This window comes from Bubalus bubalis, chromosome 2, assembly GCF_019923935.1.
Source record: "Bubalus bubalis isolate 160015118507 breed Murrah chromosome 2, NDDB_SH_1, whole genome shotgun sequence".
NCBI classification, from domain to species: Eukaryota; Metazoa; Chordata; class Mammalia; order Artiodactyla; family Bovidae; genus Bubalus; species Bubalus bubalis.
The window spans coordinates 52,412,187-53,565,619 of record NC_059158.1 but is presented as its reverse complement, the minus strand read 5'-3'; the positions used below and the strand labels follow the sequence as shown (position 1 = coordinate 53,565,619).

The 1,153,433-nt window shown below is 40.2% G+C and overlaps 9 protein-coding genes, 5 non-coding genes and 8 pseudogenes across 43 annotated transcripts in view; 13 read left to right on the top strand and 9 right to left on the bottom strand.

The window, feature by feature from the left end:
* The window catches only part of IMP4 (IMP U3 small nucleolar ribonucleoprotein 4), a 5,049-nt gene extending 4,124 nt beyond the window's left edge, over positions 1-925 (bottom strand). The window contains exons 1-3 of the mRNA XM_006060633.3: positions 794-925; positions 262-396; positions 8-116 (exon numbers count right to left, since the gene is read on the bottom strand). Of these exons, the coding sequence (XP_006060695.1) occupies positions 8-116; positions 262-264 (112 nt within the window). The 5' untranslated portion in view covers positions 265-396; positions 794-925. The remainder of the gene's footprint in view (positions 1-7; positions 117-261; positions 397-793) is intronic.
* On the top strand, positions 477-5,118 carry CCDC115 (coiled-coil domain containing 115). Of its 4 annotated transcripts, none has more exons than XM_006060632.3 (5): positions 477-596; positions 1,227-1,330; positions 1,427-1,509; positions 2,109-2,255; positions 3,768-5,118. In XM_006060632.3, exons 1-5 carry the CDS (start codon positions 582-584, stop codon positions 3,878-3,880), a joined length of 462 nt encoding a protein of 153 aa, XP_006060694.1. In that variant the 5' UTR covers positions 477-581; the 3' UTR covers positions 3,881-5,118. The 4 variants fall into 4 exon arrangements, with proteins under 4 accessions (XP_006060694.1, XP_025128505.1, XP_006060693.1 ...); XM_025272720.2 differs by lacking the exon at positions 477-596 and adding an exon at positions 931-1,067; XM_006060631.3 differs by lacking the exon at positions 477-596 and adding an exon at positions 958-1,151 and having other exon boundaries at positions 2,124-2,255.
* A 768-nt stretch (positions 5,119-5,886) lies between these two features.
* TRNAE-UUC lies at positions 5,887-5,958 on the top strand. Its single transcript has one exon. It is a non-coding gene; the product is annotated as a tRNA-Glu (tRNA).
* Positions 5,959-21,818: 15,860 nt separating this feature from the next.
* Positions 21,819-73,982, top strand: TUBGCP5 (tubulin gamma complex associated protein 5). Of its 2 annotated transcripts, XM_006060634.3 has the most exons (23): positions 21,819-22,020; positions 24,211-24,264; positions 24,387-24,495; positions 37,520-37,616; positions 37,994-38,073; positions 38,462-38,597; positions 42,829-42,943; positions 51,517-51,606; positions 52,061-52,154; positions 52,638-52,884; positions 54,592-54,794; positions 55,967-56,082; positions 57,898-58,166; positions 59,164-59,362; positions 60,484-60,672; positions 61,472-61,654; positions 66,256-66,340; positions 66,455-66,575; positions 67,065-67,243; positions 68,478-68,603; positions 69,399-69,487; positions 72,072-72,172; positions 73,603-73,982. In XM_006060634.3, exons 1-23 carry the CDS (start codon positions 21,875-21,877, stop codon positions 73,647-73,649), a joined length of 3,075 nt encoding a protein of 1,024 aa, XP_006060696.2. In that variant the 5' UTR covers positions 21,819-21,874; the 3' UTR covers positions 73,650-73,982. The 2 variants fall into 2 exon arrangements, with proteins under 2 accessions (XP_006060696.2, XP_044788081.1); XM_044932146.1 differs by lacking the exons at positions 21,819-22,020; positions 24,211-24,264; positions 37,520-37,616.
* Positions 73,983-132,785: 58,803 nt separating this feature from the next.
* CYFIP1 (cytoplasmic FMR1 interacting protein 1) lies at positions 132,786-240,539 on the top strand. Its single transcript, XM_025272633.2, is given in 32 exon segments — positions 132,786-132,935; positions 164,169-164,291; positions 164,367-164,456; positions 165,025-165,102; positions 165,290-165,391; positions 166,232-166,413; positions 170,060-170,156; positions 170,242-170,370; positions 177,072-177,176; positions 179,030-179,121; positions 184,976-185,093; positions 190,289-190,411; positions 191,276-191,401; positions 197,358-197,524; positions 198,807-198,954; positions 199,672-199,871; positions 199,873-200,195; positions 201,124-201,280; positions 202,658-202,754; positions 206,809-206,885; positions 206,995-207,103; positions 208,531-208,650; positions 211,777-211,976; positions 220,914-221,001; positions 226,523-226,666; positions 226,925-227,015; positions 229,540-229,670; positions 234,180-234,252; positions 234,788-234,882; positions 235,607-235,845; positions 236,274-236,421; positions 239,743-240,539. Coding segments are annotated over 31 exon segments (4,131 nt in total). The 5' UTR covers positions 132,786-132,935; positions 164,169-164,174; the 3' UTR covers positions 239,908-240,539.
* A 466-nt stretch (positions 240,540-241,005) lies between these two features.
* NIPA2 (NIPA magnesium transporter 2) lies at positions 241,006-262,843 on the bottom strand. 16 transcript variants are annotated; one of them, XM_045163474.1, is made up of 11 exons: positions 262,562-262,842; positions 261,661-261,794; positions 259,823-259,941; positions 259,076-259,250; positions 258,869-258,925; positions 258,386-258,503; positions 253,643-253,873; positions 251,815-251,871; positions 246,016-246,106; positions 244,703-244,863; positions 241,006-243,083 (listed from the first exon to the last, which is right to left on the bottom strand). In XM_045163474.1, exons 7-11 carry the CDS (start codon positions 253,779-253,781, stop codon positions 242,449-242,451), a joined length of 1,083 nt encoding a protein of 360 aa, XP_045019409.1. In that variant the 5' UTR covers positions 253,782-253,873; positions 258,386-258,503; positions 258,869-258,925; positions 259,076-259,250; positions 259,823-259,941; positions 261,661-261,794; positions 262,562-262,842; the 3' UTR covers positions 241,006-242,448. The 16 variants fall into 16 exon arrangements, with proteins under 16 accessions (XP_045019409.1, XP_045019411.1, XP_045019407.1 ...); XM_045163476.1 differs by lacking the exon at positions 258,869-258,925 and having other exon boundaries at positions 259,076-259,261; XM_045163472.1 differs by lacking the exon at positions 258,869-258,925.
* A 4,809-nt stretch (positions 262,844-267,652) lies between these two features.
* NIPA1 (NIPA magnesium transporter 1) lies at positions 267,653-317,849 on the bottom strand. Its single transcript, XM_006060641.4, has 5 exons — positions 317,589-317,849; positions 295,855-295,902; positions 294,840-294,930; positions 275,616-275,776; positions 267,653-273,464 (listed from the first exon to the last, which is right to left on the bottom strand). The coding sequence occupies exons 1-5, from the start codon at positions 317,749-317,751 to the stop codon at positions 272,953-272,955; spliced, it is 975 nt and encodes a 324-aa protein (XP_006060703.1). The 5' UTR covers positions 317,752-317,849; the 3' UTR covers positions 267,653-272,952.
* Positions 317,850-355,206: 37,357 nt separating this feature from the next.
* HERC2 (HECT and RLD domain containing E3 ubiquitin protein ligase 2) lies at positions 355,207-593,537 on the top strand. 8 transcript variants are annotated; one of them, XM_044932091.2, is made up of 95 exons: positions 355,207-355,312; positions 355,559-355,605; positions 356,414-356,516; positions 368,209-368,323; positions 389,926-390,063; positions 395,837-395,887; positions 396,821-397,040; positions 399,614-399,714; positions 400,478-400,634; positions 402,124-402,234; positions 402,777-402,948; positions 404,542-404,715; positions 406,316-406,504; positions 407,055-407,206; positions 409,139-409,296; positions 409,387-409,500; positions 411,084-411,335; positions 415,826-416,019; positions 424,292-424,492; positions 427,492-427,720; positions 427,826-427,950; positions 440,075-440,253; positions 444,264-444,448; positions 445,941-446,096; positions 446,794-446,979; positions 453,328-453,498; positions 453,857-453,960; positions 454,829-454,979; positions 458,099-458,313; positions 458,556-458,688; positions 458,786-458,913; positions 459,005-459,200; positions 461,750-461,883; positions 462,434-462,607; positions 462,686-462,822; positions 462,936-463,087; positions 463,743-463,934; positions 472,711-472,898; positions 473,992-474,184; positions 475,444-475,626; positions 477,602-477,783; positions 478,514-478,661; positions 478,743-478,939; positions 479,177-479,407; positions 480,274-480,412; positions 482,264-482,407; positions 484,879-485,021; positions 488,102-488,369; positions 488,516-488,652; positions 489,114-489,212; positions 491,320-491,488; positions 491,589-491,714; positions 493,184-493,292; positions 493,409-493,548; positions 500,281-500,471; positions 502,082-502,187; positions 502,283-502,374; positions 511,683-511,858; positions 518,483-518,594; positions 520,263-520,344; positions 520,451-520,594; positions 522,007-522,097; positions 522,390-522,567; positions 522,755-522,836; positions 522,915-523,086; positions 523,819-523,963; positions 524,904-525,129; positions 534,820-534,991; positions 536,423-536,612; positions 537,172-537,312; positions 543,374-543,565; positions 546,232-546,385; positions 552,453-552,560; positions 553,991-554,122; positions 554,519-554,677; positions 554,761-554,879; positions 555,477-555,602; positions 556,050-556,205; positions 556,591-556,706; positions 556,807-557,005; positions 566,565-566,779; positions 571,202-571,379; positions 571,892-572,053; positions 574,023-574,114; positions 574,318-574,457; positions 578,932-579,119; positions 579,766-579,963; positions 582,540-582,623; positions 588,686-588,827; positions 588,950-589,144; positions 589,789-589,901; positions 590,508-590,698; positions 591,558-591,663; positions 591,930-592,142; positions 592,814-593,537. In XM_044932091.2, the coding sequence occupies exons 3-95, from the start codon at positions 356,445-356,447 to the stop codon at positions 593,084-593,086; spliced, it is 14,565 nt and encodes a 4,854-aa protein (XP_044788026.2). In that variant the 5' UTR covers positions 355,207-355,312; positions 355,559-355,605; positions 356,414-356,444; the 3' UTR covers positions 593,087-593,537. The 8 variants fall into 8 exon arrangements, with proteins under 8 accessions (XP_044788026.2, XP_044788029.2, XP_044788043.2 ...); XM_044932094.2 differs by lacking the exon at positions 355,207-355,312 and adding an exon at positions 355,340-355,357; XM_044932108.2 differs by lacking the exon at positions 355,207-355,312 and having other exon boundaries at positions 355,365-355,605; positions 453,343-453,498.
* Positions 409,965-410,037, bottom strand: TRNAE-CUC. The gene has a single exon. It is a non-coding gene; the product is annotated as a tRNA-Glu (tRNA).
* Positions 531,228-531,580, bottom strand: LOC102403460 (annotated as a pseudogene).
* Positions 593,538-605,917: 12,380 nt separating the features above from the next.
* On the top strand, positions 605,918-606,026 carry LOC112583036. Its single transcript, XR_003107400.1, has one exon. It is a non-coding gene; the product is annotated as a U6 spliceosomal RNA (small nuclear RNA).
* A 1,521-nt stretch (positions 606,027-607,547) lies between these two features.
* On the top strand, positions 607,548-924,964 carry OCA2 (OCA2 melanosomal transmembrane protein). Of its 4 annotated transcripts, XM_025272557.2 has the most exons (24): positions 607,548-607,698; positions 660,065-660,334; positions 676,927-677,025; positions 679,473-679,661; positions 683,511-683,568; positions 687,142-687,214; positions 694,016-694,176; positions 696,092-696,174; positions 697,590-697,743; positions 710,319-710,390; positions 711,574-711,639; positions 714,600-714,656; positions 716,071-716,195; positions 722,177-722,315; positions 748,947-749,079; positions 782,008-782,155; positions 784,705-784,762; positions 787,185-787,293; positions 829,657-829,784; positions 886,791-886,850; positions 887,515-887,619; positions 908,070-908,163; positions 923,567-923,660; positions 924,684-924,964. In XM_025272557.2, exons 2-24 carry the CDS (start codon positions 660,087-660,089, stop codon positions 924,766-924,768), a joined length of 2,538 nt encoding a protein of 845 aa, XP_025128342.2. In that variant the 5' UTR covers positions 607,548-607,698; positions 660,065-660,086; the 3' UTR covers positions 924,769-924,964. The 4 variants fall into 4 exon arrangements, 3 of the variants coding, with proteins under 3 accessions (XP_025128342.2, XP_044788015.1, XP_044788016.1); XM_044932080.1 differs by lacking the exon at positions 886,791-886,850; XR_006546353.1 differs by lacking the exon at positions 908,070-908,163.
* LOC112583163 lies at positions 798,869-798,974 on the bottom strand. Its single transcript, XR_003107506.2, has one exon. It is a non-coding gene; the product is annotated as a U6 spliceosomal RNA (small nuclear RNA).
* Positions 924,965-960,857: 35,893 nt separating the features above from the next.
* Positions 960,858-975,410, bottom strand: LGSN (lengsin, lens protein with glutamine synthetase domain; the record flags this gene model as incomplete). The annotated part of the gene is made up of 3 exons (XM_025264013.3): positions 960,858-962,379; positions 964,233-964,399; positions 975,200-975,410. Coding segments are annotated over 3 exons (1,578 nt in total), but the record flags the coding sequence as incomplete, so codon positions are not given.
* Positions 975,411-1,037,768: 62,358 nt separating this feature from the next.
* Positions 1,037,769-1,038,742, top strand: LOC102416599 (annotated as a pseudogene).
* Positions 1,038,743-1,052,069: 13,327 nt separating this feature from the next.
* On the top strand, positions 1,052,070-1,052,890 carry LOC102389156 (annotated as a pseudogene).
* An 11,916-nt stretch (positions 1,052,891-1,064,806) lies between these two features.
* LOC102389494 lies at positions 1,064,807-1,065,779 on the bottom strand (annotated as a pseudogene).
* Positions 1,065,780-1,082,558: 16,779 nt separating this feature from the next.
* On the top strand, positions 1,082,559-1,083,496 carry LOC102389818 (annotated as a pseudogene).
* Positions 1,083,497-1,095,956: 12,460 nt separating this feature from the next.
* Positions 1,095,957-1,096,941, top strand: LOC102390141 (annotated as a pseudogene).
* Positions 1,096,942-1,118,131: 21,190 nt separating this feature from the next.
* Positions 1,118,132-1,119,091, top strand: LOC102390469 (annotated as a pseudogene).
* Positions 1,119,092-1,139,565: 20,474 nt separating this feature from the next.
* On the bottom strand, positions 1,139,566-1,139,638 carry TRNAR-UCU. Its single transcript has one exon. It is a non-coding gene; the product is annotated as a tRNA-Arg (tRNA).
* Positions 1,139,639-1,141,069: 1,431 nt separating this feature from the next.
* LOC102391148 lies at positions 1,141,070-1,141,975 on the top strand (annotated as a pseudogene).
* The last annotated feature ends 11,458 nt before the right edge of the window (positions 1,141,976-1,153,433 follow it).

Below are 1,153,433 nucleotides of genomic sequence, written 5' to 3'. Positions count from 1 at the left end.
CACGTACCCTCAAGCGCGCGCCGAACCTTGTCCTTCCTCTCCTGGGCCGTTCGTTCAGCCTCCTCTCGTGCCTTGCGGTACAGGTACTCGCGGCGAAGGCGGGCCTCGCGGCGCAGCTGGGGAAGAGCGGGCCCATTCAGACAACCCGTTTTCTCCAAGCAAAGCAGGCTCCAGAAACATACGCCCCGACCCCACCGGCCACAACCCCAGCCTCCACTAGCCCCCGACCTCCAAAACAGGAGTTTAAAACATCCCTCCTACCATCCTGAGGGCAACTTCCACGTGGGTCCAGGAGAATCTTTGGATACCGCTTGCGCAACGCAGTCCTCGCCTCCGCCGTCCTCCTTCCGCCCTTAACCAAAAGTCGGTACAGACTTCACTGGATCCCGCTGATTCCTACAATGCCCGAAGTTAAAATGGCGAACAGAAGGTGGGAGTGGCAAAGCGATTGGCCAGACTGAAGCGCGTGCTCACTGAAGCAACCAATAGGCAGGATAGGGCGGCAAGGTGCTGTCACGTGACTTAGACCGGCAGTTAATAAAGGCGACAGCCTGGCTTCACTACCTAGCGCGAGGAGGCGAATGTTCGATTTGAAGGTGAGGAATCCCTAAAATAATCATAACTGTAGCTTCAGCAGGTGTAAAAGCTGTACAGCGATTAACCAGATGATCGCCTACCCGCCTATTCTGAAATTAAAGCCGCCCCTCTAAAATGGACGCCTCGTTTCATCGCCACTCAGACAACTCTACGTTTAAATCGCGGCCGCTTCCAGAAGTGATTCGGAGATACCCACAGCTCTTGCCGATTGTCCGGGTGGCTGGTGCCCTTCGGATGCTTGCCTGACGAAGGTTATCACTTCCAGGGTCGCAGCTCTGAGGCCGCGCTGATCCTGAAAAGCGCAAAACAGGCAGCCACAATCCACCCACGACTGGGAACGCCCCCGAGAGGGCGGGCCTCGCGCGCCTATTGGCTGTCCTGCTAGGACGGCAGGCACTGATTGGGCGACCTGTCAGGAGCCGGCTCTCGACTCTGCGGAACAGATGGCTTCTCGGGATCTGCGGGCCGAGGTCGACTTTGTTCTCCTGCAGCTCCTCGGTGACCTGGAGCAACTGGAGGCGAAGCGGCAGGCGCTAAACGCCCGGGTGGAGGAGGTGGGAGCTTCGGGCGGGAGGGCAGGCTGGCCGGCGCACGGAAGTTACTTTGTTTCACCTCTTCTCTCTTCCCAGGGCTGGCTCTCGCTCTCCAAAGCGCGCTATGCCATGGGTGCCAAGTCAGTAGGGCCCCTGCAGTATGCCTCCCACATGGAGCCCCAGGTCCGCGTCGGCACCAGGTGAGGAGCCTTGCATGCTGCAGCGGGTGGGCGGGCAGAGGGCCGGGCCGGGGCCGCCAAAGGTCCAATCTCCCAATCTCCCTTGTCGTTCTGTAGCGAGGCTCAGGACGGACTCCAGAAGTTCTGGATGGTGAGAGCCGGCACCCAGACTCCAGAAGAGGTGGGATCCCGCGAGGCAGGTGAGCTCCCCCTCTTCTTCCCGTAGGGTCCCTTCCCATATAAAAGACAAAATGCATGGGACGTCTGAGTAGATGATTTTATTTAGGCTGTTACGATAGAGCGCGCCCCAATTTTGAAGATCAGAATATCTCAGCAGAGAGGTTTTTTTGCCTTAGATTTATAGGGGGAATAGAAAGTTATGGGCGAGGTCCCTTACCGTTAGAATTGTTTTGCAGTCAGAGGAAGTCTCAGCTGAACAGAAGATGTTTATTTCTGTGTCTAGCTAGTTTAAGGGGGACAAATTTCTAATCCCAGTTAATCATTCATGAGACAATGGGGAGTTGAAGGGTGTGTCTGGCTTTTCAGCAGGTTCAGGCAAAATGGCAAAAGTCTGTGTACCTTTTTCACAGGAAAACAAGGGGGGTCATTTGCTGGTTTTATGACAGTCAGTAAAAAAGAGTGGACAGACACAAGGGGAAGGGTAGTTCCTTGTAATAAGGTGTTTTCTGAAACATAAAACGAATTTTACAACAGTTGGTATTTTCTGGGATCTTGAACTTAGATCGAGTTTAACATTGTCGCCAAGAAGACGGCCAGGTATTAATAACAAGACCCCTAGCCTTTCTTTCTTCAGCTCTGCGCAGGCGCAAGGGTCTCCCAAGGACCCCAGAGCCAGACTCCTCCCCAGCTCCCCAGAACCCTTTGAAATGGTTTGGAATCCTGGTTCCTCACAGTCTGCGACAAGCTCAAGCCAGCTTCCGGGAGGGTGAGTGACCCTGAAAGGGACCTATCTACCGTGAGTGCTAACTAATGCCAGGCTTGGGATTAGTCTGCAAAGGGCTTTGCAGGTTTTCTCCATTTCAGGCTTGTTGCACACCTACTATTTTTTAAAAAAGCATTTATTGGCTGTTGGCAGAGTTCAGGTTCATAGGAGGTGCTGGGGATACAGCAGGAAACAAAAGGTATAACACCCTCATGGGATCTTTATTGAGTGCAGAAAAACATGCGTGAAAACAAATAAGTAGGCCCTAAATAAAATACCAGGCAATGAAAGTTGCTATGAAAAAATAAGGTAGAGAGAGTGCAATGGATGGCATAGCCTAGGGGAGCTGTTGTGTATTTGGTAGCCTGGAAAGGCCTCTGAAGAGATGAAGGAAAGACCTTTGTTGGTGATCTGGGGGAACAGTGTTCTAGGTGCCAGGGACCAACCAGGGCAGATCTCTGAGGTGATGTTGCGTCTGGTATGGCAGAGAGGAGGCCAGTGGGCAAGAGTGGAGGTGGTGTGGACAGTGGAAGACAGGATAAGTAGGGGGAAAACTGCATGTTTTTTCGAGTGGAAACCACAGGATTTGCTGATAGATCAATTCAGGAGTAAGGGAAGGAGAGCAGTGAAGGATGCGCCCAGTCTGTAGTCAGAATGCCTGAAAAGGTGAGGCGGGAGGGCAACAGAGCAGCAGCTGAGGTAAAGTCAGGAGTGGTGTGGGGTATGTTCCTGGTGTGGTGGAGATTTTGAATGGATGGTTGGGTACATGTATCTGGAGTTTGGAAGAGGCCTGGACTGGAGAGAGAGATTTGAGAGCTCACTGCATAACACTGGTTTTAAATTCCCAAGTTGCTGACACAGCCACAGCATTAAAGTTGAAATGGGATGAGGTCAGCAGAGGTCCCAGGAATGTAAACAGGAAATAAGGGGAAAAGAAGGGAAGAGACCAGTCAAGAAGACTAAGGAGTGGGGCAGAAGCAACATCAGAAGGGTAAAGTGTTATCTGGAGGGAGTGATCAGTGTGACCAGGCAGTATGGCAGAAGACAGGACTGGCCAGTGGACTGGGTGGTGTGGAGGGCCCAGAGGACTTCCCAGCAGCTATTCCAGGAGAGGTATCAAGTGGAAGCAACATAGGTGTGGATCCAGAATGTGGACCACTCTTGGGGGCAGAGAAAACAAGTAGAAGGAGAGAGGGCAAGAGTAGTGAGGGCCTGTGATAATGGAGAAAAGAAGGAATGATATAAGGACAGAGACTATGTTATAATCTGTGAATTTTTAGTTCCTGGTGGGTGCTATAAGAGGGTCAAGGAAATTTGAGGGGGAGGTGACATTTTAGCAATGACCTGAAGGATTTGAGAGTATGAGTCCAGTGAGGTTCTCAAGGAGTCAATGCCAGCTGTACCTGGAATGTTTTAGGACTAGTTTGAAGGCCAGAGTGGCCTGAGGGTATTCAGAGCCCCTTGAGACATGTGGCACCATAGATACCACAGTGACAATGTCTTCTCCTCCTCTAGGTCTGCAGCTGGCTGCAGACATGGCCAGCCTTCAGAGCCGCATCAACTGGGGTCGAAGCCAGCTCCAGGAACTCCAGGAGAAACTCAAGCAGCTAGAACCCAGGGCTCCCTGACCTGTCACCACAGAAGCAAGGAGTGGGAACAGCCATTCTTCGATGTGGCTCCCTTATCAGCCCTTCCTCCTTCACAGATTGCCCACCACCCCATCTAACTCCCGCTCCTTAATACTTCTCTGGTCTGCATGTTTCCAACTTTGTTAGGTGGGGAAGTCTGAAGAGGCAAACTGCATAATGTTCAAGGTTACTACTGTGAAACCACTTGTAAACTCACATTGTCCCAGGACACATCCATGTGGAGCAGTCACAAAGCTGTTGGGTTAGTTCATATTATTGAACAATAACAACTTCACGCATCAATTAGCTGTGGTTTTTCATTACTGGATGAAATACTACACAGCTACTGGCAGGGAAGGACAAGAAGTAGGTGCTTCAGTTTCTCCAGATCCTTAAAACTGACTTTGATGGGGGGCAAAAAACATACACAGCTACACAGGTCAGGACAGAATGATTCTGCGTTGATAGAAAACCACACATATCTGAGTAGATGGGAAATGCTTAGCAGGTTTTAAGCCAGAAAGTAAAAAGGATCTGACCTAAATTTTCAAGGGAACTCTTTCAAGAGACCATTCAGGTTTTTAAAAGACTGCCTTTCAAGAATGAGTCTTTTAATTTGTTGAGGGGCCAGAAACTCTGTGTCCTGGCTTCATTTTTCTATGGGCTTGTTGATATTTTTAGCAGTTTCTAGGAGCTTATTGGGGATGTTAGTTTTTTGTTTATAATATGAGATGTATCTTTTTTCCCAGTTTTTGTGTTTTAACTTCACTTATGGTGGGTTTTTTTAACTTTTTATTATAAAACACATTGCATTAAACTGCACAGAACAGTTGAATAGTGTAATGAGTAAGGTGAAAGCTCTCTCAGCTCTTGTGTTTAAATCAAGTTTCTTAGAACAGTTGAAATTATCAGGTAGCTATTTTATGATTTCTGGCTTTGGGATTGCAGTTGATGGGATAATAGAATTCTCCAGTGTTTTCCTCAAGAACTTTTGTATTCAAGTGAAGTATAGGGTGAGTCCTGCATTCAACGTCTTCTTTTCTACCATAGTTCATACAGTGGACCATCATTAGCGCTGATTTGAAATGCCACCCTTTTCTTTCGATTAATCCCAGTGTTGTATACCCCTACCATATTTTGGCATTTCCATTTTTTTCATTGATCTGAATGTAAGTTAAGACACAGGTACCACAGTGTTTTAATTCTTGAGCCTTTAATAAAAATATACTTGAATCGCTGCTGCCTGCTGCTGCTGCTAAGTCGCTTCAGTCCTGTCCGACTCTGTGCGATCCCACCAGGCTCCCCCGTCCCTGGGATTCTCCAGGCAAGAACACTGGAGTGGCTTGCCATTTCCTTCTCCAATGCATGAAAGTGAAATCGCAATAGGGCAAATTTTCTGGTTGGATTGGAGGAATTTTGGAGAGGGGGCACCCTACCTTTGTTTGTGAAAAGCTTAATTGAAGCACTCAAAAGGAAACAATGTGACTGGAGGGGAAAAGGGTATTCCCTCCCCCAACACAACGGTTGCATTTCAGAGATTCTCAAGCCAAAATGAGCGAAGGTGAACACCCTGTTTTAGCCATTCTAGGAAAAGATTTTCTCTGGGAACCTGGTCCTGAGGCGGGTGCCAGGGGAGGGGGGTGGCCACGGGGAGAGAAGTCTTGTTTTAGACGTCAGTTGACAACGAAGGTCAAGCAATAGCCCTCCTTCATTTACTGTTTGAAACTACGCTTCGGGGGCGCTCAAGGTCCAAGGCGGTTACCAGCGCCTCGTCACACACCCTCGCTCGGGTTCTAGAGGGCGCTTTCCGGAGTAAGAGCCCCTCCAAGAGACACCGGGATCTGCTGACAAGCACCGCGTAAGCAGACCAGGGCTCGCGCAGCCGCAGTCAGGCTGAAATGCTACACGCGCGCGCAAAGCCTGAAGTGCGCAGGCGTGTGGATGTGCTGACGACAGGCTGACGCAGATGATATATATATGAATAAGGGAGAAATGCTTTCAGTGGTTCCCATATGGTCTAGCGGTTAGGATTCCTGGTTTTCACCCAGGCGGCCCGGGTTCGACTCCCGGTATGGGAACTAAAATTACCCTTTTTACTTTAAGTTATTTGCCAAAGTTTCAGTTTTTTGCCTTTAGTACATCTCAAGTCAAATGAACTGTTTCTTTCCATTTAATCCTAGCGATATCTATGCCCAGGAAACTCCGGGGCCCATTCTTAAATGTTTTAATCATTGTCAATTCTCATCACATTATTAGCTAGTTGTTCTCTAACACTGAGTTACATAAGATACCTTATATACTGCCTATATAATGCAGTACCTTAATACCACAGAATTAATAATATTATTATTTGCATATTAAATATTTAATTTTAAAATATTAAACCTCCGCTGCGCAGAGCGTCCCTGCTCTCCGGCTCATCCCTGAAGGGCTGTGCGGCAGGGAGAGGTGGAGCCCCACCCCTGCAGATTGGCCCAAGAGACTGCAGGCAAGCCCGAGGCTGAGCTGCTGCTGACCTGGGTCCGCGGAGGAGCGATGAGCTGGGTGCCGGGAGGAACTGGAGAGTTCCCTGAAATTTTTAACTTTTTAGCCCTGTGGCTGCTGTGTTCCTCCTGTGATCCAGTGGCTGGGGTTCCTGGTGAGAGGGTAACAGGCAGGAAGGCTCAGTGCAGTTCAGTTCAGTCTCTCAGTCGTGTCCGACTCTTTGCGACCCCAAGAATTGCAGCACGCCGGGCCTCCCTGTCCATCACCAACTCCCGGAGTTCACTCAAACTCACATCCATTGAGTCGGTGATGCCATCCAGCCATCTCATCCTCTGTCGTCCCCTTCTCCTACTGCCCCCCATCCCTCCCAGCATCAGAGTCTTTTCCAATGAGTCAGCTCTTCGCATGAGGTGGCCAAATATTGGAGTTCCAGCTTTAGCATCAGTCCTTCCAAAGAACACCCAGGACTGATCTCCTTTAGAATGGACTGGTTGGATCTCCTTGCAGTCCAGGGGACTCTCAAGAGTCTTCTCCAACACCACAGTTCAAAAGCATCAATTCTTCGGCGCTCAGCCTTCTTCACAGTCCAACTCTCATATCCATACTTGACTACTGGAAAAACCATAGCCTTGACTAGATGGACCTTTGTTGGCAAAGTAATGTCTCTGCTTTTCAATATGCTATCTAGGTTGGTCATAACTTTCCTTCCAAGGAGTAAGCATCTTTTAATTTCATGGCTGCAGTCACCATCTGCAGTGATTTTGGAGCCCAGAAAAATCAAGTCTGACACTGTTTCCACTGTTTCCCCATCTATTTCCCATGAAGTGATGGGACCAGATGCCATGACCTTCGTTTTCTGAATGTTGAGCTTTAAGCCAACTTTTTCACTCTCCTCTTTCACTTTCATCAAGAGGCTTTTTAAAGTTCCTCTTCACTTTCTGCCATAAGGGTGGTGTCATCTGCATATCTGAGGTTATTGATATTTCTCCAGCAATCTTGATTCCAGCTTGTGCTTCTTCCAGCCCAGCATTTCTCATGATGTACTCTGCATATAAGTTAAATAACCAGGGTGACAAAATACAGCCTTGACGTACTCCTTTTCCTATTTGGAACCAGTCTGTTGTTCCATGTCCAGTTCTAACTGTTGCTTCCTGATCTGCATACAGGTTTCTCAAGAGGCAGGTCAGGTGGTCTGCTATTCCCATCTCTTTCAGAAGGCTGCTGCTGCTGCTGCTAAGTCGCTTCAGTCGTGTCCGATTCTGTGCAACCCCAGAGACAGCAGCCCAACAGGCTCCTCCGTCCCTGGGATTCTCCAGGCAAGAATACTGGAGTGGGTTGCCATTTCCTTCTCCAATGCATGAAAGTGAAAAGTCAAAGTGAAGTCGCTCAGTCGTGTCCGACTCTTAGCAACCCCATGGACTGCAGCCTACCAGGCTCCTCCAATCATAGGATTTTCCAGGCAAGAGTACTGGAGTGGGGTGCCATTGGTCTCTCAGAAGGCTCCTGCTGCTGCTGCTGCTAAGTCGCTTCAGTCGTGTCCGATTCTGCGACCCCATGGACTGCAGCATACCAGGCTTCTCCGTCCATGGGATTCTCCAGGCAAGAACACTGGAGTGGGTTGCCATTTCCTTCTCCATCTCAGAAGGCTGGGGGTCTCCAAACAGAGAAAATAGGCTGCAAGTGTCAGACGTTTTTTCTCTCTCTCTTAAGTTGCAGGAGGAAGCAAACTACAAGTGTCAGATTTTCTTTTTTCCCTACTCTATACAAATTCGGAGAAGGCAATGGCACCCCACTCCAGTACTCTTGCCTGGAAAATCCCATGGACGGAGGAGCCTGGCAGGCTGCAGTCCATGGGTTCGCAAAGAGTCAGAAATGACTGAGAGACTTCACTTTCACTTTTCACTTTCACTTTTCACTTTCATGCATTGGAGAAGGAAATGGCAACCCACTCCAGTATTCTTGCCTGGAGAATCCCAAGGACGGAGGAGCCTAGTGGGCTGCTGTCTATGGGGTCGCACAGAGTCGGACACTACTGAAGCGACTTAGCAGCAGCAGCAGCAGCTATACAAATTTAAAAGCAGGTTTCTCTTAAAATTCGGTGTTGCCATGATGACACCTCGTTCCACCTGAACTTAACTTTTCTCAAACCTTGAGCTAACCAATGCGTTTTTCTTATGGAAATGTTTTTCTTAAGCTATGTTAATGAACTATGTATTAACTTACCCTAGACTCTGTCTTCAAGTAGTTATGCTTAAGAATCAGAACCCATGAGGGCTGAACAAACCAGTATGTTTTACTCATACATTGTTCAGTTCAGTTCAGTCCCTCAGTCGTGTCTGACTCTTTGCAACCCCGTGGATTGCAGCACTCGAGGCTTCCCTGTCCATCACCAACTCCCAGAACTTACTCAAATTCATGTCCGTTGAGTCCATGATGCCATCCAACCAGCTCATCTTCTGTTGGCCCCTTCTCCTCCCGCCTTCAATCTTTCCCAGCATCAAGGTCTTTTCCAATGAGTCAGTTCTTCGAACCAGGTCACAAAACTATTTTTAATACTCTGTCTAGGGGTCATAATTGGTCATAACTTTTCTTCCAAGGAGCAAGTGTCTTTTAATTTCATGGCTGCAGTCACCATCTACAATGATTTTGGATCCCCCCAAAATAAAGTCTCTCACTGTTTCCGTTATTTCCCTATTTGCCATGAAGTGATGGGACCAGATGCCATGATCTTAGTTTTCTGAATGTTGAGTTTTAAGCCAACATTTTCACTCTCCATTTTCACCTTCATCAAGAGGCTCTTTTGTTCCTCTTCACTTTCTGTCATAAGGGTGGTGTCATCTGCATATGTGAGGTTATTGATATTTCTCCCAGCAATCTTGATTCCAGCTTGTGTTTCATCCAGCCCAGCATTTCACATGATGTACTCTGCATATAAGTTAAACAAGCAGGGTGACAATATACAGCCTTGATGTACTCCTTTCCCAATTTGGAACCAGTCTGTTGTTCCATGTCCAGTTCTAACTGTTGCTTCTTGACCTGCATAGGGATTTCTCAGGAGGCACGTAAGGTGGTCTGGTATTCCCATCTCTTTAAGAATTTTCCATAGTTTGTTGTGATCCACACAGTCAAAGGCTTTGGCATAATCAATAAAGCAGAAGTAGATGTTTTTGTGGAATTCTCATGCTTTTTCGATGATCCATGTTGGCAATATGATCTCTGGTTCCTCTTCCTTTTCTAAATCCAGCTTGAACATCTGGAAGTTCTCAGTTCATATACGGTTGAAGCCTCACTTGGAGAATTTTCGGCATTACTTTGCTAACATGTGAGATGAGTGTACTTGTGTAGTAGTTTGCACATTCTTTGTCATTGCCTTTCTTTGCGATTGGAATGAAAACACCTTTTCCAGTCCTGTGGCCACTGCTGGTTTTTCCAAATTTGCTGGCATATTGAGTGCAGCACTTTCAAAGCATCATCCTTTAGTATTTGAAACAGATCAGCTAGAATTCCGTCACCTCCACTAGGTTTGTTAGGTAATGTTTCGTAAGGCCCACTTGACTTCACAATACAGGATGTCTGGCTATAGGTGAGTAATCACACCATCATGGTTATCTGGGTCATTAAGATCTTTGTTGTACAGTTCTGTGTATTCTTGCCACCTCTTCTTAGTATCTTCTGCTTCTGTTAGGTCCATACCATTTCTTTCCTTAATTGTGTCCATCTTTGCATGAAATGTTCCCTTGGTATCTCTAATTTTCTTGAAGTGATCTCTAGTCTTTCCCATTCTATTGTTTTCCTCTATTTGTTTGCATTGATTACTGAGGAAGGCTTTCATATCTCTCCGTGCTATTCTTTGGAACTCTGCATTCAGATGCTTATATCTTTCCTTTTCTCCTTTGCCTTTTGCTTCTCTTCTTTTCTCAGCTATTTGTGAGGCCTCCTCAGACAACCATTTTGCTTTTTTGCATTTCTTTTTCTTGAGGATGGTCTCGATCACTGCCTCCTGTATATTGTCCCAAACCTCCATCCATAGTTCTCCAGGCACTCATCAGATTTAATCCTTTGAACTTATTTGTCACTTCCACTGTATAATCCTCCTAGTTATGGATGGCTCCGATGGTAAAGTGTCTGCCTGCAATGCGGGGGACCCAATTTCGATCCCTGGGTCAGGAAGATCCCCTGGAGAAGGAAATGGCAACCCACTCCAGTACTCTTGCCTGGAGAATCCCATGGAAGGAGGAGCCTGGTAGGCAGCAGTCCATGGGGTCACTAAGAGTCAGACACGACTGAGTTACTTCACTTTGACTTTTCATTTTCATGCATTGGAGAAGGAAATAGCAACCCACTCCAGTATTCTTGCCTGGAAAATCCCAGGGATGGGGGAACCTGGTGGGCTGCTGTCTATGGGGTCACACAGGGTTGAACACGACTGAAGCGACTTAGCAGCAGCAGCAGCAGATGGTTAAGTGTCTGCCTGCAATGCGGGGGACCCAGTTTCGATCTCTGGGTCAGGAAGATCCCCTGGAGAAGGAAATGGCAACCCACTCCAGTACTCTTGCCTGAAATATTCCATGGACAGAGGAGCCTGGTAGATTACAGTCCATGGGGTCGCAAAAAGTCAGACATGACTGAGAGACATCACTTTCACTGTATAATCATAAGGGATTTGCTTTAGGTGGTACCTGAATGGTCTAGTGGTTTTCCCTACTTTCTTAAATTTAAGTCCGAATTTGGCAATAAATTGTTCATGATCTGAGCCACAGTCAGTTACTGGTCTTGTTTTTGCTGAGTATATAGAGCTTCTCCAACTTTGGCTGCAAAGAATATAATCAATCTGATTTTGGTATTGACCATCTGGTGATGTCCACATATAGAGTCTTCTCTTGTGTTATTGGAAGAGGTTGTTTGCTATGACCAGTGTGTTCACTTGGAAAAACTCTGTTAGCCTTTGCCTTGCTTCGTTTTGTACTCCAAGGCCAAATTTGCCTGTTACTCCAGGTATCTCTTGACTTCCTACTTTTGCATTCCAGGCCCCTATAATGAAAAGGATGTCTCTTTTGGGTGTTAGTTCTAGAAGGTCTTGTAGGTCTTCATAGAACCGTTCAACTTCAGCTTCTTCAGCATTACTGGTTGGGGCATAGACTTGGATTACTGTGATATTGAATGGTTTGCCTTGGAAATGAACAGAGATCATTCTGTTGTTTTTAAGATTGCATCCAAGGACTGCATTTCAGACTCTTTTGTTGACTGTGGTGGCTATTCCATTTCTTCTAAGGGATTCTTGCCCACAGTAGTAGATATAATGGTCATCTGAGTTAAATTCACCCATTCCAGTCCATTTTAGTTTGTTTGACACTCGGAGGGCCCAAACAAACCTTATGCGCACCAGGACCCAGAGACTTCACAGAGACTGAGCCAGAACAGTGCTTGGGCGTCTCCTGCAGAGGTTTGGGTCAGCAGTGGCCTGCAGTAGGGGCAGGGGCACTTATTTCAGCAGTGTATGCATGGGACGTTTTGAAGGAAGTCGCCATTATATTCATTACCTCCACCATAGTTCGGCCTCAGATCAAACAACAGGGAGGAAACACAGCCCCACCCATCAACAGAAATTTGGATTAAGGATTTACTGAGCATGGCCCTGCCCATCAAAACAAGACCCAGTTTCCCCCTCAGTCAGTCTCTCCCATCAGAAAGCTTCCATAAAATTCTTATCCATCCGAGGGCCAACAGAATGAAAACCACACTCACAGAAAACTAATCAAATTGATCACATGGACCACAGTCTACTCTAATTCAATGAAACTATGAGCCATGCCGTTGTAGGGCCACCCAAGACGGATGGGTCATAGTGGAGAGTTCTGACAAAATGTGGTTCATTGAAGAAGGGAATGGCAAACCACTTTAGTGTTCTTGCCTTGAGAGCCCCATGAACAGTATGAAAAGGTGAAAAGATAGGACACTGAAAGATGAACTCCCCAGGTCGGTAGGTGCCCAGTACGCTACTGGAGATCAGTGGAGAAATAATAGAGAAAAAAATAGAGAAATGGAGCCAAAGCAAAAACAACACCCAGTTGTGGATGTGACTGGTGATTGAAGTAAAGTCCGAAGCTGTAAAGAACAATATTGCATCAGATCAGATCAGATCAGTCACTCAGTCGTGTCCGACTCTTTGCGCCCATGAATTGCAGCACGGCAGGCCTCCCTGTCCATCACCAACTCCCGGAGGTCACTCGGACTCACGTCCATTGAGTCAGTGATGCCGCCCAGCCATCTCATCCTCTGTCGTCCCCTTCTCCTCTTGCCCCCAATCCCTCCCAGCATCAGCGTCTTTTCCAATGAGTCAACTCTTCGCATGAGGTGACCAAAGTACTGGAGTTTCAGCTTTAGCATCAGTCCTTCCAAAGAAATCCCAGGGCTGATATCTTTCAGAATGGACTGGTTGGATCTCCTTGCAGTCCAAGGGACTCTCAAGAGTTTTCTCCAACACCACAGTTCAAAAGCATCAATTCTTCGGCGCTCAGCCTTCTTCACAGTCCAACTCTTACATCCATACATGACCACAGGAAAAACCATAGCCTTGACTAGACGAACCTTTGTTGGCAAAGTAATGTCTCTGCTTTTCAACATGCTATCTTGGTTGGTCATAGCTTTCCTTCCAAGGAGTAAGCATCTTTTAATTTCATGGCTGCAGTCACCATCTGCAGTGATTTTGGAGCCCAGAAAAATAAAGTCTGACACTGTTTCCACTGTTTCCCCATCTATTTCCCATGAAGTGATGGGACCAGATGCCATGACCTTCGTTTTCTGAATGTTGAGCTTTAAGCCAACTTTTTTACTCTCCACTTTCACTTTCATCAAGAGGCTTTTTAGTTCCTCTTCACTTTCTGCCATAAGGGTGGTGTCATCTGCATATCTGAGGTTATTGATATTTGTCCCAGCAATCTTGATTCCAGCTTGTGTTTCTTCCAGTCCAGCGTTTCTCATGATGTACTCTGCATATATGTTAAATAAGCAGGGTGACAATATACAGCCTTGACGAACTCCTTTTCCTATTTGGAACCAGTCTGTTGTTCCATGTCCAGTTCTAACTGTTGCTTCCTGACCTGCATACAAATTTCTCAAGAGGCAGATCAGGTGATCTGGTATTCCAATCTCTTTCAGAATTTTCCAGAGTTTATTATGATCCACACAATCAAAGGCTTTGGCATAGTCAATAAAGCACAGAAATAGATGTTTTTCTGGAACTCTCTTGCTTTTTCCATGATCCAGCGGATGTTGGCAATTTGATCTCTGGTTCCTCTGCCTTTTCTAAAACCAGCTTGAACATCAAGAAGTTCGCGGTTCACATATTGCTGAAGCCTGGCCTGGAGAATTTTGAGCATTACTTTACTAGCATGTGAGATGAGTGCAATTGTGCGGTAGTTTGAGCATTCTTTGGCATTGCCTTTCTTTGGGATTGGAATGAAAACTGCCCTTTTCCAGTCCTGTGGCCACTGCTGAGTTTTCCAAATGTGCTGGCATATTGAGTGCAGCACTTTCACAGCATCATCTTTCAGGATTTGGAAGAGCTCAACTGGAATTCCATCACCTCCACGAGCTTTGTTCATAGTGATGCTTTCTAAGGCCCACTTGACTTCAATTTCAGGATGTCTGGCTCTAGGTCAGTGATCACACCATTGTGATTATCTGGGTCGTGAAGATCTTTTTTGTAGAGTTCTTCTGTGTATTCTTGCCACCTCTTCTTAATATCTTCTGCTTCTGTTAGGTCCACACCATTTCTGTCCTTTATCGAGCCCATCTTTGCATGAAATGTTCCCTTGGTATCTCTCATTTTCTTGAAGAGATCCCTAGTCTTTCCTATTCAGTTGTTTTCCTCTATTTCTTTGCATTGATTGCTGAGGAAGGCTTTCTTATCTCTTCTTGCTATTCTTTGGAACTATGCATTCAGATGTTTATATCTTTCCTTCTCACCTTGCTTTTCACTTCTCTTCTTTTCACAGCTATTTGTAAGGCCTCCCCAGACAGCCATTTTGCTTTTTTGCATTTCTTTTCCATGGGGATGGTCTTGATCCCTGTCTCCTGTACAATGTCACAAACCTCCATCCATAGTTCCTCAGGCACTCTATCTATCAGATCTAGGCCCTTAAATCTATTTCTCACTTCCACTGTATAATCATAAGGGATTTGATTTAGGTCATACCTGAATGGTCTAGTGGTTTTCCCTACTTTCTTCAATTTAAGTCTGAATTTGGCAATAAGGAATTCATGGTCTGAGCCACAGTCAGCTCCCGGTCTTGTTTTTGCTGACTGTATAGAGCTTCTCCATCTTTGGCTGCAAAGAATATAATCAATCTGATTTCGGTGTTCATCATCTGGTGATGTCCATGTGTAGAGTCTTCTCTTGTGTTGTTGGAAGAGGGTGTTTGTTATGACCAGTGCATTTTCTTGGCCAAACTCTATTAGTCTTTGCCCTGCTTCATTCCGTATTCCAAGGCCAAATTTGCCTGTTACTCCAGGTGTTTCTTGACTTCCTACTTTTGCATTCCAGTCCCCTATAACGAAAAGGACATCTTTTTGGGGTGTTAGTTCTAAAAGGTCTTATAGGTCTTCATAGAACTGTTCAACTTCAGCTTCTTCAGCGTTACTGGTTGGGGCATAGACTTGGATTACTGTGATATTGAATGGTTTGCCTTGGAAATGAACAGGGATCATTCTGTCGTTTTTGAGATTGCATCCAAGGACTGCATTTTGGACTCTTTTGTTGACCATGATGGCCAGTCCATTTCTTCTGAGGGATTCCTGCCCTGCAGTAGTAGATATAATGGTCATCTGAGTTAAATTCACCCATTCCAGTCCATTTCAGTTTGCTGATTCCTAATATGTCGACATTCACCCTTGCCATCTCTTGTTTGACCACTTCCAATTTGCCTTGATTCATGGACCTGACATTCCAGGTTCCTATGCAATTTTGCTCTTTACAGCATCAGACCTTGCCTCTATCACCAGTCACATCCACAGCTGGGTATTGATTTTGCTTTGGCTCCATCTCTTCATTCTTTCTGGAGTTATTTCTCCACTGATCTCCAGTAGCATATTGGGCACCTACTGACCTGGGGAGTTTCTCTTTCAGTATCCTATCATTTTGCCTTTTCATACTGTTCATGGGGTTCTCAAGGCAAATATACTGAAGTGGTTTGCCATTCCCTTCTCCAGTGGACCACATTCTGTCAGATCTCTCCACCATGACCCGCCCATCTTGGGTTGCCCCACGGGCATGGCTTAGTTTCATTGAGTTAGACAAGGCTGTGGTCCTAGTGTGATTAGATTGACTAGTTTTCTGTGAGTATGGTTTCAGTGTGTTTGCCCTCTGATGCCCTCTTGCAACACCTACCATCTTACTTGGGTTTCTCTTACCTTGGGCGTGGGGTATCTCTTCACGGCTGCTCCAGCAAAGCGCAGCCATTGCTCCTTACCTTGGACGAGGGGAACCTGGAATGTTAGGTCCATGAATTGGAAGTGGTCAAACAGGAGATGGCAAGAGTGAACATCGACATTTTAGGAATCAGTGAACTAAATCTATGTTAATGAAACTATATATTTACTTGGAAACCTGCCTTTCTTCAAGATTCATGTCAATTGTTTTACGGCCTGGGATGACTCACCTTTCGCCACTATTATCTCAGAATGCATGTTGTGTGTGAGGGGCCTGGTGCCATTCTCTGGCTTTTGAGACATTCCCTTTCTCTAATTAGCAGCCTGCTAACCCACTCCAATACTCTTGCCTGGAAAATCCCATGGATGGAGGAGACTGGCAGGCTGCAGTCCATGGGGTCGCTGAGGGTCGGACACAACTGAGCGACTTCACTTTTACTTTCCACTTTCATGCATTGGAGAAGGAAATGGCAACCCACTCCAGTGTTCTTCCCTGGAGAATCCCAGGGACGGGGGAGCCTGGTGGGCTGCCGTCTATGGGGTTGCACAGTCGGACACGACTGAAGTGACTTAGCAGTGTTAGCTATATAACATCTGGCTAAAGACTAGCAGGGGGGCCCTCTTTCTGCCTCCTTCTTATGTCTATGTCAGAAACTTTCCCTATCTCTTTTATACTTTAATAAAACTTTATTACACAAAACCTCTGAGCGATCAAGCCTCATCTCTGGCCCTGGATTGAATTTCTCTCCTCCAGAGGCAAGAATCTCGGTGTCTTTCATGGCTCAGCAACAGCCTTTCACTGGTTTTCCAGGGGAGAAATCCAGGCTTGTCAGCCATGCGCCCCCCCCAACTCCACCACCCCACTATCCACCCCCAACCTGTGCACACTTTCCATTGAGAGGAGAGTCAAACCCACAGACACAAGTCAGTAAGTCCCTTCTTCATTCCACCCCTTTACTTTGATTCAATCAGTTAATCTGGGAAAGCTTTGTGCAGCCTGAGGTCCTGAGACAGGAGTGTACTACCCCACTTGTTTATTCAGTCACACTTTTGGGTGGGTTGGGGAGAAATTATATCTATAATCATATTAATTTTTTCAGTGTAGAAGTTAAAATAGGATACAGTGGTCTCTGATGTGGCATGAAAAGAGCTTGGATGTCATTTCTGACCTCACAATAAGGAAAAAGCTGAATAAGCTATCGTTTAGCAGCTCTTCTCAGATCATGAGAAAACTGACATCACAGGGCAAACTGCTGCCTTGAAAACTGTAGGGAAGAGTGAATACAGAATCATACCTACCCAGGCCCAGAAGCTGCTGCTACAGTCAGCAACTGCTAGGAAAACTTAAAATCTTGTTCATCCTCACCCTCTTGTAGGTTTTACCTCCAGCAGCCCGACCAGCTGCTCAGGGTCAAGACTGGAGAAAAATCTCCAGGTGCTTCTGGCAAGGGGAGGAAGATAGAAACTACTTTGAAATGTACCACAGCACCCAGTTCTCCTTAACAAAATCCTATCCTCAGGAAAACTTTTACCAGAGCCTGCCAACCTGAAGGAAGGGAAATAACCAACTGCAGCCACTCTAGCCATCCTGTGTCACATGAAATGAGGAAAAAAGCTCAGAAGCACTTGTGAGGGTCACAGCCCAGAGGTAGAGGCTCAGTAAAAGACTGAGTCTAGGGATTCCCTGGCAGTCCAGTGGTTAAGACTCAGTCCTTCCACTGCAGGGGCAAGGGTCCCCCTCATGCCCTGTGATGTGGCCAAAAAAAAAAATTTTTTTTTGAGAGGAAATAAAAATGGACTTACCTTTTTGGGAAGGTATAGTATAGTTGCTTTACAATGTCGTGTTAGTTTCTGCTGTACAACAAAGTGAATCACTATATGTATACATACCAGTGTATCCCCTCCCTCTTGGTCCTCCCTCCCATCATCCCCATCCCCTTCCCACCCCTCTAGGTCACCATAGACTACCAGACTGAGCTCCCTATGCTATGCAACAGGTTCCTACTAGGAACCCCATCTTACAATTTATCCCACCCTTCCCGCCATGTCCACGTTTGTTCTCTACCTCTGCAAATCTATTTCTGCCCTGCCCATACATAGAAGAGCACAAAATCCCTTAATTTGAGATATCTGGTTTTCCTTAATTAACAGTAATCTCTTAAAATTCAGATTACCTGCCCCTTGCTGCAAACTTCTACACTACATTCTCCCCAACTCCTCAGAAACAGTTCTCTCTTGAAGTCCACATGATTCCCACCAAATAAGCCTAAATCTCAACTTTTAAGTCGCATGCATTTTTCAGATGACAGCCCATGTCTTCGATCAGCTGGCTGGCTCACCAGTAGTTGGTTCACACCCTCAGGAGTTTCTTGGGTAAAATCTAAAATGGGCCTCCATATACAAAAGCAGGGGAAAGACTAAAGAAAGAGCAGACACTCTAAATTGGTAGGTGGCAGGTTTAATAAGCAAGGGAACTTGCATACAAATCTTGTCTTGGATGGCCACAGGTAGACCTCCATATTCACCCACCAGAATCTTAAAAACTCACATAGAAGTCTTAACTGAGTTCCATCAGACATATGGCATCCAGATGGTCTCAACAACACTTTATTATTAGAAATTTGTGTCCTTGGGACAGCTTCTAGGATGGGGGAGGTAAGTGAATAGGAGCAGGTGAGGAGCCTCATTACTTGGGTCTAGCTCATAAGTCACCCACTGGTGAATGATATCGTCTCAATGAATTCCTCCAACACATTTTGTGGAGGGTTTTTGCATCAATAGTCATAAAGAACATTGGTCAGTAGTTCTCTTTTCTTACAGTTTCTTTGTCCAGTGATAGTATAAAAGAAATTGCTAGTATTACTGAATCCAGGATCCGTCTGCTCATACAACAGGCCAGTAGTTGGGAGATGAGGTGCTGAGGCAAGGAATGGCAACTTTATTTGGAAAGCCAGGCGTCTGAGAATTCAGTGGGTTAGGGCTTCCCTGATAGCTCAACTGGTAAAGAATCTGCCAGCAATGCAGGAGATCCTGGTTTGATTCCTGGGTCAGGAAAATCCCCTGGAGAAGGGATAGGCCACCCACTCCAATATTCTTGGGCTTCTCTTGTTGCTCAGCTGGTAAGGAATCTGCCTGCAATTCAGAAGATCTGGGTTCGATCCCTGGGTTGGAAGATCCCCTGAAGAAGGGAAATTCTACCCACTCCAATTATGGGGTCATAAAGAGTTGGATATAACTGTGACTCTCAGTGTCCTAGAGTACCATCTTCTCAGGGTCTGGATGCTAGTTTCTTTTACAGAACAGAAAGGGAGAGGTGAAGAAGTAAAGTACGAAGGCCATTTGTTGCTATTCAGTCACTCAGTCGTGTCCGACTCTTTGCAACCCCATGGATTGCAGCATGCCAGGCTTCCCTGTCCTTTACCACCTCCCAGAGCTTGCTCAAATTCATGTCCATTGAGTCAGTAATGCCATCCAGCCATCTCGTTCTCTGTCATCCCCTTCTCCTCCTGCCTTCAATTTTTCCCAGCATCAGGGTCTTTTCAAATGAGACAGTTCTTCGCATCAGATGGCCAAAGTATTGGAGTTTCAGCTTTAGCATCAGTCCTTCTGATGAATATTCAGGACTAATGTCCTTCAGGATTGACTGGTTTGATCTCCTTGCAGTCCAAGGGACTCTCAAGAGTATTCTCCAACACCACAGTTCAAAAGCATCAATTCTTTGGTGCTTTGCTTTCTTTATAGTCCAACTCTCACATCCATACATGACTACTGGTTAACCATAGCTTTGACTAGACAGATTTTTGTTGATAAAGTAATGTCTCTGCTTTTTAATATGCTATCTAGGTTTGTCATAGCTTTTCTTCCAAGGAGACTTTTAATTTCATGACTTCAGTCACCATCTGCAGTGATTTTAGAGCCCAAGAAAATAAAGTCTGTCACTGTTTCCATTGTTTCCCCATCTATTGGCCATGAAGTGATGGGACCAGATGCCATGATCTTTGTTTTTCTGAATGTTGAGTTTTAAGCCAGCTTTTTCACTCTCCTCTTTCACTTTCATCAAGAGGCTCTTTAGTTCTTCTTTGCTTTCTGCCATAACGATGGTGTCATCTGCATATCTGAGGTTACTGATATTTCTTCCAGCAATCTTTATTCCAGCTTGTGCTTCATCTAGCCTGGCATTTTGCATGATATACTCTGCATGTAAGTTAAATAAGCAGGGTCTTTGCGTACACTTTCAGAAAATTTATCTAGAGGCCACTCTGGAGGACTGCATTGGCCTAGACCAGCAAAAGACATGTGGTAGTGCACCCAGCCTGTTTGCTGTTCTTGCTTTGCATGTTCTTTCCAAAAGTATTTCCATGTCCCCAGCCTTAGAGGCCCACAGAGGACACCAGGGGCCCAGTGGTATTCTGAATGAGGCTCCAACTCCTTTTCTTGAAAGGGAACATTGGCCTGCGCCAGCCAGGGAGGTGTGTGAGAGTAGCTCAGTCCCTACTGGGTCTAAGTCATTGGGAGCACCCTATGGAAAGTTTTCTAGATCTCCCTGCAGAGGTCAAGACCAACTGGCTGGATAGGGAGTCAGGGGAGACACATGCTAAGTGTGTATGTTCATTTCTGGAAATGTACAATAAGCAATTTTAGATTTGGAGTGCTAAGAAAAATGTGGGTTGCATACACAAATCTGAGAGTTATAAACACACAGATGATAAAGATGCACACAGATGCAAAGCAAGAACAGCAAACAGGCTGGGTGCACTACCACATGTCCTTTGAGACTGAAGTAGAAAAGATTGCCCCAGGGAGAAGGTATAAATTTCTTCACAGAATCATTTCTACTCCTATGATTTCCCCCTTCTTACAGGATTTATTCAGTTGTGTGCAACTATATTTTAGCTAGTTGCTATAGTCTGGGTGTTTGTGCACCCTCAAAATTAATAATTTGAAATCTTAATGCCCAACATGATGGTATTTGGGAGGTGATTAGAAAAGGATGGTGGAGGTTTTGAGAATGGAATGAGTGCCCTTATAAAAGAGACCCCAGAGAGTTCCCTTGCCCCTTTCATCAAGTGAAAACACAACCAGAAGTCTGATTCCAGGAAGAGGGCCCTTACCCAATCATGCTGGCACGTGGATCTCAAATTGCTGCCTGCAGAACTATGAGAAACAAATTTCTGTTGTTTTCAAGCCATCCAGTCTATGGTATTTTGTTATGACAGCCCAAACAGCTAGAGTAATACAATGTAACAAACCACATGAAAACCTAGTAGATCCCTAAAAGAAAAATAAAAGTTAAACGTTTTATGCAACAAGTCTTGTAATGGTTATGAGCAATCCTTTACATAAACAGTTTAAAAGTACAGTTTTAATTACGAACAACAACAAAAGCACTACTCCACTTTCAGCCCGTGTTGTTTACTAAGTCCTCCTTGGCCCATTGGGAGTCACTGGGGAGAGCAGGAGGCAACGAGCTCAGCCTGTGTGCGGGACAACGCGCTTTCTTTACACCTGCTGTAGTGTGTGCCACGTAGTGTGGCCCATGTGGGCAGCTGTTGCTGCTGCTAAGTCGCTTCAGTCGTGCCCGACTCTGTGCGACCCCATAGACGGCAGCTCACCAGGCTCCCCCGGCCCTGGGATTCTCCAGGCAAGAAAACTGGAGTGGGTTGCCATTTCCTTCTCCAATGCATGAAAATAAAAGAGAAAGTGCAGAGCGGAACCCAAAGATCACTGGATATCACCTCTAGGAGAAACTGAATGATGGACAGCTGACAAATGGTGGTACCTAAAAATTGTGCAAACCGATACACTGAGAAGTGGCTGCTCTTGAAACATCAGACGTTAGACCACCAACCAGAGACTATTATCAATAAATTAATAATAACTGCTTCCCCTTTGACGACATTCTTAAATTTAATCAGAAGAGACTGGAGAACACACACAACCCCGCCACTGACAAGAACCAGACCCAAGGCTCAACGTGACTGCAGCACGAACTCTCGCGAAGGCGACGCGCAACGCGGCCGCAGCTCGAACTCACGCGAGAGCTGGCGCGACCTCGCGAAGGACGGCGGGAGCGCGGGAGGTATGGCGTCCGTGCCGCCGTCCTGGAGTCGGCTGGATAGACGACAAGAGCGCGACGTGCGCGAGCTCGTTCGCCTTGTGGCGGGCGTCCAAGACGAAGCGGACCCCAACTTCCAGCTCGCGTTGCACTTCGCCTGGTCCAACTTCAGGTGTGGACGCGGCGTGACAGCCGGGGAAGGGAAGGGAAGGGGTCTTGCGAGTTGTGTTGCACGACCGGCAGAGTCCCCGCGCGCTTTGCCGCTCCAGCAGCTTAGTGCCTTCGTGCCTTCTGGGTGCCCGAGGCGGTGATCAGTTCAATCGCTCAGTCGTTTTCGACTCTTTGCTACTCCGTGGACTGGGGGCACGCCAGGCTTAGATCAAACAATGGGTTGTGGGTTGCTGGGGGTCGTCCTCCGATCTTTCTCCTAGTGAAGAGTTTTGACTGTCCGGTTCCCTGCTCCGCCCACTGCGCTTAGCGCGGGCCCCTGCCCATCAAACAGTTTTTTGAGTGGTTGGTTGACCACTCCGTATTTCTTACCCTGCTCTTTTTTTCCAAAACGCGAAGCATAACACATTGGATAACTTATTTGTTGTTACTGTTAGTCTCCACCCCCACCGTCATGCAGAATACAAGCTCCACCAGAGTAGGGAGCTTCGTTTGTTTTGTTCATTTCTTATCCCAGCACCTAAAACTGTTCTTGGTATAGAGTATTCGAGGTCTAAAATACAAGCTCCACCAGAGCTTGTATGTTTTTTTCATTTCTTATCCCAGCACCTAAAACAGTTCTTGGAATTCGAGGTCTAATACAACTTTTAATACGGTTTTTTATTTAATTTTAAAAAATTTATTCAGATTAGGTACTTAGGTGAAATCAGAGCTATCATTTTTCCTTATGGTAAATGTAAATCAGTTATGATCATTACCTGTAACGAAATTATTATTAGAAGAATGGTAGTCATTGTTAATCTTCTGCCTGTTTAATGTCGATAGAAGTCTTCTTGAATAGTAAACAGTCTTTCAAAATCGGTAATCTTTTTATCAACCTTAATGATCATACATAAAGTGCCCACTTGGTTTATAATAAGAATAGATGAGTCTAAACGACCCCGTTTCTGAAATAAAATACTCAATTCTTAAGTGTAACATAAATATAACAATTCCTTAATAGGTGATATTCAGAGAATAGGTCATATTAAGAGAAACTTAAATGTCCTATCCCAAATAATTTTTCTGTTAGTATATCTAAATGACAGTAGGTAAGCAGACATCATTTTAGAGTTAGGAGAGACATTAGCATTTACTAACTCCTTTTACACGTTGAGAAACTAAATTTATAGGTAAAATAGTATTCCATTCAGCCATTTGCTAGGTTAGAATTAGATAATTTATTTAATAGTGTAATTTACTTCTTTTAAGTACAGGTTGTGTGGCTTCCACTAAAAGATGGAAAACAAGAGTTGAGTGAGCTATATTGTAATTTTGTGATGCTTTAATCCATCAGAAAAGTGAACAATTCATAATTATATTTTTAAAAATTGAGGCCACATTCTAGGCCTTAGAAATTCACAGACAGGTGCAATACAGCTTCTATTCTTAAATAAGACAGACAAAAATTATTACATATGATGTAGATTAGAACTTCTTAACCTGAGGGTCTGAATATATTAATAGTAGAATTCAGATATTACAAATTTGGACAAGAAGAAAATTATATTAACCTCTAGCTAAAAAGTAGCATTTCCTTCAATTATGAGTGAAAGCAACAAGAAGTAATAGCTTATGTATGACTGTGTCACCAGTAGAAATCACATATTAAACTGTCATATTGTAGTTACTGCAAGTATTTCTAATAACTTATTTACTGTTATGTAGTTATGAACCCACTTCTAGATCTTGTTATTTAATGTTTTAACAAAGAAATATGTCTCACTATATCATAGACTTCAAAAAATATTTCAAAAGTGTATTTCAGTATGCTTGGCTTCCCTTCTATTTCATTTTATCCTGAGACGGGATCCCTAGGATTCATGGGGCTTCACAATGGCATAAAAAGATTAGGAAACCCTGCTAACAGGGATGTGCTGTGCTGGACTTACACACAGGGCATTATGGAAAGAGAGAGGAGCCAGAGGACAGAGTTGGGAAACTCAAGACAGTCTGTCATAAGGAAAGGATGCTTGAGCAGTCTTGGATTGACTGGTTGTTTGCGTGAATGACAGAGGTGATACAGGGAGAGAGTGCACTCACTGGAAACACATAACTGAGTATAGGGTGTTTGAGGGGCAATGTGTTGAACTGTGAGACTAGTCTACTTAGCTTTATGACACGATTGATATAAGAATCACATTTTCTCTTTTAGATTTCATCGTTTCTTAGATGTCAATAGCCACAAAGTAGAAAAGACAATAGAAGGGTAAGTCAGTTTATATGTATATATATGTGTGCATGTTCAGATATCTATGTATTTTCTTACAGACCTTTTTATTAATATAGATTTATAGTTATTAGTTGCTTTTTTTTTTTTTAACATTCCAGGATTTACGAAAAATTCATCATTCATTCCGATCTAAGCAAAGCTGCTAGTTGGAAGAGATTAACTGAAGAATTTCTAAATGCATCACTTCCAAATATAAAGGAATTCAAGGTATGCTATATTGTGAAATCTCTGCTGTATTTTACTGTTTCTAATCTGATTATTGTCAGCCTGTATCTATTAACATTTAGACATTCATTCTGTTTCACTATTGTCCACCGACTGGAATCACCATCTCCTGGAAATTAACATAAAATCCACTGTGTCTCAGGCTTGTGATTAAAGAAGTATATTCTTGTTTAATCATGTTGGCCCCAACCTACTGTGGAAACTGAGATCAGAGACTGGAAGAAATAATAGCACTTCTAGCTTTCTTACGGAGAAGGCAATGGCACCCCACTCCAGTACTTTTGCCTGGAAAATCCCATGGATGGAGGAGCCTGGTAGGCTGCAGTCCATGGGGTCGCTGGAGTCGGACATGACTGAGCGACTTCACTTTCACTTTTCACTGTCATGCATTGGAGAAGGAAATGGCAACCCACTCCAGTGTTCTTGCCTGGAGAATCCCAGGGACGGGGGAGCCTGGTGGACTGCCGTCTATGGGGTCGCACAGAGTCGGACACGACTGAAGCGACTTAGCAGCAGCAGCAGCAGCTTTCTTAAAACTTTTCAATGACTTCTCAACACTTGGCAATATAATTATTGGTATATTGCTCACTAGATGCCAGGTGCTGTTCTAAGCTCTTTTATATTCATTATGTGTCCCTAAAACCACCCCTTAGGCTCAATGATTCACTAGAATAATTCACAGAACTCCAAAAAGAAAACTGCTATCCTTATTGTATGGCTTATTATAGTGAAAGAATACAGATTTAAAATGAGCAAAGAGGAAAGGTATGAGGCAAAGTCCAGGAGAAACCAGGTACAAGCTTCCAGATGTCCCTTCCCAGTGAAGTTGCATAGGGATGCACTTAATTTTCTCAATGACAAAATGTTGCAAACCAGGGAAACTCCCCTGAGTCTTGGTGTTCAGGGTTTACTTGGGGGTCAGTCACATGAATATGCTTAGCTACTCAATCTCCAGCACCCCAGAGGTCAAACCAAGGACTTCAGGCCTGCAAAATTATTCACCATAAGTCACATTGTTAGCATAAACTGTCTGATCAGACTGATACAGTGTGGCCTAAAGACTGCCATACAGATACACTGTACTAGCAGGGTATTCCAAGGGCTAGGAGAACATCTCAGGAGCCAGTCAAGGGCCAGTCCTGAAGATCTTTGAGATGTGCAGGGTTTGGACAACCCAGTCCTCCCAAATTAACTCTTTGTGCCTACATATATTAAGTCAGTCTTCATAGTCCTTGTGGAATAGTCTGTTACTGATAGGCTTTCCCTTTCTTTACCCTGAGTTGGTGACCTAAGAAAGAGCTTAAGATAATTTTTAAAACTGTCCATCAATTTTAGGAAGGGCTATAAAGGTATTTCTGGAAGAGAGAGAACTGCAGTGCTGTGAATCCATGCCCTAAGGATTAGTAAAACACTTCCCTGTATTGTTCCTGCAAGGACCATTTTGAAAAAGGAGACACATCTTTTTTCATGTCTCTTCTTGATTCACTTTGTGTAGCTTTCTGGGTGGACTGTAGAGCTTAATAATTTAGGCATTTCTTGTTGTTGTTCAGTCACTAAGTCATGTCTCACTCTTTGCAACCTCATGGACTGCAGCACGCCAGGCTTCCCTGTCCTTCATCTCCTGGAGCTTGCTCAAATTCATGTCCATTGAGTCAGTAATGCTATCCAGCCATCTTGTCCTCTGTCATCCCCTTCTCCTCGTGCCTTCAGTCTTTCCCAGCATCAGGGTCTTTCCCAATAAGTTGGCTGTTCACATCAGGTGGCCAAAGTATTGGAGCTTCAACTTCAGTGTAAGTCCTTCCAATGAATATTCAGAATTGATTTCCTTTAGGATTGACTGGTTTGATCTCCTTACAGTTCAAGGGACTCTCAAGAGTCTTCTCCAACACCACAGTTCAAAAGCATCAATTCTTTGGTGCTCAGCCTTCTTTATGGTCCAGTTCTTACATCAGTATGTGACTACTGGAAAAACCATATCTTTGTATGGATCTTTGTTGGCAAAGTAATGTCTCTGCTTTTTAATACGCTGTCTAGTTTGGTCATAGCTTTTCTTCAAAGGAGCAAGCATCTTTTAATTTCATGGCTGCAGTTACTGTCCACAGTGATTTTGGAGCCCAAGAAAAGAAAATCTGTCATTGTTTCCACTTTTTTCCCTTCTGTTTGCCATAAAGTGTTGGGACCAGATGCCATGATCTTAGTGTTTTTTGAATTTTGCATTTCAAGCTAGCTTTTTTTCACTCTGCTCTTTCACCCTCATTAAAAGGCTCTTTAGTTCCTCTTCACTTTCTGTCATTAGAATGGTATCATCTGTATATCCAAGGTGTTGATATTTCTCCTGACAATCTTGATTCCAGCTTGTGATTCATCTAGCCCAGCATTTCCCATGATGTACTTTGCATTTAAATTAAATAAACTAAGTGAAGCATATAGCCTAGTCAGGAAATACATTACATATACATTGAAAGAAGCACTGAAGGCAGACTCTTTACTGTCTGAGCCACCAGGGAAGCCTGGAGTTTCAGCATATAAATTGAAGGGGATATTGAAGAAGTTTGAAGTGAAGTCGCTCAGTCATGTCCGACTCTTTGAGACCCCATGAACTGTAGCCTGTCAGGCTCTTCTGTCCATGGGATTTTCCAGGCAAGAATACTGGAGTAAGTTGCCATTTCCTTCTCCAGGGGATCTTCCCAACCCAGGGATTGAATCTGGGTCTCCTGCATTACAGGCAGACTCCTTACTGGCTGAGCCATGAGGGAAGTCATGGGGGATATATTCAGTCTTTAATATATAACATATTACATTAAATGAGTTTTGGATGTTAATCTGATTTATTTATGTGTGAATTGAGAAGTACATTGCTACTTACTCTCTTTCAAGACTGTCCTGGCTTATGCTTTGTGTGATCTCTCATCTTTGCCCATGAACTCAGGCTCCGTTGGCCAAAAATGTGTGGTTGTCTTGGGCTCACTCTAGTCTCTGCTGTGCCTATCATAGCCTCTAGTCAGCCCAAGACATGTGGATAGATTAGCAAGCCCCCTTTTATTGTCTTGCTTTCAGGAGCTGCCTGATAACCCCTCAGCTATTCTGCTGGCCCACTGCTTGCCCAACTGCAGGCCTGCAACCACTGGTTCCCCAACTCACTTGCCAGTGCTACCACTACTAAGATAATGACAACAAAGCTGCGGGTTTTCACTTGCTGTCTAGCCCTGGACCACCACTTGATAGAGCTGGTGGGAGAGAGGAGACAGCTTTAGGCATATATGTATCTAACTCATTCTGTTCTTGCCTGAGGTTGTTTTCACAAATAAACACTCTACATTTGTATGCCTATGCTTAACAAGAGCACTGAAATGGTTGTCTCTGGTAATTTGGTCCAGACTTAACATTACTCTTTTGGGGAGAGAATTGAAGGCAGCTTTCCTCCAGGCTTCCCTGGTGGCTCAGACAGTAAAGAGTCTGCCTTCAGTGCAGGAGACCCAGGTTCAATCCCTGCTTTGGGAAGATCTCCTGGAGAAGGAAATTTTTCGGCAACCCACTCCAGCATTCTTGCCTGGGAAATCCCATGGCTGGGGGAGCCTGGCAGGCCACAGTCCATGGTGTCGCAAAGAGTCGGACACGACTGAACGACTTCGTTTTTCCTCCATCATGCCAGAAGTGAATCTCAAACCGCACTTTATTTAGATTTATAAATAGGTATACATATAGTTTCTTTCGGCATTACTCAGTAAATGACACTTTACCATCCTCTAAGCGACTTAGCAGCAGCAGCAGCAGGCTTGAAAAAATGTGTGGCAAAGGAGAACTTTAGATTGTTATTCTAGAGGAAACAAAGACTTTGGCACATCTGGGGGAAAAACCCACTGGAACTAAGAAATTTGGTTTTTTGTCTCTTCGCATTTCAAAGGATGTGAAAGTGGAAGTTATTTCTGATTTTGAGATTCAGGATCACTTCAGCTATAATAAATGTGCAGCACATGGGACTGCTTCTTTCAATGTATATGTAATGTATTTCCTGACTTCCCATAGAGTAGCAGGGATGGTGCAGGTTTTCATAAGACAGTCTGTGAAGGGACACGTGACTAATACAGAGATGGAGCTCCAACTCTGTACTTTCATCTCTTTGTGAAGAGGTAGCATTGTTGTTCAGAGAAGGCAACGGCACCCCACTCCAGTACTCTTGCCTGGAAAATCCCATGGGCGGAGAAGCCTGGTAGGCTGCAGTCCGTGGGGTCGCACAGAGTCGGACACGACTGAAGCGACTTAGCAGCAGCAGCATTGTTGTTGTTCAGTTGCTTAGTCGTATTTCACATCTGTACGTGACTACTGGAAAAACTAAGCTTAGAATATACAAACCTTTGTGAGCAAAGTGATGTCTCTGCTTTTTAATAACACTGTCTAGGTTTGTCATAGCTTTCCTTCCAAGGAGTAAACGTCTTTTAATTTCATGGCTGCAGTCAACATCCACAGTGATTGTGGAGCCCAAGAGTGTAAAAGCTGAAACTGCTTCTATTTTTCCCCCATCTGTTTGCCATGAAGTGATGATACCAGATGCCGTGATCTTAGTTTTCTGAATATTGAACTTTAAGCCAACTTTTTCACTCTCCTCTTTCACTTTCATCAAGAGGCTTTTGAGTTCCTCTTCACTTTCTGCCAGAAGGGTGGTGTCATCTGCATATCTGAGGTTATTGATATTTCTCCCGGCAATCTTGATTCCAGCTTGTGTTTCTTCCAGTCCAGCGTTTCTCATGATGTACTCTGCATAGAAGTTAAATAAACAGGGTGACAATATACAGCCTTGACGAACTCCTTTTCCTATTTGGAACCAGTCTGTTGTTCCATGTCCAGTTCTAACTGTTGCTTCCTGACCTGCATACAGATTTCTCAAGAGGCAGGTCAGGTGGTCTGGTATTCCCATCTCCTTCAGAATTTTCCACAGTTTATTGTGATCCACACAGTCAAAAGCTTTGGCATAGTCAATAAAGCAGAAATAGATGTTTTTCTGGAATTTTCTTGCTTTTTCCATGATCCAGCAGATGTTGGCAATTTGATCTCTGGTTCCTCTGCCTTCTCTAAAACCAGCTTCAACATCAAGAAGTCCACAGTTCACATATTGCTGAAGCCTGGCCTGGAGAATTTTGAGCATTACTTTACTAGTGTGTGAGATGAGTGCAATTGTACGGTAGTTTGAGCATTCTTTGGCATTGCCTTTTTTTGGGATTGGAATGAAAACTGCCCTTTTCCAGTCCTGTGGCCACTGCTGAGTTTTCCAAATGTGCTGGCATATTGAGTGCAGCACTTTCACAGCATCATCTTTCAGGATTTGGAAGAGCTCAACTGGAATTCCATCACCTCCACGAGCTTTGTTCGTAGTGATGCTTTCTAAGGCCCACTTGACTTCACATTCCAGGATGTCTGGCTCTAGGTCAGTGATCACACCATCGTGATTATCTGGGTCGTGAAGATCTTTTTTGTACAGTTCTTCTGTGTATTCTTGCCACCTCTTCTTAATATCTTCTGCTTCTGTTAGGTCCATACCATTTCTGTCCTTTATCGAGCCCATCTTTGCATGAAATGTTCCCTTGGTATCTCTCATTTTCTTGAAGAGATCTCTAGTCTTTCCCATTCTGTTGTTTTCCTCTATTTCTTTGCATTGATTGCTGAGGAAGGCTTTCTTATCTCTCCTTGCTATTCTTTGGAACTCTGCATTCAGATGCTTATATCTTTCCTTTTCTCCTTTGCTTTTCTCTTCTCTTCTTTTCACAGCTGTTTGTAAGGCCTCCCCAGACAGCCATTTTGCTTTTTTGCATTTCTTTTCCATGGGTATGGTCTTGATCCCTGTCTCCTGCACAATGTCACGAACCTCCATCCATAGTTCATCAGGCACTCTATCTATCAGATCTAGGCCTTAAATCTATTTCTCACTTCCACTGTATAATCTTAAGCGATTTGATTTAGGTCATACCTGAATGGTCTAGTGGTTTTCCCTACTTTCTTCACTTTAAGTCTGAATTTGGTGATAAGGAGTTCATGATCTGAGCCACAGTCAGCTCCTGGTCATTGGTTCTTTAGTAGCATATTATTTAGTCTCCCATGGTTTTGTTTTTGTTTTTTTGCAATTTTTTTTTTTTTTTTTTGTAGTTGATTTCTAGTCTCATGGCACTGTAGTTAGAAAAGATGCCTGAACTGATTTTTAGTCTTCTTAAATTTACTGAGTCTTATTTTGTGGCCTAGTATGTGATCTTTCTTAGAGAATGTGTATTCTGCTTTTTTTGAATGAAATGCTCTACATATATCTGTTAAGTCCATCTGACCTAATGTATCACTTAAGGCCAGTGTTTCCTAATTTATTTCTGTCTAGATGATCTGTCCATTATGTATGGAAAGACATCCCCTACTATTATTGTGTTATTGTCATTTTTTTCTATGTTTGTTATTTGATTTCTGTACTTAGGTCTTCCTAAGTTGGGTTCTTATGTATTTACAGATGTTGTATCTTCTTGGATTAATCCTTTGATGTAATGTCCTTTGTCTCCTTTTGCAATCTTTGTTTTAAGGTCTCTTTTGTCTTATTTAAGTTTTACTACCGCAACTTTAATTTCCATTTGTAAGGAAATCCTCTATTTCCTCACTTTCTATATACATGTTTCATCTTTAGATCTGAAGTGAGACTCTTATGAGCAACATCTGTATGGGTATTGTTTTTGTATCCATTCAGCCATCCTTTGTCATTAGATTGGAGCCTTTGTAGTCTATTTATATTTAAAGTAGTTATTGAGGGAATTCCCTGTTGGTCCAGTGGTTTTACTTTCACTGCCAGGAGCATGGGTTCAGTCCCTGGTCAGAGAACTAAGATCTGGCAAGCTGCACAACACAGCCACAAATAAATGAGTGATAGGTGTGTTCTCATTGCCCTTTTGGTAATTGTTCTGGGATTTTTTTTTTTGGTTGTCATTCATTTCTTCTTTTGTTCTCTTTTCTTGTGATTTGATGACTATCTTTAGTGTTAATATTTGGATTTCTTTCTGTGTGTGTGTGTGTGTGTGTGTGTGTGTGTGTGTGTGTGTGTGTGTTTGTATTATAAGGTTTTGGTGTATGATAACCATGAGATTTTTATATAGCAGGCTTTATATATTCCTGATTATTTTAAGTTGCTGATCACTGAAAGTTGGAACACATTTCACAACCCTGTGTTATCCCCCAACATTTAATGTTTTTGACATTTTAATGTTTTTTTTTTTTTTTCTCATAGAAAGAACTTTAATCCATCAAACAAAAGTAATTAAAAGCAATTCAAATCTTTACTGGAGATTCTTAGAAAATATGTAAGCAGATCTAATTTGTAATTCTAACCATATATACTTTCTTCATTCCTGTTGTTCTTAATTATTGAACTGTACTCCTGAATGTCCCCTATGTGCCACACATGCTTCCAGAGTGGACAAAGTTCCAATGCCATAAGAGCTTGTATATCTTCCTTGCCTCCCCTTGCACTCAACTCTCAACCTTAAACTGCCTGTCCAGTGCAGCCAGATGGGACTCTTGACTTCCATGACCTCCTCTTCCCTTTCAAGGTCTTCTTTAATTCTGTGCTTTTTAAAAAAGTTTATTTTTCTCCAACAAGTATCTTGATCCTTTTTTTTTTTTTTTTTTAATTTTATTTTATTTTTAAACTTAACATAACTGTATTAGATTTGCCAAATATCAAAATGAATCCGCCACAGGTACACATGTGTTCCCCATCCTGAACCCTCCTCCCTCCTCCCTCCCCATTCCATCCCTCTGGGTCGTCCCAGTGCACCAGCCCCAAGCATCCAGTATCGTGCATCGAACCTGGACTGGCAACTCATTTCATACATGATATTTTACATGTTTCAATGCCATTCTCCCAAATCTTCCCACCCTCTCCCTCTCCCACAGAGTCCATAAGACTGTTCTATACATCAGTGTCTCTTTTGCTGTCTCGTACACATGGTTATTGTTACCATCTTTCTAAATTCCATATATATGCGTTAGTATACTGTATTGGTGTTTTTCTTTCTGGCTTACTTCACTCTGTATAATAGGCTCCAGTTTCATCCACCTCATTAGAACTGATTCAAATGTATTCTTTTTAATGGCTGCATAATACTCCATTGTGTATATGTACCACAGCTTTCTTATCCATTCATCTGCTGATGGACATCTAGGTTGCTTCCATGTCCTGGCTATTATAAACAGTGCTGCGATGAACATTGGGGTACTCGTGTCTCTTTCCCTTCTGGTTTCCTCAGTGTGTATGCCCAGCAGTGGGATTGCTGGATCATAAGGCATGTCTATTTCCAGTTTTTTAAGGAATCTCCACACTGTTCTCCATAGTGGCTGTACTAGTTTGCATTCCCACCAACAGTGTAAGAGGGTTCCCTTTTCTCCACACCCTCTCCAGCATTTATTACTTGTAGACTTTTGGATCGCAGCCATTCTGACTGGTGTGAAATGGTACCTCATAGTGGTTTTGATTTGCATTTCTCTGATAATGAGTGATGTTGAGCATCTTTTCATGTGTTTGTTAGCCATCTGTATGTCTTCTTTGGAGAAATGTCTATTTAGTTCTTTGGCCCATTTTTTGATTGGGTCATTTATTTTTCTGGAGTTGAGCTGTAGGAGTTGCTTGTATATTCTCGAGATTAGTTGTTTGTCAGTTGCTTCATTTGCTATTATCTTCTCCCATTCTGAAGGCTGTCTTTTCACCTTGCTAATAGTTTCCTTTGATGTGCAGAAGCTTTTAAGTTTAATTAGGTCCCATTTGTTTATTTTTGCTTTTATTTCCAGTATTCTGGGAGGTGGGTCATAGAGGATCCTGCTGTGATGTATGTCAGAGAGTGTTTTGCCTATGTTCTCCTCTAGGAGTTTTATAGTTTCCGGTCTTACGTTTAGATCTTTAATCCATTTTGAGTTTATTTTTGTGTATGGTGTTAGAAAGTGTTCTAGTTTCATTCTTTTACAAGTGGTTGACCAGAGTTCCCAGCACCACTTGTTAAAGAGATTGTCTTTAATCCATTGTATATTCTTGCCTCCTTTGTCGAAGATAAGGTGTCCATATGTGCGTGGATTTATCTCTGGGCTTTCTATTTTGTTCCATTTTGTATATCTTTTTGTTTTGTGTATCCCTTAATTACTATTGTGGATATGGATCATTTATCAGAGGAGTCTGAAGAGCTACATTCCATGGGATCACAAAGATTTGGACACAACTAAACGATTAATACTAATTACTTATTGTAGATATAGACCATTTTATTATTTTTATCTTTTAGCCTTCCTACTAGCTATGTAAGTGGTTGATCTATTACCTTTAATGTATATTCATCTTTACCAGTGAGACTTTTCCTTTTGTAATTTTCTATCTCTGCTGCTAAGTCACTTCAGTCGTGTCCGACTCTGTGCAACCCCATAGACGGCAGCCCATCAGGCTCCCCCATCCCTGGGATTCTCCAGGCAAGAACACTGGAGTGGGTTGCCATTTCCTTTTCCAATGCATGACAGTGAAAAGTAAAAGTGAAGTCGCTCAATCTTGTCCGACTCTTAGCAACCCCATGGACTGAAGCCTACCAGGCTCCTCCATCCATGGGATTTTCCAGGCAAGAGTACTGGAGTGGGGTGCCATTGCCTTCTCCGTTTCTATCTCTAGTGGTGACCTAGTGGTGACCTTTTCCATTTAAAGAAGTCCCTTTAACAATTCTTGAAAAGCTGGTTTGGTGTTGTTGAACACTTTAAGCTTTTGCTTATTTTTAAAACTTTTGATCTCTCCTTTAAATCTGAATGTAGCCTTGCTGGGTAGAGTATTCTTGGTTGTAGATTTTTTTTTTTTATTCCGTCACTTTAAATGTATCATGCTACTCCATTCTGGGCTGGAAAGTTTCCACAAAAAAGCCAGTTGATAGCCTTAAGGGAATTTCTTCATAAGTAACATTGTTTTTCCTTTACTGACTTTAAGATTGTCTCTTTAGCTTTAATTTTTTGTATTTTAATTACAGTGTATCTTGGGGTGGATCTCTTTGGGTTGATCTTGTTTAGAACACTGTGTTTCTGAGCTCGATGTCTGTTTCCTTTCTCATGATAAAGAATTTTTCAGCTATTATCCCTTCAAATAAGTTTTCTGCCCATTTCTCCTCCTCCTTCAGGGACCTCCCCCTATAATATGAATGTTAGTATTCTTGACATTGTCCCAGAACACTCATAAAACTATCCTTGTTTTAAATTTTTTTTTTGATTGTTCAGCTTACATGATTTCCAGTACTCCGTCTTAAACTTCATTGATCCATTCATTCCTCTATATCATCTCATCTACTGTGAATTACTTCTAGTGTATTTTTAATTTCAATTATTGTATTCGTCACCTGTGTTTGGTTTTTCTTTGTGTTTTCTAACTTTTTGTCATGCTTCTCATTCTGTTCATTCTTCTTCTCCCGAGTTTGGGAAACTCTACCAGGTAGATTGCTTATCTCCACTTTGCTTCTTTTTTTTTGGCATCTTATCTTGTTCCATCATTTGGAACATATTTTTATGTCATCTCATTATTCCTAATCCTCTGTTTTTATTTCTGTTCCTTAGGTAGAATGCTCATGTTTCCCAGTCTTGGAGAAGTGGCCTTATGTAAGAGATGTCTCTGGGCCCCTGGCAGAGCACTGCCCTCTGGTCACCAGAGCTGTTTGCTCTATGAGTATCCCCTCTGTGGGCTACATGGGCCTTGTGTTGTGGGCTAACTGTTGTAGGCACAATAGTACATAGGGCTGATCCTCAGCATGGTTGGCTGCACGAGCTGGCTTCATCTAGGTCTGCCAGCTGCTGGTGGGCAGTGCTGGCGCCTGGCACAGCTGGCTTCAGGACCCAGGAAGTCCCTGTGCTGGTCCACTAGCGGGTGAGGCTGGGTCCTGAACACACTGGTGGTAGGGCCTTGGTCTCCACATGGCTGGCAGCTTGCCTGGGGGTCCTAGGATTGTTGCTGATTGACTGTTGGGCAGGTAAGCCCCCTGTGCTAATAGGCTAGAGAAATACTCCAAGATGGCTGCCACCAGCATCTGTGTCCTCAGGGTGCTCTCCAAGATCAGCAGGTGGGTTTGACCGAGGCTCCTTTCAAATTGCTGCTTATGCCCTGGGTCCTAGAACATGTGAGATTTGTGTGTTCACCCTGTAAGAGTGAAGTCTGTTTCCCATAGCCTTCTGAGTCACTTGAATATAAGCTTTACTGGCCTTCAAAGCCAAAAGTTCTAGAGGCTCATCTTCCCAATGCAGAGCTCCAAGGCTGCAGAGCCAGATGTGTAGTTCAGACCCCTCACTCCTTGGGGAGAACTCCCATTTGTGGGAGGATAATTTTAACTGGGTGCATGGATCTTGACTATGCCATGTCCCCACCTCTCTTACCCATCTCATTGTGATTCCTTCTTTGTTTCTTTAGTTGTAGAAGATCTTTTCTGTTAGCCTGCAGGGGCATTCTCACCAGTTGTTGTTGTTTAGTTGCTAAGTCATGTCTGACTCTTCTGCAACCCCATGGACTCTAGCCCACCAGGCTCTTCTGTCCATGGAATCTCCCAGGCAAAAATACTGGAGTGGGTTGCCATTTTCTTCTCCAAGGGATCATCCTGACCCAGGGATTGAACCTGCATCTCCGGTGTTGGTAGACAGATTCTTTACCACTAAGCCATCATTCTCACTATTAGTTGCTCTGTAAATAGTTGCAATTTTGATATGCCTATAGGAGATGAGCTTCCCAATCCCCCATCTTAGACAGTCTCCTGTATCATCTAAACATTAACTTCCAGAGTCCTAACTTAGCAGCAGTCTTTTTTCCTTAATACCATTGGTATGTTATTACTAATACATGAAACTGTAGTTTCAGGTGTACAGAGTTCTTTCAGAATAAGCAATCTGATGTAAATGATTACCACAAAATAATAGATTTATATATTGGGAGTTATTTTCTTCAAGTATTTACATTTTAGACCACTTTTCTCTATGGAATTAAAGTTTCATTTTTTGTTTTTCTTTTTTTGGTTAAAGGAAGTTAAGGTATTTCCAAGCAGAGGAATGATCTAAAAAGAGGCAGCTCTTGCAGTCTTACTAGCCATACATTGCCTTATACCTAGGGAGGTTTACCAAGTGTCTTCTGTGTCCCTGGCGTCACTGGGTTGTAGGAATACAGAATAAGCAATACATGATCATCACTACCCAAGTAGTTATTGAATAGCTATTCAGTTATAATTATGATAAACCCTATGAAGATGTACATGAAGTAACACACATTATGTAATAGGGAGAGGTCACCTGAAACTTTCTTCCATTTCTTGAATGTAATTCATCTCCTCTCTCTGTTCCATGCATAGTTTAATAGTACATAGTTTCCATGCATAGTTCACTTACTTGGAGTGTTTTTAACTTTGACACCTTTTTAAATGTGACTTTTATAAATACAATTTAAATTTTGAAAAAGTATAGAAGTTGAAGAATAGTAAAAGGAACATCTGTGTACTTTTTTTGTTCAGGTTCACCAGTTGGTATCCTTTGATCCAGAACATTCCTCACCATTTTTTTCTGACCTTGACTTTATTGAAGAGAGCAGGCTAATTATTTGGTAGCTTGTCCTTCAGTTGACGTTTGTCTTGACAGTTCCTCATTATGATTCAGGTAGTGCGTTATTGCACAGGTTCCTCTATCTGTGCATGTTTGAACTATAAAAGCAAGTTTAGAGATGTTAGGTGTGATTGTTTTCTTGAAGCGCACAAAAAAATTGAGGACATAACTGTCATGAGGTAATCTGTTCTTTTTTTGAGGGAGGGGCCTGCACCAAATTGGCATACAGGATCTTAGTTCCTCACCTAGGGATCAAACCCGTTCCCCCAGCAGTGGAAGTTCCAAGTCTTAACTACTGGATGTCCAGGGAAGTCCCAGGGTGAAGTTTTATTTACTCAAACTGGTTTAGAAAGCTCTTACCAACCTCAGTGATTCATATTTTTCATTTCTTGTTTTAAAGACAGATGTACATTATTCCATACTATCACTTCTTCTGTGTCTGTCTGATTCTCCTTCAAACAGCAATTATGTGGAAACACCAAGAGATAAAGAAATGGGTATGTTACCAAATAAGAGAGAAATTGTTTTATGATATAATTACTAGACACTGAGAGTTTATAAAAAGCTGTAAATAAATGTATGAAATAAATATTTCTATTGTCTTGAAATGCAATTGTAATTGTAAATTTTTATATAAAATATAAATCATGACTGTGAGTTAAACTACTTTCAATTATGTAAAGAGAAAAATCAGAACTGAAGATAAAATATTAAAATTTTAAATATATTAGAATGTCAATTTATTGTTTCACCACTTTTGAACTTTAATTTCTCAAGTATGTTTTATTTTGGGTTTTGCTAAACTTTTTACTATATTTTGGGTTTCTTTCCTATATATTTCTGATAAAACTGAAATTCTTTTGTTATATTTTAGAAAAGAAGGATGATTTTGACTGGGGAAAATACTTGATGGAAGGTGAAGAAATTGACCTTGGCCCAACTGTAAACACACCGGTGAGTGGCAGTACTTTTGCTATATAAATACATCCCAGGTTATTTAGATTATTTTTATGGATCTTTCTACCCCATAGTAACTTATCTAAAATAGGAACACTCTTCATTAAATTAGAGTAGTTTATTATGGAATTTTTATTAAGATCTTGCTCCAAAATATTGGTACTAGAAAGTTGATCAGAATGAATATATGTATTCCTTAAGGAGCTATAAATCTAGGGATTTTTGCCACCAGAAATAATTCCATCCTGTAATAATAACTTTCAACATGTATAAAAAGTTTCATTTGATACAGTTTTTGCTTCTGAAATTTTCATAATCTTTTCATCTAAATAGGTCCATTTGTTAAGTGCTCTAAGGTTAAGGTGTATTTCCTTCTTTTAATCAGAATTGGTCTGAAGAAAGTGAAGATGAAAATGATCAACAGTCCTTAAGCAGAGAGGACTCTGGGATTCAGGTGGACAGGACACCGTTAGAAGAACAAGATCAAAACAGAAAACTGGGGCCTCGAGTCATCTGGAAAGGTACTGTGTGTTCAGAATGCTGGCATCTCTAATAGAATTTTCTAAAAGGAAAGGCAAGCTTTGAGGATCAGTCCCATGTGATTTACAACATTGGTAAGCTCTGCCTTCCTAATAAACAAACCTTTTTAAACCATTGGCACATCTTCTGTAACGCATTTTAAGTATTATAGCTCTACAGAATTAATGTTGAAAAGGCATTTACAGTGCAATTTTGGTCTTTTTTTTTAATAGGTTTGAGAACTTCGTTAGTCTTAAATGGTTTGTCTATATTTATACTGAAGAAAGATTGGCTTTGATAAAGTTGTTATTCAGTTGCTCAGTCGTGTCCAACTCTTTGCGACTCCGTGGACTGCAGCGCGCCAGGCTTCCCTGTCCTTCACTGTCTCCCAGAGTTTGCTCAAACTCATGTCCATTGAGTTAGTGATGCCATCCAACCATCTCATCCTCTATCATCCCCTTTTCCCCCTGCCTACGCTCTTTCCCAACATCAGGGTCTTTTCCAATGAGTTTGCTCTTCACATCAGGTGGCCAGAGTATTGGAGCTTCAGCATCAGTCCTCCCAATGAATTTTCAGGATTGATTTCCTTTATGATTGACTGGTCTGATCACCTTGCAGTCCAAGGAGCTCTCAAGAGTCTTCTCCTGGACTACAGTTTGAAAGCATCAATTCTTCATCTCTCAGCCTTCCTTATGATCCAACTCTCACATCCATACTTGACCATTGGAAAAACCATAGCTTTAACTAGACAGATGATGTCTCTGCTTTTTAATACACTGTCTAGGTTGGTCATAGCTTTTCTTCCAAGGAGCAAGCGTCTTTTAATTTCATGGCTGCAGTCACCCTCCAGCAGTGATTTTGGAGCCCAAGAAAAAGTCTGTCACTGTTTCCATTGTTTTCCCACCTGTTTGCCATGAAGTGATGGGGCCAGATGCCATGATCCTAGTTTTTTGAACGTTGAGTTTTAAGCCAGCTTTTTCACTGTCTTTCACCTTCATCAAAAAGTTCTAAAGTTAGTGACTAAATAAAAGAAAAATATCTTACACAATTTAAATTTTAATGCTTTTTCAGTGTTTAGTGAAAAAGTATGATTTGGTAGAATCTAGAAAGAGCTAGTGGAGAGGGCGGTGGCACCCCACTCCAGTGCTCTTGCCTGGAAAATCCCATGGACGGAGGAGCCTGGTAGGCTGCCATCCATGGGGTCGCAGGGAGTCGGACACGACTGAGCGACTTCCCTTTCACTTTTCACTTTCATGCATTGGAGAGGGCAATGGCAACCCGCTCCAGTGTTCTTGCCTGGAGAATCCCAGGGATGGGGGAGCCTGCTGGGCTGCCGTCTATGTGGTCGCACGGAGTCGGACATGACTGAAGTGACTTAGCAGCAGCAGCAGAAAGAGCTAGAAACAACCTTAGAGATTAGAACATCTACTTTTCATTTTATAGATAAAAAACAAAGATGTGGTTATAATGGTTTTCTCATGCACACAGCTGTGAAGCTAACTCCAGAAGCTAGGATCTCTGGCCTGGCCCTGTTTATTGTACCTGAATCTTGCCAAATGCACATAAAGTAGTTAAAACTGATTTAGCATGCTAATAATTTCCTGGTTTCTTTTCTCTTTTCATTATTGAATTGGACCTTTAGGGCAGAATGTGGATTAATCAGCTCAATGTCATGAACAGCAGCCTGTGCAGGGCCTTTTGGTTTAGCTTATTTCTGCTCATCTGCTCTTTCTGATTCTCACTCTGCTTTCTCTGCCAGCCCAGTGACAAGCTCTTCTAATGTATTTGATATCTGTTCTCAAACATATTGAGATCTTGTAAAGTACACTGTGTCGATTGGTTGTATTTTACTTTTAAATTACATGCTGATAATATGCTGTGTGTAACCTCTATTCTTTTCGCTCTTTTCATTTAACTGTTTTAATGTGTCCGTGTTGCTCTATGAACACTTTTTCTGTTGCTCTAATGGCTACATAGGATACTGCAGTTTGCAACACCACACTTGTGTACTGCTTCTCTTGTTGATAGGCCTGAGCTACCTTCTCCCCTTCTCCCTGGTGCCATGCCTATTTTATGGACATGGCCCACAGTTTCATCCCTACTTGATTAGATCACCCACTTTGATTTGGTTTGCTGTTTTCATTTGTGTTTGTCTAACTACTCAGGATAAGTATTTCGGATCCCTTGGTTCCCTCAGGTTTGCCCCTTATATGATGTGTCCACTGATGTCCTTTCCTTGCTTTTCTTTGGAGTTTCATGTCCTTCCTGCCCATCCCCACCAATCAGAGTTCTTGGTATATGTAGATAGTAATTCCAAGGCTTTATACATTGCTATTTTCTTCCCTTAGTCCCCTGTTAACATTTTCATGGTATCCTTTAAACAGAATTTGATTTTTTAAAGTATTTTGTTGTACTTAAATCTGTGAATTTTTCATGATATGGTTAGAATTTGAACCTTGATATTTTTCTTTATGAAAACATTCCCCTGTATTTTCCTTCTCTTTGCTTTTTTATAGCTTTTGTGTAGCTCTTCAGTGACCACCAGATCTTCTCTTATGTATGAAATGAAGAACAGCTTATTTTTCTCCAATGTCAGGACCAAATTTCCCAGCAGTGTCTAGTGAACAGTCCATTCTTTCCACATTGCTTTGTGGTTCTAAAATTATTGTATATTGATACACTTATTTCTGAACATTCAGTTCTCTGTCCTGAGTGTGAGTTGTGGAAGCACAGACTGTTTATATGTCTTTGTAATGTGTTTCAACACACAGAAGGCAAGTTTTCCCTTCACCTCCTTTGCTCTTTTCCAAAATTGGCTTAGCTATTTGTAGACTTTTATTCTTCTGTAGACATTTTGGGAGCAGTTTGGTAAGTTCCTTTTTAAAAATCCAGCTGGAAAAAAAAATCCACCTGGAATTTTTATTGGGATTGAATTGAATTTATAGATTTAGCTTGAGGAGATTTGACATCTTTTCTGTGGAAATATCTATATTTATTCTAATTCTTTTATGTCTTACTAGATTTTAGAAATTTTCTTTGTCAAGATCTTAAGTATTTGTTGATTTCTATGTGTATTATTAGTTGTTATGGTTAATAGTGTCTTTTTTTCTTTTATTTATTGCTGATGTAGGGGGACACTTGGTTTTTGTAAATTGTTTTTTTCCCAGCATTCTTGCTGAACTCTTATATTAATTATATATTGTTAATTCCCAAAATATTGGGGTTTTTTAATAGATGACCAGTATTCTTTGCAAATATTGACAGTTTTATCCATTACCAGTTCTTAATATCTTATTAATGAAATGTTAACCATGTTTCTTTTCTGGCCAGCCCTCTAGTCTGCAGAGGAAGCAGTAGCAATGGGCATGGATTTCCTGGAGTGGTTTTTATCCCAAGAAGGTTGCCCATGAAATTCCGTAGTTAAGTGTGATGGTTTTGGCATAGGTTCTGGATATGTGGCCTTTGCAAAATTAAGACTATTATTCCTGTTTTTCTGGGAGTCTTTAAATCATAACTAAATATTAAACTTTATCAAATGCTGTTCTTTATCTGTGAGGTAATTCTATAATTCATCTATTTTGCTCTATACTTTACTGATAGATTTTTTTGATTGTGAATCATTATTGTATTCCTAAGCTAAACTTCTTTTAACTACATCGTGGGATTGGGTTATTAGCTTTTTTTAAATGGAAATTTTTAATCTTTATTCTTTGATGAATTACTTTCTCATATTATGTCTTCATTTGGTTTTAGAAGCAAGGTTATATTAGCCTCATAATGTTAGTAGCTTTCTCTTTTTCTGTTTTCTGCACCAATCTGTGTAAGATGGCTAATCCTTCAAAGCTTAGTACTAGTCCTGAGGCTTTGGGGGTGCTTGGAAACATCTTTAGTTACCATTTCAATGTCTCTCATGATTATTAAACTATTCAAATATACTGTTTGTGTATTTTTATTCATGGGGTCATTTTAAGATTGAGTAACTTTTTTAATTTGTAGCAATGACATTAATTAAATTTTGTATATATATCTCTTTATAGTTTTAACTGATTTTATATATATATATATATACACATATATATATATATAAATGTTGTCAGATACCTGTTATTTTAAAGAGCTTTTTTCAGTTGAATATTCAAATGGAATCCTAAGTCTAGCTATCATAGCAAAGTTGATCAGGTATTCTTTTCTTAACTCTTATAACTTAAATGTAACTAAATTTCTTTCCACTAGATGAGCCAGATGCCCGAAGCTGGTTGGAACAGCATGTAGTGCATCAGTACTGGACAGTCAGGTCCTCAAGATTTCCTCATAGTTTACATTTGCATTCCAATCTAGCTACTGTCTGGTAAGCAGCTAGTTTTCATTTCATGTGTTGACAGAAGAAACTTTATGTTTTAAATTTGGTTTTGAGTTGTGATTTAAATCAAGTAGTTCCTTAAACTTTTTAAAAATTGAAGTATACTTAATTTACAGTGTTGTATTAATTTCAGGTATACAGTTACGCATACATACATTTGTGTATGTATATATATTTTTCAGAGTCTTTCCCACTGAGTTATTACAAGAGGTTGAATATAGTTCCCTGTCCTATATAATAGGTCCTTGTTTACCTATTTTAAATATAGTAGTATATATGTTAATCCTAAATTCCTGGTGTATCTCCCCCCTCACCCCTGCTCTCCCCTTTGGTTACTGTAAGTTGGTTTTCTATGCTTATAGGTACATTTCTGTTTTGTAAATAAGTTCATTTGCATCTTTTTTTTTTTAGATTCCACATATAAATGATATCATATGATATTTGCATTTGGCTTTCTTACTTACTTCACTTAGTATGTTAATCTCTGGGTCTATCCATGCTGCTGCAGATGATGTTTTTTTTTTTTTATGGTTGAATAATATTCCAGTTAGTGTGTATGTGTGTACCACATCTCTATCCATTCATTTGTCAGTGGACATGTAGGTTGATTCCATGTCTTGTACTATTGTAAATCGTACTGCTATGCACATTGGAGTACAGGTATCTTTTCAAATTAGAGTTTTCTGTGGATATATGCCCAGGAGTGGAATACAGGATCATATGGTAATTCTGTTGTTAATTTATAAGGAACCTCTATACAGCTCTCTTTAGTGGCTGCAGCAGTTTGCATTCCCACCACCAGTAGAAGAGGTTTCCTTTTTTCTGCACCCTCTCCAACGTTTATTATTTGTAGACTTTTTAATGATGGTCATTCTAAGTGGTATGATCTGATGCCTCATTGTAGTTTTGTTTTGCATTTCTCTAATAATTAGTAGTATTGGGCATCTTTTGATATGTCTGTTGCCCAACTGTGTATCTTCTTTGGAGAAATATCTGTTTAGGTTTTCTGCCCATTTTTTGATGTTTTGTTTGTTTTTTTATACTGAGCTATAGGAGCTGATTATAGATTTTGGAAATCAATCCCTAATCCATTGCTTTATTTGCAAATGTTTCCTCCCATTTGCTCAGTTGTCTTTTTGTTTTGTTTATGGGTTCCTTTGCTGTGCAAAAGATTTTAAATTTAATTGTGTATGATTTGTTGGTTTCTGTTTTTATTTTCATTACTCTAGGAGACAGGTACAACAAAATATTGCTGGGATTTATGTCTGAGAATATTTCAATATGTTGTCTTCTGTGAGTTTATGATGTCATATCTTATACTCAGGTCTTTAATCCATTTTAAGTTTATTTGTGTATATGGTGTTACAGAATGTTCTAATTTCATTTTTTTACATCAGCTATCCAGTTTCCCAAGCACCACTTATTGAAGAGACTGATTTTCTGCATTGTTTATTCTTACCTCCTTTGTTGTAGATTAATTGACCATGAATGTGTGGTTATATTTCTTGACTTTCTATCCTGTTCCATTGATCTGTATGTACGTTTTTATGTCAGTACCATACTGTTTTGATTACTGTAGTTTTGTAGTATAGTCTTAAGTCCTCCAGCTCCGTTTTTCTTTCTCAAGATTGTTTTGGCTATTTTGGGTCTTTTGTATTTCCATACAAATTTTAAGACTTTTGTTCTGTGAAAAATGCCGTGGGTGATTTGATAGGGATTGTATAGAACCTGTAGATTGCCTTGGGTAGTATGGTCATTTTAACAATATTGTTCTTCCAGTCCAAGAACACTGTATATCCTTCCAGCTGTTTGAGTTGTTTTAAATTTCTTTCATTAATATCTTTATAGTTTTCAGAGTACAGATCTTTTGCCTCCTTAACTGGGTTTATTCCTAAATATTTTAGTCTTTTTGATGCAATGGTAAATGGGATTGTTGCCTGCCTTTCTCTTTCTGACATTTTGTTGTTAGTGTATGGAAATGAAACATATTTCTGTATATTAATTTTGTATCCAGCAACTTTACTGAATTTATTGATAAGCTCTAGTAGTTTTCTGGGGGCATCTTTTGGAGTTTCTATGTATAGCATCCTGTCGTCTGCAAACAGTGACAGTTTTACTTCTTCTCCAATTTTGATTCCTTTTATTTTTTTCTTCTCTGAATGCCGTAGCTAGGACTTCCAAAACTATGTTGAATAAAAGTGTCAAGAGTGAACATCCTTGTCTTTTTCCTGATCCTAGAGGAATGCTTTCAATTTTTCGTCTTTAAGTATGATGTTATAATATGACTTTTATTATGTTAAGGTGTGTTCCTTTTATGCCCACTTTCTGAAGAGTTTTTATCATATTTTGATGTTTAATTTTATCAAAGATTTTTTTCTTCATCTATTGAGATGATCATATGGTTTTTATTTTTCAGTTTGTTAATGTGGTGTATCACATTGACTGATCTGCAGATACTGAGAAATCTCTTGTATCCCTGTAATAAATACTACTTAATCATGATATATGATCCTTTAAATGCATTGTTCAAGTCAGCTTGCTAGTATTTTGTTGAGGATTTTTGTATTAATAATCTGTGTTCATCAGGTGATGGCCTGTAATTTTCTTTTTTTGTGTGATATCTGTCATATCAGTGTGATGGTGGCTTCATAGAGTGAGGTCAAAAGTGTTGCTTCCTCTGCAATTTTGTTGGCATAGTTTCAGAAGGATAGATGTTAACTCTTCTCTAAATGTTTGGTAGAATGCACCTGTGAAGCCATCTGGTCCTGGTCTTTTGTTTGTTGGGACTTTTTCTGAGTACTGATTCAACTTAATAACTGGATGTTTGTTCGTTCATGCTTTCTATTTCTTTGTGATTCAGTCTTGGGAGATTGTACATTCCCAGGAACTTGTCCATTCCTGCTAGGTTGTTTGTTTTGTTGGCATATAGTTGCTCATAGTATTTTCTCATTACCCTTCATATTTCTGTGGTGTCAGTTTTAACTTCTCCTTTTTCATTTCTGACTTTATTGATTTGGGTCTTCTCTCTGTTTTGTTTTGGTTGTGTGTGTGTGTGTGTGTGTGTTTCCCCCACTGAGTCTGATTAAATAGAGGTTTGTCAAATTTGTTTATCTTTTCAAGGAACCAGCTCTTAGTTTCATTGGTCTTCTTTATTTCTTTGTCTCTATTTCATTTATTTAAAGTCTCCCATCATTATTGTGTTACTGTCAATATCTTCTTTTAGATCTGTTAACATTTATTTTATGGTTTCTTTCCTTCTACTAACTTTGTGTTTTATTTGCTCATCTTTTTAATCTAGTTCCTTTAGGTACAAGGTTCAAGATTTTTCTTTCTTCCTGAGTTAGGTTTGTATCACTGTAAGCATTTGTCTTAGAACCTCTGTGTCCAGTAAATAGACTTTGGATTAATGTTTTTGTGTTTTCATTTGTCTCCAGGTATTTTTTTTATTTTTTCATTGATTTCATCAGTGACCCATGACCCACTTTTTCTTTTTTTTTTTGCAGCTTTTTTTCCCTCATAGTTGATCACTAGTCTCATAGCATTGTAGTTGAAAAAGATGCTTGGTATGATTTCCATTTAATTTACCGAGTCTTCCTTTGTGGCCCAGCATGTGATCTGTCCTGGAGAATGTTCCATTTGAAGTTGAAAAGAATGTGTGTTCTACTGCTTTCAAATGGACTGTTCTATAAGTATCAGTAAGGTGATCTACTGTAATGTGTAACTGAAGGCCTATGTTTCCCTATTTATTTTCTGTCAGGATGCTCTGTCCATTTATGTAAGTGGGTATTAATATCTCCCATTATTTTTCGGTTACTATCAGTTCTCCTTTTAGATTTGTTAACATTTTAGTTGTACATTCAGGTACTTTTATGTTTGCTGCGTATATGTTTACGCAGCCATTATATCTTATTGGCTAGATCTTTTGGTCATTGTGTAATGTCCTTTTTTGTCTCTTGTAACTCTTTATTTTAAAGTCTGTTTTGTTTCATATAATTATTTCTACATCAACTTTGTGTTGATTTCCATTTTCGTGGAATACCTGTTTGCATCCCATCACTTTTAGTATGTCTCTGTAGATCGGAAGTGAGTCTCTTGTAGGCAGAATGTATACAGGTCCTGTTTTTGTACCTGTACATCCAGACTGTGTTTTTTGGTTGGAGCATTCAGTCTGCTTACGTTTAAGGTAATTATCAATATGTATGTTTCTATTGCCAGTTTGGAGAAGGAAATGGCAACCCATTCCAGTGCTCTTGCCTGGAAAATCCCATGGATGGAGGAGCCTGGTTGGTTGCAGTCTATGGGGTCGGTAAAAGTCAGACACGACTGAGTGACTTCACTCTCACTTTTCACTTTCCTGCATTGGAGAAGGAAATGGCAACCCACTCCAGTGTTCTTGCTTGGAGAATCCCATGGACGGAGAAGCCTGGTAGGCTGCAGTCCATGGGGTCGCACAGAGTCAGACACGACTGAAGCGACTTAGCAGCAGCAGCAGCATTGCCAGTTTATTAACTGTTTTGGATTTGTTTCTGTAGGTCTTTTTTTTCCCCTTTCTTTTGTTCTCTTATGATTTGATGACTATCTTTAATGTTATGTGTGAATATCTTTTTCCTTTTTTTGTGTATGCCTATTATAGATTTTTATTTTGCAGTGACCATGAGGTTTTTGTATAGCAGTCTGTATACATACATGCTTGTTTTAAATTACTGATCTGTTAATTTCAAATGCATTTTAGATACCCTGCCTTTGTATTCTCTTCCCTTCTGCCTTGCAGATTTTCTGCTGAAAAATCAGCTGATAGCATTATAGGAGTTCCCTGTATTGTTGTTTTTCCGTTGTTCCTTTTCATACTCTATCTTTAAGTTTTTGTCATTTTGATTGTAATATATCTTGGTGTGTTCCTCTGTGAGTTAATCCCATAGGAAACTGTGCTTCTTGGACTTGGGTGACTGTTTCCTTTCCCAAGTAGGAAAGTTTTCAGCTATTGCCTCTTCAGATATTTTTTTCAAGCCCTTTACTCTCATTTCTTTTTCGGGGCTCTATCCTATAAATATTAGCACACTTGATGTTGTCCCAAAGGTCTCTTAAAAATGGATCTCCTTTCATTTTATTCTTTTTTCTGTTCAGCAGCAGTGATTTCCACTAGTCTGTCTTCCAGCTCACTGATCTGTTTTTCTGCCTCATTTAGTCTACTGTTGATTCCTTCTAGTGTAGTTTTCAGTTACTGTATTTCTCAATTCTGTTTGGTTGTTCCTTATATTTTCTCACTTTTTTCCTAAAAACTTCTAATTTCTTTCTCTGTACATCCATTCTCCTTTCACATCCTTTGATCATCTTTACAATCATTACTTTTAACTCTTTCTTGGATGAATTGTCTGTCTCTACGTCACTTACTCTTATGGGGTTTTATCTTATTCCTTCATCTGAAGCATATGCCCTCTGTCACCTCATTTTGTTTAAATTGCTATGTATATTTTTATGAATGTGGTAGGTTAGTTACATTTCTCAACCTTGTAGAAGTGGCCCTCTGTAGGAAATGTCCTGTGTGCCCCAATAGTGCACTCTCCTCTTAGCATAAAGGGCCAGGGGCCCGCTGGTCCCAGGGTGTTGGCTGGCTTGCATTTGTGGACTCGGTCTACAGGCTGCAGGACTGTGGTTTTCTTGCTTGTAATGTCTGTCCCGTGGTGGGTGATGCTGGTCTAGAGGTTTGTGCAAGCTTCCTGCACAAGGGCCTGGTGCCTGCCCCCTGGTGGGTAGATCTGGGTCTTGTCCCTCTTGTTGGCAGGGTCATATCTTAGGGCATGTAAAGAAGTGGCTATGGGCTCAGGAAGTGGAAGTCTTTGGGTAGCCTCTCTCCTGGTGGGTGAGACTGTATCCCTGCCCAGTTTGTTATTTTGCTTGAGGTATCCCTGCACTTCCTGGAGTCTATAGGCTGTTGGCTAGGGCCAGGTCCTGGTGCCAAAATGTCAGCCTCCACAAGAGCTTATGTAGGTGAATGCTCCCTGATATATCCACCACCAGTGTCTGTCCCCAATGTGAACCATCTCCCGCCTCCAAGACCAGCAAGTAGGTCTGGCCCAGGTTCCTATCATATTGCTGCTTTTGTCCCCGATCTTGGTCTGCTTGAGATTTTGTGTGTCTTTAAGAGTGAAGTCTGTTTCCCTCAAGGCTGCAGAGATCATGCAATCATGCCCCACTAGCCTTTGAAGCTAAATGTTCTCCTCTTTCTGGTGCCAGGCATCCAGCAAAGGCTCACATGTGGGAGAACCTCTGTAATAATTCTCCAGTTTGTGGGTCACCTACCTAGGGGTTAAATGGATTTGATCACACTGCAAATCTACCTTTCCTACCTGTCTTGTGGTTCCTTCTTTAATATTTACTTAATATTAAGTAATATTGACTTAATATTTATTTAATACTGATATGTTCCAGTGTTTTTCATCAGGTTTTCTTTTTGCAGTAGGTGTCATTTTGTGCCGGGAGCCATCTCCCGGCATATTGCATATCGAGTGCAGCACTTTCACAGCATAATCTTTCAGAATCTGGAATAGCCCAACTGGAAGTCTATTACTGCCAGGAGCCAGCGTGAGGAACTCCGCCGTGGCAAAGGTCACGAGGAAGGAGGCTCGGCATACGCAAAGGCAGGATCGAGCCTCAGGAGTCCCCCTGGAAATTCTCGAGCATCTACCCCCCAAACCAGAGTCTGCCTACTTTCTGCTTTGTCCTCTCACCTACACCTCTGACTTTACGGGGGGCTGTCCCCCACTACCTCTCTCTGAAAACAGAGTTAACTTACAGCTCCAGTTAATAATTCCTGGGTGTGACAGTGTTTCAACCTACAAACTCATTTGGAAGTCCTCTAGCCTGCCTGAATAGGTTTTTCCGGCCACATGTGATTGCTCAGAGCCTCCCAACTGTGAGAGGCATGAGATGTTCTAAACTGTCTAAATACAGATTCCTTTGAGCAGTTAAAAGATTGATTAGAAATTGTATTGGTGAAGGGATTTTCACTTGTTGAGCCAATGTTTGCTGCTAAGTCTCCATATCCCTTACCTGCTGTGTCCCTGGCAGAGTATTGATTAATATAATTGGTGTAAGTAGTAGCTTTAATGTTTGTAATCTTGGACCCTTGAGTTAATTCTTTTTGTTGTTATAGCCCACCACACCTTTGCCCTATAGGAATGCAACTTTATCTAATGCTTTTGGAGGGTGGTGCCTGACTTTAGAATAATCACCTTTAGAGAAAAATAAGTTTCTTAAAATGTTAACAGGCCTCCGGGCCAGAAGATGATGCAAATCACCTAAACTTTTGCATATGATAAGTTTGCAGGAAGAAAGCCTGGCTTACTGCATGACTCTACCCCTTCCCCCATTATCCTCTATGCATAACTTAAGGTATAAAAACTACTTTGAAAAATAAAGTGCGGGCCTTGTTCACCGAAACTTGGTCTCCCCATGTCGTTCTTTCTATCACCTTCTGGCTGAATTTTTCCTCTGAGGCGGGGAAGCTCGTCAAGCCTACTAATGTTGCCTGGGCTTCTAAGATCTGACCAGGGAGGCCTTAGTGTCTCCTCTCCTTCGGGAGAACAGGAGGATGCCTGCGGCCTTCGTAGGTGACGTAAATTCCCTGCTTTGAAATTTTATTCAGCCTCTTTTCTTCACTGAATTTTTCTACTGAGCTATCCTTATTTCAGCCGCTTTTCTCCACTGAATTTCCTCACTGAGCTATCCTCATTCTATTACTCTTTATATCCTTAATTAACATTTAATTAAGCAATTGTTTCCTGATCCTCACCTACGCCGTCTCTCCTTCGAATACCCTGGATCAGCCAGGGCTGGACCCCGGCAATTTTGATGTGCTTATGAGAGGATATTATTAGCTTAAGGTCCTACTCTGCCATCTTGGCCATTCTCCTGAGTCACTTATTCTTTATAACACTTTACACTTGCCACTTACCCTGTGGTCATTTCCTCGACTTACTAGGTCTATTCACTTATTGAGCAGCAAGCCAAATTCTGAAACACCAAGGTTGCAGCAGAAGAGGGTTTATTCCCAAGGCAGCCAAGTGAGAAGGGAAAACAGATCTCAAATTTTCTTGAAATTTTTGTTAATTTTAATTGAATTGATAAATTTAGCTTTTAATTAATTACTTTAATTATTTAATTTAATTTCATAATGAAATTATTATTTAACAATAGTCTGTCTTTGATTTGTTTATTTTCAGAGTGGATGGATTGGTATATATTAGGCCATTTATTTGATTTCTGTTTTCATGCACTTCCTGTAAAAATAGTTTAACAGTTTTTCCCAAAACAACAATACATAATTTTAAATATTGCTTAAGTCAGCAATAAACATAACAAATACTCTGAAAGTGCTTCTCTGAGAGTATTTCAGTTGACTTGTGAAAATGAATATGGGAGGAAAATTAAAGCATGTGTTATGTTTATTAACTTATTGAATACTTGTTAAATTGCTAGTAAATTACTTACACTCTTTGAGACTTCTAACTTTACTTAATGAGACATCTTTTCATTGGCATTTGATGTTTGTTATCTAATAGGGACCAACATTTGTACAGCAGTGACCCGTTATATGTTCCAGATGACCGAGTTTTTGTTACTGAAACACAGGTTATTCGGGAAACCTTATGGTAAGATCCATTAACCTAATTCATAGTCTAAAGACTTTATTAATGAGAAGCAGAATTTTGATTTTTTAACGAAAGGTGTCTGAGGGTATTTCACATGTATATTAAAAATAGGCCATTAGATTTGAACCCAAAACAGGTCCTTAGACACCTAATCTAGTGCTGTTACCTGCTGAGATTTCCAGATTCTGGTTCTCAAAAGTGGGAAGTTGTGTTTTGACCATCACCTACGTGAGGAAATGCTTTAACAGCACTGTGTTGGACTTTTTTAAAGATGAAATTGGAATATGTTGAGTCTTAAAATAATCAGATAAAAAGGCTGATGTCTTTTATTTTCTAATTATCTTACCTCTTTGCCCTCCCTCACCTTTCTCGTCAGAATCTTTATTTAAATTTCCTAGACATTACTGTAGTGAATATTTTTTAGACTTATATTCATCTTTTTATTTCATTTCAGGTTACTTTCAGGGGTAAAAAAGCTCTTTATATTTCAGTTGATTGATGGAAAAGTAACTGTGAGGAACAATATTATGGTAACTCATTTGACACATGTAAGTTGTTTGTGCTTGTTGTAATTAAGATTTATATAAACCATGGTAATGTAATTTTACAACATTTTGCAATATTGAAATTAACTACTAAACATATTTGAGTTTCAGAAGGCAAAATTAAGTTTGTGTCTTTAGAGTGCTTGGAGAATTCTTTAATATTGTTTGTGGTGTTCATGTTTAGTTTTGTATTTTCTCTCATTTCGTATTGGGAAAGCTATCTACTGTAATTTTTTGCCTGTAGTACATATACCTTTTGTTTGTGTGTTTTGAAACAGTATAAGCCACAGTTCTATATCATATAAAATTTAATACTTATGCTGTTTCCTCTGAATATAAAACTAAATATTTACTGTATTACTTTGTCTTTTGATAAGCATACTGTTTCAAGCAGTCACAAAAGAAATAATTTATAGTGAGGAAAATACTCATTAGAATTCCTGTAGAAGTCTGACTATAAATCGTTGTGGTTTGCTTCTGTTGTAGAGCTGTTTACGATCAGTGCTAGAACAAATCGCAGCATATGGCCAGGTTGTGTTTCGACTCCAGGAATTCATTGATGAAGTCATGGGGCATAGTTCTGAAAGCATGTTACCTGGAAATGGTTCTGTTCCTAAGAAGTCAACGGAAGCACCTTTTAGAACATACCAGGCTTTCATGTGGGCCCTGTACAAATACTTCATTAATTTCAAAGAGGAACTTGCACAAATTGAGAAGTGCATCATCAATAATGGTATTTAAACAGTCTTCCTTTAATAATTGATATAAGATTTGAAATTTACATGGCAAATAAGCAATTGTCCTGAATACACTCATTTTTTTAAATTATTTTAAATTTGTAATTTTAAGCCATTCATATCTCTAAAAATCCAAACAGTATAGAAAGATTTACAGCAAAAATTTTTCCTCCTCCACTGGTTCCCCAGTCCAGAGGCAACCAAGTGATCCATTTCTTGAGCATCCTTCCAGATATAATTTAGACATACAACAGCGATACATATTCATGTCCACAGGCCTAGTAGTCTTTTCACTACTGTCTTCAAATTGTTTTCCATTTCAATTTTGAGAATTAAATCATACAAGTATTTAATTAAAGAGCCTCCTCATTCTTTTTTTTTTACCAACTGAGCATTTTGTTGTATGGGTGTATCGTAGACCAGTACCCTTTTCACAGACATCTGGGCTGTGTCTGATCTTTTCCTGTTGCCAGCTTCAGTGATAACCACTTACATATCAGTGATTGTGCACATGTACAGCAAGTTACCTAGCACAAATTCTTAGAGTGAATTGCCGAGTCAGAAGGTATGTGATGGCACATGTGACTTTAGTAGTTACTGTCCCATTGTTCTCCATGGAGGTGTAGATAAATAACTTTACACCCTTGCTGGCAATATATATGAGTATGCATTTGTTCAGTCCTGTCAGCAGTGTGTTATCAAACTTTTGGATCTTCACCAGTATGTTAGGTGAAAATGGTAGCCCAGTGCAGGTTTTTCTCCCTTAACTTTTATATGCAACTATTGTAAAAAATAGTACATTGAGGTCTCATGTTCACTTCACCCAGCATCCTTCGTGTTGACACTTAAAATACAGTAATCAAAACTAGGAAATTGACACTGACACAGTACCATGACTAGTCTGCAGGCCTGACATGGGTTTCACCAGTTTTGCAGGTACTTGTTTTTCAAGGAGGTAAGTAAATCTTTCTCTAGTTCTTTGGCATTTTACCACATGTGTAGATTTGTATTACCACCTCCATATTTAGGATTCAGAGCTGTTCCTGACCAGGGAACTCGCTCATGCTGCCCTTTCTTTATTAATCACCCTTTTCTGCCTCCCCTCAATGAAACAGGAGCCCACTATAGTCTGTTTTATTTGCCCAGTATAGTTTTATTTTGCAGTCTTTTTTTCGTGAGGTTGAACATCTTTCTGTATGTTTAAGAATCGCTTGAATTTCCTTTTCTGTGAATTGTCAGTTCCTTTAATTATTTTTCTGCTGAGTTGTCTTTTCCTTCTTTTAAGGAGTTCTTTCTTGGGGAAATTAGTTCCTTGTAACATGAGATTAATACCCACCATCCTGGACTCACCTCATGGTCCAGTGGTTAAGAGTCTGCTTGCCAGTGCAGTGTACACAGGTTCAGTCCCTGGTCTGGGAAGATCCCACATGCTGTGGGGCAGCTAAGCTCATGCTCACAAGAGCCGTTGCTCTGCAACAAGAGAAGACACCCAATGAGAAGCCACGACTAGAGTAGCCCCTTGTTTAGCGCAACTAGACAAAGATTGCATTCAGCAATAAAGACCCAGTGCAGCCAAAAGTAAATTAAAAAAAAAAAAATCCTCCAGTGTTCCATACTTTTCCATAAGTGGCTTAACATTTCTATCACATTTCGAATGCAGATATTTTTCCTTGCTAAGGAGTTTGATTTCTTGATATTTGCAGATACTACAGTAACTCTTGCAATAGTGGTGGACAAGTTGTCACCTCGATTGGCTCAACTCAAAGTTCTGCACAAAGTGTTTAGTACTGGAGTAGCAGAAGTTCCACCTGACACTCGAAACGTTGTCCGAGCATCTCATCTACTCAACACCCTGTACAAAGCCATTCTTGAATACGACAATGTTGGAGAAGCCTCTGAGCAAACTGTAGGTGGGACCCTTGTCTAGTCCACTGTGTATGACTCATTCTGCTCAGCATAGGAGTGGTGGATAGCCTGTTGTAGATCTTTGTAAAAATGGTGTGTCAGACAGTTGTGAGTTTTTAAATTAGCTTCTAAATTTGAGGCTGCATAAAACTAGCTTTTCAGCTATAATTGCCAAGCTCGCCAGATGAATGTGGCAAAAATAGAGCAAAACATGAAATAAAACAAGATGGGAAAAATACCTAGCTGACTTTGATATAGATACTCACCATACCCTTTGTTAAATACAAATACAAATTTATTATGTGATGTATCTAGAGTAGCCAAACTCATAGACACAGAGAGGAGGATGAGAGTGTTGGTTACCAGGAGCTGGGGAAGAGGAGAAAAGGGGATAGTTAATGGGTACATAGTTTAAGTTTGGTGGCATGCAAGAGATTAGAAAGGCCTATTTCATAGCAATGTGAATATACTTAAAACTGCCAATCTATGTACTTTGGTTAAGATAGTATATTTTTTTTACTATAATTTAAAAATGCAAATCTAACTGGAGACTTTGATGTAGATAGCTGCAGGTTTGTTTAGGCACATAACTTAGGTGTTTCACCTAGTTTGTTGGTGTGATCCTTTTTTCCTCACCATTTTGGTACTGCATTTCAGTTAAAAGGAAGTTGATTTCTTTCATCTCTGTACTTTCTTTTTTATTAATAACTATATATATATATATATAGTAGAATGAAATCACTTCCTTGTTGTTAATGGACATTTTGCTAATAGCACTGTTTGGATAGAGTTTGGATTGTCCAGTTTAGAACTGTTGTGCCTGTGTAACTTTCACTACTAAGAAAGTGCTGTTACGGACAGTATGGTTTCTCATATTTAGGTAGGTGAGGTTTTTCATAAGGATTTTATAGCATGTATTTTGGGGTTTTAATTAATTACTTTGTTTCAAAAAACATAGATGGATTTCCCTGGTGATCCAGTGGTTAAGACTCTGTGCTTCCACTGCATGGGACGTGGTTTGATCCCCGGTTGGGGAACTAAGATCCCATGTGGCCCGTGTGGCAAAAAAAAAAAACAAACAGGAATCACTTTTTAAAAGGTGCTTCAGAAATGCTTGAGCCTCATCTTATCCAAGGACGAGGGAGTTCTGAGAATGGGTATGCCTCTCTTCAGGTCTCTTTGCTGTTCTCCCTCTGGGTGGAGACCGTGCGGCCCTACCTGCAGACTGTGGATGAGTGGATCGTGCATGGGCACCTGTGCGACTCTGCCAGGGAGTTCATCATCCAGAGGTGAGGGAGGTGCACCAGACATTGGCTCTTCTCCCCAGCATTTCCGTTAGCCTCAGATGATATCGGGAGGGGGGACAGTTCCAGTAATAGGGCTGTGTTGTCACCATAGGCAAGTTCTCTTGCATTTTTATATAAATAGAAGACATCAGGTACCACCCGCCAAAAAATTGTTTCCAATGTTTTGTCAATTCACAGCTTTCCATATTAGCAAATTGCATTTTTTGAATTATAGTATGTTTATGGATGGCTGGTATGGTGAAAGGCAAACTGAGTCCTTTGAAATGAATTGTTGTTCAGTCACTAAGTCGTGACTTTGCACCCCATAGACTGCAGAACGCCAGGCCTCCTTTTCCTTCATTATCTCCGAGACTTGGGTCAAATTCATGTCCACTGAGGCAGTAATGCTAGCTAACCATCTCATCCTTTGCCGTCCTCTTCTTTTGCCTTCAATATTTCCCAGCATCAGAGTCTTTTTCAATGAGTTGGCTGTTCGCATCAGGTAACCAGAGTATTGGAGCTTCAGCTTCAGTCCATCTGGAGAAAATTTAGGGTTGATTTCCTTTAGGATTATTCGTTTGATCTCCTAGCAGTCCAAGGGAATCTCAAGAGTCTTTTCCAGCACCACAGTTCGAAAGCATCGATTTTTCGGCACTCAGTGTGCTTTATGGTCCAACTCTCACATCTGTACATGACTACTGGAAAAACCATAGCTTTGACTAGACAGACCTTTGTCGGCAAAGTGATGTCTTTGCTTTTAAATACGCTATCTAGTTTTGCCCTAGCTTTTCTTCCAAGGAGCAAGCATCTTTTAATTTCATGACTGCAATCACCATCCACAGTGATATTGGAGCCCACGAGAGGAAAACCTGTCACTGCTTTCAATTTTTCCCCTTTTATTTGCCATGAAATGGTGAATTAGGTGATGTCAAATGGCTTCATTAATGGGAATCAAGGAGAATAAATTAATGATGAGATAAAAGATGTGAAAATATTACCAAATATACCTCTAGTATACTTATTTCTCCTAGTTAACTACTCTTTTTTTTTAACCTTTTTAGTATATTATTTAATAAAACAGTTAAGGAAAATCTTAATCATCACGAAATCCACTTGTGATGATTCCCCTTCACTTAATTGATTTTTCTGAACAGAATCATAGAAGCTGCAATGTAGAACTATTTGGACTCTCTTATCTCAGTCTTAAGTTCTGCAGTGTGTAGAGGTATGTGTTTTAACTGATGGCTGTCCACTTAACTCATCAGGGAGAATAGCTTTCTTAGAGTTACAGAAAGGTAGCCCTGTTTACATAGTGCCTATATAAAATGAACGGCCTTTCTTTTATCTGAATCTTCAGTCTCTCATAATGTTCTTCTATTGCACATGAGGATTACTGTAAAATCAGGATTCTTAATCTCCTTAGAGGAGAATGAGTAACCCTCGTTTCATTGTTAAAACAGTCCAGGTAGGAATCTATGTGGAAAAAAAGATGTCGAAGTCTGGAGTTTACTTTCATAGGAGATGGCAAAATAGGTAATTTATTCTACCTTTAAAGAAAACCAAATTAATCAAATTTTGTTTAATTCCAATTCAGGAAACTTTCTGCTTATTAGATTTTACCAATGCCATTCAGAATATTAATCCACTTTTCTGTGTTAAACTGAAGTCAGGTAAGTCCCATTTTACCTAAAGATTGCGTCATTTTACTAATAGTTGATATTACTATATTTTGGAATGTCTGGAAAACATAAGTTAGAGCAGGTATGTTGTTTTTAAGAAAGAAAGGTTAAAGTTTAAAATTCTTTTGAATCCCTGTAGAAACAAAAATGTTCCAGTAAATCACAGAGACTTCTGGTATGCAACCTACACACTATACAGTGTATCTGAAAAGACAGAAAATGAAGAAAAGATGAGTGACAATGCTAGTGCCAGCTCTGGCAGTGATCAAGGGCTCTCCAGCAGGCAGCACACCATGGTGTCCTTCCTGAAACCCGTCCTCAAGCAGATCATAATGGCTGGCAAGTCAATGCAGCTGCTGAAGAACCTGCAGTGCACGGAGAGCACCACGTGCCAGGCCACAGCTAGAGGTACCCCTTAGTGGTGGGGCAGCAGCTCCCTCTTCATATTTGCCATCCTGAGATACGTCATTATTTTGCACTTTGGAAATGATCAAAGCCTTTTATTTTCATGAAAATTATCACCATGATCAAATTAGTAGATCATGCTGCTCTTGGCTGAATACAGATTGTCCTCATTGGAGACTTTGAGCACGGTGTTTGAAGGCAGTGATGATATGTTCCACATGCATCTTCCTTATTCTTGTTGCTTTAGGACTGGTCCTTTATAGTGATTCTCTGGCATTTCTCAATGTAGTGCAGCATTTGGCGTCTGAGGACATGAACTCTGGCAGATAGGAATTTGTTGGTGAGCAGTTCAGACTTGACCATAGATTTTGAGGAAATCTTGATATACTTTTTTATATTATATAAAATTTATATTATATATGGTCTTTTTTGAGCAATGTAATTTAAGCAGTATACTGAAGGTTTTATCATCTGACTAAAAAGGTTCTGAGAGGTATAGGTGTGACCTTACTTGTTTTGTTTGTAAATCACCTTAATGCTATGTTAATTATTTTGAATTATTTTATGTCTACTTTAATATTTTTTCAGTTTGTGGACTATTTCCTTTCTTACTGAGTAATAAAACATAAAGAACTTTACAGGGCCACTGTTGGAAGTGTTTTTCCCAATGAATTATGACTCCTGTTAGTGTTATCATAGTGCTGTCTAGTGTGGTGGCAACTTAACTTTGAGGCATCCTGTTTGGTCCCTTACTCTGTTCAGAAAAAAACAAGCTTGTATTTCGAATGTTTGACCATGAACTTTGCAGTTGTCTAACAGGGTATAAAAATGTTTAGTTGTACTAAAGGTACTATACTGTAAGAGTAACATAAGAAAACAGGGATAGACCTTCACAGGCTGAAGGAAAAATACCAGGCTATATTTATATAAAGTTTACTTAATAATTCTTAGAGTTCCTAATTTACTAAAACATAGTTCACCTTATACATTTTTGTTTCAGATGCAGAAAGAAAAAGTCTGTATACCCTCTTTTTGGAGTCTGTACAGTCTCGTCTTCGACATGGAGAAGACTTCACTGCACAGGCCCTCACTGAGCAGCAGGCCACCAGAGAGACCCTGATAAAGATGCAGTCCATCGCCGAGAGGCATCTTGCATTGGATGACGTTCACGATCCACTGCTGGCAATTAATTTTGCAAGGTGTGATACATTATACCTGCTGGATTTTTGATGTTTGAAATGGCAGAATCTGTTTATTTCTGCCAGGTAGGGCTTTCCAGCCTTTAAAATAGAAACCTTTATTCTTTCCTTTCTAATGAATGAAATACAAGAATATATTGTGTTTACTTGTTTCAAATACAAAATTTGGCATCCTTATTATTTGTGAAAGTCCATAGACTGTCCTGTGCCTTGAGCCCATGGGCAGCACCACCACTCATATAGAAGATGCTCATAGAAGTTGCAGTCCTGGGACATGCTGAGTCAGACCCTCCCTGTGTATTTTGGCACTTTAGAAAGTGTTTTTAGGTACTTAGCCTGAGGCAATAAGTTGTTAATACCCACAGGATAAACACCCTGTTTATTGTCTCGTGGCCAGCCTAATGGCTACAAAGGCCTCCTCTGTACTTGATCTTTTAGGGCAAAAGCAACATGTGAAGGACTATTTCACACAAAGAATATTTTGAGGAAAAAGATTTCTATTTCTATAATAATTGGCATTTTTAAGACTAAAGATAAAAATGGGACTCGAGTTTTGATTAAAGAGAATTCTGTTGAATGTATAGACAAGGTGTGGTGTATTAAAAAGAATGAAATTTTGCAGTTTGCAGCAGCATGGATAGAGTTAGAGGGTATTATACTTTAGTGAAGTAAGTCAGGGAAAGACAAATAATATATGGTATCACTTATATGGGAAATCTAAAAAATGCAACAAACTGATGAAATAACAAGAAACAGACTCATAGATATATAAAGAACAAAATATTGGTTACCAGTGGAGGGTGGGGTGGGGGAGGTGCTACATAGGAGCAGGGAATTAAGAGGCACAAACTACTATCTATAACATAAATAAACTACAAAGATATAGTGTACAGCACAGGCAATATGTCGATATTTTATAATAGCTATAAATGGAATAATATCACCTTTAAAAATTGTGAATCGCTATGTTGTACACCTGAAACTTATATTAATAAAATATTCTAAATCAACTATACCTCCATTGAAAGGAAAAAAGGAACTGAGTGGGTTGTTTTTTTTTTTTAAAGAGAATTCTGTTGACAGCAGCTCTTAAAAAGAAGACTCATGTTTTTATATTAAAGGTTGTATTTGGAACAGAGTGACTTTCACGAGAAGTTTGCTGGTGGAGACGTATGTGTGGATAGATCATCAGAATCTGTGACTTGCCAGACTTTTGAATTAACGCTGAGATCTTGCCTCTATCCCCATATTGACAAACAATATCTAGATTGCTGTGGAAACCTCATGCGAACTCTAAAAAAAGATTATAGGTATGAGGAATGGTTAAGTTTGGGAAGTAGTTGGTAGTTTCTTATACTTGAAAAATAGTTGAACTTATTTTTAAACCTAGATTTTGAACTAATTTTTGTTAGAGTAGGGAATGGATATGCATTGAACACCTTTCTTTTGAGAGAATCAATTAATCATCAGTGTTTTCTTAACTTTATGTGAAATTTGTTTCTGAGAATTTATCCCAAATGAACACAGAAAAAGCTTGTTACACAAAAAGGCTTGTCACAATGTTTGCTATCAGAGGGAAAAACATGAAATTGCTTAATAATGGATAACTTGTATTTTAAATTGTGGCATATCCATATTAAAATATGGCATATTCATCTCCATGTATGAACTTTGTAAAGTTCATGTAAATTATGTTTATATAGAGTTTTAAATAATGTAAAGTTTCTTAAATTGTAAAAAAATCCAGGATATATAAAATGGTAAGAACTCTTTTTTTTTTTTTAATGCATAGATTAAAAAGACTGGGGGAAAAATGCCCTGAATATTAACAGTGGAAATTCATCATGATTTGGATTAACCTTTTTTGTAACACTTTAGAAAGTTTGCCAGATTTTTTCAGTTACAGGAAAATAACATACCTCTCTGATTTAAGTAAGCTATATGTTGTTTTATTATTTTTGAAAGTATTTAAAATGTTTTAGTATTTCTGATTTTAGTAAATGTAGTATGTAAACCTGTTTCACTAAAAATGATGTACAAAACCTGGTACTCGTCTAGAATCCTATTTTATGAGCCTAAGGTCTTTCTGTGACTTTTCTCTTCTTTCAGGCTAGTTGAATACTTGCAGGCCATGAGGAATTTCTTCTTAATGGAAGGGGGAGATACCATGTATGACTTCTACACATCAATTTTTGATAAAATAAGGGAAAAGGAAACCTGGCAGAATGTGTCTTTTCTTAATGTCCAGCTCCAAGAAGCAGTAGGACAGCGTTATCCTGAAGACAGTTCACGGTAAAATATGGGAGGCACCTTTTCTTTTAAATGTTATAAAATAACCCATGTGCTCCAGACTCTTCTATGACTTCTTTATGTTATCTTATTTTATCCTCACACCGATCCCTGTGAGTTTTATTAATGTTATTTTGCACATTAGAAAACCGAGGCAGCAGCAACTTGCCAGCTGAATGAGAGGAGATGTGAGATGGGAGCGTATGGCCTCTCAGGATCTGATGGCCTTGCTCACATGGCCGGGGTCCATGCTGCCTGCCTTCCTGCCCCATGGTTCTTCCTCTCCAGCCAGCTGTACCAGCATTCATGGTGGTGTCACAGGCGGTTTTCTGAGAGAGTGAGAGCAGGGCCTTTGGCACCACCAGGGCCTGAACTCCAGGCCTCACAGACCCTCATTTCCACCACAGACCAAGTCAGACTCCAGCCCAGTTAGGAGGGGAAGAGAGATTTCACCACTCTTCATGGGCAGGGTTGCCTGTTTTCAGAGTGTTGTGCTGGCTTTTCCTTAGTCGGGGAGCTCACCTTCCCTCCTCCTTGTCCCTCCTCCTGCCTGCTGAGCAACTTGGCCAGGGTGGTGCCAGTAAATACTTAGATGGCAGAGGCTCATCTTCCATCCCATTTGGTAGTCCTTTTTCCCATTCTGTGTCCTTACTTGGCTACATTTCTTGGCACCCTCATTGGCCCTTGAAAAGTTATAATGATAATAACTAACATTTGTTTCATGCCACTTAGAACATTGTTTTCCCCACAGCCATGCCAGATTCTACTTCTTAGTAGTATATAAAATAATTCCTTTTATTTTTATGTGATTTTATGTGAAAAAACCTTTGATTTTTGCACAAAAGCAGAATTTTCATCAAACTGCTAGATTCTTTTCGTAGTAAAAAATTAATGCTCAGTAGTCCCCAGAGCGGGCCAGGGAAGGTTAAGGTTATATTTTCCACTACCAATAGAAACTCGTGAATTTTGTTATTTTTAGAATGCTTCAATCTATTACAGTTATTCCTTTTTCTTGCTTTGACTGTCCCATTTTTACCCAAAGGGAACTCCTTCACTTGACCCTAGTAATCTTGGAGAGCATCCTTGCTTTTAGGACTGGGTATCTGGGCTTGTCCTGTGCACTTCCCGCCCAGGCAGTACACCTCCCCGAGGAGCACTGGTCCCGTCTCCTGTGTGACTTTAAAAGCCCTTGCTCAGTGTCCCAGAGTGTTCGTCTGTTCTGGATTATCAATAATTCTGGACTTACTCAGTGGTTGGAGCTAGCAAATATATAGAAAAAGGAAAATGAATCATATGCTCATATTGATATTTCCAATATTTATTAAAGATTACAAGAGTTCACTTCTTTGATTTTCTTTTGTATCTTTCCCCTTGAGTGATTACCAACACATTAATATAAATACTTACTGGATTTATTCTATAATAAATCATAATAGTTCCAAAGTAACAATAGCAGCAACAAACCTGCTGAGACTTTAGAACATGCTTGTGACTTTATTCTCTTCTTTGTACTTTCAAGTCATCAGAATCCTGTCTTTCAAGGTCACTTGGACTAATTCTCCATGTGATTATAGCACTGATACAAGGTTGGGTTCATTTGTTTTATTTTTTACTTTTAGGAATTGCCTTGTTTTTGTTTTTCTTGATTTAATTGTATAAAACAGCTCTATTTTTCAAGTTAAGATCATTAATGCAAAGGCACTTTTAGTCTGGCGGCTAGTGCACCCAGTCTCAGCCACCGAACCACCAGGGAAGTCCCTAGAAAGGCTGTATTTTTTTCTGACTCCCACCAACATAGCTTTTGGCACAACCTCACTAACAGAGTATGTTGTCAGACTTTGAGATTTTTGCTAGTCTGATGATGAAAAATGATGTCTCAATATAGTTTTAATTTACATTTTTCTTAGTCATCTTTTCATATGTTTATTTTTTGCTTTGTTTTAAAGTGAACTATCCATATCTTTTGCCACTATTTCTGTCAGTATCACGTTATTTATTGGGCTTTATCCTCTTTGTTTTTAGAAGCTCTCTCTTTCTTTTTGTTTGGCTGTGCTGTCAGGCTTTTGGGATCTTAGTTCCCTGACCAGGGATTGAGCTCATGTCTCCTGCAGTGGAACGCACAGAGTCTAAACTACGAGACCACTAGGGAATTTCTTAGAAGCTCTTCCTATAGGTTTCCCAGTTTGACATTTGTCCTTTTGTTCTGCTTATGGTATAACAGTTTCTTGTTTTGTCCTGCAGTCATTTTTTAGTGTATGTATCATGTATCATAGTGTATTTACCATGTATCAGTCTTTTCTCTTACTACTTTTGGACTTTGAGTCATAATTAAGAAAGCTTTACTCCTTCCTAGTTACAAAGAAATTCCACCCAGGTTTTGTTTTAATGCTTTAATGGATTTTTCTTAACATTTAGATGTTGATCCATTTAGAGTTTACTCAGCTAAAAAACATGAGAAATAGATCCAGTTTTATCTTTTTCCAGATGACTGATTGGTTGCCATTGCTTATTTCTTTTTTAAAAAGATTCTTTTCCCTATTTATTTGATTACCCCTTTGTCATTAAATTTTCATATGCACTCATTATATGCCTTGTGTCTCTAGATTTTTCATCCTGTTTCACTGCTCTTTTATTCACATTGCTAGTAGCATTCTGTTTTAGCAATAAGGTTTTATTGGCTATTCTTGCTTATTTATTTTTCCAAATGTATTTTATAATTTTGTCTAGTTCTACCCAGAAAAATGAAAGCAAAAACCTTGGTGGTATTTTTATTGAGTTTCTCTTTCATAGATTTAACTCAAGACAGATGAGCCGTCACTTTGGGACCCCTTCTCCTGTGGCTCCCATGTGCTCTAGGTGCCTGTCTGTGCCCTCAAGCTTCCTAAGTCTGAGCCCATGAATTCCCTCGCTTCCAGGCTCCCCTGCCCTGCTCACACCTCTCCCATGTCATTGGTGCTCCACCTGCAACTTCCCTGTGGGTCCTTTGGCCTCCACCCACCCTTGGTATAGCTTTTTGCTCTCCTGCCTTGGGCATCTTCATTCCATGTTTATGGCTTCAGCAACCCCTAATGACCTGCAAATCTGTATTTTCAGCCCAGGCGTCTGCACAGCCAGCATTTCATGACTTCACTCGAATGTCATGTTTACATCATTGAGCTCATCGTTTTCTGAGCCCTTTGTTTCTCCTTGATGAACATTGCTGTTCATCCCAGTGCCCATGAGGCTCACCTTAGATTCCTTCCTCTCTGCCAGCCTTCACACACCCCTAGTCCCTCAGTTCTGCCTCCTGGATAATATTCCCCATCTCAGTGCTCACTCCAGTACTCCCTGCCACCACCTCACCAGCTGTCTCAGAGTCTCTCCCTTCCATTTGGCCCTATAGGGCCACTCAGAACGTGAGTCACCCCACTGCCACTCATGCTCAGGCTCCTCTGTGCCTCAGAGCAGGTAGGCTGAGCTTTTCATGAGGGAGAAAACTTTTCACTGTTTGGCTCCCCACCTTGTTTCTTATACACACAAAGGTACAGACATATTGTGTACTTTCTGCACCATAGTCTCCAGAGATTTGGAAATTCAGAGATTTCCATTTCAGGAATATTTCTGGTTTCCTTGAGAGCTATACCCTCTCTCCCAGGAGCCTTCACGTTTTTCTGTACTCCCCAGTTACTTAAGTTACCTGCTCTCCCTTGGGCATGGCCAGCAGTGATCTGCCCATCTGGCTTGGTGCAGCACCCTGTGTCTGCTTGGTGACAAGAGGGTGACTGAGCATTTTCTCTGCGCTATGAGCCTCTGGAAGAGGGGGAGGGATTGATTTCTTTATCACCTGCTTGTACAGCACTTGACAAGGTATTCAGTAGGTGACTACTAAGTACTCAGTGGATGCACATGTGTACTAAAAAATTCTAACTAGCTTGTGACATGGAATGAATTGGCTAAACTCATAAATCACACACTGCCCTTTATATCTCTGGTTGTAAGGCCTTACAGTTAATCTTTTGTGGGCTGCATATAGGCATTGTCAGAGGTGCTTTGTAATCGTGGGAGAGTCATGACATTGCTCAGTCCACTGACAGAACTGTTCTAAGGACAAGTGCCTGGCTCAGGGACGTTTCCATGCCCTACGGTAGCTGCATTTTTTTGAGAGTTACACTCAGGCTTATTAGGAAAGAGTGGATAAAGCAGTCTGTGACACCTTTGCTTTAGAAGCAGACTCCATGCTTGCTCACACACAGCCTGTATGCTCTCCAGGGTAAGGAGAACAGTGCCCCTCCCCAAGACACACACACACTCAGACCACCCTCAGCAGAGGGTCTGTCTCCTGAGCCTGTTGCTGAACTCTACCAGGTTTAAGCACATGGCGGGTTAACCTTCCCTGACTTCATCTTTTTTCCTAAGTGGGTTTACTCTATCTCGTTTTTTATAGTTAAACCCATTTTTTTAAAATTTTGCCCCCTTTCCCTAATTCTAAAACCTGATTTCTATTCTGCAACATATGCTTAGAAAATATACTTTTATTGGAATATTTGTGTTCCTTTTATGAAATATCTTTTTGTAATATATAAATTAAAATGCTAAACAGCTAAAACTGATATCTCTTTATCTAGTCTATCTATATCTTTTGAGAATGTTGACACAGCTAAGAAGAAACTCCCTGTTCATATCTTAGATGGTCTGACCCTGAGCTATAAGGTATGTGCTGATATTCTTTGTAAGAACATTTTCTGTTAAAATTAAGTCATACAAGTAACAGGTTACTTTCTGTTCTGAGTCTAAACAGTGAAAATTCTGTTTTTGCTTTCATAGGTCCCATGGCCTGTGGACATTGTTATAAGTTTGGAATGTCAAAAAATTTATAATCAGGTGTTCCTTCTCTTACTGCAAATAAAATGGGCAAAATATAGCCTGGATGTTTTATTATTTGGTGGTAAGATTTGTTTTCAGCAGATAAATTATAATTTAATTTTAGCTGTCTTTCAGAGAGGTTGGTGGTCTTAGGTCATTTTTTATGTATACACAGGTACCAGAATGACATAAATTTATGGCATTATGTAATAGTTTTATAGACATCAGAATTAACTTCCTTGAATCAGTACAGTTAATCTGAAATACAATAACTAAATTAGGAATTCAACCAGAATTTAACCAGAAATAAAATTTTGGGGTCATATGAAAAAATTTTAATGACAAGTTAATGGGACTTTGTTTTTACCTTTTGATGACATTGATAATCAGAGTGATACGGCAGCTTTTATTGCTTCAGCTTCCAGGTAGGGAAGGTAGTGTCTCTGCTGTGCATCCAAACAAGCGCTCGTCACAGGGCCAGTGATGACACCAGCACAAGTCCTAGGGCAGTAGTGCACGTGAGGTCTGAGCAGACGCTCTTCCCACCCCTCTCCTCTTTGTTCCTTTACAGAACTAGCTAATCCTGCTGACAGATCACAGCGTAAAGAAGGACTTTTAGGTAACCCAGACACAGCTGCTCATTTTGGCCCACAGAAGGAGCCAGTAAGACTGCAGGTTCATCGTATGTTCCTCTTAAGAGTGAAGCTCATGCACTTTGTGAACAGCTTACACAACTACATCATGACCAGGGTTTGTGTCTTTCCATCCGTTCAGTTTTATCACCGTATGTACATATGTTCATGGAGAATTACTTGTAATATATATATAAATACAAAGAAGCGTGCAGAATACTTATAGGCTGTAAATGTGAAGATATTAGATACTAAAAACTTGATCATGAAATAACATGGCAGCAGGTTAAGTGTTTGCTTTTCTTTCTTTTTTTTAAACATGCCAGAGCACATGTATCCAGAGACTGCTCTTTCTCTTGTCTAGTGACCCCTTGGAACGACACACCCAGAGCTCCTCTTTTGGAATTGCCATCAGAACTTGCCATGTATTCCTTTAAATTTCACCAGTGGTAACAGGGCTATCCCTGGAAAATGGCTTCAATTTTTAGTAATGGAAGCCTAAAAAAAAGTCTGTCAGGCTAGTATGGAGTGTAAGAGGGAAAATGCAGCCAGATTATATAATTTTTTCTTAAATATAAGAAGTAACTCAGTAAATAAAATTGCTTTTCTTACACATATTAAAACCAGTTCTAGAGGAAGTTCTGAAGAGAAAAATCAGATATTTGAACAGTGGCAGTGTTATTAAGAGGATAATATTCACTTGGGGTTTAAAATGATTGCTAAAAAAAATTTGTAGTCACTCTGGTAGATAGGTTCTAGAGCCCACTTGTTCTAGAGCCCACTTGAAGTGTGCCTTTGAAGCCTTTGTTTTAGACATGGTCCACATGGCAGAGGTGCCCTCTGTTTCCTGTACACTAGTGACCTTCAGAGGGCAACCTTAATCTCTTAGTTGTTCAGTCTTTTTTCTCAATTTGTTTTTGAAGTTTAGATGATTCAGAGTGTCGTGCCGATCTCTGCTGTATAGCAGAGTGACTCAGTTCTACATATATATGCATTCTTTTTTTTAAGCCCTTAATTGTTGAGGGTAAATGTTAAGAGATTGTTTTTGTTTTGTTTTGTTTTCTACTTAAAGTACAGTTATGCTCCTTTTAAAGAAGGACCATTATGTAAGTAGTGGAATTTGTTGAAACATATAAATTCAGTTTACCTGATGACTTTTAAACAATCAGTGCGTTTTCTGTACGGTTTTCTGTACTTGTTCCTCTGTGCAGGAGCAATCTGTTAGTCCAGAGTGAGGCATTCCCTCCCTGTGCAAGTGAATGTAGAAGAAGTTGGTAAAAAGTTTTGTGTATTGTATACAAATTCTCACAAAAAAGATATGCTCATTAAATTTGTCATCTTTCTCTTTGAAGATTCTTCACAGTACAGGGCTGGAGTTTCAACATCAAGTTGAAGAAGCTAAGGATTTAGATCAGTTGATTAAAATTCACTATAGATACTTATCAACCATCCATGATCGATGTCTGCTGAGAGAAAAGGTACATGAACTTGGCCATTGAGGCAGGAATGAAGCCAGACAAGGGAAATTGTCTGTGTCCTTTGGAGTTTTATGCTTAGTAAGCTTCTGATATGCAGAATATTCTTTGAAGGAAGGACCAGATCCAGTGAGATTATAAATGTGTGCCATATTACCAGAAATTACATCTAAAAGAAATAGTTGACTTTTTATTGTGACAGTCTATACTCACTTAGCACTGTGTTTGAACTCCATTAGAAAATTTTATCTGCTGTTATGGAATAGTAGTACTTTGTTCAGGAGTGTGTCCAGTTTGATGTGAATATATGGGATTAGGTCATCATACAGCCATTGGAATGACTTGCCCTGTTCACTGGTGAATTTAAACACCTGTCTCAGGAAATGGTTGCTTACTGGCTCTGCTGGTCAGATTCCACTGCTGATGCACCTTTACATGGGCGCAGTGGACATGGGCCCAATTCCAACTCTGTTGTGCTCAGAGCCTAGCACCCTTCCTTATACTTTGCTGCTGTTGTTGTTCAGTCATTAAGCTGTGTCCAACTCTTTGCAACCCCACAGACTGTAGCACGTCAGGCTCCTCTGTTCTTTACTGTCTCCCAGAGTATGCTCAAATTTGTGTCTGTTCAGTCAGTGATGCTGTCTAACCATCTCGTCCTCTGCTATTCCCTTCTTAGACTTGGAAGGCAGTTATTGCATTAATGAACTTTTTCTGTGACATTTAAATTAGGTAAAAGTGTTGATGTCTGTGTTCAAACATGGTCACCAGGTTTGTGTTCTTCCATGGCTTTCTCTCCAGGTCAGCTTTGTGAAGGAAGCCATCATGAAGGTGTTGAACTTGGCTCTCATGTTTGCAGAGGGGTGGCAGGCTGGCCTGGGGGCATGGCAGTAAGTATGCAGCTTGTGGAGCTCTGTGCTGTGACCATTTCAGTTTTGCTTTTAGCTGGCTCCATTCTGACAGTCTTGTTTTTTCATCGTGACAACGTATCACATACACTTATAATTATGGAAAGAATTGAAAATTGTCTAATCTAAAGAATAGACAGCATCAAAAATCATGTAGTTAATTTCTGGCTGGTGAAACAGTAAGAAAAATCTGAAGTCTTGATTAGCAGAAGCAATTATCTTTAAATTACATTCCTGTTGTATAGCAGTGTTAGTTGCTCAGTTGTGTCTGACTCTTTGCGACCCCGTGGGCTGGAGCCCGCCAGGCTCTTCTGTCCATGGGATTCTCCAGGCAAGAACACTGGAGTGGGTTGTCATTTCCTTCTCCATCCTGTTGTATAGGTTTGCTAAGTTTTTGTTACGGTTGCCTCCAGATATACACAGAAGTGGGGGGCGGGGTGGTGGAGGGGAAGCATAACAGACCCTGGAGTCCATTACTCCACTTCAGCAGATGACAGTGACACCCAGTTTTGTTTTGTGTTTACTGCTCACTCCCACGCACTCAGTTATTTTAAACCAAATTCGGGACATTATGCTAGATTGTCGTCCAAAATCATATTTTAGAGAGCTCTAGAAGAATGATTGTATATTTTACTGTTAGGGTGTTTCTTTTTTTTTTAGAATCTTTTTTTTTTTATTTTATTTTTAAACTTTACATAACTATATTAGTTTTGCCAAATATCAAAAAGGGTGTTTCTTATTCATGCCTATAACATAGAAAGTCAGAGGACACTTGAAAACCCAGGAGCTCTTTCTTCCTATCCAGAATACCATCTTCTACTGTTACCTTGAAAGTGTAGCTCAACAGCTTGTCCTTCTCTTGTTTATAAAATTAATGTTATGCTGCTGGTATTACTTGCCTGAAATAAAAGTGTTAAGTCTGGTTGACTAGACTGTTAAGAGTTAATAGTTTATAGTTAGTTGATATTAGTAAGGAACTGAAAGTTCATTATAGCACTAATCTAAAATCCTAGTTATGACCAACCTAGACAGCATATTAAAAAGCAGAGACATTCCTTTGCCAACAAAAGTCCATCTAGTCAAGGCAATGGTTTTCTGAGTAGTCATGTATGAATGTGAGAGTTGGACTATAAAGAAAGCTGAGCACCAAAGAATTGATGCTTTTGAACTGTGGTGTTGGAAAAGACTCTTGAGAGTCCCTTGGACTGCAAGGAGATCCAAGCAGTCCATCCTAAAGGAAATCAGTCCTGAATATTCATTGGAAGGACTCATGTTGAAGCTGAAATTCCAATACTTTGGCCACCTGATGCAAAGACCTGACTCATTTGAAAAGACCCTGATGCTGGGAAAGACTGAGGGTAGGAGGAAAAGGGGACAACAGAGGATGAGATGGTTGGATGGCATTACGTACTCAATCAACATGGGTTTGAGTGGACACTGGGAGTTGGTGATGGACAGGGAGGCCTGGTGTGCTGCAGTTCATGGGGTCACAAAGAGTCGGACACAATGGAGCGACTGAACTGAACCGAAAATCCTAACCTATAGGGCTTTATCAAAGTGCTCTCAATGAAGAAACTCCGATGGTAGGTTAAATCGCTAATTGCAGAGGTAAAAATAGGAGTCTTACTTGCTTTATTGTTGCTGCTTCCAGTGTGTGAAGGAGACTTCTCCCTCCATGTCACTGTCAGATGGAGGAGAAAGTAATAATACTGCTGTGCACACATGGCTAAAATAGAACTGTTTCTTCAACAAGTAAATTGTAAGAAAAAAACAGGACATAAGGAGGACTTAAGCATATTAACTATCACAGTTTGTGGACATTAATTGATCCTGAGTCACATTTAAAGCAAAAAAGTGAAAAAATGTTAAAGATAGGTATAATTTGAACAGTATTATTTCATGATATTTTTTAAATCATTAAGAATTTTTAAACATGTGGTATTGTGGCTATGGATTTAAAGGAGTCTTTGTGTTTAGTGTGATACTGAAATATTTATGCCTGAAATGCTGTGATGTCAACTTTGCTTCTGAAGATGTGGGGCTGGGGGGAGGTGTGACTGCTGAAGCTGGATGTGGGTGTTTGCTATTGCCCATATTAACAAGTTTTTAGTAATTTTTAAAAATAAACTTTTTATATCTTTAATGTGCTATTTATTTCAAAAGAAGGTATGCTTTTGAAAAGTAAAAATATAGAATTGTGCAGTAGAAAAGGGAGAGACTTCTGTGGGAGTCCAGTGGTTAAGACTCCACTACAGGGGGGCCAGGTTCAATCCCATGTCAGGGAACTAAGATCTCCTAAGCCGTGTGGCCAAAAAAGGGGACTGTCCCCAGTGACCCTCACTCTGGAACTCAGCAGCATGCTGGAGCAGCAGTTTTGTGTCCTAATGACACTGCCCTTCAGACTCTTTGAAAGTTTGGCAGATTTTATATTTTATTTTAGAATCTTTAGACTTAGGAATCTAAATAAATTAAACTGAAGCACATTTGTAATTACTCCAAAGGTATTTTATAGCCTGCTTAGTAACTCCTTATATGCTTACTTAAATTGAAATTTACTCTTTCCTAGGATGGAATCTATAGAGAAAATGGAGTCTGATTTTAAAAACTGCCATATGTTTCTTGTAACCATTTTAAACAAAGCTGTCTGTAGAGGATCCTTTCCCCATTGTGAGTATTACATTAAAATATTATTGCTTTTATATTTTCCGGTAACTCAGTCTGTTACTGTTTTGTTACTGATCTCATGAAGATTTAGAATTTTTCACTACTTCAAACCTGGAAAGTCCCTCAGCAGTTGATTTCCAAGTAAGTGGGGTGAGTGAAGCAGATGTAAAATATTGAGACTGAAGATACTGCTTTCTAGTATATCATGTGTAACAGCAATGGATTTCTAAAACCATAAGTAAACCAGATGGCAAAATAGGTTTCAGTCACATTTCACTATCATGCATAGCTTTTGTAACTATTCCTTTCAAAAAATAGGGTTTGGAGGTCGGTTTGCTTTGTGTTTTTTTGTTTGTTTTTTTAAGCAATTTTAAAACTCCCAAGGCTGACTCTTAAACAAAGAAATGCAAGCCTGACAGTTCAAAACAGCAGGAAGCAAACAGGTCTGTGTGGCGAGTCACAGGGAGAAAAGAGCTGTATGTTTATAGACACAAAGGACAAAGTAGTATTTCTTGCACAGCTTTTTTGGGAAAAGTATGCTGGGCTAGTTTTTTCCTTATTTCTGTATATTCAGATTGTGGTATGCTCATTAAGAGTAGGTGAACATTTTTAAAAACACTATTAGAGTAACCAGACCGAACACTGGGAATAAACAAAAACATATCATCAAAAAGTTGTTAATGCAAAGACATCTAAGTAAATTAAGTTCTGGTATGAGATGAACCTTTCAGTGCTAACCTGCTATACCACAGAGCAGGTAGGTGGGACAGTGACTGACCAGAGGCACATAGACTTTGCCAGAGTAGAGAAACCCATTGTTGGTGTAGCAGACTGGAATCCGAGATGCCCCCACAGAGAGCCAGTCTTCCCCACTCCCAGCTTACCCTGTACATAGTGATGTGGAAGCTGGGGGCCAGCAGGGCTGGAAGACAGTTCTAATCTCATGGATCCCTAATTTCCTGTGTTGAGTTGACTCTTCTACAATGAAGAGGCTTTCATCTGTTATGCAGGTATATAAAAACTAAAGTTGTAAACCCCTACTGCCACCTCCCAGCCTCCCCCATTTATACCCTTGGCCCAAAAAAAGTATTGAGTTAAAAATGTGTTGAAACAGATTCCATTCATAGCTTAGAACATGGTGTTTTGTTATGAAGTGAGTCCAGGTTTTGATATTTCAAAAAATTTGATTTGTTCAGTGTAAAACCCAGACTTTGTTTTGTTTTGTTTTCAAAACTATAATGTTATGAAATAGAAGTAAATCATAGCTTTTCAATTTGCATTTAATAAATGAAGATTATTGTCTTTAGTATATGTTATTTAGTATTTTCATTAAAAATAGAAAATGTCTAATAGTTTTTGAGACATTGGTTAAAGCTTATTCAGCCATTGTCATTTAAATCTATCTTGTTAACCTATTTTTATTCTTCCCACAGTGGAATCTCTAGCACTATCACTCATGGCTGGCATGGAACAAAGTTAAATATCTTCAGTGTAGTAAATACCTCAGATTCAATCTTTATACATATACATTTCCACCATATGGAGCTAAGAAATGGGACTCTTATTTTGGTTTATTTTTAAACTGTTGTCTACTGTCCAAACAAGTGAGTTTTATGTGTGTTCTCTTGGGATTATTGGTTGGTATATAGATTTATGTGTATAAAACTTTATCAATGCAAAGTGAATACAGTCTGTTTACACTTATATTTCCTACTGTAAGCAATAGCTTTATGGTATTGGTACCTTTAAATGTAAAATATATCATTTTTGAAAATGTAATTAATATTAAAAATAAAGCACTTTATTCCCCTTTTTACTTAGTCACAGAAGTTTTTTATAGTTTTACATACTATCTTCCCTAAAGGTTGTCGTAGATTTGGCGGTCTGAAAAATGTATTTTTATATGCTTGGAAAGTTCCAAGATAGAAAACAACTTCAACCAATGTTAATAAATGTAAAAGCCAGTTGTGGTACAAGAATCCTATTATATGGCCTTTGTGAGCTAACCATAATTGATTAAAACTATATTTACTGTTCAGTGTTCCCACATTTTCTTTGCACAGTTGTATTTCTCTAGCAGTTATGACTCAGCACTATATTTACTACTTATTTTTTGAAAACAGCTATTTTTGGGGCTCCAAAATCACTGCAGATGGTGATTGCAGCCATGAAATTAAAAGATGCTTACTCCTTGGAAGGAAAGTTATGACCAACCTAGATAGCATATTCAAAAGCAGAGACATTACTTTGCCAACAGAGGTTCGTCTAGTCAAGGCTATGGTTTTTCCAGTGGTCATGTATGGATGTGAGAGTTGGACTGTGAAGAAAGCTGAGCACCAAAGAATTGATGCTTTTGAACTGTGGTATTGGAAAAGACTCTTGAGAGTCCTTGGACTGCAAGGAGATCCAACCAGTCCATTCTAAAGGAGATCAGTCCTGGGTGTTCTTTGGAAGGACTGATGCTGAAGCTGAAACTCCAATACTTTGGCCACCTCATGCGAAGATTTGACTCATTGGAAAAGACTCTGACGCTGGGGGGGATTGGGGGCAGGAGGAGAATGGGATGACAGAGGATGAGATGGCTGGATGGCATCACCGACTTTCAATGGACATGAGTTTGAGTGAACTCCAGGAGTTGGTGATGGACAGGGGGGCCTGGCGTGCTGCGATTCACGGGGTCGCAAAGAGTCGGACACGACTAAGCGACTGAACTGAACTGAAGTCCAAATAGCCTCAGAGCTGAGCATCAGGGGCCCCTACCCTGTACACAATTTCAGTCATTTTACAGCATGCAAAGTCAGCTAACCAGACCTCCTGGAAACCAGCCCAGGTCTCAGACTTTACTCTGAAGTCTTGGAAACAGTTTGCTGAGGAGGCCTTCAAATGCCAGCAATGAATAAGTTATTACTTTCAGGTCTCAAGAAAAGACTGCAGTGTAACCTAACAACTGTAAAATGTGAGAAGTATTTCTTAATCTGGTCCTACAAGTCAGAACTGTGGAAACTGATGGAAGCACATGCTCATATAAAGCAGTTACGATGGAGTCAAGGCCCAAACAATGATGGCCTGGCTGTTTTGGTAAAGTTCTTTATGCATAGCAAAAATCATCGTATCAAACATACCAAAACATAACTTCTTTCATAAACTGACTTACATTTATTGTCTGTGTCACTAAACCTGGAATAGAAGATGCATTTATTTATAGGATACTTAGGAAATGTTTTCACTTTAAAAAATGAGTATTTAGAATTTGTTGTTGCCACAGACTGGTTTTATACTATATTTGTTCTTTTCTCATGACTTTAGAGTTTCCAAGGAAAGATTAGCAGAGTTTAAATTGAGGGAAGGATAGACTTTACAAACTGTCACCAATTTCTTTGGAAAGTAGCCTCCAAAGTACAGAGTACCCAGTGAAAAGGGAAAGGGAGATGGACTGGCCAGAGAGAAAAGCTGTCCCAGCTGGTTGCCCCGTGTTGGGCTGAGATAATTGGCTTCTGTTCCCCATCTCCATCAGTCAGTAGTTGTGTGACCCTAGGGCAAGCATGATCTCCGCAGCTGAGGCCACCCAAGGAGCAACACTGAAGCTGTCCACTGGAAGTGCATCAGTGCATCAGCTACACTCATCTGGTGATTCTTGAGTTGTGAAAGTTGAAAGTTAATGCTTTGTGTACATTAAACTACCTTCTCCTATATGTGGAGTTTGATGGTATCTCTTTTAATTTTTCTGCTGGTTCTGTTTGGACCTTTAATCTTAACGGTTTTCCAATTGAGCATGTTAGGAGCTTGGAACTCATTATTCATCTTTTGCAGGAACCAGAACCAGGCTAAGGGAACTTCAATTATAATTGATAAATCACTAGAGGCTCGATGTGGATGAAACTCTTAGTTAAAAGACTCCAGGAGACCTGGATATAAGGGATGAGGCACACTTTTGTGAGTTTTAAGACCACTGCCAGTTTCTCACAATGAAGATCAGAGAAAAGTCCTCTTGTGCTTCTGCCATGCAGAAGGGGACAGTGTCCATTTCATAATATGCCCAGAGAATTATAGTCAACTCCAGCCCCTTCTAGCCTTCATGTGTTAACGTGTGTGTGTGTGTGTGTGTGTGTGTGTGTAGGAGCAGAGGGAGGAGACAACCAAGAAGTACTTGTAAAGGTCATAGCACAGGGACACAGACTGACTGCAAGAATAACAGTCGTACTACAAAATGTTTTTCTTCCCCTACACCCAATACTTCATAGCACAGGGGCACAGACTCACTACAAGAATAAGAATCATACTACAGAATGCTTTCCCTCCCCTACACCCAATACCTCTGGCACACCAGTAGGGCTCCTGTGTAACTGAGGAACACAATAAATTACAACTGTGTGCTAAAACCTTAAATTTAGCAATAAATCGAAGGAAACCTGACTACAACGGGACACGAAAATCAGAGCACACGAGGAAGTTTTAGCCTCTGACACCTACAGCTCTAGTAAACAGCAAAAGTCTAGCCGCCACCCAGATAAACCTACACCAAAGGCCTGTTGGACTCATTTCCTTTTACCCAACACATGTCTAGCTTCTATCAAAAAAAAATTTTACACAGCATGCCGAAAAAAACAGTTTGAAGAGAGCAAGTATCTGAATTGGATTCAGAATTGGCAGAGATTAATAGGCTAAGGGCTATTAATCAACTATGATTAATAAGCTAAGGGCTCAGACTTACCTGGTGGTTCAATAGTTAAGAATCCACCTGCCAATGCAGGGAACACATGTTTCATCCCTGGTCTAGGAAGATCCCACAGGCCGCAGGGCAACAAAGTCTGTGCCACAACCCCTGACGCCTGAGCGCTGCAACTAGAGAGTAGACCCAGCTTGCCACAACTAGAGAAGGCCTGTGTACAGCAACAAAGACCCAAGGCAACCAAAACAAAATTTTCAAAATATGCTAAGGGCTCTAACGGGAAAGGTGGATACCACACATAGTTTATAAATAGACTCCTTCAAGGATCACAGCCTTGTCCTGCTGAAGGAACTTGCAAAACTCACTGAGGCTATGTCATGTTGGGCCACCCATCATGGACTGGACATTGGTGAGAGTTCGGACAAAACGTGGTCCCCTAGAGAGGGAATGGCAAACTGCTCCAGTATTCTTGCCTCAAGAACCTGATGAACAGTATGAAAAGGCAGAATGTTATGATGCCAGAAGATGAACTTCCCCAGGTCAGAACGTGTCAGATATGCTACTAGGAAAAAGTGGAGGGCAATTACTAATAGCTCCAGAAAGAATGAAGAGGCTAGGCCAAAGTGGAAACAATGCTCAGTTGTCAATGTGTCTGTCAGTAAAAAAAAAAGTCCAATGCTGTAAAGAACAGTATTACATAGCAACCTGGAATGTTAGGTCCATGAATGAAAGTAAGTTGGATGTGGTCAAACAGGAGATGGCAAGAGTGAAATCCACATCTTAGGAATTAGTGAACTAAAAAGGACAGGAATGGGCAAACAATTCAGATGACTATTATATCTACTTCTGTGGGCAAGAATCTTAGGAGAAATGGAGTAGCCCTCAGTCAATAAAAGAGTTCAAAATGCAGTGCTTGAGTGCAAGCACTTCTCATAAAAGACAGATTGATCTCAGTTCATTTCCAAGGCAAACTCTTCACAGTAATCCAAGACTATGCCCCAACCACTCATGCTGAAGAAGCTGAAGTTGACCTCTATGAAGACCTACAAGACCTAGAACTAACATCCAAAAAAGGATGTCCTTTCTTGGTGATTGGAATGCAACAGTAGGAACTCAAGGTATACCTGCAGTAACAGGCAAGTTTGGCCTTGGAGTACAAAGTGAAGCAGGGCAAAGTTTAACAAAGTTTTGCCCAGAGGACACACTGGTCATAGCAAACACCTTCTTCCAACAACACTAGAGATGACTCTACACATGGACATCACCAGATGGTCAATACCAAATCAGATTGATTGTATTCTTTGCAGCTGAAGATGGAGAAGCTCTATACAGTCAGCAAAAACAAGACCTGGAGCTGACTGTGGCTCAAACCATCAGCTTCTTATTGAAAAATTCAGGTTTAAATTGAAGAAAGTAGGAAAAACCACTAGCCCGTTCATGTATGACCTAAATAAAATTCCTTAGGATTATACAGTGGACTTGATGAATAGACTGAAGGAATGAGATCTGGTATACAGAGTGCCTGAAGTACTATAGGCGGAGGTTTGTAATGTATAGGAGGCAGTGACCAAAACCATTCCAAAGAAAACAAATGCAAAAAGTAAAAATGGCTGTCTGAGGAGGCTTTACAAATAGCTGAGGAAAGAAGTAAAAATCAAGAGAGAAACGGAAAGATATATCCAACTGAATGCAGTTTCAGAGAATAGCAAGGAGAGATAAGGAGGCCATCTTAAATGAAAAATGCAAAGAAATGGAAAACAATAGAATGGGAAAGACTAGAGATCACTTCAAGAAATTGGAGATATCAAGTGAACATGTCATGCAAGGATGGATATGGTAAAGGCAGAGATGGTAAGGAGCCGACAGAAGCAGAAGAGATTAATTAAGAAGAGGTGACAAGAATACACAGCAGAACTATCCAAAAGGTCTTAATGACCTAGGTAACCATGGTGATGTGGTCACTCACCTAGAGCCAGATATTCTGGAGTGTGAAGTCAAGTGGGCCTTAGGAAGCATCACTACAAACAAAGCTAGTTTCCAATCCCAAAGACTGGCAATGCCAAAAAATGTTCAAACTACTGTACAATTGTGCTCATTTAACATGCTAGCAGCGTTATGCTAAAAATTCTTCAAGCTAGACTTCAGCAGCACTTCAGTCAAGAACGTCCAGGTGTACCAGCTGCGTTTAGAAAAGGCAGAGATCCAATTTCCAACATTGGCTGTATCATAGAAAAAGCAAGGGAATTCCAGGAAAATACCGACTTCTGCTTCACTGACTATGCTAAAGCCTTCGTGTGGATCACAACAAACTAAATTGTTAAAGAGATGGGAATAGCAGACCACTTTGCCTTCGTGTGTATCACAACAAACTGAAAAATTCTTATAAAGATGAGAATAGCAGACCGCCTCACTGGCTTCCTGAGAAACCTGTATGCGTATCAGGTCAGTTTAGTTCAGTCACTCAGTTGTGTCCGACTCTTTGTAACCCCATGGACTGCAGCATGCCAGGCCTCCCTGTCCATCACCAACTCCTCAAACTCATGTCCATTGAATTGGTGATGCCATCCAACTATCTCATCCTCTGTCATCCCCTTCTCCCACCTTCAATCTTTCCCAGCATCAGGGTCATTTCAAATGAGTCAGCTCTTTGCATCAGATGGCCAAAGTATTGGAGTTTCAGCTTCAGCATCAATCCTTCCAATGAATATTCAGGACTGATTTCCTTTAGGATGGACTGGTTGGATCTCTTTGCTGTCCAAGGGACGCTCAAGAGTGTTCTCCAACACCACAGTTCAAAAGCATCAATTCTTCAGCACTCAGCTTTCTTTATAGTCCAGCTTTCACATCCATACATGAGTACTGGAAAAAGCGTAGCCTTGACTAGATGCACCTTGTTGGCAAAGTAATGTCTCTGCTTTTTAATAAGCTGTCTAGGTTGGTCATATCTTTTCTTCCAAGGAGCAAGCGTCTTTTACTTTTAAGGCTGCAGTCACCATCTGCAGTGATTTTGGAGCCCCCCAAAATAAAGTCTGCCACTGTTTCCCCATCCATTTGCCATGAAGTGATGGGACCAGATGCCATGATCTTCATTTTAAGGCAACTTTTTCATTCTCTATTTTCACTTTCATCAAGAGGCTCTTTAGTTCTTCACTTTCTGCCATAAGGGTGGTGTCATCTGTATATCTGAGGTTATTGATATTTCTCCCGGCAATCTTGATTTCAGCTCGTGCTTCATCCAGTCCAGCATTTCTCATGATGTACTCTGCTTATAGGTTAAATAAGCAGGGTGACAATATACAGCGTTGATGTATTCCTTTCCTGATTTGGAACCAGTCTGTTGTTCCATGTCCAGTTCTAACTGTTGCTTCTTGACCTGCATATAGATTTCTCAGGAGGCAGGTTAGGTGGTCTGATAGTCCCATCTCTTGAAGAATTTTCCAGTTTGTTGTGAGCCACACAGTCAAAGGCTTTGGCATAGTCAATAAAGCAGAAGTAGATGTTTTTCTGGAACTCTTTTGCTTTTTTGATGATCTAATAGATGTTGGCAATTTGATCTCTGGTTCCTCTGTCTTTTCTAAATCCAGCTTGAACATCTGGAAGCTCTCAGTTCACATACTGTTGAAGCCTCACTTGGAGAATTTTGAGCATTACTTTGCTAGCTTGTGAGATGACTAAACTTGTCCAGTAGTTTACATTCTTTGGCACTGCCCTTCTTTGGGATTGGAATGAAATCTGACCTTTCCCAGTCCTGTGGCCACTGCTGAGTTTTCCAAATTTGCTGGCATATTGAGTGCAGCACTTTAACTTATATGTTAATATTTGCAGTAGCTCAGCTGGAATTCCATCACCTCCACTAGTTTTGTTCATAGTGATGCTTCCTAAGCCTCACTTGACTTCTGTTCCAAGATGTCTGGCTCTAGGTGAGTGATCACACCATCATGATTATCTGGGTCATTAAGTCTTTTTTGGATAGTTCTGTGTATTCTTGCCACCTTTTCTTAACATCTTTTGCTTCTGTTAGGTCCATACCATTTCTGTCCTTTATTGTGCCCATCTTTGCATAATATGTTCCCTTGGTATCTCTAATTTTCTTGAAGAGATCTCTAGTCTTTCCCATTCTATTGTTTTCCTCTTTTTCTTTGCATTGATCACTGAGGAAGGCTCTCTTTTCTCTCCTTGCTATTCTTTGGAACTCTGCATTCAGATGGGTATTTCTTTGCTTTTCTCCTTTGCCGTCTGCTTCTCTTTCCATAGCTGTTTTTAAGGCCTCCTCAGACAACCATTTTGCCTTTTTGCATTTCTTTTTCTTTGGGATGGTCTTGATCCCTGTTTCCTGTACAATGTCACGAACCTCCGTCCATAGTTCTTCAGGCACTCTGTCTATCAGATCTAATCCCTTGAATCTATTTGTCACTTCCACTGTATAATCTTAAGGGATTTGATTTATGTCATACCTGAATGGTCTAGTGATTTTCCTTACTTCAATTTAAGGTTGAATTTGTCAATGAGGAGTTCATGATCTGAGCCATAGTCAGCTCCCAGTCTTTTTTTTTTTTTTTTTTTTTTTTTTGCTGACTGTATAGAACTTCTCCATCTTTGGCAAAGAATATAATCAATCTGATTTTGGTGTTGACCATCTGGTGATGTTCACGTGTAGAGTCTTCTCTTGTGTTGTTGGAAGAGGGTCAAGAAGCAACAATTAGAACCAGACATGGAACAATGGACTGTTTCAAAATTGGGAAATGAGTATGACAAGGCTCTATATTGTCACCCTGCTTATTTAACTTATATGCAGAGTACATCATGCAGAATGCCAGGTTGGATGAATCACAAGCTGGAATCAAGATTGCCAAGAGAAATAATTTCAGATATGCATATAATATCACTCTAATGGCAGAAAGCAAAGAGAAACTAGAACTTCTTGATGAGAATGAATGAAGAAAGTGAAAATCTGGCTTCAAACTCAACATTCAGAAAACTAAGATCATGGCATCTGGTTCCATCACTTCATGGCAAATAGAAAGGAAAAAAGTGGAAGCAGTGACAGATTTTCTTTTCTTGGGCTCCAAAATCACTGCAGAGAGTGACTGTAGCCGTGAAATTGAAAGGCACTTGCTCAAATTAAAAAACACTTGCTCCTTAGAAGAAAAGCTATAACAAACCTAGACAGCATATTAAAAAGCAGAGACATCACTTTGCCAAAGGTCTGTATAATCAAATCTATGGTTTTTCCTGTAGTATGTATGTGAGAGTTGGACCATAAAGAAGGCTGAGTGCCAAGGAATTGATGCTTTGAATTGCCATGCTGGAGAAGACTCTTAAGAGTCCCTTGGACAGCAAGGAGATCAAACCAGTCTATCCTAAAGGAAATCAACCTTGAATACTCATTGGAAGGACTGATGCTAAAGCTAAAGATCCAATACTTTGGCCACCTCATGCGAAGAGCCGACTTATTGTCAAAGATGCTGATGCTGGAAAATGTTGAGGTCAGGAGAAGGGAATGACAGAGGATGAGGTGGTTAATAGAGTATCACTGCCTTAATGGACATGAATTTTGCAAATGTCAGGAGATAGTGAAGGACAGAGACGCCTGGCTTGCTGCAGTCCATGGGGTTGCAAACAGTCAGACACAACTTAGGGAATGAACAACAAAAACAACAAGTAGAGAGATGGAAACTCAGTAAAGACATGGTTATACTGAATATCAACTGGATGAAATGGTCACTTTTAAATTACTTCAGCAGAACACAACTCAAATGTATAGAACATTCACCATGATAGGCCACATTTTGGCCATAAACTATATTTTAACTTTTTAAAAATAGAAATCATCTAAAGTATGCTCTCAGACCACAATGTACATAGGATGAACAATCAGGAGTGACAAGAGGCAGACTTTGTAGTAACTGGACTTGGAGGAGACAGATGTGATTGGTTTGGATAATTCTGTGGACTGGCAGGGAAATGAAACCTGTTAGTTTGAGGACAGGTAGGGTGCTGTGACAGAGAAGGCAATGACACCCCACTCCAGTACTCTTGCCTGGAAAATCCATGGATGGAGGAGCCTGGTAGGCTGTAGTCCATGGGGTCGCTAAGGGTCAGACACGACTGAGCTACTTCACTTTCACTTTTCACTTTCATGCATTGGAGAAGGAAATGGCAATCCACTCCAGTGTTCTTGCCTGGAGAATCCCAGGGATGGGGGAGCCTGGTGGGCTGCTGTCTATGGGGTCGCACAGAGTCAGACACAACTGAAGCAACTTAGCAGCAGCAGGGTGCTGTGAGTTCAGCGGACAGGGGAGCAAGCTTGGTGGGGGTTTATCTAAGGAGCAAGGGAATTCAATTAGGCTTTTCTAAGGTCTATCCTGGAGTGTGAAGTCAGGTGGGCCTTAGGAATAATTATCAGCAGTATAAAAGATGATGGTGTTAATGTGCTGTACTCAATATGTCAGCAAATTTGGAAAACCCAGCAATGGCCACAGGACTACACTATCCATTTACAATAAAAAACTCTCATCAAAGAAGTTAGAGAGGGAATATATCTCAACATAATAAAGACTATAAAGACAAAAATCACAGCCAACATCATACTCAGTAGTGAAAAGTCCAAAGCCTTCAAGGGTGTTCATTCTGTAGCTTCTATTTAACATAGCATTGGAAGGCCTGGCCATAGCAATCAGACAAGAAAAAGAAACAGAAGATATCCAAATTGGAAGGGAGGAAGTAAAATTGTCTCTATTTGTAAATGTTATGATTCTCTATATATATAGAACCCTAAAGTCTCCACCCCAAACTACTGGAATTAATAAATGAATTCAGCAAGTTTTCAGGATACAAGATTAATACACAGAAATCTTACATTTCTGTACATTAATAATAAATATCAGAGTAAGTTTCTTAAATCCCCATTTAAAATCGCAACAACAAGAAAAAACCACCAAGGAATAAACTTAAACAAGGAGCAAAAGACCTGTATACTGAAAACTATAAAACATGGATGAAGGAAACCAAAGATGATTCTAAGAAATGGAAAGAAATCCCATGCTCTTGGGTTGGAAGAATTAATATCACTAAAATGTCCATACTACACAAAGCAATCTACAGATTTAATGCAATCCTTATCAAAATACTCATGAGTTTTCACAGAACTAGAATAATCCTGAAACTTATACAGAATCACACAAAGATCCCAAATTGGCAAAGCAATCCTAAAAAAAAAGAAAACCTGGAGGTATAACCTTCCCAGACTTCAGACTGTAGTACAAAGGGCTACAGTAATCAAAACAGCATGGTAGTGGCACAAAAACGGATCAACAAAACAGAATAGCGAGTCCAGAAATAAACCCATGCGCCTACGGTCAGTTAATCTATGACAAAGGAGGCAAGAATATACAATGGAGAAAAGACAGTCCTCAGCAAATGGTGCTGGAAAAACTGAACAACCACATGTTAAAAATCAGAGTAGAACACTCCTTAATACCATACACAAAAATAAAATGGTTTAAAGACCTAAATGTAAGACCTGAAACCATGAAACTCCTAGAGGAGAACATAGGCAAAATTCTTTGACATAAGTCATAGCAATATTTTCCTGAGCAGTCTAAGACAAGAATAAATAAAAGGAAAAAATAAATAGCACCTAATTAAACTTTAAAATTTTTGCACAGCAAAAGAATCCATTGACAAAGTGAAAAGACAACTGCTGGGTGGGAGAAAATATTTACAAATGCTATGACTCACAAAGGCTTAATATCCACAGTTCATACAACTCGATGTCCAAAAAATAAAAATAAAAAACAATTTAAAAATGGACAGAAGATCTGAATAGTCATTTCTCCAAAGAAGATATACAAATGGTTAACAGGCACATGCAAATATGCTCAATATCATTAATCATTAGAGAAATGCAAATCAAAACCACAACAAGATATCACATCACACCTATCAGAATGTCTATCACCAAGAAGTTTAAATAACAAATGTTGGGGAGGATGTAGAGTAAAGGGAACACTAGTATATTTCCACTACTGGTGAGAATTTTTAATTGGTGCAGCCACTATAGAAAAAAGTATGAAAGTTATTTAAAAAAGTAAAAATAAGGGATTCCTTAGTGATCTGCCCTGGTGGCTCAGAGGTTAAAGCGTCTGCCTGCAATTCGGGAGACCTGTATTCGAACCCTGGGTCCAGAAGATCCCCTGGAGAAGGAAATGGCAACCCACTCCAGTATTCTTGCCTGGAGAATCCCATGGACAGAGGAGCTTGGTGGGCTACAGTCCACAGGGTCACAGAGTTGGACACGACCGAGTGACTTCACTTTCTTTCTTGGTGGTCTAGTAGTTAGGACTCCATGCTTTCACTGCCAAGGAAGTCCTTGGTAAGTGAACAAAGATCCTGCAAGTCATGCAGCATGGCCAAAACAAGCAAAAAACAAAAACAAAAACACAGCAGTCTAAAAATACAACCAACCACCATATGATCCAGCAATTCAACTCCTGGGCATATACTTGGAAAAAACAAAAATGTTAGTACATTCACCCCATTGTTTATAGCAGAACTATATACAATAGCCAAAACATGGAAGAAACCCAAGCATCCATCCACATACACACACAAAACACACACCCCATGGAATATTACTCAGCCATAAAAATGAAACGATGCCATTTGCAGCAACGGAGATGGACTTAGAGAAGACTCTGCTTAGTGAAATAAGTCAGACAAAGACAAATACTGTATAATATCAATTACATGTGGAAACTAAAAATTAATACAAATGAATGCACATTTAAAGCAGAAACAAACTCATAGCTGTAGAGAACAAACTTGTATTTACCAAAGGGGATAGAGAAGAGGAGAGGAACAAGTTAGGGAGGGGTATGGGATTAACTGAAGTGGTTTGCCATTCCCTTCTCCAGTGGACCACATTCTGTCAGATCTCTCCACCATGACCTGCCCATCTTGGGTTGAATACACAGAAGAACTGTACAAAAAAGATCTTCACAATCCAGATAATCACGATGGTATGATCACTGACCTAGAGCCAGACATCCTGCAATGTGAAGTCAAGTGGGCCTTAGAAAGCATCACTACAAACAAAGCTAGTGGAGGTGATGGAATTCCAGTTGAGCTATTCCAAATCCTGAAAGATGATGCTGTGAAAGTGCTGCACTCAATATGCCAGCACATTTGGAAAACTCAGCAGTGGCCACAGGACTGGAAAAGGGCAGTTTTCATTCCAATCCCAAAGAAAGGCAATGCCAAAGAATGCTCAAACTACCGCACAATTGCACTCATCTCACATGCTAGTAAAGTAATGCTCAAAATTCTCCAAGCCAGGCTTCAGCAATATGTGAACCGTGAACTTCCTGATGTTCAAGCTGGTTTTAGAAAACACAGAGGAACCAGAGATCAAATTGCCAACATCCGCTGGATCATGGAAAAAGCAAGAGAGTTCCAGAAAAACATCTATTTCTGCTTTATTGACTATGCCAAAGCCTTTGACTGTGTGGATCACAATAAACTGTGGGAAATTCTGAAAGAGATGGGAATACCAGACCACCTGACCTGCCTCTTGAGAAATTTGTATGCAGGTCAGGAAGCAACAGTTAGAACTGGACATGGAACAACAGACTGGTTCCAAATAGGAAAAGGAGTTCGTCAAGGCTGTATATTGTCACCCTGTTTATTTAACTTATATGCAGAGTACATCATGAGAAATGCTGGACTGGAAGAAGCACAAGCTGGAATCAAGATTGCTGGGAGAAATATCAATAACCTCAGATATGCAGATGACACCACCCTTATGGCAGAAAGTAAAGAGGAACTCAAAAGCCTCTTGATGAAAGTGAAAGTGGAAAGTGAAAAAAAAAAGTTGGCTTAAAGCTCAACATTCAAAAAATGAAGATCATGTCATCCGGTCCCATCACTTCATGGGAAATAGATGGGGAAACAGTGGGAACAGTGTCAGACTTTATTTTTGGGGGCTCCAAAATCACTGCAGATGGTGACTGCAGCCATGAAATTAAAAGACGCTTACTCCTTGGAAGGAAAGTTATGACCAACCTAGATAGCATATTCAAAAGCAGAGACATTACTTTGCCAACAAAGGTCCATCTAGTCAAGGCTATGGTTTTTCCTGTGGTCATGTATGGCTGTGAGAGTTGGACTGTGAAGAAGGCTGAGTGCTGAAGAATTGATGCTTTTGAACTGTGGTGTTGGAGAAGACTCTTGAGAGTCCCTTTGATGGCAAGGAGATCCAACCAGTCCATTCTGAAGGAGATCAGCCCTGGGATTTCTTTGGAAGGAATGATGCTAAAGCTGAAACTCCAGCACTTTGGCCACCTCATGCAAAGAGTTGACTCATTGGAAAAGACTCTGATGCTGGGAGGGATTGGGGGCAGGAGGAGAAGGGGATGACAGAGGATGAGATGGCTGTATGGCATCACTGACTCGATGGACATGAGTCTCAGTGAGCTCCGGGAGTTGGTGTTGGACAGGGAGGCCTGGCGTGCTGCGATTCATGGGGTCGCAAAGAGTCGGACACGACTGAGCGACTGATCTGATCTGATGGGATTAACAGATACAAATACTATATATAAAATAGATCAGAAACAAAGATAATATGTAGGGAATTATACCCATTATTTTGTCATAGCCTGTTGTTCAGCCACTCAGTTTGTGTCCCCACAAACTCGGACTCTTTGTGACCCCATGGACTGCAGCAGGCCAAGCTTCCTTCTCCTTCACCAACTCCTGAAGCTTGCTCAAACTCATGTGCATTGAGTCGGTAGTGCCATCTAACCAATTCATCCTCTCTAGTCACGTGCTCCTCCTACCTTCACTCTTTCCCAGCATTAGGGTCTTCTCTAATGAGTCAGCTCTTCATATCAGGTGGCCAAATTACTGGAGCTTCTGCTTCAGTTTCAGTCCTTCCAACAAATATTCAGGATTGATTTCCTTTAGGATTGACTGGTTTGATCTCCATGCTGACCAAGGGACTCTCAAGACTATTCTACAAAACCACAGTTCAAAAGCATCAATTCTCTGGTGCTCAGCTTTCTTTATGGTCCAACTCTCAGATTCATACATGACTTCTGGAAAAACCATAGCTTTGACTAGACAGACTTTTGTCAGCAAAGTAATGTCTCTGCTTTTTAATAAGCTGTCTAGGTTGATCATAGCTTTTCTTCCAAGGAGCAAGCGTCTTTTAATTTCAAGGCTGCAGTCACCATCTGCAGTGATTTTGAAGCCCCCCAAAATAAAGTCTCTCACTGTTTGCATTGTTTCCCCATCTATTTGCCATGAAGTGATGGAACCAGATACCATTATCTTAGTTTTCTGAATGTTGAGTTTAAAGCCAAGCTTTTCTCTCTCCTCTTTCACTTTCAACAAGAGGCTCTTTAGTTCTTCTTCACTTTCTGCCATAAGGGTGGTGTCATTTAAATATCTGAAGTTATTGAGAGTACATTATTATATGCAGAGTACATCATGTGAAATACTGGGTTGGATGAAGCACAAACTGGAATCAAGATTGTCGGGAGAAATATCAATAACCTCTGATATGCAGATGACACCACCCTTATGGCAGAAAGCAAAGAGGAACTAAAGAGCCTCTTGATGAAAGTGAAAGAGGAGAGTGAAAAAAAACAGCTTAAAACTCAACATTTAAAAAACTAAGTTCATGGCATCCTGTCCCATCACTTCATGGCAAATGAATGGGGAAACAGTGGAAACAATGACAAACCTTATTTTCTTGGACTCCAAAATCACTGCAGCCATGAAATTAAAAGACTCTTGCTCCTTGGAAGAAAAGCTATGACCAACCTAGACAGCTTATTGAAAAGCAGAGACATTACTTTGCTGACAAAAGTCCATCTAGTCAAAGCTATGGTTTTTCCAGTAGTCATGTATGGATGTGAGAGTTGGACTATAAAGAAAGCTGAGCACCGAAGAATTGATGCTTTTGAACTGTGGTGTTAGAGAAGACTCTTGAGAGTCCCTTTGATGGCAAGGAGATCCAACTGGTCAATCCTAAAGGAAATCAGTCCTGAATATTCATTGGAAGGAATAACTGACTCATTTGAAAAGACCCTGTAGCTGGGAAAGATTGAAGGTGGAAGGAGAAGGGGACGACAAAGGATGAGATGGTTGGATGGCATCACTGACTCAATGGACATGAGTTTGAGTAAGCTTTGGAAGTTGGTGATGGACAGGGAAGCCTGGCGTGCTGCAGTCCATGGGGTCGCAGAGTCGGACACAACTCAGCAACTGAACTGAACTGAATTGAACTCTGCATATAAGTTAAATAACCAGGGTGACAATATACAGCCTTGACGTACTCCTTTCTTGATTTAGAACTAGTCTTATTCCATGTCCAGTCCTAACTGTTGCTTTTGACCTGTATACAGATTTTGCACAAGGCACGTCAGGTGGTCTGGTATTCCTATCACTTTAAGGGTTTTCCAGTTTGTTGTGAGCCACACAGTCAAGGCTTTAGTGCAGTCAATGAAGCAGAAGTAGATGTTTTTCTAGAATTCTCTTGATTTTTCCATGATGCAATGGATGTTGGCAATTTGATCTCTGGTTCCTCTGCTTTTTCTAAATCCAGCTTGAACATCTGGAAGTTCTCAGTTCACATACTGTTGAAGCCTCACTTGGAGAATTTTGAGCATTACTTTGCTAGCTTGTGAGATGACTAAACTTGTCCAGTAGTTTACATTCTTTGGCACTGCCCTTCTTTGGGATTGGAATGAAATCTGACCTTTTCCAGTCCTGTGGCCACTGCTGAGTTTTCCAAATTTGCTGGCATATTGAGTGCAGCACTTTAACAACATTATATTTTAATATTTGCAATAGTTCAGCTGGAATTCCATCACCTCCACTAGTTTTGTTCATAGCTATGCCTCCTAAGGCCCACTTGACTTCTATTCCAAGATGTCTGGCTCTAGGTGAGTGATCACACCATCATGATTATCTGGGTCATTAAGTCTGTTTTGGATAGTTCGTCTGTGTATTCTTGCCACCTCTTCTTAATATCTTCAGCTTCTGTTAAATCCATACCATTCCTGTCCTTTATTGTGCCCATCTTTGCATGAAATGTTCCTTTGATATCTTCTAATTTTCTTGAAGAGATCTCTAATCTTTCCCATTCTAATGTTTTCCTCTGTTTCTTTGCACTGTTCTCATAAAAAGGCTTCCTTTCTCTTCTTGCTATTCTTTGGAACTCTGCATTCAAATGGGCATTTCTTTCCTTTTCTCCTTTGCCTTTTGCCTCTCTTCTTTTCTCAGCTATTTGTAAGGCCTCCTCAGACAACCATTATGCCTTTTTGTTTTTCTTTGTCTTGGGGATGCTTTTGATTACTACCTGCTGTACAATTTTATGAACCTCCATCCATAGTTCTTCAGGCACTCTATCAGATCTAATCCTTGGAATCTATTTGTCACTTCCACTGTATAATCATAAGGGATTTGATATTTCCCCAACTTTCTTCAAATTAAATCTGAATTTTGCACTAAGGAGTTCATGATCTGAGCCACAGCCAGCTCCTGTTCTTGTTTTTGCTGACTGTATAGAATGTCTCCATCGGCAACTGCAAAGAATGTAATCAATCTGATTTCAGTATTGACTATCTGGTGATGTCCATGTTTAGGGTCATCTCTTGTATTGCTGGAAGTGGGTGTTTGTTATGACCAGTGCGTTTTCTTGGCAAAACTCTGTTAGCCTTTCCCTGCTTCATTTGCACTCCAAGGCCAAACCTACCCATTACTGAAGGTATGTCTTGAGTTCCTAGTTTTGCTTCTCAGTCCCCTATGATGAAAAGGACTTTTTTTTTTTTTTTGGTGTTAGGTCTAGAAGGTCTTGTAGCTCATCATAGAACCATTTAACTTCAGCTTCTTTGGCATTAGTGGCTGGGGCATAGCCTTGGATTACTGTGATATTGAATGGTTTGCCTTAGAAACGAACAAAGATCATTCTGTCATTTTTGAGATTGCACCCAAGTACTGCATTTCAGACTCTTTTGTTGACTGTGATGGCTACTCCATTTCTTCTAAGGGATTCTTGCCCACAGGAGTAGATATAATGGTCATCTGCATTAAATTCTTGCAGCAATAGATATAATGGTCATCTGAATAAAAGCTACCCCTTGGAATTAAATTCACCCATTCTGGTTCATTTTATTTCACTGATTTCTAAAATGTCTATGTTCACTCTTGCCATTTCCTATTTGACCACTTCCGATTTACTTTGATTCATAGACCTAACATTCCAGGTTCCTATGCAATATTATTCTTTATAGCATCAGACTGTACTTCTACCACCAGACACGTCCACAGCTGGGTGTTGTTTTCACTTTGGCCCTGCTTCTTCATTCCTTCTGAAGCTATTTCTCTGCTCTTCTCCAGTAGGAGAACCTGGGGAGTTCATCTTTCAGTGTCATCTCTCTTTGTTCTTTCATACTGTTCATGTGGTTCTCAAGGCAAGAACACTGAAGTGGTTTGCCATTCCCTTCTCCAGTGGACCACATTTTTGTCAGAACTATCCACCATGACCATCTGTTTTGCGTGGCCCTGTACGGCATGGCTCGTAGTTTCATTGACTTAGACAAGGCTGTGATCCATGTGATCAACTTGGTTAGTTTTCTGTAGTTGTGGTTTTTATTCTGTCTGCCCCATATAGATGAGGATAAAGAGACTAGAGGAAGCTTCCTGATGGAAAGGACTGGTTGTGGGGGAAACCCACATCTCTCTAGTGGGTGAGGCCATGCTCAGTAAATCTTTAATCCAATTTTCTGCTGTTTGTTGGGACTGTGTTCCCTCCCTGTGGTTTGGCCTGAGGCCAAACTATGACAGGGGTAAGGTGGTAATGGCGACCTCCGTGAAAAGATTTATGCCACCACACTGGCTCTCAGGACTGTTGCCGTCAGTTCCCCCTGGCCTGGCAGCAGACCACTGTCAACCCATGCTTCTGCTGGAGACTCCATGATACTCACAGGCAAGTCTGGCTTTGTCTCTTGTGGGGTCACTGCTCCTTTCTCCTAGGTCCTGGTATGCACAAGGTCTTGTGCCCTGCAAGAGTCTGTTTTACCAGTCCTAAGGAAGTTCTGTAATCCCATTGGCCTTTGAAGTCAAATTCTCTGGGTGTTCTCAGTCCCTTTGCCAGATCCCCAGGTTGGGGAATCTGTTGTCAGCCCTAGAACTTTTGCAGCAGTGCAAGAAATTCTTTGATATAATTGTTTTCCAGTATGTGGGTCGTCTGCTCAGCATCTCTATGGTGGGACTAATGGCAACCTCCTCCTAGTGGACTGATGCCATGTGCTGGCCTCCCAGGTCTGCTGCAGCCAGAGCCCCTGTCCCCGTGGCAGGCCACTGGTGATCTGTTCCTCTGCATGAGACACTCAAACACTCAAAGGCAATTCTGGCTCAGTATCTTGTGGAAGTCACAGCACCTTTCCCTGGGTCCTGGTGCACACAAGATTTCATCGTTGCAAGCCCTTCCCATTCTGGCTGAAATGACTTTCATAGTACTTAAAAAGCTAGTGCCCTTCCCCCTTCATTTTTCACTTTTTCCTCTGCAGGAGCCAGACATTGAAAAGCAACTGCATATATGGAGGAAGATGACCTTGCATGCCCACGGTGTAGGTTCAGAAAAGACCTGAAAAGACTATAAGTTTACATGTCAAGCTGACATCTGGCACAGACACAGGCCAGAGAAATCAAAGGGGGAAGAAACATAATAACAAAAAGCAGCAAACCCGAGGAAACAGGAGGATCTGATTTTAGATTCAAATGTCCAGGGTTCAGTAAAAGTCACAAGCATATAAAGAAACTGGAAAATATGGCCCATTCAAACAAAGAATGGAGAAGGCAATGGCAACCCACTCCAGTACTCTTGCCTGGAAAATCCCATGGACGGAGGAGCCTGGTAGGCTGCAGTCCATGGGGTCGTGAAGAGTCAGACACGACTGAGCGACTTCACTTTCTATTTCCAGTTTTTTAAGGAATCTCCACACTGTTCTCCATAGTGGTCATACTAGTTTGCATTCCCACCAACAGTGTAAGAGGGTTCCCTTTTCTCCACACCCTCTCCAGAATTTATTGCTTGTAGACTTTTTGATAGCAGCCATTCTGACTGGCATGAGATGGTACCTCATTGTGGTTCTGACTTGCATTTCTCTGATAATGAGTGATGTTGAGCATCTTTTCATGTGTTTGTTAGCCATCTGTATGTCTTCTTTGGAGAAATGTCTGTTTAGTTCTTTGGCCCATTTTTTGATTGGGTCGTTTATTTTTCTGGAATTGAGCTGCAGGAGTTGCTTGTATATTTTGGAGATTAATTCTTTGTCAGTTGCTGCATTTGCTATTATTTTCTCCCATTCTGAAGGCTGTCTTTTCACCTTGCTTATAGTTTCCTTCATTGTGCAAAAGCTTTTAAGTTTAATTAGGTCCCATTTGTTTATTTTTGCTTTTATTTCCATTCCTCTGGGAGGTGGGTCATAGAGGATTTATGTCAGAGAGTGTTTTGCCTATGTTTTCCTCAAGGAGTTTTATAGTTTCTGGTCTTACGTTTACATCTTTAATCCACTTTGAGTTTATTTTTATGTATGGTGTTAGAAAGTGTTCTAGTTTCATTCTTTTACAGTGGTCAACCAGTTTTCCCAGCACCCCTTGTTAAAGAGATTGTCTTTTCTCCATTGTATATTCTTGCCTCCTTTTAGACAAATACTTTAAAACAACTGTTTTGAAGATACGTGAGTCTGAGTGAACTCCAGGAGATGGTGATGGACAGGGAGGCCTGGCGTGCTGCGATTCATGGGGTCGCAAAGAGTTGGACACGACTAAGCAACTGAACTGAACTGAACTGAAAGGCTTAAAGGAGGATATGGAGAAAGTCAAGAAAGTGATGTGTGAAAATAAATAAATAAATACATATGTGTGAACAAAATGGAAAAATCAATAAAGAGATCAAAATCTAAAAAGAAATTCTGGAACTAAAAAGTATATTAACCGAAATGAAAAATTCACTAGGGAGTTTCAGAGAAGGAATTGAGCAGGAAAAAAGGCTAATCAGTGAGCTTAAAGGTAAAACAATGGAAACTATTGGGTCTGAAGAAATTTTTTAAAAATTAAAGAAAAGTGAACAAAGCCTAGAAACATCCAGAGGACCAACATGCATATTATGCACTCCCAGGGGAGAAGCAAGAGAAAAGGCAGAGAGAATATTTGAAGAAATAATACCTGAAAACTTCCTAAATTTGATAACAGACATTAACATAAGCATCCAGGAAGCTCAATGAACACTGAGTAAGATGAACTCAAGAGACCCACACCAAGACACATTATAATTAATGTAAAATAGAAAGACAAACAGGGACTCTTGAAAGCAGTGAGAACAAGAAACGCTCAAAGTAATGTTTCAAGGTGAAATGAAGACACTAGATAGTAACTCAAGGCACCTTAAACAAATATAGATCTCAATAAAGAAAAATACATGCTAATGTTATAGCAATGGTTTCTAAATGCACTTTGTTTTCCACATGATTTAAGAAACTAATACAGTTAAAGGAAAAATGCAACTATTAGTGTAAAAGTTAGTATCACTGCAACTTTGGTTTGTAACTTCAAATCTTATTTTCTACATAATTTAAGAGACTAATGCATTTAAAAGAAGTGCTAGTTTATGTTTTAGGGCACACAGTGTATGAAGATATATTTTGTGCCATCAACAAATGAAAGAGACAGGGACAGGGCCATCAAAAAGAAGAGACTTTTTTTTAATTGACATATAATTCATTTATAATGCGCCAATCTCGGCTATACAGCAGAGTGACTTGGTTATGCACATGTGTGTTTTTTATATTATTTTACATTATGACATTATAGAATATTGAATATAGCTTTCTGTGTTATACATTAGGACCTTGTTGTTTATCCATTCTAAATGTAATAGTTTGCATCTACCAACCCCAAACTATTGGTCCATCGCTTTCCCTCCTCCTCTTCTCCTTGGCAACCACAGGTCTGTTCTCTGTGACTATGAATCTGTTTCTGTTTTATATACAAGTTCATTTGCACCATATTTTAGCTTTTAAGTGATATCATATGGCATTTGTCTTTTTCTTCTGGATTATTTCACTTAGTATGATCATCTCTAGTTGCAGAAGAGTTTATGTTATTGAAGTTAAAATGGTACAAATAGTGCAAAATGGTACAAATAGTGCAAATAGTGCTAATAGCTTTAGCAGGTTAAATGTAATCCCCATGGTAACCACCAAGAAAATAGCTAGAGAATATACACAAAAGGAAATGAGAAGAGAATTAAAAATTCTGCCACAAAAATTCAACAGAAAAGAAGACAGAAATTCAGGAAATGATAGATGAACAAGCTATAAGACAAATACAAAACAGCAAATGACATAAGTATATGTGCATGCATGCTAAGTCACTTCAGTCGTGTCCAAATCTTTGTGAGCATCATCCTTATAAGTAATTACTTTAAATGTAAAAGGATTAAACTCTCCAATCCAAAGACATAAATTGGAAGGATGGATTAAAAACACATTATCTAACTACGTGCTGTCTGCAAAATGCTCACTTGAGATCCAAAGATAAAACAGGTTGAAAGTGAAAAGCTGGAAAACAATCTTCCATACAAGTAGTAACCAAAAGAGGGCAGAAGCAGCAATGCTATAATATCAGACAAAATAGAATTTAAATTTCGAAGGATAATAATAGGTTAATAAAAGTTTTGACATTTCAAGAAGATATAACGATTATAAATATTCATGTACGTAGTGTCAGACCATCAAAATATATTAAGCAAACGCTGACAGAATTGAAGGGTGAAATAGTTGTACAATAAGAACTGGAGACTTCAACACCCCACTTTCAATAATGGGTGAAACAGCCAGACAGAACATATGTAAGGAAGTAGAGAACTTAACACATCGATCTAACTAGATCTAACAGGCATATAATAGAGTGTTCACTCTAGCCCACGATAGTGTACATATTCTTCTCAAGTATACTTGGAACATTTTCCAGAACAGACCATCTGTTAAGCCCCAAATTAGTCTGAATACATTTCAAAAAGATAGATGTCCCACAAAGTATGTTCTCCACTCAGAATGAAGCTAGATATCAATAACAAGATAAAAAACAGGAAGACTTTTAAATAACCAATGGATCAAAGAAGAAATCCAATGGGAACTTCTAAAATACTTAGAGATGAATGAAAATAAAAACACACCATAGCAAAACTTGTAGATGCAGGGAAAATGATGTTAAGAGGAAAGGTTTTGCTAGGTATTTGCCACCTCCCAGAGTAATGGAAATAAAAGCAAAAATAAACAAATGAGACCTAATTAAACATAAAAGCTTTTGCATAACAAAGGAAACTATAAGCAAGGTGAAGAGAAAGCCTTCAAAATGAGAGAAAATAATAGCAAACGAAACAACTGACAAAGAATCTCCAAAATATACAAGCAGCCCATGATGCTCAATACCAGAAAAACAAAGGACCCGGTCAAAAAATGAACCAAAGAACTAAACAGACATTTCTGCAAAGAAGACATACAGATGGCTAACAAACCCATGAAAAGATGCTCAACATCACTCATTATCAGAGAAATGCAAATCAAAACCACATGAGGTACCATCTCACCCCAGTCAGAATGGCTGCCATCAAAAAGTCTACAAACAATAAATCCTGGAGAGGGTGTGGAGAAAAGGGAACCCCTCTTATGCTGTTGGTGGGAATGCAAACTAGTACAGTCACTATGGAGAACAAGGTGGAGATTCCTTAATAAACGAAATAGAACTGCCATACGAGCCAGCAATCCCACTGCTGGGCATACACACTGAGGAAACCAGAATTGAAAGAGACACGTGTACCCCAATGTTCACCACAGCACTGTTTATAATAGCCAGGACACGGAAGCAACCTAGATGTCCATCAGCAGATGAATGGATAAGAAAGCTGGGGTACATATACACAATGGAATATTACTCAGCTATTAAAAAGAATACATTTGAATCAGTTCCAATGAGGTGGATGAAACTGGAGCCTATTATACAGAGTGAAGTAAGTCAGAAAGAAAAACACCAATACAGTATACTAATGCATATATATGGAATTTAGAAAGATGGTAATGATAACCCTATGCGAGACAGCAAGAGACACAGATGTGTCTTTTGGACTCTGGGAGAAGGCGATGGTGGGATGATTTGAGAGAATAGCATTGAAACATGTATATTACCATATGTGAAATAGATGACCAGTCCAAGTTCGATGCATGAAATAGAGCACTCAAAGCTGGTGCACTGGGACAACCCAGAGGGAAGGAATGGGCAGGGAGGTGGGATGGGGAGGGAGGTGGGAGGGTGTTCGGGACAGGGGAACACATGGCTGATTCATGTCAATGTATGGCAAAAACCACCACAATATTGTAATTAGCCTCCAATTAAAATAAATAAATAATTTAAATATATTTTAAAAAATAAGAAAAATCTCAGATCGACATCTTACCTTTTTTTTTTTTTTAGCTGCACCGGGTCTTTGTCGCTGCACTTAGGCCTTTTCTAGTTGCAGTGGGCAGGGGCTACTCTCTAGTTGTACTGCATGGGCTTCTCACTGTGGTGGCTTCTCTTGTTGCAGAGCACGGGTTCTAGGCATGCAGGCTTTGGTAGTTGCAGAATGTGGGCTCAGCAGTTGCAGCTCAGAGGTTCTAGAGCATGGACTTCAGTAGTTGTGGAGCATGGGCTTAAGTTGCCCCTCAGTATGTAGGATCTTCCTGGACTAGGGATCTAACCTATGTCCCTGCATTGGCAAATGGATTCATCACCCCTAAACCACCAGGAAAGTTCAACATTCTAACTTTAAACTCAAAAAGCTAGGAAAAGAAGAACAAACCAAATGCAAAGACAGAAGAAGAAAGGAAATGATAAAGAGTAGAGCAAAGAAAACAAATAGAAAAACAGTAGAGAAAATCAATGTATCCAAAAGTTGGTTCTTGGAAAACGTCAACAAAATGGATAACTTTGTTAAGTGAACTAAGGGAAAAAGATAGGAGACCCAAATTATTCAATTTAGAAATGAAAATGGTGGTCCAGTGGTTAAGATTCCATGCTTGCATTGCAGGAGGTGTGGGTTCCATCCCTGGGCAGGGAACTAAGATCCCACATGCCACAGGGCTCAGTAAAAAAAAATTGTATAAATTTTTTTATTTAAAAAAGAAATGAAAATGGATACATTACCACCAAATCTACAGAAATATAAAAGATTTTAAGAGTACTACAAAAAGGGCTTCCCTGGTGGTTCAGTGTTAAAGAGTCTGCCTGCCAGTGTAGGAGACAAGAGTTCCATCCCTGATCCAGGAAGATCCCACATGTCAGGGAGCAACTAAGACTGTGTGCCATGACTATTGAGCCTGTGCTCCAGAGCCCAGGAGCAGCAATTACTGAAGCCCTCTGCCCTGCAGCCCATGCTCCACAACAAGAGAAGATATCACAATGAGAAGCCAAAACACCACAACTAGAGAGTGGCCCCTGCAGCAACAAAGACCTGCACAACCAAAAAAAGTACTATTAGGTTGGTGCAAACATAATTACAGTTTCAGACCCTGAATTTTAAATCATTATAACTAGCATCAAACACATCTTTATTAATCAAAATAGGAACCATTATAATCAACATATTTTTGCAAATGAGATATAAGTTTGTTTATTTCTGTAGCATAAAAATTCGTGATTTGGGATTCAATGAACCCTTGGAAAGCATTTTCTTCCTCCATCTGTTGTGAAAGCATTTTCTCTGCAAAAAGTTGTCAAGATGCTTGAAGAAGTGGTAGTCCTTTGACAAGAGATCAGGTGAAAATGAGAGATGAGGCAAAACTTTGTGACTCAGTTCGCTCAACTTTTGAAGCATTAGTTTTATGACATGCAGTCAGGCATTGTCTCAGAGAAGAATTGGGCCCATTCTGTTGACTGATGCTGGTTGACCATTGCAGTTTTCGGTGCATCTCATCTATTTGCTGAGCATACTTCTCAGATGTAATGGATTCGCCAGGATTCAGAAAGCTGTAGTTGATCATACTAGCAGCAGACCAACAAACAGTGAGATTCTTTTTCTGGTGCAAGTTTGGCTTTGGGAAGTGCTTTGGAGCTTCTTCTCAGTCCAACCACTGAGCTGGTCATTGCTGGTTGTCATATAACATCCACTTTTAGTTGCACGTCACAATCCAATCAAGAAATGGTTCGTTATTGTTGCTCAGAATAAAAGAAGACGACCCTTCAAAATGATGATTATTTTGATTTGTGGTCAGCTCATGAGACACCCACTAAAGTTTTTTCAACTTCCCAATTTGCTTCAAATGCCAAACTGCCATAGAATGAGAGACGTTGAGTTCTTGGGCAACTTCTCCTGTAGTTGTAAGAGCATCAGCTTCAATGATCCTTTCAGTTGGTCATTGTCAACTTCTGATGGCCAGTCACAGTGCTCCTCACCTTCAAAGCTCTAGTCTCCTTTGCAGAAATCTTGAACCACCACCGCACTGCACGTTCATTAGCAGTTCCTGGGCCAAATGTGTTGTTGATGCTGCAATTTGTCTCCACTGCTTTATGACCCATTTTGAACTCAAATAAGAAAGTCAATAGAATTTGCTTTTTGTTTAACATCATTTCCATAGTCTAAAATACATGTAAAATAAACAGCAAGTAATGGTTAATTTCATACTCCCTGGTGGCTCAGACAGTAAATAATCCACCTGCAATGCAGGAAACCCTAGTTCAATCCCTGGGTCAGGAAGATCCCCTGGAGAAGGGAATGGCTACCCACCCCAGTATTCTTACCTAGAGAATCCCATGGACAGAGGACCCTGGCAGGCTACGGTCCATGCAGTCACAAAGAGTCAGACATGACTGAGTGAGAGAGCACACAATTCATTAGTAAAAACCATAAAGCAAGAAATGCACATTAAAATGATGTATAACATAACCACACTTATTTAAGAAAGTATTCCAATATCAAATGACAATTTCCACAATGCAAAACCAAAATTACTTTTGCACCAACCTAATGTAAACAATTGTATGCCAACAAATTGGATAACCTAGATGAAATGCACTAATTCCTAGAAACACATAACCTTTCAAAGATTAAATTATGGGGAGATTAGAAAATCTGAATAGATTTGTAACTATTAAGGACATTGAAACAGCTATCAAAACTCTCCCAACAAAAACAGCCCTGGACCAGATGTTTTCAATTGTGAATTCTACCAACATCTAAAGAAGTAACACCAATCCTTCTCAAACCTTTCCCCAAAATTGAGGGAACACTTCCTAACTCATTCCATGAGGCTAGCATTACCCTGATACCAAAATCAGATAAAGATAACACAAGAAAACTACAAATAACTATCCCTTAGAAACATTGATTCAAAAATCCATAATGAAATACTAGAAACCAAATTCAGTAGCATATTAAAAGGATTACATACTATGACTATGACTATACATACTATGACTATTACATACTATGATTACATACATAAATAAGATTTAGTCTTGGAATGCAAGTTTGATTCAATATACAAAAACCTATCAGTAAAATATATGCCATGAACATGAACAGAATAAAGGGGAAAACATACAATCTTCTCCATGCAGAAAACAGATTTGACAAAATCCAACACACTTTCCTGATTAAAAAAAGAAGCACTCAACAAACTAGGAAAAGAAGGAAACTAAACTTAACAAAAGCTATATATGAAAAAAAAAAAAAACAAAAACCCACAGCGAATATAGTGCTGAATGGTGAAAGACTGAAACTTTTCCCTACAAGATCAGGACGGTTTCTTGTTTAAATGCTTTCACATTGTCATGCAACCATCACCACCATCCATCTCCATAACACTTTTTGTCTTAATAAGACTGAAACTCGATACTCATTAAACAACAGCTCTCCATTGAACTCACCTCCCCTCAGTCCATGGTAACCTCCATTATAATTTCTGTCCTTTTGATTCTGACTAAAATTCATCCATGTTGTACACATACTGAAGAATTTCCTTCCTCTTAATGCTGAATAATATTCCATTATATGGATATTTCTCATTTTATTATCTACTCATCCCTTGGTAGACTCTTGGGCTCATTTAGCTGTTAGGATCAGCTGCTATGAACTGCAGCTGAACAAATATCTCTTCAAGACCATGCTATATACATAAAGCAGATATATAGATATAGATATATATCTCTAGAAGTGGAACTGCTTGATCATACAGTAATTCTATTTCTAAATTATTAACTACCATACTGTTTTCCATAATAGCTTTATCATTCCATATTTTATATCTCCAACAACAGCCCACGAGTGTTCCAAGTTCTCCACAACCTCATCAGCATTTATTTTCTGTTTTTTTGTTAATAGTAGCCATTTTAATGGGTATGCTGCTTTTTATTTGCACTTCCCTAATGATTAGTGCAGTACTTTGGCCACATCATGTGAAGAGTTGACTCATTGGAAAAGACTCTGATGCTGGGAGGGATTGGGAGCAGGAGGAGAAGGGGACAACAGAGGATGAGATGGCTGGATGGCATCACTGACTCGATGGATGTGAGTCTGGGTGAACTCCGGGAGTTGGTGATGGACAGGAAGGCCTGGCGTGCCACGATTCATGGGGTCGCAGTCGGACACAACTGAGCGACTGAACTGAACTGAATGATTAGTGATGTTGAGCATCTTTTCATGTCTTTAATGGCCATTCCTGTATCTTCTTTGGAGGAGTGTTTATTCAAGTCCTTTGCCCATTTGTGAATTGGGCAAACCCATTTTGAATTGGATTGTTTTGTTGCTACTGCTGAATTTTTGGAGTTTTATGTATATTCTGGATATTAACCCTTTATCAGATCTATAATTGGCAAATATTTTCTCCCGTTCTATGTGTTACCATAACATTAAAAGTCCAATATCCCTTATGAATATAGATGCAGAAATCCTCAACAAAATATCAACAAACAAAATCCAACAGTATATTAAAAGTATTATATGCCAAAACAAAGTGGGATTTATCCTGGGAATGCAAGAGTGGTTTGACAGAAGAAAACCGATGGACGGAACTCCCTTGCAGTCCAGTGCTTAGGACTCAGCACTTTCACTGTTGGGACCCAGGTTCTATCCCTGGTCAAGTCCTGCAAGCCACGTGGCACAGCCAAAAAATGGAAAAAGGAAAAATAAGAAAATCAATGGAATATATCACTTTCATAGAATGAAGAATAAAAACAACAGTATCATCTTGTTGATATAGCAAAACTATGTGACAAAATCCAACACTCTTTCATGATTAATAAAGCACTAAATAAATTAAGAATAGAAAGAAACTTCCTCAACATAATAAGGTCATTTATAAAATCTGTACCTAACATCATACTCAGTCATTAAAGGCTGAAAGCTTTCCCTTCTACCATCAGGAACAAGACAAGAACATCCACTTTCACAATTTATATTCACATTGTACTGAAAGTTCTATCTGGAACATCTAGTAAAAAAATAAAACATCCAAATTGGAAAGAAAGAAAGAAAACTCCATTAACAGCTGAACTTGTATATAGAAAATCCCAAAGAATCCACCAAAAAATGAGTACAGCTAATAAATTGAGTAAAGTTACCAGCTCAACAAACAAATATCAGTTATATTTCTATACATCAGCAATGAGCAATCAAAGAAGGAAATTAAGAAAATGATTTCATTTGAAATACAACTAAAAGGATAATATACTAATACATAGGAATAAGTTTAACCAAAGAGTTAAAAACTCATACACTGAAAACCATAAAACACTGTTGAAAAAAATTAAAGAAGATCAAAATAAAGATAAAAAAAAAAACTTGTATTCATGAATTGGAAGACAATATTGACATGGCTGCTGCTGCTGCTGCTGCTAAGTTGCTTCAGTCGTGTCTGACTCTGTGCGACCCCATAGACGGCAGCCCACCAGACTTCCCCATCCCTGGGATTCTCTAGGCAAGAATACTGGAGTGGGTTGCCATTTCCTTCTCCAATGCATGAAAGTGAGAAGTGAAAGTGAAGTTGCTCAGTCGTGTCTGACTCTTAGCGACCCCATGGACTGCAGCCTACCAGACTACTCCGTCCAGTGGGATTTTCCAGGCAAGAGTACTGGAGTGGGGTGCCATTGCCTTCTCCAATTAACATGGCAATGTTCCTCAAAGCAATCTACACATTCAATGTTATCCCTATCAAAATTCCAATAGCCTTTTTGAAGAAATGGAAAAGTTAATCCTGAAATTTGTATGGAATTTCAAGGGGGCCTAAATAGCCAAAACAATCTTTGGAAAAGAAGAACAAAGCTACAGGACTCACTTTCTGATTTCAAAACTTATTACAGAGCTACAGCAACCAAAACAACATGTTACTGGAATAAGGATGGACACATAGATCAGTGTAACAGAATCGAGAATCCGTAAATAAACCTGTGAATCTATGGCCAACTGATTTTCAAGAGAGATGCTAAGAATATTCAATGGGAAAAGAAATGGTCAACAAGTGGTGCTGCAGCAGCTGGATTTCTACATGCAAAAGAATTCAGTTGGACCCTTGCCTCACATCATATACAAAAATTAACTCCAAATAGATCAATTACTATTAGAGAGCTAAAACCATAAACCCTTAAAAGGAAACATAGGAGTACATTTTCATACATTCAGATTTGGCAATGGACACCATTGTCAAGCAATATGATACCAAAAGAACAAGCAAACAAGCAAAAATAGACAAACTGAACTTAATCAGAAATTTAAAGTTTTATGTGTGATAAAACATTATCAAGATAATGGATTTCCCTGGAGGTCCACTGGTTGAGAATCCACCTGCCAATGCAGGGTACACAGGTTCATCTCTTGTCTGGGAAGACTCCATATGTCAAGGGACAGCTGGGCACATGCACCACAAATACCGAGCCCAAGCGCTGCAACTCCTGAAGCCCTCGTACCTCCATGAAGAGAAGCCCATGCGCTAAAATGAAGAGTAGCCCCCTCTCTAGGGAGAAAGTCTGCTTGCAGCAACAAAGAAACAGCACAGTCAAAAAGAAATTTTTAGAAAAGTAACTAGTTAGAAAATCATCAAGAAAATGAAAAACAACCTACAGAATTGGAAAGAATTTACAAGTCATACATATCCTAAGTTTCTAGTATCTAGAATATATAAAGAATTCAACAGCAAAAAGGCAACTCAATTTAAAAACGGTCACAGGACTTGGAATGAGAAATAGACATTGTTCAAAAAAAGATATAGAAATGGTATCTGAAATGATAACATCAATAGCCATTATGGAAATGCAAATCAAAATCAATGAGAGGGACTTCCCTGGAAGTGCAGTGATTAGGATCCCAAACTTCCACTGCAGAGGGCCTTGGTTTGATTCCTGCTTGGGAAACTAAGATCCTACATGCTTCACAGTGTGGCCAGAAAAAAGAAACAAAATGGTTGGCCACTGTTAAAAACAGTAATTCCTCAAAAATTTCATAGAATAACACATTATCCAGTAATTCCACTGCTAAGTATATATCCCTACATGGCATGGCTCTGTCCAAGGTCCATCCAAGACAGGTCAGGGTGGAGAGGTCTAACAAAATGTGGTCCACTGGAGAAGAGAATGGCAAACCACTTCAGTATTCCTGCCTTGAGAACCCCATGAACAGCATGAAAAGGCAAAAAAATAGGACACTGAAAGATGAACTCCCCAGGTCAGTAGGTGCCCAATAAGCTACTGGAAATCAGTGGAGAAATAACTCCAGAAAGAATGAAGAGACGGAGCTAAAGCAAAAACAACACCCAATTGTGGATGTGACTGGTGATGGAAGCAAGGTCCGATGCTGTAAAGAGCAATATTGCATGGAAACCTGGAATGTTGGGTCCATGAATCAAGGCAAATTGGAAGTGGTCAAACAGGAGATGGCAAGAGTGAATGTAAACATTTTAGGAATCAGCAAAGTAAAATGGACTGGAATGGGTGAATTGAACTCAGATGACCATTATATCTACTCCTGTAGGCAAGAATCCCTTAGAAGAAATGGACTAGCCCTCATAGTCAACAAAAGAGTCTGAAATGCAGTACTTGGATACAATCTGAAAAATGACAGAATGATCTCTGTACGTTTCCAAGGCAAACCATTCAATATCACAGTAATCCAAGTCTATGCCCTGACCAGTAATGCTGAAGTAGCTGAAACTGAATGGTTTTATGAAGACCTACAAGGAGAAGGCAATGGCACCCCACTCCAGTACTCTTGCCTAGCAAATCCCATGGACAGAGGAGCCTGGTGGGCTGCAGTCCATGGGGTCGCTGAGAGTCGGACATGACTCAGCGACTTCACTTTCACTTTTCACTTTCATGCATTGGAGAAGGAAATGGCAACCCACTCCAATATTCTTGCCTGGAGGATCCCAGGGACAGGGGAGCCTGGTGGGCTGCTATCTATGGGGTCGCACAGACTGAGACACGACTGAAGCGACTTAGCAGCTTAGCAGCATGAAGACCTACAAGACCTTCTAGAACTAACACCCAAAAAAGATGTCTTTTTCATTATAGGGGAGTGGAATGCAAAAGTAGGAAGTCGAGAAACACTTGGAGTAACAGGCAAATTTGACCTTGGAGTACAGAATGAAGCAGGGCAAAGGCTAATAGAATTTTGCCAAGAGAACGCACTAGACATAGCAAACACCCTCTTCCAACAACACAAGAGAAGACTCTACACATGGACATCACCAGATGGTCAACCTGAAATTATATTGATTATATTCTTTGCAGCCAAAGGAGAAGCTCTAGAGAGTCAGCAAAAACAAGACTGGGAGCTGACTGTGGCTCAGATCATGAAATCCTTATTGCCAAAATCAGACTTAAATTGAAAAAAGCAGGGAAAACCACTAGACCATTCAGGTATGACCTAAATCAAATTCCTTACAACTATACAGTAGAAGTGAGAAATAGATTTAAGGGCCTAGATCTGATAGACAGAGTGCCTGATGAACTATGGATGGAGGTTCGTGACACTGTACAGAAGACAGGGATCAAGAATATCCCCAAGAAAAAGAAATTCAAAAAGGCAAAATGGTTGTCTGAGGAGGCCTTACAAACAGCTATGAAAAAAAGAGAAGTGGAAGGCAAAGGAGAAAAGAAAAGATATACCCATTTGCATGCAGAGTTCCAAAGAATAGCAAGGAGAGATAGGAAAGCCTTCCTCAGTGATCAGTGCAAATAGAGGAAAACAATATAATGGGAAAGACTAGAGAGATCTCTTCAGAAAAATTAGAGATACCAAGGGAACATTTCTTGCAAAGATGGGCACAATAAAAGACAGAAATGGACCTAACAGAAGCAGAAGATGTTAAGAAAAGGTGGCAAGAATACACAGAAGAACTATACAAAAAATAATGTTGTGACCCAGATAATCATGACGGTATCATCACTCACCTAGAGCCAGACATCCTTGAATGCGAAGTCAAGTGGGTCTTAGGAAGCATCACTACAAACAAAGCTAGTGGAGGTAATGGAACTCCAGTTGAGCTATTTCAAATCCTAAAAGATGATGCTGCACTCAATATGTCAGCAAATTTGGAAAACTCAGCAGTGGCCACAGGACTGGAAAAGGTCAGATTTCATTCAGATCCCAAAGAAAGGCAATGCCAAAGAATGCTCAAACTACTACACAGTTGCACTCATCTCAGATGCTAGTAAAGTAATGCTCAAAATTCTCCAAGCCAGGCTTCAACAATACGTGAACCGTGAACTTCCAGATGTTCAAGCTGGTTTTAGAAAAGGCAAAGGAACCAGAGATCAAATTGCCAACATCTGTTGGATCATCAAAAAAGCAAGAGAATTCCAGAAAAACATCTATTTCTGCTTTTTTGACTATGCCAACGCCTTTGACTGTGTGAATCACAATAAACTGTGGAAAATTCTGAAAGATATGGGAATACCAGACCACCTGACCTCCCTCTTGAGAAATCTGTATGCAGGTCAGGAAGCAACAGTTAGAACTGGACATGGAACGACAGACTGGTTCTAAATAGGAAAAGGACTATGTCAAGGCTGTATATTTTCACCCTGTTTATTTAATTTACATGCAGAGTACATCATGAGAAATGCTGGGCTGGATGAAGCACAAGCTGGAATCAAGATTTCTGGGAGAAATATCAATAACCTCAGATATGCAGATTACACCACCTTTATGGCAGAAAACAAAGAAGAACTAAAGAGCCTCTTGATGAAAGTGAAAGTGGAGAGTGATAAAGTTGGCTTAAAGCTCAATATTTAGAAAACGAAGATCATGGCATCTGGTCCCATCACTTCATGTCAAATAGATGGGGAAACAGTGGAAACAGTAGCAGACTTTATTTTTTTGGGCTCCAAAATCACTGCAGATGGTGACTGCAGCCATGAAATTAAAAGACGCTTGCTCCTTGGAAGGAAAGTTATGACCAACCTAGACAGTATATTAAAAAGCAGAGACATTACTTTGCCAACAAAGGTCCATCTAGTCAAGGCTATGGTTTTTCCAGTAGTCATATGTGGATGTGAGAGTTGGACTATAAAGAAAGCTGAGCACCAAAGAATTGATGCTTTTGAACTGCGGTGTTGGAGAAGACTCTTGAGAGTCCCTTGGACTGCAAGGAGATCCAACCAGTCCATCCTAAAGTCCTGAGTATTCATTGGAAGGACTGATGTTGAAGCTGAAACTCCAATACTTTGACCACTTGATGCGATGAGCTGACTCATTGGAAAAGACCCTGATGCTGGGAAAGATTGAAGGCAGGAGGAGAAGGGGATGACAGAGGATGAGATGGTTGGATGGCATCACTAATTCAATGGAAATGCGTTTGAGTGGACCCAGCATCAGGGTCTTTTCCAATGAGTCAGCTCAACACCACAGTGACCCAGAGGGATGGTATGGGGAGGGAGGTGGGAGCAGGGTTCAGGATGGGGAACACATGTACACTCATGGCAGATTCATGTTGATATATGGCAAAACCAATACAATATTGTAAAGTAATCAGCCTCCAATTAAAATAAATAAATTTAAATTTAAAAAAAGAGCTCAACATTCAGAAAACTAAATAAATAAATATAAAGTTTAAAGTTTGAAAAAAACAAAAATACCCAAATTTTAGAAAACTGACATATTAATTGATAATTCTTAATTTTGTCATATTAATATTTTATATGCATATTTGTATTTCAACTAGATTATTTGTAGTCTGTATATCTTAATGTTTGACCTATAACCACAGTCATAGAAATGCAGTTTTGTAGGAAGATTAATGCAGAATTAATGAAAGGAAGAGGTAGATGAGAAACAGGAGATTATTCCAGTTACATAGATTGGGATAAGGGACTCCCAGGTGGCGCTAGTGGTAAAGAACCCACTGGACACCACTGGACTCAAGTGATGCAGGTTTGATCTCTGGGTCGGGAAGATCCCCTGGAGGAGGAAATGGTAACCCACCTTAATAATTTTGCCTGAAGAATCCCATGGACAGAAGAGCCTGGCAGGCTATAGTCCATAGTTGAAAAGAGTCAGAAATGACTGAAATGATTCATGCGGACTGGAATAAAGTAATAAACACTTGGACAAAGGTAGTGTGATAAGTTTTTGATGTGTCAACTTGGTTGGCTAAATTATGAGAATGGAAGTACGAATAGCGGACATTTTGTAATATACACACACCTTCTCCCACTATTCAATCAAATACTAATTAGTGCTGCTATCAAAGTAATTTTGCAGATGTAATAAATTCCTTAATGGTTGATTTTAGTGATAAAGGAAATTATTCTGGTGGGTCTGACAATCAGTGGAAACCATATAAAAGAAGGTGTAGGCATTTCCTGAGCCAGATTCTTAACAGTCTACACTAATTCTCTGTTAACTGGATTTTTCCTTCTGATTACCCGTGGACAACAAATTCAGCTTGTGTCCATGGGGTTCCATCCTGCTGTAATCATCCTTTTCTGATAGCATGTGGACAGCATCATTGATGTCTCTGTGCCTGTGAATTCCAGCCCAATCCACTAACTTGCCTTCCTAATGGCCTGTCCTATACATTTTGGGCTTGCTTAGCTTCAGCCTTCACAATATGTGCAAATCTCTTGTAATCAATCTGTTAATACTGTATAAGTGTTACACACATATGTGTATCCAGTAGTGTTGGTATCTCTCTGACAGAATTCATTTTGGTACTAGAAATTGTTCCAGGGAAACATACTTAAAAGTAAATTCTCTGCATTGACTCTGGACAGTTCTCTGGCTGGATAGTAAGGCACTAGTGACCCTATTTCCAGTGGTAAGGAAAACACTGGAAGTCCTTAGGATGATGTGGCAGAAGAGTTACTCGAATTTCACTGTTGGATATCTATAATCAAATAACGATAGAAAGTGAGATTCTAGGTGGCCAAGCATTTTGCACCTTATAACATTTTAGTCAAAATAAGGAGTGTAGGGGACTTCTCTGGTTGTCTAGTGGTTAAGAATCCTTCTGCCAATGCAGGGGACACAGGTTTGATCCCTAACCCAGGAAGATCCCACTTGCTGCGGGGCAACAAAGCTCATGCACCACAGCTACTGAGCCTGCACCCGAGAGCCTTTGCTGTGCACCACGAGAAGCCACCACGGTGAGAGCGCTGGGTACCGCAGGATAGTAGGTCTTGCTCACCAGCTAGAGAAAGCCTTAATGCAGCAAGGAAGGCCAAAATAAATAAATAAATTTTAAAAAGGAGTGTAGGAAGTTCCCCGGTGACCTATTGGTTAGGATTCCAGGCTTTTACTGCCCTGGCCCAAATTTAATCCCCAGTTGGGGAACTGAGATCCTGCAAGCTGCACTTCGTGGCAAAAAAAAATTGTGTAATGAAGCTGAGTGGTCCTAACTATCTGGAGAGTGTGAAGTCAAGACTGAGCCAAAGGCCTCAAACCCCCAGTTTGAGCTCTGCATAAATGTCCTGAAAGCTTCTGTAGCTGCCTCTAAAGAAAGCTTCTCTCCTGTATCTGCAGGGTCAAGTTTTTTGAAATCCAAACCCCTGATCTTACCCTGTGAGTAGCTAAATTACAACACAAATTGAATTCCCACCTTACAGGGTCAATTTTCTTGAAGTCAGAGCACTGATTAGGAATAAATGAGATCCTGAAAGTTGGAATGGGAAATACACAAAGATTCTAAGGATGCTGCTGCTGCTGCTAAGATGCTTCAGTCGTGTCCGACTCTGCGACCCCATAGACGGCAGCCCACCAGGTTCCTCCGTCCTTGGGATTCTCCAGGCAAGAACACTGGAGTGGGTTGCCGTGTCCTTCTCCAATGCATGAAAGTGAAAAGTGAAAGTGAAGTTGCTCAGTCGTGTCTGACTCTTAGCGACCCCATGGACTGCAGCTTACCAGGCTCCTTCGTCCATGGGATTTTCCTGGGGACATCAAATCCCTAAATTTCACTGTTTTCTTTGCCAGAAAAAGCAGTCATTCCATCCCTGAGTCCTTTCTCACTTGAAAAACCTGAAATAGCCTCCTCTGAGCAGTTGCCATGAGAGGCACTAACTACCTTCCTCAGGATTTACCCTACCAGCCCTCTTTCTTTCTAGACCTATTCAGTTCAGTTCAGTTCAGTCGCTCAGTCATGTCCAACTCTTAGCGACCCCATGAATCGCAGCACGCCAAGCCTCCCTGTCCATCACCAACTCCCGGAGTTCACTCAGACTCACTTCCATAGAGTCAGTGATGCCATCCAGCCTTCTTATCCTCTGTTGTCCCCTTCTCCTTCTGCCCCCAATCCCTCCCAGCATCAGAGTCTTTTCTAGACCTATGCTGCTGCTGCTAAGTCACTTCAGTCGTGTCCGACTCTGTGCGACCCCATAGACGGCAGCCCACCAGGCTCCCCCGTCCCTGGGATTCTCCAGGCAGGAACACTGGAGTGGGTTGCCATTTCCTTCTCCAATGCATGAAAGTGAAAAGTGAAAGTGAAGATGCTCAGTCATGCCTGACCCTTAGCGACCCCATGGACTGCAGCCCACCAGGATCCTCCGTCCATGGGATTTTCCAGGCAAGAGTACTGGAGTGGGTTGCCATTGCCTTCTCCGTTTCTAGACCTATAGTTAGACTTAAATCCCAAAAGGTCCCAAAGCCGAGATCCCAAAGTAAAGTGTGACCAGCAAGAAATACTCTTTATTCACGTCATTTTAAATTCTGGTTTTTATTTTTATTATTATTTTTTTTTAATTTTATTTTATTTTTAAACTTTACATAACTGTATTAGATTTGCCAAATATCAAAATGAATCCGCCACAGGTATACATGTGTTCCCCATCCTGAACCCTCTTCCCTCCTCCCTCCCCATTCCATCCCTCTGGGTCGTCCCAGTGCACCAGCCCCAAGCATCCAGTATCGTGCATCGAACCTGGACTGGCAACTCATTTCATACATGATATTTTACATGTTTCAATGCCATTCTCCCAAATCTTCCCACCCTCTCCCTCTCCCACAGAGTCCATAAGACTGTTCTATACATCAGTGTCTCTTTTGCTGTCTCGTACACATGGTTATTGTTACCATCTTTCTAAATTCCATATATATGCGTTAGTATACTGTATTGGTGTTTTTCTTTCTGGCTTACTTCACTCTGTATAATAGGCTCCAGTTTCATCCACCTCATTAGAACTGATTCAAATGTATTCTTTTTAATGGCTGAATAATACTCCATTGTGTATATGTACCACAGCTTTCTTATCCATTCATCTGCTGATGGACATCTAGGTTGCTTCCATGTCCTGGCTGTTATAAACAGTGCTGCGATGAACATTGGGGTACTCGTGTCTCTTTCCCTTCTGGTTTTCTCAGTGTGTATGCCCAGCAGTGGGATTGCTGGATCATAAGGCAGGTCTATTTCCAGTTTTTTAAGGAATCTCCACACTGTTCTCCATAGTGGCTGTACTAGTTTGCATTCCCACCAACAGTGGAAGAGGGTTCCCTTTTCTCCACACCCTCTCCAGCATTTATTACTTGTAGACTTTTGGATTGCAGCCATTCTGACTGGTGTGAAATGGTACCTCATAGTGGTTTTGATTTGCATTTCTCTGATAATGAGTGATGTTGAGCATCTTTTCATGTGTTTGTTAGCCATCTGTATGTCTTCTTTGGAGAAATGTCTATTTAGTTCTTTGGCCCATTTTTTGATTGGGTCATTTATTTTTCTGGAGTTGAGCTGTAGGAGTTGCTTGTATATTCTAGAATTTCTTTTAATACTCACCTGAGGTCCCTGGACCAATTTGAGTGGCCATCTAACTGCTGACTAGGTCAGGTAGGATATGTAAAATTCAGTTTTGAGGAAAAGGGCAGGGGTTTCAGAAGACCCTTAGAATTAGCTCTTGTCCTTCTAGCTCCTTTCCCTCTTGCCCTCCTTGGCCCAGCGCTCTACCTCTTCTTGAGAGGAATATTTTTGTATGCTGTCTTGCTGTAGCTCACTGTGTGAACTGTTCACTGAACCCATGGTAGGAAAGGTACGAGCTAAGTTGGAAGAAAACTCAAAGAGCCATAGGACTGCAGACGCGTCACTCTTCCTGGCTGGCACAGCAGACACACTGTATTCTCTCCTCTCCTGGTTGACCGAGCAGACACAGCCACAACACAGCCAACACACTGTAACACAGCCATACATAGCCACAAGGACTTTTTTCAGGTGGAGCTGATACAGGCGACTGCACAAAGCAGCCCATGACCAAGCCAGTACCTTGAGGCAAGTATGCACAGTACTGATCTCAGCTGTTACATAACCACGTACCCACGAAGCATGTGGCAAGAGCGAGAGGCCGTGGGGCGAGAGAGCTTGACCATGTCATCTTGGCTAATTTGCTCTCTCCCCACACTCCACCCCTTCAGGGTCTCTCACCTCACAATCTATGCACAGTTCGTCTTCTGTGATATTCCTTTGGTGAGTAACACTGACCCTTGAACTTACATCTTGCAACAACAGCAGATGTTATAACAACAAACAGTTACATCCCCAATACATGGCAAAACCCCATGCCAGGTATCACCTGGAACTCATGTTGCGGTCCTTGCCCTCATGGGGCTAGAGGAGCCACTGCATGCGGAGTGCCTTTATCTTCCACGGCCAAGTCCAGTCCACCATCTGTCTTTGTGAAATTGTAAGACAGCCTCCACAGGGGCATCTCTGCCCCTACAGGGTTTTTATTAAAGACCCGCAAAACCCCTCATGGGCTCCAGGCCCACCCCTTCAAGGAGGGGATTTTTGTGGCATTCACAGTTCACCCACATGATTCACAGTCAACCTACATGATTCCAAATGCAGTCCACCCACATGATTCCAAACACTGTTCTAAACCTGCAAGAGAATCAGAGGGTAGTAGCACATTACAGGACACAGACTTTATACACTGTTCTACATCATCGGATGCAGCCTTTACAGTATGCTGCTGCTGCTGCTGCTAAGTTGCTTCAGTCGTGTCAGACTCTGTGTGACCCCATAGACGGCAGCCCATGAGGCTCCCCTGTCCCTGGGATTCTCCAGGCAAGAACACTGGAGTGGGTTGCCATTTCCTTCTCCAATGCATGAAAGTGAAAAGTCAAAGTGAAGTCACTGAGTCTTGTCTGACTTTCAGCGACCCCATGGACTGCGGCCCACCAGGCTCCTCCGTCCATGGGATTTTCCAGGCAAGAGTGCTGGAGTGGGGTGCCATTGCCTTCTCCAGTATACCTTTGCACAAATCAGCCCACGTTTGCATCTGAGGAACCTAGATGAGACCCCTGGCAGCTCGGGCCCCCTTTGGGTTCTTCACATTTTCAAAATGGTGTCTGCATGTCGTCCCTCTACTTCTCTCAGTAGAACCTGCAACCCCCCTACAGGTTCTGGGCCCACCCCTGTGTCTCAGAGTCACAAAAGCCAAGCTGCCAAGGTTTCCCCTTGCTTTTGCCAAAATTTCTTACCCAAGTCAACCAACTCTGCCTGCGTATATGGTCAATATGTCATGACTCAGTCACATTGGGGGCCCCTTGAGGATGGCCCCCCCTGGGCCATAGGCTGCTCATGCTTTGCTTCTGCCGCACAGCAGGTGTTGCTGACAAGAGGTGACCCACAGTCTCATAACATTCATCATCATTATCCTTAGTTTCATAGCGTTTGTCATCACCGTCACTTACCACCCTGCTATCAAATTCAAAGCCACACACACAAAAAAAATTCAAAGCCACAAGGTTCTTGCTCTAATGCCAGTATATGTTGCTCTGCTTCTTCCAAGTGTCTCTGCACATGGCACCCTGGCTTGCCACCACGTAGGGCACTATCTACATTCGCCTTAAGGGCAGTCAGGAAAGCCATCCCACGGTGCTAGCGGCAGTACATGCCACCTTGCTCAGCAAATGGGAACTCACCGCCTATAATGCCTTTTCAATGTTCTCTGGTCACCCATCCACCCAGCCACCACCTCCCAGTCTTCCAGCAGAGCCCACACTGATAGGATTGCAGCCACATGGCACTATATTCTATATGGTGGCCATTGGCTTCCTCCATCCAGTGGTGCCTCAGGCTCTTATCCTGCTGGGTACCCCTCCTCCTCTTCTGTGGAGCCTCAGGCTCCTCTACCTGCTGGGTATCCTGCTGACTACACCAATTATCTTGGTATAGCTCGCTGTGTGAACTGTTCACTGAACCCCTGGTAGCCAAGGTGAGAGCTAAGAAGCTGGAAGAAAACTCAAGGAGCCATCGGAAGTGCAGATGCATTTATTCTCTCCTGGATGGCCCAGTAGCCATAGCAGCAGACACACTGTATTCTCTCCTCTCGTGGTTGACCCACCAGACATAGCCATAACGCAGCCAACATGCCATAATGCAGCCATAATGTAGCCCCAAATGTTTTTTTCAGGTGGAGCTGATATAGGTGTACCACACAAAGTAGCCCAAGACCAAGCCAGTACCTCATGGTGCACATGCACAGGACTATAAGTGATCTCAGCTGCTACATAACATGTGTTTACTAAGTGTGGGGTGAGAGTGAGTAGCCATGGGGCGAGAGAGCCTGACCATGCTGTACATACCTGGTAAGTTGCTTCAGTTGTGTCCAACTCTGTGCGACCCTATGGACTGTAGCCTTCCAGGCTCCTCTGTTCATGGGATTCTCCAGGCAAGAGTACTGGAGTGGGTTGCCATGCCCTTCTCCAGGGGATCTTCCCAACCCAAGGATCGAACTCAGGTCTCCCACATTGTGGGCAGATTCTTTACCAAAATACTGAGATATACTTTATACTGAGATAAACTTTACTATTAACAACACATTTTATGTTAGATGATGAAAATTAGAGGGAAGAAAGAAATATTTGGTTTGTGTAGGGAAAAGGCAGACTAGTCAAGATGGCGTGGTCAAGGCTTCCCAGGTGGTGCTAGTGGTAAGGAATCTACCTGCCAATGCAGGGGATGCAAGAGACACAGCTTCAGGGACACTGGTTGCCTCCCCTTTCCATGAAACTTCACACATGTAGTCTAATACATTCATGATGTTATGCTGATTGAACACTGTGAGCAGGAAGTGGCAACTACTCCAGACATACGGCTTGGATGCATCAGAAGGTATGAAATAAATTCCACAAAAAATTCAGGGACCTACCACTTCAGTGAAATTTCTAGGGGTCATGATGTGGGGGCATGTAGAGATATTCATTCTAAGGTGAAGGAATGATGGGTTGTCACATCTGGCCCCTTCTCTGACCAAAACAAAGGCAAAACACCTCTTTGGATTTTGAAGACATATTCCTTCTCTGGGTGTGCTACTCTGGTCCATTTGCTGAATGACCCAAAAAACTGCTAATTTTGAGTGGACTCTGCACTTGCCATGCAAGCTGCTCTGCCACTTGGGCCAGTGGTGCTTGAAGTGCCAGTGTTGGTGAGGGATGCTGTGTGGAACTTTGGCAGGCACCGATAGATGAATCACAGCACAGGTCCTTAGGATTTTGGAGCAAAGTTCTGCTATCCTCAGAGAATAACTGATCTTGGTGAGGCAGCAGTGAGTGGTGGCGTGAAGTGAGATCTAATTCCCTGCTCAGGAATTGAACATGGGTTACCTGGATGAAAAGCAGGAATCCTAGCCACCAGACCAGCAAGGGCTAGAGGCTAGAAGCTAAGTTTCCCTGGATCTCTGCCCCCAGTGAAAAATACATTTATCATAGAGGCAGAAAATGTAAATGCAGGTACTAAGTTTATTATTAGATACATAGCATAACAATAAGTGGGAGAGAAACGGTTTATTAAGATAGAAGCAAGGCAGAGATGCACACTTGAAAAGAAAGGATGTGGCGTCCCCCAGTGAGGAGGAGCACAGTAAAGAGGCAGTTGTCATTTATATAGGTCATTTCTTCCTGGTTTTTTCCTTCCTTCAGGCCAATTATCTGGTTTCTTTTTCCACACCTGACCTACCCTGGGACCCTCCACTGGGGTGCACATGCACCCCTCAGCCAAGATGGATCTCAAAGTGAAGGCTTCTGGGAAGAGTAAGATTCATCATGGCCTGGCATTATCCCTTGACTTTTGACCCACAAGCAGCCTTTCCATGCATGTGTAGTGTTTCCCTTGTCCCAAAAGAGGAGGGGAGGGAGATTCCTTAATCCTTCACTCAAACAGGGTTTTGCCTCTCTTTGTCCTTGCGATGACTATTACCTTAAGGTGTTTACAAGAGACAAACACTGGCTATTTACCTGGTTTCTGTTTTTACTTCCATTTCAGAGAGAGAACAGGAGGCTGATTGTAGATGTCTTCACTGGAGCCCACCTATCTCTTGTCTCAGGAAATGCAAACAGGAGGCTAGTTGTAAGTGTCTAACCTGGAGCCCATCTATCTCCTGCATCATAACTACTGCCCTTTTGAGAACCAACTTTTGGTTTGCTGCTGGGACTAAGTAGGGACCGAACGCTTAACCGTGGGCCACCAAGTTATACCATGTGACCTGAGCTGCACATCATGAACTTCAGTCTGAAGCACAAAGACATCAAGCTGGAATACATGAGATAAGTGCAGGCAAGCCTGGAAGGCCCAGTTAAACTGCATGTGGAAGTGATCTGAGTGACTATGGCCCCACATTTGCCGAACTACTTCTCTCTCTGGGACCATTCCACTTTTGAGTGGGCTCCTCAGAGGAAGAGAACACAGGGCTTGGCTTACAAATGGTTTTACACAGTATGCAGGCCCACTCAAAAGTGGACAGTTGCAGGTGCAGCCCTTTCTGGGACATTCCAGAAGGATAGTGGTGAAGGCAAATCCTCCTAGCCCAAGTGGTTCCTTATTTTTCCTGGAAGGAGAAATAGTCACAGGTGCAATTATATATCAACTCATGACTGCAGCCAATGGTTTGCTAGATGGTCAGGGACAGGGAAGGAACATAACTGGAAACTTGGTGACAAGGAGGTTGGAGAAAAAAGGATGTGGTAGCCATTTCTTTATGGGCCAAGAATGAGAATGCTCACTAATGGTGTCCTCAGCAGAAAAGGATGGGTTAGTAATTGGATGGATAGTATGATCTGATCTGTGAATACCAATCAAGCTCTTTCCTCAATCACCTTGTCATTACCCAATGGGCTCTTAAATAAAGTGGCCATGGTGGAGGGACTGAGGTTGTGCACAGGCTCAGTAATATGCACTTACACTCAACAAGGCCAACCTGGCTAGTGCCCATTCGTTTGCAGAAAAAAAAAACGACACTGAACACCCAATATGGCACTACTGCCCACGTTTACATTAGATCCCTGCCATCATGGAAGAGGCAGTGTTTTGTTCTTATTGAAATAGACACTTACTTACCCTGGATATGGATTTGCCTCTCCTGCACACAATGCCAAAACTACCATCTGTGGACTTATCCACAATTATGGTATTCCATAGAGCATTGAACCTAGACAGCATATTAAAAAAACAGAGACATTACTTTGCCAACAAAGGTCCACCTAGTCAAGGCTATGGTTTTTCCTGTGGTCATGTATGGATGTGAGAGTTGGACTATAAAGAAAGCTGAGTGCTGAAGAATTGATGCTTTTGAACTGTGGTGTTGGAGAAGACTCTAGAGAGTCCATTGGACTTCAAGGAGATCCAACCAGTCCATCCTAAAGGAAATCAGTCCTGGGTGTTCATTGGAAGGACTGATATTGAAGCTGAAACTCCAATACTTTGACCACCCGATGTGAAAAACTGACTCATTGGAAAAGACTCTGATGCTGGGAAAGATTGAAGGCAGGAGGAGAAGGGGACGACAGACGATGAGATGGTTGGATGGCATCATTGACTCAATGGACATGAGTTTGGGTGAACTCCGGGGAACCCTCAATATTCTGTCTCTATGGATTTGACTGCTCTAGATGCTACAAAGAAGTGTATGGTGATGGACAGGAGGCCTGGTGTGCTGCAGTCCATGGAGTCGCCAAGAGTTGGACATGACTGGGCAACTGAACTGAACTGAACTAAACTGATACAGCATTGCTTTTGATCAAGGAATTCACTTCTGAACAAATACAGTGTAGAAACAGGTCCATGTTCATGGGCTGAACTTGTTTTATCATGTTGCCCATCATCCTGGAGCAGGTTCCTTGATAGAATTTATTGAAGAACATTTTTAATTTCTTTCATCAAAGTTTTATAGTTTTCAATGAACAGACATTTAACATTCTTGGTTACATGTATTCCTAAGTATTTTGTTGTTTTTGATGCTATTGTGAGTGGAATTGTTTCTTTCATTTCCTTTCCAGAATGTTTATTTTAAGTGTACACAAATGCAATTAATTTTTTATGTCAGTCTTGTGTCTTGTAACCTTGCTAAATCTATTTACTAGTTTTAATAGTTTTTCAATGGACACCTTACACTTTTCTATAGACAAGGTTACTGCTAAGTCGCTTCAGTCGTGTCCGACTCTGTGCGACCCCATAGACGGCAGCCCACCAGGCTCCACCGTCCCTGGGATTCTCCAGGCAAGAACACTGGAGTGGGTTGCCATTTCCTTCTCCAATGCATGAAAGTAAAAAGTGAAAGTGAAGCCGCTCAGTCGTGTCCAACTCTTAGCGACCCCATGGACTGCAGCCCACCAGGCTCCTCTGTCCATGGGAATGTCCAGGCAAGAGTACTGGAGTGGGGTGCCATTGCCTTCTCCGTAGACAAGGTTATGTCATTTGCAAATAAAGATAGTTTTTACTTCTTCTTTTCCAACATGGATACCTTTCCCCCTAATTGCCCTGGATAGAGCTTCAGTCCAACACTGAATAGAAGTGACATTAGAGGGAAAGCATCCAGTCTTTCTGCATTAAGTGTGTGGATTTCTTATAAATGCCTTTTATTAAGTCAAAGAAGTTCACTACTATTCATAGTTTGTTAAATGTTTTTATCACGAAAGAGAGTTGTATTTGATCAAATGCTTTTCTGTGTTATTGAAGTGATTGTTATTTTTGTTATTTATTCCATTGATATGATGACTTACGCTGTAATTGATTTTTGGATGTCTAAATAACTTTGCACTCCTGGAATAAACCCCACTTGGTCATGGTTTATAATTCTTTCTATATTTTGTTGGATTACACTGGTTAGTATTTTGTTGAGAATTTTGTATGATTTTTTAAAATTTTAGTGAAAGCATAAATTTTTAAATTTATTTTTAAGTCTACAATTCAGTAGATTTATAACAACATTATACTATTGCTATTGCTGTGCAATCATCACCATAGTCCATCTACAGAACTCTTTCCATTTGTAAAACTAAAGCTCTGTATCCATTAAAGAATAACTCCCCAATTCCCCCTCCTCACAGCCCCTGGCAACAACCCTCAATATTCTGTCTCTATGGATTTGACTGCTCTAGATGCTACAAAGAAGTGGAATTATATACTATTTGTCTTTTTGTGACTGGCTTATTTCACTTAGCATAGTGTTCTCAAGGTTCAGCCATGTTGTAGCACATGTCAGAATTTCATTCTTTTTTAAGGTTGAATAGTATTCCATTGTGTGGATATATCATACTTTGTTTATCCATCCACCTGTCAATGGACACTTGGGTTACTTTCATCATATGGCTATAGTGAACAATGCTATTATCAATACAGGTGTACAAATATTTCTCTGAGACCCTGTTTTCAATTCTTTTTGGTATGTACCCAGAAGTGGAATTGCTAGACCATATGTTGATTCTATTTATTCTACACTATTCTACAGTGTAGAATAGTCACTGTACTGTTTTCCACAGTATGTGCATCATTTACATTTCCACTTATAGTACACAAGGGTTTTAATTTCTGTACATTCTCAGCAAAACCTGCTATTTTCTGTTTTTAAAAATTAATTTTAATTAATAGCCATCCTAGTGGATGTGAGGTAGTATCTCATTGTAGTTTGATTTGCATTTCCCTAATGATTAGTGATGTTGAGAAAATATTTTCATATGCTTATTATGCATTTGTTATTTTTTTTTGGAGAAATATCTAATCAAATCCTTTGACCATTCTTTAATTGGGTTGTTTGTTGAACTGTGCAAGTTCTCTATATATTTTGGATATTAAAACCTTATTCAGTTCAGTTCAGTTCAGTTCAGTCGCTCAGTCGTGTCTGACTCTTTGCGACCCCATGAATCGCAGCACGCCAGGCCTCCCTGTCCATCACCAACTCCCGGAGTTCACTCAGACTCACGTCCATCGAGTCAGTGATGCCACCCAGCCATCTCATCCTCTGTCGTCCCCTTCTCCTCCTGCCCCCAATCCCTCCCAGCATCAGAGTCTTTTCCAATGAGTCAACTCTTCGCATGAGGTGGCCAAAGTACTGGAGTTTCAGCTTCAGCATCATTCCTTCCAAAGAAATCCTAGGGCTGATCTCCTTCAGAATGGACTGGTTGGATCTCCTTGCAGTCCAAGGGACTCTCAAGAGTCTTCTCCAACACCACAGTTCAAAAGCACCAATTCTTCGGCGCTCAGCCTTCTTCACAGTCCAACTCTCACATCCATACATGACCACTGGAAAAACCATAGCCTTGACTAGATGGACCTTTGTTGGCAAAGTAATCTCTCTGCTTTTCAATATGCTATCCAGGTTGGTCATAACTTTTCTTCCAAGGAGTAAGCGTCTTTTAATTTCATGGCTGCAGTCACCATCTACAGTGATTTTGGAGCCCAGAAAAATCAAGTCTGACACTGTTTCCACTGTTTCCCCATCTATTTCCCATGAAGTGATGGGACCAGATGCCATGATCTTCGTTTTCTGAATGTTGAGCTTTAAGCCAACTTTTTCACTCTCCACTTTCACTTTTATCAAGAGGCTTTTTAGTTCTTCTTCACTTTCTTCCATAAGGGTGGTGTCATCTGCATATCTGAGGTTATTGATATTTCTCCCAGCAATCTTGATTCCAGCTTGTGCTTCTTCCAGCTCAGCGTGTCTCATGATGTACTCTGCATATAAGTTAAATAAGCAGGGTGACAATATACAGCCTTGACGAACTCCTTTTCCTATTTGGAACCAGTCTGTTGTTCCATGTCCAGTTCTAACTGTTGCTTCCTGACCTGCGTATAGGTTTCTCAAGAGGCAGGTCAGGTGCTCTTGTATTCCCATCTCTTTCAGAATTTTCCACAGTTTATTGTGATCCACACAGTCAAAGGCTTTGGCATACTCAATAAAGCAGAAGTAGATGTTTTTCTGGAACTCTCTTGCTTTTTCCATGATCCAGCGGATGTTGACAATTTGATCTCTGCTTCCTCTGTCTTTTCTAAAACCAGCTTGAACATCTGGAAGTTCGCAGTTCACATATTGCTGAAGCCTGGCTTGGAGAATTTTGAGCATTACTTTACTAGCGTGTGAGATGAGTGCAATTGTGCAGTACTTTGAACATTCTTTGGCATTGCCTTTCTTTGGGATTGGAATGAAAACTGACCTTTTCCAGTCCTGTGGCCACTGCTGAGTTTTCCAAATTTGCTGGCATAAAACCTTATTAGATATATGATTTAGAAATATTTTCTCCCAGTCTGAGCGTTGCCTTTTTACTATGCTGATTATGTCTTATGAGGCAAAAAGTTTAAAAATTTGATTTTAGGTCAATTTGTCTATTTTTTATTGTCCTCGTTTTTGGTGTCATAGTTAAGAAATCACTGTCAAATCCAGTGTCATGAAGTCCTCTCATGTTTTCTTCCAGAGGTTTTATAGTATTACCTCCCTCTTACATTTAGGTCTCTGATCTATTTTGAGTAAATTTTTGTGTATAGATTATGATGATAGTACTACTTCGCCCTTTTGAATGTGGATATCCAGTTTTTCCAACATGGTTTGTTGAAAAGGCTGTTCTTTTCCCATTGAGTGGTCTTGAAATCTTGTTAAGAATCACTTGACCGTATATGTGAGGGTTTATTTATAGGCTCTATACTCTATTCCTTTGGTTTGTATGTCTGTCTATATGCAAGTATCACATTGATGTGATTACTATAAGCTTTGTAATAAGTTTTGAAACAGGAGGTTTGGATCATCCAGCTTTGTTCTGCTTTTTCAGGGTTGTTTTGGCTATTTGGGGTCTCTTTAAATTTTGTATTAACTTTAGGATGGAGTTTTGTATTTCTGCAAAAAACACTGTTGAGATTTTGATAGGAATTACATTGAATATGCAGATCACTTGGGGGTAGTATTGACATCTTAAAAATACTGTTTGGGACTTCCCTGACAGTCCCATGGTTAAGACCTTGTGCTTCCACTGGAGGGGGCACAGGCTTAATCTCTGGTTGGGGAACTAAGATTCTGCATGCCACTTGGCTTGGCCAAAAAAAGAATATTAAAGCTTCTGGGCCTTTTTCCAAAGGTGATATTTAAATGGCCAATGGGTACTTGAAAAGGTACTCAGCATCACTAATCATTAGGGTAATGCAAATCAAAACTACAATTAGATCTCACCTCATGCCTGTTAAAATGACTAGCATCAAAAAGAAAAGAGATAACAATTGTTGGGAAGGACTCAGAGAAAAGGAAACCCTGGTGCACTGTTGATGGAAATGTAAATTGGTATAGCCAGTATAGAAAACAGTATGGAGGTTCGTCAAAAAATTAAAAACACAACTACTACATGATTCAGCAATTCTACTTGTGGGTATATATTCAAAGAAATCAAATTACTATGTCAAAGAGGCATCTATAATAGCCAAGACATGGAAACGACCTAAGTGTACGTCAAAAGATCAATGGATAAAGGAAATTATATATATATGTACATTATATATATAATATATATATAATAGAATACTGTTCAGCAACAAAAAAAGAAAGAAGTCCTGCTCTTTGCAGCAACATGGGTAAAACCTGAGGTCATTATACTAAGTGAAATAAATCAGAATGAAAAAGACAAATATTTTATGATCTCTATTATATGTGAAATCAAAAAGAAACAAAAAATACAAGCATCAAACAGAAAAAGATCAGATTTGTGGTTACTAGAGGCAGGAACCTGGAGGTAGAGCAGTTGGATGGAAGTGATCAAAAGGTACTTAAGATACATAAGTACTGGGGATGTAATGTACAACAGTTAACACTGCTGTTTGGTATGTTTGAAAGTTGCTGGAGAGTAAATCCTAAAAATTCTATCAGAAGGACCTTTTTTTTCTTTTTTCTTTTTTGCAGCTGTGTGAGGAGATGGATACTAACTAAATCTATTGTGGTATCATTTTGCAGTACATTTGTGTTAAGCCGTTATGAATTACACTTTAAACACACACAAAGCTGAACGTCGGTTATGGGCTTCCCAGGTGGAGCAGTGGTAAAGAATCTGGATGCCAATGCAGGAGACACAGGAGACGCGGGCTTGATCCCTGGGTCAGGAAGAAGCCCTGGAGGAGGAAATGGCAACCATTCCAGGGCTCTTGCCTGAAATATCCCATGGACAGAGGAGCCATGGGGTTGCAAAGAGTCAGACACGACTGAACACACACACATGTCACTTGTATCTCAGCAAAACTGAAAAAAATTGCCTGTCAGTCCATGAAAGTGAGAGATCTTTTCATATATTTCTGTCTTTAATTTCTTTTGGCAAAGTTTGGTAGTTCTAAATATACAAACTTTTTGTCTTTTTTTTGGTTAGGTTATTCCTAAGTATTTTATTCTTTTTTATGCTATTGTACTGGAATTGTTTTCTTAATTTCCTTACTGGATTGTTAGTGTATGTAAATACAAACTGACTTTTTAATGTGTTGATTTTATATCCTACAACTTTCCTGACTTGGTTTGTTACTTCTAACAGTTTTTGTTTTTTTTTTAATGCGATCTTAGATTTTCTACAAGTAAGATCATGTCATCTACAAACAGATGATTTTACCTCTTTTCCATTTTGGATACTTTTTTCCTGCCTAACTGCTCTGAATAGGCCTTCCTATGTTAAACACAAGTGATGAAAGTGGTTTGTCCTCAAGAAAGTTTCCTGTACACTTGAGAAAAATGTGTGTTCTGCTGTTGTTGACTGGAGTGTTCTGTATATTTCTTTCAGATACAGTTGACTTCAAAAACTTGTTGCAGAACTTCCCTGGTGGTACAGTGGATAAGAATCTGCCTACCAATGCATGGGACACGGGTTAAATACCTGGTCTGGGAAAATTCCACAATGCCTCAGAGCAACGAAGCCCATGTGCCACAACTCCGGAAGGTCTTGATTCTAGAGCTTGTGCTCCGCAACGAGAGAAGCACTGCAATGAAGAGTAGCTCCTACTCACTGTAACTAGAGAAAGCGCATGCAAAGCAATGGAGACTCAGTGCAAAAATAATTAAATAAATAAAAGTTTAAAAAATTTTTGAATAAAAATGTTTTAAAAACTTGTTACAAAGCTGCAGTAATTATGACATACAGTAAATCACAAAACTGTGGTCCTGGCATAAAGAAAGACAAACAGAGCACTGGAATAGAATAAAAATCCCATTAATAAGCCCTCACATACATGGTCAAATGATATTTGACCAAATAAAGAAATAAATATTAATCATAGCTTTTAAAAAGCTCCGGATCGGATAATTCCAACATTCTTTCCATATCTGAGTCTTGTTCTGATGCTTGCTTGATCTTTTCAAACTATTTTGTCTTTTTGTTTGTTTTTTACGTTTTACTTGTGCGTGTGTGTGTGTGTGTGTGTGTGTGTGTATGCACCTAAAAGATGAGAATTATGCCTTATTCAGCAGTCATACTGAGGACTTCAACTCTGACAGGCAGCATTTCAAGTAACCCCGAGAAAACTGCTCCAAGGAGAACAGAGGTGAGTTAGGATATACAGGAGTTTTGCAGCGAAGGGTAGGTAGTAAGATCAAAAGACTACTGTTAATAAAACAAAACTAGGTATCTCAAGTTAAGGAAATTAGTGCTTTTCTACACATGAGCAGATGCAAGAGTCTGAGCTCACTGGTCATTCCTTTGATACGCGCCTCAGCTGTCTAGGGCCAGGACCCTGTTTTCACATCTGTGGTTCCTCAGGGCTCAGCATCTGGAGTGACTGAGTGCGGTGGCTGTTAGCTGGCAGGCATGCTTTACTCCCTGAGTTTCCCCGGGCCCAGCAGCTCACTGTGGGAGGACTGCAATTGTTGATGACTGTGGCATCCTTTGTTTACTGATATGGCAAGCAATATTTTACTTCTCATAGTATACCTTGTGATTTTTGTTGAAAGACAAAAACAATGTACTAGATAAAACAATCTGTGGTAAACAGGCATTTACTGATGTGGTGGTAAGGAGGGGTAGGATTCCACAGACCATGAAATACTAGTCCTCAGTCTTTTAGGGAGACTGTTCCCCTGAGCTGTGAACTTCACAAGTGTTTCTCAGCTTTTCTCCTCCTTTAGATGGGAGAGAGTGTCTGGAAGGGCGGGCATTATTTCCCTTCATCCAGGTGGCTTATGCTCTGAAAAAACTCCAGTAAGTTAGGGTTGTTGAGACAGTTGTTGAGGTGTTGTTGAGATAGCTCTCTTTAGGGCAGGCTTTGTCAGGAACAGAATGCTCTGGTTTATTTCAAAATGGTTCCTTTCCCCCTCCCTCTGCTGAAATCACAAGAGGACTTTTTTTCTCTAATTCTTACTGTAAGTAACTGTGAAGGCTCCTGGAGATAAAACTCAAAAAATTACAAGCACACCATCTAAGAATGGTCCCTTCTGGAGTTTTTAACTCTCAAACTTTTCCACACTGAGCCTCCAGCAATTCATCAGTTTCAGTTTAGATTTCCTACTCTGATACTAGCTCCCACAGAAGTTTCTGTTCCTGGGTTTCTGCTTTGGTGTGTTTTGATTCCCTGAGTCTACTGGTTTGTCTCTCTGATTTATGGGTCAGCAATACGCCCTGTGACTTTACTTCTTTAATGGATCTAAGAAGATTTGCTGATTTTTGGGCCATTTAGCTTGTTAGAACACTGACAATTTTCATGCTCCAGATATGCTGGACCAGAAACTGGATCTCCATAATTTCTCTCTCACAGATATTTTCATTTTGTTCATATATTGACCTCCTGATTTCCTTAGTTTTCTGTATGTGTTACACCTTAAGTCATCAAGCTGAATCATTAAGAAAATTGTTTCAAAGTGTTTGTCAAGTAAACTGAAGGCTTTCTTTGGGTTCATTTTCTGAAGATTTATATTGCTTCTTTGAATGGGTCATATGTCTGTGGAAAATCAAGCATTGGACAATCAGAAACCTCTCCCAGCCTTTGCAGCCTGACTGTGCAGGAGCCAGTCCCCTAATCAATGCAGTATGAGAGCTAGGGTCTTCTCGGAGCTGCTGGATGCTGCACCTTCCTTGGGCCTGCGTGTGTGCTTTCCCCTACCCTTAATTCCTCTACATATACAGCTGCTTTTCAAAGTATCGCATGTGCCTAAGAGTCTCGGCCTTCTTCTTAGGGCCTTGGATGTTCAGTCGTACTTCTCTACCCTCAGGTACATACAGGTCAGAAATGCCCCTGCAGCATTCCACCATGCCCTGGCACCACACTGCGGTCATGAGCCTCCAGTCCCATACCCAAGTTAATCCACTACTCCTGTCAGCACTCTGAGTCAGCACTCTGACACAAAAACCAGTCCCTCCAATAACCCCCAGAGAAGTTGAAACATTGTAGACAACTTCCTTTCACGCTGAGGGAGGGATCAGGAATTAAGTGACTTCCTCTATCTGTAGCATGCCTTTGTTGGGGGTGGGCAAGGGTGATTGCAAATGCCATGAAATTTTTGTCTGGAATGTTTTGAGTGCTGCTGTTTCTTGCTTGGGCATTCATTTGGCTGCTGCAGATCCTTTAACTGGTTTCTAGAGTTCTCATAAAGCTACTGAGGTCAGTATGATGTTTACTTGATGTTTCTGTGAGGAAATGAGGACCTGGAGCTTCCTACTCTTCTTTCTTGATCACATCAACCAATATTATCTTTTGTACCTGGTAAAATTTCTTTGTGATGATACTTGGACAGTAATTCTTCCCCTTTTAATATTAATATTCCATTGTACAAATATACAACAATTTGTTTATCCACTTTTCTAATTATATTCTTTGAGTTGTTTCTAGTTTTTTGCTTTTGTGATTGATTACTCATGTACAAGCCATTGTGTAGACATAAATTTTCTTTTCTTGGGTAAATATATATAAGTAGGATTATGCTACATACCATATGTATATGCTATGTAGTATATATATATATACATATATATATATATATAAAACTTGATAAGAGACTTCCAAAGTAGTTTCTTCTTTGAAGTGTCCTATTTTTGTTGGGTTGGCATTTTATTGTTGATTTGTAGGGGTTCTTTGCAGATTCTGGGATCAGTTGTCTGTGTGCCAAGACTGTCTTCAAGTCTGGCATTTCACTGTCTTAACATTGTCTTTTGGTAAGAAGTTTTAATTTCTGACCAAATCAGTTATCACTTTTTTTTAAAGGTACTGACCAAAGAGGTTAGTACATTTTCTCTTCTAAGACATCTTTTCCCACCTACATTCTAAGGTTGTAAAATTACTCTTTAGTTTCCTTCTAGAAACTTTGTATCTTTAGCTTTCATGTTTAGGTCTATGATCTGTATCAAATTAATTTTTGTGTATGATGTGGGCAAGGAGATCAACTTTTTCCACATAGTTATACAATTACTTAGCACCATTAAAAATACTTCCCTTTGTCCATTGAATTCCTTTGGTATGTTTATTAAAAATCAACTGACTATAGAGGTGTGGGCTTGTCAATCTGTTTGGGCAGAATATCATAGACTAGGTAGCTTACAAACTACAGAAATTTATTTCTCACAGAGTCTGGAGGCTGGGAAGTCCAAAAGCAAGGTGCTGGAAGATTTGGTGACTGGTGAGAGCCTATTTTCTGCTTCACAGACCTGTAACCTCACATAGTGGATGAGATGAAGAATCTTTCTGGGGTTTCTTTTCTACAGGAACTAATGCTATTTGTGAGGGCCCTATTCTCTTTACATATTCACTTTCCAAATACCAACACATTGGGGTATTAAGTTTCAACATATGAATTTTGAGGAGGCACAAATGATAGGGACAAAGTAAGTAATGAAATAGTTAATCCCACTAGAGGACTGTAAGTAAAGAAAAAAGCATGGGAGACCCCTGCAAGTTAAGTGAAAAGTGAAAGTTGCTCGGTTGTGTCTGACTCCTTGCAACCCCATGGACTGTAGCCTGTCAGGCTCCTCTGTCCTTGGAATTCTCCAGACAGAATACTGGAGTGGGTAGCCATTCCCTTCTCTAGGGGATCCTCCCAACCCAGGGACCTAAGCCACGTCTCCCACACTGCGGGCAGATTCTTTACCATCTGAGCCACCAGGGAAGCCCCTCTATAAGTTAATGATCACCTACAGGTTTCCTTAACCGCAAAACCAAGCAGGCTTCTTAAGCAGCAAAACCACGCAATAGAAGCATGAGACAAAAACAATAAAACAATGATGGCATGAGACCCACATTTTGTCCTGTGAGCTCAGTAAGTTAATGATCCTTAAAACACGCTCTTTGCACAAATTAAAAAAAAAAAGTTATGGAAAAGTGAGATTTCAAAGTGAAACACCATTATTGTACTCAGACCTGAAATGATATTCCCTAGTGCCATGACCGGAGAAGGCAATGGCACCCCACTCCAGTACTCTTGCCTGGAAAATCCCATGGATGGAGGAGCCTGGAAGGCTGCAGTCCATGGGGTTGCTAAGGGTCGGGCACGACTGAGCGACTTCACTTTCACTTTTCACTTTTCATGCATTGGAGAAGGAAACGGCAACCCACTCCAGTGTTCTTGCCTGGAGAATCCCAGGGACGGCGGAGCCTGGTGGGCTGCCGTCTATGGGGTCGCACAGAGTCGGATACGACTAAAGTGACTTAGCAGCAGTGCCATGACAGTCCTGGCTTGACCATGCAGGGACAAGAAAACTTTTTTGCCCAGCATGGAGAAGGAGCTAACAATGGAAGTTTGACATCTACTCAAGAATAAGGATGAATGTGGTCTCCCTCCCCTTTCCTCTGATTATAAAACTGTAGCCCACTAAGTTCTTTGGGTGCAGCACCCTCTCGCTCATCTGCTTATAAGCCTCACAAGTCTCCAATTCTAAAATATCACTTCTTATCTACTACTTTGCCTCTCACTGAATTCTTTCTGTGCTGATACATAAAGAACTGGAACCCCTGGGAGTCCCCTGAAATGACACCTAGAAGTTTCACAAACATTCAGTCTATAGCAGGGATTTTTTCTTACTATTCTGTTCCATTGCTTTATTTGTGCATCAAATCAATATTATACTATTCCTGTGGCTTTGTAAAACTGGTGTTGCTTCTTTCTTAAATGTTTTATAGAATTCACCAGTGGAGCTATACACCCTTGGAGATTTTCTTTATGGGATGGTTTTAAATTACAGATTCAATTGTTTTCTTCTACCAGTGCAGAAGGGATTGAATCCTCCCACATTACAGATGGATTCTTTACCAGCTGAGCCACAAGGGAAGCCCAAGAATACTGGAGTGGGTAGCCTATCCCTTCTCCAGGAGATCTTCCCAACCCAGGAATGGAACCAGGGTCTCCTGCATTGCTGGCCAATTCTTTACCAACTGAGCTATTAGGGACCAAGTGAAGTCGCTCAGTCGTGTCCGACTCTTTGTGACCGCATGGACTGTAGCCTACCATGCTCCTCCATTCATGGGATTTTCCAGGCAAAATTACTGGAGTGGATTGCCATTTCCTTCTCCAGGGGATCTTCCCGACCCAGGGATCGAACCGGGGTCTCCTGCATTGTAGGCAGATGCTTTACCTTCTGAGCCACAGAAAGGAAGCCATTAGGGAAGCCCCTGTTAATCCCAAACTCCTAATTTATCCCTGTGGGGGCGGAGGTGGATGTTCTTATTTGTTCATCTGTTTTCTAGTTTATTGACTTCTGTTCTTATCTTTATTATTTTTTTACTTATACTTTCTTTGAATTTAATTTGCTTCTGTTTTTCTAACTTTTTTGAGGTAGAAGTTAAGGTAATTGATTTTAAACTTTTCTTGTTTTTTACTATGTGTATTTGATATATTAACTTTCCTTCTGAGCATTCATTTAGCTGCATCTCACAAATTTTTATTTTTTTCATCATTATTTAGTTCAATATATTTTCCAATTTCCATTGTGATTTCTTTTTTGATCGAAAGAATATTCAGAAGTGTATTATTTAGTTATCTAATATTTGGGCATTAAAAAGTTATCTTGGACTTCTCTGGTGGTACAGTGGATAAGAATCCACCTGGCAATGCAGGGGACATGGGTTTGATCCCTGGTCCATGAAGATTCCACATGCCCCAGAGTAATAAAGCCCATGCACCACAACTACTGAGCCTACTCTAGAGCCAAGCTGCAAATACTGAGCTTGTGTGCCGCAACCACTGAAGCCCAAGTGCCTAGAGCCCGTGATCCGCAACAAGAGAAGCCACTGCAATGAGAAGCCCATGAATTGCAAGGAAGGCCCAGCACAGCTAAAAAATAAAATAAATAAATAAATAAAATATATTTTAAAAGTTTTATTTTTATTGCGTTTTTGTTCAATTTCGTGATGGTCAGAGAAAGTTCTGTATGATATCAACACTTTGACATCTACTGAGATTTGTTTTACTTCCTAACATATACTTTGTGCATAATATTTGAAAATTTTAATTCTTCTCAGTAATACCTTAAGGGTTCAGCATAAATATTTTGAACATCTGTCATCAAATACAACATATTTTGTGTTTTGTTTTGTGAGGCTTAAGGGTAAATCAGTCAACTGCTTTAAAATTTTTCTGTATCTGTACTTATTTTGGTGTCTGCCTGTCACATCACTTCCTAAGAGAGGGGTGTTAAATCTCTAATTGTGAGTATCTGTATGCCTATTTCTTCTTCTGACTATCAATTTTTCACAGCTTATTTGGTGCATACGCTCTAAAAATTGTCATTTTTTTTTTCTGAATTAATTGACCCATTTATCTTTACCCAATGTCCCTTTTAATTTTTGGTCATGTTCCTTGTCTTTAGGTCTACTTTGATATTAATATAGTCACTGACTTTTTTATGATTAGCATAGGCATGGTAGATGGTTTTTCATCTTTTAAAATTTCAACCTCTTTGTGTCCTCATATTTAAGGTATGTTTCTTTTAAACAGCCATGTATTTAGGTTCTGTTTTTCTCTAATGTGACAATTTCTTTGGAGTGTTTAGTTCATTTACGTTTAATGTAATTACTAATACAGTTGGATTTAAGTCTAACAGCTTGCTCTTTGTTACTTATGTGCTTTTTGCTCTTTCTTTGCTTTCTTCGGATTTATATTTTAGCATTCCATTTAATTTCCTCTCTTGGATTTTTTAATTGCTTATTTTTCATTAATCGCTCTAGGGGGTTACAGTATTTTTAAATTATCACACTATACCTTGACCATGTATTTCACCACTTCACTTACAGCATAAAACAAACAAAAACGAAACAGCCCTTGGGAATTTAACTTTGAGACTCAGCCCTGGGCTGAAAATGTGTGGACTAGCTGGGAACCAGAAAGTCACTCAAAACCCATGTTGGAGTGAGGGACCTCCAGGTGCTTCTGGAAAAAGTGGTCTCTGAATATTTAGACAACTGGTAGATTTTGGTTTAGTCAGGATTCATTTGCTGTAACTTTGCATCATCTAGAAGACAGCCAGGAGATAATGAAACTTCTTGTGGTTTTCAAAAGCTAATGGCCTGATACCTGCTGCTCATCTTTATTGCTCTCCCTTAGGACAGGTTGGGGAGGTGGTGGTGGTGATGGGGAGCGGGGGTAGTTTAGGGAAAAATTTCTCCCAAACATGCTTGTGACAAGCTTACTCCACTTGGCCTCTCTCAAGATTGTGTTTGGGGGCTAGTTCGTCAGATTTCTGCTCTCAGCCATTCCCACAAATCTGCGCACGCCTTTGCTCCTGGCTCAGAGGGGACACGCGATCACTTCAGAGGCCAAACAGGATCATTTTCTCCCGGTTGGCCGGGTTCTGGCAGCGAGTCCCAGTCGCACCCCGCACCTGGCCGCTTGCAGGCTCCCGCCCGCGGAGCTCAGGTGTGAGTGAGTACCTCCTCCTTGGTTGCGGGGCGCCAGGCCATCGCGCCTGGGTGTCCCCCTAAGTTCGTTCTGCGGCTCATCTCACTTGCCGCCCTTACCTCACGGAGGCCCAGGACAGGGTGCGCCCTCCGCGTTCTGTTTACTGCCCAAGCTGGGCGATTCCCTCTGGGAAGCCCCCACCTCCCTCCCTCCCGCGGTGCCAAGGACTAGCTGAGGTCCCCTAGGCCGGCAGGTGGCCCTCGAGGTTCCCTTCCCTGAGGAGCATTTTCGACAGCCAGAGGGGCCTGTGGCCCCCGGGGTCGAGGGAGGGAGCACAGCGCCCAAGAGCTAGCCGACTGGCCGAGGGCCGGGGGTGGAGGGAGGAGCGCCAGGAGGAAGGGGCCGAGCCGGGAGAGCCCCCGCCCCGGGAGGAAGGGGAGGAGGCCGGGTGTTTCCTGGCGCATTCCCGGCCCGCCCGAGTGACTCACTCGGTCAGGAAACTCCCAGGGCCCGCCCGGGACCCCCGAGCAGCCGCCGCGGACCCAGGTGAGGAGCGCTGCGGCCCCCTTCCAGCCCCGCGCCCCCGTTGGGATCGCGGCCCGCCCTCGGAGCCTGGCCGGCCGGGAGCTGGGAGGTGGCGGTGTCGGACCGGGGCCCCTCAGGCAGCCGGGACTTGGACCTCCCCGGCGCGGCCTCCCGGGCGGCGCGGCCTCCTGGATCACTCCGGCCTCGGAGTCGCGAAGCCATTCCCCAGCGCCCCTGGCCGCGACGGAGTTCCAATGCGGAGGGTCCATTGAGATTTTGCAGTTATTGTTTGAAAGTACGGAGCAGGCGGTTTGTACTGAGGTCGCGCTTTGTGCCCCTCTCTGAGGGGAGGAGAGACTGACCAAGCGAGACCATTTTGCAGATTCTTGGAGAGAGGAGTTTGGGGCTTTGTTAAGGAGCCCGGATTGTTACGTGGGCAGTGCGATTCAACACAGCCAGATTGAGTTGTATATTTTAAGCCTCAAATGCGTGCTCCTAATTCGCAGCCCTTAGTGGGTGGGAGAATAATTTGGAAATGGGGTTTAAGAAGCGCTTTCTAAGCCGAGAGAGGCGTCCGGAGCACGTCCACCCTAGCGTTGTGTCTGAACGGCCGGATAGCGATTGCTTATGAAGCCGGGTGTTGGACGGTCTACGCTGCTGTGGGAGTCTAAGACTTGGGAGTTTCCTTTTCCAGGAGTAGAGAGAGGGTGCTGTGCGCCGCGCCGCTCAGTTGTTTTGTCAGAGCTTGGTGAGTTGGGTGGTATTTCTTGGCCATTGTCAACGTGATTCCGTCAATGACCCGTGATTGAAGCAGCAGCGTTCTCGGTGTTGTAGCTCAGGTTACTTGCTGGACAATTCACCAGCAGCTCTAGCGGCTCCGGGCTCGTGCAGGAAAATCCTGCTCGGCCGCTCGGCCTGTGAAGCCGCGCGCCGGTGCCTGCCGTCCCTTCTTCCTGAAGGCCTTCAGTGGTTTTTCGAGTAAAGCGCAGATCTACCCGTGCTGAGCCTGAAGAAAATAATCAAGTTTTAAATGAATGTGGGCCACGTTAAGTTTGCGTTTATGGAAATTCACTTAGGAAGATGGTGCCAAACACTGTCTTCACGCAGCGGCATCTCTATGCCAGAGGTGAACAGGGAAATGTGGAAAACATTTCCGGTATTAAAACATACATTTGTATGCTCATCCGTCCCTCAAAGAAAAGTTACTCGCCAAGTGTTTTTGTGTGTTTATTTAAATTTATTTTAAGTTGACATATAGTAATATTGACTTTATGATAAACAGTCTGAATTTTAACAAATGCTTAGTGTCTGGTGACTTACAACCACAGTCAAGATACGGAGCAGTTTTATCACCCCCTAAACTCCTTTCTGTCCTTTTGTAGGCAACTCCATTTTCCACTCCTGACCCTTGATCTGCTCTCCATTCCTACAGTTTTGCTTTTTACAGAGTGTCATATGTGGTTTTTGAGTTTGGTTATTTCACTCAGCATAATTAATGCATTTGCGATTCATCCGTACTCTAGTTTGTCCCTGAGAGGTAAAGACATGGGGAACACATGTATACCTGTGGCGGATTCATTTTGATGTTTGGCAAAACTAATACAATTATGTAAACTTTAAAAATAAAATAAAATAAAATAAAAAAAAATAAAACGTGTGCCTCTAGGATACAACCTGAGCTATTCAAATAACACTTTTAATTCATGAGAAGAATTACAACACTTAAGCGTATTAAAAAGTCAAACAGTGCTCCACTACATATACTAAAAGTGCAGTTCCCTAAGTCTCTCTTAGTATGTAGCCTTTTCTGTGCATAGGTTTTATTTTTGTGTATGTTCTTTTTCTGACAGCAAGATTATATTGCATGTATTGTACCTTTTCACTTAATGTTCTTGGATTATTTAAAGATCTTGGAAATATTAACATGTTGGCATATATATTATATTGGCATATATACTATATATACGCACAGATATTCTTCATTCCTTTTAATGACTGTATAGTATAGTGCCTTATGGTTAGATGTACGATCATTTATTTAATCAGCCCCTAGTTAACTGACATTAGTTTGAATTTGTCACCGTCATATTCTGGGAAAGATTGAGGGCAGGAGGAGAAGGGGATGACAGAGGGTGAGATGGTTGGATGGCATCACTGACTTGATGGACATGATGAGTTTGAGCAAGCTCCGGGAGTTGATGGACAGGGAAGCCTGGCGTGCTGCAGTCCATGGGGTCGCAAAGAGTCAGAGATGACTGAACAACTGAACTGAACTACCATATTCAGTGCTTGTGTCTATATTTTTATGTATATACTCAGATTTATCATTCTGGAAGTGAATGAGGGTTTAAATAAAAGCTAATGTATCTTTTAAGTTGGCTTAAAACTCAGCATTCAGAAAACTAAGATCATGGCATCTGGACCCATCACTTCATGGCTAATAGATGGAGGTAAAATTGGAAACAGTGGCAGGTTTTCTTTTCTTGGGCTCCAAAATCACTTAAGATGGTGACTGCAGCCATGAAATTAAAAGACGCTTGCTCCTTGGAAGAAAAGCTCTGACAAACCTGGACAGAGTATTAAAAAAAAAAGGCAGAGATATCACTTTGCTGACAGAGACAAAGCTGTGGTTTTTCCAGTAGTCATGTACAGTTGTGAGAACTGGACCATAAAGAAGGCTGAGCACTGAAGAACTCATGCTTTTGAAATGTGCTGGAGAACACTCTTGAGTGTCCCTTGAACAGCAAGGAGACCAGACCAGTCAGTCCTAAAGGAAATCAATCCTGAATACTCATTGGAAGGACTGATGCTGAAATTGAAGCTCCAGTACTTTGGCCACCTGATGTGAAGAGCCTACTGATTGGAAAAGACTGATGCTGGGAAAGATTGAGGGCAGAAGGAGAAAGGGGCAGCAGAGGATGAGATGGTTGGATGGCATCATCGACTCAATGGACATGAGTTTGAGCAAACTCTGGGAGATAGTGAAGGACAGGGCAGCCTGGCATGCTTTAGTCCATGGGATCGCAAAGAGTCGAACATGATTTAGTGACTGAACAGCAGCATTTCTTGAGTACTTCCTTTGCTTCAGTGTTGTTTTGTGTGCGTGCGTGTTAAGGCAGTTCAGTCATGTCTGACTCTTTGCAACCCATGGACTGTAGCCTGCCAGGCTCCTCCGTCCATGGGATTTGCCAGGCAAGAGTACTGGAGTGGGGTGCCATCGCCATACCAACTATTCTCACAACCTCAAAGATGGGTGCAATTATTATTCTCACTTTATGGATGAGGAAAATGACAAAGAGGTTAAGTGTGTGCCTGTTAAATGTCTGGGGACTTCTCTGGTGGTCCAGTGGCTGACTCCTCGCTCCCAATGCAGGGGCCCAGGGTTCGATCCCTGGTCAGGAAACTAGATCCTATATACTTCAACTAAGAGTTCACATGCCACAACTATTAATAAGACCCAACACAGCCAAATAAATAAATAAATAATTTTTTTTTAAAGTTAGCATGCCTGATAAGAGCCAGACTTTGAATCGAGCCTTCTGACTAGTAAGTTAAAAACTAGAAAGAAGCTGCCAAAGATGCTTTCTCCAAAATATTAGACCTTGGGACCTGACCCTCATACACTTACTGAATCACTCGCCTATGATTTTTTGAAGGCACTGTGCTTGCTCAGGTACCACTCCAGGATCACTGCCTCTACTCCTTTGTTGGGCCAGTGTTCCTTCAACCCCTCTCAGTGTGTGACAGTCTTGTGTCTTGGCTTTTGATCTGTGTTTTAATACTACTAGTTTATAGAGGGGTCAGCTCAGTCAGTGCCTGGGACTTTGGCAAATGAGATCAAGTTGGGTCCTGGCAAAGCTACTATATATGTCTGCTATAATATGATCACCTGAGCCCTGATAGGTATGTTGGTTGGACTACCTTTGACCATTTTTCTTCTTTGGTAACATGGAAAAAGTACCTATTAGATTGTTACGAAATCAAAGGAGATAGTATATATAGGAATGTATTGTAAATATTCATACTTTGGCTTCTAAAGCTTTTATATATCTTGTCCTAGCTCTTCATAATTTTTGCAACCAAAGGAATAGAGCATGGATTAATAGCATATATATAATAATTAAAAAACTTTATTTTAGCCAGGGCAATAAGATCAGAAAAATAAATAAAAGGCAGATTGGAATGAGAAAATTGTCCCTTTTTGCAGATGGTATTATTGACATAGAAAATCCAAGGAATCTATGAAAAAACTATCAGAATTAGTATGTGAAGTTAATAAGGTCACAAAATACAGTTAATGCATGTAAGTTAGTCTTATTTCTATATACCAACAGTGTGCATTTAGAAATTAAAATGTTTAAAAATAACCATTTTCAGCAGCTTCAAAAAATCAAATACTTAGATATAAATTTTAATAAAACACATACAGGATCAATAAGCTGAAAACTGCAAAATGCTAATGAATGAGTCAAAGATCATGTAAATAAATGAAGAGGCATGTATGGGCATGAGTTGAAATACTCAACATAGTAAAGATGTCACTTCCCTCCAAGTTGATCTAGAGGTTTAACACAATTCCAGTAAAATATTGCAGGAAAAAAATATCTTAACTTTATTTTGAGGTACAATGTACATACCATAAAATTACCTCCTTTAAGTGTGCAGTGATTTTTAGTAGATTTATGGAGTTGAACAGCACCATCATAACATACATATCACTCCAAAAAGGTTGCTCATGACCTTTTACAGTTAATCTCCATTCCTAGCCCCTATTCCTGCTCATCACTAACGTGCTTTCTTTTATAGATCTGCCATTTCTGGACATTTAATATAAATGAAAGTGTACAATTTGTGTTCTTTATGTGTAACTTTCTTCACTTAGCATAGTGTTTTTGGAGTTTATTTCTGGTCTAGTATGTACCAGCATTTCATTCCTTTTTTGTTGCTTTGTATTCCATTGAATGGATATATTACATTTTGTTTAACCATTCATTAAATTCATTTTTTTTTTTTGCCTGTTGTGAGTAACTGCTGCTATGAAGACTCATGTTCAAGTCTTTATGCAGGCCTATGTTATAATATCTTTTTGATAGAAATCTAGAAGTGTTCTTGCTGGGTCATAAGATATTTTTGTTTAATTATTAGAAGTCACAGAAGTCACAGCAGATTGTTTTTATAGATAAAAGACAGACTGACTCTAATATTTCTATGAAGGGGGAAATAAACTGCAGTAGCTGAAAAAATGTTAAAAAAAATAAATTGGGGATATATTGTCTAATTTTTTTTACTATAATAAAATATAAATAGCCTAAAATTTACTATTTTAATCATTTTAAATGTACAGTTTAGTAACATTAGGTACATTTACATTGTTGTACAGCCATCACCACCATCCATCCCCTAAACTCTGTCTTCATCCTAAATTGAACCTCTGCACTTATTTATTTTATTGAAGTATAGTTATTTACAATGTTTCTGATATACAAAGTGATTCCATCTTTTAAAAGATGGAATCACTTTTTTTTGTGGAATCATGTATATGTATATACATATATATATGCACATACACGTGTGTACATACATACACAGGTCTATTTTTTTTTTTAGATTTTTCAATCTATAAAGATTATTATAAGATATTTACTATATTTCCCTGTGCTATACAGTAGGTCCTTGTTTATTTTATATATAGTAGTGTATATCTGTTCATCTCAAATTCCTAATTTATCTCTTCCCCCCTTATCCTTTAGTAACCATAAGTTTGTTTTCTATGTCTTGACCCATTTAAATACTAACTCCATTTTCTCATTCCTCTAGCTCCTAGTAGCAACCATTCTACTTCTTGTCTATGAACTTGACTATTCCAGGCACCAATTAAGCACTGCTATGGCTTAATATAACTATGAACATTGGTGTATGTTATTGAGATGCTGTTTTCAGTTCTTTTGGTTATATACTCAGAACTGGTATTGCTGGGTTATGTGGTAATTAAACGTTTAATTTCTTTGAACAATTGTCATATTATTTTCCTTAGCAGCTTTGCCAGCATTTCTGTGTACCAGCAATGCACAAGGATTCCAATTTCTTCACATCCTCTCCAACACTTGTTATTTTCCTTTTTAAAAAAAATAATATCCACCTTGCTGCTACTGCTAAGTTGCTTCAGTCATGCCCAACTCTGTGCGACCCCATAGACGGCAGCCCACTAGGCTCCTCTGTCCCTGGGATTCTTCAGGCAAGAACACTGGAGTGGGTTGCCATTTCCTTCTCCAATGCATGAAAGTGAAAAGTGAAAGTGAAGTCGCTCAGTTGTGCCTGACTCTTAGCAACCCCAGGGACTGCAGCCCACCAGGCTCCTCCGTCCATGGGATTTTCCAGGCAAGAGTACTGGAGTGGGGTGCCATAGCCTTCTCCGAATATCCACCTTAATGGGCATGAAATAGTGTCTCATTCCAGTTTTGATTTGCATTTCCCTAACAATTAATGGTGTTGAGCATCTCTTCATGTATTTATTTGCCATTTGCATATCTTCTTTAGAGAAATATCTGTTCAAATCCTTTGTCAATTTTTTAATCATGTTGTTACTTTTTTTTCATGTTGAGTTGTAGGAGTTCCTTATATATTTTGGATAGCAGTCCCTTGTCAGATACATGATTTGCAAATATTTTCTCCCATTCTGTAGGTCTTTTAACTTTCTTGATAGTGTCCTAGTGTCCTTGCTGCACAAAAATTTAACATTTTCATGTCTAGTCTAGTTTTATCCACTTTTTCTTTTGTTGCTAGTGCTTTTGGTGTCATATCCAAGAAATCATTGCCAAATTGAGTGTCATGAAGCTTTTCTTATATGTTTTCTTCTTAAAGTTTTATAATTTTAGTTCTTCTGTGTAGGTGTTTTGTTCATTTGAGTTGATTTTTGTATACAGTGTGAGGTGATGGTCCAGTTTAATTCTTTTGCATGTGGATATCCAGTTTTTCCAGCACAATTTGTTCAAGACAGTCTTGGGCTTCCTTGGTGGCTCAGTGGTAAAGAATTCTCCTGCCAATGGAGGAGACATGGATTCGATCCCAGGTCCAGGAAGGTCCCACATGCTGCAGAGCAGCTAAGCCCATGTGGCACAACTATTTAGCCTGTGCCCTAGAGCCCATGGGAGCTGCAACTACTGACCCCACGTGCTGCAGCTGTTGAAGCCTGCACGCTCTAGAGCCCATGTTCCACAACAAGAGAAGTCACAGCAATGAGAATCCCTCACACCACAACTAGAGAATTGACTCATTTTCTGTAACTAGAGAAGAATTCTGTGCAGCAGTGAAGACCCAGCACAGCCAAAAATTAAAAAAAAGAAAAGAGAAGGTCCTTTTTTCAGTGAATGGTCTTGACACCCTTGTTGAAAATCATTTGATCATATACACAAGCAAGGGTTTATTTCTGGGCTGTGTATTCAGTTTCATTGGTCAATGTGTCAGTCTTTATGCCAGTTTTGATTATTATAACTTTATAGTAAGTTTTGAAATCAGTAAAAGACTTTCAGGTTTGCTGTTCTTTATCAAGATTTGTTTTGGCTATTCTGGGGTTTCTTTGAGATTCCATATTATTTTAAGATGAGTTTTTCTATTGCAAAAAAAAAAAAAAAATGCTGTTAGAATTTTGATGGGGATTACATTGAATTTCCTGGAGAAGGAAATGGGAACCCACTCCAGTATTCTTGCCTGGAGAATCCAATGGATGGAGTACACTACACAGTCCACGGGGTAGCAAAGAGTTGGACACGACTGAGCGACTTAACTAACTTAACTAACATTGAATTTGAGGATAGCTTGGGTTATAGTGACATCTTTTTTTTTTTTTTTTTTCCGGTTGCTCCATGCTGCTTGGAGGATCTTAGTTCCCCAACCAGGGATCAAACCCAAGCCCCTGTCAGGGAGAACAAGGACTCCCAACCACTGGACCACCAGGGAATTTTGTATATTGTTATCTCAACAGTATTAAGTCTTCCAGTTCATGAACATGGAATATCTTTCCATTTATTTGTGTCTTTAATTTCTTTAATCAGTGTTTTGTAATTTTTAGTGTATGAATCACTCACCTTCTTAGTTAAATTTATTCCTAAATTTATTTTCTTTTTGATGCTATTGTAAATGGAATTGTTTTCTTAATATTCTTTTTGGAACATTTATTGCTAATGTATAGACATGCAGCTGATTTTTATGTGTTGCTTTTGTATCCTGTAGCTTTGCTGAATTCATCTATTAGCTCTTACAGGTTTTTTGTGAAATCTTCTGTGAAATCTCTACATAGAAGATCATGTTCTCTGTGGTTTCATGTATTCCAAAGTTGTGTTGTTAGTTGAATAGGTTTATAGTTGTTACATCTCTCTGATGGAGTGACTATTCTATTATAATGTTTCTAGTAACAATTTTCTGTTTCAAGTCTATACATCTAATATTAATATAGCTGCTCTGGCCACTTTTGGTTTCTCTTTGCATGGTATATCTTTTTCCATCCTTTTGATTTCATCCCCTTGTGTCTTTGAATTTAAAATTTGTCTCTCATGGGTAGTATTCCCAAGTGGTGCAGTGGTAAAGAATCCGCCTGCCAATGCAAGAGATGCAAGAAACATGGGTTTGATCCCTGGGTTGGGAAGATCCCCTGGAGAAGAAAATGGCAATCCACTCCAGTATTCTTGCCTGGAGAATTCCATGGACAGAGGAGCCTGGCGGGCTGTAACCCATGGGGTCACAAAGAGTCAGATGTGACTGAGTAGCAGTAGGTGGCGTATACTTGTTTCATGGTTTTTTTTTTTTCCCCCATTCTATCATTGTCTGCCTTTTGATTGTCTACTCCATTTTCACTTAATGCAGATACTTATATCTTAGGATTTACATATGCCGTTTTGTTATTTGTTCTCTGTATATCTTATATCTGGAGACCCTTTGGCCATAGTGAGGAGCTTAGACACAGCAGCTGTGTAGGAGCCAGTAGAGAACCTAGCACCGTGAATGGCCTGAGTTCAGGCTACCTAATAAGACTCTCCATGGACTGTATAGTCCATGGGGTCACAAAGAGTCAGACACAACTGAGCGACTTGAAAAAAAAAAAAAAGATTCCAGAGCACTCTGGGGGTAAGATTTGCATTTATATGAATTTTTTGTGTTAAAGGCCTCTCAGAACTTGGTCTTAAGAATACAGGGATGTGTTTTTTTACCTTTGTGTTGGTTTGAGCCTGATGTACACTTGTGCTGTTGAGCTTTCATTTATGCACTCCACCCCACCAAACTTCGTCATGCCTTACTTTCATGCAAGACTGTGGAGACAGAGCCCACAAGCCAGGCCTTGAACTGTGGCATTCAGATTTTTTAATTGTGAATAAGACAAATGGACAGTGATAGCTACTGTGACTTGAAACAAGCATATTTGTGCTTTGTATTTATATCTCAGAACTGGACTAGCCAAGGTTGTCAGGTCATGTTCTTTACTCTCTTTTGGGGGAGTTTTGCTCCATGGGAGAGAAAAACCAGTGCTTAGAGAGCAGTGAGTTCCATCTTGGAACTTGATTTGATAACCATAATTTTATGTCCTGAGCTAGCATGGTTATTCCTTGTGCCCATTTGTCCTGACTAGGAGAGTGGGGGTGTGCGATGCTTCATCTTTGAAGATATTCACAGAAGAAGATACACTTTGCTGTGAAGAACCACACAGGCCCAGGTCAGAAGTGGTGATGAGGATTTACATTATATTTAAATCCCTACCTAAAGCTTGAGTTACTCAAGCTGTTCCATGTTAAAGAATTTTCTTCTTTTCCCACAAATCCTGCCTGGAAGAACCAGTCTCCACAAAACCAACTAGCATTACAACCACCTGGACTCTTGACTCATTGGGGTTGTCTGTCCCTGGGGTCATGGAATAACTAAGTGTGTTAAATCAAGCAGACTTGTGCATGTGCATGATATTTTCAGATTCTGAAGTCAGTTTTGCTTCTGCCCTGAAGACCACATTCCTAAGAGTTTTGTACATGCCAGCTGTGTTTCTTCCTTTGCTTTAATTGGGGTGGGGGTGTTTGTATTAGTCAGGATTCTCCATAGAAACAGAGCCATAGGGTATATGGAAAGATTTATTTTAAGGTTTTGACTCATATGATTGTGGAGGTTGGCAATTCTGAATTCGGTGAGTAGGCAGGCTGAGACTCCGGGAGAGTTGATGTTACAGCTCAAGTCCAAAGTTCCTCTGAAAGCAGAATTCCTTCCTCTTTGGAGAATCTCATTTTCTTCTTTTAAGGTCATCAGCTGTTTGGATGAGGCCCACCCATGTTATGGAGGGTCACCTGCTTTACTCCAAGTCTGCGTATTTAAATGTAAATCACACCTAAGAAGTAGCTGCACAGCAACATCTAGACTGATGTTTGACCAAAAACCGTATTGTACCTAGAACTCGTCATAGGGAATAGTTTTTACTTTGTATTTTAAGTTTGCACTTTATTTGGCTGCGCTGCGTCTTAGTTGCCAGTGGGTTTTAGTTGCGGCACATGGGATCTTTGCAGAGTCTTAGCCACTGGGCTACCAGGGAAGTCCCTGTAATTTTCGTTTCAGACAGTTGCCTCCTCCTGCAAAGATTGGCTTCAAGGTAAGCACCATGCAAAGGGTGGGAGGGGAGGGGGACGGTCCTTGCCCTCTGGAACTGCCCGCTGAGGGAGGGAAAAACCACCACTGCCCACCCTCCCTCCACTGGGAATGTGTCACTGACCAACGTTGCACACAAGCTCTGAGAGTCTCGGACAGACACCAGCAGGGACAGAGCAGGGTTAGTCCTCTCTGGGAAGCCTCTGCCAGAATGGCCAAGGTCTGGGGCAGCTCCCTTGGAAGGCGTGACTTCCTGCCCTGCACTTCTGAGTGTCCCTGAACCGTTTTTGAATGTGCTTTTAAGGAGCTCTGTACCTCAGGAGCTCGTGTTGCAGTTCAGAGTGACTGGGGACTGTGTCCTGCAGCAGTCCCGCTGGCTCTGCCAGAGGGCCCCGCCCCTTTCCGAGGCCTCTGTCCTTGGCATGTGGGTGGCCACATTCTCACCATGTTTTCACATGGCCTTCCCTCTGTGCCTGTCTGTGTCCTGATCTCCCCTTCTTACAAAAGACACCAGTCACATTGCGTTAGGACCCACCCTATAACCTCATTTTGCTTTAATTGTGTCTGTAAAGACCCATCTCCAAATACAGTCAGTTTGAGGTATGAAGAGTTAGGACTTGAAAGGGGAAAAGCCCTTTCAAGTTCAGGGCTCAAAGCAGTTCAACCCCAAGCAGCTCATTTAATTACAGTGATGGAGTGTCTATGAGCCTCGGGAGCCATTGGCTCCTGCTGCTCCTTGAGGATCTGGCAAGGAGGCGGGGGCAGATGTGTTGCTATCAGGGAGACTTTGTTCCTCTTTGTGAGGCAAAATTACAGACACTCCAGCATTTTATTCTGTCACTTCGAAGGATTACATGGTATACTGTTACGTTGGAGACTGCTACCCTAAGATGGCCTCAGAACTGGCTGGTTCCCTGCTGATTGCAGCCCCTCGCTGTTTCCCAGCCTTTAGCCCCTGCAGCTGGCAGCTCCCAGGAAGGGGTGGGTAGGGAGCAGCCACCCATCGTGCTGTCGCCCTGGCCACACTTTCTCTTAAGTGTGAGCGAGAGACTCCAACCTCAGAATCAAGAGGTGTATGTGGGTGCATGCCTGGTCACCCAGCTCACCTAGTCAGGGCAAGGCGTGAGAGTCAGCATTTGCACCAGGTCTCCCTGGCAATTATCGTCTCTTTTAGTTCCAGCCAGCTCATGCCCTAGCTCCCTAAGCAACCTGGGGTACTGGGCAGGAGGAGCCCACTTCCAGGGTTTTATGGTGCTCTGAATAAGGTACAGACAGACATCATATAATTGCTCTTTGCTTTATTGCACTTCTCAGATAGTGTATTTTTTACAAATGGAAAGTTTGTGGTGATCCTACATAAAGCAAATCTGTTGGTGCCATTTTTCCTTCAGCATCTGCTCACTTCATGTGTTGGTGTCACATTTTGGCAGTTCTTGCAATATTTTAAACTTTTAAATTATTTTTATATTTGTTAGGTTGATCTGTGATCAGTGATCTTTAAAAAAATTTTTATTTATTTATTTTGGCCACGAAGCATGTGAGATCTTAGTTCCCTAACCCGGGATCCAACCCGCGCCCCCTGCTTTGGAAGTGCACTGGACCACCAGGAAAGTTGCTATGATCAATGATCTTTGATGTTATGATTATGCCATGTTATGTTATTATTGCTGCAGGCTCAGATAGTGGTTATCTTTTTTTATCAGTAACATATTTTTAAATTAAGGTATATACTTTGTTTTTACTTTTTGAAGAGAGACAACCATTATGTAGTCTCTCAATACTAAGATTCTGAGCTGCTTTTACATTACCACAATGCCATGCTTTTAAAAATACATTTCTAGCACCCTCATTATTTTCCCTCCAGTATTGTCTTCTAATACACTTGGTTGACATTCCTATGGGACTAGTGGCCTGTCCCCTCTGCTATCACAGGGGAACCCTATACATTATTTCCAACTCACAAGTAATACTAAAGTACAGTGAATTTCTGGTCTTGGTAAGTACTGTTGTCAAAATACAGTCTTGAATTTCTTGTGCACAAGGTTAAAAAAGATATTCTACTGTTTTACTTAAAAGTATGGTCAAGTTTGAATGGTGGCAAAAGAGGTATGGGACATTTGGGGCAGGGCAGCATGAGTCAGTCGCATTCAGCATGTTTGTGTATCAGCCTCTATTATTTAGACCAAGTCTGTACATTATTTTTGGGCTTCCCAGGTGGCTCAGTGGTAAAAGAATCTGCCTACCAATGCAGGAACTGCAGGAGACATGGGTTTGATCCCTGGATGGGGAAGATCCTCTGGAAGACAAATGACAACCCACTCCAGTATTCTTGCCGGGATAATCCCATGGACAGAGGTGCCTGGTGGGCTATAGTCCATGTCTTAAAAAGAGTTGGACACAACTGAGCACACACATACATTATTTTTAAAGAAATAATGCTATCACACACTTAATAGGCTACAGTATAGTGTAAACATAACTTTAGATGCTCTGGGAAACCAAAAACGTTGTGTGACTCTGTTTATTGCAGTATCTGCTTTATTGTGATGGTCTGGAACTGAACTTGTAATATCTCCCGAGATATACGGGAAAAGAAGATGTAGACAATTAGAACTATACAGGAAGGAACTTCAAATTAAGGTGGCCTCAGGGCCCAGTGGCTACAGGCAGAGCCCTAGCTGCTACATGACCTGCAGGGATGAAGCAGTGATTGCACCTTCTAGCTCAGTCTGAAACCTGAAATCTCACATGTATGTATATTAAACTGTTCGTTGAGGCAATTCCTTAATGTGCAGAGGCATGGAATAGTATTGTGAACCCTCAATAGTGGTCTGAGCTCTGCTGTAACCTCTGCCTCACACTGTGCTGTTGTGAAGGAAGTCCCAGAAGCAGCATCTTATCTCGGTCATAAGCATTTTGGTACATGTCTCAGAGTTTTGCTGCTGTTTTTCTGGACCAGAAGTGGAAATGGTTTTCTATTTTTAGGATCTCTTGCTATTTTGTATAAGCTGGTTTCTTCACATCGTAAAAATCTGGGAAGTGTCAAATTTTAAGTAATTGAAGCTAAACATTTGGAGTGTATATATATTTTAAACAAAGCCCACTACTCTGCAGTTGCACTACTCTGAAACACTTGATTATAGAATGAAAATGATCACTGCTGAGGGCTGAATTGCCTGAAGATGTGTGGTCCTCAGCTCAGATTTCTGTTGGATCAGAAGCTTTCTTCAAGAGTGTGGGACTCTGGGCAGACAACAGAGATTTCCAAGGCAGATACTTGGACTGGAAAAATGTGTTTTACTCTGAAGAGATGACTTTACATGTGGATATCACCAGATGGTCAATACCAAAATCAGATTATATTCTTTGCAGCCCAAGATGGAGAAGATCTATACAGTCAGCAAAAACAAGACTTGGAGCTGATTCTGGCTCAGATCTTGAACTCCTTATTGCAAAATTCAGATTTAAATTGAAGAAAGTAAGGAAAACCACTAGACCATTCAGGTATGACCTAAATTAAATCCCTTATGATTATACAGTGGAAGTGACAAATGGTTTCAAGGGATTAGATCTGATAGACAGAGTGCCTGAAGAACTATGGACGGAGGTTTGTGACATTGTACAGGAGACAGTGATTAAAACCATCCCCAAGAAAAAGAAATGCAAAAAGGCAAAATGGTTTCTGAGGAGGCATTACAAATGACTGAGAAAAGAAGAGAAGCCAAAGGCAAAGGAGAAAAGGAAAGATATATCCATCTGAATGCAGAGTTCCAAAGAATATCAAATAGAGAAAAGAAAGCTTTCCTAAGTGATCAATGCTAAGAAATAGAGGAAAACAATAGAATGTGAAAGACTAAAGATCTCTTAAAAAAATTAGAAATACCAAGGGAACATTACCTGCAAAGATGGGCACGATAAAGGACAAAAATGGTATGGACCTAACAGAAGCAGAAGATATCAAGAAGAGGTGGCAAGAATACACAGAAGCACTATGCAAAAAATATCTTAATGACCCAGATAACCACGATGGTGTGATCACTCACCTAGAGCCAGACATCCTGGAATGTGAAGTCAAGTGGGCCTTAGGAAGCATCACTACAAACAAAGCTAGTGAAGGTGATGAAATTCCAGTTGAGTTATTTCAGATCCTAAAAGATGATGCTGTTTAAGTGCTGCACTCAATATGCCAGCAATTTTGGAAAATTCAGCAGTGGCCACAGGACTGGAAAAGGTCAGTTTTCATTCCAGTCCCAAAGAAGGGCAATGCCAAAGGATGTTCAAACTACCACACAATTGCACTCATCTCACACGCTAGCAAAGTAATGCTCAAAATTCTCCAAGCCAGGCTTCAACAGTACGTGAACTTCCAGATGTTCAAGCTGGGTTTAGAAAGGGCAGAGGAGCCAGAGATCAAATTGCCAACATCCTTTGGATCATAGAAAAAACAAAGAGAATTCCAGAAAAGCATCAACTTCTGCTTTATTGACTACACCAAAGCCTTTGACTGTGTGGATCACAACAAACTGTGGAAAATTCTTCAAGAGATGGGAATACCAGACCACCTTACCTGCCTCTTGAGAAGTCTGTATGCAGGTCAAGAAGCAACAGATTGAATCCAGACATGGAACAACAGACTGGTTCCAAAGTGGGAAAGGAGTACAACAATGCTGTATATTGTCACCCTGCTTATTTAACTTATATGTAGAGTATATTATGGGAAATGCCAGGCTAGATGAAGCACAAGCTGAAATCAAGATTGCTGGGAGAAATATCAATAACCTCAGATATGCAGACGACACCACCCTTATGGCAGAAAGTGAAGAGGAACTAAAGAGCCTCTTGATAAAAGTGAAAGAGGAAAGTGAAAAAGCTGGCTTAAAACAACATTCAGGAAACTAAGATCATGGCATCTGGTCCCATCACTTCCTCCAAATAGATAGGGAAACAATGGAAACAGTGACAGACTTTATTTTCTTGGGCTTTAAAATCACTGCAGATGGTGACTGCAGCCGTGAAATTAAAAGACACTTGCTCCTTGGAAGAAAAGCTATGACCAACCTAGGCAGCATATTAAGAAGCAGAGACATTACTTTGCCAACAAAGATCCGTCTAGTCAAGGCTATGGTTTTTCCAGTGGTCATGTATGGATGTGTGAGTTGGACTATAAAGAAAGCTGAGCGCCGAAGAATTGTTGCTTTTAAACTGTGGTGTTGGAAAAGACTCTTGAGAGCCTCTTGGACTGCAATGAGATCAAACCAGTCAACCCCAGAGGAAATCAGTCCTGAATTTTCATTAGAAGGACTGATGCTGGAGCTCCAATACTTTGGCCACCTGATCCTGCAAAAGATTGAAGGCAGAATGAGAAGGAGACGACAGAGGATGAGATGGTTGGACGGCGTCACCAGCTCGATGGACATGAGTTTGAGGAAGCTCCTGGGAGTTGGTGATGGACAGGGAAGCCTGAGGTGCTGCAGTCTAATGAATTCCAAAGAGTTGGACATGACTGAGCAACTGAACTGAACTGTGTTCAAATGTATAACCCGCTTTGGGTCACAGCAGTGAGGAGTCACTCTGCAGGTGTTTTCAACATTTTTCATTCTCTTTCCTTTACATTCACAAGAAGTTTTCGGAGGGATATTCCATTTTTTACTGTTCTAAAATAAATTCACACTTACAAAAATTACAAAAATAAAAATACCTCAATACCTGGGTGTGTTTCCTCAGGGTAAGGATGTTCTTTTGCAAACCCACAGAACAATTACCAACTCTGGCCCTTTATAGAAAAAGTTTACTGATCCTGTCCTAGAGAACCCATTGCACGTATTAGTGCGCAGGAATTTTCCTCACAGTTTACCGTAACGAAGACCCTGTTTAGCGAACCTCAGAAGATGGCACCCAGATCGATTCGTTCATTCAGTGAAATATATCTGTCGAAACGGTGGTTCAGAGCAGTATGTGATGGTGTGAAGAAAATAAATCAGACAGTTAGAACAGCATGATACTCTTTTCTAAAGACTGAATTTTAAAAGTACTTTTCTGAAAATATATATAGGTGAAGTGCAGCTTATATACACAAAAAGGCAAGGGCTTTATGCCCAGGTGGGATTTGCTGTATATAACAGTCAGGACCCTAGCTTTTGTTGTGGATGGTGGTTCACCTGTCTTTATGCCATCATTTTAACATAACGAAGTGAGAGTGGGCCAGAGTCTAGGAACTGTTTCTCTGAATCTCAGTGTTACTTTCAAGTTAAATCTTTGAGATTACCGGCTGTCTCAGGAATGTTTCTCAGATGGGCAATTGTTTGACTTCTGACAGAGGTCAGCAGTTTGCTCAAGTAGGGACTGTGAGTTGGAAACTGCTTCATTCCCTAATGGCATCAGGGGGCTGGTAGAGTTCTTCCTACTTGATAAATTTGTAAGTGAAAGATTCCAAAGGGAAAAGGCTGAAAAGTGGATAATGGTAAAAATATTTTAAACTGAGTTTTCAAAGAAAAAAGTAAGTGACTTAAGAAGGCAAGTAGTCTGACTGGGAAACATTTTTGTAGCAACTTTCACACAGTTTTAATGTCTCTAGTATCAGAGGTAGAGGTATAGTGAGTACTTGCCATTGATGAGGAAAATAGTGAGGTTTCAAAGGACAAAAATAACAAGAAAATAAACCAAACTGGCAAGTCACAGAAGAAAAAAAAAATGGGTTACTCTGTAAAAATTTGTTCAAATTCCTTCATAGGAATAAAAGTAATACAAATTCAAAGAACGTTTATTTTATTTTTTTAATATTCCAGTTTTTAGTATTTATTTCTATTTTTAAATTTTTATTGGAGTGTAGTTGATTTACAATGTTGTGTCAGTTTCAGGTATACAGCAAAGTGAGTCAGTTACACAGGTACATGTATCTCCTCTTTTTTTTCTGCATTCTTTTCCCCTGTAGGCTGTTAGAGTGTGCTGTGCAGCAGCGGGGGCTTATTTATCATCTGTTCTGTATATAAGCACATTTAGATGTGGCTCCGCTTCAGTTCAGTTCAGTTCAGTCGCTCAGTCGTGTCCGACTCTTTGCGACCCCATAAATCGCAGCATGCTAGACCTCCCTGTCCATCACCAACTCCCAGAGTTCACTCAGACTCACGTCCATCAAGTCAGTGATGCCATCCAGCCATCTCATTCTCTGTCATCCCCTTCTCTTCCTGCCTCCAATCCCTCCCAGCATCAGAGTCTTTTCCAATGAGTCAACTCTTCACATGAGGTGGCCAAAGTACTGGAGTTTCAGCTTTAGCATCATTCCTTCCAAAGAAATCCCAGGGCTGATCTCCTTCAGAATGGACTGGTTGGATCTCCTTGCAGTCCAAGGGACTCTCAAGAGTCTTCTCCAACACCACAGTTCAAAAGCATCAATTCTTCAGTGCTCAGCCTTCTTCACAGTCCAACTTTCACATCCATACATGACGACTGGAAAAACCATAGCCTTGACTAGACGAACCTTTATTGGCAAAGTAATGTCTCTGCTTTTGAATATGCTATCTAGGTTGGACATAGCTTTCCTTCCAAGGAGTAAGTGTCTTTTAATTTCATGGCTGCAGTCACCGTCTGCAGTGGTTTTGGAGCCCCAAAAAGTAAAGTCTGACACTGTTTCCACTGTTTGCCCATTTATTTCCCATGAAGTGATGGGACCAGATGCCATGATCTTAGTTTTCTGAATGTTGAGCTTTAAGCCAACTTTTTCACTCTCCACTTTCACTTTCATCAAGAGGCTTTTGAGTTCCTCTTCACTTTCTGCCATAAGGGTGGTGTCATCTGCATATCTGAGGTTATTGATATTTCTCCCGGCAATCTTGATTCCAGCTTGTGTTTCTTCCAGCCCAGCGTTTATCATGATGTACTCTGCGTATAAGTTAAATAAGCAGGGTGACAATATACAGCCTCGACGAACTCCTTTTCCTATTTGGAACCGGTCTGTTGTTCCATGTCCAGTTCTAACTGTTGCTTCCTGACCTGCATACAGACTTCTCAAGGGGCAGGTCAGGTGGTCTGGTATTCCCATTTCCACAGTTCATTGTAATCCACACAGTCAAAGGCTTTGGCAGTCAATAAAGCAGAGATCGATGTTTTCCTGGAAATGTCTTGCTTTTTCGATGATCCAGCGGATGTTGGCAATTTGATCTCTGGTTCCTCTGCCTTTTCTAAAACCAACTTTAACATCAGGAAGTTCACGGTTCACATATTGCTGAAGCCTGGCTTGGAGAATTTTGAGCATTACTTTACTAGTGTGTGAGATGAGTGCAATTTTGTGCGGTAGTGTGAGCATTCTTTGGCATTGCCTTTCTTTGGGATGGGAATGAAAACTGACCTTTTCCAGTCCTGTGGCCACTGCTGAATTTTCCAAAATTGCTGGCATATTGAGTGCAGCACTTTCACAGCATCATCTTTCAGGATTTGAAATAGCTCCACTGGAATTCCATCACCTCCACTAGCTTTGTTCGTAGTGATGCTTTCTAAGGTCCACTTGACTTCACATTCCAGGATGTCTGGCTCTAGGTCAGTGATCACACCATCGTGATTATCTGGGTCGTGAAGATCTTTTTTGTACAGTTCTTCTGTGTATTCTTGCCACCTCTTCTTGATATCTTCTGCTTCTGTCAGGTCCCTACCATTTCTGTCCTTTATTTGGCTCCGCTCAGTAGACTGTAAACATGAAAGTGATCCCTGATGCTGTCCACGCTGGTATCTTCGGGACCCTGTGGGGGTCCTCACCTGAAGCCACCTGCAGCTTTTAAAAATTGAGAAATAATTGACATGCAAGATTATATTAGTTTCAGGTATAATGATTTGAAATTTGTATCTATTGTGAAATGATCACCACAGTAGGTCTAGTTAACACCTATTACCTTTACAGTCACAAAAAATTTTTTTTCTTGTGATGAGAACTTTTAAGAATCTATTTTCTTAGCAACCTTCAAATAACGCAATACAGTATTATTAGCTACAGTCACCACGCTATACATTACATCTGCATGACTTGTTTGTTTATTTTTATAGCTAGAGGTTTGTAGCTTCTGACCTCCTTACCCAGTTCTCCCACTCCATACCTCTGGCCACCACCAATCTATTATCTATCTGTGAGCTTTGTTTTCTTTTTAAGATTCCACATGCAAGTAAGATCATAGGGTGTTTGTCTTTCTCTAACTTGTTTCACTTAGCATCACATATATCTTGGCTACTGTCAACAATACTACAGTGAACATGGGGTACAGATATCTTTTTTTGTTGTCTGTGCTGGGCCTCAGTTGCAGCATATGGGATCTAGTTTTCTGACCAGGGATCGAAGTCCGGCACGCCGCATTGGGAGCGCAGAGTCTTAGTCACTGGACCACCAGGGAAGTCCCGATAGTAGTGATTTTGTTTCCTTTGGATAAATGGCCAAAAGTAGGATTGATGGATCATCTCCTGCAGCTTTGAAGACAGACATTCATGGGATTTAAGAATCCCCTCTTGGAAGAAGGGGATATATGTATGCTGCTGCTGCTTCTGCTAAGTCGCTTCAGTCGTGTCCGACTCTGTGCGACCCCATAGACGGCAACCCACCAGGCTCCGCCTTCCCTGGGATTCTCCAGGCAAGAACACTGGAGTGGGTTGCCATTTCCTTCTCCAATGCATGAAAGTGAAAAGTGAAAGTGAAGTCGCTCAGTCGTGTCCGACTCTTCATGACCCCATGGACTGCAGCCCACCAGGCTCCTCTGTCCATGGGATTTTCCAGGCAAGAGTACTGGAGTGGGTTGCCATTGCCTTCTCCAGGATACATGTATACCTATGGCTAATTCATGTTGATGTATGCAGAAACCAACACAATATTATAAAGCAATTATCGTTCAATTTTAAAAAAACAAGAATCCCCTCTTGGGCTGTGCTGCCAAGAAAGTCATCTGAAAACACAGACACCCCTTAGTATCCACCAAAGGTTGATTCCAGAAACTTCTGTGGATACTGAAACCCGCAGATGCTTAAGTCATTTATATAAAATAAAAATTGTACCATGAATACAGTCAGTCCTCTGTATCGCCAGGTTTTGCATCTGTGGATTTGGAGGACTGATTATACTGGACTTTTCTGCCCAGATGTGGTCATCTTAGACTTTTATCTAGAAGGTAAAAATCTGTTATTAATAAAATGGCTCACATGAAGGGAAAGTTCAGAAGGACTACTGGGTCAGAGTTCTTGGGGAGCATTTATGAGGTTGTGTAAGCAAGGATGAGCCACCTTCCAGTGTGGAGGGATGGCTGGAGCCTGGATAGGAAGCATCTAGGTCCACATTTGTGGGGCCAGGCCTGCCCTGTGGTGAGTGGGGATGTCCCTGCACCTGGCAGGCGGGCCCTCAGGATGGTTGCCAGGCTTGTGGCGGGCTCGCTGTCCTTTCGGGGAGCCTCCAGCCTGGTTGGAAGTTTGGTGGCACCTCTATGGTGTGACCACTCCCAGTGCCAGAGACTGCCGAGCTGACTCCATCCTAGAAAGAATATGCTGAGTTGCTACTGGCATCTTCTCTAGTGTCTTAAACATGCACTGGAGCCTATATAAAGATGAAGGCCACCACAATCACAAAGAAATGGTCAGGCATTGGTGGACGAGGGTCCAGACCATGGAGGAGATCAGCCTCCCACTGTCCCAGCCTCATCCCTCTGCAATGAGCTGGTCTCACAGGGCTCACCTCTGTGCTTGGTGTACTGGCGCAGCAGCTGCAGAACATTTCCATTTTTCCCCAAGCACCCACTGGAGGTGGCAGGGGTGGTAGAGCTCAGCACAGGGCATCCATCTGGGCCCAGTGTGGGCACTGCACGCTGCAAGGACCCTCTTTATCTCAGCAATTGAGACTTGATTCTGTGAAATTGTACACCCAGCCCTGCGTTTTGTTGATTGATTTATATTTGCCTCAGATTAGTTTTTCATAAAATCTCAGGTGGCATCCCAGTTCATAAATGGATAAATGCAGCACTGCTCTCCCTTGCCATCGTGGGGCACCCCAGAATTCCAGGGCACGCGGTTTGAAACCCACAGCTGTAAGCATGTAAGCAGGAGAGTCACAGGGTCAGAGTACTGCTTGCATAGTTAAAAGGAATTAAAAAGGAGTGTGGCAGGCTTGAGTGTGGCATATGAGTGCTCTAGGTTGGGAAGGGGCCAGTCAGGCTGAGTAGAGCAGCGACAGGAGACCTGGGGAGAAAGCATTCAGGAGGCAGAGAGACTACTCTGTCTTGAGAAAACCCTATCCCAGGTCTGCAGACGAAGTATGAAGGGCAGGAGAGCAGTGTCAGGACCTAAGCACTGACACACTCAAGACTCCTTTGGGGGCTCTGTCTTAGACTTCACCTTACTGTGATTTTCAAGCAAACTTGGTTTTTGTTTCTCTGTTGATGCAGTGATTCTTTTGAGGTAATTGCAGAAGAGACCAGTGCGGCTTTTGAGAATGGAAGTTAATATTTTGTGCAATTGAATTTCTTCAGTAGTAAAGAAATTTACTATATTCTTCTTCTTGGGCAGAAGATGATGTTTGTGTTTTAATTATGAAGTTTTTTGCCTAGGGATTATAGCAGCCCTGTTCTTTTTCCCCATCCCACTTAATCTGGGAAAAAAAGCTGGAATTGGAAAAACACGTTGTTTTAAAATGCAAGATAGAAAGGCTCAGTTGAATAAAGTATACTTCTCTTCCTCAGATGATTTATTTTACATGTGAACAGACTGCACGAAAATTTGGATGTAATTTTCTGGGAAGTACCATTATATGTATATAGAAGAGGAAGAAAATCGGTTAGAAACATCTTGTAGTTTGCTGTGGTTTGGTTATGCTGTGCCGTTTGACAAGTGAAACACTGTCCAGTTGTAAAATTTCAGAAGTACAGGTTTGGAGCTACTGGGGAGACCCTCTTTCCAGCCAACCATCCTCTTGCCTCAGGTTACATGGGCTTGAAGGGTCACATGGGCAAACAGGCAGGGGTGCCCCAAGGCGGGATGTTTAGATGGGCATGAACCATCGGTTCTGCATTTTCCCTCCTGTTGTTTCACCATGTTTTGCAACCTTGGCATCAAGCTGCCTTGGCAGTTCTATTTTAAAGCCTATGCAAAGCACCTGCTCCCTGGCTTTTGGCTGGGATGCAGCCTCACTTCTCTTTGCGTCTGACCCTGTGCCCTGTCTGTGCTGGATGCCATCCCTCCCTGTGTCTGGGGCCGACGCAGCCTCCTCCTGCCCTGCCCTGTCTGGCTGGACCAGCACGGACTGCGCTCCGCAGCTCCTGGCCGCGGGCAGGCATTCCCCTGCCTCCGCGCTTCCTGTGCCTCCCCTCTAGTATCTGTCTCCTGAGGCGTCTGTCTCAGTCTTGCTCCTTTGTTTCGTCTTGTCTCTGCAGCCCGTGTTCTGACGGGGAAGCCTGTGTTCTCTCCGACACGGTGGCTTATTGAAAACACATTCACACTTTGTTTCTCTTTTCCTTTTAATATTTTGGTGCCACCCTTGCTACCAGGTTGAAAATTAGTCTCTCCCCTTTAATTTCAATTAGTGCTTTGCAGCCTAGCCTAAGTGTTCTTTTTAAAAAGTGTTGAGTTATATAGGGAAGGATTCGTTGTCTGTTACTGCCAGCCCACCTACTCTCATGCTGTCCAGAGACAGGGGAAATAGTCAAACCATACTTACTAAACCACACAAGTTCTGTTATCCACTGTTCCTAGTTTTGAAGTGTGTGGTGGCTGCTGTGAGTCACAGAAGTCCTTTTAGCGTCTCCCTGTCCCCGTCCCCAACACTGCCCTCTCGGCCCCAACTGCTGGTTAGGGGTTTGGGCTCTTGCTGCCCCTCTCCTGCCCTTAGACCTGGCTGGCTCCTCTGCCACTGATATCATGCCTGTGAAAATCACTGCTGCTGAGGTCACACTGACTCGTCCCTGACGTGTGGCTGTGGGCTCCATGCTTTGCTCTGATCTGCTGTCAGAGCGTGATGACCCCACCTTAAGTGTGACTGTGAGGATGACTTGTTGAGAAGATGTAGGGTAAGCTAGGCTGAGGGGCGGACAGTATCATGTGAGGGTCAGCAGCCAGGGGGTTTCTAGCCTGGCACCAGGAACCTTGGCCTCCTACCTACTTGAGGTTGCTTGCCCCTATTTGGGGTCTCCTGGTCCCACTTGGGGTCATCTGATGCCTACGTGTGGTGGCCATCTGAGGTTCCTAGGGCACCTTCATTGGGCCCTAGTTCTGGTCATTTGTAGATTCCAAGTCCAGGTGAGGGACTAGAGGAAGGGTCACTAGCTGGCTCTGCTTGTGAGCCTCGCCAGAAGTACTGTCGCAGTGCTGGTCCTGGGAGAGTGGGGTTGGTGCAGCTCCACGCAGTGGTCCATGTCATGGCAGGAGAGGGAATGTCGTCTTATGGCGGCAGGATTTTAAACCCTGCCCTGCACAGAGCTGAGCCTGAGTCTAGGTGCAAGAACGTGTGTCTGCCGAGTCAGAAGAGGCCCCTGGGCCCCAGGGGCCCCACACCCAAGGGCAGGGGGCAGGGAGTGTAGCAGGAGGAAGCAGTTGGGTCACACTGGCTCCAAGTGTTGTAAGGTCTCACAGAAGAGCATCCTGGACCTCGGCCTTGCCGGTACTCTTGCCCACTCTCCTCTTCTCGAGCTCATGGGTGTAGGCCCATGGTCCGAGTGCGAGGGCCCAGCTGTGGGAGCCCAGGGCGTGCCGATAAGTGAACAAGCAGGGCGGGTGGTGGTGCAGTGTGCATGAGGTTTACCAGCTCGCAGTTCGGGCTCTGCGCTCACCCACCCTACCCGTGGGGAGGATCTTGAGGAGTCCCCTGAGCCCTAGAGCTCCCTGAGTCAGGGACACTCAAACAGCAGCACAGTGAAATCAGCATGTCTTGTCTTTTCTGACCAAATGCAGGATCTTGTCTTTCTGACCAGGGTGAACCTGGGCCCCTGCAGTGGGAGGCACAGAGTCTTAACCCCTGGACTGTTAGGGGAGTCCCAGCTGAAATCTCTGTTTTAAAAACTTAAACTTACAAAATAAATTAGTTGATAGCTTGTTAAAAGACAGTTCCCCTGACATATTAAATTCATTTTTATAACTTGGCAAACTATAGGAATCAGAAACAGGGTTGAAGACTGCTGTTGAAAGAAATCAATCAAGGAAGGAAAATACCTGGCTTTTATGTTGTTGGAGGACAGAAACCCTGGACAGCGTCTGTTTGCACCATTGTTTCACCCCCGTGGGAAGGAAGGATGCGATGGGTGGGGGGCGAGCTGGGGGTGGGAGGGGCGGGTCACAGACTGGGGGTGCTGATGCTGGGCTGTGAGACTGAGGCTCTGGTGGGTCAGGTAGTCTTTGTTTTGCTCCCAGCAGTCTGCTTTTTGTGCATCAAGTATATATGTATCAGAAAAATGCCAGCATGAGGGTGGTTTTAGTGGCCAGTCAGCACAAGGGGGTAGGTACCCTGTCTGGGCAATTCTGCTCTACTCAGTCTTAGCTGTGTTAGTCTGCTCAGGCTGTATGTGTGCTAAGTTGCTTCAGTCGTGTCCAACTCTTTGTGACCCTATGGACTATAGCCCGCCAGGCTCTCCTGTCTGTGGGATTCTCCAGGCAAGAGTACTGGAGTGGGATCTTCCCAAGCTAGGGGTCACCTCCCCTCCCCCCCACCGCCACCTCTTATGTCTCCTGTGTTGTCAGGCAAGTTTTGTTTTTTGTTTTTTTTACCACTAGTGCCACCTGAGAAGCCCAACTGGAACAAAACCATACCCCAGGCAGCTTTCAGTTCAGTTCAGTCACTCAGTCGTGTCTGACTCTTTGCGACCCCATGAACTGTAGCATGCCAGGCCTCCTTGTCCATCACCAACTCCTGGAGCCTACCCAAACCCATGTCCATTGAGTTGGTGATGCCATCCAACCATCTCATCCTCTGTCGTCCCCTTCTCCTCCTGCCCTCAATCTTTCCCAGCTTCAGGGTCTTTTCAAATGAGTCAACTCTCCGCATCAGGTGGCCAAAGTATCGGAGTTTCAGCTTCAACATCAGTCCTTCCAATGAATATTCAGTACTGTTTTCCTTTAGGATGGATTGGTTTGATATCTTTGCAGTCCAAGGGACTCTCCAACAACACAGTTCAAAAGCATCAATTCTTTGGTGCTCAGCTTTCTTTATAGTCCAGCTCTCACATCCATACATGACTCCTGGAAAAACCATAGCCTTGACTAGACGGACCTTTGTTGGCAAGCAGCTTAGGCAATAGAAAAGTATTCTATCCTAGCTCTGGAGGCTAGAAGTCTGAGATGAAGGTGTGAGCAGGGCTGGTTCCCTCCGAGGTGCCTCTCCTTGACTTGCAGACGGCCGCCTTCTCACCGTGTCCTCACATGGCCTTCCCTCTGTGCCTGTGGTCACATGCCATCCTGCTGTGACCAGGCCCCAAGCCATGGAGGGGATTTGAGCTCATTTGAGCTGAGCCAAGGGAGACAGAAATGTAATCGAGTTGTTAAACTGTGAAGTCCTGCGTGGCAGCAGGGGAGGTTTTGAGTGTGTTCCAGATGTGTTATTTTTGTCACACTCTTGGGCTTTGGCACTGTGGCTTTTGGCGCTGCAAAGGCGTGTCAGCTCTTGAGGTGCAGTTGAGGCTCTGTCCCAGGGCGGCGGGTGGCCAGGCACACAAGGCCCCTGTGTTTTGCTGAGAGGAAACCCCAGTGGGCTGAAGGGGGCGAGGCTGGCAAGATTCTGGATTTGGGGTGGCTGGAGCAGGGACAGGGAGCGTGGATTTTATTCCTGGGGCAGTGGGCCACCCCTGACAAGGGAGTGGCTGCTAGAAATGGAGAAAAGTAAGTGGATTTAAACGGAATCTTGAGGTGAAATTGCGAGGTGTCAAAGAAACCCATGAGATGGAGACTGGGGACTTGAATTCAGAACTGACGGTTTCAGGTTTCCTGAACAGATGAGGCAGACACCTGCTTCTTCTTTGTGGAAGAAGCACAAGGCTGGAGAGTCATGGAGGCACCCGTGGCCCTGGAATTGGATGTTTGTAGAGTGTGCTTGTGCTCGAAAAGCACGGAGAAGAAAATGCAACAGTTAGGAAAGAGCCTCTGTGTGTGATAAGAGAGCCTTGACTGGTAGTTCACACAAAGATTAAAGGATGCTGTGAGAGAATGTTCAACAACTTCAGTGTTTTTATGGAAGTTGGAAGGGAAAAGCAGCTTACAGAATAACTTATATCATCTTGTTTCTGTGAGGGATCAGAGGATTATGGATAATTTCCTTTACTTTTTCTTTATTTTCTGATTTATCTGCCATAAATATTGATAATTTTTTTATTCTAATTTTTAATTGTAGTAAATTATGCAGAACATAAAATTTACCATTTTAAACATTCACACTATCATGTAACCGTCACCACCATCCATCTCCAGAAATTTTCCCATCTTCCCAAACTGGAACTCTGTGCCCATTAGACAGTAATTCCCCAGTCTCCTCTTCTCCAGCCCCTGGGTAACCACCATTTTACTTTTTCTCTGAGTTTGGCTCCTCTCCTCTGAATGGAATCGTGCAGTGCTCTTCCATTTGTGACTGGCTTATTTCAGTTAGCATGACTTGTGGGCTCATTTGTGTTGTTGCATGTGTCAGAATTTCCTTCCTTATTAAGACCAAATAATATTCCATTGGTTATATAAACTACAGCAAACAAAAACGTCCTTAAACACTGATTTGAAATAAGTTGAACATTTGACATTTGTCCTAGGGTGTGACCCAAGCGTGTCACAGAGCCTTTCTGCAGCTCTCTTGCACCACCTCTCCTGTGAGTGGGTGATCCGGGCCTGTCCTGGGCAGAGGGTGGGGAGGAAGCAGGCCCCATGGGCACTGAGTGGAAAGCTAGGGCAACTGGTCATGTGGGCTGCATGGTTGTTCCTGGGTGGTTGGCTTGACCTGTGGAGGTGAGAGGCACAGAGGTAAGGCCAGGCAGCCCTGTGGGACCACAGGGACCTTGTTGGGCAGCCTGGCTCCTTGGAGGCCGTCAGCTTTGAGGTGCCCTGGATGGGCACTGCTGGGGCCCCTGCGCTGGCTCTGCAGGGCAGTGACCGGGAGGAAGACTTGGCTCTGTGCACCCCTGTCCTGGATGTCCTCCTTTCCTGAGTGTGTGGAATAGGAAGTTGTGATGACAGAAGGAAGTTGGTAATGAAAGGGAGATTTTTTCATTGCTGTGAAGAATATCTGCTATATTTAGCATTAACGTGGATGGTGAGAACCATGCAGAATGGATCTTGTGCTGTTGCCGGGCTGGGGGAGGAGTTCAGGCCTCTGCTCCCTCGGTGTCTGTCCTCCGCAGCAGTCCTGCTGATCTCGTTGCTGGCTGAGAGCTGTCGCTGTCTCCAGGGCGGAGTTACTTCTCCTTTCGGGGCTGCCGGGGTTTGCCTGGTTTGACCCTCTCTCGTTAGTCATTCACACTGAGCGTGGTTGTTTCCTTTCTGAATGATCTTCCGTTGTGCGCCCCCTCTTTATCCCTGGGCATTTCCTGCTTGGAAGCCAGCTCTCTCTGACACTTGAGTAGTCCCGCTTCCTTTGACTGGTCGTGCTTGGTTTCTCTTTTCCCCATTTACTATCAGCTACCTGTGTCATTATGTCTGAAAGGAGTTTCTTACAGCTGGCATAGGCTTCGGTCAGGAGTTTTTAAATCCATTCTGACAATCTCTGTCTTTAATTGGTATGTTTCAGCTTATTGTGATAAACCTAATTATGTTTGGGTTTAGGTCTGCATTTTATTATTTAACTCCTCTTAGATCCCTCCCTTCTCCGTCTCTCTCTTTTTGGCTTATAAACAGTGGAAATTTATTTCTCACAAATTATTGTTCTCTAGGTCATGAACCACTTTGGTCAGGCTATTTTTAGGATATTTTTTCATTGTCTTTATTTTTCAGCCGTGTGACTGTGATCTGTCTGGGTAGGGATTTCTTTAGGTTTGTCTTGTTTGGGGTCTGCTGAGCTTCTTGAATCTGTACACACATTTGCAAAGTTTTCAGTCTTGTTTTCAACTGTTTATCCAGCTGAGACACTTTGTTCTTGTTCTTATATTTTTATGAGACAGTGTTTGATAGTTTTCTCTTGTTCTAGAGGTCCTCAAGGTTCTTCATTTTTTTCGGTCCTCAAGGTTCTTCATTTTTTTCAATCTTTTTTTCCCTCTGTCATTCAATTCAGCTTATTTCTGTTGCTCTGTTTTCAAATTCACTGAATCTTTCCTCTGCTTTTAAGCTCCTGTGGGGAGTTCATTAAATTTCATTATTGTATTTTTTAAATGTATGTTTAATTGGAGGGTAATTGCCCTGCAGTGTTGTATTGGTTTCTGGAATACAACATCATGAATCAGCCATGTGTATACATGCATGCCTTCCTACTGCCCCGCCACTCCCCACCCCCACGCAGCACTCTAAGTCATCACGGAGCACCCAGCGGAGCTGCCTGTGCTGAGCAGCTGCTTCCCGCTAGCTTCCTCTTCACACGGTAGTGTATCTGTGGCAGTGCTCTTCTCTCAATTTGTTCCACCCTGTCCTTCCCCTCTATCTCCACAAGTCTGTTCTCTATGTCTGTGTCTCTATTCTTGCCCTCCAGATAGGTTCATCAGTAACATCTTTCTAGATTCCATATATATGTGTTAATATATGATAATTTGTTTTTCTGACTTACTTCACTCTGTATAATAGGTTCTAGGCTCATCTACCTCAGTTCAACTGATTCATATTTGTTCCTTTTTATGGCTGAATATTATTCCATTGTGTATATGTACCACGGCTTCTTTATCTGTTCATCTGTCAATGGACATCTAGGCCACTTGCATGTCCTAGCTATTGTAAATAGTGTTGCTGTGAACATTGGGGTACAAGTGTCTTTTTAAATTATGATTTTCTCAGGGTATATGCCCAGTAGTGGGATTGCTTGGCCATATAGTAGTTTTATTCCTAGTTTTTTAAGGATTCTCCATACTCTTTTTCATAGTAGCTGTATCAATTTACATTCCCACCAACAGTGCAAGAGAGTTCCCTTTTCTCCACATCCTCTCCAGCATTTATTGTTTGTAGATTTTTTGATGATGTATTTTTTAGTTCTAATTTTCCATTCGGTTATTTATGTATTTATTTGTGACTTTCAGTTTTTTTGTTCACTTCAGGAGTGCCATGTTTGTTTAGAGCATTTTTATAGTAGGTACTTTAAGTCTGGTAGATAATTGTAACATCTGTATTATTTTGGCATATCTGTTGCTCATCTTTTCCTGTAGGAGCTAAGATGTTACTGGTTCTTTACTGAGTAGTTTGGATTGCAGCTGGATGTTTTGGATATTATAGTATGAGACTCTGGGTCTTGTCGAAATCCTAGGAAATGTTGTTTTTGTTTTAGCTGGCAAACAACCTGCTTTGATTTAAGCGACAGTTCTGACCTGTCCTCTCTGGACTGCGGTGCGGTGTCACTCCTGTCTTTGGAGCTCAGCAGTGCCTTTTGGATCTGTCCTGTGTGTGCCTCCTACGGCCGTCTGGGACCTGGCTCTGGTCTCAGGGCTTGGGATGTGAGGATCAGATCCACGCATGTGCAGCTTGAGGGTGAGCCTGATGACATTTCTGACCAACTTTGTGGGCTTGGTCTTCCAAGCTTCTTCCTCTCCACATTGTCCGTGGGGCTTTCCAGTGCCCTGGGGTTCCCTTTTTGGTCCTCTGGCCAGCATGCTGAGGCTTTGGAAACCTGCCTCGCCAAATACTTCCGCACCCATGCCTGTCTGGTGCCCAGTGCTAAGTAGAGCAGCTGGGTACCTCTTCCTTTTCTTTCAGTGTTCTTGCCCAGCCTGCCTGCTGTTATTTCCAATCTCAGAATGAACATAGCTGTCCATGTAGCTGCCCCACGTATCCTGCTGGGGTCAGGGCTGCTTCACATGTCCATCTGGAGTTAGAGTTGCTCCCTGAGTCCCATGCAGGATCACAGCAACATTCAGCGGGAGGCAAGCTGGAGTATGTTGACTCCTCCCTTCTGGAGCCAGCATAGATATATCAGATGAAGTCCGTCTCCTTTTCTGTGCTTCTCTATGGCAGTTACAAAGTTCAGGCTCTCAGTCCTCTGCCAGTAGCCCTCTCCCTATTTCCTTTCCTTAGCCATAGGCCCTCACCTTATTGGGCTGTGCAGGCTGTCCTGTATTCTTGGAGTCAGGGCACTGGCTTTGTGCATCTCCATCTGGAGCGTGTGGCCTTGCTTGGAGGAAGCCCCTGGGAAGCGTCATTGGTTGGAAGCACTGTTGCCCATCCGAGGCTGTGCTGGCCTCCTGAGGACAGACGTAGTACTGGAGGAACTATTCCTGCCCCCAGCTCAGTGAAGGGGTTGTCAGACCCTCTCGGAGAGGCCTCCAGGATGATGGCCCTGAGGTGGGAGGGTGGCAGGAAGCCGTGGCACGTGTGTTGGCCCTTGTGCCCTATACCATGACCAGCAGCAGCTGTGTTGTGACTCCCCTGCTGAGGAGGCCCGAGAGAGATGCCAGGCCCCAGGGACAGTCTAAGATGCCTCTGCCAGCCCCAGCTCCCTAAGAAGAAGGCACAGGGGAGCAGGACCGTAAGTACCCCACCCTGGAGGGACTGTCATGCCCTTCCTGACAGCACAGGGGGCTTTGTGTTTGGTCGTAGGCCAGGATGGCGGCCCAAGTGACGCTGGAGGATGCACTGTCCAATGTGGACCTCTTGGAAGAGCTGCCTCTGCCTGACCAGCAGCCCTGCATCGAGCCCCCACCGTCCTCACTGCTCTACCAGGTGGGTGCTGGACAGCTGCAGGACATGTGACCCGTGATGCTGACCTCCATGTGATGGTTTTCTTTTTCCTTCCAGCCAAATTTCAACACTAATTTTGAAGACAGAAATGCATTTGTTACTGGCATTGCAAGATACATTGAACAAGCAACCGTCCATTCTAGCATGGTAACATGTTTTCCTCAGTGGGAGGGCAGGGGGTTGACACATCTGAATGGCAAATGTCTTTTTTTTTTTGGTATTATTCTATTACTAAGAACAGTGCATGCTCTTTCTGAAAATCTGGCTTCTGTGGCCCAGAGAAAACCTTTGTCAGCATCAGCAAGCCCACTCTCCTTTGTTTATACTTGTGGTCAAGCATACCAGCCACACACCCATATGGGATTTAGATTACAGACGTGAATTGCATTGTTGTTATAACTATGTATGCTAATAATTGAATGAACATTTTGGTATGTCATTACATTACACCAGATGAAGCATGTTTACTTAGTTTGCCTTGCTTTCTTATAATAAGTTCTATGATGAATATCTTCCTAAATATATAATTATTCTCCCCAGCTAGATTTGTACAAGTGAAGTTATTAGATCAAACCTTGTGAGCATTTTAACGCATCTTAAAAATATTTTCAGGCTGTAGTCAGCTTCCCGGCTGCTCCCTCTGGTTTATGGCTGTATATGTTAGCAATTTGTGACTGTTCTGCTTGCCTTTGATTTGCCCGGTGTACCCTTGCAGAATGAGATGCTGGAGGAAGGCCAAGAATATGCTGTCATGCTGTACACCTGGAGAAGCTGCTCTCGGGCCATCCCACAGGTGCCGGTCCCAGCCAGACCCCACCCCACCCCCACTGGGCACACCCCACTCCAGACAAACCAGGCCTCATCCCTTCCAGGCTTTCCTGCCCAATCACACCACACCCCACCTCTGATCTGCCCTCCTCCAGCAACTCCTCACATTCTCTGGGTTGAAGCCTCTCTCGGTCATGCTTGTTTACTTCCAGGTGAAATGTAACGAACAGCCTAACAGAGTTGAAATTTATGAGAAAACTGTGGAGGTCCTTGAGCCTGAGGTCACGAAACTGATGAATTTTATGTACTTCCAGGTAAAACGGTGAAATAATCCCAGGGGTTTAGTGCAGAGAGTGGGGCACTGGCACCATGTCCTGACTAAACAAACTGCGTGTAAATTCAGATGGTCACAACAGCTTTGAGGCCAAAGGGAACTAAACCTTTGACAGGCTGAAGCTTGACTGGCTGCTTCAGAATAAATGCTGCTTTTATGTTTCACTTCTCTCCTTCCCTTGAGAGTGACTTTGTATTTCCTGCACGAAGACTGCTTTCTATCAGTATGCTCGTACTTTCGATTCATCTGGTTTTCATGTGTTTTCATCCCATTGTCTGCTCTGGTGGGCCTCACCCTGGTCTTGACTCCTTCTGGCCCTTGGGTTAGGCAGGGTGGCTACGGGAGGGGACTTCCTGGATTTTTAAAGACATACTTAAATGTGTGTGAGTTTTTTATTATAGATTCCTTTAGCAAACAGAGAAGATACAATTCCTTAGATGATGAGTTTTTGTTTTATCTTAAAAAATTGTCACGTGGAAATCCTCCCACTCCCTTTTTCAACTCTGAAAGCTAAAGCAATCTGCTTTACAGATGTTCTTTTGCAGCATTTTGCTCAGTAACTTTGCCGGAATAGTCAACAAAATTCTTTTACTTTGGGGACATAGTTGGTAAAGTGCAAAATCGACGATGATTGTTACAGAGCAAAGACGTGTGGAAATCACTTTCTAGAAAATGTCTCTTTACCTGAGCTGTAAATACGCACCTGTTGGTTGGGCATTTCCTTAGCGAGTAATGTGAGTCTGGACCCTGTGCTTGGAGCTGAGTCTGGGCTTGGCCCGTCCCTGAAAGCAGTGTATTTGTCCCTGCTTCCTCTGCACAGAGAAATGCCATTGAGCGTTTTTGTGGGGAGGTGAGGCGCCTGTGCCATGCAGAGAGAAGGAAGGACTTTGTGTCCGAGGCCTACCTCATCACCCTGGGCAAGTTCATCAACATGTTTGCTGTGCTGGACGAGCTGAAGAACATGAAGTGCAGTGTGAAGAATGACCACTCAGCCTACAAGAGGTGAGCGTGCCTGGGCCCCCGGGCGCCTCTGCGTGGGGGGTGCGGCACCAACAAGGGCCATTCTGGACCTGAGACAGATCACGAGCCCCACGAAGCATTCTTGTAGTCCTGTATGTGGAGGCGGTTCTGGGCTCCCATCACCCTAGAGGATGATGTGCTGCCGTGAGCCTGTGCGTCTGGTCTAGGTGGGCACGTCACAGCAGTGTGTCTGTAAGACTGAGTATGTTGGTGGCAGGTAGATCAGAGCAGCTGTCCTGTAACCAACTCTCTAGGGAAAGTCTGTGCCCTAGACTGTTAAAACAAGTTGGCTGGAATGAGATGCTGACTTCTGTTTCCTTTGTTAGACAATGAAACTTAGCTATGCAAGTGAATTACAAGAGATTTACTTTGCATCTGAATAGGCTGTGGTTTCATTTGTAGAGAAAGCAAAGTAATTTCTCCTGTGCCCTTGTAGGTTCTTGCCTGAGAACTGCCTTTAAGAAAGCAGAAATTAATAAGAGCAAAACAAATTTAATTTAATAAGTATGGCGGGGGGGTCCCAAGATATGAGACCCAAAGAAGTAACCCTTTAAACAAAGAAAAAGTAACCTGTGAAGAATTGATAAGACAGAGAAGTTTGAGTTGGCATGGTCAGTGAGTGAGGAGGTAGGAACGTTGTTCACACAGCCTCTGGTGATGAGGACGCCTCCTGACCTCCTGGTACAGGGAGGTTACCTTTCATGTGGGAGGTTTCTTTCCTGCTTTCAGGGGCACAGAGGAGGTCAGAATGTACTTGCTGCAGCTGTTTAAGTAACTAATTCAGAATAAATCAGTATGCCACAGTGGCATATTTGGGGGCAGCCTACCCTGAACCCTAATACACATCTAAAATCATGCAACCATCGCTGTGTCTTTAAAATGAAGTCAACTTGAGATGCAGCACGAAACAGATCTGAGCTTGGGTCAGCAATGGGGGTGGAGCTAGATCTCCCAGCTAGATCTCACATGAACTTATTGTTCATGTGAAATAAGTTCAGGTGTTCCATTCATCACCAAGAGTCGGCTCTGCATGCACGCGTAGATCTTCAGAATGACAACATCTTTTGAATGGTTCTGTTAACTCCTCTCCAGTAGGAGAGTCTGGAGTTGTCTCCATTTGATGCCAGTGTTCGGGGATTTCAAGTGTGTGGGACTCTTGGTGGAGCATGGGGCTTCTGAGCTGCCCAGTCCAGGAGAATAGCTTCTGCTCCTGATGGCACAAATCACTTGTTGCATGATTTTTGATCAGCTTTGTCAGCCTTTCTGACTCTATCAGAGGAATGGGGAGGTAGACAGCACCAGTGGTTTTTCATTTTAAAAAGGTTTCTTTTCTCTCTCTCTTAGCAGTAGCACCTTTATTTCAAAGCCCAGTCTGGAAAACAGTTTAAAGATGGGACTGCTCTGTGGAAGGGCATTGGAGGGCCCCTGGGCACCCCCTTCAGAAGTTGCCCACCATCTTTGCCGCCCCCCAGGCTCCCCTGAGCACAGAAGATGGCTGAGGCAATCTTCATCCTTCCAGCATCCTCTTGCTGTGATCTCTGTTGTGGACAATCTGTTGGTTCACTTTCCCAGACAATAACCCTTACTCATCCCCAGCCCTTACACCCACAGTCAACATTCAAAACACTTTTTATTAAAAAAAAATAACCAAAAAACACTTTATTTGAATGTAGCTGGTAGTTACAACTTCTTCTAAGTGTAAGTTCCAGATAACCCGTATTGTCATGGTGAGGCTTAAGGAAAATAAAAATAGCTATTTTTGGTCCTTTTCTTAATTTCCATTCTTTTTTTTTTTCTTCTTCTTAATTTCCATTCTGGCAGCTTCAACAATCACTCAAATCAATAAAGTGGACACTATACATTCTTTAAAAAAGAATGTAAATGTACCAGTTAATATTATTTTACTGCATATATTAAAAAAAAAAAACTTACAGAAATAAGCAAGATTATAGTTTATTTCTCACCTGGAATGTCCTGATGTAGGTGGCCTGCAGCTAAGTGGATTCCCGACCATTCAGGAACCAGGGCTCCTGCTGTCTTTATGTGTTGCCTTGTAACCCAGAATGGCTAGTTGAGCTCCAGGTGTCATCTCTGCATTCAGGTCAGCAGAAAGGAAGGAGAGTTGAAGGCCCTACAATATCTCTTATAAGTAAACTTTCAAGTGCCTTACAAAGTTTTGCCTTATTTTTCATGGCTGAGTAGTTGATCCCAATGTGGAGATGAGGTTCGTTGCTGCACTACAGAAATTCAGGGTTTATTTTGAAGCAGGAAGGAAAGGAAATGACAGTTGGGATAGGTTACCAGTCTTTGCCATGAAAGCTTTTCTTTAGTACAACCCTCAAGGTTCTAGGTTGTACAGACAGGTCCTAAACTTTTTTGGGGAAGCCTTAGAAGTGCAGAGTCCTCTTATGTGCTTTCATACTGCTCTGTAAAAACTAGAGACTCAGCCCATGTTGTGCAGGATTGTTGGACCTCAGCATACAGGTCCTTCTGTGTCCACCGTTCCCTTGTCAGCCCATGAATAGGTCATATAGGTCTTGTTTTTCAGATATGGTGAGAGTCAGGAGAGTTCAGGGGGTATGTATTGATATATAACAAGAAGTGTATGTTCATCCTCATTTCTGGCACAACTCCTAAAACCCTTGGAATTTCCTGTGATGAAAGCAATAAAGTTTCTTTTGTAATGTTAGTGTGATTTTGGAAAGCCCCTAGGTACCCTCAGGATGGGGCTGGTCACCAGAGGAATCAGCCCCGGGACTGGAGGGTTGGAACTTTTATTCTGACCTCAGTGGGGAGAGAGGGGTTAGAGGTCGAACCCATTGCCAGCATCAGTAATCTACTCAAACACTTTTCTATGAGGAATCTTCCATTAAAAACCCCAAAGGACAGGGTTCGGAGAGCTTCTAGGTTGGTGAATATGTGGAAGTTTGGTGGAGTGGTGATTGGAGAGGCCGTGGAAGCCCCATTCTTTTCCCATACATTGCCCTACTCATGGGGTCTGATGCTGTCTTCCAGCAGTGTCAGAATTTAGTTCATTGCAGGCCACCCAGCTGGTGTTAGAATATTGCTTGATGGTGTGGGAAAACCCACTCCTCATGTTAGACTTGGTACCAGATCTTTAGGTTTGTCCAAGATGGAGCCGCACATTGGTGGTGGAAGCAGGATTTGGCACAGAACTGTGTGTGGTGTGGTCCCTGACTGGTGGGAGGTTTGGCTGCCCAAAGGTTTCCCAACAGAGAACCTAAACGGTGCTGGCCATCCGTGTCACTCAGCACTGGACTCACGGAGGGAGTGTCAGCCTTTTTCAGACTTGGCGATGGGGAGCCAATGTGAGAGGCCATTGTGTCAGTGCCCTTCAGGAAGACCTGTGAGTGGTGCTGCCACTTCTCTGAGGAAGTCCATCAGCTATGGACAGTGGGGTCATGAGCTGTCCACGTTGCAGAGAGACTTACCTGGAGTTCAGGGGAGAAGCTGGAGGAGGCTGAAATTGAAACCAGCATCTGTGATGCACATTTGTACAGATAACTGTGGCAGTAGTAAAGTAATTTTGATTTTGCCAGGCTGTTTTTTTTGTTTAATGTCATTAAGCATGTTGGTTGATTAACCCTTTTTTCCCCCTGTTTTATAGGGCTGCTCAGTTTTTACGTAAAATGGCAGATCCACAGTCCATCCAGGAATCACAGAATCTGTCCATGTTCCTGGCCAACCACAACAAGATCACACAAGTAACTCACACTCTGGCTGATGGGGCACATTGCCAGGGGGCTGAGGGGCAGAGAGTGGTCAGTGACATAGATCTCTGTGTTTCAGTCTCTGCAGCAGCAGCTTGAAGTGATTTCTGGTTATGAAGAGCTCCTAGCAGACATTGTGAATCTCTGTGTGGATTACTATGAGAATAGAATGTACCTGACGCCCAGTGAGAAACACATGCTGCTCAAAGTACGTGTGTTGAGGGAAGACTGCCAACAGCACCATGAGAAAGGGGCAGCCTTCTTTTCATGAATAGGCTGAACTTGATGATTGTTCTGCCAACCTTTTCTCTCATGCTTGTGTGTGTGTGTGAACATACAGCATCTTCCGCCTTACATGCAGATTGCACTACAAATCCTTGACATATTCCCATGAGTGTGTCCCAAGCTTGAGCCCAGTGCCAGATAGATCTCATGCCCATCCCTGGAGAAGGTGCTTGTAAATAAGGAGGTTTTGGTCAAGGACTTTTCTCAGCATAAAGCTTCTTGTAGCAGAGATTATGCCAGATTTTACTTGGCAGGGATGTAGTTTCTAGAAATTTAGTGTACTATGTCACCATGATTGGGCTTCCCAGGTTATTCTAGTGGTAAAAAACCTGCCTGCCAGTGCAGGAGACATAAGAGACGCGGGTTTGATCTCTGGGTTGGGAAGAGCCCCTGGAGGAAGGCATGGCAACCCACTCTAGTATTCTTGTCTGGAGAATCTCATGAATAGAGGAACCTGGCATGCTATAGTAATCCATAGCATTGCAAAGAGTAGGTCATGACTGAAATGACTTAGCACACATGCACGTCACCATGATTATAGTGGACTTTCATTGTTCAAGAATCATGCCATTTAACATATTCCTCATCATTACTCTGTTTCACATTGGGGAGGTTTTCAATGAGGTTTTTCATTGGGAAAATGAGAAGTTTTTTTTTTTAAATCAAATGAAAGTTTAATAATATATACATTGGAGAGAACCCAGGAAAACTGAGTAGCTCTGAGGAGATGGTTCTGCCATTCTCTTCACTCTGCTCTCTACCTTCATAGAGGGCAGCTCTGTGGGACCCTGTGCTGGATGTCCTGCTGGCCCAAAGCAAGTGGGCCCAGCTCCAAGATTTCTTCCATGTAGGAGAACTGCATGGAGGGGTCAGAGAAAAAGGGCACTGTCCAGTGGAGTGCTTTATGATATTGGAAACATTCTGTTTGCACCTATTGGTACAAGAGCCCCCTGGCAATAGGTGCTTTTGGAAATTCACATTTATTATTGCATTGTGCTTCAGAAGAGGTGGAGCTGATGTGTATACACATAAGAGGAAACAAGAAGTCACATAAAATGGCTTCATGTGAAGGGCTAGCTATTAATTTCTGAGGGGCTTTTAAAAATACTTTTTACCAAGCCTAGAAATATTAAAATTACAAAAAGAAAAATCTCATTGGAAAAGATAAATAGTAAAAGTAGTAGATCCACTTGTAGCAAGGTTAAAAGACAGAAGTAGTAAAATCACCTATATTCGTAATAAATAGTTAAGGGATACAAAAAAGATATAAATTATGATGTAAAAAAACATTAAGCGTTGGTAGGGGAGTAAAAATGCAGTTAGTAGAATGAGTCCAAACTTAAGAGATTGTAACTTAATCATATATATACATATATATGGGTTGTTATATATCAACCTCATGATAACCACAACCAAAAATTTATAATAGATTCACAAAAAAGACAAATCTAAACATAACACTAAAGATAGTCATCAAATCACAAGGGAAGAGAGCAAAAGGAGGAGAAAGGAATGAAAAGGAACTATGAAAAACTGAAGAACTTAACAATGAATAAAATGGCAATAAGCATGTTGTTGTTTAGTTGCTAATTGTCTCTGATTCATTGTCACTCCATGGACTGTGGGCTTCTTCAGTTCATGGGAATTCCCAGACAAAAATACTGGAATGGGTTGCCGTTTCCTTCACCAGGGGATCTTTCTGACACAGAAATTGAACCCGTGTCTCCTGTATTGGCAGGCAGATTCTTTACTGCTGAGCCACTTAGGGAAGTACCTATCAATAATTAATTTAAATGTGAGTGGATTAAATGCTCCAATAGAAAACATACAGTAGCTGAATGGGTTAAAAAATAAGACCCATAGGTATGCTGCCTTCAGGAGACTCACTTTAGATCTAAAGACACATAGACTGAAAGTGAGGGGATAGAAAATGATATTTCACGGAAGTGGAAAGAAAGCTAGGGTGGCGATACTTATATCAGACAAAATAGACTACAAGACTTAACAGCACAATTCTAAAGAAGAAGGACAAAATCATGAAACGTGGAAGTTTGCTGTGCCTGTGATGTCAACAATAATGTTGAAGAAGTGTAGAAAAATGATAGAGGAGATGGAGGAATTTCTCAGTGTGTAGACGCAGGGTCAGCCACTCAATGCTGATTCAAAAGAAAGCTAAAAGCCTTTGTGAAGACTGGAGAAAGAACCACAGTAAAGAATCAGAGGGTACATCTTTTAATGCCAGCTGTGGCTAGTTTCATCAGTTCAAGGCTAGTCAGCCTTTACCACATAAAAGCAAATGGCGAGATAGCTAGTGCAGATAGGGTAGCTGCCTGGGAATTTCCTGAAATGCTTTGAGAAATTACTGATGAAGGCTTATATTTACCAGAGCAGGTTTGTAATGTAGATGAGACAGGACTGTACTGGAAGTGGATGCCAGACCAAAGTTACATCAGTAAGGAGGAAAAGTTGATGCCAGGCTATAAAGAAGCAAGTTCAGTTCAGCCGCTCAGTTGTGTTCAACTCTGCGACACCATGGATTGCAGCACGCCAGGCTTCCCTGTTCATCACCGGCTCCTGGAGCTTGCTCAAACTCGTGTCCATCGAGTCAGTGATGCCATTCAAGCATCTCATCCCCTGTCGTCCCCTTCTCTTCCTGCTTGGGTGTTTTCCAATGAGTCAGTTCCTCACGTCAGGTGGCGAAAGTGTTGGAGCTTCATCTTCTATGAGACTAGGAATCAACTATAAGAAAAAAAAAATCCAAAAAAACACAACCACATGGAGGCTAAGCAATATGCTACTAAAGAACTAAGGAGTCCCTAATGAAATCACAGAAGAAATTTAATAATACCTGGAGACAGATGAAAATGGAAACACAGTGTTCCACAGTCTGTGGGACGTAGCAAAAGCAGGTCAGGAAGCAAGAAAAGCTTCATATAACCAATCTAAACTTACCCCTAGAGGAACTGGCAAAGAATAAGCAGAACCCCAAGTTAGTAGAAGGAAATAATAAAAGATTGGAGTGAAAAATAGATGAAATAGTGACTAAAAATAATAGAAAAGAGTAAAACTAAGAGCTCGCTTTTCAAAAAGTAGACACATCAATAAAGCTTTAGTTAGACTCCTCAAGAAAAGTAGCAAGAGGGCCCAAATCAATAAAATCAGAAATGAAAAAGAAGTTACAGCCAACACCACAGAAATACAAAAGGTTATAAGAGATTACTGTGAACAATTATATGCCAATAAAATGGACAACCTAGAAATGGATAAATTGCTGGAAACGTACATTCTACCAAGATGTATCAGGAAGAAACAGAAAATAAATATGAACAGACTGATTACCACTAATGAAATTGAATCAGTAATCAAAAAACTTCCAACAAATGAAAGCCTAGAACCAGATGGCTTTACTGGTGAATTCTACCAGACATTTAAGGAAGAGTTAACAACTATCTTCAAAATATCTCCACCCCCACCATAAAAAATGAAGAAGAAGGAAAGCTCTGACCTCATTCTGTGAGGCCTCATCACTCTGATATCAAACCAGACAAAGATACCACACACACAAAAATTACAGTCCAATATCATGGATGAACATAGATGCAAAAATCCTCAACAAAATGTTTGCAAGCCAAATTCAGTACATTAAAGAGATAATACACCATGATCAACTGGGATTTATTCCAGGGATGCAAGAATAATTCAATAACTATAAATCAATTAATGTGATAACACATTAGCAAATTGAAAAATAAAAATCATATGACTACCTCAATAGATGTGGGGAAAACTTGACAAAATTCAGGATCCATTTATGAGAAAGAATCTTAACAAAGTGGATATACAGGAACATGCCTCAGCATGATAAAGGCTGTGTATGACAAGCCCACAGCTAGCATCACATTCAGCAGTGAGAGTGTATTCTCTTTAAGATTAGGCACAGAACAAGAATGCCCGGTCACTCTCACCACCTTTATTCAGCATAATATTGGCGGTCCTGGCCACATCAGTCAGAGAGAGAAAAGAAATTACAGGAATCCAAATTGGAAAGGAAGAAGTAAAATTGTTACTGTTTGCAGATGCCATGATACTATACGTGGACAATCCCAAAGATACCCACAAAAAGCTTTTGTAACTAATACATGAATTCAGTAAAGTTGCTGGATGTAAAATAATATACAGGAATCCATTGTGGTTCTATATACCAACAACAAACTCTCCGAAAGATAATTTTTTTTTAAAATCCCATTTGTATCAAAAAGAATAAAATACCTTGGAATGAATCTAACCAAGGAGGTAAAAGACCTGGACTCTGAAAAATTATAAGACATTGTTGAAAGAAATTGAAGACAACATGAACAAATGGAAAGATCTGTTTTATTTTGGGGATTGGAAAAATTAACGTCATTAAAATTCCCATACTACCCAAGGCAATCCACAGTTTTGGTGCAACCCCTATCAAAGTACTTTTGGCATTTTTCACAGAACTAGAACAAATCATTATAACATTTGTAAGGAAACATGAAAGACCCCAATTAAAACAATCTTATGAGAGAAAGCTTTAAGGACAAAACTGGTGGTAGCACACTCCAGTTTGATGTAATTGATTTCAAACTATACCACAAATTCAGAACAGGGCCATAGTCATCATAAGTCGCTCAGTCGTGTCCGACTCTTGGCGATCTCATAGGCTGTAACCTACCAGGCTCCTCCGTCCATGGGATTTTCCAGGCAAGAATACTGGAGTGGGTTGCCATTTCCTTCTCCAGGAGATCTTCCCAACCCAGGGATTGAACCTGAGTCTCCTGCATTGTAGGCAGATGCTTTACCATCTGAGCCACCAGGGAAGTCCTCAGAACAGGATGGTAAGGCACAAAAACAGACACAAAAATCAGTGAAACGGAGAGCTCAGAAATAAACTCACACTTAATGGGCAATTAATCTATGACAAAAGAAACAAGAATATGTGATGGAAAAGACAGCCTCTTAATAAGTGGTGCTGGGAAAACTGGACTACTCTCTCACACCATATACAAAAAACAAGCTCAAAATGGATTAAAGATTTAATTGTTAAGACCTGAAACCATAAAATTCCTGGAAGAAAACTCTCTGACATTATTAGTTTTAGCAACATATGTATATTTTTTGATCTGTCACCTCAGAAAAGGGAAGCAAAGGAAAAAATAAACAAATGGGACCACATCAAACTCAGAAACTTCAAAGGAAACTATCAGCAAAATGGAAAGACCATGTACTAAATGAAGAAGGTATTTTCAACGAAGGGTTAATATCTGAGCTGTAGAAAGAACTTGAACAACTCAATGTGAAAAAAAATTTTTAAATGGACAGAGGATATGAATAGGCATTAATAACAAAGAAGACATAGAGATGACCAAGAGCTACATGAAAAGATGCTCAATATTACTCATCATCAGGGAGATGCAAATCAAAACCACAGTGAAGTATCATCTCACACTTGTCAGAATGGATGTTGTCAAAAAGACTAGAGATGACAATTGCTAGCAAGCAAGTGGAGAAAATGGAATTGCTGGTACAGTTTGAAATCTGGTGGGAATGTAAATTGCCGCAGCCATGACGGAAAACAATATGGTGGTTCTTCAAAGAATGAAAAAAATTACCGTAAGATCCAGCAATTCCACTTCTGGATAGTTATATGAAGAGAAATACTAATTAAAAAAGATATATGCATCATTGTTAACAATAGTCAAGACATGAAAGCCGAAGTGTACATTGATAGATGCATAAGAAGGTTGCTACTGCTGCTGCTAAGTCACTTCAGTCGTGTCCGACTCTGTGCGACCCCATAGACGGCAGCCCACCAGGCTCCACCGTCCCTGGGATTCTCCAGGCAAGAACACTGGAGTGGGTTGCCATTTCCTTCTCCAATGCATGAAAGGAAAAAGTGAAAGTGAAGTCGCTCATTTGTGTCCGATTCTCCGTGACCGCATGAACTGCAGCCTACCAGGCTCCTCCGTCCATGGGATTTTCCAGGCAAGAGTACTGGAGTGGGGTGCCATTGCCTTATATATATCTATATAGCTATATATTTAGATATAATGGAATGTTGTTCAGGCATAAAAAATGAAATCTTGCCATTTGTGAATGTACTTAGTTTTATGCTATGTGAAATAAGTCAGGCAGAGAAAGACAAATAACCATATGATTTCACTTATATGTAGAATCTAAAAAAATAAATGAACAAACGTAAAACAGAAACAGACTCATAGATACAGAGGACAGGAGGTTCCCAATTGTGGTATAGGGGAGTGAATGAAATAGGTCAGATTAAGAAGTGTAGACTTCTGGCTATAAAGTAAGTGAGGCCGGAGGATGAAATATACTGCTTTGGAAATACTGTCGTCAATATTTTCTGTCTTTGCGTGGTGGACTTATTATTGTGATCATTTTTGAATGTATAGAAATATCAACTCACTGTGTTGTGCGCCTGGAACTAACATAGGGTTGTAGGTCAGCTACAGTTTTTTTAAAAAGTGCTTTTTGAAATAAGAATGAATTGTCATTTCAAAGTTATGAACTCTAGCAGTGTGTTTATGGATAATTAAACCTGCAGGTCTAAGCTTTATGTGCCGTTTTGTGATTTTTCAGGTCATGGGGTTTGGTCTATATTTGATGGATGGAAGTGTCAGCAACATTTATAAACTAGATGCCAAGAAAAGAATAAACTTATCCAAAATCGACAAATACTTCAAGGTGAGTTGCAGTTTCTAGATAAACCTTTTTATTGAAGTGTATGCAGTTTGGGCTTTGGGAGGTCAACCTCTGTGACTTTGGTCCAAAGTAAGAAATGCGGTATTGGCAGGTGGGTGGGTGTGAGTAGACTGTCTACTGCTCTTACAGCAGGTTTGCCTGAATTTGAACCTTGTCTAAAGGAATCATGCCATATGTATTCTTTTGTGTCTGGCTTTGTCAGATCGTCCCTATGGGAACCTGCATCTATAGTTTTTACTTTTTCACTATGGTGTGGCCCTACATTTTATGACTAACCTGCAATTTACTTATCCATTCTGTGATGAACATGAGATTGTTTCTGCGTTTTGGCTTGTGTGAACAGTGCTGCTCTGATGTGTGCACATGTGTGCACATTTTTACTGGATAGGCACCCAGTGGTGGATTGCGTATTCATCTATAGAATGGACATTTTCAGTGCAGTAGATACAGCCTCAGTTCCCCCACATGGCTGTGCTGACTTGCATCACCACCAGCAGTCAGTGAGCATTCTTGGGGCTTCATATCTTCACCAAGGGGGCATCCTGAAGGGTGTGCCTGTGTGTCTTTGAGATTTTATTGGCTAGTTTCCTTGTGGTTTAGTTGATGTTTCCCTGATTGCTTTTCACGGTATTATTAGTCCTTTGTGTGTTCTCTTTGTGAAGTGTCCTTTCAAGTCTCTCATTCTTTTTTTTCCCCTGTTGGTTTGTAGTTCTTTACGTATTCTGGGTATGTATCCTTTGTCGGACACATATGTCCTAAAATACATGCATTTCCCCTCTGTAGCTCTTATTTTTCACTTTCTTGAAGAGTCATCGGTGAACTGAGGTTCTTAATTTTAATGTGGTCCGATATATTCATCTTTGATGTCCACTTTAAGAACTCTTTGATAAAACAGACTCTTGAGAATTTTCTTTTGCATTACCTTCTAGTAGCATCATTGTTTCCTTTTCTATCTAGCTCTATAATCCCCCTGGAATTGATGTAATGTATGCTGTGAGAGAGAGGGTTGACAGTCTTAGATTGTTTTTTTCCCCCTGTGGATATCTAGTTGACTCTGTTTTCCCTTCATTGCTCTGAGGAGTCACCTGGGTCATAAAGCAGGTGTCTCTATGTGAATGACTCTGCCTTAAGTTGCTCTGCCCCACTGGTCTTCACCTGTGCTGGCTTAGCTGCTGTAAGTCTCCAGCAGGTCATCAAGTTATGTTCTCCATGGTTGTCTTGAGCATTGTCCCTCTATCTTTTGAAATATATTTTAGAATTGACTTGCTGATTTACACACAGACATACACACACATGCACATACTACCCATAAACCATTTTTCCTCTTGGAATATTGTTTGGGATTCTGTTGAATCTGTAGATCGATTTAGGGAAAATGGATATTTTAAAAATACCATGTTTTCCAATACATGAACCTAACATAATTCTCTATTCACTTAGAACTTTAAAAATTTTTCTAGAATTTTTGGTAATATTTTGTTTTGAAGTTTTAACATATTTTGTTAGATTTAATACTACATACTTTTATTTTTTGATGCTATTGCAATTTTTTTCTCTTTAGTTATTTATCCTAATTGTTTCTTGTATATAGAAATGCAGATTCTTTTTTTAAATGACCATGGTTCTAGCAACAAGGTAGGTTAATTTTAATGTTTGAATTGGTTCTTTAAGTGAATGTAGAAGTTGTTTACAACTTTTTTGCAGTAAGTAATTTGCAGAAATAGCATTCAACCTTCAGTAATTATTAGCATTCCGTATTCTTCTTAGATTGTATTTGGTGACTAAATACAATACATAATGACCCTGGGTTTTTTATTTTTATTCTTTGAATACAGCAGCTCCAGGTGGTTCCGCTATTTGGAGACATGCAAATAGAACTGGCAAGATACATCAAGACCAGCGCCCACTATGAGGAAAATAAATCTCGGTAGGCAGAGAGTGAGTTGCCCGGTCAGAGCATTCTTCAGTGTTCTCACTGTGGTTCCTGACATGCTGCTTACCTATCCAGAGACGCCACCTTTGACATTTTCAATCACATGCCTGATATGGTAGTCTATTCCAAGTGTAGATGTTTACATTTAAATTCATTTGTAAGTGCAATTTATTTTCTTAGTAGAATGGCCACATTTCAGATATCTAATAGATAGGGTCCTAGAGGAGCTATCCCACGTTGAAGGTCAGGAAAGGCGGCAGTGAGGAGATACCTCTCGTCCAAGGTAAGGAGCAATGGCTGCGCTTTGCTGGAGCAGCCATGAAGAGATACCCCACGCCCAAGGTAAGAGAAACCCAAGTAAGACGGTAGGTGTTGCAAGAGGGCATCAGAGGGCAAACACACTGAAACCATACTCACAGAAAACTAGTCAATCTAATCACACTAGAACCACAGCCTTGTCTAACTCAATGAAACTAAGCCATGCCCGTGGGGCAACCCAAGATGGGCGGGTCATGGTGGAGAGATCTGACAGAATGTGGTCCACTGGAGAAGGGAATGGCAAACCACTTCAATATTCTTGCCTTGAGAACCCCATGAACAATATGAAAAGGCAAAATGATACGATACTGAAAGAGAAACTCCCCAGGACAGAAGGTGCCCAATTTGCTACTGGAGATCAGTGGAGAAATAACTCCAGAAAGAATGAAGGGATGGAGCCAAAGCAAAAACAATACCCAGCTGTGGATGTGAGTGTGATAGAAGCAAGATCCGATGCTGTAAAGAGAAATATTGCATTGGAACCTGGAATGTCAGGTCCATGAATCAAGGCAAATTGGAAGTGGTCAAACAAGAGATGGCAAGAGTGACTGTCAACATTCTAGGAATCAGCGAACTGAAATGGACTGGAATGGGTTAATTTAACTCAGATGACCATTATATCTACTACTGCGGGCAGGAATCCCTCAGAAGAAATGGAGTGGCCATCATGGTCAACAAGAGAGTCCAAAATGCAGTCCTTGGATGCAATCTCAAAAACGACAGAATGATCCCTGTTCATTTCCAAGGCAAACCATTCAATACCACAGTAATCCAAGTATATGCCCCAACCAGTAACGCTGAAGAAGCTGAAGTTGAACAGTTCTATGAAGACCTACAAGACTTTTTAGAACTAACACCCAAAAAAGATGTCCTTTTCATTATAGGGGAGTGGAATGCAAAAGTAGGAAGTCAGGAAACACCTGGAGTAACAGGCAAATTTGGCCTTGGAATACGGAATGAAGCAGGGCAAAGACTAATAGAGTTTGGCCAAGAAAATGCACTGGTCATAACAAATACCCTCTTCGAACAACACAAGAGAACACTGTATACATGGACATCACCAGATGGTCAACATGGAAATCAGATTGATTATATTCTTTGCAGCCAAAGATGGAGAAGCTCTATACAGTCAGCAAAAACAAGACCGGGAGCTGACTGTGGCTCAGACCATGAACTCCTTATTGCTAAATTCAGACTTATATTGAAGAAAGTAGGGAAAACCACTAGACCATTCAGGTATGACCTAAATCAAATCCCTTACGATTACACAGTGGAAGTGAGAAATAGATTTAAGGGCCTAGATCTGATAGATAGAGTGCCTGATGAACTATGGAATGAGGTTCGTGACATTGTACAGGAGACAGGGATCAAGACCATCCCCATGGAAAAGAAATGCAAAAAAGCAAAATGGCTGTCTGGGGAGGGCTTACAAATAGCTGTGAAAAGAAGAGAAGCGAAAAGCAAAGGAGAAAAGGAAAGATATAAACATCTGAATGCAGAGTTCCAAAGAATAGCAAGAAGAGATAAGAAAGCCTTCCTCAGCGATCAATGCAAAGAAATAGAGGAAAACAACAGAATGGGAAAGACTAGGGATCTCTTAGAAAATCAGAGATACCAAAGGAACATTTCATGCAAAGATGGGCTCGATAAAGGACAGAAATGGTATGGACTTAACAGAAGCAGAAGATATTAAGAAGAGATGGCAAGAATACACAGAAGAACTGTACAAAAAAGATCTTCACGACCCAGATAATCACGATGGTGTGATCACTGACCTAGAGCCAGACATCCTGGAATGTGAAGTCAAGTGGACCTTAGAAAGCATCACTACGAACAAAGCTCGTGGAGGTGATGGAATTCCAGTTGAGCTCTTCCAAATCCTGAAAGATGATGCTGTGAAAGTGCTGCACTCAATATGCCAGCAAATTTGGAAAACTCAGCAGTGGCCACAGGACTGGAAAAGGTCAGTTTTCATTCCAATCCCAAAGAAATGCAGTGCCAAAGAATGCTCAAACTACCGCACAATTGTACTCATCTCACACGCTAGTAAAGTAATGCTCAAAATTCTCCAAGCCAGGCTTCAGCAATATGTGAACTGTGAACTTCCTGATGTTCAAGCTGGTTTTAGAAAAGGCAGAGGAACCAGAGATCAAATTGCCAACATCCGCTGGATCATGGAAAAAGCAAGAGAGTTCCAGAAAAGCATCTATTTCTGCTTTATTGACTATGCCAAAGCTTTTGACTGTGTGGATCACAATGAACTGTGGAAAATTCTGAAAGAGATGGGAATACCAGACCACCTGATCTGCCTCTTGAGAAATTTGTATGCAGGTCAGGAAGCAACAGTTAGAACTGCACATGGAACAACAGACTGGTTCCAAATAGAAAAAGGAGTTCGTCAAGGCTGTATATTGTCACCCTGTTTATTTAACTTATATGCAGAGTACATCATGAGAAACTCTGGACTGGAAGAAGCACAAGCTGAAATCAAGATTGCCGGGAGAAATACCAATAACCTCAGATATGCAGATGATACCACCCTTATGGCAGAAAATGAAGAGGAACTCAAAAGCCTCTTCATGAAAGTGAAAGTGGAGAGTGAAAAAGTTGGCTTAAAGCTCAACATTCAGAAAACTAAGATCATGGCATCCGGTCCCATCACTTCATGGGAAATAGATGGGGAAACAGTGGAAACAGTGTCAGACTTTATTTTTCTGGGCTCCAAAACCACTGTAGATGGTGACTGCAGCCATGAAATTAAAAGATGCTTACTTCTTGGAAGGAAAGTTATGACCAACCTAGATAGCATATTCAAAAGCAGAGACATTACTGTGCCAACAAAGGTCCATCTAGTCAAGGCTATGGTTTTTCCTGTGGTCATGTATGGATGTGAGAGTTGGACTGTGAAGAAGGCTGAGCGCTGAAGAATTGATGCTTTTGAACTGTGGTGTTGGAGAAAACTCTTGAGAGTCCCTTGGACTGCAAGGAGATCCAACCAGTCCATTCTGAAGGAGATCAGCCCTGGGATTTCTTTGGAAGGACTGATGCTAAAGCTGAAACTCTAGTACTTTGGCCACCTGATGTAAAGCGTTGACTCATTGGAAAAGACTCTGATGTTGGGAGGGATTGGGAGCAAGAGGAGAAGGGGACGACAGAGGATGAGATGGCTGGATGGCATCACTGACTCATTGGACATGAGTCTCAGTGAACTCTGGGAGTTGGTGATGGGCAGAGAGGCCTGGCGTGCTGCGATTCATGGGGTCGCAGAGAGTTGGACATGACTGAGCGACTGATCTGATCTGAATAGATAGGGTCTACTGTTTTGGTCAGCACAGATATAGAACTTTTTCATCATCCCAAAGAGTTCTGTTAGACAGTGTTGGTCACATATATGGAAGTATAAACAAATTCTCTGGGTGCTGATAAAAGCTGAACAACCAGTCTGCTGGGAAGGGGCTGGATGTTTGTATGCAACTTACAGAGGTTATAGAGCTATCACCCGAGAGCCAGAACCAGACCAGGCTTATTTTTGCAAGGTCTCAGTTGTTGAGAATGGTCTTTACATTTTTAAAGAGGTGGGTTTTTTGTTTTTTGTTTTTTTTTTTTCAGATAATGGCTCTACGGCTGATGTGACAGAGGCAGTGTAGCCTCCGAATTTTAAAGTCTTACTTTCTGGGCCTGTGCTAAGACAGTTGACCAATCCCTGTTATAAAGAATCTGCAGCTTATGGTTACAAATGATAGTAAATACATAATTCTTTTTATTGCACCTTCCACGTAGTCACTTGAGTCTCATAGGATGCTTCTGTTGACTTTCGCCAGATCCATGGTCTCCATTCAGCCATGGTTTTGAAAAATACAGTTGCACCTCAATCTGGCTACTCAGAGGTTAGCAGTCTTTTTCTGTGAAGGCCAATTTATAAACATATTATGTCTTTCTAGCCACCTATGTCACATATTCTTATTTTTTACTTTTGTTTTTAATTACTCTTTAAATCTGTAAAAACCATTTATGTGGCTTGGGGGCACATAAAAACTGGTCACATTGGGTCTGTGCTGTATGCAGCTTGCCAGCCTCTGTGCCAGCTTATTTCCTAATACATCTGCCATTAAATCTGATATGTGATGACCTTCCTCAAAATCACATTCACTAAACTGAACCCTCTCTTCATTTCAGCATCGACTTGAGCTCTGATTGGAGGGTGTACTGATTTCCATGGTATAAATAGAAATGCCTAAATGTAAGTTAGCAGCGTACACCTCCTGCTGTAACAAACACAATCATCTGTATAGCATAAGTGATGGTGAAATCAATAAAAGAGTCAGGAAGCAAGGAGTTTTGCATACTTTGTTTTTAGTGTAAGTGTAAAGTCACTAAAAGTCACAGGGATTGGTGTAAGTCATTGGCCATTATTACCAGTTAATTTCTGTGTTTCACAGCCCCTGAGGCAGATGCCTAAACCTGTAGCAGTCAGCTCTAAGAGCTCAGCCCAGCAGTCTAGCACCTGTGTCTGGCCCCTGGGGGTTGGTGCAAGTGGCAGATGTTGGCATCTGGCTCTTGTGCCAGCTTATTTCCTAACACATCTGCCATTAAATCTGGTAACACATGTGCCTCTCCTGAGGAGGACATGCTGTCTGGGGCCTGCAGGGAAGGCCAGTGTGTTGAGAGTGGACCCTGGTGCAGGGCCTGGCCTTGTGTGCCTGCTGCAGACTCAAGGAGCCGCCTTGGCCAGTGCCTCTGTGATCGTCATGCCATCTTATAATGGAATCAAAGTTAAAAGTGATGCTGCTTGAGATAGTGTACTGATCATGTTGAAAATTGGTAATGTGCATCCTTTTCTTCTGGCAAAGGGGCGAACTTGATAGAAACATCGTGCAAGTTGGTGCTGAGTGTGAGGAAACCGAGGGAACTGCTCTGAGCCCAAAGACCCATGCTTTCTGTCCAAGAACGCCAACAGATTTAATCTTTTTTTTTTTTTTTCCAGTTTAAGTTTTGATACCCTTTTTTCCCCCCTCTGTTGACTATATCTGTTTGCTGCTGAAATGGTGTGTTGTACACGTAGTTAGTTATGGCAACACTGTCTAATTTCCAAGTCATGTCAGTTTCAACTCTCCCATCAAAGATAACTTTTGTTCCTGAGTCTGGCTGACTTGTTTTGTACTATAGTTTATATTTCACATGTGAATAATAAGGAAATACTAGTTCCTGCCAACTGTGCAGTAATGTGTCAAGGGGCTCTGAAAGGGTAATGCAGTATCTTGAATCCAGCAACTCTCAGCTTTGTGGAAAGTAGTTTACTGATTAAAGAGAAATTACGGTTCCTTTTCCAGAATACAGACATGAGAAGGTAGACACAGACCCGACACAGGGAGCTGAGGCAGACCCAGCTGTTACCATGCAGAGAATGCCACGTTTGCTCTGCACCTCGACCTCGGCTACAGTGGGCCTGCTGGGCTGGGGGTGGACCTGCCTTGCACGTGTCCTCGGCCAGGTGTCCCTCAGGTCATGCACGTTTCCCCTTTACTCCCAGATGGACCTGCACGTCCTCCAGCAGCAGCCCACAGTACAACATCTGCGAGCAGATGGTCCAGATTCGGGAGGACCATATGCGCTTCATCTCGGAGCTGGCACGCTACAGCAATAGCGAGGTGAGTGGCCTCTGCCTGCAGTGCACACCTTGCAACACCATGTCTGATGTGGTCCTTGTATTCTCTGCACCCAAATTTACTTTGAATTTTACACCCTTCATTTACTTGGAGAAGCGTAGTTTAAGTACTATGTACTTAACAAGCTCTCATTATAATGGATGAGGCAGTGCACATATGATATAATGGAGTTTGTTTGGATCTGTTCAGCTGTACAAAAAGCATCTTTTTTTTTTTGGAAAAATATTAGCAGTGATCCCCCAAAAATGACTGAGTTGAGACCATGAATTAAGTGCATTTTCTAGTCTAGTTCCATCATTCCAAACTGCTAGGAGAAAGGAGAGGAGAGTAGAGGACATCAGGAGCAGAAGGGATGGTTTTGACTTGTGCCCTTTCCTGTCTGGAGGGAGGAAGTACAAGAGCTTCCAAGTTGATGGGAAGATACATCAAGTGCCCAGAAAAAGGCCTGAAGAACGGTGTAGGAGGTAGTACTCTCTCTTGGGCCACAGGCCTTGTTGATTCCTTCCGGCTTTGCAGCTGGGTTTTCTGTGTCCTTGTTTGGGCCAGTCACATTGCCCATAACTGCTGCATGCCTGGCTCCAAGCCAGCATTACTCACATGGGGTCGGTGGGTCAGGGGTCTAAGAGAGGAGAAGCAGCAACAGGAGGGTCATTTCTCACATCCTAGCAGACGAGACACCAAGGTCCGGGTCAGAGCAGTGGTCAGTGGCATGGATGGGTGCTGCAAATGGTCTAGAGGGACCTAGGGACTTGGGGCAACATATATAGGTCTGGTTTTTGAGGTTGTAGTACCTTGGGGTTCTCAGGAGGACCATTACATTTGGAGGAAGAACTCTGTATGCTGTTCTGGCCATTGCAGACAATGAGCACTCTATCTCTCAGCCACAAGCACTAGTCAGTATGTAACCAAAATGACTGAAAGAGAGCCCAAACCCTCAGGGCCTGTTACCTACTTGCAGACCCCAGGTGGATGGCCGACCGAGTAGAGACGGGGGCCAGCCCCCTGGACTTCTTCATGTAGTTGTAAACTGAGTTCATGAGGCGCTCTCAAACAGTACGGAGAGCTAATGTCTGCCTTTCCAAATAGGAGCATTTCACAGCATGCATGGTTCCTGTCTGTCTTCTGAGTTCTGCCATAGTGCCCTTATAATCAGATAATGGTTTTAATAAGAGAAAAGAGATCTACCTTTGAAAGCTTTGTTCAGTTTATTTTTAAACAGATTTATGAGGACATAATACACACATCAGACAGTTCACCCATTTAAATTATGCAGTTCAAAGATTCTTAGTGTATTTAGGGAGTTGTGTGACTGTCACCACAGACTTGTTGAACGCTGTCAACATCCCCAGAGCAACTCTGCACCCATTAGTAGGCACTCCCCTTCCCCTTCCTTCTGGCACCTGGCAGTCTACTTTCTATCTATGGATTTACCTACTGGAAGGTTCATCCATGTTATAGCCTGTATCAATAATTTTATGGCTTATAATATTTAAAATAATTTTATGTCAGAATAATACTGCGTTGCTTGGACACACCACATTTTGTTGGTTCATTATGAATAATGCTGCTATGAACATCCGTGTACAAGTGTTTGTGTGGACGTGAGTTTTCAGTTCCCTTAGGTAGATATCTAGGAATGGAACTGCTGAGTCATATGGCACTCCGTGTTGAACATTTTGAGGAACTGCCAAGCTGTTTTCAAAGCAGCTGCACTATTTTACATTCTCGCCAGCAGTCTGTGAGGACTCTGATTTCTCGGCATGCTTGCCAGCCCTTGTTTCTGTTTTTTCTTTATTCTAACCATCCTAGTGAATGTGAAGTGGTGCCTGGTTGTGGTTTGGATTTATATCCTTAATGGCTAATGAAACTGAGTATCTTTCCATGTACTCGTTGGCCAATTTTAAAAAATGTCTCTTGAAGTATTTGCCCATTTTTAAATTGCATTATCTTTTTTTTTTTTACTATTGAGTTCTTATATTTTGTTATCTGTTATATGATTTTCATATATTTTCTCCTGTTTTTTTGGAGTTCTATCGCCTGTCTTTGCCGTTCTTCTGTCTTTTTGCTGTCTCAGTGATGTTCTTTGAAGCACAGTTTTTTATTTTTGATGTGGTCCAGTTTGTTTTATTTATTTGCCTTTGGCTGTGCTGGGTCTTCATTGCTGTCCAGGCTTCTTCTCTAGCTGCGGCAGGCAGGGGCTTCTCTCAAGTCTGCCACCCTCATTGTGGTGAGCTCTCTTGTTGTGGAGCACAGAATCCAGGGCACACAGGCTGCAGTAGTTTTGGCACGTGGCTCTGTAGTCGTGGCTCCCAGGCGCTACAGCACAAGCTCAGAAATTACAGTGCACGGGCTTAGTTGCTCTATGGCATGTGGGATCCTCCTGGCCGAGGGATCAAACTCCTGTCCCCTGCATTGGCAGGCAGACTCCTTAGTGCTGAGCCACCAGGAAAGCCCTGGTGTAGTCCACTTTTATCTATTTTTTCTTTGGTTGTTTGTGCTTTTGGTCATAATGAACAAACCGTTGCCTAACCTAAGTCACAAAGATTTACCTCTTGTTTTCTTCTAAGAGTTTTGTAAAAGTTTTAGCTCTTATATTTAGATCTATGATCCATTTTAAGTTACTTTTTAAATATGATATAATTTAAGGGTTCAAGTTCATTCTTTTGTATGTGGATATCCAGTTTTGCCAGTATTGTTTTTTAAAGACTATTCTTTCTCCACTGAAGGGACCCTCATCAAAAATCAATTGACTGTACCACTTCTGTGTTCATTGCAACATTATTTATGATATTCAAACCAAAGAAACAGCCTAAGTGTCTACAGATGGATGAATGAATAAAGAAAATGTGATATATATTACACAATGGAACATTATTCAGTCATACAAAAGAAGGAAATCCTGCCATTTGTGACAACATAGATCGCCCTTAAGGGGATTACACTAAGTGGACAAGTCAGACAGAAAAAGACAAATACTGTATGATATCACTTTTATGTGGCATCTGAAAAACTAAACTCATGAATACAGAGAACGGATTGGTGGTTGCCTGAGGCAAGAGGTAAAACAAGTGAGAAAAGACGGCCAAAAGATAGAAACTTTCAGTTACAAGATAAATAATTTCTGGGGCTGTAATATGCAGCATGGTGACTGCAGTTAAATAGTACAGTATTATATATTTGAAAGTTCCTTGGAGAGTAAATCCTGAAAGTTCTCATCACAGGGAAAAAAAAATTGTAACTATGAGTTGGTAGATGTTAACTTATTGTGTAGTCATTTCACAGGATATGCACTTGTCTCAGTCGCTTAATCATGTCTGACTTTTTGTGACCCCATGGACTGTAGTCCTCTGGGTTCCTCTGTCCATGGAATTCTCCAGGCAAGAATACTGGAATGGGTTTCCATGCCATCGAACCCAGGTCCTCCGCATTGCAAGTGGATGCTAATATCTCAATAAAACTAGGTGGAGGAGAATCAATTGATTATAATCCTGAGGCTTGATTTTTGGACTCTCAGTTCTGTACCATTGACCTTTATGTCTGTCCTTATGCCAGTACCACACTTGCTTCTTTTAATTGAAGTATAATTGGTTTACAATGTTGTGCCAATCTCTGCTGTACTGCAGAGTGACTCAGTTATACACATATAGAATTTCCTTTTTTAATGTTCTTTTCCATTATGGTTTATTACTTGATGTTGAATATAGTTCCCTGTGCTATACAGTAGGACCTTGTTGTTTATCCATCCTATAAATAATAGTCTACACATGCTAATCCCAAACTCCCAGGCCCACCCACCTCCCGCTTGGGCCATCACAGATCTGTTCTCTGTGTCTGAGAGCCTGTTTCTGTTTTGTAGATAGGTTCATTTGTGCCGTATTTTAGATTCCACATATAAGTGTATCCTATGGTGTTTGTCTTTCTCTGTTTGACTTAATTCACTAGTATGGTAACCTCTAGTTGCATCATGTTGATGCAAATGGCATTGTGTTCTTTTTTATGGCTGAGTAGTATGGTTGTATGGTTTAGCTGTTGTGAGTACTGCTGCTGTGAACATAGGAGTACATGTACCTTTTTTTTGCCATGCAGCGAGGCATGTGGGATCTTCCCTGATCAGGGATTATACCTGTGCCGCCTGCATTGAAAGTGCGGACTCTCAACCACTGGACTTCCAGGGAAGTACCCTGCATGTATCTTTTTGAATTATAGCTTTGTCCAAGTATATGCCCAGGAGTGGGATTGCTGGATCGTTTGGAAATCTATTTTTAGTTTTTTTAAGGAATCTCCATACTGTTTTCCATAGTCACTGCACCAACTTACATTCCCACCAACAGTGTAGGAGGGTTCCATTTTTATTATTTGTGTTTTAGTTCTCCATTACATAAATTTTGAAGCACACAAATGAAGAGACCAGTCCTGGCTCCTCAGATGCCACACGAGGCTTCATCACCTACCCCTTTTCAGTTACTCCTCCAGGTTAGCGTGAAGCAATTGCAAAACAACATAGCACTCCCTCTGAATATATTCCCCACGTGTCTCTAATAAACAAAGAACCCTCTTAAAACATAACCATAATTCCATCACACCTAAACAGCCAAGTATGTATTCCTCAATAGTAAACAGCGGGTCATTGTTCACATTTACCCTATTTGCTCCTTATCAGCAGTGATTTATTTTTCTAGGTTTTTGTGCCCCGGTCTCCAGATAAGTTGTATAAGCTGCAGTTGGTTGACTTGACCATCCCCCTTCTCATGCCTATGTCCGCCCTCACTTTCTGTGCTGTCATTTGCCATGACCTCTTTCCCCTGTGTGTCCTGTACACTGCCAGATTAGAGGCCCTGTCAAACACAGCTCCCGTTCTCCAGGCCCACTTGGTCCCTGGGCAGCCATGCTGAGGTCTGCTGAGGGGTCCAGCTGATTGTCTGGGATATGGACAGCTGCATCCACTGTCTTGAGGCATGACTAGGGCTCAGCCTGGTGGTCCTCAGCTCCTTGCTACTTCCAGATCTGGATTCCTTTGCTCTGTGTATCAGTTGTTAAAATAATTAATTCCCTAACACAACTAAAGTAATAGCTAGTTTTTTAGAACTACTTTTGTACATTTGGAGTAGGCTCCTAGAATAGGTTTGATAAGTGGTTTCCTGGACACTGGTGACCTCTTAATGCTCTATTATCTCTAGGTGGTCACAGGCTCAGGCCGCCAGGAGGCTCAGAAGACGGATGCTGAATACCGGAAGCTCTTTGACTTGGCTCTTCAAGGTCTTCAGCTGCTGTCCCAGTGGAGTGCTCATGTGATGGAAGTGGTGGGCCCTCTCACTTTTATTTGGAAATGCACCCCCTAGTTAATTAGAAGTGCTTTTCTTCCTAAACTTGTCAATAAACCGACTAAACTATATTTTTTCTGCTTTAACTTTGGCCATTGGATCAAAAACAAATTGGCTTTTTATCTTTGGCACTAGAAATAAGAGTATATATTAATTTAAATGTTTCTAAGATGGCTCAATGTACATTTCATTTACATATATTAGAATTAAAGGTCCTTATCTTTTAAAACACATTGGTAGAATTACATTTGTATTGTTATGATGAATTTTACTTCTCATTTTTTGAAAAACAACACTCTGTATTTCTAGCCATCAGTTTCTTTTGTTTAGGATTAGTAAAGTGGTTTATTATGCATAAAAAGGTTTGGATACTCGTAAGTCAGAAGATTTTTCTGTTTCATTGTTTATTTTGCTCAGACAAGGATTTTTATATTTGGATGGGTACTTGATTGTTTGAAAGGCTAATTCTTTTAGAAATGGTGATAAAGTGCTTATAGTCTTAGATATTCCACATAAAATATCCAGACCATTTTACCTGATGTATTTCTTAAGTTTTTGATGTATTACTTGAGACTGAAGTCACATTTCCAGAATGTTTTGCAGCTTTATGGAGATGGACTGTGTGTGCATGCGTATGTAGTGTGCGTGTGCACATGTGTGCATGCATTGTGTGTGTGTGTGCGTGCAAGCACTCATGCCTGTGTGTGACTCTCAGACTCAGTGAACAATAGAAGGCTGACCTTTGACCTTTGGTAGCTTTTGGCAGTAGTCCTGTAAGTCAGACCAGCAGGTAAACATTTTGCATTCAGTGTGGCTGTCGCCCCTCTTTTTTGATCACACCAGTATTCATGGAAGCTTGTGCACCCAACGGACAAGTACTCTAACAAGGACTGCCCTGACAATGCTGAGGAGTATGAGCGTGCCACCCGCTACAACTACACCAGTGAGGAGAAGTTTGCCCTGGTGGAGGTACGGCTTGTCTGCTTTCTTCTCCTTCTTTGATTCTGACCTCAAACTGTCTTTGCTTTACAAAGAAAGGCAAAAACATGAATGAACTACTTGTTTTATGCAGTTGCGTCTGTGTAGGGCGGCTCTTTGAATCTGTCACAAATGTCAGAATAGAGATTAAAATAGGTTGTGGGTTCCTGGTCTCTGCGTAGACACTCCTCTGAGCCAGATCAGGGCGTGTTCTGGGAAGAGCTTGGGAGCCTCAGCAGCTTTTTGTTGGCACACACAAGAGGAGCGAGTTGAGACCTGGGTGTTGGAGGGAGAGGAACCCCACTCACAGCTGTGTGGTCCCCAGCTCTGCATGATGTTCAGGACTCTTGTGATGAACAGGTCTTAATTTCTGTGCCATCTAGTTTCTGGATGTATGTTTTTTAGCTGTACGTTTCCTACCTTGTTTGAGAAATCTTTGCATACCCCCAAGGTCATGAAGATAGTCTTCTACATTGTCTTCTGAATGTCTTATTCTGCCTTTCACATTTAGATCAGAAATACCCCCTCCAACCCTCCCAGCTGCTCTGCTTGCCACCTCTGTTGTGCGTCAGGTAACCATACTCAGGCAGGTGTGTTTCTGCTCATGTTCCAATCCATTGGTCAATCTGTCTGTCCTTTCCTAATCCCTCTGTCTTAATTACAGTAGTTAAGTGTGTCTTGTAAAGTACATCTTTCTCTCTTCAAGAATTCTTAGCTATTCTCACCCTTTGCATTTTCATATACATTTTAGAACCATCTATTTATGTCCCAGTGAATCCTGTTAAAATTTATTATAAGGGTTTGAATAAACCTATAGACCATTTTTGGAAGAATTAACAAATTTATAATATTAAATCTTTCATGAATCTGATATGTCTGTCCATTCCTTAAGATTCTCTAATACCTCTTTTCATCTATAAAACTGTTGCACATCTTTTGTTGGCTTTATTTTATTTTTTTCTAAATGTTTATCACTGGTGTTTAAAATCAAATTTTTTTTTTCAGTTTTCATTGTACCTACCAACTTGTCTAAACTCAACTTATTAATTGTAATGAATTGTCCATAGATTATTCTGTATTTTCTACTTATATAATCATATCATCTGGAAATAATGACAGTCTTATTTCCCCCCCTTCTATTTTTTTTTTTTTTTTTAATCAGACTGGGTAGGATTCCTACTCATTAAATAGAAGGAGACTCCAGGCATTTATGTCTTGTTTCCCATCCCAAAGGGAAAGCTCTCAACATTTCGCCATACAACGTATTTGTTATAGGTTCCTTGTAACTACCCTTCCTCAAATCAGGGAAATTGCCTTCTATTCCATATTTGCTAAGAGATTTTATCATGGATAGATGCCAGTTTTATAAAAAAATTTTCATCCATTAAGATAGTTTTATGATTCTTTTATCAATGTGCTAGATTTATATTGATAGGGTTTTTTGGATCAGGTTTAATATTAAGCTAGCCTTGCATTCCTGATATAAACTCAACTTGATCATGATATTTTATCCGTTTTGTATATTGCAAGATACAGGTTGCTAAGATTTTTATATGGATTTTTGCATTAAAGTTCATGAGTAAGAGTGGCTTTTAATAATACTTTTTTCTTTTAATGTTTGGTTTTAGAACACTTTTAGATTTGCAGAAAAATTGCAAAGATAGTACAGTGGATTCCCATATACCCCATGCCCTTTTTCATTTATTACTAACATCTTATTTTAGTATTGTTATGTTTTTAATAAGCCAGTGTAAATACATTATTATTAGCTAAAGACCATGCTTTCTTCACATATCCTCACTTTTTGTATAACATTCTTCCTCTGATCCTAGAATCTCACATCACGTGTAGTCATCATGTACCCTTTGATTCTTCTGGGTCATGACACTGTCTCAGACTTGCCTTGTTTGTGATGACCATGACAGTTTTGAGGAGTGCTGGTCTTTAGAATAGCCCTCAACTGGAATTTATCTGATGTGTTTTTCATGATTAGACTGGGGTTGTAGCTTTTGCAAAGGAGGAGCACAGAGCTGAAATGCCATTTTCATAACATCACATCAAAGGCCCATGCTGTCAGTGTTATTGATTCCTCAGTGCTGGTGTTGACCTTGGTCGTTTGGCTGAGCATGTCCAGGTGTCTCTGTTGTGAGGTTACCTGCACCAACTACCAACACCCCCTTTCACAGGTGCTTTCAGGGAGGAGGTTGTGCTTAGCCCACACCTTGACAACCTTCCATTCTAATTTTTGGATTCTGGCTTCATGAAATGGTTGATGACACTCCCGTCTTTTCTGTTGTCTGTAGTGGTTTGTGTAAGATATTTTTTTTTTAAATGGTTTCCAGCATTTACTTGTGAAGCTTTTCCTGTATGGGATAGCTTCTGAAACTTTCAGTTTCTTTGCGAGATATAGAAGTATTCAGATTTTTTGTTACTTATATCAGGTTTGCTAAGTTGTATTTTCAAAGATTTTTCTAAGCATCTTTCTAAATTTTCTTATTTTTGACATAGTTTTTTTATGATAAGTTTTCATCTTTTTTGGTAACAGCTTTTTCCCACATACCTACAGTTCACCCGTTTAAAGTGTAAAATTCAGTGCTTTGAGGGGATATACTCACAGAATTGTATAATCACAAACAAATTTGGAACATTTTTGTTGTCTCCAAAAGAAACTCGTACCCATTAGGAGTCACCCCGCATTTTCCCCTTCCTTCATCCCATGGCAGCTAACAATCTGCGGTCTGACTCTGTAGATTTGCTTATTCTGGGCGTTTCATACAATATGTGATTGTGGTTGGTTTCTTTCACTTAATAATATTTTCAAGGTTCCCACATATATCAATATTTCATTCTTTTCCGTGCCAAATAATATTCCATTGTATGTATATATCATATTTTATTTATCCATATTAGCTGACAGACACTTGGGTTGTTCTACCTTTTCACTTATGAATAATGCTGCTATGAACTTGTGTGTGTAGGTTTTTGCGTGCACTTGTTTTCCTTCCTTCTGATAATACATCTAGGAGTAGAGTTGCTGGGTCATATGGTATCTCTGCCTTTAACGTTTTGAGAAACTACCAGATAGTTTGCAAAATGGCAACACTTCTTTACATTCCTGCCAACAGTGCATGAGAGTCCACTTTCTCAACTCCTTGCCAGTTGCTAATGTTTGTCTTGATTCTGGCCATCCTACTAGATGTGAAGTAGTGTCTCATTGTGGTTTTGATATGAATTTTTATAACAACTAATGCTGTTGAGCATATTTTCATGTGCTTATTGACAGTTTGTGGGCTCCCCAGGTGGTGCAGTGGTAGAGAATCCGCCTGCCAGGGCAGGGGACCTGGGATCGATCCCTGGGTCAGGAAAGTCCCCTAGAGGGGGAAATGACAACCCACTCCAGTATTCTTGCCTGGAGAATTCCATGGACAGAGGAGCCTGGTGGGCTTCAGTCCATGGGGTCACAAGAGTCTGACACAATTGGGTGACACAGTTGATAGTTTGTATATTTTTGGAGAATTGTCAGATCCTTTGCCCATTTTTTAATTGAATTATTTGTCTTTTTATTATTGAGTTCTTTATATATTCTAGGTACCAGTTCTTACCAGACATATGATTTGCAGCATTTTCTCCCATTTACTTTTTACTTTCTTAATGGGATCTTTTGAAGCATAAAAGTCTTTCATTTTAATAAAGTTCAGTTTTTCGATTTTTTTCTTTGGTTGCTTGTGCTTTTGGTGTCTTATCTTAAGAAAACACCACCTAACCCAAGTCACAAGGATTTGTCTTGTTTATTTTTGTTTGTTTGTTTTGTCTTACAGATTTTAAAATGTATATGGTCCATTTTGAGTTAATTTAATGCTGTGAGATAGGGTGTTATATCAGAGGTCCCCAAAACCACCTTTAGCCTAGATTTGCTAGACTAAGAGCTACATAGAACTAAGTAGCTGTTCTGTTCAAGGTTATGATTTATCATAGAGAAATGACATAGATTAAAATCAGCCAAGGGAAAAGACACTGGGTTAAGTCCAGGAGAAGCCAGGTGCAAATTCCAGATGTCCCCCTCCTTATTGGAGCTGCAAGGAATGTGTTTATTTCTCCTGGCAGTGGTGGGTGACCACAGATGCAGAGTGTTGCCAACCAGGGAAGCTCACCTGAGCCTTGGTGTCCAGGGTTTTTATTGAGGGTCAGTAATGTTGGTGTGTAGCACAATTGTGTGTAGCACTCAGCTACTCAGACTGTAAACCTAGAAGAAAAACAGCTGTTTCTTATAAACCACATTGTTAGCATAAAATATCTGGTGAAACTGCTATTGAAGTGGCCCAAAGCCTCAGACACATATTCTTCAGGCTGAGTATTCCAGTGGCTTAGAGTCGTTTCCGAGGAGCCAGCCACAGGCGACTTCCTGGGAATGTGCAGGGTTTGTTCATCCCAGCCTACTGATATGACCCTTTCCTACACGAGAGTCCGGCTTGATTCTTTTGCGTGAGGATGTCTAGTTGTGCCTCAGTGTTATCTGGCAGGGTTGCAAAGAGTCGGACGTGATAGCGCACGCATGTTTGTTGAAAAGACAGTATTTCCCTATTGAATTGTTTCACACCCTTGTTGAGAGCAAATTGGTTATAAATGTGAGGACTTATTTCTGGACTCTTAATTCTATTCTATCAATCTGTATGTTTATCCTGTTCTAATACAGTCTCATAATCTCTTAGTATCTGTGGATTGTGTGGTAATGTCCCCTCTTTATCCATAATGCTTGACTGTTTTTTTTTCCTTGATCAGTCTTCCTGAACATTTGTTTGTTTATAAAACAGCTTTTTCTTAGTTGATCACTTTCTAGTATATGCTTATTTTCTGTTCCATTAATTTTTGCTTTTAGATATTCATTTCCTTCTACTTTGGGGGTGTTATTTTTATCTTTTTATAAATTAGTGATGAGTATTGTTGTTATTATATTTAGGCCAAAGCTCTAGATTTACCTTTCAGCACACTTTTCCTACATTCCATAGTTTGAATATGTTGTTACTGTTGTTCAGTCACTAAGTCGTGTCTGACCCTTTGCAACCCCATGAATTGTAGCAGGCCAGGCTTCTCTGTCCATCACTGTCTCCCTGAGTTTCCTCAAACTCATATCATTGAGTCAGTGATGCCATCCAACCATCTCATCCTCTGTCATCCCCTTCTTCTCTTGCCCTCAACTTTTTCCAGCATGAGGGTCTTTTCCAATGAATCAGCTCTTTGCATCAGGTGGCAAAATATTGGAGCTTCAGTATCAGTCCTTCCAGTGAATATACAGGGTTGATTTCCTTTAGGATTAGATTTCCTTTAGATTGCTGTGAGCTTGAATTCAGTTCAACTTCATTTGGAGAATTTGCTTTTTTAAATAGAAAATTTCCCTTTGTTTCCTCATTAGAAAAGCAGCCTGGGTTCATTATATAAATCCTGCAAGCAAACAGAGAAAACAGGCATGTGAAATGAGGGCAGAATCCTGTCTCTGGTACCATCACAAAAATGAACTTTAAGCAGCTCACTGCATTTTCTTCTGACTTTCTATGCCTATCAATTCACTGTGCAATTGTTAACAGATGGGATTTGGGTTACAAACTTGTAATTTCTTTTTTCTTTTCCAGATAATAATAAATTTGCTTTCCTGAATCTTTTTCTTCTTTTTTGTTGGAAGTCTTTCACAGAGAGATGTACCCTAGTAGATTGAGAAGTGTTTTGAGTCAGTTACCAAATGCTCCTGTTAGCTCCAGGCCAAGCAGATATGTCCCTGCCCTCAGGGGGGTAGTCCGGTGGGGTCAGACCCAGAAACAGGGACAGGTGCAGGCGTACAGTAGAAAAACAGGAGGCCGGGGCGAGGGCCTGCGCTCGGGGGAGGCGGACACCTGGCATGTGCCAGGTTCACCTGCCAGCCTCCACACACTCAAGGTCCTATGTCCTCCTGCAGGTGATCGCCATGATCAAAGGCCTGCAGGTGCTGATGGGCAGGATGGAGAGTGTGTTCAACCATGCCATCCGCCACACTGTCTATGCTGCGCTACAGGACTTCTCCCAGGTCACCCTCAGGGAGCCACTCAGGCAGGCCATCAAGAAGAAGAAGAATGTCATCCAGAGGTCAGCCCTGCTGCACACACCTCCCTGCACAATCATCCACAGTGGAAGGATCAGCTTAGGTTTGAACAGCTGTAGAGTTACATTTTTATACATATGCTCAATACACTTATATTCAACCTCCAGACATCTGCCAGCCTGTGGTGAATTTCCTCTAAATGTAATGTAATGGGTCCAATTATTAACCTGAACAACCCACAATAAGTCAGATACAAAGGTCTAAGCAGTCTGGAGACCCAGGAACAAGGGTTTGGTTATCTCAGACCTGGGCGTGTCTCAAAATCTGTGCAACAGTTCTGCTTACCAGGACTGTAGGGACACAGCTCAGCATCTCATCTCCCGTGTAAAGTTTATTATCTTCAGTGTTTTTGCTTCTATTCATATGGCCTGTCCTACAAATTAGTTATAAACCTCATATGTATTGCAGAGATCCTACAGCAAACTTAAGCTAGGTTTCTGTTAATGTTTAGCATTTTAGATAAGGTCATCTTTCAGAGACATTTGTATAAAATGAAGCTCAGAGGGGCTCACACGGATAGTGCTTTCATTTTGTTGCTTTATAGGTGATATAATTGTCAGCTGGTATTGTATGACTAGCACTAATAAGATCTTATTACACTGTCAGGCTTCCTAAAAAACTTGTTCTCTCACCTGGAACAAAAAACTTGTTCTCTCACCTGGAGGGCTTAGTGAAAATTTTCATGTTTTCACCGAGCCTCAGTATTGCTGCAGGGAGCCCCACTACTACTGTGTGGGAAATGTGCAGTGTAGTCTAGCTCAAAGTGCCCAGAGTGGGCTTGTGGGTGTGTCTGCCCTGAACGTGGCGCCTGCGGGGGACTCTACATGGTGGAGCCCTGTTGGGAGTGGCGGAATCCAGATGTCCAAATGAGGTGCGGACAGCGTCCCCAGGATTGTGTTGGTGACCATATTCAAATGAGAAAATGGGATAAGTCTCGAGAAGGTTGTTTGAGCTCTAGTGGATGTTTGGGGCTTGTCTTCTTGCTGCCCTTAGCGTGACTCAATATTTAAGAAATCAAACGCCACTTCTGGGCTAATTGATGCAAAATGCAAGCACATTAGGTTTTCTGAGGGTGGTAACGTCCCCAAGAAAATGGTCTATTTTGAAAGTTTAACGTTGAACTGTCTCATTAGCACATCCTCCCACTGCCCCCAAGGGAATTCACGAGTCAGAGTTGGCTGTGGGTTGTCAGGAGATACTGTGATTGTATAAGTGCTGAGGATGTCAAGACTTTGTCCCGCCCTAACAACTTGACTGTTGGTTTAGTGTCCTGCAGGCCATCAGGAAGACTGTGTGTGACTGGGAGACAGGGCATGAGCCCTTCAACGACCCAGCCCTGCGGGGCGAGAAGGACCCAAAGAGTGGCTTCGACATTAAAGTGCCGCGGCGCGCTGTAGGACCCTCCAGCACCCAGGTTCTCGTTCCTTGCTCTACTGAGTGGGGTGACTGTGAGCTGGGGAGGTGGTGGGAGGCTGGGCGTGAAATGACCTCACCATGGCCAAGTACAGTCTGGGTCTTTTTTGCTCCTTTATTGCTTGTCCAAGCGAATCTAGGGTATAGACACCCCATGATTCCCAGGTTTGGTCATTTGCATGCAGAACTTAATTTGGCTGCATCAACTTCTGTTCCCAAAATGTGGGTGAAAGCCTCTGTGTCCATATTTACACTGTGTTTCCTGGTGGGTGTTTAAATGTGTGGTTATAATTTTTATGTAGGGTCTAAAAAATGATTATTCCTAAAGATAAAATTTTTGGAAATTTGAAAACATAGCTTTGCTATATCCCTGGTCTTCAGCTTTCACTGCTGGTCTTTCTCCTGGCACACTCAGCTCCCTCCTGCCCCTTCAAGCAGCTTTCCTCTGATCCTCGCATCTGATTTAATTGCCCTCTGCTTTTTCCCCTCCTGTCTGTGTGGGCTCATCATCTCTGTGCTGTGGGCTTTTTGAATCTCTTCTGTCAGCCTTTCAGAGAATTGCCAGCAGAGCGTGTTGCTGGCTCTGTATGAAATCTTGGGGTACTTGGGCGGAGGGTGAGGGTGCCGTCGGGGCCTGTCCCTCCCGTCTGCCAGCGTGCACATCCCTGCTCATCCGCGTGCCCCCGTGACTAACGCTCTCCTGTCTGTCCGTGTTTAGCTGTACCTGGTGCGCACCATGGTGGAGTCCTTGAGCTCTGCCGAGCTGCTCAGGCAGCTCAAGTCTGTGGGCGCGGAAAGACTCTTGCATGTGGTTAACGCGTTTCTGAGGCAGTCCTACGTCTATCCGCCCCTTTTAACCTTTGGTGGTAAGACATCATTTGTTTTTCTTGTTGACATTTATGACATGAGGGTCTGCTCTGAGTTCTTTGTCCCAAGCAGCAACGACTTGGCCCTGTGGATTGGTGCTGCCCCTGCAAGGAGCCAGCGCAGTGACAGTGGGCAGCCCTTCTCGTGGTTTATCTGTGTTTGTTGTAACTAATGTGCCATGTATATTTTCTCCCCTACAAATGTTTCCTTGGATAATGCAGCTTTACATGGTGAGAACCATGCTAGAGTCCCTCATTGCAGACAAAAGTGGTTCCAAGAAAACCTTGAGAAGTAGCCTTGAGGGGCCCACCATATTGGACATAGAAAAGTTTCATCGAGAGTCATTCTTCTACACCCACTTGATAAATTTCAGTGGTAAGACCTACTGCTGACCAGTGTCTGCTCCAGCATATTCTAACACCACTAACAATGTCTAGAAAGCTCCTACCTGGCTGGCTGCCCCTGCTGTGGTCCCTTCGTCCTCCCAGGCAGTGACACATGTTGTAACCCTCGTGGCATTTCCTTGCCTGTTGCTTTAAATGCATGGCTGGCCAGGGACTTCCTCCATGTGGCATGGCCCTTAGAAGGGTGAGGCCCATCGGGCTGGGGCTGGCCCAGTGACCTGGATACAAAGTCTTTGTAACCTACACTGGGTCAGCAACTCAGGCCGGTGTAACTGTCAAACTGTCACCTGGCTTCAGATCCAGGTGGTGATAAATACCAGAAACCACTCCCAGGCTAAGTGTAGAAAGTAGCAGGTGAGCTGAGGTGCACACTGCACATCCCATCCTGGGGTGACCATGTGCATGTGGGTGCCCTTGGTCTTCATGGAGCTGTACATGTTTATTTCTGTGTTGTAGCCGTGATTCAGGGTGCGAAGCCTCTGTCTTGGCTGCAAGTGCTATAGGTTTATAGTAATAGTTAGGCTTTTCTTTTTCTCTTCATAAAAGGATGGAAACATTTTTTTCCAATCTGTTTTGCATTAGACATGCACTAAGTATGAATACAATACTATGTCTGTATCCCAAGTAAAACAAATCCTGTCAGAAGGTGCACAGTGTTAACCATGTCCTGTTGATGGGTGTTGCTGGGCTTGTGGTGCTGGACGCTGACTCTCCTGTTGGTGAATGAGAATCAGCACATCCAAGTGGCTTTGTCTGTGGCCACACTGTGTGCAAGGCACATACTCATGTCCACTGGCCAAGGCCTAGGGCTGAGAGACTGGCACGTGCCCCCTTGCCTCGCCCTGTGGAGTCTTTTCTGCTGACAGAAGGTTAATGTGGTGTCTTTTGAATCCCTTAAGAGACGCTCCAGCAGTGCTGTGACCTTTCGCAGTTGTGGTTCCGAGAGTTCTTTCTGGAGTTGACGATGGGCAGAAGGATTCAATTCCCTATTGAGATGTCCATGCCCTGGATCCTGACAGACCACATCCTGGAAACCAAAGAAGCATCAATGATGGAGTAAGTGTTCTGGAGGCCTGTCCTAGCCTCCTGTCCATGATGTTTGAAGTCCTTGGTGGTGTTTGGGAGGTGGAGGCGGGGCCGATTGTTCTCAGTGCTTCATTTGACGTCATAATTCTTGGGGTGAGACTTCAGAGATCAATACAAGGAATAGGTGTCTTGGCTTTGGATTGAAATCTGGTGCCCAAGCAGTAAAACTGATGAATAAGTTCTCTGTGTCCAGGTGCCTGCAAGGTCCTGGGAACTTGGCAAGGGGAGAGGTAGCCTGACCTCTAGTGTGGCATGGCCTCAGACCCAGATGGATTTGGGAGAGGAAGTGTTTAGTGTGAGGCTCAGGGTCAGGGCTGGGGGTCAGAGACTATGAAGGGGTCAGAAAATACGAAATCCATGGAGGGAAAGTAACTGCAAACAGGGTCTCTTGTGGTGAGCAGATGGGGTCCCCACCCGGCCGTCCTCCCCGTCCTCCTGGCCTGTGCACACCAGGAGAGCAGCCTTCCCTCCCTCTGCAGCAGCAGTGGCATCCACAGCGTGAGCTCTTGATGAACCTGTGTGCTCTCTGAGGGCTGCATTGGGCCTGCTGCTCATGTGCCTCAAGCCCTCAATGAGACCTTACCTCTGCAGACTGCTGCTGCTGCTACTGCTGCTAAGTCACTTCAGTCGTGTCCAACCCTGTGTGACCCCATAGACAGCAGCCCACCAGGCTCCCCCGTCCCTGGGATTCTCCAGGCAAGAACACTGGAGTGGGTTGCCATTTCCTACTCCAATGCATGAAAGTGAAAAGTGAAAGTGAAGTCGCTCAGTCATGTCTGACTCTTTGCGAACCCATGGACTGCAGCCTGCCAGGCTCCTCCGTCCATGGGATTTTCCAGGCAAGAGTACTGGAGTGGGGTGCCATTGCCTTCTCCAGACTGCTAGCTACCACCTTTTATCCAGGGTCAGAGGGGCTTTGGCCACACCAGATTGCTATTGGTCAGTTATGGGGCCCGGGACCTTTGTATGTTTTTCTTTTTAGGTCATGCAGTTTATTCTTAAAAATAAGAAAGTGACTCGTTCTTGTGGTTATTAAAAAATTGCAAATTGGCATGAAAATCTTTGAAACATGGTAAGTGAGAAGATGAAGTTGCAGGAGGCTGTCATGGACCTGCCAGGTGCCCTGGGAGTGACTGAACCATGCGTGTCCTGCCAAAAGCCCAGCCTGCCTGCTGGGGCTGTTTTGTCAGGGCACTCACAGGAACCAAATTTGGCATTTGAAGTAAGAAATTATTTTTCCTCATGAGAAAGGAGAACAGTGAGTGTTACATTGCTGGTGGAGGGGAGGGTGTGAAAGCCAAGAAAGCCCGTGTGGGCAGCCGGGCTGACCTGTCTCCTCTTCTGCAGGTACGTCCTCTATTCACTGGACCTATACAATGACAGCGCCCACTACGCCCTCACCAGGTTCAACAAGCAGTTTCTCTATGATGAAATTGAGGCGGAGGTAAGGGCCCAGGCACTTTTAGCAGACTTTCTTTAATTTCCCTTTTCCTCTGAATATTAGAGGAAGCAAACTTTTCTTTTTAATACAAAGAAGTTTAAACAATGGAATGAATTTTGAAATAAACATTTTATGATGAACCCTTCTATCAGTACTTTTTTCTATGCATCCACACAGGACGATGGGTGTCTTCAAACCAGCTTCAAAGCACCCATCAGCTGTTGGGTGACATTTTTTTCACGTGATCCCATGTCTCACATGACCCCATGTAGTAAGCACCACGTATCTTGCCTGTTCTCTTGCATAAACACAGTCTAGAACAGGGGCATTGTATGAAATAGATGGACTGAACCAATCTCTATTTTATTTCTCTAGTTTTAGCTTTTTATTTTTTACTCATGATAAATAATGCTTTAATGAACTTCCTTGCACATAACTTTTTAGTTGTTTTGGGTTATTCTTGAGGAAAAATTTCTCCAAGTGGAATTAGTAAGTCTGTGTACATGCAGCTAAGGAGATAAATCTGATTTTCTAGCTCAGGATATAAGAGAATTTAACCATAACATTACATTATACATATGGGTCTCATTCGCCATTGTTGTTGTTCAGTTGTTTAGTTGTGTCTGACTCTTTGTGACCCCATGAACTGCAGCATGCCAGGCTACCCTGTCCTTCACTATCTCCTGCAGTTTGCTCAAACCCATGTCCATTGAGTCAGTGATGCCATCCAACCATGTCATCCTGTGTCGCCCCCTTCTCCTGCCCTCAATCTTTCCCAGCATCAGGGTTTTTTCCAGTGAGTTGGCTCTACACATCAGGTAGCCAACGTATTAGAACTTCAGCTTCAGCATCAGTCCTCCCAGTGAGTATTCAGGGTTGATTTCCTTTAGGATTGATTGGGCTGATCTCTTTGCAGTCCAGTGAACTCTCAAGAGTCTTTTCTGGCACCGTAGTTCAAAAGCGTCAATCCTTTGGCACTCAGCCTTTTTTATGGCCCAGCTGGCACATCCATACATGACTACAGAAAAGCCATCCCTTTGACTCTACGGACCTTTGTCGGCAAAGTGATGACTCTGCCTTTTAATACGCTATGATTGTCATAGTTTTTCTTCCACGGAGCAAACATCTTTTAATTTCATGGCTACCCTCACTGTCCACAGTGATTTTGAAGCCCAAGAAAATAAAGTCTGTCCCTGTTTCCATTTTTTCCTCATCTATTTGCTGTGAAGTGATTGGACTTGGTGCCATGATCTTAGTTTTTTGAATGTTGAGTTTTAAGCCAGTTTTTTCACTCTCCATTTTCACCTTTATCAAGAGGCTCTTTAGTTCCTCCTTGCTTTCTGCCATCAGGGTGGTGTCATCTGCATATCTGAGGTTATTGATTTTCCCGGCCATCTTGATTCCAGCTTATTCTTCATCCAGCAGGCATTTTGCATGATGTATTCTGCATATAAGTTAAATAACCAGGGTGACAATATACAGCCTTGACATACTCCTTTCCCAGTTTTGAACCAGTCCATTGTTCCATGTCCAGTTCTAACTATTCCTTCTTGACCTGCATACAGATTTCTCAGGAGGCAGGTAAGTTGGTCTGGTATTCCCATCTCTTTAAGAACTTTCCACAGTTGGTGGTGATCTACACAGTCAGAGGCTTTACCATAGTCAATGAAGCAGAAGTAGATGTTTTTCTGAAATTCTCTTGCTTTTTCTGTGATCCAGAGGATGTTGGCAATTTAATCTCTGGTTCCTCTGCCTTTTCTAAATCCAGCTTGAATATCTGGAAGTTCTCGGTTCCCATACTGTTGAAGCCAAACTTGGGGAATTTTGAGCATTACTTTACTAGCGTGTGGGATGAGTGCTGTTGTACAGTAGTTTGAACATTCTCTGGCATCACCCTTCTTTGGAATTGAAATGAAAACTAATATTTTCCAGTCCTGTGGGCACTGCTGAGTTTTCCAAATTTGCTGCATATTGAGTACAGCACTTTAACAGCATCATCTTTTAGAAGTTGAAATAGCTCAACTGGAATTCCATCACCTCCACTAGTTTTGTTTGTAGTAATGCTTCCTAAGGCCCACTTGACGTCACACCCCAGGATGTCTGGCTCTAGATGTGTGATCACACCTATTTGTAAGTCCTCCTCAGACAACCATTTTGTCTTAATGCATTTCTATTTCTTGGGAATGGTTTTGGTCACCACCTCCTGGACAGTGTTACGAACCTCCGTCCATAGCTCTTAAGGCACTCTCTCTCTCAGCTCTAATCTCTTTAATCTATTTGTCACTGCTACTGTATAATCATAAGGGATTTGTTTTAGGTCATGCCAGAATGGCCTCATTCCCTATATCCTCACGAAAACCACAGGAAACACTTCCTCAGGGAGATGCTCTGGATTCCTTGGTGAGGCAGGGTAGGCTGGGGAGAGAGACCCATGGGTCCTGGGGCAGCTCCACTCTGAGCACAGCGTGTCTTCATCACGGTTTGGGGATATGAGCTAATCCCATTTGCAAGTGAGAATACAGTCTTGAGGGTGAAGTCCCAGGACTGTCCACCCTGCATCTCCTGACTAATCTTGGCAGCCCAGGAGAGGCCATGGGCAGATGCCCTTGGGACATACAGCCTGGAGGCAGGGGTATACCCCCTCAGTTCAGTTCAGTTCAGTCGCTCAGTCGTGTCCTACTCTTTGCGACCCCATGAGCCGCAACACGCCAGGCCTCCCTGTCCATCGCCAACTCCCGGAGTCCACCCAAACCCATGTCCATTGAGTCAATGATGCATCCAACCATCTCATCCTCTGTCGTCCTCTTCTCCTGCCCTCAATCTTTCCCAGCATCAGGGTCTTTTCAAATGAGTCAGCTCCTCACATCAGGTGGCCAAAATATTGGAGTTTCAGCTTCAACATCAGTCTTTCCAATGAACACCCAGGACCGATCTCCTTTAGGATGGACTGGTTGGATCTCCTTGCAGTCCAAGGGACTCTCAAGAGTCTTCTCCAACACCACAGTTCAAAAGCATCAATTCTTTGGCGCTCAGCTTTCTTTATAGTCCAGTTCTCACATCCATACATAACTACTGGAAAAACCATAGCCTTGACTATACCCCCTGGAGGAGCCCAAATGCAGTGTACATTAGCCCCCTGGGAGTCCATGATAAAGAGAGACTTTTTAATATTTCTTTATATTTAGGAGAATTGAAGTATTTTTCTCCATCATTAAGAAAGGTTCTGACATAATTTTCAGTGGTAGTGTGGTGGTTACTCCTGGTCACACTGAAATGGATTTAATCTTCTATCATTGGATGGTAAAGTTGTATCCTTTCTCATGAGAACCTCTTTTAGTTGCCTTAACAAAGAGTTGAGATTTTGTGGAAGGGTTGAGGTTCTGTGGTTTTAGGGTTTTTTTTATCCCTAGGGCTTAACTTATTTTATAACGGGAAGTTTGTACCTTTTGACAACCTTCACCCATTTATCCTATGCTTCACCTCTTCAACTACCAATCTGTTCATTGAATTTATGAGTTTGTTTTTATTCTTTTAAGATTCCACATATAAGTGAGATCATGCAGTATTTGTCTTTGTCTGACTTAACTTCACTTAGCCTAGCACGCTCAAGGTCCATGTATGTTGTTGAACATTGGCAGGGTTTTCTTATCTTTTATGGCAGAGCAGTATTCCACTGTGTGTGTGTGTACACACCACAGCTTCCTTACCCATTCATCCGTCAGGGAACACTTAGGTTGTTTCTGCGTCTTGGCTGTTGTGACTAGTGCTGCAGTGAACTTCGGGGCATAGATCTTGAATTAGTGTTTCCATTTCCTTTAGATTAATACTTAGAAGTTGAATTGCTCAATCAAAAAAATTTTTTAAGTTTTTTAAAAAATTTCATCTTAATTCAGAAAAGCAAAATTTGGGGCGAGAGTGCAACTTGTGGGATCTTAATTCCCCTGCCGGGGATGGAACCTGTGCCTTCAGCAGTGAAAGCGTAGAGTCCTAACCACTGGACTGCCAGGGGAGTCCCTAGGGAAGCAGAATTCAATGCATGCTTTTTTTTTTTCTTCAGGTGAATCTCTGTTTTGACCAATTTGTTTATAAGCTGGCAGATCAGATATTTGCATATTATAAGGTTATGGCAGGAAGGTAAGTATGTGGTTTGCAATTTGGGTACAAAATCTTGGGCAATTTGATCTGACGTTTCCATTAAAATTCATAGTGCATGAGAAATTGTCCTCTCTTCCCTCCATGCTAGTTTGCTTCTTGATAAACGGTTACGATCAGAATGCAAGAATCAGGGCGCAACCATCCATCTCCCGCCATCCAACCGCTATGAGACACTGCTGAAGCAGAGGCACGTGCAGGTGAGCCAGGCCACTACGGGGTGCAGTGAGATACGGAGCCGGCCGTGGGGCGTGGGGTTTTCCTTAGAGCTTCTCAGATTTTAATGGATGTCAGTATGTGTTGGCTGTGGGAACATCCCTGTCAATAGCTGGGAATTTAAAGAGCAACAGTTTCTCCTGGGTAACCTGACACACCAGGGACGGCTGCCCAGCACAGCTCCTGGGGGGCTTGGCCCAAGCGCAGGTCCTCTCCAGGAGCCCAAAAGCCAGACCTTGAGTGAAAGAAGATTCGGCACTTGTTACAGTGGTGTGCTCAGTAGCTTCAGTCGTGTCCGACTCTTTGCTACCCCATGGACGGTAGCTTGCCAGGCTCTTCTGTCCATAGGGTTTTTCCAGGCAAAAATACTGGAGTGGGTTGCCATGCCTCCTCCAGGGGATCTTCCTGACCCTGGGATCAAACCTGCATCTCCTGCATTGCAGGCAGATTCTTTACCGCTGTGGCTCAGATTCTGTGGTAAAGAATCTGCTTGTAATTCAGGAGGCCTGGGTTCAGTCCCTGGATTGGGAAGATACTCTGGAGAAGGGAATGGCCTAACCACTCCAGTATTCTTGCCTGGAAAATTCCATGGACAGTGGAACCTAGTACATGGAGTCTCAAAGAGTCGGACACAACTGATGAAGACTTTCAGAGTGGTGGGGAGGAGCTTTTTCTTGGCCAGCATGAACAGTAAGAATACAGTGCTTGTTTTGTTTCTTTAAAAATAATATATGTATATATAATCAAAAGGAAAATACAGAAAGTTGTAGGGAAAGTTTCATGTCATTCTATCTACAGATAGTGTTAGTCACTCAGTCATGTCTGACTCTTAGCGGCCCCATGAACTGTATAGCCCTCCAGACTCCTCTGTCCATGGAATTCTCCAGGCAAGAATACTGGAGTGAGTTGCCATTCCCTTCTCCAATCCACAGATAACCGCCATTCATATTTTGGGGCATTTTCACCAGGGTTTTGTCTGTATCTTTATGTTATTGAAACAATACTGAGGTATACCCTTGTTGTTACTACTCTGCAGTAGAGATGGAGGGGTTTTCTCCTATTCATCCCTGTGACACAGTGGAGGTAAGGCACACACAAGCCACTGTGTGCTGGGAGGTGGCCCTGAACCCATCACAAGGGGTGCACTAAGTGACAGGCCCAGGTTCTCCAGGAGGCTTGGCATCTCTGCTTTGATACAAGTGCAAATTCGCTGCAATGAATGCTACAAAAAGTGCTTTACAGCTTTGACTTGCAGAATTTCAGCTCTAGGAAAATAGGATATTTGATTGTACTACCATCTAAATTTTGTATGTTATTTGTCTTATCCTTTGGAATAGCTTTCTGGGAGTAGATACATATTCTCTTGCTTGTTTGTTTTTTGTTGCTCACACTTTCCACCCTCTGTGCCCAGCTTCTAGGCAGGTCCATCGACCTCAATCGTCTGATTACCCAGCGCGTCTCCGCTGCCATGTACAAGTCCCTGGAACTGGCAATTGGGCGATTTGAGAGTGAAGACCTGACGTCAATAGTTGTAAGTGCAACTCTCCTTTCAGGTGCAGCATACGCGGGGGAGGACTGGTTGCAAGGATTGGAGCTGCTACTGCTTTCGTCATTATTGATGAATTGACCTGATCATAGCTGAAGTTTTTGCACAGAACTCCCAAAAGTGTGCACTCACTGAGCTGGGCCTGCCTAGGCATTTGCTCTTAGTGTTCACAATTCCAAGTCAACTTCAGAGAACATATAGTTACATCTCACTATTGCATAAGATATGGTAAAAGAGTAAAAGGTGAAAAGTTTTAAATTAAAAAGAAATAAAGACAGACAAAAAGGATTTGAGAGAAAATCATGTGGAAGATGAGATAGTGAAGATTCAACATAACGTGTCGTAGAGTCCCCTGAAGACAAAAACCAAACAATGAGATGGAACAGACATTAAAAATGCTATTTCAAGAAAACTTTGATGAAATAAAAAACACAGTATAAATACTTATTAGAAGCAAATATCACATACCAGGGAAAACAGACCTAAAGTGGCCAACACCAAGGACCGTTGTAGTGAACATTGTTGTATTGGACTTTTGAAGAAAAGGAAAAGTCCTGTGGCTATCTGAGCAGAGTGATCAGGGAAAGAAAAATCCAGTTGTCCTCAGACCTGAGCTGGCAGAAAAGGAGGTGCAACGTAAGGATCTTTTTGCCAAATCTGTCTTCCAGGAATAATGGCTGCAGGCACATGCTAATAAACTTGTGATAACTCCAGGAAAACTCTTTGTCCTTAGAAGTCAGTAGTGGGTGGGGGTTGTCTCCTGGGCCCACCTCTGAGCAGAGCACTTCCACAGGAGTGAGCATGCTTCCCCATCCTTCCTTAGGATCCAGGCTGTCTTGCGACGCAAAGCCTAAAGTGGCCTTCCCTTCAGCCTGGCTTGGACTTGGCCATAGTGTTTTCATGCCCTTGGTCTTTCATGCCTCAGTGGAGTCTTTGACTAGTATAAACAGAATGCAAGTCACAGAGACCATTTCAGATTTACTTGTAGTCACATTAGAAAAGGAGAAAGAAAGAGGGGGAATTAATTTTAATAATCTATTTTTATTTTATTTAACCCAATATATCCAAAAGTCAACATTTTAACATATAATCGTTAAAGAATTTTATTGGTGTGGATGTTTTGTATTCTTTGTTTTCACATTTGGTTTCTGAAACCTGTACGTATCTCACACATACGGCACAGCTCGGTTCAGGCCAGCCGTGTTCGTTGCCGTATGTGGTCAGTGGCTGCCACAGTGGATGGAACGGACCCGGGCAGGTCTATGAGGGCGCCGTGTGAGAGCCCAGGAGGCCGCCTCTGCGCGTGCTGCCAGTGTTGCCGCACAGCTTTGGATTTCCTAAGGTGTTTCAGGGAAGCTGGCTGAGGCTGACACCCGAGCGCACACAGTCTGTCATCAGTGCGGTGGACACGTCTCCGTGTTCTCTGCCCCGTGAAGGGTTTGGAGGATAGCGTCGGCCAGTAGGGGTCACTACCGTGGAGAAGGGACAGTGGCTGTGGGGGGACGACCGTGGAAAGGAGGGGCATTTTAAGAACACTGGAGAGGGCGTGATGAATTTAGGTGTGAGAAGTAAGCTTGCATCACCTGTCAGACCCCTGCCGAGGTCCAGCCCCGGCTGATCTAGGGTATTGGAAGGGGAGACGGCTTCAGCGAGTTCACTGGATACAATAGCTTATAGCTTTATTTAAATATTAATTAGAGATATAAAGAGTAACAGAATGAGGATAGCTCAGTAGGAAAGTTCAGCGGAGAAAAGAGGCTGAGTAACTTGGTTTACACGGAAAATCAGTATAATTTGTGACATCAGGTTAGCTCTGACCACGGAGGCCGCAGGCGCCCTCTCGAATAGCGGAAGGTGCCCCACCTTAGACACCTTCTCGAGTGGGTCTTAGAAGCCCAGGCAAATAAATGGTCGCAGAGGACCTCCACACTCCAGATGGAAACTTCAGCCGGAATGTGAAAAGAAGAATGACATGGGGAGACCAAGCTTTGGTGAGCAAGGCCCGCAGCTTTATTTTCAACAAGGGCTTTTATACCCTAAGTTGCACATAGAGGATAATAGGGGATGTGAAATCATATAAAGTCAGCAGTCTTTGATCCTTATTGAACCAGGGTTTCTTTCTGCAAACTTATCTTATACATGGTTTAGGTGATTTACGTCATCTTCTGGCCAGAAGGCCTATTAACATTTTATGACTCTTGACAAAGGTTTGTCAACCGTAAGACTTATTTTCTCTAAGAGTAATTATTTTAAGGTTTGGCGCCATCCTCCAAAGGTGTTAGATAAAGTTGCATTCCTATAGGGCAGAGGTGCAGTGGGTTTACAACAAAAGAAAGAATTTATTACCTTAAGGGTCTAAAGTTGCTAACACCAAGGCCACTACTTATTTTGTCTGCATACCAAGTATATTAATTAATACACATTCAAGGATACAATACAGGGGATGTGGAAACTTGGCAGCAAGCATTGGCTCATCAATGAAATGCTTTACTAGTTTTATTCTGACAGTTTCTAACTCTCTGAGAGGCTCTAAGCTATTTGAATATCTTAAGCTTCCCATGCCTCTAGAGGCTGGGAGACTGTAAACAATTGTATGCATAGCTGTAGGTGTCCGAGTAAACTTGTCAGGCGAGTTAGAGAGCCATCTAAGGGGTTTGGATTTAAACACTCCTAATGCCCAGGAACTTATTAACTGGAGCTGTAAGTTAACTCTTTATCAGAGAGAGCGAGATGGTGGTGGGGGACAGCCCCCACTAAAGTCAGAGGTGAGAGCACAAAGCAGTAAAGTAGGCAGGCTCTGGGTTTTGGGGGTGGATGCTTGAGAATTTCCAGGGGGACTCCTGAGGCTCGATCCCACCTTTGCGTATGTCGAGCCTCCTTCCTCATGACCTTTGCCACGGGTGGAGGTCCTCACGCTGGCTCCCTGCAGACCCCCACCACGTGGGTCCTTGGCCTCATATGCTGACCCCACCTCGGTGCAGCGCCTTCCTGTCTGTGTCCTGTCCTGCTCCATCCGCCTCCAGCCCCCACCACGGCCCTGCCCGTGTGGAGGGTGGAGGCCACCATGCCATACCTGACTCTTCTCACGTGCCTGACTTTGTGGTCCCGTAGGAGCTGGATGGCCTCTTAGAAATCAACCGCATGACACACAAGCTGCTGAGCAAGTACCTCACTCTGGACAGCTTTGATGCCATGTTCCGGGAGGCCAACCACAACGTGTCTGCACCCTACGGGAGAATCACCCTCCATGTCTTCTGGGAGCTCAACTATGACTTCCTGCCCAACTACTGCTACAATGGCTCCACCAACCGGTAAGCGTGTCGCCTCACAGCCCTGGTGCCCCGTCATTGGGCGTCAAGAAAGGATGGTCTCTGGGCCCGTCTTTCCCCGTGTCCAGGATATGCAGGCCCTTGTGATCTCCTCTAAACAGTGCAGCCCAGGGCCAGCCCTTGGTTCTGTGGTCATGGCTTCCATGTGCAGAACACATGCAGGTCAGGGTTCCTATCGAGGGCACTCCCGTGGGGCCCAGGGTCAAATCTGTGGTGCAGTTGCTGGATCTACACCACCTCCATGCTTTTACGTCTGCTGATTTTGGGATGTGCTGGCTGACTCGACACTTTCCATGCTTCCATTCTGGGGTGCTGGAGCACGTGAGGGTCCAGTTAGCCTCCCTCCACCCATCTACCATTTCACTACTGTGTTGAATGCACAGAGTGGCCTGCTGGGTAGCGGCGTGGCTGCTGGCTGCAGTGTCACGTGGTCCAGCCTCAGGGTACATCTGCATCCGGGGATGGTCCTGTGTTACTTCCAGCTCTGTGCAGAGCTTCATTTCTGCTATGTCAGCACATGCCAGGGACACATGGGAACGTGTGTGTGTGTGAAAGAGAAAACGTGGGTGGTGTGAGAAATAGGAGTGAGGGCGAATGAGGGTGTGTGTGAGAGACTATGTGTGTTTGAGCGTGATGACCACTTTTTTAAAGCAAATGTCTTTTGCTTTTACTTTGCTTCCCTACTGCATCTGAACATCCCATCCCATTAAGTGTCAGCTTAATCACTACTGACTTTTCATCCTAGATTTTTGTGTCTTAATCCGGGGTGCTGAGGTTCAACCCCAAGGGCAGAAGGGAGGCCCTCCTTCGGCGTGACCATACCTGCTGTTGCCATTGTCTGTTTCGGACACCAGGCTTGGTTTCCTTGTGGGAATACAGGCCTGTTGCTGGTCCATGGAGGTGTGCCCTTAGGGCCATCGTCTCAACCCCATGTAGCAGCAGGGGGCATGTGGCCATGGCCACGAGAGCCACTGGTGAAGGAGCCGTGGTTGGCCGCCTCGGGTCAGGGGCCCTGTGCCCAACTGGGTGCAATCCACTGAAACCAAACTTAAGTTTCTTTTAGGGTTGGAATTAACTAGAAAAATATTTTTATTACACAAGTAATGCATCATAATTGTGGGAAAGCTGGAAGTCATGTGTGTGTTTGTGTGTGTGTATGTGTGTATGGGATATAATGGGGAAAATAATTAAATCCCTAGAGATTTCCCTTGTAAAATGTCTGTCTTTTAGAGTTTTTGCCATACAGGCAAATATACATGTGTAGTTTTTATTTGGCAGAAATGGAGGCATACTGTTAAATTCACATTCTTTTTTTCACATCATATGTCACAATGAGGGGTATTCTATGCTCATGAGGGTGCATACATGCTTATTGTGCATTTGAAAATCTAATTAATGGCCATTTACAAGCTCTTCTTTGCTTTGGTTGGTCCGTTTGGAACTTTGGGAGTTAGTTTCTGTTGTGTCTGTTAACAGGCTTCCCTTGGGGCTCAGCTGGTAAAGAATCTGCCCGCCCCTGGGGAAAGGATGGCTCCCCACTCCAGCATTCTTGGGCTTCCCTTTGGGCTCAGCTGGTAAAGAATCTGCCTGCCTCTGGAGAAGGGACGGACTCCCCACTCCAGCATTCTTGGGCTTCCCTTGGGGATCAGCTGGTAAAGAATCTGTCTGCCCCTGGAGAAGGGATGGGCTCCCCACTCCAGCATTCTTGGGCATCCCTTGGGGCTCAGCTGGTAAAGAATCTGCCTGCAATGTGGGAGACCTGGGTTTGATCCTTAGGTTGGGAAGATCCCCTGGAGAAGGGAACGGCTCCCTACTCCAGTATTCTGGCCTAGAAAATTCCATGGACTGTATAGTCCATAGAGTCACAAAGAGTTGGACACAACTGAGCAACTTTCACTTTCATTATGTCCCTAAAATTATTTTGCCTAGTGCTTAGAACTGGCATCTCCCAAAGTGAAATGCATCAGAACCCTGTTATAGACAAACTGAGAAAATATGTTACAGTGGGGGCGGGGGCGGGAGGGTTAGAATCAGGCAACATAAGGAGTTTTAATTTTTTTCTTTATTTTAGATTGCATTTTTGATCATCTAGCATTTTGTAGCCCTTTAAAGAATTCCCAAAGATCTTGCAAAAGGAACAGTTGAAGATGTTCCCTGGACCCCCTTTGTGCCCCTGCACTGTGTGTGTACAGCACTGGCCTGTTGTGGCCAGCCCAGCGGGTTGAGGGCTCAGAAACAACAGGAGCTGTGTGAAAGGGCTGGGGGGGCGGTGGGGGGGTCAAGTGAAACTTACCTGATGGTGGAAATTCATGTAAACCCTGCTGTTGAGTCACTGCGTTTTCTGAAAACCCTCCAGGCATGATGAGCGGTGAGTGTGAAGTTAGGAAAAGAGATCTACGCTGAGGCCTTGCTTGCCCAGCTGGGCTCACGTGGGTACCCTCGCCTGATGGAGGCTGATTCTGGGGAACAAGCCGTCAGCCAGGCCGTATGTCCTGGTAGCAGCAGGAGTCTTGTTATCAGAGACAAGGTTGCCAGGACTCAGGTCAGGAAGTGGGGCCAGCTTCAGGCTGTAGAGCTGTCGGTGTGGAGGACGCTGCAGCACAGGGTGTATGAACTGACTTGAGGCCCCTCTGCCCTCAGTCCCCTTGGCCCGTCCCATGTGAGAGCTCATGTGAACAGCCTCAAGTGGAGGCTGCCTTCACTTGGCGGTGTGTGTTCCTGCCTCCCAGGAGGTGCTGATACGCGGCTCTGCCCCAGGCTCTTGAAGACTATGCTGCCTTCAACAGGCTTGGTGATCACAAGGAAATACAGTTTCACATGCATAGGAGCTGCAGTCTGGCAGGGGCCAGCATAAAGTGACATCAGCCTTCTTGGGCCCAGAAACCCGTGTGCAGTTCAGAGATACCATCTTCACCAGAGCAGCTCTGGTGGCCTTCACCTTTCTTATCATAGGCAAAGCCAATTACTTCTGTATTTTTAACAGTCTTCTAGTAGATCCCCTAGAGCTTCATTATCTGGAAAAGACAGTAAAAAATAGGATTTTATATCTCCACCTTGCATGTGGAAACCTGAGAAGACAGACAAAACTATGCCATCCAGTATCTTAATTCTATACTGAGGGTTTTCTGAGAGCTGCTTGCAGGAAATCCACACTCCATTTGTTTCTTGTCATACCTACTTATTTTGCTGCTTATTTCTGCTGAATAATTTATGCCTGGTGACTCTGGGAGGTCACATGGGGTGACATGTGACTTAAATTTAACTTATACAGCTACTGATTTTGACAGTATGATAGCCCTCAAAGTAAGCCAGCCGTTGGGAAGAGTCTGCCTGTTTGGCAGCAAGACTGCTGAGGAGGAAGCATCCAGAGTGCAGTGAACCACAGGGTGTCCCATCACTGGCTGTTGTAACATCCATCCCCTCATTAGGGTGCTGCTTATGCTAACTTACTTCAGTTTTGTCCGACGCTGTGACCCCACGGACTGTAGCCTGCCAAATTACCCAAATTACCCAAATAATTATCTCTGTGGTGTTTGAACAGTGGTGATTTTCCAACCTTGTCATTCCATCTGTAGTTATTCGTTGGCATTCTGCTGTACGTGTTAGCATTTTTTATTTATTATTAGTAAGGATGTGGGGATTTTAATACAGGGTTATAATCTGTTACTGTCATGACTTGCTTTTAGTTTTTGTGGCTCACATCTGTCTTGTCTTGGCTCGTGGGAGCCCCTTCTGCCCCATTTCTCTGTCTTCTTGGCTGTCCCATGATTCTTAAGCCTTCCATTGTGTGTAACACAAGAAGTCCCAGGTTCATCTTAGAATTATCCTTCTTTATTCTTGTAATCTGTGAGTCAGTGACTCCTTTTCATGGAGAATATTTTAAAATTAAGCAAAGTCTGAGTGTTAGATGTACTCACTGCTGCTGGGGTGTCCTTGTTCTCACCTCCTTTCAGTGGTCGGAGCTGGGAAGGACTCGCACCTGTGCTGTACCAGATTCCTGGGGCTGCAGAGCAAGTTATCACAAACTGGGGGGCTTAAAACAACAGAAAGGTATTCTCTCACAGTTCTGGATGCAAAACGTCCAAAACCAAGGTGCCGGCAGGGCTGTGCTCCCTCTGAGGCCGGTTGGGGCCCTCTCTTGGTTTCTCCTGCCTCTGGTGTAGCAAGCCGCCTTGGCCTGCAGCTGCACGGCTCCAGTCTCCATCTTTGTTCACCTGTGGCATTTTCCTCACATGTCTCTCCCCTCTTCTGTGAGGAAATGAGTCATGTTACATTGAATTAAGGGCTCACTCTGCTCTAGCATGACTTCATTTTAATTAATTACATCTGCAACAACCGTGTTTCTGAATAAGAGCACATTCTGAGGTTCTAGTAATTCAGACTTCAAGTTATCTTCCAGGGGGACACAAACCCATAATGTGTATGTGTGTGTCTACTTGTATCCAGGCTTCCCAGGTGGTGCTAGTGGTTAAGGAACCTGCCTGCTAATGCAAGAGATATAAGAGACACAGGTTCAGTCCTTTGGTTGGGAAGATCCCCTGGAGGAGAGCATGGCAACCCACTCCAGTATTCTATGCCTGGAGACTCCCATGGAGAGAGGAGCCTGGCAGGCTACAGTCCATAGGGTCACAAAGAGTCAGACATGACTGAAGAGACTTAGCATGCACGCATACTACTTATTCGGCTTTCCTTGTGGCTCAGCTGGTAAAGAATCTGCCTGCGATGCGGGAGACCTGGGTCCAATCCCTGGGTTGGGAAGATCCCCTGGAGAAGGGAAAGACTACCCACTCCTGTATTCTGGCCTGGAGAATTCCATGGACTGTATAGTCCACGGGGTCGCAAAGAGTCGGACGTGACTGAGTGACTTTCAGTTCACTCACATGTTACTTGTACCTAGCTCTCTCTATATTGAAACCATGAATTTTCACAGCTTTGTTTTCAATTCCAGGTCAATGACACAGGCTTCATTTCCATTTTTTAACTTCCTTCTATATTGAGAATTCTTATTTTGTCATTCTTAATGTATTTATTCATTTGCTTAATTCCGGGACATGAAGAAAGTAGTTTCAGAATTACTTAACTTTCTGACTGTGAAGCACAAACCTATTAACTAGAATTCAGCGCTTGTTTCCATTTTTTTGTCTTTAGATTGAGAAATGTGTATAATCAAAATGTGGTGTTTAAAAGTTATTTGAGATAATGGAGTAACAGGGTTTGAATTTACTCTTTCACCTTAAACAAGTGGAAAACTGGACAGCATTTATGAAACAACTGTTTTCATCAGATGTTTCCTGGAGGGAAAGGAAATGAAGGATGGAGCTGTGTGGCTCCTTGGCTTCCTACCTGAAAGCACTTTGGAGGTCTTGCTTGGTGGAGGAGACAAAGAAGCTGAGATGGCTGGATGTGCACGGCAGAGTATGGGAGAGGAGAGCGATATCAGAGGAAGAGCTCCTGACACCAGCTTAGGAGCGCTTTGTGTCTGTTGGTCACTCAGTCATGTCCAGACTCTGTGCGACCCCATGGACTATAGCCTCCCAGAATCCTCTGTCCATGGGATTCTCCAGGCAAGAATACTGGTGTGGGTTGCCATTTCCTTCTCCAGGGGATCTTCCAACCCAGGGATAAAACCCAGGTGTCCTGCATTACAGGCAGATTCTTTATCACCTGAGCCACCAGGAAGCCCAGTCTTTGCTTGAATATGTATTTTGTGTTTTGTGTGTGTGTGTGTGTGCGCGCGCATGTTGGTTTGGTGGGTTTTTTTTTTGGCTGTACCCACAGCATTCAGGATCTTAGTTCCCTGACCACCTATGTAACCTGTATCTGCTGCAACGGTAGCACAGGGTGGTAACCACTGGACCACCAGGGAAGTCCCCATTCTTGAGTATTAAACTGTGTGAGCTGAGTGGAACGCCACAAGGCTGGTAGAAGAACAGCTGCCAGGGAACTGAAGATGGAATTGTTTCCAGAGCTCACCGGGACTAGGAGTCATTTGAGCTGCCTGTAAGAGTGGGGAAGCTCCCTGGATACTCAGGCATTCGACAGAGTTGCCAGCAGGGCCTGTCTTAGTGCCAGCACTAGGCTAGTGACTACTCTGTGTGCCGTGCTTAGTCACTCAGTCGTGTCCGACTCTTTGTGACCCTATGGACTCTAGCCCACCAGGCTCCTCTGTCCATGGGGATTCTCCAGGCAAGAATACTGGAGTAGGTTGCCATGCCCTCCAGAGGATCTTCCCAACCCAGGTCTCCCACATTTCAGGTGGATTTTTTTTTTTAATATTTATTTATTTCTTTATTTGACTGCACCAGGTCTTGGTTGCAGCATGTGGGATCTAGTTCCCTGACCAGGGATTGAACTTGGGGCCCCTGAATTGGGAGCCTGGAGTCTTAGCCACTGAACTACCAGGGAAGTCCCTCAGATGGATTTTTTACCGTCTCAGCCACCAGGGAAGCCCAAGAATACTGGAATGGGTAGCCTATCTCTTCTCCAGGGGAACTTCCTGACCCAGGAATCGAACTGGGGTCCCCTGAGTTGTAAGTGGATTCTTTACCAGCTGAGCTACCTGGCAAGCCCAGTGGCTACTTTACACCCTAACAGACCATCTACCCCGCAAAATTCAGCATTCTTTAAAAGTTAAGGACAAAATCCAGCCACTCCACACCGTGGTGTTTCCACGTCAATGTGCTCAGAGCCACAGGCTGCTCCTCCCGTTGGTTGCAAGTGTTTGTTTCATGAGCTGTTAGTGTTTTGACAGTTACACTCTTTTTATATGTTAATCAGGTTCTTAGAATTTAATAATTAACAAATCCATGACTTTCAAAAAAATTTATATTTTAGTTGAAGGATAATTACTTTACAGAATTTGTTGTTTTCTGTCAAACCTCAATGTGAATCAGCCATAGATATACATATATCCCCTCCCTCTTGAAGCCCTCTCCCATCCCCCTCCCCATCCTACCTGTCTAAGTTGATACAGAGCCCCTGTTTTGAGTTTCCTGAGACATACAGCAAATTTTACATGTTTCTGTGAAACAAAGTAACAAAATTTCCATGTTACTGTCTCCATATATCTCACCTTCTCCTCCCCTCTCCTCATGTCCATAAGTCTATTCCCTATGTCTGTTTCTCCATTGCTCCCCTGCAAATAAATTCTTCAGTATCATTTTTCTAGATTACATATATATATGTTAGTATATGATATTTATTTTTCTCTCTCTGACGTACTTCACTCTGTATAATAGGCTCTAGGTTCATCCACCTCATCAGAACTGACTCAAATACATTGCTTTTTATGGCTAATATTCCTTTGTGTATATGTACCACAACTTCTTTATCCGTTCATCTGTCGATGGTCATCTAGGACATCTGCTTCCATGTTCTAGCTGTTGTAAATAGTGCTGTAATGAACAGTGGGATACATGTGTCTTTTTCAGTTTTGGTTTCCTCAGGGTTTATGTCTAGGAGTGGGATTTCTGGGTCATATGGTGGTTTTATTCCTAGTTTTTTAAGGAATCTCCATACCATCTTCCATAGTGGCTGTATAAATTTACATCCCAACCAACAGTGCAAGAGCGTTCCCTTTTCTCCACACCCTCTCCAGCATTTATTGTTTGTAGACTTTTTGATGATGGCCATCTGATTGGCATGAGGTGATATCTCATTGTAGTTTTGATTTGCATTTCTCTAATAATGAGTGATGGTGAGCATCTTTTCATGTGTTTGTTAGCCATCTGTATGTCTTCTTTGGAGAAATGTCTGTTTAGGTCTTTTCCCCACTTTTTGATTGGGTTGTTTGTTTTTCTGGTATTGAGTTGTATGAGCTGCTCATATATTTTGGAAATTAATCCTTTGTCAGTTGTTTCATCTGCTATTGTTTTCTCCCATTCTGAGGGTTGTCTTTTAACCTTGCTTATACTTTCCTTTGCTGTGCAAAAGCTTTTAAGTTTAATCAGGTCCCACTTGCTTACTTTTGTTTTTATTTCCATTACTCTAGGAGATGAGTCATAGAGGATCTTGCTTTGATTTATGTCATTGAGTGTTCTGCCTATGTTTTCCTCTAGGAGTTTTATAGTTTCTGGTCTTACATTTAGGTCTTTAATCCATTTTGAGTTTATCTATGTATATGGTGTTAGGAAGTGTCCTAATTTCATTCTTTTCCATGTAACTGTCCAGTTTTCCCAGCCACATTTATTGAAGAGGCTGTCTTTGCCCCATTGTATATTCTTGCTTCCTTTGTCAAAAATAAGGTACCCATAGGTGCATGGGTTTATTTCTGGGCTTTCCATCTTGTTCCATTGGTCTATATTTCTGTTTTTGTGCCAGTTCCATACTGTCTTGATGACTATAGTTTTTTAGTATCTATGACTTGTTTTTTATCATGCTTCTTTGTGAGAGTTTAATATGTTTAAATGAACCCTTCTGATGAAACTTAGTCAATTTTGATATTTCTGCTTTAAGATCCAACTGTTTCATTTTCAGTGGCTCCTAATCCATTATGAAGCCACAGTCTCTTGGCTCTGCAAGTGTGTTTTTGGACTCATCTTCTGTTAGTTCGTACCTAGTGACCTAAGTGACCACATCACTGCCCAAATCTGCCTTCCGACTGCTGTCCCCTGGCATCATTGCTGTGTCCACAGGCCCCTTTTTAGAAGATGAATGAGGCCTGAAATGGCTCTGGCGCCCACTCTGGAGACTCTCTTTATGTTCTAGAAGGGCCCTGGTGTTCTCACTCTGTTTCTTTGAACTTTGAGTACATTTATCAAACTTCAGAGTATTTATAGCTCATTCCTAATATGGGTTTTGATTTCCTATGTGATGATTAATTGGCAGAAAGAGTTAATTGATGAGTAATAGAAAAGTTCTCAATTTTAAAGAAGTACCATTAAATTTTTGATTTTCTTTCTCTTTTAAAATCTTGTTTAGATTTGTTCGGACAGTATTACCATTTTCTCAAGAATTTCAACGAGATAAACAGCCAAACGCACAACCTCAGTATTTGCATGGATCAAAGGTAAGTTCTTTTCTATTTATATTATATTATGATTTTTAAGTTCACAGTAAAGTGTATTTTGAAGTTTAGTTTGAATCAGTTTAGTTGCAATAATTTAAATGTATGCCACATAGGGCTTTCCAGGTGGCTCAGTGGTAAAGAATCTGCCTGCCAATGCAGGAGATGCAGGTTTGAGCTCTTGGTTGGGAAAATCCTCTGGAGGAAAAAATGGCAACCCACTCCAGTATTCTTATGTTGGAGAATCCCATGGACAGAGAAGCCTGGCAGGCTACAGTCCATAGAGTAGCAAAGACATGACTGAGTGACTAAGTACACACACACATCATGCCACATACGAAACATGATTGTATCCTTCAGTTAGCACCTTTCTAAATTGTAATGTAGTGCTGCCTTAAGTGTGGCTGTAGGAGTACACAGAATCCTAGGAGGCTGTCTGTATTCATCAGTATTTAAATATTCTCACTTGTAGGAAGTCAGACTCCTAAGGAAATAAGTCAGACAAGTACAAAGTGAAGTATGTTACAGGGGCAATAATACATCATCATCATAAAAAGCATGGCAGCAGACTTAACTGACCACAGCACCTACCTCACAGGTTCAGGCCTGGGGGGTTAGAGATGAAAGCCCCCTGCTCAGTACTGCTGCTGAGCAGCTGTGCAGGTAGGACAGGTGATGGGTGGGGTGGGACATGAGGCCCAAGACTCTGCCTCTTCCCCACGCCCAGGTGACGTCCATGCTCTGGGACTGCCCAGGAAAGCATTGTCATGGTGTCTGAGCTGCTGGTGGGGTGAAGCTGGGTATCCAGCCCACCCTTTAAATTGGGAGGTTGGAAGCCTCTTTAGAGTGTGAGCCTTTCATTTCCATCCTCTCACTGCAGATGTAGTGGAACTCAGATGTGCAGCAGTGTTTCCACCTTGGAAAGGGGTAGATAATACAGTTTGGGCTCATGTGTGGGTTCAGCCTTGCTCCTCCACCACTTGGTAAGGGCATGAAGTGGATAACTTTAAAAGGACAAGAATAAGTCCTCTAATGCACCTCCTTTTGGAATTAAAATACAGCGTTTAACCCCCTTGGAACTAAAAGAAGTTTTATGTAATTTTTGAAGACAGAACTAGAAACTTTGGTGATTAAGATAGAAATTTCTAGAAAAGGAAGTGGCAGCCCGCTCCAGTTTTCTTGCCGGTGAAATTCCATGGAACGAGGAACCTGGTGGGCTGTAGTCCATGGGAGTCACAAAAGAGTCAGACACAACTTAGTGACTAAACAACAAAACTGTGCTCATGTTTGCACTCCCTCCCAACCTTGGAAACCAGTCCACGGCCACCCCTTGCTGACGAGAGTATGTTCAGATGCCAAAGATGAAATCAGGAATAATAGCTTGATTATCTTTAGTGCCAGTGAGCTGAACTCACAAGTTTCAAATAGATTCAGGATGGTGTCATTGTCTTTGGGTAATGAAATGACACTGCCATGCTTTGTTTGGGGCAAATTCAGGAAAAAGAAGATATATCTGTGTGAAACAATTCTACAGCGGTGCTCTCAGACTTTAACATGCTATGTGATTCGCCTGGACTGCAAGAAGATCAAACCAGTCAGTCCTAAAGGAAATCAACCCTTAATATTCATTGGAAGGACTGATACTGAAGCTGAAGATCCAATACTTTGGCCACCTGATGTGAAGAGCCAACTCATTGGAAAAGACCCTGATGCTGGGAAAGATTGAAGGCAGGAGGAGAAAGGGGCAACAGAGGATGAGATGGTCAGAGAGCATCACCATTTCAATGGATATTAATTTGAGCAAACTCCAGGACATAGTGGAGGACAGAGGAGCCTGGTGTGCTGCAGTCCATGAAGTCACAAAGAGTTGGAAGCAACATAGCAACAACAGTGTGATTCTGACATAATTCTAGCATCACCGATTCAATGGACATGAATTTGTGCAAATTTCAGGAGATAAGTAGAGGGCAGAGGAGACTGGTGAACTACAGTCAGTCCATGGGGTTGTAGAGAGTCAGACATGATTTCATGACTGAACAACAACAACAAAGGTGAGCAGAAGACAAGAAGAATCAGGCTTCCTAGAAGAGGAATCACATAGGTGTTTTTGCTTGAGTAGGTTTTTTTCAAAGTGGCGAGTAACAGATCCAGCTTCTTTGCCAAATTGATCCTCTGCCATCTTCAACACTTGCCTCCCAAGGAGTGTTCCTGTACATAAACACTAACTGTACAGTTTGGGTGTATTGAAGGAGATGGGGTGGGGAGAATATGCAATATGCAGGATGAGAAACAAAACAGACCTGCACCATAACATTAGGAAGTAACACACAGGAAATTATTTAGCAGCTGTCTCAAACATTTCAAGTGGAATGCAACTTTCTAACTATAATTTTCCACTTGCCAGTATAATGAAAACAATACTTCAGGAGAGTAAGTTTACTGTACATCATCACTGGTAAAATTAACAGGGCTTATACTTTAAACATTGTGAAGAATAGGGAATGTATTTATTTTTTAATGTGCTTTTACTATAGCCGGAAGTATTTGAGTATCCCTCTTCTGGGACAGTTCACGACTATCAGAGACACATTTTATGTGATGCAAAGCAGATAGAACACATGTCATTGTCACAAAACCCTGGTTTTTTTTTGATGGGATATTTATTATTGTCATTTATTCCATGAGGATGACTACTTCTGGAATCCACATCAGAAAAGAGCAGAGAGAAAGTTCTGGGACTTCCCTGGTGGTCCAGTGGTTAAGACTGCGCTTCCACTGCAGAGAGCACTGGTTCAATCCCTGATCAGGGAACTAGGATCCCACATGCCAGGTGTTGCAGCCAAAAAAAGAAAAGAAAAATGCAGGTTGTGCCACCAATCTCTGGCGCTCCAGGAAAAGCCAGCCTCCAGGAACAGAGCCAGGAAAAGCCTGATTTTACATGTCAGTAGGTTTCCAGCTTTCTACTCATATAAGAAACAAGGTGTGATATCCTAGTTTTCCTTTTGGTTCAAGTGTAGTCACTCTAGAACAGGTTCTTTTGAGAGGCAGTGAGATTCTAGATGTCCATGGCTCAGAATGTAGAGTTCATTGCTCAGGCGAAAAAGGAAACACCTAGAACAGCCTCCATAAGCCTTGAGGATAGAATGATCCCCTGAGAGTTGATGACTGATGAGAGGTTTCACGCTTTCTCCTTGGAAGGAAAGCTATGACAAATCTAGACAGCACATTAAAAAGCAGAGACATCACTTTGCCGAAAAAAGTCCATATAGTTAAAGCTATGGTTTTTCCAGTAGTTATGTACAAATATGAGTTGGACCATAAAGAAGGCTGAGCGCTGAACTATTGATTCTTTTGAACTGCGGTGCTGGAGAAGACTCTTGAGATTCCCTTGGACTGCAAGGAGATCCTAAAGGAAACCAACCCTAAATATTCATTGGAAGGACTGATGCTGAAGATTAAGGTCCAACACTTTGGTCACCTGATGTGAAGAGGCTGACTCATTGGAAAAGACCTTGATGCTTGGAAAGATTGAAGGCAAAAGGAGGGTATGAGACAGAGGCAGAGGACGAGACAGTTAGATGGCACCAGTAGACATGAATTTGAGCAAACTCTCAGAGATAGTGAAGGACACGGAAGCCTGGCGTGCTACACTCGATGGGGTCACAAAGAGTTGGACACTACTTAGCAACTGAACAACAACAGCTCCTGAGGATATTCATTCAGAGCTGAACAACCAGACTTGCTAGTCCAGGTCTTCAGAATCTTCTTGTCCTGATGTAGTTCTCTGTGTCTGTAGAGGAAATATTTAAGACAATTATAAGAGGGGAAGGGGAAAGAATACAGAGACCTAAAAGGATAAATCCTAAAACACTTCATTCAAAAGTGGTAACTTCTATAACCTATAACTTACATAATGTATAATATAACATATACATTACATCCTCTGTTCATGAAATTCTCCAGGCAAGAATACTGGATTAGGTAGCCATCCCCTTCTCCAGGGGATTTCCCAACCCAGGGATCGAACCTGGCTCTCCTGCATTGCAGGCAGATTCTTTACTATCTGAACCACCAGGGAAGCTCATAGATTAACTCACATATAATGTAAAACTTGGAACATCACTGAAAGACCTGTGCAAAGAGATGCTCTCAAAAATACCACAGTTACGTCACAACAGAATTCCAGAAAATGTCTAAGTGACCCACAGGAAGAGAAGAAGAAAGAGCCTACTTAAAAATCGATAATTGCATTATTTGTAAATGTATTATATGTAAGTAGTCTAAAGACAGTTCAAAGGCAGAGATTGACTGTGGATTAAAAAGTATGACTGCATAAGAAATTCACTTCAAGTCAATGATATAAGTAAATTAAAAGTAAAAGGATGGAAAAAGATGTACCACACATCAGGGGCAAAGAGGGAGGGACATAACATAATGAGAAGAAGGTCAAGCAACCAAGAAGATATAGCAATCTGAAATGCAAACAACAGTTTCAAAATACTTGAAGCAAAAACTGATATAAGTGAAAGGAGAAATGAACAACTCCATAGTTGTAGTTGGGGAGGTCAACTTTCCTCTCACTTAGTAATCAAAAGAATAAGTATACAGAAAATCAGCAACAAAGAAGAATGAACACCATCAACCAACAGGATCTCATGGACACGTGTAGAACACTTCACCCAACAATAGCAGAACACACATTCTTTTCAAGTACCCATGGAGCATTCTCAAGATAGACCATATCCTGGGCATTAAAGCAACCTCGGCATATACTGGGCATTAAAACAACCTCAACAGAATTCAAAGAATCAAAATATTACAGAGTGTTATCTGACCACAGTGAACTCAAACTTGAAATCAGTAACAAAGAGATGACAAGAAAATCTCCAGACGCTGAAATTAACATATTTCTAAGTGTTCCTTAGGGCAAGAGGAAGTCTCAAAGGAAGTAAATCAGAATTTGCAGGGTGCAGCTAAAGAAGTGCTGAGAGTGAATGCTTAACATAGCACTGAATGCTTAACATGAGGAGTTGCCGCGATGGGTGTGCGCCTGCGTCCTTAGACAAACTTGAGGCCTGATCTTACCAGAAACTACCCTGCCTACCTTTCTTGCCTGCCCACCATGCGGGGGCTGCGGTCTCCAGCTCCCTGGTACCCACTGTCCCATCAGAACCTATTGCCAAGCGTCTCCTTTAGGAGACGGGGAGCAGTAATACGGGGGCAGCAGTGAGCTTCTCAGATACATTCATTTCTCATTCCAGGACCTCAAAATATCTTCTGTAGGACTGGCAGTTTAATAGATGTTGGAAGACCAAATGGTTTTGTTTTCTTCCTTCTGTTTTAGTGAGCTTGTTTCCATGTCTTCAGGTTGAAAACATAGATACCAATGAAGGGCAGTCTGACAGGTTCTCTGGATCCACTGTGTGCTAATGCATGTAGATGTGGATTCTTCATTTTCATGTGTGCATGGGGCTACACTGAAGACTGGGCAGCTTCATCAAGCACTAATGTTCTCTGCCCCTAGGCTTTAAACCTGGCCTATTCGAGCATCTATGGGAGCTACCGGAACTTTGTGGGGCCCCCGCACTTCCAGGTCATTTGCCGGCTGCTTGGCTACCAGGGCATTGCAGTGGTCATGGAAGAGCTGCTGAAGGTGGTCAAAAGCCTGGTATGTTTCCCTCTGGTGGGCTTCCTTCCCAGGGTTGGAGGGAGGATTCTGCACCCAGTTCCTGTGTGGCGAGGGGCTGCCCACTCCCATTGAGGTTGCTTTCCTTCCATGTGTGAGATTTCCTTTCCAGCCAAAGTGATTCTCAGTCCTGGGTCATTACCGTGCATTTTACTAACAAATTTGTTTTCAAAAGTCTCCATCGCACCGACAGCCTGCAGGGTAATGTGGCTGGTGGTTGACACAGACCATCTCTCACAGCTGCAAGGCACAATCCTACAGTATGTGAAGACGCTGATGGAGGTGATGCCCAAGGTCTGCCGGCTGCCGCGACATGAGTACGGCTCCCCGGGTGAGCACGGCGTCCCTCTGGGGCGTACAGGGAGGGGCAGTGTCAGCCCTAGGTCACTTAAGGGAAATCAAGTTGGAAATTACTGGTAAGGATCAGATCTGCCTTCCCCAAGTGGGAGAAGGTGGGAAGCCCAACCAGAACCTGATTGTTTCCAACAGAACAAACCTGCCTTTCAACCAAGAGCAGGTGTGCAAGGGTGGGAGAGCTGGGTAGGGGGTGACAGCGCTGTGAGCCCCGTGCACCTTGGTTCTCCTGCAATACCAGGATCTTGCAAATCACCGGTGGGGGAGGCAGGGAGCGCCACTGCCTGGTCCAACTGCCTGCTAGCTCAGCAGCCCAGGCTGCAGGGGAGCCCGTGGAGGGGCTCACTGCCCCGACAGTGCAGCTTGTCTGTCTCTGCCCGGCAGCCTCCTATCTCACTGACTGGCCAGCTGCAGGGCCCTCAGGCAGATGTGGTCTTTGGGGTGCCAGACGAACCTATGTGACCTGACCAGAGTGGATTTGGGGCTTTCTTCCTGGATAACCTTCATGACCTCAGAGAGCTTTGTTTGTGATAAAATTGAACTACAAGAACCTTTGCTCTTAACAAAGCTGGCTTTTATCTCATATCTGTTAATACTTTATTGAAAGCTGGAAAACTATCTTGTTGATCACCGGTGAGATACTGTCCTGATAGGCAGTTGGCTGGTGTGGTTGAGCCCCTGGGTGTTCCTGGCACCACCCAAGGCTGCTGTTGGTGTTGGAGGAGACAGTGGGGTGACCCATTTAGCCACTGGGAAGGGAATAACCATTGGTCTGTCCTGGCTTAGGGAAAATCTCAGAAAGTAGATGGGTAATGTTGGGATAATAAAACTGGTGCTCAGATCCTTATTAGAGGTGGATATTTTAAATGTCAAAGACAAAGCCATTTAAGCCAAATCCAGACCTGGTCTGCAGGAGAGCTGTGGACTTCTGGGCTGGTTTCCACATGTCCTCACCCAGCTGGCATGGCACCACTGTGGAAATAGTGCCATGTTGCTGGAAGTACCCCTGCACTCATGCTCATTGTGGGGTGGACCACCAAGAGGAAAGGATGGTCTCTCAGGCAGGCAGGGCTGTGGGGTCATTGTGGAACAGCACTCAGGGCCTGACCTGATGGGATGAGAGGTCTGAAATCTCTTTAAGTATCCAGCATTTTTCTCAGTGTTGTTTTGCCTGTTCTGGGTCTTCTGTATGACTATAAATTCTGGAGTCAGCTCAGGGATTTTGACTGTGTCAGCAGTGAATGGATAGAGTGCTTCCTAGACTTTATGCTTCGTGTCTTTTCCTGCCTTATGACAACATCCAGAACCTCCAGGACAGTGGTGAAGATGCTGTCTTTCTCTGGAGCTCTGGGAGAAGGCATGCAGATTCACCACTGAGTATGATGTTAGCTACAGGGTTTTGGTAGATGTCCTTTATTAGATTAAATACGTTCCTTTCTATGCCTGTGAAGGGATTTTGAATTTTATCAAATTCCTTTTCTACCTCTGCTGGAGATGACTGTGGTCTTGCTCATTTATTGCAACATGATGCCTCCTCTGAAGGTATACACAGACCTCAGAGATGTTGCAGATCTGGTTCCAACCAGCTGCAAATTATCACAATAAAGCAAGCCATATGAATTTTTTTATTTCCTGATGCATATAAAGTTATGTTTGTACGTGCTATAGTCTATTAAGTGTGCAGTAACACAAGATACTCCTTTTAAAACATCCATATCTTGGACTTCCCTGGTGGTCCAGTGGTAAAGAATCCACCTGCCAGTGCAGGGGACACAGATTTGATCCCTGGCCCAGGAGGATCCCACATGCCCTGAAGCAACTAAGACAGTGTGGCACGCTGCTGAGCCCTCACTCTGGGGCCCATGCTCCAGAAAAAGAAAAGCCACCAGAATGAGAAGCCTGCACGCTGCAATGAGGAGTATTCCCTGCTCGCCACAACTAGAGAAAGCCTGAGTGCAGCAATGAAGACCCAGCACAGCCATAATAAATAAATAAAACTAAGTGTCTTAATTTAAAACGCGTCATTGCTAAAAAATGCTAGCCATCATCTGAACCTTTAGCAAGTTGTGACCTTTTTGCAATAATAACATCAAAGATCCCAGATCACCATGACAAATATAATGATGAAAAAATTTAAAATATTGCGGGAATTATCAAAATCTGATATAGAAACATGAAGTGAACAGATGCTACGGGGAAAATGGCACCTATAGATTGGTTTGACACAGGAGTGCCACAGACCTTCAGTTTGTGAAAATAACACAATATCTGCACGGCACAGAAGAACAAGCTGTGCCTGGACTGGGTTGGCAGGCTTTGGAGCTGAGGACCAGGATGCAGGCGGTGGAACAGGGGACACAGCCATCTCCTTGGTGGGCAGGATGGCGGTGTCAGAGTCTTCTGTCAGCACGGGTGCTTCCGGCCGTGGACCCAGGCTGTGCACTGTCACGCTCCCTCCCTCGAGCCTCTCCCAGCCCCACACTCATTCTCTCCCACTTCAGGCATCCTGGAGTTCTTCCACCACCAGCTGAAGGACATAGTTGAGTATGCGGAGCTGAAAACGGTGTGCTTCCAGAACCTGCGGGAGGTGGGCAACGCTGTGCTCTTCTGCCTGCTCATAGAGCAGAGCCTGGTGAGTGCCCAGCGCCACTGTGGCCCGCATCCTACCAAGCCCCTTCCTCCTCATGGATGACAGAAGAGGCCATTCTTTAGGTGCTTGATTTACTGGCGTTATTTAATGGGGGAAGGAGAGCAAGTGTTGTAAAGCACTTTTCTTTTTTTCATGGTTATTTAGACTTTTGAATTTGTTCCCTACAATTGAAAAACAAAAATGCAGTAGTTCATTTAAGAATGTTTTACTGTATGAATATTGTAAGAATGTTTTATTATATAGTATTTACTGCATCTAAATTAACATATACGACATACACATAATGTATAAAGCTGCTGCCCGGGAGAACTGTTTGTGATGGAAAATTCCATAGCTGAGGCTGTTGAGACCTCAGAGTGGGGCTCCATGTGACTAAAGAACAGGGTTTTAAATGTCATTGAATTTTAATTTTTTACATCGAAATAGGTACACATGGCCCATGCCTGCTGAGGTGGACAGCATAAGAAAGCAAGCGCTGGGAGCCCAGCATGGGCACGCACAGTCCCACTGCCTGCCTGCTGGGGGTGTCCTTCGGCCTCTCCCTCTGTCCCTGTAGGTCGTCAGCTGACTACCACTCTGCACCCAGAGCCCTCTTGAGGTGGCCTCACTCTGCCTTTCAGTGAGGACTGCGGAGCTGGGCGTCTTCGCTGCTGCTGGGCTCTCCTTCTGTTAAATGTTCCGTTTGTATCTTGTCCGTTTTACTACAACTTGTGTATCTTCTGTGTGTTACACGTAAATGCTATATTGTTGTGTATTGCTCGGTCGTGTCCGATTCTTTTTTGTGACCCCTTGGACTACAGCCCAACAGGCTCCCCTGTCCATAGGATTCTCCAGGCAAGAATACTGCAGTGGGTTGCCATTTACTTCTCCAGGGGATCTTTTCAACCCAGGTATCGAACTTGTGCATCGGCAGGTGGATTCTTTACCGCTGAGCCACCAAGGAAGCCCTGATTTTAGCTTGTCTTTTCACTCTAATTTGACTCGAGTCTCTTTTCTATGGTTCTTGTGTACAAGCACTTCTTGTATCTCTTCAAAGAAGGCCTTTCCTCTCTAGGAATCATAAAGACATTCTTTCATATTTTCTTCTAAAGATTTTAGGTTTTGTTTCTACATTAAAGATTATAATCCTTCTGGAGTTGGTTTTTGTGTGTAACGTGAGATGTGGATGAAGATTCTTTTTTCCTCATGGGTCACCAGTTGTTCCTTCTCCAGTGACTGAAGGAAGACTCCTTTCCTTGTTGGTCAGCAGGATCCCTCTGTCACCCTTCCGCTTTCTGTGGATGTGCTAGTCTGTCTCCTGATTTTCTTCCTCATTCTACTGGTCTGTGTCTGTCCACGGCTTTTAACATGTTGTCTTACTCATGGTAGCTCTAACTAAAGTGTTAACCCCCGGTAGGACATGCTCCTTACCGTATTCTTCTTTAAGCACATGCTACCTCTTTGTGGATCTTTGCTCTGCTCTGAAAGTATGAGAATCATCTTGGGCCAAATACACTGATATTTCAGTGGGAGTTGTGTTAAATTTCTAGCTCTGTCTGGGGAGATCTTTGCTCTGTTACTTCTTAAAGCAGTCTCTTCTCTCTCTGGAGCCTTGGCACCTTGGCAGAGGCAAGGTGTGTTTTGCAATGACCTGGGCCAGGGTGTTGCATACACTGTGCAGGGTGTGGCAGTCAGACTGCAGGCTTGAGGGGCTGGGCCAGTGGGCTAGGCACCTAATACCTGCTTACTCGAAAAAGATATGTTGGCTCTCATGTCAGGGAGCCCAAGTTCGGGTGCAGGGTACAGTCTCTGGTCAGGACCTGCATCTTCCAGACTCTACTCTGCCACTCTGCTCGCAGAAGACCTTTTCCATGTGGTGCCAAAGGCGGGCAGCCCCCAGGCCCTTGCTGTCCCCCTGCCTGCGACTCAGCCCAGCTGCTCCCTGCAGCAGGACTGGTGGTGCTGGGCCAACAGGCAGCTCCCCAAGGAGCTGGTGTCCAGGGCAGCCTTGCTCCAGGAACAGCTGAGGGAGAACTGGATCTTTCACCTAAATACACAAGATAAGTGAGGGAAATTCCTGTAAATAGTAATCACTCGTCATGAATTTTCAATATTTAATACAGGAAAAGTCCCTTCACGTATGACTTTTCCTGAACACATACATAAAGTGCAGTATCTCATCCGTGTGTATCCACACCCATCTCCGCGTTCCCTTTTTCACTTGACAGTAAATCTGGAGATCATTGCACATTAGTAAGTGGTGACAGTCGTCAGCCTTTTTCAGCTGCGTGATACCCCACAGACATTACTCGCTGGTCTGTGTCTGCGTGGTAGTCCTTCACCGTCTGATGCCTTCCTTCTGTGTGAAGAGCGTGTGTTCTTTCTGGACTTGGGCACAGGAGGTGTGGAGGAGGGGGTCAGCCTCCTTTTGGAGGGTTCTGGAGGAGCAGGTCTCTGACTGACTGCTCTTCCAGGCTTATGTTAGGCGATAACAGGACTTTTACATGATGGTACAGAAAGCCTTCTCTTCCTCCTCTTGGTCTTAGTTTTGCTGTCATCTTTGTGGAGATCCTCAGAAAGGAAACTCTTATCAGTCAGTATGTTTTGATTCTCTGATAACCATTTCTTTGTTTAGCAGTTTGTTTTATCAAGATTTTAGGATGGATGTAGAGTAGGAGGCAGGAGAGCCCATTCTCATTTCCTGTCTTTTTGCCCTGTGGTGAGCACACTGCTGTCTAAGGAGTTTCCCTTGTTTATGGGCCCTCCAACTAGGGACGGGCACCCTTCTTGACCATTTTTGGGTTCATGGTGGAGTTTTAGATGTTGTGAAACCCCTGTGATATTGGAAGTAAGCTTTCTTCCTACATTGCATTGTTCTGGAGAACAGGTTTTATGTAGTGTGGGGTTTTATTGCCTGTTTAAAGGAATTTGTGATCCAACAACAGGTTCAGAGTGACTGCTTAGACTCTTCTTTTAGGCTCAGCGGGGAATGGCCAACGGTGCCCCTTCCTTCTGCCTCCTGCTCTTTGTTTACAAAGGAGGCACCTGCTTCCTGGCTCTGCAGGGACGGCTGAGAGACCCTAAAGACAAAGGCACAGTGCTCAGTCCTGTCTGTGTTTCAGTTCAGTCGTTCAGTCGTGTCTGACTGCAGCCGCATGGACTGCAGCACTCCAGGCTTCCCTGTCCATCCCCAACTCCCGGAGCTGGCTCAAACTTATGTCCCTCCAGTCAGTGATGCCATCCAACCATCTCATCCTCTGTTGTCCCCTTCTCCTTCCTTCAATGTTTCCCAGCATCAGGGGCTTTTCCAGTGAATCAGCTCTTTGTATCAGATGGCCAAAGTATTGGAGTTTCAGCTTCAACATCAGTCCTTCCAGTGAATATTCAGGACTGATTTCCCTTAGGATGGACTGGTTGGATCTCCTTGCAGTTCAAGGGACTCTCCAGAGTCTTCTCCAAAACCACAGTTCAAAAGTATCAATTCTTCAGTGCTCAGCTTTTTCACAGTCCAACTCTCACATCCAACCATGACTACTGGAAAAACTACAGCCTTGACTAGATGGACCTTTGTCAGTAAAGAAATCACAATCTGCTTTTTAATATGCTGTCTAGGTTTTCCTGCAAGGAGCAAGAGTCTTCTAATTTCATGACTGCAGTCACCATCTGCAGTGATTTTGGAGCTCAAGAAAATAAAGTCTGACACTGTTTCCTCATCTATTTGCCATGAAGTGATGGGTCCAGATGCCATAATCTTAGTTTTTTGAATGTTGAGTTTTAAGCCAGCTTTTTCACTCTCCTCTTTCATTCTCATCAAGAGGCTGTTTAGTTCCTCTTTGCTTTTTTCCATAAGGGTGGTGTCATCTGCATATCTGAGGTTATTGATACTTCTCCAGGCAGTCTTGATTCCAGCTTGTGCTTCATCCAGCCTGGCATTTTGCATGTTGTACTCTGCATATAAGTTAAATAAGCAGGGTGACAATATTCAGACTTGACATACTCCTTTCCCAATTTTGAACCAGTCCATTGTTCCTTGTCCAGTTCTAACTGTTGCTTCTTGACCTGCATACAGATTTCTCAGGAGGCAGTTAAGGTCATCTGGTATTCCCATCTCTTTAAGAATTTTCCACAGTTTCTTGTGATCCACACAGTCAAAGGCTTCTGGCATAGTCAATAAAGCAGAAGTAGTTGTTTCTCTGGAATTTTCCTGCTTTTTCAATTTGATCTCTGGTCTGTGTTTAAATTAATCAAAATGAAAATTGAGTAACTAAAAATGAAAATTCAGTTCCTTAGCCACATTCCAGGTACTTAATCCCCACATGTTGCTGGTAGCTACGTGGCCAGAACAGCAAGGGACAGCTCCACGAGCGCAGAGACTCCTGTTGGGCAGTCTGCTCGCAGTGTTTATTTTACACAAAATGACAAAGATGTGCCTTGTTTTCAGCATCCGATTTCTTTGTCCATCTCTACTGTGAGATGAGATTCTTCATGCAGCCTTCTTTTTCATTGTTCTAGTCTCTAGAAGAAGTATGTGACCTGCTGCACGCAGCCCCTTTCCAGAACATCTTGCCAAGGGTCCATGTGAAAGGTGAGCCAGTCCTCTGACCAGGGTAGGGACACAGTCTGTGTTGCCAGAGAGTTCTCTTTAGTTAAAAAGCCAGCTTTGAGTTTGCTTCCTGTTCAGTCACATCCTGGAAGTAATATAATATAGTTAAATGAATACTGAATAAAGGAAGTATTTAGGATGGAAATGCTGTATCTTGATTGTTTCAGAATAGCATGGGAGCAGGGGTATTAGGTATATATGAAAGAAGAATGCCATGAGCTCATGATTGTAGCAACAGATAGTCACAGAGGATTCATTGTACTGTGCTGTTTTTGACTACATTTGGATTTTTCAGTAAGTTTTTAAAAGTTTGAATGTTGAGCAAAGACTCAGTTCTCTGTTTGAGTTAAAATAGCTGATGAGCCAGTTCCATAAAAGAATTTTCAAAGAGAACCTCTATGCATAATGTTAAATATTTTTCATTTGGGTTTTTCTTTTTTTTTTTTTTACAAAATTAAACTTATGCAATTGTTATTCATACAAGGAATAGAGTATAAAATATTTTTTTCCACTGTAGAGGGAGAGAGACTTGATGCCAAAATGAAAAGACTAGAATCAAAGTACGCCCCACTGCACCTTGTCCCTCTGATCGAAAGACTGGGAACTCCACAGGTAATGCAAAATGCTGCTGTGAGCTGGGCGCCCAGTTGGGCTGGTCCTTGGCAGGGTGGATGGACTCTGGGTGAGACCTCGTCCTCAGGCATCAAGAGATTGCATGGGCCTGCTCAGCTACTCAGGCCTGAGTTTCCCAATTGAGTTTTATAGTAGGACCTTGTCACAGGGTGGCTGGGCAGTTTGAATGAGCTAACACGTGAAAGGATGCAGAACACCACGTGGCAGGTGAGGCGTGCACAGTAAACATCGCTGTTTTTGTTGTCCATCCCTTCATGAAGAAAGCTTTCTCATCGGTTTTTAAGAACAGGAGGCAGGGAGGAACTTAAGCTAGCTACATCAGAGTCTCTCAACCTGTTGCCATTTTGGATGAGATAATTCGTTGGGGGGCTGTCCTATGAATTGTAGGACATTTAGCAGCATCCCTGGCCTCTACCCACTAGATGCCATTAGACTCACAAGCTATGAAAACCAAAAGTATCTCCACATGTTGCCAAATGTCCTCACGAGGTAAATCTCTCCCTTAAGAACAACTGTGCTTGACAGTTCTATTTTGTCTGATAAGACATATAAGTAATAGCTGATGCATTTTGTCGATGTTTATTTTTAAAAACCCTCTTCTGCAAGGTGTGATAGTTTCCAGTGAGTCCAAAACAATACTGGAGCACTTTGACTTCCTCATTCTAGCTGCCTGCCGTGCCTGTGACATTTTGTCCTTTTACAGCAAATTGCAATAGCGAGAGAGGGGGACCTGCTGACAAAGGAGCGTCTCTGCTGTGGCCTGTCCATGTTTGAAGTCATCCTGACCCGGATCCGGACCTTTCTGGATGACTCCATCTGGCGCGGGCCTCTGCCCAGCAACGGGGTCATGCACGTAGATGACTGTGTTGAGTTTCACAGACTGTGGAGTGCCATGCAGTTTGTCTACTGCATTCCTGTGGGAACACACGAGTTTACAGTCGAGTAAGTGAGTGCTCAGGGAGGGGAGATGGGAGAGAAGCCGGCGTTAGGCTCATGCAGAGAACCACTTTCCTCTGGAAATGGATCCCCATATTGCTGAGCTGCAATAAAGCAGCTTAAGTAGGGGCTGTTACCTGATACCTAGGAAATGCCTCAGGGCTGGGCTTCTGGAGTTTTCTGAACTCATGGAGACTTCTGCAAGTCAGGTGTGTATTTTGCTAGACAGGAGGACCACCAACACTTCATGAACTCATTCTTCATGGCAGGGCCTTGATCTAAAAAGAGGTTCAGAAACAGTTTGCCAGAGGAACCCCAAAGAGGTGTTTACCAAACCAGGGACACAGCTCTGCTCATCATGCCCTGCGGGACACACAGGTGGTTTGGCCGCTGGCGTCTGGTCGCCCGTTCCACCTCCTGCTTCTTGTCTCCAGGCAGTGCTTTGGCGATGGGCTCCACTGGGCTGGCTGCATGATCATTGCGCTGCTTGGGCAGCAGCGCCGCTTTGCTGTGCTGGATTTCTGCTACCATCTGCTCAAAGTCCAGAAACACGATGGCAAAGACGAAATCATCAAAAATGTGGTATGTGGAAGCTTCACGAAGATAGACGTTTTCTATTAATGTAAAGTTGTTTTTTTTTTTTCCCCTATGAATGTTCCTCATCTGAGGACAAAAGGTGCCACCAAATGAAACTTTCTTTTCACTCCCCAAATGAATCTAAATAGAATTAGTAAGCAAAGGAGTCTGATTCCATTTTCCTTCTATTTTCAAGGTATGTAGATCTTTTTGTGTTTGTCATTTTATGGATTCTTTGTAATTGAATTCCAGAAAATACTTATTATCTTTTCAAATATTTTAGTTTTTCTTCCATTTGGGGACTTCATTAGACATGTCTATACTTCAGTTTAGGCACTCAGTCGTGTCCGACTCTTTGCATCCCCATGGACTGCAGCACGCCAGGCCTCCCTGTCCATCGCCAACCCCCGGAGTCCACCCAAACCCATGTCCATTGAGTCGGTGATGCTATCCAACCATCTCATCCTCTGTCGTCCACTTCTCCTGCCTTCAGTCTTTCCCAACATCAGGGACTTTTCAAATGAGTCAGCTCTTCGCATCTGGTGGCCAAAATATTGGAGTTTTTGCTTCAACATCAGTCCTATGAACACCCAGGACTGATCTCCTTTAGGATGGACTGGTTGGATCTCCTTGCAGTCCAAGGGACTCTCAAGAGTCTTCTCCAACACCACAGTTCAACAGCATCAATTCTTTGGTGCTCAGGTTTCTTTACAGTCCAACTCTCACATCCATGTAACTACTGGAAGAACCATAGCCTTGACTAGACGGACCTTTGTTGGCGAAGTAATGTCTCTGCTTTTTAATATGCTATCTACGTTGGTCAAAACTTTCCTTTCAAAGAGTTTAAGTGTCTTTTAATTTCATGGCTGCAATCACCATCTGCCGTGATTTTGGAACCCCAAAAAATAAAGTCAGCCACTGTTTCCCCATCTATTTGCCATGAAGTGATGGAACCAGATGCCATGATCTTAATTTTCTGAATGTTGAGCTTTAAGCCAACTTTTTCACTCTCCTCTCACTTTCATCAAGAGTTCCTCTTCACTTTCTGCCATAAGGGTGCTATCATCTGCATATCTCAGGTTATTGATATTTCTCCTGGCAATCTTGATTCCAGCTTGTGCTTCATCCAGCCCAGCCTTTCTCATGATGTACTCTGCATATAAGTTAAATAAGCAGGGTAACAATATACAGCCTTGGTGTACTCCTTTTCCTATTTGGAATCAGTCTGTTCCATGTCCAGTTCTAATTGTTGCTTCCTGACCTGCATACAGGTTTCTCAAGAGGCAGGTCAGGTGGTCTGGTTTTCCCATCTCTCTCAGAATTTTCCACAATTTATTGTGATCCACACAGTCAAAGGCTTTGGCATAGTCAATAAAGCAGAAATAAAGGTTTTTCTGGAACTGTCTTGCTTTTTCGATGATCTAGCACATGTTGGCAATTTGATCTCTGGTTCCTCTGCCTTTTCTAAAACCAGCTTGAACATTTGGTAGTTCACGGTTCACATATTGCTGAAGCCTGGCTTGGAGAATTTTGAGCATTACTTTGCTAGCGTGTGAGATGAGTGCAATTGTGTGGTACTTAACATCTCTCAGTTTTCTGTGTCAGAGGTCGGGAACAGCATGGCTCAGCTGGGTCTTCCATTTACTGTTTCACAAGTCCACTATCAGTGTGTCTGTAGGGCTGTGTTCCCTTCTGGAGCCTCTAGTTATGGATCTACTTCCAGACTCATTCAGGTGGTTGCCTCCATTCAGCTCCATTCCATTGGAGAGCTAAGGTCTCCATTTCCTTGCTGGTTATTTAGCTCACATCCCTTCTCATGCTTTCCACATGGCCCCTTCCAGCCAATATGATCAAGTCCCTCTCACACTACTAATCTAATTTTGTGCCACGTCTCTGCTGTCTTCAGCTGGAGAAAGTTCTCTGCTCAGTATGATTAGATTGGATCCACCTCGGTAATCCATCCTACTTTTCCTAAAGTCTGTAACCACCTAACTGTATTTGCAAGGTCCCCTTTGCTATTGGAAAATAATGCATTTACAGACTCCAGGGACTGGAACTTGGACATCTTAGGGGCCACTCTACCTCCCATACCTCCATTTCCTTGGCTGTCTGGCTGTACCCAAGTACTGACTTAACTGATTTCACCTGTATGATCTGCTGTGTTTTTAACTTTTGAAAGTCACTAGTTTATATTTAACATGTTGATTTCCTTCTCCACATCTTGGTAGTAATTGATAATTTTATCTTCACAGAATTTTTTCCATTTTTGTTTCTGTATACATCTAAATGCATAAATAAGTCATCACATAGTCTTTACTTTTCAGTTCCGAGACCTCAAGGGGTATCTAAAACTCTGAAATGTTTCATTGTTTATTGGATTTTTATTTGGCAGCTTTTGTTTGGTTGAACCTAATTTGGGATGCCTTTCTCCCAGGATTTCCATTTACTGTTCATCTCCCCGAGTTATTACCAATGTGGAACCACTTTTAACTTCCTAAGAGGTCCAGGCTTGGTGGAGAGCCTTGGAGTGCAGTCCACTTTGCTTAAAGCCCAGCCTGTCTCTTCATCCCGCCCCTGCTGGTAGCATCTGTCTCTGAGGAGCCTGGCTTTTCCCTCACTTCTTGCATAGGCAAAACCAGCAGTGCTTTAAACTGGAATAGACTTTCAAGTTTGTTCTGTTTTCGTTTTTGTGTTTTTTAACATAGTTCTATTATAGCAGGAAGTGTCGTCCAGTCATGTCCGACTATTTGCAACCCCAATAGCCCATGGAATTCTCCAGGCCAGAATACAGGAGTGGGTAGCCTTTCCCTTCTCCAGGGGATCTTCCCAACCCAGGGATTGAACCTAGGTCTCCTGCATTGCAGGCAAATTCTTTAATGAGATATGAGGGAAGCCCATTATAGCAGAAAGTGAAAGTGAAGTCGTATCCGACTGCGACCCGTGGACTGTAGCCCACCAAGCGCCTCTGTCCATGGGATTCTCCAGGCAAGAATACTGGAGTGGGTTGCTGTTTCCTTCTCCAGTTATAGCAGAAGGGTCTATCAAAGCACCCTGTCCACAATAACTGGAAATTACTTGTGTTGGTTACTGGGCTTCATCTTCACATTTCTAGCTCTTAGGACACCATAGTTCTTGATACCAGTCTGTTGAATAAACAGGTCTTTAAGTTTTACACATGAATCTACAGTAGCATGAAGCCAACAGAGAAATGTTGCAGTAGAGATGGTATGTGTCAATAGTTGGCTATAATTTTTCTAATATGAAAATGCTGAGGTATTTTGAAGCATGAAGAATAAATGACAGCTATCCTAATTGTAATTGTTGTAGCCTTTGAAGAAGATGGTGGAAAGAATTCGCAAGTTCCAGATTCTAAATGATGAGATAATCACCATCTTGGACAAGTACTTGAAGTCAGGTGATGGAGAGAGCACACCAGTGGAGCACGTCCGCTGCTTTCAGCCACCCATCCACCAGTCCCTGGCCAGCAGCTGAGGGAGTGTGTGTCACCTGTTTTTCAAGAGTTCCAGTACTGACTGCATTTAAGATCGAGAAGGGCATGTTTTTCTTTCCATAAACTATTTAGTGGGATTTTTGAGAACTATTTTTCAGTATCTCTGTGCCTGTTAAAATAAGGGGGTGCTTTTCAATCTAAAAGCTTGATTTTATAAAATTGACTTATTTTTCTACACTAAAATTGTATATACTTTTAGTAATTGGAAAATCTGAGAATGTTGACTGCAGATTGTTGCCTTCATGTTCTTACAAAATCATTTTCCATTTTTTTGTGGAATGTTCCAACAGCTAGCTATGTCATGAAGTGCTGCCGAGTTCATCCATTTATCCTGTAACACTTAAGGAAAGATCTGTGAATTTAAGCAAGAAACTTAATACCAGCTAATTGTAATAAAACCCATTACCAATTAGAATAAACTTAATGATTAGCTTTTGTTGAGGGATTTTTCTGGTTTTTTAATGAAAACCTTTTCTAAGTCATTTCCCTTTCCCTTTTTGTGTCTTTCAAAAAGTAGTGAACTTGAGTACTCTGTTTCTACTAAATCCAGCTGTAACAAAATCTAGTTTGTGACAGGATTTAAAGGTTACAGAAATAAAAATAATGGAACCTGTTTGTGTTCATTCATTTACTGTGACCCTGTGTGCCCTGGCTTTGTAAGGTCCTTTCCCTACTTGCTCGAGTGCACAAACCAGGCTAGAAGTCCAGGTCACCTGCAGCCATGAAGGAAGGGACAAGATCATGGTGGTAACTTCTATATGGTTTTAAAACCATTAATAGCAAAGTGCAGGTGCATTATCTATGGCACCAAAAATAAAGTCTGTGAACTACTTGGTTTTACTGTTTAACCTTAACATAAAACAGAACTGTTTTAGAAAAAGTAACCTACAAATGTTGCTTGTGGTAATGTGAAAAAATAACCCTGGGGCCAGTATTCTCCTGCAGATTAAGAGGTAGTATCCGTGCTCACCCTATAATGGAAGTATAGAATATGATGAAAAATTAAGTTTAATGAGTAAATTTAAATAATTCATGAGTTTTTATAACAATTATAAACTAAATAAGAATTTTAAGTGCTATAAGATGTTAAATAATTACAAATTTATTACTATAAAGCTATGCATTCTCAATGAGGGCAATATCACACCCAAAGGGGTGAAAATTGGTTTTCATCTGTTGTGTACAAGCACAGATATAGTTACAGTTTCGTACATAAACAAATATAGAGTATATGTGTGGTATTAAAATTACATGGAGAGAGGCAGTTAGGAAAAAAATGTCTACAGAGGTTCCTTAGAAGATCAATAATAAAATATTGGGAAAATGGAACGTGTTTCAGAGACCTAAAGTGTCAACTCTGCCCTGATAAGGCCAGTGAACAGTGAACCTCCCATGGATGGCTACTTAGACAGCAGACCAAGCTTAGTGACTGTGGGCAGGAGCAACAAAATGGAAACAGGCCCGAGTTCTTCCTACCTAGGTGGGAATGAGTTGTATTTTTGAGGCCAATTGATGACAGGTTTTGAAGCTGGACAGAGGTTCATTACATTGTTATTTTTTGCACAGGTTTGATGTTTTCTGTAAACATTTTTTTCATGGACATTTTAACAAAACCAAAAGAGTGGTCCAAACTCTTAAGCAAAAATAAGTGCTACAAAGAAATTATATTTTACAAACACCCTGTTCTAAACATTCAGATTTAGAAAAGATCTTTCAGTTTTATTTCAACATGAGCTAAATTTAAGAATTTACCCTAGTCTTCTATTTTCCAGCGTTGTTAGAAGAGCTAAATGATAATATAACTCATTACAAAAATATATGGAAAAGTACAAGAGCTGATGTAAAATGGTAATCAAGGGTCCAGCCATCAAGGGATTAGAGTAACTGAAGAAGAAAACCAGCCGGGCTGTAGTCTGACAAAGGATGTGCTGATTTAAAAAAGTGTCATCTTGGAAGACCATCAAATGTTCATGGTGGCAACTCCCAGCCTGAGAAGTACGTCCATGCAGTGACTTCCTACCTTTTTTTGTTTGTAAGTTGCCTTCATTTAATAATTTAGGGGTCTCTTAAATTAATAGTTCAAAATTTAAATAATTCATTACATAGGAGTCATTTTTATAGGTAAGATAAATTACAGGATAATGTATTAATTTTTTGTTTTAATCAAAAAGCCTTAAAATGATCAGGAATTGATAAGAATGGGCATGAAAAATGTACATTTCAGACTTTCATCACCAGTGGGAGGAAAAAGCCTTTTTATAGACCTAAAACTGTCAGTGCATTTAGATTTTGATGAAGGAAAATTTAAAATAACTCTACAATAATACAGTGTTAATAGAAATTGGCCATGTATTGAGTCGTCATTTAAACATAAGTAATTTCTTGGTCCAAATTAGTGAAACCTTAAAAAAAAAAAGGATTGTCTCTAGAGAACATCATTTGAGAACAATGCTTTTTCAGACACATTCTGATACTCAGATTCACTTTTTTATAACAGTTATAGATTAATTACATCTTTCTTCCTAAAAAGCTGTCAGATTTCCATTTCTTCGGGAGATATTTTCAGCAGTGTGTTGTTCGATTCCACAGGTTAAGCTCTCTTCATTATTATTAAGAACTTCATACATACTAGAAAGACTGCCATTCACTGCTTTTTCGTCTTTCCGAAAAGACACGGGCAGACTTGAGAGACTAAAGCTGACGTCTTTAAAGGCATGCAACAAGAATATTCCCACAATGATTGTAAAGAAGCCACTCAGAGTACCAATGACATCATCAACAGGCATATCTTGCCATTCCTTAAAAAGAATAGCTGAACAAGTTATAACTGATGTTGTGAAGAACACATAATATATTGGAGTCACGATAGAAGTGTTGAATATGTCCAGGGCCCTGTTTAGGTAGTTAATCTGTGTGCTCACACAGACTATAAGGCTCAGCAGCAGGATCCAGGTCAGGGGATGTTGTAGCACAGGTTTTCCAGCAAACAGCTCTTTGATAGCAATGCCCAGGCCTTTAGCACAGGAGACTGAAACTGCCCCAATTACAGAGCAGATTGTGATATACACAAGAATGTTTGTCTGTCCATGGCGAGGTCCCACCACAAAGATTAATATCAAGGACACAATGACCACAAGTGTTGCAAAGACCACAAAACCTGGAGGAGGCAAAGAAAAATTATATTTAGTTAAATGTTTAAGTACTTGATAAGAAGGAGAAAAGGTGTGGTCCTAAAATAAAAATTAGCTTTCTTATGCTGCCCCAACAAAAACAGTCATAATAATTTAGTTAGATGTACACACTGGAAGATTACGCTTCATATTCACAAATTATACTACTACTAACATTTTTAAAGTAGTATCTTGGGCCTCATAATTATACAGATATCCCTTGATTAACATGGGATTGAGTTGCATGGATCCAATTATACATGGATTTTTTTTTCCAATAAATACAGTACAATACAATCTGAAGGCTGAACCTGTGGATGTGGAACCTCAGACATACAAGATGGACTATAAGTGGGTTTTCTCAGATATCCCTAAGCTCTGTGTTGTTGAAGGGTCAAATGTATATATGTCAAAGAAAACAGTATCAGGCTGACTCACAGCCATCCGTCCAAGAACACTGCCCTACTTCCACCCACTGGGGTGCTCTAATTCCAAGAATAGGTATAATACAATCAGAAACCAGTGGAGAGAAATTATGAGATGACCTTGAATGCTCAATGATTTATAGATGCTAAAGAACATTTGTCTAAAAGGAGCAAATTTTTTAAATATTTAGGGACCAACCACGGGGGTAAAAAATCAATAAGAGAACTTGACAATAACTGTCGGGATCCAAGTTAGAGAGGAGACTTGAACCCAACATGATAATAGCTAATGACTGTGTAGCACTACAGGTCAGACACTTTTCTTAGCAATTTGCATAAATTAAGTCATTAAATTCTCACAACTACCCTGTAATATAGACACTGTCATTTGCAATTTTAAGATGAGGAAACAGAGCAGTTGTTTAATCTTTTAACTCCTTGAATTCTAGTAATATGATTTTTAGAGAAGGAAACACAAAAATAAGAATTTGTAAGGAGATGATAGAAACATGAAAGCCAAAAATCAGAAGATAACTGATAACAGCAGATTCAAGAAAGCTGAATCCCATCATCAGCAGTGATCAAAAATTAGAAAGTGACTCGGTGTGCTACAATGAATGCTCTGAAGATACAAACTACCTCTAGAAGTGGGTTGAAGAAGAGACTAAAAACAGGAGACCTAGCTAAAGTCTCTTCAAAGAGCACTGAGACCACGTCAGATCCCGGCCCAGTTCTGAATATCTCAGTGACCGGTCCCCTTGCCAGACTAGCTGAGTGCGTGGGGGCCTCACTAAAATGGGGCCCTGGAGTAAGGCATACGTCTATGATGGTAGCCATCTCCTCTTTCCCACTCAAATCCTAGATGCTGGCAAGCCAGATAGGAAACTTGGCTGGGAATCTGACCAGCTCAACTCGCAAGGCAGTCAAGGGTCACTAGAGAGGGGCCAAAACAAACAGAAAAAGTCTTTGTTAGTTCAATGTAGACAGAGGGAAACTTCAAAGACAATAGTGAAATGAGAGGAATCAAAGCAGTCAAAATCTGAAGTAAAAGGAAGTACCCTGAGGTAGCTAGAGAAAGACCACACAAAGCAATGAAGACCCAGCGTAGCCAGAGAGAAATAAAAATTACTTTGAAAAAGAATAAAATACAGTAAGACTAAAAAAAATTTTTTTTTTCATACCTGGATCTCCTAGCTTGTGAGACATTTCATTTAAGGTCTCAATCTCCTCTTCTTTTGGAGCATGAATAACCATAACTGTAGATCCCAGAATACTTAGCAAACATCCAATTTTTCCATGAAGATTAAGTCTTTCATTTAGAAAGTATGAAGAAAGAATGGCACTAAAGTGGAGGGAAAGATGGAGGACTATTAATCAGCTACTTTTCTCATTTTTAAATGTCAACACAACTTAAGAATTTAAATTACTGAACTCAAACTAAAACACTGAGCTTATAAAGATTCTAGCTTTCAGCCAAGGTAAAAAAAATGCACATTCAATCATAAAATGAAAGTTTCTGGGAACCACCTGCTTCATCATACTCTAAACCAGAATAGTTACCATCTTTCTACTGTGGGACATCAATATGAAATTTTACAATAAACAGAGCTATGATACAAATTTAAGAATCTAGGTCCATTTGGACCTATTTGCTCAACTTTATCCTTACTGAGTGATGAATCCATCATATATTTTCATTTAATTCCACATAACTTGCCTATTAATGATCAAGTTTTAATATTTTATAGCTAGTTTTATTGAAATCTTAAAAAAAGTATAAACCTATAAATAATGGCATAACAGAAAATTAAGAATAAAATACATTACCATAATATATATTTATTACACATAATACATAAATAGCATCTTGTATCTTTATACATTATAATATAGTTTCTTGAAAATTATATAATTTTGCATACAATATAGATTTATGTAACTATTAATGTTAAAAAAAGGATAAAAATACCTATCAATCAACCATCTTTGGGAATACTAGCCAAAATCCAGACTTCAATATGGGCTTAGCTGTTTCGGCTAATGATTAAAACAACAGAAACAGGACAAGTCTTGGACTGTTCCTTCCAAAAAAGTGTCCCAGGCCAGTCTTCAACCCTGCTCCAATCAATTACTTTCTAGAGAAGGTATAGAGATCTATTCATCACCAGTCACCACCTACCAAAGTATACATGTGTCAAATGATAAATACTGTAACGAATGCAACTTGGAATTTTAAAATACTGCAATTAACGTAGAACTAGTGTTGACTCTAAACACAAACAAGACAAAGCATAAAAGCATTTTCTCCCACAACTTGTTAGCTGGCCTATGCACAGAGAATAACATTTCAAAAGCAAACTACTACACAGCATAAAAAAAGTCTCAAGGTTGTTTAAATATAAATTAAACTGAGCATGTGTAATTAGCAGGTACTGAATGCCTTAGAGATGAAACATTAACTGCTGTTTCTACACGTGAAGAGAAGGGTCCTCACCTTACTAGGACACTGAGTGCTCCTAAGGGAGTCACTAGGGTGGCTGGTGCAAATGCATATGCAGCAAAGTTGGCCACCTCGCCAGCTCCCACTTGGAGAAAGACAACAAAAGAAAAGGCTCAGATAGGAACATATTTAGTCAAAACAGAAAAGGCTGCATTTTACATACATTTTTTAACACACTATTTAAATTGTTATTCATAAGGGTTCTCCTGTAAATTATCAACATTAGAATAGAATTCAAACCAATTAGAAACAATACAAACCTAGAATTTTAATGGAAAATATCTAATTTCTATGTGGGTTTTTTTTTTTTTGGTTGGGCTGCGTGGCTTGTGGGATCCTAGTTCCCCAACCAGGGATCGAACCAGGGTCCTCAGCAGTGAGAGCACTGAGCCCGAGTCCGAATCACTGGGCTGCCAGGCAATTCCCCTGTGTATGGGTTTTTTAAATCAAAAATTTAGTATTTATAGCCTATGACAAACAAAAATCAGCTTAAACAGATATAAAAGCCTTTTTTACTAGCTCTTTTCCTTTTTAAAACCCAACTCTTACATTCAAAAGATATTCTTGGGTTGCTACTATGCATCAGATGTTCTAGGATGAGGAAAAATAAGACATTTTAGTGAAGGGAAACAGACAAATGAAGTAAAGTGTGCTACTTAGAAAACAAAGCAAGGGAAAGGAATGAAGAGCTGGTGCCAGGCAGATAATGTTGCCAGGCAAGGGTGCTTGGACAGAAAGTTTTGATCAGTCAGATATGGAGTAAGGGGTTTACCAGCAGCTATGTGTGGGGGGGAAATGGGGAGACATCCCAAGCAGGAAGAGTAAGTACAAAATTTTGACTCAAGACCATGTCTGGCATGTTGGAGCAGCAAGGAAGCCAGAATGGCTCATACAGAGCAAGCATGCGGGGAGTGGCCAGGGAGAACAGGACCTTTGTGAGTCTCTCAATGGATTTCATCTAAGCTGAAAAGCCACTGAGGAATTTTAGCAGGGGAGGGACATGTGATCACGTAAAATCACTCTTGGCTACGGTTTTCCAAAATGGTTATACACCTAGTAGTGTATGAGAGTTTCCTATTTCTCACTCTCCCCAACGTGTGCTAATCTGTTAATGGGAAACAGGATTATTTTATTATGCTTTGAATTTGCATTCCCCTTTTTCATATGTTTATTAGCCAAGTTAAATCTTTTAGTGAAGTAGTTTGGGTTTTTTACCAGTTTGTCTATTAGGGTATTTGTTTTCTCTTATTGATTTTAAGTAATCCTTCATATATTTTGAACACGAATATTTTCTCAGCTTCAAAAAAAGTCTTTGCTATTTCCCCATTTTGGTGTTTACTATGGGCTTCCCAGGTTGGCTCCAGTGGTAAAGAACCCACCTGCTAATGCAGGAGATGGAAGAGATCCCTGGGTTGGGAAGACTCCCTGGAGGAGCGCATGGCAACTCACTCCAGTATTCTTGCCTGGAGAATCCCAAGGACAGAAGAGCCTGGCGGGCTTCAGTCCACAGGGTGGCAGAGTCAAACATGACTAAAGACTTAGCATCAAGCAATTGTTAGTTCTGGCATTTTTTTGGCTTAGAAATCCTTTATCATCTTATCATCTTTAATTCACCTAAATTACTAATTTGAAATGGTTTTAGTCATGAATAGCTGAATTTTACTAAAATAATCATATAATTTTCTCCTTCAATTTAACAGTAAATTACAGTGACTTGTTTTCCAAGATTATGCCAATTTTGCATCTGCAGAATAAATCTAACTTGCTCATATTATTTTGTTTGTGATTTTTACATTTAGGTTTGTGAATGAGACTAGACTTTATTTTTCCCTTCTTATTCTGTCCTGATCAGGTTTTCATATTAGGATTATACTAGCTTTTTAAGAAGAATGAGGGAACCCCTTTTTCTATTATTAAGAAACTTCTTAAGACTACAATTATTTCTTCTTTAAATGACTGTGTAATTTACCTATGAAACCATCTGGGCTCAGGACTTAGTACATGCAAAGGTTTTAAAACTACAGCTTCAACTGGGTTAAGTTAGAGGAGTATTCCAGTTTTCTATTTCCTCATGAGTATTGATACACTTTACTTTTCCATAAATTTTATCTATATTTTTTATCAACTGGATGTTTTTCATAATATCCTGTTAATATCTATGAAACCTTAATTACATCACCTAGCTATTCTTTTCTTTTTCTTGATCAGTTTCAACAAAAGGTTTGTCAAGTTCATTATTCTGAGCATTGACCCAAATCTCGCTTTAATACCTTGTTTTTCTATTTAAATACTTTTAGCTCTTCTCTTTACTCCTTCTATGGTTTATTCTACAATTCTTTTTCTATTTTCTTCAACTAGATGCCTCATCTTTCTTTTCAATTATATTTATTTGAAACCATAAATTTTACTCTACTTCAGTTTTATTCCCTAAGTTATGATATTTTGTATTCTGTATCAATATACTGAAGTACTGTTTAAATTAAACATACTTTTAAAATATTTTAATTTCCATCTGACTTCTTTGAACCACGGGTTACATAAAAGCATATTTCTAAATTTCTACATGTATTTTTCATGTTATATTTTTGTTACTGATTTCTAATATAATGATAATGATCTGTGAAAAACTTAATTAAATCCTTTGAAAAATTTCAAGACTGGCTTTATGGTCCAGCAAATAGTTCATCTGCATCAATATTCCATATGCACTTGAAAATAACGGAGACCTGAAGTTGCTGAGTTCAGTGAGTTAAGTTAAATCTGCTGTTCATATTTTCTATCACCTTAAGAATTTTCCTCTGCCTGTCCCATCAACTGCTCAGTGTCATATTAAAATCTCACTATATGAACCTGGATTTGTGTATTTCTCCGTGCTGTTCTGAGTTTCAAGGCCACATTATTCTTTTTATGTATTTATTTATGGCTGTACTGGGTCTTCGCTGTGTGCCTGTGCAAACATTTTTCAGTGTTCGGTGTGCGGAGGCTACTCTTCGTGGCGATGCACAGGTTCCTCCTTGCAGTGGCCTCTCGTTGCAGAGCACGGGGTAAGGCTTAGGAGGCGCTGATATATGGGCTAAACTGCTCCAAGGCATGTGGGATCTTCCCAAACCAGGGATCAAACCCATGTCCCCTGCAATGGCAGGCAGATTCTCATCCACTGTGCCACCAGGGAAATCCTCAAGGCCATATTATTTATATATATTTTATCAGTCAGGACTGATAAAACCTCCTGAGTTGAACCCTTTGTTTTTAAGAAATAATCCTCTATCTCCAGTGTTGTTTTGGTATGAAGTATATTTTTTCTAAAACAATAACAGAAATGTCAGGTTTCTTTAGGCATGTTTTTCCATCCTTCTCTTTCAGCCATTTTATATCCTCATGTTTTACAGTGTACCTGACAACAGGCATGTAGTTTATTATTTGTTTTTATAATTCCGATGGAATAATCTGTCTTTAACTAGGCCATTTCATGCACAGTAGCTGATAAACCCGGATTTAAATATACCTGAGGCTGATTCATGTTGATGTTTCGTAGACACCAACACAATACTGCAAAGCAATTATCTTTCAATTAAAAATAAATTTTAAAAATAAGTTAAAAATAAATATACCACATTTTAAAAGACTTTCAAGAGTTTAAAGATTAATAATGTAATACTTCAAATATTCAGAAAAACAGAATAAAATATAAATGACAGCTATATATCCACCACCTGAGTGGTATCACCCTTCACAAGTTCTCTCTTTCAAAAGGGGCCTGCTATGGAGTCTGTAGTTACCTCTAGGGCAGAAGTATCTCCAGCTCATCCTGAGCTTTATGCGTTTCCCTGATGCTGGCTAGGTAATTCTTAACTATCATGTTGGCTCTTTAATGCTTTTAAGAGGATGCTTTTTTATATCCTGTCCAGTCTTTCAACTTGTTTTCAGCGAATCTTATTAGTTTCATCTTCAAAACACCCAGATTCTACCACTTCTCACCACACTAACTGCCATTACTCCAGGTCCATGCCATTATCACCTCTTACCAAATTATTTCAACAGCTTCTTACTGGTTTCTCTGCTTTTGCCCCTATACAGTCTATGCCTCAACACAGCAGCCCAAGAGTTCCTATTAAAACCTGAGTCTGTACATATTACCCCTTTGTTCAAGCCTCCAATAATTCCCCATCAAACATAAAAGTCAAAGTCTTTTCTGTGACGTACAAAGCCCCATGTAATCTAGGTCCTCATTACTTCTCTAAATTTAACCTCAACCACTGCCCTGAACTCCCACTCCGTTACTATCCTTATCTCTTTAATGGTTCCTGAGGTTTTAGTAATCCAGTGCTGTACAACAAAGCACCCCCAAAACTGGCAGCTTAAAGCAACAAATGTCAGCCATGTTTTCTGTTGGCCAAGACAATGATTTCTCATAGTTTCTGCTGATCAGCAGGTACTTCTCAATCAGCGTCTTTCAAAAGGTTGCAGTCGAGATACTATCTGGAGCCTGTGCCTTGCCACAAACTGGAGGACTCACATCCAAGGTAACTCATGTGACTGTTAAGTCAGTAACTTGAGTGTAGCCTGGGGACCTCTCCTCAGGCTGACCGTCCTCCAGCACAGAAGTTGGCTTCAGAATGACCAATCCAATCAATTAAGGCAAAACCTTAATGCCTCTGATGACTTAAGTCACAAGTCATCAACTCTGTTGTATACTTTGATCATAACGCATTAATTCAGTGTGAGAAGAGATAATACAAAGTTGTGACTACCAGGGAGCAAGAAGCTTTGCGGGCTATCTTGGGTTCTGCCTACCACATTTTAACCCGCCAGGCATGGTCCTGCTCGCTGCCTTCATGTTTATTATTTCCTCCTGCTTAAAATGTTCTTCACCCAAATACCCATATGGTTCTTCACCCAAATACCCTTCACTTCCTTTATCTTTTACTCAAATATTATCTTTCCAATGAGGCCTGCCCTGGCCCCTCAACTAAAATAGAAACCTATCTATCCTTCATTTTACTACATCCCTTCTCTACGTACTACTAGCAAATGTCAGCATTTATCACTAACACACAGTTTAGTTTATCTTCTTTACTGTTGTCCACCTAGAAAGTAAAGTCTCCTGTGGATAAGAAGCACCTAGAACACCTGACACACAAAAAATGATCAAAAAGTACTTCCTGAATGAAGAGTTAAATTGTCTCTTTGTTATTTCAACTGCCCTTAGAAAAAAATTTTACATAATTCAATCCTGAATATTTTGAAAGCTCAGTGTCTTAAGGATCACTCTTTCTATGTACCTTTTAAAAGACAATCATCAGAGCCCCCTCGCCTGCCCCATTGCACCCCTCACAAGCATCCTACACTAATAAACCTACTTCTTGCCTATCAAAAAAATAATACATAAATACACAAAATGTAATCATCAAAGTATGCATGGAAGTCTTAGCAAATGCATACCTCCTTTCTAATTTGGAATGAAAATCAAAGGAAGGACAGGAATGCTTTCTATGATCTTTCACTTAAGATCACCTTAAACTGAGTGTAACTTTTAAAAATACATATATATGTCAGGCATGTTTTAATCAGATAGACAAAAGTTTTCGCATCCAAATTAAATAAACTTTTAAACTGTTAAGTGACTTATACAGGCTTAAATTTTACATATTTTGAGTTTTGTTCATCAAAAAAACCCAGAATTTAAAGTTTTAAAATTTGCTGGTAATATAAATATGGTAATATGTAAAATAGTATACATAAATATTTCAATATACACCTATAGTATTTTCTTGAAACATCCTCTATACATACTTGATAGCAGTCCGGCCCACCATAACCATTCTTTGAGATATGCATGGCCACCTTGACCTGTCAATGAAAACATATTTCACTTCTTTGGAAGATTATTAGACTTCAATATATTTATGACAATTAGTAATGACAGATTTTAAAATATCATTTGCTTATTATTACTATATTGAATAAAGGCTTCATCATGATTACACCAGAGAAGGCAATGGCACCCCACTCCAGTACTCTTGCCTGGCAAATCCCATGGACAGAGAAGCCTGGTAGGCTGCAGTCCATGGGGTCGCTAAGAGTGGGACACGACTTCACTTTCACTTTTCACTTTCATGCATTGGAGAAGGAAATGGCAACCCACTCCAGTGTTCTTGCCTGGAGAATCCCAGGGATGGAGGAGCCTGGTGGACTGCGTCTATGGGGTCGCACAGAGTCAGACACGACTGAAGTGACTTAGCAGCAGCAGCAGCAGCAGAAGCATGATTACAAAGGGGATTTCTTAGATAATATTTTTACGATTATCTTAAAACAGGGGATGTGAGGATCACAAGAATGTGAATGAAGGAGTTAAATCAATCCTTCTATTTCAGTTCATAGTTCATGCTTTTGTTTTGTGAACTTACCTTCAATACACAAAGTGAACCAATCAGAAACAGCCCAACTTCTAGTGAATTAGATAGTGGAGAAGCCATTTAGGTGTGGGTTGGCCCCACTTATGAGGTAGTAACCCTGGAGAAAAGGGTCCTTTATTGACCAGAACATAAAAAGTTTGAGCACTGCTCACAGTCTGGAGCTTCCAGGATATTCATCCTGCCTTTTCCTCTAGACCATCCTTCACTTTCCTCTAGACGAAAACTAACAAAATTTGGAAGCAATCAGTACTTAACCCATTATTCAAAAGAAAAAGTCAATGTGAATGAACTCTTTGATAAGCATATCCACATGGAAAATGTGAGTACCTGACTCAGGAATGAGGATATACTTGTTCAAATAGTATATGCCAATACTTTCTCCTTTCTGCACGAAATCCAATTGAGGTCATTATTTTAAGAGCTTGATTAGGTATGGCTGTAGAAATGGCACAGAAAAGAAGGAGGAGGTAATTTTTTTTTACTGCCAAAGCAGATTTTCCTATGAGAACAGAACTGGGTCTAAAACTGAAGCAGAGGCTGAATGACAGAACATGGCCAGAATGCAACATAAAGCTGGAAGCTGTTATGATACACCAAAGTTAGAGGGCGTTCAATCACATCAGGCATTTCCCAGGGGCTCATGGCTTGTCAGTAGTTTCTGGGGATCAACCTATACCACCAATCAGAATTTCACTCAACTAAGTACACCTCAACCCAAAGAAGCCAGCTCTCCTTCCTGCCAATTTGAGATCAGGAAGGAAAATGTCTAAGGAAAAAACAAACTTACTATCATAGACAAAAGAGCCTAGCCTTTGATAAGATTCTGATTCTATCCATATAACCTCATTTCCTTCTCTGCAGACATATCAAAATTTAAAGAAAGGGCTGGATGCTAACTGGGTATTGGTCCCTATTCCCACTTTGATAATAACTGCAAGAGTGAGTAGTTAACTTATTTTGACTTTTTATTTTTCTTATTACAAAAGTGATTCTCTATAAACATTTACAATTCTTACAAAGTCTCTATAAACATTTACAATTCTTACAAAGTCCAAAGTTTTGAATATAGTCACAAGGAATGAAGATATAGTCTTCTACAGTCAAAGAACCCAAATATCAATGGATATCTGGACACAAATATCATGTGTTCCACAAAGGAACACAATGATGCCATTTCAAAGTTACACAGGGCATAAATAACTTACCTGCTCTCATGGAGCCTTTTCTGGCAAGTCGTAGAAGGCCTTTTTTTTTCAAAATGAAACTCCCTCCAATGAAAATACTGGAACTCATAGCCAATCCCAGACCAATATAAAAGTCATACTTTCCATGCCCCTGGCTCATTTCGCTTGTTATTTAAAAAGCTACTGTGAATCACATTGATCAAGAGCACAGAAACTGTTGGTGCTGGAGGCAGGATGATGCAGTCTTCAAATCTAAAGAGGGAAAACAAAATGAAATTTTCACAGAATGACAGGATGCATGATCACTGCAAAATTTTACTGTTTCTTTTCTCATGAAATAATACTTTTTATTACTACTATTAATAACATAAATATATCCACCATTTGTATTTAGCACTTATCTAATTATATATCCTCCAATTATGGAAAAAGATGGGATTGTCATATAAAACCAAACTTAAAAACTGGGACTTCCCTGGCAGTCCAGGGGTTAAAACTCCATGCTTCCACTGCAGGGGGCAATGGTTCAATCCCTGATCAGGAAACTAAGATGCTACATGCTGTGTGGTGCAGACAAAAAAGAAAAAACACTGAACTGATAGAAACAGAAAACTCTGAAAGGTGGCGGTTAAGGGGTAGGGAAAGGGAGTGAAGGTGGTCAAAAGGTACAACCTTCCAGTTATAAGATTAATAAGTAACATAGTTAACAACACTGTATTGCGTAGGCTAGTGAATGTGGCTAGACAGTAGATCTTAATTCTCACTACAAAAAAAAAAAAACAAAAAAACCATTTAGCTATGTGTGGTCATCGATGAACGTTAACTAAACTTACTGTGGTGATTATTTTGTAATATGTACCTTATGCGGTAACCTTAAATTAATACAATCTTACATATCAACTACAATTCAATAAAACTGGGGAAAAAATAAAAAGTAAAACCATATTTAAATTGATTTTATAAACTCTGGTTTCCTATTTTAAAAATGTTTCCTGTCTTAGCTGCACAGTCCATAGTTAACAAACTTTCCTAAGAAAAAAAAACTCCTCAGAATGAAAATGAGGCATAAAAATACACAAATCTAGTTTACAAAAACATTTACCAATTTTACAAATGTGTCTTTCTGAATACGCTATACAAAGAAACAAAAAATTTTCTCAAGCATACATTTTCTTCTTGGAAATCTACGTAGATATAAGTATATGGTAATTTACTTCTTATGTAGCCCATTCAGGAATGTGTAAGGAGAAGGCAGATGTCACATTATTTTGTTATAGTAGAGAATGAAGTCTAGCAGATAGATGTTTGTCAGGGTATGTGTGTGGTACTCTTGGCCCTTTTAGAAAACAGGAGGGTCATGGAACCTAGAAGACTCAAGCTATAAGACCAGAAAGGATGCAATGGCTTACCAAAGACTACAGTTTTTTTCAAACAGCCCAAACTCAGAACTCTACTGGCAAATGAACTAAATTGGGTAGAAAAGCAGAGGAAAAAGCACTTACTCGGCTGCAAGGTTTACTACTGGTTATAACAAACTGCCAGCCCAACTTTCTGATATGTCTTGAGATGTTTTCAGTCCCACAATTTAACAACTGAATCCCAGAATTAATCTACAATTCAGTCAGGATCCTTAGTCATTAACCCTCACTGACCAGCCAGATTTTTCCATTCTTCAGGTTACAGGACACTGGCCTTTAACAAAAGCAACTTAATTTCCTATCTACCTAGCCCCTCAATTACCTTATCCATCCACGCAAAGAGGTTTTACTGAACATACATTCTGTGCACTAAGCAGTATGATCAGCTGTTTGGATAAAATGGTAATAGCTTTTAGACTTCAGTGGGGAGACAGACAAGGGACAGATTAGAACAGGGGGCTGGGAGGTAAGTGAAATAGGTGAGGGAGATTAAGAGGTATAAACTTTCAGGTACAAATAAATGACTCACTGAGATGAAACATACAACATGGGGAACATAGTCAATACCAATGTAATATCTTTTTATGGTGATAGATGGTAACTAGGTTCATCATGGTGATCATTTTGTAACATAAAAATATCATAATTAATCCTGAAATGAATTTCTAAGGTCCCAGGCTGCTGAAATTGTGAACTAATTGCATCCTTAAGCAAATGAGCCAACATAAAAGTCATTCAATTTTTTTTTTTTCTTTAATATTTTGCACTTGGAACATAGCATTGTGGGTCAATTATACCAAAAAAAAAAAAAAAAAAAAAAAACAACTTTCAATACTAAACTTCCAGTTATGAAAAAATACCTTAAAAACAGTACTTACTGTAATTGCATAATAAAGTTTGACAATTTTCTTAAACACAAAAGAATGAAACCCTCGGCTATAGTTTTTCACATCTAGTGGCTTAGTTTGAATCAATTCCCTTATTTCTCCTTCTTATTAATAAATACACGAAAATGAAAGAGAAGTTCTAAACCTATAATTAAACTACTCTATTAACAAAAGAAAAAAAGATTATAACAAATTAAAAAGTGTGTTTACAGGTTCCCACCATACCCTACAACTTGTTTATCCATGTTTATGACTCAGTTACCCTCAGCAGAAGGCCAGCTTCCGGGCTCCTGCACAAGAGTCACCTTTATTTATCCTGTGTGCCAAGTATCCAGCAATCTCAAACTATGTCAGATGTATTCTGGGTGAATACTGACAAATGGAATCATATGATTGGCCCTAAAAAATAAAGCTGGCTATTTATGAGTAAGAAAACCACTGCGTCATTCAGCTTAGCATTCTAAAACGTAACCACTGTAAAACATAGCCTATAAACTGAAAAACTATAAAAAGTTGTCAAAGTAAGCTGGGAAGTGATAGTACCACATACAAATGAACATGCAAAGATGACAGTAACAATGGCTGGAAAATGAGAGTAAAGACACCCAGCCACCACTAAACACTTCAGCCTACTTGGCAGATATATTCTTCTAATAAGCAAGAGTCATCTAACTGAAATGAACCCTCCTCCTTTAACCACTATGTTCATGGAACAACGTTCTTAATTACCATTCAAGTTCTACTGAGGAAGTAACTAATTAAATCTTTGAAAATCTCCCTTTTGAAGGTTTGACTAAAACAAGCCAACTTAGAGTCTGAATATCCTAGAATCAATAAAACAAAACCTTGTTATCTGCAAGGACCATACTCAGAAACAAGCCAAGCATATCTATAATTCCAATCCCATCATAAGGATAGCCTCACAAATCCAAATTCAGACTTTATAAAACTGACCTTCAAATACCAAATGTGTAGCTATCAACTTACTAATATTTACTAGTGCTTAAAGTTGAGCGACTTCACTTTCACTTTTCACTTTCATGCATTGGAGAAGGAAATGGCAACCCACTCCAGTGTTCTTGCCTGGAGAATCCCAGGGACGGGGGAGCCTGGTGGGCTGCCGTCTATGGGGTCGCACAGAGTCAGACACGACTGAAGTGACTTAGCAGCAGCAGCAAAGTTAACTCTCCACTAAATGGCAAATTACAAGTAATGTAAGGTCTAAAATTAAGATCCAATATATTATGCTGCCTTGACACCTGGTAAAACTGGGGTGACTTAACCACAAGTTTCGGTCCTCCCCTACTCTGCTTTCATGGATAGGTCCCAAAGTCAAACAGCCCTCCTTATCACGGAGACCAGGCACACCTCCTGCTTATCCCTGAGTAGTGAGCTTCACTGCCTTGACAGACTGCAGAATTATTAAAGCAAGCCAATCACATCCTCCTGCAGGAACTGAGGGGCCCCTCAACCTCCTGCTTGCCTCACAGAGGTCCTGGTTCTTTACTCTGCAGCATGTGTGTGGCCCTGTGTAGTATGTGGTGTACTCCTCCTAGACATGTAAAAGTGACTAATGAACTGTTGTCTAAGAAACTGCTCTCACGTGCCCAGTGTCTAATGTCATGGGGGAGGAAATCTTCTCCAGCAACGAGGTGAAGAAGAGATGACTAAACCAACACATTAAGTCGGAATCTTATTTTATCCTATGATCACTGAAAGTCCACTGTTCTTAACTCTACTATGTCTATATATAAATTTTCTCTATATTTTACATAAAGTTGCACGTTGCTATTTAAAATCTTTTCCCCTCTTTTCTTTTTATTGTTACTGACTTATTGTGGAAAGCTTCAAGCATACAAAAGCAAAGAAGGATGTTTTTGATCAGTTGGGTCAATCTTATTATGCACATGGCTTTGGAGAGCTGTACCCCTTATCCCAAATTCATTTCCAAACACAGAATCATGGCTCCCTTCAGACAAGTCATCACTACCTGGACATACCACAGCCCCTCACATCCTTCTTTCCACTATGTAAGAGGATGCTCTTCACTTCAGGCCAGGTCACACTTCAAGTTGTGCTATAAAGACTTGTCCCGTAGCTACAGCCCACAGGCATTTTCTCTCCTGTGCAATTATTTTATTTACAGACACGTTCATAAAATTTATTTCCCAATTACTATTCTATCTTTGAAGATAAATTCTAAGTTTCTTAAAGACAATGACTAGTTATTCGTGGTGGTCTCCCCAGAAAAAGGCACTCACTTATACTGGCAAATCTGATTCATAAGCTTTTCTAAAATTAAGGTTATTTGTTGTATGTGTTTGTTCACTTACTGAATACACCAGTGTGTATACATGGGTGGGGAAGGATGCCAAGTAACATAAAAGTTGCATACCATGAAGCTATAAAGCAGCCTTCAGCCACTAAACTAAGTAAATGAATCACCTCATTTGACTTACACAGCAATGAGTCAGAATCTGTTTCCAAGCGCAGAGAAGTTGCTCCGTGCTACGTGGGGACAACAATGAACACCCAGAAGGATGTTCAACTCCCAAAGCAGCAGCCAATGATATAGATCTGTGGAGAATGTTACACAGAAAATGAAACAAAATTAAGGAGTCTAATCGGATGCAAAGAACGTGGATACAGAATAATGTAGAATAGGACTAAAAGATGGGTGGGTTTTGATGCTCAATGAAGCATGAAACTCAGAAGCCTATCTTCATTTGGATTTGTTGTTAATGTTGTATAGTTTTTGACTATTGAATTTATGAATACAACTATATATAACTGATTTCATTTTAAAAACCATGTTGTATTTAGGTATCCAATAGTTTATATAAAAATATTATTTTTTGTTCAATTAAAAAGAAAAGGAAGGAAAGAAAATGGACATCAGCATGAATGTCCTGAAAGGAATATTTGCTTCACTATTCTCAGACCTGGTAATGTTCTGTTCCCACTCTGTGTAACTAAAGGTCAATCACAGCCAGGAGAGCCTGAAACAGAGATTATTTTTTATTTCTCAAGGATCTGCTTCAGGCAGAGCCAGATTTAAAAAGTTAAACAAGGAAACTTGCTAAGTTTCACTTCAACTAGGTTCCCAAGCCAGAAATGACAAGTCCCAGGTGGTAACCTGCCCATCTTACCTCTCAGAGGGACTCAGGTGAAAGGTCCCAGTCCACTACCCCTGACTGTTACAGTTTAATTTTTGTAGTAATCTGTTCAATAAACATACACTAAGCAGCACATGTCCCAGGCACTGGTGTTATAAAGATGACCAAAAGTTCCTGTCATCAAGGATTCCACAGCTAAGTAAGAATTCTGAAAATAAACTATTCAAATTTTAAACACACTTCCAAATTTTAAAAACTTTTAGAATTTTCAGCTTCTTCTAACAGGCACTTGATTTTCATAATTGATTTCATTAATATCTATGAACACTTACACTGTTAACTTTAATCAAATGAAATTATGTCAAAAGTGAAATTAATACAGCTCAAAGAAAAAAAATTATGAAACTGGTCCACTTCCTTCTAAAGCACAGAGAACATACAATTAAAGGAAGAGGAAAACATGGACCGGTATTCTAACACCTATATGAAAAGCCTGAAGTAAGATTTGTTTTGGGAATTCCCTGGCAGTCTAGAGATTAGGACACAGTGCTTTCACGCCCTGGTCCCAGGTTCAATCCCTGCACAGGGAAAGATCTTACAAGCTGCAGCACAACCCAACCCACCCCCCGCCAAAAAAACTATGAAAAAAAGAAAAAGATTTACTTTGCAAAATGACATCATCAATTTCAAAGTTAGCTAACTTTAAAAATTACACCTATTTATTTAACAGTTTTAAACTTGTCACAGCACTTTTGACATTTCATTTTTACAAGAGCTTACATGTGATAATGTTAAGTAACTTCTCATGCAGCTGGTGAGTAGCAGACCTGGGATTAGAAAATGAGTCTCCTCATCCTCAGCCTTTTGCGTTTTCCATTAGTTTCCTTTTAGTCCCCAAGCTGGAACACAATCAAGGGGCAACTCAAACCAGGTTCTCAGTGTATGTAGGTCAGTCTTCATGCCCAACCTGCTTCTCGTGTTCGAACTGTGGCTTTACCATCCTTCATCACCCAAATTGCCTACAACGGCCAAGGGTGCCAGATGGATTCTCTCTCTGAGAGAAGCCAGCCAGTGGCTGGCTACCCACTATTTACAAAAAGAATTCCAAATTTTGTAACCCAATATCTAAGACCTTTCACCATTTGCTCCAAACCTGTATTTTAAATCTCTGCTTCCCAATACTGTATTTCATATACTATGGCTCCACCTTAAGTCAACACACTGCTGCCATTCTTAATTATTCCTTTCACTCCTCTGTATCTTTTTTACATTATTCCTTTCATCTTTAAAGACCTACTTCAAAAAAGCACCTCCACAATGAAGCCCTGCTTGAATTCCATAAACCGATTTTTTTCTGAATGTGCTAACCTTTATTCTGAATCTTTCTGTGGACACTTTTCCAGCCTCTATTATGATTACTAATGTACATGACTTATACCCACCTCACTGTGGCTCCCTATGGACAATGGTATGCTTATTTCATTTACTCAGTCAACAAATAACTGATTTACAGTAAATGAATACATACTATGTTCAAAAACACGGATACACAGTGAATACAGCAGACCAAAACCCTGCCCTTAAGAGTTTACCTTCTGTTGGCAAATAAGAACATTAATTTGGAAGGTGGTGAATGATACAGTGAAAAGTAAAGCATGTTAAAAATATTGAGTAATCTTAAAGATATTGGGTAATATAAAGTAATTGGGTTCAGGGGCTTCTATTTTAACTAAGTTGGTTAGGAGGCCTACTGGAGAATGTAACATTGAGTAGAGGCTTGAAAGAAATAGTAAAAGAACAAAGCACAGAAAGAAGCAAGTGCAAAGGCACTAAGGCATGAGCAAGCACGTAGTTTCTTAGGAAAACAAAGGCTGCTATAACTGACACTAACTGAATCAGAGGGCTTCCCAGGTGGCTCAGTGGTAAAGAACTGGCCTGTCTGTCTAGCAAGAGATGTGGGTTTGACCCCTGGCTCAGAAAGATTCCCTAGAGAAGGAGATGGCAACCCACTCTAGTATCCTTGCCTGGGAAATACCATCGACAAGGGAGCCTGGCGAGCTACAGTTCATGCAGTAGTAAAAGAGTCCAACGCTGTTTAGTGACTAAACAACAAAAACTGAAGGAGGGTAGGTGGGATACCTCAGCAAGGTGTTTTCATACACTAGAAATATCCTCAAGAATATAACTGTTTCTTATTATTATGTCTCCCTAATAGTAATAACTACCACTCTGGTGTGACTGATACACATTAATTCTTTTTTTTTTTTTTTGGATACACATTAATTCTAATCCACATGATAATGAGAAAAAGCTATCATTACCCCCCACCTTTTAGTTAAAGAAACCAAACCTCCCAGAGGTTAAATCTCAAATAGAGGATCACATAAAAGTTGCACAGCCTGAAATGAAACCTAACTGTCCACTGGACTCAACTTCTATACAGACTACCCACATCTAAGAGTTCTCATTATTTACTTCTGCTTGGTTTCCATTGCTTTAATTTTTTCCAGCCTCTCCTTGGGCTAATTATTTTTAAACATAGTAACTATAAATACTATGGAACCTAACTTTCCAATCCTATTTAGTAACAGTAATTATAAATTAAAATTTTAACTTACATGTAAGTTTAATATGGTCTCTTATGAATAAAAGGCTGGAAGAGGTTAGAGATGACTTATTCATTCTCATTTCCTCGTAAATAAAACCCTTTATTCTCATTTAAAGTTTTAAGCCCTGGCAGAGTAGCTCCAGCCTGGAAAGAAGAAAATACAGAAGTAGCAAAAGGAATGAATAGTTACTGAATACTTTTTTAAATTTAGCTACTAGCCTCCATACTCATTTTACTTACCAACTAACATAAAACCTACTCAACTGAGCATAACATACTGCTTCAACAGACAGCTTACGGGTATGAAACAAAGGTCTCTATTCTCTCATATTTATTGTTAGTACTTTTAACAAAAAAATGTACTAACTGGGTTCATGGTACATAGGGAATTTCCAGAAACAAAACTAAAACATAGCGTGTAGTAAATGAATTGAAAAATCTAGAAAAGAGATTCAAGAGACAAACACAAAATCAAAGGTATAATGAATTTTGTTCAGTTGTATGGTGAGGGAGAGAGGGTTCACTGACTTTATAAAAGTTAGGAAATTAAACAGGCCATGCTCAAAACGTTACAGCGACATCTAAGGCTTGTTCCACTGTCAATTAGTATCTCCGTGGTAGCTGAAACAATCTTTTAGAACTCATAACAAAGTGAAACTATTTTAATGAACTTAATGAACAGGCGGCCCGAAAATGCCAGGCCAGGTTTCCGTGGGATTTATTGGCAATCCAAATCATGTTTGAATTACTCGATTACGAGGGAAATTACTTCCATCTCAGAACACGCGTGGCTCAGTGTCTCCAGAGAAAAGAGGCGCCCCTGAGGAGTCCTTCCCGACCCAAGAGGGGCAGGCCTGCCCACAGTTAGCCCCTTCGCGCTTGCCTGAAATGAAGAAAAGTGGAGACCTCACCGAAGTTGGCAGGCCCGCCGCGCGGCTTCCCCTCCGCTATCCGGCCCGGGTCACCTCTGCTCACACCCCCACACAGGCCGCTCCGGCTACCCACTCCTGAGCTCGCGCGGCCACCGCCTTCGTTTCCGTCCAGTGGGAGGTGTGAGCATCCAGGGCTGCAGCCGTGCGCACCGCTTCCTCCATGGGGGAGCGCCCGGGGGAACTTGTCCCAGACGACCTCCAGCCCCCACCACCGCCGCCGCCACCGCCGCCGCCACCGCCACCACCAGGACCTAAAGAGACAGCTAAAGAGAGCCTGGGCGCGGCCGAGTGACGCAAGAGGCAGCGCGCGCACGCGCAGTGAGGCGCGGCAAACGCCCCGCCCCCGGCGCGCCTTCCGGAGAAGGGGCGGGACAGAGGAAAGTGGTCTGGATTGTTGGCTGACCAAGTGATCAAAATCAAATCAAATCAACATCAAGAAAGTACCATGTACGGTGAATTCCCACGCGCGGTTAGCACATGAAGCTCTGTGTCTAAGCTATCCTAGGAAAAGGTGCTCCGAGAGGGCAAGGGCGGGACTAGAGTGAGACCCGGAGGCCCGGGCGAGTAGGAGGAGGCCAAGGAGTGAAACCAAGTGCTGGGGGCGGGGCGGAGTTTGGCCTTCTCCTGGTAAGGCCTCCTCTTCCCAGATGGTAACTGACCGAATCCGAAACTATTCGTTACGTTCTTTGGGAGGGTTCATTGTTTGCTAAAAAGCCGACCTCCCTACACTTGGGAGATTTATTTTTCATGAGATGCACGGGAAACCCACTGTTAAGCTGCCCTGCCTTGGCTTCTTCTGGAACGTAGGAAGTTCCTGGGACCCATGATCATGGTTTCGTCAAAAAAGGACGAAGAGGGCTCATTTATTTATTACAAACCAGAAGAGCAACTAGCTGGATCTGGAGTGAGACCTGCTAATAAAACAATACAGGTGCAATTCCTCTGGGGATATTTTTCCAGTTTTTGACTAGATACGGGAACACTATTATACCAAATTTAAATAATTTTGGGTGGGAATCTTTCTAAAATGAAGTCTGTGCTTATTTAGCCAGAAAATGCCAAATGTAATTTGCTTGTTTAGGACTGTAGTCTCATTGGACTATTATCTAGACTGCACAGTCCCTGACTACTCTGGTTTTGGTAACTATGCAGCTTCTAATTTAAAAGCTTTTAATCTTCCCTAAACTTGGCAACCAGACAACTGTCCTTTTAAAAATTGGCTCAGAGGAACTTTTTTGTTTACTTTTTTGGTCTCACCTGTTGTATCTAGAGGACATGGTCAAATAAGCAATTACTTTGACTATTGAAAGATAGTTGACAAGCTGGTCTCTAATGATGCAGTAGAATGTTAAAAATGGCTATAATTCTGTACCCATCCATGTGCCCACACATTTTGCAGGGTGCCTTTGCAGTTCTACTCCATCCCAACTCTGCCTTAGCCAAAAATGTGGTGGTTGCCAGCCTAAATCATGATAAGAAGCGTGGATTAGTTGGCTGGAGGAGACCAGGTGGAGCAGAGCACCTTGCAAAGCCACCTAACTGACCCAGAGAATAGACATAGGGCCAAGTTGGTTGAGGTACACAAAACTGTCCTGTTGACCCGTAGATACATGAGAAAGAATAAAGGAATCTTCTATCAAGCCACTCTTTTTGACATGAATAAGTATGTAGCAATAACATAAATTCCAACAGGTACCTCTAGGAGGTAGGTGGCTGAAATGGAAGCAGTGGCTAGTTCATATGAGCAAAAACGCTTTGAAACTATGTCGACCTAACAAATTTGCTCGCGCCTCTTTTCTGCCAGTATTGTAATCATACCAACTAAATCCTCTCTCATCACTGTAGCTCACAGACTTATCTCAAATTCATTATCTGAACTCACCACACACCTGACACTTATGTCTGCACGGTGTATTATTTTTATAAGTATATGTAATATTCCCTGCTAATGTGATACAAGCTCCTTAAATGCCCAGATAACTTCTTCAGCACCTGATGATGCACATCTTATATATCAGAAGTGTTCAAGCATTGATCATGAGATATTTTTAAACTTTTAAAAGTTGAATGCGTTTTCATATACTGCTAGTAGGATTGTAAAATGGTACAACCTCCGTATAAAACACTTGGGCAAAAAAAAAAAAAACAACACTTTGGCAGTTTCTTAAAAAATGAAACATACACCAACCATATGATCCAATGATCCAGCTGTTCAACTTCTAGGTAATTTTACCCAAGAGAAATGAAAGCATATACCATTAAAAGATAAAATGTAAATGAGTGTAATGTGAATATAAATGAACATTCAATAAGTTTTATTTATAATAAAAAAATAGAAACAATCTAAACATCTGTCAACAGATGAATGGATAAACAACTATGGTATGTCCATATAGTGGAATACTACTGAGCAATAAAAGGGAATGAACTGTTGATACATGCTATAATATGGTAGCATGTCAAAGTAATTCTGATAAGTGAAAGAAGCCAGACCAAAGAGAGTATATATAGATTGTTACATTCATATAAAATTCCAGGAACTGGATGGTAATATATAGCAATAGAAAGCAGATGAATGGTTGGGAGTAGAGGGGCCAAGGAAAGCAGACAGATTACAATGGGGTAAAAGGAAACTTTGAGAGTGATAGGTATGTTCACTGTTTTGCTTGTGGTGATGCTTTCATCATATGACATCATATATATTAAAACATACCAAGTTGTGTATTTTATATATGTGAAGTTTATTGCATGTCAATCATACCTCAATAAAACCATTAAAATCTACTTTTGTCATTGTTATAGAAGTATAGGCAAGATTTATTAAGTACTATTTTTTAAAAATCATGAATTAGTAAATCAAAATTACTTCTCATATATAAATTATCCTTCAATTACTCTCCTGTGTTTCGGTTTTGTTACCATAGATGTCAGCCAGAAACATGAGAGTAGCATTTCAGATAATCTTTTAAATTTAGCTCAACCCCCTATTAGTAATTTTACCCTTTACACTGAAAAGTAAATAATGACATTCTCTAGCATTTTAATAGTTTATTATTATATACATTTTTCAATTAATATTAGTTTACCGAAGGCCATAGATAACTGACACATGCAGTAGGCATTTTCTAATACATTTGTTGGAGGAAGAGGGGAGAGCTCTCTGAAAAAGTAATAACTTGAATTTTTGGGTAGAACACTAGGATATTTATTAAAAGCCAGATGTTGGCTTTTTTATATTTATTTTAATGAGCATGTGACACTGTTAAGAAATAACCACAGAATCCTTCAAAACTTGTACACATCTGTGTGTGTGCTCGGTTGCTAAGTCATGTTCGACTTTTGCAACCCCATGGACTGTAGCCCACCATGCTCCTCTGTCTGTGGGATTTCCCAGGCAAGAATACTGGAGTGGGTTGCCATCAGATGCTGGCTTTTAACAGTTGCTTCACTTGATGAAATGTTGAGTGGATCAGGTGGGGAGTATTATGGCCCCCCAAAGATATCTACAGTCCTCATCCTCAGAACCTTGTGAGTATGATTAAGTTAAGCATCTTAAGATAATCCTGGATTGTCCAGGTGGGCCCAAAATAATCACAAGGGTCCTTGTAAGAGGGAGGCGGGGGTATCAAAGAATGAGATATGACAGTGGAAGAAGAGAAACATAACGGCTTTGAAGATGGAGAAAGGGAAACACGCCAAAGAATGTACATAGTCTCTGGAAACTGCAAAAGGCAGAGAATAGGTCTCCTCAACTGCCTCTTGAAGGAATGTTATCCTGCCAACATCTTGACTTGAGCCCACTTAAACTTGTGTTGGACTTCTGACCCTTACAACTATAAGACAGTAAGTTTGTGTAGCTGTAGATCACAGTTTGTGGTAATTTGTTAGAGCAGCAATAGAAAACCAACAGTGAATAAACATGCCAAAATAGGGGAAGAACACTGAGATCCTCCAGACATCTTCACCCAAAATAAAACGATTCCATTTTATAAACAGACAACCTAATTTGAGCTTCCTCCACCTTCCAGCCCGTTATCTCAATTATTTTACATGGATCTGTTGTGTTTGTTATTTGATTGGCATCTCTCCTATCCTGCTTGCCATGGCACAATTCCAAACCCCACACTTACAAATTTCTTCAGCTGGAATTAATACCTTTTTTCTTTGAACTGCTAATATAGATACAGGTATCTGTTTATTTCTCTATTTCTTGACTGTGCCTCAGCTTTCCAAAACAAAAAGTCTTTTTGAAACTACCTGTGATATGAGGTTAAAAATATGGTGTGATTAATATTACATCAAAGATGCTGGCATGTGATGTCTAAAGGCCAACTGACAGGAATATAACTCAACAGAGGGAGTGGAAACTGGGGAGCACATCGGATTTTCTATACTCCTCAGATTCAGATATAGAGCTCAGGTTCAATAGTGGTATACTTGGCTACCAGCTACAACTAACAGTTTTGTAATAGTAACCAACCCAGGCAAGTTTTTGAAGAGTTTGGCACTTACACATTTCATCCCAAAACCCTATGTAGAAAGAGTTATCCATTTGGTGGTTTCTTAAAATGTTTTTTCCTGATTTCTATACAGATATACTGTGATCAAAATGTGAGTAATTACATCTTTTTGGATAGAGCCTAAGGAAAAGTATTTTGCTCGAATATTTTTTTTCATTCAATAAAATTACTTTAGGATACTAATAAAGATTAGTGACAAGATTTTTGATGACAGTATTAAAATGTGTTATGATTCTCAAATTTTCAATGTATTTAAAATGTGTTATATACCTCAAAAACATGTAAAGGACATTAACATGTTAAAATACAAATGGTTTTCTTTAATACATCATTTCATTGTATCAGAAGGTAGTCACTGGGTGGTGAATTCCTTCACACATCATAGATTTGCGTCCTAAGATATGCATGAGTGGGCATTTTACATCCTGATGGAGACCTGGGCTATTTGTTTCTATGAAGAAAATGGGAAGCATCTGATTGAGAAATTAAGATGATATGGAACCTGAGACCACACAAACTTCTCATGTAAAGGGCAAAAAAGCAACGAGTGTTCAGCTAGAAATAAGTTATTTTATTTTAAAACACATACATATTAATAAATATTATTGGAAAACTTAATAAATAGCCTTTTATTTACATAAGGCAATTACAACATGCTAGGACTACTTCTATAAAGCAGAATATAAGCAAGTATTAGTCATTGACAAATATGTGTGTGTGCCAATTGGAAGCTCTCCTGATACATTTACATGAAAAAAATTTTATGCAACCAACCAACATTTTACATTTTTTATCTAGTTTTATTCCTCTTTCACAATTATATTCCATTTTACAAGAAAGTTATTTAAAGAGGCAAAAACACTCAGGAATTCTACTGAAAAACAGTACTCTTAAATTTTTCCAAAGTGTAAAAACACTGACATGAGGTTGGGGTTGGGGGCAAATTATTATGGTCTGACAAACAAAGAGATTCTGCGCTTTTCAGTGTGGCCCTTGGCACTAATGGTCTGGGGGTTCCTGACATCCACCTGGTGTCAGGTAGTTCATGGTCAGGGTTGAGCCGCTCGGAAGCAGGAAGTTCAGCATCACCCATTACAAAGTCAGCACAACAGAATTCATCTGGTTTACAGGTCATTGATTCTTCTGCAGAACATACACCTTTGTGGAATGTCAAAGAAGCTCATCACACCATCAGAATGTGATCTCTCAGTGCAGCTCTTTAAAGTCCTTGTTTAATTTCCATATTTTACAACAGAATATATAAGACCCTTCTTTTTAAAACAAAAAAATAAAGGAAAATTAAAGCTTCATAGAATCATGCAAGCTTTACACCCAGTGCTTCCTTTGCTTACTCAGTGCTCGAAGTTGCATGGTCCCGAGCAGACAGGCTGCCCAGTCCATCACTCCCAAGGAGTCCTGTACATGCGCTCTGGTCTGAGGTGACCAGCATATGCTAAACATGCAAGTGCTCTTACACAGATATGGAGACCCATCCCACCCTTTAGAGGTAGAGAAACTGAGGCACAGAAAGGTTAAGTGACTCACCTACAGTTGCACAATTCAGAGGAAAATAGAGAAAATAACAAATAAATCCTCCCGGCTCATGCTCTGGGGCCTAGACTATGCTTTTTATCATATTGGGTACATTTGAAATAGATGTTTATTTACATGATCATTGTTCTACTGAGTATCAGCTTTTCACTAGACAGTATTTTTTGATGTAACAGAAAGTTACACTTTTTTTAAAATATAATTCTTTTGTTGCATTTAACAGCATGTGAGAAATATGTATGAAAATAAATGAGTTGTGAAATTGGGCCAAATTCTTGTTCCCATTCCTGTATTTCTTAATCTATTCAAGTATATGATGGAGGTATAAGAATCTGGCCAGATGTGAAAACTCACCTATAAGCTAAAGGATAGACCCTCAAAATTCATCACCAGTACAACTTTGAGGCGGAGGTGAGGAATACAGAAAGTTGAGGTATTTTATATGATAAACTGTTTTATGGTGTGACTGGTGTACAAACTGGTCTTTCTCTTCCCAACTCAAACTAACAGACCTCTAGCTATGATTATGAGTAAAACATATGAAAAACTATTAATAACACAGACATGTCTTTGAGAGGAAGGTCAATGCTAAGGAGTTAATGTTACATTTTTGGTCCCTGAGAAGGTAGAACACCAAGATTCCATCAAATCCTGCTTGATGGGTGAACTATTTCCATGGTGTCAGACACAGTAAGGACAACTTCATCAGACCACTGGAGCCAACTGGTCAGTCATGAACAGATCTAAACTAAAGCTTCTTCTCTCTGCAGGTTCCTACTCAGTCCCAGGAATTCTAAGTCAGGATCAAGCAGGCATCAAAGAAGAGTGATGGGCAGAGCTCTGCAGATTGCTCTTCTGCGTTAGTTGAGAAGCTCAGAAAAGAGAGGTATCATCTCCCAATAAGAATTAGGCAGCCCGACAGTAGCCTGTGACCAACAAACACCTCAGTCTCCATGGACTCATCCACGCCTACAGACGGTGCATCTCAAGCACTTTACAGATGTCTAGGAACTGGCCTCTAGAAGTGAGCACAGTGTTTACAAAGAGCTGAGAGGTCAATGAAAAAGGAAGATGAGAGGTGACTGCCTACTTCAATAGTACTTTCTTCTGTCAGATGAGAAACCCAAAGAAAAACCCAAAGACCAATCTATTGACTACACCTAGAATCAACTTCTGGAAATAAAACTGCAGATAACAAATTGGCTTGAAAAGTAGGAATTGAAAGAATATTTCTTATTGCTGAATCAAGAGCAGCAAAGTGTATTTCACTAACTTTCTAATGTGAAAAGACCATAATAACATCTGAGTGATGATACCCCCTGAAGACCCACCTGTGGGGAGTTCTTGCTCCCCATGTGGCAGTGGGGAGACTGCCCTTCCTCTCCGGATTCTTCTTTGCAGAGATGGAGCAGTCCTATAGAACAGCAAAGTACTCAGGGTGATCTCGGTGCTGGGTTTGGGTTAGAATCCTTAATAGGCCCTACACTTGACCACTGAGCAGAACAGGAAGCAATCTTTTTAAATGCAAAGATTCAGAGGAGAAAACAAGGCATTGTCCAAGTAAGAGAGAAGAGACATGGCCTATTTAGATACCTATACAGGTAAATGTGCAAGTTTTGATCACAAACATACGATTTTACAGGAAGCTTGAAAACAAATGGACAATTTTTCCCTTAGTTTTATCAAAGATAAAACCCAGAGAATAGCATAAAAATGAAAATGTTTACTTTCGGAAAGATCACTGTAAGACCTATTCCCTTTCTCTTTAAAGCTTTTATTTTTTTTAATTCCAAATAAATTATAAAAACACAGATTTGCAAAATAAATACTGTAAGTCAGAAGTTATATGCTGTATGTCAAACTTGAAAAGTAGGCTGTTAGACTGCTGGTCATGTCAATTACTTCCAGGCTACAGTCACACTTGGAATACAATGGATGATATGAATTGCATTCCACTGGAAGAAAAGCTGTGCATCCTACCAAAGTAATCTGCTAAACAGATATAAATTTGGAAGAGTCTAACTATTCACTATAACTTATCACCTTCAAGAGACGACAAGTTGTTTATACTTCAAGTTTTTATTTTACTAAAAAAAAAAAATCATAGGGAGATAATCCAGAAAATATCACCTCTAAGTATCTATGGAATAACCACGGATTAACTGCAATCAGGAACATCAATAGATTGATTTAAATAAACTAAGCTTCACATGTGAACTGCAACCAAAAAAAATGGTAATTTCCATGAACTTTCTTATGATACTTGTATAGCCACATGTATTTTTTGAATATCTCAACTCCTTACCTAGGAAACTATTTATACACCTACATTTTTAGAAAATTCAGTTCAATAAATTAAGGCCTGTATTCCTAAAAATACTGATGATAAAAAACAAACCTTCAAGAGTTGATAAAAAGAGTAATGGACTTCTGAGCATTTATTAACTATCAGTTACTATAAGATTTAGAAAATTTTTTAAATAATCTTGCTGCTGTTAGTTCACAGCTCACTGACAGCTCATGATCATCCAACGCACTTTAAATTCATAAGGGTGTTTTTTGCTCAATCCTTGTTTTATTTAGCCTCTTTATTCAACACTTTAGGGAACTATCCCTTAGGTCTTTAGAAATGTTCTTTTTATCTAAAAAAAAAATACATTTTTCTATTGACATTCCTTAGTAATTTTAACTGGGTATTATTAAATTCCATGTTCTACTTCACCAAGTCAATCCCATCACTTTACTCAATCTCATTTTTCAACTTGGCTTAGTTCCCTATTTAGACAAAACACTGCCCTGAGGACCGTCCTGGTGGTCCAGTGGTTAAGACTGCACTTCCACTGCATAGGGCACCGTTTCAATCCCTGGTAGGGAAATCCCACAATCTCGCAGGGTGGGATGGGGTGAACAATGCTGCAGATGAAGTATATAGATATCTTGATGAATATTTGCATCACTCTGTGCCTTGTTACTATTTCATACACATGGAAGATTACTATAGACAGGCAAATGACCTCTTTTGATCCAAATGCTGGGATAATTCATGGCTATTTTGCATTTCAGAAGTTTAATGAGAGATTGGGTGAGGGACTGCTGAGTGCTTTGTCATCTCAAACAACAGGGAGATGGTTAAACTGTTTTCATTTTTGCTAGAAATACTTTCTAAAACTATGTGTGTTCCAATTTGTAGCAAAAAAAAAAAAAAACTTAAGCTTAATTGTGTCCTTTAACTTGTTCCTGAACTCATATGTGCCACTGAACAGTTACTATCTCATTTAACAGCCTTATTATCAACTTAAATAATTTCTTCTTAGTGGACACAATGCTTGCTAAATGAGAACATGGGTAAATTTAATACTGGATCCCATTTATATTAGACTGAATACAAATAAAATACCTCATGCTACTTAGTCAATTGTCTTTCATTGGATTATAACACATGCTGAAAGGGTCAACTTACTCTAATGTGTCTTTCATCTTGATTCTCTTCCAATAAATAATATACTATAATTTATAACTGCTTTGAACATTTATACTTTGAATAGTGAAATACTAAAGTATAATCATGGAAGTTGCATTATTCTAATCTAAGAGAACACACAGACAGTAATAGTCAAATTAAGTGAATAGTTCAAGTGATAAAGGCACTGAAATTGATTTGAGCTACTGAAAATCATCCTGCAAATGGAACAGTATATGATATCCATTCACTCTTCTCTCTCTGTTTCCAATTAAAATGTCTAGGAGTCAGGGGTAGGAGAGTCAACACATCAGAGGATTAAAAACAATTAAATGTATATACCTCTGATTTGGATGGAACACCTAAATGTCATACATGCTTAATGCAAAATAACAAGACTAAAGACACATTTACTGTAGAGTCAGATTTCAAGACAACACCTTCTCCCATTTCCAAAGTAAGCTTCTAAATAAGAATATCTGTTCCCCTGCAAACACTAACCAGAATAGGCCCGTTCTATTTAAATAATGATAGTGTTTTAAAAGCAAAGAGTATTCATCAAAGCTTCCAGGTTAATGGCAATGAACATAAGATTCGTCTCATCAGAGAGAGATGACACTCAGGCAACCATAGAGCAACTTCAGAGAACAGAAGGCTGAGTCCACACTCCAGTGCTAAGCAACGCATCCTCATTCTCCACCAGCCTATTCATCATATACAAGCAACTCCAACACAAGCCATTTACTTGTGTAAATGTACTCTTCTACTTCACATCAAATTAGGACCAGAAACCATATCTTCTTTCTGTTCCTCAAGCCATACAATTTCCTTGTTACATCCTAGTCCGTTTTCACATTAGATTTGTTCATCTCCCCCAGGTTGAAGTTGAACTCTTTGAACACCTGTATAAGGACAATTCCAACGGAGACAGTGGTGAACCCACAGGCCATGCCCAAGAAGTCCACCAGACCCACGTTGCTCCACTCCCGGAAGAGGATGGCTGAGGCCAGCAAGACCAGTGTGGTGAACACCACGTAGTAGATGGCCCCAAACACAGAGGAGTCGAAGCACTCGAGGGCCTTGTTGATGTACCTGAACTGGACGATGATACTGCAGCCAAGCACGGCCAGGAGCACCAGGCACAGGCAGAGGGCCCGCTGACTAGATGGGTTGTTGTGGAAGATGTCTTGGGCAGCCAGCCCAATGCCCTTGGTGGAAGGCACGGTGAAACTCCCCAGCAAGGAGCAGATGCTGATGTAGACCATGATGTTGGTGGGCCCGTGGGCTGGTGCGATCCAGAAGATGAGCAGCAGCAGCATGAGCAGCACGATGCACAGATAGCCCACAAACACTGGAAAAGAGGGGGCACATAGTGACCGGGGGGCTAGCAGAGCAGCCCCCATCATACGCCCCACCACCTGCCCCTGCCCTCGTCACCAAGACACTCCACTGCTCCAGGTGTGCTTAACCAGACCCACTGAGCTCATTCCACAAAAATGTTTTCCCATCACTATTTTCACCATTAAAAAATTCATAGCTCCTACATATTACAAGTCAATAAATAAGTCTTCTATTAGTAATATTTTATAACATTAAAAGTCAACATATACACTATGAGATTTTTTCTTTTTCTTTTTTGCGCACACGGCATGGCATGCAGAACTATCCCCAGCAGGGATCAAGACCCATGCCGCCTGCAGCGGAAACACAGAGTCCCAACCACTGGACTGCCTGGGAAGTCTCAAGAATTTTTTTTAAGCCAGTCCACAAGATGGTCAATTCAACAAACCCTAGGCAGAGTACTCCTGTTGCGGGAGGGCAGGGAAGGAGAGTCATGTGGGGTCTTAAAGAACATGAGGGAAAACTGTGGGGTGTCTCTGGCTGTGGCAGGGACTGAGGGCTGCACGCAGAGGCCACAGGTCCTCAGGTGTGTACAGAGTTTCACACAACAAAAAATCATCAGATTCTCCTCACAACTTCTGAATGTCACCTTGGACAGGTAACTGAAAAATGTTTATAATAATCAGAGCCTAGAACCTGTTTTATGTATAAAACAAAGTAATTTGGCAAGCATTTAATATATATTGAATTTTTCAGTACTTCAAGAGTTATTTTCCATTTCAGAAGATCCCACTACTGGGAGTTTCCTTGTGGCCAGGTAGTTAGGATTCCAGGCTTTCCCTGACAGAGTCAGGGTTTAACCCCAGGTCAGGGAACTGAGATCCTGCAAGCTGTGTGGTCCAGCCAAAGAAAAATAATAAAAGAAGAAGAAGAAGAAGATCCCACCAATGATGGCAAAATCCCAAGTGAGTCAATAAGACAACACCTCCACATCATCTGTTTTGCACCTGCCAGATTGTCAGCAACTCCACATATGCTGTGGGGTCTGCTGGCTTTAATGTATCTATTCCTGTGGCTATACTTGAGCATTCTATTTTATTCCAAAGTATTATTCTTAGGGCATTATGTTGACTGCTATTTATATGTACAAGGAAGTTGTATTTTCCATGAATTTCATTCCCAGATTGTAAAGTGGGTGCTAGGCACTGGGCCTGAGAGGGCTGGGTACCTCTTCCCCAAGGGTAAGGAAAAGGACCTTGGAGGTCTGCTGCAAGAGAAGATTTGGGAAGACACTATAGCTGAAAGCTGTCTGGGAGCCTGACCTATAAACAGGGGAAGAGGTAGTGAGGGGCAGAGAGAGCAGTGTGCACAAGGGTGTTATAAAATATTGCAAAAGTATGGGCTGTGTTTGTGGAAAAATCAGAAAAAACAGCTGAGTCTGAATGTGTAGCAGATTTCCCTGATGGTTCAGATGGTAAAGAATCTGCCTGCAATGCAGTAGACCTGGTTCGATCCCTGGGTTGGGAAGATCCACTGGAGAAGGAATGGCTACCTCCTCCAGTAATCTTGCCTGGAGAATCCCATGAACAGAGAAGCTTCATGGGCTACAGTCCGTGGGGTCACAAAGAGTAGAACATGACTGAGCAACTAACATTGAATGTGCAAGAGTTTCGTCTTTTGAGTCTCATGGGGATGGGGGTTGGGGGTGAGAGGGTGGTGATACCAAAAAAGGAATGAAAGAGAAACTAGGTAAAAAATATATACCAAAGAACAAACAAAAAACACATACCGAGCTCTATAGGGTCTCTAAAGATGAATTAAATCAGGCCTTGGCTCTCAGAGAGCTTCACAACAGAAGGAGGAACCAAGGCCTGGACACATGGTGGTCCTAAGGGAAACAACATGTGGGAGAGCCGCAGAACTGGCACGCGTTGTGCTATGGACAGGGAGGCAATGTCAACATACAAGGTCCAGTCCCAAGAGGCAGCAGAGGGCCAGGTCAGCAGGGCAGCCCTAGGGGACAGCTGTGGACAGTGGTGAGCAAAGAGGAACCAAGGGCCTGGAGGACAGACCACACAGCAGGGCAGGGCAGAGGGTACAGCTCCCTTGGGGAGAGCCACGATGGAGGCAGCAAGCTCTCTGGCAGTGAGGCCTGAGTTACCTGGATTGGTCAGCTTCTCCTCCAACTCAGCCTGAGTAGTCACACTCTCAGATTTCGGGGAATGGATAATCAGCACGACAGAACCCGCACAGCTTAGCAGACACCCCAACTTGCCCAAGATGTTGAGCTTTTCTTTCAGAAGATAAGAAGCTAAAATGGACCTTCAATTTTAAAATAAGAAATGATTAAATCAAACTATCTGACCTGTTTCTTCTCATTGCAGATGTTATTAAAGCTACCTTTTCTTTATAGTCACATTTTATTTTTAAATTAGTTTTTAAGTGTAGAAGGATTAGGAATTTATTGAAGTTGCTATTTCAATGCAAACAGGATTTTCATACCAATTCCATGCACAGCCAATATATAATGATACTCTTAAGTCATACTACGATATTATTTCAGTAGATATGAAATATACCAGGATAGAAAAATAAGTTTTATGACTGGCCAAAAATTACAATATTGCTTCCATATTTTTAAAAGTAAACAGTCCAAAAAAACTATGTTAAGTAGGATATTAAAGTTGTTAAAATAATTACAAGTAATTTATGATCAAAACACTTATGTTAAAATGAATTAAGAAAGTGCACAAAAAGGAAAAAATCAAAATGCTAACAGAAATTGAATTATGATAGAATCTGGGTGATTACTTTTAAAATGTGATCACATTACTTCTTTAATGCAAGAAAAAACATTCCTCATAAAACATCTATAATTTTAAGGCCGGTGATTTGTAGTTGTTCAGTTGCTAAGTTGTGTCTAACTCTTTGCAACCCAATGGACTGCAACATGCCAGGCTTCCCTGTTCTTCACTATTTCCTGGAGTTGGCTCAGATTCATGTCCACTGAGGCAGTGATGTTACCCAATCATCTCATCCTCTGCCGCCACCTTTCATTTTGCCCTCAACCCTTCCCAGCATCAGGGTCTTTTCCAGTGAGCTGGCTCTTCGCATCAGGTGCCCAAACTATTGGAGCTTCAGCTTCAGCATCAGTCCTTCCAATAAATATTCAGGGTTGATTTCCCTTAGGATGGACTGGTTGGATCTCCTTGCAGTCCAAGGGACTCTCAAGAGCCTTCTCCAGCACCACAATTTGAAGCATCCATTCTTCGGCACTCAGCCTGCTTTATGGTCCAACTCTCACATCTGCATATGATCACTGGAAAAACTATACCTTTGACTATACAGACCTTTGTTGGCCAAGTAATGTCTCTGCTTTTTAATATGCTGTCTAGGTTTGTCACAGCTTTCCTTTCACGGAGCAAACATCTTTTAATTTCATGGCTGTAGTCACCTTCCTCAGTGATTTTGGAGCCCAAGAAAATAAAATCTGTCACTGCTTCCACTATTTCCCCTTCTGTTTGCCAAGAAGTGATGGGACTGGATGCCATGATCTTATTTTTTGTTTTTTGTTTGTTTTAATTAATTTGAAGGATAATTGCTTCATGGTACTGCATTGGTTTCTACCAAACATCAACATGAAACAGCCATAGGTTTACCCATGGCCCCTCCCTGATCTTATTGTTTGAATGTTCAGTTTTAAGCCAGCTTTTTCACTCTCCTCTTTCACCTTCATCAAGGTGATGATGGTGAAAGTTCTTTAGTTCTGCTTCACTTTCTAAAGCTGGTAATAGTGTTTCTTAGTTCCCTGTATATACTTTGAATTGGGAAACCTGGGCTTTTTCTAAATCATGGGATTGGTCATTGTCAATTTGCTACTGTCCATGCCAAAGGCACTCAGAGAATAGGAACATCTTATAGGGAGGACACACAAGACCCATATATATACAGGACTATTTCCAATAATCATTTCACAGATAAGGAAACCAAGCCTCAGAAAAGATTAGCATTTAACCCAAAGCCACAAAGCTAACAAGAGGTGAAGCCATGGAGAGGTCAAAACTTCCATCTTTCCCTTACAGCACTTTGTGTCCCTGGTGCCCAGGGAGACCCAGCAGTGTAGTTGAGAAAAATAAGCAACATATTTGAAGAAACCATACGGGATGTTATAATACGCAAAGTGAAAGTGATGTCGCTCAGTCATGTCCGACTCTTTGCGACCCCCTGGACTGTAGCCCACCAGGCTCCTCCGTCCATGGCATTCTCCAGGCAAGAATACTGGAGTGGGTTGCCATTTCCTTCTCCAGGGGATCTTCCAGACCCAGGGGTTGAACCCAGATCTCCCACATTGCAGGTAGACGCTTTAACCTCTGAGCCACCTGGGAAGCCCCACTATAATATGGAACTGGATATTAAATTGGGGGGCTCCAAATAGCTGCACAGGGAGGTGGAAACCACAGGAGTGGGAAGCTCCAAGAAGAAAGAAATAGCCTGGAGTCAGCCTGAGACAATGGGTGGGCCTATGATGGCAAGAGAGGAAGGGGCTGCCATGCATGAAAGAAAGGGGCAGGGACAATCCTGGACCATGAGGCCAACTCATCTTTTATTTCACTCTTAGTATTACATGAGTACAATTAAACAGTACTTTTACAAAATAGAGTGTCTAACAGAAAATTGGAGGGATACCCTTTCTCCTCTCTTCCTGGGCTGCAGTAACTTCAGCTTGCTACCTTTTGAGCCAAGATTAAACAAAAAGCATACAGAAGCTCTTTGACTTAAGTCAGGAGTCAACAGACTATGGCTGAAGGCCCAAGGCAGCCCTTCACCTGTTTTTGTAAATAACATCTTACTGGATCACAACCACATCCACACAGTTAGTCAGCTCTGTGGCTACTTTCTACCATGATGGCAGAGGCAAGCAGCTGCAAGAGGCCACAAGGCCCACAAAGCCTAAAATGTTCACCATCTGGCCCTGTACAGAAAAAGGTGGCCACTCCCAAAGTTAAATGATCTACAGAACTAAGCACACATCTACTTGGACAGTTGGCCTGAGATGGAGGCACAAGTTACGTGTTGGCATCAGGGTCACAACACAGAGGAGCAGCATCCTACCGGAGGGCTCCGGAGAGTGGAGCAAGGATGGGAGGGTGGAGTAAGGAGTAGTGTGATAAAAGGAAAGAAGGGGAAAGAAACTTAATGCCAAGAAGGAGTCAATAAACTATCTTAATAAACTTACAGTAATAGAAAGCAAACAAAAACATGCTGTAGAACTGACAGCAAGGTCTTGAAAATAAATCTGCACACTCTTGCTCATAGCAGTATTATGAACAATAGTGAAAATGTAGAGGCAAATCAAGTGTCTACTGGTGGATGCATGAACAAGTAGACAGAGCACAGAGGGCACAAGGGTGCCCTTCTCTCCACATCCTTGTCCGTACTTCAGTTCAGTTCAGTTCAGTCGCTCAGTCGTGTCTGCCTCTTTGCGACCCCATGAATCGCAGCACGCCAGGCCTCCCTGTCCATCACCAACTCCCAGAGTTCACTCAGACTCACCGTCCATCGAGTCAGTGATGCCATCCAGCCATCTCATCCTCTGTCATCCCCTTCTCCTCCTGCCCCCAATCCCTCCCAGCGTCAGAATCTTTTCCAATGAGTCAACTCTTCGCATGAGGTGGCCAAAGTACTGGAGTTTCAGCTTTAGCATCATTCCTTCCAAAGAACACCTAGGACTGATCTTCAGAATGGACTGGTTGGATCTCCTTGCAGTCCAAGGGACTCTCAAGAGTCTTCTCCAACACTGCAGTTCAAAAGCATCAATTCTTCAGTGCTCAGCCTTCTTCACAGTCCAACTCTCACATCCATACATGACCACTGGGAAAACCGCAGCCTTGACTAGACGGACCTTTGTTGGCAAAGTAATGTCTCTGCTTTTGAATATACTTTTTGCTTATTTTTTATGGGTCATTCTAACAGGTGTGAGGTGTATCTCACTGTGGTTTTGATATGGATTTCCCTGACGACTAATGATATTGTGCATCTTTCTGAGAGGATAACAAGCAGGAAGGCCAGGGGTCTCCAAACGGAGGAAATAGGCCTCAAGTGTCAGACAATTTTTCTCTCCCTTAAGCTGCAAGAGGAAACAAACTACAAGTGTCACATTTTTTCTTGTAAAATTCTGTGTTGCCAAGACACCTGGTTCCACCTGAACCTAACTTGTCTCAAACCTTGAGCTAACCAATGCATTTTTCTTAGGGAAATGTTTTTCTTAAGCTATGTTAATGAAACTATGTATTTGCTTTGGAATTTGCCTTTCTTCAAAATAGTTTCACCTAAGACTAACTTTTAGCTGATAATAGCTCAACAAACCAGTATTCATATCAATTATTTTACGGCTGGGAGATGACATACCTCGTGCCATTCAATCTCAAAAATGCATACTGTGGGAGAGGGGCCTGGTGAAACTCCTCAGCCTTGAGGTGTCTCTCTTATCTGATTCATAGCTTTCTAACAGACATAAAACAGCTTGCTGAAACTAGCAAGGTGGGCACTCTCCGGCCCGCTTCTGATGTTTGTGTCAGAAGCTTTCCCTGTCCCTTTCCACTTTAATAAAACTCTGCTATACAAAAGCTCTTGAGTGATCAAGCCCGGTCCCTGGTCCTGAAGTTAAATCATCTTCTTCAGAGATCACGAATCTGACACCATTAACCGAAAGCTATCATTTTCATGTACCTATTGGCCATATGTATGTCTTCTTGGGAAAAATATTTGTTCACTTCTTCTGCTTAATTTTTAAATCAGATTTTTTATGGGCATTTTGCTATTGAGTTCTTTATATAATTTGGATATTAACCCCTTATCCTATCTATGATTTGTAAATTTTTTCCCATTCTATAAATTGCCTTTTTATTTTGTTTATGGTTTTCATTGCTGTGGTGAAGCATTTTAATTTGGTGTAGTCCTTCTTACTTACTTTTTTGCATTTGCTGCCTTTGCTTTTGATATCAGACCCAAAAAATGTGTAACACCAATATCAAGGAGCTTACTCCTTATGCTTTTCTTCCAGGAGTTTTTTGGGGTTTTTTTTGGTATGGTTTCAGGTCTTAGGTTTTGAGTTGATTTTTGTGTACAAAGTAAAATAGTGATCTAGTTTCATTCTTTTATATGTGGACTTTACCAGTTATCAGGAAGAGACTATCCTTTCTCCATTACATATTCTCGATACTTTTGTCTTAATCGCCCATACATGTGTGGGTTTTATCTGGGTTCTCCATTGTGTTTCACTGATCTATATGTCCATTTTTATGCCAATACCATATTGTTTGTATTACTATAGCTGACAATATAATTTGAAGTCAGGAAACGTGATGCCTCCAGCTTCGTTCTTTCTCAAGATTGCTTTGTCTATCTTTGTCTTTTGCAGGTCTACACAAATTTTAAGATTGATAGTCCTCTTTCTATGAAAAAAATGCCACTGGAATCTTCATAGGGATTGCACTCAATCTGAAGTTGCATTGGACAGCATGGACATTTTAACAACATTAATTCTTTCAATGTATAAGCATGGAAGACCTTTGCCTTTATTTGTGTCTTCTTCAATTTTTTTCATCAATGTCAATGGTTTTTAGTGTATAAGTTTTGCTTTCTTAGTTAAATTTATTCCTAGGTATTTTATTATTTTTGATGCAACTGTAAATTGTTTTCTTAATTTTTCTCTGATAGCTCATTCTTAGACTGTAAAAACATAACTGATTTTTATACACTGATGTTTGTATCTTGAACTTCATTAGATTTATTTACTAGTTCAATAGTTTTTTGTTAGAGCCTTTAGGATTTTCTATATTATCTCCAAATAGGAATAATTTTACTTCTTTCTTTCCCATGTAGATGCATTTTGTTGCATTTTCTTGCCTTCCTCTGGTTTAATTTTCAGTATTATGTTGAACAAAAGTGGCAAGAATAGGCATCCTTGTCTTGTTAATGATCTTAGAGAGAAAGCATTTGGCTTTTCACCGTTAAGTATGAAGCCAGCTGTGAAACTGTCATATATGACCTTTATTACATTGCAGTATGTTCGCTTTGTACCCAGTTTGTTCAGAGTTTTTATCATGACTAGATATGGAATTTTGTCAAATGCTTTTTCTGCATCTACCGAGATGATCGTATGATTCTCATCCTTCATTCTGTTAATGTGGCATAGCAGGTTGATTGATTTATGGATGTTGAACCATCCCTGCATCCCTGATACAAATCCCATTTGGTCATGGTTTATGATTTTCTAGTGTATTGTTGAATTAGGTTTACTAATATTTTATTACGAATTTTTGCATCAATATTCTTCAATGATATTGGTAAGTTATTTCCTTTTTGGAGTGTACTTACCTGGTTGGAATTATAGTAATGCTGCTGCTGCCGCTAAGTCGCTTCAGTCATGTCTGACTCTGTGCGACCCCATAGACGGCAGCCCATCAGGCTCCCCCATCCCTGGGATTCTCCAGGCAAGAACACTGGAGTGGGTTGCCCTTTCCTTCTCCAATGCATGAAAGTGAAAAGTGAAAGTGAAGTTGCTCAGTCGTGTCCAACTCTTAGCGACCCCATGGACTGCAGCCTACCAGGCTCCTCCGTCCATGGGATTTTCCAGGCGAGATTACTGGAGTGGGGTGCCATTGCCTTCTCCGATAGTAATGCTAGTTTTGTAAAATGAGTTTGGAAGTGTTCCTGCCTCTTCAGTTTTTGGGAAGATTTGAGAAGATATTAATTCTTTAAAGATTGGCTAGAACTCACTTGTGTAGCTAAAGATTGGAGAGAATTCACTTGTGTAGCATATCTTCCACAAACTTTTCTTTGTTGGGATGTTTTAAATTACTGATTCAATTTTCTTAGCCTGTTTAGATTTTCTGTTTCTTCATGATCTAGTCATGTTAAGATACATGCTTTAGAAATTTATCTGTTATTTCCAGGATTATCCAATTTATTGGTATGTAATTGTTCATAGTAGTATCTTATGATCTTTCTATGTCTGCAGTTCAGTTGTAAAGCCTCATCTTTCATTTCTGACTTTATTTATTTGAATCTTCTCTCCTTTTCATTAGGTAATCTAGCTAAAAGTTTCTCAATTTTATCAAAAAAGGGAGCTCTTAGTTTTGTAAAGCATCTCTACTGTTTTTATGAACACTGTATCATTTATTTCTGTTTTGCTTTTTACTTCCTTCCTTCTGCCTACATTGGGGATAGTTTGCTCTTTTCCCAGTTTCTCGAGAGGAAAAATTAGCTTGTTTATTTGATATATTCCTTTTGTCTTAATGAACGTGTTTATTGATGTAAACTTCCCTCTTGGATCTGCTTTTGTAGCATCCCATAGGTTTTGATATATTAGGTTTCCATTTTCATTTGTTTCAAGATATTTTTGGATATCCCATTTGATTTCTTCTTTGACACACTGTTCAAGAGTGTGTATCAAATATTCACATATGTGTGAATTTTCCAGCTTTTCTCCTGTTGTTGATTTGTAGTTTCATTCCATTCTGGTCAGAAAAGACACAAGGCATGATTTCAATCTTCTTAAATTTGATGAGACTTGTCTGTAAGCTCTAATAGGTTGTATCCTGGAAAATGTCTCCTGCACACTTGAGAAGAATGTGTACTATGGTGTTGTTGGACCGGATAGTCTGTATATGTTGTTGTTCAGTCACTCAATCATGTCTAACGCTTTGAGACCCTATGGACTGCAGCATGCCAGGCTTCCCTGTCCTTCACTATCCCCCAGAGCTTGCTCAAACTCACATCCATTGAGTCAGTGATGCCTCCCAACTTCTATAGTCCCTTCTTCTCCTGCCTTCAATCTTTCCCATAATCAGGGTCTTTTCTAATGACTCGGCTCTTTGCATCAGTTGGCCAAAATATTGGAACTTCAGCAACAATATTTCCAATGAATATTCAGGATTGACTTCCTTTAGGATTGACTGATGTGATCTCCTTGCAGTCCAAGGGACTCTCAAGAATCTTCCTCAACACCACAGTTCAACAGCATCAATTCTTCAGCATCCAGCCTTTTTGATGGTCCAACTCTCGTATCCATACATGACTACTGGAAAAACGATAAGCTTTGACTACACAGACCTTTGTTAGCAATGGCTTTGCTTTTTAATACGCTGTCTAGCTTTGGCATAGATTTTCTTCTGAGGAGAAAGCATGTTTTAATTTCACGCTGCAGTCACCATCTGCAATGATTTTGGAGCCTACAGAAATAAAGTCTGTCACTGTTTCCATTGTTTCCCCATCTATTAGCCTTGAAGTAATGGGACCAGATGCCATGATCGTTGTTTTTTGAACGCTGAGTTTTAAGACCGCTTTTTTTCACTCGTCATTTTTACCTTCATCAAGAGGCTCTTTAGTTCCTCTTCACTTTTCTGCCATAAGGGTGGTGTCACCTACATATCTGAGGTTATTGATATTTCTCCTAGCAATCCTGATTTCAGCTGGTGATTCATCCAGTCCAGCATTTCACATGATGTACTCTGCATAGAAGTTAAACAAGCAGGGTGACAATATACAGCCTTGACGTACTCCTTCCCCAATTTTGAACCAGTCTGTTGTTCCATGTCCAGTTCTAACTGTTGCTTCTTGACCTGCATACATGTTTTGCAGGAGGCAGGTAAGGTGGTCTGATATTCCCATCTCTTTCAGAATTTTCCACTGTTTGTTGTGATCCACACAGTCAAAGGCTTTGGCATAATCAATAAAGCAGAAATAAATGTTTTTCTGGAATTCTCTTGCTTTTTTGATGATCCAGCGGATGCTGGCAATTTGATCTCTGGTTCCCCTGCCTTTTCTAAATCCAGCTTGAACATCTGGAAGTTCTTGGTTCCAGAAGTATCATCCTCTTTTCTCCTGGCCTGAAAGATCTCTGCTCAGAAATCCACTGATAATCTTATAAGGGTTTCCTTCTATGAATTTTTTCCGTTGCTTCTTTCAAAATTCTCTCTTTGACTTTAATCTTAGATAGTTTTATTATGTGTATTGAACAAGATCATTTCAGACTGAAATTTTAACGAAACCTATTAAAAGACGTTTACTTCTTGGAAGGAAAGTTATGACCAACCTAGATAGCATATTCAAAAGCAGAGACATTACTTTGCCAACAAAGGTCTGTCTAGTCAAGGCTATGGTTTTTCTGGTGGTCATGTATGGATGTGAGAGTTGGACTGTGAAGAAAGCTGAGCGCCGAAGAATTGATGCTTTTGAACTGTGGTGTTGGAGAAGACTCTTTAGAGTCCCTTGGACTGCAAGGAGATCCAACCAGTCCATTCTGAAGGAGATCAGTCCTAGGTGTTCTTTGGAAGGAATGATGCTAAAGCTGAAACTCCAGTACTTTGGCCACCTCATGCGAAGAGTTGACTCATTGGAAAAGACTCTGATGCTGGGAGGGATTGGGGGCAGGAGGAGAAGGGGACGACAGAGGATGAGATGGCTGGATGGCATCACTGACTCAATGGATGTGAGTCTGAGTGAACTTCAGGAGTTGGTGATGGACAGGGAGGCCTGGCGTGCTGCAATTCATGGGGTCGCAGAGTCGGACATGACTGAGCGACTGAACTGAACTGAACTGAACTGATGGCCTTCAAAAACCTGGATGTCCAAATCTTTCCCCATGTTTGGGAGGGTCTCAGCCACTATTTCTTTACATAAGCTTTCTACTCCTGTCTCTTTACTTCTTTTCCTGGGATTCCAATGAAGCCTACATTGTTTCTCTTAACGATGTCATTTAAATACTACAAGCTTTCTTCATTCTTTTTCATTCTTTTTTCTTTTTGATCCTCACACAGGATAATTTCAATTGATCTGCCTTCAAGCTTACTGATTTTTCTGTTTGGCTATCTGCTGTTAAAGCTCTCTATTGAATTCTTCAGTTCTGTCATTTCATTCATCAGCTCTAAAATTTCTGTTCGGTTCTTCTTTATATTTTCTGTCTCTTCATTAAACTTTTCATTTTGTTCTTGTACTATTTTCCTGACAAGAAAATAATTATTAAATGTTTATATGTTATTTTGAAGCTAAGAATCTTCAGCACTATTACTGTGAATTATTTGTTAGAAAATTCATGATCTTCATTTCTTTGGGCGTTACTGGAGGTTCTTTTGGTGGAGTCATGTCTTCTGATTCTTTGTGATTCCTATAGCTTTGCATAAGTGTCTGCACATTTGAAGAAGCAGTCACCTTTTCCAGACTTTATGGGTAAGAGAAAACTTACTACTAAATGATCAGTGGATCAGTAAAGAAATCACAAGGGAAATTAGAAATCACTTTGAAATGAACAAAAATGAAGCAACAACATGCCAAAGCATTTGGGATTCAGTTAAATAGGTACACAGAGAGAAATTTATATACATAAATGCATACAGGACCCAATCCAGACTAAAGTGTAGCTGTGGAGGGCTGGTTCTCAGAGTGCTCTCCTGGGGCTGCCAGTCCACCCACTCCCAACATGCATATTGCAGAGGAGGCTTGCAACGTGGCAAGGCACAGCAGAAGGGGCTAGCTTCAAGGAAGCACATGCTGGTGAGGGTCAGCTGTGGGGATACAGGCTAGTGTCTGCACTCACAGAGCCAAACCACAGTCACTCCCACTGTATGGCTGCCAATGATTTCTCTTGCCTTTCTTCCTTGTTCCTAGCCATCTTAATACACTTCTGTTTTGCCAGTCTAGGTGAGACTTTCTCATGGTGCTCTGAAAGTCTTGGGGAAACTGGTTACTTAATCCATTCTTCATTTTCTAGCTAGGGGAACAACATTCTTGATTGTTGTAGGGAGATGGTTTCTGACATCACCCTTTGGTGTCAACTTTTTTTCCTGAATTTTCATTTTCTTGATGTTATCCTTTAAATCACAAAAGCTTCTAATTATTATGATGTCCAGTTGATCTATTTTTCTTTTGTTGCTTGTGCTTTCAGTTCAGTTCAGTTCAGTTGCTCAGTTCTGTCTGACTCTGCAACCCAGTGGGCTGCAGCTTCTCTGCTAGGCTTCCCTGTCCATCACCAACTAAAAGAGACTGCTCAAACTCATGTCCATCAAGTCGGTGATGCCATCCAACCATCTCATCCTCTGTCATCCCCTTCTCATCCTGCCTTCAGTCTTTCCCAGCATCAGGGTCTTTTCCAATGAGTCAGTTTTTCACATCAGGTGACCCAAGTATTGGAGCTTCAGCATCAGTCCTTCCAATGAATATTCAGGACTGATTTCCTTTAGGATTGAATGGTGTGATCTCCTTGCAGTCCAAGGGACTCAAAAAAAGAATATTCTCCAACACCACAGTTCAAAAGCATCAATTCTTTGGCGCCCAGCCTTTTTGATGGTCCAAGTCTCACATCCATACATGACTACTAGAAAAATGATAGCTTTGACCACACAGACCTTTGTTGGCAAAGTAATGTCTGTGCTTTTTAATACACTATGTTTGGCATAGCTTTTCTTCCAAGAAGCAAGTGTCACCTTTAATTATTATTAAATAAATTTAATTAATTAATTTCACGCTGCAGTCACCTTTCTCAGGGATTATGGAGCCCACAAAAATAAAGTCTGTCACTGTTTCCATTGTTTCCCCATCTATTCGCCTTGAAGTAATGGGACCAGAGCCATGATCATTGTTTTTTGAACGTTGAGTTTTAAGCCTGCTTTTTCACTCTCCATTTTCACCTTCATCAAGAGGCTCTTTAGTTCCTCTTCACTTTTCTGCCATAAGGGTGGTGTCATCTGCATATCTGAGGTTATTGATATTTCTCCTGGCAATCTTGATTTCAGCTGGTGATTCATCCAGTCCAGCATTTCACATGATGTACTCTGCATAGAAGTTAAACAAGCAGGGTGACAATATACAGCCTTGATGTACTCCTTTCCCAATTTTGAACCAGTCCGTTGTTCCACGTCCAGTTTTAACTGTTGCTTCTTGACCTGCATACATGTTTTGCAGGAGGCAGGTAAGGTGGTCTGGTATTCCCATCTCTTGAAGAATTTTCCACCGTTTGTTGTGATCCACACAGTCAAAGGCTTTGGTGTACTCAATGAAGCAGAAGTAGATGTTTTTCTGGAACTCTCTTGCTTTTTCTATGATCCAGTGGATGTTGGCAATTTGATCTCTGGTTTCTCCGCCTTTTCTAAATCCAGCTTGAACATCTGGACATGTACTATTGAAGCCTAGCTTGAAGAAGTTTGAGCGTTACTTTGCTAGTGTGTGATATTAGTGTAATTGTGCGGTAGTTTGAGCATTCTTTGGCACTGCCCTTCTTTGGGATTGGAATGAAAACTGACCTTTTCCAGTCCTGTGGCCACTGCTGAGTTTTCCAAATTTGCTGGCATACTGAGTGCAGCACTTTAACAACATCATCTTTTTGGATTTGAAAGAGCTCAACTGGAATTCCATCACCTCCATTAACTTTGTTCACAGTGATGATTTCTAAGGCCCACTTGACTTCACATTCCAGGATGTCTGGCTATAGGTAAGTGATTACACCATCGTGGTTATCTGGGTCGTGAAGATCTTTTTTGGAGAGTCCTTCGGTGTATTCGTGCCACCTCTCCTTAATATCTTCTTCTGTTAGGTCCATATCGTTTCTGTCCTTTAATGTATCCATCCATTCATGAAATATTCCCTTGGTAACTCTAATTCTCTTGAAGTGATCTCTACTCTTTCCCATTCTATTGTTTTCTTCTATTTCTTTGCACTGATCATTTAGGAAGGCTTTCTTATCTCTCCTTGCTATTCTTTGGAACTCTGCATTCAAATGGGTATATCTTTCCTTTTCACCTTTGCCTTTTACTTCTCTTATCTCACCTATTTGTAAGGCCTCATCAGACAACCATTTTGCCTTTTTGTATTTCTTTTTCTTGGGGATGGTCTTGATCACCATCCTGTACAATGTCATGAACCTCTATCCATAGTTCTTCAGGCACTCTGTCTATCAGATCTAATCCCTTGAATCTATTTGTCACTTCTACTGTATAATCGTAAGGGATTTGATTTAGGTCATACCTAAATGGTCTTGTGATTTTCCCTACTTTCTTCAATTTAAGTCTGAATTTGGCAATAAGGTATTCATGATCTGAGCCACAGTCAGCTCCTGGTCTTGTTTGTGCTGACTGTATAGAGCTTCTCCATCTTCAGCTGCAATGAATATAATCAATCTGATTTCGGTATTGACCTTCTGGTGATGCCCATGGGTAGGTTGTCTCTTATCTAAGAAACCATTGCCTAATCCAAGATCACAAAAATTTACATGTTTTCTATTAAGAGTTCTACAATTTTAGCTTTTACATTTACATTTGTTTTGTTTTATAATCTATTTCATCTGATCCACAGCCTCTCCAACTTTCTTATGGTTACTACTGGCATAATATATCTTTTTCCTTTCTCTTATATTCAATCGATTTGTATCTCTGAATCTAAACTATATCCGAAGTAGAAAGCATATAATCGGATCTTGTTTTTTTAAACCTGCCCGACCACCTTTGCCTTTTAATTGGATTGTTTAGTCCACTGACATTCAATGTTTTTACTGATAGATTATCTTAGTTTTTGTTTTCTATGTTTCATGTCTTTTTTTGTTTCCTATTCTTCATTACTCTCTTCTGCATTAAGTGAATATTTACAGTGTGACATTTTAATTCCTTTAATGATTTTTTCACTATAGTTTTTTAAAAGTTATTTTCCTAAGGCTTTCTCTAAGGCTTATCAGAATACATGTCAAATTGATACTAACTCTACTACAGTGAGATATTATGTTACTCTTCTTCCTTTCACTACATATGTTTTTGATGTTTATATGTTTGCTATGTGCATTTTGTTGAAAATGTGGTTTAACATTAGTGGAATAAATTTATTTTCATATGTATAAAAGTGGCACTTTTCAACCTTTGTCATTTTATCTATTGGGATTCTCATATTATTTTGGTCAATTTAAGAAATTCTTTATATCACATTTTAACTATTGTCATATTTGTTGAAATCTTTTTCCTATCCTTCTTATTTTACCTCTCAGTGTAGAAAATTAAACTTTTCATTTTTATTACTTCAAATGTTTGAAACTTCTTAACCTTCTAAGATACGAAACACATTAAGAGTTTTCTTATACATAGGCTATAAACTCTAGGTACATAGCTAAACTTTTTTTCTCCTCCTTCACACATTAAATCTCTACATAACTTACTCTGGGTTGTGCTAGAGATGCAGGTTTATTCAGTGAAAATCAGACAGAAATTACCTGTAGCTACATGTCACAGACAGGCAGGTATTAATGGAGATGCTAGTTAACAAAACGAGTTCACTGCAGCTTTACTCAGCACACCCTGCACTGCAGAGTGAGATAACACACCTCAACATACTGATCACGCAACATGTGATCACACAAATCAGTCCCTGAATGTAGTATCAACAAACCATTCAATGTTGTATTTCACACTTGATGGCCATGCTTAGTTCAGTTAGATCATATTTTGATGCTGCTATGATTAGGATTTAAGTTGATGTCCCTACAAATTGTTTACCAGTTTTCCCAACACTATTTTTTTTTAAAGAATAAGAAATTCTCTTTTTTAAACTTGAGATATGACAACTACATGCAGCTCTTGCTATACTAGATCATTCACTAGACAGGAAAATAATGGTATAAAGCTTAATGGCATAGAATAACGGTACAATGGCTTAATGAACAAAATTGGAATGGGGAGGGCAGATCAGAAAGATACATTTAACATTAAATAAAGTGAAACCTACCAAAATTGATGATTATACCATTAACTTATATGCAGAGTACATCATGAGAAATGCTGGGCTGGAAGAAGCACAAGCTGGAATCAAGACTGCCGGGAGAAATATCAATAACCTCAGATATGCAGATGACACCACCCTTATGGCAGAAAGTGAAGAGGAACTAAAAAGCCTCTTGATGAAAGTGAAAGAGGAGACTGAAAAGGTTGGCTTAAAGCTCAACATTAAGAAAACAAAGATCTTGGCATCTGGTCCCACCACTTCATGGGAAATAGATGGGGAAACAGTGTCAGACTTTATTTTTCTGGGCTCCAAAATCACGGCAGATGGTGACTGCAGCCATGAAATTAAAAGATGCTTACTCCTTGGAAGGAAAGTTATGACCAACCTAGACAGCATATTCAAAAGCAGAGACATTACTTTGCCAACAAAGGTCCATCTAGTCAAGGCTATGGTTTTTCCTGTGGTCATGTATGGATGTGAGAGTTGGACTGTGAAGAAAGCTGAGCACCGAAGAATTGATGCTTTTGAACTGTGGTGTTGGAGAAGACTCTTGAGAGTCCCTTGGACTGCAAGGAGATCCAACCAGTCCATTCTAAAGGAGATCAGCCCTGGGTGTTCTTTGGAAGGAATGATGCTAAAGCTGAAACTCCAGTACTTTGGCCACCTCATGCGAAGAGTTGACTCATTGGAAAAGACTCTGATGCTGGGAGGGATTGGGGGCAGGAGGAAAAGGGGACGACAGAGGATGAGATGGCTGGATGGCATCACTGACTCCATGGACATGAGTCTGAGTGAACTTCGGGAGTTGGTGATGGACAGAGAGGCCTGGCGTACTGCGATTCATGGGGTCACAAAGAGTCGGACACGACTGAGCGACTGAACTGACTGACTGAACTGATGAAGAAGATGTTTTTAGTCTCAGAAAACACAAGTCAAAGTGTTTAAGGGTAAAAGATCATGACAAACGTAACTGATCTCATAAGGATCAAAAACAAAATCAAAAAATCAAAACAAACGTCACATTCATAATAGAACAGTGTTGCTCAAACAGGGGTGATTTGCCCCACAAGTTGACATTTGCTTATGTCCAAAGACATTTTGGGGAAGAGGAGCTACCAGTATCTGGTGGGTGGAAGCCAGGAATGCTGCTAAACACCCTACAAAGCACAGACTGGACCCTTAAAGCAAAGAATTACCTGGCCCCTAGGTCTATAATAGCAAGGCTGAAAAATGCTAATATAGAGAAAGCAAATGATGGAGAAAGTGGGATAGAATTTAGTAATCAGTGTGTCTGGGTAACAGAATATGAATATTGTTTTGATTATTGTTCTTAACCTTGTATTTTCCTATAATTCAGAAATTAATTCCAAATAAAGCATTTTTAAAAGCCTTTTAAAAAGTACTATGCTGTTTTAGAAAAGGCAGAGGAACCAGAGATCAAATTGCCAGCATCCGGTGGATCATCGAAAAAGCAAGAGAGTTCCAGAAAAACATTTATTTCTGCTTTATTGACTATGCCAAAGCCTTTGACTGTGTGAATCACAATAAACTGTGGAAAATTCTGAAAGCGATGGGAATACCAGACCACCTGACCTGCTTCTTGAGAAACCTATATGCAGGTCAGGAAGCAACAGTTAGAACTGGACATGGAACAACAGACTGGTTCCAAATAGGAAAAGGAGTACGTCAAAGCTGTATATTGTCACCCTGCTTATTTAACTTCTATGCAGAGTACATCATGAGAAATGCTGGGCTGGAAGAAGCACAAGCTGGAATCAAGATTGCCGGGAGAAATATCAATAACCTCAGATATGCAGATGACACCACCTTTATGGCAGAAAGTGAAGAGGAACTAAAAAGCCTCTTGATGAAAGTGAAAGAGGAGAGGGGAAAAGTTGTCTTAAAGCTCAACATTGATTCAGAAAACGAAGATCATGGCATCCGGTCCCATCACTTCATGGGAAATAGATGGGGAAACAGTGGAAACAGTGTCACACTTTATTTTTTTGGGCTCCAAAATCACTGCAGATGGTGACTGCAGCCATGAAATTAAAAGACGCTTACTTCTTGGAAGGAAAGTTATGACCAACCTAGATAGCATATTCAAAAGCAGAGACATTACTTTGCCAACAAAGGTCTGTCTAGTCAAGGCTATGGTTTTTCCTGTGGTCATGTATGGATGTGAGAGTTGGACTGTGAAGAAAGCTGAGCGCTGAAGAATTGATGCTTTTGAACTGTGGTGTTGGAGAAGACTCTTGAGAGTCCCATGACTGCAAGGAGATCCAACCAGTCCATTCTGAAGGAGATCATCCCTGGGATTTCTTTGGAAGGAATGATGCTAAAGCTGAAACTCCAGTACTTTGGCCACCTCATGTGAAGAGCTGACTCATTGGAAAAGACTCTGATGCTGGGAGGGATTGGGGGCAGGAGGAGAAGGGGACAACAGAGGATATGATGGCTGGATGGCATCACCGACTTGATGGACGTGAGTTTGAATGATCTCCAGGAGTTGGTGATGGACAGGGAGGCCTGGCTTGCTGTGATTCATGGGGTCGCAAAGAGTCGGACACGACTGAGCGACTGAACTGAACCGAACTGATGCTGAGATGATTACTTTATCATACATTAAACCACTGCAGGGAAAAGTGGACCTCTTTGGGGGCTCTCTATTCTATTTCACGGATGACAGACATCTTTTTTCCCAGTGACACATTCTTCTCATCTCTATTTCTATATAATTCTAGCAACCTCGTTCCATTAACAAAAATAGAACTGTTTTTAAAATATATATACATACGTACCTATATATTGTTATATTTGGTTTTTCCAAATTAGCTTTAGTTTTCTTATTTTTAAAAAAATCTTTTATTGGGATCCTGATTTGAAAGCACTCTTTCAATTCAGAATGCCATTTCACACACTTCTTTGGGAAACATCTCCTGAAGACTCAGAGTAATGAACATTTCTGGTTAGGAGACCTAATTATCAAAGTCCATAAGAATAGTTCTTTGGAAATTAATGAAGCAAGGCATTTTAATATATGCACCTTAAATATGAAAAGATCACATAGCTGGGTTGTTTATTTGCCTGATCATTTTTCAGGAAACAGAGAGAGAGGCTGGGCTCTGAAAGGCTGAAGCAGTGATTCCCCAATGATGGCACCACTCATGTAATCCAAGCTTTTCAGGGTCATCCAAAATGAAAAGCGACATTAAACCACACATAATACTAAGAATATGTTTGCATTAGAAAAATACACTACAAATGCATTTTCAAAGGTTGACATGTTGGAAAATGCTTTTTTATTTTTTAAGCTATAGAACCTTAAAGCCTAAGTGACTTTAAATTAACTACATCTATCACAGATACATTTCTCTACAAGTATTTGTAGCTCTGTCTGGAACATAGCAGCATACCAATACATCAATGAGTTAGAAACTTGGATTCTATTTCACTTCTATTTTATCTCTGTTTATTAACAATTTCTTCAAAGGTAAAATAATATAAATAGGTTCACTAAAGGATATGTGTTAATATAGCAGTCCTCAACCTTTTTAGCACCAAGGACCGGTTTCACGGAAGACAATTTTTCAATGAATGGGGGTGGGTGGTGGGGTGGGGAATGATGGTTCAGGCAGTAATGGGAGTGACAGGCAGGATGGTGCAGGTGGTGATGCAAGTTATGGGGAGCAATGGGGTGCAGCACATGAAGCTTCGCTTGCTTGCTCACTGCATACCTCGTGCTATGCAGCCAGGTTCCTAACAGGCCAAGGACTGCTACCAGTCTGTGGCATGGGGGTTGGGGATACTGTAATGTATTTAATAACTGTCTCACAAAATCATTTTCAAAAGAGAAAGACCCCATTTGTGGTGGCTGGTAGCTTTCATGTTCCCAATCCTCTCTTTTCCCTTTTGTCCCATATCTGGACAACCTCATAAAAAGAAGAGCTTACAATGTTAGGCCCCAGCATACTCAGTCCCTTGGCACTAAACTTTCAAAGCATGCAAACCCTAGCCTGAGCATGGGACTCTCTACCTGGCTTACCTCCTAACTGTAATAAAAACTCAAAGCCCTGAATTGTTCCTGTTCTACTCCAGATCAAACCAGAGCCATTTGCCTTGAATGATACATTTTCTATTGACTATTGTGAGTAACAAATCCTTTTCATACCCACTGGAGCCCAGGTGTCATTTGTCCCAACCTCCGTAACTTCCTGAGGCAGGGGACTGCCTAGCATCCAGTAGGAGATGGCAAATAAAACACCAATAAAACAAAGAAAACACCAACTGACAGTTTTGCTTACTGATTTCTCAGAATCACTTGCCAAGGAGCTGGATGATTCCAATCTCTAGGAAGTCCTCCAGAGAAGACCAGGAGAGTAATAGCATCATGTTTGTAGTCATGAATAAGTGAGAATTTGAAATATACTAAACCAATGTCTAAGAGAAGGTTAATAATTCACATAACTAAATCTGAAGGGATAAAATTAAGCCCAGAAGTGCAATACTAAAGACCTAACTTCAGTTACCTTTACTTTTATTATTTTAACAAAAACATTTAAAATGAAAACTTTTCTTATACCTAAACTACACATTAAAAACCAAAACACAGAATCCCAGTTCTCACCCAAATGGCACTCCAAGGGCACCAAGAGGAGTCACCAGGACCGTGGGGACCGCTGTGTAAGCCAGGAAGTTTCCAATCTGGCCAACAGCCACTGTCAAGAGAATCACAAGGATATCACTGCAATTACAAAACTCTCTTTGAGCAACATCACAGAGTTGAATTTTGCAAGACTGTGCCCTGAAAGGGCTTCTTTTCCATTCCACATGAGGAAGGCTATATGGGACACTGTTTGCATGTTTAAGAGTCCTGAGGGCAGAGGACAGCAGGCCCAGAAGTATCTATCACTGGCCCAATTAGTCAAGGGAGTAGCTTCAACTTGCTATGAAAATTCCCAACTTAACCAACAGTGATTGACAGTGGATGCAATAAAAGTGTATTTCCACTTTCTTCTTAACATATCCCTGTTTTAAGACAGATCATATAGAGCTTCCATGGCCCTTCAAGTGGCCTGGGATACATTCCAGTGACATACTGCTGGCACGTCTGGTGGAAACACTATTGCCTGCACAGGACTGTGTCTGAGGCTGCATCAAGATAAAGCTCAAACGTGAGCTCTTCAATAAAGCAACATCTGCCAGAAAATTTATTGCCTAAATACAACGTGTGACAAATAGACCTCAAGATACATCTGAAATATCTAACAAAATTTTTCCTTACATATTTAATGTTCTGAAGTCTAACTTTATAACACATGACCTCTGTTAAGGCTGAGTGAAGAAACTCTCCTTTGTAAACCAATGACACTGAGCAATTCACCAGATGCCCACAGACAAACCACAGATGAGGAAGCAAGAGGTGCTTTAATTTCTTCAGACCCAGGGCAATCTGACCTGGATAAAATTCAGGGCTAATTTCAGGCAGCAGGAACCCCTACCCTTTCCCTCCATTGCTCCCCACCCTCTTGGTCCTCATTCCAAAGAACAAGCTAAGCTCAACCCACAACCTCCACCCAGCCCTGCCGGACAAATGACTGATCTTACAAAAGACCAAGCTTTTCACCAAAAAGAGTACTTACTTGCAATTGTTCCTGCCCACCATACAATGTCTGTTAAGTAGGAGGTACCTGTAAAGAGTGAGATAAATGTGTCAGGAAGGTATGAAGCGAGAGGCTTACAAGCTACATACTGAAAAGAGGAAGTCAATCCGAACAAAATCTTTATAAACTGTAGGGTTTTTTGGCTCAACATGTCACCTAGAGACAAATATTCTTTGGAGTAACATTTTATATGTTGATTTCAAATGAGATTTGATCTTCAAAGTACAATTCTCTCATGCATTGACAGAAACCCATGTATATGATAATTTTACTAGCATAGGGTTTAATGACTTGCTACTTAAACAGGTTACAAATGTTCATAATGTAGAAGCTTTGTGACATGGCTCTTTTTGAAACCATGTGAAAATGGCTGAAACAGACCCTTACACTCACTCAGTGACTGACACTGTATACAGTGTTTCTCTTTTACTTCCTGAGATTACCCTCCTATGTTCCCACGCATGCCAGGGCAGGCAGAGATGGGAGCAGCTGTCCAGGCCCTTGTCACATCCAGCCCTCCTTCTGTCCTTCTTCAGGTATGTCAAAATGCTCCTAGTCCAAGAGGCTTTTTTCAGTTCCAATTAAAATACCTAATTCTATTCAGATGTTTTAATTTTCAGTAATTTGGTATAATGAACATAGGAAGCCAACCTGTTTCACTGAGAAGCAGAGCTCCAGGTATTTAAAAAGTACCTTTAAAAAATGAGATCAATAAGTAATGATAAAGTAGAAGGAATGGTCTAGTTCAAATAGCACCATTTGGCAACATCACAGTAAAAACTTATTCAGGCAAGAACCATCGATGGATAATAAATTGGTGAATGAAAGCTTGTTGAAGGATAGGATTGTCACATAGTCTCCATGGATCACCTCCACCAGTTTTATAATCACAAGAGATAAAGTTATCTTTGGGCTTCCCAGGTGGCACCAGTGGTAAAGAACTTGCTTGCCAATGCAGGAGACATAAGAGATGTGGGTTTGATCCCTGGGTCGGGAAGATCCCCTGGAGAAGGGAATGGCAACCCACTCCAGCATTCTTGCCTGGAGAATCCCATGGACAGAGGAGCCTGACAGGCTACAGTCCGTAGGCTCCTAAGAGTCAGACATGACTGAAGCAACCTGCGCACACAGCATGCAAGACTCTGATGAACATCACCTTAACCTAATGGTCAAAGTCAAGTTTAACACAATCAGCAGCAGGACTAGCCACACTGTGTCCTCCTGTGGGTGTACCAAGAAGGGTACAACATTATGTCTTCAGAGCTCCTACCAGAGTGCATCACCTGATCTGATCACAAGGAAATTGTGAAATGGTCCATATATCAGCTGGCCTGGACTCTTTGAAATCGGCAATGTCATGAAAGACAACTGTTGCAGATGACAGGAAATTAAAAGAGATGTGACTAAACACAACACATGATGTTAGATGGAAAAAAGGCTGCAATAGAGGACAGTGTGGGGTAACTGGCAAACCAGCTGGACTGCTGTAGATAGCAGAGTAACAAAACCTCTTCACTTACTACATGAGAATGTGACTTATGGTCCACTTTTTGAGGGCTAATAGGATGAAAATGACCCCTGACGGGCAAGTGGCACCTAACTGGAGGTGCATGCACACCTTCAGGAGATTATCACTTAAGCTCCCCCTTAGCGCAATACCTCTGGGAACAGGCACAGCTCTTTGAGGGTCTGGGAGTTCTGCATCTACAACTTTATACTGGGGGGCATGAGGCTCGTAAGGATGGGTAGTTGAGCACCGCCTGCTGCAGTTCTACCTCTAAGCCCTTAAACTGCACCCTTAAAGAGCACCCTATAGCTCTGCCTCTGCTATCAGGCTCCAAAACAGAGGGCCTGACACTGGCTCCTGTCCCATGTCCTTCTGAATGTGCCCGATGTGAATGTGACCCATGGTGTCCTACATGTCTGAAAATATAGCTGAGCCTAAGAATGCCCTGCAGTGAACACTGCAGAACAACTATCAACTATCAATACAGAATCCTGGTTGAATTTCTCGAAAGTGCTGTGGCTATTTTAGAGCCTGTCCTTACTTACATGTGAAATCTTAAAGAAAGAAAGAGAAAAAGACAGAATTGTCAAAGCAATCCTGAAGAAAAAAAACTAAGCTGTAGGCACAATCCTCCTAGACCCCAGACAATACTGCAAAGCTGCAGTAACTAGGACAGTGTGGTACTGGCACAAACACAGACAGATCGATGAAAGAGGACACAGAGTCCAGACATAAACCTACAGACTCAGGGTCAATCAACCTTCAACTAAAGAGGCAAGAATATACCATGAAAAAAGACATTCTCTTCAGCAAATTGTGCTTGGAAAGCTGGACAGCCTCACATAAATCAATCAAAGTAAAACACTCCCTCACATCATATACAAAAAATAAACTCAGAATGGCTTAAAGAGATTTCCCTGGTGGTCCAGTGGTTAAGACTGTGCTTTCAACACAGGCAGTGTGGGTTCAATCCCTGGTCAAAGAAATAGGATCCCACATGCTGTGTGGCATGACAAAAAAAAAAAAAAAAAAAAGCCTTAAAGACCTAAATATAAGGCATGACACCATAAAACTCCTGAAAGAGAACACAGACAAAACATTCTCTGATATAAATCGTAAAAATAGTTTCTTGGCTCAGGCTCCCAAGGTAAAAGAAATAAACAAACTGTACTGAATCCAACTTAAAAACTTTTTCACAGCAAAGGAAACCATCAACAAAACAAAAAGACAACCTATGGAATGGGAGAAAATATTTGCAAATGATACAACCAAAAAAAGACTGATATCCAAAATATACAGCTTATACAACTCAATATCAAAAACAACCTAATGAAAAAATGGGCAGAAAATCTAAACAGACAATTCTCCAAAGAAGACATACAGATGGCTAACATGCACATGAAAAGATGCTCAACATCACTAATTATTAGAAAAATTCAAGTCAAAACCACAATGAAGTATGGCCTCAAACCAGTCAGAATGGTTATCATCAAAAAGTCTATAAACAATAAACGCTAAAAAGGATGTGGAAAAAAGAGAACTCTCCTACACTGTTGGTGGGAATGTAAATTGGTACAGCCACTATGGAAAACAGTATGGCAATTCCTTAAACAACTAAAAATAGAGCTATCATATGATCCAGCAATCCTATTCTTTGTTATATACTGGGAAAGATGTAAACTCTAATCTGAAAAGATACATTCACCCCAATGTTCACAGCGGCACTATTTACAATAGCCAAGACATGAAAGCAACCTAAGAACCCACCAACAGATGAACGGATAAAGATGTGCAGTGTATGGGAATACATGTGTTTGTGTCTGGAATATTACTCAGCCATTGAAAAGAATGAAATATTGCCATTTGCAGCAACACAAGGGCCTAGAGATTATCATACTAAGTGAAGTAAGTCAGATAAAGAAACATAAACAATTATCTTATATATCACTTATATGTGGAATCTAAAAATAATACAAATGAATCTATAAACAAAACAGAAACAGATGCATAGACATAGAAAACAAACTGATGGTTACCAAAGAGGAAAGGGAGGGGCAGATAAACAAGGAGTATGGGATTAACAGACAGACAGTACTATATATAAAACAGATAAATAAGAATTTACTGTGTAACAGAGAATAATATTCAGTATCTTGTAATAACCTTATGTACTTATAAGTATATATAATAATCTTATTATGTAATATAATGTAAAATAATCTGAAAAATATAATATATATATAAAACTGAACCACTTTGCTGAATACTTGAAATATAATATTATAAATCAACTACATTAGGATTTTAAAAAATTTTAACAAAACCAAACTCATATATACAAAAAGATTGGTGGTGGCCATAGGCAAGGGGTGGGAGAAATGGGTGAAGGGGGTCAAATGGTACAAAATTCCAGCCATAAAATAAATAAGTCCTAGGGACACATTGTATAGCATGGTGACTATAGTTGATAATACTATATTTTTCTTACTCCTTGGAAGGAAAGTTATGACCAACCTAGATAGCATATTGAAAAGCAGAGACATTACTTTCCCAACAAAGGTTTGTCTAATCAAGGCTATGGTTTTTCCTGTGGTCATGTATGGATGTGAGAGTTAGACTGTGAAGAAGGCTGAATGCTGAAGAATTGATGCTTTTGAACTGTGGTGTTGGAGAAGACTCTTGAGAGTCCCTTGGACTGCAAGGAGATCCAACCAGTCCATTCTGAAGGAGATCAGCCCTGGGATTTCTTTGGAAGTAATGATGCTAAAGCTGAACCTCCAGTACTTTGGCCACCTCATGCGAAGAGTTGACTCATTGGAAAAGACTCTGATGCTGGGAGGGATTGGGGGCAGGAGGAGAAGGGGACGACAGAGGATGAGATGGCTGGATGGCATCACTGACTCCATGGACATGAGTCTCAGTGAACTCTAGGAGTTGGTGATGGACAGGGAGGCCTGGCGTGCTGCGATTCATGGGGTCGCAAAGAGTCAGACACGACTGAGCGACTGATCTGATCTGATCTGATCTGAATGTTGCTAAGAGTAGATCTTAAAGAGTCTTATCACAGAGGAAAACTGTTACCATGTGTGGTGATAAATGTTAACTAAGTCTAGTTAGTTATTGTGGTGATCATTTCACAATATATACATATATCAAATAATTACACAGTACAACTAAAACTGATAAAATGTTATACATCAATTTTATTTTGATGTTTTTTTAAAAGAATACTATGCACCCACTTAAAAAACTTTTTTTTGTGAATCACTGTTGTACATGTGTAACTAACATTGTACATCAACTATACTTCAATAAAAGTACAATTTAAAAAGCAGTCATTCATCTGCATTTACCTCATTAAAGGAAGACTACCAGTTCGTCAGGTGACATACATACGTACATGCATGCATGCTCAGGTGCTTCAGTCGAGTCTGCTGCTTTGTGACCCCATGGACTGCAGCCCGCCAGGCTCCTCTGTCCATGGGATCCTCCAGGCAAAAATGCTGGAGTGAGTTACCATGCCCTCCTCCAGGGGACCTCCCCAACTCAGGTATTGAACCTGCATTTCCTGTAATTCCTGCACTGCAGGCAGATTCTTTACCTGCTGAGCCATCAGGGAAGCTCACACACATACATATATAAAATTAAAAATAACAACAACAACAACAACAAATTTAGGGTCTCTCCTGGTGGTCCAGTGGCTAAAGACTCCACCTTCCCAATGCAGGAGGCCCAGGTTCAATCTGGTCGGAGAACTAAGATCCCACGTGCCATGAGGCACAGTCAAAAACAGAAACAAAAAAACACCACATGACACAACCAAGAGTTCACATGCCACAGCTAAAGACCCTGCATGCCCCAACAGAGACTGAAGACCCCGCGGGCTACAACTAAGACTCAGCACAGCCTAAATAAATAAATATTTTTATAAGAAAGGAAATGTCCCTGTACCTAAAAACATACATGCTGCTTATTTAAAAATGAAAAGTCATAAAGCCCACTGTCAAATACAGTGTATGAGGCGCCTCATGGATAGTTCCCTAGCAAAACAACCATAACTGGTAAATAAAGCAGTAAAAATAAAGTCTCTGGAAATTGTCCCAAGAGGACACAGCAAATGAAGAAACATTTTTTCAAGAAAATCAACAAAATTTCAGTAAGAACAGTGAGTCTTTAGCACATGAGCCAAGACCCACTTCTCTCCCTACTGCAGCTCAGCTGGACAGATGCTCCACTCCAGGCTGGTGTGACCAAAAGACAGGGCTCCTTCCCCTCTCAGCTCTCAGTCACCAGAAGAGCAGGCCTTCAGCACTTCCAATCCCTTCCAACTTCAAGTTGAAGAGATTAAATATCTGGTTAATCCATCCAAGGGTTGGAGGCTCACTTCCTTCACTCAATCCCTACTTTTAGGGTAGAGACTCTACCCTAGGCATGGCAGGTCCTGATCATCCTGTCCCAAGCATGAAGATAAATATAGGGTGAAGATCCTACATCTGGAGAGGCAAGAAGAGAAGATCAGAGGCTACTACCCCCACCCACTAACTGTTCTCAACAAGTAAATCTGCCTGAATTTAACAGGATAAGGTTGTAAAGCAATTTATGCACTGCAGCATTGTCAAAAACAGTAGAGCAACTAGCCAGCAATTAGTAGATCTGGGTGTAGTACCCAATGAGGCAGACAACAAAGAAATCAGGGTAAGAGAAGATTGAAGATTGCCAGTTGCCAGTTGGATGACCACTGTCATCCCAGGGTAAAGGTGCACATATCCAAGGCTATCCCCTCTGAGGAGTGACATCAGAGACTTCACATTGCAGGGGAATGATAAATGGATAAATATACTTTATCAAGGTACTCTAAGTCACTAAACAAATAAACAAACAACAGTTTGGAGGTGGAGGTAGGAGAATATGCATCTAGAGTTTGCTACCACATATTACTTAAAATCAACAAAAATATTGTATCAGTATCAACAAAAATATCATGAGGTAACAACAACAAAATCCATTTCAAAACTGGGGAAAAGATTGGAATAGATGTTTCTCCAGAGAAGATATACAAATAGCCAATAAGCACATATAGAGATGCTCAAAATCACTAATCATTAGGGAAATGCAAATTGTAACAATGATGAGATACCACCTGCACCCATTAGAAAGGCTACTATCAAAACAAACAAACAAAAATCCAGAAAACAGCAAGTGTTGGTAAAGATACAGAGAAACTGAAAGAAACCCTTGCTGATTGCTGGTGAGAATGGAAAATGGTGCACTTGCTGTGGATAACAGAATGGCAGTTCCTCAGAAAGTTAAATATAGACTTAGCATATGATCCAGCAATCCCCCTTCTGGGTATATATCCATAAAAACTGAAAGCACGAATTTGAACAAGTACATGCACACTTATGTTCTTAGTAGCATTATTCACAATAGCCAAAAAGCCATTAGAATACACATGTCTATCAATGGATGAATAGATAAATTGATAAACAAAATATAATGTATATATTCCCTTTTGTTACGCATGAAACAGCAAGCAGTAAAAATCCACTGTATCAGTGCTTTAGTAGTATTTGTCTTTGTTGCACTAACTATAAATGTTCTGGAAAAGAACTATTGAAACAATGATTATTACCTGATTGGTAATAATAAAAAAATAACTTTTAACTGAAAAAAATTATAAGATGCACCAAACAAACAAGAAGACATGCACTATATTACAAATATCATTTAAAGGGGGGAATGCAAGCAACAAAACTGCCCGTGAGAGCGTCCAGATTTTAGATATAACAAAAACTTCAAACCAGTTATTTAAAATATGTTCAAATAACTAAAGGAAATCATGCTTAAAGAAGTAAAGCTATGATGACAACTCATCATCAAATAGAGTATCAATAGACATAAATTGGGCTTCCCTGGTGGCTCAGAGGTTAAAGCGTCTGCCTGCAATGCGGGAGACCTGGGTTCGATCCCTGGGTCGGGAAGACTCCCCTGGAGAAGGAAATGGCAACCCACTCCAGTATTCTTGCCTGGAGAATCCCATGGACGGAGGAGCCTGGTGGGCTACAGTCCACGGGGTCACAAAGAGTCGGACACGACTGAGAGACTTCACTTTCAGACATAAATTATTTAAAAAAAATGAAAAGCCAACTGTAAAATCTGGGGTTGAAAGGTAAAATGACTAGAATGAAAAAATCAATAGCAGATTTTAACCTCCTGGCAGAAGAAAGAATCAGTGAACTTGAAGACATATTGATAAAGATTATACATTATGGAAAACATTAACAGAAAACAAAAACTAAAGAGAGAGAGGTACAAAGAAAAATTAACAGCACCTCAGAGAAATGTGGGACATCATTAAGAATATCAATAGATATAATGTGATTATCAGAGGAAAAGAAAGTATCAGAAAAAATATTCAAGGAAAAATAGCTGAAACTTACCAAATGTGATTAAAAAAAAATCTACACATCAAGGAAGCTCAAAAAACTCCAATGAGACAAACACAAAGATAGCCACACCCAGTCACATGATGGTAAAACGCTCAAAGACAAAATTGTGAAAGAAGCAAGAGAAAAACAACTGACAACAAGGGAATTCCAATAAGATTAACAACCGACTTCTCAGCAAAAAGTGGAGGCCAGAAAGCAGTGGAATAATACAGTCAAAGTTCTTAAAGGAGAAACTGTCAAGCAACTATCTTACATCCAGCAAAACTATCTTTTAAATATGAAGGCAAAACAAAAACATTCCCAGATAAGTAAAACTGAAGAGAATTGAGAACAAACGGAGCTTACAATAAACATTAAATGAAGTTCTTCAGGTGAAAGCAAGTAAATTCAGATGGTACTTTGAATACATACACATACACACACACACACACTCCAGTAATGACAGAGGTAACTGTGTCATTATAAAAGTCAGTAGAAATGAAAATATATTGTCCTTTCTCATCTCGCTGATGCTGCTGCTGCTAAGTCGCTTCAGTTGTGTCCAACTCTGTGCGACCCCATAGACGGCAGCCCACTAGGCTCCCCCGTCCCTGGTGTTCTCCAGGCAAGAATATTGGAGTGAGTTGCCATTTTCTTCTCCAATGCATGAAAGTGAAAAGTGAAAGTGAAGTCGCTCAGTCGTGTCCGACTCTTAGCGACCCCATGGACTGCAGCCTACCAGGCTCCTCTGCCCATGGGATTTTCCAGGCGAGAGTACTGGAGTGGGGTGCCATTGCTTTCTCATCTTAGATGATTTGAAAAGGTACTGAATGTATATTATTGTCTTGTTGGATCAATAACATACAGCATTATACATTATATAGTATACATTATAAATACACAAATATATAACATATAGTAATAAATTTGATAAGGGCAGCACAAAGGATACATGTGTGAGCAAAGTTTTACCAAGTAAGAACATGATAACTTGATGGTAACTTGATCCACAGGAACAAATGAAGAAAATAAGAAATGGTAAATAAGAAAGTAACATAACAAGGACTTCTCTGTGGACCAGTGGCTAAGACTCCACATTCCCAATGCAGGAGGCCTGGGGTTGACCCCTGGTCTGGGGGCCTCCCTGGTGGCTCACACAGTAAGGAGTCTGCCTGCAGTGAAGGAGACCTGGGTTTGACCCCTGGGTTGGGAAGATCCCCTGGAGAAGGAAATGGCAACCCATTATGGTATTCTTGCCTGGAAAATCCCATGAATGGAGGAGCCTGGCAGGCTACAGTCCATGAGGTCAAAAAAGAGTCAGACACAACTGAGTGACTTCACTTTTTTTCAGTGCTACAATTAAGAGTTTGCATGCCACAGCTAAAACCCAGCATGCCACAAAGAAGACTGAAGATCCTAAGTGCTGCAACTAAGACCAAGCACAGCCAAATAATTTCTTTAAAAAGAAACATAACAAACACTATAAGTCTGTATTTGACTTCCTTTGTTTTCTAAGCCTCTTTGGGATGTAAAATAATATAAAGTATACATTATCTTTATTATAAGCTACAACAATACATTGTTGGGTTTGTAACATAAAAAATGTAACATATATAACAATAAGAAAGAAGGAAGTTACATTTATATGTATGGCTGACACCCTTTGCTGCTCACCTGAAACTATCACAATATTGTTAATTGGCTATACCTCACTACAAAAGGTTTCTGGTGTTAAAAAAAAAAATTACAAAAAAAAAAAAAAAAAGCAATGCAGCTGTATAGGAGTAATATTTCTATATCTACCTGGATTTAAATTAGTATAAGTCTGAAGTAGACTCCATTAGCTAAAATAAAATGGTAAATCCTAGAGCAAATAACTAAAAAAATATGGTGAAAAATCATTAAAGGAATTAAAAGGCTACACTAGAGAAATTCACATAATGCAAATAAAGCCATAAATGAGTAGAGAAACAGAAAATCTACGAGATGTATAGAAAAAGAGTAAATGGCATAAATCCAACTGTAAAAATTAAAACAGTAAATACCAATTGACTTATAGTATTGTTCAAGTCTTCTACTTCTTTGCTGATCTTCGGCCTTGTTTTTCTATCCATTTGAATGTAGGATACTAACATCTCCAACTACTATTTTTTTTTAATTATTATTTATTTGGTTGCATCAGGTCTTAGTTATGGTTGCCCCATGGCATGTGGGATCCTAGTTCCCCAACCAGGGATCAAACCAGCGTCCCCTCCATTGGAAGGCAGATTCTTCACCACTGGACCACCTGGGAAGTCCGATCCAGCCACTGCTTTTAATTGTCTCTCTCTCTCTTTATTCTGTCAGTTTTGCTGAAGCAAAACTGGGTGTTGTTGCTAGGTCCACATATATTTAGAAATGTTATATCTTCCTGAAGATTGAACCATTTCATCATTATAAAATGTCCCTCTTTGTCTCTAGGAACAATTTTTGTCTTAAAGTTTATTCTGTTTAATATAAGCATGGCCACTCCTGCTCTCTTTTGTGTGTAAATAAATATTCTTGCTTATTATTTAAAATAGCTCTGAACATACTTCATTCTAGATCTTGAAGACTGTTTTACAGCAAGTGAACACACTAATTTACTCAACAGCTTTTCAAAATTCTATATATGATATTCAGCAGATTTCAGGAACTTAGAAATCAAGGAATCAGCCGCAGTCTTTTCTGTTGGGGGTCTATGCTGAGGGCATGGGACCGCTGCTACAGCAGCAGCTAGAACGTGGGCAATCCTCCTGCAGTCCAAGGATGCCAGTACAAGGGGACCCACTGAGACTCTCCTCTTTCACGGCTTTCACTACCGTACAACACTACTATAGAGCGTATGCTTTTGCTGGTTTCGAATGGATTCTCACTAAAATGGGGAAGGACCTGGGATACTAGGAATGGAGAAATAACAAGATTTTGGTCTCCCTTTAGTCAAAGGGTACAAGTCAGCTGCAAGTGTTTAGGGTCCCCCCACTCATACTCTCCAAGAGGAGCTTGAATTTGCTGAAATGCAAAAGTATTGCAATCACCTGCACCTTTTAAGTCAATATTAGGTAAAATTTTTCTGCTTTAATAGGCATTAAGTTACACTTCTAACTAGGTATCAAAGTGGTACTTCTCCACGTGGGCCCCAAGGACCCCAGTTCAGCAGTACCTCCAGTGCTCATGGAAGAAAACCCACTGCTCTTTCTGCTCATGCACCTGTGCAGTAGCTGCCCCAGGTTCCATCCTCTTGCAGCCAGAAACTCTTAGGAGCCTGCCTTCCGCGTTAGGCCTTGGCCCTGCTATAGACATTATTTTCTTATGTTCTAAAATGACAGTTTCTTCATAGTTTCACCTTCATCACTGTCCCTAAACATCCTAGTTACTTAGCTAACACCCTCAGGGGGCCCTTGTTCAAGCTTATGTTCATGCTCGTCCTCTTCCAGGCTGATGTTTGGGACTCTTCAAGTTCTCTGGCCTCAGCAAGAACAAGGAGCTCAGAACTGTAGAACACTGATGATTTTCTGTTTGTTTATCTGACTGCACTCATGCCTCCTCCCCTCCACTCCTAGGTATGGGTTCCAAAGGTAGCAATATCTAAAGTCCAGAATTTTTTTCTCCCCTCATACTGGAAACCCTGGATGCTGAGAGTTCAATGGTTGTTTATAACAGCTGAACCATAAGACAAAGAACTGTTGTGCAAACACAAAAGAACCTTCTCAGGATGATAATACCAACTGGCAGTGATGTTGTCTATTGATAGTCTATTGTCTATTGATATTGATATGATAATATCAATTGGCAGTGATGATGGACTATTGGCTTTTAAAACCTTCCATTTAGTTATAAACGTGTGTCAGAAATGTCCTTAAAATATTACTTTCTAGCACAAAAATACAGACAGGCATCTAGTTTATGTACCTCCTGATCATACCACAAGAAAATTACTTCCATTCACGTGTATTCCCGAGAGGAAGAACAGAAGTTGCTGCAAACAGCAAAGCAGGAGTGGATCATTAAGTCCTTTACTAGCTAATTAATGCCTTAACTTAAAAGATGCTACATAGTTTTTACAGAGTTCTTTAAAAAAAAGAACTATCAAGAAAATTTCTTTCCTGATACCACCAGCTAAATGAGAGTATTAACTAGACTCAATTTGGTCACTTGGTATTCACCAATGTATGAATGGAGTTAGTACCTGAAGTTCTTTTGTATGATTCTTATTAGATATGTAGAATCTACTTTCCTAAAGAAATAGCTAGGCAGTCTTGAAAAAGAAGAAAAAAACTATATGACTTATACTATCTGATTTTAAGATTATAAAACAACATAATCAAGACAGACTGACATAAGTATAGGCATAAACAATAAAAAGCTGAAGCTCTAATACTTTGGCCACCTGATGCAAACAGCCAACTCATTGGAAGAGACAATGATGCTGGGAAAGATCAAAGGCAGGGGGAGAAGGCGACAACAGAGGACACGATGGTTGGATGGCATCATAGACTCAATGGACATGAATTTGAGAAAACTCCGGGAATGATGAAGGACAGGGAAGCCTGGCATGCTGCAGTCCATGGGATCGCAAAGAGTCGGACACAATTGAGGGACTGAGCATATAATAAAAACAGAATACAATTCAGAAATACACTCACACATATACACTCAGATCATGGACTAAAGCAGCAGTATAATTCAGTCAACAAATGATGCAGAACCAAATGTCTACCAGGAGAGACAACACTGAACCTTGATTCATACCTTCACTTCAGTTCAGTTCAGTCACTCAGTAGTGTCCAGCTCTGTGATCCCATGAACCGCAGCATGCCAGGCTTCCCTGTCCTCCACCAACTCCTGGAGCTTACTCAAACTCATGTCCATTGAGTTGATGATTCCATCCAACCATCTCATCCTCTGTCATCCCCTTCTCCTCCGCCTTCAATCTTTCCCAGCATCAGGGTCTTTTCCAGTGAGTCAGTTCTTCACATCAGGTGGCCAAAGTATTGCAGTTTCAGCTTCAGTATCATTCCTTCCAATGAATATTCAGGACTGATTTCCTTTAGGATGGACTGGTTGGATCTCCTTGTAGTTCAAGGGACTCTGAAGAGTCTTCTCCAACACCACAGTACAAAAGCATCAATTCTTAGGTGCTCAGCTTTCTTTATGGTCCTCTCTCTCACATCCACACGTGACTACTGGAAAAACCATAGATTTGACTAGACGGACCTCTGTTGGCAAAGTAATGTCTCTGCTTTTTAATATGCAGTCTAGGTTGGTCATAACTTTTCTTCCAAGGAGCAAATGTCTTTTAATTTCATGGCTGCAGTCACATCTGCAGTGATTTTGGAGCCCCCCAAAAATAAAGTCTCTCACTGTTTCCATTGTTTCCGCATCTATTTGTCATGAAGTGATGGGACCAGATGCCATGATCTTAGTTTTCTGAATGTTGAGCTTTAAGCCAACTTTTTCACTCTCCTCTTTCACTTTCATCAAGAGGCTCTTTAGTTCTTCTTCACTTCTTCACTTTCTGCCATAAATGTGGCATACCTTGACTCATACCTTAGTCATATACAAAAATTAATTCAAGATGGCTTGCAAAAAGATCTTAATGACCCAGATAACCACAATGGTGTGCTCACTCACCTAGAGCCAGACATCCTGGAGTGTGAAGTCAAGTGGATCTTAGGAAGCATCACTGCAAACAAAGCTAGAAGAGGTGACAGAATTCCAGCTGAGCTATTTTAAATCCTAAAAGATGATGGAACAACAGACTGGTTCAAAATTGGGAAAGGAGTATGTCAAAGCTGTATATTGTCACCCTGCTTATTTAACTCATATGCAGAGTAAATCATGTGAAATGTCAGGCTGGGTGAAGCACAAGCTCCAATCAAGACTGCCAGGAGAAATATCAATAACCTCAGATACACAGATGACACCACCCTTATAGGAGAAAGTGAAGAGAAACTAAAGAGCCTCTTGAGGAAGGTGAAAGGGTGAAAAAGCGGGTTTAAAACTCAACATTCAAAAAACTAAGTTCATGGCAACCGGTCCTATAACTTCATGGCAAATAGATGGGGAAACAATGGAAACAGTGACAGACTTTATTTTCTTGGGCTCCAAAATCTTGCTCCTTGGAAAAAAAATCTACAACAAACCTAGAGAGCATATTAAAAAGCAGGGACTTTGCCAACAAAGCTCTGTCTAGTCAAAGCTATGGTTTTTCCAGTAGTTATGTATGGATATGAGCGTTGGACCATCAAGAGGGCTGAGCTCCAAAGAACTGGTGCTTTTGAACTGTGGTGTAGGAGGAGACTCTTGAAAGTCCCTTGGACCACAAGGAGATCAAACCAGTTAATCCTAAAGGAAATCACTCCTGAATATACATTGGAGGGACTGATGCTGAAACCGAAGCTCCAATACTTTGGCCACCTGATGTGAAGAGCCAACTCACTGTAAAAGACCCTGATGCTGGGACAGATTTAAGGCAGGAGGAGAAGGGGATGGCAGAGGACGAGATGGTTGGATGGCATCACCAACTCAAGGGACCTGAGTTTGAGCAAACTCCGGGAGATGGTAAAGGACAGGTAAGTTTGGCATGCTGAAGTCCACGGGCTCGCAAAGAGTTAGACACTACTGAGAGACTGAACGACAACAACATTCATGCAACCACTGAATATTTTTTGAAAGGATATTTAACAGCATGGGGATGAGCACAACAATAGGAAGTAACCTGGCACACAGTTTTCAAGGTACATGATGAAGAGATATACCACATCTGACTGGTGGTATTTATTTCATTTTTCTCTATACCCTATGTATTATATATATTTGGTACACAGGATTTATTCATTAAAATTCAATGTTGAAATATAAGTATTGAATGTGACTAAGAGAAATACACCTAATTGTAACAGTAGTTACCTCAAAGTGAAGAGATGAATACTTTTTATTTTCCTATTCATATGTACTTCCCAGATTTTAAAAAATGGCCACATTTCTATAATCAGGAAGAAGATGCTCTTTTAAAAATATGACAATGCCCAGAGTTCTCTGGAACGATATGATTGTTTAGCAGAGCTCTGATTGGGCATGGACCAGCAAAGTAAACCCTCTGCCTGCCCACCCTCCCTGGCTGATGCAGGCAATATCCAAAAGAATCAGTTTACAGTAACAGATTTGGAAACATTAGGGAATGGAACCAATACATAGGGAATGTGGGGTTAGAGAGTGTGGGATTGAGCATATTCTTCTTGAAAACTGTTTTTTTCTAGTTGCTCATCTTTAAAATTTTTCTAAAAAGGGCTATTTACTCACTGAGGACTTAAAGTACTGGAAATATAAATTACATTATATTTTATACTGTATCAATAAACATTTTTGAATAAAAAATACACTCTGTCCAACGGAAGTTCAGTAAGATCAAGCAGTATTTCATGCAGGAATGTGTATTTGTGATCTAGTCCCATGTTTGTCATAACGAAAAAGATTAGAAATTATTTACCTTAATGTTTTAGGGTATTAATTTTATGTACTTATTTATAATACACCAGTATCATATTATGAACTTTTTTCAAATAAATTATGAAACTCATTGGAAAAGTCCTACTTGTAGGTGACTTTCTGTGTTAATATCTTCCCCTTCACTTTTCCTACAGGCAGCAGGAGAGAAAGACCACCTTCAAAGTCAGCCTGAGCTGGGTTCAGACCATGGTACCACCAGTGCTGTGTCGAGTGCGAGCCTCAACTTCTCTCCTACATCACACCTCCTGGGATCCATGTCCCTATACTGTCCCCGCACACTCCGAACTTGGGCTGGCTCTGAGTATACCACTAGAATGTGGCAGTGGTAGTATTTTAAGACTTCCAAAACAGGTCACAAAGATCGTTCAGCAATCACTTTAGTCTTTGGAAGATTCGGTCTCGATGAAGCTATGCAGCACATAAAGGGTATGACTTCCCTGAGACCATAATGGTGTGAGAAAGCCCAAGGTAGCCACGTGTGAAGAGACTACAATAGTGACAGAGGGAGGGAGGAAGGGGGAGAGAGAAATAGAGAGGGGGCTCAGGACTCCCTGTAGCTGTTTCAGCTGTCCTGAACAAGCGAGTGAAGAAATCATCTCAGATGGCTCTAACCCCAGCCACCGTCTGACTGCAATCCACTGGAAGACCCCAAGGAAGCAGGGCCTATCTGAGTCCAGACAGAGGCATGAGGCTGGGACATCATGAGTCTTGTATAAGTAGCAGCCTTCTTTACCTTCTCTTCTTCTGGAAATACTACCAAGTAAACCAGATATGTACAGGCTATGGAGACACTCGATGCTCTTAACAACTACATTGTTCTCCCCGTGTTCTTCATCAATGGTCTCCCCTTGGAGCTGGACAGGGATCAGGGTTAGAGGTTTTCAGATCCGGCAGTAACTCTGGTTTCTGTTGCTTAGCAAAGGCCACAGATAAATGAGGTCAGCTCTGAATAATTTGAAGAAAGCTTACAAATAAAATACAAGGTTCAGTTTTACCCTCTTTACTACACGGATACTCATGGCCAGTTAGATGGCATATTGAGTGCCCACCATATGGCTCCCCGTTGAGAGGACATGTCCCCTGCCTTGAACAGCCACGATCCAGGGGGCACAGAGACAAGTGAACAAGCCATTAGACCACAGGTTTCAGGAGCAGAAAAGGGTTGAGGACAGACACAAAGAAGACATACAGCAGGAGAAGGAGCCAACTCCACCTGTTAGGGTATGGAGGACTCACAGAAGCTGAGAAACTAATCGCAGGCCCAGAGGGCGGCGGGGGTGAAGACAACATGTGTCCATCTCATCCCTGGCTGTGGGGGTACATGCACCTAGGTGTGTGCCTGGGAATGACAAGAGAGGCAAGGAAAAAAGTGGACTTTCAAAAGCTAGAGAGCACGTGCCCTTCAAGTCAGTACAGGAGGCTTGAGACTAGCAGGCGGGATACTTGGATCCCAGTTTTCACTCTCATGGGACAACTCACTCACCTTCTGAGCATCTAACAGTATAACTACACACTTAGGCTGTACTCTTCTCAGGAAAAGAGACTATGAAATCTGAAAAGGATTTTTTTATTGTGGAAAAATACATATAAAAGTCACCATTTTAACCATTTTTAGGTGTACAGTTCCATGGCATTAAGTACATTCACTCTGTTGTACAACCACCATCATCCATCTCCAGAACTATCCCATCTTACAAAGCAGAAACTCTGGGTAAAAGAGAATATTTAACAACAATAAAAAAAGAAACTCTGTGCCCATTAAACATTAATTTTCCACCCCTCCTTCTTACAGCCCCTGTGATACCATTCTACTTTCTGTCTCTATAATTTGACTATCTAGGTACCTCATATGGGTAGAATCATGTAAGGTTTGTCCTTCTGTGACTGATTTATTTCACTAGCATAATGTCTCAAGGCTCATCTATTATGCAGCATGTGTAAGGATTTCCTTCCTTTTTAAGACTAAATAATATTCCTTTTAAATGTATATACCACAATTCGTTTATCTATTTATCCATCAATGGATATTTGGGTTGTTCCCACACTTTCTCTATTGTGAATAATGCTTCTATGAACAAGGGTGTGCAGATATCTATCCAAGTCCCTGCTTTTTATTTCTTCTGGATATATATACTCAGAAATGGAACTGCTGGCTTATATGGTAATTCTACATTTAATTTTTTGAAGAACCTCCATATTGATTTGCATAGCAGGTGTACCATTTTATATTCTCAAGAACAGTGCACAAGGGTTCCAATTTCTCAACATCCTCACCAATGCTTATTACCTCCTACTTCTTTTTAAAACCACCACCATCCTAACAGGCATTAGGAGGTATCTCCTGGTTTTGGGCTCCAAAATCACTGCAGATGGTGACTGCAGCCATGAAATTCAAAGACACCTACTCCTTGGAAGGAAAGTTATGACCAACCTAGATAACATATTCAAAAGCAGAGACATTACTTTGCCAACAAAGGTCTGTCTAGTCAAGGCTATGGTTTTTCCAGTGGTCATGTATGGATGTGAGAGTTGGACTGTGAAGAAAGCTGAGCACTGAAGAATTGATGCTTTTGAACTGTGGTGTTGGAGAAGACTCTTGAGAGTCCCTTGGACTGCAAGGAGATCCAACCAGTCCATCCTAAAGGAGACCAGTCCTGGGTGTTCACTGGAAGGACTGATGCTGAAGCTGAAACTCCAATACTTTGGTCACCTCATGCGAAGAGTTGACTCATTGGAAAAGAGCCTGATGCTGGGAGGGATTGGGGGCAGGAGGAGAAGGGGACGACAGAGGATGAGATGGTTGGATGGCATCACCGACTCGACGGGAGTTGGTGATGGACAGGGAGGCCTGGTGTGCTGCAATTCATGGGGTCTCAAAGAGTCGGACACGACTGAGTGACTGAACTGAACTGATCTGGTTTTGATGAAAGGGAATTTTTTAAAAGTTCATGGTTCTTCCAGGCCTAGGACATTCTAATATTCATCTATGTAGATCTCCAAAGCCTCCAGCAAATCCATGCATATGACTTTCCTGAGGCTGTCTCTACAGTGTCTGTCTGAGGGTAGGACATCATTCCCCTAGCTAAGAGGCTCCATCCTAGCCTATCTACCAGCACAGGAATTCTAATATTGCAAGTGGCTTTCAACAAACATCTTTACACTCGATGATTATCTTGTTTCTCTTTTAAAAGCTCTGCTTCAAGTGAGTTCTAACACTAAACATATTATCAATGTCCTGTAGCCCCAGGTGCTCCCGGACCTCTTCCCATCTTCAGAGTCCTTCAAAGCCACCCCAGAAGCGAGGCAGTTCACCTTAAGCCTGTGTTGTGGATGGTGCTCCTAGCCTACCCATTTTCAGTCCACGCATGGTATTCTATTCAAGGTCCTTTCAAGACTGAGTGAAAGCTAGTAACAGAGGAAGCTGTACCCCAACCCCTCCCAGCCAATAGAAGGGCTGTAACCAGAACGGTGGCTCTCCTGAAGCTGAGAATCAAAAGAAATGCTGGTGTGTGGCAATGCAATAAAGTTGAAACTTTCAGGGAGACAGCTTTTTGCAGTTAGAAACCATTCCTTAACACAAGAACTTGACTCCCCAGTTTTCAGCCACCTACTCTGTCCTCCCATCTCCTCCAATTCAGTCATTTCATAATGGCCAACTATGCTGCTTGTCAGAAAAGGCAGAAAAAGGATTCAGGAGGAGTCAAATTTGAAACTATGTGTCCTCGATACCTACACTAGTATCTGACATATAATAAGACTTTCATGAACATCGGCTGAACAAATAAAAACTAATTTATCAAAACAAGACTATATGTCCATACTCTACCATTATGATGAACCCAGCTAGCTTGAATTAGTAATGGTGGATAGTAACTGGGGAAGAATGAAATTAGCAAATATCACATTTTCACTCATTAATTTAAGGACATAGTGTGCAAGCATAAATAAAAGCATCAGTAATTTTTTTTCAGGTTTCTGTGGGGTTTTTTCTTATTCACTAACTCCCTTGAACACATAAGCTGAGCTGAAACAACACATTTAGTTTTACTCAATAATCATTGTTTTCTGTTAAGTCTATATTCAGGTTTCCTTAGATTTTACCTAATGTCATATGGTCACGTGTCCTCAGGCTCCTCCTGGCTCTGACAGTCTCTCAGACTTTACAACCTTGACAGGAGGGCTGCAGATATTTTGCAGGGTATTTCTGAATTCAGCTTTGTGTGGTGTTTTTCTCATGGTTAGACTGGGTTCAGGAGATCATGTACCCATCCTATCAAGGGCACATATGTTGTTTATTTTTGAATTACAGCAAATACTTCACCCTAAAGCCCCTCAAACTGACAGGTGCTCCCTGAAAAGTGTGCAGCTGCCAAATGGCTATTTCCTACCTTTGGGTTTACAGCTGCATCCAAGGGAAACTACATTAGATTTCATTTAGATGTTATGTATAGACTGCAATTGGAGAGGGCAATGGCACCCCACCCCACTCTTGCCTGGAAGATCCCATGGATGGAGGAGCCTGGTGGGCTGCCGTCCATGGGGTCACACAGAGTCGGATACAACTGAAGCGACTTAGCAGCATAGACTGCAATGTTTTCCCTTTGAGGCCGAATTCTTTAACAAATATCTATGATTTCATATTTTCTCTTGAGGTTGTAGGTCCCTTTATCTCTTTCCTCAATTCACTCATGGCTGAACATCCAGGGCACTCAAGAGAGTTTCACTTGCATTCTAGAATTAGAACTATTAAATGAGTTAACTTATTCTTAAATCCATGACCTGGTGGCTTCCTCCTTCCCAGAGAGCTCCTAACACTATTCTTGTAGAACACAATGAACAACCACAAGACCTTCTCAGTCCTTCTGAACAGGTTCATTAGCAGTTTTAAAGCATGCTACATCTTGCCTTCAGTAAACAGTACACAGGAACACTGGCAAAAAAGTCAGCCACATCTCTCACTTTCCATACTGATAAGCAGTGTCCACCTCAAGCAATATTCAGTCGGCCCATTCTTGATTATTTTAATTTGTCTTGCGTGTTCTTCACACTGAAATTCATTTGTAGTCAAATCAGTTCAGTTCAGTTGCTCAGTCATGTCCAACTCTGCGACCCCATGAATCACACAGCAAGCCAGGCCTCCCTGTCCATCACCAACTCCCGGAGTTCACTCAAACTCATGTCCATCGAGTCAGTGATGCCATCCAGCCATCTCAACCTCAGTCGTCCCCTTCTCCTCCTGCCCCCAATCCCTCCCAGCGTCAGAGTCTTTTCCAATGAGTCAACTCTTTGCATGAGGTGGCCAAAGTACTGGAGTTTCAGCTTCAGCATCAGTCCTTCCAATGAACACCCAGGACTGATCTTCTTTAGGATGGACTGGTTGGATCTCCTTGCAGTCCAAGGGACTCTCAAGAGTCTTCTCCAACACCACAGTTCAAAAGCATCAATTCTTCAGTGCTCAGCTTTCTTCACAGTCCAACTCTCACATCCATACATTGTAGTCAATAGGTCAAATCTAAACCAAAGATGGTTCAAGCCGAGGACCTCAAGAACAGAAGACGCAGGAAAGCACAGACCCCGAGGACAAGCGCCTCCTTGGCCCACAAGTCCCACCCTGGCCTGCCTAGTGCACATTTTTTTCTTCTGCACTGATATGGCCACTGCGGGGAGAGAGGTCAGCGGACCCTGCCCTCCAAGTGCACCCCAGGCCCGAGTCAAAGCAAAGGTGGGAGGCCTGTCGCACCTCCCGGTCCGGCAGTGGACTCTGACCATTCCACGAATACTGTAGACAAGAAGCTTTCCCTAAGCAGCCGGCGAATGCAGGTGACAGGGACACTGGGAGACAACCAGAGGGCAGGTCGGCGGGCTGCAGGGCTGCAAAGGGATTGGGTCTGCGAGGTAGGAAAGAAGTCTGCTGGAAAAATCTTATAAAACTGAAGACGGCCTTGGCAGCCGCTGGGAAGAGAGAGAAACAGTGGCGGCGACACCACTACCATCGCTCAGGGCGGGCGGCTGATTTCCCCGGCAGCTTTGCTTGCAGAGACGCTCCTGGCGCGCGGGGCAGCGTCTGTGCCAGCGCTTCGGGTGGGCTCAGGGGTCTCCCGCCCGCGCAGCTCGCCCTTCGGAGGTGCCCCGCCCGGTCTGACGACCCGAACACTCCCCTACTTGAGGCAGCTCCTCTCCCAACACCCGGCGGCTGCTCCCCCCACACCCCCCGCCCCCACCCGGAGCAGGGCCGCTGCCCGCCCTACCTCGCCGCTTGGCGCGCACGATGCCCTTCTTCTGAAGCACGAACGTGGACCCGTTCACCAGGCTCGACACTACGGCCACGCCCAGGCCGAGCGACACGGCGGCGGGGCTCGGGCTGCGCGCCCCCTCCCCGGCCGCCGCCGCTGCAGCAGCCGCAGTCCCCATTCCGCCCGTGCCCGCCCTCTGCGCCTGCGCGCTCGCCCGCCCGGCCAGAAGGCGGAGGCCGGCTCCACGGCAGAGCAACTGGGCTGTGGGGCGGGGGGGGACCTTGGGCGGCACGGAGGCAGGGTGGAGTCTGGGCTCCTCGTGGAGGTCAGGCGGAGGGTGGATCCCGAGTTCTGGGAGGAGGGTGAGCGCCGAGAGGAAGCGAATGAGGGTTCGGAGCGCATTAAGAGGCGGCGATGTTGAGGGATGGAGCGAGACGGTAGGTGGGTGGGTGTAGAGGCAGAGTTTCCAGATTTGGCAACTGCAAATACAGGACCCCCAGTTAAGTTTGCATCTCAGATAAACACATAATTTTTAGTGGTTGTCCCATGCAATATTCGGGACTGAAAAAGCGCCAACAAGACGCAGTCCTAACTGGGATCATGGACTCCCACAAAGCTGGTCCGGGATCAGCAGGGAGCCGCCCCTGTGGCCTGAAGCCAAGCCAGCTATGGAAACTCAAATGGGACCACTAAAAGAAGTCATCTGCCTCCTTACTGGAGCAGTGAGCTTGTGATCATACTGTCTATCCCAATTTATTTTTGATAAAACATACCAAATTTCAGAAAACACGGAACAGTATTTTAAAATTACTCAAGCGCACTCAGTTCAGTTCAGTCGCTCAGTCGTGTCCGACTCTTTGCGACCCCATGAATCGCAGTACGCCAGGCCTCCCTGTCCATCACCAACTCCCGGAGTTCACTCAGACTCACCTCCATCGAGTCAGTGATGCCATCCAGCCATCTCATCCTCTGTCGTCCCCTTCTCCTCCTGCCCCCAATCCCTCCCAGCGTCAGAGTCTTTTCCAATGAGTCAACTCTTCGCATGAGGTGGCCAAAGTACTGGAGTTTCAGCTTTAGCATCATTCCTTCCAAAGAAATCCCAGGGCTGATCTCCTTCAGAATGGACTGGTTGGATCTCCTTGCAGTCCAAGGGACTCTCAAGAGTCTTCTCCAACACCACAGTTCAAAAGCATCAATTCTAGAGCATTCAGCCTTCTTCACAGTCCAACTCTCACATCCATACATGACCACAGGAAAAACCATAGCCTTGACTAGATGGACCTTTGTTGGCAAAGTAATGTCTCTGCTTTTCAATATGCTATCTAGGTTGGCCATAACTTTCCTTCCAAGGAGTAAGCGTCTTTTAATTTCATGGCTGCAGTCACCATCTGCAGTGATTTTGGAGCCCCCAAAAATAAAGTGTGACACTGTTTCCACTGTTTCCCCATCTATTTCCTATGAAGTGATGGGACCAGATGCCATGATCTTTGTTTTCTGAATGTTGAGCTTTAAGCCAACTTTTTCACTCTCCACTTTCACTTTCATCAAGAGGCTTTTTAGTTCCTCTTCAATTTCTGCCTTAAGGGTGGTGTCAGCTGCATATCTGAGGTGATTGATATTTCTCCCGCAATCTTGATTCCAGCTTGTGCTTCATCTAGCCTAGCATTTCTCATGATGTACTCTGCATATAAGTTAAGTAAGCAGGGTGACAATATACAGCCCTGAGGTACTCCTTTTCCTATTTGGAACCAGTCTGTTGTTCCATGTCCAGTTCTAACTGTTGCTTCCTGATCTGCATACAGATTTCTCAAGAGGCAGGTCAGGTGGTCTGGTGTTCCCATCTCTCTCAGAATTTTCCACAGTTTATTGTGATCCACACAGTCAAAGGTTTTGGCATAGTCAATAAAGCAGAAATAGATGTTTTTCTGGAACTCTCTTGCTTTTTCGATGATCCAGCGGATGTTCGCAATCTGATCTCTGGTTCCTCTGCCTTTTCTAAAACCAGCTTGAACATCAGAAAGTTTACGGTTCACATATTGCTGAAGCCTGGCTTGGAGAATTTTGAGCATTACTTTACTAGCGTGTGAGATGAGTACAATTGTGCGGTAGTTTGAGCATTCTTTGGCATTGCCTTTCTTTGGGATTGGAATGAAAACTGACCTTTTCCAGTCCTGTGACCACTACCCTAGCCTAATAGTTATTATTTAAAATGTTTTCCTACCTTAAGTACAATTTAATTACCATATACAAAATAGCCTTTTTATTTAATATACCATAATCAGTTTTAATGTTTCTGCACAATGATTGTTTTAATGATAGTATAGTGTTGGTGGTTTAGTCGCTAAGTCACGTCCGACTCTTGCAATCCTATGGACTGGGAACCTACCAGGCTCCTCTGTCCATGGGAGTCTCCAGGCAAGAATGCTGGAGTGGGTTGCCATTTCCTCCTTAGCATTAAAGTTCTCGTACAGAAATACAGAAATGATAGTATAATCTCCCGTAAAGTTAGTTACCATAATCTGTGTAACTGTTTGGCTCTTGGTTGTTAGTGTTGAGTCCTGCCCCAGGACATAGGTACAAGGACTTGTACCAAGGCCACAGAAGCAGAGCCCAGAATCAACCTCACCCAAGAAACTAATTGAACCCCTTTATAACATTTGCCAAAAGCCCCTGATCATCACTAACTCCAAACTCCTAACTCCAAGTTAGGCAAAGATGCCCACTCCAGTAAACACCCTATGGTGCCTCAACCAATCACCTAATGCCAACCTTCCAGCAGGAATTTTGTTTTGTCTTGAAGCTATAAAGATTGGCTACTAAGCCACAAAAATACTGACTCTCCCTGGTTTGTCAGGAGTTTGGCCTGCTGCTCTTACAGCACCTTCATTATCTCTGCTTCTGGCTCCTAATAAACTCATTCCCTTCTGAAATACTCTGTGTCTGGAAATTCTTTTCCAACCTGAGCTCAGACTGCTTCAACAGTAAGGTTGCTACCAGTTTGTTTGTTTTTCTATTATAAGTGACCATTTTCCTAAGTTTTAAAAATACTGAAGAGTATCAATCTATACCTATATACATCACTGTTTGTGAAGGAATATAAAAATCAAATACTATTTCTGTATGAAAACTTTTATGCTGAATGACTCTAGTCTTCTGCTTTTTCTTTCTTGTTGTGGTAATGTATACATAACATAAAACTTACCATTTTAACCATTTTTAAATATACAATTCAGTGGCATTAATTACATTGACAATGTTGAGCAACCCTTATTACTATTTCCAAAAGTTTTCCATTATTAGAAACAGAAGCTGTAACCATAAAGCTTATCCCATTTCCCTCCCCCTAGTCCCTGCTAACCAGCTAACTTTCTGCCTCTGTGAATTGGCCTATTTGAGATATTTCATATAAGTGGAATTGAACTATATTTGTCCTTCTGTGACTGGCTTGTGTCTCTCAGTATAACATTTTTGAGATTCATGCATGTTTTGGCATTTGTCCATGCATGTGTTGTAACATTTTGTTTACCTAGTCATCTTTTGACGGACAATTTGGTTGTTTCCACCTTTTGGCTGTTGTAAATGTTGTTACAGTGATCATTTTCATGAAAGTATCTATTGGAGTCTCTGACTTAAATTCTTTGGGGTATATACCTAAGAATGGAATTCCTGAGTCATGTGGTAAATTCTATATTTAGCTTTTTGAAGAACCACCAAACTTTTCCACAGCCACTATACCATTTTATGTCCCCACCAGTAACACATGAGGGTTCCAATTTCTCCACATTATCACCAATACTTCTTGTTTTCCCATAGTCTTTTTCCCATAGCCATTCTAGTAGGTATGAAGTGATTGCTTATTCTTTTTAAATATACTACTGAACATCATTCAGTAATGAAATCATTCTGAAAGAGATGGGAATACCAGACCACCTGACTTGCCTCTTGAGAAACCTATATGCAGGTCAGGAAGCACCAGTTAGAACTGGACATGGAACAACAGACTGGTTCCAAATAGGAAAAGGAGTACGTCAAGGCTGTATATTGTCACCCTGCTTATTTAACTTATATGCAGAGTACATCATGAGAAACGCTGGGCTGGAAGAAGCACAAGCTGGAATCAAGATTGCGGGAGAAATATCAATAACCTCAGATATGCAGATGACACCACCCTTATGGCAGAAAGTGAAGAGGAACTAAAAAGCCTCTTGATGAAAGTGGAGAGTGAAAAAGTTGGCTTAAAGCTCAACATTCAGAAAACAAAGATCATGGCATCCGGTCCCATCACTTCATAGGAAATAGATGGGGAAACAGTGGAAACAGTGTCACACTTTATTTTTCTGGGCTCCAAAATCACGGCAGATGGTGACTGCAGCCATGAAATTAAAAGATGCTTACTCCTTGGAAGGAAAGTTATGACCAACCTAGATAGCATATTGAAAAGTAGAGACATTACTTTGCCAACAAAGGTCCATCTAGTCAAGGCTATGGTTTTACCTGTGGTCATGTATGGATGTGAGAGTTGGACTGTGAAGAAAGCTGAGCGCTGAAGAATTGATGCTTTTGAACTGTGGTGTTGGAGAAGACTCTTGAGAGTCCCTTGGACTGCAAGGAGATCCAACCAGTCCATTCTGAAGGAGATCAGCCCTGGGATTTCTTTGGAAGGAATGATGCTAAAGCTGAAACTCCAGTACTTTGGCCACCTCATGCGAAGAGTTGACTCATTGGAAAAGACTCTGACGCTGGGAGGGATTGGGGGCAGGAGGAGAAGGGGACGACGGAGGTTGAGATGGCTGGATGGCATCACTGACTCGATGGACGTGAGTTTGAGTGAACTCCGGGAGTTGGTGATGGACAGGGAGGCCTGGCGTGCTGCGATTCATGGGGTCGCAAAGGGTCGGACACGACTGAGCAACTGAACTGAACATCAATGATGTTTTTTGAAAACATAAACAACATCTTGTATCTTAAATCTCAGCAGAAGCAAGTAGACACAGCAGCAACAGCATTACCATAATCATAATGTTTTACTTTTCTAATAATGCTACTTAAAAGAAAAAGACTAAAGCGCTTTTGGAAAAAGAGGCATGCTAAGTTTAAAAAAAAACTCAATAAATTTAGAGAATATAACATCATCTCAATTTCATCTCGCTAAAGTAACTTATTACCATTGAGAACTCCACTCCAGACAATTTTCCAGGATATGGATATATGGGTAGACATTTTATCCAATGGGAAGGCACATGTACATAACTTGGATTTGACATTTAGAAAACTGAAAAGAAACTAAAGTAACTACCCAAGATGAGATAAACACTAATATGCCATAAGAGATATTAGTTCCTTAAAGATACCACTAAAATTTAAATGAAAAGCAGTAAGAGATGGTAGTTATTATGTTTTTCTTAACTCCACATTTCAAACTTAGTATCAATGAGAAGTGAGGAAATTGGCTTACTTTCTGACTCCTTGAAATGTTTTATATGTTGAGACATATAACAGTTGGAGACTATTCTTTATTCATACCTATTTAAGATAGGTGAATTGTGAATTGTGAATTAAATATATGTGAATTGAGGTGCTCCTACATTGGGTGCATAGATATTTACAATTGTTATGTCTTTCTCTTGGATTGATCCCTTGATCATTATGTAGTGTCCTTCCTTATCTCTTGTAATCTTCTTTATGTTAAGGTCTATTTTGTCGGTTGGAGAAGGAAATGGCAACCCACTCCAGTATCCTTGCCTGGAGAATCCCATGGACGGAGGAGCCTGGTAGGCTACAGTCCACAGGGTCGCAAAGAGTTGGACACGACTGAGCAACTTCACTTGTCTGTTAGGAGGATTGCTATTCCAGCTTTCCTTTGCTTCCCGTTTGCATGGAATATATTTTTCCATTCTCTCACTTTCGGTCTATATGTGTCTTTAGGTGTGATGTGGGTTTGTTGTAGACAGCGTATATATGGGTCTTGTTTTTGTATCCATTCAGCCAGTCTGTGTCTTTTGGTTGGAGCATTTAATCCATTTACATTTAAAGTAATTATTGATATATATGTTCCTATTGCCATCTTCTAATTGTTTGGGGTTGATTTAGTAGATCTTTTTCCTTCTATTGTATTTCCTGACTGTATAAGTCCATTTAACATTTGTTGTAAAGCTGGTTGGGTGGTACTGAATTGTCTTAACTTTTGCTTGTCTGAAAAGCTCTTTATTGCTCCATCAATTTTGAATGGAATCCTTGCTGGGTACAGTAATCTTGGTTGTAGATTTTTCCCTTTCAGTATTTTAAATATATCCCTGCCATTCCCTTCTGGCCTGCAGAGTTTCTGCTGAAAGATCAGCTGTTAAGCATATGGGGTTTCCCTTGTATGGTACTTGTTGCTTCTCCCTGGCTACTTTTAATATTCTTTCTTTGTGTTTGGTCTTTGTTAGTTTGATTAGTATGTGTCTTGGTGTGTTTCTCCTTGGATTTATCCTGTATGGGATTCTTTGTGCCTCTTGGACTTTATTGACTATTTCCTTTTCTGTGTTGGGGAAATTTTCAACTATAATCTCTTCAAAAATTTTCTCATACCCTTTCTTTTTCTCTTCTTCTTCTGGGCTCCTATAATTTGAATGTTGGGGCATTTGATATGGTCCCAGAGGTCTCTTAAATATATATGAAAGTGAGTCATTGTTCATATCATCCTTTTACCAAGGTTTCCCATTCATCTTTGATCCACTGGAAATTTTTCAATGACTTTATATTAAAAATAAACAGCTATGGGTTCTACAGTCTTTGAGCTTTTTTATTTACAGAGAGTTTGCTTGAACTACAAAATGGACATGTCTTATATTTCCAGGCTATACTTTATTTTCCTAAAACTTTGCAGGTATTGTCCCATTGCCTTCTGACATTTAATGTTATTTTAAGTCTGAGTCCAAAGTCAGGGGAAATTGAACCCAAATATGGTATAAATAATGTTGAGGAATGGTTGTTAATTTTCTTGGGTACAATAATAAAATTGTGACTATATTAATATCTTGACTATTACAGACAACTATTAAAGTATTTACAGATGAAATAATTACACTGCAGATTTGATTTTTTTTTTTAATTTCACAAGGAAAATAAAAAAGAGTGTGTGAGCATGTATGGAAATGGATTTGTCAAGCAAACGACACCTGTAACCACCCCCAGGGAAAAGTCCTACTGCATGGAGGATAGCAAATAGCATAGGAATGCTGCCAGCAAGACTAGCAGTCCCAGGATATCTACTCTCTCCATAGTTTGTAGATGTCAGGGTTGCCAGGAGAGACACGGCTCATGGATGGAAACTGGATGGAACCCTTCCCTCACATGCAAAAGAGTCAGAGCAAGGTCAGCTTCAATAGTGGGCATTGGTCCCTCGTGGTCAGGGATGCAAATAAAAAATGCAAATAAGAAGTCAGGAAAGATTGAAAAAGCTGTTGTTTTCCTTCATCATAAAGTATTTCAAGTGTATATAAAAGTACTGAGAATAACACTTGTTAAAATCTATGAATTAATTTTTCCAAATCTGTATAATCCTGTTATTTTGCTGTTTGCATTAAATGTTTTAAGGAAATAGGTAGTAGGAGAGACTCTTTATTTCACCTCCCTTCTGCTTAGTGCCTCCAGAATTATTTATTCTTGAAGCACAATAGCTCAATCAGGGTATAATACAGTATTGCTCAATCTATATCATTCTTCCTAGCGCATATCCTTCCTAGAATATCCTTTCTTTTGTAGATTGTTTTTCCTTCTTTCAGGCAATTCTTTACCACTGTGGGGTTTTTTAAATATATTTTTAAAATTTATTTGGGCATACAGGATCTTTTAGTTGCAGCCTGCAGGATCCATTTCCCTGACCAGGGATCAAACCCATGTTCCCTGCATTGACAGGTGGATTCCTAACTACTGGATCACCAGTAAAGTCCCTACCACTGTGTTTTTTAAATATCCTCAAACTATCCTTCTTCTTCTTAGGTTCTATCAGGTAAATTCTCTTTTAAAGACTCCAGTTCTCTTTGTGTTGAATAGTATTTTATCTGTATTTTCTTAATTATCTCCATATATATCATTGGAAGAGACCCTGATGCTGGGAAAGATTGAAGGCAGAAGAGGGCGACAGAAATTGGATGGTATCTCCGATTCAATGGACGTGAACTTGGGCAAACTCCAGGAGATGGTGAGGGACAGGGAAGCCTGGCATGCTGCTGGCTTTGGGGTCTCGAAGAGTCGGACACAACTTGGTGGCTGAACAACAACTAATAGGATAAAACCGCTAATAGGATAATGGTGGTGTTCTATTTCCTTAGCTCTGGAATTTTCTTTTTCATTTTATCCATTGTCTTGTTATCCAGTGTTTGAGTTCTGCTTTCATTGTTCTATGTTCTTATTAAGCATCTGTGTCAGGGGTTCCCAAGACCACTCAGTGGTTTGATGATTCACTACTAAGTTGCTTCAGTCGTGTCCAACTCTGTGCGACCCCATAGATGGCAGCCCACCAGGCTCCCCTGTCCCTGGGATTCTCTAGGCAAGAACACTGGAGTGGGTTGCCATTTCCTTCTCCAATGCATAAAAGTGAAAAGTGAAAGTGAGGTCGCTCAGTCATGTCCGACTCTTAGCGACCCCATGGACTGCAGCCTACCAGGCTCCTCCATCCATGGGATTTTCCAGGCAAAAATACTGGAGTGAGGTGCCATTGTCTTCTCTGTGATGATTCACTAGCAAGACTCATAAGGACTCAGCATATAATCATACTCATGACGTTGGCTTTTACAATGCAAGGCTGTAAAGCAAAATCAGCAAAGTGAAAGGTCCATGGGTTGAAGTCTGGATGAAACCAAAAGTCAGCTTCCAAGAGTTCTCTTTCAAAGGTCACACAGAATGTGCTTAATTCCTTCAACAATGAGTTGTGACAACATATATGAAGTGCAGTCTGCCATGAAAACTTGCCTGACCCCAAGAGTCTAAAGATTTTCTCTGTGGTCAGGCATACACCAAAATTCAAGACCTCCTACAGGAAAGCAAGGGTTCAACATAACCCCTATTGTTTGCACAATAAACAGGCACAGTGAACCATTCTTATCAGTTAGGGGAAAAGATAATAATGAAGCTGTCAGAGAGAAAGAAAGTGAAGTCGCTCAGTCATATCTGACTCTTTGTGACCCCATGGACTGTAGCCTATCAAGCTCCTCCATCCATGGGATTTTCCAGGCAAGAGTACTGGAGAGGATTGCCATTTCCTTCTCCAGGGGATCTTCCCGACCCAGGAATCGAACCTGGGTCTCCTCCATTGCAGGTAGACGCTTTACTGTCTGAGCCACCAGGGAAGCTGTCAGAGGCCTAACTAAATACAAGTTCCCAGAGGTCACCCAGTGGAAAACTGCAAGCAGGCCTCTCTCAGGATAGTTTATCTACCTATCTATCTATCTGTCTGTGTGTCTGTCTTTTTCTTCCCTTTGTTTCTTTCTTTTTTCTCTTGTGTATTTGCAGTAAGAGTTTCCTCCATACATCAGTTATAGTAAGGGAAGTAAGCTCATAAAAGGTATCTGAATAGATTAACCAAATATCACAAAGCCAACAGATTGATTCTATTAATTTTAAAAGCAGGAGGAACTCAAGTCTTACTCAGAAAAAACTGTTTACTCATTTTTACACACATAGCTTCCCAGGTGGCTCAATTGGTAAAGAATCAGTCTGTCAACACAAGAGTATTAAGAGATGCAGGTTCAATCCCTGGGTTGGGAAGATCCCCTAGAGGAGGGAATGGCAATCCACTCCAGTATTCTTGCCTGGAGAATTCTCTGGGGAGAGGAGCCTGGCGGGCTACAATCCACGGGGTCACAGCATCAGACATGACTGAACTTGCACACACACAACTACACACAGAACTAGAAAAGTTGTAAACTTTATTGGAACTGCCTAACTATTGTGTGGTGGAAATGTTAATGGATAAGCTGAGCACAACTTGGTGATCAAAGAAAGAACATTACATTGGATCCGTTTATTACAACTTACAGCCAAATAAATTCCAAGTGGATGAGTCTTTTAATGTTAAAAAGAGTCTCAGTCAATATCTTGATTTCAGCCTTGTGAGACCCTAAGGAGAGAACCAGCTAAGCCATGCTGAGTCCTTACACACAGAAACTGTAAGATAATAAATATTTTTTAAGCCTCTAATTTTGTCATACAGCAATAGATAACTAATGAAGTCTGCTAGTTTTTTTGTGTGTGACAATATTTTATTTGTTCTTCTATTCATATTTTCTATACATTGGATGTTACTTTTACATGTTTAATTAGATTCCAGTTCTACTTTTTAATGTTAAAAATATGACATAGATAGTGCTAATGATTTTATTTCTATTGTATCAAATCTGGAGGCACCCAATGCCTGATAAGGTCAGTGGGTTCAGGTGATAAGAACCTGATCCCTCCACTCTAAACTCTCCCTTCATCCTTTCAACTAATAGTTTCATTCATTGCCTGAATAAATTAATATGGTGAAATGGTGATTTTTATAAATCAGTCAGCTTTTCTACATTTACTAATTGGAATCTTAAGTGTGCAGCTTGGTCTATCTATCTATCTAACTGCTGCCAAGATCAAGATATACAAAATTCCTAAGACCCCAGAAGATTCCTTTTCATTTTATCATTTAGTTTGCTTTCTTGAACTCCATATGGTGGTGGTGTAGTCATTATGTCATCTCTGACCCTTGCGACCTCATGGACTGTAGCGCACCAGGACTGTCCCTGAGATTTTCCAGGCAAGAATAGTGAAGTGGGGTGCCATTTCCTTCTCCAGGAGATCTTCCTGAGCTAGGAACCAAACCCTGGTCTCCTGAAATTCAAGCATATTCCTGACCAACTGAGCTACCAGGGAAGCCCTTGAACTTCATATAAGTGAAACCATATAGTGAATATTCCCTTGTACCTCATTTCTTAATTCAACCTAATATCTGTGAGATTAGTCCATATTATCAAATGTTCTACCGCCTCATTCTGTGTGTGTGTGTAGTACTCCATTAAGTGAGTATCACAGGATTTATCCATTCTCTGGTTGATAGGCATTTAGATTATATGAACTTGGAGACTATTATGAAGAAAAATGGCTATGGGATTTCCTGGTGGTCCAGTTGTTAAGACTCTGCCTGCCAGTGCAGGGGACTGATTCAATCCCTGGTCCAGGAAGATTCCACATGGCTTGGGGCAGCCAAGCCTGAGTGCCACAACTACTGAAGCCTGCATGCTCTAGAACCTGTGCTCCTCAGCAAGAGAGGCCACCATAGTGACTAGCCCTTGCTAGAGAAAGCCTGTGTGCAGCAACAGAGACCCAGTGCAGCCAAAAACAAAACAAATAATTTTTTAAATGGTTATGAACATTGTTATACAAATCTCCTTGAGGGCATATGCACTCATTTCTCTTGTGTAAAAACCTAGGGGTGGAATTTCTGAGGGTAGGAATATGTTCACAACACAACTTTGTAATGTGATTTTACTACTCTCTACTCCCGCAAACATTGTTTGACAGTCCTGATACCACCACACATTTACCAATACTCAGTATAACACAACATCTAACTTGTAACAGAGATAAAACAATGGAAATATCCAAAGTAGTATGCACATTCCCAAGTAATATTCAGTAAAGTACCAGTTTTGTTCATCTAATTCTGGTACTAAAAACCATGATACAGCCAACTTGGAGAAGGAAGTTTGCAGAATCGTCCCAATGAGGCACATGTCTCATACACTCCAGTCACAGAAGAAAGAGAAGGGATGGAGGAGGCTTCTTCTGAGCATGCTGATCTCTCCTGACCTTGCTTGGCCAGAGAAAGAGTAAGGTGAGCAGAAAGCGGTGTCTTCTGCCCCATCCTCCATGAAGAGGCCAGCCCCTTGGCTTCTCTTTCAGGAATTATGAAATCCATAGGTCCTTGGTGTATTTATTCACTGAACATGGTTTAAAGCAATGTCTTCCTAGCTCTGTTGGATGAGTCCCATGAAAAGAGCTGAGGCTGACAAGGGGTTCTTGAAGGAAGAAGCCCTCTGGTCAGAGTCTTTGGGCCTCTAGTTCTTGTGACTGAGGCGAGGCTGGCTAGGGAAAGCCTTCTTGTCTGGGACAGGGAGTCCACAGTAGTGATGCCAGCAGGCCCCAGGGTCTGTGGTGGAGCCAAAAGGCCTTGAGAAGTCAGTGTTTAGCCCCATCTGAAACAGTGCTCATGGTACTGAATGCACTGAGTCCTGCTGCTTGCAACTTACAAAAGCAATTACATACAAATACTAGAAAAGAAAAATGACCTTAATCAGGATGCCAGAAATTCAAGGAGTTGGTAGGCTCAGTGTCCCAAAAAACCACCTCTGAAGATTCTGCTTGGCCCTGAAACTTTTAAAGGGAAACATGAAAGTAAGCTCAGTTAATCATAGAGATAGGGAGTCATCACCATCATCTATTGTGTACAACCTTGTGTACAGGCTTGTTGACCTCTTGTGATCTTCATCTAGAAGTATCTTGTTCAAACAGTTTTGGTCACACAGTGAAAAGCGAATCTGAACTTTTGTTCACAGAGACAAAGAATGAACTGCACAAACACACAACCACTCACAGTAGCAAGCAAACAGGATTTATTTCAGAGAGAAAGAAAGTACAAAGCTGTCAGCATAGACACTGAGAGGGGGTGAAGTGCCCTGAAAAGGTGGGACTTACAGCAGTTTATATCCTTACTAGCCTTGATTTGTACACTTTTGATTGGTTCTTACTTTTAACATGTGTCATTTCTAACCAATCAGTTTAAAGGTCACAATGTTTAACTTGACATCTTTATGTCTTCTTTTGATCCTCAGATTGTTAGTGTTCATAGACATTAAGTCGCCATCCCATGACTTTTTTCATGACCCATGTCCATTTTACAATGGATCAGATGTATAGTCTAAAGATTAATGATCATCAATTGTTTTTCCCTCAGGCATATGGAACAGAAGTTAATTACTACCCTTTCCTGGATCTGAGTGCTGATAATTTAATCAGACCAAGGACTCTGAGAGCCAGCAATTCAGGACAAAGGGTATAGTTTTAGGTTAATGAAGCGGGATTTTTCCTGAAACAGGCTGAGGTCTCAGAGTTCCTACACTAACTGCCTAACAACTTCTGCCTCAATAGTTTGTTCAGGAGCTTGCTAAAGAGAAGGCTAGGGAAAAAATCGGGTTGTCTGTTAATTATTTATTCTTCATTTTTATTTCTTTGACCTACAGAACTGATAATTTAGGCAAAGTATTGTGTGATTAAAAGATTTGAGTGGTGTGCTTGGGTGGGAGAAGAGTAGACGATGGTGGAACTACTAGGTGGAGTATTAGGGATCTCTTCAAGAATATCAGAGATACCAAAGGAACATTTCATGCAAAGATGAGCTCGATAAAGGACAGAAATGGTATGGACCTAACAGAAGCAGAAGATATTAAGAAGAGATGGCAAGAATACACAGAAGAACTGTACAAAAAAGATCTTCATGACCCAGATAATCACAATGGTGTGATCACTGACCTAGAGCCAGACATCCTGGAATGTGAAGTCAAGTGGGCCTTACAAAGCATCACTACGAACAAAGCTAGTGGAGGTGATGGAATTCCAGTTGAGCTCTTCCAAATCCTGAAAGATGATGCTGTGAAAGTGCTGCACTCAATATGCCAGCACATTTGGAAAACTCAGCAGTGGCCACAGGACTGGAAAAGGGCAGTTTTCATTCCAATCCCAAAGAAAGGCAATGCCAAAGAATGCTCAAACTACTGCACAATTGCACTCATCTTACACGCTAGTAAAGTAATGCTCAAAATTCTCCAAGCCAGGCTTCAGCAATATGTGAACTGTGAACTTCCTGATGTTCAAGCTGGTTTTAGAAAAGGCAGAGGAAACAGAGATCAAATTGCCAACATCCGCTGGATCATAGAAAAAGCAAGAGAGTTCCAGAAAAACATCTATTTCTTCTTTATTGACTATGCCAAAGCCTTTGACTGTGTGGATCACAATAAACTGTGGAAAATTCTGAAAGAGATGGGAATACCAGACCACCTGATCTGCCTCTTGAGAAATTTGTGTGCAGGTCAGGAAGCAACAGTTAGAACTGGACATGGAACAACAGACTGGTTCCAAATAGGAAAAGGAATTTGTCAAGGCTGTGTATTGTTACCCTGTTTATTTAACTTATATGCAGAGTACATCATGAGAAATGCTGGACTGGAAGAAACACAAACTGGAATCAAGATTGCCGGGAGAAATATCAATAACCTCAGATATGCAGATGACACCACCCTTATGGCAGAAAGTGAAGAGGAACTCAAAAGCTTCTTGATGAAAGTGAAAGTGGAGAGTGAAAAAGTTGGCTTAAAGCTCAACATTCAGAAAACGAAGATCATGGCATCTGGTCCCATCACTTCATGGGAAATAGATGGGGAAACAGTGGAAACAGTGTCAGACTTTATTTTTCTGGGCTCCAAAATCACAGCAGATGGTGACTGCAGCCATGAAATTAAAAGACGCTTACTCCTTGGAAGGAAAGTTATGACCAACCTAGGTAACATATTCAAAAGCAGAGACATTATTTTGCCAACAAAGGTTCATCTAGTCAAGGCTATGGTTTTTCCTGTGGTCATGTATGGATGTGAGAGTTGGACTGTGAAGAAGGCTGAGCGCTGGAGAATTGATGCTTTTGAACTGTGGTGTTGGAGAAGACTCTTGAGAGTCCCTTGGACTGCAAGGAGATCCAACCAGTCCATTCTGAAGGAGATCAGCCCTGGGATTTCTTTGGAAGGAATGGTGCTAAAGCTGAAACTCCAGTATTTTGGCCACCTCATGCAAAGTGTTGACTCATTGGAAAAGACTCCGATCCTGGGAGGGATTGGGGGCAGGAGGAGAAGGGGACGACAGAGGATGAGATGGCTGGATGGCATCACTGACTCGATGGAGGTGAGTCTGAGTGAACTCCGGGAGTTGGTGATGGACAGGGAGGCCTGGCGTGCTGCGATTCATGGGGTCGCAAAGAGTGGGACACGACTGAGCGACTGATCTGATCTGATCTGAAAGAGCTCCAGTTCTTTAGGTCTCAGTGCAGGAAGATTTTAGCTAGAGGCAAAATGATACATAAGAAGTGCTTTATTAGAATAGGACACTTGTGAGGCTTACAGGCAGGCAAGTGAGAGGGTGCAGTATGCTGAAAACTTAGCAGGCTACAGTTTTCTAATCAAAGGAAAACTGAGAAGGGGGAAAAGACCACCTTCTTCCTCATTTTGAGAAGAAATCACACTTCCTTTGCCAGCTCCTCCTCCAGGTTGGGTGTGCTTTGCATGCTTAGTCGCTTCAGTCATGTCTGATTCTTTGTGACCCTATGGACTGTAGGCTGCCAGGCTCTTCTGTCCATGGGATTCTCCAGGCAAGATACTGGAGTGGGTTGCCATGCCCTTCTCCAGGGGATCTTCCCAACCCAGGGATCAAACCTGCGTCTCTTCCATCTCCTGCATTGGCAGGTGGGTTCTTTACCTCTAGCACCATCTTGGAAGCCCTCCAGGTTGGGCAGAAGAGTTTTTTTGTTCCTACATGATCAAGCCAGAACTGTCATGGCACTGTGAAAAAATTATTTCAGGTTTCAGTACAATGAGGGTCTTTCACTTTGAAGTTTCATCTTTCAGTAAATTATTGTTTTTTAGGTGTGCAGAAAGCATGTCCTAGGAATCATTAACTTACTGAGTCACTGGGTAGAATGTGCCACCATTGTTTTATTGTTTTGAGGCAAATCTTATGGTTTTGTTGCTAAGCAAGCCTGTTGGTTCTGTGGTTAAGCAAACCTGCTTTCTTGAGTGATCATTAACTAACTGTGGTCTCCCCTGAAATTCCCTCTTTATCTAAAATCCCCAGTGGAATTTCTGAGCTATTTAGTTGTCATAATTATCCTTACCAATGGTGGTGCCTAGTTTAAAAGTTAGTTATGATATACCTTTAACAAGAAAAGTGGCTTCCTGTGAGGGCCGTTTTCTGTAAAGAACTGCTTACACTCATGCAAGTTTTGGGGGTATGTGATTCTGGGCTGAGTCAGCCAGCTCAGGACAAACACAGGGAAGCCTGGCAGCTCTGACCCTGAAGGAGGCAAAGCCCTCCCAGCACAGGCCTATGTTGAGTCTTGAGTGCCTACTGTATAATTTCTAACCACATCCAGAAATGCTGACCCAAACACCAACTAGTAAATAATAGATTTTTAAAGCTGAGAAGGGCTTTCGGACCAAGCTGGAGGCACCATAGCAGCCAGCAGCAACCTGTTTCAAGGCCCTAGTGAGTGGATTAGATTTCATTAAGTGTAGTGGTATTTTTTGGAGTAAGCTTTAAAGTTCTAGGTGTCAACTACAAATTGGCAGCCAAGAGCACTGTCAGTGACTGAGCAACAAGGGCATTTTCCATCTGCTTCTGTGGAGACTGAACCCTGTGCTGCAGTAGCTGTTGACCTTCAACACTCTCGGGGAGAGTTCAGGATGGAGTGAGGCACTCTGTGCTTCAGGAAGTCTAGTGCAACAGGCCTTTAGATAGTTAAATATTTTCAGGAACTGATTTCATGGTTTCAATCCTTGGATCTCTTCATATCTAGAAAAGCACTAAATCCCTTTATGATGACATCAGCTCCTCATGACTAGCAGAAAATCTTTTTAAAAATGAGTGCTTAATTGTACTGAACTCCCCCTTCACCAAAATCTTATGTATTGACCTTCCCCCACTGCCTTTTTGGAGGAGTCTATCAGGACTAACTGAGGTGATGTCTCCCAGGCTGCAGTCCTCATTTTGCCCCAAACAAAACTTAATTTGCAACTCTCAAGTTGTGCATCTTTTTCAGTCAACATAGGTGTTGACGGAAAACTATGCACAACTTAAAATTTGAGAATTATGTTTTATTTGGCAGACATTCTGAAGACTTTAAACCTAGGAGGCAGCCTCTCAGATACTCTGAGAGACTGCTCTGAAAAGGTCAGGAAGAAGCCAGAATATATAGGGGTTTTTGCAACAATAACCAAGTAGTCAGACCACCAAAAGACTACAGGTGATTAAAAAGAACCAGATAAGTTAAGGAATTTAGTATTTTTCTCTGTATGAGAAGATGTAAGAATCTGGACTCACTGAAAGCATTTCTTTGATACACACTTTAGCTATCTAGGGCCAGTAATCTCTTCTTTTCCATCCTGAGTTCTCTCAGGGTGCACCACTGGGGTTGGTTGTAGTGGCTGAGGGCTGGGCAGTGGGTAGTCCATTCATCTCCACCCTGAATTCCCTTAAGGTTCACTATCAGAGTTAGCTGTAGTGGCTTGATTCCTGCAACATTGTTTGTTTACCAATATGGCAGGCAATGTCTTATCTTTCACATAGGATAAAGAAGAATGATTATACCTTAAGGTGATATGGGTAATTCAAAATGAAGTTTTGAGCTAGATCCACTACTAAAAACTTTAAGAAAAAAAGAAACAACTTCCCACCTGCAAAACTCTTCCAGCTTTTCTACAGAGGAAACTATTGAGATAAGGACAAGAAAAAATTATTTGTGGGAAGTGAAATTTAAATGCGTTTAATTGTGCATAGCTATCAATTCTTTCTGTTTTTATACTTCGTTTATTGTTAACTATGGGCTTCCCAGGTGGCACTAATGGTAAAGAACCTGCCTGCCAATGCAGGAGACATAAGAGACCCCTTGGGTCAGCAAGATCCTCTGGAGGAGGAAACCCACTCCAGTATTCTTGCCTGGAGAATCCCATAGTCCATAAGGTCTGTGGGATACAGTCCACAAGGTCGCAAAGAGGAGGAAACTACTGAATCGACTCACAGCAAATTGTGAACTATAAAACACATAGGAAAGTAATCAAAGACACAGTGAAATAAAGTAGTATACAGTCAATTCCCAGCTAATTTTTAGCTAACCACCTCCAAGGCCAAAATCTAGATTGTTGGCAGCAGCCAAGAAGTGTAACCAGGAAGGGTTAATTTGACTCCATGCTGAATCTGTTCCTCAAAGTTTATTGCTTGTTTTGCCACTTTTTTTTTTTTTAATAAGCATACATAATGGCCTGCCCCAGGGAACTCTGCCCTGCTTTGACTGACTGCTAAACTAAAGTGCCTTTGTTCATAAGCTGTCCACCTGTAGACTGCAGGAAGAAAAAATTAACACATCCCCTGCCTGAGGCTTGCCAATCTAGGAGATATTTGCAAGAATTAAATGGTATTTTTACTTTGTTTCCTCACCTCACTGCATCTCTGATCTATAAAAGAACCTGGCATCCAGGCTCTGACAAGATGGTTATTTTGAAATGATAGAATGAATTTGGAAGTTTGCCTTCCTCTGCAATTTTCTGGAAGAGTTTGAGTAGGATAGGTGTTAGCACTTCTCTAAATTTTTGGTAGAATTCAGCTGTGAAGCCGTCTGGTCCTGGGTTTTTGTTTGCTGGAAGATTTCTGATTACAGTTTCGATTTCTATGCTTGTGATGAGTCTGTTAAGATTTTCTATTTCTTGCTGGTTCAATTTTGGAAAATTATACTTTTCTAAGAATTTGTCCATTTCTTCCAAGTTGTCCATTTTATTGGCATATGGTTGCTGATAGTAGTCTCTTATGATCCTTTGTATTTCTGTGCTGTCTGTTGTGATTTCTCCATTTTCATTTCTAATTTTGTTGATTTGATTCTTCTCCCTTTGTTTCTTGATGAGTCTGGCTAGTGGTTTGTCAATTTTATTTATCTTCTCAAAGAACCAGCTTTTAGCTTTGTTGATTTTTTTTATGGTCTCTTTTGTTTCTTTTGCATTTATTTCTGCCCTAATTTTTAAGATTTCTTTCCTTCTACTAACCCTGGGGTTCTTCATTTCTTCCTTTTCTAGTTGCTTTAGGCCTAGAGTTAAGTTATTTCTTTGACTTTTTTCTTGTTTCTTGAGGTAAGCCTGTATCGCTATGAACCTTTCCCTTAGCACTGTTTTTACAGCGTCCCATAGGTTTTGGGTTGGAGAAGGAAATGGCAACCCACTCCAGTATTCTTGCCTAGAGAATCCCGTGGACAGAGGAGCCTGGTGGGCTTCCGTCTATGGGGTCGCACAGAGTTGGACATGACTAAAGTGACTTAGCAGCAGCAGCATAGGTTTTGGTTTGTTGTGTTTTCATTTTCATTCATTTCTATGCATATTTTGATTTCTTTTTTTATTTCTTCTGTAATTTGTTGGTTTTTCAGAAATGTGTTGTTCAGCCTCCAAATGTTGGAATTTTTAATAGTTTTTCTCCTGTAATTGACATCTAATCTTACTGCATTGTGGCCAGAAAAGATGCTTAGAATGATTTCAATTTTTTTTAAATTTACCAAGACTAGATTTATAGCCCAGGATGTTATCTATCCTGGAAAAGGTTCCATGTTCACTTGAGAAAAAGGTGAAATTCATTGTTTTGGGGTGAAATGTCCTATAGGTATCAATTAAGTCTAATTGGTCCATTGTATCATTTAGAGTTTGTGTTTCCTTGTTAATTTTCTGTTTCGTTGATCTATCCATAGGTGTGAGTGGGGTATTAAAGTCTCCCACTATTATTGTGTTATTATTAATTTCCCCTTTCATACTTGGAGAAGGAAATGGCAACCCAGTCCAGTATTCTTGCCTGGAGAATCCCATGGACAGAGGAGCCTGGTGGGCTACAGTCCACGAGGTTGCAAAGAGTTGGACACAACTGAGCAACTTCACTTCACTTCACTTCATACTTGTTAGCATTTGCCTTACATATTGCAGTGCTCGTATGTTGGGTGCATATATATGTATAATTGTTATATCTTCTTCTTGGACTGATCCTTTGATCATTATGTAGTGTCCTTCTTTATCTCTTTTCACAGCCTTTGTTTTAAAGTCTATTTTATCTGATATGAGTATTGCTACTCCTGCTTTCTCATGGTCTCTATTTTCGTGAAATATCTTTTTCCAGCCATTCACTTTCAGTCTGTATGTGTCCCTTGTTTCGAGGTGGGTCTATCGTAGACAACATATATAGGGGTCTTGTTTTTGTATCCATTCAGCCAGTCTTTGTCTTTTGGTTGGGGCATTCAACCCATTTACATTTAAGGTAATTATTGATAAGTATGATCCCGTTGCCATTTACTTTGTTGTTTTGGGTTCAAGTTTATACACTTTTCTGTGTTTCCTGTCTAGAGAAGATCCTTTAGCATTTGTTGGAGAGCTGGTTTTGTCGTGCTGAATTCTCTAAGCTTTGCTTGTTCTGAAATGATAGTCTGCCATCTTTTCCATCAGTTAGCTCTCCAAATAAAGTCTTATTCCTTGCCTCAACACCTCATCTCCTGGATTTATTGGCCTATTGTATGGCGAACAGAGTAAGCCTGGACTCAGTAACAGAAGAACTTACCTTCTCCTTCTGTCTCACAGCACTGCCTCCTGGCCTAGAGAGAACTACTCTCCTGATTTTCTCTAGAATATTCCACCCAACAGCAGCAGAACACATATTCTTCCTAAGTGGGTGTGGCCCATTTTATGTCTCTTCTGCAACTCCCATTATTTGTATAGTTGTACACTAGATAGGTGTTCTAGACACCTCTGAGACTGTTTTCCTTGTTCTTTTTTTTTTTTTTCATTCTATTTCTAAGGCAAGATAATCTCAATCGACATAATTTCAAGTCATTGATTTTTATTTTTATTTTTCCTGCTTCAATTTACTATTTTGCCCCTCCAGGAGATTTTTTTCATTTCAGTTATTATACTATTTGACACCAGAATTTCTACTTGGCTCACTTTTGTAATTTATATCTCTTAATTAACCCCATAATTTTGTGGCAAATAGATGGGGAAAAATGGAAACAGTGACAGACTTTATTTTCTCAGGCTCCAAAATCACTGTGGACAGTGACTGCAGCTGTGAAATTAAAAGATGCTTGCTCCTTGGAAGGAAAGCTGTGACAAACATAGACGGTCTATTAAAAAGCAGAGACATCACTTTGCCAACAAAGGTCTAAATAGTCAAAGCTATGGCTTTTCCAGTAGTCATGTAGAGATGTGAGAGTGGGATAACAAGGAAGGCTGAGCACCAAATAATTGATGCTTTTGAATTGTGGTGCTGGAGAGGACTCTTGAGAATTCTTGGACTCCAAGGAGATCAAACCAGTCAATCCTAAAGGAAACCAGCTCTGAATATTAATTGTAAGTGAGAGAGTTGATTCTTAGGTTGATAAGGGGTCCAGGACCCTCCAGGAGGAAAAAGAACAAGTGTTTTTTTTTTTTTTTTTAACATATATTCCTTCCTATTGTCACATAAGACATTTTTTTTTCTTAATCTGTGAGTTGTTATGGCAACAATCTATTTATTCTAAGACTTTCCTTAAGCCCAGAACTGATGATTATGCAACAAAACAACTCACCTTGCTCAAGGGTATGTTTTTTCTTAAGCTCTGTACTAATGATTATACAACAACATTGTATCTTGCTTGAGGAAATGTTTCTCCATCTTAGCAAGAAACTTCTGACTAAGCCTGTTTTTTTAAGATGTATGTTGTGGGAATGGGTCTGGTAATACCTTTAAAACCTTGAGACATTCTTTCAATCTATTCTTAGTTCAGTTCAGTTCAGTCTCTCAGGTGTATCTGACTCTTTGCGACCACATGAATTACAGCACATCAGGCCTGCTTATTTAACTTATATGTAGAGTACATCATGAGAAACTCTGGGCTGGAAGAAGAACAAGCTGGAATCAAGATTGTCGGGAGAAATATCAATAACCTCAGATATGCAGATGACACCACCTTTATGGCAGAAAGTGAAGAGGAACTAAAAAGCCTCTTGATGAAAGTGAAAGAGGAGAGTGAAAAAGTTGGCTTAAAGCTCAACATTCAGAAAACGAAGATCATGGCATCTGCCCATCACCTCATGGGAAATAGATGGGGAAACAGTGGAAACAGTGTCAGACTTTATTTCTGGGCTCCAAAATCACAGCAGATGGTGACTGCAGCCATGAAATTAAAAGACGCTTACTCCTTGGAAGGAAAGTTATGACCAACCTAGATAGCATATTGAAAAGCAGAGATGTTACTTTGCCAACAAAGGTTCATCTAGTCAAGGCTATGGTTTTTCCAGTGGTCATATATGGATGTGAGAGTTGGACTGTGAAGAAAGCTGAGTGCCGAAGAATTGATGCTTTTGAACTGTGGTGTTAGAGAAGACTCTTGAGAGTCCCTTGGGCTGCAAGGAGATCCAACCAGTCCATCCTAAAGAAGACCAGTCCTGGGTGTTCATTGGAAGGACTGATGGTGAAGCTGAAACTCCAGTACTTTGGCCACTTCATGCGAAGAGTTGACTCATTGGAAAAGACCCTGATGCTGGGAGGGATTGGGGGCAGGAGGAGAAGGTGACGACAGAGGATGAGATGGCTGGATGGCATCACTGACTCGATGGACGTGAGTCTGAGTGAACTCCGGGAGTTGGTGATGGACAGGGAGGCCTGGCGTGCTGTGATTAATGGGGTTGCGAAGAGTCGGACACGACTGAGTGACTGAACTGAACTGAATTTCAATCCAAAAGAAAGGCAATGCCAAAGAATATTCAAACTACCATATAGTTACACTCATTTCATATGCTAGCAAGGTAATGCTCAAAATCCTTCAATCTAGGCTTCAGCAGTATGTGAACCAAGAACTTCCAGATATAAAACCTGGGTTTTGAAGAGGCAGAAGAACCAGAGATCAAACTGCCAACATCTGTTGGATCTTAGAAAAGCAAGAGAATTCCAGAAAAACATCTACTTCTGCTTCATTGCCTATGCTAAAGCCTTTACTGTGTGGATCACAACAATCAGTGGAAAATTCTTGCAAAGATGAGAGTACCAGATCACCTTAACTGTCTCCTGAGAAACCTGTATTCGGGTCAAGAAACAACAGTTAGAACCAGACATGGAACAACAAAGTGCTTCAAAATTGGGCAAAGAATAAGACAAGGCTGTAAATTGTCACCCTGTTTATTTAACTTATATGCAGAATGCATCATATGAAATGCCAGGCTGGATGAATCACAAGCTGAAATCAAGATTGCTGGGAGAAATATCTATAATCGCAGATATGCAGATGATACCACTCTAATGGCAGAAAATGAAGAGGAACTAAAGAGCCTCTTGATGAGGGTGAAAGTAAAGAGTGAGAGCTGGCTTTAAACTCAACATTCAAAAAACAAAGATCATGGCATCTGGTTCCATCCATTCAGTTCAGTTCAGTTGCTCAGTAGTGTCCGACTCTTTGCGACCCCATCACTTCATGGCAAATATAATGGGAAAAAAGTAAAAGCAGTAACAAATTTTATTTTCTTAGGTTCCAAAAATTACTGTGGATGGTAACTGCAGCCATGAAATTAAAAGACACTTGCCCCTTTGAAGGAAAGCTATGACAAACCTAGACAGCATATTAAAAAGCAAAGACATCACTTTACAAACAAAGGTCCATATAGTCAAAGCTATGGTTTTCCATTAGTCATGTACAGATGTGAGATTTGGTCCATAAAGAAGACTCAGTGCTGAAGAATTGATGCTTTTGAATTGTGGTGATGGAGAAGACTACTGAAAGTCTTGGACTACAAAAAGATTAAACAAGTCAATCCTAAAGGAAATCAATCCTGATTATTCTTTGGAAGAACTGTCACTGAAGCCGAAGCTTCAGTACTTTGGCCATCTGATGAGAAGAGCCGACTTACTGGAAAAGACCCTGATGCTGGGAAGGATTGAAGGCAAAAGGAGAAGGGGGCTATAGAGAATGAGATGCCTAGATAGCATCACTGACTCAAAGGACATGAATTTGAGCAAACTCCTAGAGGAGCCTGGTGTGCTACAGTACATGTCATCACACCACTTAGCAAATGAACAGTAACAACAACCAAAACTTGTTTCCATGGCTTGTTGCATCCCATATGTGAAGGTGAGTGCCTGACACTAAGCTTTTGATTGCAGAAGCCCTCATTTCAAGGAGGGCTTCCCTGGTGGCTCAAACAGTAGAGAATCCTCCTGCAATGCGGGAGACCTGAGTTCCATCCCTGGGTTGGGAAGATCCCCTGGAGGAGGGTTTGCAACCCACTCCAGTATTTTTGCTTGGAGAACCCCACAGGCATAGGAGTCCGTCAGGCTATAGTCCATGGGGTTGCAAAGAGTCGGACATGAGTGAGCAACTAAGCACACATACACATTTCAGAGAAGTCCATCTTGAATAAACATATTCCTAGCTACCAAACTAGATGAAGAGATAACCCACCCATAAATTTCCCCTTTACAGAAAATCCATGAAGACCAGATAACTGACCAACCCTGCTTTCCACTTTCCCCTTCGTGCACTTTAATCCTTGCTCTTATGTTTTAAATTCACCAATTGTGGCTATTGTTCAGTTACCCAGCCATGTCCAGTTCTTTGCAACCCCATGGCAGCCTGACAGGCCTCCCTGTCTCTCACCATTTCCCAGAGTTTGCCCAAGTTCATGTTCATTGCATCGGTGAAGCCATCCAGCCATCTCTCTCCTCTGACATCCCCTTCTGCCCTCAAACTTTCCCAGCATCAGGGACTTTCCCAATGAGTCATCTTTAAGAGCTTCAGTTTTAGCATCAGTCCTTCCAGACAGTCAGGGTTTATCTCTCTTAAGATTGACTGGTTTGATCTCTGTGCTGTCCAAGGGACTTTCAGGAGTCTTCTCCAGCACCATAGTTCAAAGGCATAAATTCTTTGGTGTTTTGCATTCTTTATGGTTCCACTCTCACAACCATACATGAGCACTGATTTACCATTAACTCAAGTGGTAAATTCACCAATAGTGAACCCTTAAATCCCTAGGCAGAACCCTCCATCTGTATGCACTCTCTCTCTCTCCATAACCTTGCTATCTTGCCCCAGGCATGCAGTGTACCCTCTAGGACCTATGAGTAATAAAACTTGCTTTTTCAAAGTTCCATGATGTTTGTTGCTGATGTGCATCTTGCAATCATATAAAAACCACAAGGGCTAGTCCAGCCATACCACTGGGGAAATGTCTGCAGAGCTGCCACAAGCAGTATGGGTCTAGATGAGTGCCCCAGACATTCCCAGCTAACAGCACCACTATAGATTGGTTGAGACTGCCACAAAACAAGATGTCAAGATTTCAAGTATGGGTATCTATACTTGTTGGATCCAAATTCTCTAGGTTCAAAGCATAGACAACTAGTCACTCGGTGCCTAGGGCTGACTTCCTGTCTTATTGGCACCAAAGTCTAGGTTCACAGTAGAGAGCAAACCATAATATGCAAAAACTGGTCATTCTCGCTTGTTGTTTATTGGTCCTCCTTGCTTGTTGGTTTCAGGTACTGGCAACTATTCTAAGACTAAGGCCTTGTCTGTTCTTCAGTAGAAAGAATTTAGATTCATAATAATAATGAATTATTCTCTACTTCTTTCAACTCAGCAAATCCTATTCTATTCTGCTTGTTGGATCTCTGGTGTTTAAGAAGCAATCATGGGAAACAGGGCCTTCAGTTCAGTTCAGTTGCTCAGTCATGTCCGATTCTTTGTGACTCCATGGACTGCAGCAAGCCAGGCTTCCCTGTCCATCACCAACCCCCGGTGCTTGCTCAGATTCATGTCCATTGAGTCGGTGATGTCATCCAACCATCTCATCCTCTGTCATCCCCTTCTCTTCCTGCCTTCAATCTTTCCCAAAATCACTTTTCAAATGAGTCAGTTCTTCACATCAGGTGGCCAAAGTATAGGATCTTCAGGTTCAGCATCAGTCCCTCCAATGTATATTCAGGACTGATTTCCTTTAGGATGGACTGGTTGGATCTCCTTGCAGTCCAAGGATCTCAGGAGTCTTCTCCAACACCACAGTTCAAAAGCAGCAATTCTTTGGCACTCAGCTTTCTTTATAGTCCAACTCTCACATCCATACACGACTACTGGAAAAACCGTAGCCTTGACTAGATGGACCTTTGTTGGCAAAGTAATGTCTCTGCTTTTCAATATGCTGTTTAGGTTGGTCATAGCTTTTCCTCCAAAGAGCAAGTGTCTTTTAATTTCATGGCTGCAGTCACCATCTGCAGTGATTTTGGAGCTCCCCAAAATAAAGTCTGTCACTGTTTCCATTGCTTCCCCATCTATTTGCCATGAAGAGATGGGACCGGATGCCATGATCTTAGTTTTTTGAATGTTGAGTTTTAAGCCAACTTTTTCACTCTCTTTCACTTTCATCAAAAGGCTCTTTAGTCCTTTTTAGCTTTCTGTCATAAGGGTGGTGTCATCTGCATATCTGAGGTTATTGATATTTCTCCCGGCAATCTTGATTCCAGCTTGTGCTTCTTCCAGCCCAGCATTCTCATGATGTACTCTGCATATAAGTTCAATAAGCAGGGTGATAATATACAGCTTTGACGTACTCCTTGCCTGATTTGGAACCAGTCTGTTGTTCCATGTCCAGTTCTAACTGTTGCTTCCTGACCTGCATACCGGTTTCTCAAGAGGCAGGGCAGGTGGTCTGCTATTCCCATCTCTTTCAGAATTTTCCAGTTTATTGTGATCCACACAGTCAAAGGCTTTGGCATAGTCATTAAAGCAGAAGTAGAAACAGGACCTTGTCTCCTTTGTATTGAATCTCAGGTCTCTATTCAAGTTTGGGAGAATACTCTCTGGGCACCAAGACCTGGTAAAATACCTTTATTAAAAATGAGCCTTGGGACTTTCCTGGTGATCCAGTGATTAAGACTCTGCACTCCCAATGCTGGGGGCCTGGGTTCTATCTCTGGTCAGGGAACTAGATCACACGTGCTACAGTGAAGATTGAAGATCCCTTGTGTTGCAAATAAGACTGAGTGTAGGTAAATAAATAAATATTAAAAAAAATGAGCCTCTAGTTTCTGAGTATAATCCACTATGCACAAAACATCAAAACTTTTTTTACCTTCTTATTGAATCCCACATTTTAGGGTTTGAGTGAAAGAATAGACTTCCAAGGCAGTAAGCTCTGTTTCTTCTCCTTATTGAGTCTCAGGTCTGTAGTTCTGGGTATGGTAGCTGCTGTGAGGACATCATGTCTTGTCTCCTGACCTTATTAAATCCCAGATAACTATGTTCTGTGGAGAAGGAAATAGCAACCCACTCCAGTATTCTTGCCTGGAGAATCCCAGGGATGGGGGAGCCTGGTGGGCTGCCGTCTGTGGAGTCGCACAGAGTCGGACACGACTGATGTGACTTAGCAGCAACTATGTTCTGAGTACAATAACTATGTTCAGGGTATCATCACCTCACATCTTTTACTGGTTAGATTCCAGATCTTTCTGTTTTAAGTATGGGCACATAATCTTACAGTTACCAAGCCTACATCTCTCCTGCTTATTGGAATACTGAGTTCAGGTTATAACGAACTACTCCCAGAACACCAAAAATTAACCTTCTTTGCTCTTTGTTTTCCACATATCTAAGTCTAGAGTATGTATACCTTCTAAGGCACAGGACCTTGTCTCCCTGATTGATAATTCCCAATTTTCTAGAAACTACTCTCATGTCACCAAAGCATTGTATTCTTTGCTCAGATCTCTAATCTGAATATAGGCAACTACTTTCAGAGTAGTTGGAGTCTGCTTGTTGGAGTTCAGATTTCTATGTTGAGTTGGGGCAACTTCTACTTGGGCAAAAAAAAAAGCTCTCATATATTCTACTTTATGGGTCCCTGATCTTTTGAGTCCAAAATTTTTACAAGCTCCTATGGCACCATGTCCATTTTTCTCTGCTTGTTGGATCTCTTATCTTTAAGGTCTGAGTGGTGGCTCAGTGGTAAAGAATTCACCTGCAATACAGGAGCCACAGGTTTGTTATCTGGGTTGGGAAGATCCCCTGGAGAAAGAAATGGCAACCCACTCCAGTATTGTTGCTTGGGAAATCACATGGACAGAGTAGTCTGGTAGGCTATAGTCCATGGGGTTGCAGAAGAGTCAAATACAACTTATTCAATAAACAATAATAATCACTAAAGCAAATAATCTCCAGGCACAGAGGCACGGGCTCCTCTGCTTGTTGGAATCCAATTCTCTAGGATCCTAGAATGGGCAGTAACACCAAGAGCATTCATGATTTTTTCCTCTTCTCCTTAGCAAAGTTCAGATCTCTATGATCTGGGTATAAGCAACTATTCCCAAGGTGAAAAGATCTTGGTTCCCCAACTTGAAAGAATCTAGACCTCCAAGTTCAGCAGATCAGCAGCTACTCCCAGGGTAAGGCCTTATGTCCTATGCTTGTTGGATTCCAGGTCTGTATGTTTCCAATAGTGGCAAACTTTCCCCATGCAAGAAGGTCTCAGATATTCTGCTTTGTGGATTCCAAGTCTCTAGAATCTGGGAGCTGGCAAGTACACCTAGGGCAATGTTTCTTCCTTGCTTGTTGGATCTTGGGTTATTTAAAAAAAATTATTGTGAGAGTTGGACTAAAAGAAAGCTGAGTGCTGAAGAATTGATGTTTTTGAATGGTGGTGTTGGAGAAGACTCTTGAGAGTCCTTTGGACTGCAAGGAGATCAAACCAGTCAATCCTAAAGGAAATCAGTCCTGAATATTCATTGGAAGGACTGATGCTGAAGCTGAAACTCCAATACTTTGGCCACCTGATGCGAAGAACTGACTCAGTGGAAAAGACTGTGATTTTGGGAAAGATTGAAGGCATGAGGAGAAGGGGATGACAGAGGATGAGATGGTTGGATGGCATCACTGATTCAATGAATATGAGTTTGAGTAAGCTCCGGGAGTTGGTGATGGACAGCGAAGCCTGGCGTGCTGCAGTCCATGGAGTCATAAAGAGTCACAGGACTGAGCAATTGAACTGAGTTGATAGTTGCTTTAAAATATCGTTTTAGTTTCTTGCTATGGATATCAGGTTTTGATGACAGGAAAGTATCCTAGCACTGAGGCAGAGGCCCTTCTGCCTTTTGGATTCCTAGTATAAAATCTGGGTATTGACTACTACTTTTAGGGTTCTAAAGCCTGTCTCTACTGCTTGTTTGATCTCATGAGCAGAAATACTAAGTATGTGCACATGGTGTAAGGGTGTTAAGACCTTGTCTCTTCTGCTTGTGGGATCCAGTGTGTTTATGCCTAGGGAACTAAGGCTTTGTTTCGTCACTTGTTGTACCCCAGTTCTCCAAGTTCTGAGTATAATCTCTATCCAGGCACAAAAGCCATGTGTCCTATCCTTTTGGATCTCAGGTTCCTATTCCCAGTATGGGTTACTATTACCAGGCCACCAAAGCTGTCTTTGCTCCTTGCTTGAATCCAATTCCCCAAGTTCAGATTATAAGGGTCCCACCTGTCTAGGTTCCACATAGAGTTACCTACTTCTAGGGTGTCAAGGCCCTGTCTCCTCTACTTGTTGCACCCCAAGTCTGAAAGCTCTAAGAATGAACCTTTACTCTCTGGGCAACAATCCCATTTCTTCTCCTTGGTAGTTGAAAAGCATCTAAGTTCTGAATATGGTTAACTTCCCTAGGGTGAATATCCTCATCTCTCCTGCTTATTGGTCTCTAACTCAGGCTCCCTGTACTAACACTTATTCCCAGTGCTCCAAGACTGTCTCTCAGATTTGGGATTCCAGGTGTCTAGGTTCCAAGTATGGGCAACTACTTTCATGTTACAAAGGCTTTCTTACTCTATCATTGCTTTAGCTCTCAGTTTCTATTTGCATTATATCTAGAAATATTCTTGAGGTTTTAAAACTTGGTTATATTTAGACGGTAATATAATTTCTAATATGTCTAGGTGTTTTTAAGTGGTAAGGTTTTTTTTTTTCTCAGAAACTATATTTCTAGAAATAAAATTTTTCCAGTTAACTAAAAAAAAAGTTTACATTTCACTTTTTTGCAGTGAAGTCTTGTTATATTTTGGAGTAGGAAATGCAACCCACTCCAGTATTCTTGCCTGGGTAATTCCAGGGACAGAGGAGCCTGGTAGGCTACAGTCCATGGGGTTGCAAAGAGTCGGACATGACTGAGCATGCATGCACTTATTATATTTACTTATTTTTAGAGTACAATTTAACCTTTATATGTTTAGAAAACTAGAAAATACAGATAAGCATAACTAAGAAGATAATCACATCTTTTTTCATTGTCCAAATTTTATCAGTATTAATCCCTTAGAATGTACATTCCTAGATCTTTTTCAATGTGTGCATCCACATACACACACTGTTTTGCAAAATATTTTCATCCTGTACATTGTTTTTCAATTTGTTGTTTCCCCATCAATGATATTCACTTCTTTAATATCAGTATATATACACATAATTTAAAACCCAGGTCTTATTCAAATTTATCTTATTATCCTCCAAATGACTTTTAAATGGAAATTGTCAAAAGTATTCAACTCAGGACTCTGCATTTATATTTGGTCTCTTAAATCACATAAGTATCTAAATTCTCTTTTTATCTAATTCAGACCCTTTCTTCACACCATTGACTTGATGAGACTAGGTCAGATTACTTGTGATGATTTCAGCTTGTATCTCTAATACCTATGTGTCCTGTAACTCAAAAGTTATAAGACTCTAAAGACTTGAGAGATTTAATTAAAACATTTAAAAAGAAAAAATTTAATGAAAGCATAGATTTAATGAAAAATTCTTATTTTTTTAAAAACTAGAGTGTATCATGGGTAATATTGGATATTTTGTATTATGTCAGAAGACTCAAAATATCTAGTTGACCTTTCATCAGAGTTATTAACAGTGGTTACAGGATTAGGATGATATCATTCAGGACAATTAAGGTTTTCCCCTTGTAACTAGAAAGCCTTTTGGGTAGCATTACTGTAGGACGTCAATCATTCACCTAATGGTTTTACTACGAGTTGCCTGAGTCAGTGTTATTAGGATTTGCAAAACAGTGCTTCCCTAATTTTGCCATTACTTCTACATTTGTTATACAATCCTATAATTGTTATGTAGAGGAAGAGAATGCTAGAGGATCTCACATCAGCAACTAATGCTCTAGCTCAGAACTGATGTATGCCATTTCTACCCATTACCTACTGGTATGACTCTACCTCACTTCAAAAGGAAATACAGTCTTCACGCATGTTTGGAAACAAAGAGGAACTGTCTCTGGTGCTACAGCTGGTTGTTAGTTACAGACTGCATGACACCTCACACACATTGTCTCTGACCGGCGGAACATTTCAAGAGCTAGGCAGTGAGGCTCTTGCGTGACAAGTAAAGGAACTGAGGTTAAACAACTTCCACGAGTTCACATAGAAGCAGCTAACTCAGAATTCAAACCTCTATGACTCTATAGCACATACAGGAATCTTCTGGTGGGATAAATTACCTTTTTTTCTCCTTTGTCTTTGGGGTCTCCTTCAGCTCCGAATAACTAACTGGAGCTAGAGTGAGGCCAAGGGGAATGATGATGATGATGATAATTGCTAACATAAATCAAGATCTTACTAGACACTGTTCTAGGCACATTGTATCAGTTATGTCAATCCTCAAAGTAACTCTATGAGGTGGATACTTTTATTATCCTTATTTAAAAATAAGACTAGGGACTTCCCTGGCAGTCCAGTGGTTAAAACTCTGTGCTTCCAATGCAATGGGTGCAGTTCACTCCCTGGTCAGGGAACTAAGATCCCATATGCTGTGTGGCATGATGAAGAAAATATTAAAATGGACAATTAAATAAAATGAGACTGAATGACTCGCCAAAAGTCACATAGCTAGTGAGAAGCAGAAACAAAATTTAGCAGAGACAGTCTGTCTGCAAAGCTCTTCCTCTTAATTATTGGAAACTTGACCAATCAAAAAGGTAAAGAAATTGTAAATAGACTTGTTATATGAGTGCCTACCCAACTCATGCATCTTATTTGAAAATACATCGGACCTATAGCTTCTGCCAAAGGACTGGATCTAAGTAGGTGTTTTATATCATATGACTCTCCTCTTGGCTCTGATGATTGACCCAAGGATGGATAACTTCCTCAAGAGAGAGTGACCCTCTCCATTGCCTGGAAATAGTCAAGGAGGTTTCCTCTCTTGGACACTGTGAGTTGGGGTGTGGAGTCAGATGTTGATGAGTCTTTGAGCTATGTATAAATAGAGGAAAACCAGATAAGTTTCTAAGGAAAGATCTTTCCAAGTAGGGAGAACAATAAGGGCAAAGGCCCTGGGACAAAAACACATTTGGCATGTTAAAGCAGCAGGAAGACCAGGGTGCCTGGAGTGAAGTGGGTAAAGAAGAAAGTGGAAGGAAGAAAGCACAGAGGAGTCGGGAGTGAACCAGGTATAGCTTGCAGACATGATAGTGATCTTGGATTTTATTCAAAGTATGATGAGAAGCCATTAGAGGGTTTGGTTAGGGAGAGATAATCTGAAGCATATTTGAAAAGTATCATGAGGTTGCTTGGGTGGAAAACAGATGGTGGTGCACAAAAGTGGAAGTAGGGGGAGGAGTTAAGAGCATCTTGCATAGGTCCAGGTGAGAGATTAAGGCGTTTTGGACCATGTTGTTGTGGAGATGACGTGAAATGATCTAACTCAAGATCGAGCCAATGGGATTTATTCTTGGGTTGGATGTTGCACATGAGAGAAAGAGAGGAGTTATGGATGATTCCAAAGTTTTTGGCCTGAGAAACTGGGCGAAATGTAGCCTACTTACTGAGAAGAACAGGAGGTGGGGAGGGGAGAGCCTATATTCACTTTTGGACATGCTAAATTTGAGATACATATTATTCTTCCAAATGGGTGATTGGATGTAGGACTGGAATTTAGAAATGGAAATCTATAAATCTTATTTCCTCAATTCTGAGGTACACATTTTCCATGTTTTAATATCTCTGAAATAAGGATGCATCCTGTTATCAATGGATGTCAGACAAGTGGAAATTGTGATTCAGTTATGATATCTTCTTTGACATCTTTTAGTAAAATCAAGAAAATAATGACATCAAGGCATATTAGATTTGATGAAAGATGTCAAACTTGGGAGTTATTAGCATATTGAAAGTCACAGGATTAGATGACATTACCCAGGGAATAAACATTCATAAAGAAAAGAGATGAGGAATAAGCTTGGGTCATTCCAATATAGAAAGGTCAGGAAAATAAGGAGCCTGATGAAGAACTTCCAGTCATGTAGGAAGAATCATGGGTAAATGTGAAGAACAAATTTCAATAATGAAGATGCAAGCAACTATGAACTTACTGCTGCTGCTGCTGAGTCGCTTCAGTCATGTCCAGCTCTTTGCGACCCCATAGATGGCAGCCCACCAGGCTCCTCTGTCCCTGGGATTCTTCAGGCAAGAACACTGGAGTGGGTTGCCATTTCCTTCTCCAATGCATGAAAGTGAAAAGTGAAAGTGAAAGTGAAGTCACTCAGTTGTGTCCTACTCTTAGCAACCCTATGGACTGCAGCCCACCAGGCTCCTCCATCCATGGGATTTTCCAGGCAAGAGTACTGGAGTGGGTTGCCATTGCCTTTTCTGATGAACTTACTGGGAGATCACAAATGGTGAGGATTGATGACTGATATGAGATTTGGCCAAGTGAAGGTCATTTGTAACCTCTCCAAGAGTGTCCTTGTAAGTGGTGGGAACAAAGCCTGACTGGTGTGGTCAAGTGAGAATGGGATGGAGAAATAAAGGTAGAAAGTAGAGACCACTTGAAAAAAAATTGCTAAACAGAAAGTAAGAGAGAAATGAGGAAGTTTCTGAAGGGACATACAGAATTCAAATGAGGGTCTTTAAAGCTAGGATCCAGGCATATTTATAAGTTGATAGAACAGATACAGCAGAGAGGGAAGGATGGAGGGGAGGGGAGGCAAGGACTAATTCCTAAATGGAGTCACTGATAGCTGAGGATGTGGATCCAGAGCCCTAGCAGGGGGATTGTCTACCTATAAGACATGGAAAGCTTTATCCACAGTAACAGAAGAAAGAAAGAAACTACAGACAGAAATTATGATGGTAATTTTCATGGTGAGAAGTTTCACCAGTTAGAGTGCTTCTGACTGCAGTAATATCTGGTTGTTAATTTTTTCTACCCTTAGTAAGTCTTGGGGTGAATGGGCTCAAGATTGGTGAGTGGTACATGTACGTCTTCTATGGTCGCTTACCATCCCTCCACTCTGCTACCCCTGCTGGCTGGTTTTTCATTCTTTTATTTTTGGCTGCACTGGGTCTTCCTTGCTGTGTGCAGGCTTTCTCTAGTCGTGGCAAGCAAGGGCTATTCTTCATTGTGGTGCATGAGCTTCTCATCCAGTGGTTTCTCTTGTTGTGGAGCACAGGCTCCAGGTGCATGGGCTTCATTAGTTGTGGCATGTGGGCTCAGGAGCTGTGGCACATGGGCTTAGTTGCTCCAAGGCATGTGGAATCTTCCCAGATCAGGGATTGAACCCATGTGCCGTGCGTTGGCAGGCAGGTTCTTATTCCCCATGCCACTAGGGAAGTCCTATCTGGCTTTTCATCCTCAGACCTGTTGTATTCTGGGTACCAGGAGCACCAGGAGAATGGAAAGAACTATTGAGTGGACACTCGGTAGTGTACCTCAGGAATTCAGCCACATTCCAAGTGAGTGGAGCAGAGTCATCCAGTGCCGAGGTTTCCCAGGGAAGTACAATGGAGGGAGAGGGGTGCAAGTGGTTAGAGATTATGGGCAAGTGATATTCTGGGCTGCAAAATTTAACTTGGCAAAAAAAAAAAGTGAGAATGTGACTCAGGACTCCTAAAGGGGTTGAAGATTGTTGGCATAGTTACTAGAGGAAGTGAACAAGAAAGACAAGATGTGGTGATCAAAGAGTCAGAGGCCCACGGTTGTGATGTTCAAGGAGATTTGGTGAATGGAACTGATCAGGGTGGTTAATGGCTCAGGTGGAGCAGGAAGAAAGGGTGGTCCTGAGAGGTTAGGGAACTGGATGAGTGATTCCTGTTCTTCAGCGAACATGAGAGGTCATGAAAAGGAGTGTGGATTATTGCAATCAGAAGCAGATGATAGTATAGTCTTATAGTAAGGGCTTCCCTTATGGCTCAGTTTGTAAAGAATCCACCTGCAACGCTGGAGACCCTGGTTTGATTCCTGAGTGGGGAAGATCCCCAGAAAAAGGGATAGGCTACCCACTCCAGTATTCTTGGGCTTTCCTTGTGGCTCAGCTGGTAAAGAATCTGCCTGCAATGCAGGAGACCTGGGTTGGGAAGATCCCCTGGAGAAGGGAAAGGCTACCCACTCCAGTATTCTGGCCTGAAGAATTCCACAGGCTGTAAAGTCCATGGAGTTGCAGAGTCGGACATGCCTGAGTGCCTTTCACTTTCAAAGAAGTTTGGGTTTTGTTTTCTTAAGTGAAGCAGAAGGAAAAACAGTTTAAAAGTCACAGGAACAACTTCATGCCCTAAGATGTACATATGTGCAAGAATAAAAAGTGACTGATTTTTTCCACAGGGGACAACAAATTTTTCATTAGAATAGTAACATGAGGAGAATATTAAAAAATCAATTGAAGATGTTGTGGATGATAGTCTACAAGTTCCAAAGGGTTTAGGTGGGGGAAACAGATGAGAAGTAGGAACCTAAATAACATTAGGGATAAGCAAAGCTTTAAGTTTATTCAACTTGTCTGTTTGTTGCTGTTGTTGCTTGTGCTTTTGGTGTCATTGTCTAAGAAATCATCGCTAAATTCAATGTCATGAAGGTGACGTTTTCGCCCATGTGTTTTTCTAAGAGTTTTATACTTCTAGTTCTTACTTTTAGATTTGATTAATTTTGAGTTAATTTTTATATATGGAATATATAAGGCAAGGGTCCAACTTCATTCTTTTGCATGTGGATATCCAGTTTTCCCAGAATAGTTTCTAGAAAAGGCTGTCCTTTCATTATTGAATAGTCTTGTCAGAAATCAACTGACCAGATTATGAATGCTTATTCTGTATTCTAATCCATTGATGTATATTTTTATCCTTTTGGAAGCATTAAAGTTTTGTTTATATAGTTTTGTAGTAGCTTTTCATATCAGAAGGTGTGAGTCCTCCACCTTTGTTCTTTTACAAGACTGTTTTGGCTTGCATGCAGGTTTTCATTATCAGGTGGAGTTCTCTTTCTAGGTTGCTGAGTTTTTATAATGAAATGTTGGATTTTGTCAAAAGCATTTTTTTGGTTGTTGAGATCATCTCATGGTGAATTACTCCACTTAGTTAAGCTGTGTTATTCTTTCTGTATGTTGGTGGAGTCCATTTGCAAAAAGTTGTCTAAAAGTTTTTTTGCATCTAGTAATATGTTTGCATATTGGTCTTTTAAGTTTTCTTGTAATGCCTTTTTCTGGTTTTGTTATTAGGATAATATTAGGCTTATATAATGAAAATGTTTACTACTCTTCAATTTTTTGGAAGAGCTTGTGTTACTTCTTTATTAAATATTTAGTAGAACCAGAATCCACCAATGAAATAATTTGGTCCTGGAGGTTTCTTTTTTGGAAGGTTTTTTAACTGTGAATTTAATAGGTATAGTCCTATTCAGGTTATCAATTTCTTTTTGAGTGTACAACTTTCATGGAATTAACCCATTTCATATAAATGGTCAAATTTGTATGTATACAATTGTTTCAGGTAGAGGGAACCCCTTTTCATAAGTTCATTTTACTCCACGTTACTTTTATGAAAAGACCTATATTACTACCCGTTTTCGCTAACCAAAAGAAATCCCAGAGAATTTTTGCTTTTATGAAAAACAGGCAGAGTGAAAATAGCGTTCAGCATTTGTTTTGCTTGTGAGCTGCTACAGAGGTAGATTGCACCGCAAGCAGCAAATAGCACTATAGAGTTCCTTCCCTGGGAACTAAATTCAGCATCTCAGCATCAAGGCACTGTAACTTTGGATTGCGTCTGTATCTGAGCTTTGTGGTGTAGTCTCAGTAGTTCTAGCCCATCAGGCTTCTCTCGTCCATGGGATTTTCCCCGCAAGAATACTGGAGTGGGTTGCCATTTCCTTCTCCAGGGTATCTTCCCGATCTAGAAATTGAAATTGCGTTTCCTGCTGTACAGTAAAGGGACTGAGTTATACATATTTACTCATTCTTTTTCACATTCTTTTCCACTATGGTTTATCACATGACCCGTATCTTTTAATGATTTGTAGTTAAGTACATTATGATCTGATAACATACTTTACATAAATTTGTTTTGCACTTCTTAAGAATTAGTTTTTCGGCTACTGGTTGTGGAACTAAAAGCTCTCACTTCTTTTTCCGATTCCCCTGCCACCAGCTGCTCCACGTATTCTGCCCAGGGTTTCAGCAGCACTCAGTGCGACAGGCAGAAAGAGGCTCTTGCAGACCCCAATCTCATTTTTAGCCCCAACGCCTGTCCAGGCCGCACGTTCCTGTACTACCCTGGTGTCTTACACGCCCACCACATGGGACGGCTTTCTGAGAGCGCAGTGCGAAATCCGGGTCAGGAGCGCGTGCGTCTGTGCGTGCATTCGGCGGAAATCCCGCCTCTCGGCGTCTTCGGTTGGCCCTGACCGCAGAGGGGTGAGCTTAAGGAAGAAGACGAGCAGGATAGAAGAAAACTGGAGAATCGGGAGGAGGGGCGAGGATGTTCCTCTTTCCCATTGGCTGGGCCCGTGGCGACGCCCCAATGCAATTGGCTGAGCATCGTGGGCCTTAGCCCCGCGTCGACCCGCCCCTCCGGCCGCAAGAGACGCCGGGATTGCGAGCACCGGCGGAGCCAGTGGCGGCTGGTCTGTGTTATCACGAGCTGAGCTAGGCGGCTGGGGGCCTGTGCCGTACGGTCTTCGTACTCCGGGTGGCGGGGGTGCGGCGAGGGCGGCCGGCCGCTGGGGCGGTGCGGGCCGGGGCCGGGCTAAGCCGGGCCACGGCGGGCGTTGGCACAGCCGCTGGGCCCGGGCCTGCGCTGACCGCCTTCGGCGCGCGTCTCAGGCTGTCTTTTCATTTCCAAGTGATTATTGTTTTGGATTTTTCTGCAGACGTGAATTTTGATTAATTTATTTCACGCACCAGTTGCTGCTCTGAGGTAAAGCGGATAATGCATGCTGGTGTCATTTGTCGTGGAGACGTGGGGTTCCTGCAGTTTGTGTGTTAACCTTTTGGATTTAAGGGAAGGAAATGACATTGTGATTTGGTCTCTGTGACCGTCCATTCTCAAGGTCTCGCCCATGTAGTATAGACGCGGGCGAACCCTGTCTGTGAGTCTCTTACCTGGACTCGAAGTAGGCTTTTTCCTCCCTCCCTCTGTCTTTCTCCCTCCTTCTCTGACTGCCCTCTCCCTAGTGGTCCCCCTTTCCATTTCTGTTCTTTTTGCTGCATTAAACCTTGCGGGAGGGACTTTGTAAAATTCTGAAGAGGTTTAGGTCTTCAGTATTTCTGCTTTACTTGCAGGTTTTAAAAAAATTTTTAGTGGGGTATAATTGATTTACGGTGGTGTTTGTGTTCGTTTCAGGTGTACACAAAGTGAATCAGGCATATACACATGTGCAGTCTATTTTTAGATTCTTTTCATATACAGGCCATTACAGTGTTGAGTAGGGTTCCCTGTGCTTTACATTAGGTCCTTATTAATTGTCTATTTTATATGTACTACTCAATCCCAATCTCCCAGTTTATCACCCCTGCCCCCCATAAGTTTATTTTCAATACCTATAACTCTATTTTGCTTCTGTAGATAAGTTCATTTGTAGCTTTAAGATTACACATATAAGCAATATATGATATTTGTCTTCCTCTGACTTCACTCAGTATCAGAATCTCTAGGTCCATCTATGTTGCTGCAAATGGCATTGTTTTGTTCTTTTTTATGGCTGAGTAATATTCCTTGCTTGCAGGTTTCACGACTGGGAGGAAATCAGGGGAAAGATGCCTTCTGATTCTTTTTGTTTGGCTGCTCAGGCTCGACTTGACTCCAAATGGTTGAAAACAGATATACAGGTGGGGTTTTGACAGCCTTTTTTCTCTTGTGTTCCTACCTACAGAGTTATATTTCTGGTTAACCCTTTCGTAAGGTTATATAAGGGCATGCAGATCTGATCTTGTCATATTAGAGAAGCAGGTTTATTTTCTATAACTCAAAATGTACTTTTTATTGTTTTCATAGAGTGTGTGTATCTGTAGATACAGTTATTTATAAATGCAAGAAATGAGATAAAAGTTATGCAAAAATTTTTTCTTTTTTTTTTTTTACGAGGTCTGTATCATTCTTAGCCATACCTTGGTGACAGATTAATGATACTTTTTGAGATGTTCAGTTAATTATGTGTAGAAAAGTGACATACAGTAATTTATTGTGTCCTGCAGAAACTCAACTCATTTTTATGGGATTCTGTGTTTGTGTTTCTGGAGAGATGAATTCAGTTGAGCTGTTTGTTTTTATTTGTCACTATTCTTAAGAGGAGTGCGTAGATTTTTGTATCAAGAGCATGTGAAAACAAAATGTTAACCATAGATTTTCTAATATTATTTTTTAAGGTAATTGCAAACTTGCTGAGAAATGATCAATAAACAGTAACTAATGTTTCTGTAGTCTATTTTTTATCCCATTAGTTTTGTTTGCAAATGGAAAAACTGCTTTTGTAAGTTGCTATTGCCCTCAGAAATTGCTGAAATAATTTTGCAGTGTGTTTGTGTTCTTTCCCTCTTCCCTGAGGTTAATTATTTTAAGTATTTCTCAAGTAATCTTAACTTTGTTTAAATACAGTCTTCTGAACTGTATGATGCAAGTCATGTATTCTGTAAGCAGTTGATCTTAGACACTTGAAGTGAAGCATTATTGCCCCTCTTTTTAAAAAATATTTATTTATTTATTATATTGATTATTTATTTGACTGCCCTAGGTCTTAGTTGTGGTATGTGGGACTTTGAGTTGCGGCATGTTAACTCTTTTGTTCCAGCATGTGGGATCTAGTTCTCTGTCCAGGGATCAGACTGGGGCCCCCTGCATTGGCAGTGCAGAGTCTTAGACACTGGACCCCCAAGGAAGTCCCTAAATTTTTTTTAAGTGTTGAGTATTAGTTGGTGGCAGAGCTAAATAAATGTTGAGAACTGTGTTGTGGATGATGGAATTGTTATTAATGGCATAATGTTAGATAAGAAAATGAAGAAGAATTGGGTTAAGAATTGGCATAGCAGTAACTTTTTTTTCCCAGCAGGATTGGGGGAGGTGAGAGATGGATAATTTTTTATTGATGACATCCAGACAAACTGACTTTAAGAATTGTCTTTATATAAAATTTAATTGAAGTAAAGAACTTTACCTGATGAAGTTTTTTTTTGTTAGCAATCATAATTGAATAACTGCTTAATATGAATTTTAGCATGTTGATCTAAAATGAGTTTAATGTTGAGTTGAGTGCCTATGATGAGTTAAAAAAAATACCACATACCTTCAAGTGCTTTCCATTTAATTTTTGATTTATTTAGTGTAATATAAAGTGTTTGGTGCTTCTTAGACATTTGAGTACTATACACAAGTCTTCCAAACTCCTAGGAATAAGGGACAAGACTTAGGTTTTGGATTGTGCATCAGAGGCAAAATGTGGTATGGTTACTGAAGCTGTGAGAAAAATGTGAAAATAGTGTGAAAAAAGTGATTGCTGACCTTGGTTTTATACAATATTTCCAGTGTTGCTTACTAAGTGTGAGGAATGAATCTTGTTTTACCCTAACGAATTTGAAAAGACTCTGATGCTGGGAAAGATTGAGGGCAGGAGGAAAAGGGACGACAGAGGTTGAGATGGTTGGGTGGCATCACTGACTCGATGGACATAGGTTTGGGTAGACTCTGGGAGTTGGTGATGGACAGGGAGGCCTGGTGTGCTGCGGTTCATGGGGTTGCAAAGAGTCGGACACGACTGAGCGACTGAACTGAAGGAGTAACTTAGACGTAGTTTACTCTTTGGAATCCTTCCTGAGACAAATGCTGTCTATTGCTGACAGGCCTATAAGATGCAGGCCTTATGCTGACAGGTTTTACCCTTATCTAGTTGGGGATGTCTCTTCCACCTGGAGTGAGAAGTGTCCTGTTCCTTAGGTAGGCTTTTGTATTGGGAACAGAATTGATACCAGGTTAATGAATAGTATGTGGGGTAGAAACGTGTTTCTTAGTCATAAGGTTTAGCAAATACATTTTCTGTGGCTATTTTTATTTGAAATGCCCTTGAGGTTTTTAGTGATTTTTGAAAGGAAAAGTTTTTGGAGGCTGAAAAATTTTAATATGTATGTATTATGGAGGATATAGACACTAATCCTAGACTTTCTGCATCAGAGATATTTAGATGCCTCAAGCCTGGGGCCTTGCAAACCATTGCCTCTAATGAGGTGCCCGTTATATGGCAGGCACATATCTGGTTTTTACACATATAATGCTTCTTGTTTCTTCAGTTCTCTTTCCTGGTTGTTGTGTGGAGTTCCGTTATTTGTCATATTTTCCTTCACAATTCTCTTGAGGAAGCAACAAAATAGAGAGCTCAGAAGTGTTTGTTACATTTGTTACATAAATCACTGCCATTACCATTTTTATATTTACAGTAAAATCCTGTCTTTTGTGATTGGTAGTTTTTTTGGTGAACCAAAAAGCCAATTAAGGGAAAGAACTGTAAAAATAGTACATAATCCCTTAAAAACATTTTATTTTTGAAAGATATATGCATACTTATTTGCTAGTCTTGATGTAAGGTTAAAGGTGTGTCTTGGAGCATGGGGTCAGGAATGAATGGCATTATCCTGCTCTTTTTTGCATAAACTGTACTCAAATGAATCTCCTCCAGTTTCTATTTTTGGGTTCTTTGAGGTGAAACATGAAATTAGATATGTGTGAGGTAATTTTTAAAACTTCTTATTTTGAAATATTAATAGACTCACAGAAAGTTGCAAATGAAGTACAGAGGTCACTGTATACTCTTCTCCCAGACTCCCTCAGTGTTGCAGTCTTAGGTACAGTGTTAAAACCAGGAAACTGACATTGGTGTAATGTGTGCCTAGTTCTATGCCATTTTATCGTATGTGTCTATGTAACCATTAAAATTGAGATCCAGAAGTATTCCATCACTACAAACATCTCCCTCCTGCTGTCCCTCTGTATTCACACTTCCTCTACCATCTCTGACCCCTGGCAAGCACTAATTTGTTCTCCATCTCCATAATTTTGTCATTTTGAGAATGTCATGTGGTATGTGACCTTGTGAAATTAGCTTTGTTCATTCGGTATAATGCTTTTGAGGCCCATCAAATTTGTTAAGTATATCAGTAATTCAACTCAGATTAAAATTTTCTTTTCTTCTAATCATCAATTTAAAATGATTCAGCATAAAAATTAGCTTTTAAAATTAAACTCGTCACTTTATGCTTGGAAATACTAGTAGATTAAAAAATGTAAACATGAACATCTTGGTAATTTCTAATCTCAGGTTTTTCAGTTGACAGTTGATATGTAGAAATAAAAGAATGTTGTAGGAACTTCCCTGGTGCTCTAGTGGTTAAGACTGTGCTTCCAATGCAGAGGTCACAGGTTTGATCCCTGGTTGGGGAACTAAGATCCCACATGCCATATGGCTTGGCCAAATTAAGAAAAGAATGTTGTAAATACAAGGTATTTGCTTGATTGAAAGGTAACTTACTTGATTTTCATAATGACTTTTTATATTTATTTTCGTTTCTGTAGAATTGGTAGCATTCCTCATTTTTTTATTCATGAGTTTGGGAGGCTGCAGTTCATGCAAAGAGTCGGACATGACTGAGTGACTTCACTTTGGTTATTTGTATCTTTGCTGTATTTTGGATTATTTTGTCAGATTTATATATTTAATTAGTCTTTTTCTTGTAGCTTTGGATCTTGGAAAAGATAATAATTATAAAGGAAGGAAAATGAGTTTATTATCAGACGTGACAACAGGCCTTATGTAGAAGAAAGCTGAGTAACATATTTAAGGCACCCAAGAAAAGAAAATCAATGAGTAGGAGCTCAGAAAATATTGTTACCATGAGTCCTTCCCGAGGAAGTGAATAGAAACTAAAGATGTTTAGATGACTGAATGACTGTAGATTAACATAAAGACTGGTGGTTGGTGTCAGACCTATAGTTACAGATAGGACCCAGAGTAAATGAGTTTTATAAAGGATGGAACATAGCATGTAACAGTTGTATGCTTAGACATAGTGGATTAGACTAGAACTGTTCTACAGTGTCTAATCTAGTTAATCCTGTGCATTGAAGTTTTTACTTTAGATCCTCTATTTTTCATCTCTAGAGGTTCCATTCCAGTCCTGATTGCTGTCTTCCATTTTACTTGTTATCATGTTCATATTTTTCTTTGTCAATATATGAAACATCTCTATAGTGGAGCTTTTAACATTCTTGTCTGCTACTTCCATCACCTCTGTTGTTTCTGTGTTTATTTTGATTGATTTCATCATTTCTATTGATATATTGCTCTGGTTCTAGGATATGTTTGCATGCTTGTTAATTTTTTTATTGAATGTCACTAAGAGTCAGACATGACTGAGTGACTTCACTTTCACTTTTCACTTTCATACATTGGAGAAGGAAATGGCAGCCCACTCCAGTATTCTTGGCTGGAGAATCCCAGGGACAGAGGAGCCTGTTGGGCTGCTGTCTATGGGGTCGCACAGAGTTGGACACGACTGAAGCAGCAGTTTGTAAATAAATATGTTATTCTGTGCTAGATTTTGTTTTATTCTCTTGAAGAGCTGTAGTTTTGTCTGACATGCTTGTAAGTTACTTGGAATCAATTTGGTCTTTTCAAAGATTGAGCCTAAAGTTTGTTTGGGCTGATCTAGCACAGTCTTTAACCTTGGGCTATTTATCTGCCTCATTAAGGCAGTGTCCTTCTTAGGACTCTGATGCTTGGTGTGTTGGGAGGTCTTTCTGTTCTGGTTGGTGGAAACAGGCTTTTTCTAGACTGTGAATATTGATTGGGGTTCTGTCTGCTCTTTTTTAGTGCTGCTTTGCCCATTCTTGATAGTGTTCTCAACCTGTACCCAGATCAGTACCCAGCTGGAGTCTCAAGGGGGCTCCTCTGTCCAGCTCCAGAGATGATTCTCTCTGCAGCCAACTTCCTCTCCTATATTCTTGTCATTTTGACCTGCTTACAGGCAATCTGCTCCTCCTTTCAGCAAGACTTCTGGGTTCTATTTGGGTTCCTCTTTCCTGTGCTGCAGTCTGGAAGCTGCTTCTAGGCATTAAGCTTGGACTCTTACTTCATTGTTGCCCTTCACGGGAATCACAGATCACACTGGATCTTTTGCCCAGTGTTGGAAAACAATTTTTTGATATATTCAGTCTGGCTTTCTACCAGAGATGTAATTACTAAAGAAGTTAATTCTTGACAGGTGGGAGAACAGGCCTTCCCAATCTGATCTCATTTTATTGACATTTTAATTTTAGACTTGTATTTTTTGTTTTAGAATTTCCACATTTTCGTATGACTGCATTTTATTGAGGTGTAATTATATTTAGTAAAATGCATCTATTTAAAAGATTTACTTACTTATTTTTTTGACAAGTCTGGTTCCTGGTTGCTGTGCACATGCCTTCTCTAGTTGCAGCGAGCAGGGGCTGCTCTTGGTTGCAGTGCATGGGCTTCTCATTTTGGTGACTTCACTTGTTGCAGGACACAGGCTCTAGTCATGCGGGCTCAGTGGTTGTGGCACGTGGACTTAGTTGCTTCGTGGCACACGGGATCTTCCCTGAGCAGAGAGTGAACTGATTGAACCCATGTCCGATGCATTGGCAGGTGGATTCTTAACCACTGGACCACCAGGAAAACCCTAAAATGCATCTGTTGTAATATTGAGTTTGAAGTGTTTTGGCAGTTTGCTTAACTGCCACATTAGGGACTTTTCTGTAGTTTCTAGTTCTCTGTTGAAATTGTTAACATGATCTTTTAATTGCTTGGACACATCAAACCTTGTGCAGCCTTTTTTGATTCCTCCACTGCATCTTCCTTTCCCTCTGGATTGATACCTCAGCATGCCTGTGGGCCACCCTTCTATTCCTGCTCTTAGATGTAATGTCACACAACAGGGCGTAGGTTTCGGCTTCCCAGCCACCTGCCATGGAGCTGTAGGTGACAAAGTCTGGAAAGTGGGGGAGAGCAGAAGCTCATTTTCCATGAGGTGAACATGTACCACTTGGTAAAGAGAGGTAAGGAAACTGGCTATTTTAATCTCCCTCTCCCCGCTTTTTTCCCCTCTTTGGATGGTTCTGTGGTTTCTTCTTGCAAACTTTGGTTAAGAGCCCCACTGCCTAGTGAAAGTGCCGGCAGCACATCTTGGAGTGGGGACTAGTGCGGTAAAACAGGAGTCAGGAAACTTTTCTCTAAAGGCCCAGATCGTAAATATTTCTATGGGCCATATGTTGTCTGTAACAACTGCTCACCTCTGCAGTTGTCATGTGAAAGTAGGTACACATAGTACATAAAACAAGTGTGTGGTGGTAGGCCCAGAAACTTTATGGATACTGAAATTTGAATGTCATAATTTTCATGTGTCATGAAATATATTTTTCTTCTCTTGATTGTTTCAACCACTGAGACATGTAAAACCCCTCTTAGCTTGAGGGCTAAGAATCATAAAATTGGATTGTGGGCTAGATTTGGCCTCTGAGCTGGGCCTTAATTTGCTGACTTCTGTAGTAACTTGCTGTGTCCCCTCACTGCCTTGGGCTGGTACCTTCCAGGGAAAGTGTCACTACTTTAGTCTATTACTTAGGCTTTCCTTTTTAGGGAAAGGCTATGTCTGTGTTTCTGTTTTCTTGATCTACTCTTGATTTGTTTATGCTGACTTCCATTTTTATTTATTTATTTTTTTCCATTTTTTTAGTTATGTAGTCTTATCTTCAGAGAAGGCCGTGGCACCCCATTCCAGTACTCTTGCCTGGAAAATCCCGTGGACGGAGGAGCCTGGTAGGCTGCAGTCCAAGGGGTCACTAGGAGTCAGACATGACTGAGCGACTTCACTTTCACTTTTCACTTTCATGCATCAGAGAAGGAAATGGCAACCCACTCCAGTTTTCTTGCCTGGAGAATCCCAGGGAAGGGGGAGCCTGGTGGGCTGCCGTCTATGGGGTTGCACAGGGTCAAACACGACTGAAGCGACTTAGCAGCAGCAGCAGCAGTCTTATCTTACCCATTGTTATTTTTGAGTTCTCAGTATTGTATGTGAAAAATTGTTGTGGTCATTTGAGGCCCTGGATAATGATCTCTTCTCCAGAGAGAATCTGTCAAGCTAGTAACACTAGTGACTCCAGGTTACTGCAGAGCAATATGGAGCTGTGATGATTCAGAGCCGGGCTCCTGCCAGTCTGCTTGCACTTTACCTGTGCTTCTGTGTATGTGGCCCTTGGAGGTTCTGTTCAAGGTATGGCATGTTTACCAGGCTTCTCCCCTGTGAGGACCAGAGCTCCATCCTTTCTCAGCAGCTCCACTGAGGTCTGCTTGGTCTCAGCTCTGCTTGCAGAGTTGGCAGGTGCCTCGGGAGGCAGTCTTCAGCCCCTTGGGCTGTTCTTCTCTCTTGGGTCCTAGGTTTGCTCTTCCTTGCTGCCTGGATATCTTCAAACTGATGTACTTTATGTTTTCTTGTGACTTTCCCAGAATTTCTTTCTTTCTAGAATTTGTTGTTCTTAAATTTGTTTGGAATTGATAGGTTATCCTGTGTTCAACAGGTGTTTAGAAGGTATTTTTCTGCAAGGCTAAGAAAAAAGCTAGATATCTTCATAGTCATCTGCAAATATTTGAACAGATCACATTTCAGAAATATTTTAAAGATAGAAAAAATAAATATCTAAACTATAAGTTAATGCCATTTATTTCATTGGGCACATTCTATTTTGAATTATATTGCGTAATTACACAGTTCTGAAGTGATCATGTTAATAGATACCTTAAAAGACCTCTTGCCCAATTCTGTTTGGTTTTCAAATATTGTGGCCCCTTCAATGGCTCCCCCAGGCCTCCTTACTGCACCTGTTGGTTCATGTTGATGAGAATAAAACAAGCTGGAGAGTTTGGCCTCTTCCCCCAAACTGATGACCTTGGTGATCTTGGTGACCTTGGCCAGGTAATTGAACTGCTAAGTTTTAGTTACTATCCCTCAAAACTGGCCCCGTTACTACCCCCTGCCTTGTTGGCTTCTTTTCAGGATGAAAATGCCTTTACCTGTTATGTCATTTTAGACGTATGAGGTAAGAATATAAGAGCAAATTGGTAAAGGGTCCTCAGTATGAATAATACTAATTAGAGATATCTGGATTCTCGATGAAAAAAGTTAAAATTTAAGAACTGTATTGTTACCCATTGGGAATGTTTTTGTAAATTAGCTACTAATAAGGTCAGGATTTTTTTAAAATTTATTTTTGGTTGTGCTGGATCTTCATTGCTCTCGGGCTTTTCTCTAGTAGTGGCAGGTGGGGTTTACTCTCTAGTTGGGGTGTGTGGGCATCTTGTGGTGGTGGCTTCTGTTTCGGAGCACAGGCTGTCGATGCACTCAGTAGTTGCTGCTTCTGGGCTCTAGAGCACGAGCTCAGTAGTTGTGGTGCATGGGCTTAGTTGCTCTGCATGATGTAGGGTCTTCCTGGATCAGGAATTAAACCTATGTCTCCCATGTAGGGATTCTTTACCACGGAGCCAACAGGGAAGCCCCAAAACAAGCTATTTGTAGACTGTTGTACAAATACTCTTAAACTGATAAATTTAAGTGAATTGTATTGCTTGTGCATGCTCTTTTTCCAGTGCCGTGATTGTTTCCCAGTTTCTTTCTCCTTGGGATCCTGTGCTTTCCTCCAGTGCCTTGGAATGCTCTCCCAGGGACTTCATCTCTGCCTTTCACAGTCCAACTCTTTCAAGCCTTCCTCCAGGGAAGCTTGCTTTGTTACCTTAGCAATGTTCCCTCCTTCCTTGAATCCTTTCAGATGCTTGAATCATTGTAGTTTGCGTGGTGGTTACTTGAGTTCATGTCCCCGGCTCCTAGGAGGCTTTTACAGTGGGTATCCCTCCAGACACCCAATTTCTACCTTCCACACAGCTTCTGCCCTACCCCCATCCTTCCCAACACTACTAAAGTGATGAGAGAAAGAACAGACAATAGTGATGATTCTTGTCTTCATGTAAATGGGGCTTCCTCGGCCTGTTCTTTAATAATTGTATCATCCCCAGCCACCCTGGGGTAATCCTAGTGGGCCGTCAGGGCTGAGGACCCTCCCTCCTTGGGTGTGGGCATCTTCTCCAGGTCTGCAGCCCATTTGCTGATGACTTCCAGGTTTGAATCTCTAGCCCTGAACCCTCTGCTAAGATCGGAATTTGTGTTTGCAGTGTATGTGTATTGTGTGTGTGTGTGTGCGCGCGCGCGCGTGCGTGCGCACGGGGAGAGGATCTCCATGTTTATGTTCAGTAGTTGGTGCAAGTATCAGTGGTTAAAACTGAGCGAATTCTCTCATTTTGTCTGTTCTCTACCTTGTTTTTCACATCTGATCTGTCCCATTTGATCTGAAATGTCTTAAATACTCTTTTTTTGTCTTGACTTAAGCTCTCATCCTGTTTTCTCTGTGTTTGGTTTCTTCCTCTGTCCTCGTCCACTGCTCTGACACTGAGTTACGACTGGATGTGTGGTCATTTATTTCCTGGAGCCCCCAAAGGTGGCAGGTAACTGCTCGAGTGCAGCACATGTGGGGCTGTTGAGTCTGGTCATTGTTTTATTCCCAGCCTGTGTGGCCACGTGGGCCTGGACTGAGCCCAGGGAGAGGTCTTAGGTCCCTCCTCTTGGCCAGGTCAGCAGGTGAGCCAGACCTTTCCATCCTGTGTTAAAACAGCAGGGGCCCTGAATGTTTGTGGCTCACTTTTTAGGAAGTATTTACTTCTCCCTCTGCCAGTTGATACTTTTGCCAACAGTTGTGTATTTTGGTCTTAAGCATGTTTATGGCAGTTGTCTCATTCAGTGATGTGAACAAATATGAGTGCTGAGAGAAAGTTGTTGCTTCTATGAGAACTAAGTCGGTTGCCAATTTGGTTTTCTATTGCTGTGTAACAAGTCACTGACCAGAAAATGTATCAGTTAAAACAACTCAGTGTACTCTCTGCTCCTTTTCTCTGTGGGTCAGGAGTCTGGCCATGGCTTAGCTGGGTCTTCTGCTTTAGGACTCACAGGCTGCAGTCAAGGTGCTGACCAGTTTGCATTCTCATCTAGGGTTTTATTGGTGTCCTTGTTGGCGGAATTCAGTTTGTGGGACTGTGGGACTGAGTTGTGGGCTCCTAGGAGACACCCCTCTCCATAGGCAGCTCATGGCAGTGGCTGTGGACAGCGTCTCTTCTGGAGGGTCCCATCCTCTTAAGGGCTTTTACCTCACATGACCCTAGGATGATTTTCCTTTTGATTGACTAGACATCAGCTGATGTGAGACCTTAATTGTATATGAGAAATTCCTTCACCTTTGCCACAGAAAGAAACAAAACCTAGTCCAGGTGTGATGTCCTCTCCTGTGTTCGGAGGTCCTGCCTAAGCTCAGAGAGAGGATTACACAGGGTGTGTGTGTGTGCCAGGGGGTAAGAATCTTTAGGGCATCTTAGATTTGCCTACTACACATTGCTTGGGTAAAACTGAGATGCTTAAAAAAATTACTTATGCAGGTTAGGAAAGAGAGAATTGATAAGGATTGGGGGAGATGTCTTGAAAATCTAGAAGAATTGTGTACTAAGATTGTTCACAAAGTGCCCTTCAGTTCTTGCTGAGTCTGGAAATAGTGAGTGCTTCATGAGAGTGGTGTATGCGGGATTGATGACAAGGAACGAGCTAGTGGACTTGTGAGCCAAGAAAAGGCCCTGGCCTTCCATTGAAGGATGGGCAAACAGATGTGTTTGTTTTAGTGTAAAGTGTCTTGTCTGTTTGAGAAGAGGGTTTCTACTGTACCTGCAGTTTTCAGAATGGATGCTTTCTCTGGGTGTTCACTGTGCCCCGACCCTTGGTCAATGACTGCTTGCTCTGAGAAACCTTTTCTGACTCCCAAATGTGGACAGCCAAGAGCACTTTTTGTGAGAATGTTATTTTGTCTTTGAATATCAGTATGGACTCATGTTTTTATTTACTATTTCAGTCTAATATAGTTGTTATATATTTTGCTGTTCAAAATTATTCTCAGTTTGGCCAGTGGAGGAGTTCCTATCAGGCTTTGAGTAGCTTTTTTGGTGCAAACCTAAATATTCCTGGCTTACTATCAAAGTTATATTTGGATTAATCTCCAGCTTATTCAAGGGTGAAGTGTAGTTTTCTTAATAAACAGGTTAACTTGCATGTAAGGTAAACTCCAAAATTTTGCTTTCATTCACCTCTCCTGCCTTCTACCCATGTTCCCCTTCCTATAAGTGATCACATTATTTCTGACTGGCTTATCTTTCCAGAGCATGTGCCCACATGTGTCTTTTATCTTGTATCTTAAGTAAAACTTAGTAAGTAAAATATTATGTATGGTACCTTGTTCACTTAACTGTGTACCTTGGGACAGTTTTCATTAAATGCTGAATGACTGCATAATAAGTGAGATTTTTTTTTTTCACATTATTCTTTAAAAATTGCATTGTGAGTATGCTCACTCTGAATTTATTTTATTTATCATTACCAGCTTGCATTCACAAGAGATGGACTCTGTGGTCTGTGGAATGAAATGGTTAAAGATGGAGAAATTGTATATACTGGGACAGAACTATCACAGAATGGAGAGCTTCCTCCTAGAAAAGGTAAGGGCCTTTAACTAATATTTTTCATTTTTTGAAGACCTTTATAAATTGAATTCTATAGAAATTTTGGAATGTGCTGTATGGACAGAAGTGTGGCTGAGTATAACTCTGAAGTTTTGCTTTCACTTTGGAAATGCCTAAATGATAATTACTATTAGGCGCTTCCTGAATTTTGTTGTTCTACTCAAATTGAAGGCCTTTTAATTGCAGAGCCACCTGCTGTGGTGTCCTTCCTCTGATGTCTCATTTGCAGCTTCTGGGAACTCCACTTATTGTTTTTTCCTCTAAGTTTTGAAATATACCTTGCTTTGGCTAACTATAAATTGTGGTTTTTATGAGGTTGAGTGGAAATAGTATTCTGAAATTTTTCCAACATGACTACCCTGTGCGTGTGTGTGCGTGCGTGTGTGTGCATGCGTGTGTGTTTGTGTGTGTGCGCGCGTGTGTGTGCGCACGCGTGCTCAGTCGTGTCTGACTCTTTGCAACTCCACGGGCTGTAGCCTGGGAGTCTCCTCTGTCCATGGGATTTTCTAGGCGAGAAGACTGGAATGGGTTACCATTGTTTTCTCCAGGGGGTCTTCCTGACCCAGGGATTGAACCCTGTCTCTTGCGTTTCATGCATTGCCAGGCAGTCTTCTCCACTGCACTACCTGGGAAACCCCTGTGACTATCCTGTGGGAGTCTATAAAACACTTTTTGGAAGCCTTTGGCCTGTGGACTTTTATTGTATTTGTCTGTGCAGGGAAGTATCAGTGAACACTCTTGTTGGGGATAGGATTATGAAAACGCAGTGAAGTCAGTTGTTCTTGACTTTGACTGTGAATCAGAATCACTGTTTAGACTTTAAAAAGAAATGGATGCCTGTACCCACCCCAAACCTGTAGAATCTGAACAACCCTACTTGAGACCCACTGCTGAAGTTTATTAGTCCTGCTATTTGAAAATCATCAGGATGGATAAAGTTATTTTAGAAAGTAGTGGGACTTCCCTGGCTGTCCAGTGGATAGGACTTCACCTTCTGATGCAGAGGGTGTGGGTTCAGTCCCTGGTTGGAGAGCTACATGCCTGCAGCCAAAAACCAAAGCATAAAAGGGAAGCAATATTGTAACAAATTAAAGAAAGGCTTTAAAAATGGTCCACATTAAAAAAAGAAAAAAAAGTAACTTTTCATAGAATGAATTAGAATAGTGTCCACTTGAAAATACATTGGAAAAACAATATATCTTTTCAGTTACAGTGTCTAGCAGAGTGAGCTCATTTTTTTTCCTGATATTTTATTGTGAAAACTTCCATGCACCCACAACAACGGACAGGTCTGTACAGTGAGCAGGTGCACACTTATCCCCCGGATCATACTAATCTATCCTCTGTCCACTAGTGCATCTTACCTGACTCCCTTAGACACTTCATGCATATTATTAACAAGATTGACTTCAGTGTAGCTTTTTGTCTTTAGGGCAGAACTTACCCATAATAAAATATATGTTTTGAGTTTCCTGTTCCATAAGTTTCAACAGACATAATTGGTGTAACCAACCACTTATTGGTACTCCTACTTTGAAGGTTCTCACGTGCCCCTTACTGGCTCCGTCCTGCCCTCTCTACTCATAGGCAACCACTGATCTGATCTTTTTCTGTTGTGGATTGGTTTTGCCTGTTCTAGACTTTCATGTAAATAGTATCATGTAATCACGTTACATGTTTGTTTCAGTTTGTAATGATTTATTAGTTTTAGTAGTTCATTCTGTATACTTTTAAAGTTTTTGTGCCTTTTCGTCCTGTCCTTCCAGTATTAATGCATTAAAACATACTTTTTAAAACTTTTTTTGTGAAACATTACTTCTAAAAGATACTCTGAGAAAAACTATTTACATGGAAAAATTCAAAGTCTATTTCTTATTCATTGCATTTGATGACTAATAGTGGTTAGATTAAAAAATATGTGGTTAGAAAGCAAAGTGTAGGGCCTCCCTGATGGATCAGTGGTAAAGAATCCTTCTGCCAATGCAGGAGACACGGGTTTGATCCCATGTCCGAGAAGATCCCATATGCCACAGAGCAACTAAGCCTGTGCACCAGAACTAGAGCCTGGGAGCTGCAGCTACTGAAGCCTTCATGCCCTAGAGCCTAGGCTCCACAACAAGAGAAGCCGCTGAGATGAGAAGCCTGCACACTGAAACTAGAGACTAGTGCCCACTCGCCGCATCCAGAGAAAGCCTGTGGACAGCAACAAGGACCCAGAAGGGCCAAAAGTAAATAAATTTAAAAAAATAAAAGAAAGCAAAGTGTAATTGTTCTTTATGTAGGTCCCAAATTAATATTTTTTCTTGCCATTCAGTAAAAGTTATTGTTTTTAATAAGACATGATATATGCTTTTTGTTATGAGAAAATACTTTTTTTAATAGATAGATTTATACACCTAATTTCATTTTTAAGACCATGGTCTTTTTTTTGGGGGGAGGGGGCGGCTGCATTATATAGCAGCTTGCGGGACCTTAGTTCTCCAACCAGGTTTCAAACCAAGGTCCCTGGCAGGGAAACTGCAGAGTCTTAACCACTGGACTTTCAGGGAATTCCCAAGAGTGTGTACATTATTTTGTTGTTCAGTCAGTAAGACCTGTCTGACTCTTTGCAACCCCATGGGTTGCAGCATGTCAGGTTTCCCTGCCCTTCATCTATATCCCAGAGTTTGCTCCGATTCACGTCTATTGAGTTAGTGAAGCTATCTTAACCATCTCATCATCTGCTGCCCTCTTCCTTTTGAATTCAGTCTTTCCCAGCATCAGGGTCTTTCCCAGCATCAGGGTCTTTTCCAATGAGTTGGCTCTTTGCATGAGGTGGCCAAAGTTTTGAAGCTTAAGCATCAATCCTTCCAATGAATATTCAGGATTGATATCCTAGGCAATGGCACCCCACTCCAGTACTCTTGCCTGGAAGATCCCATGGATGGAGCAGCCTGGTAGGCTGTAGTCCATGGGGTCGCTAAGAGTCGGACACTACTGAGCGACTTCCCTTTCACTTTTCACTTTCATGCATTGGAGAAGGAAATGGCAACTCACTCCAGTGTTCTTGCCTGGAGAATCCCAAGGACGGGGGAGCCTGGTGGGCTTCCGTCTCTGGGGTCGCACAGAGTCGGACACGACTGAAGCGACTTAGCAGCAGCAGCAGCAGCAGCAGCAGCAGGATTGACTGGTTGGATCTCCTTGCAGTCCAAGGGACTCTCCAGAGCCTTCTCTAGAACCACAATTCAAAAGTATCCATTCTTTGGCACTCAGCCTTCTTGATGGGCCAACTCTCACATCCATACATGACTACTGGAAAAACCATAGCTTTGACTTTACAGAGCTTGAGTGATATCTCTGCTTTTTAATATGCTGTCCAGGTTTGACATTGCTTTCCTTCTAGGAAAGCATTTGACATTTGTTCCTTCTAGGGAACAGACATCTTTGAATTTCATGGCTGCAGTCACCATCCATAGTAATTTTGGAGCCCAGGAAAATAAAATCTGTCATTGCTTCTACCCTTTCCCCTTCTGTTGGCTATGAAGTTACAGGACTGGATGCTATGATCTTAGTTTTTTGAATGTTGAGTTTCAAGCTAGCTTTTTCACTCTGTTCTTTCACCTTCATCAAGAGGCTCTTCAGTTCCTCTTCACTTTCTGCTGTTAGAGTGATATCATTCGGACAGCTGAGATTGTAGATATTTCTCCCAGCAATCTTAATTCCATTCTGTGATTCACCCAGCCCACCATTTTGCATGATGTACTCTGCATAGAAGTTAAATAAACAGGGTGACAGTATATAGCCTTGTTTTACTCCTTTCCCAATTTTGAACCAGTTCCTTGTCCAATTCTGTTTCTTTTTCACCTGTGTACAGGTTTCTCAGGATCCAGGTAAGGTGGTCTGATATTCCCCCTTTGTGGATCATAACCTTTTCGTGGTGAAGGGACTTGCATAACTCAGTGAAGCTGTAAGCCACGTGGTTCAGGGCCACATGAGACAGGCAGGTCATAATGAAGAATTCTGACAAAACATGGTCCACTCAAGCAGGGGAATGGCTAACCACTCCAGTATTTTTGCCGCAAGAACCCCATGAACAGTATGAAAAAGCAAAAAGATATGACACTGGAAGATGAGCCCCCAGGTTGGAAGGTGTCCAGTATGCTACTGGGCAAGAGCAGAAGGCAATTAGTAATAGCTCTAGAAAGAATGAAGCATTTGGGCCAAAGCTGAAATGACTTTCATTTCAACTGTGGATGTATCTGGTGGTGAAAGTAAAGTCTGGTGCTGTAAAGAACAATATTTCATTGTAACCTGGAATGTTAGATCTGTGAATCAGGGTAACTTGGAGGTGCTTAAGCAGGAGATGGCAAGAATGAACATTGATATCTTAGCAATCAGTGAGCTAAAACAAACGGGAATGGGTGAATTTAATTCAGATGATTCTTATATCTACTACTGTGGGCAAGAATCCTTTAGGAGAAAGGGAGTAGCCCTCATAGTCAACAAGAGAGTCCAAAATGCAGTATTTCAATTCAGTCTCAAAAATGACAGAATGATCTCGGTTTGTTTTCCAAGGCAAACCATTCAACATCACAGTAAACAGAAGTCTATGTCCCAGCCTCCTTGATGCCAGAGAAGCTGAAGTCGACCGGTCCTTTGAAGACCTGCAAGACCTTCTATAACTAACATCAAAAAAAGATTCCTTCTTTTGTCCTTTTCACATAGAGGATTGGAATTCAAAAGCAGGAAGTCAAAGGATACCCAGAATAACAGGCAGGTTTGGCCTTGGAATATAAAATGAATCAGAGCAAACACTAACACACTGGTCATAGTAAATACCCTTTTTCAATGACCCAAGAGATGACTCTACACATGGACGTCACTAGAGGTCAATACTGAAATCAGATTGATTATGTCCTTTGTAGGCAAAGATGGAGAATTTCTGTGCAGTCCACAGAAAAAAGACCTGGAGCTGACTGTGGCTCAGATCATGAGCTCCCTATTACAAATTCAGGCTTAAATTGAAGAACATAGGGAAAACCACTAGGCCAGTCAGTTAATGACCTAAATCAAATCCCTTATGATTATACAGTGGAGGTGACAAATTGATTCAAGGAATTAGATCTGGTAGACAGAGTGCCTGAAGAACGATGGCCAGAGGTTCGTAATATTGTACAGGAGGAAGTAATCAAAACCATCCCAAAGAAGAATACACAAAGGCAAAATGGTTGTTTGAGGAGGCTGAGGAAGGAAGAGATATACCGAACTGAATGCTTAGTTCCAGAGAATAGCAGTGAGAGATAAGAAAGCCTTCTTTAACGAACAATGCAAAAAAGTAAAGGAAAACAATAGAATGGGAAAGACTAGAGATCTCTTCAAAAAAATTGGAGATACCACGGGAACATTTCATGCAGAAATGGGCAACAAAAAAGGACAGAAACAGCAAGAACTTAAGCAGAAGAGATTAAGAAGAGGTGACAGGAATACACAGAAGAACTATACAGGAAAGGTCTTAGTGACCTGGATAACCATGATGGTGTGATCACGTGTCTAGAACCATACATCCTGGACTGAAGTCAAGTGGGCCTTAGGAAGCATAACTACAAACAAACCTAGTGGAGGTGATGGAATTTCACTTGAGCTGTTTAAAATTCTAAAAGGTGATGCTGTCAAATTGCTACACTCAGTATGTTAGCAAATTTGGAAAACTCAGCAGTGGCCCCAGGACTGGAAAAGGTCTATTTTCATTCTAATCCTAAAGAAGGATAATGCCAAAGAATGTTCAGACTGTCGTACAGCTGTGCTCATTTCACATGTAGTAAGGGTGTGCTCAAAATCCTTCAAGCTCTGCTTCAGCAGTATGTGAATCTAGAACTTCCAGATAGATGTACAAGCTGAATTTAGAAAAGGCAGAGGAACCAGAGATCAAATTGCCAAAATTCATTGAATTATAGAGAAATCAAGGGAATTCCAGAAAAACATTTGCTTCATTGACTGTGCAGACTCTTTGACTGTCTGGATCACAAGAAACTGGAAAATTCTCAAAGAGATAGAAATAGCAGATCACCTCACCTTTCCTCAGAAAACTGTGTGCATTGTATGTAACTGTAGTGTGGCTGATTGTGAGGAAAACACAGATCAGAGCAGAAGCCTTAGAGGCGCTGTTGCCTTTCCTCTGCTTCCTGGGGATGACCTTTTTCTCCTGCACACACGGCGATTCAGGATGGGTTCTTACTCTGGCTTAGCTTGTTTTCTTCATTCATTTCTGGAACATAGTGGCTTTTAATAATTGGAGCTTACCTTGGAATAAACCTTCTTTTCTTCCTTTTAGAACTTTTTGATCCTACTGATGAGGAAAGAGTGCTTCCATCTAGGTAGTAAGCTTTGTGTTTCCTTTTTGGGGCCTGCCCTACAAAAGACAGGCTAGATTATAATCTTACACTTTTTTTTCAAGTGACTGTTTCTTAAAACCCTGTTTAGAGTTACCGTATTTATTATTTTGAGGGAAAATAGAGGAGGGAATAGGATGTAAAGAAGGGAGAGTTAAGAGGCTAATAACAGATACACTAAACTTAATTTTAAAATTTTTGTCAGGGGCTGACCTTTGTGTGAAGAACTGTTTCATATATTGTAAACCTTCTCAGTCTGTGCAGATAGTAGAAATATACTAGCCAGTTGTTTGCGTAGTCAGGCCTCTTAAAAAATTGTATTGTTATTTCTGTTACATTACTAATGTCATTTATGGACATCAGTACTAACTTTTTATAGTTTTTATATAGTTCTTATGGAGTTTATTTTGGCTTTTTCTGACTTTGTATTGTGCATTGTTTTTAGGGTTTTCTTTTCTCTTGGTCTAGTCAGTGCTTTTTAGTTATATGTGTTTCAATTTTAAGCGTCCAGAGATGAGTTTTTAATTTTTTTTTTTTTTTTTTTTAAAGAACATGACAACTTTTCTCCTGGTTTTATAGTTTCTCTGTGGAGGATATAAAATATTGGATGTGGCTTTTCTTCCCAAATAATTCATGATTATTTGAGCAGAAAATGCATTTGCATACAGAAGTGTTTAACAGGATCATAAAAACCCCATGATGTTACCCACAACCAGGGCTGGCGGAGTTCAGGAGTGGCTTGATTCCTGCGGTTTGTCAAGGAGACCTGGCCTGGGCCCAAGGGTGGTGGTGAAGGTGGGGTCCTCCAGGTGGAGAACTGTGAAGAGCAGTGGTATGTATGGTGGGCAGGGAGCAGCAGATAGGGGTGGGCCAGCCTGGAAGGACATGGACTGCTTGAGTGCTCAGCCGCATCTAAATCTCAGAGAATGCAGCTGCTGATGCAGTGGACACATTCTGGGGGGACACATTTATAAACTCAAGGCTAGAAGCTATTGCACAAAGGGCTGTGAGTGTTAGGAAGAGTAGTCAGGACTCAGTCCTCCTAGCAGTGAGAACTCAGTTGAATCCTGATTCTGTAGCCCAAGGGTTCTCAAACTCTGTAGTTCATTAGAATCACCTGGAGTCTTGGTCAGATACTGGCCTGACCAGTGTCTGGCCCCACCCTTAGAATTTATGATTTCTTGGATTTGGGGTAGGACTTGGGAATTTGCATTTCTGACATGGTTCCAAGTTCTGCTGATGATATTTTCTTTTCAAAGTGTGTTGTGTCTGTACAGCCAAAGTCTATTACCTTGAGAGTTTCAGAGACAGGAAGAGAGCTGATCCTGGGAAGATGGCATCAAACAGCTTTCAGAGGAAGTTGATCTGGGCTCGAGAGAGGATGGCTGTGCTGTAGTCACAGAGAGAAAGCCCAGGGTGGTAGGAAAGGGTTCACACCTTTCTTTATTGATCAACTTTGTCAATTCTGACACATTTTTTGCAGGTTTTGTTAACTAAGGCAGATAAAGTTTACCTCAGATCTTCTGTTACTTACTGTATCTGCCAACTTATCTCTTACCATCTTGTTTCATGTTTTTGCATAACTGGACATTTTTCTTTAAGACAGAAATTACTATCTTTCTTCCTTGATAGTAATCTTTAGCATCTTGCTTATATATTTATGTTTCTCTGCCAGCATTCTTTCTTGTTTAATCTCAGCCATTCATGTGGTTGAGATTATGACTTTTATCTGAATTAAGTAGCCTCTAATTTAGATAGTGGGCTTCCCTGGTGGCTCATTGGTAAGGCATCTACCTGTCAGTGCAGGAGACACAGATTTGATCCCTGGGTCAGGAGGATCCTCTGGAGAAGGAAATGGCAACCCACTTCAGTATTCTTGCCTGGAGAATCCCATGGACAGAGAAGCCTGGTGGGCTGTAGTACATGGGATCACAAAACAGTTGGACATGACTTAGCGACTAAACAACAACAGATTCAGAGTGTGGTTCTACACCAATTCTGTGATTCTCCAGCACCAACTGAATGTCTGATAATTCAGTCCAGTTCTGACACTTAACTACTGGAGTTCGGTCCTTACAAGTGAAGGGCTCAGTTCTCCAAGGCTGCCTCCACTTCAGATGCCAGACTCAGCTGGGATTCCCAGGTTACTCTCACATTTGCCTGACTGACTACAAATTTAGAGGTTTCCATAACTCTCTCAGGTTCAATAATTGCCTAGAAAAACACAAAATTCAGGAAAACACTTTGTTGGTTTATTATAAAGAAGACAGCTCAAAATAGCCAAGTGGAAGAGATGCAGAGGCAAGGTGTGGGGAAGGGGCTCAGAGCCTCCATGCCTTTTCTTGGCCCTCCAACCTCCCAGCACATCTGTGTATTCACCAACCTGAAATATCCCCCAGTTTTTGTGTTCAAGAGATTTTATTTAATCTTCAACCTGTCTCTCTCTAGAGGTCAGGAGGATGGTCCTGATAGTTTTTCCCTCTAATCACTATTGGGTCTTTCTGGTGACCAGCTCATATCATGGAGCTATCTAGAGGCCCCATCCTGAGTCAGTTCCTTAGCATAAGCTCAGGTATAGTGGAAAGGAGCTTGTTGTGAATATCAAAAGACACTCCTGAGTAAATTGCAAGGGTTTTAGAAGCTCTGTACCAGGAACCTAGACCAAAGACCAAATAAATACTTTTATTATACCACAGATAAAAAAGTATATTGGTGTTAAACATTTTAGCAGAACTCTGGAGTCCACATTATAAGTCCCATTTACCATGTTTAATAAGTAAAAGGAATGTGCTAATTAATTAAGAAGTGTAAAGTTGATTTTGCATCTTGGCATACAATAGCATGAAGAGGCAAAGGCATGTGTACATTTATTTGTTAACTTGGGCGTGGTGACTGATGATCTAGTAGTCTCTCTTAGCATTTGTACAGGATTTCACAAATTCAGTAAGTCAGTTCAGTCGTGTCCAACTCTTTGCAACCCTATGGACTGCAGCATGCCAGGCTTCCCCGTCCATCCCCAACTCCTGGAGCTTGCTCAAACTCATGTCCATCGAGTTGGTGTCGCCACCCAACCATCTCTGTTGTCCTCTTCTCCTCCCATCTTCAATCTTTCCCAGCATCAGAGTCTTTCCAATAAGTCTTCACATCAGGTGGCCAAAGTACTGGAGTTTCGGCTTCAGCATCAGTCCTTCCTATGAATATTCAGGACTGATTTCCTTTAGGATGGACTGGTTGGATTTCCTTGCAGTCCAAGGGACTCTCAAGAATCTTCTCCAACACCACAGTTCAAAAGCATCAATTCTTTGGTGCTCAGCTTTCTTTATAGTCCCAACTCTCACATCCATATGTGATTACCAGAGAAAAGATAGCTTTGACTATACAGACATTTGTCAGCAATGTAATCACAAACTGCTTTTTAATATGCTGTCTAGGTTGATCATAGCTTTTCTTCCAAAGAGCAAGTGTCTTTTAATTTCATGGGTGCAGTCAACATATGCAGAAATTTTGGAGCCCAAGAAAATAGTCACTGTTTCCATTTTCCCCCTATTTGCCACGAAGTGATGGAACTTGATACCATGATTTTTGTTTTTTGAATGTTGAGTTTTAAGCCAGCTTTTTCACTCTCCTCTTTCACTTTAATCAAGAGGCTGTTTAGTTCCTCTTTGCTTTCTGTCATAAGGCTGTTGTCATCTGCGTATCTGAGGTTATTGATATTTCTCCTGGCAGTCTTAATTCCAGCTTGTGCTTCATCCAGCCCAGCATTTTGCTTGATGTACTCTGCATAGAAGTTAAACAAGCAGGGTGAAAATTTACAGCCTTGACATACTCCTTTCCTGATTTGGAACCAGTCTTTTGTTCCATGTCCAATTTTAACTGTTGCTTCTTGACCTGCAAACATGTTTTGCAGGAGGCAGGTAAGGTGGTCTGGTATTCCCATCTCTTGAAGAATTTTCCACAGTTTGTTGCGATCCACACAGTCAGAGGCTTTGCTGTAATCAATGAAGCCGAAGTAGATGTTTTTCTGGAATTTTCTTGCTTTTTCTATCATCCAGCAGATGATGGCAGTTTGATCTCTGGTTCCTCTGCCGTTTCTGAATCCAACTTTAACATCGGGAAATTCATGGTTCATGTACTGTTGAAGCCTAACTTCAAGAATTTTGAGCATTACTTTGCTGGCGTGTGAGATGAGTGCAGTTGTGCAGTAGTTTGAACATTCTTTGGCATTGCCTTTCTTTGGAATGGAATGAAAACTGACCTATTCCAGTCCTGTGGCCATTGCTGAGTTTTCCAAATTTGCTGGCATATTGAGTGCAGCACTTTAAAACCATCATCTTTCAGGATATGAAATAGCTCAGCTGGAATTCCATCATCTCCACTAGCTTTGTTCTTAGTGATGATTCTAAACCCTACTTGATTTCGCATTTTAGGATGTCTGGCTCTAGGTGAGTGATCACACCATTGTGGTTATCTGGGTCATTAAGGTCTTTTTGTATAGTTCTTCTGTGTATTATTGCCACCTGTTCTTAATATCTTCTGCTTCTGTTAAGGACCATATCTGTCCTTTATTGTGCTCATCTTTGCTTGAAATGTTCCCTTGTTATCTCTAATTTTCTTGAAGACATCACTAGTCTTTCCCATTCTGTTGTTTTCCTCTATTTCTTTGCACTGGTCGCTGAGGAAGGCTTTCTTGTATCTTTTTGCTGTTCTTTGGAACTCTGCATTTAAATGGGTATATTTTTCCTTTTCTCCTTTGCCTTTCTCTTCTCTTCTTTTCTCAGCTATTTTTAAGGCCTCCTCAGACAACCATTTTGCCTTTTTGCATTTCTTTTTCTTGGGGATGGTCTTGATCACTGCCTCCTGTACAGTGTCATGAACCTCCATCCATGAACCTTCTTCAGACACTGTCTATCAGATCTAATCCCTTGAATCTATTTGTCACTTCCTCTGTTTAATCGTAAGGGATTTGATTTAGGTCACCACCCTTATGGCAGAAAGTGAAGAGGAACTAAAAAGCCTCTTGATGAAAGTGAAAGAGGAGAGTGAAAAAGTTGGCTTAAAGCTCAGCATTCAGAAAATGAAGATCATGGCATCCGGTCCCATCACTTCATGGGAAAAAGATGGGGAAACAGTGGAAACAGTGTCAGACTATTTTTTTGGGCTCCAAAATCACGGCAGATGGTGACTGCAGCCATGAAATTAAAAGACGCTTACTCCTTGGAAGGAAAGTTATGACCAACCTAGACAGCATATTAAAAAGCAGACATTACTTTGCCAACAAAGGTCCATCTAGTCAGGGCTATGGTTTTTCTAGTAGTCATGTATAGATGTGAGAGTTGGACATAAAGAAAGCTGAGTGCCAAAGAATTGATACTTTTTCACTGTGGTGTTGGAGGAGGCTCTTGAGAGTCCCTTGGACTGCAAAGAGATCAAACCAGTGAGTTCTAAAGGATATCAGTCCTGAATATTCATTGAAAGGACTGATGCTGAGGCTGAAAGTCCAATACCATGGCCACCTGATGTGAAGAGCTGACTTATTTGAAAAGACCCTGATGCTGGGAAAGATTGAGGGCAGGAGGGGAAGGGGACGAAGAGGATGAGATGGTTGGATTGCATCACCAACTCAATGGACATGAGTTAGGGTAGGTTTTGGGACTTGGTGTTGGACAGGGAGGCCTGGCGTGCTGCAGCTCATGGGGTTGCAAAGACTCGGACACAACTGAGCAACTGAACTGAACTGAATAGAGGTTCTTCATCTTTGGCTGCAAAAATATAGTCAGTCTGATTTCGGTATTGACCATTTAGTGATGTCCATGTGTAGAGTCTTCTCTTGTGTTGTTGCAAGAGGGTGTTTGCTACCACCAGTGTGTTCTCGGCAAAACTCTGTTAAAACAGCCTTTTACCTGCTTCGTTTTGTACTCCAAGGTGAAATCTGTCTGTTACTCCAGATGTCTCTTGACTTCCTGCTTTTGCATTCCAGTCCTCTATAATGAAGAGGACATCTTTTTTGAGTGTTAGTTCTAGAAGGTCTTGTAAGTCTTCATAGAACTGTTCAAGTTCAGCTTCTTCAGCATTACTGGTCAGGTCATAGACTTGGATTACTGTGATATTGAATGGTTTGCCTTGGAAATGAACAGAGATCATTCTGTTGTTTTTGAGATTGCATCCGAGTATTGCATTTCAGACTCTTACGTTGGCTGTGATGGCTACTCCATTTCTTCTAAGGGATTCTTGCCCACAGGAGTAGATATAATGGCCATCTCAGTTAAATTCTCCCATTTCTGTCCATTTTAGTTCACTGATTCGTAAAATGTTGATGTTCACTCTTGCCATCTCCTGTTTGACCACTTCCAATTTGCCTTGATTCATGGACCTAACATTCCAGGTTCCTGTGCAATATTGCTCTTTACAGCATCAGACTTTACTTTTATCCCTGTCACATCCCCAACTGGGTGTTGTTTTTGCTTTGTCTCTGTCTCTCCATTTTTTGTGGAGTTATTTCTCCACTCTTCTCCAGTAGCATATAGGACACCTACCGACCTGGGAGTTCATCTTTTCAGTGTCATACCTTTTTGCCTTTTCATTTTGTTGATGGGGTTCTCAAAGCAAGAATAGTGAAGTGGTTTGCCATTCCCTTCTCCAGTGGACCACGTTTTGTCAGAACACTGCGCAATGACCCGTCCATCTTGGGTGACCCTACACAGCATGGCTCATAGTTTCATGGAGCTAGACAAAGCTGTCGTCCATGTGATCCATTTGGTTAGTTTTCTGTGATTGTGGTTTTCATTCTGTCTGCCCTCTGATAGATAGGGATAAGAGGCTTATGGAAGTTTCCTGATGGGAGAGACTGACTGAGGGGAAACTGGGTCTTGTTCTGATGGGTGGGGCTGTGTTTGGTAAATCTTTAGTCCAGTTTTCTGTTAGTGGGCATAGCTGTGTTCCTCCTGGTTGCTTGACCTGAGGCCAATCTGTGGTGGAGGTAATGAAGATAATGGTGACCTCCTTCAAAAGGCCCCATGCACACACTGCTGCACTCATTGCCCCTGACCCTGCAGCAGGCCGCTGCCGAATCTAGCCTCCGCCGGAGACTGCTGGACAGTGACGGGCATGTCTGGGTCAGTAACTTGTGAGGTCACTGCTCCTTTCTCCTGATTCCTGGTGTGTGGAAGGTTTGTTTGTGCCCTCGAAGAGTCTGTTTCCCCAGTCCTGTGTAAGTTCTGGTGGCTCTATGGGGTTAATGGTGACCTCCACCAAGGTTTATGCCATAACCAGGTCTGCTGCACCCAGAGCCCCTGTGGCAGGCCACTGCTGACCTGTCCCTGCACAGGAGAAACTGAGACACAGTTCTGGCTCAGTCTCTGTGGGTTGGGTGTACATTTTGTGCCCTTCTGCTGTCTGAGCAGCTCAGGTCCCCAGGTGCTTGGTGAGCATGCTGTCCCGAGGGGGCCGTGTGTCTCAACCACCTCCTGGTCCCAGCTGCTCAGTTTCCCAGGGGCACTGTGAGAGTACCATATCAGGTGTGCTGTGAGTCTCTTCTGGAGAGCTGGTCTCACCCTAGACCCTCCTGGCTGATGTCAGCCGTCCAGGGTCTCAGGAAGTCGGCATTAGCAGCTGGGAGCCTCCTCACAGTTTGGTGGAAGATGTCATCTCTGGGGGTGAGATTGTAGCAGTCCCTTGCTTTCCAGCTCTGGCTGTCTCAAGCCTGCCTCTGCCTCCAGGCATTCTCCTTTGGTATTCCCTCAATCCTTTGTTCTGTGAGCCGGCCAGGCTACCCGTTTGGTTGTTAGGTTAGAGCCTTTCTTGGGAATGTTCCCATTTCTGCATTTGTAGTTAGGTGTGTATTCTCTGGGTTTTTTTTTTTTTTTTTTTTTCCCTCCTGGTTATGTTGCCTTCTGAGATTCCAAAAGTCCCCACACACCTGTCTGTGAGAGGGTTTCCTACTGTGTGGAAACTTCAGGACTCCCTCCCCAGGACAGGTCTCCGTCGCTAACTCTTTTGTATCTTTTTTTGTCTTTTGTATTTTGTCCTACCTCCTTTCGAAGAGATTGGGCTGCCTTTCTGGGTGCCTGGTGTCCTCTCCCAGTGTTCAGATGTTGTTTGGTGGAAGTTGCTCAGCATTCAGATGATCTTTTGATGAATTTGTGGGGCAGAAAGTGGTCTCCCTATCCTGTTCCTCCACCATCTTGAAGTATCTCCTTTTAGTTTTAATTAATTTTATTAATTGAGATCTTTAGTGTAATGGTTTATTTTATGTATCAACTTTGCCAAGCCATGTTGTCTAGATATTTGTTTGATTAAATATTATTCTGGATGTTTCTATGAAAGTGAATTTTGAATGAAATTCACACATAAATCCATGGACTTTGAGTAAAGCAAATTACACTTCATAATGTGGGTGGGCCTCATCCAGTCACGTAAAGAGCCTGAGTAGAGAAAAGACTAACTGTCTTCCAGCAAGAAGAAATTTTCCCTCCAGATTGCCTTTGGACTCAAAACTGTAACATCAACTGTTCCTTTGTCCCCACCTTGCTTGCTTTCTCTGCAGTTTTTGAAGTTGAATTTCCACCATTGTGGAAGCCAATTCCTTAAAATAAATCAGTCTCCCCCTGCCACCAACACACATGTAATCCCCGCCCCCCCACCCATTCCTGTTTCGTTTTTGTGGAGAATTTTCAGTGATACATTTAGATTGTTGTTGTTCAGTCACTAAGTCATGTATGACTTTGCGACCCATGGACAACAGGCTTCTCTGTCCTCTGCTTTCTCCTGGACTTTGCTTAATTCATGTCCACTGAGTTGGTGATGCCGTTTAACCGTCTCATTCTCTGTTGCCTGCTTCTCCTCCTGCCCTAGATCTTTCCCAGCATCAGATTCTTTTCCAGTGCATCGGCTCTTCTCATCACATGGCCAAAGTATTGGAGCTTCAGCAAAAGTTCTTCCAGTGAATATTCAGGTTAATTTCCTTTAGGATTGACTGGTTTGATCTCCTTGCTGACCAAGGGACTCTCAAGAGTCTTCTCCAGCTCTACAGTTCAAAAATATCAATTCTTCCGTGTTCAGCCTTCTTTATGGTCCAACTTTCACATCATTACACGACTAATGGAAAAACCATAGCTTTGACTGTATGGACCATTGTCGGCAATACACTGTCTAGATTTGTCATAACTTACAGGGAGCAAGCATCTTTGAATTTCATGGCTGCAGTCAACATCTGCAGTGATTTTGGAGCCCAAGAAAATAAAGTCTCACTGTTTCCATTTTTCTCCCATCTATTTGCTGTGAAGTGATGTGCCCAGATGTCATTATCTTAGTTGTTTGAATGTTGAGTTTTAAGCCAGCTTTTTCCACTCTGCTCTTTCACCCTCAAGAGGGTCTTTAGTTTCTCTTCACTTTCAGCCATTAGAGTGGTATCATCTGCATATCAAGGTTGTTAATATTTCTCCTGGCGTTTTCATTTTTGGCTGCAAAGAACATAATCAGTTGGATTTCGATGTTGACCATCTGGTGATGTCCATATGTAGAGTAGTCTCTTAGGTTGTTGGAATAGGGTGTTTGCTGTGATCAGCGTGTTCTCTTGACAAAACTGTTAGCCTTTGCCCTGCTTCATTTTATCCTCTGAGGCCAACCTTGCCTGTTATTCTGGGTATCTCTTGACTTCCTGCTTTTGCATTCCAATCCCCTATGATGAAATGGACATTTTTTTTGGCGTTAGTTTTAGAAGGTGGTGTGGGTTTTCGTAAGACTGCTCAACTTTGCAGTCTTCGGCATCAGTGTTTGGGGAGTAGACGTGCATTACTGTCATGTTGGATGGTTTGCCTTGGAAATGAACCAAGATCATTCTGTCATTTTTGAGATTGCACCCAAATACTGCATTTTGGACTCTCTTTGTTGACTATGAGGGCTACTCCATTTCTTCTAAGGGATTCTTGCCCACAGTATTAGATATAATGGCCATCTCAGTTAAATTCTCCCATTTCTGTCCAGTTTAGTTCACTAATTCCTATGGTGTTAATGTTCAATCTTTCCATCTCCTGCTTGACCACTTCCAATTTGCCTTGATTCATGGGCCTAACAGTCCAAGTTCCTATGCAATATTGTTCTTAACAGCATCAGAGTTTACTTTCACCTCCAGTCACCTCCACAGATGAGCATTGTTCCACTGAGGCCCCGCCGTTTCATTCTTTCTGGAGCTATTGGTAAGTGCCGTCTGCTCTTTCCCAGTAGCATATTGGACATCTTCCATCCTGGGGGGTCATCTTTCGTAGTATATTAGACATCTTCACACCTGGGGCACTCATCTTTTGGCGTCATATCTTTTTGCCTTTTCGTATTCTCCGTGGAGTTCTCCAGGCAAGAATACTGGAGTTGGTTGCCATTTCTTCCTCCAGTGGACCATGTTTTGTCAGAAGCCTTCACTGTGACCCATCTGTCTTGGGTGACCTGGCATGGTTTTGGTCATAGATTTCGTTGTGTTATGCAAGCTCCTTTGCAACAACAAGGTGGTGATCCATGAAGGGGAATGTTCTTAGATACCTATAGTTCTTTTTTTTTTTACTTACAATCTATTTTTTTTTTTTTTAATTGAGAAGCCTGTATTAGTGAACAAGCTTTCTTCAAGGTAGTGATTAAAGTGAAAATAAAACACAGTTGAACTTATGTTGCGCAGTAGAATGCAGGAGTCTGTGGTGGCCTGGGCCGTTTTAGGAGTGCTGCTCCAGCTGTGGTCCCTCCCGTGTGGGGAGAACTGCACAGAGGGGTTGCCTCTGCTGCTTACCCTGGACTCAAGCATAGTGACTAAGCAATAACAACTCCTCTTTCTGTAGGTCCTACACCTAGCACCTTCTGACAGTGCTTTGAGAGGAAATCTCATTGGGTGGTTGTGAAAAATCTTCTTACTGTACTAGAACAGGAGAGTGTTAAAGTCTTCTAGTCCTCATTTCATCTCCTGAAATCTGCTCTTCCCCTTCAGGGTGTTACCCTGGAACATTAGGAAGATCAACTCCCCCACTCCCGTATCCCCATCTTTCCATTATCTGTGGTGTGTGTGTTCCATAATAGTTTATGTTCTGTTTGTTTGCTCTCTGTAAACTTTTGAGCCCTGTGTTAATGGAAAGAAGAGATGACATACTTAACCTTTTGTCTCAGAGCTTGTTGTGGAGCTCTTCTTGGTTGTTTTTGTATCCTCAAGTGACTTCCTCCTGCGTTTGCTATTGTAAACGTTCTTGTTTATGCTCCTGAGAGTAAAACTTGAGTTGTGTTTAGTGATGCTTCTTGTCTGGTTCCTGGTGATGAAAGATTATATTGCTGATGTTATATGAGCATTTTGTGTTTTTATTTGTAATATTTACAATGAGGTTTGCATCAGAGGTTGACAGACTTACTCTAAAGGGCCAGGGGACCCCCTTTTGGGACCCTGCAGTTGTGCCAAAGCAGCCATACACAAAACTTCACATTAAAATGTGAAGTTTTTATAATGTTTTCATTAGAAAATATTCTTTTGATTACTTTTCAACCATTTAAGATGTGAAATCTTTTCTTAGCTTTCAGACCGTACATGAGCCAGCTTCAGGCTGGAGTTTGCCCCCGCCTTGTAGGCAGACCCTATGGGTGTGTAGAGCCCAGCAGTTACAGCCTACACTGCGTTCTAGCCCAGGCTCTTTGCCTGAACTGTACTGTGAGGTGCAGTGTCTTTTGCATCTGTGAACAGGAGACAGAAGCCTGCCTGCTGGAAGAATTGTTTTGTAAGGATTAAAAAGAATAATGCTCTGCTGTATGGCCAGGTACTTTGTATTGTACACTTCAGCTTATTTTCACTTTCCTTGTGCTGTTTCATTTTTGTCCCCCTTCTTCAGTCCTGCCTTTTTGAAATGTGGTCTGTCTTGGTGAATATTCAATGTATACTTTAAAAAGAAGGCATGTTCTACTCTTGTTGGATGGCTTGTTGTATAAAGTGTTGATCACATCTGTTTGGTTTATGCTTATTATTTTCAATTCCGGTTTATGCTTATGATTTTCAGTTCCTTATCAGTGCTGGTTTTCTCTCTGCTTGTTTTGTTACTGACAGGGTAGTATTGGTGTCTCTAACATAATTGTGGATTTGTCCATTTTTCCTTTTAGTTCTTGTTTTGTATGTTTTGGGGCTTTATTTTGACTTCATACACATGTAAGGTTGTTATGTTTTCTTTGGTGAATTTACTGCTTTATTATTATGTTATATTCTGCTTTATCTCCAGTAATTTTCTTTTCTCTGGCATCCGTTTTATATGATATTAAAATAGTCATTTCTACTTTCTTTTGATTAGTATTGTTTGGTATATATATATTTTCCATTTATTTACTTCTAATCTCCTTATATTTTTATATTCCAAGTGAGTTTTGTAGAGATTGCATGTAGTTAGGTCATTTTTAGAAAATCCATTGTGACAGTCCGTCTTTTGTTTTCAGATCATTTATAGTATAATTCATGATATGTTTAGATTTTAAGACTTCTCATCTTACTATTTGTTTTCTGTTTCTGCTCTGTTTTCTGTTTCTCTCACCTGCCTTTTTTGGATATTGGAACATTGTTTTTAAGTTGTTGCTGCTGCTCAGTTCTGTCTGACTCTTTGCGACCCCATAGACTGCAGCACACCAGGCTTCCCTGTCCTTCACCACCTCCTGGAGCTTGCTCAAACTCATGTCCATTGAGTCAGTGATACCATCCAACCATCTCTTCCTCTCTTGACCCCTTCTCCCTTCAATCTTTCCCAGCATTAGGGTCTTTTCTAATGAGTCAGCTCTTTGTATCAGGTGGCCAAAGTATTGGAGCTTCAGCATTAGTATCAGTCCTTTCAGTGCCTATTCAGGGTTGATTTCCTTTAGGATTGACAGGTTTGATCTCCTTGCAGTCGAGGGGAGTCTTTTCCAACACGACAATTCAAAAGCATCAATTCTTAGGCTCTCAGCCTTCTTTATGGTCCAGCTCTCACGTCCATACATGACTACTGGAAACATAATAGCTTTGACTGTATGGACCTTTTTGGCAAAGTAATGTCTGTGCTTTTTAATTTGCTGTCTAGGTTTGTCATGTCTTTCCTTCCAAGAAAGAAGCAGCTTTAATTTCATGGCTGCAGTTACTGTCAGCAGTGATTTTGGAAATAGAAAATCACTACAGAAAATAGTCTATCACTGTTTCCATTTTTTCCCCATCTATTTGCCATGAAATGATGAGACTGGATGCCATGATCTTAGTTTTTTGAATGTTGAATTTTAAGTCAGCTTTTTCACTCTGCTCTTTCACCTCATTAAGAGGCTCTTTAGTTACATTACAAAAATAATCTATGTTTTGTTGGATTTATTTTTTATTCCCTTTTTTCTTTATGGGCCACGTTGTATGGCTTGCAGGATCTCATTTCCCAGCCAGGGACTGAACCCAAACCCTTGATGGTGAGAGTGCAGAGTCCCAACCACTGGACTGCCAGGGAATTCCCTTGATATTTCTGTAAATAAAAGAGGTACCATTAACTATAGCTATGGCATGATGTTGAGGGAATGGGACATAAGTAGTATACTGTGACAAGGGCTTTATTCTTTGGCCTCAGGGGCAGAACGTTGAGTTAATTATACTTGTCAGTTCCTGACACACTATTTCCAAATCCATATTTTTAAGTGTTTTTCTGTCTAATGAATTTGTTTTTGTGTTTTTATTTTAAATACACTGGTATTTAAAACATACTAGTGTACAGTGTTCACACATTATGCTATGTCTGAGTTGCATTAGATTGCTGTGAGCCTTTGTCTCCACGTCTCCCGTCACAGGCCTGTCTGAGAGCTCTGTGGGCATGTGCCTGGAGGCGACTGCTGGACCTCCTGTGCCCTAGATTGCTCTCCAGGCGGGCTGTGGGCGCGACTCTTCCACAGCTGTGTCTGAAGATTTGTGCCTCCAGCTCCACATTTCTCCTGACACTTGGCATTATTTAGTTATTGAACTAAATAATAATAGCCCTCATCATCGAGGGCTTAATCCCTGGCATCTGTTGTTCTAGGCCCTTGGAATACAGAGAGCAAAACCAGATGGGAAAGGAATAAAAGGTCCTGCCTTGGAGCTTTTATTTTAGCTTTCTAACAGTTGTGAGTTTGGTGAGTGTAAAGTAATATTTCATTGTTTTAATTTATACTTTTTCTAAGTATGGATTTAGTATCTTTTCACAGCATTAGCTTTTTGGGGTTGCTTCTGTTGGACATTTGATATTTTTCTTATAGAATGTCAGAGTTTCTTTTATACCTTGTTGGTTTTAGATACTCTTTACTATTTGTGATATGATACACTCTTTTTTCACAGATGTAGATGTAATAGTGGATGCTAACTAACAACACAGGTTTGAACTATGCAGGTCCACATATGAGCAGATTTTTTTTCAGTAGTAAGTACTATGGTACTGCATGATCAGTGGTTTGAATTGCTGGATATGGAAGAACTGTGGATTTTTGACTGCACATGTTCAAGAGTCAACTGTCTATTTCTAATTATTATTTAGGAAATAGTTTCTATTATTTAGAAAATAGTTCATTTGGTAGCGGTCTTCTAGGATAGGACACATTTACACTTCAAGGTGAATATTAGTTCTCTCTTAACTTGCTAAGTAAGGAGTTTCATAACAATTTTTCTTAGGCCAACTTGTCAGTGGCCTAAAGTTGTGGTACTCAGTTTACTTCTGTATTGCAGCATTGCTGAATTGCTATTTCAGTGGTAGTGGCCCTGTGTGACATTGGTTTTCAGTTGGTGTGGGGTAGGGCAGTGTATAGAGTTGAAGATGATTTTTGAATCATATTCCCATTCCATGTCCTCCCTTACTGTGGACACACTGCAATTGGGAATCACTGGATAAAAACAATTAATGTTAATATCAAAGACTCAAGATTTTTAGTTGAGAAATATAGTAGGAAATCGATAGAATGTCTTGGAAGACATACGTCAAAGAACAGTTTGAATGATATTTTGATTTTTCAAGTGAAAAGAGTCACTGGGCCATTCATTACTTCTTAAATCACACTGTATGTTATGTTGATGAGTCATGTAATTTTTTCTTCCCAATCGTCAAATGGTCAGCTAATGAAGTGTGTTGCAACTTAACTTTTCCATTTTTTGGGTGAAAATTTTCAAAGAGACTGGCAAGTGTTATGTTACATTTTAAAAAGAAATTTATATTCTTAAATTTATAAAAAATTTTCCAGATGATGGTGTTGATACTCAGATTGGAACAAAGAAAGAAGATCTGAATGACAAAGAGAAAAAAGAAGAGGAAGAAACTCCTGCACCTACATATAGGGCCAAGTCAATCCTAGAGAGCTGGGTATGGGGTAAGCAACCAGGTATGAAGATCTACTAAACTTGTAGTTCTTTGAAATGAATGGCTTGGCATTCATTTTCTAGATAGAGTAGATGGACTTTATTTTTGTCATGGGATTTTAAAAAATTAAACTTAAATTTTTATATTTTAGTAGTGTGCTCAGTCACTTGGTTGTGTCTGACTCTTTGCCACTGTATGGACTGTAGCCCACCAGGCTCCTCTGTCCATGGGATTTTCCTGGCAAGAGTACTGGAGTGGGTTTGCATTTTCTTCTCCCAAGTTTATATTTTAGTAGACTGTGCATAACATATTTTACCATTTCAGTCAGTTTTAAGCGTACCGTTCAGTGACATTAAATACATTCACACTGTTGTATACCATCCATTTCCAGAGCCTCTTTATCTTCCCAAACTGAAACTTCCCTTCCTTGCCTTGGAAATCACTTTCTGTTCTTAGGATTTTGACTAGTCTAGTTACCTCATTTAAGATGGTTGCCATCCAGCCATCTCATCCTCTGTTGGCCCCTTCTGCTGCTTTCAGTCCTTCCCGGCATCAGGGTCTTTTCCAGTGAATCAGCTGTTTGCATCAGGGGGCCAAAGTATTGGAGCTTCAGCTTCAGCATCTGCCCTTCCAGTGAGTATTCAGGGTTGATTTCCTTTTGGATTGACTGGTTTGATCTCCTAACTGTCCAAGGTTAATACATGATATTTGTTTTTCTCTTTCTGACTTAACTTCACTCTGTATAATAGACTCTAGGTTCATCCACCTCATTTCACCCGAGTCACATTTGTTCCTTTTTATGGCTGAGTGATATTCTTTTGTATATATGTACCGTTGCACATATGTACTTCTTTATCCATTCATCTGTCAGTGGACATCTAGGTTGCTTCCGTGTCCTGGCCATTGTAAGTAGTGTTGCGACAAACATTGGGGCGCATGTGTCTTTTAGAATTGTGGTTTTCTCTGCCCAGTTTTTAATTGAATTGGTTTTTTTGTTTTAATGTTGAGTGAGATTTTGTACATTAATCCTTATTGGATATATTGTTTATAAATATCATCTCTTCAGTGGGCAGCTTTATCATTTTGTTGATAGTTTTCTTCACTGTGCAGAAGCTTTTTAGTTTGATGTAGTCCCATTAGTTTATTTTTGCTTTTGTTTCCCTTGCCTGAGGAAACATCCAGAAAGATATTGCTAGGACCAGTGTCAAAGAGTATATTGCCTAGTTTTTCTAGAAGTTTCATGGTCTTTCAGATAAGTCTTATAGTTTAAAATCAGGGAGCATAATACCTCTAGCTTTGTTCTATCTCAAAAATATTTTAACTATTTGAGATTTTTTGTTTATGTTTCTGTACAAATTTTAGGATTATTTGTTCTAGTTCTTTAAAAAATGTCATTGAAATTTTGATAGGAATTGCATTGAATCTGTAGATGGGTGGTATGGTCATTTAAGTAATATTAATTCTTTCATTATATGAGCACAGTATGTCTTACATTGTCAGTTTCCTTTATCGGTGTCTTACAGTTTTTTAACCTCAGTTCTTTTATCTCCTTAGATTTATTCCTAGCTATTTTATTCTTTTTGATGCAGTTGTCATTAGGACCCTTTTTCTTAATTTCTCATTCTGATAGTTAATTGTGAATAGAAGTGCAACAGGTTTGTGTTTATTAATTTTGTATCCTAAAACTTTACCAAATTCATTGACGAGTTCTGATAATTCTTCTGTCTTCAGGATTTTATGTCATGACATTACAGACAGTGACAGTTTTACTTATTCCTTTACAGTTTAGATTACTTTTTCTTCTTTGCTGTGGCTAGAACTTGAACTACAGTGTTGAAAAAAATGTTGTGAGAGTGGGCATCCTTGTACCTTATATTAGAGGAAATGTTTCAGCTTTTCAGCATTGAGTATGGTGTTGCTGCTGCTAAGTCGCTTTAGTCATGTCCGACTCTGTGCGACCCAATGGATGGCAGCCCACCAGGTTCCCCCGTCCCTCAGATTCTCCAGGCAAGAACACTGGAGTGGGTTGCCATTTCCTTCTCCGATGCATGAAAGTGAAAAGTGAAAGGGAAGTCACTCAGTCGTATCCGACTCTTCGCAACTCCATGGACTGCAGCCCACCAGGCTCCTCTGTCCATGGGATTTTCCAGGCAAGAGTACTGGAGTGGGGTGCCATTGCCTTCTCCGGAGTATGGTGTTAGCTCTGGGCTTATCATATATAGCCTTTATTACATTGAGGTATGTTCCCTCTTTACCCACTATGTTGAGAGTACTTATGATAAGTGTGTATTGAGTTACGGCAAATGCTTTTTCTGCATCTTTTGAGATGATTATATGATATTTATCCTTCAGTTTGTTACTATTGTATAGCACATTGCTTGATTTGTGGATGTTGATCTATTTTTGTATCCGTGGAAAGCGTCTGCCTGGAATGCAGGAGACCCGGGTTCGATCCCTGGGTCAGGAAGATCCCCTGGAGAAGGAAATGGCAACCCACTCCAGTACTCTTGTCTGGAGAATCCCATGGAGGGAGGAGCCTGGTAGGCTACAGTCCATGGGGTTGCAAAGAGTTGGACACAACTGAGCTGAGTGACTTCACTCACTCATGATTCTTTTAATGTATTGTTGATTTTTTTGATGAATATTTTGTTAAATATTTTTGCATCTGTGAACATCAGGGTAATTGTGCTGAAATTTTCTTTTCTGATGGTTGTCTTGTCTGTTTTGGTATTAGGGTAATCCTGGTCTTATGAGTTTGGAAGTATTCCCTCCTTTTCTTTTTTCGTTTTTTCCTTTATCCTTGGAAGAATTTGAGAAGAATTAGAATTAATTCTTCTTTGAAGGTTTTGCATAATTCCCCAGTGAAGTCCTTTGGTCCTGGAGTTTTGTTTGTTGGGAGGTTTTTGATGAATAATTCAGTCTCCTTACAGGTTATTGGTCTAGTCATATTTTCTATTTCTTAATGATTCAGTCTTGAAATTTTATATGTTTCTAGGAATTTATTTCATATAATCTTCAGTTGGTGTATAATTGTATTTCTCTGGTGCCAGTTGTAACAGTTCCTTTTATATTTATGATTTTATTTATTTGGGCCCTCTCTATTTCTTGGTGATTCTAGCTAACAGTTTGTCAGTTTTATCTTTTCAAAGAACAGCTGTTGGTTTTATTGATCTTTTATATCATCTTTTTATTCTCTTTGAATTGTTCCCACTCATATCTTTATTGTTTCCTTCCATCTGATAACTTCGGGCTTCATTTGTTCTTTCTTTTCATTTCATTTTTTTTTTTTTTTTTTGAGTTTATTGAGGTGTTTACTTAGGTTATTTAGTTTCTTGTTTGAGATTTTTCTTTTTTTCTTTTTCTTTTTTTGAGGTAGACATTTATCTTTCTGAACTTGCCTGTTAGAACTGCTCTTGCTGTATCTGGTAAGTTTGGTAGGTTGCAGTTCTGTTTTTCTTTGTCTGAAGGTATTTTTAAAAATTTCTCTTTTGATTTCTTCACTGACCCATTATTCTTCAGTGGCATGTTGTTGCATCTCCATGTGTTGTGAATTTTCCAGTTTTCTTTTTGTAATCGATTTCCAATTTCATAACTTTATAGTTTGGAAAGATTCTTGATGTGATTTTAGTCTAATGAAGTTTATTGTGGCCTAATATGTTTTCTGTTATGGAGAATGTTTCATGTGCACTTGAGAAGAATGTGTATTCTGTTACTTTTGGATGGAATTAACTGTATATTATCTGTTAAGGCCATCAGGTCTTACTTTGTCATTTAAGTCTGATGTTATTTTAGTGATTTTTCTGTCTGAATGATTTATCTGTTGATGTAAGTGAGTCCTGTACTATTATTGTATAGCAATTGATTTCTCTTTTTAGGTCTGTTAAGATTTGCTTTGTATATGGTTATGCCTATGTTAGATGTATAACTATTTTACAAATGTTAGTCCTTTTGTTAGACTCACCTCTTTATCATTACGTAATGCTCTTCTTTGTCTCCTGTTACAGTTCTGTTTTAAAATCTATTTATCTAATCTAAGTATAGGTACCCCAGGTTTCTTTAGGTTTTCATTTGCATGGAGTATCTTTTTCCATCCCTTCATTTTCAGTCTGTGTGTTGTCCTTATGTCTGAAGATAGTCTTTTGTAGGTAGAATATAGATGAATCTTACTTACTTATTTATTTTTAAAAAACTTTATTTTATATTGGGGTATAGCTGATTAACAGTGTTGTGACAGTTTCAGGTGACCAGCAAAGGGGCTCAGTCATGCATGCACAGGTATGCATTCTCCCTCAGACTCACCTCCTATCCGGGCTGCTATATAACATCGAGTAGGTCCCATGTGACATACCTACAGTAGGTCCTTGTTGGTTATCCATTGTAAGTATAGCAGTGTGCACATGTCCATCTCAGACTCCCTGGACTTGCTAGATTTCAGTGTCTGCTTCCTCCCTGTTTGGCAGGTTTGTACCTGTGTTACATCGCATCACTTCTCTGCGCCTTTCTCCGCCTCTTCTCCTTCTGGGGCGCTGCAAATGTTAGTCTGCTTGATGTTGTGCCATGTATCCCTTAAGCTGTTTTCGCAGTTTTTTCATTCTTTTTTCTTTTTGTTGCTCTGATTAGGTGAATTACCCTGTCTTTGAGTTCACTGAGCCTTTCTGCTGCTTCATGTAATGTGCTGGTGAATCCTTCTAGCATAGTTTTAGTTCAGCGCGGTTTTATTTTTTGCAGTGTATTTTTGGTCTTTATTCAGACTGGGCACCTTCCAGCTTTTAATTTTTTTTTTTTTCCATTCTACTGTTGAGCCTTTTCACTGAACTTTTTATTTTGGTTCCAAAATTTCCTTTTTTTTTTTTTTTTTAAGATCTCTTTTTGACTTAGGTTTTCTATTTTCTCATATGTTTCAAGTGTGTTCTTGGTTTTGAGGCATTTTAAATCTGTGGCTTCTTTAAAATCTTTCTCAGAGTATTCTAATGTCTCTGTCATCTTGGTTTTTCCATCTATTGATTGTCTTTTGAAAATTAGTTTTGAGATCTTCCTGGTTCGTGGTGCGGTGAGTAACTTTCTGTTGAAACACAGGCATCTTCATGTCATATCCTGAGACCATTGCACTGGCTTCTGTGACACCATTCTGACAGAGCAAGAAGGTGCTATACTTCGTTAATGTCAGGAGGGGATTGGAGTTCTGCTGGCTCCCCGCACGGTCTCATGATTTATTTCTGTGTGTGTATGTAAACACTCACCAACTTGTTTCAAAGTATCCTGCAAAAACTGACTGATTTCTTGGCATTAGGAGTTGGACAGGGCAAGCAGATGTAGGAGAGTCAGGAAGGAGAGCAGGCAGATGTTCAAGAGCATATGTGCTTTCTCTAAGTTTCACAGTTATCTCTGGATTTTGTAGCTAAGCAGATGAGAGACGTTATCATTTCATGGTAGAAAATGCAATGACTGTTCTGGAAGGTGCCTTTTGTTAGACCTGATCTCTGGAAGAAATTCTGATGAGCTGTCCTTGGCGATGCCATTTCAGTGACGTCTCCTGTGTGTCCACAGGGAATCAGGCATCTCTCAGTGGTGGGCCAACAGTGATTCTGCAAGGATGCCTGTGAAGGCTAGGGATGGTACCTCACGTATAAATCTTTCTACTTCATCTTGAGCCTAATGTGGAGTTTAAAAGATATATATATATTTTTAAAGTATTTTTTGTCTAGATTTTGTAATGATGGGCTGTTTTAGCTAGTGTAACTTTCCATACTTGGAATCCAACCTCTGGTGTCTGAATTTGTGTCTCTGTGCCATAGTGCCTGTGCGTGGTGAGAGAAGCTTTGTCCTGGTGGCCTCCCTAAAGAGAGGTGAGGTGTGTCCATCTGATGCCTTCTGTGATCTCCTTTCTCATGGGAAAAGCATGTTGAGGTCATGGGTAGCTGAGAAGTAGGTGTTTCCATATAGGGACATTCACTAGGTATGTGGCTGTTGTCTCTTGGGATATAAAGCTATCAGGGTGTTGATTGGTTTAGCCTCATATCTAATCAGCATTAGAGATAGAACAAAAAGAACAGGACACCCCTGCTCTGGTCACCACTGGGTACTGTACTGTTGTAAGGGATTGGTGGAAGGTAACTTAATTTATAGTTCAACTTTAGACAGCTTTATGATTAACTGCTAGATGAGACTCCTTTTAATTATTTTCATTCATGTAACTTTCTTCTAGGTACCTAAAAAAAGTCCTAAAGTGTGGAAAATTTCAAACATACACGGTAGAAGGAGTAGTATAATGAAATACCCGTTATCCATAGCACATTCTGACTAGTTAATTTCATCTTCCTCTGAAACATTCCAGTAAATGTATCAACTTTCATGAGTATTGTATGCTGGGCAATTTATTGAAGAATTATTTTCATTATGAATTTGTTTTCATAACATAAAAATACTGAATATGGTTTTTCTTTTTGTCTAGGAAATGTATTGCTAATAAGTATTGACTTCATAGTGTTGTGTTAAAAACTTTTTTTACCTTATACCATGTTTACAGAAGGGCAGAATGCCACACTCATTTGGGTGACATTGGGCAGGTACTCTGAGCTGAGTTGCCTCCTCCATAGAATGCCCTCCCAGTACTGCCTCTTTATGGGGCCTCTGAGGATTACCTAATGTGTGTTAAGTGCTCAAAATCATTTGTGGCACATATTAAGCACTCAAGTGTTACCTATTATTATTACCTATCAACCTTAAAACAAACTGTGCCCATGATATTCAGAGGTTGGATATTTTATGTTGTTTTCTAGATGTGAATGAATTGAAGGAGTGTCTTTCTGTATTGGTTAAAGAGCAGCAAGCTCTGGCCATCCAGTCAGCGACCACCACCCTTTCAGCTCTGAGACTCAAGCAGAGGCTCATTGTTTTGGAACGATATTTCATTGCCTTGAATAGAACCGTTTTCCAGGAGAATGTCAAAGTTAAGTGGAAAAGCAGCAACATTTCTTTGCCTCCTGTGGACAAAAAAAGGTAATAATATAATTAAGAAAGTATCCTGATAACAGCTAAATGTAAAACTCAGGCTGGTTTGTTTAATAAGGAAAGTTTAATTAAGACTTACAATGTAGTCTGCTTTTTCCTTTTTCTGAAATTTTATTCTTGGTTTCCCTTTTTGTATGTTTTATATAATTTGGAGAATGGCTTTCCCAGTTTGCTTATGAAGTATCAGGCCATGCTGTAACCTGTCTCATGAAAGACACTTTTCTGTCAGTAGCAGTAAAAACCGGTCAGAAGTTTAGATCAGCATGTCAAGATTTGATAATCTGATTTGAACATTATATTCTTTTTGTTTAATTTTGGTATTGGATAGGAAATTATCATATTGCAGTAGTGCTTAACTAGTTTAGATGCTTCATTTTTTTTCTTCTTAATGTGATTTACTCACTCTTTAATTATAAGAGGTGCTTTTATGAACTCACTTGTGGTTGTAAGAAATGATACAGAGATTCCTTATACCCTTCGGCCAGGTTCTCCAGGGTTAGCCACTTGGAAACTGTAACGCAAAATCACAGTTAGCATGTTGACTTTGGTACGTTTTACCTGTGTCACTCATATTTCCCGTTTCAGGTGCTCTCAGTCTTGTGTGTGTGTTTTTCCAGGTGATTTTATCACAGGTGTAGGTTTCTGTCAGAACTGCCCCAGTCAGGGTATAGGACAAGGACCCTTTTTTATAGCTGTAACCATTAACCTGTTTTCCATGTCTATTATGTAACTTTATGAGGTTGGCTTTTTCACTCAGTATTATTCCTTTGAGGTTCTTCCAGGTATATGCATGTGTCATTACTGTTGAACAGGATTCCATGTATAGGTGTACCATATTTTTTTAACCACTCACCGTTTGAAGGTATCTCAGTTGTTTATAATTTTTGAGTATTTTGAATAAAGTTGCTGTGAATATTTTCTACAGGTTTTTCTGTGAACATAAGTTTCAGTTTCTCTGGAATGAGTAACTTAGAGTGCAATTGCTGGGTCTTAAGTTTGGGTTTGTAAGGCATTTTCATACTATGTCCAGAATAACTGTACAATTTTACATTCTCATCAGCCAAGTATGAGTGGTTGTTTTTTTCTATCCTTGTCAGCTTTTGGTATTGTCACTTATTTACTGTAGCCATTTTGTTAGATGTATAGTGTTATCTCCTAAATATTTATAGATTTCCTAATTTCTCAACCTATTTGGATAGTAGTGAGTTTTTACCTTTTTCACAGAACTAGCTCTGGGTTGGATAGTTGATCGGTGTAGATGGGGGTGTGTCCAAACTGTTTCTATTTCTGTTTGCTTAAATATCTATAAAATAGAGAGCCACTTGTTGAAGATTTAGCAGTTCTTGCACCATGCCAGTTTAGAACTGCTGGGCTCCTTTTCCGTGGATAAGGTCACGATTGGCTCAGGAGAGCCCTAGACTCATGTTTCTCCTGGAATGTATTTCTTAGAGGGTTCCCTGTGTGGGGTGCTCCTCTCACTTCATCTGAATTGACTTTGTGTATTTATTGTTTTAAAGACCACATGTCTTATTATACATCTTTATCTTTTAAGGTTATAATTCTTATTCGGTATAAATCTCCTTATTCCTGTCTTCCAGGCGCCCAGTTGCCTCGTAGGAGGCAGCCACTAACTGCAGTTGTTTGTGTTTCCTCAGAGCCCCCCAGGCACATGTGTTCCCTTCAGGATTTACCGACTTGTGCCTACCAGCTGCCTCTGTTGGGTCCTTACATTCTTCACTGTTAATTTGACTTGATTGTGTCTTGAGGAGATCATTCCATATCTTGCCCATTTTTAATAGCATTTCTAACTGATTATGAAAGAGAATAAAATATATGGTACAAAAACCGTGATAGTATAAAGTTGAAAATAAAATTGCTTTTTATGATTAAGTTTATACTGTACACACTTTTTTGTATTCTAGTTTTTTTTTTCAAGGATGATTTTTATGGTTTGTATGACTCCTTAATAGATGCACAACGAAACCATGTCTTGTTACATTAACATATGTAAGTAATAAGAAGCTTAAAAAGACACCCGAGAATGATAAGCACTAAATTCAGGAGAGGGTAACCTCTCAGGAGGCGGGATGAAGGAGAAGAGCATGAGTATGGGGCCTGCAGACCCGGCGATCACATTTACCCGGGCAGGGAGAGAGCCAAAGCAGACTCCTGGCCTGGATGCCTTGTCTTCCGTGTGCTCCTCACCTGTCGCCTGCCTTTTCTTTATTGCATGAGGTTATTCCCCCCTTTTATGTACTTACTGTTTATCCAGTTAATAATACTAGTTCCTTGAGATTATTTTTGTGTTTTTGCAAGTCATTTAAAATTCTTTGTAAATATCTTTCTTTTGCTCAAAGAGAAAGCTTTTCCTTTACAAAGGGCATTTGGTAAAAGTTTTTAAAGTGTCAAACTAAAAGTTGTTTGTGATCTTCTATCTAAAGAAACCCACTGATCACGTTTTGGAACAAATCCTTTTGTACTGCATGCATTATTTTAGCATTTGCACATGCCTCTTGACTGACAGTTCCCACTCTCCCCCACCCCATGTGTGTTGTTTGCAGTTCCCGGCCTGCAGGCAAAGGCGTGGAAGGTCTGGCAAGAGTGGGGTCCAGGGCAGCTCTCTCCTTCGCCTTTGCATTTCTGCGCAGGGCCTGGCGCTCAGGTATGTGCCCAGCATGTTCTCTTTCCTGCCACGTCAGGAGATGTGGATTCTTGGCTCACTTCTGCCAACACATACCCCTAGGATGGTCTATGTGCTCTCTATGCCTCATTTTTGGAGAAGGCAATGGCACCCCTCTCCAGTACTCTTGCTTGGAAAATCCCATGGATGGAGGAGCCTGTTAGGCTGCAATCCATGGGGTCGCTAAGAGTCAGACACGACTGAGCGACTTCACTTTCACTTTTCACTTTCATGCATTGGAGAAGGAAATGGCACCCCACTCCAGTGTTCTTGCCTGGAGAATCCCAGGAACAGGGGAGCCTGGTGGGCTGCCGTCTGTGGGGTCGCACAGAGTCGGACACAACTGAAGTGACTTAGCATGCCTCATTTTCCTTGTTGGTAAAATGAGAGACTTCATAGTCAGTTTGATTTTTAGGCCTAAAAAGGTGTGTATGCACACACACATTCCAGGTAAACCACTTCAGTGCCTCAGTACTGATACATTTTCTAGGACAACCAGAAAGTAGAGTTGCCCATATAAGAGTCATAAAATAAAGAATTGACTTTGGAGCAACTGTTAACTTTTAATCTCTGAGTTCTTGGGGTTTCTAATTGAGAGGAAAGTGGGAAATACAAAATGTGCCAGTGTCATTCTCTCACTCTGGGACTAGAAACCCCACCTGGGAGACTGGGGAGTGCTCGGTGTGCGTGCTGCCGGGGGACGGACGGCCTCATCTGCCATGTGTGTGTGTGTGTGTGTGCCCAGGAGAGGATGCGGACCTCTGCAGTGAGCTGTTGCAGGAATCTCTGGATGCTCTGAGAGCGCTGCCCGAGGCTTCCCTCTTTGATGAGAGCACGGTATCCTCTGTGTGGCTGGAGGTGGTAGAAAGAGCAACCCGGTTCCTCAGGTCCGTCGTGACTGGGTGAGTTGTTCCTTTTCATGTCTTACTGTGTGAAAGGTTCCAGCCCGCTTCAGAGTCTTGTCTCTCCTTCTGTTTAGAGATAAGAAACTTAGTAGATTGATTCCTGGCATGTTTCCTGCATACCCTCAGCTCTGTGATTCCAGATCTTTGGTTCTCAGCTTTTCAAATGTTTGACTTTCGATATTGTGATTGCACCTAGTAGGCTGTTGTACTCAATGGAGTGGAAAATGAATCATGCTTTTGTTACTTATTTTTTTCAGAAATTTTATGATTTGGATATCAGTATTTCCTAAAGTGTTTGAGCACCTGTTATGCATCTCTCAGTGAATGCAGGTGCCACCATTCTGAGTGGTGGGTATTGTCCTAATAGACGATGTGGGACTAAACAACTGATTCAGAATGAAATGTTTAAACCTACAGCGGGTCTTCTCAGTGTGAAAAGATATGAATGTAAATCATTTTTCTTTAAGGAAAGCCATGAACTCTGGTCTTAGGTGCTCTGCATGTTTGTTAATAGTTTTTAAGTTTAAGGAAAATGTGTATACTCAATACAAAATTAAACAGCAGAGACAGGGGAAGAGAGTTTATTCTCATTCTCTTCACCTGCTGTGTCCCTTGCAGCAGGGAAGACACCTGTGGTCTCCATGCCAGTGGGCTGTGGGTTTAGCTATTCAGAGTTTCTGATGTCATCGCCATGGAGTTTAGGGTTGGGAGGCCCTGAAAATAGGCTTGGGCGATTCCCTGGTGGCTCAGACGGTGAAGCGTCTGCCTGCAATGCGGGAGACCCGGGTTTGATCCCTGAGTTGGGAAGATCTCTTGGAGAAGGAAATGGCAACCCACTGCAGTACTCTTGCCTAGAAAATTCCGTGGATGGAGGAGCCTGGTGGCCTACAGTCCATGGGGTCACAAAGAGTCACATACGACTGAGTGACTTCATGAGTGATGTTGAAAGATCCTCCCTCCCTCATCTTGGGTTAAGAAGACATATTTATTTTTGGAGAACAAGGAAAAGTTAAAATTATTTCTTTGGTCAGAAATAAAAATAAACTGACATTTTGCCTATAGGTTTTCAGATGGTTTTATACATGGATTCTTCTCCAGTTTTGTAGATGAATGTTGATACTATAATAGCCTTACATGTCACTGAAACTGGAAACATGTCTAAACAAACATTTTTCTCCTCATGATTTGAATAATGATATAAGTAGTTTTATGCTGTAGCAACTTGGAATGTCTTATAATGTAATCATCTTATAGTATCTGAATCAATACTTATAATAAAATCTTGTCTTATAAGTTAATTGTATCCGTAGAGTATCTGATTAAATTTGAGTAAGCAAGTCTCAGAAACTTGATTCTAAATACTAAAAACACTTCTTCGTGGGAGAGGGAGTATAATTAGTTTAACATTAATAGCATGCCTATTTTAAGCATGTTCTCTTTAAGCTCTGTTGTCACTTTGTCCCTGCATCCTCCGCTGTCATTTCAGGGATGTTCATGGAACGCCTGGAACCAAAGGGCCAGGAAGCATCCCCCTGCAGGACCAGCACCTGGCCCTGGCCATCCTGCTAGAACTGGCTGTGCAGAGAGGCGCGCTGAGGTGAGGCGTGCCACAGCCTGGACGTGTGGTTGGGAAACGCCTCTGTATTGAGCAGCTGTTGCATTTCCTTGAACTATTTGTGATTGCAGCAAACGTGCGAGGATCTGTGATCAAAGAACCATGTCCCAGGACCCTTCTATCAGATCTGGCTGCACTTTAAGTTTTCCTTTTTATGATCAACTTTCTAGTAGTCTAGAAACTGTTTTTTTTCCTTTGTCTCTCTCTCTCTTAATTTTCTTCAAATTGTTATTTTTATTCCATTAATTTAAGGTCCTAGAAATTCCCTGTAGAAAGTGCTGTTTGAACTTCCTAACTGGTTTTGTATTTCTTATCCACAGAAGATGGATGTCTTGTGCTAAATTATTTGTTTAGCGATTTTACTGCCTAGATTTGTTTTCATTTTTCATGGCCTTGTTTTAGTTACCTTTCATATTTAAAGTATTTCTTCAATTTTATTTAGCTATCTACTTTTATTTTTTGTAGACTGTGGCCAAAAAGATTAATCTGTCTTTACTAGAGCATGAGGGTATTTTCTCTTCCAGTCAGATGTTATCTGCTGTCCTGTTGCTGCTGCACCTGTGGGATAGCGGGACACGGGAGACTGACAACGAGCGCTCTGCCCAGGGCACCAGCGCCCCGCTCCTTCCGCTGCTGCGGAGATTCCGGAGCATCGTCTGCAGCAAAGACGGCCCGTGTGCCGAGGCGGACACTCACGTAGGTATCATCACGAGACGTGGCACCTAAATAGCTGTCTTCATTTTGCTTATCCTAAAGGATTTAACCTTTTATGAACAAGCCCAGAGCACATATCTGTGATAGTAGTTGCTTCTTGGCGGGGGTATGTTTTTGGCAGTTACAACAGTGAGTCAGGTGTGGGATAGGTATGGGAGGTCATGGTTGGGTCACAGTTGATGCAGCAGCAGTTGACATGGTCACATTTGGATTCTTTGCAGCAACTAAGGAGGGATCAGAGCCAGCTGTGTTTCGTAGATGTTGTTCTGGATTGTGTATTAGGAGCATGCTTCTTGACACAATCAGTTTGTGCTTTTAGAGAGATATGTCTGTGGCTGCCTTGTTGGCCACAGAGTTTTCTTTCTGCTGCATGAGTCATTGAGCCCTTTGTGTTTGTATGTTTAGTGCTTGTGTGTTCCCAGCAACCACTTGTGTTGTGCTTTGGCTGTGATGGGGCTGTAGAAGGTGTAAAGAAGGCATGCTTACCTCCATCTGGGAGCAAGGTAATAGTAGCAGTATAAAGATGTGCTAAAAATCCTGATGCCATTTCAGGAAAGAAAACGTGTGAGAGTCAAGTGTGTTCTGATGGTACTTGCAGCAAGCCATGGGCAGTGGGGCAGGGAGTCTAGGCTCAGCTAGAGTGGGAAGGAGCAACAACACCTCACTCTGTCTGTTGAGAGAAGTTACTGTGGATTGGTTTTGACCCTCCCAGGGGCACTAGGCAAATCTTCTCTTGCTCCTCTGTCTTCCTTCACGTGCCATTTATGGACCACACCTCCTTTAGCCTGCAACTGCTATGTTGGCAGCATGGAGCCAGGTCTGAAGTACACATTTTTAGAAGAATATTAGAAAAACAGCATTGAAAATAGTGACTCAATTTGTTGGCCGTTCCTAAGTGTGGAGCTCCATGCAGAAAACATTAGCTCAGCCATCACTGTGTTCAGTCCTAGGAAACAGGCTGGTGGCAGAGCAGGCCTGCCTAAGTCCGAACCCCTGGGACTGCTGCTTTTGAAAGGCACAAGTTTGAGTTTGCAGGTCTTTTCTGAAAAAACTTAGCAGTTCTGGTATGAAGTTCCAGCCTAGTTATTCTATTACTTTACAGTCTTTGATGATAACAAGGCTGTTCTGGTATTAGCAGAATTAGAATTATTAATGTACAAATAAAATTGTTACTTTTCTGATGAGTGGGCAAGCTTTAGATTAAAATAATGGTTACTGTTCTCAGTTTTCAAAGCCAAGTTGAGGTACAGTGCTTTTGTTCCCAGGTAGATAGCTCTGCATTCTTCTGAAGGTCCTTGGGTTGGTGAACCTGAGGAAGATGGGGCGGTGTCCCTGACCTGTGTGGAGTTGGCACACAGGTGATGGGTGTGTGGATGTATGGGCACCTCCGTGTGCAGTGAGCATGTAGATCTCAGTGCATCAGCAGTGTTTCTTATGTGACAGCCAAAGAGAGGGAGGTTTACAGGTCATGTCTGACTGTGGGTATCAAAATATAAAGAGCGGTGAAAGACTACTTGTGTTACTTTAATTTTCCCTGCCATTTCTGAAGCTGGTTTTTTTACTTTTCTTCTTTAGCTTCTCTCTGGCCCTCTGAGCCCCAATGAGAGTTTCTTGAGGTACCTTACTCTTCCACAAGACAATGAGCTTGCTATAGACTTGCGGCAGACTGCAGTTGTTGTCATGGCGCACTTAGATCGCCTGGCCACCCCGTGTATGCCGCCTCTCTGTAGCTCTCCAACATCTCATAAGGTAAGTGGGATAGCAGGGTTTATACTTTCTGTATTTGTTCCTAGAGTCTCATTCTTGCCTGTGTGGAGACTCACTTTCTCTGGGGTTGGGCTGAAGTTTGCTTCCAGCTTTTGAACGTGTACACTTGAAGGTGTTAGTCACTAGCTGTCACCGTGAGCAGACTGATGCACAGCGGTTCAGGACCCATCCCAGGTTCCAGATTCAGCAGGTGTGTCCCCAGAGAGGTTTCCTGGGTTCACATAGCCACATGCTGTCCTGTCTTCCTTAGCAGGAACATAGTGGTGTGTCTGACACTAATCTACACGTGTGAGGATCTGCTGATACAGGCTCACCGAGAACCTCATACAGTCACACCCAATCATTGCAGTGTTGTCCCATTATATGGATGAGAAGGCTGCATTTGGAGTGAACTTCGCGAAGGTCACACAAAGAATCCTGATTTTAATCCAGAGTTTTTAAACTTTGTTCTTGATAGTATAAGTACTTAAAATTAATTTTTATTGGAGTGTAGTTGATTTGAAATATATGTTAGTTTCTCCTATACAGCAAAATGCAGATTTTTCTGACTTTTAATTTTGGGGGAAAGGTGGGGACTGCATCATGAGGTTTGTAGGATCTTAGTTCCCAGACCAGGTATTGAATCTGGATCACTGGCAGTGAGAGTGTAGAGTCTTGTTCACTGGACTACCAGGGAATTCGGTCTAACTTTCAATTTGAAGAGTATTTATTTTATTTTACAGTAATTTATGTTTTCCAAATAATACATTTACATGGTTCAAAAGTAAAAGCTAAACGCGAGGGTGCATTGACACGTCCTGTCTCTCTGCCTGGTCTCACCCAGTTTTCCACCTGCTGCTTCTCACTTTGCGGGTCTTCATGTGCCCTCTCAGTGTTCTCTCAGTGGTAGTATGTTATAGCCCTTCTGTAGCTTGTCTTTTCACTAATCAGGATAGTCTATATAAGTGAAGAGCTTCTAGCTTTATTTTAAAAAACAGCTTAGTGGTCCACGTGTGGATGTGTCATGATTTTTTAAAATCAGTTTCCTATTGGTCAACACTCATGTTGCCAGAAGGTTGCTGTGTAGGTGCGATGGCTACCCCCGTACCTTTGTTCTTCTCTGTGTGTACATGGAGTTGCACACGTGTGCAGCTGTGATGTACCCGGTGTGGAGGACATGGGAGCTGGTTATCCCTCAGTTGCTGTCATGCGGCTTGACTCCTTTAACCCCACTAACAGCAGGGATGCTTGTCTGCAGGCGTGCAGACCTCTGGGTCCCTACCTGTTATGGCAGAGTGGTAACCTATGTTCTGAGCATTTGAAAATATATTTAAGATCTACTTGTTCTACTTTTTAATGTGCTCTGTTAAATGAAATGCTCTGGAAAAGTAACCTGTCCATTTACTTATCTTACCTGCTAATGGAGGCTGTATGGGGTGTTCTGAGTTATTTTAATGTTTTGAATCAGCTTCCTTCTTTACTTGCTTTATTTTTATCTTATTATATCTGTTTGTTACTCCTTTCATGAATTATTCTTAATTTTTTTCTAAGAAGGAAATTTTCTTGGTGATACGAAGAAAATATTTACTTCATTATTTGACAGGGATCATTACAAGAAGTCATAGGATGGGGATTAATAGGATGGAAATACTATGCCAATGTGATCGGTCCCATTCAGTGTGAAGGCCTTGCCAACCTGGGGGTCACGCAGATCGCCTGTGCAGAGAAGCGCTTCCTGATCTTGTCGAGGAACGGTCGCGTATACACGCAAGCCTACAACAGTGACACACTTGTAGGTCCTGGGGTGGGTTGGTGGAGGGGGCTCTCTGCTATGTATGCTACATATCTTGTCTTTCTTTATGTCGGTTGATTTCTGAAGATTTATAAGCAGCAGCTCATTGTATATTATTAATCGTATTTAAAAGTCTTGATTGAAATCATTATTGTCAAGATTTTGGGGCAGAATTTCTTAGTTCTTAAGCTCAGGAACTCCTTACAGTGTCAATTATTGTCAACTATTATTCCCATTTACAAACTGTAAAGTCATTTCACTTTGGGACCAGGAAGTAACAGATGAGAAACTTGTGGGGATGATGGCAGATGGGCGCTCTTCACCTGTAGTTGCACAGTTCCCTGTGCAGGAGTGGTCTAGACATGCCATGCGGCACGTGGAGGCACCTGCCTGGTGCTGCTCTGTAGGTTGGGCAGGCCAGCTGTACAGCCACCAGAGAGGTTTAGTCTGAGTGGGCTTACTAGAGTAAGACACACGAGTGAGGCAAGTCATGCAGTTTTCTTGTCCTTGGATTGCTTACTAATTTTCCTCCTGTTTTTACCTTTTTTAGGCCCCACAGTTGGTCCAGGGGCTTGCCTCCAGAAACATTGTAAAAATTGCTGCCCATTCAGACGGTCACCACTACCTGGCCTTGGCAGCCACTGGAGAGGTGTATTCCTGGGGCTGCGGGGATGGCGGACGTCTGGGCCATGGAGACACCGTGTATGTGCAGCCTGTTCCTGTACCTGATACACTCTGCTTTTGTGTTGCTGTAACCAAAATAAGGTGGCAAAGAAAAGTGTGGTGAGGGTTGTGCAGCTGCTCAGATGTGCAGGGCTGCGATGAAGAGAGCTGCCCCCAGATGGATCTGCCCTTGTGACATGGGGGTTTCTGCATGCTGCATAGACAGTGATGGCAGTGGGCCGTCGTGTTCTTCTCCCCTGGCTTTTGCTACTCCTGTTGATACACATACTGCACTCTCACTGCAGAGTTTTCTAAACTGAATTCCACACTCTGCTTCCTTCGTTTATTACCTCAGCACATCTCTATCAGATAACGTCCTCATTTCCTTGAGCCATACTATGATTTTCACAGCTACAAAAATGAAGAGTTTTCTAATGTGTTATTTTGACTATTGTAAGAGACCAGAAACACAACAGAATGGTTGTTCTAAATGTGGAGTCATGAAAATAAAGAGTTCTGATGGCTGACTGGAGTCACAGGAAGCCTTTCATGTTACTGTTGTGAGTGGAGGTTGGTGGAGAAAACATTGGTTTTAGGTTGAGTTTGAAGATGCAGCCCATTTTGAGGTTGTCAGAGCCATGAGCAGGGAGTGGGCAGCAGCAGAGTTGAGAGGAGACTGGCCCGTTCTCACTGGGTGGAAGTGGATATCTCCAGGAAGGATCCCAAATTGTGAAAAAAGAGTCATGCACTCTGGGTGTTAGCATTCAGCAGACTTGGTGTCCTAAACTTGATAGTGTTGTAGGAGTTTCAGACAAATCTAGTAAAATGATAGTGAAGAAAAGGAATTACAAGTACAGAACTTAGAAAAAACAGGGAGGCAGGGATTGGCTTGGGGCTCACAGGACTTGAAAGGGTTGAGGTTTGGGTTGGAGGCATTACTCTTTTTACTTTTTAAATATTGGGTATAATTACCATGCATGGAATAATTTGTAATTAAATAACACTCAGTTGAGATTAAGTGCTAGTTGAGTAACTTGTCTGTTGCCTGAGTTGAGGGAAAGAAAGTAGAATGGTGCAAATGCAGAAGTTGCAGAGAAGCTTTGGGGTGGGGGGTTGAAACTTGAGCTGAATGGGGAGGTGGAACTGGAGTAATTGGTTTGTTCCTCTTCCTGTGTGCTTATTTTGCAGAACAGTGTGTCACAAAGTAAGTGAGCTGTGTCTTTGGAGAGGCTAGAATGAGTGTTAGTGATCATAGCAGACGTGTTTTAGATTACAAGCATTGGGCATTTGCTAATTTTGAAAGTGAATCAGCTAATGGTCTCTTCTACCCAATTAATCCTTGCTGCTTCCTACTTTTCATTTGTGAAAAATAGATTGCAATGTGATTAGTAAACCTTGCCCATCATTTCTTCCCTGTTTGTTTAACAAATATATATAAATTTCAGCCATGTGCATGAGATTTACAAATTCACCAGCTTTCTAGGTACAGTTTGGTGAGCTTCTCAAATGCTTGAGGTTGGGAGCCATTGTAACAGATACAGAGTGCTTCTGTTAGCACCCCTCACCCTGGCTTCTTTGGACCCTTCTGCAGCCAACCCCTGCTCCCCACCTCTGGCTGCTGGTTTTTGCCGCTTTGGAGTATTTTGTTTCTGGCTGTGTTACTCGGTGCAGCTCCTGAGCTTCTTCCTTCCCTATTGCTGCACTTGTGCTGTCTGTGCTCAGACCACTGTGACCAAAGCTGCCATGGGCTTGACCACCTGTGTCTTTAACAGTATGCTGGGTGTGACGCTTGGCATTAGGTGCCCACTTAACAAAAAATCATGGAAGTGTTTGAATTCTGTATTTCTTAATTATTTCATAAGATGCCTGAAAGGCAAAGTTATCTCGATGCTCTGATAGTTTATTCCTGGGAGTGTCAGTAGTAGGAAAGGCTCAGAAGTGCATTCATGTTTGCTCCTTTTGTCTCCACAGGCCTCTTGAGGAACCTAAGGTGATCTCTGCTTTCTCTGGAAAGCAGGCCGGGAAGCATGTGGTGCACATTGCGTGTGGAAGCACATACAGTGCAGCCATCACGGCCGAAGGGGAGCTGTACACCTGGGGCAGGGGGAACTATGGCCGACTGGGCCACGGTACGTCTGCTCTGAGCCAGCTTGGGCATGCTGCGTAAGGCCGCTGCTTTCTCAGATACTTGCAGTAACAATAGTCCTGTCTGTTTGAAGGCTCCAGTGAAGATGAGGCCATTCCCATGCTGGTTGCTGGGCTCAAAGGACTGAAGGTCATCGATGTGGCATGTGGAAGTGGTGATGCTCAGACCCTGGCTGTGACAGAGAATGGTATGTGCAGCACCTGCTGCCTCGGGAGAGCTTTCAGGATGAGGAGGGCCACTTCCCTAGAGGGAGTGAGCTTTGGAGGCTCTAAGTGCATATGTACCTCAGTGTCTTTGGAAGAGGTAGAGGTGTTATGAGACTCGTAGTTTCCATTGCCCAGGGCCAGCCTTCCTAGTTGGGCATTTTATTTTTTAACAAAGAAATGAAAATAAATGGAATAATTGATGTATTATTTCTGTTATTATGACTACTTTTCCTAATGTTGAGCCACCCTTGATTCTCTGTCGTAAATCCTGCTTATTAGTCTTTGTGTATTCACAGTATGATACTTGCTTTTAATTTCAGTTTTATATTTGTGTTCATTAGTGAGATTGTACTCGTGTGACACTTTTTGTGGATATACTTACCAGGTTTGATGTTGATTTTTTTTCTTTTTTTTGACTGTGCTGTGTGGCTTGCGGGGTTTTTAGTTCCCTAACCAGGGATTGAACCTGGGCCCTCAGCAGTGAGAGTGCAGAGTCCTAACCACTGGACTGCCAGGGAATTCCCAATATTTTTAAAATAGTGTTTGTCTTTCAGTATTGTGGGAGTCTGTCCTTTGAATTGTGGGGTCTGTCTGTCAGCATTAGTTGGGAGCCTGTCAGCCTTGCTCTCCCACAGATAGCAACTTTATTTTATCCCTTTATGTAATATTTAATTAAATTTCACTAAAATTTTTATTGGAAATAAATACTGTTGTGTGTTTGACATGTGGTCAGCATAACAAGAATGTTGGCAGGCAGACCTGAGATGGTGTGCAGTATGCCATGGGTCCAGTCACTGTGTTCTGTGGAGGTAGTAGAGCTTTTGTTCCATGTTTAATACTTAGTGGAAGCTGTTCATGAGGCCAGACTAGTAAGGGTTAGGGCTTATTGCTTCCCCTGGTGGTAGTAGTGGTAAAGAACCCACCTGCCAATGCAGGAGACGCTGGTTCAATCCCTGGGTCCAGAAGATACCCTGGAGGAGAGCATGGCAACCCCCTTCAGTACCTTCAGTATTCTTGCTGAATAATCCCAAGGACAGAGGAGCCTGCAGGGCTACAGTCCATAGGATCGCAAAGAGCTGGACACGACTGAAGCGACTTAGCACACACAGGACTTTACTATTCATTCAGTTAAAACAAAATGAAAAGTCAGCTTTCTACTTCTTACCTTTCTTTTAAATTTTTTAAATTAATGTTTTTGGGTGAGTCAGGTCTTGGTTGCGGCATGGGGATCCTTTGTTGTGGCGTGAGAGCTTTTGTAGTGGAGGTGTGTGGGCTCAGTAGTTGCAGTGCCGGACTTAGTTCCCCCGAGTATGTGGGATCTTAGTCCCCTCCCAGGATTGAACTCTGTCCCCTGCAATGGAAGGTAGATACTTAACTACCAGGGAAGTCTCTCCATTTCTTAATTGCTTCTATAACAACCTGAAATAGAAACTAGATTTCATTTGTGTCAACTGTATACATTAGTGATCTAGATTTTTGTGTGCTTTTGGCTATATGGATTATTTTCAGACATTTAAAAGGCTTATTTAGGCTTATTTTTACTCAGATAGTTTGTGCTTTTTAGGTCAGGTGTGGTCCTGGGGAGATGGCGACTATGGGAAGCTGGGCAGAGGAGGCAGTGATGGCTGCAAAACGCCAAAGCTGATTGAAAAGCTGCAAGACTTGGATGTTGTCAAAGTCCGATGTGGAAGCCAGTTTTCTGTTGCCTTGACAAAAGATGGCCAAGTTTATTCATGGGGAAAGGGTGACAACCAGAGACTTGGGCATGGAACAGAGGAACATGTTCGTTATCCCAAACTCTTGGAAGGATTGCAAGGTGAGTGCAAGATGTAAACTTTTAAAACCATTTGAGGAGTTTTCTTCAGTAATCTTTTAAAGTTTGCAGGTATTTTCCTTTACATGACATTGTGAATGACCCATGAAATTAGAAGCTTTTACCCACATTTTAATAGGTATAGATAATAAACGGAACGTGGTTTGTCTGTATTAAAAAGTGACCTAGAATTATTCTCAGCAAATTTAATTTGAAACTTTAAATTTTTCCAATATTGGAGAGTTGTTTTCTGTTGGTTTTTTCTATTTTATTGGAGAGGTTTTTTTGTGTATGTGTATGGGGTGGGGGGGCAAGTACTCATTTCATTACTCATTAAATTGGCCTTGGTGAGATTAGCTTCTGTTTGGTGAGGTCATCTGTAGTTATACTGTAGATCTTGCTAAGACTATGGATATGTATGTAGCACAAAGGGAGATAGGATTCGGTCAGCCTGGAGTGGTCTTGTTTGAACTGATCCTTGATGGATGAATCCTCTTTTTTTGGTTTCAAGGTGTCCAGTATGCATTCTCAGTAGACGGGAGGAATGAGAGCCAAGGCATGTAGCTGTGCTTTGCTACATTCTGAAGTATGGGAGAGGGTGGTGATAAGTGTATCAAGTGGGACCTGTAGTGCTCTGTTGCTACACTACATGCGGTGGGAAGGCTGGTTTTTTTTGGACCAGGCTCTCTGTATGATTTTAGGTTTGAAGACCTTATGCCATCTCTCCTAACTACTCAGCCTTGCCATTGTAGCCTTAAAGCAGTCGTAGACAATAGGAAAACAAATGGACCTGTGTTCCAGTACACTTTGATTCACAGAAACAGGCCTTGTGCTGCATTTGGCACAAGGGATACAGTTTGTTGGGTTACTTACCTGGATTCATCTTTATGTTTTTGCTTTGAGTTTAGAAGTGAGAATTTTAAGTGGGACTTGCCAGTTCATTTCCCCATCATTTTTATTTTAAAGCATGTTAATACTTTGGTGACTAGAAGTTTTGTGTGTTCACATGGTGTTTATTATTTTCTAAGTGTCTCAGGTAAGTTCTAGAGTTAATAAGGTTGGTTGTTTACTAAGGAGCTGTATTTGAATTTTATTTGCCTTTGTGTTTATATTCCCTTCATTTACTAGATGAAATCAAGTTCCTCAGCCCCATTAGTTAGATAGAGGGATAGCTTACTATGAGAGTATAGTAAGTATAGGTGATTGTGGATATAGTCATTTGTTCTTAGGAGAGGCTCTTAGGATAGAATTGTTTTCTTTACTGTAGTAGAGTTTTTTCAGCTGAATTTTTTATTATGTTGATATGTCTGAAAGCATGGCCTCATATTAAGCATGACCTCTTAACATGACATAACATGTTTTTGTTATGTTAAATATACTTATAGGCAAAATTATAATACTTTGCTAACACTATTAAATAGAAAAATATATTTTATATTTTTATCATTTAACTTTGGAGAAAAATAAAAAATAGATTTTGTTTTAGAAAACTTTCTACATAAACAGTGTACTTTGATTTTCACCAAGATAGACCAGGCCATAAAACACGCCTTAACAATTTAAAAGAAGAGAAATCAGTGTCTCCTCTCAGACTAAAATGGAATTAACCAGAAATCAGTAACAGAAAGTTAGCTGGAAAATCCCCAAATACAGGGGATAAAATAGTTTACTTCCAGATAAAACATAGGTCAATGAAGACATCTCAAGAGAAATTTTAAAATATTTTAAACTAAATGAAAATACAACTTTTAAAAATTTGTGGCATACAGTGAAAGCTTAGATGGAAATTTATAGCTTCAAATGTATAAGAAGAGAGATCTAAAATCAATCTTTCTGTCTAGCAAAGGAAACCATCAAAGAAATGAAACGGCAAACTATGAAATGGCCGGAAATATTTGTAAGTCATATATTTGATAAGGAGTTAATATTCAAAATATATAAATCTCATATAACTCAAGAGCAAAAAAAAAAATGATCTGAATAGTCATTTTTCCAAAGAAAACGTATTATGGCTAGCAGGTATGTGAAAAGATGTTCAACATCACTAATTGTCAATGAAATACATTTCAAAACATTGAGATATCACCTCTTACCTCTTAGAATGTCTGTTATCAAAAGACAAGAAATAACAAGAGCTGGCAAGGATGTAGAGATAAGGGAAACTTTGTACACTGTTGGTGGGACTGTAAACTGGTGGAGCCACTCTGGAAAACAGTATGGAGCTTCCTCAAAAAATAATAGAACTTTCAGCAGTTCTATTTCTGGATATCAAAGACACTAACTCAAAAAAAAATCTGCATCCCCATGTTTATTGCAGCATTATTTGCAATAGCTAAGACATGTATCTAACTGTAGTGTCCATTGATGGGTGACATATAAAGAAAAAAATATAATAAATAAATACATGAACTCAAGACATATGAAAGGCTGGTTCAGTGTTAAAAAATCAGTTAATCCATCAAGTTGACAGATGAAAGAATAACAATCACATGATCCTATCAATAAGTGCAAAAAAAGCTTTTGACAAAATTTCAATACCCATTCATGATTTAAAAAAAAACTTAGTAAATTAGGAATAGAGGAAACTTCCTCAACGTGATAAAGACTATTAGGTTCATGCAATCGTACTTGTGGTTTCCGACCATGAATTTTAAATCATTATAACTAGGTTCAAACACATTTTTATTAATCAAAATAGGAACCATAGTAATCAACACATTTTCGCTAATGAGAAATAAGTTTGTGTATTCCTGTAGCTTAAAAATCTATGCTTTGGGGTTCATCAAACTCTTGGAAAGCATTTTCTGCCTCTTGCTGGTTGAGGAAGTGTTTTCCCTGCAAAAGTTGTTGGCATGCTTGAAGAAGCGGTAGTTGGTTGGCGAGAGGTCAGGTGAATATGGCAGGTGAGGCAAAACTTCATAGCCCAGTTTGTTCAACTTGTGATGCATTGGTTGTGTGACATCTGGTTGGGTGTTGTCATGGAGAAAGGATGTTCCATTTCATCATTTTCTGTCCAAATTATTACTGGAAGTTTAGCTAATGCAATAAAACAAGAAAATGAAATAAAAGCTATACAGATTGAGAAGGAATAAATAAAACTTTGTTCACAGATGGCTTGATTGTTTATGTTGAAAATTTGAAAGAATTGACCAAAAACCCTCCTGACTAACCAGGTTGTGACATACAAGGTTAATATGCCAAAGTTAATTTCTTTTTTACATACTGGCAGCTAACAAGTAGAATTTGAAATTAAATATACAATGCCGTTTGCAGTAGCAACCTAAGAATGAAATACATAAGTATAAATCTATATATATATATATGTATAAATATATATATATATATGAGATCTGTATGAGGAAAACTGATGAATGAAATCAAATAACTAAATGGAAAGACATTCTAAGTTCATTGATAGAAGCACTGAATATTGTTAAGATGTCAGTTCTTTCCAACTTGTTTTATAGATTTAATGCAATTCCAATCAAAATCCCAGAAAGTTATTTTCTGAATATCAACAAACCGAGTCTAAAGTTTATATCGAAAGGCAAAATAGCCAACACAGTATTAAAGAAGAGCAAGTTGTAAGACTGATACTGTCCAACTTCAAGACTTAACTGTAAAGCTGCAGTGATCAGAACAGTTTGGTATTGGCTAAAATATGATCTTTATGGGCTTTCCTGATGGCTCAGCGGGTAAAGAGTCTACCTGCAGTGCAGAAGAGCCATGAGATGCATGTTTGATCCCTGTTGGAAGGATCCACTGGAGGAGGAAATGGCAACCCACTCCAGCATTCTTGGTGAAAAATCCCATGACAGAGGAGTCTGGCAGGTTAAAGTCCAAAGGGTTGCAAAGAGTCGGACATGACTAAGTGACTAAACACAAAGTATGATGACGAGAAAAGGAGAAAAGAAGAGAGCTTGGAAATAGATCTACATAAATATAGTTAACTGATCCTTGGCAGAGGAGTAAAGGCAATACAGTGGAGCAAAGATTGTCATTTCAGCAAATGATGTCAGAAGAACTGGATGTCTGTGTGTGAAAAAATGACTCATTAATAATGGGGAGAGGGTTAGTGTCCATTGGGATCAGGAGTATATTGCAGATATGTGCCTTCTCCTCAGTTTCACTTTGAACCTATAACTGTCCCCAAAACATAGTCTTTTAAAGAGGAGTACACTTTGCATGGTTATACATTGGGATAAGAAAATATGATCTCTAGTTAATTCAAAGTACAGGTGTCTTTTTTGAACAAGGATGAGGAAAATGAATAGATCCTTTTCATTTCACAGTATTATTTTATTTGTAGGCTGTAGGTCTTAATAGATTGTAGCTAGTAAAACACAGCAGAGGTTTTAATAATGTATGTAAAGCATATGAATTGTGAGCAATTACATTAAATGCCTTCTGACCTGAGTGTCTTAGACTAAAGATCTTTATTGCAACACAAGTCATAGACGTAAAGCTATATCTGCATCCTCCTTTGCCCCCAGGGAAGAAGGTGATTGATGTGGCTGCAGGGTCTACCCACTGCCTGGCCCTGACTGAGGACAGTGAGGTCCACAGCTGGGGGAGCAATGATCAATGTCAGCACTTTGACACCTTGCGTGTGACCAAGCCGGAACCCTCTGCGCTGCCTGGACTGGATACCAAACATATAGTGGGGATTGCCTGTGGACCTGCCCAGGTACAAAGTAGATAGCTTGGTATTTTATAGAATTTTTAATTTCCTGTCATTTGTTGCTAGTATGTAGAAACATAGTTGATATGTATGTGTAGTCCTTTGTCAAATGCTTTTTCTTCTCAGATGATGTGATCATGTTTTCCTTTAGTCTGTTCATATAGTGGAATGCATTGATTTTCTAATACTGGGTGAACCTTGTGTTTTTGAGATAATCTCCACTTGGTCTTCTTTTTTTACATTGTTGGATTTGATTTGCTAATACACCGTTGAGAGTTTTCCTGTCAGTGATCTTCAGAGATACTAGTTTGTGGCTTTCTTAAACAACACTTTCTTGCCTTTTCATCAGGGTGAAACTGGCCTCATAGCATCGGCAAGTGTTCTGTCCTGTTCTGTTTTCTGGAATGGGTTAAGTAGAATTAGTGTCATTTCTTTTTTAATGTTTTCCTATGAATTTATATGACCCTAGAGATTTCTTTCTCCAAAGATTCTTAACCACAAATTCAATTTTTTAATCTGGAATTGCTCAGATTATTTCCTCCTCGGTGAGTGTTGCTGGTTTATGATACTTCAGGTATTGCTCCATTCTGTCTAAGTTACCCAGTTTCTATGTGTAGCATTTTCTTTACTAGCGTTTTCTTACTGACCTTTTGAAGTTTTTGGGTCTGCAGTGATATCTTCGTTTAGTCCTGACATGAGTAATTTGTGCGTTTTCTCTTTGCCGGTTTTATTATAGGTTTACCCATTTTTTTCATCTTTTCAAAGAACTAGCTTTTAGTTTCATTAAATTTCCCCTTGTTCTTTTGCTTTCAGTTTCATCGGTTTCTCCTCTTGTCCCTTTTCCCCTTTTGGTTTGCTTTGGTGTCACTTTACTGTTTTCTTAGTTTGTTTAGGAGAAAGCTTAGGTTGTTGATTTTTAGACATTTTCTTTTGTAGTATGTAAGCACTTGATGCTATAATTTTTGCTCTTAAGTAGTGCTTCAGTTGGATCTACAAATCTTGATATATTTTCATTTTTGTTTGGCTCTGATTTCTTTTGAGAATTGCTCTTTGCCCTATGGATTAAGTGTGTTGTTTAGTTTCAAAATTTTTGGAGATCATTCTTTATCTTTGTTACTGATTATTTAGTTAACCATTGTGGTTAGTGAAGAAACTCTGTATGATTTCATTTTTTGATTTTTTTTATCTTAGAATGTGTTCTGTTTGTGAATGGTCTGCATATGTGCTTAAAAACAGTGTCTATTTTGCTGTTGACGTGTTTCACCATTGTTGGTGAAGTGTTCTATAAATGTCAGTTAGATCTAGTTCATTGATAGTGTTACTCAGTTTTTCTAGATCCTTGCTGATTTTCTGTTTGCTTGTTCTGTCAACAAGGACAAATTTTTCTGGGTATCTCTAAGAATAATTGTGGATTTGTTAATTTCTCTTTTTGGTTCTATCAGGTTTTTTTTTATATTAGTGCTTTTGATCATTAAAAATTTATGGTAAACCATACAGTGGCATTAAGTATATCTACAGTGTTGTGTTACCATCACTACTGTTCATCTTCAGAACTTTTTCATCATCTCATACAGGGACTCGGTACCCATTAAACAGTAACTCCATTTCTCCTCCCCTGGTGACCTGAAATTTACTCTCTGAATTTGCCTGTTTGAGGTATCTCATATATATAGAATCACATAAAATTTGATCTTTAATGTCTGGGTTATTTCATATTTGATTATGATGTGTTCAGCATTGATGTATGTTGTAGCATGTATCAGAATTTTATTTTCTAAAGGTTTGATAACATTCGTGTGTGTGTATCTCCCACATTTTGTTTATCCATTCCTCCTTCAGTGAACACATGGGTTGTTTGTCTCTGGCTATTGTGAATAATGTAGTTATAGGGCCTTCTACTGAAGTGGGTGTGGGTTTGATCCCTGGACAGGGAACTAAGATCCTGCCTGTGGTGACCAAAAAAAAAAAGCAGATATTAGTGTAGAAATTTCTGTGTGAGTCCCTGCTTTTCAGTTTTTTTCAGTATATATCTAGGACTGGAATTGCTGGATCATTATGGCAACTATGTTTAAATTTTTGAGACACTACCTTACTGTTTTTCTACAACAGCTGCATGATTTTTACACTCCCCTAGTTATGCACAAGGGTTTCATGTTTTCCACATTCTTGTCAACTGGTTATTTTTTTGTTTCTTTTTTTGTTTAAAGGCCATCACAGTGAGTATGAAGTGGTATCACATTGTGGTTTTGATTTGCACTTCCCTAATGAAATGGTCAGTGCTTATTGACCATTTGTATATCTTTTTTGGAGAAATGTATTCAAGTTCTTTGCCCATATTTGAATTAGATTTCTTTTTTAAGTTGTAGCAGTTCTTGATATATTGTGGTTATTAATCCCTTATCAGGAAGATGATTTACAACTGTTTTTCCATCATTCTATGGTTTTCTTTTTATTCTGTTGATAGTGTTCTTTGATGCACAAAAGTTTAAATTTTTCTTCTGTTTTCACTGCTTTCAGTATCATATACATATCCAAGAAATATATGATCATGTAGATTTTCCAGTCTTCTAATAGTTTGATAGTTTTAAGTCTTATGTTTTATGGTCTTTGATCCATTGTTTCATATATGATGTAAGATAAGGATCAAATTGATTGTTCTGCAGTTTTCCCAGCACTGTTTATAGAAAAACCTTTGTTCTTTCTCCACTGAATGGTCTTGGCACTTGTCGAATATCATTTGACCATATAGGCAATGTTTACTGTAGTCTGCTTCATTGGTCTTTGAATCTGACTTTGTACCAGACCACACTGTTTTGATTAATGTAGTTTTTTGGTAAGTTTTGAATTAGGAATTAATCTTTTCCCAACTTGGTTATTCCTTTTCAAGATTCCTTTGGTTATTTGGGGTACCTTGAGATTTCATTGGCATTTTAGGATAAATCTATCAATTTTTGTTTTATGTATTTTGAAATTTTTGTTTGATACATACACATTTTGAATGTTTGGTTGTCTTGGTGAATTGACCCTTCAGTTGTTTTTCAGTGCCCCACTTGATCCTTGTTTTTCCTTGCTCTGAAGTTTCTTTTTTAATGTAGGTACTTCATTTTAGTTTTCATTACATTAGTAATTGTGTATTATAACTCTTCCACCCTTGTATTTGAAAAAAATTTAAGAAGTCTATATTTTAGTTCCTTTGCCTATCCATTAAAATTTAGAATAATCTTGTCTGTGTTTGCAAAAATACCTTGCTTAGGTTTTGGTAGAGATTGTGTTCAGCCTATTATCAGTTTGTGAAGAATTGACATTTTTGCTACATTGAGGTTTCTAGTCTATTAAAATATTATGTTTAAATGTTTATTTGCATTTTTGTTGATTTCATTTATCAGGGTTTTCAGCATATAAATCCTGTTTTGTTAAATTTATATCTTTTTGAGGATAATCTGGAGTGGAATGTTAGTTGCTCAGTTGTGTCCGACTCTTTGCTTTGCAGACTGTAGCTTTCCAGGCTCCTCTGTCCATGGAATTTTCCAGGCAAGAACATTGGAATGGCTTGCCATTCCCTTCTCCAGAGGATCTTCCCAAACCAGGAATTGAATCCGGGTCTCCTGCATTGCAGGCAGATTGTTTACCGTCTGAGCTACAGGGATAATTGCTTTACAGTATTGTATTGGCTTCTGTTGTACAACATGAATCAACCATAAGTATATACATGTCTGTTCCTCTTGCCCTCCCCCGCAACACCCCCACCCCCTCCCCCCCACCGCTCTAGGTTATCACAGAACACTGTGTTGAGCTCCCTGTGTCATAGAGTGACTTCCCATTAGCTATCTGTTTTGCATATGGTAGTGTATATGTTTCACTGCTGCTCTCTCAGTTCGTTCCACCTCTCCTTCCCCTGCTGTGTCCACAAGTCTTCTCTATGCATCCCTATTCCTGTGTGAAAATAGGTTTATCAGTATCAGTTTTCTAGATTTCACATATATATGCATTAACACACAATATTTGCTTTTCTCTTTCTGACTTGCTTCACTCTGTACAACAGGCTCTAGGTTCATCCACCTCACTAGAACTGACTCAGATGTGTTCCTTTTTATGGCTGAGTAATACTCCATTGTATACATGTACCGCAACTTCTTTATCCATTCCTCTGTTGATGGACATCTAGGTTGCTTCCAGGTCCTGGCTATTATAATTAGTGCTGTGATGAACATTGGGGTACATGTGCCTTTTCAGTTATGGTTTCTTAGGGTATATGCCCAGTTGTGGGAATTACTGGACTATATGGTAGTTTTATTCCTAGTTTTTAAAGGAATCACCATTCTGTTCTTTATAGTGGCTGTATCAGTTCATATGCCCACCAGCAGTGCAAGATCCACACTCATTTATTGTTTGTAGATTTTTTTGCTGATGGCCATTCTGGCTGGTGTGAGGTGATACCTCATTGTAATTTTGATTTGCATTTCTCTAATAATGAGTGATGTTGAGCATCTTTTCGTGTGTTTTTTAGCCATCTGTACGTCTTCTTTGGAGAAATGTTTAGGTCTTCTGCCTGTTTTTTGATTGGGTTATTTTTCTGCTGTTGAGCTACATGAACTGCTTGTATATTTTGGAAATTAATCCTTTGTCAGTTGTTACATTTGCAATAACTTTTTTCTGCCATTCTGGGGGTTGTCTTCATCTTGTTCAGAGTTTCCTTGCTATGCATGGGGCTTCCCTGGTGGCTCAGTGGTAAAGAATCCACTTGCCAAAGCAAGAGATGTGGATTCATCCCTGGCTCAGGAAGATCCCCTGCAGAAAGAAATGGCACCCCATTGCAGTATTCTTGCCTGGGAAATCCTATGGCCAGGGGAGCATGGTGGGCTACAGTCTGTGGAATTGCCAAAGGGTTGGACATGCTGTAGTGACTGAGTAATTGCTGATAAAAGCTTTTAAGTTTAATTAAATCCCATTTTTTAACTTAAATTACTGTAGGAGGTAGATCAAAGAGGATTGTTGTTTTATTGTTTAGTGGCCAAGTCCTGTCCAACTCTTTGTGACTTCATGGACTGCAGCACACCAGGCTTCCCTGTCCTTCAGTGTCCCCGACAGTTTGCTCAAACTCATGTCCATTGAGTTGGTGATGCCATCCAACCATCTCATCCTCTGTCACCATTTCTTCTGCCCTCAGTCTTTCTCAGCATCGGGGTCTTTTCCAGTGACTTGGCTCATCACATCAGGTGGCCACTATTAGAGCTTCATCTTCAGCATCAGTTCTTCCAGTGAATGTTAAGGACTGACGTCCTTTAAGGTTGACTGGTTTGATCGCCTTGCAGTTCAAGGATTCTCAAGAGTCTTTTACAGCACCACAGTTCAAAAGCATCAAATTCTTCAGTGCTCAGCTTGCTTTGTAGTCCAACTCTTGCATCCATACATGACTACTGGAAAAACCATAGCTTTGACTATATGGTCCTTTGAAGCAAAGTGATGTCTTTGCTTTTTAATATGCTGCCTAGGTTTCTTATAGCTTTTCTTCCAAGGAACAAGCATCTTTGAATTTCATGGCTGCAGTTACTGCCCCCAGTGATTTTGGAGCCCAAGAAAATAAAATCTGTCACTGTTCCTTTTTTTAAATTTCCCATCTCTTTGTCATGAAGTAATGGGACCGGATGCGATAATCTTAGTTTTTTGAATATTGAGTTTTAAGCCATTTTTTTTTCCTCCCCTCTTTGACCTTTTTCAAGAGGTTCTTTAATTCCTGTTCTGTTTCTACTGTTAGAGTGGTATCATCTGCATATTTGAAGTTCTTGATATTTCTCCTGGCAATCTTGAATCTAGCTTGTAATTCATTCACCCCACATTTTGCATGATGTACTCTGCATATAAGTTAAGTAAGCAGGGTGACAGTATACAGGCTTGACATACTCCTTTCCAAATTTGGAACCAGTCCATTGTTCCATGTCCAGTTCTAACTGTTGCTTCTTGACCTGCATAAGGGTTTCTCAGAAAACAGGTATATTCCCATCTCTTTAAGAATTTTCTAGTTAGTTGTGAATGTTGTGACCCACACAGTCAAAGGGTTTAGTGTAGTCAGTGAAGCAAAAGTAGATGTTTTCTGGAATTCCCTTGCTTTTTCTATGATCCAACAAATGTTGGCAGTTCGATCTCTGGTCCCTCTTCCTTTTCTAAACCCAGTCACTACATCTGGAAGTTTTCAGTTCATGTACTTTTGAAGCCTTGCTTGAAGAATTTTGATCATTATCTTGCTTGAATGTGAAATAAGCACAATTGTATGGTAGTTTGAACATTCTTTGGTATTGCCTTTCTTTGGGATTGAAATGATAATTGACCTTTTGCAGTTCTGTGGCCATTGCTGAGTTTTCCAAACTTGCTGGCATATTGAGTGCAGCACTTCAACAGCATCATCATTTAGGATTTTAAACAGCTAGAATACCATCACCTCCACTAGCTTTGTTGGTAGTAATGCTTCCTCAGGCCCACTTGACTTCAGCTTCAGGATGTTCTCCTCTACGTGAATGACCATAATCGTGGTTATCCATGTCATTAAGGCCTTTCTTATATACTTCTGCGTATTCTTCTCACCTTTTCTTAAACTCTTCTGCTTCTATTTAATCCTTATGCTTTCTATCCTTTACTGTGTCCATCTTTGCATTAAATATTCCCTTGATTATCTCCAAATGTCTTGAAGAGATCTCTGATCTTTCCTATCCTATTCTATTGTTTTCCTATATTTCTTTACATTGTTCACATAAGAATGCTTTCGTATCTGTCCTTATTATTGTCTAGAACTCTGCATTCAGTTGGATATATCTTTCTCTTTCTCCTTTGACTTTTGCTTCTCTTTCCTCAGCTATTTGTAAAGACTCCTCACACATGCACTTTACCTCCTTGCATTTCTTTTGGGATGATTTTGATCAGTGCCTCCTATACAACGTTATAAACCTCTGTCCATAGTTCTTCAGGCACTCTTCCTACCAGATCTAATCTCTTGAGGCTATTTGTCACATCTACCGTACAGTCGTAACAGATTTGATTTAGGTCATGCCTGAATGGCATTTTCCCTACATTCTTCAATTTAAGCCTGAATTTTGCAATCAGGAGCTCATGGTCTGAATCACAGTCAGGTCCAGGTCTGGTTTTTTCTGACTACAGAGATTTTCCATCGTGAGGTGCAAAGGATATGATCAATTTTGTTTCAGTATTGACCTGACATGGTGATGTCCATGTTTGGAGTCATCTCTTGTGTTATTGGAAGAGGGTGTTTGCTTTGACTAGTGTGTTTTCTTGACACAGAAGTCTGTTAGCCTTTGCCCTGCTTCATGTTAATACTCCAAGGCCAAATGTGCCTATTGTTCCAGGTATCTGTTGACTTCCAGCTTTTGCATTCCAATTTTCTATGATGAAAAGGACATCTTTTTTTTTTTTTTCTTCGGTGTTCTAGAAGGTCTTGTGGAACTTTATGGGACTGTTCAACTTCGGCTTCTTCGGCATTAGTGGTTGGGGCATAGATTCAAATGACTGGGATGTTGAATAGGTTTGCCTTAGAAATGAACGGAGATCATTTTGTTGCTTTTGAGATTCCACCCAGATACTGCATTTCAGACTCTTTGGTTGACTGTGAGGCCTACTCCATTTCTTCTAAGGGATTCTTTCTACATGGTCATCTGAATTGAATTCACTCATTCCCATCCATTTTAGTTTTCTGATTCCTAAAATGCCTGTGTTCATTCTTGCCATTTCCTGCTTGATCACTTCTAATTTACCTTGATGCATGAACCTAAGATTCCAGGTTCCTAAAGTCACTCCCCATCCCTTTACTAAGCCACCTTTTAGCTTTATATTTAAGGTAAATTTCTTGTAGATACTGTATAGTTAGGTTTTGGTTTTGCTGTATCCTAATGATCTCTTTCTGTTTTTATGTTCAGACCCTTGTCTATCCTTTATTAATTTTTTTGTTTGCTTTCTTCTTTTTGTTCCTTTATTGTTTCATGACTTCTTTGGGGTTATTTGAATAGATTTTAGTTTTCAGTTTTACTCAGTTGCTTAATTTTGGTAGCAAACAGAGTTTTGAAAACAAGATGGAGTACTGAATTGAGAGGAAATTGGAAGCTGTTAGTATGTGAATTAGATAACTGAAAACGCTTGCGCCTTTGGAACAGCTAGAGGGATGAAAAAGTAGTAATTTAGGGCATTTTTGTCATTCCTAATGGTGAATCTCTTGTGGAACAGGCTGATAACTGAATGTGTAGATTCATTTTAGATTCTTGTGTTTCTTCCATAGAGTTTTGCTTGGTCTTCCTGTTCTGAGTGGTCCATTGGCCTTCGTGTCCCTTTTGTGGTGGACATCTGCTCAATGACTTTTGAGCAGTTAGATCTCCTACTTCGGCAAGTGAGTGAGGGGATGGATGGCACTGCTGACTGGCCCCCACCTCAAGAGAAAGAGTGTATGACTGTGGCAACACTCAATCTTCTACGACTTCAGGTATTAATGCTTTTTCTTTCCTTTTCCCCATTATATAAGTATCTTAGGTATTTATAATGATGTTTATGCAGATTACAGGGCATGGGGTTTAGCCTGTTAAATGAACTACTACTGAAAATTTTGGAGTGTCTTAAAGTAAGATTGTGATGGAGTATAATGTTTATGAGGCTTAAAAAAATCAATCTGATTATTTTGTGTTTATCCTGTAAGTCAGTCTCTGCATGCAGGTAAGAATATATATATTGATTGTGTTATTACGGCTGAATTCAGCTTGTTGGCATTCATCAGGCAGTCAGTCTTGAATTTATGGTTACTGTGTGTAAAGAAGTAACTGGTTGTGACAGTAGATGATCAGCTGGATGTGGTTGCCAGTCTCTCCTCTGGACTGAGAGGAGAACTTCATTCGGGAAGTTCTGCTTCCTCCGGTAGTACCTCCACTTCCTCACAGGAGACGTTAAGGATAAATGTCAGTGTAAGAAAAGCTACACTTACAATACCATATGTAAAATAGATAGCCAAGGGGAATTTGCTGGGAATTTGCTGTGTGTCTCAGGAGACTCAAACAGGGGCTCTGTGTCAATCTAGAGTTGGGATGGGGCAGAGGTGGGAGGGAGGTTCAACAGGGAGGGGATATGTGTATACCTGTGGCTGATTCATGTTGAGGTTTGACAGAAAACAGCAAAATTCTGTAAAGCAATTATCCTTCAATAAAAAAATAAAGCTACAAAATTTTTTTCCTTAACTTTTTTAAAAAGTAAAACTGTAACTAAAATCTTTGATCATGTTTTTCTTTGTAATAAAACGCCTATGACTTAATGTCAAGAGAACAATATTTCTGAGCAAAATAATTTTCCTCCTTTATAATGTGAGGGTTTCTATGTGACCCATCATGTCCCCTTTTTGTTCTCTCCCCTTTTTGTCTTGGCTTTCAAAAAGCAGGAAAGTGAATGTAACTTTTAATTGCAACATGGAATTAGCAGGTTAGAAATTGCCTCCCTTCCCCAGGAGTCTTTTACAGAAGCTCCTTCACAAGCACACCTGTGGTGTGGTGTCCTTCTTTTCCTGTTGCTTCCCATGGTCTTCAGTGACTCCATTGCTTTTGCCAGAGCTGTGGAGAAAGGCCTTGTACAGGTCCTAGGCTTGGTTCCACTTAGGGCATATGTGCCTAATGCTGTGTTTTCCCATTGCTTTGTTTTGTCTTTCAAGGTCTTTTAGTCCTGTCTTTTAAAAAATTAACTCACATAGCTTAATTCGTAAAAAGAATTCAGTTTGAGAGTATTTATTCAATATGTGGATTTAATCTTTTATATTTGTGATTACTGATGTTTTGTGTAAGTTTGTTCATCATTTTATTATCTTTTGATCAAGTTTCTCAAATTTTTTCCTTTCAGATCCCTTTAATTGTTCCTAAGTTTTGAAATTTTGATTTCTGGACATTACTTATATTATAGAAAAATTTAACTATTTGTGAATTTTCCAACATGTTAAGTTAATCAGTATTTCTCTTCCTGAAAAATATAGGGGTTATAGAATGCCTTAAACCTAAATGTCTCTTTCCACCATTAGTATTTGAATTATTTGGTAGTCTGTTACATTGACTCCAGGGACTTTTTGTGTGTGTGTGCAGCCAATTGCAATATATAAGATACATTCTGATTTTAGGGTTGTTAAAACATGAAAGAAAATACCTCCTAGAATTTGTGAAATATAATTATTTTTAAACTTTCCTTCAATTAATTATTATAATTTTGAGAGGTCATACTTAACTCTGATATGTAGTCCTTTTTTTTTTTTTTTTTAAATCATTTTGCTATTGTTACTTATATCACCTCTCTCATGGATATCTCCTTCAATAAGTTTCTTCATTAAGATCTGTGAGTTATAACGTCTGAAAAACTTTATTAGCTTCAACATCTCTTGAGATAATTTAATGAGGCTTAATTTTTTAGGTTGTATGTTGTTTTATCAGCTGCTGCTGCTGCTAAGTCGCTTCAGTCATGTCCGACTCTGTGCGACCCCATAGACGGCAGCCCATCATATTCCCCGTCCCTGGGATTCTCCAGGCAAGAACACTGGAGTGGGTTGCCATGAAGATTTTCTACTGTCTTCTGACCTTGTTGCCAGTGAGAAATCATTACTGGTGCAGTTGTTGTTTCTTTGTAGTTAATTTGTCTTTCCCTTTGGTGACTTTTTGGATTTTTGCCCTTGTTTTGTGATTTTAATACATTATGTCTAGGATTTATTCTTAGCTTTGGACATGTCCTCAGAGGGCAGTTTTATACTTTTGTCTGTGAGGTTCCATAGAGTTCCTCCGGCTCTAGATGAGTTTTGGTGTTCAATTCTTGATTTGTGATATCCATACTTAGATTGGTATAACTTTGATTTCACATCTGCTTGTAAGGCAGGCTGAGTCTCTGATTTCCTGTGGGTTCTCTGTGCCCAAAGCTTTGTGTGCGTAGTGTGTTGCCCCCCAGGTCCTGGCTGACTGACAGGCAGCTCCTGTTCAGTGGGCCTTCCTGTGTCTCAAAAGGCTTTGGTGTGCTCTCAGAGCCCAGAACCCCTTAGCTCCTGTTGTGTATGTGTCTGTGTGAGTCCTGGTTTGGCTCTTGAGGCATTTCCTTATGTACCCTCAGCTTGACTCTCTACTCTTCTAATACTTTTTTGATTGTATTATAGTCCTTATTTCTATGGTACAGGTGGTTGAGAGTGGGGTGGAGGTGCTGTTTCCACAGGGTTTAACGAGTTTGTTGATATTGAGCTTTTCTGTATATGTACTTATAGTTAGGTTTAAAAAATTCCTCTTATAAAAATACTTTACCTCAGATTCTCAATTACTATGGATAAACATTTTTTAGTCTAGTTAAAAAATACCTATACTGGAAGTTTGTCCTTTACTATTTGAATAAAACTCAATTTGAGGTATTATTTCATCTTTAATAAAAATTTGAAAAGTGTTCATTTTAAGGGCTTCTGAGTGAAATTGTTTTTCTCCTTTTCAGTTGCATGCTGCCATTAGTCACCAGGTGGACCCAGAATTCCTTGGTCTAGGTCTGGGCAGCGTCCTCCTCAACAGCCTGAAGCAGACCGTGGTGGCTCTGGCCAGCAGTGCGGGCGTGTTGAGTACTGTGCAGGCGGCTGCCCAGGCTGTGTTGCAGAGCGGATGGTCAGTGCTGCTGCCTACTGCTGAGGAACGGGCACGGGCACTCTCTGCACTCCTACCCTGTGCAGGTGGGCTTGGGCCAGGAACAGGGGTGGTGTGGGGCTGGCACAGGAGGAGTGCTGGCAGGGGATGGTGCTTACCACACACTGGCGAAAACACTTGCCCTTTTCCAGTTTCAGGTAATGAAGTTAACATAAGTCCAGGTCGTCGATTCATGATTGATCTTCTCGTGGGCAGCTTAATGGCTGATGGAGGCTTAGAATCAGCCTTAAATGCAGCTATTACTGCAGAAATCCAGGTATGGTCCTAGGAATATGTGTGTGTGCGCGTGTGTGTATAAGCTGATGGAAGTGATTTTACTTACCAGTGAGCTGAGATTGAAACTTTGCCAGAATTAAAAAAACTTTGAAACATAAGACTTTTAGTAACATCTAAATATTTCTGCAATTAAAACTTTTCTAGTAATTTAAAGGAACTGAGTTATTAAGTATGATAAAATATACCCACTTTGTGTCTATTTATTAATAAGGGAATTTGACAGGTACCCCAATCATAATATAAATCATTGCCATCACCCCAGAAAGTGCCTTTGTGCATGTTAAGTTAGCATACTTTCCTGCCTCTCTCAGAAGATGTTGGCCAGTTTGGGGGACTTCATTAGTTAAGGGACTTCCAGTGGTTAAGAATCTGCCTGCCAATGCAGGGGACCTGAGTTCAATCCCTGGTGCAGGAAGATTCCACATGCAGAGGGATAACTAAACCTGGGCACCCCAACTACTGAGTGGCCTAACTACCAAAGCTGGTGCGCTCCGTAACAAGAGAAGCCACTGCACTCAGAAGCCCACACACTGCAACGGGAGAGTAGTCCTGCTTGTCACAACTAGAGAAAGCACGTGTACAGCAACAAAGACCAGTGCAGCCAACACTAAATCAGTAAATAAGTAAAAATTAAAAAAAAATTTTTTTGCCAGTTTTGATTTTCACATAAATGATATCATACAATATGTACTGATTTGTGTTAGCTTTATTTTGCCTTGATAATGATTTTTAGATTCAGATATGTTGGATGCATTATTAAATTTTGCTATTGAGAAGTGCTTCCTTGTGTGATTATGGCACTATTGATGTATCCATTCTCCTGTTGGTAGACATATGATGATTTTTGATTCTTAGAGCTGCTGTGATCATGCTGTGTACAAGTCCTGTAGTGAACACTTTTTTTTTCTTTTGGGTAAACACTCTGAATTAGAATTTGCTGGATCCTAGGGTGAGTGTATGCAATTTCCCAACGTGATTGTGCCATTTATTGCACATTTAAACAGCCAGTATGCGAGTTCTAGCCCTCTCTTGACCTCATTAACATGAGGCATGTCAGTCTTTTTTTAAAGACTGTAGCTATTCTGGGAGTAGGATGGGGTGTTAATTTGTATTTGCATGTGCATACTTGTCATTCATAGCTACTTTTGTTGCTCTTGTTGTCATAATAGTTTTCAATTTAAAAACTTACACTGATAAAATCGGATGATGTGAGTGTATTAAAACTGTTTTGAAAATATACCTACTTTGCTTAAATTGAAAAAAATTAGAAGCAGTCAAACAGTAGGGTGGGGTGTTAATTTGTATTTGCATGTGCATATTTGTCATTCATAGCTACTTTTGTTGCTCTTGTCATAATAGTTTTCAATTTAAAAACTTACACTGATAAAATCAGATGATGTGAGTGTATTAAAAGTGTTTTGAAAATATACCTACTTTGCTTAAATTGAAAAAAATTAGAAGCAGTCAACATGTAATGATGTTAGTAGCAAGTATGATGCACTGTGTGCCTTTTCTCCCTCAGATGCTGTGCTGTGTACTTTACTTTCATTTTCTCTTTTAACTTTGTCAGCCATGTTGATGTCGACAAAAAAAAAATCAGTGGATCTAAAAAAGGGATAGAAAATTTTATTCAGGCCAAATATAGGATTATACCCCAGGAACAGCATCTCAGAAATTTCTGAGAACTATTGCGCCCATTACAAGTCAAGGCACAGTTATATAAGTTTTTTGAGGTAGAGGGCTGTACATTAAATGATGTTATTATTGACAGTTTACACAGTCCAGATCTAAGCCTCCTCATGGCCTCTTAGAAAATCAAGAATGAGGGTTTTCTTTTAAGCTATTACGTGTTGATCCTGGTAGAATGTTTCTCTTTGGTTGAGCAGGTATATCTGCTGATGAGGAGGTTTAGTTCATGCATAATGTAAATACACAGGGGCTTCCCTGGTGGCTCAGACAGTAAAGTGTCTGCCTGCAATGCGGGAGACCCAGGTTCGATCCCTGGGCTGGGAAAATCCCCTGGAGAAGAAAATGGCAACCCACTCCAGTACACTTACCTGGAAAATCCCATGGACATAGTAGTCTGGAAAGCTACAGTCCATGGGGTTGCAAAGATTTGCACACGGCTGAGTGACTTCACTTTTACTAATGTGAATACAACATGCACAGCGAGGAGAGAAAGGCCATAGGACAGAGAAAATTTTTCTGTTTAAATTTTTCTTGTATTACCAGAAAATGTGATTTTTTTTCACTAGTGGAAAAAGTTGTCTTAAAATTTCATCTTAAAGGCATGGACACAGAAGTATTACAGAAGTTAATAGTGGTGCTAAGGTGTCATGACTAGTGAGTGGCAGTTTGTTGATTCTAGGCTGCTTCCTTCTCTTGCTGAGTCTCCTGTGGCTCAGTGTAACAGCTCACCTGATGGGAGCTGTGATATGTGGACTAGACTCAAGCAGTGTTTTCAGAGCCCGTTAATTTAGTAAGCATATGTTTATTTTGTGCTTCCTGCTGGAGAGTGGAACCTTGGAAGGGAAAGAGAGGCTATAGAGTATACAGCTGCTGATCCCTAGATAATAATTAAGGTTCATAAAAAAATAGCCAAAAGGCCATTTGTTTTAAGACAAAAATACTTTGAAGCTACAGAAAGGCATAAATTAAAAACCTCATCATGTGGGATTAATCATTGTTAATTTTTTTTGTGTGTAGTCGTCCAGGCTTTCAAAAATGCAAATATTTACTAACAGTAGTAATTATAATGTTAGAATTGGTCTTAGTGGCTAGTATCTTTTTCACTCATCAGGTTGCCATGTCATCTATATTGAACACCCTTCTGCTATGTCCATTTGTTCTGTTGGCTTTGGGGAAGTCTGTCGTAAGGAAAAGGACTAACGTTTCCTTTTTTAAAAACAGTTTCTTATTGTTGACCATTTAGGTTTTAGATATTTTTACTACTATAAATATTAATTCTACTTCCAAAGAAGGGTAGTGCCAAAGAATGTTCAGACTACCGTATGGTTGTGCTCATTTCACATGTTAGTACAGTTATGCTCAAAATTCTTCAAGTGAGGCTTCAACAGTATGTGAACTGAGAACTTCCAGATGTAGAAGCTGGGTTTAGAAAAGGCAGAGGAAGCAGACAGCAAATTGCTAACGTTGATCGGATCACAGAAAAAGCAAGGAAGTCCCCCCCACCCCAAATCTGCTTCTGTTTCATTGACTATGAGAAAGCCTTTGTATGGATCACAACAAACTGGAAAATTCTTAGAGATGGGAATACCGGACCACCTTACCTGTCTCCTCAGAAACCTTTATGCAGAAGGTTATCAAGAACCTTTATCAAGAAGCAACAGTTAGGAACAACGGACTGGTTCCAAATTCGGAAAGGAGTAACATCAAGGCTGTATATTGTCACCCTGCTTATTTAACCTATATGCAGAGTACGTCATGCGAAATGCCAGGCTGGATGAAGTGCAAGCTGGAATCAAGATTGCCAGGAGAAATATCAACAACTTCAGATATGCAGATAATACCACTTTAATGGCAGAAAGTGAAGAGGAACTAAAGAGCCTCTTGATGAGGGTAAAAGATCAGAGTGAAAAAGCTGGCTTGAAACTCAGCTTTCAAAAAAAGAAGCCAGTCCCATCACATCATGGCAAATAGATGGGGAAGGAGTGGAAGCAGTGACAGACTGCTTTTTTCTTGGATTCCAAAGTCACTGCAAACAATGACTACAACCATGAAAGAAAAGATACTTGCTCTTTGGAAGGAAAGCTGTGACAAACCTAGATAGCATATTAAAAAGCAGAAACATCCCTTTGCTGGCAAAGGTTTGTCTAGTCAAAGCTATGTTTTTTTCTGGTAGTTATGTACAGATATGAGAGTTGTATCATAAAGAAGGCTTCACACCAAAGTGATGCTTTTGAATTGTGGTGTTGGAGAAGAATCTGGAGAGTCCCTTGGACTGCAGGGAGATTAAGCTAGTCAGTCCTAAAGTAAATCAACCTTGAAATATTAATTGGAAGCCCTGATGCTGAAATTGAAGCTCCAGTAATTCGGCCACCAGATGTGAAGAGGCAACTCATTGGAAAACATTCCCTTGCTGGAAAAGATTGAAGGCAAAAGGAGAAGGGAGCGGCAGAGGAATAGATGGTTGATGGCATCACCAACTCAACGGACATGAACTTGAACAAACTCTGGGAAATAGTGATGGACAAAGAAGCCTGGTATGCTGCAGTCCATGGGTTGGAAAGAGTCGGACATGACTTAGCAACTGAACAACAACATTACTATAAGTAATTTTTAATTATATTCTTAAAGATTATAAGTTATTGGCTTTAAGAATGATAATTAGGAAAAAGATGGTAAAGATGGCAGAGTAGAAGGATGTGTGTTCATCTTCTGCAAGAACTCCAAAGTTGCAACTCACTGCTGAACAAACATTAACAGGAGACTGTTGGATCCCACCAAAAAAAGATACCCCACATCCAACAGCAAAGGAGAAGGCCCAATAAGACGGTAGGAAAGGCGGAGTTGTGTTTAGAATCAAACCCCATACCGGCCAGACATACTCAGAGGGCTCAAACAAAACTTTGTGCACACCAGGACCCAGGGACTCCACAGAGACAGCCAGACCTGCCTTTGATTGTTGGAGTGTCTCCTGTGGAGGCATGGGTCAACAGTAGCCTGCCGTGGGGACAGGGGCTCTGGCTGCAGCAGACCTAGGAGGCACGGTGTGTAGCATAAGTCCTCTTGAGGAGGTCACCATTAGCCTCACCATAGAGCCACCGAGCAGTCGACCCACAAACTGGAGAACAATTACACCAAAGACGTTCTTGCACTGTTACAAAAGTTCAAGGGCCCACAACAGATTTCCCAACCTGGGATTCCGGCAAAGGGACTGAGAACCCGAAGGAATTTGACTTTGGAGGCCAGGGGATTTGATTACAGAACTTCATAGGACTGGGGAAACAGGCTCTTGGAGAGGGCACAAACAAAACCTTGTGCACCAGGACCCAGGAGAAAGAAGCAGTGCCCCCACCAGAGACTGAGCCAGACTTTGCCTGTAACAGTCCTGGCATGGGGTAAGGCACACTGAATGTGACAGTCCTGGGCGCTGCAGCATACTAACATAATATCTTTTGAAGAAGGCTGCCATTACCCATACCATATTTTGGCCTCAGACCAAACTACAGGGAAGGAAGACAGCCCCACCCATCAACAGAAAAATGGATTAAAGATTTACTGAGCATGGCCCCACGCATCAGACAGCCAGCCCCTCCCATCAGGAAGCTTCCAAAAGCCTCTTATCCTTATCCATCAGAGGGCAGACAGAATGAAAACCACAATTGCAGAAATCTAACCAAACTGATCTCCAGTGGCTTAGACGGTAGAGCATCTGCCTACAATGCCAGAGACCTGGGTTCAGTCCCTGGGTCAGGAAGATCCTCTGGAGAAGGCAATGGCACCCCACTCCAGTACTCTTGCCTGGAAAATCCCATGGATGGAGAAGCGTGGTAGGCTGCAGTCCACGGGGTTGCAAAGAGTTGGACACGATTGAGCGACTTCACTTTAACTTTCAACCAAACTGATCACATGGGTCACAAACTTGTCTAACCTAATGAAACTAAGAGCCATGCCGAGCCATGCTGTCTAGGGCCACCCAAGATGGATTGGGTCCACTGGATGGGTCCACAAACCATGGTCCACTGGAGAAGGGAATAGGAAACTACTTCAGTATTCTTGCCTTGAGAACCCCATGAACAGTATGAAAAGATAACAAAATATGACAGTGAAAGATGAACTTCCCAGGTCAGTACGTGTTCAGTCTGCTACTGGAGAAGAGTAGAGAAATAACTCCACAAAGAATGAAGAGATGGAGCCAAAGAGAAGACAACGCCCAGGGGTGGCTGTGACTGGTGATGGAAGTAAAGTTCGATGCTGTAAAGAACAATATTGCATAGGAACCTGGAATGTTAGGTCCACGAATCAAGTTAGACTGAAAGAGGTCAAACAGGAGATGGCAAGAGTGAACATTGACATTTTAGGAATCAGCGAAGTAAAATGGACTGGCATGGGTGAATTTAACTCAGATGACCATTATATTTACTCTTGTGGGCAAGAATCTCTTAGAAGAAATGGAGTAGCCCTTGTAGTCAACAAGAGTCCAAAATGCAGTACTTGGGTGCAGTCTTGAAAACGACGGACTGATCTCTGTTCATTTCCAAGGCAAACCATTCAACATCACAGTAATCCAAGCCTATGAGCTGACTAGTAATGCTGAAGAAGATGAAGTTGAACGATTCTATGATGACCTACAAGACCTTCTAGTTCAGTTCAGTTCAGTTGCTCAGTCCTGTCCGACACTTTGCGACCACATGAATCGCAGCACGCCAGGCCTCGCTGTCCATCACCATCTCCCGGAGTTCACTCAGACTCAAGTCCATTGAGTCCATGATACCATCCAGCCATCTCATCCTCTGTCATCCCCTTCTCCTCCTGCCCCCAATCCCTCCCAGCATCAGAGTCTTTTCCAATGAATCAACTCTTCGCATGAGGTGGCCAAAGTACTGGAGTTTCAGCTTTAGCATCAGTCCTTGCAAAGAACACCCAGGGCTGATCTTTAGAATGGACTGGTTGGATCTCTTTGCAGTCCAAGGGACTCTCAAGAGTCTTCTCCAACACCACAGTTCAAAAGCATCAATTTTTCGGCTCTCAGCTTTTTTCACAGTCCAACTCTCACATCCATACATGACCACTGGAAAAACCATAGCCTTGACTAGATGGACCTTTGTTGGCAAAGTAATGTCTCTGCTTTTCAATATGCTATCTAGGTTGGTCATAACTTTTCTTCCAAGAAGTACAGAATGATCTCTGTTTGTTTCCAAGGCAAACCATTCAATATCACAGTAGTCCAAGTCTATGCCCCAACCAGTAACGCTGAAGAAGCTGAAGTTGAACGGTTCTATGAAGATCTACAAGACCTTTTAGAACTAACACCCCAAAAAGATGCCCTTTTCATTATAGGGGACTGGAATGCAAAAGTAGGAAGTCAAGAAACACCTGGAGTAACAGGCAAATTTGGCCTTGGAATATGGAATGAAGCAGGTTTAAGACTAATAGAATTTTGCCAAGAGAACGCACTGGTCATAGCAAACACCCTGTTCCAACAACACAAGAGAAGACTCTACACATGGACATCACCAGATGGTCAACACTGAAATCAGATTTGATTATATTCTTTGCAGCCAAAGATGGAGAAGCTCTATACAGTCAGCAAAAAGAAGACTGGGAGCTGACTGTGGCTCAGATCATGAACTCCTTATTGCCAAATTCAGACTTAAATTGAAGAAAGTAGGGAAAACCACTAGACCATTCAGGTATGACCTAAATCAAATCCCTTATGATTATACAGTGGAAGTGAGAAATAGATTTAAGGGACTAGATCTGATAGAGTGCCTGATGAACTGTGGACAGAGGTTCGTGACATTGTACAGGAAACAGGGATCAAGACCATCTCCATGGAAAAGAAATGCAAAAAAGCAAAATGGCTGTCTGGGGAGGCCTTAAAAATAGCTGTGAAAAGAAGAGAAGTGAGAAGCAAAGGAGAAAAGGAAAGATATAAGCATCTGAATGAGTAGTTCCAAAGAATAGCAAGAAGAGATAAGAAAGCCTTCCTCAGCAATCAATGCAAAGAAATAGAGGAAAACAACAGACCTTCTAGAACTAACACCAAAAAAAGATGTCCTTTTCATCATAGAGGATTGGAATGCAAAGGTAGAACCTCAAGAGATACCTGGAGTAACAGTTATGTTTGGCCTCGGAGTACAGAATGAAGCAGGGCAACGGCTAACAGAGTTTTGCCAGGAGAACATAGGGGTCATAGCAAACTCCCTCTTCCAACAGCACAACTGATGACTCTACAAATGGACATCACCAGATGGTCAACACCGAAATCAGATTGATTCTATTCTTTGCAGCTGAAGATGGAGAAGCTCTATGCAGTCAGCAACAACAAAACTGGGAGCTGAGTGGCTCAGATCATGAACTCCTTATTGCAAAATTCAGACTTAGATTGGAAAAAGTAGGGAAAACCACTATACCATTCAGATATGACCTAAATCAAATCCCTTACAATTAAACAGGGGAAGTGACAAATAGACTCAAAGGATTAGTTCTGATAGAGTCCTTGAAGAACTATGGACGGACGTTTATAACATTGTACAGGAGGTGGTGAACAAAGCCATCTCCAAGAAAAAGAAATGAAAAAAGGCAAAGTGGTTGTCTGTGGAGGCCTTACAAATAGCTGAGAAAAGAAGAGAAGCAAAAGGCAAAGGAGAAAAGGAAAGATATACCTATCTGAATGCAGAGTTCCAAAGAATAGCAAGGAGAGATAAGAAAGCCTAAGTGATCAATGCAAAAAAATAGAAGAAAGCAATAGAATGGGAAAGACTAGATATCTCTTCAAGAAAATTAGAGATACCAAGGGAACAGTTCATGCAAAGATGGGCACAATAAAGGACAGAAACGGTATGGACCTAACAGAAGCAGAAGACATTAAGAAGAGGTGGCAAGAATACATAGACAAACTATCCAAAAAAGATCTTAATGACCCAGATAATCATGATGGTGTGTTCACTCACCTAGAGCCATACATCCTGGAATGTGAAGTGAAGTGGGCCTTAGGAAGCATCACTAGGACAAAGCTAGTGGAGGTGATGGAATTCCAGCTGAGCTATTTCAAATCCTAAATGATGATCTGTTGAAGTATTGCACTCAATATGCCAGCAAATTTGGAAAACTCGGCAGTGGCCACAGGACTGGAAAAGGTCACTTTTCATTTCATTCCCAAAGAAAGGCAATGCTAAAGAATGTTCAGACTCCCACACAATTGCACTCATCTCACATGCTAGTAAAGTAATGCTCAAAATTCTCCAAGGTAGTCTTCAACAGTGCATGAACCGAGAACTTTCAGATGTTCAATCTGGATTTAGAAAAGGCAGAGGAACCAGAGAGGAAGTTGCCAACATTCGTTGGATCGTAGAAAAAGCAAGACGTTCCAGAAAAACATCTACTTGTGCTTCATTCACTGCCTCAAGTCTTTGTCTATGTGCATCACAACAAACTGTGGAAAATTCTTAAAGAGATGGGAATATCAGACCACCTTACCTGCATCCTGAGGAATCTGTATGCAGGTCAAGAAGCAACGGTTAACAGAAAACAGCAAAATTCTCTAAAGCAATTATCCTTCAATTAAAAAATAAAAAGAAAAGAAGCAACAGTGAGATCTGACATGGAACAATAGACTGGTTCCAAGTTGGGAAAGGAGTACGTCAAGGCTGCATATTGTTACCTTGCTTATTTAACTTATATGCAGAGTACATCATGCAAAATGCTGGGCTGGATGAAGCACAAGCTGAAATCAAGATTGCTGGGAGAAATATCAATAACCTCAAAGATGCAGATGACATCACCCTTATGGAAGAAAGCGAAGAGGAACTAAAGAGCCTCTTGATGAAAGTGAAAGAGGAGAGTGGAAAAGCTGGCTTAAAACTCAACATTCAGAAATTCAAGATCATGGCATCCAGTCCCATCAGTTTATGGCAAATAGATGGGAAACAATGGAAACAGTGACAGCCTTTACTTTCTTGGACTCCAAAATCACTGCAAATGGTGACTGCAGCCTTGAAATTGAAAGACACTTTCTCTTCGGAAGAAAAGCTATGACAAACCTAGACAGCATATTAAAAAGCAGAGACAGCCCTTTGCTGACAAAGGTCTGTCTAGTCAAAGCTATGGTTTTTCCAGTAGTCACGTATGGATGTGAGATTTGGACCATAATGAAGGCTGAGTGCCGATGAATTGATGCTTTTTAACTGTGGTGTTGCAGATAACTCTTTGAGAGTCCCTTGCACTGCAAGGAGATCAAACCAGTCAATCCTAAAGGAAATCAGTCCTGAATATTCATTGGAAGTACTGACGCTGAAGCCGAAGCTCCCAACAATTTGGCCACTTGATGCAAAGAACTGAATCATTAGAAAAGACCCTGATACTTAGAAAGTTTGAAGGCAGGAGGAGAATGGGCTGATAGAGGATGAGATGGTTGGATGACATCACGGACTCAATGGATACTATTTTGAACAAGCTCCGGAGTTGGTGATACACGGGCAGGCCTGGTGTGCTGCAGTCCATGGTGTCGCAAAGAGTTGGTCATCACTGAGCAACTGAACTGAACTGATTAGGAAAAAGTTTTAGTAATAAAATTTGGTCAAAAGCACACACAGTTTTAAAGCTTTCCAGCCCATGTCGCCTTCTTACCTTAATTGTGGGTGGCACAGTTCTAGTCCAGCCACTTCTCAGGATGGAGTGGACTGTTGTGTTTAGACTTATTCTGGTGTTCACTGTTAGAAAATAAAGACCACAAGGAAAGAAGTTGTATGCTTTTTTTGCAGTAAATTTGACTGCTAGAGGAATGCTTGGTATATAGTACATCCTCAGGAACATTGGTTGCATTTGACTGACAAAAGATACCTCCTTCAGAGCTTGTTTAAAATAATAACTTATTGAGTTCTACTTCACCTAGTATAAAATTCAGTTTTTTAAAGTGATTTTTTTTTTTTGTATATTTGAAGAATTTTTCAGCCATTGTCACTAATGTCTAATTTCCTGACTTATCTCACTCCAGAAAGAAAGTTTGTGCTCCTTAATCATTTCTGCCCATTCCCCACTCCTTGCAGCCACTGACTACCACTAATCCACTTTATGTTTGTAAAGATTTCTCTGTTTTGGACACTTCATGTAAGTGAATTTGCACAGTGTGTGGCTTTTTGTATTTGGCTCTTTCCAGTTAACAGTGTTGTCAGAGTTCAGTGAGGTTGTGGCCTTCATATTGTAGTTAATTTTTTTAAATTGCTAGACAGTATTCTCTTGTATGGATATAGCACATTTTGTTTACCTGTTTATCAGCTGATGGACATTTAGATTGTTCCCTCTCTTAAGTTATTATGAATAATGCTGTTATGAATATTTGTGTGTAGGTTTTTTTGTGGACATATGTGTTTATTCCTTATGGGCATATGCCTTGGAGTAGAGTTGCTGAGTTTTATGGTAACTCTGTGTGTAATGTTTCGAGGTATAGCCAGAGTGTTTTCTTAAGTGACGGTACCATTTTACATGCCCAGTAACATTGTATGTCAGTTCCAGTTTCTCCATATCCTTGCTAGTGCTTGCTGTTAATACTATTCATCTTTTTTGTTCTACTGTCCTGACAGATGTGAAATTCCCTGATGACTAATGATGTAGAATATCTTTTCATGTGCTCATTAGCTATTTATATATCTTCTTTGAAGATATGTCCATTCATTTTTTGCTTACTTTACAACTGGGTAATTTATCTTTTAATTTTTGAGTTGTAAGAATTCTTTCTCTATTTTTTAGGTCCCATGTCAGATACAGAACTTGTGGATATATCCTCTCATTCAGTGGTTTATTGCTTCATGTTTACAAAGCAGATAGATTCTGCCTAGGTGATCACATTGGGTGTTGTGAGGGCCAGTAGCAGGAATAAAGATTCTAAGAGCTTCACAGAGGCTGGAGAGCATTTGCACTGGCAGCCTGGACGTTGGGTTTGTAGGACAAATTGTCTGTTTACAAACAGAGCAGCTGCTGCTGCTGCTGCTGTTAAGTCGCTTCAGTCGTGTCCGACTCTGTGCGACCCCATAGACGGCAGCCCACCAGGCTCCCCCGTCCCTGGAATTCTCCAGGCAAGAACACTGGAGTGGGGTGCCATTGCCTTCTCCAATGCATGAATGTGAAAAGTGAAAGTGAAGTAGCTCGGTCGTGTCCAACTCTTGGCGATCCCATGGACTGCAGCTTACCAAGCTCCTCCATCCATGGGGTTTTCCAGGCACGAGTACTGGACTGGGGTGCCACTGCCATCTCCGACAGAGCAGCTGAGCAGTGTGATTTTCAGTGGTTGGCTGTGAGCCAGTGTCCCCGGGTGCGTGGGTCAGCACTCAGCTAGGCTGTGGGGTCCAGGCTCAGCCCACGGTGCCTCCATGCCTGCCTCTAAGATTACTGGTAACCAGTTTGTACTTCATGAATTACAGGATATTGAAGCCAAAAAAGAAGCACAGAAGGAAAAAGAAATTGATGAACAGGAAGCAAATGCCTCGACATTTCATAGAAGTAGGACTCCGTTGGATAAAGATCTTATTAATACGGGAATCTATGAATCTTCTGGAAAACAGTGCTTGCCTCTGGTTCAGCTTATTCAACAGCTTCTTAGGTAAATAGTATTAGATGTATTTTAATAGAATTATTGATTTTCATAATAAGATAGATTGAGTGCTGGGGACTCAAAAATGTCTTCAGTTGTTGAGGAAATACTCCAAAAAGTACCTCGGAGAAGAGACTTTAGAGCAGACTCTTAAATATAGGTGAAATGAGAGGTGTATGAAGTAGAGATTCCAAAGGTTTTCACACAAGAGAAAATTGGAGTGTGTGATAAGTGTAGGGTGAGATTCTTATCTTTATTGGTAAGTAGGTAGATACAAATGAAAATCATCATGGTAAGATTTTTTTTTATAGTTGGTTGTGTCATTGGCCATTCTGTCTATCATAGATTTAATATATTTATTTCTAAGACAACTTTTAAAAGCTGAACTAAGTAAAATAATAGTGAGCATTATATTTGAAGGACTTAATCAGAAGGAGGTAAGATTCAGTGAGAATCAGAATATGAACAGAGACTAACATAGATAAGGGCTGAAGTAGTTACTCACTGTTTGCTGAAAAATGTCAGCCTGTGTCACTGTGCCCTTCAAAAAAAGTGAAAGAGCAGGGTGGTTTCTGAAAGGCATTTGTTAGACAGTGAAAAATTCTTCTCCTTTATGTAACACAACTCCACTCTGGGTAAACCTGGCTCCTGGTTTATTTTTTATATAGAAAGGAAAGTGAGCCCTAGATCCAGAGCAGTGGTGGGTGTGCTTGTGTGGCTTGGCCTGCCCTCCACATGAGGAAACACCAGAGTTTACTAGGCACACTGTGGCTTTTAAAAGAGGATGTTTTATAGCTAATTCCTTTTATAGATTTTAGTAAATGCTAATTAAAAAGCTTTTTCTTATTTTAAAAAATAATCTGATGATGGTTTTTTAAAAATCAATGTTTGTACATTCTAATCTTCAGAATCACAATATGAAATAAAGTGAATTAACTCAGTGTAGTTGGTGGTAATGAAAAGAGCTTGAGAATTTTTCCTGGAAAATTTCAGTTGTGACTGCTTGTGTAAAGTTGGCAGCTGAAACTCTGCCCGGTGTGGTAACTGTGGGAGTAATAACAGTAGTGTTTACATTGCAGAGTTAGTTAAGGATCAAGTGAGAAAATGGTCATTGCTATGCAGAAGTTTTAAAGCAAAAGCATGCAACTCAAGACGTGCTTTTCTGTGTTCTTAACTGCGCCTTCCTTTGCTGAGGAGGCTGTGTCTGGGCCCACTGGTCTCACTGCCAACCAGAGGGCTCCCTGTTCTCCATCCTGTGGTAGGTTACCGTCCTCATGAGAGGCCAGCTCTCTTGCTCTCCTGCCTGTTCAGACCGTCTCTTCCCTTGGTATGTAGAGACCTGTCCCTCTTACCTGCCTGCACCTATGCTATTTAGTCTGGCAGTCATTTGCCACATTGATGTGATGAACGTTTGATATGTGTCCACAATGTAGCCAAGGTACTGAGATTTTATTTTTTATTAATTAAAATTCAAATTAAAAACTTAGACCTGATTCAACTATTAGAAAACTTAGATGTTTGGAATAAGCCTTATGAATTTACCTTTTCATCTCTTCATTTTTATGAGCCTTAAGTGCAGATCAGGTATTTGCAATGAAAATTTAGTTATCTGAATTGAAATGTACAAAATACACAAAATATACAAATGTACAAAATATACAGAATACACAATGGCTTTTGAAGACTTTATGTAAAAAAGAACTAATATAAAACTCTCTGTTTTTTATTGGTTTTACATTGAAATGATAATATTTTAAGTATATGGTAATAAATACATTATTAACACTGATTTTACATGTTTTTTTTACCTTTATTTGTGTGACTGGTAGACATTCTAAATTACATGTGTAAGTCCCTGACAGACGTTTCCTGTTGCACCATGTTCTCTATACCATTCTCACATTGTCTTCTGACCCTTCCTCTTTACTTTCGGTTCCTTTGGCATACAGGCAGGAGTTGGCCCCACAACAAGTTTATAATGAAGATATACCTATTTGGAAAACACAAAACAAAAACTGAGTCATGGAAGTAAATAGTACCTTAAAGTTTTTTCGAAAAGAGAAAAAGAAAAATGCATGAATGACTTTCTCACTAACAGAATGCCTGTGATCTCTGCTGTTTTCATAAGCATAGATAATTTGCCTTTCCTCTTAGAGAGATAGACATTAACATTTATTTCCAACCTTAAGGTTTTGTGACTAAATGAGACTCATGTGTTGACTTGGCTGATGCAGTTGTTGAAAAATAATCTGAAGGTTTACAGTTTGGAGATTTTGGAGACATCTGATGCATTTTATTATTTGGAAAACAGGTTGGAGAAATTGTAGTTTGCCCAACGTAAGCCATGAAACAGATTTCAGAGTAACTCCTATGCTGACAAAGAGCCACAGAAAACCATTTATATTTGGAAATAGAGAGCTATGAAGATTTTTAAGTCAATGAAACTCTGTCAGAATTATACACTTTGACTGTGGTTCTGAATTTTTTATTAGGGAAATAACATTTGTATTGTGTTCTGTTAATATATTTTGCTCCATCATGTATGGCATAAAAGCGAGATTCTAGACTGTTTCTTTTAGTGATATGGTTATCAGGGCAGGTTATCAGGTCAGGTTATCAGGTCATGGAGCAGGAAGATGAGGTGAACCGAAAACAAAGCCCTGAGCACCCACTTGCATTTTGTGTGGCTGGGAGTGCTGAACACAAGCCAGGGTTTCCTGTTGCCTTTTGTTTGCAACCCTGTGTATGTTGTGTGTCTTCTGCTTCTGTCCTCACTCCACGTCTATAGGTAGAGTAGAGTGAGGACAGAATGAGTTCCTGGACTGAGGCCTGGGGGCAGGTATGGTTGTTGGAGGTTATTGTGTAAGAAATCAAAGAAGTGGAGCAGAATGCTTCTCCATGGCCTGGTGTTGTGCAGAGGTTCTGGACTTTTCTGCTCAGTGACCATGCCAGGTGCTCTGGGCTGGAATAGTGCTGGTGTGGTGGGGCTACACTGACCGAAGTTCCCAGCCAGGCTCTGCTTTGGCACTTCTCTTTCTCTGACTTACTTTCTCTTCCTCTTCTCAGGACTGCAGGGCAGGCCTTGTCCGCTTGGTGCTGGGACTGTCTCTGAGTGGTCGGGTCTGATCTGGTGTTCTCCGTGCCTTCTAATCTGCCTTCACACTCACTTGAGTTACCTTCTTGGACACAAAAAGGATAGCACATTTCTTTCAAAACTTGGTGGCTGAGCACTGCAGAATTTATTCCCAGCAGCCTGGCACTCTGTCACCTACAGTGTCCACTGTGTCCACTCCCCTTCTTTGTCTTGACCTCTGTGCCCTTGTTCCTTTGCATTCTGCTCATGGAACATTTACTACTGTTCTAATTATACTTTCTCTTTTCTCCCCAATTACCTACTGATGGTTCATTACTCAGGTTGGATCCTGCAGTTGGTATCAGACCCTCTTCTCCTTTCCTTGTTTCTGTGTTCTTTGAGCACCTTTTAACTGTGACGTTTTTTATTTGTACCCACTTTAGTCTTCCTTCTTGTACTTTCTGAGCCCTGGGTATCCCTCACATGGCCCACTCTGGTGCTTAATTGAGTAGATCTGAAGGTAGACTTGTGAGGCAGATGCAGAAATGCGAGTGGATCTTATCTTTAAGAATAGTGTCACATTTGTATTTGAAATGCAGCTTTGGATAAAAAATTATATAACAGTTACTTTTCCTTCCAAAGGTTTATAGAGGAGTTTTCTATTATTTTGGACTATTCCATGCAACTCCTTAGGAGCACATTTGTAAGGCAAGGGGTATCATTCTACCTTAGAGTGTCTTCTGCGTGCCTCTGCTTAGTTTTGAATGAGGTATGCTTATTGCACATACACCTGACGCACATTGGGAAGGAAGCCAGCCACAGGTCACGTGGGTGTATGGTCTTTATTTCTGATTTTAATTTATGTTGTGATTTTTTTTTACATCCCTCCCCCCTTTAAAGACAAACATAACTTGCTTAATTTTGCAATTCTCTTTCTCTTGCATAGAAACATTGCTTCTCAGACAGTAGCCCGATTGAAAGATGTTGCCCGTCGGATATCATCATGTCTAGACTTTGAGCAACATAGTCGTGAAAGATCTGCTTCATTGGATTTGTTGCTGCGTTTTCAGCGCTTACTTATCAGTAAACTTTATCCAGGAGAAAGTGTTGGTCAGACTTCAGAAATTTCTAGTAAGTTACTTTAAGTGTTAAAGTGTCTTGTATATATTTTGACTTTTTTATTTAGGCTTTTTGACATACCTATTCTGCATGGCCTACATGTGTAGGTTTTATACTATTGGATGTACCAATTTTGGAGGACTTTATTTTGCATCTCCTTTTTTTTTTGGACAGATATTTCTGTTTTAAACTCATCAGTATTTTTATTTCATTGTGTTAACATTTAAATTCCTTAGAGATGAGAAATAGCATCCTTTATGTTCAGGTTAGGAGAAGGCAATGGCACCCCACTCCAGTACTCTTGCCTGGAAAATCCCATGGGCAGAGGAGCCTGGTAGGCTGCATTCCATGGGGTCGCTAAGAGTCGGACACGACTGAGCAACTTCCCTTTCACTTTTCACTTTCATGCATTGGAGAAGGAAATGGCAAGCCACTCCAGTGTTCTTGCCTGGAGAATCCCAGGGTTGGGGGAGCCTGGTGGGCTGCCGTCTGTGGGGTCGCACAGAGTCAGACACGAATGAAGCGACTTAGCAGCAGGAGCAGTCTTATAGAAGGTCTATTAGACTTATTCCACATGTTAGTTACAGACTGTTAGAGACTGACATAATATGGGAACAGAATTGTGACCTAATATTTGTATGTCACCCTGGTAAGCTAGATGAGTGTAGTAGGAGAAATGCATCATCGTTGGAGGAAGAGAATCTCAGTTACAGCTTTAGCTTATTAGCTGCTGGATATAGGACAAAGTCTCCTGGGAGTTGTTGATTCCTCACGTACCAGACTTAGGATGAGACTTGAGGGTGCCAGTGAGAATTAGGATGATATGTAAGAAAGAGCTCAGTTCTGTGTACAGTGTAGAGTAGAGCACTTTGCACAAACTCAAGAGGAGTGGTTGGGTCTTTATGGGATAGTTCTGTGCCAGGGATGGAAGGGTCTGCTACTTTTTTTAGTGTTTTTATAGCTGGTGTATTCTAACACAACTTGATTACTTCCTAAAAATAGTTAGGCACCTGTAGAAGATGGAAAATTTCAGGTTGAAATCAGTGAACTATTTCAGTCTGAAAGAGGTGTCATAAACTCACAAGGACTATTAAGAGTCATGTAGCAGGAAAAGTTGAAGCAGGAAAAGTTGAAGATTTTTTTATGACATCAAAAACAGCGTAACTGTTCATTGAGAGTAATTTTCAGGCCTTAAGATTTGGACTTGAAAAACAAGTATATTGCGTGTAAGGTTTTAGAACTCTTAAGCCAGAACTTTGGTTTAGTGTTTTTAAACATTGTGTAGTTCAGTGTTTAAAAATTGATATATCCAAACTCACTGTTTTTCAAATTACATGCTGTAAAAGGAGCCAAGGACTAAGTAAGGGTTAATAACCACTCCTGTTTGAAAAAATTATTATAGATAAAAGATGTAATAGATAAAGATAGAATAGTGAAGCAATGAAGTTTATTTACAAGGTAAATTTTGATAGTGCAAATGAAATTCTCTACATCTCCCCTCCAGGTCCTGAACTGATGGGGGTCGGGTCCTTGCTGAAGAAGTATACAGCCCTTCTGTGCACACACATTGGAGACATACTGCCTGTGGCAGCCAGCATTGCTTCCACCAGCTGGCGGCACTTTGCAGAGGTGGCCTGCATTGTGGAAGGGGACTTCACTGGTACTTACCTTGTTTCCTAAATGTCGGCATGTATTTATTTTTGGAGATTGATACGATTTAAAATGTATCATTTTGTGATAAACTTGCGTGCCTTTACCTCATAAATCTAGTTCTATAGAGTAGACTACATGTCTAGTACTGTAGACGGCTATATCTAGTCCTAGTCTTTAACCTTTTGCTTTTTTAGTTGCAATTCTAGAGTTAAGCAACCTGGTGTAAATAGAATTGCTGCTTTAGAGTCATACCACCGTTATTAGCACTTCAATAATGAAATAAATGGTAATTGTCTAATTTTATTTCAGCAACATAAGAATTAGTTGCCCCTTTAAGGACCTTAATATTTTTTCAAGTTAATTCTATGACAGTAGATTATTATGATGGAGTGCTTTTTTTCTGACGATTAACTTAGTTGAAAACACTTAGTTTTTCTGAATAAAAAACTCTGGCTACTCCTTTTGTGTTGAAATGGTGTTTTCAAAAAGTATTTTTATAACTCAAAGGGTTCTGTTTGATACCTATGTTTGTTTCTTTCAAAATGAAAGATAAAATAATCCTGTAGAGTATACTGAAGGACAAGTGTTCTTATCTTGTGATTTATCAGGATTTAAACATAGCCCAAGCTTGTAAAGTGATTTTATAAAATAAAGACTTTTGTTTTAAGTCTTATACCTTTTTTTCTTTTTCTTTTTAAATATAGGTATTCTCCTTCCAGAACTAGTAGTGTCTATAGTGCTTCTGCTCAGTAAAAATGCTGGTCTCATGCAGGAGGCTGGAGCTGTCCCACTACTAGGTGGCTTGTTAGAACATCTGGATCGGTTCAACCACCTGGCACCAGGAAAGGAGAGGGATGACCTTGAAGAGTTAGCCTGGCCTGGCATCATGGGTATGGCATCTTCACTTAAGGACTTGCACTGGGGAAAGTTTTGTCCTAGTCTGCTCTTTCATTTGAAAGACTAATTTGACAAAGGAACACCAGTTATTGCCATTTTCACTGATTGTAGTGTGGAGAAGGAGGTGGCAACCCACTCCAGTATTCTTGCCTGGAGAGTCTCTTGGACAGAGGAGCCTGGCAGGCTGTGGTCCATGGGTCCGCAGAGTCAGACACGACTGAAGTGACTGAGCACTTTGATGGTAGTGTGCTGAGGTCCAGCCCCGGCTGATCCAGGGTATTCGAAGGGGAGACAGAGTAGGCGACCTATTTATTTATTTATTTATAAAAGATATAAAGAGTAATAGAATGAGGATAGCTCAGTAGGAAAATTCAGTGGAGAAAAGAAGCTGAGTAGCTTGGTTTACGCGGCAAATCAGTATAACCCGTGACACCAGGTTAGCTCTGACCACGGAGGCCACAGGCACCCTCTCGAATAGCGGAAGGTGCCCCACCTTAGACACCTTCTCGAGTGGGTCTTAGAAGCCCAGGCAAATAAATGGTCGCAGAGGATATCCACGCTCCAGATGGATACTCAGCTGAAGGTTGAGGGGAAGAATGACATGGGGAGACCAAGCGTTGGTGAGCAAGGCCCGTAGCTTTATTTTCAACAGGGGTTTTTATACCCTAAGTTACACATAGAGGATAATAGGGGATGCAAAGTCAGCAGTCTTTGATCCTTATCAAAAACCAGGGTTTCTTTCCTGCAAATTTATCGTATACAAATGGTTTAGGTGATTTACATCATCTTCTGGCCAGAAGGCCTATTAACATTTTATGACTCTTGACAAGGACTTATCAACAAAGACTTATTTTCTCTAAGAGTAATTATTTTAAGGTTTGGTGCCATCTTCCGAAGATAAAATTACATTCCTATAGGGCGGATGTGTAATGGGTTTACAACAAAGGAAAGAATTTATTACCTTAAGGGTCTAAAGTTACTAACACCAAGGCCACTACTTATTTTTTCTGTATACCAACTAATTAATTAATACACATTCAAGGATACAATTTAGGGGATGTGGAAACTTGGCAACAAACATTGGCTCATCAATGAAATCTTTTACTAGTTTTATTTCTGACAGTTTCTAACTCTCTGAGAGGCTCTAAGCTATTTGAATATCTTAAGCTTCCCATGCCTCTCGAGGCTGGGAGACTGTAAACAATCGAATGCATAGCTGTAGGTGTCCCGGTAAACTTGTCAGGCAAGTTAGTTAGCCATCTGAGGGGGTTGGATTTAAACACTCTTAATTGCCCAGGAACTTTATTAATTGGAGCTGTAAGTTAGCTCTTTGACAGAGAAAGCGAGATGGTGGTGGGGGACAGCCCCCAGTAAAGTCAGAGGTGAGAGCACAAAGCAATAAAGTAGGCAGACTCTGGTTTTTTGGGGGTAGATGCTCGAGAATATCCGGGGGCACTCCCGAGGCTCGATCCTGCCTTTGCGTATGCCGAGCCTCCTTCCTCATGACCTTTGTCACGAGTGGAATGTCTCTCGCCGGCTCCCGGCAGTAGTGTAAGTGGAAAACAAAGATAATCCACATCAGAATAGTTTTGGGTTATATTTAAGAAAAGTTTTTCTGTTAGTAATGGTTGTTACATCCTGAATTGGATTATTTTAGAGCATTCTGGAAAATCCTTTCTTGGGAATTGTCTCCAGAAGATATAGTTGAAATGGTTAGTTATGATTCTGCTTTGGAGGCAGACATTGATATGGGAAGGCTTTCTTAAACTCAGTGACCTTATGTGATGTTAATGAGTTATGGAATTTCCATAGTCTGCTGGGCACTTCCCATCCTTTCTGTCTCTAGTGCTTACCAAATTGGAATGAAACTTATCTTTGCAAAGTTTTGAACTTTGACACTTGAATCTAAGTCTAAGCATTATGACTTCCTGGACTTACAGAATTAATTGTGCTTTACCTTTCATTTTATAGGAAAGCTGAAGCAAGGTAGGCCTTTCTACCATTGTAGAGTGTCATTTTTATATGTATTACTTAACACAAAAAGTAACAAGTGTCCTGAGGAAAATAACCAGCCTTAGGATATTCAACATTATTTTTTATTTCTTTATTATAGCTAATATTTTCAACACAATTCATCTACTTTGGTGAACTTAAATGGTCATTTGTGATTTTTGTCTGTTTACTCTATATGGTTGAGAGCTTATAATTTGATCAGCAGTTCAGACATAGTTATTATAAGAAATTTTTTTATTGTGAAGTGTAACATATACACAAAATTACCAAAATCAACTTTGGGACTGATCACAGGGGAAACCATTTATTAAGCGGAACCTTCCCAAACACTGTCTCTGTCTTACTGAAAGGTTTCTCTGGGCTTTTGTGCTTGCCGTTCCCCTGCTTCTGTTGATCATTTTATCAGATAGGCATGTGACCCATAACAAATTAATTGCTTAAATGTTCGTCTGTTTCTTGGTGGTTTGTAAGGCGTGCTTTAGTACAGAATGCCAGATTTCCACAGTGATTGTACTGGTCTTCATCTCAACGAAGTGGGAAGTACTGACTGTTCCACCTCCATGCCTAGCATACGCCATTTCTTTCCAGAGGCGTTTTGTCTGTAGGATCGTTGTGCCAGCACTCGCTGGAAGGACTGTTGTGGTCTCTCCTCTGGAGTACCACCTTTGACTAAATCAGTGACTCTCTGCCTGTGTCTGCTTCTGAGTGTGACCTCCTGCCACAACGTACTATACTTGCTGGCACCTCTAGTCACTGTGGAATAGAAATGGTGATAATGGGCACTCTTGTCTTGCTCCTAGGAGCAGAGGAAAAACTTCCCAAAGTTCACATATGAACTATGATATTTGTTGTTTTTTCTTTGTAGATACCTTAAAATATTAAGGATGTTTCCTTTCATTTCTGAATGGACATTAAATTTCCTCAAATACTTTTTTCTGCATCTCTTGATTATACAGTTTTTTCTATTCATGTTGCAGATGGCAAATTTCATTCTTGTTTATGACTGAGTGGTATTTTATCGCATATTTGTGTGTGTATATTGTGTGTATATATATCTCACGTCTTCTTTGTCTGTAACAGATGTAACATTCATCTGTTAATGGATACTGGATTGTTTCCACCTTTTGGATGTTGTGATTAATGCTGCTGTGAATATGGGTGTGTAGATGTCTGAGTCCCTGCTTTCACTACTTTGGGGTATATAGCCAAAAGTTGGTTCAGAATTCTTGCTTGGACAGTTCCTTAGACAGAAGAGCTTGGCAGGCTGCAGTCCATGGGGCCAAAGAGTCGGACACAACTGAGTGACTGAGCATCAGTGCATTTGATAATTCCATTTTTAATTTCTTAAGGAATTGCCATTCTGTTTTCCACAGTAGTTATGCCATTTGAAGTTCCCACAGGCAATGCACAAAGGAACAGTTCTGATTTTTCCACCTACTTGGCCAACACTTGTTTGTTTTTTAAATAATAGCCATCCTACCTGGAGATTGTCATACTGAGTGAAGTAAGTCAGACAGACAGGAGAAATACCATATGACAGCCCATATATGTGAAATCTAAAAAGAAATGATACAAATGAAATAACTTATGAAACAGAGACTCATGGTCTTAGAGAACAAACTTAAGATTGCAGGGGGAAGGATGGGGAATGAGATAGTTAAGGAGTTTGGGATGAACATGTACACACTGCTATATTTAAAATGGATAAACAACAAGGACCTATTGTATAGTATGTGGAACTCTCTTCAATGTTATTTGGCAGCCTGGATGAGAGGGAAGTTTTGGGGAGAGTGGATATGTTTGGCTGAGTCCCTTCACTGTTCATCTGAAACTATCAGCATTGTTAATTGACTATACCCCAATACAAAATAAAAAGTTAAAAAATAGTAGCCATCCTATTATGATCAAGTGGTATTACATTGTAGTTTTGATTTGGTTTCCCTAATGATTAGTGGTGGTGTGCATCTATTTATGAGCCTGTTGACCATGTACGTATCTTTGGAGAAATGTCTCTTCAAGTATTTTTCCTAATTTTAAATCAAATTTCTTGTTGTCATTGTTGAGTTGAAGAAGTTTGTTACATGTTCTGAGAATATATGTATGACTTGCAAATATTTTCTTAATCTGTGGGTTGCCTTTTCATTCTGTTGATAGTGTTCCTTGATTTTTTTTTTTAATGAAGGTTGTCTGTGCTTTTGGTGTCTTGTCTAAAAAAATGATTGACAGATCCAGAATTAGGAAGCTTTCCTCCTGTTTTTTTCTAAGAGTTTTATTTATAGTTTTAGCTCTTATGTTTAGGTTTTTAATCTGTTTTGAGTCAGTTTTTGTGTATGGTGAAAGGTACAGATCCAACTTGATTTATCTGCATTTGAATATTCAGTTTTTGCAGCACCATTTCTTGAAAAGACTGTCCTTTCCCCATTGAATGGTCTTGCCGTTCTTGTAAAAAAAAAAAAAAAATTTTTTTTTTTTGCCTATATATTGTAAAGATTTATTTCTGGGTTCTTCTGTTCTATTGCTCTAAATGTCATTGTGCTGGTACTACACTGTTCTTTACTTTTTTATTTTTTTCTTAGGGTTTAATCTGAAATTTTTCTAACTTTTTGAGAAATTGTGCTAGTTAGCATAGTGATATTTTTATAATGTTTATTATGAAAATGTTCCAACAGATAAAAGTAGAGAAAAGAATATAATGAATGTACAATCAAGTATTTACATTCCCAAGGACTTCCCAGGCAGTCCAGTGGTTAGGACTCCCAGCTTCCACTGCAGGGGACACAGATTCAATCCCTAGTCAGAAACTAAGATCCTACATGCTGCATGGCGTGGCAAAAAAAAACCCCAAAAAAACAACCTCACATTCCCCAAGCTTTCCTATGCTTTTTATCTGATTGATTGTATTATTTTAAAACAAATTTCTGTCTTTAAAGATTTTTACATGCTTTACCTGTTAACAATAAAAACTTTTTTGGGAGAATGAAACCACAGTCTCATTGTTCTAAGATGAACAGATTCATTACTCTTTTTATTAGTGGTTATGTTGAGTCAGGATGTAGACAGGTCCTCTGTAGTCAAGGTCATACATGCTTCTTGTTTTTTTTTACCCAGCAGCATATTCCAGGCTCTCCTCCCTTGCTTTGGTTGTACTGTTTATTTTTTTTGTTTGTTTTTTAAAGAAGTAGGCTGTTTGTTCTGGAGAATTTCACATTTTCTGAACTTGGTTTATTGCATTCTCTTCTTCGAGTTGTAACATCTTTTGTCAGTGATATTTTCTATAAACTGCCGATGGTTTGCTGAGATTTGGTTTCTGTTTTGTTGGGTTGGAGTGTTGCTGAGGTCATGCTGTGTGCTTTCTGTTCTGCCCATGGCGCTGGGTGGCCCACCTTCAGTCCTGTCACGTGGGCCAGGGGGTTCATATAGTGTGTCTGCTCTACAGTCCTCTAGCATCCCTGCCCTCAACTGGTGGCACGAGGCACAGTTTGCACAGGAAAGACACAATCCTATCTTAATTCACCATCACCCCCAGCCCACCTGAACTGCTTTTTGTAATAGTAAGTTGGAGTCCTAATGCTTCCAAAGCTGACTAATGTAGTTTTCTCTTTTTTTGAAGTATTATTATTAACTCATTGAATTTTATTGATTTTATGTTTATTAACTTTTTAGCTTTTATTTTTTCCTAATATGTACATTTAAAGATAGAAGTGGCTTCAAAAATATACTTAGCTATATGTCCCAAGTGTTGATTTGCAGTATTTTCATTATTGTTTGTTTCAGTTTTCTGATTTCCACAGTCATTTTTTTTCCTGGGAATTTTGGATGACATAAATATAATGACAGCATAATTTCAAATGTAGGGATTTAAATTTTTTTTTTTTACTTGTTTTATTTATTTATTTATGGCCACACCATACAGCTTACAGGCTCTTAGTTCCCTGACCAGGGATTGAACCCAGGCCCTTGACAGTGAATGCACAGAGTCTTAACCACTGGATTACCAGGGAATTCCCTTAGCTGTTTTTAACTTAACTGCATTGTAGTCATTTTACATGCTCTGTAACTTGACTTATTTGAAATTTTTGAGGTTTGCTTGATGCTTGGTATATGGCCAGACTCACTATTCATCCTATCACGTTGTGTTTTTGTTTTTAAATCGTTCTGTATCCTTGTTGAATTTTTGTTTGTGGTGTTAGTTATAGTAAGATGTATGTTATTTTCTTATTGTGTTTGTGGATTTGTTTATTTCACCTTGTAGTTCTTTCACACAATTTGTTCAAGTCATTTTATCTATTGATCTATTGATTCATTGATTTTGGTTTCTGTATACACAGAGTCATTTTTTACAGGTCAGAACTGTAGAAATAATGAGGAAGTAACACTTATACGCAAAGCTGATTTGGAGAACCACAATAAAGATGGAGGCTTCTGGACTGTGATTGATGGAAAAGTGTATGATATAAAGGACTTCCAGACGCAGTCATTAACAGGAAATAGTATTCTTGGTAAGGCGTTGCTTTTTACTTTATGGATAAAGGTTGTGAATGTATCATTTTAAGTAGACCATTTGGTTTAAAATGATCAGTTTAGTAACTGCTCCAGGTCTCATACATTTTAGTCTATCAGTGACTTTCTATCACAGCAAATTCAGACATATTTAAAGAATTTCTTATAATTATGCAGTTTTTGTTTCAACACTTGTTGGAACTTGTTCCAGGTACTGAGTTGACCCAGACAGCCCTGGCAGAGGGTGAGAGATCATATTACTTTGGAGTTAACCTGCACAATCTATTTCCTGTTTATATAATAAATGGCTAGGCAAACTGTACTGAAGTCATGCTACTTTTGTCTGTTTTATTTCAGCTCAGTTTGTAGGGGAAGACCCAGTGGTGGCTTTGGAAGCTGCTTTGCAGTTTGAAGACACACGGGAATCAATGCATGCTTTCTGTGTTGGTCAGTATCTGGAGGTGAGGCTGTGTGTGTGGTGAGCAAGGTGGACATCAGTGGGGACCCTCTCTGGATTTTTCTGATAAGTGATTTTTACCCTGAAGTATTGATAGCTAGATCTTTTGGAGGAAGGGGTCATTAAATGAAAAGCAAAGATCTTTTAAGATTTTTTAAATAAGCCAATTTGCATTTTATTCCTGTTAAGATTTATGATGTACTGATCTTGAAAAACTATTTTAAAATTGTTAATTTGTAAGAAATACAAACCCTGAACCACACACACACACAAAAGTTAACTTTTTATCTTCACAATTTTATTGTAATTCTGTGTAGAAATTTGGAAGGACTTAACATCTTGATAGGTATTTTTGGGGAGTAGCTATTTTATAGCATAGTGTTTTAGAATAGAAATATGCCATTCTGTATATTCATAAGCATCGGGATTTATATGTTGAGATTGACTTTCCAAATGTGGATATAGAAGTAACAAAATATATAAATTTATGCCTCAAGGGTAATGTTTAAAGGATTTTATGAAGGGAAAAATTAATTTTGTTTATAAGTTGTCATATGACTAGCAGTGTTTAAGATTATTTTCATTTGAACCCTTTCTGTTCTACCTTCTGTTTGACTTCCTCAGGAATTTTCTAGTTAAGTCATTTATCATTGCTTTGGATTTGCTACCAGTAGACCTATGCGTACTGTCTGCTCTCAGTTATTAAAAATCTTCTGTTATTGTGGGGCAGCCTGAGCTCACTATTATAGGACATAGTCTTTATTATGGCAGTATATCTTGTTTAAGGATAAAAGCTGTTGGAATTCTTGATTGAATGTTGTTAATTAACTCTATTTTCATTTCATACTGATAATGAAATTTATCTTTCCCAGCCTGACCAAGAAGTTGTTACCATACCAGATTTGGGAAGTCTGTCTTCACCTCTTATAGACACTGAAAGGAATCTGGGCCTGCTCCTTGGATTACATGCTTCCTATTTAGCTATGAGCACACCACTGTCTCCAGTTGAGGTCGAATGCGCCAGTAAGAAAAATTTTGTTTTCTGTTAACAGATTAGCAGGTTAGTTTAGCTGGAGTTGTAAGTGCCGTTAAGGATAGTGAAGAAGAATGAGCACAGTTGTTGATGAGGAAATATAAGGACAGTGAGACTAAACCAGTTCATAGAAATAGCTGTGAGTGGCTTTCATTTGTGCGATCTGTGGCATCACAGGAAGCAAGCTGACAGGTGTGCAGGAAGGTTGAGCCTGTGTGTGGTCTCACTTCCACATCCTCTGACAGATTGGCTCAGCTCTTGCTGCCTAGAAGTCTACATGTTGTGGACTGACGGTTCCTCAGGACGGTGTTCTGTTTGAGGATTGTGTTTTTACCAGACTCCAATCCAGTGTATTTTGGGATGGCAACGTTTGTAACCACCTAGAATATTACATTTTCTCCATATCCCATATAATACATTTGAATGACTCTTAACATATTTATGTATTTCTCCATCTGTTTCTCCACTGACTGTCCCATGCACATCTCTTGAGTAATTTCTCATGGAAGTTACCATGTTAGGCACTGAGGATGTAAGCAGGTATAGAATTAGATGCACCCTGCCCTTAGTTTGGAGAAGGAAATGGCAACCCACTCCAGTATTCTTGCCTGGAGAATCCTGGGGACAGAGGCGCCTGGTGGGCTGCTGTCTATGGGGTCGCACAGAGTCAGACATGACTGAAGCAACTTAGCAGCAGCAGCTGCCCTTAGTTACTTTCTGTACCTAGACGTCATAAACAGGTCAGGTTGGATGGTCGTAGAAGATAAAATTGAGTCATTTATAAGTGGTTTGGGAGGTGAGGAGTGGGTGGAGGAAAAGATTTCATGGAGGTGAAACTATCGTGAAATTGGAGTCCTAGCAGACTGGGTGTGTGAGGGCAACATTGAGAAAATCAGCTTTGGGCTGGTGCGTGTGGAGGGTTAGGGGAGAAAGCTAGTGGGCAAGGATTGCCATGGTGCCTACTCATCCTGCCTTCTGGACAAACCTTTGGTGCAGGTGCTGTACACTTTGCTGCCTCAGAGCGTCTAAGATGGTGATTTTGTCTTCTTCCACATCAGCTATGAGCTGCAAGGTGTCAGCGTAGAGGGGAGCAGTAGGTACTATGGGCTTGTGGTGTGGGGCTCTCTCCATTCTAGGACATCAGAAGCCACCACTGGAGCAGAGAGACGAGGGAGTTCTAAATGGAGAGGTTCAGGGAAGGTATGGTCATGATTGTGTTTTGGAAGAATTAATGTGGCACTTGGCAGAATGCTCTGAATACTTTAATATCTAAATTTCCAGTAAAAGAACATTGAGTCAACCCAGTTTTGATTGCTTGGGTTTTGGAGAAATACTCTGATAGCACAAGTTATTGAAAAAAAATCTGTAGTTATAAAAGCTGATTCTTTTAGGTGAATCTCAGTTTAGTCATCATAGCAGTTATATGGGTATTCCCATTGGCACTGATAGAGGACTTGCTTTTATGGTGCTTGGCCTGTGCATCACACAGGTCTCCTTTACAACATACTGGATCTCAGGTTTCCAAGCATCCATCTCTTAAGTTCTTGTCTTATATGTTCAGTAGTCTCTCATTATTATTATTTGATTAATGCTTTCAGTTCAGTCGCTTAATTGTGTCTGACTCTTTGCGACCCCATGGACTGCAGCATGCCAGGCTTCCTTGTCCATCACCAACTCCCAGAGCTTGCTCAAACTCATGTCCATTAAGTTGGTAATGCCATCCAACCATCTCATCCTCTGTTGCCCCTTCTCCTCCTGCCTTCAGTCTCTCCCAGCATCATGGTCTTTTCCAGTGAACCAGTTCTTTGCATCCGGTGGCCAGAGTATTAGAGCTTCAGCTTCAACATCTGTCCTTCCAATGAATATTCAAAACTGATTTCCTTTAGGATTGATTGGTTTGATCTCCTTGCAGTCTAAGGGGCTCTCAAGAGTCTTCTCCAACACCACAGTTCAAAAGCATCAATTCTTTGACGCTCAGCTTTGTTTATGGTCCAACTCTTATATCCACACATGACTACTGGAAAAGCTGTAGCTTTGACTAGTTGGACCTTTGTCAGCAAATTAATCACTGTCACGTATTAAACTGCTTTTTAATATGCTGTCTAGGTTGGTCATAGCTTTTCTTACAAGGAGCAAGCGTCTTATAATTTCATGGCTGCAAGTCACCATCTGTAGTGATTTTGGAGCCCCCAAAAATAGTCTGTCACTGTTTCCATTGTTTCCCCATCTATTTGCCATGAAGTGATGGGACCAGATTCCATGATCTTCGTTATTTGAATGTTGAGTTTTAAGCCAGCTTTTTCATTCTTCTCTTTCACTTTAATCAAGAGGCTCTTTATTTCCTCTTCAGTTTCTGCCGTAAGGGTGGTGTCATGTGCCTATCTGAGGTTATTGATATTTCTCCTGGCAATCTTGATTCCAGCTTGTGCTTCATCTAGCCCAGCATTTTGCATGATGTACTCTGCATCTAAGTTAAATAAGCAGGGTGACAGTATACAGCCTGACGTACTCCTTTCCCAATTTGGAACTAGTCTTTTGATGAATGCTTTAGGGAGATGTATTACCCTGAACATGTTTTTCTCCTTGGAACCCTTCACATGTGCTCTTCTCCTACCTATATGCTCAGTGTCTTGGTCTTCATCCAGATCACAAAAAAATTCTGTATGAGCCCTCCAGATAATGGGGTGTTTGCTTCCGCACATTCCTACTATAGACTTTGTAGTGTATAGTTATCCCAACTGAAGTTGGGGATTACTTGTGTAAGTGGTATCTCATTTTCTTTTCCCTGTTAGACTCAGTTTCACATGGTATCTGTGAAACTGGACAGCTCTATACTTGAGCGTGTATCCAGTAAATGTTGGATTGGAAATATTATTTTGGGTTCTGATTCCATACTTAAGATGTGTTGAGTAACTGGAAGGTGTTACCTTTTTTCAGGTAGACATAGGAATTATAAGCCAATCTATATAAATATGTTAGATGAGACTTTCATATGAGTGATCCTGAATTTCACTTCCTAAATGAAGTACTTAGTTTTCTTTTTCTCCTAGTGTTTATTTCTGAATGGTGCACTCAGATTTTGTTTAACCTTTGTATATGCACTCTCTAGAGTGGCTTCAGTCATCCATCTTCTCCGGCGGCCTGCAGACTAGCCAGATCCACTACAGCTACAATGAGGAGAAAGATGAGGACCACTGTAGCTCTCCTGGGGGCACTCCTGCCAGCAAGTCCCGGCTCTGCTCCCACAGACAGGCCCTGGGGGACCATGCCCAGGCATTCCTGCAAGCCATCGCTGACAATACCATTCAGGATCACAATGTGAAGGTGAGTGAGCCCTTCCTACACTGTGCCTTCTGTTTACCTTAGGACTTTGACTTGTGAACAGCTTAGCACAGACTTTGTTTGCATCTTATTTGAAGGGATGTTAAGAGGCTGGTTCACTTTGGTGTCCAGTGAAGTTTTAGAAGCATCACTGATCACAAGTGCATCAGAAGTTGCAGCACTTAGAATTTATGACGATGTTGCAAGGTTGGCTCCGAAGTTACCTCCAGCTGTTTCTGTTGCAGGACTTTCTGTGTCAGATTGAAAGATACTGTAGGCAGTGCCACTTGACCACACCCATCACCTTTCCCCCTGAGCATCCTGTGGAGGAGGTTGGCCGCTTACTGTTATGTTGCCTCTTAAAACATGAAGATTTAGGTATGAATCTCAGTATTTTATCTGTACTATAGATCTTTCAACTGACATATTTCACAGTCATAACTAATCTTCACTGTATCTTAAATATCTTTCACAGGTCACGTGGCATTATCTTTAGTTCATGCAGGTACACTTGGTATTGAGCAAGTAAAGCATAGAACGTTGCCTAAATCAGTGGTGGATGTTTGTAGAGTTGTTTATCAAGCAAAATGCTCACTCATTAAGGTAAGTAGATTTTGATTCTCTTTCTTCTGTGCTTTGTGGACAGTTGGTGGGGTATTGTTGTTAAGTTGTCCTTTCATATTTAACTTTATAGACACATCAAGAACAGGGCCGTTCTTACAAGGAGGTCTGTGCCCCAGTCATTGAACGATTGAGGTTCCTCTTTAATGAACTGAGACCTGCAGTTTGTAATGACCTCTCTATAATGTCCAAATTTAAACTCTTAAGTTCTTTGCCCCGTTGGAAGAGGATAGCTCAGAAGATAATTCGAGAACGAAGGAAGAAGAGAGGTAAGAAGGTAAAGGGTGTAGGGGGATGCTTTCACCTGTGTACCCCTCCTGTCTGTGGTTTGAGTGAGGCTGTTGGCTGTTGCTCACCACATGGGCATTTTCACAACTGCTTTAATGCTTTTATGTGTATTTATGATTAAGTATACAAATGCTGCTTATTTTACGAAGACATGAGATAATGTTGCAGCTTTGGGACTGAATGTGTTATGATTTGGTAACTAGTAAACTGATGCTGAAAAATACTGTGAACTTTATTAAATTGATGGGAAAGGTGAAGTGTTTTTTAAATCAGTTGTCCCAGTAATGAGATTTAATTAATCCGGTAATGGATTTAATCTTTCCAGTGGCAATTATTCTTGCCATTCTTGTGAATAAACGTTTTTATTTGGACAGATTGAATATTCTGAAGCATGGAGGATTGTTGTAATAGGAACCAAAAGAGTTACTGCTATTTTCAGGAAGCAGCTGTGTAGGGATAGGAAAAAGAGTTTTTGTATTAACCAAAGTTTGAGTGAAAATACGTAAAAAGCTTTATAATTTGGTCATTTGTGATTACAAACAAACCTACCAAGGTATCTGATTATACTCTTACGAATTATATTGATTTATGCCCAGATCAGCCTTTTAAGCAATATTAATTAGTGAGTTTTTGATGAATATTACAAACAATAATGTCATGGAAAACTATTTTAGAAGCCATCCTGAATTGATTGTTCCTGGGCTTGAACCATAGCTTATCTGGATCCTGGAAATGCTTTGGATTAGGAAATAGGGCAAGAGCACTTCTGAGACCCCTTTAACCCAGGAGGCCAGGAGACTCAGGAGATAGCATCTCAGCTGGAAGGAGAACAGTCCCATTCCCATGTGGCTGTTGCCTCCCTGGACTCTGAGCTCACATGGTAACCTCTTAAAATGTCTTGATGTGGGTTATATATTTCATTGCAGTTTTTAAATAATTAATATTACTGGTCTTGTGCTAATTTTGATGATTCACTGGTAGGGTACTATAGGACTCAGAAGAGCTATTGTACTCTTGGTTATTACTGTGAAAAAGGACAGAGGAAGATTAGCAAAAATTGACACATGGAGGAAATTCCAGAGGAAACCGGGCCCAGGCTTCCTTCCAGTGTTCGCTCTAGTGAATCACAGAGTCCTGCTTGGTTCTCTCAGCAGTGACATGTGACAAAGCTATCCGTCAGGGACGCTTGCCTGAACCTTGGTGTCCAGGGTTGTTGTTGACTGTCAGTCACATGGCCACGTGGGGCTTTCATGATTGCTCTCAGCTGCCCAGAGTCCATCCAGAGTAGAACAGTTGACATAAGTCACAAACTCTCTGTTCACTCTGGTTGAGGTGGTCCTATGCCTGAGGCACATTCTTCTCAGTGACAGCATGTCCAGGTTTCAGAGCTCAATTCATAGGAGTTGGGCAAGGGCCAGTGCAGATGATACAGGCCTTTCTTGGGAATTTGCAGGGTTTGAGCAACCCAGACTTGATATGTAAGTGTTTTATTGTGTTATCTGTTAATTATATTATAAAGTAGAAGAATTAGACTAAAAGCCTTGAAGAGTACCAAAAGTAGAGAAGCAACACCACATATTAAATTGCAAATTTAATGGAAATTTCTCTCATTTAAAAGACTAACTTAAGGGACTTTACTGGTGGCCAGGAGGTTAAGAATCTGCCTCCCAATTCAGGGGATGCAGGTTTGATACCTGGTCAGGGAACTGAGATTCCACATGCTGTGGGGCAGCTAAGCCTGTGAGCCACAGCAACTGAGCCCCTCTATTCTAGGGCCCATGCTCCACAAAAAGAAGTGCACGCACTACAACTCGTGGAAGCCTGCACGTGGCAAGAAAGAGTCCAAGAGCTGCAGTGAAGACCTAGCACAGCCAAAAAAAAATAAAGCCTAAACATAGCTAAAAAACAAAAGATGACTAACATAGCCAAAGACATCTAATTGATTCAGTTGTACCCCGGTGACAGAACCAATATATTAGTCCTGAGTGGGCAGATTAGGATCTGTTGACAAATGTAGCCTGCCATTTACTGTGTACTGCCCGTGAGCTAATGCTGGGTTTTCCATTTAAGTTATTTTATAAAAAACAAAGAAGAACGTGACACATGAAAATTGTATGAAGTTTAACGGCGTTCACAAATAAAGTTAGCTACTTTTCATGCTGCAGCAGTAGAGTATTTGCAGTAGATTGAATAGCCTGCAAAGACTAAAATATTCACTCTATTCACTCTCTGTCCCTTTATGAAAAAGTTGGTCAGCCTCTGGGCTTCTCCTTCTTGAGGGCTTCTCTCCATTGTAACATTGTCACTATCTTTCTGTCCCTGACATGCAGTGGCAGGGAGTTATTACTGAATGTCATGTGAGAATAATTATGATAGTCTTTACTTTTTGTAATTTGAGCACTTGACAATGGTATTTACATGTTTCTTTGAAAAGAATATTCATATCCTCTACCTTCATGCAAATTTAAACATTTCTTATTGTAAAATCATGTTTAAGGATTTTTGTAATGAATGGTGTTTTTAAACATAGTTCCTAAGAAACCAGAATCTACTGATGAAGAAGAAAAAATTGGAAATGGAGAGAGTGATTTAGAAGAAGCTTGCATTTTGCCTCACAGTCCTATAAATGTGGACAAAAGACCCATTACAATTAAATCACCCAAGGTGAAGTATTTTTTGTGATTCTAAGACTGGCTATATAGAAGCACAGCACATTGGAAGGGAATCCACAAGTATTGTTGCTTTGTTTTTGAATATGAGTAGAGACTATGGTAGTTCCCAACGGCATGAATAACTGCCCCAGCGATGCTTAAATGCACTTGACTTATGGTGCCCTGGTCAAATCAATAGCTGGAGAAGTGTTTTCTTTTACTCTTAGCTGTATACTGTGTCATTATTTGTTCACCATTTTACTCATTCATTCATTTATTCACTCATTCATTGAATGTATCCTTTGCTCCAAAAACTGTTAATATGGATGATAATTTAACTTTGTCAAGTTAGCCAATTCCAAAGTACATAAGTATACAGATTATACATTGATTTGTAAAACTGTTTATGACATGGTTGTTTTTATCATTGGTTCCTAAAGTTAAAATATGTTACCAATTTAAACCTAGTGGCATTTATTTATATTTTCTTTGAGTAATTGTTTTAGAGCACGTCTTACTATGAATAGGGTTAACTGATGGTGAAAATGGTTTTCGTTTGTCAGGATAAGTGGCAGCCACTGTTGAGTACGGTTACAGGTGTTCACAGATACAAGTGGTTGAAGCAGAATGTTCAGGGTTTGTATCCTCAGTCTGCACTTCTCAGCACAATTGCTGAATTTGCCCTTAAAGAAGAGCCAGTGGACGTGGAAAAAATGAGAAAGTGCTTACTAAAACAGGTAAACTTGCTAAGACCATTCTTCTCTGTCTTGGATAATACATAAACACTTAACAATATGCATTGATTTTTTTCACAGTTGGAGAGAGCAGAAGTTCGCCTGGAAGGGATAGATACAATTTTAAAACTGGCAGCCAAAAATTTCTTACTTCCATCTGTGCAGTATGCTATGTTCTGTGGATGGCAAAGACTTATTCCAGAAGGGATTGATATAGGGTAAAATTTTATATTTTTTCTTAATTAAGGGAAGCTGTGACAACAGAGCATTGTTTTATTGAAGTTAAAAGTCTGGCAGTATTCTGAGTAAACTTCTTCATCTTTGTTTGAAGGGAACCCCTTACCGACTGTTTAAAGGATGTTGATTTGATCCCACCTTTTAATCGGATGCTGCTTGAAGTTACTTTTGGCAAGCTGTATACTTGGGCTGTTCAGAATATTCGAAATGTTTTGATAGATGCAAATGCTAAATTTAAAGAACTTGGTGAGTTAAAAATCTGGTGGTTAAAAGGCTATATTAAAATTGCTATTGATGTCAATGATATCAGCATTATTTCTTAGTTTGTCTCTTAATTATATATTCTGGAAACTTTGAAATGCTAATTTTTGCTTTGAAGACTTTCATAACTTTGTACATTAGAATGATAATCTAAGCTGCTTTAAACTTTCTCATATTCTAAACTAAACTTACAGAATTTGACAGAAGATATAATATTGTACTATCCTAATACAAAGCTTTTGTATTTTAACATATTCAAGTGTATCACACAGTGTACCTTAAAATGTATTTTTTATTAGTACATAATTTCCTTAACAATTTAAGCATCTACAGAGAAGAGGGAGGATTGGTTTTGTGGAAGACAAGTGAAATCTCTCTCTTGTAATTGACATGAAAGGAGTGAGTCACTAGGGATATTTAGAAGAGCAGAGTTACAAGTTTTGTAGATAGATGGAGACAGCTACATGTGAAGTGACAGTGGTATGATTATTGCAGAGTAATACGGAACTGCCCAATGTCCACACTCTGGATATCTGATGAAAAAGACAGACTTACTAAAAAAAATTGCTAATGCTTTTCGCTTTGTGTATGTTCTTGGATCAACGCACAAGAAATTTATTTGAGTGCCAATGCCTTTTAGGTATCCAGCCTGTCCCCTTGCAAACCATTACAAATGAGAACCCATCAGGACCAAGCCTGGGGACGACCCCACAAGCTCGCTTTCTCCTGGTAATGCTCAGTATGCTCACCCTGCAGCACGGTGCCCACAATCTGAGCCTTCTGCTGAATTCTGGCACGCTCGCTCTTACACAGACAGCACTTCGTCTCATTGGTGGGTTGGCATTGCCCTAAGTCACTTGTGAAAATTCATTGGTTTGTCTTGATCTCTCTTTCTATAAAATTTTGTTTTTTGGTGGATAAGTACAAATAACATAAAATTTACCATTCTAAGTAATTTTATAATTCATCATCAGTAATCACATCCACAGTGTTGTGCAAGCATTAATGCTGTTGTCTATAACTGTTTATCACCTGAAATGCAAACACATGTCCATTTACCAGTGACTCCTGACTTTCCACTCCCCTAATTATTGGCAGTAGCAAATCTGCTTTCTATCTTTGTGACTTGCTTGTTTGGATATTTCATATAAATGAAATCATACAAACAAATTTCAGCCTTTTGTATCTGGCTTATTTAGCATGCATTAATAACAATATTTCATTTCTTTTTATGGCTAATAAATATTATATGAATATACTATGTTTTATTCATCCTTTGATGGATATTGGCTTATATCTACTTTTTGGCCATGCTAAATAGTATTGCTAGGAAATCTGTATACAGGTTTTTATTTGCAAACTTGTTACCAGTCCCTTTGTTATATACATAGGAGTAGAATTGCAGGATCATATGGTATTCCTATGTTCAGCTTGCTTAGAAATTGCCAGACCATTCCACAGCACTATATCATTTTACATTTTCACCCGCAGTGGGCCAAGAGTTGCAGCTTCTCCATGTCCTTGCCAATGCAAGTTATTTTCTGATTTTTTTTTTTTTTTTTAATTTAGGCTACCTAAGTTAGTGTGAAATGATATTTCATTATGATTTGTTTTATGCTTCTCTAATATTGAGTGTCCTTTCATGGATCTCAGCCTTGTGGTGAAGGGTCTTGCATAACTCAGTGAAATGGTGAGCCGTGCTGTGCAGGGCCATCCAGAATGTCACAGTGAAGAGTACTGACAGACTGTGGTCCACTGGAGGAGGGAATAGCAAACCACTGCAGTGTTCTTGCCCGGAGAACCCCATGGACGGTATGAAAAGGCAAAAAAATAAGACAGCAGAAGATGAGCTCCCCAGGTTGGAAGGTATCCAGTATGCTACTGGGGAAGAGAGGAGAGCAGTTACTAATAGCTCCAGAAAGAATGAAGCGGCTAGGGAGAAGTGAAAACAATGCTCAGGGGTGGAGTGTCTGGTGGTGAAAGTAAAGTCGATGCTGTAAAGAGCAATATTGCATAGGAACCTGAAATGTTAGGTCCTTGAATCACGGTAAGTCAGATGTGGTGAAGCAGGAGATGGCAAGAATGAACATTGACATCTTAGCAATCAGTGAGCTAAAATGGATGGGAATGGGTGAATTTAATTCAGATGACCATTATGTCTACTACTGTGGCCAAGAATCCCTTAAAAGAAATGAAGTAGCCTTCATAGAAGGCTGTGAAAGAGCCTGAAATGCAGTGTTTGGGTGCAATCTAAAAAAGACAGAATGATCTTGATTAATTTCCAAGGCAAACCTTTCAGCATCATAGTAATAATCCAAGTCTATGCCCCAACCACTGATGCTGAAGAAGCTGAAGTTGACCAGTTTTGTGAAGACCTGTGGTGTTGGAGAAGACTCTTGAGAGTCCCTTGGACTGCAAGGAGATCCAACCAGTCCATCCTAAAGGAGGTCAGTCCTGGGTGTTCTTTGGAAGGACTGATGTGGAAGCTGAAACTCCAATATTTTGGCCACCTGATGCGAAGAGTTGACTCATTGGAAAAGACCCTGATGCTGGAAGGGATTGGGGGCAGGAGGAGAAGGGGACGACAGAGGATGAGATGGCTGAATGGCATCACTGACTCGATGGACATGAGTTTGAGTGAACTCCTGGAGTTGGTGATGGACAGGGAGGCCTGGCGTCCTGTGATTCATGGGGTTGCAAAGAGTCAGACATGACTGAGCGACTGAACTGAACTGATGACGTATTCTTGAACTAACACCAAAAAGTGATGTCCATAGGGGATTGGAATGCAAAAATGGGAAGTGAAGATATACTCAGAATAACAGGCAAATATGGCCTTGGAGTTTTGTCAAGAGAACACACTGGTCATAGCAAACACCCTTTTCCCAACAACCCAAGAGACAGCTCCACACATGGACATCATCAGATGGTCAGTACTGAAATCAGATTGATTATGTTCTTTGTAGCCAAAGATGGAGAAGCTGTATACAATCAGTAAAAACAAGACCCGGAGCTGACTATGGCTCAGATCATGAGCTCTGTGTAGCAAAATTCAGGCTTAAATTGAAGAAAGTAGGGAAAACCACTAGACCATTCAGTTATGACCTAAATCAAATCCCTTAATGATTGTATGGTGGTGGTGACAAATAGATTCAAGGGATTAGATCTGGTAGACAGAGTGCCTGAAGAACTATGAACAGAGGTACATAACATTGTACAGGAGGCAGTAACCAAAACCATCCCAAAGAAAAAGAAATGCAGAAGGCAAAGTGGTTGTCTGAGGAGGCTTTACAAATAGCTGTGAAAAGAAGTGAAAGGCAAGGGAGAAAGGGAAAGATATATCCAACTGAATGCAGAGTTCCACAGACTAGCAACGCCTTATTAAATGAACAGTGCAAAGAAATGGAGGAAAGCAACAAAATGGGAAAAGACAGATCTCTTCCAGAAAGTTGGAGATATATATCAAGGGAACATTTCATACAAGGATGGGTATGGTAAAGGACAGAAAGGACACCCACTTAACAGAAGCAGAAGAGGAGATTGGAAAGAAGAGGTGGCATGAATACACAGAGGTAAACAATGAAGGTATTAGTGACTGGCATGACCAGGATGGTGTTTTCACTCACCTGGAGCAAGACATCCTGGAGTGTGAAGTCAAGTGGGCTTTAGGAAGCATTACTATGAACAAAACAAGAGGAGGTGATGGAAATCCAGCTGAGCTATTTAAATTCCTAAAAGATGATGCTGTCAAAGTGCTGCAGTCAATATGTCAGCCAATTTAGAAAACTCAATGGCCACAGGACTGGAAAAGGTCAGTTTTCACTCCAATCCCAAAGAAGAAGCAATGCCAACAAATATTTAAACTACTGTACTGTTGCACTCATTTTGCATATTGGTAAGAAAGAAAGAAAGAAAAACAAAGTGAAGTCGCTCAGTCGTGTGTGTCTCTTTGCAACCTCATGGAGTGAGTGTAGCCTACCAGACTTCTCTGTCCATGGGATTTTCCAGGCAAGAGTACTGGAGTGGGTTGCCATTTCCTTCTCCAGGAGATCTTCCTGACTCAGGGATTGAACTTGGGTCTCCCGCATTGTAGGCAGACGCTTTACTATCTGAGCCACCAGGGAAGTCCATTACCAGGACTTCAACCAAGAACTTCCAGATATACAAGCTGGGTTTCAAGAGGCAGAGGAAGCAGAGGTCAGATTGCCAACATTTGTTGCATCATGGTGAGAGCAAGGGAGTTCCAGAAAACATCTTAATTCTGCTTCATTGCTAAAGTCTTTGGCTGTGGAAAATTCTTAAAGAGACGGGAATACCAAACCACCTTACTTTTCTCCTGAGAAACTTGTAGAAAAAGTTAGAATTGGACATGGAACAATGGATTGGTTCAAAATTGATAGAAGAGTATGACAAGGCTGTATATTGTCACCCTGCTTATTTAACTTTCTTGTAGAGTACATCATGTGAAATACTGAGTTAGAGGAATCAAAGATTGCTGGGAGAAATATCAATAATCTCAGATATGCAGATGATGCCGCTCTAATGGCAGGAAGTGAAGAGGAACTAAAGAGCCTCTTGATGAGGGTGAAAGAGGAGAGGGAAAAAGCTGGCTTGAAACTCAACATTAAAAAAAAAATAAGGTCATGGCATCTGGTCCTATCACTTCATGGCAGATAGAAGGGGAAAAAGTAGAAGCAGTGATCAATTTTATTGGGCTCAAAAATCACTGTGAATGGTGACTGTAGCCATCAAATTAAAAGACTCTTGCTCCTTGGAAGGAAAGCTATGACAAAACTAGAGAGCATATTTTAAAGCAGAAATGTCACTTTGCCAACAAACTTACTGTAATCATGTACAGATGTGAGAGTTGGATCATAAAGAAGGCCGAATGCCAAAGAATTGATGCTTTCAAATTGTGGTGCTGAAGAAGACTCTGGAGAGTCTCTTGGACTGCAAGGAGATCAAACCAGTAAATCCTAAAGGAAATGAACCCTGAATATTCATTTGAAGGACTGATGCTGAAACTCCCATACTTTGGCCACCTGATGAGACCAGCCAACTCTTTGGAAAAGACCCTGATGCAAGGAAAGATTGAAGGCAAAAGGAGATAGGGCGGCAGAGGATGAGATGGTTAGACAGCATCACTGACTCAGTGGACATTAATTTGACATTAGTCTCTGTACCCATGCTTCTTGGCTATTTGTATATGTAGGAAATAATGTCTATTCTGGTCCTTTGCTCATTTAAAAATTCAGTTGTGTGTATTGTTGAGTTGTAGAGGTCCTTTGACTTTCTGGATACTAGACTGTTAACAGTGATATGATTGGAGGACATTTTTTTTTTTTTTTCCATTCTGGGTTTTGTTTTACTTTGGTTTACAGAAATTATAAAATGTCTAATTTATCTATTAGTATTCTTATTATTCTTCTGTTGCTTGTGCTTTTGATATTATGTCTAAGAAATCATTGCCAAATCTAAGGTCATGAGGATTACCCATTATATTTTCTTCATCAAGTCTTGTATTTAGTTTTATGATCCACTTTAAGATGATTTTTTTAATATGATGTGAGATGAGGGTTCATTTTATTCATTTTTTGGTTATCCAGTTGTTTCAGTATCATTTTTTGGAAAGACTGTTCTCAAATTCTTAGCACCCCTGTCAGAAATCATCTTGACTGTAGCTATTTAAGTTTCCTTCTAGAATCTCAGTTTTGTTTGTGTTGTTCTGTGTGTCTGTCATTGCGCTAATCCCACACTGTTTTGAACACTGTTATAAAAGCTTTGTGGTAAGTTTTAAAATTGACAGGTATGTCTTTCAACTTTTTCTTTCTCGCGATTATTTTAGTTATTTCTGGTCCCTTGCATTTCCATATGACTTCCAGGTCTGACTTTTCCATGTTTGCTAAAAGGCGATTGAAATTTTCAAGGATTGTATTGAATCTGTAGGTCCTTTTGGAGAGTACCGCCCTCTTAACAATATTAAGTCTTTTATTCCATGAATATGAGATTATATTTGTTTAGGTCTTCTTTCATTTCTTTGAGCAATATTTTATTGATTTTTTTTTGTTGTTGTTATCAGGGTAATGCTGGCCTCATTGAGTAAGTTAGCGAGTAGTTCCCTCTTGTTCTGTCTTTGAAAGAGTTAGAATTGGTGTTGATTCTTCTTTAGTGTTTGGTAGACTTTACCAGTCTAAAAAGAGATGTATGTGATGTAAGAGATGGGTGTGATGCCGTCCAGCCATCACATATTGTTCACTGTGGATTCTCTTGTTCTATTTATCTCTGTTCTCATGTTTGTTATTTCCCTTCTGCTACCTTTAGGTTTACTTAGTTCTTATTTTTCTAGTTCCTCCAGGTATAGTTACGTTGTTTAGTTGTTTTGAGATCTTAAGTATGCATTTATAGATTTAAATTTCCTCCTTAGTAAGCTGAATGATCCTGGTTTTTTTTGTTGTTGTTGAGAGGTTTTATTTATTTACTTTTGGCTGTGCTGGGTCTTCACTGCTACTTGGTCTTTTCTCTAGTTGTGGATGGCAAGGGCTCCTCTCCAGTTGCCATGTGGGGCTTCTCTTGTTGCAGAGCACAGGCCCTAGGCACGTGGCCTTTAGTAGTGGCGGCATGCGGGCTCAGTAGTTGCAGCTCCTAGGCACAATAGTTGTGGCACACAGGCTTGATTGTTCTGAGGCCTGTGGAATCTTTCCTGGTCAGGAGTTGAACCCATGTTTCCTGAATTGGCAGGTGGATTCTGTTCCACTGAGCAACCAGGGAAGCCTCTCAATCTGTTGAGAAGTTTTTGATTAGTGATTCAGTGTCTTCACTTGTTTTAGGTCTGTTCACATATTCTACTCGAGTCAGGTCAGGTAATTTCTGTGTTTCTAGGAATTTATCCATTTCCTCTAGGTTAGATAATTTATTAGTGTTCAGTTCGTAGTGCTCTCATAATTCTCTTTATTTCTGTAGGGTTAGTGGCAATCTTCCCACTTTTCATTTCTGGTTTTATTTATTTGTATCTTCATTTTTCTTGGTTAATCTGCTTAAAGTTTGTCAGTTGTATTGACATTTCCCCAAAAAAGTCTGGTTTTGTTGATTCTATTGTTCTATTTATCTCTGTTCTAATGTTTGTTATTTCCCTTCTGCTACTTTTAGGTTTACTTAGTTCTTATTTTTCTAGTTCCTCCAGGTATAGTTAAGTTGTTGAGTTGTTTTGAGATCTTAAGTATGCATTTATAGATTTAAATTTCCTCCTTAGTACTGTTCTTGCTGCATCTCTTAAGCTTTGCTATATTGTGTTTTTGTTTTCATTTGTTTCAAAGTATTACTTTTTGTTATGGTTTTTCTTTCTTTGTCCTGTTAAGTTTTCACATACTTGTGTGTTGTTTAGTTTTAACATGTTTATGACATTCCTAGCTTTTGTTATAATTTCTAGTTTCATTCCACTGTGTTCAGAGAATATAATTTAAAGGATTTTAGTTTATTTCAGTTTATCATTTTGTGACCTAAAATACTACCTCTCCTGGAGGGTGTTCCCTGTGAACACTTGAGAAGAGTATGTTTTCTTCTGGTTTTGTATCGAATGTCCCTTCATGTCTAATAAATCTGATTCATTTATAATGTTGTTCTTTGCTGAAATGTTTAGATACTGCAAGGCCAGTGTTCTAAATCCAAATGAAAGAGCAAAGCTTTCCTAAGCAATTTGATTTTGCTAGTCTTTGTGCCCACAGGACCTATTCAGAAATATGCACCAGACTGAGTCAGCATCTGATTTCTGTGGACCTCATTAGCAACTAAAAATTGCTTTTAAAAATCTTAAAAATATATCTCCATCTAAAGTTGCCTCTGTTTTCCTGTTGTCTCCCTTTTTTTCCAGAGTCTCCAATAGGTAAAAGTCAGAGCACAAATTGTTAATTATGGGGGCTTCCTCTGTTAACAGTACTGACTGTGAAAAGCCAAGGAGTTGTGTCCAATGAATACATATCTCTCTTTGTTGCTTTCTCTAATCAAGGTGATTCTCCTTCATATTAGAAATCATTAGCATACAATATTTTATATTAATTTTTCTGTATATATCTACATACAATAGCCACAGAATACAAATCACTTAAAAAAAGATTCTCCTTTTTTCCTTAACGCAAAATGTATTCAAACCCTTAGCAGCAAATTCAGCGTTTACAGTGTTAACATTATAGCTGCCTCGGGAGGTACCAGCTAGATGGAACCCCCGCCCCTTCTGGGGCCTCACAGAGGCACTCCCAGGTTGAGAAAAAGACTATTTTCCCTCCAGTTTATTTAAAGCTTTACTCCTGACCTGGAAATTGAGCAGTTTTTTTTCCCTCCTTCTTTGAGGAGAGCAGAACACAAACTTTAAATTTTTCACCCGACCAAAGCCCATCTTTGGGAATGTTTGGGGCCCTTTTCTGTCGTGGAGAGAGAACAAAAACCACAGGGTTACCAGTGTGCATACCCCTCCCTCAGGCCAGTGTGCTGGTTCCTGGGGTTACATTTTCTGTTTTGAATACATTGGTAAATTTTACTCCTCACGGGTTACAGCTCAGTTTCTGTTTTATACTGTGAGGGGTTCCATGGCTGCCAGGGACCAAAGTTTCATCATGTCCTGCTCCTTCATTTTCCCTTGTACCAGACAATGGTTTTGTAGTATTTGAGTGAGTCCGCATCGTTCTAGCAAATCCTGTTGCTGCCACCCCTGTGTCAGGGTTCCCAAGACCACCTCCAGTTTTAATAATTTGCTCGCAGGCCTCACAAGACTCCAGATATAGTCATACTTAGGGCTAAAGTGTGTTACAGCTAAAGAGTAAGAAGCAGAATCAGCCGTGGCACAGAGGTAAAGTGTGAGAGACCGGACACAAGTCCTCTCCTGGGGGAGACACACAGAGTGCACTTAGTTCCCCTAGCAAAGAGTTGTGACCACACATGTGAAGTGTTGTCTTTACATGCAAAGTATGGAGACTTCGTGCCCTGGGCTTTCACTGGGGCAGGTCATGTAGGCATCTCTGCCTGGCACTTGAGTAAGCTTCAGACCCCCCAGAAAGAAGCAGGTTTTAGCAGAGACCATGTTGTTTGTGCAGTGTAGGCACAGGAATGGCTTCTTGGCAGTTAAGGACTGGTGGGAGCCTTCACGAAATCCAGGTTCCCGAAGGCCAGCTGAGGGCCAACCCTGTAAACAGGCTTTTCTGGGGACAGCAGTATCAGGCCTTCCTTATCAGCTCTTTTCTTCACATTACCATAATTAAAGGTTGTTAATTTCTCACAGTGTTAAACATTTGGATGGTTATCATTTGTTTTCCTGTTCTAATAAAAATATGAGTAATGAGTGTCTCTCTAATCATTTTTGCTCTTTGGAGTGGATCATAATTCCTGGAAATAGAGTAAATATCTTTTCTGAGAGTTTCTAAAATCTTCTACATTATTTCTAATACACATTTATATATTTTGTCATCTCCTTACCTTTTAAATGTCTTAGCTCTCATCAGTAAATCTTTGATGGTATTTGTTGTATTGGTAAAAACTACACTATAGATTATTTAAAATTATCATCTTTATTAATACTTAACTGCTTATTGGTTCATCTGCTTTTTCTGATGCTCTGATAGGCCCTAGTTGTGATAATGTTGAAGAAGACATGAATGCTTCTGCCAGAGGAGCTTCTGCTACAGTTTTGGAAGAGACACGGAAGGAAACAGCCCCGGTACAGCTGCCGGTTTCAGGGCCAGAGTTGGCTGCCATGATGAAGATTGGAACCAGGGTCATGAGAGGCGTGGACTGGAAATGGGGTGATCAGGTCCTTAGAGATTTGAGTTAAACGCATTAGCCACACATTAGTCACCCTCTGCGCATCCTGACCTGCATGCGATGAGTGGGTGGAGACTGGAATAAATACCTACACTCAAAAGACAGGTGTGGTTGACAGGCGATGTAGTTACCGATTCCTGGGTGGGCAGATAGAATCTCAGCACCAGTAGAGAAGGGCAGCAGCCTGCTCCAGGGCCTTTGAACAGGACCACATCTTAGAGGAGTAGCTGCTTGTTTTGGGACACTCCTGGCCTAGGCTTGACTTGAGGCTCGGCCTGGACCAAGAGTAAGGGTGAGCAGGAGAGAGTAAACTGCATCTGAATAGTCATGTTGTGAAAGCTCTGACCCTGCCTGTGTGAGCTGATGGCCAGGTGCCAGTTAGGTATCCTGACCCAGCAGCTACAGGCACCTGCTTGGGCAGTGTCCGTCTTTCCCCTTCTCCCCCCAGCACCTTGCTCCCGTGTGTCTGTCGGGTCTCCCTGAGTAGATGTTGGGACTGGGCTCTACACCATTACTGGAGCGACTAGCTAGGCCAGTGCTTACCCTACTGTGATGTGGAGCGTTCTTGTCTTGTCCAGGTTTTCTCAGCTTCGCTCTTACGCATGTACCTCCTGAGAATCATCTCAGAAATCAGTGTGTCCAGGACAAATAGCAGCATCCTGAAAACATCTTCTACTTGTAGAAATTAGAAGTAGAGTTTCAGTCTTAAGATTTGAGGGACAATTGAAGAGTGAAAGGGAGTGAGGAGATTCTGGTGCTTGTTTGAGGTTCCCAACCTTGTAAAGCCCCATGAGGGATAAGGGGGGGCCAGTGAGCAGGGTGGCAGAACCAGGCTGGAAAGTCTGGTGTCTGCATTGGCTTATAGAGGATGCTAAGTGAGGTGGTTCTTTCCCCACTTAGCTCTTTTGTTAGGAGTGTGGGCAGATTAGTCCTGGTGTTCACTACAGTGATGAAGTGAGCTCTGAGTATAGGTGGGTTTGGAGCTCTCTGCTGACTTGGAAGTCTGTGCAGCCACCCTTATAGGCAGTGTTCCAGTGAGAGGCCTGCACTCTCTTAACCAGTCTTTGTTTTGGCTTCCTCAGGATGGACCTCCTCCTGGCCTTGGCCGTGTGATTGGTGAACTTGGAGAGGATGGGTGGATCAGGGTCCAGTGGGACACAGGCAGCACCAACTCTTACAGGATGGGGAAGGAGGGGAAGTATGACTTGAAGTTGGCGGAGCTCCCAGTCTCTACACAGCCTTCGGCAGAGGACTCAGACACGGAGGATGACTCTGGTGGGTGTTTGGGGGCCCTGGCAAGCTGTGTGCATGTGCTGTTTGTCCCTTCTTTTGGGAGTGAGAGTGGCACTCTGTAGGTGAAGCTTTCCATGAAAGTCTGGTTGAAACAGGCCCAGGGGCAGGATAGTTCCTGTCCCTCTTGGAGATAGTGTTGTGGAGGCAGGTGATCTTCTGGGGATCCCTGAGCCAGTGCCTTGTGTAGTGGACATAGCCTCACCATGCCCTGAAGCATGTGTTTTTCCTTCTTTCACCTTCTCTCAGAATGTGTCACACAGTGTGGAGTTAGTCAGTATTTTACTGCCTTCGGTAAAATGAAGATGAGAATTTGATGACCTCAGAAAGTTAAACCCTATGTATTAAGAGGCAGAATTGTAGGAGGAGGGCTTCATGACATTTTTCAGACATGTCTGAAAGACCTTGGGATACCAGTCTTGGGTGAGACTGTCCAGGAGGCTGGCACTGATTTGGGGCTCAGGTGTCTGCTGTATGCATGGCATGACAGGCTCCCAAGATCACTTTTATGGTTATGAGAGAAAACCCGAGAGACTGAGTTCACTAGAGAAAGGGTGGTGTGGAAGGTGGGCTAGGTGTTCTGTGCCCATGGTGTGTGTAGGCCACTCCATGCATATCCGATATAAACTGATGATGCCTGTCTGGGGCACTTTAGGAGTAGCACACGGGAAGCTGTGTGGCCCCACCTAGGTAGTCAATGCTGATTTGTTATTGCTGGATCTGACAGTGTCTAGGCCAACTGTCCCTACTCCTGCCTCTCTGCCAGGGGGTTTCCCTTGTGAAGTTGGGGCCTGAGCAGGGCTGGCCAAGTGACAGAAAGATGGTCCGGTTCCACATGTATTCCTTATCAAAGATCCAGTGATCCGTACATGTGAGCATGTGGCTCCCTTCCATGGAAGCACCCACCTAATACTTGTCCAGGGCACAGCCACCTTAGCAGCAGCCAGCTTCTGACGTTGAAGTTGTTTTTCTAAGGAATGAATCCTTGGAATTGTTCTAGTGTTTCTGAGCTGTAGGATGAGATTGCTTTAAAAAATTAAACTGTAATGGAAAAGTCTTATTCCCTTCAATTAGGGTGAGTGTTCAGTGCATCCTGAATTCCATCTTTAATGTAAAGAACTTCTTCCCTGTCTACAGTAAGAGAAGAAGTATGTGATATTAAATCCCTTAAGTTACATGTAGAGACATTTTCCTTTTTTTTTTTTTTTGGAAGTGTAGTTCCTTATTTTGATTCTTTTTTTCAGAAGCTGAACAAATTGAAAGGAATATTCACCCCACTGCAATGATGCTTACCAGCACTGTTAATTTACTGCAAACTCTTTGTCTTTCTGCTGGAGTCCATGCTGAAGTTATGCAGAGCGAAGCCACAAAGACTCTCTGTGGGCTGCTGCGAATGTTGGTGGAGAGTGGAACAACAGACAAGACATGTATGCAGTGGGGAGTTGTGGGCCAAAGAGTCAGGACTGGGCTGTCAGTTTGGGTGTGTGTGTATGTGGGTGATTGTGGGGGTGTGTGTGTCAGTGTGGTAAGGCTGCTGTGATGAATTACCACAGACATGGTAGCTGCAATCTCCGTTATCAGCACCACCCTCCACAGTGGTACGTTTGTCACAGTTGATGAGCCTGCACTGATTTATCATTAGTGCCCGCAGCTGGTAGTTTACAGTAGAGCTCACTCTGGGTGTTGCACACTCTGTGGGTGTACATGGCACCACAGATACAACCTGCCACATCAAAGTACCACAGCCTGGGCCGTCTCAATTTCAGAAATTTACTTCTTCACAGTTCTGAAGGCTAGAAGTTCAAGATCAAAGAATGAGCATATTGAGTTCTTTTTTATGAATCTGAGGGCAGAATCTGTTCCATGGCCCTCTGTAACATCTGATGGTTTGCTGGCAATCTTTTGGCATTCCTTGGCTTCCCTCATCTTCCCTTTGGCATCCCTCATCTTCACATGGCATTCTCCCTGTATGTGTCTGTCTCCAGATTTCTTTTTATAAGGATGTCAGTTACAGTGGATTAAGGACGCACCCTAATCTAGTTTAACTTCATCTAAACTTAGTGCATCTGTTTCCAAACAAGGTCGCATTCTGAGGTACTAAGGATTAGGACTCCAACATGTGAATTGTGGCGGAACATAATTCAACTCTTAACAGAGGCTTAAAACAAGAACTTCACTCTCTCAGAATTCTAGATAGCAGAAGTCCAAAATCAAGGCATGTTCCTTCTGACACTCTTGGGGAAGACCCTGAATTTTAGCTTTTGTACCTCCAGGCATCAAAAGTGTGGTGTATGGTCACATCATTCCAGTTTCTGCCTCATCTTTAGTTGAATGCCTCCCCTCTTCTTTTCTCCCTCTTATTATAAGTACCTTTGTTTGATTTTGGGTTCACCCTAATCCAGTATAATGTCATCTCAGTCTTTATCTTAATTATATCTGTGAAGAATTTGTTTCCACATCTGACTCTGGGTGAACATGAATTTTGAGGGTACAATTCAGTCTACCAAAGTGTTTGAGTATGTGAATATGAGTATGTGTAAGTGTGGGAGAAGTTGAAGTGATTGGAGCAAATGTGTATGTGTGTGTGTGCAGGTGTGTGTGTATGCGTGTGTGAGTTTGAGTGAGATTGAGTATGCATGTGTGTAGTTGGGTATGTGGAGAGTTTGACTGTGTGAGTGACTGTGAGAGTGGCATCTGAGGTGGGGTGCCAGGGCCTGTGCACGTGTATTGTTAAGTGTGACTGAGTGAGTGGCATGAGCGTGTGTCTGAAGAGCGGTGTCCCTGGTGAGCAGGGAACTGGACTGTGGAAGCTAGGGAAGGGGAGCTAGTCTGGCGTCTGAGCAGGTCACGTGGCATGCCCCCACCTCAGAGTCTCTTCCAGCCAGGTGGGTGTGGATGCCCCAGGTGTCCATGAGTGCAGACCCTGGAGGAGCAGTCAGGGTCACTGTCTCATGAAAACCTCTTACTCTTTTTCTAGGAATACAGCCTTCTTAAAACTTGGGCTGGGAATTTATGATGCAGATTAAATATAAACAAGCTCATGGGAGATACTTAAAACATGTGAAATTTACAAACTATGGTATTTGCTGTCCCACAGATAACCGCTATTTGAATTGTAGATTGTTTTCCTACTGCTTAGAGACAGTACATAGATGAAATTCCTTAACGAGTTTGAATTACTCCACCTCCACGTACCTTAGAGATTTTAAAATGTGAAGTGTTCCTTGAGCTAACTTGCAAGTATTCTCCCGTTCTTCTCACTTAGAATCAGTGACATTGTAGTATATTTGTAAAGGAGCTTGTTATTGAAAATGTGTGACTTAGGTAAGTTGAAAGTAAAGGTGGTTCTGAGTGCTTGTTTATAGAGCGTGGGTGCCAAGCTGGTCTGTCTTGCTCTGCCAGCCTCCCCCAGCAGGCTGGTGTGCCGGGAGCAGCACCGGAGCTGGTGCACCCTGGGCTTTGTGCGCAGCATCGCCCTCACGCCGCACATGTGCGCGGCCCTCAGCTCCCCGCCCTGGATCTCGCTGCTCGTGAAGGTCGTGGAGGGACACTCGCCTTTCACCGCTGCCTCCCTACAGCGGCAGGTAACTAACTGTGCTGCCACACTGATCCATGCTCACTGTGAGTTTTGGGATTGGGAGCCCCATCAGCATTGGCATCAGGCTGGCCATTGTAATTAGGTTCCTGAGTGCAGAAAAGAACTAACACAGGGTGGATTTTCTAGATACCAGTGCATACTAAGTCTCTTCAGTTGTTTCAATGCTTTGTGACCCTTGGAACTGTAGCCCGCCAGGCTACTCTGTCCATAGAGATTCTCCAGGCAAGAGTACTGGACTGGTTGCCACTTCCTACTCTGGGGGATCTTCCCGACCCAGGGATTGAACCTGCATCTCTTACGCCTCCTGCATTAGCAGGCGGGTTCTTTACCACTAGGGCCACCTCGGAAGCCCTGAGACAAGAGGCTAAAGATACTGATTATTTTAAATTGATGAAGTTGTTAAGCCTTAGATGACTTGCTTTTCTATGATCAGCTGCTCTCATCTTCACCATAGTTGTGGTATACTTGTCTTGAGAAGAATTAAACTAAAGAAATTATTTTTTAATTGAGTATCTGCATGTGTAATGTAGCTTATTTTTTTAACCTGATAATTCATATTATTAATCAACTTTGAGGTAATTATGTGGCTGTAAAATAATATTAGAATTTTCACACAATTAATTGCATTACAGGAACAAAAATTAAAATCTTTTACCTCATAATTTTTCAGATAATGGCTTTCTTTAATACTTGCTGTTTTAAATTACCTTTATCAGATCTTAGCTGTACATTTGCTGCAAGCAGTACTGCCGTCATGGGACAAGACAGAGCGGGCCAGGGACATGGAGTGCCTTGTGGAAAAGCTCTTTGGTTTCCTGGGCAGCTTGCTCACCACCTGCTCTTCAGATGTCCCATTCCTCAGAGGTGGGCAGCTCTCCCCCTTCCTGGTGTCCTGGGTGAGCACGCAGGGCGTCATGTAGCCCTTCCTTTGTGTGTGTTCTACAGAATCCACTCTGAGGAGGCGGAGGGCCCGCCCGCAGGCTTCCCTGACTGCTACGCACAGCAGCACGCTGGCGGAGGAGGTGGTGGCGCTGCTCCGCACCCTGCACTCCCTGGGCCAGTGGAACGGGCTCATCAACAAGTACATCAACTCACAGCTCCACTCGGTTACTCGCAGCTGTGCAGGAAAGCCAGCTGAAGGGGTGGGTGCTGCACGCGCTTTGCACATCTGGTAGTGTTTCTCTGTAGAATGTTGATTTAACTTTCAGATTGTCTTTTTAAATGCCATGTATTTTGTTCATGGATATATTTAAAAATATTTTTTACTGGAAAAAATTATTGAGGAAACTAATATAAAAAGTAAATTTGGCTTAATTGTAATGTATAAGAAATAGGTAGCCCTCTGGGCTCTCCTCAAGTTTGCTGTCTGTCTGCACTAGGCTCTGTTAGATGACTACTTTCCTGACTGTGAGAACCCTGAGGTGGGGAGCCTCATGGCAGTCCTGGCTGTCATTGGAGGCATTGACGGCCGGTTGCGACTTGGGGGACAGGTCATGCATGATGACTTTGGAGAAGGCACCGTGACTCGCATCACTCCGAAGGGCAAAATCACTGTGCAGTTCTGTGACTTGCGAACCTGTCGTGTTTGCCCACTGAATCAGCTGAAGCCAGTAAGTGAACTTTTGTTCAGGTTGCTAGGTAGTAAGGTGAAGGGCTTTTATATTAGAACCGGAAGGAGCTTGATTCTTGTGGTTTGGGTCTGACTTCTAGGTAGCTATCCACTTTGAGGAAAACTGCCTTTCTTTCTCTGTTTGCATTCCATTCCTGTGGTTAATCAGGTCTCACAGGGTTGTATAGATTAGCAGTTCATGTGTCTTATTTTAGCCTTTAAAGACATGAAAGGGTGTATTTAGAAGATCTTGTGTAAGTGTATTAGTTGTATTTATTTTAGAATGTGAATTTATGAAATTTATTTTTTATCAACTAATTCAACTTTCAAAAAACCTAAAAATGATTCCTTTAAAATGATGATCTTTTTTCATGTAGAAAATGCTTAATTACTGTGTTGAGTGACATGACTATATTTAGCAGGTACTGTCATCTTAAATCTGTGAACTGGGGGTCCATTCGGAAAGTGAGTGAATTATGTACTTTGTGTAACCTAAGTGCAAGTGAAAGTGAAAAAGTGCACTTTTACTGTATGTTTCAATACAATACTGTTTTTGATGATTATAGGAATATATGCATGTCATAGAAAATTTGAAATGTATAGAAAATACTTGAGAATAACTACCACCATCATGTAATTATTGTTAAAAAGTTGACAAGAAAAAATTAATTTAGGTTATATTTACTATATATGTAAGTCTTTATCTTACCTTCAGGGTCATCTGTCAAAATTATTTTCAGATGTAAAAACAGTTTTGAATACATGTGTTATTTTAGAGTTAAGATTCCTGATTATGCTAACTTTTCAGAACATTTGTTTGTTCTTCTCACTGGACACACTTTGAAGGTTTCTATGCTCTTTCTTTAGCTCCCCGCCGTGGCGTTCAGTGTCACTAACCTGCCCTTCACAGAGCCCATGCTCTCTGTGTGGGCTCAGTTGGTGAACCTCGCTGGAAGCAAATTGGAAAAGCACAAAATAAAGAAATCACCTAAACAGGGTTTTGCAGGTCAGTACATGTGCTTCATGATGAAACAGCTACAGTCTTAACTAGTGTTTGAGCAATGTTTGTGCTTTTGTCAGAGTAAGTTCTTGCATTGCTGAAGCCTTTGCATTCAGATGGATTGGCCATTGGTTGAGCGATGATGGGAGTGGTGATGAGAGTGTGCGATACAAAGAGTGATGCTGGGGTGGGGTGGCACCTGAAGAACACCGGCCAGCGTATATTCTGAGCACACCTTTTGAAGAGGAGTCTGTTTTCTCTCTCACTGCCCATTAACCCCCTGTCTTAATCACACTTTGGGACCTCTGCTCCTGGCCTCGTAACAGCCATACCCAGCAGGGCCTGTGTGCTTTGTCCTGCTTCACGTGGTATTTGGATGCTGGCCGCCCATGCTAGACCAAGGCTACTCATGCTTAAAATATTCCTCTTCCACTGCTGTCTTGATTTTCTTTACATTGCTGCTCATATGTTCTTTGAGAGTTCTTCTCCCTGACTATTATTTGCACATTGGAAATCCTTGAGGTTTCATCCATAATTTCTAGCTCTTTAGGGCCACTCTTCTTGAGTTTTCTCACCCATTTCTCCCATCCCTGTAATTGCTGCTGTAGGATTAATGATGATGAACACTTTTAACTCTGGATCTCCAGTTCACATATCTGGCTAGAGGGTCAGGTGCAAGTAAACCATGGCATGTCCACAATTCAACTAACTGTGTCCCTTAGCCAGTGTTTCCTGCCTGCCAGGTACTGGTGCTTGCTGCCCTAGCGGCACCCCTCACTCTCCCTGTGCCCTTCTACCCACATTCCCACAGCTCCAAGCTGCCGTCCATGACCTCCAGCATGTCTTGCTTTGGAATGCTGCAGCTATGATTGTAGTCTCACTCTTCTTGCTGCTGCTGCTAAGTCACTCCAGTCGTGTCTGACTCTGTGGGACCCCATAGACGGCAGCTCACCAGGCTCCCCCGTCCCTGGGATTCTCCAGGCAAGAACACTGGAGTGGGTTGCCATTTCCTTCTCCAGTGCATGAAAGTGAAAAGTGAAAGTGAAGTCGCTCAGTCGTATCCGACTCGTAGCGACCCCATGGACTGCAGCCTACCAGGCTCCTCCGTCCATGGGATTTTCCAGGCAGGAGTACTGGACTGGGGTGCCATTGCCTTCTCCGCACTCTTCTTGTGGGCTGCCTATATCTTTGTAGTGTCTTCCCTAGGCTGTTCCTCAGTCAACTCAGGGACATTACTGCAGTTGTTGGATTAGATAAAATTTGAGAGCTATCAGGGAAGCCCCAAGATTCTAGAGAGTGCCATGATTTTGATGAGTTATAGAACTGTATGTTGTAAGTCTCTGACAAAATTGTCTCATAGATGTCTTGGCAAGACAAGAAAGCATTTTATTTGTGATGTAGGTATGGGGTTGAAATTTTAGCAGTTTAGGAAATATTTGATTATACTAGCGATAGTTATGGAAAAGGAAATGGCAGCCCATTCCAATGTTCTTGCTTGAATAATCCCATGGCGAAAGGAACCTGGTGGGCTACAGTCCATGGGGTTGCAAAGAGTTGGACACAACAGAGTGGCTGAGCATGCATGCAGCAATAGCTAACTTGATTCTAACTATGTTAAGCCATCTAATCGTCACCCCTACCCAAAGTAATGCATGGGGAGCAAGAAAGGGAGACGACCCGGGGGAGGAAGAGCGTGCTTTCCCACAACACTGGGAAAGGCAAGTCTTTGATTGCAGACAGACTTTGACATGATCAGCTGAGTCCCTCAGGGCAGGACCTCCTCAGGGCTGAGCAGCAGCTGAGGTGGTACGCCCAAGCAGCATGTGCCTTTCCTGCTCAGTCCTTTTTTCCCCACAGGACAAGTAGACTTGGATCTGCTGAGGTGCCAGCAATTAAAACTGTATATTCTGAAGGCGGGCCGTGCTCTGCTTTCCCACCAGGACCAGCTCAGGCAGATCTTGTCTCAGCCAGCTGTTCAGGAGGCTGCAGCTGCTCATACAGGTATCTTTTTAAGGAGCTCTTTTGGATCTGCAAGAAAGGCAGAAATAGGAAACAGGCAAGGAACATGAGAGGGAAGATACAGATGGCTTCTACATGTGCAGTTGGGCCAGTATCTGATGAAAAGTGATAGACAAACCTGAGGGGGTTTGGTGGGGAGGGAGGGAAACAGTGTTCTCTTGCCTCCGTATATAAGGTGTGGTCTGAGTACCAGTAGCATTGATGACACATACGAGGAGCATGTAGAAATGTGGACTCTCAGGCTGCACCGCAGAGCTAAAAAATCAGGATCTGTATCTTTTAATAAGGCAGTAAAGTGGTTCACATGTGCATAGAGTGGCACCGCCCTAACACTTTGCTATGCTAGTGGGAATTTAAGTTGGTAGAACCATCTAACAGGCATTTGAGTAAATGTCAGACTTTAAAATACATACATTTGTATATTCACTGATTAATAAGTTGTCTTGTGGGAATTTATCACATGAAAAGATGTCGTGGTGCTGACATCTTTTTACATCTCATCTGTAAACACGTGACACATGTTTCCAGATGCTCATTATAGCTTTTTTTGTTGATATTATTTTTGTGCTGACACCTGAATGCCCATTATTAGGTGGTGTACCTATATAGTGGAATACCATGCACCATTCACAAATGATGATACATATATAGGTTTAATACCATGGAAATAGCAAAATGATAAAAAGATATTGCTGTATACATCTGTTTGTAGATTTGCATTCATCTGCTTACCAGAATAGTGATAGTAGAATTTCATCTGACTATTTTCTTTGTAGTTTTCTGTATTATCTCAGTTTTCTCGAGTGAGCTCATTTCATTTTGAATAAGAAAAAAAAAAGCTATGAAATATGTTTTTATTATCTCCTATTGAAAGACATTGTGGTAAATATTATGGAAAACAAGATTGTCTTTGTTTATGATTTACTGTCTGGAGTCAGGGTGGGGAGAGAAAATGAAAGTAGATGGCACTGTCCAAGGTATGGGCCTGTGTGCTATAAGACGTGTGAGCACAGTTTCACAGGCGCCCTGGGGTGCTGGAGCTGAGGGCTGGGGAGAACAAGCAGCCTTTGAGGTGTGTGGCAGCCCTGGCTGCAGGGGTAAGGACTTTCCATCCTGGGGGAGGAGACAGTAGGAGCAGAGGCATAAGCAGTGAATATTTGGGTACTGACCTTTGCAAGGAGCTCAGGATTTATTGATGAATATGGGGCTAAAGCTGGGGAGAGGTCAGCTGAATCATGTGATAGAGTGCAATGGCTACCAGGGTGAAATGTAAGGCTGACTGGGAATATGTGGCAGGGCTTCACATGATAAGGAGGATATTCAGGATGACAAATATGCTAGTGAGTTATAGGAACATTTGAAACTGGGAGATCATGGAGTTGGGGAAATCGTGTTAAGTGATAAAGTGTCTTCCAAGGGAAGGCATGAAAAAATGGAAAGAAAGTACCAGTAGAGACTGTGATGCTATAGTCTTTTTAGATGATGACCTTTTGGAAAATCAGTGGAAAGTCAAAGGTGGCTAATGTTTCAAGCTCAAGTTACAGGGAAGACAGGGAGAAGTGCTGTTGACAAAATTAGAAAGTCCAATGGAGTTTGTGGTGTTTTTCCTTGACTTAAGAGTTACGTTTCCTCGACTTAACGAATTTAATTACAGCATGCTGAGTATGAAGTAAATCTAATGAAAGTGCAGATTCATTCTGTATTAGACATTAGGGACCTTGAAGATAATCCACAACCGTAGAGGATCAGGAAACCAGAGCCCAGGAAATTGGATTGACTGCTCTGTGGTTATCCCCCTGAGGAACTATGGCAGCACTGAATCAGGATTACCATCCTGCACTTGGGGCAGAACAGGGGCTCCAGATGGAGCTGTCTAGAACAGGGCTTTAAGGAAAACACCACAGCCACCTGTCTTACAAAGTTTTATGGTAACATAGCTGCTAGCTGCACCAGCTGGTTTACATGTCATCTCTGGCTTCTTTTACATTTCAGTGGCAGAGTTGAGTAGCTGTGACAGATCCTATGGTCAGTAAGCCTAAACTGTTTACTCTCTGGCACTTTGAGAAGATTTACAACCCCTAGTCATATTTGGGTTTGGTGTCAGTTTATAGTCTGAACAAGGGTTAACAAAAGCTAGGGCTGGAGATACAAACTTGGGGGTTTCATAGAAGAGGTTTCTGCAGAAATGAGTGTACACCAAAATGGCAAAGGCAAAGAATTGGACTAAGGGCAGTAATCTGGGAAGTAGCTTTGCTTGGCTTTAAAGACACAGACAGATGAACTAAAGAAGGACTGAGGCCAGAAAGTAGGGAGTGAAAAAGCCTTGAAGATTTTACTTGTCTAATGCTTGATTAGGTAGAAATCATATATGGTTTAACATGATTAGTGCACTGTCTTTCATAGTAAAGAGGTGTATGTGGTTGAAAATACCCATATTTTGTTTTTAAATTCAGATGATGGAGCAGCTGTATCCCCTGACCTTGTGGACATGTCTCCTGAAGGGCCGCAGCCCCCCATGATCCTCTTGCAGCAGTTACTGGCCTCGGCCACCCAGCCGTCTCCTGTGAAGGCCATATTTGACAAACAAGAGCTTGAGGTATAGTCAGTAGACCTGGTAGTTTTAATCTGCTGCATTAAACTATAAATAGCTTTATTTTGTGTGTGTGCCAGAAGTGTATTCTTTTAAGGATATGGTTTGAATTTTAAGTGATATGCCAAAATAATTCTTATGACTAGGTAGGTTTTAACCATATCTGTCATAGAGCACTGCAATACTAGTCAGACAATGAATGAGTTAAAAGTTTAATCTTATTTTGAGTTTCTGTAAATTGTTTGTAAAAGTTAACTAGATTCATCATGAGTTAATGCTCAAGTATTCATGGAGGGATCTTTTTCCAGGATTATTGAAAGAGCGCTGTTAGACCTAGGAGCACTGTATGGTGCTTGCTCATTTGTTTCACTCACTCCAAAGCCTTTCTTGAACATGCCCAGGCTCTCAGCCAACGCCCTGTTTTGGAGCATGTGCCCTGCACTGCACGCGCTATGGACTGCGGGGAGGGGGCCTGTGGGCGTGTTCCCATAGAAGAGACCTGATCAGGACTGAGTATGATGGAAACTCCATGGCCCACTACATGGAAGACTAGATATTTTAAAAAATCTTTCTTGCTGTGTACTATATTAAACATTCTGAAAAAAAAATCAAAGACAGGAGTAAAATCTTGAGCAGACAGTTTGGCAGGTGGAAAATACCCTAGTAGAAATCCTCAGAGACTAAGACCCTGTGGGGAGCCAGGATCCAGAGTGAGTTGGGAAGCCAGTTGGGTGTAAAGGGATTCTTCAGGAAATACTGGGCATGGGGGCAGCAGGGGGAGGAGGGTGCCAGGCTTTCTCAGACCAAGTCCGAATGACAGCTACTCCTTAGGTCTGAAAACCTGAGATGAGAGATTGGGTTAAAGTTGTTGCAAGGCTATGTTGCCAGTCATTTGTCAGATAAAAACAGGATGCGGAGGAATGAGGAGCTAATCAGTGAAAAGGGTGTTGAGCAGATGCAGCCCAGAGCCATGTTGGGAGATGCCCAGAGTTGAGGGAAAAATAAGACTTGGAGAAACAAGTAGACCTAGAGTTGTCCTATATGAATCAGGAAGAGCTTTTGTACCAGAGAGAGAGCTACGATTGTTTTGTCTCCCTTGATTCCTTTTTTTTTTTTTAAGATTTATTTATTCATTATTTGGCTGTGGGTCATTTCTGCACGTGGGCTTTCTCTGGTTTTGGTTCGTGGGCTTCTCATTGCGATGACTCTTCCTGTTGGGGAGCACAGGCTGTAGGTGTGAGGGCTTCCGTAGTTGTGCCTTGCAGGTGCTCGTGCCCTGGCTCAGCAGTTGTGGCCTATGGACTTAGTTGCCCCATGGCATGTGGGATCTTCCTGGACCAGGGATCCAGTTGGTGTCCCACATTGCAAGGTGGATTCTTAACCACTGCACCACCAGGGAATCCCCTCTCCCTTGATCCTGATGGAAATTCAGGTGACATTTTATTGTTCTATATGAAATGTCTTTTATTTTCTTTTGTAGATGGTTCAGTACGTGGTAGTTTTCTTCAGTCTTAAGGAGGTTGGTTCTAGAATTTTTGGTGATGATTTATCGTTTTCTCCTTAGGGCTGGCTCCTAGTCTCTAATTCTGTGAGATTTAGGACCTCTTCCAGTGGAAACCTTTGTGTCTTGACCAAAATGCTGAAACTTCGTTGGACTGGGATGGCATGCCATCTTCTTAGCACTGGGTCTCCCAGCAGTTTCTTCTGGCTGGGCCCCTCAGTCTCACACATGCTCAGCTTTGCAGTCAGCCCAGGATTTGAGGTCGCACGTTTTGTGGTTCTCCCTCACCCGTCCTTGCTCGAGCAGGTCGCCACCCAGTGACACTGCCCCTGTTAGTGGCTTCCCTGTGGGCTTCCCTTGTGCTCAAGGTTGCCCCTATTCCTGTTTTCTCCAGGGTATTCAAACAGTTTTTAAGAATATTTTGACCAAAATTCATAATTATTACCAAATCTGGAAGACCCAGCAGTGGCCACAGGACTGGAAAAGGTCAGTCCTCATCCTGATTCCCAAGAAGGGTAGTACCAAAAAAATGTTCTAACCATCAGAAAATTGCACTCATCTCCCAAGCTAGTAAGATCATATTTAAAGTCTTGCCTACTAGGCTTTAGCATTATGCCAACCAAGAACTTCCAGATATCCAAGCTGGGTTTAGTAAAGGCAGAGGAATCAGAGATCAAATTGCCCGACTTCGTTGGGTCATAGAGAAAGCAAGGGAATTCCAGAAAAATATGCACCTCTGTTTCATTGACTACGCTAAACCTTTGACTGTGTGGATCATAACAAACTGGGAAAGCTCTTAAGAAGATGGGAATACCAGACCATCTTGTTTCTCTCCTGAGAAACCTGTATGTGGGTCAAGAAGCAACAGTTAGAACCCTGTATGGAACAACTGATTGGTTTAGGATTGAGAAAGGAGTCCGACAGGGCTGTCTGTTGTAACTCTGTTTATTTAACCATTATGCTGAGCACATCCCAAGAGAAATGTCAGACTGGATGAGTTACAAGCTGGAATCAAGATAGACGGGAGAAACATCAACAACTTCAGATAGGCGGTTTCCTCTAATGGTGGAAAGTGAAGAGGAACTAAAGAACCTCTTGATAAGTGTAAAGGAGGAGAAAAAACTTAAAACTCAGTATTAAACTAAGATCATGGCATCTAGCCCCATTACTTTATGGCAAATACTGACTTGTCTTTGGGAAGGGCGAGGGTCTGTTTCTCCCACCCCATCAAACCTCTCACCTTTGTTCACCTTGGCTTGTTGCTCACTCATAGCTCAGTGCTTCTGTGAAGTTTCCTTAGTGGACATTGCTAATTTGGTAATTTATGAGGTAGACTGTGTGTACTGAAGCAGAAGTTATTGGGCCATTGAATCTTTCCACTGCATTAAACTGTGAAAGTTGTCTTTTTTTAAACATGTTTTATCCATTCATTTAAAAATACACATAAAAAAAAATAAAATAAAAATACACATGTAAGCCTAGGTTTCTATATTTCTGCACTGCAGTTTGTTGTAGTAGTCTGTACTTTCCATTTCTCTAGACTTCTTAGTCCCTTGATTTACAAACTCTGCTTTCATTTGCCCAGGCGGCTGCCTTGGCTGTGTGTCAGTGTCTGGCTGTGGAGTCTACCCACCCATTGAGCCCTGTGTTTGAAGACTGCAGCTCCAGTGAGGCCACGACCCCTGTCCCTGTGCAGCATATTCGCCCAGTCAGAGCAAAGAAGCACAAGCAGTCTCCTGGTCCTGTTCTGCCTATTGTAGTTCAGCTCATGGAAATGGGATTTCCTAGAAGGAACATAGAGTTTGCACTCAAGTCACTCACTGGTGCCTCTGGGAATGCTGCTGGCTTGCCAGGTACTATATTTTCCTTATGGTTGTTTGACTTAATGTGCCTACCCTTCTGTTCGTAGGCTTCCCTTGAAATACTAATGTCAGAGGCCCCTCGGGCACGCAATCGCTGTGGTCCTCATGGTGGTTGTGCTGTGTGTGCTTGCTCCTAGGAGTGGAAGCCTTGGTTGGGTGGCTGTTGGACCATGCTGATGTGCAGGTCACGGATCTCTCGGATGCAGACACAGGGTCTGAGGAATGTTCAGACGAGGAGGTGGTGGAGGATGTGGATGACACGGCCTATGCTATGGTCTGTGCTTCCCTTGTGCCCATCTGTTCTGAGTTCTGGATTCCTCTGCACTACTCCATGGGGCCTGTCTGTGGTTCTGCTGGGCATGTGGCAAAGCTACTAAGTGCTGCCTGAAATTTCTGTGCCTTAATTACTTTTAGCTTTAACATCTGTTGATGTTGGGCTGCCATTAGAGAAGATCTTAAAAAAATCATTATTTACATGACATATTTACTTCTGATTTGAGTAAGTTGTTTTATGGGACTGATTTGGAATTGCCTCAGAAATTTTCTGTACTTTCAGCTTTTGAGATTTATTCTGCTTACAGTGCTGTTGCTATTAGTCTTTATTTAAGTGAAGAATTTTATAGTGAAAACATAGAATATTATTACTTTTTTAATATTATGGATTTCACTTACTACTTTCTTTTTAAGTAGGTTTATCTGGTTCACCATTTAAAAAAAAGTATTTATCTTTTGTAGTCCACTGGTGCTGTTGTAACAGAGAGCCAGACTTATAAAAAGCGAGCTGATTTCTTAAGCAACGATGATTATGCTGTGTATGTGAGAGAGAATATTCAGGTGAGTAATGGTATTGGGCTAGAACCTTGATTGCTTAGGTTTTCATTCAGCAAATGTTTGAGCATCTCAGAAAGTCAGAGAGGGAGGGCCCAGCACATACCAGGGGAGGAACTGTGACTGGAGCAGAGGGCAGAGGAGCAGATGTGCATAAAGTGGCTTGTCCACAATGATGTGGCACACACACCTGTGCTTCCTGATTACCCCTATTCTGGACACTTTTATAATCTATTTTTGCTTTTTTTTTTTTTATATTACTCTTCTTGCCATCTAATTGTAAATTTTAGCTATGCTTTTTGTGTAGTCCTTTTCCATCTTAAATTCTTTCTTTTCATATTTTAGTTCTTTTGTTATAGTTAGAATGTGTGTGTGTGCTAAGTCGCTTTAGTTGTGTCTGACTCTTTGCAACCCCATGGACTGTAGCCCACCAGGCTCCTCTGTCCATGGGATTTTCCAGGCAAGAATACTGGAGTGAATTGCCATGCCCTCCTCTCTAGTTAGTGTGAAAGTGAAAGTTGCTCAGTTGCACTGGTGATCCCATGGATTATATAGTCCATGGAATTCTCCAAGCCAGAATATTGGAGAGGGTAGCCTTTCCCTTCTCCAGGAGATCTTCCCAACCCAGGGATCGAACCCAGGTCTCCTGCATTACTGCTGCTGCTAAGTCACTTGAGTCGTGTCCAACTCTGTGTGACCCCATAGACGGCAGCCCACCAGGCTCCCCCGTCCCTGGGATTCTCCAGGCAAGAACACTGGAGTGGGTTGCCATTTCCTTGTCCAATGCATGAAAGTGAAAAGTGAAAGTAAAGTCGCTCAGTCGTGTCTGACTCTTTGCGACCCCGTGGACTGCAGCCCACCAGGCTCCTCCGTCCATGGGATTTTTCAGGCAAGAGCACTGGAGTGGGGTGCCATTGCCTGAGCCGCCAGGGAAGCCCAAGAGTACTGGAGAGGGTAGCCTATCCCTTCTCCAGCAGATCTTCCCGACCCATTAGTATACTTCAATGAAAATCCCGGAAATGGTCTCATTTCTCCTCTAAATAAGTCAACAACATGTATCTCTAAATAAAGGATTTTATTTTTAACATACTGACAGTACTGTTACTTAACATTGCCTAACAAAGTAAACAGTAATTCCTTACTATTATCTCATTATCTAATTCTGGCTCAGATTTTCCCAGTTTTTTCCAAAAATAGCTTGTTACAATAATTTTTTAAGATTTAGATACAAATAAGATTACACCCACATTTGGGTGATGTGTATTTTTAACCCAGAACCATTTTTTACTCTTTTTTTTTTTCTTTTCATGCCATTTATTTGTGACTAAAATTATGTTGTCCCACATCTTCCTCCCTGTCCTCTGCATCTCCTGTAAAGTCAGAATGAGGGCTGGAGGCTGATTGGACTTCGGCTGCATCTTGGGAAAGACTGGATTGTATTATGGCCCGCCATGCAGTGTTGTCATCTGTACCATCCAGTCTATTAATTGTCCATCTTGGAGCTTTAGTAGTGATTAATGTTATTATCGAGATAATGCTATTATCTAAATAATAATGTTATTATCTATTATGCATAATAGTGATTTTCTAAATTTGTCATTCCTTCCAAATTTATTATCTAGAGTTCTGTACATTGAAAAAAGCTTTATCAACTCTTGTCACTGTAAAATAGTTTGTATAGGAAAGGCAGAATAGGTGGTTGCTTTTTGTTTGCTTGTATTATGAATTTTCAGTTGTGTATTGGTAATCCTATACTATAAAAAGATGACCAAGAAACCTTTAATTTGCTTATATGATGAGTTTCTTGGCTGTTATGGATTTGATGTGTTTCAGTCATTTTTCCTCTTGGTCAGGTTGTTCTTTTGAGGGAACCCATTGATCTTTTTGATAGCTCCCTTGCTTTCTGGCACAGATTGATCCAAATTCATCTTATATATTTCCTGCCCCAAACATCAAGCCAGGCAGTTTTCTTAAGAGTTCTGGTGCCATTTTGTGTAAAATTATTGAGAGCATGCTGGGTGCTAGAGGAAATTCTTTCTTAGGATAGAGTAATGCTGCTTTACAATTGATCGTTTCACCTATACATTGGACTGTATTTTTAACTTAATTTTAGGTGGGAATGATGGTTAGATGCTGTCGAACATATGAAGAGGTGTGTGAAGGAGATGTGGGCAAAGTCATCAAATTGGATAGGGATGGATTACATGACCTCAATGTGCAGTGTGATTGGCAGCAGAAAGGAGGCACTTACTGGGTTAGGTATATTCATGTGGAACTTATAGGTGAGAGCATTCTTTATTAAGTTCTTTTGACTTTCTTAATTAGATTCAGAGTTCCCCAAAATGAATGCTAATTATATATTTTTTTTATTGGAATCTCTAGGCTATCCTCCACCAAGTTCTCCTTCTCACATCAAAATTGGTGATAAAGTTCGTGTCAAAGCCTCAGTCACAACACCAAAGTACAAGTGGGGATCTGTGACTCATCAAAGTGTGGGGGTTGTGAAAGGTAGTATTACCTAGGCAAGAAAACTCCCAAGGGCTTAGCTTTTCATCAACTAATATAAACTCTTTTTTTCATTCAAGGGCAGGAAAAACAAGCCTTATGATATATACATAGTATTCTTTTGCTTTTCAGTACTCTGTAGAGCTGCAGCACACCTGTTATTGGACAGAGTCGGGTGTATTAACTCATTGCAGATGGGAGAATGCATACCCTGGAAATGGGGTGTCTTCATAAGTGGTGTAACAAAGACTAATGGAATTTGCATTTGGTATTTTTGGGGAGGGTTCAGGAAATTGGGTTAATTCTAAGAATGGATATCTTAATAAATACTGTTTAGAAGGAAGAGATAATGGACTTATGATGAGGTTATGCTTGGCAAGGAAGCAGTTGTTTATACTAATCAGGATGGGCTTGTGGTTTGGATTAGATTGAATGTGACCAGATATGTTAAAAGAGTGGTTTTGTTTTTACCTCAGTCTGTTACAGTCTCAGGGTGGCCTTGTGTTGGGGTTCTTTGAAGTTCTGTCAATCCTGCCAAATGGCTAGCTCCCTCTGCGTTTTTCTCTCTTTCAATAAATTTTAAGAAACAGATTTGTGCAAATGATAGAAGTTAGCAACTGGAAACACAAAATTTTCCTCACTTTATGTTTAATGTGATATTCTTGAGATTTCAAATCAAACATGGCACCCTTTAAATGATATACATATCCATTTTAACAGTTGCATGAGAAATGATTAAGTATTTGTGTGGTTTTATTTTATCTTAAATTTGCTCTCAGTGCCATTTTTCTTTGTTTTTTCTTCCTTCATTCTTGTAGGAAAACCCCTTACTGTACAGCTTAGATTAAAAATGGCCACAATGGTGGTACTTTCCCAGTGGGCCAGGGGTATTAGTGTTTCTTAGATTACATAAGAACAATTATTTAATATTTTACTTTAACAGTTTTCGGTTTTGTTTAACAGTTTTCTGAAGCGATTCTTCAAAGCTTTACAAATCAAAGCAAAGATAAATTTAAAGAATAACTTGATGTAGAAGTTAATATTTAGAGTAGCTTTCACCAAAGGGCAGTAGATATATTATTAATGTAATTTTTATTCCCTAAGATACTGAATGGAGTTTTTGCTTGGTGTAATTAAATGAACCTTCTTATTGTAGAAAATTTTTAACGTATACAAAAATAGAGACTATAGTATAAAGAACTTCTGTGTACTCATCACCTGGCATCAACAGTTGACAACTACTGGCCAAAGTTGTTCGTCCATGATCCTCTCCCTCCATTATTTTGAAGCTAATTCCCAATTGACATCATGCGTTAGTTCATCCAAAAGTGTCTTAGTATGCCTCTGTAAAAGAGAAGTACTCTTTGTAAAACAAAAATAACTATAATACAGTGTCACATAGCTAGGTATAGATTTAATTTTAGGTTTTTGTTGGTGACAGAGATGTTTCAAACAATTTCTGTCTGTCCTAGCTTTCAGTGCCAATGGAAAAGATGTTATTGTCGACTTTCCTCAGCAGTCTCACTGGACTGGGCTGCTATCAGAAATGGAATTGGTACCTAGTGTTCACCCTGGGGTTACGTGAGTTTTATTTTTATATTGCTAGATTTCTTTGGGAGGAATGGTTTTCTTTGGAATTAAATTTGATAGCTGACCTCATGTTTTTCTTATCAACTCAATGGCTATTTTAAAAATAGGTGTGATGGCTGTCAGATGTTTCCCATCAATGGATCTAGATTCAAATGCAGAAACTGTGATGACTTTGATTTTTGTGAAGCTTGCTTCAAAACCAGAAAACACAACACCAGACATACATTTGGCAGAATAAATGAACCAGGTATAGTAGACTGGTTATCTTCTCTTTCAACAGACTATTATTAATGAGGTAATTATTGTGGATACTTAATTTTCCTCTTTAAAGTTCATATTGGTGAGCACTATACTGTGTACACAGTGAGACAGGAAAGATGGTCCTGCCCACTTGATGAATTGCAGTTTTTTTTTTCCAAGTAATGAGTAGTCCATGGAACTAGAATAACAGTGTTGTTTGCTTGTATTTTTATAAAGAGTAAATGGACTCAAGAAACTAATAAATGTTTTGTTGGATGGGATGTAGAATTGGGTAGACTTATTTGTATGTCTTTTAGTATATATATGTATTTTTTTATTATGGTAAAATATATGCAACATAAAATTTGCCATTTTAATCACTTCTAAGTGTATAATTAAGAGAATATTGCACACTGTCAACAGTCAGTATTTTTAAGACTTTTTCACCATTCCAATATAGGAGTGTACCAATTAAGCAATAATGCCCATTCTTCCCTTCCCCAATCCCTGGCGACCTCTTATCCACTTTCTGTCTCTGAATTAGACAGAGACAGGTACCTCATTTATAAGTGTAACCACACAAAATTTGTGTTTTTGTGTATCTGACTTATTTCACCTTAGATTATGTTTCTAGGGTTCATCCATGTTACATAGCGTGTATCAGAATTTAATTTCATCTTATGACTAATAGTCCATTGTATGTATGTATCACATTTTGCTTATCCAGTCCTCTATTAATGGATATTTGGGTCGTTTATACCTTTCAGCTATTGTGAATAATGTTGCTATGAACACTGATAGGCAAATGTGTCCCTATTTCAAAACTAGGAGTAGAATTGCAGGGCCATTCTGTAGTTCTTTAACTTTTTAAGGAACCATCAAAATGTTTTCCACAGTGACTGCAACATTTTACGTTCCTACCAGCAGTGGGCTTCCCTGGTGGCTCAGACGGTAAAGCGTCTGCCTGCAGTGCGGGAGACCCGGGTTCGATCCCTGGTTTGGGAAGATACCCTGGAGAAGGAAATGGCAACCCACTCCAGTACTCTTGCCTGGAAAATTCCATGGACTGAGGAGCCTGGTAGGCTACAGTCCATGGGGTCGCAAAGAGTCAGACTCGACTGAGCGACTTCACTTTCACTTTTTTTCACCAGCAGTATATGAGGATGCTGGTTTTTCCATATGCTCACCATTTTATTTTCTTTCCTCTTTTTTGAAGCCATGCTAATGGTGAGAAGTGATTTTGATTTTTGAGTTTCCCTAGTGATAAATGGCATTGAGCCTCTTTTCATGTGCTTTTTGCTATTTGTATATCTTTGGCAAAAGGGTGTGTCAGCTCAGTTTCAAAACTTTTGATGTCAGTTTGCAGGAATTCTTTATGTGTTGTGGGCATCAAATCAGATATGTGATTTGCAAATATTATACCCTATTCTGTTGGTTTTCTTTTCACCCTCTTGATAGGATTCTGTGATAAAAGTTTTACATTTTAATGAATTTTAATTTATTGTTTCTTTTGTTTGTCTGTACCATTTGATGTCCTACTTATTTCTGGGTCCACTTCAGAAATCACTGCTAAATCCAAAGTTGTGAAAATCCGTCCCTATGTTTATAAGAGGTTTATAGTTTGAACCACTTGGAGTTAATTTCTATACATAGTATAATATGTAATTTCATCCTTTTAAGTATGTGTATCCAGTTTTTCCAAAACTATTTGTTGAGAAAACTGTCCTTTCACTATTGAATGGTCTTGGCACCCTTTCTGAAAATCAGTTGACCATAGGTGTGAGAGTGTTTTCCTGGGTTCTCTAGTCTACTCTGTTGGTCTTTTTGCCTATCCTTACATCAGTACCACACCATGACACTGTGATTATTGTAGCTTTTGTAGTAAGTCTTGAAATTGGGAAATGTAAATCTTTCAGCCTTCTTCTTTTTCAAGAAGGGTTTTAACTATTTGGTGTCCCTTGGAAGTCAATATGAATTTGGGGATGGATTCTACTTCTATGAAAAATAGTATTTTGATAGGAATTGCATGTACTCTGTATATCACTTTGGACAGAATTGTCAGTTGTCTTTGCTTAGATCTTCTTTAGTTTCTTTCATCAGTGTTTTGTGATTAGTGTATAAGTCTTGTGTGTTCTTGGTTGAATTTATTTCTAAGTGTTTATTTTTCATGCTATATTAAATTATTATTTTAAAATTCCTCCTTGAAATATCTATTGCCAGTGCATAGAAACACACACTACACATGTTCAGTATATAGTTTCGACACATTTTGCTTGTTGAATTTATATCTAACAACTTAGAAGAATTTATTTTCTCTAACTGAGCTTGTTTTGTTTTGGCTTTTTTTGTAGAGTCTTTATTAGTTTTCTGTGTGTAAGATATATGTGTTGTCTGTGATCTGGGATAGTCTTACTTTTTCTTCCTTTCCAATTTGGATACCTTATATTTCTTTTTCCTGCCTTACTGCTTCAGCTAAGTGTTTCAGTACAAAGTTGAATAGAAGTGGCAAAAATGGGCATCTTTGTCTTGTTTTTTGACTTATCATAGGGGGAGCTTTCAGTTTTTAAGTATTATGTACAATGTTAGCTGAAGGTTTTTCATAAATAGCTTTTATCATGTTGAGAATGTTCTTTTATAGTCCTAATTTATAATGCCTTTTTATCTTTATGAAGGAGATCTGTAGTATCTGCAGAGCTATCTCCTTTTCAAGGCTAACTTTTCTTGTGTGTGTGTGTGTGTTTTTATCAGTGTGCCATGGGTTTATAAATTTTACTAGGCTTTTCACAGAAGCAAGTTTTGACTTTGAATTCATGTCTCTCATATCTTTATCATTTCTTTTTCCTGTAGAATTTAGGTTTAGGGTGTTTCTCCCCTCCCTCTGAATGCTTAGTTCATTAATTTCTCACTTTTATCTTTTATGATATTTGAACTTACAATTTTTAATTTATGTTTAACCATAAGCTGTATCTTATAATACTGATAGGTAGTAATATTTCATCATTTAAAAATATCCTTAAAATTCCATTGTAATTATTTTCTTGTATTCATTGTTTTAAAAGTTTCAAAGAGGTCAGCATTTCCTACCTGTATCTTTTTACTAGTTTCTGCATTGCATTCAGATGTGTATCCTGATTAATCTTTGACATGGGGGAAGCTTTTGAACTTCCCTGGTGGCTCAGAGGTTATATAGCATCTGCCTCCAATGCGGGAGACCCGGGCTTGATCCCTGGATCGGGAAGATCCCCTGGAGAAGGAAATGGTAACCCACTCCAGTATTCTTGCCTGAAGAATCCCATGGACAGAGAAGCCTGGTAGGCTACAGTCCATGGGGTTGCAAAGAGTCGAACATGACTGAGGGACTTCACTTTCTTTCTTTCTTTCTTTGTTTAATCATAGGACTTCGCATATCATGGGATTTTACACATGTGTTATGCATGTCTGAAAAAATGTCTTCTGCAGTTCTGTGGTGAAGTTAGTGTTTGCTTAGTGTATCTTTTTGTGGCCTTTTGCCCTCAGTCTTTCTGTAATCTTGTATTTTAGTTATATCGCTTGAAGTTTGCAATTTTTAAAAAATTCCAGTGTGATGGTCTTTGTCTCTTATTTTGATCATTTAGGTATTTGTTTACATTGAAGGCAGTTATTGAAATATATATTTGTAAATTGATCAGCTTTTCAGTGCTTTTTTGTTATTGCTCTTCCGTCTGTTTTCTGTTCCCTTTTTTTTTCCCATTCCATCTTCCTTTGGCCTTCTAAGTTCTTCGTTATTTAGCCAACCACCCCATCTCTCACCACCCTTCACAACACATGCTCTCACTGGCCTAGAAGTTAAACATTTTTAGTGTATATTCATGTACTATAAGAGTACTGTATATTATATACATTTTTGGTATTAGTAGTTACTTAAGATATTATGATACCCTTTTTGTCTTATAAACCTAATCATTATTTAGTATTTTTATCCTCCTCCTAAGCAGTGCAAGGATCTGAGATCCCTTTAACTTAATTAACCATCATTCTGACTTAAATTACCATGTTTTTATTACTGTGTTTAAAAATTTCACACATACTCATCTTAATATAAGACATAGGATTGTTATTTTTTGTTGTCGGTATTGATTTTTTTTTCCCCACATACTTTATATTTGTTGTTGTGTAGTCACTAAGTTGTGTCCAACTCTTTGCAACCCCATGGACTGCAGTTTTTCTCTATTCCTTTCTGTATGTTTCATTTTTCATCTGTCATTATTTTTGTCCTGCCTGAAGAATAGCCCTTAATATTTTATTCAATATTGATGATTATGAATTATGTTTTTGGGTGTCTTTATTTCTTCTTTATTTACAAATTTTTTTTTGTTGGGACTTATAGCACTTTAACGGAGAAGGCAGTGGCACCCCACTCCAGTACTCTTGCCTGGAAAATCCCATGGACGGAGGGGCCTGGTAGGCTGCAGTCCATGGGGTCGCTGAGGGTCGGACACGACTGAGTGACTTCACTTTCACTTTTCACTTTCATGCATTGGAGAAGGAAATGGCAACCCACTCCAGTGTTCTTGCCTGGAGAATCCCAGGGTTGGGGGAGCCTGGTGGGCTGCCGTCTATGGGGTCGCACAGAGTCGGACACGACTGGGGCGACTTAGCAGCAGCAGCAGCACAGCACTTTAAAAATACTATTCCATTGTAATTAGGTTTATATCATTTCAGCTGAAATCATTTTAGTTATTATTCCGTTAAAGCTATTTATTCTTTATATTTCCCCTTAATCTGCTTTTGAGATACTCTTGTTTTTATCTTACACAAATCTTACATATGCATATATACATATTTCTTTGTATTTATCTTTCTTGCAGTTAGTAATGCTTTTAATTAATTAATTGTCCAGCTTTTTTGAGCTATAATTGACATATGACATTGTATAAGTATAAAGTGTTCAGTGGAATGCTTTGGTACACATATATTGCAAAATGATTACTGCAGCAAGGTTGGTAGTTAACACATCCATCACTTCTCATTATAACTACCCGTTTTTTGGTGTGTGTGGTAAAAAAATTTAAGGTTTATTTTTCCAGCTTTCAAAGTAGGGCTTTTAAAATCTGTGCTTTGATATCTTTTGTTTGTTTTGGACAATTTCCCGTCATCCAGTATTTTTTCTATTATTAATCTCTGCCCTATTTTCTTTTCCTTCTTTTTTGGGATTCTTCTTTCTGATAAGATAGATCTTATTTCTGTTTATTAAATTTTTCACATCATTTATGTTTTCTAAACTTATGCTCTTCAGTTCTTCATTATAGATAATTTTTGCTAGTTCTCTTTTTCATCTGAGTCTAGTCTGCTGGTAAACCTATTCATTGAGTTTTTTATTTTAATTGCTGTATTAAGCAGTTCTCATCTTTTAAAAAATAATTTTCAATTCTCTGCTGAAATATTCAGTGTCTTATCTTTTCAAACATACTAAGTATAGTTATTATAAAATTTGTACTTTATAATTCTATCTGGAGCCTCTGTGAGTCTCTCTCTATTGTCTGTCATTTGTCATAGGTTGTAGTCATGTTCCCTTGTCTCCTCATTTTCCATCATGTACTGGACATATGGTAACAAAAGTTACTTCTTGAATCAATTTGAGGCCTAGGATGCTACCTTTCTCCAGAGATGGAGGGAGAGAGGGTTGATCTTCTCAGTAATTGGTGCATGTGTGTTTTGTAAGTTACTTCAGTTGAGTCAGACTTTTTTTGCAACCCTGTTGATGTAGTCTGCCAGGGTCTTCTATCCATGGGATTCTCCTGGTGAGAATACTGGTGGAGGTTGCCATACCCTCCTCGGGGATCAGGGGATCTTCCTGATGCCCAGGGATTGAACCCCTCTCTCTCATATCTCCTTCGTCTGCAGGCAGGTTCTTTACCACTTGGGAATTTTAGGTAATTGGCGTAAGAATTAACATCTGGGCTCACCTCAGCCCAGTTTCGTTGATGGAGATGATTTCATGCAGAACTGCAATCTGGAAACAGACAGATAACTTTGTAGAGTTAACTCTTCTCTTCCTCTGTGGTTCTTCCCATTGAGACCCTAGCTCAGAGTGTGAGTTTTTCTTTGTGTTTCTTCTTTCGTGATGGGCTGTGCTGTGTGTCCTGTTTAAGGCTCCCCTTAGAAACTGACAAATACCACTGGGGAAAAGCATTTTTTGATTCACAGAGTAGCTCATTCTGACACTTTTCATCTTAGCCTTCCTCCAATTCTGGTCCCACAATTCTTTATCAGCTTGTTTACTCTGATACTTGCAAGATTTATTCATCTTTAAATGTTTTGTCTGCCTCTTCTACTTGTCCTCAATGGAAGAGATAGATCAATTTCCAGATTTGCCATTTATGAAAGTAGAAACTTTTCAAGTTTGTTTTTATTGCATTTATGAAAACTTTAAAAAAAATGTCTTCTGTAAGCACAGTAATTACTGAACTTCATACCCCGCTTATATATATATCCTTCTATCTGGAGATATATCACTCTGTTGTTACTTGAGGGAGTCAAGTGGAATAAATCATAGTATTATATGAACTTCATCTCATAAATTGGGATAAAATACCTTGGCTAGGTTTTTTGAAGCCGTTTAAGTATTATGTAATAGCTCCTTCTAATTTGGAAACTTACTCTTTCCTTGAAGTAAGGACCTCAATAAAAAATTCTTTATTTCTTGGTTGTGAAGTTTCTGTTCTACAAGCATTAACACTGTCTGGCCATCATTAAATAGGACAGTCTGCAATATTTTGTGGCCGTTCTGGAAAACAGCTGAAACGCTGTCACAACAGTCAGCCAGGAATGCTGCTGGATAGCTGGGCACGGATGGTGAAGAGTCTAAACGTGTCGTCCTCTGTGAACCAAGCCTCTCGTCTTATTGATGGCAGTGAGCCCTGCTGGCAGTCCTCTGGTTCACAAGGAAAGGTAGTGTGCCATGGGGGCATGTCCAAAAACACTTTTGTTTAGAAGTGTTACGTTTTAGAGCTTGAACACAAACTTTGAAAATCCTATGAAGGTATACTGGGATGTCACCTGTCAGTACTCATTTTATATTTTAGTTCATAATTATTTTAACAGTACAGAGTAATATGCCATTTACTTTTCATTGTCAGAGATTTTAAAAAATATAAATGATAGATTTTATCTAACTGATAGAGAGTTTAATAGGGCTTTGTTTTGTTTTACTCCCCCACATAAAATGTATGAGTTCAGATTCTGCTTCTTGTTAGAAGTTTTTCTAATATACCCTAATAAATATATGTTTATTTTTTAGAATGTTATTTTAATTGCACTTATATGTGGGCGTGCCTCATCTAGCCATGAAGGTTAGACTTGGAGAACGGTGCTTTTGCTCTACTTTGATTCTAATGTTTTCTGTAACCCACCCATTGATGGATATTAATGGACCACCCTAGGTCAAAAGGCTATAAACACATCATTTCTGGGGCATAGAGGGAGGCTTTCTTCTAATAAACAAGTAATGGAGTAGAATACTTATTTCTTTTTCTTTTATTTATTTATTTATTTTTTTGCCATTTCCTTTTTTTTTTTTTATTTTATTTTGTTTTTAAACTTTACATAATTGTATTAGTTTTGCCAAATATCAAAATGAATCTGCCACAGGTATACATGTGCTCCCCATCCTGAACCCTCCTCCCTCCTCCCTCCCCATTCCATCCCTCTGGGTCGTCCCAGTACACCAGCCCCAAGCATCCAGTATCATGCATCAAACCTGGACTGGCAACTCGTTTCATACATGATATTTTACATGTTTCAATGTCATTCTCCCAAATCTTCCCACCCTCTCCCTCTCCCGCAGAGTCCATAAAACTGTTCTATACGTCAGTGTCTCTTTTGCTGTCTCGTACACAGGGTTATTGTTACCATCTTTCTAAATTCCATATATATGCGTTAGTATACTGTATTGGTGTTTTTCTTTCTGGCTTACTTCACTCTGTATAATAGGCTCCAGTTTCATCCACCTCATTAGAACTGATTCAAATGTGTTCTTTTTAATGGCTGAGTAATACTCCATTGTGTATATGTACCACAGCTTTCTTATCCATTCATCTGCTGATGGACATCTAGGTTGCTTCCATGTCCTGGCTATTATAAACAGTGCTGCGATGAACATTGGGGTACACGTGTCTCTTTCCCTTCTGGTTTCCTCAGTGTGTATGCCCAGCAGTGGGATTGCTGGATCATAAGGCAGTTCTATTTCCAGTTTTTTAAGGAATCGCCACACTGTTCTCCATAGTGGCTGTACTAGTTTGCATTCCCACCAGCAGTGGAAGAGGGTTCCCTTTTCTCCACACCCTCTCCAGCATTTATTACTTGTAGACTTTTGGATCGCAGCCATTCTGACTGGTGTGAAATGGTACCTCATAGTGGTTTTGATTTGCATTTCTCTGATAATGAGTGATGTTGAGCATCTTTTCATGTGTTTGTTAGCCATCTGTATGTCTTCTTTGGAGAAATGTCTATTTAGTTCTTTGGCCCATTTTTTGATTGGGTCATTTCTTTTTCTTTTAAAGCATTGGATTCGTTTGGAGATTTTCCCAGATGTTCTTGTTCACAGATTAAAAATGATTGTAGATCCTGCTGACAGTAGCTACATGCCTTCCCTGGTTGTTGTGTCAGGTAATTGAGTTACTTTACTCAAAAAAGTATCTTCTGTTATATAATGAAAACTCCTTTGTCTGATTCCTTTATGCTCCTGTCCCTTTATTTCCTAGGTGGAAATTCACTAAATAACCTAATTGAATTAAAGACAATCAACATCAACCCCACTGACACCACAGTATCTCTTCTGAATGACTGCACAGAGGTGAGTAGATTAGATAGTGTTCCTCTTTTTTAAGGTATAATTATATAAATTTTTTATTGATATATAGTTAATTTACAGTGTTTTCAGTTGCTAAGTGATTCAGTTATGCATACGTGTGTGTGTGGAAAATTTGCTCACTTGTGTTCGACTCTTTGTGATCCCATGGACTTCTCCATGGCCAGAATAATGGAGTGGGTAGCCTTCCCCTTCTCCAGGAGATCGTCTCAACCCAGGAATCAAACCCAGGTCTTCCGCATTGCAGGCAGATTCTTTACCAGCTGAGCTGCAAGGGAACCCCAAGAATACTGTGTGTATACATTATATATAATGTGTGTGTGTGTATGTATGTATTCTTTTTCAAATTCTTTTCCATTAAAGGTTATTAAAAGATCTTGAATATAGTTCCCTGTGCTCAACTCTTTACGACCCCATGGACTGCAGCATGGCAGGCCTCCCTGTCCCTCACCATCTCTTGGAGTTTTCCCAAGTTCATGTTCATTGAATTGGTGATGCCACCAACCATCTCATCCTTCCTCTCTTGGCCTCTTCTCTTTCTGCCTATATAGTAATATGTAGAGATTAATCCCAAACTCCTAACCCCTGTCTCCCACCCTTGTCCCCTTTTGTAATCATGAATTTGTTTTCTGAGTATATTTCTGTTTTGTAAGTAAGTTCATTTGTGTCATTTTGTTAGATTTCACAGATAAATGATTTCATATGATTTTTTTTTTTTCCTGTCTGACTTACTTAATATGAAATCTCTGCGTTCATCCATGGTACTGCAAATGGTATTATTTCATTGTTTTTTATTATTTAATGGCAGAGTAATAGTTCATTGTATATAGGTACCACATTTTTTTATCTTTCTGTTGATGGATATTTAGGTTGCCTCCTTGTTTTAGCCATTGTAACTAGTGCTGCTATGAACATTGAGGTGTATGTATCTTTATTTTTTTTAAATTTATTTATTTTAATTGGAGGCTAATTACAATATTGTATTGGTTTTGCCATACATCAGCATGAATCTGCCACAGGTGTACACGTGTTCTCCATCCTGAACCCCTCTCCCACCTCCCTCCCCATACCATCCCTCTGGGTCATCCCAGTGCACCAGCCCCGAGCATCATGTATCATGCATCGAACCTGGACTGGCGATTCATTTCACATACAATATTATACATGTTTCAATGCCATTCTCCCAAATCATCCCACCCTTGCCCTGTCCCACAGAGTCCATAAGACTTGTATGTATCTTTAGAATTAGAGTTTTGTTCAGATATATGCTTAGCAGTGGGATTGCTGGATCATATGACAACTTTATTTTGATTTTCTAAGGAACCTCGGTACTGTTCTCCCTGGTGACTGCACCAGTTTACATTCCTACCACCAGTGCAGGAGGGATCCCTTTTCTCCACACCCTCTCCAGCATTTATGATTTGTAGCCTTTTTGATGATGTCCATTGTGACTGGTATGAAGTGATACATCATCATAGTTTTCAATTGCATTCGTCTAATAATTGATCATCTTTTCATGTGCCTGTTGGCCATCTGTATGTCTTATTTGGAGAAGTATCTATTTAGGTCTTCTGCCAGTTTTTTGATTTGTTTGTTCATGAGCTGCTTGTATATTTTGAGATTAATCCTTTGTCAGTTGCTTTGTTTGCGATTGTTTTCTTCATTCGTTTCATCTTGTTTATAGTTTCCTTTGCTGTGCAAAAGCTTTAAGTTTAATTAAGTCCCATTTATTTATTGTTGTTCATATTTCCATAACTCTGGAAGGTGGGTCAAAGAGGATCTTGCTGCTACTTACGTCAAAGAGTATTCTGCCTATATTTTGTTTTAATAGTTTTATAGTATCTGGTCTTCCATTTAGGCCTTTAATCCATTTTGAGTTTATTTTTGTGTATAGTATTAGGGAGTGTTCTAATTTCTTTAATTTTCATGTAACTGTCTAGCTTTCCCAGCACCATTTACTGAAGAAACCATCTTTCCTCCGTTGTATGATCTTGCCTCATTTGTTGTAGATTGATTGACCATCGATGTATGTGTTTATTTCTGGGCTTTCATTCTGTTGTATCTATATTTCTGGTTTTGTGCCATTTCCATACTGTTTTGATGACTGTAGCTTTGTAGTAAGTATAGCCTGAAGTCAGGAGCCTGATTTCCTCCAGCTCTGTATTTCTTTCTCAAAGAGTACTTTGGCTTTTTGGGGTACTTTGTGTCTCCATACAAATTAAAATTTTTTTTTCTTCTTGTTCTCTGAAAAATGCCATTGATAGTGATTGCATTGAATCTATAAATTGCCTGGGATAGTATAGTTCACAGAATATCAGTTCTTCCAATCCAAGAACAAGGTCTATCTTTCCATGTGTTTGTATTGTCTTCTTTTTCCTTCATTAGTGTCTAAAGCTTTTGAAATGCAGGTTTTTTGCCTCCTTAGGTAGGTTTAGTCTAGTTATTTTATACTTTTTGATGTGATGATTAAGGGGATTGTTTCCTTAATTTCTTTTTCCGATCATTGTTTCTCTTTCTGATTTAATCTCTTTCTTTCATTGTTAGTGTATAGAAATGCAACAGATTTTTGTGTATTAATTTTGTATTCTGCAAATTTACTGAATTCATTGATAAGCTCTAGGTAGTTTTCTGGTAGCATCTTTGGATACATTTAGTCCATTTACATTTAGTGTGTTTATCCATAAGTATGTTTATATTGCCATTTTGCTGTTTTGAGTTTGTTTTCATAGGTCTTTTTTCCCCTTTTTCCTTTGTTCTCTTCTCTTGTAACTTGACAAACTTTAGTGTAAGTTTGCATTTCATTTCCTTTTTTGTGTGTATTTCTATTATAGATTTTTGTTTTCTGGTTAATGTGAGTTTTTTGTACAACAGTCTAGTTATATATGTGCTTGTTTTAAGTTGCTTATCTCTTAATTTTAAACATTTTAGATACTGTGCATTTTTACTCTACTCCCCTCATGGTCATTGTTTTTCAATTCATGCCTCACATCTAAATATTTTGTATAACCCTTAAACCCTTAATGTGGGATTTTTACTACTTTTGTCTTTTAACCTCCTTACTAGCTTTATGTTTGGATGATTTTCTAGCTTGTTTCTAGTTGTGGCCTTTTCTTTTGCACCTAGAGAAGTTCCTTTAGAGTTTATCATAAAGCTTGTTTGGTGTTCCTGAGTTGTTCTTAAAAAATGTTTACTTGTCTGTAAAGCTTTTGTTTTCTCCATCAAATTTCAGTGAGAGCTTTTGCTGGGTATTCTTGGGTGTAGATTTTTCTTTTTCATCACTTCGAGTATTTTATGCCAGTCTCTTCTGGTCTGCAGAGTTCTTTCCTCAAAAAAAAAATCCGCTAACAGCGTTATTACAAATCCCTTGTATGTTATTTTTTACTTTTCCTCTATTACTTTTAATATTCTCTCTTTTTGTTCATTTTTTTTTTTCATTTAGTTTACAATATGTCCGCACATATTCCTCTGCAGGTTAATCCTTTATGGGACTCTATGCACCTCCTGGACTTGGCTGACTTTTTCCTTTCTCAAGTTAGGGAAGTTTTCAGTTATTATGTCCTCAAATATTTTATCAAACACCTTTTTCTTTTTCTTGGACCTTTATAATATGACTGTCTGTGTGCTTGATATTGCCCTAAAGATCTCTTAAACTGCCCTTATTTCTTTTTGTTCTTTTTTTCTGTTTGGTATTGGTGATTTCCACTATTCTGTCTTCCAGCTCATGAATACATTCTTCTGTCAGATTTAGTTTACTATTCATTCCTTCTAATGTATTGTTCATTTCACTTATTGTATTTATTAATTGTGTGGCTCTGTATATTTTCTATTTTTTTCTTAAAACGCTTCTAATTTCTCTCTCTGGGTATTCATGCTCCTCCTGAGTTCTTTGATCATCTTTACCATAATTACTCTGAACTCTTTCCCTGGTAGATTGCCTGAGAATCGACCACATGAGTTTGTTTTCCTTCTGATGTTTTATCCTGCTCCTTTATCTGAAGCATATTCTATTGTTTGAGTTTGTCAAAATTGCTTCTTGTATTTTTGTGTACGTGGTAGGTTGGTTCTATTTCTCAGCCTTGGAGAAATGGCCCTCTATAAGAGACGTCCTATGCAATCCAGCAGTGAACTTCCTTTCATCACCAAAGAAAGGGCCAGGGACCTGTTGGTTTCAAGATAGGATCTGGTCTGCATTTACAGACTTGATGTGTTGGCTGCAGGATTAATAGTTTTCTTGCTTCTGGCAGGCATTGTTATTGTTCATTTGTTAAGTTGTTTCCGATTCTTTGTGACCCCATGGACTGCAGCACACCAGACTTTTTTGTCCTTCAGTATCTCCCAGAATTTGCTCAAACTCATGTCCATTGAATCAGTGATGCCATCCAACCATTTGTCTGATCCTCTGTTAACCCCTTCTCCTCCTGCCTTCAATCTTTCCCAGCACCAAGGTCTTTTCCAATGAGTCGGCTCTTCACATCAGGCGGCCAAAGTATTTGAGCTTCAGCAGTAGTCCTTCCAGTGTATATCAGGGTTGATTTCCTTTAGGATTGACTGGTTTGATCTCCTTGTACTCCAAGGGGCTCTAAAGAGTGTTCTCTGGCACCACAATTCGCAAGCATCAGTTCTTGGATGCTCAGCCTTCTTTGTGATCCAGTTCTCACATCCATACATTACTACTGGAAAAACCATACCTTTGACTCTACAGACCAAAATGATATCTCTGCTTTTTAATATGCTATCTAGGTTTGTCATAGCTTTTCTTCCAAGAAGCAAGTGTCTTTTAATTTTGTGGCTGCAATCACCATCTGCAGTGATTTTGGAGCACCGTCTGCAGTGAAGTAAAATCTGTCACTGTTTCCATTTTGTCCCCATCTGTTTGTGATGATGTGATGTGACTGGGTGCCATGGTTCTTGTTTTTTGAATATTGAGTTTAAGCCAGGTTTTCCACTCTCCTCTTTCACCCTCATCAAGAGGCTCTTTAATTCCTCTTCAGTTTCTGCCATTAGAGTGGTATCATCTGCATATCTGAAGTTGTTGATATTTTTTAGATAGTTGAGATTCCTGGTGGGAGGGGCTGGTGCCTGTCCTCTGGTAGGTGAAGTTGGGTCTTGATCCTCTGGTGGGCAGGGCCTTGTCTAGAGTCAATTGAAGTTGATGGGTAGGGCTATGTCCCCACCCTGTTTGTTGTTTGGGCTGAGGCCTTGTAGCACTGGAGTCTAGAGTCTGATGTTAGGAGCCAGGTCTTGGTGTCAGAATGTTATCTTCCATGATAGCTCATGCAGCTGAATATTTCCCCAGTGTATCTGCTACCATTGTCTACACCCACAGGCGGGGCCACAGCCACCCCCTGCCTCCCCTTTGAGGAGACCGTCTAAGACCAGCAGGTAGATGTGGCCCCAGCACCTATCCGATTACTGCTTTTGCTCCTGGTCCCGGCACGTATGAGGTTTTGCAGGTGCTCTGTATGAGTGAAGTATCCTCCCACCCCAACCCGTCCTCCCTCTAGAGCTCATCTAGTCAGGCGCCTATGGTCTTCAAGGACAAATGTTCTTAAGGTTCTCTTTCCTGTGCCAGACCCCCAGGCTGGGGAGAGTGACATGAAAAAAACTCTTGAATATAATTATTCTCCAATTTGTGGGTCGCCAACCCTGGAGGGACTTTCAAGAGTCTTCTCCAACACCACAGTTCAAAAGCATCTTTGGCGGGAGTTGGTGATGGACAGGGAGGCCTGGCGTGCTGCGATTCATGGGGTCGCAAAGAGTCGGACACGACTGAGCAACTGAACTGAACTGAACCCTGGAGGGTATGGGATTTGATTATATCAGGAGTTCACACCTTCTGCCATTCTTGTTGTGGTCCATCTTTAGAGGATCTTTCCTGGTGGTTTCAGTCTTTCAGTGATGGTTCTTTTGCAGATTGTTGTGATTTTGTTGTGCTTGTGAGAAGAGATGAGCTGAGGGTTCTTCTACTCTGCCATCTTGACCACTCTGCTAGTATTCCTTTGATGGTTTGCAAATGGCAAGAGAGATTCCTTTTCTCATCATCTCTATAATAATATTGAGCCCATTGTCTCCCCTTAATTAAATAATTGTATTTATTTTAAAATTTGACATGTGTAGAATTTGAATTTGTTGCTTACCAGATCAGTTTCAAAACAAAACAAATTCCTTTCTCATTGTCTTTGGTTAAAAGCAGGTAAAAAGCTCTAGGCAGAAGTCATTGCCATACCCCTTGGGCTTCTTTGGGCATCTAGCATCATGGTATTTCCATTAAATATGTATTAGTAAGCAGTGGTTCTTTTTAACCATATATATGACACTGAAATTGTTTTTTTTGTTTTCATACCTTTAATTTGGTAATAAGGACATTTTCAAAATGAATCCAAGTTAATTTTATCTCTTAAAAATTCTGATAGAATCAGTGAAGTTTCTTTTAAATAGAACATACTATAGATTACTGAGACTGCCACATAAATCTTTCAGTAAATCTACACTATTTTAGTAAATTATATATATTTAAAATAATGCAAATTAAGGCAATTTTTCTTACTGCTTAAATATACATTGTCTAATGAGAACTTGTTTAATTGGTATGATAGTGGATAAAGATGTCAAATATTTGACTTTCTATTCATCTAAAATTCATCGTAAGTGAGTTTATTTTTAAATTATTAAGTGCTGTTTGTCAGTCTTTGCTTTATCATTTTGGTATTCCCACAAAGGGCTTCCCAAGAAGCTCACATGGTAGAGAGTCTCCCTGCTATGTGGGAGACCAAGGTTCAGTCCTTATGTCAGGAAGATCTCCTGGAGAAGGGAATGGCAACACACTCCATTGTTCTTCCCTGGAGAATTCCATAGACAGAGGAGCCTGGTGTCGCAGAGTCAGACAGACTGAGCAACTAACACACATGCCCACATAAGGACAGACAAGTTTCATGGGGTCCTAGTATGTTCTATCAAAGAACCTGATACACAGCCAGTCACAGATTAATTTTTTTTAAGGGTGGAAAGTTGGTAACTTGTGTCTAGAGATTATGGGACCATACTAGCACTCCCCACCCTGCCCAGGTCCAAGAGTTGATTATTTGGCCTTTGTGTACACCGGAAGATTTTTTTAAATTTTCTTCCAGTCTTCAATGAATAAAATTGTAGAACACCATTCATTCTTGAATGTCATTAAACTATTTTGTGGAATACCATGTAATTAACAGTTACTATCAATGGTGGTAATAATAAAGTGGCCAATGATGAAAATGTAATATATTATTGAGTTTTTTTGAGAAAAGATAATGCATTTAGTGCATTTTATTGTAATAACTTATTCCTGGGTAATGGAAAATGCAGTTTGTCTTATGTCTGAATTATACTACTGAATATTTTTTGTTTTAATTTTGCTTTGTATTTTAAGTAGATAAATAACCAAGGATTAATTTATTTAATAAAAAACTGAGATTGTTACTCATAAAAGATATATTGACTTTAACAAATTTTCAGTTGAAAACAATTTATGTATTATTTGATGAGCACAAAATAGCTTATACCACATATATGAGAAATATTAAGCATTGTGAATACTCAGAAAATTCATGGCCCAGTCTCCACCCATCAAACAAACTTATATAGTAGAGCATTATCATTCCTAAAGCTATGGAACTCTCTAGCATTGCCTTTCCTCTAAAAATGGCTTGTTAACAGAATTTTTCTAACATAACTGAAAATAGAAAGTATACTGAATCCTCCATGAACCTACCACCCAGTTTCAATGATTATCAACATTTTTGCCAGTCGTGTTTTACTAACTCTCTTCCTGTGTTACACCCCATTTTTTTTGAGTGTTTTAAAGCAGGTTCCAGCCATGACATTATTTCAGTAGTGAGTACTTCAATTAGTAATTTCTGACAAGGACTTTAAAAATGTAACCACAATAAAATCACACCTAAAATTTTGTCTTTAATATGATACAATATCCAGTCAGTGTTTAAAATTTCCCAGTTATCCCATAAATATCTTTGCATTTGCTTTCTATGATTTGTGAGTCAGACAGTGTCTGCCCTTTGCACTGCAGTAAAATCTTAACCCTTTTGTTTTTTCCTTGCTAAAGAAAGAAACTATCTTTTTTTTTCCTATAGAATCTTTAATTTCTCTAGTTGTTTGTTTTATTCAAATTGTTCTTCCTGTGACATCATAGATAGTATAGATCTTAAGGTTTGATAGGTCCCCTCGAAGCAGTCAGTCTTTGTTCACATGAAATACAGGTCTAGAGGGATAAACTACATTTAGAAACGCCATGTATGGGATGTGGGCGTACCACAGGACAGAGGGCCAACTTTAAAATAATGAATGGCGAAGACGTTACAGTGTTGACCTAGATTTGAACAAGTCCAGAATAGAAAGATGTTTACAAGACAGATAGAAAATTTGATCACTGGTAGCATTTAGATGCGGAGAAGGCAATGGCACCCTACTCCAGTACTCTTGCCTGGAAAGTCCCGTAGACAGAGGAGCCTGGTAGGCTGCAGTCCATGGGGTCGCTAAAAGTCTGACACGACTGAGCGACTTCACTTTCACTTTTCACTTTCATGCATTGGAGAAGGAAATGGCAATCCACTCCAGTGTTCTTGCCTGGAGAATCCCAGGGATGGGGGAGCCTGGTGGGCTGCCGTCTATGGGGTCGCACAGAGTTGGACACGACTGGGGTGACTTAGCAGCAGCAGCAGCATTTAGATGACATAAGATTATTGTTTTAGCTATCATAAGAATACTGTGGATGTATTTGTTAAATGCTGATATTTCGCTGATACCTACTGAAGTTTTGAAACAACATGTCAGGAATTTTCTTATGATAATCCCTACATGAACAAAATCAATCATACATTGATAATTGTTGGGCTAGTTGGTGGGGTTATGAGTTCTTTGTATAGTTTTTTCTAATTTGTATGTAGTCAAATTTTTTTTGTTAAATTTTTATTTTATATTGAAGTGTAGCTGCTTAACAATGGTATAGTTTCATACATAGCAGAGTGAGTTAGCCATACATATAATGTACCCATTCTCCCTCATATTCCCCTCCTATCCAGGCTACCACATAACATTGAGCAGTGTTCTCTGTGCTATACAGTAGGTCCTTTTGGTTATCTATTTTAAATATAGCAGTGTGTGCATGTTGATGTCAAATTCTCTATACTTTAAGTGTTATGAAGGCTTGTGACTTGCCACATACTGCCTTTTTCATATGTCCTTCTCTCTAGTTAGTGTTTGGCTCTGAAAGCTCTGCAGCTTACTGTGTTTGTGTCTAGTATCACAGGTATATTGAAATTGCCATAAAGCAGTGCAGAAGCTCAGGAATTGATTGTAAAATCCATGGTCTCATCCTGCTGGGACGGATACGTGCAGAGGAGGAAGATTTGGCTGCAGTTCCTTTCTTAGCTTCAGATAATGAAGAAGAAGAAGATGAAAAAGGCAACAGTGGGAGGTGAGAGCTATTTGCTTATGCCCACACTGTCACTTTCAAAAGCTAATATTTAATTAGAGTGTATCTCATAGTGAGAATACATTAGGATTATTGTATTATATAGTCTATATGTATTATATAGACCATATGTATTATATTATTGCTCATAGGACTATTTGGTAAATATTAGTTAAGTTTTCCAAAATTGTAATTTAATTTAATTTTAGGAAAAATTTAATATGGAAACATTGTATTTAGAAAAATTTGTTTAAAAGAAAAAATAAAAATGTTTAACTTTTCTGCCTGAAATATTGCTGTTAATATTTTGGTGTATATTCTTATAGTTTTCTTATTTATTTGTCCCTAATTATGTTTTCCTGTGGAGATAGTATGTGGTGGTATATATTTTAAAGCCTTTTGTGTTAAGTATTTTATTGTTAACATGTAAATTGAAAGTTTTTATTGTAGTAGAATATACGTAAGACTTACCATTTTAACCAGTTGTTAAGTGTATTGTTCAGTGGCATTAAATAGTTTATATTATTTGGAAGCTAGAAGTGACATCCATTTTTAGAATATATGTATCCTTTGTCTTCTGTTGTATAATTTTTTAATTGACTCTTGATGATTTATATTTATATTTATTGACTATGCCAAAGCCTTTGACTGTGTGGATCACAATAAACTGTGGAAAATTCTGAAAGAGATAGGAATACCAGACTACCTGACCCACCTCTTGAGAAACCTGTATGCAGGTCAGGAAGCAGCAGTTAGAACTGGACGTGGAAAAACAGACTGGTTCCAAATAAGAAATGGAGTACGTCAAGGCTGTATATATTGTCACCCTGCTTATTTAACTTATATGCAGAGTATATCATGAGAAACACTGGTTGGAAGAAGCACAAGCTGGAATCAAGATTGCAGGGAGAAATATCAATAACCTCAGATATGCAGATGACACCACCTTTATGGCAGAAAGTGAAGAAGAACTAAAAAGCCTCTTGATGAAAGTGAAAGAGGAGAGTGAAAAAGTTGGCTTAAAGCTCAACATTCAGAAAACTATGATCATGGCATCTGGTCCCATCACTTCATGGCAAATAGATGGGGAAACTGTGGCTGACTTTATTTTTTTGGGCTCCACAATCACCGCAGATGGTGACTTGCAGCCTTGAAATTAAAAGACGCTTGCTCCTTGGAAGGAAAGTTATGACCAACCTAGACAGCATATTCAAAAGCAGAGACATTACTTTGCCAACAAAGGTCCATCTAGTCAAGGCAATGGTTTTCCCAGTGTTCATGTATGGATGTGAGAGTTGGACTGTGAAGAAAGCTGAGTGCCGAAGAATTGATGCTTTTGAACTGTGGTGTTGAAGTAGACTCTTGAGAGTCCCCTGGACTGCAAAGAGGTCCAACCAGTCCATCCTAAAGGAGATCAGTCCTGGGTGTTCATTGGAAGGACTGATGTTGAAGCTGAAACTCCAATACTTTCGTCACCTGATGCAAAGAGCTGATTCATTTGAAAAGACTCTTATGCTAGGAAAGATTGAGGGCAGGAGGAGAAGGGGATGTCAGAGGAGGAGATGGTTGAATGGCATCACTGACTCAATGGACATGGGTTTGGGTGGACTCTGGGAGTTGGTGATGGACAGGGAGGCTTGGCGTGCTGCGGTTCATGGGGTCGCAGAGTCAGACACAACAGCGACTGAACTGAACTGAACTGATTTATGATATACAACAAATTGGAAGTGACAATATCCACTTTTAAGTTTTTTTAACAGTATAGTTAACACCTAACTCATGGACATCACTTGCTGGTTTTGCCATTATACTTATTTTGTATTATTTTTTTCAATTTTATTTTCATTATATTTTGAAGAATTTGTGGGCTTTGTTGTTCAAACTTTTAACCTGTTGAGGGCAGGTCAGAAGATAGAATGAGTGAGGTGGCAGGAGCCAACTGCCTGTGCTTCAGGAGCCCTGGAATTTAGGGCAGGCCTCCCCTGGTAGAATGGAGGTTGGGACTTCTAGCATAGCTGACCACACAGTGGACAGAGGGTGTAAAGTAAGAAAATTGCATTTTGCCTTGGGACATGTGCTTGTATTAGAGCATGTTGGAGGTCATATGACTGAATCCATTTTATTATTTGTTTTGGGAAAAAGTATGACCAAACAGAGGTCTGGATTTAGGGACATGGCCACAGTGCCAGTCCTGGTGGTGATTCTTAGAGCTGTTTAACCAGCATTCTCTCCAGTTACATCTATAGTAGCTATATTAAGGTGATGGGTGGTAATTGCTGTAAAAGCTGTCATGGTCATCTTGGTGTACAAGAAAATTATAGTGTCTCCTAGTTCCTAGTGTCTCATAGGAAGCCCCTTCATGGATCATAACCTTGTCCTAGCTAAGGGGCTCGCTCAGTAAAGCTAAGAGCCATGTCGTGCAGGACCTCTCAAGACAAACAGGTCATATCAGAGAGTTCTGACGAAACATGGTCCACTGGAGGTGAGAATGGCAAACCCTTCCAGTATTCTTGCTTCGCGAACTGCATGAACAGTATGAAAGGCAAAAAGATAATGACAGCAGAAGATGAGCCCCCCAGGTCAGAACGTGTCCACTCCTGCTGGGGAAGAGTGGAAAATAGCTCCAGGAAGAATGAAGAGACTGGGCCAAAGCAGAAACGACTTTCATTTGTGGATTTGTCTGGTGGTGAAAGTAAAGTCTGATGTTATAAAGAACAATATTGCATGGGAACCTGGAATGTTAGGTCCATGAATCACCGTCAGTTAGATGTGGTCGGGCAGGAGATGGCAAGAGTGAGTATCGACATCTTAGGAATCTGTAAAATAAAATGAGTGGGAATCAGATCAGATCAAATCAGTCTCTCAGTCGTGTCCGACTCTTTGGGACCCCATGAATCACAGCACGCCAGGCCTCCCTGTCCATCACCAACTCCCAAAGTTCACTCAGACTCACATCCATCGAGTCAGTGATGCCATCCAGCCATCTCATCCTCTGTCGTCCCCTTCTCCTCCTGCCCCCAATCCCTCCCAGCATCAGAGTCTTTTCCAATGAGTCAACTCTTCGCATGAGGTGGCCAAAGTACTGGAGGTTCAGCTTTAGCATCATTCCTTCCAAAGAAATCCCAGGGCTGATCTCCTTCAGAATGGACTGGTTGGATCTCCTTGCAGTCCAAGGGATTCTCAAGAGTCTTTGGGTAAATTCAATTCAGGTAAACCCTTATACCTACTAATATGGGCAAGAATCCCTTAGAAATGGAGTGGCCCTTATAGCAAATAAGAGTTGGAAATGCAGTACTTGGGTGCAATCTCCAAATCAACAAAATGCTCTTGGTTCGTTTCCAAGGCAAAACCATTCAATATCACAGTAATCCAAGTCTGTGCTCCAACCACTGATGCCAAAATTGACTGGTTCTGTGAAGACCTACAACACTTTATAGAACTAACACCAAAAAATTTACTCTTTTTATTATAAAGGATTTGAATGCAAAATTAGGAAGTCAAGAAATACCTGTAGTAACAGGGCAAGTTTGCCCTTGGACTACAAAATGAAGCACGGCAAAAGCTAACAGTTTTGTCAAGAGAAACACTGGTCACAGCAAATGTCCTCTTCAACAACACAGGGGAGAGTTCTGAAAGTGTTAGAGTCACTCAGTTGTGTCTGACTCTTTGTAATCCCATGGACTTTAGCTCACCAGGCTCTTCTGTCAATCAAATTCTTCAGGCAAGAATACTGGAGTGGGTAGCCATTCCCTTCTCCAGGGGATCTTTCCAATCCAGGGATGGATCCTTGGTCTCCTGATTCCCCGATGGATTCCTTACCATCTGAGCCACCGGGGAAGTCCTACAAAGTGAAGCAGAGCAAAAGCTAACGTGTTGTCAAGAGAACACACTGGTCATAGCAAACACCCTCTTCCAATAACAAGAGACAACTCTGCATATGGACATCACCCAGTGATCGATACTGAAATCAAATGGATTATATTCTTTACAGCCAAAGATGGAGAAGCTATATCCCATTAGCAAGATACAAGAACTGGAACTGATTGTGCCTCAGATCATGAGTTCCTTATTTCAAAATTGAGGCTTAAATTGAAGAAAGTAGGGAAAACCACTAGACCATTCAGGTATGACCTAAATCAAATCCCTTATGATTAGACAGTGGAGGTGATGAATAGGTTCAAGGGATTAGATCTGGTAGACAAAAGTGCCTGAAGATCTATGGGCAGAGGTTTGTTACATTGTATAGGAGGCAGTGACCAAAACCCATCCCAAAGAAAAATATACTAGAAGACAAAGTGGTTGTCTGAGAAGGTTTTACAAACTGCTGAGAATAGAACAGAAGTGAAAGGCAAGCAAGAAACGGAAGTATACCCAACTGAATGCAGAGTGCCAGAGAAGAGCAAGGAGAGATAAGAAAGCCTTCTTAAGTGAACCCTGTAAAGAAATAGGGGCTTCCCTTGTAGCTCACTCGGTAAAGAATCTGCCTGCAGTGCAGGAGACCTGGGTTCGATCCCTGGGTTGGGAATATACCCTGGAGGAGGAAATGGCAACCCACTCCAGTATCCTTGCCTGGAAAATCTCATGGACAGAGGAGCTTGGTGGGCTACAGTCCATGGGGTCGCAAAGAGTCGGGCATGACTGAGTGACTAACTCTTGTACTCATGTAAAGAAATAGAGGAAAACAACAGAATGGGAAAGACTAGAAATCTCTTCAAGAAAATTGAAGAACCAAGGGAACATTTCATATAGGGATGGGCATGCTAAAGGACAGAAAGGGTAAGGACTTAACAGAAGCAGGAGAGATTAAGAAGAGGTGGCAAGAATGCACAACTATCCAAAAACTATCTTAATGATCCAGATAACCCTGGTGGTGTGGTTACTTACTTGGAGCTGAACATCCTGGAGTGTGATGTCAAGTGGACCCCTAAGCATCACTATAAACAAAACTAGTGGAAGTGATGAAATTCCAGCTGAGCTATTTCAAATCCTAAAAAATGATGCTATGAAAATGCCCACTCAATATGCCCACAAATTTGGAGAACTCAGAAGTGGCACCAGGACTGGAAAAGGTCAGTTTTCATTTGAATCCCAAAGAAGGGCAGCACCAAAGAATGTTCTAATTGCCATAAAGTTGCATTTCACATGCTGGCAAGGTAATGGTCAAAATCCTTCAAGCTAAGCATCAACAGTATGTGAACCAAGAACTTTCAGATGTACAGGCTGGGTTTAGAAAAGGCAGAGGACCCAGAGATCAAATTGCCAACATTCACTGGCTCATAGAGAAAGCAAGGAAATTTCAGACAAATGTTTACTTCTGTTTCATTGACTACGCTAAAGCCTTTGACTGTGTGGATCCACAACAAACTGGAAAATTCTTAAAGAGATGGGGATATCAGACCACCTTACCTGTCTTCTGAGAAACACTTATGCAGGTCAAGAAGCAGCAGGTAGAACCAGACAGGGAACAGCAGACTGGTTCAGAATTGGAAAAGGAGTGTGACAAGGCTGTATATTGTCACCCTTCTTATTTAACTTATATACAGAGTACATCAAGCAAAATGCTGGGCTGGATGAATCACAGTTAGAATCAAGATAACCGGGACAAATGTTAGCAACTTCAGCTATGCAGAGGATACCACTCTAATGCCAGAAAGCTAAGAGGAACTAAAAAGCCTCTTAATGAGGGTGAAAGAGGAGAGTGAAAAACCTAGCTTTAAGCTCAGCATTCAAAAAACAAAGATCATGACATTAAGTTCCATCACTTCATAGCAAATAGATAGGGAAAAGTGGAAACAGTGACAGATTTTATTTTCTTGGGCTCCAAAATCACTGCTGATGGTGAGTGAAGTCATGAATTTAAAAGATAGAAGCAACAAACATAGACAGCATATTAAAAAGCAGATACATCGCTTTGCTGACAAAGGTCCATCTATTCAAAGCTATAGTTTTTCCAGTAGTCATGTACAGATGTGCAGGTTGGACCATAATGAAGGCTGAGTGCATAAGAATTGATGCTTTCCAGCTGTGGTGCTAGAGAAGACTCTTGCGTGTCCCTTGGAGATTAAACCAGTCAATCCTAAAGGAAATCAACCTTGAATATTCATCGGAAGGATTGATGCTGAAACTCAAGCTGCAGTAGTTTGACCACCTGATCTGAAGAGCTGACTCATATGAAAAGACCCTGATGCTGGGAGAGATTGAGGGTAGGATGAAAAGGGGATGCTAGAAGATGAGATGGTTGGATGGCATCCCTGACTCAATGGATATGAGTTTGAGTAAGCTCTGGGAGATAGTAAAGGACAGGGAAGCCTTTGCAATCTGTGGGATTGCAGAGAGTCAGATAGGACTTACCGACTAAACAACAATAACAACTCCTAGAAAGATTTCCACCAGGATAAATAGCTAAAGTTAAATTCTAGTATTGAAAGGTAGTATGTTGGTTTGTAGACATTTTGACCCTCTGTACCACTAACTTTTGTGTATACTTTGGATTTTGTTTAGTTATAGCAAAATTTTAAGTGTTTGGTAGTAACCAGCAAAGTGTGTGCTTTAGGTTGTTTCCTCTTTATTTAAAAAATTGCTATGTGATTAACCTCTGTTTCTGTTTTATTTTTTTACTTTGATTAGCCTTATTAGAAAGAAGGCAGCAGGTCTGGAATCAGCAGCTACAATAAGAACCAAAGTATTTGTGTGGGGCCTGAATGACAAGGACCAGCTGGGAGGTCTGAAGGGTTCCAAGGTGTGTGCCTGACACCCCATGCGCTCGCCACCCCACACTGCTTGGGCCCACACAGGCCCAGAGTTAGCCAGGCCTCTTAAAATTTTTATAATGATTTTCCCCTTTGTGTGTGTGTGTGTGTGTGTGTGTGTGTGTGTTTAATTTATTTATTTTTAATTGAAGGGTTTAATATTGCTTTACAATATTGGTTTGATTTCTACTATACATCATACCTTTTATATGTTGTTTTTAAAATGGACTTTTCTTAAGTAATTCTTGACATGAACTCATAGATATTATCATTTTAGATTCTAAGATGCCTCTGTCCTTAGAAAACAGTGCATGTTAGGTATAGTTGCATTGTTGCTGTTTTATAAACTAGAAGATACAGTTCCGAAAACATTTGACAAGCGTAGAGGTGAAAATTGTAGACTGTAATTATATTTTAAAGAGTAGGAATGACAAGGTATGCATTTGAACTCGAGTTGAATTCACCTGTGGCTCTCAACTAAGGTGCCACAGAATAGATTCCTCCAAGGTTTAGTGTCTGAAAACAGTTTCTTTTTGACTGAGCATCTCTATTACTTGGGTTTCTCAGGTTGTGCTATTGGTAAGGAACCTACCTGCCAATGCTGGAGACCCAAGAGATGAGGGTTCAATCCCTGGGTCGGGAAGATTCCCTGGAGGAAGCCATAGCAGCACACTCCAGTATTCTTGCCTGAAGAATCCCACAGATAGAGAAGCTTGGCAGCTTCAGTCCATAAGGTCACAGAGAATTGAACATGACTGAAGTGACTTAGCACAGACACAACTTAGTATTTCACGAGACCTCACTCATTGTAAGATCCCTGTTATTTGCATTGCTGAGACACTGAAACGGAAAGTTAGAACTCATTCATTTTGAGACCATGGTTCTAGTATGATGAAAATGATCCTGTATAATTCAGCAGCCTTGGGTTCCCTTTGTTTTTGAGGCCGCTGCACTGCCTTTGGAGATGTGTGGGGCCCAGGAGATCTGGGTGCTTCTCTTATTACTGTGGGCTCTCTAGAGGGCCCTGTGTGCACATGGGCGTTTGCACACGAAAGGCAGATGGGTGCTTCAGAGTTGGGATAAAGAGCGTCCTTCTTCCATGGTAGCATTGCCTGTTTGATACTTCATGACGTATGGGCATCATAAAAGGCTTTTTAGACAAGGGCTTTAGTAATTTTAAATGAAATCACATTCATCTCTAATGGAAAATTTACGCATATATTAATAGTTTCTTAAAGAAGTCAGAATTAACAAGAATGAGGAGGACATGACTTGAAATAAAATATAGTTTACCAAATGTTTATAACTTTATAGTATGTGTATTTTTTTTTTCACCTTTTATTATGGAGATGTTCAGATGTACCTCCCTGGTAGACAGAATAGAGACTTGCTCCTTTTGTCACTGTACGAGCTTCAGCAGTTGTGGATGGTCACATTTTTGTCTTTATTTTCTACATAGCCTCACCCCTACGTATTTTAAAGTAAATTCCAGTATATCATTTCATTCTTAAAATGCTTATGCATCTGTAATAGACAAGAGATTCTTTGGAGAGTGTAACCATGTAAATTCTTTGTACTATTTAATACAATTACTTGTAATTTTAAAAGTGTAAATAAAAATTTTTTTTCTTTTGCTTTTTTAAAAAATTTTGTTTTAGATAAAAGTTCCGTCATTCTCTGAGACACTTTCTGCTTTGAATGTAGTACAGGTGGCTGGTGGTTCTAAAAGTTTGTTTGCAGGTATGATTATTCAAATAATATAAAAGTTTTAAATGATGTTGAAGCCTAAGTATATAGTTCTTGTGTCACAAAAAGTGAGTCTCTTCCTCACTCCTGTTTCTTACAGTGACAGTGGAAGGAAAAGTATATGCCTGTGGAGAAGCCACGAATGGCCGGCTGGGGCTGGGCATCTCCAGTGGGACTGTGCCCATCCCGCGACAGATCACAGCTCTCAGCAGTTACGTGGTCAAGAAGGTGGCTGTTCACTCAGGTACAGGCCAGAATTGACACTTGTGCTCAGACAAGCCTGCTGCTCAGGCTCTGTAATTAACCGGGGCTTTAAACAGTTTCCCCTAGAGTGTCCTTGCATTCTGTCTAGTTCTACTCATTATTAGAAGTAAAAATTGGGTAATGTAAAACTTTAGATGGTCTAGAGTTTAATTATTTTTGTTGCACAAGACTTTTTGGAGATCACGGGTTATTGGTATTCTGCCATGTGTGGCGTACCCCTCCAAAGGAGGGGATTTTTAATTTTGAGCTGTGGTCTCAGGTTCATAAACGATTGCAGTAATCATGTTCTGTGCCTAAATATGTGTTATTTTTTGGGAACAGAGCCTGTGAGTTTCATCAGATTTCAAGAGTTTGTAAATTCTAGCCATAAGAAAGGATCATTTTTTGAAAAGTCGCACTGCTTCAATTCAGGAAACATATAGAGCATTATTTTAAAGCACTGTGCTTGGCTTCTGAGGAATGAAACTGACTTAGATACAAACTGAGTTTGTATTTATACTGAATAGGGTTAGATTTAACCCTGTATAACAGAAGATCTGAACAGTAGTGCCTTGAGCAAGATCGTGTTTTACCATTCTCCTCTGTAAAAGTCTGGAGGTGAAGGGGAGGGACAGTGTTGCAGATACAGTACCCGTGAGGGACACTGGGTTACTGTCCATCCCCGTTGCAGCTACAGGTGAGCACATAAGCATTTCCTCAAGCCCACTCTGCCCCTTCAGAGAGCTTTTCTGGAAGCCTCACTTGTCGATCGCATCTTTGTCACCGTCCTCTCTGGGCGAGGGAGTGTGGGAAACATTGTTTTTAGCTGAGCACATTGCCTTGGATCATGTGGGCTCTGTTGGTAAGTGGGTCTTGGATCCTAGGAGCTGGTGACAGAGAGGAAACACTCTTCAGTTCTGAGCTGGGATAGATGGAGTTAAAGAGTGGGCCGTGGTGAGGAAAGAGTGTGAGCTGATTGTTTTGGGAAGAGTGAGCATAATGCCTTTATTGCAATTGATGGTACTTTTGCTTTAGTAATTTCATTGTTGAGATGTATTTCACAAAAGCCTGAATACCATTACACTTGCTAATTTGTCTAATTGCAAATGAACTTAGTTTTACTTTTTCCATCTGAATTTTGATCTTTTATATATTTAATATAGCAACCCCATTAAACGTAATAATGCTAAAAATAGCAATATTTTGCTGCTTCTTTGCAAGTAAAATCCTTTCTAGGACTTGAACTTTATAGAAATGTTCATTTATTTTATATAATTGTCATCCTTAAATGTTGATCCCATTTACTCATTTGACAGATACTCACACATACTGTGTGCCAAGCAAAAGAGGTAGTTATGCTGTTAACTTCTTTTAAACCAACTTTGGCAGCCTCTATCTATGTGAATGTTGCAGGTGGACGGCACGCTACCGCTCTAACTGTCGATGGCAAAGTGTTTTCCTGGGGTGAGGGTGATGACGGCAAACTTGGACACTTTAGTAGAATGTAAGAATATTTTCTTCATTTTTGCTAATAAGAAACTGTTAATAATAATGAATGCTTTTGGATAATTTTTGTAAAAAATTGAATAGGATGGGTTATTTATGCAAAAGAAACTTAAAAATACATTTAAAAAATATCTCTGAATGTGATTTGCCTCATATGCTCTAAGGTTTGATAGTTAAGTGAATCTAAAGATACTGTTTTGATTAAATGTGGATCAGTGTAGATGTCCTTTTTTCCCCTTCTTTAAAGAGGCTAGATTGATGATAGGGAATATTATTTAATCTTGCTTTAGGAACTGTGACAAGCCACGGCTGATAGAGGCCCTGAAAACCAAGCGAATCCGGGATATTGCCTGTGGGAGCTCACACAGTGCAGCTCTCACGTCCAGTGGTGAACTGTACACATGGGGTCTTGGAGAGTACGGCCGCTTGGGACATGGGGATAACACAACACAACTGAAGCCCAAAATGGTGATTATACCTATTTTTGTTGCATACAGAAAGCTCCCCATCTGCTGATTTCCAGAGAAGATAAGCTCCAAGTCTAGGACAGTTCATAAAGATATGTGCAGTATTGGCTTTCATTTTGTGGGGAAAAATTTCCCTTGCTTTCTTGGTGCCTGTGCTTGATTCTGTTTTTAAATTTGTAATTGAGTAGGTGAAAGTCCTTCTTGGTCACAGAGTAATCCAAGTGGCATGTGGAAGTAGAGATGCACAGACCCTGGCTCTGACTGATGAAGGTAAGTCCTGTCTGACTCCACGTTTTAGGGGAGGAATGTTGTGAGATGCTGGCCTGATGTCTATATTTTTAAACCTAGGTTTGGTATTTTCTTGGGGTGATGGTGACTTTGGAAAATTGGGCCGGGGAGGAAGTGAAGGCTGTAACATCCCCCAGAACATCGAGAGACTTAATGGACAAGGGGTGTGCCAGATCGAATGTGGAGCACAGTTCTCCCTGGCCCTCACCAAGTCGGGTGTAGTTTGGACATGGTATGTAAATGCCTGTCACCCACCAGTGTGTCTGTTCAGGGGCTTGCAGGAAGGGGGACGCCTTATTTTCTTGCTCATCCAGGCATCTTTGTCCTTTTATTTATTTTGAGTTGGGATTAGTGACAATATTATAAGAAGAAATATCGAATTATAACTGGGTTGTTTAGAAAAGAACACTGGAGAAATTTTAGCCTAGCTTGTCTTTCTTATTTAGATAAAGTATGTGTAGAGGCTTTTTTCTGCTTTTTTTGCCATGCAAGGAGCCTAGTGATCACATGTGTGGAAAACAGATTTCTGATTTCTTTGATCCCTGAAAAAGTTCATGTGTGTTTCCAGTGAAAGATTATTAAATCAGAGAGAGGTGGAATATCCAGCTGACCATGGGCAGACAGTGTGATGGCCTTGGTCTTAGTGTCATGACTCAGAGGCAGCTTGGGGAAGAATCACTACAGAGATCTTTTAAGAGCCATTTGAGGTTGCATGTCATGTTTTCAGTCTCTGTATGAAATCTACATCAGTAACTTAAATACCATTAAACACATTAAGGATCTTGCTAGCAGAATTAATGTATTATTTTGAATTAATGGTATACTATTTTATAATTTCTAAGACCTTGGGCATTGTGTCTGTTGTCATTGAGCTGACTCTAGTGCTGTGGCAGTGAATATTTTGCTGTGGGGTATTGCCAGATCATACTCATGTATTAAAATGCTCACTGTTGATTCCTTGCAGGGGGAAGGGGGACTATTTCAGACTGGGCCATGGCTCGGATGTGCATGTGCGGAAACCACAGGTGGTGGAAGGGCTGAGAGGGAAGAAGATTGTGCATGTGGCTGTCGGGGCCCTGCACTGCTTGGCGGTCACTGATGCAGGACAGGTAAGGGAGCTCGGGACAAGAGCTTATGTTGATAGTGTAACTTGTGACAAAATGAAGTGAGTCTTGGTACTTGGAAAACCAGAATGGTGGGCTGTGTCCACTGTGTTCCTGTGTACATTTGCCTAACTGTCAGCATGAGTGAGGGCGTCCAGGAAAGACTGCTGAGTAATGCACGTTATAAAGTAGTGAGCTTTCCCACTGTAATGTCTGAAGGGAAATGTATGTATTTCATTTCTGAACTAAAGTTATCCTCGATAAGAGTTGCTTGTTCCTCCACCATAAGAGGCTATCCTGTGACAGGCTCAGAGATAATATAATTTGAAATTATGACAATTTGAAATGTATGACAATAAATCAGCATATTGTACTTCAATCAGAATGAAATAAAAATGAATTATACTTCCTAATTCTGTAAAGCACAAAATTCCTTGAAAAGTAAACATATTTTTTGGATCATTTTCTCTTTTCAAAATTAAGGAAAAAATGTTACAATATTTAGTTAAAGAGGAGAACTTCCTGCTTCTAAGAACAGTATATAGATGAATTCATTGGGTTGATATTACGTAAATGAAAGTGAAAGTTGCTCAGTCATGTCTGACTCTTTACAGTCCATGGAATTCTCCAGGCCAGAATACTGGAGCAGGTAGCCTTTCCCTTCTCCAGGGGATCTTCCCAACCCAGGCGATCGAACCCAGGTCTCCTGCATTGCAGGCAGATTCTTTACCAGCTGAGTCACAAGGGAAGCCCAAGAATACTGGAGTGGGTAGCCTATCTCTTCTCCAGCAGGTCCCTTCTTGACCCAGTAATCGAACTGGGGTCTCCTGCATTGTAGGCAGATTCTTTACCAGCGGAGCTATCCAGGAAGCACTCACCAAGAATTTTGAAGTAAACTTAAAGAATGTTCTGAAATGTTGAAAAATTATTTTTATCTCCTTAACAGGTGTACGCTTGGGGTGACAATGACCACGGCCAACAGGGCAATGGCACAACCACAGTTAATAGGAAGCCCACACTTGTGCAAGGCTTAGAAGGCCAGAAGATCACACGAGTAGCTTGCGGGTCTTCTCACAGTGTGGCGTGGACAACCGTTGATGTGGCAACACCCTCTGTTCACGAGCCTGTCCTCTTCCAGACTGCAAGAGACCCTTTAGGTGCTTCCTATTTAGGTAACCGAGATCTGTGTTTTATACGAGATCCTTCTGCATAGATAGAATGTCATAGATGGAATGTTTAATACTGCTACTAGATTAAAGTTTGTAGCACCGAGTTACCTATGTTCTGAACCATAGCCCCAGAGTCGTCATGGTGCTCTGTGCTGTGATTTATGCTGGAATGAAAACTAGAAGTACAGTACTGGTTCTTGTGATCAGGACAGCTCTGGCAATGCTGTGCACGTGTGCAGACAGGGGGACTTTAAAGTTTAGGCATTTGGTGTTTTCAACAGCTCTATTCAGAGCTGAATTCATATATGTATTGATCACTGAGGAAGGCTTTCTTGTCTCTTCTTGCTATTCTTTGGAACTCTGCATTCAGATGCTTATATCTTTCCTTTTCTCCTTTGCTTTTCACTTCTCTTCTTTTCACAGCTATTTGTAAGGCCTCCCCAGACAGCCTTTTTTTTTTTTTTTTTTTTTGCATTTCTTTTCCATGGGAATGGTCTTGATCCCTGTCTCCTGTACAATGTCATGAACCTCATTCCATAATTCATCAGGCACTCTATCTACCAGAGCTGGTACCTTAAATCTATTTCTCACTTCCACTGTATAATCATAAGGGATTTGATTTAGGTCATACCTGAATGGTCTAGTGGTTTTCCCTACTTTCTTCAGTTTAAGTCTGAATTTGGCAATAAGAAGTTCATGGTTTGAGCCACAGTCAGCTCCTGGTCTTGTTTTTGCTGACTGTATAGAGCTTCTCCATCTTTGGCTGCAAAGAATATAATCAGTCTGATTTCGGTGTTGACCATGTGGTGATGTCCATGTGTAGAGTCTTCTCTTGTGTTGTTGGAAGAGGGTGTTTGTTATGACCAGTGCATTTTCTTGGCCAAATTCTATTAGTCTTTGCCCTGCTTCATTCCGTATTCCAAGGCCAAATTTGCCTGTTACTCCAGGTGTTTCTTGACTTCCTACTTTTGCATTCTAGTCCCCTATAATGACAAGGACATCTTTTTTGGATGTTAGTTCTAAAAGGTTAAGACCTTCATAGAACTGTTCAACCTTAGCTTCTTCAGCGTTACTGGTTGGGCATAAACTTGGATTACTGTGATAGTGAATGGTTTGCCTTGGAAACGAACAGAGATCATTCTGTGTAGTGCTAAATCACTGTAATTTTACTTTACATTTTGCTAATGACTAATGATGTTGAGTGTCTTACTAGGCTTTAAGTGTCTATTCATATCTTTGGCCTGTATGTAAACCTAGGTTGTTTGTTTCCTTATTGTTGAGTTCTGAACAGTCTGTATGTATTCTGTATACAAGTCTTTCATCAGATATTTAATTTGCACAGTGTGACTTGTCTGTTTATTCTCTCAGGTAAATTTTGAAGAGCAAAAGATTTTAATTTTGATGAAGTCTGATTTATCCATTTTTATCTTCTATGAATCATAGTTTGGGTGTTGTATTTAAATAACCTTTACCTAACTCAACATCATAAAGATTCTTTTCCCATGTTTTTTTGTAAAAGTTCTATAGTTTTAGGTGTATGCTTGATCTTCAGTTAAAGTTCATACATGGTGTGAGGTATGAATTGAAATTTAGTTTTGGTATTTGGATATCCAGTTGTTTCAGTTGCATTGTTCAAAAACACAGTATCCGATACTGGATGCTTGGGGCTAGTGCACTGGAATGACCCAGAGGGATGGTATGGGGAGGAAGGAGGGAGGAGGGTTCAGGATGGGGAACACATGTATACCTGTGGTGGATTCATTACGATATTTGGCATAACTAATACAATTTTGTAAAGTTTAAAAATAAAATAAAATAAAAAAAAAAACAGTATCATTTCTGTATTGGAAGAATTTGTACTTGTGTTAAAAAATAAGTTGTTTATGTATGTGTGGGTCTATTTCTGGATTCTCAGATGTGTTTTGTTGATTTGTTTTTGTATTTTGATTCAAATACCACATTGTCTTGATTACTGTAGCTTTATAAAAGACTGAATTCAGGCTTTGGTAATTCTTTAGCTTTGTTCTTTTTCAAATAGGTTTTGGGTATTCTAGACCCTTTGCATTTCCATGTAACTTTTAGAATCAGCTTGTGCGTTTTTATAAAATAACCTACTTGGGATTTTGATTACTTTGACTATAAATCAATTTGGGGTTTGCTTCACAGTATTGAATCTTCCCACTCACGAGTATACTATTTCTCTCCATTTGTTTATGTCTTTAATATTTCTCAGCAATATTTTATAGTCTCAGTATACAAGTCTTGCATATCTTTTGTCATATTTGTCCCTAAATATTTCATATTGTTCATTCTGTTATAAATGGTATTTTAAAAAATTTCTTTTGTTCCTTGTTCTTTTCTAGAAATATTCAAGTTGCTCCTTATTAGTGTGTAGAAATACATTAATTTTTTTAGGACATTTGGATTACTTCCAGTTTTGGGCTGTTACAAGTAAAATCTGCTATTAGTTTTCACATTCAGGTTTTTGAGTTAAGTCTTCCATACCTTGAATACACCCCACTTGATTTTGCTACTTTTCATTTCTTTGATTTTCTCTCGTCTGTTTTCAGTTTTATTGGTTTCTGTTCTCACCTTTATGCTTGCTTTATGTTTATTTTCTATTCTTTTCTACTTTCTTGAGATGAGAGCTTAGATTATTGATTTGAGACTGTTTGTCTTATCTTGTGTAAACTTTTAGTACTGTAAACTTCTGTCTTGGCACTGATTTAGCTACATCTCTCAAAATTTCATATGTTTTATTTTCTTTTTCATTTAGTTCTATATATAAATGTATGTATAATTGAGGACATAAGTAATTTTATTTTTGTATAACCTTAAACTTGCCAAACTGCTTCATTCTTTTAATACAATTTATCTTCTGTTTGATACCCAGCTGCACTCATACTGAAATTTAGTGACAACTACTTAGTGATTCCAGCTTGAAGTTATAACCATACACCAGATGTTTTGAATACAAGCCAATCTGTATGTTGGGTAAACTTAAGAACTCTTAGTGTCTCTTCTTTTGCAGAAACTCTCTCTCTCTCCTGCTGTACTTTGTTTGATCAAGAAGACTAAAGGCAAATGGCCAGAAAGCCAACTTCCTTCAGTTGAGACAGAAATGTTTTTCCAACTTCTCCTATGAATAATATTTCAAATACCAAATTAGTTTTCCCAGTGTATACCAAATTCTAATTTGATGGGTTTTTTTCTTACTACTTCTCTTCAGTGACCTATAAATTTGTTTAAATAATAAGTACCTTTTCTATTTTTTTTTTTCACAATGAAAAATTAAATGATGTGTTGAATACACTACTAAAAATACTTCACCTCTCAAATATGGTCTCTATGTTGAAAATTACGGAATTTTTCCAGTTAACTTTCAAATCTTGGCACAATCTCTCTGTTTTAAAAAAATATATCATTTTTGAAATAATTTGAATCAGTTCCATTCAGTCGCTCAGTTGTGTCTGACTTTGTGACCCCATGAACTGCAGCACGCCAGGCCTCCCTGTCCATCACCAACTCCCGGAGCCTACCCAAACCCATGTCCATTGAGTCAGTGATGCCATCCAACCATCTTATCCTCTGTCGTCCCCTTCTCCTCCTGCCCTCAATCTTCCCCAGCATCAGGGTCTTTTCAAATGAGTCAGCCCTTCACATCAGATCGCCAAAGTATTGGAGCTTCAGTCTCAACATCAGCCCTTCCAATGAACACCCAGGACTGATCTCCCTTAGGATGGACTGGTTGGATCTCCTTGCAGTCCAAGGGACTCTCAAGAGTCTTCTCCAACACTGCAGTTCAAAACTACCAATTCTTCTGTGCTCAGCTTTCTTTAGAGTCCAACTCTCACATCCATACATGACCACAGGAAAAACCATAGCCTTGACTAGACGGACCTTTGTTGGCAAAGTAATGTCTCTGCTTTTTAATATGCTATCTAGGTTGGTCATAACTTTCCTTCCAGGAGTAAGCGTCTTTTAATTTCATGGCTGCAGTCACCATGTGCAGTGATTTTGGAGCCCTCTGTTTCTACTGTTGCCCCATCTATTTGCCATGAAGTGATGGGACCGGATGCCATGATCTTAGTGTTCTGAATGTTGAGCTTTAAGCCAACTTTTTCACTTGCCTCTTTCACTTTCATCAAGAGTCTCTTTAGTTCTTCACTTTCTGGCATAAGGGTAGTGTCATCTCCATATCTGAGGTTATTGATATTTCTCCTGGCAATCTTGATTCCAGCTTGGGCTTCATCCAGCCCAGCATTTCTCATGATGTACTCTGCATATAAGTTAAATAAGCAGGGTGACAGTATACAGCCTTGATGTACTCCTTTTCCTATTTGGAATCAGTCTGTTGTTCCATGTCCAGTTCTAACTGTTGCTTCCTGACCTGCATATTCTCAAGAGGCAGGTCAAGTGGTCTGCTATTCCATCTCTTTCAGAATTTTCCACAGTTTATTGTGATCCACACAGTCAAAAGTTTTGGCATAGTCAATAAAGCAGAAATAGATGTTTTTCTGGAGCTCTCTTGTTTTTTCAGTGATCCAGCGGATGTTGGCAGTGTGATCTCTGGTTCCTCTGCCTTTTCTAAAACCAGCTTAAACATCTCGAAGTTCACGGTTCACGTATTGCTGAAGCCTGGTTTGGAGAATTTTGAGCATTACTTTACTAGCATGTGAGATGAGTGCAATTGTGCGGTAGTTTGAGCATTCTTTGGCATTGCCTTTCTTTGGGATTGGAATGAAAACTGACCTTTTCCAGTCCTGTGGCCACTGCTGAGTTGTCCAAATTTGCTGGCATATTGAGTGCAGCACTTTCACAGCATCATCTTTCAGGATTTGAAAGAGCTCCACTGGAATTCCATCACCTCCACTAGCTTTGTTCATAGTGATGCTTCCTAAGGCCCACTTGACCTCACATTCCAGAATGACTGGCTCTAGGTGAGGGATCACATCATTGTGATTATCTGGGTCTTGAAGATCTTTTTTGTACAGTTCTTCTGTATATTCTTGCAACCTCTTTTCAATATCTTCTGCTTCTGTCAGGTCCATACTATTTCTGTCCTATATCGAGCGCATCTTTGCATGAAATGTTCCCTTGGTATCGCTAGTTTTCTTGAGGAGATCTCTAGTCTTTCCCATTCTGTTGTTTTCCTCTATTTCTTTGTATTGATCGCTGAGGAAGGCTTTCTTTTCTCTCTTTGCTATTCTTTGGAAGTCTGCATTCAAATAGGTATTTCTTTCCTTTTGTCCTTTGCTTTTCTCTTCTCTTCTTTTCACGGCTATTTGTAAGGCCTTCTCAGATAGCCATTTTTCTTTTTTGCGTTTCTTTTTCTTGGGGATGGTCTTGATCCCTGTCTCCTGTACAGTGTCACGAACCGCTGTCCATAGTTCATCAGGCACTCTATCGGATCTAGTCCCTTACATCTATTTCTTACTTCCAGTATATAATTGTAAGGGATTTGATTTATGTCATACCTGAATGGGTTAGTGGTTTTCCCTTCTTTCTTCAGTTCAAGCCTGAATTTGACAATAAGGAATTTGTGATCTGAGCCACAGTCTGCTCCCGGTCTTGTTTTTGCTGACTATATAGAGCTCCATCTTTGGCTGCAAAGAATATAATCAATCTGATTTTGGTGTTGGCCATCTGGTGATGTCCATGTATAGAGTCTTCTCTTGTGTTGTTAGAAGAGAACGTTTGCTATGCCCAGTGCATTCTCTTGGCAAAACTGTTATTAGCCTTTGCCCTGCTTTGTTCTGTGTTCCAAGGCCAAATTTACCCGTTACTCCAGGTGTTTCTTGACTTCCTACCTTTGCATTCCAGTTCCCTATAATGAAAAGGACATCTTTTTTGGATGTTAGTTCTCAAAGGTCTTGTAGGTCTTCATAGAACCATTCAACTTCAGCTTCTTCAGTAATTTGAATAGCTACTCTATAAATCAAAAATTGATTCACAAGCCCCTGGTACTACAATCCATTTTATCAAGTGTCCTAAATATGTTCTGTATCAGTTTTCTTGATCATAAGATGCATATGAAAATATTTTTAATATAACTATTTTTGACTATATAGTTTCCCATGAAGACACTAGTCACTTAATGTTTATATTATCGATTTCCATTGGTTGGCAGGAGGCTCTTCCACTGAGGACTCCCATGTTTTCCACTCCACCATTTTTCTTGCAGACTTAATTCATTTTCAGCCTAAAAAAATCATCTCTTCTATTTAACCACTCTGAAGTTGCTCTTCTAATTTTACAACCTCTGGTTCCATTTTAACTATACCCAGCTTCTTATTTGTAATCTGTACTGTATACCTTCTGTATGGTGTATTTTTAGGGATTCGTCCAAGAACATCCAAGAATCTTTGTATACAATATTCTTAGCTTCTTATGTGGACTCTTAAACATAAGCCAGTCCTACAAGGGCAGTGGTCTTCTGTGGCCAGCCCACCATGACAGCCCAGTTTTATATGTTTTTCAGCTTTATTTTTGACATATGAATTATTCTTTTTGTTCCTTTTTGTGTTCTAGTTGCTTTATAAAAAAAAAGCTAGTTAAGAACTTTCACCTCTCTGTGTAGTATTTTTAAACCATAAATTTAATTCCTTTAAGATTTAGGGCTAGCTGTTTATTTTCTAGTAAGGTTTGTGTCTTCGATGGAAGTTTAACTTACTGGCATAAAGTTGTCTCAGTGTTTGCTTATTTTTGTTTTAATATTTGTAGACTCTATAGTGGTGTTATTACTCATTCCTTACATTGGTAATTGTGTCTTCTCTTTCCAGTTTGTCTATAGCTTTATCAGTTTTATTAAGTGTATTCAAAGAATAAGCTAATGGTTTCCTTGATTTTCCTTCATTGTTTTTCTGTTTTCTGTTTCACTGATCTTTAATCTTTAGTCTTTTCTTCTAAGAAGCTTAGGTCTTTGGCTTAGGGTCTTCCCAGTTTTCTAGTGTAGTCATTTACTCTCCTTGAGTAATTGACACTGACGTCATTAATGACAGATTATCCTCTCATCCTTTGCTTTGAAATTATTGCTTTGAAATAAAGTTTGACTGATAAGAATATAGGTACAAGAGAAACTACGATATATTTTTTCCATTCTTTTTACTGTTAACCTAGTAAAAAAAAACTTCCTGGTAGGCAACATATAGTTGGATTTTGCTTTTTAATTTTTTCTCTGGGACTCTCTAATTGGGGTGTTTACTTCACTCACATTTAATGTGATTATGAATATATTTGTTTTCAATCAGTATCCTGCTGTTTTGTATTATATTAGTCCTAGCTGTTTATTGGTTTTTTCTGCTCTTTTTCTGCCTTTCTTTGAATTGTTCTTTTTGATGTTGTATTTTCTTTTTTGTTTTCTTTGAGCTTTAACTTTTTGTGTTATTTTAGTGGTTGTTTTAGGAATTATGCACCTTTAATGTATCATAGTCTGCCTTTAGCTGATTCCCTTGTAGCTCAGTTGTTAAAGAATTGACTGCAATGCAGGAGACTCAGGTTCGATTCCTGGGTGGGAAAGATCCCCTGGAGAAGGAAATGGTAACCCACTCCAGTATTCTTGGCTGGAGAATTCCATGGACAGAGGAGCCTGGCGGGCTACAGTCCGTGGGGTCGCAAGAGCTGGACTCCACTCAGCGACTGCACCAGCGCCACCTGCAGGTGGGCTCACGCTGTTTCATGCGCAGTGTGTGCCTCACGCGGTGATACATCTCTGCTTCTGCCCTCCCGGCCTCAGTGCTACTTTTGTTATGCATTTCTCTGTATGTTGTAAATGTACAGTTGTTTAAATTAGTTTTTTTAAACATCAGGTTATCTATTTAAATGAGTTAAAAGAGTATCTCTATGTTTACTCACATAGTTACTCTTTCCAGTGTTCTTCATTTCTTTGTGGAGATCCTTTTTACATCTGGAATCACTTTTCTTCTGCTTGAAGGAATTCCTTTTTTATGTCTTGTCAGCTCAGATGTGCGATTCTTCCTTTCAGCTTCTTACGGCTAAACTAGGCATTATTTTGCTTCATGTTTGCACCATGTTTTAGCTGACTGTATAGTTTTAGGTTGACATTGTTTTCATTGAGAATTTGCTGTCATTCTTATCTTTGTTCTTCTGTACATAGCATGTCTTTTATCTAAGACTGCTTTTAGGATTTTCTTTTTATTTCTCTGGTTTTTATTTTCATGATTCAAGCACTTGTGGTTCATGGTGCCTCTTAGATCTCTGGGTTTTAAGTTTTCATCCATTTTGTAAAATTGTCGGTCACTGTTCTTCAAAAAAATTTTTTTCGCTGTACCTTTGGGAAGTCTAGCTCCTTGTGTATTAGGACTCCTCAAGTTGTTCCACAGATAAATGACATTGTTCATTTTTAAACTGTTCTTTCTGTTTCACGTGAATAGTTTCTGTTGCTGTATCTTCACATGCACTCGTCTTTGCTTCATTTTCATATGCTGTTAATGTTACCAACTGTTTAAATCTCAGACATCTTAGCTACTTTTCTAGAAATTTGATTTGAGTATTTTTTTTTATTTTTTATGTCTCTGATTCTCTTTTGAACATATGGAATACAGATATAAGAAGGTAATCAGATAGCTACTTTTCTAGAAATTTGATTTGAGTACTTTTTTTATCTTTTATGTCTCTGATTCTCTTTTGAACATATGGAATACAGATATAATAAGTATTTCAACTTAAGTTGTCTGCTGTTGGTAATATCTGTGTCAATTCTGGATTGTTTAGATCGATTTTTCTTCCTGAGTTGAGTGGTATTTTCCTGCCTTTCTTCCAACATGGTAACTTTTAGTTTGATGCCATACATTGTGAATGTTGCTGGAGATTTTTATGCGTGTAATGAATCTTCTTGAGCTTACATACAGTTAAATTACTCTCAAAACAGTTTGATCCCTTTGGATCTTTGTTTTGGATTTGTTAAGTGGATTCAGAGCTGATATTACTGTGGGACTAATAATTCCCTACCACTGAGTATTTTACCCAGTGCCTTGTGAATTATGAGGTCTTCCCTCTAGCTGATGGGAACAGGCAGTAGCTGGGACCTCTGTGTTCTCCTAGTCCTCTCATACAAGTTCTTTCTTTGTCTCTGAGTCATGCCCATTTATGAAGGCCTCTTATCTGGATGAGTGAGAATGCCTGCATATCTCCAGGGCACTCTCTGTGCAACTTTTCCCTCTTATCCTGTCCTGTGAACTTTGCCCACATTGGATTCCCTGGTGCTGAGCTCAACCTCCTCTTCTCACAGAGACCACTGGGCTCCATCTGGTTCTCTCCCTGTGCTCAGGCCTGGGAACTCTCAGGGCAGTGGGCTGGAACTTGCTAACACTGTATATGGTGAACATACTATCTTCTCACCATTGTTGTGGATTTTTTGTTTTGCTTTACATTTCATCGATAAGTAAATATAGATAGTTACCATAGCATTTTCATGGCTTATATATGTATAGCGTAAATTGTTGTAAGTACATTTTGCAAAAGCATTTACATTTTTTTGTAGTTATAGCAAACCTTCACTATAGATGTTTGTTTTTAAACTATGCGAGATTATTAGTGAAACTAATATTTAATCTGTGAAATAGCAAAATGCAGATTGCAGTGTGCTTTGAAATGAAATGGAAAGGTCAAATTATAGAAATAGAGCAAACTCTGATCTTAAAAATTGAGGCCAGTTTTATTTTACTTTTCCAGGTGTGCTTTCTGATGCTGATTCTTCTCCTGCCAGTAATAAAATCAATGGTGCAAATAATTCTAAACCAAATCGCCCTTCTCTTGCCAAGATTCTCCTATCATTAGATGGAAATCTGGCCAAACAACAGGCCTTATCTCATATACTTACAGCATTGCAAATCATGTATGCCAGGTAAGCTTGTTTGCTAGCTTTTGAAAACCCACAATTATGTAAACTTTAGGTTTTTGTCCTTTTTTGATGGAGAATGTTTGTTACTGTTTTTAAATACTGTGAGTTCTAGGTCATACACCCTTTGATAGTGAATGATGGTATCTTTATGCTTTTCTTTTAATGGAGGTTGAAATATGAATTAGAAAATCAAGTTGAAAAACATTTTCATTATTCTTTATGGCCAATAAGCTTTATACCTGTTTTTGGGGGAAGAATTAGTTAATACTTATATACAGTAATATTTAAGACAGTTGTCATCTCCTTCACTCTTGATAAGGCAGAGATTTGATAGTGTTGTCTTTTCCTCCATTTTGCTGCTATTTTCATGCAGACTAAATAAATGGCCCATCAATCACTGTATTGTGGTTATGTACATGATGAATAGAAATAAATACTTAGGGACATTAATTTAGACTAAAGGCTAACTTAGTCGTTGAGAGGACATTTAGTCTTCGCTGCCTTGTGTGAGGCACCTTTGGTATCTGGCTTGCAATAAACACAAAATCACTGTGGATGGTGACTGCAGCCATGAAGTTAGAAGATGATTGCTTCTTGGCAGGAAAGCTATGGCAAACCTAGATAGTATATTAAAAAACAAAGACATCACTTTGCCAACAAACGTCCATATAGTCAAGGCTATAGTCAAAGTAAAGCAGTAGTCATGTACAGATGTGAGAGCTGGACCATAAAGAAGGCAGAGCACTGAAGAATTGATGCTTTTAACTGTGGTGCTGGAGAAGACTTGAGAACCCCTTGGAGAGCAAGGAGATCAAACCAGTTAATCTTAAAGGAAATACATTCTGAATAATCACTGGAAGGACTAATGCTGAAGCTTTAATACTTTGGCCATCTAATGTGAATTCCAACTCACTGGAAAAGACTCTGATGCTGGGAAAGCTTGAAGACAGAAGGAGATGAGTGCAACAGAGGATGAGATGGTTGGATGGCATCACTGATAAAATGGAAGTGACCTTGGGCAAACTCCAGGAGATGGTGAGAGATAGCGAAGCCTGGTATGCCTGCTGGCCATGGGGTTGCAAAGAGTTGGATATGACTTAGTGACCTAACAACAAAAAATCCCAAGTTATCCTTAGACTCTTAACAACCAAGAAGATTTCTCAGAGAAATCCAGAGGCTTATTCTGGTCTGATTTTTATGTTGGCAGTTTTTCACCTGTTATCACTATGGTCGTTCAGTAAATAAGATCAGGAGTAAATATTTTAGGCAACAGATACATAGTAATAACATTCAATATTTTTCTAAAACTCTCTTTTTATAGTTATCCTATAATAATGAGGGAATCCTTCAGTAAACAGTTGCCCTGCCCCCTGACTCTGCCATCCTGCAGAGGTAGATGCAGTTCACCACAGGCCTGGCTTTCTCTCCTGACAGAGACACTGTGGTCGGGGCCCTGATGCCGGCTGGCATGGTTGCCCCGGTGGAGTGTCCTTCCTTCTCCTCCTCGGCACCCACTTCTGATGTATCTGCCATGGCCAGTCCCATGAATGGAGAGGAGTGTGTGCTGGCTGTTGATATTGAAGACAGATTGAGTCCCAATCCATGGCAAGAAAAGAGAGGAGAGGTAAAAAATGATAAAGCAGTAAAGCAGTGTTTGATTAGGAAGTGAAAGGTAGCTCATTTGTGTCTTATAAAGTACAAGTCATTCTTTAACTTAATTCAGAATGTTTTTGTGTCTACTACTATGATTTTTGGCTTGAATTAGTATTCTGTTTAAAAGGAGTCTTATAGTGTGTAGATGGGAATATTCTTTTAAAAAGTTGCTAAGTACAATGTGCAGTTGTTCATCTGTAATTCTGAAACTTGAACACTCTGAAAACTAAAGGTTTTTGTATTTATTTTGGGGAAAAGCCCAGCTTGGAGAGATATGAGCTCATTTTAGTTGTTTTCATGTGATTACTTGTGAATATTAATAGGTTTTCCTGGGAACATGAATATGCTTAACTTTGCAGGGCTGTCCCAGATTGCATGGGAGGTGGTAGCTGGTAATATAAATGTCTTGTTATCTCTGTAAAATCTGGCATATTCCAGATGACCTTAGGGGTAAGTAGGCCTTTTAGAGTTAGAAGGGAAGTGTGCCATGTGGCCAAGTTTCTCCTTTTTCTTTTTCATTTTCAAACTAGATTATCTCTTCTGAGGATGCTGTGACCCCTTCTGCAGTGACCCCATCTGCTTGCTCAGCTTCTTCTCGGCCGTTTATCCCAGTAACAGATGACCCAGGAGCTGCCAGCATCATTGCAGAAACCATGACCAAAACCAAAGAGGTCAGGGGGTTTTCTTCTTTAATGGTTTATTTTGAAATAATCTTAAATGTACACTCAAGTTGCAGAAGTATTTCCTAGACATAGAGCATGGCATACTCCTTTCTGCTGTCTACCTAGATTCTCCAATTGTGTTTCTAAACTGTTGGTGGGAGAGCTGCATGGCATAATCCCAGCCTTCCTTAAAGCTTCAGAGTGTGCTTCCTAATTATCAGGACATTGCCACTGATCAGGGACTATTTTCTGCCCCAGAGACCGACTCAGATTTTGCTCATTACAGGTCTAGAACCTTCCCAGGGGTGAGGGTTACCTCTTTTTGTTTTCAATATGGAACCATCCTTAAGTTCCTCTTTTTATAAGAAATTTTATTAGAAATGCCACAGGAATGATGCAGAGTTCTTTTCAGTGCATTCTGTTGAGGTGTGTGCATTGTTGATTTGCTGCATCACAGGTTATATTCTTATTACTTTGTTAAATTTGTCTACAAGATTTCTCTATTGGAAGTTAATAAATTTTTAAAAAAAGCATGTTTATAGGTATTCCTGGGAGATAATTTACTTTGGGACTATGTTACTAGCTTATCCCTCATTATGTTTTCATCTGCCAGTTTTTAGTATCTCTTGATAATTCCATCTGGGTCCATTACTACTGTGATAATTGTCAAGTAGTGATTTTTCAGATTTCATCATTCCCTTTGGAATACCATTGTTGCTATTCTTCAGTAGGGAAGAACTTTCCCTCTTCATCTCATCTTTCTGTTGGTATATATTCATGGAATTCTATTTTACTCAAATAATATCATCATTTGACACCCAAATTGTCCCAGACTTGGCCTTTGGTAGGCCTTTCCATCTGGTTTGTCTTTCTGATGTGCCCCCATATTTCTTTGAGCACTTTTCTTTATAGCGCAGTCAGTTTAGCTCAGTCGCTCAGGCCTGTCTGACTTTTTGCAACCCCGTGAACTGCATGACTCCAGGCTTCCCTGGCCATCACCAACACCTGGGGCTTGCTCAAACTCATGTCCATTGAGTTGGTGATACCATCCAAGTATCTCATCCTCTGTTGTCCCCTTATCCTGCCTTCAGTCTTTCCAGCATCAGGATCTTTTCCAGTGAGTCAGTTCTTCACATCAGGTGGTCAGAGAATTGGAGCTTCAGCTTCACTATCAGTCCTTCCAATGAATATTCAGGACTGGTTTCTTTTAGGATTGAATCTCTTTGCAGTCCAAAGGACTCTCAGAGAGTCTTCTCCAACACCACAGTTCAAAAGCATCAGTTCTTCAGGGCTCAGCTTTCTTTATGGTGCAACTCTCACATCCGTACATGACTAATGGAAAAACCATAGCTTTGACTAGATGGACCTTTGTCGGCAAAATAATGTCTCTGTTTTTTAATATGCTATCTAGGTTGGTCATAACTTTTTTCCAAGGAGCAAGCGTCTTTTAATTTCATGATTGCATTCACTATCTGTGGTGATTTGGAGGGCCCCCCCCCAAAGTCTCTCACAGTTTCCATTGTTTCCCATCTATTTGCCATGAAGTGATGGGACCTATGCCATGATCTTCATTTTTTGAATGTTGAATTTTAAGTCAGCCTTTTCACTCTCCTCTTTCACTTTCATCAAGAGGCTCTTAGTTCCACTTTGCTTTCTGCCATAAAGGTGGTGTCATCTGCATATTTGAGGTTTTTGATATTTCTTCTGGCAATCTTGATTCCAGCTTGTGCTTCATCCAGTCCAACATTTTGCATCATGTACTCTGCATGTAAGTTAAATAAGCAGGGTGACAATATACAGCCTTGACATACTCCCTTTCCAATTTGGAACCAGTCCGTTGTTCCATGTTTGGTTCAAACTGTTGCTTCATGACCTGCATACAGATTTCTCAGGAGGCAGGTAAGGTGGTCTGGTATTCCCATCTCCTTAAGAATTTTCCAGTTTCTTGTGATCCACACATCAAAGGTTTTAGCATAGTCAGTGAAGCAGAAGTAGATGATTTTCTTCAGTTCTAAGATCTAGTGGATGTGGCAATTTGATCTCTGCTTCCTCTGCCTTTTCTAAGTCCAGCCTGTACATCTTGAAGTTCTCAGTTCATGTACTGTTGAAGCCTAGCTTAGAGAATATTGTGCATTACTTTGCTAGCATGTGAGATGAGTGCAGTTGTGTAGTAGTTTGAACATTATTTGTCATTGCCTTTCTTTGGGATTGGCATGAAAACTGACCTTTTTCTAGCCTTGGCCACTACTGAGTTTTCCAAATTTGTTGGCATATTGAGTGCAGCATTTTAACAGCACCATCTTTTAGGATTTTAACTAGCTCAACTGGAAGTCCATCACCTCCACTAGCTTTGTTTGTAATGATGTTTCCTAAGGCCCACTTGGGTTCTCACTCCAGGATGTCTGGCTTTAGGTGAGTGATCACACCATCGTGGTTATCTGGGTCATTAAGATCTTTTTGTATAGTTCTTCTGTGTATTCTTGCCACCTCATCTTAATAGCTTCTGTCAGATCCATACTGTTACTTTTCTTTATTGAGCCCATCTTTGCCTGAAATGTTCCCTTGGTATCTCTGATTTTCTTGAAGAGATCTCTAGTCCTTCCCATTCTATTGTTTTCTTCCATTTCTTTGCACTGATCACTGAGGAAGGCTTTCTTATCTCTCTTTGCTATTCTTTGGAACTCTACATTCAGATGGGTATATCTTTTTTTTTTCCTCCTTTGCCTTTCACTTCTCTTCTTTTATCAGCTATTGGTAAAGCTTCCTCAGACACTGTTTTGCCTTTTTACATTTCTTTTTCTTGGGGATGGTTTTGATCATGGCTTCCTGTACAGTGTTATAAACCTCCTTCCATAGTTCATCAGGCAGTCTGTCTGTCAGACCTAATCCCTTGAATCTATTTCTCACTTCCACTGTTTAATCATAAGGGATTTGATTTGTTTCTTACCTGAATGGTCTAGTGGTTTTCTCTACTTTCTTCAGTTTAAGTCTGAATTTTGCAATAAGGAGTTCATGATCTGAGCCACAGTCAGCTCCCTGTCTTGTTTTTCCTGCCTGTATAGAGCTTCTCTGTCTTTGGCTGCAAGGAATGTAGCCAAATGGTGATGTCCGTCTGATTTTGGTATTGATTATCTGGGTGATGTCCATGTGTAGAGTCAGCTCTGGTGTTGTTGGAAGAGGTTGTTTGCTATGACCAGTACATTCTCTTGGCAGAACTCTGTTACCCTTTTTTGTATTCCAGGGCCTAACTTGCCTGTTGGATTGCTTTGATATTTTGTTAAGGATTTTTGTACCTATATCTTCTCCTGATTTGCATTAAAGCATAATACTGGCCTCCTAGATGAGTTAGGCAATGTTCCTCTTCTGTTTGTTGGGAGAGTTTGTGAAAGATTGGTGTCAATTCTTTAAATATTTGGTACAATTTTCTCTCTTCAAACATACTCTCGTTATTCTTTTATTTTGTTGTTTCCTGCACAACACAGAATTCTAGGTTCATCAAGATGTTTTATGCTGCACCACAGAAATCCTATTTCTCCAAAAAATCATGGTTCTTTTTCTTGGAGAATGATATTTCAAAGCCAAGATCTGAAATATCTTTGGTTTTGTATGGCGGGAAGTGCAGTTCATCTCCTTTCTTACTGGGCAGAGCTAGAAAATATGTGTGTGTATATGCTTTCAATAAGTTATGCATTTAATATTTATTTTGGTATATACCTACATATATTGAAAACCACTGGTTCACAGCAGTACAGTCAGTACTAATAACTGCATAGGGTTCATTCTAGTTTCATCCTTTTCTGTATTGATCATGCTATTCTCTGAAAGTGAGGAATCTGGCTCCTGCTATTGACAGTTTAATAACTTCCCCTCAGGTAGCTGCCTTCTCATTCGGCTGTCTCTCCTCATGCATATGGATATCCCCCTTCCCCTACATAGCTTCTGGCACTCAAAACCAGTCTGCCTGTGCAGGGATGACCTCTCATCCTGCTTGACCCACTCCTGTCCCCAGTGCCAGCTGGCCCAAAGCAGGAACACTTTCCACTTGGCTTGGCTCTGTCACATTGCAGCCTCCCCCACCCCACCCACCTTGTGGACGACCTCCCAAGCCTACTCAGGTGCTCCTCATCCCAGGCTATCTCATCCTGCTCACATGATCTCCCTTGCCAGCATATTCACCTTGTGAACAAGCATATTATTTTCAATTACATTTGGAACTCTTGATTTATTATGCTGTCACTAGTGTCAAAAATAAATGCTATGGAAAATATTCATAACCTGTAGTAATAAGAAAATTGATATTTGTAAATTACATGTCTGGACTCAACTTGTGATATTTGGCAATCTCCTAAGGTGAGGTTTTAATGCATAAATTAATCTGAATTATTCAATATTTTTTCTTTTAGGTAGAAGAAAGATGGTATAATTTCTTTCTTACCAATTTATTTATAAGGCATAGGCATTATCCAGATTATAGCCTGAAATTACTATCATTTCAATTTTGTTTGATTCATTAACAACAGGAAAGTAATTTTCATGTTAGTTTTGGGCACAGAATCCGCCTGCTAATGCAGAAGACACAAGAGATGGGTATTTCATCCCTGGGTTGGGAAGATTCCCTGGTAGACGACATGACAACCCACTCCATTATTCTTGCCTGGGAAATACCATGGACAGAGGAGCCTGTCAGGCTATACAGTCCATGGGATCGCAAAAGAGTCAGACATGACTTAGTGACTAAACAACAGCAAGGTTATGTAGCTAGTGATTTTATTTTTCAGCAATTCCTTTGGATTTGTTCTCTATTTTTTTTTTTTAAACAACCCCACCAAAAAAACGTTTGGTATTGTTTCAAATAAGACCAAAGATGTTATATATGATTAATATATTCCACTGAATGTTTTTGCTGGCCTTCAGTGAATGAGATTCTGGAGTGTCTTCGTTTCGGATGCACTTCACTTGCTGATTCCCTGTGTCTTCACTTGAAGGTGGGAGCAGGGTCTGTTTCTCTTAAGGGAGAAACCATGCTCCTGCCTCAGAGCTATGGTTTCCAGGGCCAACTTGAGCATTGATGGAATCTGCACATTGTTCGGATCACATTCCCTTGAAGATTCCTAAGTGGAGCTTGTGCTTTCCCTGGCTTATTTCTGTTTCTGAAAACCACTGACAGTGATTTCGCTGAGATCCAGAAAGCAAGAGAGAAGGGAAGAGACACTTGTGGCATCTTGTTCTTTCCCTGGAGAGCTGGCCTCTGCCCAGGAAACAGGAAGGGCTCAGGTCTCTAATACCCACTCCCTCTAAGCTCAGAAGCTGTTGGATCTCCCTGTTACTTTCTGTATGCCAGACCCCACTGCCAACCTTCAGGAGGCTCCTCTGTGGTGGCAGCAGGCTGTGGGGTGATTGTCCTGGGCAGGAAACCCTCATGACGTGGGATTGACGGGTCAGTGATGCTGTTACAGGCAAACAAGCAGTTCCTTTTTCTGCTAATGTGGAAAGGTGTGGTTTGTTTTAACTGACATACTGTGAAGGAGAAGTAAAAGGGGGGTACTGAGAAGACTTTTCTTAACAGTACCTAAGGAACAAGAGATTATGAGCAATGTTTATATGTCAAAAAGTCTGTTACGTAATATTCTGAGAAAGAATTATGAAGAAGATCTAGGCAAAAGATGTAAAAGTATAGTGTACAAATGCAGTTGATGGAAGACTCCCAAACATACCCTGTGGTGGTAGATTTTACATGGTGAGATTTCATTTGAAGTCTCCCCTTGAAACACACCTCAGATATGAAGTTGGTCACAGTATATATTGTCATTTCTTTATAGTTTAGGCATTCCTTTTGACAGCTGCTGTTGGTAATTTGTAAAATAGTTGATTGATTTTGAAAGCATAGTAGAAGGTGGTGTAGATTTAGGGGCTTATTATTTCTTATTCTAGTACTTCATGGTCGTAAATACCGCAGAAGGTTCCTTATTCGTCCGTCATTGGTAATCGTGTATCCTTTGAGTTCTTGACTGTTTGTCTCTTAATGTCTCTTAATATATGATTCCTCATTTTAATTGTTTAACTTTTTTAGGATGTTGAAAGCCAGAATAAAGCGTCAGGCCCAGAACTTCAGTCCTTGGATGAATTCACTAGTTTGTTGGTTGTGGACGACACGCGTGTCTTGGTGGACCTGCTCAAGCTGTCTGTGTGTGGCCGGGCGGGGGACAAGGGCCGGGACGTGCTTTCAGCTGTGCTGTCTGGCATGGGCACTGCCTACCCACAGGTGAGCTGCAGGGGGCGTGGGCTGGAGGCGCCGCGGCTGTCTTGTGCTGGAAGGAATTCTAGTGAAAATGAGTCCCTTCTCTGCCATCTGTGCTGAGTTGCTCCTCAGTTTGCCTTTTAACATTGTTTTAATATTTTAGAATTTAGAAATTTCTAGTTTTTGCAAAATCATATCTGCCAAATATTTTCATTTATGGCTTCTGGATTTTGTATTATGCTGTAAATAACGGTACGAGCATGACATTGTTTAAGAAATCCTCTCAGGTTTCTTTTAATCATTTTTGTTTTCATTTGTAATTTTTTTTATTGGAATATAATTGCTTTACAATGTTGTATTTTTGTTATACAAACATCATGAATCAGGGATATGTCCTCTCCCTCTTGAGCTTCCCTCCCACCACCTCATCCCACCTTTCTAGGTCACCACAGAGCACCAAGCTGAGCTTCATTTGTTATTATATTTACCTTTTTGAACCATCTGGAATTTATCTTGATATAGGGGATAAAGTAGGGATTCAGCTTTACTTTTTCCTAGACGGCAAACATGTTGCAGCAACACAATTTATTGACTAAATCCATCTTCTTCCCAGTGACTTGAAGACCACTCTTATTGTACTGTAAACTGTACTTATTTGGGTCCTTTATAGACTTTTTTGGGTTCCATTATGCTAGTTTTTATGCTTTAATATCAGAGTATTTTAACTATTAACTATTTAAAGTAGATTTTACTATTTGGTAGCATGGGTTCTGTAGTATTTTCTGCCATGATGATGATCGGTACCTGAGCCATCCATTGTGGTAACTCCTGGCCACGTATGGCTCTTGAGCTCTTGAAATGTAGCCAGTGCACCTGAGGCCCTGACGTTTTCATTGTATTTCACTTTAAGTTCAAACAGCAGCATGTGGCTACTGTAGGGTATCAAGGCAGTATCATATCAGTGTAGCTTAGAAGTAGAACTCCTCAGTTCTGAAGCCCTTGGGCGTCCTTGGGGACACCTGTTGCTTACCAGCAGCCCCTCTCCGCCTCTTCAGAGCGGCTGTGTCAGGAGTGACGCCATGTGCCCTGTGCAGTTGTGTCACCTGGGTTTGATTTCCATACACCACCAAAACCATAGTGTACTTAGGAATGGGTGAGCGTTCTTAAATCCTAGTAAATGATTTGGTAGATACTTTAGGGGATTATTGTTTCTTAATCATATTCAGGAAGAACTGAAAGGTTATAGGTTTCCTACTTTGTAGTTTTTTGAGGCAAGTTACTTGGCATAATTCTGAGAGATTAAATCAAGGTGAATTTCCGTAAGGAAAATATTAATGTTTTTACAAGTGTATTGCATTTGTGAGAGGAAAGGATGGAATGAGAACGTGGATTTAAAGTAATAATACCTAGAATTTGTTGTAAACATATCTTCTAGGCCCCGTTCTTGGTACATTCTCTTAGTATAGAGCACAGGCTTTCCCTTTGTTTACAGATAAGAAAACTGAAGCTCTCAGTGATCGTTACTCCCTCAAAGACACTCAGGTGTCTGGTGGATAGGAGAAATGATTGTAAACTCTTGAGGGTAGAACCACATCTATGACCCCTCGGTAACCCTCTTCTCAGAGTTTATTTCGCTCTCCTGGGGTACTGGCTGTCTTTGCAGAAGAAGGTGTTAAAGCCCAGAAGACCCCTGCTAGGCTGTGCGTTAGGAGTTAGATGACATCGACATCTCAAATTCAAGGGGAGACAGAAACAGAGATGAGGATTTTCTTCCAACTTTCCTGGCCAGTGGCAGGATGCTACTCTTATGCCCCATCCTGATCTAGTATTTGAGACTCTTTAAACAAGAGAAACTTTTGTATTCATAATTATAAAACCTAAATTATGGCAATGATTATAGTTTGTCATTAATGAAACTTCTTACTAAGATAACCTTTATTATCTAAATACAAGGAAAAATAGATGAAAATAATCATTTCTGAAAGAATAGAGAATGGTCTCATTAAGTTTTTCTAAGTTTAAAAACTTTGGAAGTTAATTACTGTAACAACGTATTGTTTGTTTTTAAAATAGTAATCAAAATATAATCACCAGTATTGACCATTTAAATGGTGTGAGTCACTAAAATTTTGAAATGAAATCTGAACATTATGGATTGTTGGGCTGTATGGTATGGGGGCTGACCCTAAATGTCTTGGGTCAGGAGACACCCCCAGTTGTTTCATTTCCGGTGCTGTCTCCCACCGTTCAGCTTGGACAGCTGGGTCGTTCCTCTCCATTCCTGCCCTTCTTGCTTGACCCCCATGCCTTCTAGGATCTTGGTCATTTTTATCACCTTCTGCTCGTTGCTTGAAAGTTTTGTTTCTGGGCAGATTTTCCTCGCTAGGACGTAACCTTGTCTTGACATGAAGAGAAAGTGTTGAGATCACGGGCATTTCGTTTCATCAGTTGGCATGTATTGGGTGTTTTGTGTGTAGGTGCTTCCTTATTACTTGTACATAGATCTTTCCAAGCTTCACAGCACCCCTGTGAGCTCTGCTATCATGATTTTATCGGTGAGGAAACCGAGCCCTGATTTACACTAGATTTCTCAAACTCCCAAGCTCTCCGTGCCCCCGTCCCTATGGAAAGAACTGAACCGGGCAGGCATCCTGATGTCTTCCTGCTTTGTCCCCTGCTTCCCCCGACAGGTGGCAGATATGTTGTTGGAGCTCTGTGTCACCGAGTTGGAGGATGTGGCTACAGACTCACAGAGTGGCCGCCTGTCCTCTCAGCCTGTGGTGGTGGAGAGTAGCCATCCCTACACTGACGACACCTCATCCAGCGGCACAGTGAAGATACCAGGTACTGAGGGCTGGCCCCAGGGAGGACACGGGTCATAGAAAAGCTGCCTGTAGAACAGCTTCATTTCTGCCTTTGCAGCAGTCGAAGCAGCCGTCCTTGTTTTACAGAAAAAAAAAGGGACAGAATTGCTTTAGAGTCACTTTCCCCACCTTTTCTAGAAACCTCACTTACCCAAAACATGATACAGGAAACTATGCAGAGTAGATGTTTAGCTTAATGCTTATTAGGTGGATACCTTAGTTGCCAAAACTCAGATCTAGAAGCAGTCTTGTGCCTGTGCCCAGAAGCCCTCCATGTGTCGCCCCCTCTAATGTGACACTGTCCTGGCTTGTATTTCTGGACAGTTTCTATAACCCAAGTGTGCATTCTCATCTTAACTCTCTTAATTAAACAGTTTCCATCTTTTAAGTATCTTTTAACCTGTAGTTTCTTCCTTTTTTTTTCAATAATTCATCCCTGCTGCACTTTCACCTGTTCCTCCGTCCTGTCTTTCTACAGATTACCCCTGATTCATCGGCCTGCTTTGTTCAGCCAGGCCCCCTGGCAGGACCATTAGTGTTTGCGATCCTGCATCTGGAAGCATCTAGTGTCTGTTTGTCTTTCCTTTTGTGATGGCAGCGGCTGCTGATGCTCATTACCTGAGGCCATTAAGTCCATTGGTGGTTGCAAAATGGTGCTATTCTAATTATTTCATTTCTTATTTATTAGTTAGATTACTTTATATAGGGACATTTCCCCTGACCCTTTGGTTGGTTACCCAGGAGTACTGTTTGTATGAGAAAGGCAGGATAAAACCTTGATTCTTTTCTTCTTTTTACATTTTCATGAGAATGAACACATCATTCTTTGAAGGTGACCAGTTATTTTGGGGTTTTTTTTTTTTTTTTGGCTGTGCCTCATAGCTTGTGGGATCTTAGTTTCCTGACCAGAGACTGAACCCAGACTGACAGATGGGGAAAGCACCAAGTCCTTAACACTAGATAGTCAGAAAATTACCTATTTTTTCTTTTATATCATGAACCCATGGATTTAAACATGTATGATGGGCTTTAATCCATTATGACTATTGTGAAGCTCAGATTATCGCATCTCCAGACGTTGAGCTCCTTGTTGCGTTTGGCCCTCGGCAGTGCTTCTTATGGTCCAGTGGTAACTTCCTTGTAGTCTGATAAGATGCTTCAGGCTTGTCATGTAGTTTCTCCTCTCCACCTGGAGTCTACCCTGGTGTCTTTTAGTGGAGATGGCATTTTAGATCACTGGGCTGTTATTGTTTCTAGACTTTTTCAGCAGATAGAGACAGGGTAAATGAATGGACAGTCAAACTGACTGACTGACTGACCGACTTTCTTTTGAGTTCATAATGATATGATAGATCCAAATTCAGAACTACACGTTTCTGTTTATACTTAACCTCTTCTGTTCTGTCTGTGTTTCTTTTCTCCCCCCAAATCCTGGTTCTAAGACAGAGGAATGACAGAATTAGAATATCTCATAATTACGTATTTGCTTTATCCCACATCACAGGCACAAAAGACTCAGGGTACTAGTCTAACACTACCAGATATGTATATGGTTACTGAAAATAGTTAACAAAAGTTTTTCCTGGTTTCTTGCTCTCTTCATTGTTGCAATTTGATTAGATTGGTCATACTATAAATCCCAGAGCATAACGGCTATTGCATAGTCTGCTTTCTTCCTGTTAATCTTCATTTAGTTCTAGTTGTCTCCTTCCTTACTATGATTGTCTGAAGCTCACTCTCTTGTCAGTTCCTCAGCAAGCCTCAGAGGATGACAGTCCCGACATGAGTCAACTTGTTCTAAAAGTTGGTTGCCCACATTGGAAAGTTAGTTTTATTGAATAGCATATTTTCCTCCTGTAAATGTTTGTTGTTGAAAGTGTTATAAGTGACATTCTCAGATAAGGGTTTGTGCCCCTTTAAAATGTTGAATAGTTTTGAGTCTTATCTTTCAGGACAGTTTTTTTTTTGCATTACAGTTTGTGGTATTTGTTTGCAACCTTGTTTCAATTTTCTTTTTCATGGATATGGGATTGTTATCTTGTGTTGGATGCCTTTTAGAGTCAATATTGGCTGCTTCCTTTCCTCCTGTTTGTCTCAAAGCATATCTGTTGTGTTTATTTGCTCCTATGTTCTAATTTAATTTTCATTTCTGAATTAAAAAAATTTCTTTACTAAACTTTATCATTTAGTGTTTTCTCCTAATTCTTATTTATATTTTTCTTTCATATCATGTATCATTTTCCTAATTTCTTTTAGTTTGGTTTGAAATAATAGATTACATTTTTCGTGTGTTTTGTGGGCACATCTTTCTGGCTTGCCTTCATTGTCTATAGGAGAATGTTATTCTATTCTTTTTCTCTGTTTTGTAACAATAACTTTATATTGTATTTGACCTTGATAATTTTATCCTGATCATTTTTATGTGAAATTAGTTTTCTTAAACTTTTAGAATGAGATGGGATTTATAAAAGCTTCTTTAACTTTGAACTCTTACTGTCTCATAGTAGAAATTAAACAAAAGGTAATTCCACTCAGCAGTTACCTAAGACAAAGTCTAGTGTACCTCTTCCTGTTTCTGTTTCTCTTACTTGATATCCAGTCTGCCTGCAAGTCCTAACATTTCTACTTTAAAAATATATTTCAGATTCAGCCATTTATCACCATTCTGAATCATTCTGGGCCTAACCATCTAGTTTCACCTGGTTTATTATACTAACTCATATACTAGTATAATACAAATGTTCTGCTTCTACTTCTCACCTTCTGTGTCTCCCAGAATCAGCTCCTTACATGACAACCAGAGAGATTCTTTTAAAGTGAGTCAGAATATACTGGTGCTCTGCTTAAAATCTGCCAGTGCACCCCTGTAACCTTAAAATAAGACTCAGATCCTTGATGATGGCCTGTGCAGCTTCCCATGAACCTTGTTTGCCTCTCCAACAACATTCCCTTCCTCTTCACCTGTCTCTCCTGGCCCCGCCACATCATCTTTTATGGTGGCCCTTAAATATGTTCCAGGGATAGGCCATTTGTCTCACTTTGTACTTGCCATCTGCCTGAAGTAGTATTCTCATAGGCAGTTAGTTACGGGTTTCTGATCATATCTCCCTTGTGGAGGGAATCCTTTCCTTGCTACACTATAACAGCCTTTTCCAAATTTTGTTTCGTAGACGTCCTTCTTCAAATCAGTTATACTTCATGACATTTAACAGACATCATCTGTTTCTGTCTTATGCTGGAATAGGGACTAGCTGGAGTTAATGTTATATACAAGGGATGAGAGTGGAAATCCTTACCTTGTTCCGGTAGAGTGAATACATATCATTCTCTTAGCATTAGGTATGTTAACAATAGGTTTTTCATACATGCCTTTATCAGGTTGAGGAAACTTTCTCTTCCTAGTTTGTGGGGGAAATTTTATCATGAGAGAGTGTTGGATTTTGTCAAATGATTTTTCTGTGTATTGACATACTGTTTTCTATATTAATCCTTTATTAGTATGGCATGTTATGTGAATCAGTTTCTGGATATTAAACTTGTATTGCATTTCTAGACAAATCATAATTGTCCACAATGTATAATCTATAGTATATGTTGCTGGATTTGGCTTGCTAATATTTTGTTAAGGATTTTTTAACCTATTTTCATGAATAGTGTCAGTTTGTGGCTTTCCTTTCTTTTTATTTTTTTATTAAAAACTTCAAAATTTATTTATGTAGCTTTCCTTTCTTGTAGTATCTTGATCTCATTTTGATATTAGAGTAATACTGGCTTTACAGATTGAATTGCAGCATGTTCCCTTCTCTACTCTCTGAAAGAGTTTTTGTAGGGTAGGTATTCTTCCATAAACATGAAAACATATTTACAGAATATGTTTTCTGTATAAAATATAGCAAAAGTAAAAATGAAAACTCCCTCACTTGTACCTCCTCTATTCTCACTGCTGCAGCACTCTGCTTCTGGCATCAGACATGTGAGGGTTTCCACGCATCATGCAGCTGTGCAAAATCAGCTGGTGTCCTGCAGTTTAACTCAGTCCTGACACTAGGTTAATGGCTTAGGTCCCACCAAGATGGCACCCACTTCAAATGCCAGTCAGAAGTGAAGGTCAGTTGATTTGCTATAGCAGCTCACAGAACTCACAGAAGCATTTACTTATGTTTATTAGTTTATTGTAAGTTCAGTTCAGTTCAGTCGCTCAGTCATGTCCGACTCTTTGCCACTCCATGGAGTTTATTATAAAGGACATGACAAAGAATACAGATGAACAGCCAGATAAAGAGGTACATAAGAGTTCAAGATGGTAGGTAGTCTTGTTGAAATCTTCTGTATCTTTACAGATTTTTCTCTCTATTTGTCCTGTCAGGTGTTGAAGGCTAAAGTTTGAAATCCCCAGTTGTAATCGTGGATTTGCTTACTTTTTTCATTTATATATGTTTTTTTGTCATGTGTTTTGGGGCTTTGTACAGACCTAAAAGAAGCAGACGAGGTTAACAGGAGACAGCAAGAATACACAGAACTATACAAAAAGGTCTAAGGACCCAGAGTCATTGTTATTTTATTTTCCTTTGTTATCATGTTTTCACTGTTTTTGTGAATTCTTTGAACATATTTATTATAGTTTTGAACTCATTGCCTACTCAGTTCAGCATCTGGCCCATGAGGGTCAGCTTCTGTTGTCTGATTTTCTTCCCGCGTATGACTCACATTTTTCAGTGTTTTTGCATATCTCATTATATTTTGTTGAAAACGTAGACATTTTAGATTCTGTTGTGACATTTGGTTTCTGAGTTTTTAAAAAAGATTTGTAATTGTTGCTGGGTTTCTATGGTGGTTTTGTGTATTAATTTTGTAAGATGCCTGGAATTACTCTCTAAAATCTCTTCCCTGCATCACATATTCACTGATATCCTAGCTTACTTTATAATTTTGATTTTTGTTTTCTAGCCTGACTTTTAGGCTTTGTTCCATATCTGCTTGATTTAGCCTGCTCATTTCCCCATCTGTGGATGGATCTCTGTGGGTGGAAGCAAGGGAGGGCGTGGAAGTCAGTGTTTTGGCAGTTTTCCTGTGTGTGTGTGCGTGAGTGCACACACACGTGCACATGCACACGCACACCCAACTCTCCGTTTTCTTGAGGACATGTGCCTCGAGTCACCCAGGCCTCCATGACGTCCTCATTGAGTCCTTCTCTGTTCTCTGACTTCCAGAATCTTCTTGTTAGATTTCTGGCTAGTTCTCATGTCTGGCACCCGCCCAGCCACACCACATTCTCAAGCCAGCAAAGATGCAAGCTTTTTTGTATGTCCTCAGTTACCCTCCCCACTCTCTGACTTTTAGGATCTCTGCCCAGGCACTGTGCCTGCTTTGCACCAGTTAGCATGAGGTCACTGGAGACAGAGTCCCATCCTGGTAAAGTTAAGCTGCAGCCGCACAGGGCAGTCCTAGGCGAGAACACATAGGCTCTCACTGTCCCTACCTGAGTTGCGCAGTTTTTCCGTGAATGAACTCTTCTCAGCTTGTTGTTCGCCTTGAATTGATTTGAAGAGCCCTGGAATCATTGTTTCTTACTATTTTGAGTGATTTTATAGTTGTTTTGCCAACCTTTTCCCTCCACCGTAACCCAGGTCATAGCCTTCACTGATTCTTTTCTAAGCTAATTTGTTCCAGAGAAGACTCTAGATCTAATGCTAAATTCTTGGTGGACATGATTTTATATGGCTTTTAAAATGTGGGGGAGCAGGATAATAAAGCTTGGTCATCTGGTTAGGGCTATAGCATGAAAATCTTTCCAGAAGTGAGACCACAAAACTAGTTGGCCAAGAGAGAGTGTCTTCTGTTGTTTCATCATGGGTGAATTATTTTGTGGGAGGCAGAGTTGGAGTGAGAGGAGTCCTTATTTTTTGAGGTTAGTTCTTCCTTTCTGCTTTTCGTTGGCTGTTGCACATCATTTTAGACTCACTGCTTCTGTGTGGTATGGCTTTGGCCCTGTCTGTGGTATGTTGACTGGGAGTGTTACCTTGTTTTTGTGCCTACTTGTCTTCCAGGTGCAGAGGGACTCAGGGTGGAGTTTGACCGGCAGTGCTCCACCGAAAGGCGCCATGACCCTCTCACAGTTATGGATGGTGTCAACAGGATTGTCTCCGTGCGGTCAGGTAGGAAGAGGAGTTGAGCTTGCTTTTGTAGAAACCATTAGCACATTACTGCTTCATTCTCACGTGCGACTTCACGAGAGAACAATAAGTGACCTAACTGCAAAATACAGTAGGTTTTATCTATTTGCCCCCTGTGCTTTCAGTAAGATGATTTATTCAAGTGATGCATGTACCTCCCCACCGATGGGTGGGACTACTGGTGTCCAGTACGACTGCCGGTCCTTGTTGGGGGCACTGGTTGTCGGGAGGGCCCAGCCTCACCTAGACAGTGGAGATGGTGCTGTAAGGTGTTTGGGATTGTCAGACTCATGCACGGTAAAGGTTGACATACTACAAGGCTTCTTAAAGGTTTTATTTTTTAATTGATTGCTGTGAGGAGTTAGGCTCCCCTCTGAGTAAGTGTTGTGTGCGCGTGGTGGACAGTACTGGAGTAGATGGGAGGGGTCTCCTTTGGGCCTCTCCCTGCTCTGATGTGCTCCCTGAGATTGAGCAAGAGTGAATCACTCTGTCTAGGGGCTTGATAAATGCCCTTCACTGTGTTTTTTAGAATCATCAGTGCAGGTGTATGTGTGTCTGTGTGTGCAGATCTCTTCAGGTATCTTTATTCTTCATCTGGAGCCAGGGTCAATGAACGTTTCCTAACATAATTACTCCCCTTTGCCTTTGTAGCAAAGGCAGTCACAGACCAAATATAAATGATGGGCCTGGCTGTGTGCCAGTGGAATTTTACTCACAAGAGGTTACTTTGGATGAAGGGGTATCACAGATGAGCATGGATTTTTTTTTTTTTTTTGACAGATGTCACTGTAGTATGCAGTAGTGTTCTGACATGTTTCCAGTTTCTCTGCTTCCAACAGGATCCCTTCCAGGCTACTCCCACACTGCTGCCTGATGGCTCCTCTAAGTGGAAGCTCATTTGGGGTGGCACACCGTAAGCTTGTCTGCCCAGCTCCTCTCCAGGGCACCCCAAGCTCTGGCAGGCTACTCTCCTCTCTCTGGAGAGTGGCTCATGTGTGCTGAACCGCCCCTGTGCTTCATTGGGGGCCCTGTGTCTCTGAACACTTGCTTCCCCTTTGAGGAAGACGGAGGCTTTCTCTTTGGCTGCCTGGGTAATAACCATTACATCAGACCCTCTCAAAGAAACTTCTGTAGGCCCTGACCCTGGTGTGAGCACGAACTGGCTCTGTGGGCCTCTCACATAGCATTGTGGTTGTGTTTGAGTGTCTTCTGTTGGGGCACTGCCTACCTGTCCTCTGCTTCCCAGTTGCTCGCTGCAGTGTGAGCTGAAGGCCTTGGTGTGGACGCACCTGGGCAGTGGGCTGGAGGAGCCAGCTGTCGTTCAGACGGGGTGTGAGTGACTTTGTATCTAAGGAAGTTGATGTTGATCTGATGATGGGTAAACCCGCCACCAGTGTGCTTTTGTCCCCCAGGCCGGGAATGGTCTGACTGGTCCAGCGAACTGCGCATCCCAGGGGATGAGTTGAAGTGGAAGTTCATCAGTGATGGGTCTGTGAATGGGTGGGGCTGGCGCTTCACAGTCTACCCCATCATGCCAGCTGCAGGTGAGGAGGGGGGTTGGTGATCCAAGCAAGGGAAATACACACATATTTTCACTTGGTGCTTGTAGTCTACCTTCTGTTGTGTTGGGACCCAGCACTGCCCAAGGCCCCACCACATCAAGGCTCAGAACTGCATGAGCCGCGTCACTTTCTGGCTGTTGGGGTGTGGCTCTCTGTTTTCACCCAAAGTCTTCCAGCTGTTGCTGGTTGTGGTTCTTCAGCCATGTGAGATCTCAGGTGAAATGTCAGTGCGCGGAGCGTAGTCACGTGACACGACAGTGGTGCAGCCCTCTAGCCGTGGCATCCATGTGGATGACGCACTCAACTTTGGGTGAATCTCCTTGTGGGGTAGCTGTTGCTCTGCCCAACAAGGGGACATTTATAATTACCTTTCTTCAGGCCCTAAAGACCTACTTTCTGATCGCTGTGTCCTCTCGTGCCCGTCCATGGACTTGGTAACTTGTTTGTTGGACTTCCGGCTCAACCTTGCCTCAAACAGAAGCATCATCCCCCGCCTTGCAGCATCCCTGGCAGCTTGTGCACAGCTGAGTGCCTTGGGTAAGTGGCACCTCTGTTGTCAGGTCTGTCTTACTTCTTGAGAAGAATGGTCATCCTCTGACTTTTCTGTCTTCTCATTTCAGCTGCCAGTCACAGAATGTGGGCCCTTCAGAGACTGAGGAAGCTTCTTACAACTGAATTTGGACAATCAATTAACATAAACAGGCTACTTGGAGATAATGATGGGGAAACAAGAGCTCTGGTATGAAACATTACATTATAGTTTCTAGGTGTGTGACCCTTTGGGACTAAAATGTTGCTTTAATTATTTTAACTTCTTAATCACAGAAGAGTTGGGAAATTTCACATAGGACTAAGATAGCCTTTCTTGCATTCAGACTCCTTTATGTTGCTATTATACTGAGTGCAGGCTGGACTTTGATTATAGAAACAGCCCCATATAGATGGCTATGAGAATAGCTTTATGAGTCTAACTCACCACATCCCCTTTGTTTTGCTGGATGAAGTAGTTATTGTTAAAAGAATGCTTATCTTAACCATGTTGGAGATGGAGGTTTGTGAAGCAGAAATTCCTTTCTGGTTCCCTGGGAGAACTGTTTTTGTTATACTGAAATTAAGACCAAATATTCTGAAGTGAATTTTCATGCTCTTCTTTTTAATTTCAGTATTCATTATGTCTTTTTAGATTTTTTTCCCATTTATAAATATCAATCACTTGTTTTAGGGGAGAATAGTATCAGTATAATTAAACATTTGACTCATAGAAACAAAACATCAACTCAACTCTTCTGAATTTGGTTTCCTAGTATGGGCTATAATTTTGTTGTTTTCTTAAAAGAGTTTTTCAGGCAGTGCTCTTGCTGCTTTGGTGAAAGGCCTTCCAGAAGCTTTGCAAAGGCAGTTTGAATATGAAGATCCTATTGTGAGAGGTGGCAAGCAGCTACTGCACAGCCCATTCTTTAAGGTAATTCTTGGCTTGTTTTGAGGTGGTGAGAGAACCACAGAGAGCTTGACAGCTCTCAAGTACAGTACATCAAATATCAGGCATCCCTGAGAACAGGTATAGGTACTGATGGTGAATGTGAAACAGTTTCAAGACTGTGTGGTCTAAGCTCTTGTGCTTTAATAACTGCGCTTTTAGATGCTTTTACTTAGGTGGCAAGTATTGTAGCCGTGGTCTGATCTGGGTTCCTGTTGTCAGGTGCATCACTAGGAACTGGGTAGGAATAATCCACATCATTGGTGATGCCACGCCCCTTGCTGGGCATGTGGCAGTTATCTGGAGTGAGGAATTGTGAAGGAAGACCCACAGAGAGCCTGCATGGGGGCTGTCTTTGGCATGCAGTGCTGGTGAAGTAGAATGTTCGCTGTGTCTGAGTGTCCCTGTGTTGTTAATTTTTGCTGGCTGCAGGTGCTAGTAGCTCTTGCTTGTGACCTGGAATTAGACACGCTCCCGTGCTGTGCTGAAACACACAAGTGGGCTTGGTTCCGGAGGTACTGCATGGCCTCCCGTGTTGCTGTGGCCCTGGACAAGAGAACGTCGCTGCCCCGTCTGTTTCTCGATGAGGTATTGTACCTTATTTTGGAACCTCTTTGGGGATGCACAGTGTCTTCTTTTATAGTGTAAAAAGATGCCAGTGTTATAAGATAGTAACATCTGTCTTGGCAAGGAATATCATAAAAAAAGAAGCGCATAGTTGAAAATGAATAACACTGAATTTCAGTTAAAGTTTGTTTTTAGTAAAGATATAATGATACTGCCTAGACATTTCAAAATATCTTCAATGTAATATAATCTTGGTTTTGATTATTAACCCTAAAATCACAGTGTTGGCATTCCCTCATTTTCTTGGTTGGGAAGACCTCCTCTCCTGTCTTCTTGCCTTAGTATTATTTATTTTATTCCTGAGAGATGAGTGCTTGATTTATAATCTCATAATAATATTGTCCAGGTGGCTAAGAAAATTCGTGAACTAATGGCAGATGGCGAAAACATGGATGTTCTCCATGAGAGTCACAGCATTTTTAGAAGAGAGCAAGATGAACAGCTTGTGCAGTGGATGAACAGGTTGACTGTAGCCAAAACAAGAATTAATATTGTCTGTGGGAAAATGGTGCTTAACATGGAGTTCTTTCCCATGTCAATTGTTTTTTAATGTTTGTTACAGGCGACCAGATGACTGGACTCTTTCTGCTGGTGGCAGTGGAACAATTTATGGATGGGGTCATAATCATAGGGGTCAGCTTGGGGGCATTGAAGGTGCAAAAGTTAAAGTCCCTACGCCGTGTGAAGCCCTTGCAGCCCTCAGACCTGTGCAACTAATTGGAGGAGAGCAGACGCTCTTTGCAGTGACAGCTGATGGGAAGGTAAGAAGGTGTATTTTCTGTGTCACACTGACATCAAAACTGCGAGACAGCTGTGGCTAGAGAGCAGTTTAGTTCATAGTGTGTATAAGGATTGTGTACTAAAATATTATCTCAAGATTAATAGTATTCATGGTATACTGAAAGCAGTATGCCATAAATTCTATAGTATTTCTGTATAATCTTTAATGTATTCTATGATTTTTAGAATTTTTTACTTTGAAATGCAGCATACATACCAAAGTGTATTCTAGTTATTTGCATATCAGTTCATATGATGTATGTATTACTTTTTTGTCTGCTATCATAATGCTGTCTTTTAAAAATTTTTTAATTGGATGGTAATTGCTTTATATTATTGTGTTAGTTTCTGCTGTCCATCAACATGATCATCTATAGGTATACACATGTCCCCTCCTTCTTGGACCTCCCTCCCACCTCCCACCGCATCCCACTGCTCTAGATCGTCACAGCGCACTGGGTTTGAGCTCCCTGCGTCATACATTTGCACTGGCCATCTGTTTTACATATGGTGCTGTATATGCTTCAGTGTTACTGTTTCAGTTCATCCCTCCCTCTCCTTCCCCCACTGTGCCCACATGTCTTATCTCTATGTTTGCCGCTCCATTGCTCCCCTGCAGATAGGTTCATCAGTACCGTCTATAAAAGATTTCATATATATGTGTTAATATACAATATTTGTTTTTCTCTGACTTACTTCTCTCTGTATAATAGGCTCTAGGTTCATCCCCTTCATTAAAACTGACTCAAATACGTTCTTTTTTTGTAGCTGAGTAATAATCCATTATATATATGTACCACAGCTTCTTTATCCAGTCACCTGTCAGTGGACATCTAGGTTGGTTCCATGTCCTAGCTACTGTAAATAGTACTGCAGTGAACACATGTGTCTTCTTCAATTATGGTTTTCTTAGGGTATATGTCTAGTAGTGGGATTGCTGGCTTATCTGGTAGTTGGAATAAGACTAGCTTTTTAAGGAATCTCCATACTGTCTTCCATAGTGGCTGTATCAATTTACATTCCCACCAACAGTGCAAGAGGGTTCCCTTTTCTCCACACCCTCTCCAGCATTTGTTGTTTGTAAATGTTTTGCTGATCGCCATTCTGACTGGTATGAGGTGATAACTCATTGTAGTTTTGATTTGCATTTCTCTAATAATGAACAATGTTGAGCATCTTTTCATGTGTTTGTTGGCCATCTGTATGTCTTTGGAGAAGTGTCTGTTTAGATATTTCACCCATTTTTTGATTGGGTTGTTTGTTTTTCTGATATTGAGCTGCATGAGCTACTTGTATATTTTGGATTGCAGCTGTTTTCTTCCATTCTGAGAGTTCAGAGAAAATAATTGCAATTATTTTATCCTTGTTTATAGTTTCCTTTGATGTACAAAAACTTACAAGTTTAATTGGTCCTACTTGTTTATTTTAATTTCCATTTTTCTAGGAGGTGGGTCATAGAGGATCTTAACTGTGATTTATGTCAAGGAGTGTGCTGCCTATGTTTTCCTCTAGGAGCTTTATAGTTTCTGATCTTTAATCCATTTTGAGTTTATTTTTGTGTATGTCTTAGGAGGTGTTCTAGTTTTGTTCTTTCACGTGTAGCTGTCCAGTTTTCCCAGCACCACTTATTGAAGAGGCTGTCTTTTCTCCATTGTATGTTCTTGTGTCATTTGTCAAAGATAGATGCCCATAGATGCATGGGTTGTCTCTGTGCTTTCTATCTTATTCCATTGGTCTATATTTTTGTTTTTTGTGCCAACCATACTATCTTGATGACTGTAGCTTTGTAGTATAGTCGGAAGTCAGGAAGGTTGATTCTTATAGCTTTTTTTTCTTTCTCAAGGTTGCTTTGTCTATTTGGGGTCTTTTGTGTTTACATACAAATTGTGAAATTCTGTGTTCCAGTTCTGTGACAGATACCATTGGTAGTTTGATAGGGATTGCATTGAATCTGCTTTGAGTAGTATAGTCAGTTTCATGATGTTGATTCTTCCAAGAACATGGAATAGCTCTCCATCTTTCTGTGTCGTCTTTGATTTCTTTCATCAGTGTCTTATAGTTCTCTGCATACAAGTCTTTTGTCTTTTTAAGTTGGTTTATTCCTAGGAGTTTTGTTCTTTTTGTTGCAGTGGTGAATGGGATTGTTTCCTTAATGTCTCTTTCTGATTTTTCACTGTTAGTGTATAGGAATGCAAGGTATTTCTGTATATTAATTTTATTAATATATCCTATGACTGTTATATTCGTTGATCAACTCTAGTGATTTTGATCGATTAGCTCTGCTTATAGGCTATCGTCCAGTGTTTGTTCCTTAGCCAGGCAAGAGGTGGAGAAGGCCAAGGCTTATTAGGGCCCACTTGTTCCCTTGGGCTGTGGAGAGGGTGGAATGTGGCAGCCACAATTAGGATGTACTAAGTAGTGCCTGTGGCGTTAGACTTGCCAGACGTTGTCATAGTCTGAGGCGGGTCATGTGCTCTCCCAGAGGAATATACCTCAATTCGTGGGTCCCTTGGAAGAACCAAGCTGCTTAGACTCCCAGTGTGGGTTGGGCAGTAACCTGTGCCTGCTCACAGCCGTTGGCAGCTGCCGCCTCTGGGGTCAGGACTGCAGTGACGGCTTTTTGTCTGCTGCCTCAGGCCCTTGCCCTGGTTTTGGCAGCGTCTAGTCACTTATGTTTATGTAAACTGCAGTCATGTCACATTCTGCCTCTGGCTCTCCTTCCAGTTTTGCTGGTTTTGGCAGCCACCACCTGGGCACACACAGCTGTCTGCAAATGCATGGAGTAGGAGTTGGAGGAGTGTTCCAGTGGCAACGATATTTTGTCTCTCTGGGATGCTCAGTTTTTTCCCTGGACTCTCTCAGCTGTGTCCTACTAACGTCCTCAGAGTATTCTCACAGTTAGCCAAATCAGGACCTCTCCCTGAGATTCAAAGCTTGAGCCTCAACACTCAGCCCCGATTTGTTCTAGGCCAGCAGCGTGAGCAGCTTCTCACCTGGGAAGTAATGTTTGGCAGCTATCTCTGTGGTGAGTTCTCTCCATTTTGCCTTCCGAGCCCCCGCCATTGTGTTCCCTTCTGAGGTTCTGAAGCTTCCCCCTGCCCCGCCTTCCATGAGGGGTTTCCGAGTATGTGGAAACTTTTCCTCCTTTACAGCTGTCTCCCCAGAGCTCAGGTCCCTATCCTGAAATCCTTTGTCTCTTTTTTTTAACCTTTATCTTTTGACCTACCTCATTCTAAGGAGATTGGCTTGCCTGTTTGAAAGTCTGGGTCTTCTGCCAGCATTCAGAAGGTGTTCTTTAGGAGTTGTTCCATATGTAGATGTATTTTTGATATATTTGTGGAGAGGAAGGTGACTTTCCCATCTTATTCTATCACCGTCTTGGAAGTTTTCCCATAATGCTGTCTTTTAAAAAATTTCTACTGATAACGTGGAAATAGTTGATATATATATATTGACTGTATGTCTAGTGAAAGTGAAAGTCGCTCAGTCATGTCCAACTCTTTGCAATCCCATACAGTCCATGGCATTCTCCGTGGCCAGAATACTGGAGTGAGTAGCTGTTCCCTCCTCTGGAACAGCTTCCCAACCCAGGGATCAAACCCAGGTCTCCTGCATTGCAGATGGATTCTTTACCAAATGAGCCGCAAGGGAAGCCCTCATCCAAAGGGTAGCCCATATGTCTAGTGACTTTATTATATTCTTCTTTCTTAGTATCTCAAACTGTTTTGTATCATCTTTGTAAATTCATGTTCTGAGATAAATTTTGTTCATTCCTTTTCAGTTCACCTGTCTTTTACAGAGAAATGGAGCTAATTGGGCTGGGTCGAATTGCAGTATAATACTGAACAGGGGTGGTGGTAATGGACCTTCTTTTTGTCTTAATTTAGGCTGCAAAAGAAACACTGTGATGGGATCCTTCACACACTGTGAGGTTTTGATAGATGCCTGTTGAAGTCCTTAAATGGACTGGAACCTGGTGGTCTGGAGTCGGCGATAAGAAAGTAAAGGAGAGAGAAAGAGGCTGATATTCCTTGGTTTACGCAGAAAACCAGTGAAGTCCCTGACATGGGGCTTGCTCTGTTCACAAAGGCCTCAGGCGCCCTCTCGAAGGGGTGAAGGGGCAGAGCACCTTCTGGAGAGGATCTTAAAAGCCCAGGCAGGAAAGTGAACCCAGAGGGCCTCTGTACTCCAGAGAATTAGCCTGAAAGAGAGAGAGAGAAAGAGAGGGAGAGAGAGAGAGAAAGAAGACACGGGGCCCAAAGCTCTGATGGAGCAAAGGTGTTTTATTCAACATTGTGTGGGTATTTATACTCTCTTACAAGGTAGCTATTTCCAGCAGAGATAAAATCAAAACTTACAAGTTATCAAGGAAACATGAGGTCATCCATATGAAAGAGAGAGGGTTGTAAATAATCACTTTTACTGTATGGTTCATAAAAAGGAAGAAGGTCGTAAATAGTTACTTATCACTGTATGGAAAAACTAACAAAGGAAATGCATGCATTCCTAAGCCCCTGGGAGTAGTTTGCTACTCCACTTAATTCCTGAATATTCAGGAATTAATAAGGGACAGAGGATTCATGACAGATCCAAAACAGCACACAGGAAGCCTCCTGTTAAATGCTTCCTGACAGATGCCCTTTATCAAATTAAGGAAGTTTGCATCTTTTTCTAGTTATGAATGGATATTGACTTTTGTCAAACATCTTTCTACATTTAAAACACTAACATACAGATGTTTTTCTCCTCATGTTGTTGTTTAGTCGCTAAGTCATGGCCAACTCTTTGCAACTGTATGGACTGCAGCATTCCTGTCCTTCACTATTTCCTGGAGTTTCTTCAAAACTCAGTCATGTCCACTGAGTCAGTGATGCTGTCCAGCCGTCTCATCCTCTGTCACCCCCTTCTCCTGCCCTCAGGGTCTTTTCCAGTGAGTCAGCTCTTTGTATCAGGGGGCCAAAGATTAATATAGTGAATTAGATTGACTGCTTTTCCTGTATCAAACAGTCTTGCATTCATTGAAGAAACCTTACTTGGTTAGGTTCTGTTTTATTTATATATTTATAAATATTTATATATATATACACACACACATCTGTGTATACACACACACACACACACACACACATATTGGTTTGTGTTTGGAATTTTAGGGACACCCAGGGTCATGAGTGTGATCATCATAATATATTTATTTGTCTTGCCCATTGCACGTCAGGTTATGATACTGTATTATCTATTTAACTTACAACAGTTTACATAAAACAATACAAATTTATAGTGTCACAGTCTGTCTGGGTGGCTTAGGTTGGTTCTCTAACCTAGACTCTCTCATCAGGCTGCAGTTGCTGCAGGACTGGCCTGAGGAAGATTCAGCTTGCCATGACCTATTGGCTGAGGTTGCCTTCAGCTCTTTGCCATCTTACAACATGTCAGCTGGCTTTGTCAAAGCAGGAGAGCCTGCGAGCTAGACAGAAGTCACAGTCTTGTGCAAGCTAATGCAGAAGTGACATGTCATCGCTGTTGCTGTATTCTATCCATTAGGAGAGTGTCACTGGGCTCAGCCCACATCTAAGGAGGGATTACATAGGGGTGGGAATCCTTCAAGCAGGGACTCTGGGAAGCAAATCAGAGGCTACCCGCCAGAAGTATCAAGGTCATGCTACCCAGAAGTATCAAGGGTTGAAGTAGCTCTCTTTTTCTGTTTCCTGGAGTTTTCTGGTTGTTTTGACATATTTAAAATCTAAAGTTAGTCAGTATTTCTGTACTCCTCCCAAATAAGAAAGGCTGATCCTTTGTTATTCTGCGTTTTAGCCCTAACCTGTGTCCCTAATGATAAACATTATTATTATTGTTTTTTTATATAGACCATATAGTTTTCTGGATTTACCCAAATGTTATACACATCTTTTCTCACCAGTTATTTCTTATGTCCTGGATTATCTGGGATAATTTTCCTTCTCAGTTCAGTTCAATCGCTCAGTGACCCCATGGACTGCAGCACGCCAGGCCTCCCTGTCCATCACCAACTCCCGGTGTTTATTCAAATTCATGTCCATTGAGTCAGTGATGCCATCCAACCATCTCATCCTCGGTCATCCCCTTCTCCTCCTGCCTTCAATCTTTCCCAGTATCAGGGTCTTTTCAAATGAGACAGTTCTTCACATCAGGTGGCCAAAGGATTGCAGCTTCAGCTTCAGCGTCCGTCCTTCCAATGAATATTCAGGACTGACTTCCTTTAGGATGGACTGGTTGGATCTCCTTACAGTCCAAGGGACTCTCAAGAGTCTTCTCCAATACCACAGTGAAAAAGCATCAATTCTTTGGTGCTCAGCTTTCTTTATAGTCCAACTCTCACATCCATATGACTACTGGAAAAACCATAGCTTTGACTAGACAGACCTTTGCTGACAAAATAGTGTCTCTGCTTTTTAATATGCTGTCTAGGTTGGTCATAACTTTTCTTCCAAGGAGCAAGCATCTTTTAATTTCATGGCTGCATCACCATCTACAGTGATTTTGGAGCCCCCCAAAATAAAGTCTGTCACCGTTTCCACTGTTTACCCATCTATTTGCCATGAAGTGATGGGACCAGATGCCATGATCTTAGTTTTCTGAATGTTGAGCTTTAAGCCAACTTTTCCACTCTCCTCTTTCACTTTCAAGAGGCTCTTTAGTTCTTCTTTGCTTTATAATAAGGGTGGTGTCATCTGCGTATCTTCTTCACTGTATAATAAGGGTGGTGTCATCTGTATATCTGAGGTTATTGATATTTCTCCCGGCAGTCTTTATTCCAGCCTAGCGTTTCTCATGATGCACTCTGCATATAAGTTAAATGGGTGACAATATACAGCCTTTTCCTATTTGGAACCAGTCTGTTGTTCCATGTCCAGTTCTCACTGTTGCCTCTTGACCTGCATACAGATTTCTCAAGAGGCAGGGCAGGTGGTCAGTCCTTCTACTGATACTTTAAACATGTATTTTCAGTTTCTTTTAGTGAGGGTCTGTTGTTGGTTAATCTCCTGATTGGATTTTTTTTTTTTTTAATATCTTAATTTTGTCCTTTTTCTAGGTCAGTGTTGCAAACTTTTTCTGTGAAGGTTGCCATAGTGTTTTTTGGCTATGGAAATCATACAGTCTGATCTCTGTTACAATTATGAAAGCAGCTTGTGGTGAATATGAAAATGAGTGAGTGTGCCTGTGCTCTAATAAAACTTTTCTTTTTTTAATAAAAAACAGGTGGTGGGACTGATTTGGCCTGTGGGTAGTAATCCAAGCCATGTCCCAGAGTATAAAATTTTAAGTTGACCATTATTTTTAGTCAGTCTATTAAAAGTTTTGTTCTTCTGGTTTTTGGCTCTCTTTGATCATGACCTAGGATGTCAGCAGTCAGATTAATTTTTACCCAAATGAAAGTTAAATCCTTTCTTTGTATAAATCCTTTCTTTGTATAACATCTGCTTCTAAAATCTTTCTTTAGTGACTTATACTTTCACTGTGATATATTTAGATATCAATTTCTTTTTATTTTTCCTGTCCTTTTTTATTGTTTTTTTTTTACCAGGTGGTGAGGGATGAGGGATGGGCTTTCTGGTTCTAGGGAACTGGTCTTTTAACATTCTGATAAATTCTCAGACATTATTTTTTCAAATATTGCCTCTCAGCCATATTTTCTCTATGATCTGTATTTAAAACTCTGAGTTCTAATTGATGTTCAATGAAGAGGTCTATTCCCAGTTCTCTCTTCTTTTCTGTTTCCTCCTCTTTCCGTGTTTCTTTGCCATATGCTGGATAATTTCCTCAGAGCCATATACTAGTTTTCTAATATTTCTTCACCTGCTTATAACTCTTTTATGCATCAGGGCTTTTAATTTAAAGTCTATTTTTTTAATTTCTGGAGGTTCTGCTTTGTGTTATCTCAGTCTCTCATTCCTTGGGGATACTTTCAAGCTTTTATTTCTTTAAACATAATATTGGACTTTGTTTCTTTTCACTCTTAGATAATGGGAATTTTTAAAACTATGACCTGACTATTTTCCTTGGAAAATTTTATGTAGAAATTCTTTGAGATGAGGCCTAGTTTTTGTTGTTGTTGTTGTTGTTGTTGTTTTTATTTAGATTTGTTATGCAATTAATGGACACATTTTAAAAAATGATATCCAAAACTATTAGAATCTATTAACATCTTAGTTAAATATCTGCAAGAAGTAGGACTCTGAAAGGATGGGACAGCTTTTTGAAGCATAGAAAACTGCCTGGAAATAGCCCCATGAAAGTTTCCAGGCAGAGCCTGAGGGATCAGGCAGTATCTAAATGAAGAGAAAAAGAGAAGCCAGCACATTTGTTTGCTTTTTCATGTAGTGTTCTCTCCTGCCTCTGCTGGTTAAGAAGTTTGTGGTGTTAGAGGTCTGGTCTAAAGTCACTAATCAAAAGAGAATTTAGGGTACTCCAGGTCTAAGCCATTGTAAATTAATTCTCTACCTACAGAATTTAGACCATAGGTAGCATTAATTCAGACTGAAAACCAACTCAGTGACTAGGTTTTGTGGTTATGAATTCTCAGGAGAGATTTTTTCCACCCTTTCATTCAATCCTAAGGTTGAGAAAGACAACTTTCTTTGTTTTCTTCTTAGTTCTCATTCATTCTGAGTGAGAGGAAGCCCTTCTCAGCCTCTTCTTTTTGCAAAGTTTCCCTTTGGACTTGACTCCTAACCCCCCACACCCTGTGCACTTGAGATCCTCAAAACATTCCCAGGGGAAACTGACTTTGGGCTCCTTTATCGGTCTGAATTCTTGGTTTTTCTTCTTGTTTTGGGCCTTCAAGTTTCCTTCCTGTTGTGTCAGTGCAGCAGGCCAGTTGAAACAATGTGAAGCAGCCTTTAAATTGTTACAGGAGGGGTGTTTGACATGTATTTGGAAATGGCAGTCTTGACTTTTTTTTTTTATGATAAAGATATTTTATATCCTAAATGAATTACCCACCTAGAATGAATGAAAAAATAGTATATTCTACTATATGATTTATATATTGCTTTGCTGAAATATTGATATATGTATACTTTTCCTATGGATATTTGTGTAGGTGTTATTTGGCATTTGCATGTAGTGTGTGCATGTGTGCTTAGTCGCTTCAGTTGTGTCCGACTCTCTGCAGCCCTATGGACCGTGGCCTGCCAGGCTCCTCTGTCCATGGGATTCTCCAGGCAAGAATTCTGGAGTGGGTTGCCATTTCCTTCTCCGGGGTTGAATATAGTGGATAATTAAATTTTTTTTGCTTTTCTTGGTATTAATTGTAATTGCTATTCTAGACAAAAATAGAAGTACTTCCAGGGAAAAGACGTATTTTCAAAATACATTTTCTGAATTTGGGGTTTCTATTAATTGTAATTTTTAGAGTTCTGATAAAGCAAAAATAAAGTCTTAATTTTAAATTTCATTTTTCTGTGGTAAAAATACCTAGGGCATTGATTTGATTTATTGATTATTGAAATATAGGATCCTTAGATAAAAATATGATGCCTGTATTATTTTATCTTGTAGCTATATGCCACTGGGTATGGTGCGGGCGGCAGACTAGGAGTTGGAGGGACAGAATCGGTGTCCACCCCCACATTACTTGAATCCATTCAGCATGTGTTCATTAAGAAAGTAGCTGTGAACTCAGGAGGAAAACACTGTCTTGCCCTCTCTTCAGAAGGAGAAGTTTACTCTTGGGGTGAAGCAGAAGATGGGAAGTTGGGGCATGGCAACAGAAGGTATTTTGTGAAAACATCATTTTCAGTGTTATGTTTTCCTTTTCTTGATTTTGTTTGTGCTAATGCTTGTATAGTATATTGGCAGTTTGTTTTTAAGGACAACATCTGCAATAATCTACTCAAACCTGGTGACTTATTTAGCAGAAATAATTCATGTAACATTATTTAGGCTCGTCTACATGACCTCTCTGTTGGGGGACATCAAATCTGAATTTTGATTTCTGATTACCAAGTATGGTGAGCTTCATCTTGTTCTTTCCCCTGAGGCTGCTTACCTTGGTTCTAGTTCTCCACAAATAGCTGGCATTTTGTGAACATGCAGATGCTAAACCTATAAATACCTATAAATACAGAGCAAATGGCAGTGAGGGGAAAGGAACACACAGATGACACAGTTTTTTACACAAAACAACCACACTCAGTAACTTTTAAAAAGTAATGGGAACTAAAGGCCACATTGGAGTCACAGGACCTTTGCATCTGAAATAACTAAAGCACCAGGCAAGACACATGAAACAGCAGCCCTCAAGGCATTGAGTAACAGGAGATAAAGTGTGTTCAGTGATCTCCAGAGGTGAGCACTGACACTCACTTGTGGGGAGACTGAGAGGCAAGAAAGCCTGGAGTGCTACAGTCCACGGGGTTGCAAAGAGTTGGCCATGACTTAGCAACTGAACAACAACTCAATAACTGCTAGAGTTGGTGGATAGAAATCTGTCAGGAGACTTGAACAAGTTTATCGACCAACTTGATTACAATAGAATACTACTTACTCAACAAGACATTCTTTTTAAGTACACATGGAACAGCTGCTAATATAGATCATAATTTGGGCCAGAAAACTAATCTCAAGTCAAAAAGATTCAAGTTATATAAAAGATTTTCTCTGACCACAATGGAATTGATTAGAAATTGAATAAATCAATAACGTATAATCCTCCATTTATTTGGAAAGTAAGTAAAACATGTTAAAATAACTGATGGGTCAAAGAAAGAATCAGAGCTAAATTAGAAACAATTTTGAACTGAGTGAAAGTGAAAACAGCATGTAAAAATATGTAGGATCCAGAAAAAGCAGTACTTAGAAGGAAACTTATAGCATAAAATGCCTTTTTATAAAAGAAAAATGGTCCCTAACAATGACCTCAGCTTCTACTTTAAGAAACTAGAATAAGAAAGATAAAGTGAGCAGAAGGAAGGAAATAAGAAAGAAAGATCAGAGCAAGAATCCAAGAAATAGAAAACAGAAAAATGGAAGAAAATGAAAGAAAACATAAATCAGTTCTTTGAGAAAGTGTAATCAATGAAAACCTCCATTTAAACTGATCTATCTCTACACACACACACACACACACACACACACACACACACGACTGTGTAGGAATATCAGGAATGAGGGAGTTTTCATCACTGAAGATGTGTAGTTACTGAAAGATGAAGTATGTTGAATAACTTTATGCAAACGGATTTAACTATTGAGATGAAATGGACATGTTCCTCAAAGGACACGTATTCTTTAATGCTCACTCAGGAAGGATGACTTGAATAGCCCTGTGTCTATTTAAAAAATTAAATTTTCCACAAATAAGTCTTCAAGACCATATAGATGACTAGTGATTTCTACCACACATGTAAGTAACAGATAATACAAGTTCTGCACAAACTATTTGAGAATAGTGAAGAAGGGAATTTGCCCCAATTTAGTATTTTGTGGGGACAGTTATATTCTTATATCAAAATCAGACTCAGATATTATTAGGAAAATACAGACCAATATCCTTCATTGACATAGATGTAAAAATTCTTAATAGTTTAGAAAATTGAGTCTTAGCAGTATGTAAAAGGATAAAGTAGTATGGCCAAGTGAGGTTTATGCCAGAAATTGAATAATTGTTTTAACATTAAAAAATTGATCAGTATAAAAAAGAAAAATTATTTTGATTATCTCAATGGATGAAAGGCAGAAAAGCATTTGGCAGATTAACCTTTGTTTCTGATAAAAAAAACTTTCAGCAATATAGGAAGGAAAGAAAACTTCCTAAACTTGATACAGGACATCTCTGTTAAACCTAGGACTAACATAGTGCCTGATAGTGGCAGACCTAGCACTTTTCCTGTCTCCAGGAACAAGACAGGGACGTCCCCTGATGTCCACAGTTGTATTCAGCATTGTTTAGCAGGTTTAGCAAGTGCAATACAACAATGCAGAGAGATAAAGGCATTCAAATTGGAAAGAGAATTTGTTGTTGTTCCGTCGCTCAGTCCAACTCCTTGTGACCCCATGGACTGCAGCACACCTGACTCCCCTGTCCTTCACTATCTCCTGGAGCTTGCTCGAACTCATGTCCATTGAGTTGGTCATGCCGTCCAACCATCTTGTCCTCTGTCATCTCCTTTTCCTCCTGCTTTCCATCTTTCTCAGCATCAGGGTCTTTTCTAATGAGTCAGCTGTTTTCATCAGGTGGCCAAAGTATTGGAGATTCAGCTTCAGCATCAGTCCTTCCAGTAAATATTCAGAATTAAAACTGTCCATTTACACATAATATAATTATTTATGTAGAAAATCTGATGGTATCTACAGAAAAGCTATTGGAATTAAGAGGTGAGATTAGCAAAGTTGCAGGATAGAAGATCAGTAAATAAAAGTCAGTTGTAGACAAAGGAAACATTCCTGTATCAAAAAAAGTCAATTGTGTGTCTTTATACATATTACATATGCAATCAGAAATTGAAATTTTAAAATACTACTTATGGCACCCTTCCCCTAAAATTGAAATAGTAAGGAATAAATTTGACCCAAAGATAAGATAACTTACAAGACAACAAAAAAAAAATCTATAAAAAATGTTACTGAGAAATTGTAAAAGACCTAAAATTATGGAGGAGTATACTGTGTTCATGGATTGGAAGACTCAATATTGTTAATTTGTTGTTTTTCCCAAATTAACCTATCGACTCAACCCCTTCCCATTCAAAATTTGTGTAGAAATTGACAAGCTGATTATAAAATTCATGTGGAAATGCAAAGTACTTATAATAGTAAAAACAAACTTTAAAAATGAGCAAAGTTGGAGAGCTGATACCACCTTACTTCAGGCCTCATTATAAAGATACAGTAATCAAGACTGTGAGGTACTGTAAAGAGAGAAATATGTCAGTGGAGCAGAACAGGATGGGCAGTCCAAAAATGCACTTGCAGATACTGACACAATAAGTATGGAAGAATGAAATTTGATTTGTCCATCACAGTTTGCATTGAATAATTTACAGATGTTCAAAGACAAGTTTTTGGAGAAAAGATAGTCTTTTCAGTGAATGGTTGTGAACAATTCAATAACCATATGGTAAACAGTGAACTTAAATTCTTATCTTGTACCATTAATATACAAAGTTAAACCAAATCCTTCACTTTCTACCTAGGCCAACTAGCTGTTCTTCTGTTCAGATCTGGTTTAAAGCATGGACTGTGCAACATGTCCAGTAATCCGTCCAGAAAAAAGGACTATAGCCTAAATTCCACATACCATAGCCTGAAATCTTCAGCCTTGCCTAAGGGAATACCTTGATCTTTGAACCTGAATTATCTTGCATCATATCCAAGATTAACTCATATACCTAAAATTAAAAACTTCTAGAAGAAAACATGGGGAAAACTTTTGTGACCTTAAGTCAGACAAAGATTTTTTAGCTAGAACTCCAAAAGCACAATTCAATAAAGAAAAATAGGATAAATTGGACTTCTTAAAAATTGTGAACTTCTCTTTGAAGAAATTCACAATTTTTATAAAGACAGTGTTAAGATGGACATGCTACAGACTGGGAAAACATTTGCCATCATATATTTTGACTAAGGTCTTGTATCTGAAATCATTAAAAAGAGCTTTCAAAACTCAAGAAAAAGAAAGTGCTTGGTCATGTTGTAGACTATTTGAGTCTGTAAATAAAAAGTTGATTTATAGCAAGGGTGGATAACCTGTTTCTCTAAAAGGCTAGATACTAATAAATATTTTGTCAGTCACATACCATCTTTGTTGTCTATGCTTCTTTATTGTTTTGTTTGTTTGTTTTACAGCCCTTTAAAAAATGTAAAACCCATTCTCAGTTCACTGGCCTTTCAAAAACAGGTTATAGTCAAGACTTAGTCAACCTGTAAGTGCTACCCCTTGATTTAGACTGTACATCTCTTCTCTGGCATTTGGCAGTTTGTATAAAAGAAGGTAGGTAGGGTATTATGTAATTTAGAGTTCAGGCCTGAAGGATTCCTCCAGAATGATTTTTTTTTTTTTTTTAATGATTGACTTGATGTAGATTGAGAGGTGTGCATTGAATAAGTGAACAGCAAACCAGAAGCCTAATATTAAATAATTTAAAAATATTCAGGAATTAAACTCTTTCTGCTATATTTGGTGATGTTTTTTGCAGTCCGTGTGACCGTCCTCGTGTCATTGAGTCTCTGAGAGGAACTGAGGTGGTTGATGTTGCTGCCGGTGGAGCCCACAGCGCTTGTGTCACTGCAGCTGGGGACCTCTACACCTGGGGCAAAGGCCGCTATGGCCGTCTGGGGCACAGTGACAGTGAGGACCAGTTAAAGCCGAAGCTGGTGAGGAGAAGCTTTGCTTGGGAGGTCTGGAGGGACAGCTTGCCGTTGTCATTATCCTTTTTTAAAAATAAAAAGTATTTCCTGTTGCAGATTCATTTTAGTTTCAGAGTTAACAGTTTTATTTTTGGTGGGAATAAAAACCATCTTGGTATATTTTCCATAGGTCATTTAAACAGGATAGTGTTGAAATTTTATCTACACTAGTAAATATTGCTTTGGCATCTACCTAGAGACTTTTGTCTCCTAGAAGGCCCAGTTTTTTTGGGTGAGGCCATAGGGTGGCAGAACTGAGCATTGGACACTGAGACCTGCCTCTTATAGCTGAGATGCCTGTAGTTTGAATATGTGAGGGGTATCTTCTATCTTGTCTTATAGGATTATTAAGATTACCTGTTTTGGGGGAAGAATCAAAACAGGCATCCCCAAAACAAAAAAAAAAATCCTCAGCCTTTCTCAGGGAGATTCTCCTTCCTGTTGGGGTCAGATAACCCCTAAGTCCCTTTTCTCTGCAGGTGGAGGCGTTGCAGGGCCACCGTGTGGTCGACGTTGCCTGTGGCAGTGGAGACGCCCAGACCCTCTGCCTCACGGATGACGACACTGTCTGGTCCTGGGGGGATGGGGACTACGGCAAGCTGGGCAGAGGAGGCAGTGATGGCTGCAAGGTGCCCATGAAGGTATTTTCTCTTGACGTTCCTGGGGCCCTCGGGTGTGAGGTCTCTGGAGCTCAGGTTGCTCATGGCACCATCCACGTGCACGAGCCCAGGGCCCTACTGGGCTCATGTCCTGTCCTATACCACATTAACTTCATCTTTAACTTCTTTGGAGAAAATATAATGGGTTATTGGGTGAAAAGTGAGTGAAAGACCCAGAGGTATAAAGATATAAGCGCTGTTTTGTGCTCTCTTGGAAAGTGAGGAATCACATAGTCTGTGGTTTTAATTAGTATGTAGCCCTATTTGAGGAAAAACCACCAACTCATTCACACTGTTCAGGTTACTGAGGTCTGTAGCTGTGCAGTGTACTAGTACTTGCTGAAAGGCTGCATCTGGCTTAGTCAGAAGCTGTTAGATGGACATCTTGTGAGAAGCCAAGAGAAGAGGCTTCACTTGAGCTGAGTGGCTCTGGGTAGTTTATTAACATTTGTGGTCACAACTGTATTTTGCTTTTGTGAATATGTAGTTGGCAGAGGTTTTTGGTCATTGGCGTGCTTGGGTCACTTGCTGACAGCCTAACAGCCTGCAGCTGTGATTTGCTGTGGACTTGGGAGTGTAGGTGCTGTGAAAGAAAGCTAGAAGCTGTCTCTGCTTGGCATCCTCTCTTGCTGGTGTACCTGTGTGGAATAGAGGCCAGCATGGTGCATGGGCAGCCTGGGAGGGGGTGGGAAGCCATTCAAGGCCAGTCAGAATATGAACCTGAGCTGGGACTGCCAAGCTGTTCTTCTCAGAGCTGTGCTGCTCAGTACAGTAGCCACTGGCCATACATGAGTACTAAAATGTTAGCTTAAATCAGAGCTAGTAAGTAAAGTTACAGTTGACTTCCTTGCTTAACAGTATCCACATTTCAGGAGCTGATGTGCTTCCATGCTGGGCAGCGTGGACACCACAGGCTTCATTATCGTGTGGTGTGGCGTTGGCAGGTGCTGGCTAGAGGCAGGGCATGATGAAGGAGACGGCACCTGCACCTCTGTGCCGTGAGGCTGTGGGTGCTCAGGGCCTCCTTGGCAGGTGCTGCTGGAAAATCTGGGACTCAAGGCTGCCTCCTTGTCCTAATCACCACTTTCTCTTTTCCCGTATAGTTATATGGAATTTTAACCACGTGACAGGTTGCTTATGGTTTCCACATTTATGAAAAAATTGTTGACTTTTTTATGCTGAGAAAGCTTAAGACTTAACCAGGATTGAAATGTCAAGTACTTGGGGACAGGGGGCGCTGGAGGATATTAACTGATATCATTGTGATGGGGGTAGGGTGAAGAAAAACCTAAAAGAATTAAGTTATTACTAATTTAAATTTATAATTAAGTATGAGAACTTGAGTCTGGGATCAGTCACAAGTAATAAGGAGCATAGTTTGATAGGTGAAGAAAGATGATAGCTAAGTAAATGAATCCCAACAAGACGTCTGGGTGCTGGCTATGAAGGTTCTGGACCCTTGAGCAGGCAGGGCTGGGAGTGGATTCTAATACTGGTGTGATCACCATTGTATTTAATTGGAATAACCTGGGCAGATGGATTGCTGGTAACAGAACCCTGTTTGTCTTGGCTACTCCTCCCTGTTACCTGCTCCTCCTCCCCTGTGGGCTTCTACGTCTCGGAAGGCTGGAGGGCAGATGTGAAGTGCAGGGCTTGCTAGAGAGTGGGGCTGCCATAAAGAGAAACTGAGTCGGGAGAGAGAATTCTGGGGACAAGCAGTGTGTTCATTTACGCGGCAGGTCTCATGGGCCTCTGGCTGCCTGTGGCCTCTGTACCCTCAGAGCCTTTTGAGAATACTTGGTTACATGGAGCAGGATTTTAAATTGTAATAAATATTTGGCATAGAAGTAAGGGTTTTCAGAGTTCTTTATTAGATTTAGTTCAGTATATGGGTTCTGCCATCAGCAAAATCCTTGATTCAATCAGTCTAATTGAACCGTTTCCCTTCTAGATTGACTCTCTTACAGGCCTTGGAGTGGTTAAAGTGGAATGTGGATCCCAGTTTTCTGTCGCCCTTACCAAATCTGGTGCTGTTTACACTTGGTATGCAAGATTCTGTTTATTTAATTCCACCAAAACCAATGATTGTTAATTTGAAGTTATATTAACTGTCTTTCTGTAGACTGAAATGTAACTTTTGTGGCAGGCTGCAATTTCTGTCTTCCTGTAGGTGTTTGCAGAAGGGTGGGGCAGCATGGTGAACGAGATTGCATTGTACTCAATAAGTTCCATGTTCTTGTGTGCAGGGGCAAAGGTGATTATCATAGGCTGGGTCATGGATCTGATGACCATGTTAGAAGACCTCGGCAAGTCCAAGGGCTGCAGGGGAAGAAAGTCATTGCCATTGCCACTGGCTCCCTGCACTGTGTGTGCTGCTCTGAGGACGGTAGGTGGAAGCGATTTTGTAACTTGGAGGTGTGTGATCTGAGAGGTCAGGGATGAATACACAGCTGTAAGGTGGTGGGGGTGGGTATGGAGGGATTCATTACTGTATTCTGAAAAGACATCTGTGGTGTTGGCCCCTGGTGTTAATACCTGTGAATATATTGTGTTTCATGGCAGAAAAGAGTTAGCAGAGCAGGGCTGATATGGCTGTTTTTATTTATTTTTTCTTAATTGCAGTATAATTGCTTTACAGTGTATTAGTTTCTGCTATATGATGAAGTAAATCAGCTATATATATATGTATGTGTGTATCAGGTCAGTTCAGTTGCTCAGTCGTTCTGACTCTTTGCGACCCCATGGACTGCAGCACGCCAGGCCTCTCTGTCCATCACCAATTCCTGGAGTTTACTCAGACTCATGTCCGTTGAGTCTGTGATGCCATCCAACCATCTCATCCTCTGTTGTCCCCTTCTTTTCCCACCTTCAATCTTTCCCAGCATCAGGGTCTTTTCAAATTAGTCAGTTCTTTGGCATCAGGTGGCTAAATATCCCCTCCCTCTTGAGCCTCCTTCCCTCCCAACCCCCATCCTATTCATCTGGTCATCACAAAGCACCGAGCTAAGCTTCCTGTGCCATGCGGCCGTTTCCCACTAGCTATCTGTTTACACATAGTAGTATATGCCCACACTTGCCCCACACTTTGATGGCTATTTTTAGAAAGGCCTGCTTGTGAGGTTGGCCTTCAGCTGGCTTCTGGGAACCTGGATTTCAAGCTAACCCACTACCCCTAATTGAAAGAGGCCTTGTTAGAATGTTTGACAAGAGTGTGGTCTCTGCTGAATCCTGTTTCCTTCTGGGGGGGAATCTGGAACTTGGGTACATGCTGAACAGAGGTGCCTGCATGATCTGCCCCAGTCAAAGTCCTGGGCACTGAGTTTCTAATGAGCTTCCCTGGTGGACAGCACATCACACGTGGCCACAGCTTGTTACTCAGGGAACTAAATATGTCCGTGTGACAGCCCTGCAGGGGGACTGTTGGGAGCTCGCTCCTGGTTTTCTCTGCACTTCATCCATGTGCCGTTTGCTGATTTTGCTTTGTGTCACTGTAATGAACTGTGGCTCTGAGTAAGATATGCTGAGTTCTTGAACATTTTATTTACTTATTCTTATCAGATATTTAAAATGTTTTTGTTTTCATCTTGTTGGACTCATGGTTTCCTAATTTATTTAATGAGTTATATATATGTAAGCTTGTTTCATGCAAGGATGGGCACAATAAAGGACAGACAGGGTAAGGACTTAACAGAAGCAGAAGAGATTAAGAAGATTAAGAATACACAGAAAAACTATACAGGAAAGGTCTTAAATGACCCAGATAACCACGATTGTTTGTGGCCACTCACCTAGAGCAGACATCCTGGAGTGTGACGTCAAGTGGGCCTTAGGAAGCATTACTACAAACAAAGCTAGTGGAGGCGATGGAATTCCAGCTGAGCTATTTCAAATCCTAAAGGATGATGCTGTTAAAGTGATGCACTCAATATGTCAGCGCATCTAGAAAACTCAGCAGTGACCACAGGACTAGAAAAGGTCAGTTTTCATTCCAGTTGCAAAGAAAGGCAATGCCAAAAATTGTTCAGACTACCATCTGTGGCGCTCATTTCACATGCTAGCAGAGTTATGCTCAGACCCTACAAGCTAGGCTTTAGCAGTATGTGAACTAAGAACTTCCAAATATACAAGCTGGGTTTAGAAAAGGCAGGGGAATCAGATATCAAACTGCCGACATCCGTTGGATCATAGAGAAAGCAAGGGAATTCCAGAAAAACATCTATTTCTGCTTCATTGACTATGCTAAAGCCTTTGACTGTGTGGATCACAACAAATTGTGGAAAATTCTTAAAGAGATGGGAGTACCACACCTCATCTGCCTCCTGAGTAACTTGTATGTGGGTCAGGAAGCAGCAGTTAGGACCAGACATGGAACAACTGACTGGTTCCAAATTGGGAAAGGAGTATGACAAGACTATATTGTCACGTTGCTGGTTAACTTCTATGCAGAGTACATTATGCAAAATGCCAGCCTGGATAAATCACAAGCTGGAGTCAAGATTACTGGGAGAAATATCAACCACCTCAGATTTGCATATAATACCACTCTAATGGCAGAAAGTGAAGAGGAACTAAAGAGCCTCTTAATGAAAGTGAAAGAGGAGAGTGAAAAAGCTGGCTTAAAACTCGACATTCAAAAAAAGAAGATCATGGCATCTGGTCCCATCACTTCATCGCAAATAGATGGGGAAACAGTGGAAACAGTGTCAGACTTTATTTTTTTGGGCTCCACAGTCACTGTGGATGATGACTTCAGCCATGAAATTAAAAGGCGCTTGCCCCTTGGAAGGAAGCTATGATAAACCTAGACAGTGTATATAAGCAGCAGAGCCATCACTTTGCCAACAAAGGTCTGGACACTCAAAGCTATGGTTTCTAGCAGTCATGTATGGATGTGAGAGTTGGACTATAAAGAAAGCTGAGCACCGAAGAATTGATCCTTTCAGACTGTGGTGCTGGAGAATACTCATGAGAGTCCTTTGGACTTCAAGGAGATCACACCAGTCAATCCTAAAGGAAATCAACCCTATGAATATTCATTTGAAGTACTGATGATAAAGTTGAAGCTCCAATACTTTGGTCACCTGATGTGAAGAGCTAACTCATTGAAAAAGACTGATGCTGCAAAAGGAAAAGGGTGTGGCAGAGGAAGAGAGGGTTAGATAACATCACCGACTCAATGGACACATGAGTTTGAGCAACTCCAGGAAATAGTGGAGGACAGAGGAGCCTGGCATGCTGCACTCAATGGGGATACAAACAGTTGGACACAACTTAGTGACTGAACAACAACAAAAATATAAGCTGTTGCTATTACTTACCTTGATACTTAAATCATGCCCTATTTCATCTCCTGGAATATCCCCACGTTATTCCTTGAGTACTTCTTTGCTTTCTGGCACAATAAGACATTCTGTCCTTATCCTCAGTCTTTATGTCTCAGACCTAGAATTTGATGTTTCCCCAAGGAGTCTTGGTACCTTTGGAGAAAATGGCATTTAAAAGACAAGATCTGGTCTACAGGCGCTCATTACTAAAGTGCTATCACTGCTGTCAGACCTTCTTAGAGGACAGAGCTAGGGAATATATGTGTAAATAATATACAAAATTACATCTGTGTTTGTTTCTGTATGTATATATGTACAGTGAACACAACTTGTTCACACAAGTACCCCAAGCTCTAGTTCTTTTTTTTTTTTTTTTAATTTTATTTAACTTTACAATATTGTATTGGTTTCGCCATATATCAAAATGAATCTGCCACAGGTATACACGTGTTCCCCATCCTGAACCCTCCTCCCTCCTCCCTCCCCATACCATCTAGTTCTAAACCACCGATTCATTCTAGTTTTCTCTCTCCCCATCCTTGTAACTCCTTTCTCTTTTGTAAGAAACCTGGTCCTCTAATGTAGCAACTTACTCTTCCTCTAGTGGCTGCTGTCCCATCATTGCCTTTGACTTCTCCCCCGTGTGGATCCTACCTCACTCGGTTGTGACTGCCCCGGCAATCAGGATTGTGCCCTCTCATGGGTATACAGCTCCCTGCTTTGGCCTTCCTCTCCTACTGGGCTTACCCTCTTTGTGGAAGCCCTTGCCCCTGTGCATTCTGAGTCTTTTCACCCAGCTGTGCCTCTGCAGAGAGGCTCTCTTCCTCTTGTTTGCACTATGACACCTACCCAGTGGCTTTCGGACTGAGCTATCCAGAACAGGAAGGGGAAGGACACAAGCACCCTGCCCTTCATTGTGCAGGCCTTGTAGAGTGGTGCTTATGGCTGCATGGCATCCTGAGGAGTCTTTGTGAATCTGGCAAGGCTTGTGACATCTCTACAGAACTAAATTCACTTCTGTTCTAATCACCATCGTAACCATACAGTGGTGTTTTGTGATTGGAGTCTAGCATGGTGTGCTGAAAAGCGTGATTCTCATCAGTGTTTGAATCTTGAGTTTAGGATAGGAATAACCATTAGAAGAGCACATGTTCCTTTAAGACGTGGATTTTGTTTAGTTAAAAACTGACTTTCTCTTCCTTTAACATACAAAATCAATTTGGATTGTTTTTACCATCTGTTTTGATGTTACTTGTTCGGATTAAGAGCTGCTTCCAGGTACATGCTTAGTCTGGTGAACAGACACACTTGGAAAAGGAGTTTTAGCCAGCAGAGGCTGTCAAGAATCCTGGGACTCCTGCTGCCTTTTAAGTATTGTGATTCAAGACATCTAGGTCACCATAAGTGTAACATTTGCACAGATGACCGCCAACAGTCCGTTGGAGGGTAGTGAGGACTGTATACGTGGGAAGATGTGGTGGTTGTGCATTTATTGGTTCTTGTCTGCAAGTCCTTGTTCTCAATCTGCTGCTTTAGGTGAAGTTTATACGTGGGGTGACAATGATGAGGGACAGCTGGGAGACGGAACAACAAATGCCATCCAGAGGCCTCGGCTGGTAGCTGCTCTTCAGGGTAAGAAGGTCAACCGTGTGGCCTGTGGCTCAGCACACACTCTCGCCTGGTCAACCAGCAAGCCTGCCAGCGCTGGGAAGCTCCCTGTACAGGTCAGTTGGTTGAGCCAAGTGGGCTAGCAGGCATGCATGTTGTGACAAAGTTATGCTCTATGTACTAAGTTATGGGTGTACAAGCATGCACACACTCCCTTTCCCCTGATTCATAATGATAAAAACAGTATTTTAAGAACCTTAATTACCAGGTTCAATCCCTGGGTCAGGAAAATCCCCTGGAGTAGGAAATGGCTACCCACTCCAGTATTCTTGCCTGGAACACTCCATGAACAGAGGAGCCTGGCGGGCACAGTCCCTGCGGTCGCAAAGAGTCATACACAACTGAGCACTCACACATATAAGAACCTTAATTATTCACACTTGTCAACATTCTGTGTATATCAGTGTATCACCTTTATTAAAAATTTTATAAACTATTCTGGTAGTACAGATTGTATGTTTTCTGTAGTAAATATAATTCTATAAGCTAATTTTTTTTTTTAGCCTTCTCCTTGGTTAACATTTCTTGGCTCAGGCAAAATGGCCAGAATATTATTTTTAAAATGGCAAGATTTTTCAAACCAAACTCAGAAGTCATAGTGCTTCTTTGTTTTCAAGAACAGTATTTTCAACCCATCTGCTATACTGTGGCTTAACTGTGCATTTGACACGTAAATTGACATAACAAGTTTGCATGTTTCAGGTTCCCATGGAGTACAATCATTTACAGGAAATCCCTATCATAGCGCTGAGGAACCGGCTGCTGCTCCTGCATCACATCTCAGAGCTCTTTTGCCCCTGCATCCCCATGTTTGACCTTGAGGGCTCTCTCGATGAAACTGGACTTGGGCCATCTGTGGGGTTTGACACTCTGCGAGGAATTCTGATATCCCAGGGAAAGGTACTGCTCTGGTAACAATTTTTACTGTAGGTGATGTTGTTATCCTTAGTAAGTTTTAATCCAACAAAAATTTCTAAACCAGAAATATACTGAAAACAGCTCATTTAGCAAATGTTCACAGAGCACCTACTATATACCAGGCTCTGTCCTGGGTTCTTAGAGTGCATTGGTGACAGACAGACACAAATCCCTTCTTCTTAGAGCTTATATTAAAATGGCTAGGTGCTGTGATCTCCCCTGGTAATCTCTTTCCCACTACCCCACCCCTCAGGAGGGGGTTGGCAAAACTAAGCTTCCATTCTTACAGTGCTCTCTGCTATCCTGGACTTGAAGCTTTATGGCAAATTCCTACTGGCAGCAGGAAGGAAAAAAAAAATGAGATAATTTCTTCTCCAGGTATGTCTAGCAGAGGACCCAGAAGTTATAGATTGCTTAGATAAAAGTATTATACTAGGATATGTAGAAATTCCTGGTTGAAGGTAATTTATCAGACTCTGGAAAGAATCAGGAATGAGGGCTTCTGAAAGGTGTCAGACAGATTTTGACCCGCTGACATTTGTAATAATTTGAGCTGTCTAGAATTGAGATATCTGAAGTCATCAAGTTTCTGGGAAGCATCTTGGCAGGATGGCTTAGAAGAGGCTCAGTTGCTGTATGCTGGGGGGTGTTTATACAGGGAAAAAAGTATAGAGGTTAGGTTAAGGAGTCCTTGCCCTGAGGGTTCTGATTCTGTGACATATAGGGTTTTTAATCCAAGGTCATGGCCTGTTTTTAATGATAATAAAATTTAGATGTTTTGGAGTACTGTCCAAACAGATTATTTTTCAGGATTAGCTTTATTTCCTAAAATTCCTAGCCACAAAAGACTGGTGCACACATTTTATTTTTATGTGTGGCTTAGAGACATGTCGGAGAAGGTGATGGCACCCCACTCCAGTACTCCTGTCTGAAAAATCCCATGGACGGAGGAACCTGGTAGGCTGCAGTCCATGGAATCTTGAAGAGTCCGATGTGACTGAGCGACTTCACTTTCACTTTTCACTTTCATGCATTGGAGAAGGAAATGGCAACCCACTCCAGTGTTCTTGCCTGGAGAATCCTGGGGATGGGGTAGCCTGGTGGGCTGCCATCTATGGGGTCGCACAGAGTCAGACATGACTGATGTGACTTAGCAGCAGCAGCAGAGACATGTAGGCAATGATGGGGATTGTGGTAATGGAAAAATTTCTCTAATAATGGGGAGCAGGAAAAAATTGTGGACAGGTAAAATCAAATTTGAATCTTTACTTGAACCCTTTTTAAGTAATAAAAATGGCAAATTGATTCCTTTCATCATTACTTTAGTCCTTCAGAGTGGAGGTGATAATGCTCAATAAAAGGGAGAAAGCCTCTCCTTGTGGGGAGAGCAGAGAGGCAGCATCTCACACAGTGTGCGAGTCTCCTGCAACTGAGTGGGGGGGTGGGGGCCTCAGGGAGGCTGAAAGGTTCCTTCAGCAACAGAGGATCAGCCTGTTTGGTCCTAGTTAGAAAGGACTGCTTCTGCTGGGAGTTTTGGCGAGTAGTTTTTGTTGGTGACTGTGGAGTCAGCAGAGCCCAGAAGAGAGCGCATCTCAGGAGGGTGGGACTAGGGGGGCTGCTCTGTGGGGAAGGGAACGCTTGCCCAGAGCAGGGGGAGAGCAGAGGTCAGGAAGGGTGAGGGCAAAGGTAGCTGGTTGGTGTGCAGGATTGTGTGGGGAGGGACCTACTCTGCAGTCTCCTGTGTGGTGTGGGGTGTGTGTCTGTGGCCCCCTCTGTGCAGATGGGAGCACCTCTGCCCTCGCCTCCTCCACAGGTGGGAGTTCTGGGGCTTTGACTTAAGAGCAGTGTGCCCTGCCCTCTATGTCTCTCTTAGCCACCCTTTCTCCAGAAAAGAACATGGGGTCCACTTGTGGGGACCCGTGTCTGCCAGTGACTCTGTTTCCTTTGAGGGCCTCTGGGGTCTGGTCCCGTCCTCAGGCACGCGCACAGCACCGCACAGTCTCCCCATGTGCTGGGGTCCACACGGGCATGCTTCCCCGGGTGGAGTTGGCACCCGCTCCCTTTCCTTGTCGTCTTCACCCTGGGTTTTTCCAGGTTTCTTTCAGTGCAGGGTGCCAGCGTGTCTCCATCCCTGCCCCGGCCCTGGCCCACTCCCCTAGGCTCCGTGGCTGCCGCTGCCTTGTGTCTGGTGTCTCTGTCAGGACAGCAGTGCTGAGGTGCAGTTGGTGCCTCAGTCCTGCCAGTACTGGACTTGCAGTTTTCTCCTTAGCCCTGAGCCTGGCCTGAGACCTGAGTTAGAGCAGCTGCTCCTCAGGTTCTGGCCCTCTCCCCTCTGTGTCCAGGGCATGTTGGGTGCCTCCTGCCCCCAGATGGCAGGCAGGGAGCAGTGCCAAGCACTGGCCCTGCTGGCTGCCTGAGCCTCTGCAGGGACTTGTGTATTGATGCCAGGCTAATCCCCTGGGCCACCTCAGACCTGAAAAAGGGAGTTTTATGACGTGGAATATCTATGGGTAATACTTAACGTATAACATTCTAAATTCTGTTGTGGTGTGTTTTAGGAAGCGGCCTTCCGAAAAGTAGTACAAGCCACTATGGTGCGAGATCGCCAGCACGGCCCTGTGGTGGAGTTGAACCGCATCCAGGTAACAAAATGGAGATGTTCTCTGTTCACAGATGCGATGATTTTGTGGTTGTGAGTTGTATCCCTGCAGCCTGGGGCAAGTGCTCACAGCAAGACTCCTCTTGTGCCCTTGGTTTGAGAGCAAGGTGCCATGTGTGTGGGATGGCTTGTGGTGCTGAGACTGCCAGGTGGCCATGTAAATGGTTTTCTTTATAACACGAAGAAGGAAAGCTTATTTCAGATAACCTGGGAGCACAAATCCAGATAAGCAAAAAGGGAAAAGTAAAAATGACCCATATTTCCACCACATGTTGACAACTGCTGCTGATGTTTGTGGGGTATGTTATAACCTGAACTAGACTGTGGTAACTTGCTCTGTGTTCCCCTTAATGCATTGTAAGCACCCAGATCTCTGTCCTGTGCCGTGGGGCTGTGCGATTGTTTCTGCTAACCAGCAGCACATGCTGATTTCTCTGCTGTGGGCTGGAAAGTTGGGCCTGCTTCTCTGGGATACAGCAGGGCCAGCTGGTGTGGCTCTAGCTACGTGTGTGTCTTCAGTCACCCACTTGGGTTAGGTTCTGAGATGCAGAGCAGGTTTCGTATTCACACCAGCCTCACACCCTCTCCAATTCTGATGGCTTACTTTGCCAGTTTAATAGGCCAGAATCACTAATGCTAAGACTTTGCATCACAGTAGTAATCAAAGAAATGAAAAGGAGACTATCTCTGGACTTATACTGAGGCCGAATGTATATAAGCTTCACATTAAAAGAATTAAAACAAAAGGCACTAACGATGACATTGTGTGTGCTTGACATTTACCATGCAGATGAAATTGGTCCCACCTCTGGAGCAAAAGCGAGCCATGAAGAACAAGTGCTTTGTTCCTGAACTTCCTTGTTAGCACATGATTTTTACCCTGATGTTGGTTATATGACTAGAAATTCTTCCTGAGTTGTTCTTGGGGGGCATTTTTAATTAAGACAACAACTCTTGTCCTTTGCTGGAGAACACATGTGACCATGCTGATGGAAGTGATTAATTCACTGACGTCATAATGTTTAATGTGAAGCTGGAGGTCAGTCAGCCCATTCCACAAACAAATGGGCTATTTAATTAGATTAATGAGAAAGCTTTTATTTCCCCCCTTGGAGAATCATTTTGATTTTCTCTACATTATTAGGTTTTAAATACTTCAGTTCATAAGTGCAGAAGGCTGATGGCTGCAGATCGTCTAATTTAGACAGTTGGGTGTTCTTGGGTCTCAGGCTTGCCTCGGCCATGCGCGGGCACCATGCTGGGGCCAGTGGCCCAATGTGGGTGTCCAGGCCCAGGGGCTCTGGTTGCTGGGAACCTGGATAACCTGGAGTCTGCACTAGGCACATTTTTCAGTCATTGTGTGCTTGATACCTCTTTCTTTCTCGTCTTTATATCCCTAGTGCCTTGAGTTATGAGTCTTTTGGGTGCATGTCTGAACAGATGTGACTAGATAAGAATAGATAAGAGGGCAAACAGACTTTATTGCACATTTTTTAAAAGACGTATAAACGCCCTTCGGTGCAGTGTACAGTGCTCGTTCATGTCGGAGCAGCCACTCCAGCTACAGAGCCCCTCAGGCGCCAGAGCCAGATTCTCCTCAATTCAGGGTTTCATACCCACTCTTAAAATTAGGAAGAACTTCCACAAAGATGGAGATAAAATAGAGCAGAGCGGTGGAGGGGACAGTCTGTGAGTCCAAGTTGAACGCAGACACCAGTAGTCACCCAGAAAGGTGGTGTAGGTGGCCTCTTCCCTGTACTCTCCCAGGGCTGCAACTTTTGTGGGGATCCCTGGGGAGAGATTTTCTTACTTTATGTTGAAAGTGCCCTAGAGACACTAAAAGTAGGCTGTGTTCTTGGAGGGTATTTCTGTTTGAATTTGATTTAGTTTTGTAACAGGGTCTAAAAATCAGTGTATATTAAAAATTTTTATTATAGATAATGAGCACATTTCCAAAAATTTAGAAAATTTAAAGACAATTAAAACTACCTATATTCCTGCTGTTCAGAGATAGCAGGTACACAACCCTGTCCTTGCAGTGTCCTGGCTGTATTCATAGAGCCATGCTCCTTCGTAGCGGCTGAGAGCATCAGGCTGTGTTAACTGGCACTGTAAATGGAGGTGATGTGATCTTTCAAGTGGGAAGCAAGTCTGTGTTTTACTTACCCTCACAGAGGAACGCATCCTCTTCCTTTCTGTAGCTCACTTCCCCCCCAGGTATTGTGTGCCTTAGAGAGCTGCTGAGGCTAAATGAAATGACATACGAGAACGTGCAGCTGAATGTGTGGCGTGTAGGAAAACTCACTCCACAGGAAACTCTTGTTATTATTATTGTCATTGTTCTTTTAGTCTTAAGATTGATAATTTCTGCAATAAGGAAAATTAGCTGTTAAACTCAGCTGAGAACTCACAAAGAAGTTAAGGATGATGAGAGTTTAGCCAGAGGAGTCAGTGTAAAAGTACATTTTCAGAATCATTTTTCCTTAACTTCTCATTTTGCCATCACTTCAGACTGAGCTTCCTGGGTGATTCTGAAGCACAGCCTGAGATGCAGGCTGCAGGGTTACTTAGTCCACTGAGTAGCTGAGTAAGGGCTTGAGGCCATTGTTCTGATCTGTTGAGGCATCTTATTAGGTTGGTGCAAAAATAATTGCAGTTTCAGATCCTGAATTTTAAATCAGTATAACTAGACTCAAACACATCTTTATTAATCAGAATAGAAACCATTACTATCAGCACATTTTTGCCAATGAGAAATAAGTTTGTTTATTCCTGTAGCATAAAAATCCATTCCTCAGGATTTGACAGACTTTTGGGAAGCATTTTCTGCCTTCTGCTGGTTGTGGAAGTGTTTTCCCTTCCCTCAAAGTTGTTGAGATGCTTGAAGAAGTGGTATCAGTTGGCGAGAGGTCAGGTGAATATGGCAGTGAGGCAGAACTTCATAGCCCAATTTGTTCAACTTTTGAAGCATTGGTTGTGCAACATACGGTTGCGCGTTGTCACGGAGAATTGGGCCCATTCAGTTGACCAATGCTGGCTGTAGGCGTTGCAGTTTTCAGTGCATCTCATCGATTTGCTGAGCATAGTTCTCAGATGTAAGGATTTTTCCAGGAATCAGAAAGTGGTAGTGGATCAAACCAACAGCAGACCACCAGTGACCATGACCCTGTTTTTTGGTGCAAGTTTGGCTTTGGGAAGTGCTTTGGAGCTGCTTCTCGGTCCAACCGCTGAACTGGTCATCACTGGTTGTCATGTAATCCACTTTTCATCTCACATCACAATCCAGTCGAGAAATAGTTTGTTGGTGCATAGAGTAAGAGAAGATGACACTTCAGAATGACCATTTTTTTGATTTTCAGTCAGCTCATGAGGCACCCACTTACTGAGTATTTTCACCTTTCCAATTTGCTTCAAATGCCAAATGACTGTAGAATGGTTGATACTGAGTTCTTGGGCAACTTTTTGTGTAGTTATGAGAGGATCAGCTTTGATGATTGCTCTCAGTTGGTCATTGTCAACTTCCAGTGGCCAGCCCCTATGCTCCTCATCTTCAAGGCTCGTCTCCTTTGCATAACTTTTTGAACAACCACTGCAATGTACATTCGTTAGCAGTTCCTGGGCCAAATGCATTGTTGATGTTGTGCGTTGTTTCTGCTGCTTTACAACCCATTTTGAACTTGAATAAGACAATCACTTGAATTTGCTTTTGGTCTAACATCATTTCCATCAGTTCAGTTCAGTCGCTCAGTTGTATCGACTCTTTGTGACCCCATGAACCGCATGCAGCACGCCAGGCCTCCCTGTCCGTCACCAAGTCCCGGAGTTCACTCAAACCCGTGTCCATCGAGTCAATGATGCCATCCAGCCTTCTCATCCTCTGTCATCCCCTTCTCCTCCTGCCCTCAATCTTTCCCAGCATCAGGGTCTTTTCCATTGAGTCAGCTCTTCGCATCAGGTGGCCAAAGTATTGGAGTTTCAGCTTCCACATCAGTCCTTCAAATGAACACCCAGGACTGATCTCCTTTAGGATGGACTGGTTGGATCTCCTTGCAGTCCAAGGGACTCTGAAGAGTCTTCTCCAACACCACAGTTCAAAAGCATCAATTCTTTGGCACTCAGCTTTCTTTAGAGTCCAACTCTTACATCCATACAGGATCACAGGAAAAACCAGAGACCTTTGTTGGCAAAGTAATGTCTCTGCTTTTTAATGTGCTGTCTAGGTTGGTCATAACTTTCCTTCCAGGAGTAAGCGTCTTTTAATTTCATGGCTGCAATCACCATCTGCAGTGATTTTGGAGCCCAAAAAAATAAAGTCAGCCACTGTTTCCATTGTTTACCCGTCTATCTGCCATGAAACGATGGGACCGGATGCCATGATCTTAGTTTTCCGAATGTTGAGCTTTAAGCCAACTTTTCACTCTCTTTCACTTTCATCAAGAGGCTCTTTAGTTCTTTTTCACTTTCTGCCATAAGGGTGGTGTCATCTGCATATCTCCTGGCAATCTTGATTCCAGCTTGTGCTTCCTCCAGCCCAGCATTTCTCATGATGTACTCTCAGTCAGTCGTGTCCGATTCTTTGTGACCCCATGGACTGTAGCCTACCATGCTCCTCCATCCGTGGGGATTCTCCAGGCAAGAATACTGGAGTGGGTTGCCATTTCCTTTTCCAGGAGATCTTCGCAACCCAGGGATCAAACCTGGGTCTCCCACATTGCAGGCAGACGCTTTACCATCTAAGCCACCAGGGAAGTGATAACGTACTCTTGTTTAAAATAAATATAAAATAAGCAGCAAGTAATAAGTCATTAGCGAAAAACATAAAGCAAGAAATGCACATTAAAATGAAGTATAACATAACCACATTTATTTAAGAATGTATTCCAGTGTCAAATGGCAAATTTCAACAGTGCAAAACCACAGCTACTTTTACATCAATCTGGATAGCTTATGATGAGAAACACAGGTGGGATAAGTGCTCATACTTGGAGACAAAGTGACCCCAAGGGTTGAGTAGAATCTGTGCAGGTGAGGAAAGGACAGAAGGAAGGTTCTGTTCTGGCCAAGCTGGTGCATCCAGGTCTGGTCTCAGAGCCACTTGATGTGACCCTCCCAGGGCTGATGGTCTGCTTAGAGGCTGCTTTCAGGTATCCTGTCTCTTTGTCATGGAGACGATGCTGCTGTTGCTGCTGCTAAGTCGCTTCAGTTGTGTCCGACTCTGTGCGACCCCATAGACGGCAGCCCACCAGGCTCCCCCATCCCTGAGATTCTCCAGGCGAGAACACTGGAGTAGGTTGCTATTTCCTCCTCCAATGCATGAAAGTGAAAAGTGAAAGTGAAGTTGCTCAGTCGTGTCCAGCTCTTAGCGACCCCATGGACTTCAGCCCACCAGGCTCCTCCATCCATGGGATTTTCCAGGCAAGAGTACTGGAGTTGGGTGCCACTGCCTTCTCTGCATGGAGACGATGGGTAAGGCTAAATACAGTGTGAGGATAAACCAGGTTGCAGTTACTGCCTACTTGAGCTGCTTGCAGCTTTCCCTGTGGTCTGTGTTCTCTTGATAGTCGCCACCCGTCCTGATGTGCTGTGTGTGCTGGTGAGCGGGCCCTGGCCTGGCTGACACAGCTGTCTAGCAGGCAGCCTGTGTCAAAGGGCGGGAGAGAGAGGAGCTCTAAGCTGGTCCTTGGGGTCCTCAGCAGGTGTGGGTGAGGAGACGAGGACAGGAGTTACTCTTGGGAGGTCCAGCTGCCCTTCATGTTTGCACAGGCACGCTCAGGTGGTTGTACTTGAGTTTGCTGGGTGCTCACAGTGGCCTGAGGTTGTAGGGGTGACACCAGGGATCTGAGTGGTGTTTGTTGTCTGTAGAGGGACCTCACCGTCACCCCCACTGTGACCAGGACAGGGCAGGCGAGGGTAGCAGGAGGGATGATCAGCTGCAGAGCACTGCTTTGGATGCAGGGGTTCCAGGGCTGGTCAGCTTGTGAAGATGGCACCCATGTGCTTTCTGCTGTGGACTTTGTTATGTATTTTCCTTCTTTCTGTCTCTAGGTCAAGCGTTCAAGAAGTAAAGGGGGCCTCGCAGGCCCTGATGGGACCAAGTCTGTCTTTGGGCAGATGTGTGCTAAGATGACCTCGTTCAGTCCCGACAGCCTCCTCCTCCCACACCGCGTCTGGAAGGTCAAGTTTGTGGGTGAGAGCTCGCATGTGTGGAGGGGTGTTGGTGTGAGAGGAGAACCGGGAGACCCCCGGGTGCTCCCCAGGGGGCTCTGATGGAGTCAGTGGCTGTGAGCTGCTGGCCCTGCTTTTCCCTAGGTGAATCTGTGGATGACTGTGGCGGTGGCTACAGTGAGTCCATAGCTGAGATCTGTGAGGAGCTGCAGAATGGACTCACCCCGCTTCTGATCGTAACACCCAATGGGAGGGACGAGTCGGGGGCCAACCGGGACTGCTACCTGTTCAGCCCAGCTGCCAGGGCGCCTGTGCACACCAACATGTTCCGGTTCTTGGGTAGGCCTCTTGTGTGGATGCAGTGCTGCAGGCGTGCAGCTCCATGTGCTCTGCTTAGTGTGGTGGCTGCTGTCTCGGGACTGGTGGTGGCTGTTGTAAATACCTCCGTTGGCTTCCTCAGTGTGTAGCTGCAGGGACACGCAGAGCTGGACCATTAGCAGCTGTGTGCTAAGGACCAGACGGTGCCTTTCTCGCTCAGAGGATCTGAGATACTGTGTTTCTGCATCTTAAACATATCCGAAACTTGGGATCACATCTTAGAGAGTCTTTACATTTGGCCAGGCCCTCCCTCCTGGTGAGGGTCAGCTTCCATCACTCATGGCACTGCCTCCAACTTCCTTGAGAAGCTCCAGCCGTCTGCTTTGCCATATAAGAAACAAGGATTAGCCACTGTGGCTACAACTGTTGGTGGAAAGAGCAGAAGAGTTATAGACTCAGTCCATAGGAACAGAAGCAAGTAATGCATTTTAGTGTACGGTATAAGGCTGCAAGGACAGACCTAAGTCTCTGTGAATCGGGGCAGCATTGGTTTGGAGGGCACTGAGGCCCCGGTGCCGAGCTCATCTCCTCTGTGTGCTTGAGTGGACGGGGCACTTTGTCATCAGCACCAAGTATATCCTGTCTTCTGTGCTTTGAATGAGCAGGTGTGTTACTGGGTATTGCCATTCGGACTGGAAGTCCCCTGAGTCTGAACCTTGCTGAGCCTGTCTGGAAGCAGCTGGCTGGGATGAGCCTCACCATTGCAGACCTCAGCGAGGTAACCTCCAGGAGGGAGAGGACAGAGAAATGGGACTCACTGTGTGTCCAGTGCAAAGCATGGTGGGGGTCGCCTGCGGTCTGGTTAAAAGGCACAGCCTGCCCTGAGGTCCCAACAGACTCATGATGATCAGTCTGCTGGCCATCTGGTAGCAGAGTGGCGGTGTGGACACAGGCCAACCTGTTTCTAGAACTTGATACCTGCTTTGTTGGCTTTGCCACTTGTACAGTCTCGTCAGATGAGAAAGCTTGCTGTCTTTCCTGTGGCACAGCTGAGCGCGTGGGCAGGCAGCTGGGGGGCAGTTTAGGCTCCGGGGACCTCTCCAGGGTGTGGTTCCCTCAGTGCAGGTGGGACTCACCTCTGACCAACACAGTCACTCAGCAAGTGATTTTAAGGACTTCCTTGTTGCAGACTCTTTCTTCAGCTCCATGGGTGAAAACATTTCCCTGCTGCTGCTTCTTCATTTCCTGGCACATGCAGCGCACTTGGAGCCTTGCCACAGGCTCCAGGCAGATCGAGACCCGGCATGACCATGTATGGGATGTGAACAGGGGCCTGGGGCAGAGGAACAAGCTCAGTAGATGAACTCCCTTCTTCCCTTGAAAGGTCGACAAAGATTTTATCCCTGGACTCATGTACATCCGTGATAACGAAGCCACCTCAGAGGAGTTTGAGGCCATGAGCCTGCCCTTCACAGTGCCTAGTGCCAGCGGCCAGGACATCCAGCTGAGCTCCAAGTACACACACATCACTCTGGACAACCGTGCAGAGTATGTCCGGCTCGCAATAAACTACAGGTGTGTGACTGTCTGCCTTTCAGAGTTTCAACTCAATAAATAGCAAAAATAGCAGAAGATGGTTTGCTTGGGTGGCAGCTTTTTTTCCATAAGTAAAATTTAATGGAGTTGGCTCCAGCAATTGCTGCCTGCAATCATCAGAGCTTCCTTTGTGGTCAGGGTCAGAGTACTTACTGTTCTCACCTGAGATTCCTGGCTCTGGCTAGAACACCGGGGTGAGAAGTGCCCTGTTGGGCTCTACCAGCAGAGGTCCCGGGGCCGGGCTGTGTTCGGACGGTCTCCACCCCTCACGGGGCCCTCGCACTACAGCTCAGTTGTGTTTGCTGCATTGCGGACCGGCGGCACCATCCATGACCTCTGCCCACTGTCCCCTCAGTGTGGTCTTTGGAAGCCTTGTCCTCCAGAATCATCCAACTGGGTGTTGGGATGAGGCCCAGTGTATCACGTGGGCTTTGCTTGCTGGACTCTGGCTGAGGGCAGTCCTTGCAGGTATCCTGTGTCCTCCACCTGTGTTCATTTCTGTGTCATGCCCTAACTCGCCAGTCACGAGGACCTTGGATACAGCATTGACTTTCAGAAAGTTCTTAGCTTGGCTATTGTGGGACCTGACTCTGACTCTGCATGTCTAATTCTGGCTCCTTCCTGGGAAGGAGGGAAAGATGGAGAATTGTGTCTTGTAATGGGTATAGCTGTGGCTCATTTTTGAGGTAGAATTCTGTGGGCCAGTCTCGCTTCTCAGTCTGTGAGAAGCTTTGCGACTCTGTGTCTGCAAAGCGCACACCTTGCCCGTCCGCATAATGAGACTTGGCACGAGTAGCTCATGATCTGCATGAAAAGCAAAGTGGATGTTTTCTTTCAGACTCCATGAATTTGATGAGCAGGTAGCTGCCGTTCGTGAGGGGATGGCCCGAGTCGTGCCTGTCCCTCTTCTCTCTCTGTTCACCGGATATGAATTGGAGACGATGGTATGCCCACCCCTTCGCTGTGCTTCCCTGCAGCGCCCTTCTTGTGGTAATCCACTGAATCAGCACCACCAGTTAAACCTCTCAGTTAAATCTCGCTCTTGGAGGTCTGAGATGTGCTCATGCCTTTTGAGTGAAGTAAGACGCACTCAGGAAGCGAGTATTCGCTGCCTCCCACCCCTCCCCTCCAGCTGCTCTCACCTGACCCTCCCCACCCCAGCCCTGGTAGAAAGCTGTGGTATGCTGATGTGAAGTGTGTCCCTCCACAGGTGTGTGGCAGCCCAGACATCCCTCTGCATCTTTTAAAGTCTGTGGCAACATACAAGGGGGTGGAGCCCTCTGCGCCCCTGATCCAGTGGTTCTGGGAGGTGATGGAGTCCTTCTCCAACACTGAGCGGAGCCTCTTCCTTCGCTTCGTGTGGGGCCGCACAAGGCTGCCCAGGACCATCGCCGACTTTCGGGGCAGAGACTTCGTCATCCAGGTGTGGCTCCTGCATGTCCTTTGGAATCAACTGAGAGTCATGCCCCTCACACAGAGCTCTGCCACAGATGAGAAAACAGTTCTTTCCTGTTACATGGTTCTCCTACCCTCTGGAAACAAAATGAAAAACACTTAACTTCTCTGATATGAGAGCTCAGAATTTTATGACTACAGGTGTTGGGTACCACTACCTACTTCTAAAAAATGTATCTGGCCACCCCCAGAATATGCTGCTATTAAGTCAGCATATTCTAGATTCTGAGCACATACATCATGTAAAAAAGCATTTGTTTGAGTCTCTGGTTGAATTAGGCAAATCAATAAATAATGCTGCTTACTGAGAAAAATCAGAGTGCCCATTCGATTGAGGATAAGAGTTCTGCCTTGAGTTCTGACTGGTCAGAATCAGGCTCTGTTTACCTGCCAGCCCCTGGGGGTGAAATCACAGCAACCAATTGCTGTTTTTTACTGGAAGTCCTAAGAATTAATGAGTTGTTCCTTTTTATTTCTGAAATTGACTAGATGATATTTTTTGTGATATTTTGTTATTCTTAGCCAAAAACATCATGCTGTATGTGAATGAGAGTCAACTCTAATGAACATAATAAAACAGATTGCAGTTTTACCTGTCCTGTACATGGTCTCTGATTATTTAACATTTTTCATTAACAGGTATTGGATAAATACAACCCACCTGACCATTTCCTTCCTGAATCCTACACGTGCTTCTTCTTGTTGAAGTTGCCCAGGTATTCCTGTAAGCAGGTGCTGGAGGAGAAACTGAAATACGCCATCCACTTTTGCAAGTCGATAGACACAGATGATTACGCTCGCATAGCCCTCACAGGGGAGCCGGCTGCAGATGACAGCAGTGACGACTCGGAGAACGAGGATGTGGACTCATTTGCCTCAGATTCTACCCAGGATTATCTAACAGGACACTGAGCTGGGTAAATGCCATCCACCACAAGACCCCACGAGACTGACTGACACGGCAGAGTGCTACAGTTTAGAGTTCAGGGCGTGATATGTGCCAGGAGATGGGCTAGTGCCCTAGTGTGTGGGATATTGATTGGAGAGTTAGCTTGCACTTGGAAACTGTTAAAAGGGTCTTCTAACCCACAATGCTGCATTACATGTAGGACGTGTTTACTAAAGTGCGTAAAGGTTTTAACATGAATATTGAATTGCAGCATCCCCGAAAATGAATAAAAAGCCTTTTCCCTTGTGGGTGCAATAGATATTTTCCCCTTCCTTTTAAATGTTGTGCATTGCCTTGATTGTACATTGGAAATACTGTGTAACAATGAAATCCTATTATAAATATTTCAATTAATTTTACTCGAAATTTGTTATTAAAAGTTTTTTGAACATTAAATGATCAGTATTACTTGAACGCATCCAGAAGTTATTTAAACCAAACCAAACAAGAAGGCCGCCGGCCCCCCGCGCCCCCAGGCGCTCACGCCAGCATTTGCGGTGTGCGGCTGGAGCCAGGCCCTCCGTGAGCAGTGTCGTCACCTCTGTCATGGACAGCGCTATATATAATGTTTGTGTCATGCTTATGCCTAAATTTTAATTCTCTATAAATAAAACATTTGTCACAAAATTGTAAGCTGATCTTTCTATATGGTTAAAACTAGCACTGGTGGATATACTACCACCAAAGTATAGATTAGTGTTTGATGCAGCACTATGATTCCAATCAAATGATTCCAGTCTAATTAGACTTTTTTGGTTACAGAACCAAACTCATTACAGTGACCGGGGGAGTGACATCAGGAGCTGGGAGAGGTTTAGGGGAGTGGCTGGGGTCAGAAGCCTCTCCTGCCCTCCATGCTGTCCACCTGGGCAACTGTGGCTCCCGTAGGCCTGGGGGCGAGGGAGTGTTTCTGGCCCAGTCGGCCATGGGGTAGGATTTGAGCTGCTTGTTTCGGGATCATGTGTCTAGTATGCTCTGCAGAGAGAAAGACTGAGATTACAGTAGGAAGATTGGTCAACAGGCCTGATGCAGTGGAACTTAGGGTAAACGGTACCAGATGGAGGCCAGAGGTAAGTGTTTTATGTTGGGAGACTGCTCAGGGATCCAATGTGTTACATTAAAAGATCCAAAGAGAAATTTTCTTCTGGGCAATTATTCTTGACCAAGATCGTTATAACATTTTTCAGCTTGTATTAAAGTTTCCATAAGCTGTGAGATTCGTTTTTTAATCACCACTCTTTTTGTTGTGTGTCAGTCAGTGGACACAGTAAGTATTTATTGAACTTCCCTACTGGTCCTGCGGTTAAGAATCTGCCTGCTGGTACAGGGGACATGGGTTCGATCACTAGTCTAGGAGGGTTCCACATGCTGGGGGGCAGCTAAGCCTGTACGCCACTACTACTGAAGCTCACGTGCCCTAGACCCTGTGCTCTACAAAAGAGACGCCACCAAAATAAGCCCGTGCACCATAACCAGAACGTAGTTGTCACTCACCACAACTAGAGAAAAGCTGGAGCAGCAACAAAACCCAGTGCAGCCAAAAATAAAGGTGTTTTTTTTTTTTAATACTTTTTCTCTCTCTCTGCATCTGGGTGGGCTAGTTTTGGCTGCATGGTTCTGGACTGTGGATTGGTAGGGCTCTGCTTCACATGCCCTTCTGATGACTCAGGGTAGGAGAGCAAGTAAGAACAGGTATAGCCTGCACTCAGGCCTGAGTCTTTGTCAAGGTGTCCAGAAAGTCCTCTCTTCCAACTACATATCTGCATGAGGCCAAATTTTCTTCATATCCTTCAATCAAAACATATGGGTGCTTTTCTTGTTTTCCTCCAAGAGTTTTATAGTGTAAAACTCAAAACTATAAAATCCGTTTTATTTTTATGTATAGTGTTAGGGGTTGCAGGAGACATGGGTTCAATCCCAGGGTTGAGAAGATCCCCTGGAGAAGGAAATGGCAACTCACTCTAGTATTCTTGCCTGAGAAATCCCACGGACAGAGGAGCCTGGCTGGCTACAGTCCATGGGGTTGCAAGAGAGCTGGACATGATTTAGTGACTAAACACCCACTAAACAACATGGTATTAGGGAATGTTCTAATTTCATTTTTTTCCATGTAGCTGTCCAGATTTCCTAGCACCACTTAGTAGAAGAGGCTGTCTTTTCTCCAATATATATTGTTGCCTCCTTTGTCATAGATGAGGTGACCATAGGTGCATGGGTTTATTTTGGGACCCTCTCTCCTGTTCAGTTGACCTGTATTTCTGTTTTTGTGCCTGTGCCATACTGTTTTGATGACCATAGTTTTGTAGTATAGTCTGAAGTCAGGGAGCCCTGATTCCTTCAGCTCCATTTTTCTTTCTCAAGATTACTTTGGCTATTCAGAGTCTTTTGTATTTCCCTACAAATTGTAAAATTCTTTGTTCTAGTTCTTTGAAGGTAATTTCACAGGGGTTGCATCAAATCTGTCGATTGCTTTGGGTAGTATATTAATTTTCATTATATTGATTCTTCCAGTCTAAGAACATGGTATAGTTTTCTATCTGCTTGTGTCCTCTGTTATCCTTCATCAGTACTTCATAGTTTTCTGAGTACAGGTCTTTTGTCCCTTAGGTAGATTTATTCCTAGATATTTTATTCTTTTTGTTGCAATGGTAAATGGGATTGTTAATTTCTCTTTCTGCTCTTTCACTGTTAAGTGTATAGGAGTACAAGATATTTCTCTGCGTTAGTTTTGTATCCTGTAACTTAACCAGATTTATTGATCACAGAAAGATCTTTTTTGACCCACCTCCTAAAGTAATGAAAATAAAAACAAAAATAGTTGAGACCTAATTAAACTTAAAAGCTTTTGCTCAGCAAAGGAAACCATAAACAAGATGAAAAGAACCTTCAGAATGTGAGAAAATAGTTGCAAACAAGCAACAAAGGATTAATTTCCAAAATATACAAACAGCTTATGGAGTTCAATATCAAACAAGCAATCCAATCGAAAAATGGGCAGAAGACCTAAACAGACATCTCTCCAAAGAAGATGGCCAACAGACACAGGAAAAGATGCTCAACATCACTGGTAAAGAATCTGCCTGCCAGTGCAGGGGACTCATTAGAGAAACGCCAAATCAAAACTACAATGAGGTGCCACCAGCCAGTATAGCCATCATCAAGAAATCTACAAACAATACATGCTAGAGAGGGTGTGGAGAAAAAGTACCCTTCCTGCACTGTTGGTGGGAATGTAAATTGGTGCAACCACTGTGGAGAACAATATGGAGTTTCCTTAAAAAGCTAAACATTTATGTATAATTTTGGCTGAATTATATTGTAAGGCAGAAATCAAACATTGTGAAACAATTTTCCTCCAGTTAGTAAATTTTTAAAAATTTAAAAAATTAACTTTCCTTGCTGACCAATTTGCATCAGATATAATTTATATTTATAATCATAAATTTATAATTATATCTATAATTTATAATTTATTTTAAGCTTATGTAGCTTATGTTAAACATAGGCACAATGAAAGTATTAAAGCTAAACATAGAATTACCATATGACTTGTCATATACCCTGAGAAAACCATAACTCAAAAAGATACATGTACTCCAATATTCATTGAAGCACTATTTAAAATATCCAGGACATGGAAGCAGTCTACGTGTCCACCAATAGATGAGTGGATAAAGAAGTTGTGGTACATATATTCAATGGAATATTTGTTGTTTGGTCTTTGAAGTCATGAATGACTCTCTTATGACCCCATGGACTGTAGCCAGCCAGGCTCCTCTGCCCATGGGATTTCCCAGGCGAGAATACTGAAGTGGGCTGCCATTTCCTTCTATGGGGGTCCTTCCCAACCCAGGAGTCAAACCAGTATCTCCACTGTAGGCATCAGGGAAGCCAACAGTGGAATATTACTCAGCCATTGAAAGGAATGAAATTGAGTCGAAGTGATGTCAATGTAGAACCTAGAGCCTGTCATACAGAGTGAAGTAAGAAAAAACAAATATTATATGTTAAATGCATATATATAGAATCTAGAAAAATGGCACTGATGAACCTAATTGCAGACAGGAATCAAGGTGCAGATGTAGAGAACAGACTTGTGGAAACGGGGGGAAAGCAAAGGTGGGAATGAATTGAGAGAGTCGCATTGACATATATACCTGACCATGTGTGAAATAGACATCTAGTGGGAAGTTGCTGTATAGCATAGCACCGGGAGGTCAGCTTGGTGCTCTGATGGCCTCGAAGGGTGGGGTGGGGTTGGTGGTGGGAGGGAGGCTCAAGAGGGAGGGGATATATGTATACATATGGCTGATTCACAATGTTGTACAGCAGAAACCAATACAATATTGTAAAAATTATATTACAATAAAAAAATTATTAAGATTGTCCCTTGATATCTGCAGAAAATTGGTTCCAGGTACCCTAAGGCTACTAAACTGGATGCTCAAGTCCCTTATGTAAAATAGTGTAACATTTGCATATAACATTTGTATATCCTCTCAATACACTTTAAATCATCTCATATACCTATAATATATACTTATAATACTTACAATACATACTTGTAATACCTAATGCAGTGTAAATACTATGTAAATTGTCAGCACACTCAAATTTTGCTTTTAGGAACTTTCTGGGATTATTTTTCCTGAATATTTTTGATCTGAGGTTGGTTGAATCTGCACTTGTGGAACCAATAGTGGAGGGCTGACTGTTGCAGTTTTGGGCTGCAGAGGCAAAAATGAGAATTTGGCTATCTTAAGCCAGAAAGAGTAACGAGACTGATAAAAATGAAAATGTGATTCACTAATTTTTTTGTTTTGGAAAATAATTTCTCAAAATAGTATTCGTGTTAATAAGAAATTGCCTTATTTTTAGTTTAAAATGGATAATTTAAAAATTTTCAGTTTTACATACTAAAATTTTTGCTGTTTACCCTATCCTTACCTTGTGGGACTATTAAATTTTTTTTCAGTTTTAATTTTCTAATATGGTAACTTGATAAATATAATTCAGATAAAAATCATTGAGGATCTTAAAGGCTTTAGGAGTGAAAAATGTCTTGAGACCCAAACTGCTGCTTCCTAGGGAGGACAGCTGTCCCCATACCAGCTCACTTCCAGTGTTATGGCCCTGTCCACAAGCTTTTGCACAAAGCATATTCACTATGAGCTCTTTTTTTCTCTTTCTTTCTTTCTTTTTTTAGTTTCAGAAGCCCTGAAGGATTATCTGTTTCCCCTTCTGGTGGCACTGATGTGACCCCAAGTCCCAACTTTGCCTCCATGGTGCAAGTGCGTGCCCAGTGGAAGCCACCAGCACCTGATCCCCTCTCTCTGTTTTAGGTGGCTTGGATGGAAAGAGTCTTTGGAGGTATGACGATTTCTCCAAGCAGTGACAGCCAGCCCTAGTGTGGGACGCTGGAAACTGCAGTTGACATGCTGGCTCTAGAGTGGGGAGTGCTGGACACTGTGTCCTGGTCCTGGGACCAGGCCCCTTCTCTTTAATGATGGGCTGCAGTGGCGCTGCTGGCATGCTGCAGGGGCGCCCTCCACCTAGGTGAGGGGCAGGCCCTCTCCAGTGTAGGGAGCTCAGCCAGGTGGGCCCCATCTCAGCCACTTTTCCAAGTTTTTTTCCCCTTATATGCAAATGAGACTCTTCTGAGGAAGTCTGCACGATGAGTTTTCTTCTAGCTCATTACATTAAAAAAAAAAAAAAAAAGACTGTTAAAACAGTCTCAGATTCATAGCAAAATGGAGCAGAAAGTATAGAGAATTCACACATGCCCCTTGTGCCTGCACATGCATAGCATTCCCACTATCAACCTCTGCAACAGAGTGGCACATTTGTTACAATTGATAAACCTACATCAACTCCTCACTGTCACTCAACATCCACAGTTCACATGAAGGCTTACTCCTGGTGGTGGTACATTCTAACGGTTTGGACAAATATATAATGAAGTGTTTCATCACTTTAGTGTCACACAGAATAGTGTCACTGCCCTAAAAATCCTGTTGTTGTTCAGTCGCTAAGTCGTTTCCAGTTCTTTGCAACCCCATGGACTGCACCATGCCAAGCACCTCTGCCCTCGTCTATCTCCCAGAGTTTGCTCAAATTCATGTCCATTGAGACCATGATCTAACCATCTCATCCTCTGCCATCCCCTTCTCCTTTTACGTTCAGTCTTTTCCTAGCATGAGGATCTTTTCCAGTGAGTCAGCTCTTGTGACCCATGGACTGCAACATGCCAGGCTTCCCTGTCCATGACTAAATATACTCTTACCATTCCATTCAGCAATTGTGTTTCCTGGCGCTTATTCAAAAATTCAAAGTACATTTACACAAACACCATGGGTTACACATGGTAATGTATATGTTTCAATGCTACTGTCAGTTCGTCCCACCCTCTCCCCACTGCCATGGCCACAAGTCCCTTTTCTATGTCTGCATCTCTATTCCTGCCCTGCAAATAGGTTCATCAGTACCAGTTTTTCTATATTTCATATATATGTATTAATATACAGCAGTGTGTACATGTCAATCCATCTATTCCTCACCCCCGCTAACTATAGGTTTGTTCTCTTAAGTCTTTGAGTCTGATTCTATTTTGTAAATAAGTTTGTTTGTGTCATTTTTAAAGATTTTGCATATGTGATATCATATAATATTTGTCTTTCTCTATCTGACTTAATTCACTTAGTGTGATGATCTCCAGATCCATCCATGTTACTGCAAATGGCATTGTTTCTTTTTAATGACTAATATGCCACTATTCCAAAATTCTCCAAGCCAGGCTTCAGCAATACGTAAACCGTGAAATTCCCGATGTTCAAGCTGGTTTTAGGAAAGGCAGAGGAACCAGAGATCAAACTGCCAGCATCTGCTGGATCATGGAAAAAGCAAGAGAGTTCCAGAAAAACATCTATTTCTGCTTTATTGACTATACCAGAGACTTTGACTGTGTGGATCACAATAAACTGTGGAAAATTCTGAAAGAGGTGGGAATAGCCAACCACCTGACCTGTTTATTGAGAAACCTGTATGCAGGTCAGGAAGCAACAGTTAGAACTGGACATGGAACAACAGACTGGTTCCAAATAGGAAAAGGAGTACGTCAAGGCTGTATATTGTCACCCTGCTTATTTAACTTATATGCAGAGTACATCATGAGAAACACTGGGCTGGAGGAAGCACAAACTGGAATCAAGATTGCCGGGAGAAATATCAATCACCTCAGATAGGCAGATGACACCACCCTTATGGCAGAAAGTGAAGAAGAATTAAAGAGCCTTTTGATGAAAGTGAAAGTGGAGAGTGAAAACGTTTGCTTAAAGCTCAACATTCAGAAAACAATGATCATGGCATCTGGTCCCATCACTTCATGGCAGATAGATGGGGAAAAAGTGGAAACAGTGGCTGACTTTATTTTTTTTTGGGCTCAAAAATCACTGCAGATGGTGATTGCAGCCATGAAATTAAAAGATGCTTTCTCCTTGGAAGGAAAGTTATGACCAACCTAGACTGCATATTAAAAAGCAGAGACATTACTTTTCCAACAAAGGTCTGTGTAGTCAAAGCTATGGTTTTTCCAGTGGTCATGTATGGATGTGAAAGTTGGACTATCAAGAAATCTCAATGCCGAAGCATTGATGCTTTTTCACTGTAGTGTTGGAGAAGACTCTTTAGAGTCCCTTGGACTGCAAGGAGATCCAACCAGTCCATCCTAAAGGAGATCAGTCCTGAGTGTTCATTGGAGGGACTGATGTTGAAGCTGAAACGCCAATACTTTGGCCACCCGATGCGGAGAGGTGACTCATTTGAAAAGACCCTGATGCTGGGAAAGAGTGAAGGCGACGTCCAGAGAAGGGGACAACAGAGGATGAGATGGTTGGATGGCATCACTGACACAATGGACATGGGTTTGGGTGGACTCTGGGAGTTGGTGATGGACAGGGAGGCCTGGTGTACTGCAGTTCATGGGGTCACAAAGAGTCGGACACGACTGAGCGACTGAACTGAAAATTCCTTGTTTGTATGTATCTCCTTTATCTGTTCATCTGTCGATGGACATTTAGGTGCTTTTCATGTCTTCTCTATTGTAAACAATACTGCAATGAACATCAGGGTGCATATATCCTTTCAAACCATGTTATTCTCTGGCTATATGCCCAGTAGTAGGATTGCAAGGTCACATGGTAGCTCTATTTTTAATTTCTTACAGAACCTCCATACTGTTGTCCATAGTGGCTATATCAATCTGCATTCCCACCAGCAGTGCAAGTGGGTTAACTTCTCTCCACACCCTCTCTAGCATTTATTGTTTGTGGATTTTCTTGATGATGGCCGTTCTGACTGGTGTGAGGCGATATTTTATTGTAGTTATAATCTGCATTTCTTGAATAATTAGCAATATTGAGCATCATTTCATGTAATTTTTGGCCATCTGTATGTCTTCCTTTGGAGAAATGTCTATTTAGGTCATCTACCCATGTTTTTGATTAAGTCAATTTTCTTTTTTATATTGAGCAAATAGCTCTATGAGCTGTTTGTATATTTTAGAGATTAATCCCTTGTTGGTCACATCATTTGCAAATATTTTCTTCCATTCTGTGGATTGACTGCATTTTGTTTATGGGTTCCTTTAGTGAGCAAAAGATGTTACGTTTAATTTGATCCCATTTATTTATTTTGCTTTCATTTCCATTACTCTAGGAGACAGATTGAAAAAGGTATTGCTGTGATTTATGTCAAAGAGTGTTCTGCCTTTATTTTACTCTAAGAGTTTTATAGTATCTGGTCTTACACTTAGGTCTTTAATCCATTTTGAGTTTATTTTTGTGTATGGTGTTAGGGAGTGTTCTAATTTCATCCATTTACATATATCTGTCCAGCTTTCCCAGCACCATTTATGGAAGATACTGTCTTTTCTCCACTGTAACCCTGCCTCATTTGTTGTAGATATGTGTTTTTATTTCTGGTCTTTCTATCCTGTGCCATTAATCTATATTTCTGTTTTGATGACTGTAGCTTTGTAATATAACCTGAAGTCAGGAGCCTGATTCCTCCAGCTCTATATTTCTCTCTCAAGATTGCTTAGTCTGTTTGGGGTCTTTTGTGTTTCTATACAAATTAAGAAATTTTTTGTTCTAGTTCTGTGAAAAATTCCACTGGTAAGTTGATAGCAATCACACTGAATCTGTAGATTGCCTGTTGTAGTACAGTCAATGTCACACTGTTGATTCTTGCAATCCAAGAACGTGGTCTGTCTTTCCATCTGTTTGTGTTTTTTGTCAGTGGTTATTCAGTAGTTAGTTGTGATTTCGTAGATATGTTAGTAGATGTTGGTTTCTGTAAGAAGGGATGAATTCATGTCCTTCTATTCTGCCATTTTGTCTCCTCTCTACTAAATGCCTTTAAACTGCAGAATTTAGTACAGAATTCCTCCTATTGCTTGCATTAAGCCTTCATTGTTCAGTTAGGCTATCCTTGGCGAGAGAGCCATTTATGCAATTTAAAACTTGGCTATAATGGTTTTGACATTTCTTCCATCAAGAGCTGGGAGCTGTGTCCTTCCCCTGAACCTGGCCTCTGTGACTGCTTGCTAAATGGAATATGGCAGAAGTGGCACCTGCCTATCTTGGGTCAGGCCTCATGGACCTGGCTTCCGTTTCCTGACTCTTGGGTCCCAGCCACCATGCTATGAGGCAGTCCAAGCATTAAGGAACAGGCCACGTGGCAATGGCAGTAGGCCCACACCAGAGGTAAGTTAGTGCACCTCCAGACGCTTCCAGCCTCCAGACTCAAGTTACTTCCCACCTTTGTATCACCCTGACTGTCTTGGTATATAGATGAGCTATTTCCACGGTCCCTTTTTAAATTCCATTCTGACCAAAAGAATCTGGGAGCATGATAGATGGTCACTATTTTTGTTACCAAACTTGGGGTGGTTTGTTACAGCAATAGATAAAGACATGTCTGAGTTTGTGTTTGATTTTTCTACTTTTTGAGGTGGGCCAAGAGGTAGAAGGAAACTGCTCTGGCCATCTGCCCCAGTATCCCTTCCTTTCCCATACCTATAAAGGATCAGTACGCAGGTTTGGCTGATCTGACCATCTGTGGGCACCAGTGGGTGAGAAGAACACAGGGGCTTTGTGGTCAGAGCAGACAAAGGCTGGGGTCCACAGAAGCCTGAAGAGCCAGTGGTCACAGGGACCCTGGAGGGGGGTGGAGTTCATAAAGGGAAGCCACAGGCAGGTTTCCACTGAAGATGTGGCTGGAGGGCAGGGCAGTGGATCACTCTGAGTGATACCTGTCAATTGAGGATCTGAGGTCAGGGGCATCTTCACAGCATCACCCACAAACACATAAAATATGCATAAACACACATTCACAAAAACCCACCACTGTATATAATATAAGCAAAAGGATTTTATTGCAGAAATGCTGAAATTTGCATGTACATTCAAGTATGTTTGGCCCTTGATCAACATGGGAGCTAGGGATGCACAGCTGAAAATCCATGTGTAAATGGACCTACACAGTTCAAACTCATATTGTTCCAGGGTACACAGTACCATGTACTTCAAAATACACACTGTTGGCCTTTGTGTCAGATTCCAATGATGCTGCTCTTTGCTGAGAAAACTTAGAGACCTCCTATTTTGGAATTTCCTGAGCCATCCAAGAAAAGTGTGACTTTATGGTGATATCTTGGTAAAATCACCATGTATTTCCTCAACTGTCCCCAACCACTCTGGCTGAAGAAATCCAGTCCCCATTCACGGGAAAGCAGGGCCATATGAATTACACTACAGGTTTCTAGTGATGCTTCTGTATCCAATTCTTGTTCCCAGATGCCAAGAAGGGAACCCCCATCTGGACCTGGTTTCAGCAACCAAGAGGGAGGGCTGGCAATAAATTAGGATCCGAAATAGCTCATGGTTTGGTCCAGCATGGTACATGGCCTTGGCGACTCCCCTGCTCTGAGGTGCCTTCACTACCATGTGGGTTTGCCAATTCTTTGCAAGGGTGAGATTTCTTCCATAATTTAGGCCATGCAAGTTCACCCCTTGGAGCAGGAATAGGGGTGATTTCACTACAAATGTTTAGCAGCTACTCAAGAGACATAGACTAGGCAGGCTTGGGGTCAGCACGTAGATGCTGGGGACATGGGCATGAAGCATGGAGAGCCATGTGGTAGCCATGATTGCCCTGCTGGTGTGTTGTGACCCTTCTCTGGTCACGTTCAGTCAGCCTCCCACTGTATGGAGGCCATTCAGTAAGGGCAGGGCAGCCTGGAGCCTTCTGTCTTCCCCAGATGCCTACACATTCATGCTCTGGGGCCCCCTTACCACTTTCCCATGTAACAGAGTTCTCAAAGTTCTAGAGGAAGACTTGGCCAAGGTGGCCTCCACTCCACGTGAATAGGGTTGTTGCTGTGTCCACACTGGCTGCGAGTGGGAGTCTGAATAGAGACAACTACTAATGTGGCACTCGGCCTTCTCTTGGGGAGGCTGGGGGCTCTAGCTGGTGTGCCAGCACTGGAACTGCTCTGTGGCAGTGCCCACTGTGCTCTGGGAGGCCTGGCGACCCTGCATTCTTGGTCCTTGCTCCTGGGCAGCCCCCACCACACCCTGCTTTGTACAGTTCAGTTTGGTTCAGTGACTCAGTCGTGTCTGACTCTTTGCAACCCCATGGACTGCAGCACGCCAGGCCTCCCTGTCCATCACCAACTCCCAGAGTTTACTCAAACCCATGTCCATTGAGTCAGTGATGCCATCCAACCACCTCATCCTCTGTCGTCCCCTTCTCCTGCCCTCAATCTTTCCCAGCATCAGAGTCTTTTCAAACTAGTCAGCTCTTCGCATCAGGTGGCCAAAGCATTGGAGTTTCAGCTTCAACCTCAGTTCTTCCAATGAACACCCAGGACTGATCTCCTTTAGGATGGACTGGTTGGATCTCCTTGCAGTCCAAGGGACTCTTCTTCAACACCACAGTTCAAAAGCATCGATTCTACAGCATACGTATTATAAGTGTGTACCTTCGAACACCTAGTGTAACTGGGCTTCATGGTTCTCTCCGAGAGGCTTGGAGAGGAAACTCTCATAAGGATAACTTTTTGAGTTCTGCCTCTTACACTGTAGCTGAGCCAAGAGCTTTGGACTTCCTGCAGTGCCCAGTAGATTAAAGCCCCAGTGGGGCTTCCTAGTCCACAGCAAGCCTGTGTGTCTGTCTGTGTGTGTGTGTGCCTATACATATGTCTGTGTGTTGGGGTGCGTGTAGTTATTTATGTGTCTCTCTGTGTGCCTGTTTATATTTTTGTGTGTGCTTCTGCATCTTTGTGTGTGTAATGTCTGTGATGTGTGTGTGTATGTTTGTGTCTCTGTGAATAGTTTACCTGTCTCGGTGTGTCCGTTTGTTATTTCCTTATGTGTTTATGTGTCCGTGTGTGTCCAGGTGTGCATCTGTATGTGGGTGTCTGTGTGTTGTTTGTGAGTGTGTGTGTTGTATGATACAGTGCTTTCCACAAGTGTAAGCTTCACAGCCCTAGGCTGGAGGTGGGAAAGCATAAGGAAATAAGATGAATGCTGATCAGGTTTATCAGCTGTAGTAGAGAACTCTTAAAGAGCAGAACAGAAAAAAGTAGGCAGAATATTTACTAATTTCACATTTTCCCAATTCTTGTTCATAGGGAAAAAACTGTTACAAGTATCAGTACTTGGCTACCTTCTATCAAGCAGAGCTGCATGGGGCACAGTAAGCGCTGGCTGCACCTAGTGTTCAGAGAGGGCTCTGCCCCTGGCACTCATTTTGGCACATACCAAAATTGGAACCGTGCAGAGAAGATTAGCATGGCCCCTGAGCAAGGATGACATGTAAATTCGTGAAGTGCTTTGTATTTTCAAAACTCTTAGAGGAAACCATAGGCAGAACACTCTTTCACATAAATTTCAGCAAGATCTTTTTTGACCTACATCCTAGAGTAATGAAAATAAAAACAAAAGAAACAAATGGGACCTAATTAAGCTTAAAACCGTTTGCACAGCAAAGGAAAAAGGCCATAAAGCAAAAAGACAACTGTCAGAATGGGAGAAATATTTGCAAACAAAGCAATTGACAAAGAATTAAACTGCAAAATATACAAACAGTCCATGCAGCTCATCAGAAAAACAAACAACCCAGTCAAAAAATGGGTGGAAGACCTAAACAGACATTTCTCCAAAGAAGAAATACAGAAATACAAACAGAGAGATGGCCAACAAGTACATAAAAAAATGCTCAACATCACTCATTAGAGAAATGCAAATCAAAACTACAATGAGGTATCACTTCATACTAGTCAGAATGGCCATCATTATATAAAATTTACAAAGAATAAATGCTGGAGAGGGTTTGAAGAAATGGAACCCTCATACACTGTTGGTGGGAATGTAAATTGGTACAGCCACAATGGAGAACAGTATGGAGTTTCCTTAAAAAACTAAAAAGGGAACTACCATATGACTCAGCAATCTCACTACTGGGCATATACCCAGAGAAAAGCATAATTCAAAAAGATACCTGTACCCCAATGTTCATCACAGCACTATTTACAATAGCCAGGACATGGAATGTCCATTAATAGAGGAATGGATAAAGAAGATGTGGTAGAAATATACAGTGAAATATTACTTGAGACTGTCATACTGAATGAAGTAAGCAGAAAGAGAAAAATCAAATATTGTATGATAAAGATGATCTGCAAAGCAGAAATAGAGACAAAGATGTAGAGAACAAACATCTGGATACCAAGGGGGAAGTGAGTGGGTGGGTAGGATGAATTGGGAGCTTGGGGTTGAGAAATATATATATAATGTATAAAATAGATAACTAATGAGAACCTGCTGTACAGCACAGGGAAATCTACTCAGTGCTCTTTGGTGACCTAAATAGGAAGGAAATCCCCCAAAGATAGGATATATACATATATAGCGGATTCATTTTGCTGTACAGCAGGAACTAACGAAACATTGTAAAGCAGCTATACTCCAATTAAAAAAGAGAGTGAGCTCTGGTCTCTGACCAGGAGCATCTTTTCTTCATTTCTTTTTTATTAAAAAAATTTTTTTTTAAATTTATTTTTTTAATCTAAGGATAATTGCTTTACAGAATTGTGTTGGTTTCTGCCAAACATCAGCTTGAATCAGTCATAGGTATTCATTATGTCCGCACCCTCTTGAACCTCCCTCTCACCTCCCACTCCATCCCACCCCTCCAGGTTTGTTACACAGCCTGCGTTTGAGTTCCGTGAGTCATACAGCAAATTCTCAATGGCTATCTATTTTACATATTGTCTTCATTTTTTGACTGTCTCTTGCAGCTGCTAGGGTAAGGCAGCAGGGGTGGGAGCAGCGAGGGGGTGGAGTGGTTGGGGGCGGAGGGGATGCCCGTCGTGACGTCTGTGGGTGTGGCCAGGCCGGCAGGAGGACGGTGGAGCAGTTGGGAGCTCGCCTGCCTCCCAGGACTACCTCCATCGTCATTCAGCGCTCTCATCTTCAACTGTAAACTTGCTCCTGGGAGAAGATCAAGTCTTCAGGTTAGTTGGGAGAGAGGAGATGAGGAACTAACCTGTTCGAGGGAGCAGGCGGGGTTTTAATAAGCCTGTGCTGAATTGTTGCTTTTAGGAGCAAGGAAAATTCCTCTCAGGGGAAATTTGCAAAGTCTAAGACTGAATAGCTGGTGTGAGCCCTCGGGCTTGACACCACAACAAGTTATTTTCTGGATATAATGGCTCATTGGGAGGCAAGTTCCCAAGACAAAGGGCGTCCCCAGCCCGGGAGGGCCGTGGGGATACTGAGGAGGAGAATTTGGAACAGTTCAGGCAGCAAATGTTCTGCCTGAACTGAGGAATGACTTAATCCACGTGAACACTAGTCAGGCGTTTTTGTGGAATGGAATGCGCCAGGGTGAAAACATTAAATCCCTCAGAGCTGCTTCTCTGCACTTTGACCACACACAGTGGAGTAAATGAATTTAAGGTTGCCCACTCTTTCCAAAGAACGGATGTCAAGCACAGGCATCCCTGGGTGTGGATGTGCTTGGGTTTGACAGGGTAGGTATCTGGAGCTCAATACCACACTGGCCTGGCTACCTGTGATGCTACCCAAGGAAAATGTTTGAGCATTGATTTAAGGAATGTGATAACTCTACAACCTGCAGTGATTTTGAGGAAGAGCCAACAGGAGGCTGTGAGCAGGGTGGGCGGCTTCTATATCTTTGTGTTTACAAGGCAGTCCCCTGTAACCTAAATCATCTAGGAAATGCCATCCCCGAGGTGTGCATGAGGTGAGCTCCGGGGTGAGCATGAGGTCTGCTGTCCAGGCCCCTGGGGCAAGGCCTGCCTGGGCTTGGAGGGCCTGGGAGATTGAAAACGTCTAGGGATACTTGTGCTGTGCTGTGCTTAGTCGCTCAGATGTGTCCGATTCCATGTGAACCCATGGACTGTAGCCGCCAGGCTGTCTGTCCATGGGGATTCTCCAGGCAAGAATACTGGAGTGGTTTGCCATGCCCTCCTCCAGGGGATCTTCTTAAATCAGGGGTTGAACCCAGGTTTCCCAGATTGCAGGCAGATTCTTTACCATCTGAGCCATCAGGGAAGCCCTCTCACATAATTGCTATTAAGGATTAAATCTCAGGTTAGTTGGGAGAGAGGAGATGAGGAGCTAACCTGTTCTAGGGAGCAGGTGGGGTTTTAATAAGCCTGTGCTAAAATGTTGCTTTTAGGAGCAAGGAAAATTCCTCTCAGGGAAAATGTGCAAAGTCTAAGACTGAATAGCTGGTATGAGCACTCGGGCTTGACACCACAAGTTATTTTCTGGATATAATGGCTCATTGGGAGGCAAGTTCCCAAGACAAAGGGCATCCCCAGCCCAGGAGGGCCGTGGGGATACGTAGGAAATGTTCTGCCTGAACTGTGGGATGACATCTGCTCTCACCGCTGACTTAACCCACGTAAACACTAGTCAGACGAGAGCGCTAGGTAAACTGTAACTCTGTGTTTAGTCGCTTTGTGATCCTATGGACTGTAGCCACCAGGCTCCTCTGTTCGTGGGGATTCTCCAGGCAAGAATACTGGAGTGGGTTGCCATGCCCTCCTCCAGGGTATCCTCTCAACTCAGGGGTTGAACCCAGGTCTCCCGCATTGCATGCAGATTCTTTACCATCTGAGCCAAACTGTAAAAAGTCCCTAAATATTTATGGCACTGATGAAAAGCAAATGCTGATACCATTCTTGTTCTCTGAGAAGCCATGACACTCTTGGGGTTAGTGAGATCTGAGATCATCAGGAATCATGGGGTAGGGGGAGACTCTAGCTGCTGCTACAGATCTGGGTGCCTCAATGCCTGAGGAAGGTTTTAAGCCTGAGTCCAGGGCATCATGAGCATGTTGGAAAGATCGCCGTGATTAGATGGTGGGGAGCAGCTAGGAGGTTCTAGAAAGCCACTGCAGAGTCCTGCCAGCTGAGAGGTGACTGCAGTCAGGTCAGGGAGGCTCTGCTTAGGTGAGGGGTCTGCAGAGTCAGAGGGAGTCATCAGAGGTGCTCCTGGTTGTGTGTACCTGAATGGTCACAGGGCCCCAGGGGAAGGAACAGGTTTTGGGGCTTCTGCAGAGGTGTTTGGGCACCTTGGAGACACTGGGGTAGATAAGAAGGCAGCTGGAACACAGTGGTCTGGGCTGCAGAAGGGGACTGGTGAATCACATGTCCATGAGTGAGAACCTCACTTGCTGGTTGGATTTTACAGTTTTGTGCTTTCAGTTGTGCTGTACTGCGGGATATGTGGAGGTGCTTGCCTACTGTTCAGGGAACTGCTCGCCTGGGCAGGATGCCCCCATGCTGGGCACCTGAGACCCCAAGTATAAGGAATTGCACTTGGCAAGGGGAGTAGCAGGACTCAACTGCAGCACAAGTCTCTTTTTGGGGAGGGAGAGCTCTGTCTCCTACTATGTGGGGAGAGAGAGAGAGGCCTGAGCACAGAGTGGGACCTCCAAGTTCTTCCTCACCTGGGGCTTCCCAGGTGGCACTAGTGGTAAAGAACCCGCCTGCCAAGGTAGGAGACAAAAGAGACTTGGGTTTGATCCTTGGATCAGGAAGATCCTCTGGAGGAGGGCATGGCAATCCACTCCAGTATTCCTGCCTGGAGAAACCCATGGACAGAGGAGGCTGGCAGGTCACAGTCCATGGGGTCGCAGAGTCTGACACCACTGAAGCAGCTTGACACATGCACACCAAGTTCTTCTCAAGGCTCAGAGGAAGACAGCTCTTTTGTCTGAACTAAAAGTTGAAAATTATATTTTATTCAGGGAGTTTTCTGAGGACTCACGCCCCAGAAGACAGCCTTTCAGATATCTCTGAGGGATTGCTTTGAAGATGTAAGAGAGTAGCCAAGATATATAGGAATTTTTGCTGCAGAAACCAGGTAGTCGGAACATCAAAAGATAACTGTTAATTGAAAAGAACCAGACATCCCAAGGAATTTAGTGCTTTTCTCTGTAGGAGAAGATGCTAGCGTCTGGGCCCACTGAAATCACTCCTTTGATATGCACCTCAGCTCTCCAGGGCCTGCATCCCACCTGCTTCCTCCACCCTGAACCTCCTCAGGGTGCAGTTGGCGGTGGCTGCAGGGGCTGCTGGCTTCACTGTCACAGTGTCCTTTGTTTACTGATACAGTAGGCAATATTCTTCGTCCCAACTTTACAAAGAGAACAGAGGGCTTTCCTGGTGGGCCAGTGGTTAAGAATCCACCTTGCAACTCAGGGGACAATGGTTTGATCCCTCCTCTGGGAAGATCCCACGTGTCTCAGGGCAGCTCAGCCGCTGCGCCACACCTACTGAGCCTGTGCTCTAGAGCCTTTGCTCCACAGCAGCAGAAGCCACCTCAGTGAGAAGCCCTCACACCGTGACTAGAGAATAGCCTCCTCTCCCTACAACTAGAGAAAGCCCATGCACAGCCACAAATACCCAGTGTAGCCAAAAATAACTAAAGATACAAGAGAACATAAAAGGGGGCTTTTAACCCAGTTCATTCATTGCATGAGCCATCTGAAGGGATTAAGGATCAGACTTCACAGTCTCAGTCCTGGCCTGGAGTGGGATAAGGGAAAAGGCACCCACACTGCCGTCACTGGGAAAGGCCTGTCTCTGCGTACTGGGTGGGCCAATTCCTGGTGGCCTCTACAATCCCAGAGTCAATGCCTGCACTTTCTCTGGGCTTCATCACCTAGAAAGACTGCACCAAATGCAGAAGACCCAGTCACACCCACAGGGATGTAGCTACCTGGACAGTTCTACATCAAGAAGGAAACTTTGGTCCTGAATGGTTTTGTGGAGAGGGACATTATATAACTGGGTGTGTTCTTAGGACTTAGACATTGTCCATAGGAGGAAGGAATTGCCTGTGGAGTGATTTCTGTTTAATAATACAGTTTTCGCAGCAGCTAATGTGCTTTTGGAGAAGGCAATGGCATCCCACTCCAGTACTCTTGCCTGGAAAATCCCATGGATGGAGGAGCCCGGTGGGCTGCAGTCCATGGGGTCGCTGGGTCAGACACGACTGAGCGACTTCACTTTCAGTTTTCACTTTCATGCCCTGGAAAAGGAAATGGCAACCCACTCTGGTGTTTTTGCCTGGAGAATCCCAGGGATGGGGGAGCCTGGTGGGCTGCCGTCTATGGGGTCGCACAGAGTTGGACATGACTGAAGTGACTTAGCAATAGCAGTAGCAATGTGCTTATAGTCTGTTGTCTGTTTTCATTATTGCATTATGTCAAATGATGAAAGAATATGGAGAAAAGTGTTCTTAAAATTTACAAAGAAACTGTTTTCCACATGATGTGTATTGCTACTGCTGGTTTATGCACTACTGTAAAAGCACCAGGCTAAGAGAAGGCAATGGCACCCCACTCCAGTACTCTTGCCTGGAAAATCCCATGGACAGAGGAGCCTGGTAGGCTGCAGTCCATGGGGTCATGAAGAGTCAGACACGACTGAGCGACTTCACTTTCTCTTTTTACTTTCATGCATTGGAGAAGGAAATGGCAACCCACTCCAGTATTCTTGCCTGGAGAATCCCAGGGATGGGGGAGCCTGGAGGGCTGCCATCTATGGGGTTGCACAGAGTTGGACGTGACTGAAGCGACTTAGCAGCAGCAGAAGCATTGTATTAAGTCATTCACTTTATTCAATTGGCCTGTCTGTGCAGAAGAGGGGACCACATCCCAAAGACAAGTATAACAGCACCACAGCATGCACAGTGTACCAAGGAGGTGCCTGTTTAGGTGTAGTCTTGCTGGGCTGAAGGCCACTCAGGGCAGGTTCCTAGGACTTGCCACTCTGAGTTCCACTTCCTGTCCCTATGTCTCTGCTGGCTCATTGGCACCAAACCTAGAATGCAAAGAAATTCTATCACGCCCAGAAAATCCTAGCCAAATTCGGCTCTCACGGCCATCACGGAAGGGCTGTGGGTATCCGGCCCCAGCTGGAGCATAGAGAACACACTCTCTTAATCCCCTTTTCTTTTTTCTTTTTGATTCTTTTTCCCCCTTTATTTTTTAATTGGAGGGTAATTGCTTTACAATATCGTGTTGGCCTCTGCCATACATTAACATGAATCAGCCGCAGGTATAAATGTCCCCTCCCTCCTTAAACCCTCTCCTATTTCCCACCCTATCCCACCCCTCTAGTTTGTCACAGAGCACTGGGTTGAGGTCCTTGTGTTACACAGCCCCCACTTGCAATCTATTTTATATGTGGTAAGTGGTGCTAGTGGTAAAGAATCTGCCTGCCCATGCAGGAGACATAAGAGACACGGGTTCAATCCCTGAGTCAGAAAGATCTCCTGGAGGAGGGCATGGCAACCCACTCCAGTATCCTTGCCTGGAGAATCCTACGAGCAGAGGAGCCTGGCAGGCTACTGTCCATACAGTCGCACAGAGTCGGACATGACCGAAGTAACTTAGCATGCAAAGTATATGCTTCCGTGCTGCTCTTTGAATTTGTCCCTCCCTCTCCTTCCCCCACTGTGTCCACAAGTCTGTTCTCTATGTTTGCATTTCCACTGTTCCCCTGCAGATAGGTTCATCAGTACCCTTTTGTCTAGATTCCATATGAATGCAGTAACATACAATATTTTTCTTCCTCTTTCTGACTTACTTCACTCTATATAATAGACTAGGTTCATCCACCTCATTAGGACTGACTCAAATGCATTCTTTTCTTTTTTGTAGCTGAGTAACATTCCATTTTATATATGTACCACAGCTACCGTATCCATTAATCTGTCAAGGGACATCTAGGTTGCTTCTATTTCCTATCTATTGTAAAAAGTGCTGCAACGAACATTGGGGTACATGTGTCTCTTTCAATTATGGCTTTCTCAGGGTAAGTACCTAGTGGTGGCATTTGGGTCATATGATAGTTCTATTCCCAGTTTTTTTTAAAGAATCTCTATACTGTTCTCCATAGTGGCTGTATCAACTTACATTCCCACCAACAGTGCAAGAGGGTTCCCTTTTCTCCACATTCTTTCCAGTATTTATTGTTTATAGATAGATTTTTTAATGATGGCCATTCTGACTGGTGTGAGGTGATACCTCGTTGTAGTTTTGGTTTGCATTTCTCTAATGATGAATGATGCTGAGCATCATGTGTGTGTTGGCCATGTGTATGTCTTCTTTGGAGAAATGTCTGTTTGGGTCTTTCATCCATTTTTTGATTGGTTTGCTTGTTTTTCTGCTATTGAGCTGCATGAACTGTTTGTTTGCAGTTGTTTTCTCCCATTCTGAGGGTTGTCTTTTAATCTTGTTTAGTGTTTCTTTTGCTGTGCAAAAGCTTTTAAGGTTAATTAAGTCCCATCTGTTTACTTTTGTTTTTATTTCCATTACTCTAGGAAGTGGGTCAAAGAGGATCTTGCTGTGATGTATGTCAAAGAGAATATCACCTGTGTTTTTCTCTAAGAGCTTTTTTTTTAAAATTTTATTTTATTTTTAAATTTTACATAATTGTATTAGTTTTGCCAAATATCAAAATGAATCCGCCACAGGTATGCATGTGTTCCCCATCCTGAACCCTCCTCCCTCCTCCCTCCCCATACCATCCCTCTGGGTTGTCCCAGTGCACCAGCCCCAAGCATCCAGTATCATGCATCGAACCTGGACTGGCAACTCGTTTCATACATGATATTATACATGTTTCAATGCCATTCTCCCAAATCTTCCCACCCTCTCCCTCTCCCATAGAGTCCATAAGACTGTTCTATACATCAGTGTCTCTTTTGCTGTCTCATACACAGGGTTATTGTTACCATCTTTCTAAATTCCATATATATGCGTTAGTATACTGTATTGGTGTTTTTCTTTCTGGCTTACTTCACTCTGTATAATAGGCTCCAGTTTCATCCCCCTCATTAGAACTGATTCAAATGTATTCTTTTTAATGGCTGAGTAATACTCCATTGTGTATATGTACCATAGCTTTCTTATCCATTCATCTGCTGATGGACATCTAGGTTGCTTCCATGTCCTGGCTATTATAAACAGTGCTGCGATGAACATTGGGTACACGTGTCTCTAAGAGCTTTTTTATAGCTTCTGGCCTTACATTTAAATCTTTAATCCATTTTGAGTTTATTTTTGTGTGTGGTGTTAGAAAGTGTTCTAGCTTTGTTCTTTTACATGTAGCTGTCCATTTTGTCCCAGCACCACTTATTGAAGAGGCTGTCTTTTCTCCATTGTATTTTCTTGCCTCCTCTGTAAAGATAAGGTGCCCATAGATGCATGGGTTTATCTCTGGACTTTCTGTCTTGTTCCGTTGATCTATATTTCTGTTTTTGTGCCAATACCATACTGTCTTACTGACTGTAGTTTTGTAGTATAGTTTGAAGTCAGGAAAGTTGATTCCTCCAACTCCTATCTTCTTTTTCAAGATTACTTTGGCTATTTGTGATCTCTGTGTTTCCATACAAATTGTGAAATTTTTTGTTCTAGTGCTGTGAAAAATACCATCAGTAGTTTGATTGTTGTCATTCACTCATTCAGTTGTATCAGACTCATTGCAACCCCTTAGACTGCAGCATACCAGGCTTCCCTGTCCTTCACAATCTCCCAGAGTTTGCTCAAACTCATGTCCATTGAATCGGGGATGCCATCCAAGCATCTCACTTTCTGTCATCCCCTTCTCTTACTGACCTCAATCTTTCCCAGCATCAGGGTCTTTTCCAGTGAGTCAGCTCTTCACATCAGGTGGCCAAAGTATTGGAGTTTCAGTTTCAGCATCAGTCCTTCTGATGAATATTCAAGGTTGATTTCTTTTAGTGTTGACTGGTTTGATCTCCTTGCAGTCCATGGGACTCTCAAGAGTCTTCTCCAGTGCCACAGGTCAAAAGCATCAATCCTTTGGTGTTCAGCCTTTTTTATGGTCCAACTCTCACATCCATACAAAATGACTACTGGAAAAAATCATAGCTTTGACTACAAGGACTTTTGTTGGCAAAGTGATGTCTCTGCTTTTTAAAATGCTATCTAGTTTTGCCATAGCTTTTCTTCCAAGGAGCAGGTGTCTTTTAATTTCATGGCTGCAGTCACCATCTGCAGTGCTTTTGGAGCCCAAGAAAATAAAGTCTGTTACAGTTTCCATTTTTTCCCCCATCTATTTGCCATGATTTCCTAAAGGAAATCAGTCCTGAATATTCATTGGAAGGACTGTTGTTGAAGCTGAAACTCCAATACTTTGGCCACGTGATGAGAAGAGCTGATTCATTTGAAAAGACCCTGATGGTGGGAAAGATTGAAGGCAGGAGGAGAGGGGACAACAGAGGATGAGATGGTTGGATGGCATCGCCGACTCAATGGACATGAGTTTGAGTAAACTCCGGGAGTTGGTGATGGACAGGGAGGCTTGGCGTGCTGCGGTCCATGGGGTCGCAAAGAGTCAGACATGATTGAGCGACCGAACTGAACTGAACTAATTTGCCATGAAGTGATGGGACTGGATGCTGTGATCTTAGTTTTTTGATGTTGAGTTTTAGCCAGCTTTTTTTTCTCTTTCATCTTCATCAAGAGGCTCTTTAGTTCCTCTTTGCTTTCTGCAATTTGGGTAGTATCATCTGCATATCTGAGATGATTGAATTTTTCCTGGAAACCTTGATTCCAGCTTGTGCTTCATTCAGCCTGGCATTTCACATGATGTACTCAGCATATAAACAAATAAGCAGGGTGACAATATGCAACCTTGACATATTCCTTTCCCAATTTTGAACCAGTCTTTTGTTCCATATCTGGTTCTAACTGTTGCTTCTTGACCTGCCTACAGGTTTCTCAGGAGGCAGGTAGTTTGATAGGGATTGCATTGAATCCGTAGATTGCTTTGGGCAGTGTAGTCACTTTTCCAATATTGATTCTTCCAATCCAAGAACATGGAATATCTCTCCATCTGTTTGTGTCATCTTTGATTTCTTTCATCAGTGTCTTATAGTTTTCTGCATATAGGTCTTTTGCATCTTTAGGTAGGTTTATCCCTGGGTATTTTATTCTTTTTGTTGCAATGGCAAATGGGATTGTTTCCTTAATTCTCTTTCTGATTTTTTCCAAACTATGTTGAATAACAGTGGTGAGAGTGGGCACCATTTTCTTGTCCCTCATCTTAGAGGAAATGCTTTCAGTTCTTCACCATTGAGAATAATGTTTTCTGTGGGTTTGTTGTATATGGCCTTTATTATATTGAGGTAGTTTTCTTCTATGCCTACTTTCTGGAGAGTTTTTGTTATAAATGAGTGTTTAATTTGTTGAAAACTTTTTCTGCCTCTGTAGAGATGATCATATGGTTTATATCTTTCAGTTTGTTGATATGCTGTATCACAATGATTGATTTGCATATATTGAATAATCCTTGCATCCCTGGGATAAATCCCACTTAGTGATCCTCCTTTCTTAATGCCTCCATCGTTGAGCTTCCCCTCAGGCCTGGAACAGTGAACAACAGCTGCTGGATCAGGTCAGGAAAGACACAGGGGTAGAACCCACTGCCCTCCCAGCAGGGCATGCCCAGTCATCTCCCCCTGGGCACTGTCCCCTGGCCGCCCTTGTACCCAGTGTTGTCAACTGACGGGTCCCTCCCATCAGCCTCTGGGCACATCCTCTGGGCACCGCAACTAGGCTAGTTGGGAGGAGTCAGAGCCAGAGGGCAGAACAGATAGCATAGATGGATGTATTTAAGGACAGGTGTGACTGTGACGTTCCACTGGGTCTGAAATGTCAGCCATGACCATCATTTTTTTTTTTTTTCCTAAATTGGTGGCAACTTGGTTATTTTGGTGTGGAAATCTGACGGACTGGGGGGTTCCTGCTCCAGATGGTCAGGGTGCTAGGGATGGCACCTCTCCTGCTCACTGCAGGTGTCTGTCCCAGCCCAAGCTTACCCTCATATTTTGACCAGGCCCTCTTCTGTGGAGTTCTCAGGGTGAGCACTAGACATCTTTCAGTAGATCAGTTGCATGGGGTTCAGTGGGATGAGACCAGACTGAGGCTTTGGGTTCAGTGGAAGTTCAGCCAGGGGCAGGGATGCTGGCGAGTGTTCCCAGTGGACATGCTGTGGGCTGGGGTTTTCCAGTCACATGTGTGAGAGGTGCAAGCAGGAGGATTTGGGATATGTTTAGAGGAACAGGATGAGGAACATAAGAGAAAGAGAGGGACCTCTGGGTGAGCAGAGCCCTCAGTCACCCTGAGAAAGTGAGCCGAGCAAGAACAGAGCCACCGGGCAGTGATGAGCAGGGACGCAGAGGAAGCTGTGGTGGGAGCCTGAGCTCAGGGAAGGTTGGAATGGGAGATAAACATCTTCAGAGTGGCCTGTGTCTAAAGCCCTGAGACTGAAATCTAGGGAGGGAGGGCTCAAGACAAAGGCTGGGAAGAGGGGAGGGAGTCAGCAAAGGAGAATGAGAAGAAGAACCAGAGGGCCAGGGAATCGTGGGACCAGAAGGAAGGGTGCTTGCACAGTAGGATGCTGAGAACCCCAGAGAGGGACAGAGTTGAGAGTTTACCAGTGACCTTGGCAAGGTTGTTTTTCATCAAACTGGGGGACATAAGCTTGGGTGAAGTGGGTTCAATAAAGGAGAAATGAATATAGTCTTGAGAAGTTGTGCTATATAGAACAGGAGAGGAACTGGGCAGTGGCTGAATGACTCTGGGAAGACGGGGAGATTCAATTTTTTATTTTGAGGCAATTGTATATATACATGCAATTGTAAGAAATAGTAGTGAGATGCCCTGAACCCTTTACAAAGTTTCCTCCAGTGGCAAACCTCATGCAAAACTATAGCACAACTGGCTTCCAGGATGCCAAGATATAGGGCGTCCCATCACCAAAGGACCATCGCGTTGCCCTTTTTCAACACTTACATTCCATCCACCCCACCCCACACTTAACCGGGGGGAAACAGCTAAGCTGTTCCCATTTCTATAGTTTTGTCATTTCAATAATGTTTCACACACAGAATCATATGATATGTAACCTTTTGTGAATAGCTTATCTCTGTGAAAGTGCATTCATCAAGTTGTTGCATGTTTCAATGGCTTGTGAGTATAAATGTCTCATGATAATATCATTTGTTTAACCACTCACATGCTTTTTCTTTCAGTTCTTTTTTTAACTTTATTAAAGTATAATTAACAAATAGACAAGTATTATACATATTTAAGGCAGAAAATGATGTTTTGATAACACCCATTTCTTTCCTTTTTTTCCAGCAAATGTCATTTATTGTTATTAATAATGTTTTTCTTTCTTTTATTTATTATAATTGATTTATACTATATTTAGTCCAGGTGTACAACATAGTGATTCAATATTTTGGTAGATTATACTGATATAAAGTTATTCTAAAATATTGGTTATATCCCCTGTGCTGTAAATTATATACTTGTATCATAGTTATATTTTTTAAATTACAAAATTTATGATTTTACACATTTACAGGAGACTTGGAAAACACATAGCAAAGTTACATATAGTTCCATTACATATTAAAATTATTTTTAAAGTAGATAAATTAAGATTTTTAGTTTGAGTTTCAATGTCAAACATTCAAAAGTTAATAGAATGATTATACAGAGAAGCAGAAGGATATGGTAGACCTGAAAAACACCCTGAGCCAATTCAACATAATTAAGATTTATACAGTTTTCACACAACAATAGGATATAAATTCTACTCAAGTTCCCATAGACTATTAACTAGGAGACACTGGAATAGATCCAGGGACATAAAACAAGGTGGGAAAATTTCATGGTCTAAAAGTATTGGAGTCATACAGAGTCTGTTCTCTTTTAACTGTGGAATTATGTTAGAAATCAATGTCAAACTATATTTGAAAATAGCTCACATATTTTGAAGTACAATGTGACATTTACCAAGAGAGATCTTTGACTTAGCTATTGAAAGCCTCAATAAAATCACAAAGAGTGATTGCAGAGAAGAAAGTTAAATTTAAATGAGAAATTAATATACAATATAACTTTAAAAAACTATGTAATTGGAAATTAAATGTTCACCTTTAAATGATGGGTATATCTAAGAAGCCATAACAATAAAAATTAGGAAATACTTGTGATAGAATAAACATGAAGAGAATTTACCAGAATTTGTTGCATGAAGCTGAAGCTGCTTAGTGCAGTTAAATAAGATGTGAAAATAAATAATAGACCGTAGCACAAACTTGTGACAAATTTGAATATCTGCACTTTAGTTAATAATACTGTATCATATGTTAATTTCCTATTGTTTTTCTTTTTAATAACATAGTATATCTTTATATTCTCAGAATTGGATTAGGATTTTCAAGACTCATTGAAAATTTTTTTTCAATCACTAAAATAATCTTTCTAGACTTTAGCAGTAACACTAGATGTCAGAATAAATGGAACTATATCAAAGTTTTGACTGAATGTAAATTAGAAACAGCTTTCTAGTCAAACAAGTGAAACTAAAATGTCATAAATTTGTTTGGCTAGGCAAAAATTCATAAGTTTTTCAAAATATATATTTTATATTATACTTACTATTTATACATAACTTCCCTGGTGGCTCAGGGGTAAAAAGCCTGCCTGCAATGCAGGAGCCTCAGGAGAAGCTGATTGATCCCTGTGTCAGAAAGATCACCTGGAGGAGAAAATGGCAACCCACTCTAGTATTCTTGCCTGGAGAATTCCGTGTAACTTTCACTTACTATTTATATATGTATACATAAAACTTTTTCTACTGTATTGATAAAGGCTTGAAAAGAACAGCAAGAAAGACATCCTGTGGCGTGTAATTATTAGCTCCCAACCTAAAGAAAAACCAGTTCTAGGGCAAGATACATTGTTGCACAAGGCTTAAGGAAAGCATGAATGAGAATGTTCAGTTTAGTTCAGTTCAGTTCAGTCACTCATTCGTGTCCGACTCTTTGTGACCCCATGAACCACAGCACTCCAGGCCTCCCTATCCGTTGCAAACTCCTGAAGTCCACCCAAACCCATGTCCATTGAGTCAGTGATGCCATCCAACCGTCTCATCCTCTGTTGTCCCCTTCTCCTCCTGCCCTCAATCTTTCCCAGCATCAGGGTCTTTTCAAATGAGTCAGCTCTTCGCCTCAGATGGCCAAAGTATTGGAGTTTCAGCTTGAATATCAGTTCTTCCAATGAACACCTAGGACTGATTTCCTTTAGAATGGACTGGTTGCATCTCCTTGCAGTCCAAGGGACTCTGAAGAGTCTTCTCCAACACCACAGTTCAAAAGCATCAATTCTTTGGCACTCAGCTTTCTTCAGAGTCCAACTCTCACCTGACCACTGGAAAAACCATAGCCTTGACTAGACGGACCTTTGTTGGCAAAGTAATGTCTCTGCTTTTGAATATGCTATCTAGGTTGGTCATAACTTTCCTTCCAAGGAGTAAGCGTCTTTTAATTTCATGGCTGCAATCATCATCTGCAGTGATTTTGGAGCCCAGAAGAATAAAGTCTGACACTGTTTCCCCATCTATTTCCCATGAAGTGATGGGACTGGATGCCATGATCTTAGTTTTCTGAATGTTGAGCTTTAAGCCAACTTTTTCACTCTCCTCTTTCACTTTCATCAAGAGGCTCTTTAGTTCTTCTTCACTTTCTGCCATAAGGGTGGTGTCATCTGCATATCTGAGGTTATTAATATTTCTCCCATCAATCTTGATTCCAGCTTGTGCTTCCTCCAGCCCAGCGTTTCTCATGATGTGCTCTGCATATAAGTTAAATCAGCAGGGTGACAATATACAGCCTTGACGTACTCCTTTTCCTATTTGGAATTGATCTGTTGTTCCATGTCCAGTTCTAACTGTTGTTTCCTGATCTGCATATAGGTTTCTCAAGAGGCAGGTCAGGTGGTCTGCTATTCCCATCTCTCAGAATTTTCCACAGTTTATTGTGATCCACACAGTCAAAGGATTTGGCATAGTCAATAAAGCAGAAATAGATGTTTTCCTGGAACTCTCTTGCTTTTTCCATGATCCAGCGGATGTTGGCAATTTGACCTCTGGTTCCTCTGCCTTTTCTAAAACCAGCTTGAACATCTGGAAGTTCACGGTTCACATATTGCTGAAGCCTGGTGTGGAGAATTTTGAGCATTACTTTACTATCGTGTCAGACGAATGCAATTGTGCGGTAGTTTGAGCATTCTTTGGCATTGCCTTTCTTTGGGATTGGAATGAAAACTGACCTTTTCCAGTCTTGTGGCCACTGCTGAGTTTTCCAAATTTGCTGACATATTGAGTGCAGCACTTTCACAGCATCATCTTCCAGGATTTGGAATAGCTCAACTGGAATTCCATCAGCTCCACTAGCTCTGTTTGTAGTAATGCTTCCTAAGGCCCACTTGACCTCACATTCCAGGATGTCTGGCTCTAGGTGAGTGATCACACCATCGTGATTATCTGGGTCATGAAGATCTTTTTTGTACAGTTCTTCTGTGTATTCTTGCCACCTCTTAATATCTTCTGTTTCTGTTAGGTCCCTACCATTTCTGTCCTTTATTGAGCCCATCTTTGCATGAAATGTTCCCTTGGTATCTCTGATTTTCTTGAAGAGATCTATAGTCTTTCCCATTCTGTTGTTTTCCTCTATTTCTTTGCATTGATCACTGAAGAAGGCTTTCATATCTCTCCTTGCTATTCTTTGGAACTCTGCATTCAAATGGATATATCTTTCCTTTTCTCCTTTGCTTTTCCCTTACCTTCTATTCACAGCTATTTGTAAGGCCTCCTCAGAGAGCCATTTTGCTTTTTTGCATTTCTTTTTCTTGGGCATGGTCTTTATTCCTGTCCTGTACAATGTCATGAACCTCCATCCTTAGTTCATCAGGCACTCTGTCTGTCAGATCTAGTCCCTTAAATCTATTTCTCACTTCCACTGAATAGTCATAAGGGATTTGATTTAGGTCTTACCTGAATGGTGTAGTGGTTTTCTCCTCTTTCTTCAATTTCAGTCTGAATTTGGTAATAAGGAGTTCATGATCTGAGCCACAGTCAGCTCCTGGTCTTGTTTTTGCTGACTGTATAGAGCTTCTCCATCTTTGGCTGCAAAGAATATAATCAATCAGTCTGATTTTGGTGTTGACCATCTGGTGATGTCCACGTGTAGAGTCTTCTCTTGTCTTGTTGGAAGAAGGTGTTTGCTATGACCAGTGCATTCTCTTGGCAGAACTCTATTAGCCTTTGCCCTGCTTCATTCTGTACTTCAAGACCAAATTTGCCTGTTACTCCAGGTGTTTCATGACTTCCTACTTTTGTATTCCAGTCCCTTATAATGAAAACGACATCTGTTTTGGGTGTTAGTTCTAGAAGGTCTTATAGGTCTTCATGCTGCTGCTGCTGCTAAGTCGCTTCAGTCGTGTCTGACTCTGTGCGACCCCAAAGACGGCAGCCCACCAGGCTCCCCCATCCCTGGGATTCTCCAGGCAAGAACACTGGAGTGGGTTGCCATTTCCTTCTCCAATGCAGGAAAGTGAAAAGTGAAAGTGAAGTCGCTCAGTTGTGTCCGACTCCTAGCGACCCCATGGACTGCAGCCTACAAGGCTCCTCCATCCATGGGATTTTCCAGGCAAGAGTACTGGAGTGGGGTGCCATTGCCTTCTCCGAGGTCTTCAGAGAACTGTTCAACTTCAGCTTCTTCACCATTACTGGACAGGGCATAGACTTGAATTACCATGATATTGAATGGTTTGCCTTGGAAATGAACAGAGATTGTTCTGTCATTTTTGAGATAGTATCCAAGTACTACATTTCGGACTCTTTTGTTGACTATGATGGCTATTCCATTTCTTCTAAGGGATTCCTGCCCACAGTAGTAGATGTAATGGTCATCTGAATTAAATTCACCCTTTCCAGACCATCTTAGTTCTTTGATTCATAGAATGTCGATGTTCACTCTTGCCATCTCCTGTTTGACCACTTCCAATTTGCCTTGATTGATGGAACTAACATTCCAGGTTCCTATGCAATATTGCTCTTTACAGCATCGGACCTTGCTTCTATCACCAGTCCCATCTACAACTGGGTGTTGTTTTTGCTTTGGCTGCATCCCTTCATTCTTTCTGGAGTTATTTCTCCACTGATCACCAGTAGCATATTGGGCATCTTCCAACCTGGGGAGTTCCTCTTTCAGTATCCTATCATTTTGCCTTTTCATCCTGTTCATGGGATTTTCAAGGCAAGAATACTGAAGTGGCTGGCCATTCCCTTCTCCAGTGGACTTCATTCTGTCAGACCTCTCCACCATGACCCTCCCGTCTTGGGTGGCCCCACAGGACATGGCTTAGTTTCATTGAGTTAGACAAGGCTGTGGTCCTAGTGTGATTAGACTGACTATTTTTCTGTGATTATGGTTTCAGTGTGTCTGCCCTCTGATGCCCTCTTGCAACACCTACCATCTGATTTGGGTTTCTCTTACCTTGGACGTGGGGTATCTCTTCACAGCTGCTGCAGCAAAGCACAACCACCGCCCCTGACCTTGGACATGGGGTAGCTCCTCTCAGCCATGCTTCTGCATTGTCCGTCGCAGCTGCCATGCTTCTGCGGAGAAGGAGAATGTTTGCCTCCTGTTTAAATGGCCCTGGACTCTCTACCTAAATTAACTCTTTCACTTCCAACATTCTCCTGTTGATGATTATTCAACAGCTAGTTTCAATTTTGATGTTCTCACAGGAGTAGATGAGCACATGTCCTTTATTTTGCCATCTTGATTTGATTCTGTCTTAATTATTTTATAACTTGTAGTTTATACCTCCTAACCCTCTTCCTCATCTTGCTCCTCCCCTCATACCTCTCCCCACTGATAACCACAAGTTTGTTCTTTGTATCTGTGAGTCTGTTTCTATTTTGTTATATTCATTTGCTTTATTTTTTTAGATTCTACATAAAAGTAAAATCTTACAGTGTTTGTCTTTCTCTGTCTGACTTGTTTTACTAAGCATAATACCTTTCAGGTCATCATCCATGTTGTTGTGAGTGGCAGTATTTCATTCTTTTTTTTTGAAAGCTGAGTAATATTCCATTACATATATATACATATATGTAATATAATATGTATTATTATGTATAATGTAATATATATTATATACACACATATATGTGTGTGTATATTTTATATATATATATATATATATATATACTGGAGAGGGTGTGAAGAGAAGGAAACCCTCATACACTGTTGATGGGAATTGATACAGCCACTATGGAGAACCATATAGAGGTTCCTTGCTGCTGCTGCTGCTGCTGCTGCTGCTAAGTCACTTCAGTCATGTCTGACTCTGTGCGGCCCCATAGACGGCAGCCCACTAGGCTCCTCTGTCCCTGGGATTCTCCAGGCAAGAATACTGGAGTGGGTTGCCATTTCCTTCTCCAATGCATGAAAGTGAAAAGTGAAAGTGAAATCACTCAGTCGTGCCTGAATTAGCAACTCCATGGACTGCAGCCTACCAGGCTCCTCCGTCCATGGGATTTTCCAGGGAAGAGTACTGGAGTGGGTTGCCGTTGCCTTCTCAAAAACCTAAAAATTCTGTATGAGCCTGCAATCCTGTTCCTGGGCATATATCCAGACAAAAACATGATCTAGTAGGATACACGCACCCTGATGTTCATTGCAACACTGTTTACAATAGCCAGGATAGGGAAGCAACCTAAATGTCCATTGATGGAGGAATGGATAAAGAAGATGTACCACATATATATGATGGAATATTACTCAGTCATTAAAAAGGGTGAAATAAGGCCACTTCCAGCAGCATGGATGGACCTAGAGATTGTCATACTGAGTGAAGTAAGACAGCAGAGAAACAGTAACGTTGTATGACATCCCTTATATGCAGAATCTAAAAAAACATGAAAAAAATGAACTTATTTACAAAATAGAAACATACTTAGAGAAAGAATTTATGGTTGCCAAGGGAAAGGGGATAGTTAGGGAGTTTGAGATGGACAGGTACACACTGCTAAATTTAAAATGGATAACCAACAAGGACCTATTTTATAGAGTGGAAGTTCTGCTCAGTGTTACATGGCAGCTGGATGGAAGGGGAGTTTGGGAGAGAATGGATACATGTATATGTATGGCTGAGTCCCTTTGCTGTCTATCTGAAACTATCAGAACATTGTTAATTGGCTATACTCCTATATATAAAAGAAAAAGTTTAATAAAAGTCTTGGATTAAGAAAAAATAAATCAGGTTGTTTGTTTTGATGTTGAGTTGTATGAGTTCTGTATGTGTTTTGGATATTAACCTTTTACCAGATGTATCATTTGCAAATATCTTTTCCCATTCAATAGGTTTCCTTTTTGTTTTGTTGATAGATTCCTCCACTGTGCAAAAGCATTTTAGTTTGATATACTCCCATTTGTTGATTTTGCTTTTGTTTCCATTCCCTGAAGAGGCAAATCCAAAAAAAAAAAAAAAAAAAAGCTAAAACTGATGGCAAGCAGCATACTGCCAATGTATTTTTTTTAAAGAAGTTTTATGATATCAGGTCTTAAGTTTGGTCTTTAATCCATTTTGAGTTTATTTCTGTGTATGGTGTGAGAAAATGTTCTGTTAATTTTTTACATGTAGCTGTCCAGTTTTCCCAGCACCAATTGTTGAAGAGATTGTCTTTTCTCTTGTTGTATATTCTTTCTCTGTTGTATATTCTTGTCTCCTTTCTCATAGATTGTTTGACCATAAGTGCATGGGTTTTTTTTATGACCTCTCTGTTCTGTCCCATTGATCTATGTGTCTGGTTTTTTTTTTTTTTTTTGGCCAGTACCATACTGTTTTGATTACTGTCGCTGTGTAGTATAGGCTGATGTCAGGGAGCCTGATACCTCCAGCTTTGTTCATTTCTCTCCAAATTGCTTTTGCTATTCAGGGACTTTTATGGTTTCATATACATTTTGTTATAAGATTATTTTTTATAATTTTGTGAGAAATGTCATGTGTGTTTTATACGGATTGCCTTAAATCTATAGATTGCTAGTGATTGTGTTAAATCTATAGATTGCTTTGGGTAGTATGGACATGTTAACAGTATTAATTCTTTCAATCCATGAACATGGGTTATATTTCCATTAATTTGTATCATCTTCAGTTACTTTTATCAGTGTTTCATAGCTTTCAGTATATAAGTCTTTTATTATCTTGGTTAAGTTTATTCCTAGGTATTTTATTCTTTTTGATGAGATTTTAAGTGGTTTTATTTCCTTGATTTCTTTTTCTAATAAAATAATAAATATGTCATGCTCAGTCCTGTCTAACTCTTTGCAACCCCATGGACTATACTGTAGAGTAAGGGAGTTGGAGGAGGTTCGGTTCGGAAGAAGAACAAGACCGGCACTTTACAGGAACAGATCACCTTTAATGAGGCGAGAAGGGGCAGCAGTCAGGTTAGTGAGCTGCTGCACTAACCCAAGAATAGAGAAAGTATATATAGGCTTATATGTGGAAATCTACTGTCTTAAGGGGGCCTGTTCTTCTCCAAGATTGTTCGGGTTATCTCTTAAATGGCTGGGGCAAGGAATTCTGAAGATTGGCCAGAGGCTGGGACTGGCTGGGAGCTGGGCATAATCAACCTTAATGTCCATTTTTTTCTTCAGTTGAGCGAGTTCTTTGTTTTGCATAGAATGGTGGGGAGGACCCAGAGAGGAGTTTTAACTCCAGGCTATTTTGAGCCATATAACTTTCCTTCATATACAGTCCATGGAATTCTCCAAGCCAGAATACTGGAGTGGATAGCCTTTCCCTTCTCCAGAGAATCTTCCCAACCCAGAGACTGACCCAGGTCTCCTGCATTGCAGGCGAATTCTTTACCAGCTGAGCTACCAGGGAAGCCCTTAGCTCATTATATTTACCATTTTTCTTCCTGTATTTGATTTCTAGTTTCATGCCATTGTATTCTGGAAAAAATGCTTGATATAATTTCTGTCCTCTTAAATTTGTTGAAACTTATTTGTGGCCTACCATGTGATCTATTGAGAGTCCCTTGGACTGCAAGAAGATCCAATCAGTCCATTCTAAAGGAGATTAGTCCTGGGTGTTCTTTGGAAGGACTGATGCTAAAGCTGAAACTCCAATACTTTGGCCACCTCATGCGAAGAGTTGACTCATTGGAAAAGACTCTGATACTGGGAGGGATTGGGGGCAGGAGAAGAAAGGGAGGACAGAGGATGAGATGGCTTGATGGCATCACTGACTCGATGGGCATGAGTTTGGGTGAACTCTGGGAGTTGGTGATGGACAGGGAGGCCTGGCGTGCTGTGATTCATGGGGTCTCAAAGAGTCGGACACGACTGAACAACTGAACTGAACTTATGTGATCTATCCTGGAGAATATTCCATGTGCGCTTGAAAAGAATGTGCATTCTGCTATTTTGAATGGACTGTCTTGTAGATATCTACTAAATCCAACTGGTCTAATGTGTAATTTAGGACCACGGTTGATTTTCTGTCTGCATGATTTGTCCACTGATGTGGGTGAGGTGGTAAAGTTTCCTACTGGTATTGTTTTATTATCAGTTTCTTCCTTTACATTTGTTAATATTTACTTTATATATTTAGGTACTCCTATATTAGGTGGCATGTATGTTAAAGAACATTATATCCTCTTTTTGTATTGATCCCTTTATCATTATATAATGTCCTTTTTGTCTTTTGTTATAGACTTTCTCTGATATGAGTATTGTTACCCCAGCTTTCTTGTCATTTCCATTTTCATGGAATATCTTTTTCCATTATCTCACTTTCAGTCTGTCTGTGTCTTTAGCTGTAAAGTGAGTCTCTATTAGACAGCATGTAGATGGGTCTTTTAAAAAATCTAATCAACCCCCCTATATCTTTTGATTGGAGGATTTAGTCCATGGACATTTAAAATTATTAGTATTACTTTTATACTAATATAAGTGAGAAATAGATTTAAGGGCCTAGATCTGATAGATAGAGTGCCTGGTGAACTATGGACTGAGGTTAGTGACATTGTACAGGAGACAGGGATCAAGACCATCCCCATGGAAAAGAAATGCAAAAAAGCAAAATGGCTGTCTGGGGAGGCCTGACAAATAGCTGTGAAAAGAAGAGAAGTGAAAAGCAAAGGAGAAAAGGAAAGATATAAACATCTGAATGCAGAGTTCCGAAGAATAGCAAGAAGAGGTAAGAAAGCCTTCTTCAGTGATCGATGCAAAGAAATAGAGGAAAACAACAGAATGGGAAAGACTATAGATCTCTTCAAGAAAATCAGAGATACCAAAGGAACATTTCATGCAAAGATGGGCTCGATAAAGGACAGAAATGGTATGGACCTAACAGAAGCAGAAGATATTAAGAAGAGATGGCAAGAATACACAGAAGAACTGTACAAAAAAGATCTTCACGACCCAGATAATCATGATGGTGTGATCACTGACCTAGAGCCAGACATCCTAGAATGTGAAGTCAAGTGGGCCTTGGAAAGCATCACTACGAACAGAGCTAGTGGAGCTGATGGAATTCCAGTTGAGCTATTTCAAATCCTGAAAGATGATGCTATGAAAGTGCTGCACTCAATATGCCAGCAAATTTGGAAAACTCAGCAGTGGCCACAGGACTGGAAAAGGGCAGTTTTCATTCCAATCCCAAAGAAAGGCAATGCCAAAGAATGCTCAAACTACTGCACAATTGCACTCATCTCACACGCTAGTAAATTAATGCTCAAAATTCTCCAAGCCAGGCTTCAGCATTATGTGAACCATGAACTTCCTGATGTTCAAGCTGGTTTTAGAAAAGGCAGAGGAACCAGAGATCAAATTGCCAACATCTGCTGGATCATGGAAAAAGCAAGAGTTCCAGAAAAACATCTATTTCTGCTTTATTGACTATGCCAAAGCCTTTGACTGTGTGGATCACAATAAACTGTGGAAAATTCTGAAAGAGATGGGATTACCAGACCACCTGATCTGCCTCTTGAGAAATTTGTATGCAGGTCAGGAAGCACCAGTTAGAACTGGACATGGAACAACAGACTGGTTCCAAATAGGAAAAGGAGTACGTCAAGGCTGTATATTGTCACCCTGCTTATTTAACTTCTATGCAGAGTACATCATGAGAAACGCTGGGCTGGAAGAAACACAAGCTGGAATCAAGATTGCCCGGAGAAATATCAATCACCTCAGATATGCAGATGACACCACCCTTATGGCAGAAAGTGAAGAGGAACTCAAAAGCCTCTTGAGGAAAGTGAAAGTGGAGAGTAAAAAAGTTGGCTTAAAGCTCAACATTCAGAAAACAAAGATCATGGCATCCAGTCTCATCACTTCATGGGAAATAGATGGGGAAACAGTGGAAACAGTGTCAGACTTTATTTTTCTGGGCTCCAAAATCACTGTAGATGGTGACTGCAGTCATGAAATTAAAATACGCTTACTCCTTGGAAGGAAAGTTATGACCAACCTAGATAGCATATTGAAAAGGAGAGACATTACTTTGCCAACAAAGGTCCATCTAGTCAAGGCTGTGGTTTTTCCAGTGGTCATGTATGGATGTGAGAGTTGGACTGTGAAGAAGGCTGAGCGCTGAAGAATTGATGCTTTTGAACTGTGGTGTTGGAGAAGACTCTTGCAAGTCCCTTGGACTGCAAGGAGATCCAACCAGTCCATTCTGAAGGAGATCAGCCCTGGGATATCTTTGGAAGGAATGATGCTAAAGCTGCAACTCCAGTACTTGGCCACCTCATGCGAAGAGTTGACTCATTGGAAAAGACTCTGATGCTGGGAGGGATTGGGGGCAGGAGGAGAAGGGGATGACAGAGGATGAGATGGCTGGATGGCATCACTGACTTGATGGACATGAGTCTGAGTGAACTCCGGGAGTTGGTGATGGATAGGGAGGCCTGGGGTGCTGCAATTCATGGGGTCACAAAGAGTCGGACACGACTGAGCGACTGATCTGATCTGATTACTTTTATACTTATTGCCATTTTGTTACTTGTTTTCTCATTGTTTTCATAGTTCTTCCCTATTCTTCTTTCTTTCTTGGTGGTTTTTTTCTTTAGTGGCCTGTTTGTGTTCTTTACTCTCTAGTTTTTGTGTATCTATTGTAGGTTTTTAATTTGTGGTTACCATGAACTTTATATATGTTGACCTATAGCTATATCTTTGTAGTTGTTGTTATTGTTCAGTCAGTAAGTCATGTCTGACATTTTGTGACCCCATGGACTGTACCCTGCCAGGCTTCTCTGTTCATGAGGTCCTCCAGGCAAGAATACTGGAATGAGTTGTCATTTCCATCTCCAGGGGTTCTTCTTGGACCAGGGATTGAACCTGTGTCTCTTATATTGGCAGGCAGTTTTTTTTTCTTTTTCTTTTTGGCAGGCAGATTCTTTAACCACTGAGCCACCAGGGAAGCCCATATTTATTTTGAACTGATAATCTTTGCTTGATAATCTACTTGTTTTAAATGACAATCATTTAAGCTAAAATGCATTCTAGAAGATCTACATATTTTTACCCCTCTTCCCCATGTTTTATGTTTTTGATGTCATATTTTACATCATCAGGTCTATCCCTCAACTGCTTTTTTGTAGTTATACTTGATTTTATATTTTTTTGTCCTTTAATTTTCATGCTAGCTTATTTAAGTTATTGATTCACAACCTTTATTATAGATTTGCTTTTACTAGTGGGACTTTTCCTTTCCTATAAATTCTTTCTTCTTATTGTAGCCCTTCTTTTTCCTCTTAGAGAAGACCCTTTAGCACTTCATTTAGGGTTGGTTTAGTGTTTATGATCTCTTTTAGTTTTTGTTTGTCTGAAAAGCCTTTCTCTCTCTTTCAATTCTGAGTGATAACCTTGGTAGGTAGCAGACCTGATGTAACTTTTTCCCTTTCAGCACTTTAAATATGTCATTTCTTTCCGGCTTGCAAAGTTTCTGCAGAAACATCAGTTGATAGCCTTATAACAGACAAGCCTTCTCTTGTATGTTACTCTTTGTTTTTCTCTTGCTGCCCTTTAAATTCCCTATTTATGTTTTGTCATTTTAATTATGATATGTTTTGGTGTGTATCTCTTTGGGCCCATCTTGTTTTGTGCTTTCTGTACTTGGATATCTGTTTCCTTCCTTAGGTCTGGGAAGTTTTCATCCATGGTTTCATCAAATACATTTTCTATCCCTTTCTTTCAGTTTCTTCTGTGACCCCAATAAAGTAAATGTTCATATAATTTGTGCCGTAAACTATCTTTGTATAAAAAAATTCCTTTTTAAAAAAAGTGTTCTTATTGGGTAAGTTCTACTATTCTGCCTTCCAGATTTCCTATGTGTTCTTTTGTATCATCCAGTCTGCTGTTAATACTTTCCAGTGTATTTTTCATTTCAGTTATTCATTTCTGAGTAGTTATTTTTTATATTTTCTAATTCTTTGTTGAAGTTCTCATTGTGTTTGTCTATTTTTATCTCCCAGTTCAGTTAGAATTTTTGTTACTATTGCTTTGAACTCTTTATCATATAAATTAGTTATCTGTTTCACTAGGGCTTTTTCTGGGGTTTTACCATATTCTTTGGCTTGACACATATCTCTTTGTTTTCACATTTTGTTCAGCTTTATCTGCTGTCTCTGTGAACTTGAGTGAAGCAGCCACCTATACCGATCTTGAAGCGGGGTCCTTGTGTGGGAGCGTCCCTACACAGCCTGCATGTGTTCAGTGGCTTTGGTAGGAGAACTGGATCTGAAGCACAGGCTACATCTTCCCCTGGAGTGTTCTGTTATCTACTACCTTGGTTGGGATGAAGGCTGGAGTTGGAAAGGCTAGAGCCAGAACTGGGTACCATCTGGGGCTTCTCCTAGGCTCAATGGCAGTTGTTGCCCTTTTGAGTGAGGTTGGGACCTGAGGGGCTGGAGCAGAGCCCTGAGGGAGTTGTATTTCTCCCTGGTGTGATGACATTCTCTGCCTTTTCTGGGGGAGGGATAGGGCCAGAAGGCTGGGGCAGCATCACTGAGATATCTCTGCTCCTTTTCTGGTATCATTGGTCTTTGCCCTGGCTAAGACCTTTGTGCCTCATTGGCTCTGTTCCTTTCAGGTATGTGCACTCTTATTGGCTATGGCAACCTCTGCATTAGCAGAAGCAATGTTGGAGTAGGAGGGACTGGTGCAGCTGCCTGGTGTGGGCTGAGGGGTATGTTGTGGCATTCCTGGCATGCCAGCCAGAGCCTTGGTAAATTTTCAGTTTTCTGCTTCTGTGCTGGGACTGGGAGTAAGCAAGTGCGTGTACTCTTCAAGTGTGGAGTCTTGATTTCCTACAACCTTCTGGCAAGCCCCACTAGTTTTCAAATCAGCTAAGTGGGATCATCCTCCTAGTGTCAGACCCCAAGGTTATATGGCTTGAACCTATCATTGCCTAGCGAAGATCCCTTTAACCTTGGATATTCCCCTCTTCTTCTGAGTCCCCTGCTAAACATGTGGGTCCCTACTATATTGCTTCTCCCCTCCCACAAGACTCTGTGTGCTTCTTTCTTTAGATCCTACATTGTAGACGAGCTATTCTGCTAGTCTTTAGGTCATCCTCAGCAAGAGTTGCTCTATGTGTAGTTGTAGTTTTGATGTGTTCATGGGGAGAAGTGAGCTCAGGGTCTTCCTACTCCACCACCTTGATCCTGCTTCCTAATCATTTAGACATTGACAAGTGTTGATAGACATCAGGGGGTTGTTTCCAGTTTTGGCCTATTATGGATAGAGCTGCTATGAACATTTGTGTATGTTTTTGTGTGAAAGTAAATTTCATCAATATAGGATAACTGTCCAGGAGTATAAATTCTGGGGCATGTGATACTTCTTTCTTAAGCAGCTATCAAATGTCTTTCCAGGCTGTCTATGCCATGTTGCATTCCTACCAGCAGTGGGAGTCCAGCTTCTGCTTGCTCACCAGCATTTGGTGTTTTCTTTACTTTTAAACTTCAGAAATTTTCATAGGTGTGCAGTGACATGTCACTGTAATTTTAATTTGCATTTCCCTAACAGATAATGAGGAGAAGGCAATGGCACCCCACTCCAGTACTCTTGCCTGGAAAATCCCATGGATGGAGGAGCCTGGTGGGCTGCAGTCCATGGGGTCGCTAAGAGTCGGACATGACTGAGAGACTTCACTTTCACTTTTCACCTTCATGCATCGGAGAAGGAAATGGCAACCCACTCCAGTGTTCTTGCCTGGAGAATCCCAGGGACAGGGGAGCCTAGTGGGCTGCCATCTGTAGGGTCGCACAGAGACAGACACGACTGAAGCGACTTAGCAGCAGCAGCAACATATAATGATGTTGAATGTCTTCTCATGTGCTTGTTTGCATCTCTATATCCCCTTCAGTGAAATGACTTCTCATATTTTTGCCCATTTTCTTTTTTTGCCACTTTATTTTTTTTAAATTGAAGGATAATTGCTTTACCAAATTTTGTGGTTTTCTGTCATACATCAACAAGAATCAGCCATAGGTACACCCATGTCCTGTCCATTCTGAACCTCCCTCCCATCTCCCTCTCCATCCATCCTTCTAGATTGTCATAGAGCCCCTGTTTGAGTTCCCTGAGCCATATAACAAATTCCCATTGGCCATCTATTTTACATGTGGTATTGTAAATTTCCATGTTATTCTCTGGGTACATCTCACTCTCTTCCTCTTCCCCTCCTGCCATGTCCATAAGTCTGTTCTCTATGTCTATTTCTCCACTGCTGCCCTGCAAATAAATTCATCAGTATCATCTTTCAAGATTCCATATATCTGCATCAGTATATGACATTTAAGTAATATCCTGGTAGCTCAGCTGTTAAAGAATCTGCCTGTAAGGCAGGAGACCCTGGTTCAATTCCTGGGTCGGGCATATCTGCTGGAAAAGGGGTAGGCTACCCACGCCAGTATTCTTGACCTTTCCTGGTGGCTCAGCTGGTAAAGAATCTGCCTGCAATGTGGGAGACCTGAGTTCTATCCCTGGGTTGGGAAGATCCCCTGGAGAAGGGTAATGCAACCCACTCCAGTATTTTTGCCTGGAGAATTCCATGGACTATCATGGGGTCACAGAGAGTCAGACATGACTGAGTGGCTTTCACTTTCATACAATATTTATATTTCTCTTTCTGACTTACTTCACTCTGTATAATAGGCTCTAGGTTCATCCAGCTCATTAAAACGGACTCAAATGCATTCCTTTTTATGGCTGAGTAGAATTCCATTGTAGGAGACTTCCCTGTAGCTCAAACAGTAAAGAATCTACCTGCAAGGCAGGAGACCAGGGTTTGATCCCTGGGTTGGGAAGTTCTTCTGGAGAAGGGGATGGAAATCCACTCCAGTATTCTTGTCTGGAGAATTCCATGGACAGAGAAACTTGGTGGGCTACAGTTTGTGGGGTTGCAAAGAGTCGGACACGACTGAGCAACTAACACAGTCCACAGAATTCCATTGTATATGTGTACCACAGCTTCTTTATTCATTCATTTGTTGATGGACATCTAAGTTGCTTCCATGTTCTAGGTATTGTAAATAGTGCTGCATTGAACAATGGGATACATGTGTCTTTTTCAATTTTGGTTTCATCAGGGTATAAGCCTAGTAGTGGGATTGCTGGGTCATATGCTGGTTTTGTTCCTAGTGTTTTAAGGAATCACCATACCATCTTCCATAGTGGCTGTCTCAATTTACATTCCCACAAGCAATGAAAGAGTTCCCTTTTCTCCACAACCTCTCCAGTCTTATTTGTAGACTTTTTGATGATGGCCATTCTGACTGGTGTGAGGTGGTATCTCATTGTAGTTTTGATTTGCATTTCTCTAATAATGAGTGATGTTGAACATCTTTTCATGTGTTTGTTAGCCATCTGTATGTCTTCTTTTGAGAAATGTCTGTTTAGGTCTTTTTCTCACTTTTTGATTTGGTTGTTTGTTTTTCTTGTATTGAATTGTACGAGCCGCTTGTATATTTTGGAAATTCTTTGTCAGTTGTTTCCTTTGCTATTTCTCTCTCATTCTGAGGGTTGTCTTTTCACCTTGTTTGTAGTTTCCTTTGCTGTGCAAAAGTTCTTAAGTTCAATTAGGTCTCACTTGTTTATTTTTGTTTTTATTTCATTACTCTAGGATGTGGGTCATAGAAGATCTTGCTTTGTTTTATGTCACTGAGTGTTCTGCTTATGGTTTCCTCTAAGAATTTTTTAGTTTTGGGTCTTATATATAGGCCTTTAATCCATTTTGAGTTTATCTTTGTGTATGGCATTAGGAAGTGTTCTAATTTCATTCTTTTGCATGTAGCTATCCAGTTTTCTAGCACCACTGTTGAAGAGGCTGTCTTTGCCCCATTGTATACTCTTACCTCCTTTGTCAAAAATAAACTACCCATAGGTGCATGGGTTTATCTCTGGGCTCTCTCAGTTCAGTTAAGTCGCTCAGCTGTGTCTGACCCTTTGTGACCCCATGGACTGCAGCACACCAGGCCTCCCTGTCCATCACCAAGAGTTTACTCAAACTCACGTCCATTGAGTCAGTGATGCCTTCCAACCACCTCATCCTCTTTCATCCCCTTCTTCCACCTTCAATCTTTCCCAGCATCAGAGTCTTTTCAAATGAGTCAGCTCTTTGAATCAGGTGGCCAAAGTATTGGAGTTTCAGCTTCAACATCAGTTCTTTCAATGAACACCCAGCACTGATCTCCTTTAGAATGGACTGGTTGGATCTCTCTGCTGTCCAAGGGACTCTCAAGAGTCTTCTCTAACACCACAGTTCAAAAGCATCAATTCTTCGGTGCTCAGCTTTCTTTACAGTCCAACTCTCACATGCATACATGACTAGTGGAAAAACCATAGCTTTGACTAGATGGACCTTTGTTGGCAAAGTAATATCTCTGCTTTTTAATATGCTGTCTAGGTTGGTCATAACTTTCCTTCCAGGGAGCAAGTGTCTTTTAATTTCATGACTGCAGTCACCATCTGCAGTGATTTTGGAGCCGAAGAAAATAAAGCCTGTCACTGTTTCCACTGTTTCTCCATCTGTTTGCCATGGAGTGATGGGACCGGATGCCATGATCTTAGTTTTCTGAATGTTGAGTTATAAGGCAAATTTCTTCACTCTTCTCTTTCACTGTCATCAAGAGGCTCTTTAGTTCTTCTTTGCTTTCTGCCATTAGGGTGGTATCATCTGCGCATCTGAGGTTATTGATATTTCTCCTGGAAATCTTGATTGCAGCTTGTGCTTAGTCCAGTCCAGCGTTTCTCATGATGTACTCTGCATATAAGTTAAATAAGCAGGGTGACAATATACAGCCTTGATGTACTCCTTTCCTGATTTGGAACCAGTTTGTTGTTCCATGTCCAGTTCTCACTGTTGCTTCTTGACCTCCTGTTCCGTTTGTCTATATTTCTGTTTTTGTGACAGGACCATACTGTCTCAATGACTGTAACTTTGTAGTACAGTCTGCAATCAGGAAGGTTGATTCCTCCAACTCCATTCTTCTTTCTTAAGACTGCTTTGGCTATTCAGGATCTTTTGTCCTTCCATATGAATTGTGAAATTTTTTGTTCTAGTTCTGTGAAAAATGCTGTTGGTAATTTGATGGGGATTGCATTGATTCTGTAGTTTGCATTTGGTAGTATAATAGTCATTCTCACAATATTGATTCTTCCTATTCTTCCTACCCAGAAACATGGAATATCTCTCCATCCGTTTATGTCATCTTTGATTTCTTTCACCAGTGTCTTATAATTTTCTGTATACAGTTCTTTTGTCTCCTTAGGTAGTTTTATTCCTAGATATTTTATTCTTTTTGTTGCAATGGTGAATGGGATTAATCCCTTAATTTCTCTTTCTGATTTTTTTGTTGTTAGTATATAGGAATGCAAGTGATTTTTGTATATTGACTTGAATCCCGTGACTTTCCTGAATTCACTGACTAGCTCTAGTAATTTTCTGAGAGCTTCTTTTGTGTTTCCTATGTATAGTATCATGTCATCTGCAAACAGTGAGAGTTTTGCTTCTTTTCCTATTTGGATTTCTTTTATTTCTTTTTCATCTCTAGTTGTCATAGCTAGGACTTCCAAAACTATGTTGAATAATAGTGGTGAGAGTGGACACCCTTGTCTTGTTTCTGATCTTAGAGGGAATGCTTTTAGTTTTTCACCTTTGAGAATCATGTTTGCTGTGGGCTTATCATATATGGCCTTTACTGTGTTGAGGTATGTTCCTTCTATGCCCATTTTTTTGGAAATGTTTTTATCATAAATGGGTGCTGAATTTTGTCAAATGCATTTTCTACATCTATTAAGATGATCATATAGATTTATCTTTCAATTTGTTAATATGGTGTTTCATATTGAACAATTTACATGTATTGAAGAATCCTTGTATCCCTGGAATAAACCCAACTTGATCATGGTGTATGAGCTTTTTAATGTGTTGTTGAATTCTGTTTGCTAGAATTTTTGTTTTTGCCCCTTTTCAAATTGGGTTCTTTACTTTGTGGTTTCCTTTGAGGATTCTTTATATATTAGGGATATTAGTCCTTTTCTGGATTTGCAAATATTATCTCCCAACCTGTAGTTTGTCTTTTCATCCTCCTAACAAGTTTTCACAGAAAAAAATGTTTTAATTTGAATTTTAACTTATAAATTTTTTGCTTTATGGATTGTGCTTTCCTATCAAGTTTAAGATTCTTTCCCAAGCCCTAGATTCTGAAGATTTTTTCCTATGTTTATTTCTAAAACTTTTACAGCTTTACCTTTAAGTATGTGATCCATTTTGGATTTAACTTTCATATACAAGACAGTTCTTTCTTTCTCTCTTTTGCCTGTGGATGTCCAGTTGCCCTGGCACCATTTGTTAAACAGGCTATCTTTCTTGCATTGCATTGCTTTTGCACTTTTGTCAAAATCCATTCAGCATATTTGTGTGGGCCTATGTCTGAGTTATCTGCTCTGTTATATTGATCCTTATGTATATGTCTCTCCACACCACACACTCTTCATTATTGTAGCTATAGACTATTGTAGCCATAGCATTGTAATATTACAGTAAAAGTAGAGTGTATAGTACAGTATTATTAATGGCAATTGTATAGTATGGTAATAATAATGGCAATTAAATAGCTTGTTTCCTCCTGTTTTGGCTTCCCTGGTGGCTCAGATGGTAAAGAATCTGCCTGCAACGAGGGAGACCCCAGTTTGATCCCTGGGTTGGAAAGATCCCCTGGAGGAGGAAATGGCAACCCACTGCAGTATTCTTGCCTGGAGAATCCCAAGGACAAAGGACAGGAGTAGAGGCAGGCTACAATCCATGGGATCACAAAGAGCCAGACAAGACTGAGCAAATAATACTTTCTTCACTTTCTCCTGTTTAAGTTCTTTTTTTTTTTAAATAATATAAATTTATTTATTTTTATTGGAGGCTTATTACTTTACAATATTGTATTGGTTTTGCCATACATCAACATGAATCCACCATGGGTGTACACGTGTTCCCCATCCTGAACCCCCCTCCCACCTCCCTCCCCATAGCATTCCTCTGGGTCATCCCAGTGCACCAGCCCCGAGCATCCTGTATCATGCATTGAACCTGGACTGGCGATTCGTTTCATATATGATATTATACATGTTTCAATGCCATTCTCCCAAATCATCCCACCCTCTCCCTCTCCCTCTCCCACAGAGTCCAAAAGACTGTTCTATACATCTGTGTCTCTTTTGCTGTCTTGCATACAGGGTTATTGTTATCATCTTTCTATATTCCATATATATGCATTAGTATACTGTATTGGTGTTTTTCTTTCTGGCTTACTTCACTCTGTATAATAGGCTCCAGTTTCATCCACCTTATTAGAACTGATTCAACTGTTTAAGTTCTTTTTCCAGATTGTTTTAGTTATTTTCAATCATTTACTTTTCCATACAAATTTTAGAATAATCTTATTTGTATCGATTAAAAATCTTTCTGGAATTTTGATGAAAGTGAAAGTCACTCAGTCTTTTCTGACTCTTTGCAACCCCATGGACTATACAGTCCTTGGAATTCTCCAGGCCAGAATACTGGGGTGGGTAGCCCTTCCCTTTTCCAGGAGATCTTCCCAATCCAGGGATCGAACCCAAGTCTCCCATATTGCAGGCGGATTCTTTACCAGATGAGATACTAGGGAAGCCCTTGTATTTCAATTTTAGGAACACTGACATCTTGACTTTGTTGAATCGTCCAGTCCATGAGCTTGATTTATCTTTCCATTTTTTAAAGTTCTTTTTGATTTCTTTCATCAACATTGTGTAGTTTCCAGCCTATGTCAGTAAATGTTTTGTTAGATGTGTACCTAAATGTTTAACTTTAAGCAATTGTGTTATTTTGTTTTTAACTTTGATGTCAACATGTTCATTGATAGTATATAGAAATATTAGATTTTGAAATGTTTATCTTATATTCTGTGAACTTGCTGAGCTCACTTGTCAGTTCTAAGAGTTTTTTTTAGGTTCCTTGGAACTTTTTGTTTTGAAAATCATACCATCTGCAAATTGAGATGGCTTTTTCTCTTTCTTTCTACTCTGTAAGCCTATATTTCCTTCTCTTGCCCTACTGCCCTGGATAGAACCTACAGTACTATGTTGAATGAAAGTTCAATTTCACTTTGTACATCCTTGTCTTGATCTTGATCTTAGCAGGAAAGTTTCAGGTGTCACACCATTATGATGTTAGCTATAGATTTTTTGTGGATAATCTTTATCAAGCTGAGGAAGTTGCCCTCTATTCCCATTTTCTTGGAGTCTTTATCATGAATGGTGTGGAATTTGTCAAGTGTCTTTTTTGCATCAATTAAAATGATCATGTGATTTTTCTTCTTTTAATTCTTCTGTTAATATGGTAGATTATATTGATTGATACCTTTTATTAGCTTTATTGAAGTATAACTTAACATACCATGTAGTTCATCAATTTAAATGGTATAATTCAACAGTTTTTAGTGTATTCACTGAATTGTGTGACATCACATCATTAATTTTAGAACATTTTCACCAACCCCAAATGAACTCCCGTACACATTAACTGTCAATCCTCACTTTCCTCCAACAATGCCCTCCTCCCCCATCCTGCTGCTGCTGCTGCTGCTAAGTCTCTTCAGTCGTGTCCGACTCTGTGCGACCCTACAGATGGCAGCCCACTAGGCTTCCCCGTCCCTGGGATTCTCCAGGCAAGAACACTGGAGTGGGTTGCCATTTCCTTCTCCAATACATGAAAATGAAAAGTGAAAGTGAAGTCGCTCAGTCGTGTCCGACTCTTTGCGACCCCATGGACTGCAGCCTACCAGGCTCCTCTGTCCATGGGATTTTCCAGGCAAGAGTACTGGAGTGGGGTGCCATTGCCTTCTCTGCCCCCTATCCTAGGCAACCACTAATATACCAATATACTCCCTGTCTCTCTAGATTTGCCTGTTTGAAAGATTTCATATATAGGTGGAATTGGGCAATATGTGCTCTTTTGTTTTCAAAGTTTATCCATGCTGTAGCATACATTAATATACTGTTCCTTTTTATTATTAAATAATACTCCATTCCACATTTTATTTATGCTTAATCAGCAATCAGCATTATTTTGAAAGCAATACACAACATTATTCATAATAGTCTTACAAAGAGTATTCATAATACTTTTTGAGTATTATGAATAATGATTTTATGAATATTAATGTACAAATTTTGACTCATTGGAAAAGACTCTGATGCTGGGAGGGATTGGGGGCAGGAGGAGAAGGGGATGACAGAGGATGAGATGGCTGGATGGCATCTCCGACTCGATGGGCATGAGTTTAGGTGAACTCCAGGAGTTGGTGTTGGACAGGGAGGCCTAGTGTGCTGCAGTTCATGGGGTCGCAAAGAGTCGGACACGACTGAGTGACTGAACTGAACTGAATGTACAAATTTTTATGTGAAGATATGTTTTCATTTCTCTTGAATATTTACCTAGAAGTGGAATTACTGGTTCATATTGGGACTTCCCTGGTGGTCAGTAGGTAAAGAATCTGCCTGCAATGCAGGAGACACAGCTTTGATTCTTGCATTGGGAATTTTCCCTGGAGAAGTGGATGGCAACCCACTCCAGTATTCTTGCCTGGAGAATTCCATGGACATAGGAGCCTGGCAGGCTATAGTCCATTGATCGCAGAGTCAGAGATGACTGAGCAACTAACATACACATACATAGTAACTCTACATTTAAGACAGATCAATAAGAAATATGTAAATCAATAAGAAACCTGTGAATATTAAATCAGTGTTACATCTCTGGAAAAAACCCTACTTGTTCATGGTGTATACTTATTTTTATATATTGTTGAATTTCCTGTGGTAATATTTTGTTAAGGTTTATTGCATCACATTCACATAAGATATTGGCCCATGGGTTTTTTTTTTTTTTTTTTTTATATTGTCTCTATCTGATTTTAGTATCAGGTGATACTGACCTCATAAAATTAATTGGGAAGTGTATCTCATCTTCTATTATCTGGAAGAGATTGAGTAGAATAGGTATTAATTTTTTCATTATTGGGTAGAATTTTCCAGTGAAATCATCTAGGCTTGGAGATTTTTTTGGGGGAGAGGAATTTAAAAACTTCAGACTCAATTTACTTAATAGTTATAAGGCTATTCAGTTTATCTACTTTACATTGGGTGAGTTGCACTAATTTGTGCTTTTTTGAGGAATCATTTAAATGGTCAAATTAATGAGTGAAGAGTTATTCAGAATGTTTGATTATTATCCTTTTGATATCTGGTGATCCATGGTGATACTCCTCATTTCATTCCTTGTGTTAGTAATTTGTATTTTCTTTTTCCTATGTCAGTTGTAAATTCTATTGATGTTTTTTAAGAACCAGTTCTTTGTTTTCATTGATTTTTCTCTGCTTTTTTCTATTTTGTTGATTTTTGCTCTTTTTTTTTTTTTCCTTTTGTACTTATTATTTTCTTATTTTTGTTTGCTTTGGATTTGTCTTGATCTTCCCACTCCCCTCCTCACCGCCCCCCCTCCCCAGGATATTGAGAGGGGAGCCTAGGTTATTGAATTGACACTCTTTCTTCTTTTTAATATGAGTGTTTTGTGCTATAAATTTCCCTCACTGCTGATTTAGTCATGTTCCACAAGTTTTGGTATATTTTCATTTTAATTCAGTTCAATATAATTTTGATCTACACTTAGGGTTTGTCTTTGATTTCTGGATTATTTAGAAGTGTGTTTTTAAATCTCAAAGTGTACATATTTTTGACCTTTATGTTATGAATCTCTAATTTGTTTCCATTGTATATATAGAATACACTGTATGATTTCAATTGTTTTGAATTTGTTGAGGTCTATTTTATGGCTCAAGGTGTATATGGCCTAGAAATCTGTTCTGTGGATGTTTAAAAAGAATATTTTACTGTTGGATGAATTATTCAATAAATATCAATTAGATCCCATTCGTTGATGGTATTGTTCATTTCTTCTTTATCCTTGCCAATAAATAAGGATATTTACTGTCTTGTTCTATCAGTTGCTGAGAGAGAAATGAAATATCCAATGCTATGACTCTACGTGTCTGTTTCTCCTTTCAATTCTATCATGTTTCAATCACATATTTTTAAACTCTATTATTTGATGCATAGACACTCAAAATGTCTATGCTTTATTGGTAAAACTTCCTATTTATTATTACTTTTTCTCTGTCCCTAGTAAGTTTTTCTTTGATTGGAAGTCTACCATCAGTTCAGTTTAGTTCAGTTCAGTCGCTCAGTTGTGTCCGACTCTTTGTGACCTCATGAATCGCAGCACGCCAGGCCTCCCTGTCCATCGCCAACTCCCGGAGTTCACTCAGACTCACATCCATCGAGTCAGTGATGCCATCCAGCCATCTCATCCTCTGTCGTCCCCTTCTCCTCCTGCCCCCAACCCCTCCCAGCATCAGAGTCTTTTCCAATGAGTCAACTTTTCACATGAGGTGGCCAAAGTACTGAAGTTCTAGCTCAGCATCAGTCCTTCCAATGAACACCCAGGACTGATCTCCTTTAGGATGGACTGGTTGGATCTCCTTGCAGTCCAAGGGACTCTCAAGAGTCTTCTCCAACACCACAGTGAAAAAGCATCAATTCTTCGGTGCTTAGCTTTCTTCACAGTCCAACTCTCACATACATGACCACTGGAAAAACCATAGCCTTGACTAGACAGACCTTTGTTGAAAAAGTAATGTCTCTGCTTTTTAATATGCTGTCTAGGTTGATCATAACTTTCCTTCCAAGGAGTAAGCATCTTTTAATTTCATGGCTGCAATCACCATCTGCAGTGATTTTGGAGCCCCCCAAAATAAAGTCTGACATTGTTTCCACTATTTTCCCATCTATTTGCCGTGAAGTGATGGGACCAGATGCCATGATCTTCGTTTTCTGAGTGTTGAGCTTTTTCACTCTCCACTTTCACTTTCATCAAGAGGCTTTTTAGTTCCTCCTCACTTTCTGCCATAAGGGTGGTGTCATCTGCATATCTGAGGTTATTGATATTTCTCCTGTCAATCTTGATTCCAGCTTGTGCTTCCTCCAGCCCAGCGTTTCTCATGATGTACTCTGTATATAAGTTAAATAAGCAGGATGACAATATACAGCCTTGACATACTCCTTATCCTATTTGGAACAAGTCTGTTGTTCCATGTCCAGCTCTAACTGTTGCTTCCTGACCTGCATATACATTTCTCAAGAGGCAGGTCAGGTGGTCTGGTATTCCCATCTCTTTCAGAATTTTCCACAGTTTATTGTGATCCACACAGTCAAAGGCTTTGGCATAGTCAATAAAGCAGAAATAGATGTTTTTCTGGAATGCTCTTGCTTTTTCGATGATCCAGCAGATGTTGGCAATTTGATCTCTGGTTCCTCTGCCTTTTCTAAAACCAGCTTGAACATCTGGAAGTTCACGGTTCATGGAAGTCTACCATATCTTGCACTAATACAGTCACTCATTTTTTTTTTTTTTGGATTAATGTTTGAATGATATATCTTTCTCCATCTTTTTACTTTTAGTCTGCCTATCTTGTTATTTTGTAGTGAATTTCGTGTAGACTGCCCACACTCTGTGTTAGTGGCTCAGTTGTGTCTGACTCTGCAACCCCATGGACTGTAGCATGCCAGTCTCCTCTGTTCGTAGGATTCTCTAGGAAAGAATACTGGAGTGGGTTCCCATTCCCTTCTCCATGGGATCATCCCGATCCAGGGATCAGACTTGGGTCTCCTGCATTGCAGGCAGATTCTTTAGTTGTGCTTTTTAGCCTGTAGGGTCGCAAAGAGTTGGACATCACTGAAGGGACTTAGCACACATGCATATATTATAGGGCTTCCCTGGTGGCTCAGTTGGTAAAGATTTTCCTAATCAACCCTGACTGTTCAATGGAAGGCCTGATACTGAAGCTGAACCTCCAATACTTTGGCCACCTGGTGTGAAGAGTCAACTCATTGGAAAAGACCCTGATGCTGGGAAAGATTGAGGGCAAGAGGAGAAGGGGGTGACAGAGGATGAGATGTATAGATGGTATCACTGACTCAATGGACATGAGTTTGAGCAAACTCAGGGGGATAGTGAGGGATAGGGAAGCCTGGCATGCTGCAGTTCATGGGATCACAAACAGTTGGACATGACTTAGCAACTGAACCATAACAACATACATTGATAACCAGATCAGAGAGTGTTAACAATTTTCCCTTCAAAAATTAAGCATAATGTAGAAAATTCCAGAGGAGAGAGAAAATGTATTGTTTTTACCCATATTTTTCGTGTTTTCATTGTTCTTTTTACCTTGCTGCTGCTCCAAAACTTATCTTTCCTTTTTTTGTTTAGAGGAACTTTCTTTAGCCATTCTTTTAGGATAGGTCTACTGGCAACAAATTCTTGCAGTTTTCTTTCACCTAAGGTCTTGATTTCCCGTATATTCCTGAAGGATATATTCACTAGATAGAGGATTCTGGGTTGACAGTTCTTTCTTTTCATTACTTGAAAACTATGATGCCACTTCTTCTGGTCTCCGTGGTTTTTGTATTTGAATTTTTTCCCATGTAGTGACATCTTCAGTTTTCTCTTGATGGTTTCAAGAGAAAGATTTAGATTTCAATAGTTTGACTACAGTATATCTTGGTATAGATTTCTTTGTGTTTATCTTCTTTGGAATTTACAAATGTCTTCAATGTGTAGGTAGATGTATTTTCTCAAACTTGGGAAATTTTCAACCATTATTTCTTTTTTTTTTTTAAATGGGATATAGTTGCTTTATAATGTTGTACAACAAAGTGAATTAATTATATATATACATATATCCACTCCCTCTTGGATCTCCTCTCATCCTCAATTCCCACCCATCTAGATCACCAGAGAACACCAAGCTGAAAGCCTTAGGCTACACAGAAGGTTCCCACCAACTGTCTGTTTTACACATGGCAGTGCCCATACATCAATCCTAGTCTCCCAGTTTATCCGATTGACTCCCCCCACTGTGCCCACACATCCATTCTCTATGCCTGCATCTCTATTCCTGGCCTGCAAATAGGTTAATCTGTACCATTTTTCTACATTCCACATATCAGTTCAGTCTCTCAGTTGTGTCTGACTTTTTGCGACCACAAGGACTGCAGCACGCCAGGTTTCCCTGTCCCATCACCAACTCCTGGAGCTTGCTCTAACTCTGTCTATTGAGTTGGTGATGCCATCCAACCATCTCATCCTCTGTCATTCCCTTCTCCTCCTGCCTTCAATCTTTCCTAGCATCAGGGGCTTTTCAAGTGAGTCAGTTCTTTGCATCATGTGGCCAAAATATTGGAGCTTCAGCTTCAGCATCGTCCTTCCAATGAATACTCAGGATTGACTGGTTTGATCTCCTTGGAGTCCCAGGAACTTTGAAGAGTCTTTTCCAACACCAAAGTTAAAAATCATCAATTCTTTGGTGCTCAGCTTTTTTTATAGTTCAACTCTCACATTCATACATGACTACTGGAAAAACCATAGCTTTGACTAGATGGACCTTTGTCAGCACAGTAATGTCTCTGCTTTTTAATATGCTGTCTAGTTTGGTCATAACTTTCCTTCCAAGGAGCAAGCATCTTTTAATTTCATGGCTACAGCCACCATCTGCAGTGATTTTGGAGCTCAAAGAAATAAAGTCTCTCATTTTTTCCCCATCTATTTGCCATGAAGTGATGGGACCAGATGCCATGATCTTAGTTTTTTTGAATGTTGAGTTTTTCATTCTCTTCTTTCCCTTTCATCAAGAGGCTCTTTAGTTCTTCTTTGCTTTCTGCCATAAAGGTGGTGTTATCTGCATATCTAAGGTTATTGATATTTTCCCTGGCAATCTTGATCCCAGCTTGTGCTTCATCTGGCCTTGCAGTTTGCATAATGTACTCTGCATGTAATTTAAATAAGCAGGGTGATAATATACAGCTTTGATGTACTCCTTTCACAATTTGGAACCAGTCTGTTGTTCCATGTCCAGTTCTGTTCTTCTTTACCTGCATACAGCACATATATGCGTTAATATATGATTGTTGTTTTTCTCTTTTTGACTTATTTCACTCTGTATGACAGACTCTGTGTGTCTATCCACGTCTTTACAAATTACCCAATTTATTCCTTTATATGACGGAATAATATTCCATTTTATATATGTACCACATCTTCTTTAACCATTCATCTGTCAGTGGACATTTAGGTTGCGTCCATGTCCTGGCTATTGTAAATAGTGCTGCGGTGAATACTGGGGTGCATGTGTCTTTCTCAATTATGGTTTTCTTAGGGTATATGCATGCACACTAGTGGGGTAGCTTGGTCATGTAATAGTCCTATTTTCAGTTTTTTAAGGAACTGCCATACTGTTCTTCATTCATGGCTGTGTCAATTTACATTCCCACCACAGTACAAGAGTTACCCTCTTCATCTTTATTGTTTGTTAATTTTTTGATGAAGATCATTCTGGCCGGTGTGATGTGATACCTCATTGTAGTTTTGATGTTCATTTCTTTAATAACGTGCAGGGCTGAGCATCTTTTCTTATGTTTGTTGGCAATTTGTGTGTCTTCTTTGGAGAGATGTCTGTTTAGGTCATTTGCTCTTTTTTTTTAATTTTTTTATATTGAGCTGCTTGTGCTATTTGTATATTTTGCAGTTGCCTCATTTGCAAACATTTTCTCCCATTCTGAGTGTTGTCTTTTTGTCTCATTTATGGTTTTCTTTGCTGTGCAAGAGGTTTTAAGTTTAATTAGGTCCTATTTATTTATTTCTATTTTTATTTTTATTACTCTAGGAGAGTAAAGTGAAAGTGCTAGTCACTCAGTCATATCTGACTTTTTGCAGCCCCATGAACTGTAGCCCGCCAGGATCCTCTGTCCATGCAGTTCTCCAGGCAAGAATACTGGAATGGATTTCCATTCCTTCTCCAGGGAATCTTCCCAACCCAGGGATCGAACCCAGGTGTCCTGTACTGCAGGCAGATTCTTTACCATCTGAGCCAGAATACTGATGGTGTATTACTCTAGTAGTTAGGTAACAATCATCTTTCTGTGGTTTATGCCAATGAATGTTCTTCCTATGTTTTCCTATAAGAGTTTTTAGTGTCTGTTCTTACATTTAGGTCTTTATTCTATTTTGAATTTATTTTTGTGTCTGGTGTTGTGTAGTGGTCTAATTTCATTCTTTAACATGTAGCTGTCAGTTTCCCCAGCACCATTTATTGAAGCCACTGTTTTTTCCATTGTATAGACTTGCCCTTTTTTGTTATGGATTAAGGGACCATAAGTGTGTGGGTTTATCTTTGGGCTTTCTGTCCTGTCCCATTGATCTGTATTTCTGCTTTTGTGCCATTTCCATACTCTCTTGATATTTGTAGATTTCTTTGGGTAGTATTACTATTTTCACAATATTGATTCTTCCAATCCAAAAACATGTTTTTGTCATCTTCAATTTCTTTCATCAGTGTCTTATAGTTTTCTGAGTACAGGTGTTTTATCTCCTTAGATAGGTTTATTTATAGATATTTTATTCCTTTTGATATTATGGTAAACAGGCTCATTTCCTTAATTTTTTATTATCTTTCATTTTTTACTGTATAGGAATGGAGGAGATTTCTGTGCATTACTTTTGTATCATGCAACCTTATCAGATTCATTGATTAGATCTAGTAGTTTTCTGGTGTTATCTTTATGATTTCCTATGTATAGTATCATATAATCTGCAAATAGTGACAGATTACATCTTCTTTTCCAGTTTGGATTCCTTTTTATTTTTTTATTCTCTGATGGCTATGGCTAGGACTTCTAAAACTATTGTTGAATAGTAGTGGTGAGAGTGGTCATACTTGTTTTATCCCTTATCTTATTGGGAATGCTATCAGTTTTTCACCACTGAGAAAGATGTTTGCTGTGGATTTGTCATATATGACCTTATTATATTGAGGTAGATTCTTCTTATACCCATTTTCTGGAGTTATATATATATATATATATATATATATATATATATAATATATGTTATATATATATATATATAAAACAAATGAGTTGAATTTTGTCAAAAGCTTTTTCTGAATCTATTCAGATTATCACATGGTTTTTATTCTTCAATTTGTTACTGTGGTGTATCTTATTGATTGATTTACATATATTGAAGAATCCTTGTATTCCTGGAATAAATCCCACTTTTTCATGGTGTATGATCCTTTCAGTGTGTTGTTGGATTCTGCTTGCTAGTATTTTGTTGAGAATTTTTGCATCTATGTTCATTGGTGAAATTGACTTGTAATTTTCTTTTTTGTAATATCTTTGTCTAGTTTTGTTAACTCAGTGATGGTGGCCTTGTAAAATGAGCTTGAGAGTATTCCTTCCTCTGCAATTTTTTTGAAGAGTTAGAGAAGGATGAGTGTTAGCTCTTCTTTAAATGTTACAGAATTTGCCTGCGAAGCCATCATGTCCTGGACTTTCATTTTTTAGAAGATTTTTCATCATAGTTTTAATTTCATTACTTGTGGTTAATCTGTTCATATTTTCTATTTCCTTTGGTTCAGTCTTAGAAGGTTGTACTTTTCTAAGAATTTGTCCATTTTTTTCTAGGTTATCCATCTTATTGGCATATAGTTGCTTGTAGCAGTCTTAAATGATAATTTGTATTTCTGTGGAGTCAGTTGTAATTTCTCCTTTTTCATTTCTAATTTTATTGATTTAAATATTCTCCTTTTTTCTTGATGAGTCTTGCTAAAGGTTTATCAATATTGTTTTTGTTCCCACAGAACCAGCTTTTTGTTTCATTGATTTTTGTTATTGTTTTCTTCATTTCTATTTCATTTATTTTTCTCTGATCTTTATGATATATTTCCTTCTACTAACTTTGGGTTTTGCTTGTTCTTCTTTCTTTAGTTGCTTTATGTATAAGGCTAAATTGTTTATTTGATATTCTCCTTGTTTCTTGAGGTAGGATTACATTGTCACAAACTTCTCTCTTAAGACTGCTTTTGCTGCATCCCAAATGCTGGGCTGGAGGAAGCACAGGTTGGAATCGAGATTGCCAGGAGAAATATCAATAACCTCAGATAAGCAGAGGACACCACCATTATGGCAGAGAGTGAAGAAGAACTAAAGGGCCTCTTGATGAAAGTGTAAGAGGAGAGTGAAAAAATTGATTTAAAGCTCAACATTCAGATTATGACATCCGGTCCCATCACTTCATGGCAAATAGATGGGGAAACAGTGGAAACAGTGGCTGACTTTATTTTTTTTTGGCTCCAAAATTACTGCAGATGGTGACTGCAGCCATGAAATTAAAAGATGCTTACTTCTTGGAAGAAAAGTTATGACCAACCTAGACAGCATATTAAAAAGCAGAGATATCACTTTGTCAAAGGTCCATCTAGTCAATACTATGGTTTTTCCAGTAGTCATGTATGGATGTGAGAGTTGGACTGTGAAGAAAGCTGAGCGCCGGAGAATTGATGCTTTTCAACTGTGGTGGTACTCTTGAGAGTCCCTTGGGCTGCAAGGAGATCCAACCAGTCCACCCTAAAGGAGATCAGTCCTGGGTGTTCACTGGAAAGACTGATGTTGAGGCTGAAACTTCAAAACTTTGGCCACCTGATGTGAAGAGCTGACTCCTTTGAAAAGACCCTGATGGTGGGAAAGATTGAGGGCAGAAGGAGAAGGGGAGAACAGAAGATGAGATGGTTGGATGGCATCACCGACTCAATGGACATGGGTTTGGGTGGACTCCAGGAGTTGGTGATAGACAGGGAGGCCTGATGTGCTGTGGTTCATGGGGCCGCAAAGAGTCGGACATGACTGAGTGACTGAACTGATAGGTTTGGGGCCATGATGTTTTCACTATCATTTTTTGATAGATTTTTTAAATTTCTTGTTTGATTTCTTTAGTGATCTCTTGGTTATTTAATAGCATGTTGTTTAGCTTCCATTTAAAACAAATTTTTTTTTTTCCTTTAATTGATTTCTAATCTCATAGCATTGTTGTTGGAAAAGGTGCTTGATATGATTTCAGTTTTCTTAAATTTGACATTGCTTGATTTGTGGCCCAAGCTGTGATCTATCCTGGAGAATGTTCCGTGTGCTCTTGGGAATAAAATGTATTTTACTGCTTTCTGATGGAATGTCCTCTAAATATCAACTGGTCTATCTGGTCTAGTATATCATTCAAACCTGTATTTCCTTATTTATTTTCTGTCTGGATGATCTATCCATTGGTATAAAGGGGGTGTTACAGTCCCTCAGTATTATCATGTTACTGTCAATTTCCTCTTTTATAGCTATTATCATTTGCCTTATGTATTAAGGTGCTCTTATGTTGGGTGCATAAATATTTGTAATTGTTATATCTTCTTCTTGGATTGATCCCTTGATCATTACTCTCTTTTAATGGTTTTTATTTTAAAGTCTCATTTATCTGATATGAGTGTTACTACCCCAGCTTTCTTTTGATTTCCACAGAATATTTTTCTATCCCCTCACTTTCAGTTTGTATGTGTCTCTGGGTTTCAAGTGAGTTTTTTTGTAGAAAGCATATATGGGCCTTGTTTTTGTATACATTAAGCCAGTCTGTGTCTTTTGGTTGGAACATTTAATCCATTTACATTTAAGGTAATTTTGTGTATTTTTCATTTTATTTATTGTGTTGTTTGTCAGTGTTTGCTCTTTAGTTTTTCTAAGTCCTTGTTAAAATTTTTTGTATTTTCTGCCTCTGTGCCTCCATTCTATTTCTGATATTTTGGATCATCTATACTATCATTTGGAGAAGGCAATGGCACCCCACTCCAGTACTCTTGTCTGGAAAATCCCATGGACAGAGGAGCCTGGTAGGCTGTAGTCCATGGGGTTGCTAAGAGTTGGGCACGACTGAGCGACTTCACTTTCACTTTTCACTCTCATGCATTGGAGAAGGAAATGGCAACCCACTCCAGTATTCTTGCCTGGAGAATCCCAGGGACAGAGGAGCCTAGTGCGCTGCCATCTATGGGGTTGCACAGAGTCGGACACGACTGAAGCAACTTAGCAGCAGCAGCAGCAGCAGCAGCAGCATACTATCATTATTCTGAATATTTTTTCAGATAGGTTGCCTATCTTCTCCTCACTTATTTTATTTTGTAGATGTTTACCTTGCTCCTTTTTATGTAACATATTTTTTGCTGTCTCATTTTTCTTGATGGGTGAGGCTGTGCTTCTGTCTTGCAGGTTGTTTTGTCTGAAGTGTCCAACATAGGAATTTGCAAGCAGGTGGGTGGAGTCAGGTCTTGGTGCCTACATGAGGATCTCCAGGAGACCTCACACTGATAAATATTCACTGGCACATGAAATTCTCTGTTAGTCCAACAGCTTGTACTTGGTGATCCCTCCATAGAACTGCAGGCCTGACCCCTGGCATGGTTACCAAGAGAACTATTCCCAGAAGTTTAATTTTGAGTGGGAATTGGTTTTCATCCAAATTTACTGGAGAATGGCCTCCTGTTCTCTACTCTTTGTGTAGACATCTCTGTATGGCTAGAAAAGGAACTTTAGAATGGAATACATATCAAGAACACCTATGTGCTGCTCTAAACTCTTATCTATTTCCATTTTATGTGATATTTTCCCCTTCTGAGTTAGTACTCTATTTCCTGTGCCAGTATTTTTAACAAGAGACCAGGAGCAAAAACATGTGAGTTCAACTTAAGTAGCTTTGAACCTCTGGTGCTACTTTTTTTTTTCAAGCCCCTCCAATATTAGGAGGTGAGGTGATATCTGTAAACTCTAGACTCTTACTACAGAGCAATTTGGCTTCTTAATGGCAGGAAATTGTGATTCCCTGTCTCTCTTGCCTCCTCTTCCCCTCTAACTATGTCTGCTTCTGTGACGCCTTTGTTCTTATTTCATTGAGTCTTTCCCAGGCACTGGAACTTAATCAGTAGGTCATTTCTAATTTATGGACCTTGTTTTTCCTCTTTCTATTCCCCTCCTTCCCTACCACATATTTTCTGTTTATTAAGTGTTTTTTTCCTGAGAATCTAGGTCATACTCTATATCATGTGCTTCCTCACTGGTTTTCAGGTATCTTGCTCTATCGATAGTAATGATAGCAGCTCCCTGCTCTGGCATTGCCCTGTGTACTGTCCTTCTGCCAAGACCTTTTATGTTAGGCCAGAGAAAGGATAGGTGGGGTGCCTGCCTTCTCAAAACATTTTCAGTTTTACAAGTTGTCTGACAGCTTTATATACAGTATGTTTTAGGAGAACAAATATGCTTCTCTTTTTTATTTAGGATTTTAACAAAATAGGGTTTGATTCTGATGAGCAAGTTTGTGTGCGTGTGTGAGCATTTATGTGTATGTATACCTATACAAATCTACATTATATATACAATTTTTGTATTGCCATTTAAAATAAAAAGATGTTTCTTAATAAAATGTCAAATTCTTGCCATTAAAAAAAAAATTTCCTGGTACCTCCTCTTGTCGTGTCCTTGCCCCTGTGGTGAGCTGCAGTCTATGCACACCTTCCCAGTAGTAGAAACTACTCTAAGTAGTTTCTGGGCCCACTGTGTGAGACCAACCTCTTGTGTGTCCCTCTCACCAGTGTCTGTTCCTGGAGCTGGTCCAGATCACACGTGTCCATGGAGACCAGCAGGGCATAAGTCTTCACAAACATACCCACAGAGGCTGGTGCAGGTGGAGGAAGCCTTGGAGGGGGATGGCCCTTGGCCCAGCTGGACCCTTGGCCAGAGGAGCCCCTTTTGGAGTGGCACTTGGGCTGCCAGGACCCACGAGGCCAGAGGAGGCTTTACAGGACCCACATGGCTGGAAGAAGCCTTGTCAGCCTTTATTTCTTCAAATACTTTTTCAGCTACATAGTATTTCTCATTTCCTTCTGGAATTTTGATTACGTGAAGATTATACCTTTTGTTATAGACCCACAGGTCTGAGGATCTGTTAATTTTTTCCTCTGTTGTCTGTATTAAATAATTTCTATTGTTCTAATTCCCAGTTCAGGGGTTCTTTTCTCTTTCCTCCACTTTGCTCTTGAACCCATCTACTGAAGTTTTAAATTTTGCTATTGTGCTTTTTAGTTCCATTTGGCTTTTCTTTGTTGACGTTTTCTATTTCTTTGCTGAGATTTTCACTTGTTCCAATTGTGTCTGTTATTGCCTTTTAAAACATTTTCATTTTGCATTTTGGTTGTCTTAAAAATCATTGTCAGATAATTTCAACATCCCTATCATCTTGGTTTAGTTCAGTTCAATTACTTAGTCATGTCCGACTCTTTAGGACCCTATGGACTGCAACACACCAGGTGTCCCTGTTCATCATCTTGGTATTATCATCTATTTTCTTTCAAGTTGATATTTTCTTGGTTGTCACTGTGACAGGTGATTTTGACAGAAACTTGCTCATTTTGAGTATTATGAAGCTCCAATTCCTATTTAAACCTTCTGTTTAGCTGGTTTCCTCTGATATCACTTCAGCAGAAGGGCTGGTACTGCCTCATTCCTGCCAGGTAAGATTAGAAATCCAAGTTCCCCAGTTAGCCTATGTTAATATCAAGGTAGGGAAGGATTCCCTACTATTTCTGGATGGTAGTGTGGGAGCTCCCTACTGAGCCCCTGCTGATAGCTTCTTAGCTGGGAGGGATTATTATTATTATTGCCCCGCATGTGGCCTCCAGGGACACAGTTGTGAGGTGGCCTCGTTATTGCAGTGGTGAAAGTTCTGGCTCTCCACTTGGCCTCCTCTGACACCTCAATAACAAGGGCAAAGAGTTTCCCTTATTGCAAAGTGGGACTGAAGTTCAGGTTCCCCATTCGTGGTCTCCACCTACATGAGGGGGCATGCCTACGGAAGAGGTTGGACTTCCTAGTACTCAGGACAGATGACTGTGCCATCTCCCTGTGTGCTTTCTTAGACACCTCTCCAGTGGGGATGGGAGACTGGTCCACTTATTACAGGCTGGTGAGGGTAGGAGTTTAGGTTTACCACTTGGCCTTTGCTCTCTCATTGAATGTGGGTTTGCAGTGTTTGGCTGCAGTAGTTATTGTCTAAAAGCGTTCTAACCTACTAGGCTGCTGCATTCATGTTTCTTTGGCTAGAGAGGACAGGCTTTTCTTAGGGCTTTTTTTGATCTACATCTGTTGGTGTTTCTAGGTTGCTGACTTCTTCAGCACCTAGCCTGGGATATATGAGACATGATAAAGATCCAAGGACACAGTCTCACTGCTGTGTCATTTCTTGGGTCCCTAACTAACTTGTTTGCCTTCTTCTGCCCACCTTTCAGAGTTTTCTTACTGAAATAAGAAAACTTCTTAGCAAGTTGTTTTATATAAAATGTCAGATTTTTCTTTATACTTCATAGGAAGAAGAGGGAAAAATAGTTCTACTCTGTGTTCCTGGAAGCACAAATCCTCAGATGTAATTTTTTAGTGTAGACAATATGTTTGCATCCTGGCCTGAATGATTCAGGAGACAAGGAATAGAAATGTAACAAAGCAATCGAAGCAGGTGAGAGTGGGAGGTCTCCAGTGTACCTGGTAGGGCGGCAGGCAGGCATGTCCTTGGAAGGCTGGGTACTTTATTCTAATTACTTCATTTTGTCAGTGTGGAACTTTTTTCTCTTGGAGACATTCCTTGCCCTTGCTGTGTTCTTCTCTAAATCTCAGTGTCTGGCTCTGGCTCAGGCTCTGTGGTTAGCAACTTTCTGCTGAGTTTGGCCTATAGGAGAGTCTACTGGGGGATTGGGGAAGGGAGAAAGGGAGAGGCCAATACTTTGCTTTGTGCCACCCTGCTTTAGGAGGCATCTCTTCTGGGGCTCCAGCTCCTACCAGAAAGTACCCCTCCATGGTTCCTGCATTCATCTTCTCCCTCTGTCTCTCAGCCATGGTGGTGGAGGTCTCCTGCTGGTGCTAATCTCTGGCCTCTGGTTAGCTTTTCAGCATGTCCACTTCCTATGTAACCAACTTCTGTGTTTATGTACACAGAACAGCTTTCCTTACTGGATCCTGGCTGACTCCCTCAATGAGGAAAGGATGAGGCAAAGTCAGTGGCTGAGACTAGAGAGATGGGAAGGTATATATGGGTTTAAGGAAGGAGATAGAGGAGAACAGCAGTGAAAATTGCCTTGGGAGATGCACTAGGATTGCTGGGAAGTGCTGAGCCCATTGAGAATCCTGCATGTGGAGGTCAGATGAGACCAACAGCAGGACCCAGGGTTCTCTATGGCCACATTCACCCATTTAACTGGTGGCTCAGGGTGGATGAGCCAGGTTTGAGGTGGCAGATAGACTCTGGGATGACCTCCATGATCCCCACTGCCTGGTGTTCACACTCTTGTGTGATGACCCCTTGCCCTTGAGTGAGTGTGGGACCTGTAACTGGATTCCAAGCAGTGGAATATGGCAGAGGTGATGGATGGGCTGTTACTCCATGGCTGTAGGAGGCCTGTGGGAAGTAAGTGTGACCTCCAGTCGATAGCCAGCAAGAAGCTAGGTCCTCAGTCTTACAGCTACCAGGAAGTGAATTCTGCCAACACTGAGTGATCTTGGAAGCTGATTCCCAAATGAATGACTCTTGAGTTCCAAAGCAGAAGATTGAACTAAGCCTTGCCCCTGACTCACTGAGATGCTGAGATTATAAATGTGTGTTGCTTTAAGCTACTATTATTGTGGTAATTTATTAGGCAGTAATAGAAAACTCATATAACAGGTGAGCTTGACAGAATACAAGATAAAGCAAGTAAAAGAGGGTGTTGGCTAGACCACAAAATCTCAGTTGGGAAAGGGGAGTGAGAATGTGGTGGTGTTGGCTGATGTGGGAGCAGGTGAGCTTCCTGCTGGTGAGGCACTCAAGTAGCTGAGAGTCCAGGAAGTGGATGGTTACTCCAAAAAATAGCAGCAAGTGTAGTCGTGGAGGGGAGGTGGTGAAAGAGAGAATGAGAGACAGTGATCACAGCTAGGTCTCAGATCTTCAAAAAATGAAGGGACATGCCAGGAAGACAGTAGCCATGAGATAAGGGTGGATGCTGTATTGCAATGGTACCTGGAATCTGGTGGTCTTGCAGCTTTGAGAAGATAGGAGCCAGTGAGATAACAGCATGCCATTTGGGCAATTTGGTCAGTCTCACAGATCACTGTGATTTATTCTTTGTTTGTGAGGTCTACATAACAAGCCATCTTATCAATGAGACCCCATGTGGGCCCTAGCAACGAGGAGCTGATGTTCCCCATGAAGGGATTTGGTGATTTTCTAGCTATGAAGAGATACAAGGATTGGGATCATGAAATCAGTTCCTGGAAATACCTAATTGTCTAAATACCTGTTCTACCAGATCCCCTGGAACACAGGGTGCCTCACTCCACCCTGAACTCTCTCAGGGGGTGTTGAAGGTCAACAGCTACAGCAGCACAGGGTTCAATCTCTGCAGAGGCAGATGACAAATGCCTTGTTCAGTTCCTGGCAAATGTTCTCGGCAAGTGCCAATTTGTAGTTGACAAGAGCAACCTTTGATAGCAAACCATTCTGCTGCCAACCACAGGTAATTGTGGGGTTGTGGGATGCTGCCAACTATTATATAAACAAGTAGAATGATAAAAGGTTAAAACATAATCCCCAAAGTAAGACACCATAACCTTGCAAGTATAGTGATTTTTCTCATTTTTATAGTAGGTATTATTGATTCCAGATGTGTGTAGGAGTAAGCAGCAGCTTGCAGCAAGCATCAGCAAGTGGTAGCTGGAAGCAGGGTCTTAGTTTCCTAGTCTGGGAGTCCTTACCACTGGACCACAGGAGCCAGCAGTTAGGGCTAAGATCCCTAGTCTTGCCTGCCCAGTCAAGAACTAATTCAGGTAAGGAGGCAGAAGATAAAGAGTAAAGTAAAAAGTTTATTGAAGAGAAAAGTACATGAGGAAATGTGCATGGGCAAACTCAAGAGAGTCACACCTTTGGGAAATTTGAATCCTTTATAAACAGGCAGTTCTCTGGGTCTTTGTCTTCGCTCAGGCCAATCACCTTGCTTTGTTCCCCTTGGTTAATTTGTTGAAGGACTCTCCCCTGGGGTGCGCATGCACACCCTAGCCAAGATGGGTCTCGAAGTGAAGGCTTCTGGGAGGAGCAAGACTCATTATGGCCTGGAATTAATCCTCTGACTTTTGACTCCAAGGAGCCTTTTACATGTGTGAGTGAAGTCACTCAGTCATGTCCGACTCTCTGCGACCCCGTGGACTGTAGCCCCCCAGGCTCCTCCGTCCATGGGATTCTCCAGGCAAGAATACTGGAGTGGGCTGCCATTTCCTTCTCCAGGGTAGTGTCTGTGTAGTGTCTCCCTTATCAGACAAGGTTGTTTCCTTTCTTTGTCCTTGCCATGATTATTCCCTTGAGGTAAGAGACAAAGATTGGCTATTTACCTTGTTTCTTCTGCTGGCTGTAACTTCTGCAACTGGAGACTATCTATCTCTTATCTCAAGAAATGCAAAGAGGAGGCTGGCTAATTGTAAATTCCTCAACTGAAGCCCACCTATCTCTTATCTCAAGAATGCAAGCAGAAGGGTGGCTATAAATTTCTAATCTGGAGACCTTCTATCTCCTACTTCATTATTGTTTTCTTACTGCAAGAGTATTAATTTGCTAGATGCAAAAATTGTTAAAGTCACATCCTAGATAAAGACAAGAAAGCCCTAATCATCTGTATCTCTATCACACAGAAGTAGCCATACTTTGGAGGCTATGACCTTCTGGTTTTCTGTTCTATGTATATTCTAGGTTTTACCAAGCTTGGACTTGGTAAAACTTGCCTCATGATGGGCCAATAAATACAAGCAAGATGTTAAGGAAGACACTTTATTCAGGGAGCCAGCTGACTGGGAAGATGGCAGGCTTGTGCCTCAAAATAACCAACTTGTTGGGGTCTGGGTGCCAGGTTCTTTTGTAGAGTCAGAGAGAAAGAAGCAATGAGGAAATAAAGTTGAAAGGCAGAATAAAGAGGGAAAGGCAGTGAGGGAGTAAAATGAAAGGGTATTCAATCTTGCAAAACATCTCTAGGGGAGAGGAAGGGGTGTGTTAATCTCCTATTCACAGGTGGGCAGGGACAGATCGTCTCTCGAGCCGAACAAAGGCACTTTAGTTTACAGTCAGGCAGGGTTCTTTGAGGCAAGCCATTATGTATGATTATAATAACAAAAGCAATGAAAAGCAAGTCAAAGGAAATTTCCAACATGGAGTAAGAATTGGCCTCCTCTCTGCAACATATTTATTCCAAGAGATATATCCCATTATACCAGTGGTGTTTACCACATTTTAAACATTTCCCATGATCAACATCTTTAGAGGATGTTTATTTTTGAATAGTGTTTTATACTGTGAAAGTATCACTGCTGCTGCTGCTGCTAAGTCGCTTCAGTCGTGTCCGACTCTGTGCGACCCCATAGACGGCAGCCTTCCAGGCTCCCCTGTCCATGGGATTCTCCAGGCAAGAACACTGGTGTGGGTTGCCATTTCCTTCTCCAATGCATGAAAGTGAAAAGTGAAAGTGAAGTCGCTCAGTCGGGTCTGACTCTTAGTGACCCCATGGACTGCAGCCTACCAGGCTCCTCTGTCCATGGGATTTTCCAGGCAAGAGTACTGGAGTGGGTTGCCATTGCCTTCTCCGAAAGTATCACAATTTACCCTAATTAATACTCTGTTGTTGAATAGTTAGGTCACTGCTAGTGTGAAATATGCTAAAATATTCATCCTTGGAGATGAGCATACATTGGAATGTAATATTAGATATTAGAATGCTGAAACATGATAAAGTCCTTGTTATAAGAGGTCTTTTTACTATACCATTCAGTAGTATAAATTCCTCAAGGTGCAAATGATATTCCCAGTTTGCTTTTTATCAACAGCAGTTTCTTTCTGTTTGACCCCAGTGAGAAGAGTGGCAACAGAAGCATGCACCTAGAGAATAAAGATGGCAGGCTGGCCTCTGGCAGGCTGGAGATGGAGCTACATCAAACATCTGCTCCCACGAGTGCTGGCCTGGGAGGCTCAGGGTTGGTGGAACTCAACACCAGCAACCGCAGGCCACAGCAAGGAGTTGGCAAGGCAGATTCCCTGAGCCCCTACCACAATGGGGCTGCTGGGCAGAGCTGCTGGGCTGCTGTGGACCAGGATTTTGGCTCATTCCTCAAGGAGCGGAGGTGAGTTTAAAACAGTTTTATCTTATAAATGTGGAATTCACAAATACTGGATTTCCATGAGCATAGTTCCCTTACATTTTTTTGTGGGAAAAATTTCCAGATATTCTGCAAGACTCTTTCCAGCACTAGATCACTTTCCTGGCCTGTTTTGAATGAATGCTGTTTCTAAAATGTGGCTAATGTAAATCCAAAAGGTAATAAAGATAGAAATCAGATCGGCCTCATCAACTGTGTACAAACTGGTTAGTAAGTATTTTCTTAGAGCTATTAACATTAGGATATAGATATACAGGAAAGAAGAGTGTGTTAGTTATCTAGTGTCAGATAACCTGTTAGTCACTCAGAAGTGTCTGACTCTTTGCAACCCCATGAACTATAGCCCACCAGGCTCCTCTGCCCATGGAATTCTCCAGGCAAGAATACTGGAGTGGGTTGCCATTCCCTTCTCCTGGGGATGTCCCTGACCCAGGGATCGAACCTGGGTCTACATATTCCAAAATTCAGCATCTTAAAACAACACATGTTTGTTTCCTTATAGTTTTGTGAGTCAGAAATCTGAGCATTGCTTAGCTGGATCCTCCACCTAAGGGTCTTTCACGGGCTGAGAACAAGTTGTCAGCAGAGGCTGACCATCGTTCAAGTGGGTAGGGTCTGCTTCCAAACTCATCATTGTTGGCTGGACTTAGTTCTTCCTGGGCAGGTGGTCTAAGGTCCTCAGTCCCTTGCCAGGTGGCCTGCTCCTTCAAGGCTAGCATGAAAGACAGTCCTTTGTAACCTAATCATAGAAGTAACTCCCCATCACTCTTGCTGTGTTCTGTTTGTTAGGATGAGTCACTAGGTTGTGCCCACAATGTAGGGGATGGGATCACACAGGGACGTGAACACCTGGAGTAGATTATTGAGGGCATGGCAGACAAAGGCTGCCTGTCACAAAAGTGGATGAATCTGCCTGCCAACACAGAAGACACAAGAGACATGAGTTTGATCCCTGGGTCAGGAAGATCCCCTGGGATAGGAAATGGCAACCCACTCCAGTACTCTTTTCTGGAAAATTCCATGGACAGAGGAGCCTGGTGGGCTACAGTCCATTGGACTGCAGACAGTTGGACACAACTGAGCACACATGCGCACACACACACACACACACACACATTTTTAGTTTAGTTTAATAAAGCAAATTCCATACTGTTTTCCATAATGGCTCCATCATTTTACATTCCCACCAACAGTGTATGTGGGTTCCCTTTTCTCTACATCCTTACCAACAATTGGTATTTGCAGACTTTTGCTGACAGCTGTTCTGACAAGCCTGAGTATCTCATTTTGTGGTTTTGATTTGCATTTCCCTGATGATGAGTGATGTTGAGCATCTTTTCACATATCTGTTGGGCATCTGTATGTCTTCTTTGGAAAATTATCTATTCAGGTACTCTGCTCATTTTTTAATCAGATTGTTTGGTTTTTTGATGTTGAGCTGTGTGAATTCTTTTTATATTTTGGATATTAACTCCTTTTTGGATGTATCATTTGCAAATATCTACTCCCATTAAGTAGGTGGCCTTTTTGTTTTGTTGATAGATTCTTTCACTGTACAAAAGCTTTGATGTGTACATTTATTTTTCCTTTTGTTTCCCTTGTCTGAGAAGACATATCCCCCAAAATATTGCCAAAACAGATGTCAATGAGCGTACTGCCTATGTTTTCTTCTAGAATTTTATGATTTCAGGCCCTGCATTTTAGTCTTTAATTCATTTTTTTTTTTTTTTTTGGTACTAGGAATGAGGAAGTAGTCTAGTTTGATTTTTTTTTTTTTGCTTGTAGAGGTACAGTTTTCCCACTATTATTTATTGAAGAGGTTATCTATTCCCCATTGTGTACTCTTGCCTCTTTTATAATAGACTAATTGCCCATTTGAGCTTTTCATTTCTTCTGTTTGATTGAGCTATGTATCGTGTGTGTGTGTGTGTGTGTGTGTGCTAGTACCATGCTGTTTTGATTTTTATAGGTTTGTAGTATAGCTTGAAGCCAAGAAGTGTGATACACCAGTTTTGCTCTTTTTAAAGTTTGTTTTGGCTATTGAGGGGTTTTTATGTTTCCATCCAAATTTTAGAATTATTTGTTCACATTCTATGGGAAATACTACTGGTATTTTGATAGGTCTTACATTGAATCTGTAGATTGCCTTGGGTAATATTAACATTAATTCTTGGGTCATTTTAGCAATATTAATTCTTCCAATCCATGAGCAATATATCTTTTCATTTGTTTGTGTCATCTTGAATATCTTTCATTAATAAGTGTGGGTCTTTTACCTTCTTGGCTATAGTCATTCCTAGATGTTTTATTCTTTTTGATGCAATTGTAAATGGTATTGTTTTCTTGTTTTCTCTTAATAGTTTGTCGTTGGTCATTGTTCAGTCGCTAAGTTGTGTCTGACTTTTTGTGACCCCAGCACACCAGGCTTCCCTGTCCTTCACTATTTCCCTGAGTTTGCTCAAACTCTTATCCATTGAGTTGATGATTAATGGCCATCCAACCATCTCATCTTATTCCACCCTCTTCTCCTTTTGCCTTCAGTCTTTCCCAGCATAAGGATCTTTTCCAATGAGTAGGCTCTTCACATTAGGTAGCCAAAGTATTGGAGCTTCAGCTTCAGCATCAGTCCTTCCAATGAATATTCAGGGTTGATTTCCTTTAGGACTGACTGGTTTGATCTCCTTGCTGTCCAAGGGACTCTCAAGAGTTTCTCTAGCACCACAGTTCAGAAGCATAAACTCTTCAGCACTCTGCCTTCTTTATAGTTTGTTGTTACTATATAGAAATGAACAGATTCCTATATATTAATTTTATATCTTGCCACTTTATCAAATTCATTGATGAGTTCCAGTAGTTTTTTGATGGCATATTTAGGATTTTCTATTTACAGTATCATGTCTTCTTCAGTGATGGTTTTCTTTCTACATTTTCCATTTGTATTAAAAATTTTTTTCTTGTCTGGTTGCTGTAGCTATGAATTTCAACGTTGTGTTGAATAAAAGAGGTTCAAGAGGGCATCCTTGTCTTGTTCCTGAAGTTAGAAGTAATGCTCTCAGTTTTTACCACTGAGAAAGATGTTAGCTGTGGACTTTTCATATATGGCCTTTTCTATGTTTATGTATGTTTCCTCCATACTCATTTTGTTCAGAGTTTTAATCATGAATAGATGCTGAATTTTGTCAAAAGCTTTTTCCTGCATCTATTGATGTGGTCACATAATTTTTATTCTTCAGTTTGTTAATGTGATGTATAATCTTGATTGATTTTTCTATCCTTGCATTCCTGGGATACTCACTTGATTATCATGCATGATCTTGTTAATGTATTTTTGAATTTGGTTTGTTAATATTTTTTTGAGGATTTTGTATCTCTGTTCACTAGTGATCAGATCAGATCAGATCAGTCGCTCAGTTGTGTCCTACTCCTTGCGACCCCATGAATCGCAGCATGCCAGGCCTCCCTGTCCATCACCAACTCCGGGAGTTCACTGAGACTCACGTCCATTGAGTCATTGATGCCATCCAGCCATCTCATCCTCTGTCGTCCCCTTCTCCTCCTTCCCCCAACCCCTCCCAGCATCAGAGTCTTTTCCAATGAGTCAACTCTTCGCATGAGGTGGCCAAAGTACTGGAGGTTCAGCTTTAACATCATTCCTTCCAAAGAAATCCCAGGGCTGATCTCCTTCAGAATGGACTGGTTGGATCTCCTTGCAGTCCAAGGGACTCTCAAGAGTCTTCTCCAACACCACAGTTCAAAAGCATCAATTCTTTGGCTCTCAGCCTTCTTCACAGTCCAACTCTCACATCCATACATGACCACTGGAAAAACCATAGCCTTGACTAGATGGACCTTTGCTGGCAAAGTAATGTCTCTGCTTTTGAATATGCTATCTAGGTTGGTCATAATTTTCCTTCCAAAGAGTAAGTGTCTTTTAATTTCATGGCTGCAGTCACCATCTGTAGTGATTTTGGAGCCCAGAAAAATAAAGTCTGACACTGTTTCCACTGTTTCCCCATCTATTTCCCATGAAGTGGTGGGACCGGATGCCATGATCTTCATTTTCTGAATGTTGAGCTTTAAGCCAACTTTTTCACTCTCCAATTTCACTTTCATCAAGAGGCTTTTTAGTTCCTCTTCACTTTCTGCCATAAGGGTGGTGCCATCTGTATATCTGAGGTTATTGATATTTCTCCCGGCAATCTTGATTCCAGCTTGTGTTTCTTCCAGTCCAGCATTTCTCATGATGTACTCTAGTGATATTGGCTTGTAATTTTCTTATTTTAATTTTAAAAGCTATAATTGCCTAGTTTTGGTATCAGAGTGATGTTGGCCTTGTAGAAAGAGTCCAGAAGTTTTCTTCCTTTGCAGTTTTAAAAAATAGTTTGAGAGGATAGATGTTAATGCTTCCTTAAATGTTTGGTAGAATTGGCCTGTGAAGCCATCTGGTCATGGGCTTTTGTTTTTTGGGAGTTTTTTAAAATTACTAATTCAGTTTCATTACTGATAATTTATCTGTTCATATTTCTTATTCATTCATTCTTTGGAGATTGTACACTTATAGGAATTTGTCCATTTCTTCTAGGTTGTTCATTTCATTGTTTGTAGTAATCTCTTATGATCTTCTGTATTTCTATCACTTCTCCTTTTCTCATTTCTGATTTTGACTTTGGCCCTCTCTTTGTTTTCTTGATAAGTTTGGCTAAAGGTTTGTCAATTTTGTTTATCTTTTCAAAGAACCAGTTCTTAATTTCATTGATCTTTTTATTGGCTTATTTTGGTTTTTATTTCATTTATTTCTGCATTGATCTTTATTATTTCCTTCCTTTTACTAACATTGGGTTTTGTTCATATTTTTCTAGTTCCATTAAGCATAAGCTTATATTGTTTATTTGGGACTTTTCTGCTATACTGAAGTAGGCATCTCTCTTTATAAACTTCACTCTTAGAATGGCTTTTGCTGCATATCATGGATATTGGATCACTGTGTTTCTGTTTTCATTTGTCTCCAGGTATTTTTTTATTTGCTCTTTGATTTTTCCAGTGATCCATTGGTTATTTAGTAACTTATTGGTTAGTTTCTATGTGTTTTTATTTCTTGCAAGTTTTTTGTTCTTTTTCTCCTTGTAGTTGATTTCTAGTCTCATAGTGTTGTGGTTGGCAAAGATGATTTCAGTCTTCTTACATTTATTGAAATTGTTTTGTGACCTAGCATGTGAGCTATCCTGGAGAAAGTCCCATGTGCACTTGAAAAGAATGTATATTCTGGTGCTTTGGGATGGAATGTCCTATGGATATCTATTAAGTCCATTTGGTTTAATATGTTGTTTAAGGCCAGCATTTCCTTATTGATAATCTGTCTGGATGGTCTGTCCATTGATCTAAGTGGGGTGTTAATGTTCTCTAATTATTATTGTGTTACTGTCAGTATCTCCCTAACTGTTAATATTTGATGTATGTATTTAGGCAACCTTATGTTGAATGCATATATATTTACAATTGCTACATTTTCTTCTTGGGTTAATTCCTTGATCATTGTGTAATATCATTCTTTGTCTTTTATGACAGCTCTTTGTTTTGAAGTCTATTTTGTTTAAGTTTTCCTACCTTGGTTTTCTTTTTGTTTCCATTTGCATAGGATACTTTTATCCTGTTCCCTTTTAGTCTGTGTGTGTCTTTAGAAATGAGTCTCTGGTAGGCAGACTATATATGGGTCTTTTTTTAATATACATTCAGGTTCTTTACATTCTTAGATTGGAACATTTAATCCATTTATCTTTTAAGTAGTTATTGATAGGTATGTACTTATTACACTTTTATGATATTAATTGTTTTGGGGCCATTTTTGTGGTTCTTTTTGTTCTTTTCTTTTTTAAAACTCTCTTTACTTTTGATCTGATGACTATCTTTGGTGTTCATGTTTTTTCTCTTTTTTGTGTATCTATTGTAGATTTTTGGTTACCTTGAGTTTTATATGGAGCAATCTATCTATATATACATGGTTACTTTAAGTTATTAATCTCTTAAGCTTGAATGTTTTTAACAACACTGCATTTTTACTCCCCCCTCAACTTTTACATTTTGACATCATATTTTATATCCTTTAGCTTTGGATGTGAGTCTCAGTGAACTCCAGGAGTTGGTGATGGACAGGGAGGCCTGGCGTGCTGCGATTCATGGGGTCGCAAAGAGTCGGACATGACTGAGCGACTGATCTGATCTGATCTGATGCTTTAACTAATTGTGGACACTAATGATTTTACTACTTTTGTCTTTTAAACTATTACTCTCTTTATAAGTAGTTGATCTCTTACATTAAGTGTATATTTGCCTTTGCTAATGAGATTTATCCTTCAGTAATTTTCATATTTCTAGTTGTGGCCTTTCCTTTTTTGTTTAGAGAAGTCCCTTAAATAATTCTTATAAAGCTGGTTTGATGGTGCTGAACTCTTCTGGATTTTGCTTGTCTGTAAATTTTTTGACCTCTCCATCAAATCTGAATGAAAGCCTTGCCAGGTAGAGTATTCTTGGTTGTGGTTTTTCACTTTCATCACTTTGAATATATCAAGTCATTCTCTTTTGGACCACATAGCTTCTGTTAAAAAATCAGCTGATGGCCTTGTATGAGTTTCCTCATACATTACTAGTTGTTTTTCCTTTGCTATTTTTAATATTCTCTACTCGTCTTTAATTTTTGTCATTTTAATTACAATGTGTCTTGGTGTAGATCTCTTTGGGTTGATCCTATTTGGAACTTTCTGTGCTTCTTGGACTTGAATGTCTGTTTCCTTTTCCAGGTTAGAAATGTTTTCAATTACTATGTCTTCAAATAAGTTCTCTGCCACTTTCTTCTTCTTTGTGGAATCCTATAATGTGAAAGTTAGTATGCTGATGCTGTCCCAGAAGTCTCTCCATTTTTAAAATTCTTTTTTCTTTTTTCTATTCAGCTTGCATGATTCTCACTACTCTTTCAGTTCACTGATCTGTTCCTCTGTATCACCTAATATACTGCAAAATTTCTTTTGGTGTATTTTTGTTTAAGTTATCCTTCAATTCTGGTTGATTTTTCTTTATAATTTCTGGTTTTCTTAAACTTCTCGCTGTATTCATCCATTCTTCTAAATTTGCTGAGCATGTTTATGGTCATTTTCATGGAAACTCTATTAGGTAGATTGGTTATATCCACTTTGCTTTGTTCTTCTGGTGTTTTATCTTGTTCCATCATTTTGGAATATGTTCCTCTGTTATTTCATTTTTCTTAATTCTATATTTTTATTTCAAAGCATTAAGTAGAATGCTTACACTTTTGTGTCTTAGAAGTGGCTTTATATAGGACGTATGCTTATCTGTCCCAGAAGTCTACTCTTTCTGGTCACCAGAGCCAAATGTACTAGGGATGCTCCCAGTGTGGGCTGTGTAGGTCCTTCTGTTGTGATGAGATGACTACCGTGGTTGGTCTGGTAGGTGTGGTTGGCCTCTGGTCTACTGATTGCCAGGCCCTGCCCTGGCAGTTGATGGGTGTGGCTGGGTCACAAGGTTGATGGCTGAAGAGCTCCGAAGTGTCACAGGGCTAGTGCTGCGACCACTGCTGCTTCTGCTGCTGCCAAAGCCACAAAGTTGAACCAAAGAAAGAGTTGGAGTATTTGGATGAAGATATGGGATTTGGTCTCTTTAATCATCAAAAAGCAATCAATTTAGCCAGTTTATTTGTGAAACAAGAAATTAAATACTAACTTCTCTTTTAAAAAAAGATCAAAGATCCTGGATCTAGTGTTGGCCTATTGATGGCTGGTCTGGGCTGGTGGGGCTAGTGGAGCTAGTGTTATTTTGCTGGTGGGTGGCACTTAAGCCTAGGGAGTCCCAGGGCTAGTGCCAGACTGCTAGTGGGTAGACCAGGCTGCTGGAGTCTTTGGTTCCAGGACCCTGGGGGTCCCAGAGTTGGTGTCAGTCCACTGGCGGGCCAAGCTGAATCCTGAGGTCTCTGGCTACAGCGTCTAGAGTTTTTCAGAGCTGGTGCTAGCTCTCTGTTATGTGCATGTGAAGTGTGTGCATGCTCAGTTATGTCCAACTCTTTGCAACCCCATGGACTATAACCTGTCAGGCTCTTCTGTTCATGAAATTTTCCAGGCAAGAATACTGGAGTGGGTTGCCATTTCCTACTCTAGGGAATCTTCTTGATCCAGAGATTGAGCTCATGTATATGTCTACCTCACACAACCTGTGACCAAGCAAGTACCTCGTGATGTGAGGTACATAAACGATCTCAACTGTTACATAGTCAGTTCAGTTCAGTTGCTCAGTCGTGTCCTACTCTTTGTGACCCCATGAACCCAGGCCTCCCTGTCCATCACCAGCTCCCGGAGTCCACTCAAACCCATGTTGATCGAGTCAGTGATGCCATCCAACCATCTCATCCTCTGTCATCCCCTTCTCCTCCTGCCCTCAATCTTTCCCAGCATCAGGGTCTTTTCCAATGAGTCAGCATAGTCACTATTTACAAAACATGGGACGAAAGCCTGAACAAGCCATCTTGGCCAATTTGCTCTCGCCTCACATTCTATGTGCAGTCCATCTTCTGCGATGTTCCCTTGGCAAGTAACACTGACCCTTGGATTTACATCTTGCTACAGCGGTAACTACAACAACAATCAGTTACACCCCCAATACAAAAGAAAACCCAATGCCAGGTATTACCTGGAACTCATGTTGAAGTCCTTGCCCTCATGGGGCTAGAAAAGCCAGTCACCACATGTGGAGCACCTTTATTTTACGTGGCCAGGTCCAGTCCACCATCTGTCCTTGTGATATTGCAGGAAAACCTTTACAGGGGCAACTCCACTCCTGCGGAATTTTATTAAGGACCCATAAAACCCCCTACAGGTGCTGCACCAACTGCTTCAAGGTGGAGATTTCAGTGGCATTCACAGCCCACCCAAAGGTTCCGAATACTTTCACACTGTTCTAAATCTGCAAGAGAATCAGAGGGTAGTAGCACATCACAGCACACAGCCTGTACAGTACACAGTCCTACTAAACCTATAGCACATGATACAGCCTTGACAGCACACTGTTATACTAAACCTACATCACAGGACAAAGCCTTTACGGCACAGTGTTCTAAACCTACATCACAGGACACGGCCTGTACAGTACACTGTTCTACTAAACCTATAATCACAGGACACGGCCTGTACAGTTCACTGATCTATTAAACATACATCACAGCACACAGCCTTTACGGCACACTGTGCTCCTAACCCTATATCACAGGACACAGCCTTTACAGCACACTGTTCTAAACCTACATCACAGGACAAAGCCTTTACAGCACAGTGTTCTACTAAACCTACATTATAGCACACAGCCTTTACAGTACACAGTCCTGCTAAACTATATCACATGACACAGCCTTGACAGCACACTGTTCTACTAAACCTACATTACAAGACATGGCCTGTACAGTACACTGATCTATTAAACATACATCACAGCACACAGCTTTTACAGCACACTGTTGTCCTAACCCTACATCACAGGACACGGCCTGTACAGTACACTGTTCTACATAAGACACAGCCTTTATAGCACAATGTTCTACTAAACCTACATCACAGCACACAGCCTTTACAGCACACTGTTCTACTAAGCCTACATCACAGGACACGACCTGTACAGTACACTGTTCTACTAAACCTATAATCACAGGACATGGCCTGTACAGTTCACTGATCTATTAAACATACATCACAGCACACAGCCTTTACGGCACACTGTTCTCCTAACCCTACATCACAGGACACAGCCTTTACAGCACAGTGTTCTCCTAAACCTACATCACAGGACAAAGCCTTTACAGCACAGTGTTCTACTAAACCTACATCATAGGACAAAGCCTTTACAGCACAGTGTTCTACTAAACCTACATCACAGCACACAGCCTGTACACTACACTGTTCTACTAAACCTATATCACAGGACACATCATTTATAATACAGTGTTCTACTAAACCTACATCACAGGACTCAGCCTTTACAGTACACAGTTCTACTAAACCTACTTCACAAGACAGCCTTTACAGCAAACTGTTCTAATAAACCTACATCACAGGAGACAGCCTTTACAGTACACTGTTGTACTAAATCTACATCACAGACAACAGTGGTTATGGTACACTCTTCTACTAAACCTACATCACAAGACATAGGCTGTACAGCACAGGGTTCTACTAAACCTACATCACAGCACACAGCCTGTACAGTACACTGTTCTACTAAACCTATATCACAGGACACAGCCTTTACAGCACACAGTTCTACTAAATATACATCACAGGACACAGCCGTTACATTAAACTGTTCTACTAGACCTACATCACAGGACACAGCCTTTACAATACACTGCTCTACTAAACCTACATCACAGGTTCTACTTAACCTACATCACAGGACACAGCCTTTACAGTACACTGTTCTACTAAAGCTAACTCACAGGACACCTGGGTTACAGCACAGTGTTCTACTAAACCTACTTCACATCTAACAGCTGTTACAGTACACTGTTGTACAAACCTACATCACAGCACACAGCCCTTACAGTACATTATTCTACTAAACCTACATCACAGGACACAGCTATTATGGTACACTGTTCTAGTAAACCTACATCACAGGACACAGCATTTACAGCACATTGTTCTACTAAACCTGCGTCATAGGACACAGCCTTTAGAGTACACTGTTCTCCTAAACCTAGATCACAGGACACAGCCTTTACAGCACACTGTTCTACTAAACCTACATCACAGGACACAACCTTTACAGCACAGTGTTTCTAAACCTACATCACAGCACACAGACTTTACAGTACATTGTTCTACTAAACCTACATCACAGGACACAGCCATTTCAGCAAGTTCAGTTCAGTTCAGTTCAGTCACTCAGTCATGTCTGACTCTTTGTGACCCCATGAATTGTAGCACGCCAGGCCTCCCTGTCCATCACCAACTCCCAGAGTTCACTCAAACTCAAGTCCATCAACTCCATGATGCCATCCAGCCATCTCATCCTCTGTCGTCCCCTTCTCCTCCTGCCCCCAATCCCTCCCAGCATCAGAGTCTTTTCCAATGAGTCAACTCTTCGCATGAGGTGGCCAAAGTACTGGAGTTCCAGCTTTAGTGTCATTCCTTCCAAAGAACACCCAGGACTGATCTCCTTTAGAATGGACTGGTTGGATCTCCTTGCAGTCCAAGGGACTCTCAAGAGTCTTCTCCAACACCACAGTTCAAAAGCATCAATTCTTTGGCGCTCAGCCTTCTTCACAGTCCGACTCTCACATCCATACATGACTACTGGAAAAACCATAGCCTTAACTAGATGGACCTTTGTTAGCAAAGTAATGTCTCTGCTTTTGAATATGCTATCTAGGTTGGTCATAACTTTCCTTCCAAGGAGTAAGCGTCTTTTAATTTCATGGCTGCAATCACCACCTGCCGTGATTTTGGAGCCCCCCAAAATAAATTCTGACACTGTTTCCACTGTTTCCCCATCTATTTCCCATGAAGTGATGGGACTAGATGCCATGATCTTCATTTTCTGAATGTTGAGCTTTAAGCCAACTGTTTCACCCTCCTCTTTCACTTTCATCAAGAGGCTTTTTAGTTCCTCTTCACTTTCTGCCATAAGCGTGGTGTCATCTGCATATCTGAGGTTATTGATATTTCTCCCAGCAATCTTGATTCCAGCTTGTGCTTCTTCCAGCCCAGCATTTCTCATGATGTACTCTGCATAGAAGTTAAATAAGCAGGGTAACAATATACAGCTTTGACGTACTCCTTTTCCTATTTGGAACCAGTCTGTTGTTCCATGTCCAGTTCTAACTGGTGCTTCCTGACCTGCATATAGGTTTCTCAAGAGGCAGGTCAGGTGGTCTGGTATTCCCATCTCTTTCAGAATTTTCCACAGTTTATTGTGATCCACATAGTCAAAGGCTTTGGCATAGCCAATAAAGCAGAAATAGATGTTTTTCTGGAACTCTCTTGCTTTTGCGATGATCCAGCGGATGTTGGTAATTTGATCTCTGGTTCCTCTGCCTTTTCTAAAACCAGCTTGAACATCTGGAAATTCCTGGTTCATGTATTGCTGAAGCCTGGCTTGGAGAATTTTGAGCATTACTTTACTAGCGTGTGAGATGAGTGCAATTGTGTGGTAGTTTGAGCATTCTTTGGCATTGCCTTTCTTTGGGATTGGAATGAAAACTGACCTTTTCCAGTCCTGTGGCCACTGCTGAGTTTTCCAAATTTGCTGGCATATTGAGTGCAGCACTTTCACAGCATCATCTTCCAGGATTTGAAATAGCTCCACTGGAATTCCGTCACCTGTGCTAGCTCTGTTCGTAGTGATGCTTTCTAAGGCCCACTTGACTTCACATTCCAGGATGTCTGGCTCTAGGTGAGTGATCACACCATGGTGACTATCTTCATCGTGAAAATCTTTTTTGTATAGTTTTTCTGTGTATTCTTGCCACCTCTTCTTAATATGTTCTGCTTCTGTTAGGTCCATACCATTTCTGTCCTTTATTGAGCCCATCTTTGCATGAAATGTTCCCTTGGTATATCTAATTTTCTTGAAGATATCTCTAGTCTTTCCCATTCTGTTTTTTTCCTCTATTTCTTTGCATTGATCGCTGAAGAAGGCTTTCTTATCTCTTCTTGCTATTCTTTGGAACTCTGCATTCAAATGCTTATATCTTTACTTTTCTCCTTGCTTTTTGCTTCTCTTCTTTCCACAGCTATGTGTAAGGCCTACCCAGACAGCCATTTTGTTTTTTTCATTTACTTTCCATGGGGATGGTCTTGATCCCTGTCTTCTGTACAATGTCAAGAACCTCAGCCCATAGTTCATCAGGCACTCTATCTATTGGATCTAGTCCCTTCAATCTGTTTCTCATGTCCACTGTATAATCATAAGGGATTTGATTTAGGTCATACCTGAATGGTCTAGTGGTTTTCCCTACTTTCTTCAATTTCAGTCTGAATTTGGCAATAAGGAGTTCATGATCTGAGCCCCAGTCCACTCCTGGTCTTGTTTTTGCTGACTGTATAGAGCTTCTCCATCTTTGGCTGCAAAGAATATAATCAATCTGATTTTGGTTTTGACCATCTGGTGATGTCAATGTGTAGAGTTCTCTTGTCTTGTTGGAATAGGGTGTTTGCTCTGACCAGTGCATTCTCTTGGCAAAACTGTATTAGCCTTTGCCCTGCTTCATTCCGTATTCCAAGGCCAAATTTGCCTGTTACTCCAGGTGTTTCTTGACTTCCTACTTTTGCATTCCAGCCCCCTATAATGAAAATGACATTTTTTGGGTGTTAGTTCTAAAAGGACTTGGTAGATCTTCATAGAACCATTCAACTTCAGCTTCTTCAGCGTTACTGGTTGGGGCATAGACTTGGATTACTGTGATATTGAATGGTTTGCCTTGGAAACGAACAGAGATCATTCTGTCATTTTTGAGATTGCATCCAAGTACTGCATTTCGAACTCTTTTGTTGACCATGATGGCTACTCCATTTCTTCTGAGGGATTTCTGCCCGCAGTAGTAGATATAATGGTCATCTGAGTTAAATTCACCCATCCAGTCCATTTTAGTTCGCTGATTCCTAGAATGTCAATGTTAACTCTTGCCATCTCCTGTTTGACCACTTCCAATTTGCCTTGATTCATGGACCTGACATTCCAGGTTCCTATGCAGTATTGCTTTTTACAGCATCAGACCTTGCGTCTATCACCAGTCACATCCACAGCTGGGTATTGTTTTTGCTTTGGCTCCATCCCTTCATTCTTTCTGGAATTATTTCTCCACTGATCTCCAGTAGCATATTGGTCACCTACTGACCTGGGGAGTTCCTCTTTCAGTATCCTATCACTTTGCCTTTTCATACTGTTCATGGGGTTCTCAAGGCAGGAATACTGAAGTGGTTTGCCATTCCCTTCTCCAGTGGACCACATTCTGTCAGACCTCTCCACCATGACCCGCATGTCTTGGGTGGCCCCACAGGGCATGGCTTAGTTTCATTGAGTTAGACAAGGCTGTGGTCCTAGTGTGATTAGATTGACAAGTTTCCTGTGAGTATGGCTTCAGTGTGTCTGCCCTCTGATGCCCTCTTGCAACACCTACCATCTTACTTGGGTTCTTGGACTTGGGGTATCTCTTCATGGCTGCTCCAGCAAAGCACAGCTGCTGCTCCTTACCTTGGATGAGGGGCATCTCCTCACTGCTGCTGCTCCTGACCTTGAACATGGAGTAGCTCCTCTCAGCCCTCCTGTGCCCACGCAGCCACTGCTCATTGGACCTGGGATTGCTCCTCTTGGATGACGCCCCTGGCCTTGTGCATGGGTTAGCTCCTCCCGGCCGCTGCCCCTGACCTCGGATGTGGGTATCTTCTCTCGGCTGCTCCTGTGCTGTCGCAGCCTGGCGCTCACAGCTGCCGCCCCTGACCTTGGACATGGGGTAGCTCCTCATTTCAGCAAAGTGTTCTACTAAACCTACATCACAGGACACAGCTGTTTCAGTACACTGTTCTACTAAACCTACATCACAGGACACAGCCTTTACAGTACAATGCTCTACTAAACCTACATTACAAGACTCAGCATTTACAGCACAGTGTTCTGCTAAACCTACATCACAGCACACAGCCTTTACAGTCCACTGTTCTCGTAAACCTACATCACAGGACACAACCTTTACCGCACACTATTCTCCTAAACCTACATCACAAGACACAACCTTTACAGCACAGTGTTTACTAAACCTATATCACAGCACACAGCCTTTTCAGTACATTGTTCTACTAAATCTACATCAAAGGACACAGGCTTTACAGTACACTGTTCTATTAAACCTACATCACAGGACACATCCATTTCAGCACAGTGTTCTACTAAACCTACATCACAGGACAAAGTCTTTAGAGTATACTGTTCTACTAAACCTACATCATAGGGCACAACCTTTACAGCACAGTGTTCTAATAAACCTACATCACAGCACACAGCCTTTACAGTACACAATTCTACTAAGCCTACTTCACAGGAGACAGCCTTTACAGCACATGGTTCTACTAAACCTACATCACAGCACACAGCCTGTACAGTACACTGTTCTACTCAACCTACATCACAGGACATGTACAGTACACCATTCTAGTAAGCCTATGTCACAGGACACAGCCTTTACAGTACACTGTTGTACTAAACCTACAATACAGGACACAGGCTGTACAGTACACTGTTCTCCTAAACCTACATCCCAGGACACAGACGTTACAGCACACTGTTCTACTCAACCTACATCACAGGAGACAGCCTTGACCGTACACTGTTCTACATAAGACACAGCCTTTACAGTATGCCTCTGCACAAATCAGTCCACTTGTGCATCCTCGTAAACTGGATGGGACTCCTGCCAGCTCAGGCCTTCTTTGGGAGTCTTTTGACTTTCAAAATGGCATCTTGCATGCCATCCCTCTACTTCTCTTAATAAGGACCCACAAAACCCCAACAGATGCTGGGCCCATCCCTGTGTCCCAAAGTCACAAAAGCCACGTTGCCAAGCGTTCCCAATGCATTTGCCAAAACTGTTTACTCAAATCGACCGACTGCCTGAGTGTATGGTTGAACTCCCATTTGCTGAACAAGGCGGCATGGACTGTCACTGGTACCGTGGGGTGGATTTTCCTGACTGTCCTGAAGGCGAATATGAATTGTGCCCTATGCGATGCCGCACCAGTGCTCAATGTGCAAAGACACTTGTAAGAACTAGAGCAATGTATATTGGCACTACAGCAAGAACCCCATGGCTCTGAAGAACACAGCATCTCTGACAGAGAGGCAGTAAGTGACAGATGAACGTTATGAGACCTTGGGTCCCTGCTTGGCAGTGAGATCCATTATGCAGCAGAAAGTGAAGCACAGCAGTATTCTCCCATGGCTGGTGCAGCAGCCATAGCAGGAGACATGCTGTATTCTCTCCTCTTGTGCCTGACTTAATGGACACAGCCATGACGCAGCACTAGTATGTCACTGCTTTCTAGGTGGAGCTCATGTATATGCACACTGCTGTGGCCCAGGGGATCATCTTCAAGGGGCCCCAAGTGTGACTGATTCATGACATATCGACCATATACTCTGGCAGAGTTGGTCAACTTGGGTAAGCACTTTTGACAAATGCACTGGGAACCCTTGGCAACATGGCTTTTGTGAGGAAAAACTGCATGGAATGGCAAACATGACTGGACTCTATTATAACACTAAAGTGAGCCTAAAAGTATTGACCCCACAGCATTTAGTCTGTGTGAATTTCTGTTTGTATTTCTAGTGTGGTTTAGCCTGGGGTGGAAAATTGTCTCTAATTATCTTAAACTCCAACTTTTTACAATTCAGATATAACATGTGAAGTTTACCACTGATTCTTGGGGCACATTCTTGGATCTAGCTGTAACCCCCAGTGAACACATCCTTCAGTTTTTGTTAATGATCCCTTCCTTCACTGTGTCTTTCAGGTCTCACCCTCCTTTCTCCCAAGTCTTCAGCTCCAGGTCTAAAGACTCCTGCTTTACAGAAAACACTCCTTTGCTGAGGAATTTCTCACAAGAAAAAGGGTGAGGTTTTTTTTTTTTCTTCTTTTCTTTCTTTCTTATAAAATTAAGAAATCTCTGAGCATTACCCTTATGCTCATTACACTCATGCTGGAGAATAAAATAAGTTTTTACCTGACATGTTTGGTCTCTGCTAGATCCTTGTCAATTCAATGTGTGTTCTTGATTCTAGTAGTTGTATTCTGTGCCTAATGAATTTCCAAATAACCTTGAGCATAACCCTGCCATGAGTGCATAGCATATGTACACACTCATCCATGCACATAACTCTGACAGGCTGTCTCGAGAGGTTAGGGCTTCTCAACTGGGGCTGAGGTTGGCGCTGTCAGGAGACATTTCTGTGGTCACAAATGGGGAAGCAGTACTACCAGCATTTATGGTAGAGGGCAGGAATGCTGCTAAACATACTGCAATGTGCAGAACACCTCCCCACAATAAAGAATTACCTAACTCAATGTCAATAATTATTAAGTTGAAAATGTATGATTTGAAAGAAAACTCTACTTCTTATAAGTTCCTTTTGAGGATACACCTGCCTGGTTCTGAAACCAATAAGCAGAGCTGCTCTGTAGGATGAGTTACAGACTGTCTCCTTTAGGGTGAAGAACCCTAACTCAGTCCTCCAATTTATCTTTTCCTTCTGCAGGCAAACTTCCAGAAACCTGAGTCACCTCGTTGGTGTTCTCTGATTGCTCACACATTACAATCTTAGGACATTGTCCTGGACCTTCTTTTCCTACCCACTGACCCTTGCACTCAGCCTCCCTCCCACAGCCTCTGAGGAACTTCCCACCTTCTCCCTAGCTCTGTCTGTAACTGTTTGGGAGCCTTCACTATTTAGGGTGCATCAGAATTTGAGGGTGCTCATATGCCATGTGGGTTCCTGGTCTCACTGTCCAAAGACTCAAGTTCATGGGAACTTGATAGGGTGTAGGAATCTTGATTGTCGCCTTCCAATGCAGAGCCAATCTGGCTTCTTCCAGGAAACTCTTGATGATAAGTTATGTTTCCCTGAAAAAGTTCCCACTGAGTCCATTTTATGAGAGGGAACTCCTCTCCTCCTTGGTTTTCCAGGTCAGGCCCATTCAAGTTTAAGGGGGCTCAAATGTCACCTCCTTTGTAAAACCTTGGATCCTCCACAACTCATTCAAGAGTCAATGCTCCTTCTCCTTTGCTCTCAAACACCAAATTCATGTCCTGACTTTGGAACTTGTCCTTGTGGTATCTGTGATTATGCCTGCCAGCCTGAGTCCTCTTCATCCCATCCCAGCACCTAGCAAGGCCTCTGCCACCAGGGAGATAACAACTCTCATCTCTCCTAATGAGTAACTTTGAAAAGGAACACGTCACCCATCCATTCTCTTTAATGCTTTCCTTTGAATTACTTGGTAAACTGTTAAGGCCTGAGACATTTTCAACTCATGATTCTCTAGAAAACCAAGCACTCAAGAACATGAAAGCTTTTATCCTGGGCTTGGAACACAGAGGCCTTGGGATGCTGAGCTCTGTCTCACATCACAGTTCAGAAGCAGAATATGGATATTACATATGGGTTTCACATAGCCTAGTTTGCATCTTTGAGCTGCTTCTTATGAATAAAACTTTTTTTCTTGTTGTGAACAAGTCCTAAAGCAGTGATAAGGGTTCAGGAGAATCACAATGCCCAATTGAGCTAGCTGGGTTTGAGAGGCATAACATAATAGATTGTGGCTACTGTGTCAATATTGCCATCCCACAAATATTCCATGCAGTACAGGGGAATTCTGGGCTTTGGAGCAGCCTTACTAGAGGCAAGTGCTGACTGAGAATCTGTACTGAAGGAGTTGTTCAGAAGCTCAAGGATTCAATAAAAGTAAACAATGCATCCACATGTAATTTTGATAAAAATTTATGATCCTCCTTGATCCATCCTTCTAGATAGAAGTCTTGTTCTTGGGTCCATCTAATCCAGCACTGATGTTCCTCATTCCTGCTCATGTAGATGTTGGGCAGGAAAACAACATAGACAATCTTCTCTACAGCTCCATTAAAGAAAGATGCCTAGTACAGAGGAGGGAAGACTTACATCACTCATTGTGCTTCAGGATAAGTATAACAGAACCAGGTGTTGGGAACTCCAGCACAGTCAAAGAGAAAGCAAAAACTTAAATGTACTAGAGGTGATCTGAGCCAGAAAAAGGTTTACTGGAAAATTCCAAATTCAGGACAAGCTGATGTTTCTTGAAGGGCCACAGTTTATTTTGAAGATTGTGTGACCCCAGAAGATTTCCCTGAAGTCAAGGGTCTGTGATGTCAAGAAAGATCTATTCCCACCAGTTTGACACTATTACAGTGTTTATGGTCCTTTTAAAAACCAGGGTTGATGTCACATTTTATGCTCACCTTTGAGATGAACTGTTTTGGAGATGCTACTGTTGCTGTGAAAATAACCACAAAGCCTCAATTTCCAGGTCATGGTGCATGCCCATTTGCCACCCAGAGTTCATTACTGGTGAAGAATCTTGGGAGGACAGCTCAACTGAGTGGGAGGGAAGATCCCTGCTAAGCAGAGAATTGGCAGGTTCCTCTGAATCCGCCTCCTTAGAGAACGGGGAGCTTCTGGACAGTGCTCACATCAGGTTCCGTCTTGCCAAGCTGAGGTAGGAAGACTGGGGGCGCCACCACTGGCATGGGGTGGTGGTCACACAGAGCATGCCCTGGGACTGGGCTGGGGCAGGGAAGTGGGGCTTGCCCTCAGGACATCCTTCCCAAGGACAGGGAAAGAAGCCTAGGTGGTACTTTCCTGGAAAGTAGTCTGCTTTTCCTTCAGGCTTTGGAAGACAGATAAGGGCACATTTGAACCAGCATGGAGCTTTTAAGGATGCAAGAAAACCCAAATACGGACCTTAATGACTAACATCCCATACTCCTTTCTATTGTGTGGCTGGGGCCTTGACGCCCATGAGGGTTTGCAGATGAGAATAGCCCCTGTGGTGTTCTAGAAGCTGATATTATCATTTATAACCAGAGGCTAAGGTTTCTGCACATGCAGCAGAGTGTTTTTAGGGGTCTCTCGCTGATCCTGTTTGTGACACCAATTGTCTTGCTGAATCTGACCGTGTGTACTGTTAACTGAACCCATGGTAGGCAAGGCATGAGCTAAGAGGCTGGAAGAAAATGTGAAGAGTTGTAGGAAAGGCGTCTCCTGGCTGGCACAGCAGCCATAGCAGCAGACATAACATAACTGCACACAACCCTTCAGGGCTTTTCCAGGTGAAGCTTATATATATATTTCCAGAAGAAAAGTAGCCCGTGCCCAAGCAAGTACCTTGTGAGGAATATGTGCAGTGCTCTATGTGATCTCAGTTGTTACATACCCATGCAAAGCCATTGTTTACAGAACATGGGATGTGAGAGCATGGGACAAGAGACTGGTGCCATCTTGTTAATTTCCTCACAAGGGGCAAGGGATTGGGTGGGTCTGAGAGAGGCCAAGCCCTCCATGCATATGTAGGAAGGCACAGCACGCACATGCATGGGGGATGTGAGGGTATTTCGCAGGACCACCTGCAGAGGTCAGAGGAGGAGTGCTCTCCCTGCTTTGTGTGCTGGGGCTTCTGCATGAGCATTCACTTGAAAGAAGTGTTCTATTGAAAACCATATGTTTGAAAGTGGCATTTTTAGAAACAGAATAAGGCTTGTGGACCAGGACCACCAAAGTCCCCATTCTGTATCTGCTCAGAGGTAGCTGAGGAACCAGCAGGGGCCAGGCATGTCCATGCAACTATCTCCTTGTTGCCTGGCATTCCCTTTGCTCCACAGCCTTTTGTGGCTTCCACTAAGATGATCTATGCAAAAACCCATGGATAGGTGAGAGGACATCATGACGCTGTCAAATATTAGTGTTATTATTTCTCTACCTAAGGGGGCCCATCTTTTCTGAAGCTGTTTGAAGGGCTGATTAGAAGTGTACCTGCCTGCATCTCAAAGTGTATCTGTCTTTAGCCAGAGAGGCCCACTCTCATTTGTCCTGTTGATGTTACAGGCAATCCTGAGGGGTAGATAAAGGAAGGTACCTCGGAGAGAGTAAGGATTTTGCCTGAGGTCATGCATGGGCTTCCCTTGTGGCTCAGTTGGTAAAGAATCCACCCGCAATGTGGGAGACCTGGGTTTGATCCCTGGGTTGGGAAGATACTTTGGAGAAGGGAAAGGCTACCCACTCCAGTATTCTTGCCTGGAGAATTCCAGGCACAAAGAGTCAAACATGACTGAGCGTCTTTCACTTTCACTTTCATGCAGGTTTTTGAGAGAAGCAGAGGAGTAGGGGCAGGAATGTGACCCCAGGTCCCCCACCAATGCTTGACCATAGAGATGTCTTTTTGACCATGCCTCCTGATAGGGATAGAGTGAAGGGACGATGTAGGTAATTAAATCCCACCTGGGGAATGTAGTGGAAAAAATGTCAGAGACTCCTGTACTTTAATGATTACTCAAGAAAGCATGTTTGCTTAACCACAAAACCAAAACCTAGCAGACCTTTTTAGCAACAAACCACACAATAGAAGCACAAGACATGCCTCAAAACAATAAAACAATGGTGGCATGAGACACCATCCTGCCTAGTGAGTTCAATAACATGCTCTCTGCACACATAAAAAAATAATAATTTGTGAACTTAGCTTGATCATATAGGGACAAGAAAAACTCCCCTGCTCAACCTGGAGGAGGATGGTGGAAGCTTGACATTTACTCAAGAAAGACAAAGATGTCTTCTCCCCTTCCCCACTTTACCTTTGATTATAAAACTATGGCCCACTGAGTTCTCAGCGTGTGACACTGTCTCACCCACTCACTTATAAGCCTCACAAATGTCCTATTCTAATAAATCACTTCTATCTATTACTTTATCTCTCACTGAATTCTTTCTGCACTGAGACATAAAGGACCAGGAGCTCTTTGGAGCCCCCTGAAAAGACACCTAACGGTTTCACTTCTAGCCATGTGTAGTTTCTTTACTATGACTGGTCTTAGCTATAGCTGTGGTAAATATTCAGCCAGTTTAATCTGCTTTAAAATCATTTGAATTATGTGAAAGCATGTGAACAGGGTCCTGGTCCCCGTCGTTCACCGTGATGCTAAGCCCTGCTACTGTTTACAGCCTTCTCCAGCATGCTGGCTCACAACTCCAGAGGAGGCGAAGTTCTTCAAGTATCCTGTGGCATGGAAAGTAGGATCAGTGCATTTAAGCCTTCACATTCAGTAGTTGTTTTATCTCCTATGATTCATAGAGAAGTTGCCTCAAACTTTCCACGTAACTGAAAGATTTAGTGACATTCTTTTTAACATGTCTCGAAAGTACTACACATTATTGTTGAAACTTGTAAAAGCTATTTTGGATGGTCAGCTCTGCTGTATGTGTCAGTTATGTAGAAAGACATTTGTGTTTAGGATAGTTCAATTAATGCTTCGTGCTTTAAAAACAAATATTTTTTATTCCCATTTGAATAGGAACTATTGATCATAATTTGGAAGTATGATATAATTATTCATAAAATTCATTAAATCTAAAAGAATGCAGAACAAGGTTTTGCCATTTTGAAAGGATCAGAAAGATTTCGAAAAAGATGTCCCAATATAGACTTTCTTCTTTCATTCTACAAACATGTGTCAAACACAGGCTGTATACCAGCACCCTGTCTTTGGCAGGGGCGAGCACGTTGGCAGGGGCTGAGCACAAATACCTCAGTGCCGGCCCTGGGGAAGCAACCAGGGGAGAGCACCCTCCAGCAACTGGGCAGTGATAATATCTTCAGGAGATGGGGTCTGGTGGGCCCTGAGGAGGTGAAAGGAGCAGAGGTAAGCCAGGAGTGGCTGCCAGGACCATATTTGCCCAAAGGCCTGAGGGTCACAATTAAGAAGTGTGTAATGATGACTATCAGGGGTCCACAGAGGGCTGGATTGTCTGTTGAATTATCTCTTAAGGAATTCTTAAAGGATTCTGCTGGTACAACCAGTTACAACACTGCAAATTCTTTCTTGAATTGTTTGGTTATGTCTCAGTCAATGTTTATTCAACGATCAACTCCATATTCTTACCTTCTAGAAAACTTAAGGGAAAATAATTGATAAATATGAATCTGAGAGCCAAGATAAAGCTTGTTTCCAGAAAACCAGAGCCTTTAAAAAGCTAGTGAAGAGGCCCAAATCTTGAACTTCAGCATCTCTGACAAGAAGATGTGTTCAGACATTCAGGTTTAATTTTGTTTCCTCCTGTAACCTCCTCTGAACTGCTTCTCATGAAGCTGTATGTTTACAACAGGTCATTGGTGTTCTCAGCAGTATCCTACTTCATATCATGTTATAGAAAGAATTCTCAAAGAATTCTATGTGGAATTCTTTGAGATGGACATTACCCAAGGCTTCAGCAGACATCTGAGGTTTGACCTTTTTGGGTGCATGCAAATAAGACTGCCATCAGCGTGATCTGGGACCTGTCTTTTCTCTTGCAGGTGCTGTGTACGGTGGCTAAAAGTCGCAGGCTTATTTGTCTTTGTGGTGCTGTGCTCTGTGAGTACCATGGCATGCTGAGCCTTGGGGTCTGTTTAGCAGAGTCCCTGGGTGTTTCGGGCTGGGTAGCAGGGCACCTGAGGTGTGGGACACACACACATTTCTTAGGAGGAGATGCTGAGGGGATGTGAGATGGCAGTCTGGAGGTGGCTAGGGAGTCCTGCCCCTAGCAACATTCCTCTACTTTTGCTCCACTTTGTACAGTGGAAACCATGAGGATCTGGCTGTGGTCTGTAGAAGGCAGCTTGCCCTGGGGTCTTAATCCCTACCTTAAGTGGCTTGCCAAATTCTCTTTTCAACCACATGCAGTAAGCACTCTTTATTTGTGTTGGGACATGTCCAGCAATCATGGTTGCCCCTAGGAGTGTCTCAGTGCCCATTTGGAGTGGCGCCCAGCTGTTTGGGAGAGAGTGGAGTTCTGTGTCTGCCTCTTCCCTGGAGACTGCTCTGATTTTACTTGCCCTGCATCCCCAGGGATGGTTGCAGAGCTAGAACCCTGGAGGCAACCTGAGTGCTCCTCTGACTTGAGGTGTCATGAGTGTCATTGCCAGCATTTGTGTGGTATGTGCCCTGATGTGGCCCTAGCCAAGATCACATTATAGGCACTTAAAATACATGTGCTGAATGAGCAACTGTGAGCCTCCCCCCACCCAGTCTGTGTGTGTGCATGTGGATATGAGGATCCGTGTCTGCCTGTGTGTTTGTGTGTGTGCAGTTCTCTGTGGGACAAGTAGGTCTTTTGTGGTCTGTGACCATTTTGAGCTTGTGTGTGTGCCCTAGGGAGTTATTTTTGCAGTTAATAATTATTATCTAACTTTAGCATTGGCATAGGATACTTTGTGTGGGCCATTTTTGAGAGACCCCAGGATGTGACAGGATATGAGATTGTGAGCAAGGAAGGGCTGGGTGAGTAGTGTTCCATACCTGTGCCCTGTGGACTGCAGGCTGGTGTGGCTATGGCTCTTCTCAGCAGGCAGCCTGTGCTGACAGCTGTGCTGGGTGCCCTTTGTGATTAAGCTGCCTGTGTGACCATGTGTAGCTGTAAATACATGGGCTTCATTGTCTGTGTGTGTGGGCGTGAGGACTGGGGTTCTATGCATGTGCAGGATAGTGCACGACAAGACTCTTCTCAGTGTGACGTGTAGAGAACAATGTTTTATCTCAGACAGCAAGCGTGCACAAAGTCAATATTGGCTGAATTGAATTGAATACAGGCAACTCTTTAATAACCCATAATAGGGGAGAGGAGGGGTCCACAGAAAGGAAATCTAGGCTAAAAACAATTACAATGAACTGAAAACTTCATGAGTTTACTTTTTTGGCTACCAATTTGCCTCTCTACTTCCTATTCAAACAACTGTGTGTTTCTGAAGACCCAGTTGCTTAGCACAGCCTGGTGGGTGGGTGTACTGGATTTTCAAGGGTGTACTGGGAGGTATGGTTGGGCCAAGTCTCCCCTGATCCCTGTGAGCTCACCTGAACTCTGTGTCTGGTCTTCACTCTTCTGGTAATTGAAATATTGGTGTTTTGTGGACACAACCAAAACAGAGTTTGAGGAATTTGTTTTGAACCTCTGTAATCTGTTATCTCATCATCACTTTAGTTTAGTTTCTGAGGGTGTATAAGGTGCTCTGAAAATTCCACAGCATGAGCTCTTGCCATCATATGGGTTGCATTTCCTACTCTTCCGTACAGGAAAACTGCCGAGGTCCAGCCCCGGCTGATCCAGGGTATTCGAAGGGGAGATGGCGTCGGTGACTATTTATTTATTTATTCATCAAAGATATAAAGAATAATAGAATGAGGATAGCTCAGTAGGAAAATTCAGTGGAGAAAAGAAGCTGAGTAGCTTGGTTTATGCGCAAAATCAATATAACCTGTGACACCAGGTTAGCTCTGACCACGGAGGCTGCAGGCGCCCTCTCGAATAGCGGAAGGTGCCCCAGCTTAGACACCTTCTCGAGTGGGTCTTAGAAGCCCAGGCAAATAAATGGTCGCAGAGGATATCCGTGCTCCAGATGGAGACTCAGCTGGAAATTGAGGGGAAGAATGACATGGGGAGACCAAGCATTGGTGAGCAAGGCCCGTAGCTTTATTTTCAACAGGGGCTTTTATACCCTAAGTTACACATAGAGGATGATAGGGGATGCAAAGTCAGCAGTCTTTGATCCTTATCAAAAACCAGGTTTCTTTCCTGCAAATTTATCATATACAAATGGTTTAGGTGATTTACATCATCTTCTGGCCAGAAGGCTTATTAACATTTTATGACTCTTGACAAAGACTTATCAACAAAGACTTATTTTCTCTAAGAGTAATTATTTTAAGGTTTGGCGCCATCTTCGTAAGATAAAATTGCATTCCTATAGGGCGGATGTGTAATGGGTTTACAACAAAGGAAAGAATTTATTATCTGAAGGGTCTAAAGTTACTAACAACAAGGCCACTACTGATTTTTTCTACATACCAACTATATTAATAATACACATTCAAGGATACAACTCAGGGGATGTGGAAACTTGGCAACAAACATTGGCTCATCAATGAAATCTTTTACTAGTTTTATTCTGACAGTTTCTAACTCTCTGAGAGGCTCTAAGCTATTTGAATATCTTAAGCTTCCTGTGCCTCTGGAGGCTGGGAGACTGTAAACAATCATATGCATAGCTGTAGGAGTGGGTAAACTTGTCAGGCGAGTTAGAGAGCCATCTGAGGGGTTTGGATTTAAACACTCCTAGTTGCCCAGGAACTTTATTAATTGGAGCTGTAAGTTAACTCTTTGACAGAGAGAGTGAGATGGTGGTGGGGGACAGCCCCCAGTAAAGTCAGAGGTGAGAGCACAAAGCAATAAAGTAGGTAGACTCTGGTTTTTTTTGGAGGGTAGATGCTCGAGAATATCCGGGGGGACTCCTGAGGCACGATCCTGCCTTTGCGTATGCTGAGCCTCCTTCCTCATGACCTTTGTCACGAGTGGAATGCCTCACCGGCTCCTGGCAGGAAGCCACATTTACCCTCCTCTGACAATTTAATTTTAGGGCTGGGTAGTCAATCCTTCATGGAGAAGGCAATGGCAACCCACTCCAGTGCTCTTGCCTGGAAAATCCCATGGATGGAGGAGCCTGGAAGGCTGCAGTTCATGGGATCGTTGAGTCAGACATGACTGAGCGACTTCACTTTCCATTTTCACTTTCATGCATTGGAGAAGGAAATGGCAACCCACTCCAGTGTTCTTGCCTGGAGAATCCCAGGGACTGGGGAGCCTGCTGGGCTGCCATCTGTAGGGTCGCACAGAGTCGGACGTGACTGAAGCGACTTAGCAGCAGCAGCAGTCAATCCTTAAAACTGTCAAATATCAATAATTAAGGCCCATTGTAGCAAAAAAAAAAAAATAGTTTAATGGATAAGAATTTTATCTTTTAATATCTCAGAAAAGCTATTCAGAGTAAGCAGGTAAATTTTGGATACATCAAGCAGCACAATTATCATAACCCTATTTTCAGCTCTTATCAAAGTTATTAAATCCTATTGCTGTCACACCACAAATCTATCATTAAATGTTTCTGATTGTTGCAGATTTTGTTTAGCCTGTATCCAGATCAAGGAAAGCTCTGGCAATTGCTGGCTGTGTCACCGCTGGAAAGCTACTGTATCTGAACCTTTTTTGAGATGGACAGTCACCCGTGGTTGAGTCACAGAGTGAAAAGACCTGAGAACTATTATGATGGTTTGCCCAAGGTCACAGCATAAGCAATCATGATTACTCCCCATGTGTTTTTTGTTCCTCCAGGATGTTTGTTGAAAGATAAGGCTTCAGAACATAAAGGGAGGGGGCTTTAGTGAGACTGCAGTGGGTGGGTGGTAGGGAGATTCCCCATGGAAAGGTGACAGCAAACAAACAGTGTATTTTAGTTAAGGCCCAGCTTTCTGTGGCTGTTGGATGCTCTTTCTGTCCCCCCAACCCCACCCCCAGCCCCTGCCCTCTTATGTCTTAGCTTAAATGATTCTTCTTTACCTAACTTTAAGTTCATTGGTTCTTTCCTTGGCAGTGTCATCTGAGCTTGATGATTGCTTGGTTTCTTATCCTCTGGGATCCCTTGCCATTTTGTAGGTCTCAGCTGCTACAGCAGAATACCACAACCTGGATGACGTAAGCAACAGACATTTATTTCTCACAATTCTAGAGGCTGGACATCCAAGGTCAGGATGGGCTGATTTGGTTTCTAGTGAGCACTCTCTTTCTGGCTTTCAGACGGCCGCCTTCTTGCTATGTCTCCTATGTTTGTGTATATGTGTGTGTGTGTGTGTGTGTAAAGAGTGAGAGCTCTCTGGTGTCTCTTCTTACAAGAACACTGATACTATCAAATCTGGGCCTCAACCTATGACCTCATTCACTTTCAGTTATTTCCTTAGAGACCCAGGCTTCCCAGGTGCCTCAGTGGTAAAGAATCTGCCTGCTGATGCAGGAGACACAGAAGACATGGATTCCATCCCTGAGTCAGGAAGATCCCTTGGAGGAGGACATGGACATTCAGTCCATAGCAGAGATAAAGTTTTAAGCTTGAAGGTGAACACACCTTAACTTCTATGGGCCAGGGGGAGTTATGTAAATCCAATTAAATGTTGGCTGTGTTGTGGTCTGTGGTTGCCATGGTAACCATCAGTGCCCCAGACACCTGGAATTTCTCAGCCTTCTTTCATCTGCCTGCCAGGCGCTGCACTTTTCCTACCCATCCTTCAGGGGTAGGGCTGCTTTCTCATCTTACCTGCCCCCAGCTCTTAGGGTTCTGTTGTACTCTTGGGCTCTAGATTTGATGTGCTTCCCTATTAAATTCAAGCTTTCTTAGGGATCTCCCCATTCCACTCATCGTCCCTGTGAGAACTTGCTGGAGTTCATGGAAGAAGAAGAGCCTAGAAGATGTTAGGATTCCTATTCGGTGGCTCATCAGGCCAAGGTCAAGGCCTAGTTGAGAAGAGGGCTCAGAGGATCCTGACTCAAGTTTGGTCAAGGAGGAGGTTCTGGCCAATGCTTCTGAGCCCAGTGTTAGATAAGCTCTGAAGCAAACTGAAGGAGAAGCCTGAGAGTCTCCACAGTTTAGGTGAACCTCACAGATTTGTTCTGTGCACTGCAGCAGCACATTGCTGGCAGTTCAGAAGTACTTTGCTTGTGTGTCTTTCTTTCCATCATGCATGGGCCTTCAGGACATAGTTCTCTGTTCTGACAGGACATGTTCTCTGGTGAGAACACCAGACCAGAGTAGATGGTCATGCTCGTTAGAAGAACAGTATGGAGACCGTGAGCCGGGAACTCCCAGGAGAGTGGCCCTGGTGCTCACAGTGGGGTTGGGTCAAGTCAAACTCGATCAGATCAGATCAGATCAGTCACTCAGTCGTGTCTGACTCTTTGCGACCCCATGAATCACAGCACGCCAGGCCTCCCTGTCCATCACCAACTCCCGGAGTTCACTGAGACTCACATCCATCGAGTCAGTGATGCCATCCAGCCATCTCATCCTCTGTCGTCCCCTTCTCCTCTTGCCCGGAATCCCTCCCAGCATCAGAGTCTTTTCCAATGAGTCAACTCTTCGCATGAGGTGGCCAAGTACTGGAGTTTCAGCTTTAGCATCATTCCTTCCAAAGAAATCCCAGGGTTGATCTCCTTCAGAATGGACTGGTTGGATCTCCTTGCAGTCCAAGGGACTCTCAAGAGTCTTCTCCAACACCACAGTTCAAAAGCATCAATTCTTTGGCACTCAGCCTTCTTCACAGTCCAACTCTCACATCCATACATGACCACAGGAACAACCATAGCCTTGACTAGACGAACCTTTGTTGGCAAAGTAATGTCTCTGCTTTTGAATATGCTGTCTAGGTTGGTCATAACTTTCCTTCCAAGGAGTAAGCGTCTTTTAATTTCATGGCTGCAGGCACCATCTCTAGTGATTTTGGAGCCCAGAAAAATAAAGTCTGACACTGTTTCCACTGTTTCCCCATCTATTTCCCATGAAGTGATGGGACTGGATGCCATGATCTTCATTTTCTGAATGTTGAGCTTTAAGCCAACTTTTTCATTCTCCATTTTCACTTTCATCAAGAGGCTTTTGAGTTCCTCTTCACTTTCTGCCATAAGGGTGGTGTCATCTGCATATCTGAGGTTATTGATATTTCTCCCGGCAATCTTGATTCCAGCTTGTGTTTCTTCCAGTCCAGCGTTTCTCATGATGTACTCTGCATATAAGTTAAATAAACAGGGTGACAATATACAGCCTTGATGAACTCCTTTTCCTATTTGGAACCAGTCTGTTGTTCCATGTCCATTTCTAACTATTGCTTCCTGACCTGCATATAAATTTCTCAAGAGGCAGATCAGGTGGTCTGGTATTCCCATCTCTTTCAGAATTTTCCACAGTTGATTGTGATCCACACAGTCAAAGGCTTTGGCATAGTCAATAAAGCAGAAATAGATGCTTTTCTGGAACTCTCTTGCTTTTTCGATGATCCAGCAGATGTTGGCAATTTGATCTCTGGTTCCTCTGCTTTTTCTAAAACCAGCTTGAACATCAGGAAGTTCACGGTTCACATATTGCTGAAGCCTGGCTTGGAGAATTTTGAGCATTACTTGCTAGAAAGACGGCTTAAATTTGAGTCATGGATTTGAGTAATGGAAAAAGCAAGAGGACCATGGTTGGATACAACAGAGGAAGAAGATGATTTCTTTGTCTTCTCTCTTCCATGACTTGGTCTGTCTGGGACTCTGGTATAAGTTCAAAGGACTTGAAGGATGATACTGAAAACGAATATTTATTAGTTAGACCAAGATGTTTTGGGGACATAAAATGTGGTGAGAATCATGTTGGTCTCCAGAGAAGTAGAGAAATGAATAGCATGTAGTTTCTTCACTTGAGGAGCTAGACTGGGGGGAGAAAAATCTAAAACAGACAAGAGTATGTTGTGAATGAGCACTTTAACAGAGTAAGCCTGATCTACAGAGGACACAGGCAGGAGTGAGGATCCTCTCAAGCTGTGGATGACAAGGAAGGGTTTAAGGAGAGGAGAGCTTGAGCAAGATCTTAAAAGATAGTGGGGTTCTCTAGGTTTGGGGGAGGCCTCTGAGGCAAAGACAAGATATGACCTTAGCAGAGCAGACCTTTCAGAATGGCTGGAAGGCAAGGATCAAAGCTGCCTGCAGGGTGGGCTTTTCCACAGGTCCAAGTTGCTGGGATCCATAAGTCACTGCTGACACCAGAACATTGCGGTGGGCTCTGACTCCCAGGCACAATGTGGGCATCAGAAAGACAGAGGGAAAGGAGGGCAGAGGTACATGTGATCCAGTGTCCCTTGGATTTTGTGTGCACTCCATTTGAATGGTGGTTAATTATAGTGTGTTTTAATCTTCCTGCTAGGGAGTGACACCCCCACAAGGACAAAGGCCTTGTTCCATTCTCCTTGCTCTTTGTTTGCAATGTGCTGTGCTCTGATTAGTCGCTCAGTTTGACTCTTTGCAACCCCAAAGATTGTACCCCACCAGGCATCTCTGTTCATGGGGATTCTCCAGGCAAGGATATTGGAGTAGGTTGCCATGCCCTCCTCCAGGGGATCTTCCCCACCCAGGAACTGAACTGGGGTCTCCTGCATTGCAGGCAGATCCTTTACCAGCTGAGCTACCAGGGAAGCCCTATAAACATTCATTACATTATTAGAAGAAGAAGCCTCTGTTTTTCTGATATTAGCCTTCAAGGGTGCTGATCCATCTCCTGGGTTTCTGCAAGGTCTCTAAAGTTTCTTCTGTGCTGAAATATCTTTTCCCACTCCATCATATCATGTGTCTGCCTTGGGGAAAGACCAAGACAGGAATAATTTCAGTGTGGCAGAATCATCAGCATCTCTTTGGGCCTTCCCCTACTATATCCTGCCTCATCTGTGACTTCTGTTTGCCTTTTGTCCTTTTTGGAAGCCATGTAGCAGCATAGCTGTGGGTAGATGCTTTCTAGCCGAGAGCTGGCTGCCCATTCTCAGCTCTAATATAGGAAACAGTGCTGATAAAAACACTTCCTTTTTTTAAAAAAATTAATTTTAATTGGAGGCTAATTACTTTACAATATTGTAGTGGTTTTTGCCATACATTGACATGAATCAGCCATGGGTGTACATGTGTCCCCCATCCTGAACCCCCCTCCTACCTCCCCCCATACCATCCCTCAGGGTCATCCCAATACACCAGCCCTGAGCTCCCTGTCTGATACATCGAACCTGGACTGGCAGTCTATCTCACATATGGTAATATACATGTTTCAGTGCTATTCTCTCAAATCATCCCTCCCTCGCCTTCTCCCACAGAGTCCAAAAGTCTCTTCTTTATATCTGTGTCTCTTTTGCTGTCTTGCATAGAGGGTTATCGTTACCATCTTTACACATGTATACCTGTGGCGGATTCATTTTGATATTTGGCAAAACTAATACAGTTATGTAAAGTTTAAAAATAAAATAAAATTAAAAAAAAAAAAGAAAAAAAAAAGAAAAAAATAAATTCCATATATATGCGTTAGTATACTGAATTGGTGTTTTTCTTTCTGACTTAGTTCACTCTGTATATTAGGCTCCAGCTTCATCCACCTCATTAGAACTGATTCAAATGTATTTTTTTTTAATAGCTGAGTAATATTCCATTGTGTATATGTACCACAGCTTTCTTATCCATTCGTCTGCTGAAGGACATCTAGGTTGCTTCCAGTGCTGTGATGAACATTGGGGTACACGTGTCTCTTTCACTTCTGGTTTCCTCAGTGTGTATGCCCAGCAGTGGGATTGCTGGGTTGTGTGGCAGTTCTATTTCCAGTTTTTAAGGAATCTCCACACTGTTTTCCATAGTGGGCTGTACTAGTTTTCATTCCCACCAACAGTGTAAGAGGGTTCCCTTTTCTCCACACCCTCTCCAGCATTTATTGTTTGTAGACTTTTTGATAGCAGCCATTCTGACTGGTGTGAGATGGTACCTCATTGTGGTTCTGACTTGCATTTCTCTGATAATGAGTGATGTTGAGCATCTTTTCATGTGTTTGTTAGCCATCTGTATATCTTCTTTAGAGAAATGTCTGTTTAGTTCTTTGGCCCATTTTTTGATTGGGTCATTTATTTTTCTGCAATTGAGCTGCATGAACTGCTTATATATTTTTGAGATTAATTCTTTGTCAGTTGCTTTGTTTGCTCTCCCATTTTGAAGGCTGTCTTTTCACCTTGCTTATAGTTTCCTTTGTTGTGCAAAAGCTTTTAGTTTTAATTAGGCCCCATTTGTTTATTTTTGCTTTTATTTCCATTACTCTGGGAGGTGGGTCATAGAGGATCCTGCTGTGATTTATGTCAGAGAGTGAAAAACACTTTATTTATTAGGATATTTTTGTACTTAAAACAAAAACAAAAAAAAAAACCCAGTGCATCTTGCTGGGGGAAATTTAAAAAGGGTTAACTATTCACTGGCACTCCCCAACAGTCTGTTTAAATCCTGTAAACACCCTGGAAACAGTGAAGTTCTGCCTTCTCCCAAGTCAGCTCCATAAACCACCTGTTTCTTTAGGGGTTTTAGGGAAGACTAAAGGAATTGGTCACTGAATCATCCTGCAGTCAGTGAGCTGCTGCTAAGACTTTTGAAACCTCACACAAAACATAGATCATTTTGAGAATCATTTTTTTTGCACCTACAGCAGCTTTTTCTTCTGGAGCAAGATAGCTGGGCTAGCTGCTGTTTAGAATCCCTGGCGTGGGCCCCAGACCTTGCAGCAGAGGTGAGAGTGAGCTGGCACAGAGAGGGAGCCTGAGAGCACAGACCCTTCCGTCTGTGCAGCACACCAGTGCAGGGTGTAGGAGTGAAGGGGCCAGGTTGTGGTGGGGATGCAAGGGCATGAGGGTTACATGTTGAGAGGGAGGAGCATCTTTTCCCTATAACTTCCCTGATTCAGTCCTTCACAAGCTTCGAAGGGATTTCCCTCCTCTTACTGCAATGGACTTCACTGGTTTAGCCAGTTTCGGATTTCTTGTTCACTTCTCCCTGTGATTTCTCACCAGCCACCTTAGGATTTGGGCATGGCTGTGGATTAGTTCATCTGTTCATTCAGGAGGCCATCCTGTCTGTTGCTCACCATGAGTCCAGGAACCGGGACAGGGGTTTTATTCTGGCTGCCAAGAGTGGTAGCAGAGATGATTGTAGGATGCGAGACACCAGCTAGATGTTAAAGCAGATGATTCAAAACATAATTAAAGAAAACAAAACCAATTGCGTGTGTCAGGAGTGAGGGGCTGAATAAGCAGGAGCAGGCAGGGCAGATGGAAGGGATGGCCCAGACGTTTCTTTCCTTGTGTGCCTCCCGAGATGGGTGTTCCCTGGGAGGGTGGGGGTGAGGGGGTGTAGTCCAGGCCTCTCCCCCTTGTGCTGTAGTTTGCCTTGACATTCTCCCAGCTGTGAACCTCAGCAGCCACGCAGACTCCATGCTGCTCCAGGTGGGCCTGTCAGGGGCCCTGGTGGCTGGCAGCCCCAGTCATCTCGGGAGAGAAGAGCACGTGCTGGTGGAGGTGACCCAGGCCAACACTCCAGGCTCCAGGCGGCGGCGGCCACAGCAGGTTACACCTAAAAGTTACTTGAAAAGAATTGTAAAAAATCATTTTATTTCTTTATAAATTGAATTTCTTCTTGAATGGATTTGATGGGAGCCCTAGGTCAATGACACCATTATTAGGCAAGCCCTTATCTTTTGTCATGGAAATTCTCTTTTCTCTGCTGCTACTGCTGCTAAGTTGCTTCAGTCGTTTCTGACTCCGTGAGACCCCATGGACTGCAGCCTACCAGGCTTCTCCATCCATGAGATTCTCCAGGCAAGAACACTGGAGTGGGTTGCTGTTTCCTTCTCCACTCTTTTCTCTAAGGCCGTTATAAAACTCTCACCATTTCAGTAAAGTCAGGCTTTTGAGGTTTCTTTTTTTTTTTTTCAATTTAGAGTGTTTTTTTGGACAATTCAGAGAAACATTTTTGAAAGTGCAGTTAAATCTGAGCCTTACCTCATGGTACAGAAGATAGTTCAACACCATGGTTCCCTTGAGTTTGTGGACTCTGAGCTAAGACTGTGTCTGCTTTCCCCAAGCTTCTGCTTCTGTACCAATATGACTTTGTGCTCAGCATCTAAGGCAAGGACTTTAGTTCACATCCTGCAAAGGTTAGGAGAGCCAGCAGTCCCAGCCACCATGTCCCAGAGCCCAGACAAGGCCTAGTCTCTCTCTCTCGTCCCCCAAATCCTGGCCTCAGGGACTCCCCTGGATTTTCATGATGACTTCCATATGAAGTCATATCCCTAGTTCACAGATTTTCCCTGTTATAACTAATAGAAGGAAACGCTGCTGGTATACGAGGCTGTGTCATCCAGAATGGAGTATGACTGCAGTAATGGTGGGTACAGCACCCGTCGCATTTTTCTGCCATACAGAGCAGTGTCCCCAGAGCCAGAGTCTCATTATGAAGAAGGCTGCGGTTTCATGGACAATGGCTGATGCAGCACTGATGTTCTAAACTGGTTGCTCTGGCCATGGTCTTAGGACATAAACTTGGCTTCCCTGTATGCATTGCATAGTTCGCTGGCAAGGGTTCCACAGTAAAGATGAGATGGGCACACTTAATCTGCTGATGGTTTCCTCTGTGACCTTGTGTGAGGAGGCTGTGACCTTTTGTAGCCTGCTGACACATCAGTAGTTGCCTACCCTTGGGTCTGTATTGAGCTTCCCGGCTCCAGAAACACAACACAGGAGATTTTTACTGAAGGGTTTTTTTTTTTTTTTTTTTCCCCCTGATACAGTCTTTCCAAACATGAAAGTTTTAAGAGAAGTTGTGATCTCTCATTCAGGCTTTGACCAATTTCAGAGTTCCTGTTTTTGATTTTCTTTTATAATTTGTGGGTGGCAAGACTTTTGTCCTCCCACTGAAATTTCCCCAGAAGCCATAGCCAGGCCTCCCACCTTTGCCCCACCAGCACCTCCATTTCTGCACACATCTGGCCCCTTTCATCTGGCTTTTTCACTCCCGTGCCCTTGACAAGGGCACCTAGGCCTGTGAAACTGGAAGCTCATCCTCAGGCCCTCCTCCCACAGGCTTCTGGGACCTGGGTGTGGAAAGTTTCCTGCTTCCAGTTTGCAAACAGAAAGCCATCTTTCTGGTCAGTTGCCTCAGTGGGTTCAGAAGACTGTCTCCAGTAACGTGAAGTGATTTCCTTTTTTCTTAATAGGTTTTATTTACTTCTGTATTTTTGTGTCTTTGTACATGAATTCTGTATTTGTATTTCCGTATTCTTTTTCTTAAACACAGCCCTCCAAATTATGGATGTTTCCAGCTGCACATCACCTGGCTGTCTCTAACATCTCTGTGTGAAAGGGACTTGTGTTCTTTTCTTTCTTCTTATTCTAGACAAGCACCTACCCTGAACATTGCTGGACCCCAGCTGATGGCCCAGACTCAAAGCCTTACCAGGATTTCATGCTTTGACTTTTGCAGGTCACTCAAAACTGGACGATATTTTTAAATCCAAGCAGAAGTGAGCACGTGGTGGTGAGCAGGACCTTTGAGGTTCTTAGCAGGTAGGTCTTGGTGACTGAAGTCTCAGGGAAGCTCCTCTGGGACATGTTCCCTAAAGAAGTGTGACCCTTGGGACTCCAGTTATGAATAGCTAGCAAGTTATGGGCTTGGAATTGCTCCTTTTGTGTAGCCAGTGAGCATGAGTCTGTGGTGGGCGTCAAAACCAAAGGTGTCAGGAAGTAAGATTGCAGAACCCATTTTGAAGCAAGTATGTTTTACAGCTGATACTTTAAATTCATTAATATCATGAAGCTATGCAATGGGGAATTCTAGTATATCTTAGAATTCTTTTTTCTGTAACGCCACTCCATGTTAAGTCTGTACTTTTGGTTACTATATTGCAGCTAGGCCTGCTGTAATAAATACCACAGACAGGTGGCTTAAACAGTAGACATCTATTTCCTCAAGCTGTCAGCAGGGTATGTTTCTCCTGAGGCCCCTCTCCTTGGTGTGTAGATGCTATTTTCTCCCTGTGTACTCACATGGTCATCCCTCTGCATCTCTGTGCGCCAAATTCCTTTTCTTACAAGGACACCAGTCATGTTGGTGTCACTGTTTTTCACTTAATCACCTTTGTGAAGACCTTATCCCCAAATACAGTCACATCCTGAAGTATGGAGAACTAGGATGTCCAGATATGAATTTTGAGGGGACATAATTCAGCTCAGAGCAGTTACTGAAATTTTAGAGTCTTTATTTTCACCAGGCCACATACTATTGATCTTCATGCTTCTTGTTCCTGGTGTTTTCCCACCATTAGTGACAACCTGACTACCTGTTTTCAGGTTGCACATGACCCTTTTCCAGATTTCTCACATGCGAGAATTGTTGGATTTGCTATTTGTTAGCATGGGCTTCTCAGGTGGTACTAGTGGTAAAGAACCCATCTGCCAATACCAGAGTCATAAGAGACACAGGTTCGACCCCTGGGTCAGGAAGATCCCCTGGAGGAAGGCATGGCAACCCACTCCAGTATTCTTGCCTGGAAAATCCCATGGACATAGAAGCCTGGGTTGCATAGAGTCAGACACGACTGAAGTGACTTAGCATGTGCACAAAGCAATCAGATGTGTGGTGAGGAGGAAGATGGAAGATTAAACGGGTTAAACCACTGTGAACATCCTTGCTCCTGTTCATTGCTGGACTGGTGGCACTGTTATGAGGCAGGCAATGCCTGATGGAGGCTGAGGAGCTATGTCAGAGGGGCCTGGCTATGGGGAGGCTGTGCATATATTCATGTGGCTTGCCTGTGCTCAGGGCTCCTCATCTGGCAGGTTAGGCACTCTGAGATAGGTTCAGGCTCTGGTTATAGCCATGGGCGACTGGTGTTGGGAAGAAAGCTGAGGGAGCAAGTGCTGATGGTTGATGTCAGGTCTGTTTCCTTAACCAGTGGTAAGATATTTGCTTCGTTCTTCAGAGAGCCTGTTTCCATCAGCATCCGCGCCTCCCTCCAGCAGACCCAGATTGTTCCTCTTCTGATGACTCATCAGTACCTCCGCGCAAGTGTTGAAGCACAAGTGACCATTGCTGCGGTCATCCTCGCTGGGGTCTACGTGCTAATTATATTTGAGGTAACTTGCATGCCTGCTCTCCTGGGTTTATCTGTGCCCACAGGTAAGTGTATTTTAACATGTTGGGTGCTAGGGATGGGCTAAGTCTTGCATTTTAATTGAATTGAAATAGTGTCTTTCCTAAAAAGTAACATTCCCCTCATTCTAGGTAGAAAATTGCTCTGTACTGGAAAATTTGCTGAATCTTGGCAGTTGCCATATGCAAGATGAGTTTTGCCAGGCACTAGAAAAAGTTCATTGAGAAAACTGAATGTGCACATGATTTTCTCACCCTCGATTTGCTGCTCACACAGAATGCCCCTGAAGAGACAAGTGTTGAAACTTTCTGAGAATCAGGGTCTTTGTCTGTAAAATGGGCATGTTAAAATACCCCCTATCCGCTTCATAGGATTGTGTGCATGATGAAGACTTTGGAGACCTTGGGCTATGTGTGGGGAAGGATTATTATCTGTTATGTTTATCAACTCAGCTAATGAGCCCAATGATTTCATGTCCCATCAATTCAGTGTTTCTGGGAAATTTTAAGTGTGGCTATACCTTCAATAGCATGAAACAAAGTACAGACACTGCCTGACTGGGCAGGTCCATTGTTGTTTTAGTTGTGAAACCAGATTTACAGCAACACACAGATGGGACTTTTGGTTCCACTGGGCTGAGCCTGGAGGATCAGGAGGTGAAGGTGAAGGTAAAGGGGTGTGTCTTCTCAAAATATGAAAAGTGCCCTGGAGCTTCATGGAGGTAATCTGAGGGGGGAGTGGCCAGGAAAATTCCTGAAATTCCCTGAGGCTGTCTGATCTGTCTGTGAGGAATGCTGACTTCAGCAGGTTGAGCCCCTAGTTGTCCAACAAGGTCCATCCATGGGTTTAGTTGCTCTGTCTCATTTATTCTGGGGCAGCTCTATTCTGTCCTCCCCCCCGTCCTACCCCAATCAATATTATTATTGTTTCAGGGTTCCTATGACCACACACAAAACTCTGTGGTCAGGCAGAGTCTGGAGGAGTCCAGGAGCAAGTTTCTTAGCAGTTTCCTCCTCAAGGAGCCACAGAGAACATATTACTTCCTCCAACGGCATTGTTTAAGGGCAGGCTGCTTGAGACGTAGAGCCCAAGGTTTTTGTTGATGTGATTTTATAATCACAAAATTAATACACAGAAATCCCTTGCATTCCAATACACTAACAATGAAAAATCAAAAAGAGAAATTAAGGAAACAATCCCATTCACCATCACAACAAATAGTATAAAATATCTAAGAATCAGTTCAGTTCAGTTCAGTCACTCGGTCGTGTCCAACTCTTTGCAACCCCATGAATTGCAGCATGCCAGGCCTCCCTGTCCATCTCCAACTCCTGGAGTTCACTCAAACTCATGAATAAACCTACTTAAAGAGACAAAAGATCTGTATGCAAAAAGCTATAAGACACTGATAAAAGAAATCAAAGAACATGGACAGATGAAGAGATACACCATGTTCTTGCATTGGGAGAATCTGTATTGTGAAAATGACAATACTACCCAAAGCAATCTAAAGATTCAATGCAATCACTATCAAATTACCAATGGCATTTTTTCATAGAACTGGAACAAAAAATTTTACAATTTGTATGGAAAAACAAAAGACCCCAAATAGCCAAAGCAACCTTGAGAGAAAAACATGAAACTGGAGAAACCAGCTTTCCTGATTTCAGACTATACTACAAAGCTACAGTCATCAAGACAGTATGGTACTGGCACAAAAACAAAAATATAGACCAATGGAACAAGACAGAAAACCCAGAGATAAACCCATGCACCTATGGGAATCTTATCTTTGGCAATGGAGGCAAGAATATACAATGGAGGAAAGACAATCTCTTCAATAAGTAGCATGTAAAAACTGGACAACTACATGTAAAATCATGAAACTAGAACACTTCCTAACACAGAACACAAAAATAAACTCAAAATTGATTAAAGACTAAAATATAAGGCCAGAAACTATAAAGTTCTTAGAGGAAAACATAGGCAGTACACTCTGACATAAATCACAGCAATGTCCTCCAACACCCACCACCTAGAGTAGTCAAAATAAAAACAAATGGAACCTAATTAAACTTAAAAGCTTTTGCACAGCAAAGGAAACTGTTCAGGTCAGTTCAGTTGTTCAGTCATGTCCAACTCTTTGCGACCCCATGAACTGCAGCATGCCAGGCCTCCCTGTCCATCACCAACTCCTGGAGTCCACCCAGATCCATGTCCATCAAGTTGATGATGCAATCCAACCATCTCATCCTCTGTTGTCCTCTTCTCCTCCTGCCCTCCATCTTTCCCAGCATGAGGGTCTTTTCCAATAAGTCAGCTCATCACATCAGGTGGCCAAAGTATTGGAGTTTCAGCTTCAACATCAGTCATTCCAATGAACACCCAGGACTGATCTCCTTTAGGATGGACTGGTTGGATTATTTACAGGAAACTGTAAACAAGGTGAAAAGACAGCTCTCAGAATGGGAGACAATAATTTCAAATGAAGCAACTGGCCAAGGATTAATCTCCAAAATATATAAGCAGCTCATATAGCTCAATATCAGAAAAATAAGCAACTCAATCAAAAAATTAGCAGAAGGCCTAAACAGATATTTCTCCAAAGAAGACATAGAGATGGCAAATAAACACAGGAAAAGATGCTCAACATCACTCATTATTAGAGAAATGCAAATCAAAACTACAACGAAGTATCACCTCACACCAATCAGAATGGCTATCATCAAAACACCTATGAACAATAAATGCTGGACAGGATGGGAAGAAAAGGGAATCCTCCTGCACCGTTGGTGGGATTGTAAACTGATATAGCCGTTATGGAGAACAGCATGAAGATTCCTTAAAGACTAGGAATAAATCTACCACATGACCCAGCAATCCCACTACCGGGTATGTACCCTGAGAAAACCACAATTCAAAAAGACACATGTACCCCAGTGCTCATTGCAGCACTATTTCCATTAGCCAGGTCATGGAAGCAACCTTGTTGTTCATCAACAGAGAAACGGATAAAGAAGATGTGGTATATTACTCAGCCGAATATAAAGGAACGAATGTGAATCTGTTGTAGTAAGTCAGAAAGAGAAAGACAAATATCATATATTAATGTATATAAATGGGATCTAGAAAAATGATACTGATCAATCTATTTGTAGGGAAGGAATGGAGTTGCAGACGTAGAGAATGGACTTGTGGACAGAGCAGGGGAAGGAGTGGGTGGGATGCATTGAGGAAGTAGCATTGACACATACACACTATCATGTGTTAAATAGACAGCTAGTGGGAAGCTGCTATATATCACAGTGAGCCCAGCCTGGCCCTCCGTAATGACCTAGAATGGTGTGATGGGGGAGAGAAGGGAAGCTCAAGAGGCAGAGGAGATATATATCTGTATCTATATCTATCTATCTATCTATATATATAATGACTAATTTGTGTTATTGTACAGCAGAAGCCAACACAACATTGTAAAGCAATTTTCCTCCAGTTAAAAAAGAAAAGAAAAAAAATAAGAAAATATCACATTAGGCATAACTGTTTCTCCTAACTCTCAAAGAATCCAGATGTGCACAGGTGGTCTCAGCTGTTCCTACCCTCCCTCTCCTGCTACCTTGCCTTTGCAGGTGGCTCTTGTGGTAAAGAACATGCCTGCCAATACAAAAGACATAAGAGATGTGGGTTCAATCCCTGGGTCAGGAAGATCCCTTGGAGGAGGGCATGGCAACCCACTCCAGTATTCTTGCCTGGAGAATCCTATGGGCAGAGGAGCCTGGCAGGCTACAGTCCATGGGGTCTCACAGAGTCAGACACGACTGAGTGACTTAGCACACACAGAAGACAGACAGCACTGTGGGTTAGTCTGGGATCAGAAACACCAACACAGCCTAGCTTGGGTGCCACCCTCAAACCACCCTTCCCTCACAGACACATGGATGCACCCATGCTGAGGTGGTTTGTTTGGTAACATACAGACCCTGCCAAACCATCACAGGTGGGAACACAACAGATGAGTTTAAGAAGAAAGTGGGTGTGCTGGCTCTTATGTGAAGTGCCTTTGATACTCAGACCTCAAAGGCAGTGATGAGACTACCCCCATCACTGACTACCCCAGTGAGGTGGCAGCTGGCCCACCCCTCAGATATGGCCCCTGCCTCTCCTACACACAGAAGGCCCTGGGCAAGAGGAACAGTCACAAGAGCAGTAGGGGTTGGGGGAGAAAGAGCAGAGACCCTTGTTGCCAGGCCCTCCCAAACCACTGGCCAGCAGGTGAACCCTCTTTCATTCCTTATGAAGCTTCTTAGGCAAACTGGACCCCTTGATGAAAGGAGATGGTTCATGGCGACATTCTCAAAGGAGACTCCAGAATAGCAATGGGTGCCAGAAATTCCCTCCAGTGGCAGTGCAGTGAGAAGTGCAGCAGTCGGTGCTCCCCCAAGGTAGGTCCCTAGCTCAGCAAGAGTTATGAGATTCTCTCCAGCTATGTGAGAACCAGGCTCAGCGGGCTCTGGCACCGGAAGGAGAAGGCACCACCCCTCCCTGTAGAGGTATGGCCACCTACTGCTTCCAGCCAGCCTCTCAGCATCTGCACATGAGGTCAACAGGCCTCTGCTCACTGTAATCCATAAGAGACCCAGGCTGCTTCTTACCTGGGCACCACTGAGGCAAGAGGAAGGGGGAGTCTCTCTTCTCATATCCCAACAAGCAGAACACAGTTCACAACCAAATCTGAGTTCAGAAGGAAGGGTGGGCAGTTCACCATGCACAAGGACAAGAATGCATTCACATGGAAGAACAGGCAGGCAAGGTCCACCACTTTCAAAGAGGCCAAAGCACCCTCTTCCTAGGAGATAAGGGAGGGTAGGAAGAGGACCCACCTGGAAGGTAGTACAGCAAGCAGAGCAGTGTTACTACCTCATAGGCAGACAGGACCCAGCCCAGGAAAATTGGAGCTGGCCCAGGTCTTACACCAGGGCACAGAGAGGCAGGGTGTCACCTCAAGGGACAGCCAGTTCATGCCCTACAAACCAAAAAGTTCTCTAAGTTTTGCAGATGAAGAAAGTGAAATGTGGAGAATTTACTTAGCATCAAAAAGCCCATAATCACCCTACTACATCATGGCAGGAAGAAACAATTGGAAAACATGGCCTTCAACTGGACGCACATTGTAAGTGCTAAAATGCCTATGAAACACAGAGTGGTACTGAATTCAAGGCCTGGAACTGTACCACTTGTACACTGTCCTGGGACTTTTTAGAAACACAGGATTCAGAACCGAGGGATGTCTAGGAAACCCACCACCAGTGTTTCTGCTGTCACTGTGGATCAGTTGGCTCCTGCCGTTGCCCTCATGTACTGGGAGGGAAGGGGCTCAAGAAGGCACAGGTACTTCCCTCCATGAGCGGCCCCTCCCTAAACAGGTGCTCCTGCTGCCCAGTGCTCCCCAGTCTAGGAGAATTTATATGAGATGACACAAAGCAAAGGCTCCCAGAGCTCATGTGGGATCCCTAGAGAGCAAGGCACACCTGCAGTGGCATACAGCTTCTTGGGGACAGTGTACAGCAGCCAGCACACCACATGGGCAGAAATGGCAGCTGTGGGAGTTCCACATATCTGCAGATATTTAGGTATCTCATTCTTCTGATAAGTCTCCCTGCCCTTCATTTATCCTTACATTTACCAAAGTAGCCCAAGGAAGAAGATTAGTCAACCATCTCATGTTCTGAACATTTAAATGTAAACTGGGAGATGATGTCAGCATCATGGCAGCATGAGATATCCCTCCTTTTTGTCTCCCTTTTCTGATAGCTAACTAGGCATCCATCCACAAAGAAAAAGTACCTCTGTAGGAGCAGTGAGATTCACAGGACCTAGGAGGAGCCTCTCCTGCCTGTGCATCCAGTAATAAGCAAACATACCCTAGCCTAAGCTGTGAAACCAGCAGAAGCCAGCAATGGCAACCTAATCTCTCTTGGCTGCTATCAGGGAAAACCTAGACAGTGCTGACCTGAGCAGATAGATACCCAGGAACAGCAGAGAGTTTGTAGAAGCCCAGCCTTTCTGAGAGGAAATTACAGCATGTCAGTGAAGGAAAACAGTACAAGTTAGGACACACTGGAGAGGGTAATAGGACCTTGGTCAGCACTGCCCCTCTCCTAAGGCCACATTCCATTGGGCTGAACTAACTGATAGGGAGTAAGTGCTTGGCTTCCCCAGCTGTGCAGGATGCAGGAAGAGAACCAACTTCTCTCTGCCAGAACCCGAGTACTCAGGCAGGGCATCCATGCTTGCAGGGAGGGAGGTCAGGAAAGAGTCAAGTGAAACTATCAAAGGACATTAAAGGAATACATTTCCTGCTGACTGCACTCAGCACTTCAGCAGGAAATCTGATTATTGACCTGGAGAAGGTCATCCTAGGATCCCCCCAAGGCCTGCAGGCATCCCTAATGCCAACCTCTCCCTGTCTCCCCCCACTGCCTTTGTAGTGGCTCCTAGTACATGCTCTCTGTGTGGTGGTGAGAGCACTGTTGGTCAACAGTAGATGGAGTGCTGCCAGAAAACAGACCGGCTGTGGGCAAAGGAGAACTGGAGCTATAGCACCGCCTACTGCCAACAAAAGGGGCTTTTCCAGCAGCCAGCCTGGTGAGCTGCAGAGCCGGAGAACACATAAAAGCATACACATTCTGTCACAAGAAGGAGCAAGAAGAGTGCAGCAGGTGTGTCCACAGGAGATCAGAGAAAGTATCAGGCGTAACAGAACAAACAAACAATATATCCCATCTGAATACAACTAATAAAGATTTGAGGAGATGTCTGTTACTTTGCTGACAAAAGTCCATGTAGTTAAAGCTATAGTTTTTCCAGTAGTCATGTATAAATGTGAGAACTGGACCATAAAGAGGGCTGAATGCCGAAGAATTGATGCTTTTGAACTGTGGTGTCAGAGAAGACTCTTGAGAGTCCCTTGGACTGCAAGGAGATCTAACCAGTCCATCCTAAAGGAAATCAGTCCTGAATATTCATTGAAAGGACAGATGCTAAAGCTGAAACTCCAATACTTTGGCCACCTGATGCAAAGAACTGACTCATTGGAAAAGACCCTGATGCTGGGAAAGATCGAAGGCAGGAGGAGAAGGGGACAACAAAGGATGAGATGGTTGGATGGCATCACTGACTCGATGGACATGAATTTGAGCAAGCTCTGGGAGTTGGTGATGGACAGGGAAGCCTGGCGTGCTGCATTCCACGGGGTCACAAAGAGTTGGACATGACTGAGCGACTGAACTGACTGACTGACTGACTGCTACTTCAAATGAGAAAGCATCAGTGTAAAGCTACAAGGAATATGAAAAATCAAGGAAATATATCATCACCAAAGATAATAGCAGTCATTTAATAAGTTAACTCAAAGGCACAGAATGTTGCTATCTAGCTGATAAAGTATCAAAAGTAGCTATACCAATGCAGAGAACAAAGTACTGGTTACCTGCAGGGAGGAGGTGGAGGCAAAATATAAGGGTGGGAGAGTGGGAAGTACAAAGTATTGGATGTTAAGATAGGCTACAAGAATGTATTGTACAATATGAGGACTATTGCCAACATTTTGTAATAACTATAAATGGAGTGTAACTTTTAAAATTGTAAAGTAATTAGCCTCCAATTAAAATAAATTCATTAATTAAAAATAGTTATACTGAGGATACTCAATGAGCTACAAGGAAAGAGAAAAAGATAATTCAGTGAAATCAGGAAAACAACACATGAATAAAATGAGGAAATTAACAAATGAATAGAAATCATGAAACAGAAACAAACAGAAATTCTGGAGCTAAAGAACTCAGTGAGGAAGATGGAAAATGCAATAGAACATCAACAGCAGAGCAGACCAAACGGAAGATAAAATAATAAGTGATCATGAGGAAAGGAATTTTGAATAACTCAATCAGAGGAGACCAAAGAAGAAAATGAAAAAGAGCAAAGAAAACCTTCATTGTCTGTCAGATGTTCATGTAGGATAACTGGATTCCAGAAGGAGACAAGTGAGAGAAGGGGGAAGAAAGTTAATTTAAAGAAGTAATCGATGAGCTTCCAGTTCAGAATGGCAGAGTAGAAGGGTGGGCACTCATCTCCTCCTGCAAGAGCACCAAATCACAACTAGCTGTTGAATAACCATCCACAGAAGGGCACTGGAACCTACCAAAGAAAAAAAAAAGATGCCCACATCCAAAAACAAAGAAGAAACTGCAGCAAGACAGTAAGAGGGGCACAGTCACAGTAAAATCAAATCCCATACCTGCTGGATGCATGACCCACAAACTGGAGAACAGTAATACCAAAGAGCTTCTCCCACTGTTGTGAAGGTTCTGAACCCCACGTCAGGCTTTCCAGCTTGGGGATCTGACAAAGGGACTGGGAATTCCCAAGGAATTTACCTTGAAGGCCAGCGGGATTTGATTACAAGACTTCCACAGGACTGGGGGAACCAGAGATTCTGGTCTTGGAGGGCACAAACAAAACCTTGTGCACATCAAGACTCAGAGGAAAGGAGCAGTGATGCCACAGGTGACTGAACCAAAACGACCTGCTAGATTTGGAGGGCCTCCTGTGGAGGCGTGGGTCAGAAGGGGCTCACCACAGTGATGGGGGTATTGGCAGTGGCAGTCTGGGAAGGTCCCCCTAAGGTCTAATGGTGACCCTCTTGGAGGTCACCATTAACTGGACCATAGGGCCCATTGACTTGAGGGCTGGGTCTTCTCAAGTCAAAAAACTACCAGGGAGGGAGGGCAACCCCACCCATCAGCAGATAACTGGATTAAAGCTTTACTGAGCAAGGCCCTGCCCACCAGAGCAAGACCCAGTTTTTCCCACCACAAGTCCCTTCCATCAGGAAGTTTACACAAGTCTCTTAGCCTCCTCCATCATGGGGCAGACAAAAGAAGCAAGAATTACAGTCTTACAGTGACTAAAACTAAAACCACATTACAGAAAGGTAATTAACAAGAAAAAAGCAGAAGGTTATGTCCCAGATGAAGATCAAGATGAAACCCCAAACAACTAAATGAAGTGGAGATTGCAACCTTCCAGAAAAAGAATTCAGAATAATGATAGTGAAGATGATTCAGGACCCTGGGGGTGGGGGCGGGGGAAAATGGAGGCAAAGATTGAGAAGATGCAAAAAATGTTTACCAAAGACCTAGAAGAACTAAAGAACAAACAAACAAACATAAATAATACACTAGAAGCGGGGATCAAGACCATTCCCATGGAAAAGAAATGCAAAAAAGCAAAATGGCTGTCTGAGGAGGGCTTACAAATAGCTGTGAAAAGAAGAGAAGCAAAAAGCAAAGGAGAAAAGGAAAGATATTCCCATTTGAATGCAGAGTTCCAAAGAATAGCAAGAAGAGATAAGAAAGCCTTCCTCAGTGATCAATGCAAAGACATAGAGGAAAACAACAGAATGGGAAAGACTAGAGATCTCTTCAAGAAAATTAGAGATACCAAGGGAACATTTCATACAAAGATGGGCTCAATAAAGGACAGAAATGGTATGGACCTAACAGAAGCAGAAGATACTAAGAAAAGGTGGCAATAATACACAGAAGAACTGTACAAAGAAGAGCTTCATGACCCAGGTAATCACGATGGTGTGATCACTGACCTAGAGCCAGACATCCTGGAATGTGAAGTCAAGTGGGCCTTAGAAAGCATCACTATGAACAAAGCTAGTGGAGGTGATGGAATTCCAGTGGAGCTATTTCAAATCCTGGAAGATGATGCTGTGAAAGTGCTGCACTCAATATGCCAGCAAATTTGGAAAACTCAGCAGTGGCCACAGGACTGGAAAAGGTCAGTTTTCACTCCAATCCCAAAGAAAGGCAATGCCAAAGAATGTTCAAACTACCGCACAATTGCACTCATCTCACACGCTAGTAAAGTAATGCTCAAAATTCTCCAAGCCAGGCTTCAGCAATACATGAACCGTGAACTTCCAGATGTTCAAGCTGGTTTTAGAAAAGGCAGAGGACCCAGAGATCAAATTTCCAGCATTGGCTGTATCATCGAAAAAGCAAAAGAGTTCCAGAAAAACATCTATTTCTGCTTTATTGACTATGCCAAAGCCTTTGACTGTGTGGATCACAATAAACTGTGGAAAATTCTGAAAGAGAAGGGAATACCAGACCACCTAACCTGCCTCCTGAGAAATCTTTATGCAGGTTCGGAAGCAACAGTTAGAACTGGACATGGAACAACAGACTGGTTCCAAATAGGAAAAGGACTATGTCAAGGCTGTATATTGTCACTCTGCTTATTTAACTTATATGCAGAGTACATCATGAGAAACATGGGATTGGAGGAAGCACAAGCTGGAATCAAGATTGCCCGGAGAAATATCAATAACCTCAGATATGCAGATGATACCACCCTTATGGCAGAAAGTGAAGAGGAACTAAAAAGACTCTTGATGAAAGTGAAAGAGGAGAGTGAAAATGTTGGCTTAAAGCTCAAAATTCAGAAAACTAAGATCATGGCATCTGGTCCCATCACTTCATGGGAAATAGACGGGGAAACAGTGGAAACAGTGTCAGACTTTATTTTTTTGGGCTCCAAAATCACTGCAGATGGTGACTGCAGCCATGAAATTAAAAGACACTTACTCCTTGGAAGGAAAGTTATGACCAACCTAGATAGCGTATTGAAAAGCAGAGACATTACTTTGCCAACAAAGGTCCATCTAGTCAGGCTATGGTTTTTCCAGTGGTCATGTATAGATATGAGAGTTGGACTGTGAAGAAAGCTGAGTGCCGAAGAATTGATGCTTTTGAACTGTGGTGTTTTAGAAGACTCTTGAGAGTCCCTTGCACTGCAAGGAGGTCCAACTAGTCCATCCTAAAGGAGATCAGTCCTGGGTGTTTATTGGAAGGATTGATGCTAAAGCTGAAACTCCAATACTTTGGCCACCTGATACGAAGAGCTGACTCATTGGAAAAGACCCTGATGCTGGGAGGGATTGGGGGAGGAGGAGAAGGGGGCGACAGAGGATGAGATGGCTGGATGGCATCACCGACTCAATGGATATGAGTTTGAGTAAACTCCGGGAGTTGGTGATGGACAGGGAAGCCTGGTATGCTGCAATTCATGGAGTCGCAAAGAGTTGGACATGACTGAGCGACTGAACAACTGAGAAGCAATCAGTAGCAGAATAACTGAGGCAGAATGGATAAATGACCTGGAGGACAGAATGGTAGAAATCACAGGCACAGAGCAGAATATAGAAAAAAGAATGAAAAGAAATGAAGACAGCCTAAGAGACCTCTGAGACAACACTAAATGCACCAACATTTGCATTATAGGGGTCCCAGAAGGAGAAGAGAGAGAGAGAAAGGACCTGAGAAAATATTTGAAGAGATAAGACCTGAAAAATTCCCAAACATGAGATAGGAAATAGTCAACCAAGTCCAGGAATCACAGAGAATCCCAGGCAGGATAAACCCAAGGAAGAACACACTGAGACACACAGCAATCAAACTGACAAAAATTAAAGACAGAAATAAAATATTAAAAGCAACAAGAGAAAAACAAGTAACATACAAAGGAACTCCCATCAAGGTATTAGCTGATCAATGGCAACCCACTCCAGTACTCTTGCCTGGAAAATCCCATGGACAGAGGAGCCTGGTAGGCTACAGTCCATGGGGTTGCAAAGAGTCGGACACGATTGAGGGACTTCACTTGCACTTTTCACTTTCATGCATTGGAGAAGGAAATGGCAACCCACTCCAGTGTTCTTGCCTGGAGAATCCCAGGGATGGCGGGCTGCCATCTATGTGGTCTCACAGAGTCAGACTTGACTGAAGTGACTTAGCAGCAGCAGCAACACAAATTCTACAAGCCAGATATATTTAAAATTATGAAAAGGAAGAGCCTACAACCAAGAATACTCTACCCAGCAAGTCTCTCCTTCAGACCTGATGGAGAAATCAAAAGCTTTCCAGATAAGCAAAAGTTAAGAGAATTCAACACCATCAAACCAGCTTTACAACAAATACTAAAGGAACTTCTCTAGGCAGGAAACACAAGAAAAGGAATAAGACCTGCCAACAGAAAATAAACCCAAAACAAGTAAAAAAATTTTAATAGCATCATACATATAGATAATCACCTTAAATCACCTTTCTTTAGAAAGAAGACTGGTGACAGTTGTGTGTGCCTCTAGGGCATCCAGACTTTGAAAGCCATGATTTATCGATTGTCCTAAATTCCCCGGTGGCTCAGCTTGTAAAGAATCTGCCTGTAATGTGGGAGATCTGGGTTTGATCTCTGGGTTGGGAAAATCCCCTGGAGAAGGGCATGGCTACCACTCCACTATTCTAGCCAGGAGAATTCCATGGATTGTGTAGTCCATGGGATCGCAAAGGGTCGGACACAACTTTCACTTTCACTTTCAATAGGTATGGTATAGAATGGCCGATCTTCACAAATACTTATACCAATACAGGCTTCTGTGTGTTTTAAAATCCTGTGGATTAGAGTGTAGTAATGTTCTATGCTTCTTTCCAGATTGTTCACAGAACACTAGCAGCCATGTTGGGGTCCCTTTCAGCATTAGCAGCACTGGCTGTGATTGGTGACGTAAGTTGTAACATTTTGAGTCAAAGGCTTAGCATTTGGTAGAATGTCATCTTCAAAGACAGTCCAATAATTAGGTGTTAGCTGGTCAGTTTTTAATATACTATTTCACATTTCCTGTTAAAGGCATGAACTAATGAACTTTATAGCATTGATGAGCAATTAATATTTGACTTTATCACACACCCCATCCTAGCTGAGGAAAGGCTCATGATGGTCAAGTACTCATCCAGGCCATGCACCTGAGCAATGTTAGATCCAGCCATATGCACTGTCAGCCCTTGGAGACCAGGGGAGGCCATCCTAGCTGGAGCAGAGGGGTGGGAGATAGTGAGGTTGGGGACAGACATCAGGAGGTCCCTGGAAGTGCATGTCTGTGAGGTGATACTGTCCCCTCAGGATCTGAGCATGTTCCATCCTGCAGGGACATTGGAATGAATGTAGAGAAGCAAGAGAGGCCAAATACTCTGGAGATGGAGGCCTGGGGTTGTTTGAGGAGCAGTGCTGAACTGACCAAGGTGGCCACACATGGAACTTGGGATTGGAAAAAAACTCTGTAGAATTTCACAGATTGTTCTGAAAAATGTTTCTAAAGGCCAGTCAGTCAACCAAAGAGTAAAAATAATATGTGATACTTTGTTATTTATTTATTTTTCTCTTTTATGGCTAGAATTGGTATAAACAAACACTAACTCTCAGGGTAAAGTGTCCCAGAATCCTAAAACTTACACATAAACCTCTGTTATTTTGATTAATTGTTAAGGAGTAGTGTAGTAGTAGTTATTTAATATTGGAATTAATTGATGTGTGTCACATGCCTTGTGCTGCAGGAAAATCTCTGGACCACTGTGAAGTCCTTTTCCAACAACCAGGCTCTCCAAGTACCCTCACTTCCCAGTCTGGGCTCCCAGTTCCCCATGATCCTACCTTTCCTTAGGGACAGGGACAGGGCTTAAGAAGTCTGCCTTTCTCATTGACAAGTGCATAGTTTTGATGTTACGATGCTTTGGGTCATGACTGTTTTTCAGTAATGAATAATAGGATTTCAAAGGCAAGTGGATGGTGTGATTTTTGTGATTTTCAACTCTGGCCATGAGTGGGTTTTCTGTAAAGTGCACATGTTTACAGCTTATCACCAGGAGGATGAGGCCCAGGACTAATTGGCTAATTTGTGGTTTGATTGCAGAGACCCAGCCTGACCCATGTGGTGGAGTGGATTGATTTCGAGACTCTGGCCCTGCTGTTTGGCATGGTAATGACAGTCCTCCCAGTGGGACTGGGCCCCAAGTTTGCTATAACCTGGGACTTTGTCTTTTACTGCTGTCACTGCTAATTCTTAAGGACACCGTGCTGCTTGACTGTTAGGGCTTGATTGAGAAGTGTTTGCAGGTCTAGCTAATTTCTCCTGATGAAGAATGGAGTGATTGGTGCTCTGGTTGGTTAGCTGGAAAATTTTAGCCTAAGGCCTCTCTAATAGAGAAATAATCTTGCCATTGAGAAAATTTAGCAGTTTTTTGAGTTACTGTCCTTAAAATATAAAATGATATGTCTTAAATAAATAAACCATATAAATTTTTCAGTGATTGAAAAAGTACCTTTAATTATATGGATAAAGGAAGAAAGGAAGAAATTATCCCTAAGTAATAGTTTATTAATTTACCATATTTTCAAGTGACCACCCTACTGCATGCTATGAAGAGTGTCATCAAATCAACCTGTAGGAAGGGAATTTTAAGACACACTAGTGAGTTAGTGTGGAACATGAGTCATAAACAGATTTAATTGGAATAAGGGGAATTTGACAAGGGTCGGCTCATGTGTTCTTGAACAGACCCCACAGTGGCTGGGTGATCTGAAGGAGGACTGTGCTGCTCTAGGCTTCAATGTGATTCAAAGTAACTGTCTCCTTTGTGGATGCAGTGTGGGATTCAGGTTAGTGCTCTGAACTCAGGCTTTATAGAGAAACTAATGTTTGTATTGGGTTCTGAAAAGTATATAGAGTTTGGACATATGGAAGGAAAAAGGAAGGCGTACCAGATATCTCATAAATTTTTGTTATAAAAAAAGCTTAAATGATTGGTGTATTAGTTTGCTGGGACCGCCATTATAAAGTACCATAGACTGGGCGACTTAGACAACAGAAATGTATTTCCTCGTAGTTCTGGAGGCTAACGTCCAAGATCAAGATGTGTGCAGTTTTGGTTTCTTCTGAGGCTTATAGATGATCATCCGCTCAAGTCCTCACACATGATTGTCCCTCTGGGCATGTCTGTGTCCTCCTCTCTTCTTCTTATAAGGTCAACAGTCATATTGGATTAGGGCTTCACTTTAATTTAATTATCCTCTTAGTATAGTTATATTGGATTTTAACAATGAATGGCTTAATTTTTTCTCAGTTGGAATCAGTTCAAGAAGGTTCTATATAGAACTTTGGGGTGTGTGTGGTCCAGAGACAGTCTGTATAACCAGACCCCTGTCTCTTTTACCCTGCTTCTTTCCAGTCATCCACCCATGGGACCACTCACCCAGTCCCTGAGTTCCAGTCTCTCTTGGGTGGTTCTGGCAGCAGACATGTGTAACAGTTTCACCACAACAATGGAAGACCACACAGGACCTACCCTGTGTAGGTCACCTACACATGTGGTCATTCATGTGTAGCTTCCATTGGTGTGAAGCATCTCACTCTATAAGTGGCCTCACAGTGGCCATTTGGATAGGATGAACAATGATGGTCATTATAGATGAGGTAGAGATTTATACTGTTTTGTACTGTTTTTGTGAAACACAGTTTTGGGCCCACTATTTTCTAAAGTACTTTAGTTTACATAATTCACAACAACCTTACAAGGGAATAAGACATACAGAAGTAAGGTGAGAAGACCAAAGTACAGAGAATTAAATAAATTTTTTTGCTCAAGGCTCTGTTTGACTGTTTGCAACCCCATGGACAGCAGCATGCCAGGCTTCCCTGTCCACCACCAAATCCCGGAGTTTGCTCAAATTCACGTCCAGTGAGTCGGTGATGCTATCCAACCATCTCATCTGCTGTTGCCCCATTCTCTTCATTCCCTCAATCTTTCCCAGCATCAGGGTCTTTTCCAATGAGTCAGTTCTTCACATCAGGTGGCCAAAGTATTGGAGCTTTAGCTTCAGCATCAGTCCTTCCAATGAATATTCAGGGTTGATTTCCATTAGGATCGATTGGTTTGATCTCCTTGCAGTCCAAGGGATTCTGAAGAGTCTTCTCCAGCACTACAGTTAGAAAGCATGAATTCTTCAGCACTCAGCCTTCTTTATGGTCCAGTTCTCACATCTGTACATGACTACTGGAAAAACTATAGCTTTGACTATACGGACTTTTGTCAGTAAAGTAATGTCTCTGCTTTTTAATATGCTGTCTAGGTTGGTCATAGCTTTTCTTCCAAGGAGCAAGTGTCTTTTAATTTTGTAGTTGAAGTCACTGTCCTCGGTGATTTTGAAGCCCAAGAAAATAAAATCTGCCACTATTTCCACTTTTTCCCTATCTATTTGCCCTGAAGTGATGGGACTGGATGCCATGATCTTAGTTTTTTGGATGTTGTATTTTAAGCCAGTTTTTTCACTCTCCTCTTTCACTCTCATCAAGAAGCTCTTTAGTTCCTCTTCACTTTCTGCCATTAGAGTGGTGTCATCTGCATTTCTGAGGTTGTTAATATTTCTCCCAGCAGTCTTCATTTCAATGTAACTACACTTATAAAATTTAAGCTAGTTTAAAAAAATAAATAAATGTAATTTAAGTCAGTTTAAAAGTCTTAAAACTTTTAATTGTTGCTTGTGTGAACACCTAGGTGCAAAAGGCCACATTCTATCCTATTTCCTGCGCTGTTTCTAGCTTTGTGACTCTGAGCAAGTCACTTTTCCTCTCTGCCTGACAGTTTCCTGGTCTATAAGTCAGAGTAATTATAACACAGATGTTTACTGTGAAGTTCAGATGGAAGGATAATGTACTTTGGGCACATACTCTTGGACAAATGTAAAGGTGCAAATCCTCTAGTAAGGGAACTTGATTCAGAGAGTTAGTAAGTGGACCACACTCAACAAAAGAGTGAGACGTTTGATGAGGTGGTAGCTTTCATATAGAGGTCAGAGCTCAGATGTGTAAGTGGTCACTGATGTCATTTCAGGATGGTGCTCTGAAACATTCTCTGTCTCCTTTTTCTCTTTTCCTTATAGATGATCTTAGTAGCCATATTTTCAGAAACTGGATTTTTTGATTATTGTGCTGTAAAGGTATGTATGATGTGGCATTTAATAGTTATGTATCAATGGATACTTTTTTCCTACCATTACATATTTAGTGAATAAAACTATGTTTTAAAGCAAATATTTTACAATTCTGTCCTCCTTTTCAAAATCATTGCTGCAAACCTGGGTATAATTGCTATGCTAAGTAAGTTGTCTTTGAGCATCACTTTCAGATTCTCAACAAATAACCAAAGAAGAGGATCAAGGAGACTAGTATTCAAGTTGAATATTTGTGTGATGGTGTTCAACTTGGCAGGTTGAGAGCTATGCACCAAAACTGTTTTGCACTTCAGAGTATCTAAATATTTTAAGTCATCAGTTCTGATTACTCTGCTTTTAGGTGAAATAATTTCAATGATTACTTTATGACATTGAACATATAAGCATTCATTTTTATAAGTGGGACCCTGGGGAATCCTTCACCATTTTCTGACTGGTAGAATTTGTGTTGATCCTATTATCAGAGTTGGGAGGAAAAGGCTAATGCAGACTAGGGCTGGGCTTGAATTTTTTTTTTTTTTTGAAACGGAAAAGTTCTTTTATTTATTTATTTATTTTTGTTGTCTAGGGAACTTTATTCTTTTTTTTTTTTAACTTTACAATATTTTATTTGTTTTGCCATATATCAACATGAATCCGCCACAGGTATACACATGTTCCCCATCCTGAACCCTCCTCCCTCCCCCCTCCCCGTACCATCCCTCTGGGTCATCCCAGTGCACCAGCCCCAAGCATCCAGCATCGTGCATCAAACCTGGACTGGCGACTCGTTTCATACATGATATTATACATGTTTCAACGCCATTCTCCCAAATCATCCCACCCTTTCCCTCTCCCACAGAGTCCAAAAGACTGTTCTATACATCAGTGTCTCTTCTGCTGTCTCGTATACAGAAAAATTAGTTATTTAAGAAGCCCTTTTCAAACTTTGAAAGATAGAACCATATCGTGATTTTTGCCAATTTTGTGCACTATCTTGCACCTCCCAGGTAGCTATCTTGCCTCTTCCTCCCAATACCTTGGTACTAAAAGCAACCCCTAGATCCCCAAAGATCAGCAGACTCTAGGCTCAGGTGAATCCCAAAGTCACAGCCCAGGCTGTCCAACCAAAAGGAGTGTGTAAAAAGATACAGACATAACAGGTTGTCACCTTATGAGAGACAGACCATCTCAAGGTACTGAAATGAGAATTGGAGGGAAGAAGTGTAGGCCCGCATGGATTTAGAAGTTCAGGTCCAGCCATTACTGCCTCATCTCAGCAGGTTTAGGAATTTGTAGGTCTAAGTTTTAATCCGCCATGTAGTGTTTATTTAGAACCTTAGTTCTTAGAGTCCCTAATGAAAAGTTGCATCTGTTTTCTGGCCCCATTGACCCTAGCTTGTTCTTTATTGCATTCCAGGCATACCAATTGTCCCGAGGAAGAGTGTGGACCATGATCTTCATGCTGTGTCTCGTTGCTGCTGTCCTTTCTGCCTTCCTGGACAATGTCACAACAGTGCTCCTCTTCACTCCCGTGACCATAAGGTATGCAAAGTGGCCTTGTGTGGACATCAGAGCAGCTGATGGGTGTGTGCTGGCTGCCCTCCTCCCACATGATTGGGTCTGACCTTGCCCTCCTCCCACATGATTGGGTCTGACCTGAACATCCGCTGGGACTTGGCTCTGACTGCACAGCTGTGATGGCAGTAGCAGTGGTTGCAGAAATGCCTTCAGGAATCAGGACACACAAACGTTTATGTCCTGTGGGACAGAGCATCAGGGGCCAGGAGTTCTGCTCCATGGGCTCTATGGGGTTCTCAGCCAGAGAGCAGGAGGTGGGGCTATTGTCTTGCTCTGGCAGGATCCTTGTGGGATGATTGGAGGGTTGCATGACCTGGCGTGGCAAGGCCTTGCAAGGTAACTTTGGGAAAGGGAAATTCAGTTTGATTCCATTTTGCTCCTTTTAATTCCACCCATTTCATTTGTGGGACTGATTGCATGGGGCCTCCTGGGGCTTGGGCTTCAGTCTGTGATTGTACAGCCCCTTCCAAGGTCATGGACCTACACTTTTATCTAGACTTTATGTCCTTTATTTTAAAGATGGTTCCTAGCATATCGTGGTCTTCCCCTGCTTAGACTTATCATGTGCTGGTGCTGGCTGGTTCTAGAGAGACTGAGAGGTTATAGGTATGCCTGGTGGCTTCTGGGATGCTAGGTAGTAAGGACATTTGTCTAAATGTCCTCACTTCAGCTGAGGACAACTCACTTCAGCTGCACTGATCTGGGTTTTTCCATCAAAGGAATTAAAACAATCTAGTGTTCTGAGGATTCTACCAGATAAGAGATTCTCCTGCTTATGAGGCATGAGACACAGCAAGTTCAATGTCACCAACAAGGGGCTACTTCCAGAGCTCAGGACTAATTATGGGTGATGCCTTTGGTGTTTGGGAGAGTAGTGACCCTCAGAGGAGGAGTAAGTTAGAATGTGGAGTCGGGAGGGGAGAAGAAAGGGTAGAGAGGAACAGAGAGTTAGGAGCATCTCGTGGATTGGCCTGCAGTGTTATGAGTTAATCTGTTGCCCAGCCTTCTGCAAGTCTGGCTGCATTGTCATGGTCCACGTGCAAGTATGGATTTGAGGGGCAGGATGCTAGATTTAGCCTTCCTGCACAGGAGGTGCAGCACCTCCCAATACCCAGAGGTATAGTTCTTCTGAGGGTAAATGGTGGATAAAGCATATGCTAAAACCAACCCTGCCCCTGGACACCTCAGTGGGCAAGAGGCAGTTCACACCCACCACCCTCCAACCAGGGCAACTCTGCTGCTGACAGTGGTTTGAAACCATCTCACAATGTGCCAGACTCCAGCAAGTCACTATACACCCTGATGATGGCACCCTGATTCTCAACATCCCTGTTGTATGTTTTTCCTCATACATTGTTCTCCTAATCTATGTTAATGAAACTATATATTTACTTGGAAACCTGCCTTTCTTCAAGATTCATGTCGATCGTTTTATGGCCTGGGATGATTCACCTGGTGCCAATGTTATCTCAGCTTGCACAGCTTGCACAGCTGAGGGCTGTCTCAGCCTTGCTGGGATTTGTTTACATCCTCACTCTGCTAGGAACTGGCTTTGTAATTTTATGTGAGAATCAGTTCAGTTCAGTTGCACAGTCGTGTCTGATTCTTTGCTATCCCATGGACTGTAGCATGCCGGGCTTTCCTGTCCATCACCAACTCCCGGAGCTTGCTCAAACTCATGTGCATCGAGTTGGTGATGCCATCCAACCATCTCATCCTCTGTCATCCCCTTCTCACACCTTGAATCTTTCCCACTGAAAGGTTGTTGCTGAGCCATGAAAGACACCGGGATTCATGGTCTCTGGAGAAGAAGAATTCAATCCGGGATCAGTAACGAGGCTTGATTGCTCAGAGCTTTTGTGTATTTAATAGTTTTATTAAAGTATAAAAGAGATAGAGAAAGCTTTTGACATAGACATCAGAAGTGGGTAGAAAGAGTACCCACCTGCTAGTCTATACCTATCAGTGAGTTGTTAATTAGAGAAAGGAGATGATTCAAAACTCAGAGTGGCACCAGGTCCCTCAACCACAACATACATTTTGAGATAACATTGGCACCAGGTGAATCATCCCAGGCCATAAAACGATCGACATGAATCTTGAAGAAAGGCAGGTTTCCAAGTAAATATATAGTTTCATTAACATAGATTAGGAGAACAATGTATGAGGAAAAACATACAGGTTTGTTGAGCCCTTATAGGTTCTGAGTCTTAAGCAGAACCGACTTGAAGAGAGAGTCTAGGGTAAATACATAGTTCATTAACATAGCTTAAGAAAAGCATTTCCATAAGAAAAACGCATTGGTTAGCTTAAGGTTTGAGAAAAGTTAAGTTCAGGTGGAGCCAGGTGTTGTCATGGCAACACAGAATTTTAAGAGAAACCTCCTTTTAATTTTGTATGCTGCTAAGTTGTTTCAGTCGTGTCCGACTCTGTGCGACCCCATAGATGGTAGCCCACAAGGCTCCCCTGTCCCTGGGATTCTCCAGGCAAGAACACTGGAGTGGGTTGCGGTTTCCTTCTCCAATGCATAAAAGTGGAAAGTGAAAGTGAAGTTGCTCAGTCGTGTCCCACTCTTAGTGACCCCATGGACTGCAGCCTACCAGGCTCCTCTGTCCATGGGATTTTCCAGGCAAGAGTACTGGAGTGGGGTGCCATTGCCTGTATAGAGAAGGGGAAAAAATCTGACACTTGTAGTTTGTTTCCTCCTGCCACTTAAGAGAGAGATAAAAAACATGTGACCCTTGCAGCCTATTTCCTCCATTTGGAGACCCCCTAGCCTTCCTGTCTGTTACCCTCTCACCAGCATCAGGGTCTTTTCCAATGAGTCAGTTCTTTGCATCAGGTGGCCAAAGTATTGGAGCTTCAACTTTAGCATCAGTCCTTCCAATGTATATTCAGGACTGATCTCCTTTAGGATTGACTGGTTGGATCTCCTTGCAGTCCAAGGGACTCTCAAGAGTCTTCTCTAACACCACAGTTTAAAAGCATCAATTCTTTGGTGCCCAGCTTTCTTTATGGTCCATCCATACACGACTACTAGAAAAACTATAGCTTTGACTAGATGGACCTTTTCAGCAAATTAATGTCTCTGCTTTTTAATATGCTGCCTAGGTTTATCATAGCTTTTCTTCCAAGGAGTAAGCGTCTTTTAATTTCATGGCTGCAGTCACCATCTGCAGTGATTTTGGAGGCCAAGAAAATAAAGTCTGTCACTGTTTCCCCATCTATTTGCCATGACGTGATGGGATCAAATGCCATGAACTTCGTTTTTTGAATGCTGAGTTTTAAGCCAGTTTTCACTCTCCTCTTTCACTTTCATCAAGAGGCTCTTTAGTTCCTCTTCACTTTCTGCCATAAGGGTGGTGTCATCTGCATATCTGAGGTTATTGATATTTCTCTTGACAACCTTGATTCTGGCTTGTGCTTTATCCAACCCCGCATTTCACATGATGTACTCTGCATATAAATTAAATAAGCAGAGTGACAATACAGCCTTGACGTACTCCTGTCCCAATTTGGAAGCAGTCTGTTGTTCCATGTCCAGTTCTAACTGTTGCTTCTTGACCTGCATACAGATTTCTCAGGAGGTAGGTAAGGTGGTTTGGTGTTCCTATCTCTTGAAGAATTTTCCACAGTTTGTTCTGACACAAAGGCGTTGGTGTAGTCAATAAAGCAGAAGTAGATGTTTTTCTGGGATTCTCTTGCTTTTTCTATGATCCAGCAGACATTGACAATTTGATCTCTGGTTCCTTTGCTTTTTTTCTGAATCCAGCTTGAACATCTGGAAGTTCTTGGTTCACATACTAATGAAGCCTAGCTTGGAAAATTTTGAGCATTAGTTTACTAGTGTGTGAGTTGAGTGCAATTGTGTGGTAGTTTGAGCATTCTTTGGCATTGCCTTTCTTTGGGATTGGAATGAAAACTGACTTTTTCTAGTCCTTTGGCCACTGCTGAGCTTTCCAAATTTGCTAGCTTATTGAGTGCAACACTTTAACAGCATCATGTTTTAGGATTTGAACTAGCTCAGCTGGTATTCCATCACCTCCTCTAGCTTTGTTTGTAGTAATGCTCCCTAAGGCCCACTTGACCTCACACTCCAGGATGTCTGGCTTTAGGTGAGTCAGCACACTATAATTGCTATGTGGGAATAGCAATTCCATTTATTAGTATATAAATTGCATATTTTATGATTAAAGTATCGGTGTGCTCAGATTCACTGTTTATATTATACTATTATATTCTTTATGACTCTCTAAGTTTAATCACCGGAGAAGACAATGGCACCCCACTCCAGTACTCTTGCCTGGAAAATCCCATGGATGGAGGAGCCTGGTAGGCTGCAGTCCATGGGGTTGCTAGAGTTGGACATGACTGAGCGACTTCACTTTCACTTTTCACTTCATGCATTGGAGAAGGAAATGGCAACCCACTCCAGTGTTGTTGCCTGGAGAATCCCAGGGACAGGGAAGCCTGGTGGGCTGCTGTCTATGGGGTCGCACAAAGTCGGACACAACTGAAGTGACTTAGCAGCAGCAGCAGCAGCAGCAAGCTTAATCACATTTCTTCTGCCTCTGGATTGAGTAACATTAGTATTTAGAGTTGGGCTTCCCTGGTAGTTTAGATGGTAAAGAATCCTCCTGCAATGCAGGAGACCTGGGTTCGATCGCTGCATTAAGAAGATCCCCTGGAGGAGATACTCATTCCAGTATTCTTGCCTGGAGAATCCCCATGGACAGAGGAGCTGGGCTACAGTCCATGGGCAAAGAGTCGGACATGACTGAGCAACCAAGCACAGCACAGCACACCATCTTTACAGTTAGACATCCAAATCTGGCGTTGTTGATTAGCACACACTAATCATTTTCTTGCTAAAAGCAGAGCCTGGGGCTTCCTTAGTTGAAAGCTGCTGCTGCTGACTGGAGTCTGATCCTCTTTTTTGAACTCCCTTCTCAACTTCTACACAGCTCTGTAGGCCAATCCTACTCAGAAGAGCTGCTGGCTATACTCTGAGCTGGAAGATAGTAGAAAGGACCCTTGAGGCACTTCCGTGGTGGTCTGGTGGTTAAGACTCTGAGCTTCCATTGCAGGGGCTATGGAATCACTCCCTAGTAAGGAACCAAGATCCCTCATGCCACAGGGCACCCCCACCAAAAAAGGTCCTTGAGTGCAGCAGGGGCTCCCCTTGCTGCCAACATCCAGACTCAGGCCTGGCTTCTGTAAGAAAGTGGGCAATGTAAATGGGTGGGTGGAGGAGACACCATGAGGTTTTCCCTGAACTTTCTTTAGAGCAGCCTTTCTCAACTGTGTGCTCAGTGGACCACTTGGGGAGCTGTAAATGCTGCTGCTTAGGCCCATCTCCAAGGGTTGTTCTATCATGAGCTGGGTAGCAAGAGTGTCAAGATCCCCAGACAAATCTAATGTTTAGCTAAGGTGGAAAGCCACTGCTATAGAATGTGTATTCTTTGTTAGAATTAAGCACAGTGCCTCAGCATCTGGAAACGTAAGCTGGGTAAGGAGCTAGGTTGGCAGGTGTGGTGTGAGCCACTGGGCGACAGTGCTTTCTGCTCCAGCCCCACCTTGACTCAGAGGGGTCTGGTGGCAAAGATGTGTTCATCTGTGCCACTTCCTGCCCTGCAAGGGAGCCTGTACACCAAGTGCTTCCTCCAGACCTGTGGGGGTGAGGCAGGAATGGATTTTCACATGGATGGTTCAGATGGATTGTGTGTTAACTTTCAGAGAAGTGCTGAGAGTCAACTTTATCCTGTAGCTCTATAGCACTGTTGTCACTGTTTACCCCTCAGCATTGCCTTTCTCATAGATGTGTGTGTGTGTGTGTGTGTGCGTGCTTCTTATACCTGCAAGTGCTTTGCAAATATTTAGGTCACACATGTGCCTTTCACAATATGGATAGTGGGACTGTTTTCATTTTCCTTCATTTATGACAGATTATGTGAGGTGCTCAACCTTGATCCAAGACAAGTCCTGATTGCAGAAGTGATCTTCACAAACATTGGGGGAGCTGCCACTGCCATTGGGGACCCACCAAATGTCCTTATTGTTTCCAACCAGGAGTTGAGGAAGATGGTATGTATCACTATAATCAGATTGTTTCCAATAAATATAGACCCCAGCTTACTTGCACATTTAGTAACATTTTACCAACATGGATATCACTTCTTATGGAGTGTTCTTGGTCATCTTGAGAGTGGGAGGTTAGGTGACTGATCCTCTAATGTAGTGGTCTGAATTGACTTCATTCTCATTCTGATAAAATTTTAAGAAAATGATTACATTTTCTATTTAGTCATAGTATGCTATAATATATTAATGGGAATTGAGGTTTCTTCCAACAATATTAATAATAAAATGATCTGCTCCCTCTCATTTTTCAACTGAGGTGGATGAATAAGTTCTTCATTGATGAAGAACTTAAGTTTTTTAAAATAAGGGTGAGAAAATGAAAGTCTTTCTGGATTTTTGGTAAGCTCTTATTAATATATAATTTCTTGTAAACAAAAATAAAAACAAAGTATTAAAGACAGTGCAAATGGTATTTTACATATCTTAGAGTTAAGGTTCAGAGAAGGCAATGGCACCCCGCTCCAGTACTCTTGCCTGGAAAATCCCATGGATGGAGGAGCCTGGTGGGCTGCAGTCCATGGGGTCACCGGGAGTTGGAAATGACTGAGCGATTTCACGTTCACTTTTCACTTTTCACTTTCTTTCTTTCTTTCTTTTTTTAAATTTTATTTTATTTTTAAACTTTACATAATTGTATTAGTTTTGCCAAATATCAAAATGAATCCGCCACAGGTATACATGTGTTCCCCATCCTGAACCCTCCTCCCTCACTTTTCACTTTCATGCATTGGAGAAGGAAATGGCAACCCACTCCAGTGTTCTTGCCTGGAGAATCCCAGGGATGGGGGAGCCTGATGGGCTGCCGTCTATGGGGTCGCACAGAGTCGGACACTACTGAAGTGACTTAGCAGCAGCAGCAGCAGCAGCAGAGTTAAGGTTAAATTATACAATTAATTTTTATTTGTCATTCTTTGATCATTAGAATTTTCTCAATATCTCTTCTCTGAAGTATCAATAAAAAAGCTTTCAAATTGGTGTCAGTTATTATAGGTGATACATTTACGCCTATTTGTCTCTGAAGTGTGTTAGTATGTTTGTGTATATTTGCTGTCTTTCATAAAAATATTTAAGCCTTTGAGAGTTCATGGCTCCAAGGTGTTGAAGGGCATTTTGTGGGCCTACTGTGTTCTAAAGATTCAGGGTACGACTTAAATACTTTGGCTAAATTTAATACTCCCTGGTTGCTCTGAAAGCCAACTTCACCAGTCTTGCTGCATGAGCTGAGCAGCAGGCCCCTCCTGACCACGTCACATGAGCATACCAGAAAGTGTGTGAACCCTGTAATTTGCTTTGTAATCTGTCACCCAGGATAGGTTGCATACACATGAGAGAGAGACCTATTTTCACAGGAAAATAATGTTTTATTATTTTTATTTTATAGTAATACATTTATTTTAGAGAATGTAAATCACACACACACATATCAGAAATAAAAAATTGTCATAATCCCACCATCCAGAAATAAATCTTCTCAATAATTTGCTTAGTTGCTTGGTGGTGGTTTAGTCACTAAGTTGTGTCTGACTCTTGCAACCCCATGGACTGTAGCCTGGCAGGATCCTCTGTCCCTGCAATTCTCTAGGCAAGAATACCAGAGTGGGTTGCTGTTTCTTTCTCCAGAGGATCTTCCAGACCCAGAGATTGAACCCAGGTCTCCTGCACTGCAGGCATATTCTTTACCAGCTGAGCTACAAGGGAAGCCGCTTATTTTGGTGCATGTAGTCTGCACGAATGTTTGTATGTGGATATAATAAAAGCTGCTCTGACCAAGATGGAGTAACAGGGACTGTATTTACCCTCTTGCTTGAGACATCCAGAAAGAAAATAAACCAAAATCCAAAAAACAAAACCAGAAACAAACCAAAACCAGACAGTGGTAATGAAGGTACTAGATATCAGGTAAAAAAGGGCAGTGATCCCTGAGAAATGGGAAACAAATGCAATGAACTTATGGTTGCCCCAGCTCACTGCCTTGAGAGATTTTCCAGGATGCAGTTCAGGGAGAGAGAACCCATGTGGAGCCCACCATATGTCTAGAGTCGGGGAGGTAGAACTGACTCTGGAGGGAACAAGACAGAGAACCAGAGAGGGGAGAGTTGGACACAGAGAGAACCTCTGAGTACTTGCAGAGGGAAACTACCTGTGTCCAGGGGAAGAATAACCCAAAAGATTAGAGGGAAGAGTGTTTGATACACTGAGGGCCAAGAATAATGTCTGTTTCTGCCAGAAAGACTGTAAACCTCTTAATTCATGAGGTATTGGCCCTGATTCCACCTAATAAATCTTAAAGACCTCAAATAATCAAACTGTTTTTAAATAGTTTAACTATATCCAAAAACAAGCATCAAGAATATTTATAGGAATGCAAAAATATCCAACAACACACAAGGTAAAAATCACAATGTCTGACATCCAATCAAAGATTACCAGGCGTGCCAAGAAGCAATAAAATTTGATCTATCATGAGGAGAGTATGAACCATTTGGAATCAACCCAGAATAGACACAGGTGTTATAATTAACACACAAGTGCATTAAAACTGTTTTTTTTTAACTGTATTCTAGATGTTCATTAAGTTAAAAAGAAACATGAAAGATATTTTTTTAAAAGGCCCAAATCAAACTTCTAAAAATGAAAACTGTAATGTATGAGATAAAAGTCTCTTGTTAGGATTAAAACAGCAAATTAAGAATTTCATAAGAAAAGATTAGTGAAATTAAGGACATCAGTTCAGTTCAGTTCAGTCACTCAGTCGTGTCCAACTCTTTGCGATTCCATGAACTGAAGCACGCCAGGCGTCCCTGTCCATCACCAACACCTGGAGTTCACTCAAACTCACGTGCATCGAGTCGGTGATGCCATCCAGCCATCTCATCCTCTGATGTCCCCTTTTCCTCCTGCCCCCAATCCCTCCCAGCATCAGTCTTTTCCAATGTTAAGGACATAGGTCCAAAATAAAACAGAGTGAAAAGTAATGAAAGACATTCACGAGCTGAAGGGAAACTCCAAGTGGCCTCATATATTTATAATTCTTATCTCTGAAGGAGAGGGGAACAGAGAAAGGCATTTGAAGAAAACATGGTCTAAAATTTCAAATTTTATGAAAGATATAATCTCAGAGATTCAGGAAGTCCAATGAATTCAGAGCACAAGAAACATGAAGAAACTACACTAAGCTATGTCATAATTGTTATACACATGAAACTTAAATAATGTTATAAACTGATGATACTTTGATTTAAAAAAAGGCATAATGGGTTATTTACTTTTTCAAGACCTATACTTTGACTTGGACATTTCATTTTGGAAATTATAATAAATAGTTATTTTAAAAGTAGATATTTAAAAGATCTATATAAAAAGCTATTTTTAACAGCATAAAATTGAAAAACCTATGTAAAATATTCCAAGAATCAAGGAAGAAAGTGAAATTGAAAAATATTTTGAATTGAATTATGAAAACAAAATTTTTAGGGTTCCTCTCAAGCAGGAGTCAGCAAACTTCTTAAAAGGCCATATAATTACTATTACAGGCGTATGGGCCTTACGGTCCCTGTTGCAATCTCTCAACTCTGCCACTGTTGCAGGAAGACAGCCCCAGATAACACACAAATGAATGTGCATGTCTGTATTCTAGCCTGCAAGTGTAGTTTTCTGGTCCCTGCTCTAAAAGAGTATTTAGAAGGGATTATATACCATTAAATACCAATTAGAAAAGAAGAAATGTCTCAAATTAGTGACCTCAGCTTCAGTCTGAAGAAACTAGATAAGGAAGAGCAAATTAAACTGAAAGTAGGCTGAAGAAACACAGCATGGAAATCAGGAAAAACAATAGAGAAAATCAATGAAAGAAAAAGCTAGTTCTTGGATAGGATAAATGATTCTGACAAACTTCTGGCCAAACTGATGAAGAAAATAAGAGAGAAGACATAAATTACCAGTATGAGGAATAAGAGAATTACATCACTGCAGAGCACACAGACATTAAAGACATTGTTAGGGAGTATTGTGAACAACTCTATGTCAATAACTTTCACAATTTAGATTAAATGGACAATTCCCTTGAAAGACATACTCTACCAAACCTCACTCAAGAGGAACTAGATAACCTGAGTAGCCCTATATCTATTAAAGAAATTGAATTTGTAATGAAAAACCTTCCCAGAAAGAACAAAGCAAAGCAAGCAAAAAACTCAGGCTAAGATAGCTTTCATGAATTCTACCAAATGTTTAAGGAAGCAATAATACTATAATACCAATTATACACAAAATTTTATAGCAAATTGAAGAGGAGAGAATATTTCTCAACTTACTCTATAAAGGCCTGATGCCTAAAGCAGATAAAACCAGGATAAGAAGACTGTTGACAAATACTTTTTATGAGCACAAATAATATATTTAAAAATTAGCTAATCCAATTTAACAACTTATAAAATGAATAATACATAATAATCAAGTGGAATTTATCCTAGAAATGGAAGATTGGTGCTATATTTGAAAATATCAACCAATGCAGTTTACTAGCAAACTAAGTGAGAAAATCCATATGATTATCTCAATAGATATAGAAAAATATTTGGAAAATTCAACATCCATTATTGATCACATCACTCAATAAAGTAGGGAAAAAGTGAGCTTCATCAGCCTGATAAAGAGCATCTATGAAAATATTATGGCCAGCATCATAGTTAAAAGAGGAAAACTGAATATTTTCCTCAGATCAGAAACAAGACAAAGATGTCTGTTCTTACCACTTAAATGTATTTTACTGGAGGCTCTTGTTGGCACAATAAGTCAAGAAAAGAAATACAAGGCATCCACACTGGCAAGGAAGAATTAAATCTGTTTGCATATTACATGATTGTTCATGTGTAAAATCTGACGGAATCTACAAAAGAAAAAAACAAAACAAAAACTTATGAAAATCATAACTAAAATTAACAAATGTACAATACAGGATCAATATAGAAAAATTAATGGTTTTCTATATTCTAACAACAAACAATTGGAAGCGGAAATAAAAATGCCATTTACAATAGCATCAATATATAAAATAGGTTAAATCTGAGCAAACATATGCAAGTAAACAACAAAATATTGCAGAGAATAATTAAAGAAGATAAAAATAGATGGGGCGATATATTTTGGTCATGGATCAGAAAACTCAACATCATTAAAGTATTAGTTCTCCCTAGATTGATCTATAGAGTCATGCAATTCCTATAAAAAAACAGCAAATTTTTCTTTTTGTAGAAATTAACAAACTGATTTTAAAATTTATATGGAAATTCAAAGTATCCAGAATGGTCAAAAACAAGTCTTAAAGTACAGAACAAATTGGGAGGGCTAGTACTACCTTCAGATCAGATCAGATCAGTTGCTCAGTTGTGTCTGACTCTTTGTGACCCCATGAATCACAGCACGCCAGGCCTCCCCGTCCATCACCAACTCCTGGAGTTCACTGAGACTCACGTCCATCGAGTCAGCGATGCCATCCAGCCATCTCATCCTCTGTCGTCCCCTTCTCCTCCTGCCCCCAATCCCTCCCAGCATCAGAGTCTTTTCCAATGAGTCAACTCTTCGCATGAGGTGGCCAAAGTACTGGAGTTTCAGCTTCAGCATCATTCCTTCCAAAGAAATCCCAGGGCTGATCTCCTTCAGAATGGACTGGTTGGATCTCTTTGCAGTCCAAGGGACTCTCAAGAGTCTTCTCCAACACCACAGTTCAAAAGCATCAATTCTTCGGCGCTCAGCCTTCTTCACAGTCTAACTCTCACATCCATACATGACCACAGGAAAAACCATAGCCTTGACTAGACGAACCTTTGTTATTATAAAGCCACAAATAACAAAAACAGTGTGGTTAGCATCAAGATAAGTGGAAGATAAATAGAACAAAGGATATAAATACCAGATACAAATTTCAGATATAAGTCTTCACATACATGACTTTTGATGAAATGATTTTTGACAAAGGTGCAGAGCCAATTAAGTGGAGAAAGGATAATTTTTTTTCACAAATAGTCCTGGAATGAATGAACATGCATATGCAGGAGAAATGAATTTCTGTCCACACCTTCTACTTTATCAAAAGATTAACTGAAATGTAGATTATAGACATAAAGGCCAAAACTTTAAATCTTAATAGAAAAGATAATTTACAGTAGAATAGATATAGAAGTAGTTCAAGTGAGAGCATGGTTATTGTAATTTATTAGACTAAGTTTAGAACTTGGCTTTCTGTTTCTGTTATTTGTCTCTTCTTTTTACGGCAATATATTAATGAATGCTGCAACAGCTTAGCTGCCTCCAGCTGGCATCACATTAGTATTTAGAGCGACTGATCTGATCTGACTTATTTATTCAAGGATAATTGCTTTACAAAATTTTATGTTTTTTTTTTTTTTGTCAAAGCACAACATGAATCAGCCATATGTATATATATATATACTCTCCCTTCTGAAACTCCCTCCCATCTCCCTCCCCATCCCACCCCTCTAGGTTGATACAGAGCCCCTGATTGGGTTTCCTGAGCCATACAGCAAATTTCCATTGGCTATCTTTTTTATGTATGGTAATGTAAGTTTCCATATTACTCTTTCCATACATCTCCCCTCTCCTCCCCTCTCCCCATGTCCATAAGTCTATTCTCTATGTCTGTTTCTTCATTCAGATCAGATCAGATCAGATCAGTTGCTCAGTCGTGTCCGACTCTTTGTGACCCCATAAATTGCAGCACGCAAGGCCTCCCTGTCTATCACCAACTCCCGGAGTTCACTCAGACTCATGTTTTTCCATTGCTGCCCTGCAAATAAATTCTTCAGTACCATTTTTCTAGATTCCGTAAATATGTGTTAGAATATGATATTTATCTTTCTCTTTCTGACTTCAACTCTGTATAATAGGCTCTAGGTTCATCCGCCCCATTAGAACTGACTCAAATGCATTCCTTTTTATGGCAGAGTAATATTCCATTGTGTATATATACCACAACTTCTTTATCCATTCTGTCGGTGGACATCTAGGTTGTTCTAGCTGTTGTAAATAGTGCTGCAATGAACAGTGTGTTACATGTGTCTTTTTCAATTTTGGTTTCCTCAGGGTATATGCCTAGGATTGGGATTGCTAGTTTTATTCTTAGTTTTTTAAGGAATCTCCATACTGTCCTCCATAGTGGCTGTATAAATTTACATTCCCACCAACAGTGTAAAAGCATTCTCTTTTCTCCACACCCTCATCAGCTATTATTGTTTGTAGACTTTTTGATGATAACCATTCCAACTGGCATGAAGTGGTATCTCGTTGTAGTTTTGATTTGCATTTCTCTAATAATGAGCTATGTTGAACATCTTTTCAATGTGTTTGTTAGCCATCTGTATGTCTTCGTTGGAGGAATGTCTGTTTAGGTATTTTTCTAACTTTTTGATTCAGTTGTTTGTTTTTCTGGTATTGAGTTGTATGAACTCTTTGTATATTTTGGAAATTAATCCTTTGTCAGTTGTTTAATTTGCTATTATTTTCTCCCATTATGAGGGTTGTCTTTTCACCTTGCTTATAGTTTCCTTTGCTGTGCAAAAGTTTTTAAGTTTAATCAGGTCACACTTGTTTATTTTTGTTTTTATTTCTGTAACACTAGGAGGTGGGCCATAGAGGATCTTGCTTTGATTTATGTCATCAAGTGTTCTGTCTCTGTTTTCCTCTAAGAGTTTTATAGTTTCTGGTCTTACATTTAGGTCCATTTTGAGTTAATCTTTGTGTATGATGTTAGGAAGTGTTCTCATTTCATTATTTTACATGTTCAGTTCAGTTCAGTTCAGTCACTCAGTCATGTCCAACTCTCTGCGACCCCATGAATTGCAGCACGCCAGGCCTCCCTGTCCATCACCAACTCCCGGAGTTCACCCAGACTCATGTCCATCAAGTCAGTGATGCTGTCCAGTTTTTCCAGAATCATTTATTGAAGAGGCTGTCTTTGCCCCATTGTATATTCTTGCCTCTTTTGTCAAAAATAAGGTACCCACAGGTGCATGGGTTTATTTCTGGGCTTTCTCTCTTGTTCCATTGATCTATATCTCTGTTGACTGCAGCTTTGTAGTATAATCTGAAGCCAGGAAGGTTGATTCCTCCAGCTCCATTCTTCTTTCTCAAGACTGCTTTGGCTATTTGGGGTCTTTTGTGTTTCCATATGAATTGTGAAATTTTTTGTTCTAGTTCTGTGAAAAATGCCATTGGTAATTTGATAGGGATTGCATTGAATGTGTAGATTGCTTTTGGTAATATAGTCATTTTCACAATATTGATTCTTCCTATTTTTCCTACCCAGGAACATGAAATATCTCTCCATCTGTATATGTCATATTTGATTCTTTCATCAGTGTCTTATAATTTTATGTATAGAGTTATTTTGTCTCCTTAGGTAAGTTTATCCCTAGATATTTAATTCTTTTTGTTGTAATGGTGAATGGGATTGATTCCTTAATTTCTCTTTCTGGTTTTTCATTGTTAGTATATAGAAATGCAAGTGATTTCTGTATATTAATTTTGTATCCTGCAAGTTTGCTAAATTCACTGATTAGCTCTAGTAATTTTCTGATACTATCTTTCAGGTTTTCTATGTACAATATCATGTCATCTGCAAACAGTGAGACCTTTACTTTTTCTTTTCTGATCTGGATTCCTTTTATTTCTTTTTCTTCTTTGATTACTCTAGCTAGAACTTCCAGAACTATGTTGAATAATAGTGGTGAAAGTGGACATCCTTGTCTTGTTCCTGATCTTAGGGGGAATGCTTTCAGTTTTTCACCATTGAGAATAATATTTGCTGTAGGCCTATCATATATGGTCTTTACTGTGTTGAGGTAGTTTCCTTCTATGCCCATATTTTGAAGAGTTTTAATCATAAATGGGTGCTGAAGTTTGTCAAAGGCTTTTTGTTCATCAATTGAGATTATCATATGGTTTTTATCTTTCAATTTGTTAATATGGTATACCACATTGATTGATTTGTATATATTGAAGAATCCTTGCATTCCCAGAATAAACCGAACTTAATTATGGTGTATGAACTTTTTGATGTATTGCTGAATTCTGTCTGCTAAAATTTTATTGAGGATTTTTTTTCTTTTTTTAAATTTAAATTTATTTATTTTAATTGGAGGCTAATTACCTTACAATATTGTATTGGTTTTGCCGTACATCAACATGAATCTGCCATGGGTGTACATGCGTTCCCCATCCTGAACCCCCTTCCCACCTTCCTCCTCATACCATCCCTCTGGGTTGCACTGCTGGGCATACACACCAAGGAAACCAGAATTGAAAGAGACATGTGTACCCCAATGTTCATCGCAGCACTGTTTATAATAGCCAGGACATGGAAACAACCTAGATGTCCATCAGCAGATGAATGGATAAGAAAGCTGTGGAACATATACACAATGGAGTATTACTCAGCCATTAAAAAGAATACATTTGAATCAGTTCTAATGAGGTGGATGAAACTGGAGCCTATTATACAGAGTGAAGTAAGCCAGAAAGAAAAACACCAATACAGTATACTAACACATATATATGGAATTTAGAAAGATGGTAATGATAACCCTGTATGCGAGGATTTTTGCATCTATGTTCATCAGTGATATTGGCCTGTAGTTTTCTTTTTTTGTGTTGTCTTTGTCTGGTGTTGGTATCAGGGTGATGGTGGCCTCATAGAATGAGTTTGTAAATGTTCTTTCCTCTAAAATTTTTTGAAAAAGTTTTAGGATAGGCATTAACTTTTCTCTAAAATTTTGATAGAATTCTCCTGTGAAGCTATCTGGTCCTGGGCTTTTGTTTTTTGACCACAGCTTCAATTTCAGAGCTTGTAATTGGGTTGTTCATAATTTCTATTTCTTCCTGGTTCAGTCTTAGAAGATTGACGTTTTCTAAGAATCTGTCCATTTTTTTCCAGGTTATCCAATTTATTGCCATATAGTTTTTCATAATAGTCTCTTCAATCCTTTGTATTTCTGCATTGTCTATTGTAATCTCTTCTTTTTCATTTCTAATTTTGTTGATTTGATTCTTCTATCTCTTTTTCTTGATGAATCTGGCTAAAGTTTTGTCAATTTTGTTTATCTTCTCAAAGAATCAGCTTTTAGTTTTATTAATCTTTTCTATTGTTTCTTTCTTTTCTTTTTCATTTATTTCTGCTCGGATTCTTATGATTTCTTTCCTTCTACTAATTTTGGGTTTTTTTTTGTTCTTCTTTTCCCAGTTGTTTTATGTGTAAGTGAGGTTGTCTGTTCGATGTTTTTCTTGTTTCTTGAGGTAGGATTGTGTTGCTATAAACTTTCCTCTTAGAACTGCTTTTGCTGCATCCCATAGGTTTTGAGTTGTTTTTTCATTGTCATTCGTTTCTAGAAAATTTTGTATTTCCCTTTTGATTTCTTCAGTAACCTGTTGTTTATTTAGAAACATGTTTTTTAATCTCCATGTGTTTGTGTTTCTTACAGTTTTTTCTTGTAATTGGTATCTAGCCTCATAGTGTTGTGGTTGGACAAGATGCTTGATATGATCTCAATTTTCTTAAATTTATTAGGTTTGATTTATGACCCAAGATGTGGTCTATCCTGGAGAATGTTCCCTGCACACTTAAGAAGGTATATTCTTCTGCATTTGGATGGAATGTCCTGAAGATATCGATGAGATCTATCTCATATAATGTATCATTTAAGATTTGTGCTTCCTTATTAATTTTCTGTTTTGATGATCTGTCCATTGGTGTGAGTGGGGTGTTAAAGTCTCCTACTATTATTGTGTTACTGTCTCCATTTAGTCTGTTAGTATTTGTCTTATGTATTGGGTTTTCCTATGTTGGGTGCATATATATTTACAACTGTTATGTCTGCCTCTTGGATTGATCCCTTGATCATTATGTAGTGTCCTTTCTTTTTTTTTTTTCCTCATTATTTCTTTTTTTTAAAATTATTTTATTTTATTATTATTTTTATTTATTTATTTTATTTTTTAACTTTACAATATTGTATTGGTTTTGCCATATATTTTATTTTTTAACTTTACAATCATGTAGTGTCCTTTCTTATCTCTTGTAATAGTCTTTATTTTAAGGTCTATTTTGTCTGATATGAAGATTACTACTCCAGCTTTCTTTTGCTTCCCATTTGCATGCAATATATTTTTCCAGCCTCTCACATTCAGTCTATATGTGTCTTTAGGTCTGAAGTGGGTTTCTTGTAGACAGCATATATATGGGTCTTGTTTTTGTATCTATTCATCCAGTCTGTGTCTTTTGATTGGAGCATTTAATACATTTACATTTAAAGTAATTATTGATATATATGTTCCTATTACCATTTTCTTAATTGTTTGGGGTTGATTTTGTAGATCTTTTTCTTCTCTTGTATTTCTTGACTATTAAGTCCCTTTAACATTTGTTGTAAAGCTGGTTTGGTGGTAGTGAATTCTCTTAACTTTTGCTTGTCTGAAAACTTTTGCTTGTCTGAAATACCATCAATTTTGAATGAGATCCTTGCTGGGTACAGTCAAAACATAAAAACAAGTCAAAACAGAAGGATAATAAATGTTTTTCTTGAGTCACTGCTGTCAGAGTCCTTTCCCTTGCTGGGAATCACAGTCCACCTCACCTCCCCAGGATGCCCTTCAACATTGTTCTGATCTCTGTACCAGCTCTGGGGGCAGCTTAGATTCTAATCTGGTCCTACTCCTGTGTGTTCTCTCCTCCAATGTCCACAGCTATCAGAACTAGTGCATTTTCTTTTGTGGGAGCTCTCAGTGACCTTTTATATATTCCACATGCACAGAGTCTTCCTAGTTAACTGTGTGGATTTAGTTTGCTGCTTGTATAGCTGGTGGGAAAGTTTTGGGTCTTCTTCGTTAGCCAGCTTGCCCCTGGATTTCAATTGTGGTTTTATTTCTACCTCTACATGTGGGTCCTCCACTGGGGTTTGCTCCCAAGGCTGCCCTGGAGGACTTGGGTTTGCCCCTGTGAGGGTCAGGTGTGGAGGTCGTGCAGCTGCTTGGATTGCAGGAGTTCTGACAGCACGGTACTCAGGGGAGTTACCAGCTAGGGTGGCAGGAAATATAGTTCTCTAGAAGGGTATGGCCACCAGTCTTGGCCAATGGCTTCAGTATTCTTGCCTGAAGAACCCCTTCTCTGACAGGGAAACCTGGAAGGTCACAGTCTACCGGGTCACAGAGTCCGGACACGACTGAAGTGACCCTGTGTGCATAGATGCAAGACTTTTTTTTTTTTTTTTTGCTGTGACAGCTCTGCCCCAGTGAGTGTTGAATGTGAAGATGTTGCAGCTTCTTGGCTTGTGGGGACCCCGGCAGTGCCAAGTGTGCAGAGACATGGACTGCCTCCGATGCAGAAGTTATGGCCCTGTTAGAGTCTTTTTTTGACCTTCTTTTAGCTGGTGATCAGAACACCTCTTTGGCCAATCTTTCTCCATAGCTCCGCATGTTCAGACACTTAGAGGGCTCCCTTGCCTGGGGTCCTTCTCTGTTGTTTGGTGCATCAGGCACATAGAGACGCCCCCCAGGTGGGGTCCTGCTCTGTAGATCAGTGTGTCATGCACTTAAAGGGGCACCCTGGGTGGGGTCCTAATCTGTAGTTCAGTGCATCAGGCATTTGATGAGCCAGTCTCTCTGTTGTTCAGCTAGTGATGCTGGCATGTGGGGAGAGAGGCTATGGTGATGGCTCCACCCCCTACATGACTGAGCAGTATTGCCTTGCTTCCATGGCTGCCTGGCTTTCCTCCACAGGCATTTCCCACCACAGTCTCTTCCCTCACATCCCCTCGATCTTTCTCTCCATAGTCAACAGCAGCCCTCACCCTAGGATTGCTCCACAACCCCTAAACTCCAGTCCCAGCCACTGTGCCTTCCAGGGTCCTGGGTCCCTGTCCAGGGTATGTAGGGCTGAGGCAGGGACTGTTGGATTCTCATTCCATTTAGGCTGCCACAGATCAGCTGTTTCCCTGTCAGCCTTAAATGTTTCTCCTCTGACTCAGACAATTGCCCTGATGTGGAGATTGAACCCCTGCTTCAGTTCCCCCACCTTCTGAGGGCAGGTCCAGTTCTACTGAACACTCCTGTTTTCCCCCCTAGTTCCTTCGTCCTACTGAGTTTTGCATGGCTCTATATATTCTTTTCCACTGGTCAGGTACTCCTGTCTGGTCTCAGCTGGTGTTCTGCATGCACTTCTGTGTCTGAGGGGTATTCCTGAGGTATCCATGGAGAGAGATATACTTCACGTTCACCTACTCCTCCGCCATTTTGTTCCCCTACATTAGTTTTAATGTAAGACTCTAGACATAATTCAACATTAAAAAAACTAAGATCATGGCATCCAGTCCCATCACTTCATGGCAAATAGATAGGGAAACAATAGAAACAGTGACAGAGCTTATTTTCTTGGGCTCCAAAATCACAGAGGGCAGTGACTGCAGCCACAAATTTAAAAGACACTTACTCCTTGGAAGAAAAGCTATGACAAACCTAGACAGTTTTTTAAAAAGTAGAGACATTACTTTGCTGACAAAGATCCATCTAGTCAAAGCTATGATTTTTCTAGTAGTCAGGTATGAATGTGAGAGTTGGACCATAAAGAAGTCTGAGCACCAAAGAATTGATGTGTTTGAACTGTGGTGTTGGAGAAGACTCTTGAGAGTCCCCTGGACTGCAAGGAGATCCAACCAGTCAATAAGATTCTAACAGAAATCAACACTGAATATTCATTTGATTGACTGATGCTGAAGCTGAGGCTCCAATACTTTGACCACCTCATGCAAAGAGCTGATTCACTGGAAAAGACCCTGATGCAGGGAAAGATTGAAGGCAAGAGGAGAAAGATATGGCAGAGGATGAAATGGTTGGTTGATAATCACCGACTCAATTCACATGAGCAAACTCTGGGATATGGTGAAGGACATGGAAGCTTGGTGTGCTGCACTCCATGGGACTGCAAAGAGTTGGACATGACTGAGCAACAGAACAACAAGAACTAGGCATAATGTCTCTCTTGGACTCAAATTGAGCTAACTCTACATTCTTTTAAACCTCTTCCTAGAGTCCTAGATCTGAATGCTCTGACTAATCTGTGGGATGTTACCCAAATAGGGCCTGGGTCCTGGGCCTTTACCAAGTCACATAGAAAGATGAAGGGAAAGAGCAGTCTGTTAGACTATTCCCACATTCTTCCATGGTATTCTGACATGGTGTTGTGAATATCCAGGGTTTAAACCTAACAGTAAGGGAGAAAGGTAAGGTTTTGTAAAAACACCTAAAGGGCGCTGGAGGTGAGCACCCTCTCTGATTGCACTAAAGCTAAGCCTTGGCTCCTTACCCAGCTTTGTGCCAAAATGACATCCCCTGGGGACATGGATTTAGGGCTGTCCTGTTTTATTAAAGATGACATTCCTTGACTTCCCCTCAGTGACTTTCCCTCCTTTTTTTGGGTTAAACTATATCTTTCAGTGGAGAAGGCGATGGCATCCCACTCCAGTACTCTTGCCTGGAAAATCCCATGGACGGCAGAACCTGGCAGGCTGCAGTCCGAGAGATCGCTAAGATTTGGACATGATTGAGCGACTTCCGTTTCACTTTTCACTTTCACACATTGGAGAAGGAAATGGCAACCCACTCCAGTGTTCTTGCCTGGAGAATCCCAGGGATGGGGGAGCCTGGTGGGCTGCCGTCTATGGGGTCGCACTGAGTCGGACATGACTGAAGTGGCTTAGCAGCAGCAGCAGCAGCATATCTTTCAGAAAAGGTATCTAATTAATATCTTTTTTGTGGATAACCAAGAGTGGTTGTAATTCATTTTATAGTAGTTCAGAGATAAGGGAATATTTATTTACATGGAGTGAACTTCGCTGAGCTTCCCTGGTGGCTCAGATGGTAAAGAATCTGCCTGCAATGCAGGAGACCCAGGTTCAATCCCTGCATCAGGGAAGATTCCCTGGAGAAGAGAATGGCTACCCACTCCATTATTCTTGCCTGGAGAATTCCATGAACAGTGGAACCTAGAAGGGGTCAGGTTCCTCTGACCCTACAGTATATGGGGTCATAAAGAGTTGGACATGACTGAGCAACTAACATTTTTCACTACTTATGTGTAGCCACAAATGAAAACATACTTCCAGGGAGTGTATTTAGCAGAGATTAACATATAAATTCTCATTATCAATAATGACAGCACAGCTATACATTTGAATCACATGATGGGCACAGTTATTTGGTATTAATAGGTTCATTACTGGAATAGGAAGAATGATTATCAAAATAAAATTTGAAGTTAATTTAAAATATTCACATAGAAATTTTATACTTAATGTGTAATTCAGAGTAATAATTGAAAAACAGTACTAAGCTGGAGAAAGTGCTGAAGGGCTGGAAACAAGATGGTGGAGGGGGAGGACTTGTGCATAGCTCCTCTCACAAAAACACCATAATCGCAACTAACTGATAACCAAGAGTGGTTGTAATTCATTTTATAGTAGTTCAGAGATAAGGGAATATTTATTTACATGGAGTGAGCTTCGCTGAGCTTCCCTGGTGGCTCCTAGCAAAACAGACTGGAATGTACCAAAAAAGATATTCTACATCCAAAGACAAAGAAGAAGCCACAGTGAAACAGTAGGAGGGGTGCAATCATGATAAAATCAAAGCCTATACCCACTCGGTGGGCAATCCACAAACCAGAAAACAATTGTATTGCAGAGGTGTTCCCACAGGAGTGAGAGTTCTGAGCTCCATGTCAGGCTTCACAGCCTGGGATCCTGGCATCAGGGCAAGGATCTCCCAGAGCCTTTGGCTGTAAAAGCCAGTAAGACTTGATGACAGGAACCCCACAGGACTGGGAGAAATAGAAACTCCTTTCTTGGAGGACACACACAAGGTCTTGTGTGCACTGGGACCCAGGGAAAAGCCGTGACTAAATAGAAGCCTGGGCCAGAACTACCTCCTTGTCTTGGAGGGTCTCCTGGGGAGGCAGGGGGCAGCTGTGATTCACTGTGGGAACAAAGACACTGGTGGTAGAGGTACCGTGGAGTGCTCATTGGCCTGAGCTCTCCTGGAGGTCACCAAGTCACCAAGACCTGGCACCACCCAACATCCCGTAGGCTGTACTGCTAGGCCACTTCAAGCCAAACAACCAGTAACACAGGAATATAGCCCCACCCATCATCAGACAAGCTACTTAAAATCTTCCTAAGCTACATATAGCCATCTCTAAACATTCTACTTCTATCTATAAAATAGAAACAGACTCACAGACATAGAGATCAGACTTGTGGTTGTCAAAGGGGTGGGGAAGGAGAGTATATATATGTATATATATATATAATGAGTATATATATATATATACACATATATATGTATATATATATATATAACCGAGTCACTTTGTTGTACAGCAGAGATTGGCACAGCATTGTAAATCAACTGCATTTCAAAGTAAAAATAAAAAAGTAAACATACCCTTGACATGGCCCTACTCACCAGAGGGACAAGACCCAGCTCCATCTGTCAGTGGGCAGGCACCAGTCCCTTCCACCAGGAAGTCTGCACAAGCCTCTCAAGTCAGGCTTACCCACCAAGAAGGGAGGCACCAAAAGCAAGAGGAGCTGCAACCCTGCAGCCTTTGGAATAGAAAGTGCAATCACATAAAGTTACACAAAATGAGATAGCAAAGGAGTGTATTTCAGGTGAACAAGAAAAAAACCCCAGAAGAATAACTAAGTGAAGTAGAGATAAGCAATCTACCCCATGAAGTATTCAGAATAATGATAGTAAAGATGATCCAGAATCTTGGAAAAATAATGCAGGTATGGATTGAGAAGATATAAGAAATGTTTAACAAAGAGCTAGGAGATATAAAGAATAAACAAACAGATATAAACAATGCAATAACTGAAGTGAAAAATACACTATAAGGAATCCTTAGCAGAATAAGTGAAACAGAAGAACAGATAAGTGAGCTAGAAGACAGAATGGTTGAAATACTGCCACAGACTAGAATAAAGAAAAAAGAATGAAAACAAATGAGAACAGTTTAAGAGACCTCTGGGGCAATGTTAAATGTTGCATTACAGGGGGTCCCAGAAGGGGAAGAGAGAGAGAGAAAGGACCTGAGGAAATATTTGAAAAGATATTGATAATAGCTGGAAATGTCTCTAACATGGGAAGGAAATAGTCACCCAAGATCAGGCACTCAGAGAAGCCCAGGCAGGATAAACCCAAGGAGGAACATGCCGAGATGCATATTACTCAAACTGACAAAAATTAAAGACAAAAAGAAAATACTAAAAGCAACAAGGGAAAAGCAACAAATAACATACAAAGGAATCCCCATAAGGTAATGAAGTGATTTTTCAGCAGAAACTTTTGAGGCCAGAAGGGAGAGGCATGTTATATTAATATTTTAAGTGATGAAAGGGAAAAGCCTACAGTCAAGAATATGCAGCAAGGCTCTCTTTCAGATTTGACAGAGAAATTAAAACTTTACAGACAAGCAAATGCTAAGAGAATTTAAAAGCACCAAATCAGCTTTACAACAAATGTGAAAGAAGTCTCTAAGAAGAAAAGGAAAAGGTACAACTAGAAACAAGAAAATTATGAATGGAAAAGTTCACCAGTAAAGGCAAACAAACAGCAAAGGTAGGAAATCATCCACACACAAATATATCAAAACCAGCTACTGTGAGAAGAGAGTACAAATGCAGGATATAGGAAATGCATTTGAAATGAAAAGACCAACAACTTAAAATAATCTTGAATATATATAGACTGTGATATCAAAACCTCATAACTACAAACCAAATATACACAATAGATATATGACAAAAAAGAAAAAAGAATCCAAACACAACACTAAAGTTAGCCATTAGGTCATAAGAGAAGAGAGCAAAAGAGGAAGGGAAGAAAAAAGACTTATAAAAACAAATCCAAAACAATTAAAATGACAATAAAAATATATGTTGATAATTGCTTCATTGTAAATAGATTAAATGCTTCAACCAGAAGACATCCACCCATAGAATAGATGCAAAATAAGACCCATATATAGACCCATATATATGCTGTCTATAAGAGGCCCACTTCAGATCTAGGGAGGCATAAAAAATGAAAGTGAAGGGATGGAAAATGTATACCATGTAAATTGAAATAAAAAGAAACCTCAAGTAAATATTCATATCAGACAAAATAAAGACCTGTTACCAGAGACAAAAAGGACACTACATAATAATCAAAGGATCAATCCAAGAAAATAGTGTAACAGTTGTAACTATGTATACACCTAGCATAGGAGCATCTCAGTATATAAGGCAAATTTTGTTGTTCAGTCGCTAAGTCGTGTTTGACTCTTTGCAACACCATGGACTGCAGCACGTCAGCCTTCCCTGTCCTTCACTATCTCCTGGAGTTTCATGTGCATTGAGTTGGTAATGCTATCTAACCATCTTATCCTCTGTCATCCCTTCACTCTTCCCCAGCATCAGGCTCTTTTCCAGTTTGTTGGCTCTTCACATCAACTTCAGCAGTAGTCCTTCCAATGAGTAATCCAGAGTCAGAGTATTGCTGAAGTTGATTGGCACTTCAACTTCAGCGCTTCAGTTGAAGGAGCTTCAACTTCAGCAAAAGTCCTTCCAATGAATATTCAGGGTTGATTTTCTTTAGAATTGACTGGTTTAATCTCCTTGCAGTCCAAGGGACTCTCAATAGTCTTCTCCACAGTTGGAACCACGTTTGGACCACATGTGGAAAGCATCAATTCTTTGGCTCTCAGCCTTATTTATAGCTCAACTCTCACATCTCTACATGACTACTGGAAAAAACCATGGCTTTGACTACATGGATATATGTTAGCAAAGTGATATCTTGCTTTTTAATATGCTGCCTTGCTTGGTTTATCATAATGTTCCTTCCAAGGAGCAAGCATTTTTTAATTTCAAGGCTGTAGTCACTGTCCACAGTGATTTTGGAGCACAAGAAAATAAAATCTATCATTGTTTCCACTTTCCCCCCATCTATTTGCCATGGGACAGGCCAGGATCTTAGTTTTTTTTTTTTTTTTTTTTTTTTTTTTTTTTTTAATGTTGAGTTTCAAGCCAGCTTTTTCACTCTCCTTCACCCTCATCAAGAGGCTCTTTAGTTCCTTTTCACTTTCTGCCTTTAGAATGGTATCATATGCATATCTGAGGTTGTTGATAGTTCCCCTGGCAGTCTTGATTCCAGCTTGTGATTCAACCAGCCTGGTTTTGTGTGATGTACTCTGTGTAGATGTTGAATAAGCAGGGTGACAATATACAGCCTTGATGTCCTCCTTTCCCAATTTGGAACCAGTCTGTCGTTCCATGTCTGGTTCTAACTGTTGCTTCTTGACCCACATACATGTTTCTCAGAAGACAGGTAAGGTGGTCTGGTATTCTCATCTTTTTAAGAATTTTCAGTTTGTTGTGATCCTCATAGTCAAAGGTTTTAGCATAGTCAATGAAGCAGAAGTAGATTTTTTATGGAACTCCCTTGCTTTCTCCATGATCCAATAAATGTTGGCAATTTGATCTCTGGTTCCTCTGCCTCTTTGAAATGCAGCTTGTACATCTGGAAGTTCAAAGTTCATGTACTGTTGAAGTATAGATTGAAGGATTTTGAGCATAACCTAGCTAGCATGTGAAATGGGTATAATTATACAGTAGTTTGAACATTCTTTGACATGCCCTTCTTTGGGATTGGAATGAAAACTGACCTTTTCCATCCTTTTCGTGGCCACCATGGAGTTTTCCAAATTTGCTGATATATTGCATGCAGCACTTTAATAGCATAATCTTTTAGGATTTTAAATAGCTCAGCTGGAATTCCATCACCTCCACTGGCTTTGTTTGTAGTAATGTTTCCTAAGGCCCACTTGACTTCACACTCCAAGATGTCTGGCTCTAGGTGAGTGACCACATCTTTGTGTCTATCCAAGTCATTAAGACCTTTTTTTTTGTATAAGGCAAATACATAAAAGGATAAGCCATAAAGGCAAAGCCATAAAAGGAGAAATTGACAGTAACACAAAAATAGTGGGGAGTTTTAACACCCCATTTTTATCAATGGACAGATCATCCAGATAGAAAATAAGTAAGGAAACAGTTTTTATATGACCCACTAGACCAGTTGGACTTAATTGATATTTTTAGAGCATTCCATCCAAAAGCAGCAGAATATACATTCGTCTCAAGTGCACATGGAACATTCTCCAGGATAGATCACATTTGGGTCACAAATCAATCCTTGGCAAATTTAAGAAAATTGAAATCATATCAAGCATCTTTTCCAACTTCAAGCTATGAGGTTATAAATCAACTACAAGAAAAAACTGAAAAAATCACGAGCACATGGGGGCTAAAAATGTGCTACTAAACAACCAATGGATCACTGAAGATATCAAAGAGGAAAGGGAAAAAAAATGCCTTGAGACATGAAAATGAAAACGCAGTGATCCAAAATCTGTGGAACACAGCAAAGACAGTTCAAAGAGGGAAGTTTATAGCAATACAACCTTACCTCAGGAAACAAGAAAAATCTGTTAAACCACCTAAACAACATAACCTGTCCCTTATATCTAAAGCAATTAGAGAAAGAACAAACAAAATCCAGTGTTAGTAGCAGGAGAGAAATCATAAAGATCAAAGCAGAAGTAAATGAAATATAGACAAAGAAAATAATAGAAAAGGTCAATGAAACTAAAAGCTGGTTCTTTGAAAAGGTAAACAAAATTGATAAACCTTTAGCCAGACTCATTAAGAAAAGTTGGGATAGGGCTCAAATCAACAAAATCAGAAATGAAGAAAGAAAAGTTATAAACGACACCACAGAAATACAAAGGATAAGAGACTACTACAAGTAACTGTATGCCAATAAAATGAATAAAGTAAAAGAAATGGATAAATTCTTAGGTATAATTTTCCAAGACTGAATGTGGAAGAAATAAAAAAATATGAATAGACCAATCATAAGTATTGGGATTGAAGCTACGATTTAAAAAATCCCAACTAATAAAAGTCCAGGACCAGAAGACTTCATAGGCAAATTCTACCAAACACATAAAGACTTAATACCTATTCTTCTGAAACTCTTCAAAAAAATTGCAGAAGGAACACTGGAACTCATTCTGTGAGGCCACTATCACTCTGATACTAAAACTAGACACACACAGAAGTCGCTCAGTCGTGTCCGACTCTTTGCGACCCCATGGATTGTAGCCCACCAGGCTCCTTGGTCCATGGGATTTTCCAGGCATGAATACTGGAGTGGGTTGCCGTTTCCTTCTCCAACCTAGACAGCATATTGAAAAGCATATTCCTTTGCTGACAAAGATCCATCTAGTCAAATCTATGGTTTTTCCAGTAGTCATATATGGATGTGAGAGTTGGACTACAAAGAAAGCTGAACACCAAAGAATTGATGCTTTTGAACTGTGGTGTTGGAGAAGACTCTTGAGAGTCCCTTGGACTGCAAGGAGATCAAACCAGTGAATCCTAAAGGGAATCATTCCTGAATATTCATTGGAAGGACTCATGCTGAAACTTGAAGCTGCAAGCCACTAGATGTGAAGAACTAACTCACTGGAAAAGACCCTAATGTTGGGAAAGAGTGAAGGCAGGAGGAGAAAGGGACAACAGAGGATGAGATGGTTGTATGACATCACCGACTTGATGGACATTAGTTTAAGGATGCTCCAGGAGTCGGCGATGGACAGGGAAGCCTGGCATGCTACAGTCCATGGTTTCACAAAGGGTTGGACATGACTGAGGGACTGAACTGAACTGATAGGTGGGAATGTAAATTGGTACAGCCACTATAGAGAACAGTATGGAAGTTCTTTAAAAAAACTAAAAATAATACTACCATAAGATCCAACAATCCCACTCATTGGCATATGTCTGGAGACAACCATAATTTGAAAAGATACATGAACCATAATGTTCAAGACAGTAGTATTTCCAACATTAAGACATGGAACCAACCTAATGTTCATGGTTAATGGATAAAGAAAATGTGGTACATACATACAATAGAAATTTACTTAGCCATATAAAGAAATAGTGCCATTTGCAGCAACATGGATGGACCTAGACATTATCTTACAAAGTGAAGTAAATCAGAGAAAGATAAATATATGATATCACTTATATGTAGAATCTAAAAAAGTATATAAATGAACTTATTTACAAAACAGAAATATACTTGCAGACATAAAAAACTAATTTATGGCTACCAAAGGGATAAAGGGAGGAGGAGGGATAAATTAGGAGTTTGGGATTAACAGAAACACGCTAGTATATACCAAATAGGTAATCAACAATGACTTACTGTATAGCACAGAAAACTCTACTCAGTATTCTGTAATAACCTACAGGGGAAGAGAATCTGACAAAGTATAGATTTAGGTATATGTATAAGTGAATCACTTTGCTGTACAGTTGAAACTAACACAACCTTGTAAAAGAGCTATATTCCAATATAAAATAAAAATTAAGGAACAAAACAAAAATCACTACTAGGCCTCATAAGAGTCAAGAAATCACATCTGACAAATCTCTGCTTTCTCTGTGTAAGAATTAGTCAGAAATTACAGGAAGTTGTGAGGAAAATTATTCCAAGTCACCCTTTGCACTCTGCTCACTCATGGATCTCTTGGGATGGGTCCCATTTGCAGAATTTCTAGTACTGAATAGGCAGATGGGCAGATCTCCAGTGTCCACTGGTTCTTTCTTGGCGTAGGCACAAGTCTACAGTGCTACAGGGTCCCATGTGCAATGACACATTGCCCTTTCATCTCCCAACTGACTGGTGGGGAGATAGTCCTCCTTTGTTGGTTACACTTGCTCCTTTTTTCCTGTTCTAGGGAGACTCCCCACTAATGAACATGATTATTCAAACACCTTTTAAACAGCACTGGAAGAGTTTCTTTAGGAGAGCCATTTTAACCCATCACAGGAAGGTGACCCAGATATGTGTGCATTAAAACATTCTTCAGGTCTTTTCCACCAGGCTCCCAGACCCTGCGCCACTGGGATCTTCTTCCTGGCTCTGCCACCAGCCTACTGTGCCAGTGGAGTGCTCTTCTGCTCCTCCATCCACTGACCTCCTCCATCCAGAACTTCGATGGTGTTGGTCTCTGCTCATTCCCATCCTGTCTCTTTTGTAAGTTCTTAGTCTCCTTTGTGAGTTTTCTGTTTCCACACATCTTCAACATCTATGGATTTTGGGGTTCTGCTTTTTTGACTTTTTTCCCTGTTAGGTGAGCATTTTCTAGTGGAGCTTATGCCCTTAGTGGCTTTTGCTGTTACCTGAATGCTAGGATTGCCCAACTCTGTCTCTGCCAGAGTCTCACCTTCCTCAGATCATGTGTGCCAGTGCACTAGCCTTCACATACTTGATGGATCCCTCACACTGTAAATTCTCTACCTGGATCACATCCATTCTGCAGTGCTGGGGTCATCTCCTTGCTGGGTCTCCAGACATGTTTCTATCTTCAAATTACACCATGATATTTAGTAAAACATCCAGTAGTTTTACTTTAGACACTTAAAGAGAATTTCTTTGAAGTAATTGTATCAGTGGGGTTCAAACCCAAATTGTTTCTTGAATTACCCTACTACAATCCAGTTGACTGTTTTGACTTTCCCAAAGCTAGCCTGAAAGCTTCATCCCTAGAAAATGGAATTGGTGGGCCAGGAGCTAGATATCTCTTAAATGTATGTAGTTTACTAGGCTCTGAATGCTCCAATCTGATTCTGAGGGATCCTTGATTATTTTATATGCCTCATCATTTGACCACTTACTCTATCAAATGAGGACATTGTGGAAAATTAAGAAGAAAGCAGCTTAGTGTAGTCAAAATGAAAACAGTACAAAATGAGGCTGAGAGGGAAGGGAAGAAACAGAACCACTACTTTGCAAGAAAGGGCTGCATTTAAGTACTGCACTGATGTAAGTATGACAGTAAGTAGTTTTGTTACTGAGTACATTAAAGAGACAAGTTTAGTAAATTGTAGAGCCATGTAAAAACAGCAAGGACGCCCTGACACATGCACCGAACAAGCTAAAAAACACATATGTAGCCTATTGTGCATTGCACCTGCCTGTGTTTTTTCTTGAAATTTTCAGTTTGGATTTTTCCATTCTATATTGTTCTTAAAAAATCTACTTGTTACAATTCTAGAAGCAACCAAATACTTCTTTTCAAAACTGTGTTATTTTTGCTGTGGAGGCCTTTCCAAGACCCTTTTGTCTTTTTCTTTCTCCTCATTTCACCCTTTTCATCTGATTTTTCCTTCAACTGCGCCATCATGTCTAATGGGAGAAAAATTAACAGTTTTTTTACAGATATTCTTCACTATCCAAAAATAGAGCTTTCCCATATAAACTGTCAGAAGTCAAAATGGCATAGAGTGAGAAAACAATCATTTGTTTTCCTAAAAGCAAAAATCCTCTTCAGATTTCTTCCTTAGTGAAAACAGGTACTAATGTAGGTCTTTTGTAAAAGCAAAGTGGCATAAAGTGAAATTTCAAAAAGTGGGGAACACCTGTATTGTGTTCCAAAGGGACCCATAATTATTCAGGATATAAGAACTTTGGCCTTCACGAGCTCCTCCCTTCAAAAAATATTAATTACATTTCATGACTGAATTCATACACAAGAAATACATTAATATATTTTAAGCTATCTTCTTTCCTGTTTTGTTCCTGATTTTAAAACAAATGAAATGATTTTCATTTAAAAAGTGTTTTGGACCTCTTAAAAAAAAGATATTTGGGGCATGCATTCTAAAGACACAACATCCACGGTGATACCCTCAGAAACGCAATGAATTCTAATTGCCATTAAAAGCATGCCATGAGTCCCAGCTCTTCACAGATTTCCCTGCTATCTGTATATGATCAGCCCCACATAATTCCATCTGTCATTCAGATGCTATTTTCAAGGGCAACCACTGGATGTGCAGATAAACTGCAAGAGATTAAGAACTTCAGATCATTGTACACTGGCAAGCCTAAATTTTCACACAACTTACTCATGGTTGTAAGTTGTGATAATGGTTTCTAAGTTGTGTTTTATCTTTAGCAATGTTATAAATGGTTTCAGGTCAAATATAAAGTAAATTTTAATAAACAATAATTTGGTGTTCAGTGTCTGACTCTTTGAGACTCCATGAACTATAGCATGCTAGGCTTCCCTGTCCTTCACCATCTCCTGGAGTTTGCCCAAACAAATGTCCATTGAGTCAGTGATGCTACCCAGCCATCTCATCCTCTGTTGCCCCCTTCTCCTCTTGCCCTCAATATTTCCTAGCAACAATAATTAATATTGAATTCACTCCTTCCAACTCAGGCCTTTAGAAGATGACCTTCCTGACTGCTGCCTTGGGAATGGTCTCTCAAGTTTATCACTAGTGTCCCTGGGACCTACTTTCTTTACACCCTGTTCACCCCACTGGTCCTGCCTGGGAATCTCCCCCAATGTTCTGTGCCTCTGACCCTGTTTTGTGGATCAGTGGTCCAGGAGTTCCTGCCAGTGAGAAACTGGTTCTTGTAGCCCAGTTCATGGGGACAAAACCCTCATCTGTCCTGCAAGGGTCTCAGAGGGTGTCACACGTATTTGCTGAATGTTTAAGCACAGTGAAAACAAAAGGAAAAAACTGACCAATATTTTTGCTGACTTATTCCCTTACAAATCAACCTAGTGGAGATTTCATCCAACAACAAAAATATCCTCAGCAGCTGACTGTGGAAAAGAGCCCAGAGACAGGCAAAGGAATTGTGAGGGGAAGGAGAGGGCTCCTGCCTGGGACCCTTGAGGCTGGTTGGGACAGCCTGGGGTTCTTCAGTCCTGATGGCCACTAGGTGACCTGTGGAGGACTGTGCTTTCCGGGCATGGCGATGCTCTTTCGTATCGATAGCAGTGACTTAAATGAAGTGTTTAAGAAAATGGAGTTTACCTTCAAATAGATGAATATTGCCTCATAGTCTTTTTTTTTTTCTTTTAAATTGAAGTATAGTTCATTTACAACATTGTGTAAGTTCCAGGTGTATAGCAAGATGATTCAGTTATATATACATATATATTGCTTCAGGTTCTTTTGCCTTATAAGTTATCATAAAATACCAAGCATAGTTCCTGGTGTTATAACAATAAGTTCTTGTTGGTCATCTATTTTATATATAGCAGTGATAGCTTTATGTTTTGTCTCCCTCAGTCCTGTTTCACCAGATCCCAAGGGACATGTCAGTATAGTGGTGAAGTAGAACCAGCTAAGGTTGGGATAAGATGTGATGACCTGTTTTTGTTTCCTTCCAAGGTTGCTTGTCATTCAGGTAATAATTGGTTTTTTATTATGAAAGAAACAAATCTTGAATGTTTGCAAAACTGCAGTGAAGAGTACCTGTTCTGTGGGCTTTGTGTAGGTTCCCCAGCCCTTGATCTCCGACTTCCCTGGGCTCTGCCATGAGGTTGTGCCTGTGCTGCCTGTGGTTTCACGTCTCTTTTCCTGTTTCCAGGGTCTGGACTTCGCTGGGTTTACAGCACACATGTTTGCTGGGATTTGCTTCGTTCTCTTGTTCTCCTTTCCACTCCTCAGACTCCTTTACTGGAACAAAAAGCTCTATAACAAGGAACCCAGTGAGATTGTTGGTGAGTAGAAGCACCTCCTCATACAGCTTCAGAGTTTACTAACACAATATTATTTTTTTCTGGGGGAGGTTGCCACAAAAAGGCAGGAGGGTAATGCCATGTAGAATACCAGGGAAGTATCCATCATTGGGATGCTGCACACTAGGATGTCCCTGTCTGCCTCCTTGTAGGCAGTGCACTTGCAGGGGCTTTAAATCCATGAACTGTGCCTCTTTAGTTTTCTATAGAATGAAATGTGGTTACATGTAGGCAGCAATGTCCACTGGATACAGTTTGCATGTCATGATAGCATCGAACCACCTGTATTTAATACAAATAGCAGAGCATATTGACTGTAGTCTGTATTTTTGAACCACTCTGTTGCTTCATGTCTGGTTCTAACTGTTGCATTTTGTGCTGCATATGGGCTTCTCAGAAGGCAGGTAAGGTGGTCTGGTATTCTCATCTCTTTAAGAATATTTCACAGTTGTGATCCACACAGTCAAAGGCCTTATTGTAGTCAATGAAGCAGAAGTAGATGTTATTTTGAAATTTTTCTAAATCCAGCTTGTACATCTGGAAGTTCTCGTTTCATGTACTGCCGAAGCCTAGCTTGAAGGATTTTGAGCATAATCTTGCTAGCATGTGAAATAAGTACAATCAATTCCCATTTCTATATAAATGGCTGGGAATCTAAATGTGTTCTCACCAGCCTTCCTGCTCATCAGATGGTGACTTTACACGGCAGATCTGCCTTTCTTTCCTGGGTGACTTTTGTGTTCAGAATTTAACTGTTTTTGTTCTAACTAGGAAAATGTCATATATACCTTCTCAAGTCATCTATATAAAACCAGCTTGTTCCTAGTAGAATTGAATCACCCACCTCTACCAGATAAATGGAACGATAAGCAGAAATTTCTATTCTAGACAGTATTTATTGATTGCACAAAAATTGGAGTGCCCTTGTAGATAAAAAAGTGGTACTTTAAATGCAAGCAATCAACAGGGATTTCCGGGCAGCCTCTTGGCCTAGCGCTTAGTGAAGGCTGTATAGGTGCAAGACAAGTGGGCAGCTTATGTAGACATAGAAATGGGCCTCACCAAAGAAGCCCAAAACTGTGGTGGGTGGTCCAGTATGGGGGCTGGAGGGAAGGAAGGAGACACAGGCACAGACGCTGGGGGCCAAATGGAATAGTCTTTTTGGCTGCTTCCTGGGCCATGGAAGATTCCTGCCATGTAACATAGTTTACTTCATTTAGGAAGAATGTGTTTCCTTAATAACATTGATAATTACTCACCCTGGTGGTTTGCAGAGCAGAATATGTGATTTTCTTGAGGAAAAAGAACATATTCATATTCATGGCTTCCCAGATGGTGCCAGTGGTAAAGAATCCACCTGCCACAACAGGAGACCCAAGTGACATGGATTCAATTCCTGGATCAGGAAGATTCTCTGGCTTAGGAAATGGCAACCCATTCCAGTATTCTTGCCTGGAAAATTCCATGGACAGAGGAGCCTGGTGGACTACAGTCTATAGATTCGCAAAGAGTCGGACACGTCTGAGCGACTGAGCATGCACACACATTCATGTTAACATGACATTCTTCCTATGTGTGTCTGTGTCCACATTTCCCCGTTTGTGAGGACACCAGTCATCTTGGATTTGGGGCCATCCTAATGACTTCACCTTAACTAATTATATCTGCAGTGACCCTATTTCCAAAAAAGATCACATTCTGAGGTACTAGAGGTTAGGACTTCAACACATGAATTTCAGGGGGACACAATTCAACCCATAGCAATCAGTAAGAGGTATTTAAAATGTTGTATCATCAACAAGTATATGTAAAGTGGGGTAACTTAATATGTAGCTTTAGTTTTCTAATGGAAAGGGTCATACCAATGGAGAGCTAGGGAAACTAATCAATCACAATGGCTAATCTGTCTTTAGAAGCTTGTGTGTGCATAGTTGCACCTCCTTCCTCCCCAGTATCCCTCCACCTTGCTGGTGATCAGAATTACTAAAAAATAATTGTTATATATACAGATTATCAGGCCCACCCCCAGGAAATCTGTGGTGTGAATAAACTCTTCTGGAAAGTCTTATCTTGAGATTAACTTGGACATACTGATTTAGAAACATAGAAAACAAATCTGTGTATTTATTCCTTTACTCATCATGAATAAGGAGCTGAGGGAAGCTTCGAGGGAAGTGGGATATAATGATTGGAATATGGATAATGCTGGGACCATATGGTAAGGGCAACACAGGCTGTACATCAGCACACAGTGAACTGCGCAGATCCAGAGCAATTGCTCTGAGCCTCTATTGGGTATAGGGATCTCTGATTTTTAATTGCTTGGTATAACTACAGATTCCTAAGCCTAATCCCAGAGATTTGGGTTCAGCAGGTCTGTGATGAGTCCAAAACATGTCAGAATATCTTGGCTATGCTACAGCTTGAATATTCTTTGGCATGGCCTTTCTTTGGGACTGGAATGAAAACTGACCTTTTCCAGTCCTGTGGTCACTGCTGAATTTTCCAAATTTGCTGGCTTATTGAGTGCAGCACTTTAACAACATTATCTTTTAGGATTTGAAATAGCTCAACTGGAATTCCATCACCTCCATTAGCTTGGTTCATAATGATGCTTCCTAAGGCCCACTTGACTTCGCATTCCAAGATGTCTGGCTCTAGTTGAGTGATCACACCATTGTGGTTATCTGGGTCATGAAGCTCTTTTTTGTATAGTTCTTCTGTGTATTCTCTTCACCTCTTAATATCTTCTGCCTCTGTTAGTTTCTGTCCTTTATTGTGCTCTTCTTTGCATGAAATGTTCCCTTGGTATCTCTAATTTTCTTGAAGAGGTCTCTAGTCTTTCCCATTCTATTGTTTTCCTCTTCTTCTTTGCATTGATCACTGAGGAAGGCTTTCTTATCTTTCCTTGCTATTCTTTGGAACTCTGCATTCGAATGAGTATATCTTTCCTTTTCTCCTTTGTCTTTCACTTCTTTTCTTTTCTCAGCTATTTGTAAGGCCTCCTCAGACAACCATTTTGCCTTTTTGTATTTCTTTTTCTTGGGCATGGTCTTGATAACTGCCTCCTGTGCAATGTCCCGAACCTCCATCCATAGTTCTTCAGGCACTCTATCAGATTTAATCCCTTGAATCTATTTGTCACTTCCACTATATAATCATAAGGGATTTGATTTAGGACATACCTGAATGGAGAAGACTCTTGAGAGTCCCTTGGACTGCTAGGAGATCCAACCAGTCCATTCTGAAGGAGATCAGCCCTGGGATTTCTTTGGAAGGACTGATGCTAAAGCTCAAACTCCAGTACTTTGGCCACCTGATGTGAAGAGTTGACTCATTGGAAAAGACTCTGATGCTGGGAGGGATTGGGGGCAGGAGGAGAAGGGGACGACAGAGGATGAGATGGCTGGATGGCATCACTGACTTGCTGGACATGAGTCTGAGTGAACTCCGGGAGTTGGTGATGGACAGGGAGGCCTGGCGTGCTGCAATTCATGGGGTCGCAAAGAATTGGACGCGACTGAGCAACTGAACTGAACTGAATGGTCTAGTGGTTTTCCCTACTTTATTCAATTTAAGTCTGAATTTTGCAATAAGGAGCTCATGATCTGAACCACAGTCAGCTACTGGTCTTTTTTTGCTGATTGTATAGACTAGCAAAGTAATGCTCAAAACTCTCCTGCATAGACTAGCAAAGTAAGGCTCAAAATTCTCCAAGCAAGACATCAACAGTACGTGAACCACAAACCTCCAGATTTCAAGGTGGATTTAGAAAAGGCAGAGGAACCAGAGATCAAATTGCCAGCATCTGTTGGATCATCGAAAAATCAAGAGAGTTCCAGAAAAACATCTACTTTTGCTTTAGTGATTACACCAAAGCCTTTGATTGTGTGGATCACAACAAACAGTGGAAAATTCTTCAAGAGATGGGAATACCAGACCACTTTACCTGCCTGCTGAGGAATCTGTATGCAGGTCAAGAAGCAACAGTTAGAACTGGACATGGAACAATGGACTGGCTCCAAATTGGAAAAGAAGTATGTAAAGTGTATATTGTCACTCTGCTTATTTAATTTATATGCAGAGTACATCATGTGAAATGCTGGGCTGGATGAAGCACAAGCTGGGATCAAAATTGCTAGGAAAAATATCAATGACCTCAGATATACAGATGACACCACCCTTATGGCAGAAAGTGAAGAACTAATGAGCCTCTTGATGAAAGTGAAAGAGAAGAGTGAAAAAGTTGGCTTAAAATTCAACATTCAAAAAATTAAGATCATGGCATTTGTTCCCATCGCTTTATGACAAATAGATGGGGAAAGAATGGAAACAGTGAGAGACTTTATTTTCTTGGGCTCCAAAATCACTGCAGGTGGTGACTGCAGCCATGAAATTAAAAGATGTTTGCTCCTTGGAAGAAAAGCTATGACCAACCTAGACAGCATTTTAAAAAGCAGAGATACTACTTAGCTGACAAAGTCCATCTAGTCAAATCCATAGTTTTTCCGGTAGTCACATATGGATGTGAGAGTTGGATTATAAAGAGAGCTGAGCACCAAAGAATTGGTGCTTTTGAACTGTGGTGTTGGAGAAGACTCTTGAGGGTCCCTTGGACTGCAAGGAGACCCAACCAGTCCATCCTAAAGGAAATCATTCCTGAATATTCATTGGAAGGACTCATGCTGAAGCTTGAAGCTCCAAGCCATCTGATGCAATAACTGACTCATTGGAAAAGACCCTGATGCTGGGAAAGACTGAAGGCAGGAGGAGAAGGGGATGACAGAGGACGAAATGGTTGGATGCCATCACTGACTCAATGGGCATGAGTTTGAGCAAGCTCTGGGAGTTGGTGATGGGCATGGAAGCCTGGCTGTGCTGCAGTCCAAGGGGTTTGGGTCACAGAGTTGGACACGTTTGAGCTACTGAACTGAAGTGAACTAATACTACAAGAAAAAGTAGCCCTGAAATCTTAGTAACTCTACTAATGGCCTAATGTCCGGTGTGGGATTACAGTGCCTTGCTGATCAGTAGTTCTCAGCGCTGTGAACTGCTTGTCATCATAGAGACCAGAGAGAACCATATGTTCCACTCTGCCACTGAATGACTCCTCCTGACTGTCCTGACTGTCACTAGGCTCCACCAGTTGCAGGGGCTGGGTTGAGTCAGCCTGCCAAGTGATCAACATGGGAGAGAATTTGACTTATTTGTTAAAAGCACAAATAATCACCAGAGTATGCCCCTGTGGTAATCAAATATCAACTCATGATGCTTCTTTCTAATATTTTGTATAGAATTTTTTATATTTGTGTATATTAGGGATATTTGTGTGTAATATCCTCTCTTAAAGTATATACTTTTTGCTGTCCCCAAAATGACAGCAAATGATGAATATATAAGTATACCCTCCTCTTTAGCTTTTGGGAAGAGATGGTGTAAAATTGCTATTACATTTTACCTTAAACATTTGCCAGGATATTTTAGAGTTGAACCTCCTTCCCTCCCTTCTTACACCCCTATCTCCCTTGATTTCTTCTTCCCTCTCTCCCTCTCTCCTTCCCTTCTAGTTTTTAACTACAAATACTGATTCTTTAACGGATATAGGCTAGCTATTAATGTTATCTGTTTCTTCATGAGGGCTCACTGGTGGTTTCTGCCTTTAAAGGAATTTGTCCCTGTTCAAACTCAGTTGTTGAAAGAATTTTTCTAAAATTGTTTATAATAGTTTTTCATTATCCTTTAATAGCTATAGAACTTTTAAAATTGAAGTATAGCTGATCTGCAATATTATGTATAGTTTCAGTTAACAGGAAAGTGATTCAGTTATATATGGATATATATATATATATATATATATATATACACATACTCAGATTATTTCCCATTAGTTTATTATAAGATATGGAGTGTAGTTCCCTGTATTAAACAGATACAGTTCCTTATCTCTTTTATGCATAGTAGTGTGTATCTGTTAATCCCATACTCCTAATTTATGTCTCCCCCTCCTCTTCTCTTTTGATTACCATAAGTTTATTTTCTATGTCTGTGAATCTGTTTGATTTGCATATAGATTTATTTGTATTATTTTTAGTTTCTACAAATAATATTTCAGTTCAGTTCAGTTCAGTTCAGTCACTCAGTTGTGTCTGACTCTTCACGACCCCATGAATTGCAGCACGCCAGGCCTCCCTGTCCATCACCAATTCCCGGAGTTCACTCAAACTCACATCCATGGAGTCGGTGATGCCATCCAGCCATCTCATCCTCTGTCATCCCCTTCTCCTCCTGTCCCCAATCCCTCCCAGCATCAGAGTCTTTTCCAATGAGTCAACTCTTCACACGAGGTGGCCAAAGGACTGGAGTTTCAGCTTCAGCACTATTCCTTCCAAAGAACACCCAGGACTGATCTCCTTCAGAACGGACTGGTTGGATCTCCTTGCAGTACAAGGGACTCTCAAGATTTCACAAATATTCTATAATACTTTTTTTTAATCTGTCTTTCTTCACTTAGTACCATATTCTCTATGTCCATGTTGCTGCAAATGGCAATATTTCATTCTCTTTTATGGCTGAGTAATATATCATTATAAATGTATATACACCACATCTTCTTAGCAATTATCTGTTGATGCACACTTGGATTGTTTCCAGTTCTTGGTTATGTATATATCTTTTTGAATTAGAGTTTTCATCTCTTCTAGATATATGTCCAAGAATGGGATTGCTGGATCATTGTTCTTTAGTTGCTCAGTTGTGTCCGAATTTTTGTGACCCCATGGACTGTAGCATGCCAGGCTTACATGTCCTTCACCATCTCCCGGAGCTTGCTCAAACTCATGTCCATTGAGTCAGTGATGCCTTCCAATCATCTCATCCTCTGTCGTCCCCTTCTCCTCCTGCCTTCAGACTTTTCCAGCATAAGGGTCTTTCCTAATGAATCAGCTCTTCACATCAGGTGGCCAAAGTATTGGAGCTTCAGCTTCAGCACCAGTCCTTCCAATGAATATTCAGGTCTGATTTCCTTTAGAATTGACTAATTTGATCTCCTTGCAGTCCAAGGGACTCTTGAGAGTCTTCTCCAACATCACAGTTCAAAAGTATCAATTCGTTGGTGCTCAGCTTTCTTTATGGTCCAACTCACATCCATACATGACTACTGGAAAAACCATAGCTTTGACTAGATGGACCTTTGTTGGAAAAGTAATGTCTCTGCTTTTTAATTCTCTGTCTAGGCTTGTTATAGATTTTCTTCTAAAGAGCAAATGTGTTTTAATTTCATGGCTGCTGTCACCATCTGCAATGATTTTGGAGCCCAAGAAAATTAAGTCTGTCACTGTTTCCACTGTTTCTCCATCTATTTGCCATGAAGTGATAGGACCAGAACCATGATCTTTGAATGTTGAGTTTTAAGCCAGCTTTTTCACTCTCCTCTTTCACCTTCATCAAGAGGCTCTTTAGTTCCTCTATGCTTTCTGCCATAAGTGTAATGTCATCTGCATATCTGAGTTTATTGATATTTCTTCCAACAGTCTTGATTTTGGCCTGTGCTTCATCCAGCCTGACATTTTGCATTATGTACTCTGCATATAAGTTAAATAAGCAGGCTGACAATATACAGCCTTGACATACCCCTTTCCCAATTTTGATCCAGTCCGTTGTCCCATGTATAGTTCTAACTCTTGCTTCTTGATCTCCATACAGATTTCTTAGGAGGAGGGTAAGGTGCTCTAGTATTCCCATCTCTTGAATAATTTTCCACAGTTTGTTGTGATCCACAGAATCAAAGATTTTAGCATAGTCAATGAAGCAGAAGTAGATATTTTTCTGGAATTCTCTTGCTTTTTCTATGATTCAACAGATGTTGGCAATTTGATCTCTATGAGCTGCTTATATAGTCTGGATATTAACTCTTTGTCAATTGTTTCATTTGCAATTATTTTCTCCTGTTCTGAGGGTTGTCTTTCAATCTTGCTGTTACCTTCATTGTGCAGTTCTTAAATTTAATTAAGTTCCTTTTGTTTATTACTGTTTTTATTTCCATTTTCTAGGAGGTGGGTCAAAGAGGAACTTGCTGTGATATATGTCAGAGTGTACTGCTTATGTTTTTTTTCTAAGAGCTTTATAGTGTCCAGCCTTATATTTAAGCCTTTACCCCATTTTGAGTTTATCTTGTGTGTGGATTTAGGAGGTGTTCTAGTTTCATCCTTTCATGTGCAGCTGTCCAGTTATCCCATACCACTTATTGAAGAGGCTGTCTCTCTCCATTGTATATTCTTGCCTTCCTTGTCAAAGGTAAGGTTCTTGGGACTAAGTTTATCTCTGGGCTTCCTATCTTGTTCAGTTGGTCTATATTTCTGTTTTTGTGGCAGTACCATACTGTCATGATGACTGTAGCTTTGTAGTATAATCTGGTCAGAAAGGTTGATTCCTCCATCTCCATTCTTCTTTATCAAGATTGCTTTGGCTATTCGAGTTCTTTTGTGCGTCCATACAAATTGTGAAATTTTTTGTTCTAGTTCTGTGAAGAATACCATTAGTAATTTGATAGGGATCACATTGTATCTGTAGATAGCATTTTGTAGTATGTATAGTCATTTTCAGAACCTTGTATGTTGATTCCAACCTTGTATATTGATTCTTCCAACAGTGTATATCTCTCCATTTGTTTGTGGTGTGTTTGATCTCTTTCATCAGTGTCTTAGAGTTTTCTGCATACAGAACTTTTGTCTCTTTAGGTAGGTTTATTGCTGGGTATTTTATTCTTTTTGTTGCAGAGGTGCATAGGATCACTTCCTTAATTTCACTTTCTGATTTTTCATTGTTAGTATACAGGAATGCAAGGAATTTATGTGTATTAATTTTATATCCTGTGATTTTTATAATATTTTCTAACTCTAGTAATTTTCTGGTGGCATCATTATGGTTTTCAATGTAGAAAATCATGTCATCTGCAATCAATGAGTGTTTTACTTCATTTCCAATCTGGATTCCTTTTATTTCTCTTTCTTTTCTGATTGCTGTGGCTAGGACTTCCAAAACTATGTTGAATAAAAGTGGTGAGAATAGGCACCCTTGTCTTATTCTTGATTATGGAGGACATGGTTTTTGATCTTTTACCATTGAAGATGATGGTTGCTGTGGGTTCGCTGTATATGGCTTTTATGATGTTGGGGTATGTTCCTTCTATGCCTACTTTCTGGAAAGCTTTTATCAGAAATGAGTGTTGAATCTTGTCAAAGGCTTTCTTGCATCTCTTGAGATGATCATATTATTTTTATCTTTCAATATGTTAATATGGTGTATCAGATAGCATATATTGAAGAATCCATGCATCTCTGGGATAAAACCCTCTTGATCATCTTGTTAATGTGTTGTTGGATTCTGTTTACTGGAATTTTGTTGAGGATTTTTATATCAATGTTCATCAGTGATATTGGCCTGTAATTTTCTTTTTTGGTGGCATCTTTGTTTAGTTTTGGTGTTAGGGTTATGGTGGCCTTGTAGAATGAGTTTGGGAGTTTTCCTTCTTCTGCAATTTTCTGGAGCAGTTGGAGCAGGATAGATGTTAGCTCTTCTCTAAACTTTTGGCAGAATTTGCCTGTCAAGCCATCTGGCCCTGGGCTTTTTGTTGAAAGATTTTTGATTTTAGTTTTGATTTCCATGTTTCTGATTGGTCTATTCATATTTTCTATTTCTTTGTTTCAGTTTTAGAAGGTTCTACTTTTCTAAGAATTTGTCCATTTTTCCAGGTTGTCCATATTATTGGTATATAGTTGCTCATAATAGTCTCTTGTGAGCCTTTGTATCTCTGTGTTTTCTGTTGTAACTTCTCCTTTTGAATTTCTGATTTTATTGATTTGAGTCTTCTCCCTTTTGATGGGTCTGGTTAGCAGTTTGTCAATTTTATCTTTTCCGAAAGCCAGTTTTTAGTTTTATTGATCTTTGCTATTGTCTCCTTCATTTATTTCTGCTCTGATTCTTTATGATTTCTTTCCTTCTACTAACTTTGGAATTTTTTTTTTGTTGTTGTTCTTCTTTTTCTAATTGCTTTAGGTGTAAGATTAGCTTGTTTATTTGATATTGCTTATTTCTTGAGGTATGCTTATATTGCTATAAACTTCCTTCTTATCACTGCTTTTACTGTGTCCAGTACATTTGAGTTGTCATGTTTTCACCGTCTTTTGCTTCTATCCATATTTTGATTTGCTTTTTGACTTCTTCAGTGACTTGTTGGTTATTCAGAAAAGTATTGTTTAGCCTCCATGTGTTGGTGTTTTTTTTTGTTGTTGTTTTTAATAGATTTTTCTCCTGATGTTGTTATCTAATCTTATGGTGTTGTGGTCAGAAAAGATGATTAGAGTTATTTCAATTTTTAAAAATTTACCATGACTTGATTTGTGTCCCAAGATGTGATCTATGCTGGAGAATGTTCCATGTGCAATTGAGAAAAAGTGATATCTATTGATTTTGGATGAAATGCCTGTAAATGTCAATTGGTCAAACTTGTCAAATGTATCATTTAAAGAAGAACCAAAGAGCCTCAATGAAAGTGAAAGAGGAGAGTGAAAAAGTTGGCTTAAAGCTCAGCATTCAGAAAACTAAGATCATGGCTTCCGGTCCCATCACTTCATGGCACATAGATGGGCAAACAGTGGAAACAGTGGCAGACTTTATTTTGGGGGGCTCCAAAGTCACTGCAGATGATGACGGACAGGGAGGCCTGGCATGCTGCAGTCCATGGGGTTGTAAAGAGTTGGACACAATTGAGCAACTAAACTGAACTCTGTATAAAATAAATAAGCAACAATGATATATTGTACAGTATAGGGAAATATAGCCATTGTTTTTAATAACTTTAACTAAAGAGTACAAAAACATTGAATCACTATGTTGTATACCTGAAACTAATATAATATTGTAAATGAGCTATATTCAATTTTAAAAAGTTTTAATATTAAAAGTATATGGGAGCAAAAAAAATAAAACTTGTATTTCTTTATGAATTTTCTCTCTGGATAATCTGTCAACTGGTGTGAATGGGGTATTAAAGTCCCCCCACTATTATTGTGTTACTGTTGGTTTACCATTTTAATAGTTGCTGGCATTTTCCTTATGTGTTGGGTGCTCTTATTTTGGGTGCATATACTTAATAATCATTTTATCCTTTTCTTGGGTTGATGCCTTGATCATTATGTAATGTCCCTCTTTGTCTCTTGAAACAATCTTTTTTATAAAGTCTATTTTATCTAGCATGAGTATTGCTATTTCCACTTCCTGTTGATTTCCATTTGCATGGAATACCTTTTTTTAGATCCTCACTTTCAGTCTGTATGTGTCCTTAGGTCTGAGTTGGGTCTCTTGTACATAGTACATATCTTGGTTTTGTATCCATTTATCCAATCTGAATCTTTTGGTTGGAGTGTTTAGCCAATTTATTTATATGTATGATTCTGAATCTTTTCTTGTGGTTCAGACTGTAAAGAATCTGTCTACAATGCAGGAGACCTGGGTTCAATCATTGGGTTGGGAAGATCCACTGGAGAAGGCAGTGACAACCCACTTCAGTATTCTTGCCTGGGAAATCCCATGGATACAGGAGCCTGGTGGTCTACATTTCATGCAGTCACAAAGAGTAGGACACAACTGAAAACAAATGCTTTCATCAATTACTTTATTGTTTTGTGTTTGTTTTGTATGCCTTTCCTTTTTGTGTTTCTTGTCTAGAGAAGTTCCTTTAGCATTTGTTTTGGAGTTGGTTTGGTGGTGCTGAATTCTCTTAACTTTAGCGTGTCTGGAAAGCTTTTGATTTCTCCTTTAAATCTGAATGAGATCCTTGCTTGGTTGTAGGTTTTTCCCTTTCATCACTTTAAGTATATCCTGCCATTCCCATCTGGCCTGCAGAGTTTCTGTTGAAAGATCAGCTCTTAGCTTTATGGGGATCCCCTTGTATGTTATATGCTGCTTTTCCCTTGCTGCTTTCAAATTTGTTTTTTGTGTTTAATTTTTGTTAGTTTGATTAATATGTGATTAATATTAATCAAACTAATATGTGTTTTGGCATGTTTCTCCTTGGGTTTATTCTGTGTGGGACTCTCTGGGCTTCCTGGATTTAGGTAGCTATTTCCTTTCTCATTGTAGGGAATTTTTTGACTATAATAGCCTCAAATATTTTCTCATGCCCTTTCCTTTTGTCTTCTTCTTCTGGGACCCCTATGATTCTAATGTTGTTACACTTAATGTTGTCCCAGAGGTCTCTGAGACTGTTCTCATTTCTTTTTATTTTTTTCTGCTTCAGTTGTTTTCAGCATTTTACTTTCCAGTTCACTTATTTTTTCTTCTGCCTCAGTTACTCTACAGTTAGCTCCCCCACAGTGAATTTCTAATCTCAGTTACTGTGTTGTTCATTGTTGATTGTTTATTCTTTAATTCTTTTTTTTTGTTAATTGTTTATTCTTTAATTCTTTTAGGTCTTTGTTCAACATTTCTTGTATCTTCCTGATCTGTGCCTCCAGTCTATGTATCCATGCCTCCATTTTATTTTCAAGATTTTGGATCATCTTTACTATCATTACTATGGATTATTTTTGTTGTAGACTGCCAGTTTGTCTTCATTTGTTTGGTCCTGTGGATTTTTACCATGTTCTTTCATCTGCTGCATCTTTCTCTGTCTTTTCATTTTGTTTAATTTACTATGTTTGGGGTCTCCTTTCTGTAGGCTGGAAGGACATAATTTCTCTTAACTGTGGAGTCTGCCCCCATGGGTGGGGTTGTACCAGTACCTTGTGGAGATTTCCTGGTTGGGAGACATGCCTGTGTTCTGGTGAATGGAGCTCTATCTTGTCTCTCTGAAGGGCAGTGCCATATCCAGTAGTGAGTTTTGGGGTAGCTATGGGTTTGGTATGGCTCTGGGCAGCCTGTCTATAAATGTGCAGAGTTATATTCCTATTTTGCTTAAGATGTGGTGTGGGGCATCTGGCACTGAAGTTTACTGGCCTTGGCCTTAGTGTTGAGAGGCCCTTAGGAGAGCTCTTGCCTATTAATGGTTCCTGGGGTCAGGAGATCTCTGGTGGATCAAAATCCTGGAGTTGAGTCTCCCACCTCAGGGGTTCAGGCCTGACCCCTTACTGGAACTCCAAGACCTCACAAGCCACAAAACGTAGAAGACCAAGCCCGAGACTTTTGCTGAAGGCAACACTCAGCAGCCCAGAACACCCAGTGAGACTCACACCAAAGTCTTCCAATATTTCTAGGAAGGTCTCTGGACCTGTTGTGGGCAGTATGTGGTCAGCTCAGTCTCAGATGTGGCCTTACTTCAATTTGTACTTACTCCTAAAGTTCACAGTTTCCCCTAAATTTCACTGTCTGTTCCCTGCCTAGCCTCAAGGCAGCGAAGGCCAAGGCTTATTGAGGCTCATTTGTTCACTCAGGCTGAGAAGTGGGGAGGACATGGCAGCCACAATTTGGATGCACCAGGGAGTACCTGTGACAATAGAGACTTGATGGACATTGGTACAGTCTGAGGTGGGTTGTATGCTTTCCCAGAGGAATTGGCCTCAGATTATGGGTCCCTAGAAAGAGTCAAGGTGATTAAGCTTCCGGCAAGGTGTGGAAAGTAACCTGTGTCTGCTCATAACCAGGCAGTTGTGACCACCTCCGGGGTCAGGACTGCATCAGCAGTGTTTTGCCTCCTGTCTCAGGCACTTTCCCTGGGTTTGGCAGTGGCAATTATGTTTAATTCCACAGATGACACTCTGACTGGTTTTGCCAGATTTGGCAGCCACTGAAACTGTCTATGAGTGTGGTGTTAAGTGTCCCCAAAACAACAACTTCTTCCTGCTCTAGATTGTCAAAGTAGCCCTCTCAGAGTATCCTCATGGAAGCCAACCCTGATCCTCTTCCTGGGATCTGATACCTGAGCCTGTGCCTTGGCACCCTGCCCCCACCCTCTGCTGCAGGTAGAGGCGTGTGAGCTGCTTCTCAGCTGAGAAGTGCTGTTTGGCAGTAATTTCTCTGCTGAATTTTCTCTGTTTTGTCTCCTGAGCCCCCTGCCACCATCACACTCCCCTCTGAGGTTCCAAATCTCCCTCCTTGACTCTGCCTGTGAGGGGGTTTCCTAGTGTCCAGAACTTTTCCCTCCTTCATGACTCCCTCCCCTGGGGTGCAAGTCCCATTCTGAAATCCTTTGTCTCATTTAGTCTTTATCTTTTCCCCTACCTCTTTCTAAGGATATTGGCTTGCCTTTTTGAAAATTTGGGGTCTTCTACTGTTGTTCAGAAGTTGTTCTGTAGGAGCTGTTTTATATTTAGACAATTTTTTAATATACTTGTGGGGAAGAAGGTGATCTCCTTCTCTTATTCTTCTTCCATCTTCTTGCGTTCCCCCTTTATTGTTTCTTAATGTTAGAGTTGAGGTTATTGGTTTTAGTGGAAATTGATTCAGTTCAAATTAGTTTCTAATTTCAATTTTTATTTCTTCTTTGATCTTTGGATATTTTATTTTATTTTTATTTAAATTTATTTATTTTAATTGGAGGCTAATTACTTTACAACATTGTATTGGTTTTGCCATACATCAACATGAATCCACCACGGGTGTACATGTGCTCCCCATCCTGAACCACCTCCCACTGCCCTCCCCATACCATCCCTCTGGGTCATCCCAGTGCACCAGCCCCAAGCATCCTGTATCCTGCATCGAACCTGGACTGGCGATTCGTTTCTTATATTATATTATACATGTTTCAATGCCATTATCCCAAATCATCCCACCCTCTCCCTCTCCCACAGAGTCCAAAAGACTGTTCTATACATCTGTGTCTCTTTTGCTGTCTCACATACAGGGTTATCGTTACCATCTTTCTAAATTCCATATATATGCATTAGTATACTGTATTGGTGTTTTTCTTTCTGGCTTACTTCACTCTGTGTAATAGGTTCCAGTTTCATCCACCTCATTAGAACTGATTCAAGTGTATTATTTTTAATGGCTGAGTAATACTCCATTGTGTATATGTACCACAGCCTTCTTATCCATTCGTCTGCTGAAGGACATCTAGGTTGCTTCCATGTCCTGGCTATTATAAACAGTGCTGCGATGAACATTGGGGTACACGTGTCTCCTTCCCTTCTGGTTTCCTCAGTGTGTATGCCCAGCAGTGGGATTGCTGGATCATAAGGCAGTTCTATTTTCAGTTTTTTAAGGAATCTCCACACTGTTCTCCATAGTGGCTGTACTAGTTTGCATTCCCACCAACAGTGTAAGAGGGTTCCCTTTTCTCCACACCCTCTCCAGCATTTATTGCTTGTAGACTTTTGGATGGCAGCCATTCTGACTGGCGTGAAATGGTACCTCATTGTGGTTTTGATTTGCATTTCTCTGATAATGAGTGATGTTGAGCATCTTTTCATGTGTTTGTTAGCCATATTTATGTCTTTGGAGAAATGTCTATTTAGTTCTTTGGCCCATTTTTTGATTGGGTGATTTATTTTTCTGGAATTGAGCTGTAGGAGTTGCTTGTATATTTTTGAGATTAGTTGTTTGTCAGTTGCTTCATTTGCTATTATTTTCTCCCATTCTGAAGGCTGTCTTTTCACCTTGCTTATAGTTTCCTTTGTTGTGCAGAAGCTTTTAATTTTACTTAGGTCTCATTTGTTTATTTTTGCTTTTATTTCCAATATTCTGGGAGATGGGTCATAGAGAGCCTGCTGTGATTTATGTTGGAGAGTGTTTTTCCTATGTTCTCCTCTAGGAGTTTTATAGTTTCTGGTCTTACGTTGAGATCTTTAATCCATTTTGAGTTTATTTTTGTGTATGGTGTTAGAAAGTATTCTAGTTTCATTCTTTTACAAGTGGTTGACCAGAGTTCCCAGCACCACTTGTTAAAGAGATTGTCTTTTCTCCATTGTATATTTTTGCCTCCTTTGTCAAAGATAAGGTGTCCATAGGTGTGTGGATTTATCTCTGGCTTTCTATTTTGTTCCATTGATCTATATTTCTGTCTTTGTGCCAGTACCATACTGTCTTGATGACTGTGGCTTTGTAGTAGAGCCTGAAGTCAGGTATGTTGATTCCTCCAGTTCCATTGATCTTTGGATATTTTAAATGTCTTTACTAACACTAAACTTGGGGACTTCTTTACCTAATTTAATTTCATGGGCTTCCCAGGTGGTATAATGGTAAAGAATCCACCTGCCAAGCAGGAGACATGGATTTGGTCCCTGGGTTGGGAAGATCCTGTGGAGAAGGAAATGGCAACCCACACTGGTACTCTTGCCTGAGAAATTCCATAGACAGAGGAGCCTGGCAGGCTATAGTCCATGAGGTTGCAAAGAGTACAGATCAGATCAGTTGCTCAGTTGTGTCTGACTCTTTGCGACCCCATGAATCGCAGCACACCAGCCTCCCTGTATATCACAAACTCCCGGAGTTCACTCAGACTCATGTCCATCGAGTCAGTGATGCCATCCAGCGGTCTCATCCACTGTCGTCCCCTTCTCCTCTTGCCCCCAATCCCTCCCAGCATCAGAGTCTTTTCCAATGAGTCAACTCTTCGCATAAGGTGGCCAAAGTACTGGAGTTTCAGCTTTAGCATCATTCCTTCCAAAGAAATCCCAGGGCTGATCTCCTTCAGAATGGACTGGTTGGATCTCCTTGCAGTCCAAGGGACTCCCAAGAGTCTTCTCCAACACCACAGTTCAAAAGCATCAATTCTTCGGCGCTCAGCCTTCTTCACTGACCAACTCTCACATCCATACAGGACCACAGGAAAAACCATAGCCTTGACTAGACGAACCTTTGTTGGCAAAGTAATGTCTCTGCTTTTGAATATGTTATCTAGGTTGTTCATAACTTTCCTTCCAAGGAGTAAGCGTCTTTTAATTTCATGGCTGCAGGCACCATCTGTAGTGATTTTGGAGCCCAGAAAAATAAAGTCTGACACTGTTTCCACTGTTTCCCCATCTATTTCCCATGAAGTGATGGGACCGGATGCCATGATCTTCGTTTTCTGAATGTTGAGCTTTAAGCCAACTTTTTCACTCTCCACTTTCACCTTCACCAAGAGGCTTTTTAGTTCCTCTTTACTTTCTGCCATAAGGGTGGTGTCATCTGCATATCTGAGGCTATTGATATTTCTGCTGGCAATCTTGATTCCAGCTTGTGTTTCTTCCAGTCCAGCATTTCTCATGATGTACTCTGCATATAAGTTAAATAACAGGGTGACAATATACAGCCTGGACGTACTCCTTTTCCTATTTGGAACCAGTCTGTTGTTCCATGTTCAGTTCTAACTGTTGCTTCCTGACCTGCATACAGATTTCTCAAGAGGCAGGTCAGGTGGTCTGGTGTTCCCATCTCTTTCAGAATTTTCCACAGTTTATTGTGATCCACACAGTCAAAGGCTTTGGCATAGTCAATAAAGCAGAAACAGATGCTTTTCTGGAACTCTCTTGCTTTTTCCATGATCCAGCAGATGTTGGCAATTTGATCTCTGGTTCTTCTGCCTTTTCTAAAACCATCTTGAACATCAGGAAGTTCACGGTTCACATATTGCTGAAGCCTGGCTTGGAGAATTTTGAGCATTACCTTACTAGCGTGTGAGATGAGTGCAATTGTGCAGTAGTTTGAGCATTCTTTGGCATTGCCTTTCTTTGGGATTGGAATGAAAACTGCCCTTTTCTAGTCCTGTGGCCACTGCTGAGTTTTCCAAATTTGCTGGCATATTGAGTGCAGCACTTTCACAGCATCATCTTTCAGGATTTGGAAGAGCTCAACTGGAATGCCATCACCTCCATTAGCTTTGTTCGTAGTGATACTTTCTAAGGCCCACTTGACTTCACATTCCAGGATATCTGGCTCTAGGTCAGTGATCACACCATCATGATTATCTGGGTCATGAAGATCTTTTTTGTACAGTTTTTCTGTGTATTCTACCATCTCTTCTTAATATCTTCTGCTTCTGTTAGGTCCAGTCCATTTCTGTCCTTTATTGAGCCCATCTTCACATGAATAGTTCCTTTGGTATCTCTGATTTTCTTGAAGAGATCTCTAGCCTTTCCCATTCTGTTGTTTTCCTCTATTTCTTTGCATTGATCGCTGGAGAAGGCTTTGTTATCTCTCCTTGCTATTCTTTGGAACTCTGCATTCAGATGCTTATATCTTTCCTTTTCTCCTTTGCTTTTCACTTCTCTTCTTTTCACAGCTATTTGTAAGGCCTCCCCAGACAGCCATTTTGCTTTTTTGCATTTCTTTTCCATGGGGATCGTCTTGATCCCTGTCTCCTGTACAATGTCATGAACCTCATTCCATAGCTCATCAGGCACTCTATCTATCACATCTAGGCCCTTAAATCTATTTCTCACTTCCACTGTATAATCATAAGGGATTTGATTTAGGTCATACCTGACTGGGCTAGTGGTTTTCCCTACTTTATTCAATTTAAGTCTGAATTTGGCAATAAGGAGTTCATGGTCTGAGCCACAGTCAGTTCCTGGTCTTGTTTTTGCTGACTGTATAGAGCTTCTCCATCTTTGGCTGCAAAGAATATAATCAATCTGATTTCGGTGTTGACCATCTGGTGATGTCCATGTATAGAGTCTTCTCTTGTGTTGTTGGAAGAGGGTGTTTATTATGACCAGTGCATTTTCTTGGCAAACCTCTATTAGTCTTTTCACTGCTTCATTCCGTATTCCAAGGCCAAATTTGCCTGTTACTCCAGGTGTTTCTTGACTTCCTACTTTTGCATTCCAGTCCCCTATAATGAAAAGGACATCTTTTATGGGTGTTAGTTCTAAAAGGTCTTGTAGGTCTTCATAGAACCGTTCAACTTCAGCTTCTTCAGTGTTACTGGTTAGGGCATAGACTTGGATTACTGTGATATTGAATGGTTTGCCTTGGAAACGAACAGAGATCATTCTGTCATTTTTGAGACTGCATCCAAGTACTGCATTTCAGACTCTTTTGTTGACCATGATGTGCTGGGGTCCAGCGTGGATCCAGGGAATTCGAAGGGGGGACGGCGTCCGCGAGGATCAGGAAACAACTGCTTAATTAAATGTTAATTAAGGATATAAAGAGTAATAGAATAAGGATAGCTCAGTGAGGAAATTCAGTGGGTAAAAGAGGCTGAAATAAGGATAGCTCAGTGAGGAAATTCAGTGGAGAAAAGAGGCTGAAATAAGGATAGCTCAGTGAGGAAATTCAGTGGAGAAAAGAGGCTGAAATAAGGATAGCTCAGTGAGGAAATTCAGTGGAGAAAAGAGGCTGAATAATTCAGCCAGAAGGTGAGAGAAAGAACTACATGGGGAGACCAAGTTTCAGTGAACAAGGCCCGCACTTTATTTTTCAAAGTAGTTTTTATACCTTAAGTTATGCATAGAGGATAATGGGGGAAGGGGTAGAGTCATGCAGTAAGCCAGGCTTTCTTCCTGCAAACTTATCATATGCAAAAGTTTAGGTGATTTGCATCATTTTCTGGCCTGGAGGCCTGTTAACATTTTAAGACCCTTTCTTCAGAAAACTTATTTTTCTATAAAGGTGATTAGGCAGGCGCCACCCTCCAAAAACATTAAAGTTGCATTCCTATAGGGCAAAGGTGTGGTGGGCTACAACAAAAAAGAATTAACTCCCAGTGCACCAGCCCCAAGCACCCAGTATCGTGCATCGAACCTGGACTGGCAATGTAAAGTTTAAAAATAAAATTAAATTAAAAAAAAAAAAAAGAATTAACTCAAGGGTCCAACGTTACAAACATTGAAGCTACTACTTATACCAATTATATTAATCAATACACTGCCAGGGACACAGTAGGTAAGGGATATGGAGACTTAGCAGCAAGCATTGGCCCAATAAGTGAAAAACCCTTCACCAATACAGTTTCTAATCAATCTTTTAACTGCTCAAAGGAATCTGTGTTTAGACAGTTTAGAACATCTCCTGCCTTTCACAGTTGGGAGGCTCTGAGCAATCACATGTGGCCGGAAAAACCTATTCAGGCAGGCTAGAGGATTTCCAAAGGAGTTTGCAGGTTGAAACACTGTCACACCCAGGAATTATTAACTGGAGCTGTAAGCTAACTCTTTTTTCAGAGAGAGGTAGTGGGGGACAGTCCCCCGTAAAGTCAGAGGTGTAGGTGAAAGCACAAAGCAGAAAGTAGGCAGACTCTGGTTTTGGGGGTAGATGCTCAAGAATTTCCAGGGGGACTCCTGAGGCTTGATCCTGCCTTTGTGTATGCCGAGCCTCCTTCCTCATAACCTTTGCCATGGGCGGAGTTCCTCATGCTGGCTCCCGGCAGTGATAGAATTCCAGTTGACCTATTCCAGATCCTGAAAGGTGATGCTGTGAAAGTGCTGCACTCAATATGCAATATGCCGGGAGATGGCTCCCGGCATCTCCCCCTTTTTTATTTCTTAAAACAGCCAGACGGAGCTCAATCTCGAGCTTCTGAATGTTCTGCCAAAGAATCCTGACAATACAAGGAAGAATGATTATGAGAAGCAAAATTAGATCTAAAGATATTACACAGAATGTTTTTTCCAGAAATAAAGTTAGAGAAGGTGTGAAATAAGTCATTAGCTGCTCCAGCGGCGGTAAAATCCAGTCGAGAGTGTTCCAGTGTCTGTATTTGATTATGAAATCTCCCTAAGTCCAGGCCAATGTCAGAGCTGTTCCAAACACCTGAGATATGATTTTTGATTTTTTCCCATTCATAATCTGTCTCGTTTACCTTTAAAGATGTCACGCATATCCACCGGTAATCAGCTTGGCAAGACAGAGTCATTTTCACTTTTAAAGCCTGTAACTCAGTCCCAATATGCATTATTGCCTCTTCTAAGGTGTCTACTCTCATCTCCAATTTTTATCTATAACTTCCTGTGTTGCTAGAGTTAAAGAGACATTTTTAGACATAGTGTCAACATATTGGGCAGTGTGCACTTGCTGCCACAGTAACAGAAGCAATTGCTGCTATTAAAGCTGATATTCCTAAAATAAGTAGGCCCACAAACTGTCACGATCACATTAAATATTGTAGTTGTTGTAACACAGCGAGACCATAATTAACATATCAATAAGTGGTTACATCATAAGATAAGGTGGACATTGTAACACTACAAAGGAGCAAACATTATATTGAGGGTTTAAACAAGATGAGAGCATGCATTGTTCACAAGTCACTATATTGGGTCCACCAGTGAAAAGTCACATGTACATTAAGTTTTCCAGAATCGTTTGTAAAGAGAAAAACATAAGGAGAGGGTAGACAAGCCAAAACAGAATAAGTAGAATTATTTTCTGGTTGGAGTTCGCGCTGCAGCAGCCCCATCGGTTTCGCTGGGATCTCGATGTTTATCTTGCCTCCCCTTGCGGCAGGCTCCTTTTGTGATTGAAGCAATGGAGGAACTGGATGTCTGGGGGACTGCAACATGGCAAATCAGCCTGTCCCGGATCTAAATTGGAGAATCTGCATCCTGTGGGAAAATACAAGCACATCCTCGATCGCTAGTTAGTAATGAGTCAGGACCCTTCCATTGTCCTGAGAGGAGGTCCTTCCATTTGACTAATGGTTTTGCATTTAATTGCTCCAGGCACCAATGACGAAGCATTGCAGTAGTTCCAGCTGGATCAGTATTTAGAATATTTATTACGAAAAGAGCATGTTGCAAGATTTGATGGGGAGAGCTATACTTAAACTCCCCTTCTTTTAGTTTTTGAATTTGGATTTTTAATGTTTGATGTGCTCTTTCAACAATGGCCTGTCCCTGGGGATTATAAGGGATGACAGTATTATGTTTAATTTGAAACTTTATACAAAATTCCTGAAAAGACTTAGAAGTGTAAGCAGGAGCACTGTCAGTTTTCAGAGCTTTTGGCAGGCCCAAATATGAAAAACAAGTAAAGAGATGTTGTATCACATCTTTAACTGCCTCTCTGGTACGAGCAGTTGCAGTAATAACATGAGAAAAGGTATCTACAGTTACATGAACAAAGGACAGTTTTCCAAATGAAGAGACATGAGTTACATCCATCTGCCAGAGTGCATTAGGTTTGAGACCGTGAGGATTAATTCCCATAGGTAGACTATTATAAACAGTGGGGCAGTGTAAGCAAGAACGCACAATCTCTGGAGCAGTCTCTCTGGGAATTTGGAATTGATATCTTAAGGCAGTAGCGTATTGATGATGGAGTGAGTGAGAGGCTCTGGCCTCCTCAATCACAGTAGCCACTGTATTTCTGGTTAGTAAGTCAGCCAAATCATTAAAGGCATTTTAAGGGCTGGGCAATCCGGAATGAGCCCGAATGTGTCTAATGAAAAATATTTTATTTCTTTTCCAAATTTGTTGCTGTAATTTAGTTAACAAATGAAATATGGTAGTTTTATTTTCAGGCAAAACCGCAGTTTCAATGTGTGGAAACAACCTGAAAATATACTGAGAATCAGAATAAAGGTTAAATTCCTCATCTGCAAACATAGCAAAAACCTCTATGACTGCTGTTATTTCAGCTCTTTGAGCTGAAGTTTCCTGTGTTTCTAAAACCTTTTGGTGATTTTTAGTAACTATGGAGGCTTTACCGTTTGCTGACCCATCAGTAAAAACTATTTGAGTATTTGGAACAGGAGATTGTTTACATCTCACAGGAAAAATAACTGGATGTCTGGATATAAAATTTAGCAAAACATGTGAAGGTAAATGATGTAAAAATTTTGACCAACATAGTTTCCTATAGCAATCTGCCAATTTTCATCAAACATTAGCAGAGCATCAAGTTGTTCTTTATTATATGGAATTACAATTTCTGATGGCTCTTTACCAAATAATTCAATGTTCTGCTTTTTTCCTTTAATATGAAAGTAACTATCAATCCTGGATAAGAAGCTGCTTTTTTATGTTTTTAGTTTGAGCGGGAAGATGGACCCACTCTAGGGGGCCCATTTTGCCATAAAACCAATTTTTTGTCTGGCTACCCCAATTACACCTATGGGAGTTTTATGGCAAAGGAATTGTCAAGCAGTTGTCAATTTAATTTTTTAAATTTTTTAAAATTTACATTTTAACAACATAAATTTAGAGATATGTTAATTTAGGTCTAATGTTTAGTTTAGGTCTCTGTATAAATTTAAGTAATAAATGTATAACCTCCTTATCTCATTTTGGTATACAGGTATACAGATAGACCTAAATGCAAAATGCATTTATATATGTATTTATATATGGCAACAAGTATAAAGTTATTGACATATAATATATATAAATCAATATACTTGAATTAATCTTTATAATTAATATATTAATTAATATATATTACAACAATACAACACATACACAGCTAATACCAACCAACACAAACCAATGTACTGCAATAATACATGTCACACATATATAATTATACAGTATATAGAACATATATCATCACAGCACATCAATCCATACCAATTAATATCAGCCACACACATTGTATTACTGCAATATATATCCAATTATATGGTATATATATAATATGCATATATAGTATACATATTAATTTATATACAAATTAATTAAGTATAGATCTATAAATAGAATTAGGTATACCTTTATTATGTTTTATTTATACCCATACCTAATTAGGCAAACTGTAATTAGGCAAATATATTTATATTATGTATTTATAACAATATATAAAGTATTGTTAATTGTACCGCCTGTTGATAACTCAAAAATTGAGAAACCCCTTCTCTGAGTATCTCCTATTTGAGACAGCACGTCCCTCCCCCATAGGGTAAAGGGGAGTGTAGGAACTACATAGGGTTGTAAAGTTCCACAGGTATCCTCAAACTGCCAATCTAACATTTTTGAACTTTTAACTACTGTGGGGGCTTGAGGGCAAATGAAACAAAATTTGACCCCTGAAATCTATCAGGGCAACTTGCCAATCATCACTATTTTGTAGAAGACTTATAGTTGATCCTTATTGAATGGAATTATTATATTCGCTACTTTTCTAAAAAGTTCCACACTTCTTTTTTCCTCCTTTTATAATTAATTGTGCCACTGAGCTGGGATAAGATAAAACTATTTTTCTTGGGGTCACTGGTAGATGGAACCAATGGGCCTTTTTGTCACAAGCACCCTGTAGGTGTATGTTTTATGGCAAGAATAATTTAATCTCATCTTTTGGTAATATTAATCCTAATTAACTGATCATTTAAAGTCTCATCTACTTAAACAAGAGCCAACTCTGTCTCATTAGTCAACTTTTTCTTAGAACTGGAATTAGGATCGCTTTTTAAGCAATCAAACAAAGGCTTTAAATCTACAGTAGTTTTTTCTCAAGCGCACATGGAACCTTCTCCAGGATACATCACATCCTGGGCCATAAATCTAGCCTTGGTAAATTCAAAAAAATAGAAATCATCCCAAGCATCTTTTCTGACCACAATGCAGTAAGATTAGATCTCAATTACAGGAGAAAAACTTTTAAAAATTCCAACATATGGAGGCTGAACAACACACTGCTGAATAACCAACAAATAACAGAAGAAATCGAAAAAGAAATCAAAATTTGCATAGAAATGAATAAAAATGAAAACACAACAACCCAAAACCTATGGGACACTTTAAAAGCAGTCCTAAGGGGAAAGTTCATAGCAATACAGGCATACTTCAAGAAACAAGAAAAAAGTCAAATAAATAACCTAGCCCTACACCTAAAGCAACTAGAAAAGGAAGAAATGAAGAACCCCAGGGTTAGTAGAAGGAAAGAAATCTTAAAAATTAGGGCAGAAATAAATGCAAAAGAAACAAAAGAGACCATAGCAAAAATCAACAAAGCCAAAAGCTGGTTCTTCGAAAGGATAAATAAAATTGACAAACCATTAGCCAGACTCATCAAGAAACAAAGGAAGAAAAATCAAATCAATAAAATTAGAAATGAAAATGGAGAGATCACAACAGACAACACAGAAATACAAAGGATCATAAGAGACTACTATCAACAATTATATGCCAATAAAATGGACAACATGGAAGAAATGGACAAATTCTTAGAAAAGTACAACTTTCCAAAACTGGACCAGGAAGAAATAGAAAATCTTAATAGACCCATCACAAGCACAGAAATTGAAACTGTAATCAAAAATCTTCCAGCAAACAAAAGCCCAGGTCCAGACGGCTTCACAGCTGAATTCTACCAAAAATTTAGAGAAGAGCTAACACCTATCCTGCTCAAACTCTTCCAGAAAATTGCAGAGGAAGGTAAACTTCCAAACTCATTCTATGAGGCCACCATCACCCTAATACCAAAACCTGACAAAGATGCCACAAAAAAAGAAAACTACAGGCCAATATCACTGATGAACATAGATGCAAAAATCCTTAACAAAACTCTAGCAATCAGAATCCAACAACACATTAAAAAGATCATGCACCATGACCAAGTGGGCTTTATCCCAGGGATGCAAGGATTCTTCAATATCCACAAATCAATCAATGTAATACACCACATTAACAAATTGAAAAATAAAAACCATATGATTATCTCAATAGATGCAGAGAAAGCCTTTGACAAAATTCAACATCCATTTATGATAAAAACTCTCCAGAAAGCAGGAATAGAAGGAACATACCTCAACATAATAAAAGCTATATATGACAAACCCACAGCAAACATTATCCTCAATGGTGAAAAACTGAAAGCATTTCCTCTAAAGTCAGGAACAAGACAAGGGTGCCCACCTTCACCATTACTATTCAACATAGTTTTGGAAGTTTTGGTCACAGCAATCAGAGCAGAAAAAGAAATAAAAGGAATCCAAATTGGAAAAGAAGAAGTAAAACTCTCACTATTTGCAGATGACATGATCCTCTACATAGAAAACCCTAAAGACTCCACCAGAAAATTACTAGAACTAATCAATGACTATAGTAAAGTTGCAGGATATAAAATCAACACACAGAAATCCCTTGCATTCCTATACACTAATAATGAGAAAACAGAAAGAGAAATTAAGGAAACAATTCCATTCACCATTGCAATGGAAAGAATAAAATACTTAGGAATATATCTACCTAAAGAAACTAAAGACCTATATATAGAAAACTATAAAACACTGGTGAAAGAAATCAAAGAGGACACTAATAGATGGAGAAATATACCATGTTCATGGATTGGAAGAATCAATATAGTGAAAATGAGTATACTACCCAAAGCAATTTATAGATTCAACACAATCCCTATCAAGCTACCAACGGTATTCTTCACAGAGCTAGAACAAATAATTTCACAATTTGTATGGAAATACAAAAAACCTTGAATAGCCAAAGCGATCTTGAGAAAGAAGAATGGAACTGGAGGAATCAACCTACCTGACTTCAGGCTCTATTACAAAGCCACAGTTATCAAGACAGTATGGTACTGGCACAAAGACAGAAATATTGATCAATGGAACAAAATAGAAAGCCCAGAGATAAATCCACGCACAAATGGACACCTTATCTTTGACAAAGGAGGCAAGAATATACAATGGATTAAAGATAATCTCTTTAACAAGTTGTGCTGGGAAAACTGGTCAACCACTTGTAAAAGAATGAAACTAGAATACTTTCTAACACCATACACAAAAATAAACTCAAAATGGATTAAAGATCTCAACGTAAGACCAGAAACTGTAAAACTCCTAGAGGAGAACATAGGCAAAACACTCTCCAACATAAATCACAGCAGGATCTCTATGACCCACCTCCCAGAATATTGGAAATAAAAGCAAAAATAAACAAATGGGACCTAATTAAACTTAAAAGCTTCTGCACATCAAAGGAAACTATTAGCAACGTGAAAAGACAGCCTTCAGAATGGGAGAAAATAATAGCAAATGAAGCAACTGACAAACAACTAATCTCAAAAATATACAAGCAACTCCTACAGCTCAACTCCAGAAAAATAAATGACCCAATCAAAAAATGGGCCAAAGAACTAAATAGACATTTCTCCAAAGAAGACATACAGATGGCTAACAAACACATGAAAAGATGCTCAACATCACTCATTATCAGAGAAAAACAAATCAAAACCACCATGAGGTACCATTTCACGCCAGTCAGAAAGGCTGCGATCCAAAAGTCTACAAGCAACAAATGCTGGAGAGGGTGTGGAGAAAAGGGAACCCTCTTACACTGTTGGTGGGAATGCAAACTAGTACAGCCACTATGGAGAACAGTGTGGAGATTCCTTAAAAAACTGAAAATAGAACTGCCTTATGACCCAGCAATCCCATTGCTGGGCATACACACTGAGGAAACCAGAAGGGAAAGAGACACGTGTACCCCAATGTTCATCGCAGCACTGTTTATAATAGCCAGGACATGGAAGCAACCTAGATGCCCAACAGCAGACGAATGGATAAGAAAGCAGTGGTACATATACACAATGGAGTATTACTCAGCCATTAAAAAGAATACATTTGAATCAGTTCTAATGAGGTGGATGAAACTGGAACCTATTATACAGTGAAGTAAGCCAGAAAGAAAAACACCAATACAGTATACTAACACATATATATGGAATTTAGAAAGATGGTAACGATAACCCTGTATGTGAGACAGCAAAAGAGACACTGATGTATAGATCAGTCTTATGGACTCTGTGGGAGAGGGAGAGGGTGGGGAGATTTGGGAGAATGGCATTGAAACATGTGTAATATCATGTATGAAACGAGTCGCCAGTCCAGGATCGATGCAGGATACAGGATGCTTGGGGCTGGTGCACTGGGACGACCCAGAGGGAGGGTATGGAGAGGGAGGAGGGAGGAGGGTTCAGGATGGGGAACACAGGTATACCTGTGGCGGATTCATTTCGATATTTGGCAAAACTAATACAATATTGTAAAGTTTAAAAATAAAATAAAATAATAAAAAAAGAAAATACATGTAAAAAAAAAATAAAGTTCTTATCTCAAAGTGTCAAAAAAAAAAAAGAAAAAGAAAGGTGATGTATGGCAAAGCCAATACAATATTGTAAAGTAATTAACCTCCAATTAAAATAAATAAATTTATATTTAAAAAAATTAAAAAAAATCTGCAGTAGTCAGTTTTAAATGTGGGCGTATCCAATTAATGTTCCCTAATAATTTTTGGAAATCATTTAAAGTTAGTAAACAATCTCTCTGCAGCTTCAAAGGGGCATTATCAGGTTTCAAAACTTTTGGCAGACCTAAATATGAGAAGCAAGTAAACAGGTGTTGCACATCTTTATAAGCTTCTCCAGTTCTCGTTTTGTAACCTAAATCTGGTCTATAGCTTTTTAGATGACAAGCAACCGTCTAATCTTTGCTTGAATACTTCCAGCAACGGGGAACTCACTACTCTTCAAGGTTTTAAACTCTCCCTCACCTTTTTCTCTACAGCATTCCCACCCCACATACCACTTTCTCTAATCCCACCAACTCATTTTCAGTAGTATGTGTTGGCCAGGAGCTGGGTCAGTCTTTTCCAGAAATATTAAGAGACGTCTGTTCCTGTGTCTAATAGCCCTGACATTTTACTTTCTTGAATTAAAAGATCTTTTAAAGGCCTTGGAGCTGTAATTTCCTGCACCCAAAAGGCTAGCTCATGAGATCTAAATGCTCTGTGGCTCTTAGCTTGAGAAGTCAAGTTTTTTCCTGTCTGATAAGGTAAAAGCAAAAGCTGTGTTACTCTTAGACCTTTATTAATTTGCACAGTTTTGGTAGGCTACTCCATTTCTTCTGAGGGATTCCTGCCCGCAGTAGTAGATATAATGGTCATCTGAGTTCAATTCACCCATTCCTGTCCATTTTAGTTGGCTGATTCCTAGAATGTCGACATTCACTCTTGCCATCTCTTGTTTGACCACTTCCAATTTGCCTTGATTCATGGACCTGACATTCCAGGTTCCTATGCAATATTGCTCTTTACAGCATCGGACCTTGCTTCTATCACCAGTCAGATACACAGATGGGTATTGTTTTTGCTTTGGTTCCATCCCTTCATTCTTTCTGGAGTTATTTCTCCACTGATCTCCAGTAGCATATTGGGCACCTACTGACCTGGGGAGTTTCTCTTTTGATATCCTATCATTTTGCCTTTTCATACTGTTCATGGGGTTCTCAAGGCAAGAATACTGAAGTGGTTTGCCATTCCTTTCTCCAGTAGACCACATTCTGTCAGATCTAAACCAACAATAACAGTGTAATTTCACAATGGTCAGATAATATATTTTGTAAATTTTGATTATTTTTGAATTTATTGAAACATGTTTTTATGGTAAAATGTGGCCTATTCTCATAAATAATCTACTATTCTACTTGTACTAGAAAAGAATATGTTTTCTGGCATTGTTGTTTGGAGTTATGTCAATATGACCAATTAGGTCAATTTGGCTGATACTGTTATTTTGATCATCCATATTCTTGCTGATTTTCTGTCCACTTGTTCTATCAGTTATTGAGAGGTATATATAGAAATCTTTGATTATGACTCTGAATTTGTCTTTTTATCTTTGTAATTCTAAGATTTTTGCTTACATATTTCAGAATTTTATTCAGTTCAGTTCAGTTACTCAGTCATATTTGACTTTTTGTGACTCCATGAACCGCAGCACACCAGGCATCCTTGTTCATCATCAACTCCCAGAGTTTACCCAAACTCAAGTCCATTGAGTTGGTGATGCCATCCAACCATCTCATTCTCTGTCGTCCCCTTCTCCTCCCACCCTCAATCTTCCCCAACATCAGGGTCTTTTCAAATGAGTCAGCTCTTTGCATCAGGTGGCCAAAGTATTGGAGTTTCAGTTTCAACATCAGTCCTTCCAATGAACACCCAGGACTGATCTCCTTTAGGATGGACTGGTTGGATCTCCTTGCAATCCAAGGGACTCTCCAAGAGTCTTCTCCAACACCACAGTTTGAAAGCATCAATTCTTTGGTGCTCAGCCTTCTTTATAGTCCAACTCTCACATCCATACATGACCACTGGAAAAACCATAGCCTTGACTAGACGAACCTTTGTTGACAAAGTAATGTCTCTGATTTTGAATATGCTATCTAGGTTGGTCATAACTTTCCTTCCAAGGAGTGAGCATCTTTTAATTTCATGGCTGCAATCACCATCTGCAGTGATTTTGGAGCCCAGAAATATAAAGTCAGCCACTGTTTCCACTGTTTCCACTGTTTCCCCATCTATTTCCCATGAAGTGATGGGACCAGATGCCATGTTTTCTGAATGTTGAGCTTTAAGCCAACTTTTTCACTCTCCTCTTTCACTTTCATCAAGAGGCTTTTTAGTTCTTCTTCACTTTCTGCCATAAGGGTGGTGTCATCTGCATATCTGAGGTTATTGATATTTCTCCTGGCAATCTTGATTCCAGCTTGTGTTTCTTCCAGTCCAGCATTTCTCATGATGTACTCTGCATATAAGTTAAATAATCAGGGTGACAGTATACAGCCTTGACGTACTTCTTTTCCTATTTGGAACCAGTCTGTTGTTCCATGTCCAGCTCTAACTGTTGTTTCTTGACCTGCATACAGCTTGTCTAACTCAATGAAACTAAGCCATACCATGTAGGGCCACCCAAGATGGAGGGGTCATGGTGGAGAGGTCTGACAGAATGTGGCCCACTGGAGAAGGGGATGGCAAACCACTTCAGTATTCTTGCCTTGAGAACCCCATGAACAGTATGAAAAGGCAGAAAGATAGGACACTGAATGATGAACTCCCCAAGTCGATAGGTCCCCAATATGCTACTTGAGATCAGTGGAGAATTTTATTACTAGGGTACATAAACATTTAGGGTTACTGTGTCTTCTTGAAGAATTAACACCTTTATTATTATGAAGTGACCTTCCCTATCCATAGTAATATTCTTGCTCTGAAATCTAATTTGATCTTAATGTAGCAATTCCAGCTTTTTCTTGACTGCTGTTATTCTGATGTATTTCTTAAAGTCATCCTTTCACTTTTAACATTTTTGTGTATATTTAAAGTGCATTTCTTACAAATAACTTACAGTTGGGTCATGATTTTTTATCTAGTATGATAATCTGTCTTTTAATTGATATGTTTAGGTCATTGATATTTAATTTGATTAGTGACATGGCTGGATTTAATGGTATAATCATGTTGCATTTTTCTAATTGTGATTGTATTTATAATTATATAACTAACTTCAAGTGATACTATACTACTTAACATGAAGTATAAGAATATTACAATAGTTTAAATTCATTTATCAACTTCTGACCTCAGTGTCTTCCCCTGAGACTCCTGAATTAGAGCCACCTCCTGTGAGAGAGCAAATCCCACATTGTAGTATCTTTGCCTGAGGTTGGTTGAGAAGCTCCTATGGGCTGGTGGTAATCAGAGAGGCAGAGATAAGGCATCTGATACTGTGTCCTGGTCAGGGCCAGTCAGCCAAAAGCAACAGCTAAAACTTATACAGTGGGAACAAAGCTGACAATGGCACTCACCATTTGAGGATCTGGAGTCTTCCCTAAAGATCTTTCGGGTCATGAGGAACCACTGGATATTTGAAAGAAGAAATCTATGTATCTATCTGTCATTTATCTTCTTAGATTGATCAGCCTAGATAGTATTATCCTCTTAGAAGACAGGTAAATAGGAATATAGAGTCCTTGTTTCTATATATCAATCTAACTGAATTTATCTATCAATAGATTAATATATAGATAGTTTCTGTAGATGACAGATTGATAGAACAAGCAGTGTTTTAAGATTAATCAGCGGTGGGTTGGTGAGAAGTGGCTTCAGTCAAAGTTTACTGAGAGCAATCAGAATTGGCAAATGTGGGGAGATGAAACCTGGATAACCTGGTAACTGAGGCAGGAACAAGTGGATCCTGCAAGATCCATATCATTATATTCAGAACTGCTCCCATGGCTCAGTCCTGTTCATTTGTAATGTATCTTATTTCTCTATCTTGTTGGAGGCCTGTCCCTATAATGTCAAATTCATTCTCTCCTTTAGCATCTAGCATCCTATCTGGCACTTACTGCATATTCAATGCAGAAATGTAGAGGAGAATGTCATTGATAGGACCAAAATGACATTTCAGGTTCATGTACCTGGAAGATTAATAATGTCATATAAAAACTAAGAAAGAGGGAAGAGAGTTTCATGGGGGCAGATGGAAGGTATATCTGTGAATCTTAGAGCACAAGGGTCAGAGGACAACATCAGGTAGCTGATTGGGATCATAGTCTTGGAGCTCAGCAGAGACAGGATGGGGAAATGGTGGTGGAGATGCAGAGTAAGCCTGGGAACTAAGGAGTGAATACTTGGCCAAACTGAGCTCTGGGTGCAGGCAGTGAGCTCCCTTTTCCTTGGCAAAATGTCTCTTAACCAAATTTTTGCATGATCAATGACATATTTATTTCATTTCCCAACTAGGAGAACAAAAGTGGACTAGCTGAGCATTAACCCATTGGGTGATCTGGGGAGAGTAACCCATCCTGTTCAATTTGATGGGTTAGAAGGCATCTAGACTCTGGGTGTGTGTGAGGGGTTGAAGCCACCACTGGAAAAGACAACTGCAGAAAGGAGTCCTGGGGATCTGGAAGGCCAGATTCACAGTTTCTACTTCTGCAAACACAGAGATGGAGAGGGTCCCATAGGCTGGCCTGGGAAAAAAGTTGTTGGGTACTAGCTTTGATATGCCTATTCAAGAATTTATTCTTATTACAAAGAGTTGAAATTATATTATTTCACATCCACTGTAATTTCAAAGTCAGCTTTGTCTTCTGTTTTCATCATAATAACATGAAAGCTAAGAAGCCACTCTTTTGGTTTGGTCCCTGAATATCTGCATCATGAATGCATGTTTCTTGTTCTTGGAGGATGCTGAGGGGAGTAGGTGTTGACATCTGAAGTTGCAGGCTACTGAAGCCTCAACTTTCCTTTCCTGCAGAACTGAAGCATGAGATCCATGTCTGGCGTCTTACTGCACAGCACATCAGCCCAGCCAGCAGGGAGGAGACAGCAGTTCGAGGTATGCTCCTGGAGAAGGTGCTGACACTGGAGCACCTGCTGGCCCAGAGGCTACACAGCTTCCACAGGTACCAAGCCAGACTGTGCTCAGACCACTCTTGGTTTACAACTGTGGTCCTCATCTTTACCAGTTATGCTCAATGGTTGAATTGTCAATAACCTTTATATGACCGCCCTAAGAGTGTTCAAATGTCAACTGCAAAATGTGAGCTAAAATGATTGTGTAGAGTAGTCCATGGTTCTGCAAAAGAGTAACACTAACTGCAGGCTACTAGGTAGGTTTTGGGCACCATACATTGTGTTAAGCCTGTTATGGTGCATCATTTTATTTAACCCTCACTTAGCTCTCTGGAATGTGTGCTGATATTAGTCCCAGTTTAAGGATGAGAAAACTGAGGGTCAGAAAATTTGAGCAACTTGCCCAGGGTTATACATCTAGAAAAGAGTGATGCCTGGGATTGAGTTCACATGCCTGTCATATTTCACACCTAACACGTTGCTTAACGAGAATAAAAAAAAAATTTAACAAATTAATCTAATGAAATGTTCTCCCAGTAGCTTATTTTCAGGGAGCTCAAAGAATACCTAAATCTTAATTCATTTCTTGGAGTTTGTTTGTTTATTTGGCCTTGCCAAGTGGCACGTGGAATCTTAGTTCCCCAGCCAGGGATCGAACTTTTGCCCCTGAATTGGAAGCATGGAGTCCTAACTACTGGCCATGAGTGAAATCGCTTGAATTTATTTTTAATCAAAGCTGAGATCTAATGGGTAACAATGAGGTGCTGAATCTTTCCTCCTCACTTGGATGAGATGCTGAGTTCCAACCTGTCTTTACTCCGGAAGTACTGCCAGTAAGTGCAAAAGCCTGCTCCCCCCTCAGGAATGTAGAAGCAGTCCTGCAGCAGGATCAGGTACTAGGTGGAGATGAGGTCTGACACAGCAAGGGGAACTGAGTCCTTGTGAAGGTAGTGAGAATGATTTTACAAGTGGCAATTTGGTGAGACCAGCCCTGTTTTCCCAGAGAGTAGGCAAGAGTCTGAGGACAGGAGCTGGGCACAGTGCCAGGACCAACCTCTGAGGGCCATCTAGAGTGGTTGCAGCTGAGTCTGGGTATTGGGATGAGAATTCCACAGGTGAGTATGTGGAGATTCACTCTGTCCAGAGATAAAGCCCAGGGAGAAGCTCTATCCTTAGCTCTATCTCAGCCCAGAACCTACCTGTACCTTGTGGCACTGGAGAAGCAGGACCTGATGTCTCCAGGTTACAGGAAGGTGCTGAGTTGCCGACTGGGGACAGAGTGACCAACTTCAGCAACAGGCATAGATCTTAAAAGGAAAAACTTTGTAAATTAAAGATGCAGCAGTAAGTTTCTCTGAATGTATTAAATCTCCTGACCTTCAATTTCTTCATGCTCCTTCTGACATGGGCATTAAGACATAGTCAGTGTATCTCAGGGTTAAAATGGAAAGAGACATGTGGACTCAGAGATTCATCAAGTTTCCATCAGCTCATCCTATTTTGATCACAGAAAGGGAAACTGAGGCACAGAGACTGCAGTGGCCTTTCTAAGGCCTCACAGTCACTGAGAAGCAAATAGTAATGAGGGTGATCTAAGTCATGTACTTGCTCTACAGGTCTTATTTCTACATTTTATTTTTAAAAATTTCCTTAGAACCATTCACTTGGGTCAGCTGTGATTTCCTCTAGGGTCTATACTTGCTGCACGGTCAACCTCCATTAATACTATGACACGTGAGAGCTCATGAAGACTAAGTTCTCCCCCGCAAATCTTTTTCCTAATTGATGAGGGAGGAAATAAAGCAGAAAGATGAGTTGATAGGAAAGGTTAAAAAAGAAAGGCAAGTGGGAACAAATAGAAGTGACTGAAATAGAAATGGAGATAAGGTGGGTACCATGACTAGAGGGGAGGGAACCAGACATAAGTGCTTCAAGGTAGATTTCCAATTGATAGAAATCACTGCTAAAGCAAGTGGCACTTCTTTTACTGTTTTATCCTTTAATTAAATTATAACACAGCCTCATTTTGAAAAAAGTTCAGAAAATTCAGAAGTAAAAAGAGATGACTTACTGTCTCATTCCCTGTCACTTCAGTTGTGTCCAACTCTGTGTGACCCTATGGACTGTACCTGCCACGCTCCTCTGTCCATGGGGATTCTCCAAGCAAGAACACTGAAGTGTGTTGCCATGTACTTCTCCAGGGGATTGTCCTGACCCAGGGATCAAACCCAGATCTCCTGCATTACAGGTGGATTCTTTTCCATCTGAGCCATTACAGAAACCTGCCTATTTACATTTAGGCCAGTATTCTGATGTGTCCTGTGCTGTACTCATACATACCTCATTGAACAGTCTGGTCATTGCATGTGTTATTTTCCTTGGGAATCTTTTGAGTGAGCATCTTTCCTAGTCCATGAACCCAACCCTACTGGGTGCCTTATATGACAAGAGCTGCCCCATTCTATGGCTGCACCTGGTGTCATGCAGTGGACAGCATCCAGGCCAGGGGATCATGCTGTGTGCTACTGCTGACTGCCATCCTGCTGGCCTCACTGCTCAATGACAGCAGGAAAATGATGTCTGTGCTTTTCTCTTTTAGACAGATCTCACAGGAAGATAAAAATTGGGAGACCAATATCCAGGAGCTACAAAGAAAGGTATTATGGTTTCTTTTCTTAGGGATTTCTTGAAGAACAGAGTAAATTCCTTTTCTTTGCTTCATGTGAAGTTGCAACTGAAAGTCACCTCTCTTTTATTCCTGTAATTGTAATAAGACAGCTATTTCTTTGAGTTAATGGGAAAGATAATTTTCCAGACATGGTAAGCTTATTTTGTCCAGGAATTGAAAAGTTAAACTTTTTGTATTTCCTTTAAGATAGGGCAACACTTTCTGTGGTTAATGTGGATATAGGGAAGGTTGGCTGGCTCTTGGCTCCACCTGACCTTGAAAGGCAAGTCTGTGGTTCCCATTGTGCAGGTTAAGAGGTGGAAGCCAAGACAAGAGAGGCTTGGTGCTTGAGACGGAACACCTCTGGGGGTGGAAATGGAGTGTATGTCTTCTGTCGTACAGCTCTGACTTGGGGAAGCAAATGTTATTTTGAGTTCTTTTGCCATTTTCCTGCCTTGGTGGAATTTCTCAACCCACCTGAGGACACATAATGCCCCTCTTCCACTAAGAGAGCTCTGCCCAAGATCTGCTGGAAGTAATTTGTAATATCTTCATGAAACTTCAAATCCAGGTGGTTTGTTTCCTAGGGAGAGGTAAAATATCCACTCCCTAGTTATGATAGGAACATTTGGTCCTTTGCTAAACAAAATTTAAATGTTGGGACCTGGAGCTAACATGCTCCTTGAGTCTCTCCTCCCATCATCTGTCCTACTCAGATGGTCAGGGTTCGGGAAGGCAGGTGTGGCTATGACACTTTTCTGGCCTCAGGTTTAAACAGACCCTGTGTGGTTCTGGCCACAAGTTAAGGATGAGGCTACCTCTGTGCGTACCTGGTGAACAAGGACTGGAGAGCTAGCCTCATTATTTCTCAAACTTTTCATTGTGATGACCCCAGATAATCAAATGGTAAAATTTGATTGATATCCCAAAGTAGCAAAGCAAAAACTTTTGATTATCTTATACCAGCTGAATGACACTGACTTCCCTGATCCCTTATTTCCTGTATTGGAGTAGGCATGGTAATACCCAGTTTCTATGGTTAGCTTGGCCCAGTGAGATGCCAGGCTCCTTTCCTCCTGATTCTGCATCACAGACTCATTTAACAATATTGGCTTCCTTGGAGGGTGAATGGAAAGATGAGTGGGGGCCAGCCAAACTACACGTCTTGGCAGTAGGTGGGGAAGGAAGATAGTGGCTCCCAAGGCAACCCCTAAGCCTGTGACCAGGGGGCCAGGATCTGCTGCCAAAGCCACTGTGACACAGAGGATATGCTTATGATTTTTTATGGCAGCAGCTTTAACTGTGTGACCACAGGAAATCAAGAGAGGAAATCTATCTCTGTCTCTATCTATACCCATACTTACACTCAAGTCTGTGTCTGTCCTTGTCCATGTCTATACCCTTGTCTATACTCATTTCTGTGTCTATGTCTATCTCTATATCTTTATCTATGCCCATATCTTATGCATAGCTCTGTCTGTATCTACCTATACCAAGATCTGTATTGATAACCTTATTTATATTTACATCTAGACTTGGATATCCTAGGCATAGACCAACAAACAGAGGTGCTGCTGGGACCACACTGAAGAAAATACACAGTGCAGTTGTTGGTTCACACAGTGAAGTGTGATTCACATTGGGACCTGGTTAGATGTGCCTTGTGTACAAGCATCTGTGTCTGCTTGTTGGGACCTTACTCCCTGCCCCAGTTCCACACAGCCATGACCCTCAGAGCACAGAGCCCTTTGGGAACCTTGCCCTGTCTTGCCCTGTGGCTCAGGCTCACTGGAAGGAGGTCTTCAATTCCAAACCTAATGAAGGTGCTACAGTGCACTTCCCCTTACCCACTGAATGCTGGGAGCAGGATCCATATGTGTCATTTGGTGACTAGGGGACTGCTAAGTGCATTCATCAGTAGTCCAGTTATTGCAAGAATATTTTAACCTCAGTGCCAGGTGAAAGGGGCTTTGCATAATAAACAGAAAGGTGAACTAAAAGACTACGAACACATAAAACTTGTGGAAATGCATGTGTCTTGAAGGGCCAAGTCTTTGGAGGTTATGTGTTGGCTCCCCAGTGGCTTTATCTCATCTAATGCTGGCAGTGGGGCTGGGAACAGCTTAGCATCTCTGTGTCATGTTGAAAAATCTATTTAGTCATGTGTCATATAAAAGGGTTTTACTGTATTTCAAATTTATTGTGTTAATTGTTCATAGATTTTGACTTCAAGATTCTGTAATGTGGCAGTCTTGAATCTGTACCCGTGAATTTATAATCTTTCAAGTTCAAGATGTTTTATATTTCATCATAAGGAGAAATTTGTAGTGATTTGACTCATGTAGGATTGTGGACACATTGCAGAAATTAGGCTGCACTGAGTACATGAGTTGTGTTTTCCTCTCTTACAGCACGGGATATCAGATAAGATTCTGCTCGCCAAGTGCCTGACAGTGTTGGTATTTGTTATCTTCATGTTTTTTCTCAATTCATTTGTCCCTGGTGTTCATCTTGATCTTGGTGAGTCTAATTTTTTGCTTAGCTTTTGTTGATGGGCTTTTCAAGTGATATCACAATCTGGAAGGTTTCAAAGCTTGTTTCCAGACATTGGTGAGGGCTTAGAGGAGCAGTTTTCTGGAGGAGAGGAAGAGGAGGAGGAAAGTAGAGAGAGACATCTTAGTGCCATGGGTCCTCAGCTCCTCTAGGTTGAACATTAGAAGGGATAGAGAGCAAGGTGGATAGCATCATCTCTATCATACTTAATAATTGGATCTGATCTTCAAATTGTTATCTCAGAAGCACCTCCAGAAAAGATAAGAGGTTATTTCAGCAAGGCCACAATCCTGTAGATTGTACAACCCGGTCTGATGATTAGATTAGAGACTGTTAGTGAAAGGGCCAGGGAATTATAAGAAGTCTACACTGATCCCTCTCCTTACACGAAGGTGCATCCATTTTCCTTGTGCATCAGAACTCTGATCTCCCACCTGCTCCTGTGAGTTTCTCTTCTCTTGCTTTCACAATCCTATGGCTCTTACTTTGTACTTTCTTAAGGTCTAGGTTGCATGGCCCATCTTCACCTGACACATGGCCATCTTGCATAATGAACTCACCAGATATCTTGTTTACCCTGGCATTCTTCCACTGTCCATCAACGTTTTTCATGCTTCTTAGATCTTTCTAATTGATTTAATAGTTATCTCTATTGCTTATTGTATCTTTATTTAAAACAAAATAAAACCATTTCCAAAACTTACCTCAAATAAAATTTTTACCTATGGCTTTCCTTCAAAAATTAGCTCTTCTAAAATGTTTTTATAAAATTTAATTTACTACAACATTTGAAGAATATAACTTCTGTAAAAAGCAAGAACTCTTAACTGTGTAAAATAGATGAATATCATGGGAAGACTTAGTTATTCAAACCACAGCATTGCTCCTTTGGTTCTTGGCTACCACTAAGACTCTTTATATCTCTAAAGATTAGACAAATACTACAAAACTGGTAGTTTGTGGGCAGGATTCCATTAGCTAATTCCTTAGGTGTTCACAGATTATTTTGTTTCTTTTCTTTTTTTCTTCATGTTCGCAAAATTTACTAAGCTTGAAGTAAAGTTATTGTCTCGGCTACAGAAGCTTTCAAATTTAAACAGGTTGTAAAACTCTATTTAAACTTTACTGTCATACCTTCAATTGTTTTCTTACAATTTTTAATTAAAGTATAGTTGAATTACAATGTTATGTTACTGCTGTAGAGCAAAGTGACTCAATTTTACATATATATATATATAGTTTTTTTCATATTATTTTCCATTATGGTTTTCCACAGGATATTGAATATCATTCCCTGGGCAATACAGTAGGGCATTGTTTTGTTTCTAATTTTGTTTGAGATCCCATTTTAAAAGAACACATCATGTATTTTAAAAACTGAACAAATATATTGAAATTTGCATGCAATTTTGTTAACATTTGACAGTGGTATAAATAACAATACTTTAAAAACTTAGTCACATCTTTTACCATATCTATGAGGTTGAAGGGTTTATTTTGTTTCTGCTTTTAAATCTTGTGTTTTTGGATTGTGGATAAATTATTTTATCTGGGGATTCTAGAATACATAATCTGTATATTTGCATGTTCGCTGAAATAGGAAAGAGGGTGACCTGGAGAAAAGTTTGATTAGCAAATATTTAAAATGGAATACAGTTTTCTTAGAGCTTCAGTAACTCTCTTGATGGGAACAGAGGCAAAATTAATACAGGATCTTCCCAGGGCTTCAGTGGACAGATCATTTGTCCTTGGTGAAGAGCTGTATTGAACATGACATGCTGGGTAAGTTGAAGCATAATACAATGTAATGCCATGTAACATGAGGTGCTATCACATTTCACAATGTATATCATGTAACATGTGACATAATATAACACAGTGTGATGCCACATGACAAGGTGGTATCACATAAGGTGTACCATGTACAATGTGGTGTCATATAACACTGTGTCATGTCATGTAATAAAACATGACATCATATAACACATTCCTTTGTTTAAACATCATAACCTAAACTCAACAATGATTATCATTCTCTTTTTCTCTCTAATTTTATTTTTTGAATTATCATAGAGAAAAATTGATTTTTCTTTTCAAATTCAAAATTCTATGAAATTTAACAAAGATGTATATTTATGTAACTGCCACTATAATCAGAATACAGAATAGTTCTATCACCCCCCCCCAAATTTCTTTGTATTATTCTTTTGTATCACCCTTTGCCTTAATCCTGGTGATTCATCATATGTTCTCCATCACTATATTTTTGTCTTTTGTAGAATATCATACACACGGACTCAGACAACCTTTGGGACTGACTTTTCTCTTTCATATTCATCCATGTTATTGTGGGTATCAATAGTTCTTTCTTTTTGTTGCTGAGTAGTCTTCCATGGTATGGAGATACCAGCTTGTTTATCCACTGGCCCATTGAAGGACATTTGGGTTGTTTCTAGTTTTTGGTAATTGTGAGTAAAGCTACTTCAAACATACATGTACATGGTTTTGTGTAAACTTAATTTTTTATTTCTCTTGGGTAATTACCTAAGAGTGGGACTGCTGGATCATACTGTGAGTGTGTGTTTAGCCTTAAAAGCAACTGCTGCACCATTTTCCGAGTGACTGTAGTACTTTGCACTTTCATAGTAGTGTATGGGAATTACAGCAGCTCTATATCTTCATTAGCACTCAGAGGAGGTGATGTAGACTACGTCTTAAATCTAGAACTCGTGTGTTATTATAATCTTTGTTTACTTCCCTGTCCCCTGGTATCCCCTACCCCAGCTAGATTCAAAGGTATGGTCCATGCCATCTAAGCTTTTCTCTACTCAGTGCCTTGTGTTAATGCCTGACACATTAGTAGATATAAGATATAGGTTAATATGATGCATGTACAAACTTCTTGTTCTTATAGATTCCAATTTCATTATTGTAAGAATTTCATGTGTGGTTGACTCATCCTCGGCTCTCTAGGGAGCAAAAACCTCTTGTGGGGATTCTTCACTGGGGAAATGATACCAGGGAAGAGAAGTAAGGGACAGAGAAGCAGAGTATTGAAAGGAGTGAGTCAAAACAAGGCTGAATCATTATCTGACCACATTATGGGTCCATAGGATTATCTGAGAAGAAATATGAGATGTGTCTCAGGACTGTCCATGGGGTGTAGCATTACCCATTGGTGCCCATCATCCATTAGTCCAAGTTCTTTCCTATGGAATACCAACTTACAGGTACATGTAGCTAATAAATGCACGAAGGGCATGAAACAGAGGAGCCCCTGCTGGGAAGCAGGTGTTGGTACATGGATTCAGGGGCAGACTTGGTCAAAGTACATCTAGGTATGAGAGCGTATTTACTCTCTGGCCACTGCCACAGACTTCCAGTGAGTGACAGGAGAACCCCAAAGGTATGCAAGAGGTGGACAATAATGAAGAAAGAAAAGCCCATGGTCAAAATTCATATGCACCTGGCAAAGAAATAGTTCCCTATAGATCAGTCTTATGGACTCTGTGGGAGAGGAAGAGGGTGGGGAGATTTGGGAGAATGGCATTGAAACATGTATAATATTATGTATGAAACGAGTCGCCAGTCTAGGTTCGATGCACGATCCTGGATGCTTGGGGCTGGTGCACTGGGCCGACCCAGAGGGAGGGTATGGGGAAGGAGGAGGGAGGAGGGTTCAGGATGTGGAGCACGGGCATACCTGTGGTGGATTCATTTTGATATTTGGCAAAACTAATACAATATTGTAAGGTTTAAAAATAAAATAAAATTTTAAAAAAATTAAAAAAAAAAAAGAAATAGTTTCCTAATGTGCAAGTATTTTTTATCTGTTAACACATATGGGAATTAATTCCAGATTGCTCAAGCAGTTATGCAGAGACAGGTTCATAGTCTCCACATGAAGTTCTTGGGCACCAGATATGTTTCAAAATTCTGACTTTTTGTTTATATTTTACAAAGCCATGAGCACACACTGAATTGTATATATTAATAACATCTCTGAGGGGTTCAGGGCTGGCACCCTGTCCTTCAAGGGTTAATAATTCTGTAGTGAATCTTGAATATTTTCTACAAATGGGATAAATTATGACCACAAATAGCCTCATTTCAGTTCAAATCAGATTTTGTTCTATGTTGACATAAAATGTAAAAAATTCGCTTTCCCAAACTTTAGGATTCTAAAATCTAAATTCTAAAATTGTGGATAACTGAGTATAAAAACTATAAGAATCAGTGAGCTGGCTTCAAAATTTTACCTTTGTCTTTAAAATTTATAATCTTGATTAACAATTTTCTAGCTCTCCTTCTTTGATAATTAGTTCACAGTATCCCCCTAGGTTTTCTCACAGTAAGTTTGATTACATTTCATTTCTGGAGATATTCCTGTAACTATTTCCTTGATATGGTTTCAAAATTGCTGGTGTTGTCATTGTCACTCAGAGAAATTTTATTGTCTTTGTTAAAGTATTTTTTAGCTACCAACAAAACAATATACTTGATATTTAGCAAAATAGGGAATTATTAGAATGATACTGGGGACTTCCTAGCTGTCCAGTGGTTAAGACTCCTCACTTCCAATACAGGAGATGCAGATTTGATCTCTGATTGTGAAACTAAGATCCCACATGCCATGTGGTGTGGCCAAAAAGAAAGACAAATAAATAAAGTAAAACATAGAAAGGGACTCCAAGGAACAGTGTGCTCCAAGGTGGGGGTGAGGTGGAGAGGGTGGAAGGGAGTAGAGGGAAGCAGACTTGGGAAATGTTTGGAAAATCACACAAAGGGCATGCTCCAGTCAGCCAAACACTTTATTCTCTTTTAATTTTCTTGTCTTTTTGTTTTGCTCGTGGCAGAATGGAGATGATCTCATTAGTTTCCCAAATTATAGGATCTCATTTTCAACTACATGGAGCAAAAAGGCTATTTTGAATCCCAAATTCCCTGGTGAAGAGTTTGTTTGACCCAGGTTGGGTTTATTTCCTTTCCTAATCCAGGAATTATGACCAGGATAACAAGGAGGCACATAGAAATTATGGCCAATCAATTTAAAAGGAAAGTACAATTGAATATTAAAAAATCTATAAATTAAGTGAAAGAAAATGGATAGAAATCATCAATAGACTCTTCACAAAAGAGAATATTAAAATAACTGAGATTACCAATAAGCATATGAAAAAGTGCTTAACCTTATTAGTCATCAGTAAAATGTGAATCTAAACCACAAAAAGATATGGATATATCCACATCTAAATGGCTAAAATCAAAGTCTGACAGTACCAAATATTAGAGAATGTAGAGCCACAGGAAGTGTCATAAGCTGTTGATAAGACTGTAAATTTGTACAGACTTTTGAAAACAATTTGTCAGCGTCTATAATACTAAAGTTTAGTGAAGCCCAGAAAGTTTGTTCTTAGTTATATGCCCAACAAAAGACATGTATTAAAATGTTGATAGCAGCATTATTTATATTAATAATATCCCCAAGCTGGAAGTCATTCACATATCTATCAACTCTAGACCTGATAAAGAAAATCCTTCTGAGTGAACTCACTATTGGGCAAGATGGAGGAATCCATGAGGGGTACAGTGGTATCCCAGGCCAGTGTTGGTGTGTATATGTGTGTGTGTGTGTGTGTGTGTGAGAGAGAGAGAGAGAGAGCATCTTTCTAGGAACTAGAAGGATGTAATGACAAAGCCACCTTGACAAGAGCTGTGTGACCTTCAGTGAAAGGACTCTGTAGGGAATAGTCCAAAATAATGAATGCTGTGAATCCTCATGCCTGGATTCTGTCTCCTGCTGTGCCTCCCCTTAGCAGAGCATACCTGGAAACCTGGGTATGACAACCTCTTGATGTAATCCGTGGAGGAAGAGAGTAAGAGAGGATGGAGGAGCATGAAGAGGGGCAGGCAACTCAGCAGGGTCTTGTCCACTTACATTTTCCCATCAGTATTGATTGAAAGCTTAGTTGCAGCAACATGATTAGAAACTTATTTTTAAATTACCTTTATTTTTTTCAATCTCAATTATTTAAAAGCTACTGACACTGTAATCATGGTGTTTCCTAAGCCTGATTGGAAGCCACACAGAAGTTTCCAGGTGTTGAAATGGAGCCACAAGCTTCATGCTGAGCTTTGACATCAAAGCTGCTGCTGAATGTTTGTGGCCACATCCCTAGATCGAGTAGGGAGAGAGCAGAACTAAAGCCAAATTATCCTGGCTCAAAGCATAGCTCTAGTACTTAGGTTTTTTTTTTTTTTTTTCATTATTATTATTTTTAAAATTATTTGCAGTTGTTTGATGCCCATGGGCACCTGCAGGGTGCCTCACTGCTCTCTGTAAGGATGCTGTGAGGACTGAATCACCTCATGCAGGCATAAGTCTTAGAAACAGTGCACCTGGCACTGGATTAAGTGTGATGTGAATGAACAGTTTATGCTGATTGCTAAGTAACTCAGGAAAATACAAGATGATGAAAAATGGCCTTGCTTTTGCTGGATTTGAAAGGGAAACTGGACAGAATAGGACTTTTCTCATGAGAGGGCACCTTGCAGACTATATGTACAGGTAATGACATGCTCCCTCCTGTTGGTCTCAGGCCCTGTGTGCGTTAGTAGAACTTAACTCCTTGGTGATTCTCCTCATTGTCACCTTCGAATCTAACTCATCCCATGCTACCTGTCCTGCTTGCCTAACCAACTGTGTACTAAGAGCAGGCTTAAGCTTGTACCCTGGAAGCTCAATGCTTGAGTGAATGACAGGTTTAGTGGTGGATTTAAAACTACCCCCTGGACACTCGTAGTGTTTCTTTTCAACTGAAATTCCTTAATTAAATGTGATAAATCTTATGTGGTCTATTTTAGGTAGTCAATGGCCAAAACAATTTAGTGATACCTCACCAAAGGAGGCAGACAGGGTGGTTTGTACTCTATACAGTATGCTCAGTCCATTCATGAGTTTCTCTGGTTTGAAGGATGAACATGAGGTATGTAACTGTTGAGATATTCTCTAGAGATGCATCCTGAGTAGCTTAAGACTATAGGTTATCTCATCCAAACTTGAGGTAGTGGATTCATCAGAACAGTATTGTTTATGACCAAAGGCACTTGAAAAATGTTCAGAGCCAGACCAGGTACAGTATGTTTTTTTTTTTTTTAATAAAAGACTACAAGGTTTCAGGTAGAACATAGTCAAATTGTATCTCTGAGCACATGAGACAGATCACCTTTTGGGAAGAGGTTTCACTGGTGATTTTAAGTAGTGAAAGCATCTAATTTTGGTTACAAAAGCAAACCTAAATAAATGTTATATGTTAGAAAGGAAAAAAAAAAAAAAAACTGAGCACATGAGAAGAGTTGCAAGGGAAAGACATTCTTACAGACTGGCTGAATTTTGATTTTGCCCCCCAAAAGCCATGTGGCCTGAAGAAAACCTGTTAATTATTGGGAGCTTCAGGGTTTCCTCATGAGCAGGGTTGCTACAAGGTGACCAGAATGTCTGCGCCAAGGAGGCTGCTTAGTGAATGGTAGAAGTCTTGCTCTGCTCTACTCTGAATCATATTGCCCAGGGCTTTAGGAACAGGGATAAAGTCACCTACTTAGCTCCTTGTTTTGCACTGAAGCTTGACCCTATAGGAAATTTGAGTGAGAAAGTACAGAACCACTTAGCATAGATTCTGCTTTAAGGAATGGCAGAGCTCTTGATGAAAGATTAATGCCTAAGGAGGGGGTTGATAGAAAAGCGACGCACGATACTGGATGCTTGGGGCTGGTGCACTGGGACGACCCAGAGGGATGGAATGGGGAGGGAGGAGGGAGGAGGGTTCAGGATGGGGAACACATGTATACCTGTGGCGGATTCATTTGGATATTTGGCAAAACTAATACAATTATGTAAAGTTTAAAAATAAAATAAAAAAAAAAAAAGAAAAGCAACAGGATAAAGATAGCCCAGGTAAATGTTACTTTTTATCTTTAGCCGTCTCTACCCAAACAAAATTTTAATTTTTAGGAGTCTCAATGGTACATTGTTAGAATTTGTAGTAGAATGTGAAGCTGGAAATTGTGTTGTTCCTATTAGCAGTCTTGTCTTCCAGCATGCTATAAAAGAGATACCACTTCATCCTTTATGACTACCTATCATTGAGGAGCTATCTCTGAGTGAGAACAGAATGAAGTGTTACTGACAGTGGCCTAGGAGGACACATTAGAAAGTGCTGCTTGGATTCCTCAGTGAAGGCACTAATTGCCAATCAGATGTACTTATGCACAGACAGTTTGATAGGTAGGTGCTCTAGGGAATTTAGAGCAACTTTGTCAGGCAGACAAAGTTGCATACATGGAAAAATCAGGCATTCCAGCTACTTTGCCTAGAAAACTTCAGTGATTTCTTTCTGCAGAATGAGGTCCCACCTCCTTTGGAAAATGATAATGCACTTCCCAATCAGGAAATCTTTCTTTTATTATAGTACAAAATATATATCACAAAGTTTGTCATTTGATCTATTTTAAGAGTACAGTTCAGCAGTGCTAATCACATTCACAATGTCATTTAACTATTACCACAGTTTATTTTTAAAAATTTTCATCAGCCCAGATAGAAACTTTGTAACCATTAAGCAGTAATTCCTCATTCTTTTCCCCTCAGCCCTCAACTCTTGGTACCTTCTAATCTGCCTTTTGTCTCTATGAATTTGTCCATTCTATATATTTCATATAAGTGGAATCATAAAATAATTGTTCTTTTGTGTCTGATTTATCTCAATTAGAATAATGTTTTCATGGTTCATTGATGCTAGCGCATGTATCAAAACTTCATTCTTTTTACAGATAAATCATATTCTGTTTTATGTATATACCATATTTTGTTTATATGTTTGACTGTCGATGGACATTTGGGTTGTTCCAGATTTTGACTGCTGTGAAGTCCCCAATTTAATTTCTTTTTGAGTATATGCCTGAGAATAGAATTGCTGGGTCATATGTTTAGCTTTTTGACAATCTGGAAAACTATTTCCCACAGTAATTTCACTGTTTTGCATTCCCACTAGAAAAATGTAAGGGCTCCTCCTCTCCTCCTCTCCTCTTTTGCCACCTCCTCTCCGATACTTGCTATTTCCTCTGATTATAACTATCCTAGTAGGTGTAAAATGGCATCTCACTATGGCTTAGATTTGCATTTTCCTAAAGCCTTTGACTGTGTGGATCACAATAAACTGTGGAAAATTCTGAAAGAGTTGGGAATAGCAGACCACCTGACCTGCCTCTTAAGAAACCTATATGCAGGTCAGGAAGCAACACTTAGAACTGGACATGGAACAACAGACTGGTTCCAAATAGGAAAAGGAGTATGTCAAGGCTGTATATTGTCACCCTGCTTATTTAACTTCTATGCAGAGTACATCATGAGAAACGCTGGGCTGGAAGAAGCACAAGCTGAAATCAAGATTGCTGGGAGAAATATCAAGAACCTCAGATATGTAGATGACACCACCCTTATGGCAGAAAGTGAAGAGGAACTAAAAAGCCTCTTGATGGAAGTGAAAGAGGAGAGTGAAAAAGTTGGCTTAAAGCTCAACATTCAGACACTAAACCATGGCATCTGGTCCCATCACTTCATGGGAAATAGATGGGGAAACAGTGTCAGACTTTATTTTTCTGGGCTGCAAAATCACTGCAGATGGTGACTGCAGCCATGAAATTAAAAGACACTTACTCCTTGGAGGGAAAGTTATGACCAACCTAGATAGCATATTGAAAAGCAGAGACATTACTTTGCCAACAAAGGTTCGTCTAGTCAAGGCTATGGTTTTTCCAGTAGTCATGTATGGATGTGAGAGTTGGACTGTGAAGAAGGCTGAGCACCGAAGAACTGATGCTTTTGAACTGTGGTGTTGGAGAAGACTCTTGAGAGTCCGTTGGACTGCAAAGAGATCCAACCAGTCCATTCTAAAGGAGATCAGCCCTGGGTGTTCTTTGGAAGGAATGATGCTAAACCTGAAACTCCAGTACTTTGGCCACCTCATGCGAAGAGTTGATTCATTGGAAAAGACCCTGATGCTGGCAGGGATTGGGGGCAGGAGGAGAAGGGGACGACAGAGGATGAGATGGCAGGATGGCATCACTGACTCGATGCACATGAGTTTGAGTGAACTCCAGGAGTTGGTGATGGACAGGGAGGCCTGCCATGCTGCAATTCATGGGGTTGCAAAGAGTCGGACACAACTGAGCGACTGAACTGAATGACTAATGATGATGAGCATTAAAGAAATGGCGACTCAAGTCCATTGCCCATTTTTAAAATTTATTTATTTATTTATTTTAAAATTTTATTTTATTTTTAAACCTGAAACACTGTATTACTTTTGCCAAACATCAAAACGAATCCGCCACAGGTATACATACGCTCCCCATCCTGAACCCTCCTCCCTCCTCCCTCCCCACACCATCCCTCTGGGTCGTCCCAGTGCACCAGCCCCAAGCATCCAGTATCATGCATCAAACCTGGACTGGCAACTCATTTCATACATGATATTACACATGTTTCAATGTCATTCTCCCAAATCTTCCCACCCTCTCCCTCTCCCACAGAGTCCATAAGACTGTTCTATACATCAGTGTCTCTTTTGCTGTCTCGTACACAGGGTTATTGTTACCATCTTTCTAAATTCCATATATATGCGTTAGTATACTCTATTGGTGTTTTTCTTTCTGGCTTACTTCACTCTGTATAATAGGCTCCAGTTTCATCCACCTCATTAGAACTGATTCAAATGTGTTCTTTTTAATGGCTGAGTAGTACTCCATTGTGTATATGTACCACAGCTTTCTTATCCATTCATCTGCTGATGAACATCTAGGTTGCTTCCATGTCCTGGCTATTATAAACAGTGCTGGGATGAACATTGGGGTACACGTGTCTCTTTCCCTTCTGGTTTCCTCAGTGTGTATGCCCAGCAGTGGGATTGCTGGATCATAAGGCAGTTCTATTTTCAGTTTTTTAAGGAATCTCCACACTGTTCTCCATAGTGGCTGTACTAGTTTGCATTCCCACCAACAGTGTAAGAGGGTTCCTTTTTCTCCGCACCCTCTCCAGCATTTATTGCTTGTAGACTTTTGGATTGCAGCCATTCTGACTGGTGTGAAATAGTACCTCATAGTGGTTTTGATTTGCATTTCTCTGATAATGAGTGATGTTGAGCATCTTTTCATGTGTTTGTTAGCCATCTGTATGTCTTCTTTGGAGAAATGTCTATTTAGTTCTTTGGCCCATTTTTTGATTGGGTCATTTATTTTTCTGGAGTTGAGCTGTAGGAGTTGCTTGTATATTTTTGAGATTAGTTGTTTGTCAGTTGCTTCATTTGCTATTATTTTCTCCCATTCTGAAGGCTGCCTTTTCACCTTGTTAATAGTTTCCTTTGATGTGCAGAAGCTTTTAAGTTTATTTAGGTCCCATTTGTTTATTTTTGCTTTTATTTCCAATATTCTGGGAGGTGGGTCATAGAGGATCCTGCTGTGATGTATGTTGGAGAGTGTTTTGCCTAAAAATTTGGAACGCTTCATGAATTTGTGTGTCATCCTTGCGCAGGGGCCATGCTAATCTTCTGTGTATCGTTCCAATTTTAGTATGTGTGATGCCAAGCGAGCACTCATTGCCCATTTTTATTGATAAACTGTCTTGTCTTTTTGTCATTGAGTTTTATGTATTTTTATATTCTCCTTATTAAAGCACTATCAGTTATATGATTTGCAAATATTATCTACTATTCTATAGGTTGTCTTTTCACTTTCTGAAAATGTCTTTTTTTTCTTTTTATTTTTTTATTGACGAATAATTGCTTTACAGAATTTTGTTGTTTTCTATAAAAGCTCAACATGAATCAGCCATAGGTATACATATATCCCCTCCCTTTTGAAACTCCCTCCATCTCCCTCCCCATCCCACTCCTCCAGGTTGATACAGAACCCTGTTTGATTTTCCTGAGCCATACCACAAATTCCCATTGGCTATCTAATTCCATATGTTAATGTAAGTTTCCATATTACTCTTTCCATACATCTTACTCTCTCCTCCCCTCTCCCCTTGTCTATAAGTCTATTCTCTAGGTCTGTTTCTCCATTGTTTCCCTGTAAATCAATTCTTCAGTAATGTTTTTCTAGATTCTGTTTATGTGTGTTAGAATATGATATTTATTTTTCTCTTTCTGACTCACTTCACTCTGTATAATAGGTTCTTGGTTCCTTTTAATGGCCGAGTAATATCCCATCGTGTATATGTACCACAACTTCTTTATCCATCATCTGTTGATGGACATCTAGGTTGCTTCCATGTTCTAGCTATTGTTAATAGTGGTGCAATGAGCAATGAGATACATGTGTCTTTTTCAGTTTTGGTTTCCTCAGGGTATATGCCTAGGAGTGGGATTGCTGGGTCATATGGTTGTTCTATTCCTAGTTTTTAAAGGAATCACCATACAGTTGTCCTTAGTGGCTGTATCAGTTTACATTCCCATGAAAAGTACAAGAGTGTTCCCTTTTATCCACACCCTCTCCAGCATTTATTGTTTGTAGACTTTTTGATGAGGGCCATTCTGACTGGTGTGAGGTGATATCTCAGTGTGGTTTTTATTTGCATTCCTCTAATAATGAGCGATGTTGAGCATCTTTTCATGTGTTCATTAGCCATCTGTAAGTCTTCTTTGGAGAAATATCTGTTTAGGTCTTTTTCCCACTTTTTGATTGGGTTGTTTGTTTTTCTGGTTTTGAGCTGTAGGAGCTGCTTGTATAGTTTGGAAATTAATCCTTTGTCAGTTGTTTCATTTGATATTAGTTTCTCCCATTCTGAGGGTTGTCTTTTCACCTTGCTTGTAGTTTCCTTTGCTGTGTAAAAGTTTTAAAGTTTAATCAGGTCTCATTTGTTTACTTTTGTTTTTATTTCCATTACTCTAGGAGATGGGTCATAGAGGATCTTGCTTTGATTTATGTCATCGGGTGTTCTGCCTATGTTTTCCTCTAAGATTTTTATAGTTTCTGGTCTTACATTTAGGCATTTAATCCATTTGCATTTATCTTTGTGTATGGTTCTAATTTTATTCTTGTATACATAGCTGTCCAGTTTTCCCAGGGCCATTTATTGAAGAGGCTGTCTTTGCCCCATTATATATTCTTTCCTCCTTTGTCAAAAATAAAGTACCCATAGGTGCATGGGTTTACTTCTGGGTTTTCTATTATGTTACATTGGTCTATATTTCTATTTTTGTGCCAGTACTATACTTTCTAGATGACTGTAGCTTTGTAGTATAATCTGAAGCAATGAAGGTTGATTCCTCCTTCTCCATTCTTCTTTCTCAAGACTGCTTTGGCTATTTAGGATCTTTTCTGTTTCCATATGAATTGTGAAATTTTTTGTTCTAGTTCTGTGAAAAATGCCATTGGTAATTTGATAGGGATTGCATTGAGTCTGTAGATTGCATTTGGTAGTATAGTCAGTTTCACAACATTGAGTCTTCTACTCAGGAACATGGAATATCTCTCCATCTGTTTATGTCTTCTTTGATTTCTTTCATCAGTGTCTTATAATTTTCTGTGTGGAATTATGTTGTCTCCTTAGGTAAGTTTATCCCTAGATATTTAATTCTTTTTGTTGCAATGGTGAATGGGATTGATTCCTTAATTTCTCTTTCTGATTTTTCATTGTTAGTATATAGAAATGCAAGTGATTTCTGTGTATTGATTTTGTATCCTGCAACTTTGCTAAATTCACTGATTAGCTCTAGTAATTTTCTGATACTATCTTTAGGATTTTCTATGTATAATACCATGTCATCTGCACACATTGAGACCTTTACTTCTTTTCTGATCTGGATTCCTTTTATTTCTTTTTATTCTCTAATTGCTCTAGCTAGGACTATGTTGAATAATAGTGATGAAAGTGGACAACCTTGTGTTGTTCCTAATCTTAGGGGGAATGCTTTCAGTTTTTCACCATTGAGAATAATGTTTTCTGTAGGCTTATCATATGTGGCATTTACAATGTTGAGGTAGGTTCGTTCCTTCTATGCCCATATTTTGAAGAGTTTTAATCATAAATGGGTGCTGAAATTTGTCAAAGGCTTTTTCTACATCTGTTGAGATTATCATATTTTTTTTTACCTTTCAATTTGTTAATATGGTGTACCACATTGATTGATTTGTGTATATTGAAGAATCCTTGCATTCTTGGAATAAACACAACTTTATCATGGGGTATGAGATTTTTTGACGTGTTGCAGAGTTCTGTTTGGTAAAATTTTGTTGAGGATTTTTGCGTCTATATTCATCAGTGATATTGGCCTTTAGTTTTCTTTTTTGTGTTGTCTTTGTCTGGTGTTGGTATCAGGGTGATGGTGGCCTTATATAATGAGTTTGGAAGTGTTCCTTCCTCTGCAATTTTTTGAAAGAGTTTTAGAAGGACTTCTTTAAATGTTTGATAGAATTCTCTTGTGAAGCCATCTGGTCCTGGGCTTTTGTTTTTTACGAGATTTTTGATCACAGCTTCAATTTCAGAGCTTGTAATTGGATTGTTCATAATTTCTATTTCTTCCTGGTTCAATCTTGGAAGATTGAACTTTTCTAAGAATCTGTCCATTTCTTCCTGGTTATCCATTTTATTGCCATATGCTGCTGCTACTGCTGCTAAGTCGCTTCAGTTGTGTCTGCCTCTGTGCGATCCCCGAGACGGCAGCCCACCAGGATTCCCCGTCCCTGGGACTCTCCAGGCAAGAACACTGCAGTGGGTTGTCATTTCCTTCTCCAATGCATGAAAGTGAAAAGTGAAAGTGAAGTCGCTCAGTTGTGTCCGACTCTTCATGACCCCGTGGACTGCAGCCTACCAGGCTCCTCTGCCCATGGGATTTTCCAGGCAAGTGTACTGGAGTGGGGTGCCAATGCCATATAGTTTTTCATAATAGTCTTTTATAATTCTTTGTATTTCTGCATTGTCTGTTGTAACCTCTCCTTTTTCATTTCTAATTTTGTTGATTTGATTCTTCTCTCTTTTTTTTTTTTCTTCATGAATCTGGTTAAAGGTTTCTGTTTTATTATCTTCTCAAAGAACCAACTTTTAGTTTTATTAATCTTTAATATTGTTTCTTTCATTTCTTTTTCATTTATTTCTTCTCAGATCTTTATGATTTCTTTCCTTCTACTAATTTTGTTGTTGTTGTTGTTGTTTTCCCAGTTGTTTTAGGTGTAAAGTTAGGTTGTCTATTCGATGTTTTTCTTGTTTTTTTTGAGGTAGGATTGTGTTGCTATAAACTTCCCTCTTGGAACTGCTTTTGCTGCATCGCATAGGTTTTGAGTTGTCGTGTTTTCATTGTCATTTGTTTCTAGCAATTTTTTGATTTCCCTTTTTCTTCAGTAACCTGTTGGTTATTTAGAAACATGTTTAATCTCCATGTATTTGCATTTCTTACAGTTTTTTTTTCTTGTGATTGACATCTAATCTCATAGTGTTGTGGTCGGAGAAGATGACTGATAAGATCTCAGTTTTCTTAAATTTACTGAGGTTTGATTTGTGACCGAAGATGTGGTCTATCCGGGAGAATGTTCCATGTGCATTTGAGAAGAAGGTGTATTCTTCTGTATTTGGATGGAATGTCCTGAAGATATCAATGAGATCCATCTTATCTAATGTTTCATTTAAGATTTATGTTTCCTTATTAATTTTCTGTTTTGATGATCTGTCCATTAGTGTGAGTGGGGTGTTAAAGTCTCCTACTATTATTGTGTTACTGTCAATTTTTCCTTTTATGTCTATTAGTGTTTGTCTTATATATTGGGTTTTCCTATGATGGGTGCATATATATTTACAATTGCATTGTCTTCCTCTTTGATTGATCCCTTGATCATAATGTAGTGTCCTCCCTTATCTCTTGTAATCTTATTTTAAGGTCTATTTTATCTGATATGAGGATTGCTACTCCAGCTTTCTTTTGCTTCCCATTTGCATGGAATATATTTTTCCAGCCTCTCACATTCAGTCTATATGTGTCTTTAGGTCTGAAGTGGGTTTCTTGTAGACAGCATATATATGGATCTTGTTTTTGTATCCATTCAGCCAGTCTGTGTCTTTTGGTTGGAGCATTTAATACATTTACATTTAAAGTAATCATTAATATATATGTTCTTATTGCCATTTTTTTAATTATTTGGGGTTGATTTTGTAGATCTTTTTCTTCTCTTGTATTTCTTGACTATATAGGTCCCTTTATCATTTGTTGTAAAGCTGGTTTGGTGGTAGTGAATTCTCTTAAATTTTGCTTGTCTGAAAATCTTTTTATTTCTCCAACAATTTTGAATGAGATCCTTGCTGGATACAGTAATCTTGGTTGTAGATTTTTCCCTTTCAGTACTTTAAATATATCCTGCCATTCCCTTCTGGCCTGCAGAGTTTCTGCTGAAAAATCAGTTGTTAAGCATATGGGGTTTCCCTTGTATTGTACTTGTTGCTTCTCCTTTGCTGCTTTTAATATTCTTTCTTTGTGTTTAGTGTTTGTTAGTTTGATTAGTATGTGTCTTGGCGTGTTTCTCCTTGGGTTTATCCTGTATGGGACTCTTTGTGCCTCTTGGACTTGATTGTCTATTTCCTTTTTCATGTTGGGGAATTTTTCAACTATAATTTCTTCAAACATTTCCCCATACCCTTTCTTTTCCTCTTTTTCTTCAGGGACCCCTATAATTTGAATGTTGGTGCATTTAATATTGTCCCTGAGGTCTCTGAGACTATCCTCAGTTCTTCTCATTCTCTTTACTTTATTCTGATCTTCAGAAGTTATTTCCACCAATTTATCTTCCAGCTCACTGATTCGTTCTTTTGCTTCAGATAGTCTGCTATTGATTCCTTCTGGAGTATTTTTAATTCCAGTAATTGTGTTGTTTGTCTCTGTATGTTTATTCTTTAATTTTTCTAGGTCTTTGTTAATTGATTCTTGCATTTTCACCATTTTATTTTCAATGTTTTTGATCAAATTTACTATCATTATTCTGAATTCTTTTTCAGGAAGTTTGCCTATTTCCTCTTCATTTATTTGAGCTTCTGTGTTTCTAGTTTGTTCCTTCATTTGTTTAGTATTTCTCTGCCTTTTGATTATTATTATTATTTTTTTTTAACTTATTGAGTTTGAGAACTCCTTTTCCCAGGCTTCAAGGTTGAATTCTTTCTTCCTTTTGATTTCCGCCCTCCTGTGGTTGGACCAGTGGTTTGTGTAAGGTTCCTATAGGGTGAGATTTGTGCGAGTTTTTGTTTGTTTGTTTGTTTGTTTTTCCTCTAATGAGCAAGGCTGAGTGAGATGGTAATCCTGTCTGCTGATGATTGGGTTTTTATTTTTGTTTTGTTTGTTGTTTAGATGAGGCATCCTGCACAGGGTGCTATTGGTGGTTGGGTGATACTAGGTTGTCTTTTATTTAGGTGGTTTTCTTTGTATGAGTGCTCGCTATTTGCTACTCCCTTCAGAAAACGAAGATCATGGCATCCAATCCCATCACTTCATGGGAAATAGATGGGGAAACAGTGGAAACAGTATCAGACTTTATTTTTTGGGGTGGCAAAATCACTGCAGATGGTGATTGCAGCCATGAAATTAAAAGATGCCTACTCCTTGGAAGGAAAGTTATGAGCAACCTAGATAGCATATTCAAAAGCAGAGACATTACTTTGCCAACAAAGATCCGTCTAGTCAAGGCTATGGTTTTTCCAGTAGTCATGTATGGATGTGAGAGTTGGACTCTGAAGAAGGCTGAGCGCCGAACTGTGGTGTTGGAGAAGACTCTTGAGAGTCCCTTGGACTGCAAAGAGATCCAACCAGTCCATTCTAAAGGAGATCAGCCCTGGGATTTCTTTGGAGGGAATGATGCTGAAGCTGAAACTCCAGTACTTTGGCCACCTCATGCGAAGAGTTGACTCATTGGAAAAGACTCTGATGCTGGGAGGGATTGGGGGCAGGATGAGAAGGGGACGACAGAGGATGAGATGGCTGGATGGCATCACTGACTTGATGGACATGAGTCTGAGTGAACTCCAGGAGTTGGTGATGGACAGGGAGGCCTGGTGTGCTGCGATTCATGGGGTCGCAAAGAGTAGGACACGACTGAGTGACTGAACTGAAATGAGGTATGTTTTCCGGTAGTTCAGGGTCTTGGAGTCACTATTCCCAGTCCAAAGTCTCAGGGATTGATCTCTGACCAGGAATGAAGATTCAAGTGGTTTCTTATGGCATTAAGTGAGATTAAAACAAATATCCAAAAATGAGAAAGCAAAGATGAACTCCAGACAAGTGCCAGTTACAAAATCAAGCAAATAATAATTAAAATAATGGAATATACACATATACATATACACCCATGAGCAAAGTCAAAACAGTCCAACCAAAATAAAGTACAATAGATTGACCTGGTGAAGAAAGGAAATCAAAAATTGCATTTTCTTGTTAAGAACAAAACTAAGTAAAGCACAAGGCAGAAAACAAAACTAAAGCAAGGTACCAAGTGGGGAATAAAGCAATGAAAACAAAACTAACAAATATGTTGAGAAGAAAAGAAAGAAAGTAAAGGAAGAAAGAATAGATATGCAAAGTTAAATAGAGGTAGATGAAAAAGATTTATATACATTAAAGATTAACTGCAAGGGGAAAAAAACAGTAGGAAAGGAAAACAAATGAATAAATATAGAAAAAGCAATAGGTTTAAAAAAAAGTTAAAATTATAAAAAAAAGAAGAAAGAAAAAAATGGAAGAAGAAAACAAAACAAAACAAAACAAAACAAAAAACCCCGAAAACTCCACAGAACTGCAAAAGCTCAACATAGATACAGAGGCTTATAACAACAATAAAAAGTGTGACTGAATATACACATATACATATACACACATAAGCAAAATCAAAACAGCCCAACAAAAATAAAGTAAAATAGATTGACCTGGTGAACAGAGGAAACCAAAAATTATGTTTACCAGAACAAAATTAACTAAAGCACTGACTGGAAAACAAAATGAAAGCAAGATGCCAATTTGGGAATAAAGCAATGAAAATAAAACTAACAAATATGTTGAGAGGAAAGGAAAGAAGTAGAAGAATGAAAGAATAAGTATGCAAAGTTAAATAGAGGTAGATAAAAAAGATTTATATACATTAAAGATTAATTGCAAGGTGAAAAGAACAGTAGGAAAAATAAACAAAGGAATAAATGTAGAAAAATAATAATAGGTTTAAAAAATTAAAAATTAAAATTAAAGAAAGAAAAAAGGAAAACTCCCCAGAATGGCAAAAGCTTAGTGTAGAGGCAGAGGTTTATAACAATAATAAAAAATGTGACTGACAAAGATAAAAAAAGCTCAAAAGTTTAATTAGATTGCATCAGTTCAGTTCAGTTCAGTTGCTCAGTCGTGTCCGACTCTTTGCGACCCCATGAATCACAGCACACCAGGCCTCCCTGTCCATCACCAACTCCTGGAGTTCAGTCAGACTCATGTCCATCAAGTCAGTGATGCCATCCAGCCATCTCATCCTCTGTCGTCCCCTTCTCCTCCTGCCCCCAATCCATCCCAGCATCAGAGTCTTTTCCAATGAGTCAAGTCTTCACATCAGGTGGCCAAAGTACTGGAGTTTTAGCTTTAGCATCATTCCTTCCAAAGAACACCCAGGACTGATCTCCTTCAGAATGGACAGGTTGGATCTCTTTGCAGTCCAAGGGACTCTCAAGAGTCTTCTCCAACACCACAGTTCAAAAGCATCAATTCTTCTGTGCTCAGCTTTCTTCACAGTCCAACTCTCACATCCATACATGACCACTGGAAAAACCATAGCCTTGACTAGACGAACCTTTGTTGGCAAAGTAATGTCTCTGCTTTTGAATATGTTATCTAGGTTGTTCATAACTTTCCTTCCAAGGAGTAAGCATCTTTTAATTTCATGGCTGCAGTCACCATCTGCAGTGATTTTGGAGCCCAGAAAAATAAAGTCTGATACTGTTTCCACTGTTTCCCCATCTATTTCCCATGAAGTGATGGGACCAGATGCCATGATCTTTGTTTTCTGGATGTTGAGCTTTAAGCCAGATTTTTGACTCTCCACTTTCACTTTCATCAAGAGGCTTTTTAGTTCCTCTTCACTTTCTGCCATAAGGGTGGTGTCATCTGCATATCTGAGGTTATTGATATTTCTCCCGGCAATCTTGATTCCAGCTTGTGCTTCTTCCAGCCCAGCGTTTCTCATGATGTACTCTGCATATAAGTTAAATAAGCAGGGCGACAATATAGTGCCAATAAAAGCAACAACTACAATGGTGGGGGGCGGGGGATGGGGGGTGTGGGGAGAAAAAAAGATCCAAAAGAATCTACAGAACAAGTCAAAACATGAGAATAATAAATGTTTTTCTTGAGTCACTGCTGTCAGAGTACTTTCCCTTGCTGGAGGTCACAGTCCACCTCACCTTCCTAGGATACCCTCCAACACAGAAGTGCATGCAGAACACCAGCTGAGATCTCTGGACCTGTTGTGGGGGCAGCTCAGATTCTAATGTGGTCCTACTCCTGTGTGTTCTTGCTTCAAATGTCCACAGCTATCAGAACTAGTGCATTTTCTTTTGTGGGAGCTCTCAGTGATCTTTTATATATTCCATAGACACAGTCTGCTTAGTTGATCATGTGGATTTAATCTGCAGCTTGTATAGCTGGTGGGAAGTTTTGGGTCTTCTTCCTTAGTCACACTGCCCCTGGGTTTCAATTGTGGTTTTATTTCCACCTCCACATGTAGGTCATCTACTGGGGTTTGCTCCTGAGGCTGCCCTGGAGGACTTGGTTTGCCCCTGTGAGGGTCAGGTGTGGAGGTGGTGCAACTGCTTGGGTTGCAGGGGTTCTGGCAGCACCAGGTACTCAGGGAAGTTAGCGGCTTGGGCAGCAGGAAATATAGTGCTCTAGAAGGGTATGGCAACCCGTATTGGCCAATACGCCCCAGTATTCTTGCCTGGAGAACCCCCTTCCCTGACAGAGAAGCCTGGCAGGCCACAGTCTACAGGGTTGCAAAGAGTCGGACACTACTGAAGCAATCCTATGTGCATAGAAGCAAGACTTTTTTTTTTTGCTTGTGGTAGCTCTGGCCCAGTGAGAGTTGGGCATAAAGGTGGCACAGCTGCTTGGCTTGCAGGGATCCTGGCGGTGCCAAGTTGCAGGGACATGGACTGCCTCCGATGCAGGAGTTATGGCCCTATCAGAGTCTTTTTTCATGCCTCTTGTAGCTGGCAATCAGAAGGCCTCTTTAGCCAGTTTTTGTCTGTAGCTCTGCAGGTTCAGGCACTTAGAGGGCTCCCTTGCTTGAGGTCCTTCTCTGTTGTTTGGTGTGTCAGGCACATAGAGGGGGCCCCCGGCTTGGGTCCTACTCTGTAGATCGGCAGCCTCAGGCACTTAAAGGGGCACCCTTGGTGGGGTTCTACTCTGTGGTTCAGCGCATCAGTCACTTAAAGGAGCACCATGGGTGGGGTCCTACTCTGTAGTTCAGTGCATCAGGCCAGCCTCTCTATTGGTCAGCTGCCAATGCTGGTGTGTGGGGGGAGAGAGGCTATAGTGATGGCTTCACCTGGTATGCATGACTCAGCAGTATCGCCTTGCTTCCATGGCTTCCTGGCTTTCCTCCACAGGCATTTCCCACCACAGTCTCCTCCCTCACATCCCCTTGATCTGTCTCTTGCAGTCAACAGCAGCCCTCACCCTGGGATTGCTCCATAAACGCTATGCTCCAGCTCCCAGCTGCTGCCCCTTTCAGGGGACCTGTGTCCCTGTCTGGGATATGTATATATGTGGCAGGGACTGTCTGATTCTCATTCCATTTAGGCTGCCACAGATCAGCTGTTTCCCTCTCAGCCTTAAATGTTCTTCCTCTGACTCAGGCAATTGCCCTAATGTGGGGATAAAACTCCTGCTTCAGTTCCCCCACCCACCAAGGGCAGGTCCAATCCTACTAACACTCCTGTTTTCCACCCTAGTTCCTTCATCCTACCGAGTTTTGCATGGTTCTATATATTCTTTTCCACTGGTCAGGTACTCCTGTCCACTCTCAGCTGGTGTTCTGTATGCACTTCTGTGTCTGAAGGTGTATTCCTGATGTATCCATGCAGAGAGATGTACTCCACATTCAGCTACCCCTCCACTATCTTCTTCTCTCTGATAATGTCTTTTGATGCACAAAAGGTTTTAATTTTGATGAAGTCCAATTTGTTTTTTCCTATGTTGTTTGTGTTTTACTATCATATCTAAGAATCCATTGCCAAATCCAAGGTCAGAAAGATTTACCTTTATGTTTTCTTCTAAGACTTTTATGGCTTTAACTGTTATATTTTTCACTGATACATTCAGAGTTAATTTTGTATATGGTGTGATGAAGGGGTCCAACTTTATTCTTTTGCATGTGGAAATTCAGTTGTCCTAGCTCAATTTGTTGAAGAGATGACTCTTTTTCCATTGAATGGATGTGACAGCCTTCTCAAAAATAAATTGGTCATAGATATATGGGTTTATTTATGGACTCTAAATTCTATTCCAGTACCCCACTGTTTTTATTGCTGTAGCTTTGTAGCAACTTTTGAAATTAGGAAATATGAGTTCTCTGACTTTGCTCTTTTTCAAATGGTTTTGACTGTTTGGGAACCCTTGCAATCCCATGATTTTGAGAGTTGGATTTTCCATTTATGCAAGGAAAGCATTTTTGTTAGAAAATACACTTAATCTGTAGGTCTCTTTGGGTCATATTAACATCTTAGAAATATTAAGGTTTTCTACTCACAAAGATAGGATTTCTCTTTGTTAACTTTTTTTCCAGCAATGTTTCTAGTTTTCAGTGTACAAATCCTTTACCTTTTCAGTTTATTTATTCCCTGGTATTCTATTCTTGGGCTTCGCTGATGGCTCAGACAGTAAAGAATCTGCTCACAATGTAGGAGACCTGAATTTGATCCCTGGATTGGGAAGATCCTTTGGAGAAGGAAATGGCAACCCCACTACAGAATTTGTGCCTGGAAAATAACAAGACAGGAGAGCCCAGTTGGCTACAGTCTATGGGGTTGTAAAGAATTGGACATGACTGAGGACTAACACTTTCATTTTTTTTTTTTCTATTCTTCTATATGCTCTTGAAATACAGTTGCTTACTTATTTTTTTCCAGTTAACTTACTGCAAATATATAGAAACACAACTGACATTTGTGCATTGATTTCATACCCTGCATATTGTTTGTTGCTTTTTTCTGGATTCTTTTTCTGCAGATTTTCTATGTATAAGACAATGTTATCTGTTAGTATTTAGTTTTACTTCTTACTTTCCAACTCAGAGACCTTTTATTTCTTTTTCTTGATAATTTTTTCTGCATTGAAGTTCCAGTTCAGTGTTGAATAGAAGTGATAAAAGTGGGCATACTTATTTTATCCATGATCTTAAGCTAAAATCTTTCATCCTTTCACTAATGAGTATGGTGTTCAGTTCAGTTCAGTTCAGTCACTCAGTCGTGTCCGACTCTTTGCGACCCCATGAATCGCAGCATGCCAGGCCTCCCTGTCCATCACCAACTCCCAGAGTTTACCTAAACTCATGTCCATCGAGTCAGTGATGCCATCCAGCCATCTCATCCTCTGTTGTCCCCTTCTCCTCCTGCCCCCAATCCCTGCCAGCATCAGGGTCTTTTCCAACGAGTCAACTCTTCACATGAGGTGGCCAAAGTACTGGAGCTTCAGCTTCAGCATCAGTCCTTCCAAGGAATACCCAGGACTGATCTCCTTTAGAATGGACTGTCTGGATCTCTTTGCAGTCCAAGGGACTCTCAAGAGTCTTCTCCAACACCACAGTTCAAAAGCATCAATTCTTCGGCTCTCAGCTTTCTTCAGAGTCCAATTCTCACATCCATACATGACCACTGGAAAAACCATAGCCTTGACTAGACGGACCTTTGTTGGCAAAGTAATGTCTCTGCTTTTGAATATGCTGTCTAGGTTGGTCATAACTTTCCTTCCAAGGAGTAAGCGTCTTTTAATTTCATGGTTGCAATCACCATCTGCAGTGATTTTGGAGCCCAGAAAAATAAAGTCTAACACTGTTTCCACTGTTTCCCCATTTATTTCCCATGAAGTGATGGGACCAGATGCCATGATCTTCATTTTCTGAGTGTTGAGCTTTAAGCCAACTTTTTCACTCTCCATTTTCACTTCCATCAAGAGGCTTTTTAGTTCCTCTTCACTTTCTGCCATAAGGATGGTGTCATCTGCATATCTGAGGTTATTGATATTTCTCCCAGCAATCTTGATTTCAGCTTGTGCTTCTTCCAGCCCAGCATTTCTCATGATGTACTCTGCATATAAGTTAAATAAGCAGGGTGACAATATACAGCCTTGACGTACTCCTTTTCCTATTTGGAACCAGTCTGTTTTCCATGGTGTTAGCTGTGGATTTTTTGTAAAGTTCCTTTATCATGTTGATGAAGAAACTTCCCTTTTATTCTTATTTTTCTGGGTATTTTTAATTATAAAGATGCTGGATTTTGTCAAATATCTTTTCTGTGTCAATTGAGATAATCATATAATTTTTCCCCTTTCATTCCATTAATGTATTGTTGTTGTTGTTCAGTCACTCAGTCGTGTTCAACTCTTTGTGACCCCATGGACTGTAGCACGCCAGGCTTCCCTGTCCTTCACTATCTCCTGGACTTTGCTCAAATTTGTGTACATTGAGTCAATGATGCCATCCAACTATCTCATCCTCTGCTGCACCCTTCTCCTCCTGCCTTCAATCTTTTCCAGCATCAAGGTCTTTTTCAATGAGTTGGCTCTTTGCATCAGGTGGCCAAGGTATTGGAGTTTCAGCTTCAGCATCAGTCCTTCCAATGAGTATTCAGGACTGATTTCTTTTAGGATTGACTGGTTTGATCTCCTTGGAGTCCAAGGGACTCTCAAGAGTCTTCTCCAGCACCACAATTCAAAAGCATCGACTCTTCTGTATTAAAGCCTTCTTTATGGTTCAGCTGTCACATCTGTACATGACTACTGGAGAAACTATAAGTTTAATTAGATGGACCCATGTTGGTAAAGTGACATCTCTGCTTTTTAATACACTGTCTAGGTTTGTCATAGTTTTTCTTCCAAGAAATGAGAGTCTTTTAATTTCCTGGCTGTAGTCAGCACCCAAAGTGATTTTGGAGCTGAAGAAATTAAAATCTGTCACTGATTCCATTGTTTCCCCGTCTATTTGCCATGAAGTGATGGGACTAGATGCCATGATCTTTGTTTTTTGAATGTTGAGTTTTAAGCCAGCTTTTTCTCTCTCCTCTTTCATTTTCATCAAGAGGCTTTTTAGTTCCTCTTCCCTTTCTGCCATTAGGGCAGTGTCATCTGCTTATCTGAGGTTATTGATATTTCTCCAGGCAATCTTGGTTCCAGCTTGAACTTCATCCAGTCCGGCATTTCTTATGATGTACTCTGCATATAAGATAAATAATCAAGGTGACAATATACAGCCTTGATGTACTCCTTTCCCAGTTTTGAACCAGTCCGTTGTTCTATGTCCGGTTCTAACTGTTGCTCTTTGACTTGCATACAGGTTTCTCAAGAGACAGGTAAGTTGGTCTGGTATTCCCATCTCTTTTAGGGATTTTCCACAGTTTATTGTGATCCACAGTCAAAGGCTTTAGTGTCGTCAGTAAAGAAGTAGATGTTTTTCTGGAATTCCTTTGCTTTTTCTATGATCCAACAGATGTTGGCAATTTGATCTCTGGTTCCTCTGCCTTTTCATTTTTAAAATTAATTAATTTATTTTAATTGGAGGCTCATTATTTACAATATTGTAGTGGTTTTTGCTATACATTGACATGAATCAGCCATAGGTGTACATATGTCCCCCATTCTGAACCTCCCCGCCTCCCCCATCTCCCTCCCTATCCTATCCCTCAGGGTCATCCCAGTGCGTCCTGTCTCATGCATTGAACCTGGACTGGTGATCTATTTCACATATGTTAATATATATGTTTCAATGCTATTATCTCAAATCATCCCACCTTCCCCTTATCCCACAGAGTCCAAAAGTCTGTTCTTTATATCTGTGTCTCTTTTGCTGTCTTGCATATTGTTACCATCTTTCTAAATTCCATATATACACATTAATATACTGTATTGGTGTTTTTTATTCTGACTTACTTCACTCTGTATAATAGGCTCCAGTTTGATCCACCTCATTAGAAGTGATTCGAATGCATTCTTTTTAATAGCTGAGTAATACTTCATTGTGTATATGCACCACGGCTTTTTTATCCATTCATCTGCTGATGGACATCTAGATTGCTTCCATGTCCTAACTATTGTAAACAGTGCTGTGATTAATGTTGGGGTACATATGTCTCTTTCAGTTCTGGTTTCCTCGGTATGTATGCCCAGCAGTGAGATTGCTGGGTTGTATGGCAGTTCTATTTCCAGTTTTTTTTTTTTTAAGGAAACTCCACACTGTTCTCCATAGTGACTGTACTAGTTTGCATTCCACCAACAGTGTAAGAGGGTTCCCTTTTCTCCATACCCTCTTGAGCATTTATTGTTTGTAGACTTTTTGATAGCAGCCATCTGAATGGCGTGAGATGGTACCTAATTTTGGTTTTGATTTGCATTTCTATGATAATGAGTGATGTTGAGCATCTTTTCATGTGTTTGTTAGCCATCTTAGCCATCTGTATGTCTTCTTTGGAGAAATGTCTGTTCAGTTCTTTGGCTCATTTTTCGATTGGGTCACTTATTTTTCTGGAATTGAGCTGCAGGAGCTGCTGGTATATTTTTGAGATTAATTCTTGGTCAGATGCTTCTTTTGCTATTATTTTCTCCTATTCTGAAGTCTGTATTTTCACCTTGCTTATAGTTACCTACCAGGGTCCAGCCCTGTAGGAGCCAGGGATCTCTCGGGAGGATGGTGTTGGCGATTAAAAGATAAATAATAGATAAAAGGAGAAAGAGACAGGGAAAGAATTTTGCAGTTAAGAAAATAGAGGAGAGAAAAGAGGCTGATATTCCTTGGTTTATGCAGAAAGCCAATAAAGCCCCAGCACAGGACTTGCTCTGTTCACGTAGGCCTCAGGCACCCTCTCGAATCACAGAAGGTGCCCCACCTTAGGCACCTTCTCGAGTGGGTCTTAGAAGCCCAGACAGGAAAGTGAACACAGAGGGCCCCTGCACTCCAGGGGATCAGACTGAAAAGGAAAAGGAAAGAGAAAAAAAGAACGACACGGGGAGACCAAGCGTGGAGCAAGGCCCGTAGCTTTATTTTCAAAGGGAGCTTATATACCTTAAGTTGTACATAGAGGATAATAGGGGGTGTGAAATCATGCAAAGTCAGCAGTCTTTGATCCTTATTGAGACCAGGCTTTATTTTCTGCAAACTTATTGTATACAAATGGTTTAGGTGATTTACATCATCTTATGGCCAGAAGGCCTGTTAACATTTTATGACTCTGATAAAGGTTTGTCAACCATAAGACTTATTTTCTCTAAGATTAATTATTTTAAAGTTTGGCACCATCCTCCGAAGGTGTTAGATAAAGTTGCATTCCAATAGGGCAGAAGTGCAGTGGGTTTACAACAAGGAAAGAATTTATTACCTTAAGGGTTTAAAGTTGTTAGCACCAAGGCCACTACTTACTTTTTCTATGTACCAACTATATTAATACACTTTTAAGGATGCAATACAGGGGATGTGGAAACTTGGCAGCAAGCATTGGCTCAACAATGAAATCTTCTACTAGTTCTAACAATTTCTAACTCTCCGAGAGGCTCTATACTATTTGAATATCTTAAGCTTCCCATGCCTCTCGCGGTGGGTAAACCTGTCAGGCAAGTTAGAGAGCCGTCTGAGGGGTTTGGATTTAAACACTCCTATTATGCCCAGGAGGCTAATTAGCTAGAGCTCTAAGTTGATTTCCTTCAGAAAAAAGGTGGTTGGGGATAACCCCCGTGACTGTTAGAGAAGTTGGTGAAAGTCATGAAGCAGTAAAACAGACAGGCTCTGGTTTTGGAGTAGACACTCAGGCAGGCCCAGAGGGGCACCCCTTGAGTTCTGGCTCACCTTGCCCACCAGAACTCTCCCACATGACCTTGTCATGGGTGGGGACTCCCATGCTGGCTCCCGGCAGTTACCTTCATTGTGCAAAAGCTTTTAATTTTAATTAGGTCCCGTTTATTTTTGCTTTCATTTCCATTACTCTTGGAGGTGGGTCATAGAGGATCCTTCTGTGATCTACGTCAGAGAGTGTTTTGCCTATGTTTTCCTCTAGGGGTTTTATAGTTTCTGGTCTTACATTTAGATTTTTAATCCATTTTGAGTCTATTTTTGTGTATGGTATTAGAAAGTGTTCTAGTTTCATTCTTTTACAAGTAGTCAACCAGTTTCCCAGCACCACTTGTTAAAGAGATTGTCTTTTCTCTACTGTATATTCTTGCCTCTTTTGTCATGGATAAGGTGTCTATAGTGCGTGGATTTATCTCTGGGCTTTCTATTTTGTTCCATTGATCTATATTTCTGTCTTTGTGCAGTACCATACTGTCTTGATGACTGTAGCTTTGTAGTATAGTCTGCAGTCAGGCAGGTTGATTCCTCCAGTTCCATTCTTCTTTCTCAAGATTGCTTTGGTTTTCAAGATTTGTGTGTGTGTGTTTCCATACAAATTGTGAAATTATTTGTTCTAGTTATGTGAAAAATACTGTTGGTAGCTTGATGGGGATTGCATTGAATCTATAGATTTCTTTGGGTAGTATACTCATTTTCACGATATTTATTCTTTTGATCCATGAACCTGGTATATTTCTCCATCTATTTGTGTCATCTTTGATTTCTTTCATCAGTGTTTTATAGTTATCTATATATAGTTCTTTTGTTTCTTTAGGTAGACTTATTACTAAGTATTTTATTCTTTTCATTGCAATGATGAATGGAATTGTTCCCTTAATTTCTCTTTCTGTTTTCTCAATGTTAGTGTATATGAATGAAAGGGATTTCTGTGTGTTAATTTCATATCCTGCAACTTTACTATATTTATTGATTAGCTCTAGTAATTTTCTGGTGGAGTCTTTAGGGTTTTCTATTTAGAGGATCATGTCATCTGCAAACAGTGAGAGTTTTACTTCTTCCCTTCCAATCTGTATTCCTTTTATTTCTTTTTCTTCTCTGACTGCTATGGCTAAAACTTCCAAAACTGTTGAATAGTAGTGGTGAGAGTGGGCACCCTTGTCTTCTTCCAGACTTTAGGGGAAATGCTTTCAACTTTTCAACATTGAGGATAATGTTTGCTGTGGGTTTATCATATATGGCTTTTATTATGTTGAGGTATGTTCCTTCTATTCCTGCTTTCTGGAGGGTTTTTATCATAAATGGTTGTTGAATTTTGTCAAAGGCTTTCTCTGCATCTATGGAGATGATCATATTATTTTTATCTTTCAATATGTTAATATGTTGTATCAGATATTACATATTGAAGAATCCTTGCACCCCTGAGATAAAGCCCACTTGATCATCTTGTTAATGTGTTGTTAGATTCTGTTTGCTAGAGGTTTGTTGAGGATTTTTACATCTTAGTTCATCAGTGGTATTGGTCTGTAGTTTTCTTTTTTTGTGGCATCTTTGTCTGGTTTTGGTATTAGGGTGATAGTGGCCTCATAGAATGAGTTTGGAAGTTTTTCTTCCTCTACAATTTTTTGGAAGAGTTTGAATAAGATAGGTGTTAGCTCTGCTCTAAATGTTTGGTAGAATTCAGCTCTGAAGCCATCTGGTCCTGGGCTTTTGATTGTTGGAAGATTTTTTATTACAGTTTCAGTTTCTATGTTTCTGATGGGTTTGTTAAGATTTTCTATTTCTTCCTGATTCAGTTTTGGAAAGTTACACTTTTCTAAGTATTTGTCCATTTCTTCCAAGTTGTCCATTTTATTGACATATATTTGTTTACAGTAGTCTCTTTTGATCCTTTGCATTTCTGTGTTGTCTGTTGTAATTTCTCCATTTTCATTTCTAATTTTGTTGATTTGATTCTTCTCTATTTTTTTTCTTGAAGAGTCTGGCTAATGATTTGTCTATTTTATTTATATACTCAAAGATCCCACTTTTAGGTTTGTTGATTTTGGCTATGGTCTCCTTTACTTCTTTTCATTTATTTCTGCTCTAATTTTTATTATTTCTTTCCCTCTACTAACCCTGGGTTTCTTCATTTCTTCTTTTTCTAGTTGCCTTAGATGTAGAGTTAGGTTATTTTTCTGATTTTTCTCCTGTTTCTTGAGGTAGGCATGTATTGCTATGAACCTTCCCCTTAGCACTGCTTTAACTGAATCCCATAGGTTTTGGGTTTTCATTTTCATTCATTTCTATGCATATTTTGATTTCTTTTTTGATTTCTTCTGTGATTTTTTGGTTATTCAGAAGTGTGTTTTTCAGCGTCCATATGTTTGTATTTTTAATAGTTTGTTTTTCCTGTAGTTGACATCTAATCTTACCACATTATAATCAGAAAAGACGCTTGAGATGATGTAAAATTTTGAGTTTATGAAGGCTAGATTTATGGCCTAGGATGTGATCTATCCTGGAGAAGGTTCCGTGTGCACTTGAGAAAATAGTGAAATTCATTGTTTACTTGTAAAATGTCCTATAGATATTAATTAGGTCTAACGGGTCCATTGTATCATTTAAAGTTTGTGTTTCCTTGCTAATTTTCAGTTTAGTTGATCTATCCATAGGTGTGAGTGGGGTATTAAAGACTCCCCCTATTATTATGTTGCTGTTAATTTCCCCTTTCATATCTGTTAGCATTTGCCTTACATAGTGTGGTGCTCCTGTGTTGGGTGCATATATATTTATAATTGTTATATCTTCTTCTTGGATTGATCCTTTGATTATTATGTAGTATCTTTCTTTGTCTCTTTTCATGGCCTTTATTCCAAAGTCTATTGTATCTGATATGAGTATTGCTACTCCTGCTTTCTTTTGGTCTCCATTTGCAGGAAATATTGCTTTCTAGCCCTTCACTTTGAGTCTGTATGTGTCCCTTGTTTGGAGGTGGGTCTCTTGTAGACAGCATATATAGGAGTCTTGTTTTTGTATCCGTTCAGCCAGTCTTTGTCTTTTGGTTGGGATATTCAACCCATTTATTTTTAAGGTAATTATTGATAAGGATGATCCCGTTGCCATTCATTTGTTGTTTTGAGTTCGAGTTTATAAACATTTTCTGTATTACCTGTCTAGAGAAGATCCTTTAGCATTTGTTGAAGAGCTGGTGTGGTGGTTCTCTCCACTTTTGTTTGTCTGTAAAGCTTTTGATTTCTCCTTCATATTTGAATGAGATTCTTGCTAAGTACAGTAATCTGGGTTGTAGATTTTTCTCTTTCATCACTTTAAGTGTGTCCTGCCTTTCCCTTCTTGCTTGAAGAGTTTCTTTGGAAAGATCTGCTGTTATCCTTGTGAGAATCCCCTTGTGTGTTATTTGTTTTTTTTTTTCCCTTGCTGCTTTTAATATTTGTTCTTTGTGTTTTATGTTCATTAATTTGATTAATATGTGTCTTGGGATGTTTTGCCTTGGGTTTATCCTGAATGGGACTCTCTGGGTTTCTTGGACTTGGGTGTCTATTTCCTTCCCCATTTTAGGGAAGTTTTCAACTATTATCTCCTCAAGTGTTTTCTCATGGCCTTTCTTTTTGTCTTCTTCTTCTGGGACCCCTATCATTCAAATATTGGGGGGTTTAACATTGTCCCAGAGGTGTCAGAGGTTGTCCTCATTTCTTTTTATTCTGTTTTCTTTTTTCCTCTCTGGTTCATTTATTTCCACTATTCTATCTTCGACCTCACCTATCTTATCTTCTGCCTCAGTTATTCTACTGTTGGTTCCCTCCAGAGTGCTTTTGATCTGAGTTATTGTAGCATTCATTATTGATTGACTCTTTTTTATTTCTTCTAGGTCCTTATTAAACTTTTCTTGCATCTTCTTAATCCTTGTCTCCAGAGCGTTTATTTGTAACTCCATTTTGTTTTCAAGATTTTGGATCATTTTTATTATCATGATTCTGAATTCTTTTTCAGGTAGGCTCCTTATCTGCTCCTCCTTTGTTTGGCTTGGTGGGCATTTATCATGTTCCTTTACCTGCTGACTATTTGTCTGTCTTTTAATTTTGTTTAGATTGCTGTGTTTGGGGTGGCATTTCTGTATACTGGAAGTTTGTGTTTCCTCTTTATTGTGGAGATTGCTCCCTGTTGGGGGGGTTGGATGAGTGGCTTGTCAAGGTTTCCTGGTTAGGGAAGCTTGCGACAGTTTTCTGGTGGGTGGAGCTGGATCTCTTCTTTCTGTAGTGCAATAAAGCATCCAGTAGTGAATTTTGGGGGTGTCTAAGGGTTTGGTTTAACTTTAGGCAGCCTCTATTTTAATGCTCAGGGCTGTGTTCCTGCATTGCTAGAGTATTAGCATGGTATGTCTTGCTCTGGAACTTGTTGGCTCTTGGGTGGAGCTTGGTTTCAGTGTAGTTATGGAGGCTTTTGGATGAGTTCTTGTTGATTAATGCTCCCTGGGGTCAGGAGTTTTCTGGTATTCTTTAGTTTTGGATTTAAGCCTCCTGCTTTTGGCTTTCAGTCTTATTCTTACAGTAGCCTCAAGACTTCGCCATCCATCCACCACAGATGATAAAAATTTAGGTTAATGCTGAAACAATTCTACAATGAGGGACACCAGAGAGGTTCACAGAGTTACATGGAGAGGAGAAGAGGAGAGGGAGGAGGGAGATAGAGGTGGCCAGGAGGAGAAGAGGGAGAGTCAAAAGGGGAGAGAGCAATCTAGCCAGTAATCAGTTCCCTATGTGCTCTCCACAGTTTGGAACACCCAGAGTGGTTCACAGAGTTAAGTAGAGAAGAGAAGGGGGAGGAAGGAGATAGAGGTGACCTGGGGGACAAAATTGAGCATCAAAAGGGGAGAGAGCAATCAAGCCAGTAATCACACCCCTAACTAAAAATGGGTGCTGAAGATTAGATTCTTAAATGTGCAAAATTGATAACAAATACCAAAAAGCAAAGATTAAAAATTCAGAGTAGAAGTGAGACTCCCAGAAATACAATAGTAGAAATACAAAACAAAATCACAAAAAATTAAAAAAGAAATATATATATATATGAAATTTGTTTTAAAAATAGGGTCTTTTTTTTGCAAGTAGGTTATAAAAATGAATATTAAAGGAGTAATAAAGAAGTTAAAAATAAAAGAAATTAAAAAATGATAGTAAAAATATATCTAGGAATTTTTCTGGAGCTGTTGAGGGCAGTGTGGGGTCAGTTCAGTTTCAGATAGTTCCTTGTTCCAGCTTATACTTCTTCTCAAGGTCTATAGGCCCCTTCCAATGCTTAGTCAATGTTAACTACAAGGTTTTAATCTGTTGCACCTGTCAGTTTCAGAGCAGTTCCCTCTTCTTTGTTTATTTTGGCTTCATCTGTTTGCACTTCTCTTCAGTGTCTAATTTTCACCGTGACTCAAGGGGGTGAAGGTGATCACTTATTTTTGCTCACTTGTTCAGTTGTGTTGTGGGGAAGAAGGAACACAGCAAACAAATATCACTGGCTTGTGTGGGAAGTGCTCACACTGTATGAATCACACTGGGCTTGTCCCAGTTCTCATAGTGGCATGTACTTCCCTGGTCTACACTGCTCAGGTTCAGGTTTTCGGGTACTCCACAAAGGCACAGACTTGGTTGTTCATTTTGTGCCTTTCCAAGGTCAGAACAGCTCAGGCAATCAGGTGCTTGGTGAGCGCACTGTCCTAGGTGGGCTGTGCATCTTAATCACCTCCATGGTCCTGGCTGCTCAGTGTCCTGGGTATGCTGCAAGAGCTCCTCTCAGGTGTGCCATGTGTCTCCTGTGGGGAGCTGATCTCAGGCTGTGACCCTCCTGGCAGATGTCAACCATCCAGGATCCCAGGAAGACTTGGTTAGCAACTGAGAGTCTGCTCACAGTTTGGTGGAGGATGCCAGTCTCTGGGGCAGAGATTGCCCCTTGCCTACAGGCTCTGGCTGTCCCACGCCTGCCTCTTTGCCTCCAGCGGGGGAAGGGGCCAGTCCACAGCCACCTAGCTCTCCTTTGGTATTTGCTCAATCCTTTCCTCTGTGAGCAGGCCAGGCTGCGCCTTAGGTTAGAGCCTTAGGTTAAAGTTTTTCATGGGAAAGTTCTCTCTCTCTCTCTTTTTCTCTCTCTGGCTCCCAACACAGTTTGGGTTGTTATCTCACCTTAGCTCCCTCAGATTGTCCTCTGGGCATTCAGGCCTGGTCCTTAACCTATGCATGCAACCCGTGCCTCTCTGTCCAGACCCCACTCGTTGGTGGCAATTGCTAAAATTTGGGCTACGTCTCCGCTGGGAGTTGCAGTTAGGCACATATTCTGTGGGTTTTCTTTTTTCCTCCCGGTTATGTTGCCTTCTGAGATTCCAAAACTCTTCACAGACCTGCTGGTGAGAGGGTTTCCTGCTGTTTGGAAATTTCTCCTCCTTCACGACTCCCTCCCCAGAATGGGTCTCTATCCCTAACTCTTTTGTACCTCTTTTTGTCTTTTATATTTTGTCCTACCTCCTTTTGAAGAGAATGGGCTGCCTTTCTGGGTCTGATGTCCTCCATTAGCGTTCAGAAGTTGTTTTGTGGAAGTTGCTCAGCATTCAAATGATCTTTTGATCAATTTTTAGGGGAGAACGTGGTCTCCCCATCCTATTCCTCCACCATCTTAGCCTCTGCCTTTTCTAAATCCAGCTTGTACCTCTGGAAGTTCTCGGTTAAGGTACTGTTGATGCCTAGCTTGAAGGATTTTGAGCGTTGCTACTATGTGAAATGAATACAATTATGTGGTAGTTTGAACACTCTTTGGCATTGCCCTTCTTTGGGATTGGAATGAAAAATGACCTTTCCAGTCCTGTCACTACTGCTGAGTTTTCCAAATTTGCTGGCATATTGAGTGCTGCACCTCTTAGGATTTGAAGTAGCTCACCTAGAATTCCATCACCTCCACTAGCTTTGTTCATAGTGATGCTTCCTAAGGCCCACTTTACTTCACACTCCAGGATGTCTGGCTTTAGATGAGTGACCACACCATCGTGGTTATCCAGGTCATTAAGTCCTTTTTTGGGTATAATTCTTCTTTGTATTCTTGCCACTTCTTCTTAATATCTTCTGCTTCTGTTAGGTTCATACTGTTCTGTTCTTTATGTGTGTAACTTTGCATGAAATGTTCCCTTGAAATCTCGAATTTTCTTGAAGTGATCTCTATAGTCTTTCCCATTCTATTGTTTTCGTCTATTTCTTTGCATTGTTCACTTAAGAAGGCTTTCTTATCTCTCTTTGCTATTCTTTGGGACTCTGCTTTCAGATGGGTATATCGTTCCCTTTTTCCTTTGCCTTTTGCTTCTCTTCTTTTCTCAACTATTTTCAAGTCCTCCTCAGGCAACCATTTTTCCTTTTTGCATTTCTTTTTCTTGGGGGTGGTTTTGATCACTGCCTCCTGTACAATGTGATGACCCTCCTTCCATGGTTCTTCAGGCATTCTGTCTATCAGATCTAATCCCTTGAATATATTTGTTGCTTCCATTCTATAATCATAAGGAATTTGATTTAGGTCATACATGAATGGCCTAGTGGTTTTCCCTACTTTCTTCAATTTAAGTCTGAATTTTGCAATAAGGAGTTCATGACCTGAGCCACAGTCAGCTCCTGGTCTTGTTTTTGCTGATTGTGTAGATCTTCTCCATCTTCAGCTGCAAAGAATGTAATCAATCTGATTTCAGTGTTAACCATCTGGTGATGTCCATGTGTAGAGTCCTCTCTTGTGTTGTTGGAAGATGCTGTTTTCTATGACCAGTGTGTTGTCTTGCAAAATGCTATTAGCCCTTTCCTTGGTTCACTTTGTACTCCAAGGCCAAACATGCCTGTTACTCCAGGTATCTCTTGATTTTCTACTTTTGCATTCCAGTCTTCTATGATGAAAAGGACATCTTTCTTTTGGTGTTAGTTTTAGAAGGTCTTGTGGGTCTCCATAGAACCATTCAACTTCAGCTTCTTTGGCATCAGTGGTTGGGGCATAGTCTTGGATTACTATGGTGTTGAATGGTTTGCCTTGGAAATGAACTGAGATCATTGTGTCATTTTGAGATTGCATCCAAGTACTGCATTTCAGACTCTGTTGTTGACTCTGAGGGCTACTCCATTTCTTCGAAGGGATTTTTGCCCACAGTAGTATATATAATGGTCATCTGAATTAAATTAACCCATTCCAGTCCATTTTAGTTCGCTGATTCCTAGAATATTGACGTTCACTCTTGCTGTCTCCTGTTTGACCACTTCCAACTTACCTTGATTCATGGACCTAACATTCCACATTCCTATGCATACTGTTCTTTACAGTAACAGACTTTACTTTCACCCAAAGCCACATCTACAACTGGGCATTGTGTCTGCTTTGGCAAGACTGATATGTCATGGTGAAGAGTTCTGACAAAACGTGGTCCACTGGAGAAGGGAATGGCAAACCACTTCAGCATTCTTGCCTTGAGATCTCCGTGAATAGTATAAATGTGATGTATAACATTGATTTTCCTATGTTGACCACGTTCTTAGGACCAATCCTTTTAATATGCTGTTGGATTTCATTTGTTAATATTTTTTGATAATTTTTCTTCTGTAATCATAAGGGATTATAGGTCTCAAATGTGCTTTTCTTCTGATGCCTTTATCTGGCTCTGGTATTAGAGTAATGCTGGCCTCTTAGAAGTATTCCCTCCTCTTATATTTTTGGAAGAATTTGAGAAGATTTGGTATAACTCTTCTTTAAATGTTTGGTAGAATTCACACCAGTGACTTTAATATTCTTGTCTGGGAAATCCCATGGACAGAGGAGTCTGGAAGCTACAGTTCATGGGGTCATAAAGAGTCAGATACAACTTTGTGACTAAAGAATAACAACTACAACAACCAGTGAAGCCATCTGGTTCTGTACTACTCACTGCTAGGAGGTTTTTGATTAATGATTCAATCTCTTGCTTTAAATCTGTAAAGATTTATATTTATTTCTGAGACAGTTTAGGTATTTGTGCTTCTATAAGTTTGTTCATTTCATCTGGTTATCTAATTTGTTGATGTATAATTGTTAATAGTAATCTCTTATATTTTTTTATTTCTGTAAGGTGATAGTAATGTCTCCATTTTCATTTCTGATTTTTTTTTTGCATTCTCTTTTTTCTTTGTGATTATAGCTAACAGTTTGTCAATTTAGTTGATCTTTAGAAAGAAGCAAATTTTGGTTTTGTTGATATTCTCTATTTTATTTCTAATCTCTTATTTGCAAATTTCTGCCATTATTTCTTCAAATATTCTTTCTTCCCCTTTCTCTTGTCCTTCTGGAACTCCCATATATTTGTGCATTTGTTAGTCTGTATTCACTTTTCTTCACTCTTTCTGCTCCTCAGAGTCAATACTTTCAATTGTCCTATTTTTAAATCCATCAATTCTTTCTTTTGCATGCTAAAATTTTCTTTTGAACTCTAGTGAATCTTTGCTTCAGTTATTATACTTTTCAGTTTGAGACTTTGGTTTCTTTTTCTTCTTTTCCCCCTCCTTCCCCTACCTTCTCCTCCTCTCTTTCCTCCCTCCCCTCCCCTCCTCTTCTTCTTTCTTTTCCTCTTCCTCCTCCTCCCTCCTTCTCCCTCTCTCCCCTCTTCTTCCTATTTTTATTCTTCTTCACTGTGTTAGCCATTTTAAAGTGCATACTTTAGTACTTTTAAGTATATATTCACATTGCTGTGACATGGATCTTCAGAATTTTTTGTCTTCCAAATCTGAAACTTTTATTCATGAAATACCTTGGTAACCACAATTCTACACTTTTTTTTTTTTATGAGTTTGACTACTGTAGACACTTCATAAAAGTGAAATGATACAGTACTTATCTTTTAGTGGCTGGCTTATTTCACTTAGCATAAAATTCTCAAGGTTCATCCATGCTGTAGAATGTGATACAAATTCCTTCCTTTTTAAGTCTGAATTATATATTCTATTATATGACTATACCATTTTTGTTTATACATTCATCCATTAATGGCTATTTGGGTTGATTCTACCTCTTGACTATTATGAATAGTGTTCTATGAACGTGGGTATGCAAATAATTTTTGAGACCCTGCTTCAATTCCTTTGGATGTACACCCAAAATAGAGTTTGCTGGATCAAATGGTTGTTACACTTTAAGTATTTTGAGGAACTTCCATCCTATTTTCCATAATTGTTGAATCACTTTAGAAACACCAATAGTGCATAAGTGTTTCAATTTCTACACATCCCCACCAACATTTTTTCCTGCATTTTGATAGTAGTCATCATAACAGGTGAAAGATGATTTCTCATTGTCATTTTGATATGCATCTCTCCAATGATTAGTCATGCTGGGAAATCTTTTCATCTGGTTACTGGCCATTTGTATACCATCTTTGGAGAAATGTCTGTTAAGTTCCTCTGGCCATTTTAAATTAGGTTATTTGATTTTTGTGTTGAGTCCTAGGAGTTCTGGGAAAGATTGAAGGCAGGAGGAGAAGGGGACGACAGAGGATGAGATGGTTGGATGGCATCACTGACTCAACGGACATGAGTTTGGGTAGGCTCCAGGAGTTGGTGATGGACAGAGAGGCCTGGCGTGCTGCATTTCATGGGGTCATAAAGAGTCGGACATGACTGAGGAACTGAACTGAACTGAACTGAGGAGTTCTTTATATATTTTGGATATTAACTCATTTTCAGATATGTGATTTCCAGATATTTTCGCCTATTCCATGGGATGCCTTTTTACTCTAATGATTATGTCCTTTGATAAACAAAAGTTTTAAAGTTTCATGTAGTCTCATTTGTCAATTTTTGTGGCCTGAGCTCTTGGTGTCATAGCCAAGAAAATATTGGCAAGTTCAATGTCATAAAGATTTTCCCTTAAGTTTTCTTTGGGAGTTTTATAGTTTTTGGTCTTATATTTAAGTCTATATTTCATTTAATTTTTGTATATGGTATAAAGTGAAGAAGAACTAAAGAGTCTCTTGATGGAAGTGAAAGAAGAGAGTGAAAAAGTTGGCTTAAAACTCAACATTCAGATCATGGCATCTGGTCCCATCAGTTCATGGCAAGTAGACAGGGAAACAATGGAAACAGTGAGAGACTTTATTTTGGGGGGCTCCAAAATCACTGCAGATGATGACTGCAGCCATGAAATTAAAAGACGCTTACTCCTTGGAAGAAAAGTTAAGACCAACCTAGACAGCATATTAAAAAGCAGAGATATTATTTTGCCAACAAAGGTCCGTCTAGTCAAAGCTATGGTTTTACCAGTAGTCATGTATGGATGTGAGAGTTGGACTAAAAGGAAAGCTGAGCACCAAAGAATTGATGCTTTTAAACTATGGTATTGGAAAAGACTCTTGAGAGTTTATTGGACTGCAAGGAGATCCAACCAGTCCATCCTAAAGGAAATCAGTCCTGAATATTCATTGGAAGGACTGGTGCTAAAGTTGAAATCCCAATACTTTGGCCACCTCATGCGAAGAGTTGACTCATTGGAAAAGACCCTGATTCTGGGAGGGATTGGGGGCAGGAGGAGAAGGGGACAACAGAAGATGAGATGGTTGGATAGCATCACTGACTCGATGCACATGAGTTTGGGTGAACTCTGGGAGTTGGTGATGGACAGGGAGGCCTGGCGTGCTGCGATTCATGGGGTCACAAAGAGTTGGACACGACTGAGCGACTAAACTGAACTGAACTGAACTGAACTGAAGAAAACTTAACCCAAGATCAAAGAAGTTTTTGCATTTGTTTATTCTAGCAGTTTTAAAATTACAGATTTTAAGTTTAGCCTTATTTTCTACGTGGGTTTTCCTGGTGGCTCAGATAGCAAAGAATTTGCCTGCAATGCAGGAGACACAGGTTCTATCCCTGGGTCAGGAAGATCTTTTGGAGAAGGGAATGGCTACCTACTCTAGTATTCTTGACTGGGAAATCCCATAGACATAGGAGCCTGGTGGGCTACAGTCCATGGGGTTGCAAAGAGTCAGACAGGACTGAGTGACTAACACTTTCACTTTCCATTGTCCACATAGCTAACTTTTGTGTATGATTCGATAAATGGATCAAAGTAAGAATTTTTTTTGCTTGTGAATATCCAATTGTTTCAGCACCATTCATGAAAATAATTACAATTTCTTCACTGAACTGTTGTTGAACTTTTCTTGCAAATCTTCTGGTCTTTAACTTGTGGGTGTATTTCTGGACTCTCCATTGATCAGTTTGACTATATTAAAACACTATACTGTTTTGATTAGGTAATGTATGTTCTCTAATTTTGCTCTTCTTTTTCAAGTTTGTGTTGGGTATTCTAGGTCCTTTGTATTTCCACATAAGTTCTGGAATTTCTACAAAACATTCTTAGGAAAAACTAAAGGAGACCTTAATAAATAGAGATGCTAATTCTTCCCAAATTAACCTATATGTGGCCCCTCAAAGGTGTTTACATCCTAATATGTGATGTTAATACCTGTGTATGTTATGTCACATGGCAGAAGGGACTTTGCAGGTAAAATTAAGATTACAAATGTTAAAACAGGGAAATTTTCCTAGATTATCCAGGTGTGCTCAATGTAATAACATTGGCCCTTAAAATGGAAGTGGAAGAGAAGAGAGTTAATTGGAGAGATGCAGCAGGAGAAGCAGGAGAGATTTGAATTGTGAGAGTGACTTGACTTGACCCACCATTGTTGGCTTTGAAGACAGAGGAAGTGAATCATGAGCTAGAAATGTGGGTGGCCTCTTAAAACTAAGAAAAACTCCTGGGTGATAGCAAGTAAGGAAGTAGGGACTTTAGTTTGCATTGATTTATATCTACAATCAAAATAAGCAGGAACTGAATTATGTCTATAATTGAAATAAGTAGGGAAACAGTTTTTGTCCTGAAGCCTCTAGAAAGAAATGCAGCCCCGCCAACACCTTGATTTTGTTTTGAGGCCCTAATTAGAGACCAGCTAAGCTCATCATACTTCTGATCTATGAAAACCATGATATAATAAAGAGGTGCTATTTCAAGCCACTACATTTGTAGTACTTTGTGATGGCAGCTATAGAAAACTAGTACTTTTTATGTCTGTATGATCTAAAGCCATATTGCTGATCTTATTCTTGATATTGGCATTTTTATTTCCTTTTCACTTTTCATCCTATTTAGATTGACCAAGCTTTACCAATCTTCTTGATCTTCTTAAAGAACCAAGTTTTGGTATTATTGCTTTTTACTAATAATTTTCTATCTTCATTTCATTGATTTCTGATCCAGCACATTTTTTTCTAATTATTTTGAGTTTTATTTGCTTAGAAAAAAATGTACTCAGCCTATTTGAACAAAAACTTCATGAAAGAGCATATATGAATGGCAAATAAGTACATGAAAAGATGCTCAACATCATTAGTCATTAGAGGGATGCAATTTGAAACCATAATGAGATACCATTTTATGCCCACTGGAAAATAAAAAAATCTAAGTGTTGAAAATATGGAGAAATGGGCATTCCCATATGCTACTGGTGGAATTGTAAAATGTTACAACCATTTTGGGAAGTAGTTTCATAGTTTCTTAAAACACAAATATTCCATAAACTAGCCTATCATATAATTCAACAATTCTGTTCCTAGATATTGATCCAAGATAACTGAAAGCATAATGTACATATATATAATTTATACGAAAGCTCATAGCACATTCATTTGTAATAGCCAAACATTGGAAGCAATGCAAGTGTCCATCAAAGGTGAATGATTATGTGCACTGTGGCATAGCCATACTTAACAAAAAAGAAGAATGAAATAACAACACTGAAGAATTGAAGAATGAACACACCAAGGTTGAAGAATCTTAAAATAATTGTATTGAATGGAAGCAGTCTGTTAAAAAAAATACATGTTATATGATTGCATTTATAGAAAATATAAAAACTATAGAGTGAAAGGAAAGCAATGAATGGTCTCCTGGGGGTGGGATGGGGTGACAGGAGGAGGGAGAGGGAGAAAAGAGTATGGACATGAGTAAACTGCTGGCATGGTGGATATATTCATTATCCTGATGGCTGTTGTTTTCTTTGGTATATATATTAGCCAAAAGATACATGTTAAATGTGTTCAGTTTGCAGAATATCAATTACCTTCAATTAAAAAAGAAATCTGAAGATGAAGAATTAGCATTTTAACAATTAAACTATAAGTCTGTTTACTTGTTTTTCAGGGTGGATTGCTATTTTAGGTGCCATCTGGTTGCTAATTTTAGCTGATATCCATGATTTTGAGATAATTCTACACAGAGTGGAATGGGCAACCCTTCTGTTCTTTGCAGCACTCTTTGTTCTGATGGAGGTAAGTCTTTTGTTGAACTTTTGCAATAGTTCAAAGACCCGATTTTTATATTTCACATTTTATTTACTGAATGAAAAAAGCCCAAAGTTTGTAAGTCTTTGTACATATTCACTGAGTGGAAAATTATGGGGGTTGAAATTAGAACTATTTTAAGTTAAACCAACTTTTATCTCAGGCACTTAAATAATATTTAATAAACTTGTTTATTTGGTTGCTGTTGTTTTTTTCTTGAATAACCTTTGTGGTTTGTAAACTTTCTCTAATTTCATTTGCTGTAAAGTAGAATTTACTCTAATTTGGGCTTAGAGCAAAATGACTTGTTATAAAAAGTTTATAGGGAAATATCTTGATAGTCTATTCCTTTTGTGTAATATTTAAATAATCTCTTATAATGGGAAAGACTGCATCAAAGAAAAAAATGAATAACATGTATTGTTTTAGTTATAATTGTTGTCACAAAGTTATTCACAATAACTTTTATCTTGGGAGTTGATTCACAAACATGTACCTCCTCAAATAAAAAGATTTACTGTATAAAAAATACTGTTCCCCAAAGGATTACTTCAAACACACCAAATGTTTCACATTAATCACCTTAACTTGTTGATTACAAATCCATTCAATATTCACTATTCTCTTGATTAAAACTAGCACTTTTTAATTAATTATTTTTAAACAGGTCCCTTGTATCATTGAAATATGTCTTTAATTCATAATAGATTACATAGGTGTAATAACTCACATAGCCCCTCCAAATACATCAAAGAGTTATGAATCATATTCTACTTCATCAATTTCCTACTCAAAAACTTCACCTTTTCTATTCTGTGTTTTCTTTATGCACAAACATATAGACTATTGAGGGGGAAATTCTAGTTACTATTTCATGATTGGCTTTTGAAAGTCGCTGCCTCAATTGCATGTTTATTCAAGATGTAAACTGCTATCTCATCTAGGCTTTGGCATATTGTTTTCAATTTCATACTTCTCTTTGTCTGATAGGGTAAATGCTGGAATATTTAAAACAACTTGAGATATAATTTATATATCATAAGTTAATTCCTTTTACATTTACAGTTCAGTAATTTTTAGTAAATTTTGAATGTTTCATTCCCATGACCCTCATGATCCCTTATAGTCATTTCTAGCTCACAACTCCAGCTCTAGGCAATCACTGATCCTTTTTTTATTGAGTTGCCTTTCCTGTACATTTCATCTAAAAGGAATCATATATTGTGTACTATTTTCTGTTGGCTTCTTTAAATTAGAATAATGATGTTGAGGTTTATCCATGTACCTTAGACTCATTTGTTTTATTGTTGAATAACATTCTGCTATATGGATATACTATATTTTATTTACATATTTTCATAAAAATTTATGTATATTTGTGTATGAGTTTTTGTGTGGACATATGTTTTATTTTAGGTAGATAATAGGTCTTATCATTGCTTTAACTTATTAAGAAACTGCTAAAATGTTTTCCACAGTGGTTGTACCATTTTACATTCCTACCAGTAATATAGTAGATTCTAGTTTCTTTACATCATCATTGTCACATATTGTCATTCATTTTGATTATAGACATTCTAGCAGGTGTATCAGTCAGTTCAGTTCAGTCGCTCAGTCGTTTATGACTCTTTGCAACCCCATGGACTGCAGCATGCCAGGCCTCCCTGTCCATCACCAATTCCTGGAGTTTATTCAAACTCATGTCCATTGAGTTGGTGATGCCATCCAACCATCTCATCCTCTGTCATCCCCTTCTCCTCCTGCCTTCAATCATTCCCAGAATCATGGTCTTTTCAAGAGTCAATACTTTGGATCAGGTGGCCAAAGTGTTGGAGTTTCAGCTTCAGCATCAGTCCTTCCAATGAATATTCAGGACTGATTTCCTTTAGGATGGACTGATTGGATCTCCTTGCAGTCCAAGGGACTCTCAAGAGTCTTCTTCAGCACCACAGTTCAAAAGCATCAATTCTTTGGTGCTCAGCTTTCCTTTTAGTCCAACTCTCACATCCATACATGACTACTGGAAAAACCATAGCTTTGACTAGATGGAACTTTGTTGGCAAAGTAACGTCTCTGCTTTTTAATATGCTGTCTAGGTTGGTCTTAAGTTTTCTTCCAAGGAGCAAGTGCCTTTTAATTTCATGGCTGCAGTCACCGTTTGCAGTGATTATGGAGCTCCCCAAAATAAAGTCTGTCACTGTTTCCCCATCTATTTGCCATGAATTGATGGGACCAAATTCCATGATCTTAGTTTTCTTAGTAGGTGTATAATGGTTTTTAGTTTTTTAAAAAGGCAATATGGGAAAACATTCTTTGAACCGTACTGTTCTCCATAGTAGCTGTACCAGTTTATATTTCCACCAATAGTGTAGGAGGGTTCCCTTTCTCCACACCCTCTCCAGCATTTTTTTTGGATTAATTTTTAATGGAGTGTACTTGATTTGCAATGTTTTGTTAGTCTCTGCTGTACAGAAAAGTGAATCAGTTATACATATATGTATATCCACTCATTTTTAGTTTCTTTTTCCATATAGGCCATTAAAAAATATTGAGTAGAATGTCCTATGTTATAGAGTAGGTCCATATTAGTTATCTGTTTTATATATAGTGGTGTGTATATGTCAATATCAATCTCCCAGTTTATCCCTCCACTCTTACCTCCTGATAACCATAATTTTGTTTTCTACATCTGTTACTCTATTTCTATTTTTTTTTTTGCTTTTAATTGATTTGTCTTTAATTGAAGGATAATTGCTTTGCCATATTGTGTTGGTTTCTGCCATACATCAACATGACTCAACTATAGGTATACCAATGTCCCCTTCCTCTTGAACCTCCCTTCCACCTCCCACCCCATCCCACACTTCTAGGTTGTCATAGAGCACCAGTTTGAGCTCCCTGAGTCATACAGTAAATTCCTACTATCTGTTTTCCATATGGTAGTATAAATGTTTCCATGCTGCTCTCTCCATTTGTCCCACCCTCTGCTTCCCCTCCCTGTTTCCTCAAGTCTGTTCTCTATTTCTGCCTCTCCATTGCTGCCCTGCAAATAGGTGATGGCATCATCAGCATTTTTGATGATGGCCATTCTGACTGGTGTGAGGTGATATCATAGCTTTGATTTTCATTTCTCTAGTAATTAGTGATGTTGAGCATCTTTTCATGTGCCTCTTGACTATTTGTGTGTCTTCTCTGGAGAAAAGTCTATTTAGGTCTTCTGCTCATTTTTGATTAGTTTTTTCTATATTGAGCTGCATGAGCTGTTTGTAAACTTTGGAGATTATTCCCTTGTTTGTTGTGTCAGTTGCACATATTTTCTCCCATTCTATGGATTATATATTTGCTTTGCTTCTGGTTACCTTTGCTGTGCAAAATTTTTGAGTTTAATATGGTACCATTTATTTATTTTTCTTTCATTTCCACTACTCTAGGACAGAGATCAGAGATATATTGCTGCAATTTATGTCAAAGAGTGTTCTGCCTGTGTTTTCCTCTAAGAGTTTTACAGTAATGTCTTACACTTAGATCTTTAATCCATTTTGATTGGAGTTTGTTTTTTTAGTGTATGGTGTTAAAGGATATTCTAATTTCATTCTTTTACATGTAGCTGTCCAGTTTTCCTAACACCATTTATTGAAGAGATTGTCCTTTCTCCACTGTATATTTTTGCCTCCTTTGTCATAGATTAATTAACAAGAGGTGCATGGGTTTATTTCTGGGCATTTTGTTCTGTTTCATTGATAAATAGTTCTGTTTTTATGCAGTACCATACTGTTTTGATTACTGTGGCTTTGTAGTATATTCTGAAGCCAGGGAACTTTTTACTCCAGGTTTGTTTTTCTTTCTCAAGATTGCTTTGAGTACTCAAGGTTTTTTGTATCTTCATACAAATGTAAAATTTTAAAATTCTAGTTCTGTGAAAAATGCCATTGATAATTTAATAAGGATTGCATTGAATCCATAGATTATTTTGTGTAGTATAGTCATTTTCACAATATTAATTCTTCCAACCTAAGAACATGGTATATCTTTCCATCTGTGTCATCTTCGATTTCTTTTTTCAACATCTTGTCTATAGTTTTTGGAGTATAGGTCGTTTGCCCCCTTAGGCAAAATTTATAACTGTGTGTTATATTCTTTTCGATGATATTGTGAATATAATTGTTTTTTAAATTTTATTATATTGGTGCAAACCTAATTGCGATTTCAGACCCTAAATTTTAAATCATTATAATTAGGCTCAAACACATCTTTATTAATTGAAATAGGAACCATTATAATTAACACATTTTTGCCAATGAGAAATAAGTTTGTTTATTCCTGTTACATAAAAATCTGTGCTTAGGATTCATTGAACCCTTGGAAAGCAAAAAGTTGTTGAGATGCTTGAAGAATGGCAAATGAGGCAAAACTTTGCAGCCCAATTCATTCAACTTTTGAAGTGTTGGTTGTGTGACATGTGGTCTTGTGTTCTTCATGCAGAAGAATAGGGCCCATTCTGTTGACCAATGCCAGTTGCAGGGGTTGCAGATTTCAATGCAGCTCATTGATTTGCTGAGCATAGTTCTCAGATGTAATTGTTTCACAGGAATTCAGAAAGCTGTAAAGGATCAGATGGCCAGCAGACCACCAAACAGTGACTATGACCTTTTTTTGGTGCAAGTTTGGTTTTGGAAAGTGCTTTGGAGCTTCTTCTCAGTCCAACCACTGAGCTGGTCATTGCCAATTGTATATAATCCACTTTTTGTCTCTCTCACAATCTGATGGAGAAATGGTTCATTGATGTTACATAGAATAAGAGAAGAAAACACTTCAAAACGACATTCCCCCCCTCCCCCTTAATTTTCAGTCAGGTCATGAGGCACCCACTTATTGAGCTTTTTTGCCTTTCCAATTTGCTTCAAATGCCAAATGACCATAGAATAGTTGACATTGAATTCTTGGGCATTTTCTAGTGTAGTTGTAAGAGGGTCAGCTTCAATGATAGCTCTCAGTTTGTCATTGTCAACTTCCAAAGGCTGGCCACTATGCTGTTCACCTTCAAGCTTCTCATCTTTTTGCAAAACTTCTTGAATCACCACTGCACTGCACATTTGTTAGTGTTTACTGGGCCAAATGCATTGCAGATGTTGTGAGTTGTCTCTGCTGCTTTATGAACATTTTGAACTAAAGAAAATCACTCAAATTCACTTTTTATTTAACATCATTTCCCTAGTATAAAATAAATATAAAATAAACAGCAAGTAATGTTATTAGCAAAAAAACATAAAGTGAGAAATGTGCATTAAAATGATGTACAACACAACCACATTTATTTAAGAATGTATTCCAATATCAAATGGCAAATTTCAACAGTGCAAAACCACCATTACTTTTGCAACAACCTAATATATTCTGATTGCATATTAACATTACATGGAAATACAAATTTTTTAATAATAACATTATGTCCTGGGACCTTGATGAATCCATTTGTTAGTCTAGTAGTTGTTTTTATATCCTTTGGAAATTCTTTTCATGTCATCTGCAAAGACATTTTAATTTCTTTTCTGATCTGATGCCTTTAACTAGCTCACATTTTCCCCCTTCCTTTCCTCCAAATACCCTCTTTTCCCCTTCTCTTAATTTTTTCCTGTCTTGTTAGGTAGAATCCCTAGTTTGATGTTGAAGTGATGAGTATTAACATTCATATCTTATATCTGATCTTGGGAGAAATGGATTTGGTTTTTCACCATTATGCATAGTGTTAGTTGTAGTTTTTTTTTTTTTTTTTTTTTGCTATATATAGATGTCCTTTATTAAGCTGAGAAATATATTAGGATATATTCCTTATTTGTTGTGAAATTTAATATTGGATTTTTTCTACTTTTATCTGTATCTATTAAGATGGCCATATATATTGTTTAAACTTTGAATCTATTATTATGGTATACTACATTTACTGATTTTCAGATGTTAAGTCTGCTTTGTATTCCCGAAGTAAATCTCACTTGATCATGTTGTAATAAGTTGTTGAGTTAAGTTTACTATTATTCTTTGAGAATTTTTACATCTATATTCATGAGGGATATTGGTCTATATAGTTTTCATGTATGTTTTATCTGGATTTGTTATGAGCATCACACTGAATGAGTGCAACAGAATGAGTTGCAAAGAATTCTGTGTAGAAGAGTTTGTGAAAGATTGTTTTTAAATATTTAATAAAAGTTTCCAGTGAAGCCATCTGGGCATGAAATTAAATTGTGGAAAAGTTTTATATATTTGTTTGTTTTTCCTAATTCATTTTCTTTGGCCTATTTAGGTATTCTATTTCTTCTTGAGTAAATTTTACTAGTTTTTGTTTTCTATTAATTTGTCTATTTCATCCAAATTTTCTTAATTTTTGGCATAAATTGTTTGCAATATTGCCTTATAATACTTTTTATTTCAGTGCTGTCATTAGAGATATCCCCCTTTCTATTTCTGATTTTGATGATTTATGTCTTCTCTCTTTTTTCTTTGTTAGCCTAGGTAAAGTTTGTCTACTTTTTTGATATTTATTTTTAAAAGGAAATATTAATTTCATTGACTTTATTTTTTCATATTAAGTAATTGGAGAAACTCTTGAATTGGAAATATTTTTTAAAGTTGGAAAGGCTTAAGATCTTACTTTCTAAGCTTTAGAGTTTAGTGAATTTCATCTAAAACTGTCTATTCTCTCAGTGACAAAGACATTTCATTTTTTCATTACCATCCTCTTTGCTTCTTCCCTTATAGATGTGTATGTATTTAAAGTTCTCAGGCTTTCTGATACGTGTTAATGTTTGACAAAAACCAACACAATACTGTAAAGCAATTATCCTTCAGTTAAAAATAAATAAAAATTAAAAAATTCTTGAGCTTTAAAAATTTTCTCAGGCTATTCTGCTAGCCAGAAAGAAAATCCATTTCCAACAAGCTTCTTTTCACTAGACTCTCAGTTCCTCATTTCCTCTTGCTACTTTGCCACCTAAGTCTTCTTATTTTAATGATCCTCTCCATAGATTCAGATGCTTTCAGGCAGACCATAAGGTTTCCATGGCTGCTGCTTGGAGGTCAAATTACTTTCATTAATTTCCTTTGTACATTTTTTGATTTATATTTCATTGATTTCTGCTCTAATCTTTATTATTTCATTTCGTCTATTGGCTCTTGATTTGATATTCTCTCTTTGCCTCCTGTGTTCTTAAAGTGGAACCTTAGGTTATTAACGAGATCTTTCTTATTTTACATAAGCATTTTAGCTACAAATTTCCCCCAAGCATCATTTCTCTGCATCCTTTACTACCTATACTCTTCTTTCATTTTCATCTGTTCAAAATATTTGCTATTTTTTCTTATAATTTATTTTTTTAAAGATTTGTTAGCAATTTATTTGTAATATTTTCATTTATGAAATGATTCTAGGTTTATTTAATTTTTCTTTTCATCCTACATAAATCAGAACATGATTCATTAGAGCCACATATTTTGCTTTTATCACTGTTTGTAAATCTTCACTTAGACAATCTTGACAAGTCTATAAAACAGTCTAAGTAGATTGTTCTTCAAAATAGGCAAGAGAAGCAAAATTGATGTTAGTGGTTTTTGAGAGGTATTTAAATATGGTATTCTTTTTGACAGATGGGTTATTGAGAAGTGTGTTTTTTAAGTTACAAATATTTGTGGGTTGTCTATATTTCTTTCCATTTTTTATTTTTAATTTAGTTCAATTGTCATAGAACATATTTTTCATATATCAGTCCTTGTAATTTTATTGAGTCTTGTTTTATAGTCTTGCATTTTGTCTTTTCTGGAGAATATTCTACTTGTGCTTGAAAAGTATGTGTATTCTGCTTTTGTTTGGTGGAGAATTCTGCAAATATCAGATACATCATGCTTGTCAATAGTTTTGTTTAAGTTTTATATATTACCTATATTCTATATAATTTATATCAATTGTTGATAGTGGGGTTTTGAAGTCTTCACCTATCACTGTTAAATTGTATATTTTCTTTTCACATTGTATTAGTTTTTGTTTCATATGTCTTGAAGATCTGTCGTTAGGCACACATTCATGTGAATAGAACTTTCATCATTATTATATCTCCCTCTTTTTTTTAAGTAATATTTTTGTTTTAAAATCTTTTTTGATTGGTATTGATATGGCCACTTCAGCTTTCATTTATTGCTTTTTTGCAGGGGCTACCATTAAAAAAAATTCAGTCTGACAATTTATTTCTGATTGAAATGTTTGTTTATATGTAATAAAATTACTCATATGGTTGAATTTATCTGTCATTCTGTTATTTGATTTTGCTAAGTTTTGTTTCTTTTGTACCTCTCTTCTCCTTTACCGCTTTCTTTGTGCTAAACAAATATGTAACTGTAGACCATTTAAATTATCTTTCATTTTGTTTTTTACACCATATTTTAAAATTATTATATTATTATGAGTTAAACTATGCATCAATTTAAATTTAGTTTTTATTTTATATTGAAGTATAGTTGTTTACAATGTTGTTTTAATCTTGGATGTATAGCAAAGTGGTTCAGTTATACATATACATTTATCCATTCTTTTCCAGATTCTTTTCCTATGTAGGTTGTTACAGAATAGTGAGTAGACTTCCCTATGCTATACAGTAGGTCCTTTTCATTTCATTGATCTTTTATATTATTTTCTTTATCTCTATTTCATTTGTTTCTGCTTTGATTGTTATGATTTCTTTACTACCAGTACCTGGGTTTTGTTTGTTCTTCTTTCTCTAGTTGCTTTAGGTGTAAGGTTGTGCTGTTCTGTGCTTAGTCACTCAGTCTTGTCTGACTCTTTGCAACTGCATGGACTATAGCCTGCCAAGTTCCTCATCCTGGGGATTTTTCATGCAAGAATACTGAAGTGGATTGCCATTTCCTCCTTCAGGAGATCTTCCTGACCCAGGAACTGAACCTGCGTCTCCTATGTCTTCTGCATTGCAGGAAGATTCTTTACCCACTGAGCTGTCAAGGAGGCCCCTCAATGTAAGGTGTAAAGTTAGGTTGTTTATTTGAGATATTGTTTGTTGCATGAGGTAAAAATGTATTGCTATAAAATTCCCTCTTGGAACTGCTTTTGTTGTGTCCCATAAGTTTCGGATTTTTGTGTTTTCATTTGCATTTTTTTTCTAGGTATATTTTGATTTCCTCAGTGACCCATTAGTTGTTATACTAAAGTAGCATATTGTTCAGCCTCCACATGTTTGTGTTTTTTGTAGTTTTTTAAATGTGTGTGTATTAAATAATTTTTAATCTCGTAAAGATGCTTGATATGATTTCAATTTTCTTAAATTTACCAAGGCCTCCTTTGTGGCCTAGCATGCGATCTATCCTGAAAAATGTTCCATGTGCTCTTGAGAAGAATGTGTATTCTGTTGCCTCGTATGTTCTACAAATATCAATTAAGTCCTGCTACTGCTAAGTCAATTAAGTCAACATGGTCTAATTATTTTCCAGTTTGTGAATTGCTCACCCAGTGAGTATGGGATTTGATTACATCATGAGGTGTCCCCTCCTACAATCCTGATGTGGTTTCCTGTTTGTCTTTGGATGTTGAATATATTTTTTGGTAGGTTCAAGTCTTTTCTCTCAATGGTTGTTCAGCAGTAAGTCGTGATTTCAGTATTTTCATGAGAAGAGGTGAACTCAAGTCCTTCTGCTCCACTATATTGACTCCCTATGCATCTTAATTTATTACAGTTTACTTCAGGTTAACAGTGATTTGCTTCCAGTAAAATATAGAAATCTTCTTCCAGTACAGCTCAAGTTTTTCCTTCCTCCATTGTGCTCCTATTGTCACATACATTATATCTTTAAGTTATATGCCTAACATATAGTTTTACCATCCTTATTGTTTTGTGATATGCATTTTAAATAAAAAATAAAAGAAAATATATTCATACAGCCTACTTCTGGGACCTCTATGATGCAAATGCTGGTGTATTTAATGTAATCCCAGAGGTCTCTTAGGCTGTCTTCATTTCTTTTCATTCTTTTTTTCTATATTCTGTTTTGTGGCAGTGATTTCCACCATTCTGTCATTTATCCATTATTCTGCCTTGGTTATTCTGTTGTTCATTCCTTCTAGTGTATTATTCTTCTCTGTTTGTTTGTTCTTTAGTTCTTATAGGTCTTTGGTAAGCATTTCTTGCCTCTTCTCAATCTTGACTTCCATTCTTTCCCCAAGATCCTGGATCATCACTATCAATATTCTGAATTATTTTTCTGGAAGGTTGTCTATCTCCACTTTGTTTAGTTGTTTTTCTGGGATTTTATCTTATCCTTTCATCTGGGACATACCTTTCTGCTTTTAATAGTGATTAACTTTCTGTAATATTGTTTTTGTTTTAGTCACTTTGGGACTGTGCTTCTTCTTGCTTCTTCTGTCTGTCCTTTGATGGATGAGGCTAAGAAGATTGTGTAAGCTTCTTGATAGAAGGGACTGATGTGGGAAAAACTGAGTCTTGATCTGGTGGGCAGGCCTTGCTCATTAAAGCTTTAATCCAATTATCTGCTGCTAAGTGATGTTGCACTCCCTCCCTGGTAGTTGTTTGGTCTGAGGTGACCCAGTCCTGGTGTCTATGGGCTCTATGGTAGGGTTAATGGCTCCAAGAGAGTTTACACCACGGGGGACCTTCTAGTTCCCTCGTCCCTTTGGTGAACGCCTGCCAACCCATGTCTCCACAGGCGGCCGTCCGACACTGGCAGGTGGTTTTGGTTCAGTCTCCTGTGGGGTCACTTCTCTTCTCCTCCGGGTCTTGCTGCACACAAAATTTTGTTTGCACTTTCCAAGATTGGAGTCTCTGTTTTCCTCAGTCCTCTGGAAGGCCTGTAATCATACCCTGCTGGCCCTCAAGGCCAGACTCCCTGGGGATTCACAGTCCCTTTGTCGAATCCCCCAGGCTGGGATTCAACAGAATGGGGGATTCAGAACCTTCACAATAGAGTGAGAACTTCTTTGGTATTATTGTTCTCCAGTCTGTGGGTCACCCACCTGGTGGGTATAGGGTTTGATTTGATCATGACTGTGCCCCTCTTTGGGCTTCCCGTGTGGCTCAGCTGGTAAAGAATCTGCCTGCAATGCGGGAGACCTGGGTTTGATCCCTGGGTTGGGAAGATGCCCCGGAGAAGGGAAAGGCTACCCACTCCAGTATTCTGGCTTGGAGAATTCCATGGACTGTATAGTCCATGGGGTCACAAAGAGTTGGACATGACTGACACACTTTCACTTTACCTTCTCATTGAGGTTTCTTCTTTGTCTTTAGGTGTGAGGTATCTTTTTTTGGTGGGTTTCAGCATCCTCCTTTCAATAGTTGTTCAACAGCTAGTTGCAAGTTTGGTGCTCTTGCAGGAGGAGATGAGCACAGATCCTTCTACTCCGCCACCTTGAACCAAAAGACTCATTCAGTCTTTTTATATATGTATATATTTACCTTTTCCATGGTTCTTTATTGTTTAGTATGGATTTAAGTTTCCATCTGGTGTTGGCTTGAAGGAGCAGCAAATTTAGTTTTTATTTGTATGTGAATGCCTTTCCCAACCCCTGCATTATTTTCCAAAAATAGTTGTGATGAATCAGTGTGGAATTCTTGGGTCTTTTAACTTTTGTCTTTTAACATTCCAAATCTATTGTCTTGCTGCCTTCTGGTCTTCATTACTTCTCATGATGTCAGCTATTCATCATATTGTTTTACCCCTATGCATTTAGAGTCATTTTTGTTGCTGTTTTTGAGACTTTTTTTGTATTTGTCTCTCAATACAGTGACTATAGTGTATTTGGGCTTGGATCTCTATGTTTATTTTAGTTTTGTTTCTTTGAGATTTTCTTTCTTTCTTTTAAATTAGAGGATAATTTCTTGGCAATATTGTGTCAGTTTCTGCTGTACAAGAGTGTGAATCAGCTATAAGCATATGTATATCTCCACCTTCTTAAGCCTCCTTCCCATCTCCTAGGTCATCACAGAGCACTAAGCTGTGCTTATGGTGTTATAAAATATCTTCTCACTAGCTATTGTAGAAATGTCTGTTTATGTCTTCCACCCATTTTAAAATTGGGTTTTTAGTTTTTCTGATATTGTATGAGCTGTATGAATTGCCTGTATTTTTTGGTAATTAACCCTTTGCCAGTTTCTTCATTTGCAATTATTTCCTACAATTCAGAGGGCTGTCTTTTTGTCTTGCTTATGTTTTCCTTTTCTGTGCAATTTTTTTTTTGTTTAATTATGTCCTGCTGGTTTATTTTGTTTTTATTTCCATTACTCTAGGAGATGGGTCAAAGAGGATCTTGCTTCAATTTATGGCAAAGATTGTTCTGGCTATGTTTTCCTCTAAGGGCTTTATAGTGTCTGGTATTACATTTAGGTCTTTAATATATTTTGAGTTTAATTTTGTGTATGGTGTTAGAAAGTGTTATAATTGCATTTTTTTACATGTAGTTATCCAGTTTTGCCAGCACCACTTATTGAAGAGGGTTTCTTTTCTCCATTGTGTACTCTTTCTTTGTCAAAGATAAGGTGGCCATAAGTGATGGGTTTCTCTCTGGGCTTTCTATCTTGTTCCATTGACCTACATTACTATTTTTGTGCCAGTACCATACTGTCCTGATGACTGTAGCTTTGTAGTAGAGTCTGAACTCAGGGAGGTTGATTCCTCTAGTTCTGTTTTTCTTTCTCAGGGTTGCTTTGGCTATTTGGATTCTTTTGTGTTCCCAAGGAAACTGGAATTTTTTTGTCATGGTTTTGTGAAAAATGCCATTGGTAGTTTGATAGAGATTGCATTGAATCTGTAGATTGCTTTGAGTAGCATAGTCATCTTCACAATATTTAAATTTCCAATACAAGAGCATGGTATATATTTCCATGTATTTGTGTCATCTTGATTTCTTTCTTGAGTGTCTTGTAGTTTTCTGTATACAAGTCTTTTACCTCCTTGGGTAGGTTTATTCTTAGGTATTTTATTCTTTTTGCTGCAATGGTGAATGGGATTTTAAAAAATTTCTTTCTGATTTTTCATTGTTAGTGTATAGGAATGCAAGGGATTTCTGTGTATTAATTTTGAATACTGTGACTTTACCAGGTTCACTGATTAGCTCTAGTAGTTTCCTGGTGGCATCTTTTGCATTTTCTATATATGTATTTTTATGTCAGTTCTAAATGGTGAGAGTTTTCTTTTTTTCCAATTTAGAGCCCTGCTATTTCTTTTACTCCTCTGATTGCTGTGGTTAGGACTTCTAGAACTATGTTGAATAATAGTGGTGAGAGTGGACACCCGTGTCTAGTTTCTTAGAGGAAATGCCATCAAATTTTCATTTAGAATAATATTTGCTGTGGGTTTGTTACATATGGCCTTTATTTTGTTGGGGTAGTTTTAATTTATGCCCAGTTTATACAGGGTTTTTTTTTAATTATTATCAAAATTTTGAATTTTGTTAAAAGCTTTTTCTACATCTATCGAGTGGAAAATTCTGAAAGAGATGGGAATACCAGACCACCTGACCTGACTCTTGAGAAACCTGTATGCAGGTCAAGAAGCAACAGTTAGAACTGGACATGGAACAACAGACTGGTTCCAAATAGGAAAAGGAGTACGTCAAGGCTGTATATTGTCACCCTGCTTATTTAACTTATATGCAGAGTACATCATGAGAAACCCTGGGCTGGAGGAAGCACAAGCTGGAATCAAGATTGCCAGGAGAAATATCAATAACCTCAGATATGCGGATGACACCACCCTTATGGCAGAAAGAGAAGAAGAACTAAGGAGCTTCTTGATGAAAGTGAAAGAGGAGAGTGAAAAAGTTGGCTTAAAGCTCAACATTCAGAAAACTAAGATCATGGCATCCGGTCCTATCACTTCATGGCAAATAGATGGGGAAACAGTGGAAACCGTGGCTGACTTTATTTTTGGGGGCTCCAAAATCACTTCAGATGCTGATTGCAGCCATGAAATTAAAAGACACTTGCTCCTTGGAAGGAAAGTTATGACCAACCTAGATAGCATATTCAAAAGCAGAGACATTACTTTGCCAACAAAGGTCCGTCTAGTCAAGGCTATAATTTTTCCAGTGGTCATGTATGAATGTGAGAGTTGGACTGTGAAGAAAGCTGAGTGCTGAAGAATTGATGCCTTTGAACTGTAGTGTTGGAGAAGACTCTTGAGAGTGCAAGGAGATGCAACCAGTCCATCCTAAAGGAGATCAGTTCTGGCTGTTCATTGGTAGGACTGATTTTGAAGCTGAAACTCCAATACGTTGTCCACCTGAAGCGAAGAGCTGACTCATTTGAAAAGACCCTGATGCTGGGAAAGATTGGGGGCAGAAGGAAAAGGGGATGACAGAGGATGAGATGGTTGGATGGCATCACTGACTCAGTGGACAGGGGTTTGGGTGGACTCTGGGAGTTGGTGATGGACAGGGATGCCTGGCATGCTGCGGTTCTCAGGGTCGCAAAGAGTCGGACACGACTGAGCAACTGAACTGAACTGATTGAGAGTATCATATTTTCCCCCACAATTTGTTAATAGTGTATCATATTGATTTGTATGTATTGATGAACCCTTGAATCACTGGGATAAACCCCAATTGATCATGATGTATGATTCTTTTAATATGTTGTTGGATTCTGTTTGATTTTTTTTTTTGAGGATATTTTCATATATATTCAACACTGATTTTGCTCTGTACTTTTATTTTTTTTTGGTTCATATCTTTGTCTGGTTTTGGTATCAGGGTGATGGTGGCCTTGTGGAACTAATTTTGAAGTATTCCTCCCTTGGGCATCTCTTGAAAGAGTTGGAGAAGGAGAGGTGTTAGCTCTTCTTTAAATGTTTGATTGAATTCGCCTATTAAGCAATCAAGTCCTAGGCTATTGTTTGCTACAAATTTTTTCCTCTGTTTCAATTTCACTAATTTTTATTGGACCACTAATATTTTCTATTTGTTCCTGGTTCAGTCCTGGAAGGTTGTATTTTTCTTAGAATTTGTGCATTTCTTCTAGGCTGTCCATTTTATTGGCATATATTTGCTTATGGTAGTCTCTTTTGATCCTTTGTATTTCTGCAGTGTCAGTTGTAGGTTCCTTTTCATTTATAATTTTATCAGTTTGAATCCTCTCCCCTTTTTCTTTGATGAATCTGGGTAATGGATTATCAATTTTGTTTATCTTCTCAAGGAACCAACTGTTAGTTTTAGTGATCTTTACTGTTGTTTTCTTCACTTCTTTTTAAAAAATTTATTTCTGTTCTGATCTTTGTGATTCCTTTCCTTCCACTAACTTTTTGTTGTTGTTGTTATTCTTTTCTAATTGCTTTAGGTGTAGGGTTAGGTTGTTTACTTGAGATTTTTCTTGTTTCTTGAGGTAGGATTATATTACTATAAACTTTCCTCTTAGAATTCCTTTTGTTGCCTTCCATTGGCTTCTGGTCATTGCATTTTCCACTCATTTGTTTCTAGGTACTTTTAAAAATTTCCTCTTTGATTTCTTCAGTGATAATTTGATTACTAGTAGCATATTGTAGAGCCTCCATGTGTCTGTATTTTAAAGTTTTTTCCCTTTGTAATTCATATGTAATTTCATAGTGTCATGGTCAGAGAAGATGCTTAATATATTCAATTTTCTTAAATTTAGTCTTGATTTGTGACCCAAGATATGATTTACCCTACAGCATGTTCAGTGTGCATCTGAGAAGAAAGTATATTCTGTTGGTTTGATGGAATGTCCTATAAGTGTCAATTAAGGTTGTCTGCACTGTTATTTCATTTAGGACTTGTATTTCCTTTTTAATTTTCTGTCTGGATAATCTATCCATTGGTGTAAGTGGGTTGTTAAAGTTCCCCATTATTATTGTGTTATTGTCCATTTCCCTTTTTATGGCTGTTAGAATTTGCCTTATGTATTGAGGTGTTCCTATGTTGTATGCATAAATATTTGTAACTATTATATATTTTTAGATTGATCCCTTTATGGTTATATATTTTCCTTCCTTATTTTTTATGTCTTTATTTTAAAGTTTATATTGTCTGATATGGTTTTTGCTACTCCAGCTTTCTTTTCATTTCCATTTGCATCGAAATATCTTTTTTCATCCCCTCACTTTCAGTCTGTATGTGTCTGTAGGTCTGAAGTGGGTCTCTTGTAGGCATCATATATACAGGTCTTGTTTTTGTATCCATTCAGCCAATATGTGTCTTTGGGTTTCAGTATTAAGGTAATTATTGATATGAATATTCCTATTACCATTTTCTTAATTGTTTTGGGTTTGTTTTTGTAAGGTCTTTTTCTTCTCTTGTGTTCCCTGCCTAGAGAAGTTTCTTTAGCATTTGTTGTAAAGCTCTTTTGGTGGTGCTGAATTCTCTTATGTTTTTCTTGTCTGTAAAACTTTTGATTTCTTCATCAAATATGAGTGAGAGCCTTTCTCGTTAGTATAATCTTGGTTGAAGGTTTTTTCCTTTCATCACTTTAAGTACATTCTGCAACTCCCTTCTGACCTACAGATTTTCTGCTGAGAGATCAGCTTTTAATGTTATGGGATTCCCATTGTTGCTTTTCCCTTGTAGTTTTTAACATTTTTTGTTTGTGTTTAATTTTTGTTAGTTTGACTAATATGTATCTGGGTGTATTTTTCTTTGGATTTATCCTGTATGAAACTCTCTGTGGGTCCTGGAGTTGATTGTTTCCTCTTCCATGTTAGGGAAGTTTTCAACTATATAATCTCTTCATATATTCTTTCAGACTCTTTATCTTTTTCTTCTTCGACTGGGACCCCTATAATTTGAATGTTGGTTGTTTAATGTTGCCCAAGAGGTCTGTGATAGTCTTCTCAGTTCTTTTAATTTTTTATTCTGAGCATTTATTTCCAACATTCTATCTTCCAGCTCACTTATCCAATCTACTGCCTCAGTTATTCTGCTACTGATTACTTCTCATGTATTTTTAATGTCAATTATTGTGGTGTTCATCACTGTTTGTTCTTTAGTTCTTCTAGGTCCATGTTAAATTTTTTCTCGTATTTTCTCCATACCATATTCAATATTTTGGATCATCTTTACTATTATTATTCTGAATTTTTAAGGTATATTGCTGATTTTCTCTTCATTTATTTGGTCTTTTGGGATTTTGCCTTACTCTTTTATCTGCAACATATTTCTGCATCTTCTCATTTTGTTTAACTTACTGCATTTGGTGTCTTCATTCCACAGTCTGCAAGGTTGTAGTTGTACTTGTTTCTGGTGTCTTCTCCATGTAAATGAGCTTGGTCCCATTGCTTGTGTAGCCTTCCTGGTTGGGGGATTGGTGGGCGTATTGGCAGGGGCACAGCAGGTGGTGTGTTTCAAGGTATCTGTGACCTTAGTATGACTTTAGGCATCCTGTCTGCTAATTAGTGGTGCTGTGTTCCTGTCTTTTTGGTTGCTTGGTATGAGGTTTCCAGGACTGGAGCCTTCTGACCATTGAGTGTAGCTGTGTGTTAGTGTTGAGATGGAGACCTCTGGAGGAGCTGTTGCCAATTAATATTCCCTGGGACTTGGACTTTTTTGATGTTTCTTGGCCCTGGACTTGGCGGTCACACCTCAGAATCTCAGGGTTGACTCATGGGTAGAGAAACTAGACCTTACCAGCCACATGACATGGAGGAAAAAGAAAACAATAATTAGAAAAAAAGAAAAGAAAATGAACAAATACTCCAACAAGTGGTAAAAGCAAAACCAAACAGACAAAAATAGGCAAAGCAACACACACACACAAAGAAGAAAAAAAGAATTGAGAACAAAAAGAGGAGGGCAACCAAACAAATAAAAAACCCCAAACCAAAACCAAACAATATAAACCAAACTAAGAAAATGAACAAAAAGAATAAAAAAATTCTTACTAAAAAGTAAAGGAAAAGAAAGAAGAAAAGAAAGAAGGAAACAAAAGGAAAAAGCACAAGACAACAACAACAAAAAAAGGAAAAATATAAAAAATATAGAATGTAGTTTAAAATGGAGATAAAAACAGAACATGGATAAAACAAAAATTAAAAAAATTACAATATAACAAAAAAGTAAAGTAAAAATATATTAAAAATACAAGCATAAAAAAGAAAAGATAAAAATTAGAAGAATAAAACAGAACAAATTGAAACAAGAATAGCAGTAACAATAATGATAATATTGGCCTCATCTGTCCATTTCCTTGCCTCCCCCCCACCCCAGTGAACAATAGGCAATCTCTACTTCCTCAGAAAGTCTTCCAATACCTACCTCTAGGTAGGGCTCTGGACCTGTCATGTGCACTGTTGGACCAACTCAGACTCTGACCTGGTAGAATGCCCATGTGTACTTGCCCTTGAAGCCCACAGTTATTAATGTTAGACTGCCTCAAATTATGGGTACACTCATTTTCTATTTAGATATTCCACATATGTAGGGATTACCAAGCCAATTGTGGGATTTAATCTGTTGCTTCTGTGGCTGCATGGAGAGAATTCCACTTTTTTTTTTTTCCCCTTTGGTTGTACCACCCCCAGAGCTCAAAAGCATGATTTCAGTATATTTAGTCACTGTGGCCAGGGAGAGGGATGAATATGACAGCCATAATTGGGATGTACAGGGGTGCTTGTAGCTGTAGAGACTGGCTGGAAGTTGTAACAGCCTGGGGCATGCTGTATGCTCTTCCAGGGAAGTTGTCCCCAGACCAATGGACCCTCAGCAGTGGCAGACTGAGCAGGCTGCTGGGAAGATATAAGCAGTGTACTGTGCTTGCTCACAGGACTCTTGGAGGCAGCGGTGGCCACAGTAGGTCTGCACCTGCCTAGGGGATCCAAGATAGGAGCAGCAGCTTACACCTGCCCCTGGAGCTCATGTAGGCAGTGCTGTGATGCCTATGAGTGCATGGTGAAAGAATCTCCTTATGGCGGCCCACGCCTCTCCTCATGTACACCATGCACACCACAACAATGGTCCTTGGCCTCTCTGGTGGGTCCAGACTTCATCCCTTGGCTGTGGCACATTATGCCCTAGCCTCCTCAGGATGTCTTCATGAAGCTAACCCTGGTCCTCTCCCTGGTGTCTGACCTCTGAAGCCTGAGCCTCCATTCTCAGCCCCCAGTTACCCCACCAGCCAACCATAAGCAGGCAAACATTTCAGGCTAGGCAGTGCTGATGCACTGCCCTTCTGTGTGGGACTCTCTGCTTAGCCTTCCGCATTTCTGTTGCTGCACCCTTTTCTGAGACACTGAAGTTCTTCCCCCAATCTCTGCCAGTGAGGGTATAAAACATTTCCTCCTTCACTGCTCCCTCCCAGAAGTGCAGGTCTCATCGTGATTCCTTATCTTTTTTTATTTGCTCTCTACAGTTGTGTGGAGGTTTCTTTGCCCTTTTGGAAGTGTGATGTCTTCTGCCATTCTTTAGTAGATGTACTGTGGGAGTCATTCCGCATTTAGAGGACTTTTTTATATCTCTATGTGGAGAAGGTGAGCTTCACATCTTAGTCCTCTGACATCTTGAACATCTCCCAAGGTTTTCTTATCTGTAGATTAATTTTTTTTAAATCAAGCGAATATTTGGATAATTTTTGGTTAACATTGCTTCAATTACATTTTTCTCCCTTCTTTTTTTTTCCTTTCAAGTATAGTATTCATTTCTCTTTCTGATATTCCCACGTTAGTTCGATTGTAGACGTCCCACAGTTCTTTGATATTTTCTTCATATTTTTTTCATTTTGTTTCTTTCTGTCTTCAGACTGGATAATTTCTATTGATACACATTTATTTTCAATGAGTTTTTATATCATCTCAAATACATCATTGACTTCCTTTGGTAAAGTTTTCATTTCACTCATATTTTTCAATTCTGGAATTTCTATTTTTTTCTCTTCAGTATAATTTTTATCTCTTTATGATAGGGCTTTCTGATAGCTCAGTTGGTAAAGAATCCACCTCCAATGGAGGAGACCTCAGTTCTATTCCTGGGTTGGGAAGATCCCCTGGAGAAGGGATAGGCTACCCAGTCCAGTATTCTTGCCTGGACAATCCCATGGATGGAGGAGCCTGATGGGCTACAGTCCACAGGATCACAAAAAGTCAGACACGACTGAGCAACTTCATTTCACTTCACCCACTCCAGTATTCTTGGGCTTTCCTTGTGGCTCAGCTGGTAAAGAATCCACCTGCAGTGCGGGAGACCTGGGTTCGATCCCTGGGTTGGGAAGATGCCCCAGAGAAGGGAAAGGCTACCCACTCCAGTATTCTGGCCTAGAGAATTCCATGGACTGTATAGTCCATGGGGTTACAAAGAGTTGGACACGACTGAGTGACTTTCACTTTCATGATATTTTCTAGTTATGCATCATTGCCATCATTTTAAAATTCTGTAAAATTGCCATCATTCTTTAAAATTCTATTTAAAGAATAAGTTGCTCTGAAAACTTCATTTTCTCTGAAAACACTTTAAATTCTACTTTGAAGTCTTTCTAAGTCCAACATCTATGCCCGCTTCACAGACAGTTTCTATTTACTGGTTTTTCTCCCTAGCATGTGAATCATGCTTCTTGTTTATGTTGCTGAAAACTAGAAATTTTAGTTAACATATTTTAGCAACTCTGGCTACTGATTCATCCCCCTCAGGAGTTGTTGATTTTATTTACATGAAACCATTATAAATGTCCTTCTTTGTCTCTAGAAACAATTTTCATCTTAATTTTTCTAAAATTAGCCTAGCCATGCCAGCTCTTTAGTTTATATTTTGTATGATATATGTTTTTCATCTTTATCATGCAACATATTTGAGTATTTAAATCTAAAATGAATTGCTTGTAGATAGCATATAGTTGGATCATATTAAAAATTAATTCCACCACTGTTTCTTATTTGGTGTGTGAATTCCACTTATATTTAATATAAATATTGAAAAGGTAGTGTTTATTATACCATTTTTCTATGTATTTTTTACTATTTTCTTGCTCTCTTTGTTAAGGTGTTTGCCTTTATTACCAAACATAGCTGTTAGACTGCACTAATTCCTAAATTATTGCTCTATTGTTTTTTACAATATTCTGGAAAGTGAAAGAGGAGAGTTAAAACGTTGGCTTAAAACTCAACATTCAGAAAACTAAGATCATAACATCTGGTTCCATCACTTCATGGCAAATAGATGGGGAAACAATGGAAACAGTGAGAGACTTTATCTTTTGGGGCTCCAAAATCACTACAGATGGTGACCGAAGTGATGAAATTAAAAGATGCTTGCTCCTTGGAAGAAAAGTTATGACCAACCTAGACAGCATATTAAAAAGCAGAGACATTGCTTTGCCAACAAAGGTCTGTCTAGTCAAAGCTATGGTTTTTTCAGTAGTCATATATGGGTGTGAGGTTGGACTATAAAGAAAGCTGAGCACTGAAGAATTGATGCTTTTGAACTATGGTGTTGAAGAAGACTCTTGAGAGTCCCTTGGACTGCAAAGAGATCCAACCCATCAGTCCTGAGTGTTCATTGGAAGGACTGATGCTGAAGCTGAAATTACAATACTTTGGCCACCTGATGAGAAGAACTGACTCATTGGAAAAGACCCTGATGCTGGGGAAGATTGAAGGCAGGAGGAGAAGGGGATGACAGAGGATGAGGTGGTTTGATGGCATCATCAGCTCGGTGGACATGAGTTTGAGCAAGCTTCAGGAGTTGGTGATGGACAGGGAAGCCTTGCTTGCTGCAGTCCATGGGATCACAAAGAGTTGGACACAACTGAGAAACTGAAATGAACTGAACTGGATCATAAATTTCTATAGAGTTTGGTTCAGTTAAATTTATTTCCTTCTTCAGGGGTAGTTTCTGAGTCTGGTCTTTGAGGTTTGTTCTGACCCCAGAAGGATTCTTTAGGCTGATTCTTTTCTTGTTTCCCTCTGGTAAACTAGCTGGCTTACAGCCGATCTTACTGCTTTCCTGGAGCTATCAGCCTCCTCTTAAATGCTTAACATTACATCTTGAGAGTACCCTGAAGCTTGAACTTCCCAAAACTCTAAAGACAGTTCATTTGGAGAGAGTTTCACAGCTCTCTTTTCTTGTGTCCTGCCTCTCCTCTTGAGAAAACCTCTGCTGCTGCTAAGTCACTTCAGTCGTGTCCGACTCTGTGTGACCCCATAGACGGCAGCCACCAGGCTCCCCCGTCCCTGGGATTCTCCAGCCAAGAACACTGGAGTGGGTTGCCATTTCCTTCTCCAAAGCATGAAAGTGAAAAGTGAAAGTGAAGTCGCTCAGTCGTGTCCTACTCTTAGCGACCGCATGGACTGCAGCCCACCAGGCTCCTCCGTCCATGGGATTTTCCAGGCAAGAGTACTGGAGTGGGGTGCCATTGCCCTCTGAGGCACTGCTAAATAGCTAGGGGCCTCTTTCTCTTGGAGTGAAAACTCTGCTTTATAATCTGGGGACTAGTGGGGACAGTAATCTTTTAGGTTTGCCTCTCTTGGTGTGGAACTTCTTACAGCTGAGCAGAGGTGAGGGCAGAGTCCCAGTGTTTTTATTCTGATGCACCTCAAAACTTCTACCCCATAAATGGGGGCTGTGTGGAGAAAGAGAACCCCTGATTTCTTGGCAAAACTATCCTAGAAATTAGGCTCTGCAATACAGTACTGGGGAGACAAAGAATGGTGGTAGGGTAGCCTTCTCTTCCCAGGGAGCTATAGTTCTTGACTGTGATTTGAAAGAAAGGAAGCCCTCTGTTCTTGAACATACCCAGACAGTTTGTTACATTGAGTACAGTGTGGAAGTGGGTTATAGTTCAAGTGTCACTGATTCTTCTTCTTACCAAATTTTCTTGAATAAATGTCTCTTTACTGGCTATATACCATAAGGAAAATTTCAGAGACTTTCCAAATGTTTTTTTCTCCACTTATGTTTCCCGCCCCAGAGAGTCAGCCTGCAGAGTTCCTCATCTGACCGTTCCAAGGTTAAGCTCCCCCAACATTCCTTCCTAATTTATTTATTTAGGTGCATCGGGTCTTGGATGCAACATGTGAAAAGTTTGCTGTGGCATATGGGCTTTTCATTGAGGCACACAGGCTTCTCTAGTTGGAGTCTATGGTCTTCTTTCTAGTTGTGGCATGTAGGCTTCTCTCTAGTTGTGGTGCATGAGCTATACAGTGTGTGGGCTCAGTAGTTGCAGCATGTGAGCTTAGTGCCCAGTGGCATGTGGGATCTTAGTTCCCTGACCAGGGAACAAACCTGCATCATCTGCATTAGAAGGTGGATTCTTAACTACTGGACCACCAAGAAAGTACCACCACATTCCTTTTTTGTTGCTTCTTTGTTTATTTTATCTCAAGTCAGTGATTGATGATATCCAAAGCTAGTAATAGTTCCAAAACACCATGAATTATATTAGGAACTGAGTTTTTCTTGAGGATTAATTCATTTTTTTTAAACTTTCTAAATGGTGATTTATTATTTATTTTTTAAAATTAATTTATTTTAATTGGAAACTAATTACTTTACAATACTGTATTGGTTTGGCCATACATCAACATGAATCCACCACGGGTGTACACGTGTTCCCAATACTGAACCCCTCTCCCACCTCACTTCCCATACCATCCGTCTGGGTCATCCCAGTGCACCAGCCCCAAGCATCCTGTATCCTGCATCGAACCTGGACTGGTGATTCATTTCTTATATGATATTATACATGTTTTAATGCCATTCTCCCAAACCATCCCACCCTCTCCCTCTCCCACAGAGTCCAAAAGACTGTTCTATACATCTGTGTCTCTTTTGCTGTCTCACATACAGGGTTATTGTTACCATCCTTCTAAATTCCATATATATGCGTTAGTATACTGTATTGGTGTTTTTCTTTCTGGCTTACTTCACTCTGTATAATAGGCTCCAGTTTTATCCACCTCATTAGAACTGATTCAAATGTATTCTTTTTAATGGCTGAGTAATAATCCATTGTGTATATGTACCACAGCTTTCTTATCCATTCATCTGTGGATGGACATCTAGGTTGCTTCCACGTCCCGGCTATTATAAACAGTGCTGTTTATAAATTTATATTCCATTAGGACAAGCATGGTCCTAATAGAATCAGCATGGGTGTAGGCTATCAGTGTGTGTGGTTCTGCAGTTTCCATCAGTTCCTAGAATATATGCTGAGTATTTTACCAACTTGGGAGTTCCTTATGTGTTATAATTATTACTCTAGCCTCAAGGAAGTAATAGGAAAATATAAGGAATACCAGGAAATGTTGCCCAGCTAATGTATCCAAACATACAGGAAACAAATGTTACACACATCCCCGCACTTGTGGAACATTTCAGGTCAGTTTTAAAGACCGTGTTTTTTGGCTTTATTTTGCTGAAGACCACTTTGTTTTGTCAGAGTAAGATAAATAATGAACTAAAACTCAAAATGGATTAAAGGTATAAATGTAAGACCAGAAACTATAAAACTCTTAGAGGAGAACATGGCCAAAATACTCTCCGACATAAAGCACAGCAGGATCCTCTATGACCCACCTCCCAGAATATTGTAAATTAAAGAAAAAATAAACAAATGTGACCTAATTAAACTTAAAAGCTTCTCACAACAAAAGAAACTATAAGCAAGGTGAAAAGACAGCCTTCCTTCAGAATGGGAGAAAATAATAGCAAATGAAGCAACTGACAAACAACTAATCTCAAAAATATACAAGAAACTCCTGCATCTCAATTCCAGAAAAATAAATGACCCAATCAAAAAATGGGCCAAAGAACTAAATAGACATTTCTCCAAAGAAGACATACAGATGGCTAACAAACACATGAAAAGATGCTCAACATCACTCATTATCAGAGAAATGCAGATCAAAACCACAATGAGGTATCATCTTACGCTGGCCAGAATGGCTGCTATCAAAAAGTCTACAAGTAATAAATGCTGGAGAGGGTGCAGAGAAAAAGGAACCCTCTTACACTGTTGGTGGGAATGCAAACTAGTACAGCCACAATGGAGAACAGTGTGGAGATTCCTTAAAAAACTGGAAATAGAACTGCCATATGACCCAACAATCTCACTGCTGGGCACACACACCGAGGAAACCAGAATTGAAAGAGACACATGTACCCTAATAGCACTGTTTACAATATCCAGGACATGGAAGCAACCTCAATGTCCATCAGCAGGTGAATGGATAAGAAAGCTGTGGTACATATACTCAATGGAATATTACTCAGCCATTAAAAAGTTGCATTTGGATCAGTTCTAATGAGGTGGATAAAACTGGAGCCTATTATATAGAGTGAAGTAAGCCAGAAAGAAAAACACCAATGAAGTATATTAACATATATATATGGAATTTAGAAAGATGGTAACAATGACCCTATATGCGAGAAAGCAAAAGAGACACAGATATTAAGAACAGACTGTTGGACTCTGTGGGAGGAGGCGAGGGTGGGATGATTTGAGAGAATAGCATTGAAACATGTATATTATTATATGTGAAATAGATCGCCAGTCCAGGTTCAATATATGATACAGGGTGCTCAGGGCTGGTGCACTGGGATGACCCTGAGGGAGGGAATGGGGAGGGAGGTGGGAGGTGGGGGGGGGTTCAAGATGGGGAACACATGTACAACCATGGCTGATTCATGTGAATGTATGGCAAAAACCACCACAGTATTGTAAAGTAACTAGCCCCCGATTAAAATTTAAGAACATATACAAGAAAAAAATTAAATGATTAAAAAGTCCAAATGGTCTACAAAAAATTAAATATCCAAGGTGATAAATACTGTATAGCTCTTTTCAAAGAACCATTATTACTCTCATACACACAATTATGTGAAGAGGTCCAAAGTATAGGGAGGTAAGGTTTACATACACCAACAGTGTAAGAGGGTTCCTTTTTCTCTGCACCCTCTCCAGCATTTATTTTTTGTAGACTTTTTGATAGCAGCCATTCTGGCCGGCGTAAGATGGTACCTCATTGTGGTTTTGATCTGCATTTCTCTGATAATGAGTGATGTTGAGCATCTTTTTGTGTGTTTGTTAGCCATCTGTATGTCTTCTTTGGATAAATGTCTATTTAGTTCTTTGGCCCATTTTTCAATTAGATCGCTTATTTTTCTGGAATTGAGCTGCACGAGTTGCTTGTATATGTTTGAGATTAATTCTTGGTCAGTTGCTTCATTTGCTATTATTTTGTCCCATTCTGAAGGCTGTCTTTTCACCTTGCTTATGGTTTCCTTCGTTGTGCAAAAGCTTTTAATTTTAATTAGGTCCCATGTGTTTATTTTTGCTTTCATTTCCATTACTGTGGGAGGTGGGTAATAGAGGATCCTGCTATGATTATGTCATAGAATGTTTTGCCTATGTTCTCCTCTAGGAGTTTTATAGTTTCTGGTCTTATATTTAGATCTTTAATACATTTTGAGTTTATTTTTGTGTATGGTGTTAGAAAGTGTTCTAGTTTCATTCTTTTAAAGTGGTTGACCAGTTTTCCCAGCACAACTTGTTAAAGAGATTGTTTTTTCTCCATTGTATATTCTTGCCTCCTTTGTCAAAGATAAGGTGTCTGTAGTTGCATGGATATATCCCTGGGCTTTCTGTTTTGTTCCACTGATCTATATTTCTGTCTTTGTGCCAGTACCGTACTGTCTTGATGACTGTAGCTTTGTAGTATAGCCTGAAGTCAGGCAGGCTGATTCCTCCAGTTCCATTCTTCTTTCTTAAGATTGCTTTGGCTATTTGAGGTTTTTTGTAATTCCATACAAATTGTGAAATTATTTGTTCTAGTTCTGTGAAGAATACTGTTGGTAGCGTGATAGGGATTGCATTGAATCTATAGATTGCTTTGAGTCGTATACTCATTTTCACTATATTGACTCTTCCCATCCATGAACATGGTATATTTCTCCATCTATTTGTGTCCTCTTTGATTTCTTTTACCAGTGTTTTATAGTTTTCTATATACAGGTCTTTTGTTTCTTTGGGTAGCTTTATTCCTCAGTATTGTATTCTTTTCATTGCAATGGTGAATGGAATTGTTTCCTTAATTTCTCTTTCTGTTTTCTCATTGTTAGTGTATAGGAATGCAAGGGATTTCTGTGTATTAATGTTATATCCTGCAACTTTACTATATCCATTGATTCACTCTAGTAATTTTCTGGTGGAGTGTTTAGGGTTTTCTATGTAGAGGATCATGTCATCTGCAAACAGTGAGAGTTTTACTTCTTCTTTTCCAATCTGGATTCCATTTATTTCTTTTTCTCCTCTGACTGCTGAGGCTAAAACTTCCAAAACTATGTTGAATAGTAGTGGTAAGAGTGGGCACCCTTGTCTTCTTCCAGACTTCAGGGGAAATGCTTTCAACTTTTCACCATTGAGGATAATGTTTGCTGTGGGTTTATCATATATGGCTTTTATTATGTTGAGGTATGTTCCTTCTATGCCTGCTTTCTGGAGGATTTTTATCATAAATGGATGTTGAATTTTGTCAAAGGCTTTCTCTGCATCTATTGAGATGGTCATTTTATTTTTATCTTTCAATATGTTAATATGTCATATTAGATATTATATAATGAAGAATCCTTGCATTGCTGGGATAAAGCCCACTTGATCATCTTGTTAATGTGTTGTTAGACTCTGTTTGCTAGAGGTTTGTTGAGGATTTTTGCATCTTAGTTCATCAGTGGTATTGGCCTGTAGTTTTCTTTTTTAGTGGCATCTTTGTCTGATTTTGGTATTAGGGTAATGGTGGCCTCATCGAATGAATTTGGAAGTTTTCCTTCTTCTGCAATTTTCTGGAAGAGTTTGAATAAGATAGATGTTAGCTCTGCTCTAAATTTTTGGTAGAATTCAGCTCTGAAGCCATCTGGTCCTGGGCTTTTGATTGTTGGAAGATTTTTTTATTACAGTTTCAATTTCTGTGTTTTTGATGGGTTTGTTAAGATTTTCTATTTTTTCCTGGTTCAGTTTTGGAAAGTTGCGCTTTTCTAAGTATTTGTCCATTTCTTCTAAGTTGTCCATTTTATTGACATATAGTTTTTTACAGTAGTCTCTTATGATCCTTTGTATTTCTGTGTTGTCTGTTGTGATTTCTCCATTTTCATTTCTAATTTTGTTGATTTGATTCTTCTCTATTTTGTTTCTTGAAGAGTCTGGCTAATGGTTTGTCCATTTTATTTATCTACTCAAAGAACCCGCTTTTAGGTTTGTTGATTTTGGCTATGGTCTCCTTTGTTTCTTTTCATTTATTTCTGCTCTAATTTTTATTATTTCTTTCCTTCTACTAACCTTGGCTTTCTTCATTTCTTCTTTTTCTAGTTGCCTTAGATGTAGAGTTAGGTTATTTATCTGATTTTTCTCCTGTTTCTTGAGGTAGGCATGTATTGCTATGAATCTTCCCCTTAGCACTGCTTTAACTGAATCCCATAGGTTTTGGGTTGCTGTGTTTTCATTTTCATTCGTTTCTATGCATATTTTGATTTCTTCTGTGATTTGTTGGTTATTCAGCAGTGTGTTGTTCAGCCTCCATATGTTTGTATTTTTAAAAGTTTGTTTTTCCTGTAGTTGACATCTAATCTTACCGCATTGTAATCAGAAAAGATGCTTCAGATGATTTCAATTTTTTTGAGTTTACGAAGGCTAGATTTATTGCCCAGGATGTGATCTATCCTGGAGAAGGTTCCGTGTGCACTTGAGAAATGGTAAAATTCATTGTTTTGTTGTAAAATGTCCTATAGATATCAATTAGGTCTAATGGGTCCATTGTATAATTTAAAGTTTGTGTTTCCTTGCTAATTTTCTGTTTAGTTGATCTATCCGTAGGTGTGAGTGTGGTATTAAAGACTCCCACTATTATTATGTTGCTGTTAATTTCACCTTTCATACCTGTTAGCATTTGCCTTACATTTTGCAGTCCTCCAATGTTGGGTGCATATATGTTTATAATTGTTATATCTTCTTCTTGGATTGATCCTGTGGTTATTATATAGTATCCTTCTTTGTCTCTTTTCACGGCCTTTATTTCAAAGTCTATTTTATCTGATATGAATTTTGCTGCTCCTGCTTTTTTTTGGTCTCCATTTGTGGGAAATATCATTTTCCAGCCCTTCACTTTCATTCTGTCTGTGTCCCTTGTTTTGAGGTGGGTCTCTTGTAGACAGCATATATAGGAGTCTTGTTTTTGTATCCATTCAGCCAGGCTTTGTCTTTTGGTTGGGATATTCAACCCATTTCTGTTTAAGGTAATTATTGATAAGTATGATCCCATTGCCATTCATTTTTTGTTTTGAGTTCGAGTTTATAAACATTTTCTGTATTTCCTGTCTAGAGAAGATCCTTTAGCATTTGTTGAAGAGCTGGTGTGGTGGTTCTCTCCACTTTTGTTTGTCTGTAAAGCTTTTGATTTCTCCTTCAGATTTGAACGATATTCTTGCTGGGTACAGTAATCTGGGTTGTAGATTTTTCTCTTTCATCACTTTAAGTGTGTCCTGCCTTTCCCTTCTTGCTTGAAGAGTTTCTATTGAAAGATCTGTTGTTATCCTTATGGGAATCCCCTTGTGTGTTATTTGTTTTTTTTTTTTTTTCCCTTGCTGCTTTTAATATTTGTTCTTTGTGGTTGATGTTCATTAATTTGATTAATATGTGTCTTGGGGTGTTTTGCCTTAAGTTTATCCTGAATGGGACTCTCTGGGTTTCTTGGACTTGGGTGTCTATTTCCTTCCCCATTTTAGGGAAGTTTTCAACTATTATCTCCTTGAGTGTTTTCTCATGGCCTTTCTTTTTGTCGTCTTCTTCTGGGATTCACATCATTCGAATGTTGGGGCATTTAATATTGTCCCAGAGGTGTCTGAGGTTGTCCTCATTTCTTTTGATTCTGTTTTCTTCTTTCCTCTCTGCTTCATTTATTTCCACTATTCTATCTTCGACCTCACCTATCTTATCTTCTGCCTCAGTTATTCTACTGTTGGTTCCCTCCAGAGTGCATTTGATCTCAGTTATTGCAGTATTCATTATTGATTGCCTCTTTTTTATTTCTTCTAGGTCCTTGTTAAACTTTTCTTGCATCTCCTCAATCCTTGTCTCCAGACTGTTTATCTGTAACTCTATTTTGTTTTCAAGATTTTGGATCATTTTTATTATCATTATTCTGAATTCTTTTTCAGGTAGACTCCCTATGTGCTCCTCTTTTGTTTGGCTTGGCGGGCTTTTATCATTTTCCTTTACCAGCTGAATATTTCTCTGCCTTTTCATATTGTTTAGGTTGCTGTGTTTGGAGTGGCCTTTCTGTATACTGGAAGTTTGTGGTTCCTCTTTATTGTGGAGGTTCCTCCTTGTTGGTGGTGTTGGACGAGTGGCTTGTCAATGTTTCCTGGTTAGGGAAGCTTATGTCAGTGTTCTTGTGGGTGGAGCTGGATGTCTTCTCTCTGGAGTGCAATGAAATGTCCATTAGTGAGTTTTGAGGTGTCTGTGGGTTTGATGTGACTTTTGGCCACCTATATTTTAATGCTTAGGGTTATATTCCTGTGTTGTTGGAAAATTAGCTTGGTATGTCTTGCTCTGAAACTTGTTGGCTCTTGGGTGGAGCTTGGTTTCAGGGTAGGTATGGAGGCTTTTGGATGTGCTGTTGTCAATTAATGTTCCCTGGGGTCAAGAGTTTTCTGATGTTCTCAAGTTTTGGATTTAAGCCTCCTGTCTCTGATTTTCTCTCTTATTCTTACAGTAGCCTCAAGACTTCTCCATCCATACAGTACTAATGATAAAACATCTAGGTAGTGGTGAAAACCTTCTCCACAGTGAGGGACACACTCAGAGAGGTTCAAAGAGTTACATGGAGAAGAGAAGAGAGAGGAGGGAGATAGAGGTGACCAGGAGAAGAGAGGGAATCAAAAGAGGAGAGAGAAATCTAGCCATTAAGCAATTCCCTATTTGCTCTCCACAGTCTGGAACCCTCAGGGAGGTTCACAGAGTCCCGAGGAGAAAGAAGAGGTAGGATAAAGGGGGAAATCAAAAGGAGAGAGACCAATCTAGCTAGTTATCAGTTCCCTAAGTGTTCCCCACAGCCCAGAACACCCAAAGAGATTCACAGAGTTAAGTAGAGAAGGGAAGGGTGAGGCAGGAGATAGAGGTGACCTGGGGGAGAAAAAGGAGTGTCAAAAGGGGAGAGAGCAATCAAGCCAGTAATCACAGTCTTAAGTAAAAATGGATACTGGAGATTGAATTCTTAAAGGTACAAAATTGATAACAAATACAAAAAGCAAAGATGAAAAATCTAGAGTAGAGGTTAGACTCTCAAAAATACAACATTAAAAAAACAAAACAAAATCTCAAAAATTATAAAAAAAAATATATATATGAAATTTACTTTACAAGTAGGGTCTTTTTTTTTTGGCAAGGTAATAGCATGGTTTTAAAAAAGAAAATTTAAGGAGTAAAAAAGAACTTAAAAAGTAAAAAAAAAATTAAAAAATGATAATAGTAAAGTATATCTAGGAATATCTCTGGAGTTATTGAGGGCGGTGTGGGGTCAGTTCAGTTTCAGATAGTTCCTTGTTCCAGCTTATACTTCTTAGGTCTATAGGCCCTTTCCAATGTAGTCAATGCTAACTACAGGGTTTTAATCTGTTGCACCTGTCACTTCCAAAGTGGTTCCCTCTTCTTTGTTTATTTTGACTTCCTCTCTTTGCAAGTCTCTTCAGTGTCTAATTTCCACGCTTACACAAGGGGGAGAAGGTGATCATTTATTTAGGCTCACTTGTTCAATTGTGCTGCGGGGAGGGAGGAACACTGCAAACAAATATCACTGGCATGTGTGGGGAGTGCTTGCAGTGTCTGGGCCACACTTTTTTGCCGCCACTCACAGCGTGTGTACTTTCACGATCTACACTGCTCAGGCTCCAGGTTGCTCTGCAGGGGAGCTGTCTAAAGTGGGTCCTGGGTTGCGTGCACATCCCAGGTCTACACCACTCAGGTTCAGGTTCTTAGGTACTCCACAAAGGCACAGACTTGGTTGGGCCTGCGCTTTGTGCCCTTCCCAGGTCCGAGAAGCTCAGGAGACCAGGTGCTTGGTGAATGCACACTCCCAGGTGGGGCGGTGCATCTTATCACCTCCCCTGTCCCAGCCTCTTGGTTTCCTGGGTGCACAGCGGGAGCACCATCTCAGGTGTGCCATGTGTCTCCTCTGGGGAGCTGATCTCTGGCTGTGACCCTCCTGGTGGATGTCAACCATCCAAGACCCCAGTAGGACTTGGTTAACAACTTGGAGCCTGCTCAAAGTTTGGTGGAGGATGCCATCTCTGGGGCCAAGTTTGCCCCTTGCCTTCTGGTTCTGGCTGTCGACTGCCTGCCTCCCTGCCTCTGGTGAGGGATGGGCTGGTCCGCTAATGGCTAGCTCTCCTCTGGTATTTACTCAGTCCTTTGTTCTGTGAGTGGGTCTGGCAGTGCTGTAGGTTAGGGCTTTTCATGGGAAGGTTTCTCTCTCTCTTTCCTCCCCTCCCCGCCCCACCCCCAGCTACCCCATGGTTTGGGTTGCTATCTCACATCAGCTCCCTCAGATTGCCCTCAGGGCATTCAGGCCTGGTCCTTACCCTAAGCAATGCAGCCCGTGCCTCCCTGTTCAGCCCCGCTTGGTGGTGGCAGACACAAGCGTCTGCAGTACTTCTCTGCTGGGAGTTGCAGTTCGGTGTGTAATCTGTGGGTTTTATTTATTTATCTTTTCCTCCCAGTTATGTTTCCCTTTGAGATTCCAAAGTACAGACCCACCAATGAGAGGGTTTCCTGGTGTTTGGAAACTTCTCCTCTTTTATGACTCCTTCCCCAGAATGGGCCTCTGTCCCTAACTCTTTTGTCTCTCTTTTTATCTTTTATATTTTGTCCTACCTCCTTTTGAAGACAATTGGCTGCCTTTATGGGTACCTAGTGTCCTCCATCAGCTTTCAGAAGTTGTTTTGTGGTATTTGCTCAGCATTCAAACAATGAATTTGTGGGGGAGAAAGTGGTCTCCCGGTTCTATTCCTCCACCATCTTGGGACCCCTCTCTTCTTATATCTTCTTTATAGAACATTTTATTCTCTCTGACTGGCTCTTGTTTTTCTTGGATATTCAGGGGAGCCACACTGTGCTTCTTAAATCAGTTTCCTTGAGACCAGGAAAAGCTATTATGTCTGTTTCTTATCATTATGTTCATTGATCTGCAGGAGCATCCTAGTGGTAAAAACCAGGTAATTTCTGAATCTGAGCATTACACTGAGAGTTTGTCTAGCTGATTACTTCAGGGTCTTTATCATAATTGTTGACTTAAAAAACAGTCACAACCTAAAAGTTGAGAGTTATATTTTAGTTGGTGGGAATTTTTAGGACTTCAAGCCTGGAAGATAGCATCTCAAGCCTGGAAGATAGCAATTCTTGGAGAGAATTGCTCCGAGGTGAGGAGGGAAGCCAGCTTATATAGAAGCTATACAACAATGGGCAGGCAGTCTGAATATCAAGAGATTATTGTTCATTAAAGAAAACCAGATTTCCCACTTAAGGAATTAAGCACTTTTCTGTATATATGAAGATGTGAGAGTCTAGGGTCACCAAAATAATTTCTTTAATATGGATCTCAACTATCCTGGGGCCAGTATTCTGTGTTTTTCACATCATGAGCTCCCTTGGGTTCAACATAGGGAGTGGCTTCAATATGATGGCTGTTAGATCACAGGTATTCTTCTCCTTTCTGAGTGCTCTTAGGACTCAGGAACTCAGATTGGAGGACTAAAATCACTGATGACTATGACATCTTTTTTTACTGTTTGTTTTTCAGTTCCTAAATCATGTCCAATTCTTTGTGACCCCATGAACTGCAGCATGCCAGGCTTTCCTGTCCTTCCCTATCTCCCAGAGTTTGCTTAGATTCATATCCAATGACATGGTGATGCTATCTAACCATCTCATCCTCTGCTGCCTCCTTTTTTCTGCCTTCAATCTTTCCCAGCATCAGGGTCTTTTCCAGTGAGTCAGCTCTTCTCATCAGGTGGCCAAAGTATTGGAACCTCATCTTCAGCATCAATCCTTCCAATGAGTATTCAGGGTTGATTTCCTTTAGGATTGACTGGTTTGATCTCCCTGCAGTCTAAGGGGCTCTCAAGAGTCTTGTCCAGCACCACAATTTGAAGACATCATTTATTTGGCACTCAGCCTTCTTTATGGTCCAACTCTGACATCCATACGGGACTGACAGAATTATAGCTTTGACTATATGGAGCTTTGCTGACAACGTGATGTCTCTGCTTTTTAATTTGATGTCTAGCATATTGTCATAACTTTTCCTCCAAGGAGCACATGTTTTTTAATTTCTGGCTGCAGTCACAATCTGCAGTGATTTTGGAGCCAAGAAATGAAAATCTGTCACTGTTTCCACTTTTTCTCCATCTATTTGTCATGAAGCGATGGGACCAAATGCCATGATCTTAGTTGAGTTTTAAGCCAGATTCTTCACTCTCCTCTTTCACCCTTCCTAAGAGGCTCTTTAGTTCCTCTTTATTTTCTGACAGTAGAGTGGTATCATCTGCATATCTGAGGTTGTTGGTATTTCTCCTGGATATCTTGATCCCAGATTGTGATTCATCCAGTCCAATATTTTGCATGATGTACTCTGCATGTAAGTTAAGTAAACAGAGCGACAATATACAGCCTTGTTGTACTCCTTTCCCAAATTTGAACCAGTCAGTTCTTCCATGTAGGTTCTAACTGTTGCTACTTAACCTGCATACAGGTTTTTCACAAGACAGGTAAGGTGGTTTGATATTCCTATTTCTTTAAGGAAGAAATTATTAGAAATAATGGGGGATATTTAATCAAGATAAATAGGATAGTCTATCAGGAACATATAACAGAGATATTCATAATAAAACATTAAAATAGTTGATTCATTAAATTATAAAATAGATAATTTCACAATCATAGCAGGTTTTATGATACTTCTTTCAAAATTGGTAGAATATCTAAACAAAGAAGTCATGAAAGCCATAGGAGATATGGAAAGCATTATCAGCCATTTTACTTTAATCGCCATTTGTAATCTACATCTTACTGCATATACACATGATAAATTACTAAGATTAGAAATTTCAGTCTAAGAACTACATACTCTGACAGCAACAAATTTAAATGAATAACAACCAGAGATCTGGGAAAACCAATATTTTGGAATTCACCAAGATACTTCTATTCAAATCATGAGTCAAAGTCAAATCTAAGGGGAAAATATTTTAAAATGAATGTCAATGAAAATGTAACTTATCAAAATATTTTGGATAATGAAAGAGATGGGAATACCAGACCACCTGACCTGACTCTTGAGAAATGTGTATGCAGGTCAGGAAGCAACAGTTAGAACTGGACATGGAGCAACAGACTGGTTCCAAATAGGAAAAGGAGTACGTCAAGGCTATATATTGTCACCCTGCTTATTTAACTTATATGCAGAGTACATCATGAGAAATGCTGGACTGGAAGAAACACAAGCTGGAATCAAGATTGCCAGGAGAAATGTCAATAACCTCAGATATGCAGATGACACCACCCTTCTGGCAGAAAGTGAAGAGGAACTTAAAAGCCTCTTGATGAAAGTGAAAGTGGAGAGTGAAAAAGTTGGCTTAAAGCTCAACATTCAGAAAACGAAGATCATGGCATCTGGTCCCATCACTTCATGGGAAATAGACGGGGAAAAAGTGGAAACAGTGTCAAACTTTATTTTTCTGGGCTCCAAAAATCACTGCAGATGGTGACTTCAGCCATGAAATTAAAAGACGCTTACTCCTTGGAAGGAAAGTTATGACCAACCTAGATAGCATATTCAAAAGCAGAGACATTACTTTGCCAACAAAGGTCCGTCTAGTCAAGGCTACGGTTTTTCCTGTGGTCATGTATGGATGTGAGAGTTGGACTGTGAAGAAGGCTGAGCGCCAAAGAATTGATGCTTTTGAACTGTGGTGTTGGAGAAGACTCTTGAGAGTCCCTTGGACTGCAAGGAGATCCAACCAGTCCATTCTGAAGGAGATCAGCCCTGGGATTTCTTTGGAAGGAATGATGCTAAAGCTGAAACTCCAGTACTTTGGCCACCTGATGTGAAGACTTGACTCATTGGAAAAGACTCTGATGCTGGGAGGGATTGGGGGCAGGAGGAGAAGGGGACGACAGAGGATGAGATGGCTGGATGGCATCACCGACTCGATGGACATGAGTCTGAGTGAACTCCAGGAGTTGGTGATGGACAGGGAGGCCTGGCGTGCTGTGATTCATGAGGTCTCAAAGAGTCGGACACGACTGAGTGACTGAACTGAACTGAACTGAAAGCTCTCTGAGTGGGAAATGTATTTATTAAATATTCATCATAGGAAAATGAAAGATCTAATTCCAGCTATCTAACATTCCATTTTAAGAAAATGGAGGAGAAAAAAGAGCAAAGTAAAACCAAAGTAAATGTAAGGAAATTAAAGATAAGGTCAGAATCAACAAATTAGGAAACAAGCAGAAAATATATAGAAGATAAATCAAGCCAAACCTTGTTCTAAGAATTTTTATAAATTGACAAACTTCTACCTAGATAGATCAAGAAATAAAACAGCAGAAACCCCCAATAGCATCAGTAATAAGGAGCTATCAACATAGACACTACAAACACTAAAAGAATAATAATGTTACTGTTAACAACTTTATGCCAACAAATTCAACAACCTATGTCAAAGGAGCATATCCTTGAAGAATATATGGTCAGAATAGATGCTTCATGTGATTTCTATTCTCTTAAATTTTTTGAGACTTGTTTTGGGGTCTAGCATGTGATCTATCCTGGAGAATGTCTCATGTACATTTGAGAAAAAATATGTATTTGGACTACTTTCAAATAGAGTGTTTTATATATATATATATATATATATATATATATATATATAGTATTTGGTAATATGTCATTTAAGGCCAGTGTTTCCTGATTGATTTTCTGTCTGTTGATATAAGTGGGCTGTTAATATTCCCTGTTAGTAATTTGTGTCTGTTAACATTTGCTTTATATATTTAGGTGTTTCTATGCTGGTTGCATCTATATTTACAATTGTTATGTCTTGTTCTTGGATTGAGCCCATGATCTTTATGTAATGTCCATCTTAGTTTCTTATTACAGTATTTGTTTAAAGTTTCTTTTGTCTGGTATAAGTATTGCTTCCTTTACACTTCTATTTTCAATGGGGTACCTTTTTTTATCCTTTCACTTTCAGTCTGTGTGTGTCTTTAGATCTGAAGTTAATCTCCTGTAGGCAGCATATGTTTGTTGGGTCTTGTGTTTGTTTTTTAAATTCATTCAGCCACTGTCTGTCTTGATTGGAGATTTAGTCTATTTACATTTAAAGTACTGATAGGTTTGTACTTATTGCCATCGTCTTAATTGTTCTTGCAGTTCTTTTTAGTTCTTTTTTTTCTCTTTTGTTTATTCCTTTGTGACTTGATGATTACATTTAGTTTCATTCTTGAATGCCCTTCTCTCTTTTTTGTATGTAGCCATTGTAGGTTTTTGCTTTGTACTTATCACGAGGTTCATAAATAGCTAACTATCAATCTATCTAATTATCTATCTCTATCTGATTATTTTAATTTGATGATCTTTTCAGTTTGAACATTAACATTAACATGGTCTCATCTCACTCATGCTTTGTACATTTGACCTCATATTTTATGCCTTTCTTGTTTTGTGAAACCTGTATCTACTTATTTTGGACATGAATGATCTTACTACATCTTTTAACTTTTCTAGTAACTTTATAAGTAGTTTATATACTACCTTTATTGTATGTTTACCATCACCAATGAGAGTTTTTTTCCTTTCATAATTTTCACATTTCTAGTTGTGGTTTTTTCCACTTAGAGTAGTCCCTTTAACATTTCCTGTGAAGCCACTTTGGTGGTGCTAAACTCAGCTTTTGCTTGTGTATAAAGCTATGTCTCCTTCACATATGAGTGATATCCTTGATGGGTAAAATATTCTTGGTTATTGGTTTTTTCCTTTTGTCACTTTGTATATGTTGTGCCACTTCATTCTTGCCGCAGTTTCTACTAAAAAAGTCAACAGATGTAACTGGTTGTTTTTCCCCTGTTGCTTTTAAGATTATTTTACTTTTGCCATTTTAGTTACAATGAGTCTTCATGTGAATCTCTTTTGGTTGATCTTGTTCAAAACTCTCTGTGATTCCTGGACCTGGATGTCTATTCTTTTCCCTGGTTAGGGAAGTTTTCAGCTCTTATGTCTTTAAATATGTCCTCTGTCCCTTTCTCTCTTCTCCTTCTGGGATCCTTGTAATGCAAATATTAGTATAGTTAAACTGTCCTCATTCTTTTAACATTTTTTTCTGTTCAACTTTGATGACGTATACTTTATTTTCCAGTTCACTAATCCATTCCTCTGTATAATTTCAACTATGGTTGATTTCCTCTAATGGGATTTAAAAAAATTCATTTTTTGTATTCTTCAGTTTTGTTTGTTCTTTATATATTCTAATATTTTTGTTAAACTTCCCACTGTATTCATTCTTTCTTCTCATTTCTTTTATCATCTTTGTGATCATTACCTTGAACTCTTTATTTTTTTATTTTCTATGTTTTCCATTTCACTGTAGTATAATTGACATGTAACATTAGTTTCAAGTGTACAGTATACTGATGTGATATTTGTATGTATTTTGAGAGTTGGACTATAAAGAAAGCTGAGTGTCGAAGAATTGATGCTTTTGAACTGTGGTGTTGAAGAAGACTCTTGGATAATCCCTTGAACTGCAAGGAGATCCAACCAGTCAATCCTAAAGGAAATCAGTCCTGAATATTCATTGGAAGGACTGATGTTGAAGCTGAAACTCCAATACTTTGACCACCTGATGTGAAGAACTGACTCATTGGAAAAGACCCTGATGATGGGAAAGATTGAAGGTGGGAAGAGAAGGGGACAACAGAGGATGAGATGGTTGGATGGCATCACCAACTCAATAGACATGGGTTTGAGTAAACTCGAGGAGTTGGTGATGGATAGGGAGGCCTGGCATGCTGCAGTCCATGGGGCCGCAAAGAGTTGGACACGACTGAGTGACTGAACTGAACTTTGAAATCATCACCCACTGCTCTTTTAACCGTTCTCCATAGTTCCTCCATTTCCAGAATAATATAATTTGAATCATACCATATATAGGTTTTCAGTTTGGCTTCTTTCACTTAGTAATATGCATTTAAAATTTCTTCCAGAGCATAAAGAATCCACCTGCCAATGCAAGAGTTGCAGGTTTGATCCCTGGGTTGAGACTATTCCCTGGAAGAGGAAATGGCAACCCACTCCAGTATTCTTGCCTGAAAAATCCCATGGCAGAGGAGCCTGCCAGGCTACAGTCCATGGGGTCACAAAGAGTCAGACATGATTTGAGTGACTATTCACACATGCACGCATGCATGCTTGCCATGGCTCTTCATGCTTGATTTCTTTTCAACACTGAATAATATTCTATTGCCTGAATGCACTGCAGTTGATTTATCTATCTATTGAAGGATATCTTGGTTGTTTCCAAGTTTGGGTAGTTATGAACAAAATGCGATATGCATCCATGTGCCAAGTTTTTTTGATGGCCATTACTTTTCAGATCCTTTGAATAAGTACTAAGGAGTGTGATTATTGAATCATGTGGTAAGAGTATGTTTAGTTATGTAAGGATTCGCCAAACTGTCTTTCAGAGTGACTGTGGCATGTTGAATTCTCATCGGTAATGTATAAGAATTACTATTACTCCACATGCTAGAAGAAATTGGTATGGGTGTTTTAGATTTTGGCCATTCTAATAGGTATGTAGTTGTGTCTATGTTATTTTAATTTTAATTTCACTGTTGTCATATGATGTGGCACATATTTTTATGTTTGTTTACCATCTGTATATCTTCTTTGATGAGGTATCTGTTAATAATTTTGGCCTATTTTCCAATCAGGTTGTTTGTATTCTTAAAAAAAACCTATTGGAGTAGGGTTGATTTACAATTTTGAGTTAGTTTCTTCTATATAGCAAAATTAATCAGTTAGTTATATGTATACATATATACACTTGTTTTTAGATACTGTTTCAATATAGGTCATTATAGATTATTTAGTAGAGTTGCCTGTGCTATCCAGTAGGTCCTTATTAGTTATCTATTTAATATGTTGAGCTCTCTATTGAGTAGATTGCTTGCTGCTACTGCTGCTGCTAAGTCGCGTCAGTCGTGTCCAACTGTGTGTGACCCCATAGATGGCAGCCCACCAGGCTCCCCCATCCCTGGGATTCTCCAGGCAAGAACACTGGAGTGGATTGCCATCTCCTTCTCCAATGCATGAAAGTGAAAAGTGAAAGTGAGGTCGCTCAGTCGTGTCCGACTCAGTGACCCCAGGGACTGCAGCCTACCAGGCTCCTCCGTCCATGGGATTTTCCAGGCAAGAGTACTGGAGTGGGTCGCCAGTATGTCCATTTAATTCTTCTGAGGTTTTATTTTGTTCCTTTACTCTGTTTAGATGGGAATGTATTTTTCTGTCTTTTCATTTTGCCTAATTCTTTCTGTTTATTTCTATATATTAAGTAGGTCAGATACATTTCCTGATCTTGGTGGAATGCCTTGTGTAAGAGACATCCTACCCAGCATCAGGGGACCAGAGCTATATGCTCTAGGGTCCCTCAATATAGGGTGTGTTGGCCCTCCTGTTTTGATGAGGCCAACTTCTGTGGGAATGCTGGCAGGTGGGCCTGGCCCCTGGCCTGGTTGGGTACCAGGTCTTGCCTTATGTGGTGGTTGCTGACCTACTGATGGGTCAATCTGGGTCTGAGGATCCCCTGAGCTAGTTCTGGTGCATTGGTGAGTAAGGCCATGTCCTGGTGCAGCTAACTGCAGGACTGGTGGGCCCTGTGTTTGGTGTATGCCTGCTAGTTGGTGGGTAAGCCCCCAGCACTAATAGGCTAGAAAGAAGACTCAAAAATAGTAGTTGTGAGCACCAGTATCCTCATGGTAGAATAAACTTCCAAGAATGACTCCTACCAGCATCTGTGTCCCGAGGGGCAGTCTAAGTTGTCTCCTACAATGGAAAAGCTCTCTAAGGTCAGCAAATAGGTCTGACTCAGGCTCTTTTCAAATGACTCCTTCTTCACTGGGACTCAGAGCATGTCAAATTTTGTGTGCACTTTTTGAGATTGGAGTCTCTCTTTCCCTTTGGCTCTGCTGCATGCAAGCCCCACTGGACTTCAATGCCAGATGTTTGGGGAGCTGGTCTTTCTGGTGCAGTATCCTGAATGGAGGAGCCCAACGTGAGGCTTGGACTCCTCACTTCTTGGGAATTACTGGGAGGCCACTTCTGCATTCATGATTATCCTCCCATTTGTGAGTTGCCATCCTGGGGTATGTGTTTTACTGTGACTGTACTACTGTACTGTGCTGTGACTGTACTACTCTTACCCATCTTGCAGTTCCTTTATATCTTTAGTTGCTGAAAATATTTTCTGTTAGTTGTCAGGTTGTTCTCATAGATAGTTGCTCTGTGAATAGTTGTAGTTATGGTGTGCCCATGGGAAGAGGTGATCTCAGAGTCTTCCTACTCCACCATCTTGGCCATATCCCATTTATGAACAACTAATTTTAAACAAAAGTGCCAAAGAATTCAATACAGAAAGCAACATCTTTTCAACAAATGTTGTTGAATCAACTGGATATATGTATGAAAAATGAAAAGAGTGCTACAATTAATTTTACCATTTTGTAGTTTCATTCCTTTACCTGCTTAGCAGTCTCTTTAGAGATGCTGTTTTCATTGTTAAATTGGTAACTTGTGACTTCTATTCTCTCTGTCCTCCTCTTTCTTCTTTTCTATTTGTTAGTCTCCATTAGCATGCAAACTTTGTTAGTCTTTTCTCTCAATTGAATATTTTTTCTATTTTATCATTTTCTTCTTCCTTTGGGTTAATTTGTTGTTATTTTTTACCTTCTGAAAATGAATGCTTAGCTTTATGTTTTCATTTATGTTTTATGTTTTATGCTTTCAAATATGATATTTAATGCCATAAATTTCATTTGCATAGATTTAACTACATTCTTCCAAGTTATTATATGTATTTTGATTGTATTTTATTTATTCAAAGCTTATTTTTAATTTTTAATTTGATTTCTTAAATCATGCTCTTTTTTTCTTAATTAGCCAATTTCCCTAGTTAATTGTGGATATGTCTTATTGTCCTTGCAGTTCTATGGATGATTTGTATATATTTGAGGCTGTGTTACTAAGCATATAGAAATTTAGAATTATTAACTGTTCATGAGGGATAGAAAGTTAGAAACTTTCATTTTTTTTCCTATCCTTTAACTTTCAGCTTTTCTTACCTTATTTTAAATACATTTTAAATATATCTTTGGAAGACAGCATGTATTTCAGTATAAAACTCATATTTTTAGTCCAGTCTGACAATATTTAGCTTTTTAATAATATATTTATTCTATTACTCTTGCTGCTGCCGCTGTCACCTCAGTCGTGTCTGACTCTGTGCAACCCCATAGATGGCAGCCCACCAGGCTCCCCCGTCCCTGGAATTCTCCAGGCAAGAACACTGGAGTGGGTTGCAGTTTCCTTCTCCAATGCAAGAAAGTGAAAAGTGAAAGTGAAGTTGCTCAGTCGTGCCTGACTCTATTACTCTTAATGACTATATTAATACATTTGAGTTTAAATCTGCTATCTTTTTATTAGTCTGACCTTGTATACTTTTATTTTCAATCTTTTTTTCTTCTTTATCTGAGTTGATTAAGGATTATGTAGAATTTGATTTCCCATTTTTTGGCACTTAATATTCTCTTTTATTGGTTTACTCAAGAAATGACAACTTACATTCTTAACTCATCAAAAGGCAAATATTAGCTGTTACTTTTACACTCTTCAACTCTAGTTTCTTTAAACAAAATTACTCTACTATATCTGGTATCTATAGATTCTCCTTGTTGCATGTTTGTGGTATATTTAAATCTGTTTTGGTTATTTATCCTCTCATTCATGTTACTTCACTACTTGTACTCTTGACTACTTGATCTTAATCTGTGGAACTCCTGAGAGGCTACATTTGGGGTGTTTTCTTGCAGAAACTGCTTCTGTTTGCCTCTACTGGATGCCAGGGGATAATTTTCAGCCTGTTTCAAGGCTCTCAGTTCAGGGTGAGAATCATTGGTTTCAACCTACAACATTGCTGCTGCTCACACTTCAGTACAATGGTTTTAGTGCCTGGTTGGCCTCTGTGCTAAGTCGCTTCAGTTGTATCTGACTCTTGGTGACCCTATGAGCTGTAGCCCACCAGGGTCCTCTGTCCAGGGGATTCTCAACCAAGAATACTAGAGTGGGTTGCCATGCCTTCTTCGAGGGGATCTTCTTGACCCAGGGATCAAACTCGCAGCTCTTTACATCTACTGCATTGGCAGATGGGTTCTTTACCACTAGTGCCACCTGGAAAACCCTGGTTAGCATCCAGATCAAGGCAATTTCATCCTTCCTTGCCATTCATATCTGCAGCTCCCAGCCAGCTGCACTAAACATTTTATTGGGAAAGGAGATTCTTTGGAAAACATTACATTGTCTCGCTAATCCAGTAAAGCCTTTAAAGTGTACTTTATCCAATATCTATTTATTTGACTGCAGAAGGGAGCTTAAGACCTCTTAGTCCCCCATTTGGAAGGAATTCAGTTCAGTTCAGTTCAGTCGCTCAGTCGTGTCCGACTCTGCGACCCCATGAATCGCAGCACACCAGGCCTCCCTGTCCATCACCAACTCCCGGAGTTCACTCAGACTCACGTCCATCAAGTCGGTGATGCCATCCAGCCATCTCATCCTCTGTCGTTCCCTCTCCTCCTGCCCCCAATCCCTCCCAGCATCAGAGTCTTTTCCAATGAGTAAACTCTTTGCATGAGGTGGCCAAAGTACTGGAGTTTCAGCTTTAGCATCATTCCTTCCAAAGAAATCCCAGGGCTGATCTCCTTCAGAATGGACTGGTTGGATCTCCTTGCAGTCCAAGGGACTCTCAAGAGTCTTCTCCAACACCACAGTTCAAAAGCATCAATTCTTTGGCGCTCAGCCTTCTTCACAGTCCAACTCTCACATACATACATGACCACAGGAAAAACCATAGCCTTGACTAGACGGACCTTTGTTGGCAAAGTAATGTCTCTGTTTTTGAATATGCTATCTAGGTTGGTCATAACTTTCCTTCCAAGGAGTAAGCGTCTTTTAATTTCATGGCTGCAGTCACCATCTGCAGTGATTTTGGAGCCCCCAAAAATAAAGTCTGACACTGTTTCCACTGTTTCCCCATCTGTTTGCCATGAAGTGATGGGACCGGATGCCATGATCTTCATTTTCTGAATGTTGAGCTTTAAGCCAACTTTTTCACTCTCCACTTTCACTTTCATCAAGAGGCTTTTTTAGTGGCACTGATTTGTTGTTATTTGTCTAATTTCAGTGGGGCAGGGATATCAGGTTATTACTGAATCAGTTTTTTTGCAACCTGTCACTGCAACAGAAGGATAATAATATTTCATATTGTGAGGGATTCACATCATATTACACAATCATTTTTTCACTATATAAATTGATGGAGGAAACAAGTGATGTATATAGTCTTCAACTATACATAAACTTTAGTTTGCTGAAGTGTAAAATATATATTTGTAAATTTAGACTTGATAGAATTAATTATTACAGTTATTTCATTCATCATTTTAAAAAGGAATTACTTACTGGCTTTTTGTATTCTCATATTTTGACTTTCTTTCTCAATTAAGAGATCAGTTAGTCATAAATGAATTATTAGATGCCATGTTCAAGTATTCTGAAGATTTTCCTTTATTTTGTCTGACACAGTTGTCACAGACCATTGTGGGGTAATTATATGACACTAAATCTATAAATAGATAGTTATCTTTAGGCATACATTTAGGTGTACACCAAATACAGTATGTTTGTATGTGTATGTATATATACCATGTCTATTTCATATCTAGCAAAAGTTTTAATCTGGCTTAGACCTTTAAATTTTCTTTCAGTAAATAGCATATAAAAATAATTTTTCCATTACATTGTTTTTTTTCCAAGTTAAAAATTTTGTTTATATTAGTAAAAGCTGTATTACTATAAATCAATGATTATTAACAAGGGGCAATTTTGTAGTGACATTTTTGGCACTGTCTGGAGATGTTTTGGTTGTCATACTGGGTCAGAGAAGGTACAACAGGCATCAACTGGGTAGAGACCAGGAATACTGTTAAACATTCATCAATGAACAGGACAGATCCTGAAACAAAGAATGATCTTGTTCCTAACATCTCTTTAGGCTGATGTCAAGAAACCATGCTCTAAATAGGCTTATATTATGATTTAGTTGATATAGCAATCTTGATTGATCATTGTGATTGAAGACCCAATATTTTTGCTCCACAGTTTTTGTATGAAGCCTAACGAAGAGTTGTACATATGGATGGGAAAGTTATAAACTTATATTTAGACATAGTCAAGCTGATAATTTCAGTATTTTAAATTATGCAGCATGATGACATCACAGTGAAAAGACCACATTTGAGAGGTGCTAGGTAGATATGTCACCCCTGTGTCTGGTTCCCTATTGGTGTTTCCTGTCCAGGATCTGTCATGGACAGCAGAGGATCCCATCTTTGGCTGGGACAAAGCAGGTAGACTGAGCAGAAAGGCTCCTGCACTTATATCTCCTTCATCCAATTCTTTTTCCTACCTTTTTCTGTAAACAATTTTCAGAATCTATCTAGTACTATGAAAAGACTCACATGCTTCACTTAAATAGACTTTTCTTTAAGTTATAAAAACCATGAATTTTCTTTTTAGTTTTCTAAAACTCTGTGAGGTTTAAACTTTAAAAAGGCTGCCTTTTCACCTTGCTAATAGTTTCCTTTGATGTGCAGAAGCTTTTAAGGTTAATTAGGTCCCATTTGTTTATTTTTGCTTTTATTTCCAATATTCTGGGAGGTGGGTCATAGAGGATCCTGCTGTGATGTATGTCGGAGAGTGTTTTGCCTATGTTCTCCTCTAGGAGTTTTATAGTTTCTGGTCTTACGTTTAGATCTTTAATCCATTTTGAGTTTATTTTTGTGTATGGTGTTAGAAAGTGTTCTAGTTTCATTCTTTTACAAGTGGTTGACCAGATTTCCCAGCACCACTTGTTAAAGAGATTGTCTTTAATCCATTGTATATTCTTGCCTCCTTTGTCAAAGATAAGGTGTCCATATGTGCATGGATTTATCTCTGGGCTTTCTGTTTTGTTCCATTGATCTATATTTCTGTCTTTGTGCCAGTACCATACTATCTTGATAACTGTGGCTTTGTAGTAGAGCATGAAGTCAGGTAGGTTGATTCCTCCAGTTCCATTCTTCTTTCTCAAGATCGCTTTGGCTATTCAAGGTTTTTTGTATTTCCATACAAATTGTGAAATTATTTGTTCTAGCTCTGTGAAGAATGCTGTTGGTAGCTTGATAGGGATTGCATTGAATCTATAGATTGCTTTGGGTAGTATACTCATTTTCACTATATTGATTCTTCCAATCCATGAACATGGTATATTTCTCCATCTATTAGTGTCCTCTTTGATTTCTCTCACCAGTGTTTTATAGTTTTCTATATATAGGTCTTTAGTTTCTTTTTTATTTTATTTTATTTTTAAACTTTACATAACTGTATTAGTTTTGCCAAATATCAAAATGAATCCGCCACAGGTATACATGTGTTCCCCATCCTGAACCCTCCTCCCTCCTCCCTCCCCATTCCATCCCTCTGGGTCGTCCCAGTGCACCAGCCCCAATCATCCAGTACCGTGCATCGAACCTGGACTGGCAACTCGTTTCATACAAGATATTTTACATGTTTCAATGCCATTCTCCCAAATCTTCCTGCCCTCTCCCTCTCCAACAGAGTCCATAAGACTGTTCTATACATCAGTGTCTCTTTTGCTGTCTCGTACACAGGGTTATTGTTACCATCTTTCTAAATTCCATATATATGCGTTAGTATACTGTATTGGTGTTTTTCTTTCTGGCTTAATTCACTCTGTATAATAGGCTCCAGTTTCATCCACCTCATTAGAACTGATTCAAATGTATTCTTTTTAATGGCTGAGTAATACTCCATTGTGTATATGTACCACAGCTTTCTTATCCATTCATCTGCTGATGGACATCTAGGTCGCTTCCATGTCCTGGCTATTATAAACAGTGCTGTGATGAACATTGGGGTACACGTGTCTCTTTCCCTTCTGGTTTCCTCAGTGTGTATGCCCAGCAGTGGGATTGCTGGATCATAAGGCAGTTCTATTTCCAGTTTTTTAAGGACTCTCCACACTGTTCTCCATAGTGGCTGTACTAGTTTGCATTCCCACCAACAGTGTAAGAGGGTTCCCTTTTCTCCACACCCTCTCCAGCATTTATTACTTGTAGACTTTTGGATCGCAGCCGTTCTGACTGGTGTGAAATGGTACCTCATAGTGGTTTTGATTTGCATTTCTCTGATAATGAGTGATGTTGAGCATCTTTTCATGTGTTTGTTAGCCATCTGTATGTCTTCTTTGGAGAAATGTCTATTTAGTTCTTTGACCCATTTTTTGATTGGGTCATTTATTTTTCTGGAGTTGAGCTGTAGGAGTTGCTTGTATATTCTCGAGATTAGTTGTTTGTCAGTTGCTTCATTTGCTATTATCTTCTCCCATTCTGAAGGCTGTCTTTTCACCTTGCTAATAGTTTCCTTTGATGTGCAGAAGCTTTTAAGGTTAATTAGGTCCCATTTGCTTATTTTTGCTTTTATTTCCAATATTCTGGGAGGTGGGTCATAGAGGATCCTGCTGTGATGTATGTCAGAGACTGTTTTGCCTATGTTCTCCTCTAGGAGTTTTATAGTTTCTGGTCTTACATTTAGATCTTTAATCCATTTTGAGTTTATTTTTGTGTATGGTGTTAGAAAGTCTAGTTTCATTCTTTTACAAGTGGTTGACCAGTTTTCCCAGCACCACTTGTTAAAGAGATTGTCTTTAATCCATTGTATATTCTTGCCTCCTTTGTCAAAGATAAGGTGTCCATATGTGCGTGGATTTATCTCTGGGCTTTCTGTTTTGTTCCATTGATCTATATTTCTGTCTTTGTGCCAGTACCATACTGTCTTGATAACTGTGGCTTTGTAGTAGAGCCTGAAGTCAGGTAGGCTGATTCCTCCAGTTCCATTCTTCTTTCTCAAGATCGCTTTGGCTATTCGAGGTTTTTTGTTTTTCCATACAAATTGTGAAATTATTTGTTCTAGCTCTGTGAAGAATGCTGTTGGTAGCTTGATTGGGATTGCATTGAATCTATAGATTGCTTTGGGTAGTATACTCATTTTCACTATATTGATTCTTCCAATCCATGAACATGGTCTATTTCTCCATCTGTTAGTGTCCTCTTTGATTTCTTTCACCAGTGTTTTATAGTTTTCTATATATAGGTCTTTAGTTTCTTTAGGTAGATATATTCCTAGGTATTTTATTCTTTCCGTTGCAATGGTGAATGGAATTGTTTCCTTAATTTCTCTTTCTGTTTTCTCATTATTAGTGTATAGGAATGCAAGGGATTTCTGTGTGTTGATTTTATATCCTGCAACTTTACTATAGTCATTGATTAGTTCTAGTAATTTTCTGGTGGAGTCTTTAGGGCCAAAGAGCTAAATAGACATTTCTCCAAAGAAGACATACAGATGGCTAACAAACACATGAAAAGATGCTCAACATCACTCATTATCAGAGAAATGCAAATCAAAACCACTATGAGGTACTATTTCACACCAGTCAGAATGGCTGCGATCCAAAAGTCTACAAGCAATAAATGCTGGAGAGGGTGCGGAGAAAAAGGAACCCTCTTACACTGTTGGTGGGAATGCAAACTAGTACAGCCACTATGGAGAACAGTGTGGAGATTCCTTAAAAAACTGGAAATAGACATGCCTTATGATCCAGCAATCCCACTGCTGGGCATACACACTGAGGAAACCAGAAGGGAAAGAGACACGTGTACCCCAATGTTCATTGCAGCACTGTTTATAATAGCCAGGACATGGAAGCGACCTAGATGTCCATCAGCAGATGAATGGATGAGAAAGCTGTGGTACATATACACAATGGAGTACTACTCAGCCATTAAAAAGAACACATTTGAATCAGTTCTAATGAGGTGGATGAAACTGGAGCCTATTATACAGAGTGAATTAAGCCAGAAAGAAAAACACCAATACAGTATACTAACGCATATATATGGAATTTAGAAAGATGGTAACAATAACCCTGTGTACGAGACAGCAAAAGAGACACTGATGTATAGAACAGTCTTATGGACTCTGTTGGAGAGGGAGAGGGCAGGAAGATTTGGGAGAATGGCATTGAAACATGTGTAATATCATGTATGAAACGAGTTGCCAGTCCAGGTTCGATGCACGATACTGGATGCTTGGGGCTAGTGCACTGGGACGACCCAGAGGGATGGTGTGGGGAGGGAGGAGGGAGGAGGGTTCAGGATGGGGAGCACATGTATACCTGTGGCGGATTCATTTTGATGTCTGGCAAAACTAATACAGTGTTTCAGGTTTAAAAATAAAATAAAAATAAATTAAAATAAATAATCCTTAAAAAGAAATTTGAAATGCAACTTACTAGAAAGACATTCTATATGGAGAGATATTTCACTACATACAGGTGAACAGTACTCCCAGAGAGCAATCTTTTTTAAAACCTTTTTTATTTTTTTAATGATTGTGTTGTTTTTAGCAATTAATATCTGTTGAGCTGAATATATCAATATGTTTATCTGACCTACATTGTTTTTTCTTCTTTTGCATCTCTGTTTTTTAAAATTGGAGGATAATAGCTTTACATTATTGTGTTGGATTCTGCCATCAACAATTGAAATCAACCATTATATATATATATATATCCCCTCACTCTTTAGCTTCCTTCCCAATGTGCCCCCATCCAACTTATCTAGTCTGTCACAGAGAGCCTGGCTGAGCTCTGTGTTACATAGCAACTTCCCACTAGCTACCTATTTTTACACATGGTAGTGTATGTATATCAATACTAATTTCTCAATTCTTGCCACCCTCTCTTTCTCCTGCTGTGTCTGCAAGTCTGTTCTCCATGTCTGTCTCTATTCCTGTCCTAAAATAGATTCATCACTAACATTTTTCTAGATTCCATATATATTTAATATACAATATTTGTGTTTCTCTTTCTGACTTACTTTATTCTCTATAACTGGTTCTACATTCATCCACCTCAGTTCAGCTGATTAGCACTCCTTCCTTTTCATGGTTGAGTAATATTCCATTCTATTCTAACACAACTTCTTTATCCACTTATCTGTCAATGGACATCTAGGTTGCTCCCATGTCCTAGATACTGTAAATAGTGCTGCAATGAACATTGGGGTACATACGTCTTTTTGAATTCTGATTTTGTCAGGGTATATGCCCAGTAGTGTAATTGCTGCATTATATGTGATTCACTGGTGGCTCAGATGTAAAGAGTCTGCCTACAATGTGGGAGACCTGAGTTAAATCTCTGGATTGAGAGGATCCCTTGGAGAAGGAAATGGCAACCCACTCCAGTGTTCTTGCCTGGAAAATCCCATGACTAGAGGAGGCTGGTGGGTTACAGTCCATAAGGTCACAAAGAGTTGGACACGACTGAGTGACTTCACTTTCATGGTAGTTTCTTTCCTGGTTCTTTAAGTAATATCCATTCTCTTCTCCATTGTGGCAACCTCACTTCCCACCAACAGTGCATAGAGTTCCCTTTTCTCCACAAAGCCTCCAGTATTTATTGTTTATAGATTTTTTAATGATGGTCATTCTGACTGGTGTAAGGTGATACCTCATTGTAGTTTTGATTTGAGTATCTCTAATAATGAGCAACGTACCTTTTCAGGTTTTTGTTGGCCATCTGTATGTCTTCATTGGAGAAAAGTTTTGCCCATTTTTTTTTTTTTTTTTTAGATTTGTATGTTCTGCCCATTTTTCATTGAGTTGTTTGTTTATCTGCATAAGCCACTTGTGTATTTTGGAGATTAATACTTTGTCAGTTGTTTTATTTGAAAATATTTTCTCAAAATCTGAGTGTTGTCTTTTCAGTTTTTTATAGTTTTCTTTGCTGTGAAAAATCTTTGGGCCTTATTTGTTTATTTTTGCTTTTATTTCTATTACTCTAGGAGGCGGGTCAAAGAGGATGATGATGCAATTAATGTCAAAGAGTATTCTGCCTATGTTTTCCAGTAAGAGTTTTAGTTTTATAGTTTCTGGCATTACATTTAAGTCTTTAATACATTTTGAGTTTATTTTTTAATATGGTGTTAGGAAGTATTCTAATTTCATTCTTTTACCAGTAGCTGTTCAGTTTTACCAGCGCCATTTATTGAAAAGGTTGTCTTTTCTCCATCATATATAGTTGCTTGTAGTAGTCTCTTATGATCCTTTTCATTTCCGCATTATCTGTTGTAACCTCTCCCTTTTCACTTCTAATTTTATTGATTTGTGTAGTCCTTTTTTTCTTGATGATTCTGACTAATGGTTTGTCAATTTTATCTTCTCAAAGAACTAGGCTTTAGCTTTATTGATCTTTGTTACTCTTTCATTTATTTCACATATATTTCATATATTTCATTTATTTTTGCTCTGATCTTTGATTTCTTTCCTTCCACTAACTTTGGGTTTTGTTGTTGTTGTTCTTCTTCTTTTTCTAGTTGCTTTAAGTGTAAGGTTGTTTATTTGATTTTTTCTTGTTCCTTGAGTTAGGTTTGTATTGGTGTGAACTTCCCTCTTAGCACTGCTTTTGCTTCATCCCATAGGTTATAGATTGTCATGTTTTCCTTGTCATTTATTTATAGATTATTTTTTTACTTTCCTGTTTGATTTCTTCAATGACCTCTTGGTTAGTTAGAAGTGTATTGGGTAGCCTTCATGTGTTTGTGTTCCTGTTTTTTATATTTAATCTCTTAGTGTTGTGGTAATAAAAATGCTTGTTATTTCATATATTTCATTTATTTCTGCTCCGATCTTTGATTTCTTTCCTTCCACTACCTTTTAGTTTTGTTGTTGTTGTTGCTCTTCTTTTTTTTAGTTGCTTTAGGTGTAAGGTTACTTATTTGATCTTTTCTTGTTCCTTGAGTTAGGTTTGTATTGCTATGAACTTACGTCTTAGCACTGCTTTTGCTTAATCCCATAAGTTATAGATTGTCATGTTTTCCTTGTCATTTGTTTATAGATTTGTTTTATTTTCTGTTTGATTTCTTCAGTGACCTCTTGGTTAGTTAGGAGTGTATTGAGTAGCCTTCATGTGTTTGTCTTCCTGTTAATTGATACTTAATCTTACAGTTTTGTGGTCAGAAAAAAAATGTTTGATATGACTTCAATGTTCTTAAATTTATAAAGAATTGATGTGTGACCCAAGATGTGATATATCTTGGAGAATCTCCCATGTGCACTTTAGAAAAAAGTGTATTCTGCTTCTTTTGATGGAATGTCCTGAAAATATCAATAGGTTGATCTGGTCTGATGGGTCATTTAGGGCTTGCATTTCCTTATTAATTTTTCCTCTGGATGATCTGACCATTGATGTGAGTGGAGTGTTAAAGTCCCCTACTATTACTGTGGTACTGTTGATTTCCCTTTTCATAACTGTTAGCTTTTGCCTTATGTATTGAGCTGCTTCTATGTTGGGTGCACATATATTTATAATTGCTATATCTTCTTCTTGAATTGAATCCTTGATCATTATGTAGCGTTCTTCTTTGTCTCTTGTAATAATCTTTATTTTAAAGTTTATTTTATCTGATATGAGTTATAGTACTCCAATTATCTTTTGATTCCCATTTGCATGGAATATCTTTTTCCAGGCTCACTTTCAGTCTGTAGGTGTCCCTAGGTTGAAGTTAATTTCTTGTAGACAGCATACATCTAGGTCTTGCTTTTTGTATCCATTCAGCCAGTCTATGTCTTTTTGTTGGAGTGTTTAATCCATTAACATTTAAGGTAACTATTAATATGTCCAATCTTATTACCATTTACTTTATTGTTTTGGGTTTGCATTTGTAGGTGTTTTTCTTTTCTTGTGTTCTCTGCCTAAAGAAGTTCCTTTAGCAATTATTGTCAAGCTGGTTTGGTGGTGCTGAATTTTCTTAACCTTTGCTAATGTGTACAGCTTTTGATTTCTCCATTGAATCTGAACAAGATCCTTGCTTTGTAGTGTAATCTTAGTTGTAGTTTTTCTTTTTTTTCCCTTTCAGCACTTTAAGTATATCCTGTCGCTTCCTTCTGGCCTACAAATTTTCACTGAAAGATCAGCTGTTAACCTTATGGGAGTTCCTTTGTATGTTGTTGCTTTTCCCTTGCTGCTTTTGATATTTTTGTGTGTTTGTGTTTAATTTTTGTTTGTGCTTAATATGTGTCTTGGTGTGTTTCTCTCTGAGTTTGCCTGTATGGGGCTCCTTTTGGATTACTGGAGTTGGGTGGCTATTTCCTTTCCCATGTTAGAGAAGTTCTTGACTATCGTCTCCTCAAATATTTTCTTATGCCCTTTATTTTTCTCTTCTTTCTCTGGGACCCCTGTAATTCAAATGTTGGTGCACTTAAAGTTGTTTCAGTGCTTTCTGAGACTGTTGTCATTTCTTCTCATCCTTTCTTTTTCTTTTTTATTCTATTCTGCTTCAGTTATTTCTACCATTCTATCTTCCAGCTCACTTATCTATTCTTCTGCCTCAGTTATTCTACTATTAGTTTTCTCTAGTGTATTTTTTATTTCAGTTATTGTGTTGTTCATTGCTGATTGTTCATTATTTCTAGGTCCTTTTTAAACATTTCCTGTATTTTTTCAATCCATGCATCAATTCTATTTATCTGTGCCTCCATTCTGAGATTTTGGATCATTTTTACTATCATTACTCTGAATTTTTTTCAGGTAGACTGCCTATTTCCTCTTCATTTGTTTGGTCTTGTGGATTTTTAATTTGCTCCTTCATCTGCTGCAAGTTTTCTGTCTTCTCATTTTGTTTAACTTATTGTGTTTGGGGTCTCCTTTCAACAGGATGTAAGATTGTAGTTCCTCTTGCTTGTGGAGTCTTCCCTCAATGGGTGGGGTTGGATCAGTGCCTTGAATAGATTCCTGGTGGGTGAAACTGGTGCCTATGTTCTGATTGGTGAAACTGGATCTGGTGCCTCTGATGGGCAGTGCTGCATCCAGTGTTTTTTTTTTTTTTTTTTTTTTTCTGTAGGGGAGGTGGTGTCTGTGAGCTTAGTATAGCTTCAAGCTATACTGTTTGCTAATGGGTGGGGTTGTGTTCCTTTTTTCTAGTTGTTTGGCATGAGGTGTCCAGCACTGGAACTTTCTGGCTGTTGGGTGTAGCCAGGTCTTAGTGTTGGGATGAGGCCTTTGGAAGAACTTTCTCTAGTTAATATTCCATGGGGTCAGGAGTTCTCTTGTGGTCCAACATCCTGGATTCAGGTCTCTCACCTTAAAAGTTCAGGTCCAACCCATTGCTGGAGCACCAAGGCTCCATGAACTATTTGGCACAGAAGATAAAGAAAAAGAAAAAAAATCAATCAAACAAGAAAATAACATGTAGACAGAACCCCCAAAAATATAGTAAAAGCAAAACTAAGCAAAAACACCCAAAGAAATGCACACTCAAACTCACAAAAAGAAGAGGAAAGAAAAAAAAAAAGGAAACAAAAAAGAAGAGAGCTATTGAACCAATAAAGAAACCCATAAATGTAAAACACTGAAAGATAAATTAGCAAAAACATAGCACCAAGATGAAATCAAATGTGGAGAGTAAACTTAAAAAAAGGCAAATAAAGCATAAAACATATACACCAATAAAACAAAAGAAAAAAATGTAAAAACAAAACAGAGAAGAAAACTAGAGAAAAATACAAGGAAGTAAAGTAAAAATAGAGAAATATAAAATATAGTTAAAAATAAGATTAAAAACAAAGTAAAACAAAGAAAAAGATAAAAACAGAAAAAATGCAATATAATGAAAAAGTACAGTAGAAATAGGGGAAAAATAAAATACATTTATTTAAAAATAATGTGCAAGAAAATAAAAAATAAAAAGTAAAAAACAATAATTAAAAAATCAACAATAAAAAACAAAATACAAAAATTACATATATACATAGAGAGATAAAGAATGGTATAAAGATAAAGAGTGGATAAATTGGGAAGTAAGAAGACAATTTTCCTGTGGCCTCAGCTGTCAGTTTCCTTGCCCCCACAGTGAGGCTCCAGCCAATCTATCTTCTCAGGACGTCCTCTAATATTTCTAGGAATGTCTCTAGACCTGCTGTGGGCACTGTGGGGCCAGCTCAGATTCTGATTTGGCATTATTTTACCTTGTGCTTACTTCCAAAGTTCACAGTTGCCCCTGAATTCCACAGCTTCAAATATGGGAACACTCATTGTCTACTGAGATATTCCTCAGATGCAGAGTTTACCAAGACAATTGCAAGGATTTACTCCACTACTCTTGTCACTGCATGCGCAAATTCCCTTCATCTTGTTTGGTCACACAGCTCCTGGTGCTCAGCTTTGCTTTTGTCCAAGTTTTGTTTGTCCTACTGTTTGTAGGCCACCCTCCATTGTCTGTTCCCTGTCCAGACAAAAGGGGCAAAAGCAGCAGCTAAGGCTGATTAGGGCTCACTTGCTCACTCAAGCCAGGGGGAGGGAGGGAAACAGCAGACACAATTGGGAAGTGTTGGTAGTGCCTGTGGTGGCAGAAGCCTGTAGGAAGTTGCTACAGCCTGAGGCAAACTGCATTCTCCCAGGGAAGTTGGCTCTAGGTCATGGGTCCCTTGGCAGTGCCAAGCTGCACAAGCTCCCTGGAAGGTATGGGCAGTGACCTGTGCTTGCTCACAGCTCAGTGGCAATGGCAGTGGCTGAAACACTCACTTCTAGGGTCAGAGATAACAGTTGCAGTTTGTACTGCTGCTGGCACTTGTCTCTGGCACTTGCGGAGGTGTGGTTCTGTCATCTGTGGCCTCGTGAAGTTTGAGGGTCCCTGAGATAATGATCTCTTGCCATTGTGGCAGGCCCAGGCTTTTTCCTTGACTCCCTCAGCTATGTAGTACTAGCCCCCTCAGACTGTCTTCATGGCAGGCAACCCCAGTTCTCTCCCTGGGATCTGAGCTCTGAAGCCTGAGCCTGGCACCAAGCCCCAACCTGCCCTGTGTACATGCAGACAACATCTCAAACTAGTGGGAACTGGCCAGCACTGACCTCTGTGTGGAGTTCTCTCCCTTTTCCCTCTGCACACCTGTTGCTGTGCTCACTTCTGAGGCTCCAAAGCTCTCCTATGTGCCTGCCCATGAGGGTTTCCAAGTGTGCAGAAACTTTTCCTCCTTCATAGCTCCCTCCCAGAGGTACAGGTCCCATCTGGATTCCTTTGTCTCTTTCTTATTTCTTTCGCCCTACCTGTTTCGTGAAGATAAGCTGTCCTTGTTGAAAGTCCGAGGTCTTCTGCCAGCTATCAGTTGGTGTTCAGTAAGAGGTGTTCCACATGCAGGTGTATTTTTGATGTATTTGTGGGGAGAAAGGTGATATTCATGTCTTACTACTCTGCCATCTTGAAGGTCTTCCCCACAGTGGTCTTAAAAAGAAATGGCCTTCTATCCAAATTTAAATTTAACATGGACTCTAATACAAATTAATGTTTGTATTAATGCGAACTGACAGAAGTTCCTGCCAGTGCCACTCTGCTCTCATCTTGAAGAATCTTCAGTATCCATATGAGAGTAACTTATTTAAACTGTGTCTTTGATCTTTTATAAGCAATGAGAGCCCATGTTCACTTACTTTCATTTTAAAGATATGTTTTTAAGCCTTTGCGTTTCCTCTCCATTTTAAACTGATTCTCATCATACATTTATTTCTTCTAGGCTTTGGCACATCTCCACTTAATAGACTATGTCGGAGAACAGACTGCTTTGCTAATAAAGGTACATTAAATACTGAAATATAGTGTGCTCCAGCCACCATTCCTTTGATTTTTGTAAAAAAGGAAAAAATATCAGTTAGAATAGATCTCATTCATTATGTAAAAAATATAACAGGGAACCTGTTTTAGCCTATGTAGGCTAGAGGTGAAAAGAGACTTTTTTCAAGGAATATATAATTACAGATGCTCACAATTGTTATATTAGCCTTTAGTTGAAATCTTTCTAGGAAGGAGAACAATTGAGACAGCAGTCTCAGTAAGTGATGCACAGAGGTCTTAACCCAAGGTTTTTGCCAGGAAGTGAGGTCAGTGTGCCTAGTGTGTCATCTGGTGTCCCATCAGGTCATCAGGAACAGGGACACTCTGATTTCCGCACCACCCTCACCCCACACTGATCCAAGGGTTAGTTGGTTTGAGCATGGTTTGGAGTTACTACTCTGAATTACTCGTAGATTCTGTCCCAGGCTCCTGGTAGGTGTTGGAAAAGTCCAGATAGTGCTGTTTGTACACCAGAGTCGCCTTTGGTCTCATGTGTGGAAGAGGAAGGAACAGGAGCCCTGTTATCTCTTTGGAGTCCCCCATGTCCTACCATAAGATCCTCAGTGTGTGTGTGTGTGATTTTTTCAGCTATGGTAAACAGTCCTACTTTTATCTGCTGCTTTCAGATGGTCCCCGAAGATCAGCGCCTTACAGCTGCCATCATCCTGGTGGTCTGGGTCTCAGGCATCACATCCTCCCTGATTGACAACATCCCATTCACTGCTACTATGGTGAGTCAAAGTATCTTCCGTGTGATGAGGACCCAGATTTCACTTGCACACAACCTGGGCTCACCCTTCCTTTCAGAGGAAGCAGAGAGTGAGCCCTGTCTCTAGGCTGTGCTCACAGGTTTAGGGGACAGATGTGATGAATCCCAAACAGCAGCTGGGAGCTAAGGCCTTATAGCTGCTGTGGGTAGTGAATCCCAGGATGGCTGGTTTTTTTAGGGTGAGTCTGACTGGGAGTTGCCACCTCTCATGGAAAAGACAGTCTTTCTTTTTGGTTTCTTTAGAGAAAATTCACTTCAGTCACTCAGTCGTGTTTGAATCTTTGCAACCCCATGGACTGCAGTACTCCAGGTATCCCTGTCCATCACCAACTCCTGGAGCTTGCTCAAACTCATGTCCAACAAGTCTGTGATGCTATCCAACCACCTCATCCTCTGTCATCTCCTTCTCCTCCTGCCCTCAATCTTTCCCAGCATCAGGGTCTTTTCCAATGAGTCAAGTCTTCCCATCAGGTGGCCAAAATATTGGAGTTTTAGCTTCAGTGTCAGTCCCTCCAGTGAATATTCAGGGCTGATTTCCTTTAGGATGGACTGGTTGGATCTCCTGCAGTCCAAGGGACTCTCAAGAGTCTTCTCCAACACCACAGTTCAAAAGCATCAATTCTTTGACACTCAGCTTTCTTTATGATCCAACTCTCACATCTATACATGACTACTGGAAAAACCATAGCTTTGACTAGATGGACCTTTTTTGGCAAAGTAATGTCTCTGCTTTTTAATATACTGTCTAGGTTGGTCATAGCATTTCTTCCAAGGAGCAAGTGTCTTAATTTCATGGCTGAAGTCACCATCTGCAGTGATTTTGGAGCACAAGAAAGTAAAAACTCTCACTATTTTCCATGAAGTGATGGGACAAGATGCCATGATCTTGGTTTTCAGAATGTTGAGTTTTAAGCCAGCTTTTTCACTCTCCTCTTTCACCTTCATCAAGAGGCTCTTTAGTTCTTCTGTACTTTCTGCCATAATGGTGATGATGTTTCTCCCTGCAATTTTGATTCCAGCTTGTACTTCAGCCAGCCAAGCATTTCACATGATGTACTCTGCGTATAAGTAAAATGAGCAGTGTGACAATATATAGCCTTGACCTACTAATTTCCTGATTTGGAACCAGTCTGTTGTTCCAGGTCCAGTTCTGTTGCTTCTTGACCTGCATACAGATTTCTCAGGAGGCAGGTAAGGTGGTCTGGTATTACCATCTCTTTAAGAATTTTCAGTTTGTTGTGATCCATACAAAGGCTTTGGTTTAGTCACTCAAGCAGAAGTAGATTTTTTTTTTTTCTGGAACTCTCTTGCTTTTTCTATGATCCAACAGATGTTGGCAATTTGGTCTCTGCCTTTTCTAAATCCAGCTTGAACATATGGAAGTTCACGGTTCATGTATTGTTGAAGTCTGGCTTGGAGAATTTTGAGCATTACTTTGCTAGCATGTGAAATCAGTGCAATTGTGTGGTAGTTTGAGCATTCTTTGGCATTGCCTTTCTTTGGGATTAGAATGAACACTGACCTTTTCCAGTCCTGTGACCACTGCTGAGTGTTCCAAATTTTCTGGAATATTGAATGCAGCACTTTCACAACATCATCTTTTAGGATTTTAACTAGTTCAACTGGAATTCCATCACCTCCACTAGCTTTGTTCATAGTGATGCTTCCTAAGACCCACTTACTTGACTTCTCATTCCAGGATGTCTGGCTCTAGGTGAGTGGTTATCTGGTCTTTTTTGTATTGTTCTTCTGTGTATTCTTGCCACCTCTTCTTAATATCTTTTGCTTCTGTTAGGTCTATGCCATTTCTGTCCTGTTTTGTGCCCATCTTTGCATGAAATGTTCCCTTGGTATCTCTAATTTTCTTGAAGAGGTCTCTAGTCTTTCCTATTCTATTGTTTTCCTCTATTTCTTTGCATTGATCACTGAGGAAGGCTTTATCTCTCCTTGCTATTCTTTGGAACTCTGCATTTTAATGTGTATATCTTTCTTTTTCTCCTTTGCTTTTCACTTCTCTTCTTTTCACATCTATTTGTAAGCCCTCCTCAGACAACCATTTGGCCTTTTTGCATTTCTTTTCCTTTGGGATGGTCTTGATCACTGCCTCCTGTATAATGTCATGAACCTCCATCCATAGTTCTTCAGGCACTCAGTCTATCAGATCTAATCTCTTGAATCTGTTTATCACTTCCACTGTGTAAATATAAGGGATTTTATTTAGGTCACACTTGAATGGTCTAGTGGTTTTCCCTACTTCCTTCAATTTATGTCTGAATTTGGCAATAAGGAGTTTCTGATCTGAGCTGCAGTTACCTCCCATTCTTGTTTTTGCTGACTGAATACAGCTTGTCCATCTTTGGATGCAGAGAACATAATCTGATTTTGGTATCGATCATCTGGTGATGTCCATGTGTAGAGTCTTCTCTTGTGTTTTTGGAAGAGGGTGTTTGTTGTGACCAGTGCATGCTCTTGACAAAACTCTGCTAGCCTTTGTCCTGTTTCATTTTGAACTCCAAGGTGAAATTTGCCTGTTACTTCAGGTATCTCTTGACTTCCTACTTTTGCACTCCAGTCCCCTATAATGAAAAGGACATATTTTTTGGGTGTTAATTGTAGAATTTTTTGTAGGTCTTTATAGAACTGTTCAACTTCAACTTCTTCAGCATTACTGGTTGGGGTATAGATTTGGATTACTGTGATATTGAATGGTTAGCATTGGAAACAAACAGATCATTCTGTTGTTTTTGAGATTGCACCCAAATACTGCATTTTAGACTCTTTTGTTGACTATGAGGGTTAGTCCATTTCTTCTAAGGGATTCTTGCCCAAAGTAGTAGATATAATGGTCATCTGAGTTAAATTTGCCCATGCGCATTTTAGCTCACTGATTCCTAAAACGTCAATGTTCCCCCTTGCCATCTCCTGTTTGACCACTTTCAATTTTCCTTGATTCATGGACCTAACATTCCAGGTTCCTATGCAATATTGTTCTTTATAGTATTGGGCTTTACTTCCATCAGCAGTCACATCCACAATTGGGTGTTCTTTTTGCTTTGGCTCCGTCTCTTCATCCTTTCTGGATTTATTTCTCCACTCTTCTCCAGTAGCATATTGGGGACCTACTGACCTGGGGAGTTCTTTCAGTGTCATATCTTTTTGCCTTTTCATACTGTTCATGGGGTTTTCAAGGCAAGAATACTGAAGTGGTTTGCCATTCCCTTCTCCAGTGGACCAAAATTTGTCAGAACTCTCCACCATGACCCATCCGTCTTGGGTGGCCTTTCATGGAATGGCTCATAGTTTCATTGAGTTAGATAAGGCTGTGGTCCATATAATCAGTTTGATTAGTTTTCTGTGAGTGTAGTTTTCATTCTGTCTGCCCTCTGAGGGATAAGGATAAGAGGCTTATTGAAGCTTCCTGATGGGAGAGACTGACTGTGGGGGAATCTGGGTCTTGTCATGCTCAGTTCAGTTCAGTTGCTCAGTCATGTCTGACTCTTTGCAACCCCATGAATTGCAGTATGCCAGGCCTCCCTGTCCATCACCAACTCCCGGAGTTCACTCAGACTCATGTCCATCGAGTCAGTGATGTCATCCAGCCATCTCATCCTCCGTCGTCCCCTTCTCCTGTCCCCAATCCCTCCCAGCATCAGAGTCTTTTCCAATGAGTCACCTCTTCGCATGAGGTGGCCAAAGGACTGGAGTTTCAGCTTTAGCATCATTCCTTCCAAAGAAATCCCAGGGCTGATCTCCTTCAGGATGGACTGGCTGGATGTCCTTGCAGTCCAAGGGACTCTCAAGAGTCTTCTCCAACACCACAGTTCAAAAGTATCAATTCTTTGGCTCTCAGCTTTCTTTACAGTCCAACTCTCACATCCATACATGACCACAGGAAAAACCATAGCTTTGAATAGACTGACCTTTGTTGGCAAATTAATGTCTCTGCTTTTGAATATGCTATCTAGGTTGGTCATAACTTTCCTTCAAGGATTAAGCGTCTTTTAATTTCATGGCGGCAGTTACCATCTGCAGTGATTTTGGAGCCCAGAAAAATAAAATCTGACACTGTTTCCACTGTTTCTCCATCTATTTCCCATGAAGTGGTGGGACCGGATGCCATGATCTTCGTTTTCTGAATGTTGAGTTTTAAGCCAACTTTTTCATTCTCCACTTTCACTTTCATCAAGAGGCTTTTTAGTTCCTCTTCACTTTCTGCCATAAGGGTGGTGTCATCTGCATATCTGAGGTTATTGATATTTCTCCCAGCAATCTTGATTCCAGCTTGTGTTTCTTCCAGCCCAGCGTTTCTCATGATGTACTCTGCATATAAGTTAAATAAGCAGGGTGATAATATACAGCCTTGACGTACTACTTTTCCTATTTGGAACCAGTCTGTTGTTCCATGTCCAGTTCTAACTGTTGCTTCCTGACCTGCATACAGATTTCTCAAGAGGCAGGTCAGGTGGTCTGGTATTCCTGTCTCTTTCAGAATTTCCCACAGTTTATTGTGATCCACACAGTCAAAGTCTTTGACATAGTCAATAAAGCAGAAATAGATGTTTTTCTGGAACTCTCTTGCTTTTTTGATGATCCAGCGGATGTTGACAATTTGATCTCTGGTTCCTCTGCCTTTTCTAAAACCAGCTTGAACATCAGGAAGTTCACGGTTAATGTATTGTTGAAGCCTGGCTTGGAGAATTTTGAGCATTACTTTACTAGCATGTGAGATGGGGCCATGCTCAGTAAATCTTTAATCCAATTTTCTGTTGATGGGCGGGGTTGTGTTTCCTCCCTGTTGTTTGACCTGAGACCAAACTATTGTGGAGGTAATGAAGATAATGGCGACCTCCTTCAAAAGGTCCCATACATGCACTGTCTCACTCAGTGCCCTCAACCCTGCAGCAGACCACCACCAACCCACACCTCTGCTGGAGACTCCTGGACACACACAGGCAAGTCTGGGTCAGTCTCTTGTAGGGTCACTGCTGCTTTCTCTCAGGTCCTGTTGTGTACAAGGTTTTCCCTCCACGAGTCTGTTTTTCCAGTCCTGTGTAAGTTTTGGTGGCTCTATGGTGGGGTTAATGGCGACCTCCTCCAAGAGGACTTATGTCACACCCAGCTCTGCTGCACCCAGAGCCCCTGCCCTTGCGGCAGGCCACTGCTGACCCATACCTCTGCAGGTAACACTCAAACACTCAAAAGCAAGTCTGTCTCAGTCTCTGTGGGGTCTCCTGGTGAGCACGTTTTGTTTGTCTGAGTATCTCTAGTGGGTATGGGGTTTGATTCTAAATGTGATTTCGCCCCTCGTAATGTCTTGCTGGGGCTTCTCCTTTGCCCTTGGACATGGGGTATCTTTTTTTGGTGGGATCCATGGCTCAGACGGTAAAGCGTCTGCCTGCAATGCGGGAGACCTGGGATTGATTCCTGGGTTGGGAAGATCCCCTGGAGAAGGAAATGGCAATCCACTCCAGCACTCTTGCCTGGAAAATCCCATGGATAGAGGAGCCTGATAGGCTACATTCCATGGGGTCACAAAGAGTTGGACATGACTGAGCGACTTCACTTCACTTCAACATTCTCCTGTCAATGGTTGTTCAGCAGTGAGTTGTAATTTTGGAGTTTTCGCAGGAGATGACGAGTGCACATTCTTCTTCTCTGCCATCTTGTGGAGTATTCTAATCTATACCCAGACCATAACCAGTTATACAATCTCAAGGAAGAGCAGGTTGGTCCCTCACTCCAACGCTGCCCCTGCCTTATAAAAACTTCATTCCCTTCACACTCAACTTCCCCCAACCTGAACATTGGAAGAAAACCAGAAGACATTAAAAACAGTTGGAAAACATTAAAGACAATTGGAAAACATTAAAGACAGAGGCTGGTTGAAGGTGTTAATCTTTTTTTCCTACAAAGGCAGAATCTATTTTAACTGTCCAGGGTGGCTTCTTGGAGAAGGAAATGGCAACCCACTCCAGTATTCTTGCCTGGAAAATCCCATGGACAGAGGAGCTTGGCAGGCTGCAGTCCATGGGATTGCACTGAGTTGGACATGACTAAGTGACTGACACTTTCACTTTCACTTTCAGGGTAGCTTCTGATGCTATGGCCTGGAGAGGATTTTGAATTCTCTGTGTGATCTCGACACAAGCAGAGATCAAGGGTCCATATTACAGGCCTTTTACAAGGCTGTTGTGCCCTGCTCCTGCTGTGTCTTCTGACATCACTGATATTCAACTTAGAGCAGAATTGTCAATCCCTGGCATGACAGTGTAAAGGTGAGAAAAGGAAGCTGGAGTCCTGTCACAGCACCTGGGGTCACAGGTGTGCTGGGTGTATGTGAACACTTCTTATGTCTGGATCCTAGACAAGAGTATTCTCTCTTGTTCTTGTGACCTTGAGGGCTACACCTCTCTCACAGGACCTTAGAGTGACTGGGACTCTTCATTACCACATATTTCTTGAAATCACAGTGTCTGCTGGGTTGATGCTCCAGTAATCAAGCTATTGTTCTCCCATGGTCTGGGCTTGGTAATTCTGAGTTAATCCTGATTGTTTTTATTTGTTCATGAAGTCCTGAGATAGAGAAGTCGTCTGGATGTTGTTGAATGTATTGGTCCTGCTCAGTGGGTGCTATCAATAACTGTGGTCCCACAGAAGGCCAGGGGCAGAAGTACCTCTCAGGCAGGGTAAAGCAGAAGGGTCCTGGGCTTTGAGGTGCCAGATCAGTTTGTGTGTGAATTCCTTTCTTAGTTGAAATAGGGTGTATCCAGAACCTGCAGCTGCAGCCTGGAGGGTTTCATCAGTAAAACTTCATCTGTATTTCCTGAAAGCCAGGATGCTCAGAGCCAATGCACCCTACCATCTGGATGGCTTCCAGGTTTCAGGATCCAGAACCTCTCTTGGACTGAGCAAAATGGTCCCTGTCATTGAAAATTTAGATTTCTGTACTTTCTAAAAATATGACACTTTTGAGATTTTTCTTCTCTAAATTTTAAGTTACTTGAAATTTAAACTAAAAAAAAAAAAAATCAAGGGAATCACAGAGGATAGTATAGCAAATATCTGTATGTTTACCCCCCAAAATGAGGAAAATTTATTCTCTTTGCTCAGGTTTTCTTGTTTGTTTTGTTTTTAAGAAATAAAATATTATAGATGAATGTAATATTCTCTATTCCTTCTCTCAACCCCAATATTATTCTGTCCTTCCCTCTCCTGAGGGGACTAAGCTCATATATCTGAGGCATATTATTATGAAAGGATTAATGGAAAGATCGTGGTTTGTGTGAGTCAATGTGGGATGGAAACTATCGTATGAGAGAAAAAAAACCCAGCAGCTTCATCAACAGCTGGCAAACAGCTTCCTGCATCCCACAGATCTCTCAGCATGCAGTGGCTGCCTCAGAGGAGGGCCACTTGGGTTTTTGCCATAGTCTGGAAGTAGCATCAGATGTGACCTGTTATAGTCCTTGGATGGGAAGTGATCCCATGGCCCTGCCCAATTGCAGGAGCTTGGGTAGTATCTGGTACAGAGAGCTGGGTGGACACTGAGGTCTTACACAACTGTCCCTTCCTCCCTCTTTTTCACTTGTCTGTCTTTTTCCACTTGTTTCTCATTTTGGGAATGGTCAGGGGTGTGGTCTGTAGGATTTCATATTTAGATATCCCCGAGGTGTCCTTTTGAACTAGCATGTGACTAGTTTGCCATGTGTGAGAGCAGAGTTCTACACATCTACATGTACAAGCATGCCAATTGTTGTTAGAGCTCCTTTAGATTCACCATCCCTTCTCTAAACAGTAAATTCTGATAGAATGGATCACTTTATGGATTTATCTGTTTAAACTGACAATTCAGCACAGTTTCTCTGAGTACTATGCCATTGGATTAGGCATTAGAGGTTCCTTATCTATGTCTCGTCTGAATGGTCATTTCTTTCACATTGTGTAGAGTCTCTCTTCATCTCTGATCTGACCCTCTGCCTGATTTATCTTTTTCTTATTTTTTTCAATCATTTTTTAAGAATTATTTTTAAAATCTGTTTTTAGTTGTATTTTTAATATAAATTTATTTATGTTAATTGGAGGCTAATTACAATATTGTATTGGTTTTCCCATACATCAACAATGCCACGGGTGTACACGTGTTTCCCATCCTGAACCCTCCTCCCTCCTCCCTCCCCATACCACCCCTCTGGGTCATCCCAGTGCATCAGCCCCGAGCATCCTGTATCATGCATCGAGCCTGGTCTGGTGATTCGTTTCACATATGATGCTATACATGTTTCAATGCCATTCTCCCAAATCATCCGACCCTCTCCCTCTCCTACAGAGTCCAAAAGACTGTTCTATACATCTGTGTCTCTTTTGCTGTCTTGCATACAGGGTTGTCATTACCATCTTTCCATATTCCATATATATGTGTTAGTATACTGTATTGGTGTTTTTCTTTCTGGCTTACTTCACTCTGTATAATAGGCTCCAGTTTCATCCACCTCATTAGAACTGATTCAAATGTATTCTTTTTAATGGCTGAGTAATATTTCCTTGTGTATATGTACCACAGCTTTCTTATCCATTCGTCTGCTGATGGACATCTAGGCTGCTTCCATGCCCTGGTTATTATAAACAGTGCTGCGATGAACATTGGAGTACACATTTCTCTTTCAATTCTGGTTTTCTCGGTGTGTATGCCCAGCAGTGGGATTGCTGGGTCATAATGGCAGTTCTATTTCCAGTTTTTTAAGGAATCTCCACACTGTTCTCCATAGTGGCTGTACTAGTTTGCATTCCCACCAACAGTGTAAGAGGGTTCCCTTTTCTCCACACCCTCTCCAGCATTTATTGCTTGTAGACTTTTGGATGGCAGCCATTCTGACTGGCATGAAATGGTACCTCATTGTGGTTTTGATTTGCATTTCTCTGATAATGAGTGATGTTGAGCATCTTTTCATGTGTTTGTTAGCCATTTGTATGTCTTCTTCGGTGATATGTCTGTTTAGGTCTTTGGCCCATTTTTTGATTGGGTGGTTTATTTTTCTGGAATTGGGCTGCAGGAGTTGCTTGTATATTTTTGAGATTAATTCTTTGTCAGTTGTTTCATTTGCTATTATTTTCTCCCATTCTGAAGGCTGTCTTTTCACCTTGCTTATAGTTTCCTTTGTTGTGCAGAAGCTTTTAATTTTACTTAGGTCCTATTTGTTTATTTTTGCTTTTATTTCCAGTATTCTGAGAGGTGGGTCATACAGAATCCTGGTGTAATTTATGTCGGAGAGTGTTTTGCTTATGTTCTCCTTTAGGAGTTTTATAGTTTCTGGTCTTACGTCTAGATCTTTAATCCATTTTGAGTTTATTGTTGTGTATGGTGTTAGAAAGTGTTCTAGTTTCATTCTTTTACAAGTGGTTGACCAGTTTTCCCAGCACCACTTGTTAAAGAGATTGTGCTAAGGGGGAAGTTCATAGTTTTTCTCCTGTAATTGAGATCTAATCTTACTGCATTATGGTCAGAAAATATGCTTGGAATGATTTCAATTTTTTTGAATTTACCAAGGTTAGATTTATGGCCCAGGATGTGATCTATCCTGGAGAAGGTTCCGTGTGTGCTTGAGAAAAAGGTGAAATTCATTGTTTTGGGGTGAAATGTCCTTTAGATATCAATTAGGTCTAACTGGTCTATTGTATCATTTAAAGTTTGTGTTTCTTTGTTAATTTTCTGTTTAGTTGATCTATCCATAGGTGTGAGTGTGGTATTAAAGTCTCCCACTATTATTGTGTTATTGTTTATTTCCCCTTTCACACTTGTTAGCATTTGTCTTACATATTGCAGTGCTCCTATGTTGGGTACATATATATTTATAATTGTTATATCTTCTTCTTGGATTGATCCTTTGATCATTATGTAGTGTCCTTCTTTGTCTCTTTTCATGGCCTTTATTTCAAAGTCTATTGTATCTGATATGAGAATTACTACTCCTGCTTTCTTTTGGTCTCTATTTGCATGGAATATCTTTTTCTAGCCCTTGACTTTCAGTCTGTATGTGTCCATTGTTTTGAGGTGAGTCTCTTGTAGACAACATATACAGGGATCTTGTTTTTGTATCCATTCAGCCAGTATTTGTCTTTTGGTTGGGGCATTCAACCCATTTACATTTAAGGTAATTATTGATAAGTATGATCCCATTGCCATTTACTTTATTGTTTTGGATTTGAGTTTATACACCCTTTTTGTGTTTCCTGTCTAGAGAAGATCCTTTAGCCTTTGTTGTAGGGCTGGTTTGGTGGTGCTGAATTCTCTTAGATTTTGCTTGTCTGTAAAGCTTTTGATTTCTCCTTCATATTTGAATGAGATCCTTGCTGGGTACAGTAATCTGGGCTGTAGGTTATTTCCTTTCATCACTTTAAGTATGTCTTCCCATTCCCTCCTGGCCTGAAGAGTTTCTGTTGAAAGATCAGCTGTTATCCTTATGGGAATCCCCTTGTGTGTTATTTCTTGTTTTTCCCTCGCTGCTTTTAATATTTGTTCTTTGTGTTTGATCTTTGTTAATCTGATTAATATGTGTCTTGGGGTACAAAAAAGATCTTTACAACCCAGATAATCACGATCATGTGATCACTGACCTAGAGCCAGACACCCTGGAATGTGAAGTCAAGTGGGCCTTAGAAAGCATCACTATGAACAAAGCTAGTGGAGGTGATGGAATTCCAGTTGAACTATTGCAAATCCTGAAAGATGATGCTGTGAAAGTGCTGCACTCAATATGCCAGCACATTTGGAAAACTCAGCAGTGGTCACAGGACTGGAAAAGGGCAGTTTTCATTCCAATCCCAAAGAAAGGCAATGCCAAAGAATGCTCAAACTACTGCACAATTGCACTCATGTAACATGCTAGTAAAGTAATGCTCAAAATTCTCCAAGCCAGGCTTCAGCAATATGTGAACCGTGAACTTCCTGATGTTCAAGCTGGTTTTAGAAAAGGCAGAGGAACCAGAGATCAAATTGCCAACATCCTCTGGATCATGGAAAAAGCAAGAGAGTTCCAGAGAAGCATCTATTTCTGCTTTATTGACTATGTCAAAGACTTTGACTGTGTGGATCACAATAAACTGCGGAAAATTCTGAAAGAGATGGGAATACCAGACCACCTGATCTGCCTCTTGAGAAATATATATATATATATGAAGTTTGCTTTAAAAAAATAGGGTCTCTCTCTCTCTCTCTCTTTTTCTTTTTTGCAAAGTAATAATAGGTTATAAAAATGAAAATTAAAGGAGTAATAGAGGACTTAAAAATTAAAATGAATAAATAATGATTGTAAAATATATATCTAGGACCTTCTCTGGTGGTGTTGTGGGCAGTGTGGTGTCAGTTCATTTTCGGATAGTTCCTTGATCCAACTTATATTTCTCAAGATCTATAGGCCCCTTCCTATGTAGTCAGCACTAACTACAGGGTTTTAATCTATTGCACCTGTCACTTCTAAGGCAGTTCCCTCTGTTTTAGCTTCTTCTGTTTGGTGGTCTCTTCAGTGTCTGATTTTCACCCTGACACAAGGGGAGTGTTGGTGGACACTTTTTTTTTAGGCTCACTTGTTCAGTCGTGCTGTGGGGAGGGAGGGATGCTACAAACAAATAACACTGGCGTCTGTGGGGAGTGCTCGCAGTGTCTCAGCCACACTGGGCCTGCCCCTGCTCACGGTGCATGTGCCCTCCCCGCCCACACAGCTCAGGCTCTAGGTTGCTCCACCGGGAACCATCCGAGGCTGGCTATGGGCTGCATGCACCTCCCAGGTCTAAGCTGCTCAGGTTCAGGCACTCAGGTAGTCCTCAGAGGTGCAGACTCCATAGGGCCTGCGTTTTGTGCCCTTCCCAGGTCTGAGCAGCTCAGGTGATGAGGTGTTTGGTGATCCCGGTCGCTGTGACTTATCACCTCTGCCATCCCTGCCCCTCGGTTTTCTGGGTGTACAACTGACGCACCTTCTCAGGTGGATGATGACTGTCCAGAACCCCACAAAGTCTTAGTTAGCAAAGAAGCCTGCTTGCAATTTTGTAGATAATGTCTCTCTGGGGCTGTGATTGCCTCCTTCCAGCTCTGGCTGCCTGTCACTGGAAGGGGATGGTCTGCAGCCTGCTAGTTCTGTTCAGTCCTTTGTTCTGTGCATGGTGCTGGCGGTGTCTTAGGGCTTTTCGCATGGTAGCTATCCCACAGTCTGGTTTGCTAGCCCAAGCTAGTTCACTCTGATTACCCTTGGGGCATTCAGGCCCAATCCTTACTCTAAGTAATGCAGCCCATTCCTCCCTGCCCAGCCCCCGCCTGCCAGTGGCAGATGCAGGCGTCTCTGCTGCTTCTCCACTGGTGTAGTTACCGTTGGGCTCATAATCTGTGGGGTTTGATTATTTATTTATTTTTCCTCCCTGTTATGTTGCCCTCTGTGCTTCCAAGGCTCACCACAGACTCGGCAGTGAGAGTGTTTCCTGCTGTTTGGAAACTTCTCTCTTTTTAAGACTCCCTTCCTGGGATGGAGCTCTGTCCCTACCTCTTTTATTTTTTTGTCTTTTATATTTTTTCCTACCTCCTTTTGAAGACAATGGGCTGCTTTTCTGGGTGCCTGATGTCCTCTGCCGGCATTCAGAAGTTGTTTTGTGGAATTTACTCAGTGTTTAAACATTCTTTTGATGAATTTGTGGGGGAGAAAGTGGTCTCCCCGTTCTATTCCTCCACCGTCTTAGGACTGCCCGCTATACTTTTTCTTTTCTGATTCTTTTTCCCCTGTTATTTCCTGATTTCTCTTGGATTGATAAATCTCATCCTCTAACTGATTTGGATGGTGCTGATTTTATTCCTAAGTCTTTTTAGTGGGAATTTTTCTATTTGTAATGCATATAGTTGTATCTGCATTTCAATCAACAGTTGCAATCAACATGAGAAACAAAATATTGTCTGCCATATTAGTTAACAAAAGGCATTAACAAGGGACAGTAATCAGTGATTATAGCCCTCCACAGTGAACTGTGAGCCCTGAGACAACCCAGGATGTGAAAACACAGGATACTGGCCCCAGATAGCTGAAATGCCTATCAAAAGAATGATTTCAGTGAGTCAAGACTCTTGTATCTTCCTATATATGGAGAAGAGTTAAATTCCTTAACTTGAGATGTCTGGTTTTCTTTGCTTAACAATAATTTTTTTTTGACATTTAGATAACCTGTCCTTTGTTATGAAACTCATATAGCCTGGCTCCCCCTCCTGACCTCTTTGGAGCAGTTTTCACATGTTTATTTGAGATACTGCCTCCTGGGCTTGAAATCCTAAGAATATACACTGAATAAAACATGTGGACTAAAAAAAAAAAATATTCACAGCCTGAAAGTTGATAGTTATGTTTTATTCAGTGAAAATTTTTAGGACTCCAAGCCCAGGAGACAGCATCTCAGGTAACCCTGAGAGAATTGCTCCAAGGAAGCTAAGGGAAGAATTAGGTTATATAGAAGTTTTGCAACAAAAGGCAGGTAGTCTGAACATCAAAAGATCATTGTCAGTGAAAGGAAATCACATATCTCAAGTTACGGAATTTAGCACTTTTCTATGTATGGGAAGATATGGGAGTCGGCTCACTGAAATAAATTCTCTGATGTGCACCTCACCTGCCTAGAGCTAGTATGCTGTGACTTCACAAAACTCCAAGTTTTCTTAGGGCTCACCGTAGGGAGTGGCTGCAGTCTGAGGGCTACTATTTATAGATGGTGGGTATTCTTTTCTTTCCTGAGTTCCCCAAGGGCTCATCAGCTCACCATCCATGGTGGCTGTGATTGCTGATGACTGGCGACTGGGACATCATTTGTTTACTGATATGGCAAGAAATATTCCAGTTTTCAAAGATAATTCTCAACTTTCAGGTTTTGTGATTTTTTTTTTTTAGTTGACAAATAGCACCCATTTTAGTTAGTTTAAGAGAAATAGGAGTATATCTAAGAATAGTATACAGTTCATGGATTTTCTGAAGGACACCATGAGTAGGGGTTTGCCCCATGAGGCCCCTAAGTTCTGCTGCTTTGCCTGGACTTCCTCTCCCATTGTTGGATCCTGAGTATCTTGACCTCTGTCACTTTGCCTTGAGCACATCTTGTTACATTGATCAAATCTCCAAGCCTACCTCTCAAGTAAAAGTGTCTGATTGGAGGAGGCTATGTCACATGCCTATTTATCTACAAAGTGGATGGGGAAAATGAGGTTGCCTTCTGCTTTGGGGACCCAGATCTCATGAAACAGACTTCCCCAAATATAAGAGTTCCTCAGAGCCTCCTTTAATACCTACTTAAATGCTTTCTTTACAATGCGTTCTGTATTTTCAGTGCAGGGCCTTACTTGTCCTTGGGTCCCATAATAGTTTACACATAACTCTGATAAAGTAGTCATCTGCTAAAGCTGCATTGTCTTATTTACTAGCATTGTGCCCTGGTACAAGGAAGATGTTTAGCAAGTGTTTTCATATGACTAAAAAGGTAAATAAGTTGCAATAGGTTAGTTTTTCCATAGTAAAGCTTTCTTCACATCTCCCTTGGCGTATCATCTTCCAGCAACTCTCTGTTATTTTCATTGAGGGAACTGGGCATCTCAGTGCTCACTATGTTTCTGAGAGTCACAGATAATATTGCCATACCATCTCTCTGCCAGGCCTCCTTGCCACCTGAGACATAACCCCATCTCTAATTGGGCTGGTGGCACTTTCCTTAGCATGTTGTTGGGTATCTTGTAACTTTGCCTGCAATATTCTTTGCTGCTGGTAATATCTATTCCTCTCAATTCTCTTCTTCAGTGTCCTAAGAGCTGGTTTTACCAATATATAGCTCTCTATGTTCCCCCAGAGGGAGGTTGTTTCTTCTCTGGATTCTTCTTTCTGGTATCCACTGTCATTGTGGGCCAAAGACACCAGAGGCTGGTGTAATGTGCCAGCACTGGGAAACTCTGGTGTGCCCTGAGAAGGCCTTGGGAATAGACAGATGTTATGAATGAGTTAGTGTTGGAGACACTGCCAAGTTCAGCAGATGTGAAGCTGAATCTGGCCTCTGTACCCCAATACCAAATTAAATCCCAGAGACAGAGTTTTGGGTGAAGTATTACAGAAAAAAATGTCTTTATTGCTTTGTCAAGCAAAGGGGGCAACAGCAGGCTAATGCCCTGAAAACTGTGTCCCAATACACAGTGGAGGGTGTATGGGAGGAGTTTTATAGTCAAGGGATGCTATTGCTGATCATGGTGCTTGCAGGACCTGCATTCCTTCAATTGAGAGATCTTCTGGCATCAGTGATAATGGGCAAACCGACTTTTGAAATGAAGAACACTACATAAAATAGTTAACATCTTCCACTTGGTGGGAGTTTTAGTTTGGCAGAAGTAAGAAATATTGTTAGATGTATCCCTTGAGGGGCAACCAGAACCCTGGTCCAAGGCTGCACTATTATTTCTTGAATGCTCCTCCATTATCTCTATATCCCCTACCCTCCCTGATTAGCAACTGTTGGAACCTGCACTTTGGAACCCAGGGAATGGGACAGAAGGGTTTTTGTGCCCTGGAGCTCCACAGGGTCCTGCTCAGTCAGTTTCAGAAGCTCTGCTTCCCTTGGATATTACTTCCTGACTACCACCCTGTGGACTATAGGTATTCATCACTTTTCCTTCCTTGCTGCACACCTTGTGGATATGGGATTTCCTCAATTTCAGCCCCCCAATTGTCTTTATTAAAAATCTGTGTGTATATAGATATCTCCCACTAGTTCTTGCCTCTGGCAGATGCAATGAAATGAATGTGTCCTGGGGAGGTGATTTAGGTTTCCTGCCTGAGAGGATAACTCCTGCCCACTTCACATCCCTTCTTCCAACTAGGAGCATCTTCACTCTGCACAGTTGAGAGGTCCTCTGAATTTGAAGTGTTGAAGAAAGGGGTACTTGGGTTTTGTATGAGATATCAGTGGTCATCAGTGTCCCTCTGCACCTCTGGCTGGAGTAGAAAGAACTCCAATGCCTCATGCTTTGCATTAGGGAATATTTGTGGTCTGGGCTGTCTTACATGGACCTACAGAGTTTGAGCATTCCTAGAAGGGTAGTGCATCTTCTACTCTATAAATTATGATTTCTTGAGCTATTTCTGGGGCCAGATCCAACCAAACACCCCTTAGAGTACCTAGTTCTTACTGCACCAGTCTTGAGGAGTGGCATGATCAAGGTCTGGCTTCTATGTGCATTTTTATTTTGGTGAAATTCCCACATTCTCACTTCTGCTATTTTCCTGGAGGACTGAACAAGGAGACCCAAGAACATACTATAGAAATGGCAGATCAATCCAAGGGTAGAGATAGGTTTGCCCACTTATGGCCATTATACATGAAGAGAAAACACAGGAGCAGTGATTGGACCTTCTGCTGCCAGGCTTGCAGAACTACCTGTGTTTCAGTTAAGCCTTATTCTGCTGTAAGAATACAGCTTTAGGCAGGATCATTCTCCAGGTCAACAGCATGCATGTTCATGAGATTTAACAAGTGTGGAAATTTTATTTAACAGTGTTAGAAAACTGGCAGATACTGTCACCATTTCCAATGACTAGAAATGCCAGCCAATGTCTTGGTTGAGGGGTAGGGTCTCAGATGATGGCTCTTGATCAATTGGTGTGGAAATATTTCAATATTTATAGAACAGTCTTATGGACTCTGTGGGAGAGGGAGAGGGTGGGAAGATTTGGGAGAATGGCATTGAAACATGTATAATATCATGTATGAAACGAGTTGCCAGTCCAGGTTCGATGCATGATACTGGATGCATGGGGCTAGTGCACTGGGACGACCCAGAGGGATGGTATGGGGAGGGAGGAGGGAGCAGGGTTCAGGATGGGGAGCACATGTATACCCGTGGTGGATTCATTTTGATATTTGGCAAAACTAATACAATTTTGTAAAGTTTAAAAATAAAATAAAATTAAAAAAAATAAATCCACACACACAAAAAATATTTCCATAGAAGAAAATTCCTTTGATATCTTCCCACCTTTCCTTTTCTCCTCTTCTCTTATCTACAATTGTCAGGGAGTTGTGGGAGCTACATGTGAGCCCAGATTTGTTTTTGTGAGCAGTTATTTTAGTCTTCCCAGAGCACTACCTTAGAGACTGTATGGGAAAACTAAAATACACTGCTAATGACTGAGAATTCCCTGACAGTCTTTCTCAACTTAAACCTATCTTTTCAGCCTCATTTGCTTAAATAAGAAGAATTCTCAGATGGTTTTCAAATTAAAATATGACTATTCCTGTGCAGGATGTTGAGTTAAAAATTGGTAATTTATGCATGAGAAATTGAATATTTCCTGAAATGAAATATTTTGAGATATGAAATATTTCCTGCCATATCAGTAAACAAGGATGTCATAGTCATCAGCGTGAGTCAGTGAGCTTTGAGGAAACTCAGGAAAGGAAAGAATATCTGTCATTTAGCAGCCATCAGACGGTAGCCACTCCTTAAGGTGAGCCATGAGGAAACTCAGGTTGTGAAAACACAGGATACTGGCCCCAGATAGGTGAGATGCATATCAACAAAATGATTTCAGTGAGTGCAGACTCTTGCATATTCTCATACATAGAAAAGTGCTTCCTAATAGCTCAGTTGGTAAAGAATCCTCCTACAATGCAAGAGACCCTAGTTTGATTTCTGGGTTGGGAAGATCTGCTGGAGAAGGGATAGGTTACCCATTTCATTATTCTTGGGCTTCCCTTGTGGCTCAGCTGATAAAGAATCCACCTGCAATCCAGGAGACCTGGGTTCAATCCCTGGGTTGGGAAGATCCCCTGGAGAATGGAAAGGTTACCCATTCTAGTATTCTGGACTGGAGAATTTCATGGACTTGTACAGGCTCAGTAGTTTTGGCACATGGGCTTAGAATTCCCATGGCATGTAGAATTTTCCCAGAGCAGGGATGAAATTTATATCCCCTGCATTGGCAGGTGGATTCTTAACCACCAGACCACAAGGGAGTGTGTGTGTGTGTGTGCTCAGTCGAGTCCACCTCTTTGCAAGCCCATGGGCTGTAGCCTGCCAGGCTCCTCTGTTCATGAAATTTTCCAAGCAAGGATACTTGAGTGGGTTGTCATTTCCTTCTCTAGGGTATCTTCCTGACCCAGGTATCAAAACTATATCTCCTGTGTCTCCCGCAGTGTCAGGCAGATTCTTTACTGCTGAGCACCAAGTCCATCTTTTTTCTTAATGTAGTCATTTGTTGTTATAAACTTCCTCTTAGAATCATTTTTTTCTGTATCTCACAACTTTTGCTGTTCTGTGTTTCCATTTTTGTCTAGATTTTAAAAATTTCCCTTTTGATCTTCTTTGACCCACTGATGCTTCAGGAGCATGTAGCTTCATTTCCAACATTCATTTCTGTATTTATGAGTTTTTAAGCTTTTTTCCTGTTGTTGATATCTAGTTTCACACCATTGTATTTAGAAAAGATAATTGATATGATTTCACTTTTCTTAAATTTCTTAAGACTTGTTTTGTGGCTTAACATATGATCTGTCCAGGAGAATGCTCAAAGTGTGCTTGAGAAGAATGCATTTTGCTGCTATTGGATGGAATGTTCTATATATGACTGTTGAATGTGAAAGTGAAAATCACTCAGTTGTGTCCAGCTCTTTGTGACCCCATGGACTATACAGTCCATGGAATTCTCCAGGCAAGAATACTGGAGTGGGTAGATATTCCATTATGCAGGGGATCTTCCCAACCCAGGGACTGAACGCAGGTCTCCCTCATTGCAGGTGGGTTCTTTACCAGCTGAGCCACCAGGAAAACCCAATACCAGAGTGGTTAGCCTATCCCTTCTCCAGTGGTTCTTCCTGACCCAGGAATTGAACTGAGGTCTCCTGCATTGCAGGTGTATTCTTTACCAGCTGAGCTACCAGGGAAGCCCATATGACTGTTAGGTCCATTTATTTAAAAGTGTAGTTCAGGTCCATAGTTCCTCATTGATTTTCTGTCTGGATGATCTGTTTATTGAGTAAAATAAAGTATTAAAATACACTGATTTCTTAATATTTGCTTTATATAATTATGTACTCTGTTGTAGGGTACAGATATATTCACAATTGTAATAATCTATGGATGAATTGACCCCTTATATAATGGCTTTTTTTTGTCTCCTAACCATTTTTTACCTAAAGTCTCTTTGGTCTGATATGAAAAATCTACTTCTTCTCTCTTTCTACTCGTATGGATATCTTTTCCCATCACTCTACTTTGAGCCAGTGTATGTCCTGTGGTAGCACAGAGTTGGGTCTTTTTTTTTTTTTTTTTTTTTCAATTCCTTCAGTCACTCTGTGCCTTTTGATTGGAGAATTTAATCCATTTACATTTAAATTAATTTTTGATAGGAGGACTTCCCAGGTGGATTATTGGTAAACAATCCACCTGCCAAGCCAGAGACGTGGGTTCAATCCTTGGCTCAGGAAGATCCCTTAGAGAAGGAAAAAGCAACCCATGCCAATATTCTTGCCTAGAGAGTCCCATGGATAGAGAAGCCTGGCAGGCTACAGTCCATAGGATTGCACAGTCAAATATGACTGAAGCGAACTTGCGTGCATGCACATGGTTTTTCGCTGTCTGTGATTTTGGGTAGTCCTTTCCAGATGTGTTACTGTTGGAGCCCTCCTCCTCATGCTCTTTATAGAGGTCCATACAAGGCAACTGCCCCAAGGTAGAAGGTCCAGGGGCCCCTCTTTAAATTCTAATGGGCTGAGGTACCTAGCAGTGATAACATGGAACAATATCTCCTGAGCATACTGGAAACAGGCCCAGAGATTATGTGTTCTTCTGGGCTTCATTATCAGCATGAGTCAAAAGGGGGCCTGTTTATGGAACACAAATTTCTCAGAGAAAGGTTTACCTGCATGCAGTTTGGAACCAGAAATCAAGTCTAGCTTGGCTATTTAAAAGATCTGCATCTCTCCAAGTCTTGATGTTCCTATCTATCGATTGAGGGAATAGCAAACACACCTGGAGGATGTTTGAGAATTAAATAAGATGATGTATTCATAGAATTAATGTAGGAAGTGGTCCACTTCAGGGCTAATATATACTGGTTAGATGGTTTAGTGCCAAGCACTGTGTGAGATTCTATGCAACTTCACCCCATGTAGGATCCACAGTTGCTTGGGGCAACTGAAGAGGAGGACCAGTTGGTCATGTGGCTGGAAACAAAGACTTACTCATAGGCTCAAACTCAAGTTTTTTGATTCTAAAGTTTGCTTAGGTTTCCTTTTGAACGTCCTGTGCTCTGTTCAGCTTGAGTGCTAAAAAATGCTTTGGATTTTGCAAGTTGGTCACAGAATGGGTAACTCCTCTGGGCTTTCATGGACATGAGGTAAGTGTCTTTTCCTCTACAGATTCCCGTGCTCCTAAACCTGAGCAGAGACCCTGAGGTCAGCCTGCCTGCTCCACCACTCATGTATGCCCTGGCCCTTGGTTCCTGTCTGGGAGGTAAGCGGGTACTGGATTTGAGGGAGGGCCCCCAGACACTATGGTGAGCCTGAAGTGATGATTCAGTTCAGTTTACTTCAGTCACTCAGTCGTGTCCGACTCTTTGCGACCCCATGAATTGCAGCACGCCAGGCCTCCCTGTCCATCACCAACTCCCGGAGTTCACTCAGACTCACGTCCATCGAATCGGTGATGCCATCCAGCCATCTCATCCTCTGTCGTCCCCTTCTCCTCCTGCCCCCAATCCCTCCCAGCATCAGAGTCTTTTCCAATGAGTCGACTCTTCACATGAGGTGGCCAAAGTACTGGAGTTTCAGCGTTAGCATCATTCCCTCCAAAGAAATCCCAGGGTTGATCTCCTTCAGAATGGACTGGTTGGATGTCCTTGCAGTGCAATGGACTCTCAAGAGTCTTCTCCAACACCACAGTTCAAAAGCATCAATTCTTTGGCGTTCAGCTTTCCTCACAGTCCAACTCTCACATCCATACATGACCACTGGAAAAACCATAGCCTTGACTAGATGGACTTTTGTTGGCAAAGTAATGTCTCTGCTTTTGAATATGCTTTCTAGGTTGGTCATAACTTCCTTCCAAGGAGTAAGCGTCTTTTAATTTCATGGCTGCAATCACCATCTGAAGTGATTTTGGAGCCCCCAAAAATAAAGTCTGATACTGTTTCCACTGTTTCCCCATCTATTTCCCATGAAGTGGTGGGACCGGATGCCATGATCTTCGTTTTCTGAATGTTGAGCTTTAAGCCAACTTTTTCACTCTCCACTTTCACTTTCATCAAGAGGCTTTTTAGTTCCTCTTCACTTTCTGCCATAAGGGTGGTGTTATCTGCATATCTGAGTTCATTGACATTTCTCCCGGCAATCCTGATTCCAGCTTGTGCTTCTTCCAGCCCAGTGTTTCTCATGATGTACTCTGCATAGAAGTTAAATAAGCAGGGTGACAATATAAAGCCTTGACGTACTCCTTTTCCTATTTGGAACCAGTCTGTGAAGTGATGATTAATGAATGCCAAATTGAAAGTAATGTAAGAATAAATAAAGTAAGAATAGTTCATGATTTCCTAAGTGGAAACCCATCTTCACCTTTGACTGGAGAGTTCTAGCCCTACTCAGTTTCTCTGCAAAATGTGTTACTTTCTATTCTCTGCAGAACTGCCCCTGACATTCTAAACCTGTGGCTTGAGGATGGTCATTACTGACATCTCAAAGTTAATGTCTTCCCACACTGCATACAGATGTGGCTTGGTGGCTTAGGTTTAGAAGCAGATTTTGAATCAGAAACCATCCTTAGTGGCAACTTCTTATTCCCTTTTTTAAGGAGTGTGTGTTGTGGGTGATGGTGGGTAAAGTGATGAATGTGTGAGCTAAGAAGTAGAGACTCTAATGTAAGAATAAGAATAAAAATTTTAAAAAGTTTTTTTGGGCTGAAAGAGTGTTTTGTCTTTTGGAGATATTAAAAAGTCAATTAGAAGAAGCGTCAGGAGAGACTAACCTCTGGTGAGTAAACACAGGGGTTTGGATGTGATTGTATTTGGAAGGAGACCTAATCACCTTTGGGAACACAAGAGGATTGTGAAAAATCTTAGACAAACACAATAGATACCTTTAAAATTTTTGTTTTTGCTTCCAGGTATGCTTAGATAATCTATCTTTCTTTGTCTTTGATTGGTCTCTAACTATTAAATCAACAACTTTGTTTTTAGTGTATCTTCTTGTTTGTAGAGGGGGACTAATGCCATTCAGTGAAGTTGCTATGATTTCTGGAGACAGCTAGTTCACCTAATTCAGCAACTGAGGCCTCAAATTCTGAGTTTAGACTTGTTAAAATGATCCCCATCTGAGATCAGCAGCACTAAAAGCAACACCTGCATTCACAATCACATTTAATATCAGTGATAGAAACAGAATCCAGAGACACCAGGAAATATGTCCACTGTGTGGAATTTTGTTCATTAAACCTTATTGAGCATCTTCTACTTTTATATGGTGACATTGTCTTCCTGAGTGGGGAGACAGTCACCTAAGTTAGGATTGCAATATAAATGGATCCTCTCATGGCCATGTACATAGAGTGCTCAGGGAGCACCACGGAGGCTGGAGGAAAGTCAGGAATGGCTCTCCAGAGAGGGAAGTTTTGAGCTGCTTCTCAAAGAATAAGAAGCCTCCTTGACTGGTTCTTATTCACCCAGAACATATAGAATGAATAGAATAGAGGGGATTATCAAGAAGAGAAGTTAACATGGACCACTTACATGGCTAATAACCTAAAATATGATTAAACATTTGGTGATTGAGACTCTTTTTAAAATTTATATATTTTTAATTGAAGGATAATTGCTTTACAAAATTGTGTTGGTTTCTGCCATACATCAACATTCATCAACCATAAGAGTACATATGTCCCCCCTCTTATGAACCTCCCTCCCACCTCCCACCCCATCCCACCTCTCTAAATTGTCACAGAGCTCATATTTGAGTTCCCTGTGTCGTATAGAAAATTCCTACAGGCTATCTATTTTACATATGGTAGTGTATATAGTTCCATGCTACTCTCTCCATTCATTCCACCCTCTCCTTCCTTCCTTGCCTGTGCCCACAATTATGTTCTCTATGTCTTTGTGTCCACTGCTGACCTGCAGATAGGTTCATCAGTACCATCTTTCTAGATTCCATATATATGTGTTAATATACCATATTTGTTTTCTATTTCTGACTTACTTCACTCTGTATAATAGGCTCTAGGTTCACCCACCTCATTAGAACTGACTCAAATGCTTTCCTTTTTATCACTAATATTCCAGTAATATTTTATATATGTACCATAGCTTCTTTAATCATTCATCTGTTGATGGACATCTAGGTTGCTTCCATGTCCCAGCTATTTTAAATAGTGCTTCAATGAACGTTGAGGTACATGTTGCTTTTTCAATTCTGGTTTTCCCTGGGTATATGCCCAGTAGTAGGATTGTTGGGTCATATGGTCATTTTCTTCCTCGTTTGTTAAGGAATCTCCATACTGTCTTCCATAGTGGCTGATCAGTTTATATTCCCACCAACAGTGCAAGAGTGTTCCCTTTCCTCCACACCATCTCCAGCATTTATTGTTGTAGATTTTATTTTTTTGCTGAATGTATGTATTTTCTTTTAAAAAATATATTTATATATTTTAATTGGAGGATAATTACAATATTGTGATGGCTTTTGGCATAGATCAACATGAATCAGCCATAGGCATACATGCGTCCACCCCATCCTGAACCCCCTTCCCACTCCCCTCCCCACCCCATGCCTCCAGGTTGTCACAGAACACTGGTCCTGGGTGCCCTGCTTCATGTATCCAACTCACAGTGGTCATCCATTCTACATATGGTAATGTACATGTTTCAGTGCTATTCTAACCCTCTCCTTCTCCCACTGGGTCCAGAAGTCTGTTCTTTATGTCTGCTGTGTCTCCTTCTGTGCATAGGATCATCAGTACCATTCTTCTAGATTCCATATATATGCATTAATATATATCAGTTGTCTTTCTCTTTCTCACTTACTTCACTCTGTATAATAGGCTCTAGGTTCATCCACCTCATTAGAACTGACTCAAATGCATTCCTTTTATAGCTGAGTAGTATTCTGTTGTGTATATGTATCACGACTTCCTTATCCATTCATCTGCTGATGGACGTCTAGGTTGCTTCCATGTCCTAGCTATTGTAAATAGTGCTGTGATTAACATTTTGGTTTCCTCAATGTATATGCTGAGCAGTGGGATTGCTGGGTCATAGAACAGTTGTATTCCCAGTTTTTTGAGGAATCTTCACACTTTTCTCTATAGTGGCTGTACCAGTTTGCCTTCCAACAAACAGTGCAAGAGAGTTCCCTTTTCTCCACACCCTCTCCCTTTGTTGTTTGTAGACTTTTCGATGATGGTCGTTTCTGACCATTGTGAGATGATACCTCATTGTGGTTTCTATTTGCATTTCTCTGATAATGAGTGATGTTGAGCATCTTTTCATGTGTTTATTAGCCATCTATGTGTCATCTTTGGAGAAATATCTGTTTAGGTCTTTGCCCAGTTTTTGATTGGGTGTTTGTTTTCTGGTATTGAGTTGCATGAGCTGCTTGTATATTTTGGAGATTAATTCTTTGTTGGTTGTTTCATTTGCTTTGTTTTCTCGTTTTCTGAAGGCTGCCTTTTCACCTTGCTTATAGTTTCCTTCATTGTGCAAAAGCCTTTAAGTTTAATTAGGTCCCATTTGTTTATATTTGTTTTTATTTCCATTATGCTGGGAGGTAGGTCATACAGGATCTTGCTGTGATTTGTGTCAGAGTGTGTTCTGCCTACGTTTTCTTCAAATAATTTTACAGTTTCTGGTCTTACATTTAAGTCTTTATCCATTTTGAGTTTATTTTTGTGTATGGTATTAGAAAGTGTTCTAGTTTCATTTTTTTACATGTAGTTGACCAGTTTTCCCAGCACCACTTGTTGAAGAGACTGTCTTTTCTCCATTGTATATTTTTTGCCTCCTTTGTCAAATATAAGTTGTACATAGGTGTGTGGATTTATCTCCAGACTTTCTATTTTGTTCAACTGATCTATATCTCTGTCTTTGTGCCAATACCATACTATCTTGATGACTGTAGCTTTGTAGTATAATCTGAAGTCGGGAAGATTGATTCCTCCAGTTCCATTCTTCTTTCTCAAGATTGCTTTGGCTATTTGGGGCCTTTTGTATTTCCATACAAATTGTGAAATTATTTGTTCTAGTTCTGTGAAAAATACTGTTGGTAGTTTGATAGGGATTGCATTGAATTGATAGATTGCTTTGAGTAGTATACTCATTTTCACTATATTGACTTTTTCAATCCAAGAATATGGTATATTTCTCCATCTATTTGTGTAATCTTTGGTTTCTTTCATCAATGTTTTGTAATTTTCTATATACAGGTCTTTTGTGTCTTTAGGTAAATTTATTCCTGAGTATTTTATTCTTTTCATTGCAATGGTGGATAGGATTGTTTACTTAATTTCCTTTTCTGATCTTTCATTGTTAGCATATAGGAATGCAAGGAATTTCTCTGTGTTAATTTTATATCCTGTGACTTTACTATATTCATTGCTTAGTGCTAGTAATTTTCTGGTGGCTTCTTTAGGGTTTTCTATGTAGAGGATCATATCATCTGCAAACAGTGAAAGTTTTACTTCTTTTCCAATCTGGATTCCTTTCATTTGCTTTTCTTCTCTAATTGCTGTGGCTAGGATCTCCAGAATTATTTTGAATAGTAGTGGTGAGAGAGGGCAGCCATGTCTTATTCCTGATTTTAGAGGAAATGTTTTCAAATTTTTGCTATTGAGGATAATGTTTGCTGTGGGTTTGTCTTATATGGCTTTTATTATGTTGAGGTATATTCCTTCTATGCCTACTTCCTGGAAAGTTTTATCATAAGTGGGTGTTGAATATTGTCAATGGCTTTCTCAGAATCTATTGAAATAATCATATGGTTTTTATCTTTTAATTTGTTAATAATGGTGTGATAGACTTGCATATATTGAAGAATCCTTCATCCCTGAAATAAACCCGACTTGATCATGGTACATGATCTTTTTAATGAAGACATTAAAATTTTTGTTTGCTAGAATTTTGTTGAGGATTTTTGCATCATGTTCATTGTGATATTGGCCTGTAATTTTCTTTTTTTGTGATGTCTTTGGAATCAGGGTGATACCTCGTAGAATTAGTTTGGAAATGTTCCCTCCAATTCTGTTCTTTTGGAAGAGTTTTAGAAGGATAGGTATTAGCTCTTCTTTAAATGTTTGAAAGAATTCACCTGTGAAGCCATCTGGCCCTGGGCTTTTGTTTTGGGGAAATTTTTTTCATCACAGTTTTGATTTGATTGTTTGTAGCTGGCTTTTCATAATTTCTGTTTCTTCCTGATTCACTCATGGAAAGTTGAACTTTTCTAAGAATCTGTCCATTTTCTCTATGTTTTCCATTTTATTAGCATATAGTTGCTCATAGTAGTTTCTTATTGTCCTTTGTATTTTTGCATTGTCTGTTGTAACTGCTGCTTTTTCATTCCTAATCTTGTTGATTTGGCTTTCTCCCTTTTTTCTTGATGAGTCTGGCTATTGGTTTGTCAAATTTGTTTATCTTCTCATAGAACAAGCCTTTAGTTTTATTAATCTTTACTATTGTTTCCTTCCTTTCTTTTTCATTTATTTCTGCTCTGATCTTTATGATCTCTTTCTTTCCACTAAGGTTTTTTGTTGTTGTTGTTCTTTTAGCAGCTATGTGATGTTTTTCTTGTTTCCTGGGGTAGGATAATATTGCTATAAACTTCCCTCTTAGAACTGCTTTTGCTGCATCTCATAGGTTTTGGATTGTTGTGTTTTTGTTGTCAGTTGTTTCCAGGAATTAAAAAAAAAAAAATCTTATTTCTTCAGTAACCTATTCATTAAGTGTAAATGTATTGTTTAATCTCGATGTGTTTTTTACAGTTTCCCCCCCTGTATTTGACATCTAGTTTCATAGCATCTTGGTCAAAAAAGATGCTTGATATAATTTCACTTTTCTTAAGTTTACTGAGGCTTGATTTGTGACCCAAGATGTGATCTATCCTGGGGAATGTTCCATCTGCACTTTAGAAGGAAGTGTATTCTTCTGTATTTGGATGAAAAGTCCTGAAGTTATCAATTAGGTCCATTTGGTCTTATGTTTCATTTAATGTTTGTGTTTCCTTATTAGTTTTCTGTTTTGATGATCTGTTCTCATTGATGGAGATAGATCTTCTTTCTCTGAAAGGCAGCACTGTGTCCAGTAGTAGGTTTTGGGGTGTCTATGGGTTAGATATGGCTTTGGGCAGCCTGTCTGCTAGTGTTCAGTGTTGTGTTTCTGTTTTATTGAAGGATTGTGTGGGGTATCTGGGCACTGGTGCTTGCTGGCCTTTGGGTGGGCTTGGTTTTGCTGTTGAGATGGAGGCCTTTGGGAGAACCCTCATCTATTAATGTTCCCTGAGGTCATGAGGTCTCTGGTGGGATTGGGATTGGGTCTCTCATTTCAGGGGTTCAGGCTCAATGCATATTGAAGCTCCAAGACCTCACAAGCCACATAGCACAAAAGACAAGTTTCCAATACTCTTGGTGACAGCAACACTCAGCAGCCCAGAATACCCAGCAAGGCTTACACCAAAGTCCTCTAATGTTTCTAGGAAGGTCTTTTGACCTGTTTTAGGCAGCATGGGGTTAATTCAATCTCAGATATGGCCTTATTCCAACTTGCAGTTGCTCCTAATGTTCACAGTTGCCCGTGGGGTCCCCAGTCTGTCCCCCACCTGGACATGAGGGGGCAAAGATCAAGGCTCATTAGGACTCATTCACTCTCTTGGGCTGGAGAAAGGGGAGGGTATGACAGCCACATATGTGTTGTGCCGGAGAGTGGCTGTTGTGCCCTGTTGGATGTTGTTACAGTCTAAGATAGATTGTGAGTTCTTCCAGAGGAAAGTGGTACAGTTTGTGGTTCCCTAGAAAGAGCTCAGCTGTTAAAGCTCCCAGCAAGTTGCGGGCAGTAACTTGTACCTGCTCATAGCCTGGAGGTAGCTGCAACATCTGGGATCAGGACCACATCCATGGTGTTTTGTCTGCTGCCTGTAGCACCCCTCCTGGCTTTGGCAATGGTTGTCATGTCTATTTCCTCAGCCTTGTTTTAGTAGCCCTCTCAGTGCATCCTCATAGCCGCTAGCCCCCTACCTCTCCCTGGGATCTTCACTCAGCCTCTGGCCCGGGATCCACCCTCTGCTGCAGGCCAAGCTTCCTAGCCACTCATCCCGGCTCCCCATCCCCACCCTCTGGTATGGGCTGAGGCTTGTGAGCTGCTTATGGGCTGAGAAGCTCTGTTGGGCAGCTTTCTGTATATTTTGCCTTCTGAGCCCCACTGCTACATGCACTCTGAGGTTCCACAGCTCCCTCTTGGTCCCACCTGAAAGGGGATTTCCTAGTGTGTGGAAACTTTTCCTCCTTCATGACTCCTTCCCTCCCTGGGGGCACAAACTCCTGTCCTGAAGTCCTCTGTCTTTCTTTTTTTAATGTGTTTCTTTTGTTCTACCTCATTCCAGGGAAATTAGCTTGCCTTTTTGGAGGCCTGGGGTCTTCTGTGGTCATCTAGAAATTGCTCTGTAGGAGTTATTCCATATTTTGATGAGTTTTTTTTTAATGTATTTGTGGAGAGCAGGCGATCTCTGCCATCTTCTCCGCCCCCCCTCTTTTTTTAGCTTAAAAAAAATTTTTTTTATTGATGTATAGTTGATTTGGTTGATTTCTTTAATGATCCATTTGTAGTTTAATAACATATGTATTGGGGCTTGCCTTGTAGCTCAGTCAGTAAAAAATCTGCCTGCAGTACAGGAGACCCAGGTTCAATCCCTGGGTTGGGAAGATCCCCTGGAGAAGGAAATGGCAACACACCCCAGTATCCTTGCCTGGAAAATCTCATGGACACAGGAGCCTGGTGGGCTTCAGTCCGTGGGGTCGCAAAGAGTCAGGCACAACTGAGCGACTAACACTTACTTACTTAACATATGTATAGCCTCAAAGTGTTTGTGTTTTTAACAGGTTTTCTCCCTTTAATTGATTTCTGATCTCATAGCGTTTTGGTCAGAGAAGATGCTCTATATGATTTCTATCTTCTTCAATTTACCAAAGATTGATTTGTGATCCAGATGATATCTATTCTGGAGAATGTTTTGTGTACACTTGACTATATTTTGCTGCTTTTGGATGGAATTTCCTATAAATTAAGTCTATCTATTACATCTATCTAGTCTAATATGTCATTTAAGGCTTGGGTTTTTTAAAAATTAATTTTCTGTCTGAGTGATCTGTCCCTTGACATATGTGAAACTCTCAAATCCCCTATTATTGTGTTATTGTCAATTTCCCCTTTTATGACTGTTAGTGTTTGCCTTATCTATAGATATACTCCTGTGTTGTGTGCATATATATTTCCCACTGTTTTATCTTCTTCCTGGATTGATTCCATAATAATTATATGTGTCCTTCCTGTCTCTTGTAACAGTCTTTATTTTAAAGTCTATTTTATTTTTCTGATACGAGTATTGGTATTCCAACCTTCTTTTGATTTCCATTTGCCTGGAATATCTTTTTCCATCCCCTCACTTTCAGTCTGTTTCCATAGGCCTGAAGTGTGTCTCTTATAGATAGCCTATATAATGGTCTTTGTTATATCCCTTTTAGACAGTCTTTTGGTTGGAACATTTAATCCATTTACACTTACGGTAATTATCGATATCTATGTTCCTATTTTTATTTTCTCAATGGTTTTTGGTTTGTTTTTGTAAGTTTTTTTTTTTTTTTTCTTCTGTTCCTTTTTTGTTCTTTTCTCCTGTGGTTTGATGACCATCTTTGATGTTGTTTAGTATTGTATTTGAGTTGCTTTTTCCTTTATGTATGTGTTTCTACCATAGTTTTTTGTTTGCATTTCCTGTAAGATTTTGCTATAGCAGTATGTGTATACTCATTTCTCTTTTCTCTCTCTCTCCACACACACACACACACACACACACACACACACACACACACACACACACAGACTGGTTCCAAATTGGGAAAGGAGTGCATCAAGGCTGTATAGTGTCACCCTGCTTATTTAACTTACATGCAGGGTACATCATGTGAAATGCCAGACTGGATGAAGCACAAGTTGGAATCAAGGTTGCAGGGAGAAATATCAATAACCTCAGATATGCAGATGACACTACCCTTATGGCAGAAAGCAAAGAGGAACTGAAGAGCCTATTGATGAAAGTGAAAGAGGAGAAAGTAAAAACTGGCTTAAAATTCAACATTCAGAAAACAAAGATCATGGCATCTAGTCCCATCACTCAATGGCAAATAGATGGGGAAACAATGGAAACAGTGAGAGACTTTATTTTTTGGGGCTCCAAAATCACTGCAGGTGGTCACTGCAGCCCTGAAATTAAAAGATGCTTGCTTCTTGGAAGAAAAGCTATGACCAACCTAGACAGCATATTACAAAGCAGAGACATTACTTTGCTGACAAAGGTCTGTCTAGTCAAGGCTATGGTTTTTCCAGTGGTCATGTATGGATGTGAGAGTTGTATCATAAACAAAGCTGATGGCCAAAGAATTGATGCTTTTGAACTGTGGTGCTGCAGAAGACTCTTGAGAGTCCCTTGAACTGCAAGGAGATCAAACCAGTCAATCTTAAAGAAAATCAGACCTGAATATACATTGGAAGGACTCATGCTGAAGCTGAAACTCCAATACTTTGGCCACCTGATGTGAAGAACTGACTCATTGGAAAAGACCCTGATACTGCAGAAGATTGAAGGTGGGAGGAGAAGGATACAACAGAGGATGAGATGATTCAGTGGTACCACCGACATGCATTTGAGCAAGGTCTGGGAGTTGGTGATAGACAGGGAAGCTTTGGAATCACAGAGTTGGACATGACTGAGCAGCTGAACTGACTGATACATACATATGTGTGTGTGTATATTTATGTTATATATGTGTGTTAAGTTACTGGTTTCTTATTTTTCAATGGAGTTCCCATTTCCTATATTTGTACTCTCTTCATAGTTCCTGGTTTTGATATTATATTTGTGTATGGCTGATTTCTGGCTTTTTGCTTTTACTGGTGAGCTTTCCTATATGTGATTTCTTGTTTCTAGTTGTGGCCTTTTTTTCCCTGCCTAGAGAAGCTTCTTGCCTTGGTGGTGCTGAATTCTCTTGGCTTCTGCTTGTCTTTAAAGTTTTTTTATTTCTCCCTTGAATTTGAGTAATAACTTTTCTGGGTAGAATATTCTAGGTTGTAGGTTTTTCCCTTACATCACTCTGAATATATCATGCCACTCCCTTCTGGCCTGCAGAGTTTCTGCTGAAAATTCAGCTGATAGCTTTATAGGAATTCCCTTATATTTTATTTGCTGCTTTTAATATTTTTTTTATTGTATTTAGTTTTTCTGAGTTTAATTAATATGTGTTCTGGTATCTTCCTCCTTGGATTTATCCTGTATCTTCATTTCCTGGTCTTGTGTGATGTTTCCTTTCACATTGTATGGAATTTTTGGACTATAATCTCTTCAATATTTTCTTAAGCCCTTTGTCTTTATCTTTGTCTTCTGGGATCCCTATTATTCAAATGTTGGTGAAATGCACCAAACAAACAATATTGTGTCTTCATTTATTTTCATTCATTTTTCTGTATTCTGTTCCATGATAGTTATTTCCATGGAAGAGGGTCTGTTTTCCAGTTGGAGTAGAAGCACTGAGAGTTGTGTTCCATGTGGCTTTATTGCCCTGAAGTGTGTGCTCTATTCCTAAGGAGGTGAGCACGAGGGGAGTGAGCCCTGTATGTGCACATCAGGTCTATATGCCACCCGTGCAGCCATTTGCAGTTCTGCCAGAAGCAGCCCAAGGTTGTGTCTTTCTCTGTTGTATTCATCCCAGACCTCTTGCTAGGCTGTTGCTGGGGGGCAAGGTTTTGTTACTGCTGATCTGCCCACTGGAGCCTAGGCTGCCTCTGTGGTAGGACTCTCCAGGACCTGTCTATTCCAGATCTAGCTCTAAGCTAAATTGGAGGTGGGCAGAACTGAAGGGCTCCCACTGGGAAAGGAATTACTTTGTACCACACCATAGGGACTCTCCATGGTAGATAAGTGATTCTGTGATGCCACCAACCAGCTGCTTTATGCATCAACAAAGTCCACTGCTGCCAAATTTGCCATGGTCAAGGTCACAAGCCTGTCAACACTGGAGCTGTGCAGTGCTGTGAGCATGCTGACAGTAATGTTCCTGTGGGCACTTATCCTCTAACCTGCATGTGCTCCTACGGCAGACTTAATGCCCAGCTCTATGTGTGCTAATGATGGACTCTGAGTTTTGGCCTGGACTACACTCCAAGCCCTCTGGAACTAGACCATATTCTCTCTCAGAGTCCTTCTGTTGAAGCCTGTGTTTCATTGCCTAGCTGGGCAGGGCACATTAGAAACCCTGCCCAGTGCCTGTTTGGGGTGGGAAGTGGCATGAGGTAGCAACTGATACAGGTACAGCAGCTGATACACATGCACTCCTTGCAAGTAGAGTTCATTCCCCTCCTGTCCATCTCTTTGTCCTAGAAGACCTCTATGAAGGAAAGGGGGAGTTCCTAGGGAGAGGGGCCACCTGTGTGGACCTTTCCTCTTTTACAACTTCCTCCCAGAGGTGCCAGTCTCATTCCAATGCCTTTTCCCCCGTCCTGCTCAGTTACATGGGAATCTTTCCTGCTGCTTCAGCTGTGTAAGAGATCTCGTGTTAGCTTTCAGTTGGTTTTCTGTGAAATTCGTTCTACATGTAGATGTATTTTTGATGTGTTTGCTGGGGGAGATAAGTTCCATGTCCTTCTACTCCACCATTTTGATCCAAAAAGAGTATTTTTCAAATATTAATCCTTAACATGAGAGAAAGAAAGTGTTGCCTTTCTCAAGTTCTTGAATGTGACCCTGAATTATGTGTGAAATTCTGTTTTGTCCAGAAGGAAAGTTCTCAATGTTAAATCCTGGAGTAGCAATGTTTGGGATGCAGAGCAGATACTACTCAGCTATTGAGGTGTGTGCTCTGCTATGGAGGCTGGCAGGGCCCTCTGAGGTACATTTGCATGTCAGCATGTTGCTTCTCTGTGCCTCGCTTTCTTCATGGGGACACTGAGGACCTCAGTGCTCAGCCCCCTGAGCATTTTCTCTCTGCCTGATCTCAAGCCCGCTGCACATCTCCTACATTGTGCCGTGTCTTTGCTAACAGGCTTCCTGTGAGCCCCTGAAGGATATGAGCTGATTTCCATGCAGAATGACCTGCTAGGGTGAGAGGGAGAGCCTGCCTAGGTTTAGGCAGTTAGGAAGAAGCTAATAGAAGTCTGGGGTAGGGGGAAGGTGGGAGCCGAGGCAGATCTCAGAACTGAGATGGTAATCCAGACTCAGTTCTGGTCATAAAAAATAGATAAACTTTGGGGACTTTTAGAATGGGTCTGCTTCCAAACTCATTCAGGTTGTTGGCAGAATCCAGTTCCTTGGAGGTGTAAGACTGAATATCCCATCCCTTGCTGGCTGTCAGCTGAGGCTGTCCTTAGCTCCTAGGGGCCTCTCTGGTTATGGACCTTGGACCTAAATCTCAGAACCAGCAATGTTATATAGAAGTCTCATGGTGGGAATTCTTCCACCCCCTTGGATCTCTCAAACTCTCTACCCTGGGCTCCCTCCAGCTCTCCTCTGGGACGTCTCCTACCGCTGTATTGCTGCAGCTCCCTGGAGTCTCTAGGATCTCTATGACTCTCCCTCTGAGGCTTCTCTTCTGCTTCTAGCTTGAGAAAGTTCTCTGCTTTTAAGGGTTCATGTGAGTCAGTTGTGCCCACTCAGATAATTCAGAGTAATCCCGCATCTCAAGATCTATAACCTGAAATACTTCTGCAAAGACCTTCTTGTCATACATAGTAACATAATGACATAAGCACATGTTATGAGGACTAAGGTGTAGGCTTCTCTATGGGGCTAAGGGGTGTCATCATTTTACTACCTGGAACAAGGCAACATCTTATAGTCTGGACTGTCCACCAACCAGGGTCTATGCCTTCTTTGTTGCCAACCTAAAATCTGTCCTACCCAAGCAGTTTGAATGTTGGTCTGCCATGCCCTCCCTGGCTATGGGGCAGCTATCCCTCTCCCCTTGGTGATGGGCATTCCCCTCCTGACCTCCCACCTCTATTGCACCCTTCCTAAAATTCTGGGTGGGTCCATACACTTTGAATTACACTGAGGAACAGGAGGATTGTCATGAAACGGACCATCAGAAACACGCTGAGCACAGCAGACTGGGGTTTGGGCTTGTGGGGTTCAGAGCTCTGAGGAGACCCTGAAGATTTTTATTAAGCTCTTAAGATCCAAAGTCTTATATTATTGACATGTCAAATATATTTAATCCTTAGAGCAAGCATGTAAATGGATGTGGTGTGCTATTTCAGGAGTTTTCATGGAAACTAGGTTGAACTCTTATATGGAATAAAAGCAGGAAGAGTAAAGTAAAACTTTGTGAGCCTTTGCCCTGCCTGCCTATGGACCTGATAGTTGTGTTGGATGCCTATGTATTTCAGGACAGTGTAAGGAGTATGTGGAGGGGGGACAGGATAAACCTCATAGGTGACACAGCTTATTATTTATTCCTTACTTCTCTCCATCCTCTGTATTCCAGTGTGGAGTTCTGGGCCAACAGCACCTTGGGGCACAACTTTCTTGATCCTCCCCCTCCCGCTCTGCTGTCCAGTATTAAAAAGTTACCCCTCAGGCCAATAAGGGCTGTTGGCAGTTGCAGATTTGTGTCTCACAATTCATAGTCCTCAGCGATGCACAATGCCAGAACTGAACTAACTTGGCTAAGCCTGGGTTCTGCATCCATCCCCAAACACTGACCTCTGTGGTTAGTGGATAAAAGATCCCAAAGGGCTTCGCCTAGTAGAGTCTACCTTTCCGTGATCTCATCTCTCTGTTGGTGTCAGGCTTGAGTTACATCCCTCACTGAGGCCACACTTGTGTATATGTGTGCACGTTAGTCTCCCTGAAGATCATGCATTCTGTCAAAAATGCCCACCCAGAGAAACATTATATTATCCTGGTTGCTTACATCCATCTTTCCATACACACAAAGGATTACCTGGTACATGTTCTGACCTGGAGTCCTAAAGGTGGTGGTTTTCATTTGAGATGAGAACCTCCTTGCATTTCTTAAGTTGAATCTACTTGCATTTCCTCTGAAAGATATATGCCACCATGGCATGGTGACTTGCTAGTTCTCCTTAGTATTTCTTCTTTCCTATCACATTCAACAACAATCAGATCAGACCAGATCAGTCACTCAGTTGTGTCCGACTCTTTGCGACCCCATGAATCACAGCACGCCAGGCCTCCCTGTCCATCACCAACTCCCGGAGTTCACTCAGAGTCACGTCCATCGAGTCAGCGATGCCATCCAGCCATCTCATCCTCTGTTGTCCCCTTCTCCTCCTGCCCCCAATCCCTCCCAGCATCAGAGTCTTTTCCAATGAGTCAACTCTTCGCATGAGGTGGCCAAAGTACTGGAGTTTCAGCTTTAGCATCATCAACAACAATAGCCCTATTCAAAAATGAATACTTGCAAGCAATGAATTTATCTTCTGTTTGCTGATATTTTTTGTGTTCCCTGCAGATATTCACATAAGCAATCACTTTCATAATGAACTGTAATCATCAAATCAAAAGTCTGTGAGATGGTTCAAGTATTATAGAACAAAAGAGAATAGAAGTCTACCTCCAGGATGAACTGAGATTTTATTTTACTTTTTGAATTTTGACTCTAGGTAACGGGACACTGATTGGAGCATCAGCAAATGTGGTTTGTGCAGGAATTGCAGAGCAGCATGGATACGGATTCTCTTTTATGGAATTTTTCAGGTACTTCAAAAATTTATTAAAATTTTCTATATAGTTTAAATTTATATAGTCCCTGCTGCTGCTAAGTCACTTCAGTCATGTCCGACTCTGTGCGACCCCATGGACTGCAGCCTACCAGCCCACCAGGTTCCCCAGTCCCTGGGATTCTCCAGGCAAGAACACTGGAGTGGGTTGCCATTTCCTTCTCCAATGCATGAAAATGAAAAGTGAAAGTAAAGTCGCTCAGTCGTGTCTGACTCTTAGCGACCCCATGGACTGCAGCTTACCAGGCTCCTTCATCCATAGGATTTTCCAGGCAAGAGTACTGGAGTGAGGTGCCATTGCCTTATCCGATATAGTCCCTAAGCTTAAGTAATTAAAAATAAGCCACACGTATTTAATATAAGTACGTTTTAATAATCAGCAAGACATTGGTATTTTATGTTGTTCTTTTGAACATTCCAATGGGGATTTGTGCCTTGACTGTCCAGAATGAGGGTGCATAATGAGAGTTTGACATCCTTCATGGCATTACCTAGTGAAAAAATTCATGATTGAAAGGATCCAGGAATACTGAAGACTGGGGGCAGCCTGGGAGCAGGTGCCTCTCAGGAACATAGCACAGAGAGGAGTCCCTGGATGGGGGAGTACAGCTGATGCCAGCTCCTGCAAAGGAGAATCTGCTCTGAGGGAGCTGGGCTTGCTCTGGGGTCCCAGGCCCTGCATGCTTGTTTTTTTTATGGCACTACTGCAATTTGGATGCAGGAACTGGGTAAAATATTCATTGGTGGTGCCTGTAAAATAGTGCTGCCAAAATGAACTGAAATTTATTTGGGGGATACAGTGGTGGCTATCTCGTGGAGGCTTGCATCCACATCATCTAAGCTGGACCCAACTTTTGATTTCTAGAAATAAGAGACAATTACCTTTATGGATATATAAAGCTCTTAAGGCCACATTCTTTCACAATAACATAATTATAAATTCAGATCTCACAGTACTCTCCAGACACCAGATACCATAATCCACTTCTCTGTGTTTCAGGCTGGGCTTTCCAATGATGGTTGTCTCCTGCATGGTTGGGATGTGTTACCTCCTTGTTGCTGATATCGTGATGGGATGGAATTAGTAGATATACAATGTATGAAGACTAAGGGAAGCTTGATCCATCATCAATGTCAGTAGAAAACTGCCGCAAAACCACTCTTTGGAGAAAAAAAAGGTGCTTACCATGGGGGTGCTCTGGAATGGAGACCTTTGCTATCCACATTCTTATTTGGGTGAAGCTGGAAAACTGTGATAAATATGAGATAACTTACCCAAGATTCTACTATAGGAAAATGTGTATATTTCAATATATATCTTGCTCTGTTCTATAGGAAAAGACACAAAAGGCTTGTGTTGTTTAAATGTCACTTCTCCTGAGGTGACTGTTTTCCTTCACGCAATCATTTTTTATGTTAAAATAAGAATTCAAATTGTTTATACTCTGAATGCATACCCTTCTTGGGAAGGGCATACAATTTGTCAGGCAACATTAAATATATTTAAAACATACTGCCCCTTGATAAAAGGTCTTAGAATTTGTTAGTCTCTTAGTTTTCAGTAGAGAAACTATTGATGTTGTCCATATAGGTCCACTCCTGTGGATACAGCACGAGTAGAAGGAAAGTAGATCTGAATGGGCAGATGTAAGATACTTAGCTTGGTCCATCATTTTTGTTCTTCAGCAAATGAAAAAAAATGTTCATGTCTGCAATAAAAGAAACAATGAAAGTGCCACCAGATTTTCTATCAAGTTTGTCAATTCTCCTGATACTGTCTCCAGAATTAATAGGTAAATGATCCAGTACCTATTAAATCCTGTTTCATAATGATAGAAGGAGACAGCACTGAAGGAACAAATGGCTTTTCTATGAATGTTGAAACGACAGAGTTAAACATTGTTGTGATGCCTCATGCATAAACCCTAAAGGTCCAAGGATGATGGGGACACACTTTTACAGTCTGAATTCAGATAAAGAGTGTTCTTTGACTGCATATGAAGATCATGTCCTTCTTGAGTTGCATTAGTAGCTATGTACAGGTTTGAGAGGCACCTCTATCCAGATTAAGGCCATGTGCAGTCAAGGGTGGAGGGACAGGTGGCCAAGCAACAGACACAACTAACACGGGAATTGGAACCACTTTCTCCTGAAATTTGTGTGTGCCTTGCAGATCTTGAGCCCCAGTCTCCTAAACACCACATAACAGAAGACAATGTGCATGCCTAACTTTATGGATCAGTTGGTTAGAGGATATTTGATTTACAGCACACAGTTCGACTTTGCCTGGTGGCAATGTTTCCCACAATAAGGTCTTCAATCTGTAGCAGGGCCCAGTAGCAGCCAAGAGCTGCTTTTACAGTGAAGACTAGTAGTCAGAATGGGAGGGTATGGACCTTATCCAACCATTCATGCTCTGCATTGTGATTTCCCCATTGAGGTCAGCCAGAGACACTGGGACTGCTTCAATGTGCTATGCCATTGCAGAAGGCCCAATTGGCAAGGCAGCTTGCTTGACAGCTAGGCCTGCTGAAGGACCTTTATTTGCTTGAGTGTCCCTCAACATTTGCAGCTTCAGGAGGTCATCTGGTAATGGGTTGAAGTAGCTTCTCCAATGTGTTATATGATTCCTACAAGATTGAAAGTGGACCTCCAAGAATTGTACTTTTTAATTTCTGTGTGTCATTAGTGCAATAATTTGTCTCTCACTTTGCAGGGTCATTTTAAATCACTGATTGGTATTAGCCTTTAAATTTTCCATTGAGAAATGAAATTGAGATGGTGTACTTTTTTGGTTTTACTATCTTGGTATGGATGAGAAGCTTCCTAATATAAAAGAGAACAAATTTGGAGAGTCTGATAGTTATTTATCATACTATCTATCCCCGGACTCATTCTGGAGCTGGGGAAATAACCTCAAGATGGGCCTACTACTCCACAGAATCAAGTATTGTATGAGCTTAGACCAAGAAAGCATCCGCCGTTTGACCTCTATAGGCTGCTACTCTAGAGGTCATTTTGGGTCACTGAGAATTGCAGAAAATTAATACTAGAAAAGAAAATCTCTTTTCATCAATGTATAAATTACTGTTATTGTGCTTGTTCAGTGGCTAAGAGGTGTCTATTTGAAACCCATTGAAATGCAGCATGCCAAGCTTCCCTGTCCTTCAGTATCTCCCAGGGTTTGCACAAACTCATATACATTGAGTTGGTGATGCCATCCAAACATCTCATCCTCTGTTGCCCCCTTCTCCTCCTGCCCTCAATCTTTCCCAGCATCAGGGTCTTTTCCAATGAGTCAGTTCTTCACATCAGGTGGCTGAAGTATTGGAGCTTCAGCTTCAATATCAGTCCTTCTAATGTATATTCAAGGTTGATTTCCTTTAGGATTGACTGATTTGATCTACTTGCAGTCCAAGGGACTCTCAAAAGTCTTCTCCAATACCACAGTTCAAAAGCATCAATTCTTCAGCACTCAGCCATCTTTGTGGCCTAACCCTCACATCCGTACATGACTACAGGAAAGCCAAAGCTTTGACTATTCAGACCTTTGTCCACAAAGTGATTTTTCTGCTTTTTAATATGCTGTCTAGGTTTGTCATAGCTTTTCTTCCAAGGAGCAAGCACCTTTTAATTTTATGACTGCAGTCACCATCTGCAGTGATTTTGGAGCCCAAGAAAATAAAATATGTCACTGTTTCCATTATTTCCACATCTATTTGCCATGAAGTGATAGATCAGATGCCATAATCTTAGTTTTTCGAATGTTGAGTGTTAATTTTTCACTCTCTTCTTTCACCTTCACCAAGAGGCTTTTAGGTTCCTTTTCACTTTCTGCCATTAGAGTGGTATCATCTGCATATCTGAGGTTGTTGATATTTCCCCTGGCAATCTTGATTCCAGCTTGGGATTCATCACGACGGGTATTTCGATGATGTATTCTGCATGTAAGTTAAATGTTGTCATGTCCAAGTGTTGTCAGTTAAGCAGAAGTAGATGCATTTTTTTGGAATTCCTTTGCCTTTTCTATCATCCAGTGGATGTTGGCAATTTGGTCTCTGGTTCCTTTACCTTTTCTAAATCCAGCTAGTATATCTGGAAGTTTTCTATTTAACTGCTAAAGCCCAGCTTGAAGGATTTTGAGCATTACCTTGCTAGCATGTGAAATAAGTGCAATTGTATGGTAGTTTGAGCATTCTTTGGCATTGCCTTTCTTTGGGATTGGAATGAAAAATGACCTTTTCCAGTTCTGTGGCCACTACTGAGTTTCCAAATTTGCTGGTATTTTCAGTGCAACACTTGAACAACATCAACTTTTAGGATTTGAAATAGCTCAGCTGGAATTCCATCACCTCCACCTAGCTTTGTTCATAGTAATACTTCCAAGGCCCACTTGACTTCACATTCCAGGATGTCTAGCTCTAGGTGAGTAACTGCATCATCATGGTTATCCTAGTCATTAAGACCTTTTTTTTTTTTTTTTGGTACAGTTTTGTGTATTCCCATTACCTCTTTTTAATCTCTTCTGCTTCTGTTAGATCCTTACTGTTTCTGTCCTTTATTGTGCCCATTTTGAATGAAATATTCCCTTGGTACCTCTAGTTTTCTTGAAGAGAGCTCTATTCTTTTCCATTCTATTGTTTTCCCCTATTTCACTGCATTGTTCACTTAAGAAGGCTTTATTTTCTCTCCTTGTTGTTCTCTGGAACTCTGCATTCAGTTGGGTGCATCTTTCCCTTTTCCTTTGCCTTTAACTTCTCTTCTTTTCTCAGCTATTTGTAAGGCCTCCTAGGAGAACCATTTTGCCTTGTTAAATTTCTTTTTCTTTGGGATGGTTTTGATCACTGACTCCTGTACAATGCTATGAACCAACTCATTGGAAAAGACCCTGGTGCTGGGAAAGATTGAAGGCAGAAGAAGAAGAGGGCAACAGAGGATGAGATGTTTGGATGGCATCACTTATTCAGTGGACATGAATTTGGGCAAACTCTGGGAGATGATGAGGGACAGGGAAGCCTGGTATGCTGTGGTCCACGGGATTGCAAAGAGTTGAATATGACTTGGTGATTGAATGACAGACCCTGTGATGAAAAGGACATCTATTTTGGTGTTAGTTCTAGAAGGTCCTGTAGGTCTTCATAAAACTGTTCAACTTCAGCTTCTTTTGTATCAGTGGTTGGGGAATAGATTTAGATTAGTGTGATGTTGAATGGTTTTCCTTGGAAATGAATCGAGATCATTCTGTTGTTTTGGAGATTGCACCCAAGTGATGCATTTTATACTCTTTTGTTGACAAAAGGGCAACTCCATTTCTTCTAAGGGATCCTTGCTCACAGGAGTAGATGTAATGGTCATCTGAATTAAATTCCCCCATTCCCATCCATTTTATTTCACTAATTCCTAAAATGTCAGTGTTCACTCTTGACATTTCCTGCTTGACTACATCCAATTCACCTTGATTCACAGACCTCACATTCTGGGTTCTTATGCAATATTGTTCTTTACAGCATGAGACTTTACTTTCACCACCAGACACTCAACAACTAGGAGTCATTTCTCTTTGGTCCAGCTGCTTCATTCTTTCTTGAGCTATTTCTCTGCTCTTCTGCAGTAGAATATTGGATACCTTCTGACTTGGGCTCATCTTCTGGTGTCATATCTTTTTGCTTTTTCATACTGTTCATGTGGTTCTCTAGGCAAGAATACTAGAGTGGTTTGCCATTCCCTTCTCTAGTGGACCATGTATTGTCAGAACTCTCCACCATAACCTGCTTGTCTTGGTTAACACTGCATGTCATGGCTCATGGCTTCAGTAGTTACAGAAGGCTGTGGCCCATGTGATCATTTTGTTTAGATTTCTGTGATTGTGGTTTTCATTCTGGAGGCTGTGAGATTGTAGTTATTGCTTTTTCTGTCTGCCCTCTGATGGATGAGGATAAGAGGCTTGTGCAAGCTTCCTGATGGGAGGGACTGGCTTTGGGGAAAACTGGGTCTTGCTTTGGTGGGCAGGGCCATGCTCAGTAAATGTTTAATACAATTGTCTGCTGATGGGTGATGGGGAAGCCCAAGACGGTGGAATAGAAGGACATGCACTCATCTTCTCTTGCAAGAACACCAAAATCGCAACTAGCTATTGAATAACTATTGACAGGAGGACATTGGAACACCACTGAAAAAGATACCTTATATCCAAGGACACAGGGGAAGCCACAACAAGACAGTAGGAGGGGAACAATCAAATTGAAATCAAATCCCATACCCAAAAAGTGGGTGACCCACACTTTGGAGAACAGTAATTCCAAAGAAGTTCTTGCTCTGTTATGAAGGTTCTAGGCCCCTCATCAGACTCCCCAACCTGGGGATTTGGCAAAGGGACTGGGAATCCGCAGGGAATCTGACATTGAAGGACAGAGAGATTTGATTACAGAAACTCCACAGAACTGGGGAAAGCAGACACTCTAGGAGAGCAGAAACAAAACCTTGTGTGTATCAGGACCCAGGAGAAAGGAGCAGTGACCCCATAAGAGACTGAGCCAGACCTACCTGTGAGTGTTTGAGGGTCTCCTTTGGAGGTTGGAGGTGTGGGTTGGCAGTGGCCAGTCACAGGCGTTGGCAGCAGCAGTTCTGGGAGGCACATATTGGTCTACATCCTTTCAGAGGTTGCTTTTAGCCCTACCATATAGCTTGTAGACTCTAGGACTGGATCACCTCAGGCCAAACAACTAACAGGGCAGGAGCACAGCCACATCCATCAGCAGACAAGTTCCTGTTAAATGGCTGCAAATGGCTATGCTCTTTCACCACACCTTCCTCTGAAGAAGATGTGAGGGAGATCACCAGCATGTCCTCAGCTGTGCTGAAGGATTCTTTCTTAAAGGAATATGGCCTCCCTTTGAAGAACACACTTAGGTCTAGGAAATGGCTGAGGTCATTAATCCTTCTTAGGATCCTTGATACTTCTTATCAGATCCAGATTTCATCCAGTTTTATGTGTGAAACTACCCATGTAATTCATTACTATGAACTCTATGATCAACTTGCCTTTTGGCGTAGGTCTCTGAAGTTCACTGTGGTCAATGTGCCCACCCTGACTGTGACAATGAAGTGCTTCACAATGATGTATGTCTTTTGCCTTGGGATCACATTATCACCATTGGGAAAAGAGGACTCACTTCCATTACTGTGTCCCCAACTCTCAACAACTCTCCAGAGGACAGTCATAACAGGGGTTTTCAAGGATGTTGTGCCCTCCTTTATGCCTTGCCACACCTGATGCCTTCATGAAGGAAGTGACCTCTGGATTCTCTTGCAGAGAATGCATGGAGCAGTGGGGTAGATCAGACACAGTCAGTCCAAGCCTTTGGATTCCTTCATATATATGCCAAGAACTAACCAGCTGTACCTAGAATTTACACCTCATTAGGGAAATAAAATAGAAGTGGTCTTTTTCAGGCTTCACAGGCAAAAGAGCAGAGCAGGCCTCTGATCTTGTTTCTAACCTGCCTGGACACTGCTCAGACTGGAAGTGACCAAGAGAGACTGCCTGATGTGAGTGCAAGACTTGTAGTACCATAGATAAGATGGGGGAAGAATTTTGAGATTATTGAGTCCCTGGAGGGGGCCTGGCCAACCAAAACCTGGACTTAACAACATTCCAGGTTTTACAAGACAAAACAAACATTAACATTAAACCAGGCTTGCAGTTTGGTCACAGGTTGATGGTGATATCTGTCTTGGGATTATAAGTGGGAACATGAATTGCAATCTTTGAAGTCTCACCCACGGAGTAGATGTACTTCCTGGGACCTTTTCCCAATTGGGACTCCAGAAGTGCTGTGACACGGGACTTCCCAGTGCTGATTCAGTCTGGATGTTGATCAAAACCCAATTTAGTGATGTATTCTCTGCTCTTTCTATCTCTCTTTTCTTTTAATGTTAGTATATTTAATGTAAGCTAGATAATTATCTAATAAATATTTGTTTATTTATTTGTATATAACAAGTAGGTTATTTTGTTAGCAAACCCTTTAAACATGAAACAAAATGAAGACTTTCAGCAAAATACACCTCTTCCAAGTGCTCAACCCAACACATGTAATTTCAAATTCCAAGTAAGTGTTGACTTGTTGAAGCATTATATTTCATCCTTCATTGTGTGCTATCCACAGACTCCAATTCCCTATGTACTCCCTACATAGAGTGGGAACTTTTTCAATAAGCAAGATAGTTTTTCTTGAAGTAGACTTTATACCTCTTTATCAGGACTTACTAGTTTGTTAGACCCCTGGAGAAATGAAGGGTTTGGGGGATAAGTCTTGAGGCAAATTCATATCATCTTGGGAGACTAACTCAAGTGCAGCCACAAATTGGTTGTTACACAATGAGGCTGCTCTCCTGTACAGTCCTGAGGGAGGTCCAGTCAGAGTTTTTTGGTTCAGTGTTCTCAGGTACGTCTGAGTTTAATTACATATATTTGCCCCACTATCAGGGTCCCTCTTCTTCCCCACCAGCATCACTGCCAACCCTCGTGGTCAGGCTCTGGGCCTGGGCCTCACCATATATGCTGGCTCCTTCCAAGTTGCCTTCAAAGCTTTCTGACCAACCACTCATGATATCAGTTGAAGACATTATCCTTGGCTTTCAGCTCCTATACTGTTCCTTGTTTATTTGTCAGGAGAAGCCATGTGATTGCAGACACCTTGGTGATCAAAGTCCACTGGGGTCCAATGTCTTGTCCTCCTGCTGACCTTCAGGGATAGTAATGCTGCTGTAGCCATGAGCAGCATGGTTCTATTCTCTCCAGAAAGGAGGTTAACCCTGCCTCCTTCAGAAATGTGAGGAAAATAGTTTCAATTCTTACTATGGGAGTTTTTTTTTCCTGGATCCACTTAGGTTATGGATTAGTCAGGGAACAGAGAGCACAGTAAAACTGCAAAATATGAGAAGAGTTTGATGAAGTAACTCTTTGCAAAATATGGGCACAGTATTAAGAAACTACAAAGGGGAGTGAAGTGCCTGTAGCTTGTAATGGTGAAATAGCATTATCACTCCCTTATATGCAGAGTACATCATGAGAAACGCTGGACTGGAAGAAACACAAGCTGGAATCAAGATTGCCAGGAGAAATATCAATAACCTCAGATATGCAGATGACACCACCTTATGGCAGAAAGTGAAGAGGAACTAAAAAGCCTCTTGATGAAAGTGAAAGAGGAGAGTGAAAAAGTTGGCTTAAAGCTCAACATTCAGAAAATGAAGATCATGGCATCCGGTCCCATCACTTCACGGGAAATAGATGGGGAAACAATGTCAGAGTTTATTTTTCTGGGCTCCAAAATCACTGCAGATGGTGACTGCAGCCATGAAATTAAAAGATGCTTACTTCTTGGAAGGAAAGTTATGACCAACCTAGATAGTATATTCAAAAGCAGAGACATTACTTTGCCAACAAAGGTTCATCTAGTCAAGGCTATGGTTTTTCCTGTGGTCATGTATGGATGTGAGAGTTGGACTGTGAAGAAGGCTGAGTGCTGAAGAATTGATGCTTTTGAACTGCGGTGTTGGAGAAGACTCTTGAGAGTCCGTTGGACTGCAAGGAGATCCAACCAGTCCATTCTGAAGGAGATCAGCCCTGGGATTTCTTTGGAAGGAATGATGCTAAAGCTGAAACTCCAGTACTTTGGCCACCTCATGTGAAGAGTTGACTCATTGGAAAAGACTCTGATGCTGGGAGGGATTGGGGGCAGGAGGAGAAGGAGACGACAGAGGATGAGATGGCTGGATGGCATCACTGACTTGATGGACATGAGTCTGAGTGAACTCTGGGAGTTGGTGATGGACAGGGAGGCCTGGCATGCTGTTATTCATGGGGTCGCAAAGAGTCAGACACGACTGAGTGACTGAACTGAACTGAAAGCTATGTGAAGAGGGCCTCCAGACAATATATGGTCAAATGATACAGCAAACTTGCAGTCTGCAGAAAAGAGGAAAAGAGATACCAGTATAAATCCCCCTTTCTTCTAGCTCCTGCCAGCAATTTCCATTGGCCAAACCCAACCAGAATTACAGGGTGTTGAACACCATTCATGTTGCCTATGTCAGCCAGCTTCTGGGCCAGAAGTATGATGGAGAAAGGAGAGGTGAGCCTATAGGTCAGAGGGAGGAGCTGCAGCTCACTTAGAAAGTTCATGTTTCTTTGCTCTGGGAAGATTCCATGCCTCCTCTTCTCCAAGACCTCACAATCTATCAACTCCTGTTTGCAATTTTACTCCACTGAGTTCATGGAAATCCTCAAAAAAGAACATTGTCATTAGTAACTTTACAAATTTATTTCTGCAGCTGGATCCAAATTTCTGTCCTATCAAATAATAGCAGTGCCTCTGGCTTCATCAAAGGCCTCGGGTGTATTCTGGATCTTGAACCCTCATTTTTTCAGGAGTTGTACTTTTTCTAAAAAGAAACTGCTCTCCTTTGCATCATCTACCACACCATTTCCACCCACATACAGACATGACTTCTTAGGCTTCATTCATTCATTCATTTATTAATTTAAAGACATTTATTTAATTTTTTTTTTTTTTTTATGTTCCAGGCAATGTTTCCAGGTTCTAAAATTGGGAAAGTAAAAACAAACAAAAAATTCGGACCGTATGGAACTTTCATTTAAGACTATCTTAAAAATAGTCATCTTCCTCTAGCCACCACCCCAGTTCCTAAAACTTTTGGAAACATTTTCTTCTGTGCTATTTACATCTTTTTTTTTCCAATTCACTCACTTTTTACTACTATAAATAGTTCAGGCATAAAAAATTGGAAAATATAATGATTATCTATGTATGTACTACCCATATTACTTGAAAAAAATACTGCATGTAATGCAAGATTACTCTCTATCCTTCTCAATAACATCAGCCCCCAACTAGAGGTAAATATAAGCATAGATTTGATGGCTTTGATCTACTTTATGTAATCAAAATTTCACATGTTATTACATGGTCTTGACCTTGTGTCAACACCAAGCCTCACCTGTACCGGTGCATTAGCTGTGCTGGGCTGTCCTCTCTGTAGATGAGTGACAATCACTTACTGAGTTTGTTCTTTGTGCTGGACAATTTTCTAGGTACCTGTCCTAATGGTGTTTATCTTCAAGAGAGGCAGAAAGTAGATTAAATAAATGTTCAGGCAGTGGTGAGCTCTGGGAAGAAAGATGCAGTCAGCAGTTCTATCTAGGTTGGTTGGGGACAGGACATCTTGACAGAAACACAGTGAAGGACCAGATGTGAAAATTTCTAGAGAAGGAAGGAGAAGCCAAGCATGCAGGGAGTAAGCCCCCAAGGCAAGGGTATGTTGGAGTGCTCCTGTCATAGCAGAGTGACCTTAGGGAAAAGGAACCCCAGGTCTGACCCTGCAAGATATAGGCCAAGCAGAGGAATTTAGATATTGGTTCTTTGGAAGAAAAAACTAGATGAATGAATGGAATGTTGAAGGGAGAGGGTCAGTCCCAGCTGTCCTAGAAACATGCTACTATCTCCCTCACTGTGTCAAAGGCAAATGTTGGGCAAAGTAGGGAGACTGATTTTATTTATGTTATTGCAATGAAGAGAACACATCAGATCCACAAATCAGCATCTCAGAAGGGTGGACTTGCTGCTTTCTGTGAGGAGTAAACAAGCTACAGATGAGGTGATTTGTAACTGGGGTTGTTTCCTGAAAGGGGACATGATAGTTATTATTTTAGCCAATCATGAGAAACAGTATTAATTACTGATCAATCATGAGATGAAGAACAGGAAGTTGGAGGGTCTGTGTTTGCCCTTGGCAGTTGCAATTGTATAACCACAGAACCTCAGGTCACCCTGTTTCAAACATTCAAGTAAAACCCGTCTTGGAACTGAGAATATCTAAATATAAATATCTGAATACAAAATGTGAATTTTAACTTGCTTTGTGCAGTAGGAAGCTCCAGCTCTCAAACCCTGATGAGGGTCCCAGTTCATGGAGGAGAGGTATACAGTGCTGCTCACCACTAGTAATGGTCTGCTCACTGCAGGCTGCACCCACTGCCTCCCCTGTGGGGTTGAAGTAGCTAAAGAGAGCTCAAGAACCAAAGCATTGGTCTGAACAATACTTTATTCACAGAGGAGAGACTCAGCAAGAACCAGGTCTGGTCTGTGGTGTACAGTATCTTCTGATCTCCTAATGTCAACACCATGTGATGGGCTGCATGCTCCCCTCCCTGCTGCAGGCAAAGACCCTGTCTCCTTCCCACAGGGGCAGATAAACTAGTGGGCTGGACAATGTTCTGGGCCTAGGGCCCTGGAGGTGCAATCCCAGGAAGGGGTGACAGACCCCATGATAGTTGCTTCCCCAACCAGCCTCTTAAGAGAAAACCAACAAGAGCAAGTACAAAATCCACAGCAGAACCTCTGAGAAGCAAATCCTTTTGTCTTCATCCCTGTCCCTGTCATCAGCACTGGCTGGCTCTTAAGCTCTCTCTTTCTCTCAGGCCCCAAAATACCACCCCCCCCCCCCCACAGCTCATTCCTTTCCTACCCACCTCAGCTTTCTTGGATTTATCTTCCATCCTTTTCCAGTCTTACATTTTCAGTGCAAAAATTCCCAGTCTTTCCTTTGTTTCCTTTACATGTTGCTGGGTTGTTGTTGTTGTTGTTTTTAACACCTCATTTATGTAAACTTACGAAAAGACCACCTTTCCCCTCCTTGGTGGTTCCTCTCTCAGAGATGCAAACAGTCTCAGATGCTGAAGGTGAGGTAGGAAGAGGATTATAACACTAGAATGTATCCTTGTTTTTAGTTTTTCTTCCCACATCACACTGGACTTTATTTAGTACTAAGGGACACTAAAATAAGATGCAGATGTTGTGGTGTGAATGAGCAAGGGGACTGGTTTTTACTGACCTTCTGTCTCTTTCTTACACTCTTTCGTGATTCTGCAGTGGTAGGAAATCAAAGAAAACTTTCATGGGGGAAATGCTTCCAGGGAAGCATTTGTGAAAAGGGAAGCCACTGGTGAAATAAAGAGTAGAGAGCTCACCAGTGAAAGGCAACATCAGTAGACTGGCAGTAGAGAGATGTCTGGGGCAGGGGTGTTGGTGTTGGGAGGGAGCCTCCTGAGACCAAACCGAAGTTGGCCACCTTCTCCACTGTGGTCAATGAAATTCATTTACCAGGCAGTATCAGGACATAAAGTGGGCCTGAAGAACAAAGGATTTTTGGTTGAAATCCACTGTCTGTATGGTGATGGAACTCCTGGCCTTTGCCTATGAACAGACTTTTAACTACTGAACAATTCATAGACCCCTAGACTCCACAGTGCTTTTAGACTTGACATAGGGCAGACCACTTGTGATATATGCAAACTTGTCCTCAACTCATTGTTGCTGCTTAGATATAAGCTTTGTAGAAAGATGAAGGAGGACAAAATCTGAAAGTGCTTCAGAAGGCTCTCTGCCCTGGTGTTCAGAAAACCAGTATTGATTTCTTCTTGCCATAGGAAGAAACAGAACTAAGAGGTAGCAAAATAAATCCTTTTGGAATGTCTATTTTGAGGACACTTTATTCTGTGGGTGAATTAAGAACAAGATTTGTAATTAAGTGCCTAATCTAATAAATACATAGCACCATGAGGTGTGTACAGATGAAAGAGGAGCCAGTTAAACTCTGCACTCTAGGAGCTTTCACAAAGAAGCCCATATTTCACCACTTTCTCCCTCTTCAATCTCTCCCTGAGGCTGCCACTAAGTATTGGTAAGTTCTCTAATGCAATTAGACTACTGAGAGGCCCTTGCACGCAGCTTGGCCTCAAAAAAAAAAAAAAAAAAAGTGTTTGTGGTTTAATATATGATTGCAGAATTTGTTATACACAGGCAACCCAGATAAGTCTTCAGTTATCTTTATTAGAATCATTATTTTTGGCAAAAGTAATGGCTAAAAAAAAGAAGTTTAAATCATTGTTGAATGTCCAGTCAGTTGGAAAAGGTAGCTTGGTCCAGATGCACTTCTGTGGCTCTGAGTTGTTCCACATGATAATAAATTTTTATCATGTAACAATAGCAAACAATATGCTATTTAAAACAATTTATGTAAGATATTTGAATAAAAGTAATTTGAAACAATTCATAGTGATGATGTTAAACTTTCCCTAAGTCAGTGCTCCTGGAAACTGTAAAGGTTAGGAAACTTCCTTTATGTTCCTGCTGCAGCTGCTGCTGCTAAGTCGCTTCAGTCATGTCCGACTCTGTGCGACCCCATAGATGGCAGCCCACCAGGCTCCTCTGTCCCTGGGATTCTCCAGGCAAGAATACTGGAGTGGGTTGCCATTTCCTTCTCCAGTGCATGAAAGTGAAAAGGGAAAGTGAAGTCTCTCAGTCGTGTCTGACTCTTAGCGACCCCATGGACTGCAGCCTACCAGGCTCCTCCATCCATGGGATTTTCCAGGCAAGAGTACTGGAGTGGGGTGCCATTGCCTTCTCCTCTTTATGTTCCTAGAAATGATTTACTGATTCCCCCGCACCACCTGCCTTATGTGACTTAGGCAAGACTCCTGGATGCTCTCTATTATTTATCTAGAATGAGGCCACCCACAGACCTTCCAAATTCCCATTCTCATAAATGATTAGCTGAATTGACTGTATTCACTCACCAATCCAGGGAAAAGACCTTCCTCCAAGATCCCTCAATATGGGCTCACTATGAGCACTGCAGTGCAAAACAGCCCTCTTTAATACCCACCTGGGAACATTTACTACTCAACTATGGGATCACACCACCCACTCAGAACAGACCCTGTTCTTTCTAGCCTTATTCACCCCTCCATATGACAGAAAATCCCCTTCTGACTCATCTTGAGAGCCTTGCAGGTCTGACGGTCAAAGTGCTCCTATTGTTGTACTAGCTGTTTTTTTCTATGGCAAAATCACTTTCCCCTAATGAAATAACATGTAAGCCCCAGTGTCCCCATCTTTTGAAGTAAAAGCTTTTGCTTTAGTCTCTCAGGCCTCCCCTGAGTCTCAAAAGGCTGGATCAAGAGTTAATGATTCCCAGTGCACCAGCAAACCAATACAATATTGTAAAGTAATTAACCTCCAGTTAAAATAAATAAATTTATATTAAAAAAAGAGTTAATGATTGTAAGAATGTGAACATATAGTAACAAAAAAAAAATAGCAGTTGGGCCAGGAGAACTGGTAACAATTTAAACAATAGATCAGCCCCAGCCAGCCAGCAAGATGGATCTGAGACAAAACTTCAGTCTTCCATGCTCTTGGTTGATGCCCTCTCCATCAAGAAACCTTTCTCTACTCCATACTCCAAAGTTTCAGTTTGTTTGGCCTCCCATGAAACAAGCACATGAAGTTGAGTTTGACAACAATTTCTCGTGAGTCAGCCAGGAGTCTGTGCCCATGGTAGGTTGACCCTGATCAGGGGGCATCTCTTTCTTAAGTCCTTCCCAGCTTCCAAGGCCTCATTTTACTATGGGGAACTTGGAGGAACTATTCCCAACAGGCATGAGCACCCTCAGCAAGCCTTTGGTTTTGTTTTGGTGTAGGTTGCTCTGGGGTACAGAGGAATCCCACCCTCCACTCCATCTGGGCTTATTCTCTTTTAAGAACTGAACCGGTACAGGTTGCTTCTCTTCTGGGAACTGGGCCAGTTTGGTTTGTCTAGAGGGCTCCATTTGTGAGGGGGATTGGAATTGTTAAATCTTAACTGTGTGGCCATAACTGTTATTTAAGTGTGTGTGTGTGTGTGTGTGTGTGTGTTCTTATATTTTGACAAAATGGGAAATCAGACCTCTATTCTGTCCTGCAGTCCCCTATGGTGTACAAAATATGAAAATCTTCAGCTATGCTCCTACGAAGACAAAAGATGATTTTCAAAAAATTAATACCATATGGCAACAATATAATTTAGACTGGAGAAAAATACTAAGATGAAACTCTTTTGACATTCCAGAACTGAGTCTTCTGGCATATACAGCTAGAGAAAGCTGGCTTGATAAATTTCTCTTTTTTACAAAATTCGGACCCCAAGAGAACAAAAGCATTTCTACGATAAAGCTTGATATAACTTGATATAACTCTTATCAAGTTCTTAAAATGCAATACTGCTGACATTGCTACTTCTAGCTATATTTTTGCCTCAGTGTTCAAGAGGAAAAGGGAAATCTCTAGTTAAATCATCACAGAGTATGATACTCATGAAATATAGAACTTTAAGTCTACTGCTAAATGGACATATACAATGATTGAGTAACAATTTGGTATAATCTCAAATGTAAAATGTAAATATGTAGTCTCTAAAATGTTTTCCCATCAGCATACCTTTCAGCTTGTTCAGCTTTTGCTTAATTGATTAGTAGTACCAGGAGAAATAACAACAACCTCAAATATGCAGATGACACCACCCTTATGGCAGAAAGTGAAGAAGAACTAAAGAGCCTCTTGTTGAAAATGAAAGAGGAGAGTGAAAAAGTTGGCTTAAAACTCATCATTCAGAGAACTAAGATCATGGCATCCAGCCCCATCATTTCATGGCAAATAGATGGGGAAACAATGGAAACAGTGAGAGACTTTATTTTTGGGGGGCTCCAAAATCACCGCTGATGTGACTGCAGCCATGAGATTAAAAGACACTTGCTCCTTGGAAGAAAAGTTATTACCAACCTAGACTGCATATTAAAAAGCAGAGATATTACTCTGCCAACAAAGGTCCGTCTAGTCAAAGCTATGGTTTTTCTAGAAGTCATGTATGGATGTGAGAGAACTGGACTATAAAGAAAGCCAAGCACCTAAGAATTGTTTCTTTTGAACTGTGGCGTTGGTGAAGACTCTTGAGAGTCACCTGGACTGCAAGGAGATCCAACCAGTCCATCCTAAAGGAGATCAGTCCTGGGTGTTCATTGGAAGGACTGATGTTGAAGCTGAAACTCCAATAGTTTGACCATCTGATGTGAAGAACTGACTCCTTGGAAAAGACCCTGATGTTGGGAAGGATTGAAGGCAGGAGGAGAAGGGAATGGCAGAGGATGAGATGGTTGGATGGCATCACCAACTTGATGGACATGAGTTTGAGTATGCTCCGGGAGTTGGTGATGGACAGGAAGGCCTGGCGTGCTGCAGTCCATGGGGTCGCAAAGAGTTGGACATGACTGAGCAACTGAACTGAACTGAGAACCTAAAACAAATAAAAAACTTTTAAATTCAAGTGAGTAAATTTATTCCAATTGTAATTTTCAGTTTTGGATTTGACAGATGAGTTGCCACAACACATGGGAAGTGATTCCCTGTTCCTTTTTTTTGTTTGTTTTTAATTTTTAATTGGAGGATAATTGCTTTACAATATTGTGTTAGTATCTGCCAACACCAACATGAATCAGCCCTAGATATGCATATGGCTCCTTCCTCTTGAACCTTTCTCCTGCCTCCCATACCATTCCACCCCCCTCGGTTGTCACAGAGACTGGATTTCAGCTCCCTCAGGAGTCATAGAGCAAATTACTTGGCTTTTACACATGATAATGTGTACCTTTCAATGTTACTCTTTCAATTTGTCCCTTCTTCTCTTTCCCCCAGTGTGTCTACAAGTCTGTTCGCTATGTCTGCATCTCCATGTTGCTCTGCAAATACGTTCATCAGTACCAATTTTCTAGATTCCATATATATGTGCTAATACACTATATTTTTCTCTTTCTGACTTCACTCTGTGTAACAGGCTGTAGGTTTTTCCACCTCATTAGAACTGACTCAAATGCATTCCTTTTTATAGCCAAGTAATATCCTGGTAGCTCAGCTGGTAAAGAATCTGCCTGCAATGCATGAGGCCCCGGTTTGATTCCTGGGTTGGGAAGATCTGCTGGAGAAGGGATAAGCTACCCATGCCAGTAGTCTTGGGCTTCCCTCGTGGCTCAGCTGGTAAAGAATCTGCCTGCAATGCAAGGGACCTGAGTTTGATCCTTGGGTTGGGACGATCCCCTGGAGAAGGGTATGGCAATCCACTCCAGTATTCTTGCCTGGAGAATTCCATGGGCTATCACGGGGTTGAAGAGAGTTGGATACGACTGAGCAACTTTCATTTTCACTTTCACTTTCACTTTTCACCACAACTTCTTTATCTATTCATCTGTCAACAGACATCTAGATTGCTTCCATGTCTTGGCTATTGTAAGTAGTGCTGCAAAGAATATTGGGATACTTGGGTCTTTTTGAATTATGGTTGTCTCTGGGTATGTGCCCAGTATTGGGATTGCTGGGTCATATGGTAGTTTTATTTCTAGTTCTTAAAAGAATCTCCATATTGTTCTCCATAGTGGCTGAATCACTTTACATTCCCACAACTGTGCAAGAGGGTTTCCTTTTCTCTGCATTCTCTCCAGCATTTACTGTTTGTAGATATTTTGATGATGGCCATTCTGACTGGTATGGGGTGATACCTCATTTAGTTTTGGTTTGCATTTCTCTAATAATGAGTCATGTTGAGCATCTTCCCATGTGTTTATTGGTCATCTATATGTCTTCTTCAGAGAAATGTCTATTTAGGGTCTCTTGCCCACTTTTTGGTTGGGCTGTTTGTCTTTCTGATATTGAGTTGCATGAGTTGCTTGTGTATTTTGGAGATCAACCCTTTGTCAGTTGTTTCATTTACTATCATTTTCTCCCATTCTGAGGGTTGTCTTTTCATCATATTTATAGTTTCCTTTACTATGCAAAAACTGTTAAGTTTAATCATATCACATTTGCTTATTTTTGTTATTTCCATTACTCTAGGAGGTAGGTCAAAGAGGATCTTGCTACAATTTTTGTCAAAGAGGGTTCTGCTTATGTTTTACTGTAAGAGTTTTAAAGTTTCTGGCCTTAAATTTAGATCTGTGATCCATTTTGAATTTATTTTTGTGTATAGTGTTAGGAAGTATTCTAATTTCATTCCTGTACAGATAGCTGTTTTGTTTTCCCAGCACCACATAATGAAAATGTTGTCTTTTCTCCATTGTACATTCTTGCCTCTTTTCTCAGAGATAAGATGCCATTGGGGCATTGGCTTATCTCTGGATTTTCTATCTTTTTCTATTGATCTATATTTCTAGTTTTTGTGTCTTGATTACTGTAGCTCTGTAGTGTAGTCTGAAGTCAGGAAAGTTGATTCATCCAGCTCTATTTTTCATATGATTGCTTTGACTGTTCTGTTTTGTGTGTGTGTGTGTGTGTGTTTCCATATAAATTATAAACTTTTTTTTTGTTTTGTTCTGTGAGAAATGGCATTGTTAATTTGATAGCAATTGCATTGAATCTGTAGGTTGCTTTAGGTAGTGTAGTAATTTTCACAGTATTGATTCTTCCAGTCCAAGGACACGATATAAATATATCATCGATCCATCTATCCATCTGTTTGTGTTATCTTTGATTTCTTTCATCAGCATCTTATAGTTTTCTGCCTACAGGTCTTTGTCTCTTTAGGTAGGTTTATTTCTAGATATTTTATTCTTTTAGTTGAAATGGCAAATGGAATTGTTTTCTTAATTTCTCTTTCTGATTTTTTGTTGTTAATATATATGAATGCAAAGGATTTATATGTATTGTGTATCCCAGGACTTTACTAAGTTCATTGATTTTCTCTAGTAATTTTCCAATGGTATCTTTAGGATTTTCTATGTATAATATCATGTCATCTGCAGACAATGAGTTTTGCTTCTTCCTTTCCATTCTGGATTCCTTTTATTTCTTTTTCTTCTCTGCTGGGTAAGAACTTAAAAAACTATATTGAATAATAGTGGTGAGAGTGGGCACCCTTATCTTGTTCCTCATCTTACAGGAAATGCTTTCCATTTTTCACCACTGAGATTAATGTTTGCAGTGGGTTTGTCATATATGGCCTTTATTATGTTGAGGTAGCTTCTTTCCATGCTCATTTTATGGAGACTTTTTTTTTTTTTACCATAAGTGGGTGTTGAATTTTGTCAAAAGCTTTCTCTGCATCTATTGAGATTATCATATGGTTTTTATCTTTCAACCTGCCTATATAGTATCTCATATTGATTGATTTGTGTATATTGAAGAATCCTTGCATCCATGGGATAAACCCCATCTAATTAAACTTAAAAGCCTTGCACAGCAAACGAAACTATAAACAAGATGAAATGACAACCCTCAGATGGGAGAAAATAATTGGAAATTAAGCAGGTCAATCTCCAAGATATATAAGCAGCTCATACATCTCAATATCAGGAAAACAAACAGCCCAATCAAAAAATGGGCAGAAGACCTAAAAAGACATTTCTCCAAAGAAGACATACAGATCACCAATAAATACATGAAAAGATGCTAAACATCGTTCTTTATTAGAGTAATGCAAACCAAAACTACAATGACATATCACCTCACATCAGTGAGAATGACCATCATCAAAAAAATCTACAAACAAGAAATATTGGAGAGAAAAGGGAACTTTCTTGCTCTGTTATGACTCTGGTAGCTCAGACAGTAAAGAATCTTCCTGAAATGCAGGAGACCCGGGTTTGATCTCTGGGTTGGGAAGATCTCCTGGAGAAGGGAATGGCAATCCTCTTCAGTATTATTGCTGAGAGAATCCTATGGACAGAGGAGCTTGTCAGGCTACAGTCCATGGAGTCACACAGGGTCAGACACGACTGAGTGACTAACTCTTGCACTTGCATTTTTGATGGGAATGTAAATTGATACAGCCACTTTGGTGAATAATATGGAGATTCCTTAAAAAACTAGGAATTAGATTACCATATTACCCAGCAATCCCACTACTGGGCACATACCCAGAGAAAACCATAATTCAAAAAGACACATGGATCCCAATATTCATTGCAGCACTATTTACAATAGTCAAGACATAGAAGCAACCTAGATGTCCAATGACAGATGAATAGATAAATAAGTCATGGTACAAATATACCATGGGATATTACTCAGCCATAAAACGAATGCAAGTCAGTTGAACTGAGTGAATGAACTTAGGGCTTGTTATACAGAGTGATGTAAGTCAGAAAGAGAAAAATAAATATTGTATATTAACACATATATATGGAATCCAGAAAAATGGCAGTGATGAATGTATTGTCAGGGCAGAAATAGAGAAACAGACATAGAGAATAGATTTGTGGACACAATGGAGGAAGGAGAGGATGGGACAAATTGTGAGGAAAGCATGGAAACATATGCATTATCATATGTAAAATAGATAGCTAGTGGGAAGTTGCTGTATATCACAGGAAGCTAAACCCAGTGCTCTGTGACAACCTAGAAGGGTGAATGCAGGGGTGGTGGGAGTGAGGTTCAAGAGGGAGTGGATATATGTATACTTATGGCTGATTCACATTGTTGTACAGCAGAAACATATTACGCAACATTGTAAAGCAATTATCCCCCAATTAAAAATAAATTTTAAAAAACAATGTACAGACAAAAAACTTGCTTATAATTTGATTGGGATTGCAATGAAGTCCGTATATATTGATTTGGAGAGAACTGATATTATAACAATATCAAGTCTTCTGATCCATAAAATTAAAATCCATAGCTTCTTTCTTCGGAGAAGGCAATGAAGGCAACCCACACCAGTACTCTTGCCTGGAAAATCCCATGGATGGAGGAGCCTGGTAGGCTGCAGTGAATGGGGTCGTGAAGAGTCGGACAGAACTGAGGGATTTCCCTTTCATTTTCACTTTCATGCATTGGAGAAGGAAATGGCAACCCACGCCAGTGTTCTTGCCTGGAGAATCCTAGGAACAGAGGAGCCTGGTGGGCTGCTGTGTACGGGGTCGCACAGAGTTGGACACGACTGAAGCGACTTAGCAGCAGCAACTTCTTTCTTTTTTTTTTTTTTTTTAAATTTTATTTTATTTTTAAACTTTACATAATTGTATTAGTTTTGCCAAATATCAAAATGAATCCACCACAGGTATACATGTGTTCCCCATGCTGAACCCTCCTCCCTCCTCCCTCCCCATACCATCCCTCTGGGTCGTCCCAGTGCACCAGCCCCAAGCATCCAGTATCGTGCATCGAACCTGGACTGGCAACTCGTTTCATACATGATATTATACATGTTTCAATGCCATTCTCCCAAATCTTCCCACCCTCTCCCTCTCCCACAGAGTCCATAAGACTGTTCTATACATCAGTGTCTCTTTTGCTGTCTCGTACACAGGGTTATTGTTACCATCTTTCTAAATTCCCTATATATGCGTTAGTATACTGTATTGGTGTTTTTCTTTCTGGCTTAATTCACTCTGTATAATAGGCTCCAGTTTCATCCACCTCATTAGAACTGATTCAAATGTATTCTTTTTAATGGCTGAGTAATACTCCATTGTGTATATGTACCATAGCTTTCTTATCCATTCATCTGCTGATGGACATCTAGGTTGCTTCCATGTCCTGGCTATTATAAACAGTGCTGCGATGAACATTGGGGTACACGTGTCTCTTTCCCTTCTGGTTTCCTCAGTGTGTATGCCCAGCAGTGGGATTGCTGGATCATAAGGCAGTTCTATTTCCAGTTTTTTAAGGAATCTCCACACTGTTCTCCATAGTGGCTGTACTAGTAAATCAAAGAGGACACTAACAGATGGAGAAATATACCATGTTCATGGATTGGAAGAATCAATATAGTGAAAATGAGTATACTACCCAAAGCAGTTTATAGATTAAATGCAATCCCTATCAAGCTACCAACAGTATTCTTCACAGAGCTAGAACAGATAATTTCACAATTTGTATGGAAATACAAAAAACCTCGAATAGCCAAAGCGATCTTGAGAAAGAAGAATGGAACTGGAGGAATCAACCTACCTGACTTCAGGCTCTACTACAAAGCCACAGTTATCAAGACAGTATGGTACTGGCACAAAGACAGAAATATAGATCAATGGAACAAAACAGAAAGCCCAGAGATAAATGCACGCACATATGGACACCTTATCTTTGACAAAGGAGGCAAGAATATACAATGGATTAAAGACAATCTCTTTAACAAGTGGTGCTGGGAAATCTGGTCAACCACTTGTAAAAGAATGAAACTAGAACACTTTCTAACACCATACACAAAAATAAACTCAAAATGGATTAAAGATCTAAACGTAAGACCAGAAACTATAAAACTCCTAGAGGAGAACATAGGCAAAACACTCTCCGACATACATCACAGCAGGATCCTCTATGACCCACCTCCCAGAATATTGGAAATAAAAGCAAAAATAAACAAATGGGACCTAATTAAGCTTAAAAGCTTCTGCACATCAAAGGAAACTATTAGCAAGGTGAAAAGACAGCCTTCAGAATGGGAGAAGATAATAGCAAATGAAGCAACTGACAAACAACTAATCTCGAGAATATACAAGCAACTCCTACAGTTCAACTCCAGAAAAATAAATGACCCAAGCAACTTCTTTCTTAATGGCACTGGTGATAGTCTGTTCCAGCCATGCCCAGAAAGGAGCTGCCCATTTCCTCCATCAGATTCTCCACTGAATCTTTAGCCTATTAGGCACAGAGAACTTCAGCTCTTCTCAGAATATAATTCTCCTTGATAAACTACCACAAATGACTGAGAAGAAGGCAAAAGTTGAAAATCTTTAGATGTATTTCCATTTGGGTACTGAGGACCAGAGGTGATTCCAAGAAAGCATTAGTTATCTGAAGCAGAGGAATACAGCTGTCATTCCTTGGAGCTGGTCAGGAAGGGAATCACTGTGCTTTTCACTCATTTAGCAATTCCTCCAAAATATAAATAAATAAACAAAAACATTAGAATAGAGCTGATGGCTCTATTCAATTATATTTTTATGCACAAGAAAGTAATTTACACTCATACCAGCTCTAAAATATCTGAAAAAAATAAGGATCATAGAATTAAAATATGATACATCATGAACACACAAAAGTTATTTAGGGAGAACACAACCTGTCTTAAATCAATAAATTTATAAATTGCATTTGAAATTTATTCTTTCAGAACTTCAAGTAATATTAACTATTTTTAGATTTTGGAATAGATGTTTCCTTGAAAATCTTTCTTCACAATATATTTTTTTGTTATTGACTTTACAGTTAGCTTCTATAACAGATATACATGATGGTATTAGGCATTTGAATATTTTACAAACTTCTGTTTACTTCATATAACGCATCACCACAGGCTTAAGCTTTCAAGTAGCAAATAATTCTGCTTGTTGATTTTCCTCTAATCAGAGATTCAGGGACTCAGCGACCTTCAGCGTGTCGATTTTCCATCCCCAACATGTAGCTTCAACTCTCAGTATTTTCCTTGGATTTATTCCACTCAGTCATAAAGAAGAATTGTATGACACATCATGGGGCACATTGTCATGACCTGAGCCTGTACATGGCAAATAACACTTCCACATCCATTTGCTTGCTGAGAACTGTGCTGTGTGCTTAGTCGCTCAGTTGTGTCCAACTCTGTGACCCTGTGGACTGTAGCCCACCAGACTCTGTCCATGGGGATTCTCCAGGTAAGAATACTCGAGTGGGTTGCCACACCTTCCTCCAGGACAGCTTCCTAACTCAGATATTGAACCCGGGTCTCCCGCATTGCAGGTGGATTCTTTACCAGCTGAGCTACCAGGGAAGCCTTTGTTGAGAACCACTTCAATGTACCCTTGCATCATAACTCCAGAGGATGTGGGGCACTTAAAGGCTGGCGCTGTGGCATCACAAAGAACTCACCTCTTGAGGAGAGCCCTTGGTCCATTGGACCTGCTTGTGCAGGGAGGTGGGTTTCATGTGCACTGTCCTGGGACTGCCCATGGCCACTTGTTTGTGCAGGGACCTCAATAAGAGTCCTGGCCACTCCTCCTACATATCCACATGCATCTGCCCTCATTAGGAGGCCTGTGAATCTGGCCTTCAGATTGTACCAGTCTAGCTAACTTTGTTAACCAACTCTTTCAGGTTCTGAAGATAAAAATTTTGAAAGCCACCCCCCCACCCCAGCAAAATCACTAATCATCAAGGAAATGCAAATAAAATTTATTTTTTCAATCAATATTTTGTCAGTGATCAGTCTTACTATGTGCAATGATAAAATGCAAAATCACCATAAAATTTACCATAATTTATATAATTCTGATTTTAACCATTATCAATTTCATTCTATGTGGATGCTTTTAATTCATATTATTCACTTTGTGGTTTTAGAGTCTCCATAGAGTATGTATTTGTTGTTGTTCAGTTGCTAACTAATGTCCGACTCAGTGACCCCGTGGACTGCAGCGTGCCATGCTTCCCTGTCCTTCACTATTTCCTGGAGTTTCCTCAAACTCATGTCCACTGAGTCAGTGATGCCATCCAATCATCTTATCCTCTGTCACCCCCTTATTCTCCTGCACTCAAACTTTCCTAGCATCAAGGTCCTTTCCAGCTCTTTGCATCAGATGGCCAAAGTACTGGAGCTTCAGCTTCAGCGTCAGTCCTTCCAATGAATATTCAGAATTGATCTCCTTTGGGATTGGCTGGTTTGGTCTTCTTGTAGCCCAAGGGACTCTCAAGAGTCTTCTCCAGCACCACAATTCAAAAGCATAAATTCTTCAATTCTCAGCCTTCTTTATGGTCCAGCTTTCACATCCACACATGACTACTGGAAAAACCATAGGTTTGACTATACGGACCTTTGTTGGAAAAGAGATGTTTCTGCTTTTTAATATGCTGTCTATGTATATCGTAGCTTCCTTTCTAAGGAGCAGTGCAGAATTTCAGAGACAAGCAAGGAGAGATAAGAAAACCTTTTTAAGTGAACAATGCATTTGCTTGACCCATTTTAAACACTCTCTTTATGCCATCATCCTCCAGCTGCTCTTCCATTTCCTGAGCTACTTCAATTAAGCTCCTGTCCTCTCCACCACATCTGGTCAAGTCCCCAGTGAACTTCTCATTGAGAAGTAAGCCGTTGGTCCCTATCCCAGTGAGCTGCAGGTTATTGCCCACCCTTCTTCCCTCTGCACATGGCAGCTTCATGCTCTCCTGTGCTCCTCTTGTCCTGGGGCTCCTTCCTTCTCAGGCTCTCTTGATAGATCCTTCTTGTCTCTGAACTCTTCCCTTTCCTGTCTACTCCTGCTGCCTGGGGTTGTGCATCTTCTGTTCATGGTAACATCCACATTGTGCCTCCAGCCTGGACCTCACTGCTCAGCTCTGAGCACCTTCTTTGTTTTTCTCCTCCATGGTCACATCTCACATGAAATGCCCAAAGCTTCACTCTTACTTTTCCTCTGCAAACATGTTCCACCAGATGTCCCCTTTGCATTCAATGACATCTCAGGCAGAAAAACCTTTAGTCTTCTAGGTCTGTCTTTCTTCTCACACCCAGATCCAATCCAGAATCAAACTCTGGCCACCCTCACACACCTTCCCCCAGAGCCCCATTGTGTGGCTGCCCAACCCAGTCTGATCTTCTTCCTGGACTCCCAGGCTCAACCCTTGGCCTTCCACTAATTGTCTACCCAGTTGTCACTAAGGCAGACCATGTCATTCGTCTGCTCCATCACTGACATGTCGTGGACCGCTGGGCTCCCAGACACACTTCCTCACAGGCTTGTCTGGCTCTTCTTCCAGGTATCTCTCCTTCATCCCAGAGGAAAAGCTTCCATTCCATTCTCATTTTCTCTGTGAAATACTGCAAATACTCCCTTTTTGTTCTAATCTTTTCATCTGCATAGCATTTTTCATCCTCTAACATACTATTTATTTTACTCATTTTTTTCCATTTATTTTCCTTCTCCTAGCATAATTTACTTACCATAAAGGCAGATCATTTTTTCTGTTTTATTTTTCTCTATATGTGTTTCTGTTTTATTTGCCTCTATAAAGAGTCAAGGAAGTGTTTAATATATAATTGTTAAGAGAATAACTGAATATTCTTCTCCTCTTTATCAGCAAGCCACTGTGATGCCCTACCTCTAGTTCTGGTTCATCCATTCACTCTCATACCTGCTGGTATCAGCCAGACTCTGCTGCTCTTGGCTTCTGTCAAGCTTTGTCTGACTCTTACCAGCAGAAAGTACTCTTCCACTTCTTGTATCCAGAGTCCTTCTGCTTCACATCCTGAGACATAGTTGTTGTATTCACACCCCTAACTCCCTTCTACACTAAGCTTCTAAGAGCCCTACCAGATCTGTGGCTCTCACTCAGTATGAACACAATCTCTTGTACCTGACAGGCCCAAATACCTGCCTGAAGGAACAGACTCAAAGAGTTTAAGCCATCTTTAAATCTCTGCAGCTGATGGGGAGAGCCAGGAGACTCACAGTGAAGTTCCCACTCTGTGCATCCTCACTGGCCACCTTTGGAAAGAGACCCTGGCACACCGTTCTCCCCACTGAGGCTGCCCAGCTGGTGCATATATGGATGGGTGGGGTATGCTATGCTCTTGGTGTCGGGTGCCTCCTTATTCATCTTTGTGTCCTAAGTGTCTAAGAAGGCCCTCTGGAATGTTGGAGATTGAACTAGGATGGTAAAAGTGCATGATTAAGCCACCAAAGGAACACCTGCTTGAGAGCCTGAGGGAGAAGCACAGTTTTTTAGCAGGTGCAACCATTGTTCACAAGACATGGTGTGACAATAGTCATTCGCAGCTAACACATTGTCAAAAGCACAGAAATAGCAAAATTAAAACCACTAGTCAATAAAATAGTCATTAGTAAGATTCTTTTTGGTATACATAACAATTCACAAACTGAGGGCTCTTAAATCAGCAGTGAAATAAAGCTCAGAAATATATTGTTATAGGACAGCTTATAGTGAAAATGCAAGGTTGTTTATTCTTTACAATTATTTCTTATAGCATTAGAATTTTCCTAGTAATAGCAGATTAGTTAAATGTGGTTACCTCATATTCAGCTTAGTTTTTATTTATGCTTTTCCCTCAAGGCATTTACAAGAAGTGGCCTAAGTTAAGTTTCATTTGTACTGCAGAAGAAGTTAAACTGTTTCACCTATGTGGCTTAATTCTTTTTGTCTGCTCAGTACATTTCAAGTCTGGTCTCTATTTAATATTTAACTTTAATATTCTTTAATAATTGGCCATTCTTTCACCAAACTGAGAGTATGAGTGTTACTTTCAGTTGCCACTGTTGACATAGTCAGATCAGAGTCATGTAGCCACAGTTATCGACTGCTGAGTTGTCAGTGCAGAGGGCCAAGTAGTCATAGTCGTCATCTTTTGCATAGCCAACATTCAATTCGTCCAGCTGTCTAATCCCAGTGGATACTGTTTGACTTTGTGACTTCCTGCTAAAAGACATGTAAAGCCCTGGAGAGGATGCAGGACACTGGAAAGGATAATATAATGACTATATGGATTGAAAGGATTGAAAAATTCCCCAGAGCAGAGATTTCCAGATATCATGGTTTAACCAACTAAATAAATCAAATGGGTAATAATCAAGTGCAGATTTTAATATTCTAGGTCAATATACAATTTTATGGATGTTGTGTAATTGGGTTTCAATTTTTTCTGAGTTACATAGATACACATGATGTATTAGCACTTACATATATTCATGATTACATATATTCATTGTACAGGAGACAATGACCAAAACTATTACAAAGAAAAAGAAATGCAATAAAACAAAAATGGTTGAGGAGGCCTTACAAATAGCTCAGAAAAGAAGAGAAGCAAAAGGGAAAGAAGAAAGGGAAAGATATACCTAACTGAAAGCAGAATTCCAAAGAACAGCAAGGAGAGATAAAAAAGCCTTCTTAAGGGAACAATGGAGTGAAATAAGGGAAAACAATAGAATGGGAGAGACTAGAGTTCTCTTCAAGAAAATTAGAGATACCAAGGGAACATTTCATGCAAAGATGGGCACAATAAAGACCAGAAACAGTAAGTAGAAGAGATTAACAGAAGTAACGGTAAGTAACAGAAGTAGAAGAGATTAAGAAGAGGTGGCAAGAATACACAACAGACTGTACAGAAAAGGTCTTAATGACCCAGATAACAATGATGGTGTGGTCACTTATCTAGAGCCAGAAATCCTGGAATGTGAAGTCAAATGGGACTTAGGAAGCATTACGGTGAACAAAGCTAGTGGAGATAATGGAATGGTAGCTGAACTATTTCAAATCCTGAAAGATGATGCTGTGAAAGTGCTGCACTCAATATGCCAGCAAATTCGGAAAACTCAGCAGTGGCCACAGGACTGGAAAAGGTCAGTTTTCATTCCAATCCCAAAGAAAGGCAATGCCAAAGAATGCTCAAACTACTGCACAACTACACTCATCTCACATGCTAGTAAAGTAATGCTCAAAATTCTCCAAGCCAGGCTTCAGTAATACATGAATTGGGAACTTCAGATGTTCAAGCTGGTTTCAGGAAAGGCAGAGGAACCAGAGATCAAATTGCCAACATCTGCTAGATCATGGAAAAAGGACCAGAGCTCCAGAAAAATATCTATTTCTGCTCTATTGAGTATGCCAAAGCCTTTGACTGTGTGGATCATAATAAACTACAGAACATTCTATGTTCTCCTCTAGGAGTTTTATAGTTTCTGGTCTTACGTTTAGATCTTTAATCCATTTTGAGTTTATTTTTGTGTATGGTGTTAGAAAGTGTTCTAGTTTCATTCTTTTACAAGTGGTTGACCAGATTTCCCAGCACCACTTGTTAAAGAGATTGTCTTTAATCCATTGTATATTCTTGCCTCCTTTGTCAAAGATAAGGTGTCCGTATGTGCGTGGATTTATCTCTGGGCTTTCTGTTTTGTTCCATTGATCTATATTTCTGCCTTTGTGCCAGTACCATACTGTCTTGATAACTGTGGCTTTGTAGTAGAGCCTGAAGTCAGGTAGGTTGATTCCTCCAGTTCCATTCTTCTTTCTCAAGATCGCTTTGGCTATTCGAGGTTTTTTGTATTTCCATACAAATTGTGAAATTATTTGTTCTAGCCCTGTGAAGAATGCTGTTGGTAGCTTGATAGGGATTGCATTGAATCTATAGATTGCTTTGGGTAGTATACTCATTTTCACTATATTGATTCTTCCAATCCATGAACATGCTATATTTCTCCATCTGTTAGTGTCCTCTTTGATTTCTTTCACCAGTGTTTTATAGTTTTCTATATATAGGTCTTTAGTTTATTTAGGTAGATAGAGGATAACATAGGCAAAACACTCTCTGACATACATCACAGCAGGATCCTCTATGACCCACCTCCCAGAATATTGGAAATAAAAGCAAAAATAAACAAATGGGACCTAATTAACCTTAAAAGCTTCTGCACATCAAAGGAAACTATAAGCAAGGTGAAAAAGCCTTCAGAATTGGTGAAAATAATAGCAAATTAAGCAACAGACAAAAACTTAATTTCAAAAATATACAAGCAACCCCTGCAGCTCAATTCCAGGAAAATAAATGACTCAATCAAAAAGTGGGCCAAAGAACTAAACAGACATTTCTCCAACGAAGATATACAGATGGCTAACAAACACATGAAAAGATGCTCAACATCACTCATTATCAGAGAAATGCAAATCAAAACCACAATGAGGTACCATTTCATGCCAGTCAGAATGGCTGCTATCCAAAAGTTTACAAGCAATAAATGATGGAGAGGGTGTGGAGAAAAGGGAACCCTCTTACACTGCTGGTGGGAATGCAAACTAGTACAGCCACTATGGAGAACAGTGTGGAGATTCCTTAAAAAACTGGAAATAGAATTGCCATATGACCCAGCAATCCCATTGCTGAGCATACACATTGAGGAAACCAGAATTGAAAGAGACACATGTACACTAATGTTCATCACAGCACTGTTTATAATAGCCAGGACATGGAAGCAACCTAGATGTCCATCAGCAGATGAATGGATAAGAAAGCTGTGGCACATATACACAATGGAATATTACTCAACCATTAAAAAGAATACATTTGAATCAGTTCTAATGAGATGGATGAAACTGGGGCCTATTATACAGAGTGAATTAAGCCAGAAAGAAAAACACCAATACAGTATACAGTACTTGGATGCAATTTCAAAAATGACAGAATGATCTCTGTTCATTTCCAAGGCAAACCATTCAATATCACAGTAATCCAAGTCTATGCCCCAACTAGTAACGCTGAAGAAGCTGAAGTTGAACGGTTCTATGAAGATCTACAAGACTTTTTAGAACTAACACCCAAAAAAGATGTCCTTTTTGTTATAGGGGACTGGAATGCAAAAGTAGGAAGTCAAGAAACACCTGGAATAAGAGGCAAATTTGGCCTTGGAATACGGAATGAAGCAGGGCAAAGACTAATAGAGTTTTGCCAAGAAAATGCACTGGTCATAACAAACACCCTCTTCCAAAAACACAAGAGAAAACTCTATACATGGACATCACCAGATGGTCAACACCGAAATCAGATTGATTATATTCTTTGCAGCCAAAGAGGGAGAAGCTCTATACAGTCAGTAAAAACAAGACCAGGAGCTGACTGTGGCTCAGATCATGAACTCCTTATTGCCAAATTCAGACTGAAATTGAAGAAAGTAGGGAAAACCACTAGACCATTCATGTATGACCTAAATCAAATCCTTTATGATTAAGTGGAAGTGAGAAATAGATTTAAGGGCCTAGATCTGATAGATAGAGTGCCTGATGAACTATGGAATGAGGTTCGTGACATTGTGCAGGAGACAGGGATCAAGACCATCCCTATGGAAAAGAAATGCAAAAAAGCAAAATGGCTGTCTGGGGAGGCCTTACAAATAGCTGTGAAAAGAAAAGAAGCGAAAAGCAAAGGAGAAAAGGAAAGATATAAACATCTGAATGCAGAGTTCCAAAGAATAGCAAGAAGAGATAAGAAAGCCTTCTTCAGCGGTCAATGCAAAGAAATAGAGGAAAATAACAGAATGGGAAAGACTAGAGATCTCTTCAAGAAAATCAGAGATACCAAAGGCACATTTCATGCAGAGATGGGCTCGATAAAGGACAGAAATGGTATGGACCTAACAGAAGCAGAAGATATTAAGAAGAGATGGCAAGAATACACAGAAGAACTGTACAAAAAAGATCTTCACAACCCAGATAATCACGATGGTGTGATCACTGACCTAGAGCCAGACATCCTGGAATGTGAAGTCAAGTGGGCCTTAGAAAGCATCACTATGAACAAAGCTAGTGGAGGTGATGGCATTCCAGTTGAGCTCTTCCAAATCCTGAAAGATGATGCTATGAAAGTGCTGCACTCAATATGCCAGCAAATTTGGAAAACTCAGCAGTGGCCACAGGACTGGAAAAGGTCAGTTTTCATTCCAATCCCAAAGAAAGGCAATGCCAAAGAATGCTCACACTACTGCACAATTGCACTCATCTCACACACTAGTAAAGTAATGCTTAAAATTCTCCAAGCCAGGCTTCAGCAATATGTGAACCATGAACTTCCTGATGTTCAAGCTGGTTTTTGAAATCAGGAACCAGAGATCAAATTGCCAACATCCACTGGATCATAGAATAAGCAAGAGAGTTCCATAAAAATATCGATTTCTGCTTTATTGACTATGCCAAAGCCTTTGACTGTGTGGATCACAATAAACTGTGGAAAATTCTGAAAGAGATGGGAATACCAGACCACCAGACCTGCCTCTTGAGAAATTTGTATGCAGGTCAGGAAGCAACAGTTAGAACTGGACATGGAACAACAGACTGGTTCCAAATAGGAAAAGGAGTACGTCAAGGCTGTATATTGTCACCCTGTTTGTTTAACCTATATGCAGAGTACATCATGAGAAACGCTGGACTGGAAGAAGCACAAGCTGGAATCAAGATTGCCGGGACAAATATCAATCACCTCAGCTATGCAGATGACACCACCCTTAAGGCAGAAAGTGAAGAGGAACTCAAAAGCCTCTTGATGAAAGTGAAAGTGGAGAGTGAAAAAGTTGGCTTAAAGCTCAACATTCAGAAAATGAAGATCATGGCATCTGGTCCCATCATTTCATGGGAAATAGATGGGGAAACAGTGGAAACAGTGTCAGACTTTATTTTTCTGGGCTCCAAAATCACTGCAGGTGGTGACTGCAGCCATGAAATTAAAAGATGCTTACTCCTTGGAAGGAAAGTTATGACCAACCTAGATAACATATTCAAAAGCAGAGACATTACTTTGCCAACAAAGGTTCGTCTAGTCAAGGCTATTGTTTTTCCTGTGGTCATGTATGGATGTGAGAGTTGGTCGGTGAAGAAAGCTGAGCGCCGAAGAATTGATGCTTTTGAACTGTGGTGCTGAAGAAGACTCTTGAGAGTCCCTTGGACTGCAAGGACTGCAGTCCATTCTGAAGGAGATCAGCCCTGGGATTTCTTTGGAAGGAATGATGCTAAAGCTGAAACTCCAGTACTTTGGCCACCTAATGCGAAGAGGTGACTCATTGGAAAAGACTCTGATGCTGGGAGGGATTGGGGGCAGGAGGAAAAGGGGATGACAGAGGATGAGATGGCTGGATTGCATCACTGACTTGATGGACATGAGTCTGAGTGAACTCCGGGAGTTGGTGATGGACAGGGAGGCCCGGCGTTCTGCGATTCATGGGGTCGCAAAGAGTCTGACACGACTGAGCGACTGATCTAATCTGATCTGATCTGAATGCATATATATGGAATTTAGAAAGATGGTAACAATAACCCTGTATACGAGACAGCAAAAAAGAGACTGATGTATAGTCTTTTGGACTCTGTGGGAGAGGGTGAGGGCAGGATTATATGGGAAAATGGCATTGAAACATGTAAATTATCATATGTGAAATGAATCGCCAGTCCAGGTTTGATGCTGATACAGGATGCTCGGGGCTGGTGCACTGGGATGACCCAGAGGAATGGGATGGGGAGGGTGGTGGTGGGGAGGGGTTCAGGATGGGGAACACATGTGCATCCATGGCAGATTCGTCAATGTATGGCAAAACCAACACAATATTGTAAAAAAAATTAAATAAATAAAACTGAGATAGAAACATAATAAGTAAATAAATTCTATTTAGCGTCTTACTGAGTCCTATAGCCTGCCACACAACCTCTTAGAGAGCTGTGAGGAACTGCTCCAAAGAGGTATATATATGATATACATGATTTTTGACTAGAGAATGAGTGCAGACAATCAAGCATACAATTAAGTAAAAGATTACCTGGTTCATTACCACAATGAACAGGTAGTTCAGTTAATGATTTTATTGCTTTTTCATGCATGGGAAGATGCTAGAATATTGGTTTATTAAAATTCTTCCTCAGATATGCATCTAACTATCTAAGGGTCTGTTTTCCAAGGCATGGAGTGCTTCATCCTGTGTTTCATCCTGAATTCCTTTTGGGGCACACCATTGGTCAGTGGGGGCTTCCTAGGTGGCTCAGGTGTAAAGAATCAAGCAGGAGGCTCAGGAGATGGAGGTTCCATCCTTGGATTGGGAAGATCCCCTGGAGGAGGAAATGGAAGCCCATTCTAGAATTCTTGCTTGAAAAATATTGTGGACAGAGCAGTCTGGTGAGCTACAGCTCATGGGATCACAAACAGTCTGACATGACTTAACAATTAAACATGCATGCACGCACATCAGTCAATGACTGCAGTGCTAAAAACTTGATCCTTGTAGAACTGGGGGTGGAAAATGATCTTTATTTTATAGGTCTATACAACTTTTTTAGGGTGAATGACAATACAATTTGTTTGCATGTATAAATCTTCTAGTTCAGATTCTCCTCTCTAGTAGTAGAAAGATTGAAGAAGTGGTCTTTCACTAGTCCTTTTACCTTTATTGTTTCATCCTCGAACCCCTCAAATGTCCCCCCAACACACTCACACATACACACACAAGCGAGAAAGGTGAATTTTGTCCAGGTAACAAAGACACAAAGTCACTATGCCTTAAAGGAGATAGAAATAAAAACCTGAAAGTTGGCAAACCATGCATCCTCTGCTCCTTTCTATCCTGTTACTACCCCTGTGTGGCTCCATTCTCAAAGGCATTGCTCTCCTTGCTCTGCAAGGGAGCCAACAGGAAGATAAGGGCAGAAGCATGGGGAAAGGACAGGGAATAGAGAATCTGTCCTTGAAGGAGTTTTGTAGAGCTTCCTATGACATTTCAAGTTATATTTCTTTGGCCTGATCCTAATAACATGACTGCACATAGTCACAAGGAAACTCCAGAAATGTCATTTTAATTTTTTATAGTGTGTTCCAAGCAGACACCTTTGTATGTCATTACTGAGAACAGAGAGGAAATTAAAGACAGGGAGACAACCAGAAAGCTCCTCCCCCACCCACCCAGAATGTGTGGGGTTTCATTCTCTGGAGCGTCCTTGCATTTTCCTTTCCTTCTCCACCTACCCTACACTAGCTTTCTCTCTTCCTCTTAATCTTCTAAAAATATCTTATTTTTGTGTATCCAAACACACTTTTCCTGCTCACAGGAAAGAGGGAGAGCAATTAGAAGACTAACTGACTTGCCTATTCAAGTTACTGAGTATTGTGAAATGAAATATTTCCTGCTATATTGGTGGGCAAGAAATGTCACAGTCACCAGTGATTTGGGGCTTCCAATGTGAATGAGAGCCCTTAAAAGGGAACATAATTCCTGCAACCCAGCAGATGCTACCACCCTCCTCAATTTTTGCTGAGGAGCTTGAGGGGATGCAAGAAACAGTCAGCTGCCACACCTGCTGCCCTGTAGAGTGAACAAGGAGAACAAGGAATTGGGGGTGTAAATAATCAAGAGACAGTATTTGGCCTAGATGGCTGAAGTACACATGAAAGGAGTAAATTCAGTGAGCCCAGAGACTTGCATCTTCCCATACATAGAAGAATCCTAAATTCCCTAACTGGATACCTGGTTTTCCTTACTTGTTTACTTAACAATAATCTTTGATATTCAGACTACCTGCCCCCTTTGTTGCAAATTTGTATATATTCTGATTCCCTCTCCTGCCTCCTTGGAGCAGTTTTCTCAGGGCTACTGAGATACTGCCTCCTGGGCTTGGAGTCCTTAACATTAGAACCAAATAAAATAACCCTCTACTAATTTTTAGTTGACACTTTCAAGGGTTGAGGTTTCCCTGGTGGTACAGATGGTAAAGAATCTGCCCAAAACATGGAAGACCATGGTTAGACACCTGGGTAAGGAAGGTAATCTTGCCTAGAGAATTCCATGGACAGAGGAGCCTGGTTTCACTACAGTCCATTGGATGGCAAAGAATCAGACACAACTGAGAGACTAACACTTTCACACTTTTTCACTTTTCATTTTCATGGATTTGAATTAGGAAGATATGAGTCATATTCTAACCCTCTGACTGTGTGTTTGCTGACTAAAATGAGATCATAGTTTTAATTGAACATAAAATTTCCTATGTGATTCTAAGCAGTGGAATAGGGTTTTGTTTGTTAGTACGTTGATATTTAATTTCCTTCCGAAAGGAGCTAAACTTTAGTGATAGTTACAATATTATCTCATTCAAACAAATGTTTAGAACATTTAATATTGTCTGGGAAGATACCAGCCTATGACAGTAGAATCAGTAATTTAATATTACTATACTAATATTAATATTAATAATACAGGAGAATCAGTAATTTAAAGGCAATTTTAGCTGAAAACAGTGCCCTGGTTATCAAGGCAGCTGTTCTTGCACTTTACAAAGTGCTACAGGTATCTTTGGAATTTCCAAAGAGTGGTACAAACCAGGCAGAGCCCACCTACCCCAGTCCATCTCCATTTCATCTGTATTCTATGCATTAGGTTTCTATATAAGATATGGCTTAAAGAAAGATTTTTACTGCTTTTAAATATTTGATCTCATTGTTCCCAGCTCAAAATCCATTTCTTGTGGACATTACAGCCTTGAACATCCTTAGACTTTCAGGAGCTGGTGATGCAGGGTAGAAAGATATGGGACATATGTGAAAACTTCTGCTAATTTGTCATCATCACATATTTTTGAAAACCTTAATTAAATCATTTGGAAACATTACAATGATGTTTGAAAAATAGATCCTCAATATGAGTGAGATTATATTAGCAAATATCTTTGTTTCCCTGGCAGTCACAATCTATGTGTATAATTGAAAATTACTTCATTGTATTTTTAGTCATTTAAATTTTGTTTTCTAACTCTTAAGTCTTTTTTATTGTGTAAATATATTTGTTTCCTGCCCCCCCCCTCCAAAAAAAAAAAAAAAAAAAACCCTGAATATTTGTGTCTAGGTCAAGCAACATACACTGAGGCAATGATCACCGAGTGACAAGACTTGTTGGGTTTGCACATCACTGTTGCACCACAACTTTATTGTTTGTTTCTATTAGAATCCTCCCAGTGGCCTCATGTCATCTTCAAATATTTCATGGAACAAAAAAGAGAGAAAGCATTTGTAGTCTTATTGTTATTAGAAAACTCCATCTTTTCTTTCTGGCAAATCAGCAACTTAAAAAAACTCACACTGCTACAGAAATAGTTAAGGGTTCCACTCTAAATAAAATATTCTAAGAATTTATTTCTCTCAGCATCTGTTTCTTCATTTTCCAACTCATATTTCTTCATGGCAACAAAATACCGAATAAAAGTTTCTCCTAGAGCCTGTCTCAGACATTGATCTTCCTCTAGTGCCATGAGGGCATGTTCCAGTTTTAAAGGGATCTCAGAAGGTTTGGACTGATGAAGGTCTGTGCTGTTCTCTGGACCAGACAAAACACCATCATCGCTGTAAAGTCCATCCAAGCCTGCAGCAACAGTGGCGGCCAACACCAGGTAAGGATTTGCTGTGGCTGAGCCCAGTTTATTTTCTATTCTAGTGCCTTTCTCACCATGACACTTAATATTAAAAGCACAGCTGTTATCATTGTACCCCCACGTTGTCGGCACACTCTCCTTCAGGTCTTTACTCTCCTTAGAGTAGCGCTTCCTGCAGCTAACAGCAGGGGCCATCAAGCAGCTGAGGGCAGCAGAGTGCTTTAAGAGGCCTGCCAACCATTTTTTCCCAGGAATCGTGAGCTGCTCAATTCCAGAATTGCTACAGAACATGTTTTTCTTCTCATTGACATCCCAGAGGCTATGAGACAAAATTCCTGAGTTACAGAATCCAGTCTCGATGAAAAAGCTGGTGATATAATTATACTTCCTTGCCACTTCTTTGACAGCCATTCTGAGGGTAAATGCATTATCAGCTGAACTGATGCCAAATTCAGGCAGAAAACAGATTTCCATCTGGCCAGGCCTGGTAGAGGAGGAAAAGCTCTCAACATTGGCCCCAGTGTGATACAAACCATCCACGAGTTCCTGGATGAACGGCTGGTCGTGATTATTTAGCAGTGCTGAAGCAGGAAGAGATATGGTTTTTGAATTGATAATTTCAGGTACACCAAAAATGCAAAAATCATAGATGAAAGCAGAGAGCAGGGAGAAGCCAGCATCCTGCAGCTGGCTTAGCTGCCTTTTGGCGATGTGCCTCGGGGAGGTCAGAAGAGGCTCCCCGGTCACGGTGAATGTGTCACAGATCACCCTGGCTGTTCTCTTGGCCCACGGCAGAACTCTGAAGGTTGATAGCTCTGGCATCAGGACTATGTCACTATTAAAACACGTTGCTCTAATGTGATCCACTTCATTGTCCTTAGGATTTGGTATCAATTCAAGATAACCTCGGGGCATGTAAACACCATGAATCACTTTTTCCTAAATAAGTTAAAGGACAGAGCAATCAACTTTTGAAACTTGAAACCAAACAAAAAAGTCGGGGGATGGGAAGTGGGAGTGGGAGAGCATTACTAATGAGAAAAAAAAAAAAAAAAGCTTCATCTGTTAGTTGAAACTAGCTTATTACAGATACATTTTAAATAGTTTAAAATAATATTCTCAAAGGTAATTTATAAACAAGTCAATAGCTTTAGCTTTTGGAAACTTTATATGCTCATGCAAACAGCACTCATAAATAAAAGCTATAGCAATAAAGAAAATGTCTTTATAGTAAATGAAAAAGGTAAAATCTAAAGGAATTATTTGAAATGATCATAACCAAAAGTACTGTTTAAAATCACTTTTTATCACATGGCATAGTTGCTAATACTGCAGATAAGGCTTTATTTCAACTTATTCTATTGTAATCCTCCAAAAAGAGTCAGTAGACCATCTGCAGTCCTTCTCAGAGAGCTGACTGTGATCACACACAGGACACATGGGACAGAGGATCCAGGGTTGCTGACTATGGTGCTTCTCTCCTCGCTCACCTTTACTAACGAGCAAACTACCTCATAGGCACAGAGTTCCAAAAACCTTGCCCATGAATGTGCACCTAAGTTATAGTTTCCAGAATATTGTAGCCTTCAAGTCAGCATGACTTGAGTATCACCAAATTTATTTCTAGTCCTAACTTTGTCATTAATTGCTTGTGTGAAGTTAGGCAGGTCATGGTACTATATACATGCCTCAGCCTCCATATCTGTGAAACAAGTGTTAGACTAAATGATTGCTAACGCATTTTCTGGTCAAATATCTGTTGGATTCAATGGATTTAGTTCTTATTTAACTTTTCTATGTACCACACAACTGGGAAATAATGAAGTATGAAGTTGAATAGACAGATAAAAATTTTTCTAGAAATTGTGTGGTAGGAATATCAATAAAGTTTCATGTGTTGAAATTTACATTAATGGGTAGAGAAAAAGCTGACTATAAAGTTCAGTTCCCATGATGTCAGTGAACATGGTGAGGTTAATTCTGCAAGCCAATTTGGTTTTTATATTACCTCTAAATCCCAAAGAGCATGGCTACTGAGGAGCAGCTGGTACTAGAAGATGTGACTCTTCTGTATTTGGTATTGAGTGACTGCCTCCTTCACTTTCCACCATCTCTACACATTTTCAAATGCCATTTGACTTGTATGATCTGAATCTGCCTTTACCAGTAATAAAGTTGATAAGTCAAGCACTATTCAATGACTGTTTAATTTTTCAACCTACTCAAGGACCTGTATATATAAATTTCATGTGTATGTGTGTAGGCAGATCTAAATAATTTTTTTAAGATACATGTTTGACTTATTTGGAACTCTTTAAAAAATGTTTTGAAAAATTCCAGTTTTACTCAGTGTTAAGCAAATTAGAAAGTTACAATTTAATATTGAAAGTAGTATTTAAATAATAACTTTTGGGGATGCTTAATTTTGATACTTTTGTATAATACTGACTGATGTCCCTTCCTAAGAAATGTTTTAATAACACAGTAATCACTTATTAAAATAAACACATGACGTAAACTAAAAACAAAAAAACAACTCATCCCAAATATCTGAAAATGCAGTATTTCTTAACATCACTATTTTTGAAAACTTAATAATATTTATTAAGTCATCAAACCTTCTTTTTATATTTGCTTCTAAGTCTTCTGTCATAGTTTTCTCATATCAAACAAGGTTTTCAGTTTGAATTGCTGTTTAGAGTACAATAAAATTAGAAAGAGTAATAAGGACCATTCACTTGCAAATGAATTGAATGAAATGACCTTCAGTCATAACTACTTGCAAAACTCACTTGGAAAAATTGTGCAGGGATACTCTTAGACCTGGACACACCATGGAGGTCTGTTGCTTCAAATCGCACAAATTGAAGGTGATTTTTGGCCATCTCTTGTTTAATGTGCTTCATTCTAGAGGAAAGTTGAGGTGCAGTAGGAACTTGAGTGTTGTCCCTGGTGTTATCTGTAAAATAAAAAAATTATCTGAATCATTAGATCATGACGAACTGAGAAGTAAAATGAGGCTAAAGAATAGGGAATTAGTCATTATGATCATTAACAGAAGCATCATGTTTCCATGTCTTTGTCTTAGAGCTGGAGATCTTACCTTTTTTAGCCTGCCTTTGCCATATTCCTGAGAACATAGTCTCTAAATAGCCTGAGAGATTATCACTTGGGATGAGGTTCAGTCTAAGAGTATTTGCTTAAATAAACAGAAGCATTATATGGAAATACTTACTGAAAATATCTTTGCTTACAGAAATTAAAATATATTTCCCTCACTGCTTTGGCACCATATAAGATGTATATAGATAAGTATCACTGAAAAGACTTTGAGCTTCTTTGAGTTTCACTATTTTTGAAAACTTAATGATATTTTTTAAGTCATCAAACTTTCTTTTTATATTTACTCCTAAGTCTTCTGTCATAATTTTCTCATATCAAACAAATCATAATTTCATAATTGCAATAAGAGGAAAAAAGATAGCTCTGTGAATTGTAATTATTCAAGGCAGAACTAAAATTAACAGTATTAATTATAATTAGCTTTGCATTTCTATTGGGTAAATAAATGCTGTTTGGGAGCTGAAAGTATACATTTAGCTCCTAGGGGAGCAATAATGTGTACTGGTATTCCCCAAATAAAAAGTTCCTGTTATATTAAAGGTAAAATTATTATTATTTTTTTTTTTCTGTTGGTTTGCTTTTTTATTTCCTTTGCTTTGGCAAAATGGTTTTATATCTTTATAATAGCATCTGAATCTAAGATATCTACATCTATTTGTTAAATTCAAAACTTGCATAAGTGAGAATATAAAAGTGTTTTTTGTTTGACTTAGTATGAATAGAATGCTACTTTTCTAATTTAAAAAAATAGATATGCAACAAGCAACAAAGGCTTACTGTATAGCACAGGGAACTATAGTCAATATCTTGCAATAACCTAAAATGAAAAATAAGTTCAAAAATAACATGTATATGTATAACTGAATCACACACAAAAAAGAATTCTACTTTTTGAAATTTAGTAATGTTTATCTTTTGCCAGTTTTTCTAAATGTCCTATGGACATTTAATAACAAGGTATGAGATACAAAATTTTAAATATATTTGTGTAGGATTTTAACATAAATTAGCTAAATATAAATCTATTATATTTAAATTATTAATAACAACATTCAAGAGGCTCCTATTCTTATTTTTTCTGCACTTAACAAAATGTTCTTAGAGAAATGTTAATGTGTCTCACTATGGTTATATATTTTTTTATTTTCCCTTATATTTCTTCTGATTTTTCCTTTATGTGTCTTTGTTTCTTTGTTGTTAAGATGTCTAATGGTTTATCATGTCTATTTTCTCTGTGAATGAAGTGAAAGTCATGCAGTCATATCCGACTCTTTTCAAACCCATGGATTGTGTAGTCCATGGAATTCTCCAGACTAGAATACTGGAGTGGGTAGCCTTTCACTTCTCCAAGGTATCTTCCCAACCCAGGGATCAAATCCAGGTCTTTGACACTGCAGGCAGATTCTTTACCTTTTATCATTAAAAATATTCATCTTTGTTTCACTTAAAATAAGTAAATAAAATTTAAATAAAAGTTTTTTCAAGAATGAGAGTGTAGAAGATGAAAAATATAGACCGAGTATTCAGTTTAAAAAACTTGAAAACTAAAATATATATATTGATTTCATGACTTTTAAGATAGTCTACAAATTCTAAAACTTTAGAATTAGAAGAGACTTTGGAGATAAATCATCTAATTTAACCAATTCATTAGCTTGAATCCCAGAAAAGTACAGCCAGGTTCCCTGAATCACACTCTTTGTCCTTCACCAAAATTGAAACTGGAATCCAGACCTTTTGATTCCCAGTGGTGGCTCAATACCATAAAACAACTGAATGTATGTAAAGCATACGGAAAGCTCAGACCCACAGCATGCATCACAAATACTAGATATTGTCTGAACCTTTAGGTGAGGCAACGGACTGTAATGATTTGGCACAAACACTGAAGCTCATCTGCCTCCCTGCATACCCTGCCTTTGCCTTGGTGACTTTTCTTATCTCGGCTTTCTTATGTGCCTCAGCTTTCTCCCTGACACAATATTACCTACTTCATGAGCTAGTTATGATGATTAAACAAGTTGCTTAAGAGTTTCAGGTAGACAATAAGCACCATATCAATGCTTCTTAAATCTATCAATTTGGCACAACTACTCTAACTCAGGTAATGGTACCATGATCATGTCTGAATCTGAATATATCAATCTATCATATCACTGACATTGCTGCTGCTGCTAAGTCGCTTCAGTCATGTCTGACTGTGCGACCCCAAAGACGGCAGCCCAACAGGCTCCTCTGTCCACAGGATTCTCTAGGCAAGAATACTGGAGTGGGCTGCCATTTCACTGACATTGAGCAGCTGTAATTTTAAAACGATGCTTGAATATCATTTTTTGAGATGTAGTTAGGCTTTTAAACCAAAAGACCGACAGTTGAAAAACACAGCTTAAGTAGATTTTAAGTATATGAAGCATGTGGAAAACAAGTTACTTGTTCTATCTATGCAAATATATTAGGAATGCTGTCTTGTCACTGATAAATTTCGCTTCTCTGAGGCTCCATAGGCTTCATAACTACCTCTATTTAACACAAACAAGCTCTAGCAGTTACATTGTTTTATGCTAAATTAGCAGTTGCTGTGTTTCCAACCTATTATGAACTATTGGGTGTTGTGCCCAAAATGAATAATTCCCCTTAAAGAAAATAAAATGTATAGGCACTTTAAAATATGGAAAATTTCAGATAATCAGTATTTTAAATGTAATAAGCAATTATATGTAAACTATAAATATATTAACAACATAAAACTCTTATTGAAGAAATAAAGTCATCTTACTGGTTAACCAATAATACAGTCACAGATAATCTAGTTCTTTGCTTTATCTGTGTCTTCTAAGACTACTACTGTTCTGAAGTTTGTGTGTATCTTTTCCTGTATGTTTTAATTTTTTACAACACATGTACATGCTCAACATATTATATTGCTTTGCATTTTAAAAAATCTATATAAATGTTTTCCACTCAAAAAAAAAATAAAATTACTACAATAATTAATTTTATTTTCTCTTATTTTAAAATAAGAGAAAGATTTATCCACTCAATATAGTTTTTTATTGTTGCTGTTGTTACCACATACTATTTATACTGGACATATATCTAGGAAGCAGCCAGAAAAAGAATGACACCCTAACAGAGCTTTATATTATTGAGTGAGAAAACTATAGGCAATAGACATGCCATCAAATGCAAAGGGGGGATAATTTACCATGGTGTAAGTGCTGAAAAAAATCACCTGAAGTATTAATTCTATGAGATTTGATCAGAATGTGGACAGGTAAAACCTCTGATTCACTCTAAGATCACCAAGTTGCACTATGTCTGGGCAGTGAGTGTACCTAGAGCTGCCATAACAAGTACCACAGACTGGAGGCTTAAACAGATATTTTCTTCCAGTTCTGAAGGGTAGAAATCCAAGATCAAGGTGTCAGCAGCATTGGTTGGTTTCTTCTGAAGTACTCTCTCCTTGGCTTGTAGATGGCCATCTTCTTCACATGGTTTTCCCTCTGCATGTGTGTTTCCTAATCTTCCCTTCTTATTGAGACACCACACCAGACATATTGGATTAGGGCCCATCCTACAGATCTTGTCATTGTTGTCCAGTCACTCAGTCATGTCCTACTCTTTGCAACCCTATGCATTGCAGCACACCAGGCTTCCCTTTCCCTTACTATCTCCCAGAGCTTACTCAAACTCATGTCCATTGAGTTGGTGATGCGATCCAACCATCTAATCCTATGTCATCCCCTTCTCCTCCTGCCTTAAATTTTGCCCAGCATAAGGGTCTTTTATAATGAGTCAGCTCTTCACATCAGGTGGCCAAAGCATTAGAGCTTCAGCTTTGGCATCAGTCCTTCCAATGAATATTCAGGATTGATTTCCTTTAGGCTTGACTGGTTCTCAAGAGTCCTCCAACACCACAGTTCAGAAGCATCAGTTCTTCAGTGCTCAAACTTCTTATGGTCCAACTCTCACATCCATACATGATTGTTGGAAATACCATAGCTTTGACTAGTTGGACCTTTGTCTGCAAAATAATGTCTCTGCTTTTTAATATGCTGTCTCGGTTAGTCATAGCTTTTCTTCCAAGGAGCAAGTGTCTTAATTTCATGGCTTCAGTCAGCATCTGCCATGATTTTGGAGACTAAGAAAATAAAGTCTGTCGCTATTTCCATTGTTTCCCCATCTATTTGCCATGAAGTGATGGGACTGGATGCCATGATCTTTGTTTTTTGAATGCTGAGTTTTAAGGCAGCTTTTTCACTCTCCTCTTTCACATTCATCAAGAGGCTCCTTAGTCCCTCTTTGCTTTCTGCCATAAGAGTGGTGTCATCTGCATGTCTGAGGTTATTGCTATTTTTCTTGGCAATCTTGATTCCAGCTTGTGCTTCATTCACATGACATTTCACATGATATACTCTGGATATAATTTAAACAAGCAGGGTGACAATATACAGCCTGATGTACTCCTTTCCTAACTTGGAACCTTGGGAAACAGACCTTATTCAACATTATTCATCAATAATTATGTCTCTTAACACTCTGTCTTTAAATATAGTCACCTTCTAAGGTACTAGAGATTAAGACATCAACATATCAATTTTGAGAAGACAGAATTCAGCCTATAATAATATACTGACCAGTTTCCATTTTCTTCACCACCTGCCATATTATTTAATACATGTTTACTGTCTTTCCCCACTTTCATGTCAGCTCCAGGAGAGCTTGCCTATTTATTTATTTACTCAATGCTATATCTCCAGTACCTATAGCAGAACAGATATATCACAGGCACTCACTGGCTATTTCCTTCATAATTTAATAATTAATGTGATTTAATTAATTAATTAATGCATCTTGTGTGCTTTGATTTTGTCTAATTAAAAAGTAAAATTTGGCACCACGTGTTTTGATATGTATCCTAAGTATCAATTTTTTAATTTATAAATTTAATTCTTTTACCAAATATGAGAGCCTTATTCAATCAAATTTCATTTCCAAGGCATCAACTAATCTGAATTGTCTGACTTTCTTTTCTTCAAATAAATCATACTTGCTTGTAACAATTAAATGTTTTGGTCAGCCCTTCCCAGATGTAAGCTGAAGAGCAGGCAGAAATTTGCCAGCTCAGGGGTTATTTGTTTTCTTACAGTGTGGCTCTTGGGTGGTGTTTTCCTTTCTCTTCTTCTCAGAGAATTAATAAATTAAATCATTGTTCTTTTATAGAGGAAATGCAGGATAACCTGGCATGAAAACCAGGACAAAAACAATAAAAAGTCAGAGTGGGGGGAATTGCTTCTTGAAAAAATAGTTTTTAATAAATTCAAAGTAGTTATTACAGAGAAGAAAATATCCAGTATCGTGCATCGAACCTGGACTGGCAACTTGTTTCATACATGATATTATACATGTTTCAATGCCATTCTCCCAAATCTAATACAATTATGTAAAGTTTAAAAATAAAATAAAATTAAAAAAAAAAAGAAAATATCATGTTGAAATTCCTTGCATTTATTTTTAAGGATTGACTTTAATATTTATTTTGAAATTATTTATTGGTGGTTTGTTTGGAGTTGTGAACTTTCTCATGCTTAAGGCCTATAAAAAAATCTATCTCTGGGCCAAAGCAGAAGATTCTGAATTAACCAAATTGAGTCAATCAATAATTGTATTTACACCCCTTGTCATAGTTGATTGGTGCAAAGAGAGCTCATGACACAGTTCTCTCCTCAGATATTGAGACTAAATTCCATTTCTCTCTTATGGCTGAAACTACATAAAACAAAAGCCACAAACTTTGGAAAAGCCAATGAGACCAGCAGATGTTTTCTCATTAGCCTTCCTAGGATTTTGTAAACTTTTAAAAATTAGTTGACATACATATTAGAAAATTTCATATAAAGATCTTGAGCTCAAGTTTCTCTTGAAGAAAGAGAAAGATTTGGAACACTGGGTGAACATTTCTCCACCACAACCATTGGCTGGGACTCTGGGGTGGCCTTCAAATGGGGTATGTATGCAGCTTCTAAATCATGGGTTGGCAAATGTTTTCTGTAAATGGGCACATAGTAAATATTTGCAGCTTTGTAAACCATGCAGTCTGTGTTGGTTGACATGTCATCTCTGTCATTATAGACTAAAAAGAGACATAGAAAATACAAGTTTATTTACTGAAACTGGTCAGTAAGCTGAGCTTGCATCTGGCCATAGTTTATCATCCTCTGCTCTAGTTTCCTCATAGCCTGCACTCACTACTTTCTCACCAGCCCATCTCATTCATCGGCATTATCTGCCTGGCCTCTGTGGTATTTGTATTAATATAATAGACATTGATACTTAGAGGCTGTTGGTGCTCATGTTCTTTGCTTCATGGAGAAATTCATGAAGCCACAGAAAATTGTAGAGATGAGAGATTATATGAATTTTCCCCAAGGTGTTGATACCCAAAACCCCGGAACTTATAGAATATGTTAAACTGCAGGGAAAATGGGACTTTGCAGATGTAATTAAGGTTATGGACTTTAAAACAGGAATATTGTCTTGGATTGTTCAGGTGAGCCCTTAAAAGGATAGAAATTTAGTCAGCTGTAGGCAGAAAAGATGTGTGGAAGACAAAGAGTTCAGAGGAATTCCAAGTGTGAGAAGGATCTGAGGCACAACTGGCTCAGAGATATAGAACCAGAGGCTTCCAGGAGCTAAGAGCCACACCAGTTGGCAGGCAACAAGGAACAAGGAACCTCAGTCCAGTGACTGCAAAGAACAGTGTTCTCCCAACAATCTAAATGGTCTTGGAAGGGTATTGCTTCTTGAGTCTCTGGCTAAAATCTGAGAAGGACAACACCTTGACTTTGGCCTTGCCATACTTGAAGTAGAGAAATCAACTGTGCCAGCCCAAACTTCTAGTGTACATAACTGTGATATAATGAATTGTGTTCTTTTAAAATGATAAATGTGTTCAGAGACAACAGAAAACTAATATATATGGAGTCCTGATACTGTTCACACTTTGCCTCTTTGTCATCCTTAGGCCTTATATGTAATAGAGAATTTTACCTTGCCCCAGAAGAGCTCTGGCCTTTACACTTAGCCCTGGTGGGTAATACATAATCCCTTAGTATGTCCTGTCTGATGAGGACAGGATGTCTTTGGTCTGTGGCCAAAGTAGAAAGTCCAGCAATGTTATTTATTATTGAGTCACGTGGTATCAACTTGACCCCAGTGGGCCTGGAGACTGAGATCAGCTGTGTGGAGCTGACTGTGGAGTTGACTGTGGAGCTCCAATAAAGACTGGGCACACCAAGGCTCAGATCAGTGTCCCTGGTTGGCAATACTTCAATTATTTTGTTGCAAGTCATTGCCAAGAGAACAGTGCTGTCCATAACTTCATTAGGAGAGAACAAATGGGAGCTACATGCTTAGAAGTTCCTTGGACACTTTATCATGAATCTTTTCCATTGATTGGCTTTAATCTGCATATTTTTTCACTGTAAAAAACCATAATCTTGAGCATAATAGCTTTCAGTGAGTTCTGAATTCTTGTAGCCAATTACCAAAAAAAAAAAAAAAAAAAAAAATTAGGGAACATCTCATCTTGAAACTGGTATCAGAAGCGTGAACAGCTGGTAGATACTGTACTTCTAACCTCACACCCTGATACATTTCTACTTTTCCAAACCTTGTTTCTTCATCATGAATTCCCATGTGGAATAAATAGCTTTTAAATTATTTTAAATTAGTATCTATCTCAAGGATCCCAATTTTTTGACCAATAAACTCATAGGCCAAAATAGCTATGTTATTGTTGATAACCCACAAATTTAGAATAGCAGAATTTCTAGTATCTGACCTTAATTTTAGGTCTTTCATCAATTTTGCATTTATTTTTGTGTGTGGGGTTCTAATTTCATTCTTTTACATGTAGCTGTCCAACTTTATCAGCACCCCTTACTGAAGAGTCTATCTTTTCTCCATTGTATATTCTTGCCTCCTTTTTCACAGATTAAATGACCATAGGTATGTGGGTTTATCTCTGGGCTTTTTATCCAATTCCATTGATCTATATTTCTATGTTTTTGTGACAGTAACATACTGTTTTTATTTGTAGCTTTGTACTATGTCTGAGGGCTTCCCTGGTGGCTCAGTGGTAAAGAATCTGCCTGCTAATGTAGAAGACATGGATCCGATCCTTGGGTTGAGAAGATCCCATGGAGAAGGAAACGGCAACTCACTCCAGTATTCTTGCCTGGGAAATCCCATGGATACAGGATCCTGGCTGGCTACAGTCCATAGGGTTTCAAACAAGTCAGACAAGACATAGTGACTAAACAAATACAACACTATAGTCTGAAGTCAGGGAACAGAGTTTGGAAGAATCTCTTTTTCTTTCTCAAGATTGTCCTTGGCCATTTGGAGTCTTTTATGTCGCCATACAAATTGTGAAAATTTTCATTCGAATTCTGTGAAAATGCTATTGGTAATTTGATAGGGGTTGCTTTGGATCTGAGGAGAAGGCAATGGCACCCCACTCCAGTCCTCTTGCCTGGAAAATCCCCTGGGCAGAGGAGCCTGGTAGGCTGCAGTCCATGGGGTCGCTAAGAGTTGGACACGACTGAGCGACTTCACTTTCACTTTTCACTTTCACACATTGAAGAAGGAAATGGCAACCCACTCCAGTGTTCTTGCCTGGAGAATCCCAGGGACGGGGGAGCCTGGTGGGCTGCCGTCTATGGGGTTGCACAGAGCCGGACATGACTGAAGCAACTTAGTACAGCAGCAGCTTTGGATCTGAAGATTGGCTTCAGTAGTCATTTTGACAATATTGATTCTTCCAATCCAAGGACATGTTATATCTTTCTATCTGTTGTGTCATCTTCAATTTCTGTCATAAGTATATTATAGTTTTCAGAATACAGGTATTTTGTCTCTGTAGGTAAGTTTATTCAAAGGTATTTTATTCCCTTTGATGTGATGGTAAATTGTATTGTTTCCTTAATTCTCTCTCTGATTTTTCATTGTTAATGTGTAGAAATGAGAGAGATTTCTGTGTATTAATTTCGTATCTTTCAATTTTACTGAATTCACTCATGAATTTTAATAGTTTCATCTTTAGGATTTTCTTAGTATAGTATTATATCATCAGCAAAAACTGACATTTTTACTTCTTTTCCAATTTGCATTCTTTTTCCTTCTTTTTCCTCTCTGATTGCTGTGGCTAGGGTTTTCAGAACTACATTGAAAAAAACTCTTAGAGAAAAGCATAGGCAAAACACTCTCTGACATAGCAATATCTTTTTTGATCCACCTCCAAGAGTAATGAAAATAAAAACAAAAATAAACAAATGAGACTTAATTAAACGTAAAAACTGTTGCACGCTAAAGAAAACCATAAGCAAAAAGAAAAGACAACTCATTGAATGGGAGAAGATATTTGCAAATGAAGCAACCAACAAGGGACAAATCTCCAAAATATACAAAAAACACATGCAGCTCAATATAAAAACAAACAAACAACCTAATCACATAATAAGTAGATCTAAATAGACATTTCTTCAAAGAAGACATATAGATGGCCAAGAGGCACATGAAAAGATGGTCAATATCAGTAATTATTAGACAAATGCAAATCAAAACTGAAATAAGTTATCACTTCACACCATATATCCAGAAAAAAACATACATGCACCCCCAAGGTTCATTGCAGCACTACTTGCAATACTAAATGTCTATTCATGGAGGAATTGATAAAGAGGTGGCACATATATACAATGATAATTATTCAACTATAAAAAAGAATGCAATAATGCCATTTGTAGCAACATGGATGAATCTAACAATTGCCATACTGAGTGAAGTAAGTCAGACAAAAACAAATATCATATTATATTGCTTATATGAGGAATTAAAAAAATGGTAAAAATGATCCTATTAACAAAGCATAAATTGAGTCACAGATATAGAAAACAAACAGGGATATTAAGCAGGGAATGGGGGATGGGTAACTTGGGAGATTGGGATTGACATATATGCAGTGCTGCTGCTGCTGCTGCCAAGTCACTTCAGTCGTGTCCGACTCTGGAAGCCCACCAAGCTCCCCCGTCCCTGGGATTCTCCAGGCAAGAATACTGGAGTGGGTTGCCATTTCCTTCTCCAATGCATGAAAGTGAGAAGTGAAAGGGAAGTTGTTCAGTCGTGTCCGACTTTTCACGACCCCATGGACTGCAGCCTACCAGGCTCCTTCGCCAATGGGATTTTCCAGGCAAGGGTACTGGAGTGGGGTGCCATTGCCTTCTCTGCTATATATAAAAGATAGCTAATGAACCTACTGTGTATCACAGGAAACTCTACTCAATACTCTACAATGACCTGCATGGGAATAGAATCTAAAAAAGAAAAAAAAAAAAAAGAATAACAGATTTTCACTTTTAGAAGACTTGAGAGATCATCCATTGCAACTCTTCATTTTTCAGGTGAGCAGCCTACTGGGCAAAGAAAACTAAAGCATTTTTATAAAGTGATAGGTGTATAAATTACAAGTATTCTGACTCCCAAGCTAACATCCAACATCACATTATCATTAACTCAGATACAATTTTGAGATTAGTGGCTACACCCATAAAACAGTTTGTTCCATAGTCCTTACCAGTATCACTGGAGTTTGGGTGAAATTCATCACCAGGATCACTGATTAATGTTGGAAGGGGCAATGGTTTTATTGCTACTGTCTGATCTTTGGAGTCCTTGTCATCTGGTGTCAAATGAGATTCAGGAGAGCCAGGCGCCATGACTGGTTTGTTGGTATCCCCCAGTTTGTGGCACACTCTGAGGTTTCTATTCTTTTCTGTAGAAACAAAAAAAAAGTGTTAAGACCTTCTGCCCATTTTTGATTAGGTTGTTTTCTTGATATTGAGTTGTATAAATATTTTGGATATTAATCTCGTGTTGGTCATGTCATTGTAAATATTTTCTCCCATTCCATAGATTGTCTTTTGTGTTTTGTTGATGGTTTCCTTTGCTGTGCAAAAGCTTTTAAATTTAATTAGATACCATTTGTTTATTTTTGTTTTTATTTCTTTTGCCTTGCTCTAAAGAAAATATTGATTGATGTAAGAAAATATTGTCACAATTTATGTCTTCTAGGTGTTTTATTGTGTCATGTTATTTTTAGGTCTTTAAACCATTTTGAGTTTGTTTTTGTGTATGGTGTGAGGGAGTGTTCTAATTTCATTGATTTATATCCAGCTGTTCAGCTTTCCCAACACCAATTGCTGAAGAGACTTTTTTTCCCCCTTCCATTGTATAGGCTTGCCTCCTTTGACAAAGATTAATTGACCTTAGGTATGTGGGTTTCTTTCTAGGCTCTGTATTCTGTTCCATTGATATGTTTGCCTGTTTTTGTGCCAATACCATGATATTTTGATTACTGTAGCTCTGCAATATTGTCTGGAATCTGAAAGGATTAGACCTCCAGCTTGTACATTTTCCTCAGGACTTTGGCAATACTGGGTCTTTTGTGGTTCCATATAAATTTTAGAGTTATTTGTTCTGGCTCTGTGAAAAATTTCCTGGATAATTTGATAAAGTTATGATTAAATCTGCAGATTACTTTGGGTAGTATGGCCATTTGCGCAAAATGAAGTAGACATGTCTCCACAGAGACATCCACATGGCCAACAGGCAAATGAAAAGATGCTCAACATCACCAATTATGATTATAATCACCAATTATGGCAAATCAAAAACAGTGAGGTATCATATCACAGCAGTCAGAATATCTATCACCAAAATGTCTACAAATAAATATTCGATAGAGTGTGGAATCTCTTATACTGTTGTTGGGAAAATAATGGGTGGGGAAAAGGGTGCAGCCACTATTGGAAAACTATATGGAAGCTCCTTAAAAAATTAAAAACAGAGCTACCATATGGTCCAACAATCACACTCCTGGCCACATATGGAGAAATATGAAAGCTTTAATTTGAAAGGATACATGTACCACAGTGTTCATAACAGAACGATTTACAATAGTCTAGACAAGGAAAAGAAATGCAAAAAGGCAAAATAAGCTTTCTAAGGGCAAAAGCTTTCTAAGGAAAGCTTACAAATAGCTGTGAATAGAAGAGAAGCTAAGGCAAAGGAGAAAAGGAAAGATATACCCATCTGAATGCAGAGTTCCAAAGAATAGCAAGGAGAGATAAGAAAACCTTCCTCAGTGATCAATGCAAAGAAATAGAGAACAACAATAGAATGGGAAAGTCTAGAGATCTCTTCAAGAAAATGAGAGATACCAAGGGAACATTTCATGCAAAGATGGGCACAATAAAGGACAGAAATGGTATGGACCTAACAGAAGCAGAAGATATTAAGAAGAGGTGGCAAGGATACACAGAAGAACTATACAAAAAAGATCTTCATGACCCAGATAATCACAATGGTGTGATCACTGCCCTAGAGGCAGACATCCTGGAATGTGAAGTCAAGTGGGCCTTAGGAAGCATCACTATGAACAAAGCTAATGGAGGTGATGGAATTCCAGTTGTACTATTCCAAATCCTGAAAGATGATGCTGTGAAAGTGCTGCACTCAATATTCCAGCAAATTTGGAAAACTCATCAGTGGCCACAGGACTGGAAAAGGTCAGTTTTCATTCCAATCCCAAAGAAAGGCAATGCCAAAGAATGCTCAACCTACCGCACAATTGCACTCATCTTACATGCTAGCAAAGTAATGCTCAAAATTCTTCAAGTCAGGCTTCAACAGTATGTGAACTGTGAACTGCCAGATGTTCAAGCTGGATTTAGAAAAGGCAGAGAAACCAGAGATCAAATTGCCAACATCCGTTGGATCAGTGAAACAGCAAGAGAGTTCCAGGAAACATCTATTTCTGCTCTGTTGACTATGCCAAATCCTTTGACTGTTTGGACCAAAACAAACTCTGGAAAATTATAAGAGATGGGAATACCAGACCACCTTACCTGCCTCTTGAGAAATCTGTATGCAGGTCAGGAAGCAGCAGTTAGAACTGGACATGGAACAACAGACTGGTTCCAGATTGGGAATGGAGTACATCAAGGCTGTGTATTGTCACCTGCTTATTTTATATGCAGAGTACCTCATTAGAAATACTAGGCTGGATGAAGCACAAGCTAGAGTCAAGATTGCTGGGAGAAATATCAATAACCTCAGATATGCAGATGACATCACCCTTATGGCAGAAAGTGAAGAACTAAAGAGCCTCTTGACAAAAGTGAAAGAGGAGAGTGAAAATGTTGGTTTAAAACTCAGCATTCAGAAAAGTAAGATTGTGGCATCTAGTCCTATCACTTCATAGCAAATACATGTGGAAACAGTGACAGACTTTATTTTGGGGGGCTCCAAAATCACTGCAGATGGTGACTACAGTCATGAAATTAAAAGACACTTGTTCCTTGGAATAAAATTTATGACCAACCTAGACAGCATATTAAAAAGCAGACATTGCTTTGCAAACAAAAGTCCATCTAGTCAAAGCTATGGTTTTTCCAGTAGTCATGTATGTATGTGAGAGTTGGACTATAAAGAAAGCTGAGTGCCAAAGAACTCAGCTTTATACTTTTGAACTGTGGTGTTGGAGAAGACTCTTGAGAGTCCCTTGGATTGCAAGGAGATCCAACAAGTCTATCCTAGAGGAAATCAATCCTGAATATTCATTGGAAGGACTGATACTGAAGCTGAAACTTCAATACTTTGGCCACCCGATGTGAAGAAGTGACTCATTTGAAAAGACCCTGATGCTGGGAAAGATTGAAGGCGGTTGGGGGAGAAGGGGACGACAGGGGATGAGATGGCTGGATGGCATCACCGACTTGATGGACGTGAGTTTGAGTGAACTCCGGGAGTTGGTGATGGACAGGGAGGACTGGTGTGCCGCAGTCCATGGAGTTTCAAAGAGTTGGACACACCTGAGTGACTGAACTGAGTCATGGAAACAACACAAATGCCCATTAATGTATGACTAGCTTAAGAAACGGAGAAGGCAATGGCACCCAACTCCAGTACTCTTGCCTGGAAAATCCCATGGATGGAGAAGCCTGGTAGGCTGCAGTCCATGGGGTCGCGAAAAGTCGGACACGACTGAGCAACTTCACTTTCACTTCTCACTTTCATGCATTGGAGAAGGAAATGGCAACCCACCCCAGTATTCTTGCCTGGAGAATCCCAGTGACGGGGGACCCTGGTGGGCTGCCGTCTATGGGGTTGCACAGAGTCAAACACGACTGAAGCGACTTAGCAGCAGCAGCTTAAGAAAGTGTGGTATATGTTGTTGTTTGTTTCTTAGTTGCAAAGTTATGTCCAACTCTTTTTTGACCCCCTGGACTGTAGCCTGCCAGGGTCATCTCTCCCTGGGATTTCCCAGGCAAGAATACTGGAATGAATGGGTTCCTACTTCTTTCCCCATGGGATTTTCCCAACCCAGAGATCAAGCCCATGTCTCCTGCACTGGCAGGTGGATTCTTTACCACTGAGCCACAAGGGAAACCCCCAAAGCTTTGCTTTGTTGTTTAGTCACTAAGTCATATCTGACTCTTTTGGGACACCATGGACTGTATCAAGGCTCTTCTGTTCGTGAGTGTTTGCAGGCAAGAATACTGGAGTGGGATAAATACAGTGGAATATTTGTTACTGTTGTTCAGTTACTCAGTCGCAACTCTTTGTAATTCCATGGACTGTAGCACTCCAGGATTATCTGTCCTTCACTTTCTGGTGGAGTTTCCTCAAATTCATGTTCAATGATGCCATCCAGTCATCTCATCCTCTGTCACCCCCTTCTCCTCCTGCCCTAAATCTTTCCCAGCATCATGGTCTTTTTCAATGAGTCAGATCTTTGCATCAAGTGGCCAAATTATTGGAGCTTCAGTTTCAGCATCAGTCCTTCTAGTGAGTATTCAGGGTTTATTTCCTTTAGGATTGACTGGTTTAATCTCCTTGCTTCCCAGAGGACTCTCAAGAATCTTCTCCAGCAACACAATTTGAAAGCTTAAATACTTTGGTGCTCAGCCTTCTTTATGGTCCAAATATCACATCCATACTTGACCTTTGCTACCAGAGTGATGTCTGTGCTTTTTAACAGTGTCTAGGTTTGTCATAGCTTTTCTTCCAAAGAGCAAAAGTCTTTTAATTTCATGGCTTCAGTCACCATCCGTAGTGATGTTGGAGCCCAAGAATATAAAGTCTGTCACTTTTTCACTTTTACCCCATCTATTTGCCATGCAGTGATGGGACTAGATGCTATGATCTGAGCTTTTTGAATATTGAGTTTTAGGCCAGCTTTTTCATTTTCCTCTTTCACCGTTGTCAAGAGGCTCTTCACTTCTTCTTCACTATCTGCCATAAGGGTGGTGTCATCTGCATATCTGAAGTTATTGGTATTTCTTCCAGCAATCTTGATTCCAGTATGAGATTTATCCAGTCCATTATATTGCGTGATGTACTCTGCATATGTTAAATAAGCAGACTGACAATATACAACCTTGATGGACTCCTTTCCCAATTTTGAACCAGTCCATGATTCCATATCTTGTTCTAATTGTTGCTTCCTGACCTGAATACAAGCTTCCCAGGAGACAGGTAAGGAGGTCTGGTATTTTAATTTTAAAAAAAATTTTCCACAGCTTGTTGTGACCCACACAGTCAAAGGCTTTGATGTAGCCACTGAAGCAGAAGTAGATGTTTCTCTGAAATTCTCTTGATTTTTCTGTTATCTGAAGTATGTTGGCAATTTGATCTCTGGTTCCTCTGCCTTTTCTAAATCCATCTTGTATATATAGAAGTTCTCAATTCACGTACTGTTGAAGCCTAACTTGAACGATTTTGAGCTTTACCTTGCTAGCATGTGAAATGAGTGTAATGGCGCAGTGGTTTGAATATTCTTTGGCATTGCCCTTCTTTGGGATTGGAATGAAAACTGATCTCTTCCAGTCTGGTTTCCACTGCTGAGTTTTCCAAATTTGCAGGCATATTGAGTGCAGCACTTTCACAGCATCATCATTAGGATTTGAAATAGCTCAGCTATTTCATCAACTCCGACTCCACTAGCTTTGTTCATAGTGATGCTTCCTAAGACCCACTTGACTTTGCACTCCAGGATGTCTGGCTCTAGATGAGTGATCACACCATCGTGGTTATCTGGGTCATTGCGAACTTTTTTGTATAGTTCTGTGTATTCTTGCCACTTCTTTTTAATATCTTCTACTTCCATTAGGTCCATATCATTTCTATCCTTTATTGTGCCCATCTTTGCATGAAATGTTCCATTGGTAGCTCTAGATTTTCTCGAACAATCTCTAGTCTTTCCATTCTACTGTTTTTCCTTTATTTCTTTGCAATGGTCAGTTAAGAAGGCTTTTAAATCTCTTCTTGTTATTCTTTGGAATTTTGCATTCAAATGGGTATATCTTTTTCTTTTTTCTTTTGCATTTTGTTTCTTTCCTTTTCTCAGCTATTTGTAAGGCCTCCTCAGACAACAATTTTCTCTTGTGTCATTTCTTTTTCTTGGGAATGGTTTTGATCACCATCTCCTATACAATGTTACAAGCCTCCACCCATAGTTCTTCTGGCACTCTGTTTACCTGATCTAATCCCTTGAATCCATTTGTCACTTCAACTGTATAATCATAAGGGATTTGATTTAGGTCATATCTGAATGACCTAAATAGGTGGTTTCCCTACTGTTTCAATTTAAGTCTGAATTTGGCAATAAGGAGTTCATGACCTGAGCTACAGTTAGCTCCCAATCTTATTTTGCTGACTGTGTAGAGCTTCTCCATCTTTGGCTGCAAAGAATATAATCAATCTGATTTCAGTATTGACCATCTGGTGATGTCCATGTGTAAAGTCATCCCTTGTGTTTTTTGAAGAAAGTGTTTGCCATGACCACTGCATTTTCTTGACAAAACTCTGTTAGCCTTTGATCTGCTTCATTTTGTACTCCAAGGCCAAACTTGCCTATTACTCCAGGTATCTCTTGACTTCCTACATTTGCATTTCAATCCCCTATGATGTAAAGGACATCTTTTTTTGGTGTTTGTTCTAGAAGGTCTTGTAGGTCTTCAAGAACCATTCCATTTCAGCATCATTGGTTGAAGCATAGACTTGGATTACTGTTATAATGAATGGTCTGCCTTGGAAATGAACTGAGATCATTCTGTCATTTTTGAGATTGCACCCAAGTACTGCATTTTGGATCTTTTGTTGACTGTGAGGGCTTTTCCATTTCTTCTAAGTGATTCTTGACCACAGTAGTAGATGTATTGGTCATCTGAATTAAATACACCAATTCCCATCCATTTTAGTTCACTGATTTCTAAAATTTTGATTCACTCTTGCTATCCTCTGTTTGACTACTTACAATTTTCCTTGATTCGTGGACCTAACATTCCAGGTTTTTTGCAACATTGCTTTTTACAGAATCAGACTTTACTTTCACCATCAGATATATTCACAACTGGGAATTGTGGATGCCTGCTTTGGCTTAGCCTCTATTCCTTATGGAGCTATTTCCCTGCTCTTCTCCAGTAGCATATTGGACACCTACTGACATCTTTCATATCTTTTGTGTCATATCTTTTTGCCTTTTCATAGTATTCATGGGATTCTCAAAGCAAGAATGCTGAAGAGGTTTGCCATTCCCTTCTCCAGGGCACCACATTTTGTCAGAACTCTTCATTTTTACCCATTCGTCTTGGGTGGCCCTACCTGGCATAGCTCATAGTTTCATTGAGTTACACAACTCTGTGATGCATATGATCATTTTGGTTAGTTTTCTCTGACTGTGGTTTTCATTCTCTCTGCCCTCTCATGGATGAGGATAAGAGGCTTTTGGAAGCTTCTTGATGAGAAGGACTGGCTGTGGGAAAAACTGGGTCTTGTTCTGGTAGGCAGAGGGTCTTGTTCTGGTAGGCCATGCTCAGTGAATCATTCATCCAATTTTCTGCTTACTGGTGGGGTTGTCCTCTTCCTGTAGCTTGACCTGACCAAAAGACTTATGCCAGCACACTATGCTTCCCAGGAATACTGCTGCCAGTGTACCTGACCCTGAAGCAGGCCACTGTCAACCCACACCTCCACTGGAGACTCCCAAACACTCACAGGCAAGTCTGGCTCAGTCTCTTGTAGGTTCATTGCTCTTTTCTCTTAGGTCCTGGTGCACACAAGGTTTTGTTTGTACCCTCCAATAGTTTCTGTTTCTTCAGTCCTGTGGAAGTTCTGTAATCAAATCCTGCTGACCTTCACATCAGATTCCCTTGGTATTCTTAGTCCTTTGCTGGATTCCCAGGTTAGGAAGTCTGTGGTGGGGCCTAGAACTTTTGCAACAGCATGAGAACTTCTTTGGTATTTTTCTGCAATTTGTGGGTTGCCCACCTGGTGGCTCTATGGTGGGGCTAGTGGCAACCTCCTCCAAGAGGACTTATGCCACACACCACTCCTCCCAGGACTCCTGAAGCCAGTGCCTGTGGACCCACAGCAGGCCACTGCTGTCCCATGCCTCTGAAGGAGAACTTCAAACACTCACAGGCAGGCCTGGTTCAGTCTCTTGTGGTTACTGCTCCTGTCCCTGGGTCCTGGTGTACACAAAGTTTTGTCTGTGAACTCCAAGTGTCTCTGGAAGGTATTACTGGTATATTAGTAGGTTGGTACAAATGTAATTGTGGGTCTGGACCACGAATTTTAAATCATTATAACTAAACTCAAACACATCTTCATTAATCAAAGTAGGAACCATTACAATCAACACATTTTTGTCAATGAGAAATAAGTTTGTTTATTCCTGTAGCGCAAAAGCCCATGCTTTGGGATTCGATGAATTCTTGCAAAGCATTTTCTGCTTCTTACGGATTGTGGAAGCATTTTACCTTCAAAAAGTTGTTGAGATGCTTGAAGAAGTAGTAGTCAGTTGGCAAGAGGTAAGGTGAATATGGTGGATGAGGCAAAACTTCGTACCCTAATTCATCCAACTTTTGAAGCAGTGATTATATGATGTGCATTAGGGTGTTGGCATGGAGAAAAATTGGGGCCTTTCTGTTGACCAATGCTGGCTGCAGGAGTTGCAATTTTTGATGCATCTCATCAATTTGCTGAGCATACTTCTCAGATATAATGGTTTTGCCAGGATTCATTAAGCTGTAGTAAGTCATATCAGCAGCACATTTTTTGCTGTGAGTTCTGCTTTGGGAAGTGCACTGGAGCTTCTTCTCCATCCAATTGCTGACCTGGTCATCACTGACTGTCATATAAAATCCACTTTTCACCTCACATCACAATCTGATCAAGAAATGATTCATTGTAATTGCATAGAATAAGAGAAGAAGACACTTCAAAAGATGATTTGTTTTTATTTTCAGTCAGCTCACTTATTGAGCTTTTCCACCTTTCCAATTTGCTTCAAATCCTGAATGAAGCAAATGGTCAAACTTGAGTTCTTTGACAAATTCTTGTCTAGTTTTAAGAGGATCAACTTCCATGATTTCTCTCAATTCACCATTGTCAAGTTCAGATGACTGGCCACTATGCCCCTCATCTTAAAGGCTCTCATCTCCTTTGTAAAACTAATTGAACCACTACTGCACAATACATTCATTTGCAGTTTCTGGACAAAATGAGTTGATGCTGCAAGTTGTTTCTGCTGCTTTATGACCCATTTTGCACTTGAATAAGAAAATCTCTTGAATTTGCTTTTTGTGTAACATCATTTCCATAGTCTAAAATGAATATAAAATACACAACAAGTAATGTCATTAGCAAAAAAAAAAAGTGCATTAAAATAATGTATAACATAACCACATTTATTTAAGAATGTATTCCAACATCGAACAGCAAAGTTCAACACTGGCAAAACCGCGATTACTTTTGCACCAACCATATATATATACATATATATGCACTGCTGCTGCTGCTAAGTTGCTTCAGTCGTGTCCAACTCTGTGTGACCCTATAGAGGGAAGCCCACAAGGCTCCTCTATCCCTGGGATTCTCCAGGCAAGAACACTGGAGTAGGTTGCCATTTCCTTCTCCAGTGCATTAAAGTGAAATGTGAAAGTGAAGTCACACAGTCATATCCGACTCTTCACGACCCCATGGACTGCAGCCCACCAGGCTCTGCTGTCCATGGGATTTTCCAGGCAAGAGTACTGGAGTGGGTTGCCATTGCCTTCTCCGAAATATATATATACACATATATGGACACACACACACACACACACACACACACAGTGAAATATTACTCAGCCAAAAAAAAAAAATATTGCTATCTGCAGAAACATGTATGGACCTAGAGATTATCCTACCGAGTGAAGTAAATCAGACAAAGACATATATATATATATATATATATATATATATATATATATATCACTTATATGTGGAATCTAAAAAAATAAGATGTATCTATATATAAAACACAAACAGCCTTATGTTTTCTGTAGTAGACTTATGGTATTCATAGAAACAAACTTTTGGCTACCAAAGGGGAAAGGGAGAGTGGGAAGGGAAAAAAAATAGGAGTAAAACAGACATATAAGTGTGTGTTAAGTCTCTTCAGTTGTGTCTGACTCTTTGCGATCCCATGGACTATAGCCTGCCAGGCTCCTCTGTCCATGAGATTCTCAAGGCAAGAATACTGGAGTGAGTTGTCATTTCCTTCTTCAGATAGACACATATCACTATGTATAAAATATGTAAGCAACAAGGACTTACTATATAACACAGGGAACAATATTCAGTATCTTGTAATAAACTATAATGGAAAATAATTTGAAAAACTGTATATAACTGAGTCACTTTTTTATATACCTGAAACTAACACAATATTGTAAATCAACTATATTTACAACTTTAAAAAAGTAAGAAAAGTGTTAAAACATGTTGAAATTGTTTTCAACTGTCTTTCAATATGATATGAAGAGGAATACTTAAAAAAATAATTTATTTCTAGGCAGTGACATATCAAGTAAGGGGCCATGGGGGTAGTTCATCCTAGTTGTAAGCCATATAGAGATGCATTGTCTGTAAAGAATTTAAAAACAGTAATAAACTCTACAAAAGTTTGACTGCATTTTATTGTTGTTATGCACTGACCATTCTTACTGCCCCTGCCTTAGAACACTGCTGCTGCTGCTAAGTTGCTTCAGTCGTGTCCGACTCTGTGCGACCCCACAGACGGCAGCCCACCAGGCTCCCCCATCCCTGGGATTCTCCAGGCAAGAATACTGGAGTGGGTTGCCATTTTCTTCTCCACCTTAGAACACTACTGTTCCTGAATTGAGAGTGCTGTCCAAACTAACTCCTAGTTTCAATGCTGTTTCAAATTCACTGGAGTCTAGTTGGAATTCCAAAATGTGGTATGAAAACATGACCCACTCCTTTATTGTGGCCTCCCTCAGTAATGATCTTTGCACTCATTCTCAGAGAAGAAATATGCTCTCTTTTTACTCATATGTTCCTTCGGTTCTCTCTTTTCCCTACTACTATTATCTTAGTTCTATCTCCCTTTAAGTTTGAAATATTTTTATTATTGTATATATTTATATTGTAAACATATATGTTCATCTTTTATGTTGCCTATGTAGGAGTAAGTTTTATTTAATTTTTTGCTTCCCCTATAGAAAAAAAAGAAAAGAAAAATGCTTTATGAAAAAGAGACCAGATAGAGATTGTCTTTGATAACATATTCTTGAGGGATTATAATGGTAAGATACCTTTTGAGTTGGATATATCCATTTCTCCTACTTCAGTTGAAAAAATATGTAGTTTAGTGACTTTCTCTCTTGTCCTCATCAATTTACTCACACTGCTGGCCTTAGTCTCATTACCTTCATCTCTTGTGTCCTAAAATAATTAATAAACAAAAAGTCAAATTATAGATTGCACATGCAATTAAATTTGGGTATAAAGGGAAAAAATGATTGGATAGCCAAATATAAAAGTGACTATAGAGACTTTTACAACAAGGTAAATTTTGTTGTTTCCACATCTACTTGAATAATTCAAAATTAAGATGCTCAACATTGTGCTGACAAGATGGATTTTCTTTATCTTCTTTATATTTGGTACAGAAAAGATCATGAAATAAATGAAAGTGTTACCCAACTAGTCAAGATTTTCTATCATTATTTTTTACTCTGGGATATTTTATATTATTTTTTTTCCTTAAGTAATTTCACCAAACCCATTTTAGCTAAAAAGCTCTCTTTTATAATTTTTCTCTCTTTAATCTCTAATGTTTTTGACCAGAAGTATTCTATTCTCCTTACCCTCATCCTAATGGCATCAATATTTATTGAATGCTTTGAAAAAGCACATGCTTTTGTACAATGCTATTTTGTGACTGTTTTATATATGTAAAACAATGTCATGCTCAAAGTGTTTTATAGCTTGGAGAAGCCCAAAGAAAAACATTTTAAAACAAAATAACCTAACTTCAACACCCTAGGTATAATCTTTTACAGGATCTTTTGACAGAGGTGTCAAGAGCTATTCTCCATAGGGAGCTGGACACTGAGGCAGGGCTGCAGAGGCAGAGCTTTGATGTCTCTGCCTCATCAGCAGACAGAATCATCCCTACAGTCTTGGGACTCAGCTGAAATAAATAAGAATATATCTTTTTCTTTTTTACTCTATTTTTAATTGGCAGATAATTGCTTTACAATATTGTGTTAGTTTCTGCCATACATAAACATGAATCAGCCATAGGCATACATATGTCCCCTTCCCTCTTGAGCTTCCCTCCCACCTCCCATCCCATCCCACCCCTTTAGGTCATTACAGAGCACCAGGTCTGAGTTCCTTGCATCATACAGCTAAATAAGTATATTTTAAAACTTAAAAGTTGATATTGACTTTCTCAATTATCCCCTTGATTTTTAATCCACTGAAATAATTTCTAAAAGAATCAATCATTTTCATGTAGAAGGCTAGATACTTTATGCACATCATAATGTACCAACTACAGATTCTGCCATGTTAAATTTTGTTTAGGTGTCATTACTTCTACCAAGTCAATTCTTATATTTTTTTAAAATGAAGTATAATTTACTTACAATATTATGTTAGGTTCAGGTGTACAACATTCAATATTTTTATAACACATAATTCATACAAAGTTACTATAAAATATTGACTATATTTCTTGTGTGGCACATCATATCCTTGTAGCTTATTTAGTAGTTTGTACCACTTAATCATCTACTAGTATTTCACCCATCTCTCCCCACTTCTCCCCACTTTGGTAGGTTGTTCTCTGTATCTGTGAGTCTGTTTCTGTTTTGCTGTATTTATTCATTTGTTTTTTTAAAATCCCCATGTAAGAGAAACTATATAGTACTTGTCTTAATCCAACTTATTTCACTAAGGATAATATGGCATATATACACAATGGAATATTATCAGCCATAAAAATGAAGTTTTGCCATTTGCAACAACTTGAATAAATCTGGAGAGAATTATGATAACACTGCTCTTTTACATTTTTTTAAACAAACTCCTCATTGTGGTTTGAGGAGAGAATGTCAGTGTCAAAAATCTATATTCTAAAATGTTTTGAGCCATTTTCTCTTGAAGAGAATTAAGAGCCATTTCTGAAGTTTCCATATCTGAAGGCAAGTTACAAATGTATGTCTAGGGTTGTTGCTGGTGAACATCTTTACCATTGTCAATTATATCAATTAATCTCTAAATGTTAAAACAGGAAAAATGAATTTAAATTTTTGTGTCTATGTGTAGTTATAATATATTGTTATTATTGTTATGTTCTTAAAAAGATATGCTTCATAGGATAAAGTATGTGATTTTAAAGTTTCACATTTTAGAAAATTGTGGTATTTCACTGCAGATAATCTTATATTGGATTATGTGCTATTTATTATTAGATATAGTCACTTATTTTTTTCTAGTAGTTTATAATTTATTCAAATATTTGTGCAAATTTTCCCTACAGACTTTGGATAAGATTCTGATGTGATATACTAGTCTTGCTGCTGCTACTGCTGCTGCTAAGTTGCTTCAGTCGTGTCCGACTCTGTGCGACCCCCTGGCAGCCCACCAGGCTCCACCGTCCCTGGGATTCTCCAAGCAAGAACACTGGAGTGGGTTTCCGTTTCCTTCTCCAGTGCCTGAAAGTGAAAAGTGAAAGTGAAGTCGCTCAGTCGTGTCCAACTCTTAGCGACCCCATGGACTGCAGCCTACCAGGCTTCTCCGTCCATGGAATTTTCCAGGCAAGAGTACTGGAGTGGGGTGCCATTGCCTTGTATGTATTCACCACTTCTAAAGTTGCATTGCCAGAAATATACATTATATAATTATAATTTTGGTAAATGTTTTTATATATTCACATCTCTGGTTATTTCAGAGAAGTCTTATTTAGAAAATTACATACAAAGGGGGCTTCCCTTTTAGCTCAGTTGGTAATCTGCCTGCAGTGCAGGAGACCCAGGTTTGCTCCCTGGGTTGGGAAAATCCCCTGGAGAAGGAAATGGCAACCCACTCCAGTATCCTTGCCTGGAAAATCTCATGGACACAGGAGACTGGTGGGCTGCAGTACATGGGGTCGGAAATAGTCTGGCACAACTGAGTGACTAACACTTACTTACTTACTAGGCTAGTTACATAAGTATCAAAGGAAACTGAGAAGGCTAACTTTAGTATTAGTTTGATCCATTAGGGATCCTCTCACATACAGATTGAAGGAATCAAATGAAACAAACCTTAAGATTTCTTTCAGCTTCAAATTCTAATCGCAACTAAATAACAATGTGCTAAAATTGAGCACTCTGTCAGGCGCATGTCCTCAGCAAAACCTTCAGGGAGGCAGAATCTCCATCTTATAAATGAGAAAAGTGAGATCCTGAAAAACTTGTCCAAAGCAATGGAAGTGAGTTGCAAGGAAAGAGTACAGACAGGTCTTCTGGTTTCCAAAATGCCAACCTGCTTCTTAAATGCCAGAGACTGAAGCCCAGAGAAAGTTTATTTTAGTAATATTCACCTGCCTTTATACAAACCAGACCAAAAGGGGGAATTTATTAAGAGAAAAACAAGGGCAATTTATCCAGTTCCTAACCTGAAAATTTCACCAATAAAACCCCTGGACTCCAAAATAAATGCTCTCTCTCTCACTTTTTTTTTCAAATTAAGAATACATTTAATTCGGTCCTTTGATTTTCTCTTATATACGAAAATGATCATTTCTATAATAACTCAGACAAATTTTGTGGATCCCAGGTTTACCCCACCTCTAGTAAAGTATTTTTATTCTCTTTTATTTCTTAACTACATTTAGTTACAATGTGAATGATGTTTCAGTAAAAACTGTACTAGGCAAGATTCATGTGATTTGAGTCCTAATTTTGCCTTTTCTACTAAGTACAAGTCCTCTGGAACCTTGGCATTTTCATGTAAACACTGTTATAAGTACAATCATACCCTGCAAGTATATAACATTTAATAAGTATTTTCATAATAAAAAATAATATTTTGCATCTAATTAAATACAACAACTTTCAGGGAACATTTATTATTACCTACGTTTTGACAATGCATAAACAGATTCACCATGATTAAAGCTTGGAGGAGCTTCCTACATCACCATAGCAGACAGTCAAACTAGATGAAATTCCACTTCTATTTTATAAGATTGTCTGTGTGATTCATAAAAATTTGTCCACTCAACTTGTTCAATTACATATTCTTTTAGAATTATATTGTGTTTTAATAACTCTTTCCTGAATGAAGATTAAAATAATCTTAAGTCACTATCAGCTTAAATTTCACTAGTCCAAACAATAAGGACTATGGGTAAGGCAAAATCAAAGATGTAAAAATAAATAAAACATGGTCTTTTTCCTAAAGAATATTACAATCTAGTATAGACAATAAAGTGTTGTTATGGAAGACTTCCATGTTATAAAGAAAGTGATAGAGTTAGGCTATTCTAGTTCCAACATAGCAGACTCAGTGCTAAGCAAGGAACAAAGAGATACAGTGGGTTGAATGGTGAACACCCGAGTTGACATCAGTCCAAAGAAGGAGCCAATATGTGGCTCTGGCCAAGAGTTGCCATCACAAAATATGGCCCCCGTGATGCCAGTTTTCCAAATTTCCAAGGAATGCCAGAAATCTGGATTTTTACTAGAAATTTTATGATTTTTTTAAATGTTGGCAATCAATTTAAAGTATAAAGTAGGTGGTAAAGAAGAAAAGTTCCTAGGTCCCATACACACCGATCTCAAAAACACTGGAATGATGTTTAGAATATGCAGCAGTACTAGACATTCTGGGCACAATGATAGTAACAGGAATCACCTATTTTTTCCTCAACAGTGATGGCTAATACACTACTGAGAGATGATAATCAAGATATTTATCCATTAATACAGGCAATAAAGGGCTTCCCTGATGGCTCAGTGGTAAAGAACCTGCCTGCAATGTGGGAGCTGCAGGGGATGCAGGTTCAGTCCTTGGGTCAGGAAGATTCCCTGGAGGGGGTCATGGCAACCCATTCCAATTCTCACTCTGTGAGAATCCCATGGACACAGGAACCTGGTGAGCTACAGTCTACAGGCTTGCAAAGAGTCAAACATGACTGAAGTGACTTAACATGCATAAATAATAAAAATAACATAATTTTATTTTACTTACTATGTGTCAAGCTCTTCTAAATGCTCTGCCTTTAGTCTCAAATAACTTCCCAAAATAGATACATTATCATCTCCATTTTAGAGATGAGTAAAACTGAGTCAAATAAAGATTAATTAGCCCCAAATCACACAACTAGTAGATGATAGAGATAGGATTCAAACCCAGGCAATTGGCTCAAGAGCACATGGTGCTTAATGCATCCTTAATGAATACTGCCAGTCAGAATGCCCCAGAATAATTACTGGGGTTCTGGGAAGTCAGGGCAGGGTTTTAGAGGGTGCCTGAAGAACCAGATATTAACTCTTCAGTGGAGAGATTAAGAAGAGGTCTAAGGGCCCCAGGGAAACAGTAGGACAGTTAGAGAAGTTTAGAGGCTTGGGGAGACCTTCAAGGGATTCTTGTCAGCAGCTTCTTATCAACCTGTCTGGAAATGTTTATCAAGTAGCTGGAATTATAGGTGTAGCTGACAATCTATGCTGTTACTGTGAACTGTGACTTAGATCCCAAATTTGGATTGGTAGTCAGGAAGCACCTAGTCTCACTAGGAATCAAAAGTTCAGAAGCTAGATGGAGCTCTAGCTCCAAGAACATCTCTGGGCTTAAAGGTTACTTGGATTGGAACTACAATGGGTTTTTTTTCTTTGGTAACACTGGCTCTTAGTGGACCAGCAGAGGCTCTTATGTTGGTGTGGTGATGCTTGGAAGGAATATCTCAGTTTTATGTTTGTATCAGTCTTACTGTGGTCAGGAATACACTCAGGGTCGTGCACAGGCACTCAGGTGACAAATGTTTCCCCCAGAGGTCTTAGCTTGGGAAGCATTCCAGAAGGTTACTCTGATTGCACCCCAGGTGGCATCAGAGGCAAGCAAGGTTTTAATGGTGAAGAGCTGGACTTCAGTTTGGGATGCCATCAGGTCTACCCCTGGTGCATCCCCACCCCTTCTTGGTGGTAGAACCGGGAGGGATGAGTATGACACCTGCGTCAGTAAGGGACAGACAAAGTCCGACCAGGAAAGACAAGCTTTTGGTGTAAAGTCTGTCTACACCCTCATCTAGAGCAGGGAAGGACACCTCCAGTAGAAAGATGGTGCTGGTCGCTTTTTTTTCCCTCTCTTACAGATGGGAGCTAACAATTCCAGCCTCACTCCTTTGAACTGCATCCTGAAAATCTGGGATAGATTTGATCCCCAGGGCTTAAAGAAGACACACCTGGTCTTCCTATGTGATACTGCATGGCTGCTGTACCCACTGGAGGACGGCTAACGGGGGCCAGTTGGAGGGTCTCTTAAGTATAATACTGTTTTACAATTAGACTGGTTCTGTAGAAAACAAGGGAAATAGGTGGAAGTAGTATATGTGTTGCCCTTTTTCTCTCTGAAAATATGCCAGACTTATGTCCTAAGGGTATATATTTGGGTGTGAAACCTTCAGCTCCCTCCTGTCCTCCTACTTTGCCCCAGTAACCAGGGCTCCAAACTGAGCAAACTGAAAGCCAGAGACCACCCCCCTCCCCCACCAAGAAGGGTTGCCTTAGTCTCAGTGGAAACCCAAACTGAGATTCAAACTGCACATGTAGAGGTTCAAACAACTCCTGTCTCAGTACTACCTCAGACTACTCTGGTTTCAATAGAGACTCAGACCACTGAAGTAAGAGATGAAATGGAGGACAGGAGACAAAGAGATTAAGAAAAGCAGGTTTCTCCAATCTACCCCTGGGATCATATGCACAGAGCAGCCAGAGAGACTGAGGAACAGCCACACAAGCTGTTGCCTCTTCATGAAACACCCCCCGGGAGAAATAATCAGTCTATGAGAGTTAATAAGCCTTTTTCTTACCAAGAAATACAAAGAATCAAAGAGGATCTGGGAGACTATTTAAAGGACCCAGAAAAATATATTGGAACTTTTAAAGGTGTTACTCTGCTGTATGACCTTACTTGGAAGGATGTGATGTATATCTTGGGGCAAATGCTGATTCCCAATTCAAAGAGTTGACTTTTGGGAAAAGCGGTTGCTTATGGAGATGAATAGCTTGGTAATGAATCAGTAGGGAAGAGGAGGACAAGATAACTGCCCTTCATACTAGAAATCAGGCAGTCCCAACTACAGAACCAGACTGGGACTATAACACAGGTAAAGGAAGATGGGATCAGAGTAATTTTGTTAGATGGATTCTTGAAGGACTCAGGCAGGCACGTTCTAAGCTTCTAAACTATGACAAATTGGCAAACATAGAACAGGAGGAGAAGGAAGCTCCTGGTAAGTTCCTAGATAGACTGAGAGAAGCCCTTTGCAGATTCACTGAAACTGATCCTGAAAGCGAAGAGGGAAAAGTGATTTTAAAGGATAGATTTCTCACTCAGTTGGCTCCAGATATCCACTGTAAACTATTAAAATGGGTATATGGACCAAATCAGCCTTTAGATAATCTGTTACAACTGGCTCAGACAGTCATAAGGTAGGGAATATGAGGAAAAGAAATAAAGGCAGAGAAAGACAAAGGAACACGTGGAAGCCTTCACAATGGCTATGAAAACCGTTCTTAAACAGCCTGGGAAAAATGCCCAGAGGGACCCAGCTTAAAAGGGATGGGCTTGCTATTATTGTGGAAAGGAGGGGCACCTCAAGCGGGATTGCCCTCAGGCATCTAGCTGCCCCAGGCTCCATGTCTGGTATGCAAAGGACCACACTGGAAGAGAGACTGCCCCCAGAGGCATAGGTCTCAGGGGTCAGACTCTCAAGACAATCAGGACTGAAGGTGCCTGGGGGTCCCCACAGAAGCTCCCATCCTAATTACACCTGAGTAACCCCAGGTATTAATAACTGTGGGGGGCCAATCCATCAATTTCCTTTTAGATACTGGGGCAACTTACTCTGTGCTTACTGAAGCCCCTGGCCCACTTTCTTCCCAATCCGCTTCTGTAATGGGACTGTCTGGACGAGCCAAAAGGTATTATTTCAGTTATTCTTTATATTGTAACTGGGATTCTGAGCTATTTTCACATGAGTTTCTGATTGTGCCAGAATCTCCCTCACCCCTTTTGGGGAGGGATATACTGAGCAAGGCTCATGCTTCTGTTTTCATGAATATGGAGCCCTCCCTTTTTCTCCCTTTAGTTGAACAAAATGTAAATCCTAGAGTATGGGCTGTTGGAAAATCTGTGGGTCGAGCACAAAATACTATTCCTATAGTTGTCAAGCTCAAAGTTATTTCCACATAAGAAGCAGTATCCACTGACACCTGAGGTTAAGGAAGGGTTAAAGCCCATCGTTGAAAATTTAAAGGAGCAGGGACTATTAGTTCCCTGTAACAGTCCATGCAACATTCCTATTTTGGGTATAAAGAAATCAAAAGGTAAATGGGGACTAGTACAAGATTTATGAATAATAAATGAGGCTGTAATTCCTGTACATCCAATGTTGCCTAATCCTTATACTCTATTGTCTGAAATTCCTGAACGAGCCAAATATTTCTCAGTAATTGATTTGAAAGATGCCTTCTAGTCAGTGTTTTTGGTGGAGGAAAGTCAATTTTTATTTGCTTTTGAAGACCCTACACAGCCAGCTTCTCAGTTAACCTGGATAGTTTTGCCCCAGGGATTTCATGAAAGTCCTCACTTATTTGGACAAAGTTTGTCACGGGATCTACAAAACTTTAATAGCTCTAAAGTGGTGGTGTTACAATATGTAGATGATATTTTCCTCTGTGCTGAGACAGAGGAAACTTGTTCATGAGCCTCAGTAGATTTCTTAAACTTTCTGGCAGGCTGTGGTTACAAGACATCAAGAGAAAGGCTCAGCTTTGTCAGCAATCTGTTAGATATCTGGGCTTAATCATATCAGAAGGGACTAGGGCCATAGGCCCTCAGAGAATTAAACCTATACTAAATCATCCCATACCTATGACTTTAAGACAATTGAGAGGATTTTGGGGAATCACAGGCTACTGTTGCATTTGCATTCTGGGTTACGGGGAACTTGCCTGGCCTTTATATAAACTTATAGCTGAAACTCAGCAGGCCCAAACCGACAAACTGGTTTGGTCTCCAGATACTCAAAAGGCTTTTAAAGTTCTCAGACTGATCTCCTGCAAGCTCCCGCTTTGAGCTTGCCCACAGGGTCAGAATTTAATTTGTTTGTCACTGAAAGAAAAGGTATGGCCTTGGGAGTTTTGACACAGGCCCGAGGGCCTCACCAGTAACCTATTACTTATCTAAGCAGAGAATTAGATGTAATTTCACATGGGTGGCCCCACTGCCTAAGTGTAATTGGGCAGCAGCTTTATTAGTACCTGAAGCTTTAAAAATAATTAATGAACAAAACCTTACTGTATTGACTTATCATGATGTGAGTGAAATCTTATTTTGTAAGGTTAGTATTTGGATGACAGACAATAGGCTTCTTAAATATCAGTCATCGTTGTTAGAAGGACCAGTAACTAAGCTTAAAGTTTGTGGAAATTAAATCCGGCCACTTTCTTGGGTCTAGCCTTTACACACAGCTTTATATTTTCAGAGCTTCCAGAAAAGCCTGCTAATTTACCCCACCTTAAAACTCGGTGGGCAAGGTCTATATTTCACTGGTATGATTATTTGGCTGTAGTGTTTGTTCCCCTTGGGAACTACAGATGTTATGCTACGAGTGGATGCTTTGACTAATTTTACTCAACAGGCATTACAATATTCTCAAAAAGCTATTTCAGCTCTTAAAGCTGAACAAGTACAAATTAGAAAGGTGGTTTTACAAAACAGATTGGCTTTAGATATTCTGACAGCTGTGCAAGGAGGAACTTATGCCATTATTCATACCCAATGTTGTACATATGTAACTGATATGAGCACTAATGTTACTCATTTTACTAAACACATGAACAAGATGATTGGGGCTATGGATACTCCTGAAGCCTCAATTGCCTCTCTTTGGGAGATGTTAGTTAGTTCCCCATGGTGGAAGACTATTTTAATTACAGTAATTCTGATTGTTTTGTTTTTGTTGTTTGCTCCCTGCATCTGTAACTGTATAACTGGATTTGTTTCTAGTCACATAAAAGCTTTTAAGTTACAAATGGTTGCTCAAACTTCTGCTACTGCTGCAGCTTCTTCCAACTATTACTTGGGGCCCCTTGATCAGAAATCCTCAGTATGAGGGTTAGGAGAATATGTTGCTTCACCAATTTAGGGACAACGCTCCTTGTCAGCTCAGAAGCAGGTATGGAACAAGAACAACACCCCTTTTCCATAGGCAACATAATTCTCCCAAAAGAAAAGGGGAGAATGAGAGGGTAACAAGCAGAAAGGCCAGGGGTCTCCAAACGGAGGAAACAGGCTGCAAGTGTCAGACAATTTTATCTCTCTTAAGCGACAGGAGGAAACAAACTAGCGATATTTATTTCCTTCTCTATACAAATTTAAAAGGAGGTTTCTCTTAAAATACTGTGTTGCCATAATGACACCTGGTTTCACTTGAAGTTAACTATTCTCAAACCTTGAGTTAATCAATGCATTTTTCTTACATAGACGTTTGTATTAAGCTATGTTAATGTACTATGCATTTACCCTGGACTCTGTCTTCAAGTCGGTTCTGCCTAACGGGCTCAGAACCTACTTGACAAACCAGTATGTTATACTCAGATATTGTTCCCCTAATCTATGTAAATGGAACTATTTGTATAGAAATCTGCCCTTCTACAAGATTCAACTCAATCATTTTATAGCCCAGGATGAATCATCTAGTGCCAAGATTATCCCAAAATACATCTTAGGGATGAGGGACCTGGTGCCATTCTGAGTTTTAAGACATTTATTTCTTTCATTAACAGACTGCTAGTGACTATATAACATCCAGCTGAAGACTAGCAGGTGGATACTCTTTCTGCCCCCTCCTGATGTCTATGTCAGAAGCTTTCTCTATCTCCTTTATACTTTAATAAAACTTTATTACACAAAAGGTCTGAGCGATCAAGCCTCATCTCTCACCCTGGATTGAATTCTTCTCCAGAGGCCAAGAATCCCGGCGTCTTTTCGTGGGTCAGCAACAACCGTTCAGGTCACTCAGGTTTTGTTGGCAGAAGTTTTCTTATAGCGAAAATGGACAGAGAAAGCTTCTGACACAGACATCAGAAGGGGGATGGAGAGTGCCCCCCACACTAGTCTTGTCTTATCAAGGCCTTACATACTTTTACTAGACCCCCTCCCACAACATGCATCTTAAATTAACAAGATTAGAACTAACAATAGAAAGGTCTTACCAGACCCACTCCCACAACATAATCTTAAGATAACAAGATAAGGCAGAAGGCTCTTGTAAGAAAGAGAAGCATGTCATCAAGCAAGATACATTGTTATATAATCACTAGTACAGAGCTTAAGGAAAAACACCTTTGAGCAAGATGAGTTGTTTAGTTGTGTAGTCATTAGCTCCTTGCTTAAATGAAATAATTTCTTAGGTGACTAAGATGAAAGAGTGTAGAAAAAAAAAAAAAGAACATTTGTCCCATTCTCCTCGAGAGTCCTGGACCCCTTTCTCCTCCTGAAGGCTCCAGACCCCTTTCTCCTCTTCAAGGGCCCTGGACTCCTTCTTACTTGAGGGCTCCAGACTCCTTATCAACCTATTTAAGAATTAGCTCTCTCATTACCCCCCTTTTCTTTTAGAAGAATAGGGCTGCTGAAGGGAAAGTGCTGTCACTCTCATTCTGTAGATACTTCCTGCTAGACAGGGGCATAGGCCCTAAATTGTTGAGGCAGCATATTTTCCTTACCCTTTTATTGAGGGTCTCTGATCCAGGGACCTCAAATAATAGTTGGCAGAAGTTATGGCATTTGTATCAGCTTGAACAACCATTTGTAACCTAAAAGTTATTGTGTAGCTAGAAACAAATCCAACTACACAGTTACAGATATAGGGAGCAAACAGCAAAAACAAAAAACATAATTAAAATGAAAAGTTACATTATCTCCATAGTTATACCAGTTCATTTTAGGATTGTTAGATGTCATCAGACTAAGAAGAGGTGTCACATATGATTGTTATTGGTGAAGGTATTTGCAGAGTTAAAGAAAGTTTTTTCCTTGAAGCAGAGAAACCCACCATGTGAAGCCTTCAGTTGATGAGGAGGGGAGCTCTCTGCAGACCCAGCAATTAGACTTATTGTAGAGGCTGGGTCAGGAGTCATCTACAGAGTTCTTGTAATGTCTATTGAAAGGCTGAAAGCTGAGTCACCTAGTTAGTTAATTCTTGGGCTTCAGAATCTATGTTAATATCTGCTTATGTGTGCAAAAACAGTCTGCCTTAGAGAGAGTTCAAAAGGAGACAGTTCCTTTTTCTCAGGGGCAGTTTAAGCCCTCATTAAAGTTATGGGTAAAACTTTACACCTCCCAGAATAATGGAAATAAAAGCAAAAATAAACAAATGGGTCTAATTAAACTTAAAAACTTTTGCACAACAAAGGAAACTATAAGCAAGGTGAAAGGACAGCCTTCAGAATGGGAGAAAATGATAGCAAATGAAGCAACTGATGAATTAATCTCAAAAATATATGAGCAACTCATGCAGCTCAATTTCAGGAAAATAAACGACCCAATCAAAAAGTGGGCCAAAGAACTACACTTCTTCTCCAAAGAAGACATACAGATGGCTAACAAACACATGAAAAGGTGCTCAACATCACTCATTATCATAGCAATGCAAATCAAAACCACAATGAGGTACCATCTCATGCCGGTCAGAATGGCTGCTATCAAAAAGTCTACAAACAAATACTGGAGAGGGTGTGGAAGAAAGGAACCCTCTTACATTGTTGGTGGGAATGCAAACTAGTACAGCCACTATGGAGAACAGTATGGAGACTCCTTAAAAAACTGGAAATAGAACTGCCATATGACCCAGCAATCCCACTGCTGGGCATACACACCAAGGAAACCAGAACTGAAAGAGACACGTGTATCCCAATGTTCATCGCATCACTGTTTACAGTAGCCAGAACATGGAAGCAACCTAGATTACCACTGGCAGAGGAATGGATAAGAAAGCTGTGGTACATATACACAATGGAATATTACTCAGCTATTAAAAAGAATGCATTTGAATCAAAACTGGAGCCTATTATACAGAGTGAAGTTAAGTCAGAAAGAAAAATGCATATATATGGAATTTAGAAAGATGGTAATGATGACCCTATATGTGAGACAGAAAAAGAGACACAAATGTAAAGAACAGACTTTTGGACTCTGTGGGAGAAGGTGAGGGTGGGATGATTTGAGAGAATGGCATTGAAACATTATCATATGTGAAACAGATTGCCAGTCCAGGTTCGATGAACGAGACATGGTGCTCAGAGCTGGTGCACTGGGATGACCCTGAGGGATGGGATGGGGAGGGAGGTGGGAGGGGGGTTCAGGATGGGGAACACATGTACACCCATGGCTGATTCAGGTCAATATACGGCAAAAACCACTACAATATAGTAAAGTAATTAGCCTCCAATTAAAATAATTAATTAAAAAAGAAAACAGAGAGAGGAGCCAAGATGGCGGAGGAGTAGGACGGGGAGAACACTTTCTCCCCCACAAATTCATCAAAAGAGCATTTAAACGTCAAGTAAATTCCACAAAACAACTTCTGAATGCCGGCAGAGGACATCAGGCACCCAGAAAAGCAGCCCAACTCTTCGAAAGGAGGTAGGAAAAAATATAAAAGACAAAAAAAGAGACAAAAGAGGGAGGGACGGAGTTCTGTCCCGGGAAGGGAGTCTTAAAAAGAGAGAAGTTTCCAAACACCAGGAAACCCTCTCACTGCCGAATCTGTGCCGAGCTTTGGAAGCACAGAGGGCAACATAAAAGGGAGGGGAAAAAAAAAAAAAATAAACAATTAAAAATCGCGGATTGTGAGCCCTACGGGAACTCCCCCAGCGCAGAAGCAGCGCAGACGCCTGCACACGGCATTAGCAAGCGGGGGCTGGGCAGGGAAGTGCGGCGCGGACTGTGTCCCTTAGAGTAAGAATCGGGCCGAATGTCCTGAGCGCTATCTGAGCGAAATAATTTGGGCTAGCAAACCAGACTGTGGGATATCTACCACGCGAAAAGCCAGCCCTAACCTAAGACACCGCCAGGCCCGCGCACAGAACAAAGGACTGAACAGAGATAGCCGGCTGCAGACCTTCCCCCTCCGGTGACAGGCAGCCAGAGCCGGAAGGGGGCAATCGCAGCCCCAGAGAGACACTATCTATAAAACTGTAAGCAGGCTTCTTTGCTAACTAAAACTTCTTGGGGGTCTGGACGGTCAATATCTGCCTGAGAAGGTGCGCCGGTTTTACACCCAGATAACCGAGTGGCGGGGAGGCGATAAGTCTCAGCATTGGCGCCCGCCAAACACCTCATCACCTGAGCTGCTCGACCTGGGAAGAACACAAAACGCAGGCCCAACCGAGTCTGCGCCTCTGAGGACTACCCGAGTGCCTGAACCTGAGCGGCTTGGACCTGGGAGCTCAGTCCAGGGCCGGCCTCTGATTGTTCCCGGCGGAACAACCTAGAGCCCAAGCAGTGTGGGCAGGGAGGTTACACGTGCCGTGAGCGGGGGCAGACCCAGTGTGGCCGAGGCACTTCGAGCGCACGCCAGTGTTATCTGTTTGCAGCATCCCTCCCTCCCTCCCCACAGCGCGGCTGAACAAGTGAGCCTAAATTTAAAAAAAAAAAAAAAAAAAAAAAAAAAATAGGGTCCTCCACCGTCCCCTTTGTGTCAGGGCGGGAACCAGACACTGAAGAGACCAGCAAACAGAAGAAGCTATAACAGAGGGAAACGCCTTGGAAGCTACAGGCCATAGATTAAAACCCTGTGGTTACTACGGATTACATAGGAAGGGGCCTATAGATCTTGAGAAATATAAGTCGGACTAAGGAACTGCCAAAAATGAACTGAACCCACAATACTCACAACAAAACCAGAGAAAGACCTAGATATATTTTTACTATTTTTACGATCAATCTTTCTTTCTTTCTTTTTTTTTAATTAAAAAAAAAAAAAAAATTTTTTTTAAGTCCTCTATTGTCCTTTAATTTTCACTTTTATAACTATTACTTTGCAAAAAAAAAAAAAAAAAAAAAGACCCTATTTTTTTTTTTTTTCTTCTTCTTCAGCAAACTTCATATATATATTTTATAATTTTTTGACCGTGGTTTTTTTTTTTTTTTTTCTTCTTTTTCTTCTTTTCTTTAACATTGCATTTTTGAAATTCCAAACTCTACTCTAGATTTTTAATTTTAGCCTTTTGATATATGTTATCAATTTTGTACCTATAGTTTTTTTCATAATTGCTGTGACTTTTTTTTTTCCTCTGTTTCTTTCTCTTCTTCTTTTATATAACATCGTATATCTGCAATTCCAAACTCTACTCAAGATTTTTAATTTATGCTTTTTGGTATTTGATATCAATTTTGTACCTGTATTTTCTTTATAATTTTTGCGACATTGTTTTTGTTGGTTTGTTTGTTTTCTCTCTTTATTTTTCTTCTTCTTCTTCTTTTTTTTTTCTTTTTTTTTTTTTTTAACGTTGTATTTTTGAAATTCCAAACTCTACTCTAGATTTTTAATTTTTGCTGTTTGGTATTAGTTATCAATTTTGTACCTGTAGTTTCTTTATTACTTTCACGACCTTGTTTGTTTTTCTTTGTTCGTTTTTTCTCTCTTTCTTTTCCTTCTCCTTTTCATTAACATCGCATTTTTGAAATTCCAAACTCTACTCTAGATTTCTAATTTTTGTTTTTATGTATTTGTTACCAATTTTGTACCTTTAAGAACCCAATCTTCAGGACCCATTTTTCACTAGTGTACGAGATTACTGGCTTGACTGCTCTCTCTCCCTTTGGACTCTCCATTTTCTCCACCAGGTCACCTGTATCTCCTCACTAACCCCTCTCTACTCTACCCAACTCTGTGAATTTCTGTGTGTTCCAGACGGTGGAGAACACTTAAGGAACTGATTACTGGCTGGATCTGTCTCCCGCCTTTTCATTTTCCCCTTTTATCCTTCTGGCCACCTCTGTCTCTTGCCTCCTTCTTCTCTTCCCTGTATAACTCCGTGAACATCTCTGAGTGGTCCAGTTGTGGAGTGCACATAAGGAAGTGACTACTGGCTAGCTCACTCTCTCCACTATTGATTCCACCTCATCTCATTTGGGTCACCTCTAACTCCCTCCTCCCTCTTCTCTTCTCCATGTAACGCTGTGAACCTCTCTGAGTGACCCTCACAGTAGAGAAACTTTTCATCTTTAACGTAGATGTTTTATCAGTGGTGCTGTATAGAAGGAGAAGTTTTGAAACTACTGTAAAATTAAGACCGATAACTGGAAGTAGGAGGCTTAAGTCCAATCCCTGACTCCAGGGAACTCCTGACTCCAAGGAACATTAATTGACAGGAGCTCATCAAACGCCTCCATACCGACACTGAAACCAAGCACCACACAAGGGCCAACAAGTTCCAGGGAAAGACATAACAAGCAAATTCTCCAGCAACAAAGGAACACAGCCCTGAGCTTCAAGATACAGGCTGCCCAAAGTCACCCCAAAACCATAGACATCTCATAACTCATTACTGGACATTTCATTACACTCCAGAGAGAAGAAATACAGCTCCATCAACCAGAACATCAACACAAGCTTCCCTAACCAGGAAACCTTGACAAGCCACCTGTACAAACCCACACACAGCGAGGAAACGCCACAATAAAGAGAACCCCACAAACTGCCAGAATACAGAAAGGACACCCCAAACTCAGCAATTTAAACAAGATGAAGAGACAGAGGAATAGCCAGCAGATAAAGGAACAGGATAAATGCCCACCAAACCAAACAAAAGAGGAAGAGATAGGGAATCTACCTGATAAAGAATTCCGAATAATGATAGTGAAATTGATCCAAAATCTTGAAATTAAAATGGAATCACAGATAAATAGCCTGGAGGCAAGGATTGAGAAGATGCAAGAAAGGTTTAACAAGGACTTAGAAGAAATAAAAAAGAGTCAATATATAATGAATAATGCAATAAGTGAAATTAAAAACACTCTGGAGGCAACAAATAGTAGAATAACAGAGGCAGAAGATAGGATTAGTGAATTAGAAGATAGAATGGTAGAAATAAATGAATCAGAGAGGATAAAAGAAAAACGAATTAAAAGAAATGAGGACAATCTCAGAGACCTCCAGGACAATATTAAACGCTACAACATTCGAATCATAGGGGTCCCAGAAGAAGAAGACAAAAAGAAAGACCATGAGAAAATACTTGAGGAGATAATAGTTGAAAACTTCCCTAAAATGGGGAAGGAAATAATCACCCAAGTCCAAGAAACCCAGAGAGTCCCAAACAGGATAAACCCAAGGCGAAACACCCCAAGACACATAGTAATCAAATTAACAAAGATCAAACACAAAGAACAAATATTAAAAGCAGCAAGGGAAAAACAACAAATAACACACAAGGGAATTCCCATAAGGATAACAGCTGATCTTTCAATAGAAACTCTTCAAGCCAGGAGGGAATGGCAAGACATACTTAAAATGATGAAAGAAAATAACCTACAGCCCAGATTATTGTACCCAGCAAGGATCTCATTCAAGTATGAAGGAGAAATCAAAAGCTTTTCAGACAAGCAAAAGCTGAGAGAATTCTGCACCACCAAACCAGCTCTCCAACAAATACTAAAGGATATTCTCTAGACAGGAAACACAAAAATGGTGTATAAATTCGAACCCAAAACAATAAAGTAAATGGCAACGGGGTCATACTTATCAGTAATTACCTTAAACGTAAATGGGTTGAATGCCCCAACCAAAAGACAAAGACTGGCTGAATGGATACAAAAACAAGACCCCTGCATATGTTGTCTACAAGAGACCCACCTCAAAACAGGGGACACATACAGACTGAAAGTGAAGGGCTGGAAAAAGATTTTCCATGCGAATAGGGACCAAAAGAAAGCAGGAGTAGCAATACTCATATCAGATAAAATAGACTTTAAAACAAAGACTGTGAAAAGAGACAAAGATGGTCACTACATAATGATCAAAGGATCAATCCAAGAAGAAGATATAACAATTATAAATATATATGCACCCAACACGGGAGCACCGCAGTATGTAAGACAAATGCTAACAAGTATGAAAGGAGAAATTAACAATAACACAATAATAGTGGGAGACTTTAATACCCCACTCACACCTATGGATAGATCAACTAAACAGAAAATTAACAAGGAAACACAAACTTTAAACGATACAATAGACCAGTTAGACCTAATTGATATCTATAGGACATTTCATCCCAAAACAATGAATTTCACCTTCTTCTCAAGCGCACATGGAACCTTCTCCAGGATAGATCACATCCTGGGCCATAAAGCTAGCCTTGGTAAATTCAAAAAAATAGAAATCATTCCAAGCATCTTTTCTGACCACAATGCAGTAAGATTAGATCTCAATTACAGGAGAAAAACTATTAAAAAATCCAACATATGGAGGCTGAACAACACGCTGCTGAATAACCAACAAATCACAGAAGAAATCAAAAAAGAAATCAAAATTTGCATAGAAATGAATGAAAATGAAAACACAACAACCCAAAACCTGTGGGACACGGTAAAAGCAGTCCTAAGGGGAAAGTTCATAGCAATACAGGCACACCTCAAGAAACAAGAAAAAAGTCAAATAAATAACCTAACTCTACACCTAAAGCAACTAGAAAAGGAAGAAATGAAGAACCCCAGGGTTAGTAGAAGGAAAGAAATCTTAAAAATTAGAGCAGAAATAAATGCAAAAGAAACAAAAGAGACCATAGCAAAAATCAACAAAACCAAAAGCTGGTTCTTTGAAAGGATAAATAAAATTGACAAACCATTAGCCAGACTCATCAAGAAACAAAGGGAGAAAAATCAAATCAATAAAATTAGAAATGAAAATGGAGAGATCACAACAGACAACACAGAAATACAAAGGATCATAAGAGACTACTATCAACAATTATATGCCAATAAAATGGACAACGAGGAAGAAATGGACAAATTCTTAGAAAAGTACAACTTTCCAAAACTCGATCAGGAAGAAATAGAAAATCTTAACAGACCCATCACAAGCACGGAAATTGAAACTGTAATCAAAAATCTTCCAGCAAACAAAAGCCCAGGTCCAGACGGCTTCACAGCTGAATTCTACCAAAAATTTAGAGAAGAGCTAACACCTATCCTGCTCAAACTCTTCCAGAAAATTGCAGAGGATGGTAAACTTCCAAACTCATTCTATGAGGCCACCATCACCCTAATACCAAAACCTGACAAAGATCCCACAAAAAAAGAAAACTACAGGCCAATATCACTGATGAACATAGATGCAAAAATCCTTAACAAAATTCTAGCAAACAGAATCCAACAACACATTAAAAAGATCATACACCATGACCAAGTGGGCTTTATCCCAGGGATGCAAGGATTCTTCAATATCCGCAAATCAATCAATGTAATACACCACATTAACAAATTGAAAAATAAAAACCATATGATTATCTCAATAGATGCAGAGAAAGCCTTTGACAAAATTCAACATCCATTTATGATCAAAACTCTCCAGAAAGCAGGAATAGAAGGAACATACCTCAACATAATCAAAGCTATATATGACAAACCCACAGCAAACATTATCCTCAATGGTGAAAAATTGAAAGCATTTCCTCTAAAGTCAGGAACAAGACAAGGGTGCCCACTTTCACCATTACTATTCAACATAGTTTTGGAAGTTTTGGCCACAGCAATCAGAGCAGAAAAAGAAATAAAAGGAATCCAAATTGGAAAGGAAGAAGTAAAGCTCTCACTGTTTGCAGATGACATGATCCTCTACATAGAAAACCCTAAAGACTCCACCAGAAAATTACTAGAACTAATCAATGACTATAGTAAAGTTGCAGGATATAAAATCAACACCCAGAAATCCCTTGCATTCCTATACACTAATAATGAGAAAACAGAAAGAGAAATTAAGGAAACAATTCCATTCACCATTGCAACGGAAAGAATAAAATACTTAGGAATATATCTACCTAAAGAAACTAAAGACCTATATATAGAAAACTATAAAACACTGGTGAAAGAAATCAAAGAGGACACTAACAGATGGAGAAATATACCATGTTCATGGATTGGAAGAATCAATGTAGTGAAAATGAGTATACTACCCAAAGCAATCTATAGATTCAATGCAATCCCTATCAAGCTACCAACAGCATTCTTCACAGAGCTAGAACAAATAATTTCACAATTTGTATGGAAAAACAAAAAACCTCGAATAGCCAAAGCGATCTTGAGAAAGAAGAATGGAACGGGAGGAATCAACCTACCTGACTTCAGGCTCTACTACAAAGCCACAGTTATCAAGACAGTATGGTACTGGCACAAAGACAGAAATATAGATCAATGGAACAAAATAGAAAGCCCAGAGATAAATGCACGCACATATGGACACCTTATCTTCGACAAAGGAGGCAAGAATATACAATGGATTAAAGACAATCTCTTTAACAAGTGGTGCTGGGAACTCTGGTCAACCACTTGTAAAAGAATGAAACTAGAACACTTTCTAACACCATACACAAAAATAAACTCAAAATGGATTAAAGATCTAAACGTAAGACCAGAAACTATAAAACTCCTAGAGGAGAACATAGGCAAAACACTCTCTGACATACATCACAGCAGGATCCTCTATGACCCACCTCCCAGAATATTGGAAATAAAAGCAAAAATAAACAAATGGGACCTAATTAACCTTAAAAGCTTCTGCACATCAAAGGAAACTATTAGCAAGGTGAAAAGACAACCTTCAGAATGGGAGAAGATAATAGCAAATGAAGCAACTGACAAACAACTAATCTCGAGAATATACAAGCAACTCCTACAGCTCAACTCCAGAAAAATAAATGACCCAATCAAAAAATGGGCCAAAGAACTAAATAGACATTTCTCCAAAGAAGACATACAGATGGCTAACAAACACATGAAAAGATGCTCAGCATCACTCATTATCAGAGAAATGCAAATCAAAACCACTATGAGGTACCATTTCACGCCAGTCAGAATGGCTGCAATCCAAAAGTCTACAAGTAATAAATGCTGGAGAGGGTGTGGAGAAAAGGGAACCCTCTTACACTGTTGGTGGGAATGCAAACTAGTACAGCCACTATGGAGAACAGTGTGGAGATTCCTTAAAAAACTGGAAATAGACATGCCTTATGATCCAGCAATCCCACTGCTGGGCATACACACTGAGAAAACCAGAAGGGAAAGAGACACGAGTACCCCAATGTTCATCGCAGCACTGTTTATAATAGCCAGGACATGGAAGCAACCTAGATGCCCATCAGCAGATGAATGGATAAGAAAGCTGTGGTACATATACACAATGGAGTATTACTCAGCCATTAAAAAGAATACATTTGAAGCAGTTCTAATGAGGTGGATGAAACTGGAGCCTATTATACAGAGTGAAGTAAGCCAGAAAGAAAAACACCAATACAGTATACTAACGCATATATATGGAATTTAGAAAGATGGTAACAATAACCCTGTGTACGAGACAGCAAAAGAGACACTGATGTATAGAACAATCTTATGGACTCTGTGGGAGAGGGAGAGGGTGGGAAGATTTGGGAGAATGGCATTGAAACATGTAAAATATCATGTATGAAACGAGTTGCCAGTCCAGGTTCGATGCACGATACTGGATGCTTGGGGCTGGTGCACTGGGACGACCCAGAGGGATGGAATGGGGAGGGAGGAGGGAGGAGGGTTCAGGATGGGGAACACATGTAAACCTGTGGCGGATTCATTTTGACATTTGGCAAATCTAATACAGTTATGTAAAGTTTAAAAATAAAATAAAATTTAAAAAAAAATAAAATAAAATAAAAAAAAAAAAAAAAAAAAGAGAGACCAGAACATTAAATGGATAGAATCCAGTGACTAGTTGGAGACGAAGAATTAATGATATTATCCCAAAAAAAAAAAAAAAAAAAAAAAAAGAAAACAAATAGCAAAATAACAGAAAAAAGATTATTACTATTTTATTATCATTATTATTATTACAAGGCTATTACAAGATATTGACTATAGTTCCCTGTGTTATATAGTAAAACTTTGTTGCTTGTTGCATACTATATTTTTTTTAAATTAGAAATCTATCATCTTATTCATACTAAGTCAAACAAGTGGAATCAAAATGTCATAAATTTTTTAGTTAAGCAAAAATTCATATGTTTTCTAAAATATATACATTATACGTATGTGCCAGTGCCAAGTCACTTCAGTCATGTATGACTCTTTGTGACCCTGTGGACTGTAGCCCACCAGGATCCTCTGTCCATGGGATTCACCAGGCAAGAATACTGGAGTAGGTTACCATTTCCTTCTCCATATATATACATATATATATACACACACAAAAGCTTTTCTACTATGCTTGACAAATGCTTGATAAAGAACATCAAAAAAAAAAAAAGAGATAGAGATATTGGAAAACATAAACTAAATGAAATGGGAGCACTGAATATGAAATAGGAAAACTGAAACAAATTAGATAAAAGTAAAAGATTTTCATGTAGTCCAGTTGTTTTATAAGTATGGCTGCTCATTAGAAACATATTTGGAGCTCTGGGGAAAGAAAAGAAAAGAAAAGAAAAGCAATACCTGGGCATTTATATTTTTTCATGGTATGGGGAGGGATGTGGTGGCGGGGGGGCGGGGTGGGTGGGTCAGGATGGGGAATACGTGTACACCTGTGGTGGATTCATGTCGATGTATGGCAAAACCAATACAATATTGTAAAGTAGCCTCCAATTACAATAAATAAATTTATATTAAAAAAATTCAAGGTAATTCTGATATGCATCTGAATTTTAAAAAGTGATTACAGGTTTTTTTTTTTAATTAAATGGTAGTTTTGGTGACATAGAGCTCTATTAATTTTCTGTTGACCAATCTTGATACAATGGTATTAAGTGAGAGTGTGTGTGTTTGTCTCTCAGTTGTGTCCAACTCTTTGTGACTCCACAGACTGTAACCTTCCAGGCTTCTGTGTCGATGTGATTCTCCAGGCAAGAATACTGGAGTGGATGGAATAGTTACACAATCAGAATAATAAAATATGCTTAACAATTTTCACAATCAATAGGCAGACAAAAGATAATAGATATTTACAATTGCAAGCTATAATGGAAACATGATTAACTTAACAATATAAAATAATTACATATGGTTTGGGGGGTTAAGCAGAGTGATGTAAGTGGAAGTGCATACATGTACAAGTTTTCATCTGCCCAGCCAGTCTATGTCTTTTGGTTGGTTCATTTAATCTATTTACATTTAAGGTAATTATCAATATGTATGGGTTTGAGAGTTGAACCATGAAAAAGGCTGAGGGCCAAAGAATTGATGCTTCCAAACTGTGGTGTTGGAGAAGACTCTTGAGAGTTGCTTGGGCAGCAAGAAGACCAAACCAGTCAATCCTAAAGGAAATCAACCCTGAATAGTCATTGAAAGGCCTGATGCTAAAGCTGAAGCTCCAATAGTTTGACCACTTGATGGGAAGGTGGACTCATTGGAAAAGACATTGATGCTGGGAAAGATTGAGGGCAGGAGGAAAAGGAGGTGATAGAGGATGAGATGGTTAGATGGCATCATTGATGCAATGGACATGAATTTGAGCAAACTCCAAGAAATGGTGAAAGACAGGGAAGCCTGGTGTGCTGCAGTCCATGGGATCACAGAGTCGGACACATCTGAGCAATTGAACAACAATGATCCTATTACCATTTTTAAAATTGTTATGAGTTTATTTTCTGTAGGTCTTTCCCTACTCTTGTGTTTCCTATCTAGAGATTTTTTTTTTTTTTTTTTTTTAGCATTTGTTGTAAAGCTGGTTTGGTGGTGCTGAATTCTCTTAACTTTCACTTATCTGGAAAGCTTTTGATTTTCCCATCAAATCTGAATGAGTCTTCCCAGGTAGAGTGTTCTTGGTTGTAGGTTCTTACCTTTCATAACTTTAAATATATCATTCAATTCCCTTCTGGCTTGTCGAGTTTCTGTTGAGAAATCAGTGGATAGCCTGATGGGAGTTCCCTTGTATGTTGTCATTTTTATCTTGTTGCTTTTAATATTTTATCTTTATCTTTAATTTTTGTCAGTTTGATTACTATGTGGCTCAGTGTGTTCCTCCTTGGGTTTATCCTGCCTGGGACTCTCTGTGCTTCCTGGACTTCACTGACTATTTCATTTTCCATGTTAGGGAAGTTTTCAGCTATTATCTCTTCAAATATTTTCTCAGGTCCTTTCTCTCTTCTGTTTCTGGGACCCCTATAATGCGAATGTTGTTGCATTTAATGTTGTCCCAAATGTCTCTTAGGCTGTCTTAATTTCTTTACATTCCTTTTTCTTTATTCTGTTCTGCAGCAGTGATTCCCACTGTTCTGTCCTCCAGGCATTTATCTATTCTTCTGCCTCAGTTATTCTGCTATTGACTTTTTTCTAGTGCAATATTCATCTGTCTTTCTTTGTTCTTTAGTTCTTGTAGGTCTTTGATAAACATCTTCTTCATTGTTTTCCTGAGATCTTGGGTCATCTTCTCTATCGTTATTCTGAATTCTTTTTCCTGGAAGTTTGCCTATCTCCACTTCACTTAGTTGTTTTTTTTAGGGTTTTATCTAGTCTCTTCATCTGGGACATAACTTTCTGCTTTTTAATCCTGATTAACTTTCTGTATGTGGTTTTTGTTTTAGCTGCTGTGGGACTATGGTTCTTCTTGCTTCTTCTGTCTGCCCTGTGATGGAGGAGGCTAAGAGGCTTGTGTAAGCTTCCTGATGGGAGGAAACTGTGGTGAGGAAAAACTAACAAACTTGCTTTGATGGGCAGGGCCTTGCACAGCAAAGCTTTAATCCAGTTATCTGCTGATGGTCGGGGTTGCACTTTTTCCTTGGTAGTTGTTTGGCCTGAGGCAATCCAGCCCTGTGTTCTACAGGTGTTATGATAGGGTTATTGGTGACCTCAAAGAAGGCTTACACCAAGAGGGAATTCCTGGACTGCTGCTGCCAGTGCCCCCATCCCTGTGGTGAGCACCTGGTGACCCATGCCTCCACAGGAGACCCTTCAAAACAGCAGGTAGTTTGGTTCAGTCTCCTGTGGGGTCATTGCTTCTTTCCTCTTGGTCTTGGTGTATGCAAGATTTTGTTTGTGCCCTCCAAGACTAGAGTCTGTGTTTCCCCCAATCCTGTAGAATTTCTATAATCAAATCCCACTGGCCTTCAAGGTCATATTCTCTGGGGATTTCCAGACCTTTTGTCAGATACCCAGGCTGAGAAGCCTGACATGGGGTTCAGAACCTTCACAAAAGTGGGAGAACTTCTTTGGTATTATTGTTCTCCAGTTTCTGGGTCACCAACCTATCAGGTATGGGATTTGATTTTATTGTAATTGTGCCCCTCCTATCATATCACTGGAGCTTTTTTCTTTTTCTTTGAACATAGAGTATTTTTTTTTTTGATGGGTTCTTGTTGATGGTTGTTAAACAGCTAGTTGTGATTTTGGTGCTCTCATAGGAGGACATAAGCTCCCATCTTTCTACTCCACTATCTCAAGTCAAAGGCCCTTGAATATTCAGTTTTAAGCCAACCTTTTCACTCCCCCTTTTCACCTTCATCAAGAGGCTCTTTAGTTCCTTTTCACTTTCTGCCATTAGAATGGTATCATCTGCATATCAGGTTGTTGATATTTCTCCAAGCAATTTTAATTCCAGCTGTGATTCATCCAACCCAGCATTTCACATGATGTATACTGCATATAAGTTAAGTAAAGCAGGGTGACAATTTATATCCTTAACATTCTCCTTTCCCAATTTTGAATCATTCCATGTCAAAGTAGACTCTTTATTAAACTTTATACCATGTTCGAATAACTCACAATTATTGTCTCCTTTATCATAATTGGTAAACTGTTTAGTTGCCTCAGGAATCTCACTTAGGGCTTTGTAAAATAACTCTCAGTATCACTAAAGTAGATTTATTTTCATTTACATGCCTTTTCCTCCAAACCCTAAGGCAGTTATTAGTTTAGCCTAAGTATCACATGATTGCTTAAGAGCCAAGTGCATATTTAGGTATTCCTTCTAGAATTAAGAATCTTTGCAGTCATAAGCCTAGGAACTACTTAGACCTCCAATATCCATTTGGGCAATCTAGGGTAAAGATTACAGTGGTCCAAACTAAGATAATGGCTGGGAGATGAAGGAAAATGAGCATACTACAGGTATATTTCAGAGGCAGACTTGGTAGATTGGTGACTGGATGTAGGAGTTAAAGGAGACAGAAGGATCAAATACAGTGGTAAGGTTTCTGAAACCCAAATGAAGAGGAGACTTGAGGGGGTTGGGGTTCTGCTTTGTGTATATAGAATCTAATGTCTTCTGGAAGTACCTAGCAAATATTATCCATATGGGTCAGAATCAAAAAGATATTATAAAGCAAAATGAAAAATGAAAAACCCTGACAGTGGTTAGAATCATAAAGGAAAAGAGCAGAGATTTAAAAAATGAGGAATAAAATAAAACTGAGAAAAATGATATTTAATGATTAAATACAGAAATTGAATTCCAGAGAGTGTCAGAAAATAAAGATGAAAAGGTAACAATAAACGGGGACAAGATGGCTTCATTGACATCAAAAGATAAAAGTTGTATTATTCATAAAAGAAGGGAGCATCTATAGGCCTGCTAATGAAATGATAAATAAGGTTAGTATCAAAACTTGCTCAGCAACCCCCTCCCTTTTTTTTTTTTTTTTGGCAACCAGATTACTGGGGGCCTTGGTAAGAGTAGTTTCAGTGGGAAAATGTGAGGAACAATGAGACTGCAGTAAAATGAAGAGCAATGGGAGGTGCTTAGTCCTGGGTCCACACACAATAAGCATATTGGAAATGTCCACTACAGGACTGGAAAAGGTCAGTTTTCATTCCAATCCCAAAGAAAGGCAATGACAAAAAATGCTCAAACTACCACACAATTGCACTCGTCTCACACACTAATAAAGTAATGCTCAAAATTCTCCAAGCCAGGCTTCAGCAATACATGAACCGTGAACTTCCAGATGCTCAAGCTGATTTTAGAAAAGGCAGAGGAACCAGAGATCAAATTTCCAACATCTGCTGGATCATCGAAAAAGCAAGAGGGTTCCAGAAAAACATCTATTCCTGCTTTATTGACTATGCCAAAACTTTCAACTGTGTGGACACAATAAACTGTGGAAAATTCTGAAAGAGATGGGAATTCCAGACGACCTGACTTGCCTCTTGAGAAATCTGTATGCAGGTCAAGAAGCAACAGTTAGAAATGGACATGAAACAACACACTGGCTCCAAATAGGAAAAGGAGTACATCAAGGCTGTATATTGCCATCCTGCTTATTTAACTTATATGCAGAGTACATCATGAGAAATGCTGGGCTGGAGGAAGCACAAGCTGGAATCAAGATTGCTGGGAGAAATATCAATAACCTCAGACATGCAGATGACACCACCCTTGTGACAGAAAGTGAAGAAGAAACAAAGAGCCTCTTTATGAAAGTGAAAGAGAAGAGTGAAAAAGTTGGCTTAAAGCTCAACATTCAGAAAACGAAGATCATGGCATTTGGTCCCATCACTTCATGGGAAATAGATGAGGAAACAGTGGAAACAGTGTCAGTCTCTATTTTTTGGGGCTCCAGAATCACTGCAGATGGTGATTGCACCCATGCAATTAAAAGACACTTACTCCTTGGAAGGAAAGTTATGACCAACCTAGATAGCATATTCAAAAGCAGAGACATTACTTTGCCAACAAACGTCCGTGTAGTCAAGGCTATGGTTTTTCCAGTGGTCATTTATGGATGTGAGAGTTGGATTGTAAAGAAAGCTGAGTGTCAAAGAATTGATGCTTTTGAACTGTGGTGTTGGAGAAGACTCTTGAGAGTCCCTTGGACTGCAAGAGATCCAACCAGTCCATCCTAAAGGAGAGTAGTCCTGGGTGTTCATTGGAAGGACTGATGTTGAAGCTGAAACTCTAATACTTTGGCCACCTGATGTGAAGAGCTGACTTATTGGGAAAGACCCTGATGCTGGGAAAGATTGGGGGCAGAAGGAGAAGGGCACGACAGAGGATGAGATGGTTGGAGGCATCACTGACTCAATGGACATGGGTTTGGGTTGACTCCGGGAGTTGGTGATGGACAGGGAGGCCTGGCATGCTGCAGTTCATGGGGTCACAAAGAGTCAGACACGACTGAGTGACTGAACTGAACTGAACTGAACCAAGTTGAGATAGGCAGAAGTGCAGCTAAAATGTATAAGAAAATAAAATAGAGAAGATGGCCACTGGAAGAATACATAGAGGTCCAAGGAAAGCTTATGTTGCTTTTAGGAAGAAAAGTCTTACAAGTATTTAAATGCTTAATGAAAGGAGTCAATAAAAAAAAAGGCATTAAAGAGAGGAGTAAAAGCAAAGGAGGCAAGATATACAATGGGGCAAAGACAGCCTCTTCAGTAAGTGGTGCTGGGAAAACTGGACGGCTACATGTAAAAGAATGAAATTAGAACACTTCCTAACACCACATACAAAGATAAACTCAAAATGGAGTAAAGACCTAAATATTAAGACCAGAAACTGTAAAATTCTAAGAGGAAAACATAGGCAGAGCATTTGATGACATAAATCAAAGCAAGATCCTCTATGACCCACCTCCTAGAATAATGCAAATAAAAACAAAAGTAAACAAGTAGGACCTAGTTAAACTTAAAAGTTTTTGCACAGCAAAGGAAACTATAAGCAAGGTGAAAAGACATCCCCTAGAATGGGAGAAAATAATAACAAATGAAACAGCTGACAAATGATTAATTTCCAAAATATACAAGCTCATACAACTCAATGTCAGAAAAACAAATAACCCAATCAAAAAGTGGAAAAAAGACCTAAACAGACATTTCTCCAAAGAAGACATACAGATGGCTAACAAACACATGAAAAGATGCTCAACAGTACTCATTATTAGAGAAATGCAAATCAAAACTACAATGAGATATCACCCCACAGCAGTCAGAATGGCCATCATCAAAAAATCTACAATAAATAAATAAATAAATGCTGGAGAAGGTGTGGAGAAAAGGGAACGCTCTTGCACTGTTGGTGGGAATGTAAATTGATACAGCCACTATGGAAGATGGTATGGAGATTCCTTAAAAAACTAGGAAAAAAACTACCATATGACCCAGCAATCCCATTCCTAGGCATATACCCTGAGGAATCCAAAATTGAAAAAGGCACATGTATCCCAATGTTCATTGCAGCACTATTTACAATAGCTAGAAAATGGAAGCAACTTAGATGTCCATCAACAGATAAATGGGTAAAGTGGTGGTACATATACACAATGAAATATTACTCAGTCATAAAAAAGAACACATTTGAGTCCATTCTAATGAGGTGGATGAACCTAGAGCCTATTATACAGAGTGAAGTAAATCAGAAAGAAAGATAAATATTGTATACTAATGCATATATGTGAAATCTAGAAAAATGATACTGATAAATTTATTTGCAGGGCAGCAAAGGAGAAACAGACATAGAGAATAGACTTATGGAAATGGGGAGAGGGGAAGAGAGAGTGAGATGTATATAGAGAGTAACATGGAAACTTACATTATCATATGTAAAATAGACAGCCAATGGGAATTTGCTATATGTCTCAAGAAACACAAACAGGGGCTCTGTATCAACCTAGAGGGGTGGGATGGGGAGGGAGATGGGAGGGAGGTTCAAAAGGGAGGGGATATGTGTACACCTATGGCTGATTCACAATAAACTGTGGAAAATTCTGAAAGAGATGGGAATACCAGACCACCTGACCTGCCTCTTGAGAAACCTATATGCAGGTCAGGAAGCAACAGTTAGAACCGGACATGGAACAACAGACTGGTTCCAAATAGGAAAAGGAGTACATCAAGGTTGTATATTGTCCCCTGCTTATTTAACTTATATGCAGAGTACATCATGAGAAATGCTGGGCTGGAAGAAGTACAAGCTGGAATCAAGATTGCCAGGAGAAATATCAATAACCTCAGATATGCATATGACACCACCCTTATGGCAGAAAGTGAAGAGGAACTAAAAAGCCTCTTGATTAAAGTGAAAGAGGAGAGTGAAAAAGTTGGCTTAAAGCTCAACATTCAGAAAACGAAGATCATGGCATCCGGTCTCACCACTTCATGGGAAATAGATGGGGAAACATTGGAAACAGTGTCAGACTTTATTTTTTTGGGCTCCAAAATCACTGCAGATGATGCTTGCAGCCATAAAATTAAAAGACAAGACAAAGTATTTGGGGATGGGGACCTGCTCCCCAGGAAGGGAGTCATGAAGGAGGAAAAGTTTCCACACACTCAGAAGCCCTCTCACAAGGGGGAGTCTTGGAAGGGCAGCAGAACCTCAGAGAACAGTAAAACAGTGGGTACTCAGAAGGCAAAACAAAGAGAATTCACCACAGAGATTTTGCTGAAGGGCACTTCCCAGCTGAGAAGCGGCTCAGACACTCACAGTTGTTTTAGAGTGGGGGATGGGTACAGAGACTTGGGTTTCAGGGGTCAGACTTCAGGAAGAGAACTGGGGTTGACTGCCATGAAGATACTGTGAGGGTGCTAGTGTGACACAGTGGAGGCAGACCAGAGAAAAGCCTGCACCCAAAAGAAGGAAAAAAATCATTCCCATGGGAAGGCTCTAACTCTGCACTCTAACTCCACCCGCTAGCAGAACAAAGAACTCCACTTTAGCGGATGCCAAAGAAGGAGGGTGAGCCAGCTGTGGTCTGCAGCTCCAGAGGTAGAAAAGTAGGCTTGAGTGCCAAAGGTGGAAGGTGGGGGGCTGCTATTGTTTTGGCCCCAGGGATTGCAGCTACCACCAAACTATGAGTGGCTGCAGGTCACCGCCCACGTCTTCCTGGGAGCCTAAGTGACTTGGCTCTACAATGAGTGTCATAACCCAGGACCAACTGTTCTGGGGAAGTGCAAGACCTGCCTCAGATTGTGGTAACCTCCCTCAGGTACCAGCCATGGCAGACAATCCCAACACAGCCCAGCTGTGTCTACTGTACCCCTCCCTCTCCCCACTTACAACTGAGCAATTGGGCCCTAAGAAGAGGCTACTTAAACCCCCTCATGTCTGGGCAGAGAACATGCCCTGGAAAGGAACATATAGCAGAAGTGGGCCCAATTGAAACACCAGGAGCTCTGTGAGTAAAGGAAAGAGGGGAAAACTGCCCTTGCAGTTGCAGAGAAGTGGATTAAATCCCACAATTAGCCAGAGACTGTGGAATATGGGGGCAGTTGTAGGCTTTGAGAGCAAGTACAAGCTGAATCAAGGCAAGATCTGAGACTGAGCTGGCCCCACACAGTCCACAAGAGGTCCAGAGACCTTTGAAAAAATCTTGGAGTACTTTCTGAGTAGGCAAACTGACTAGTCAGGGGAAATGAAAACATTCACAGACAAGCAAATATTAAGAGAATCCAGCATCATCATACCAGCTTTACAACAAATGCTAAAGGAGCTTCTCTAGAAAGGAAAATGCAAGATCAGGAAAAGGTCTACATTAAAAAAAAAAAAAAGCCAGAGCAGTAGATTAAATGGCAATAAGATTATATATATCAATAATTACCTTAAATGCAAATAGACTAAATACTCCAAGCAAAAGATATAGATTGGCTGAATGGATACAAAACCAAGACCAATACAGTCTGAATGGACTAAGAAAGGGTTTTCCAGAATACAATAGCATCTGAATCACTAGACTGAATAAAGAAGATCTATGGCAACCCACTCCAGTGTTCTTGCCTGGAGAATCCCAGGGATGGGGGAGCCTGGTGGGCTGCCATCTATGGGGTTGCACAGAGTCGGACACGACTGAAGCGACTTAGCAGCAGCAGCAGCACCTTCCCCAGTGTGGCCAATATCCAAGCTGTTGAAGAGCCCTCATAGAACAAAAGTGTATAACGAGTGTGAATTCTCTTTATTTTCTTGAGCTTGGATGTCCACATCTTATTCTCTTGGACAGGGTCTCAGGATTTCAGACTTCTGGACATAGACCTGTGACCCCCAGTCTAAGGTCTTGGAACTCAGGCTTAATTATGCCAGTGACTTTCCTGGTTCTCCAGCTTGAAGACAACAGATCATGGACATACCAGCACCCATAATGGCTTAAACTAATTTCCATAATAAAATTTCTAATCCATGTATGTATATATGTATATACATATATACATACACACACATACATATATATATGTATACACACACATACATATATATATATATATATATATATATATATATATATAAAACCTCCCTTTGATTCTGCTTTTCTGATGGACCCTGATTATACATATCATGTAGTAAGAAAAGCTTAGTGATCACCCAGATATATTGTAAAAATTCATGTTTTATATATCCCTATGTGTACTTATAGGAGTTATTGATTCAATAGTGGATATTCTTTTAGGAGCTGGAAAAAGATTCCATGCAAATAGAAATAAAAAGAAAGCAGGAATAGTAATACTCATATCAGGTAAAATAGACTTTAAAGACCATTACAAGAGACAAGGAAGGACATTACGTAATGATCAAGGGAGTAATCCAGGAAGAAGATTTAACAATTATAAATATAGGTGCTGCTGCTGCTGCTGCTGCTAAGTCGCTTCAGTCGTGTCCGACTCTGTGCGACCCCTTAGACGGCAGCCCACCATGCTCCCCTGTCCCTGGGATTCTCCAGGCAAGAACACTGGAGTGGGTTGCCATTGCACCCAACATAAATAGGCAAATGTTAACAACTGTTAAAGTGGAAATCAACAGTAACACAGTAATAGTGGGGGACTTCAATACCCCACTGACACCAATGTACAGATCACACAGACAGAAAATTAATAAAAAAGCTTTAAATGATACATTGGACCAGTTTTACCTAATTGATACCTACATGGCATTTTATCCAAAAACAATAGATTTCACATCTGTTTATCTTCTAAATAGATTTCTCAAGTGCATATGGAACATTCTCCAGGATAGATTACATCTTAGGTCACAGATCAAGCCTTGGTAAATTTTTAAAAACTGAAATCATTTCAGGCATCTTTTCTGACCACAGCAAGGTAGATTAAATTGGAAATGAACTACAGGAAATGAACTATAAAAACCACAAAGACATAGATGTGAAACAATATGCTTCTGAAGAACCAACAGATTACTGAAGAAATACAAAAGGAAATAAAAATGTTCAGGGAAACAAATGACAAAAACGCAGTAACTGAAAACCTATGAGATTCAGTAAAAGCAGTGCTAAGAGGAAAGTTTATAGCAATATAAGCCTACCTCAAGAAACAAGAGAAACAACAAATAAACAGCCTAATGTTACACTTAGAGGAACTAGAAAAAGAACAAAAAAAAAAACACAAAGTCTGTAGAAGGAAAGAAACAATAAAGATCAGCACAGAAATAAATGATAAAGAAATGAAGGAGAAAATAGCAAAGGTCAATAAAACTAGACACTGGTTCTTTGAGAAGATAAACAAAATTGACAATTCGTTAGGCAGACTCATCAAGAAAAAAGGGAGAAAACGCAAATCAATAAAGCTAGAAATTGAAAAGGGAGACGTTATAACAGATAACATAGCAATACAAAGGATCATAACAGACAACTACAAGCAACTATATGCCAATAAAATGGACAACCTCGAAGAAATGGACAAATTCTTAGAAAAGTATAGCCTTCCAAAACTAAACCAGAAAGAAATAAAAAACTTGAACAGACCAATCACAAGCAAAGAAATCAAAACTGTAATTAAAAAATTCTCAAACAAACAAAAGCCCAGGCCAGATGACTTCACAGGTGAATTCTACCAAATGTTTAGGAAGAATTAACACCTATCCTGATTAAACTCTTCCAGAAAATTGCAGAGGAAATAAGACTCCCTAGGTCATTCTATAAGGCCACCATCACCCTAATAGCCAAACTAGACAAAGATGCCACAAAGAAATAATAATAAGGTCAATATCACTGATGAACATAGATGCAATAGTCCTCAACAGAATTCTAACAAACAAAATCCAACAACTCTTTAAAAAGATCAAACATCATGATCAAGTGGACTTTATTTCAGGGATGCAAGGATTCTTCAATATATGCAAATCAATCAATGTGATACAACATATTAATGAATAGAAAGATAAAACCATATGATCATCTCAATACATGCAGAGAAAGCTTTTGACAAAACACAACATCCACTGATGATTAAAAAAAAATTCTCCAGAAAGTAGGCATAAAAGGAATATACCTCTACATGATAAAGGCCATATACAACAAACCCACAGCAAAAATTATTCTCAAAGGTGAAAAATGGAAAATATTTATTCTAAGATCAGGAAGAAGACACGGGTACCCACTCTCACCACTATTATTCAGTGTAGTTTTGGAAGTCCTAGACACAGCAATCAGAGAAGAAAAATAAATAAGAAGTAAAACTTTCACTGTTTTCAGATGACATGAAAACCCTAAAGATGCCACCAGAAAGTTATTAAAGCTAATCAATGAATACAGTAAAGCTATAGGATATAAAATTAATGCACAGAAATCTCTTGAATTCCTATATACTAATAACAAAAAATAATAAAAATTAAGGAAACAATCCCATTCACCACTGCAACAAAAAGAATAAAATATTATAAATTTTTATATATCTAAATATACCTAAAAAGACAAAAGATCTATATGCAGAAAACTATAAGACACTGATGAATAAAAGATTATACAAACTGATGGAGAGATATACCATGTTCTTGGACTGGAAGAATCAGTATTGTGAAAATGACTATTACCCAAAGCTATCTAAAGATTCAATGAAATCCCTGTCAAACTACTATGATATTTTTCATAGAACTAAAACTAATAATTTCACAATTTGTATGAAAGCAAAAAGATATTTTATAGCCAATGCAAAATTTAGAAAGAATATACAGCTGGAGGAATAAACCTTCCTGATTTTAGACTATACTACAAAGCTACATTCATGAAGACAGCATGGCACTGGCAACAAAGCCAGAAATTTAGCTCAATGGAACAAGACAGAAGACTGGGAGATAAATCCACGCACCTATGGGTACATTCTCTTTCACAAAGGAGGCCAAAATATACAATGGATTAAAGACAGTCTCTTCAATAAGCAGTACTGGGGAAAGTGGGTAGCTACATGTAAAAGAATGAAATTAGAATACTTCCTAACACCATATACAGAAATAAACTCAAAATGAACTAAAGGCTTAAATGTATGATCAAAAACTATAAAACTCTTAAAGGAAAACACAGGCACAGCACTCTTTGATATAAATCACAGCAAGATCCTCTATCACCCACCTCCTAAAGTAATGGAAATAAAAAATAAACAAATGGGACCTAATTAAACTCGAAAGATTTTGCACATGAAAGAAACTGTAAACAAGGTAAAAAAACAATCCTCAGAATGGGAGAAGATAATAGCAAATGAAACAACTGGCCAAGGATTAATCTCCAAATTATATAAGCAGCTCATGCAGCTCAATTCCAGAACAAACAACACAATAACAAAGTTGAGAGAAAACCAAAGCAGATATTTCTCCAAAGAAGACATACAGATGACTATTAAACACATGAAAAGATACTCAACATTGTTCATTATTAGAGAAATGCAAATCAAAGCTATGAGTTATCACCTCACACCAGTCAGAATTCAGTTCCATTGCTCAGCTGTGTCCAACTCTTTGTGACCCTATGGACTGCAGCACGCCAGGCTTCCCTGTCCAGCACCAACTTCTGGAGCTTGCTCAAACTCATCTGCAACGAGTCAGTGATGCCATCCAACCATCTGATCCTCTGTCATCCCCTTCTCCTCCTGCTTTCAATCTTTCCCAGCATCAGGTTCTTTTTCAATGAGTCAGTTCTTTGCATCACGTGGCCAGTCAGAATGGCCATCATTTTAAAAAAAAGCTGCAAACAATGCTGGAGAGAGTGTAGAGCAAAGGGAACCCTCTTGCCCTGTTGGTGGGAATATGAATTGATTCAGCCAGTGTGGAGAACAGCATGGTTATTGCTCTAGGAAACTAGGAATAAGACTACTGTGTGTGTGTGTGTGTGTGTGTGTGTGCGCGCGCATGTGCGCATGCTCAGTCATGCCCAATGTCTGTGACCAATGCCCTCAGTCTGTGACCCTATGGACTGTAGACTGCCAGGCTCCTATTTCCATGGGATTTTCCAGACAAGAATAATGGAGTGGGTTGCTATTTCTTACTCCAGGGGATCTTCCCAACTCGAGAATCAAATCTGCATCTCTTGCATTGGCAGGTGGATTCTTTACCACTAGTGCCACCTGGAAGCCCCATGACTACCATATGACTCAACAATCTCAATACTCGGCATATACACTGAGGAAACCATAATTGAAAAAAAAAGAAACACATGTACACCCAATGTTCATTGCAGCACTATTTACAATAGTTAGGACATAGAAGCAGCCTAGATGTCCAGTGACAGAAGAATGCATAAAGAAGATGTACATATATTACACAGCTATAAAAAGGGATGCATTTGAGTCAATTCTACTGAGGTGGATGAAACTAGAACCTATTATACAGAGTGAAGTAAGTTAGAAAGAGACAAACAATATCATATATTAATGCATATATATTTGGAATATAGAAAGATGAAACTTACGATCCTATTTGCAGGGCAGCAAAGGAGACACTGACATAAAGAACAGAGTTTTGGACACAGTAGGGGAAAGAGACGGTGGGATGATTTGAGAGAAAAGCATTGAAACATATACATTACCATATGTAAAATAGATAGCTAGTGGGAATTTGCTGTATGATTCAGGGAACCTTAAGCCTGTGCTCTGTGACAACCTTAAGGGGTTGGATGGGGTGGAAGGTGGGATGGAGGTTCAAGAGGGAGGAGACATATGTATGCATATGGCTGATTCATGTTGAAGGATGGCAGAAATCATCACAACATTGTAATTCTCTTCCAATTAAAATAAAATAAAAAATTTAAAAATAGTTTAGTATTACTGTGAATAATTATTGTAATGGCTCATTTTCTAATATAAGTTCTTTAATAATTGTTTCTAGATTTAATGTGTTAATACTAATTAACACCATGCATCTTAAATAATGAACACCTAGAATCAGTCAGTCCTAGGTCTAGAAGCTCTAGGATAAATAAATTGCTTATTGTTCCATGGAATATAAACATAATACATGATAAAAAGCTGTAAACATGTGTTACATGAATGAAACATATCATTGGGACCATCTTCCTATTGAGGCAGCTGAGTCTGAAAGATTCAATAATTTATCTGTCTTCACACATGGAAAGCAGTAGAATTCAATATGCTGTTTGAAACCATTCTTTCATTTCTTCATTTTACTTGTAAACTTTACAGGAAAAAAATAGTGAAAACCAAAAATGTTGTCCTTAAGAATACTAAGTACTGAGTAGCTTTATAAAAAAAGCAACAAAAAATTTGAGTCTTTTTAAAGAACTTCACATTCCAACCTAAGTGGCATTTCAGTCCTTTGAAGTGAAACATACATGGAAAATACAGATACATTTTTTTGGAAGTTACAGAGAGTTAGAATTTTGCTTAATATAAGGGAGTAAAAGAGGATGGGCTCTTTCAAAGTGTCATGTATCTTATCCTCAAGCTCATTTGCGAAGAGATTAGATAGTCAGGTGTTAGGGATGACCCAGATTGTTTTCAGTTCTACTACCATAGATTCTGACCACTTTTGCAATAAGATAACATATATATGCATTGGTCATAAAAAACATCCCCTTCCCACAATGCAAGAGAAGACTTTACACATGGACATCACCAGATGGTCAATACTGAAATCAAATTGATTATATTCTTTGCAGCCAAGGATTGAGAAGCTCTAACACAGTCAGCAAAAACAAGACCAGGAACTGACTGTGGCTCAGATTATGAACTCCTTAATGCCAAATTCAAACTTAAATTGAAGAAAGTAGGGAAAACCACTACACCATTCAGGTATGACCTAAATCAAATCCCTTACAACAGTGGAGGTGACAAATAGATTCAAGGGATTCGATCTGATAGAGTGCCTGAAGAACTATGGGCGGAGGTTCGTGACATGGCACAAGAGGCAGTAATCAAGACCGTCATCAAGAAAAAGAAATGCAAAAGGCAAAATGTTTGTCTGATGAGGCCTTACAAACAGCTGAAAAAAGAAGAGAAGTGAAAGGCAAAGGAGAAAAGGAAAGATATACCCATTTGAATGCAGAGTTCCAAAGAATATCAAGGAGAGATAAGAAAGCCTTCCTCAGTGATCAGTGGAAAGAAATACAGGAAAACAATAGAATGGGAAAGACTAGAGAACTCTATAGAAAATTAGAGATACCAAGGGAACATTTCATGCAAAGATGGGCACAATAAAGCACCTAACAGAAGCAGAAGATATTAAGAAGAGGTGACAGGAATACACAGAAGAACTGTACAAAAGAAGAACTTCATGACCCAGACAACCACAATGGTGTGATCACTCACCTACCTGGAATGTGAAGTCAGGTGGGCCTTACGAAGAATCACTATGAACAAAACTAGTGATAGTGATGGAATTCCAGTTGAGTGATGGAATTCCATCCTAAAAGATGATGTGAAATGCTGCACTCAAATGCCAGCAAATTTAGAAAACTCAGCAGTGGCCACAGGACTGCAAAAGGTCAGTTTTCATTGCACCCCAAAGAAAGGCAATGCCAAAGAATGTTCAAACTACCGTACAGTTGCACTCATCTCACATGCTAGCAAAGTAATGCTCAAAATTCTCCAAGCCAGGCTCCAACAGTACATGAAACGTGAACTTTCAGATGTTCAAACTGAATGTAGAAAAGGCTGAGGAACCAGAGATCAAGTTCCAAACTTGATCATCAAAAAAGCAAGAGAGTTCCAGAAAAATATCTACTTCTGCTTTATTGACTATGCCAAAGCCTTTGTGTGGATCACAACAAACTGTGGAAAATTTTCCAAGAGATGGGAATAGCAGACCACCTGACCTGCCTCCTGAGAAATCTGTATGCAGGTCATACAGATTGGTTCTAAATTGGGAAAGGAGTATGTCAAGGCTGTATATTGTCACCCTGCTTTTTAAACTTATATGGAGAGTACATCATGCGAAATGCTGGGCTGGATGAAGCACAAGTTGGAATCAAGATCACTGGGAGAAATATCAATAACCTCCAATATGCAGATGACAACACCCTTACGGTAGAAAGTGAAGAAGAACTAAAGAGCCTCTTGATGAAAGTGAAAAAGGGGAGTGAAAAAGTTGGCTTAAAATTTAACATTCAGAAAACTAGGTCATGGCATCTGGTTCCATCACTTCATGGGAAATAGATGGGGAAACAGTGGAAACAGTGAGAAAATTTATTTTCTTGAGCTTCCAAATCACTGCAGATGGTGACTGCAGCCATGAAATTAAAACATGCTTGCTCCTTGGAAGAAAAGTTATGGCCAACCTAGACAGCATATTAAAAAGCAGAGGTATTACTTTGCCGACAAAGGTCCATCCAGTCAAAGCTATGGTTTTCCCAGTAGTCATGTATGGATGTTAGAGTTGGACTATAAAGAAAGCTGAGTGCCAACGAATTGATGCTTTTGAACTGTGATGTTGGAGAAGATTCTTGAGAGTCCTTTGGACTGCAAGGAGATCCAACCAGTCTATCCTAAAGGAAATCAGTCCTGAATATTCATTGGAAGGACTGATGTTGAAGCTGAAACTCCAAAACTTTGGCCATTGGATGTGAAGAACTGACTCATTGGGAAAAACTCTGATGCTGGGAAAAATTGAAGGCAGGAGAAGGGGACGACAGAGGATGAGATGTTTGGATGGCATCACCAACTTGATGGACGAGTTTGTGTAATTCCAGGAGTTGATGAAGGACAGGGAAGCCTGGTGTGCTGCAGTCCATGTGGTCACAAAGAGTCAGACACAACTGAGTGACTGAACTGAGTTAGCTGATCATAGATCCTAGTTGGCACATTAGTTGGAATATAATATATATCCACATCCACCTAAGAATTATAGAGAAACTATCTATTAAAAAACCTCTGTGTGAAGCAATTTTCACAATGTAAATGATATGGCTGTTCCTCATATGAAGAGTTCTGAATCTTGCTTCAATTCCCAGCAAGAAGGCAATTATGCAACATCAGCATCAATTGCAACTTTGGGAGCAAAGTAAAATCTGCAACAGAAAATTCTAAAAAAGAAAAGCACACTTAGTCAATAGGTTTAGAGAAGGGAAAAAATGATCTTATAAAGGTATGGTGAGGGTTTAGTCACTAAGTCGTGTCCAACTCTTGCAACCCCATGTACTGTAACCCATCAGGCTCCTCTATCCTTGGGATTTCCCAGGCAAGAATGCTGGAGTGGATTGCCATTTCCTTCTCCAAAGGTCTAAAACCATGTTAGTTTCATAACAGGAATGTAAATAACAAAGGAGGCTGAAAAAAATTCGGTCAATTCCCCAGGCTTGATGCTAGTATACCAATTTTATTTTGCTTTTCCATAAGTTAACCTAAAAAAAAAATCTTTAGGAAACTTAAGGTTTTGCACCTAAGTATATTTATCTGTGTAGATAGGATCAAAACAATTTTTGAAGGTGTGGATGGGCAGGAAAGCAATGAATTTGCTTAAAAAGCAGAAAAGACTTGTAAAAATTTTAAATGTGCATTGAGTATATTATATAATATAATGTATATTTATGATAATAGATTCTTATAAAACTGTTCAAATAAGATCCAAGAACATTATAGAACTGTAGGTCAAATATAAAAAATATTTTAAATATGACAGGAGAAAGCATTCTGTCTTTTTAAAAGTATAATGTACCTATATCTAGAATTCTAAATATAGTTCTCATCACTGTACCTTAGGAAAGAGTTAATGGGCTAGAAGTAAACAGATGTGTGTTTATTTATATAAATGTGTATCACATATAATTGTTATCATTGTCACATAGAAAAGCAAATGAAGTTCTGTCCTGTAAAGAAAAAGTGTAAAACTCTTCAAGCCTGTAAAAATGAAAACTTAGGAGATACTATTATTCAGTCTGCAATATAATTATGTATGATAAACAAATTTTGTTTTGTGCTCACTGTATTGTAAGCACTATACAAAGCACTTTACATGTATTAAGGCATTTAATCCCACCACAAAATCTCTTCCATATGGTATTATTAATGTCCAAATGAAACACAGAGAAGTCCAATAATTTACTCCACATGACACGGGTAATTAGCAGTAGAATTGAGACTAAAACACAGACGTTTTTACTTTAGGGAATGTACCCTTAATCACTGCTTGTGAAACACAAACCTAATTTTTTAACATTGATAGAGGCACTTAATGAACTGGAAGAAGGTAAATTTGAGCAAATAAAAATAAGTATAAAATAAACTAAAAACCTTGAAATCTGAAAACAAATCTTTGAATCCTAAAAGAGAGAGCACCTTTCAGATATAAAAACAGAATTAAGAAGTCTTTATAAAGTTGCACAGACAATATGATAAAGCAGGAAAAGTAGGGGAAGTTGTGGAAGGTAAGTCTCTAGCATTGAGTGCAGTGGCCTCCATCAGCCACAGCTTCCCCTGTGCCACGCTTACTGCCAACACACACAGAGGCTGCAGAAGATGAGAAGCCTCTTATCTCGCCCCATCTGGCATTCATTTCTCTTCCACATTATAATGTGGAAGCATCAGCCTTTTGTGTCAACCTATGTGGATGTTTTCTGTATTGAGTCATAAGCATCTACAGGGCAGATAATAGATCTTACCCAACTCACTTGGCATATCACCCAACTCAGTACCACACTCAAGGTTTTTGATAAATAGATTTTAATTTTGATAAGTAGATGTGCTGCTATTTTACTCAATCTCACAGTTTCATACACCAATAGGGTCTATTTTGAGGAATAAGAATGTGTTTTTGATCTAATATCTTTTCATTGATAAGAATTTGGCTGAACACATGACTCCATGACATTGTTTGGAATAGAGAATGTCAGTAAAATATTCTTTAGAGAATATCATACCATATCTAAGGTTAATAACAGTTCATTTTTACTGAAGATTCTGACAATGAATTTTTTCAGGTTGGGGACATGACCATTCTGGGCATTTTCTTTATGCACACAATCTGCTGTCCTGAATCTATTGAGCCTTTAGTTTTTGCAGTTAACCTCATGCTGCTGCTGCTCACGTTACCAGAGTATCTGGTATGGAACACAATCATTGTCCATTTCAAGGAATCAGTTAACTGGTAAGGGATGTCACACACCATCTTCCTTGCTCCTTCCATATTCTTTCTCTTCCTGAGAATATAACCCTATGCAGGAGAGCACAGAGGAGGTCATTCAGTGAAAAATTAGGTCAAGGGGACACCAAGACTCACTTTTTTTTCCTACATCTATTAAATATAATGTTCCATCCCAGTTATCAAGGAATTTTAACCCAAAAGATAGCATATCTTTTGTTGTAAAAACTGTGTACTATAAAAACATATTGTTGGTTTTTCTGTTTTCCTAAGCGTGAACTATCAACATTTGCTCCACACTCATCTTGGGGAGAATGTGACTTGTATAGATTTAAAAAAAAACTGGGTCATCTGAAATTCTTAAGTAAAATCGTAGAAAGTGGGGAAGAAAACACAGTTCTGCTACAGTCTCAGTGTAGTAAAAGCTAATCCAGGATAAAAGTAAATAGTTAGAAATAAAAATTCCAGAAAGCTAATGATGTGCATACTAATTATTTTCTTCCTCTAAGTCATCACTTGCAGCTACAAGTTTAATTTCAGATTAATTTGTTCTATTACTCAAATATTTCTACTGTTTGATCCCACTGACAATAACAGGATGCTACTTGATAAACCACAGCCACTGCTCAGTGGGTCCCTTCTTCACAAAGTGTAACCTGGTTTCACTGTGGAAAGAACTCATCTCCAGCTGCTTATACTCATCATACACAATAATGACCCCATTCTTCCTTACATTTTTAGCTGTCTTCTCCACTAGATTGAGGAGTCTACTCTCTATTTTCCACTATTTCAAACACAGTACATTGGTCTACCATTGTGCCTCACACATGGTATTTTCTTAACTTTAATGAAAATTCACATACTACAAGTCTTGACTACAGCATGCCTCCCTGTCTACATTCATAATGATCTGTGAGAATAACAGAAGCTGAAGTTGGGTACAGACATGTTAAAGAATAACGAGAAATGCTACATGTTGGCAAATGAGTTGTTTAAGATATTCTAGAGCGGATGAGTGGTTATCGCTAAAATATAATTTGAAAATGACTTCTCACCTTTAATCACTTAAGCTCAAAGCATTTTTTGTTTGAATGAAATAAAAACTTTGAGAAAAACAGATTTGGCTCTCAATAACAACCAAAATAGGCTTAAAAATTTTAATATGCTTCAAATGAAGTTATTTTAAATTATTAATCAAACCAAATACACTTTCCTAATGCAAATTCAGAATTTAGTTTTTATTACATTTTTATACTCAATGTGTCATAGAGAGTTTCCTCACAAACTTCCCCAGTGCAGACATAAAGCAAGTATAACCATGTTGTCCTGATTCATTCTGGCACTCAAATAGTTTACATAGAATAATAAAAAGCTTTGCTGTTGATATTTAGGTAGATAATATTTTGATTATTAATTTCATACCTCCTTCAGAAGGTCCCCTTCATCATTCATCTCACACTGTTTTACTTAAGCTGGCTTTGGAAACCACAATATCTGTAACAAATGCATTCAACATGTATTTATATGTATACCCAAAACAAACATTGCAGATGATGTATTGCATGGAGGCTTTTTCCAGAGGAATCTGGCAGTTAACAAAAGATAAACACTAGACTCTGATGTGTCATGCCCAAGGCACAGGACACCAGAAATGCACTAGAAAAGTCTAATCACAAATCCACATTTATGCCTGACTCTCTGCAAACAAAGGACATACAAAGCTTAAAACTATGCTGATCAACATTTTCTCCAACATACTGAAGTTTTGCTATATAACAATTGTATTCTGGAATAAAATCTATTGTTAGACTGAGACAATGAAATATTTTTTAGACAACTATGCTATCAAAGTCCACCGACAAAAGCACTGTTGGAAAATATACATGTGACAGACTGATTTCACTGATTTCCAACATCTACTCAGTTGTAATTTCCATTTTTATTTTATTTTCTAGCATCACTTCTGGTCTCCAAATTAACTCTAGTGTCTTGTTGTATAACTATTGTCATTTTTCTTTAGCCTTTTCAATTCTCCAAATACCAGTCTCTGAGGAACCCTGGTCATTCTAATTGTGTACCATGTACACAGAATCATCTACAAGCTGCCTTATATAGTCCCAGAATCAGTCAGAGAAAATAGGAGATACTTTCTCAAAGGGAGGTTGCTGCCTTCAACTTCAACTTCAAAACTCGTTGAAGGGGTGGTAGGAGGCACTTTCTGAATCCAGTCAAACTTTGTCTATCCTCCTCCATGCATGAAGTACAGTCTTCACAGCTGATCATTCCTGTCCAAGTCATCTAAGTCTGAGGAAGTCCAGGCCAAACTCTAGCTGGTCAGCTGGGCCCGACTCTCTTGTTCTCTCTCTTCAGTTTCATAGTCATTATTTTATGTTTGTTGTAATCAACTCTAATTTTTCCTTTATTTCTTTGAAAATCTTTTGATCATCATTGCTTTTCTTTCCTACCTTATGAATGTAACTTCTTAGTTTGCACTCTTTGTTTCTTTCTAATCAAACTGCAATATTAGATTCAAATATATTGTATATAACAGTTGCTATATTGCCAACAAATTTTGATCTCTGTTATTAATTACTAAAATATATACCAGAAAGATTTTCATTTCTCTCTTAAAAATTAAATTAGGCCTATTTACCTGTTCATGTGGTTGTTTTTCATAATTTCTTCCAAATCTAAACACTGATTCTTTTTATAAAATTTAATAATACATACATTTATTTTCTGAGGGCTTCTCTGATGGCTCAGCAGTAAAGAATTCGCTTACCAATGCAGGAGATGAGGGTTCATCCCTAGGTTGGGAAGATTCCCTGGAGAAGGAAATGGTGACCCATTCCAGTATTCTTATCTGGAAAATCCCATGGATAAAGAATCCTGGCAGGCTACAGTCCAGGGGGTCCAAAGAGCCAGACATGACTTAGTGGCTAAACAAAACAAAACAAAGCTCAAAAGTATTTATTTTGTGGTCTCAAGATGAAGTCAAAAGTTACAGCCAAAGTTTTCAGGTAATCTAAATTATTTCAAACACAACAATCTAAATACTTTTTGCATCCATAGCCATACTCTCTTTCTTTAGACCTCCAAATTAGTGACATTCTAATATTTGAGATAAAATGGAAAAATTGTGTCATAAAACAGAGTTGGTACATTTCTGACAAATAAATCAGATAAAGAATTAGATCTTATTCTTTAGAATTTAGTTGCTCTTCATTTATGAGTTTTCATGTTATGCAGAGCACTCTTACATGCCCAATAAAGGATAAGCTTCACATCATTAAGTCAGAGAGATCTTAATTCAGAGATTCTCATTTCTAATAACAATTTACTCACTGAGCATCTTTTGAATTCTGTTGTGCTCATTGGGCTTGTACACTATCATCTAACTGCCTAATCAAATTATCATTTGCCCCTCTTTTATTATGATTGGACTCCTCTGGCAGTAAACTACAAGATTAACCATTTTAACAAGGTCCCTGACCAGGAAACTTTTAGCTTCTTCTCCCACCCACCCCCCGCCCCAACCAATCTAGTTGTATACTGACTGTGGTTAATTTCAAAATTGCTGAGTCTAGTTTTGCTGGTTATTTTATACATGCAATTTAATTACATATTAAGAAAACTAATATGAAGAAAGGTAGTCAACATTTTTTCAAATCTAAACTGAATGCTTTACAAAGACAGAAAATCAGAAGCAAAAAGGGAGACAACAGAAAAAGAATTGACTGGTATAAAGCAGTAAGACAAATTGTACCTTTTAACAAACATCAGAGAGCTAACTACATAATCAGTAGACAATGCAGTGTACCACATAGAACTTTCCAGAATTAAGAGAAAGGAAACAGGAAAGAGAAGAGAAAAGAAACAAAGAAATAGGAAAAATGAAAAAGGAATTTAAAAAGAAAAAGATGACCAATCCAGGAGGTTTGACATAAGAATAATAAGAGATACAGAAAAAGATAAAAGAGAGAAAATAGAGGGGGGATGAATCTTAAAAAACATTAATTTCCAAGAATCAAAGGGCATGACTTTCAAGAATGAAAGAATACACTGAATATCTACTGGCATGAATTACAATTGATACAAGACTCACCATCATAAATTTTAAGAACGCTAATACATATAATAGATAAGGAATAAAAATGAACTGAAAACTTCTTACTAACAACACTGGAAGCTGGAAAACAATGAATAAAGAATTTCAGAGTCATATGTTAAGATATTAACCCATAATTCTATACTGTTTCATAACTAATAATCAAGTGAAGAGCAAAATGAAGACGTGCTTCACACACTACTCATAAACTTCTCTCAGAAAACTGATAAAGATATGTGTCTCTGAAATACAAAACCAATAGAGAGGAAAACCATAGATGCAAGAAAACCGTAGATCCAAATGGGGAAAGTAAAAAAAATCTTCAGGAAATGGATAAGGTGAAATCTCAGAATGATAGCTGAATATGAACAGTAAAGTGCAATCAAATATGTTCAGCATAAAAAGCTGAAATTAAAACAGCAGCATAAAAAAGAAATAACTTACAAAAATAAAATAATAAATGTTATTGTATATGACTGTGGGGAAATAACTGAGATTGAATTTCTAGTATATACATTCAAAGAGGTAGAGGAACCAGACACCAAGTTTGCCAACATTCATTGGATAATTGAAGGAGAGAAAGCAAGGGATCCAGAGAAAGCAAGGGAGTTCCAGAAAAACAACTACTTTTGCCTCATTGACTACACTAAAGCTTTTGACTGTATGGATCACAAAAACTGTTGAAAATTCCTAAAGAAATGGAAATACCAGACCACCTTACCTGTCTCTGAGAAACCTGTATGTAAATCAAGAAGCAGCAGTTAGATACAGACATGGAACAACAGACTGGTTTCAAATTGGGAAAGGAATACCACAAGGCTGTGTCACCCTGCTTATTTAACATATATGCAGAGTACATCATACTATATTCTGGGCTCAGTGAATCACAAGCTGGAATCAGATTGCCAGAAAAACATCAACAACCTCAGAAATGTGGATGATACCACCTTAATGGCAGAAAGCGAAGAAGAACTAAAGAGCCTCTTGATGAGAGTGAAAGGGAGGAGTGAAAAAGCTGGCTTAAAGCTCAACATTCAAAAAAAAAAAAAAAAAAAGGCAACTGGCTACATCACTTCATGACAAATAGAAGGGGGAAATTGGAAACAATGACAAATTTTATTTTCTTGTGCTCCAAAATCACTGTGAAAGGTGACTGCAACCATGAAATTAGAAGATACTTGCTCCTTGGAAGGAAAGCCATGATAAATGTAGATATCAAATTAAAAAACAGAGACAATATTTTGTCAACAAAGTTCCATATAGTCAAAGCTATGGTTTTTCCAATAGTCATGTGTGGATGTGAGAGCTGGACCATAAAGAAGGCTGAGCACTGAAGAACTGATGCTTGCTTTTTTTTTTTTTTTAATGCTACAGTTTATTTTTTAAATATAAATTTATTTATTTTAATTGGAGACTAATTACTTTACAATATTGTAGTTGTTTAGCCATACACTGACATGAATCCACCACGGATGTACATGTGTTCCCCATCCAGAACCCCCCTCCCACTTCCCTCACCATCCCATCCCTCTCGGTCATCCCAGTACATTAGTCCTGAGCACCCTGTCTCATGCATCAAACCTGGACTGGCGATTCATTTCACATATGATAATATACATGTTTCAATGCCATTCTCCCAAATCATCCCACCCTGCCCTCTTCCACAGAGTCCAAAAGATTGTTCTATACATCTGTGTCTCTTTTGCTATCTTGCATATAGGGTTATCGTTACCATTTTCTAAACTCCATATATATGCATTAGTATACTGTATTGGTGTTTTTCTTTCTAACTTACTTCACTCTGTATAATAGGCTCCAGTTTATCCACCTCATTAGAACTGATTCAAATGTATTATTTTTAATGGCTGAGTAATATTCTATTGTGTATATGTACCACAACTTTCTTATCTAATTATCTGCTGATGGACATCTAGATTGCTTCAATGTCCTGGCTATTATAAACAGTGCTGTGATGAACATTGGGTTACATGTGTCTCTTTCAATTCTGGTTTCCTCGGTGTGTATGCCCAGCAGTGGGATTGCTGGGTCATATGGCATTTCATGCAAAGATGGACTTGATAAAGGACAGAAATGCTATGGACCTAGCAGAAGCAGAAGAGGTGGAAAGTTAAGAAGAGGTGGCAAGAATACACAGAAGACTTGATAAAGGACAGAAATGCTATGGACCTAGCAGAAGCAGAAGAGGTGGCAAGTTAAGAAGAGGTGGCAAGAATACACAGAAGAACTGTACAAAAAAGATCTTCATGACCAAGATAATCATGATGGTGTGATCACTCACCTGGAGCCAGACATCCTGGAATGTGAAATAAAGTGGACCTTAGAAAGCATCACTATGAACAAAGCTACTGGAAGTGATGGAATTCCAGTTGAGCTATTTCAAATCCTGAAAGATGATGCTGTGAAAGTGCTGCACTCAATATGCCAGCAAATTTGGAAAACTCATCAGTGGCCACAGGACTGGAAAAGGTCAGTTTGCATTCCAATCCCAAAGACAGGCAATGCCAAAGAATGCTCAACCTACAGCACAATTGCACTCATCTCACATGTTAGTAAAGTAACTCTCAAAATTCTCCAAGCCAGACTTCAGCAATACGTGAACCATGAACTTTCTGATGTTCAAGCTGGTTTTAGAAAAGGCAGAGGAACCAGAGATCAAATTGCCAAATCTGCTAAATCATCGGAAAAGCAAGAGAGTTCCAGAGAAACATCTATTTCTGCTTTATTGACTATGCCAAAGCCTTTGACTGTGTGGATCACAATAAACCGTGGAAAATTCTGAAAGAGATGGGAATACCAGACCACCTGACCTGCCTCTTGAAAAGCGTATATGCAGATCAGGAAGCAAGAGTTAGAACTGGACATGGAACAACAAATTGGTTCCAAATAGGAAAAGGAGTACGTCAAGGCTGCATATTGTCACCCTGTTTATTTAAGTTATATGCAAAGTATATCATGAGAAACACTGGGCTGGAAGAAGCACAAACTGGAATCAAGATTGCCGGGAGAAATGTCAATAACCTCAGATACGCAGATGACACCACCCTTATGGCAGAAAGTGAAGAGGAACTCAAAAGACTCTTGATAAAATTGAAGGAGGAGAGTGAAAAAGTTGGCTTAAAGTTCAACATTCAGAAAACTAAGAATGGCATCTTGGCATCTGGTCCCATCACTTCATGGGAAATAGGTGGGGAAACAGTGGAAACAGTGTCAGACTTTATTTTTTGGGGCTCCAAAATCACTGCAGATGGTGACTGCAGCCATGGAATTAAAAGACGCTTACTCCCTGGAAGTAAAGTTATGACTAACCTAGATAGCATATTCAAAAGTAGAGACATTATTTTGCCAACAAAGATCCATCTAATCAAGGGTATGGTTTTTCCAGGGGTCATGTATGGATGTGAGAGTTGGACTGTGAAGAAAGCTGAGCACAGAAGAATTGATGCTTTTGAACTGTGGTGTTGGAGAAGACTCTTGAGAGTCCCTTGGACTGCAAGGAGATCCAACCAGCCCATTCTAAAGGAGATCAGTCCTGGGTATTCTTTGGAAGGAATGATGCTAAAGCTGCAACTCCAGTACTTTGGCCACCTCATGCGAAGAGTTGACTCATTGGAAAAGACTCCGATGCTGGGAGGGATTGGGGGCAGGAGGAGAAGGGGACGACAGAGGATGAGATGGCTGGGTGGCATCACTGACTCGATGGACATGAGTTTGGGTGAACTCCGGGAGTTGTTGATGGACAGGGAGGCCTGATGTGCTGCAATTCATGGGTTCGCAAGGAGTCAGACACGACTGAGCGGCTGAACTGAACTGAACTGAATGTACCCGTAGGAGTAAACTAAAACTACAAAGAAAGTGGCAGTTAAATAGATACCTTTTATTTTTTTTAATTTGGCAAACAGCTTTAACACAGAGATCACTAAGTTCCATCTAGAGTTTAATTTCATATACTTACAGATTATCATATTTAAATACTTCTGAGACTGGAGTTTCTGCCTTTAGAGGATTCATGACACAATTGAAACCTATAACTCAATCCCCATGGTTACCCAGCCCTCTTCAGGGAGAATAAAATAAAAGGGGAGCAACATACATATACTCAGAAGGTGTCTCAGATTTTTACGAAGAGCTAATACAAAATTTCACTGCTTTGCATTTCATTTGAAACATGAAAATTGTCTTCTTTATTTTTTTGTGTGCCTCAACTGAGTTATTCTAGTAAAAACAGAAATGATAGACTAGACAAGTTAGTACTGAGAAAAATACTGTTAAGTACTTGGTGCAGTCTCTGTCATTCACCGCCATAAACAGGTACAGTGTGTGCTACCACACGGCATTAATCTGATAGAGTGCTTTGTATGAAGAACAGTTATCTGTATACCTTAATACACTACAATATCATCATTAAGAATATGATAGATTTCAAAATATCAATTATTGAACTGAGCTATTTTTTGCTGCTTGGAGAACACACAAGCGATTACCAACTGGCCATGAAAAAATTTTGGAGTTGAAGAAAGTAGACAGTAGTCTTGATGAGAAAAAAAAATGCATGTGACTTAAATTCAAATATGTGCTCAGAGAATGGGAAAATCTTCCGCAAGTATAGTTCTGTACTTTGCATTTTGAATGTGGACTAGACCGGAAAGAATAGAACATAAATGTTGCATTCAGGAAAAAAAAAAAAAAAAAACCAAAAAACAAAAAACAAAAACTTAGGTGATATATGTGGATTTAGACCAGTCATTTGTGGATCCCTCAATCCAGATTATTAGAGACAAATGCTTAATAAAATCGAATGTCTATTCATTTGCCCACTAATTTCTCTCTGACTCTGTTTACCATGCACTGTTGTCCAAGGCTTCTTTTTCATATATGACTTACTTTATCAGTATTTCTATCTGGCGAATTGTGCAAAGGGAAATATTTCCACCCGATTTAAGTTTAAGCTTACTGTATCCATAATCAATGGGCAGAAAAAATTATACTTCACTCATGCAGTTCATCCTGTTGGGATTGGCAGACACACTGGAGCGACAGGTTATCTTCTTTTGCCTTTTCTTGGTGATTTACATGCTTACAGTTGTGGGGAATGTTGGGATGATCCTTTTAATCAGGACTGATTCCCAATTTAACACACCTGTGTACTTCTTCCTGGCTAACCTGTCTTGTGTGGATGTTTGTTATTCACCCACCATCACTCCAAAGATGCTGGTTAATTTATTGTCAGAGAAGAAAACCATCTCTTTTGCTGGCTGCTTTTTGCAGATGTACTTCTTTATAGCCTTTGCCACAACTGAATGCATCCTTTTGGGTTAATGGCCCATGACTGCTATGTGGCCATATGCAGCCCTCTCCTTTATGCCTTGATCATGCCCAGGACGGTCTGCCTGAAAATGGCAGCAGGGGCTTTGATAGCAGGACTGTTTAACTCTGTGGTTCACACAGGTTGTGTGACCAGCTTGTCATTCTGCAGTTCCAATGTCATCCATCACTTCTGTGAGAGTCCCCCACTTTTTAAGCTCTCCTGTTCTGACACACGCCTGCATGAAAGCATCTTTTCCATGTTTGCTTGTGTGAATATGGTCGGAATTCTGCTGGTGATCTTCATCTCCTACTCCTACCTTCTCTTCTCCGTCTTCCATATGCATTCAGGGGAGGAGATGCAAAGCCTCCACATGTGTGTGTCACCTGATAGCCATCATCCTGTTCTATTCCACCTCCATCTATACTTATCTGAGACCTACTTCCAGCTACTGTTTGAATCAGGACAAAGTGGCTTCTGTATTCTACACAGGGTTATCCCCATGTTAAATCTTCTGATCTACAGCCTCAGGAATAAGAAAGTAAAGAAGGTTTTATGGAATGTAATTACTAGGAAAACAGTCCCTTCACCTCTGAAATTGTTTGGTGAATTTTCTGCATTAAAGAGAGTACACTGAAATTTGGAAAGCTAGATTCAAGTTAGTTTTTCATTAGAATATTTTCTAATTAATCAAGTCCATTCATTTTCACATACATGTATCAATTAGATATAAGTAAAATTACTAAAGTTATATATAAAACTATGGAATTGTCATCTAATCATTCTATATTTCTTTTGGGTTCTCAGAAATAGGGATAACTTGTAAAGAAATTTGGGTTATGAAAATCAGCAATTCAGTATTTAGAGTCCAAATGGACAATATCACATGAAACTAACCACGCAGAGTATTTGCAATTGTCAATTTATTTTTTCCTGATGCATGTTTTTTTCACAATTTATAGTTTGTGAGAGAGTGTTATATGCAACATATATCAAACTTTTAAAACTTTAAAATGGATTCCAGTTTTATTTATGGAATTATTTCCTGCAGAGTTGCTTAAGTCTAAATTCAGGAATATCCTTTTAGTTGCAAAAGTAAACATGCCAGCTATAATTTCCTTTATCCCTGGAAAAATACACATATCTGTTAAAGAAAAAATATGAATTGGTGTAAAAGAGTGTTATTTAAAAAAACTGCTGTCTGATTTGAATGCAAAAATTTATGGTAGTTTTTCTTCTATTCTTTGTTTTCTTCTCAAATGTTTCCTATCCTTCTCTCACTTACTCTCTTCCAGATATTAGTACATAAACACAAAGACACATGCACACATAATCAAATAATCATGTTTCAAAGGACAATAAACAGTATAACATCACAAAGATAAAATGCAAATGGCTAAGTGTAGAAGAATAAAAATTCCATTATAAGGTGGCTGAATTTATGTGAAAATATGTAAGCTGTATAGATTAATGTGCACATAACTTTATTGCAAATAAGTAGTAGTAGTGGCAGTGTTAGTTGCTTAGTTGTGTCCAATTCTTTGCCACCCCACACACTGTAGCCCTCCAGGCTCCTCCATCCAAGGGATTCTTCAGGCAAGAATACTGGAGTAGGTTGCATATATATATATATAACTTCTTGCAACTAGATAGCTTTATTGCCAACTTGTAGCCTTATAGAAATAATTTTAAAACAAATAGCTTTATTGAAACTATATGGGATGTATGTCAAATGGAAAGTGCTGTGCCAGAAAACAGAAATGTGGTTACTTTTTGCTAAACTGAGATATAATTTACTGCCTTGGATAGGAAATTGATGTGTACTTATGTTAGCATTCTCTTTAAACTTTGTGATACTAGTCCATCTGTGGACACATTGCTGTGTCAAAAACTGAATTTGTGAATTGGGCTCAAAGCGTTAAATCTCCTGAAATTGTATTATCATGTTTGCCTTTGTTATAAAACAAATAAGATGTAAAAATATAATTTATTAGTCATGGTTGCATTGTGTGTGTCAGTCATTAACTCATGGGTAAAGGAAAACAGAAAGATGAAAAATGCATACATACTTTTTTATACATCTGTTTGATTATCCTCTATCTCCTTGACGTCTGACTTTAAATTTTCTCCAGTCAATACTGAGGAAGATACGGAAAACAATTCCTAGCCTAAAAAAAAAAAAAAAAAAAAATACACTACAGACAAAGAGGGATAAACACTTTCCCTTGGTTCTTATTTAAACAACTGCAGTAGTTTGGTTGAACCATCTTTGTATAACAGGCACTGTGGACTCAATCACCTGTGGCCAGGTAAGTGCATTCACATGTTAGTGCAGTGGCTATGTGGAATGTAGGAGACGAGTGTGAAGAATGTTCTTAGATAATTTATGCAAAGTGAGAGCAGAAAAAAAAGTAGTACATCTGTGCTAACTTGGTTAAACTCTGATAAAGATAGGAAACTCCTACATTTCTAAGATCTGAGTGTTCTAAAGCAGAATATTTGCAAAGAGTTGGATGCTACTGAGTGACAAACACAAACACATCTTAATTAAGGGTGAAGCTTCACTGTAAACAAATCATTCAGGGACAGGTGGCTTTGATATTTTCCACTGGTGACTTCCATGGTTTTTGGCATCATTTTGTGGTTTTGCAGCCAAAATTCTAGAATTCTAGGAGATGCCCTCTTGTTACTGAGTCCAAGTTCGTTCGCTCTGCTCTCCACACAACAGGCCAATGAATGAATCTGAGAGGCAAAGTGTTGAGGCAAGGAAAATGACTTTATTCGGAAAGCAGCTGACCCTGAATATTCACTGGAAGGACTGATGCTGAAGCTGAAGCTCCAATACTCAGCCTGATGTGAAGAGCCGACTCATTGGAAAAGACCTTGATGCTGGGAAAGATTGAGGGCAGGAAGAAGAGGGGTGACAGAGGATGAGAGGTTGGATGGTATCACTGACTCAACGGACATGAGCTGAATAGACTCAGGGAAAGAGTGAAGGACAGGAAAGCCTGCTGTGCTGCAGTTCATGGGGTTGCAAAGAGTTAGACATGACTGAACAATAGTTGTCACATATGGTTGATTGCTTCTCGAGGCTAGTTTTTTCCATGACATTTTCTTCAGCCATTTATTTTGGTCCCCTGGTCCTGGTCAAAATAGTCCTCTTTTGATAATTCTTGCTTTGCTGACCATGGCCTTGAGTTTCTGTGGTCAAGTCAGGAGGAAGGAGCAGAGAAGCTGCAGGAAAGGGAACCCCTTCCAGAGCCCAAAAGGGGCTCTCATCTAACACTCAGAAATGAATTGTCAGAGGAGACACAGTCTCTGACAAAGCAAGAAACTTAATTGGGAATGGATGCTCAGGCAGAGGCCAGGGTGGTGAGGGAGCCCAGGAGGACTGCCCTGCCATGTGACTCATAGGCTGGGATTTATGTTGATGGAATTAGTTTCCAGGTTGTCTTTGGCTGATCATTCTGACTCAGGGTCCTTTCTGGTGGTGCACTCATTGCTCAGCCAAGGTGGATGTCAACAAGAAGGCTTCTGGGAAGTGGTAGGACATGTAGAGTCTCCTTTTGACCTTTCCCAGATTCTTCCAGTTGATGGTGTCTTGTTAGTTTCTTACCAGGACCTCCCGTGGTAAAATAATTCATGCAAATATGTACTAAGGTTTCTAGCCAGGGTGGGCAGTTTCAGTCAGTGTGTTTCCCCTAATAGAAACAGTGAGAATGCCATGAACATGAATCAGCAACAAAGGATGCACATTAACAAAGAATGCAAATTTTAGTTCTCAGCAATGACAGGAGAGCACAGAGGGGAAAAACACAAAACAAAGAGCAAAATCACTTGTCAAACAGTTTTAATTTTGAGGGTCCTATTACACAACCACCAAGATAAAAGAGAAAAATGTTACATATTAGTGTACTCAGGAATTAGACTTCAGAGTTAAGGTTGTGATACCTTGCAATGTACATTAATTTTTTGTTGCATAACACATTATCAAAATTTTAAACACACACACACACACACACACACACAGATACATATATACAGACATGCAGTAATCATTCCCGAGTTCTGTAGGCCAGGACTCTTATCACGGAGTTGCATATTCTTCTGTGTAGGGTCTCACAAGATTGCAATCAGGGTATTATCCAGGGTTGTAGACTCAGCTGAGGATTAACTGGAGAAAGACCCAGTTTTGTTGGCATAATTCAATTGCTTGCAGTTGTTAGACTGAAAGTGTCACTTCTGGCTAGATATGGCTAAGGCTCTCTGGTCCTCATCATAAGCAACAACTAATATGATAGTTTGCTTCTTTAAGAGCCTCCTACTGAGATGGATGTTACAGGCTTCTGTAATGGATTCTTATTTACACAATTGGAGAAGGCAATGGCACTCCACTCCAGTACTTTTGCCTGGAAAATCCCACGGACTGAGGAGCCTGGTGGGCTGCAGTCCATGGGGTCGCAAAGAGTCGGGCATGACTGAGTGACTTCCCTTTCACTTTTCACTTTCACGCATTGGAGAAGGAAATGGCAACCCACTCCAGTGTTCTTGCCTGGAGAATCCCAGGGACTGGGCAGCCTGGTGGGCTGCCATCTATGGGGTCGCACAGAGTCAGACACGACTGAAGCGACTTAGCAGCAGCAGCAGCAGGAATCCTATATTACTTCCCTGCCTGGACTAGTAGTAGTGGACATGACCAATTACACTTAGTTGGAAGGTATTGACCAGAAGTATGGTTATCAGGAGGTAGGGACCACAGAACCCACCTTAAGAGTCTGTCCATCATGGAAGAAAATTCACGATGTTAATCTCATGATCATGCTGGTTTTATGCCTGGAGACAGTTTCCTGATCAAAGTATGGATAAATAGAACTGAAAGAATAGCACAGATGTATCACTGAGCTGAGGGGGCAGACATCAGAACTCAACAAAAGATCCTAAGATCTGTACCAAGGCACAAAACATAAGAGAGGTGTGTTGGCTGGGGCTGGGAACTGACCAATAGACCTGTATTAAATTTTCCTGAGAGTTTCAGGGAGAACAATGGGATATGCATATCCCAGAGAAGGTTACAGGGGGCTTCTAAGAAAATTACTGCCATGTGGTTGCAGAAAGAATGGAGATACTAGAGATAAAGCATAGCTCAGAGTCATAGGAGTTGCCTCCCAACCAGAACAGTCAACATCTGGGTATATTTGTGAGGTGGGTGACAGTGGGCCTCTGGGCCAGACACCTGGTGTTGTCAAGTGGAGTAGAATTGAGCCTTTGTTCTCGCCCCAATACTCCAAGGACAAAGCCAGTGATAAAAGCTGAGTGTTGCTAAAGCCAAGAGACAGGTAGTTGCCCACTCCTGAGGTCAAGGAAGACTTCCCTGTCTGCACATGTGCAGGAAGGCTTCTTGGGGGTTGAAAAGGGAGGGTGCCCCACCCTGTAATAAGCGTGAACATGCACCCATAGGCTGTGCACTCCTCTTGAGGAGGATCCATGGACCAGTCAGGTTGAAGGAAGAAACAAGACAACTGGCCAAAGGTAAACAAAACCCCGGAAGGACGGTCCTATATGTGTGATTTACACACCTCCACAGTGCACTCCTCCTCACTCAGGACACCCCCCTCCCCTTCCTCTCAGGGTGTGTATCTCTGCCTAGTTTTTGATGTACTGTACTCCTCCTCATGTCTCTAATGTCTCACCCTTTCTTTCTGGGGGTGTATCTCTGCCCTGCTTCTGAGTTGGATAAACAAACTGTTTTTCTGTGTGATCTCCCATGCATTGAGCTGTATCTCTAATAGTAAAATTTGTATCTGTTTTTACAGTTTTTCTCTTCTTAAAAATTCTTACTTTCAGCTAGGGGCAAGAGTCAGAGCCACTTTAATTCTAGCCCCTGGTGGTCTTGTGGCTGGGACTCTTGGTTTTCATCCCATGCATCATAAGCTATTTAAATTACCCAGAATATGAAAAGCTCAGGAAGACTAACCCACTGTCTATAAAAATAAATAAATAAATAAATAATCAATTGAAAATAACTGCAAGATGTCTCAAGTGATGGATTTAGCAATGCCTCCCATAATCTCTTAATAGGATAGCCAAGAACTTGAAATAAAATATAGCTAAACAAAATTTGAGTTAAACACAGAGTTTCAGGGCTTCCCTGGTGGTTCAGATGGTAAAGAATCATCTTGCAGTGAGGGAGACCTGAGTTTGATCCCTGTCTGGGGAAGATTCCCTGGTGAAGGGAATCCTACCCTCTCCAGTATTCTGGTCTGGAGAATTCCGTGGACAGAGGAGCCTGGCATTCTACAGTCCATGAGGTAACAAAGAGTCAGACATGACTGCATGACTTTCACTTTCACACACAGAGAGTTTCAACAAATACATAAAACCTGTAAAAAATGCACTGAAATTCTAGAGTGAAAGGTAAAAAGAAAGGGAATGAAATATAAGTGAAAAGTAAGTAAGATGAAAAATTAATGTGATTAGATTTACAGCAATTTGGACATGGGCAAAGAAATGCCAGTGAACTTGAATTTAAATTCTGGAAAAAAATAAAACCCATAAAGAATATTTAAAAAATGATGTAAAAAAACTCACAGCCTCAAGAACAGGCATTGTCTAAAATATTAATAACTGAAGGCCAAGTGTAAAGAAATAATTATAGTGATAGAATAATTTTCAAATTTGTTGGAAATCATGAATATATGTATTATAGTGAACCCCTTTAGAATGAACAAGAATAAAATCTATCACACCATAGTGAGACTGTTACAGAATGCAAGATTGTGTCCCTGATGCACAGTGAAGCCAAACACAGCTGAAACATCCCAGTTTGGAGCACAGAAAGCTTGACTGCAGGCCCATGCAAGAACAGGTGCCTCATACTCCAAAAACATTTGGTACTTTTGCAAGTGTTTAAACAAAGCATTTTTAAAGACCAATTGAGGGAGAGGGTCCCAGTGTACACGATCAGCTCATGTACAATTATGTATTTGGTTGATTCTGAGGTAGCAGAGCAGCTGACATTATCAATCATTAGCTGCCAGTAGGTCTGGAAATCAAGCAGTTGATTTCTTCCACTTGGTAGTGGTTACTAGCACTTGAGGACTTCCCTGGTGGTAATACTCAAAATTCTCCAAGCCAGGCTTTAGCAATATGTGAACCATGAACTTCCAGATCTTCAAGCTGGTTTTAGAAAAGGCAGAGGAACCAGAGATCAAATTGCCAACATTCGCTGGATCATCAAAAAAGCAATAGAGTTTCAGAAAAGCATCTATTTCTGCTTTATTGACTATGCCAAAGCCTTTGACTGTGTGGATCACAATAAACTGGAAAATTCTGAAAGAGATGGGAATACCACACCACCTGACCTGCCTCTTGAGAAATCTATATGCAGGTCAGGAAGCAACAGTTAGAATGGGACATGGAACAACAAACTGGTTCCAAATAGGAAAAGGAGTACATCAAGGCTGCATATTGTCACCCTGCTTATTTAACTTATATGTAGAGTACATCATGAGAAACGCTGGGCTGGAAGAAGCACAAGCTGGAATCAAGATTGCCGGGAGAAATACCAATAACCTCAGATATGCAGATGACACCACCCTTATGGCAGAAAGTGAAGAGGAACTAAAAGGCCTCTTGATGAAAGTGAAAGAGGAGAGTGAAAATGTTGGCTTAAAGCTCAACATTCAGAAAACTAAGATCATGCCATCTGGTCCCATCACTTCAGGGCAAATGGATGGGGAGACATTGGAAACAGTTTCAGACTTTGTTTTTTTGGGGCTCCAAAATCACTGCAGATGGTGATTGCAGCCATGAAATTAAAAGGCACTTACTCCTTGGAAGGAAAGCTATAACCAACCTAGATAGCATATTAAAAAGCAGAGACATTACTTTGCCAACAAAGGTCTGTCTAGTCAAAGCTATGGTTTTTTCAGTGGTCATGTATGCATGTGAGAGTTGGACTGTGAAGAAAGCTGAGCATGGAAGAATTGATGCTTTTGAACTGTGGTGTTGGAGAAGACTCTTGAGAGTCCCTTGGACTGCAAGGAGATTCAACCAATCCATCCTAAAGGAGATCAGTCCTGGGTGTTCATTGGAAGGACTGATGCTGAGGCTGAAACTCTAATACTTTGGCCACCTCATGTGAAAAGTTGACTCATTGGAAAGGACCCTGATACTTAGAGGGATTGGGGGCAGGAGGAGAAGGGGACAACAGAGGATGAGATGGCTGGATGGACCATCACCATGGTTGGATCATGTCCATCACCCACTCGATGGACATGAGTTTGAGTGAACTCGGGGAGTTGGTGATGGACAGGGAGGCCTGGCGTGCTGTGATTCATGGGGTCACAAAGAGTTGGACACAACTGAGTGACTGAACTGAACTGAACTGATGGCTCAGATGGTAAAGAATCTGACTGTAAAGCAGGAGACCTGGGTTTGATCCTTGGGTCGGGAAGATTCCCTGGAGAAGCAAATGGAAACTCTCTCCAGTGGCCTTGCCTGGAAAATCCCATGGACAGAGGAGCCTGGTGGGCTACAGTCCCAAAGAGTAGGACATGACTGAGCAACTAACACTTGACTTCTTTAGCATCTGAGAAACCCAGGGAATGTGCATGAAATGCTATTATCTGGGTACTTCACAGAGGAGCTAGACAGAGGATTTCAGGGAGGTGCAATAGTAGTCCTGATCTGTTAGACAAATGACTACTTAAAGCTAAAATATTGACAGGGTAAGCTGGGATTATAATATAGACACAAGTATAATATATGGCATCAATAACACAAAGAATGCAATCTGAGGACCTGGCAGTATACTGTTACAAGATTATGATGTTTTTGAAATGTCAGGTGTGAAGTGCTTGATGTGAGACATGAAGTGGAATGTGGAAAGTTGTAAACAAAGATCAAAGTGGACAATTTTAACTGTAGGCAAACATTGATAACTTGCACATTTTAAATTGTAAGCCCTGAAGCAATCACTGAAATGATAATAAAAAGAGCAAGATATCAAACGTAAAATATAAAACAATTAATTCCAAAATTGGCAGAAGAGCAGCAAAATGAAAGAATAAATGGAAACAAATAGAAATTTATAGTCAAAAAGAAAAAAAAAGTTAAATATGGACTAAGCAGTTCAAGTGAAAGGTAAGCATTAAAATTTTCAAAAGCTATATGTTCAATATCAGCCACCTTGAACTGCATTTTGAATAAACAGACTAAAAGTGATTGAAAGTAAAGGAAATGAAATAGTGAGATAATTTTCATATAATAAATTGTTAATAAATATTTTTGAATGCACAAAAAATGGAGAGAAGAAACAAATGAGATAAGGTATAAAGAAGAAAGAAAGAAAGTGAAGTCGCTCAGTCGTGTCCGACTCTTTGAGATCTCATGGACTGTAGCCCACCAGGCTCCTCAGTCCATGGAATTTTCCAGGCAAGAGTACTGGAGTGGGTTGCCATTTCCTCCTCCAGGGGATCTTCCGGACCCAGGGATCGAACCCGGGTCTCCCGCATTGCAGGTGAATGCTTTACCATCTGAGCCACCAGGAAAACAAGGTATAAGAAAAATGTATATATATTAGATATTAAAGAGGTCATCATGCAAGTATGTTCAGCATGGGGGGTTGTGTGTGTGTGCTAAATTGCTTCAGTCACGTCGGATTCTTTGCGACCCTATGGATTATAGCTCTCCGGGTTCCTACGTCCGAGATTTCCCAGGTAAGAAAACTGGAGTGGGTTTCCATGCCCTCCTCCAGGACATCATCCCAACCCAGGGATTGAACCCTGTGTCTCATGTCTCCTGCACTGGCAGGTGGGGTCTTTAGCATTAGCGCCCCCTGGAGTGTGTTCTGAGTATAAAGCAAATCTGTCAAAATCAGAAGCAAAGACAGCTCTCAAAGAACACTTTTGAAATAGGAAAGCATTTCTAAAGCAGCAGTAAAATGGGAAAAATGAATCAGACATTTGCTTGTACCATATGTAGTTTATCTTGCTTCCCTGATTCATCCATAAACTTCCATAAACAAATACAGCTTTTGTTGGTAATAAGAATATTTTCCAGCTTCAGGAAGGAGATTTTTGTAAGAATTCCTCCCAGCGATGAGTGTTGTGTGCGTGTACACGGGGAGAGGGGGGCGGGATGGAAGATGCATCTTCTCTTTTCTGGCTGCAGGGAGCTCGTTTCAGAGCCTAGTTATGATCCTTAATTTCTCACTGTGTGCACACTGGACATTTAGGGACCTTTTCCTAGGAATAACGTGGTTTGAGTCACAGGGTTCCTGGTCAAAATTCTGTGTATAACACAGTCATAAGGTTCCTGCTGGCACATGCTGTGTAGTAAGTGTTTGCCGTAAAACCTGTGGGGATGGTAGGGGCACATGAGTTAGAGTCAGAAAATACAGTCTTTATTCTTTTACTTAGAGCAGTTCTACATTTTTGGCAGTGAAAATGGGATCCAGCCCGTAGAAGTCAATGTTAGGTACTATTTGAAATTACCTAATTTATTCAACAGAGAAGGCGATGGCACCCCACTCCAGTACTCTTGCCTGGAAAATCCCATGGATAGAGGAGCCTGATAGGCTGCAGTCCATGGGGTTGCACAGAGTTGGACAAGACTGAGCGACTTCACTTTCACTTTTCACTTTCATGCATTGGAGAAGGAAATGGCAACCCATTCCAGTGTTCTTGCCTGGAGAATCCCAGGGACAGGGGAGCCTGGTGGGCTGCCATCTATGGGGTCGCACAGAGTCGGACATGACTGAAGTGAAAGGTCCCCTTATAGAAGTGTGGTAAAATAATTACAAGGGAGTAAAACCTCCTGACTAAGGAAAAACACCAAGGCTCAAAATTCAAAGAAATAGTCTCCTAATACAGTGTAGATGAGTAGAAATTACTGGAAAATGACTCTGGTACAGGAACAATAGCAAAACTTAGTCTGTAAATATTAGATTCATGCTTGAAGTGCTTCTCTCCACAAAATACATGCATGTGGGTTGAAACTGAGAAATGTAAATTACTAAATGTTTCAATAAGAAATCAGAGTTTTTAATTTAGAAAATGTTATAAGTAATGGTTGTTCTTGGGACTTCCCTGGTAGTCCGGTGGTTAAGACCTCACCTTCAAGTGCAGGGGATGCAGGTTCGATCCCTGGTCAAACAACAACAAAAAAAAAAAAAAAAAAAAAAAAACCAAACATGAAACAGAAGCAATATTGAAACAAATTTAATAAAGAGTTTAAAAAAGATCCACATTAAAAAAAACTTCAAATAATATAGTTGCTCTTAATCTTTGTTTATAGATATCATTAATGAGCTGTATGTGTCTATTCAGGGGTTCCCAGGGTGTCTGAGAGATAATCATACTTTGAATAAAATAATCTTAGTTTCTCTTAAAGGTGCGAGAATACATAGAGCATGTTCAGATGATAACAATGCATGGTTTTCGGAAAAAGACTATTCAGAGGAATTAAAGAAAATCAAATAACACAGGTAAGAAACCAGTTGATAAAGAATTTGGACATTTTCCTGCAGGTACTGTTGGACCATTAAAGGTGTTTCTTCTAGGTCATCTTTGCCCGCTGACTGAATTTAGGAAATGGAGGAGGCATGAAGTTATATTCTGTGGAAGACCTGAAGGAAAATCTGGTCTACCGTGGAAGAATTGTTTGCAAAAACGCCAACTTAATTGCCAACAGGAGTATTTAACTAGCAATTTAGATGTATAGAGGGAAAAGAAATGTTTCCTTGAGGAAGAAGTGAGGATTTCCTCTATAAGGAAACTTGCTTTATAAAAGCAAGTTAAGTTCCTGTTTAAAAATCTTACAGATCTTAAACAATGTAACATTTAAAATACATAAAAATTCATCAATAGGAATAAAGTAACCAGAAAAATTTGAAAAAGGTAAATATAAACTATTATGTATTAATATTCTATTTTAATTCAAGATAGTTTCTAAATTTCAGGATCAAGATTTAATAAATAATATCAAACAACTATGGGCTTTCCCTTGTGGCTCAAATAGTAAAGAATCTGTCTACAATGCAGAAGACCCAGATTCAATCCCTGGGTTGGGAAGATCCCCTGGAAAAGGGAATGACTATCCATACCAGTATTCTTCCCTGGAAAATTTCACAAACAGAGTAGATAGGCTACACTCTATGGTGTGACAAAGAGCCCGACATGACTGAACGACTAATATACATGTCAAACAACTATAATCATGAGTATATATGAGTTGAGCACCTATTTATTCTTTAAGATAACCTTATTTAAGTTAGATTTCTTACTTTCTGCATTAAAAAGTTAAATAATATGTTTGAAGCATTTGAAATATATGTTTCTAATTTGTCTATTGTTAACATAATACTAATATTAATATTATTCATTTCTAGAAATAATCTATTAAGAAAACTGTAATCAAAGAATGTTATATTGCATTCAAATTAATCAAACATATTTGGCTAAACTGTCAATAAAATAAATGTTGCCATTACAACTAAAATAATTTTAATGAGAAAGAATCACCTTTTATTAGTTCCTGAGTGGGACTAGTGGTAAAGAATCTGACTGCCAGTGCAGAAGACATAAGAGACATGGGTTCAGCTCCTGGAAGATCCTTTGGATGAAGGTATGGCAACCCACTCCAGTATTCTTGCCTGGAGAATCCCATGGACAGAGGAGCCTGGCAGACTACAGGGTTGAAAAGAGTTGGACATGACTGAACATCTGAGCACTTTCCACTATAGGGGAATATATGAAGCATTTTTTGCATCCAAATTATAATTTCCTGAAAAAGAATATTTAGCTTAACCTTTTTGGTTGATTTTTATTATTGTTTATGTTGCTCAATCAAATCAGATCACAAACAGGGAAGGAATTGGACACAATATCTGACTACATTTGTGAAACTTTTATATATATTTATCTTTCTTTTCCCTGCTGCTGCTGCTGCTAAGTCGCTTCAGTCGTGTCCGACTCTGTGCGACCCCATAGACAGAAGCCCACCAGGCTCCCCCGTCCCTGGGATTCTCCAGGCAAGAACACTGGAGTGGGTTGCCATTTCCCTCTCCAATGCATGAAAGTGAGAAGTAAAAGGAAGTTGCTCAGTCGTGTCTGACTCTTAGCGACCCCATGGACTACAGCCTACCAAGCTCCTCTATCCATGGGATTTTCCAGGCAAGAGTACTGGAGTGGGGTGCCATTGCCTTCTCCATTCTTTTCCCTATGAACATTTAATTTTGACTAAATGTCCAAAATTAATAGGATTAAAAATAGTTAAATGTCAAAATGTTGTGTTTTTAAGCAATTAGATGTATTTTAATTCAGTAATTTGGAATTCTAATTGGTGGAAGCTTATGATCTTGAATATAAAAGCTTTTTCTCTTACATTCTTATAGTTTTAACTTTCTCAATTCTTAGAAAATAACCACTTCTAATAATAATTTCTACTTTTAATTCAGAAGCATTTATGAAGTAGTAAATTAGGGTAGAGCCTTATGCCATATCTTTATAGAATGAATTATTAGATATAATATTAAGGGTAAAAAGATAGAACAATGTGTTAGGTGTTTTAGACCAGATATTATAGACTAGGTTGATTGGGGGAAAAAAAATCATGAAAGTTAGACAATTAATAGTTGATGTTTTGACTGTAGGAAGTAGTTTATCTGCTTTCTTCATTCTTATGCCATAATTTAAATTAAAATGATGAGACATATAGATTTTATTAGAATGTAGATGTAACTTTATAATTCATTTGAGATTTTTTTCTGCAGATGAGTTTATAGATCCTAATTTCAAATCAAATTTCCCCAAATCACAGAACACAAGTGTGTCAGAAAGTAACTGAGAACTGATTAAGACCAAAGCCCATGTCCTAGTCCAATTGTACAAAAAGAAAATTCAGTCAAGAAACGTAAATTTGTAGAAAGAAGATCAATTGAAAATTACAGAAAAAAATCTATCATGATGGAATTTGTCCTCCTGGGTTTCACTGATATTCCTCAATTTCGATGGTTTCTTTTTGGGATATTATTAATAACCAGAGTAGATGCCACTCTTCAGATGTCCATGTATTTTCCCCTTGGCAGTTTTTCTTTCCTAGAAATCTGTTAGGTATCCGTCACTCTTCCCAGGTTGCCCGTGGACCGTTGGGCCCAGACAGAAACCATTTCTTTTTTCACTTGTGCTACACAAATGTGCTTCTTTCTTATGCTGGGAGCCACTGACTGTTGCATGGCCATCTGTGACCTTCTGCACTATCCCCTGGTCATGCACCCCCAGGTCTGCGTCGGGTTGGTGATTGCCTCCTGGATTGGTGGTGCCCCAGTCCAGATAGGCCAGACATGCCAGATTTTCTCTCTGCCTTTCTGTGACTCCAACACAGTCAATCATTTCTTTTGTGACATTCCACCATTATTAAAACTGGCTTGGGGAGACATCTTTGTTAATGAGATGGTGGTCTATATATTTGCTGTATTGTTTGTCACTTTGCTCCCTTTCTGTTGATACTTGGATTCTATATCAGAATTAGCTCCACCATCCTGAAGCCAGCAAATACAGGAAGGACCAAAGCTTTCTCCACTTACTCTTCCCACATCACTGTTGTACTTTTATTCTACGGATCAGCCACTGCCACCTACTTAAAGCCTAAATCAAATGAGCATGAAGGACTAGACAAACTGCTGTCTCTTTTCTACACCATTTTGACTCCAATGTTCAATCCTATCATATATACTCTGCAGAACAAACACATTAGAAAGGCAATGAGAAAATGTCTTCCCTAAGTGAAAGATGAGAGTGAAAAAGTTGGCTTAAAGCTCAACATTCAGAAAACAAAGATCATGGCATCTGGTCCCATCACTTCATGGGAAATAGATGGGGAAACAGTGGAAACAGTGTCAGACTTTATATTTTGGGGCTCCAAAATCACTGCAGATTGTGCTTGCAGCCATGAAATTAAAAGACGCTTACTCCTGGGAAGGAAAGTTATGACCAACCTAGACAGCATATTAAAAGCAGAGACACTACTTTGCCAACAAAGGTCCATCTAGTTAAGGCTATGGTTTTTCCTGTGGTCATGTATGGATGTGAGAGTTGGACTGTGAAGAAAGCTGAGTGCCGAAGAATTGATGCTTTTGAACTGTGATGTTGGAGAAGACTCTTGAGAGTCCCTTGGACTGCAAGGAGGTCCAACCAGTCCATGCTAAAGGAGATCAGTCCTGGGTGTTCATTGGAAGGACTGATGCTGAAGCTTAAACTCCAATACTTTGGACACCTCATGTGAATAGTTGACTCATTGGAAAAGACCCTGATGCTGGGAGGGATTGGGGGCAGGAGAGAAGGGGACGACAGAGGATGAGATGGCTGGATGGCATCACCGACTCGATGGACATGAGTTTGAGTAGACTCCAGGAGTTGGTGATGGACAGGGAGGCCTGGCGTGCTGAGATTCATGGGGTCGCAAAGAGTCAGACACGACTGAGCGACTGAACTGAACTGAATTATCGGGATTATGAGACATTTGAAATAATACAGAAATTATGCTGCATTTATGTATGTAATTTGTTCACAGACTTAACTGAAATTTACTGTTCAGCATTGTCCTAAATTTTTAAATAAGCTCATGCTGTAATTTCCTTTTAGTAGAGAGTTATGTCCTCACGTTTATGGCAATTGTGTTCATTTACTTAGCAATGTTTTATTTTTAAAGATCAGTTTTCTCCTCACTGTAAACTAGTAAATAGAGATGTCTAAATAAACAAGAAGGTGTGATATTCAGGATGTGCTATAATTGAATTTATGCCGTTTTCCCTTTATTTTCAATGCCTTTCTATACTCTATGTTTATATTCTCTATTAAATAAGTAAAACACCCTCAGATGCTACAGAATCATTACTAAGTGATTTCCTCATAGGGAAAAAAAAGCCTAAATATGTAAGGGTATAAGTATGAGAAGTACTTATAAAAACAATAATGCATAGCATCAATGTTTATTGCAGCACTATTTTTCTAAGCAAAATTTAAAAAAAGAAAATGAATGCTCATATTGAGAAAGCTTTTAATAAATATTGTGCATAAATATGATAGAAAAATATGGAGTCATTAAAAAATAACACATTACATCTATATGATATGGGCCCCCAATAAATCATTTATTCTTGTATCCATGGTTTTTTTTGTCATTCCTTCCTACACTGACCTTTTGTTTAGCTATATGATTACCTTTGGCAAGGAAACTTTAGTAAATATGAATAGCACTTTGACATTAGAATTTGTCCTTTCTAACAACGTAAATCTTTTCTTCACTGTGTTAAAAAGTTCAGTCTACACTCATGGACAATTAAGGAGCACATAGAAAGAAGCTATAGCCCATGTATAAATGATACAAAGGTGGAATCAATTTCAACAGATTTGCAATCTGCTACTTTAAGGGTTTTTGAATCAATTATACAACATTATTTATAAGTTGTTTAAACTGTATATTGTTCATTGATGTTAAAAATTTCTCTTTCTTTCTATACTGAAATGTGCATTTTAATTGTTGTTTTAGAATACTCATATATGGTAAAATTTTCTAAGTACTTTCATGTCTGAAAATTTACTTCACAAAGTTAATATCTTTGGACTAAAATAAAAGTCTCTCTGCTGGTCATTTAAATGACCTTCAGTATTACTACAAAGGAGTAAAGCACATACACTGTTAGATATTGGGAGTGAGGATAAAAATGCACGACCTATTTTTTTTTATAAGGTTTTTTTTTTAATTTTATTTTATTTTTTAACTTTACAATATTGTATTGGTTTTGCCATATATCGAAATGAATCCACCACAGGTATACATGTGTTCCCCATCCTGAAACCTGCTCCCTCCTCCCTCCCCATACCATCCCTCACAATAGTATGTGCATCTTTACTTTTTTAAGGAAAAAACAAAACAAACAAAAAAGTCTAAGAACTGTAAAACTAAACAAACAAACAAAACTAAAACCAACCAAAGAAACAAAAAAGCAGATTATGTTCTATGGGCACAATGGAATTAGATGCAAATGATGCTTTGTGAGTGGTGGGGAATTCTGAAGGGAAGGATCATGAGAAAATTTCTATGTATGATAGACATGTTCCTTATCTTGATTGCGATGGTGGTTTCACTGGTGTACACACATGCAAAATATGTCTAATTATAAGCTTTCAATATTCACTGTTTATTATACTACATGCATTAGGGTTTCTCTGGCAGCTCAGCTGGTAAAAAATCCACCTGCAGTACATAAGATGCTGGTTCAATTTCTGGGTCTGGAAGATCCACTGGAAAAGGGACAGGTTATCCACTTCAGTATTCTTGGGCTTCCCTTGTGGCTCAGCTGGTAAAGAACAGGCCTGAAGTTGGGAGACCTGAGTTCAATCCCTGAGTTGGGAAGATGCCCTGGAGAAGGGAACGGCTACCCAGTCCATTATTCTGGCTGGAGAATTCCATGGATTGTATGGTCCATAGGGTCCCAAAGAGTTGGACACAACTGAGCGACTTTCACTTTCACACATTAGCAAAATGTTAAAAACAAATTTTTAAAAGATTGGAATTGAAAGTAGAAACTTTCAGTAAAAGAAAACAAAGAGTAATTGTTACTATCAGTCTTGATCTACCAACAATGTCAAACAAATATCTAGCCTGTAGTAACATGACACTATTGGTAATTTCATATCAGAAATAAACTAAAAACAGTATGGTAAATACAAGAATAAACACCATATATTAAATTTCTATTTTATTTTCAATACATATGTGTCTTTAAAACAAGCATTTTAATATCTTAATTATATAACACTAGTTCATAAATGGAGAAGGCAATGGCACCCCACTCCAGTACTCTTGCCTGGAAAATCCCATGGGCAGAGGAGCCTGGTAGGCTGCATTCTGTGGTGTTGCTAAGAGTCAGACATGACCGAGCAGCTTCACTTTCACTTTTCACTTTCATGCATTGGAGAAGGAAATGGCAACCCACTCCAGTGTTCTTGCTTGGAGAATCCCAGGGATGGGGGAGCCTGGTGGCCTACTGTCTATGGGGTCGCACAGAGTTGGACATGACTGAAGTGACTTAGCAGCAGCAGCAGCAGCAGTTCATAAAAGGTATCATAGGTTTTACAGTAATTTGGTAGGTAATGAGCAAATGTTCAGTTTCTACTAATGCCCAGTAGCAAGTCAAGAGCTCAATATTAAAAAGACGAGCACTTTGAAGAGAATGGAAGAATCTTACTCAAAAATCGTAAAGGCTTGAGCTGTAATTCACCTTTGGGGACCTGTCAGAGGCTTCAAGCAGCATCCCTATTTGCCATGGACACCTCAAACACCATTGGATCTACTGAAAAATATGGACCAAGTGATAGAGAGGCTTAGATAATAGCTTGGACCTATTGCAGAGCCTTCTGTTGTTCTAGGCTTCATTCAAAACTAGCAGCTTTTTGGGTCACTTGGGAACTGAATCATAGGAACACACCTGATAAAAGGAATATGTTGCCTCCAAAATCTAAAAAGGCCTAGTATATCTGATCCTTCTTTTTTTGATCTAGGAGACAACAGATGCAGCAATGACTATTCATCTGAGAAGAGCTATCTGAATATACTCCACTTCACTAGAAATTTCACTGAGTCAGAAGACCCTTGAAATTTAGTCATGTTTATTTCTTACCCAGGATAAGAAAAGTAGAAAAGTACTTTAACAACAAGCCAGAGCAGTTGCTGCTTCTTGTTCCCTTGGTCCAGTCAGCATCATACAATCAGTGTTAGGACCCATGTTATATTCTTTGGAAGAGAAAGATGATGAAGGGCTCTACAAACTAAATTATGACGGAGAGATGGAGAGCTCATACACCCTTGAAGTGAGTAAGTGAAGATGTGTTGCTGGTCTTGCCAACAGAAAGCAAACTCTGTCTTGTGGGCCTCACAGACAATGTGGAGAAGAACACCAATAGTTTCATGCCAGGGTCTGGGCATGTGGTCATTTGCTTAACCAGTGAAACTACATCTGGTTCATCAGGGGCAAATGAAGTCACCACTTGATTAAGCTCATGTTAATTACTCTTTTTCTTCAATATTTGTCTTCTACATAATTCAAATGGGAGAGCTGAATGGGAATATAGGAAGAATTACCATCACTGTGTCGTTCAAGTCCTTGTAGCACCTGGGTTTCCCAGGTAGTGATGGTGGTAAAGAACCTGCCTGCCAATGCAGGAGACTTAGCATTTGCAGCTTCAATCCCTGGGTTGGGATGACATTTATTCCAAGAATCTCATGGACAGAGGAGTCTGGTGGGCTACAGTCCACAGGGTTTCAAAGAGTAGGACACAACTGAAGCGACTTAGCACACATGCATGCACTCAGACAGCATCCATCTCTGTAACACCTCCAGGAATGTAGTACTACTGTAAAATTTTCTCAGAAATGGTTAATTTTAATGGCTTCCATTTGGACTTTCTCACCATGACACCCCTCGCTTCACAGTTTATGGAACCTACGTGGGGATGCTGCCAACTGCTAAAAATATCTATTCTAATTATACATTCTGGAACTGGAAAATAACTATAGAATGAGTTCAAGAACTCCCTGCACTCACTATGAGGTGAATCTGAGCTAAAATTCTGTTGAATATTTGCCCCCATAAAGTTCTACTTTGATTGGATGACTACAGTGACAACTTGGGTCTCTTGGAATCAATGTCATTTCATAACCAGTGTTCAGTTCAGTTCAGTTGCTCAGTTGTGTCCAACATTTTGCGGCCCAATGGTCTGCAGCACGACATGCGTCCCTGTCCATCACCAACTCCGGGGGCTTACTCAAACTCAAGTCCATTGAGTCAGTGATGCCATCCAACCAACTCATCCTACATTGTCCCCTTCTCCACCCACCTTCAAACTTTCCCAGCATCAGGGTCTTTTCCATTTAGGCAGTTCTTCACATCAGTTGACCAAAGTATTGGAATTTCAGCTTCAGCATCAGCCCTTCCAATGAATATTCAGGACTGATCTCGTTTAGGATGGACTGGTTGGATCTCCTTGCAGTCAAAGGAACTCTCAAGAGTCTTCTCCAACACCACAGTTCAAAAGCATCAATTCTTCGGTGCTCAGCTTTCTTTATAGTCCAACTCTCACACTGATACATGGCTAAAGGAAAAAACCATAGCTTTGACTAGACAGACCTTTGTTGGCAAAGTAATGTCTTTGCTTTTTAGCATGCTGTCTATCTTGGTCATAGGTTTTCTTCCAAGGAGCAAGTGTCTTTTAATTTCAAGTCTGCAGTCACCATCTGCTGTGATTTTGGAGCCCCCAAAATAGATAGTCCAGTAGTTTCAGAAAATTATGATTATTTCCTTTTCCCAAGTGCATTTACCTTGATAAAATCTTTAAGTTCTTTTGGGGAGAGTGGGATAAATATTGTAAATAAAAATTCTGGCTATTTTTACATTCTTCTCTAGAGGACTCAAACTCCCCTTCATTGAAAGGTTTCTGGGGCTGTAAAGTGGCTCATTTCTGGGAAGTAATGAGGAGCCATGACTATCTATTTTAATAATTTTAGTTCAATTTTGGTCAATTTAAGTCAGAAGGTGTCCAATGTGCTACTGAAGATCAGTGGAAAAATAACTCCAGAAAGAATGAAGAGACAGAGTGAAAGCAAAAACAACACCCAGTTATGGATGTGACTGGTGATGGAAGCAAGGTCTGATGCTGGAAAAAGCAATATTGCATAGGAATCTGGAATGTTAGGTTCATGAGTCAAGGCAAATTGGAAGTTGTCAAATAGCAGATGGCAACAGTGAACTTCGACATTTTAGGAATCAGCAAACTAAAATGGACTGGAATGGGTGGATTTAACACAGATGACCATTATATCTACTACTGTGTACAAGAATCCACAGAGATTCTTAAGAGAAGGAGTGGAGTAGCCATCATAGTCAACAAAAGAGCCCGAAATGCAGTACTTGGATGCAATTTCAAAAATGACAGAATGATCTCTGTTCATTTCCAAGGCAAACCATTCAATATCACAGTAATCCAAGTCTATACCCTGACCAGTAATGCTGAAGAAGCTGAAGTTGAATGGCTCTATGAAGACCTAGAAGACTTTTTAGAACTAACACCCCCAAAAGATGTCCTTTTCATTATAGGGGACTGGAATGCAAAAGTAAGAAGTCAAGAAACACCTGGAGTAACATGTAAATTTGACCTTGGAGTACAGAATGAAGCAGGGCAAAGGCTAACAGAATTTTGGCAAGAGAACGCACTGGTCATAGCAAACAGCCTCTTTCAACAACACGGGAGAAGAATCTACACATGGACATCACCAAATGGTCAACACTGATATCAGATTGATTATATTCTTTGCAGCCAAAGATTGAGACTCTCTATACAGTCAGCAAAAACCAGACTGGGAGCTGACTGTTGCTCTGATCATGACCTCCTTATTGCCAAATTCAGATTTAAGCTGAAGAAAGTAGGGAAAACCACTATGTCATTCAGGTATGACCTAAATCAAATCCCTTATGATTATACAGTGGAAGTGAGAAATAGATTCAAGGGACTAGATCTGAAGACAGAGTGCCTGATGAACTATGGAAAGAGGTTCATGACATTGTACAGGAGACAGGAATCAAGACCATCCCCAAGGAAAAAACATGCAAAAAAGCAAAATTACTGTCTGAGGAGGTCTTACAAATATCTGTGAAAGAAGAGAAGCAAAAAGAAAAGGAGAAAAGGAAAGATATACCCATTTGAATGCAGAGTTCCAAAGAATAGCAAGGAGATATAAGAAAGCCTTCCTCGGGGATCAGTGCAAAGAAATAGAGGAAAACAATGGAATGGGAAATTCTAGAGATCTCTTCAAGAAAATTAGAGGTACCAAGCGAGTATTTCACGCAAAGATGGGCTCGATAAAGGACAGAAATGGTATGGACCTAACAGAAGCAGAATATATTAAGAAGAGCTGGCAAGAATACACAGAAGAACTATACAAAAAAGATCTTCATGACCCAGATAATCATGATGGTGTGATCACTCACCTAGAGCCAGACATCCTGGAATGTGAAGTAAAGTGGGCCTGAAAAAGCATCACTAGAAACAAAGCTAGTGGAGGTGATGGAATTACAGTTGAGTTATTTCAAATCCTGAAAGATGATGCTGTGAAAGTGTTGCACTCAAGATGCCAGCAAATTTGGAAGACTCAGCAGTGGCCACAACACTGGAAAGGTCAGTTTTCATTCCAATCCAAAGAAAGGCAATGCCAAAGAGTGTTCAAACTACTGCACAATTGCACTCATCTCACATGCTAGTAAAGTAATGCTTAAAATTCTCAAAACCAGGCTTCAACAATATGTGAACTATGAGCTTCCAGATGTTCCAGCTGGTTTTAGAAAAAAAGAGGAACCAGAAATCAAATTGCCAACATCCACTGCATCTTCGAAAAAGTAAGAGAGTTCCATGAAAGCATCTATTTCTGCTTCATTGACTATGCCAAAGGCTTTGACTGGGTGGATCACAACAAACCATTGAAAATTCTAAATGAGATAGGAATACCAGACAACCTGACCTGCTTCTTAAGAAATCTGTATGCAGTTCAGGAAGCAACAGTTAGAACTGGACATGTAACAATAGACTGGTTCTGAATAGGAAAAGGAGTACATCAAGACTGTACATAGTCACCCTGCTTATTTAACTGGAATGAAGCACAAGCTGGAATCAAGATTGCTGGGAGAAAAATCAATAACCTCAAATACGCAGATGACACCACCATTATGGCAGAAATTGAAGAAGAACTAAAGAACCTCTTGATGAAAGTTAAAGAGGAGAGTGAAAAAGTTGGCTTAAAATTCAACATTCAGAAAACTAAGATCATGGCATCTGGTCCCGTCACATCATGGCAAATGGAAGGTGATACAGTGGAAACAGTGGCAGATTTCATTTTGGGGGGCTTCAAAATCACTGCAGATGGTGATTGTAGCCATGAAATTAAAAGAGGCTTACTCTTGGAAGAAAAGTTATTACCAAGATTGACAGCATATTGAAAAGCAGAGACATGACTTTGCCAAAATAGGTCCATCTAGTTGGGGTTATGGTTTTTCCAGTAGTCATGAATGGATGTGAGAATTTGACTATAAAGAAAGCTTAGTGCAGAAGGATTGATACTTTTGAACTGTGGTGTTGGAGAAGACTCTTGAGAGTCTCTTGAACTTCAAGGAGTTCCAACCAGTCAATCCTAAAGGAAATCAACCCTGAATATTCATTGGAAGGACTGCAGCTGAAACTCCAATACTTTGGCCACCTAATGCAAAGAACTGACTCTTTTGAAAAGACCCTGATGCTGGGAAAGATGGAAGGTGGGAGGAGAAGTGTGCGACAGAGGATGAGATTGTTGGATGGCATCACCGACTCAATGGACATGAGTTTGAGTAAACTCCGGGATTTTGTGATGGACAGGGAGGCTTGGCATGCTGCAGTCCATGGGGTCTCAAAGAGTCGGACATGACTGATTGACTGGACTGAACTGAAAATCCTGATAAATACTAATGCCAAGAAGTATGGGCTTTGCAGGTGGCTCTAGTAGTAAAGAACCTGCCTGCCTGCTGGGGACATAAGAGACACTGGTTCAATTCCTGGGTTGGGAAGATCCTCTGAATGAGGGTATGGCAACTCACTCTAGTATTTTTGCTTGGAGATTTCCATGGACATAGGAGCCTGGTGTGCTACACTCCATAGGTCGCAAACAGCAGGACAGGACTGAAGTGACTTTGCAAGCATGTGTGCAGTTTCTGTATGGTGTGAAGAAATAAAATATGGGTTTAGTGTCCATGCTGTGGATGAAAAAAAAAAAAAAGTAAAAGCAAAGCAAAAAAAAAATGTACCCTCTTTAACAGCATATAGTGACATCAGGAATTCACTTCATCATCTGCACTCTCAGAATTAAAGGCTGGGTTTAGTTTCCTAGGTTTAGTTTGCTGCACATGTATAGGTGAAGCAGAGTTTCATCTGTCTCACAGCTTTAATCTCAAGTTAGTTGCCATGGACTTCATGGAAAATGGATTGGAAGATGTGAGGTATGGTTTTGCCCTGCTGCTGCTAAGTCACTTCAGTTGTGTCTGACTCTGTGTGACCCCATAGATGGCAGTCCACCAGGCTCCCCCGTCCCCGGGATTCTCTAGGCAAGAACATTGGCGTGGGTTGCCATTTCCTTCTTGAGTTGTATTTGCTCAAGCTAGTCAGATCACTTACAGTTATAATGGGAACCTATCATTTTTGAGTTATATAGAGATAGAAGATGAAAATATACGTGTAACATGAAGACTGCATGTGTATATGTCTCTGTGTGTGTATGCAAATAAATCCAACATCTGCTTATTGAGGTCTTAGGCCCTAGGAGATCAGAATGTAACTGCTTTGGAGAAGTCTTTGAGGAAGCAATTAATTGAAAATGATACCTTTAGGACAGATCTTATCTAATATAATTGTTGACCATGTAAGAAGAGATTATGGAGAAGGGAATGGCAACCCATTCCAGTATTCTTGCCTGGAGAATCACATAGGTGAAAAGCTTATTGGGCTACAGTACATGTTGTCACAAAGTATTGGACACAACTCAGAGACTAAGCAAACAAGAAGAGATTAGGGCACTGAAATTCAGAGAAAAAAGATAGCTTGAAGACAGAGGGTAAAGGCTGCCATCTACAAATGAAGAAGAGAGGCATCAGAAAAAAAAAATCAACCCTGCTGTTACAATGATTTCAAATGTCTAAACCCCGGAATAGTGAGAAAATAAATTTCTTTTAAAAAAATATTTATTGCAGTATAGTTGATTTACAATGTTAGTTTCAGCTATACAGCAAAATGAATCTATTATACTTATACATATATACATACTTTTTTTTACATTATTTTCCTATATAGGTCATTACAGAGTATTGATTAGAGTTGCCTGTGCTTAGTAATTATATATTTTATGTAGTAGGATATATATGTCAATACCAACCTCCCCTACTCCCTGGTAACCATAAGTTTGTTTTCTATATCTGTAAATCTGTTTTACAGATGGTGATGCAGCCATGAAATTAAAAGACACTTACTCCTTGGAAGGAAAGTTATGACCAACCTAGATAGCATATTCAAAAGCAGAGACATTATTTTGCCAACAAAGGTCCATCTAGTCAAGGCTATGGTTTTTCCTGTGGTCATGTATGGATGTGAGAGTTGGACTGTGAAGAAGGCTGAACGCCAAAGAATTGATGCTTTTGAACTGTGGTGTTGGAGAAGACTCTTGAGAGTCCCTTGGACTGCAAGGAGATCCAACCAGTCCATTCTGAAGGAGATCAGCCCTGGGATTTCTTTGGAAGGACTGATGCTAAAGCTGAAACTCCAGTACTTTGGCCACCTCATGTGAAGAGTTGACTCATTGGAAAAGACTCTGATGCTGGCAGAGATTGGGGGCAGGAGGAGAAAGAGACGACAGAGGATGAGATGGCTGGATGGCATCATTGATTCGATGGATGTGAGTCTGAGTGAACTCCGGGAGTTGGTGATGCACAGGGAGGCCTGGTGTGCTGCGATTCATGGGGTCGCAAAGAGTCGGACACGACTGAGCGACTGAACTGAACTGAAATCTGTTGTGCAGATAAGTTCGTTTGGGCCCTTTTTGTAGATTCACTTTTAAGCAGTATCATTTACAAATAATAAATGCAGGAGAGAGTGTGGAAAAGGGAGCGCTGCTACACTGTTGGTGGGAATGGAAGTTGGTTCAACTACTATAGAGTGCAGTATGAAGGCTCCTTAAAAAATAAAAATAGAACTACCATATGATTCAGCAATGCCATTACAAGCACATACATGGAGAAAACTATAATTTGAAATGATACATGCACTACAATGTTCATTGCAGCAATATTTATAATAGCCAGGACGTGGAAGCAACCTCAACACCCACCAACAGAGGAATGAATAAAGAAGATGTAAATGCATACAATGGTACATTACTCAGCCATAAAAAAGAATGGGATAATGCTATTTGCAGCAACATAGATAGACTTAGAGATTGTCATACTGAGTTAAGTCAGAGAAAGATATTTCTATTTTTTCAGCAACCAGTCTATGGTACTTTGTTATATCAGCTCTAACAAACTAATGCAAGCAGTATCAATGTGTGTGTGTGTGTGTGTGTGTGTGTGTGTGTGTATACATATGTATGTATTTATCTGTAGATACATATATGTATATGTATATATATAAAGTCATATGGTGGTCGTGGTTTAATCTCTAAGTCCTGTCCAACTCTTGTGACCCCATGGACTATAGCCTGCCAAGCTCCTCTGTCCATAGGATTTTCTAGGCAAGAATCCTGGAGTGTATTGCCATTTCCTTCTCCGTAGGAACTTCCTGATCCAGGAATCAAACCTGGGTCTCCTGCATTGCAGGCAGATTCTGATTGAGTTATGAGGGAAGCTGATAATAAAATATATTTTATATACTCATGTTATGTGGAGATAGATGCATATAGATGTCGCAGTTTCCTGCATGTGCAAAAACTGCATATGTGGTGGGTTGACCATAATCTTTATTTTAAATATCTAAGAATAATAAATAGACACCAGTAAACTAAACTAAAATATTTTATTTTTCAACTTTTTGACTTGAAAACACTAAACATCAGCCTTTTTTTTTCAATTTAATATTTAGTGTGAAAAATACACTTTGTTGATAAACCAATTTTCCCCCAACACTTTCTTCATCGCCTCTTTGACATCTTTGTTCCTCAAACTATAGATGATGGGATTCAGCATGGGAATTATGATGGTGTAAAACATGGACTCGATCACGTCATGATCCAAGGCATAGCTGGAACCGGGTCTCACGTACATGAAGAGGACTGTACCATGAAAAATGGACCCTCCTGGTAGGTGAGAGCCACATGTTGAAAAGACTTCTTCCTCCAGCAGAATGCCTCTTCAGAATGCCCAACAGGATGAAACCATAGGAGATCAGAACAATCAATATGGTGGATATCTCAATAGAGCCTGAAAAATAGAAAACTAGAAGCTGGTTCATGCACTTATCAGAGCAAGAAATAGCAAGGAGGGGAGGGATGTCACAGAAGACATGTCTGATTTCATTGGATGCATAGAAGGATAGGGTAAAAGTAGCCACTGTGTGTAAAGTAGCATACAAGATACCAACAACATAGCAGGAAATTATAAGTGACACATAGATTCTGGGTGACATTTTAACTAAATACAGGAAAGGGTTGTAGATGGCTACATAGTGATCATAGGCCACTGCAGCCAAAATGAAGCATTCTGTGGTCCCACAAGTAAGAAAGAGAAACATCTGTGTGGCACATCCAAGAAAAGAAATCGTTTTATTCTTTGTTAGGAAATTGATCAACATTTTGGGGGTGATAACCAAAGAATAGCAGGCACCCAAGAATGATAATGCTGTCAGAAAATAGTACATGGGGTTGTGGAGCCGGGAATCCATAATGACCAAGAACACTAACCCCAAATTTCCTATCATTGTAAAAATATAGATTGCAAGAAATAGTAAAAATAGAAAGATTTGCACCTCAAAATCATCTGTAAAGCCCATCAGTATAGTCTGATTTTTTATCTGAATCCTGTATAAATCTAAATCTAATGGTGACCCTGACATCTCAGCTTTTATTTTTAAGTTCTAACAGCAATATATAGCAAAAATAGAGCCCACCGATTGCATCCTCATGTCTGTTTCTTAGAAATCCTTTTCAGTGAGGGAACAGTCCAGTGATTAAAAGCTGAGTCCAAGTGGATGCATTACTCTGTAAAAATAAATTAATTGCTGTTGATTAAATTTTCATGTGCCAGTTTACAGGGTTTAACTTCCAGTTTATTTTCTGTTAAATTCATGACATCTCACGTTCATATTGTGCTATCTTAAAATTTACAAAGACAAATGAATATAGGAGGTTTTAATCCGAAAATTATTATAGTAAAAAGGGCACATCCAAGTGCTAATCTTAGATTTTCTACAGCATGCATGAAGCTTATAATCGGTAAAGTGGGAGAAAATCCATTTACATCAGAAGATAGCACTGAATTTAAATGTTAAAAGTGGATGTGAAAATTACTTAACTTTAACATATCCCCAGATTACTAGGAAATGGGATTATTATTATTATTGTGATATTGCTCAGTCGTGTCCACCTCTTTGCAACCCCATGGACTGCAGCCTGCCAGGCTCCTCTGTCCATGGAATTCTCCAGGCAAGAATCCTGGAGTGTTGAGCCAGTCCTCCAGGGGATCTTCCTGACCCAGTGATCAAATCTGGGTGTCCTGCATTGCAGGCAGATTCTTTATCATCTGAGTCACCTGGGAGGCCCAAGCAGATCCACTAGTACTGGAAGTGGGGTTCAAACCCACAAGGATATAAATCTATTGGATCTTATGTCCAATGTCTTAACCACTTGGCCATTCTAGTACCTGAATTTTCTATAATTACTATAAAATACTGTCTTCCCTAGGTGTAGGGAGGGGCATGTAGCTCCAGAACCCCCCTCCCCCATACAAAAATGAAAGATGCTCAAGTTCTTTACATAAGATAGATAAAAGAGATATTTACAATATAAGCAACAGACCTCTTCTCACATACTTGAACCCATCTATAGATTACTTATAAAACCCAATACAATATGAATGTTTTCTAAAAGGTTGTAAATACAATTTAAAAACTTTTTAAATTGTTGATGTGCTGCAAATTTATTTCACTTTTTCAGCTCTGGAAATTATTATTTCACAATACTTTGGATCTACAGTTGATTGAATCCAGGGAAGTAGAATCCTTGGATATAAATAGCACTGACTGCAAATATCTCCTGATGACAGATAGTAAAATTCTTTAAAAAAGGTATTGCTAAAAGAAGCACATGTCAATACTAAACACCACAATGTAGTGTTTCACTATGGCTCTATTTCCCAATGCTGTCAGACTGTTGCTTATTCAGTGAATTACGAAGAAAGCAAAGTGCAAAACAAACAAGCAAAATGTCAAAAGGTCACAAGTATCTGTATCTGAAGCCTCCATCATTGAAACAGTTAGATATTACATTTACTTTATTTAGGACCAAGATTTGGGCATTGTGACTCTTGTTTTCCTTCAGTGTGCTATATAGATCAACATTGATTTAAAAGAGTGAAAATCTGCTGTGGGTAGGACTGAGCTGAATTCAGTAACCTACCAATAGCTTATATTACCAACATGAAGTGCACTATATCTGTGTTATAATGAGATATCCATATATCAAATAGAGAATGAGCAAATCAGCTTAAAATCACTTTTTGAAGGAAAAGAAAGCCTCATGTCTTTATTTTCCCAGACAGTTCCTCTCAGATTCACATGAAAAATGTTCTTGATACATAGAGTAAATAACTGTTCAACTATGGAGTTACCAAATTGAAAAGGATGAGCTTACTTAATTCTTAGAGAAATATATACAGTACAAATATAATATATAATTAAGTCAAATATTCATCTCTTTGTTAATTCAAACAGCTCACATATTACTCCTGAAACACATACACACACAAAAACGTATTATAAAAATTCCAGTTTAATTTGAACAGTTATATTAATAAAATACCTTATAAAGCCATTGTTTATTAGCATTAAATATATTAAGTATATTAGATGTATTATTTGAGTATCAACAATACAGTCATGTTTTAAAAATTCTTTGTTATCCATCTTTATCCTTCAAGAATCCATATATTACACAAACAAATATTGATTGAAAAGAACCAGTTTCAAAATAGGAGTTTGGCAGATAAGAAGTATAGTGAAAATAATAAAAATACACAGGCAAATTTTTAAAAATACATCAAGAGATGGTCTAAATGAATTCTTTAAAAAATAAATGTTCACTAACCTTCACAAGGGAAACTTTAGCCTCATTATGATACTAATTTTTATTTTACTGATGTGTCTGAGACAACACTGTTGTAGAAGATGAAAAATACTGTATTTAACTCTAGAACCTTAATATTACAATCTAAGATTTAGCCACTAATGTGATTTAGTAAAAGTAACCTGATCCTTCAAATGAAAAAATTAAATTGATCAGACTGTTGGTGTGTATTTTGTTCAACTACATGAACATGGTATGACAACAGAGTTCTTACTTATGAGATGCATTAAAATGTTTTATTGAAGTATTGATTATATGTGAAGGATTCATACATATCAAATATGACTATAATTCATTTCAAATTTTGCTTAACTTGAAAAAAAAAATAGGGAGCTAGGAAATCAAATTTTCGTCAAAGCATTGGACAATGAATGGACTCCCAAACAAAATCTAAGTATCTCTTCTTTTAGTTAAACTTAAGTGTTACATGCGGAGAAGGCAATGGCCAGTACTCTTGCCTGGAAAATCCCACGGATGGAGGAGCCTGGTAGGCTGCAGTCTATGGGGTCTTGAAGAGTCAGACACAACTGAGTGACTTCACTTTCACTTTTCACTTTCATGCATTGGAGAAGGAAATGGCAACCCACTCCAGTGTTCTTGCCTGGAGAATCGCAGGGATGGGGTAGCCTGATGGGCTGACATCTCTGGGGTCGCACAGAGTTGAACATGACTGAAGCGACTTACCAGCAGCAGCAGCAACAAGTGTTACATGACACAACATATATTAAAATATCATTTTCATGAAATTAAACTACTTAATTCCAATATTTAATTCTATCAATCATCTTAAAAATTCTCTTTCATTGCATTCTGATGTGGGGCATATCAATAAAATAATAATATGTGTACTTAAATACCCCTATTATTTTGTCCTTTACAACTTTCTCATAAACCTTTATATCTCTGATCTAATATAAAGGTAACATATAAATGAAGGCCACCTTTTCTTAATGTTTCTTAAATATTATTCTTAATCATGCTGCATTAGAGCAATTACCTATTTCATTGCAGAGAAATGAGGAATGATAGACAAAAAGTGCTTCCCAAGTGGTGCCTGTGATAAAGAATCCATCTGCCAGTGCAGGAAGCATGAGTTTGATCCCTGGGTCGGGAAGATACCCTGGAGAGGAAAATGGAAATCCAGTCCAGTACTCTTGCCTGGAAAATTCCATGGACAGAGGAGCCAGGTGGACTACAGTCCATGGGGGTCACAAAGAGTCAGACATGACTGAGCATGCACAGACAAAAAGTATGGGGTCATTTACTTGATCCAGGATTCTATTTAATTCTGTTCACTAATAGTTAACTAAATTAGAACTTATTATTTTTGCATCTAGCTGACTTCACTTTGAAAGACAGAGTCTAGAAAAATGGGTCCCAGATTTTTGACAAAGCATCGTGGAAGTGAGAAGAAGATTTAAGGGACTAGATCTGATAGACAGAGTGACTGATGAACTATGGGCGGAGGTTCATGACATTGTACAGGGGACAGGAATCAAGACCATCGTCAAGAAAAAGAAATACAAAAAAGCAAAATGGCTCTATGTGGAGGCCTTACAAATAGCTGTGAAAAGAATGGAAGTGAAAAACAAAGGAGAAAAGGAAAGATATACCCATTTGAATGCAAAGTTCCAAAGAATGGCAAGGAGACAAAAGAAAGCCTTCCTCAGCACTCAATGCAAAGAAGTAGATGAAAACAGTAGAATAGGAAAGACTAGAGATCTCATCAAGAAAATTAGAGCTACCAAGAGAACATTTAATGCAAAGATGGGCTCGATAAAGAAGAGAAATGGTATGGACCTAGCAGAAGCAGAAAATATTAAGAAAAGGTGGCAAGAATACACAGAAAAACTACAAAAAAAATCTTCATGACCCAGATAATCGCAATGGCGTGATCATTCACACTCACCAAGAGCCAGACATCCTGGAATATGAAGTCAAGTGGGCCTTAGGCAGCATCACTACGAACAAAGTTAGTGGAGGTGATGGAATTCCAGTTGAGCTATTTCAAATCCTGAAAGACGATGCTGTGAAAGTGCTGCACTCAATATGCCAGCAAATTTGGAAAACTCCACAGTGGCCACAGGACTGGAAAGGTCAGATTTCATTCCAATCCCAAAGAAAAGCAATGCCAAAGAATGCTCAAACTACTGCACAATTGCACTCATCTCAAAAGCTATTAAAGTGATACTTAAAATTCTCCAAGCCAGGCTTCAGCAATACATGAATCATAAACTTCCAGAATTCAAGCAGGTTTTAGAAAAGGCAGAGGAGCCAGAGATCAAATTGCCAAAATCTGCTGGATCATAGAAAAATCAAGATCTATTTCTGCTTTATTGACTATGCCAAAGCCTTTGACTGCATGGCTCACAATAAACTGTGGAAAATTCTGAAAGAGATGGGAATACCAGATGACCTGACCTGCCTCTTTAGAAACCTGCATTCAGGTCAGGAAGCAATAGTTAGAACTGGACATGGAACAACAGACTGGTTCCAAATAGGAAAAGGAGTACATCAAGGCTGTATATTGTCACCCTGCTTATTTAACTTATATGCAGAGTACATCATGAGAACACTGGGCTGGAGGGAGTACAAGCTGGAATTAAGATTGCCAGGAGAAATATCAATAACCTCAGATATGCAGATGACACCAACCTTATAGCAGAAAGTGAAGAGGAACTAAAAAGCCTCTTGATGAAATTGAAAGAGGAGAGTGAAAAAGTTGGTTTAAAGCTCAATATTCAGAAAACTAAGATCATGGCATCCAGTTCCATCACTTCATGGGAAATATATGGGGAAACAGTGGAAACAGTGTCAGACTTTATTTTTCTGGGCTCCAAAATCACTGCAGATGGTGCTTGCAGCCATGAAATTAAAAGACGCTTACTCCTTGGAAGGAAAGCTATGACCAACCTAGACAGCATATTAAAAAGCAGAGACATTACTTTTTCAACAAAGATCCATCTAGTTAAGGCTATGGTTTTTCCAGTAGTCATGTATGGATGTGAGAATTGGACTATAAAGAAAGCTGAGCACCGAAGATTTGATGCTTTTGAACTGTGGTGTTGGAGAAGACTCTTGAGAGTCCCTTGGACTGCAAGGAGATCCAACCAGTCCATCCTAAAGGAGATCAGTCTTGGGTGTTCATTGGAAGGACTGATGTTGAAGCTGAAACTCCAATATATTGGCTACCTGATGCGATGGGCTGACTCATTGGAAAAGACCCTGATGCTGGGAAAGATTGAGGGCAGGAGGAGAAGGGGACGATAGAAAAGGAGATGATTGGATGGCATCACTGACTCAATGGACGTGGGTTTGGGTGGACTCCGGTATTTGGTGATGGACAGGGAGGCCTGGCATGCTGTGGTTCATGGGGTCGCAAAGAGTCAGACACGACTGAACAACTGAACTGAACTGAACTGAATCATCATTCAGAAAAACTAAAATCAAATGAGTTCATCAACTTTCAAACTGTTGGGAAACACACAATAAGAGGCGCTCATGATATGAATAACATTACAAACATTGACTTTGAGAAAAACAAAGCTGTGTTAACAGCTACCAGAAATCATAAAGTGGCTGCAAGAGGTTAGAAGTGGTAGGTACATTATTTGGTGCAATCTATATAGCAACCTGCAACCACATAAATGAGCATTCTTTTATATATTAGGCAATTAAGAACCAGCTAGACCTATGAACTGAGTGAGCTCACACAGTAATTTACTAGCAGCACCAAGACTAAAGTACAAATTTCTCTGTTGCCTGATCCCATGCTATTACCATTAACCACATCACAGGCTAATTGTAACATGCTAATTGTAACAATTCTGGAATTGCTCTGCCCATAGAAATACAAAATAACATTCTTATGTTATTTAATTTTTTTTTAATCTAGCTTAGGCAAACAATGAAAATAAAATAATATACAGGAAAATCTTGCTGTAGCTTCTAGATCCATCAGCTAACTTGTGAAATAAATTTAAAACTAATTTATATCCTTCCATGAGAAAAATAGCAATCCTCAAATGGCATAAACTCAGTTCAGTTCAGTTCAGTCCCTCAGTCGTGTCTGACTCTTTGTGACCCCATGAACTGCAGCATGCCAGGCCTGCCTGTCCATCACCAACTCCCGGAGTCCACCCAAACCCATGTCCATTGAGTTGGTGATGCCATCCAACCATATCATCTTCTGTCGTCCCCTTCTCCTCCTGCCTTCAATATTTCCCAGCATCAGGGTCTTTTCCAATGAGTCAGCTCTTTGCATCAGGTGGCCAAAGTACTGCAGTTTCAGTTTCAACATCAGTCCTTCCAATGAGCACCCAGGACTGATCTCCTTTAGGATGGACTGGTTGGATCTCCTTGCAGTCCAAGAGACTCTGAAGAGTCTTCTCCAACACCACAGTTCAAAAGCATCAGTGCTTCAGAGCTCAGCTTTCTTTATAGTCCAACTCTCACATCTATATGGATATACTCAATGGCTGGTTAATTAATTATTTTCTTTCTATTTAATAATTTTAATAATTTTCCTAAAGTTCAAATATAGCCATTTTTATATACCCTTTTTCTGACTGTTGTCTTCCATCTAGGAAATTAAAACAATTTTCTAATTCATAGCTACATTGGGATAAAAATTTAGGAAGTATTTCTTATTTCCCCTATTCAGTCAGTTCAGTTCAGTCACTCAGTCCTGTCCGACTCTTTGCAACCCCATGAATCACAGCACGCCAGGCCTTTCTGTCCATCACCAACCCCCGGAGTTCACTCAAACTCACATCCATTGTGTCAGTGATGCCATGCAGCCATCTCATCCTCTGTCATCCCCTTCTCCTCCTGCCCCTAATCCCTCCCAGCATCAGAGTCTTTTCCAATGAGTCAACTCTTCACATGAGGTGGCCAAAGTACTGGAGTTTCAGCTTTAGCATCATTCCTTCCAAAGAAATCCCAGGACTGATCTCCTTTAGTAATGGATTGGTCGGATCTCCTTGCAATCCAAGGGACTCTCAAGAGTCTTCTCCAACACCACAGTTCAAAAGCATCAATTCTTTGGCACTCAGCCTTCTTCACAGTCCAACTCTCACATCCATACATGACCACAGAAAAACCATAGCCTTGACTAGACGGAGCTTTGTTGGCAAAGTAATGTCTCTGCTTTTGAATATGCTATCTAGGTTGGTCCTAATTTTCCTTCCAAGGAGTAAGCAGCTTTTAATTTCATGGCTGCAGTCACCATCTGCAGTGATTTTGGAACCCAGAAAAAATAAAGTCTGACCCTGTTTCCACTGTTTCCCCACCTATTTCCCGTGAAGTGATGGGACAGGATGCCATGATCTTCATTTTCTGAATGTTGAGGGCCTAGAGGAGCTACTCCAATTTCAAGGTCAGGAGGGCTGGCGGTGAGGAGATACCCCTCATCCAAGGTAAGGAGCAGTGGCTGTGCTTTGCTGGAGCAGCCATGAAGAGATACCCCATGTCCAAGGTAAGAGAAACCCAAGTAAGATGGTAGGTGTTGCAAGAGGGCATCAGAGGGCAGACACACTGAAACCATAATCACAGAAAACTAGTCAATCTAATCACACTAGGACCACAGCCTTGTCTAACTCAATGAAACTAAGCCATGCCCTGTGGGGCCACCCAAGACGGACAGGTCATGGTGGAGAGGTCTGACAGAATGTGGTCCACTGGAGAAGAGAATGGCAAACCATTTCAGTATTCTTGCCTTGAGAGCCCCATGAACAGCATGAACAGTATTTCCCCTATTATGTTCCCATAAATTATCTCACTCAATCCTTAATTCAATTCTGAATTAACTAGAAAAAAAATTATCTAAGAGTTAAATATTAAGGCACAGAATCTAGTATGAGATTAAAGGTTATGGCTTCTAAGATATTTTGTAATCGATGAAATACCTTTCATCTTACCTATGAAAATGAACTGCTCACTCAGTTAAAATATGTTGAGTGTTAAGCATTTGGACTCTTATATCAGATTCCCTGGCTGTTGAAGTCCTTAGTGATATCACAGGGACAAAAAGAAACACTAATTTTCTTCTGCAATAGAAAGGTAACAAGAGTTTTTTTTTTTTTTCTAAGTGATGAAAAAAGCACCTGATTCTGAAGCAATGAACAACAAGGTGAAATGATTATGTGAATTTACTTTGGTCTCTGGTGTAAAATGATCTCTCAGTGGAAGAAGAATATGCACAGAATTGGAATGATGTCTAGTGATATAGGACATAGAGCAAGCTCTGACATTTAGTAGCTATTCTATTGGGTTGATGAGTTCATTACTCTGAAATCCAATTTCCTCTACTTGTGAATATAACTTGCTTATGTCTCTCAAAATTTTGTAAATGTTCGTATAATGAAATAACTCTGTGGGAGAGGGAGAGGGTGGGATGATTTGGGAGAATGGCATTTAAATATGTAAAATATCATGTATGAAATGAGTCGCCAGTCCAGGTTCGATGCACGATACTGGATGCTTGGGGCTGGTGCACTGGGACAACCCAGAGGGATGGTATGGGGAGGGAGGAAGGAGGAGGGTTCAGGATGGGGAACACATGTATACCTGTGGCAGATTCATTTTGATATATGGCAAAACCAATACAATATTGTAAAGTTAAATAAAATAAAATTAAAAAAAAAAAAAAGAAAGTACCCATCATAGACTTCATTATCATTGAATAAAGATTAGTGGACTGGATGATTTTCCTCCCTTTTCTGTGAACTGTTACTTCAACTATTTATTTTGACTTCCTGATATTTAAGTGGAGGTTATTGATAAAAGCAAATAGCACTTTAGGTGAGGTATTATATTTTGTCATCTTTATTAAAACATTTTAATTTTGCTTTTAGTGTAAGGTTGTATCAAGTAGAATTATTTTTGTGTAGTCTTTTTCAGTTTTTGTGTTCTGCATTCTAATTTTGAGCCAGTTGAGAAAAATTCTTTGCTTTAACAGTATAGAAACATGTACTTACAACTCTTTCGCTATTTCACTTTTGAAATATGTAAATGTGTGTACCCTTAGAAGATTTTCCTATTCTATTATGATGTATTAATAAAAATCCATATTACTTTCTCAAAGTTTTCTCAGCAGTCCTATAGCAGTTTTTTTCTTTTTTTACTGCTCGTATTTTGTCAATTTGATATGCTATTTTTATTATAGGATAAATTTTTATTTCTATTAGAGTTTTTCTTAATATAATTAGTGTATCCATGTGTTTTCTCAGGACACTACCTAGTAAAATATTAACAGCTAGATCTCTGTACAGTTAAATTCTATTCCTTGTTCATTAACAAGTTGAGTATTTTCCCATTTTTAAACAATTGTTTCCCTTTCTTTTCTGTGAAGTGTTCCTTAAACTATTTGTATCATTTTCTAATTTCATTTTAGACTTTTCCTTGATAATTAACAAATATCTTTTCATAATGGAAAATAAAAATCTATCGGGGATATGACATATTCTTTTCCAAAACTTTACCCATGCTAGTTTAACTTTACCTTTTGTGCATATTTATTTCTACCAAGTTGAGTTACCTACTTTTATGCAGTTAATTATTTTTCAGGCTTTTATCATGAATTTTAATTTTAAGTCAAAGTTAAGCTTTTCTTGCTTCAAGATTATACAAATTTTAATTTAGAATGCTTTCATTGTTTCACTTTCCTCACTATTTAAACCTATGCATCATTCAAAGCCTTCCTATTTTAAGGCTACCATGCTGTTCCAATAACATTAATTTAAAAGTCTATATTTTGCAAACGTGTTTTGGTATTTTGGTATTGGACGATAGATTTGTGTCTTTTTTCTAAATTCTATTTCCTATGGCATCAGAAATTTTCTCTATCCAAGCATAATGCTACACTGTGCTGACTATGAGACTTTGGAACTCTGTTCAGCGTCATTGCTTTTTGGATGTACACCGGCAGTAGCTCAGACCTGGCTGGCTTCTCGCACCACCCATTCCACACTCACCCTTTGTGGTGTCTTCCACATGGCCTCTGATAGTCTGTTATCACCTTCACAGTCACTCTCTGTTATGACACTACCATCAGAGCTCCCTCTCATGGAAATATTTTCTGTTTGCAATCATAAACCTTAGAAGCCACTGTTTACTAATAAGTAACATGAATAGGTCCAAATCAACATTTCTGAAGCAATCTAGATATTAGGAATAATTGTTTTTCCAGAATTGAAGCCCAGAAGACACAGCCTGTGTTGCTGGCATCTTTCCACACTATCTCAGTTGGAAAATTCAAGTTATTTTGTCCTATGCAAAGTTTTGGTATTATTATTTCTTACAACTGCATTCACACTGAAATTTGAAACTAAGAAAATAAAACCCCTATTATCAGTGGTGGCTCAGATGGTAAAGCATCTGTCTACAATGTGGGAGACCTGGGTTCAAGCCCTGGGTTGGGAAAATCCCCTAGAGAAGGAAATGGCAATCCACTCCAGTACTATTGCCTGGAAAATCCCATGGACAGAGAGGAGCCTGGTAGGCTACAGTCTATGGGGTCACAAAGAGTCGGACACGACTGAGCGACTTCACTTCACTTTCACTCACTATCAGTGGTTCTAAAATTATGTTTTTTTTTTTTTAATTTTAGGAATAATAATATAACAGCTATCTCTTAGGTTTCCCTGGTGCCTGGGTAAGAATCAATAACATATAATATTAAAATAGTATTTATCATCTGGGCAATTACATGTGCAGAACACTAAATATCAATTAAGAATATAATATAGGAGGATATAAGAAAAGAGTGTTCAAGAAATTGTGCTGCAAGCTCAGTGTTAACAGAAAGAGGCTCAGAGTACAGTGTTCATGACAGCGTTTGAACTGGGTGTGTGTCAGTTGTAGATGGTCTCCAGGTATGCTGCTCAGCACTCTATTCAATTCTAAGAAATAGAAAGTGTGCTGTGCAGTCTAGTATGAAGAGGATGAAGGGAAAGTATTCCAGGTGGAGTGTGAACTATCTGGGAAAAATAAAATAAATCATAGAGTGCCAAATGATGCTTTTAATTGGAAATGTAATGTGACTGGTTGAAGAGATCATGGAGTAGGGAAACTTTGCTAAAGAACCCTTTATTTTGGAAAAAAAATGGAATATTTTAAAGGTAAGTTGATTGATTAAATTATGATTTCACTTAAACTAATATAATTATTTATATTCTCTTCAGTGAGAAAAATTCAGCATCGTCTTATATAAGAATGGTAAATATGAACTATTTTACATTCTCACAAGCTTTAGTTTATAACTTTTATTTTAAAATTTTATACTTAATATATAATAGCAAAGTGCTATTTTAAAGGAACTTCCATGTATTTCTGACTATGTCAAATATAGTTTATAGTTAAAATATTTAATAATAATATTAAATTATTTTGAAATGCTAAAAACTTGAATAACTGGTACATTATATATAAAGTGCTGAAATAAACTTGGTTTTGAGTGAAGATATTTTAATGGGCATTTTTAAATCAATTAGAATCCTGATAATATTTTAAGAAGAGATTTAATATAAAACAAAGACTGATGCTGAAGCTGAAGCTCCAATACTTTGGCCACCAGATGTGAAGAACCAACTCATTAGAAAAGATCCTGATGCTGGGAAAGATTGAAGGCAGGAGGAGAAGGGGACTACAGAGGATGAGGTGGTTGGATGACATCACTAACTCATGGACATGAGTTTCAGTAGGCTCTGGGAATTGGTGATGGACAGGGAAGCCTGGAGTGCTGCAGTCCATGGGGTCACACAGAGTTGGACACGACTGAGTGACTGAGCTGAAATGAATATAAAATAATCTAATTCATACAATTGGAAGTTCTGGGGAATTCAAGGAACATCTATTTTAAGAAAAAATAAATGCTTTTAAATTTAAAATAATGAAATAATTTTGAGTTCAATACTGATTTTAAATTATTTACATGATTTAACCTGCTGCTGCTAAATCACTTCAGTCGTGTCCGACTCTGTGCGACCCCATAGATGGCAGCCCACCAGGCTCCCCCATCCCTGGGATTCTCCAGGCAAGAACACTGGAGTGGGTTGCCATTTCTTTTTCCAATGCATGAAAGTGAAAAGTGAAAGTGATGTCGCTCAGTCGTGTCCGACTCCTAGCGACCCCATGGACTGCAGCCTACCAGGCTCCTCCGTCCATGGGATTTGCCAGGCAAGAGTACTGGAGTGGGTTGCCATTGCCTTCTCATTTTAACCTGCTAGTTAATATTAAATATACAGACTTAACTGAAGTAGTTAGGGTAGAGATGGTGATATGAGCAATAGCAACCTGATATAGAATATTATCATCAGATCAGATCAGATCAGATCAGTCGCTCAGTTGTGTCTGACTCTTTGCAACCCCATGAATCGCAGCACGCCAGGCATCCCTGTCCATCATCAACTCCTGGAGTTCACTGAGACTCACGTCCATCGAGTCAGTGATGCCATCCAGCCATCTCATCCTCTGTCATCCCCTTCTCCTCTTGCCCCCAATCCCTCCCAGCATCAGAGTCTTTTCCAATGAGTCAACTCTTCACATGAGGTGGCCAAAGTACTGGAGTTTCAGCTTTAGCATCATTCATTCCAAAGAAATCCCAGGGCTGATCTCCTTCAGAATGGACTGGTTGGATCTCCTTGCAGTCCAAGGGACTCTCAAGAGTCTTCTCCAACACCACAGTTCAAAAGCATCAATTCTTTGGCGCTCAGCCTTCTTCACAGTCCAACTCTAACATCCATACATGACCACAGAAAAATCATAGCCTTGACTAGACAAACCTTTGTTGGCAAAGTAATGTCTCTGCTTTTGAATATGCTATGTAGGTTGGTCATAACTTTCCTTCTAAGGAGTAAGTGTCTTTCAATTTCATGGCTGCAGTCACCATCTGTAGTGATTTTGGAGCCCAGAAAAATAAAGTCTGACATTGTTTCCACTGTTTCCCCATCTAATTCCCATGAAGTGATGGGACTGGATGCCATGATCTTCGTTTTCTGAATGTTGAGCTTTAAGTCAACTTTTTCTCTCTCCACTTTAACTTTCATCAAGAGGCTTTTTAGTTCCTCTTCACTTTCTGCCATAAGGGTGGTGCCATCTGCATATCTGAGGTTATTGATATTTCTCTCGGCAATCTTGATTCCAGCTTGTGTTTCTTCCAGTCCAGCGTTTCTTATGATGTACTCTGCATATAAGTTAAATAAGCAGGGTGACAATATACAGCCTTGACGGACTCCTTTTCCTATTTGGAACCAGTCTGCTGTTCCATGTCCAGTTCTAACTCTTGCTTCCTGACCTGCATACAAGTTTCTCAAGAGGCAGATCAGGTGGTCTGGTATTCCCATGTCTTTCAGAATTTTCCACAGTTTATTGTGAGCCATGCAGTCAAAGCCTTTGGCATAGTCAATAAAGCAGAAATAGATGCTTTTCTGGAACTCTCTGGCTTTTTCCATGATCCAGCGGATGTTGGCAATTTGATCTCTGGTTCCTCTGCCTTTTCTAAAACCAGTTTGAACATCAGAAAGTTCATGGTTCACATATTGCTGAAGCCTAGCTTGGAGAATTTTGAGCATTAATTTACTAGCGTGTGAGATGAGTGCAATTGTGCGGTAGTTTGAGCATTCTTTGGCATTGCCTTTCTTTGGGATTGGAAATGAAAACTGACCTTTTCCAGTCCTGTGGCCACTGCCGAGTTTTCCAAATTTGCTGGCATATTGAGTGCAGCACTTTCACAGCATCATATTTCAGGATTTTGAATAGCTCAATTGGAATTCCATCACCTCCACTAGCTTTGTTCGTAGTGATACTTTCTAAGGCCCACTTGACTTCACATTCCAGGGTGTCTGGCTCCAGGTCAGTGATCACACCATCGTGATTATCTGGGTCGTGAAGATCTTTTTTGTACAGTTCTTCTGTGTATTCTTGCCATCTCTTCTTAATATCTTCTGCTTCTGTTAGGTCCATACCATTTCTGTCCTTTATCGAGCCCATCTCTGCATGAAATGTTCCTTTGGTATCTCTGATTTTCTTGAAGAGATCCCTAGTCTTTCCCATTCTGTTGTTTTCCTCTATTTCTTTGCATTGATCGCTGAATACTTTCTTATCTCTTCTTGCTATTCTTTGGAACTCTGCATTCAGATGTTTATATCTTTCCTTTTCTCTTTTGCTTCTCACTTCTCTTCTTTTCACAGCTATTTGTAAGGCCTCCCCAGGCAGCCATTTTGCTTTTTTGCATTTCTCTTCTATGGCAATGGTCTTGATCCCTGTCTCCTGTACAATGTCACGAACCTCATTCCATAGTTCATCAGGCACTCTATCTATCAGATCTAGGCCCTTAAATCTATTTCTCACTTCCACTGTATAATCATAAGGGATTTGATTATCATACATGTTCTTAATCATTTGAATTTTTCCGAGTAATGGAGACTTGAGTTCAAAAGTAGCAATATTAGAGCATTAATATTTATTTCCCTTAATAATAAGCACTTAAACATTTACAAGAAAGAGGTATAGTACAGATAAATTAGTGATAGCACACAGAGTAGTTGCTTTTTATAATTTACTCACTGTTTAGAATAACATGCAAAACTTTGTCTTACCATAAATCTTATTCATGGTATACATTGGTAATTTAAGTATCAAAATGCTGGAGTTGTACAATTAGAAATTATAATTTATTTAGCACTGAAGTATACAAAAATGTTGGGGCTGGATGAATGAAAACAAATGCTAAATTTTCTCTTTCTATGGAGAAAACACAAAAAAGAGAAGAGAACAAAAAGAAATATACCAGAATAAAATCTAACTAAATTGAAAGAATTTCTTTTCTTGTGCTTTGCTGATGTTCACCATCTCCAGGCTTCTATTTAGGTTGTTTTTAGTCAGGTATATAATTATTTTGATGGACAATAGCACCATGATTCTAATAACAAAAGTGAGTCCTGACCCCTACATTTCCATGTATCCTTTCCCTGGCAATTCTTTCCTTTTGGAAATAGCTGTGGATCTGTTACTCTTCTCACAATGCTCATGAATCCTAAAAGTCAAAGAGAAAAACTATTTTTTTTCTTTTTTTTCCTTCTTAGTTGAATCACGTAAACCTTTGAGCCCTAGTTTCTTCATCTATAATATCGATATAACATAACATTAACGCAATTCAATAATATGCTATTGCAAGTAGCTTACTAACACAAGAGTAGCACAGTTAAAGTCATTTGTGTTTTCCAATGTCCTAGTTACTATTTAAAGCTACAGTTTACTAATTGCTTTTCTTTTTAAATTCTTATATTTTCCAAGTATATCTCAATACAGGAGAATTTTGAGTCTGTATGCTGCTACTGCTGCTAAGTCGCTTCAGTCATGTCTGACTCTGTGCGACCCCATAGATGTAAGCTCACCAGGACACTGGAGTGGGTTGCCATTTCCTTCTCTAATGCATGAAAGTGAAAAGTGAAAGTGAAGCCGCTCAGTTGTGTCTGACTCTTAGTGACCCATGGACTGCAGCCTACCAGGCTCCTCTGTCCATGGGATTTTCCAGGCAAGAGTACTGGAGTGGAGTGCCATTGCCTTCTCTGTTGAGTCTGCATAGGTCTCACTAATTACTCATTAAACTATACTTGCTCACCTACCTACTAGCTAAAATATATATTCTCTGCTTTTGATATTTTTGACAACTGTGTATTAACCATAGTTTAAATAATTTATAGTTTCAATTTTCATGTGTTGGATCTTATATATATTATTAACATGATAATTTTTAAATGGAAGTGACCTCTGGCACATCATAAGAGATTTGAGAATAGATTTACTAGGCAGAGTTTCAGAAATCATATCATCAATGTAATTCCTTCAAGTTTGTCATTATTAATTAAATAACCAATAAGTGAAGAACATTGTCAAACATAAGCTGCATGCTTGCAAAGGATAAATAAAAGTTCCTGCTTTATAATTCCTGATAGTTATGTGGCTTATTTTAGTAGATAAAGGCAGCCAGAATGGTCTCAAATAAAGTGCATGCATAAGTAGTAAGAACTATCATTGCAGAATATGGAAGGAAAGGCATGCTTTATTATTGAGAAAGTTCCAATGGAAGAGTTGGGAAATTCATGAAAAATGCATTACAGAATTTGGTTGTGCCCTACCTCTGAGAGAGTGGGATACAAATGTTACTGCTTCAGAATTCTGTTTTTAAATATGAGAAGTAAAATGGATCGATTTTGCTCTGCATACAAACAGATTCAAAATGAAAGTACATAATTCTCAAACATATCACTTTTATTTAAAGTTAAACCTTGAATTGCAACTTATGCCTTTATATTTAGAATTTAAAATACAATTTTCCATAAGACTTCAATTGTGTTGAGTCCAGGATATAAAGCACTAGACATTAACAGAGAATAGAAATCTTATGTACTGTTAATAATTCCCCTAAATCCCTTTATTTTATAGAATTACAAAACAAAAAAGATAAATGCCTAATTGTACTATTTTCACAGATGGAACCTCAAAAATATCTAGCAAATGTGAATCTCACTTCAATGATTGAATTTGTTCTTTTGGGATTTTCTGACATTCCCAATCTGCAAATATTTCTTTTTGTGATGTTTCTGTTTATCTATGTGATAACTCTGATGGGAAATGGCATCATTAGTCTCATAAGCAGGACAGACCAGACTCTCCAGACTCCCAAGTACTTTTTCCTCAGTAATTTTCCTTCTTGGAAATCTGTTATGTGTCTGCCACTCTTCCTAGAATGCTCATAAACCTTTGGACTCAGAAAAGACATATTTCTTTGTTTGCTTGTGCAACACAGATGAGTTTTATCCTTATATTTGGAAACATAGAGTGCCTGTTTCTTACAGTGATGGCCTATGACCGCTACGTGGCCATTTGTAGCCCCCTGCCCTATCCTCTGGTCATGAACCACAAGGTCTGTGTCCAGCTGGTGGCTGCCTGCTGGGTCACTGGCGTTCCAATTGAGATAGGGCAGACAAGCCAAATTTTCTCTCAGTCCTTTTGTAGATCCAACCAAATCAATCACTACTTCTGTGACATTTTGCCAGTACTGAAGCTGGCCTGTGGGGACATGTTTTTGAATGAGATGCTGGTCTTTATAGTTGCTGTGCTGTTTGTCATGGTCCCTTTTCTGCTGATACTTGGCTCCTACAGTAGAATCACCTCCATCATCCTGAAGTTGCCATCGGCAACGAGAAGAGCAAAGGCTTTCTCCACCTACTCATCTCATGTCATGGTTGTGACTTTATTCTTTGGATCTGTGATTGTTACATATTTACGACATAAATCTCAAAATTCTTCCAGAACAGACAAATTTCTCTCACTTTTCTATACCATCATCACCCTGAGGTTTAACCCCCTGATATACACTCTGAGAAATAAGGATGTCTTGACAGCCTTGAGAAAAGTGCTACCTTAATGTAAAGCATTAGCTGCTTGATTTAAACTCATTTTCTGTTTTCCTATTTAATTTTGCCATTGTATAATCAGAAATAGTTTTCTTTTTCCACATGATTAATAGATTTATTATATTTATTCATCCATTCCTGACCTTATTGTTTTATGCTGGATTTTCTAATATCAGGATCATATTATGGTGTCTTGCTGATAAGAAACTATGTATCTAGGTGATCTTTTATTCAGTTCGCAATTTTACTCGTGATTTTCAATTTTATGAGAAAATATAGTATCATTTACCCACCTTTCCCCCTAAAGCCATTGATATTTTTGTTTCCTGTTCATATAACTATCATGCACTTTTTGTTTTCTTTTCATGATGTTTTTAGATAGTATAGATGGCAAAAGTTTGGAGAACAGTTGTTAAATATCTATGTGTTTTTAACTTTAGACATTTAACCTTTCAATGACTTCAATTTGATCCTTCTGTAAAGATTAAAAATAAAACTCTGCATAATTACTCCTAAAAGTTTATAGTATGGCAATAAATATTTACCCTCTGTTTCTCTCTGAATTCTTCTTTGTAGATATGCTTTGTTTATGTAGCCAAATCATACTACTAGCATCTTGATAATTTGTTGCCTTAATTTTTACTAATGCAAAAAATATGAATGCATCTTTGCTGTTCAGAGATATAAGGTGTATGGGATTTAATCATTTTGTGCCCAAATAGTGTTATCCATTCTCTAAGATCTCTTGTTTTGTTGTTGTTGTTGTTTTGGTGTTTTTTTTTGTTTTTTTTTTACCAGAAATTGATTTTAATAATCATCAGCATCTCTTCCATAACACATAGTTGTTTTGTTTTAATTCTTTTGGTGAAATAGATAGTTGAAATTAAAATAAAAATACTTGGGATATTTAGTACATTATTTTCCCAAGTTTTCCTGGTTGTAAAGGATGATACTTGATAAGAAAGATCACTATATTAAACTAAAAAAAAATACTATTAAAAAGATCTTGGATTTCTTCAGATGGAAAGAGTTGAACTACAGACAGTACACTGGATCATTTTCAGTCAAACTGATTGGGAAATGATGCAATCTGAGGAAGTTTTTTTTCTTTTATATTTTCTTTTTAAATCTGTCTTTCTCTTATTATACTATGTGTTTAAATAATTTATTTTTCATAAGACCATAATTCATCTATCAGCTAGTTCTCTTCTTTGAGTAGGTATCATGTCATCAAAAAAGACATTAAAAAGCACACAAAAATTAAAGCAATCATTTCAGAGGAGATAATGTGCAGATGACAGTAACAGATGACAGCTGTGGCTATTACATAGTTCCCATTCAGAGGACTAAAGGAAGTAAAATATAAAAGTTGGTTTTATAGCCAGTTTAAAGTCCTCTGTTTCAAAGAACTATTGAAACAGAGGACTTTCAACTATTCTGTTGCTGCACAACAAATTATATTCAAAATTTATGGTTTAGAATAATATCATTTGATTGTATCCCGTACATTGTCCAGTATTGAGGCAGGGATCAGCTGCATGGGTGTTCTCTTCCATATAGCATTGACTGTCATCAATAAGGGGAATTCATATGGTGACTGATTTGGTTTTCATATCTAAAAGAGCTTCACATAACTATACTGTGTAGTTACAATGATGTATTACAGAGAAGAAAAATCCAGTTTTCATGTAAATTTCATACTCTAGGGGAACAAACTGCTACTAGATAAATAATAAAGTTAATTTAGCATAAAAGCATAAAATAAATCATACAGTAAAGTGATTCACATTGAACTTGCAATATTAGAATTGTGCTTAACTTAGTTTGGGAAATAAGTTAAAGAATGCTCTCAATAAAGAATGACACTTTTTTTTAAAAACAAATCTCAACAATAGTGCTAATACACACAATTAAATTAAAAAATGTTGAAACATGTCTTTCTGTAATTTGAACCAAGGAAAGGGATTTTTCTCTCTTACAGTTTTTAGTCATTTTACTAGAGATACTAGCCTATACAGTGGGGGGGAAAAAAAGAAAGAGAGAGAGAATAAAATGTATATGTAAACATTGTAAAGTGTTAGTCACTCAGTCGTGTCTGACTCTTGCGATCCAATGGACTCTAGCCCTCCAGGCTCCTCTGTCCATGGAATCTCCAGGCAAGAATACTGGAGAGGGTAGCCATTCCCTCCTTCAGGGGATCTTCCCAACCCAGGGATCAAGCCTGGTTCTCCATTACAGGCAGATTCTTTACCATCTGAGGCACCAGGGTTGTATTAACCTAATTGTTGGAAGATGTTATATATGAATATGTTCAAAATATTTAATAATCTACAATGAAGTTATTAGACATAATGAATGAATTCAACATGCGTACTGGATACACAGTCAACAAACACAAATCAATTTATTTCCACATGTGCGTGCATGCCAAGTCGCTTCAGTCATGTCCAACTGTCTGCGACCCTATGGACTGCAGCCTGCCTGGCTCCTCTGTCCATGGAATTCTACAGGCAAGAATGCTGGAGTGGGTTGCCATGCCCTTCTCCAGGGGATTCTTCTGATCTAGGGATCGGAGCCTCATCTCTTATATCTCCTGTATTGGCAGGCAGGTTCTTTACCACTAGCGCCACCTGGTAAGCCCTTATTTCCACACTGAAAAGCAAAAATAAGTAGACATTGAAAATGTTATTTAAATAAGAAGAAAGATATGAACATTTTAAAAGTAATAGAAATGAAAACCCTGCAGGAAGTTTATTTAGTAAACTAGAAAACTGAGAGAAATTTAAGATAAAGAACTAAATAGATAGCTATAATATTTTTATGTACTGGAAAACTCAATATTTCAAAGATGTCAATTTTCCCTGATATAATTCAATTCAATGATACAGAAATTTCATAAAGTAGGATAAAATTCCTTTGGTGTATGGGTGGATGAGTTGGTGTACAGGGGCATGTGTGTATGACTTAGGCTGATTCTAAATGGTTGTGTATATAACGACAACCAATTATAACCAAGGCACTCCTGAAGAACAGTCAAGTAAGAGGATTTACTTTACTGGACAACATGCCTTACTATAATAGTGCAGAATTCAGATAGTGATCAATAAAGACATCAGTGATATGTGATAGAGAGCCCAACAAATTTCTCCTTCATGCATGCACACTTAAAAAAAAAAAAGAAGGTAAAACTAGAAGTAGCCAGGGGAAAACACATATCATAACAATGGGACAGATTTTTTTTTTTTTTTGCTGCTGATTTCAATTTGGAAACTCTTTAGGGCAGAAGAACAGATTACATCGTTAAAGAGCTGGATAAAACAAGTGTCAAACTAGAATTATTTTTCTAATAAGATTATCCCACAAAACAGAAAGTGAACTTTAAAAATAAAGCATTGAATTACAAAGTAAAGGGAAAAAATATATCACAAGCATATTTGCATATGAGAATGTAAAAGGAAGTTCTTCAAATAGAAGAAAATAATACAGAATAAAATAATTTGGATCAACACAAAGAATAAACAGATCACAAAATGGAAAATAAGATGACTAATATTAACATTTTTCATATTTTAAAATGTCCATCAAATAATAAATGCAGTTGGAAAAAATATCATGGTGTTTATAAATTAAAGAATAAATGTGTATATATATATGTATGTGTGTATATATATATATATATGAATAATGCTGTCATAAAAAAGAAATAATGACATTTGCAGTAACATGGGTGGACCTAGAGATTGTTAAACTGAGTGAAGTGACAGAGATAGAAAAGTATCATATCATATCATTTACATATGGGATCTATAAAATTAGTACAGATAAATCTCTTTACAAAATGGAAATAGAATCTCACATGTTGAAAACAAACATAAGGTTACCAAGAGGGAAAGGTGGAGGGGAAAGGGTAAACTAAGATTTGGGATTGAAATATACACACTAACCTGTCTAAAATAGATAGCTAGCAAGAACGTACTGTATAGCACAGGAACTCTACTTAATAATCTATATGGGAATAGAATCTTAAAAAGAGTCAAAGTATGTATATGTAACACTGATTCACTTTGCCGTATGATGGAAGTTAGATAACACTGTAAATCAATGGTATTCCAATAAAAATTAATTTAAAAAGAGTAAGTGTAAGGCAATAACATAAAACCAAAGATAACATCATACAAATAGGAGTATTTTCTTCTCAGGATCTTAACAATTTGCATACTAAGTATATAAGTTCTTAATGATAGATTGTATTAGGCAGATGTTTCTTTTGCAAACTCTACAGTTATACTTAAAAATTAATAAGGAGCATTGGATTAAAAAAAAATGGTTGAGTTCAGCTCAGTTCAGTTGTTTAGTCATGTCCAACTCTTTGCGACCCCATGGACTACGGCATTCCAGCCTTCCCTGTCCGTCAACAACTTCCAGAGCTTACTCAAACTCATGTCCACTGAGGAGGTGATGCCATCCAACCATCTCATCTCCTCCCACCTTCAATCTTTCCCAGCACCAGGATCTTTTCCAATGAGTCAATTCTTCGCATCAGGTGGCCAAAAAATTGGAGATTCAGTTTCAGCATCAGTCATTCCAATGAATATTCAGGACTGATTTACCTTAGGATGGACTTGTTGGATCTCTTTGCTTTCCAAGGGACTCTTAAGAGTCTTCTCCAACACCACAGTTTAAAGCAATTCTTTGGTGCTTCAGTCAGTTCAGTTCAGTTCAGTTGCTCAGTCGTGTCTGACTCTTTGCGACCCCATGAATCATAGCATGCCAGGTCTCTGTCCATCACCAGCTCCCGGAGTTCGCCAAAACCCATGTGCATCGAGTCAGTGATGCCATCCAGCCATCTCATCCTCTGTCGTTTCCTTTTCCTCCTGCCGCCAATCCCTCCCAGCATCAGGGTCTTTTCCAATGAGTCAACTCTTGCATGAGGTGGCCAAAGTACTGGAGTTTCTGCTTCAACATCAGTCCTTCCAATGAACACCCAGGACTGATCTCCTTTAGGATGGACTGGTTGGATCTTCTTGCTGTCCAAGGGACTCTCAAGAGTCTTCTCCAACACCACAGTTCAAAAGCATCAATTCTTCCACACTCAGCTTTCTTCACTGTCCAACTCTCATATCCTTACATGACCACTGGAAAAACCATAGCCTTGACTAGATGGACCTTTGTTGGCAAAGTAATGTCTCTGCTTTTGAATATGCTATCTAGGTTGGTCATAACTTTCCTTCCAAGGAGTAAGCGTCTTTTAATTTCATGGCTGCAGTCACCATCTGCAGTGATTTTGGAGCCCAAAAAAATAAAGTCTGACACTGTTTCCACTGTTTCCCCATCCATTTCCCATGAAGTGATGGGACCAGATGCCATGATCTTTGTTTTCTGAATGTTGAGCTTTAAGCCAACTCTTTCACTCTCCTCCTTCTCTTTCATCAAGAGGTTTTTTAATTCCTCTTCACTTTCTGCCATAAGGGTGATGTAGTCTGCATATCTGAGGTTATTGAGATTTCTCCCAGCAATCTTGATTCCTGCTTGTGCTTCTTCCAGCCCATCGTTTCTCATGATGTATTCTGCATATAAGTTAAATAAGCAGAGTGACAATATACAGCCTTGACGTACTCCTTTTCGTATTTGGAACCAGTCTGTTGTTCCATGTCCAGTTCTAACTCTTGCTTCCTGAATGCATATAGGTTTCTCAAGAGACAGGTCAGGTGGTCTGGTGTTCCCATCTCTTTCAGAATTTTCCACAGTTTATTGTAATCCATGCAGTCAAAGGCTTTGGCATAGTCAATAAAGCAGAAATAGATGTTTTTCTGGCACTCTCTTGCTTTTTCTATGATCCAGCAGATTTTGGCAGTTTGATCTCTGGTTCCTCTGCCTTTTCTAAAACCAGCTTGAACATCTGGCAGTTCATGGTTTATGTATTGTTGAATCCTGGCTTGGAGAATTTTGAGCATTACTTTACTAGCATGTGAGATGAGTGAAATCGTGCTGTAGGTTGAGCATTCTTTGGCATTGCCTTTCTTTGGGATTGGAATGAAAACTGACCTTTTCCAGTCCTGTGGCCACTGCTGAGTTTTCCAAATTTGCTGGCATATTGTGTGCAGCACTTTCATAGCATCATCTTTCAGGATTTGAAATAGATCAACTGGAATTCCATCACTTCCACTAACTTTGTTCATAGTAATGCTTTCTGAGGTTCCTTTATAGTCCAACTCTCACATCCATACATGACCACTGGAAAAACCAAAGCTTTGACTAGACTGACCTTTGTTGGCAAAGTAGTGTATCTGCTTTTTATTATGCTGTCTAGGTGATACATAAGTGCTAAAAGTATACTCAAATCACAAAAGAATAACAAGAAACAAACAGCAAACAAAGTATGTATAAGAGAAACAGAACACAAACAGCAAGGCAGTAAATTTAAATTTAGTCATATTTATAAAACCACTATTAAAATGTATAGCAATCCAATCAATGTACTGCATGGTGGTGTTGTTCAGTGACTAAGTTGTGTCTGACTCTGCAACCCCATGAACTGCAGCATGCCAGGCCTCCCTGTCCTTCACTATCTCCTGGAGTTTGTTCAAACTCATGTCCATTGAGTCAGTGATGCCATCCCATCCTCCGTCACCCACTTCTCCTTTTGGTCTCAGTCTTTCCCCGCATCAGGGTCTTTTCCAATTAGCTGGCTCTTTGCATGAGGTAACCAAAGTATTGGAGTTTCAGCTTCAGCATCAGTCCTTCCCATAAATATTCAGGGTTGATTTCCTTTAGGATTAACCATTTTGAGCTCCTTGCTGTCCAAGGGACCCTCAAGAGTCTTCTCCAACAGCACCATTTAAAAGCATCAATTCTTCGGTGCTCAGTTTTCTTTATACTCTAACTCTGATAGCCATACATGACTATATAGCTTTAACTCTGCATAGCTTTGTCAGCAAAGTGATGTCTCTTATTTTTAATACACTATCTAGGTTTGTCATAGGTTTTCTTCCAAGGAATAAATGCCTTTTACTTTCATGGCTGCTCACCGTTCACATTGATTTTGGTACCCAAGAAAATAATATAGAGCATGGTGACTATAGTTAAATAATTTTGTATATTTGAAAGTTTCTAAGATAAATTTTTTAAAAATTGCATTGCAAGAAAAAAAGCGCATAACTTTGGGCAGTGATGGATATTAACTAGACATTGTGATGATCATTTAAAATATATTTATGTTGTACAGCAGAAGTTAATATAATGCTATAAATCAAGTGTATCTCAGTTAACCACTTTGAATTTTAAAGGTCGTAATTTATGTTATGGAAATTATGCCTCAATACTATTGCTAATTTAAGCATCAAAGCCTAATAAAAATAACAATGACATTGTGTTGTTAGGCTCAAATATATCTATAAGACAAATTAATATGTATAGATATATACCATAAATACTTATTCCCTTATGTGCCATGCTAAGTCTTCAGTCTAAAGGTATACATGTTGCAGCATGTTATAATACCCCTTTTTTTAGTGACCAAAAATGAGGACTGTGGCACAGTGTGGCTTTATGCTCTTCAGATACATCTGTTTTATTTACATATAGTGAACATCATTCCCTAACCTTCTCAGAGCTACATTGGACCAGGTGATTAGTTTCTACAATGACATGTGGGTAGAAGTGATGTGTTTATTATGTATAGAGGCTCTGAATAGTGTATTTGTTTCCTTATGTTCTGTCTGTCTTGGTGTCTCACGTTTCTGCATGCTGAAGATCAAGTAGGAAACTTCAAAGAAGAAGTAGGAACACCGGGACCCTTAGATGAAAACAACAAGGGTTTCTTCATCACTGACTGCAAACGTGTGCTGTAATATGATAGTAAAATGTTTCTTTATTTTGTTACACTGATATATTTGAGGTATTGTCTCAGAGTATAGATTTGTTTTCAGGTGATGATGATATTGAATTGAACAGAGAAATATTCAATTTGATATCCTAACAATAGAATTAGGGATTAGATCAGTTCACTCACATGGGTGATGGACATTCAGTTTGTTCCATCTTGTAAGTAAAACTTAGTTGAAACAAATAATGAGTTCAATTCTCATTTGTAAATCAACATGACACTAAATGACATGGATACCACATCAATCCTAAAAAAGATTACAGAGGTCCAATTTATGAGGAACATGCTGTAATAAAGAGAAACAAATTTAACATACAAAAAAAGAAATGCAGTTTTAGAAACACTGATAGTGCTTTAAATTGTCAAAGAATCTCTAAACAGAAAGAAAAAAAATGTGCTTATGAGTGGAAGTTGATATTGGCCTTGAAACCTCATTCCTGACAATTTTACCTACATACCTGCCTGGAAGTAGCTGAAATAGAAAAAGCATTTTGTAGGAGGGTTTTTTTTTTTTTTCTGTCTTAAATAATTGGGTTTAATTTTTTTTTAACACCACAATGTAATATTTTTATTTTATTTTTTTTCTCTTTATCCAATATCTGTTTTTTTAATTTTATTTTATTTTTAAACTTTACATAACTGTATTAGTTTTGCCAAATATCAAAATGAATCTGCCACAGGTTTTTTTTATTGGAGGATAATTGCTTTACAATGTTGTGTTGGTTCTGCCATTAAACAAAGTAAATCAGTCATAGGTGTACATACATCTCCTCTGTCTTTAACCTCCCTCCCACACCCCACCCCATCGCCCCCAGGTTGTCACAGAGCTTCAGGTTGAGCTCCCTGTTTTATATACTTAGAAACTTCCCACTAGCTGTCTGCTTTATATGTGGTGGTGTATATGTCTCAATATTACCTTTCAATTTGTCCCACCCTCTCCTTCCCTCACAAGTCTGTTCTCTACGTCTGCGTCTATATTCCTGCCTTGCAAATAGGTTTATCAGTATCATTTTTCTCAAACACACACACACACACACACATATATATTTATGTGCGTGTGTGTGTTAATATAGGATATCTGTCTTTCTCTTTCTGACTTACTTCACTCTGCACAACAGGCTCTAAGCTATTTTTAGGGTGCCTTTCATTTTGAATGTGCTAGATACCTACGCTGATGACCAACTAGATATCCTAACATGAATAAAACTACCCAGACTTTTGTCAGCAGATACAACATACTTTAATTTCCACAAAAGTTAATCTAGGAACAGTGTTCCACTGCTGAAAAAGGATCTAACCTTCCCTGCAATGGATTGGAAAGAACAAACATACCACGTTTGTGTCTTAGTAAATGACACATTTTTCTAAAGATGTGAAAGATGAGATCTGGATGAATTATGGGAATAAAATTAAGGAAGGCAAATTTACAGCAATTACTAATGGTCTGAAATGCAATAAATTGAAAGTTTTAATTTTTTTTCCCAGACAATACTATTGATATGAGAAAATTAAGTGTCATTTCTCTGCTAAGTTTCTATCCCCACAGAGGGGAACCTTTATGCTAAGAAGGAGCTGCAGAAGACAAGTCATCTACAGAAAAAGTAGTTTTAAAGCATAAACCCAGATGATCAGCAAACAGAAGCAGTCTTCTAGAAACTAAACTGATACTCAAGAGAAAATGTCCCCCAGGGTGAGCATGACTACTTCATATTTCAGAGCAGCTGATCTTTGAAGAATCTTCCAGAATGACAGTGACTTCCTGACTCAAAATTATAAAGGTTTACAGGGTCAAAACATCAACTTCATGTAAATCTATGAAGTTAAGATGTTAGATGGTTTTATTTTAAAATAGTTCTGAATTTGAGGTTTAAGATGCAAAGGATAAAACATAAAAATATGAAATTCTGAGATCTTTATCTGAAAATTAGTTAATTACTTAACCAATGTATTTCTTAACTTTTTAAATGATAAAATAAAATGAAATATAAGTGAAATAATAATAATAATATTAATAGTATTTATAATAAAACTTTCACTTAAGGTAATTTTGAAACCTAATTATAGTGGAAATAGAGATATATGAGAGAAAGAAGAAGCACAAGCTGGAATCAAGATTGCCAGGAGAAATATCAATAACCTCAGATATGCAGATGACACCACCCTTATGGCAGAAAGTGAAGAGGAACTAAAAAGCCTCTTGATGAAAGTGAAAGAGGAGAGTGAAAAAGTTGGCTTAAAGCTTAACATTCAGAAAACGAAGATCATGGCATCCGGTCCCATCACTTCATGGGAAATAGATGGAGAAACAGTGAAAACAGTGTCAGACTTTATTTTTTGGGGCTCCAAAATCACTGCAGATGGTGACTGCAGCCATGAAATTAAAAGACGCTTACTCCTTGGAAGGAAAGTTATGACCAACCTAGATAGCATATTCAAAAGCAGAGACATTACTTTGTCAACAAAGGTCCGCCTAGTCAAGGCTATGGTTTTTCCAGTGGTCATGTACGGATGTGAGAGTTGGACTGTGATGAAAGCTGAGTGTGGAAAAATTGATGCTTTTGAACTGCAGTGTTGGAGAAGATTCTTGAGAGTCCGTTGAACTGCAAGGAGATCCAACCAGTCCATTCTAAAGGAGATCAGTCCTGGGTGTTCATTGGAAGGACTGATGATAAAGCTGAAACTCCAGTACTTTGGCCACCTGATGCAAAGAGTTCACTCACTGGAAAAGACCCTGATGCTGGAGGGATTGGGGGCAGGAGAACGGTACGACAGAGGATGAGATGGCTGGATGGCATCACCGACTCGATGGACATGAGTTTGAGTGAACTCGGGGAGTTGGTGATGGACAGGGAGGCCTGGCGTGCTGCGATTCATGGGGTAACAAAGAGTCGGACATGACTGAGCGACTGAACTGAAATGATTTGTTGACTCAATTTTATTTATCAAAGTACTAATGCAAAAACAATAGTTTGTGGGTCTGGAAGATGGGAACAGACATAGTAGATTTAATGGAATATGAAAACACAGATAGAGAACAAACATTAATGAAGTGTTGTGAGAATTGTCAAAGTGTTGACTGCCTGATATCTGATTACATGAACTTAAAATGATGTGACAACGGGCCTGTGTGTGTGTGTGTGTGTGTGTGTGTTATTCCCACTCATATGCTTTTGCCATTTGCATTCCTAAAATAAAGGGTCATAAGGTTTAAATAAAGTTACATTTATTAAATAAAATTACAACAGAATTATATAGGACATATTTTATTTGGTTGTAAGAGAAGATGACAATGGATCAGAGAATCACATGTGTTAAGAAGGAACTATATTAAAATATCATGAAAGTGAAAGTCACTTAGTCATGTCCAACTCTTTTTGACCCCATGGACTATACAGTCCATAGAATTCTCCAGGCCAGAATACTGGGGTAGGTAGCCTTTCCCTTCTCCAGGTGATCTTCCCAACCCAAGGATCAAACCCAGGTCTCCCACATTGCAGACAGTTTCTTTACCAGGTGAGTCACAAGGGAAGCCTGGGAATACTGGAGTGGGTAGCTTATCCCTTCTCCAGTGGGATTTCCAGTGTAAAATGGGTAGCCTATCCCTTCTCCAGTGTAATCATCCTGACCTTGGAATCAAACCAGGGTCTCCTGCATTGCAGGTAGATTCTTTACCAACTGAGCTATCAGGGAACCCCAAATATCATGAAGAATGGGTCATATTTATGGACTGAGTTAAGGATTAATTGGTATTTGTAATGCAGTGTACAATGGGTATTAATAAGGAACGTTATTGGACCCCATGGTGTAACATGCTTTCCATGTGTAGCATAACCGTTGGGTGAGGTACACAGAAGAAAACAATATGATTACACGTATCTGTTCCCCCAGTAACAAGGAATGAGTTTAAGAAAGTCAGTTCTCATTGGAGTAGAAATGGGAGGGCTTAAAATGTTTTGAATAAGAATTAGGCAAAAGTTTTAAGTGAAAATCTTTGAATTGAAAGGAGATGGACTAAGTCAATAGGTACAGAAAAAGAAATGGATGAACCCAAAGAAAAACAATAGCGAGCCTGTGTCATATATAATTTTACTTTTAAAAGGGGTGAAACAATTTAATACTATTGCTGCACAATAAGCTCTAAATAAAAATGCATACATTGTATTGTTTCTGGTATCATTACTGCCGCTGCTCAGTCACTCCTGTCATGTCTGACTGTTTGTGATCCCATGGGCCATAGCCCACCAGGCTCCTTGGCCATGGAATTCTCTAGGCAAGAATACTGGAGTGGGTTGCCATCCCCTCCTTCATGGGATCTTCCTTATCCATGGATCAAACCTACATCTCCTGTATCTCCTCCATTTCAGGCAAATTCTTTTACTGCCTAGATACCAGGGAAGCCCTCTGGTATCACTACATCCAAGTATAATAAAATGGAGATTTTATTTTTCTAATTGATTTTAACTGCACGTCAGTTCATTGCTGAGGTTTCAAATCTCATTTCTTAGAAATTGGGCAAGGCAAAGGCAGCAGTATTCGCAGGCATTATGTACATAGGTTCATGCATTTGATCAATTAACAGAAGGGAAATGTTGCTCAAAAGCATTAATGAATTAATCATCTTGAATTTACCATATCTACAGATGGAGTACAAGTTAAGAACAGAAAAATCAAATATCACCATCTTTGGGTTTTCTGATATTCCTAATTTCCAATGGATTCTTTTGGGGATGTTTTTAGTGCTCTATCTGACCATTCTGATGTGCAATAGTGTCATTGTACTGATAACAAGAATTGACCCTACTCCCCAGACCCCCATGTACTTTTTCCTCAACCACTTTTCCATTTTAGAAATCTGTTATGTAACTGTCACTATCCCAAGAATGCTCACGGACCTCCTGAGCCAGAAAGGGCACATTTCTTTCATTGCCTGTGCTATACAAATGTGTTTGGTCCTTCTGTTTGGAGGTTTAGAGTGTCTCCTCCTGGCGTGATGGCCTATGACCACTACGTGGCCATTTGTAACCCTCTTCACTATGGACTGATTGTGAGCCCCCAGGTCTGTGTCCAGCTGGTCACTGCCTCCTGGGCCAGTGGAGTTCCTGTTGTAATTGGGCAAACATGGAAGGTTTCCTCTCTGCCCTTTTGTGGGTCTAGCGTAATTAATCATTTTTTCTGTTACCTCCCCCCAGTATTCAAGCTTTCTGTGGAGACACTTTTGTGAATGAGATAGCAGTCTATGCAGTTGCAGTGGTATTCATCATGGTTCCATTTCTGTTGATTGGTGTCTCCTATGGCAAAATCATCTCCAACATTCTGAAACTGCAATCCGCCAGGGGGAGGGCTAAAGCCTTCTCCACTTGCTTGTCTCACCTCACAGTGGTGGTCTTATTCTACGGCACAGCCTCTACCACTTATTTACAGCCCAAACCAAATTAATCTGAAGAAACTGGGAAGCTGATCTCTCTTTTCTACACAGTTTGGATCCCAATGTTGAATCCCATTATATTTACTCTGAGGAACAAAGATATCACCATAGCACTGAGAAAACTACTAAGCAAATTATCAACTTGACTCAAAGGCTTGAAATTACAGAAGCAATTTGTTTCTATGTTTCTCACATAAATACAGCAGAAAATATCATCTAGTATTATTTCTATGTTCCTATGAAATGATAGTTATTATCATCACTGCTGTCTCACATTATGTAAAAGGACCCTAGTTTCAAAGAGTTAAGGGTTTCGGGGTTATCAAAGCACACATTATCTCCATGGCAATGATTTATTCTGAAGACCTATCTTTTCTGTCACTAGGAAAGAGTGAGTTAAAAGACTTCCTGAGCAACAAAATGATAGTTAACTGCAATATAACCAATGATCAGGGTCATGCCCTGTAAGAAATTTGCTTGAAACTTCCCATTCCTTCAGGCATATTCACTGTCCTTTTCTGTACTTAGGATTGGTTTTAGATGATGAGAAAACAACAACCACATCCAAGTTGGTGGGAGAAGGGGAGTCTGAGTGTTTTCTAGCAATTTTTCCTTCTTTCTCTCTTTTGCAAGTGTCCATATCCCTTTCAGAGTACAAACCCTGAAAGGATCCTTTGTTACCTCAATGTTGACTGTTCTCTAGTGACACCATTTCCTCTGGCTTGTAGCTTCATGTGTTGCTTTGGTAGTGTCTCCTTAGTATTAGGAATATTAGAAATTTAAACTATAAAAGGCATTGGGTTGAATGTTGATCCCGCTAAATATATGTCAGGTTATAACCTGCAAACCTAAACTTATTAGGAAAATAAAAGCCTTTGCAGATGTAATTCAGTTAAGGACTTTGAAATAAGATTATCTTAATTTAAGGGAAGGGCACTATATCCTATGATCAGTGTTCTTAGTTCTTATAAGGGAGGAAGAGAGATTAAGTTAAAAATAGAGACGCAGTGACACATAGAAGAATATCACGTGAAGATGGAGGAAGCAACCGGGAGTGACACATGACACAGCCATGAAGCAAAGGAGGTCAGGGACCACTGAAAGCTGAAAGAAGTGAGGAGTGACTATCCCTTTAGAGTCTGTGGAGGAAAACCCTGTCAACACTGTGATTTGGGACACTGGCTTTTAAAGATGTGAGAAAGTCAACTTCTGTTACTTAAACCTCTCAATTTGTGATAATTTGTTACAATAGATCTAGGAAAGTAATATGCTGTGTAAGCAGTCATTTTATTAAGGTGTGTTTATTCTAATCATCTGGAATAAATTCTGTATCTTTTAGGAACAGTGATTTTAAAAAAAATGTAGGATTTTTTTTTAACTTTAAAAACTATATCAATGAAACCTCATAAAAATATTTGCCCAAGAATGATGGTTAATTGTGTTCATTTAAGAATGCTTGTTAAAAGCTTTTTTTTTTTTTTTTAGGTAAGAATAACAAAATATTGTTTTATTCAGCTTTTGTTTCACTTACATGAACATGGGTGTGTTTATAACACAGGCTATTTTAGGAAAATCAGTCTGGTCTTTGGTTGTGACTGTGGCTGACTATTTCTGTTTGATAACTATCTCTGTTCATGGTAAATGAAACCAGGAATGAAGGTCATTGATTGTAACAAGGACTTAGGCCAGAATTCAGTTGTTCGTTTCTCTTGCCAAGAGTTTAGACATTCTTTCTTTTCTTCTCATCTAAACAGGATATATGCTCTGTAAGAATAGCAATTTCTCTTTAGCTGGAGTGCCTCCAGGATGAGAATCTTTTTATTAATTGAACAGTCAGATTAGCTAAAAGTAGTGAGGCGCTAGTGGTAAAGAACCTGTCTGCCAGTGCAGGAGACATAAGAGACATGGGTTTGATTCCTGGGTCAGGAAGATCCCTTGAAGGAGGGCATGGAAACCCACTCCAGTATTCTTGCCTGGAGAATCCACATGGACAGAGGAGCCTGGCAGGCTACAGTCCATGGAGTTGCAAAAAGCTGGACATGACTGAAGTGACTGAGCACACATGCACAGTGTTAACTAGAAACTCCTGATTTCATGATTTTGTCACTATTCAAACATCTTTATGAGATGCCTTGTAATACTTCAGCATCCGTATTTAGCACTTAGTTATGCTAAAGGCCTTGCATCTTTATCAGTTTAGGAAATTACATCATCATCATTCTGAAACAAAGAACCACAGTGCAGCAATGTGGATATGGATATTTATTGTTCAGTCGCTAAGATGTGTCTGACTCTTTAGCAAAGCAAAGGTAAGCTGTTCTCATTTGGAACATGGTAGACATGGGTGCCCGTTTACCACGTGATGCTGCACAGTCTCTCAGGACAATGTTTTAAAGCCATGCCAGTGAGGAAATCCCAAGCTTTCAGGCATGTGAGTAAGCACCTAAATACATGGATAAAACATAACTCTATTTTTGTAAAACACAGGGAGATAGTATCCATATATTCATATAGCATTTCACATGTGCATCTTTCTAGTTGGTGTGTATATATGTCAGCAATATCTGGATGTGTATTAGAAGAGAGAAAAGACTGCTTTATAGTGACAGGAGTTCAGATAATGTCTGACTTATTTGTTTATACTTTTTTTTAGAATATGGCTTTATTACAAAGAGTATAATATACACATACAAAAATAATAAATTTTATTCAGAACATAAAAACTAAATATGGGAGAAAATTACTGCATTTCTTCTTTTCTTATTGCCTCCCAATATTTTACAGAATATTTAGTAGCTAACAGAGAAATTTCAATATCAGCCAAATAATCTTTAATATTTTAAAGAAATAACACATTTTTTATGAACTAAACAGAATCAGAATATATAATATTTGATCATTTATTTTAAAAAAGGACAAAAATAGCTTTAATAATAGTTACAAATAGAGATAAATTTAAGATTATGAAATGGATATATATGTACATAGGCACTATTGCATATGTATAATATACATTATATATCATATAAACATATATATTTCAATATTTATTGGAAGGACTGATACTGAAGCTGAAGTTCCAATACTTTGGCCACCTGATGCAAACAGCTGACTCATTAGAAAAGACCCTGATCCTGGGAAAGACTGAAGGTAGAAGGAGAAGAGGGCATCAGAAGATAAGATGGCTGGATGGCATCACGGATTCAGTGCACATAAACTTAGGCAAACTCCAGAAGATGGTGAGAGACAGGGTGGCCTGGAGTGCTGCAGTCCATAGGGATGTGAAGAGTTGGACACGGCTGGAAGACTGAACAACAACAACAAATATATATTTATATATATCTATACAAAAGTATAAAAATGACTGATTTCACTCTTTTTGCAGAGAGAACATGAAACACACACACAACTCAGAAGCATATCTCACTTCAGTGATAACATTAGTTCTTTGGGGATTTTTCTGTATTCCCAATGTCTGAGTGTTTCTTTTTGTAATATTTTCTTTTTTATGTGATTATCCTGGTGAGAAGCAACATCAATATTCTTATAAACAGAGTTGACCAGGCTCTCAAATTCCCATGTATCTTTTCCTCAGTAACTTTTCCTTCTTGGAAATCTGTTATGTATCTGTCACTCTTTCTAGAATATCCATAAACCTTCAGTCAGAATATATATATATATACATTTTTTTTGAAAGGAACTACAAAGATATATTTTATTTGTATTCTTGGGGACACAGAATACTTGGTCTTGACCGTTATGTCCTGTGACTGCTATGTGGCCAACTGTAACTTCCGCAACTTCCCCTACTTATAAACCAGGAGCTCTGTATTCAGCTGATGATGCTTGGCTCTTGAATCAGTGGTGTTACAGCCAGGATAAGGCAAACATGCCAGATTTCCCCTCAGTCATTTTTGGATCTAACTACAAGCTGGGCTGTGGCTATGTTTTTCTGAATGAGAGGTCAGTCTCTATAGTTGTACTATTAGTGAATTGTTTGTCATGATCCCTTTTCAGTTGACACTTGGCTCCTACAGTAAAATCACTTCTCCATCCTATGCTGCCATCAGCAACGGGATGAGCCAAAGTTTTCTCCACCTGCTCACCTCACATCACGCATGTGCACTAAGTTGCTCTGCAATCCTGTAGACTGTAGCCCAGCCGGCTCCTGTGTCCATGGGATTCTCCAGGCAAGAACACTGGAATGGCTGCTGTGCCCTTCTCCATGGGATCTTTCCTACACAGGGATCAAACCTGTATCTCTTATGTCTCCTGCATTGGCAGGTAGGTTCTTTACCATTAGTGCCACCTGGGAAGCACCATAGTTGAGCCTTTATTTTGTGGACCCAGAACCATTACATATTTATGACATGATTCCAACATTTTTACAGGAAAGATTTTTTTCTCCTTTCTATACCGTGTTACCCTGATGCTTAATCCCATGATATATACTCTGAGGAATAAGGATGTCACAACAGCCTTGAGAAAATGACTGCCTTAATGTTTAACATCTTATCCACTGCTTTGAGCTAGTGATCTTTTCCCCCACTTAGTTCTACAGTGTCTTAATCAGACATTATTTGGAATTTTGCTTCCCACATTAATATAAATTGATTATCCTCATGATCCTGCCATTTTTTAAAAAATTTAAATTTATTTATTTTAATTGGAGGCTAATTACTTTACAATATTGTATTGGTTTTGCCATACATCAGCATGAATCTTCCACGGGTGTACACGTGTTCCCATTTTATGCTTGACTTTCTGATATCAGGATTATCTCCCTAATGTTTGTATTTATAAGAAATTAATTTTTTTGCTGATCTCATATTTAATGGACTAGTCTCTGTCAGCAAAAATTCACTGCTTATTTGATTTGTTGTTGTTCAGTTGGTAAGTCATGTCAGACTCTGTATCTTCATGGACCGTAGCACACCAGGCTCCTCAGTCCTCCACTGTCTCTTGGAATTTGCTCAGATTCACGTCCATTGAATCAGTGACACTATTAATATCCAACCGTCTCATCCTCTGCTGTGTCCTCCTTTTTGCCTTCAGCTTTACTAGCATCAGGGTCTTTTACATTGAGTTGGCTCTCTGTATCAGGTGGCCAAAGTACTAAAACAATATAGTATATTTTATCTATCAATTGGCCTCCCGATATTTTTATCCAAAATTCATAATGTATATTCTAGTTTGTCTCCCTCTGTATTTTTATAACTTACTTAAAACCAGAAGATTTCAGCTAGCAAAGATTATTGCATATGGAAAGCTTTAGAAAATACTTGTTGAATAACTGTAGAACATTGGCACACTTGAATAAGCAAAAGTTCATACTGCAGAAAATGTAGAAAAGATGGTCTTTTAATAAATTATATTAATTTAAATATATATAAAGTTGCAAAAAAAAGATAGCTGACCCTCATTTCACAAAATTTATTTTAAAATGTAATCTCAGAAAATTTGTAAACTTAAGTAAAAATGCATAACAATGAGTCTTTACCAAGATAATATTTATTAACTTCATGATGTTGGTGTGAGAAAAGTGTTTTTGATAAAATTATTAGTCATAATGTAAACATTAATCAGTTGAGCTTCCTGGACGAAGAAATACTGCTATGCAGAGTGAAATTTTTCAACATAAAAAATTTAAATACACTATAGTTAAAGGAGTGCTCTAAATCAAAAGGATAAAAAATTCAGGAGAAAAATTGACAACAGACTTAAAGGTGCATTTCACAAGACAGAATAATCTAAATGACCAGAAAAAAGAAGATAATAACTAATTAGCAACAAGTAAATGCAAATTAAAACCAAATGAAATCTATGACACATTCATTACAAGGATGAAATAAATAAAAAGACTCACCCTATCACATACATAAAGGATGTGGAGTAATGAAAGCTCTCGCCTGATGCTGGTATGTGAATTGTACACCACATTAGCACACAGCCTGCCTTCATGAAGAAAATCTTACCTTTAATCATGTACCAGAAGAAATGTGTGCACATGTGTGCCAAGGAACGCATCTGAGAATGCTCATTTTGCATCATTCATAATGTCAAATCTTTATCAAACTAGAATTATATGTAATTGTGAAAAATTCACACAGAGGAAAACCAAGGAGTTATAGAAATGAATAAAACACAATTGCATACACCATGGATTAAGCATATTTTTAAGCAAACCAAATCATAATCATATGTACATATCCTTTTCGTTAAGCTAAAAAGCCATATTTAGAACACCATTTATCATATATATAGACATAATTCCCCCTATTTCTTAAATGTTATTTAATGAACATATTCTATCATGGAAAAAAGTATTATGCTTTTTTATTTTTGGCTATGCTTCTTTTTTTTTCTGAAAATTCAGAAAAATGAATTACCTTTTATTATAAAAAAGTAGTAATCAAGCAACAAAAATATGACTCAAGACTGGTGATGCCACTTAATTGCTTCAAAAAATAAATTAACATCTTTATAAAAGGACATACTTAAAGCCAAGTTTAATTTCCCAACTTCTAAAACAACAACAGCAAAAAAATAACTTTCATTTGTGTTTAAGAGGCACCGGGTCACAACAAGTCAGTCTAGTTTCAAGCACTAGACATTTTTGATAAATGATAGAACATATTTTAAAGGTATCATATAACTGTGGGAGAAAAAAGAATAGATGACAATATTGAAATCAAGGTTCATTAAGCCATAAAATATTCACACTTTTTCAAGCCACTTTATTGCAGTATCATGTTACTGCATATCTTAGTATGTATGCATGCTTACTGATTAATTCAGAGGATGATCACAATTGTGATATTGGTCGATTGGATATTCTTCTCCACACATACACAGCACATAGGAAAATGTCTCTGATTTTTTAATACCGTATCATCGTTCAGATTACAATTTACTTATTATTATTATTTTTTTTCAAATGAAGCTGTTGTCTGTATGTTGAAAGATAATTTTCTTCTGTGAATTGTTAATTCATCTGTTTTACCCATTTTTTAAAATTTATACTTTGGACTTTTCCTCCGTATTAAAAAAGGAGCCAAGATTACTTTATTTGAAATCAGTTGTAATAATTTTTACCTTATATTAATTATATTTGATACTTATGGGGCTTGCTTTTTAGCATCTAGAATCATTTATTTTTACACAGTTTGTGTATGTGTGTGTGTGTCCTGCATTCTAAATTTTAATGAGTTAAACTTTCTTTACTTCAAAATTATAAAACACATTTCTTAGAATACTTTCATCATTTCACTCTAAAATATACAAAATTGTGTATCATTTGCAGTTTATCCTGCTGTGGGATAGTTATCAAAAATACATATATTGTTTGTTTTTTTCCCTCTAAGGCTGCCCAGTTGTCCGAATAACAGTTATTTTAAATGCCCACGCTTTACCAATTTGGTAGGCTATTTTAGTCAATGACAAATGTTCACGTATATTTGAGCCTTTTCTGGAATTTCTATTCTATGCCAGCAGAAGGCTTCTTTATTTACGCATGATACTGCGCTGAGCTGTGCTCAGTCGCTCAGCTGCCTCGGACTCTTTGTCAGATGCCATGGACGATAGCCCGCCAGGCTACCCTGGCCTCTCCAGCCTTGGTAGGCAGATTCTTTACCACTGAGCTACCTGAGAAGCCCATGCATAATACTGCACTCTGCGAATCACGAGGTCTTGTAACTCCTTCCCAGCACTAGCTATTTCTTGGATGAGCCCCTGCAGGAGCTCAGCCTGCTGGCCTCTCACTCCCCTTCTGTCCTTTATCACATCCGGTCCCCCTGAGAAGCCTGTCCCACCACCCACTACTCACAGGCCTTCTGTGATCTTTGCCATGAGGCTCCTGATACTTTTTAATTAACCTTCCAAATCACTCTCACTGTCACATTACTATATACATATATAGTATGTGTATATCCCTCTTGTAAATTTTTTCTCTTCATAATCATAAATCTTAAGAAATCACTATTTACTAAATAATTGGAACCAATATGGAGAAGGAAATGGCAACCCACTCCAGTATTCTTGCCTGGAGAATCCTGTGGACGGAGGAACCCGGTCGGCTGCCCTCTATGGGGTCGCAAGGAATCGGACACGACTGAAGCGACTTAGCAGCAGCAGCAGCAGCAGCAGGAAACAATATCCAATTTTGGGGGTCATTAGAAACTGGCTTTAAGCCAAAAATTTTAAACAATCTTTATGTTGGAGAAATTTCTCCACATTTGAAATGTATAACTCATAAACTTTTTGCTTAGCATCTTTCCTATGATCTCAGCTGGACTTATTCCAGATTCTCATTTTATTGTAACTAGAGTCTGAAAATATTTACACCATGAACATGTAAAATAAATTTGGGAAAAATTGGTGGTAGGCTGCAAAAGAGGGGAAAATTTTTTCTCCTATTAAGATTAACCTTGGGTTAAATTTTTAAATTTTGATGTGTGTTTAATACATTCATCAGCTAAATCTCAGGTTGCTTAAGAAATCGATAACACACTAATTTTGCAAATAAAAATATTGCCATCAGAATATGTATTATAACAATACACAGATTTGTCCTCTAACTAAAGTAATCTTGGAACATATCATACAGAGGCTGTGCATAATGCATTCATAACAGTTAAGGAAAGAATTGAATGTGTGTCTATTTGATCGATGCAAATAATATTGTGTGTGAGTGTGTGTGTGTGTGTGTGTGTGTGTTCAGTCATGTCCAACTCTGTAGCCCCCCAGGCTCCTCTGTCCATGGAATTCTCCTGGCAAGGATTCTGATGTGGGTTGCCATTTCCTATTCCAGGTGAATTTCCTGACCCGGGGATCAAACCTGTGTCTCTTGCATCTCCTGCATTGGCCTCTTGCATCTCTTTCATTGGCAGGCCAATTCTTTACCAACTGTGCCACCTGGGGAGCCCACAAATAATATTAGTTAGTACCCTGTTCACATCTAAGAAATAAAATGCACTGTGTCCTCTTCCCTGGAGAGGCTGAAGAAAAAAAAATATTCTGAGTAGAGTAAGAGCTATCTGAAAAAAATTAAAAAAAAAACACAAAACACAACAAAACAACAAATCAGAAAATTCAGAAAGTGATGATTTTAATTATAAATTTAAATGTGCCAGGTGGCAGAGATCCCTTGGGTAGAGATAACTACTTTTATTTAAGAGAACTTTGTTTAGAAAGAATAGAATATTTTAAGGCCAATTGAATTACTTTGATAAAACAAGTAATTCCACTTACAATAAATATTCAAAGTCTCTCTAGTGAGAAAAATCAGCAACATTTCAAGTAAGAAAGGTAAATATGAAAATGATAATAAGGCTTAATTCTTATCTTAAGTTTAAAATTAATCATGTACACAGGTTTTTAATGTGTAAATTATTAATTTTACACATGGTAGTAAATATTTTTGTTCATTAAAGAAACTTCTATATATTTATTATTCTATTAAATAAAATTTACAATCAAATAATTATAATAAATAATGGTACTAAGTCACTTTGAAATGCCAAAAAATGTAATAGCTAAATTCTAAGTATAGATAATATTAAAGAAAACTTCATTTGAGCCCACATATTGTAACAAAAAAGATTACATATGTCTATTCAGTTTTATAATAAGAGATTTAAAATAAAGTAATACATAAAATAAAGTTTTACCCATTGGGGAATTCAAAGAACAATTATTTTGAAAAACATTATAGAATTCAGGATTTATAAAATAATAAAGATAGCTTTAGTTTCAACAATGTTTTTAAATTATTTTCAAAGATTGAATTACCAATTTTTTTTTAATTTTATTTTTTAAACTTTACATAATTGTATTAGTTTTGCCAAATATCAAAATGAATCCACCACAGGTATACATGTGTTCCCCATCCTGAACCCTCCTCCCTCCTCCCTCCCCATTCCATCCCTCTGGGTCGTCCCAGTACACCAGCCCCAAGCATCCAGTATCCTGCATCGAACCTGGACTGGCAGCTCGTTTCATACATGATATTTTACATGTTTCAATGCCATTCTCCCAAATCTTCCCACCCTCTCCCTCCCTCTCTCTCAGAGTCCATAAGACTGTTCTATACATCAGTGTCTCTTTTGCTGTCTCGTACACAGGGTTATTGTTACCATCTTTCTAAATTTCATATATATGCGTTAGTATACTGTATTGGTTTTTCTTTCTGGCTTACTTCACTCTGTATAATAGGCTCCAGTTTCATCCACCTCATTAGAACTGATTCATTCTATTCTTTTTAATGGCTGAGTAATACTCCATTGTGTATATGTACCACTACTTTCTTATCCATTCATCTGCTGATGGACATCTAGGTTGCTTCCATGTCCTGGCTATTATAAACAGTGCTGCGATGAACATTGGGGTACACGTGTCTCTTTCAATTCTGGTTTCCTCAGTGTGTATGCCCAGCAGTGGGATTGCTGGATCATAAGGCAGTTCTATTTCCAGTTTTTTAAGGACTCTCCACACTGTTCTCCATAGTGGCTGTACTAGTTTGCATTCCCACCAACAGTGTAAGAGGGTTCCCTTTTCTCCACACCCTCTCCAGCATTTATTACTTGTAGACTTTTGGATCGCAGCCATTCTGACTGGTGTGAAATGGTACCTCATAGTGGTTTTGATTTGCATTTCTCTGATAATGAGTGATGTTGAGCATCTTTTCATGTGTTTGTTAGCCATCTGTATGTCTTCTTTGGAGAAATGTCTGTTTAGTTCTTTGGCCCATTTTTTGATTGGATCATTTATTTTTCTGGAGTTGAGCTGTAGGAGTTGCTTGTATATTCTCGAGATTAGTTGTTTGTCAGTTGCTTCATTTGCTATTATCTTCTCCCATTCTGAAGGCTGTCTTTTCACCTTTCTAATAGTTTCCTTTGATGTGCAGAAGCTTTTAAGGTTAATTAGGTCCCTTTGGTTATTTTTGCTTTTATTTCCAATATTCTGGGAGGTGGGTCATAGAGGATCCTGCTGTGATGTATGTCAGAGAGTGTTTTGCCTATGTTCTCCTCTAGGAGTTTTATAGTTTCTGGTCTTACGTTTAGATCTTTAATCCATTTTGAGTTTATTTTTGTGTATGGTGTTAGAAAGTGTTCTAGTTTCATTCTTTTACAAGTGGTTGACCAGATTTCCCAGCACCACTTGTTAAAGAGATTGTCTTTAATCCATTGTATATTCTTGCCTCCTTTGTCAAAGATAAGGTGTCCATATGTGCGTGGATTTATCTCTGGGCTTTCTATTTTGTTCCATTGATCTATATTTCTGTCTTTGTGCCAGTACCATACTGTCTTGATAACTGTGGCTTTGTAGTAGAGCCTGAAGTCAGGTAGGTTGATTCCTCCAGTTCCATTCTTCTTTCTCAAGATCGCTTTGGCTATTCGAGGTTTTTTGTATTTCCATACAAATTGTGAAATTATTTGTTCTAGCTCTGTGAAGAATACTGTTGGTAGCTTGATAGGGATTGCATTGAATCTATATATTGCTTTGGGTAGTATACTCATTTTCACTATATTGATTCTTCCAATCCATGAACAGGGTATATTTCTCCATCTGTTAGTGTCCTCTTTGATTTCTTTCACCAGTGTTTTATAGTTTTCTATATATAGGTCTTTAGTTTCTTTAGGTAGATATATTCCTAAGTATTTTATTCTTTCCGTTGCAATGGTGAATGGAATTGTTTCCTTAATTTCTCTTTCTGTTTTCTCATTATTAGTGTATAGGAATTCAAGGGATTTCTGGGTGTTGATTTTATACCCTGCAACTTTACTATAGTCATTGATTAGTTCTAGTAATTTTCTGGTGGAGTCTTTAGGGTTTTCTATGTAGAGGATCATGTCATCTGCAAACAGTGAGAGCTTTACTTCTTCTTTTCCAATTTGGATTCCTTTTATTTTTTTTTCTGCTCTGATTGCTGTGGCCAAAACTTCCAAAACTATGTTGAATAGTAATGGTGAAAGTGGGCACCCTTGTCTTGTTCCTGACTTTAGAGGAAATGCTTTCAATTTTTCACCATTGAGGATAATGTTTGCTGTGGTTTGTCATATATAGCTTTTATTATGTTGAGGTATGTTCCTTCTATTCCTGCTTTCTGGAGAGTTTTTATCATAAATGGATGTTGAATTTTGTCAAAGGCTTTCTCTGCATCTATTGAGATAATCATATGGTTTTTATTTTTCAATTTGTTAAGGTGGTGTATTACATTGATTGATTTGCGGATATTGAAGAATCCTTGCATCCCTGGGATAAAGCCCACTTGGTCATGGTGTATTATCTTTTTAATGTGTTGTTGGATTCTGATTGCTAGAATTTTGTTAAGGATTTTTGCATCTATGTTCATCAGTGATATTGGCCTGTAGTTTTCTTTTTTTGTGGGATCTTTCTCAGGTTTTGGTATTAGGGTGATGGTGGCCTCATAGAATGAGTTTGGAAGTTTACCATCCTCTGCAATTTTCTGGAAGAGTTTGAGCAGGATAGGTGTTAGCTCTTCTCTAAATTTTTGGTAGAATTCAGCTGTGAAGCTGTCTGGACCTGGGCTTTTGTTTGCTGGAAGATTTTTGATTACAGTTTCAATTTCCGTGCTTGTGATGGGTCTGTTAAGATTTTCTATTTCTTCCTGGTCCAGTTTTGGAAAGTTGTACTTTTCTAAGAATTTGTCCATTTCTTCCACGTTGTCCATTTTATTGGCATATAATTGTTGATAGTACTCTCTTATGATCCTTTGTATTTCTGTGTTGTCTGTTGTGATCTCTCCATTTTCATTTCTAATTTTATTGATTTGATTTTTCTCCCTTTGTTTCTTGATGAGTCTGGATAATGGCTTGTCAGTTTTATTTATCCTTTCAAAAAACCAGCTTTTGGTTTTGTTGATATTTGCTATGATCTCTTTTGTTTCTTTTGCATTTATTTCTGCTCTAAGTTTTAAGGTTTCTTTCCTTCTACTAAACCTGGGGTTCTTCATTTCTTCCTTTTCTAGTTGCTTTAGGTGTAGAGTTAGGTTATTTATTTGACTTTTTTCTTGTTTCTTGAGGTGTGCCTGTATTGCTATGAACTTTCCCCTTAGGACTGCTTTTACCGTGTCCCACAGGTTTTGGGTTGTTGTGTTTTCATTTTCATTCGTTTCTATGCAAATTTTGATTTCTTTTTTGATTTCTTCTGTGATTTGTTGGTTATTCAGCAGCGTGTTGTTCAGCTTCCATATGTTGGAATTTTAAATAGTTTTTCTCTTGTAATTGAGATCTAATCTTACTGCATTGTGGTCAGAAAAGATGCTTGGAATGATTTCTATTTTTTTGAATTTACCAAGGCTAGCTTTATGGCCCAGGATGTGCTCTATCCTGGAGAAGGTTCCATGTGGGCTTGAGAAAAAGGTGAAATTCATTGTTTTGGGATGAAATGTCCTATAGATATCAATTAGGTCTAACTGGTCTATTGTATCGTTTAAAGTTTGTGTTTCCTTGTTAATTTTCTGTTTAGTTGATCTATCCATAGGTGTGAGTGGGGTATTAAAGTCTCCCACTATTAATGTGTTATTGTTAATTTCTCCTTTCATACTTGTTAGCATTTGTCTTACATACTGCAGTGCTCCCGTGTTGGGTGCATATATATTTATAATTGTTATATCTTCTTCTGGGATTGATCCTTTGATCATTATGTAGTGACCATCTTTGTCTCTTTTCACAGTCTTTGTTTTAAAGTCTATTTATCTGATATGAGTATTGCTACTCCTGCTTTCTTTTGGTCCCTATTTGCATGGAAAATCTTTTTCCAGCCCTTCGCTTTCAGTCTGTATGTGTCCCCTGTTTTGAGGTGGGTCTCTTGTAGACAACATATGTAGGGGTCTTGTTTTTGTATCCATTCAGCCAGTCTTTGTCTTTTGGTTGGGGCATTCAACCCATTTATGTTTAAGGTAATTACTGATAAGTATGATCCCGTTGCCATTTACTTTATTGTTTTGGGTTCGAATTTATACACCATTTTTGTGTTTCCTGTCTAGAGAATATCCTTTAGTATTTGTTGGAGAGCTGGTTTGGTGGTGCAGAATTCTCTCAGCTTTTGCTTGTCTGAAAAGCTTTTGATTTCTCCTTCATACTTGAATGAGATCCTTGCTGGGTACAATAATCTGGGCTGTAGGTTATTTTCTTTCATCATTTTAAGTATGTCTTGCCATTCCCTCCTGGCTTGAAGAGTTTCTATTGAAAGATCAGCTGTTATCCTTATGGGTATTCCCTTGTGTGTTATTTGTTGTTTTTCCCTTGCTGCTTTTAATATTTGTTCTTTGTGCTTCATCTTTGTTAATTTGATTACTATGTGTCTTGGGGTGTTTCGCCTTGGGTTTATCCTGTTTGGGACTCTCTGGGTTTCTTGGACTTGGGTGATTATTTCCTTCCCCATTTTAGGGAAGTTTTCAACTATTATCTCCTCAAGTATTTTCTCATGGTCTTTCTTTTTGTCTTCTTCTTCTGGGACCCCTATGATTTGAATGTTGTAGCGTTTAATATTGTCCTGGAGGTCTCTGAGATTGTCCTCATTTCTTTTAATTCGTTTTTCTTTTATCCTCTCTGATTCATTTATTTCTACCATTCTATCTTCTAATTCACTAATCCTATCTTCTGCCTCTGTTATTCTACTATTTGTTGCCTCCAGAGTGTTTTTAATTTCACTTATTGCATTATTCATTATATATTGATTCTTTTTTATTTCTTCTAAGTCCTTGTTAAACCTTTCTTGCATCTTCTCAATCCTTGCCTCCAGGCTATCTATCTGTGATTCCATTTTAATTTCAAGATTTTGGATCAATTTCACTATCATTATTCGGAATTCTTTATCAGGTAGATTCCCTATCTCTTCCTCTTTGGTTTGGTTTGGTGGGCATTTATCCTGTTCCTTTATCTGCTGGGTATTCCTCTGTCTCTTCATCTTGTTTAAATTGCTGAGTTTGGGGTATCCTTTCTGTATTCTGGCAGTTTGTGGAGTTCTCTTTATTGTGGCGTTTCGTCACTGTGTGTGGGTTTGTACAGGTGGCTTGTCAAGGTTTCCTGGTTAGGGAAGCTTGTGTTGATGTTCTGGTGGATGGAGCTGTATTTCTTCTCTCTGGAGTGTAATGAAATGTCCAGTAATGAGTTATGAGATGTCTATGGTTTTGGGGTGACTTTGGGCAGCCTGTATCTTGAAGCTCAGGGCTGTGTTCCTTTGTTGCTGGAGAATTTGCTTGGTATGTCTTGCCCTGGAACTTGTTGGCCCTTGTGTGGTGCTTGGTTTCAGTGTCGGTATGGAGGCGTTTGATGAGCTCCTGTCAATTAATGTTCCTTGGAGTCAGGAGTTCCCTGGAGTCAGGGTTTGGATTTAAGCCTCCTACTTCCAGTTATCGGTCTTATTTTTACAGTAGTTTCAAAACTTCTCCTTCTATACAGCACCATTGATAAAACATCTACGTTAAAGATGAAAAGTTTCTCTACTGTGAGGGTCACTCAGGGAGGTTCACAGCATTACATGGAGAAGAGAAGTGGGAGGAGGGAGTTAGAGTTGATCCAAATGAGATGAGGTGGAATCAATAGTGGAGAGAGTGGGCTAGCCAGTAGTCACTTCCTTATGTGCACTCCACAACTGGACCGCTCAGAGATGTTCACGGAGTTATACAGAGAAGAGAAGAAGGAGGCAGGAGACAGAGGTGGCCAGAAGGATAAAAGGGGGAAATGAAAAGGAGGGAGACAGATCCAGCCAGTAATCAGTTCCCTAAGTGTTCTCCACCGTCTGGAACACACAGAAATTCACAGAGTTGGGTAGAGTAGAGAGGGGTTAGGGAGGAGATACAGGCGACCTGGTGGAGAAAACGGAGAGTCCAAAGGGAGAGAGAACAGTCAAGCCAGTAATCTCGTTCTCTAGTGAAAAATGGGTCCTGAAGATTGGGTTCTTAAAGGTACAAAATTGGTAACAAATACATAAAAGCAAAAATTAAAAATCTAGAGTAGAGTTTGGAATTTCAAAAATACAATGTTAAAAAAAAAAGAAGAAGAAAAATAAAGAGAGAAAACCAACAAACCAACAAAAACAATGTCGCAAAAATTATAAAGAAAATACAGGTACAAAATTGATATCAAATACCAAAAAGCATAAATTAAAAATCTTGAGTAGAGTTTGGAATTGCAGATATATGATGTTATATAAAATAAGAAGAGAAAGAAACAGAGGGAAAAAAAAAGAAAAAAAAAGTCACAGAAATTATAAAAAAAAACTATATGTACAAAATTGATAACATATACCAAAAGGCTAAAATTAAAAATCTAGAGTAGAGTTTGGAATTTCAAAAATATGATGTTAAAGAAAAGAAGAAGGAAAAGAAAGAGAGAAAAAACAAACAAAGAAAAACAAACAAGGTTGCGAAAATTATAAAGAAACTACAAGTACAAAATTGATAACTAATACCAAAAAGCAAAAGTTAAAAATCTAGAGTAGAGTTTGGAATTTCAAAAATACAATGTTAAAAAAAAGAAGAAAAATAAAAAGAGAAAACCAACAAACCAACAAAAACAATGTCGCAAAAATTATAAAGAAAATACAGGTACAAAATTGATATTAAATACCAAAAAGCATAAATTAAAAATCTTGAGTAGAGTTTGGAATTGCAGACATATGATGTTATACAAAAGAAGAAGAGAAAGAAACAGAGGAAAAAAAAGTCACAGAAATTATGAAAAAAACTATAGGTACAAAATTGATAACATATACCAAAAGGCTAAAATTAAAAATCTAGAGTCGAGTTTGGAATTTCAAAAATACTATGTTAAAGAAAAGAAGAAAAAGAAAAAAAAAAAAAAACACGGTCAAAAAATTATAAAATATATATATGAAGTTTGCTGAAGAAGAAAAAAAAAATAGGGTCTTTTTTTTTTTTTGCAAAGTAATAGTTATGAAAGTGAAAATTAAAGGACAATAGAGGACTTAAATTTTTTTTTAATAAAAAAAGAAAAAAAAGAAAGAAAGATTGATCGTAAAAATAGTAAAAATATATCTAGGTCTTTCTCTGGTTTTGTTGTGAGTATTGTGGGTTCAGCTCATTTTTGGCTAGTTCCTTGGTCTGACTTATATTTCTCAAGATCCTATGTAGTCCGTAGTAACCACAGGGTTTTAATCTATGGCCTGTAGCTTCCAAGGCGTTTCCCTCTGTTATAGCTTCTTCTGTTTGCTGGTCTCTTCAGTGTCTGGTTCCTGCCCTGACACAAAGGGGACGGTGGAGGACACTATTTTTTTAATTTTATTTAGGCTCACTTGTTCAGCCGCGCTGTGGGGAGGGAGGGAGGGATGCTGCAAACATATAACACTGGCGTGCGCTTGCAGTGCCTCAGCCACACTGGGTCTGCCCCCGCTCACGGTGCATGTAGCCTCCCTGCCCACACTGCTTGGGCTCTAGTTTGTTCCGCCAGGAACAATCAGAGGCCGGCCCTGGGCTGAGCTCCCAGGTCCAAGCCGCTCAGGTTCAGGCACTCGGGTAGTCCTCAGAGGCGCAGACTCGGTTGGGCCTGCGTTTTGTGCTCTTCCCAGATCCGAGCAGCTTAGGTGATGTGTTTGGCGGGCACCAATGCTGCGACTTATCGCCTCCCCGCCACTCGGTTATCTGGGTGTAAAACCGGCGCACCTTCTCAGGCAGATGCTGACCGTCCAGACCGCCAAGAAGTTTTAGTTAGCAAAGAAGCCTGCTTACAGTTTTATAGATAGTGTCTCTCTTGGGCTGCGATTGCCCCCTTCTGGCTCTGGCTGCCTGTCACTGGAAGGGGAAGGTCTGTAACCGGCTATCTCAGTTCAGTCCTTTGTTCTGTGCGCGGGCCTGGCGGTGTCTTAGGTTAGGGCTGGCTTTTCGCGTGGTAGATATCCCACAGTCTAGTTTGCTAGCCCAAATTATTTCGCTCAGATAGCGCTCAGGACATTCGGGCCGATTCTTACTCTAAGGGACACAGCCCGCGCCGCGCTTCCCTGCCCAGCCCCCGCTTGCTAATGCCATGTGCAGGCGTCTGCGCTGCTTCTCCGCTGGGGGAGTTACCGTAGGGCTCACAATCTGTGATTTTTAATTGTTTATTTATTTTTTTTTCCTCCCTTTTATGTTGCCCTCTGTGCTTCCAAAGCTCGGCACAGATTCGGCAGTGAGAAAGTTTCCTGGTGTTTGGAAACTTCTCTCTGTTTAAGACTCCCTTCCTGGGATGGAACTCCATCCCTCCCTCTTTTGTCTCTTTTTTTGTCTTTTATATTTTTTTCCTACCTCCTTTCGAAGAGTTGGGTTGCTTTTCTGGGTGCCTGATGTCCTCTGCCGGCATTCAGAAGTTGTTTTGTGGAATTTACTTGACGTTTAAATGCTCTTTTGATGAATTTGTGGGGGAGAAAGTGTTCTCCCCGTCCTACTCCTCCGCCATCTTGGCTCCTCCTCTGAATTACCAATTTTTATCAAATATACAAATATACTTGAAGTATACCTTGTTTTACTCTTGAGAAATTCAAGCTCAAGTCTTACCTATTTCATGTTATACAAGATTTCATCACCAAAATGTCATATCTGTACAATTAGAAATTATATTTTATATAGCACTGGAAATAATTTTATTCAAGTAATGAGTGAAATGCTAAATGATTTTATTCATAAAAATGATAAAGATTACAGTTCTATTCTTTTGTATATTAATCTTTTACTCTCTTTTAAGATTGACGATTTTAAATTAAAAGTGTCTGTTCCTTTACTCAATTTCAGAATCAAATAATGAACACTATATTAAGTAAACAAGCATTTTCTAAGATCTATATTGTTTCCAGGTAGGAACTAGGACTATTTTCCTAGATCATGTAGTAACTATTTTCCTAGGTCTCAGTCCTTAGATCCTAGATCATGTAATATCAGTGGGAAAGAAAAACAGTATATGAAAGGAATGAGCCAAATTGCAACACTCTGTGCTCCAAAGTCATGTGTGCTCTCCCTGTTAGTTCTACAGAGTGGAGGTGATAATATTATTAAATCATTGGCAGAAAATTCATGGAGAATTCACATCTAAGAGTCTGGGATTTTTATAACACTGTGATGATTGTTTTAATATCTTATTTCATTCCCACATTAACCATGTGATACCAAATCAAGGTAAATTAGAGAGCAGTTTTTCATACTGTGTATACCTGTGGCGGATTCATTTTGATATTTGGCAAAACTAATACAATTATGTAAAGTTTAAAAATAAAATAAAATTAAAAAAAAAGCAAACAGTAAAATTTAGAAGAATAAAATTTAACTTTTAATAAAAACAATAATAGCTAGCTTTCAAATAGATTTTCTATGAATACCAAAACAACTTTAAGTTTCTTTGCATGTATCAAATGAATTAATTCATATAACAATCCTAACTATGGGTACAACTGTTAGTTTTGCAGCCTAGTAATCTATGGCACAGGAAGATTAAGCAGTTTGCATTGTCATACAACTGGCAAGTGAAGCCATGATTCAACTGCAGGCCATCTTGTCAGGATTGTATTTTTCATCCATGGCACTGTATTTAGACTATGCTTGCATGGAAAAACTTGAAACATAAAGGGTGGGGAAATGAGAAGCAGGGCTGGGACTCATGTTGAGTCAAGTGATGCCTGGAGTGTAATATTTAAGAAGGCAATCACTTTAACAATGGTGCAGTGCAGAGTCAGCCCTGAAACTGAGTGCATGCTCTGAGATTCTGTACTAGAGGAGTTTCATTCCTTATTTAGGTAAGACTGTATTCTACTCCTGGCTCTGATGAAAGGAAAAAAATGGAAAAAAATAATCATCAGTGAGTAACTCAATAACTCTACCAAAAACAATTTTTCTAGGGAGTGTGTTACAACCCTGGCAACTAAAGATTTAAGAACATTATACCACATTAATAATTATAATTATAGGACCATATTTTATACATAAACATATTAAAAGTGATAGGTAATTTTATCAACAATATAATATTTAACTATCTCAAATAAGAAAGCAAACAGAAAACTTAAACAATTGCTTAATATAACAAATGATAAATAATGGAGTTAAGATTCAAACTTAAGTATGATTTAAAAAATACGCACTGATTTGCAATCACAAAATAAATGTGCAAATGATCAATGAATCCATCATTGCTAAATCTCAATAAATAAATAAAGCTCAAGAAAAGTGAGTTTAGAAACTGTTATCTGAATTATTATTATTTTTTGAGGAACAACAAAGACATCAAAGATGCATACAGAACACAGAGTAAAGCATGACAGGAAGTATCTTACACAGCTAGTGAACACATTCCAGGTGACCCCTGTTTTCCCAGAGTGACCCTCTTAATTGTTTCTATCTGTGTCTATTCCCACACAACTTTTCCAGAATAAAAACATCTGATAGCCCCCACATAGTATCTTACTGAAATATATGTATTTTATTTCCCTATGTACAAAAAATAAAATATTCTCTAATTTTTTTTTGTAAACTGCCTAATAATGTGAATTGTATATAAGAACATGTATGATCAAGATCATCAAGTGATGGGAGGGAAATTAAGAGTTTAAATAGTAGCTTAATATATATAAGGAAGATAATTTCTGTTATATTAATAGTTCTACTGAAGTATGTAAAGTCATAGAGAAATACAATAAAATTGTCAAAAAATGTAAATATTTAAGGGAATTCCCTAGCAGTTCAATGATTAGGATGCTGTACTTTCCCCGCTGTCAGCCTGAGGTTCAATGTCTGGTTGGGGTACTAAGATCCCACAAACTGTGAAACATGGCCACAAAATGATGTAAATATTTTAAACTGAGATCATATGGCAAAGTTGTGGTTCTATCTTCAATAACTATCAATTTGTCCAATGCCTGTGCCAATCAGAGCATGTGGGGCTTCCCTGGTGGCTCAGGTAGTAAAGAATCCACCTGCAATGCAGGAGACCGGGTTTGGTCCCTGGGTGGGGAAGATCCCCTGGAGAAGGAATGACAACCCACTCCAGTATTCTTGCCTATGAAATCCCATGGACAGAGGAGCCTGGCTGGCTACAGTCCATGGGAACAGAGAGTCAGACATGACTGAACAACTAACACTTTAACTTTTTTGACATTGGACTGTATTTGGAAAGAATGCCCTAAAATATATTTCAAGGGAGAGTGTATGGTGATAACACATGGATTATAAACTGAGAAAGGGGAAATGCATACATAATAAAATTCTTAAATTAGAAACAATTGCATTGATCATGGAAATCAATCTGGATATCATGATACAATTTATAAAACAGGCACTGACCCCTGATGGTAAAAATAAAAAGCAGATAATACATTTACCCTTTTTCACAGATGGAACACCAAGAAAAAGCACCAGAAGGTAATCTCACTAAACTGATGGAGTTTGTTCTCCTGGACTTTGCTGATGTTCCTCATCTCCAGGGGTTTTTATTTGGACTCTTTTTACTCATCTATATAGTTATCTCGATGGCAATGGCATCATATTTCTGATAACAAAACTAGACCCTGGTCTCCAGACCCCCATGTATATTTTCCTTGGCAATTTTTCTGTTTTGGAAACCTGCTATGTGTCTGTTACGCTCCCCAGAATGCTCACATGTCTTTGGACACAAAGAAGAACGATTTCTTTAGTTGCTTGTGCCACACAAATGTGCTTCATTCTTATACTTGGGGGCCACCGAGTGCTTCCTTCTGGCCGTGATGGCCTATGATTGCTATGCGGCCATTTGTAGCCCTCTGCACTATCCTCTAGTTATGAACTACAGGGTGTTTATCCGGCTAGTGGCTGGCTCCTGGATCAGTGGAATCCCAGTCCAACTAGGCCAGACAGGCCAGATTTTCTCTCTGCCCTTTTGTGGTTCTAACCTCATCAACCACTTCTGTGACATCCCTCCCATACTCAAGCTGGCCTGTGGGGACACTTTTCTGAATGAAATGTCAGTCTTCACAGTTGCTGCGCTGTTTGTTTTGGGTCCATTTCTGTTGATACTTGTCTCCTATGGCAAAATCATCTCCACAGTCCTTAAATTGCCATCAGCCACAAGTCGGGGCAAAGCCTTTTCCACCTGCTCCTCTCATCTTATGGTTGTGGCGTTGTTCTTCGGATCAGGCCTTGTCACATATTTAAGACCCAAGACCCAAGGCTCAGCAGGAACTGACAAAATGCTTTCTCTCTTCTACACGATTGTGATGCCTGTGTTTAACCCCATGATATACAGTCTAAGGAACAAGGATGTCATGATGGCACTGAGACAATGGCCATGCAAACACCTTAGTTCATTGAAAAACTGACTTGTATTTCAGAACTTGATTTCTTATATATTAGTTATAAATTTTCAATATTTATCTTAAACTCAATTTATCTGTCTAGAAAGTGGTAGTTATTACCAAAATAAAAATTACTTGTAACACTGAGGAAACTTTCTGTCTCCAGTTATACAGTTGTGTGGGTAAACAAATAGCAAATCATTCACTTGGAATTCTATAACCTTATTGTTAAATGTTCTCTTGTAGTAAGAACTTTAGCCAAGAATTGCTATAATAGGCCCAGTTGTAATACAGACTCAGTTATATCACTTATTTGAAAGTATATTATTCACTTCCGTAGAGTTGTCACAGAAATTTTTAAAACTAAGTTAGTAATGGGCATTAATTAAAATGTTATGTATAGTTTGGCCTAGCAATTATTCTACGAGAAATAATTTCTTAGAGTGAAAAGTAGCTTTCATTGGGAATGTAGTTTATTAAATGATGTTGTACAATGATATTAGTAATTATTAGGTGTCATTTACGTGTATATCAGATTAAATCCATAATATGATTTGTTGAGTTGATAAAACAAAAGTTATTATTGAAATCTTTACATATAATAGATGAGCTTGGAAAAAGTGATGGAATAGTCACAAGTCCTGGTTTTTTTAATATATTTTTCCTAGAGATGATAGTGGGGAATAGGAAAGTTAGAGGAAAAGACAAAGGATTTAAATTTTTGTAAAAGTAAGTATCTGCTATAAAAGCACAAGTATTTTACACCTTAAACCTTACATACATACACATATTAGAAATGGTCAATACAAAAATAATCATTGTTGTTAATTATGGAAATCACAGGGTAAATCATTCTATTTTCCCTTTGTTTTATTGAAATTCTGCAGTTTATTACAATAAGCTTGTGCTATTCAGGTAATCAAAATAGCAAACAATAAATTTGTATTCATTCTGGACAAGGAAAATCACAATTATTAGTTGTGTGTGCTCTTTCTGTAGTTATATAATTTTCAAAATTGCATGTGTATATATAATAATCCTTCATATAGACAGGCAACAGATCATTGCAGAAATATGACTTGTTACCAGTACTCAAAATATATGATGAAGCTTGAACAGTTGCTTTTAAAGTTTATTCCCATAAAAATATATGTCAGTTTTGTTCACATTTATATGGAGCTGGCTATTTCCAGATGGATAGGGAGGTGCAGTACCACTTTCTCCTTGGGAGAAAGCAACCAGATGATGTGTGACCAATTCTGATAATAAAGTGAAGAAGGAAAAACCAACTCTTATTGAGAACCAAGTAAACAATAAATCACCAAGATTCTTAGATAATACAGCCATCATAACCTAGTAAAATCCAATAGAAACAATTGAATACAGGGGAGTTTAAAAGAAAGAGAACTATAGTAACAGCAACAACAAAATTCCAGGAAAATTTCTAGGAAGAAGTTGGATAAATCCTGAAACTATCATATGTTGAAAAGATTGAGACAGAAATTAAGAAATCCTCTCTTTTTTCTCTCCCTCCTGCCTAATTAAAAAAAATTTTTTTTTAGAGAGAAGAGATAACTAACGGGGAGGAGGGCAACATTTAAAAATATTGATATATCGAACAGATGTGACTGGATCCCTCTCCTTTTATAGAGAAGGGCAAATAAGAGTGATATCTTGGAGTATTATGACTTTTTTTGGGTAATCTGAAGTTCCACAAGCTAAAAATGTCAGTAGAGAGCTTCACAAATTATTTTCTCTTTGGTTTGGCAACTAACAAACCATATCTAAACTAGTTCTCACATTCAGTAGTAATAGCTTGCTAAAAATCTGTATCTGTATCACTTGTTTTTAAAACACAATGAATGTGTGCAAATACTATCACTGCTTTGTAAATTATAAATATATTTATTAGCAAGATAATCTTTTGTTAATACTTTTAATTGCACTATTCCCAGAACAAGTCACTTATAATTCTGAGAAACTAAGCACACACAATTTTATTATTTAGAGACACGAAAACAGATATTCATTTATGTAGGAACACATGCTTGTCTGTGTGTGTCTGTGTGTGTATTTTAGGAGAATATTGCTCTTGTGGACTTCAGTTGTGTCTGATTGTGCCACCCAGTGGACTGTAGCCAGCCAGGCTCCTCTATCCATGGGATTCTCCTGGCAAGAATATTGGAATGGGTTGCCATGCCCTTCTCCAAGGTATCTTCCCAATCCAGGGATCAAACCCACATCTTCTGCAGCTCCTGCACTTCAGGCAGATTCTTTACCTCTGACAATGAAGGATGGGAAGGTCAATAATATGTGCTAAATCTTTCCAAGATTAATAGCCTGATTCAGGGAAAGTGAAAAGTGAATATGTCTTCATTGTGCATCTGGATTGTATTAATAGCTTGGATTCTTTGCTGGAAAAGAATATTCAGGGAATAATGGTAGACATCCTCTCTTTCTTTCCTTCTTTTAAAGGTATCTGCATATTTATATTTATATAGGTATCATACATATAATTGTTTCTTGGAATAGTGTTTTACTATATGTAACCTTTATATCGATAAACTATTTCTTTAGCTGTGACATGAAAGCATGTAAGCTTATTTCACTATCATATAATTAGTACAGAGAACATATATGGAAATAGAATAATAGAATTCAATATAAAGAGAAGGTGAACATATGGTCTAAGGGAAGAGTTGGAAAAAATATAAATTATGAAACAAACTTTTAGAGAGATGATGTTGAAATTTCAAAAAGGAAGATGATTGAGCTTTGCCATAATAAGCTTTATACATAGATATACATACTTATATATGTACATTTATATTTTGTGTTTAAAGCATTTAGATAGATGATAGATACACAGATAAAAAGACTTTGTGTATATGCATGCAATAACACACATGCGAACTTTTCTAGGTGGATTCATTGAAGTAATTATATTTAGAATGATTAAGGCGGTCATATATGGCCTTCCCCAGTGGCTCAGAGGTAAAGAATCTGCCTGAAGTGCAGGAGCTGCAGAAGATGTGGGTTTGATCCCTGGATTGGGAAGATACCTTGGAGAAGGGCATGGCAACCCATTCCAGTATTCTTGCCAGGAGAATCCCATGGATAGAGGAGCCTGGCTGGCTACAGTCCACTGGGTGGCACAATCAGACACAACTGAAGTGACTTAGCATGCACACACAAGGTTGTCATATATATATATATATATATATATATATATATATATATATATATATAGTTGTTGCTATTCAGTCGCTCAGGCATGTCCAACTCTTTGTGAGCCCATGGACTCAGCACCCCAGGCCTCCCTGTCCTTCACCATCTCCCAGAGCTTGTTCAAACTCATGTCCATAGAATTGGTGATGCCATCCAACCATCTTGTCCTTTGTTGTCCCCTTCTCCTACTGCCTTCAATCTTTCCCAGCATCAGGGTTTTTTCTAATGAGTCAGCTCTTCCCATCAGGTGGCCAAAGTATTGGAGCTTTAGCTTCAGCATCAGTCCCTCCAATGAATATTCAGGATTGATTTCCTTTAGGATTGACTGGTTTGATCTTGCAGCCCAAGGTACTCTCAAGAGTCTTCTCCAACACCACAGCTTAAACGCATCAATTCTTTGGCACTCAGCCTTCCTTATAAAATATGTCTTTGAGGATCATTATTCTGTGACAGGCAACATACTTGAAAAAATAGAGAATCAATTAATAACTGCCTCATATATTGCATTTCCATACTGAAAGTATGTTTAAACATTAGCAAACCACTGAATATCTTAGATCAAATAAAAAGAGAAAGAGCCTTGAGATAATCTCTGTCCTTTTCTTTCAAGTGAGGTCTCATTTAGAATTGTAAGTAAAATCAAATGACTAACAAAAAACTAACTACTCTCTTTCAGTGAGATAAAGAATGATAGATGACAATGAAAAACACATTAGGAAAAAATAGTTAATGAATTAAAGAATGTTTCTAGAATCTTGAAAATCAAGTGATGAGAATCAAGAAAAGAAAGGAGATAGAAGAATATGTGTTCTATAGAAATTCAGTACAAAATTAAATGTTCCATGTCAGCAAATAGTGGCAGGTGCTGTAAGCCAAGGATAATAGCAGGTATTTATTCATGCATGCATATCATGAGACACTAAGGCAGAATGAACTCTTCCTGAAGGTTTAAGAAGGCAGAGAAGTGTGAACGTTGTTGTAAGAGAACTTGTATTAATAATATTGTTAAAAATAATTTCAATATTTAAATGAGTAGCCTTTATTCTATGGAAAACTAGATGTTGGCAAATGCTTCCTTCTCCAAGATTTTTAAAATTTCCAAAAAGACTCCTTGAATCCAAGATATTGTGTTCATTGCTTTGACATAATTAATGATAGTAGGCATTATTGCTATTTTATAGACAGAAATTGATACAAAAAGAACAGTTGAGATACTTGAGAATGCACAGATTATAATAAATTCAAAACAAAAATCAGTTATCTTAATTATAGGGCTGATACTGTTTCATTTCATTACAATTTGCTTATCTAAGAGTTAAGAGAAAGAATTACTATTGTTGTTCAGTCTCAAAGTCATGTCCAACTGTTTGTGACCCCATGGACAGTAGTATGGCAGGCTCCTCTGTCCCCACTGTCTCCCAGACTTTGCTCAAGTTCATGCCCATTGAGTCCATGATGCTATCTAATTATCTCATCCTCTGCCACCTCCTTTTCCTTTTGCCTTCAATCTTTCCCAGCATCAGGGTCTTTTCCAATGAGTTGGTTCTTTGCATCAGGTGGCCAGTATTGGAGCTTCAAATTTAGCATCAGTCCTTCCAATGAATATTCAGGGTTGATTTCCTTTAGGACTGACTGGTTTGACCTCCTTGCATCTATGAGACTTCTTTAGCATCACAGTTTGAAAGGGAAAGAATAGCACTCACATAACTATTATACCTTCAGTTTCTTTATCACCATCAGTAATGTATTTAATTTTTGACACATACAAAAAATAGATGAAGTAGGTTAAGATATTTACACTCACATGTGCCATGTGTGCATACTTTGTCACTCAGTCATGTCTGACTCCTGCCAACCCATGGACTATATAGCCCACCAGCCTCCTCTGTCTATGGAATTTTTCATGCAAGAATATTGCAGTGAGTTGCCATTTACTTCTCCAGGAGGTCTTCCCAACCCAGGAATCGAATCTGCATCTCCTTCATTGGCAGGCAAATTCTATACCAATGAACCACCTAGGAATCCCCACAAGCCCTAGAAAAATAAAAATCCAAATTTATAAATCAAATGTTATAATTAAACCGTTAACTCTTTTAAAGAGAAATTAATCTGAAGGAACAAAATCTACAAAAGAAGTTAAACCTATAAAGTGACATTATCATTAGATAAATAAGTGATGTTTTCTACAAGTATTAGTAATAATTTTTAGTTATAGAGACTGAGTATCCCTTGAATTACACATTTGAAAGAAAGAAGCAGCTGTATAGTGAAGTGTTGATAAATTCTCTATTTTCTTTCCTGTTAGGATATTTATGATGGAATAATTGTTGATTTTATCTGTACTCTCTGGTTAATTTCATATACATTACTGAAAGATAAACTGGTAAAGGTTAATTATATTTATATTAATTTAAAAACAGCTTATAGGCAGGCAGTGTTAGGCATTTTTATGCATATATTACTATTTGTGATATTAAGTAATTGTATGTGAATCTTTGCTTGGAAAGTAAAAGTCGCTCAGTCATGTCGGATTCTTTGCAACCCCATAGACTATGCAGTCCATGGAATTCTCCAGGCCAGACTACTGGAATGGGTTGCCTTTCCCTTCATCAGGGTATATTCCCAGCACAGGGATCGAACCCAGGTCTCTCACATTGCAGGCAGATTCTTTATGAGCTGAGCCATAAGGGAAGTCCAAGAATACTGGAGTGGGTAGCTTATCCCTTCTCCAGGGTATCTTCCTGACCCTGGAATTGAATGAGGTCTCCTGCATTGCAGGCAGATTCTTTAACAACTGAGCTATCAGGGAAGCTCCGAGTTTTCATCTAAATTACTAATCTGTTCCTTGATATTAAGTGTAAAAAAAAGAATCCATACATAGATTTTCTTTTTCATTGCAACTTTGTTAATTCAAGTAAGCTCTAGCAAAGATTCTAAGTAGGAAATGCATTTTGGAAATTGATATAAAGCACAGTAATGAAAGCAGTATGACAGCGCTGTCAGATGTTTGATATTCAATTTTTATCACTCTTGGAAGAAGTAGGAAGAAAAGATCCAGATATTCAGCTCCCTCTGGTTACACATGGAACAAATTTCTTAATTTATACTGAGAAAGTGGATGCAGTGAAAGGTTTTCATTCTATTTTAAAACTATTCTCAAACATATGACTTATAATTTAGTCTTGTGTTCATTCCTCATCACATATCTAATAAAAAATCTCCCATGAGAAATGAATGTGTCACAAATACAAATGGTGGTACCAGCATATTTGTAAATAATTTACCAGTTATCAAGGCAAAGTATATTTTTTCTACACATTTTAAACAAAATTCTAGCGGTTTACTTATCTGAAAGTGTTAGAGTTGGGTAAATTTTATAAAATGGCTATGAAAAACTGGATTTGTCTTAATAAAACACAATTAATAAATTTTCTTATTTAAAATGTAGTCAAACTGACTTCAGGCAGAAAACCCAAAATATGTAATAATTGTAAATGACAACATAATCATTGGGAATAATTACACTATCAGTGAATATAGGAAGAGTGAAATTAAATCATATTTCTGTGAGCCCTCTGAGACAAACATTAAAAAGTGTTCACATCTTTGCAGTATTTTCTTAAGCAATAGTTTCTTCAAAGCTGCAATCACATCCTTAGTCCTAAGACTGTATATCAAGGGGTTAAACACTGGCGTCCCGACAGTGTTGAAAACAGAGAGCATTTTGACGGTTCCTGGGGAATGATTTGATTTGGGGCATAAATAAGCAACAGTCACGGAGCCAAAGAATAAAAGCACAACGGTAAGATGGGAAGAGCAAGTGGAGAAGGCTTTGGACCGGCCTGTGGCTGAGCGCAGATTTCAGATGGCAGAAATGATTTTGACATCAGAGCCCAGTATCAGGAGGAAAGGAATCGTGGCAAACAGCGCAGCAACCGCATAGACACACATTTCATTAAGCACAGTGTCCCCATAGGCCAGTGATCATCGGGGGATGTCACAGAAGAAGCGGTTGATCTGGTGTGAAGCACAGAAGAGCAGTGAGGACAGCTGGCATGTCTGTGCTGTCGGGACTGGAATTCCCACACCCAGGTGCCAGCAGACGACTGCAGGCCCATCCTGTGGGTCGTGAGCAGAGGGCGGCCCAGAGGCTGCACGTGAACGCACAGGGCCCAGGCCTCGCCCCCAGGAGGAGCGCCCCGGGGCTCCCGGAGCAAGGAAGAAGCGCGTCTGATGCCGCAGCTCAGCGAAGAAACGCTTCTTCTGTCTTGGGTCCAAAGGTTCACTAGAATCCTAGGGAGAGTCACAGATACATAACAATTTCCAGTGACGAGAAATTTGCAAGGAAAAAATACATGGGTGTCTGGAGCACAGGGTCTACCCTCGTGATTATTATAATAAGACTATTTCCTGTTAGGATGAATATATAGATGAGAAAGCAAATTCCAAATAGAAGTCCCTGGAGGTAGGAAGATCCGAAAATCCCAGAACAAATGCCATGACTGAAGAGAAATTGCCTTCTGCTGTTTGGTCTCCTGGAAGCATCTGCAAAAAAACAAAACCAATGTAAAGTCCTCTATCTCTCTGAGTTGCAGTTTGCTAAGTGATAAAATGTACACTGCACTTTCAAAACTCACTAATTTGAGTCCTAGAAAAGCATCTAAATTTGATATTAAGCTGTAGTTTAAAGAAGTTCATTCTTTCACAAAAAATAATCCATCAGAAAAGAGTAATATCAGGAATTAGGTCTGCTGATAGATGGATATATTTTCCTGTTACTGATAATGAAATAATTGATGCTGCATTTTGTTATTCAGCTTCGAGAGACGAATATATAGCAAGAAATCTGACAATTTTATTTAGAATGACCTTTCCATCAATTCTCCTTTCTCATGTTATTTCTTTTAATTAATTGCATTTACTTATACTTTGATTTAAGCTATCCAAATATTTTGAGTCATCATGCAACTATAATTAAAAAATAAGATAGAAAAAGTGATTTGGGGGATGATCTTTGTGATTTTTTTGTGTTATAATAGTTGGTATAGTTAGTTTATTTCAATTGAAAGAGTCATAAAGAACTCAGCCAAAGAGATTTTTATCAAATCTCAAACACTGATTTTGCATTTGAGTGGTAATTCCTGCAATCAACAGCCATGCTTTCAATAAATTTCAACTTAAAAATGTTGTTTAAATCGATTAAGATCAAAGCAAATAAAAGGCATTATTAGGATGGAATTTTAGGCATGTATAACTCAAAATCCAAGTTACTTTTACTGCAACAGATAATTTCAGGGGAACATAGAATGTATCATTTGTATATACTTCTCCTTCCTGGGAACTAACATATATAATAACCCAATAAGTATTTGATTTACGAATGGATAACAATATCCAATATTAATTAGATTACTGTATTCTCCACTAATGATTGGTATGGGATGCACTGTTCTCATTATTGTGTTTTTTTTTTTTGTTTTTGTTTTTGTTTGTTTTTTTAATTTTATTTTATTTTTAAACTTTACATAACTGTATTAGTTTTGCCAAATATCAAAATGAATCCACCACAGGTATACATGTGTTCCCGAGACAAGTTCTTAATAAGATGCGATGATAAGTAATTTTTGAAATTTCCACACATATTGTGAATATTAAATAGAAATTGCATGATAAAACCTTTTGAAATGTAGAGAAGTTATTAAGCAATTTCTATCCAATTTCTAATTCTCTGCTTAAGTATTATAGTAGCATAAAATCTTTCCTTCATATAAAAATACTGAGGATTTTCTCCATGAATTTGGAATGCTTTCCAGGTGGTGTCAGGGATACCATTCATACATGGCTTTATTATAATACTGAAAAATATTCATCTATGACAGCAAAAGATGTATATATTGATCACACATTTTGTTGGACTCATATTATTTCTGTTTTAATAACCTAAAACACTGAGAATGGAGTTAAAATAAAAAGTGTACAAACCAAACTGTTGGTTACTATAAATTCCCTTCTAAGTCCACTATTTATTTCAGACTTTGATTAACAGTTTCTATTTGTGTTAAATAATTTTATGTTTACTTTCCAAAATAGTTTATTGAAATTACAGTGTTCTGCAATAAGAGAGGTTTCCCACATGGCACTAGTGGTAAATAATCCACCTGCCAGTGCAGGAGATGCAAGAGTTGCAGGTTCGATCCCTGGGTCTGGAAGATTGCCTGGAGGAGGAGATAGCAACCCTCTCCAGCATTCTTGCTTGGAAAATTCCATGGACAGAGGAGCCTGATGGGCTACAGTCTGCTACTGCTAAGTTGCTTCAGTTATGTCTGACTCTGTGTGACCCCATAGATGGCAGCCCACCAGGCTCCCCCGTCCCTGGGATTATCCAGGCAAGAACACTGGAGTGGGTTGCCATTTCCTTCTCCAAGAGCTACAGTCTAGGAGATTGCAAATAATCAGACACAATTGAGCATGCATTCACACATGCAATACATATGGTGGTATTATCTACCACATCTACTATAAGGTTCTCCACATTTTATTTTCTCAAATGATACTTAAGCAATAAAACGATTGTGAGCTGGATGAAATTCAAGCAACATAAAGAGAAAAAAGGAAAAAGAGGACCAGAGAAAGGGAGGGGGAGAGAGGGGAAGGAGGAAAGAAAGAGGGAAGAAGGGAGGGAAGGAGAGAGGGAGGTAAAGAAAGAAGGAAGGGAGAGAGAGATGGAAAAGCCACAACCTATGAATTATTCTCAGTATTTTCCTAACAAAATATTCACCTTAGTGAATCCCTGGTGGCTCAGCGATAAAGAATCCACCTGTAATGCAGGAGACATGGGTCAGGAAGATCTCCTGGAGAAGGAAATGGCAACCCGCTCCAGTATTCTTGCCTGGGAAATCTCTCGGATGGAGGAGCCTTGTGGGCTGCAGTCCATGGGGATCGCAAGAGTCAGACAAGACAGTGACTCAACCACCACCAGTGTTTTCAAACTACACCTAATACTGGAGATGAGATTAGTATTGTGGTTTGATTGTATACTTATATCCCTTCACTGTAGATAGAGAAAGGCACTGTCACTTCACTACTCTAAAATTAATTCTACTCAAACTTTTCTTTAACAGAAGTCCTTCCAAGTGAACAGTAAACAGGCTTGATTCTTTTAATTGAGGCTTTGTTTGTTTGTTTTTACTTTAGGTTGGCTTCTTTTCTTAGTGACACAGGCCAATTTCTCTTTTACTTAGCTAATGACCTCAGGGCTCTAACTCCCTCTGAATGAGGACAAAGACAGTTATATTTGTAGTCTGATTTTGTAGTATTTGTTTAGTCAGAAAAGTATAACATCAATGATTTTTCTTTTAATGCCATAAAATGTTAGATTCCTTTGCAAAAGGACTTTTCTGTTGGCTCAGATGGTAAAGCAGTACTTTTGCCTGGAAAATCCCATGGACGGAGGAGCCTGGTGGGCTGCAGTCCATGAGGTCGCTAGGAGTTGGACACGACTGAGCGACTTCACTTTCACTTTTCACTTTCATGCATTGGAGAAGGAAATGGCAACCCAGTCCAGTGTTCTTGCCTGGAGAATCCCAGGGACGGGGGAGCCTGGTGGGCTGCTGTCTCTGGGGTCGCACAGAGTCGGACACAACTGAAGTGACTTAGCAGCAGCAGCAGCAGCAGATGGTAAAGAGTCTGTCTGCAGTGCAGGAGACCTGGGTTTGACCCCTGGGTCAGGTAGATCCCCTTGAGAAGGGAATGGGTACTGACAACTGCAATATTCTTGCGGGAAAATTCCATGGACAGAGGAGCCTGGCGGTCTACAGTACATGAGAACAAAGAGTTGGACACAACTGAGCAACTAATACTTTCCAAAATAGTGTTTCTTCAGAAATAATACTGCATTTCATTGATGGTAGTATGCAAACACTTTTAAAACATTTTAAAAGAAGCCAATTACTGCCTTCTTCAGTAAGTTTTCCTACATTTAAAATTTTCTTCAAAACTGCCTCAACTATTTTAATAACTTTTGTTACATTAAAACTAACAATACTTTTCAAAATTATTTTAGTCATTTATCTCACTAATTTTTGAACAGAATGATGAAGATGTTGCCTGAAATATAGTTTAACTTGTCAAATTTAATATATTATCTTAATAGCCTGTAAATATTAAGGCTTTGCTATAAACTGTGATATTAAAATGTGATTAACTAAGAAAATCAATCTAAAATGTAAAGAACACTTTTGATGTAAGAGTTCACGCTTACCTTCCTGGATTGGAATGAAGTTATTTCTTTCTTTGATATAGAGTATTTTAAATGCTGTCCTATTGATATTCAATTTTAAACAATTTGAATGTTAGGTGTTGCAAATGTCTTTCTAAATCATTTTTTTCCCTCTGAAGCAAATAGTGCCCTTTAAGTAGAAATAGATTTCTTTTGGCCTTGGGAATTAGTTCTCTCCTGTATCAATGTATAATTGAACCAGCTCATTATACTAACCATTCAAATATTCTGGAAAGCAACCAAAAAGGCCCTTGGCTGTAGCATTCATTTTCAGTGATGTCTTACTCTATTCTGTAGTGATTTAAATAACAAGCCAACTGACTCCAGGATTCTTGCCTGGAGAATCCCATGGACAGAGGAAACTGGAGGCCCACAGTCCACTGGGTCACAAAGAGTCGGACATGACTGAAGCTACTTAGTACACAAGCACATAAATATCTTAGGGGAATTAAGACATCTAATGTTGATGGAGCAATGGAATCTAAGACATTTAAAAAATTTCCCAACACAAGTAACATTGATTTTTGACAAAGGTTCAAAATCATTCAATATATTTAAGAAAAAATATATCGTCTTAAAAAAGTTATTAAAACATTGCACATGTAAATCCAAAGAAATAAACAACTACAACAAGAAAAACAACCCTGACCTTCTATATAAACCATAAAACCTTATTTAAAAATTAACTCAAAATTGATCAAATGAGGGAGAGAATTGGTGATGCCATCCAACCATCTCATCCTCTGTTGCTCCCTTTCCCTCTTGCCCTCCCTATTGCTCAGTCTTTTGCAAACATGCACACATATACACACAAACACATAGAGATGCGTTTCCAGAAACTGGATGTGTGATTCGGGGGGCTGTGTGTGCGTGTGTGTGTGCTCAGTTGCTTCAGTCCTGTCTGATTCTTTGTGATCCTCAGGCTGCCCCAATTGGTTTGCTGCAGTTTCTCATTAAATTTAACAATTGAATATTTTAAAATTAATATATATTAACAGATACAGACATAGATTATATATCTAGATACAGATACAGATATAAATATCCTGTGGCTTCCCAGGTGGTGCTAGTGGTAAAGAATCCATCTGCTAATACAGGAGACCTAAAAGATGCAGGTTCAATCCCTGGGTCGGAAAGATCCCCTGATAGTTTGTGAGTTTTGAGGAATCAGTCCATTTCATCTTACTGGCAATTTTATAGACACAGAGTTGTTAAAAGTATCTTTATTAACCTTTTAATAATATCTATAGATGTCAATGTGCCAACTCTCATTCTTTGTGTTTAATACATGTGATATGTCTTTTTTCATTGTCTATTTTTTAAAATCATATCTACTTTATAAAATTTACAAACTATCAGCTTTTTACTTGATTGCCTTTCTCTATTTTATTTTTTATTTTTTAGTTTTGATGACTTCTACTCCTTTTGTTTTTTCTTCTTTCTGATTGATTTGTATTTATTTTACTATGACTTTTAGAATTTATTGTGGTTAAAATTTAATTTATTGACTTAAGATGTTATTTTAATGTTCTAAGTGTTCAGTACTATAATATTTTATTTAAGTACTGCTTTGGCTGCATCTCATAGATTATAATACATTACATTTATATTAAGTAAAAATGTAGATCAATGAGAGGAAGACCTCCAGATACTTGAAAAGTTACATGACAAATCACCCTTCAGTAGTGATAGCTTTCAATACATGGACAAAATATTTCTAAAATTTATTGTTCTAACTTTCTTTCCATTATTTTTTATACAAGTCTGTTTATTCCTGCTTACATCTGTGCATGCTTAGTTGTCTCTGTGACACTTTGGACTGTAGCCCACTGGGCTCCTGCTTTCAGCTTGTATACCTGAAAAGGAATAAGTGTGTATTCCCCTTCTCCTCATTCCCCTTTCTGTAGTCTAGGAGATGGTTAGGTCTACATGGTTAGTGTGAATGTGGAGATGGAAAATTCATGTTGAACATGACCTAATTGTCCCAAGTCTTCTAGATTTCTTACTTTTGAATTTTTAATGACAAAGACAATTCTCTTCAAGACATTATTTATTTACATCTTTTTTAGAACATCTTTATTTTATAGCATCAGTAATATGCAATCATAAATTTCTGACTTTACAATTCTCTCATTTCTTAATAATCACAAAATACAGGAAGAGAGGTAGAAAATTTTTAGGAATACTATGGACAGATATGATTTTGCTTGTCATACCAAACTTCCAGTGGCAGACAGAAAGGTTTAGTTTAATTAAGAAGTGACATGGGAAATAAGCTGATCCCAAGAGTAAAGAATATTTTCTATTTAAAGAGCACTATTTTTTTATGACAAGGAACATATTATAGACTGTGGTTAACATCTGTTCCAAATAAATGTAAATGGCCTAATTGCGAAAACAAAAAAGGTCTCACTTTTTTCCTGTCTTTTAAGGAAGAGTTGTCCCTGGCTTGTTATTCTGTCTAGACTGTTACCCAGACTTCCTGCTTCTCAATCCTAATATCCAGTGAATTTGAAAGGAAAGTTTCTTTCCTTTTGGATGACCATCTCATCTGCCCTGACAACTTTGTTCTTTTCCAGAGCTTTCTTCTACTATTTTTTTTTATTGTTTTCTTAGTCATCAAAGGATACAGCTGATCTACAGAACACTTGTACAGATTCAGGGTATTGATTAGGGCAGGAAGAAATAGTTGTATTCATATGAAATGTTAGGAATTTTGTAGCTTAAATTGTCTTCCTGTTGACATGATTTTAGTAGTGCATAAAGGCAATGCCAAAGAATGCTCAAACAACTGCACAATTGCACTCATCTCACATGCTAGTAAAGTAACTCTCAAAATTCTCCAAGCTAGGCTTCAGCAATACGTGAACCATGAACTTCCTGATGTTCAAGCTGGTTTTAGAAAAGACAGAGGAACCAGAGATCAAATTGCCAACATCCGCTGGATCATGGGAAAAGCAAGAGAGTTCCAGAAAAACATCTATTTCTGCTTTATTGACTATGCCAAAGCCTTTGACTGTGTGGATCACAATAAACTGTGGAAAATTCTGAAAGACATGGGGATACCAGACCACCTGACCTGCCTCTTGAGAAATCTGTATGCAGGTCAGGAAGCAACAGTTAGAACTGGACATGGAACAACAGACTGGTTCCAAATAGGAAAAGGAGTACGTCAAGGCTGCATATTGTCACCCTGCTTATTTAACTTATATGCAGAGTACATCATGAGAAACGCTGGACTGGAAGAAACACAAGCTGGAATCAAGATTGCCGAGAGAAATATCAATAACCTCAGATATGCAGATGGCACCACCCTTATGGCAGAAAGTGAAGAGGAACTAAAAAGACTCTTGATGAAAGTGAAAGTGGAGAGTGAAAAAGTTGGCTTAAAGCTCAACATTCAGAAAACGAAGATCATGGCATCTGGTCCCATAACTTCATGGGAAATAGATGGGGTAACAGTGGAAACAGTGTCAGACTTTATTTATTTTTTTGGGCTCCAATATCACTTCAGATATATTAAGTGAGGACAAAAGTCAAGATTTCTGCTCAAAAATGTAGACAAACATGGGGTAGAACCAATAGTCCATGCAAAAACAACACTACTGGGGTGGGTTGCCATTCCCTTCTCCAGGGGATTTTCCCCACCCAGGGGTCAAACCCAGGTCTTCTGCATGGCAGGCAGATTCTTAATCATCTGAGCCATCAGGGAATCCATATACTGTTTATATATGTACCATCTACAATATCTTAAACTACACATTAAAGTACTAAAGATATTCCAATTTTTTCCATTATTATACAAATCTCTTAATAAAAATGTGATTGTTAGAAATGTAAAAATGCTGTGAATGAGTCTTTTAAATGGTCAGAAGCTAGTGGCTGACAGATGCATTGTATATGAGTGTGTGCAATCATGCCTCCTTTTTTTCAATATCTTATCCCAACACCTTTACAAAATTTTATTCATATATTTAAATCAATGTAGAGTGTAGTACTTGGATACTGATTAAAATTGCTTATTAATGAATCAATCCTTTCAGCAAGCAGCATGCACCGTACATTTGATGAGCCACCCATTTCCCGCAGAAACTGCCATCTGCTTTATTCTTTTTATTTTATCTGCTGTTTATGTATTTAAGGTTTTTTCTCATTTTTTAATCCCTTTTGTAAATTATTTCTTGCTGTTCAGGTAGGATAGTACATTTGAAAAGCATACTGAAACTAAGATGTCAAAGAAAATCCCGAAAAAGTAAGAAAGCAAAACTTAATATCAAGAATGGAGTGTTTCACATTTATTAAAATATTTTTTGTCTCAACTTTTTATTTGTCAAATGGAAACTTTTTATGAATAGTAAATGGAATTGTCAGTATAAAACCATTTCTAAAGTAAGAAATACTATAATTATTCAAATTCTATAAACTGTACTTATTCTAAACTCAGTCTCAGGTTTAAAGATTTCCTCAAATCTTGTGACATATTTGTTGGTTTCTCTTACTTCTAAAAACTGTCAATGTTTCTCTTTATACAACTCAAAGAGAAAAATCACTATATAATTCATCTAAATAGAGCCACTTTTGTTTTTTTCTCAAATAATTCATGTTTATTGTTCTGGTATTTCCACTGAAATGGCAATTTTCTTTGATGTAGGGATTATGATATCATGTAAATCAGCTATATCACAATGCACTTAATACTGTTTAGAGCAAGTTTATGAAATCAATTTGAAATAGGAAATGGAAATCTAAAATTGGTAAATGAAGTTCAGAAGCCTGCTTCCTTTAGGATAAAAAGGAAAACATACCAATATTACTTTAATAGTTTCTCCTACATTTGCCATAGAATTTAATTTTAACAAACAAATGATTCCCTTGGTATTGGATGAAAACACATTTTAATAACGCCTTAGTTAATTTTTAAAATTTTTTTGTGCTATATCCTGATTTAATGCTACATGAAACTACTTAAATGTATGCTTACTATGTAGTAATCACTTAATAAATCTTAATACTTAAGATGACTGATGATAATGATAATGAGGTTGTAATTTTGATATATTGGCCAAATATATTACAAGACATTTCCTGGTGGCTCAGTGGTAAAGAATCTGCCTGGAATATAAGAAATGAGAGACATGGGTTTGATCCCTGGAGCAGAAAGATCTCCTGGAGAAAGGCATGGCAACCTACTCCAGTACTCTTGCCTGGAGAATGCCATGGACAGAGGAGCCTGGTGGACTACAGTCCATAGGTTCCCAAAGACTCAGAAGACTGAAGCTACTGAGCGCACATGTGTATTACACAGTACTCTGTAATTTCTCACTTAATAATATAATGATGAGAATGAAAAAAGTAAAAAGATTATCTGAATCAGGGTTTTCTAAATTAATTAACAGTAAGGAGAAATGGCCTATTTTTAATTCTTCTGAAATGAATGCCTTTAAAGCTAAATTTGCTATTGGAAAAAATGATTCATGCTTACCTGTTTGAATTGAAGCTAAATGCAATGCTTACCTTTATACTGAAACTGAAACTGAAGTCGCTGAGTCATGTCCGACTCTTTGCGATCAAATAGACTGTAGCCTACCAGGCTTCTCCATCCATGGAATTTTCCAGGCAAGAGTACTGGAGTGGGTTGCCATTTCCTTCTCCAGGGGATCTTCCCAAAGTAGGGATCAAACACGGGTCTCCTGCACTGCAGGCAGACACTTTACCATCTGAGCCACCAGGGAAGCCCGACTTACTAGAGTAAGTCACCAAAAATTAACATTCAGTTCAGTTCAGTTCAGTTCAGCCACTCAGTCGTGTCCGACTCTGTGCGACCCCATGAATCGCAGCACTCCAGGCCTCCCTGTCCATCACCAACTCCTGGAGTTCACTCAGACTCATGTCCATCGAGTCAGTGATGCCATCCAGCTATCTCACCCTCTGTCGTCCCCTTCTCCTCCTGCCCCCAATCCCTCCCAGCATCAGAGTCTTTTCCAATGAGTCAACTCTTCACATGAGGGGGCCAAAGTACTGGAGTTTCAGCGTTAGCATCATTCCCTCCAAAGAAATCCCAGGGCTGATCTCCTTCAGAATGGACTGGTTGGATCTCCTTGCAGTCCAAGGGACTCTCAAGAGTCTTCTCCAACACTGCAGTTCAAAAGCATCAATTCTTTGGCACTCAGCCTTCTTCACAGTCCAACTCTCACATCCATACATGACCACAGGAAAAACCATAGCCTTGACTAGATGGACCTTTGTTGGCAAAGTAATGTCTCTGCTTTTGAATATGCTATCTAGGTTGGTCATAACTTTCCTTCCAAGGAGTAAGCATCTTTTAATTTCATGGCTGCAGTCATCACCTGCAGTGATTTTGGAGCCCAAAAAAATAAAGCCTGACACTGTTTCCACTGTTTCCCCATCTATTTCCCATGAAGTGATGGGACTGGATGCCATGATCTTCATTTCCTGAATGTTGAGCTTTAAGCCAACTTTTTCACTCTCCACTTTCACTTTCATCAAGAGTCTTTTTAGTTCCTCTTCACTTTCTGCCATAAGGGTGGTGCCATCTGCATATCTGAGGTTATTGATATTTCTCTCGGCAATCTTGATTCCAGCTTGTGTTTCTTCCAGTCCAGCGTTTCTCATGATGTACTCTGCATATAAGTTAAATAAGCAGGGTGACAATATGCAGCCTTGACGTACTCCTTTTCCTATTTGGAACCAGTCTGTTGTTCCATGTCCAGTTCTAACTGTTGCTTCCTGACCTGCATACAGATTTCTCAAGAGGCAGGTCAGGTGGTCTGGTATCCCCATGTCTTTCAGAATTTTCCACAGTTTATTGTGATCCACACAGTCAAAGGCTTTGGCATAGTCAATAAAGCAGAAATAGATGTTTTTCTGGAACTCTCTTGCTTTTCCCATGATCCAGCGGATGTTGGCAATTTGATCTCTGGTTCCTCTGTCTTTTCTAAAACCAGCTTGAACATCAGGAAGTTCATGGTTCACGTATTGCTGAAGCCTAGCTTGGAGAATTTTGAGAGTTACTTTACTAACATGTGAGATGAGTGCAATTGTGTGGTAGTTTGAGCATTCTTTGGCATTGCCTTTCTTTGGGATCAGAATTAAAACAGACCTTTTCCAGTCCTGTGGCCACTGATGAGTTTTCCAAATTTGCTGGCATATTGAGTGCAGCACTTTCACAGCATCATCATTCAGGATTTGAAATAGTTCAACTGGAATTCCATTACCTCCACTAGCTTTGTTTGTAGTGATGCCTTCTAAGGCCCACTTGACTTCACATTCCAGGATGTCTGGCTCTAGGACAGTGATCACACCATCGTGATTATCTGGGTCGTGAAGATCTTTTCTGTATAGTTCTTCTGTGTATTCTTTCCACCTCTTCTTGATATCTTCTGCTTCTATTAGGTCCATACCATTTCTGTCCTTTATCGAGCCCATCTTTGCATGAAATGTTCCCTTGGTTTCTCTAATTTTCTTGAAGAGATCGCTAGTCTTTCCCATTCTGTTGTTTTCCTCTATTTTTTTGCATTGATTGCTGAAGAAGGCTTTCTTATCTCTTCTTGCTATCCTGTGGAAATCTGCATTCAGATGCTTATATCTTTCCTTTTCTGCTTTGCTCTTTGCTTCTCTTCTTTTCACAGCTATTTGTAAGGCCTTCCCAGACAGTCATTTTGCTTTTTTGCATTTCTTTTCCATGGGAATGGTCTTGCTCCTTGTCTCCTGTACAATGTCACGAACCTCATTCCATAGTTCATCAGGCACTCTATCTATTAGATCTAGGCCCTTAAATCTATTTCTCACTTCCACCGTATAATCATAAGGGATTTGATTTAGGTCATACCTGAATGGTCTAGTGGTTTTCCCTACTTTCTTCAATTTAAGTCTGAATTTGGTAATAAGGAGTTCATGATCTGAGCCACTGTCAGCTCCTGACTGCAGCCATGAAATTAAAAGATGCTTACTCCTTGGAAGGAAAGTTATGACCAACCTAGATAGCATATTCAAAAGCAGAGACATTACTTTGCCAACAAAGGTCTGTTTAGTCAAGGCTATGGTTTTTCCAGTAGTCATGTATGGATGTGAGAGTTGGACTGTGAAGAAGGCTGAGCACTGAAGAATTGATGCTTTTGAACTGTGGTGTTGGAGAAGACTCTTGAGAGTCCCTTGGACTGCAAGGAGATCCAACCAGTCCATTCTGAAGGAGATCAGCCCTGGGATTTCTTTGGAGGGAATGATGCTAAAGCTGAAACTCCAGTACTTTGGCCACCTCATGCGAAGAGTTGACTCATTGGAAAAGACTCTGATGCTGGGAGGGATTGGAGGCAGGAGGAGAAGGGGACGACAGAGGATGAGATGGCTGGATGGCATCACCGACTCAATGGACGTGAGTCTGAGTGAACTCCGGGAGTTGGTGATGGACAGGGAGGCCTGGCATGCTGCGATTCATGGGGTCGCACAAAGTCGGACACGACTGAGCAACTGAACTGAACTGAATTGAACTGAATACCCTTAGAATATGTAGTTAGTTGTGTATCTTATTTTCAGTTACTTATTTTATATTGGCTTTCAAAAAAGTTAACATGTAATATGAAAATACATGTATAACATGCTGAAAACAATGAAGCAATTTACTACTTCTGCAAGAATGAGTTAAAAGAGTGTAATTTCTAAATATACACACATGCACACCACACTAAAAGTATGCTTGATCTCTAACAGGAAAGAGAGGAAGGAGGGATTTACATTTTAAGTGGGAATCCATGTTTATACTTTGGAAATGAAGTGAAAAATCTCTCAGTTTTGTCTGGCTCTTTGTGACCCCATGGACTATACAGTCCATGGAATTCTCCAGGCCAGAATACTGGAGTGGGTAGCCTTTCCCTTCTCCAGGGGATCTTCCCAACCCAGGGATCAAACAGGGGTCTCCTGCATTGCAGGCAGATTTTTTACCAGCTGAGCTCTCAGGGAAGCCTGAAATAATCTCCGCTTGAACAGGGACTTGAACCCTGGATCTTCAGACTAGAAGTCTGATGCTCTACTGACTGAGCTATCCGGGCTCTTACACTTTGGGGGAAATTCCAAAGAAGCAATCAAATTGATTCATCTTTAATGTATTCTAGAAGATAATGAATCACATTTAGTGGAAGAAATGTACTAAGCATTGCCCAAAAAGATCTACAGAAAAACAAACAAACAAACAAAAGAAGCTAGTAATATAGTTAAAATAATAAGAAAAATGCAAAAAAGATGGGAGATCTCAACCTATTGCATTCACATGCATGACTAACACAAACGCATGCAAAAAATAAAGAATGAATAAGTTGAATGGGATCATCAGTAAAACAGCAATTATTGAGGATGTGGGTAATTTAGGAAGATCTCACAGATGAGTTGTGGGTGGTATCTCTTTCATGTAGTAAATGAGTGAGAGGTGAACATTCTAGCTAGAACTGCTTTCGTGAACATAAACCTGAATGTACTTGCCTCTTATGTCTCAACTGTTCCTGGGCCAAAAGAACAGCTTAAAATTCCTTTTCTCTCAACTGAGAAATCTGAATAGAACTTATCACTACTGATTTATAGACTTTACACCAATATACACGTCTGAAAACTAGTAACATCCCGTAATATTATATAGTCAGCTCATCAATTTTATTTATAAGAAAAAAATGAAATATGTAGAATATCAGTCCCAAACAAGACTTTGGAAATACCACAGGAAAACCAACACTTTAAAAATTAACTATGTTGCTGCTGCTGCTAAGTCGATTCAGTTGTGTCCGACTCTGTGCAACCCCAGAGACGCAGCCCACCAGGCTCCCCCATCCCTGGGATTCTGCAAGCAAGAACACTGGAGTGGGTTGCCATTTCCTCCTCCAATGGATGAAAGTGAAAAGTGAAGTCGCTCAGTCATGTCCGACTCTTTGCGACCCGATGGACTGCAGCCCACCAGGCTCCTCCACCCATGGGATTTTCCGGGCAAGAGTACTGGAGTGGGTTGCCACTACATTCATCCCTAAAACTATCTTAGGTCACTTACAATATATTTCACCATGCAATCAAATTAACTTTCAATTGATAATAATTAAACATTGAGAGGTGAATTGAGAATTGAGAGGTGAAGAGAAAAACACAGGCCGTAAGAGCAAAATCACTAATGTAAATGAATTTAACTCAAATTTTTGCATTTTTGAGCATTCAGATGAAGAGCAAAATCTTCAGAAAAAGTGATAATTCATGGTAGAAAATAAAGATTAAAAGGATAACTTTTCTTACAAATGGATTTAATAATAATGAAAAATGTAATTCACAATCTTTTAGACACCTAGCAAATTATAGGTTTGTTTTCTAATCGAATTGGAAAAAATGAATGGTGTACCATCTTTTATATATATAAGGAAACAAAAGCCAAAGAAAGTGAAATAACAGTACCTTTGATTGAATCATTGCCACAGATGCAATATGAAGAGAGGGAAGCAGAAGACAACATGTCCACAGTGATGCAATTTGTACTTCTAGGGTTTTCTGACCTTCTAAACCTCGAAGGGCTATTATTTGGGGTGTTCTCCATCATTTACATCATTATCTTTACTGGAAAGAGTCTTATAATAGTAACTACACTTGACCCTGCCCTGCACAAACCCATGTATTTCTTCCTGGCAAATTTTCCTTCTTGGAAATCTGTTACGTGTCCATCACTCTACCTAGGATTCTGGTGAACCTTTGGACTCAGGACAGAAGCATTTCTGTGCTGAACTGTGCTGCCCAAATGTGCTTCTTCCTTATCCTCGGAGCCACTGAGTGTCTCCTCCTGGCGGTGTGGCCTATGACCTCTGTGTGGCCGTCTGTGACCCTCTGCACTATCCCCTGGTCATGACCCCAAAGGTGTGCCTCCAGCTGGCTGTGGGCTCCTGGGTCAGTGGAATTCCAGTGCAGATAGGGCAAACATGCCAGATCTTCTCTCTGTGTTTCTGTCATTCGAATAAAATTAACCACTTCTTCTGTGACATACCCCCCATTCTGAAGCTAGCCTGAGGAGACACTTTTGCACATGAGCTCTCAGTCTATGCAGTAGCTCTGTTTTTGCTTCCATCTCTTTTTTGTTGATCCTTGCCTCCTATAGCCAAATCATTTCCACTATTCTGAGGTTGCCAACAGCCAGAGGACAGGCTAAAGCCCTCTCCACATGCTCTTCTCACCTGTTGGTTGTGATGTTATTCTTCGGATCTGCTGCCATTACCTACTCAAGACCAAAATCCAGTCATTCTGCAGGAACTGACAAACTCTTCTCTCTGTTCTACACCATAGTGACTCCGATGTTCAATCCCATGATATACAGCCTTTGGAACAAGGATGTGATTACAGCACTGAGAAAATTATTACTTGAAAAATAATGTGATGATTTTAATTATAAATGTTTTAACTGTTTGCTAAACAGTTAACAGAGAAACATTTTCAGCTTCTATCATCCCTCTTTAAGGAGTTAACCACTTCTATTCTGAGATGCACTTATGAATACTTTAGAAAACTAATCCATAATTTACTGGGCTTGGATATATACCAGATAAGTGAGTAATCAATCCTCCATGCCTAAGGAATAATCCTGCTTCATGAATTATATAGTAATTAACATATTAAAAAAGCTAAAACAAAATTGAATCAGTTAAGTTTTTTGGCTTACATATACTGGGAAATATATGTTTGTTTATCTAAATAATTATCTCTATCTCCACACTTGCATTTGTTGGCATTCTTTGATTCTATAGCACAGAAAATGACTACTAGCTGTTGAAAATTGGATGTTTGAAAGAGGGATTGAATGAGTGAATGGGTAAATGAATATTGCTAGTGCCAACATCAGACTGCTAGCAAAAACATCTAGATTTTTTCAGAGAACCAGTACTATTGGGAGCATATTTGCTTATCCACTATAAACTCACATGAAATTACTCCAATCATAAAACCCAAAGAAGAGGATTCATAGATTTTGTTCTCTAAGTGCGTGATAAAAGAGTACCTTACTACTCATCTTAACCGGTTTGCTTTGCATGTATTTGCATGTTCTACTTAGCAAATTTGATCCAAAATAATTTGCTTTGCATTATTTCATCCATTACATAGCTACATTCTAACAGCTAAATCTATGTCAATTTGAATTTTTAAAAGAAAATATGTATGGATATAAAAGTGAAGAAAAGTTTTAGAAGTTATTTTCAGAATTACCCACAGTCCATACAATTGCATTATATTAGTGTGTCTGGACTAACCTCCCATGTCTTTATCCCCTCCTTTAGTGTTGAACATTTTAAATCATTGACTGATATAATGAAGGAATGTGAACATATCTTACTAGGATTATTAATGCCCATCTTCCCAGTTCCAGCCTCAAATCAGCAACATTAAGAGATGATTTGTTGTAGCTGTCCCTGAGAACTTCTGCTACAGTTCTTTTGACAATTATTTCATTCTCTAGTTTTAGTTTTAATTATAAACTAAGCCATGCCCGTGGGGCAACCCAAGATGGGCGGGTCATGGTGGAGAGATCTGACAGAATGTGGTCCACTGGAGAAGGGAATGGCATCACTTCAGTATTCTTGCCTTGAGAACCCCATGAACAGTATGAAAAGGCAAAATGATAGGATATTGAAAGAGAAACTCCCCAGGTCAGTAGGTGCCCAATATGCTACTGGAGATCAGTGGAGAAATAACTGCAGAAAGAATGAAGGGATAGAGCCTAAGCAAAAGAATACCCAGCTGTGGATGTGACTGGTGGTAGAAGCAAGGTCCGATGCTGTAAAGAGCACTATTGCATAGGAACCTGGAATGTCAGGTCCATGAATCAAGGCAAATGGTCAAACAAGAGATGGCAAGAGTGAATGTCAACATTCTAGGAATCAGCGAACTGAAATGGACTGGAATGGGTGAATTTAACTCAGATGACCATTATATCTACTACTGCGGGCGGGAATCCCTCAGAAGAAATGGAGTGGCCATCATGGTCAACAAAAGAGTCCGAAATACAGTACTTGGATGCAATCTCAAAAATGACAGAATGATCTCTGTTTGTTTCCAAGGCAAACCATTTAATATCACAGTAATCCAAGTCTATGCCCCAACCAGTAATGCTGAAGAAGCTGAAGTTGAATGGTTCTATGAAGACCTACAAGACCTTTTAGAACTAACACCCCAAAAAGATGTCCTTTTCATTATAGGGGACTGGAATGCAAAAGTAGGAAGTCAAGAAACACCTGGAGTAACAGGCAAATTTGGCCTTGGAATACAGAATGAAGTAGGGCAAAGACTAATAGAGTTTTGCCAAGAAAATGCACTGGTCATAACAAACACCCTCTTCCAACAACACAAGAGAAGACTCTATACATGGACATCACCAGATGGCCAACACTGAAATCAGATTGATTATATTCTTTGCAGCCAAAGATGGAGTCAGCAAAAACAAGACCAGGAGCTGACTGTGGCTCAGACCATGAACTCCTTATTGCCAAATTCAGACTTAAATCGAAGAGAGTAGGGAAAACCACTAGACCATTCAGGTATGACCTAAATCAAATCCCTTATGATTATAGAGTGGAAGTGAGAAATAGATTTAAGGGCCTAGATCTGATAGAGTGCCTGATGAACTATGGAATGAGGTTCGTGACATTGTACAGGAGACAGGGAGCAAGACCATCCCCATGGAAAAGAAATGCAAAAAAGCAAAATGACTGTCTGGGAAGGCCTTACAAATAGCTGTGAAAAGAAGAGAAGGGAAAAGCAAAGGAGAAAAGGAAAGATATAAACATCTGAATGCAGAGTTCCAAAGAATAGCAAGAAGAGATAAGAAAGCCTTCTTCAGCAATCAATGCAAAGAAATAGAGGAAAACAACAGAATGGGAAAGACTAGGGATCTCTTCAAGAAAATCAGAGATACCAAAGGAACATTTCATGCAAAGATGGGCTCGATAAAGGACAGAAATGGTATGGACCTAACAGAAGCAGAAGATATTAAGAAGAGATGGCAAGAATACACAGAAGAACTATACAGAAAAGATCTTCACGACCCAGATAATCACGATGGTGTGATCACTGACCTAGAGCCGGACATCCTGGAATGTGAAGTCAAGTGGGCCTTAGAAAGCACCACTATAAACAAAGCTAGTGGAGGTGATGGAATTCCAGTTGAGCTCTTCCAAATCCTGAAAGATGATGCTGTGAAAGTGCTGCACTCAATATGCCAGCAAATTTGGAAAACTCAGCAGTGGCCACAGGACTGGAAAAGGTCAATTTTCATTCCAATACCAAAGAAAAGCAATGCCAAAGAATGCTCAAACTACCACACAATTGCATTCATCTCAGATCAGATCAGATCAGTTGCTCAGTCGTGTCCACCTCTTTGTGACCCCATGAATCGCAGCATGCCAGGCCTCCTTGCCCATCACCAACTCCCGGAGTTCACTCAGACTCACGTCCATCAAGTCAGTGATGCCATCCAGCAATGTCATCCTCTGTCGTCCCTTTCTCCTCCTGCCTTGGATATTTCCCAACATCAGGGTCTTTTCAAATGAGTCAGCTCTTTGCATCAGGTGACCAAAGCAATGGAGTTTCAGCTTCAACATCAGTCCCTCCAATAGACACCCAGAACTGATGATCTCCTTCAGAATGGACTGGTTGGATCTCCTTGCTGTCCAAGGGACTCTTAAGAGTCTTCTCCAACACCACAGTTCAAAAGCATCAATTCTTCAGCGCTCAGCTTTCTTTATAGTCCAACTCTTACATCCATACATGACTACTGGAAAAACCATAGCCTTAACTAGATGGACCTTTGTTGGAAACGTAATGTCTCTGCTTTTGAATATGCTGTCTAGGTTGGTCATAACTTTCCTTAAAAGGAGTAAGCATCTTTTAATTTCACAGCTGCAATCACCATCTGTAGTGATTTTGGAGCCCAGAAAAATAAAGTCTGAAAGTGTTTCCACTGTTTCTCCATCTATTTTGCCACGAAGTGATGGGACTGGATGCCATGATCTTTGTTTTCTGAATGTTGAGATTTAAGCCAACTTTTTCACTCTCCTCTTTCATCAAGAGGCTCTTTAGTTCTTCTTCACTTTCTACCATAAGGGTGGTGTCATCTGCATATCTGAGGTTATTGATATTTCTCCCAGCAATCTCGATTCCAGCTTGTGCTTCATCCAGCCCAGCGTTTCTCATGATGTCCTCTGCATATAAGTTAAATAAGCAGGGTGACAATATACAGCCTTGACGTACTCCTTTTCCTATTTGGAACCAGTCTGTTGTTCCATGTCCAGTTCTAACTGTTGCTTCCTGACCTGCATACAGATTTCTCAAGAGGCAGGTCAGGTGGTCTGGTATCCCCATGTCTTTCAGAATTTTCCATAGTTTATTGTGATCCACACAGTCAAAGGCTTTGGCATAGCCATAGACCTTTATGAAGCTCCAAAGTCTTATCTGAAGCTTAGTTTCTGCATTTGCAAGGGGAGAATATTAATTATACTACCCTTCAGGTTGTGATGAGGATGGTTAATAGGTGCTCAATAAATATTAGTTGACTTGGATTCTGCCTGAATTAACATTAAAAAAAAAGAAAAAGTGGTACCCAAAGCCAGTCCTCTGTGAGAACCTGGAGGGATGGGTTGGGGAGGGAGGTGGAAGTGGTGTTCAGGTTGGAGGGGACACATGTATACCTATGGCCAATGTATGGCAAAACCATCATAATGTTGTAAAGTAATTATCCTCCAATTAAAATAAATAAATAAAAAAATTAAAAAAAAAAAACCTCCTGCCTGGTTAGGAAGCACTTCAGGTAGGAGGTAACTTGGTTGTGATTTGGAGGAAAAGGACCAAAAAGAAACTAGTTGTGAATTCCAGGCCTGGTTTATCTAGTTAAAATTATGTTTGCTCTGATTCATTCATGGACTTCCCCAGTGGCTCAGTGGTAAAGAACCCACCTGCAGTGCAGGAAACTCAGAGAAATGGGTTCGATCCCTGGGTCAGGAAGATCCCCTGGAGGAGGGCATGGCAACCCACTCCAGAAAAAAAAATAAAGAAGTTCTCTCAGTGCCAGGGTGACAGCTCAAAACCTAGAGAAAGTGGACATGTAAACTGAATAGTTTTTTAACATTGTTTTTCCAGGTGAGCATGCATTGGAAGAATTTAACTGAACTGAATCAGCTCTGGATTCTAAAATGTTTACAGTTTAACTGGTACATCAATGTCTCCCCAACTCCCTATGAGCAGGGTGTATGGAAGAAGCATTATATTCAAATGGTGAAAGAACTCCATGTTACCAAACCCAAGGTAAATTTGGAAAAGAAGCAACAGAATTACTAACATCAGCTACTTAGGAATTCTAGAACTAAGTTGGAGAAGGCCATTGGTTCAAAAGAAATATACCATGATTACAAAATTCCCTTGTTCTAAGAACTTAACAGCTCTTTTCAAGATATCCATGTTAGTTGAAAGTCATCTGACACTCCACCCAGGTTAGGACTTGGAGCTCTTCATTCCTTCCAGATTCCTGGATTTCTGTGTCTCTGATGCCTACAGTACACAATTCTGACACTGGGATTCTGTGGGTAATGTGCAGTATTTATTACTTATGGGTCATCAAATTTTACTTAACTAATTCAAATTTTCTGTGATTCTACCAGGCAAACTGAAGTTTATGTTTCTATCATTTATAAAGAAAAGTTTTCAAAAAATTAGCAATTAGGAAAGGGCATAATGGGCATATTAAAGTTCTTTGTACTTTAGAAACTAGCAATGTAAAGTCCTTACATAGAATCGTAAACAGTAAATAGTATGAGCATAAATTTTTCTAGTGGTTTTCTACGCATTGTAACCAATGTTTATGTTCATCCTTATAGACACAGTTAATTAGATAACTAATGGGAAATTTTTATGAGCTTTTTCTTTATGGCATGATCTATATACATGCAGAGTTGCACATCGTTTTGTATAATAGAAGAGTTCCTGAAAATTATGTCTAAATTAAAATTTTTTAATTATTTTTAAAACCATGGGGATTTTTTTTATAGAAAAACTGCAGTGAGTCCTTTTTGAATTGAAGAATCCTTTTGAAATATGAATAGTAGGTTCTTAACATGTTTACTTGAAGTAGAAACCCTCTACATTTAATATAGTAATAAACTGCATAATTAATATTGTTATAACTACAATGATAAAAGCAGTCTTTATGATTTCAATGATGGCAGTTCTTCATGAGAAATTCTTTTAAAAAGAAAAATGTAAAGTGCAGTGGTAGAAGAGTTATTTTAAAAATTACAATAGCTATGACTCTTTTTGTCACAAGGCTTTCCTTAACTCTCATTCAAAGTCACTCATAGGCAGGGAAGGCTTCAATACCTGAAGCTTGGGCTGTTTTGTGGCAGAGGAGAGAAAAGTGATTAACCAGGTTGTAGAATGATGAAAGGTTTTGAGTATTGTATGTAATACTGATTTTAATACTTGGTCTTCTGTTGGGGGCCAGAGTGAGGCACTTGGCCTGTGGCAAGGGTCATGAGGAAGGAGGCTTGACATACACAAAGGTGGGATCGAGCCTCAGGAGTCCCCCTGGAAATCCTCGAGCATCTACCCCCATTACCAGAGCCTGCCTACTTTACTACTTTGTGCTCTCACCTACACCTTTGACTTTATGGCGGGCTGTCCCCCACCACCTCTTTCGGAGAAGGAGTTAACCTAGAGCTCCAGTTAATAAAAACTCCTGGGCGTGACAAGAGTGTTTTAACCTACAAACTCCTCTGAAGTTTCTCTAGTCTGCCTGACAGGCTTGTCCGGCCACATGTGATTGCTCACAGACCCCCAACTGTGAGAGGCACGAGATGCTTTAAACCTTCTAAAAACAGGTTCCTTAGAAAAGTTAGAAAACTATTAGTATAAGTATAATGGGCTGATTAGAAATTGTATGGGGAGGGGTTTTTCATTTGTTGAGCCAATGTTTGTTGCTAAGTCTCCTTATCCCCTGCCCTTACACACATTAATGAATATATAGAAGAAATAAGTATTAACCTTTGATATAAATCACGTTAGACCTTAGGCTAAGTAAATTCTTTCCTTAACTAAAACCCACTATACTCTCACCCTATAGGACTGTGACTTTATTTGGGTGGCGTCTGTTTTAAGAATAATCATCCCTGGAGAAATAAGTGTTCTGGTTGACTGACTGCTGTCACAAGGAGAGGGTCATAAATTGTCAGCAGGCCCCCTGGCCAGAAGATGAGGTAACATCCCTAAGACCTCTGTATACATTTGTATGAAGCACCTGATTTGATAAAAGTCAGGACTGCTGACCCCACGTGACTTTTGCATAACATCTCAGTGTATAAAAGTAGACCATGGAAAATAAAGAATTGGGATCAGTTTCTCAAAATACTGGTCTCCCCATGTTGCTCTCTCTCTTACACTCTGGCTGAGTCTCCACCTGGAGCGGGGAACCCACAAAGCTTACTAATTTTGCCTGGGCTTCTAAGATCCGACCGGGGAGGCCTCAGTGTCTCCTGTCCTTCGGGAGAATGGAAGGATGCCTGTGGCCTACATAAGTGGTGCAAGCTTCTTGTCTTGAAGTTTTATTGGTCTCCCGCGTAAACCAAGCTACTCAGCCTCTTTTCTCCACTGAATTTTCCTACTGAGCTATCCTCATTCTATTACTCTTTACATCTTTAATTAATATCTAATTGAAGCTATTGTATCCTGATCCTCGCCGACGCCATCCCTGCTTCGAACTCCCTGGATCAGCCGGGGCTGGATCCAGGCAGGTGGCGCCCGAGACAGGTGATTCGAAGGTAGGTCCCCAACCCTATTCCCCCTGTGTTGAATTTTAGGGAAGGCTAGGACCCCACTCAGGGTGCCACGGACCCCCCTGTAGGATAGACAGGGCAAGTAGGAGTGGGAAGTGTTGAAAGTGTTAAAGAGTTAGAGTTAGAGAGAAAAAAATGGTTTCTGAAGTTAAAAGGCCAAAGAAAAGCCTGATCTTTTGAAAGCTAAAAGCTTTATTTTCTATTATACTTAATTTTCTGACATGGGTAACACTGAATCAAATGAAAGACAGCTCTTTATAGGAGTAATTTTATACTTACTAAGTAAAAGAGGAATCAAAGTTAAAAAATCCAGCATTCAATCATTTTTTTCATTTGTACAAGAGCACTATCCCTGGTTTCCAGATGAAGGCACTGTTAACTTAGATGTCTGGGAGAAAGTAGGAAAACAGCTAAAAACTTACCATGCCAAACATGGCTCAGAAAAGGTGCCTAATGATGCCTTTTCCTTATGGAATATCATTAGAGATGTCTTAGACCCTGCCCCAGATTCAGAAAAAGTACATCTTAAAGGGGATAGTGAAGAAAATGCTGTAGCTAAACCTGCCTCTGAATCTAAAAGAGTAACTTTTAAAGAGGAAAATGAGGATGAAACGTTAAACCTGAGGAAAATGAGAAAAACGAAGACCTGCCTGACTATCGGCAATTAAGAAAGATGTTAGCAGTTATGACTACTCAGGAGCAGCTTAAAGATAGGGATGAGAAACAAGATCAGCTTCCCCCGAAAGAAAAAGAGAATTTAGACAAGATAACAGCTAAATATTGCTCTGATGAAAATTGGCTCTGATGAAAGATGCCCCAAAAAGCCTAAGAGAAACTTCCCCTGTCAGGCCATCAGCTCCAAGGAGCTTAAGGGAAAAGTCTTAAGGGAAAAGTAGGAATTCCCAAGAGACCTTCCCATTTAATCCATATATAACCTCTGGATACCAAACAATTCAAAGAGCTCCAGAGTATAGAGCAGAGGATATGGAACCTATGCCACTGATACCACCTCCCATACCAAGCCGTACAGGTCCTATTAACCCCACAAGATTGCCGCCACCTTCTTATCGAAGTGGGAAATTTCCAATATTGATCCCAAGGAGACGGGCCTTTTCTGCCGCTGGTGAGAAATTCGATCCCCAACTTCAGGCTTGTTTCCCTTTAATTTTTGACAATGATGAAAGGGAACAAAAGGCTATTGACTGGGAGCCTGTTTCTTTTCAATTAGTAAAAGAACTTAAAAATGCATGTATTTCATATGTGCCTAAAGCCCCATATATGATGTAGCTAGTAGAAAATTTAGCAGGCCAATGGTTAACACCTCGAGAATGGAAAACAATTGCTAGGGCCTGCCTGTCCGGAGGACATTTTATACTTTGGAAATCTGAATGTGATGATCTCGCTCGTATATATGCTTTTTCTAACCAAAATGGAGACCTTAAACATATCACTGAACCTATATTACTTGGTCAGGCCGACTACCCCTCATATGACCAACAGATGAAATTAGATAGAACTGCTATACAACAGGTGGCTGATTGTGCCTTTACTGCCTGGCATTCACTGCCCGATGGTAAGGCATCAGGTACTGCTCTATCTGATATTAAACAAAAGTCAGAAGAGCCATTTGAAGAGTTTGTCTCATGACTCTCAGAAGCTGTCCAGAGAATAATTTCTGATTCTGAGGCAGCTAAATTATTAACAAATCACTTGGCTTTTGAAAATGCTAATTCCACCTGCCAGGCTATATTACGCCCTATTAGAAGAACTGGATCTTTAATTGATTATATGAAACAGTGTGCAGATGTAGGACTGTCAATGCTACAGGGTGTTTCTATAGCTGCAGCAATAAAAGGGAATTCTTATCAGCAGGCAATCCAAACTTTTTTTACTAACAAGAATAAGCCATCACAAGGTGATCCCAATAACCAAGGCAGGAATGCATCCCCTAGAACTTGTTTTTCCTGTGGCCAGGAGGGACACACTTCTCGTTATTGCCCTCAAAGAACACCTGGTTCTTATCTGCCTAATCCGGCCCAACCAGCTGTGTCTGCTCTGCAAGACCCTGCCCCCCACCCCCCTCCCCGGCCCATGAATACTAGGTCTCTTTGCCCTCGCTGTCAGAAAGGATATCATTGGGCAAGGGACTGTAGGTCACGATTCCATAGAAATGGAGTTTTTTTAGGCCCCAACCAGCACTCCGGAAACGGGTTGAGGGGCCAGCCCCAGGCCCTGACAACGATTGGGGAAGACTCACTGAACCCATTCATTCCCTTCGTCCCATTGTAGAGCTTCTTAGAGCAACCCCAAGCAGTGCAGGACTGGACCTCAGTTCCACCACCTCAACAATATTAACTCCAGATAGCCCCACTGTAAAAATTCCTACAGGAATTAAAGGGCCATTACCAACTGGCCTGGTAGGAATTATACTAGGCAGAGGTTCCCTAGCTATGAAAGGTCTTACAGTTATTCCTGGAGTAATTGATTCAGATTATATAGGAGAAATTCAAATAATGATTTCACCCCCGACTAAAACTTTCCAAATACATCAGGGACAGAGAATAGCCCAACTTTTACTTTTTCCTTATCATACTGCAATTGGAAAAACAGCCGCCCAAAATGAAAGACGTGACAAGGGATTTGGGTCTAGTGACATGGCTTTTTGGGTAACAGAAATTACTAAAAAGCATCCCATGAAATCTATTCTTGTTAGTGGCAAGTCTATTGAAGGGCTATTAGACACAGGAGCTGACGTTTCCTGTATTTCTGGGACAGACTGGCCCAATTCCTGGCTCAAACATACTACTGCAAATAACTTAGTGGGCATTGGGAGAGCTCCTGCAGTAGCCCAAAGTGCAAAAATTTTAGACTGGCAATTTGAGGATACCCGTGGAACATTCCAACCGTATGTGATTCCTTCGCTGCCCTTCCCACTGTGGGGGAGGGATGTGCTGTCTCAGATGGGCATGTTACTTTTTAGCCCTGATGATAAAGTAACTTCTCAAATGTTACAAATGGGCTATGACCCTTCAAAAGGATTAGGTAAACAGACAGGAATAATTGAGCCAATTTACCTGGCTCCTCGAAAATTCCATACTGGATTGGGGTATCCAAATTTTTGATGGAGGCCATTGTTTTTGCTGCCGACCCCATTATGTGGAAATCTCAGGACCTGGTGTGGGTAGAACAATGGCCTCTGACTAAAGAAAAACTTCTGGCAGCTAAAACATTAATTTTTGAACAACTAGAATTGGGACATATCGAGCCCTCCAATAGCCCCTGGAATACTCCTATTTTTGTTATTAAGAAAAAGTCTGGTAAATGGAGACTTTTACAAGATTTAAGAGCTATTAATGCCACCATGAAGGACATGGGGGCCCTACAACCTGGGCTCCCTTCCCCAGTAGCCATTCCAGAGGGACACAATGTAATTGTAATTGATTTACAAGATTGCTTTTTCACCATTCCCTTAAATACGGAGGATAAAAAGCGATTTGCCTTTAGTCTTCCTTCAGAAAGCCTTAAACAGCCTTATCTACGGTTTCAATGGAAGGTTTTGCCTCAAGGAATGAAAAATAGCCCCACCCTATGTCAAAAGTTTGTTAGTGCTGCTTTAGAAGATGTTAGAAGTAAATATGAACAAGTCTATATGATCCATTATATGGATGACATCTTAATTGCCCACCCTGATAGGGCTCATTTACAAACTGTCCTCCAGGATTTGACCCAGGCATTAACAGACAGAGGCTTAAAAATCGCCCCAGAGAAAATTCAAGTCAATCCGCCCATAACCTACTTAGGATGGGTTATCAGTTCAGAAACTGTAACTCATGCCCCATTAAAATTGAGAAAAGATCACCTTGTTACTTTAAATGATTATCAAAAAATTTAGGAGATATTAATTGGATCAGACCTCATTTAAAATTAACCACTGCTGAATTAAAGCCTCTTTTTAATATTTTATGTGGGAATCTTGACCCAACTTCTAAAAGACAATTAACTGCTGAAGCTCAGAAAGCTT

Coding starts and splice junctions, on each gene's coding strand:
- CCDC115 (XM_044932150.1), top strand. CDS start 1,041: ATGGCTTCTCGGGATCTGCGGGCCGAGGTCGACTTTGTTCTCCTGCAG. Junction 1,331..1,426: donor CAGGTCCGCGTCGGCACCAG/GTGAGGAGCCTT, acceptor GTCGTTCTGTAG/CGAGGCTCAGGACGGACTCC. Junction 2,256..3,767: donor TCAAGCCAGCTTCCGGGAGG/GTGAGTGACCCT, acceptor CTCCTCCTCTAG/GTCTGCAGCTGGCTGCAGAC.
- NIPA1 (XM_006060641.4), bottom strand. CDS start 317,751: ATGGGGACTGCGGCTGCTGCAGCGGCGGCGGCCGGGGAGGGGGCGCGC. Junction 294,931..295,854: donor GTGGGCAGGAACAATTGCAA/GTAAGTACTCTT, acceptor TTCTCTTGACAG/TGGCTGTTGGCCAGATTGGA. Junction 273,465..275,615: donor GGAGAAGCTGACCAATCCAG/GTAACTCAGGCC, acceptor CCTCTTTTCCAG/TGTTTGTGGGCTATCTGTGC.
- NIPA2 (XM_044932127.2), bottom strand. CDS start 253,781: ATGAGCCAGGGGCATGGAAAGTATGACTTTTATATTGGTCTGGGATTG. Junction 244,864..246,015: donor GCACTCAGTGTCCTAGTAAG/GTGAGGACCCTT, acceptor CCTCCACTTTAG/TGCCATTCTTTCTTCATACT. Junction 243,084..244,702: donor TCACAAGCTAGGAGATCCAG/GTATGAAAAAAA, acceptor TGCCTCCTCCAG/GTTTTGTGGTCTTTGCAACA.
- HERC2 (XM_044932091.2), top strand. CDS start 356,445: ATGCCTTCTGATTCTTTTTGTTTGGCTGCTCAGGCTCGACTTGACTCC. Junction 440,254..444,263: donor CTTATTCAACAGCTTCTTAG/GTAAATAGTATT, acceptor TCTCTTGCATAG/AAACATTGCTTCTCAGACAG. Junction 491,489..491,588: donor TATTCATGTGGAACTTATAG/GTGAGAGCATTC, acceptor TGGAATCTCTAG/GCTATCCTCCACCAAGTTCT.
- TUBGCP5 (XM_006060634.3), top strand. CDS start 21,875: ATGGCGTCCGTGCCGCCGTCCTGGAGTCGGCTGGATAGACGACAAGAG. Junction 24,496..37,519: donor CAAATATAAAGGAATTCAAG/GTATGCTATATT, acceptor CTTGTTTTAAAG/ACAGATGTACATTATTCCAT. Junction 56,083..57,897: donor AGGGAGTTCATCATCCAGAG/GTGAGGGAGGTG, acceptor GAATCCCTGTAG/AAACAAAAATGTTCCAGTAA.
- OCA2 (XM_025272557.2), top strand. CDS start 660,087: ATGCACCTAGAGAATAAAGATGGCAGGCTGGCCTCTGGCAGGCTGGAG. Junction 677,026..679,472: donor AATTTCTCACAAGAAAAAGG/GTGAGGTTTTTT, acceptor CTCAATTTCCAG/GTCATGGTGCATGCCCATTT. Junction 923,661..924,683: donor TCTTTTATGGAATTTTTCAG/GTACTTCAAAAA, acceptor TCTGTGTTTCAG/GCTGGGCTTTCCAATGATGG.